This window comes from Typopeltis vanoorti, chromosome 9 (assembly GCF_054136105.1).
Source record: "Typopeltis vanoorti isolate ZY-2024b chromosome 9, IOZ_Tvanoo_1.0, whole genome shotgun sequence".
Lineage (NCBI taxonomy): Eukaryota > Metazoa > Arthropoda > Arachnida > Uropygi > Thelyphonidae > Typopeltis > Typopeltis vanoorti.
In genome coordinates, this window is record NC_143557.1 from 89,705,205 (window position 1) to 90,737,634 (window position 1,032,430).

At 36.5% G+C, this 1,032,430-nt stretch overlaps 4 protein-coding genes across 15 annotated transcripts; 2 read left to right on the top strand and 2 right to left on the bottom strand.

Moving 5' to 3' along the window:
• Nucleotides 1–50,562: 50,562 nt before the first annotated feature.
• LOC150103237 (mitochondrial import inner membrane translocase subunit Tim21) lies at nt 50,563–153,196 on the bottom strand. 3 transcript variants are annotated; one of them, XM_090397887.1, is made up of 6 exons: nt 152,981–153,196; nt 127,933–128,180; nt 124,997–125,059; nt 96,715–96,886; nt 66,299–66,398; nt 50,563–50,782 (listed from the first exon to the last, which is right to left on the bottom strand). In XM_090397887.1, exons 2-6 carry the CDS (start codon nt 128,168–128,170, stop codon nt 50,669–50,671), a joined length of 687 nt encoding a protein of 228 aa, XP_090254013.1. In that variant the 5' UTR covers nt 128,171–128,180; nt 152,981–153,196; the 3' UTR covers nt 50,563–50,668. The 3 variants fall into 3 exon arrangements, with proteins under 3 accessions (XP_090254013.1, XP_090254014.1, XP_090254012.1); XM_090397888.1 differs by lacking the exon at nt 152,981–153,196 and adding an exon at nt 152,635–152,785; XM_090397886.1 differs by lacking the exon at nt 152,981–153,196 and adding an exon at nt 152,056–152,401.
• Nucleotides 153,197–182,697: 29,501 nt separating this feature from the next.
• vih (ubiquitin conjugating enzyme vih) lies at nt 182,698–264,530 on the top strand. 3 transcript variants are annotated; one of them, XR_016548783.1, is made up of 6 exons: nt 182,698–182,827; nt 199,937–199,964; nt 203,772–203,858; nt 213,395–213,599; nt 213,822–213,917; nt 233,674–233,862. XR_016548783.1 is itself a non-coding variant. In XM_090397608.1 (6 exons), the coding sequence occupies exons 1-5, from the start codon at nt 182,796–182,798 to the stop codon at nt 234,197–234,199; spliced, it is 480 nt and encodes a 159-aa protein (XP_090253734.1). In that variant the 5' UTR covers nt 182,698–182,795; the 3' UTR covers nt 234,200–234,224; nt 264,385–264,530. The 3 variants fall into 3 exon arrangements, 2 of the variants coding, with proteins under 2 accessions (XP_090253734.1, XP_090253735.1); XM_090397608.1 differs by lacking the exons at nt 213,822–213,917; nt 233,674–233,862 and adding exons at nt 234,072–234,224; nt 264,385–264,530; XM_090397609.1 differs by lacking the exon at nt 213,822–213,917.
• A 12,636-nt stretch (nt 264,531–277,166) lies between these two features.
• Nucleotides 277,167–734,204, top strand: LOC150103239 (adenylate cyclase type 2-like). Of its 7 annotated transcripts, none has more exons than XM_090397822.1 (25): nt 277,167–277,286; nt 310,329–310,466; nt 349,896–350,036; nt 375,115–375,480; nt 410,289–410,462; nt 426,144–426,292; nt 445,532–445,643; nt 459,226–459,353; nt 477,198–477,356; nt 497,269–497,407; nt 503,486–503,593; nt 512,260–512,315; nt 518,335–518,418; nt 530,200–530,367; nt 543,543–543,639; nt 553,225–553,359; nt 569,459–569,557; nt 580,116–580,294; nt 615,036–615,120; nt 626,681–626,842; nt 665,399–665,545; nt 697,113–697,214; nt 705,097–705,223; nt 707,328–707,452; nt 733,486–734,204. In XM_090397822.1, exons 2-25 carry the CDS (start codon nt 310,335–310,337, stop codon nt 733,636–733,638), a joined length of 3,327 nt encoding a protein of 1,108 aa, XP_090253948.1. In that variant the 5' UTR covers nt 277,167–277,286; nt 310,329–310,334; the 3' UTR covers nt 733,639–734,204. The 7 variants fall into 7 exon arrangements, with proteins under 7 accessions (XP_090253948.1, XP_090253950.1, XP_090253952.1 ...); XM_090397824.1 differs by having other exon boundaries at nt 410,289–410,438; XM_090397826.1 differs by having other exon boundaries at nt 410,289–410,351.
• A 19,825-nt stretch (nt 734,205–754,029) lies between these two features.
• Nucleotides 754,030–881,320, bottom strand: LOC150103240 (inositol monophosphatase 1). Of its 2 annotated transcripts, none has more exons than XM_090397772.1 (8): nt 881,076–881,320; nt 858,678–858,811; nt 823,792–823,896; nt 805,347–805,392; nt 777,228–777,336; nt 766,187–766,292; nt 759,257–759,408; nt 754,030–755,350 (listed from the first exon to the last, which is right to left on the bottom strand). In XM_090397772.1, exons 1-8 carry the CDS (start codon nt 881,199–881,201, stop codon nt 755,244–755,246), a joined length of 885 nt encoding a protein of 294 aa, XP_090253898.1. In that variant the 5' UTR covers nt 881,202–881,320; the 3' UTR covers nt 754,030–755,243. The 2 variants fall into 2 exon arrangements, with proteins under 2 accessions (XP_090253898.1, XP_090253899.1); XM_090397773.1 differs by lacking the exon at nt 881,076–881,320 and adding an exon at nt 880,769–880,877.
• Between the last annotated feature and the right edge of the window lie 151,110 nt (nt 881,321–1,032,430).

Here is a 1,032,430-nt window from a genome sequence, read left to right on the forward strand (position 1 = left end):
CTTAATCGCATCAACGGTGCACGACTCGACGAAAAACAAAAAAATACCCTTATACGGTACTAATGTACTATAAGTTGATCAACCAACCACTCATGCATGGGCTCAACATAATTTATTTTTAAAAAATCGATAATCTCAGCTCTTTTTTCTTTTGTTCTTCTAAGCATCCTCCTCAAATAACTACTGTGGATAATGTTGTTAACGATGCTACATTATTACACTATTACGCCTGATCTAAAGAAAATTATTAAAATGCTCCATGAATATAAGCGATTTAGTATCCGCACTTCATCCTTTAGAAGAAATAACATGACTCTTAGTCATTTTAACTTCATGATCACATTGCAATATCAAGTTTATTCCAAAAATTCCAAAAACCACAAAGAAAGTATATACGAGTGCATATACAGGGTGTTCTGGATAAATTTGACATATTTATAATTAATTATATTTTTCCGTAAGTTACATGTATTAACACACACTTCTCTTCATTTAAAAGTTTGGACCCTTCTTCATTCATATACAAGATGTCAGAAAGGATGGATAGCTGGAACCCACCTGAATCATGGAAGAGAATAACTTGTATCATGATGATTCGTGCCCGCCATCAAAATAAGGATATTACGACTGCTGCCCAATGCTCCCTGAATACAGTAAAAACAATCAGGCATGATCTAGAGACTTGCAATGGTGACTACGAGGATGTAGCAAGAAGAAAGATCCCTAGCAGACGATCTGATTGCGTTCGTACAGCAGAATTCCTCGCAAATCTGCAGGAAGTGTTGAAGAACCCTGGCATTGGAATTCGGGCTTTGTTCGTGGAGTTGCTAACTGTAGTCAAGCCCTGGATAACAAGGGTAGCCAATGGTAGGCCGTATGTATGGCAGCAGGATTCGGCCCCTTGCCACACCTCTGGGAAAAGTCAAAAATGGTTGTCTGAAAATTTCTATGACTTCACCAGTCCAAATGTTTGGCCTCCAAACTCCCCAGACCTTAACCCCATGGATTATTTTGTATGGGGCGCAGTTGAAAAAGACACCAATCGCACTTCCAGTAATACAAAAGCCCAGTTAATGGATAAAATTAAAACAGTTTTTGCGGCCCTTCCCAGGGAGACTGTAGCATCAGCTTGTTCGAGGTTCCGAAGCAGAATTGAAGCTGTGATCGATGCTAATGGTGGTTATTTTGAGTAAATCTTGTTGATAGTATTGTAATTAACTCTGCCTGTAATGTTTTTTTGTCAATTCATTAAATTTAATAGATACAAAGAAGATTTTCTTTTTCCTTACGAAACTGTCAAATTTATCCCGAACACCCTGTATATAGATGGCGTTGATTTCGCTGTAGTTTCATTTCCGCCATCATGGTGACTTGCACGCTTGCAGCAGTAATGTAGTGATGAGCGATACCGTGATTTTTCAATCACAGTACGAATTGATATTGCAGAATTTCTGCTACGTAATTTAGCGCGTGAAAGTTGCGGTGGTGGATTATCCATGTTAGTGGTAGAAAAAAGACAGAAAATGTATTTCGGTAGAAGAAAAGATGGCAATTCTGCGACGTGTAGATTGGCATGCCAGAACACGTGTGCATTTAGCAAAAGATCTTGGACTCTCCGTGTCCATTTTGAACACGATAGGAGAAAACAGGTCAAGCATTGAACTCAATGCAAAGCAATCTGGCGCTAAGTCAATAAAAAAAAAAAAACGAAAAGCAAAAACAATCAACAATTAAAGATTTTTTAAATAGATAAACGTAAGTAATTATAAATTCATTTATTTTCAGTTATTAAATTTTGTAATCTAGTATGTAGACTCACATACTTGCAGTAAGTCATCTTTTAGCCTTTTTTTATTTATATATTTTTTTTACATTTCCTGCTATATACACTTTCCTGCTATTTACACTTTTTCCCATCAGTCCCGTGAAAAGTGTAAAAAAGCGGTTTTACTGTAACGACTACTACTATTAACTCGGAGGTGGGATATGTTCATTTTTAATATAAACTGACTTTAAAAACCCGAGAATTATAACAAATTGAGATTTATTTGAAAACGCAACATGTTTCGTCGGCGTTGACTTCATCAGGCGTTAAGAACATAGAAAACTATTAAAAGACACCGAAAAAAACATTGAGACACTCTAAAGCTATACAATTATAGAGCTATAATATTCGACTGTAAATTACAGTTATTATGCACTTGAGCTATAGTCCGTGTTAAAGTTCTATTGTTGTACACTTGTGCGTGTGTGGAACCACGCGATCTCCAGTATCTGATAGTCGAGCTGAAAGAAAGAGTCAGGCAAATTATAGCTGAGATTATTGTTCATATGAAGAGGATCCAAGGTGATTTCTTTTGATTCCTCATTTAGTTTAAAACCAAGAATTTGGCTTAGATATGTGGACGATATATTCTTCATATGGGAGCATGGTATTGAGAATCTTCACAGGTTTCTCAACCACTTCAACAACCTCCATCAGGATATCAAATTGACCATGGAGATTGAAGAAAATAGTTCCCTCTGTTTCCTAGATGTTAAACTCACCAAGACGCCTGAATCAATAAAAGTCTCTATATTTAGAAAGCCAACACACACGGACAGATATTTGCATGCGTCCTCACATCACCATCCAGCGCAAAAGTTGGGTATTATATCAACTCTTGCGAATCGCGCAAGATCTGTACTGCCAGATGAAGAAGAACTAAAAAAAGAACTACAACATCTAAAATGGACCTCTAAAAGCAATGGCTACTCTTTAAAAAGTATCAACAAACAATTATCCCACTGTCAACGTAGCAACGTAGAGACACAGGACGACTCCAAAGGTTATAACTCCTTGCCATATATCAGCACACTAATAAAAAAAACTAAGTAGAATCTTAAAAAATTTAACATACAAACGTGCTCATCGACTCTTCCAAAAATAAGATCAAGTATCAGCAACTACAAACAATCTCACAACCTTCTACAATTCCCAGGTGTATACAAAGTCATATGTGAGTGCGGAAAACCTTACTATAGCCAAACGGAGAAATCTATCCTCCTACGTCTCGAGGAACACCATAGAGACATTTCTTACAAGAGAACCAGAGCTACTGCCCTATCAGGCCATGTCCTGTTTTCAATAAACACGAACAACGAAAGCCGCCAACATGAAGTAAATTGGACAACAAACTTCAAACCTACGCATTTGCCACGATGAGATAGAACGCCGCATTGTCGAGTCAAAAGAAATCACCTTGGACCCTCTTCATATGAACAATAATCTCAGCTATAATTTGCCTGACTCTTTCAGCTCTACTGTCAGATACGGGAGATCGCGTGGTTCTACACACGCACAAGTGTACAACAATAGAACTTTAACACGGACTATAGCTCAAGTTCATAATAACTGTAATTTACAGTTGAATATTATAGCTTTATAATTGTATAGCTTTAGAGCAGGGGTTCCCAACTCTATGCCCACGGGCACATGGCGCTCGTCGACCAATTTGTGTGTGCTCGCCGCTGTTCAACGTGTGCCGTATAGTTTGAAATAATCACGCAACAATTCATGGCATGCTATATGACGCATGCGTTAATGACACATGACGAGTATTAAACGCATACAATGTAAAGTAGACGCACATTCGAAGTTGTTCATTCCAGTTTAAGAACTGGAATATCATCATATTCTCCTAATTACGAAGCACTGGCCAATGAAATGCAATGCCAAAGATCACACTAACTTACATATATATATTTAAATTTTTATATAATGTAAACTTTTAAGTAATAAAACATTTGATTATAATGTAAACTTTGTGTATTCACTTAACAAATGAATTCAAAAAATTTGCTTGAAAAAATAGATGGCGCCCATCGCCCTATCGGTATTTTAGAATGTGCTCTAGGACACAAAATGGTTGGAAACCCCTGCTTTAGAGTGTCTCAATGTTTTTTCAGTGTCTTTTAATAGCCGTCTATGTTCTTAATGTCTGATGAAGTCAATCCCGACGAAACGTGTTGCGTTTTCAAATAAATCTCAATTTGTTATAATTCTCGGATTTTTAGTCAGTTTATATATACATATATAGAAAGATATTTAATAACTAAAAAACCTAGAATTAATTATAAACTTTAATGATAGTTTCTGCTTTTTACAGCCTTCATCAGGTATCTTTTAAGAAGAGGAAACAATAATAAAAACTGAAGATTCTAAGAAACTGAGAAGCACAGATTAATTGCAATACATAATTGAAATAAAAAAACGTTGTATTAACATTCAAGTTGTTCTATTTTACGTGCCATTGTTTGTTGTACGCGTGGTAGCAGTCTCTCGAGAACGCCACTACTGAATAACAGCAGTATGGCTATCAGGGATGTTATAGCTTAAATTGTTGATTAAATGTTCAGGATTAAGGACGATCTCCCTGGATTCCACTATCTTTCTTTCAAATTCATCATGGCAGTGGAAAATGTTTTCAGATCTATCCCAGGAAATTAAGTAACCTTGAAAAAAATCATCATGAGGATTATTAGAGAAGAGAATATGACTGAATAAGGCACTGGCATGTGATCTTTTACAGGAGATGTCTCTTTTATGTTCTTCCACACGAAGTTCAACAGACTTATTAGTTTGTATGTTGATTATTGAGATGATGAAGAAAATCCATGAGAGAGTTTTTGCCGTGACTCCATATAATAAAAATGTTATCTACATAACGGTTCCAAACTTTTGGTTTAAACGAAGAGGACGATATAGCTCTTGTTTCGAAGTCTTCAAGGTAAATATTTCGCATGGAAGCAAGTGTTGCTACCATGCGAAGTAAACTGGAAGTAAACGTTTTGCATGGAAGCAATACTTGTGATTAACAATGCAAGACCTCCATCTGACAACATCTCCCTTGTTGAAAGGCTAGACAAAAAATCTTAAGAATAACAAATACATCATTATCATACAAGTTGACAAGGGCAACGCAACTGTGGTGCTAAATAAAACAGATTACCATGAAAAAATCTTGGCGTTATTAGAGTCAGATACATACTTGGAAATTGAGAGAGATCCAATGAGAAAGATACAAAACAAAACAAACAACCACTTACAAAAAAGCCACAGAACTTCCACGAAACATATGCCTTGCTGCTCGCTCTTAAATCCATACATCCCAATGTTATATGATCTCCCAAAGATACACAAGGAAAACTGTTCACTGAGACCAATTATAGATAGTATTGACTTGCCTATCTAAGTTTCTGGCTTCATCTTTAAAAGGTATTACAGGAAATTCTTCTTCATATATAAAAAACTCAACAGATTTTGTCTCGAAAATCAAAAATTTAAAACTCCAGCCTTCAGATATCATGGTGAGCTTTGATGTGTTACAAACATTCCAACTCAAGAGGTTCTCGATATTTTAAAGAACAAGATTTCAAAAAAAGATGTTTTCCTTGCTATCACAGTGCGCTCACTCCGGCTACTTTCAATTTGAGGAAAAGGTTTGCAAACAAAATAAGGGATTGGCAATGGGCATTCGCCTGTCTCCTATATTAGCTAACATCTTTTTTGAAGATTTCGAACAAAAGGCAACCCTTCAGCTATTCTTAAACCAAAAATTTGGCTGAGATTTGAAGATAACATATTTCTTATCGGAACATGGCATCGATAACCTTCAGTCTTTTTTAAATCATTTAAACAACTTCCACCAAGGCATCAAGAAAATCAAGACATGAAGAAAATGGATCTCTTCCATTCCTGGACGTAAGACTTACTAAGACATCTGATTCTATGCATGCAGATAGATACCTTCATGCGTCCTCACATACTATCCTGCAGAGAAAGTGGGTATTATCATCTCAACTATAGCACATTGTGCCAGATCTATACTGTCAGATGATGAAAAGCTAAAATATGAACTACAACATCTACAAAGAACCTTTACAAGTAATGGCTATTCGTCGAAAACTATTAATAACCATATATATCACTGCCATCAAAACAACTCAGAAACATAAGACAACCCCAAAGGCTATATCTCCTTACCATACATCAGCTCGCTCTCCACGAAACTAAAAAGAATTTTACGAAAGTTCAACATAAAAACCTGCTTCTCTACTCTTTCTAAACTAAGATCGATTTTAAGCAAATACAAACAAGCTCACAACCATCTACAATTCCCAGGAGTGTACAAAATCACGTGTGACAGCAGGAAACAATACTATGGTCAAACTGAAAAATCCATCCTCCTACGTCTGGAAGAACACCAGAGGGACATTGTCTACAAAGGGACTAGAGCAAGTGCCTTGTTAAGCCATGTACTGTTTTCAGCAAACACAAATGATGAAGGCCGTCAACATGAGATAAACTGGACAACAACTTCAAACCTTCATATATTCCGTGACGAGGTGGAGCGCTGCATAGTCGAGTCTAAGAAAATTGTTATGACCCTCATCACATAAATAATAACCCTAACTATAATCTACCGGACTCTTTCAGCTCTGCTATCCGATATAGACACACTCGTGAAATCAGGCGCATGCAGCTGCCTAACAATAGACCTTCAACATGGGCTGTAGCTACAGTTCAAAGCTAACTGAATTTTATAATAGTCGTGTTTATAGTGATACGATGTTTCTTATAGTGTTCATTTGCTTTCTATGTTCCTACGCCTGAAGAAGTAGGACAATCAGATGAAACATGTTGCGTTTCATCGGATTGTCATAAATAAATAAATAAATAAATAAATAAAAGGAAGTCTTAGTTTCGAGTCTAGTCGGCGACTAGAGGAAATTTTTCTAAGCCTTTTTTCGACCGGTTCCCGAGTTAGTCGATCTCTGGCACGGGCAAGCAGGTTTTTCCTCCCGGAAACTCGGGTTTTTCGTCCTGTAAACTCAAGAAAATCGACCGTAGAACCCACATTATTTCAGACATTAAATATATTGTGTTAGGGTTAGAGACCACGAGATGGCGGCACATTTGAGCCGTCTCTCTTCACTGAGTACCGCTTAATTAGTGATAGCCTTGGGCCATCTGTCTCTGATTGGGTACCAGTGGAGATTGAACTGCCCACTCAGTCTCCAAAAGTTAGATAGGGCTAAATGGCCTCGCCTCCTCCCGTATATACGGGAATAAAAAGGCGTTAGCTGATTTTTTTTTTTTTTGATATATATATATATACGCATATAATAAAGAATTGAATGACTAGAACCGAGATTTAAGTAAAAATGTTTTAATATAAAAACACGACTAGTTTCGACCTGCAACAGCCTTCATCAGGTGACATTATAAAAGAAAGAAAAAAGAAGAAAAAACACTAAAACACTGAACGCAGTCGTTTTTCTGCCTCTTTTTTTTGTGCGAGTTTTGGGCGAAGAGGATTTGCTGGATCAAATTAATAAAAAAAAAAAAAAATTCATCGTTATTTGAAAAATAATGATGAATTTGTGCAAACGCAAACGAAATAGCCGACACACGCCGTTGGCAACTTTTCTTGGCTGAAAGGAAATAGGCACAAGATTGTCTAGCGTCTATATTCGGTTGTATTTATATGTGAAACCAAAATTCAAAATCAATTTTGGTGCAATAAACAAAAGACGTGTCACAGACGTCTTTGTATGTTAAGGGGTTAAATAAAGTATGAACATCGTAGAGATTCTCTATACATAACTGACATTAAATTTGTGTTGTGGTTGTATTTAAAGCTGTTCTTTCGTTAATTGTATTGTTGGGAATGTGCGTCCCAGCAGACTTTGAGACTTTGGTTTTGATCATTAGGATTAGGCGAGAAAAGGATATGACTTGATAATGCACTGGCTCGCTGTCTCTTATAAGTAATGTCCCTTATGTGTTCTTTCATACGCAATTTGACAGATTTGTCTGTCTGCCCAAAATAAGGAATATCACAATCACACAATATTTTATATACACCAGGGTATTTGAGTTGATGATGATGACAAAGTTTTGGGTGGCTTATTAAGAAATGGAGTGAACATCATCATCATCATCATCAAATTCCTGCCATGTACCCTCAAGGGGTGTACAGGATATGACAGTACTACATGAAAAAATTACATCATTACTAACTTCCTATCTACAATTTTCCTCCAAATCAGTCTGTTACTTGTCAAGACTCCAACATTATCAGATCTTATATTTCTATCGTCTAAGGCACTTTGTACCGTATCAATCCACCTATATCTTGGTCTTCCTCTGGGTCGTTTTCCTGTCAACCTGGCAGAGAACACTTGTTTTGCTAATCTTTCCTCTCCCATTCTATTTAAGTGACCAAAAATAGAATGCTAACGCATTCCTGGATGCTGACAATGTCAAGTTCTTTCCTAATATCCTCATTTTTAATATGATATTGCCATTGATGCCATCTGTTCACGCCTCTAATCTTTCTCAGGGCTCTCATATCTGCGGTCTCTAGTCTTGTTTTACTTCTGACCCAGCTCTCAGATACATAAGTTAAAACTGGTTTGAACACTGTCTTATATACAGCTAATTTAGTGTTCAAACTAATTTCTTTCTTATTCCATATGAATTTATTCAATTGACTTCCCACAATACCAGCTTTGTTGATTCTGTTGTCTATTTCTATATTTAATTTACCATCTTCAGTAAAAATCGTGCCTAAATAGCTGAAATGTTTTACTTGTTCCACAGGTTCTCCATTCATAAAACAGTTGACATTTTCAATGATTCTGCCTATTTTCATTGTCTTTGTCTTTTTATTGCTGACCTTCATACCATATCTATTACAAGAACTATTCAATTTAGTCAGAGAATCTTGCAGACTAGTAGCGGATTTATTTAGAAGTATAACATCATCCGCATAAAGCAAAGAGCTGACAGTAACATCTCCAATTTTGATATCAGGTTTAATACCGCATTCCTTCGTAATATGATCCATATAGATAATGAATAACAAAGTGGATAATGTACATCCTTGTCCCACACCAGATTTAACATTAAACCATTTTCCTGTACTTCCTTCAATTCTAACTGCTGACTTACAACTCAAATAAAGACTAAGTATTGCTTGATATAATGCCCCATTGACACCATATAACTGCAGCGTATTGAATAGCTTCTCTCTTGGCACCTTGTCATATGCCTTTTCCAAATCGATAAAACTTAAATACAGATCTTTGTTATATTCCCATGCTTTCTCGACTATTTGTCGTAAAGTGAAGATCTGATCCTAACAGCCTCTATTTGGCCTGAATCCAGCTTGTTCTTCACCAAGCTTTTCTTCCACAATTCTCCTCAACCGTTTCTCAAGTATACTTGCATAGATCTTGCCAGGAACACTCAGTAGGGAAATACCTCTGTAATTCTCACATTCAGTTTTATTTCCCTTTTTATATATGGGTACTATGAGAGCTCTACTCCAATCATCGAGAATTCGTCCCTCTGTCCATGCTTTCTGAACTGTGGAGTGCAGCCACTGTAAAACTCTTATACCACTCATACTTCAGCATTTCTGGTCGAATATCATCTACTCCTGCTGCCTTTCTACATTTCAAGCCTTTGATGGCTTTTTCTACTTCAAGTATGGATATGAATTCCTGACTGCATGCCTGGTTAGTGTTTTTTATCACTGTGCTGTCATCACTGCTTCTTTCATTTAGCAGTTTTTCAAAGTAATTAATCCATACTTCAAGGATATCTTTTTCTCCTGTTTTCATGTCACCTTTATCATCTCTAATTCCTTTTACAGCACTCTTTCCTCCATTCCTAAGCTTCTTCAACAACCTCCAGAATATTTTGCCACCTTCTTGATATTTATTTTCTATATACTTGCCAAAGTCCTCCCATGACTTTTGTTTAGCTAGTTTTACACACTGTTTAGCTTTCTTACATTTGTCTCTGTATTCTGTAGGAGTAAAAGCGGACTTATTTGCCAGGAACTTTTGATATGCTTACTTCTTTTCCTTCACTGCCTCTTTAACTTCCTGTGTCCACCAGGGAGTTCTATTTTTTTATCCTTGCACACAACCTCACCACATGCCTCTCTGGCAGAATCAATCAATGTTTTCTTCAGAGTTTGCCACTGAATCTCCAAGGTTTGATTCCTGTTCTCAAACTCTTTCATTTTCTTTTCAATAATCTTTCTGTATTTTAGTCTACAGTTCACATCTGAGAGCTGCTCAACTTTTATTCGCTTTAAAACTTTCTTACATGTTATTCTTTTCAATATGAAATTCAATTTTATCCTGCTCAAGACTAAATAGTGATCACTTCCAATTTCAAATCCTCTGTACACTCTGGTGTCCTGCACCAGGGAGAAAACATCACTATCAACAATAACATAGTCAATGAGACTTTTCTTATGCCTTGCCTCTTCTCTCCATGTGAATTTGTGCACATTTTTATGTTGGAACATGGTGTTAGTAATAACCAGTCCATGTCCTGAGCAGAAATCCAACAGATATTTGCCATTATTATTAGCTTTGCTCTTTTCTCCAAATTTTCCCAAAATATTTTTGTATGTCTCACAATCATTTCCTACTCTACTATTTAGATCCCCAACAAGGACCAACTTTTCCTTTTTCATTGTGTCAGTTGCTTTTTCTAAAGCCTCAAAAAATTCCTCCACTTCTACCTGAGTAGAACCTTCTGTGGGACCATAGGCACAAATAAGTCTCATTGTCCAGTTCCCCATTCTCGTATTTGCCCACATTACTCTACTTGAGACTGACTGCCATTCAAGAAGATTAGCCTCGTGTTTTTTGTTGAATACTATGGCTACTCCTTCTTTTCCTTGATTGTCATTGCCTGAATATAACATTTTGTATTTATTGCTCAGAAAGATCTCACCAGTTTTGGTCTTTTTTGTTTCAGTCAACCCTATTATGTCGATCTGGTACTTATCTAATTCCTCAGCTAGCTCCATTTCTTTGCCATTCAGGCTTCTTACGTTGATAGTACCGATCTTTAACTCTGGTGATGTTGAGTTGAGGGTTGTTTTCAGATTTGTTCCAGTAGCTGACTTTTCGCTGTTCACACTGGTTCTCTGGCGAAAACAACGGGGGCCTTGTTTAACCGGGTGACGCCCCATCCGGCATGAAATTTTGTCATATTGTACCATCATTTTTTATTTTGGTTTAACCAATAAGAATACAATTTGGTCGGCTAAATCCCAAGGGTCTGATAGTGATAATGGAGTGAACAAGGTTCTGATAATGTATTTTCTTAGAACTTTTGCTAATTTATGTGAAACTGTACTTATGTAAGGAATAGACATATTGCCTTTGAATCTATTTGTTACTTCTGAGTTATGTCTAGGAGGATTAAGAAGGAATCTTACAACGATTCTCTTGGAATAGCCATTAACTTCTAAAGATTTTAGATGTTTTATTTCTGTAAGAAGTTCATTTGGGTCATCCAGAAAAGAACGGGCTCTAGTTCCCAAGGTGGAAATTATTCCAAGCTCATGAGGAGGGAAGTGATGGGACTGACTATGCAGATATCTGTTGGTATGCGTGGGCTTTCCATATATATCGATATTTTGAGTTTACCAGAAAAGCGAGCCAGTTTGACATCAAAAAAAGGCAAGGAATTACCGTTTCAAGCTCGGCAGTACACTTAATACTTTGAAGTCGGCTATAGATTTTCGAGGAAAACCACAAGGGAATCATGTTCATGGCTCCAAATAATGAAGACATCATCATGAGCTTGAAACGGATAATTATGTATAGATACTCTCTGTGATGTTCATAGTTTATTTAAGCTTCAGTGTTTTAGTGTTTTTTCTTTCTTTTATAATGTCACCTGATGAAGGCTGTTACAAGTCGAAACTAGTCGTGTTTTTATTAAAACCTTATTACTTAAATCTCGGTTCTAGTCATTCAATTCTTTATAAAAATATGTATCTTAACCGAATTAATGATCATTCTTTCATATATATATAAATTAGTTTTTTTTACCATGGGTAATGTATATATATATTTATAAAAAATCAGCTAACGCCTTTTTATTCCCGTATATGGGAGTAGGCGAGGCCATTTAGCCCTACCTAACTTTTTGGAGACTGAGTGGGCAGTTCAATCTCCACTGATACCAATCAGAGATAGATCGACCAAGGCTATCAATAATTAAGCGGTATACAGTGAAGAGAGACGGCTCAAATGTGCCGCCATCTAGTGGTCCCTATCCCTAACAAAATATATTTAATGTCTGAAATAATGTGGGTTCTACGGTCGATTTTCTTGAATTTACGGGAGGAAAAAACCCGCTTGTCCATGCCAGAGATCGAACTAGGGAACCGGTCGAAAAAAGGCTTAGAAAAATTTCCTCTATACTCTTTCCTTTTTTTACCTTTGGTAATGTATATTAGGGTTACTAAGTAATTTTATAAACTTAGTTATTTTACTCCTAATTCCAAGTAAGCAAACAGTTAAGTTTGCACCTGAACGTAGTTCAAGTCTAAAGGTGGCGCAACTCATAGTAAAGGTGGGAAAAGCTCTGATGACTATTCTTAGTATTTTCCATAATGTAAAGCACATCTCACTAAGAGATGTATACTGCAATACATTATGGGTGGGGGTCACTACCCAGACCGGTTTCAACCTTTTTTGAGATCTCAGTGAGTAGCTAGACCCTAAATACCAAGGTTTTAGTAATACAGAGCCTCATCAACTTTACCTATATAAGTTACAACAAGGTGTTTTTATTTTTAATAAATATCTCTGGAGGAGATATAGATGTAAATTAGTTTTTTTTTTACCTTGGGTAATGTATATTAGGGTTACTAAGTAATTTTATAAACTTAGTTATTTTACTCCTAATCCCAAGTAAGCAACAGTTAAGTTTGTGCCTATACATAGTTCAAGTCTGAAGGTGGTGCAACTCATTGAAAAGGTGGGAAAAGCTCTGATCACTATTCTTAGTTTTTTCCATAATGTAATGTAAAGCACATCTCACTAAGAGATGTATACTGCAATACGTTATTGGTGGGGTCACTGCCCAAACCGGTTTCAACCTTTTTTAAGGTCTCCTCAGTGAGTAGCTAGACCCTAAATACCAAGTTTTTAGTAATATAGAGCCTTATCAACTTTATCTATATAAGTTGAAACAAGGTCTTTTTATTTTTAATAAAAACTCTCTGGAGGAGATATAGATGTAAATTAGTTTTTTTACCTTGGGTAATGTATATTGGGGTTAGTAAGTAATTTTATAAACTTAGTTATTTAACTCCTAATCCCAAGTAAGCAAACAGTTAAGTTTTCGCCTGAACATAGTTCAAGTCTCAAGGTGGTGCAACTCATAGTAAAGGTGGGAAAAGCTCTGATCACTATTCTTGCGATGTGCTTTACATTATGGAAAATAATAAGAATAGTGATCAGAGCTTTTCCCACCTTTTCTATGAGTTGCACCACCTTTAGGCTTGAAGTACGTTCAGGCGCAAACTTAACTGTTTGCTTACTTGGAATTAGGAGTAAAATAACTAAGTTTATAAAATTACTCAGTAACCCTAATATATATATATGTATATATATATATAAATTTAACTGACTAGAACCCGAGAAAGTATAACAAAAACCTTTAATACATCACGACTAGTTTCATCGGTGCTCCGACTTCTTCAGGCGAGAAATAAAAAACATAAGATATAAAAATAACAAGGTAAAAAACATGGACTTTCCAGCTTAATAAAAAGCAGAATAGTATCATTCATATTTGAATAGGTAACCGCGTGCTACGTTGGCATGAGTTGAATGTGTGCGACAGCAAATTTTAGAGCGCCAGTACTGGATTACTCCGCTATGGGAATCAGGCAAATTGTAGCTTAGATTGTTGTTCAAATGTGAAGGGTCCAGAACTATTTCTTTTGATTAGATAATTCTTCTTTCGAATTCATCCTTGCATATATATAAATTAGTAGTGCGTTCCCAGTCAACTTGATGTGGCTGTTCTTCAAGGTTAGAGTTTGCCGAGAAGAGGACATGACTGGAAAGGGCGCTTGCTCGTGTTCTACTGTAAGAGATGTCACGTCTATGTTCCTCAAGATGAAGTGAAACAGATTTATCTGTCTGGCCAAAATAAGGGTCGACCACAGTCGCACAAAACTTTATAAACACCAGGAAAATGCAGTTGGTTGTGTTTTGGTTTTGGTCGACTCAGAAAAGAACGAAGTTTTGGCAGAGTAATATAGTTGGTCTTTATGTTGAATTTCTTCAAAATCTTAGCTAGTTTTGGGGTAGAGAGCTGATAAATGTTAACTGTATATGAGTGATGGGGTTGGAATCATCTGCTTGTCGAGGATGTTGGCGTGGTCTCAAACGTTTAGTGATGTTACGAGACTAATATCCATTATTTAAGGTGTTTTTCAGGAAGTTAAGCTCTGTTTGAAGGTCTTTTTCTGTGGAAGTAAGACATCTTGCTCGATGGGCGAGGGTGGAGATGATGCCCAGTTTCTGAGGTGGGAAGTGATGAGAAGAACCATGTAAATATCTATCAGTGTGGGTGGTTTTTCGAAAAATTGAAAATTTAAGACAGTCAGGTAATCTGTTGATCTTTAGATCCAAGAAGGGGAGAATGCCTTTAATCTCTAGTTCTGATGTGAATTTAATGTTCTGATGTTGGTTATTTAAATGGTTTAGAAAGTTTTGCAGTTCCTTTAAACTATGTCCCCAGATAAGGAAGACGTCATCAATGTAGCGTAACCACAGTTTAAGTTTCAAAGTAGCTGAGGAAATAGCTTTCTCTTCAAAATCTTCTAAAAAAATGTTAGCTAAGACCGGGGATAGAGGGCTGCCCATAGCTAAACCGCTAGTTTGTTTGTATATTTTATCTTCGTAGCAGAAATAGCCGGAATTGATGCAGTGCGTTAGAAGAGCAAACATTTTTTTTTAAAAACCTTGTCCTTAAGGAGAGTCAGAACTTCATCTATAGGTACATTCGTAAACAGAGATACGATGTCAAAACTCACCATTCTGTCAGAGTCTAAAAGATTCAAATTTTTTATTTTTGATATGAAATCTTCAGAGTTTTTGATGAAGGAGGAGGAATTGCCAACTAAATGTTTTAGAGAAGCTGCAAGATATTTAGACAGATTGTACGTAGCTGAGTCAATCCCTTCCACAATAGGTCTTAAAGGAGTGTCAGCCTTATGGATCTTAGGCAAGCCGTACAACCGAGGAATGAGGGGATGGAGAGAGAGCGGAGAGATAGTCTTGTGTGTCTAGGAAGTTCAGAAGTTGATTTCAGAAGATTGTTTGTTATGAAGTTCTCTTGTGGGATCACTTTCTAGCATAGAATACGTATTAGAACTTAATAAGTTGTTAATCTTTGAATGGTAGTCAGCTTTGTCTAAGATTACAGTTGCATTCCCTTTATCAGCAGGTAAGATAATAATGTCATTGTTGTTACGAAGTTGGTATATTGCTTTCCTTTCTGTCGGCGATAGATTATCTGTAGGAACAACGACTGTTGTTTATGGTAAAGATGGCATCGATCCTAAGTAGATTCGCAGTTTGTTTTTGTAATTGTGCAGCTTCCTTTTCAACTTTCGTAAGAAAGAGTTCTTTAGGAATGAAGGTCGGAGAAGGAACGAAGTTAAGGCCCTTTGAGAGCACACTAAGTTCTGCAGGAGAAAGTGTGTGAGAGGATTTGTTAATCACAACATTTTTTAAATTTTGTGAGTTGATATGGGATTGGCGAGTTTGTTCCTGTTTAAGTTGGTTAAATTTTCTGATAAGAATTAATTTGTTGGAGAGTTGCGATCTAGAAGCACGGAGAGAGCTCATGTTTTTAATATCAATCCAGGACCTGTTATCAAAAGATGAACTTGTTATTTTCAAAAGAATCTCTTTTGCAGAACAAAGAAGCTAATGTAGACTTGGTATCTGCGATTCTTTCATATAATAAATCAAGTTTAGCCTTGTGATAGATATTATGAGCACGTTTAGTGCGAATCGATTCTTTGAAATCTAAAAACTTTGGGATGACAGAGTGAAATTTGCATCTTTTTAGAATATATATATACGTATGCATGCATACGCCCAACAATGAAGTCAACAAGAAAACAATTTTGAATGCGCAGACTTCAACGTTTCAACGTTGAAATATATATACACTAATTTTCCATTGTTGTTTACAGTTATTTCTCTCCATGTGTTTTTACTGGTTATTTCTTCTTTTTAATGTGCCCTTGACGAAGGGCACACGCTGAAACTAGTTGTGTAGTACTAATAAAATTTGTTTTCATTTCTCTGGGTTCTAGTCATTCACCTTTTCATAAAAATGTACAACTGAGTAAATCAAGCTTCATACTTCTCTAGTCCTTATGACGAGGCATCTCATAATAATATAAGAGATTTCCAGAAAACATTGAAGAGGATAGGCTTGAACATCAATAGGTTAGTTATTCTCAAGCGCTGCAAATTCCATGCCGTATTTCCTAAGTTTATCACCTTTAAATAAAACAATACGGATCGAGCTAAAAGGATTTATCATAGAGCAAAGTTAGATCTTCTCGCCGAGAGGATATTTGATACAAAATGTACTCTCGCTTTTATATTTAACAAAAATCCACGTTATCTCAGGATATTGAACAATCTCTAGGTAGTGACAGTTGGAATCTTATTAGAATGAGAAGTGAATTTCAAGCCGCCAAACTTCAAAATGACAATAAATTGAAACTTATTAAAAAAAATCGAAGCCCTAAGAAAAACGCAAAGTAATTTGACTTCTTTGAAACCACACCTCCATCCTGACAATATTGTGATTAACAAATCAACTTATATTTCTGATTTAGAAAAAGGTGTCCTCAGTAAAGACCTAAATTTCGTTTTGTCTCCTAGATCTATTCCGAAAGAATTATTACTTACTAAGATAAAAACAGCCATCTTCTTTCTTCCTACCCAAAAGGCAAACCTACTCCGCATTGAATCCATTTTCATCATCAATAACGCCAAACCCCCTACAGACAATATTTCTTCAAGAACGCAGGCTCTTAAAAAAGTTCCAAAACAACAAAAATATAATTATTCTTCCCACGGATTAAAACAACGCCGCTGTTGTTCTTAACATTGATGATTATCAAAATAAGATGATGGAATTGTTACGGAGTGACCCTTACTCGATCCTTGAGAGAGACCTCACTCGTGAACTCCACAACCGGACCAACAATTTACCGAGAACTACCTCGAAACATTCGCCTTTCTCCTCGTTCTCTCCATCTGCTTATATCACGATTATATGCACTTCCTAAAATTCACAAGGCAAATACCCCACTTCGACCTATCGTAGAAGGAATTGACTCTCCAATATACAACCTTTCCAAATTTCAAGCAAAATCTCTCAAATGTTTTTTCGGTAAGTCATTGTCCTTTATTAAAAACTCCGCAGATTCTTATCATGCATAAAACATATCATTATTAAGGAAGATGAAATCATGTCAAGCTTTGACATAGTCTCCTTATTCACCAATGTTCCTACAGACGAAGTTCTTGTTCTACTCAAGGATAAATTATCTCAAAAGATCATGGCCTTACTTACTCAGTGCATCAACTCAGGATACTTCAAATTTCAGGATATCATCTATAAACAGAATCATAGTCTTGCAATGGGTAATCCATTGTCTGCTGTATTTGCTAACATCTATCTAGAAAATCTGGAAGTTAAAGTCATCTCTTCCTATCCTTTAAAACCAAGAATTTAGAAAAGATATATTGACGACATTTTCCTGATTTGGAGTCATGGCCGTGAGCCTCTCCTGAACTTTACTGAACATCTAAATCAACACGAAAACAAAATTTACGGCTCAGTTTGAAGCTAATGGTTCCCTTCCTTTTTTGGACCATCAGACTAATCAGTTCCTCAGAAAAACTTAAAATCTCGTTTAAGTTAAGGGATATTACATCCCATATTGTTTCTTAGCCGAATAAGAAACTCAAAGAGTTTCATGCCGAATATAGAAACTATATAAAGTTCGGCGATTCCAAGCGTAAGCAAATACCTGGATACTGCAGCAACTGACCCTTTTGGTAGTGCAAGCTGAAGCAACTCATGTTAAAGGTGGAGCAAGCAACGATCATTATTCTTGATATTTACCCATAATGTGAACTTAGCTCCTAGGAGCTGTATTACTGTTCCTTATTCGGCTAAGAAACAATATGGGATGTAATATCCCTTAACTTAAACAAGTTATATCGCCGAATTGAAGCCTTTGATTCTTCATATAATTAGTAACTTAAAATCTCGATTTGCAGAAAACCTACACACACTAACAGATATCTCTATGGTCATTCCCATCATTATCCTCGTCAGAAGTTTGGAATCATTTCTACTCTAGAACATCGTGCTCGCTCTCTTCTTGATGAGATAGAACTTAATAAAGAATTCAATTTTCTCAAGTCGACATTTCAACTAAATGGTTATTCTCAAAAAATTACTGATATTCCTATTTAATCCTTCCAGTCGCCGTAATGAAGAAACCATTAGTGTAAAAGGAAATATTTCTATTCCATACATAAACTCTGTCTCACACAAATTAGCCAAGGTTCTTAGAAAATACAACATAAGAACTTTATTTACTCGTCTTCCTAAAATCCGCTCCCTTGTGAGCTATCCGAAACCTAGATATCATAATCGTAAATATCCTGGTGTTTATACCAGATCTGGTGCAACTGTGACATACCTTACTTTGGCCAAACAGAGAAGTCAATCGAGTTACGCATTAAGAAGCACAAGAGAGACGTCACTCACAAGAGAACGGGAGCCAGTACTTTGTCTGTTGTCTAGTCATGTTCTATTCTCGGCCAATTCTAATGAAGAAAACCCTAACCATACAGTCCTATGGGACAAGTCTAATAACATTTTCCGTTGCCATGATGAAGTAGAAAGAAAAATAATAGAATAAAAGGAAATCATTCTCAACCCCCTACTTCACAACAACAACAACCTCAGACTGTCACTGTGCTGTGGTCAAATACTATCGTTCACGAGATGCTATACGCATGCATACGCCCAACAATGAAGCCAACGTGGAAACAATTTTGAATGTGCAGACTTCAACATTTCAACGTTAATATATATATATATATATACTAATTTTCCAGTTATTTCCTCTGTTTTTACTGGTTATTTCTTCTTTTTAATGTGCACCTGACTTTTGAATGAGGAAAATGTGAGGTCTCACAGAGAATATGGGCAGCCTTCTGAGAGGATGGTGGAGAACATCAGCAGAGTGGAAGTAAAGGAGGCCATGAAGAGGATGAAGAATGAAAAATCGGTGGGCCCTGACAGTAGAGGCATGGAAGACTCTGGGGGAAGAGGGAATTGACCTGTTGTGGGACCTGTTCATGAAAGTTTGCCAACAGGAAAATATACCCGAGGAATGGAGGAAAAGTACTCTTTTCCCACTCTACAAGGGTAAAGGGGATGCACAAGACTGTAATAATTAGAGGAATAGTTGATGTCCCACACAATGAAAATCCTAGAAAGGGTTCTTGATGGAAGACTAAGGAAGGATGTGGAGATTCCAAAGGAGCAAATTGGCTTCATGCCTGGTCGATCGGCCACAGATGCTATCTTTGGGGTACGACAGATGATGGAAAAGTTTCAAGAGAAGCAACGGGAGCTACATCTGGTATTTATTGATCTGGAGAACGCGTATGATAGAGTGCCAAGGCAAGAAATCTGGAGGTGTCTGAGGAAGGAGGCACCAGAGAAATAATTCAGGTTGGTGCAGGAGATGTACAGAAATGTGAAGACAAGTGTACGAACTTGCCTGGGAGTGACAGAGTTTTCCAGTGACAGTTGGCTTGCATCAACTGTCTACATAAGTCCGTTCCTGTTTAATATTGTAATGGAGATGGTGACGGAGGAAATGAGAGAAGACGCGCCGTGGACTATGTTCTATGCAGATGACATGATGCTGTGTGCAGAATCAAGAGAAGTGGCAGCCAAACTAGAAATTTGGAGGAAAGGACTGGAAGAGAGAGGTATGAGACTGAGCAGAAGGAAGACAGAGTATGTATTGCAAAGTGGATGGCAACCAGGAGACAGATCTGGAGTTGGAAGGAAATGTCATCAGGAAGGTCAGTGACTTTCGATACTTAGGTTCAACAATGAAACAGGATGGTGAGGCTGAGAAGGAAGTGGGATGCAGGATACAAGCAGGATGGAGGAACTGGAGAGAGATGGCTGGAGTGCTATGTGCCAATGAATCTAAAAGGCAAAATTTACAGGACTGTAGTGAGACCAGCTATGAAGTCTGCTTTGGAAACTGTGGTCCTGAGGAAAAATAACATTAACAGCATGGAGGTAGCGGAGATGAGAATGCTTAGGTGGATGTGCGGTGTGACCAGAAAGGATCATCTGAGAAATGATTATGTAAGGGGACAGTGAAAGTTAGGAACTTAGGAGCAAATATACAGGAGGCAAGGTTCAGATGGTTTGGTCATGCGATGAGGAGGGAGGAAGAGTATGTGAGAAAAAAGGTCATGCAGATGGATGTACAGGGGAAGAGGAAGCATGGACGGCCAAAGAAGATGGAGGGAGATGGTGGAGGACTTGAGGATGAAGAACTTGAATGTGGCTACAACCAAAGACAGGAAATTGTAAAGGAGACTCATCACAAACAGTGACACTACTAAGTGGGAAAAGCTACAGAAGAATGTGTGCACCTGATGAAGGCTGATACAAGCTGAAACTAATTGTGTAGTACTAATAACCTTCTCTCTATATATAATATATGCTTATATATATATATATATATATATATATATATATATATATATATATATATATATATATATATAAGCATTACAAAGTCAACTGTAAAGAAATATTATCATACGTTATATAATTTTAACCACTGAGCTACACGTTTGCATACAATGGCGCTTGGCCGCACGAGGGAGACTTCATTTCGAGTGTAGTCGGCGACTAGAGGAAATTTTTCTAAGCCTTTTTTCGACCGGTTCCCGAGTTAGTTGATCTCTGGCACTGGAAAGTGGGTTTTTCCACCCAGAAACTCGGGTTTTTCGGTCCCATAAACTCAAGAAAATCGACCGTAGAACCCACATTATTTTTTCAGACATTAAAAATACGAGTGTTAGGGTTAGGGACCACGCGATGGCGGCACTTATTGAGCCGTCTCTCTTAACTGCATGCCGCTTAATTAGTGATAGCCTTGGGCCAGCTATCTCTGATTGGATACCGGTGGGGTTTGAACTGCCCACTCAGTCTCCAAAAGTTAGATATGGCTAAAAACAGCTTCGTTTACTCCCTATATACTCCCGTATCGGAGTAAAAAGGAATTAGCTGATTTTTTTATAATGTTAACCGTGTATTCTCAACAGAATCTGTTTGACCTAAAAGGGGATGTAGTTAGTTTTACATAATAGCTCTCACTAAGCTACTGCACTCAGTTTTGAGGGCAGAAGCTAGAGGAAACCAACGCTTTTATCAACAAAATCACGCCACTTGATAACTACAAGAGACTCAATCTTTCGATGTATGAAGGAGATCCAAAGTCCACGTTAAAAATCACAAGCTAATGAATTACCCTTTAATTCAGAACTTTGATACAGAACCTCTTCAAGAGGAAATAGCCTGCTACTATCTCTCTCTCTCTCTTTAGATTGTCTTGCTTCCCTGAGAGCTTGGGGAATCAATATCATTAAAAGTTGATAGAGATTGACTATCCATCCGTCTTGAAACTTTAACATTTGAAAAACTTCGACTACTCTCGTTTTAGAATAAAACACGTTAGTAGTTTCTTTAAATTATTCTTTGTAACTTTTTTCTCATTATACTGTCTGAAAATCAGTCATGTCTTTCAATACACCAGAGTAAATTGTTCGCAATAAACAAGAAAATCGCGTTATGCAGTGACAGAAAGATCAAATTTTTGTAAGAACATTCTTGGATATCATGACTTTTCATGATCAATTCAAGTGTAGTTTCTCTTATATGCAGTGACAGAAAGATCAAATTTTTGTAAGAACATTCTTGAATATCATGACTTTTCATGATCAATTCAAGTGGTTTCTCTTATATACTGTAGCCAACTGATTTCTTTTGCTTTATTTATCCATCGAATTGTTCAGTTATCATTATTATTATTAAAATCTCCATGTAGTCAAAATACACTTCACGGGAGATGCTACTTTTACACACACAGGTTATCATACCACTCCTTAAACATTTTTCTTGGCGCTCACCATACACTCGGGCAATGCATTCGAATTACTCACCACTCTCCATGCGAAATATCCTTCTCCTCATCCCCCTGCTCACACTCTCCTTATACAGATTCCAAGGATGACCTCTTGTTCTCTCCCAATCTTCACCCTTTCTATGCAAAACTTCCACATTAATCAGGTAATAACTTCTTGATAGTCAATATGCCTCGATCATATCCACTCTTCTCATCTTATCCACTAATTCTTGCAAATGGCATTTTTTCAGTTTGTCTTCATAATCAACATTCCAGAAACCACCTTAGTCAATTCTCCAATCTTTCCCCAATACATCTTTTTGAAAACGAGGTAACCAAATATGTGCAGAGTAATCCATATGTAGCCTGATCAGTCTCATACAAGGGAACCATAACATCCTCACTTCTACAAGTCGGTGTCAACCGCATCAATCACATTATCAGCTGTGCTTACAATTTTATCAATATACCCCCGAAATTTTTGGTTCTTTGCCACAATCACTTCCAGATTTTTTATCCTCTACCTATTCCAAGATATTTCCACCGATTGTGTATTCTACATCTCAAATTTCAAAACCTTACTCTTCGCAACATTGAATTGATATCACTACTCGTTTACCCATTCAGCCTTCGTATTCAACTCTTCTTGCAAAGTCCTCAAGCGGATGCCACAGCATCCACTCTACTTCTGATGATTGTCTCCAAATATGCATCACCCGCATATCACCATTCAGACATCTCCCAAAATCATTTACATACAAATTAAAGAGCAATAAACCAAAAACAGACCCCTCGGGGCATACCACCAGTAACTTTATTCTCCTGAGATATCTCTTCCATAGACAACTCACTGATACCTATCAGACAGCAAATCTCCAATCCAGCCAACTAATTTACTTTTCAATCCCATGAGTTCCAATTTAATTACTGGCAATTTAATAAAAGCCTTTGGAAAAGCTAAATATACCACTATGTATGCATTAACCTTATCCAATGCTTTTATTACTTTATTATAAACAAGCAGATAGCTTTAACAAACCCATTCTGGCCATCAAGGAATATTTTTCTATTGTCAACCAATTCTGAATCTTGGTCCTAACTAATCTTTCTAACACTTTAACCACAACTCCAGACTGGTCTATAATTCAAAGCGTTACTCTTATTATTCCCTTATGAATCAGAACAATTTTACCCTCTTTCCACTAATTTGGCCCAGTGCACAATTCATGTTAAAAAGATATGTAAAAGCTATTGCTAACTTCTGGAACATTCCCTCAAAACACGTGGTGAAATAGCATCAAATACTACAGCCTTATATTTTCAAGTTCATTCAATTCCTCATATACCTCCTGCTCACTTACTAACATTTTCTCTTCCTTTCCTTTGAAAGAATGAAATACCTTTATAAATTGCCTCATTAAATACCTCAACTATATCCTCTGCAACGGTTATCATTCCTCCATTTTCATCAATAAATAAAGGTTATCTTTCTATAATAATTCTTTCTTCTATTGGCCACATATCGAAAAAATTCCCTAGGATTTTTTCAGCCACATTAGCTACCTGCTGATCATACCGTCATTTTGCTACTCTTATCAAGCAAGAAACCTTCCTCACCTGCTCTTTTTAATCGCTCGCTGAAACCTATAAGACAGCCAATCTCCAATCCACCAACTAATCTACTGTTCAGGCCAGTGGAATCTTAACAGGTTTGAGCACCCCAAGCTAAAAAAAATTTGGCGCCTTAATCACATTGGATTGAACAATAATTAAATAACTTTCGTTGCAAAAAAATTATTTTAAAATAATCGACATTGCACATTTTTATTTAATTCAACATACTCGGTTCTTAAGCACCCTTGGGTCAATGGTGCCCCTTGGGCTATAGCACATTTAGCCAATAGATAAGGTGCTGGTTCAGCCCCATGAGTTCAAATTTAATTACCATTCTCATGCAACTGATCTTGTGCATCTTCCATAATACCTTCTTCCTCTACATTGCACACTTTATCTCTTGATTCATTAATTTCTGTTCTATTTACCCTAGGGTTCCCATAATGTTTTAATAAAATCTGGGACATTTTGTAAAAAAACGGGATGTTAAAAATTAAGAAAACCAAAAATAAAACTATTATATATGTTGCACTTTAAATTAAATACTGCTATAAACATACATTAACATTAAATCCACCTTGAGTACTCCGGGAGGGTAATGGATGGCAATGCTGTAGCCAATGAAGTTTTAACTGAGGCTCGGCTATTGCTGTTACCATCCTGCAATGATCAGAGCTTGCAGCTCAGTGGATGTGGCATTTGCACACCAGGGTGCTTGACCGCATGAAGGAAGACTTTGTTTCAAATCTAATAAGCAACTAGAGGAAATTTTTCTAAGCCGTTTATCGAACCGGCACCTGAGTTAGTCGATATCTGGCACGGGCAAGCGGATTTTTTTCCCCGAAAACTCAAGAAAATCGACCGTAGAACCCACATTATTTCAGACATTAAATATAGTGTGTTAGGGCCAGGGACCACGAGATGGCGGCACTTGTTGAGCCGTCTCTCTTCACTGCGTGCCACTTAATTAGTGATAGCCTTGGGCCAGTTATCTCTGATTGGCTGCCAGTGGAGACTGAACTGTCCACTCAGTCTCCAAAAGTTAGATAGGGCTAAACGGCCTCGCCTACTCCCTATGCGTTAGCTGATTTTTTTTTTAAAGGATTATTAATCAAACATATTTAATTAGAAAAATATTTATAAGATTTATGGATCTGTTCAAGAATTTTTTTCTTCTTTTGATATTTGATCATAGAAATCAGCACAAGAGAAATTCTTAAAATATGTCTTTACAATGATTAAATCATTTACTGTCTCAATTTTAAGTCTGTTTTTTTCATCTGTTCAGAGCGCATTTATTAATGAAAAAACATGTTCAACAGCTGCATTAGTTCCTGGCAGTGCTAAACAAAACCTAACTAGGCATTTAATACTCCCAGAATTTACACCCTGCTTTGTAAAATGAGCAAACATTTCAGACCATTTATCACTGACACTTGGATCCTTCTATTCACATGTCACACTTCAAATTTGCTTTCACAATATTTTTTCACACATACAAACTCATCAAATAAGTCCTCTTCATTCACAGCAAAACTCGGTGACACTGTCTGCATGAATATGTAGCTTTCTTGTATGTTCTTCCAAGTCACAGGATTCTTTCCCTTCAAATTAATCCAATCCATACACTGAAGAGGTGTGACAAATGGTGTGCACCACTCCTGAATATATATTCAATACAGGTGCAGTAGAAATCTACTGCATAGCTTTCAAACTTTTCAACTGTTACATGTCCTTCTCTTTCTAATTCTTGCAACTGTTTTCTCACAGTAGCTGTAAGAAACTTTTCTACCTTCCTACAATTTAACCTTTCACCAGTTTGTTTCATCCTTCATTTCAATTACTGTTATTATATCTTGCTTTTCAATACATTTAATGGTATCATAAAAGGTTTTTAACTGGCTGGCAAGGAAATGCCAGAGTGGAATTGAAAGTGGATTTTCAAAGAAATTTTTGAGACTGATAGGACATTTGTCAATAGAAAGAAAATATGACTTCGATGAAGGGAACATTTCAATAACCCTCCGGATTGTAGGCAAAAGAGAGAACCATCTTGCCTTGCTGCTACCCAAAACAGTTTTATAGTGTTTGTGAATTCACAAAATGATTTAAGTTCCTCAACTTGTACACAATATATGTGGAAATGTTAGTAAATCTTGTTAATTATTAACTGAAGATGGATAGGTTGGATAGGTAAGCAATCTGAAGCAGTCTGCACAGCATTATGTATCACATGTGCAGGGCAACCAATTCCTTTTAAATTGTTCACAGTGTTTTCTTGCATTATGAAATACAGATTATCCTTTCCCTTTGTCTTCTTTCCACCAAAGTTTGTATTTGTATTATCTGCTAATATAGCAATAATCTTTTTCAGGAGATCTAACTTCTGTAACACTTCCAATACGTAAGAAAATAAAAGTTCTGAAGTTTCACCACCTAAATTAACTAACTCCAACACATTCACACCTTTTTCTGGATGATAGTATCTAATGACCAGAGGCAATAATTTCATGTCAAAGTGGTTTGATAAATCGATTAGTACTGATATAAAACGAACTTCTTTTAGCTCTTCCTCAATCTGCTTTGTTGCTAATGGAGCAATAACATTGTTATTATTGCTTTGCACTTTGTTTGCGAAGACCTGAATTTATCGTTGAAAATTTTTTTCACAATGGTTGTTGTGCAGTCCATGGAGTTAAAGCTGTGGTTATGCACCGCTGTGTGATACGCGAAGGTTGTTTCCTGCACTGCCAGTGATAACTTTTTATTGTAATAATATAATAATAATAATAAATTTTAATTATTTTCAAGAGAGACCTCCAGGGTTTCTGAGACTCACAGGGCCCAAACAGCAGTGATAGCCTTTCTATCCAGTTACTTCTTCCAAATTTTTATTATTATTTTCAAGGGACCCTCCAGGGTTTCAGAGACTCATCGAGGCAGGCCGCATACTGCATGCACCAGCTATCACACTTATTCTTGAATTCATTCACAGTGCTTGCACACACAACATCCAATGGCAATCCATTCCAATCACACACACACACCGCCCTATGAGAGAAAAATCTAGCCCTCATCCCCCTTCTTAGCGGCATTCATTCTTAGCTTTCAAGGATGTCCTCTTGTCCTTTTCCCACCCTCCATAAAATAAAAAATTGCACAAATGAAATTCTGTATTTATCATGCCAAATTATTACTGCAAGCTGTTTCCTGAGCATTTCATAATTACCAGCCTTATAATTCCACGTATATCCCTTTCTAACAAACGTCCTCAAATTACTGGTGATCACCTCATGATCACTCTCACAAATTAGTGGAAGATTTGACACCCAATTTATAACATCATCTGATGAGATGATCAAATCCAATAAGCTTGATCCTTGTGTACCCCTCTTACTTACTACCTAAGGTAATTGTTTCTCAAAAACTCCAGAAATTCATTTTCTTTGTCCCCACCCCCCAACCCATATGAAGTCTCTTGATTCCCATCTATATTACCACAATTAAAGTCATTCAAAATGATCACTCGTTTCTTGCTAGCCAAGCTAATTTTCCTATATATATATCTACCCTATATATATATATATATATATAAAATGATAAGCCTTTTTATGTCACGTTTTGAAACTCAGGGGCTACCCTGAGTCTCGAGTCATCAGAATTCAAGAAGAGCCGGCCTACCAGCCTGGAACACCGGGGGGGGGAGAGTAAAATCATTCCTCGTATATCTTGGAGGAACTATTCGAGAAGTTGTAAATCCAAGGAAGAACTGCCATGGCAAAAGAAGTATTAAAGAAAAGAGATCATTTATGACAAGTAAGATAAGTAAAGACATATGGGAAAGATTTATATAACATTTGTTTGGAGCATATTCCTATATGGTTGTGAGATGGACTATAATAGCAGAAGAATGAAAAATAATTGAAACATCTTAAATGTGCTCTTGGAGAATATTGCTAGGAGTAAATTGAAGAGAAAGAAAAACTAAGTCTTACATGAAATAAAAGCGAGCCAAGTATTCGAGAAGACAATCATAGAAAGAAAAACGAAATTCCTGGGTCACATATGGAGACATTACAAATGAATTATAAGCATATTAGAAGAAGAGATGCCAGAAGAAGAGGATGGCCAAAATATACATTCTTGGAGGTGTTAGATCAATCGGAAGAGGTTATAAACTACTAAAGATGAAAGCCAGAAACAGAATAACCAGGAAGAGGGAACTCAGCAACAGGGATTGTCCCTAAGAATGATGATGAGGAAACTGAAGGTTCACAAGTCACACTGCAAAAATTAGAAATACAAATCAGAGGATAATTGTGATGTTCAAATGAACATTTACATCTACGGATAAGGAAGTCATTTTGTCTCTTTATAAAGCCTTTGGATTCAACAAACCAGCATTGGAAAAAGGTGCAAAAAATAGTGAATATGATATCAAGATTATGGAATGTAAATTACAAAGACAAATTGAGAGTATGTAAATGGCAAGCACTGGTAAACAGGAGAGAGAGAGAGAGTGATATGGTAGAAGTTGACAAACTTCTGAAAAATCATTATAGGTTATCAACTGATGAAATGTTTCATTATATGGAAGATGGGATGAGGACAAGGAGGGGGGGGAGGCATCTATAGAAGTTAAGTTTGTGTGCAATTAAGAAATGGGGTGAGAGCTAGATTTTTTCTCTTCCACCCACTTCTTGCTCTGTGAGAGAAAAAATTAGCTCTCACCCCTTTCTTGCACTCACATCAACCTGTTGAAGTGAGTGCATGATCTACATCCTCCCTTGTTGAATCCTTAACTCTATGGGGGGAGGGGGTCTCGTGTAATAATAATTTTATTTTTCGTCTTTTAAAGTAACACAATTGCAACTCAAATTAACAATTACAACTTAAAGTAACTCAATTGCATCGGTCACTCTTATGTATTCAAAAGTAATATAAAATAATGGCAAAATACAAATAATAAAAAATAATGGAGATAACCCCTTTAGGTTGGTGTCGAGGCTAGCTGGTGAACGGTCGTGCTATCGGAGAGCTCCTGAGAGATTTGTGTTTTTTGTTGATTTATTGGTGTTTTGGATTCAATTTTTTTTGTTTTGGTGTTTTGGATTCAATAATTTTGGTATATTATTAGAGCTTTATTAACGTGGTTAGTGTACTAAGTGTTTTATAACATAATCTATGTCGGAAGTCGCTGCTAGATGAATTCGTAATGAGTAGTGTTCGTGCAAGCTCCAGATAAGATAAGTATCATTTTCAGTTATCGATACAAATTACTTAATATTGTGTAGTTTTGTTTTGTTTGCCTTGCGTATTTTAGTGCGTCTATTTTTGGTGTGTTATAACGTTTAATTTGACAAAACACGTTACAGATAAATATGGCACCTGTGCGTAGGAAAATGGCAGCCAGTAATGAAGGTTCGCCATCGTTATCTAAGAACGGTAGCATAAAAGAAATGAGTCAGTGTACTAGCTGTGAAATGTACGCTTTGCGGAGTGCGGTCAGAGTGTGGTTAGATGATGATAAAGGATTGAATGTGTGTAGAAAATGTAGGGAGAATGCGGAATTGAAGTGTATTTCGGATCGTGAGTGTGATATTTTTGTCAACCTTCAAAATGAAGGAAATAGGGATATGACAAGAAACGGCAAGGTTGTACATGAAAATTGTGAGAGTGTGAATGGAGAAAGTGTGAATGATAGTATAAATGGTTTCTCAGAGAACAAAAAAGATGAGATAGATGCATTGAGTGAGATCGCGTTGTTGAATAGTGCGATAGAAAGAGCAAAACAGCAGCTAGAGTGCATGAATAAAAGTAGACTGAATGAACCAACCAATAATAAAAGGTATGACAGGAAAAATAGACGTATGAATGTGAACATGAACAAAATGAAGGATAGAGTGCTGTATGGAGACTCGTTAGTACGAGGTGTGTTAGTAGAGGACTTGACAAAATCGTACCAACCTGGTGCGACCATAAAGGACGTAACTGCATCTATTAGAGAGCAAAAGGAAAGGGTGAAAGAAATGATTGTTGTGGCAGGTACGAATGATTTGAAAGGAGATAAAATGGAAATGATAGAAGACCTGAATGAATTGTTTGAGGTAGCAAAAGAAAAGAGTGAGAGAGTTAGAATGATTAGTCTTTTGCCACGGTATGACAGTGAAATGTTTAAAAGGAGGGCTATAATTGCAAATGACTTTATGCGTGGGTTATGTATGACGAGTGGTGTGGAATTTGTGGATGTGTGGAGTGAGTTTGATGGGCGAAAGGATCTATATAAGATGGATGGCTTGCATTTGAATGGTTACGGTGTAAGAAGACTTGAGAAAGTGTTGCTGAATGTAGTGGATGTGCAAATTCAGGGAAACTAGATTTGTTAGGGGGGGGTAGAGATACAGTCCTTAAGGAGGCAGTTGAATGTAAGAATGAATATAATATGCCAGAGCAAATAAGGACAACAAATCAGAGTGGGATAGTTAATATAAGGCATCAACGTAGGGTTGGGGCTAATGGGGGTCTTAAATTCATGTACACTAATACTAGGAGTATTAGGAACAAGAAGGAAGAGTTTTTGGCCATGGTTGGCACTTCCAGACCACAGGTTATAGGTATTAGTGAAACATGGCTGACTGTAGATGATATAACTAGTGGGATTGAATGTGATGGGTATAGTGTGTTCAGGAATGACAGAGAGAATAAAATGGGGGGAGGAGTATTATTGATGATAGCTGATGAGCTCCAGCCAAGGAGAATAGAAGTTGAATTGCAGGATAGAGAAAAGAGCACATTTGAGGCCATTTGGTGTGAGATTGTGGCTAGCAGAACTAAATATACAATTGGGTGCTGCTATAGACCAGGTGATGGAAAAGATGGTGGTGACAGTATGCACAAGCAAATAGAAGAAATGGGTGGAAGGAGGGTGATTATTATGGGAGATTTCAACTCTGGTCGCATTGATTGGAGTGAGAAGAGGACACACGGGAGGAAGGAACTGGATTTTATGCGGTTATTAAGGGATAACTATCTGCGACAGCATGTAATGGAAAATACTAGGGGTCAGAGAGTGCTTGACCTAGTAATTACATCTGAGGATTTGGCTGTAACAAATATGACCACACTGCCACCAATCGGTGAGAGTGATCATAGGGTCTTAACCTGGGAGGTGGCTAAAGGTGTAGAATTTTCAATTAAGACAGGGTACATGTGGAATTATCGGGCAGGAAAGTACGACAAGCTTAGGAGTTTGATTGGTTTCAGTGCCATGGCATGTACAACTGCAAGGACTAGAAGTTGATAGTGCATGGGAGGTAGTTAAGAAGTGCTTGCATGAAGCAATGGCTGACTGTATACCTAGAGTCCGAATAATAAATCAAGTAGGGGTTAAATGGATGAATAACACCATTAAGCTTGAGTTGCAAAAAAAGAAACAACTATGGAGGGAATTTAAGGAGAAGGGTGACCGGCAGGCACATGAACGGTATAAAGCGCAGGCCAGAAGGGTGACGAGTGTGGTAAGAAAAGCAAAAAAGGATTACGAAAGAACATTGGCCATGCAGGCTAAAGAGAATCCTAAACAGTTTTTTAGATATGTAGCAAGTAAAAGGAAAAATGTACATGGCAGATTGATTTTAAAGAATGCCGATGGTAGGGAGGTAACTGAATCAGTTGAGATAGTTGAGTTACTGAGTGAGCACTTTGCAAAAGTATATCATCCAGGTGGTGACATTGCAGAAACGAATAAACCAGTAGATTATACGGGAATTGTGGTTAATGAAGTGGAGGTGAGTAGTCTATTGCATAACCTCAATGTCAATACATCTGTGGGATTGGATGGTATACCAGCTCGTGTTGTACGAGAAGCAGCTAAAGAATTGTCAGTACCCTTGACCATTTTGTTTAATTTGAGTCTCGGGTCTGGGTTAGTCCCGAGCGGGTGGAAAGAGGGGAAAATAGTTCCACTGCATAAAGGTGGTTCCAAGACTGCTGTTGTAAATTACCGACTGATTAGCATATCAGGAATCATTGTCAAGGTCTTAGAGAAAATAGTCAAGAGGAAAATACAAGATTGGATAGAAGAAAATGGGATACTGTATCGGGGACAGCATGGTTTTGTGAAGGGTAGGTCATGCCTCAGTAACTTGCTCACGTATTATAACACAGTGACGGCTGAACTGGATAAGGGTAATGGGTTTACAGTGATTCTACTGGACCTTGCCAAGGCCTTTGACAGGATTCCACATGGAATTCTAATCAGTAAATTGCAGCATATGGGAATGGACATAGGGTTGGTGAGATGGATAGGAGGATGATTGACGGAGAGATATCAGAGAGTGGTTTACTCGGGAGTAGAGTCCACAAGACGGCCTGTGACTAGTGGTGTGCCACAAGGATCTGTTCTTGGACCACTGCTGTTTAATTTGTTCATAAATGATATAGGAAATGATCTGAGAGGAACAGTTCATTTGTTTGCGGATGATGCGAAGTTGGGTAGGGCAATAGTGAATGCAGATGACGTCAAAATTTTGCAGGATGATTTGGATAGATTGGAGGTCTGGGCTAAGCAGAATGGATGTCAGTTTAATGTGGCAAAATGTAAGGTTATGCATTTTGGGGTGAAAAGATTGGCGGCAGTTTACTGCATTGGTGGAACCCAGCTCTAGGAAATTGATGAGGCACGAGATTTAGGAGTGTTGGTGGATAAGGAATTGAAATTTAGGGGACACATTGCAAAAGTGACCAAAACAGCTCATCAAATCACTTGGTTGCTGAAGAATACGTTGACAAGCAGAGACAAGCATGTTATTGTTCCTCTGTATCGAGCCTTGATAAGACCCCATCTAGACTACTGTGCTCAGATTTGGTCACCTAGGTTTCTTCTTGATGGGGAGGAGGTGGAGAGGATCCAGAGGCGAGTGACCAAGATGATAGCAGGTCTGTGGAATGAACCGTACGAGAATAGGTTGAGGATTTGTGGGTTGCAAAAGTTGGTTGATAGGCGGAGAAGGGGAGATATGATTGAGACATTCAAATTACTGAAAGGTTTCTATAAAATTAATTCAGAAGATATTTTTGAGAACAGGGCTGGTTGTGGGAGGACTAGGGGACATCCATGGAAACTGGGCAAAAGTGTGGTTAGTAAAGGTGTTAGAGCTGGGTTCTTTACTTTTAGAGTAGTGAATGAGTGGAATGCGTTCCCTGAGTCTGTAGTGGATGCTGTGACAGTGAATGAGTTTAAGGCGAGGTATGATAGATACTGCATGAATGTCAGATAGTTGTGATGAATATGATTTGGGGCCTCCCTCGATGAGTCTAATGACTCCCTGGAGTTGCCCGTAATAATAGTAATAATAGTAATAGTAATAACCTCAGATTACCTGTGGATACACATTTCTTAAATGTCAACTATCAAGTTCATTTCTAAGATTGTTGTTTTATTTATTTTTTTAACTGATTTTCCTACTGATGCTGACTATTCACTCTACTAATTTTTCTCAGAACTATTTCTAACAAAACATAGATTCATAAGTTAAAATCAATTCAAACACTGTCTTGTACATCATATTCGAAATTTAATGGAATATTTACAGCACTAGGAAAGCATTAAAAACTAATTTTAATACTTCCAATAGTTTGTCTCAGTCACTGAGACATCTTCAAGGATTACAAATAACTTATAACACACAAAGACAATACAATACTAAATGAAACACGTGGGTGACTCTAAAGTCCTATCTAGGTTGGTGCATCCTCTATGGGTGTTTGTAGGTGGCCTAGGATGTAAAGTGGGACCTCTGACAATTATTGTTTGGGAAACAAATATATTGTTTCCCAAATTTTGGGAAGTTTCATGCATCCATATTTGCTCAGATTAGGTTGATTTCTGAGTGGTGCTGCTGCAGATTCCAAAAACAGTCTTTCCTTTTTAAATTTAAGCAGGGGAAGGAGGGGGGGGGGGTGATCTTTGGTAGAATGGATAAGGGTAGCAAGTTTCCATTGGGGCTTAAAAGCTGTGTAGCCATTGTACTTTTTTAAAGACTTGGCTATTTTTTCCTAATATGCCACAGATAGGGGATGGTGATGGAATTTCTGAAATCCTTCTGAGATGGCCAAGGACCTGATAATTTTTTAAATTCTGTAATCACTGCAGCTATTGGAAAGGAAGGAGGTGTGCATGTGGTTGAAAGAGGGTTTCACTGGAACAAAGATTATGGGCTCTATTGGTTAGAGTTTTAATAATGCCATATTGTTGAGAGGGATGGTGGTGGGAAAGTTTGTAAACATATCTGTCTGTGTGAATGGATTTTCTATATACAGTAAAGGAAAGGTTAGCATTAGGAGGCGTGTTACTAAGGTGTTTAGGAAGGATGAACTATTGTTATTTTCCTTTTCCATCATAAACTGGATTCTTGGATGTAGACTACTGAGGAGACTGAATAAGGACTCTAATGTGTCTGGGTCATGAGGCCAAATAGAAAACACATCATCTACATATTTTAGCCAGATAGAAGGTTTGAGATGGAATGTCTATGGTTCGTTTTTCAAAATTTTCCATGTAAAAATTGGCAGGGGGGGGGGGAACTCACAGCAGCTCCCTCTATCTGTTTATAAATTTTGTTCTTCCAAGAAAAATAACCAGAATTGATGGCAAAGGAAAAGAGATCTCAGATATCTGAGGAGAAAACGTTTTTTAAGTGTTAAGGTATCATTTAGGAAATATTGGTAAACAGTGAGGTGATGTCAAAGCGTACAATACATCATGTTATTTAGATTCTCAATCAAGGTTTTAAAGTGGGTTGAGTTTTTTATATGGGATGTGGTAAGTCCAGTGAGTGGGGGGGTAAGAGAGTTAGGCAGCTGTTTTGACAATTTGTACCATGGAGCGTTAGTGGCATCTACTATTGTAGGTCTTTGGGGAGGAATTAGGACTTAGGTTCAACAGTGGAAGAGGATGGAGGGGCTGAGAAGGAAGTGGGATGCAGGATACAAGCAGGATGGAGGAACTTGAGAGAGAGAGAGATGGATGGAGTGCTATGTGATAAGAGGGTGCCGATCAATCTAAAAGGCAAAATCTATAGGACAGCAGTGAGACCAACTATGACATATGCTATGGAAACTATGGCCATGAAGAAAAATAACATCAGCAGGATGGAGGTGGCAGAGAAGAGAATGCTTAGGTGGATGTGCTGTGTGACCAGAAAGGATCGTCTGAGAAATGACTATGTGAGGGGGATGGCGAAAGTTACGAACTTAGGAGCGAAGATACAGGAGGCAAGGTTGAGATGGTTTGGTCATGTGATGAGGAGGGAGGACGAATATGTAGGAAGAAAGGTTATGCGGATGGATGTGCAGGGGAGGAGGAAGCGCAGGCAGCCAAAGAAGAGATGGAGGGAGGTGGTTGAGGAGAACTTCAGGATGAAGAACTTGGATGTGGTTATAGCCCAAGACAGAAGGATGTGGAGAAGACTCACCACAAACAGCAACCCTAGTTAAGTGGGACAAGCTGCAAAAGAAGATATAGCCTGGGGGAGGGGGGGGAAACAAGAAACCAAGGGTTTGAGTTTTTTTGTATTGTCCAGTAGCCAGAAAGACACTTTTTTAAGTAAGTTTTTTAATTTTGTAACTTGGGTTTTTTGTGCGATAGTAATCTAATGGGATGTAGGTAGTGCAATCTCGGAAAATCATATCTATTTTTTGATTATATTCCGTGGCATTACTCTTATCTGCTCTGCTGACAATACTTTTTTTTCCGTAACTTTCTGAGAGCACAGTTGACCAGAAGATAAATTTATTTTTGGAGGTGACAACTAGTAAAAGATATTAACGATGTCAAGTCTGGTGTTGTTGGCTATTTATGGAGCTAAGCATCAGATTCTGCGTTCTATGCTGTACGTTATGTTTAGCAATGGCAGCTTCTTTTGGTGAGACAGCAAAATTTTGAGCGAAGCTTAGGGCACTGGTTCTATCATCGTCAAGACTTTTTGAAGGTAGATTCACCACTGTATGGAGCGGTTGTGATTTAGATTTACACAGAATGTTATACTTTTTGATGTGTTTATTTTTTCTTTTTTGGAATTCTTTAAGACTGTTTTTAGACTCTGCGGCAGAACTCAAAAAACCAAATTTAAATAAATACGGATGCATCAAACTTCCCAAAATTTCAGAAACAATAATTGTCAGAGGCCCCACTTTGCATTCTAGATCACCTACAAACGCCCGGAGAGGCACACCACCTACATAAGCATTTAGAATCACCCACATGATTAATTTAGTACTGTGTTGTGTGTGTGTATGTATTGTTATTTGTATTCCATGAAGATGTCAATAGTTTGTCTCAGTGACTGAGACAAACTATTGGAAGTATTAAAATTAGTTTTTAATCCTTTCCTAGTACTCTAAATATTTCATTAAACCACATTATGTCCTCCCAGCACTTAAGTTTTAACATACGGACTGTCTTGTACACCGTTAGTTCAGCGTGGGTAATGTCTCTTATCACATATAAATGTATTCAATTAACTCCTTGTCATATTAGCATCACTTACTCTGTTTATTTTCAAATTTAATTTGCCACCTACTAAAAATTGTATCTAAGTAGCAGAGATATTACAGTTGTTCTACTAGTCTTCCAATGAAAATGAGGCAATTTTTGATTGCCTATGCAAATAGGCAGCGATACATTTTCAGCATGTCATAACTTACTTTCATAATTTTTGTATTTTGAACAGTTTTTACACCAAAAATTATTTCTGATGTTATTTAGTTTAATTAAAATGTCCTGGTTATTTAGTTTAATTAAAATGTCCTGAAAAGGTGGCTATATAAGAAAAGAATAGCAGCAGTATATCGCATAGGTGGAACCGTACTCCAGGAGATTGATGAGGCCAGGGATTTGGGAGTACTGGTGGATAGGGAGTTGAAGTTTAGGGGGCACATTGCAAAAGTAACTAAAACAGCTCACCAAATCACTTGGCTTATGAAAAATACTTTAACATGCAGAGAGAAGCAAGTTGTTGTTCCTCTGTATCGAGCCTTGATAAGACCCCATCTGGACTTCTGTGCCCAGTTATGGGCACCAGGGTTTCTTCGTGATGGGGAGGAAGTGGAGAGGGCAGAGATGAGTGACCAAGATGATAGCAGGTCTGTGGAATGAACCTTATGAGAATAGGTTGAGGATTTGTGGGTTGCAGAAATTGGACGATAGACGAAGGAGGGGTGATATGATTGAGACATTCAAATTACTGAAGGGTTTTTATAAGATTGATCCAGAAGATATTTTTGAAAATATGACTGGTGGTGGGAGGACTAAGGGCCATGCATGGAAGCTGGGCAAGAACGTGGTTGACAAGGGTGTTAGAGCTAGGTTCTTTACTTTTAGAGTAGTGAATGAGTGGAATGCGCTCCCTGAGTCTGTAGTGGATGCTGTGACAGTGAATGAGTTTAAGGCGAGGTATGATAGATACTGTGTAAATGTTGAATAGTTGTTCCAGACATGATGTTAGGGCCTCCCTCGATGAGTCTGTCGACTCCTTGGAGTTTCCCGGAACAATAATAATAATAATAATAATAATAATAATATATTATCATCATCAAATTCCTGCCATGTACCCTCAAGGGGTGTACAGGATATGATAGTACTACATGAAAAATTTACATCATTACTAACTTCCTATCTACAATTTTCCTTCAAATCAGTCTGTTACTTGTCAAGACTCCAACATTATCAGATCTTATATTTCTATCATCTAAGGCACTTTGTACCGTATCAATCCACCTATATCTTGGTCTTCCTCTGGGTCGTTTTCCTGTCAACCTGGTAGAGAACACTTGTTTTGCTAATCTTTCCTCACGCATTATATTCAAGTGACCATACCACCTGAGATTAGCTCTGCTAATGCATTCCTGGATGCTGACAATATCAAGTTCTTTCCTAATGTCCTCATTTTTAATATGATATTGCCATTAATGTCATCTGTTCACGCCTCTAATCTTTCTAAGGACTCTCATATCTGCGGTCTCTAGTCTTTGGTCAAGTGTTTTACTTCTGACCCAGCTCTCAGATCCATAAGTTAAAACTGCTTTGAACACTGTCTTGTATACAGCTAATTTAGTGTTTTGACTAATTTTTCTCTTATTCCATATGAATTTATTCAATTGACTTCCTACCATACCAGCTTTGTTGATTCTGTTGTCTATTTCCATATTGAATTTACCATCTTCACTAAAAATCGTGCCTAAGTAGCTGAAATGTTTTACTTGTTCCACAGGTTCTCCATTCACAGTTGACATTTTCAACAATTCTACCTATTTTCATTTTCTTTGTCTTTTTAATGCTGACCTTCATACCATATCTATTACAACAGTTATTCAATTTAGTCATTGAATCTTGCAGACTTGTAGTGGGTTTATTTAGAAGTATAACATCGTCCACATAAAGCAAAGAGCTGACATTAACACCGCCAATTTTGATCATGTTTAATACCACTTTCCTTCATAATGCGATTCATATAAATAATGAATAACAGAGGGGATAATGTACATCCTTGTCTCACACCAGATTTAACATTAAACCATCTTCCAGTACTTCCTTCAATTCTAACTGCTGACTTACAACTCAAATAAAGACAAAATATTGCTTGATATAATGCCCCATGGACAACATATGACTGTAGCGTATTAAATAGCTTCTCTCTTGGAACCTTGTCATATGCCTTTCCCTGTTCGACAAACTTAAATACAGATCTTTGTTATATTCCCATGATTTCTAAACTATTTGTTGTAAAGTGAAGATCTGATCCTGACAGCCTCTATTTGGCCTGATCCAGCTTGTTCTTCACCAAGCTTTTCTTCCACAATTCTTCTCAAGCGTTTCTTAAGTGTACTTGCATAAATCTTATCAGGAACACTCACAGTAGGGAAATACCTCTCTAATTCTCACATTCAGTTTTATTTCCCTTTTTATATATGGGTACTATGAGAGCTCTACTCCAATCATTGGGAATTCGTCCCTCTGTCCAGGCCTTCTGAGTACCACCTACTTCAGCATTTCTGGTCAAATATCATCTACTTCTGCTGCCTTTCTACATTTCAACCTTTGATGGCTTTTTCTACTTTAAGTATGGATATGTATTCCTGACTGTATGCTTGTTGGCTATATATATATATATATATATTATATATGTTAAAGATACCAAGCAATTTTATAAGCTAGGTTTTTAATCCTTTTTCCCAAGTAAGCAAACAGACAAGTAAGTCAAGTTTGCAGCCGCACGTAGTGCAACACTAGGCAACTGACTTGTTTAGGTAAAATTCATAAGCTCTGTATTACTTCACCCTTGGCATTTTTTAGGTCTGGCTCCCACTGATGAGACCTCAATAAAGGGCAAAACCAGTGTGGCTCTTGCTCTTATTTGAGAGGCTCTGCTTGGTGGTGGGGTGAGCCTCCCACTGAGTGGAACAACGCTAATTTGGGCGATCTTTCAGGATTGTCTTATTTTTAGAGCCCGCTTCACCTATATAAAGGTCGACACTAGTCTGGGTAGTGACCATTACCTTAATGCATAGCATCATACATCTCCGCAAGGAAATGTGCTTTGCATTAGGGGAAAATTCTAAGGTAAGTGATCAGAGCTTACTCCACCTTTACAACGAGTTGCACTACGTGCAGCTGCAAACTTGACTTACTTCTCTGTTTGCTTACTTGGGAAAAAGGATTAAAAACCTAGATTATAAAATTGCTTGGTATCTTTAACATAATATATACCCAAGGTAAAAAACTTTCTACATCTTACTCTCATCCTGAGATTTTTATTTAATGAGGTCAACTTGTTTAGGTAAAATTCATAAGCTCTGTACTACTTCACCCTTGGCATTTTTTTAGGTCTGGCTCCCACTGATGAGACCTCAATAAAGGTCGAAACCGGTTGGAAGCTTGTGTAATGAATGACAATGCTGTAGCCCATGAAATTTTAACTGAGGCTCGGCTGTTGCTGTCACCAAGGGCCTGCATGGTGGGGTAATGAATGGCCAATGCTGTAACTTGTGAAGTTAACTGAGGCACAGCTGTTACTCTTCCAGATGAGCAAATGAGTGGCTCTACTCGGTGGCGGGGAGCTTGCCCCAGTGTAGAGCCAACCGAGTTTCTGATCCTGCGGGTCACTCATTATTGGGTGATCCGGGGGATTTTACAAGTTTTTGGAAAGGTATCTCTGCACTTAAACAAAGGGAAACCGGTCTGGGTAGTGACCATTACCTTAATGCACAGCATCATACATTTCCACAAGGAAATGTGCTTTGCATTAGGGGAAAATTCTAAGGAAAGTGATCAGAGCTTACTCCACCTTTACAATGAGTTGCACTACGTGCAGCTGCAAACTTGACTTACTTGGAAAAAAGGATTAAAAACCTAGCTTATAAAATTGAGGAAATTTCCAAGGAAAGTGATCAGAGCCTACTCCACCTTTACGAGTTGCCTAGTGTTGCAACCTCTATCATATTACCCTCTTTCCCCTGTACAAGTGTCTAGAATCCACATACTCTCAATCTGTGCTCATAATCTGCATTCCATAATTCCAATACCATCTTTGTAACTCTACTTCGTGCCTTTTCCACAGCTTTTTTTTTTTTTTTTAATCTCTTCAACAACAAGGAAGTAGACCAAGTCTACAGACTAAGTTGGCTGGCAGGTTTCTGATTTAGCCAAAACAACCACAGCTATAAGCAAGTAAACTGCTTATTGCTTCTGCAAATTGCAGATGTTCGCCTGGCTGGTTTGCCCTTTTTGCAGGATGAAAAACCAAAGTTTAACTTCTTGGAGACCTTGCCACCACTGTATGAGACCAGCTATCTCACCTTCAGATGATAAAAACCTTATAAAGGGTTCTTCATGTCCCAGACAGGATTCAAACTCATTTTTACAACTGAAGGACATCACAGATACAGATTGAGCAATGGAGGAAAGTCTAGGTATAGCCATGTAAAGAAGCAATTTCTTTATCCTTACATGTCAATGATCGTTACAGTAATGCAATCATCCTTAGTTATATTCACAATTTTTGCTATATGACCTTTGAATTTAAACTTCCTATCTACCATAACTCCAAGATACCTAGCCTCATCAGTTTCTTTAAGCGTAATCCCACCAACACAATATGTCAATGGAAATCTCATCATGCCAGAGGGCATAACATATAACACCTTATATGATACTATATATATAGTATCACTGATCAGCAAAAAGATATATTGTATCATATATATATATATATATGATACTATATATGATAATATATGGTATCATATAATATATACTATATATATGATACTATATATATAGTATCCCTGATCAGCAAAAAGATATATAGTATCATATATATAATATCCCTGATCAGCAAACAACTCAACACTTTCTGCCAGGTGCTTCCAATACCATTAATGTATAGGTTGAAGAATAATGGTTCAAGGACTGATCCCTGGGATACCCCACTAATCACCTTAAATCTGGCAGATCCCCCCCCCCACCCACACACACCCAATACCACTTTCTGATACTAATCACTTAGCCACCTGCTTATCCTTGGCATGTAGTATCCTGTCATATGCCTTAACAAAGTCTAACATTATTACAGTGTATCCATTCTTTTTATTGGTCTAAGCCATAACATCATCATAAAACATGAACAACTTACTCAGACATGACTTCCCTTTAGTAAACTAATGCTGTTTCTTGCCAAGTATAGCTGGTCTGTTAACACATTTCTGTGTGAAAACTATGAGATTTTTTTCTAAAATCTTCACAACTACTCCAGAGATACTGATAAATAGGTTGTAAGACACATGTTTTTTGTTGCATAACCTGCACACAATGGGTGCCTACTATACATTTGTTCAATTCTTATGGCATCTTTTCTGAGCTGAGACTCAAATTATACAAACATGTCAAGAGCCTAGCCAGTTCAGATGAACATTCCTCAATGGTATATGTTGATATTCCATCTATCCCTATTGCTGAATTCTCATCCAGGTTGTTCAACAGCTCTAGAACATTCTTCTAGAGTGGTGGCACCTTCTCATGCATTTCTATCTCTTCATATAATGAAGTGGTAACACTGCACCATGCTATACAGGATAGGATGATAGATAGCAAAGTGCACACTCATAAACTGAACAATCACATCTGCTTCTAACACAAGGCTACTTTACTGTCTGCATTCAGTCAAGTGTTTCACATTTATTCTTTTACTTACAGCAACATAATAAAGTTCTTTTGGGTTGCCTTTATCCTACATAGCCAATTTCTTTTCATATTCCAACTTAGCTTTTCATACAATACCCATAACATTTCTGGCTTGGGCTTTATACATTTCATAACTCCTGTCATCTTTATTTTCACAATATGTTCTTCTTAAGGATCTCTTGCTTAATAAGATTACACATCCATTTCACCTCCCACCCTATTTGTTAACTGAACTCTATACACACATTCTGATACTGTGTCATATTTAAGCATCTCTTCAGAGCTTCCCATTTATACTTCCCATTCAGTAACTGCCATGGGACCAAAGACGGTATTCCCCCTGTGATTCTCATAATTTCCAGCTCTGTAGTTCAATATGTAACCTGTCTTAATTGGAACATCCATATAGTTATCTATTTCCCAGGGCAGAATGGCAAGATCATTGTCACAACAGTTGTCAAAAACATCCTTAAATTGACACCCCTGCCCCAAAATCTAACTTACTTTGACTTCATGTTCCTTCTTTCACATGCTGCTGAAAATGTGAAATTTGTATTGCAAAAGATATCAATAAATTCTTTGTTCTTATCATAAATTTTCTTTTTTCTTTGTTACCCAATCAATGTTTGGAGAAGTTAAGTCTCTCATAATGATTACTTGCTTAATATCCATTAGGCTAATTTGGCAATACACTTCATCATCCTAGAAGCTAAATGACTAGGTTTGTAGCACAACTCCAACATACTTCATTCTATCAGCTTCCACTTCACATCATACAGCCTTACATTCACTGCTACACAAATGTTATTACTATTATTGCTAATACCTCTATCTCTTTTCCTACCTTTGTAAAAATAATATACCATTTAGATGTGATTCCAGTTATTACATCTGACTCTGAGAATCAGGTTTCATTAATGTTAAAAATCTTCAGTTACAACATATTTACCAAGGCAACAAACTCAATCCTTTTGTTCTGATGCTCCTCATATTTGTATAGACATAACAAGTTACCTCCTGGCTTTTTCATATACTTACACCTGCAACCTGCTCTACCCAGTTTGGCAACGTTCTGTTTCCAATCCTAAAAACACTCAAAAAGTCTGACCCTAAAAGCATACAGGTCCAATCCCTTAACACAATTTATGACCATTTATATTGCAATGATCTAGTTTCTCTGACTCTCTGCATTAGTTCTCACTCCAATAAATAATTTCTTAGGCTCCCTTAAAGTGCAGGCCATCCTCTCTCATATTCATTCCTTCCACACTGCCTGCACATAAAATCATTTCCTATCATAGCCCTCCATCTTAACCCAGTACATCATATCTCTGCAAAAGCTAACAATTTTCACTCTCTCACACACATCCTCTTTTCAGCTTTTACCAATCCACTGGATATAGGCCTCCCCCTCCCCTAACTTTTCAGTTGTTTATCTTTAGCTGAGTGTCATCATCTCATGTCAAACTTTTGAAGATCATCCCTCCATCTCGCATTTTTTGGTGATCTTTCCTTTTGTTAGTGCTTAATTTTGTCCATCATTCATCTGTTAATATGGCCAGTCCATCTCCATTTACATACTTTACAATATACTCTAATCTAGTCCTCTCTCTCTAATTCTCTTTTTTGTTATGTACAGCATTCTTCTTTCCAAGACTCTGTGCCATATGAAACCCATCAACATTTCTGAAATGTTGCCTGTGTTTCATCTCCTTCCCACAGATAAATACTAGGATAATCCACACATTAATCCTTATGTAACTGTTCTATATCTTTATCATGTTTTTCCTTAAATCTATCTGAGAAAAATATAGTCATCCATAATTTCCATAGGATTATCTGCTAATTTCATTCAGCTTGATATGCATCTATCAATATTTTTGTTATGCTAATTTTTTAACTTTTTTTTTTCCAGCTTATTCCATCAGTGTAATTTAGCATTTTTGAAGTTTCTTTATTTTTTGCTAACAGAACAATGTCATCTGCAAAATGTAAATGATTTAGATTTCTGTCACTGATGATAATTCTATTGTTTTTCTATGAGACATTCTTAAAAGACTTCTTATGTAGCAGAAAATGAGTTGAGTGATGTCAGATCTCCTTGCTGCACTCCTCTCTCAATGCCAAATATCTTTCCCAATGTTTCACTTTAAGCTGGCTGTTGAGATCTGATATACAAGGGGGTAATCAAAAATAACAGGAATTTTTTTTTTTTTTTAATTTTATTAAAGTTTATAAATACCATATTCTAGTCTCCTTCAATGTCCATGTGAGTCAATGCATTTGTCCCAACATTTTACTGCTTTTTACTTTACACTGAAATAAAGAATAAAAAGTTTTATTAAAATATACAAACACAAAATATTCAGGAAGATAAAATTCATTTACTTGTTCTATTGCTTGGTCAATAGTGTGCATAAGATTTACTATTGAGAATCTTGCTATGAAGCCTGCTTGTTCATATGCTCTCTCTCTCTTTTTTTTTATAATTTGGTTCCCACAGAAGGTTTATTTGTAAATTTACAGTACATTCGTACAGCTGCTGGACTAAGGATTTTTTTTTTCATTTTTCACATAGTCCAGAAACCCAACATGAAACTTTTTCAAGCACTTCAGGTCTCCAACAAGCAGGGCAGTGGTCTCATGCTAAGCAATGAAATTTATCCCCCATCTAAAAAGACAATCAAAAATATCCATATCCAAGGCAGGATTTGAACCTACAGTGCTGCTTATTGGTTGGAAAGCAAATATGTTTAACTACTTGGCCAACCAGGCTGGCTATACATCTTGAAATTTAATTTTATTCTATTTAAAATAATGATATAAAATTTTTGTACAACTGTGGTAACAAACTGATTGGCCTATAGCTATATCATCTTTGCTGCCCATTTTATATAAGATAATCAGTGATTTATGCTGCTGAAGTCATTTTTTTCTAGTAAAAAAATATTTTTACTCCTAGTAAAAATATTACTGAACATATCCAAGTAAGACCTTATGAACCTCCTGATTTTGCTGGTTCTGTTAATCTACCACCTTTTCCAGGACATTAATTATTCTTTGCTGGCTACAGAACTTTCCATAATTTTTCTATTATGATTGATGGTTCTGAATCTACCTAATCTAAATTTAGTAGAGCATCTGTAGCTGTTTCTCTGCTTGTGTATAGGTTACTATAAAATAATTTCAGGGAGGATATGAAAGAATTTTCTTTGTCAAGTTTCTTGTCTACATATGTGCTTTTTTTTTCTTCTTCTTCCACCTCAAATATGCTAGCATAAACTTTACATGAAACACTAAGTGGGGAAATTTCTATTTTATTTTTTAACACATCATAATAGTGTTACTTCAATCATTTAGAACTCGATCTTCTGAATTATGAAGTGTAACTTTTGTAAAGCTTTTATAATCTCTGCAGTTGAGCATTTCTGGTCTAATATTATCTACTCCAGCTACCTGTCTACATTTCACATTTCTAATAGCTTCTTTACCCACCTCAAGTATATATACAGGGTGTTCGGGATAAATTTGACAGTTTCGTAAGGAAAAAGAAAATCTTCTTTGTATCTATTAAATTTAATGAATTGACAAAAAAACATTACAGGCAGAGTTAATTACAATACTATCAACAAGATTTACTCAAAATAACCACCATTAGCATCGATCACAGCTTCAATTCTGCTTCGGAACCTCGAACAAGCTGATGCTACAGTCTCCCTGGGAAGGGCCGCAAAAACTGTTTTAATTTTATCCATTAACTGGGCTTTTGTATTACTGGAAGTGCGATTGGTGTCTTTTTCAACTGCGCCCCATACAAAATAATCCATGGGGTTAAGGTCTGGGGAGTTTGGAGGCCAAACATTTGGACTGGTGAAGTCGTAGAAATTTTCAGACAACCATTTTTGACTTTTCCCAGAGGTGTGGCAAGGGGCCGAATCCTGCTGCCATACATACGGCCTACCATTGGCTACCCTTGTTATCCAGGGCTTGACTACAGTTAGCAACTCCACGAACAAAGCCCGAATTCCAATGCCAGGGTTCTTCAACACCTGTTCCTGCAGATTTGCGAGGAATTCTGCTGTACGAACGCAATCAGATCGTCTGCTAGGGATCTTTCTTCTTGCTACATCCTCGTAGTCACCATTGCAAGTCTCTAGTTCATGCCTGATTGTTTTTACTGTATTCAGGGAGCATTGGGCAGCAGTCGTAATATCCTTATTTTGATGGAGGGCACGAATCATCATGATACAAGTTATTCTCTTCCATGATTCAGGTGGGTTCCAGCTATCCATCCTTTCTGACATCTTGTATATGAATGAAGAAGGGTCCAAACTTTTAAATGAAGAGAAGTGTGTGTTAATACATGTAACTTACGGAAAAATATAATTAATTATAAATATGTCAAATTTATCCCGAACACCCTGTATATATATGCACGCATATACACTCCTGATTGTATAATTTAATGTTTTCTACCATTATTTCTCTCACGTAAAGTATCCAAGTGATTATTACAAATATATATTTAGAATATCTTTAGCTTCAGCTTTTATGTTGCTTTTATTATTACCGATTCTTTTTATAATGCTTTTTCCTCTGTTTCTAGGCTTTTTTTTTTAATAGCTTCCACAATCATCATATTTATCTTATCAAATTTTTACTTTGTTGACTTACTTGCACGGAACTTTGATTATTATTATTATTCCCCCCCCCCCCCCCCCCAGAGTTGCTTCATTAGCTTTTTGGGTCCAGCACAATGGTCAAATTTTTCTATCCTTGCAAACTTTACTAAGTGCCTTCCTTGCAGAACCAATTTTCTCTTCAAATTTTACTACTGTTTCTGATACTCATTTTCAAACTCTCATTTTTTTAAAACTAAATAGTGATCATTTCTTATTTCATCCCATGTAATAACAATCCTGTATCTTGAACCAGTAAAAAGTTGTTATAAAGGATAACACAGTCAATAAGTCTTATTTCTTTACATGTTCTCTTCATATGAATTTGTACACATCTTTATATTGAAAATAGTGTGAGTAATGACTAGTTATTGATGTCCTGAACTGAAATCCAGTAGGTACTTACAATTATAAATGTTCCTCGAGTCACGGGCAATATTCGAAACTTGATCTTTCCAACTAACTAAAGGCAGTGCCGTAACGAGGGCGTGCCGAAAGAGGCACCCCCGCCTAGGGCACAAAACGTATAACATTTTTGTCATTTATCCACATTTTCCAAAAACATTTTTATATGTCTGGCGTTCATTTCTTAATTGCTGTTTAGATTGCTTTGTAGTTTGAACCAACATAGAATACAATTTAGCTGAGCAAGGTCCAATACTGCCAATCACTCTTTATTCATTTATTATGTTTATATACCCTGTGAGGACTGGACACTGGCTGCTGCTAAGTTCTCAGCAATCCTCACAGGGTATGTGAACATCCCAGTTAACTAGATTCAAACCTTAAGCAACCATGTTAGAAAGAATAAACTTGAAAATTTTTTATGAATGCAATAATTTCCAACCAAGTTTCATTGTCATCTTCTGTGCAAAAGTTAGAAAAGGTAGACAAGCAATGAAAAATAGCAAAACCAATTTACACAGCTAAGAAGACGTATGAAATGGGAGGTGAACTTTGTCTCTGAATTAGCATTCAAGGCTAATTAGAGCTAAGAAAAGAGAATTATGTTAAGATGAATAAACAAATAATAAAAAATCACAACACTAATGCTTAGCTTGACTGTAATTATAGCTGAGCAACTAGGGATGTGAAGTCAGTATAGTTTCTTCCTTCTATAGCACAAATTGAGTCTTTACCTCCTGAATTTGTCACCTCCAACCCTGTCTATTCAAAATCTTACTTCTTCAATTTGGAAATTGCAATGTGATGATGCTAACTTATAAATAAAAAAAAAAAAAAAACACTGGACAATATCTGCCAATTCACCTTCATTTATAAATGTTCCTCGAGTCACGGGCAATATTCGAAACTTGATCTTTCCGACTAACTAAAGGCAGTGCCGTAACGAGGGCGCGCCGAAAGAGGCACCCCCCCCCCCGGGCACAAAACGTATAACATTTTTGTCATTTTTGGGTGTGTGTGTGGGGGGGGGCAAGTTAGACACTCGCCACAGGTGCTTTATACCCTCGTTACGTCACTGACTAAAGGATAAATGTTGTGAAATCTAAAGAAGACTAAAACAGTTATTTCAGTTTAATTTGATCTAGAGATGAGTTTTATAGCTCTCACTGTACTTTTTGGAGAATAATATGGTAGATGACTTGCACTGGCTGGAAAAACACAACAGGATAAAAATAAATATTTATATAAGTTTACTGAAAGTAATTCTCGGTGACTACTTTCGTTATACCGGGTCTGGGTGACCATCGAGGATCCCGAAGAGATATGTTTGGCTCCGTTGCGTAATCCAAGAAAGATTGGACCATCGTGCTGTCTTTAACGTGGAGTTGGTTGCCCACAATGGCATACCTGTGTGCCCAACTAAGACCAAACAATGTCTTGTTGAGAAGAGGTGAGGGTGCCCTTAAAGATTCTCACTGTGCTCCTATGCACATACACCATAGGGAGGTTCTTTCTAATTCACAAGCACTGGTGTCTCAGTGGGTTGTAGATCGTGGACTCGATGAGTCGACACATAATGAGTTACTCTGTAAAATGAATGTATTATATTTGAAGTTCCCTGATAGGAGTGGGTGGGAATGTAGTTCCAAGATGTAAGCTAGTTTAAGTTAGAATTAAGCTAGTCTGTGTTGGGAGCAAGAAATCATGTGCTTGGTCATGATCCAAAGTAGGATTTCTGTCCTCCCCCCCCCTACATACTTTCTTCTTACACACAGTGCAACACATAGTTCAATGGCCTTGATAGGCATGTGCTACAGACAGCAAAATATTCAACAATGGAGCCAATGCCTCATCCATTCAAGGTTAGAGCAGCAGAGAGATATCTGAAGGCCAGCAAAAGAAATGCATGCTTGGTGATAATAAATGCAGAAGAGTTGAAGAGTCAATTCAAGAGGAATTTGAATAGGGAATATGAGACTACAAAGAAAGAATGGAGAAATTGACATAAGCAAGTATAAGCAAAGAGGTGCTTATTTAGTTAACTATTATTTGAAATTCTGAAAGTAAAAAAGAAGAGGCATTACAAAAAGTTCAGAAATGAGTTAAGTAAAATAATACCAGATTTGTCGAATGGTAAATAAAGACATGGTGAGAGTATATACTGCATTCCAAATGGAAAATCAATAGAATAAAAAACATTTCAGCTATTTAGGGACAATTTTAGTGAAGATGGCAAATTAAATAAGGGATATATAAGGGACGACAGAATTAACAAAGTTGGTATGGTTCAGGAAATCAACTGAACAACATATGGAATAAGAAAGAAATTAGTAAAATATGGAATAAGAAAGAAATTAGTAAAAACAGTGTTCAAACCAGCTTTAACTTATGGATCTAAGAATGATTAGAAGAGTGGACAGATGGCATCAATGGTAATATCAGATTAAAAATAAGGATGTTATGAAAGAACTTGACACTGTTAACATTCAGGAATGTATCAGCAGGGCTAATCTCAGGTGTTAATGTCACATACACATAATGGATCAGAAAAACAAGTGTTTGTTTGCCAGAATGGCAGGAAAAAGACACATAGAAAGAACACAATCCAGGTGGATTGATACAGTAAGAAGCACCTTAGAAGGCAAAATTTATGAGAACTGATAACATTGGAGTTCTTGACAGATAAAACACACCAATTTGGAGGAAAATTGTTGATGGGAAGTTAGTAATGATGTAACCTTTTCATGCAGTACTATCACAATATCCTATATGTTCCCAAGGGTACACATCAGGAATTTGATGGCAGTTCTATTTGCCAAGTTCTATAAATGTATAGAGATTGTTAAATAGAATAAAAGGGGAGGGAGGGAGGGGGGGAGAGAGAGAGAGAGAGAGAGAGAGTGCGATTTAAAAGTTGCAAGAAAATGCCAAGAGATGGTTAGGGAAGTGTAGAAAAGAGTTAAAGAAGAAAAATGAGAAAGAACAAAGAAAGAAGCAGCAAGATATTACTGTGTAACAATAATCAGGTAAGTAAAGCAGAATATATAAATAAGGATGCTATACAGTACAGTGATTCAATTATAAAAAATGCCACTGATGACTGTGTCATAAACTTAATCATGTCACAATGCTGTGACATGATTAAGTTTATGTGACAGATTAAGTTTATTTAAACTTAATGCTGTCACAGTGGCCTGAACATATCAGGAAATTGATGATGATAACATCCAATTAGTTTCTTTGGAGGAACAAATAGCATTTCTCATGAAATCAAACATAACTGAACTATGATCATTTATTTTAAATACTATATAGTGATGGAGTTTCAGCATTGGCAAATGAAATAATATTCTGTTTTACTGAATTTCCTGTAGTTATGACAACCAGTTTGGTACTGATTAATTTCATATAAATTACACAATAATTATTTCAAAAAGATTTCTCTGAAAAAACATTAGCACACAAAAAATACCTCAGAAATAAAATTTATCTTAAATGAATATATCAAGTTTATCATAGCATTTGTTATAAAATTAGATTAAAATTTTACATTGTAACAAGAAATCCACACAAAATTATACACATAGTAAATTATTTTTAAATCTGTTATCTTCCAGGATAATGGTCTCTTCAGGATATCCATCTAAGTTCACAAGTAGATATCGATATTCATACTTTCCTCTGTCATTCTGTAAAGACAATGTCTGGATTAATGATGAAGAAAATATGCTACATACAATAATTGTAAACACTTCTAATAGGATATTAGAAGTGTTTACAATATACCTGATATTGTAAACACTTCAATACACTTGTAATAGAATATACCTGATAAGAAAATCACTTGTAATAGAATATACCTGATAAGAAAATCACTTGTAATAGAATATACCTGATAAGAAAATCTGGTATATTCAACTCACTGATCATCCTCATATATCATTGAGGCATGTTACATCCACAGCTGCCTTTTATACCAAGTTGGCAGCTTACATAGTTATAGAAAGATGATTAATCAGAATGAAAGAATGGATTTTGTTGACTGACTTTCTCAGAATAGTGCATTCTAATTGGTTTGTTCTGATTATTTCACATGTTCAAGGTTTGATAATTCTTTTTTTTTTTAATCTTAATTTTTTCCTATACACTAATCTACATTCTTCCTATATCTCCTTCAATCTATCTTTTGACTTAAAACTAAGCAAAGTCTATATACTGATTTGTATAATGTCTCATTTACACCATATTATAACTATAGAGTTTGGAACATGTTTTGTTTTGACATGTCATCATATTTTTTTTTTCCAAATCAACTGAACTTAGAGAAATATCCTAGATATATTTCCATGAATTCTTGATTATTTGTCCTCAAGTAAAAATGCAGTCTTGATGAGCTTTATTTAGCTTATTGTTCTTCCCCAAACTTTCTTGGCCTCTTGTCAACTATTCTTGTATGAATATTGTCTGGAATACATACACACTGGCTAAATTGATCTGTTATTCTCAATCAGTTTTATTTCCCATTCCTTCTTTTATTTTTTTTAGAAATGACTACTATGAGAGCTCTACTCCAATCATCTAGAATTATGTAGCATAATCACCCTAACACTTTACATGACCATTCCATATCTGAGCATTTCTGTTTGAATATCATCTACTCCAGCTACTTTTTCACATTTAAGATTTCTAACAACTTTTTCTACCTCCAATACTGATATGCAATCATGACTGCACTCCTCATGTATATTTTTACCACTATTGTGTCATTGTCCAAGTACTTAACATATCCATTCTCCAACCAACGAGCTGTGTATCTGAATCCGATTGTAGGCATGAATATTTTGTGAATGTCTTTAAGTCTTTAAGTGGTAGATGAATTTCGTTGCCTAGTGTGATCATCACACTAATTATTGAAGGAATGAAGTGGCTTGAAAAAGTTCCATTTTAGGCCTCTAGAGTAAGATTTATGGATTATTTTACTCCCCCCCCCCAATCTTCCTTTTGTTTTAGTTCCTTTTACACATAACTTTATACATCTTTTGGTATTCTTTAAGGGCATATACTGAACAGGAACTTGCTATACAATTTCTTAATTTCCAGAACTGCCTTTGCATCTGGTCCTGAATTTATTTTTATTGTGTAATGGAATAAAAAATAAATTGATTAAAAAAAATCATATGCTTCACTGTGTGAAATAATCAGTTTTTTTTTTCTTTTTTTTCCAGACTTTGCAACAGTCTTTATGGTTTGGTACTTGTTTTCAAACTTATTATTTTTATATTTATCCTTCTGGGGATCACACAGTACAGCTACCGTTTGGACAAGAGACAAGTTTTCTGCTAGTGGCTTTTATAAAGTTGAATTTCGATTTACTGATAGTTGATTCATGTTTATTGATACTCATACTCATTCTTCATACTCAGTCTATGCAGAAGTATAGACTGAGTACGAAGCTTGGGTTGTTGAAGCAAACTGCCTGTAGTAAGCTGAGTTTTTTTCTTCAACTGTTTTCATGCATCCTCTGTTGAACCACAGCTTGGAAAGTGGATGGGAATTTTGGATGGAATAAGGGATGAATACCTTCATGCCACTGAGGATAACTTCTGCAACTTGCTCAGTGCAAGTATCTGGGTCAGAAGAGCAGAAACAATAGTTATGCATGGTAAAGAAGAGTAGTAGTTCCATATATCATCCCACTTTGCACCTTTGTAGTACCAGAAGATAGGAAGTTGGGTGCAGTTGGAGTAGGGGTGTTTTATGAGACTGGAAACTTTCACTAGATTGTGGTCTGAGGTGTCGAGAAGAGAGGTAACTTCTATAATATGTCTGGAAGGAGAACTAGTTTAAAAAAGATCAAGGGGTATTTGGCGAGTAGAGGGGATTATCTGGAATTCAGATAGGTAGCTGCATGATTTGCGTTACATCACTGCTTATAGCAAAAACTTCTACATCACGTCTGGCTTGATCTGGGGTGAAAAAGGAAGCCAGAAGAGGAAGGTGAAGAGGTCTTTGTGGTTTTCAGTTTGGAGAATAGTAAAAGCAGCAGATGAATGTTATTAAGTGGGGCAAAGAAACCTTCAGCCAAAGGAGGTTAAAAGCAGGAGATTCTAAATTTGGCATTCTCTGACAGGCAATGTTAGAACACACAAAGACACATGTTGAAAGTATTTTGATGTTGAAAGTTTATTTTTCAATTGGTTAGAGTATAATAAAATTAGTTTAATCCTTTATCCAAGTGTGAGCACACAAAGTTTGCGCCTGAAAGTATCTTCAGGACTGGGGTAAGGTGGTACAACACCAGGGCAACTCGTTGCAAAGGTGGAGCAAGTTACCAACACTCCTATCTCAGTATCTCCTATAATGCAAAACACATCTCCTTGCAGATATGTCTAATGTTATGCATTAAGGGAAGGGCCACTACCCAGACTAGTTTCGACCTTTATTGAGGTCTCTTCAGTGGGAGCCAGGCCCAAGTGGAGATACAAGGCAGAAACATTAGCAAGGTCATCTTTACCTATAGGAGTTGCCAAATGGTGTGCCACCCTTTTTTAATAAATTACTCTGGATTTAGAGAAAGATGTTGAAAGTTTATTTTTCACTTGGTTAGAGTATAATAAAATTAGTTTAATCCTTTATCCAAGTGTGAGCAAACAAAGTTGGCGCTTGAAAGTATCTTCAGGACTGGGATAAGGTGGTACAACACCAGTAGCTTGCTGGTGTTGTACTAGTTGTTGGTAGCTTGCTCCACCTTTGCAATGAGTTTCCCTGGTGTTGTACCACCTTACCCCAGTCCTGAAGATACTTTCAGGCACAAACTTTGTTTGCTCACACTTGGGTAAAGGATTAAACTAATTTTATTATACTCTAACCAAGTGAAAAATAAACACTTTCAACATCTTTCTCTAAATCCAGAGTAATTTATTAAAAAAGGGTGGCACACCATTTGGCAACTCCTATAGGTAGAGATGACCTGCTAATGCTTCTGCCTTGTATCTCCACTTGGGCCTGGCTCCCACTGAAGAGACTCAATAAAGGTCGAAACTAGTCTGGGTAGTGGCCCTTCCCTTAATGCATAACATTAGACATATCCACAAGGAGATGTGTTTTGCATTATAGGAGATACTGAGATAGGAGTGTTGGTATCTTGCTCCACCTTTGCAATGAGTTGCCCTGGTGTTGTACCACCTTACCCCAGTCCTGAAGATACTTTCAGGTGCAAACTTTGTTTGCTCACACTTGGATAAAGGATTAAACTAATTTTATTATACACAAAGACACAGGCACCACCTTTGTGGCGAAATGAATCACAAAAGAGAATAATTTAGCCACTGAAGGTGAACAGTGGTGGACGTAGCTATAATTTGGGTTTCTGTTAAGAGAATGAGGTCAGGTTTGGATGTCTGTAAATGGTGATGAATATCGTTTATTTTGGAATTTATGCTTGCTCCACCTTTGCAATGAGTTTCCCTGGTGTTGTACCACCTTACCCCAGTCCTGAAGATACTTTCAGGTGCAAACTTTGTTTGCTCACACTTGGATAAAGGATTAAACTAATTTTATTATACACAAAGACACAGGCACCACCATTGTGGCGAAATGAATCACAAAAGAGAATAATTTAGCCACTGAAGGTGAACAGTGGTGGACGTAGCTATAATTTGGGTTTCTGTTAAGAGAATGAGGTCAGGTTTGGATGTCTGTAAATGGTGATGAATATCGTTTATTTTGGAATTTATGCTTGCTCCACCTTTGCAATGAGTTGTCCTGGTGTTGTACCACCTTACCCCAGTCCTGAAGATACTTTCAGGTGCAAACTTTGTTTGCTCACACTTGGATAAAGGATTAAACTAATTTTATTATACACAAAGACACAGGCACCACCTTTGTGGCGAAATGAATCACAAAAGAGTATAATTTAGCCACTGAAGGTGAACAGTGGTGGACGTAGCTGTAATTTGGGTTTCTGTTAAGAGAATGAGGTCAGGTTTGGATGTCTGAAGTGGTGATGAATATCGTTTATTTTGGAATTTATGCTGCAGATGTTTGTGAAGTGGATGTGGAAATGATTTCTTTTGATAGGGATTCTGGTAAGCTGGGAATATTTGTGTTTGGTTTGAATTGGTTGGATGAAGTGGTAGTTGAGGGAGATTTATGTTCACAGTGTTGCCGTCACTGTTCATTTTTGGTTTATTATTAGATGAAAGGAAGGAGTGGGGACATAGAGTGTGTGTGTGGGGGGGGGGGAGACCAACTCGTGAACATGATATCCATACTGAGAGTGACCAGGTTCCTTGCAATTCTGCATCCTTGACAGCACCTCCCACATACTCAGACTCCCTCACCAAGCATGACCAGCCAGAGGGATTATGCACCAGTGGACTAGGCAGCCTCTGACTCATTACTGACTGGTTCAGGGCCATATACTATCAGGCAGCCCCACGTTGCCACCATTTTAACTGCTGTGGCCTCAAAATGGAGGGGAGCTTGGGTCTCTACATATGTTAGTCATACCCTTGAAGGGTATCACTCACACTGCATGAAGAAAGAGGGGGGGGGGGGGAATGACCAGAACCCTTTGCTCTGGAGGCCAAGCATACCATTTTTCACTTCAGGCCCCCAATAAGTAGGATGGAGGTGTTTCACCAGATAATGAAGGTCTGAAACCTAGTAGTCTAGTTGGTATTTCCTCCAACTAGGAAGATATCCTTTTGCAACGGGAATGCTCGCTGCAAATGCTCGAGTCCCTTTCATGGAAAAACGCCACATCACAGGAAGGCAGGATTGACTTGACAGGGAGAGAATGTATATTGCACATCCCTATCTATTAGTGATATATTTGAGCAGATAGCATATCTGAAAAATTCTTGAGTTATGAGGACGAGGATGAGGTATTAGAGCTGTTGCACAAATTGAATAAGAATTCAGCAATAGGGACTGATGGGATATCAGTACATGTGCTAAAAGAGTGTTCAGTGAACTGGCCATTCCTTTGACCAGGCTGTTTAATATGAGTCTCAGAACAGGAATTATTCCACAGGAATGGAAGGAATGTATGGTAATTCCATTGCGCAAGGGTGGTGCAAAGACCGACGTATCCAACTATCGACCAATTAGTATCTCAGGAGTGGTGGTGAAGATTTTGGAAAAATTGATTAGGACTTGCATTCAGAAATGGACAGTGACCTCTACTTTTGCAATGAACATCATCGGTTTACTAAAGGAAGGTTATGTTTTAGCAACTTGCTCACATTCTAAAACAATGTTACCATTGAACTTTTAGATTAGGATACACCATGATACTTTTAGATTTTGCTAAGGCTTTTGACAGAATACAGCATGGCAGACTGTTGCATAAATTGGAGAAAATGGGTTTGGGTTATAGAATATAGTATGGATAAAAGGATGGCTGACTGATAGATATCAAAAAGTGGTATACGGGGCATGCGAGTCTGCAAGATTTAAAGTAACTAGTGGTGTACCACAAGGATCAGTGCTTGGTCCACTGTTATTTAATCTGTACATTAATGATATTGGGAAGGATTTGACAAGTGACATACAGCCATTTGATGATGATGCAAAGACAGGCAGGGTAATCAGGAATGCTGCTGATATGCAGTACTTGCAGAATGATTTTAATATAATGGAATTGTGAGCATGGGATAATGGGTGTCAGTTCAATGTCAGTAAATGGAAAGTCATTCACTTTGGCATGATTATATATCCAATGTTGTGTTTTATTGATGTGATTCGGCTAGAAGAAACTGATGAGGCTAGGGATCTTGGAGTGTTAATAGATAGGAAGTTGAAGTTCAGTGGTCATGTGGCAGAGATTGCAAATGCAACTCAAAAGATATTTGCAATGCTGAAATGAACGTTCACATGTAAAGATAAAGACATTATTTTATCTCTTTACAAGGCTTTGATAAGATCTCACTTGGACTCTTGTGCACAGGTCTGGTCTCCTGGTTTCCAGTGTAATTCTGATATATTGGAGAGAGTACAAAGGAGTGTTTAAAAATGATATCAGGATTGTGGAATACTGATTATGAAGACAGATTGAGAATTTGCAGACACCAGCTAATAGGAGAAAGAGGAGATATGATCGAGACTTACAAATTTCTGAATGGGTCAATACAGGATTTCAGTTGATGAAAATTTCAATTTATGGAGGGTGGGAAAAGGGTGAGAGGGAATCCTTGGAAGCTGAGAATGAAGGCTGCTAAGAAGAGAGTGAGGACTAGATTTTTCTCTCAGAGGGTGGTGCCTGATTGGAATGGATTGGATGTTGTGAGTGCAAGCAGTGCGAATGAATTCAGGCATAAGTATGATAGCTGGTGTGTATAGTATGTGGCCTCCCTCGACGAGTCTCTGACTCCCTGGAGGTCTCTCATAATAATAATCCTTTTCAAAACATTTATACACGTTTTTCTTTTCAGTGTAATACTGATTTTTATCCTGTTCTAAACTAAATGGTAATCTCTTCCTATTTCAAATCTCCCATACACTCTTGCATCCTGAACCAGTCTGAAGTTCATCATCATTATCAAATTCCTATGATATTATGACAGTCTATCTATCCATTTCTCCCTCCCATCTGATTCAGTTGGTAGTCTCCTCCTAATGAGGAATCACGGCAAAATAATGCAGCCAACATGCCACTCCTCTGCATCCCTACTGGAAGTATTCATGACTGTGGTCCGTGTGTGTTCATAGGGCCAGTTTGTCTGCTTGCGGGATGAAAAAACCCAGCTAAACTGGGGGGGAAACCCTACTGCCTGTGCCCAAGACTGGCTAACTTGGCTATGGCTGAGGAAGATCCTTAAGCTCCTCACGTCTCCAACAGGAATCGAACTTAGGACACAACCAGGCATATGGTTGCAAAGTGCACAGCCACTAGGCTAACCGAGCAGACATTATGACAGTACTGCTTCATTAAACGAACAATATTACCAACTCCATATCAACAATTTTCTTACAAATTAATCTGTTATTTGTCAGGCCGTCAGTAATGTCAGATCTTACATTTCAGTCTTTTAAAGTGGTATTAACTGTGAATCCACCTAGCTCTTACTGTCAGGATGGTAGCAAACAACCATCTGTTTTTTCTTTTTTGCTAATATTTCCTTTCCTATTCTGTTTAATTGATTATATCATCTTGAATTAGCTTTATGCACAAATTTTTGAATGTTATCCAATGTCAATTTCTTTTCTAGTATCTTCATTTTTAATATGATTCTGCCACTGATCATCTGTGCACTTTCTTAATTTTATTAATTGGCATATTTGTAGTCTCTAGATCAACTGTTTTATTCCACAAGTTAAAATTAGTTTGATCACTATCTAATACATCATTAATTTAGTGTTTTGGTGAATTTCTCTCATCCCAAATAAAATTTATTAACTGGCTACTCACCATATTAGCATTGTTTAATCTACTGTCTTATATTTGGAGGTGGCTAAAGGTGTGGAATTTTCGATTAAGACAGGGTATATGTGGAATTACCGTGCTGGCAAGTATGACAAGCTTAGGAGATTGCTTGGATCAGTGCCATGGCATGTACAACTGCAAGGGCTGGACGTCGATAGAGCATGGGAAGTGGTCAAGGAGCATTTACAGGAGGTTATGGCTGATTGTATACCAAGGGTCCGAATAGTAAAACAAGTAGGGGTTAAATGGATGAATAACACCATTAAGCTTGAGCTGCAAAAAAAGAAACAACTGTGGAGGGAATTTAAAGAAAGGGGTGACCTGCAGGCACACGAATGATATAAAGTGCAGGTCAGAAAGGTAACGAGTGTGGTAAAAAAAAAGCAAAAGCGGATTATGAAAGGAAACTAGCTTTGCAAGCAAAAGAGAATCCCAAACAGTTCTTTCAATATGCTGCAAGCAAGAAAAAAACTGTACACGGTAAAATGATTTTAAGGAATGACGATGGTAAGGAGGTCACTGAATCAGTCGATATAATAGAGTTACTGAGCGTGCACTTTGTAAAAGCATATCATCCAGGTGGTGACATTGAAAAAATGAAGGAACCATTAGTTTATATGGGAATAGTGATGAATGAAGGGGAGGTGACTAGTCTATTACAGAACCTTAATGTGAACACATCTGTGGGATTGGATGGTATACCGGCACAGGTCTTGTGTGAAGCAGATAAGGAATTATCAGTGCCCTTGACCATGTCGTTTAATCTGAGTCTCAGGTCTGGTTTAGTCCCGAAGGTGTGGAAAGAGGGGAAAATAGTTTCACTGCATAAAGGAGGATTCAAGACTACGGTTGCAAATTACCAACCGATCAGCATATCAGGAGTCGTTGTGAAGGTCTTGGAGAAAGTAGTCAAAGGAAAAATACAGGAATGGATTGATCAAAATGAGATACTGTACAGGGGACAGCATGGCTTTATGAAGGGTAGATCATGCTTCAGTAACTTGCTCAAGTTTTATAACAAGGTGACGGCTGAACTGGATAAGGGAAATGGGTTTACAGTGATACTGCTGGACCTGACAAAGGCGTTTGACAGGATGCCACATGGAATACTAATCCGTAAACTACAACATATGGGAATGGATATAGGGTTGGTGAGATGGATAGGTGGTTGGTTGATGGAGAGATATCAAAGAGTAGTTTATTCAGGAGTAGAGTCCAAAATACTGCCTGTGACTAGTGGTGTGCCACAGGGTTCTGTTCTTGGACCACTGCTGTTTAATCTGTTCATTAACGATATAGGGAAGGATCTAAGTGGAACAATTCATTTGTGCGCTGATGATGCAAAGTTGGGTAGGGCAATAGTGAATGCAGAAGATGTCAAAGTCTTGCAGGATGACTTAGATAGATTGGAGTTCTGGGCTAAGGAGAATGGATGTCAATTTAATGTGACAAAATGTAAGGTTATGCAATTTGGGGTGAAAAGATTAGCAGCAGTATACCATATTGGTGGAACTGTACTCCAAGAGATTGATGAGGCCAGGGACTTGGGAGTGTTGGTGGATAGGGAGATGAAGTTTAGGGGGGCACATTGCAAAAGTAGCTAAATCAGCTCATCAACTCACTTGGTTGTTGAAAAATACCTTGACGAGCAGAGACAAGCAAGTTATTGTACCTCTGTACCGAGCCTTGATAAGACCTCATCTTGACTACTGTTCCCAGATTTGGTCACCTCGGTTCCTTCTTGATGGGGAGGAGGTGGAGAGGATCCAGAGGCGAGTGACTAAGATGATAACAGGTCTATGGAATGAACCATATGAGAACAGGTTGAAGATTTGTGGGTTGCAGAAACTAGTTGATAGGCGGAGGAGGGGAGATATGATTGAGACATTCAAATTGCTAAAGGGATTCTATAGGATTAATTCAGAGGATGTTTTTGAGATCAGGAATGGTGGTGGGAGAACTAGGGGACACCTATGGAAGCTGGGCAAGAGTGTGGTTAGCAGGGGTGTTAGAGCTGGGTTCTTTACTTTTAGAGTGGTAAATGAGTGGAATAAGCTGCCAGAGTCTGTTGTGGGTGCTATGATGGTGAACGAGTTCAAGGCAAGGTATGATAGATACTGTGAGAATGTAATCGCATAGTTGTGTGGACATGATGTTTAGGGCCTCCCTCGATGAGTCTAAGGACTCCTGGAGTCGCCCGAAATAATAATAATAATAATAATAATAATAATAATATCTAGATTTAATTTGCTATCTTCTAAAAATTGTGCATCCTTAAGATGAAATATGTTGTTTATACTTTTCTATTGATTATAGTTTCTCTATTTCATTAGAACAGTTCTTCCTCAATTTAGTTAAATAGTTTTGTACTGGATTTATTTAGGAGTATAACATCATCGGAATAAAATAAAGAGCAGAGTTGAATATCAGGTTTAATGTCACCTTCCTTCATAATGTGATTACATTTTTCAAAATAAAATAATAAGACTTTTTCACTGCCAGATGAATATGTGCACATCTTTATGATGGAACACTATTAGTAATAATTACTCCACATCCTGAATTTAACAAGCACTTACAATCATTATTAGGACTCCTCTTTTTTCCCTCCAAATGCTCCTGAAAGTTTCTAGGATTTCCTACTCTTCTGTTCATGTCTTTAATAATCACCTATTCCTTTATGTCAGCTGGTTTATTTAACGACTCAAAAAATTCCATTTCATAACCAGCCGATGCCCCAGCCAGCATGAAATTCTGTCATACCATCAGTTTATACATTGTAGTTTAAGCCAATAAGAATACAATTTGGTCGGCTAAATCCCAAATTGCCAGCCCATCCTTGTTCATTCAGTATCCAGGTAGATACCTAACTGGGTGCACCACGAGAAGGTGAGGATTGGACATTAGGTCAGAAGCCCTGGTTTGCTCATTCGCATTCCGTTAAAGGGTATGTGGCAGTTTCCTCTCAGTTATACAGCGTTGACTCTTAAGCATCCCCCCGAAAATATTGGCAGATTAAAATAGTTGTTTTAATCCTTTCCCAATGTTGTTCATACACCATTAAATCTCCAACATAATGATCAGAATCCTTTCTTTCATAGAAAGAGAGAACGAAAGAATTCTTTAAAAGCTTGTAGCAATCTCACCAAAACAGAACTAATAGCTATGAGGTTATTTAAAGTTAATAATGATACTGTTATCATGATAGGCATAAAACAACCATAGATGGCTAAGTAGCAAAAAACAAGATGATGAAATTGAATATATAAAAATACAACCAACAGCCAACAAAAGGGACACAGAGAAAGCTGGGAAAAATTTGTATCATATCTAGAAAATTACATATACAAATAAGACCAAGTGCATGCAAAATACTAAAACACATGAATACAGATACAAAAGAAACTGAAAATATAAACTGTGAAATAGATGAAAAACAATTCTTGGATTATTGGAAGTTTATTTTTCACTTGGTTAGAGTATAATAAATTTAGTTTAATCCTTTATCCAAGTGTGAGCAAACAAAGTTTGTGCCTGAAAGTATCTTCAGGACTGGGGTAAGGTTGTACAATACCAGGGCACTCCTTATGTACAACACCACTGGTGTTGTACCACCTTACCCCAGTCCTGAAGATACTTTCAGGCGCAAACTTTGTTTGCTCACACTTGGATAAAGGATTAAACTAAATTTATTAAATTCTTGGATTACTTTACAGATCTTTGGACGGATAATACTGGCATCAAAAATAATTATACCAGAAACTTACAAAATAACTTAAATGATATGATCACAATGAAAGAATTAAAGGACAACCTAAATAAAATAAAAAATGGCAAATCAGCAGGAGAAGATGGGATAAACTACAAACTGTATAAATTTGCTGGAAAAAAATTTCATCAAAAATTACTAAAATTTTTAAATAAAATATATACAAATGGACAAATACCAATAGAATGGAATACAAACATAGTAATACCTATATTTAAAAAAAGGGATAAAACAAAACCTTCTAACTACAGAGATATTCGTTTATTGAATGCATGTTATAAAATATATAGCAGAATACGTAATGAAAAACTAAAAATATACAGTGAAAAAATATTATTAGAATGTCAAAATGGATTTAGAAAAGGACGCTCTACAATGGATGCAGTTTTCTGTTTAAAACTACTTATAGAAAAAAGAAGAGAATTTAATTTGGAACCTCATCTTTTGTTTATAGATTACGAAAAGGCATTATTTGACAAAGTAAAAAGATCATGCAATATTGAATATATATAAAGATAATGAAATAAAAATAAAAATAAATGAAAAATTGTCTGAAAAACAATCTATTAACCAAGGAGTAAGATAGGGATGCTCTCTGTCTCCAACATTTTTCAATATTTACATTAATGAAATATTAATACAGTGGAACACCTTAAACAATCAAGGTATAGAAATTTCCCAGAATCACAAAATAAATACGCTATTATTTGCAGTTGATGAGGTAATAATATCATATAAGGAAGACGATTTACAAAGAGCAATATATAATTTAAACATTATAGTAGAACAATTTGGAATGAAAATTTTCATAGATAAAACTAAAACAATAGCATTTTGTGGACAAACTCTGGTTAGAAGCAAAATAGTTATTAATAATAAAATAATAGAACAGATAAATACTTTCAGTTATCTTGGATGTGAAATATTATGAAGGAGTAATGAAGTAATTACTCCATACTTCATTTTTCTCCCATTTTCATGTCACCTTCATCATCTCGAAGTTCTTTTACAGTACTGTTTCCTCCATTTCTAAGCTTCTTCAACAATCTCCAGAATATTTTGTCACCTTCTTGATATTTATTTTCTATGTTCTTTCCAAAGTCCTCCTATGACATTTGTTTCCAGTTTTTTTTTTTTTAATGTTTAGCTTCCCTACATTTGTCTCTATATTCTCCAAGAGCACAAGCGGACTTATTTGCAAGGATCCTTCGATATGCTTTCATCTTTTCCTTCACTGCCTCTTTAACTTCCTGTGTGCACCATGGAGTTCTGATTTTTCTATCCTTGCAGACAACCTCACCACATGCCTCTCTGGCTGAATCAATCAGGGTTTTCTTCAAGGCTTGCGACTGAATCTCCAAGGTTTGGTTCATGTTCTCAAACTCTTTCATTTTTTCTTCAATAATCTTTGTGTATTTTAGTCTACACTTCACATCTGAGAGCTGCTCAACTTTTATTCACATTAAAACTTTCTTACATGTTATTCTTTTCAATATGAAATTCAATTTTATCCTGCTCAAGTGATATCAAGCTCAAATAGTGATCATTTCCAATTTTAAATCCAACAAGTATTTGCCATTATTATTAGCCTTGCTCTTTTCTCCAAATTTTCCCAAAATATTTTTGTATGTGTCTCACAATCATTTCCTACTCTGCTATTTAGATCCTCAACAAGGACCAACTTTTCCCTTTTTCATTGTGTCACTTCCTTTCTCTAAAGCCTCAAAAAATTCCTCCACTTCTACCTTAGTAGAATCTTCTGTGGGACCATAGGCACAAATAAGTTTCATTGTCCAGTTCCCCATTCTGATATTTGCCCACATCACTCTACTTGAGACTGCCTGCCATTCAAGAAGATTAGCCTAGTATTTAGTGTTGAATACTATGGCTGCTACTCCTTTTCCTTGATTGTCATTGCCTGAATATAACATTTTGTATTTATCGCTCAGAAAGATCTCACAGTTTTTGGCTTTTTTGTGTTTCAGTCACCCGTATTATGTTGATCTGGTACTTATCTAATTCCTCAGCTAGCGCCATTTCTTTGCCATTCAGGCTTCTTATGTTGATAGTACCGATCTTTAACTCTGGTGATGTTAAGTTGGGGTGTGTTTTCAGATTTGTTCCAGTAGCTGACTTTTTTTTGCTGTTTACTCTGGTTCCCTGGCAAAAACAACAGGGGCCTTGTTTAACCAGGTGATGCCCCAGCCAGCAAAATTTTGTCATGTTGTACCATCATTTTGTATTTTGGTTTAAGCCAATAAGAATACAATTTGGTCGACTAAATCCCAAACTACCAGCTCATACTCGTCCGTTCAGTATCCAGGTAGATACCCAACAGGGTCCGTAATTAGTGTTATGATGATGAAGATGATAGATGATGTAAATTTGGATCTAAGATTGTTTTTGATTCTGGAGTCTGACATGTTAGCCTGAGCACATTTAAATGCTATTAAGTTTGATGTGGTGAGGTGTTTATGAAATATACCCCATGAGCTATCTTGATCTTTTTTGGCTGCCTGGTACTCTGGGTTCAACTAAGGCGCTTAGAGATAGTGGAAATAAATATGGTTTTTGGAATTGAGACTGTTGATGCTTAGACAATACAATCTGTTACATACTTTACTGCTTCAATGTGTTAGGTGTTTGACTGACTCTAGCAGTATTAAATTTTGTAAGATGGGAAAAAGTATTCCAGTCAGCCTGGTCCATTTTCCAGATGGGTATCCATGTAGGAGAACATGATCCTGTGAAGACATTATGCAAAAAACATGAAAATGATCACTTCTGTACATGTACTCTTTGACATCCCATGTGAGCAGTGGGAAAATGGCAAGGGAGAAGATTGTAAGATCTAATGTAGAATATGAGCGAGTAGGCATATGGAAGAAAGTATTGAATCTATTATTCAAAATGAGAGAGGTCATTATTGTTAAGGATTTGTTCAATGCTATGACCTCATCCATTTGTGTTATCACTACCCAACAGAGTTTTGTGCCCATTAAAGCCACCCATAAGAAGTATGAGCTCAGGAAGTTGCAAGGTAAGGTTATCAAAATGGATTTCATGTAACTCAGCTGGTGGTAAATAAATCGAACCTACTGTTATACAAAATCCTACAGAGAGAAAAGGATTCATTCAATGATAGGACCTAGTCCATTTGTGTTGGCACTACTCCATAGAGTGGGCTCAGGCAGTTACAAGATTAAGGTTATCAAGACTGATTTCATTTAACTCAGCTGCTAGTAAATAATTTGAAGATACTGTAATAAGAAATCCTACAGATAGGTGAATCACTACTGTTTCCAGAGTAGTATTAAGTTCAATTGATGAGGCCAGGGATTATAGTAGAGAAAGAGAATTTAAGTTTAGAGGACATATTGCAAATGTGACCAAAACAGCATATCAGATCCAGTCAAAGAACACGCTAATAAGTAGGAATAAAGAGGTTATTATTCCCCATTATAAGGCCACATCTGGATTACTGTAGGCAGATCTTGTCCCTGGATTCTGTGGAGATGGAGTGGTGAGAAGGGAGAGAATAAGAGATCACCCCTGGAAATTGTATAAGAGTGTGATTAGCAAGGGTGTTAGGACTATATTTTTTTGTGTGGAGGGTGGTTGTGAGTGCCTTCATCAGTGAATGAGTTCAAGAAGATGTATGATAGGTATTGTGTGTGTGCAATGGTTAGAGTGGATCTCCCACGATCTGTACTCCACAGAGTAATAATAATACTAATACTGTATATAAACAACAGGTACGTTGACCTAAACTGAAAGAGTACTTGGCCTCCCTAGAAGAGCATACATAATAATAACAATAATAAAATCAAATATTAAACCAAACAATTTATGTATAAAGCAATTTCAAATCACTTGATGAAATATGATTTGGAAGTAAATGAATTATTATTTAATAAGAGATAAATATCTTCAGCTGAAGGTATTTCAAGAAATCAGCTGAACTGAGTTTTGAATATAATTATATCATTAGACAAATATATTACATACCTCTCTTACTTCAACCTGAACTGTTCCTTTTCTTTTACTTCCCTCAATATAAAATTTTAATCTCATATGATTAACACCATCCTTGATATACTTGATATGACTAAAGAAAATAAAACATTAATAAAATTCCTATTTTGTTTTTAGAAACGAGTAAAGTATAATTTAACAGATAGATGAATAGCATGCACGTCTGCGCGTGTGTGCGCACACACACACACTAACATTCTCTCAATGAAGACACTACACGAAATATCAGAAATCTTTCATGAAGTATTAATCTAACATATACAATACAACATGTGCACTATGTCCAGAATAACTTCGGCATTACATTTTCATTTATTTTTCCCATTTTCTTAGTGAAGGAATCTTATCTTTCATTCCAGTTTAATGATGAGATAAACGATATTCCATCTCTCTGGACTACTGGTAAAGCAACACTTATATTATTTTGAGTTCACCAGCAACATAATCTGCTGAGTTGGTCTTGTATTAACAAACTGGGAATGGCAACTATAAAAATATCAAAGAATACTAATTTGGTAGCATGCAAAATTTATAGTATGTGACATATAGTTTGTAGAAATCAAATATGCAAGGTGGTGAATGACCATCCTAATTATTGAAGGACTGAGTGATTTTTTTTTTTTTTTGCAAATACTACCCACAAAAGATTAAAAACTTATCATATATTAGTATCATGGTTACAAATGTATGATAAAACTTTAGTACCATTCATGAAATACTACATTCTTCTTCTCTTCTGCTCATGGTGGGTTGATTTCTTCAAAGACAAATTTTTGCCATTTCTTTCTGTCTGCTGTCTTTTTATGAAGTTCTATTATGGAGTTTAAGTGGGTGCTTTCTTTAATGTTGTCAATCGATTTCTTTCTTGGTCTTCCTCTGCTGGGCTGCTCTTCAATTCTATCATTTAATAGTATGTTTGGTAGTCTTTCTGGGTTCATTCAATAGAAATATGTCCAAACCAGCTTAGTTGGCTCTTTTTCTAGTGCTGTAATTATTGTGTCATTAAAGTTAAGTTCTTCTCTGACTTTTTCATTTGTTTTTCTTTCTGTTCAGTTTGTTCTAATGATTTTTCTTAGACATTTCATTTCAAAAGCATTGAGCTTATCCATTTCTTTTTTCCTTAAGATCCAGCATTCTGAGCTATAGAGTATTGTGGAAATTATCATTGTTTTATATATCTTTAATTTGAGTTCTTTGCTTAATCTTTTATTGTTCCATATTTTTTGTAGTCTTCCCATTGTTATCCATCAATTATTGATTCTGTGTTTGTTGGTTTCGAAATAGTCTAGATCTTCAGTGATTATTGATCCTAAGTAATTGAATTGCTTTACTTGCTCTATATTATTGTTTCCTATTTTTATTTGGATTGCTTCCCTTTTTCTTCCTATTATATTAGTTTTGTTTTACTAAAATTGATTTTCACATCATATTTGTTACTTGTTTGATGCAGCTTGATCAGGATATTTTCTAATTTTTCTTGGCTGTCTGTAGTTTAAATGTGTTATATTTCTTCCATTTATAGTTATGCCTTCATACATCTGTAGTCCTTCGTCTACTACTTCATTTAGGTACAGGTTGAATACATATGATGACAATGGGCAGCCTTGTATAACTCCTTTTTCAATTGCTATTTGATCATTTCTATGTTTTTGTAATTCACTATTGCTTGTGTTTCTGAATAGTAATTCTTGATACAATTTAATATGTATTTGTCGAACCTCTTTGTTTTCTAGAATTTCAATGTGTTTGATTCTGTTTATTGAGTCAAAAGCTCGTTTGAAGTCGATAAAACAGCAGTAGAGTTTTTTTTTATTTTTGTCTCTCATAAGATCTGCTAATCTGTTTAATGTGAAAATTGCATCTATTGTGCTTCTGATATTTCTAAATCCCATTTGCTCTTCTTCCATCTGTTCTTCATAGGAATGTTTAACTCTGTTTTGAAGAATCCTAATGAATATTTTATAGCAATGGCTTAGAAGAGTGATAGGTCTATAGTTAGTGCAGGATCTGACATCTCCTTTTTTTGTGAATGGGTATGACCTGGCCTGTTTTCCATTCAGTTGGTAAATTTCCTTTCTTTAGTATTTTGTTAAACAGTTCCCTTAGGTAATTTATTATGCTTTCTCCCCCTTTTTCTAGAAGTTCTTTTTGAATGTTGTCTATGCCTGGTGCTTTATTATTTTTCGTTTGTTTGATTGCTCTATGTATTTCTTCATTTAGTATGTCTTTTGTGTCAGAAGTTTCTTCTAGGTTGAATGCGTCTTGAATCTATGTTTTCTTCAGCTGCAAATATTCTTTAAAATGATTAGTCCATATTTCTTTTATTGTTTCACAGCTACTTGTTGTGGTTCCATCTTTTTGCAATATTGAAACAACTGGGTTGAGTGCGTATGTTCTAGTTATCTATAATTATTTCATAAATGGTCTTGGAGTCATGTTTTTTGTATGCTTCTTCACATATTCCTGATTTTTCTTCTAAATATGTGATTTTTGCTAATCTGCATTTTTTGTCTATTTCTTTTTTCAAATTTTTGTATAATATTCTATTTTCTTCTTTATCTTCATTTGAGAGGTTAGTTTTAGATATTTTTTTTTTCTCCCATAAGTCCAAAATCTCTGGTGTAAGCCAATCGTTGTTTACTCTTGTCTAGTAGCTCAGGTGATTTTGTTGCCGTTTCTTTAATCATTTCTTTACCTTTTTTTCCAAGACTCTGAGACTGTATCTAAAGCAAGATTATTTAATTTTTCTTTTAATGTTCTCTGATAGTTAGATCTCGTCAAGCTATCACTGAGTTTTGAGATGTCTGTCTTCTTTTGTTTTGGGTGGTTTATTCTGTTTCTTTTGAAACTGATTTTTAGTTTGGCTGATATAGTTCATGGTCTGTATCCATGTCAATCTTTTTTAATGTTTTGACATTTTGGAAGGAATGTTTCCACTTCTTATTAACAATTATATAGTCTATACAGTTTTTGATTTCATTGTTTGGTGATGTCCAGGTGGATTTGTGTTGTGGCCTGTGGTAGAATAAGGTATTTGTGATTAACAATTGATTTATTTTGCAAAAATTAATCAAGTCCTCTCCTCTCTCATTCATCTCCCCATAACCGAATTTTTCCATTACTTCTGCTTTATCTTCAGAGTACTGACCAATCCCAATCTTTGCATTAAAATCTCCCATAATAATCAGGATGTCTCTTTAGTTGTTCGCCTGATTTCTTCTTGCAGCTGCTCAAGAAATTGGCTATATTCCTCCTCTTCGTGTGATTGGTCTGGGTCATAAACTTCTATTTTTATATATATTCCTTTTTCTTTTTCTTTGAATCTTACTGAGATGATTCCAGAGGAAATTGGTCTTACATCAACTATTGAGTTTAGAAGCTTTTTTTAATGATTAGTGCTACACCTGTTCTGTGATGAAATACTACATTAGACACCATTTATGGCATTTTTCTCCCCAAGCTGGTTCAGTGCTTCATAGAGTAGTAGTAACACACTGGGCAATGAAATCATTTTACCACATAAAGGTGTTAAAACACATCCATATATCTGAACCCACAACATGTGCACTACAGAAAATAAACAGTATCCACTTGAGCAAATTCCTTAATATGCCTACAGTACTAAAATATGCTATAGTTTTCAAACCATGTTGTGAGTAGGATTAACAGAATTGTAATAATTATAATAAGCTTTCACACATAAGTGAAAACTTATTATTACTGCATATAGATTTTTGCATTTACTCTCCAAAAAAGTGTTAAAAGCTTATCATACATTAATATCATCAGTAAAAACGTATGATAAGTCTTAAATGCCGTACAGTATGGTCATCTAGAGGAAGCAGTATTAAATTGTATACCTAGGGCAAGGAGTTCGATGGATGAGTAATATTAAGCACAAGCTGCAGAAGAAGAAAATGCTGTGGAGAGTATATAAAGAGAAAGGTGACCAGAAAACTCAGAGTACAAGGCTAAGGCAAGAAAGGTGATCAGCATGGCAAGGAAGGCAAAATCAAATTATGAGAAGAAACTAGCCCAAAGGAAATCCCAAAGAGTTCTTTTGTTATGTAGCAAGTAAGTGGAAGAATAACTATGGAAGATTAACCTGAATGAGTGATGATGGTCATGAGGAGACAGAAGCAGATAAAATAGTTGATAAAAGTTTTACTGAGTGATATTACCTTTAACCTATGTGACAAATACTAATGTGGGAACAGAGATGGATGAATTAGAGGCTCTCAGGATATTGCAGAATCTCAATGTAAATACAGCTGTGGGATTAGATTTGATATCAGCTAGGGTTTTGCAAGAATGTGCAAGGGAACTGGCAATGCCTTTGGCTAGGCTCTTTAAGTCTTAGATCTGGTAGAATTCCGAGGGAGTGGAAAGAGGGCAAAAAATAATTCCCTTGCATAAGGGAGGTTCTAAAAACTGCAGAAGCAAATTACAGATCAATCAGTATCTCAGGCATGATGGTAAAAGTACTAGAAAAATTGGTCAAAAAGAGAATTTAAGAATGAGTGGATACAAATGATACTGTATGAGGACAACATGGCTTTGTGGAGGGCAAGTCATTCCTTAGGAATTTACTAATTTTTTTATATTAGATTATGTAGCAGCTGAGTTGGATAAAGGAAATAGCTAAACGATGATTTGGCTGGATTTTGCAAAGGCATTTGACAGAATACCACATGCAACTGTGTTATGCAAATTAGAACAAATGGGGATGAATATGACACCAGCTAAGTGAATAAGACAGTGGCTGCTAAACAGATATCAAAAAAAGGTATACAGAGGGATAGAATCGAGGTGAAAACAGGTGACTAGTGGTATGTTGCTAGGTTAAGTGCCACTGATGTTTAATTTGTACATAAATGATATAGGAAATAACTTGAAAAGGAAATATTCAGTTGTTTGCTGATGATGCAAAATTAGGGTAATAGTTAATCAAGGCAATATGGAGAGCTTGATTTAAATAGGCTGTCAGCATATGCAAAAGAAAATGGTATCAGTTTAATGTCGAGAAATGCAAAGTTATGCATTTTGGGATAAACAGATTATGAGCTGTGTATCATATTGATGGCACTGTACTCCAGGAGATAGATGAAGCTAGAGATTTAGGGGTAATGGTGGTAGACAGAGTTAAAGTTTAGAAGACATATTGCTAAGGTTGCTCATAAGATTATTTGGCTACTGAAGAATACATTAATAAGCAGAGATAAGAAAGTGGCTATTCCTCTTTATAAGGCCTTGATATGTCCACATCTGGATTACTGTGCTCATGTCTGGTCCTGACCAAGATGGGGAGTGGCCTGTAGAATGTTCTCTATGAGGATAGACTGAAAGTTTGTGGATTGCAAAAGTTGATTGATAGGAGAAAAAGAGGGGATATGATTGAAACATTTAAGTTGCTTAAAGGGTTTTATAGGAGATGCAGGGGAAATGTTTCAGCACTTGGCTAGAGGGACCAGAACAAGGGATCATTCCTGGAAGTTGAATAAAGGCGTGGTTAGTAAGGGTGTGAAGACTAGATTTTTTGCTTGGAGAATTGTGAATGAGTTACCAAAATCAGTTGCGAGCGCTTTGTCTGTTAATGGGTTCAAGAAGAGCTATGATAGATTGTGTAAATGGATTGGGTCTCCTGCGATGAGTCTGGACTCCATGGAGGTGCCCGTATAATAATAATAATAAATGCACTAGAAACCAGCCATGGAACTTTATCAAGTTAGTTTAGGCTTTCAGTAAGCAGGAACAGAGGTGTAATGGTTATAACCATTACAGCTTTGCTCCATATCAATGAATACAATGGCGAAGCTTAATAGAATGACAGAGACATAATACTATAATATCTGCTGCTAGCACACTTAACTTTGATTTGATTTGACTTAATGCTACAGGATGCATGAAAGATGGTTATTGCAATCGGGCTGTGGCAAAAAATAGGATATATTTGATTTCAAATTTAATTTATAAGATGGTTTTAACTGAATATGCAGCTTATTTTGAGTTAATGTATGTTATAATAAATTTAGTTTAATCCTTTATCCAAGTGTGAGCAAACAAAGTTTGCGCGTGAAAGTATCTTCAGGACTAGGGCAAGGTGATACAACACCAGGGGAACTCGTTGCAAAGGTGTAGCAAGCTACCAACACTTCTGTCTCAGTATCTCCTTTAATGCAAAACACATCTCCTTGCAGATATGTTTCATGTTATGCATTAAGGGAAGGGCCACTACCCAGACTAGTTTCGACCTTTATTGAGGTCTCTTCAGTGGGAGCCAGGCCCAAGCTGAGATACTAGGCAGAAGCATTAGTAGGTCATCTCTACCTATAGGAGTTGCCAAATGGTGTGCCACCCTTTTTTAATAAATTACTCTGGATTTAGAGAAAGATGTTGAAAGTTTATTTTTCACTTGGTTAGAGTATAATAAATTTAGTTTAATCCTTTATCCAAGTGTGAGCAAACAAAGTTTGCGCGTGAAAGTATCTTCAGGACTAGGGCAAGGTGATACAACACCAGGGCAACTCGTTGCAAAGGTGTAGCAAGCTACCAACACTCCTGTCTCAGTATCTCCTTTAATGCAAAACACATCTCCTTGCGGATATGTTTCATGTTATGCATTAAGGGAAGGGCCACTACCCAGACTAGTTTCGACCTTTATTGAGGTCTCTTCAGTGGGAGCCAGGCCCAAGCTGAGATACTAGGCAGAAGCATTCGTAGGTCATATCTATAGGAGTTGCCAAATGGTGTGCCACCCTTTTTTAATAAATTACTCTGGATTTAGAGAAAGATTTTGAAAGTTTATTTTTCACTTGGTTAGAGTATAATAAATTTAGTTTAATCCTTTATCCAAGTGTGAGCAAACAAAGTTTGCGCCTGAAAGTATCTTCAGGACTAGGGCAAGGTGATACAACACCAGGGCAACTCGTTGCAAAGGTGTAGCAAGCTACCAACACTCCTGTCTCAGTATCTCCTTTAATGCAAAACACATCTCCTTGCGGATATGTCACACTTGGATAAAGGATTAAACTAAATTTATTATACTCTAACCAAGTGAAAAATAAACTTTCAACATCTTTCTCTAAATCCAGAGTAATTTATTAAAAAAGGGTGGCACACCATTTGGCAACTCCTATAGGTAGAGATGACCTACGAATGCTTCTGCCTAGTATCTCAGCTTGGGCCTGGCTCCCACTGAAGAGACCTCAATAAAGGTTGAAACTAGTCTGGGTAGTGGCCCTTCCCTTAATGCATAACATGAAACATATCCGCAAGGAGATGTGTTTTGCATTAAAGGAGATAGTGAGACAAGAGTGTTGGTAGCTTGCTACACCTTTGTAACGAGTTGCCCTGGTGTTGTATCACCTTGCCCTAGTCCTGAAGATACTTTCAGGTGCAAACTTTGTTTGCTCACACTTGGATAAAGGATTAAACTAAATTTATTATATACTCTAACCAAGTGAAAAATAAACTTTCAACATCTTTCTCTAAATCCAGAGTAATTTATTAAAAAAGGGTGGCACACCATTTGGCAACGCCTATAGGTAGAGATGACCTACGAATGCTTCTGCCTAGTATCTCAGCTTGGGCCTGGCTCCCACTGAAGAGACCTTATTCGCCAAGACGTGAAAGACAGCTCCAGTTCGAAGAAGAAAGAACCTGTGCCTACCAGTAGAAAAGAGGATCCATTTCCCGCGGCCCGAAGAGAGAGCTCCATGCTCACTTTCTACAGAAGTACCTCGGCGTTGGTAAGACCTTTTTTCTTATTATTGGCTCTTTTACCCATTCCTTCTGGTATCTCTTTGCTTGTTGTGAGGGACACCGGGCGTTCCCCGACTTCGCCCTCCTTTACCCCCCCCCCTTCTACAGCCAGTAGTTAGGTCTTCCCCCAACAATGCCGTTATTCTTACCCAGAACTAGAACGCTTGGCATCGAAGTCAAGCGGCTCCCAGATGAGCAGACGTTAGTGAAAGCTCTGATTGATACAGTAGGGGCAGAAAACATATACGGTTTCACACCGTACTCAAAAGAAAGATTCCAAATTGTAGTTAAAAATGACCAAACAAGGGGCAAATTATTAGAAGGTTTTCCCTGTGCGGGACAAACAATTAAACCTTATTTAATAGGGAGTTTACGAAAAACGTTAAGAATAACTAGATTTCCCTTGGAATACCTGGAGAATGAAGACAACGTCAAGAAATTTTTTAGCCAATGGGGCGATATTATTAATATCAAAGCATTTGAACATCCAGATTACAAAGGCTGGAAAACAGGCGACGTTGAAGTACAGATGGATATGAAAAAGGAAGTTCCCAACTTCATTTTAGTGGGCCAAACAAGAGTCATGGTTAACTACCGGGGGGTTAAAAGATTGTGTTTCCGATGTAACTCTGAGGGTCACCTAGGGGCAGAATGCCCAAAACTAAAGTGCAAAAATTGCAAATCAACAGAGCACAAAATAGTAAACTGCACAGAAGCTTGTCTTAAATGTGGGGACTTGACCCATAAAGTGAACATGTGCTCGCACAGAACAACCTCAGAAGTAGCCGGAGGGACCATAATACCGATCAGGGCTATACCCCTCGGTACACCTGAGGTATCATCAGGGAGCGATTTTCCAGAGCTCCGGCAACAGACCGAAAAAGAAACACTACCAGAAAACACAACCTCCATGAAACCCGTAATGGGTAAGACACCTAGGGCAACCCGCCACATCAAGGAAATAACAGCCAACTTCGAAACCCGCAGCAAAGAGGAAGAAGTTGTAACAACCAGCGCCCCAATAAAGCGCACAAGAGAGGCAGAAACAGAAGAGGCAAAAAAGGCTAAACAAAGCAGCCTACTCTCGTCAGAAGATGAAATGGACAACATCCAAACTACAAGTCAACGCGAAGGCACCCAGCCCCTTGAGGAGGCGGTAACAAAGACAGGAAACCTATCCCCAGTAGCGGACCAACCTGCAGAACCCCATTCACATATCTGCAGCACGGACATTTATAGCATCACAGAAATGGAATTTCAAAACGACCTCGTTATGGATATTCCAAACAGCTCCGATAGTGAATCACAGGTGGAACATGTAGAGCAACAAACAGACAACACCCCCCCTTCCTCCAAATACCAACATGGATTTTAAAATTGCCACTTTAAACACCAACGGTTTACGCAACCCCTTTGCACAAAGCACTGTCTGGAAGCTAATGTTAAGGTACAAAATTAATATCCTCCTGATTCAAGAAACCCATTTTTATAAGCATTGGGACGTGGAGAACTTCTCGAGAAGCTACCCAGTCACTAGCTATTGGTGCTTTGGGGATGCTCACTCGCGAGGGGTGGGGATACTAATTCGCCCCCCAATCGCGGGGGGGTTCTTCAACGTCCAGAAGGACGCCATGGGACGTCTAATAACGGTAGACTGGAAGTACGGTGGCCGTACCATCCGGCTTGTTGCAGTATACGCCCCGAACAGCCCATACCACAGAAGCGGTTTCTTCTCTGCCCTTGAAAACTACCTCTTGGGAGCAGAACACCTAATAGTAGCCGGGGACTGGAATTGTGTGGAAGACACACGTTTGGACAAAGTAGGCGGGAACGCAAACTCCGGAACCGGCGGAACCGCCGCTCTAAAAAGATGCTGTGTAAATTTTGATCTAGTCGATGTCTGGAGGAGGAATAACCCATCGAAGGTAGAAAAAACGTGGTGCCGTGGCCAGATATCGACGAGACTAGATAGGGTGTACGTGTCCCAAAACTTGGAACAGTATGTTCAAAGGATACATCACACCACAGCACACAACATGTCAACAGACCACAAATTGGTCATTTTAAAAATTACACTCCCAGAAGTTATGGAAACAGCCAGAGGTCCTTGGAGGCTTCCTCCTACCTTTCCCAGTCTTTTTAGCGACCAGCTACAGAAACTCTGTGATGAATGGACAAACATCAACTGGGACTGGGAAAACTGGCTGCACTTTAAGTGGCAGGCTAAGGAACTGTTTCAAAAATGTGGGCGCGAAAGGGTCTACCAACAACGTAAACGGCTGAGGGATCTCTACAGGGAACTCGGCTGGTACCGGTCAAGTGAACGGAGCGGAGTTCCCTGCGGACATCTTATCAGACAGGTAGAAATAGAGCTGCAGCAAGAGCGGCAGAGTAGAGTCGATGACCTCGACTTTCGCAAGAGACTCTATCTCAGAAATTTGGAAACACCCTCCGCCGCATTCTACAATCAACAACGGGTGGCAGCAAACGATGAAAGAACGATTTACCAGATCAAGGAGAAAGGCCAGATTCTAAATTCAACCCATGAAATACTCCGTCACTTTCACCAGCAGTATCTCGGCATCTTCGCTGACCAGCAGGGCATGAATGACTTCAGTGAGTGGGACGTCAAACGTTTTCCCGAGCATCTTAGCGCCCTACATGACAGGCCGATAACTGTAGCTGAAATAAAAGCCACATGCAAAACGATGAAGACAAAAAAGACCCCAGGGCCAGACGGACTGGGGATAGAATTCTATAGATCTATCGGGGACCTTGTACTGCCAGCACTAGTAAAGATCTTTAACGAATTCCTCACTTCGGGAAACATCCCCGAGGAATTCGCTAAGAGCTATACAATCTTTATCCCCCCAAAAAAAAAGATCGGACCTTGTCAAATAACTGGCGTCCCATCTCCTTAACTAACCTAGACTATAAACTTTTCGCAAAAATTATCTGTACACGCATTAAGGGCGGAATAGAAAACATAATAACAAGTTCACAGGTCTATGGAATCCCAGGTAGATCTATGGAATTTAATCTCTTCCTGCTAAGAGACCTAATCAGACTGGCCAAGGAAAAAAAATACCCCCTGGCACTTCTCTCCACCGACCTGGAAAAAGCGTTCGACAGCGTCAGCCACACATACTTACAGGACACCCTAAAAAAAGTAGGCATAGGCCCAAGACTTCGGCGTGCAATTAAACATATGTACGCGGAGGCCTCGACACAATTGTCTATTAATGGGTTTCTGACAGAACCAATCCGTATAAAGAGAGGGGTTAGGCAAGGCTGCCCACTAAGTCCCCTTCTCTTTTCCCTAGCATTAGAACCCCTCATCAAAAGAATAGAGAACACCCCTGCAATTAATGGCATTCCACTGCCCCAAGTCTCCAAACAGTGCAAAATAGTAGCATATGCAGATGATGTAGTGGCCACACTCAGAGACTCTGAGTCTATCTGCATCTATCTTGACATACTGCAAAACTTCAGCATAGTCAGTGGTCTCCGAGTTAATGCCCAAAAAACCAAAATCAAAAATTTTGGAAATTTCCATAACACCGGACTTCCCTACGGTTTAGCGCTGCATACGCAGCCGCTAACAATACTAGGAGTTCCCTTTTCTGAGTCGCTAGCTTTACCAGTTAAAAAATTACAGGAAATAAGTACGGAAAAGATAAGTCTATTCAAACCGACCTTTTTCTCCTTTTATGGCAGAGCCACAGTGATAAAAACAATCATTACCCCAATGCTGATGCACACAGTCAATATCACAGGCATCACACTGCTACAAGAAAACCAATTAGCCAAAAAACTCATAGATTTCTTCTGGAATGAAAAAAAACATGAGGTTAAAAAACAATACCTGCAACTAAAACATGAAGAAGGGGGGTACGCTCTGCCTGATCTCAAAAGCTTGCTTTATGCAAATACATTCAAAACCGTACGGAAGGCCTTAAACTCAAACCATATTTCAGGCCTCCTAATTAGATATTTTATAGGACTTTTCCTCCCCCTCTTTGGAACCACGGACTATGCTGGACCCCGTGCAAGGGTTGTGCCCAAGTGGTACCGCACACTAGTAAAATCACTCGCAGTACTTAGAGACAAAGGAACAGAAATCCTCACACACAAACCGAAAGCAGTATACTGGGATTTCTTCCAACTCTCCAGGCGTGATACACCAAACCTCGGGACAAACAATGAAATTCTCTTTAAAAACATCAAGAATAGCTGGGGACAGCCTTTTCATCGGGATCTGGCCTGGCGAATAGCTTATGGGCAGCTCCCGGTGAAACAGGTTAAATCTAGGTACGTACCCAGTCCATGCGATCCCTTTTGTGATGTCTGTCGGGGCGTGGAAACGGTGGAGCATTTCTTTTATTTTTGCCCACCAGCCCAACGCGTCTGGCAAAGACTGAGCACAGCACTGGGAATCCTGATGCTATCACTAGAAGAGGTCATATACCTGCAATTCCTGCCACCAGTCAACAAGACCCAAAAATTCGCCATTTTTTTAATTAACGTCTTAAAGTATCACATCTGGAAGGTACGGAAAAAATCCCAGGTACGGGACGCAAATTTAATGTACGCAGGAATAACGAAAGGTTTCTTTTTTTACCTTCCTAAATTTCTTGCGCAAGAGAGACATCTACTAGGCGACTTTAAATTTGTGAACAAATACTGCAAACCACCGAAAATATGCTTTCTTATACAGGGACAAATCAAGCCCTGTATATTTCTTTAGTATCTCCAAAACTCCACCTAACTCTCCCTAGGAAAAGTAACGACCACTCTGTTCTTCCTCGCCACAAAGCTTTCGCTGGCACGGTTTCCTTTACTCCAAATAAGGGGGGTAGATCTGAGAACCCGGGCTGCGAAGGCTTACTGCGAGGCGGTGCTGCTCCTTGTGAGCGGCATCTCCCGGGCCAGTCTTCTACCCCATTCTAAGTCCCAGTGGTACCAGGTCTGTAAGTTCCTTATTTTGTTCCCTTTCAGCTCAACTGACCGGACTTTAATTTTTATGTAATTTATATTAAAAAAAAAAAAAAAAAAAAAATGTTCTAACTGAAAATATTGTTTTCAAAAAAGGTCAATGGATCTCCTTCATAGATAACTTACGAAATTATTAAGGATAAATTTATAAGTGAACTTTAGTCAAAATTTTTATGGTTAAATTTTCGTTTTTTTTAACAGATAAATTGAGAATATGTGTCACAGACCAATTAGCCATATAAGGCTAAACAGGTTGACTGAGGCCTCTTTTACCTCCTACTATCCTACTCTATCTTTCATTATTCTCCTCTCTTACTGTTTGCTGACCCTCAGCATGCTTTATTCTCCAAAGGCCGATGATGAGAGACATGAACTCCCATTCGACCTCAATAAAGGTCGAAACTAGTCTGGGTAGTGGCCCTTCCCTTAATGCATAACATGAAACATATCCGCAAGGAGATGTGTTTTGCATTAAAGGAGATACTGAGACAGGAGTGTTGGTAGCTTGCTACACCTTTGTAACGAGTTGCCCTGGTGTTGTATCACCTTGCCCTAGTCCTGAAGATACTTTCAGGCGCAAACTTTGTTTGCTCACACTTGGATAAAGGATTAAACTAAATTTATTATACTGTAACCAAGTGAAAAATAAACTTTCAAATGTATGTTATGTTAGTATAGTACAGTTAACGGCACAAAAATAGGACAATGGCAGGCAAGACAATATTGTTTCAGGAAATTAAATATGAGAGACTGTGAGATGCAGTGTGTGTGTGTGTGTGTGTGTGTGTGTGTGTGTGTGCGCGCGTGCAATGTATTCATTATTGAAGGGAAGAGGTTTTGCAGTTGGAAAGGCTGAATAACGAAGGTATATAATGAGCTTTGATGCCTCTGTAGCTCATTCAGATTTGACAAAGCCCTTTGGTTGGAAAGATGTGGGTTCAAATATTGTATATGACATGAAGAATATTTATCAAATCTTTTCAACTGAAGCCAAGTTTAGCCAGTCTCATACAGAAGTGGCAAGATTTTTCTCTACTGGTTTTTCATCCTGCAATCAGACAAACCGGCAAGGAGAACACATGCAATTTATGCACAAGAATATACATTAAGGCATAAGCATGACCACCTTATCCTAAAATTATTATTACAAAAGCCAATCTGAGGACGCTGTGGACCTTAAGGACATGTAAGTACTAAGGTTGTGAATTATTAAGTAACAAGATCAGAACCAGATAATTAATTCTGAGATTTGAAAGGAAAAAAAAAAATTACTAGTTCTACAATTATACAATCAGTTGTTCACCAGCCAGGTTGGCTTAGCATATCTAATCTCCAATCACCAAATTTCCAGATTTGAATTACATCAAACCTGCAATTGTTTGTGATTGTCTCCAAGTGAGAGATGAATTTCATTATCCAATGTGAAACCATTTTCATGCTTACTAAATGCATGAAGTGGCTTCAAAAGTTTTATTTTTGGCATCTTGAGCCGAGTTTCCGGATTACATGAAAATAAATAAAAATGCCAAAAAATCATATAAAATCAATACAGAACATATATACTAATAAAAATAGAAAAAATCCTTAGCCCACCCATGGAACAGATGTACTACAGGTTTACAACCTCTAATGGTTGGGAATCGCATAAAAAAACAATTCTCTACTAGTTTTGTACACTTTTTCAAAAAAGAGCACACTCTTTTGCAAGTTTGTTAAATATACAGTAGGTTAAATGACAAGAGGCATTTACTATATAAATGAACTGGAATAAATGAACTGTTAAAACTGGTGTTTAAAAATGGACATGTGAGGGCATATGTATTTAGCTGGGATTATAATGTTCAAATTATAATGTACATCATATCTATCTGAGGTCAGAGTATGATTTTTGATGATCAATGACTAGACTTCATAGATGATGGTGGTGGCTTGATTTATACTGCACTGGGTAGTTGCACAGAGCATTTCTGAATGTTCCAATGTCTTTATGTTGGAAACTTCATGTTCCAACATAAAAATGTGCACAAATTCACATGGAGATGCAAGAAATAAGAAAGTATCATTCATTATGTTATGGTTGACAGTGATATCTTCATGTGGATTCAGGATACAAGAGTATACCAGGGGATTTGATATTGGAAGTGATCACCATTTAGTTTTTAAGCAGGACAAACTTGAATATCATATTCAAAAGAAGAGTGTGAAATTAAGGTTTAAAGTTGAACAGCTTTCAGAGGTGTATTGCCACTGAATCTCTAAACCTTGGAGATTTTGTGACAGATGCTGAAGAAAACACTGATGGTTCAGCTAGAGAGACATGTGGTGACATCATCTGAAAAATCAAAATCACATGGTGGATGTAGGAAGTTAAAGAGGCAGTCAAAGAAAACAAGAAAGATATCAAAAGTTTCTGGCATGTAAGGCAGCTTGTGCTCTTAAAAAAAATACAGAGAAAAATTGTAAGAAATCAAAGCACTGTGTAAAACTAGCTAAACAAAAGTCATGGGAAGACTTTGGTAAAAACACAGAAACTAAATATCAGGATGGTGATATAATACTCTGGAAGCTATTCAAAAATGGGAAAACGATTACTCTAAAAGGAATCAGATGTGATAAAGGAGACATGAAAACTGAACATATTCTACATGCCTGGAATAATTATTTTGAAATATTGCTAAATGAAAGAAGAAGTGAGAGTATAATGTTGGAAAACACTCAACCAGAATGCAGTCAGGAACATATATCAATACCTGAAGTATAAAACTGCAAGTTTTTCACTTGTGAAGTATCTTCACGACTGGGCTACTTGTATATAAAGACTAATGACTTCACATCAATTGCCTTAATATCCCATAATGCAAAGCCTAGCCTACACCCTTTAAGATGTGTATAATGCAATGATTTATTGGAAGGCCACTACCCAGACCAGTTTTGACCATTATTGAGGTCATTGGCACACTCAGGATTTAATCTTGGAGGGGGCCGAGCGCTCAGGATTTAACCTTTGGGGGGGGGGGGGGGCCGAGTTGAGTAGACATTTTGCGAATACACACTGCACATTGCATACAACCTATAACTGAGCATCTGCAGTGATCGCTAATTCATAAGTAGCACACAACATAAATAAAAAAAATGAATTTTAATTAGGAAAAGATTTTTGGAAATTTTTCTAGTGTTTTTTCCTTTTCTTTGGGGGGTGCCCGGGCCCCTTGTCCCCCCCTCTGGGTGCGCCACTGATTGAGGTATGTTTAAGTGCAGGGATACCGCTATGTGAAGTCATTAGTCTCTACATACAAGTAGCTCAGTCGTGAAGATACTTCACATTACACTTCGATAAAGGATTAAACTAAAAATATAATTTCTTGGTATCTTTACTTTACAGTATAACCAAGTGAAAAACTTGCAGTTTTCTACTTCAGGTATTAATATATGTTCCTGACTGCATTCCAGTTGAGTGTTTTCCAACACTATGCTCTCTCACTTCTTTCATTTAGCAATGTTTCAAAATAATTACTCCAGGCATCTAGAATATGTTCAGTTTTCGTGTCACCTTTATCAAATTAGCCTATGTAGCTCAGTAGAAGTGGTGTTGCACTTTATGGCATTTGACTGCACGAAGACTTGGGTTCAAATCTAGTCGCCAACCAGAGGAACATTTTATAAGCCTTTTTTTGACCGGTTCCCAAATTAGTTGATCTCTGGCACAGGCAAGTGGTTTTTTTTTTCCTGGAAACTCGTTTTTTTTTTTTTTTTTTTTTGTTCTGTAACCTCAAGAAAATCGACCGTCGAATCCACACTATTTTCAGACATTAAAAATATTGTGTTAGGATAGGGACTACGAGCTAGCAGCACATGTTAGCTGTCTCTTCAGTGCATGGCGATTAAATTAGTGGTAACCTTGGGCCTCCTATCTCTAATTGGCTACCAGTGGAGATTGAACTGCTCACTCTGTCTCCAAAAAGTTAGATAGGGCTAAAATGGCCTCGCCTACTCTATATGCAGAAATAAAAGGCGTTAGCTGATTTTTTTTTTTATACCTCTCTCCAAAAATTAGTGATCTACAAGATCACTCTAAATCTCATTGAGTGATCCTAAAGGATCACTACTAAGCTTATCACTCCTGACCCCTGACCTACTGTATGTGTCGGCATATAGGACGACTGGTGTATAAGACGAGGCCTAAATTTTAGGCTATTTTTAGGTTTTAAGCTTATGTTGGTTGTATAAGACGACCCCCCCCCAAATTCTTCTTTCTTGTATTAATACAATGTTAGGTATTGTGGCTATATCCATTATTTTTTATCTATGCATATCCGTTATTTTTTTTTGCATAGCATAGATTTAGTATTTATGCAAATTACCCTAATTAAAATGAGCCCAATTTTAATTAATTATTAATTTTGCATTTTTTTTAAATTTTAGGATTATTAAAATTGTTATCATTTAAAATCATGAAACCAACAACAAAACAAAGAAAGTATGAAGCCTAATTTAAAATAAGGATAATTGAAATGGCAAAGCAAACTAATAACTGTGCTGCTGCAAGAAAGTTTAACATAACCGAGAAGATGGTAAGAGAAAGGAGGAAGAAAGAAGATATTTTAAAAAAATTGTCAAAGAAAAAATGTGCGATGAGAATGGGGATAACCTGATGGCTGCAACGGGAAATTCACGTTGCAGAATGGGTATTCGAACAAATGCAGAATAGTTATCTTGTTACAAGAAATATGATTAGAGCGTATACGCTAAAATGGTCAAGATTGAATCCGGATGAAAGTATAGAATTTCAAGCTACTTCAGGCTGGTGTAATCATTTTATGAACAGACAAAATCTGGTAATACGACAAAAAACGAAAATTGTTCAAAAACTACCAGCAGGTCTTGTCCACAAACTTACCAGTTTCCATAAATTTATTATTCAGTTGAGACAAGAACATAAATTTCTATTGTCAAATATTGGAAATATGGATGAAACTCCTATGAGCTTTGATATGATAAGCAATAAAACAGTGGAGTCTAAAGGTGTGTGCTAGAATGTGCTAGTTCAAAGTACAGGTCATGAAAAAATAAAGTTTAAGGTTGTGTTGTCATGTTTGGCTGATGGAACCAAGTTAAAACCAATGATCATCTTCAAACGTAAAATTAAACCTAAGATAAAATTTCCTCAAGGTGTTTTTGTACATTTTCACGAAAAAGGTTGGATGGACGAAAATGGTATGAAATTATGGATGAAATAATGTGTGGAACAAGCGACCAGGCAATGAAGAAATACAGTTTATTAGTATGAGATAATGTTCGTAGCCATTTAACTGAGAATACTAAAAGTCTTCTAGAAAAAAATAACACAAAAATTGTTTTATACCAGGTGGTTTAACTTCTATATTGCAACCACTAGACGTCTGTTTGAACAAACCATTTAAAGATCACATGAGAGAAGAGTGGAATAATTGGATGTCGACTGGTGAAAAATCATTTACAAATGGTGGATCTATGCATGCTGCATCACTTGATATGTTGTGCAAGTTTGTGATCAAGGCATGGAATAAAGTAAAAGTAGAGACTGTAATAAAATCATTTAAAAAGTGTGGTATCACTAATCTTATGGATGGTATGGAAGATGATCTGTTGGGGGACACTGATGACGATGAAAACGAAATCAGTTCACCGGATTCAAACTGGGATCCATATGACGATCATTTAAACAATGAATCTGAAGAAAACTATTTTCAACAGATGAAGAAAATTAACATGAAAATTGAGATTAATAATTATTATTTATTTTTTAAGACTTACATCTATTGTAATATTTTAAATAAATTTATGTAACAAAAAATTAATCTGATTTGTTTATAAACACTGCCTATTTTCTTATATAACGATGTATTGTAACTACATATTCATCCAAGAAATTAAGCTTCCCTTTTTATTCTCGCCATATAAGACGACTCATATTTCGAGGGGTTTTCTGTAGTATTTGAGAGTCATCTTATATGCCGACATGTATGGTATATCACTCCAGGAAGATGCTTAGCAGTGGCTTCACTCAGTTACAGGCAAAAACCATTACCAAGCAGAACCTCTACTCCCCAGGAAGCAAGCACACCCAAAGATGCTCATTATTAAATGTCAAGCAGGGGAGCCAGGTCCAGAAAAGCTAGCAAGGTCCTCAAAAGGAATGGGAGATGGACTGGGTCCTTGACTCTTTATCCCTTCATCTGAATGAAGAAAATCTGTGTGGATGGGGTGTTATTGAGCTAAACGCTCTAGTCATGGCTGGGTAACAGCAATAGCTGAGCCTCAGTTAAAAATTCAATGGTTACAGCATTGCCATACGTTACCCTGGAAGTCCTAAAAAGGACTGTAGCTTACTATCATTAACCAGATAGCAAGGTTGAAGTAATGCAGATGTTACATATGATCCATATACAAGTAGTCAAAAGGTGTCATACTTAATTATTAAATTATTCTGATTTAGAAATAGATGTTAAAAGTTTTTTCACTTGGTTACACTGTAAATTAAAGATGCCAAAAAATATATCCATGGTTTAATCCTTCATCCAAGTGCAAGCAAACAATGTTTGCCTGAGAAGTATCTTAATCACAGTGCTATTTTTATATACAGGCTAATGATTCAAGTCAAATGCCTTAGTATCCCATAACAGAGAAAGCACACAGCCTTTCAGATACATATAATGTAATGCATTATGGGGCTCCCACTGATGAGACTTCAATAAAGGTTGAAACTGGTCTGATTAGTGGCCCTTCCCATAATTTCTGCAATCCACACACCCTCAATCTATTATCATTGGGAACATTCTGCAGACCATTCACTATCTTGGTCGATCGCAACTGAATCTTCTCCAATGCTTCCTCATTCCCAAGAAACCCAGGAGACCAGACCTGAGCACAGTAATCTAGATGTGGCCATATCAAGACCTTATAAAGAGTAATAACTGTTTTTTTTATCTCTACTTGTTAATGTGTTCTTCAATAGCCAAGTAACCTTAGCGATATGTGCTCTGAACTTCAACTCTCTATCTACCACCACTCCTAGCCTCTAGTTTCATCTCTTTCCTGGAGTACAATTCCATCAATGTAGTAAGGTACACAGTTTGTAATCTATTTATCGCAAAATGATGTCCACTATCTTTCGCCCATAGTTACATAATTACTGATAGCCAATTAAATCATACTGCAAGCTCTCCACATCGCATCGCTACCTAATTTTACATCAGTAAACAACTGAATGTTTCCTTTTAGGTTATTTCCTATATCATTTATGTACAAATTAAACAGTTGTGGTCCCACCACTGAACCTTGCAGCACACCACTAGTCACCTGTTTTAAACTTGATTATGCCCCTCCATATCTCTACTTGTTAGCACTTTTTGATATCTATCCAGCAGCCACTCTCTTATCTGTAACCAGATAAGGTTATGTAGCTAAGAGAACTCTTCATTTGTTCTAATTTACATAACAGAGTTCCATGTGGTATTCTGTTAAGTGCCTTTGCAAAATCTACCAGAATCATCGTGTACCCATTTCCTTTATCCAATTCAGCTGTTATAATCTATGTCAGATTATAACAGCTGAATTCTTTTTCTATTAGAGAATACAGTTACTCTAATAGAAAAAGTTACTAAATCACTAAAGAATGACTTACAATTCACAAAGACATGTTGCCCCTCATACAGTATCATTTTTATCCACCCATTCTTGAATTCTCTTTTTTGACCAATTTTTCTAGTACTTTTACCATCATGCCTGAGATACTGATTGGTCTGTAATTTGCTACTGCAGTTTTAGAACCTCCCTTATGCAAGGGATGATTTTGCCCTCTTTCCACTCCCTTGAAACTCTATCTGAGCTGATGTGGTACGCATCAGCTCTAGTGGAGTTCCAGACGCATTGCCAGTTCCCTTGCACATTCTCGCAAAACCCGAACTGATATCCAATCTAATCCCACAGCTGTATTTACACTGAGATTTTGCAATATCCAAAGAATCTCCAATTCATCCATCTCTGTTCCTACATTAGTGTCTGTCACCTATTTAAAACCAGTAACCTCACTTGATATACTTAAAGTGGTCACTCAGTAACTCTACTAGTTTATCTGCTTCTGTCACCTCTTGACCATCAGCCTTCATTAAGGATAATCTTCCATAGTTAGGCTTCCTCTTGCTTACCACATAACGAAAGAACTCTTTGGGATTTCCTTTAGCCTGCTCAGTTAGATTCTTCTCATAATCTGATTTTGCCTTACTTGCCATGCTGGTCACATTTCTTGCCTGAACCCTGTACTATTCATGAGTTTGCTGTTCACACCCTTCACAGCATTTTCTTGATCTGCTGCTCATGCTTAATGATATTACTCATCCATCTAACTCCCACCTGATTAACTCTCCTTACTTTAGGTATACAATTTAATATTGCTTCCTCTAGATGACCCTTAACTATCTCTCAGGCACTGCTAACATTACTCTGCAGTGTTTTATGCCATGGCACATGCTTCCTCATAAGCTTGTTCATAATTACCTGCCTTGTAGTTCCATACATACCCCTTCTTGAAAGAATATTCCTCACGTTTTTCAATTCCTCATGTCAAGACCGCATAGTCACTTTGGTTATGGATAGCTCTTCTGATCATATGACCAGCTCCAATACTCTTACATCTCTAGTACCCTCCATCACATGCTGTCTCAAGTAATTATCTCTCTCTCTCTCTCTCAGTAGGTGTATAAATTCCAATTCCTTCCTGCCATATGATCACGCTTCCAACCAGTCTATATCTGCATAGCTGAAATCCCCCACAATAATCACTTGACATGTAATCATTGTGTTAATTTGCCGATGCATGTCATCCAGATCATCTGTGGAACTCCCTGGCCTATAGTAACAACCAACTGCATGTTTTGTCTTACTGGCCTTAATATCACACCAGACTGCTTCAAATGAGCAGCCATCCTCCTACCTATCTCCTATTCGTTTTGGCTGCAATCCACTATCATCAGCCTTACCCCCCCCCCCAGCCTATCTTCTCTATCTCTTCTCTGAAGATACTAAACCCTTCATATTCTATCACTGTAACTACATCATCTGCTGTTAGCTAAGTCTCGAAATGCCTATGACTTTTGGTGAGGTTGCACTAACCGCCAAAACTTCTCCCTCTTGTTCCTGATACTTCTAGCATTAGTATCTAGAAATTGCAGCATCCCTTAAGGCCCCCCACATGCCACCTTTATTTCCTGAATTGACATCTTGTTTCAATATTTTTAGTGATTAAGGGTCAAAAGCTATAAACTGAGAAGTTTAACATAGCCTTTAAAGGAATGCAGAGAACCGACCAGGGCTTCTAACCTAATGTCCAATCCTCTCCTTCTCGTGATGAAACCTGTTAGATATCTACCTGGATACTGAACGAACGAGAAGGGCTGGCAATTTGGGATTTAGCCGAGCAAACTGTATTCTTATTGGCTTAAACCAAAATACAAAATGATGGTACAACATGGACAAAAGTTTGCTGGCTGGGGCATCGCCCGGTTAAATAAGGTACCTGTTGTTTTCGCCAGGTAACCAGGGCAAACAGCAAAATGTCAGCTACTGGAACAAATCTGAAAACACACCCCAACTTAACATCACCAGAATTAAAGATCGGTACTATCAACATAAGCAGTCTGAATGGCAAAGAAATGGAGCTAGCTGAGGAATTAGATAAGTACCAGATCGACATAATAGGGGTGACTGAAACAAAAAAGACAAAAACTGGTGAGATCTTTCTGAGCAATAAATACAAAATGTTATATTCAGGCAATGACAATCAAGGAAAAGAAGGAGTAGCCATAGTATTCAATACTAAATACGAGACTAATCTTCTTGAATAGGAGGCAGTCAAAAGTAGCGTGATGTGGGCAAATATATTACAATGGGGAACTGGACAATGAGACTTATTTGTGCCTATGGTCCCACAGAAGGTTCTACTAAGGTAGAAGTGGAGGAATTTTCTGATGCTTTAGAGAAAGCAAATGACACAATGAAAACGGAAAAGTTGGTCCTTGTTGGGGATCTAAATAGCAGAGTAGGAAATGGCTGTCAGACATACAAAAATATTTTGGGAAAATTTGAAGAACACAGCAAAGCCTGGCAAATACCTGTTGGATTTCTGTTCAGGACATGGACTGGTTATTGCTAACACCATGTTCCAACATAAAAATGTGCTAAATTCACATGGAGAGAAGAGGCAAGGAATAAGAAAAGTCTCATTGACTATGTTATTGTTGATAGTGATGTTTTCTCCCTGGTGCAGAACACCAGAGTGTACAGAGGATTTGAAATTGGAAGTGATCACTATTTAGTCTTGAGCAGGATAAAATTGAATTTCATTTTGAAAAGAATAATGAACCAAACCTTGCCAATACAGTGGTAAGCTTTGAAGCAAACCCTGATTGATTCAGCCAGAGAGGCATGTGGTGAGGTTGTCTGCAAGGATAGAAAAATCAGAACTCAATGGAGGACAAAAGAAGTTAAAGAGGCAGTGAAGGAAAAGAAGAAAGCATATCAAAAGTTCCTGGCAAATAAATCAGCTTGTGCTCTTAGAGAATACAGAGACAAATGTAAGAAAGCTAAACACTGTGTAAAACTAAACTAAACAAAAATCATGGGAGGACTTTGGCAAGAACATAGAAAATAAATATCAAGAAGGTGGGAAGATATTCTTGAGGTTTTTGAAGAAGCTTAGAAATGGAGGAAAGAGTGCTGTAAAAAGGAGTTAGGGATGATAAAGATGACATGAAAACAGGACAAAAAAGATATCCTTGAAGTATGGAGTAATTACTTAAAAAATTACTAAATGAAACAAGCAGTGATAGCACAGTGGTAAAAACACTCAACAGGCATACAGTCAGGAATACATATCTATACTTGAAGCAGAAAAAGCCATCAAAGGCTTGAAATGTGGAAAGGCAGCAGGTGAGTAGATGATATTCGACCAGAAATGTGAAAGTATGGTGGTATAAAAGTCTTACAGTGGCTGCACTGCGCAGTTCAGAAAGATTGGACAGAAGGATGAATTCCCGATGATTGGAGTAGAGCTCTCATAGTACCCATATATAAAAAGGGAAATAAAACTGAATGTGAGAATTATAGAGGTATTTTCCTACTGAGTGTTCCTGGCAAGATTTATGCAAATATACTTGAAAAACGGTTGAGAAGAATTGTGCAAGAAAAAAGCTTGGTGAAGGACAAGCTAGATTCAGGCTAAATAGAGGATGTCAAGATCAGATCTTCACTTTACGACAAATAGTTGAGAAAGCATGGGAATATACAAAGATCTATATTTAAGTTTTGTTGATCTGGAAAAGGCATATGACAAGGTGCCAAGAGAGAAGCTATTCAATATGCTACAGTTATATGGTATCAATGGGACATTATATCAAGCAATATTTAGTCTTTATTTGAGTTGTAAGTCAGAAGTTAGAATTGAAGGAAGTACAGGAAGATGGTTTAATGTTAAATCTGGTGTGAGACAAGGATGTACATTATCCCCTCTGTTATTCATTATTTATATGGATAACATTATGAAGGAAAGTGGTATTAAACATGATATCAAAATTGGTGGTGTTAATGTCAGCTCTGTGCTTTATGCGGACGATGTTACACTCTAAATAAATCCACAACAAGTCTGCAAGATTCCCTGACTTAATTGAATAACTGTTGTAATAGATATGGTATGAAGGTCAGCAATAAAAAGACAAAGACAATGAAAATAGGCAGAATCGTTGAAAATGTCAACTGCATTGTGAACGGAGAACCTGTGGAACAAGTAAAACATTTCAGCTACTTAGGCACGATTTTTAGTGAGGATGGTAAATTAAATATGGAAATAGACAACAGAATCAACAAAGCTGGTATCGTAGGAAGTCAACTGAATAAATTGATATGGAATAAGAGAGAAATTTGTTGGAACACTAAATTAGCTGTATACAAGACAGTGTTCAAACCAGTTTTAACTTATGGATCTGAGAACTGGGTCAGAAGTAAAACACTTGACCAAAGACTAGAGACCACAGATATGAGAGTTCTGAGTAAGATTAGAGACATGAACAGATGGCATCAATGGCAATATCATATTAAAAATGAGGACATTAGGAAAGAACTTGACATTGGCAGCATCCAAGAATGCGTTAGCAGCTAATCTCAGGTGGTATGGTCACTTAAATAGAATGGACGAGAAAGATTAGCAAAACAAGTGTTCTCTACCAGGTTGGCAGGAAAATGACCCAGAGGAAGACCAAGCTATAGGTGGATTGATACTGTACAAAGTGACTTAGATGATAGAAATATAACATCTGATATTGTTGGAGTCTTGACAAGTAACAGACTGATTTGGAGGAAAACTGTAGATAGGAGTTAGTAATGATGTAAATTTTTCATGTAGTAGTATCATATCCTGTATACCCCTTGAGGGTACAGTACATGGCAGGAATTTGATGATGATGATTCAATATTTTTGCTTGAGACTAGAATCTGCACTTGGTTATTCTCACACTCACTCATTTCATGGGCATCTTCACACAAACACACCTGCTCCCACCCTAACTGCTTAAGTTTTCCTGAATTTGTGCTTCAGCATTCTCTGTGAACAAAGTTCTCTCTAGACAGCTAACACCAAAACAATTTATATTTAGTCCATCCGACATTATACAAATTCTTCTTTCTGTGACACAGAGACCGAAGATACACAAATCCCACATCAATCGGTCTGCAGAACCTGCATATTGATTCATTAGCTACCAACACCCTCCTGCTCAGTTTGTCTCTATCATAGCGTGGCAGAAGACTTACTATTTTCACATTCTCACTCTTCAGTTTTGCTCCTTCTAACATCTCGTTTACATCCTCTCTCTCTCTCACAGAATACTTCTTGCCTCTTAAATCATTTGTGCCAACCAAGACAATCAGTTCCTTCGCATTACCTTTTTGCATCTGGGTGACATGACTAAAATCTTGAATTTTTTGCACCAGGTAACACGATTTTGTCACACTTTCATTAAATACTCCCCCAATCATTGAGTCTCCATACATAGTTTTCTCTTTAATTTGTTTTTCTTGTTTGTTTGCTCAGTCTTTATTATTACTTCATGCCACCAGCTTCTGCAAGTTTTCAATTTTGCACTTTGTCCTGTGAAGGATAACATTCACAACGTTTTTCATCTTACAGTTGATACTGTCCACTCCACTAACATTTGCTGTGTTCTCGTCGAATAATATTCACTCATTTTGAAACATTTAATACTCTCCAGTTTCAATTTCCTTCTACATATTCTTTAGGTTTCGCAATGAATATAATTTCACACACACTACACTGCACAAAAATTTCACAAATTCAAATAACCCGAAAACATGGCCTTTGCCACCATAGTTCTACCACACGCTGGTGCCATACCGACAATATCATATTTAAATTAAATTACAAACTAAATAACTCGGTCAATCATACATCCATTGAAATCGAAAACTACAATAAGTTAACCTAATATTATGAACTAAAATACATAAAAATTACTTATCTTTCAGGGGCACTAATAACCACACTACACAGACAATACGCCACCAAAACTAACATTGCTGCAGTTTATCAACATTCTCCACTGAGAGAGAGAGTAAGTACATCAATAGTTCAAATGTTCCTAATAATAAAAATCCACAGGATTTAAATAGATGACTGAGGAGGCCAAGTAACTGTTCTGCCTTGGCCAATCCATCTTGCAGAAAATCAAACCCTGGACTTCACAACTAAAGGGAGGTCTGTCATGCATAAACCAGATTTCTTTTCCAAGCCAAGGAAATATCATGGAAGATGTTTACTACCAGCTTTTGCAAGAAGTCACAGTAGAGAGCTCCTTTAAGTCTGTTTGGCAAATATGCAGCTATATTAATCTATCTCTAAAATCCACCTGTACCTGACCATATGTTGATGTATTGACTGCATAGTTATATATGGATTTTGATTGGCGCACATGATTTTTGTGATAATTAAAAACATCACCTCAAATGAATATTGTCTCACTGAAAAGAACACAGGAAAAAAGAAAATCAAAAATCACACACGGTTACAGAAACAACTGACAAAACACCTATTGAAAATGACCTCATCTGGTAAAAGTGCTTAAATCAGCTGGAAATCATAAGGGCAAAACAAATTTTTATGTATAACCCTGCCTAGAACTATTTGGAAGATACCCTCTTTCAATGCAATCTTTATTGTGCTGCTTGAATTCCATGCCACTACAAAGTATTATTTCTTCATATTCTAGTACCCTCAAGGTTCTTTGTTCCCTTACTGCCACATCCACCAAGACAAGCGAACATTCAAAACCACGTAATTCAATGACCAGGAAAGTTTTCTTAATGCACCAATTAAAAATCAGAAAGTGGTCGTTTTTCCGCCAATTTCCTTTGGATGAGGGTGATTTACTGAATCAAATTCGTCATTATTTGAAAATGCAGAAATTGTTTTATGGCCTCGAAGCATTTCCCACCTTCATCTTCTGAACTAAATAACCAGTCTTGATCACTATCCATGATAGGGTAATAAATATAACATAAAAATAAATAACAAACAAATGTTATAAAATATAAACGGCCTCAATGTAAACGGTGCTCTAGTGAACAAATGCGCAATTGTAAAACAAAGAATTGACATTCACAGGTGATGATGCAGCAGGCAATAGTGGACAAAAAATGTGCAAACGAAATAGCTGATACACGCCGTTGGCAACTTTTCTCAGCTGAAATAGGCACAAAATTGTTCTAGTGTGTATATTTGGTTGTATTTATATGCAAAACCAAAATTGATGGTCACACGTATTAACTCGGGTGCACGGAAAAAATTCAGCTTCTTGGATCCGAGTTAACTCGGTTGAGTGCGTTAAGGAGTTAATAAAACTGCTGTGCCTCACATGTAGTTCTACTGGCATATCCATAATAAAAGTGCATATAGGCAAGTTATATGTGAACTCATCCTCCATTGCAAAACACCAGCATGTAACTTAGAAACATTAAATGTCACTTGGTTGGGATGAACCTAATGGATTGAATGCAATTCCTGGCATGATTTGCATATAAGTTTGGTTGTTTACAATCACACGATACACCTACATTGCATCTATCTGTTTGCATGTTGCTGGCATTCATGATGAAACTATAAAGGAGCCTCACTCATAAATGTGAGATTTCCAAACCCATGTTTATTACTACCTTTTCGTAGTATTGATGTATAGAGTATATACTAGAGTATGTGTAGAATTTTGATGTGCAAAGTTAAGGATATGAGAGTATGAAATAAGCGTGTGTGTGTGTGTAATCCAAAATAACATGTGCAAGGATTTACTAATTTCAACCTTGTCTCATTTAAGTGGAGGATCACAGCAAATCTTAATTAATACAGTATTTTATGTTCCCACAATTTAAGTTTTCCTGCCATTTACATCATTTTGCGTTGGTCCTGTCTTAAGGCCTATTTCTTACGATATATTGTTTTCCCACCATTAACAACTTGATGCGGACGTTATTTCCTGTGATTTGCGGTTTTTTCTTGAGTGGCAACAGTGATTTTCGAATCGATTTCCTCTCATTCAAATTAATTTCTTCAGGAATCTGCACATTTCTGTTCCTGGATGGCATTGCTTTTGGCTGTAGTTTCGTTTCCACTATCACAGTGACTTGCATGCTTGCAGCAGTGATGTAGTGATGAGCGATACCGTGATTTTTCAATCACAGTACAAATTGATATTGCAGAATTTCTGCTACATAATTTAGCGTGATAGTTGCTTTCAAGTTGTGGTGGTGGATGATCCATGTTAGTAACATGGAGAAAATGGAGAAAAAATACAGACAATGTAGTTTGGTAGAAGAAAAGATGACAATTCTGCGACGTGTAGATTGGCACGGCGGAATACGTGTGCAATTGGCGAAAGATCTTGGACTCTCTGTGTCCACTATGAACACAATAGTAAAAAACGGGTCAAGCAATACTCAATGCAAAGCAATCTGGCGCTATGTCAAAAAAATTAAAATATATCCGGACATTAACATACGATGAATTGGATAAACTTGTGGCAGAGATTTGTTTCTACGAGAGCATCGGGTATTCCAATGGTACTATACTCCGAGCAAAAGTCCTTGAATTTGCTGCGAGGTTGGGGATTAATGATTTTACTGCGTCAAATGGATGGATTGATTGTTTCACGACTCGACACAATACTGTGTATAATCAAGTGTGTGGAGAAAGTAATAGTATTGCAGGGGAAACTGTAAACCAGTGGAAACATGAACTAAAGACTATTATTCAGGACTACGAACCGAAAAATACTTTCAATGTTGACAAAACTGCACTCTTTTATAACATTCTGCCAAGTAAAATGTGTTTTAAAGGAGAGAAGTGTCACGGAGGAAAACTCAGCAAGCAGAGGGTAACTGTTTTGCTCATAGTCAATGCTGATGGATCAGAAAAATTACCTTCACTGGTAATTGGCAAATTTAAAAAACCAAGGTGTTTTAAGAACGTGAAAAATCTGCCTACTAAGTATGATGCCAACAGCACAGCATGGATGGCCAGCAGCATCTTCACAATCCACCATGCATGCTCTGGATGCTAAAATGGGAGCAAATCACTGCAAAATACTACTACTGCTAGACAAATGTCCTGCACACCCTGAAGATCTGCAGTCAGAAACATTAGATTAGTGTTCTTTCCCCCTAATTGTACAAGTGAGCTTCAGCCATTAAATCTGGGCATCATCCATGCATTTAAATGGAAATATAGAAAAATGCTTATTGAAAAAGCTGTGTTTATGCATGATAAAGGTATGGACCCAAAACAAATGACCATATCAATCCCTGATACCATGCACTATGTGGCCAAAGCATGGGTGCATGTTATGCCTGAAACCATATCAAACTGTTTCCAGAAGACAGGAGTTACGTTTGTGGAAGAGGAGGAACAACTACAGGAGGAAGAAGAAGATATGTCAGAGCCCAACAACTGGTAGGTGATGGATGAGTCTTCAGGGATCAACATTTCAAGACTATGTTGATGTTAATGCTGGTGTGATCAGATCAATGGTACCAAGTGTAGAAGACATCCCTTCCAACTACCTTGGTGAAGAAGAGGAGGAAGGGGTTAAAGAAGACTGTGATCAAGAACCTACCGTCCCTACTAGTAAAGAAGCAATGGAAGCCATCTCTGTTTTGAGGCAGTATATTGCAAGTGCATCAGGAGACGATAGAGCATTTAATGCCTTATACACTGTGGAGAGGCAGGTGGGACTTATAAGAGTGCAGAAAAAACAAAAACGATCAACAATTAAAGATTTTTTTTTAAATAGATAAATGTAAGTAATTGTAAATTCATTTATTTTCAGTTATTAAATTTTGTAATCTAGTATGTAGAGTCAAATACTAGCAGTAAGTCATCATCTTTTAGCCTTTTTTTAATGTTTTTTACATTTCCTGCTATTTACACTTTTTTCCATCAGTTCCCAGGAAAGTGTAAAAAACGGAGTTTTACCGTATGTAACTTCAACTTATAATGATATTATAACACATAAAGAGCAACATGATTTTTTTCCCCTAACCTGACATGTCTCCTCCTTCCACGAACAGTCATTTCTCCATAACCCTTAATTGGTTCCCCAGCAATTTTCATTACTCTCTCATCCTTACGGCATCTTTCCAAAGCCTCACTATAAACTGAATTTGGACTATGGCCAGAAAACAGCTCATTGAAGATACCATAAAATAACAAACCTGTAAAATAACAGAAACATCAGTGATATTATAACAAATGTCTGTGACCTACAACAGGGTTCCATTCCAACAACCTGTCATAAGTCAGAAAGCACTATATACTATTTGAACCATAACTATACGTTAACAATTAACATGCCTGAATGCTAAAATGTGTAGATTTGTTTTGTTATATTTTTTTAACTAATTTTACTCTTTGTGTATAGTGATCCTGTGTCTGTGTGTGTGTACATATACATATGTATATATAATCCAAAATAACACATACAAGGATTTACTAATTTCAACTTTGTTTCATTTAAATGGAGGCTCACAGCAATCTTAATTAATATTTAACATTAACTTAAATGGTATTATAATGCATAATTATAATACCAAAAATTAATCAGTAATATGATTAATTTTTTTTCCCCTTTACCTGCCTCCTCCTTCCACAAACAGTCATTTTAAAAGCCTGCCATAATGAATAATCTACATGAGTACAGCTGAAAACTAGAGTAATTCTTCAAACTCATAACTGGATCATTCAACAGGAGGCTGGGTAATTAACAACCTCTTCAACAAACATTGCACCAGAGTATTCTGAGGATGGTTCACCAGATGCATAACTTGTGGAAGGTCCAGGCTCAATTTTCAGAATATGAGGTAAGAGCAAGAATTGAGTGGGCTTCCTTAAAAATACACTTAATGTCTGCACAGACTGCCTTTTCTTTTTTGCATAAATTTCTCTGCAGCTTGCATCATTCTTTCTATTTTGCTAACTCTCTCCATATTGGGGCCAATTTCCTCAAATAACCAAACTGCCTTTGCCTTATTAACAGATGCAAATATCTCTACAAGTTTTTTTACTGTAGACTTTTTTTGGGTATTAAACATGATATCAAAATTGGAGATGTTAATGTCAGCTCTTTGCTTTATGCAGATGATGTTATACTTCTAAATAAATCCGCTACAAGTCTGCAAGATTCTCTGACTAAATTGAACAGCTGTTGTAATAGATATGGTATGAAGGTCAGCAATAAAAAGACAAAGACAATGAAAATAGGCAGAATCACTGAAAATGTCAACTGTGTTGTGAATGGAGAACCTGTGGAACAAGTAAAATATTTCAGCTATTTAGGCACGATTTTTAGTGAAGATGGTAAATTAAATATAGAAATAGACAACAGAATCAGCAAAGCTGGTATGGTGGGAAGTCAATTGAATAAATTCATATGGAATAAGAGAGAAATTAGTCGGAACACTAAATTAGCTGTATACAAGACAGTGTTCAAACCAGTTTTAACTTATGGATCCGAGAGCTGGGTCAGAAGTAAAACACTTGACCAAAGACTAGAGACCACAGATATGAGAGTCCTGAGAAAGATTATAGGCGTGAACAGATGGCATCAATGGCAGTATCATATTAAAAACGAGGATATTAGGAAAGAACTTGGCATTGTCAGCATCCAGGAATGCGTCAGCAGAGCTAATCTCAGGTGGTATGGTCACTTAAACAGAATGGACGAGGAAAGATTAGCAAAACAAGTGTTCTCTGCCAGGTTGGCAGCAAAACGACCCAGAGGAAGACCAAGATATAGGTGGATTGATATTGTACAAAGTGCCTTAGACGATAGAAATATAAGATCTGATAATGTTGGAGTGATGACAAGTAACAGGCTGATTTGGAGGAAAATTGTAGATAGGAAATTAATAATGATGTAATTTTTTTTTTTCATGTAGTACTATCATATCCTGTACACCCCTTGAGGGTACATGGCAGGAATTTGATGATGATGTTGATGACTTTTTTTTTTTGGGGGGGGGGGCTTGCTTCTTTTTCTCCCTCTCTTTTCTTCAATAACTTTCTGTTCATTTATCTCCATAAGGTCTTCATATGAAAGTACGGTGCTAATTGCTTTTGAATGTAGTATGTGTTATATGCACAAATTCTTGAAGATGATATTAATGTAAAAAAAAAAAAAAAGATTAATATGATTAAGGTTATTATCACAGAAAAATAGTTGATTCCGTAAATCTAATATGGTGACTAACTTTTGAAGACAAGTGGGCAGCCAGTATTCATCCTTCATCTTTCACTGACACCTGGCTTAATGGTAGCTCAAGCTACCATTAAGCCAGGTGATCGGAGAGAAGTACAACAGACAATTACACTGATAGTGAGCTCAAGCTATCAATGAACCAAACTATTTGGGGGGGGGGGGGGACAGGAGATAGTACAACAGACAGCTGCCAGCACCTCACAGACCTAAATAACCATATTAATAATATTAATATTAACCATATTAATCTGTAATAATATGAGTTCTGTTAATTTTTAGATATGGGGTTAAAAAATCTGAATTTCTGGTAGAAAAACAAGGTTTTTCCCTATCCAAAACTCAGATTAACATCTTGTTACATGTGCAATGTTAACATAGTCCAGTTAAACAGGAAGATATGTGAAAACCTATGCTGTGGGAGTACAGTTGGGCACCAACAACACTATTAACACCCTAATGAAGTATCAAGCAAGATCCTTCATAGAAAGAAGGATCTTGCTTGGAGAATTGTATATCATCAGCTTCCAGCAAATAGCATCAAATATGAATCAGAGATCAAATCTGTAACATCTGTTAGAGATCAGAAACAACAGAATAGGCTGTTTTGAACAGACTATGTAGCATGCTGGGCATTCTAATACTCACAGCAGAACAAATCTTTTTTTAGCAGTACCATCCAATAGTTAGCAATGCAGGATGAATTTTCATATTTGTAATTAACTTAAAATATTGTTTATGGAAAGTTAAAAAAAAATTATTTTGAAAACAAGCAGTATAACATACAAATGTTTTACAACACTGTTTTATGGAAATTCTGTTGTTCAGTTTGGTGATTTTTAAACATGAAAGAAGCATCCCAAAGAATATCAAATTTTTGGTGAGGAATGTAAGCTATCTATGGTATGCAGCTCACAACTTATTTTAATGGTATTACAACACCAACTAAATTATAAAACATATGTTTATTAACTGGTTTATATTTTGCTGGATTTCAAACCAGAGCAAAAATAGAGCACATTACACGTTACAGTTGACACACAACAATGAGTAAGTGAAACAATTCATATTGTAACGGATGAAAGATCTAAAGTTCAAATTTGGCAAGCTCTAATGTTGTAAAAAAGAAGTATTAAAGCTATGTAATAGTATAACAGTCTCCCAGATGTTTGGCAAATTAATGCAACCATACTTGTTCAGGTTAGGAGAATGCTTCATAGCCATGGCTGCCTTTAAAAATAATCTTTCTGACCTGTAACAACTTCTATGAAGCACATTCATTTTCTTTGAACTAATCCTGTGTGGTGTCCAAAGCATGGTCTGTCAGTCCAGAATTGCCAAAATAATGGCAGCGAATGTATTTTTATAACTCCCAAGGCAAATGTTAACAGATCTTCCTGTTTGTCCATGGCCTTCACATGAATCTTCATATAATCCAGTATATGACAGGGGATAGAGTTTATCCTTAGAAGAGCAGATCAGAGTTGCTAAATGAACATGTGGTTGAATATGCTGGAAAGGTTATATTTTATTAGTATTTGGCTATCTTTTCAGATGTATCTTGGACGTAGGGAACAGGAATAGTGTATTTTGTTCTTGTGTGTTTGAGGAAGGGAGAAGTATGAGGGTCAATGTAGTATTTTATATATTTTATAGGAGCTGCAACTACTGGGCAGGAAAGTATGATGAAGATATTTATGTTCAGTAGAAAGAGCTGCATCATTAGAACACATAACCCTAGCCTGTGTGTAAGCATTTTAAAAATACCATACTGCTAAGCTGGATGATGACGTGATTGTTTATGTAGATATCTTTCTCTGTGTATTGATTTTCTATAAATGGAAAAGAGAGTGAACTAACTTTTTTTAAAGCCAGGTGACTAATGTGTCAAGAAAAGGCAAACAGTTATTAGATTCTGAGGTGTTTGTCCATGGGCCAAATAGCAAATATCATCAACGAAGTATAACCACACTAAGGGTTGTTTTCTAAGTGTTCCATGTAAAAGTTTGTTAGAAAGGGGGGGGGATAAACCCATAGTAAATTTGAATAACTCAAAGATATCGTGGAGGGGGAGGAGAATTAGACTTTATTAGAGTGTATTGGGTAGATTAGTGGTAGTTGGGGGTGCTTACGGGTCAAAGCTGTATAACTGAGAGGAGACCTCCACATAGCCTTTAAAGGAATGCGGAGAACCGACCAGGGTTTCTGACCTAATGTCCAATCCTCACCTTCTCGTGGTGCACCCTGTTGGGTATCTACTTGGATACTGAATGAACGAGGATGGGCTGGCAATTTGGGATTTAGCCGACCAAATTGTATTCTTATTGGTTAAACCAAAATAAAAAAAAATGATGGTACAACATGACAAAATTTCATGCCAGCTGGGGCGTCACCCGGTTAAACAAGGCCCCCATTGTTTTCACCAGGGCGAACGGCGAAAAGTCAGCTACTGGAACAAATCTAAAAACAAACCCCAACCCAACATCACCAGAGTTAAAGATCAGTACTATCAACGTAAGAAGCCTGAATGACAAAGAAATGGAGCTAGCTGAGGAATTACATAAGTACCAGATCGACATAATAGGGGTGACTAAAACAAAAAAGACAAAAACTGGTGAGATCTTTCTGAGCAATAAATACAAAATGTTATATTCAGGCAATGACAATCAAGGAAAAGAAGGAGTAGCCATAGTATTCAACACAAAATACGAGGCTAATCTTCTTGAATGGCAGTCAGTCTCAAGTAGAGTAATGTGGGCAAATATGAGAATGGGGAACTAGACAATGAGACTTATTTGTGCCTATGGTCCCACAGAAGGTTCTACTAAGGTAGAAGTGGAGGACTTTTTTGACGCTTTAGAAAAAGCAACTGACACAATAAAAATTGATCCTTGTTGGGGATCTAAATAGCAGAGTAGGAAATGATTGTGAGACATACAAAAATATTTTGGGAAAATTTGGAGAAAAGAGCAAAGCTAATAATAATGGCAAATATCTGTTGGATTTCTGCTCAGGACATGGACTGGTTATTACTAACACCATGTTCCAACATAAAAATGTGCACAAATTCACATGGAGAGAAGAGGCTAGGAATAAGAAAAGTCTCATTGACTATGTTATTGTTGATAGTGATGTTTTCTCACTGGTGCAGGACACCAGAGTGTACAGAGGATTTGAAATTAGAAGAGATCACTATTTTGTCTTGAGCAGGATAAAATTAAATTTTATATTGAAAAGAATAACATGTAAGAAAGTTTTAAAGTGAATAAAAGTTGAGCAGCTCTCAGATGTGAACTGTAGACTAAAATACACAAAGATTATTGAAGAAAAAATGAAAGAACTAACTGGTAATTAGTTTACGGAATTAACAATGCAAATGAAGTATATTAATTAAAGGTAACTTTAATGAATCACTTCTATATTTCGGCAACGTCACATTGCCATCTTCAGGAACATAGAGATATGGTATGTGCACGCAGGCACTAACAAAGCAAATGAGGAAGAAAGCAAGAAACTAATATTGTTCCTAAAGTCCTAATGGTGCCCTCTTGCGGGTTAATTTGGTAGTCTTGGCTGTTGGGCTGAAGTTCTCATAATGTAAGTCTCCCATATTTGAGGTAGTTTCATGCACCCAAATTTGTTGAGGTTAGGAACATTTTTTAGAGTTGCTGAAGATTCTTTGAATAATCTTTCGTATTTAAACTTGCTGTGATGAATTACTTTTGTTTTTTCCAACAAATTTTATGGTGGGTATCTAAGCCATGGTCTGCCAGCCCAGAGCGGCTGTACTGGTGAAACCGGATTTAGTCTTTGTGTTCTGAAATCCTGATATTAGTTGTTCTGCCTGTTTGGCCAAAGTAGGACAATTTGCAGCTGCAAGGGACCTGGTATACACCAGGTAGGTCTAGGGGAAGTGGTTGGTCTTTGGTAGAGCGGATAAGGGATGCCAACTTTTTATATGGTCTGAAACAGGAAGGTCATATTTTTTGAGGATATTGGTTATTTTCTCAGAGGTGCCCTGGATGTAGGGGATGGTGATAGACTTGGTGTAATCTTTATTGTGGAGGGGGGGAGGGGGGTTGTGGTTTACTGGTTTTAGTATTTTTTGGATTTTTTTGGGGTTATAGCCATTGGCTAAGAAAGTGTTGAGGATAAAAAATGAAAGAGTTTGAGAACAGGAACCAAACCTTGGAGATTCAGTGGCAAGCCTTCAAGAAAACACTAATGGATTCAGCCAGAGAGGCATGTGGTGAAGTTGTCTGCAAGGATTAGAAAAATCAGAACTCCCTGGTGGACACAGGAAGTTAAAGTGGCAGTGAAGGAAAAGAAGAAAGCATATCAAAAGTTGCTGTCAAATAAGTCAGCTTGTGCTCTTAGAGAATATAGAGACAAATGCAAGAATGCTAAACACTGTGTAAAACTAGCTAAACAAAAGTCATGGGAGGACTTTGGCAAAAATATAGAAAAAAAATATCAAGAAAGTGGCAAAATATTCTGGAGGTTGTTGAAGAAGCTTAGGAATGGAGGAAAGAGTGCTGTAAAAGGAGTTAGAGATGATAAAGGTGACATGAAAACTGGAATAAAAGATATCCTTGAAGTATGGAGTAATTACTTTGAAAAACTGCTAAATGAAGCAAGCAGTGATGACAGCACAGTGGTAAAAAACACTGACCAGGCATGCAGTCAGGAATACATATCCATACTTGAAGTAGAAAAAGCCATCAAAGGCTTGAGATGTGGAAAGGCAGCTGGAGTAGATGATATTCGACCAGAAATGCTGAAGTATGGTGGTATAAGAATCTTACAGTGGCTGCACTGCATAGTTCAGAAAGCCTGGACAGAGGGACGAATTCCCGATGATTGGAGTAGAGCTCTCATAGTACCCATATATAAAAAGGGAAATAAAACTGAATGTGAGAATTACAGAGGTATTTCCCTACTGAGTGTTCCTGGCAAGATCTATGCAAGTATACCTGAGAAACGGTTGAGAAGAATTGTGGAAGAAAAGCTTGGTGAAGAACAAGCTGGATTCAGGCCAAACAGAGGCTGTCAGGATCAGATCTTCACTTTACGACAAATAGTCGAGAAAGCATGGGAATATAACAAAGATCTGTATTTAAGTTTTGTCGATTTGGAAAAGGCATATGATAAGGTGCCAAGAGAGAAGCTATTCAATACGCTGCAGTTATATAGTGTCAATGGGGCATTATATCAAGCAATACTTAGTCTTTATTTGAGTTGTAAGTCAGCAGTTAGAACTGAAGGAAGTACAGGAAGATGGTTTAATGTTAAATCTGGTGTGAGACAAGGATGTACATTATCCCCTCTGTTATTCATTACCTATATGGATCACATTATGAAGGAAAGTGGTATTAAACATGATATCAAAATTGGAGATGTTAATGTCAGCTCTTTGCTTTATGCGGATGATGTTATACTTCTAAATAAATCTGCTACAAGTGTGCAAGATTCTCTGACTTAATTGAATAGCTGTTGTAATAGATATGGTATGAAGGTCAGCAATAAAGAGACAAAGACAATGAAAATAGGCAGAATCGTTGAAAATGTCAACTGTGTTGTGAATGGAGAACCCGTGGAACAAGTAAAACATTTCAGCTACTTAGGCACGATTTTTACTGAAGATGGTAAATTAAATATAGAAATAGATAACAGAATCAGCAAAGCTGGTATGTGGGAAGTCAATTGAATAAATTCATATGGAATAAGAGAGAAATTAGTCGGAACACTAAATTAGCTGTATACAAGACAGTGTTCAAACCAGTTTTAACTTATGGATCTGAGAGCTGGGTCAGAAGTAAAACACTTGACCTAAGACTAGAGACCGCAAATATGAGAGTCTTGAGAAAGATTAGAGGCGTGAACAGATGGCATCAATGGCAATATCATATTAAAAATGAGGATATTAGGAAAGAACTTGACATTGTCTGCATCCAGGAATGCGTTAGCAGAGCTAATCTCAGGTGGTATGGTCATCTAAACAGAATGGGCGAGGAAAATTAGCAAAACAAGTGTTCTCTGTCTGGTTGGCAGGAAAACGACCCAGAGGAAGACCAAGATATAGGTGGACTGATATGGTACAAAGTGCCTTAGACAATAGAAATATAAGATCTGATAACGTTGGAGTCTTGACAAGTAACAGACTGATTTGGAGGAAAATTGTAGATAGGAAGTTAGTAATGATATAATTTTTTCATTTAGTACTATCATATCCTGTACACCCCTTGTGGGTACATGGCAGGAATTTGATGATGATAATTAGTGGTAGATAAGTAAATAAAGATGTGACATTAAAAATATTAGTTTTGCCCTGTGTTTGTTTTTTATGAAGAACTTTACTGATAGTATTTTTGCTGTAGTCATTATTTATAAATGTATTGCTAATAATTTGTAGTTTTTGTTCATTAGAGCAAAAACTTGGTATTAATGACTCCAAGTTTTTGCAAAGGGTGGGGATATGAGTTAGCATGTATATATTGCTGGTATGTGTAGGCTTGTGGTCAGGGCCAGATTTAGACTTGCTGATGCCCTAAGCTATACAAAACCCAGAGGCCCCCACTGTTTTAAATTACATTAGTTGGTCTTTATGTTTTTTATTTGAGGCCCCGGCAGATTGCGAGGCCCTAAACTGTAGCTTTTTTAGCTTATACGTAAATACGGCACTGCTTGTGGTAAACAGTGAAGGATAGACTGCCCGAGAGAAGACGTCTGAACAGTGTATCCAGGAAAAAAAGCGAGTTCTGATTTTCAATTTCAATAGCAAATTGTATGTGCTCAGGTGGCTGAGGAAGGTGTTTAATGTTTGGCAGCTGTGTGGCCAGATAGTACTTCCTTTTTTAAAGGAAGTGTTATCCATTTAGCATTCCTAAGCCAAACTGTAGGTTTTAAAAGAAAGGAATCTAGAGCACATTACTCGAAAGCTTAGGGGGGGGGGAATGGTGGTGAGCCCATGGCTGTACCTTCTTTTTGTAGGTAAAAATTATTTTGCCACACAAAGTAACTGGTAAATACATGAGTAAAGAAAGCTGTAGTGTTGGGTGGAACATCTGTGAAAAGGGCAGACACATTAAAACTGACTAATAAATCATCTTTGTCGAGAATTATGTTTTGAATTTTGTTTATGAAGTGTTGTGTGTTCTTTATATAAGTAGGGGAATGACCTACCAACTCCATGAGTATCCTTTCTTTCATAATGCATAATATATAGCAACTTATTGAGGGTTGACACTAATTTCTTGGCTGGGAAGTAAGGAAAGGTTTAGGTGTTGAACATTATTCATAAACTATTTTAAAAGGTATTACACCACGAACCAACTAAATTATAAAAACAGATGTTTATTAACTGGCTTATATTTCACTGGTGCAAAATGGAATCAACTGAAAAACTTGATATATGAAACAGCTGCTGAAGAGATAGGTTTTGTGGAAGGGAAAAGAATTAAAAAGCCATGGATTACAAATGAAATGATAAGAAAAATGGAAGAAAGAAGATGGAAAAATGTAAACACTGAAGAGGGAAGAAGAAAATACAAAGTATTAAATAATGAACTGAGAAGAGAAACTGATAAAGCAAGAGAGAAATGGTTAAAAACAGAATATAAAGAAATTGAAGAAATGGAAAAAAGGGGGCGATATGATAAAATGTTTGAAAAAACAAAAGAAATTACAAATATTAAAAAAAAGCATAAGAAATCTGCCATTAGAAGATAAGTAAGGAAAACTGATTTATGATATTGAAATACCGGGTGAAAGATGGAAGGAAGACATCGAAGAACTTTATGCAAAAAATGAAAGACCAAAATGAAATCTCAACAGAAGAAAGAGGTCCTGAAATACTAAAGAGAGACAGTAGTAGAAACAGCAATTAAGGAATTAAAAAGTAGAAAGATGTGGAATACCTAGTGAAATCCTAAAACAACTGGAGAACAAAGGTATAACAGAAACATGGAAACTCTGCAACTTCATTTACAAAACAGGAGTATGGCCTAAAGATTTCACAGAGAGTATTCTTATACCAATTGAAAAGAAAAGCAATCCTGCTAAGTGCAGTGACTACAGAACTATAAGCATACTCTCACATGCCTCCAAAGTACTGCTAAGAATATTAAATCAAAGATTGTATAATAGAGTGGAGTATTTTCTGGGAAATGATCAATTTGGATTTAGAAAAGACAGAGAAACCAGAGATGCAAATGGAGTAATGAGGACCATATGCGAAAGGAATATAGAAGTAAATAAAGAAGTTTATATTTGTTTCATTGACCTTGAAAAAGCAATTGACATGGTGAAATGGGAAAATCTGATGGAAATATTATGCAAAATAGGTTTAGATTGGAGAGACCGAAGGTTAATAGCTGAATTATATATGAACCAGACAGCCATAATAAAGACAAAAGTAGGAAAAACTAAAAAATGTATGATTGGCAGAGGTGTAAGACAGGAATGCTGCCTGTCACCGACACTCTTCAATATATTTACAGAAGAAATGATAAAAGAAGCATTTTATGAAGAGGAAAGAGGAATCACTATTGGAGGTAGAACAATATAAAATATTAGATTTGCAGATGCTCAAACAATATTAGCTTATACCGAAGATGAACTACAGCACCTAATGCAAAAATTTGAAAATATATGCAAGAAATATGGTATGAAAATTAACGCAAAGAAAACAAAAGTGATGAGAGTCTCCAGGAAACAAGGAAGTATCAAGGTGATGATGAATGGAGAAAGTGTAGAGCAAATGAGACAATACAAATACTTTGGTAGTATAATACAAGAAAATGGAAAATGTGACATGGAAATAAAAGAAAGAATTAACAAAGGAAAATATGCCTTTTATAGCAAGAAAAATTTGTTTATTAATAAAATGAATAAAAATCTAAAGAAAAGGCTTATTAAGTGCTATATTTGGAGTATGACCTTATATGGGTCAGAAACATGGACAATTAGGAAGAAAGAAGCTAAAATGTTGGAGGCATTTGAAATGTAGTTATGGAGAAAATAAAGTGGACTGAAAAAATCACCAATGAAGTATTACAAAGAGTTGAAGAAGAAAGGAATTTACTAAAGACCATAAGAAGAAGAAAGCATAACTGGATAGGACATGTATTAAGAGGAGACAGCCTACTGAAAAGAATGATAGAAGGAAAAATTGAAGGAAAGCGACCAAGAGGAAGAAGACGACTAACGATGCTTGATGATATAATGAGAACAAGAAGATATCAGGAAATGAAGGAGGAAGCAAGAGACAGAGGAAATTGGGGGAAGAGAATCTGGTGAGTTATACCATTGGACCTGTCAAGAGACAGAACACTAATGATGATGATATTTCACTGGATTTCAAACTAATATCTTCAAAGCACATTACCTGCTGCAGTTAATACATGACAATGAGTAAGTAACACAATTCAAATTGTAACGGACAAAAGATCAAAAGTCCTAATTTGGCACCATCTAATGTTGTAAAAAAAAGAAGTATTACAACTACAGCAAATTAATGCAATCATGTTCAGATTAGGAGAATGCTTCATATGCTAAAAATTTGGGGAAATAGCTGTAATACTTCTTTTTTACATAAGAGGGTGCCAAGTTAGGACTTTAGATCTTATGTCCGTCACAATTTGAATTGTGTCACTCACTCACTGTTGCATGTTAACTGTAACATGCAATGTGCTCTGAAGATGCTGGTTTCAAATCCAGTAAAATATAAGCCAGTTAATAAATATATATTTTTATAATTTAGTTAGTTTGGTGTTGTAACACCATTAAAACAAGTTATGAATAACATTTAACACCTAAGCTTGTCTATTAGATTCATAGTATGCAGTATTTGTCAAATGGAGATAAAATATTATCTTCCTATTAAGACTATGGTCTTTTGATCAACTGCAGCAATGACTAGGAAATCAATCCTAGTTGCTGAATGACAAACTTAAGCCAGTTAACTTAGTCAAGGTTTATCTCTGGTTTTTGGTTCTTGGTCCTCAACAAGCCGTACTTGTTGAGGTTTAGAGAATGCTATACAGAAGTCATTATAAGTCAGAGAGATTGTTTTTGAAATCAGTAGCAGCTTTAAAACATTCTCTAAACCTCAAGAAGTATGGCTGTATCAATTTACCAAAAATCCGGGAGACAGTCGTTTTAAGATAAAATGAATACTCATTTTTCACACTCTAATAGATAGTACCAATTAGGATTTTAGTTCCTTGTGTTGTCCGATACAAATTTTTTCTTGCACTGATACCATTTTTAACCAAATTTTTGCTGTTTGTGTACTGACAAATGATTTTTTGTGCTCTGAAGATGCTGGATATAATACCAGTGAAATATCAGCAAATAAGTTTAATAAAAATTACTTATTTTCTTATTATTGTATTGTGAATTAATATTATCAAATAAATTGACATGAATTGCCAACACATAAACCTTTCTATTTGTTTACAGATCTGTTTTAGCTTTTCACCAATGAAGATTGTCCAGTACTTAATAAGGCTTACTGAACAATGTCAGAAAATTTAAAGAAGCTTCTGAAATGCTACTCACTCCTACTCAAAAGCAGTAAGAAGATCATCCAAGGCATGATCCTGAACCAAGTTTGGTCTTCATTCATCAAAAATCTCACTGAAAGAGAAAATAGTTACAAATAATGGAACTCCACCTTTGGGAGAAAGTAAAAGGCATCAGATGATTACTTATTTCTTTTCATCATCATATTCTTGATACAATACCCTCAAGGTAGTGTATGAAGACAGAACTACATAAAAAGTTTATATTACTAATTTCCTATCGACAATTGTCCTCCAAATTAGTTTGTCAGGACTTCAACCTTGGCAGTATATTTCAGTCTTCAAAGGCACTTCTAAATGCATTAATACACCTAGATCATAGTCTTCCTCTGGTGATTTTTTCTGTCATCCTGACATTGAATACTAGTTTTTCTAACCTCTCCTTTCCACTTCTGTTTAATTAACTAAGCTGAGATTAGGTTGCTCACATATCCATGAATGCTAGTCTCTGATCAACTATTTCTAACCCTACTTTCAGATACATCAGGTAAAATTGGTTTGAACACTGTCTTGAATACAGCTAGTTTAGCATTTTGACTAAATGTTCTCTCTTCTTCCATTCATTTGACTTCCTAGCATAGCATACTAATTTTGTTAATTCTGCTATTTCTATATTTAACTGCCATAGTAAAAATTGTGCTAAATAGTTGAAATATTTTATTTGCACAAGTTTCCCACTCAGGATACAGCATCCCTGTATAGTTTGTTTTTTATTGCTGATTTTCATGCCAAATTTGTTACAGCTTTTCCATTACTTAAAGGAGCCTACAGACCTGTAATGAACTTATTTAGGAGTATAACATCATTTCCTAAAAGTAAAGAACCAAGATCAGCATCTCCAATTTTGACATCAGGCATAAAGCCACTTGCGTTCATAATGTGATCCACATAGATGATGAATAACCAGGGATGGATTTACATGTAAACTATATGAGCTACAGCTCAGGGTATCTGCTTCACTATACCTAGGCTAGCCATAAATAGTGTTACAACTTGAACAGCGCATAAACCTTTAATCCATCAGTAAATCATTTACAGCTTTCAGCATGTACAAACCACAGCATATAGTATCACACAGTGTTCGAAATGCCCTCCTTTACCTTCACATATGCCAGAAGTCTATGAGGCCACATATTGATGGTGGCATGCACAACATTCAGCAGAAACGTTGCCACTGTTCATTCCAAATCCACCTTCAGGCTGGCAATGCTAGGATGTCGTTTATTGCAGGTTAACTCTATCAAACTCTGACCACAATTTGAAGTCCAACAGATTCAGATCAGGACTTCCAAATGTCTGATCAGATGGTGATATGTGGTCAGGCACATTCGCCTCCAACCACTGTTGTGTGGTCCTTGCCTTATGTGCAGGGACTGGGACCAGTTGGAAGGTCCCATGCCTACAGTATGGTATCTGCCAGAGTATCACTTGGAATATTCTGGCAGAGGTTTTGACCACTTTACCAAACCATAATTGACATGGGATTATGACCTCTCTGAATTCTGGGTGCTATCGCACGTGCTGTGTGACCATCCAGGGCACATACCCAATTGTCTTGGCAGTTAAATGACTTGTCATTGGTAAAAATCCTCTCACCCATAAAGAGAATATTTCTATGTCTGTTGTTTGCATACTGCCAGAGAAGTTGTGGTGTTAGGAAGTGTCCAGTAGAACAATGATAGGCCCTCATCCCCAGGTCATCAGTTAGTACACAGGACATCATTCTCTGTGAAACATTGATCTCTTGTGACATCACTTTCAGCATTCTCACAGGCAGAGGCATATATACACAGCCCTCAACAAACTGTTGTGTCCTAACACAGCATAGTCAATCTGTTCGTTGCAGAAGAGATACATCTGATCGGCAAACAGCCCTACAACAGTTAATAGCCCGATACACAAACATCCTACTGATCCTGAGTGTTTTTAGCATATGGAAAATTACGGGTGGCTGCATTCCAACCTTGAGTGCTATTACAGCTACACAGTTTTCATAATCTCTCCACTGCATGTTAACCCATACAGCTACAACTCTCTCTCTCTCTCTCTACTGATAAACACACGAATGTTGGCTGCACGCAGCACCACTTACAAATGTGACTAATGATACACCTATGTGCAATATATCAAAACAAAGTAATTTGTCGAAATTATTACAAAAGGTTTCTTTGATTGTTTGGGAATGTACAATGTTCCATAAAACATCTGCTGAAGCATTCGACAGAACACGGTCAACACCAACACCGAGATAAGATTGGGTATTGATGGTTTTTCATGACTTATTTTTAACAGTATTAGCAACACCAAACAAACTATTTTATAAAATCAAAACCCCACTATGTCTCAAATGAAAAAAGTGACTTCCTGGCCAACAGAAATCATCAAAGATTCATGTTAAACCACCCTGCAATTTATGGATTACCAAAAATTCACAAATCTAATATCCCCTCTATGTCCTATAGGCAACAGCATAGATGTCCCACTTATAAACTTGTCATATACAGTTAGTCAAGTCTCTTGCCTCCCTTACTGGTAACTCCTCTACATTTGTAAAAAAATCAATCCATTTCAAATCACTAATTAAAAATCATATCCTTAAAAATTCAGACATAATGGTTAGTTTTGATGTCACCTCTTTATTTACCAATGTACCGCTTATAGACACTCCTGATTTGATAAAGTCTAAATTTCCCCCTGATATCTTTGAATTATTCAATTTACTACGTATGCAGGTTACATTACATGGGGAGAAAAAATCTACAGAGATTAATGGTACTGCTATGGTTTTCTCCTCCCTCTCCTCTCTCCCATTAGCAAACTTTTACATGGAACACTTTGAAAACAAAGTACTTACCACAGCTACATACAAGCCCCTAGTATGGTTATGCTATGATGGTCACATGTTTGCCACTTGGCCACATGGACAAGACGCTTTGGATACATCTGTCACTACCTAAACAACCTACACTGCAAACACCTCACAGCAGAAAAATAATCTAATAACTGTTTACCTTTTCTTGACACATTAGTCACCCACCTTTCAGATGGATCACTATCTTCTTCCATTTCCAGAAAGCCAACACACACACACACAGGAATCTACATAAACAATCACATCATCATCCGGCCCAACAGTATGGCATTTTAAAAACACTTACATACAGAGCCAGAGCAATTTATTCTAATGATACAGCTCTGTCCACAGAACTCAAATATCTGTGCCATTCTTTCTTGGCCAACAGCTACAGTTCCTGCAAAATAGATAAAATACAACATAGCCCCATTACTTCTCCCTCCTCTAATACATAGGAAGACAACATTACCATTCCTATTCCCTATATCAAAGGTACATCAGAAAAGATAGTCAAAGTACTAATGAAGCATGGCCTTCACACCACATTCAAACCTCATGTTAAATTAGCAACTCTGATCCACTCACCTAAAGATAAAATTCATCCTCTAGAACCCTGGAGTGTATGAAGTTCCTTGTGACTGTGACTTGGCCTACTAAGGGCAGACAGGAAGATCTGTTAAAAACTGAACATAAAAAATACATTCAATAGATTATTATTCCAAGTCGGGACTGGTAGACCTTCACACAGGATTAGATGGAAGAAAACTAATGTGCTATTTAGAAGTTGTTACAGATTAAACGATCATTTGTTGAGTCAGTCATGGCTATGAAGAATTCTCCTAACCTGAACAAATATGGTTGCATTAATTTGATAAAAATTTGGGAGACTATTATCTTAAGAGCAACTCCCACATAGCTATAATTTTTTTTTTTTTACAACATTAGAGAGTGCCAAAATAGGACTTGAGATCTTTTATGCACTACAATTGTACTGTTTCACTTACTCACTGTCACATATACACGCTGTATGCTGCTCTGACAATACCGATTTGAAATTCAGCAAAACATAAATTAAAATATCTTTTTATAAAATAGTTCATTTGGTGTTGTTAATACAGTTAAAAATAAGTCATGAAGAACACTGAGGGATATCAGATCAGATGATCGAAGAATGGGTGGAATAATTGTTTTATTTGTTGGTGATTTTCAACAAATACTGCCTGTCACATCTTGCAGAACCAGGGCAGACGAACTGAATGCCTGTATTAAGAAATTATCACTATGGCATGATATAAAGAAGTTTTCTCTCAAAATCTAATGCACTCTAATGCACATTCCTTCTCAAAATTGTTAAAAATTGGCAATGGTGAAGTACAACAAAGAGACGGAAAAATTATATTAACACACCTAAATATTGGAAAAATTGCCCAAACTGCAGATGAACCATTTTGTAGTGTCTACCCATCTATTGAGAACATAACAGAAAAGTCACCTCCTTGGTTCCAGGAAGAAAGCTATCCTTGCACCACGAAATTATGGCATGTCAATAATGAACGAGTTAGTTCTTAATATAGCTAATGGATCTATTAGGGTTTACAAATCAGTAGATACTCCTGTGGATGTAGATGATGCAGTTCATTTTCCCATGGAATTTTTAAATTCACTTAATCCACCTGGATTGCCTGGTCATGAAATTAAATTGAAAATAGGTGTTCCTATTATGTTGGTCCGAAATCTGCACCCTCCCCCCCAAATCTTTACAAGGGAACTAGGCTTCAAGTAAAATCTTTAAAACAGAATATGAGAGAAGCTATGATATTTACAGGTCCTGGTATCAGAAAAATTGTCTTCATTCTTCGGATATCCCTCATTCCTTCAGGCTATCACTTGCATTCAAATAGTTACAATTTCCAATAAGAGTGTGCTCATTTATTAATCATTTCCAATGATTATAAAGCCTAAGGACAAGCCCTTAGATATACAGGTTTGGATTTAAGAGGTGAATGTTTTAGACACTGGCAGTTATATGTAGCATGTTCTCGAGTTAGCAGTCCTGAGAATTTATTTTTTGTCAAGGATGATGAAACTTCTAATGTTGTTTACAAAGAAGTGTTATAATGCTCACAATTCTATACCATGACAAAAGCACCAGCACCAAATGCTCGAGTAAATATCCTAAAGTGAACCGCTGGCAGTATAAATTCACATTGGAAAAGTGGAAAGGCTCAGCTAGTGTACTACTGCATAATGCCACGCATTATAAGAATTTGTTCCTATTAAGACTGATTTTTGACCTTCAACTGAGGTCACATCAATAAAGGCAGTGCCGACAAGTGGAATTAGACCTGCATGGTATTACATACATCTGAGAAGGGAGTGTAATATGCATTAGATACTATTTTTATTGTTATAGAAGCATCTCAATAGACTCCAAAGACCCACTGAGATCCACAGTAACCATTATTCAGACATACTTATTACATCGCTCCAAACATGCAGCTAAGAAAAACCCATTTTGTGACTGCCTCAAAAAACCATTCCAACCATCCACAATACTTGCACAGATATGCTTATATTGAAAATCATGTTCTTCATAGTGCAAAGTAAACAAAGGGAAAAACAAGTGCAAAAAATTTGTCTCATGCTTGTTAACAAATAAATAAAAGAAAGAATAGGGAATGAGATTTTCCTCCTCTCTTTCATAGCATGTTACTGAAAGGAAAAAATCTTAACATATTCACTCTGGGATGTGTCTCGTGCACTATGTCTCAGAGAGAAGGCATGAGACATAAATTGAACATGTTGCTTTTATTCACCAGTTCTATGAGCTCTTTCTCAACTTAGCTTTATTCCCTGTTACAAATATTTCATGCAAGCAACTTAAATTCAAATATATTCAGTTTCATGTCTTAAATTATTAAGAACTCCTATTTCTCCCCTTGTTCCATTTTTAAAGTCATAAAGACTATGACTAAGTTTAATTAAGGGATTAGGTCACTAAGTTTCAAAAAATAAATATTTTCATATAATATAAAAACGTATATGATTAGCATCATACAAAAGATAAAAGTGAGACAATTCATCATTATATAATCCATGTTCATTAATTAAATCATAGATATACAGATTTAATGTAAAATTCTTAACTGGAAAAACACACACGTGCATGCATGCGTGCAACAAGGTAGTAAATCTTTTTTTACTAACAAAATTCTTTGTCACTCAGAACTGTAGAGCACATAAAAATGGCAAAGTAGCAATTGCTGGCAACCTCTCCTTGTGAAATATAAACTCAGAAGCATCCAAAGTAAAAAAACAACAAAACTGGAAACAACAATTAGGTACATGATATGGAATAACAGATATATTAAATATCAAAGAATATCAAAAAATATTAAATATTAAATATCATTTCGAAGGTTAGGAGCTTAGGTAGGAACTCAACAAACAATTAAATGGAGAAAATATAAATATAGCAGTATTACCTGAAATTAAGAATAAATTTATGGGAACTATACAAATGGAAATCATGGAAAGTTTTTCCACTTGGTCAGAAATTAAATTAAACTTGCTTAGAATTATATTCTATTCCCTGAGTGAGAACGGTCAACAGAACGATGTCTACAAATTACGCAGCGAGCCAAGTGCGGGCATTTCATCAGTAAAGCAGGATGGATCAACGCAAGCTGACTGTCATGCTAGACCACGTGGACCAACTTAAGCAGAGCTGTTCTCGTCTACATCGGAGAGGATAATTCTTGATTGTGAGTTCCAGGCTGGCCCATCAGAAAGACAACTGTGAGGAAGAAGAAGGAATGAGCTGTGGAAATAATTGTAAGGATCGAGAGATAGACCTCACGAAGTCTGAAGGTCCTGGTGATGTATGAACCTCTTAGTTTCCCTTAAGTGTGTAAAAGAACTTTATGTGTAATAATGTGCAAAATTATTCATTAGTGGGACCTATATAAGATATGAAACAGGACTTAGCTTAGCCTGATACCAGAATGTTTTATCTCTGGGAGTGAATTCTGATATAGTGTGGTGATAATTTGTATATAGTGTTATAGTTTAGTAATGTTTGAAGTTTGATAAGTTAAACATTGAGAGAAATTGTAGATCTGATTGTTAGAAATCAGCGAATCGATTCATAATTAATATTGTCTCATGGTAGAATTCAACTAGGAATACTGAAGTATTGTATAGTTAACTCTGTTAACTTAGGAGAAAGATTTATTTTAGTCATATAAAATTTGAATAAATTTGTATTGTGATAGTTTGATGAATAAACCCTTTTTCTTTTACCTCACAAATTGCCTGATGCATGAATCCAATGCACCACTCATCAAAAATAGAACCTGAGCGGAACTAATTAATTGGGGAAGAACACGACTACAATGAGAGTTTAAATTAAGGGATTTAGCTAACTTGGAAACTGTTATTATATAAATTGTATAACCATTAAGAAGCTTTTTCTGATCTAAGGGTTCTGGATGGCGCAGCATTAACAAACAAATATTCCAGAACCCAACGAGGAGACAGCTCCAGATTTTCAATAAAGGAATTGGTTCTATCCAGGGGCAGTTTCTTTGTTTATTGAATTTGCACATGTGGGCAATCTTGGCAGCCACAGAATTGATAGGTAGTTTGAGTATCAATAGAGCATATAAAGGGGAACCAGAGAATAATGTCCCCTACTTAAATAATGACATCATAAGTATATAATAAATATTCAATAAAGGAAACAAACATTTATAACAGTATCTCTTCTGGGTATGGCTACCACAGATATGTATTTTGCCAGTGGTCTCGATCACTGTATTCCATTAGATGCCTGCCTATGGTACTACTGACGTGACCTTAATCAGGACCTTTCAGTGGATGCCTTATCCTGGGAGATTAGCAGTTCTGGCTGGCAGCCTGTGGAGGTTGATGCTTGGTTTAGTGATTGATTTTTGCCTACCAAGGGGTAGAGCTGAAGCTTCTGCAGGTTGTCTGATGAAACCATCACTGAGCAGTTATAAGATCCTTGAAGTTTCTCATTGAGGTTAGAATGATCTAAAGGATCACCTAGTTTTTGGAGAAAAACCTTTATTTCTACAAAGGTTTGGGTAGTGATCGTTACCATAATACATGGCAATATTCACTTCTGAAAGGAAGCATGCAAAGCACACTTGTTTTCAGAAGTGAGATACTACAGTTGTATGCTACAGCAACTGTTGCGATATCAGTCTATATAAAAGTGGCCTAGTGGTGAAGATACTTCACCCACAGACTGTTCACTTACACTCTGATAAAAAATTAAACAAAATGCAATTTTCTTGTAAGTTTAATTTAATATAAATGGTAGATTATATAATGATATGCAATAGTGTAGTGTAGAATAAAACAGCAAACTGTGGCACAACTATAATAATAATAATAGATCAAAAATAGAAGACCAGAATTAACGGCTGTACTTTAATGAAAGAACAGAACTGTGAGAATGAAATTTTTATTATATAAGTATAATAATTTATGGAGATACATATGGAGATACTTATATAATAATTTTATTATTATATAAGTATCTCCATATGGAGTCAGAACACTATCATGGAAGATCCACACTATTCTTATTATTATTACGGGCTACTCCAGGGAGTCCTTAGACTCATCGAGGGAGGCCCTAAACATCATGTCCACACAACTATTCGACATTCTCACAGTATCTATCATACCTTGCGTTGAACTCATTCACTGTCATAGCACCCACAACAGACTCTGGTAGCTTATTCCACTCATTTACCACTCTAAAAGTAAAGAACCCAGCTCTAACACCCTCGCTAACCACACTCTTGCCCAGCTTCCATAGATGTTCCCTATTTCTTCCACCACCAATCCTGATCTTAAAAATATCCTCTGAATTAATCCTATAGAAACCCTTCAGCAATTTGAATGGCTCAATCATATCTTCCCTTTTCTGCCTATCAACCAATTTCTGCAACCCACAAATCTTCAACCTGTTCTCATAAGGTTCATTCCATAGACCTGCTACCATCTTGGTCACTCGCCTCTGGATCCTCTCCACCTCCTCCCCATCAAGAAGAAACCTAGGTGACCAAATCTGAGCACAGTAGTCAAGATGAGGTCTTATCAAGGCTCAGTACAGAGGAACAATAACTTGCTTGTCTCTGCTCGTCAAAGTATTTTTCAGCAACCAAGTGAGTTGATGAGCTGATTTAGCCACTTTTGCAATGTGTCCCGTAAACTTCATCTCCCTATCCACCAACACTCCCAAGTTCCTGGCCTCATCAATCTCCTGGAGTACAGTTCCACCAATGTGGTATGCTGCTGCTAATCTTTTCACCCCAAAATGCATAACCTTACATTTTGTCACATTAAATTGACATCCATTCTCCTTAGCCCAGAACTCCAATCTATCCAAATCATCCTGCAAGATTTTGACATCTTCTGCATTCACTATTGCCCTACCCAACTTTGCATCATCAGCGAACAAATGAACCATTCCTCTTAGATCCTTCCCTATATCGTTAATGAACAAATTAAACAGCAGTGGTCCAGGAACAGAACCCTGCGGCACACCACTAGTCACAGGCCGTCTTTTGGATTCTACTCCTAAATAAACTACTCTTTGATATCTCTCCATCAACCACCCACCTATCCATCTCACCAACCCTATATCCATTCCCATAAGTTGCAGTTTACGGATTAGAATTCCATGTGGTATCCTGTCAAAGGCCTTAGCCAGGTCCAACAGTATCACTGTAAACCCATTACCCTTATCCAGGGTAATGGGTTTACAGTGATATAAAACTTGTTATAAACAAGTTTTAAACCATCAATGTGTTATAAAACTTGAGCAAGTTACTGAGGCATGATCTACCCTTCACAAAGCCATGCTGTCCCTCTTACAGTATCTCATTTTCATCAATCCATTCCTGTATTTTTCCCTTGACTACTTTCTCCAAGACCTTGACAACGACTCCTGATATCCTGATCAGTTCGGTAATTTGCAACAGTAGTCTTGGATCCTCCTTTATGCAGTGGAACTATTTTCCCCTCTTTCCACCCCCTTCGGGACTAAACCAGACCAGAGACTCAGATTAAACAACACAGTCAAGGGCACTGATAATTCTTTAGCCGCTTCACGTAAGACCCGTGCCGGTATACCATCCAATCCCACAGATGTATTCACATTAAGGTTCTGTAATAGACTATTCACCTCCACTTGATTCATCACAATTCCCATATAAACTAATGATTCCTTCATTCTTTCAGTGTTGTCACCACCTGGATGATATACTCTTGCAAAGTGCTCACTCAGTAATTCCACTATATTGACTGATTCAGTGACCTCCTTACCATCGGCATTCCTTAAAATCATTCTGCCGTGTACAGTTTTTTTTTGCTTGCAGCATATTTAAAGAACTTTGATTCTCTTTATCTTGCATAGCTAGTTTCCTTTCATAATCTGCTTTTGCTTTTCTTATGTTCATACACACAATCTTCATACACACAACAGCTCTCCTTAAACTCATTCACTGTCAGGGCACTCAGCTAATTCTGGCAACCCATTTCACTCATTCAACACTCTTCATGCAAAAAATCTAGTCTGATGCTGTTACTAACCACACTCTAACACAACTTCCAGGGGTGACCATTAGCTCTCCCTCTCTCTCTCTCGCTCTTCATCATGTAAAGAAAAATTTCCTTTGTACTAATCTTATAGAACTCCTTTAATAACTTGTAAGTTTCTATCACATTCCCTCTTTTCTGCACTAAACTTTGCAATTTACACATACCTTCACCCCCCTATACTCATAGGGCCCATTCAAGAAACCTGTTACCAGCTTGGTCACTTGTCTCTGAATTCTATCCACCACCTACTAATCCCCAAGAAACCCAGGTGACCAAATCTGTACACAGCAATTAAAATGTGGCCAAATCATTGCTTCATAAAGCAGAATAATAACGACCTCCCTATCTTTGTTAATATGTTTGCTAATCCTTTAAGCTATTTTACCAACTTTTGCAATATGCCCTGTGAGCTTTAACTCTCTGTTCACCATGACCCCCAACTTCCTAGCCTCATCAATATGATACCCAGTATGTAACTTTTTCAACCCAAAGTGCATAACGTTACATTTTGCAACATTAAATTGACAACCATTACACCTTGCCCACAATGTCAATTTATTTAAATCATCCTGCAAGATATCTATATCAACCTTTATCAACTACTGCCCATGCCAGTTTTGCATCATCAGCAAACAACTGAACATCCTCCCTAAAATCATTTTCTATATCAGTAATATACAAATTAAAGAGTGGTGGTCCTATTACAAAAACCCTGAGGTACTCCATTAGTCACACTCATTCTCCTAAATTCCATTCCACAATATACTACTCTCTGGTGTCTATCTATTAGCCCCCCCACACACACACGAAAAAGCTACCAGCTTCATATCATTCATATCTAACTTTGCTGTCATTCTATTATAAAACTGAGTAAATTACAAAGGCTGGGCCTACCTTTTAAAAAATTATGTTTCCCACTATAGAGTATCCTTATCCACTCACTATTATATTTTACTCCTAACTTTTTCAATACTTTAACCATAACTTGTTAGATATAAATTGGCCTGTAATTTGCTACTTCTGCCTTAGAGCCACTTTCATGTAATGCAACCATCTTGCTCTCTTTCCACTCCCTTGGAACTTTACCAGAGCTGAGACTCAGACTGAACAACTTGATCAGAGGCACTGCCAATTCTCTTGCAAAATTTGAAAGAGGCTATCTAATATTAACAGGAATACATGCTTCAGAAAAAAGAAAATAGACAAAAGTGAAATCTTCTACAGTGATTTAGAAAAGTTGTCAATACGTATTATACAATAAAAATTATTATTTGATAATTGCAGGGCACTTCAATTCTACAGTGGGAAACACAGATCATATGTTTCCCACTCTAGAATTGAAGATGTCTCATCATTTTATGAATTAGAAAGCACAAATACGTTTTTGCAATAAAACAATATCCATAAATATATGAGGAGCACCAGAGAACTATAATAATTAATAGATTATCTAATCATTAATAAAATGCTATTTTCATAATGACAGATATCATAAAAACGATGAGAAGCTAACAAAAAGAAAAATATAGAAAGAAATTACAAAACTTACCTACTCTAAGATGATATTATTATGAATCTATATCAAAAGAAGTAATTGACTCAGTACTTATCCCCAATTCCTGTCAGTTCTGACATAAATGAAGACTGGATAAACAAAAGCAAATTATCAAACAATAGAAAAGGTCCTTTGAAAAAAAAAAAAATTCAAAAGAAAAAAAAAAGGACCAATTTTTGAATGATGAAACAGAAACAACTACTGAAGAAAAACAAAAAAACAAGCTACACTTGCAGAAAAACATTACAATCACTAGAAGTTTCCAGAAATAAAAATATATTACAAGGAAAACTCACCAAGATCCTTGGAGAAATTTATTAGTAATAACAAACACAATTTACGTGGTCCAGAACAGATCATAAAGTCTAGATTTGTATGTAGTGTTATGATGATGATTTGCATGGTCATCAAAAACATCATTTATAAATTAATGAAATATTTGAATAAATCAGAAAAAGATGTGGCAGAAATTTCCAGAATCTCAAAAGAAGGGATACAACACCACAGGCAACTTAAATTCCATTAAAGAAGAAATGAAAATGAAAATATAAGTAATTTAGGAATAGATTTATTGGATATTTGAATAAATCAGAAAAAGATGTGGCAGAAATTTCCAGAATCTCAAAAGAAGGGATACAACACCACAGGCAACTATGGTACAATCCATCCCTCATTGAAGAAGAAATGAAAATTAAAGTAATTTAGGAATAGATTTATTGGAGATAGTGGAACTGGAAGAAGCTTTATCTACAACAAAAAATAGAAAAGCAGCAGGAAGAGACAGAATTACCACAGAGTTAATTAAATATAATGCTACCACTTTTAAAGTAAGATTCTGAAATCTGTTAAATATGTGTTGGATTATCTATACTATACCTGAAAAATGTAAAAAGGCTAAAATTAAATCAGTTTAAGAAGAGAATGTGAAAATTAAAGGGATATATTTCGATTGGTAGAGCCTCTGCTACTAATGGCTCACGCAAAAAGTTAAGCAAGTTTGAACATGGTTAGTAGTTGGAAGGAGTTTTTATCATTCAATGTTGTTGGCACACTCTCCCTCGAGTCTTTGGACACCCTGGAGGTGTCACATAATAATAATAATAATAATAATAATATTAGCTTATTAAATACAGCTTATAAATTATATAGTAAGATTAAATAAGACTTGCACTATTAATGATATTTTGTTGTTAGCAGAACATGCTGGATTTAGGAAAGGTTGAAGGTGCACCAATGATGTATTTACACTAAAACAAATCATAGAATAAAGATGATAAAGATGAAAATTTAATTTACACTCACTTGACATTGATAGATTATGAAAAAGCCTGTGACAGAGTTAATAAACGAAAATTATGGAATAGAACAGAAGATTGAGATTCAAAATAGTTGTTAAATGTAATTAAGAGCTTATATAATAATACAACTGCAATAAAATATTAACAAATTCAAAGCAATTGAAACAGAAACTAATCAGGGAGTCCAACAAGAATGTTACATTTCGTCTACCTTATTAATATGTATACAGATAACCTGATAAGGAAGTAGAAATCTATAGTAAATGTAGGAATAAACATGAATTCACATGCAACTGTAAACACAATGCATTTTGCAGATGATCAAGTAATCATACAAAAATCAGACCTTAATACCATTTACAAATTAAGTAATGAATACAATGTACAAATTTCATTAAAGAAAACTAAAACCATGGCATTCTGCAATAAATATCCCATACAAACTAAAATAGTAACTGAAAACCAAAATCTGGAACAATTAACACATTTTCAATATTTAGGATGTGATATAACATTTGATGTAAATAATAAACTAGATGGCTTTCAAGCAATCTGTAGTGCCATAAGATGAATAACAAAATGCAAAACAAGAAAGTAAATGCAATTAAAATTGTATAAAATCATGGCAATACCAATGATATAATATGGTTTACAAAGCTGGATAGGATAGAAAGAGAAAAAAAGATGAAAATAGAATACAAACAGCTGAAATGAAACTACTTTGAGCACTTAAAGGATGTACAAGAATGAAGAGAATATGAAATAAGAAAAGAATCATAGATATCTACAATGATGATAAAATAAAAAGAACCAGACACACACACAAAAAAAAAAAAAAAAAGAGAATGAGTACAACGAATGGAAGAAGAAGAAGAAGAAAGACTACCCAGAAAGTAATAAAATACAAACCTGAAGGGGGGAAAAAGATTTCTAAAGACCTAGAAAGAGAACAAAAGTATAATCCTTTAGATGCCATAAAAGGCTTATAGCCTACATCCTGAAAGAAGAAGCTAAAATAAAAAATGAAATTAGAATAAATGGATGCTTTTGAAAAGGAAAGTAATGACCAATACAAAGAAACTCAGTTTGTTTTTTTTTTCCCCTATATTTTCACTTCTGCATGAATGTGAATGACATTTTAATGACTTTTGTCCCTTTGAATAAATATCTCCGCTTAGAATCCTTTCCATTAGTGTTACACAGTGATCAGCATTCATTTCAGACCAATTACGGACCCTACAACAGTGTTAGAAATAATTACTTTGATTTCCCGACATTTCGAACTTCATATTAAAGTTATCTGGAGTACACACACACACACACATATATATATATATATATACACACATACAGAGAGACAAGCTATATTACATTTCAAACAATATGCCAAAGAGAATGATTTCATCAACAGTTATTCTACTGGCCTAACCTCTAGTGAAAAAAAAAAAAAAAACACTACATCAAAGCTATATTCTATTTATATCAACACCAGAGAACAAATTCATGTAGATAGTTTTATTACAGCAAAAGTAGTGTCCTAATTAAAACATGAGAATTGTTATATTAGAGTTAAGATCCTGGATTGCTTACAGTCCTATTTATAATTAACTCTTAGACGGAATGGTTATGTGGGTAGAATATGTGCCTTCCATATTTTCGGGATTTTTAGACCCCATCATTATTGTTAAAATTAAGGTGTTGATAAGAATTTCACAGAACTCCTTAAATTTACATTCATACCACATTTGGTGTAATGTAAACAACAGGTGCTTTTCCAGTCAATTCTATGTACAATATTCAGAGGATAATCAGAAAGGCCAGATTTACCATAGTTATTAAATTTAATGTGCCGTTTATATTTCTTTTTTTGGATAATAATTGAGTGTCCTGTTTCACCTATATAGGGCAAATTACAGGTGCACTGAATTCTGTATACTCCAGGATGGGTCAGCTTAGAATATAATGCATATGAGTAATTTTATTATCAAAACATTTGAATTTCATTGAAAAACCAAAGCAATCACAGAATATTAGCATTGTGGGCAGATTAAATTTTTATCGACAATAAGCAGTTAAAAATGTTTACATCAATTGTCCAAATGCTATTTTGTTATAAGAACTGCCAATATACGACAAAACTCACCAGTTACTCCAATTCCTGCTAATACAACTCCAAGGTAACCTGCATCTTTAGTAGTCTTCTTCACTTTAAAAATAAACAGATAAAATCAGCACAAAATGTGCAAGAACACTAATCATGATATCTATCCCTACCATTTAGCATATATCATATATTAACCATAACATACCGGAATTATTTGCTAGTAGTCACTTTTTCTATAGCTTAAAAATGCTTTTTAAATGGAGTAGAAAAAATAGTAATCAACATAAAACATAAACTTAACTAGGCAGAGATCTCCACATAAGGAATGCATGGGCTGTGACTTCTAAATTAACAACCTATACTTTTCTTTGCTTTGTCCTTTTCACTTGACACCCACCACAGAAAACCTCAGGAACCATAGAAAAAGATCATCATAGTAGATATTGAAAGTTTATTTTTTACTAGGTTAGACTATAATAAATTTAGTTTAATCCTTTATCCCAGTGAGGGCAAACAAAGTTTGCGCCTGAAAATATCTTCAGGACTGAATATAGTGTTGTACTATCTTACCTGGGTAAGTAGTACAACACCAGGCAACTCGGAGCAAAGGTGAAGCAAGCTCCACCTTTGCTCCACCAACACTTCAATCCCAGTATCTCCCATAATGCATAACACATCTCCTTGTGGATATGTATACTGTTATGCATTAAGGGATTGGCCACTACCCAGACTAGTTTCGACCTTTATTGAGGTCTCTTCAGTGGGAGCCAGGCCCAGAGTTGGAGATACCATGCAGAAGCAGTAGCAAGGTCATCTTTACCACCTATAGGAGTTGCCAAAAGGTTTGCCACCTTTTTTTTTTATTAAATTACTCTGGATTAAGAGAAAGATATTGAAAGTTTATCTTTCACTTGGTTAGACTATAATAAATTTAGTTTAATCCTTTATCCCAGTGAGAGCAAACAAAGTTTGTGCCTGAAAATATCTTCAGGACTGAATATAGTGTTGTACTATCTTACCTGGGTAAGTAGTACAACACCAGGCAACTCAGAGCAAGATGGAGCAAGCTACCAACACTCCTATCCCAGCATCTCCCATAATGCAAAACACATCTCCTTGTGGATATGTATACTGTTATGCATTAAGGGATTGGCCACTACCCAGACTAGTTTCGACCTTTATTGAGGTCTCTTCAGTGGGAGCCAGGCCCAGAGGAGATCTAGTCTGGGTAGTGGCCAATCCCTTAATGCATAACAGTATACATATCCACAAGGAGATGTGTTTTGCATGATGGGGGATACTGGGATAGGAGTGTTGGTAGCTTGCTCCACCTTTTGCTCCGAGTTGCCTGGTGTTGTACTACTTATCCAGGTAAGATAGTACAAAACTATATTCAGTCCTGAAGATATTTTCAGGAAACTTTGTTTACTCTCACTGGGATAAAGGATTAAACTAAATTTATTATTATCATAGTGGATAGTTTGTTATAATGAATTTCCTGTTTAACAGAGCAGTATGTGTCTATTGGACTTTGGTCTGAACTTTCTGGTAGTGTATTTATTATAATGGTGTTTGCTATAATAAGAGTCTTTGTGTTGGAAGTTTAATGGGGTATTGACAGCACTAGGAAAGGATTAAAAATAAATTTTAATGCTTCCAATATCCAATATTTTGTCTCAGTCAATGAGACATCTTCAGGAAGTACAAATAACACCTGTAACACATGGGTGACTTGAAAGTCACCCATGTGTTACAGGGGTGACTTTCAAGTCCTATCTAGGTGGTGTGCCCTCTATGGGCATTTGTAGGAGGCCTAGGATGTAAACTGGGGCCTCTAACAATTATTGCTTTCCAAATTTTGGGAAGTTTTAAGCATCTGTATTTGTTAAGATTAGGTTGGTTTCTGAGTGCTGCTGCTGCTGCAGATTCCAAAAATAGTCTTTCCTTTTTAAAATTACTATGGTGGAGCATGGCAGTTTTCTTCCAGAAGATCCTGTGAGTTGTGTCCAATACATTGTCTGCAAGGCCAGATTGACTATAGCTGTGATTCTGCCCATCTGTCTGAAATAAGCCAACTTGCAGGAACAGGATACTTTATATACTCCAGGCACTGAGAGAGAAGGGAGCTGATCTTTGGTAGAATGGATAAGGGTAGCATGTTTCCGATGGGGCTTAAAAGCTCTGTAGAGGTTATACTTTCTTAATGACCTGGCTATTTTTTACAATTGCAACAGAAAATGATATACTGAATGAAACACTGAAATCCTTCTGAGGAGAAACTGACTATTTTTTAAATTCTGTAATCCCTGTGGCCATTGGATAGGAAGGTATTCTGTAAATCATTGAGTTCAGTTGAAAGAGAGGTTCCACTGGAAAAAATATTATAGGTTCTATTTGGTTAGAGTTTTAATGATACCATATTCATTCTTGAAGCATAGGTACTATCCTATTATATCACAAAACCAATTCAAAAAACAAAAAATGTTATATACCCAGAAGTATTATAATTTGATTGCTTTTAAATAACAAACATCTATAAATTTTGATTTCTATGTACAAATGTCTAAAAATATAATATATCAAATTAAAGGGAATTTCAACCTGAACATGAATGTGGTGTTGGTCATGTCATTCGATGGAACCATGACTTTTAATAATTACAGGTGCCTGACATGGAGTAGTTGTGCTAAATTTAAATTGTTCATTGCAATCAAAGGAGAGTTTGGATTCAAACTGGATTTTTAGTAATTAAATACTGTAGTGAAGCATGTATATCAAGCTCATACTTATATATATATATGTGCTTAATCAGGTTCCTGTTTCTAGTTTTTAAAATTCTTCACATCAGTAGTAAAAACTAAAATTTTAAATCAAATAAAATAAAAACATTTGAAATATGAAAAAATTTGAAACTTTTCATGCACCTAGTCAATATTTGTCATTCCAAAAATATTTCACAAACTACATTTACTCACCTTTTTCTCCTAATGTAACTTGATTTTGGTTATCTTTTGACTCAGTGACAGCAGAAGATGAGGACTTTGATCTTTTCCATATGAAATCAGCACTATTAATTAAAGGAACTGCTTTCCAAAAAAGTGTATTTGCTTCTCTGTAGCTTAAAATTTGGCATATTTTTCCAGCAGAAGGACTATTATGAAAACAACTGAACCATGATCCAGAAGCGACACAATGCACTCTTGAAGTAAGCATATCTAAATCACTGTGGAGAAGGAGGGGGGGGGGGGAAGCATATTTTTTACTTTCATGGAAAGAAGGAGAAAATATAACAGAATAGAACTTGAGAAAACAGGTAGTTACATAGAAAAAAAAAAAGAATCAAAATCATAAAATGCCATAAAAATTGAAATCATAAAACATATATTATGTCACAGTTTTTTCATAAGCATAAACATAGTTTATAGTTTGAAAATAAGGTTTCACAAGTGCGGTTTAATACATGGACTAGCAAACTACATACTGCAAAAGAAAAAAAAAAATATAGCATCCTCACTTATAACTCTATCATGAGAAGTAGAAAGTTTATTGTTAAATTACAAAGTATATTATATTTGACAAATTCAATTTGCATTGAATGTTGTTGACTTGTAATGCTGCAGAAAAACAAATAATTTTTTTTTTCTTCAAATTTTTGCTAATAATACCTAGTTAATTTATTGTATTTATTTGTTTTATAAGTATGTGAGATAGACTGAGTTATTTAGTCTATATATTTCTTTAGATGAGTTAAATTTCCATGATTTTGTCCAGTGTAGAATTTGTGAGACACATTCAATCATGAAAGTTGAAAATTTTCTGGAAGGAGAGCGAAACTGGTGAGCTAGTGTGTAATAAATGTTTTGAGAGTGAGTGCAAAGAAAACAAATTACATGATAGTAGAGTAGAGAGTATGTGATAACACAAAGTGCAGTGGCAGAAGTTCAGAGAATCTAGAAGACCTGAATAAAGAAATAACACATGTTCATGTAGTCCTTCACAGAACAAAGAGGGAGGTTGAAAAGCAACAGAAACAGCAAGAAATTAGTCAAACTGGGAACAGAAAAAAGCAAGAGGTCCGAAGCAAAAAAAAAGAAGATTGTAAGAATAAACGAGTGAAAGAACATAAGCAGATAACTTCTTATGATTTTATGATGAGGGGAGTATTTCATGGAAGTACTACAAAATCTTGTTTCCCTAGCGCAAAAATTAATAATATTAGATGCTTGCTGTTAGAATGCAGAAAGAGAAGGTGAATGCATTCACGGTTTCCACACTCACACTTCCAGGCAATGCATTCCAAACAGCCACAACTCTCCACACAAAAAGCTTACTCCTATCCAATTCCCCCCCCCCCCCCCCACACACACACCCAGACTCTGCTAGATAGAAAGAAAAATATGCCAGTTAATAATCAGACTGACTCCTCAAAAACTGTCATTATTTTATTTCAGGCTTTCCTTTATCTAATGATGAAATATTAGTATTATTGAAAGGATTAGATTATGTGTAGCTCCAAACACCATTCCATGATTGCGGTTTGGAGCTACTCTCTTAGACATCTTATCCGTCTTTACATATAATATAGATATAAGCCTTCATAATGATTCATATAAGGTAGCTAGTAAAATTAAATTTCAATCAGCATATATTTTATTCAAATCAATATCTCCTCAAAGCAACCTGTCTAAAAAGATATTTCAAGCCTTATCTTCTCTGAGAAGTAATAACATAATTACTAAGGCCAGCAAAGGTTGCACAGCTGTCATTCATGATAAGAATGATTACTTTAGAAAGCTTAATCTTCTAGTTCAAGATCACACTACATAGAAGCATTGATAATGACCCAACTCAATCATGAATCAATAAACTCAAGAGTCTCTTAGACGAAGTCATTCCTGAGATAAAGGAAACAATAAAATACCTAAAAGTTCACCATGCTATTCCTCCAAGCCTTTATGGCCTTTCTAAATTATTATTATTATTATTTGACACCTCCAGGGAGTCCAAAGACTCATCAAGGGAAGGGCACCTACTCAACCTCACCCACCCATCATCCACCAACTGCATCATCTACACCAACGCTATCTACTGTCCACCACCACCCATCACCACTAGAATTTTCGCAGACAAACATAAAGATCCATGCCCATGGCAGGATTCAAACCTGCAGCCTTTTGGCTGGAGAGTGGATATGCTAACCACTCAGCCAACCACATAAAGAAATTGTCCCATTAAGACTTACAGTGAACTGAATAGGATGTCTAACTTATAAATGCTCAAGATACCTATCTGCATTTACAGGAAACTCTGCTTCTTTCATAAAAAATTCAATAGATTTTAAGAATAAAATTTCAGTATTATCCTTACAACCAACAAATCTAGTAAGTTTTGATTTGATATTGTAAATTTATTTGACTTTGTCATTAATTCAGGATACTTCAATTTTCAGAACAAATTATACATGCAGATAGAGAACAGCTATGAGGTCTCCCATTTCTCCAACTTTAGTTCATTACTTTATGAAACATTTTAAACAACATGTTCTTGACGTTTTTTCATCTAAACCATCTATTTGGTACAGATATGTACGGTAGCTCCCGCTTACGTGATATGCAACTTACGTAATAAATCTTGAAAATTACAACTACTAGTGCGTATGAACATGTTTGCGGCTTTTGCATCTTTGACATCCATTGCAATATGCAACAACATAATGTTAGCTAGACTTGGCATTCACAGCAAATGTAACGAATAGTAACAGGCAGTGACAGGTTACCGGTAAACGACGAGAGCAGCAGAGGGCAAGTGCGCAAAAGCCATAACATTCAAACCGAAACCTACCAATTAGAAATAAGGACTCCGTAAACAATTCCTCCTTTCCCCGACCCTTCAGTAGTCCATGCCTGGTAATAAATCTAAAAAACAAAGGTCTGCAATTACTTTAGAAGAAAAGTTGAAAACAATTCATATGTATGAAGACAGGAAAATTATATCAACAATAGCTCAGGATATAAATCGACTTATTTCGACAGTGAATACGATAGTGAAGGATAAAGTTCACATTGTTGGAAGCATGAAAGGTGCGGTAACATTGAAGGGCACAATCATTACCAAAAAGGTAATGATTGTGTTTTCAGAGATGGAGAAATTGTTGTCTCACTGGATCAAGGATCTGACACAGAAGTGGATACCGTTGAGCTTTTTGATTATCCAGGAGAAGGCTAGATCTTTACATAAAGATTTACAAGAGAAGGCCAGCATCACAGACACGGAGAGTGCATTTAAAGCTAGTGCTGGATGGTTCGAACGATTCAAGAAGCATACAAATCTACACAACATCAAAGTCAGGGTGAGGCAGCAAGTGCAGATACAGATGCGGCAAGTAAATTTCCCGAACTTCTGGCAGAAATAATTGAGGAGGGGGAATATTTGCCTGAGCAAATATTTAATGTTGACTAAAGGGCTCTGTTTTGGAAGAGGATGCCAACACGGACATTTATTGTAAAAAGAGGAAAAATATATGCCTGGATTCAAGGCTGCAAAAGATTGGATCACTGTTATGATTGGCAGCAACACTTCAGGGGACTTGAAACTTAAACCACTTACAGTGTACTATTCCCAGAGACTGCGGGCCTTTAAGAACATTGACCCGAGTAGGCTGCCCGTAATCTGGAAATTCAATACCAAGGCTTGGGTTACATGCGTGCTGTTCGTAGACTGGTTCAATAACCACTTCATTCCCCAGGTGAAAGAATATTGTGCCAAGAAAGGAATCCCATTTAAAGTGCATCTCCTCCTGGACAATGCCCCCAGCCATCCAAAAGAGTTGGATGACTTTCATTCTGACGTAAAAGTTGTTTACCTGCCTCCTAGAACCACTGCACTGTTGCAACCTATGGATCAAGGCAGATTGCGACTTTCAAAGTCTACTATCTGCAGCATATGTTTTCCCAAGCAATCAAGGCCATTGATAGTGGTGAGGGCATTACTTTACGTGATTTCTGGAAGAATTATGATATCCTTAACGCTATCAAAAACATCGGAGTGGCATAGGATGAAGTCAAGCGGGCAACAATGAATGCTGCGTGGAAGAAACTCTGTCCAGAAATGGTGCAAATAGTTTAAAGGAAGGAGAGCAGACAATGACTAATATGGTTGTTGAGTTGACACAAGAATTACAGCAAGCGACAGAGATGTGTGTGCAACTGGCAGAGCAATTAGAGCTGGAAGTGGATAACGTTGACATTGAAGAGCTTCTTTTGAGTCACGATGAAGAGCTTACTAATGACGACCTTGGAGGCATTCCGAAATTCCGAAGAAAATACTATGCCAATTGAATCGCCAACTCCAGACGTTAAGAAATTTACAACAAAGGGACTAGCTGAGGCTTTTAACCTGACAGACATGGCGCTAGCAATAGAATCGATGGATCCGAACACCAAGCAGTTTGAGAATGTTAGCCGCCGTATCCATTCCAATATGTCTAGCTACAAGGCCATCTACGATGACAAAAAGTGTGTGACCACACAATCTACTCTAGACATGTTGAGATGCCGCTCACAACAACGTCAAGATGACAACTCAGACGACCCTGACTACGCTCAGCCTTCAACATCAAGAGGGGGTAGAAGTTGCCAGAGAACAGCATTTATCTTCACAACCATCCACCACCAGCGCCGACTCTCCCACTACAGAGCTAAATTAGCTGTCACAAGACATTTTTTTATTTGAAAAGTGTTATTTCAATTTGTTTTTATATTCTTTTATATATTTTCATACTTTTATAGTTTATATCCAAGTAAATACTGCTGCATGATGTTTCATTTATAAAATAATACTATGTAAATAATATACTGTACATATCTGTATATATACATACATATAATAATATTAAATATTGCAGTTTCTTAGGAAATTACACTTACGCAATTTACAAATTTGACTTACGTAAAATTCAAGTTATGTAAAAGTTTATGGAAAGCATTATTTACGTAACTCGGGGGGTTACTGTATCAGATTTTTCTGTATATACCTTCCACAGCATTTTCTTCTTCTCAAGCTCATGCTTAATGATATTACTCATCCATTTAATTCCTACCTGATCAACTAACCCTCCTTACCTTATGTATACAATTTAATATTGCTTCCACCAGATGACCCTTAACTATTTCCCTATGCACTATCAACATCCTTACACTGCAATGTTTTATACCATGATACAGATTTAAGTTGCTTCCTAAGCTTGTAGTAATCACCTGCCTTGTAATTCCACATATACCCCTTCTTGACAGAATATTCCTCCTGTTTTACAATCTCCCAAGTCAAGATCGCATGGTCACTTTCACCAATCAGAGGCAATGTGGTCACCTTGGTTATGAATGGCTCTTCCGATTCTATGACCAGGTCCAATACTCTCACACCCCTAGTCTCCTCCATCACATGCTGCCTCAGGTAATTATCTCTCAGTATGTGTATAAATTCCATTTCCTTCCTGCCATGTGATCTTTCTTTCTTCCTTCCAGTCTATATCTCCATAGTTGAAGTCCTCCATAATAATCACTTAACATGTACTAATTGTACTAATTTGGCAATACAAGTCTTCCAGATCATCTATGAATCTTCCTGGCCTATAGCAACAACCAAATGCATATTTTGTCTTATTGGCCTTAATCTCACACCAGACTGCTTCAAACGAACAGCCAATCTCCCACCTATCTCCTATTCTTTTTGGCATGCAATTCATCCATTATCATCAGCTTTACCCCCCCCCTCCCACTCCCATCATATCTTCTCTATCTCTTCTCTGAAAAAACTAAACCCTTCATATTCTATCCCTGTAACATTATCTGCTGTTAGCCAAGCCTCACTAATGCCTATAACTTCTGGCAAAGTTTTTTTTTTTTTTTCATGTTGGGCCCATATATGAGAGGTTGGCCGGTCAACCTATAGTACGTTAGTACTGTATATGGGTGGTGGGTTGGGAAAAGAGAAACTTGTTTACATTTGATTTAAAAGCCTGTATGTTGTATTCCTTGGGAAATATGTCAGGTGGGGAAGACTGTTCCACAGCACCACGGTAGCAGGGATGAAGGAGGAGGAAAAGAAACTTGTTCTGTGGGTTTCAAGGTGTACTGTGAAAGTATGTTGGGCGGCATCTGTACGTGTTCCAATGGACTTAGTACAGAATGGGGGAATTATTGATGCTGTTTCAGGTGAACATTTCCCATAGAAATATTCATAGAATATACAAATTGCAGAGACCAAGCGTCTATGTGAAAGTGAGGAGAGCGAGTTGGTAAGAGATGGGTCATTTATCAGTCTAATTGCTCTCCTCTGTATTGAGTAAAGCATTTTGAGGGAGCTTTTTGGAGCCCCACTCCAAATGTGAGAGCAGTATTCGATAGCTGGGAAAATTTGTGATTTGTATAATGTTAGCAGCTGTTTAGAGGTGAAGTAGCGTCTTGAGCGAAAGAGAAAATCTAGTTTTTTGGAAGCTGAGGATGCAATGGATGTGATGTGTTTATGCCAGGAGAAGCTTGATGTTAGGGTAATTCCAAGAAGAGAAATCTCATCTTGTCTGCGAATTGGAATGTTATCAAAAACAATGATGGGGGAAAATGGTTCTTTATTGTGAGAAATAAGACAGAACTGGGTTTTACTGGGTTTTACCAGCGTTGAAGTTGATGAGGTTATCTGAGCTCCCATTGGAGGATGGCTTAGAGGTCAGAATTAAGGGCAGTGGTGGTTGATGTTCTGTGGGTTGAAGTGAGTTGTGAAGAGTAGGGTTTGTCAAATGAAAGGGAGGAGTGTAATGTACAGTCATCTGCAAAACTGTGTATTGGGTTAGAGGTCAACGGAAGTAGGCCATTGATATATAGAAGGAAGATGGTCGGTGAGAGAACTGAACCTTGTGGGACCCTAGAATTAGTTGGATGGTGAGAGGATAGGGAGCTGGCAATCCATCTGCAGAAGTCCTGAGACAGTCCAAATGATGGGAGTTTGTTTAGTAAGCCTTCGTGCCAAACTCAGTCAAAGGCTTTAGAGATATCAAGTGCAACTATTTGGGATTCGCCGAATTTCTCCATGGCATTTGTCCAGTGATGGGTGATGTATGAGAGTAGATCTCCTGTTGATCGGCTTCAACGGAATCCGTACTGGCAGTTGCTTAATAGCCAGGTAACTTCAAGGTAGATTAGCAGTTGAGAGTTGATGGTTTTCTCCATCATTTCAGATAGGACTGAAGTGAGTGAGATGGGATAGTAGTTAGATGGCAGTGATTTGTCATCCTTTTTAGGAATGGGTTGAATATAGGCCAGTTTCCAGGCTTTGGGATATATAGCAGTGGAGTAAGTGAGTGTGTATACAGATGGCATAGGATAGGAGTCAGTTCTGGTGCACAGACCTTCAGGACAATTGGAGGAATGCTGTCAGGGGCAGGAGACTTTTTTTGTGTGTGTCTAATTTAGACAGCAGGTTTATGATATCTTTTTGGCAAAAAGATACAGGAGACATTGTATGTTGGGCAGTTGGAATGACTGGAGGGCATTTGCCATTGTCAGTTATGTGTGATTGGAGGCAAAGTGTGAAGCCAGGAGGTTAGCTTTTTCTATAGGTGATGTTGCAATTGAGCCATCTGGGTGTGATAGAGGTGGGAATAATGTAGGGCAAAAGTTACGGCCAATTGCCTTGGCAAGAGACCAAAAGGCATGGCTGCCATTTGGACAGGCTGCAAGCTTCCTGCTTTAGAAGCATTGATAATTTTCTTGCATCTCTTTCGGGCTTCAGTATAGGCATTGAAGGAGGATGGGGGTTCTTTATTTGAGCCAGTTGTGGTATGCCTGATTTTTCATTTGTACAGCCTTAGCACATCTTTTGAGGAACGAGGGTTTAGTTAGGGGACGGCAGTTCTGAGTAGCGTGGAGAATATATGTTTTCATGTCAGTGAGGATTACTTTGGTGATACATTCGGTGCATATGTTTGGACTGGAAGACCAGAAACAATGGTCCAACCTTGGGAGTGAAGCATAGTAGTCGCAGAGACTGCCCCATTTGGCACTGTTATAGTGCCAAACGACTCTTGTGTGGGAGTGACTGTGTAAGCGTTGTTGCATGGGGGAGCAAATGAGCACTAGGTTGTGGTCAGAATTACCCAGAGGGTTCATTACATTCACTGCATATTTGGAGGGGTCATTAGTAAGGAAGAGATCTAGGGTATTTGGGGAGTGGTTCAGGTTACCTGGTATTCTGGTTGGTTTTTGAACAATTTGTACAAGGTTGTTAATGATGGCAAATGTTTCAGCATCTCTGCCTGCGGGATCTGTATAACTGGAAGAGGAAAGCCAATTGGTGTTATGGACGTTAAAATCACCCAGGAGGATGATTTCACTGTTAGGAGAGTGGGACTGGAAAAAATACACTTTTAAGGAGAGGAAATGAAAGCGCTCAGAGTGATTGGTGGTATTAGGAGAGCGATAGAGACAGCAGATGAATTTGACTGAGTTGGGGAGGGATATCTTCAGCCAAAGAAGGTCAAAGTTGGGCGATTCTAGGTTAGGTGCTCCCCGGCAGGGTATGTCAGAGCAGATATATGCACAGATGCCACCCTTGGGTTGAAAGGAATTAAATATTGTATAGTTAGGAAGGTTGAGATGAATAGTGCTGGGGGAAGGTGAGATTTGAGTTTCTGTTAAAAAGAGTAGATGGGGTTTGGTGGACTGCAGATGGTAGTGGACGCTTTTAAGGTTGGAATCGAGGCCACGGATGTTGGTGAAATGGATATGCAAGGTTCTGTGAGGCATGGATTTGACCGCAAGGGTCTTTCATGTTTCCTATGCAGTGCCTGCATACTGGTGTCCTTGGTGGCTACTAGTGGCGCGATTGGTTTTAGCACTAGTTTGGTTTGTTTGTAGTCTATCATCCAACTGTTGTCTCCATTTTGGCGTTTTTCTTCTAGTTGTCTTTGGAGTTGGCGTCTTTCTTCTAGTTGTCTTTAGAGTTGGTGTCTTTGTTCTCTCTGGGCAAAGGTTACATCAGGTCGAGCACGTACGCATGACTGGAGACAAGTGTCCTCTAGCTTGTTGTTTATCACCGTTATAAATTTGAATGTGTTTGTTGGTGTGTCGTCGGTCACTTTCACAAGACGTGAAAAGTTTGTTCCATCCTTTCGTCTGTTTATGGGTCCAAAACGAATGCATTTGACTATATTTCTGGGATCAAAATTGCAATCTACTGATAGTTTGCCAATGTCTTCTTTTAAGGGTTTACCATTTTCCGTCAGAAAGTTCAGGAAAACGGCATTAAGCCTCCTATTTTCAGCCTCAAGCAACTCATGTACTGTTGAGGCGATTAGTTCGTGAAGTTTGTTAGCAGGCACGGGTGCATTTGTGATCACGCTGGTCGTTGAGTATCTCAAACTTAGTTTCCAACTTTCCGATTTTGGAGGAGAAAGTATCGATCATAGTATTAAACTGTTGTTCAAGGTTTTCAACTCTTTTGCTCAGGTTTAGTAGCTTTTTATGGAAGGGAGGGAGGCACATCATACAAAAGTAGGGCTGGTTAAGATCGGTAAAAAGCTTGTGCGCTGATTCATTTATTTTCGTGCAGGAGGTATGTAGCCAGTTGCAACAGAAATCGCACAATATACCTTTTTTCCTTTCTTTAACTTCAGTTTCACAGCTGCAGTACTTTGTAATGTCATTCGGTTTGTTGGTGATCAGCAACGCTACACTGATGGGACTCGAGGTAATCTTCCATTGTTGGCCTTTGTTGCCGCCATCTTTACTTTGCATGGTAGGCATAGCGCTTTCACATGGCTGTTTTTTAGTTGTAAAAAATAGCTGATTTAATGGACTATGGGTACTTATGAGTTGTGCTGAAGTAAAATCGGCTCCTTAATACCCTCTGTTAGTTTTCTGTTTACTGCTTATTTTGCACAAAAAACACTTGCAATTATGATAAAATGCAGGAGCACAAGTTTAAAGTAACTTATTAACAGGTGCCACCTATAGAAAATAAGGGGATAAACATCCTTTGTTGTTTTATAGCCAGAGCGAAATTAAAGATCGATAACTACAATCTATAAGTTTCATGCCGAAAAACTATCGGCGAAGGCAATTCGAAGTAAAGGTGGAGCAAGCTCCCTCACTATTCTTGATATTTTCTCATAATGTAAAACACAGCTTCTAATACTGTCATTACATTATGAGGAGAGGTCACTACCTAGACCGGTTTCAACCTTTTTTGAGGTCTCATCAGTGAGTAGGTAGACCTGGAAGATATCAAAGCTTAGTGAAAAGAACTTGCATACCTTCCTATACGAATGCCATAAAGGTGTAATTATATTTTAGTTAAGATAAAAAGCCAAATGGCTTTTTAATTATAATTAAAAATATAATTACACCTTTATGGCATTCGTATAGTGAAGGTATGTAAGTTCTTTTCACTAAGCTTTGATATCTTCCAGGTCTACCTACTCACTGATGAGACCTCAAAAAAGGTTGAAACCGGTCTGGGTAGTGACCTCTCCTCATAATGTAATGACAGTATTAGGAGCTGTGTTTTACATTATGAGAAAATATCAAGAATAGTGAGGGAGCTTGCTCCACCTTTACTTCGAATTGCCTTCGCCGATAGTTTTTCGGCATGAAACTTATAGATCGTAATTATCGATCTTTACTTTCGCTTATTGGCTATAAAACAACAAAGGATGTTTATCCCCTTATTTTCTATATTAAATTGCTAGAAAACTAGCCATTTGGCTTTTTATCTTAACTAAAATATAATTACACCTTTATGGCATTCGTATAGTGAAGGTATGCAAGTTCTTTTCACTAAGCTTTGATATCTTCCAGGTCTACCTACTCACTGATGAGACCTCAAAAAAGGTTGAAACCGGTCTAGGTAGTGACCTCTCCTCATAATGTAACGACAGTATTAGGAGCTGTGTTTTACATTATGAGAAAATATCAAGAATAGTGAGGGAGCTTGCTCCACCTTTACTTCGAATTGCCTTGGCCGATAGTTTTTCGGCATGAAACTTATAGATCGTAGTTATCGATCTTTAGTTTTTCGCTTACTGGCTATAAAACAACAAAGGATGTTTATCCCCTTATTTTCTATATTAAGGTGCCAGAAAACTAGCCATTTGACTTTTTATCTTAACTGCCACCTATATCAAATAATAATAAAAACAATAGTACTCTAGTTGTAAAGGAAGTAATAAGATATAAGTTAGCCGGCCTGGTCTGCAGAGTGGTCAGCACATCCGCACTCCAGCCAAAAGGCTGCAGGTTCAAATCCAAGCGTGGGCATGGACAATTGTGATTGTCTCACAGAGATTGCATTAACCAATGACAAAAACTTCTCCCTCTTGTTCCTGATACTTCTGGCATTAGTATACAGAAATTGCAGCATCCCTTTAGGCCCTCCCCCCCACCTTTACTTCATGAATTGACTACCCTATTCAATATTTTTGCTTGAGAGACTAGATTCTGTACTTTGTCATTTTCACACTCACTTGACTCATGGGTGCCTTCACACAAACTCACCTGTTTCCACCCTAATTGCTTAAGTTTTCCTAAATTTTTGCTTCAGCATGCACGTTGAGCAAAGCTCTCTCTCTCTCTCTCTCTATAGTGTTACACCTGATATCTTAAGAATGTAGAATTCTCAACTATCATGGTGTAACATGAAGAATAAATAAATTAAAAACCCTGCATAAAAGATAATAGATGAATTATTTAAAAGAAAAAGAAATATTCTTGCATCCAATAAAATATATAAAATATAAAGGTGTTTGTTGAACTAACTAACAAAAAAAGGAAAGAATATATTAATGTTGTAATATGATATAAAAGAGAAAATTTAACTAAATAAGACAGAAAAGGATTAGTCATAAGAGATGGTATGTGAGAGGCTAGAGATTAAAATATTAAGTAAGTTCATAGAGAAATTTTGGAAAGGGGATTAAGTTAGAGGCTAGCAAAAGAAAAACAACAGACTATCGCTCAGGGCCGATTCCCGGATTAAGACATCGTTACGGGCTCGCCGACCAAAGGACGTTTGGCAGAAAAATGCCACCCTAATTGGTCGGTGAAGTAAAATCAAGTAGGGGACGGAGAAAAGAAGTTATAGAAGGTGCCGTTAGGAGAGCAAGTATAAAAGGGTTGGAAACCCCCCCCCACACACACACACGGGGCTTTTAGACTTTTAGACCTTTATGGCTTTTGGTTTTTGGTTCTGTTCCAGAAGAGTTCTTCGCGAGCTCCTTCGTATGGGTTTCACGGTGTTTTCCTGAGTGGCGATATTGGAGTTATATCTCCGTCGTCACAACAAGGAAACAAAAGTGAGTGGAATCTCGGTTCCGTATTTCCTATGTAAGAAGCGAAGAATGCCATATAGTCGAGTTGTCAACTTCAGTGACAACCATGAAAAAGGGAAAGCTGTAAAGAAATCGATATCCACGTCGCGAGTTGCACAGCCGTTATTTAGACGATTCAAAGTATGTTCTGAATAACGAAAGGTAAAGACCGCGTAGGCATAGTTCAATTGAAAAGGGAACATAGGAGAAGCAGATTATTGGAGAGGTTATACCAGGATACTTCAATCAGAAAAGGATAGAGGCCCATATGGAAAACTCAGGAAAGAAAGGTACTGTAAATTATATCTCGTGTTAACTAAGATTCGTCTGTATTAGTTATCATTATTCTAATACTGAACTGTTGAAGTGACCAAGAAAACAACACTAGGACTTTAGTATCTGACAGAATACATTGAAAGTAAGCTGGCTAGTGTTAATGTTATATGAGTAATTAAGTGTCCTGAGAATTTTGCATGTCTATTATATTGTATAAGAAAGTGTAAATGTCATAGTTATGCGTTAGTGCAGTAAATGGTTTAGTTAATCTACTTAAGTTTGGATAGTTAAATAGTGTGAATTAATCTTATGTGTCCGTGTCAAATGAATTTATGTGTTGAATGTGTATGGCGGCATGATCGTAATATCCATTATAGGATCATAGCTTAATTATTTATGATAAGCTAATGTCAGTTTGTAAATATTTAGTATAGCACTGAATTGAGTAATAACTAAAATTTGAATTGTACCATGTTAAGGAATTTAATAAACCTTTTGTCCAATGATAAAAAGTTGTCTGAAATTGCTGTCCAATGCACCACTTGAAAAATTACGAACCTAATCACGCAGGAAATTAATGTGTTAAGAAACGAGATAAAGTGTCACGACTGCAACATTGTTTCACTTTCAGACATATTTTAGTTCTTTCTCCTTGTTTTTGCATATAATATCTTAAACTAAATGTCCCAAAAGGCGCAGTATAATACAAATATTAGGGATATTAAGGGGAGAAATAATTTAGATATTAGTAAAAATTTTGGTGATATCTCGAGCATAGATAATAGTAGAACATAGATAAGCGGAAATTATTAGATAGAATAAAAATCATAAATTGGGACACAACAATAGGCACCTATGCAATGCCCTTCTCTTCAGTTTCTCTATCATAACATGGTAGGAGACATATAATCTTCACCTTCTCCCTCCTCAGTTTTGCCTCTTCTGACAACTCCTTTACATCCTCCTTCATGAATACTTTTCTCCTCTCAAATCATTTGTGCCAACCAAGACAATCATTTCCTTCTACTTACCTTTTTGCATCTGGATTGCATGACTAATATCATGAATTTCTGCACCAGACTGGTCCATTCTGACAAATTTGTCTTGAAGAACATCAAGAACATATTTCACGTAAGGAGCCCAATAAATCTGGTTTAGCAAACTATGCCTTATCTATAAAACACATAATTCAGTGGAACAATACCACAGTTCTACACAAAAGCTATTTCTTTTGGAAAGACTGTACAAAGAAAGATGTGAAATACAGGTTCACAATCCCAACCTTAACAAAAACAATTGCCTTAAACTTTTTCAAGTTTGGAAATTATTCTAGCTAATACTCATCATTCTTGAGTTTCATAAATTATAATTAATTATTTAAATTTAAAAATAAATAATACTATTTTATTTTCATTTTATTTCTTGATATCTATAGTGGAGATGAAGTTATTCTCCTGCAGTTGATAGTGCACATAATATCACAAGCTTTCAATTTAATTGTTGTTCTCTTTTTATAATGGTAATATTCCTGTAACATATTGAAGATGGCTATGAAACATAGAAAAAAATTCTAAAATAAACAAACAATTTTTACGTGACTCACCCCATTAATAAGTATTATAACATATCCTTACTCCTACATGTCAGTGTTTTCTGATTCATTCTCATAATGCACATTGCTGTGTTCACAATTTTAGCAAGATGTCCTCAAACTTTCTTGTGGAGGATATATAAGGAGAAAGGTGACCAACATGGTAAGGAAGACAAAATCTGATTATGAGAAGAAATTGGCTGAGAAGACAAAAAGAAATCCCAAAGAAAGTTTTTGTTATGTGGCAAGTAGGAGGAAGAATGACTATGGAAGAATAACTTTAATGAGTGCAGATGATAGAGTGGTGATAGAGGCAGATGAAATTCTCGAGTTGGTGAGTGACCACTTTGCAAGTATATCATCCAAGAGAAGATATTGTTAATACAGAGGTGACAGAGACTAATGTGAGAACAGAGGTTGGAAGTACTTAGGATATAGCAGAATCTGAATCTAAATAAGCTGTGGAATTGAATGGAATAATGGCTCGCATTTTAAGAAAATGTGCAGGGAACTGCCATAGGCCTTTGACCAGGCTGTTTAATTTAAGTTTCAGTTCTGGCAAAGTCCAAGAGAGAGAGTGAAAGGAGGGCAAAATAGTTCCTTTACATAAAGCAGGATCTAAGTCTATGATAACAAATTATAGACCAATCAGTATCTATGGAGTGGTGGTAAAAGTACTGGAAAAGTTAGTCAAAAAGAGAATTCAGGAGTGGGTAAATAAGAATATGACACTATGGGGGGGGGGGCATGACTTTATGAAGGGTAGGTCATTACTTAGTAATCTATTAACTTAATAGGATGACAACTGAGCTGGATAAAAGGAATGGCTACACAATAATACTGCTGGATTTTGCAAAGAACTCTTTGGGTGACTGATGAACAGATACCAAAACGTAGTAGTAGTATATGGAGGAGCAGAATCCAGGAGAAAGCAGGTGACCAGTGGTGTGCAATAATACTCTGTGCTTGGACCACTGCTGTTTAATTTGTATATAAATGACAGGAAATAATATTATTATTATCTGACACCTACAGGGAGTCCAAAGACTCATCGAAGGAGAGTGTGCTAACAGCATTGAACGATTGATCCCCTTCCAACTACTAACCACGCTCAAACTTGCAAATATGAAAGGCAATATTCAGTTGTTTTATGATAATGCAAAGTTGGTAATTGTTAATCAAGGTGATGTACAGAGCTTTCAGGATGATTTAAATAGGCTGAACAGTATGGCAAAAACATAATGGATGTCAATTTAATGCAGAAAAGTGTACAGTTATGAATTCTGGGATAGAAAGATTTCAAGCTGCATATCACACAGAGAGAGCTGTAGTCCAGGAAATTGATGAAGCCAGGAATTTGGGGTGATGATAGTAGTAGATAGAGAGCTGAAGTTTAAAGGGCATATTGCTTAAATAGCCAGTATAGCTCGCAGGATTATTTGGTTATTTAAGAACACACTAACAACCAGAGATAAGGAAGTTATCGATCCTCTTTATAAAGTCTTGATATGACCACATCTAGATTACTGTGCTCAGGTCTGGTCACCCAGGTTTCTTGGGGATAAGGAAGTTGCAAAGATGATCCAGAGGTGAGTGACCAAGATGGTGAGTGGTTTGTGAAATTCTCCTCATGAGGATAGATTGAGAGCTGAGCAGTTAGTATACTTGCACTCCAATCAAAGGTCATAAATTCGAATTCCACTGAAGGCACAGATGTCTGTGATTGTCTTTAGGTGGAAGGTGAATGTCACTGTGTAATGCGAGACCATAGACCTGTTTATTGGAGGCAGAAGTGGCTTGAAAAAGTTCCATTTGGTTTCTAGAGCATGGTTTCTGTACTATATAAAAATAAACAAAATATATATATATAAAATTGATAAAAATGAAAAAAAAAAAATCCTTAGTCCACCAATGATTACTGCAAAATACTCATTATTAGACAAAAATAAGGAATGAAGATATTTTTAAAGAACTAAAAATAAAATCAATACAAGAAAAACTAAATAATTACAAACAAAATTGGATAGAACATGTAAACCAAATGGCCAACATCCAATATCCTAAACAATTAATAAAATAAACCAATTGGAAAGAGATGGCTGGGTAGACTCAAAAGTGGATATTTGATGGATAATGAGACTGGAACAGAACAATATCAGTAATTAGCATTACAATGATGATGAGTTTTATTAATAATCTTTTGTGGGTGGGAACTACATCAAAATTTTAAATAAAAAATAAAAAAAGTTGGCTGATAGGCAAAAAAAAAAAAAAAGAGAGGAGGAATATGACAAAAACATTTCATTGTAACTGTTAATATTTGGTCCTCTCATACTTAGTCCTTTTACGCTAAGTATGAGAAATTTTCTTTTGGATTTATTAGTGGACCATAGTTCTTTATAAATATATACAATCATTGACAAGTTTCGCCAGCTTAAGTTCTTTCATTTTAAAAAAATGAAAAAAAAACATTTCATTTTCTTAAAGGATTTTATAGAATTAATACAAAGGAAATACTTCAGCATTTTGCTAGAGGGGGCAGTACAAGACATCAGCCATGAAAGTTGGTCAGAGTATGGTTAGCAAGAGTATGAGGACTAGATTTTTCACTTGGAGAGTGGGGAATGAATGGAATGGGTTGTTTGGGTCTATTGTAAGTGCATTGTCTGTTAATAGTTTCATGGAGAGGTACGATATTGTGTTGATAGTTTGGATCTCCCACAATGGCCTTAGGGTTCTGCAGGTTCAAATCCCACCCAGGGTATGGATGCTCATTATTGTCCTTAGATTAAAAATGAATCATCATCCAATGTGAGACTACCACCTACTTATTGGAGGCCTCAAGTGGCTTAAAAAAGTTTCATTTTTGGTTTTCCAGAATATGCAAAAAAAAATAATAAAAATAAAAATAGAGTTCACACAGTTAACCTAGTGGCTGTGCACTTTGCAACCATATGCCTGGGGAAGGAGTGTCCTAGGTTCGATTCCCGTCATTGATGCGAGGAGCTGAAGGATCTTCCTCAGCCATAACTAAGTTAGCCGGTCTTGGGCATGGACAATAGGGTTTTTCCCCCAGTTTATCCTGGGGTTTTTCATACTGCAACCGGCCTTGAGAACTGAACACTACAGACATAGAATATACCGGGGCGTAGGGCTGACCACCTTATCCTGTGAATGGTTTGAGGTCTGATGATTAATAAACCCTCAACACCGCAAAGTAAAAGAGGGAAAGGAAGATGAAATGAGATAAAAATAGAAAAAAAAAGTCCTTAGCCAATACATAGTACTAGTCTACTATAGGCTTTTACCTTTTCTTGAGTTACCTTTTCTTTTACTTTTTCCAAACCAAAGATTATGGTAAATGCCCAATCATTTGAAACCTGCAACATTCAAAGTATTTGCCAGACAGAGATATTATATCCAAAAGAGTTATCAAAAATTCTGAATCTTATCCAAAATGTTTTTTGCATTTTGTCAAATCCCCAAAGAGGTTGCAGAGCCTATATATAACAGGTCTCTTTTCATTCAGAATTTGTGAACTGTTTCTGTTGAAACTTAGTTGGGTGCTAAATGTTTCACAACAGTTGTAATAAATGCTCTGAAGATTTATTTGGAAATCCAGCATTTTATTACTAACTTAATAATTTATTTATAATTATTATGTTCCTCTGGTGCTTTTAAGTGAAAAATTAGAATACTTGCAGCAGTTCTATGAGTATTCTAAGGTGGGGTAGATTTCTAGTTATTAGATGGGTGGGTGATAAACACTGTCTTGAACTGAAAATGATGCCATGTTTCTTTGAGATCAAGGAGGCAAATGATGTAAATGTATCCAGGTAAATGTCGGTTCAAGAAGAGAGTTATGGTAGTACTCAAATTGACAAGATTATTCTCATCCCATGTTTAAGGTACTAATTTTACAATTTCTTGAAACTTGGGATGCATGGGCACCGTGAGGTTTGTCAAACGAGTAGCATATTATCATCTGTAAATTATAGACAAGACTGTTGGTGAGTGAGAGCAGGTCATGTATGTATACAAAAAAAGAGAGTAAGTGAAAACAAAGCCTCGGGAAAATCCTGAATTGGTGAGAAAGTCCAAAGAGAGGAAGCATTTACCATGACATGCAGTAATAAACCTTAGAGAAAACTGGCTGTCCAATTAAAGAGTGGAAAGTACAACAAAGCACTGGGTAATTAACAATTTTCACAAAACAGGCTCTGGTATTCCCAGAAGGCATTCCTGTTGCTAAAGGATACTTTCCTAACTGGAGTAAATGCCAACTAGACTCACAATGTAGAATGTCCTGTGAAAATCTTACATGAAGGACTGAGGCAGCAAATGCCATGTTAGTCCTTCCCCATCCATGAAATGAGCAACATCTTTCCAGGGCATGCCAATATTCTTAGAGATCCAAAATCTCCTCCATTTCAAGAGTACAGTAGAAATGGTATAAATTAATGATGCAAACAAATTATATTCTTGGTTTAATCCTTTATCCAAGTGTAAGCAAACAAAGTTTGCACATGAAGTAACTTCACAACTGGGTGACTCGTACATAGAAGCTCGTACATATTGCCGGCCTGGCTGGCCGAGTGGTTAGTCTATCCGCTTTACCAGCCAAAAGGCTGCGGGTTCGAATTCTGCTGTGAGCATGGATGTTTGTGAGTGTCTGTGGAAATACTATGGTGGTCGGCGGTAGATGGCATTGGTGTAGTTGCGGTCAGTTGGTGGACTGTGTAGTAGAGACAGAGTTGTAGAGCAGGTGCCCTCCCTCGACAAGTCCTTGGACTCCTTGGAGGTGTCAAATAATAATAATAAAAGTTAATGACTTCATATTATTTAGTTTGGTATCCCATCTTATCCTACTGATAAGACCTCAATAAAGATCAAAACTGGTCTGGGTAGTGACTCTTCCATAATGCATAGCATTATACATATCCTTACAGACATGTATAATGCTATGCATTATGGAAGAGTCACTACCCAGACCAGTTTTGATCTTTATTGAGGTCTTATCAGTAGGAGCCTGACCCAGAAGTTATACCCAAGTTGAAATAATGCAGAAGTCATATTTCCATATACAGGTATCCCTTGCTTAAGGCAGTTTTGCTTAACGTGGGATTTGATTAACACGGCAAAATTAATTGCGACAATCCCTTTATATACGCAGCAAGAGTTTTAATTAACGCACCTTTAAATTTACCAAAATTCCACCAAATACGACATCATTGCCACAACCCATGGACATGGGCATCATTGCAACTTGCAAAGCTATTTTCTTAAAAAGACATTCTCAAAGGCAATAGAAACAACAACGGGAGAAAATGCGATTACGCTCCAAGAATTTTTAGAAAAATTTTAACTATAAACACGCAACTGAAAACATTCATGATTCTTGGGAGCAAGTGTCTTCTACCTGCATGTGAGCTGTTTGAAAAATCCTTTTGCAGAATGTGCTAGTGACTGAGTTGTTTTGCAAAATCCTGTGAACACCGCAGTTGAAGAAATCGTTGCAATTGGTGAAGACCTTGGTTTTAATGCAGAAGATGTTAAAGAATTATTGGATTCAAATTGAAAAGATTTCAGTGACAACAATCTTCTTGAAATTGAACAACAATGTGCATATGAAGACAAAGAACAAATGGAATGTGAAGATGAGGTTCCAAAAGAGATAACAATCAAAGAACTGGATGGAATATTTTGCGGTTTAGAATCGCTTAAACAGCAAGTAATGAATATGGATCCAGATGTTAATCGAAGAATGCTTGTTTGCCAAGGTCTAGAGAGTCATTTTGCTTGTTACTGTAGGATTTATGCTGATAAGAAAAAAACAAACTGTTTAAACGACTCTTTATAACTTTTTTGATAAAAAAAATTGCAGAACTAATGTAGGTTTTATTAAACATTTACTTTGCATTCATTTTTTATCTTTTCTAAAAGAGTACCATATAAAACGAATTATTAATACAGTAATCGATCATGGACGAATTGTAATTTTTACCATTGATTATTATATTTGATATAACATGGTAACATTCAGGGATTAATTAATCGCGTTAATCAAGGGATATCTGTAGAAGTAGACAAAAGGTGTCACACCTTATTACTTAAATACTCTGGATTAGAGATAGATGTTGAAAGTTTATCCACTTGGTTATACTATAAATTAAAGATGCCAAGAATTATATTCTTGGTTTAACCCAGACTGGATGCCAAATAGCACACAGGTCTGAACTTATAATTACTGAGTCAGGAGACTTCCTAATCAGCTGGTGCATAATCCTGCTGCCACATGCTCTGCTAGGTAGTGTACAGAGGAGGAATTCTGAGTACTGGTATGTGGGAGGCTCTGTCATCACAGACATGATATATCAGAAATGGTTGCTCTCTGTATGAGTATCATGTCCAAGAGTACCTCCTCTCACTGCATATTTTTACTCTATTTTCATCACAACATTTTAGAAAGGACTGAGATAAAACAATGGGTTGGTAGTTACATGACACTTTTTTTTTTTTTGAATGGGCTGAATATAGGCTTCTTTCCAAATATCTGTACAGATTCTGGCTGAGAATAAGTACTGAGATGAGACAGAGCAGATGTTAGTTTGGGAGCACAAATTTTGAGTATGATTGGTGAGATAGCAGCAAAGACCAGAGGATTTTTTTTGGTATCTAGGTTATTCAAGATGTTTTGACGTCTTCCTAAAGACCAGAAGAGGCATTCTATACTGCTTCTGGAGTATGACAGGAAGTGATTCCTTAGTCATTTATGCAGGACTGGAGAAGAAAGATGAGAGAAGGTTCATATTTATATTTAAGTATTTTTGTAAGCAGTGCATCTGGATGAAAAGAGATGAAAGCACAGTAGAAGTTATGCTTGATGGTCTCAAAGAGTTGAGATGGTAAATTGTCATTTGTACAGAAGGCAAGTTTCTTCTGGCTCTTTTGAAGTCAGATTTAGAAATTTTATATGGTTTTAAATTTGTTGTGTGTTTCAGTGCAGGCTGAAGTTCTTGTTTTGAACTGTCTTGTGCACCTCTGGTTAACCCACAACCTGGGATAGTAGACAGGAATTTTGAACATGGTGAGGAATGAAGAAGAATTCTAGCAATCTGCTCAGAGCAAGCATTTAGATTAGAAAAGAGGAAGCAGTAGTTCTGAAAGGATGAGATGACCTGCAAATCATCCCTTTTGGTGATTTAGTGCCAAAAAAATACAAGGTTATGAATTATTATTATTATGTGACACCTCCACTTAGGAGTCCAAAGACTCATCAAGGGAGGGCACCTACTCTACAACTCTCCATCTCCACCAACCACAGTGAACCACATCATCTACACTAGGGTTTCCCAAATTGTGTTCCACAGAAAGTGAAGAAGTGTTCCGTGAAAAATTATCAAAATTAATATTAATATGAGCCTGGAATGGTTTTAAATGCTGCGACTCTAACCAAGGTGTTTTGTTAAAATTTCAGGATTTGTGAAGTGTTCCATCGTAGGAAAAATTTGGGAAACACTGATCACCACCACTAGTATTTTCACAGTGTTAAACTGTGAATGAAGTTATTTTGTATGTTATTATTCTTCATTCACATTTAACATAATCTACCATATCCTAAGCAAGACGTGTTATATATTATTTGTTAGTTTTTTGCTTAAGATTTATTATTCATGTATTTTCCTTGAATTTTATCAGGTATTATTTAATTATATAATTTTAAGATATGTCAAGATAATGGAAGGACTTTGTAGAAAATACCATTTATTTTATTGCTATATTCTTTCAGTAATATTATAAGATATTCTATGTATGTAACTTTTATGTGCCTTATGTGAATTGTAATATATGTTTTTTTTATTATATTTGTAAATGAAAGTGAAGGAAAAATTAAGTAACTGTAATATTTTTTATTATTATATTTCATTACTGAGTGTAAAGGTATAATCTTATGTAACACTTATGTTTACGTTTTGTTTTGATCGTTGCCATGGAGACAGAAATAAAATAGAACGCGCGAGCTTAGGGTGTGAGCTGCGGTAATTGGAAGTAAGGAACTAATATGAGTTGGATGAGTGAACAAGTTTAAGCAGGAAGAAGAAATGTATATAAACAGAAGGTGAAAGTAAAGAAGGACTCTAAAGGGCACGACATTCAGGGGGCAGGAGCATTCAGAACACTACAGAAACGAGGAGAAAACTTATAGGCGGCTGAGAGTAAAGTCAGCAGTAGCAGTAATAGGAATTTTAGTGCCTTAACAGGATTAACAAAAGACCGGAAGGTTAATAGGCAATCCAGAATAATTCCTCCAAGTTCAAAAATTACTACTTATTCTTTTGTCGCTTTGAAGAAGGATTATGCAAATCTCAATTTGTTACGCAGTAGTAAACATGGAATAATTATTCTGTCTTATAGCAAGTCCATCAAGATATGTGCAGCGCGATGAATAATAATTCAGTTATCTCCATGAAGAATTCTTTTGAATAGTGTTGCTTCGGAGTAATAAGTGAATATAGTTTTGAAATGTGCTCACTTTGAATCTGATGTGCTAAGGATTAATCCCGGTAAGAACAGTCCTACCTTATTTTATTTCAGTGTGAAGATTTAAGTGATAGCTCCATCTCGAATATCCTAACATTTACTGCGGTGTTTTGCTGAGTTTAGCCAAGTCAGAAGCTTAAAAGTAATTCCCCTTGAATTAATGACTGCCGCCATTAATAATTCAATAAGTGCTTACTGACTAAGTGTTAAATTATAGAATGCAACTGAGTGATACTAGTAAATTTATTTACTAAGAAATTCTGAAGTTTTGAACCGTACGAACAATTTTTTATTATTAGGAGAACTATGAATTTAGTATCTGAAGATATGATGTTAGATTCTATGTGAATGTTTTGACCTGAAGAACTAAGTTAATTGAACTATCTTATTTTTGGAATTATAATTTTATGCACTTGTCATATAACCTTGTATTAAATGTTTTGTTTTATTAACTTCAATATTGTGTGTGCCTGATTCTTTTTCATTGCACCGCTCATAAAAAGTTCGGATCTTGCAGGAGCCTTAAGTGTAAAATATTAAATTCGGCCTATATGATTAATGAGTGCTAAATTAATTGAAGATTGATACTACTATTTTACATAGACTCATCTAAATATAGGGTGGCACAGTATAAATATAAATTTCCCCATATTTTGAATAGTAATCAACCAGCAATTAATTGATTTTATTAAGAACAACTTTACAACAAGATGGAAGATTCAAAACTACGAAGCGCGTTCCAACAACAGACAATCACAAACATCCATGCCCATGGCAGTATTCGAACCCACAGCCTTTTGGCCGGAGAGTGGATACACTAGCCAACTAGGCTGGAATGGTCATACTATATGGATGGCATACTATGAAAGAGGAAGCTAGTATAATTAAACCAGTATCAGTAATAAAACCACACTCATACAAGTTTGATTTGTATTACTGAGAGGAGAGGATAAAAAGTATTAGGAAAGTGGAGAGTATTCTGGTTGGTAGATGAATGACTTACATTAGATCACTGTTTAGGCCAGAAGAGATACAGCAGTATTGTCCATAATTAACGGGCTCCCCTTTTCCAGTTTCACAAGTTAAACCATAAGCCAAAATCAAAATGGTGTTACACCATATTTTCAAAATACTCTGGACCAGAGATGTTTGTTTACTTGGATATAGGATTAAAACAACAATATAATTTCTTGTTTATTATAATTTTCTTCATAACCAAGCAAAGAAACTTTCCATAACTATCTCTGATCCACAATATTTTAAAAATATATGGTGATACATCATTTTACTACTCATATATATGAAAATATGTGAATCATGCACTGATCTGACCTCAGCATCTTCCTGGGTCTAGCTCTTATTGATGTGGTTTTCAGCTGAAGTGGTTTGACTGCTGCATTTCAGTGGATGCTTGCTTATGGTAAAGGTCCAACTGACATGACTTTAATCAGGAATCTTCTGTCAGTGTTTGCCCTGGGGGATAAGTGGTTCTTGTGGATGTTTCTGGTAAAACCACCACTGATTATCCTGCGGTGATCATGCATAATGAATTAGAATTATCCTTTTGGAATCACTCATTAAAACTATCTGAGGGATTTTAAAAATCATTTCCTGTACTTATACAGCAAAACCAGTCAGGATAGCTAATCTGCCCACACTCCATAGAAAATATACGTCGGAAAGGAAGTATGCTTTTCATTATCGGATACTAAAGTGAAGTTAGCAGTCTCTATATACAACTAGCCAAATCACGAAAATTCTTCACACGCAAACTTTATTCGTTTGCACGGTTTAGAATTTTTTGTTTATTATAATTAACAATCTACAAATTTCTAATGTCTTCATTTGACAGTTTTATGATTTTTACATATCAGTTACTTTAGAATAAATATAGAGGCGAAGTCTACTTACAATGTAATATGCACAACAAAGTAGTTGCAAAATATAAATAAATTGGTTTGGAACAATATATTAAATATATGTTAAGATATATTAAAATTAAAAACGTTAAAATATAATCATATTGCAGAATGCGAATGATTAACGACTAGAAATTTATGGAAGTGTGTTTGTTTTCACTGTCTTTGATTCTTGCATGAGTATGCGCAATTCAATGCTTACTATACACAAAAAATATATATGTGGGGCTTGATACGATGTAAAAAAATAAATAAAAAACTACTGAATTCATCCTAACTGTTGTCAAGCACAAGAAGCTCCGTATTTGTACGTTTCATCTATTATGAAAACCTCTTACCGATGCTATGGAGGGATATTTTTGAAATTCACTGGTCATTCTTATACCATAAATTCGCCACTGTAAATACTGTTTATTTAGAATTATCCTTGTCATAAAATTCCACTTTCTTCGGAAACATCTCATACCCTACTTTAATTTACTACATAATATCAGCATGAAACACACGAAAACAGTTCTGTAACTAAAATCAAATAGCTACTCTCAAAAATGAATACTACTAGTCCAATTTTTTTATTATTTTATTTTATTTTTTTAAATTATCAATTTAACGCATAACGGTACTGACTTGATGGGTGAAGCATAAATGCTTTTCAAATTCCCCTTCATCTGAAAAGGAAAGTTCTTTGGGTGGAAAATCATTGAGCTTTAAGCTCGCCCTGAAAGGGCAGCGAGATTAACTGTTTTCAGCCGAGCTTAGAATTGACTTGGGTCTCTTGTATTTGTAGAAATCTGCTTCGTTGTAGTCTGATGCTTGTTTGATCAGTGGGTTCGGATGATTAATCGTCTTATTGAAGAACTTTTCAGCTAGGTCATGAAGAAGAGTTGTGACGTAGGGAATGTTGACGTCTCTGTGAATTTGGGAGTTTCTGATAAACCATGGAGCATCTAAACTCATTCTCAGACATTTGTTTTGCAATCTCTGCAGCTTCTGAATATTTGCCTTCGAAGTGTGACTCCACGCAGGAGATGCATAAGTTATGACTGGGCGTATTACCATCTTGTATATGAGCAGTTTGTTTTGAGTATCTAATTTACTTTTTCTGTTGATCATAGGGGAGAGCTGCGCTATTGCTTTAGACGTCTTTGAACTTATATGTTCTATATGGTTGGTGAATTGTAGTTTTTTATCCAGAATTACTCCAAGATATTTGACTGTATTCTGCCATGGGACTTTAACACCTAGTAAATGTATGTTGACGTCTGATTTGAGTCCTTGATTTGAGGCTTTTTTCTGGTGAACAGTATGGCTGAGCTCTTCTGTGGATTGGCTTGAATTCTCCAGTCCATTAGCCATCTTTCCAGTGTGTGAATGCTGCTTTGGAGTCTCTTAATAGCCAGTTTTGGGCTGAGAGATCTTGCTAATAATGCAATGTCATCAGCATATAATGCAGTGATTGTTGAGCTTGGGGTTTGAGGGATATCAGCAATATAGATAGAAAACAGCAAGGGGACCAAGAGTGAGCCCTGCGGTACTCCTGCCAGAACCTTGCGTCTGGTTGATACAGTTTCATGTATTTTGACATGCATGTATCTGTCTCTGAGGTAAGAGTGAATTATTTTAACTAGCTGAATAGGTATATTGAATGCGATAAGCTTGTAGAGAAGACCTTGGTGCCACACCTTATCAAAAGTTTTTGCGGCATCTAAAAAGACTGCAGCTGTATGAAGATTCCGATTGAAGCCTTCGGAAATGTACTCGATCAACCTGTGAATCTGCTGAATGGTGGAATGGTTTTTTCTGAATCCAAATTGCTCATTTGAGATTATATGTAGTTGGTCCGTTTGTGATTGAAGTCTGGTAAGGACTACTTTTTCTGCTATCTTTCCAAGGTTAGACAAAAGACTGATAGGTCTGTAGTTTTCAGGGAGTTGAGTGTTTTTTCCACTCTTTTTAATTGGTGTGACATCTGCTATTTTCCATGTTAAAGGGAAATACTGGAGTCTGATGATGGCATTAATTATGTTGACTAGATGTACAATGGCTTTTCTGTGGAGTAGTTTGATTATTCTGTTCGTAATTCCATCTGGGCCTGGAGCTTTATTGTTGTTCAGGTGGGTTATAATGTTTATAACTTCTGTTGGAGAAGTGGGTGTGAGAGATTCTAGATCATCTTTTTGTTCTGTTATGGCCTGCCTGACTCGGCGGTGAATCTTGTAGATGAGATTGATGTTCAAGTTTTCATATGAGGGGTTGCATTGACTTTCCGAGCTGTTGGCTAGAGCCTCTGCTTTTTCCCCCATCATTGTGAGCTATTCCTTTTGAGGTTTGAATTGGGGGTAAAAGTTGCCTTTTGGTGCGGAAGGTTCTCATAAACTTCCATATGGAGTTGTCCTCAGGGTTTAAATTTGTTAGCTTAGATTCCCACTGTTGGTTTCGATGTGTCTGGAGGGCTTCCCGTACTTGTCTGTTTAATTTGTTCAAGTTTGCTTTATCTTGAGGGGCTCTTATGTTATGATACCGCTTTCTGGCTTTGTTTTTCAGTCTAATTAAATCCATAATTTCTTCGGGGATCCGTCCACTAGGGTGAGAAACTGTGGTTTGGGTTGACTGCCTTTATTGCATTTTTGATTTGGATGGTAAAGTTGTTTACAGCCATTTCTATCTCCTCTTTAGTGTGAATAGTAGGAACTGGGCCAATGTGATCAGGTAAGATTCTGGTGAGTTTGTCCCAAGATATGAAAGAGTGGGGAGGGGAGAATTGTTCTTGTGTGCCAAGTTTAAGCAGAATAGGGTTGTGATCTGATGAAAGTTCATTTATTGCTTCCAGCTGGTATTGGTATCTGATGTTTTTGAGGACAACTATGTCAAGTACATCTGAACTTCCAGTTGGGCTATGATGGGTGGGCTCTGTAGGTCCGGTTACAACAATAGAATTTTGTGTTGCGTAATGGTTTAGAATTCGACCTTTGTCATTAATTATGGAGCTATGCCAGGCTGTATGTTTGGCATTAAAGTCATCAGCCATGATGATGGAATCGGAGAAGCCGAGAATGGGGTCCAAATCGAATACCAGCAATGGAATGCTGGGTGGATTATATACAGCGTAGATTTTGATATTTCCAGGGTTGTTGGTATTAACTTCTATGCCAGTTATCTCTAGGTTCTTGGTTTGGGGATTGGTCAGAACATTGTGGCTTAGATAGTTTTTAATGTATATAGCAGTTCCTCCTCCACTTCCAGTTAGTCTATTTGTTTTATACATGGTATAGTTCCGTAATTTGTGATTGTTAGCTGGCCTGAGATGTGTTTCGTTTACCAGTATTATGCCAGGATTATGCCTGTGAGAGAACTCTTGTAGTTCTAGGATTTTATTACTGAGTCCGTTGGCATTCCATGCCGTGATCATGAGAGAGTTGGGATGGAATTTTCTTCTATTCATTGCTGAGGGCTGTCAGAATTGAATGGGTACCTTGTAGGAATCTTTTCGTGGAGGAAGGTGAAGGATTCGTCAAACTGAATTCTTGTAACATGGTAGCTAGTGAGGCAGTTAGTACTGAAGTAAGATTTGAGCCTACATGGTCATGAGTTGGAGTAGTCTTTTTCGTGCTGCCTCTGCATACGTTTTAGGCATTTGTTTCCTTTCTTGAGTTGTTGGGTTACTGATAGTTTGAGCTGGGGTATAACTAGCACGGCTGGCTTGAGCATCGCTGAATTGTGTTGGAGGGGTAGTTTTTTGTAACCCTCGGTTATTTGGATGTGTAATGCATCCCTTGTAGTTTGCAGGGTGAGGTAGTTGGTTCAATTTATATACGCTTGAAAGCTGCGACACAGTATGAGTTTGTCGATTATATATATATATATATATATATATATAATTATTATTATTATTATTACGTGACACCTCCAGGGAGTCCAAGGGACCCATCAAGGGAGGGCACTCACTTTAGATCTACTATATATATTTATGTCTACTATATTTATATACAGTATATAGTAGACGATATATGTCATTACCGAAGATTTTTTAGGGAGGTGGGGGGGGGGAATACTACACTTTCTACATTTTTTCCAAGGCTAGAAGCATCAGGAACAAGAAGGAAGTGTTTTTGGCATTCGTTAGTGCAATCTCAACAAAATTGATATAAGCATTAGTGAGACTTGGCTAACAGCAGATGACATAACTGTACGGATAGCACATGCGAGGGATTTAGCATTTTCAAGGAGGATAGAGAAGACGGAACAGTGGGTGGATACTGCTGATGATAGCAGATGAATTTCAGCCAACAAGACTATGAGACAGTCAGGCAGACTGCAGTTCTTATGAATCAATGTAGTACGAGATCGAGGCCAATTGGACCAAATATAAAACTGGTTGTTACTATAGACCAGGGAATACATGCATTAGGAGATTAGTACAATGAGTAATTATAATGGAGTACTGGAACTTCGAAGGCATAGATTGGAAGGAGGAACTATCACTTGACAAAAAGGAAATAGAATTTATACATTTACTGAGAGATAATTACCTGCAGCAGAATGCGATGGAAGGGAGTCGGAGATGAAAGTGTTGGATCTTGTTATAGGGCCAGAAAACCTATGCATAACTAAAGTGGTTACATTGCCTCCAATTGGAGAAAGTGCTCATGTGATCTTGACTTGGGAGGTGGAAAAAAGTGTTGAAATTTCAGTTTAAAAAAAAGGTATATGTGGAACTGTAAGGCAGGTGATTATGACACACTTAAGAGGTAGTTTAAGTGGCATAAATTCATAAATTTCTGCAAGGAAAGTATGTTAACAGTGGTTAGGGGATAGTCAAGGGATATCTGGAGGATGCAATATCACACTGTTTACTCAAGATCATGAGAGTAAATCGGGTAGGAGTAAGATGGATGAATAGTAGTAGTATTAAACATGAGCTGCAAAAAAAAAAGAAAATGTTTGGAATTGGTTCACTTTATATACGGTTGAAAGCTGCGACACAGTATAAGTTTGTAGATTATATATATATATATATATATATATATATATATATATAATTATTATTATTATTATTACGTGACACAAGGTGACCAGCTAACTCATAAACAGTACAACAATCAGGCAAGAAAGGTCAGTAGGTGATAAAGAAGGCAAAATCAGATTATGAGAAGAAATTAACTAAACAAGCAAAAGGAAATCCTAAGAGTTTTGTCGTTATATGACAAGTAGGAGGAAGAATGATTATGGAAAGAAAACTAATGAATGCAGATGGTAGAGAAATAACAGAGGCAGACAAAATTGTTGAGCTACCTACTAATCATTTTGCAAGGGTATATCACCCAATATAAAGAAAGAATATGAATAAATTGAAATGGGAATAAAAATAAATGTCAATAGAATTAACATAATTATATTTGCAGATAATTTAGTGTTCAGCGAAATCAAAAACAGAGTTAAAATATGGATGAAATACTTATCAAAACGAGTTAGAATTGTGGCTTATTATTATTATTATTCGTGACACCTCCAAGGAGTCCGAAAACTAATCGTAGGAGGACACCTCCTATATAACACTTCATCTCCACTACTACACCGAACCTCTACTACTAATCACCTACATCAACGCCATCTACTGCCCACCACCACCACAGCTAGTATTTTTGTCTGTAAATTGCGTGTGCTCTAAAGGGCCGATTTGTCTGCATGAGGGATTTAAACACCAGTTTCCGGGAGAAAAAACCCTGTTACCTCCGTATGAGATCAGCTAACTCACCTTCAATTGAAATAGTCCATATAAAGATTCCTCCCGTCATGACGGGAATCGAACTTAGGCCTTTGCTAATCGAAGGGCGCAAAGCAAAAAATAGCAACAAAACACAAATTTAAGAGTATTAATGGGATTCGTACAAAATGTAAAGGCTTATAATTATTTAGAAATAATGATTACAGAAGAGGGGACAGCAGTTATGGAAATAAAATCAAGAATAACGAAGGCAAAAAGCATTCTGGAATAATAAATTACTAATTACTCTGGAATAAATAAACAGACTAAAATAAGAATAATTAATATGTATGGTCAAGATTGAATTATGATGTGAGATGTGGACATATACAAAATCCATGATAATAAATTGCAGGCTATTGAGATAATGCTACCGGAGAGCACTGAAGATTTCTTGACATAAGAATTAGATGAACGAGTAGTATTATTATTAAGCATGTGCTGCAAAAAAAAAGAAAATATTGTGAGGAATATAATAAGGTAGTCAGCTAATTGATAAACAGTACAAAGATCATCAAGAATGGTCATCAACATGGTAAGGAAAGGAAATGAGTGAAGAAGTTGAAGTTAAAACGAACAAAAAGAGCTCCCGTGGAATACATTATTATTATCAAGAGAAAATGCAAGATGGCTGAACATATCTTAGGAGAATCGGAAGGGAAAAGGTCTCTGAAAATACTGCAGAGAAAATTAGAGGGACGATCTTCTGGTAGACCAAGAACTTGTTGGGTTCATAATGTAAAGAAACGGATGGGAAACAAGAACTATTACAAAATCAGAAGGATGACAAAGGAAAGGACACTGGCATACAATGATTACCAACCTCCAAATTGGAGAAGCTACTCAAGAAGAAGATATCATCCAAGCAAGTGAAGATGTTATGGATGAGGTGAAAGGGACTAATCAAAGAAAAGAGGTTGATGAATTAGTGGTAATTAGGATATTGCAGAATCTGAATGCAGGGAGTTATCATTCCTCTTTACAAAACCTTGATTACTGTGCTCAGGTCTCATCGCCTGGGTTTCTTAGAGAGAGAGAGAGAGGAAGTGGAGAGGAGGATTCAGATGTGAGTGATTAAGATAGTGATTAGTGTGTGGAATGCTCTCCATGAGGTTAGATTGAGTGTTTGGGGATTTCAAAACCTAGTTGATAGGTGAAACCAAAAGAATGGATAGAAACATTTGAGTTACTTGAAGGATTTTATAGTATTCATGCAGTCAAAATATTTCAGTACTTGGATACAGGGAGCAGAATAAGCGGTCATACCTGGAAGTCAGCAAGAGTATAATTAGTAAGGAAGTGAGGACTAGATTTTTCGCTTCGAGAGAGTGGTGAATGAAACGAATGGGTTGCCCGAATCAGTTGTACTCGTAAGTGCTTTGTCTGTTAGTGGTTTCAAAGGCTATTATATTGAGAGTTTCGGTCTCCCACGATGAGTATTAGGAATACATGAACCCTTGTGCAATAATAAATAAATAAATAAATCAGCTAACTCCTTTTATTCCCTTACAGGGAGTAGGCAAGGACTTTATACCAATCTAACTTTTGGAGACTGAGCCAGCAGTTCAATCTCCACTGGTAGGCAATCAGAGATAGCTGGCCCATGTCTATCACTAATTATAGGTAGACTGATTAGACTTATTAGAGACAGAATTAAAGACTGGCAAACAAGTGCTGCTATCTCTTGGTACCTAGCCCTAACGTCTGAAATAATGTGGGTACTAAGGTCGCTTTTCTTGAGTTTACCGGACGAAAAACGCGAGTTTCAAGGAGAAAAAACCCACTTGCCCATGCCCAGCCAGCAAATAGATTTGAACCTACATCTAATTTCGAGCGACCAAGCGCAGATGATGCAAGCACCACTTCCACTGAGCTACACAGGCCTACCTGATGTAATAATAATAATAATTATTATTATTATCATTATATTTTTATACATATTATATATTTTTAGTATGTACAGTATATAGTATAAAGATCGACTAACTATAAAGTATAAAGATCGATTTATAAAGTATAAAGATTGAAAGTAATTCAGAATCGCATTTATAGAAAAACTGAAGAAACTCTAAGTGAAACACAATTCGGCTTTCGGAATGGTTTTGGTACTAGAGAGGCCCTTTTCTGTACCCAAATATTGATACAAAAATGCATAGAAAAACAGAAATCTGTCTTTATGTGTTTCATAGATTTTGAAAAAGCCTTCGACAAAGTCAGACACACTAACTTAATAGAAGTCCTTCAACAAACAAGGCTAGACGAACAAGACATGAGACTAATAACAAATCTGTATTGGAATCAGTCAGCTACCGTTCAATTAGACAACATTACACCAGTGATATTAACATCAAAAGAGGAGTGAGACAAGGATGTGTGCTCTCACCACTCCTGTTCAACATATACGCAGAGGTAATCTTTAAAAAAGCATTGGAAGAATGTCCAGAGGGAATCACAATAAATGGAAAGATTGTTAACACCCTACGATATGCATATGACACCGTGCTAATTGCAGATAACATTATGGATCTCCAAAAACTCATTGACAGAGTATACATAGAAAGCCAAAGAATGGGAATAAATATAAACATCAACAAGACAAAATACATGATCATCAGCAAACATCCAGCCTCATCAATGAAACTGACACTTAATGGGAAAAATATTGATCAAGTGTCAAGATATAAATAACTTGGTTGTTGGCTTAATGAACGGTGGGATCCAGAAATAGATATAAAGACAAGGATTGAAGTTGCACTGCAGTCCTTCATGAAAATGAGAACACTATCTGCAATAAAGACCTAAACATGGAAGTCAGATGCCGAATGCTGAAATGTTACGTGTGTTCTATTCTGCTCTATGGAGTTGAAACATGGACATTGAAGGCGACAACCATCAAGAAAATCGAAGCCTTTGAGATGTGGCTATACAGAAGAATGCTGAAGATATCATGGACAGAAAAAATTACCAATGAAGAGGTCTTAAAATCCATTGGCAAAGCTAAACATCTTGTACAAATAATCAAGAAACGAAAAACATCATATCTTGGCCACATCATGAGAAACAGCAAATACCAACTTCTACAAACTATTTTGGTACGAAGAATTGATGGCAAAGGAACTAGAGGAAGAAAAAGAATATCATGGTTTGACAACATCAAGATGTGGACAGGAAAGAGCAGTGCACAACTGCTCAGATTAGCACAAGACCGCAGTTTGTTCACCAAGATGGTCGCTGATCTTCGATAGAAGATAGCACAATAAGAAGATAAAAATCGATAGAAAAAGGTAGGCGGTGTAGGCTCGTTTCCAGTGTGCACACCTTTAAATTGAAAAATATATATTTTATGGCTGTGTATTTCTCAGTTAGGTGCTTCTTTGAAGTCAAGCGTGTTTATTTTGTGTCGATTATTTTTTCATTTGACATAATGTTGCTTAGTGATCATTTCGCAAAAGTGTACCATCTTCGTAGTGATAGTGCAGTGTCAGATGTGCCATTGACAGATGAGAGTATAGAGATAGATGAAATTGAGGTGCTTAATATATTAAAGAACCTTAATGCTAACACTGCCATTGGGTTAGATGGCATATCGGCCCATGTGTTACGAGAATGTGCAAGAGAATTAGCAACTCCTCTAACCAGGATGTTTAATTTAAGCCTCAGTTCTGGTAAAGTGCCAATAGAGTGGAAAGAGGGGAAAATAGTTTCATTGCACAAGGGAGGCTCTAAGACTGATGTTGCAAATTATAGACCAATCAATATATCTGGAGTGGTGGTTAATATTTTGGAGAAATTAGTTAAAATTAGAATTCAGGACTGGGTGGACAGCAATATGATACTTTATAAGGGGCAACATGGTTTTGTGAAAGGTAGGTCTTGCCTAAGTAATTTGCTTACGTTCTATAATAAAGTAACAGTGGAGTTGGATAAAGGAAATCCTTACTCAGTGATACTGCTTGACTTTGCAAAGGCTTTTGACAGGATTCCACATGGAACTCTGTTACATAAATTAGAGCAAATGGGTTTGGATCCGAAGATGGTGATTTGGATTAAAGGATGGCTGGCGGACAGATATCAAAGAGTGGTTTACGGAGGAGCTGAGTCCAGGAAAAGGCAAGTGACTAGTGGTGTACCTCAGGGCTCAGTTCTTGGTCCTCTATTGTTTAATTTGTACATCAATGATATTGGAAATACCTTGAATGGAAATATCCACTTGTTTGCTGATGATGCAAAATTGGGAAGAGCGATAATCAATTCAAATGATGTGGATATTTTACAGGATGACTTAAATAGGCTGACGCTATGGACTGAGGTAAATGGCTGTCAGTTCAACGTGGCTAAGTGTAAGGTGATGCACTTCGGGAGGATGAAATCGCATGCTGTTTACTATATTAACGGAACTGAACTGCAGGAAGTTGATGAGATAAGAGACTTGGGAGTTATTGTGGACAGAGAACTTAAGTTTAAAGGGCATATTGCTAAGATTGCCAAAACATCACATCAAATTACATGGTTGTTGAGGAACACACTAACAAGCAGGGATAGGGAAGTTATTATTCCACTCTATAAGGCATTAATAAGGCCGCATTTGGACTATTGTGCACAGATCTGGTCGCCAGGATTTCTTGGTGATGCGGAAGTGGTAGAAAGGATTCAGAGGAGGGTTACAAAGATTGTTGCAGGTCTGTGGGATGTTCCCTATGAGGATAGATTGATGATCTGTGGGCTCCAAAAACTAGCTGATAGACGTAGGAGAGGAGATATGATAGAGGTATTTAAATTGTTAAAGGGATTTTACAGGATTGATACTGATGATATTCTTAAGACCAATGCAGGATGTGAGAGAACGAGGGGTCATCCCTGGAGATTGTGTAAGAGTGTGGTTAACAAGGGTGTTAGGACTAGATTTTTTACTTGGAGGGTTGTGAATGGGTGGAATGCTTTGCCAGAACTGGTTGTGAATGCTTCAACTGTGAATGAATTTAAGGAGAGGTATGACAGGTATTGTGTAAATAATGGTTAGTGTGTCAATGTCGGGTCTCCCGCGATGAGTCTTTTGACTCCATGGAGACACTGTTAAAATAATAATAATAATAATAATAATAATAATAATAATAATAATAATAATAATAATAATAATAATAATAATAATAATTGGTTTGTATTTGGTATCAGATTGTATGATTATGCATCGTTGTAGCTAAGCCTAATCTCGCTATTGTGACAGCTTGTAGCTGTTAAATTATATATCTACGTATGTAAATCTATGTGTTAGATATTTTTGGGTTATTCATGTAATGATGTGTTTGATGAAACATTTTGAGAATAATATACTACAGTGATCGCGTTCTTGCTGTTAAGCCTAATACTGCCATTCTCTGAGCATATATACTGGATGTTAAATGAAAACTATTGATTATAAGTGTATAATACTGAGATAATTATTTCAAGCAACGTATGTAAATTTTGTTAGGTATTTTTATTGTTTAATGTTGTAATGGTTTGTTTGATGAAGCATTTTCGCAAATCCAGCAGTATTTTTTTTTTTATTTAAAAGAATCCTAATATGAGTATTTTATTTTAATCCTAGTTCAGAACTCAATATGATAACAAGATCACAGAAAATTTGTTTGAAAGGGCACAATCACACACCTAATATATTATCTGCTTTTAACAAATTACTTGCTAGTGAAAGTTTGGTGGATGCAACATTATCGTTTGAAGGAATGACCCTTAAGGCTCACAAAATAGTACTATCTGCAAGCAGCACTCTTCTATACAGCTTATTTTTAGAGAACCCAAGTAGCCATCCTGTTGTGACATTAAAAGATATGAAGTTCAATGACTTAAGGTTGATGATCCAATATATGTACCATGGTGAATTTAATATTTCATGGGATATGCTTCCATCATTGTTAAAATCTGCAGAGTTCATAAAAATGAAATATTTTTTGGAAGTTGCTAATAAGTACTATGATTCTGTGGAAGGTACAGCAGGGAGCTTTAGGTTATGATCGTCACGAAGCAGGGAAACCGATCATTGTTCACCTGGTTGTTGAAGGCCAACTGTCAGGTGAATGTGTACATACAAGTGTATTGTCTCATTCAGTATCTGATGCTACAGTTAATTCTCACCTGCCAGTCACAATCTTGGGTAGTGATGACATCAATCCTTTATTTTCTAGTTTTGTTATGTCATCTGAGTCAACCATTTCTTCTGTAGTTGCTAGGGGTGTCAATCCAGATTGCTTAACATCTTTATCATCTTGTGTTTATATGGTATCGCCTCTTGAATCTGATGTTAAGGTAGAAATGAAAGATTGCGCAGTCCATTTAACATCTTCTAATATATCAAATGTTTTGCCTGTATTAATTGACTCGTGTAATTACAGAAGTTTTAGTGTAATATATGATGATACATCTGGTTTGTCTAATATCCCAAGTTTAAGTAATCATCAAGACTTCACAGTTAGATACCACCAGTCTCATAGGAAACATACATGTTTTATACAGCCATATCCCAAGGTATCTGATAGAAGCATGTGGAGTAGACTGTGTTGTACAAGTTCTCCTGAAACAAAGGAACGGACATTTTTAAATAACTGTAATATAATTTATAATTTTGATCAGACCAAATTGCATAGTCTATCTTTCAGAATTCCAATATGTTCTAATGTTTTTTTGTGGAATAGAAGGTATGGGGGGAATTAAGAATGACAAGGTATAAGAATGACAGAAGTGAATATGTGCATGGAATAAATATTGCAGAAATAGATACACAGAGATTGCTGAGTGATATACTAAAGAGTGTGAGAAAAGATCAGGGACAAAAACAAGCATCAGTGGGAGTAAACGATGTCAAGTTAAGAAGAAGCAAAAAAGTTGTTGTGCTGTATGGGAATTCTATAAATAAGGGTTTGAAGGTTGGTAGAGTAATTAAATCTTGTTATCCTGGGTTAAAGATTAAGGATATAACTGGGGCTGTGAAATTGCAGAAAGATAGAGTGAGTGAGATTATTGCAGTTATAGGTACGAATGATCTAGGTAGCGAAAGATTTTCTGTAAGACAGGATTTGAAGGATTTAATGATAGCAATGAATGCAAAGAGTGAGAGTGGAAAGATCATGAGTATGCTACCACGATTTGATAGTGATGAATTGAACAGAAGATCAATTATAGTAAATGGAATGGTGTCAAGATTGTGTAAAAGGTTTTGCAAAGAAATTAAACTGAGTGTTCATTTTATGAATGTCTGGAATGAGTTTGATAAAAGGAAGGAGTATTTTGAGAGAGATCGTTTGCACTTAAATGGATTTAGAGCTTGACATTTAGAACATTTATTGATAAAGGATAGAGTAAAGGATCAAAAACAGGGAAATGGGAATAGAGTCAACTGTAAATAGTACTCAGGTCATTAATCGCTGTGAATTTGGGATTAATTGTTCGCAGAATATTAACAGTATACAGAGTGGGCTAATTCGCACACAGGGAGATTATGGGAGGAAGAGACTATTGCAGTTTATGTATACTAATGCTCGAAGTATTAGGAATAAGTGTGAAGAATTTTTGTCATTGCTTAGTACAACATGGGCAAAAATTATAAGAATTAGCTAAACTTGGTTAACTAAGAATGATATAGTCATTGGGATTGAATGTAAGGGGTACAGTATTTTCAGGCAGGACAAAGATGAAACAATGGGGAAGGGGTTTTATTAATGATACACGAAGCATTAAAGCCAAAAAAGATAGAAGTACCTCACTGTGACAAGTATGTAGAGGGCAGTTCATTCGAGGCTCTTTGGTGTGAGATAGAGATTAACAAGGCGAAATATGTAATTGGTTGTTGCTATAATCCAAGGGGAATAAGGGAGAATGTAGATAGCATGTATTGGCAAATTAGCACGATGAGTGAAGTTCAAGTAATTATTATGGGGGATCTTAACCTTGGGACAGATTGGGGGAAGGAATAGTTACAAAGAACAAAAGAAATGGAGTTTATACAGTTGTTTAGAGATAATTACCTGAGACAGCATGTGATGGAAGGGACAAAAGATTCTAGAGTGTTAGATCTGGTCATAACATTGGAGAACATATCAGTAAGTAATTTTTTTACAATGTCTCCACCTGGGGAAAGCGATCATGTGGTCTTAACCTGGGAGATTGTAAGATGTGCTGAATATTCCATTAAGAATGGGTATATCTGGAATTACAAGGCTGGTGATTATGACAAGCTGAGAAGTCAGCTTTCAGCTGTACTATGGCATGAGAATTTCAAGGGGGGGGATGTTGATGGTGCGTGGAAGATTCTCAAGGAGTATTTGAAGAAAGCTGTATCAGACTGTATTCCCAGAGTCAGAAGGAGAAATCAAGTAGGAATAAAATGGATGAATAATACTATTAAATAGGAGTTGCAGATAAAGAAAAGGTTGTGGAGGACGTATAAAGAAAAAGGTGATGAGCATTCCAATGAGCAATACAAGGTACAGGCAAAGAGAGTAACCTGTATGGTAAGGAAAGCCAAAGCTAATTATGAGAGGAAGCTAGCTGATGAATCCAAAAGAAACCCTAAAGAGTTCTTTCGCTATGTGACTAGTAAAAGGAAGAATATCCATGGAAAGATTACTTTAAAAAGTGTTGATGGTAGGGAAATTACAGAAGCTAATCAAATAGTTGAGTTGCTTAGTGATCATTTCGCAAAAATGTACCATCTTGATAGTGATAGTACAGTGTCAAATGTGCCATTGACTGATGAGAGTCTAGAGATAGACGAAATTGAGGTGCTTAATATATTAAAGAACCTTAATGCTAACACTGCCATTGAGTTAGATGGCATATCGGCCCATGTGTTACGAGAATGAGCAAGAGAATTAGCAACTCCTCTAACCAGGATGTTTAATTTAAGCCTCAGTTCTGGTAAAATGCCAATAGAGTGGAAAGAGGGGAAAATAGTTCCATTGCACAAGGGAGGCTCTAAGACTGAGGTTGCAAATTATAGACCAATCAATATATCTGTTGTGGTGGTTAGGATTTTGGAGAAATTGGGAAAAATTAGAATTCAGGACTGGGTGAACAGCAGTATGATACTTTATAAGTGGCAACATGGTTTTGTGAAGGGTAAGTCTTGCTCAAGTAATTTGCTTACTTTCTATAATACAGTAACAGTGGAGTTGGATAAAGGAAATCTTTACTCAGGGATACTGCTTGACTTTGCAAAGGCATTTGACAGGATTTCACATGGAAATCTGTTACATGAATTAGAGAAAATGGGTATGGATCCGAAGATGGGGATTTGGATTAAAGGATGGCTGGTGGACTGATATCAAAGAGTGGTTTACGGAGGAGCTGAGTCCAGGAAAAGGCAAGTGACTTGTGGTATACCTCAGGGCTCAGTTCTTGGTCCTCTATTGTTTAATTTGTACATCAATGATATTGGAAATACCTTGAATGGAAATATCCACTTGTTTGATGATGATGCAAAATTGGGAAGAGCGATAATCAATTCAAATGATGTAAACATCTTACAGGATGACTTAAATAGGCTGACAGTATGGACTAAGGTAAATGGCTGTCAGTTCAACGTGGCTAAGTGTAAGGTGATGAACTTCGGGAGGATGACATCGCATGCTGTTCACTATATTAATGGAACTGAACTGCAAGAAGTTGATGAGACAAGAGACTTGGGAGTTATTGTGGACAGAGAACTTAAGTTTAAAGGGCATATTGCAAAGATTGTCAAAACATCACATTAAATTACATGGTTGTTGAGGAATACACTAACAAGCAGGGACAAGGAGGTTATTGTTCCACTCTATAAGGCATTAATAAGGCCGCATTTGGACTATTGTGCACAGATCTGGTCGCCAGGATTTCTTGGTGATGCGGAAGTGGTGGAGAGGATTCAGTGGCGGGTTACAAAGATTGTTGCAGGTCTGTGGGATGTTCCCTATGAGGATAGATCTGTGGGCTCCAAAAACTAGCTGACAGACGTAGGAGAGGAGATATGATAGAGGTATTTAAATTGTTAAAGGGATTTTACAGGATTGATACCGATGGTATTTTTAAGACCAGTGCAGGGTTGTGAGAGAACGAGGGGCCATCCCTGGAGATTCTGTAAGTGTGGTTAACAAGGTGTTAGGACAATATTTTTTACTTGGAGGGTTGTGAATGGGTGGAATGCTTTGCCAGAGATGGTTGTGAATGCTTCAACTGTGAATGAATTTAAGGAGAGGTATGACAGGTATTGTGTAAATAATGGTTAGTGTGTCAATGTCGGGTCTCCCGCGATGAGTCTTTTAACTCCATGGAGACACCGTTAAAATAATAATAATAGTAATAATAATATAAAGCGCCAGAGTATCTCAGTGAAAGTGACTTTTTCACCTCATGACGCTTGATCGCACGAAGAAAGACTTTGGCTTAAATCTAGTTGCCAACTAGAGAAACATTTTTATAAGCCTTTCTTTGAAAGGTTCCCGAGTAAGTCGATATCTGGCACAGGCAGGCTAGTTCTTTCTCTCATAAAGTCGGATTTTTCATCCCATAAAGTCAAGAAAATCCACCGTGGAACTCACACTATTTTCAGATATTAAAAAATACAGTACAAACAAAACGTGTGAACAGGCGACATTTTTGTAGTTATTAGCTGTTTAGTGCTGGTAATCCCGTGTGCACTGAAGCCGCATCTTCCCGTCCTTAGCTGACAGCATTCTCGTTTGCTCCTGTATTTATCCATGATAGACTGCATCGAACTGTGCATCCTGAAATGTTTTTCTGGCGAAAATCATTTCAGGATGCACTATTGTATTAAGATGTGATTTAACTACTTCATTCCTGTCACGTTTCACAAATCTTGCCATTCTTCTCTTACATCGTGCATTAATATGCTATTTCCGTCAAGAGCACTGCTGTTGACTTGAAGTTGTCTGTTTAATACACCACTCCAGGTACATCCTACATAGTGTTATACATGAAATCCCACAAGAGTAGATTTGAAAGATACTGGCATCAACAATCATGCTCAGCTCAACGCCAGGCATTTGGCCATTCTCATGCATTAACCATGCTACCGGCCAAGACGTCAAGGTTATCATGGATGCGAAGTGCATATTAAAATTACAATACCATTGACATTACATTGAAATATAAGATGAATACGAAGCGCATGAGGATGCGTATTTGACCCATAATGGCCGGTAAGGTGATTAAACCCAATCAGAAACGTAAAAGAGCTGTCTACCTCATTTATACAGTAAACGTTTAAACTGCAGCCACTTAATTGAGTGTCTTCAGAAATGGTCAATTTTCCTAAATGGAGAGGTGTTACGAATAAGGTGGCAGCTCAGTGTACTTACATCTTCTATCGTAGTGTTTTCCGCTAGTATGGTTATGAAATGGCAAGCGGCAGACTAGCAACAAAATAGGCACGAGAAATTATCGAGAACGACCCTGAACTCATTATTTTATTTTTACAAAATTAAGATAGCACCTTTTATTTCCTTCTTGGGAGTAGGCGAGGCCGTTTGAGCCCTATCTAAGTTTTAGATAGGGCTCAAACTTTTGAATGGACCGTTCTGTCTCCACTGGTAGCCAAAGAGAGATGGCTGGCCCAAGACTATCACAAATTTTAAGCAGCATCCAGTGAATAGGTGACTAACCATTGCCACCCTCTTGTGGTAGTACCTAACAATAACACAATATTTTTAGTATCGGGAATAGTGTGGGTTTTATGGGGGATTTTCTTGAGTTTAGGGTACGAACACTGAGTTTCGTTGCAAAAAAAACGCTTTCCTTTCCAGAGATCGAATAACTCGAGAACTAGTCAAAGAAAGGCAAAAGTTACAGTAGTCAGAGTCTACTAAAATATAAAATTTATGAATAAAAAATTTCAAAAAAAAAAAAACCATAGAAATTATTTATGTGAATTAGCAGATCAACCCATCAGCATATTCTCGAAGACCCAAATAAACATTCCAGCCCTGGTACAGCTTGTAGGAAGTTGTTTAAAAAAGTTCTTCTGGATAAAGTGTAAGTTAGCATTCCAAATATTGATCGAAAATTGTCTAACAATACCAGTCGGAATATGCGGATGGTAGTGAAGTTCAAAAGAAATGCTATTATCTCAGATTAAAAGATCATTATCTTAAGTGGAGTTGATAAAAAAAATAATATTTGATTATTTTAAGAACAACTTTAACTATTAGAATATTAGTTATTATATATATATATATATATATATATATATATAGAGAGAGAGAGAGAGAGAGAGAGAGAGAGAGAGAATACACACTACGCATCATATACGACTTATGAGTGCACACCCTGCAATGATCGCTAATTTCATAAGTAATATAGAAATAGGATACAGGACACAACATAAATAAAAAACGAATTTTAACTAGGAAGACATTTTTGGAAAATTTTCTAGTTTTTTTACCCCTTTTTCTTTAGGGGGTACCAGGGCGTCTTATATATAAAATCAGCTAACGCCTTTGTATTCCCGTATAGGGAGTAGGAGAGGCCGTTTAGCCCAATCTAACTTTTGGAGACTGAGTGGGCAGTTCAATCTCCACTGGTATCCAATCAGAGATAGCTTGCCCAAGGCTGTCACTAATTAAGCAGCACACAGTGAAGAGAGACGGCTTAACAAGTGCTGCCATCTCGTGGTCCCTATTCCTATCACAATATATTTAATGTCTGAAATAATGTGATTCTACGATAGATTTTCTTTAGCTTTCGGGACGAAAAACCCGAGTTTCCGGAGAAGAAACCCGCTTGCCTGTGCCAAAGATCGACTAACTCGGGAACCGGTCGAAAAAAGGCTTTGAAAAATTTCCTCCAGTCGACGACTAGATTCGAAAAAAAGTCTTCCTTCGTAGGGTCAAGCGCCGTGGTGTGCAAACCCCACATCCTGAGCTACACAGGCTCTCGCTGATATATATATGTGTGTGTGTGTGTGTGTGTGTGTGTGTGTGTGTGTGTGTGTGTGTGTGTGTGTGTGTGTGTGTGTGTGTGTGTGTGTGTGTGTGTGTGATATACTCCGCTCAGAGACATTTTTGAAGCAGATTAAATGACTATAAGGCGACAGATAGAAAATAGAAACACTATATTTTATTTTAAATAAATTACACAACTAGTTTCGTGTTCTTAGAATACTTGTTCGGGTGCATAACACGAGGGAAATGCCAACAAACATTGCGAGAAGGAAAAAAACATCTAAACATTAAAATGCAAACATATTAACATTTGAAGGCATTCCGTGTTTCGCTTCCTTGTGGCGTGCGCATGCGTTCAAGGTCTCGTGAACGCCAAAGTTGTATAGCAGCGCACTGACAGTTTGAGAGATTATAGTCAAAGCCCATTATATCAGTCCAGATATACTGGACTGAGATAGATTTCTTTAGATTCTACAATTCTACTCTCCAGTTCATCATATCATCGAAAGATATCTTCAGATTTGTCCCACATTACTGGATCAATGATAGTTTTCGTCCTTATCGTCAGCAGAATTCAAGACGTGGTTCGACAGAGCGCTTGCTCTAGATTTGCCAAATGTGACATCTCTTCTATGTTCTTCTAGATCATTCGATGGAATTTTCCGTGTGGTCAAAATACAGCATGTTGCCGTTGCATCAAATACGGTAAACGCCGGGTTATTTCAAAACGTTATGTTTTTTTCTTGGGCGTACTAAGCAAAGAACGGAGTTTAAGTACAAGAGTGAAAGCAGTCCAGATATTATATTTTTTGAAAAGTGGCTAATTAGGCGATACGGAAATGATAAATGGTAGGAATATGTAGCCTTTTTCATTATTTCTATCTTCCATATGGTGAAGAAGCGGATTGAATAGTAGCCTATTAACTATTGGTTTTGAATAACGATTTGCTAAAAGTTGTAAGAAGAACTTGAAGTTCTTCCTCTTTACACAGGAGGGAGAGAGAACGTTTGCCCTTCGTAGAGATAATGCGAAGTTTTTGAGGCAGATAGTGATGGAACTGTGCATGGAAATATCTGTTGTTGTGAGCGGTTTTTCTGCTAATGGAGATCTTTAATTTCTCAGATATCCGAATGAGTCTGACATCTAGGAAAGGAGAGAACCATCAATATCTCATTCTGCAGTAAATTAGATTTTTGATTGTTGACTGTTGAGATGGGCTAGGCAATTCTTTAAGGAATCAGGTCCATAGCTAAACATTAGGACACTATCATCTATATATCTTTTACACAACCGGCGGGGGAGTCTACCCCGGACGGCACTTTGAACTTTTGCAGTTAATTCTAAAATACAGTCTCGATAACTGATTTCCAAATATTGTAATGCTACTGCGAATTTTCCCCACAATTGCAGTAAGTGTTGCTAGTTGTGAGAGGAGTTTTTCTAAATAAAACTGATTAAGAATTACTACAATACTGTGAAATAGACTTTGCCAATGTCACCAACGATTTTTCTAACAGAACAGCAAGAAAAATAACATTTTAGAATGTTAAAATTAAAGTTTTACTTCAAAAATAAACAGTGTTTTAATTTACCTATACGGTACGTCGTTTTGACGTTTTGTAGTATTTTTGGCGTGTAGGGAGAGGGGCGGCAAAAGCTCTAGATACACCACTGGATATAAAGATTCTATATATAAATTCGCCAGTATGGGAGATTACTAGCGCCTCCGTAGCGCAATTGGAAGAACGACGGCACATTATGCCCTTCGATTGGAATAGGCCTAAGTTCGATTCTCGTCGCGACGGGAGGAATCTTTATCTGTACGATTTCAATCGAAGGCGAGTTAGCCAATCTCATACAGAGGTAGCAGGGGTTTTTCTCCCGGAAACTCGGGTTTTTCATCCTGCATACAGACAAATCAGTCCTTCAGAACACACGCAATTTACAGACAAAAAATACGTTGTTGTGGTGGTGGAGATAGGCGGTAGATGGCGTTGATTCGTAGTAGAGGTTCGGTGTAGTAGTTGAGACAGTTGTAGGTGTTCTCCCGCGATGAGTCGTTGGACTCCTTGGAAGTATCAGGAATAATAATAATAATAAAAAAGGATTGTCCATGGCAAAACCAAAGTTCTGTTTGTAAATAGCGTCTTTGAACTCGAAATAACCAGAATTAATAGAATGGGTTAATAAAGACATTACTTTTATCGATGAATTTATCTTTTAAGATAGTTAGAACTTGATCTGTAGACACATTTCAGAAGATGGAAACGTAATTTCTTTTTTTTGAATGAGTTAGTCTTTGACACTAGAAACAAAATCAACAGCATTTTTAAGAAGAGTCAGTCGAGCTGAATAAAAATTTTAGAGATTGATTTGGCTAAATACTTTGAGAGTTCATAGGTAAGAGAACCAATGCCTTACACAATTGATGTAAGTGAAGTATATTCGTTATGAATTTTTGGTAATCAGTGTAATCGGGGATTAAAGGATGAAATAGACTAAGAGACAATTTAATATTTCTAGAACAATCTATAGTGATTAGAAGGTTGTTGGTAAGTTTATGGAGATCACGAGTTGGATCTGTGTCAAGAATAGAGTATCTGTTTGTAAAGTTGGAACATTTTATTCTGTTCCTCAGTATCGAGGATGACAGTCGAGTTACCTTTATCTGTAGGTAGAATTATTACATCCTTTTTTTGTAGTTTTTTATTCCTTGACGTTCTGCTGGAGAGATATTATCTGTAGGAGATTTCTCATCAGTGAGAAGAAAAATAGATTCCATATGGAGTAAATTAGCTTCTTAAGTGCGACAGAAACAGGAAGCCTTTACAATTTTGGTAAGTTACAGCTCCTTTTTGGAATGGATTTGGAAATATCATGAAATTAAAACCATTATTAAGAATATTCTTTTCAACATTAGAAATGTTGTTCCGGAGAGAGTTGAACTTTGATTTAGATGATTTTTCTTGTTCTTGCTTTCAAGCTTCGAATTTTTAATTAATTTTATTTTGAGTCTTGAAAGCTTGTAATTCGATCGTATCTTTAGTAACGCTCCAAGTTTTGCTGTCTAAAGTATAAATGTGCTAAGGTACATTTTGTATCACAAATTCCTTCATGAGGAAATTCCTTTTTTTTTAGTCTATCGTATATTCTGTTGATGCATTCTTTCTTAATGTTTTCTCTTAAGGAAATGAATCTTCGAAAGAGGACATGAAATTTATAATGCTTGAGAAACACTAACTCTTTCATGTTTAGTAGGCCAATTCTTTGCAAAATCGTTTGGAAGTCTGTTATGCTTCTGTACCTTGCCTCATCATAAAGGCTAGAGATATGATATAACTAATTGACTTTGCTGACAGACATATTTTTGAAACAGACATTTCATTTACCATCACTGTCTGTCTCAAAAGTTGATATTATCTCTGTGCTATTCAACCGTGTTCGCTTGCTTCTCTGTGAAAAAGAAGATATCAGAAAACTTCAATTTCTTCTTACAACCATTCTGCAAAATGGCTAATAAGCTACTATTCAATCTGCCTCTTCGCCATATTGAAGATAGAAATAGTGAAAGGCTGCATATCCCTAACATATAACAGGTGTCCTTTATGCTTACCCAAAGTTCTCAAAAAATATAACATCCGGACTTCCTTCATTTATCTACTTAAACTCCATTCCCTGCTTAGTACACCCAAGCAAAAACATAACTCGAAATATCCCGGGGTTTACCACATTTGGTGCAACTGCAAAATGCCATATTATGGCCAAACTGAGATATCCGTGAGCCCTGTGTAGATAAGTAGAAGTGGTGATGTGAGATGGCATTGGTGCCTGTGTAGCCCAGTGATGTTTTTATTATTATTATTATTTAAGTGCTCCTACGGCAAGTGAAATTGTTCGCGTTTATTAGGATTACCTGGTCCATCACTCTAAAGAAAGCTGTAGAATACGGGGATCAATGGTCACTTCACAGGCAGTGAGAAATCATTCAAACAATTTTCCTGCGCTCTGCGACTTAACTGTGTAGAGCAGTGGTCGCCAAAGTGGTATATCGACCCCCAGGGGTCGATAGAAAAATATAAGACATCATTGTACGGGTAATAATTAATTCGGTTAATTTGGATTACCTCCATCCTGAATGACAACGATTAAGAGTGAATCGTGGGAACAGTGACATGAGTAGGACCTGTAAGATGGAGCAAGGTCATGAAAATAGTTACGGAAGCCAATCATGTAGGCCAAAATGATGTATTTACCAATAAATGGATGTTTGTGTTTCCCGCCCAGCCGATGCGGCAGGAGCGAGATTGCAACACGTGCGCGGTTGCATATTTACTTATACTTACACGTATTCGAACCCAGTCTCATTTTTGCGCATCGACATACAAGTGAGCGTTAATGTTCCCAAATTCATCAACATGCATATTAGGTAATATTAAAATTACGTAATAGTAAAATAGAGGGAGGTCAATAAAAAGTCAAGAAATTCTTGAAAAGGTCGACGGTCAAAGAAGTTTGGCGACTCCTGGTGTAGAGTGTCATGGCACATCACTCCCCCTTAACCTTCCAAACGGCTAGGACGTCTATAGACGTCCAGCTAAATCTGGATATGATTCAGCCCACCTGTTGAAAGAACATGGATAAGAGATGCAGTTTGGCCGTGATGCAGTTTAGGTGTGATAAACCCTTAGGCTGAAGAGAACACTTAATCGGATTATCTCATTCATAGCCGTGTTTCAGTTGCCTATAACAAGAAACGCAGTTCCTTGTTCTATGCTGGGTAACTGGATCTTAGTTATATAGGATAGACTAAAAATAGAGAAATTATTTATATTTTTGTTTTCTCTTTTTATTGTACAATACAATTTTAACGCCTGGACAAAATAAAGATCCTTGCATAATTTCTTCACTTAAATAAATCCTTACTTTGGAGAACCAATTTCATTTTTTATTTTTTGCGCTAATTTTTTTCTAATCTCTTACTTGACAAAACATTTTCTTTATTCTCGAAGAAATTAATTCACGATAATTATTTGAAATATTATTTAAAAAAAAAGAAAGAAAACCGGCTGCAGACATTCCAGATTCTTATTTTTATTTTTGTTCAAAATCATCGAAATCGAATTATCACAGATTTGAAGAGTATTAACTTACTCTTCAGAAATACAAACGTTGCCAAATCGCATTACTGCCCGCTGCGTCAAATAACATGGCGGCGAAACGGAGGGAGGTAAAATCCTTCCTTGTTGCTGTAAGCCCGTGCTTCCCAAACTGTGGGCCGCGGCCTCCTTGGGGGCCGTAGGTTTTGTTGATGGGGGCTGTGAAATAATGAAAACAAATTTAAAATGTTTTAAGACTGAGTAGATTTTTTTTATTTTAAAAGAAACGTATTTAACTTTTATTATTTATTATTTCTTTTTTGTTATTTTTTTTATATTTTAATGGAAAAATTCACACATTGGTGTTGGTTCGCAAACTTTGCTTCCTGCGTATTTTGGCGCTTAATGAATATTAGTAAATATTGCTTATTCATATGTTTCATTTCAAAGCAGTGATTAATTGTATTTACTTCGAATGCTCTCCAGGGAAGCTCCGAATCCCTCTGTCCCTTTCATCATGCGTTCGTAATCAGGGACTGTTGATATTGATTTTATATACATATCAAAACTCGTTTTATATTATCACTGTCATCCGAGCTAGTTTTCTGTTACCAATAAAAGTTTCGCATATACTTCACACATGAAAAAAAGCTTAAACAAGTTCATGTAGGGAGATAGTAACTCGCTTGCAGTGGTAAACAACACACCCTCCCTAACAGCCACTATACTGCAGAGGCAATAAAAACAAGTACTTTTATTATGCCAGTGAATAAGGTATGAGGAGTCTGTGTAATATATTTCTCAACAAATAGTGCAATTAGAGACAACTGGGATATAAAAACACACTAATTAATGAATCACATGTCCCCTCAAGCAGAAACTATGCTGATAGACTGAAACAAAACCATATGTTGCATGGGCAAACACAGTATCTAATTTAACCCTAAGATGGATAAGTGGCTGATAAAAAATATAAAAAAATTTCCCGCGAACAATCAGAAGAAGCAGAAACAGACTAAAAAAAAAGGACAGTATTTCATATTTTACCAGAACAGCCTGCATCGTCTTCAGAACCAAACGGTAAGAGGCAAAAAATATAATATATGCATTTGATTTTTGCAATATTTGCTGTGTATGTTTTGTATTGAATATAAATATAATAAATATTATAATAATATATCTCTCTATTACGATTTTTTCCGAGGGGGGCCGTGAAATATTTTAATTTTTACAAAGAAGGCCCTGACATCCAGAAGTTTGGGAAGCACTGCTGTAAGCAACAAGGAAGGTAAAAACGTTAAAATTACAGTTCTTTAACGTGAAAACCTCGTCGTTAAAGTTCATTATTTTCTTCTCTCAAGCTTTTTTAAGTTGACAAATAGCTAGTTTTGGGATGATATCTTTTTACAAATAAATTTCCCAATTAAATAGGTTGAGACAAAACCGTTACTATACAAAGATTTCTTTTATACGACACACTACTAAAGAAAATCTTAATAAGAAGAAATAAAGCATTTTACATTTATCCAATGTTTATTTACATATATAATAAAACTAAAGGTTATCCTTTCCTTTTCATTTATTTAAAAGCCTACGTCGCTAAAAATATAAAAGAAAATAATAAAATACAAATACGTATTGACAGTGAGGATTAAATGTAACACCATTCTTCATAGTTGGCTTACATAGTGAGTGTTTTAAATAATTTTATTAATGCCGGTTGTTTTCAGTTGAAAGTACACTTTCTGACGATAAAATAATAATATTAACAATAAGAAAAAGTAAAAAAAAAAAAAAGAGAGAGAAACACCATGTAGCCAAATAGCTTAAATTCAGTATTACAAAAATGCACTTTGTTTCCTCACTGTCCAATATTTCGAAAGTGTTTAGTATTGCTGTAACCTTTTTGCGGCAATTAGAGTTCGTATATTCTACGAACCATTGTGTGCAGTCTTTCCCCTTGCTTTATAAAGGAAATCCATAGTATCCACAACGTTTACGATCCGGTGAAAGAATGTCAGACGACCTTCTTCCATTCAATGCAAAACCCAGGCGGTTTCGACCGTGAATCGAGGTTAGCATGGGTACTCGGACTGTGTCGTGATATTACATCCGTTGCCAGCAAGTTACCAGAGTAACTCTTCTGCTGGCTTTAGCTGTTTTTTTTTCCTCTCTTCTGCTGGCTCGTACCATCCGCAATAGCATTCGTTCACCTCGAGTATCGATGAACCGCGGTGGGCCCACACCTTGACTGCGGTTCGTGGATTTTCCCTCCTCGGACTACTTTTTCAAGCTTCTCACCACGGCTAACCCATCTGAAGAATTAGAATAACACTAACTAAGAGAGCGCAGTATATCAGGTGTTATTTAGACCACCTCATGATCTGCCCACTCCCGGTGTTGTTTCCCTGCAGTTTCTTCGATTGGCATGAAGACGAACTAACCATAAAGTTTTGGCTCTTCGGTATACTAGCCAAAAAACTTCATGTTAATTTATTGAGGTTATCGAACTATCCTTCCGTAATACTGATCTGAAAAGCAGGTAGTTTACGTATATTATTTCAAACTGTATGCATTATAATTATTATTACATAAACCCTGCTGGGATCAAAGACAAAGGGCGAGAGAGGAATATACCATATTTATCCAAATTATTTCGAGCAAATAAGTCATAGAAACTTCGTGTTATATTTCTTTAATATCGCTATCTTTAATGCCTTTCATTAATGTGAGGAACGGTGACAAAACATAGTCAGGGAAATTCCGATGTATTATGTTGTCAAGTTTTCACTTATTATACAATGCTCACCCCCCCCCCCAAACACACTTAATTATGCCACATTTTCTTAAATAAGATAAATGTAGGTTCGTGAGTGCGTACGCGCACGCATAAAAACTGCACAAGGACCTTCATTCTCACGTGTCCTCACTTCAGTGAAGTTTATTTGCTGACAACTTTATTCTCTCCTTTCTATTCAGAAAGGTCTGGGTGTGTGTGTAAGGTTTCAATTTTCTTTGTACAGTCGTTCTATAAGAAAATGGATTTTACGTAGGACCTTTGTTTTACCAAAGGATTGGAAGTTTGGTTCCATAAATTCTGAATGAATTTATGAAATTCATTCAGAATGCTGGAGTATGCTTGAGTCATACGTTTATCCTTTATATAGAATCCAGGCATTCCTTATGGTTCAGAATGTGGGTGATATTTCTGCGGTATAGCAATTGTTCTTTCTAGACTTCAGGATTTCATCACAAAGATTACTAATGCTCATTCTGGAATTCTACTCCTCCTGAAGTAGTAAGGAATCATTGCATTGCATTTTATTTTTAGCCCTCTTTATTCTTTGCCGGTCAGATGGATGAAGCCTTCAAATTTCCATCTTCTGAAAATCCACACCATACTTTAAATCCATGATCAATCAGATCAACTTCCCTGTCAAACATTTGACACTATTATGTTATTAATAATTATTATTAATCTTAATAATTATTAAGACTTATTAATGTCTTAATATCATTTTGGAGGTCTCGTATCGCCAGACTCACAAAAATATTATCTGCATTGTCAAGGATGCTTAGTAAGGAATCTCCTCAAATCTGTTAAGTATATTCCTTCAATTTTTCACCCGACTAATAAACTTCTTCAATTCTAGGCTCTACCAAGTATGTATTTCTGTCTTAAGTTGACATATTTTTAGATTCTGACAACTTATCTGAAATAAAATTATCCGAAATAACAAAAATATATAAGATGAATGTACTACAGTTCTGCGGCTTTTCATGCGACAAACATTTCGACTACAATATATTTCTTGAGGAAGATCAATCGGTACTTCCTGAACATATGTTTCCCACTAAACATCGAATCCTTTGGAAAAAGACTACTGTCCTACACAAAAGCAATTTTATTGTAACCAATGAATTTCATACTCATGAACCCCCTTTACACTTTGTCGAAAAATTTACGGCGATAAAATTCCCACTTAAGTCTTTTGTTTTTGATGATTGTGTTTATTACAGGTGTGTTTCTGTGCAAAAAGTATTTCTGCGCTGTATCACATCGGATGAAATTTAAGTATCCGATGATTAACTCGCTAAAGCTGATTTGTTCATAGTTATTGTTTCTCCTTCTGGTCACACAAAGAAGCTCCATGCGCCACCAATATCCTTATATGAATTTTTGTATAGAGTTTATTATCACTGATATCCTTACAATATACTTTCCACCAATTGGAAGCTTTGTGAATAGCTTTCAGAATATTTAGTCATTTTACAAAAATTATTGTTTTTATCCTTTCCCACTTTTCACTCGGTATCCAAGGTCTTGTTTATTAGTTTCCAATTCATTCATTTCTTCTGCAAAAATACTTGAACTCATTTCAGCCTACACCGAGGGTTGCTTCACTTGGATTCTTTTTTAAGATTATCATACACACTCTCGTTTCGCAGTTTTCATTTTTATCCCTCTCAAATAAAATAAAAAATTCCATTTATGTTATTTAACAATTATTTAATAAAGCCGTTCCACTGTCGGCTAAAATGTGGTCAACAGATTTTTCTTATATTTTTTAATGCTTTTTCAACACTATTTTTTGTATTTCTTTTCTGTTGAAACATAGTCGTAGCAATGGACAAGATTGCTTTGAACTACGTCTGAAGTAAGTGAAACAATGACACTGTTATTATCTTATATTTTATCTGTTTTTGTGGAATCTTTATTTTTCAAGAAAAACGATCAGTTTTGGTTTTAAATGCCATTTCCATCAATAATATTTGTCACATGTTCTGTGGTCTGAAATACACACCACAGATCCACCAATATTACATCATTCCTTCTGCACAATCTAAGTATAGACCCATTGGCTATCAACGCCCTCCTTCTCAGTTCGGCTCTATCATAGCGTTGTAGGAGACACATTCACTTTCCCGCTCTTCGATTTTGCCTCTTCTAACTCCATTAAATCCATCATCATAGAATACTCCTTCTCTCAAATCATTTGTTTTAACGAAGCCAATTATTTCCTAAGACTTACCTTTTTTGCATCCAGATGGCGTGGTTATTATCGTGCATTTTTGCAACCGGTAAACAGGATTTTGTCACCCTTTTGTTAAATACTCCTCTGATCATTGGGTCTCTGTACATAATTTTCTCCTTTACTTGTTTTTCTTTTCTTTTCTTTTTTTTTTTTTTTTTGTTCTGTCAGTCTTTATTATTACGTCGAACCGCCTGCTTATTTTTCTTTTCAGCTCCGCTAATCTCTTGTCGCTTCTGCAGTTTTCCAGTTTCGCGCTTTTGTCGTATTAAGGATAACATTCAACCACGCAATCTCTTTATTAATGTCCCTTTCGTTCTGCTCTATTTCCACGGCCGCACGTTAGACATTAATAACATCATTTTCCATCCTACCGTCGGTACTGTCCACTAAATTATTATTTGTTGCGATCTCGTCATCTAACAGATACTCACTTTTGAAACTCTTAACACACACACACCCTCTCTCTCTCTCTCTCTCTCTCTCTCTCTCTCTAGTTTCAGTTTCCTTCTACATATCTTTTAATTTTCTCGACGAATACATTTCACGCACACTGCACTGAATATATTAATTATTATTTGACCCTCCAGGGAGTCCAAAGACTCATCGAGGAAAAGTGTGCCAACAGCATCGAACGATAAACCCTTCCAACTATTAACCGCGCTCAAACTTGCTTAACTTTTTGCGTGAGCCATTAGTAGCATAGGCTTTACCAATGGACCAACCATTGCCGGCATAAAATCCCGCAAATTCAAATCTCCCGACAACGTGGTGTTTGCCAGTATTGGTCGTTAACACATTGCTACCATACCGAAAATATCATATTAAAAAAAAATACAATGGTTTCTTCTAAAATATAAACTAACTAGCTCAGTCAAACCCGCACCTGAATCGAAACCTAATGACACTCTTGACTTTTGTTTTTTATTTTATTAATTTTGATCTCCCTTTTATTTATTTATTTATTTGCTCCGTTATGGCAACCTAAAATCCCATCCTTTCTTTTTTTTTTTTCTATGTAGATATTCTGTTTAATTTTAAGTTTAACTTACAATTCTCTCTACTATGGAAATTGTGCCATTCCATCAAGTGAAGCTTTAAAATTAGTAATTTGCGATCTTTCTTCCTCTCTCCTTCGCCTGTTTTTTTTTTTTTTTTTTTTTTTTGCTGTTGTTATACGCAATCACAATTTAAACCTATAGGTGGCACTGTATGTAGTTTACTGTAATGTTTTCTAATTGGTTAGTATATTGTTAGTGCATTTTTTGAAAAATCGTTTTGCAGAATTGTTTCAGATATCTTAGTTCTAGATTCGCATTTCTTTAGCAGGATGGCTGATAATCGTCATTCTGTCACTAAAAGGTAGGGCCAGTAAAATAGTTTAAAAGTGTTCTTAGTGATAGATTTAAACTAGCTACTTGAACTGTTATTACTTGAAATCAACTAATAAAAATACTAATTAATTTTTTTGGGAATGGGAGATCTCTTTCTTGCATACCCATGATTAATTAAATGTTGCCACTTGGTATTTACACACGCCTTCCGATAGGGATGTGGACTGGAAGAACTTATTGCACTTGTGTAACATGACTCAGATATGCAGTTCAGTGTCACGATTATGTTAATATAATATCCACGTGTCAGTTGTGTCTTCTGCAGAAGTTTATTTCTAGTGGATGTTATACTAATGAGCTATACTTTAATTCATATATACTTGTGCCTGGAAATACTAGTAACTCATTCCAGAAATCACTGCAATAACTGAATAGACACAATTTACATCATATAAATTATGCAGATGATATATATTACTTACAGATGATAAAGAAAAATTATAGCACATTATTGAAAATCTATATAAAAATAGAAGCGTGTGCAATATGGATAAATTTTAGAAGCCAAAACAATGGCAGAAATGGAGAAGACCTTAACTTAGAAATGGAAGGAAATAAACTGGAAATCTTAAAAAACTCGATTATTTAGGCACATTGATCACACAGGCTAATTTATAAACTATTAAACAGAATAAATCTAGGTTAGTCTTCTATGACCAAACCTACAAATATATGGAAAAAATACATGATCTCTCAAAAGAACTTAAAGTATATATTTCAGTTGGGCTCCCCATAGTTCTTTATGGTGCAGAGACTTTGGCTATCACACAGAAGAAAGAACAATGATTAACAGGCTTTAAAAACCAGTGTTTGAGAAAAATAAATAAAACATCATGGGCTGAAATGAAAGCCACTCAGGGAATCATAGAAGAATTACATTACACTACAATATATCAATAACAACAAGAATCAGCAAAAAACATTTACGGTGGCATGGACACATGTACCGAATGTGTACTAATAGGTTTTCTCAAATTCTCCAAATTGGAAGAGCAGATGAAAAAAAAAAAAAAAAACACTTGGAAGACCTAGAAAGAAATATATAATATTCATATATTTCTTTATTCATGATAGCCTCAACCCACCTTGATGAAATGATGGGCGATTCCTATTTTAAGTGCCTCCATGATACATTTGAAAGAATGACTGTACATTTCATCCTTCGAGTGGAAAGGATATGATTTTTGTTCTTTTTTTTTGAAGGTGAGTTAGCCCATCTTATATGTAGAAAGCAAAGTGCCCCACCTGGAAACTTGTTTTTTTAATTTTTTTTTATTATTATTATTACGGGCGACTCGAGGGAGTCCTTAGACTCATCGAGGCAGGACCTAAACATCATGTCCACACAACTATACGACCTCATAGTACTATACAACTATACTCATCATCATAGCAACAACAACATATTCCACTCATTTACCACTCTAAAAGTAAAGAACCCAGCTCTAACACCCTTGCTAACCACACTCTTGCCCAGCTTCCATACGTGTCCCCCTAGTTCTCCCACCAGCAGTCCTGTTCTCAAAAATATCCTCTGAATTAATCCTATAGAAACCCTTTAGCAATTTGAATGCCTCAATCATATCACCCCTTTTCCACCTATCAACTAATTTCTGTAACCCACAAATCTTCAACCTGTTCTCATAAGGTTCATTCCATAGACCTGCTATCATCTTGGTCACTCGCCTCTGGATCCTCTCCACCTCATCCCCATCAAGAAGAAACCTAGGTGACCAAATCTGGGCACAGTAGTCGAGATGAGGTCTTATCAAGGCTCAGTACAGAGGTACAATAACTTGCTTGTCTCTGCTCGTCAAAGTATTTTTCAACAACCAAGTGAGTTGATGAGCTGATTTAGCCACTTTTGCAATGTGCCCCTTAAACTTTTCATCTCCCTATCCACCAACACTCCCAAGTTCCTGGCCTCATCAATCTCCTGGAGTACAGTTCTACCAATGTGGTATGCTGCTGCTAATCTTTTCACCCCAAAATGCATAACCTTACATTTTGTCACATTAAATTGACATCCATTCTCCTTAGCCCAGAACTCCAATCTATCCAAGTCTTCCTGCAAGATTTTTGACATCTTCTGCATTCACTATTGCCCTACCTAACTTTGCATCATCAGCGAACAAATGAACCATTCCTCTTAGATCCTTCCCTATATCATTAATGAACAAATTAAACAGCAGTGGTCCAAGAACAGAACCCTTTGGAACACCACTAGTCACAGGCCGTCTTTTGAACTCTTCTCCTGAATAAACTACTCTCTGATGTCTCTCCATCAACCACCTACCTGTCCATCTCACCAACCCTATATCCATTCCCATATGTTGTAGTTTACAGATTAGAATTCCATGTGGTATCCTGTCAAATGCCTTAGCCGGGTCCAGCAGTATCACTGTAAACTCATTGCCCTTATCCAGTTCAGCTGTCACTGTGTTATAAAACTTGAGTAAGTTACTGAGGCATGATCTACCCTTCACAAAGCCATGCTGTCCCCCGTACAGTATCTCATTTTCATCAATCCGTTCCTGTATTTTTCCCTTGACTACTTTCTTCAGGACCTTGACAACGACTCCTGATATGCTGATCGGTCTGTAATTTGTAACAGTAGTCTTGGATCCTCCTTTATGCAGTGGAACTATTTTCCCCTCTTTCCACACCTTCGGGACTAAACCAGACCCGAGACTTAGATTAAACAGCATGGTCAAGGGCACTGATAATTCTTTAGCTGCTTCACGTAAGATCTGCGCCGGTATACCATCCAATCCCACAGATGTATTCATATTAAGGTTCTGTAATAGACTATTCACCTCGTCTTCATTCATCACAATTCCCGTATAAACTAATGGTTCCTTCATTTTTTAATGTCACCACCTGAATGAAGTGCTCGCTCAGTAATTCCACTATATCGACTGATTCAGTGACCTCCTTAAAATCATTCTGCCGTATACATTTTTTTTTTTTTTTTTTTTTTGCTTGCAGCATATTGAAAGAACTGTTTGGGATTCTCTTTAGCTTGCATAGCTGGTTTCCTTTTGTCTGTCAGCTAATTTTTGAAGACTGCAGGCCATCAATCTTTTCTCATAGGGAGCATTCCACAGACATGCCACAATCTTTGTTACACACACACACACACACACACACTCTGAATCCTCTTCTCAACTTGATCTCCCACAGAATCCAGGAGTCCAGATGTGGCCTTATTAAAGCCTTATATAGGGAAACAATAACCCTCTCTATCTATGCTTATTAGTGTGTTTTTCTGCGACCACATAATCTGATGTGCTGTTTTAGTTTGTTTGCAGTATGCTTTCTAAATTTCAACTCCCTGTTCACAATCACACCCAAGTTCCTGGCCTCACAGTTTCCTGCAGTACAGTTCCATGAATATAATAAGCAGCTTCTGATCTCTTCCCAAAGTGCATCACCTCACACTTGGCTACAGTGAATTGGCAGCCATTTAATTTTGCTCATACTGCTAGTCTGTTTAGATCTTCCTGCCGGATCTCTGCATCACCTTCATTTACTATTATTGAAAGTTTTTTTTCACTTGGTTATACTATAAATTAAAGATGCGAAGAAATTATATTACTGTTTTATCTTTTATCTTCAGGTCAGTGTCCTTCTCATTATTGCAGCAATCCTCTGTGTTACCTTCACCACATTTGCAATATGTCCCCTAAATTTCAGGTTTCTATCAATCATCAACCCCAGATTTCTTATTTTATCAGAAACTGTATAATATATTTGTCTATTGCTTTTTCTAGTAGAACTTTAAGAAGGATTTCTCTGTTGATGCTATCGAAAGCTTGTTTAAAGTTCACAAAACAACAATAGAGTTCTTTATGTATCCAGCTGAGCTCTGCTAGTTGATGCAATATGAAAATCTGGTCTATTGTTGAATAGTTTCCTCAGAATCCAGCTTGTTCTATGCCTATCAGTTCTTCATAGGTGTTTTTAAATCTATTTTGTATAATTCTTAAGAATATTTTATAGGTGTGAGAGAGTAAATTGATTTGTACTTTCTGCAGTCTCTTTTGTCTCCTTTCTTGTATATTGGGATGATCTTTCCAGTTCTGCAGTCATCTGGGATCTCTTCTGTTTGTAGTATTTTATTGAATAGAGTTGTTAATATTCTATTGATGTGCTGCCTCCATATGACCACAGTTCAGTAGGGATAGTATCAATGCCTGGTGCTTTATTGTTTTTCATCTGTTTTATTGTATATCTAACTACTACTTGTAAAATTTTTGGGTGGTCATTATTATCTTCTATTGTTGGCATTGTAGTTTTGTTTCCTTGAGCGAAAGATAGTCTTAAAATGGTTTGACCAGATTTTTCTCACATCTTCAATATTCCCGGTTTCAGTCGTCTTGTTGTTTATCGTTGTTACTGCTTTTGCTGAGAATTCCTTTGTAATTTCTCTTTATAGTGTCATGGAAGACTTTTAGGTAATTTTGTTGGTATGCTTCTTGGCATTTCTTAGCTTTTTCTTCTAACCATTTTTCTTTGGCTTTTTTGCATAGGTTATCAACTTTATTTTTAGTGCTCTGTTGTATTTTTCTCTATTCTTTTCATTGTTTTGTTGATTTACAAGTATCTTGGCCAATCTTTTCTCTTCTATTGTAGCTTGGCCTCTCTTTTCTCTTCTATTGTAGCTACGATTTCTTGGGTTACCACTGTTTGTTTATTTTGGGTTTGGTACCTAGAGTGTCTTTTGCAATTGCAATTGATAACACTGTTTCTTTTCCTTCTTCCCAGATTTTTTGCTGTTCTGGATGGAGGGTTTTAATTTTAAGCACATCTGTTTTAAAAATAGACTTCTGCTTGAGCTATCGTTTAATTTTGATAGGTTGATGTTTTCTTCTTTTCTGATGTTGTTTTTCCTGTTGAATTTTATCTTCACTTTGGCAGTTAATATTTCGTGGTAAGTGTCGAAATCAAAGCTTCTTAATGTTCATACATTATTTACTGATCTTTTCCATTGTTTACGATGATATAGTCTATGCAATTCTTTATATTACCATCTAGGGATGGCCATGTATGTTTATTATTAGGGCATTGATGGAACAATGTATTTGCAATCATTAGATCATTTGCTTTGCGGAAGTGGAGTAATTGTTCTCCTCTGTCGTTAAGCTCTCCGTATCCAAATTTCCCCATCACATCTTTTTTGTCTGCTGTGAACTGTCCTATTTTAGCATTAAAATCTCCCATCACTATCACGAGTTCTCTATTTTTGGAATTATCTATTTCGTGTTGTAGTTCTTCATAAAAATTTTCTATTTCTTTGAATGGTTACTGTCTGGTGCATATATTTGGATTATTTTAATTGTTTGACCTTTTTCTTTTGCTTGAAGAAAAAGGTCAAACATTTTGGCTGTGATTATTCTAGGAGACACTGGTTTTATTTCAATTATTGAGTGTGTAAGTTTCTTCTCAATTAATAATGCAACTCCTTCTCTGTGTATGTTATCTTTTCTTCCTGAGAAGTATAGTCTTCCTTCTGGTGAATCCATCTCCACACCAATGCGTCTCTGATAAACCTAAAATACTCCATTTAAGTCTTTTTAAACTTTCCTGGACTAGTTGCAATATTCCAGATCGGTATAATGATCTTATGGTGATCATTATACCTGCCACGTGTTTCATGTCCTTGGCTGACCACATTGCTAAATTCTCACCTACTCTATGTGGTCTTCGAGTAGGCACGTCGGCTGTCCCGTATGCAGTAGCACTATCTCGATTTGTAGACTTTTTTCGGCTCATCGAAGTTACTGGCATGATAATGTAGCCAGCTTGCCATGCCTCTGCTACATCCTCTGGTCCACGGTTCTTTATTCAGAGCAATCTATTTGGGTTTCTCCCTATCTGCCACCCCGGGGATGTGCCTTGTAGGAGTGTGGTCTCCCCAAGATTCTTTATATAAAAATATATAAACATGAACATTTATATCTAGTGGTGTGCCACAGGGTTCTGTTCTTGGACCACTACTTTTCAATTTGTTCATTAACGATATAGGAAAGGATCTGAGAGGAAGTGTTAATTTGTTTGCTGATAATGCAAAGTTGGGTAGAGCAATAGTGAGTGCACAGGATGTCAAAATTTTGGAAGATGATTTAGATAGTTTGGACGACTCGGCTAAGGAGAATGGATGTCAATTTAATGTGGCTAAGTGTAAGGTTATGCATTTTGGGGTGAAAAGATTAGCAGCAGTATATCACATTGGTGGAACCATACTCCAGGAGATTGACAAGGCCAGGGATTTGGGAGTGTTGGTGGATAGGGAGTTGAAGTTTAGGGAGCACATCGCAAAAGTGGCTAAATCAGCTCATCAAATCGCTTGGTTGCTGAAACATACCTTAACAAGCAGAGACAAACAGGTTATTGTTCCTCTGTATTGAGCCTTGATAAGACCCCATCTAGACTACTGGGCCCAGATTTGGGTGCCAGGGTTTCTTTTTGATGGGGAGGAGGTGGAGAGGATCCAGAGACGAGTGACCAAGATGATAGCAGGTCTATGGAATGAACCTTATGAGAACAGGCTGAAGATTTGTGGGTTGCAGAAATTGGTTGATAGGCGGAAAAGGGGTGGTATGATTGAGACATTCAAATTACTGAAGGGTTTCTATAAGATTAATTCAGAAAATATTTTTGAGAATAGGACTAGTGGTGGGGGGACTAGGGGGCCATACATGGAAGCTGGGCAAGAGTGTGGTTAGCAAGGGTGTTAGAGCTAGGTTCTTTACTTTTAGAGTGGTGAATGAGTGGAATAAGCTGCCAGAGTCTGTTGTGGGTGCCATGACTGTGAATGAGTTCAAGGCGAGGTATGATAGATACTATGTGAATGTCGAATAGTTGTTCTTGACGTGATGTTAGGGCCTCCCTCGATGAGTCTAAGGACTCCTTGGAGTTACCCGTAATAATAATATAAAGAAAATGCTGAAGCCCTACATCACAGACTAAATCTGAACCAAAATGATGTTCTTGCTATCCCGAAAGTCTGGGAAATTGTCATACGAAATTGTGTAAAATATTTTTTTTATATATGCCCAGCTAGATAGATGGGCAAATGAATGGGGGTGTCAGTTTAATGCAGCAAAATGTAAGGTCTTGAGGTTTGGGAAACATCGATGGGATGCTGCATACTCTATGGGAGGAGTTATACTGGAGGAAGTAGGGGAGACAAGAGATCTGGGGTTGATGATTGATAGAAACCTGAAGTTTAGGGGACATATTGCAAGGGTTGTGAAGGTAACACAGAGGATTGCTGCTATTATGAGAAGGACACTGACCTGCAGAGATAAGAGGGTTATCATTCCGTTGTATAAGTCTCTGATCAGACCACACTTGGACTATTGTTCTCAGATTTGGTCCCCAGGATTTGAAGGGGATAAATTAACTGTGGAAAGGATACAAAGATGGTTTCAGGACTGTACAAGGATAGTTATGAGGATCGGCTAAGAGAATGTGGACTGCAGAGTTTGGTGGATAGAAGAAGAGGTGATATGATTGAGACTTTTAAACTGTTGAGAGGTGGTTACAGGGTTGACACTGGGAAGTTCTTTCGCTTGGTTGAACAGCGAGAAGGAGTGATGACAAGAGGCCATCCCTGGAAGTTACGAAAGGAAACTGTGAGCAAGAGGGTAAGGAGTGGTTTCTTTGTGTGGAGGGTGGTTGAGCCGTGGAATGCATCGCCTGATGGAGTGGTGGGAGCGAGTATGGTCAGTGAGTTTAAAGAGTGGTATGATAGACTTTGTGTTTCTCAGGGGGGTACCTCCCCTCAATGAGTCTTGACAGACTTTGTCTTAGGAAGGACCTCCCACGATGAATCTTTTGACTTCTTGGGGCCTGAATAATAATAATATGTTATCTTATTTTAATGTAATCTATTTTTTTTTCTCCCAATATATTTTAATTTAATTCTATAACATGCTACTGCACGCATTGGGATTCCATTGTAATCATGTGCCCTAACTGTATGTTATTCCTAGTATTGTTTGAATTAACTGTACTGACGATGTCCTGTGATACTTAGGATGAAATATTTACTTATTAAAACTTATTACAGTGGTCAATTATTTGCTGGTCGAGGTATTGGAAAGCTAGTTAAAAGGCAAAAGAACTATATTCCTCCCTTCTCATCCTTTGAGAGACTATGTCAGAGCTGAGACTCAATCTGATCAAAAGCACTACCAGTTGTCTAGTACATGCATAGCATGCAAGCTGATACCCCATCTTGCAGATGTATTCATGTCATGGCTCTGTAATACTTCATCTGCCTGTGCTTTCACATTCAGTTGTAGTCACATGTATTACTGTAATGTCTCCACTTGGATAATACACATTTGAATTACTGAATGATCATTTTGTAGTTATTTTGCCCCTACTTCAATTGCCTCCCTTTCATCAATATTGATCAAAACTATTCTGCCACAGTTATTTTTCCCCTCTTGCCACATACTGGTGATTTTTATCTTCCTTACTGTACCTGGTCACCCATTGGCTGTCCTTTATACTGCTAATGACCTTTCTTTTTAAATTCTCTCCATAAGCTTTTCTTCTTTTACAGCTCCTTAACGATTCAGTTCATCAATTTAATTCCTACTTTATTTATCCTCCTGACTCTAGGAATGCAGTATATTGCCCCTTCCTTCAAAAACATCCCTTAACTGTTTTCCATGCACTGTTAACATCCTTCCCCTGCAATTTGCCATCCCATGGTACCACTCCAAGGAGTATCCTGAGTTTGCAATGATTAATGGTTCTATAATTCCACATGTAGTTAGTTACAGACCTCTTTTCAAACAAGTGACAATGAAATTAGTCCGTGTTCTGAAACAACTGATTGATATACTGGCACAAAAAAAAAAAAAAAAAAAATATTACACAGTACTTTTCTTTTGTAGTTCAAAACGTAGTTAGTTACAGACCTCTTTTCAAACAAGTGACAATGAAATTAGTCTGTGTTCTGAAACAACTGATTGATATACTGGCACAAAAAAAAAAAAAATGTTACACAGTACTTTTCTTTTGTAGTTCAAAAATTGTGGATTTTTTATTCTTTTTAGCTTTGGGTACTTGCAAACATCGGTATTTGTGTGTGTGTATGTTTTTAAAAGAGTTAAAATCTGGCTTACAAGCACAGTTTTATCACAGAAGTGTCAAAGGCGTGTGATGTACTGCAGTGGTCAGTTGAATTCAATAAAAACATTCAGATATTCACTATAATGTGAATGTTTAACTGATCCCTATCGGTCAAGTTTAATAGGCTTTCTTGGACAGTTTGATCTCAAGAAAACAATTGACAGTAATATTTTGATGCAAAATCTAGATAATATACATGACAAAGAAGCAGTGTTGTATAATCTTAAAGATCATTAAATGAAAGACAGTTTATTTTTTAGTTACTCATTTGGAAAAATGTAAATGAAATACTAATAAAGGTTGGGTGTACATCAGAAACTATTTTACCACCATTATGTTGTGATATTGTTTAAATTTTTGGAGATTTTTAATTTGTGCTTCAGTTTTTTGGTAACTGACCTGCAAATAGTATATCAGTGCTGAGTTATAAATAAGAAGAGAGAAGAATTTTTATTTTTTGGTTAAGGTTATAGTTTTTGGGAAAGATTGTGAGAAAAGTTGTTCCAAAGAATAGGTAGATGGAATGAAGGAGAAGTTGGTTCATTCTGTCAAGTTTTGAGATGGATGGTAAATGGACTAGCAGCTGTTTCTTGTTCTTCAATTTGGAAAAAAACAAAGCATGATAGTGGCCAATTCAATACACTGCAGTGAAAGGCAGAAACAGTCTGTAAGAGAGGATCTGTAGTAATTCTGTGAGAGAGATAATTGGATTGCCCTCTTCAGAACAGTGATCATCAAGCAATGCTGGTGAAGCTTTGGGTGCACCATATCTGAAATGCGAGCATTATTCCATGTGTGGGTGGATTTGGGATTTATACTGTGATTGGGGGGGGGGGGATATGCCAAAAATGTTTTTTTTGGCAGCTTTGCAAGCCATGGCTGAGATGTGTGTGTGTGTGTGCAGATCAGCCCAAGAAGAGAAATCTGATCATGTTTTTGATACGAGTGTTATCAGAGGCGACATAAAATCTTCTGTGAGAGATTACCATGCCAGCGTATAAGACGCACTTTTTTTCTTTGAAAATAGGTCTGAAAAACAGGGTGCATCTTATACACTGATGCTCAGTTTTTTATTACTTTAATTTCTAGAAATTTTCTCTTTACCAAGTTACGCGATTTCTTTCTTGCTTCCTTGTGGTGTGGGAGAACATTCCAGTTACGTAGAATTCAGTGGATGTGAATGTTGTCGCTTTTGTTGTGAACGGTGATAAATTTCTTGGCAAATTATGACTGAAAATCGTTGGCAGTGCTACAATATTGCATACAAGCTACGTGTGATTGTGTATGCTCAAAAACATGGAAACAGGGCTGCAGAGAGCCATTTTGGGCCACCCTCAATTGAGAAATTCGGACCGCCCCCAATTGAGAAAATAGTAATGCCACTGGCATTAGTAATGCACTGGATGGTACAGAGGACAATTTGTTGTATGAGGACTCAAATTTTGATTTAGAAGAGATTTCAAGTGTCTCTTCATTTAGCTCTGGAGATGAATTTCTGGGTTTTGATGAAAAAGATTAAAAGGTGGATATGCTTTCCTAGTTAGATTAGGTATTTGTTGAAAGTAGACCTAAGTATTACTTTATATTTGAATACTGTAAATTCATTATAATCAGTGCTAAAGTTTTTTTCCTAAAAAATTGTTCAAAAAAGGGAGTGTGTCTTATACGTCGGCAAATACGGTATATTAGATTGTGTTTTGGTAGCATTTACAAGGTTATCCTCATTCCACTGAAGAATAGCGAGGAGGTCAGAATTTAAGACATTAGTTAGGAGGATCTGGAGACTTGTAAGGATTGAACATCATGTTGGAGGCCTAATGGATTGTATACAGCACTCAGAAAGGATTAAAACTGAATTTAATACTTCCTATATTTCGTCTCAGTCACTGAGACATCTTCAGGGATTACAAAAAAAACTAATGTAACATAAATACAAATAACACACAATACTAAGCCCAACCATGTGGGTGACACTAAATTTCTATCTAGGTGGAGCACCCTCGTATCTAGGAGGGTGCTCCACCTAGGCGATTGTAGGTGGCTTGGAATGTAAAGTGGGACCTCTGGCGATAAGCATTTCCCAAATCTTAGGAAGCTTAATGCAACCATATTTATTAAGATTTGATTGATTCCCGAGAGCTGCTGTTGATTCTAAGAATAATCTTTTTTTTTTTTTTTTGAATTTGCTATGGTGGAGCATGGTGGTTTTTTTTTTCATGAGATCCTGTGGGTTGTATCCAAGACATGGTCGGCCAAGCCTGACTGACCATAGTCGTGGTTGCAGATGTATGACTTATGTTCATCCAGGCGGATAGTAGCTGATCTGCCTGTCTACCCAAAATACGCCAGTTTAGAGGGCAGGATACTTTATAGACTCCAGGCACTGAGAGAAGAGGGAGCTGATCTTTTGTAGAGCGGATAAGGGTGCAAGTTTTTGGTGGGGCTTAAATGCTGTGTGTAGGTTGTACTTTTTTAAAATCTTGGCTATTTTTTTGGATGTGCCATGGATGTAGGGTATGGTGATGCATTTCTAAACTCTTTCTGAAGAGAAGACCAGGGAATGGGGGAGGACCTGATTATTTTTTTTTTTAATACTGTGATCGCTGTAGCCATTGGAGAGGAAAGTGTTGTGTATGTGGTCAAGCTCAGTTGTAAGGGCGGTTCTACTCGAACTAAGATTGTGGGCTCTCTTGGTAAGAGTTTTAATAATGCCATATTGTTGAGTGGGGTGGTGGTGGTGGGAGAGTTTGTGAATGTGTCTGCCTGTGGTGCGTGGGTTTTCAATGAAGGAAAGTATACCGTTGGGAAGGTGCGTAACTAAGGTGTCTAGGAAGGGTAAACAGTTGTTCTTTTCCTTTTCTATCGTAAACTGGATTCTTGGATGTAGGCTGTTGAGATGACTGAGGAATGAGTCTAATGTAACAGCAGGCCATTACAGGAGAACGAGTGAGTGAAAGTACAGAGCCCTGGAATACTCCTGCATTGGTTTGCAAGTCTTTGGAGGAAACCATATATCATGACATGTAATGAGACCAGAGAGAAAGTTGGTAATCCAGTTGCAAAATGTTAAAGGCAGACCATAGCATAGTAGTTTGTTGAGCAGACCTCAGTGCCAGACCTGATCAGATATTTTAGAAATGTGCAACTCTGAGTTTTTCCCAGCCCTTTCATGGCTTGAGTCCAGAAGTGGATGGTGAATGCTAGATCAACTGTGTATTGAGAGCAGTGGAACTATATTGCTGCTCACTATTTAGCTGGTGGTTCTCTAAGTGACATCGAAGTGATGACTGTCATAGTTCTTGAAAAAACAGAAGTGAGAGCAGTTGGAGGTAGTTTGTTTGACTTACTACCTTTTCTTTGGAATGGGTTGATTGTAGGTTTGCTTCCATATATGATAAATGATAGTTGAGGAGGAAGGGTTGAAGTAATATAAGATAAGTGTTAATTTCAGAGCACAAGTTTTTAGCAGAGCAGATGATATGACATTGGTACAGTTGCTGTTTATGTCAAAGTTATTCAAGATGCTTTTGATTCCCTTCTAGCAGAAAATAGGGGCAGCATGGAGTGAGTTCTTTGTAGTACTCTGCATTGGTTATCGGTGCAGGAATTGGAAGAGAAGAACGATGCTAGTAGGTTAGCCTTGTCGTTGGGAATAGTGATGTTACCTTAGTACCAAATGGCTTTGGCCAGGGATCTGAAGACTCGACTGCCATTAGAATGGGAGGACAGATTAACATTTGACGATTTCAAAATTTCATTTAGATTTATTTATGGCTTTTTTTCCTATCAGTTTTATGTCAAATTTTGGCAACAGGCTTAATTAACGGGCGTAGGTGCCGGGAAGGGTCCCCTTTCGAGTCAGAATTCAAGGAGAACCGGCCTACCAGTCCGGAACTCTGGGGGGGAGAGATGTCAGGGGGCAGAGCTCCTCCCCTAATATATATATATATATATATATATATATATATATAAAGCATTGATACAGATTGTTTTTGTTCTTGTGGTTTATTAGTTTGAATAATAGTCGATGCCAATTTTCTCTCTAAAGCTTACACATCAATCAAAAAGGAAGCAAATGCATCTCAGTGACTATGCAGAAAATTTTCTGTTTTTAGAATTTTTAATTTAAGTCAATTTTTGAACATACTCTAAACATGAATTATGTGATAAATCATACTCGTCATTTATTTTATTTAGTAATTTCTCCATTCCAATATTACTCTAACCCATTCTAATTTAAGACTAATTATTTACTTATGGACTGCTATTTGGGTGAACAGATGCTGATGTCAGACTGCAAGCTGAATTGCAGGGGCACATATTTATTAGCATCTACTTGAGACCAGTGGTTCTCAAACTTTTTGAAGTCAGGGTGCATTTAAAATCCTACAAATAATTGTAGGTGCACTATATACAAATTTCTGAGAAATATGTTATGATGATTAAGTCAAATATTACAGAAAAAAAATGCGATAAAAATAAAATAAAACATACCTTAAGTTTATTCATTCTTGTGTTTATGAGAAACATGAGCCTGATGTGTCGTAGCGCAATGTTTGGGCATATATTTGAAAGCAAACTCTCATTTCCTCGTCAATACATTGAAGAGTTCCTCTCTTTTTACACTTAATTGTGGTGAGGGTAGAAAATCCTAATTCACATAAATATGATGTTGAAAATTGTAGTAAAATGTTCAAAGCTTTTTTAGATATTGACACATATTCTTCTTTTATAGAAATCCAAAAGGCTTCAAGAGACAATTCCTTATGTTTAATCATCAATCCACGATCAGTGGATATAGTTGCCAGTTCTTCTTCTTCTGTTAATGTTAAACCAAAATCACTTGAAGTTTCCATAAATGGGTTTCTAATCCAATCGTATTGTTCAGTGTTAAGTGATGGAAAATAAGAACTCAATTTTTCTTCTAAACTTGTTAAATGTTCAACTATTATTGGAAGTGTTTCATTTATGCAAGTGTTACTTACCAATGGAAACATTTCCAAATTACCTTCAACAGCTTTTCTTTTCAAATCTGTAGTTTTCTCTGAAACGCTTTCATTTTGTCAGTGGATGTGAGAATATTTTCTTCTTTCCCTTACATGCTAGTATTCAAAATATTGAGCTGCTAAAATATATCGGCCAAATACTGTAACCTAGCAATCCAAAATTCGCACCGAAGGAGGTTACAAAAATGTAATTGTTTCATCTCTTCAAAAAACGCAAGAAGTTCTTGTCGTAGCTCATGTACATGGGTAAGTACTTTCCCCCTTGACAACCACCTCACCTCAGTGTGTAAAAGCAACCGTTTGTGTTGTGAATCCATATCGATACAAAGCTTTTTGAATAAACCACAGGTCTTGTTTTAATAAAGTTTACCATCTGAATAACTTGATCTAAAACTTCTCTTAATTTTTCTCCCAATGTTTTTTTTTGCCATCAAGGCCTCCCTATGAAGAAAGCAGTGAGTTACGATAACATTCTCATTTTGTTTTTTACAAAAGATGTAAGGCCCTTAACACAGCCTACCATGGAAGGGGCTCCATCTGTACAAATGCCTACACACGACTTCATTGTTAACTGCCATTTATCAAGATATTCAAAGCTATTCAAAATGTTAAAAGTGTGTCTACAAAATGTTACCTTTTGTAGACACACTTAATTCTTTGCAAAAAAGAAACTGATTTACTGTTTGATCTTCATTAATAAAACGGATGAATGCTAAGAGTTGCACCTTGTTGGTAATGTCTGTTGACTCATCAACTTGCAATGCAAAATTTGAATACTGAAGTTTATTACTGCATACATTTTTCTCGATATCAGAAGACATTTCTATAATACGCCTGTGAACTGTATCGTTGGACAGAGGAATCTTGCTTATTTTCCTTGCTGCTTCATTTCCTAGCATTGTCGTGACCATTTTTTTGCATGCAGGCAAAATAAGTGACTCACCTAAAGTATGATCTTTCATATTTTTTGCTGTCAGTTCTGAGACTTGATAAGAAGCGATTTGAGCTTTATCAGAAACAGTCATTATACTTTTAAAAGAATTTGCCGCTTTTGTTTGTTGTTCAGACAATCTCTTGAAAAAACTTACAGATTTATCTTGTAAATTAGAGTGTATAGTTTTAAAATGTTTACTTCATTTACTAGGAAGCAATGATTCATTTGCCATTTTACATCCACATACTAAACATAGTAGCAAAGGATGATCTTTACTTCCGGTCCAAGTGAAACCAAAGCTTAAATAACTTTCATTATGTTTGCGAGTAGGCCGCGATTTTGCTTTCTTACTTGCACTTAAGTTTTGCCCACTTCCAGAATCTGATTCTTCAATATCACACTTCTTTTTTGAGAAATCTATCCATTTTATTTGGGTTTATTTATCTGAAAATAAGTAACATGCACATAACATCCACCACTTCCAACACTTCTAAAATAAGTAATATTCACAACAAGAATAAACCATATTCTTGTTCTCTTTGCAAGAAAAACCGCTGTTAATTAACATAATAATGTGTTGACAAAAAGAGTGGTATATCTGTAATGAAAAGGTATAATAGAGTAACTATATTTATTTTTATATCTGGACACATCTTTCTCTGGAATACCACAGGGCACACCAGTGCGCCCTAGAAGATTTTTCTTTGAGAACCACTGGTCTAGACAATAGTAACTTAAAAACTCATGCACGCAATGATGGATTTTCGTAGCTGTGCAGATTTAAGTGAATTAATTCAGTGCTTGCAATTTTACAGATTATAGCTAGACAAAACATTCATATGAGAGATATTACATTAGCCACAAGCATTGATTGAGGCTGAGACCGGAAAGTTGCACTCAAAACGTTTTTCATGCATACATGTACAATCAAAAATTAGAAGGAACATTAGTCGACACACCTATGCCTTTTTTGCATATCTCTCAGTGCAGAATATTTCTAATGGGATAAGGGAGAAACTGACAAAGAAGGTAACTGTTGCACAGTACAATGTCTTGATTAGAAGTGTGTCACTATATCATTGTGCAAGTGCACAAACCTTTGTGCACTTGCACAATGATATAGTGCAAGTGCACAAAGGTTTTTACTTGCTCTACAGTAATGAAACTACAGATGATCGCCTGGTAGGCTGAATGGTTAACATATCTACGCTTTAACTAACAGGTTGCTAGTTTGAATCCTACTGTGGGTATTAATGTTTGATTGTCTTTAGGTGGGATGCATTTCATTGTCCAGTTGTGAGACTATCACAATGCTTATTTGGAGGCCTGAAGTGGCTTAAAAAGTTTAATGTCTCTAGACTAGGATTTCTGTATTATGTAAAAAATAATTAAAAATAAAAAAATTTAATATTGATAAAAAAATAGAAAAATCTTTGTCCCACCCACCATACCGATGTGCTATAGGCTTACACAATCTTTTCACTGGCAGGATCCACATTAAAGTATAATTTAAGCCATAACTAACATTCCAGGAGTGTGGAATGTTAGTGATGAAACGTAATATACAGGTGTGAGTGAGAAGAGCTTATTCTAGATGAATACTGAGGGGATTAATCATCCATCCCTAGATATTGAAATAAGCCTGAAAATTATTTTACATGGAAGTTTAGTGTATTGCCAGTGGGTTTTTGAATGTGAAGGATTTGGGGCACTTTGCAAAAGATCTGAATAGACTTAGTAACACTTCAGTGTCTACTAAATTTCAAAGTTTAAGTGACTTACTTAAACTTTGAGACGTAAGCACCATACCATGTCAAGTAAAAACTGGTTTAATTGAAATACATAGTTATTTGTTAGCTGTTATTTATATTAATTATAAAAAAAAACTTTTAGCAAGGCTTACCAGAACGTATAGGCTTGTATATACTGTTTTTCTCTTGAAAAGTTATGAATGTTATATATGGTTTTTTTTATTATTATTTAGGCTCCAACAGGAACTAATGGCACTAATGGTGAGTGTATCTCATTTTTATTAATTGGTGGTATTAAAAATTTCTTTTTTGGATTTGAAGATGACTTTAAATTGGATAGTGCACAACAGAGATAATGGTATTGTTCTACATAAAAAAAAAAAAAAAAAAAAAAAAAAAAAAGTTGGCCAGGGTGAAATTAAAAGTGGTAGGTAAAATTTAATATTTCAGTTTAAAAAGTTTGATTGTTGCATACACAGGAAATCCCTAAATTAAGAGACATTGAATTGAATGCATTTGATAATGAGATGAAATATACCAGTTTGCTGATATGTTCTCTCTAAAGGTATACTGTTCTTGGTCTTCCTTCTATCATTCCCTCAATCAAATTTATAGTTCAGTCTGAATGTCTTAATAGGTGTTCTATGGTGTTATTTCTTCTTTTTTCTAATGTGTAGTATGTCTCTTTTTTCTTATTCTTTTCTTAATATTTCTTCGTTTGTAACTCTTTCTATCCATGCGATCTTCAGCATTTGGCACCAGCACCACATTTCAAATGCTAGCAGTCTTGATTTGTCTCTTTTTTGGGGAGTCCATGTCTCTGATCTGTAGAGGACCACACTCCAGACAAAGCATTTTAATAAAATGCTTCTTTGTTCTCAACAACGTAATCCTTTATATTAATAGTGTTCTTTTCTTGTTAAATGCCTTTTTTGCTTGTACTGCAAAGCATCCACACCCTTGTCTAATGCCCTTTCTTATTTTAGTTCCTTTCCCTTGTTTCCCTATAACTGCAGTTTGATTTTTATATAGTTGATAAATTAGTCTTCTGCCATTGTAATCTATCATCAGATTTTTGAGGACTTTTAAACATTATATTCCAGTCATTGTCAAGCTTTCTCTATATCAATCAATGTTATGAGTATAGAGAAAAATGATCACAGAAAAAGCATTTATTCTAAATGCTTTTTCTGTGATCATTTGGAGAGTTAGTATAGCTTCTCTTTTCCCTGTTGCCAAATTGGTCATTAGGTAAGTTCTTATATTTTTCTTTCAATATGTCAATAGATAATTCTAGTTAGGATTAAGACTGTGGGATAATAGGCTTAACATTTGGTGATCTTCACATGCTTGGGCTCTTTTTTTTTGGAATTGCTAACATAATGCTTTTCTCAAAATCTGTTGGGATTTCTCCAGTTGTATACATTTGATCATTTTATATAGTTCACATTTTGCTTCATCACCTAGTGCTTGTAAAATTTCTCGTGGGGTTTGGTGCTTTAGATAGTTTCAGCTCTTTAAGAGTCTTATCAAATTCTGACTTTAAGAGAAGTGGTCCTTTCTTCCTCTAGGAATGACTTCTCATTTCTCTCCTCTATGTAAAGTTCTTCAATGTATTGCACCCATCTTTGTGTTATTTCATCATCTTCAATTAGCACTTCCATCCTTGATTGTGCTCAATGCCTTTATCTTTTCTCTAAATTGTTTATGTATATTGTTGTATGCCCTTTCAGCATTATGTCTACTCATGTTTATATCGATTGTTTTGCATGCTTGTTCAATTCATTTTCTGTTGCTTTCTCGGTTTCTCTGTTAACCACATTTCTATATTTTCTATACTCCTTGGTGTTTTGCATTTTTGTGTTTTCTTCTTTGTGTCATGGCTTATATTGTACTTCTTTTGAAAGTGTTATTTGTGCAGCTTTATTTCTCTCTCTCTCTCTCTCTCTCTTTATAGATTCCAAGTTTCATTAATTTCTTTTCCATGTGGCTTTTGGGAATTTATTAATTTGTCTATTTCTTCTCTAAAGTCTTTGCAGGCATTTATATCATTTTTTATTTTGGCTATATTCCATTTGTATGGTTTGTTTATGCATGATTTCCTCAATCATAAATGACTTGTCATGGTGACTGGGATATGGTCAGCGTTCACATCTGCTCCAGGATAACTTTTACATATTTTCACCTGGTTATATTTTTTCAGATGATTACATAGTCTAATTGATATTCTTCAATGTTGCCTGGTGCAATCCTTGTGTATCTTCATCTTTTTGGATGTTCAAATGGTGTATTTGTTGTGATTAGGTTATGGTTTTTACAGAATTCAATGAGTCTTTTTCCCCTGCCATTCTATTGGCCTAGTCGAAATTTGGCAATCACCTCTTCTCCCTCTCCAACAACTGCATTCTAGTCTCCCATCAAGATCAAGTTTTCTTGATTATTTACTCTCATCAGTACTTCAATCTGTTCATATACTTCTCTTTCCTCATCACAGTATCTTGTTGGCATATCTAAGAGCTGTATAAAGGCTAGGTCTCTTGGTTCTGCTTGAATCTTAATAAGGATTCTTTCATTATATCTGTAATTTCTTATTTACCAGGAATCCAACACCTATGTCATTTGGTGAACCTGAGTATATCATTCTGTAATCTCCACTGTCTGGCCATTTTACCTCACTAACTTCAAAAATGTCAATGTCCAATCTTTATTTTCCATTTCCATCTTTAAATTTTCTAGTTTTTCCACATTGCTTCATAGATCTCACATTCCAAGTACCTATTTTTGCTGGTTGTCGGCCTGAGAGGCCCTGTGATAATTTCCTCTCCTGCTGGGGACAGCCCTCTGATTCTCAGGAGAGCTAGTTTCCTTTAATTAGTAATCCTTTAGTTCAGTTTCCATACTATGTAGCCTTGGGAAAATAAGGCGGTGAGTTCCCATTTCCTTCCATCTTATAGTGATGTAGCCATTAAAGACTTCCATTGTCCATGCCTACATTTGTCTGGGCTTGAGCTTTGAATTATTCTTCATCCTCAATCCAGTACTGGTGGTGGGGTTGCTGCTGCTCACTACTAGGGCAAGTGCTTTTATAATGGCACTGACTTGCCATTACGTAGTGTTGTCCTAGGGTTTTGTGAGGTTTTAAGTTGAGCAGAGCTGCCAACTCTGGCCCCCCCCCTCCCCACACAAACACCCTGGTAGCAACTACCGCTGTTGGTCCATGACTGCTTGTTTGTAAGTGAGGCCTGTGCTTATGTTGCAGGCTAACCTCCATATCTGGAGGCCATTCCACTATCTGCCACCTATGGACGTGCCCAGTGGCAGTCAGCTCAGCTGAGGGGTATAATTTTAGTGAGCATGGCAGATTTGTCTTCATTGGTTTCCACCACCCCTGATTCATTATCAAATTCTTTGAAATTGAAGATGTCATTCTGTGTTGGGTAAATTTTTTTAATAATTTTCTTTATTTATGTAAAAAAATAATAAAAATTTAAGATGCATTCAAGTTGACACTTAATAAAAGGATTCATCAATTGAAAGTGAGAATCGGACAAAGGTCATAAGCCTGAAATAGTTCTCTTCATTCTTGATAATATGTACTGTTTTATATATATATATACACATAATATGCATAATATGTACTGTTTTATATACACACACACACACACACACACACACATAATTAGTTTATCTTGATTAAATCTAAATTTTAAAAAATATTTGACATATTTCTATTGAAATAGAATTCATGGGATAAAATAAGTAGTTTATTTAGGTAATTTTTCTGAAAAATTGTATTACATAATTTGTATTGTGTGTGTATATGTATATTTTATATTGGATATCTTAATTTCATCCCCAAATATATCAAAATGTCATTGATCTTCCTTCTTTCTTTTCAAACAATTTAGAATGCATCTCTTTTGAAACAAATGTTGTATTCCAGAATGGAATTCTGTTCTTGTTCAAGATATTTAAAGAATATCTTTTGTGTCTAGGGCTTAACATAAGTAGAATGTGTGTGTTTAAATAACTCAAAATTGCATAATGATTTTTGATATCTTGTTTCAGAAGTTGGACAGTACTGGTATTTCAGCTTTTCCTGATGGTGATAATTTATTCAGTTGGACAGGCACAATTAATGGAGCTGATGGAACTGTAGGTATCATTCTTTTAGTCAAATTACATAAACTTTTTAGGTAAAAAGAATAAGAACTGGTTCACAACAGTTCTCAGATCAGTGAAATCTTGAAATACACCATAATGAAAAGTGAAGTAATTTCTTTCAGATATAGTTTGGGATACTGAAACACTCCCTGCACTAGATGAAACATATTATTATATTCCTGTTGCACATGGCCTGTACTGTATGAAGCAAATATATATCCAGCCTAGATTTAATTGTACATGCTGTTTTTTTTTTTCATATGCCATGTCATTGAAATGTGGAGAAAAACTTGCTGATTTCAAAAGAAATATTATAGGATGCCATGTTAGTAGTCTATTTGTGATGTTTGTAAAAGATTACATCACTAAAAATATAGGCATCATTATCATCCATCCATCTGTTCATTGGACATCAACAGATGCCATATGATCACTCAGATACTTGATGTGCCACACCAGTCCTTGCCATGCTTTTCTGGAGGCTTCAACTTTCTGAAGATCAGACACTATCCATCTCATTGGCAATTTACCCCCTTCCTCTTTTTTACCAGGAACTTTGCCTTCTATTAATTTCAATGTGTCATCATCTTTAAGGAGACTTAAAGTTCTACTCATCTTTTCTAACACCTATTAATCTCTATGAATTTCCATATATATTATGCTCAACAGCCTTCTATAACACCACATCTCAGAAGCAGCTATCCCTTTCTTATCTGACTTCTTTAGATTTAATCTTGCATCCATAAGGCACTGTTTGTAAAACAGCTGCATCCAAAATCCTCAGCTATGTTCCTGTGGAGATAGATCCATCCTTCCTGATTTTAGACAAATCTCTGACTGTTGTTTTAGCCATTTTCTAATCTTCTTAGCAGCAATTCTTCACTTTAATAAAGGTTGGTTGATTGGTAGAGCCTCTGCTACTAATGGCTCACGCAAAAAGTTAACCGAGTTTGAGCGCGGTTAGTAGTTGGAAGAAACTCAAAGATTGGAATCGGAGATTTCATGCCGAATATAGTAAACTATAAATATCGGCGACACTAGCGTGAGCTAATGCAAGTGACCCTAGTACGTAGTACAATATTGGACAACCCGTTGCAAAGGTGGGGAAAGTTCAGATCGCTATTCTTAGGTATTTTCTATAATGTAAAAACACATTTCCTAGGAAATGTATGCTGTTATTACATTATGGAGGGGGGTCACTACCCAGACCGGTTTCAACCTTTTTTGAGGCTTCATCAGTGAGTAGCTAGACCATAATACCAAAGTGTATAGCGAAAAGAACTTATATACTCTGCTATATGAGTTTCTGAAGAAGGTGCAACCATTAAGTTACTTAAATATAAAGAGCTAAGCTTCATTTCAGCGATATAAACAATATTTTAAATTAAGGGGATATAAAATCCACATTGTTTTAAAACCGAATAAGAAACTCAAAGATTGGAATCAGAGAGTTTCATGCCGAATATAGTAAACTATAAAGTATCGGCGACACTAGCGTGAGCTAATGCAAGTGACCCTAGTACGTAGTACAATATCGGACAACTCGTTGCAAAGGTGGGGAAAGTTCAGATCGCTATTCTTAGGTATTTTCCATAATGTAAAAACACATTTCCTAGGAACTTTGCAACAAGTTGTCCGATATTGTACTACGTACTAGGGTCACTTGCATTAGCTCACGCTAGTGTCGCTGATACTATATAGTTTACTATATTCGGCATGAAACTCTGATTCCAATCTTTGAGTTTCTTATTCGGTTTTAAAACAATGTGGATTTTATATCCCCTTAATTTAAAATATTGTTTATATCGCCGAAATGAAGCTTATTAGCTCTTTATATTTAAGTAACTTAATGGTTGCACCTTCTTCGGAAACTCGTATAGCAGAGTATATAAGTTCTTTTCGCTATACACTTTGGTATTATGGTCTAGCTACTCACTGATGAAGCCTCAAAAAAGGCTGAAACCGGTCTGGGTAGTGACCCCCCCCTCCATAATGTAATAACAGCATACATTTCCTAGGAAATGTGTTTTTATATTATGGAAAATACCTAAGAATAGTGATCTGAACTTTCCCCACCTTTGCAACGAGTTGTCCGATATTGTACTACATACTAGGGTCACTTGCATTAGCTCACGTTAGTGTCGCCGATACTTTATAGTTTACTATATTCGGCAAAACTCTGATTCCTATCTTTGAGTTTCTTATTTGGTTTTAAAACAATGTGGATTTTATATCCCCTTAATTTAAAATATTGTTTATATTGCCGAAATGAAGCTTATTAGCTCTTTATATTTAAATAATAATGGAGTCGCGTACTCAACTTGCTGAATTCCTCAATTCTTTCTCCATTAAGATACACTTGTTTCTCAGTAGCTTCCCTGTCTATTCCTTTGAGAACCATAATCTTTGTCTTGCTAGGATTGAGTTAGTCTTCTGTTCTTACTCATTAACTTAGTCAAGAATTTGTCCTAGTTCTTCCCTGTCATTACAGAGGAACACTGTATCATCAACATACCTCAGATTACTGATCAATGCCACACACACACACACACACACACATGATGTCCTCAGCATAAGTGAGAAGAAAGTAGGCATCCTAAAGTCACTCAGTTAATCCATCACTTGTTCTTACCCATAGCTTCTTGCTCACTGTACAAGTTAACTATCAAACTGATAATGTAAACAATAAATTATACGATAACCACAGTAGTTAACTTTAATGAAATGAAAGTACAGATATTTTGTACTGAAAATAACAGTACATCATCAGTGCGTAGAAACAAGCAAATCAAAGAAGCAGAAATACATGTATGCAAGGTACATACAGTAGTCGGGTGGTTTACCATTTAAAGACTGTTGCTGCTTGCTAGAAATTAATATTAATAAATAATATTATTAACTATTTTTGATGGTTACATAAAATAAGAATCTCCCAAACTTTGGGGGGAGGGGAGATAGAGAGAGAGAATCGTTCAGATTTGTGAATGTAATGTATAAAATTTGTAATTTTGAATGTAATCTAACATGCTTTGGGCAGACAGGCCATTCTGTGGAAAAAAAAGAATTAATGAACATCAATATTATATCTAATACGTGAAACCCCAAAAGTCTGGTCTGGCACAACATAGTATTAACACTAAGCACAGTATCCAGTGGGATGAAGCTGGTCTTCTCCATAGAAGCAAGTTTAAATATGAATGCCTTTTCAAAGAAAGTTGCAAAGCCCTTTTACATCAGCCAAATCTGAATCAGAACGATTCTCTCTCTCTCTCTCTCTTCCCCCCCCCCCCCCCCCCCCAAAAAAAAAAGTTTGGGAGATTCTTATTTTATGTAACCATCAAAAATAGTTTTTAATATTATTATTTATTAATATTAATTTCTAGCACACAGCAATAGTTTTTAATTGGTAAACCACTGACTGCTGTATGTACCTTGTATTCCCGTTTCTTTGATTTGCTTGTTTCTATGCACTGATGATGTACAAAATATCTTCAGTATGAAATATGTGTACTTTCATTAAAGTTAATTACTGTGGTTATCATGTAATTTACTGTTTATAGTCATGCCACGGGTACCTTTTTTTTTAAAGATTAAACTGATAATGTGTTGAGGAAGACCCATTATTTTCATTACTTTCCACAATTTCACATACTGAACACAGCCAAGAGCTTTGTTCTATGAAACACATTACCATAGGGAGTCTAAATTCTTTATACTTTTCTATGATCTATCTAAAGCAAAGGATGTGATTTGTGATACCCTTACCTGTCCTAAAAATTGTTTGTTCCTCAACTTTTGCCTCGGTCCTATTTAGAATGATCTTTAATAAAATCTTGCTTGCATGAGAGATTATACTAATAGTTCCATAGTTCTTGCAAGCTTTCATATCTCCCTTCTTATGTAGCGATATGAAAACAGACTTCTTCCAGTTTCTAAGGCATGATCCTGTCTCCCATTTCCTTGTAATCAATCTATGAAACACTCTTATCCCTTCATCCCCTGTAGCCTTAATTAACTCTGGGATTCCATCTGCACCCAGGCCTTATTGCTATTTAACTGTTTACTCTTTCAACCTCATACCTAAGTGGAGGAAGTTCCAAATCAAAATTTTCTTGGTGAGAGGGCTCTTCCAAATTTTCTTTATCCTCTGTTGTACAGTTTCTCACAGTATTCTATCTCTGTTTCTGATTTCCAGTTCTTTTGCTACTACTACTCCATTCCTGTCCGATGACATTCGATTTGGTCCTAAACTTGTGCTTTAAGTCATGAACTAAATGTATCCTGTATTATAACCTTGACTCTTTTCCAAAGCATTTCTGTATTTGCTCTAATCCTGTTTCCATCTCTTCTGCATTCAGGTGGCTCCATTGCATTATTTTTTCTTGTGGAAAAAGTCTGCGTTCTAGCTTTATTCCATACATTAAGCCGCTGTACTTAATGTATGGAACAAGCCTTTGTGTATGGGATTATCATAAATACTCACTAGTCTCTCCAAAAAAATCATCCAACCGAGTTGATGTTTCTTCTGTGAATCCACTAGGAATTATCTGACATTGTCTAGTGAGACATGCCCGATTTGGAAGATTTCAGTCTTAGTCTTACTTTGCCTCTTACTAGTCGCATTGTAAGTACCTTCGACAGGATGTAGCAAGGAGGCAGCCTGCCTCACGGTGCCGCTTAATTAAGAGCTCTTGTTCAGCCATATTGGGGTAGGTGCTGTATTAGGGCAACAAGATATTTTACAACATCTGATGTAAATGCAATAGATTTATTTGAAGAATTAAAAATTCTCTCGAAAATAATACAAGAGAAAAGTGGTCCTCACCAAATTTTATCATATATGATAAAATTAAATTTTGGTTTTATATATATATTTTATATATATATATATATATATATATATATATAACCTTGTAGAATTTTATCCCAACGTAACCACCACCCTAAGGATATTGTTAACAAATTCTTGTTAGCAAGTGTTAGCAAAGAAGTTTTTCCAAGCTTAAACTGATTAAAAATTATTTTCGAACAGCAGTGACCCAAGAAACATTGGTTGGTCTAGCAACTAGATCAATAGAGGTGGACATAGCTTATAATTTAAATTTAGAAGAGCTTATAAAGAGTTGTATTGTGCGATATCCCCATAGAGCAAACATTTAATTAATATTATTATGTAATCATTTTGCATTAATGTTTCTCTTGTAATAAAATCAAAATAGCAATTGGAGATTTTCTTATATTTTTGTCTTATAATCCATCAGGGGCAGGCAATATTTAATTGTTTACCTCAGGGGGCGGTCTAATCTGGCAACTGCCCTGCCCATAGTCTGCTCCAGAACAAATAAGTACATCAGAGATGCTTGTCTGCCATTGGAGAGTCCGAATGTAATCAATCTAGTGTCTTGACCTATCAATGTTAGATGTCCAAGTATAGCTCCATTGTATGTGTTTCTGGAAGCAGGCATTTGTAATAACTAATGTTAGCATGGGCAAATTCCAACAGTCTTTCACCACGGGTGTTATGTTCACCCAGACCAACATGCGACACTCGGGCCTAACTCTCATACTCTTTCCCACTTTTGCATTAGTCCCCTAAGATGTAAATTACATCTCTCCTTGGTAGGCAGTCCAAAACAATCTGTAGGTTTCATAGAATTCCTCTCTTTATATGGCCATTCTATGTTGGGCCTGCCACAATTGACACCTTGGTAGGATGAGTCTTAAGTCTAATACAAAGTATCCTGTCATTAACGGGATTATAGCCAAAAAGGTTCTTGGCTGGATTATCTTCAGTATCACAGCTATCCCATGATGCTTTGAGTCACCTCCTGAATAAACAACTAGCTTACCATCCTGTCTTTTGAAGTGATCTTATCCATTTTATCTAGTCTCTAATTTAATTCCTATGATGTCAATTTTATACCTCTCGATTTCTTTACAGACAATATCTAGAGTACCCATTTGTAGACTCCACACATTCCATGTACCTATGTAAAATTCCCCTCTAAGATTAATCCTATACTTTCGTATTACTTGTTCATCTTGGTGGTCCAATGTGGAAGAATCAGGCATTGTCTGTAGGGATTCAGATTAATAGTAGAACACTGTGGAAAGACCTGCAAATTCTTGGTTTTAACAGAAGGGCACCTGTATATAAGCCAGACATCAACCATGGTAATTAACATCGCAGACTGCACTGTAAAAAAACATTTTAACTAGATCATGGATAATTTGGTGTGGACCAAGAAATCGCGCTACGCTGTTTTCCAACTTGATGGTTGAGTGCAAGTGTCTGATATCTTACACCCATATATATCATCCAAAACTGTTCATTTAGTGTTGGTGTAATGATTTGGAATTGTTTTTTACTAGTATGAAATTTGTTCTTAAGTGTCTAGAATGATGAATGCTGGTGGATATGCCACATTTCTTAATAATTCCATCTTTCTTTACATAGTTTCACAGAACAGTCATGTCTTTCATGATTGTGCTACATCATACTTCAGGCACTATTATAATATGGTTGTGAAGGAAATGATCCCTGACTTAAATCTAATAGAACACCTATCATTTTCTCTTTATACTAAAGCTTGAAATAGTTAGACAAGTTATCAGTACATCTAAAAAGACTAAAAGCAGGAAACTTGCATCATGTTCAAACAGCAGTCGTGCTTACTGGTTTCTTGCCAGTTGTAACTTTTGCTCTAATCCTGTTTCCATCTTTTTTTTTGCATTCAGGTGGCTACATTGCATTATTTTTTCTTGTGGAAAAAGTCTGTGTTCTAGCTTTATTTTTCCACCATTTCTTGTATTAATGATCTTTATAAACATTTTCCTCCTATTCTAGCATGCAACATTTGTTCCCTTTTGATTTTTCACCAGAAAGAGATCAGGAGAATCTTGTCCAAACTGGACACTAAAAAGGCCTTGGTTCAGATGTCATTTTTCTGAATATTATTATTCATAGGTTTGTGCTCCAGAGTTCACTATGTCCTGTTTTTTATTATTATTATTTTCTCTTTTGTTCTGCTGGCATCTATCTTACATCTTGGACATTAGTGCATATTCATTCCATTTGTGAAAAAGATGAAAATTTTACCCACACTGTCGAATTTCAGCTCTTTCTGAAGATGTTTTCTATTTATGAAGATCACCAATATGTATTCTGCACTGAAGGGGAGAGGGGTATTTTGTTTACCTTTTTAGTCCAGTGCCATGGAAAAATTTGTGGAATCTCAAGTGGTTGCTTTTGATAGCATCATTTGATGATCAGGTTTGGCACATGTTAGTGAATCTATCTTCAAACTTTGCAATTGCTGCTGACATTTCACGTCTGTTTTCACCTAGCCTTTTGTATGTCACATCCTCTTTCAAGTGCAGTACACATATTGTTGATGACACTACACACTCTTTCTCTCTTAACAAACTTGGTGCTATGTAAATCAACAAAATTTATATCAACTTCAACAATCCTAAATTCTGATCTCTAGACGATTCTTCATTGGGGGTGGGGGGGCCTTATAATTTTGTTAATTTCATTAAAACTTAGTATCCTATCTTAATTCTCACAACTTTTGTGAAAATGAAGACAAGGCTGAGTTGTACTTTTGACACCACTGATATTGGACATGAGATTTCTCACCTTTATAACTAACCTCCAATCTTTCTTTTCCAGCCTGGTTGGCCGAGTGGTTAGTGTATCCAGTCAAAAGGCTGCAGGTTTGATTCCTGCTGTGGGTATGGATGTTTGTGGTTGTCTGTGGAAATACTAGTGGTGGTGGTGGTGGTAGGCAGTAGATGGTGTTGGTGTAGTTGTGGTTAGTTGTAGTTGATGGATTTGAGTGGTAGAGACAGTTGTAGAGTAGGTGCCCTCCCTGGATGAGTCTTTGGACTCCCTAGAGGTGTCACATAATAATAATAAATATATTGCAAATATCACCTCATCTAAGAAATGAGGTTTTCTCTATTGTTCAGTTTTTACTTGACTTGAATAGCTTTAAGCTGTACGAATCACAAATCCATCCACTGAATGTTCTCACATTTTTTGTGCCACTGAGTACTTTAAGAATACTTTTCTCAGTATAGAAAAGCAATAAGGATATTAGTGATCAACTCTTACTGATTCACTTTTTCAAGCAATGTTCCATGAGTAGTGACCCTTCCCATAATGCATAGCATTATACATGTCTGTAAGGATATGTGCTTTGCATTATGGGATACTAAGGCAAGTGATGTGAAGTGATTGACTTCTATATATGAGTTGTCCAGTCCTGAAAATAGTTCAGGTGCAAACTTTGTTTGCTTACACTTGGATAAAGGATTAAACCAAGAATATAATTTCTTAGCATCTTTAATTTATAGTACTACCAAGTGAAAAAATTCTTCCAACATTTGACTTGCATTTTTGACAAATGTTTCCATGGTCACTGTTCTTCAAAATAAGCATCAGTAATTCTCATGATATCCTATAAATCTGTTAAATATCTGCATCAGATATACAACATGCGTCACAATTCAAATTCAGTCTTGGAGTACAAATTTTTCTTAAGAATGAATAAAGAGGAATTCTTTCTGTTACTTCTTTTGGAAAAGTTCAGGTGCAAACTTTGTTTGCTTACACTTGGATAAAGGATTAAACCAAGAATATAATTTCTTAGCATCTTTAATTTATAGTACTACCAAGTGAAAAAATTCTTCCAACATTTGACTTGCATTTTTGACAAATGTTTCCATGGTCACTGTTCTTCAAAATAAGCATCAGTAATTCTCATGATATCCTATAAATCTGTTAAATATCTGCATCAGATATACAACATGCGTCACAATTCAAATTCAGTCTTGGAGTACAAATTTTTCTTAAGAATGAATAAAGAGGAATTCTTTCTGTTACTTCTTTTGGAACTCTCCTTTTGTGTATTTCCTAAAGTAAAATCTGCAAGTATTTGGTTGTCTTATTATAATATGGTTGTGAAGGAAATGATCCCTGACCTAAATCTAATAGAACACCTATCATTTTCTCTTTATACTAAAGCTTGAAATAGTTAGACAAGTTATCAATACATTCAAAAAGACTAAAAGCAGGAAACTTGCATCATGTTCAAACAGCAGTCGTGCTTTCTGGTTTCTTGCCAGTTGTAACTTTTGCTCTAATCCTGTTTCCATCTCTTTGCATTCAGGTGGCTCCATTGCATTATTTTTTCTTGTAGAAAAAGTGTATGTTCTAGCTTTATTCCATACATTAAGCCGTTGTACTTAATGTATGGAACAAGCCTTTGTGTATGGGATTATCATAAAAATGAATAAATTAGAAAAGCTGTTGCCTTTCTTTCACATTAGGAATGAAATAGTTGTTTCTCATTCATAATTAAAAATTATGCCTTTGAACCTCAGGTACTAATGATAATATGACAAGCTCCATAATGAGAAATTTTGGAATGTAACATTTCAAAGATATAAATTCAGTTGATATAGAATATCCTAATTCTGAATTTTCCTGTCAGCATAAAAATTATTACATATCTTTCTAGGTTTATGAAGGATATTCATATAAACTTCATCTTGAGTTTCCTCCAAGCTATCCCTATACAGCACCTGTTGTGCGTTTCACTACGCCTTGCTTTCATCCAAATGTTGATGATAATGGCAACATATGTTTAGATATTCTGAAAGACAAATGGACAGCTCTTTATGATGTGAAATCTATTTTACTCTCAATACAATCTCTATTAGGAGGTAAGCATAACTTATGTTTATGCATACATGTGGCTCATGAACTTATTAGTAGCTAAAATATTAGTGCAGCTATGACCTGTGTATTTTTAATTTAGAGCTTATTTGAATTTCGTTAAGCAAAAAAAAATTTTAAAAATCCAGGTTTGTAATATAAATTTGAAATCTGATCTAAATAAACATTTTGCAATTTTTTTATTTTCATAAAATGTCGATAAAATTAAGTGGTCAACAACTTACCTGACATTCCACATTCAAATATTTGAGGAATCACAAGTGCTAGAAGCATGAAATGCCATGTTTTTGTAGTATAAAATACCTGTGAGTATATTTCATCATTGTAAAAGTAAAATAAGTCATGATTCATAAAGTTAAGTGCAATTATACACTAAAATTAAGACAATCTCTGTTTTAGAACAAATATCTATATTTCTATTGTTGTATGGATAACACTGCTATATAAGGCAAACAGGTATACTATCAAGTTTGGCTGTTCATCTGTATACCATCAGGAGAACATAAAGACAGTGATTTAACTGTAAGTATCATTTACTACATATAGGTATAAATAATACCTGGAGTTCCATATTTTATTCAAACAATAAAAACAATTGTGTACATAAGCTTTGGTGTTGGCAGTTGTGTTTCTGTAATTTTGGGATTTAATTCACTGCATCAATGGAACAAATAAGATATTTAGCTAATACTTCACTAGTTTCATATCTAGCATCTCAGAGTGCAAATAGTTTGTCATACTATGCAATACGATGCTAACAATCACTATAGCAGGAACAATTTTAAAATTGTAACATTTCAAAACTGCTCCTCTAAAACAGGGGTTCCCAACCCTATGCCCGCGAGCACCATAGCGCCTGTCGATCAATTTGTGTGTGCCCGCCACTGTTCAACCGTGTGCCGTATAGTTTGAAATAATCACGCAACAATTCATGGCATGCTATATGACGCATGCGTTAATGACACATGATGAGTATTAAACGCATACAATGTAAAGTAGACGCACATTCGAAGTTGTTCATTCCAGTTTAAGAACTGGAATATCATCATATTCTCCTAATTATGAAGCACTGGCCAATGAAATGAAATGATAAAGATCACACTAACTAACATAAATACATTTAAATTTTTATATAATGTAAACTTTTAAGTAATAAAACATTTGATTATAATGTAAACTGTATGTATTCATTTAACAAAAGAATTCAAAAAATTTGATTGAAAAAATAGATGGTGCCCGTCGCCCTACTGGTATTTTGTAATGTACTCTAGGACAGTGCTTCCCAAACTTCTGGATGTTAGGGCCCCCTTTGCAAAAATTAAAATATTTCACGACCCCCCTCGAAAAAAAATCACAATAGAGAGATATATTATTATAATATTTATTGTATTTATATTCAATACAAAACATACACAGCGAATATTGCAAAAATCAAATGCATATATCACATTTTTAGCATCTTACATACATATTTGACATGGCACACTTAGTCTTAAAACCTTTCAAATTTGTTTTCATTTTTTCCCACCCTCCTTGACAAAACCTACGGCCCCCAAAGGGGCCACGGCCCACAGTTTGGGAAGCGCTGCTCTAGGAAACAAAAAGGTTGGGAACCCCTGCTCTAAAACATAAAGAACTGATACTAATTTGGCATATTTTGGTGGATAAAAAAAAAGTTAAGTATTAAGTTGATCTTAAAATAGCTGTTCTTCCAGATTTTTAGTAAACTGATGCAGCCATAATTCTTGGTTTGAGGAATGTTTCATGGCTGTTGTGATTCCAAAATCTGACTTGTAATGACTATTGTATGGCACTTTGGTTTTCTTCCTTCTAATTCTGTGTCAAAGGTGTCTAAAAGCATGATCTACCAGTCTTGACTTGCCATAATGGAATGTATTTGTTCTTACAGGTGGATATCAGCATATTTTCCTGTACATAGTAAGCCAGTCTCACTAGTACTGGGTGCTTTATATTCTCTAGGATGCAATAAAGGAGATGAAGTTTGTCCTTAGGTGAATAGATGAGGATTGCTAGTCATTTAATTGACCAACAACAGAAAAAGAACAAAATAACTGCCCTTTCTTGATACACTTGTCACATGCCTTTTGAAATGGTCATTGTCTTTTCTATTTATAAGTAATGCATTCTAAAAGATATTTACACATTGACACCATCATCCAACCTAACAATGTTTAACACACTGAGCCAGGACTATTTTCCAATAATGCTGCTTTTTCTATTGAACCCACTTAACCCCACCACACAATCTTATCCAAATGGCTATAATCCTCAAAAATAGATAAAATATTAAATGCACTTCATCCCCCCCCCCCCCATTAAAAAACAGACTTCAGAAACTTATCATCCCATATCTCCAGGGTACATTGAAAAGATAGTGCTTAATTTAGCAACCCTCATCTGTTCACCTAATTATAAACTTTATCCTTTATCACATCCAGGAGTTTATGAAGTGCCCTATTCTTGTAAACTGGCTTAAAATGGTCTCAGTAAGATCTGTTGACATCTGTCTTGGAGAACATTCTAAATGAACTAAAAAACTAAATCCCTTAGCATTTGTGGCAAGTCAGGACTGGTAGACAATGCTGCAGACATCCCTTCACACAGGATTGTATTAAAAAAAACCAAAATTCTGCATAGAAGTAATTAAGTTGAAAAGACAGTTTTTTTTAAAATCAAAATCGGCTATGAAACATTTCTCAAACCTCAACAAGTATATTATTATTATTGTATGGGCACCTCCATGGAGTCCAAAGACTCATCGTGTGGAAACCCAAACTATCTACACAATCTATCATACCTCTCCTTGAACCATTAACAAAGGACTTAGAACTGAGTCTGGCAACCCATTCCACTCATTCACAACTCCCCATGCAAAAAAATCTAGTAATCCTCAGACTACTACTAACCCTACCTTTATTCAACTTCCAGGGATGACCTCTGATCTGGTCCCTCTATCCAAGTACTGAAACATTTTCCCCTGCATCAATCCTATAAAATTCTTGCAGAACTTGAACTTCTGCAATCTACACATCCTCAGTCTGTCCTCATAGGGAACATTTCACAGGTGTGGAATGTTCCCTATGAGGAACATTCAAAGATGGTGTCCACTCACCATCTTTGTTGCTTGCTTCTGAATCTTCTCCACCACTTCCTCATCCCTAAGAAACCCAGAGGACCAGACCTGAGCACAGTAATCCAGATGTGAACATATCAAAGCCTTATAAAGAGAAATAGCTTCCTTATCTCTAATTGTTAATGTGTTCTTCAATAGCCAAGCAATTTTGTGGGCTGCCTTAGCAATATGTCCTGTAAATTTAAAGTCTGTCTACCACCACTCCTAAATCCCTAGCTTCATCTATTTCCTGGAGTACATTTTCGTCAGTGTGGTACACAGCTTGTAATCTGTTTATCCCAAAATGCATAACTTTATATTTCTCCACATTAAATTGACACTCATTATCCTTTGCCCATACTGACAGCCTATTTAAATAATCCTGTAAGCTCTCCATATTGTCTTCATTCACTGTTATGTTACCTAATTTTGCATCATAAGGAGACAGCTGAATATTTCCTATATCATTTATGTACAGAATAAACAGTAGTGGTCCCAGCACTTGAACCTTGTGGCACACCACTAGTCACCTGCTTTCATCTTGATGCTGCCCCTCCATATACCATATCTGTCCATCAGCCACCCTCTTATCCACATAACCAGTGTTACATCCATCCCCATTTGTTCTACTTTGCATAACAGAGTTCCTTTGGTATTCTGTCAAATGCCTTTGCAAAATCCAGCAGAATCATCATGTGTAGCCTTTATCCAACTCAGCAGTTACTCTATTATAAAAAGTTAATAAATTACTAAGGCATGAGCTACTCTTCACAAAGCCATGTTGTCCCTCATACAGTATCATATTTTTATCCACCCATTCCTGAATTATCTTTTTGATCAATTTTTTCAGTACTTTTACCATCATGCCTAAGATACTGATTGGTGTATAATTTGCTAATGCAGTCGTAGGACCTCCTTTATGCAAGAGTATTATTTTGCCATTTCCACTTCCTTTGGAACTCTACCAGAGCTTAGACTTAAATTAAAGAGCCTAGTCAGTTTTGTCAGGCATTGTCAGTTCCCTTGTACATTCTTGCAAAATCCAAGCTAATATCTCATCTAATCCCACATCTGCAATATCCTAAGAACCTCCAATTCATCCACCTCTGTTCCCACATTAGCATCTGTCACCTATGTTAAAGCAGTAATCTCACTTGAATGATATACTCTGATATACCCTTGCAAATTGGTCGCTCAGTAACTATTTTATCTGCTTTTGTCTCCTCATTACTGTAATCAATTGTTAAGGTTAATATTCCATAGTCATTCTTCCTCTTACTTGCCACATAACAAAAGAATACCTTTTGCCTTCCTTGCTATGCTGGTCACCTTTCTTCCCTGAGCTGTGTACTGTTCATGAGTTTTTGTCACCTTTCTGTTTATATATCCTCTACAGCTCATGCTTAATGATATTACTTATCCATCTAATTCTTAGCTGATTAACCATCCTTATGTTAGCTATACAGTTTAATATTGCTTCCACTAGATGACCCTTAACTATCTCTCATGAACTATTCTCATTCTTCCCTTGCTGTATTTTATAGTAGTGCATGAGAGATAGTTAAGGGTATTCTGTCAAGAAAGGATATATCCATAACTTCAAGGCAGGTGATTATGACATGCTTAGTAAAATGCTAAAATCTGTGCAAAATATTGCTCATGTTTTACAATCCTGCAAGTCAAGACTACATGGTCGCTTTTGCCAATCGTAGCAATATGTACACCTTGGTTGATAGCTCCTCGAATCCTATGACCAGGTACAATACCCTCAAATCTCTAGTCCTCTCCATCACATACTGCTTCAGGTAATTATCTCTCAGTGAGTGTAAATTCTATTTCCTTCCTGCCATGTCATCTTTCTTCCATCCAGTCTATATCTCCATAGTTGAAGTCCCCCATAATAATCACTTGACCTGTACTCATTGTACTAATTTGCCAATGCATATCTTTCAGATCTGATCCTGTGGCTTTCTCTCTTGAGAAGGTTGCAGCTGATTACTAGGGAGATAGTGATGACGCAAGGTGGTTTCCCGTTGCCTTCCTTGCTGTATATTTATGCCTGTAGCCTGTGTGTTCATGGGTCCGGTTTGCCTGCTTGCAGGATGAAAAACCCCAGATAAACTGGCAGAAAAAAAACCTGCCAGCCCCAAGACTGGCTAACTTGGCTATGGCTGAGGAAGATCCTTAAGCGCCTCACGTCGTTGATGGGAATCGAACTTAGGACACTCCTTCCCCAGGATGGTTGCAAAGCGCAAAAGCCACTAGGCTAACTGCACTTTCAGATCATCCATGGAAACTCCTGGCCTGTAGCAACAACCAACCTAGCTATCTTGTATTTTGTCTTACTGGCCTTAATCTCACAGCAGACTGCTTCAAATGAACAGCCACCCTCCCACCAATCTCCTATTCTTTTTGGCTGCAATTCATATACTATCATCAGCAGTACTCCTCTCCCCATCCTATCTTCTGTCTTCCTTGAAAATATTAAACCCTTCACATTCTTCCCTGTAACTACATCTGCTGTTAGCCAAGTCTCATTAATGCCTGTAACTTTTGGGAAGGTTGCACTAGCCAATGCTAAAAATTCCTCTCTAGTGTTCCTGATACTTCTGGCATTAATATATAGAAACTGCAGCATTCATTTAGACCCCCAACCTCCTTTACTTCCTGAATTTGTCTACCTATTCAATATTTTTGTTTCAGAGACTAGATTTCTCACTTGGTCATTCTCACACTCACTGGCTTCATGGTTGCCCTGAATTTGCGCTTCAGCATGCTTGGTGAACAAAGGTCTCTAGACACCTAACACTGAAACTATTTAGAGGCAGAGCATAAGCATTGTACAAATCCTTCTTTCTGTCAAACACACCACAAATCCTACATAATTGATTCTTTTGCAACCAATGTCTTTCTTAGTTCACCTCTATTATAGCTTATCAGCAGACATAATCTTCACCTTCTTGTTCTTCAGTTTTGCTTCTTCTAACAACTCCTTTATGGAATACTTCTCGCCTCTCAAATCATTTATGCTAACCGAGACGGTTAGTTCTTTCAACTTACCTTTTTTGCATCTGGATGGCATGACTAATATCATTAATTTTTGCACCAGGGAAATACAATTTTGTTACACTTTCATTAAGTACTCCACTGATCATTGAGTCTGTACATGTTTTCCTTAACTTGCCTTTCTTATTTCTATGCTTGGTCTTTATTATTACTTCTCAGCTCTGCTAATCTCTTGCTGCCTCTGCAGTTTTTCAATTTTGGGTCTTATCCTGTGAAGGATAACATTCAAGTATGCTATTTCTTTATGTCCATTTTGTTTTCCACTATTTCCACAGATTCTTGTTCAACATTAATTTTGACAGTTTCCATCCTACCATCAATGCTCTCTGTTCTACTAACATTTTGTTCTGTTCTCATCACCTAATAGGCATTCACTTTGAAACTCTCTCTGGTTTCAATTTCCTTCCACATATCCTTTAATTTTTGTGACAAATACATCTCATACACACACACACACACACACATCACACTGTACAAAATCCTGCAAAATTCAAATCATCCAACAACTTGGTCTTTGCCATCATTGTTCTACCTTGCATTGGTGCCATACTGACAATATCATATTTAAAAAAAAAAAAAAAAAAAAAAAAAACTCAATCATACACCTGTTAAAAACAAACCACAATAAATTAACCTAATATTATTAATAATAATAAAAACATATTAACCATGCACCAACCGCAATACACCACCTAACTGCATTGTGAGACCTATATTAATTATATCTGCATTAATTTACCAAAAATCAGGGACATACTCATTTTAAATTCAACTTAATACTTGTAAACTTCTCTTTATCCAATAATGTAGTTCCAAATTAGGACATTAGTACTTTGTATTGTAAATTAATTTTAAAACTAACAACTGATTGTTAGTGGTTGCATAGCGGGACAAAACTATTTGTGCTCTTAAGATGCTTGGGTATAAATACCATTGAAATATTAGCAGCTAAATGAATATTGTTCCTTTGGTGTCGTGAATTAAACCACAAAATTACAAATAAGAACAGTGGTTCAGAATAGCAGTCAGTTTAATGAAATCTTAAAATACATCTTAATAAAGACTAATTTCTTTCAAGTACACTGGAGTATTGGATACTCTGTTTTAGAATGGGATATACTGATATGTCTACTTCTGCAATCACAAGTGGCTTGTACTTGGATAAGGTGAACAGAAACTCGAGTTGACTGTTCATCTGTACACTGTCATTATTATTATTATCTGAGACCTCCAGGGAGGCTATAAATCACCCAAACCAGCTATCACACCTTCCTTTAAATTTATTTACACTAGATGCGCTCACTACCCCTAAGGGCAAATTATTCCACTCACTCACTGCTTTCTGTAAAAAAAACCTAGCTCTTACCCCTTTCTTGACTTTACAAACTTAACTTCCATGGATGCCCCCCATGTTCTCTTTCCACCTTCCATATAACAAAAAATTTCATCATTTAAAATGCTATAACACCTATTCAAAATTTTATAGACCTCTATCATATCACCCCTCTTTCTCATGTTAACCAGAGTCTGCAATCCACATACTCACAATCTATCCTCATAATCTAAATCCTATAATCTTTGTAACACTTCTTTGCGCCCTTTCCACAGCTTCTTTATCCCCTTGGAACCTGGGAGACCAAATCTGCACACAATAATCCAGGTGTGGTCTTATCAAAGCCTTATAAAGAGGCAAAATGACTTCCTTATCCTTACATGTCAAGGTTTGCTTCAACATAGCAATTATCCTCTGAGCTGTATTTGCAACTTTTGCTATGTGACCTTTGAACTTTAAATTCTTATCCACCAAGATCCTCTTCAGTTTCTTGTAGCATAACCCTGCCAATGTAATATGCTGCTGGAACTCTAATCACGCCCCAAATACTTTACACTTATTAACATTAAACTGACAGCTATTTTTGTTTGCCCAGATTTCCAGTCTATTCAAATCATTTTGTAATTGCTGAATATTAGTAGTGTCCCTAATTGCCCTGCCTATCTTTGCCGATGCAAAGATAGGCAGGGCAATTATGCCTATCTTTGCTATCGGCAAACAATTGCACATCTGATGATAGACCCTGCTTGATGTCGTTAATGTATAATACAATAATGGCCCAAGGACTGAATCCTGAGGTACACCACTGGTTACCTTTAAATCTGGCAGATTCACACCCACTGTATACCACTTTTTGATATCTGTCTGTCAACCATACACTGATCCAAGTTAAGAGATTATATTCCAATCCCAAATTCTCCAATTTACGCAACAGCTCTTCATTTGGTATCCTATCAAATGCCTTAGAAAAATCCAACATTATCATAATGTATCCATTCCCTTTATCCAACTCGGCCGTACATTGTTATAAAGTATGAGCAAATTGCTAAAACATGACCTTCCTTTAATAAACCCATGCTGTTCCTTGGAGTATTGCATGTTTGTCTACCCATTTCTGTATGTGAGTTCTTACCAACTTCTCTAAAATCTTCACTACCACATCAGAGATACTAATAGGTCGGTAGTTAGACACAAGTTTTTGCACCACCCTTGTGCAGTGGAACTATCATACATTCCTGTGGTATCATTCCTTTTGAACTTCAAAGTGAGCAAGGGAAGGGGGCTGGTAGATTGAACAACACAAGCATTCTGTCTGCCAACCCCTTCCCTTCCTCATTTGTTCTTTAACCATTTTTCACACATTTCTGAAAATAAACAGAATACAACTTGATGTACTCATTTCAGCTTATCACTGACATTCATTGGTATTTACAGGAAGGAGATGACATGGCAAAATTATTTATTAAGAGAGATTTCCAAGGAGGCAGGGACTCATCAAGGAAGTCTACATATTACCTGCACTAGCTGTCATACCTCTCCTTAAACTCATTCACAAAATCTGAACTCACCACATCCAGTGGCAATCCATTGCAGTCATGCATTCTATGAGAAAAATTGAGTTCTATCCCCTTCTTGAAGCATTCATTCTCAGCTTCTAAGTATGCCCTCTTGTCCTTTGCCTGTCCTCCATAAAATGAAAAATTCCATCTACTGATATCCTCTTACCCTTTCAGAAGTTTAAGTCTCAATCACCCATCTCTCTCTCTCTCATGTTTGCTAGTGTTTGCAGTCCACAAATTCTTAATCTGTCTTCATTATCTAATCTACAAACCCAATATCTTTTTAACTCTCCACTGTATTAGAATCACCATGGAAAGCAGGAGATCCCTGCACATAGTAGTCTGAGGTCTTATCAAGGCCTTGTAAAGAGGAAAAATGACTTATCTTTACACGTCTTTTTGTATCAGTATTACAATTATTCTCTGAGTCGTCTTTGCTACATGGCCCTTGGACTTCAACTTCCTATCTACTAAAACTCCAAGATCCCTAGCCTGAGTAGTTTCTTCTTATGTAATCCCACCAGTATAATGTAACATTCGATATCTCATCATTCACTTTACTAACAGTGAACTGAAAGCCATTTTTATATACTCATAATTTCAGCCTATTCAAATCATTCTGTAAGTACTGTATATCTTTGCATCATCAGTAAATAGCTATATGTTGTCTGTTAAATCTTTCCCAATGGCATTAATGTGTAGATTGAATAACAATGGACCTAGAGCTGATCCTTATGGTACATAACCGGTTATTTTTTATTCTTTTATTAATCTTTGTACTGGTTATGGGCAGTACTACCCCCTTACATCACATCCAGACTTGATATAGGCCTAAGCCTTTTTCAAGTGTTTTACCCTATGCCTGTTCTAGTTATCATTGTAGTCATTCTCTGGTGGCAACATCATGCCACCAGTGTGCCCTGTAGGGCCCTCAAGGAAAGAACTTTTATATCCTTCTGCCTAAGCCCAAGCTGTTTTAAGTCCTTATAACTATCTGCACTCCATATGCCATCTAAAGAGATAGTGGCACTGGTAAACCTCGGAGTTGTAAGATACAGGAGTCCCATGCTCCTCCCGTATCTTACTAACTAGATCTTGGTTATTTTTATAATTTACTTTATTATTATGGCTATAGGCTAGTGGGCACTCTGTTCCCACCACCTGGGCATCAACTACCCAAACGTCACCATCTCTTTTAATCACTAAGTCTGGCTTATGCAAACCCGCGGAGGTCCTATGATGTGGTTCCACCGCAGTCTCCCAACCTTTGTTCTTAAAGCGGTTGTTCAGAATGGAGACCATGGCATCATGCCTCCTCATGCGGATCCCATGGGTGCAGAAGCAACACTGGGCTATATGAGACAATGTCTCACTGTAGTGGCAGCCAGCCCTACAGTTGGAGTCGTCACTACTCCATCGAGCTGTGCGGGCTCGAGTGGGCAGGGCATTCATCCTCGTCCTGATAAGGTCAATATACTCGAACCCAGGGAGGAGTCTGGTGCCATCCCTTACCCAATCATGCTGGGGAACCACCAAATATGACTTTTAAAGGAGCACCATCTACAGAACAGTGCAACAGAGATGCCCATCTCTTGTGTTCTGTTGGTGCTGACTCAATTAAAGTACCTTGATAATGGGACCAGCCTTTAGCCTGCCTAAAGTCTTCTTGTATTAATGGGCTATAGAAAGCCTCTTTGCAGATAGGGGAAGAAGATAGTTCTAACTGCACGATTCTTGACAGCTGCGGCCGTGGGATCAGCCATCTAAGTGATGGAACCCCAAGCCCAACATCCTTCACCCTTGCATGGAAATATGCAGTAGGAGTGTCAGACGGCAGTCGGAGCCATGATTTCATGGCTGAACGGATAGCCCTATCCATTTGGGACAGTACCGAGATATATGTCCTACCAAGCACCAATTTGTGGTAAAAGTGAGGTAGGAGATAGTGGGAAAGGAGAAACAGTCTTTGCTGGGGCTTGAGAGGAGCTTTCCTCAAAGAAGCGATCCCAGCTTCTAGGATAGAAGGGACAGAAGAGACAGAAGACCTTCTCTTTGGGGTGAACATGATACTGAGGTATCTCCACTCTTCCAGGATGGTCAAAGCATGCAACGGCCTCCCGTGCAGGGAAAACGCTATAGTCTCGCCCTTAAGAGCTAAAGAGCAGGACCTCTCTACATTAATAGAAAGGCCTCAAATAGAGAAGAAGTCAACTACCCGGTCAAGGAGTTCCTGCAAGCCTATCTTAGTAAAGGTTACGAGAATAAGATCATCTGCAAAGGCCATAGCATTAAAGGAAGAAGCGCCTAGAGAGTAACCTATATGGGTTGGAAAAGAATGAAGAAACTCATCTATGATGCAGTTAAAGAAAAGGGGAGATAGAGGATCACCCTGGCGAACACCCCGCACTGCGGGAATAAAAGTTGCATGGGACCCTGTAGTGATAGTGATGGAGTATACTCCATAGCATAGGAAAGAAAGGATTCTGGACATCCAGCAATAGACAGTGCTCGAAAGAGAGCAGGAAGGGAGATGCTATCAAAGGCCTTTTGGAGGTCCAGCGATGCCATATATAGAGGCTTAAGGTGGCGTTGGGAATCGGAGAGAAGAGAAGAAAGAAGATATACGTATTCTCGGCACAGCCGTCCAAAGGGACAAAAGCTCTCTGTCTATAATCATGCTGTATATATTGCTGAAGTCGTTTAACTAATATTTTATAAGTAACACAGGGGAAATGGTAATAGGTCTAAAGTTTGATGCACAGCTTTTAGTTTCTTTCTTCGGAATGAAGATAGTTCTTGAAACACATAAGTATGGTGGTATTACTTTACTGGAAAGGAGAGTGTCCACTAAGTCTTGAAAAATCTTCAACGGCACCTTTCGAAGCCTAGATGCAGGAAAGCCATCAGGTCTGGAGGCAGAGAAATTGGATGGAAGAGCGCTGCTTTAATCTCCTGGATGGAGACAGGCTGGTATATTTGAAGGGCAGTAATGGACCTCAGTATTGTAGGTTGGTCATCATAATCAGGGAAGTGTGGAGGTGGAGCAGAAAAGACTGCTGAATAAATTTAAATTTTGCAGACTCGCATTCCCCATATACCACTTTTTGATATGTTGTCAGCTATCCACTTATCCATGCCAATATTTTATAATCTAATTTATGACTAGTATTCCATGCTCTATTTTGTCAAAAGCATAGCAAAATCCAAAAGTATAGTTATGTATCCATTCCTCTTGTCTAACTCAGTGGTAACATTATTATAGAATGTAAGCAAGTTGCTAAAACATGACCTTCCCTTAGTAAACCCATGCTGTTCGTTGCAAAGTAGAGATTCTCTGTCAACCAATTTCTGTATGTGAGCCCTAACCAACCTTTCCAAAATCCTCACCATGACTCCAGAGATACTGAGATCGATATAGATACATCAGTCTTTGCCACCTTTGTGCGATGGGATTTACCATATATAATTTCCACTGCTGCAGAATCTTCCCTGTACCGAGACTCAAATTATATATCCTGGTGAAAAAAAAAATAGCTAGTTCAGCTGAACACTTTTAGCATCAGTGCCTCTTGCCTTATTCAGTTTGTGCAACAGCTCTGTTACCTTCTCCTTGTACATCTAAATTTCTTCATTCCATGAAGAAGTTGCAGTAAGCTCAATGTTAGATACACCAATTTGATAGCTTTTAGCAAAATGAGCATTCATTAGTTGAGTAACTGATCCACTAGGTTTGTAACAACACCCACTGTGTATTTGATCTTATTTCACCACACACCAGATGGCTTCAAACTCACTGCCACATGGAAAACTGTTATAGTATTACAGTCTTAGGTCTCAATTTTTAACTGGATTCAAGTAATCCAATATCATTAGCAGCATATCCCTCTCATCTCCTATCCTCTGTCTTTCCTAAAAAATACTATATCCACTCTACATTTGATACCAGTGTGTGTGTGTGTGTGTGTCTGAGTCTGACAGCCAGGTATCAGTAATACCTAAATTCTGAAGTCCCAATATTTACTGTAGCAACAACCTCTACTCTTTTGATACTCTGATACCCTTATGTCTGTCCACAAATGCTAAGTTACCTGCATGTTTTTTTGTACATTCTTCTCTAGTCTGTTTGACTCATTTGGACAACTGTGTCAGACTACACTTTAGTTCCTAAATTATGCAGACATCCTTATCAAGCACATGCAGGGATGCAGACATCCTTGCATGTGCTTGATAAGTCTGAACTGGATGAACACAAAATCATTCTCTTCTCATAATCATTTCCATAATAACATCCATTCCCATCATTAACACAGTTACGTACCTCTTACATACAAATTCTCACCATTCCTTCCATCATAATCTAGTTTCCCTGACTGTGTTAAGTCTCATGCCAATTAATTTCTCAAGGTTCTTGATACCAAATGCATTCGGTTATAGGCCCTTCCTCTTTTTTCGAATGAAATCCATTTCTTTCAAACTTGTGTCACGCATCATAAAACTCGCATCTATTCTTTCTTACACAGCCTCTAAGAAAATAATAAAAATGTACGAAGTAATCATTTTAGTCATGTCATCTTCATCCTATAATTGCAAGATGGGTAACTATCTTGAACAGTAGAATTACGATACCACTGGTTTATTACTAATATTACTGGAAATGTTTTTTTTTTTTTTTTTTTTCCCAGGTTGCTTAACCCAGCATTAGTAAGGTGGGGTGTCCGTTATTTCTTTCTATATCTTTGGGATCTGTGATACCCCACCTTACTAATGCCGGGTTAAGGATCAAATCTAGATAAGTCATTATCACATTCCTGATATGTACTCTTGGTTGGGGATGTTATGATAATACGTGGGTAGTCTGAAAAGTTCTCGGCCTAACAATGCCGAATGAAATTTATAATTTCAAAATTATTTTTAGTTTTCAACATAATCTCCCTTAAGATTAATACATTTATTCAAGCGATGCTCCAGCACTATCATCCCATCCCTGTAGCGGTTCTCAGTAAGATCTGCAAGATACCCCTCTACAGCCTCTTGACTCAAAGAAAAATGCTGACCAGTGAGGGAGATTTTTAGTTTTTGGAAGAGATAGAAGTCAGAGGTAGCCAAATCTGGGGAATAGGGCAGAGGTTCCAACAATTCATAGTGTAGATCCCTTAATTTTCCCATTGCCGAAACACGTTTGTAGGCAGGTGCATTGTCCTGATGAAAGATAATTTTTTTCTTTTCTCACAAATTTTTTCGTCTAGTCTGGTTAAAAGATCGGAATAATATTCCCTGGCTATTGTTTTACCCTTTTCAAGGTAATAAATAAAATTCCTTTAGCACCCCAAAACGCTGATGCCATGACTTTTTCTTTTTTGGTGCTGAACAGCTGGCTTCTGTCCACTGTTTTGACTGCTGTTGATTCTGGTGTGTAATGGTGAATCCAAGTTTCATCCATAATAATAAATCTATTCACAAAATCAGTTTTATTATTATTATTACATAACACCTCTGGTGTTGACTCATCGAGGGAGGGCGCCTGTTCTACAACTCTGTCTCCACCACTCCACTAGCTGCAACTACCTTCATCCCCACCAGCGCCATCTATCGCTGACCACTGCCAATATTTTCACAAATCACAAACATCCATTCCCATGACGGGACTCAAACCTGCAGCCTTTTGGCTGGAGAGCGGATGCACTAACCACTCGGCCAACCAGGCTGGCAAGCTATAGGCTCGTCGGGGATATGAACCCAGGACTTCTCGCACCCAAAGCGAGAATCATGCCCTCTAGACCAACGAGCCACCACTTATTCTTGTTAAAATGCTCCAAGCACTGTTGAGAGATTTTCATGCGAGTGCATTTTTGTGGGAGTGTGGCATCCATCTTGCACAAAGCATTTTTTCATTTGCAATTCTTCATGCACAATATATCCTACACGTTCTTTTGAAATGCCTATAGTCTCAGCAATTTCATGCACTTTGACTCGCCTGTCATCCAATACCATATCGTGCACTTGATCAATGATTTCTGGTGTTGCTACACTTTTCGGATGTCCTTCATGTGAATCATCTTCAAGGCTGGTACAGCCATCTTTAAACTCAGCAGCCCCTAAGCTTTTATGAACTTCAAATGAATTTCTTTTGCCGTTAAACCTTCTTTTACAAGGGATAGACAATTTTGCTTCAGACAGCTGTATAAAAAAACTACTTGATAGAATGACTTGCAAATTTCACATGGATGTATTAACTTAGAAAAAAAAAAATCTTGCTGATAGTGTTAACCATCTATCGAGGCAAAGAACTTTTCAGACCACCCATGTACTTCATGAAAAAGTTGCATCATTACTCTAACTTATTATGAACAATTTTCCAACAAATCAATCTTACCTATGAAGACTCCAACATTATTAGATCTTGTATTTGTCTTTTAAGGCACTGATTACTTGATCAGTCCATATATATCTTGTCCTTCTGTGGGTCTTTTCTCTGCCATCTTGGCATAAAACAGTACTTTGTTAACCTTTCCTTCTCAGCTCTCTCTTTTTGACCATAGCATGTTAGATTTGTTCTGCTCACCCATTCTAGAATGCTAACAATGACACGTTCATTCCTAATATCTTTATTTTTAGTGATTTTTCCATTGATTCCATCTGTTTACTCTCCTAATCTTTCTTAGAACTCTCATATCTGTGATGTGGTTTCCAATCGTTGATCAATGTTTGATTTCTAACCCAGCTGTTGAATCCATATACTGTCTTGTTGGAAGTTTTTCCCTCCCACTTGGTTAGACTATAATAAATTTACTTTAATCCTTTATCCAAGTGTAAGCAAACAAAGTTTACACCTGAAGTATCTTCAGGACTGAGGCAACTCGTGGTAAAGTTGGATTAAGCTCTCATCACTTGCCTTAGTATCTTCCATAATGCAAAGCACATCTCCTTGCAGACATGTACAATGCTATGCATTAAGGGAAGGGCCCCTACCCAGACCGGTTTCGACCTTTATTGAGGTCTCGTCAATGGGAGCCAGACCCAGAGGTGGTGATACTAAGGTGGAATAAAAGTAGGTAAATATGACTTCTCCATTACTTCCACCTTAGTATCACCACCTCTGGGTCTGTCTTCTACTGACGAGACCTCAATAAAGGACAAAACCTGTCTGGGTAGTGGCCCTTCTCTTAATGCATAGACATACATGTCTGCAAGGAGATGTGCTTTGCATTATGGGAGATACTAAGACAAGTGATGAGAGCTTAATCCATCTTGACCACGAGTTACTTCAGTCCTGAAGCTTCTTCAGTTGCAAACTTAGTTTGCTTACACTTGGATAAAGGATTAAACTAAATTTATTATACTGTCTTGTATATAGCTAGTTTAGTGTTTTGATTAATTTTTTTCTCTGATTCCATATAAATTTATTCTCTTTATTAACTTTTTAAAATATTTAATTTGCAATCTTCACTAAAAAATTCTGCTGAAATACACGAAATGTTTTACTTGTATATGTTTTCCATTCAGGTTACAGTTAAAGTTTTCAGTATTTCTACATGTTTTCATTGCCTGTCATTTTATTGCTGATTTTCATACCAAATTTATTATAGCAGTTATTCAATTTAATCAAGGAATCCTGCAAACTTGAACTGGATTTATTCTGGTATTAAACCTAATATTTGAATATCAAGTTTGATGCCACATTCCTTCATAATAGGATCCAAATAGGTGACAAATAACAGTGGGCATAATGTGCACCTTTGTCTCACAGCATCTTTAATGCCACTTTCCTGCATAATGTGATCCAAATAGGTGACAAATAACAGTAGACATAATGTGCACCTTCATCTCACACCTCATTTAGCATCTGACCATCTTCCTGTAACTTCTTCCATTCTAACTGATGACATAACTGAAATAGACTGTGTATTGCATGATAAACATCATATGACTGGAATGTTTGAGCCATTTCCTTTCTTGGCACCTTTTCATGTGCATTTTCCAGATTTAAAAGACTTAAATATAAATCTTTATATCTCCATGATTTCTCTACTGTGTTAAAGTGAAAATCTAATGCTATAAAACCTTTGTTTGGCCTGAACCCAGCTTGTTCTTCTCCAAGCTTCCCTTTTACAACTTAGTAGCTTTTTGTGAAATATACTTGCATAAATCTTACCAAAAGCACTGAGTAAGGGAAATTACTCTGTAATTCTCATATTATTTTCTTTCCTTTTTTATAAATGAGTATTATAAGAACTCTACTCTGGTCATCAAATTTGACATTCTGACCACACCTTCTGAATTATTCAGTGTAGACACTGAAAAACTTCTATAATCCCCATCTGTGCATTTCTAGTCAGAAATCTACTCCAGCTGCCTTTTTTACTTTTCAGAGTTTTGGTGGCTTTTTCTGCCTCGAGTATTGATATGCACTCTTGAATGTTTTCTACCACTGTGCTGTCACTGCTCATTTAAGTCTTTTTAAATAATTAACTCCAGATTTCTAGAATATTTTTTTCAGTTTTCATGTTACCTTTTATCATCTTTGATTTCATTTACATTACTCTTTTCTCTATTTCTAAGTTGTTTTTTTAATAGCCTCCAGAATATTTTGCCATCTTCCTGATTTATTTTCTCTCTTTTTACCAGTCTTCCTATAACTTGTTTAGCTAGTTTTACATAGTGCTTCACTTTCTTACATTTTTTGAACTTTGTCTCCCAATATCAATGTTCTTCACTTCATGTATTGTGCTGCTTTCCATCCTTTTGAATGTAGATCAAAATGAGGAGGTGACAATTTGTGTCTTAGCTGACCTCTGGGTACAAATGTCATCTAGGATCCAAGGAATCCTTATAAGAATTATCTGAAGATGAGCATGCAAGGGAAGGGTTTTTTCTATCCAAAGCACGCATGTTTTTTTTTTTTCATTCTACACACTGATTGAAGAATGTTAAGACACATGTTCTGCCCTCATTGCCTTTCAACTGTAATGGCCGTAGCCAATCAAATTGTATTCCTCGTTGTCTGAAATGATGTATATATCATGATAGTGCAAAGTAATTGGATATTAGGGTGGCTGGTTATGCAAAATCACCACTGTTTTCATTGTAACCAGGCTTGAACAGTGAAGTCAGCTATTGGAACAACCTAAATGGATTTTTGTTGCCTCCCACACACAAGGTTATTTACAAACCTATAATACATTTTGTACCATGAGTGGGTTAAAGAGTTCTTTTTTTTTTTTTTTTTATCAATTATACATATATTTTTAATTTATTTTTTTACATAGTCTGGAAACCCTGTTCTAGAGACCAAATGGAACTTTTTCAAACCACTTCAGGCCTCCAATAAGTGGGGAAGTGGTCTTACATCACAATGCAAGAATTAGTAAAAGAAGTGGAACTACCAGAGGAATTACAGAAATATCTGATTAAAATAACTGGGATTACTGGTACTGAAGATGAGATCATTCTAAATAAGTATGTGGTTTCTTTAGATGCCTAGGGATTGGGGAAACAAGAAAGGAGATGTAACATTCGGCATTATGTGCAATACTTCATAGATTTCACTAGCGAAAATGGACAAATTTCAAAATGAAAAATTGGATAATGAGACTTATTTGTGCTTATGGCCTCAGAGGCTTTTAGTAGAAAAGCAGAGAATTTTGGGGTTGTCAAAGAGACGTGAATGAAAAACTGATTCTTGTTAGATACCTGAGTTCAGAAAAGTAGGAAATTAAAGCAATGTCAAACAAATTCCACACACATTTTATAAAGGACAAGCCTAACAAGAGTTATGGAGGATTTGAAATATGAAGTGCCTAGCATCTAGTGTTGAGCAGTTTAAAAATGAGTATCTCATTTGGGGGTGAGTCTTACAATTTTTAAACAAATTATGCCTCTACAAATATTGTAGAAAATGTTCCAAATGAATGTAATTTGTCAGATCTCTAATATTGTCAGCTCTTACATTTTGACCTGTGCTGTTGACTGCATCAGATTTGTCTATTTTTTTTATTTATTATTTAATAAATTTATTTTTTATTGATAAAATGAACTGCTAGTGATTCCAATTGGATGAAATCCACTAACACTAAATCATGCTCCAACTTTTGACACTTGCCAGATCAGACAAGATAGCTCATGAAAATTATGGAAATATTGACAATTCAAACTGTGTTGTATGTAAACAAGAACATGTTAACATAATGTTTGAATCTGAATTATTTTTAGATTCAAGACTGAAGTTTTTTCATTTGCTATAATTAACCACCCAACATCCATGTGGATGAAATATATCACCATCTTGCACTTCAATCTATTTTTTCAATGGAATATCAGTGGTATTGCAATTTTAATGGACACTTTGTATCCATATTTTTGTTGACATAAATATATGTTAGGGCTGGTTCAATCATTTTATTAGCAAAATGATTTTAAATAATTCCTCTCTGGCTGGACTGAATTAAAAAAAAAAAAAAAAGTCAATCTTATACAAATACTTTATAAAATAGTTGCATATGGTTATTGCAAGTAAGCCAATGCATTTAATCTAGTAACTAGCTATCATTAATGGGAGTGAAAAAAGAATCTGGGTCTCATAAGATTGTGTTATAACATAGGTAACTTTCTAGGGTTATTTCTTTGTTGTTAAATAGAGGCTAACAACAGTAAAACTAGGTAAACATTTACCATTTACCACACATTTGCCACATTTAAGCACACATTTCCATTCCATCCTAGATGGAATGGAAATGTGGGCAATTTTCACAAAATTCTACTAGCATGTCATGTGCTAATATAATTTTGTGGAAAAATTCGTTTTCAAAGTTGATAATTTAATAAATTCTAATTAATGCTGCTTTTCTGGAATTTGTGGTTCAGTTATATCTAGATATTTCTTGTAAACAATCTGTTATTCATTTGTGTAATATCTAATTTTTTTACATATACCATAGTTGTATGTGTCACATTTCTCAAAAATATTATTTCAGAACCAAATAATGATAGTCCCCTGAACACCAAAGCTGCTGAGCTATGGCCTAATCAGACTGCATATAGAGAATTTCTACAAGAACATTACTGTTCAAAACAAAAATAAGTTGGATTCATTTATGTGAAAATCTACCAAACTGACTTCCGCTTATTCTGTTTCCCTCTGTAAATAAAGTATATATTTCTTATGGATTTTGTTTTATTTTCACACAAATTCTGCATTTTTAACAATTCATTTAAGAACAGAAATGTGATGAAACTGCAGCTGTCATTTAATCATTGCTTGTAGCTGTTTAAAAAATTTGATTACTTTTTGTGGCACATTTTTGATCCCATTTATTTTCTTGCAAGTGTAATATTCCAGTTGCATCTCTAAGATCTTACTTTTTAAATTCAGCAAGATCTTACAGGATAGCAACAAGCACAACAAAATCCTATGTTAAAGACACAATTGAACTGCAGAATGAAAATGCTCCACATAATTTTGCCTCCTTTTCTACTGGAATGAAAGCTCTATTGAAATAACTCTGGATGCTGATAGACTTGAAAGGTGAGTAAGTAATATTGTTAAAGCTATTATTCCACACTTAGTAGCTTCCATCATCTCTTACTTAATCCTTTCTTTTAGTGTTACATGGTGATCATCATTCATTTTAGAAATTATGGACTCTAGAACTGTGTTATAAATAACTATTTTAATTTCCCGACGTATCGACCTTCATATTAAGGTCATCATCTGGAGTATATACAAGGACAAGCTGAGTTATATTTCACACAGTATGCTAAAGAGACGTTGATTTGATCAACGGTTATTCTTCTGGCATGGCCTCTACTGAAAATATAAAATATATATATATATATATATAAAAAACAGATAAAATTAAAATATTCTAAACCAAACCACATATTTAGAAAAAATGAATCTGCTAGTCTTGGACAACAGTACATATCAACTTGTTAACTACGACCCAATCAATAGAATAAAAAGGAAAGCAGAGAAACTACTTAAATCAATCACTACATTGCCAGAAGATACAGTCAAAAAATTATTTCTGAACTATGCTCATTCTTCAAGAATTTATGGTCTACCAAAGATACACAAACAAAACACCACTCTGGGCAATAGTCGAAGGTATAGACAGCCCGAATTATCACCTAGCCAAGAAATTAGCATCAACACTCAAGGAGTTGGTAGGTCGTCATTCCCCCTCCTATATCAGAAACACTTCATAAACATAATCAAAGACATTTAATTAGAAAAAGATGATTTATTAGTCAGTTTTGACATCTCTGCCCTCTTTACAAATGTCCCAATCAATGACACAATCCTTTTACAGGCCAAATTCCCTCCAGATATCATGCCGCTCTTTGCGCACGTATTACATTATTTTGTATGGCAAAATGCTTTCTACCTACAAAAAGAAGGCACAGCCATGGGCTCACCATTCCCCACCCACCTCATTGCTAACTTTTACATGGAACATTTTGAGCAACATGATCTAGATTCCTCTCCTTTAAAACCCAAAGTCTGGCTTCGGGTACGTTCACTATGTTTTTGCGATCTGGCCGCATGGCTGCTAGACACTTTCCTTAGCGACCTAAACAAACAACAAAAACGCGTACAGTTCAAAATTTAGATTGAAAAACAGAACACACTTCCATTTCTAGATACACCTGTCACACATGCTTTCTATAAATAGAAGACAGCAAACTATTTTAAAGATAAGCGTGTCAACCTGCATGCATACATCAGTGATGCATTGGCTATTCAGCCACATAGCTGAAACACATTAGATAAGCTTTAATGCCCTTCATCACTGTTTCCAGATATTTTAGTCAACAGACTCAGATCTTTTTTCTTACATAATCAACAAAAAAATCCAGACATGACAAATACATCATCAGATTCCTGACATGTACCCTCAAGGGGTGTACAGGATATGATAGTATTACATGAAAAATTTACATCATTACTAACTTCCTATCTACAATTTTCCTCCAAATCAGTCTGTTACTTGTCAAGACTCCAATGTTATCATTGAGATCTTATATTTCTATCTCTAAGGCACATTGTACCGTATCAATCCACCTATATCTTGGTCTTTCTTTGGGTCGTTTTCCTGCCAACCTAGCAGAGAACGCTTGTTTTGCTAATCTTTCCTCGCCCATTCTGTTTAAGTGTCCATACCACCTGAGATTAGCTCTGCTAACGCATTCGTGGATGCCGACAATGTCAAGTTCTTTCCTAATATCCGTGTTTTTAAGATGATATTGCCATTGATGCCATCTGTTCACGCCTCTGATCTTTCTCAGGACTGTCATAACTGCGGTCTCTAGTCTTTATCAAGTGTTTTATTTCTGACCCAGCTCTCAGATACATAAGGTAAAACTGGTTTGAACACTGTCTTTTATACAGCTAATTTAGTGTTCCGAGTAATTTGGTATTCCATATGAATTTATTCAATTGACTTCCTACCACACCAGCTTTGTTGATTCTGTTGTCCATTTCCATATTTAATTTACCATCTTCAGTAAAAATCGTGCCTAAGTAGCTGAAATGTTTTACTTGTTCCACAGGTACCCCGTTCACAACACAGTTGACTCTTTCAACAATTCTACCTATTTTCATTGTCTTTTTAATTCTGACCTTCATACCATATATATTACAACAGTTATTCAATTTAGTCATGGAATCTTGCAAACTTGTAGTGGATTTAGAAGTATAACATCTTCCGCATAAAGCAAAGAGCTGACATTAACATCTCCAATTCTGATATCATGTTTAATACCACTTTTCTTCATAATGGGATCCATATAGATAATGAATAACAGAGGGGATAATGTACATCCTTGTCTCACACCAGATTTAACATTAAACCATCTTCCTGTACTTCAATTCTAACTGTCGACTTTCAACTCAAATACAGACTAAGTATTGCTTGATATAATGCCCCATTGACACCATATAACTGTAGCGTATTGAATAGCTTCTCTCTTGGCACCTAGTCATATGCCTTTTCCAGATCGACAAAACTTAAATACAGATCTTTGTTATATTCCCATGCTTTCTTAACTATTTGTCGTAAAGTGAAGATCTGATCCTGACAGCCTCTATTTGGCCTGAATCCAGCTTGTTCTTCACCAAGCTTTTCTTCCACAATTCTCCTCAACCTTTTCTCAAGTATGCTTGCATAGATCTTGCCAAGAACACTCAGTAGGGAAATACCTCTGTAATTCTCACATTCAGTTTTATTTCCCTTTTTATATATGGGTACTATTAGAGCTCTGCTCCAATCATCGGGAATTCGTCCCTCTGGCCATTCTTTCTGAACTATGCAGTGCAGCCATTGTAAGACTTTTATAACACCATACTTCAGCATTTATGGTCGAATATCATCTACTCCTGCTGCCTTTCCATATTTCAAGCCTTTGATGGCTTTTTCTACTTCAAATATGGATATGTATTCCTGACTGTATGCCTGTTGAGTGTTTTTTACCACTGTGCTATCACTGCTTGTTTCATTTAGCAATTTTTCGAAGTAATTACTCCATACTTCAAGGATATCTTTTTTTTTCTCCTGTTTTCATGTCACCTTTATCATCTCTAACTCCTTATACAGCACTCTTTCCTCCATTTCTAAGCTTCTTCAACAACCTCCAGAATATCTTCCCACCGTCTTGATATTTATTTTCTATGTTCTTGCCAAAGTCCTCCCATGATTTTTGTTTAGCTAGTTTTACACAGTGCTTCGCTTTTTTACATTTGTCTCTGTAGTCTCTAAGAGCAAAAGCTGACTTATTTGCTAGGAACTTTTGATATGCTTTCTTTTTTTCCTTCACTGCCTCTTTAACTTCCTGTGTCAACCATGGAGTTCTGATTTTTCTATCTTTGCAGACAACTCACCACATGCCTCTCTGGCTGAATCAGTCAGGGTTTTCTTCAAGGTTTGGTTCCTGTTCTCAAATTCTTTAATTTTTTTCTTCAATAATCTTTGTGTATTTTTGTCTACAGTTCACATCTGAGAGCTGCTCAACTTTTATTTGCTTTAAAACTTTCTTACATGTTATTCTTTTTAATATGAAATTCAATTTTATGCTGCTCAAGACGAAATAGTGATCGCTTCCAATTTCAAATCCTCTGTACACTCTGGTGTCCTGCACCAGGGAGAAAACATCACTATAAACAATAACATAGTCAATGAGACTTTTCTTATTCCTTGCCTCTTCTCTCCATGTGAATTTGTGCACATTTTTATGTTGGAACATGGTGTTAGTAATAACCAGTCCATGTCCTGAGCAGAAATCCAACAGATATTTGCCATTATTATTGGCTTTGCTCTTTTCTTCTAATTTTCCCAAAATATTTTTGTATGTCTGACAATCATTTCCTACTCTGCTATTTAGATCCCCAACAAGGACCAACTTTTCCTTTTTCATTGTGTCAGTTGCTTTCTCTAAAGCCTCAAAAAATTCCACCACTTCTACCTTAGTACAATCTTCTGTGGGACCATTAGGCACAAATAAGTCTCATTGTTCAATTCCCCATTCTGATATTTTCCCACATCAATCTACTTGACACTGCCTGTCATTCAAGAAGATTAGCCTCGTATTTTGTGTTGAATACTATGGCTACTCCTTCTTTTCCTTGATTGTCATTGCCTGAATATAACATTTTGTATTTATTGTTCAGAAAGATCTCACCAGTTTTTGTCTTTTTTTTTTGTTTCAGTCGCCCCTATTATGTCGATCTGGTACTTATCTAATTCCTCAGCTAGCTCCATTTCTTTGCCATTCAGGCTTCTTATGTTGATAGTACCAATCTTTAACTCTGGTGATGTTGAGTTGGGGGTGTGTTTTCAGATTTGTTTCAGTAGCTGACTTTTCGCTGTTCATCCTGGTTCCCTGGCAAAAACAACGGGGGGGGGCCTTGTTTAACCGGGCAACGCCGCAGCTGGCATGAAATTTTGTCATGTTGTACCATCATTTTCTATATTGGTTTAAGCCAATAAGAATACAATTTGGTCGGCTAAATCCCAAATTGCCAGCCCATCCTCGTTCGTTCAGTATCCAGGTAGATGCCCAACAGGGTGCACCACGAGAAGGTGAGGATTGGACATTAGGTCAGAAGCCCTGTTTGGTTTTCTGCATTCCTTTAAAGGCTATGTGGAAGTCTCTCAGTTATACAGCTTTGACCCTTAAGCACCCCACCCAACAAATACTTGAATTTTAATTCATACCACGATCCTTCACAAAAATATTTGCTTAATGTAAATAACACAGAACTTAGGCCATTTACTCCAATGATATATTCCAAAAAGAATTAAAATACATTTTAAGTATATTCAGTATTTAATAGATACAGTCCTGCTTGCATTTAATTTTGAATTGTGTGCTTTTGTGATTACACTATGAATGTTTAGGACATCATTGTTACCATAAGAAAACTATATGAAAGAATGTTTTTCTTATGTTATCTTAAATAGAATTTAGCTTTGATGTAGTTTCTAAGTAATTTTTTAATTTTATATATATATATATATACAGGGTGTTCGGGATAAATTTGACAGTTTCGTAAGGAAAAAGAAAATCTTCTTTGTATCTATTAAATTTAATGAATTGACAAAAAAACATTACAGGCAGAGTTAATTACAATACTATCAACAAGATTTACTCAAAATAACCACCATTAGCATCGATCACAGCTTCAATTCTGCTTCGGAACCTCGAACAAGCTGATGCTACAGTCTCCCTGGGAAGGGCCGCAAAAACTGTTTTAATTTTATCCATTAACTGGGCTTTTGTATTACTGGAAGTGCGATTGGTGTCTTTTTCAACTGCGCCCCATACAAAATAATCCATGGGGTTAAGGTCTGGGGAGTTTGGAGGCCAAACATTTGGACTGGTGAAGTTGTAGAAATTTTCAGACAACCATTTTTGACTTTTCCCAGAGGTGTGGCAAGGGGCCGAATCCTGCTGCCATACATACGGCCTACCATTGGCTACCCTTGTTATCCAGGGCTTGACTACAGTTAGCAACTCCACGAACAAAGCCCGAATTCCAATGCCAGGGTTCTTCAACACCTGTTCCTGCAGATTTGCGAGGAATTCTGCTGTACGAACGCAATCAGATCGTCTGCTAGGGATCTTTCTTCTTGCTACATCCTCGTAGTCACCATTGCAAGTCTCTAGTTCATGCCTGATTGTTTTTACTGTATTCAGGGAGCATTGGGCAGCAGTCGTAATATCCTTATTTTGATGGCGGGCACGAATCATCATGATACAAGTTATTCTCTTCCATGATTCAGGTGGGTTCCAGCTATCCATCCTTTCTGACATCTTGTATATGAATGAAGAAGGGTCCAAACTTTTAAATGAAGAGAAGTGTGTGTTAATACATGTAACTTACGGAAAAATATAATTAATTATAAATATGTCAAATTTATCCCGAACACCCTGTATATATTATATTTTCACTAGAGGTCATGCTAGTAGAATAACCATTGATCAAATCATTTTGTCTTTAGCAATGAAATGTAACTCAGCTTGTCCTGGCACTTGTAAATTTCAGATGTTGACTTAAGTCTTTTTTTTCCCCCATAAACTCAAGAAAATTGGCTGTAGAACCCACACTATTTTCAAACAAACTGTTAGGATTAGGGACCACAGGATGGCAAAAATATCGATTCAGCCATAGAAGCATGCAAAGTTTTCTGCATGAATAGATAAATCAGAACCTCCATTGTGGACTCAAGACTAGGCCACACACATGAGATTTGAGAAAAATTAAGGTACTAAACAGGTGGCATCTAGCAGTGTCATTAAAAATGATATTGGGCAAGAACTTGATACTGATAGCATTCAGTAATATGTTAGCACTTAAATAGAATGGGAGATAAAATTTTGCAAAAGAAGTGGTTTTTTTGCATTATGATAGAAAGATAAAGATCTAGGTGGATCAATACAGTAAAAAGTGCTTAGCAAAAATATAAGTAATTTAAATAATGAGCCTTGCAGTATATAAGGTTCTACATGCTTTTTCCTGGGTTTTGCTCTTCCATGTAGCTCAGTGGAAGTGGTGGGTGCGTCCACATCACTAGATTGTCCAATGAGTGGTACTCAGTTCAATTCTAGTTGCCAACTATTTCTATGCTTTTTTTGACCTGAGTCAATTTCTGGTGTGGGCAATTGGTTTTTTGGTCCCATATATTCAAACTTGACTAGAACCTACACTATTTTCAGACAATAAAACGAGTGTTAGGATTAGGGACCACGAGATGGTGGCACTTTTCAGCTGCCTTTCTTCACCAGATGGTGTAGTGAGTCTTGGGCCACCTGTCTGAGTGGCTTCCAATAGAGAGGATTCAACTTCCCACTCATTGTCCAAAAGTTAGTTAAGGCTAAAATGGCTTTGCCTACTCACTATAGGGGAATAACAGGTGTTAGAGGATTTTGTTTATTTTATTTTTGTTGTTGCACTTATTTGGAATATAGGATGACGACTTGTTTCAGTCTGACTAAATCAACCCAACTAATGTAGAAATTGTCTCATAAAATTCACACAATAACAAGGAAAAGAGTAAATAATATTTAATGGGCATATGTTTTGACCTGAAAAGTGCAGGTTATCAGTGGCAATAAGTTGAATACAAAGAACGAATAGTCGAGTGAAGTTATACATAAAACAATGCAAAACAGTAAATGATATATTTCAGACAGTAAATATACTGTTGGGATTAGGGATTACAAGATTATTCATAACTGGTGAGTCTTGAGCCAGCTACCTCTGATTGGTTACTAGTGGAGATGAACTTCCCCCTCAGTCTCCAAAAGGTAGAAATAAAATGCTGTTAAAATTGGAGGTGTCACGAATAATAAAATATTTAAGGATTACAAGATTATAAGGATTGAGTCTTGAGCCAGCTACCCCTGATTGGTTACTAGTGGAGATTGAACCCCCCCCCCCCAGTCTCCGAAAGATGGAACTAAAACGCTGTTAAAATTGGAGGTATCACGAATAATAATGAAATATTTAAGAGGTCGTCGATTGTGTTTTTTTTTTTTGGCTCTATTCTTGTATCTTAATATCAACTAATCATTTGTTATTGTTTTAAACGTGCACCTTAGGCCTAACTTACTACTGTTACTTTACTCAGTCATAACTATAAACTGCTTAAGATAGACCTCTATTAATCCCTTATAATTTTCATGTTTCCACTGATAGTGAATGCCCATTTGTTAATAGTCTATCCACAATAAACAGGTTACCATCTCTCAAACTAAGCAATTAGATAAATGTACTTGTTTAACGACTGCGTCATTCTAATTTGTATATATAGCTTGAGAATTAAAGTATGGAACATAGGCAAGATCAATCTCTTGACTAAGTCAAACTCTCGTCTCTGGAGTGTGAAATAGATTGAGAGAATGCAATTACCGAGACTAATGAATAGAAAGAAGAGAGCGGAAAATATAATCGTGACATATAAGTTGGTAATGTGAATATTTTTCATAGGATATCTAGAGATGGGGGAGATCCAGAGACCATCCCTTGAAACTACAAGGTGGGGGTAAGGAGCAGATTTTTTGCATGGGGAGTGGAAGGTGATTGGAATGCATTGCCTGAGAGTGTCATGAGTGCACAGACAGTGAATGCAGTTAAGTCGAAGAATGATAAGCCATGGCAGGTCCCATATGACAGTGGAACCTACCATGATGAATCTCTTGACTCCATACAGGTTTGTTAATAATTATAATGTTAATGATTGCAAACAAAACAAGTAAAATAACTTGATCAGATCAATATTGTTTTTTAGAATACGTGACCCTATTATACTGGAGTTTATCCCCCCTCTCCTTTTAAATTAAAACGGATCATCAAGATCATCAATAGCGCATCTTATTAAATATTATTAGGTACGAGGTGTGATGAGCTGTGCACACGAGAGTGGGATCTCCCTTGATTAGTCCTTTGATAATAACAATTTGACACCGACAAAATGAAGAACCAGCGTACGGAAATTTACTAAAATTAATGAAAATTACTAGTCAAAAAAGCGTAGCATTGTATAAGAAACCTTGCTGCAAAGTTACACATACGAGCATAGAGAAGTTATTTATCTATTTATGAATTAATAAATACGGTATTTAATATAATTTGCCGGGACGCGCAGGAAACTACAAGAACTGCGTGAAATTATTAAAAGGAAAAAAATTGTACAGTATTGGCATTCGTGATAGGCTGGAACGTATTATACTTTGAAAGAAGTAATAAAAGGGATAATTTAGCTCGATTGAGTTTAAGAATTAAAAACCTTTACCATGAGTTACTCTGATATTAAATTATATGACCAACAGAAACTCATTATATTATATATTGATTATGGGTTACGCAGTTCAGAAGGATACTTTGCTATGAACCATTGATTTGAAACACATTTCAAATGTTTCTGGAATTTTTCCGTTCTGATTCCTTTCCGAGGCTGCATATCTTTTATGCCATTCAGTTTATATCTGAAATGTAAAAGAGATCAAGACGGTGACACATCTCAGCTATTCTACAGAAGGGGAAATAAAATGTTGGTGACAGCGACAGCCTAATTGAAAACAAGCTCTGAATTGGTATGCTGTCTTTTATCTTCGAAAATTAAAACAAAATTATCCTAGCTTCTTTATCATCTGCATTTCATTCTGGTTATAACTTCAGTATATTAATTTCTCTAATATATCAAATTTCCTACCCAAATTACACTTCACTGGTTCTGTGGATTGGACGATAAGAGCTTCCTGCCATCATTCATTCATTCATTTATTTATTTTATTTTCAGATATTTCAAACCCATTTTTGGCCATTCAAAAACATTTTTATGACATATAATTGTCCTTACCTTAACGCTTCAGGTATCTTAGTGTCAGACTTCATGCAATTTTAATGCTGTATATTTTATCTAAAAAATAACGATCTCTTTTTTAAAAAAAATTCGTAATTAATAAATCAAATTAATGAAATGAAATTAATCGAATGAAAGCCCTCCGCGAGAAGGTTCATGCAGGACTTTCATTGAGCTCTTTCACTGATTTCATTAAACGCTTTTGTATCCCTATCCTAATTGCAGAGTTCTGGCAGAATAGGTCTCTGACATTGAAATCATGCATTCCATTGTAAATTGGTTACACCAAGCACAATGAGAAAAATTAACTGGAATCAGACGCATGACGTGTAAAATTATTTTGGGACTATAAAAGTTCTTTGGCCGACTGTTATATTGTTTAGTAGCAGAATTCCCAAATTTTCATTTGATTGACAGGTGCACTAGCTCTTGACAAAGACATCAGGAAAAAGAATCAATGATATTGGAGTGCAATTCATGATCAAAGCAAAAAGGAGATGAAAAAATGGAAGTTATAGTATACATTAAAACTCGTCACCTCTGAAATTTAAAACATCCACTGGTATAAGAACCCTAATCCAGTTCTGTGCACGAATAGGCTCTCAGAGTGATACTGAAGTTGATGTCTTCTGCAACACAGTGAATGCTACAACAAACGAAGGCATCTTACTCAATTAGTGGTAAAGGGAATTTCAATGCCTCAAGAGACTTCCCTTAGAAGATACATAAACTGGATGGCTTCGGAAATCGAAACTTCAGAGAAGAAAAGCTAGTTCTGTATTCCTTTGTCAAGTGTACACTGATGTTTTCTATTAACTAAACAGATTAAATCAATTACAAGCTTGTTCATAATGCAAAGACTCATCCGTCTGCTTGGTAGAGGATATAGCATGATTCATCTCTCAAAAACATAGATTTCTGATCTTCCTTGTCCCACCATATACACCACCACGGAAAACGAAACTGCATGTTGGTGTGAGTAATATAAAAACTGCTTGCATATATTGTGGTCCTACCATGGAAACCCATGTTGTGAACCTTGCTTTTGAATATTTTTGTGCAGATTCGTTTGTCAGTCCATGCCGGGAACTCTGCAGTCAAAGTGTCCGACGAATTTCGGGTTTTACATATCGTTCGTAGCACCCTATGATCACGTTCGATGAGAGTGGTAATTCGTCCACTGAGAGTTTCACTTCTAGTTCACTCCCTACACTTCCATCTTAGTATGGTATCCCTGATTGTTGAACTGAGATGGCCAAGTTTATGAACAACTTGCCAAACAGGTAGGCCTACAACATGTAATCTAATGACAAAGCCTCTTTCGAAATTCGTCGGTTCCTTTCACGTAACCAGTGACCCTGAGAGTTGCAATGACATGATCCTTTTGCGTGGGGCAGAGAACGTGTATAGTGGGATGTGGAAGCTTGAAAAGCTGTGTTATGTATGGAGGGATGAATCATTCTACACACTCTACAGAACCTATCAATGGGTGTGGCGGATGTCCAGTGAATGTCTTACCAGAGTGCTGAACCCTAACCATGAAATTTGGAAGACTTGTAACAGTATGATTTTGTTTTTCTGCGTTTTGCCATCGGACCTCTGTAGGGCCATGAAATTTAACTCGGAGAGGTATCTGAACATTGTGGACAATGCAATGCTTCCTGCTTTATGGTGTTTCTATGGAACTGAATATTGTCTCTTTCAGCAAGACATCGCTCTATACCATAAGGCTGCTACAAACTACTTGGTTTGTACAAACTGCTATCAATGAATATACAGGGTGTTCGGGATAAATTTGACAGTTTCGTAAGGAAAAAGAAAATCTTCTTTGTATCTATTAAATTTAATGAATTGACAAAAAAACATTACAGGCAGAGTTAATTACAATACTATCAACAAGATTTACTCAAAATAACCACCATTAGCATCGATCACAGCTTCAATTCTGCTTCGGAACCTCGAACAAGCTGATGCTACAGTCTCCCTGGGAAGGGCCGCAAAAACTGTTTTAATTTTATCCATTAACTGGGCTTTTGTATTACTGGAAGTGCGATTGGTGTCTTTTTCAACTGCGCCCCATACAAAATAATCCATGGGGTTAAGGTCTGAAGAGTTTGGAGGCCAAACATTTGGACTGGTGAAGTCGTAGAAATTTTCAGACAACCATTTTTGACTTTTCCCAGAGGTGTGGCAAGGGGCCGAATCCTGCTGCCATACATACGGCCTACCATTGGCTACCCTTGTTATCCAGGGCTTGACTACAGTTAGCAACTCCACGAACAAAGCCCGAATTCCAATGCCAGGGTTCTTCAACACCTGTTCCTGCAGATTTGCGAGGAATTCTGCTGTACGAACGCAATCAGATCGTCTGCTAGGGATCTTTCTTCTTGCTACATCCTCGTAGTCACCATTGCAAGTCTCTAGTTCATGCCTGATTGTTTTTACTGTATTCAGGGAGCATTGGGCAGCAGTCGTAATATCCTTATTTTGATGGCGGGCACGAATCATCATGATACAAGTTATTCTCTTCCATGATTCAGGTGGGTTCCAGCTATCCATCCTTTCTGACATCTTGTATATGAATGAAGAAGGGTCCAAACTTTTAAATGAAGAGAAGTGTGTGTTAATACATGTAACTTACGGAAAAATATAATTAATTATAAATATGTCAAATTTATCCCGAACACCCTGTATATATATATATGTGTGTGTGTGTGTGTGTGTGAGGCATGTGTAGCTCAGTGTGAAATGACGCTTGCATCCCATGCTCTAAACTGCCTGGAGATTGACTTAGTTCATGTCTACTCGCCGACTGCAGGAAAGTTTTCTAAGCCTTTCTTCCATAGGTCCCCAACTTAATCGATCTCTGGCCTGTACAAGTGGGTTTTTCTCCCATAAACTTGAGAAAATCGACTGTAGAACGCACATTAATTCAGACGGTAACACGTTATGGAAATTACTATAAGTCAAAAGAAAAAAAGTAGAAGCACTATTTTATTTTAAACTGCACAGCTAGTTTCATGTTTTTAGAATACTTCTTTGGGTGCATAACATGAGGGAAATACCAACAAACATTGCAAGAGAAAAAATGTAAACATTAAAACGCTAACGTATTAACTTTAAAGGCGTTCGGTGTATCTCTTCATTGTTGGGTGAGTGCAGGTGTTCAAGTTCTTGTGAACGCCAAAGCTGGACAGCAATGCAATGACAGTCGGAGAAATTATAGCTGAGGTTAATGTTCAGATGTACTGGATCGCAGACGATTTCTTTGGATTCTAGAATTCTCTCCAGTTCATCATAGCATCAAGGTATTTTCCGATTTGTTCCACAGGACTAGATGAATGATAGTTTTCGTTATTAGCGTCAACAGAATTCAGGACGTGGTTCGACAAAGCGCTTGCTCTGGTTCTGCCATATTTTACGTGTATTTAATGTAATTCGTAATTCGATGGATTTGAAAAAAAAATGGGATAACATTTTTTATTTCCTTAAGGGAGCAGGCGAGCCTTTAAACTCTGTCTAACTTTTGGAGACTGAGTAAGTAGTTCAATCTTCGCTTGTAGTCAATCAGAGATAGTTGGCTCATGACTGTCATAAATTATAAGCTGCGACCAATAAAGAGACAGTCAAACAAGTGATGCCATCTCTTGGTATCTAACACTAACTGGATATGTTACTCTGAAATAATGGGGCTTCTACGGTCGATTTTCTTGAGTTTACGGTTCGAAAAATCCGAGTTTCCCGGAGAAAAAACCCACTTGCCCGTGCAAGAGATCGACTAACTCGGGAAACTGTCGAAGATAGGCTTAGAAAAAATTCCTATAGTCAGCGATTACACTTCAACTGACTCTACGTTCTGCAACCTCGCACAGCGGATGCACGCACCACTTCCACTGAGTATATTTTGTTAAACCAATAACAAATAAATAGTAGTAATAAATGTGTATTTACACATTATAAATAGATACATCATATATTTACATATGCTTTAACTCCTTAAGGATATTACTATTTGTTAAAAGTAATTCATTTTGTGAATTTACTTCTCTTAGTAATTAATAGTGAATGGTTACATGACTAATCACATTATTAGTTACTTTCAGGTTTTAACTTAATACCTTTGTTTTTCTGTTATTACTATTTAATTGTTAGCTATTTTAATATACCGTTATTTGATTACACATTCTGATTTTTAAAGTTCACTTAGCATTCCAGAAATTGTCTTATTAACTGATGCTCTCTCTCTCACACACACACACACACACACAAAACATATATAAAGAAAGGTAGTCTTGGTTATTTTGATGCAAAGTGAATTCATAAGGACTACCATTCCTCTGCATTCATCTTTTTCAAAAGGATAGAGTTCCTACTGGCACCTTGGAGGTATCTGTGGAACTTTCTTTGATATTTACACCGCCTGTTCTGTCATACAGGTGTGACCAAAGAGTAAACATAGTTACAATAATTATGATTACTTGTACTCTGCTTAACTTTTTATATTTTAGCCAAAATATTAAATTTTCATTTTTTATTTGATTTTGTGGTATCCATTGTTTCACAATACTTCAGATTTCTTCTGCTTTTGTACAATAAATCATCATGTGGTAAAGTGTTTCTGGCTGTTTACAGAATTGACTGGTTGCAAGCAAGACTATCCAATGGTATTCCTTGGTCACAACACACATTTTGGTTGGCAAATATGCATAATGAATTTTAACGAAAAATGTTTTATAGAACGGAATTATTGGAAGACGAAATACATTGTTTAAAACTGAGCTTAGTTTGATCTCTCCTCTTTTTTGTTCTTGCTACTGAGGTATTGGAGAAATGGTTCTAGATAGCTTTGCATATATTGCTCTTGATTTGGTATGTAGTAACTTCTCAATGCCGTAATTTTCTTCTATAAACGGTATCCTTAAGCCATTTCAGTGAACATTCTTGGTGTCTTTTTTTGAACGAAGGAAGAGAGGCGAGTGTTATGTCATCGGCATAAGCTAGCAATTATTATTATTACGTGACACCTCCAGGATGAGTCCAAAGACTCATCCTGGGAGGCACCTCCTCTATAACTCTGTCTACACCACTCATTCATCATCACACTACCATCATCATCTACGACAATGCCATCTACCGCCCACTACCATCAGTACTATTTTCATAACAATCACAAACATCCATGCCAAGGTGGGATTCGAAATCGCAGCGTTTTGGCTGGAGGACGAATACGCTAATCACTCAGCCAACCAGGCGGGCATTTTATTTAGCTTTGTTCATGAATATTTGTTCCTTGAATTTGTTTATTTGTGTTCATTGCTCTAATTAGTGGTTCAAGTGCTATGTCATCGGCATAAGCTAGCAATTATTATTAATTGCTAGCTAATAATTGCTTGCTTAGCAATTATTATTAATATAAATTACTTGAACTAATACAATTGATTTGGATAGGTGCTGAGAGTTTTTTTATTTATGATTATATGGCTTTCTGCGTTTTCATAAATTATTTATACCAGTTCTTGAAGTTTGCTCCAAATCCTATTTCTTTTATTACTTCAAAGATGTCTAGACAGTAATATGCATGGTCTGTTAGTCAATTGATAGTATTCGTATATACATCTAAGATGTGTTATGGTATCTCTTATATTTCTTCCTTTTACTGGACATGCTTGATTAGGCGAAACAAGTTTCTGTAGAAATCTCTATATTCTTTTTGTGAGAATTTTTGAATTTATTTTATAATCTGCATTTAACAATGTCATACCTTTTTCATTTTTTAACATCTTTCAGTTTTTCTGGATCATACACTTTTGGTATTAAGGTGATGTATCCAGTGTTGATGTTTTCTGGTTTTGCCTGTGTTTCTATCATTTGTTTAATCATCCTCATAAACAGGGCCGCCTCGTGCAGTAGCATATTTTGCCTCCCCTTCTCCCATATTTTTCGTATAGTTTATGCCAACTTTGACGCCCCGTGCAAATGCACGACTTGCACCGCGGTAGAGTCGGCCCTGCTCATAAACAAATTTTCAAATTTTGAAAAAATCTTTTGTAGAATTCACCAGTTAAACCATCTGTTCTGGAAAAATTTCCTTTTGAGAGATGTTTTGAAGTATTTTGGCATTCTGATGTTGTAATGGGGCATCAATCTCAGCCTCCATTTGTTATCTTGGATAAAAATGACACGACTTTTATCACTCTTTTTCTGTAAATAGAGCTGTAAAGTGTTTGTGAGACACCTTCAGTAAGTCTGCATCTGCTTGCAATAATTTCCCCTTTATAATCCAGAGCAGTTGTCTTTCTTGTTTCTTACCTATTTTCGTTGCTGTCTTTTTCGAATAGCCAGGCAGTGGATGTTTAGGCTTCATCATTTTCTACAGCTTTAAACACACCCCCTTAAAAGCTGTTTAAACTCCTTTTTTATTTTTTTTTGTAATATTTGGAATGACATATTTTCTTCCTTCTCTGTTTAGGGTTACAAAGGCCACTCGTTATTACTGGTGATATATACACTTTATTCCTCTTTGCATTTTAATGTTATCAGTAGTTTCAAGACACTCTTTCTTTCTTCATTTTTCTCAATGTGAGTTATTTCAATTTCCTGTTCCCGTCCAGATTCTGTTTTCAGTGTAATTATACTTGTTCTCTTTTGTTTTTTAATACTTTCGTCTGTTTTTCTAATTTTTTCAATCTCTTGTTCAGATTCTGTTAAGTATTCTTTATTTTGTGTTTTAATACTTTCTTCATTTTTCGTGGTTGTTTCAGATTGTTTTCTTTTGTGGCATCATCTTCAGGTGTACTTGGACACTTTTTATCATCTTCTGCTTCAATTTTCTATTCAGGTTTTCCAGTAATTTCTGCCAGAGGATAACAATTTGTCCGAATACCTTCCTGTGACATGCTATCTTACCCTGAATCACTTCGTCTTGTGTTTGTGACTTTATTACTGTTTACTTTTCTTGCACATCATCTTCCAGTTCTTCTATTTCATTCATTTTCTGATCATCCACTTTCCTCCTTAAATCAAAGGGGTATATCAGCCGATGCGAAGGCAATTTTTGCATTTTGGTTCCGCACATTGCTTTTTCAGATGACCTATTTTCTTACATCTGAAGCATGAAGCTGGTCTTCCTGGAATAGCCACAATTCCGATTATCTTCTTTACACGGATAACATACGAAATTTCCTCAATTTTTACTCCTTCGTTTAGTTCTAGAATAACTTTCTTTTTATTGCTGAGAACATGTGCCTAATCATTTTTAATCGTAGCGATATTATCTGTAAATTCTGTTTTACTATATTTTTCAAAATGTAATGCAGCCAATTTGTTTGGCAGGTATGGTAGCATCCAGTGCACTATAATTTCTGCTTTCGTGAGAGAGAATTTATGTTAAAAATTTCGCACGTTCTGTTTCTCACTTTAATGTTACCCATATTCGTGAACCTTTCCTTAACAGCCAATTGTTTCGACCAAACTTGGTGTCACATTTCAGAATAACTGACTTTGACCAGTCTATGTCTGAGGGCAGGCTTAATGAGTTTAAAAGGTCTAAATTACTAATTGCAGATTTTACCGATTTCCTTCACCGACCGTCGCTAAATTCTCTTGACCATTACTGTTGGTTGACTGGGTTTGCTTACCGTTATAATTTTTGATTTTCATGGTTTCTGATTTTGACGATAAATGAGATACAAAATTACTTACTTTACTTGTTAGTTTGATGTTGGAAGAAAATCAACCGTTGACGGATTTGCTTGCCACAGATCAGCTTAAATAAAAACTATCTATGTTTCATAACGACCTACCTTTGCCCAACAAATCGACCAACCTTTGCCTGCCAGCAAAGGTTGGTCGATTGGTAGAGCCTCTGCTACTAATGGTTCATGCAAAAAGTTAAGCAAGTTTGAGCACAGTTAGTAGCTGGAAAGAGTTCAATTGTTCCATGCTGTTGGCACACTCTCCCATGATGAGTCTTTAGACTCCCTGGAGCTGTCACATAATAATAATAACAGTTTTTGGGTATGTGATAGTGATGCAGCAGGGGGGCTTAAACTATCAAAGGTGAAATAAAGTTCAATTCTATTGTAAAAATATGGAAATGAAATTTCACATTTGATGTATTTGCATATACATATTATGAATGATAGCATAGATAGATAAGCAAAAGTATAGCTTACTTGAAAAATTGGAGCATAATATCTGAATTATGCCGAAAATATATACATATAAATTTAAATCATAACTGTTAATTTCATTTTGTAATGACCAATTATACAAGGAAACCAAGATAGTAGAAATGCAAAGAACAGTAGATTACTATATAAAGAAAAAAAATTTAGTGATATGATTGAAGAATTTCATGGTATTCTCTATAAAGCCAAGTCAATCAAGCGTGTCCTTCAGGAAATCTGTGATAATTCGATTTCGATGATTTTGAACAAAAATAAAAATAAGAATCTGGAATGTCTGCAGCCGGTTTTCTTTCTTTTTTTTTTAAATAATATTTCAAATAATTATCGTGAAGTAATTTCTTCGAGAACAAAGAAAATGTTTTGTCAAGTAAGAGATTAGAAAAAAATTAGCGCAAAAAATTAAAAATGAAATTTTTAATTTTTTGCGCTAAAATAATGAGAGAAATTAGAACAGAATATGGTTTAAATGTTGGAGGTTTAGGGGGAAAATATAATTTAATCGAAGGGGCGTTTCTTTAGTGAAAATATGTGTCATGAGAAACAACATCCCTTAATAAACGGATTCATTTCATTTAAACGCAGCTAGCTGGAATTTAGAATACCTTTGTGGCGTTTATTTTCTTTATGCATAATATTAAATTTGTAGGTCCTTTATCTTTAGACTATATGTTTGCAGTAATAATGCAGATTTTTATATATAGCGCTGGCGAAATATAAACATTTTACGCATGCAATACTTAAATTCGCACTAAACACTTTTTGAAAATAAAGATATTAATTTTGAATTTTCTTTGTCTCTCACTCAATCTATTAAGTTATCCTCTTTTTTATAATAATACTCAGGGTCAATACTGTGATAATCACTAAAAATTTATTAAACCACTCTGGTAGAGCACGGACGACAGAGTGAAGAAGACAGACAGATGGAATGCACGAAGAGTGGAATTGGCTGTCTAAGTTCGAAGTGCGACAATACATACATTCATCTCATCCCTTTGACATTCTCTTGCTGGAGAGAATCCTACATGATTTCAAACCGAACATAAAGAAAAAAAAATGATTTCCGTATCTATATATAAATGTTTAGATTCTAGTACATATTTCTTTACCAGTTTATATATTTCATTTGAATCCTTTTTCCCCTCTTCAAAACTGCCAGTTGAGGGTTTGAATTGGCGTTGAGGGAAGTCTCAGTCATTATTAGGTGATACCTCCAAGGAATCCAAAGACACATCGAGGGAGGGCATCTACTCGACTCATTCCACCTGCAACAAACATCAACGCCATATACTGTCACCACCACTAGTATTTTCACAGATAAACACAAACATCCATGAAAATGGAGGGATTTGAACCCGCAGCCTTTTGGATGGAGAGCGGATACGCTAAGCACTCCGCCAACCATGCTGGTAAAAGTTATGCTTTACCAAAGTTTTCTCTAAGTATACAAATTTTCTGAAACTATGTTTCATTTCGCTCCTGATTAAAAAAAAATAACAAATAATAATAATAATAATAATAATATAAAGGTTATTAGAGAATGGAGCTACCCCGCTTGTCCAACCTGAGGCTGAGTTTAAGGATTAATATAAAATTATATTAATTTTCAGTTTCAGTTTTGTCAGAAATCCCTCCCGCACCATGCCAAAGCAAAATAACCAAAATAAACCAAATGTATTCTGCAACAAACAAATTTATTATTATAATTATTTCGTGACACCTCCAAGGAGTCTAGGATTCATTGAGGGAGGGCACCTATTCTACAACTCTCCATCTCCACCACTTAATCCACCAACTACAGTGAACCATCATCATGATCTACTGTCGACCACGACCACCACCACCACCACCACCACTACTAGTATTTTTTTGTCTATAAATTGCATGTATTCTCAAGAACGATTTGTCTGGACATGGGATTAAGAACCCGAGTTTCAGGGAGAAAAAAACCTACCTGCGTATGAGATCGGCTAATTCACCTTCAGTTGAAAAACCCATATAGAGAATCCTCTCTTCACGACGAGAATGTAATTTAAGCCTTTTCCAATCGAAGTGCACAAGGTATCTTCGTTCTTCCAAATGAGCTACAGAGGCGCTATATGGTTCGAAGTTTCAACATAAAAAAACAAGCACCAAATAACAGATATTACACAAAAACGCAAACATAAAATTATATCCAAAGAAACCAAAATCGATAAAGTGTTTTAGGTCCCAACGAATGAAAATGTTCAAACTGAATACAGTTACCAAATATAACAGCGTTATGATAATAAAAAAATAAAATAAATAAAATAAATAACAAAATTATCACCACCGAGTCACATATCCTACCTTCCTTCCTTCCCTCTCTTTCACTTCCAGTGTGCCCAAAAAGAACGAACAAAGATTTCTGGTTCAGTTATAAATCTATTCAGCTACACACTTTCTCAAGATGAAATGGAAGTATTGAAGGAAGGTTGAGGGTTTGTTATTCTCCTCTCTCACCGCGAAACACGTTCCTAGAAAATAATATAAAATAGAAGCTTAAAGTATATTGAAAATGTGGGTTAAAAGAAGAAGAGTTTGGGTGTGAGGAAAGTTGTAGGATTGGTTGTGATATAGAGGAAGGGGCTGGGGAAAGTATTGAAGAGTCGCATCGGAGAAATGATGCTCGTAGGATTTGTAGAATCAGAAATCATTTCTTATGTTTGTTTACTAATACCAGAAGTATTCGAAATAAAAGGAATGAAATTGTTGCATTGATGACTTTAAGGAAATCTCAAGGAAATACGGTCAGCGTATTCATAACGGACATCATCCTTATGCGCACGGTATTCCTTTCACATCATCCTTTTCTTACGAATCTCTTGCTTTATACGATCACACATCTATTTGACTCCTACCCTATTTATTCTTCGAACTCTCGGGACACATTCTGCTATAATTTTAATTAAAAGATCCACATATTATTCATCTGATCATGTGCGCTAATTTATACTTATAAATATCTACATGGCCAAAATAAATATATCCCGAATGCCATTTCATTCCCCCAAAGAGAGTTCGGAGAAACTATCATAAATATAAAAATCAATGAAAAAGTTTTTATTTTTATTTTTTATGGCTGTTTTCAAAGTAAGTATACTTTAAATTATTATTATATGACACCTCCAGGGAGTCCAAAGACTCATTGAGGGGAGAGTGTGTCAATAGCATCGAACGACTGACCCTTTCAAATTACTAACCGCCCTTAAATTTGTAAATTTTTTTTTCGTGAGACAATAGTAGCAGAGGCTACTAATAGAATCGACCAATAAAAGATAAAACTGTAAAATATATGGTAAACACTATTACTAGATTAATATACTCGTATAATAGACTGTCGTAACAGTAACATCCCAAGTATGAAAAGAAACCAATATTAAAAAAAGAAACTGATGTATATTACTACTCCTTTTTATTAGTACCATGACTAAAGACAGTAACTAGTGCGATCGCAACAAACGCAGAACGCATTCGTTCATTCACTTCACTGAATTTTTTTGAAATATTATTGTGCGGTTTATGACAAAAAAAAATAATAATAACTCTCACAAAATCCTCCTTTTTGGTTTCAAATAACTTTTTAAGTAACAGACCTGTACCTCCCCCTACCCCTTCAGCTATAACTGATTGTAGATCCCAAGGCTATCAATGAATACTTTCAGAGAGAGAGATCGAGCGGCGATAACTGCAACCAGCTCGTAGTCGGAAACATTCATAGGTATGCGAGGCTTTTCAGCCCCATGTAACTTTTGAAGACCGAAGGGTAGTTCGCTCTCCACTGGTAACCAATCAAAAAGACCCAATATTATTATTAATTATAAACAGCATTTAATTAACAGACGTTTGACAAATTCCTCCATCTCGTGGTCCATAATCCTAACACTATATTTATTGTCTGAAATAGTGGGGGTTCTGTAGTCGATTTTCTTAAGTATAGGGAAAGAATAACTAGACTTTCCTGGAGAAAAATCGCGCTTGTCCTTGTCAGAGATCAACAAACTCGGGAACCACTCAAAGAAAAGTTCTTTTAGTCAGCGAATAGAATCGAACGTAAGTCATTCTTCAGGCGACCTAGTCGGCGAATTTAGTGCTCCTGTAAAGTTGGTGATTTTTGTCTGTTGTTATTGCGTTTTCACTTAGAGAATAAGTGTTTTGTAGTATACTAGGGTAGATCTTAGTGTTTTATAGTGTATTTAGTATTTTCTCACATATTTGTATTAAATGATAAAAAAAGCACCGCAGGCAAGAACAAGGTTAGCCCTGTTAACGAGGTTATTGTACACATGTAGGAGGTTAATGAAACTCGATTACCCGTCAAATTAGTGGAGTTGAAGCAGATCATCAGAGAGACGACCCGGGAATTTTAAAAAGTTGAGAGGTGTTTAAATGAGCATAAGGAGAAAAAGAAAAATGATCAGGAAAATAAGAAACAACAAAGCAAAGAAACAGGTAAGTCAGGAAATAACGAAAATCGGGTAAGTGACGTTGTTAGTAAAAAGAAAGAAGTTATTTGGTATGGTGACTCTATAATAAAACATGCTATAGATGAGAGAGAGTTATAACATCGAGTTTTCCTGGAGCGAAAATTAAAACTATTACTCAAGTAATTCAAAAAACAGAAAAGAAAAGTAAATGAAATCGTAGTTGTAGTAGGTACGAACGATTTCACTGGCGATAAGTTCGGTTTGAGAGAGGACATGAAAGGTTTGTTAGAAGAGGTGAAAGTGAAAATCGTCAGTATTTTACTTCCTGTGATAGAAATGATTTAAGAAGAAGGGCTATGATGGCAAACGATTCGATGCGTAGGCTGTGCAGAAGGAATTGATGCGAGTATATGTGGAGTGAGTCTGAGAGAAGAATGGATTTATATAAGAGGGACGGCCTACAACTGAATGCGTTTGGTATAAGGAGTCTGGAAAAACTAATCACTGGTAGACCTAACAGATAGTCAGGGGAAATTAAATTATAAAGGGAGGAATGGTGTGAATGTGAGTGTAAGAGCGACAATGTTATATAACTGTGTTTAATGACGCGAATGGGCTTTGTCATGGAAATGTTGACGAGGAGAGAACGATTTCGGGTTTGTGTTCGTCCGGTTCGAACCCATCAAATGTGTGCAAAGATGTCTACATGTGTAAAGCATTAGAGAATAGAGATCTGCAAGCTGTCCAACTCTGTCAGGCAGGCTGCAGAAAAGACAATATAAAAGAACAAACAGGTATATTATTATGTCTGTACAAGAATGCTAGGAGTATCAGAAACAGAGGGATAGAGTTTGTTGCCTTAGTCAATATATGTTGCGACCTCAGATCGTAGGTATTAGTTAGACCTGGCTATCAGAATCAGACCTACTAACTGGTATCGAGCGTCACGGGTACAGTATTTTTAGGAAGGACAGAGAGGAGAGGAGGGGATGTGCTGCTAATGATATCGGATGACTTGAATCCAGTTAGAGTTGAGACCTATGATTTTAATACTACTACTACTAACAATATTTCATGTAGCACTGAGTCTGAATCCATCTGGTGTGAGGTGGAATCTAACAAATCAATTACATAGTAGGGTGTTGTTACAGACCTGGTGGATAGGTTGCTAGTGATGAAGAAATGCATCACCAAATAGAAAAGGTCAGCGCGAAACGAATAAGCATAATGGGAGACTTTAATTATCCAAATATTTATTGGGTAGCAGTAGAATCTCATGAGAAGAGTGAAAATGCATTTATTGAGCTGTTGCAGGACAACTTCCTCAAGCAGCATGTGACAGAAGGAACTCAAGGTCAGAGAGTGTTAGATTTGATTATAGTATCAGAGGGCGTTTCAGTTAAAGACGTAATTATTCTGCCTCCGGTTGGTGACAATGATCATGCGGTACTCACTTGGGAAGTGACTAAGTTTATGAATATTACATTCAGAAAATGTTACGTGCTGAATTACAAAGCAGGAAATTATGACCAACTGAGGAGTATACTGAGTTCAATGAAATGGGATCGGTTGCTGGATGAGAAGAATATCGACAGTGCATTTAAACAATACTTAAATGATGCAATATCAGAGTGTGTCCCGAGAGTTCGAAGAATAAATAGAGTAGAAGCCAAATGGGTGTGTATCTTATTAAGCAAGAAATTCGTAAGAAAAGGACGATGTGGAAGGAATACTTTTTGCATAAGGATGACGTCCATTATGAACGTTATAAGCAGCAGACTAGAATAGTCACAACTGTTGTACGTAAAGGAAAGTCTGAGGATGAAAAGAAACTGGCTCCGCGTGCTAAAGGCAATCCACAAAAATTCTATTGATATGCTGCAAGTAAAAGAAAGAATGAATATGAAAAAATAACTCTTCTAAATCCAGATAGAGTGAGGGTTACAGATGCAGAAGAAGTTATTCAGTTAATGAGTGCTCATTTTTTTAAAAGCTATCAACCTGGTGAAAGCAACATTGAGCTCACTGTTACATCTTCACTAGATGAAGAAACGCGGGTGTATGAGGATTCGGTATTAGAGCTGTTGCCCAAATTGAATAAGAATTCAGTAACAGGTAGTGATGAAATATCAGCAGGTCTGCTAAAAGAGTGTTCAGCTGAACTGGCCATTCCTTGCCAGGCTGAATAATGTGAGTCTCAGAACAGGGAAGATTCTGCAAGAATGTATGGTAATTCCATTGCACAAGGATGGTGCAAAGACCGATATGTCCAACTATCGACCAATTAGTATCTCAGGAGTGGTGGCAAAGATTTTGCAAAAATTGGTCAGGGCTCGCATTCTGAAATGGGTTGACTGCTGTGAATCTCTACTTTGTAATGAAGAACATGGGTTTACTAAGAGAAGGTCATGTCTTAGCAAGTTGCTCACATTCTATAACAATGTTACTATGGTACTAGACAAGGGGAATGGATACACTATGATACTTTTCGATTTCCGAGTGGGCAGGTCAATCTCTACTGATAGCCACTCAGGGATAACTGGTCCAAGGCTATCACTACTTAATCGGTATTCAGTGAAGAAGCCGGAGAAAAAATAAGTGCTGTCATATCGTGGTGACTAACCCTAACAGAATATTTTTAATGTCCGAAAACAGTGTGGCCTCGACGGCCGATTTTCTTGAGTTTTACTGAACGAAAAACCCAAGTTTCTGGGAGAGCAAACCTGCTTGCCCGTGCCAGAGATCGACCAACTCGGAATCCAGTCGAGAAAAGGCCTAGGAAAAGTTCTCTAGTCGGCAACTAGATTTGAACCAGTCTTTCTTCGTGCAGTCAAACGCCGTAGAGTGCAAACGCCACTTCTGCTGAGATACACAGGCTCTGTAAAAAAAATGTATTATTTAATGTTAAAAAGGTTTCACTTATTAAATTTTTTCACGTATATCTTATTATTAGTAGTCGAATGAGGAGGCCTGAATAGCTCAAGTGGAAGTGGAGTTTGCATCTTCTACGAACCAAAGCCTATAAAAGGCTTTAGCGGATTTATTTATAAGATTAATTATATAGTATTTTCTATTTATAAAAGTTAAGGAAAATATGAATTACATTTAGAAGAAAACTGGTTTTGACTTCTCAGCAAAAGCAGAGTGACTAAACACATGTTTTTAATGATATACATTTATTTTTATTTATTTTTTACTGGTTTGGTATGGAAACCTATGCTACTGTCTTTTATCATTTAATCCTCTTCACTTATATCACCAAAAGTTTGTTGTGTTTACGATTAGGCAGTTTTTGACACAAGTACAACAGTGTGTACAACCTTTCCAGTTATTACAGTTTATGTATTTTTAATATATTCGGTATTTCATTCACACTAGGTTATTTTTAAAAAAAAAGTAAAAAAAATACTGTCTTTTATTTCTCAAAGAAAACACACTGAGCTACTTTGGCACTAATCAACTTTTGGAAAACTACTGAGCACCTGATGTCCATCCATCCAGCTTATACTAGTTGCGACCAATGGTATCAATGAATAAAGCTTTTTCAGAAGAAAAGTCATTTTCGAGAGTCTGGAAGACAGCCCGCGCCATCCAATGGTCCTAAATTCCTATTATATTATTCTATCTAATAATGTGAGGTCTGTCGTTAAGGCTTAGAAAATGTTTCTCTGGATGTCAACTAAAATCGACCTTAGCATGGACTGTTGCTTCAGGTGACCTAACGTTATGGATATAAACGTCTTTTCAGCAGCGCTACATCAGTACCTCACCAGACATTAATTTTCTGCCATTATTTTAATGTTTTTATTTGGCAGTTCTACACACAAATTGCTATATATAGTAAATTTGAATTTTCAGGAATGCTTACTTGTATTCAATTAAACAAATTTAATTATAGTAATTTATGGAGCATACTTTGGCCCACAGTGTAGTTCAGTGGAAGTGGCGGTCTCATAACAGAAGATGTGGATGAACAAGTACTCATTCAAGAAATAAAAGACCACCGTAAAACAACAAATCAAGCCCATCCCCTATATACGCATACACACAAGAGATAATGATGTAGCAATAACCCAATTAATGATATACAACCAAAAATATATGAAAGAAACTATATGTATAGAATATGTATAATAGGTAAAATAATTATATCTATAGAATATGAATGATCATATGTAGAGAATATGTATTATATGTAAAGTAGTAATAGGTATATATGTATGTGTATGTAAATGTTTTTATATGTATATACATATATAAATATGGTATATGGAAATAGAATTCAGTTGACAGATTAATTCACAATGTAAAATCCGAACCTGTATATGTTAAAACAAACCTTACATAGGCTTGTTTTTTTTAAGTGTCTCCTAAAAAGAGATACTAACGTAGATCGAATCCCATGTGTAAGTGGAAATATACAACAAAATATATGAATATTATATAATAGAAGGAAATATGATTTATGAAAATAGATATGTGACTGTTAACTTAAATTCATAATATAGAATTGAATGGATACAAAAGATATGTTATATTAAAAGAAAAAAAAATACTGCTCAGCTCATGTTAAAAGGACTTTAGGAAGAAGCAGACACTGAGCAGATTATGATGTTAAAAAATACGGAAGAATAAATTGTAAAAATATACATATTGCTAAGATATGAAAAAAATGTAAATCAAAATGCCCAATAGAATAAGCATTCTATGTACATGTGTATATATATTGTAAATAGTTGTATATATATTTATTTTGAATGTACTTAGATGCTTTGGTGTAAATAAAATATAACTAGTGGAAGTGGCGTTTGCACCCCACAGCGCTTGGTCGCTCGAAGTAAGACTTTGGTTCAAATCTAGTTGCTGACTAGAGGAACATATTCTAAGCCTCTCTTCGACCGGTTTCCGAGTTAGTCGATCTCTGACACAGGCAAGCGGGTTTTTTTTTCTTCAGCAAATCTCAGGTTTTTCGTCCCATAAACTCAAGAAAATCGACCGTGGAACCCGCACTATTTCAAACAATAAATATATAGGTTTAGGGACCGCGAGATGGCAGCACTTGGCAATCTCCTCTGTTCACTGGATATCATTAGTGATAGTGTTGGGACAGCTATCTCTAATTGGCCTCCAGTGAAGATTGAATCCCCCCCCCGCCCTTTCATTCTCCAAAAAGTTAGATAGGGCTAAAACGGCCTCGCCTACTTCCTGTAATGGAATCAAAAGCGTTAAATTTTCTTCTTTTTTTTTTACATTGTCTCACTTTACTTGGAGAGACGTGTTAAAATCTCATCATGAGGAATTCAAGAGATGTTTCTCATAGTAAAACAGACTTTCTGCTGAAATGGACTTATATACTTGTTATTCTCCCTATGTTAATTAAAATAAACCCAGATTATACCATTGTACCCAGATTACTTCCATTGAATATTAAGTGAGTTTTCCAAGTATACATAACAGCTGTTAAGAATTTTCTGATGTTTTTACTTACTCAAGAATTTTCCAAAGAGTATAATCTAGCTGTGTGGTACAGAATCGAACACTTTATGGTAATCATTCCATACCATCTATAAATTGGCTTTTCGTCTTTTCGAATTTTTACAAAATCATTTTTTAAATGCGCAATTGTTCTTAAATTGTTCATATTTGGTCTAATGTATTAAAACTGAAAACTTTATTAATAAGAGACCATACGATTTAATGAATAAAATACAAATTGCCAACCAGTTTCGCTAGCTACTGTCTAGCATTATCAAGGCTGTACTGGTGCAAATACAAATGCACCAAGTTACATGAATACAGACGCGTTAGTACCTATTTGGCCGTTACATTTGATAATTCTCGTTTGGAAGTGCGCATATGTTAGTCAGAATCCAGTACATGACCACGTGTTGTGTGGTTTTTCGCGATTTGTAGTTCTCTTAAGCTGAGAGAATTGATGAGATTTTTCCATATGTCTTTAAGAATAGCACCCTGATTTCTATTTAAATTGCTGCCTGTGCGTAGCACCACTGCTGATTCTTTAAAAGTTCTGTGTCTGTAGTCATCCTCGATGTAAGGCATAGAACTGTTTTTCCAGTCTATAACGTGATTGGATGTCGAAAAATGGTGAGCTAAACCTGATGTGATTATTCTGTCGTGATTTACGCCTCCCACATGTTCTTTCTGTCTTATTTCAAGACTTCGAGAGGTCTATCAAATGTACGATAGGCCACACGTGCATGGAATTACATATACTCAAGTATATGTATTCACTCGGTTCGCTGTTTGACCTCCACTGATCCAAATTAATTCATTTACCCGGACTTATAAAAAAATTACTGATTTGACAATTTTAACGAAAAATAAATAAACAATAGCAATACACTTAACGAGAATTAAAAATAATACAAAATAAAATATCATGTTTTCAGTTTTAATTAAATTTGTAAGTAAGGAGGAATACACAAGAGATCGACCAAAAATCGCTCTGCGATCGACGAGTTGAACAACCCTGCTCTAGTCGGTCAGCAGAATAGAACCTGAAACGGTTGTTTCTTCTGATGATTTAGCGTTATAAACCAGGGGAAGGAGCTATTTCCACAGCACTATGCAGGCACTATTGTTTTTTTTAAATATATTTTATATGATTATACTAGAAACATTGTCATCCATATGTTTGCATAGTAATTTCTGCTTGTTAGGTTTAAAATTTGGAAACAATTTTAATTGCCAATCAGGTTTTAAGTCACTTTTGTGTGTATGTACGTGTGCGTGTGGAGGGAGGGAGGGCATATTTAAAAGCACTGCTTCCTCCACCCAATTAACATCACTTGTTGTCAACATAACTGTACTGTTAAATTGTATAGAAGATGCTTGCTATAAATCTACTCCATTTTCTTTTCACATATGCTTTAGATTAACACAAGTCAGATGACCTGATTTAAAGTATAAAGTAAAAAGAAAAGGGGGAGGGGAATAGCAATGGTGTTCAGTATTAAGCCACATCAATATCAATAGCCAACACGCTTATACGCTGCTTTTAGAATACTTTAAACTGTGTAAATAATACTGGTTGTGCTTTATTAATCACACGTATTTCCTGTGATTTTCATCTCTTTCGGATACCGTATTGAATTTCTGTACAAGCAGTTGTTATTATTTATTTTATTTTTGTTTATAGTTTACAAAACGCATCAACTAGGTTCGGAAATTATACAGTATGCATTTTGATCAGGCCATTGTTATTTATTCATAGAGGGCTGTTTATGTAATCAAAGGGAACTATTGTTTATGTAATCAAAGGGGGACTATCCTAATTCTGCAACTTCATTTGATGGGAATAACAAATGCATTTCGGTAACAGAGCAAAAATTATTGTATCATATTACTGTTTTCTAGTAAGCTATTCATATTATAGCTGGTAACTGTAGAATAGGTCAATAACTTTAGAAATAACAGTCAACAAAGTGTCAGATCACTCTAAACGATATGATTAAAGAGAAGGTTTTATTTTGGTTGATGTTCGAAATTATTTTTACTATAATGATGGTCATTGAAGGTAAGAAAAAAATATGAAATTAATTTGAAATTAAAATGTTTGTTGCGTCTGTTTTTTTTTTAATTCTTTCTCCCTAATTAATTAATATATAAAATGCAATTTATAACCGCGTTTTTCTTGTAAAAAAGAGCCTGTAGGAAACTTTTTTAAAGTTATTAAAATGAGGAGATTTCCATATATATATATATATATATATATATATCTTTCTTATGTAAACTGCATGCACCTGCACCATAAATTTTACCCCCCCCCAAAAAAAAATTATGATTTTATCTTTCATGTGTATGCAACATCTGGGTTTAAATTTTGTCTTTAACAATACATTTTTATGTTTAAATCGAACTGCAAAGTTTGTAGTTTGTTTCCTAAATTGTGAAATGCTAAAGAATATTGAGATATGCGCTTTTTCATGTGAAAAACGGCATTTTTTTTTTTTTATTGTTGCTGCATTATAAAACAAAAACAAGATAGACAAGAGCTGTGGTGCATTATTACCATGTCATATAAGTAGCTCATTTTTAAAGGTACCAGCTTTGTTTTTGAAAATTAAATGCAGTCGTGAAAATAACACATAACTTTCGTTTTTATCCCTTTTATGATATTTTTATATATTAACTTTGCCAATATTTTTTTTTTTTGTATATTTTAGAGTGGAGTGAAGCTATATGTCTAGCTCCTCGATTTTGTAGACCTATAAACAGATGTTGCTTTCCCTATGATGGTTCGTGTCCAGTTGGCCAGGTGTGCTGTTTACTTTGGAGAAAAGGATGTTGTTAAATATAAAAGTGGTCTAAATAATGTTTCCAAGACAATAGATCTATGTTTGTTTGTTTTTTAAATCAAATTTCAATGCCTATGTGTCGCATTAAAAAGTTTATTTGTTCATTACGTTTTGTAAAACAAAACTTGCAACATGACTTAATCAATAAATATATTTTCTATAATGAAATTGTTCAAATATTTCACTTATTTCCTAAAAGTGATATCAGCAATAATAAATGCAGAACAATGTATCATTCAGCTCAAAATAAATTAAAACACAATATAGTTTAAAATTAGTTGATCACAGACACGAGAGAAAGAGAGAGAGAGAGAGAGAGAGAGAGAGAGAGAGAGAGAGAGAGACAGAAAAGGTGGAGGAGGAAAGCTTATGAGCTACGTATACAAATGTTTGAATAACTATTATGGATTTTTTTTGTGAATGGTACGATGCAGACAATACTTTTGTGGTGTGGTGTGGTTGATTTTGCATCATTAAGGGTGTCCCAAAATTCACGCAAGATTTAAATTTAGCGCCATTTGTGCGGTAAAGTGTTGCCAACGAGAAAAAAAAAGACAACGTGACAGCTGACAGTTCAGGGTTATTAAAAATGGAGCGCTACACGAAAGAACAACGCATTTTCATTGTTGAGCAATATTTTAAAAATAATGAAGGTTTGGCAGCTACAGTTCGCAATTTTCGTACAAAATATGGTCGGAATAGTGATTTAACTTCATCAACTGTGAAAAGATTAATTAAAAAATTCAAGGAAACTGGATCAATTAGTGATCTTATACACTCTGGCCGTCCTTCAACAAGTCGTTCAACAGAAAACATCGAAGCAGTTCGTGAGAGTGTTGCTGAGCGTCCAGGAACATCAATTCGGCACTGTGGTCTTGAATTGGGCATTTCAAGAAGCTCTCTACAGCGTATTCTCACGAAAGATTTGCATCTTTATGCTTAAAAAGTTCAATTGACGCAAGAACTGAAGCCTACTGACCACACACAGCGAAGAGAGTTCGTTGAATGGATTATGGAACAACAACAAGTGGATGCTTATTTTTCGAACAAAATCATCTTCAGCGATGAGGCTCATTTTCATCTTGATGGCTTCGTTAATCGACAAAATTGTCGCATTTCGGTTCAGAAAATCCACGAGTGATTGTTGAGAAACAAATGCATCCACAACATGTCACTGTTTGGTGCAGATTTTGGGCTGGAGGCCTCATCGGTCCATTCTTCTTCGAAAATGCGGCTGGTGGTAAGGCAATAACAGTTAATGGTGCTCGTTATCGCGACATGATAATCCAGTTTTTTGTGTCTAAATTGCAAGATATGGATGTGGACGAAATGTGGTTTCAACAAGATGGTGCCACATGCCATACAGCCCGAGAAACAATTCAATTACTGCATGAGTCAATTCCTGGTCGTGTAATTTCCCGTTTTGGTGATCAGAATTGGCCGCCCAGATCATTTGACTTAACGCCGTTGGACTTTTTTCTTTGGGTTTTCTGAAGTCTAAGGTTTATGCCAACAAGCCTACGACCACCCACGCCTTAAAGGAGGAAATTGAGCGCTGTATCAACGAAATTCAGCCACATTTATGCAAACCGGTCATGGAAAATTTCGACAAAAGAGTGCGTATGTGCCAGCAAAGCCGTGGAGGCCATTTACCTGATATGCTATTCCATGCATAACCCTATACTGTATACTTTATGAATGAATAAGAAATTACACTTTTTAATAAAAAAAACCTGTGTTTTCTATCAAAATTACTTCTTGCGTGAATTTTGGGACACCCTGTATAGTATAGTATAATGACTCTCTACGATGTGTCCTGGAGGCTCTATGAAGAGATCATGTAATAATTAACATAAAAAAAAAATTTAAAAAAAAATTCTCTAATGTTTATTCCCCAAACGAATTAAGCGGAGCTCCTTCAGCCTTAACTAACTTTTTAAAGACGGCTATGTAGTCTGTCTCCATTCTTCAAGCCTTCACCCATAGTGAAGCCAAGCTATTAATAAAACAAAGCTTTTTATTCAGGGAAGGGTGAGGGGGGGGCAATGGCAAATACAAAAATTGGTTATCAAGATCCTGGTATGATGTTGTCTAACCTCGGTGGGATAGTGGATCAAAGTCATCAGAACTCTGCTACCAAAGATCGCTGGGATGTGTTTGTGAATATCTAGAAATATCCTTAAGTTGTAAATAATATTTATGTTAAATGCTTCTTTTAACTTTGTCAAATGCTTTTTCGAAGTCAATAAATGTAATATGTGTTTCTAAATTGTATCCTCTTCTTTTCTCTATGATTACTTTTAAGCAAAAGGCCGGGTCTATACATGATCATCCTTTTCTAAATCCATTCTGTACTTCTAAAATAAAGTTTTCGGAATATTTCATTAGTTTGCTATTTAAGATTCTGCTATATATTTTGTAACAGGAATTTAGTATACTGATACCTCTATAGTTTTTAGGGTCATCTCTATTACCTTTTTTAAAGATAGGAATCACAATTGCTTTTTTTTTTCATTCTATTGGGGGGGGGGGGTTACCAGTTGTATAAATTTTATTTAAAAATAATAGGAGTCTTTCTTTGATTCTTGTCCCTGCATATTTATACGGTTCTGAACCTAGCTTATCTTCTCCAGGTGATTTTCCGTTTCTTGTTTCTTTCAGGCTGATTTCTAATTCTTCTCTAGTTATTTCCTTTTCATTTTCATTAAGTGTTTGCCAGTTGTCTTTTTAAAATATTTATCTGTCCACAATTCTGTGTAGAAATTTAGAAATTCTTCTAATTTCAATTCGGTGTTTAATTTTATGTTTTCTTTAGTATCTGCATTTTGCTGTTTCAAAATCTTATATACATTGGGTCTTATTTTATATAAATCATGTTCTAAATTAGAAACGAATTTGTTCCATGATTCTCGATATCTTTTTCTGACTTTTCGTTTAGCTATGGCTCTTATTCTTTGATATTCTATTTCATCTTCTAATCTTTTACTGCTTAACCATTTATGATAGGCTTCTTTTTTCATTTTGATTATTTCTGTGATTGTATCATTCCATGCCTTCAGTTTTTTCCTTTTATTGAATTTTTTGGTCTTTCCTAAGCTTTCGTTTGCTGCTGCATTTAGTATCGTTTTTATATTAAGCCATTGCATTTCTATTTCTTCATTTTGTTTTATTTTATCTAGATATTGGTTAATTCTTTGTTCATATAGCCATTGTATATTTGTGTCATTTAATAATCTAGTTTTATAAACAAATGTTTTAAATTTTCTTTCTGTTCATTGTTACTTGTAGCCATCTAGGTGGAAATCTTAATTTTATTTTAACGAGGAAGTGGTCACTGCTTACTTCGTATCTTCTGTGAACTCTAACATCTAACGAAAACTTTGTCTTTTCATTTAAGATAAAATAATCTAATATTGATTTCCATCCGCTTGCTGCCCAAGTATATTTATGTATGTCTTTATATTTATAGAATGAATTCATTATTTTTAGGTTATTATAAACTACAAAGTCAATCAATTTTTTACCATTCCTGTTTAGAGTATGTTCTCCATATATTCCTATATTATTATTAATTTTCGTGTTTCCAATTCTTGCATTTAAGTCTCCTGCTGACATTAATAATCATTTTTATTTATTTTATTATATATATTTTGTAGCTGATTATAAAATTCAATATTATCCTGTTCTCTTCATTCTTCTGGGCATATAAATCAATTATTGTTAAATTACCTCTATCTATTTTTATTCTAGCTTCTATTATTCTTTCAATCCATAATTTATAATGTTTTAACTGTTTTGAAAGGGAGTTATGAATCCAAATCACGACTCCTGCTTGTGCTCTTTGGTCTCTGTCAACTCCACTGTATATCACATTTAAATTTTCGGTTCTCATGGTTCCTTTTAATTTCTTTTTTTGTTTCAGTGATTACTGCTATTTTAAAATTTCTTTCATTTAATATTTGGTCTAATTCTATTTCTTTATATGCTATTCCTCTTACATTCCAGTTTGCTATGTGTAATATATTTTGTCGTTTCCATTTTCGTTTTTCCTTTTCCATTCAAGGGTCGTTTTCCATAGATTCATTCCGATTACCTTTTTCTGTCAGCTTTAAAGTAGAATTATGTTCTCCATGTCAGGGGACTAGCCTGACGATGGAATAGTTCAGTGGTAGGGCTGCTACCTTAAGGCTTCTGAACTCGCCTTCTTCCAAATTTAACCCATAAAAGAAATAGGGTATATTGAAGGGGAAAGAGTAGATTATAGGAGAATAGAGTAGAATTATAGTAAAGGTTTATAGGCGGAGAACATAGTTGTAAGCCACAAATGGAAAGACCCCCATGGCCCTTGAGTACTCTAAATAGCATAAGGGTCATAAAATAAGAAGAGTTGGCCTTATAGGCTGAATAGGCCTTATAGGAAAGATTAAATTGAGTGGATCTTCCTCAAAGTAGAAGAAGAAGACGATAGATCCATCTAGGAGTCCATGGGAGTGCCACTTCCCTTACAATCAAGATGATTGCCCCTTATGGCCCCTGTTGGTCCACGAGTCCTTATTCAGTATATTCGGAACACCCCATCATATATACATATACACACACACACACACATAAATGTATATACACACAGAGAGACACATATACATGGCGGACACCCATCCGCCATCCAGGGGACGCGCTGTCTAAGTGTTACAGGGTCTCCCCCGAGAGTAAAAGGGGAAAAGTAGCTAAGTCAGTATTGAAGATGATTTGATATGAGTTCAAAATCCTGCATACGATTCGAAGAACCTTTATAATAGTTTTTATTTTTATTTTTTTGTCATTTTCTAAAAAAAATAATAATTATTATTATTATGTTACTACAAACTAGAGAGACGCGAAAATATTTTAGTATACTTAGGGGTACCGAGACTACTAAAAGGTTCAGAGCCACTGCCCTAATGTACAAGGGTATTTTAGAAAATAGGTTAGAGAGCACTCTTAGGTGAAAGTCGACCTTGATATCGATGTATCTTTGACACATAGTTTGATTTTGATATACACCATTTTTCTACATAGTACACCAAAGAAATTTATGAACTTTTCCCAGTGGCATCAAAGAATTTATCCTAGCTTAGAAGAATTTGATGTTAAATTTATGTATTTATGTATGGGTTTCCATTTTAAAAATAACATTTTAAAATAGAAATTGGATGTGAGATCAAGGCTGTGCAGTAATCTAGGACTGGGATGAATGCATAGCTGTAACTTAATAGCGTTTAGCATTTAAATTCATCCCACTCAAGAAGAACTGAACAAGAAATGACATCCTTATGATCCCCCCCCCCCAACTACTACTACGAGAATGGTATGATCTTTGCTGATGGCTTTGGTTGTATTTATTATTTTATTTAATTATTTACTTTAATTAATTTATTATTATTGGTAGGCGAATATTCAAAAGGAAATTATTGATAGGCGAATATTCAAAAATCATAAGCTGTTGCATTCACACATTCAAAGTTGTCCAGAAAATAAAATTACTTGAGACTGGAGCGGACATAAAGAATTTAAACTAAAATGAATTCCCAGGTGGTAGCTAAGTCAGTATTGACGATGACATTTGATACGAGTTCAAATCCTGTCTACGATTCGAAAAGCCTTTATAATAGTTTTTATTTATTTATTTTTTTTTCATCTGAAGGTGAGTTAACCTGTCTCGTAAGGAGATGGAAAGATTTTTCCTTCCAGAAACTCCATTTCTTTTTTTTATACTGCAAAATAGGTAAACCTGCGAGAAGGATTCACGCAATTAACAGACATAACATAATACACTTGTCTCATACCTTTAGTTTTGATTTGCCTCATTAAAGTACAAATTTCACTTACTAGTATGTAGACTATTCTGTGGATTTTTTAGGAGCGAGAGAGAGAGAGAGAGTCTAGTCTATCTATTATGCCTTTGATGTAGAATAGAAATGTGGGTATGTATAATCTTGCTGGGAACGGAGTACTCTTTTTAGGGTATCTGGCAAGCTTTTTTTTTTTCTTCTTATATATTGATTTTGTTCGAATAATGTTAAGCCTGTTATTTCAGAAAGTGCTAATCCTGAAAACAAAATTAGCTGTTCGTGGAGGATAAAGTTTTGAAATTTTCAGGTTTCTAGGTAGGGTTGGTGATAAGAAGTTGGAACATAGGTAACTGCTCGTATGCATGGGCTCACAATATACTGAACGCAATAGGAAGCCATTAGATTGCGAACGAAAGTATCCAAGAAGGCTAAAACCCGCTTCGTTTTTTTCATTTCAACTGTAAAACTAATTTGAGAGTGAATATTGTTAAGACACTATAGAAAATTTAAAAGGGACATCAAATGGGCGTTACGGCTCCCATATGATCCCATCTGGTGATTGTATGAGGAAACAGATTAACATTATACACTTATATATTATATATAAGTGTATAATTATACACTTATATGTTTATATTATGCATTTACAGGTTCAGCTATTTTTCCCGGTTCACTGCAACACACAAATGATTAATAAAACAAGTAAAATACTGCAGTGCCGAATGCGAAATTACGCATTATTTTGGAGTAATTTCCCATTACTGCAGAACAGAAAATTACTCAGTATTTCTCTTTTAAAGTTTTGCACTAGTTATCTGATCAATATATTTTTCCGTAAAATAACGAAACAGTGTTTATACTAGATTTTCATTTTAGCAATTGCCAATGGTGTGTAACTTTTCTGTATTTTTATTACATTAAACTAGAAAGACGTACCGTTTTGCTATGGGAACAAAATGCCATCTAAATTCAGAGTGGATTAATTGCAAGTGCTTACCCTAATTAACAATATGACATAATGGAGGATTTGGAAAACGCTTAAATGAAAGGACAGTAAAGGAGAGGAAGCATCTCATTCATTCTAATATGCCTACCGGTACTATCTCTCTCTCTCTCTCTCTCTCTCTCTCTCTCTCTATTATCAATTTTATGCCCTTTAGTTGAACCCAGCACATAAAAGAGGAGTCAGTTGTCATGGGTATATATATATATATATATAGTCCTGGTGTGCGGTCAAAAATACGAACACCATTGAGCCCTTTGAACAGACGTACAGATGGGTCAAATTCAGTGGTTCTAAAACACCCAGAAGGTGTGGCAGGATGTGCATTGAGATAATAGCACCCAAAAATCAGTGGTTGTGATTGGTTATTGTGTCAGCCAATCCAATTGAACGTTGTCATTTGTCATGAGTTGCTTTTATTATTATTATTGTGACACCTCCAGGAAGTCCAAAGACTCATCGAGGGAGGGCACCTACTCTACAACTCTGTCTCCACCAGTCAATCCAACAACTACAACGAACCGCAACTACACCAACGCCATATAGCACCCACTACCACTAGTATTTTTAGAGAATCACAAACATCCATGCCCACGGCGGGATTTGAACGCGCAGCCTTTTGGCTGGAGAGCGGATACGCTAATCACTTGGCCAACAAGGCCTTTTATTTTTCTGAATTTCATCTGTTTAGCGTGAATGAAGTGTAAACTGACGTGTTTAGGACACCGATATAGAAAATTACTTGTCAATAAATTTACTTATGAATTTATTTAAATATTTGTTTATTATATTATTATTTATTTCATCAGTAGCCTGTGTAGCTAGTTCAGTGTTTAGGACACCGATATAGAAAATTACTTGTCAATAAATTTACTTATGAATTTATTTAAATATTTGTTTATTATATTATTATTTATTTCATCAGTAGCCTGTGTAGCTAGCTCAGTGGATGTGGCGTTTGCATACCACAGCGCTTGGCCGCACGAAGGATCGCGCATTTTTCTAATTTTTCTAAGCCTTTTTTCGACTGGTTCCCGAGTTAGTCGATCTCTGGCACGGGCAAGCGGGTTTTTTCTCCCGGAAACTCGGGTTTTTCGCCCTTTAAACTCAAGAAAATCAACCGTAGAACCCACATTATTTCAGACATTAAATATGAGTGTTAGGATTAGGGACCACGAGATGGCGGCACCTGTAGAGCCGTCTCTCTTCACTGAGTGCCGCTCAATTAGTGATAGCCTTGGGCCAGCTATCTCTGATTGGGTACCAGTGGAGATTGAACTGCTCACTCAGTCTCCAAAAAGTTAGATAGGGCTAAAAATGGCCTCGCCTATTCCCTGTATATACGGGAATAAAAAGGCGTTATCTGATTTTTTTTAATTTATTTCATACAAACAATCAAGAAGCGAAAAATATTATGTTTTGGCCACATCATGAGAAACTGCAAATACCAACTTCTATAAACTATTTTGGTATGAAGAATTGATGGCAAAGGAGCTAGAGGAAGAAAAAGAATATCTTGGTTTGACAACATCAGGAAAGAGCAGAGTGCAACTGCTCAGATTAACGCAAGAACGCAGTGTGTTCGCCAAGATGGTCGTTGATCTTCGATAGAAGATAGCACCTTAAGAAGAAGGTTATTTATTTATTTAAATTTATTTAAATATTTAAATATTTATTTTTTATTATGTTATTATGTGTCCATTTAAATTTATTTAAATATTTAAATATTTATTTTTTATTATGTTATTATTTGTCCATTTAAATTTATTTAAATAATTTATTGAAATAAATTAATAAATAATTTATTAAAATTATTTAAATGTACAAATTTATAACTTTTTTGCCCATATTTACAATGGGAAACATGTCAACTATCTACCGAATTCTAGTCCCATTTTCTGCCAGAGCTTTCTCGGATTTGTTTGATTATAGTCGAAGGAGGTTGAAACTTGTGTATAAATAAATAAGTAAAACGAGTTATTTCAATCTTTCTTTGGGTTCAGTCCGGAAAAATAATAATTTCCCAAATGATTACTTTTTTCCGATTTCTGTGCGTATTATATGCTGTATTTAAAAATGGTATCAAAAATCAAATTATCCGTGGCTCACTCTAGTATTTGCCAATAATAATCTAATCTCACTACGAAGAGTAAATCCTTGTGCTTCTCACATAAACGGCGCGCGTAAAGCATAGCTATTATTTATTTGACCTTTATGCTTTCCATATTTAAAATGATATTAATTGATAATTTAAAGCAGGGTTGTCCAAAGCACTGCCCTACAGGTCGCATGCAGCTCGGGGTGCGATTTCGTACGGCCCGCCTGTGGGTTTTGATTTTCACGAGGGAAAAAATAAAATAACAATTTGAATCGAATGCGTATTAGATAATTTAATTCTATTACTAATCGATAATCTCGATGTTGGTAATTTTATTTGTGGGTATATAGTGATGTTTTTACATCTCTATATACCCACGTGTTTTTCAGATATTAAATGTGTCATTGTTTTGTTCCAACGCGCATGCTCCGAGCCCTCACGGGAACATAAGCCCGCGATTAGAGCGCAATTAGTGTTCGTTTTTTCAGCTTTCGAAGTTTTGTAGCTCTGCTCACCAATGACTAGATACACACTGTGATGCGGCCTTCGGATTACCTAAAGTTGGATAGCCCTGATTTAAAGTATTCAAAGTTATCCTATAATTAATTGTATTGGATCAATTAAGATGAGCACTAATGTACTATGCACTCTTAAAACTTTCGTACATCAATAAAAATGCAATCACACGGTCAAATTGATTGAAGAAAATCGGATTGAAAATAAACAGGTTAGTTTTCCTCAAACGTTGTAAGTTCCATACAGTTTTTCCCAATTTCATCTCTTTTCAAGAAAAGATAACAACGGAACGCGCTAAAAGAATTTATCGTAAAGCTAAGATGGATCTCCTCAGCGAAAGAATTTCACATACAAAACGTTGATTAGCTTTTTTATTCAGCACTAAAAGATCTTTAACTCAAAAACTTGAAGAAATTATGGATAATGTTAACTTACATGATTTTATCATTAGCAGTGAAGCACAAGCCACACGAATACAAAACAAGAATAAATATACTCTTATCAGGAAATTTAATAATCTAAAAAGGATACAAAACATATCTGGTCAAAGTGAAGCCCGTATTAATCCTGAAAAAGTTGTAGTGAACAAATCTTTGCATATTTTAACGGATGCGGAAACGGATATTCTTAGCAAAGGTCTCAATTTCATTCTCTCACCAAAATTTATCCCTAAAGAATCTCTTCTTACAAATATAGAAAAGGCAAGTTCACTCATTCCTAATCATTTGGCGAAACTTCTTCGTATTGAATCGATTTTCATTATCAATAATGCTAAACCTCCAACAGATAATATTTCTCTGGCTAAAAGACAAGCCCTAAAAAAATCTAAAACAGAACAGTAACATTATTATTTTACCTGCAGATAAAGGCAATTCCACGGTCATCCTCAACTCTGAAGATTACCACAACAAAATGCTTCAATTACTTGAAGATAATTCGACATATTCAATTCTTTAGGAAGATCCTAAAAGAGAATTACAAAACCGTACAAACAACTTGTTAAAGACTACGAGTGAACTTCCTCATAATGTTCGCCTCTCTTTACGCTCTCTACATCCTCTTATCCCACGCATCTATAGAGTTCCCAAAATACATAAAGAAAACATCCCTCTTCGCCCAATTGTGGAAGGAATTGACTCACCTACGTATAAACTTTCCAAATATCTAGCGAAGTACCTCAAGTGTTTCTCCAATAAATCTTCATCTTTCATCAAAAACACCACATATTTTGTTTCTCATATAAAAGATATTCCCATCAATGTCAATGACATTCTAGCAAGTTTTGACATTATATCTTTATTTACTAACGTTCCTACAGACGAGGTACTTACATTACTAAAGGATAAATTATCCAAAAAATGTTTGCTTTATTATAATATTGCATTCATTCTGGTTACTTCAGATATCAGAACTCCGTTTACCAACAAAAACAAGGCCTGGCAATGGGCAATCCTTTGTCCCCAGTTCTAGCTAACATCTTCCTTGAAGATTTTGAAACGAAAGCCGTATCTTCCTTCTCATTTAAACCAAAAGTTTGGAAACGATATGTTGATGATATTTTTATTATTTGGAATCACGGGCACACATCTCTCAGAGATTTTCTTCATCATCTAAACATCCAACATCCTAATATAAAATTTACTGCTGATCTAGAAAATAATAACTCCTTACCTTTCCTGGATGTCATGCTTACATGATGCTGTGAAAGATTAAAAATCTCTATATACAGAAAGCCTACCCATACCAATAGATATCTGCATAATCTTTCTCATCATTTTCCACCACAAAAACTTGGAACTATTTCTACCTTAGGACACAGAGCACGCTCTCTCTTGAATGAACCAGATGAAGTACAAAAAGAAACAAATCACCTCACTCTTATCTTTAAACAAAATGGATACTCTGAAAAAACGATTAAGAAATTTCTTCTGGATCTTCCTAGGCAGTGCACAACAGAAACTATTAATTTTAAAGGTAGCATCTCCATTCCATACATTAGCACAGTCTCTAAAAAATTAGCTAAAGTTTTTAAAAAAATACAATATCAGGACGTTCTTCACCACACTTCCTAAAATCCGTTCTCTAATCAGTCATCCAAAGCCTACTCATCACAACCTAAAATATCCAGGTGTATATAAATTATGGTGCGATTGCAATATCCCTTATTTTGGACAAACTAACAAATCTATTGTACAACGTATAGAAGAGCATAAGAGAGAGACATCTCTTATAAAAGATCTCATGCAACTGCGTTATCCAGTCATGTTCTTTTTTCAAATAATCCTAATGATGATCAACAAAGTCACTCCGTTTGCTGGGATAGATCAGAAAATATTTTTCGATGTGATGATGAGTTTGAAAAAAAAAAAAAAAAAAGAAAAAAAAATGTAGAATCAAGGGAAATCCTGCTGAACCCTGTCCACTTAAACAACAATTTGAGTTATAACATCCCAGATAGCCATGCTGCAGTTATTCAATATTGGCGTTCACGTGAGCCTGCACTCACACTTGCAATAAACAATGGCACGCCTGTTAGAACAACTTGAAAAAATACAACGTTTTTTATGTATCAATTATGTGTGGCAATTTTTACCTGCAATTTCCAGTTTTTTAGATACTTCAATGTTTATTACTATTCTTTTCCTTTATGAATACCTGAGGAAGGCTGTTATAAGCCCAAACTAGTTGTGTTATTCTCATTAAAATCTTTATATATAATTATCTCGGTTTTTAAGTCATTAAATCTATGTTTAAAAAAATAATAAATAAATAAATAAATATATCAGTGCTATTTTAGACGGAACAGATATACTTTATGATGGGATTATACTTACTTATAATCCTATCATAAAGCAGATCCCTATTGAACAAAATTCTGTACTTTAATGAACCATTGATGAAAGAATGAAACCATTGAAATTCAATAGCAACGTCCTTTTTATCAGGGCAGGTCTTTGGATTTTGGAAGCGTTACTATCGTAACACCGAATTTTGATAACGTCTATTGTAATGCACCTAGTTTATCTCAGTTATCAGAAAACAATTTTCGATATACGAATGCGTCAAGCTTTACTTAACAAAAATCCTTTGTTACTAAACTTGCTTGAGTCTTCATATCTACAAATGTCGTCATAGTAAAAACCAGAATATTTATTGCTGGTAGCTTGCAAAAACAATTCGAGAACTTTTAAAGAGTGATAGTAGAGCTTATCATCACGGTGCCGAAAAATTCCTCATAATTTCGTTTAGCTTTCAACAAATTAGTTTTTTTAAAGTGAGCCAGAGATTCAGTGTTACTGCATAAGTTTTTGGATTATCGTATTAGGTAATTTTTTGCTATTCAATTAAGTATAATAAGTATAATGTATATAACATCACTTTTTTTTTAAAATTTTATACTGATTCTCATTTTCAGAAAAAAAGGGGGGGAGGGAGCGTACCTTCCCTTCAAGCGAATATGCCATCAAATTCATTATAAGTGTCATGTACCCACGATGATCGCTGGTAACTAAATGGAATTACTCGTTTTGGCGAAGACTACTTTTAAGAATGTCACTACCATTAACACGTAAGCATTTTGAAAGATACAATAAAAACAGAGCCTCCGTATTCCTGTTAGTATAGACGAAGCATTTTGGTCGGAAAGACGTGGGTTCGATTCCCGTCAGTGAGATGAAGAAACCTTTATCTGGTCTCTTTCTACTAAAAGTGAGTTAGCCGGTCTCATATGGAGGTGGGGGGGTTTCACCCAGAAACTCGGGGTTTTCACCCAGAAACTCGGGGTTTTTTTTCGTCCCCCAGAACAGGCAAACCAGCCCCGTGAACACACACACGCGGATTACAGTCATGAATACTTCCCGGTCCCCGAGCCCGGATAATGGGGGGTTGTGGAAAGCAATGGTGAACTACCATGTAAAAAAATCTCACCAGGAATACTTTGTGGGCAATGCCTACAAAGTCACCTACAGTCGGAAACGACTGAAAGGGAAAATCAGTCGGTCAATAGAAGTAAAAATAATGATATTTTTACCTTACTCAATCCTATTTCGAGGCCTGCGTACCCTGTATGAAATTTCATGATGCTAAATAGAAATAGGAGGGGGGGGGAATAAGAGAATTATAGCTTCGATTCTGATTAACCATTCAATAAGTTTTTTGTTTGTTTGTTTGTTTGTTGCTTTGTTTATCCGGTTTCATAGCTAATCCTTGGTTTAGACAAGTTGATTTCTCTCTCTCTCTTTCTCTCCCACTCACTCCACACACACACACACACACACACACACACACACACACACACACACACACACACACACACACACACACACACACACACACACACACACACATTTTTGTGGTTTAGATTTATTATTATTATTTTCAATAGAATTTATTAACGAGAACAGATGGAATGATACAGTACAATATAAGATATGTCCTGTTAACATCGAGACAAACCTGCAATAGGTGATGCAAATAGGACAAATTGGCAATGCAATGTAGGATGATTAAAATAGACAAAATTTACAATGCAGTGAGTATAATAATAAATAATATAAATAATAATAAACTAACGCCTTTTAGACAAAATTTAGGATACACAGTGTATCTAAATTTATTAAATATATCTAAATTTATTTCTAGGCCATTATTATGAAAACATTTGTTTAATCTTGTCATATCCTTATTTATGTGGTCTTCTAATTAATCGATATTAACTTCGTTGTAAATCAGAACGGTGTTAACAGCGAAGGACAGTATCATGCTAAATAAGCTGCAGTCACATTGATTAAAAACAAAATAGTCCTAATACTGATTCTTGTGGTACGCAATATTTTAAATTTTGTATTTCATTGTTGTCTTTGCGAAATATAAACCATGGCGTATGTGTGTGGTTTGAATAATGTTTAAATCTTTTTCTATTAGCTGAATAATTTAAATTAAATATTCGCGACTCCTCTGATACCATATCAATACATTTTCTGTAGGAGTAGATCGTGATGGACATGTTAAAATGCTTTGGAGATAATGAGATAAGGCCAATCGTTTATGTTTTGGAATAGCTGCGATATAATTCCCACTGTTTATTCTATTGCGTATTGATTCCATTAAAATCAACGGCGCTTTTTCCGTGTTTAGACCGGATCCAAAACCGTAGTGATTGGGCGAATAAAAAGATATAGGGTTCAGATAATTGTAGCGTTTTTTTAATTAAAATCTCAGTAACTTTAGAGTATGTATAGGTCTGTAATAATTACTATCTCTCTTTTTGAAGAGTGATATAAATGATATAATAATAATTAGCTAACGCATTTTATTCCCTTATACCATTAACATTTCTGACTAGATGGGTGAAGCAAAATTGCTTTTCATATTCTCCTTTGTCTTGTAATAAAGAACTTTGAATGGAGTGTTTGTGAGCTATATGCTCACCCATTGAGGACGGTGAAGTTAGTTGTGTTCAGCTGAACTTCAGATAGACTTTGGTCTTTTATATTTGTTGATTTCTTCTTCATTATATTCCGAGGCTTCCTTGCTTAACGGGTTTGGATGGTTACTTGTCTTGGTAAAGAACTTCTCAGCTAGATTTATGAGAAAGGAAGAGATATAACGGATATTAACTTCTCTATGGATCTGGGTGTTTCTTATAAACCAAGGGGCATCCAGAATCATCCTCATGCACTTATTGTATAATCTCTGAAGTTTTAGAATGTTTGAATTTGCGGTTTGGCTCCATGCTGGGTAAGTGATAACCGGTCGAATTACCGTCTTGTAAATTGTTGATTTTGTTTTCGTGTCAAGTTTACTTAGTCTGTTGCTCATAGGGTAGCGCTGTGCTAAGACGTTGGATGTCTTTGAGGTAATGTAACTAATATGTTTGCTGAATAGGAGTTTACTATCAATAATCTGATAAAATCACTCCAAGATATTTAACTTCAGTCTGCCATGGAATCTTTACTCCCAATAAATAAATATCCTTTCATTCTAGTAAAGAATATAGCTGAGCTTTTCTGGGGGTTAACTTGGATCCTCCAGTCTGCCATCCACTTTTTTAAAGTGTGTATGCTAGTTTGTAGTCTTTTAGCCAATTTTGGGCTCAGTGATCTTGCCATCAGTGCAGTATCATCTGCATATAATGCAATAAATGTTGTTCTTGGGTTCAGAGGGATGTCTGCTACATACATTGAAAACAGGAGAGGTGCCAGAAGAGATCCCTGAGGTACGCCTGCCGAGATCCTGCGTCTGGTCGAAACCGTTTCGCCGACCCTGACCTGCATATATCTGTCTTTCAGGTAAGTGTATTATTTTTATTAACTTGACTGAAAAGTTAAATTTTATCAGTTTGTAGAGAAGGCCTTGATGCTATACTTTGTCAAACGCCTTCTCTGCGTCGATGAAGATGGCAGCTGTATTGAGTTTCCAGTTGAAACCTTTAGTAATGATTTCTACCAGCTGGTGCACTTGTTGAGCTGTACTATGGGCCTTATGGAAGCCGAACTGTTCATTAGACAAAATTCCTAACTCATCTGTTTCTGCTTGGAATCTTGAGAGGATCACTTTCTCTGTCACCTTTCCGAGGCTGGACAATAGGCTTATGGGTCTGTAGCTTTCGAGAAGGTGAGCATTTCCCCCCGGCTTCTCCAGTGGTATGATTGTGGCTGTTTTCCATGTAGTAGGGAAATGCTGGAATCTAAAGATGGCATTCGTAATGTTGACGAGATGGACTATGGCCTCTCTTGGAAGTAGTTTCACTATTCTGTTAGTTATGCCATCCTGTCCTGGAGCTTTATTATTGTTTAGATGGGAGATGATATTTATCATTTCTGTCGGATTTGTAGGAGTGATATGTTCGGAGTTAACAGTATTCTGTCTTAAGGTTGTCCTAACATGACGATGAATCTTGTACATAAAGTTGATATTTAGATTTGTATAAGACGGATTGCACTGAGATTCTAGGTTATCTACTAGTGCTTCGGCTTTCTCTTCATCTTTGTGAACTGTCCCTTTCTTGGTTTGTATAGGGGGTATGAGTTGCTTTTTGGTGCAGATTGCTCTTAAGAATTTCCATACAGAATGATCTTCAGTATTAATGTTCGCCAATTTCGTTTCCCATTGATGGTTTCTGTGTTTTTGAAGAGTTTCTCGAACCTGCCTGTTTAGATTGTACTGTTTTATCTTGTGGGGCTCTGGTATTGTGGTATCTCTTCCTGGCTCTATTTTTTGCTCTGATTAGATCCATGATTTCTTCAGGGATATGGTTGGTTGGGTGGAAGACATTGGATTGTCTGACTGATTCTATTGCTTTCTGAATTTGTATGGTTAAGTTATTTATTGCTGTGTCAATCTCTTCCTTTTTACTGATATTGGGCACCGGACCAATATGATTGGGAAGAACCTTGGCTAACTTGTCCCATGGTATGAATGTGTGCAGAGGAAAGAATTGATCTGATGAACCTAGATTAAGCAGTATGGGACTGTGGTCAGAAGATAATTCGTTGACTGATTCCAATTTGAATTGGTATCTTAAATTTTTAAAGATGACAATGTCCAGCACATCCGAGCCACCCGAAGGGCTGAAGTGGGTGGGCTCGGTAGGGCCGGCCACAACAACAGAGTTGAGCATTGCATAGTTGAAAAGTGTGTGACCTTTGGTGTTAGTTGATGAGCTGTACCAAGCTGTGTGTTTTGAGTTGAAATCTCCTGCTATTATTATGGAGTCATTTGGACCAAGTATGGAGTCCAGATCTGTTGTCAGCAGAGGAATGCTTGGAGGGTTATAAGTAGCATAGATCTTGAGACTCCCAGCATTGAAGGTATGTACCTCCACTCCGGTCACCTCCAGGTTTACTGTTTTGGGCTTGTCTATTGTATTATGAATCAAATAACTCTTAATATATATGGCTGTGCCTCCACCTCTTGTGCCAATTCGGTCGTTTCTGTACATAGTCTATCCACGGATTTTGGGTTATTAGCTGGTCTTAGGTGTGTTTCACCAATCAAGATGATATCAGCACTGAGACGAGTTGAAAATTCTTGAAGTTCCAAAATCTTGTTCATCAATCCATTTGCATTCTATGCGATTATCTTAAGAGCTTTTTTGGTTTGAATTTATTATTCATGACAGATGGCTGTTATAATGTTTTGAGTGTTTTGCAGGAATCTTTTTCTGGAAGATGTTGAGGGGCATGTCTTGCTGAATTCTTGCAGCATAGTGGCAGGTGAAGCTGTTAAAACGGATGTTATGTTGGAGCTTTCTAGCTCGAGAGATGTAGGAGGCTTAGTTCTTGCAGCCTCAGCATATGTTTTGGTCATGGTTGTTCCTTCTTGTGAGGTAGAAGGCAAGGTGTTTCGGACTGGAGGACGATTTGTTTGGTTGCTTAAAACGTTGTTATGTGGAGGAGCAAGATTGACTTTTGTTAGTCCTCGATTTTTTTGGATTGGAAAGGCATCCCTTGTAGTTGGCAGGGTGAGGTCCTCTGCAGTTTGCACAGCATGCTGGAGTTGTGCGTGGTTTGGTGCATGTGATGGTCTGGTGTCCCTCGCTGCACTTCAAGCACCTGAAGGCTGCCTTACATAAATTTTGGGCATGTCCAAACCTTTGGCATCTATGACACTGACCTGCAGATGCTCTTTTCCTTAGAGACTCAGTTGAAATTTTGAGACCGCATACTACAGTCAGGTCATAGATCTGCTTTTGTGTGTTGTTTATTTCCACCAGCACCAAAGGCATTGGTCTTTTATCTGATCTGAGCATTCTGCCCAATTTAAGTGGGGACAGGCCATGTCTGGAGAGATCAGTGGATGCATCTTCAGGAGTGACACCTTCAGCTATCCCACGTAGAACAACCTTCAGGTTCTTTTCGCTGAGTAAAGTGAAGGTGTGATATGGGACGTTAGCATTGTCCATAAATCTGGTCATCTCTCTGTAATCCGAGACAGTAGTGGGTTGTATTTTAACTCCCTCATCTGAGTTTTCAGAAAACAAAACATCGCATGAGAATGCGATGTTTTGTTTTCTGAGGGCTGATGCGACAGGGATCAATTTTTCCTTATCCCTTAATATGACTGGTGGTATCTTTTCTTTAGGACCATTGAGTGCTTCTATCCCTGTTGTTTTTAGGTTCTTCCACATCGGTGGAGATTTTCCTCTTATTTTTGACCAATTGGAACTCTGTATCTGTTTCCAAGGTATGATAGCTGCTGTCTTGGGATGTAGCATCTTCCATACTTGGGGAGTGTGCAAAATCTGATTGCGTCAGAGTTATGGGCTCTTCACTCATGTCATCCATATTGTCCTCTGTGATTGATGTGTGTGTGTGTTGGGGGGGGGAATCTGTCAAAGAGCTTGGCTTTTCTTGGCCAATTATCACTAAGCAGCTTTTTTCTAGTGTGAGGAATTCCATGTATACTTCCTCGAATTTGGCCTCATTCAGAAGTTTTGCCATGACAATAATTTAGAAATGTGTCAAAGAGCAGAGATTGCTCAGGTGTTCCGAGCAGGTAAAGATAATCCTGTGGACTTTTGAAGGTCCACTAGCAAATCCCGTAGACACACTAAGATGTCTACCAGCAATAAGATGTCACGATATAAAATAACACAATGGCGATACTAGCGGCAGTAGGCCCAGCGTATTGCATTTGTAAATTCAATTGACTTACCTGGATAAACCACTATGGTAAATAAAGTGTCTGTTTATGGCAGCAAGCAATTAGCTGCTATTACTAATGAATAAGCATAAATCTCTAAAAACATATAAGTCAAATTCACAATTCACCATCAATAATACACGACACGAAACACTAACACGCGAGCCGCCGTACTTAAGCATATAGTTCCTATTCCCTTATAGGAAGTAAACGAGGCCTTTATACCCTATATAGCTTTTGGAGACTGAGCGGGCAGTTCAATCTCCACCGGTAGCCAATCAGAGAAGGCTGGCCCATGTCTATCACTAATTATAGCAGCCACCGATGAAGAGGCTGGCAAACAAGTGCTGTCATCTCTTGGGACCTAACTATAACAAGATATGTCACTGTCTGAAATAATGTGGGTACTACGGTCGATTGTCTTGAGTCAAAGGACGAAAATCCCGAGTTTCCAGGAGGATAAACCTGCTTGCCGGTGCCAGAGATCGACTAATTGGGAACCGGGCGAAGGTAGGCTGAGAAAAAGTTCCTCCAGTCAGCGATTAGACTAGAACCTAGGTCTAACTTCAAGCAGCCAAGTGCAGAGGATGCAAGCGCCACTTCTTTTAACATTTTTTTTAACATATTTTCTTTTAACATATTATAAAAAAAGTGGTTCAATTACAACAACTTTGATACACGTATAAAACTGATCATCCATATTAATATATATATATATATATAAATATATATATATATATATATATATAAATATATATATATATATATAAATATATATATATATATATATATATATATATATATCTTTTTTAGCAATTTTTTTGGTTTGTAGATTGGGAAGGGATAAATTTCTAAAACCTCTTAATCTGTATTATTATTTTTATGGCTAATATAGCCTACTTTCGTTTAGGAGTGTCCCCCCTTTTTTACAACGTCATTGTTTTTTTTTACTCAAATGTTAGGGCATTACTGATGACGAGCATTAGTGTTAATCTGTTTTCTGAAATAGCTGGAGGAAATGGCGTAGGGATGCTATAACTTCGGGGTAGTTGCGAATGGCGTTCGTGTCAGAAGGGCTCTACTGACAGGATATTTTACCACTTATCGAAATAATCATACAAATAAAAGGAAGCGTTCAGCAACGAATTTGACAAGAGTGTCAAAAACTTATTTACGACACGGGCTGGAGTTAGAAGGCCTTGGAGAAGTTAAGGTGACGGTGGTGGTGGCGGGAAAAATTATTACAAAGAACATAGACGAGAAATTAAAGAGTTTAATAAGAAGTTGTTTCAGTAAGTTTGAAACAGAACTGTGTAAGATGATTAATAATTAATTACAACAAATTATTGAATGATACACATCTCAGGTGAGATCCAACTAAATAATCCTGTGCCCTTCCTCCATATATATATATATATATATATATATATATATATATATATATATATATATATATATATATATATATATATATATATATATATATATATATATATATATATATATATATATATAATACGAGTATATACATGGGGATATATATATATATAAAACACCTGAACGTAGTTCAAGTCTAAAGGTGGTGCAACACCAGGGCAACTCATTGTAAAGGTGGGTAAAGCACTGATCACTATTCTTAGTATTTTCCATAATGTAAAGCACATCTCACTAAGAGATGTATACTGTAATACATTATGGGTGGGGTCACTACCCAGACCGGTTTCAACCATTTTTCAGGTCTCCTCAGTGAGTAGCTAGACCCTATATATATATATATATTATATATATATATATATATATATATATATATATATATATATATATATATATATATATATATATATATATATATATATATATATATATATATATATATATATATATATATATATATATATATATATATATATATATATATATATATATTAAAAACATAGATTTAATGACTAAAAACCGAGATAACTTATTAAGATTTTAATAAGAATAATACGACTAGTTTCAGCTTATAACAGCCTTCAGGTATTGTTAAAGGAAAAGAATAGTAATAAACATTGAAGTATCTAAACAAACTGGAAATTACAGGTAAAAATTCTACACATAATTGATACATAAAAAACGTTGTACTTTTCAAGTTGTTCTAACAGGCCTGCCAATGTTTATTGCAAGTGTGCGTGCAGGCTCACGTGAACGCCAATATTGAATAACTGCATATATAGTTAAGTATTTTTAGTATTTTCCATAATGTAAAGCGCATTTCACTAAGAGGTGTATACTGCAATACATTATGGGTGGGGCCACTGCCCAGACCGGTTTCAACCTTTTTCGATATCTCCTCAGTGAGTAGCTAAACCCTAAATACCAAGGTTTTAGTAATACAGAGCATTATCAACTTTTCCTATACAAGTTGCTACAAAGTGTTTTTAATTTAAATAAGAATCTCTGGAGGAGATATAGATGTAAATAATTTTTTTTTTACCTTGGGAATAATGTATATTAGGGTTACCAAGTAATATTATAAATTTGATTATTTTAAATCTTTAATATAGATGTAAAAAAAACCTATTTACATCTATATCTCCTCCAGAGATTCTTATTCAAAATGAAAACACCTTGTAGCAACTTGTATAGGTAAAGTTGATAAGGCTCTGTATCACTAAAACCTTGGTATTTAGGGTCTAGCTACTCACTGAGGAGATCTCAAAAATGGTTGAAACCGGTCTGGATAGTGACCCCCCGTAATGTATTACAGTATACATCTCTTAGTGAGATGTGCTTTACATTATGGAAAATACTAAGAATAGTGATCAGAGCTTTAACCACCTTTACAATGAGTTGCCTGATGTTGCACCACCTTTAGACTTGACTACGTTCAGACGCAAACTTAACGGTTTGCTTACTTGGGATTAGGAGTAAAATAACCAAGTTTATAAAATTACTTGGTAACCCTAATATACATTATTCCCTAGGTAAAAAAAAAAACTTTATATATATATATATATATATATATATATATATATATATATATATATATTATACGTTAAAGATACCAAGCTATTTTAAACCTGGTTTTAATCAATTTCCCAAGTAAGCAAACAGACAAGAAAGTCAAGTTTGCGCCTGCAAGTAGTGCAAGTCTGGGTGACCCGCACGTAGTGCAAGTCTTAGGCAACTCGTGGTAAAGGTGGAATAAGCTCTGATCACTGTTCTTAATATTTACCCTTAATGGAAAGCACATCTTGAGGAGATGTATGATGCTATGCATTAAAGACAAGGGACCACTACCCATTCCGGTTTCGACCTTTAATAAGGTCAAAGCACCTTATGGTAACTTGTTTTGGTAAAATATTTATAAGCTCTGTATTACTTAAACCTTCGTATTTCTAAGCCTGGCTCCCGCTGATGAGACCTCAATAAAGGTCGAAACCGGTGTGGGTAGTGGCCCCTTGCCTTTAATGCATAGCATCATACATTTTCTCAAGGAGATGTGCTTTGCATTAAGGGTAAATACTAAGAATATTTACACCCAGACTTGCACTACTTGCAGGCACAAACTTGAATTTGTTGCCTGTTTGCTTTTGGGAAATGAATTAAAACCAGGTTTAAAGTAGCTTGGTATCTTTAACGTATTTATATTATACCCAAAGTAAAAAAACTTTCTTATGGTAACTTGTTTTGGTATAATATTTATAAGCTCTGTATTACTTAAAGCTTGGTATTTCTAAGTCATTTTCCCACTGATGAGACCTCAATAAAGGTCGAAACCGGTCTGGGTAGTGGTGGCCCCTTGCCTTTATTGCATAGCATCATACATCTCCTCAAGGTGATGTGCTTTTAACCGAGCCAATTACAGAGTAATTGGCTCGGTTAAATGACATGTTTAAAATTATTAACCGACTTAAACACCGAGAAAAAAATACAAGATATTTAATAAGGTTTCACTACTAGTTTCATCGGAAATGCCGACTTAGTCAGGTGAATATAGTATCATGGAGAAAATAACATCTTAAAAATATATTCTACTTTAGACAAAACAGAGTTTAGAACAAGTAGCAATTGTATTTGAAATTGAGTCCGAGCGTTAGTTCTGGCGTGAAGCACTGTGCGTGTGAATGATATCATGCTTGCCCCAAAACTGGATTACAGCGCTTTGTGAATCGGGCAGGCTGTAACTGAGATTGCTGTTTAGTTGGGCAGGATAAAGAGCTATTTCTTCGGATTCCAAGATACTTCTTTCTAAATCATCGGAGCATTTATGAATGTTTGAAGTTGAGTTCCAGTGTATTTGATGTTGTTGTCCTTCTGCATTGGTATTGGCCGACAGGGGCGAATGCTGGTCTTGAAATTCACGCCTGCTCTTGTTATCATTCAGGGAGTGAGAGGTGTGATTGAAGTCTGATTAACGGAATAATGAATTAATGACAATTTAAAACTATATATTTAGAAATGTATTAATCATACAAATACAGCATTTATTTTACTAATGATATTCTATCTTTTTCAATTTAGTTACTTGAATACAATTTCTACCCTACGGTTCTTCTTTATGAACTGGTCAATAATATCGTCATAAAAAGTTGGTTGTAACTTAATTTTCCCAAGCAATATGCATACTTGTAAAGGCTGGCTGAAGCTCACTGGCTAGAGCTACTTTGACTGCGTATGTCCTGTGTTTAAGATGACGTGAAGGGAGCGGAAATGGCTATGCGCGTGCATGAAATCATAGTGCTGCAGCGAGGACCTGGAAATTCTCACGACCGAGCAATCCAAGGTAGCTTTGACTAGACGAGCAAGAATCGGCCTTCGATACACAACGCACAGCTCAATTATTGCCGCGCAAGCTTAAGACGTCTTCTGTCTATAAAAATAAAAGCCTGAATGGAATGCTTATAAATGCATGCATTTATTAACAAATAAATATTACTTCTTTCTCAAGTAATGAGCTTGGCGCAGCAAGCATAGCAAGAATGGAGAATTCGAGAATAAAGCTTGGCTGGATAGGGTACTAGTATGGACTCTGTTGTTTTAAGAAATGTCACGTTGGTGTTCTTCTATGCGGAGAGAGAGAGAGAGAGAGAGAGAGAGAGAGAGAGAGAGAGAGATGGACTTTTCTGTCTGGCCATAATATGGTTTGCCGCAACTGTAAATGATTTTGTATTCTCCTCCTTGGAAATGAAGAAGGTTGTGTTTTACTGTAGGTTGACTGAGGTAAGATCGGAGTTTTGGAAAGGTGGAGAAATATGTTTTTACATTAAATTTATTCAGGATTTTCGCTAGTTTAGGAGAAAGAGAACTTATATACGGTAAAGAGATGTAGGCTGTTGCATTTGAGTTATCTTCATTATTATAACGGTTACTCTCCTAAAAATATCTATAATTGTCTTAGTGTACATAATCAACACAGTAATGAAGATAATTCAAACCCAACAGCCTACAACTGAAATAATTGCACCAACTGCATACTGCAATTGTTAGGAAGACCTATTTTCTGACTTTGGGCGCATGAAAAAATCCTGTTATATTAAGGGCTGTGAACCGAAAAAGTTTTGGAACCACTGAATTTAATAATTAAATTAATAATTTGGGAACTAGTTTCTTCCACCCATGTAAACAGACCAACATGTATGAGTTTGTTTTTACGTTATGTTTGTTTGAATTAAAAGAAAGAGCACAATAGTTTCTGTAACTTATTATTAGAGTACAGAGGTATTATTATTATTATTATTATGACACTGTATTATTATTTCCACATATGAGCCATTATATTATTATTATTATTATTATTATTATTATTATTATTATTATTATTATTATTATTATTATTATTATTATTATTATTATTATTATTATTACCGTATATGCGATGTTTATCTGGGATCCGAGTTACGTACAAATCCGACTTAAAGACGTTCTTAGGAACGTGTCTCGTACGTAACCTGGGGACTGTCTGTATTCTACTGTATATGCATTCCCTTTGTCCAATGTATTCGTCACCTTGTTATAATAAGTAAGTATATTGCTAGATCACAATCTTCCTTTAGCAAACCCATGCTGTTCATTAAAGAGAATTCTGCTGCTTTAAACCCAGTTCTGAATCAGTGTCTTCACTAGTTTCGCCAAGATCTTGACCACAACTCCATACAAGTAGATTGGCCTATACGTCGAAACCTTAGTCGTATCACCCCCCCCCTCAATTTGGGTGGAACAATTTTTGCCATCTTTCCACCCTTTTGGAATATGGGATAATCTTAGACTCATGCTAAAAATGTAAATTAAAGCTGTTGTTAACTCTCTTGCACATTCCCTCAAGGACATGCGGCTTTGTTGCCGTCAAGTTTACTCAATTTTCCATGGAGTCATGGTGGGAGGTCCTTGATCACACACACACACACACACACACACACACACACGCACGCACGCACGCGCACACACACACACACACACACACACACACACACACACACACACACACACACACACACACACACACACACACACACACACACACACACACACACGCACGCACGCACGCACGCGCACACACACACACACACACACACACACACACACACACACACACCTCATCACACCATGATCGGAATGTATTTACTGTCTCCACATTTATTTACAACACTTTCAGGCAATTACTTCTAACCACTCGCAGCTCTCAAGCAAGAAAACTAGTCCTCATTCCCTTGATTACACCCTCCTTACTGTTTCCAAGGATGGCCTCTTATTCTTCCCCTTTCTCCATCCATTGTATGAAAAATCTGATCTACATTAATCCGGTAATAATCCCTTACGAACTTATATGGCTTGAATACCCCCCCACCCCACCCCCCACTAGACTCTGCAATTTGTAGAGCCAGCCAAGGTTGTTCGATTAGTAGAGCCTCTGCTACTAATAACTCATGCAAGAAGTTAAGCAAGTTTGAGCCCGGTTAGTAGTGGGAAGGGACTTATCATCGTTCGATGCTGTTTCCACACTCTCCCTCGATGAGTCTTTGGACTCGCTGGAGGTGTCACATAATAATAATAATAATGAACAGAATGAACTCGAAACAGCAAATTCTGTAACATTTCACTTTTTGCACGAATAAACAAATGTGTTTCTTCTTTAGTTCATTATTTAAGTGCTATTCCGTTGATATTATGACTATTTATTATCACGTAGCGCCATCAAGTAGCTTAAAAACTCATCGCAGGAGGGCACTCTACTCCACACATTTTCCCTACTACTTAATTCTCCAACTACATATAGCGGGACGTACAAACAGTACAGTACATTGGCGAACATAATTTTGAATTATGTTAGTGAGCGTATGGGAATTTAGGGTTCGATTAACGGCGGTTTGCCAATCACCTAAGAATTTTATCACCCAAGAACCAATCTTAAGTGATAAAAGCGGCGTATGATTTTTTTTTTAATGCTCTATTAATAATGAAGTCTGGACTGGAGTGAATTACACTTTCATTGACTTTAAATTTCTTAGTTTTTTAATTTTTATTTTTTCTTCCTGATACAGATTTTCGAGAAATCAAATTTTCTTTATGTTTTATTATGTTTTTCTATAATTTGGTAGACCATGTACTTTGAAAATCTGCAGTGTAATATAATTATTTATTTTTTTTATTTGAAGTATATTCACTTGCAGAAGCTGTGAAGTTTCAGCCAGTGTGAGTGATGCCCCACAGTTCATATCTGTAATTGCTCCACTGCTTTCAATTCATTCTTCTCACCACCTATCATTCTCTGTGTGCAAAAACTCACTCCTTGATTGTTTGCTAACCATTGATGACATTCTGGATCTTGATATTGCTTCTCCCCCACCCACACACTTAAATCCAAACTTATTAGTTAGATTTGTGGTATGTTATTACACATGTGGTCTTACATAAGTTTTACATAATGGAACAATTCTTTGCTGTACTACTGTAATTTTCTGCATTGTCTTTCATGTTTCTATAGCTGATTCTTGAACTTTAGGATTCAGTATAATGAATTTAGTTTAATCCTTTATCCAAGTGTAAGCAAACAAAGTTTGCACCTGAAGTATCTTCAGGACTGAGGCAACTTGTGGTAAAGGTGGTAAAAAACTCGTGGTAAAAAATGCAAAGCACATCTCCTTGCAGACATATATAATGCTGTGCATTAAGGAAAGGACCACTACGTTGACCGGTTTTGATTTATTGAATGTTCAGGTACGGTCAAACTCCAAAAACTCAGCGTTGTTCCCCTCAGTAACAGGCTCACCCTACTACTGAGAAGAAATTTCAGTGTTGGCTCTACCCTGTGGCAGGCTCACCCCACCACCACCAAGCAGAGCCACTCATTTGCTCATATGTTATCTGAGGGGTAACAGCAACAGCCATGCCTCAGTTAACTTCATGGGCTACAGAGCTGCCATTCATCCCCCCCCAGGACCTGGGTGACAGCAACAGCCGAGCCTCAGTTAAAACTTCATGTGCTACAGCATTGCCATTCATCACCCAAGCATCCAACCAGTTTCAACCTTTATTGAGGTCTCGTCAGTGGGAGCCAGACCCATAAGTGGTGATACTAAGGTGGAAGTAATGGAGAAGTAATATATACCTATACGAGTTGCCAAAAGGTGTCTCACCTTATTATTAAATTACTCTGGATTTAGAGAAAGATGGAAGTTTTTTCCCCACTTGGTTAGACTATAATAAATTTAGTCTGGGTCTGGCTCCCACTGACGAGACCTAAATAAAGATCGAAATTTATGGGTAGTGGCCCTTCCCTTAATGCATAGCATTATACATATCCACAGGGAGATGTGCTTTGCATTATGGGAGATTCTAAGACAAGCGATGAGAGCTTGGTCCACCTTTACCATGAGTTGCCTCAGTCCTGAAGATACTTCAGGTCTAAACTTTGTTTGCTTCCACTTGGATAAAGGATTAAACTAAATTTATTTTAGGATTCAGTATCAACCAAATATTTTTTTCTTACTTCTTATTCTTGCAATGTGATAACATCAGTGTTATCATTATTGCACAGTATTTGCATAGAGTCTCCAAAGATTACTTGCAGAATATCCACAGTATCTATTATACCTCTCCTTCAATGCATTGACCTACTAAATACTTACAACTAATTTTGGTAATCCATTCCACTCATATTCACTCTCTGAGTGAAAACTCTAGTTCTCATACCTTTGCCAAGCACGTTTTTGCTCAATTTCCAAGGATAACTTCCTTTAGCCAATATTTCTACTGCATCAATCCTATAAAACCCTTTTAGTAACTTAAATATTTCTATCATATCCCAGCTTTTTCATCTATCAACTGACTTTTGCAATCCAGATCCTTAGTCAATCATCATAGAAAGCATTCCATATGCCACTCATCTTGGTTCACTCACCTCTAGATTTTCTCCAACACTTCCTCACATGGCTGGATCAAGGCTTTATAAAAAAAAAGAATAATAGCTAAAAAATAATAATTAAACCAAGATTTAATCTTATCCGAGATATGGAAGACCCTAATTAGATCTCTAAACACACAAGAAATGAATTTTAGTACCAACTATAAAACGTTCCTAAACAACAACAACAACAAGAAGTGAATTCTTGTACGCACCACACATGTATTGCACATGTTCAGTGTTGTTTTGTAATTTATGATTAGAATTCTGTTAATGTCTAGTCTGTAACATGTTTTGTTAGCTTTAGTTCCTATCATCAGTCCTGTACCCTGAAGATGCCAACAGCTCAAGTTGGTGAAACTAGTTAGTATTAAAATAGTTTTTTCTCAGATACTTGATCAACATTTCCCAAATAGTCAATTTACATAGCTTCTCTGGTAAAAAAAAAAAAAAAAATGTTTAAAAGAATAATAGCTTCTTTATCTCTCTCTTTGTTAGTGTAATTCTTCTGTAACCAGGGTAATCCTATGAACTACCATAGCCACTTTTACAAAATCTCTCTTAACTTCAACCCCCCCCCACTCCCAATTTGCCAATATCTTCAGATCTCTAGCTTAATCAGTTTCCTGGAATACAGTTCTATCAATGTGGTACATAGCTTGTAATCTTTTCATCCCAAAATGGATAACTACACTTTTCCACATTAAAATGGCACCCCCCCCTTTTTTTTTTTTTTGTCCATGGTAAGCTTATATAAATTATTATGCAAACTCTTTACTTTGCCTAGATTAATTGTTATACTACCCAATTTGGTATCATTAGCAAACAAGTGAATATTTCTCTTCAAATCATTTCCTTTATAATTTATGTGCAAATTAAATGATCATTTATGTGTAAATTAAACTTGGACCATTGCAAACTTGCAGTGGTGCAAGTCCAGCCTTACACCCTGTTAGTCGCTTCAATTACTAGAGCCATACTTCCCCTTAGAAAAAATCATGTTCTTATTCATCCATTTCTGGATTCTATCTTTGAATAATGTTATGTTTGAACAATGTTCACGGAAATGTGTGAGGAGAAAGGAGTGCACTTTGTTAATTCAATGGAATGAGCTTGAAGGACAAGGTGAACTGTATAGGAATGATGGACTGCATTTCAGTGGTTTTGGTGTAAGTCACTTGGAGAGACTTCTGATGGAAGGTAGAGAAGTGAGTGCAGAAAATGAATCTGATCAAGTGGTAAGCAATGTGGAAGAGCGAGAGAGTAAGACAGGATGGAGATTGAAGAGGTGTGTAAGAAGATAGGAAAACGAGGAGGCTCAGGGTTGACAGAGGAACACAGCGTGAGAAAAGTAGATGCTCCAAGAGGATGTAAATGCATGTGTAGACAAAAATGGAAGGGGATGACCTGTGATCAAAGGAAAACAGTTGGATCTGAAGTAGGTTCTAAGATGAATAAGGAGAAAAAGAAATGGCTTGAGTTAAGTATGGAAAAGTCACATCAAATAAGTGGTGTCACTGGGAACTAGCTATAGATCCAGGAATAAGCTGCTGTGTTTGTATACAAATGCTAGAAAGTGTAAGAAACAAGGTAAATGAAATAGTTGCATTAATTGAGTCTGTTCACCCAAAAATTCTTGGAAAAAAAGTGAGACATGGTTAGATGAGAACGACATCCTGACAGAAATAGAGATGGAAGGGTATGACGTATTATGTGAGGATAGAAAGGGTAAAAAGGGATAGGGAGTACTATTAATGGTAGAGAAAAATTATGTCCCATTCAAAGTGGAGATGCAAGAGGAAAATAGTTCCAGTGGTTTTGAGGCAGTATGATGTGAGATAGAGGTGAATAGAAAGAAATATGCGGAGAGCAAGGATTATGAATGATATGCTGGCTGAAATGTGTGAGGAGATGGGAGTATAGTTTGTTAATGTGTGGAATGAGTTTGAAGGACAAAGTGAGCTGTATGGGAGTGATGGACAGCATTTGAGTGGTTATGGTGCGAGTCGCTTGGAGAGACTGCTGCTGAAAGGTAGAGAAGTGAATAGAGAGAATGAATCAGATCAAGAGGGGGAGTGATGTGGAAGAGCAGGAGAGTAAGACAGGAGAGATTGAAGAGGTGGATATGAATAGGAAAGTGAGTAGTATGAGTATAGAAAATGAGAGAATGGGTGTGCAAGAGGAGCAGGGAAACGGGAGACTTAGTGTGGACAGGGGTACACAGCGTGAGAAAGGTGGATGTCCAAGAGGAGGTGAGAGCATGTGTAGGTAGGAAAGGAATGGGATAACTAGGGATCAAGAGGAAACAGTTGGAATTGAAAAGGGTTCTAAAATGAAGAAGAAGAAAGGGAAATGGCCCCAGTCGAGCATGGAGAGATCACATCGAGTGAGTGGTATCAGGGGAACTAGCTGTAGATCCAGAAATGAGCTGTTGTGTTTGTATACAGATGTTAGAACTATAAGAAACAAGTCAGATGAAATTGTTGCACTAATTGCGTCTGTTCACCCAAAGATTGTCGGAATAAGTGAGACATGGTTGGAAGAGGATGACATCCTGACAGGAATAGAGATGGAAGGGTATGATGTGTTTCGTGAGGATAGAAGGGGTAAAAAGAGAGGGGGAGTGCTATTGATGATAGAGAAAGAGTTATGTCCATACAAAGAAGAGATACAAGAGGGAAATAGTGCCAGTGGTTTTGAGGCAGTATGGTGTGAGATAGAGGTGAATGGAATCAAATACTTGGTGGGATGTTGTTATAGACTAGGTAATGTGGATGGTAGTGGTGACAGTGAAATGTATAGTCAAATTAGCCAAGCAAATAAGAAAAGGGTGATCATTATGGGTGATTTTAATTATGGTAATATAGACTGGAATGATGAGATAGCAACTGGAAGTAAAGAAAATGAGTTTCTTGAGTTTTTGAGGGATAACTACCTCAGACAGTATGTAAGGGATAACTACCTCAGGGCATATGAGGATTAAGGGTCTTGGATTTGGTCATCTCATCAGAGGATGTAATTATAAATGAGGTGTCAAATCATCCACCAATTGGTGAGAGTGACCATGAGGTGATCACCTGGGTGGTTGCCAGCAGTGCAAGGACCCCTGTGAGAAAAGAGTATATGTGCAACTACAAGGGGGGGTGTGATTATGAAGAGCTCAGGAGACAGCTTGCGGGGTGTAGCGTGGAATGAGGAGTTAGCTGGAAAAGAGATCAATGCAGCTTGGGGGGATTTTCAAAAACTATCTAGTAGATGCAATGTCTAAATGTATTCCAAGGGTGAGAAGGTTAAATAAGGTAGGTGTGAGATGGATGAATAAAGAGATTAAGCACGCGATTCAGAGAAAAAGGTCATTTTGGAGGCAGCATAAGAGAAGTGGAAATAACCAATTTCATGAGGCCTACAAAGACCAGGCAAGGATTGAGACTTGGTTGGTGAGAGTAGCTAAAGAGAGGTATTAACAGCAATTAGCTAATGAAGCCAAAAAGACTCCTAGGGAGTTCTTTCGATATGTAGCCAGCAAAAGAAAGAATGATTATGGAAGGATGACATTGATTGGAGAAAATGGTATAAAGACAGCAGTTGCAGAATGTGTGGTGGAGATACTTAATGAGCAGTTCATAAAGATCTTTCAATCTTGTGAATGTGACTTCATGGAGAGATTGAGAGCAGTTAATGATGGGGAAGAGAGACTGACTGTAAGTGAGCAAGAGGTGTTTGGGGAGTTGAGTAAATTAGATGTAAATAAGGCTGTGGGACTTGATAATATATCACCACGTATTCTGAAGGAATGTGCCAGGGAGTTGACACCTGCCTTGACATATTTTTTTAATACGAGTCTTGAACTTGGTCAAGTTCCTAAGGAGTGGAAGGAGGGCAAGATTGTGCCACTTCATAAAGGAGGTGATCGAACTCGGGCATCAAACTATAGGCCTATCTGTGTGTCAGGTATTATCTTTGATGGATAGCATGGATTTGCTAAAGGGAGGTCATGTTTTAGTAATCTACTTACTTATTACAATAAAGTGACTGCTTCCTTGGACAGAGAAGAAGGATACACAGTAATATACTTAGATTTCACAAAGGATTTTGATAGAGTACCTCATGATAAGTTGACAGTCAAACTAGAGCAGATGGGGTTGGACATTAGATTAGTGCATTGGATTGGAGATTGGCTATCTGATAGGTATCAACAAGTTGTGTATGGGGGGGTGCGATATCCAGGAAAAGGAAAGTCACTAGTGGAGTGCTTCAAGGGTCTGTTTTAGGGCCATTATTAATATACAGGCGCACACTACTGTATATTAATGATATTGGCGAAGATTTGGATGGAGATATTCAGTTGTTTGCAGATGATGCAAAGTTGGGACGAACCATAAAGAGTAGTGAAGATGTTGTGGCCTTACAAGACTTGAATAAATTGAGTGATTGGGCACGGAAATGGGGATGTGAGTTAAATGTTGCAAAATGTAAGGTTTTAAAATTTGGAAAACAAAGATGGGATGCAGAATTTATACTTGGTGAGAATATATTATTGGAGGTAGAGAAAATAAGAGATCTATGGGATGATAGTGGATAAGGATCTGAAATTTAGGGGACATATAGCCAAAATTGTGAAGACAACACAAAGGCTTCTGGGAATGATGATGAGGACACTGACGTATAGAAGTAGGGAGATTCTTGTTCCGTTGTATAAGGCTTTGATTAGGCCAAACATGGACTATTGTGCCCAGATTTGGTCACCAGGTTTTCAGACGGATGAAGAGATGTTGGAAAGGGTCCAAAGGCGACTGACTAAGGCATTTTTTGACCTCTGGAATGTCGAGTATCAGGAAAGATTGAGAAGATGTAATTTGCAGAGTCTGGTGGACAGGAGGAAGAGTGGAGATATGATAGAGACCTATCATATCTCCCTGTATAAACTGTATAAAGAGGGTGTGAGTAGGGGAGCGAGAGGCAAGTTTTTTTGTGCAGAGTTGTGAATGATTGGAATGCCTTGCTGAGAGTGTGGTGTCTGCAAGGAGTTTGAGTGTGTTTAAGACACGGTATGATGAGATGTGTGTGTGATAAAAGGACCTCCCAGATGAGTCTTTGACTCCATGAGGTCTTTTCCTATAAATTATATTTGATGTAAATATAAATAATAATAATACTTAGTTGGATGTTGTTATAAACCTGGTAATGTGGATGGTAGTGACTATGAAATGTATAATCAAATTACCAAGCAATTAAGAAAAGGGTGATTATTATGGGTGATTTTAACTATGGCAATATAGACTAGGATGAGCAACAGCAACTGGAAGTAAAGAAAGTGAATTCTTGAGTTTTTTGAGGGATAACTACCTCATATAGTATGTAACAGAGGACACACAAGGATTGAGGGTCTTGGATTTGATCATCTCATCAAATGATGTAATTATAAATGAGGTGTCAAATCACCCTCTAGTTGGTGAGAGTAACAATGAAGTAATTACCTGGGTGGTTGCCAGCAGTGTGAGGACCTCAGTGAGAAAAGGGTATATGTGGAACTACAAATCTGGTGATTATGAACAGCTCAGGAGACAGCTAGCAGGTGTAGCTTGGAATGAGGAGTTAGTTGGAAAAGAGATCAATGCAGCTTGGGTGATATTCAAGAACTGTCTAGTAGAAGCGGTGTTTAAATGTATTCCAAGGGTCCGAAGGTTAAATAAGGTAGGTGTGAAATGGATGAATGAAGAGATTAAGCATGTGATACAGAGAAAAAGTGCATTATGGAGGCAGCATAAAAGAAGTAGTAATAACCAATTCCATGAGGATTACCAAGACCAGATCAAGGAGGATGACTTGGTTGGCTAGGGTAGCAAATGCTAAGTATGAGCAGCCCCTAACCAAGTCACCCTCCTTGTCTGGTCCTTGCTTAGGGTTTTTCAAACTTTTCCTATGACGGAACATTTCACAAATCCTGAAATTTTAATGGAATGCCTTGGTTAGAGTCGAGTATCATCATCTCGGATTCAATGTAAAGCTAAGTGCACACTATGACTGCATCAGGCTGTATCGTATCATATCGCAAAAATGTGATAGCGCACACTACAGGTGTGCCAGGCCACAGCTCATCGCATTGATCTTGCTTGTGACCGCACGTTTCCTAGAATAGATACCTCCATTCTTCGCTCTTGCTCGGAGGTGTCAACAACTGTGGGTGACTGAGTCAAGGCCAGTGTGTACTGGTCTTAATAGCACAGTCCACATTCAAAGTGAGGAGCACCTGATTTTCAGATATGTTTGATCTTGTAGCTGCATTTAAAACCATTTCAGGCTCTTATTAATTTTGATAATTTTTCACAGAACACTTATTCACTTTCTGTGAAACACAGTTTGGAAAATGCTGAGTTAGCTAATGAAGCTAAAAAGAATCCTAGGGAGTTCTTTTGATATGTAGCCATCAAAAAGAAGAATGATTACAGAAAGATGTCATTGAATGGAGAAAAAGGTATAAAGACAACTACTGCGGAAGATATAGTGGAGATATCACTAGAAAAACACATGTACTAACCACAGTGATAAGTGTTGATATGTAAAAATGAATTAAACATATTCTACGTATTAAAACTTATCACTGGGGTGAGTACGTGTGTTTTTTAGTGCTGAATTCACCATAGGTTTCATTGTATAAAAAAATAGTGGAGATACTTAATGAGCAGTTCATAAAGGTCTTTCATTTTTGTGAATATGACATCATAGAGAGATTGAGAGCAGTTGATGATGGGGAGGAGAGACTGCAAGTGAGCAAGAGGTGTATGTGGAGTTTAGCAAACTTGATGTTAATAAGACTGTCGGACTTGATAATATATCACCACGTATTCTGAAGGAATGTGCCAGGGAGTTGACATCTGCTTCGACATATTTTTTTAATATTAGTCTTGCACTCGGTTGAGTTCCAAAGAAATGAAAGGAGGGAAAGATTGTGCTGCTTCATAAAGGAGGTGATAAAATTCAGGCATCAAATTAGAGGCCTATTTTTATGTGTCAGGTGTTGAGATTAAGTTATCGGAGAAGCTGATGATAACTAGGATCAAGAACTGGGTTGACAACAATGGTATTATCTTTGATGAACAGCATGGATTTGCTAAAGGGAAGTCATGTTTTAGTAATCTACTTACTTATTACAATAAGGTGACAGCTGCCTTGAACAGAGGAGAGGGATGTGAGTGATCTGATTTGATGCCTGAATTTTACACAGTGGTATACTTCACCAATTAGATTTTGCAAAGGCTTTTGATATAATTACCACATGATAAGTTGATAGTCAAACTGGAACAGATGGGGTTGGATATTAGATTAGTGCATTGGATTGGAGACTGGCTATTTGATAGGTATCAGCTAGTTGTGTATGGGAAAGCAATATCCAGGAAGAGGAAAGTCACTAGTGGTTTGCCTCAAGGGTCTGTTTTAGGGCCATTACTGTTTGATTTGTATGTTAATGATATTGGTGAAGATTTGGATGGGGATAGGATATTCAGACAATGCAAAGTTGGGATGAACTATGATAAGTAGAGAAGATGTTGTGGCCTTACAAGAAGACTTGAATGAATTGAGTGAAGGGCACCGAAATGGGGATATGAGTTCACTGTTGCAAAATGTAAGGTTTTAAAATTTGGGAAACAAAGATGGGATGTAGAATTTATGCTTGGTGGGGATATATTGTTGGAGGTGGAAGAAATAAGGGATCTTGGGATGATAGTGAATAAGGATCTGAAATTTAGGGGACACATTCTAAAACTGTGAGGATAACACAAAGAATTCTGGGAATGATGCAGAGGACTTGTAGAAGTAGGGAGATTCTTGTTCCATTGTATAAGGCTTTGATTAGGCCACACATGGACTATTTTCCCCAGATTTAGTCACCTGGTTTTCTGGAGGATGAAAAGATGTTGGAAAGGGCCCAGACGCGAGTGAAGAAGATAGTTTCTGATCTCTGGAATCTCAAATATGAAGAAAGGTTGAGAAGATGCAATTTGCAGAGTCTAATGGATGGGAGGAGAAGGAGGGATGATATGATAGAGACCTACAAATTGGTAAGGGATTGTTATAGGATCAATGTTGGAGAGGTTTTACAGAAAATGGTGGAAGATCAGGGGAGAACCAGAGGTTATCCTTTGAAGCTGTATATGGAGGGTATGAGCAGGGGGTGAGAAGCAGGTTTTTTTGCATTCAGAGTGGTGAATGATTGGAAATCCTTTGCCTGAGAGTGTGTTGTGTGCAGAGAATTTGAGTGTGTTTAAGGTGCAGTATGATGAGCTGTGTATGTATGACAAAAGTACCTAGTAGATGGACTCCATCGGGTCTTGGGATAATAATATTAATAATAACTTTTCCAATGCCTTTAACACCAAGCCTAAGATACTAATTGGTCTATAATTTTTTATCACGGTTTTGAGCATTCTTTATGCAACAGAACTATTTTTTCTCCTCTTTCCATTTCTTTGGGACTTCAACAGACTTTAGTTAAACAGCCTAATCTGCCTTCTGCTTCCTTTGCACATTCTTGTAATATGCCAGCTGATATCCCATCTAATGGTAATATGCTTGCTGATATCCCACAGATGTATTTGCAATGAGATTTTGCAATGAACTAAGTACATCGAATTCATGAACTTCTATTTTCACATCCTTCTCTGTTTCATCTGTAATAGTAGTATCTTCACTTTGATGATAGATCCTTGCAAAGTGGTAATTTAGTATCACAACTATTCTGTCTTGATTTCATCACTTTCTATAATCATCACTTATTGAAGTTATTCTTCCATAATCTTCTTCTTTCACTTCATGTTATTCCTGCTTCCTATGCAAGGTCCGCGTGTTACTTAGATGCGACTTCTTGTTAGTACCACTCCCAACCAGCCTATTGCCTACTCTGCCGCTGGGAGGGGGGATATATTTTTGACTGTAGCAGCGTATGTTCATGGGGCCAGTTTGCCTGCTTGCGAGATGAAAAAACACCAGACAAACTGGCGGAAAAACCCTACTGCCCGCACTCAAGTCCGGCTAACTTGGTTATGGCTGAGGAAGATCCTCAAATTCCTCATGTCTTCAACGGGAATCGAACCTGGGACACTCCTTCCTCGGTCGTATGGTTGAGAAGCGCAAAGCCACTAGGTTAATCGTGTGTCTTCCATAATCATTTCTCCTTTTACTTGCCATTATTTGGGCTTTCCTTTTGGCCTGCTTAGCTAATTTCTTTTCATAATCTGACTTTTCTTTCTTTACCGTGCCTTTTTTGCTTGAGCCTTGTATTGCTTATTAGCTTGCTGATCACCTTTCTACTTATATGTTGTTCATGATATATATCAAAATCAGCTAATGTCTTTTTTTTGTTCCCATATAGAGAGTAGGCAAGGCTGTTTTAACCCTATCTAACTTTTGGAGACTGAGTGGGCAGTTCAATCTCCACTGGTATAAACATTATATATTTTTAATTAATTCATTAATTTATCATTATTATTTTTGCAGCTCCTGCTTAATGATACTATTTATCTTTTTAACTCCTACCTGATTTATCCTCCTGATCTTGGGTAAACAGTCTGATATTGTTTCCTTCAGGTACCCCCCCTTTTCACTATCTCTCATGCACAGCTAACATACTTCAATTTTTTCAGGTTCTTCTGCCATGGCACTGTTTCAAGCTTCCTCTTATGTTTGTCTTAATTACCTACCCTGTAGTGTCACACACATACAGGGTGTTCGGGATAAATTTGACAGTTTCGTAAGGAAAAAGAAAATCTTCTTTGTATCTATTAAATTTAATGAATTGACAAAAAAACATTACAGGCAGAGTTAATTACAATACTATCAACAAGATTTACTCAAAATAACCACCATTAGCATCGATCACAGCTTCAATTCTGCTTCGGAACCTCGAACAAGCTGATGCTACAGTCTCCCTGGGAAGGGCCGCAAAAACTGTTTTAATTTTATCCATTAACTGGGCTTTTGTATTACTGGAAGTGCGATTGGTGTCTTTTTCAACTGCGCCCCATACAAAATAATCCATGGGGTTAAGGTCTGGGGAGTTTGGAGGCCAAACATTTGGACTGGTGAAGTCATAGAAATTTTCAGACAACCATTTTTGACTTTTCCCAGAGGTGTGGCAAGGGGCCGAATCCTGCTGCCATACATACGGCCTACCATTGGCTACCCTTGTTATCCAGGGCTTGACTACAGTTAGCAACTCCACGAACAAAGCCCGAATTCCAATGCCAGGGTTCTTCAACACCTGTTCCTGCAGATTTGCGAGGAATTCTGCTGTACGAACGCAATCAGATCGTCTGCTAGGGATCTTTCTTCTTGCTACATCCTCGTAGTCACCATTGCAAGTCTCTAGTTCATGCCTGATTGTTTTTACTGTATTCAGGGAGCATTGGGCAGCAGTCGTAATATCCTTATTTTGATGGCGGGCACGAATCATCATGATACAAGTTATTCTCTTCCATGATTCAGGTGGGTTCCAGCTATCCATCCTTTCTGACATCTTGTATATGAATGAAGAAGGGTCCAAACTTTTAAATGAAGAGAAGTGTGTGTTAATACATGTAACTTACGGAAAAATATAATTAATTATAAATATGTCAAATTTATCCCAAACACCCTGTATATCACTTCTTAACTGAAAACTTAATGTTTTGCAACCTTTCAAATCATCAAGATGTCCATTCTCTCCTATTGGAAGCAATGTGGTTATCTTGGTTATGGATAGATTTTCTGATTGTATGACCAGATCCAACATTCTGAAATCCTGAATCCCCTTCATTACATACTATTTCAAATAATTGTCTCTCATAATTATCTCTTAATTATGTACTACAGCTTTCATTTGTGAATTAAAGCATTTTCTACTACATCTGTAAATTGCATGTGTTCTTCGGTGGGATGAAAAACACGTTTCTGGGAAGAAAACCCTGCCATCTCTATATGAGCCTAGTTACCCCCTTCAAATTTCTAAGAAGATATTCCCAACAGGTTTTAAGGGAATGTGCTTTGGAACTGACCATGCCATTAACTTAGCTGTTTAATAAAGTCTTGCAGTGGGACAGGTTCCTATAGAACAGGCCTGTCATTTCTTCTGTAGTAGATTTTGGAGAAATTGGTAAGAACTCATATACATATTTCGGCAGATGAGAGCAATCTTATTTATGCAGGCCAGCATGGATTTGTTAAAGGATGCTCTTGTTTTAGTAATCCGGTTACCTTTCAAAATAGGTCATTTTTTTTTTAATTTTGCAAAGTCCGTTTGACTGAATGCCTTGTAACAAATTGGTTTTTAAGTCGCAACAAGTGAGCTTGGATATAACGTTAGTGGATTGGATTGGTAACTGGCTTTTTAACACACACATACCGGCCACTGAATTTGAAACTTTTATTTAATACATGTTGGACTGCCTTTAGCTTGAATTATAGTATTCACCAGGCAGTCCTATTGGTTCAGATTTGATGGAAGAGGACTTTGCTTCCAGATCTGATTTTCTAACATGTCACATTCATTCTCAATGGGATTCAGATCTAGGCTTTATGGTGCCCTGGAAAGATAGTGAAAGTTGCCATCATGCTCGCCAAACCATTGTTGCCAAGACTTGATTGGCAACAATGTTCAGATATTACACCTGGCCTTCCAGTAATATCAGCTGACCCATTCTGTACCAATAAACATGCCCCACACGATGACACCACCTCTAGAAGCTTGAGTTGTGTTTCCAAGACAAGCTGAGTTAATTGCTCCATGAGGTTCCTGCCAAACTCTGCCTACATCTGTACAGAACAAGGTGTAGCCTGACTCATCAAGCCACATGACTTCTTCCAGTGTCCTGTTGTGGTGTTCCTAACACCACTGTAGATGAACTTTCTGCTTCTTCACAGAAATCACTGGCTTCAGTATAGGCATGTGATTGCCAATACTGATACTCTTCAATTCACTGCACATAGTTAGGTGAGGTATGGAATGAGATTGCTGTCATCTGAGAAGGCTTGTATGGACAAACAGAACTTCCTGTCTGCAGCAGTTGACCAAAGCATTTAATGAAGGCTGTTCTCTTGACCACAGTTATGCTTCTTAGACAAATAAAATGGATTATTTTTCCACTGATTAAACACCTGAGATATCTCATCTTTTGAGGAACCAGTCAGTTCTGCTGTTTTCAAACTTGTGGCTCCAGCCAGATGGATATAATAAGCTGTTTATTGAACTCCAAAAATCCTTTGTTTTTCCCATTGTGATCAATGTTTTTGACAATTATTGACCAGCAGCATTTTAAATAGTTGCTTTAACCACGTGGTGATGCAAGTGACAAGTATTGTTTACATACACTGCTTAAATGATATTTACATATATCTGCATAAAGGTTTCTAATTCAGTGGCTGGTATGTGTAGATGTCAGGGATTTGTAAAAGTGGAGTAGTATCATGGGATTTGGAGGATTGCAAGTGGCATTCCATAGGGTACAATGCTGGGACCAGTACTGTTCCCTCTTTATGTCTGCGATATTGTGACAGGACTACTGGGAGATGTACAGTTGTTTGCAAATGATGTATATTTTGGAGGATTATTAGTAATAGTGCTGATGCTTTGGCTTTTCAAGAGGATTTTGAACAGTGGTGGCCCATGAAGCTTTAAGTGGGGGTGCTGTCTATACAAAATAATTTAAAAAAATTATTTTTTTTCTAATCAGTAACCAATTTATTAATAAATAAATCTACAGATTTATTTATTAATAAACTGGTCGCTAATTAGGAAAAAAAGAATTATTTTAAAATTATTTTGTGTAGGCAGCATCCCCACTTAAAGCTTCATGAACTGCCACTGATTTTGAATAAACTGGAAAGGCAGACAAATGAATGGAATGTCAATTTAATGCAACTAAATGTAAGATTTTGAAATTTGGGATCCACAGATGGGATGCTTCTGAAGTTATACTGGAAGAATTGGAGGCAGCACAGAATCTTGGGGTGACTGTAGATAGATATTTGAAGTTCAGAGGACATATTGCAAAGGTTGTGATGTATCTATTGAGGAAGACATTGATCATGAGAAATAAAGGGGTGGTGGTCCCATTGTATAAAACTATGATTGGACCACACCTGAATTTCTGTTCTCAGAACTGACAGGATTTGAAGGGGATGAGATAACCTTGGAGAGAGTACAGAGTTGAATAACAAAAACGATATCAGGACTTTACAATGTTGATTATGAGAACAGACTGAAGGCATGCAGACTAAAGTTTGGTAGATAAAAGACAAAGGGACATGCGAGGTGGTATCAAAACGTTTTGAGTTGAAACTAGGTTTGTAGCACGCCAACAGATGGCAGCACAAGGCATGTACAGTCTCAGGGAGCACCTACCTTCATAAGTCAGTGTGCCAAAAGACATCGTCCTGTGTACATTGGGAGCTGTGCAACTGATGATATTCTGACCACCTGCATTACCACATCTGTGATTTCATCATGAACAGCAAGTTAGAACAAAGAGAAACGTGAAATTCTGCATGAAGCTAGGCAAATCTGCCACAGAGACGTTTGACATGATTCGGCAAGTTTACAGCGATGCTGCATTGAGTCATTTGAGGTGTTTTGAGTGGCACACATGCTTCAAGAGCAGAAGAACATCACTGAAAGACGAAGAGAGATCAGGAAGACCTTCAACAAGCTCAACCCTCAAAAATATTAAAACCATTCGGCAACTTGTGTATGAGGATCGTCGGAGAACACTTCACAACATTGCTGCCATTGTCGGCGTGTCATACGGAACAGTCAAGGCAATCCTCACGTGTGATTTGAACATGTGGCGTGTTGCTGCCAAGTTTGTCCCCCAGGCTGCTGACCCAGGAGCAGAAGGAACACTGCATTGAAGTTGCCAAGAACTCTATCAGCATGCCATGGATGACCCATCCTTTGTGTTGAGGATCAGTACCGGTGACGAAACTTGGGTGTACGGGTACGACCCTGAGACAAAGCAGCAGTCTTCACAGTGGAAGAGCCCATCATCTCCATGACCGAAAAAGGCAAGGCAGGTCCGCAGCTTGACCAAGTGCATTATCATTGTATTTTTTGACATTCATGGCATTGTGCATCGAGAATTCGTCCTCAGGGGCCAGACCGTCAATAATGAGTTCTACTTCAGGTTTTAAGGCATCTGAGGGAGGACATTCAGTGAAAGCGACCAGATCTGTGGCGCATGAAAAATTGGATGCTCCACGACGACAATGCACCGTCTCACTGAGCTCTCCTCACACGAGTTTCTTGCCAGAAACAACATGATCTCACTTCCACACCCACCCTACTCGCCAGATTTGGCTCCTGCAGACTTCGCCCTCTTCCCGAAGATGAAGATCCAGCTCAAAGGTCACCGTTTTGACACCATTGCGGAGATCCAGCGTGAATAGCAGAAGGTGCTTGATATGCTTTGAAAAGAAGACTTCCAGGACACATTCCAGAAGTGGCAAGAATGCTGGAAGTGTTGTATTGATATGCAAGGGCACTATTTTGAAGGTGATAGTGTGTAAACGTAGATAAATAAAGTAATTTCTCGTAAACAGAGTTAGTCTCAAAACTTTTTGATACCATCTCGTATTTTTGAGACATTTAAGTTGTTGAAAAGTTATTATTGGATTAATACTAGAGAGACTTATCAATAAGAGAGTATGCTTCAAATACTGAGTACTTTACATGTCAATAAAGCAATGTGATTTTGCCAAGGGTTTTGAGAGAATGTGCTAAAGAACTGACAGTTCTGTTGACTTGGCTTTTCAATTAAATTCTGGCCATGGCAAATGTGTCCAAGGAGTGGAAGGAGGGGAAGATGGTGCCATTGTATTGTGAAAGTGTCAAACTATAGACTGGTTTGTCATCAGTAGTTGTTAAGATTTTGGAGAAATTAGTGAGGGAACGTTTACAGCATTGGCAGATGAGGGTAATGTTATCTGTGAGAGTCAGCATGGATTTGTTAAGGGGTGCTCTTGTTTTAGTAATATGATTATCTTTTATAATAGAGTGACAAGAGCATTTTATGAGGTAAAGGCATAATCTGCCATTTTTTTTTCTTTTTTGGATTTTAAATAGGTATTTGACAGGGTACCACATGATAAGCTGATATTTAAGTTGCAGTACATGGATTTAGATGTCAGATTAGTGAAATGGAATCTTGATTGGCTTTCTGATAGGTATCAGAGGGTTGTGTATGGGGGGGGCGAGTGGTAGGAAGCAGAAGGTTAGTTACAAGTGGGGGTACCACTGGGCTCTGTATTATTTAGCCTTTATATCAGTGACATTGTCAATGGATTGTAGGTGGATATTCAGTTGTTTTCCAGATGATGTGAAGCTTGAAGCTGGGAAGGGTTATTAATAATAGTGCAGATGTGGTAGCCCTGCGAGAGGATTTGAATAAACTGGGCAGATGAACAGATGGGCAAATGGATGGGGGTACCAGTTTAATGTAACTATATGTAAAATCTTGAAGTTTGGGATATATAAATGGGAGGCTGCATACTCTGTTGGAGGAACTCTATTTGAGTAAGTGGGGGAGGTGAGAGATCTGAGGGTTGTGATTGAAAGAAAGCTGAAATTCAGGGAATGTATTGGTGATGAAGGTAACCAAGATCTGGAATTGCTGTATTACTAAGAAGGATGCTGACCTGCAGAGATAAGAGTTGTCATTCTGTTGTATAAAAAACTACATCCCATCTGGACTGTTGTGCTCAAATTTGGTTCCCAGGATTTGAAGTGGATCAATTAACTGTGGAAAGAGTGCAGAGGCAGATAACAAAAATGATATAATGACTGTACAATGTTAGTTATGAGGATAGGCTGAGTTTGGATAGAAGAAGAAGGAGAGATGATATGATATGATTGAGACTATATAATATAATAATAACTGATGAGAAGTAGGTATAAAAGTTAACACTGGGGAGTTATTTCATTTGGTGGAAGATGGGGAAGGAGTGAGGGCAATGGTTCCCAACTTATGAAAGGAAGTTGTGAGCAAGAGGGTAAGGAGTGGTTTCTTTGTATGGAGGTGATTGAACCATGGAATGCATTGCCTGATACAGGGGGTGAGAGCATGAGCAGTAAATGGGTTCAAGGAATGCTTTGATAAACTTTCTATTTTTTTGGGTGGACCTCCCATGATGAGTCTCGTGACTCCATGGAAGCCTGAATCATCATAATAATAATAATATTAACTACTATATTTGCATTTCAAATTAAAAATTTCTTGTTTATAAGTTTTTTTGTATTCTTCAGTATATATATATATATATAGTTAAGATATCTTTAAGAATATATTTATATATATATATATATATACAGTAAAACCCCGAAGTTATGCGGTAGGTAGGACCAACAAAAAGTGCGTAAGTCGAATTCACATAACTCGGGGTATAATTTTGCATGTAATTTATATATACAAACATACAATTGGGACCAAAGGTTTACAAAAACACCTATATTTTTTAAGAAATTTAATCATAATTGTAGTTTTTCGTACATAAAAAAAAGAAAGTTATTTCGATGTTGATGGTTTCATAAAATCTAATAGATTCTTCTGACGGCATAATGTCTTTTTCTTGTCACGTAAAATTTCTTCATAGCAAGCTAATGATTTTTTTATTCCTTGCCTTGTGGCTATTCGTTCCTGGTTAGAATCTATGTCCTCCAAAATCTGTAAACCTTTCTTTTATGATTGTTCTTACTGTGGATTCCTGTAGATTGAACTTCTTTGCTAGCTCACAAATTTTCATTCCTCCTTCAAAATCCTTAATAATGTTGAGTTTTGTTTCCAAAGTCAATGTTTTTCTTTTCTTGCTAGCTGTAGAAGAATTGGACTTGCTTCTTTTGGATGACATTATTATTTTTTATGTGATAAAATTTTTATCAAGAACATAACATTAAACAATCGCAAGGTTTGTAGACTATAAAAATCGTGTATGAATAGAGACCGCACGAAACAAGTCAGTGCTTGTTCACAGCATGTGCGACACTGGCGAATGCAGCCAGTGCCTGAAAGATATGACTAGTGGTGAAGCGGGACGGGAATATGTACATATAAGAAACCACGTAACTCCAGATTCACATAAGTCGCGGGGGTATGACTGTATATAAATTATTTTAAATGATTTATATATAGTCATCTCTTTATCTCTCAGTGTCAGTCATTTAAAATAATTTATAATATTTTCTACCGGCAACTCTTATAAAGATTTCTTTTCTAACAGATCAAGTACATTCTAAAAGTCTGTGATATCACAAGTCAGTACAAAATTAATACAAAATTGATTAATATAATTGTTTCTTTGTTTACATTAAAACAGTGAAAGATGTCAGTATTGGAAATGTTTGCAAGAGATAGTCTTACTTCTATTCGAAGTTCCAGTCAACCACAAATAAGAATATCAGATGCATTATATGAGGATTCAGATGAAGGCAATTGGTCTGTTTCTGATTTGCAGGTAACTATTTTTATTTTATCATACACTAACAATTATTATTATTGATACCGTGTATTTAAATTGATTTAAGAAAATTCATATTATTACTATTATTATTTGGTAACCTCCATAGAGTCAACAGACTCATCATCGGACATCAACAGATTTCAACGCAACATGTCTGTCATAATGAACTTTGAATTTATTTACACTACCTGTACTCACAATGCACTCAGGCAATGCATTCTGTTGTCTTGAGTGCATTGTGATGGCCTCTTGTTCTTCCCATCTTAACATTCACTCTTTTTATAATTGCTTCTGTATTAATCTGATAGAATCTCTTAACTAACTTGAAAATCTCTGTCATATCTTTTAGTTTCCTACTGTTCTCCAACCTCTGTAATCCACATTCTCTCAAATGCTCTTCATAACCAATGCGTCTTAAATCTGGAGTCCAGATATCACTTTGGTTATTTGTGTTTCCACTCACAATGAAAACTCAGTGACCAAATTGAGCACAGTAGTCCATACATGGTCTCACCAATGTCTTATATAGAGGAACCACCACCTCCTATCCCTACATGTCAATGTACTTTTTTATCATAGCAGCTATATACGATGTGTAGTCTTTGCAACACGTGCAATTGTGCCCTTGGAACTTCAGTCTACTATCTACCATTGCTCCAAGATCCCGAATCTCATCCACTTCCTGAAGTACATCTCCACCAATACAGTACGTAGCATTATGTCACCGTATCCCAAAGTGTAACATCTTGCATTTGTTAACATTAAAACTGCAGACCCACTCATTTGTCCAACCTAAAATTCTGTTAAAATCTTTTTGTAGAGAATTAACATCAGCACTACTCCTGATAATTCTACCTAACTTTGCATCATCGGCAAACATTTGATGATCTCCAGTCAATCCACATGAAATATCATTAACAAACAAGTTAAACAGTGGTGGCCCAAGAACACTGAGGTTCTGTTCTTGCAGAACAGAACCCTGAGGCATGCCACTGGTCACCTTCCTTTTCTGAGACATGGTTCCATTATACACAACCTCAGTATTCCAGTTCTTGCACTTCTCTGAAAGAAGACGGTTTGTGATTGTTCTCGGCTTATTGCTTTTTGTATTGACAAAGAATAGAATTTATCCATTTGCAATTTTCAGATCGTTATACAGTATAAAATATAGGTTCTATGTAAAGTATTAATATGTCTATCCATAAACCTAACCAAACATTATAAATAATATTCAGAAATTTTATTTATAGAAATAATTATTATTGTTGGACATATTATTACCTTTGGTTTTGTGTTAATATGATACTCATGCAATATCATGCCATTGATATGCATAAAAAATTGTATTGTCACTTCAGTTAAAAAAAATCTCCCAGAAAACCAACAAAAAAATTTCAAAAATATCCAAAATGGAATAAAAAATTACTAAAGAAACAATAAGCATGCACCTCCAAATACACCAAAACAAAACAAAATTCCATAAAAAAAAACATGATGTTCATCACTACTAACAGGCATCCAAAAACCTAATCTGTTATTCATCACTGAATCTCAGCTGACATGCATCCTCTATGACTACCACTCACCTAAACTTTCCACTTTATATCATGCATGTGATGGCTTCCATGAGAAGGGTTGAACATGCACTTTTGTCAAGTCTGATATCCCATGCCAAACATCACACCTTGCATCTCTCCTTTATATGATTTGGCTCTAGATTTTCTTGTCTCATTTTGTTGTGTTCATTTTCTGCCTTTAATGCTCTCCTAACTTTGACTATGCTGCTACCTTCTCTGATTATTTATATCTGAAAATTGATCATATAGTCTAATTACCTAAATAGTGAGGTAATCTTCCTTAGAGATTTTAATGTATATAATTCTCATTAACTCTGTTTCTGTAAGTTTTTGGATCATTAAAGAAAAGCTGAATTATTTGTTGTCAGTAATGATCTAATGCAGACCTACCTACCAAGCATGCCTGGGATCAACAAGAGGGAGGTTTGGATCACAGAAAAATAAAAAATCCCCCACTCCCCAAATAGACTGAATTGGATAATAATAACACTACTAAGAAAGACAAAAACATATGCAAATTAGTGGTCCTGGTAATTAATACTATCCTCTCCTCTCACACCCTTTTTTTTTTTGGTACTGAGAACACATAATCCTCATCATTCTCCCAGCACCTTGGATGTTTTCTTAACCAATTCTTCCCTCCAAATATACTGCTGACATTAGCTCTCCTCTTAGCAACTGTGACCATAACTGTATCTATTTTTCTTTTCTTTTTTTTTTTAACAGATTTTTCTTCCAACTAATCTCAGCTTTGCATCATAAAATGGTGCTAATTGGGATGGCATTTAGGATTTCTGTTTCCTTTCAGTGGTCTGATTATTGCTTCTGCTCTCTTGATACAAACACTTGCTCTAATTGAAATTATTCTTACTGGGATTAGTGCTTTTATTCTCCACTCTGCTTAAAACTTGCAACCCTTATTCAAGCCTTGGTTTTCCAATAGTTGTGCCAAAGCAGTTCAGACTAAAAATACAGCATATGCTCAATAGTCAAGTTAAAAATTCCAACTTCTCACTCATCTTATCTTACAGTATATCCTATTTTATTGTAAGTTGCAGAGCCCCATAAATAGGAGGAAAAGGGGGAGGAGGATATGATTGAGACATATAAGCTAGTCAGTATATCCCATATTATTTTACAGTATATCTTACAGTACAACCGAAAAAAAAAATGGAGAAACTTTTAACAGCAGTAGAGGAGATGAGAGATCTAGGAGTAATGGTGGACAAGGACCTGAAATTAGGGGCCACATTGCACAAGTTGTAAAGATGCCACATCAGATAATACCACACCTGACATGCAAAAGTAGAAAGATTATGATACCATTGCATAAGGCCTTGATCAGGCATCATATGGATTATTGATAACTAATATTTAAGGAATTGACAGCGTACACTAGAAATATGGATTAAATAAACTTTAATTTATACTTTCCGATATTTCGGCGAACGTCACGTTGCCATCTTCTTGGGAACTTACTACTAAGACACGTGCACACAAGTACTAATAACAGCAAATGAGACTAAAGCTAGGAAGCTAGCGTTTTCCTAAAGTTCTGATGGTACCCCCTGGCGGGCTATATTGGTAGTTCTTGGCCTTTGGACTGAAGTTCTTCTGATAAACGTTTCCCAAATTTGGGGCAGTCTCATGCATCCAAATTTGTTGAGGTTTGGCATGTTCCTAAGGGCCGAGGCTGATTCCATGAATAGTCTTTCATACTTGAACTTGCTGCGGTGTATTACTGTGGCTTTCTTCCATCTTATTCTGTGGCGAGTATCCAGAGCGTGGTCTGCAAGCCCAGAGTGGCTGTACTGATGAAATCGGATGTAATCCTTGTGTTCTGAGATTCTGATATTTGCTGTCCTGCCTGTTTGGCCAAAGTAGGACAGTTTACAGCTGCAAGGGACCTGGTATACACCAGGTAGGTCTAGGGGAAGTGGCTGGTCTTTGGTGGAGCGGATAAGGGATGTCAGTTTTCTATGTGGTCGATAACAAGTGGTCAAGTCATGTTTTTTTAAGATTTTATTGATTTTTTCCGAGGTGCCTCGGATGTAGGGAATGGTGATGGATTTAGAGTAATCTTTATTGTGAAGGGGAGGGGGTGGTGGGTTGTGGATAACTGGGTTAAGTATTTTTTGGATTTTTTGGAGGGGGTAGCCGTTGGCTGAGAAAGTGTCACGGATGTGATTTAGTTCAGTGGCTAGGGCTTGATCATTAGAACAGATTATTTTTGCCCTGTTGAATAATGTTTTAATAACTCCATATTGTTGTGAGGGGGGGTGGTGGGATTGTTGGTGAATGTATCTGCCTGTATGGGTGGGTTTTCTATAAACTGAGAAAACCAAGGTTCCATCAGGTTGGCGGGTGACTAGTGTGTCTAGGAAGGGGAGGTTATTGTTTTCCTCTTTTTCCAGGGTGAATTTGATTATACGGCGTTGGTTGTTTAAGTGTGTTAGGAAGGAGAGGAGTGAATCCGGGCCATGTGGCCAAATAGCGAAGACATCATCAACGTAGCGAAGCCATATGGTAGGTTTTTGTGGGGCTGAGTTTAAGGCTTTCTCTTCAAACGTCTCCATGAAGAAGTTGGCCAAGGGTGGGGAAAGTGGCTTTCACTTACGCTGAATCACGAGCTTTGGTCGATCCTACATGACGTCTCGTGTACGGCAGCTAAAAAAGGATTTGAACGAGTACGGAGCTGACATATCAACAAGTTTGATAAATTAATAAAGAACTCGGCGTCCAAACCTAAACTACGAACCAACACTGTTGTTAACCTTTCGTCAGCTACCTTAAAGCCAGAAGCACTCCACGCTCTGTCACGTGGTCACAACTTCGCCATTGCTCCTAAGAAATTACCGGTCGAGGAATTAACGATCCAAATTGAACGCGGGATTCGCCAACTTCCAAACCACATCGCCAACCATATTAGATTGGATGTAGCCTGTGTTCTCAATAAAGCAAAACCTCCAAAATCCAACATATCCATTAGTGAATACAAGGCACTACAAGAATTGAAGAGAAACAAAAAAATAGTGATCACCAAAGCGGATAAGGGGAACGCCACTGTGGTACTCAATCTTAAAGACTACACAGGTAAGCTCAAGGCTTTATTATTAGATCATTTCACTTACCTCCCCATTGATTACAATCCCACCAACTCACAAATTAGAAAACTCCATAGGCTCCTTAAGAAGGTCACTTCTTGGCCTGTGGAGATTACCAACAGACTAAAACCCTATAACTCTAGACCTACCCACATATATGGGCTCCCAAAAATACACAAAGAAAATTTACGTCCCATAGTGGATGGCATTGATTCCCCCACTTACAAACTAGCCAAGCATTTAGCCAAAGCGCTCTCACACTATACTGGCAATACACCATCACACATAAAAAACTCAGCCCACTTCAAAGCCAGTATAGAAAACCTTACACTCCAACATAATGACATAATGGTCAGTTTTGATGTCTCCTCCCTATTCACGAATGTCCCCCTCAAAGAAACCTTAGAGCTAATCCAAGCTAAATTTCCTCCCGATATCTCAGCCCTATTTCAGTTTACAATGAACTCAGGCTATTTCGTTTGGCAGGAAAAATTCTACAAACAGATAGAGGGGACAGCCATGGGTTCACCACTTTCCCCACCCTTGGCCAACTTCTTCATGGAGATGTTTGAAGAGAAAGCCTTAAACTCAGCCCCACAAAAACCTACCATATGGCTTCGCTACGTTGATGATGTTTTCGCTATTTGGCCACATGGCCCGGATTCACTCCACTCCTTCCCAACACACTTGAACAACCAACACCCTAGAATCAAATTCACCCTGGAAAAAGAGGAAAACAATAACCTCCCCTTCCTAGACACACTAGTCACCCGCCAACCTGATGGAACCTTGGTTTTCTCAGTTTATAGAAAACCCACCCATACAGGCAGATACATTCACCAACAATCCCCCCCCCTCACACAATATGGAGTTATTAAAACATTATTCAACAGGGCAAAATTAATCTGTTCTAATGATCAAGCCCTAACCACTGAACTAAATCACATCCGTGACACTTTCTCAGCCAACGGCTACCCCCTCAAAAAAATACTTAACCCAGTTATCCACAACCCACCACCCCCTCCCCTTCACAAAAAAGATTACTCTAAATCTATCACGATTCCCTACATCAGAGGCACCTCGGAAAAAATCAATAAAATCCTAAAAAAACATGACTTGACCACTTGTTACAGACCACATAGAAAACTGGCATCCCTTATCCGCTCCACCAAAGACCAACCACTTCCCCTAGACCTACCTGGTGTATACCAGGTCCCTTGCAGCTGTAAACTGTCCTACTTTGGCCAAACAGGCAGGACAGCAAATATCAGAATCTCAGAACACAAGGATTACATCCGATTTCACCAGTACAGCCACTCTGGGCTTGCAGACCACGCTCTGGATACTCGCCACAGAATAAGATGGAAGAAAGCCACAGTAATACACCGCAGCAAGTTCAAGTATGAAAGACTATTCATGGAATCAGCCTCGGCCCTTAGGAACATGCCAAACCTCAACAAATTTGGATGCATGAAACTGCCCCAAATTTGGGAAACGTTTATCAGAAGAACCTCAGCCCAAAAGCCAAGAACTACCAATATAGCCCACCAGGGGGTACCATCAGGACTTTAGGAAAACGCTAGCTTCCTAGCTTTAGTCTCATTTGCTGTTATTAGTACTTGTGTGCACGTGTCTTAGTAGTAAGTTCCCAAGAAGATGGCAACGTGACGTTCGCCGAAATATCGGAAAGTATAAATTAAAGTTTATTTAATCTATATTTCTAGTGTACGCTGTCAATTCCTTAAATATTAGTTATCATGTTTAACCAGCGTATAAGCCTCTCAACAAGAATATGGATTATTGTGCACAGATTTGGTCGTCTGGTTTTCATGGTAATGAGGATATGTAGGAAAGGGTCCAGAGAAGATTCACAAAGGTTGTCAGTGATCTTTGGAGTATGAGGACAGATTGAGAGAATGTAAGTTGCAGAGCCTTGTTAATAGGAGCAAAGAGGGGGGGGATATGATTGAGACATATAAGCTAGTCAGGGGTTGTTTTTGTGTCGACATGGAGGAGATTTTTCATAGAATGGGAGAGGGGCTAGGACAAGAGGTCATCTCTGGAAACTGTATAAGGAGGGTGTGAGCAGAGGAGTGATGAGTAGGTTCTTTATATGGAGAGTGGTTGGTGAGCAGAATGCATTGCATGAGTGTGTTGTGGGTGTAGACACATTGAATCAGTTTAAGGCACAGTTGGATGAGCATTGTGTGCAATAGCATGTACCTCTCACGATGAGTCTCTGACTCGATGGAGGTCAAATGTTAATAATAATAGTAGTAAATCTAAAGCAGATTTTAGAATGGTCAAATGCAAGGGATACTAAAAGTCTTCACTAAGCTGGCCTCCTGCTCAAATGGTTGTTGAGCCATTTGGTCTCTTGCCAATGCTCTTAAGCAAAACTTCTGCCCTACTATGTTTCCATCACTCTCTCTCTCTCTCTCTCATCCCAGTGATAAGGCATATCTCTTGCCATTAGGCTGATACTGATCTTTGTCCAGTTGCTATCCCACTAGTTGTGCTAACAACATTGAAAGCAAAATTTTGTCCAGCCTGTTTCTAAAAAGAAAGATAAATGTCAGCCATCATCCTATTGTCTGTAGGTAGTGAGGTATCTAGTTGTTGATGGAGAAGATCAATAACTAGATACTTCACTATCTATAGACCCCATCATTTAATTAATGATCACCAATGTGGATTTTGCCTTTCTTGATCTGTAGTAGACCTTGCTAACCTCATCCACCTTTGGACACAGATCTTAAATTTGGAGAAATGTGATTTCTATTGATATTTACTTCTTTATGAGGACTTGATAAGACATTATTTGGACTATTGCATGCAATAGTCTGGTCTCCTGTTTCCATGTGTTATGTCGGAAGACATAACAATCTTATCATTCAAAATAAGAAATTAATAATCTACCAGAAGTAAACGTTTATGTATAATTTTGTAATATAGTATTGTATAATCTTAATTTAGTATTGTGAAATTTCAGAGTACAAGATATATAATAGTTACTTAGTTGGAAATATTGCATGTGAACAACCAATCAATTTTGTTAGAAAAGAGAAATCGAATACTATACCAAATGTGTGTGGTCAACTTCAGTAAGTCTGTTGTGAAGAACTGTGCTTCCCCCCCTTTTTATTTTATGGAAAGTTATGAGAGTTTAGTTAGGTTGCCGCGAGTGGCGCTATGTACTGAGAGAGACACAAGGAGAGCAGGACGCATGCGCGTTCAACGACAGCGGGAAAGAGAGGTAGTTTAAAAGCGAATGCATCGCTACGTTCAAGGCTTTTTTTTCGGAGATGTTTTCCTGCTGCTGTTCACCTGTGAGATGGGTCGTCCGACTGGTAGGAGGGAAGCTTCCACGTGGTTCCCCTAGTTATGGAAAGTATAATCGTAAGACAAAGGAAACTACCAGTCGGAGATAAAGAAATCCCAGCAGACTTAATGGTGGAAAACAAGAATGTGGATGTCCATTTGAAAATACAGAAGGAAAGCCTAGGTATTATTGTGATGAAATAAATCTGAAGTAGCCTAGAGATTTAGTGCAGAGAATTGGTAAGATGAACTTTATATTTTCTAATCTGTGAACTTAATTGTGAGGATCTGAAGTGTGTGAAAAAAGACTATCCTAGAGCTGTGGCCGAATATAAATGCAAGAAATTACGTCATTGTTTCGTCTTATGTATTTGTAAAGGAACTATAAATGTTACTCAGATCTTGAAGAAGAGAAAGAAATGTTAAATTGGATAGTTTGATTGATTTCTAGAGTGTTTAAGAGAGAGAGAAAACTAAGTAAATAATCTTTAACTTTGGTATTCTGTGATATAAGCCTTAAAGTAATGTAATTCTGTGATATATAATTTAGTATTGGTATTCTTAAACGTGAATTTTCAAGTGTTTTATTTAAATATGTGTACAAGAATGAAATAATATGTATGTATTCAGATTGAGAGACTGACTAAGTTTATATAAATGACTTGTATGCTTTATTTTAGTGAAATTAAATTGTTCTGTTATTACAATGAAGTTAGTTTTCCTTATGTCTAGAGTTACTGCACTTGTTCATAAAAGTTAAACGAACCTCTTAAAGGTGGGAAATAGTTAAGGATCAGGTCACGATTGCAAGTTACAAAAATTTGTTGAGAAGAGTGAATGCTGACTGGCTTCTAACTCCCTGGTTTTAATTTCAATATATCCATGGACTCAAAGTGGTGCAGCAAAAAACAAATAAATTTCTTTGAGTTTAAGTAGGGAGATAGAACCAGAGTTGAGACAAAGAAGTTGGCATTCGCCACTTGCATTTCTTTGTCTCACAAGACAGCTTCATTCTTGTCAGAGGTACGGCCATATTGAGAATTGAGAATTAAGAATAGGAATTTTTAAGGGGAAGTCGACAGGACACATGGTGATTCTGATACAGTAGAGAGAGAGAAAGAGAGAGCAAAGGAGAGTGTTAAAATTATATCAGGATTGTGTGATACTGATTATGAAGACAGACTGAGAATTTGTAGACAGCAGACACTAGCAAACAGGAGCAAGAGGGGTGATATGATTAAGACTTATACTTACAAACTTCTGAAAGGGTTATACAGGATACCGACAGTTGGAATTTTTCATTTTATTGGAGGGTAGGAAAAGGATGAGAGGGTGTCCATGAAATTGAGAATGATTGCTCTCAAGAAGGGAGGGGCAAGAGCTAGATTTTTCTCTCATAGAGCAGTTCATGACTGGAATTGTTTGCCATTGGATGTTGTTCTTACCCCAAGGTTCTGTGCTTTCACTCTCCCTCTTCCTCCTATACATCAATGATCTTCTGTTACTAATGTCCAGTCATTTTCATTGCTCTGTTGATGCAGGTCAGCCAGAGGCGAACTTTATAGTACTTCGATGACTCGAGCTTCAAGGTCAATGCCTTAAAACACCAGCCAATCTTCTTTCCTTTCTCAAGTGAGGCAAAGATATTTAATGCATTTTATGGAATGAACTATTATGCTACCAAAACACAGTCCTGTCTTATTTCCCAGAAAAAAGACCATGCCTCACTCTTTCTCTCTTTCTCTTGATTGGTGAGGAAAATGTTAACCTTTTGTTAATTTTTATGGCTATTTTGTCTATTTTTGTTTAAGACTATCCCTTTTTATTATGTCATTGGCTTTTTTACTCAATTTTTAGGGCATTACTGATTTAAATATATAGATATATGAAGAATATAAGGAACAAATAATTTGGACATACCTATATATTTATTAGGGGTGAACTCCCACCCCTAATATTGTATCATGATATTCTATCCTTTTCCTTTCCCCAAAAATTTATCTTTCACCTTTTTCCCAGAGAAAGACAACATCCTGGCAGGAATACAGATAGAAGGGTATGATGTATTTCGTGAGGATAGAAGAAGTAAAAAGGGAGGGGGGGGGAGTGCTATTGATGATAGAAAGAGTTATGTCCATACAAAGTAAAGATGCAAGAGGGAAATAGTGCCAGTGGTTTTGATACTTGGTTGGATGTTGTTATAGACCAGGTAATGTGGATGATAGTGATAATGAAATGTATGATCAAATTAGCCAAGCAAATAAGAAGAGAGTGATCATTATGGGCAATTTTAATTATGGCAATCTAGACTGGAATGATGAGATAGCAACTTGAAGTAAAGAAAATGAGTTTCTTGAGTTTTTGAGGAATAACTACCTCAGACAGTATGTAACAGAGGGCATACGAGGATTGAAGGCCTTGGATTTGGTCATTTCATCAGAGGATGTAATTATAAACGAGGTGTAAAATCACCCACCAATTGGTGAGAATGACCATGAGGTGATTACCTGTGTGATTGCCAGCAGGATGAGGACTTCTGTGAGAAAAGGGTATATGTGTGGAACTATAAATGCGGGGTGATTATGAAGAGAGCTCAGGAGACAGCTTGCAGGTGTAGCACGGAATGAGGAGTTAGCTGGAAAAGAGATCAATGCAGCTTGGGGGGATTTTCAAAAACTATCTAGTAGATGCAATGTCTAAATGTATTCCAAGGGTGAGAAGGTTAAATAAGGTAGATATGAAATGGATGAAGAAAGAGATTAATCATGCGATACAGAGAAAACTGCATTATGGAGGCAACATAATAGAAGTGGAAATAACGAATTCCATGAGGAGTACAAAGACCAGGCAAGGTGGGTGACTTGGTTGGTTGGTGAGGGTAACTAAAGTGAGGTATGAATAGCAGTTAGCTAATGAAGCCAAAAAGAATCCTAAGGAGTTCTTTCGATATGTAGCCAGCAAAAGAAAGAATGATTATGGAAGGATGACATTGATTGGAGAAAATGGTATAAAGATAGCTGTTACAGAAGGTGTGGTGGAGATACTTAATATGCAGTTCATAAAGGTCTTTCAATCTTGTGAATGTGACTTCATGGAGCGATTGAGAGCAGTTGATGATGGGGAGGAGAGACTTGTGAGCAAGAGGTGTATGGGGAGTTGAGCAAACTATATTTTAATAAGACTGTGGGACTTGATAATATATCACCACGTATTCTGAAGAAATGTGCCAGGGAGTTGACGCCGACCTTGACTTATTTTTTTAATACGAATCTTGCACTCGGTCAAGTTTCTAAGGAGTACAAGGATGGCAAGATTGTGCCACTTCATAAAGGATGTGATAGAACTCGAGCATCAAATTATAGGTCTATCTGTGTGTCAGGTGTTGTGGATAAGTTGTTGGAGAAGCTTGTGACAACTAGGATCCAGAATTTGGTTGACAACAGTGGTATTATCTTTGATGGACAGCATGGAAATTAAAGGGAGGTCAAGTTTTGGTAATCTACTTACTTATTACAATAAGGTGACTGCTTCCTTGGACAGAGGAGAAGGATACACAGTAATATACTTAGATTTTGCAAAGGCTTTTAATAGATTACTGCATGATAAGTTGATAGTCAAACTAGAGCGGATGAGGTTGGATATTAGATTAGTGTGTTGGATTGGAGACTGGCTATCTGATAGATATCAACAAGTTGTGTATGGGAGAGCAGAGCGATATCGAGGAAAAGGAAACTCACTAGTGGTGTGCCTCAAGGGTCTGTTTTAGGACCATTTCTGTTTAACTTGTATATTAATGATATTGGTGAAGAGATGGAGATATTTAGGTGTTTGCAGATGATGCAAAGTTGGGACGAACCATTAACAGTAGAGAAGATGTTGTGGCCTTACAAGAAGACTTGAATAAATGGAATGATTGGGCATGGGAATGGGGATGTGAGTTCAATGTTGCAAAATATAAGGTTCTAAAATTTGGAAAACAAAGATGGGATGTAGAATTTATGCTTGGTGAGGATATATTGTCGGAGATGGAGGAAATAAGAGATTTTGGGGTGATAGTGGATAAGGATCTAAAATTTAGGAGACACATAGCCAAAATTATGAAGGCAACACAAAGGCTTCTGGGAATGATGCAGAGGACACTGACTTGTAGAAGTAGGGAGATTCTCGTTCCGTTGTATAAGGCTTTGATTAGGCCACACATGGACTATTGTGCCCAGATTTGGTCACCTGGTTTTCAAAAGGACGAAGAGATGTTGGAAAAGGTACAGAGGTGACTGACTAAGGTAGTTTCTAACCTCTGGAATGTCGAATATGAGGAAAGATTGAGAAGAATCAACTTGCAGAGTCTGGTGGACAGGAGGAAGAGGGGAGGGGGGAAGATATGATAAACCATAAGTTGGTAATGGGGGTTGTTATACGATCAGTGCTGGACGGTGTGAGTAGGCGAATGAAAAGCTGGGTTTTTCCTCATGCAGAGTTGTGAATGATTGGAATGCCTTGCTTGAGAGTGTGATGTCTGCAGAGGATTTGAGTGTGTTTAAAGCACGGTATGATAAGCTGTGTGTATAATAAAAGGACCTCCCAGGTGAGTCTCTGACTCCATGGGGTCTTGGGTAGTAATAATAATAATAATTCACCGTCCACCCTTAAAACCGGGTTTTAAATTTCACATACTTTGTGTCTTACCCACAATTCCCCACATCTGTCTATCTCCACATTTCCCCTCCCCTTATTTTTCAGTCATACTTCAATAATATTGCCATATGCTAGATGCTGCTCGGTAAGATGACAACCAGGAACATCCTATAAAGGTATGTCCAAAATTATTCCTTCCTTATATTCTTCATATATCTCTTCTATCTTTAAAACATCAATAATGCCCTAAACATTGAGTAAAAAGCCAATGACATCATAAAAAGGGGTATACTCCAATATGCAAATAGCCATAAAAATTAATATTTATTTAGAGGAGCATGGAAAATTTCCAGAAATAATATCTATGTTAACCTTTGTTTATATTCCATTCACCAATACTATATAAAATTGAAATAGGAAAGTATTTGGGCATCATTTCTGAAACTGGGAGCAACCCATGCGATAGACAATAAATATTCTGCTCTTCTTCACTATTACGAAAGTTAAATTATTCTAGACAAGAAATTATATTCTTGTCTTATTATTTTCTCTTGCATCTCCATGGAGTCAGACTGATCATGGGAATCTAATTCTGATATTCCCTTTCAGTTGTTTCTGACTGTAGATGACTTTGTACATTTGTCCACAAAGTATTTCTGCTGAGATTTTTACAGGGTAGTTCACCATTGCTTTTCCCAACTCCCCAATTTTATCCGGACTGGACCGGCATATGGCTGGGACGTATTCACAACTGTAATCCATGTGTGTTCATGGGACTGGTATGCCCTGTTCTTGGGGTCGAAAAACCCAAGTTTCGTGGGTGAACCCACCTCCATATGAGACCAGCTAACTCACTTTTAGTTGAAAGTGACCAGATATAGGTTCCTCATATCACTGACAGGAATTGAACCCAAGGTCTTCCCCCCCCCCCCCACCCCCCCCCCCCCCCACCCCCCCCCCCCCCCACCCCCCCCCCCCCCCACCCCCCCCCCCCCCCACCCCCCCCCCCCCCCACCCCCCCCCCCCCCCACCCCCCCCCCCCCCCACCCCCCCCCCCCCCCACCCCCCCCCCCCCCCACCCCCCCCCCCCCCCACCCCCCCCCCCCCCCACCCCCCCCCCCCCCCACCCCCCCCCCCCCCCACCCCCCCCCCCCCCCACCCCCCCCCCCCCCCACCCCCCCCCCCCCCCACCCCCCCCCCCCCCCACCCCCCCCCCCCCCCACCCCCCCCCCCCCCCACCCCCCCCCCCCCCCACCCCCCCCCCCCCCCACCCCCCCCCCCCCCCACCCCCCCCCCCCCCCACCCCCCCCCCCCCCCACCCCCCCCCCCCCCCACCCCCCCCCCCCCCCACCCCCCCCCCCCCCCACCCCCCCCCCCCCCCACCCCCCCCCCCCCCCACCCCCCCCCCCCCCCACCCCCAAAAATGTGACGCGAATCCTATCAACGTCCACTGGCCCTACATAATCTCTGAGGTTTGGAAGCTTCACAACATAAAATTGAGGTCACAATCCCGACCAATAGGTGGTAACACAAACACTTCAAAAGCAGAAGCACCTACCCGACCTGACACAGCATCGACTTCCTCCATGTGTTCAGATGACGACCAAGCATAGTCAAACAGACTGCACCCCGTCAGTTACCCCCCCCCCCCCCCAAAATCAGTCGCTATTTTCAACTCCTTTACCTTTTCCCACCCTATATAAATATAAAAAAATGCTCCACCCATCCCTAATAATATATATATATATATATATATATATATATAGTTTTATGAAAAAAAAAATTGAATGACTAGAACCGAGATTTAATTAAAAAGGTTTTAATATAAACACACTACTAGTTTCGGCCTGTAACAGCCTTCTTCAGGTGACATTATAGAAGAAAAAACGCTAAACATTGAGGGTTAAAAGACTATGAACATCATAGACAGTCTTTATACATAATTAGCATTAAAACGTTGTAGTTGTATTTGAAGCTGTTCTTTCATTTGTTGCATTGTTGGGAGAGTGCGTGCTTGCTGCATCACGTGAACGCCAGTACATGATTACAGCTGAATGACTATCAGGGAGGTTGTAGCTTAAGTTGTTATTTAGATGAACAGGATTGAAGATGATTTCTCTCGATTCCACAATTTTTCTCTCTATTTCGTCACTGCAACGGAAGATGTTTGTAGATTTTTCCCAGCAGACTTTCTTTATATATACAGGGTGTTCGGGATAAATTTGACAGTTTCGTAAGGAAAAAGAAAATCTTCTTTGTATCTATTAAATTTAATGAATTGACAAAAAACATTACAGGCAGAGTTAATTACAATACTATCAACAAGATTTACTCAAAATAACCACCATTAGCATCGATCACAGCTTCAATTCTGCTTCGGAACTTCGAACAAGCTGATGCTACAGTCTCCCTGGGAAGGGCCGCAAAAACTGTTTTAATTTTATCCATTAACTGGGCTTTTGTATTACTGGAAGTGCGATTGGTGTCTTTTTCAACTGCGTCCCATACAAAATAATCCATGGGGTTAAGGTCTGGGGAGTTTGGAGGCCAAACATTTGGACTGGTGAAGTCGTAGAAATTTTCAGACAACCATTTTTGACTTTTCCCAGAGGTGTGGCAAGGGGCCGAATCCTGCTGCCATACATACGGCCTACCATTGGCTACCCTTGTTATCCAGGGCTTGACTACAGTTAGCAACTCCACGAACAAAGCCCGAATTCCAATGCCAGGGTTCTTCAACACCTGTTCCTGCAGATTTGCGAGGAATTCTGCTGTACGAACGCAATCAGATCGTCTGCTAGGGATCTTTCTTCTTGCTACATCCTCGTAGTCACCATTGCAAGTCTCTAGTTCATGCCTGATTGTTTTTACTGTATTCAGGGAGCATTGGGCAGCAGTCGTAATATCCTTATTTTGATGGCGGGCACGAATCATCATGATACAAGTTATTCTCTTCCATGATTCAGGTGGGTTCCAGCTATCCATCCTTTCTGACATCTTGTATATGAATGAAGAAGGGTCCAAACTTTTAAATGAAGAGAAGTGTGTGTTAATACATGTAACTTACGGAAAAATATAATTAATTATAAATATGTCAAATTTATCCCGAACACCCTGTATATATATATATATATATATTATTCAAAAAACCTGTTTTTTTTCCATTTCTATTTAATTCTCCCACATTGCCTAACCTCCCCCCCCCCACACACACACGCACAGTAGTTTGGACATCGCAGAAAGAAGAAAAGCCACAACACCCAGAAAAAGATATGTGTAAATTTCTCTTCCTTCATGCTACATATATTTATCGGTAAATATACATCTACAATGCCCTAAGAATCCGTGAGTAAAAAAGCCAATGACATTTAAACAGGGCACTCCTAAACAGAAGCAGGCAAAATAGCTGTAAATATAATAGTTTGTTAAGAGGAGTAACATGGGACTTTTCCCAGGAATAATTTCCATAAAAAAATATACTCTTCATATCCTGTCCAATCACACTCTTTTACAGTTTCCAGGGGTGACTCATTTTCTCTCAGTTACTGCCATGTGCTGAAAAAAAGTCTTCTGGATCAGTCTTATAAAACTCTTTTAATTAACATATGCTTCTATCATATTTTATTGCTCTTTTCTTATCTATCAACTAGCATTTGTTAACCACAGACCTTCAATGTATCCTTATATATAACATTCCATGGACCTGTCAAAATCTTAATCACTAGTCTCTGGATCCCCTGCACTGTCTTCTCATATCCAAAGAATACACGCGACAAAATCTATGTGCAGGAGTCCAGATGTGCATTATTAAGCCTTATAAAGAGGAATAACAACCTCCTCTTTTTTGTTAGTGTGTTCTTCAGCAACAAAATAATCTGAAGTATTTTTTTATGACCTTTGCAATATGCCCTATAAACCTAAACTCCCTCTCCACAATCACCCTAAATTCTGCCCTCATAAATTTCCCATAGTCTGGTTTCATCACTGTAGTATGCAGCTTGTGATCTCTTTTCCCCAGAGTGCATTCATTATATTTCACTTTACCACATTAAACTAGAAGTCATTATCTGTTCTTCATACTATAAGCCTGTAGAAAGTTTTTTAACTTGGGTGTACTATGTTAAAGATACCAAGCAATTTTATAAGCTAGGTTTTAATCCTTTTTTCCCAAGCGAAGTAAACAGACAAATAATTCAAGTTTGCACCTGAACGTAGTTCAAGTCTGAGGGAACTCGTAGTAAAGGTGGAGTAAGCTCTGATCACTTTTCTTAGTATTTCCCCCTAATGCAAAGCACATCTGCTTGAGGTGATGTATGATGCTATGCATTAAAGGCAAGGGCCACTACCCAGACCAGTTTTGACCTTTATTGAGGTCTTGTCAGTGGGAGGCAGACACATAAATGCCAAGTTGAAGTGATGCAGAGCTTATAGATTTCACCTAAAGGTCGAAACTGGTTGTAGTGACCCTTGCCTTTAATGCATAGCATCACACATCTCCTCAAGGGGATGTGCTTTGCATTATGGGGAAATACTAAGGGAAGTGATCGGAGCTTACTCCACCTTTACTACGAGTTGCCTCAGACTTGAACTACGTTCAGGCGCAAACTTGACTTATTTGTCTGTTTGCTTCACTCTTGGGAAAAAAGGATTAAAACCTGGCTTAAAAAATTGTTTGGTATCTTTAACATAGTATACCCAATTAAGATGAAAAGCCAAATGGCTATATTTTCTGGCAAAGTTAATTAAATTAAGGGGATAAAAATCCCTTATTATTTTACAGCCAGTATGCGAAAACTACGATCTACGAGTTTCATGCCGAAGAACTATCGGCGAATCCAAGCGTAAGTGCCCACTTGGTAGTACACCACCAAGTCAACTCAAAGCAAAGGTGGAGCAAGCTCCCTCACTATCCTTGATATTTTCTCTTCGCCAGATATCTTAACTTCCAGAAAATATAGCCGTTTGGCTTTTCATCTTAATTATAATATAATATATAATATATATGGGCACACCACTCTGGCATTCGTATAGTGAAGGTATGCAAGTTCTTTTCACTTAAACTTTGATAACATCCAGGTGTACTACTCACTGATGAGACCTCAAAAAAAAGGTTGAAACCGGTCTGGGTAGTGATCTCTCCTCATAATGTAAAGCAGTATTACATCTCCTAGGAGCTGTGTTTTCACATTATGAGAAAATATCAAGGATAGTGAGGGAGCTTGCTCCACCTTTGCTTCGAGTTGCCTTGATGGCGTACTACCAAGTGGTCACTTATGCTGGGATTCACCGATAGTTCTTCGGCATGAAACTCGTAGATCGTAGTTTTCGATCTTAGAGTTTCGCATACTGGCTGTAAAATAATAAGAGATTTTTATCCCCTTAATTTAATAGTATACCCAAGTTAAAACACTTTCTACTTCTTACTCTCATCCAGCGATTTTTATTTAATAAGGTCAAAGCACCTTGTGGCAACTTGTTTAGGTGAAATCAATAATCTCTGCATCACTTCAACTTTGGCATTTATCGGTCTGCCTTCCACTGACAAATCCTCAATAAAGGTCGAAACCGGTCTGGGTAGTGGCCCTTGACTTTAATGCATAGCATCATACATCTCCTCAAGGGGATGTGCTTTGCATTAGGGGCAAATACTAAGGAAAGTGATCAAAGCTTACTCCACCTTTACTACGAGTTGCCTCAGACTTGAACTACGTTCAGGTGCAAACTTGACTTATTTGTCTGTTTGCTTCACTTGGGAAAAAAGGATTAAAACCTAGCTTATAAAATTGCTTGGTATCTTTAACTATAAGCCTATTTTAGTCATTCTGTAATGTTTTTATATCATTTCATTGACTATTGCTTTTTCTGGTTTTGGACATTAGCAGACAAAAAGGTATTTATCCTTAAACCATTTCTTGTATTCTTGATGTACGTATTAAATAGCAGTGATCCAAGTGCATAGCCCTACAGTGTACTACTAGTCACCGATTTCCTCCTAGATTCAGTTTCCCCTATCTACTACTCTTTAATGTCTGACATTTGCTACTTTCATCCATATCACCAGCTTAATATCCAATACCATTTTCTCCAGTTTATGTAACAGAGTTCTATGTTATATTCTGCAGTATGCAATGGAACTTTTGTGTGTTCACCTTCCCTGCACTAAAAAAAATCTACTAATTTTACAGCCTTCAGGGGATGACCTCTTGTTCTCCCCCCCACCCCAATTTTCCCATTCTATGAATAACTTCAGTCACATTAATCTGGTATTAACCTCCTTACCAGCTTATATTATTATTATTGCACCTTCCATGGAGTTGGCAGACTCATTGTGGGAGGTTCATTCAACTGATGACATATTTATCATTATGAATCTTAAAATCCTTAACACTCCTTGCATTAACAACACATTCTGGTAATATGTTCCATTCACTGGCAATTCTCCATGTAAAAAATCTACTGCTCATGCCACTCTTCACCACACTCTTACATAACTTCCAGGGAAGGTTTCTGGTTTTATCCATTTCGCCTTCTATTCCTTTTATAATCTCATCTGGATTAATCTGATAACATCCTCTCACTAACTTAAATGTCTCCATCATATCACCTCTTTTCCTCCTATCCACCAAACTCTGCAATCTACATTTCTTCAATCTCTTTCCATTAGCAGCATGCCAAAGTCCTGATATTGTCTTAGTCACTCGTCTCAGGACCCTCTCCAATGTTTCCACCTCACACTAAAAACAAGGTGACCAAATTTGAGCAACAATACTCCAAGTGCAGTCTGACCAGACAGTTGCACAACCACTTCCTTATCCTTACATGTTACAGTACTTCTCATCATAGCAGCACTACAATGTGCAGCCCTTTGCAACACTCCCTATAAACTGCAGTCTACTATCAACTATCACTCCCAAATCTTGAATCTCATTCACTTCCTGCAGTATGGCACCATCAATTATAGCACACGACCTTATATTTCTGCACTAGAACTATGATCCCACTCCTTTGTCCAAGTCAAAAGTCTACTCAAATCATCCTAAAGGGAATTAACATCAGCAGTACTACTTATAATTCTCCCCAACTTTGCACCATCAGCAAACAACTGAAGATCCTCAGTCAGTCCACATGATATATTATTTACAAACAAGTTAAACAGCAGGGCCCAAAACCAGAACCATGGGGCATGCCACTGGTTACCCTCCTTTTGTTATTATTATTATTACATCATGCCTCCAGGGAGTCCAAAGACTCATTGAGAGAGGACTCTACTCTACAGCTCTTCATGTCACTACCGACTACCACCACTAGTACTTTTACAGACAATCACAAACATCCATGCCTACGGCAGGATTTCGAACCTGCAGCCTTTTGGCTGAAGAGCGGATACTCTAACCACTCGGCCAACCAGGCCGGCAAAGGCTTAGAAAAATTTTTTCTAGTCGCCGACTAGATTCGAAACCAAGAAGTCTTCCTTTGTGCAGTCAAACACCATGGTGTGCAAATGCCACATCCACTAAGCTACACAGGCTCTTTTTTGAAACCAAATACACAACTTGCTGGTATTATTCATAGAGACAATCTGTGATCCATCTAACCAATATATACTATCTATTCCAATCCTCTGCAACTTGAAAACCAATTTATCATGTGGTAATCAATCAAACATTTTTGCAAAGTCCAAGAATATCACCATATATGATTCTCCCTTATCTAACATACTCATTACCCTATCATAAAATGCAAGTAAATTGCTAAAACAGGATCTATGTTTTACAAATCCATGCTGACCATCATCCCAATCCTGTTTTCTATTTCTAACCAATCTCTCCAACACCTTGACCACAACTGCAGTTTGGAAACTTCTGTTCTAGAACCATGCTTGTGGAGTGGTACTATTTTGCTTTCTTTCCACTCATTAGGAACCCTACCCACTGCAATACTTTCATTAAATGACCAGGTCAGGGGCATAGCCAATTGTGGTGCACATTTCTTAAGAATATTTAGTGATATGTCATCTATTCCCATAGCCTTATTAACATCTAACCCAGTCAACACCTAATACACCTTGGATTCTTTTGCTTCCAATTCTCTTAATACTTGCTTCCCTTCTGTATATTATACCATATCATTTACCAGTATGATATACACTGATAAAGCTTGTTCAATAGTTTCACTATATCCTTTGAAACTGTTATTCTGCTGGCATGACTATTCACTGGTGTCAACCTGCCATAATTATTCTTTCTCTTGCTTGCTATATTGCAGAAAAATTCCCTTGAGTTAACCTTGGCCTGACCATCCAGTCTCCTCTCATATTGCACCTTTTCTTTCTTTACGATACTCACCACCTTCCCTGCACTTTATACTCTTCATGGATCCATTCACCACCAACTGTTTTGTACCTTCTCCACATCATTTTCTTTTCCAACACAGTTTAGTTGATTTCACTGTTCATCCATTTCACTCCTACTCTAATGACTCGCTTAACCCATGGTATGCAGTTATACATTGCTTTTGTCAGATGCTGCCTTGTGAATTTCCATTCACTATCAATATCTTTTTTGCTCTTCTCATCTACTCAATGTACTGATGCTGACTACAGAGCTTCCTGTAATCACCTGCTTTATACTTCCAAATAATATTCATTTTTGGCAGTAACCTTTTCTTGTTTCACCACTTCCCAAACAAGTACCTCATGATCACTGTCACCAACCAGCAGCAGCAGTGTCAACACCTCATCAACAACTACATCTTGTGAAATTATCACCAAATCCAAAACATTAAGGTGCCTCTAGTTGCTTCAGTCACATGCTGCTTAATATAATTGTCTTGCAGAAATTCCACAAACTAACTTTTCTTGTTCCCATACACTGTCTCCTCCTTCCATTCTCTATTCCCATAATAAAGTTTCCCATCATCCCGTCAGATATACTAGCCTGTTATTTCAATTTCACACCACATAGATTCAAAATCTATGCATGTTCTAGCAACTTCCACACTTCATGGACACAATCCCTCTGCATTCATTAACTGCACTCCCCCACCCCCTCCTCTTTTCACATTTCAATCCTTTTTGAAAATTATATGTCCTTCCATTTCTGTTCCCAACATCACGTTCTCCTCAGACAACCAAGTTTCACTTATTCCAATTATCTTTGGGCATACTGACTCAATCAATGCAACAAACTCAGCTCTCTTGTTTTGAATACTCCTTACATTTGTGTACAAACATAATCCCTGTATCTTTGAGGCCATTCTACCAGCACCAACATTCTCTATTCTAGCTGCTATACTATACCTCTTTCTTTAGCCTGACCACTCCCATTTCCCTGATCTGATTTTCATTCCTGCATGTCTCATCCTCACCTTTATGCATTCCATCACATTGTGCTGCTGCAACCACATCTTCAACCTTGTATCCATATTGTCTCAATTAAATCCCTATCCTCCTACTCTTATCCACTATACCCTGCAAATTGCATTTAACTTCAACCTTTTTTCATGCACATTCCAAAAAAACCATCTTTATCTGTCATCTCTGAACTCTTTCCAATATCTCTTCATCTTTCAGAAACTTCAGTAATCAAATATTTGCACAATGATTTACATGGCCTGATCAATTTCTTATACAATCAAATCATAATTTCCTTACTTTTATATATTGGTGTTCTCTGCATCATTGTTTTAATCTATTGTGCTGCCCTCAAAATTTTAGCAATGTATCCCAAAATTTTAGGTCCTTGTCCACAGTCCCTTCTCCCTTTATTCTTCATTTTCTCCATCTCTTCTAAGATAGCCACATAAACTCTATAATCTGCATCCCATTTTTGCCTCCCAAATTTTAAAACCTTACATTTTGCAACATTGAGCTGGTAACTCCACTGACTTGCCTGTTTTCACATGCTATTCACATGCATCATAGTTCTTCCAACTTTGAATCATCTGCAAATAATTGTATATCACCATTTAAACTTTGCCAATGTGAACATATAAAAGTTAAACGCAATTCCTAAAGAGACCATTGGGACACATTATTAGCGATTTCATCTTCTGGGATATCACTCCCCCTATACACAAACTTTCTGATACCTAACATACAGCCAATCTCATCCACTATCCACAATTTACTATCCAGCCTCATCTGTTCCAGTTTAATTTGTCATGTGGCAACCTATGAATGAAAGACCTTGCCTCTGCAAAATCTAAACTTACTATTGTGTATGCATTTGTATAATGCATTTGTCACCTTTATAGTAACTAAGCAAATTATTAAAACATGAGCTTTCTTTAGAAAACTCATGATGTCTATAAAAAAGAATATTATTATTGTTTACCCATTTCTGAATCTTGATGCTCATTAACCTTTCCAACATTATAATCACAACTCCAGATACACACAGATTGATCTGTAATTTGAAGCTTTAGTCTTATCTTCACTTCTCTTTTGAAGAGGAACAGTTTTGCTCTCTTTCCATTTCTTTTGAATCTGCAAAGCTCACGTTAAATGAGTACATCATGACTGTTAATTCCATGGAACATTCTCTCAAAACATGTGGTGATATATTATCAAACCTTACATCATTATTAATGGTAAGTTTACTGAATTTTGCATATACCTTCTGCTTACTCTACATCAGCCTTCTTCTGCCTTCCCACTACTGTCGAGTTCTAATCTTTAAAGGTACCTGTGGCATGACTATAGACAACAAATTACATGATAACCACAGTAATTAACTTTAATGAAATGAAAGTATAGACAGTTTGTACTGAAAATAACAGTTCATCATCAGTGTGTAGAAACAAGCAAATCAAAGAAACAGGAATACAAGGTACATACAGCAATTATGATAACTAATATTTAAGGAATTGACAGCGTTTCTAGAAATATAGATTAAATAAACTTTAATATATACTTTCTGATATTTCGGCGAACGTCACGTTGCCATCTTCTTGGGAACTTACTAAAAGACACGTGCACACAAGTACTAATAACAGCAAATGAGACTGAAGCTAGGAAGCTAGCGTTTCCTAAAGTCCTGATGGTGCCCCCTGGCAGGCTAGTTCTTCTGATAAAAGTTTCCCAAATTTGGGGCAGTTTCATGCATCCAAATTTGTTGAGGTTTGGCATGTTCCTAAGGGCCGAGGCTGATTCCATGAATAGTCTTTCATACTTGAACTTGCTGCGGTGTATTACTGTGGCTTTCTTCCATCTTATTCTGTGGCGAGTATCCAGAGCGTGGTCTGCAAGACCAGAGTGGCTGTACTGGTAAAATCGGATGTAATCCTTGTGTTCTGAGATTCTGATATTTGCTGTCCTGCCTGTTTGGCCAAAGTAGGACAGTTTACAGCTGCAAGGGACCTGGTATACACCAGGTAGGTCTAGGGGAAGTGGTTGGTCTTTGGTGGAGCGGATAAGGGATGCCAGTTTTCTATGTGGTCTGTAACAAGTGGTCAGGTCATGTTTTTTTATGGATTTTATTGATTTTTTCCGAGGTGCCTCTGATGTAGGGAATCGTGATAGATTTAGAGTAATCTTTTTTGTGAAGGGGAGGGGGTGGTGGGTTGTGGATAACTGGGTTAAGTATTTTTTGGATTTTTTGGAGGGGGTAGCCGTTGGCTGAGAAAGTGTCACTGATGTGATTTAGTTCAGTGGTTAGGGCTTGATCATTAGAACAGATTAATTTTGCCCTGTTGAATAATGTTTTAATAACTCCATATTGTGTGAGGGGGGGGTGGGATTGTTGGTGAATGTATCTGCCTGTATGGGTGGGTTTTCTATAAGCTGAGAAAACCAAGGTTCCATCAGGTTGGCGGGTGACTAGTGTGTCTAGGAAGGGGAGGTTATTGTTTTCCTCTTTTTCCAGGGTGAATTTGATTCTAGGGTGTTGGTTGTTCAAGTGTGTTAGGAAGGAGAGGAGTGAATCCGGGCCATGTGGCCAAATAGCGAAAACATCATCAACGTAGCGAAGCCATATGGTAGGTTTTTGTGGGGCTGAGTTTAAGGCTTTCTCTTCAAACATCTCCATGAAGAAGTTGGCCAAGGGTGGGGAAAGTGGTGAACCCATGGCTGTCCCCTCTATCTGTTTGTAGAATTTTTCCTGCCAAACGAAATAGCCTGAGTTCATTGTAAACTGAAATAGGGCTGAGATATCGGGAGGAAATTTAGCTTGGATTAGCTCTAGGGTTTCTTTGAGGGGTACATTCGTGAATAGGGAGGAGACATCAAAACTGACCATTATGTCATTATGTTGGAGTGTAAGGTTTTCTATACTGGCTTTGAAGTGGGCTGAGTTTTTTATGTGTGATGGTGTATTGCCAGTATAGTGTGAGAGCACTTTGGCTAAATGCTTGGCTAGTTTGTAAGTGGGGGAATCAATGCCATCCACTATGGGACGTAATGGCACATTTTCTTTGTGTATTTTTGGGAGCCCATATATGCAGGGGGGGGGGGTCTAGAGTTATAGGGTTTTAGTCTGTTGGTAATCTCCACAGGCCAAGAAGTGACCTTCTTAAGGAGCCTATGGAGTTTTCTAATTTTGAGTTGGTGGGATTGTAATCAATGGGGAGGTAAGTGGAACTATCTAATAATAAAGCCTTGAGCTTACCTGTGTAATCTTTAAGATTAAGTACCACAGTGGCGTTTCCCTTATCCGCTTTGGTGATCACTATTTTTTTGTTTCTTTTCAATTCTTGTAGTGCTTTGTATTCACTACTGGATATGTTGGATTTTGGAGGTTTTGCTTTGTTGAGAACACAGGCTACATCCAATCTGATATCCTTGGCGATGTGGTTAGGCAGTTGGCGAATCCCGCGTTCAATTTGAATCATTAATTCCTCGGCCGGTAATTTCCTAGGAGCAATGGCGAAGTTGTGACCACGTGACAGAGCGTGGAGTGCTTCTGGCTTTAAGGTAGCTGACGATAGGTTAACAACAGTGTTGGTTTGTAGTTTGGGCGCCGAGTTCTTTGTTAATTTATCAAACTTGTTGATATGTCGGCTTCGTACTCGTTCAAATTCTTTTTTAGCTGCCGTACATGAGACGTCATGTAGTACCGACCAAAGCTCGTGATTCAGCGTAAGTGAAAGCTCATTTTCTAGCGTAGATATAGCGCTGTTTATGTCGGCTAGGGAACCGCGTGTGGCGGTAATTTGCTCCCGATGTAATGCCTGGCTAGCGCGGTTGTAAATACGGAGAGCTTTCTGTGAGATGAAGCGGTGTTTAAATTTGACACAGTTCGGGATGTAAGCTCAAGGCTTTATTATTAGATCGTTCCACTTACCTCCCCATTGATTACAATCCCACCAGCTCACAAATTAGAAAATTCCATAGGCTCCATAAGAAGGTCATTCTTGGCCTGTGGAGATTACCAACAGACTAAAACCCTATAACTCTAGACCCCCCCCCCCCCGCATATATGGGCTCCCAAAAATACACAAAGAAAATGTGCCATTACGTCCCATAGTGGATGGCATTGATTCCCCCACTTACAAACTAGCCAAGCATTTAGCCAAAGCGCTCTCACACTATACTGGCAATACACCATCACACATAAAAAACTCAGCCCACTTCAAAGCCAGTATAGAAAACCTTACACTCCAACATAATGACATAATGGTCAGTTTTGATGTCTCCTCCCTATTCACGAATGTCCCCCTCAAAGAAACCTTAGAGCTAATCCAAGCTAAATTTCCTCCCGATATCTCAGCCCTATTTCAGTTTACAATGAACTCAGGCTATTTCGTTTGGCAGGAAAAATTCTACAAACAGATAGAGGGGACAGCCATGGGTTCACCACTTTCCCCACCCTTGGCCAACTTCTTCATGGAGATGTTTGAAGAGAAAGCCTTAAACTCAGCTCCACAAAAACCTACCATATGGCTTCGCTACGTTGATGATGTTTTCGCTATTTGGCCACATGGCCCGGATTCACTCCTCTCCTTCCTAACACACTTGAACAACCAACACCCTAGAATCAAATTCACCCTGGAAAAAGAGGAAAACAATAACCTCCCCTTCCTAGACACACTAGTCACCCGCCAACCTGATGGAACCTTGGTTTTCTCAGTTTATAGAAAACCCACCCATACAGGCAGATACATTCACCAACAATCCCCCCCCCCTCACAACAATATGAAGTTATTAAAACATTATTCAACAGGGCAAAATTAATCTGTTCTAATGATCAAGCCCTAACCACTGAACTAAATCACATCCGTGACACTTTCTCAGCCAACGGCTACCCCCTCCAAAATATACTTAACCCAGTTATCCACAACCCACCACCCCCTCCCCTTCACAAAATAGATTACTCTAAATCTATCACGATTCCCTACATCAGAGGCACCTCGGAAAAAATCAATAAAATCCATAAAAAAAACAAAAAAAAAAACATGACTTGACCACTTGTTACAGACCACATAGAAAACTGGCATCCCTTATCCGCTCCACCAAAGACCAGCCACTTCCCCTAGACCTACCTGGTGTATACCAGGTCCCTTGCAGCTGTAAACTGTCCTACTTTGGCCAAACAGGCAGGACAGCAAATATCAGAATCTCAGAACACAAGGATTACATCCGATTTCACCAGTACAGCCACTCTGGGCTTGCAGACCACGCTCTGGATACTCGCCACAGAATAAGATGGAAGAAAGCCACAGTAATACACCGCAGCAAGTTCAAGTATGAAAGACTATTCATGGAATCAGCCTCGGCCCTTAGGAACATGCCAAACCTCAACAAATTTGGATGCATGAAACTGCCCCAAATTTGGGAAACTTTTATCAGAAGAACTTCAGCCCAAAGGCCAAGAACTACCAATATAGCCCGCCAGGGGGCACCATCAGGACTTTAGGAAACGCTAGCTTCCTAGCTTTAGTCTCATTTGCTGTTATTAGTACTTGTGTGCACGTGTCTTTTAGTAAGTTCCCAAGAAGATGGCAACGTGACGTTCACCGAAATATCGGAAAGTATATATTAAAGTTTATTTAATCTATATTTCTAGTATACGCTGTCAATTCCTTAAATATTAGTTATCATGTTTAACCAGCGTATAAGCCTCTCAACAAGAATACAGCAATTAGTGGTTTACCAATTAAAAACTGTCGCCGCATGCTAGAAATGAATATTAATTAATATTAATATTATTATTAAAAACTATTTTTGATGGTTACATGTAAGAATTTCCCAAATGACTGTGTCTCTCCTCCAAAACTTTGGGAGATTCTTATTTTATGTAACCATCAAAAATAGTTTTTAATAATATTATTTATTAATTATAAAATGAAGAGCCAAAAGGCTTCATTTCGGCGATGCAAAATTATATAAATCAAGTGGATATTAAATCCAACATTATTTCAAAGCCGAATACAGAAACTATAAAAGTTTTGTATGAAATTTGACCAGAGAGCTTACGGGAATACATTCACCGGCATGTACGAGTTGCATTAGCCGGACTTATAGGAGACATGATCGATTTGCCCAAGCATCCATATATTCACCTCCTATTGGTCCATTTTGATAAGGTTCCACTAGCCTGACAACTGTTTCAAACTGGTTCATTTTCGTCAGAGACCAGGCAGATACTTGAGTAAAGTCCCCTCTAAAAATTAGTCGATCTCCCGGACCACTTCTACGAGTGACTGAAAGATCAGCATTGGTTCCACTCAGTGACAGGCAGGCTCACCCTACCACTGAGCAGAACTGCTCATATTCCAGGGCAAAGCATCCACCGACAAAGCCCCACATGGGCCATGGCAGAAAACACTTTCTCCGGAGACTCAAGTTGCTCTCTCAAGACACCCTCCCCCCCAAAAAAAAACCTTAAGCCCCCTTTACTAGGAGCTAGACTCAGAAGAAACCTCAAGAGAGCAAAAACTCTCTTTCAATGCTAAGAAACTCGAAGTGTCAGAGAGGTGTATTTTTCGTAAGTGAATTCTCGGTCAGTGCGTAAAGTATTGACTAAAATAAAGAGCCAAAAGGCTTCATTTCAGCGTTGCAAAATTATTATTATTATTATTATTTAACACCTCCAGGGAGCCAAGGACTCATCGAGGGAGAGTGTGCCAACAGCATCGAACGATTGGATCCCCTTCCAACTACTAACCACGCTCAAACTTACTTAACTGAGCCATTAGTAGCAGAGGCTCTACCAATCGACCAACCTTTGCCGGCATATAAATCAAGTGGGTGAATAGTGAGTGGAATGTATTGCCTTAAACTGTGAATAGGTTTAAGGCACAGTTTGATGATCTTTTTTGCATGAGAGAGTTTAGACCTCCTGCAATGAGTCCTTTTGGCTCTGTGGAGGTCAGATATTAATAATAATAATATTTATAATAATAATAATCTGAAATTGCATGTCTCATAACTGCATGAACGGTGCTGGTTTATTTTTCTGTGTGTGTGTGTATCGTGAAGTGATTAAATTCTGTGAAACTGTTCACCTTTCTGATCAAGAAAGCATATGCATTGAGTTGTCCATGTGTATTGCAGCAGATATGTAATATTTAAGAAGATCTTTAAAGAGTATTCATTCAGGAATACCATTTGTTATCCTGGTGGCATGGAGAGAGAAAGAGAGAGAGTGTAGAAACCATGCAAGTGATTGATACTTCTGTTTAACAAATACCTCTGTCTGAAACATCAAATAAAATATTAAAATTTGCAGTAAGAAAATTATGATAGTGTGCTATCAGTTTGTTCCATCTAACCAGACATTGACTGTGGGTGAATGCTACTCTGCTGATAAATCTTAAAGCATAACCAAATCTAGATTTTAAATTGTCTGTTATGAGAGTACATCATTTGATAACCCAAGCAGAGTTGAATGATCTTATAAGAGATATGAATCTTTCAAGAAACATAAAACTCTTAGGATCTAGACTTCAAGGTTCCTGGAACTTTGCACTCTACACTAAAAGATCACTTCATTTTGAGAACATCATCAAAGTTTAGCATTTTTTTCTTCTTCTTCTTCTTCTTCTCATCTGTCAGGTGACAGGTTGAGTCATCTTTGTACAGTCTGTCTCCAAATGGTTCTGGGTCTAGTTTTCTCGAACACAGTAGAAACATGAGTTTACTATTCCTAGAAAAAAATTTTGTTTTGGAGATAAACAAAATTTTTTTCTAGGCATGGTAAACTCGTGTTTCAAGATGATGTTAACAAATTAAGAAACGCTGTAAAGAAAATATGATCTTAGTGAGAAGCATTTGTTTATAGATGCATCAAATTGTATTCTGAAACCTGTATTTATATAAAAATAAACATCCCTCTGTTCCATTAGTATGCTCTCCATATGAAGGAATTCTATGAGAACATGGCTTTATGTCTTAACTACATTAACTGTGATGAGCACAGGTGGAACATTTGTATTAACCTCAAACTGACAGCACTTCAAAAGGATTTGCAACTGGGTCTCACAAATATTATTATTATGCAGTATCTTCATGGAGTCCAGAGACTCATTGTTGGAGACCCATACATTCTTTATATACACACACTATCTATCACATCTCACCTTAAACTTATTGACTGTTAGGGCCTCACAGCTAATTCTGGCAATCCATTTCACTTGTTCACTACTTTCCATGCAAAAAAATCTAGTCTGCACACTCTTACAGAACTTCCATAGATAACTCTTATTCTTTGACTATTTGTCATATATTAAAAAATTTCCTTTGCATCAATTTTATAAAACCCCTTTAATATCTTGTTTCTATCATGTCAAATCTTTTCTGCCTATTAACCATACTAATCACCCTAACCTCATTTGCCTTAATTTCACTTCACTGTACACCATCCTCTGATGTTTGTCTTTGTAACCCACACACCTTCATCCTATCCTCATTGGGAGTATTCCACAGATATGACACCAGCTTGGTCATTCGTCTCTGAATCTTCTCTGTCACCTCTTGATCCTTAACAAACCCAGGTGAACAAATCAGTGCACAGCAGTTGAGTTGCAACCAAATCATAGGCTTATAAATAATAACTTTCCTATCTTTACTTCTTAGCATGTTTTTCACATCCAAGTAATCGTTTGAGATATTTTACAACTTTTGCAGTATGCCTTCTGAACTTCAATTCTCTGTCAACCATTATCTTCAAGTTCCTGTCCTCATCAATTTCCTTCAATCCAGAACCATCAGTATGATATAAAGTATTATTACTATTTATTATTATTATTATTATGTGACACCTCCAAGGAGTCCAAAGACTCATCAAGGGAGAATGTGCCAACACCATCGAACGATTGGTCTCCTTCTAACTACTAACCGCACTCAAACCTGCTTAACTTTTTGCGAGCCCATTAGTAGCAGAGGCTCTACCAATCGACCAACCTTCGCTGGCATGTAATATTTGTATCTGGAACTTTACATTTTGCAACATTTAATTGACAGCCATTATCCTTTGACTATAATGCCAATTTATTTAAATCATCCTGAAGGATATCTATGTTACCTTTATTAATATTGCCCTCTCCAGTTTATTTTGCATCATCAGCTAACAACTGAATATCCCCTCCCCCTTAAATCTTCAGCTAACAAATAAAAGGAATAGTACTCTAGTACAGAACCATGGGTACTTCACTAGTCACCCTAACCTCATTTGCCTTAATTTCACTTCATTGAACACCATCCTCTGATGTTTGTCTGTCAGCTATCCCCTCCCCCCCAATTTGGTGTGAAAATGGTGTGACCATTTTCTTTATCCATTTCTGCTGTCACTTTATAAAAATATGTGAATAAATTAATAAGACTTTACAATGCAGTACTACCCACTACAGAATATTGTATCCCTATCCACCCACTGTTGGATTTTATCTTTAACCAACTTTTCAATTACTTTAACAACCACAACTCATATATTAATTGTTAGAAGTTTTTCCAACAATTAATATTCTTTAATTTATAGTATAACCAAGTGGTTATACTATAAATTAAAGATACCAAGAATTATATACTTGGTTTAATCCTTTATCCAAGTGTAAGCCAAGTTTGAGCCTGAAGTAACTTATAGAAGCTAATGATTTCACATTACTTGCCTTAGTATCCTGTAATGCAAAGCACATATTCTTACAGACATGTAAAATACTCTGCATTATGGGAAGGGTCACTACACAGACTGATTTCGACCTTTATTGAGGTGAAAAAGTACTGGGGTGCTCATCATAGACCTAGAGTAGTTAGTATAGGGGTGCAAGAGAGCCTGATAGTATTAGGAGAAAGAAAAGACAGATAGATAGATAATATGAGAGAGAGAGAGAGAAAAGGCCTCAGCTTCTTTTATATCATTATATAGTCAAAGGCTATCAGTTTTCCTTTTTCACCAATCTCATATAGATGAACGATCAAAAGACCAATTGGAACTAAAGCACAAAGATGACTGATGTCGTTGAGTAGCGTTATCTGAGTTAACTGCCTTGAGTTGGCCTTCTCTGCCAGGATTGCTCTCCAGTCATTCCTGCAATTGACTATAAGATCACATTGAATTAAGATGATGGAACTATTTAAAAAACCTCTCATAAATAGACAGAATTTTATCTCCCCTTGGTGAACATTGCATAATATGGGTGGTCTACATCACCTAGTCAAAAATTTAATATCTCCTAGAATGCTTCTTTCTAAGTATAAAAATCTCTGACTGAATAATAAAATTTCCACAATATAATATTATAAAGGATTCTTCCTTTAGGAGGGACAGAGAGATTAAAATGGGGGAGGGGTGTTATTGATGATAGCTGATGAACTGCAGCCAAGGAGAATTGAAGTTGTATCGCAGGATAGTGAAAGAGCTCATTTGAGGCTATTTGGTGTGAGATTGAGACTGGCAGAATAAAATGTACAGTTGGGTCCAGCTATAGATCAGGTGATGGAATAGATGGTGGAGATAGTATGATGGCACAAATTGATGAAATGAGTGGAAGGAGGGTAATTATTATGGGGGATTTCAACTATCGTAACATTGATTGGAAGGAGGAGAGGACACATGTGAGGAAGGAAATGGATTTTATTTAATTATTAAGGGATAACTATCTGAGACAGCATGTAATTGAAAATACTAGGGGGTGTGAGAGTGCTTGACCTGGTAATAGCATCTGAGAATTTGACTGTAATGAATATGACCATATTGCCACCTATTGGTGAGAGTGATCATAAGGTCTTGACCTGGGAGGTGGCTGAAGGTGTGGAATTTTTGATTAAGACAGGGTATATGTGGAATTACCATGCTGGCAAGTATGACAAGCTTAGGAGATTGCTTGGATCAGTGCCATGGCATGTACAACTGCAAGGGCTGGATGTCGATAGAGCATGGGAAGTGGTCAAGGAGCATTTACAGGCGGTTATGGCTGATTGTATACCTAGGGTCCAAATAGTAAAACAAATAGGGGTTAAATGGATGAATAAAACTTGAGCTGCAAAAAAAGAAACAACTGTGGAGGGAATTTAAAGAAAGAGGTGACCTGCAGGCACACGAATGGTTTAAAGTGCAGGCCAGAAGGTTAACAAGTGTGGTAAAAAAAGCAAAAGCGGATTATGAAAGAAAACTAGCTATGCAAGCTAAGGAGAATCCCAAACAGTTCTTACAATATGCTGCAAGCAAGAAAAAAAACTGTACACGGCAAAATGATTTTAAGGAATGACGATGGTAAGGAGGTCACTGAATCAGTCGATATAGTGGAGTTACTGAGCGAGCACTTTGCAAAAGTATATCATCTAGGTGGTGACATTGAAAAAATGAAGGAACCATTAGTTTATACAGGAATTGTGATGAATGAAGTGGAGGTGAATAGTCTATTACAGAACCTTAATGTGAATACATCTGTGGGATTGGATGGTATACCGGCACGGGTCTTGCGTGAAGCGGCTAAAGAATTATGAGTGCCCTTGACCATGTTGTTTAATCTGAGTCTCGGACCTGGTTTAGTCCCGAAGGTGTGGAAAGAGGGGGAAAATAGTTCCACTGCATAAAGGAGGATCCAAGACTACGGTTGCAAATTACCGACCGATCAGCATATCAGGAGTCGTTGTCAAGGTCTTGGAGAAAGTAATCAAGGGAAAAATACAGGAATGGATTGATGAAAATGAGATACTGTAAGGGGGACAGCATGGCTTTGTGAAGAGTAGATCATGCCTCAGTAACTTGCTCAAGTTTTATAACACGGTGACGGCCGAACTGGATAATGATAATGGGTTTACAGGGACACTGCTGGACCTGGCAAAGGCATTTGACAGGATACCACATGGAATTCTAATCTGTAAACTACAACATATGGGAATGGATATAGGGTTGGTGAGATGGATAGGTGGGTGGTTGATGGAGAGATATCAAAGAATAGTTTATTCAGGAGTAGAGTCCAAAAGATGGCCTGTGACTAGTGGTGTGCCACAGGGTTCTGTTCTTGGACCACTGTTGTTTAATTTGTTCATTATTGATATAGCGAAGGATCTAAGAGGAACAGTTCATTTGTTCGCTGATGATGCAAAGTTGGGTAGGGCAATAGTGAATGTAGAAGATGTCAAAATCTTGCAGGACGACTTGGATAGATTGGAGTTCTGGGCTAAGGAGAATGGATGTCAATTTAATGTGACAAAATGTAAGATTATGCATTTTGTGGTGAAAAGATTAGCAGCAGTATACCACATTGGTGGAACTGTACTCCAGGAGATTGATGAGGCCAGGGACTTGGGAGTGTTGGTAGATAGGGAGATGAAGTTTAGGGGCACATTGCAAAAGTAGCTAAATCAGCTCATCAACTCACTTGGTTGTTGAAAAATACCTTGATGAGCAGAGACAAGCAAGTTATTGTACTACAATGTACCGAGTCTCTGTACTCTGTACCGAGCCGTAATAAGACCTCATCTCGACTAATGTACCCAGATTTGGTCACCTAGGTTCCTTCTTGATGGGGAGGAGGTGGAGAGGATCCAGAGGCGAGTGACTAAGATGATAGCAGGTCTATGGAATGAACCATATGAGAACAGGCTGAAGACTTGTGGGTTGCAGAAATTAGTTGATAGGCGGAAAAGGGTAGATATGATTGAGACATACAAATTGCTAAAGGGTTTCTATAGGATTAACTCAGAGGATATTTTTGAGATCAGGACTGGTGGTGGGAGAACTAGGGAACACCTATGGAAGCTGGGAAGGAGTGTGGTTAGCAGTGGGCTGTTAGAGCTGGGTTCTTTACTTTTAGAGTGGTAAATGAGTGGAATAAGCTGCCAGAGTCTGTTGTGGGTGCTATGAAGGTGAGTGAGTTCAAGGCAAGGTATGATAGATACTGTGAGAATGTCGTATAGTTGTGTGGACATGATGATTAGGGCCTCCTTGTTGAGTCTAAGGACTCCTTGAAGTCACCCGTAATAATAATAAAGGATTTGGATGTCATATTGCTTGTTTTACAAATCCAAGTTTCTTTCTAACCTTCCATAAATGGTATTTTAATTCATTAATTATAAAAATCAAAATTACCTTCCCATTGCTGACAGGTGGTGAGTAATGGAATGCCCAACACATTACATAATCTGTTCCAAATACACAGGGCAAGAGGGCAGCTGTTTCCAATTGGTAACAGATTGGATTTCCAATGTTAAAGTACCTTTGTTTGATGGTATTGACTGGAAGGTGGCCATGTGCAATTCTCCAAGCAAAATCCCTCCTTTTAGGGTATCCTTGGAATTTGAATAAGTTATGAAACTAAGTCTTGTTGTCGTATCCAACTGTGGAAGTTCACGGCAAAAGAGATTAAAGATTTCTTTATACCAAATTTTACTTTTTTTAATGGAAAGAATGTCAACACTAGAGTGATGCAGCAGTCTTAGAGTTCAAGCACAAAGTGTTGTAGTATTCAGGAACAATCTCAGCTTTTGGACCTTTATAATCATTTACTCCAAACAGGGGAAGATGAAAACTCAAGTAGTACCAGAGAATGTCTGCACATGTGTGATTAGTCTGCAATATTTTATGGATTTTGGCAACTGTATTGCTTAAATAGCAGAATTTTAAGACTGGAAGCCCCAAATCCTCCATGCTTCTTTGATAGTTGAAGGAATTCCTTTTTAACTTCTTGGTATTGGCTAGACCAAAAAATTTGCACAGCATACTATATAATTGCTTTTCTTCAGCTTCTGTGATGTCTGTAATATTTATTATGTACAACTGAGCAGGAACGATTATGGTTTTGAGTACTATGGTTTTAGAAGAAAAGGAAAGTGACCCTATTTTCCAGTCTTCTTAGGTTTCAAAGTTCTTGTATATAAGTTCTTGAACTGGTAATATTGGGTGAGTGGAGAAGGGACTTCCAAATATAATGAAGGGTTCTTTCTTAGAGTTTAGTCCAAAGGGAATGCCTCCAAGATCCCACTTTCCAAAAACTTTTAATTTTGTCTTATCTGCATTAGTAGTTAACTGATCTTGCTAAATTTTTCCAAAATACCAAAAAAGATGTACATATGGAATCATTATCCTTCAAAGTGCTCAATACATCATCAGGATATGCTAATACTGTACCTTATTTTCTTTCATAGTTGAAGGAAAAAAAATTGTAGCATATGTGTTGTCGACTTCCTGTAAGAAAGGTTCAAGAACCAGTGCAAAGAGCAATGGGGGGTCTGACAGGAACCCATTTGATAACAGATAGCAGCTTTTTACCTACACTAATTTGCTGGAGGATGTGGAACAGAAAAGGATGCCGGACATTATCAAATGCTTGAGTAAGGTCTACTGATAGCACTGCCATCAACTACGTTTTCATATTAACTAAGTGGAGAAGGTACTTCTCCACTTAGTTAATATGAAATCATGTAGCTAATATGAAATCAAGCACTTCAATTTTGAAGTTTTGTACACTTAATATTAAATTAGTAAAATTAATTATTGATTATTTTTAGACATTTTCGTAACATTACTCCATTAATCAAAATGTCAGATAGTTCAGTTAGACAGAAGAAGAAAAGAAAAGCTATTTCTTTAGAAACTAAGATCCAAATTTTAGATTGTTTAGCAGCTAGAGAAGGTTCAACATCCTTAAGGAAATATTTTGGATTGAGTTACTGTGAGTACGATTAAGAAAAATGAAGAGGCTATTAGAAAATCTGTTCTGTATGGAACAAAATTAGATGCCAAGTCATCATGGTATACGAGAGACATTATAAAAGTGAAGATGAAAAGGTCCTAGTGATGTGGATATAATACTGCTCACAAAAAAGGAATACCTTTAGAACGAATGTTACCAAACAGAAAGCATTATGGTTGTACAAACAGATTCAGGAAAAGGCCAACAACATCAAACAACAATTGTGATTTTTCTGCAAGCACAGGTTAGCTTACAAAATTTCTCAAAAGATAATCACTTCATAATGCAAAAATAAAAGAAGATGCATCTTCAAATGAGCTGACAGCTAGGGAATTTCTTTCAAAACTGTCAAAAATTATTGAAAATGGTGGCTACACTCCTGATGAAGTTTGGAAAGCCCGTCCTTTTTTTGCAAAAACGTGCCAAGTAGAACTTATATAACGAAATCAAAAAAAAAAGTGTTGGTGGCTTTAAAGCAGCTAAGGATCGTGTCACTCTATTATTTTGCAGTAATGCTTCAGGAGATCGCATATTAAAACCATTACTCATTAATCGATCCCAAAGAACGCGGGCAATGAAAGGTGTGGATTTTAACACGTTACCAGTGTACTGGAAGGCAAACAAAAAAGGTTGGGTTACAAAAGAAATTTTTAATGAATGGTTCCATCAATGTCTTGTTCCGGAAGTTAAATGCTATTTGATGGAAAAATATCTGGACTTTAAAGTTTAATTGATTATAGACGATGTGCCTGGCCATCCTGTTTTAGAACAACCAAATGTGGAATTTTGTTTTCTGCAACTTAATGCAACATCCTTAATACAACCACTAGACCAGAGTGTAATCGCTACCTTCAAAAAAAACTTACTACATAAGAGGAACATTCCAATACATTTTGGATAAACTAGATAAGGATAATTTACTGACAGTTATTGATGTGTGCAAGAAATTTTCTATTTTGGATTGCATCAAACTTACTAAGTTGGCATTATCAGAATTGAAACCATCCACTATAAATGTATGCTGGAAAGCTACTTGGACAGAATGTGTGAAAAAGAAAAACCCTGTACCTTTTCATACAAATGAGTATCCCAATATCATCAGATTAGCACATGAAGGTTGCACAGAAGGATTGAAGAATTGATGGTTGACAAGGCTGTTAGTGATGACGAAATAATAGAAGCTGTCCTTGAGAATCTCAATGAAAAAGAAAAAAGTGAAGATGAAGAAGAAGAGATTCCACTTAACTTGGAATTAATTAAAGAAGCACTTCAAATGGCTAGTAAATTGCAATGTCATTTTCTTACACATGATCCAAATACTGAACGAGCTTAACAGTTTAAACATGAACTGAAGTCATGTATGGTGCAATATGAAGAATTATACAAAGATCTAGTCAAAACAGAATCTCAACGATTAATTACAGAGTTCGTGGTAAAAAAAAAAACAACCTTCATAATTATTGAAAATTAATGCTAATATAGTTCCTTTTACTGAAGAAAACATTTTGTCATTGCAGTATGAACAGGACAGCTAAAGTGTTTCAAGTGATGGAAGTGATTTAATTTCACTCACACAAAAGAATGCGGCTACTGTCAGAAAGTGGTGGCGAATAAAATTTGACTAATACATATGCGTGGGTGAATTTGGGCCTTTTCAAATTTCTGTTTTATTAGTGACACACTATTTTCTTTAAGAAAGATACATATGTATATACTTTAAATAAGTATTTAAAATAAAAAATATTCCATTAAAATTAAATAGAGTTTTATTCAGTGATTTTCATATGTTTTGTTTGAAAATAATTATTGTTCTTATCAGGAACCATTTATTGTTCACATCTGGAACCATTCTTCTAGTTTTTCATATGCACTGTATTCTTTTTTGCACATTTTTTTCTGGAACCAATCTATCATGTAACCATCTGAAGAATTGAGTGTATTATTATTATTATTATTATTATTATTATTATTATGTGACACCTGAAAGGAATCCAAAGACTCATCGAGGGAGAAGGATAAATTAGATATTTTCTCATGTCATTCTCTAGGGCAGTGGTTCTTAACCTGGGGTGGGGTGCAAGAGAAGTTTCTAAATTTTGACCCAGATTTGATGGAATGGACCACAACTATTTAATAAAAGACAATCTTATTGAAATATGAGCCAATGCACGTATTCAAAGGGAATTTGATAAACTGGACTTAGAACAATTCTGGTATACACAGTTAGAACCTTATCCACAGCTGGCAAAAGCCACATTGCAGACACTTTTACCATCTGCCACCACCTAATTGTGTGAAATTGGATTTTCATCACTTTTGCACATAAAAACAAAAGCCAGAAATCGCTTAAATGCAAATGATGACTTACGTGTGGCTCTTTCAAAAAAGGAGCCTTGCTTCAAAAGTATTATTATGAATAAACAACAACAACATAGCCTTTAAAAATTGAGATATTGTTTTGTATGTATATGTAAATGTATGTGTTTATTTTTCAATAAATAAATTATCTTGCAATAGATGTAATTTCCTAAATAAAGAAATAGAAACACAATTTTCAAGGGGGTGCGAGAACTTATTTTTAGATTCAAGGGGATGCCAATCACTAAAAAGGTTAAGACCTACTGCTCTAGGGTGAAGGTTTTATATTTTAGTGAATTTGGTTTTTTTAAGTATCATTTTTTTAAAAATGTGTATTATTATTTTACTTTCAGGATCAATTCAAACTAAAGAATGTTGAAGAATTATTTCATAGATATCAAGGAAGACTGCAGCATGCCTTCTTTGTGACATTGCTCATGCTTAATATTGGCTATTCTACTGTAGCCATCATATTTTTTGCAGTTTTAATTGAAGTAAGTATTTTTAAATAAAAACTGGATTTATTTCTCAATATTTAGGATCAGTTTTCCTTCACATTTTTTCAGTGAATGAAATCATATTTTAAATCAGAATTTCTTCTATAAATTTCTTAATTTCCTCCATCATTAATTCACTCACATTCATTGCATAAACAACAGATTGATTTTTGTTTGTGACATTCCACATCCTATAATAATTGAGTATGTAAATGGACTAAAGTTTATATATATATATATATATATATATATCATTATTATTATTATTATTGTTATTGTTCCGGTCAACTCCAAGGAGTCGACAGACTCATCGAGGTAGGCCCTAACATCATGTCAAAAACAACTATTCGACATTCACACAGTATCTATCATACCTTGCCTTGAACTCATTCACAGTCGTAGCACCCACAACAGACTCTGGAAGCTTATTCAACTCATTCACCACCCTCCAAGTAAAAAACCTAGCTCTAACACCGTTTTCAACCACGCTCTTGCCCAGCTTCCATTCATGGCCCCTAGTCCTCCCACCACCAGTCATATTTTCAAAAATATCTTCTGGATCAATCTTATAGAAACCCTTCAGTAATTTGAATGTCTCAATCATATCACCCCTCCTTCGCCTATCAACCAACTTCTGCAACCCACAAATCTTCAACCTATTCTCATAAGGTTCATTCCACAGACCTGCTTTCATCTAGGTCACTCGTCTCTGGATCCTCTCCACTTCCTCCCCATCACAAAGAAACCCTGGTGATTATTACTGGGCACAGTAGTCCAGATGGGGTCTTATCAAGGCTCGATACAGAGGAACAACAACTTGTTTGTCTCTGCATGTTAAAGTATTTTTCAAAAGCCAAGTGATTTGGTGAGCTGTTTTAGTCACTTTTGCAATGTGCCCCTAAACTTCAATTCCCCTATCCACCAACACTCCCAAATCCCTGGCCTCATCAATCTCCTGGAGTACGGTTCCACCAATGCGATATACTGCTGCTATTCTTTTCACCCCAAAGTGCATAACCTTACACTTTGGCACATTAAATTGACATCCATTTTTCCTATCCCAGCCCTCCAAACTATCCAAATCATCCTGTAAAATTTTGACATCCTGTGCACTCATAATTGCTCTACCCAACTTTGCATCATCAGCAAACAAGTGAACACTTCCTCTCAAATCCTTTCCTATATCATTGATGAACAAATTGAAAAGCAGTGGTCCAAGAACAGAGCCCTGTGGCACTCCACTAGTCACAAGCCGTCTTTTAGACTCCACTCCTGAATAAACCACTCTCTTTTATCTCTCCTTCAACCACCCTCCTATCCATCTCACCAACCCTATATCTATCCCCATCTGCTCCAGTTTACTGATTAGGGTTCTATGTGGTATCCTATCAAAAGCCTTGGCAAGGTCCAGTAGTATTACTGTAAACCCATTACCCCTATCCAGTTCAGCTGTCACTGTGTTATAAAATGTGAGCAAGTTACTGAGGCATGATCTCATCATCATCATCATCATCAACTTCCTGCCATGTACCCTCAAGGGGTGTACAGGATATGACAGTACTACATGAAAAAATTACATCATTACTAACTTCCCATCTACAATTTTCCTCCAAATCAGTCTGTTACTTGTCAAGACTCCAACATTATCAGATCTTATATTTCTATCATCTAAGGCACTTTGTACCGTATCAATCCACCTATATCTTGGTCTTCCTCTGGGTCGTTTTCCTGCCAACCTGGCAGAGAACACTTGTTTTGCTAATCTTTCCTCTCCCATTCTATTTAAGTGACCATACCATCTGAGATTAGCTCTGCTAACGCATTCCTGGATGCTGACAATGTCAAGTTCTTTCCTAATATCCTCATTTTTAATATGATATTGCCATTGATGCCATCTGTTTACGCCTCTAATCTTTCTCAGGACTCTCATATCTGCGGTCTCTAGTCTTTGGTCAAGTGTTTTACTTCTGACCCAGCTCTCAGATCCATAAGTTAAAATTGGTTTGAACACAGTCTTGTATACAGCTAATTTAGTGTTCCAACTAATTTCTTTCTTATTCCATATGAATTTATTCAATTGACTTCCCACGATACCAGCTTTGCTGATTCTGTTGTCTATTTCTATATTTAGTTTACCATCTTCAGTAAAAAATTGTGCCTAAGTAGCTGAAATGTTTTACTTGTTCCACAGGTTCTCCATTCACAACACAGTTGACATTTTCAATGATTCTGCCTATTTTCATTGTCTTTGTCTTTTTATTGCTGACCTTCATACCATATCTATTACAACAGCTATTCAATTTAGTCAGAGAATCTTGCAGACTTGTAGCGGATTTATTTAGAAGTATAACATCATCCGCATAAAGCAAAGAGCTGACATTAACATCTCCAATTTTGATATCAGGTTTAATACCACATTCCTTCATAATGTGATCCATATAGATAATGAATAACAGAGGGGATAATGTACATCCTTGTCTCACACCAGATTTAACATTAAACCATCTTCCTGTACTTCCTTCAATTCTAACTGCTGACTCACAACTCAAATAAAGACTAAGTATTGCTTGATATAATTCCCCATTGACACCATATAACTACAGCGTATTGAATAGCTTCTCTCTTGGCACCTTGTCATATGCTTTTTCCAAATCGACAAAACTTAAATACAGATCTTTGTTATATTCCCATGCTTTCTCGACTATTTGTCGTAAAGTGAAGATCTGATCCTAACAGCCTCTATTTGGCCTGAATCCAGCTTGTTCTTCACCAAGCTTTTCTTCCACAATTCTTCTCAACCGTTTCTCAAGTATACTTGCATAGATCTTGCCAGGAACACTCAGTAGGGAAATACCTCTGTAATTCTCACATTCAGTTTTATTTCCCTTTTTATATATGGGTACTATGAGAGCTCTACTCCAATCATCGGGAATTCATCCCTCTGTCCAGGCTTTCTGAACTATGCAGTGCAGCATGCCTGGTCAGTGTTTTTTATCACTGTGCTGTCATCACTGCTTGTTTCATTTAGCAGTTTTTCAAAGTAAATACTCCATACTTCAAGGATATCTTTTTCTCCTGTTTTCATTTCACCTTTATCATCTCTAATTCCTTTTACAGCACTCTTTCCTCCATTCCTAAGCTTCTTCAACAACCTCCAGAATATTTTCCACCTTCTTGATATTTATTTTCTATATTCTTGCCAAAGTCCTCCCATGACTTTTGTTTAGCTAGTTTTACACACTGTTTAGCTTTCTTACATTTGTCTCTGTATTCAGTAAGAGTAAAAGCTGACTTATTTGCCAGGAACTTTTGATATGCTTTCGTCTTTTCTTTCACTGCCTCTTTAACTTCCTGTGTCCACCAGGGAGTTCTGATTTTTTTATCCTTGCACACAACCTCACCACATGCCTCTCTGGCAGAATCAATCAATGTTTCCTTCAGAGTTTGTCACTGAATCTCCAAGGTTTGATTCCTGTTCTCAAACTCTTTCATTTTCTTTTCAATAATCTTTCTGTATTTTAGTCTGCAGTTCACATCTGAGAGCTGCTCAACTTTTATTCGCTTTAAAACTTTCTTACATGTTATTCTTTTCAATATGAAATTCAATTTTATCCTGCTCAAGACTAAATAGTGATCACTTCCAATTTCAAATCCTCTGTACACTCTGGTGTCCTGCACCAGGGAGAAAACATCACTATCAACAATAACATAGTCAATGAGACTTTTCTTATTCCTAGCCTCTTCTCTCCATGTGAATTTGTGCACATTTTTATGTTGGAACATGGTGTTAGTAATAACCAGTCCATGTCCTGAGCAGAAATCCAACAGATATTTGCCATTATTATTAGCTTTGCTCTTTTCTCCAAATTTTCCCAAAATATTTTTGTATGTCTCACAATCATTTCCTACTCTACTATTTAGATCCCCAACAAGGACCAACTTTTCCTTTTTCATTGTGTCAGTTGCTTTTTCTAAAGCCTCAAAAAATTCCTCCACTTCTACCTTAGTAGAACCTTGTGTGGGACCATGCACAAATAAGTCTCATTGTCCAGTTCCCCATTCTCATATTTGCCCACATTACTCTACTTGAGACTGACTGCCATTCAAGAAGATTAACCTCGTATTTTGTGTTGAATACTATGGCTACTCCTTCTTTTCCTTGATTGTCATTGCCTGAATATAACATTTTGTATTTATTGCTCAGAAAGATCTCACCAGTTTTGGTCTTTTTTGTTTCAGTCACCCCTATTATGTCGATCTGGTACTTATCTAATTCCTCAGCTAGCTCCATTTCTTTGCCATTCAGGCTTCTTACGTTGATAGTACCGATCTTTAACTCTGGTGATGTTGAGTTGGGGTTTGTTTTCAGATTTGTTCCAGTAGCTGACTTTTCGCTGTTCGCCCTGGTTCCCTGGCGAAAATAACGGGGGCCTTGTTTAACCGGGCGACGCCCCAGCCGGCATGAAATTTTTTCATGTTGTACCATCATTTTTTATTTTGGTTTAACCAATAAGAATACAATTTGGTCGGCTAAATCCCAAATTGCCAGCCCATCCTTGTTCGTTCAGTATCAAAGTAGATATCCAACAGGGTGCACCACGAGAAGGTGAGGATTGGACATTAGGTCAGAAGCCCTGGTCGGTTTTCCGCATTCCTTTAAAGGCTATGTGGAGGTCTCCTCTCAGTTATACAGCTTTGACCCTTAAGCACCCCGAGGCATGATCTACCCTTCACAAAACCATATTGTCCCCTATACAATATCCCATTTTCATCTATCCAATCCCGTATTCTTTTCTTGACTAATTTCTCTAAGAACTTGACAATGATTCCTGATATGCTAATCGGTCAATAATTTACAACAGCAGTCTTGGAACCACCTTTATGCAGTGGAACTATTTTCCCCTCTTTCCACCCTCTCGGGACTAACCCAGACCAGAGACTTAAATTAAACACGATGGTCAAAGGTACTGACAATTCTTTAGCTGCTTCTCATACAACACTAGCTGGTATACCATCCAATCCCACAGATGTATTGACATTGAGGTTATGCAATAGACTACTCACCTCCACTTCATTCACCACAATTCCCGTATAATCTACTGGTACATTCGTTTCTGCAATGTCACCACCTGGATGATATATTCTTGCAAAGTGCTCACTCAGTAACTCAACTATATCAACTGATTCAGTTACCTCCCTACCATCGGCATTCTTTAAAATCATTCTGCCATGTACATTTTTCCTTTTACTTGCTACATATATAAAAAACTGTATGGCCAATGTTCTTTCGTAATCCTTTTTTGCTTTTCTTACCACACTCGTTACCCTTCTGGCCTGCACTTTATACCGTTCGTGTGCCTGCTGGTCACCTTTCTCCTTAAATTCCCTCCATAGTTGTTTCTTTTTTTGCAGCTCAAGCTTAATGGTGTTATTCATCCATTTAACCCGTAGTTGATTTATTATTCGGACTCTAGGTATACAGTCAGCCATTGCTTCATGCAAACACTTCTTAACTACCTCCCATGCACCATCGACTTCTAGTCCTTGCAGTTGTACATGCCATGGCACTGAACCAATCAAACTCCTAAGCTTGTCATACTTTCCAGCCCGATAATTTCACATGTACCCTGTCTTAATTGAAAATTCTACACCTTTAGCCACCTCCCAAGTCAAGACCCTATGATCACTCTCACCGATTGGTGGCAATGTGGTCATATTTGTTCCAGCCAAATCTTCAGATGTAATTACTAGGTCAAGCACTCTCTGACCCCTATTATTTTCCATTACATGCTGTCGCAGATAATGGAATTAATTATCCCTTAATAACCACATAAAATCCAATTCCTTCCTCCCGTGTGTCCTCTCCTCACTCCAATCAGTATGACCATCATTGAAATCTCCCATAATAATCACCCTCCTTCCACTCATTTCTTCTATTTGCTTGTGCATACTGTCACCACCATCTTTTCCATCACCTGGTCTATAGCAGCACCCAATTGTATATTTAGTTCTGCTAGCCACAATCTTACACCAAATTGCCTCAAATGTGCTCTTTTCTCTATCCTGCAATTCAACTTCTATTCTCCTTGGCTGTAGCTCATCAGCTATCATCAACAATACTCCTCCCCCCATTTTATTCTCCCTGTCATTCCTGAACACACTATATCCATCACATTCAATCCCACTAGCTATATCATCTACAGTCAGCCATGTTTCACTAATACCAATAACCTATAACACACTATATCCATCACATTCAATCCCACTAGCTATATCATCTACAGTCAGCCATGTTTCACTAATACCAATAACCTGTGGTCTGGAAGTGCCAACCATGGCCAAAAACTCTTCCTTCTTGTTCCTAATACTCCTAGCATTAGTGTACATGAATTTAAGACCCCCATTAGCCCCAACCCTACCTTGATGCCTTATATTAACTATCCCACTTTGATTTGTTGTCCTTATTTGCTCGGGCATATTATATTTATTCTTACATTCAACTGCCTCCCTAAGGACTGTATATCTACTCTCCCCCTCTCAATAAATCTAGTTTCCCTGAATTTGCACATCCACCACATTCAGCAACACTTTCTCAAGTCTTCTTACACTGTAACCATTCAAATGCAAGCCATCCATCTTATATAGATCCTTTCGCCCATCGAACTCACTCCACACTTCCACAAATTCCACACCACTCGTCATACATAACCCATGCATAAAGTCATTCGCAATTATGGCCCTCCTTTTAAACATTTCACTGTCATACCGTGGCAAAAGACTAATCATTCTAACTCTCTCACTCTTTTCTTTTGCTACCTCAAACAATTCATTCAGGTCTTCTATCATTTCCAATTTTGTCTCCTTTCAAATCATTCATACCTGCCACAACAATCATTTCTTTCACCCTTTCCTTTTACTCTCTCATAGACTCAGTTACATCCTTTATGGTCGCACCAGGTTGGTACGATTTTGTCAAATCCTCTACTATCACACCCCGTACTAACGAGTCTCCATACAGCACTCTCTCCTTCATTTTGTTCATGTTCACACTTATACGTCTATTTTTCCTGTCATACTTTTTATTATTGGCTGGTTCATTCAGTCGACTTTTGCTCATACGCTCTAGCTGCAGTTTCGCCCTTTGTATCGCACTATTCAACAACGCGATCTCACTCATTGCATCTATCTCATCTTTTTTATTCTCAGTAAAACCATTAATACTATCATTCACACTTTCTACATTCACACTCTCACAATTCTCTGGTACAACCTCGCCGTTTCTTGTTATATCCCTATTTTCTTCATTCTGAAGTTTGACAAAAATATCACACTCATGATCCGAAATACTCTTCAATTTCTCATTCTCCCTACATTTTCTACACACATTCACTCCTTTATTATCATCTAACCACACTCCGCCCACACTCCGCAAAGCGTACATTTCGCAGCTAGTACAATGAATCATCTCTTTTATACTACCGTTTCTTTGATAAAGATGGCGAACCATCATTACTGGCCGCCATTTTCCTTCATACTGGAGCCATACTTACTTGCAACCTATTTTATCAAATTATAAGTTATAACACACCAAAAACACACAAAAAGATGCACTAAGAGACGCAAGGCAAACAAAACTACTCAATATTAAATAAATTTATCAACGATAACTGAAAATAATACTTATCTTATCCGGAGCTTTCACGAACACTACACACTACGAATCCCTCTAGCAGCGACAGCACCAATAAAATATGTTATAAAGACACACAAAATACTCTAAAAACACGAAAATCGTTCTAATATACTATAAAACCAATTTTCTAAGGAAAAACACACACAAAAAACACCAAAAATCACCAATTTTACACGAGCGCTAAATTACACTGACCACTCACCATATAACCTCGAACCCAAGATATATATATATATCTTGGGTTCGATTATATATATATATATATATAATGTTAAAGATGCCAAGCTATTTTAAACCTGGTTTTACTCCATTTTCCAAGTAAGCAAACAGACAAATAAGTCAAGTTTGCGCCTGCATGTATTGCAAGTCTAGGTGACCCGTAAAGTAGTACAAGTCTAGGCAACTCATGGTAAAGGTGGAATAAGCTCGCTCTGATCACTATTCTTAATATTTACCCTTAATGCAAAGCCCATCTCCTTCAGGAGATGTATGATGCTATGCATTAAAGGCATGGGGCCACTACCCAGACTGGTTTCGACCTTTATTGAGGTCTCATCAGTGGGAGCCAGGCTTAGAAATACCAAAGTTAAGTAATACAGAGCTTATAAGTATTTTACTTATAAGTATTTTACCAAAACAAGTTACCATAAGGTGCTTTGACCTTATTAAATGAAAATCTCAGGATGAGAGATAGATGTAGAAAGTTTTTTACCTTGGGTATAATATATGTTAAAGATGCTAAGCTATAAAGGGTAAATATTAAGAATAGTGATCAGAGCTTATTACACCTTTACCACAAGTTGCCTAGACTTGTACTACTTTATGGGTCATCTAGACTTACAATACATGCAGGTGCAAACTTGGCTTATTTGCCTGTTTGCTTACTTGGGAAATGGAGTAAAACCAGGTTTAAAATAGCTTGGCATCTTTAACATATATTATACTCAAGGTAAAAACTTTCTACATATATATATATATATATAATACATATAATGTAGAAAGTTTTTTACCTTTATGTATATACTATGTTAATGATACCGAGCAATTTTCTAAGCTAGGTTTTAATCCTTTTTTCCCAAGTAAGCAAACAGGTAAGTCAAGTTTGCGCCTGCACGTAGTACAAATTTAAGGCAACTCGCAGAAAAGGTGGAGTGAACTCCGATAACTTTCCTTAGTATTTTCCCCTAATGCAAAGCACATCTGCTTGAGGTGATGTATGATGCTATGCATTAAAAGCAAGGGCCACTACCCAGACAGGTTTCGACCTTTATTGAGGTCTCGTCAGTGGGAGGCAGACCTAAAAATGCCAAGGTTGAAGTAATGCAGAGCTTACAAATTTTACCTAAACGAGTTGCCACAAGGTGCTTTGACCTTATTAAATAAAAATCTCAGGATGAGAGTAAGATGTAGAAAGTTTTTTACCTTGGGTATATACTGTGTTAAAGATACCAAGCAATTTTATAAACTAGGTTTTAATCCTTTTTCCCAAGTAAGCAAACAGACAAGTTAGTCAAGTTTGTGCCTGCGCATTGTGCAGGCGCAAACTTGCCTTACTCTAATCTGACTTAAACTAATCTTACTCTCATTCTGATATTTTTATTTAATAAGGTCAAAGCACCTTGTGGTCACTTGTTTAGGTAAAATTTATATGCCCTGCATTACTTCAACCTTGGCATTTTTAGGTCTAGCTCCCACTGACGAGACCTCAATAAAGGTCGAAACCGGTCTGGGTAGTGGCCCTTGCCTTTAATGCATAGCATCATACATATCCACGAGGGGATGTGCTTTGCATTAGGGGAAAATACTAAGGAAAATGATCGGAGCTTACTCCACCTTTACCACGAGTTGCCTTAGACTTGCACTATGTGCAGGTGCAAACTTGACTTACTTGTCTGTTTGCTTACTTGGGAAAAAGTATTAAAACCTAGCTTATAAAATTATTTGATATCTTTAACACAATACATATGATCTGTATGCATAATGGTGAAGCCTCCATAGCTCAGTCAGTATAGACGAAGCCCTTTGATCAGAAAAACCTGGGTTCAATTCCCATCAGCGATGTGAGGAACCTTTATGTGGTCTCTTTTGACTAAAGGTAAGTTAACTGCTCTTATACAGAAGTGGAAGGTTTTTTTTGTCCTGGTAACTTGGGTTTTTCATTCCTCAAAAGAGGCAATATGGTCCCTTGAACTCCCCCCCCCCTCCCCACACACACAAGGCTACAGTCAAAAAATATACTATGGCAAGGAAAGTAATGGGAAACCACCTTGCCCATAATCATCTCCTTGGTATGGAAGCATATAGCTACTCCCACCAGCCATATGGCTGAGGGAATAGAATAGGATATATATATATATATATATATATATGATCAAATAAATTTAATGACTAGAAGCTGAGAGATACCAAAATAGAAAAAATATTATTTATTATTTGAATGCACAACTAGTTTTGTTTTCTTAGAAAACTTCATTGAGTGCATAACATGAAAAGAGAAGTACAAAAATATACATTACAACAGATAGTAAATACCTTTGGTGTTACTCCTCGCAACCAAATTCATTGAATTTCTCTCCAGATCTCTATACTTAGTCAATTTTTCATGCACTTTTTTCTTCTACTCTACTCTGCTATCCTCTGCTATTGCCTTGTCAATAAATTACACATTCAATTAGTGATGTCTGGCATGTCAATAAACAATGTCGTTCAACTAGTGATGTCTGGCATGTTATGTTCCAGATCAGGGATCAACAAACTTTTTCTGAGAAGGGCTGGATATTAAATATGTTATGCCTTCACAGACCACAGCATAAAATGAAGGATATCATGTACTTATATGTAAGATAGAAGTCAAAATTTACATGATTTATTTATTTTTTTTTTTTTGTAAAGAAATATGTGTGTAGAAACATATTTTGGGAAATTAGTGAGAAATATTGAATTCTTTTTATGAGAAAAATGGGAATAGAGTGACTGATGCAGAGGATATAGTGGAATTGTTCAATGAACACTTTATTGGTGTATTTCATCCTGGAGGAGTAAATTTTAATACTAGAGGGATAGGGCAGGTTCGAGGTTTAGAGGTGCAGGAGGAGAGCGTGTTCCAAATACTGAGTAATCTGGATGTTAGCAAAGCTGTGGGACTGGATATTGGGTATTTCACCATGAGTTTTGAGAGAATGTGCTAAAGAATTGGCAGCTCGTTTGACCTAGCTTTTCAGTGAAAGTCTGGCTACTGGAAAGGTACCCAGGTAATGGAAGGAAGGTTAGATAGTGCCATTGAACAAGGGCAGTAGCAAACTGGAAGTGTCTAATTATAGGCCAGTTTGTGTGTCATCAATAGTTGTTAAGATCTTGGAGAAATTAGTTAGGGATCGTATACAGCATTGGGCAGATGAGGGTAATGTTATTTGTGAGAGTCAAAATAGATTTGTTAAGGGGCACTATTTCTTTACTAATATGATTGCCTTTTGTAATAACATGACAAGAGCAGATGATTAGGGAAAGGCATATACTGCCATTTTTTTTTTGGATTTTGCAAAGGCATTTGACAGGGTGGTACAATGATAAGCTGATATTTAAGTTGCAGCACATGGGTTTGGATGTCAGGTTGGTCAACTGGATTCAGGATTGGCTGTCCAATAGGTATCAGAGAGGTGTGTACGGTGGCACAGTTTCAAGGAGGCAGAGGGTTACAAGTGGGTCCCACAGGGCTCAGTACTGGGACCTATATTGTTTAACCTTTATATCAATGACATTGTCAGTGGATTGCAAGGGGATATTCAGTTGTTTGCAGATGATGTGAAGCTGGGAAGGGTTATTAGTAATAGTGCAGATGTGGTAACCCTGCAAGAGGATTTGAATAAGCTACACAGATGGGCAAATGAATGGAGGGGGTGTCGGTTTAATGCAGCAAAATGTAAGGTCTTGAGGTTTGGGACACATCGATGGGATGCTGCATACTCTATTGGAGGTGCTATACTGGAGGAAGTAGGGGAGACAAGAGATCTTGGGTTGATTGATAGAAACCTGAAATTCAGGGGGCATATTGCAAAGGTGGTGAAGGTAACACAGAGGATTGCTGCAATAATAAGGACACTGACCTGCAGAGATAAAACAGTTATCAGTCCATTGTATAAGACACTGATCAGACCACACTTGGACTATTGTTCTCAGATTTGGTCCCCAGGATTTGAAGGGGATAAATTAACTGTGGAAAGGATACAAAGGTGGATAACAAAGATGGTTTCAGGACTGTACAATGTTAGTTATGTGGATCAGCTGAGGTGGACTGCTGAGTTTGGTGGATAAAAGAAGGAGAGTGATATGATTGAGACTTTTAAAGTGTTGAGAGGTGGTTACAGGGTTAACACTGGGGAGTTCTTTCGCTTGGTTGACAGTGGGAAGGAGTGATGACAAGGAGCCATTCCTAGAAGTTACGAAAGGAAACTGTGAGCAAGAGTGTTAGGAGTGGTTTCTTTGCATGGCGGGTGGTTGAACTATGGAATGCATTGCCTGATAGAGTGGTGAGAGTGAAAACGGTCAACAAGTTTAAGGAGTGGTATGATAGACTTTGTGTTTCCTAGGAGGGACCTCCTGCGATGAGTCTTTTGACACCTGGGAGGCCTAAATAAGAATAATAATAATAATTGCACTTAATTAAGGTTCAGAGTTAGTATTCTGAATCATCAAAATGAATTACAGATGCTTATTCATCAGACAAGGGTGATCTTAACAAGATTTTATACATTTTATCTTAGAAAATGCCGTTTCCAAACTACCAAATTTGAATATATATAAATATGTACTGGTATTCACCACATAACTTCATGATACATGTGATTAAGAAACAAAGAAATTCTAGATGCGTGGTATACAAAACACTGTCAAGTTACCACCGTGATCAGCATCAGTGGTAGTGTGGGCAGCAACAGTGCAGCATACAGTCACAGCATGTGGTAAGAATGTTGCAATAGACAATTTGCAAATGAATAGGCATGGCTGCATCACTTTAACATGTCTCTATAAATACTGAAACAGTATTTTAAATTAAGGGGATATTAAATCCCACATTGTTTCAAAACCGAATAAGAAACTCAAAGATCGGAATCAAAGAGTTTCATGCCGAATATAGTAAACTATAAAAGTATTGGCAACTACTAGCGTAAGCTAAAGCACGTAGTACAAAGTATGTAGTACAAACTAGGGCAACTCATACAAAGGTGGATAAGGCTCTGATCACTATTCTTAGTATTTCCCATAATGTAAAACCCATCTCCTAGGAGATGTATGACGTTATACATCAGTGAGTAGGTAGACCAAATTAATACCAAGGGTATAGCGAAAAGAACTTATATACTTTGCTATATGAGTTGTCAAAAAGGTGCACCCATTAAATTACTTAAATATAAAGAGCCAATAGGCTTCACTTCGGCAATGTAACGTTATCTAAATTAAGGGGATATTAAATCCCACATTGTTTCAAAACCGAATAAGAAACTCAAAGATCGGAATCAAAGAGTTTCATCCCGAATATAGTAAACTATAAAAGTAACAGTAGTTTCATGATTCTGTCACAAAACTAATTTAAAACACCATCCTTTGCTCATGTGCTATACCATAATTGGTGGCAGGCTGGATTAGGCCTACAGGCCATAGTTTGCTGACCTCTGTTCCAGATGTCTATTCCTCTGAATTTTAAAGTCACAAAATATGTTTGCATTTTCACTTGTGTGTGCCTGAGGAGTTTTGTGAGTTGGGCATATACAAGCTCCAGTGTGTACAGCTTTTGTCATCTGATCATTGCCTTTGTTTATAGTTTGTATGATCAATGTTGCTGCAAAAACTAATCAGATGGTTCTCTGTCTCTTCTTTATCTCTACATAGTCAGCATTTGTTATTATTATTTCAAATTTTGCCTTGATTGCATTTGTTTATAGTGCTTGTTCTTGAACAGTAAGTATCAGACCTTCTGACTCTTTCTTCTTGGTGCCCTGCTGAAGCCATTGCAAAGTTAAGTGACTGTAAACTTTCTCTTCAGTGTCTTTTCAAATATTCACCATGGTGGGCTTCATTTTTCTAACCTTATAGTCTTCTTTCCATTTCTTTCTGCTTAGACTGCTTTTTTTTTGAATCTGTTATATTCACTACTTTTTTATGAGCTATAATGATTACCTTGCTTTTTCTTTTTCTACTGTTTGCTTCACTTGTAAAAGTTCATGTCCCCTACTTTTCCTAACTATGTATAATCAATTTGCATCATTGTATGGATGTAAGGTGTGATTCATTATCATCAATCTTCTTATTTTATGATCAAGTGCATCCAAATTGATTTGTTGTCAGTCAGTTATCTTTGCCTTGAATATCTGATTACAGGAATGTCCTCTGTATTGATTGTTGCTATAGTGTTGTCTGCATTCAGACAACTCTCCTTGCCTTCTAACACACTGGTATCTACAAATTGTCATTCACCTCTTTCCAAAGCACTTCTCCACTGCTGCTGAATTCTGAGGTCAAAACCGTGAGGTCAAAAACTTATGTGTCCCATCACTTTGGAAGGAGAATAAGTTAAAAAAAAAAAAAGTTCAGAGATGTTGGAAGGATTATGTGAATTTCTGGTAGAGGAATTCTGAGTATTTTGAGAATTTTATTGTGCAGATTTGTATTACGTGATTATTAATAGTAAATAATTCAGGATTTCTTCCAGCTTAATCAGCGGAATTAGTAAAGGAAGTCAGTTTGTGGTCATCAAAGTCCCCAAGGAATACTGCCAAACTGTTTAATATTTTGACTGCAGAAAATCCAGTTTCAAAGAAATAATGAAACAGGTCTGAGAGTGGTTAGTAGAATTTCGAAAATGATAAAAATAGCAAATGCAACAGCAAGAGATAAAAAAGAGGGGATTGTAGGTTTAACATTCTTTGACATTAAATACTAGAGTTGACAAATGCATGGTACTTCTTTTTTGATGGAAGAAATCATCTAGTGTCATTCAAATAGTCGAGACTGTCAGTTGATGTCCCATAATGAATCATTGGTTAGGTTTAAAGATAATAAGTGAGTGGTGCACGTTGTTTATGTTCATATTAATGCCATGAATGCTAGTGAAGTTGATATGAAAAAAAAGTAAAGTTTTATTTTGTACATGTTATGTTTTTTATATGTATAATACATGCTTTTATGGCACTTTTTGCATGTATTATATGTGCTTTTGTGGCATTTTTTTATTAACGATTTTGTGGTTCTTAGTTGTTTTTTGTGAGAGTTTTTTTTTTTCCTCATCTGTATTTTTTTATGGTGACTTTCATGGCCAATGGGAAAAAAAAAGTTAAATGAAGACTATAAACATGCAGTGTAAATTGAAAGACTTGTGAACATGTCATTCATATAATGAAAACCCCCTCTCTTATCTTTTATCTTCAGCTGTGCTCCCTACATACCATCATACTTTGACACTTTGCACTAAGCACTCTTCAGAGAGAAAATAGCAATAGTATTATTTGCTAAGGTTTGGAAGCCTCTTAATTTGTCACCATTGTCCTGTGTACTATCCTTATATGAGGATACAACTGTGAAAGCAGTATCCTCATATTTTTATTATTATTATCTCACAACCCCATGGAATCACAGACTCATCTAGGAGACCCCTTATGTCATACATGCAAACATTATACTGCATCTTAATCACATTCAAATTTTCTGCAGACACTACACTCTCAAGCAATGTATTCCAATCATTCGCAACTCTCCATTCAAAAAAACCTGTTTCTCACTCCCCTGCTCACACCCTCTTTGTAAAGCTACCAGAAATGACCTCTTGTTCTCCACCCATCTCTCATCATTTTATGAAAAAAAGCTCTTCAACATTAATCCTTTAACAACCCCTTATTATCTTGTATCTCTATCATATTACTATATGATAGAGATATTACTATCTTACATCTCTATCATATTGCTCCTCTTCCTCTTATCCAGTAGACTCTGCAAATTGAATCATCTCAACCTTTCTTCATATTCAATATTCTAGAGATCAGAAACTATTTTAGTCAATTGCCTCTGAATCCTCTTGAACATCTCTTCATCCTTTTGAAAACCAATTTGTTTTCAAAATTCCTTTTGAAATTTCTTTTCTGATTCCTTTTGAAAACCACTATACCCCAAGATCTCTTATGATTTTAAAACCTTGCATTTCACAACATTGAACTTGTATCCACACTCCCATGCCCATTCACTCAATCTATTCAAGTCATTTTGTAAGGCAACAGCATCTACTCTACTCCTCATAGTTCATCCCAACTTTGCATCATTTGCAAACAACTGAATATCCCCATTCAAATTTTTCCACATATCATTAACATACAGGTTAAACAGCAGTGGCCTAAAAACAGACCCCAGAGGCACACCACTAGTGGTGTGCCTCTTCTTGGATATTGCTCTCCCATACACACCTTTTTGATACCTAACAGACAGCTAATCTCCAATCAAGTGTACTGTTTAATATCCAATCCCATATGCTCTAGTTTGACTATCAACTTGTGATACAGTAATCTATCAAAAGCCTTTGCAAAGTCTAAGTATACTGCTGTGTATCCATCGCCTGCATCCAAAGCTGCTGCTGCTGCTGTCACCTTATTGTAATAAGTAAGTAGATTACTAAACATCAGCTTCCTTTAGCAAATCCATGCTGTCTATCAAAGATAATACCATTATCATCAACCCACTTCTAGATCCTGATTCTCACCAGTCTTTCCAACACTTTAACCACAACACCTGACACACAGATTGGTCTATAATTTGATGCTTTATGTCTGTCATCTCTTTGATGAAGTGGTAGAATCTTGCCTTCTTTACACTCCTTTGGAACTTGATCCAATATAAGACTCATATTAAACAAATATGTTAAGGCAGATGCCAACTTGATTTAACATTCCTTCAAAATACGTGGTGATATATTATCAAGTACCACAGCCTTATTAACATCAAATTTGCTCATTTCTCCACATATCTCTTGCTCACTCACAGTCAGTCTGTCCTCCATCAACTGCTCTCAAACTCCTCATGATTTCACATTCACAAGAATGCAAGACCTTCATGAATTGCTCATTAAATATCTCAATTTTATCCTCTGCAGAAGATGTTCTTATACCATTTTCTCCAATCAATGTTCATCCTTCCATTTTCATTATTATTTTTTTTTTTTTTTGCTGGCTACATATTGAAAGAACTCCCTAGGATTCTTTTTGACTTCATTAACTAACTGCTGTTCATACTTCACTTTTGCTACCTTTACCAACCAATTACATTCCTTTCCTCTTTTTTGCAATCCTCGTGGAATTGATTATTACCACTCCTCTTATGCTGCCCCTATAATGCCTTCTTTTTCTGTATTGCATACTTAATCTCTTCATTCATCCATCCATTCCACATCTATCTTATTTAATCTTCTGACCTTGAGAATACATTTTAGACATTGCTTCTGCTAGATAGTTCTTGAATATCACTCAAGCAGTATTGATCTCCTTTTCACCCAACTCCTCATTTCTTGCTACAGCTGCAGATTGTCCCCTGAGCTTCTCATAATTACTAGCTTTGTAGTTCCACATATCCTTTCCTCACAGAAGTCCTCCAATGGCTGGCAACCAGCCATGTAATCACTTCATGGTCACTCTCACCAACTGGAGGGAGATTTGACATCTCATTTATAATAAGTTTTATACCTCATTTTACTAACTAGAGATCTACTTGGTATTTCATCCAGCTAGGGAAGGTATATGTTTGCAATTAGCAATACTTGCTATGTCCACCAGAGTCATGTTTATGGAAACAGGTCACATTATAAAAAGGAGAAAGGAAGTTAGCCACATTGTGACTTTTTTGGGAAAGGTTGTATATTGCATTTTACCAGGCCCATTCTTCCTCCTGTTCATTCAACATGCTTTGTTGTTCTGAAGTATCACATTGCTACAAAATACATCTGTCTTCATGAAAAAAAAAATTTCTCGGTTCACCTCGTGCTACCTTTACTGAAGGTTTACCTTCAGTAAGACGAGGTGAATTGAGTTGTTTTTTCCTCCCTATTCAGAGTCTTAGGCAAATCAGATCTCTCTCTCTCTCTCTCTCTCTTCTTTTTATCCTAAATCACACTAATCTTCCAAGTCATAAAAGCATAAGGACTAGATTTTTTGCTTGGACAGTGGTGAATGAGTAAAAGTGGTGTGTCCATGGTCCTGATTGCTTCATCAGTGAATGAGAAGTGTGCAGCTTCATGGAGATGGAATAATAGTAGTAGTAATAATAATAATAATAACATGAAACTTAGTAGTCTTTTTCATCTAAAGACATTTATTCTCGCCTTTTTATTTTCTCAGACATTTATTCTTTTTTTCTACACAGCTGCTTGTTATAGCAGCTATTTAGAAATTCCCATGTTAAAATCTTTATTTTGTGTTTGGGATAATGCACCAAAATCTAAGAATTCTTGATAATGTCCATACGATGCCAGTTTCATTGATTTATGATCTTTCACTCTCTAATAAACTTGTTCCAACTGCTGTATCACAGTTGTTCCTACCTTATACTTATTTTTTAGGTATTTTCACAAGTGCTGTCACTAAGCTGGAGTTTGTCATTTCTTCATTTTACTCTGCCTATAACAATACGTATGACAGTTGGTCAACATTTCTCAGTTCCATGCAGACTATGTGTGTGTATTGGGGGGGGAATTGATATCTAAAAAAAATTTATATTTGTAAATTGTTAATTTCTTTCATTTATTTCTTCAAGTTCTGATTTAAAAGAAAATATATAAATTCACTACTTTGGAAATACACAAATAAATATTGTTAAGTTACATTTTTTTATTGTTGTATTGTAATTTTGTACCTCTGAAAAGTCGTTAAGTCTATACAAATCACAAATCTGTCTAACTTTTGAATACTCTACTGGTCTTTGTTCTCTGTTCTCACATTTGGGGTGGTGCCCAAGAGTTCCATTAAAATTATGGAAAAATACAGAAGTGACCACTTAGGTTGATTAATAGCCTATCTCTTATCAATTCACTCCACTCTCTCTTTCACACTGATGTTCATTTTCTGCTGTTGTACATTTTTCTACAAATATTTCCATGAGCATTCTTCATTAGAATTGCCATAAGTAATCCCCCCCCCCACCCACCACTCATCTAAGTTAATATGTGTACATCCACTATTTAACACCCTGTCATAGTTCCACTCCAGCCTCACACAACAAATTTTTTCTCATCTTCATTCATTTCTTCTTGCTGTTGTTTTTTGGAATAGCTTCTTTCTTATGCATTTCTTAAAGGTACAATCCAATAGATCTTCAAATCCAACAGTAACTAGTTTCTTTTCTTTTCCTTTCTTTTTTATTCTTATCACCTTCCTTCCCATCCATATTGCACTATAGTTCAGGCAACCTCTCACTGGAGGGATCCTAGACTCAACTCCTACATAAACCACTCTTTGTCCATCAGCCACCCTCTAATCCAAATCACCAGATTTATATCCATTCCCATTTCCTTCAGTTTATGCAATAGAGTTCAATACAAAATCTTATCAAATACTTTTGTAAAGTCTAGCAATATCACTGAATAGTCATTTCCCTTATTCAACTCCAATGTCACTTGATTATAAAAAGTAAGCAAATTACTAAGGCAAGATCCACCCTTCACAAAACCATGTTATCCCTTATAGAGTATCTTATTCCTATCCATCCAGTCTTGAATTCTGCCTTTCACCAATTTCTCCAATGCTTTTATTATTATTATTATATGACACCTCCAGGGAGTCCAAGGACTTATTGAGGGAGGGCACTACTCTACAACTCTGTCTACTCTACAGCTCATTCTAACCGCAACTACACCAATGCCATCTACCACCCACCACCACAAAAAAAAAAAAAGAAACTAGTTACTTTTGGATTTGAAGATCTATTAGATTGTACCTTTAAGAAATGCATAAGAAAGAAGCTGTTCCAAAAAACAACAGCAGAAGAAATGAATGAAGATGAGAAAAAATTTGTTGTGTAAGGCTGGAGTGGAACTATGACAGGATATTAAATAGTTGAGGATAGCATATCCGCTCTCCAGCCAAAGGGCTGCGGGTTCGAATCCTGCCGTGGGCATGGATGTTTATGATTGTCTGTGGAAATACCAGTGGTGTTGCTGCTAGATGACGTTGGTGATTGAATAGTGGAGATGGAGCTGTAAAGCAGGTGCCCTCCCTTGATGAGTCCTTGGACTCCCTGGAGGTGTCGAATAATAATAATAATACTTTAACCACCATGTTGACTGGTATAATTTTCTACTTCTGCCTTGAAGCCTCCTTTATGTGGTGGGACCATTTTGCTTTCCACTCCATTGGCAGTACTGAAGCTTAAATTAAACAGTTTGTTAGAGGAGCTAATAATTCCCTTGCACATTCTCATAATATAGGCCGATATGGCATCTAATCCCATGCCTGTGTTCACATTGAGATTCTCTAATATTTTAGGCACTTCTGTTTCTTCAACCTCTATTCGCCCCTTTGTATCACCACCTGGACAGCACACTCACCCCTGCAAAATGCTCACTCAGTAATTAAACTATTTGGTTTGCTCATGTTACCTTCTCACCATCAGCAATTTTTAAAGTCATCCTTCTATAGTCATTCCTTCTTTTACTTGCCACATAATGAAAGAACACTTTAGGATTTCTTTTGGCCTCATTATCTAGTTTTTTTCTCATAATTAGCTTTGGCCTTCCATACATATCACCCTTCTTGCCTGTACCTTGTACTACTTATGGGCATGCTGATTCTTATGCTATTGCACTGCTGAAAGCTGACTCCTTAGCTTGTCATAATCACCTAATTTGTAAATCTACATATACCCGTTCTTAACAGAAAAGTCTGCATGTTTGGCAATCTACCAGGTCAACACTACTTGATAACTTTCCCAAAGTGGAGGGAGCATAGCTAGATTGATTGCTATTAAGTTTTCTGATGCTATAACCCTGCACTTTCAAACCTTATATCCTTTCTCTTACATATACCTCAGGTAATTATTTCTCAGCAGGTATATAAATGAGTTGAGAGTTGATGTTGAGAGTTTGCAGGATGATTTAAATAAGCTCGTAAAATGGACAAAAGGAAATGGATGTCAGTTCAATGTGGAAAAGTGTAAAGTTATGCATTTTGGGTTAAAAGATTACCAGCTGTGTACTACATAGATGGAACGGTACTCCAAGAGATTGATGAGACTAGGGACTTAGGGGTGTTGGTAGATAGGGAGATGAAGTTCAGGGGACACATTGCTAAGGTGTCCAAGATTGCACATAGGATTACTTGGTTATTGAGGAACACACTAACATCCAGAGATAAAGAGGTTCTTATTCCCCTTTATAAAGCGTTGATACTTCCACATTTGGATTACTGTGCTCAGGTCTGATCATCTGGATTCCTTGGAGATGAGGAGGTTGTGGAGAGGATTCAGAAGAGAGTGACTAAGTTGGTGAGTGATGTAAAAAATGCTCCCTACATTGATAGATTGAGATGTGGATTGCAGAGGTTGGTTGATAGGTGGAAAAGAGGTGATATGATAGAAATACTTAAATTACTAAAAGGTTTTATAAGGTTGATGCAAGGGAAATGTTTCAGCTGTGTGATAGTAATGGAAGAACAAGAGGTCATCCCTGGAAATTAAGGAAAAGTGTGGTTAACAAGGGTGTGAGAACGAGGTTTTTTTTCACCTGGAGGGTGGTGAATGAGTGGAATGCATTGCCTGTCTCAGTTGTGAGTTCTTCGTCTGTAAATGAATTCAAGAACAGATATTATAGATATTGTTTTGATAGTTTGGGTCTCCCGCGATGAGTCTACTGACTCCATGGAGATACCCCTAATAATTATAATAATAATAATAATAGTAATAAATTCCATTTCCTTCCCTCCCTATTACAATTACTTCTCCCAGTCTAGTCTCCATAACAATTGCTTGATCTGCACTCATCATGCTAATTTGCTAATGTATGTTGTGTATATTCTCCCACATGCCCCCTGGATTATAGCAGCAACCAGTTACATATTTCATATCATATCATATAGCCTCAAATGAACTGTCCTCTGCATCCTTGTCTTGCTGATATACTTGTACTCTTTTTGGTTTCAATTTATTTGCTATCATTAGCAAAACTCCTTTCTTCATCCTGTTCCTTCTGTTCTCTCTGAAGATATCATGCTACTGTATATCCTTTATTCTAGTAGCAAGGCTTATATGTTGGTCATACATAGCTGGTAATTAGTTTACGGAATTAACAACGCATATAAAGTATATATTTTTTCTTGCTTTCTTCCTCATTTGCTTTTGTTAGTGCCTGCGTGCACATACCATATCTTTATCCTGAAGATGGCAGCGTGATGTTGCCGAAATACAGAAGTTATTTATTAAAGTTATCTTTAATTAATATGCTTTATATGCGTTGTTAATTCCGTAAACTAATTACCAGTTATGTATATCCTTTATATTCTATTCCTATATCATCCTCAGTCAACTAAGTCTCACTAATGCTTATAACTTTGGCCAATTTGAGCTAACCAGTGCCCCTCACCTCCCTTTTTTTTTTTTTTTTTTGAATACTTCTGGCATTAACTGTAATATCCCCTTAATCCCAGAACCTCCTTTGTGTTGCGAGTCCACTAAAGTTAAGAACCTGGGGCGCTACGTTTGGCATCATGTGATCACTTTCCCATTTACTATCCTCTAAATTGCCTTAACCTGCTCACCTGCATCTTTCCTAAACATTCAAGTCCCTGACTGCATTTCCAAACTCTCACTGAGCAACGCTTTTTCAAGACTCCTGACATCAAATCCATTCAAATGCAAGCCATCCACCTTGTATAAATCCTTCTTTCCATCAAACCCACTCTACACATCCACAAACTCCACACTATTCATCCTGCACAATTTGCTTCATTTGCGGTCATCGCTTTCCATCTCAGCCCATCTCTATCACACATGGCAACAGACTCATAACTTTTTCATTCTGCTTTTTGCATGCACCAGCACCTCTTTCATATCTTCTCACATACTACACATACCATGAGAGGATCCTAGACCATACATGCTTCCTGACCACACCCTTGGTCTGTTTCCAGGGATCCTATTCCTACCTGCTTAATCATTTATACTAGCCAAAATAAGCATTTCTTTCATCTTCACTCTCTGCATCCTTACATCATCACTAACATCTTTAATCTCATCATACAAATAAATAAGGGATCATATAGTGTGGATAGATGTTAGTGAGATTTTGAAACTTATGGCAGGTGGGAATAGGATCCCTGGAAACTGACCGAGGGTGTGGTCAGGAGGCATGTATGGTCTAGGATCCTCTCATGGTATGTGAAGCTGTGAGTGGATCTTCAGTTAATATATTCAGAGAGATACAAAAGACTTAAATGGAAGACAAACCAACTTTTATCATTTAAAATGAAAATTTGATCAAATTTTTTCTTTTAAGGTTACACAGTGATCAGCACTCATATTTGTAAATTTAGGGACACAAAAACACACGTGTTGAACAGATTATTTTATTAATTACTAATAAAATAAAACTTGATGTTTCAACCCCTATATCGAGGTCATCATCGGAAGAATACAACTGTATAAGGAACCAAGCCATATGCTCATTTATCCTTTTTCCTAGCCTGACCTCTAGTGATAAAAAAAAAAAAAAATAATAATAATAATAAAAATAAAATAAAATAAAATAAATTAAAAAAAAAAAATATATATATATATATATTTTTTTTTATATTTTTGTATTTATATATATTATAAATAAATAAATACAACTACAATAAACTGCTAAAGTCCTCATGTATTAATATTCTTCTGGATAACAATCAGAAGAATTAATATTCTTCTGGATAGTTCTGATTGTTATAAAATGATTTCTTTCAGTTGCTGTTGAATGTTCCAAACACTTCACCAGGTTGTCTTCTTGTAGTTTTCTAAGGCTAGTTTAGGTTGTTATACAGGTTGTAGATGGGTCTTCCACATTCTTGAAATCGTTAGGCCATCATTTTTGTTGAGATTTGGGTTGTGTTTGAGCATTTCACATGACTTTAAATTTTCTCTCAAACCAGGTTTTGGTGCGGTGTAGGGACGTGGTATTTTTCCAGTCAGTTCTGTGGTATGTTTGGAGTGCGTGTTTAGAAAGGCTGGTTTTACCAGAATGGAGATATTTAATGTGTCGTTTGTGTTCATCTTGTCTGATTGGGATAGTTCGCCTGTTTCCCCTATGTATGGTATGTTACGTATGCATTGTATTTTGTTTACCCCTGGGTATGCTAGGTGTGGAAGAGGATCTTTAGAAGAACTGAGTAGGTGTCTTAACTTAATTGGGGGTTTAAAGGTGGTTTTAATGTTGTATTTGCGAAGTGTTCTGTCTATTTTTTCACAAATGCCTCTAACATAAGGAATGGCAATAGCATTCTTGAAATCTTTTTTGTTCTTATTGGTATCTTTATGGAGGATCTTGTGAATAGTTTTTTTACTGTATCCATTTTTGATAAATGTTTGGTTGATGATCTTGTATTCCTGGTTTAGAGCCTGTTCATTAGAACAAATAGTTAGGGCTCTGTGTTTAAGGGTGCTTATGACACCTAGTTTTTGTGTTGGGTGGTGGTAAAAATTTTTGTGTATGTATTGGCCTGTGTGCGTAGGTTTGCGGTAAACTGAGAAGGAGAGACAGCCAGAGGGAAGACGTGTGATAAGTGTGTCTAGGAAAGGAAGAGAGTTGTTTTTTCCATTTCCATGGTGAATTGGATACATTTGCGTTGTTTGTTTAGGTGGCTAAGGAATGTATTTAGAGCTTCGTGGCCGTGGGGCCAAATGACAAAATTTTGATCAAATTTGATTTTAAATAGTATGTTACCTGCACTCTAAGTAGTTATCAGTAATACCATGTTTTCCTGTGCAAAAATTTGAACCCTCAACAACCTGTTACTTCTGTAACAGCCATGCCTGAAGAAACTATTTTAAGAATTCTTGGAATGAGTGTTAAGTGAACGTTTTAAAAACATTACTAATATATTTAAAATAAGCTTATTTACTTAACAAACACAATCACAACCACCACTACAACAACAACAAAAAAAAACCCATCAAGCATGGTCCAACTTAGACTTTATTGACAATATTCGTTTTACTATTTTTACTTTTTTAAAAATAATATTTAATTTAAAATTGCTGATTAATATGCTAGATATAAAAATAAATTAAAGATACCAAGAAATTGTATGGATGCTAGATATAAAACTTTTTAATTCATTTATTTTATTTTATTATTTTTTTTAAATAAATAATTTTAACTTTTTTTGTGCTTAGAATGAAAAAGTGGCTAGAATACCACTTGTAATCCATGGGTTGTGTCTAATCATCAATTTTACACTGTTTGTGGTATCCTACAATGAGAGATGGTTCAAGTCAGATAAAGTAAGAATCACCGTGTCTTCTTTTATGGTGCTTATTATGATAATCAGCGTGCATGGAAGTGTACTCAGCGAGATTATGCTTTATTCTGAAGTTTACAATATAAGGCATAGTTATTATGTTCTTCTTGCTATATATGTATTACTGCCTTTTCCAAAGAAATATCAATGTGCAATTGCAGGAATTCTGATCACTTTCTTAGAGTTGCTTTTTTCATCATTTACATACATAACTACAACGGAAACTAGTCTTGAGCTTTTGGTAAGTAGTTTTTACTTTTATTTTATTTTCTATACCATTATATATATGCAGTATATATATATACATATCAGTGGTGTCACATGTCGATTTTGATTGGGTGTGCTGTCGTGGCTTATGCAACCCGCGCTACAAAATTAACGTTAGTCTGACTGTATGATTGCATTTTTATTAATGTATGAAAGTTTTATTGATGAATTAAATAAAATAAATATACATATCTTAATTATCCAAACAAAACAAATTAAAATTGAATAAGTAAGTAAAAATTATTGAAATAAAATAAATGCTTGAAAAAACCAACAAATAGTGGCAGAATGTTCATTCCACGAACATTCTGCTGCTACAATAAAGAATGATGAGTAATAAAAGACGGGTGAAGTGAACAACAATATGGTTTTATTGCTTCCGCCTTCCCTTGCTGTTTTGTCAGATTTGAAGTAAACATGTGTTATCTGCATTTCAACCAGTTGCTTGATGTTTATTGATTTTTATTATTGAAGGTTTTCGTCCTTCAACCAAGGCTCAGTATAGCTTCAGAAGTGCTAAGTAATACTTGGACAGTGTGTCGTGAGTATTTATATATTTTTCAGAAACGTTTTTTTAATAATGGAAAAGTGGCTTAGAACTAGGACATTGAAAAGAAAAGCAAATGAAACAGGTGGTGCTAACCCTAAATGCAATACACGTGTTGTAACAGCAAGTAAATCTGATACTATTAAAGTAGAAGAAACAAGCAGTTCAAAAAAAAAATACAGTAGTAAATATAACAGTTCATATTTGGAATTCGGGTTTACTTGATGTGGAATGAAAGTGAACAGAAACCTCAGTGTGTTTTGTGTTATGACATATTGTCAAACAAGTGCATGTAACCTGCGAAACTTCGATGACATTTAGAAACTAAATATGGTGATGTGAAAAATAAGACAATTGAATTTTTTCAGCAACGCTTAGGGACATTAAATCATGAGAAAGATATAGTTTTGGCCATGGGTTCCATTAATAGCAAGGCACTGGAAGCATCCTATCTCTTAAGTTTGCTCATAATGAAAAGGGAAACCATTCTATTGGGGAAAATTTACTACTTCCAGCTATAAAAGATGTGGTAAAAATTATGTTTGGCAACAAGTTACTAAAAGATGTTGATTTGATTCCGCTTTCAAATGACACTGTTGCTCGCAGAATTAATGATATGGCAGGTGACGTAGAATCTCAATTAATCGAAAGAGTTAAGAAGAGCCTTATTATACATTACAAATACCGTATTTAGTCAAATATAACTTGCGTTTTTTTCCCTAAAATTAAAGTGAAAAAATCTTGGTGCTAGATATATGCAGGGATTTTTGGAAACCTAAGTGTCTCAGAGAAAATCTAAACTGATGTTTATAATTAAATCCTCAGTATTCATTATAATTTATAACTGCTCACATTATTTATAAAATGAATGCATTTAACTTTTAATTATCAACATTATTTAATCGTTGCTGTTTTTTTTTTTAAGCTATTGGCAATTATTTCTGCCAAAATCATGTCTCAAGCTCTCAAAATCCAGTTGCACAACAGTTCTAATGATGGTCTCTTGATCTTACCTGCCAGAGTCACGTCATAGCCGTCCCCTGCCATCCACTCCATGTGGAATTTTGAAAATATGTGAGTGAAAGTACGCACTGACTGAGAGTTTGCTTACGAAAAATACACCTCTTCAATGTTTCAAGTTCCTTAGTACTGAGAGTTTTTGCTCTCTAAAGGTTTCTGCCTGGTCTTGACGAAAACCAACCAGCTTGAAACAGCTTCCAGGCCAGTGAAACTTTATCAGAATGGACCAATAGGAGGCGAATATATAGATGCTGTCATAGCGGGCATGTCTCGTATAAGGTTGGCTAGGGCAACTCGTAAATATACTGGCAAGGGTATTCCCATAAGCTCTCTGGTCAAACTTCATACAATACTTTTATAGTTTCTGTATTTGGCTTTGAAATAATGATGGATTTAATATCCACTTAATTTTTATAACTTTTGCATCACGGAAGTGATGCCTTTTGGCTCTTTATTTTAGCAAAAATATAATATCGGTGATATTGCTATTTGGTGGATGCCATATGCCTAGCACATCCTGAATATTCACCCCTGATATTTATATATTGTAAATTTAGGCATTAAATCTGCTTTGTTTTATTTTACTGATCCAGTTTTTTTTTTTCTTTGTTTCAAAGCATAATTTACATGAATTCCTCACTTGTCAGTTTTTGCTGAAAAAAATTTTTAAGTTATGAAACTTCTTTATTAGAACCAAATTATAATAATAATTATTATTATTATTACAGGTATCTCCATGGAGTCAGTAGACTCATCACGGGTGACCCAAACTATCAAAACAATATCTATCATATCTGTTCTTGAATTCATTTACAGACGAAGAACCCGCAACTGAGACAGGCAATGCATTCCATTCATTCACCACCCTCCAAACAAAAAACCTCGTTCTCACACCCTTGTTAACCACACTTTTCCTTAATTTCCAGGGATGACCTCTTGTCTTCCATCACTATCACTTAGCTGAAATATTTCTCCTGCGTCAATCTTATAAAAACCTTTTTAGTAATTTAAATGTTTCTATCATATCTCCTCCAACCTCTGCAATCCACAAGCTCTCAATCTATCAATGTAGGGAGCATTTTTTTACATCACTCCCCAACTTAGTCACTCTCCTCTGAACCCTCTCCACAACCTCCTCATCTCCAAGGAATCCAGGTGGCCAGATCTGAGCACAATTATCCAAATGTGTAATTATCAACACTTTATAAAGGGAAATAAGAACCTCTTTATCTCTGGAGGTTAGTGTGTTCCTCAATAACCAAGTAATCCTATGTGCAATCTTGGACACCTTAGCATTGTGTCCCCCTTAACTTTATCTCCCTATCCACCAACACTCCTAAGTCCCTAGCCTCATCAATCTCTTGGAATACTGTTCCATCAATGTACACAGTACACCGCTGGTAATCTTTTAATCCCAAAATGCATAACTTTACACTTTTCCACAATGAACTGACATCCATTACCTTTTGCCCATTTTGCCAGCTTATTTAAATCATCCTGCAAACTCTCAATATCAGCATAATTTTTTATTGTGCTACCCAACTTTGCATCATTAGCAAAGAACTGAATATCTCCCTTTAAGCCATTTCCTATATAATTTATGTAAAAATTAAACAACAATGGCCCAAGCACAGAGCCTTGAGGCACACCACTGGTCACCTGCCTCATCCTGGACTCTGCTCCTCCATACACCACCTTCTAGTATCTCTCCCTGAGCCATTCTCCTATCCATATCACTAGTTTAGTATCCATCCCCATCTGCTCCAATTTGCGCAACAGTATTCCATGGGGTATCATTATTGCGATCACTGAGACGTGGTTGACAGAAGAGGATATAAAAACAGGAATAGAAGTCGCTGGGTATAGCATTTTTCGCCAGGATAGGAGGGGAAAGCGTGGTGGTGGGGTGCTGCTTATAATAAGTGATGACCTATGTCCTCTAAGAGTGGAGAATTTGGAAGGAAGTGAGACAAATGATTTTGAGAGCATATGGTGTGAGGTAGAGGTAGGCAAAACAGGATATTTCGTGGGGTGTTGCTACAGACCCAGGAGCATAGAGGATGGGGACCAGGAGATGTTTAGACAGCTAAGTTTGGCAAGTGCAAGAAGAATGATTGTTATGGGAGATTTTAACTTCAGTAGTATAAATTGGAGAGAGGAAGATGCATGTAACAATAGGGAAATGGAATTTCTAGAATTCTTGAGGGACAAATGTCTTAGGCAACATGTAACAGAGGGAACAAGAGGTTCAAAAATTTTGGATTTGGTTATAGCATCAGAAGAGTTGATAATAACTGAGTTGACGTCTCTCCCACCAGTTGGAGAGAGTGACCATATGGTTTTGACTTGGAAAATGAATAGACATGCAGGAGTATCAAAGAGACGGGAACTTATGTGGAATTATAAGGCAGGTGATTATAATAGTCTTAGACGTCAACTTCGGGAAGTTTCATGGAGGGAGGAATTGGAAGGCCGGGATATCACCAGTGCGTGGGAAATTGTGAAAGAATATTTGTTATCAGCAATGGTAAGTTGTATGCCACGAGTGAAGAAGAGGGCGCAATTTGGAGTAAAGTGGATGACAAACAATATTAAACAGGAATTGCATGCGAAAAAGAGGCTATGGAAGAGATATAAGGAGACAGGTGAAGAGATGCATGACGAATATAAGACACAGGCCAGAAGAGTGACTTGTGTGGTAAGGAAAGTGAAACTGGAATATGAGAGGAGATTGGCCCTAAGATCCAAAGAAAATCCTAGGGAATTTTTTAGCTATGTGGCCAGTAGGAGGAGAAATGACTGTGGAAGAATGATATTGTGGGATAAAAATGGGAATAGAGTGACTGATGCAGTGGACATAGTGGAATTGTTCAATGAACACTTTATTGGAGTATTTCATCCTAGAGGAGTCAGTTTTAATGCTAGAGGGATAGGACTGGTACGAGGTCTGGAGGTACAGGAGGAGAGTGTGTTTCAGATACTGAGTACTCTGGATGTCAGTAAAGCTGTGGGACTGGATGGTATTTCACCACGAGTTTTGAGAGAATGTGCTAGGGAATTGACAATACCTTTAACGTGGCTTTTCAATGAAAGTCTGGCTTTGGCAAAGGTGCCCAGGGAATGGAAGGAAGGTAAGATAGTGCCATTGCATAAGGGTGGTAACAGACTGGAAGTGTCTAATTATAGGCCAGTCTGTGTGTCATCAGTGGTTGTTAAGATCTTGGAGAAAGTAGTGAGGGACCGTGTACAGCATTGGGCAGATGAGGGTAATGTTATCTGTGAGAATCAACATGGATTTGTGAAAGGACGCTCTTGTTTTAGCAATATGCTAGCCTTTTATAATAAAGTTACTAGAGCATTAGATGAGGGAAAGGCATATACTGCAATTTTCTTAGACTTGGCGAAGGCATTTGACAGGGTGCCACATGATAAGCTGATATTTAAGTTGCAGCACATGGGTCTGGATGTCAGATTGGTCAACTGGATTCAGGATTGGCTGTCTGATAGGTATCAGAGAGTTGTGTATGGTGGAGCAGTTTCCAGGAGGCAGAGGGTTACAAGTGGGGTCCCACAGGGCTCAGTACTAGGACCTATATTGTTTAACCTTTATATCAATGACATAGCCAGTGGATTGCATGGGGATATTCAGTTGTTTGCGGATGATGCGAAGCTGGGAAGGATTATTAGTAATAGTGCAGATGTGGTAGCCCTGCAAGAGGATTTAAATAAGCTAGATAGATGGGCAAATGAATGGGGGTGTCAGTTTAATGCAGCAAAATGTAAGGTCTTGAGGTTTGGGAAACATCGATGGGATGCTGCATACTCTATGGGAGGAGTTATACTGGAGGAAGTAGGGGAGACAAGAGATCTGGGGTTGATGATTGATAGAAACCTGAAGTTTAGGGGACATATTGCAAAGGTGGTGAAGGTAACACAGAGGATTGCTGCTATTATGAGAAGGACACTGACCTGCAGAGATAAGAGGGTTATCATTCCGTTGTATAAGTCTCTGATCAGACCACACTTGGACTATTGTTCTCAGATTTGGTCCCCAGGATTTGAAGGGGATAAATTAACTGTGGAAAGGATACAAAGATGGTTTCAGGACTGTACAAGGATAGTTATGAGGATCGGCTGAGAGAATGTGGACTGCAGAGTTTGGTGGATAGAAGAAGGAGAGGTGATATGATTGAGACTTTTAAACTGTTGAGAGGTGGTTACAGGGTTGACACTGGGGAGTTCTTTCGCTTGGTTGATCAGCGGGAAGGAGTGATGACAAGAGGCCATCCCTGGAAGTTACGAAAGGAAACTGTGAGCAAGAGGGTAAGGAGTGGTTTCTTTGTGTGGAGGGTGGTTGAGCCGTGGAATGCATTGCCTGATGGAGTGGTGGGAGCGAGAACGGTCAGTGGGTTTAAGGAGTGGTATGATAAACTTTGTGTTTCTCAGGGGGGGACCTCCCCTCGATGAGTCTTGATAGACTTTATGTCTTAGAAAGGACCTCCCTCGATGAGTCTTCTGACTCCTTGGAGGCCTGAATAATAATAATAATAATAATAATGTCACAAGCCTTAGCAAAATCCAGAAGTACCACTGTGTAGCCATTTCCTTTGTCCAACTCAGATGTCATTCTATTATAAAAAGTTAATAAATTGCTAAGGCAGGATCGACCTTTAACAAAACCCTGTTGATCCCCATAGAGTATCATATCCTGATTCACCCATTCTTGAATTTTGCCTTTAAAAAACTTTTCCAATACTTTTACCACCACTCCCGAGATAGTGATTGCTTGTAATTAACTACTGCAGTTTTAGAGCCACCTTTATGCAAGGGAACTACTTTGCCTTCCTTCCACTCCCCAGGAACCATACCAGAGTTAAAACTCAAGTTAAATAACCAAGTAAGAGGCGTTGACAATTCCTTTGCACATTCACGCAATACCCGAGCTGATATTCCATTTAAACCTACAGCAGTGTTTGCATTTAAATTTTGCAATATACTAAGTACCTCTGATTTCTTAACTTCAATTCTCACATTAGTTATTGCAACAGGTACAGAGATATTCTCACTTGGGTGATAAACTTTTGAAAAGTGATCACTCAGTAACTCTACTATTACGTGTGAATTGGCCACTGCGATATCATCAGCACTCACTAAAGTTATCTTTCCAAAGTCATTCTTCCTTTTACTTGCCACATAGCAGAAGAACTCTTTGGAATTACCCTTGATCTCCATGGCTAAGGTCTTCTCATAATCTGATTTAGCTTTTCTTACTATGCTGGTAACCTTCCTAGCTTGGGCCTTGTACTGCTCATGGGTATGCTGATCACCTTTCTCCTTGTAAATTCTCCATAACATTTTCTTTTTTTTGCAGATCAAGCTTGATACTACTACTCATCCATCTAATGCCTACTTTGTTTGTCTTCCTGACCACGGGGACACAATCTGATATTGCCTTCCTCAGATACCCACTGATTTTATCCCATGCACTGCTAACATCTTTCCCCTGCAATATGTTCTGCCATGGGACAGCTGCAAGCTCACTCCGAAGCTTGTTATAATTGCCTAACCTGTAGTTCTGTATGTACCCCTTCTTAAGAGAGAAATCCACAAATTTTGCAACCTCCTAAGTCAATACCACATGATCGCTCTCACCAATTGGAGGTAACAAGGACACCTTACTTATGCATATATCCTCTGAACCAATGACCAGGTCCAACACTCTCACACCATGTGTCCCTTTAGTTATGTGCTGTTTCAAGTAATTATCTCATAGAAGATGTATGAATTCCATTTCCTTTTGCCATGTGATATTTCCTCCTTCCAATTGATATCACCATAATTAAAATCTCCCATAATAATCACTAACCCTGCACTCATTGCACTAATTTGCTGATGCATGAATTCGATATCACCCCCTGGCCTATAGCAATAACTGTATATTTGGTTGCATTGGTCACTATTTAATACTAGAACGTCTCAAATGAACTATCATTCACATGTCTGTCATCTTGATATACTAATTTCTTTGGCTGCAACTCATCAACTATCATCAACAGTATTCCTTCCTCCATTCTATCTTCTCTATCCTCCCTGAAATTTAGCATACGAAATTTAATTATGAAATTAGCCCTAAATGACACATTTATAAGCATGTATGTCAAATTCATGTAACACCATACTCCACATTGTTATAACAAGTTTACAAATTGAAAATGGAGTTTGCATTGTAATCACTTACAATGCCTGAGTTTGTTATGCTAATTCAAATATGATATTAATTTTTTGAATTATGTATGAAAATATACAGCAGGTGTGCTTTTTTTTTTAAAAAAGAAAACTTATTTCACTCAACAAAGTAATTATTCTTTTATAACATAGTAAATAAAATGAAATGAAAACTAAAGAATGAATGGATAATTATTTAAAAGTAAATATTTGTTTGAAGAATCTTTTATTTATTTATTTGGACACATTCTTTTATATTTAAGTGCAAATAAGAGAGAGGCCACTGTTATGTGGTTTTTTTTCTCTTATATGCACCAGTAGTTTCCCTTATATCAGCCATAATCTTCCATTGTGTTGATATTCACAAAAACCTTCTCATCTCTTTTATATCCTGTCACACTCTTTCATACAACTCTTCTCATTGCACCAACTTTCTTAGTAACACATATTCTAAAATGCAAGAGTTTGTTTAAAATTGTCAACCAATCATATCGTTAATTAATCATCAAAATATTTTTGCCCCCTTACAATAACTGAAATATTTGGAAGCACCATGCAGACGAATGTGCTAATACACAGTATTTATGTCTCTTTTATTATTATTATCCTACAATCATATGGAGTCACAGACTTATCGAAGAGGTTACTTTTTTTCATACCCACAGTTCATCATAACACACCTTAAACACGCAAACCATTTAAATTCTCTACAGACACTAAACTTTCAGGCAATGCATTGCAGTCATTCACAGCTCTCCATGCAAAAAAAAAAACCCTGCTTCTCACTTGCTTACTCACACCTTCCAGGGATGACCCCTTGTTCTCTCTCTCTCTCTCCCCCACCATTTTATGAAAAACCTCTTCAATAATAATCCTATAACAACCCCTTAATAACTTGTATGTCTCTATCATATCACCCCCCCCCCTCTTCCTCCTATCCACTAGACTCTATGCATTATCTCAATCTTTCTTCATATTCAAGAGATCAGAAACTATTTTGGTCAGTTGCTACTGGACCCTCTTCAACATATCTTCTTCCTTATGAAAACCAGATCAAGTCTGTGCATAGTCCATATGTGGCCAGAGCCTAATCAGGGTCCTCCACATCATTGCCAGAATTCATTGTGTTGTCTTCACATTTTTAGCAATATGTCCTCTAAATTTTAGATCCTTATCCTCCATCACCCAAAGATCTTTTATTTCCTCTACCTTCAACAATTATCCCTACCAAGAGTAAATTCTATATCCCATCTTTGTTTTTTAAATTTTAAAACCTCACCTTTCACAACATTGAACTGGCATCACCCCCCCCCCCACCTCCCATGCCCTTTCACTCAATCTATTCAAATCTTCTTGTAAGGCCACTATATCTGCTCTACTCTTCATAGTTTGTCCCAACTTCGCATCATCTGCAAACAACTGAATATCCCGCATTCAAATCTTCCCCAATATCATTAGCATACATGTTAATGATATTGCCCCTAATAATTTTGCCTCTTTATAAGGCTTTGATAAGACCACACTTGGATTACTGTGTGCAGATTTGGTCTCCCAGGTTCCAAGGGGATAAAGAACCTGTGGAAAGGGTGCAAAGAAGAGTTACAAAGATTATATCTGGATTATGGGATTTAGATTATGAGGAGAAATTGTGAGTATGTGGATTACAGACTGGTTAACAGAAGAAAGAGGGGTGATATGATAGAGGTCTATAAACTTTTGAATGGGTGTTATAGCATTTCAACTGATGAAATTTTTCATTATATGAAGGTGTGGAGAGAGAGAACACGGGGACATCCATGGAAGTTAAATTTATTTGCAGTCAGGAAAGGGGTAAGAGCTAGGTTTTTCTCCCAGAGAGCAGTGAGGGAGTGGAATAATTTGTCCTTACAGGTAGTGAGTGCATCTAGTGTGAATGAATTCAAGGGTAGGTATGATAGCTGGGTTGGGTAATTTATAGCCTCCCTCGATGAGTCCTTGACTCCCTGGAGGTCCTTCAGATAATAATAATTATGTTAAACAGCAATGGCTCTAAAACAGACTCCCTGAGGCATATAACTAATGACTTTTCTCTTCTGGGATATTGCTCCCTCATACACAATTTGTTAATATATACAGACAGCCAATCATCAATCCTGTGCATTAGTGTAATATTGTTGTGTCCCAATTTATGATTTTTATTCTATCTAGTTATTTCCCCTTTATCTATGTTCAACTATTATCTACGCACGAGATATCACCAAAATTTTTACTAATACTTAAGTTAATTCTCCCCTTAGTATCCCTAATATTTGTATTATGCTGCGCCTTTTGGGACATTTAGTTTAAGATATTATATACAAAAACAAGGAGAAAGAACTAAAGTATGTCTGAAAGTGAAACTATGTTGTAGTCGTGACACTTTATCTCGTTTCTTAACACATTAATTTCCCGCTTGATTAGGTTCGTAATTTTTCAAGCGGTGCATCGGACAGCAATTTCGGACAACTGTTTTATCATTGGACAAAAGGTTTGTTAAATTCCTTAACATGGTACAATTCAAATATTAGTTATTACTCAATTCAATGCTATACTAAATATTTACAAACTGACATTAGCATATCATAAATAATTAAGCTATGATCCTATAATGGGTATTACGATCATGCCGCCATACACATTCAACACATAAATTCATTTGACACGGACATATAAGATTAATTCACACTATTTAACTATCCAAACTTAAGTAGATTAACTAAACCATTTACTGCACTGACACATAACTATGACATTTAAACTTTCTTATACAATATATTAGACATGCAAAATTCTCAGGACACGTAATTACTCATATAATATTAACATTAGTAAGCTTACTTTCATTATATTCTGTCATATACTAAAGTCCTCTGCGCGGTTAGCCTAGTGGCTTTGCGCTTCGCAACCATATGCCTGGGGAAGGAGTGTCCTAGGTTCGATTCCCGTCGGATACGTGAAGAGCTGAAGGATCTTCCTCAGCCATAGCCAAGTTAGCCGGTCTTGGGCGCGGGCAGTAGGGTTTTTTCTGCCAGTTTATCTGGTGTTTTTCATCCCACAAGCAGGCAAACTGGCCCCGTGAACACACAGGGATACAGCCAAGAATACCTTGAGGCATAGGAGTGACCATTCTATCCTCGTATTTTGGTTATGAAATCCAAGCATGCTTGGAAAGTTGTGGGCCTTAAAGGCCTGTTAAAGCCATTGGGATAGATATAGTAAAGTCCTAGTATTGTTTTCTTGGTCACTTCAACAGTTCAGTATTAGAATAATGATAACTAATTCAGACGAATCTTAATTAACACGAGATATATTTTACAGTACCTTTCTTTCTTGAATTTTCCATTTTCTGAATTTTCCACTTTTTCTGATCGAACTATCTTGGTATAACCTCTCTGATAATCTGTTTCTCCTACGTTCCTTTTGGAATTGAACTATGCTTACACGGTCTTAACCTCTCTTAACTTAGGACACACTTTGAATCATCTATATAACGGCTGTACAACTCGCGACGTGGACATCGATTTCTTTACTTCTTTCCCTTTCTTGTAGTTGACACTGGATTTGAAACACAAAGAGTATGCTTTCTTTTCTTTGACTATATGGCATTCCTCACTTCCTACATAGGAAGTACGGAATCGAAATCCCGCTCACTTTCATTTCCGTGTTGTGACGATGGAGATATAACCCCTATCTCGCCACTCAGGAAAACTCTGTGAAATCCATATGAAAGAGCTTGCGAAGAACTCTCCTGGAACAGAACCAAAACCAAAAGCCAAAAAGAGTCTCAAAGCCCTGTGTGTGTGTGTGTGTGTGGGGTTCCTAACCCTTTTATACCCTCTCTCCTAACGGCACCTTCTCTAACTTCTTTTCTCCGCCCCCCCCTCCTTGACTTGACTTTACCGACCAATTAGGGTGGCGTTTTTCTGCCAAATGTCCTTTGATCGGCGAGCCCATAACGAAGTCTCAATCCGGGAATTGATCCTAAGCGATTTTCTGTTGTTTTTCTTGTGCTAGCCTCTAACTTAATCCCTTTTCCAAAATTTCTCTATGAATTCACTTAATATTTAATTCTCTAGCCTCTCACACACCATCTCTTATGACTAATCCATTTCTGCCTTATTTAGTTAAATTTTCTCTTTTATATCATATTACAACATTAATATATTCTTTCTTTTTGTTAGTTAGTTCAACCAAACACCTTTATATTTTATTGGATGCAAGAATATTTCTTTTTCTTTTAAATAATTCATCTTTTAGCTTTAATGCAGGGTTTTTAATTAATTTGCTCTTCATGTTACACCATGATAACTGAGAATTTTACATTCTTAAGATATCAGGGTGTAACAATATCCAACCCCATATGCTCTAGTTTGACTCTCAACTTATCATATAGTAATCTATCAAAAGCCTTTGCAATGTCTAAGTATACTACTGTGTATTCATCTCCCACATCCTATGTTGCTGTCAACTTTTTGTAATAAGTAAGTAGATTACTAAAATATCACCTCCTTTTAGCAAATCTGTTCTGTCCATCAAAGATAATACCATTGTTGTCAGCCCAATTCTGGATCCTGATTCTCACCAACCTTTCCAAAACTTTAACCACAACACCTGACACACAGATTGGTATATAGAATTCTCTCGCTTCCTTTATGAAGTGGTACAATCTTGCCTTCCTTCCATTCCTTTGGAACTTGACCTAGCGTAAGACTCATATTAAACAAATATCTTAAGACAAATGTCAACTTCCTGGGACATTCCTTCAATATACATGGTGATATCTCATCAGGTCTCATAGCTTATTAATATTAAGTTTGCTTAATTCCTCATATACTTTTTCCTCACTCAAAGTCAGTCTCTCCTGCTCATCATCCTCCTCTGCTCTCAAACTTTCCATAATGTCACATTGCATTGAAGTCTTGCATTCACAAGAATGCAAGACATCTATGAGCTGCTTATTAAATATTTTAACTTTATCCTCTGCAGCAGTTGTTCTTATACCAATTTACTCCATTTATACCATTTACTCCATTTATACCATTTTCTCCAATCAGTTTCATCCCTCCATAATAATTTTTTTTTTTTTTTTGATTGGCTACATATCAAAAAGAACTCCCTAGGATTCTTTTTGGCTTCATTCCCTAACTGCTGCTCCTACTTCACTTTTAATACCCTTACCAACTGAGTCACATTCCTTTCCTCTTCCTTGTATTCCTCATGGAATGGATTATTACCTTATGTTGCCTCCATATCTTCTTTCTCTGTATTACATGCTTAATCTCTTCATTCATCCATTTCATACCTATCTTATTTAACCATCTGACTATGGAATACATTTAGACATTACTTCTACTTGATAGTGCTTGAATATCACCCAAGCAGCATTGATCTCCTTTCCACCCAACTCCTCATTACATGCTACAGCTGCAGACTGTTTTCTGATCATCTCATAATCACCAGCCTTGTAGTTTCACATATACCCTTTCTTATGGAAATCTTCACATAGTTGGCAATCACTTCATGGTCACTCTCAACAACTTTCTGATATCCAGTCTTACATTCTCCTTGTCCCCACCACCACTGTTTTGCTAGCTTTTATTGAAAGCATATGCTGTACCTGGCAGTTTTCAACCTATATCCATACTCATCTACTCATATGAAAAATATGAAATTTTTGAGCTTGCATATTAAAATTGCAGATTGCAGAAGTTCTGATCATAGAGAAAGCAGTCAATTTTTAGCACTGTAAATTTTGTATTCCTGAATACCCATGGAATACCATTTTATCATTATTTTGTATCATTTTACGTAAATAACCACAGCCATTACCTAATAACCACGGGCTGTCGAAAGTTGCTGCTAAAACTATGTTTTATTTTTATACTAAAGTAGTCATCAGGATTTGAGTTTGGTGTAGATTTTTTTTTATTATTCGTAGTTTAGATTCAAGAATAGTGATGTATGGAGATTCTATTATTAGAGGTATGAGAAATGAGAGATAAAGGGGTATTTTCCAGGAGGGTAAATTAACAGGATATGTAACTGAGTGGTTCTGGAGATTTGTTTGTTTGAAACGTTTGCTTTTAGTATTTTCGAAGCTTGCAGTGAACGACAACAAAATGGTGGACGAATGAGTTCAACACATTGTGCAGTGTGAACAGTGTTTAGAGTTCACGCAGAGGATATGAAATAAGCAGTGACCACTTCCTTGTTAAATAAAATTAAGATTACCACCTAAATGGCTACAAGTAACAAGAACAGAAAGAAAAATTGAAACATTTGTTTATAAAACTAGACTATTGAATGACACAAATGTACAATGGCTATATGAACAAAGAATTAACCAATATCTAGATAAAATAAAACAAAATGAAGAAATAGAAATAGAATGGTTAATATAAAATGATACTAAATGCAGCAGCAAATGAAAGCTTAGGAAAGACCAAAAAATTCAATAAAAGAAAAAAACTGAAGATCTGGGATGATACAATGAAAGAAATAATCAAAACAAAAAAAGAATCCTATCACAAATGGTTAAACAGTAAAAGATTAGAAGATGAAAGAGAATATAAAAGAATGAGAGCCATAGCTAAAAGAGAAGTCAGAAAAAGACATAGAGAATCGTGGAATAAATTTGTTTCTAATTTAGAACATGATTTATATAAAATAAGACCCAATGTATATAAGATTTTGAAACACTTAAATGCAGATACCAAAGAAAACATAAAATTAAAAACTGAATTGAAATTAGAAGAATTTCTAAATTACTACACAGAATTGTGGACAGATAAATATTTTAAAAAGACAACTGGCAAACAATTAACAAAAATGAAAAGGAAATAACTAAAGAAGAATTAGAAATCAGCCTGAAAGAAACAAGAAACGGAAAATCATCTGGAGAAGATAAGCTAGGCTCAGAATTATATAAATACACAGGAACAAGATTCAAAGAAAGACTCTTATTATTTTTAAATAAAATTTACTCAACTGGTATTCTCCCAATAGAATGGAAAAAAGCAATTGTGATCTCATCTCATCTTCTTTATACCCTCTTTTACCTTGCGGTGTCGAGGGTCTTGATCATCGGACCTCAATCCGTTTACGGGATAAGGTGGTCAGCCCTATGCCCCGGTATATCCTATGGCCTGTAGTGTTAAGTTCTCAAGGCCAGTTTGCCTGCTTTGTGGGATGAAAACCCCCAGAATAAACTGGGGAAAAAACCCTGCTGTACACGCCCAAGACTGGCTAACTTGGCTATGGCTGAGGAAGATCTTTCAGCTTTTCACGTCACCAATGGGAATCGAACCTAGGACACTTCTTCACCAGGCATATGGTTGCAAAGCGCATTGCCGCTAGGCTAACTGCGCAGAAGCAATTCTGATTCCTATCTTTAAAGAAGATAATAGAGATGACCTTAAAAACTATAGTGGTATCAGTATACTAAATTCCTGTTACAAAATATATAGCAGAATCTTAAATAACAAACTAATGAAATATTCTAAAAACTTTATTCTAGAAGTACAGAATGGATTTAGAAAAGGACATTCATGTATAGACCCGGCCTTTTGCCTAAAATTAGTAATAGAGAAAAGAAGAGAATACAATTTAGAAACACATATTGCATTTATTGACTTTGAAAAAGCATTTGACAAAGTTAAAAGAAACATATTATTTAACATTTTAAAAGAAAGACAAATACCAAATAATATCCTAAAAGTTATATATATCACAAGTATATATGAAAATAATCAAATACAAATAAGATTAAATCACGAGCTATCATATACGAGAGAGATAAACCAAGGGGTCTGACAGGGATGTCCCCTCTCAGCAACTCTTTTTAATATCTACTTAAATGAAATAATAATAAAATGGAATAAAAATTTACATCAAGGAATTAAACTTTCTCCTACAGTTAACTTAAACACTCTCCTCTTTGCCGATGACCAAATAATAATTACAAATTCTGAAGATAACTTACAGAAAGCTATTTTAGATCTAAATGAGATCCAAAGATTATGGTATGATAATATCAACAGAAAAATCAAAAACTATGGCCTTTAAAGGACAAGATCCAGCAAGAACTAAAATAGTAATAGATAACAAGATCTTAGAATAGGTGAATTCATTTAACTACCTCGGATGTATGATCACACATATGAAAAGGATGTAAACGTAAAAATTGCAAAATATTTAAAAATAACAGGTGTAATTAACTCTATATTTAAACCAAACCTAGTTCAAAAACAAACCAGGCTAAAAGTATACAATACATTAGCCCTACCAGTCTTAATGTATGGAAGCGAAATCTGGACAATAAAACAAAAAGACAAACAAAGATTAATAACAGCAGAAATGAAGTTTATGAGAAAAACTGCAAAGTATACCCTATTTGATCACAAAAGAAACGAATATATTATGAAAGAATTAAACCAAGAACCAGTAATAGAAAAAATTAACAAATATAAACATAAATGGATGGAACACGTTCAAAGAATAAAACAGAAAGATTACCAAAACAAGCCTTAAAGTACAAGTCATTAGGAAAAAGAAAACCAGGACATCCTCTTAAACAATTCAACGATGACTTCTAAATCCATAACAGGCCATGCTAGGCCTAAATCCTTGATACGCAAGATGATGATGATGAATAGCGAACATAATTAAATGGTACATTGTCATAAATGCAACATGTGTATGTGGTAGACTGTGGAGAGATTGAACAGGAGATGAGAGAGAGGGGTATGGAGCTAAGCAAATAGGAAGGAGGAAATGAAGGAAACAAATGACAGACCAATAGATTACACTATCTATTTCTGATCACACTCATTCTGTTCAACTGACTTGAAAATCAGTTGATCAGAATGAGAAGTGAAATGAAAATGTGCATGGTGAGATGAGAAGTTTTGTGGATGTAAATGAAGGAATGCAAAAGACTAGGATGAAGGGAAACATCTAAAAGAGGTGATGAAAGATTCAAGAATAGTGATGTATTGCGATTCTATTATTAGAGGTATGATAAATGAGAGATTTAGGGGTATTTTCCAGGAGGATGAATTAACAGGATAATTGATGTGTTAGATACAAAAATCAGACAAGCAAGTGAGTTGGTGGTGGTTGTTGTTGAAACAAATGACTTGGTTGGAAATAAGGAGAATATGAGGATAGATATCAGGAGGTTGTTGAGGAGAGTGAAAGATAACAGTATGGTTTGAAATGTAGGCAGTCTGTTGCTAAGTTATGATAGTGATGGGTTAAGACAAAGAGCAATGATCATGAATGGCATGTTGGTTGCATTTAAATGGATTTAGTGGGAGTCCTTTAACAAGACTGTTGCTGCTAGGAGAAGCAACAACTGATGCGAACAAGGGAGCAGAATAGTGGTAGTAGTAGTGTGAGAGATAATGATGATTGGACAAGAATGCAAGATGGACAGGGAGTCAGGATGGATAAGACACAGTATAAGGAGAATGGATGTTGGAAGTAGTAGTAAAATATGAGTATGAAGATGGTCAATATTGGAACTGGGTGGCTTGGAACATATGGGGTACAGTTCAGCCTGAAGAAATAGATAGGATAAGTGGGGTTACAGGTGATTGGGAATGGTTAGGTGTGGGAAATCACAACCTACATGTGGAATGGACAGGACTGGTATAGTTCGCCCACCGATTTGAGGTCCCTCGATACTTCTGCGCATGTCAGAAAAAGGAGAATCCATTCCGATAATAGGGTAATCAGTCTGTCTTCTGGAATGTAATAATAAACAAACTGAGTTTGTTTATTATTACAGGTCGGAAAATTTAGCTTTTCTTTTACGAACATTGCTGTTTTTAAAGTGTAACTATTTTGCTTGTATAACAGTTGGAAAAATGTACGTAGAGTGTTAATACGTGCAAATACTGCGTTCTACATAAAACAATGTCACTTCGCTCCATGATAAGTTTCCTTTTATTCTGGGACTTTTTAAAACAAAATCCGATTTCATGAAGTATTTTCCTTAAAGTTTCTCTTTTCCAAGGAAAATTAATTTTTTCTTTAAGCACAGGAATCAATTTCGGAACAGTTGGCACTCTTTTCTCGACGTAAAATTCGTGAATAGTTCTTCTTATAACGTCTACATCAAAATAATTCAAAGCTACGGTTTCGACGGTTTTCTTTCTCTGGCACTTTTTTTAGGAGATTTAAATATTGGCTTACCTTCACCTTTTGATTCCATACGAATTCTTTTAACAGTCGACCCCGATACGCCCGCAATTGCACTTGCACGTTTTATGACTTGAGAAAGGGGAACAAGAAGACGGCCTTCTTACGCTTCTTTTTCGCAGAATGTCAGCACATTATTCAATATTCTTTTGCAAGAGCTACTGAAACGTGTAACAATAGAACTTGTTGACTGTACTGGATCCATCATACAAATTAATAATAAAAAAATAATGCAAAAAAGAGAACAACAAAAATCAAGCTAGTACTAGTACAGCGACAGACAAGAAAGCACGTGATTTCGCATGTTGGCGACCAATTCGTACATCCTTCATTTCTTTCTCCCCTTCAGCATGAATCGACCATTCTTGGCACCAAGCCAAGAAGGGATCTAGAAATGGTGGGCAAACTATAATAGACCTAAAAGTGAATTGCTGTGTTTGTTTAGAAATGCTAGAAGCATCAAAAATAAGAGAGATGAAATGATTTTGCAGATTGAGTTTAGTCATCCAAACATTGTTGGAAATAAGTGAAACATAGTGGATAAGGATGATATCCTGAGGGTAATAGAAATGGTAAGGATAGAAAATACAAAGGAAGGTGCTGTTGATGGAACGAACGAGTGCATAACTGTAGAAGCAAATGACCGTATGAATGATGGAATGGATGCAACTACATGAGAAAATGATTGTATAAATCACGGAATTGAAGTGAAAGAAAGTATAGCTGAAGAAATGAAAATGAGTGACACTGTGGCAGTGAAAGAAAGTCAGAATGAGGAAATGAAAGAAATAAGCGATAGACTGACAGATAGTATAATTGCCAGGATGTAAGACTTGAAAAATGAGTTGATCAGAATGAGAAGTGAACAAAAGTATGCATAGTGAGACGAGAAGTTTGGTGGATTAAGAATGGATGAGTGCAAAAGGTTAGGATAAAGAAAAGCAGATAAATAGAGGTGACAAATCACTCGAGAATAACAATGTATGGAGATTCCATACATTGGTGTGGTAAATGAGAGATTGCATAAGGTGTGATTTCCAAGAGGGAGAATTAGCAGGATAATTGATGTGTTAGATAAAAAAAAGCAGATGAGCATGTGAGGGTGGTGGTTATTGGAAGAGATGACTTGGTTGGGCATAAAGACCATGTAAGAGTTGATATCAGGAAGTTGTTGAGGAGAGATTGAAAGATAACAGTGTGGTTGGTGTGTTCCTAGATATGATAATGATGAGTTGAGATGGATAGTAGAGATGAGAATGGTATGTTGTCAGAGCTGTGTGAGGAGAAGAGAGTGGAGTTTGAGAATGTGTGGGATACATTTGAGGGAAGAATAGAAATGTACAAAAGTGGCAGGTCACATTTGAATGGATGTGATGTCAGTCAAATTTGGTGTGAGTCAGAGAGATTGTTGCGGCAAGGAGGAACGATGATTGATGTGAGCAAGAAAGCAGAGGAAGTAAGAGGTGAAGCAAAAGATCAGGGGAGAGGAACGTGTGAGACCGAAGTGATGATTGTAAATGAGAATAGTAGCACTGCAAGTGATAATGATAGAACTAGAATGCAAGATGGTGATGGAAATGGGGGGGGGGATTCAGGGTAGACAGGGAGACAGTATAAGGAGAGTGGATGTTGGTAGTAGTAGCGAATGTGTGTATGAGAATGGTCAGTATGGGAATGGGATGACCTGGAATGTACAGGGTATAGTTGAATCTGAAGAGATAGATAGGGTAAGTTGTGCTAAAGGCAATTAGGAATGGTTAGATGTGGAATAATTATAACCTGCAAGTGGCATTGACAGGATTGGTTATAGACCAAAAAGTGAGCTGCTGTGTTTATTTACAAATCCCAGGAACATTGGAAACAAGAGAGAGAAATGATTTTGTTGATTGAGTTTATTCTCCCAAAAATTGTTGGAATAAGTGAAACATGGTTGGATAAGGATTATTATTACGGGGAACTCCAAGGAGTCCTTAGACTCATCATGGGAAGTCCTAAACATCATGTCAAGATCAACTATTCAACATCCACACAGTATCTGTCATACTTTGCCTTGAACTCATTCACAGTCATGGCACCCACAATAGACTCTGGCAGCTTATTCCACTCATTCACCACTCTCCAAGTAAAAAACCTAGTTCTAACACCCTTTCTGACCACACGCTTGCCCAGTTTCCATGGATGGCCTCCCACCACCAGTCCTGTTCTGAAAAATATCCTCTGAGAAGGATGATATCCTAATGGGAATGGAAATGGAAGAGCATAATGTTTTCAGTGAGGATAGAAAGGACAAGAAAGGAGGAAGGATGCTATTGATGATAGCAGGCAAATTATGTTCACACAAAGTGGAGATGCAAGATGTAAATAGTGACAATAGTTTTGAGTCAGTATGATGTGAGGTAGAGGTTGAGAGGAAGAGATATTTAGTCAGAAGTTGCTATAAGCCAGGGAATGTGGAAGGTGATGAAGAAATGTATAAAAAACTTTGGTTAGTGAACAAGGAAAGAGTGATTATTATGTGTGATTTTAATTATGGCAGTATAAATTGGAAAGAAGAGGTAGCATATCAGAATAAGGAAAATGAATTTCTTAAGTTTTTGAGAGACAACTATCTTAGGCAGTATGTAAAGAAGAGCACATGAGGATTGAGAGTTTCAGATCTGATCATTTCATCAGAATGATTGAGAGTGGGGGTTTTGAACTTTCCTCCAGTTGGTGAGAGTGATCATGAAATGATCACCTCAGTTGTAGAGCTTAGGAGACAGCTTGACACTATAGCATGGAATGAGGTGTTGAGTTGGAGGAAGATAAATGCTGTATAGCTGACCAAAAGATATTTAACAACATTGATGTGTACGGATGTATTCCAAAGGTCAAAAGACTGAATATAGTACTAGATATCAAATGGATGATGAAGGGATTAAGCACAAAATTTGGAAGAAGAGGATACTGTGGAAGCAGCACAAGATGAATAATGGTAGCAATCAATTGAAGCTAGGAAGTGACCCAGTTGGTAAGAACAGCAAAACTATAGCATGATCAGAAATTAGCAAATCAGGCTGAGAAAATTCTTAGAAAGTTTTTCAGATATGTGACAAGTAGATGAAAGAATGGTTATGTTAAGATCAAAATGGTAGAATAGTAACTGCTGCAGAAGACATCATTGATCTTTCACTGAATAATTTATAAGGGTGTTTCATCCTCATCAGAGTGAAATCATGACAATCTTAGGTGAAGAGGACATAGGAAAGTATGGCTTAATTGTGCATAAACAGGAGGTATATGAGGAAATAAGCTTGATGTCAGTAAAGTGATAGGATTTGATGACATTTTACTATATATATTTTTTTTTTTATGTTGGGCCCATGTACGAAAGGTTGGCTGTTCAACGTATAGTACTTTAGTACCAATTATGGGTAGTGGGATTGGAAAGGAGAAACTTGTTGACATTCGATTTAAAAGCTTGTATATTGTATTCCTTGGGAAATACATCAGGGGGAAGACAGTTCCACAATTCAGCAGTAGCAGGGATGAAGGAGGGGGGAAAGGAAACTTGTTCTGTGGGTTTCAAGGTGTACGCTGAAGGGATGTTGGGTGGTGGCTGTATATGTTCCAATGGGTTTAGTAGGGAGTGGGGAAATTATTGATGTTGTTTCAGACGAGCATTTTCCATGAAAATACGTCTATATGAAAGTGGGGGGGGGAGTGAGTTAATAAGAGATAGATCATTTATCAGTCTCATTGCTCTCCTCTGTATTGAGTCAAGCATTTTGAGGGAGTTTTTAGGAGCCCACTCCAAATGTGAAAACAGTATTTGATAGCTGGACAGATTTGTAAAAGTTTAACAGCTGTTTTGACGTGAAGTAACGTCTTGAGCGAAAGAGAAAGCCTAGTTTTTTGGAAGCTGAGAATGCAATGGTGTGATGTGCTTATGCCAGGAGGGGCCTGATGTTATGGTAATTCCAAGAAGAGAGATTTCATCTTGTCTGGGAATTTGAGTGTTATCAAAAATAATACTGGGGGAAAATGGTTCTTTTTGTGGGAAATAAGACAGAACTGGGTTTTACTAGCGTTGAAGTTGAAGAGGTTATCTGAGCCCCATCGGAGGAAGTCTTGGAGGTCCGAATTAAGGGAAGTTGTGGTTGATGTTCTGTGGGTTGAAGTGAGTTGTGTAGGGTAAGGTTTATCAAATGAAAGGGAGGAGTGAAACGTGCTGTCAGCTGCAAAACTGTGTATTGGGTTGGAGGTCAACTGGAGTAGGTCATTGATGTACAGAAGGAAGAGGGTCGGTGAGAGAACTGAACCTTGTGGGATCCCAGCATTAGTTAGCTGGTACGAGGATAGGGAGCCATCTACCATCACACATAGTGTGTATTTAGACAGAAAGCTGGCAATCCATCTGCAGAAGACCTAAGACAGTCCAAATGATGGAAGTTTGCTTAGTAAGCCTTTGTGTCAGACCCAATCAAAGGCTTTAGAGATATCAAGTGCAACTACTTGGAATTCCCCAAATTTTTCCATGGCATTTGTCCAGAGATGGGTGATATATGAGAGCAGGTCACCTGTTGCATCGACGGAATCCGTACTGGTGGTCGCTTAATAGCTGGGTACCGTCAAGGTAGAGTAGAAGTTGAGAATTGATTGTTTTCTCCATCACTTTAGATAGGATTGAGGTGAGTGAGATAGGGGCGGTAGTTAGGTGGCAACGATTTGTCACCCTTTTTGGGTTGAATATAGGCCAATTTCCAGGCTTTGGGATATATATATATACCAGTGGAGTAAGAGAGTGTGTACAGATGGCATAGGAAACAACCAGTTCTGCTGCACAGGCCTTCAGGACAATTGGAGGAATGCCATCAGGGCCAGGGACTTTTTTTGTCTAATTTTGACAACAGGTTTATGATCTCTTTCTGGCAAAAGGATACAGGGGGGGAATTGTATGTTGGGCAGTTGGAACGACTGGGGGCATTTGCTATTGTCAGTTATGCGTGCATTGGAGGCAAAGTGTGAAGCCAGGAGATTATCTTTTTCTGTGGGTAATGTTGCAATTGAGCCATCTGGGTATGATAGGGGTGTGAGTAGTGTAGGGCAAAAGTTGTGACCAATTGCTTTGGCAAGAGATCAAAAGGCATGGCTGCCACTAGGACAGGCTGCAAGTTTCCTGCTTTTGGCCCATTCAAATTCTGTTTTGGAATCATTAATAATTTTTTTGCATCTGTTTCGGGCTTCAGTATAGGCACTGAAGGAGGTTGGAGTTCTTAATTTTATTATTATTATTATTATTAAAACAAGACCTCATGGAGTCAAAGACTCATCTAGGAGGTCCTTTTATCTCACACACATCTCATCATACCGGGTCTTAAACACATTCAAACTCCCTGCAGACACCACACCCTCAGGCAAGGCATTCCAATCAATCACAACTCTGCACGAAAAAAACCTGCCTCTCACTCCCTTACTCACACCCTCTTTATACAGTTTCCAGGGATGACCTCTGGTTCTCCCCTGATCTCCCACTATTCTCTGTAGAACTTCTCCACCATTGATCCTATAACAACCCCTTACCAACTTGTAGGTCTCTATCATATCTCCCCTCTTCCTTCTCTCCACTAGACTCTGCAAATTACATCTTTTCAATCTTTCCTCATACTCGACATTCCAGAGGTCAGAAACTACCTTAGTCAGTCGCCTTTGGACCCTTTCCAACATCTCTTCATCCTTCTGAAAACCAGGTGACCAAATCTGGGCACAATAGTCCATGTGTGGCCTAATCAAAGCCTTATACAATGGAACAAGAATCTCCCTACTTCTACACGTCAATGTCCTCCTCATCATTCCCAGAAGTCTTTGTGTTGTCTTCACAATTTTGGCGATGTGTCCCCTAAATTTTAGATCCTTATCCACTATCACTCTAAGATCTCTTATTTCCTCTACTTCCAACAATATATTCTCACCAAGCATAAATTCTGCATCCCATCTTTGTTTTCCAAATTTTAAAACCTTATATTTTGCAACATTGAACTCACATCCCCATTTGCTTGCCCAATCACTCAATTTATTCAAGTCTTCTTGCAAGGCCACAACATCTTCACTACTCTTTATGGTTCTTCCCAACTTTGCATCATCTGCAAACAACTGAATATCTCCATCCAAATCTTCGCCAATATCATTAATATACAAGTTAAATAGTAATGGCCCTAAAACAGATCCCTGAGGCACTCCACTAGTCACTTTCCTTTTCCTGGATATTGCACCCCCATACACAACTTGTTGATACCTATCAGATAGCCAGTCTCCATTCCAATGCACTAATCTAATATCCAACCCCATCTGCTCTAGTTTGACTGTCAACTTATCATGAGGTACTCTATCAAAAGCTTTTGCGAAATCCAAGTATATTACTGTGTATCCTTCTCCTCTGTCCAAGGAAGTAGTCACTTTATTATAATAAGTAAGTAGATTACTAAAACACGACCTCCCTTTAGCAAATCCATGCTGTCCATCAAAGATTATACCATTGTTGTCAACCCAACTCTGGATCCTAGTTCTCACAAATTTCTGCAACAAGTTAACCACAACACCTGACACACAGATAGGCCTATAGTTTGATGCTCGAGTTCGATCACCTCCTTTATGAAGTGGCACAATCTTGCCCTCCTTCCACTCTTTAGGGACTTGACCAAGTGCAAGACTCGTATTAAAAAAATATGTCAAGGTAGGTGTCAACTCTCTGGCACATTCCTTCAGAATACGTGGTGATATATTATCAAGTCCCACAGCTTTATTTACATCTAGTTTACTCAACTCCCCAAACACCTCTTGCTCACTTACAGTCAGTCTCTCCTCCCCATCATCAACTGCTCTTAATCTCTCCATGAAGTCACATTCACAAGATTGAAAGATCTTTATGAACTGCTCATTAAGTATCTCCACCACACATTCTGCAACAGCTGTCTCTATACCATTTTCTCCAATCAGTGTCATCCTTCCATAATCATTCTTTCTTTTGCTGGCTACATATCGAAAGAACTCCCTAGGATTCTTTTTAGCTTCATTAGCTAACTGCTGTTCATACCTCTCTTTAGCTACTCTCACCAACCAAGTCACCCTCCTTGCCTGGTCTTTGTAGACCTCATGAAATTGGTTACTTCCACTTCTCTTATGCTGCTTCCACAATGCCCTTTTTCTCTGTATTGCATGCTTAATCTCTTTATTCATCCATCTCACACCTACCTTATTTAACCTTCTCACCTGTGGTATACATTTAGACATTGCATCCACTAAATATTTTTTGAAAATCCCCCAAGCTGCATTGATCTCTTTTCCAGCTAATTCCTCATTCCATGCTACACCTGCAAGCTGGGTCCTGAGCTCTTCATAATCACCCCCCTTGTAGTTCCACATATACCCTTTTTTCACAGGGGTCCTTGCACTGCTGGCAACCACCCAAGTAATCACCTCATGGTCACTTTCACCAATTGGTGGATGATTTGATACCTCATTGATAATTACATCCTCCGATGAGATGACCAAATCCAAGACCCTTAATCCTCTTGTGCTCTCTGTTACATACTGTCTGAGGTAGTTATCCCTCAAAAACTCAAGAAACTCATTTTCTTTAATTCCAGTTGCTATCTCTTCATTCCAGTCTATATTGCCATAATTAAAATCACCCATAATGATCACCCTTTTCTTATTTGCTTGGCTTATTTGACTATACATTTCACTATCACCACCATCCACATTACCAGGTCTATAACAACATCCCACCAAGTACTTGATTCTATTCACCTCTATCTCACACCATTTGAGCCAGTTGTTCTATGCCTGATTGTTCTTGGCACATTTTTTGGAGAACCAGAGTTTGGATAGGGGGACGGCAGTTCAGAGAAGTGTGGGGAATGTATGTTTTCATGCCAGTGAGGATTACTTTGGCGATATGTTTGGTGCATATGTTGGAAGATTGCAAACAATAGTCCAACCATGGGAATGAAGCATAGTAGTCTCGGAGGCTGTCCGATTTGGCACTGTTATAATGCTAAACTACTCTTGTGCAGGTGTGACTGTGTAAGCGTTGTTGCATGGGGCAGGAGATGAACACTAGGTTGTGGTCAGAATTACCCAGGGGGCTCACTACATTCACAGTATATTTGGAAGGGCCATTGGTAAGGAAGAGATCTAGGGTATTTGGGGAGTGATTTGGGTTATCTGCCATTCTGGCTGGCTTGTGAACAATTTGTGTAAGGTTGTTGGTGATGGCAAATATTTCAGCATCTCTGCCTGCAGGATCTGTACAACTGGAAGAGGAAAGCCAATTGGTGTTATGGACATTAAAATCACCTAGGAAGATGATTTCACTATTAGGAGAGTGGGACTGGAGAAAATCAACTTTTGAGGAGAGGAAATTAAAGAGCTCGGAGTGGTTGGTGGTATTAGGAGGGTGATAGAGATAGCAGATGAATTTGACTGAGTGGGGGAGGGATATTATTAACCAAAGGTTGAAGTTGGGTGATTCTAGGTTAGGTGCTCTCTGGCAGGGTATGTCAGAGCAGATATATGCGTGTGCACACATACACACACCACCCTTATGTTGAAAGGAGTTAAATAGTGTATAGTTAGGATGGTTGAGCTGGGAGAAGGTGAAATTTCAGTTTCTGTTAAGAAGCATAGGTGGGGTTTGGTTGATAGTGGACACTATTAAGGTTGGAGTTGAGACCATGGATGTTGGTGTAGTGGATATGCAAGGGTCTTGCACATTTCCTATGTAGTGCCTGCATATTGGTCTCCTTGGTGGCTATTAGTGGCGTCACTTGGTTTTTTGCACTAGTTTGGTTTGTTTGTAGTCTATGGTCCAGCTGCTGTTGTCTCCATTTTGGCGTTTTTCTTCTAGCTGTCTTTGGAGTTGCCGTCTTTGTTCCCTTTGTGCAAAGATTGTCAAATGTCGAGCACATACACGTGATTGGGGCAACTGTCCTTTAACATGCTATTTATCTTCGTTATTAATTTGGATGTGTTTGCCAGTGTATCACAGATCACTTTCACAAGACGTAGAAAGTTCGTTCCACCCTTTCTTTTGTTTATGGTTCCGAAACGATGACATTTGATGATATTCCTGGGATCGAAGTTGCATTCACCTGCTAGTTTCCTAACGTCTTCTTTTAAAGATTTACCGTTTTACTCTGGAAAGTTCAGAATAACGGCGTTAAGTCATCTGTTTTTGGCCTCAAGCGATGCATATACTGTTGATGCGATTAAATCGTCGAGTTCATTAGTGGGTACAGATGCACTTGCAATCCACCGCTGGTTGTCGAGTATCTCGATCTTTGTTTCCAACTTTCAGATTTTGGACGAGAAAGTATCGATTGTGTTATTAAGGCATTGTTCGAGATTTTCAACTCATTTGCTTAGATTCAGCAGTCGTTTAACAGAAGGAAAGCACATCGAACAGAAAAAGGGCTGGTTCAGTTCGATAAAAAGCTTGAGCTCCGTTTCATCTATTTTCACGCAGGAAGTATGTAGCCAGTTGCAACAGAAATTGCACAATATACTTTTTTCCTTTTGGTAACTTCGGATTCGCAACTGCGGCACCTCATATTGTCTTTCGGATTGTTGGCTATTGGCTACACTACCTCAAGGTAATCTTTCGTTGTTGGCCTTTGTTGTCACCATCTTTACTTTGTACGGTAGGCATAGCGGGCGTTTTCATGTGGCAGTTTTTTTTTAATTGTAAAAATAACTGACATGAAGGACTATGGGTACTTACGAGTTGTGTAGAAGTAATTGGCTCCTTACTACCCTCTGCTTTCCATTTACTGGTTATTTTGCACATAAAATACTTTCAAATATGATAAAATTCAGGAGTACAAGTTTAACGAAACTTATTCACAAGCGCCGCTTATCGGATCTGATTACATGTTTTATTATTATTATTACCCAAGACCCCAAGGAGTCAAAGTTCTTTTATCAGGACTTTGGAGGTCCTTTTATCATACACACAGTTCAACGTACTGTTCTTTAAACACACTCAAAATCTCTGCAGACACCACACTCTCAGGCAAGGCATTCCAATCATTCACAACTCTGCACGAAAAAAACTGCTTCTCACTCCCCTACTTGCACCCTCTTTATACAGTTTCCAGTGACGACCTCTGATTCTCTCCTAATCTCCAACTATTTTCTGTAGAACCTCTCCAGCATTGATCCTATAACAACCTCTTAATAAATAGGTCTCTATCATATCTCCCCTCCTCCTCCTCCTCCTGTTCACCAGACTCTGCAAGTTGCATCTTCTCAATCTTTCCTCATACTCGACATTCCAGAGGTTAGAAACTCCCTTAGTCAGTCGCCTCTGGACCCTCTCCAACATCTTTCTGAAAACCAGTTGACCAAATCTGGGCACAATAGTCCACGTGTGGCCTAATCAAATCTTATACAATGGAACAAGAATCTCCCTACTTCTACAAGTCGGTGTCCTTCTCATCATTCCCAGAAGCCTTTGTGTTGTCTTCAAAATTTTGCCTGTGTGTCCCATAAATTTCAGATCCTTATCTACTACCACCCCAAGATCTCTATTTTATCCACCTCCAACAATATATCCCCACCTATAAATTCTACATCCCATCTTTGTTTCCCAAATTTTAAAAACCTTACATTTTGCAACATTGAACTCGCATCTTTATTTCCGTGCCCAATCACTCAATTTATTCAAGTCTTCTTGTAAGGCTACAACATCTTCTCTACTCTTCATAGTTCGTCCCAACTTTGCATCATCTGCAAACATCTGAATATCTCCATCCACATCTTCACCAATATCATTAATATACAAGTTATTATTATTATTATTATTATTATTATTATTACGGGTATCTCCATGGAGTCAGTAGACTCATCGCGGGAGACCCAAACTAGCAAAACAATATCTGTCATATCTCTTCTTGAATTCATTTACAGACGAAGAGCTCACAACTAAGTCAGGCAATGAATTCCACTCATTCACCACCCTCCATGCAAAAAACCTTGTTCTGACACTTTTGTTAACCACACTCTTCTTTAATTTCCAGAGATGACCTCTTGTTCTTCCATCACTATCACACAGCTGAAACATTTCCCCTGCATCAATCCTATAAAAACCTTTTAGTAATTTGAATGTTTCTATCATATCCCCTCTTCTTCGCCTATCAACCAATCTCTGCAATCCACAAGCTCTCAATCTATCAATGTAGGGAGCATTTTTTATATCACTCACCAACTTGGTCACTCTTCTCTGAACCCTCTCCACAGCCTCCTCATCTCCAAGGAATCCAGGTGACCAGACCTGAGCACAGTAATCCAAATGTGGAAGTATCAATGCTTTATAAAGGGGAATAATAACCTCTTTATCTCTGGAAGTCAGTGTGTTCCTCAACAAACAAGTAATCCTATGTGCAATCTTGGACACCTTAGCAATGTGTCCTCTGAACTTCATCTCCCTATCTACCAATACCCCTAAGTCCCTAGCCTCATCAATCTCTTGGAGTACCTTTCCATCGATGTAGTACACAGCTGGTAATCTTTTAATCCCAAAATGCTTGACTTTACACTTTTCCACATTGAACTGACATCCATTTTCTTTTGCCCATTTTACCAGCTTATTTAAATCCTCCTGCAAACTTTCAACATCAGCTTGATTTTTTATTGCACTACACAACTTTGCATCATCAGCAAACAACTGAATATCTCCCTTTAAGCCGTTTCCTATATCAAGTTAAACAGTAATGGCCCCAAAAGACACCCCTGAGGCACTCCACTAGTGACTTTCCTTTTCCTGGATATAGCTCCCCCATACACAACTTGTTGATACCTATCAGATAGTCAATCTCCAATTCAATGCACCAATTTAATAATCAACCCCATTCACTCCAGTTTGACTATCAACTTATCATGCGGTAATCTATCAAAAGCCTTTGCAAAATCTAAGTATATTTCTGTGTATCCTTCTCCTTTGTCCATGGAAGCAGTCACCTTATTGTAATAAGTAAGTAGATTACTAAAACATGACCTCCCTTTAGCAACTCCATGCTGCCCATCAAAGATAATACCATTTTTGTCAACCCAATTCTGGATCCTAGGTTCTCACAAGTTTCTCCAACAACTTAACTACAACACAGATAGGCCTATAGGTGGATGCTTGAGTTCAATCACCTCCTTTATGAAGTGGCACAATCTTGCCCTACTTCCACTCCTTAGGAACTTGACAGAGTGCAAGACTCGAATTAAAAAAATATGTCAAGGCCAGCGTCAACTCCCTGGCACATTCCTTCCGAATACATAGTAATATATTATCAAGTCCCACAGCCTTATTGACATCTAGTTTGCTCAGCTCCCCGTACACCTCTTGCACACTTACAGTCAGTCTCTTTTCCCCATCATCAACCGCTCTCAATCTCTCCATAAAGTCACAAGAACGAAAGACCTTTATGAACTGCTCATTAAGTATCTCCACTACACATTTTGCAACAGCTGTCTTTATACCATTTTCTCCAATGAATGCTATCCTTCCATAATCATTCTTTCTTTTGCTGGCTACATATTGAAAGAATTCCTTAGGATTCTTTTTGGATTCATTAGCTAACTGTTGTTCATACCTCTCTTTAGCTACCCTCACCAACCAAGTCACCTGCCTTGCCTGGTCCTAAGTTGCCATCATCGAATTGTATATTTCCACTTCTCTTATGCTGCCTCCATAATGACCTTTTTCACTGTATTGCATGCTTAATCTCTTTATTCATCCATTTCACACCTACCTTATTTAACCTTCTTATTTATAATTTATAATTTAATATAATTAATTCATTTATAATTACATCCTCTGATGAGATGACCAAATCCAAGATCCTCAATCCTCGCATGCCCTCTGTTAGATACTGTCTGAGGTAGTTATCCCTCAAAATCTCAAGAAGCTCATTTTCTTTACTTCCATTTGCTATCTCATCATTCCAGTCTATATTGCCATAATTAAAATCACCCATAATGATCACCCTTTTCTTATTTGCTTGGCTAATTTGACTATACATTTCACTATCACCACCATCCACATTAGCTGGTCTATAACAATATCCCACCAAGTATTTGATTCCATTCACCTCTATCTCACACCATACTGCCTCAAAACCACTGGCACTATTTCCCTTTTGTATCTCTACTTTGTATGGACATAACTCTTTCTCTATCATCAATAGCACTCCCCCTCTCTTTTTACCCCTTCTATCCTCACGAAACACATCATACCCTTCCATATCTCTTCCTGTCAGGATGTCATTCTCTTCCAACCATGTCTCACTTATTCCGACAATCTTTGGGTGAACAGACACAATTAGTGCAACAATTTCATCTGCCTTGTTTCTTACACGTCTAACATTTGTATATAAAAATAACAGCTCATTCCTGGATCTATAGCTAGATCCACTGATAACACTCATTCGATGTGATCTCTCCATGCTCGACGGGGGCCATTTCCTTTCTGCTTATTCATTTTAGAACCCTCTTCAATTCCAACTGTTTCCTCTTGATCCCATGTCATCGCATTCCTTTCCTACCTACACATGCTCTAACCTCCTCTTAGAGCATCCACCTTTCTCACGCTATGTACCCCTGTCCACCCTGAGCCTCCCCGTTTCCCTGCTCCTCTTGCACACCCATTCTCTCATTTTCTATACCCATACCACTCACTTCCTCATTCATATCCACCTCTTCAATCTCTCTGGTCTTACTCTCCTGCTCTTCCACATCACTTCTCACTTGATCTGATTCATTCTCTATACTCACTTCTCTACCTTCCAGCAACAGTCTCTCCAAATGATTCACACCATAACCACTCAAATGCAGGCCATCACTCCCATACAGTTCACTTCGTCCTTCAAACTCATTCCACACATTAACAAATTGTACTCCCCTCTCCTCACACATTTCGGCCAATATACCATTCATAATCCTTGCTCTCTACCTCATCTCACCACAGTCATACCTAGGCAACACACTTACTACCCTTTCTGGCACACTATTGTCTTTTATCTGTCTAAGCAGCCTCCTGATATCCATTCTGATGTGCTGTTTATCCTCTGTCAAGTTTCATACCTATTAAAAACATCAACTCCTTCGCTCGCTCCCTCCTCATATCCAATGCCTCAATCACTACTCATTTTACTGCCTGAAAAACATACCTTGTGCATCCTCTCATCCAGCACATCTTTAATAATGGAATCCCCATACAACGCCACTCGCTCATCTTTCGTTAATTCTTTTGTACCTACTTGATTTGTTTTAAAAATTTCCACCTGAATTTTCTTAATTTCACTTCGCATCCATTTCATCTCTTGCCTCATCCAACCCAATTCAATCACCCATATCTCGTGTCAACTCCATTCTCTCTATCATTCAATCTTTCTAATTTCGAGCTCTCAACTCCCGCTTCAAACTTTCACTTTCATTCATCCTTTTGGGTTTCTTTTAAGTGAATGTTCCAAGGAGTTGGCAGTAGCATTGGCAAGCCTGTTTAATAAGTCTTACAACAGCAGAGGGTTCAAAAGAGTGGAAAGAAGGTAAAATTATTCCACTGCATAAAAGTGGTGATAAGGCTGTGGCTACAAATTATAGGCCAATCTGGATATCCAGAGTTGTGATTAAGGTACTGGAGAGATTGGTGAAAATAAATGGAAATGGATATGAAAAACAAATGGAGATAACAACGTATACTAAAATGTTAATTAAAAAACTTTAATCCACATATAGGTCACCCCCAGCCCTCTACTTCTTTTGATCCAGCCCTAATCTATTTCAGCGAAGTTTGTCTGATTCATGGTGGGAGAAAACATGGTGTGTTCTACTAACTCACATTAAGCTGGCGTCATACGACTTGCGCAAAACACACAATGTTTTCTCCAACCAAGGTCTCTTTCTCACTTTGACCAGAGGCATGTGTGAACGTGTTACAATGTGTCAATTCGGTACTTGCATTGGTGTTGTGCTTTGTTCAGGGCCTGCATTGATGTTATGTTCTGTTCGGTGCCTGCGTTGATGGGTTCTGTTCAGTGCCTGCAGTGTAGAAGACAGTTTTGTTCAACAGTTCTGAATATCGCTTATGAATTGGGACAATGTCAGGGGTTATTGCAAAAAAAAAAAGAAAAGTAGATGCAGAGAATCATCAATTTCAAGACAACTGGATGGAGGATTATTATTTTATTCTGAATAAAGGTTTGCCTGTATGTTTGCTGTGCAACGAATCCGTATCCGTCAACAAAGAATACAACTTGAAGAGACACTTTACATGCAGATCACCCAAAAATTGATGGACAACTACGAAAAGATGAAATACAGAAGTTGAAGAAGAACATGGATACCCAGCAGCAAATGTTCAACAAGCAAAGAACGCAGCACCACAGCATTTTCAAAGCCAGCTTTGTGGTAAGCGAAAAAATTGCTAAGCATTCTAAGTCATTTGTTGAAGGAGAATTTATCATAGAATGTCTGCTGGATGTTGCAAGTATAATATGTCCTGAAAAGAAAAAAGACTTCGAGAATATTCGTTTGTCGAGATGTACTGTTGTCCGACGGATAGAAATTATGGCTGATGATATCAAAAAAGGTTTAAAAGAGAACATTGCTAGATTGGAAGCATTTTCAATTGCTTTGGATGACAGTACTAATGCCTCCGATACAGCACAACTAGCAATATTTATTCAAGGAGTTGATACGGATTTCAACATCACAGAAGAATTATTGGCGCTTCGGCCATTAAAAGGAACAACTACCGGTGAAGATATATTTGAAACAGTCAACACAGTCTTCGAGAGATTTGGGCTTAAATGGAGTTCACTATCTGGCATATGCACTGATGGAGCCCCTGCAATGGTTGGCGCACAGAAGGGATTTATTGGAATAGTTCATGAAAGAGCAATAGAACTACAGATCCATCCGGAAGAAAAAATATACAAATTTACATGCCTTTTCAAGAAAAATCATTTGTCTTTTCGGCAGCACATGTATGTGTGAACAGTTTTTTTCGAGGATGAAATACAATAAATCAAAAATTCGGACAAGAATAACAGACGAAAACCTCGAAATTCTATATGATTATCCTTAAGTAATATTAACGTTAATATTGATAGTCTCGTAGTTGAAGTACAAGGCCAATCTTCACATTAAATTGTTATGTCATTCATTATATTATAAAATTTATGTAGAGCTTTATACCAAAGCATTATATTATAAATAAATGAAATATGAAGTAGCAACTTGTTTTAATTCATTTAATATTAATTTATTTTATTTAATAATTTGGTCCGGCCCTTGACTCGGAGACAGAATGATAATTTGGCCCCCGAACTTGGAAAGGTTGCCCATGCCTGCTTTAATCGATACCTTCGTATATTTCGACAATGTTGCATTGCCATCTTCTGGGAACATAAAACTATGACATGTGCACACAGGCACTAACAACAAGGAGTACAAGACTCATATATAAAAAAAAAAAAAAACTAGTAAAAATAATTACATGTAATAGATTTTTCATTAACTTCATATCCTATCTCCACTATTATTCAATTTTTGATAAATGCAGACCAAACTTGGTATAGGATTAAACCTTAGTTTTTCTTAAACTCTGATTATAATTACTGTTTCTTAAAATGGTTATTGAGTATGTTTCTAATGAACTACTGCTTCAGATTCAGTATTAAAGAAATTGTGTAACTTTTGATGCAAAATTTTCCATTGATTATTATATTTCTTTTGTTTAGATATTAGCAGATATGGCATACTACATTACTGTGGGACTAGTTGGAGCATATTTCCGATTTCTGGTAGAGATCATGAATCGAAGGGTCTTTCTGGATAAGAGGGAGTGTATTGAATCTAAAATTAAAGTTGATACTGAGAAAAAGCAAGAAGTATTGAATTTAAAAATTTTTAATGTAATATTTATATAAAATTATTTTAATATGCATAAGCACTAAATTTTATTTGTGTAAAAAAAATAGTTTTAGATAATCCAAAGTTCATAGTAACCTTTTATATACAATATATAAATTTGATAACTGCAAAACTTTGATTCTGCTACTGCTAAAAATATTATTTACTCACATTATCAAATGGCACTTCTTGAGGAATAACAAAAGATAACTGAGACAACTTTCCAAAATTTTAAGTTTGTTTATCCAGTTTGAAACCTCAGTGAAAATTTAAAATTCCAGATTGCCATGCAGTAGCAGTGAAGCATGTGTGGCTGGCATTTATTAAGTTCCATTTTAAGGGAAAAAAAAGAAAAATTAAGAACTTTTTAGTTTTCGATATATTCCTGTTGCATTATGTTTGCTCTACCATTTTTAGTGCATAAACAAGGAGAATCATAGTTAAGCAGTATGTGTCATCATCATCAAATTCCTGATATATACCCCCAAGGGGTGTACAGGATATGATAGTACTGCATGAAAAATTTATATCATTACTAACTTCCTATCTACAATTTTCCTCCAAATCAGTCTGTTAAATGTCAAGACTCCAATATTATCAGGTCTTATATTTCTGTCTTCTAAGGCACTTTGTACCGTATCAATCCACCTATATCTTCCTCTGGTTTTTTCCTGTCAACCTTGCAGAGAACACTTGTTTTGCTAATCTTTCCTCTCCCAATCGGTTTAAGTGACCAATACCACCTGAGATTAGCTCTGCTAATGCATTCCTGGATGCTGACAATATCATGTTCTTCCCTAATATCCTCATTTTTAATATGATATTGCTATTGATGTCATCTGTTCATGCCACTAATCTTTCTCAGGACTCTCTTATCTGTGGTCTCTAGTCTTTGGTCAAGTGTTTTACTTCTAACCCAGCTCTCAGATCCATAAGTTAAAATTGGTTTAAACACTGTCTTGTATACAGCTAATTTAGTGTTTTGGCTAATTTCTCTCTTATTCGATATAAATTTATTCAGTTGACTTCCTACCATACCAGCTTTGTTGATTCTGTTGTCCATTTCCATATTTAATTTACTATCTTCACTAAAAATCATGCCTAAGTAGCTGTAATGTTTTACTTGTTTCGCAGGTTCTCCATTCACAACGCATATGGTATGACCTTCATACCATATCTATTACAACAGTTATTCAATTTAGTCAGGGAATCTTGCAGACTTATAGTGGATTCATTTAGAAGTATATCATCATCGCATAACGCAAAGAGCTGAGATTAACAACTCCATTTTGATATCAGGTTTAATTCCACTTTCCTTCATAATGTGATCTATATAGATAATGAATAAGAGAGGGGATAATGTACATCCTTGTCTGACACCAGATTTTACATTAAACCATCTTCCTGTACTTCCTTCAATTCTAACTGCTGACTTACAACTCAAATAAGCAGTAAGCAGTATATGTGTGTATATATATATATATATGTGTGTGTGTGTTATTTTTTCCCTCCCCTATGATAGCATTTTTAACCTATCAGAACGCTAAGCTTACTTAATGTTTAAGGTTAATGGAAGTCAGATGCTAAGATTTTCATTGTCTTCTTTGACCTGTGCTGCATTATTGCTTATTTTCCAAGGCTAATGTTTGGAGAATTTTTTTGGGAAGAGGGAAGGGATTATTTGGAGAATTATCAGTTTGTTTGTGATAAAAGATAAGGAGCCCTTTGGCATATAAAATGTGAATAGTGTGAATCTGACATCTTTGCAGCTCCCAGTGAGTGGTATGAGGCTTTTTGTTATGACAGAAATACTTCTCCCCCATTCCCATACTAGAATTATTGTATTACATTGAAGAGTGGTTTAAATTTTACTTGGGACATTGCCCATGAGTAAGATATGGAATCAGCATAGAGCATAGATTTGTTTATGTTTTGTTATTTAGCAATTTGATTTCTGATTGTAGTTATAAATCTTTATATTTTGGAGTAGTCTGCCAAAAAATGTGGAGTCATTCTTGAGTTCATTATTAGTTAGTATGTGAAAACTATTAATAAGAGAGTTAAATGGGAAAAAGTAAGAGGATAATGGAAAGGAGAGGTTTTAAAGAGAGAGAGAAGAAAGATGGTAGGAATTGTGAAGGAATAGAAAATTCATTAAAACATTCTCTTTTATATAAATTGTTTTTAGACTAAGATAAGTAAAGAAAGGATTATAAGAAGCACTTGACACTTTACTGTAAATTAGACACTCTCTCTCTCTCTCTGATGTACAAAAAACTTACAAAAAAATCATAACCAGGTTTGTAAATCTTGTGATTTACTTTATATTGTAAGTTGAATATTTTGGAGATTTGGATATTTTGTAGTGTAGAGCTCTTGACATCTCTATAGGTCTGACTACCACTGAGGAGAGCCCAGTAAAGGTCAAAACTGGTTTGGGTAGTGACCCTTCCCATAATGCATGGCAGTACATACATCTAACAAGGGTATGCTGTGCTTTGTAGGATACTGAGGCAGTTTGATATGAATGGTCTCTGTATACAAGTACCCTATCTGGTTATGAAGATACTTCATGTGGAAATTCTTGTTGGGATAAAGAATTAAAGCAAGATTATAATTTTATGTCAAGTATAATTTACTTTCTGATCAAGCAAACAAACTTTCTAAAAAAAAAACACAAGTGCTGATATTGTAATAAGAGCAAGCGATGGTAATGAATGAGTAAAAGGAGGAGGAGCAGAAGAATTGAAGCCTTGGATGTGAGGAGTAAATGATCAGGAGAGCTAGTGGTAATTGTAGAAATGAATGATTTAGCTAGTTGGAAGGAGATTTGTGGATGGATATCAAAAGGCCTTTGAGTGGATTAAAAGATAACAATGTGGTGGGAAAGGTGGTCATTGTGCTGCCTAGGCATGAAAGTGGCGAGTAGAGATAGCAAGCAGAGATGATGAATGTGAATATAAGTATATTGGTAAAGCTGTATAAGAACAGAGTGCAGTTTGTGAATGTTGGGGATGAAGTTGAGGGCTAGAAGGAACTAGTTTGGATATGAGAGAGAGAGAGTGAGAGAGAGAGAGAGAGAGATGGGGTGCATTTGAATAGCTTCGGCATGAGTCATTTGTCCATCTTCCCTATGCCATATTGGAAGATATGGATGGACAGAAGCAGTAATGAATATTTGTGTATGTGTAGTGAGAATCGTCAACAAGAAGAGAAAATGACATGAAACAAATGAGGATCAGTCAGGTCTAGGAAAACAGAGTAAGTTGTGACATAGGTGTAGAGGAGAGGACTGATTGGGTTGGACTGATTACAGCCCTAAAATAATTTCTAGTGTTAGATTATGAATGCCAAGAATATAAGAAGTAATAGTAAAATAAGTTTTTCTGTTTTTCTACTGTTCCACTTGATTTGCTGGAAAGTTATAGGTATGTGTGAAACATGGTTGGATGAAGATGATGCATTAATGTCAGTTGAAATGGAGAGGTCTTCCTGTCCACTAAGATAAAAAGGGAGTATGAAGTGGATGGGATTGCTGATAATACCATAGCAACTGTTGATGACTGTGTCTGTTAAAGGAGATACAGGGGGAAAATAGTACCAATGATTTTGAGTCAATATGGTATGAGCTGGAGGTCAACAGAATGAGATATTTAGTGGGATGTTGCTATAAGCCTGAAAATGTGGAAGGTGGTGACAAGGAAATGTTGTTTAGACAAAGTAGTTTAGTAAATAAAAGAAGGTTAACCATTATGGGTTAACCTTCTCTTCATGAAGAGATAGTGCCTAGAACCAGGAAAATAAATTTCTTCATTTTTGTGAGGAACTAACTGCCTTGTACAGTAGAAGACATCACAGGATTGAGAGTCTTAAATTTGATTATTTCATCAGAGGATTATTATGAACATGATAAAGTAATTACCTGTGTGTTGGCCAGGCAGCCATATGAGAGCTACAAATATATGTGGAATTATAAGACAGATATTTTGGAAGGCTCAAAAAACAGCTTTGAGAAGAACATAAAAGCTTGGGATGAAGAATAAGGTAAAAGAAGATTGATGATGGTTGGTTCATTCATTCATTCATTCATTCATCTTCAAAGCCCATCTTTCCTAACTGGGTTGTGGGGACAGCAGCTGCGAGAGGAACTTCCAGTGGTCACGATCCTCTGCCACCAAGCTCAGGTGTTCTGGTGGGTTATTGATGGTTGGTTATTGACGAGAAATATTTAACAGTAACAGCATATTCCAGAAGTTAAGGGATTAAATAGGATTAATGTATAATTGATGAATGGTGAGATTAATCATGAACGTATAAGAAGACGTATGAAAAAACATAAAGAACATAGAATAATGTAAAGAACAAAGAGGAGACATAAGAACATAGAATAAAGTATAATTATAGCAGGATAATAATAATAATAATATTAATTGATAGAAATGGTGAGAGGTAGCAGAGGATAATTTACATGTTACATGACAACTGAACTCCTTGTTTTTGGAAAGGGATAATTGGAATAATGGAATAATTAGATTTTCATATGATGATAACATATGAAAATTAATCATTTCAATGCCCTTATTTGCAGTTTAACAATTAACTAAACATGGAATCCCATGAAGTTTGAGTAAGAGTGGAATGGGAGAGTGAGTGAACAGGAAACAGATGAGAAATTAAATAAATTTGATGTTAATAAGTTAATTGAGCTTAATAACTTACTGCATAGGGCTATAAGATCTGTTCCAAGAATTAACAAGAACTTTTGCAAAAGACAACATCCAAAAGGAACAGAAGTCTATCAGTAGTCAAGTCTGTAAATCTAAGAATGTGGTTGGGGTATTAGAAGTTGGCAACAGCTATGATCCAGAATTGGTTTTATAACAGGAAAAAAATTCACTGAAAGCCCTCACTGAAAATGATTGCAGAACTTTTTTTTTTTTATTAAAGAAAGTTTTATAATGATAAATAGAACATATAAATTTATTAATCCTTAGGTAAATAAATGAATTGATGTGTTTAGCCCAGAAGAAGCCACTAGTCATTGTAATTTATTTGTTTAAGTAATGACTAATAAATTAATGTGTTCTATGTATTATTGCAGAACAGTTAATTGAAAATGTAATTAATAAATAAAATTCGTTGAAAAATTATTAATTCAAGAAGCAGTTCATTAAAACAGAAAACTATCTGCCAAAAATGAACTGAAAAGCAATATCAACATTGATGCATTAAGACCTAAACTCTTTTCAGCACTCTTTAAATCATTTAGTAAGTTATCAACTGTTCCAATTCATGTTGTTTAACTAATTGTGAATTATATTTTGAAAACGTTTTTTTTTCTTTCTTGTTATTGTTGCATATTTTGTTACACTTCATAATTAGCAGTTCACTGTTGATGTACACATAAGTTTTGTGTTTATACAGAAAAGAAAGAAAGAATAATATAAAGGAAAAACTAACTAAAAAATGAAACTGAAATTAAATGATGATCAAAATACACTTTAGTTGCTGGCAAATTAAAATAATTTAACAAGTTTGATGAATATTGACATGATAGAACAGGGGTCAGCAACTGCCGGCCTGCAGGCCACATGCAGCCCAAACATGCATTTTTGGCAGCCCATAAAAGGTTGACCATACTTTCATAGCATGTGGCCTGCATGTTGAATTATTTAAATAATACATTTTATAATATGAATAATAAATTAAAAATAATTTTATACCTATACTTCGTGATATCCCCGTGCAAGTTGGAGAGAGTCATGAGTCATCATGAGTGCGGATAACAAAGACGACTTCATTTGACAATGACAGGAATTTTGGTGCACTTTTGCAGTCGCGTTCCCTGGTCCACTTTTAATATAATTCAATAACATCAGCTATTATTGTCAGAGGATGTATATTTGTTAAAAGTAATTTCAAAAATTGGTTCAAGAAAACGTAAAATTGCAGATGAAGGAAGAAAGTTTAATGATGAATGGAACAGCAAGTACTTCTTTATTGAAAATGCGGTAAGCCCCTTTGTCTTATTTGTCATAAAATTGTTGCTGTTATGAAAGAATATATCAGTTGTCATTAAAAGAATGTTGTACTTTATCTCATAATCTCGTACTTTAAATATTTCTGTGTTTTTTAAAGATTGATATAATAAAAATTGATAACTTAAGTATTTTTTTCATTCACTGTTTTCTCTTAATGAAACACTTGCAGCCCGATCATTAAAAAAAAAGTTGAATGTGGCCTGCGAGTCTGAAAGGTTGCCAACCCCTGTGGTAGAGCAAGGAAGTAATTTTACCTCTTTACCAGGCCTTGATATAACTACACCTGAACTATTGTTATAGTAATAATAATAAAAAGCTAACACCTTTTTATTCCCTTATAGGGAGTAGGCAAGGCCTTTTAACTCTATCTAGCTTTTGGAGACTGAGTGGGCAGTTCAATCTCCACAGGTAGCCAATCAGAGATAGTTTGCCCTTGACTATCACTAATTACAAGCTGCAACCAATGGAGAGACCAGCAAGCAAGTACTGCCATCTCTTGGTACCTAACCCTAACAGAATATGTTCTGTCTGAATTAATGTGGGTTCTACAGTCGATTTTCTCAAGTTTATGGGATGAAAAACCCAAGTTTCTGGGAGAAAAAAACCCCACTTGCCCGCACCAAAGATCGCCTAACTCAGGAACTGGTCAAAGATAGGCTTAGAAAAAGTTCCTCCAGTTGCGACTAGACTTGAACTGAGGTCTATCTTTGGGTGGCCTAGCACAGAAGATGCAAGCGCCACTTCCACTGAGCTACACAGGCCTTTTCTTATTGTTATTATTGTTGTTAACTATAATATGATGTATATAATAATAATATATATATAATAATGAGAACTATTGTTATTATTATTTCACCCTTCATGGAGTCAACAGACTCATCATGGGATATTGATTAAAGTTTTTTAATTAATATTTTAGTATACATTGTGATTTCCTGAAAATTTTAAAGTCATGTGTAACCAACATATAAACTTATCTACAAGAATTAAAACCCTTAGCACCCCCCTTGCATTAACAACACATTCTCTTAATGCATTCCATTCTGACAATTCTCCATGTAAAAAATCTCCTCTTCACCACACTCTTACATGACTTCCAGTGAAGACCTCTGGTTTTATCTTTCTCATCTTCTCCTCTTCTCATCTGGATTAATCTGATAAAATCCTCTCACTAACTTAAATCTCTGTCATATCACCTCTTTTCATCATATTCACCAAGCTCTGCAATCTTTTTATTATTATTATTATGATCACCCAAGACCCCATGGAGTCAAAGACTCATCTAGGAGGTATATATGGAATAATATAATGGTCCTTTTATCACACTGGAATAATATAATGGTCCTTTTATCATACACACAGCCCATCATACCATGCCTCAAATATTTTTTCAACCTCTCTCTCTCTCTCTCCATAGCCAGCAGTCCAAAGTCCTGATATTTTCTTAGTCACTTGTCTCTGGACCCTCTTAAATGTCTCCCCATCACACTGAAAACCAGATGACCAAATTCGAGCCCAATAGTCCAAGCGCCTCTGTAGCTCAGTCAGTATAGACGAAGTCCTTTGGTCGGAAAGAGCTAGGTACTATTCCCATCTCCATGATATGAGAAAGAAACCTTTGTCTGGTCTCTTTCAATGAATGGTGAGTTAGTCAGTCTCATATGGAGAAAGGGAGTATTTTTGCACCAGGAAACTCGGATTTTTCTTCCCCTGGCAAACCGTCCCATGAACACATGCACCTACAGATATAGGACACTCTGGGAGGCACAGGGCTAACCAGCTTATCCTTGAATTATGGTTAAGAAATCCAAGAATAGTTGGAAATTGTGGGCACTTAAGTGCCTGTTAGAACCAATGATGGAATGGAATGGACATAGTCCAAGTGTGGTCTGACCAGACAGTGGCACAACCACTTTCTTATCCCTACATGTTAGAGTATGTACTTCTTATCATAGCAGCACTACAATGTATAGCCTTTGCAACACTTGCAATATGTCCTGTAAACTTCAGTCTACTGTCAACCATCACTCAAATAATCTCGAATCTCATCCACTTCCTGCACTACAGCACCACCAATAATATAGCACACAGCCTTATATTTCTGCACTCCATAATGCAACACCTTGCACTTATTAATATTAAAACTACAATTCCACCCCTTTGTTCAGGTCAAAAGTCTATTCAAATCTTCCTGAAATGAATTAACATGAGCACTGCTACTTATAATTCTCCTCAACTTTGCATCATCAGCAGACAACTGAAGATCCCCAGTCAGTCCACATGATATATCGTTTAAAAACAAGTTAAACAGCAGGAGTCCAAGACCAGAACCCTGGGTCATGCCACTGGTTGTCCTTCTTTTTTGAGACCCTGCTCTATCATACACAACCTGCTGGTATTGTTCAGAGAGCCAATCTCTGATCCATCTAACCAATATACTTCCTGTTCCTATCCTCTGCAGCTTGTACACCAACTTATCATATGGTAATCTATTAAACGCTTTTGATAGATTACCACAATAGAGAGTTGAAACTGGTACTAACCTCTTATAGAAGGTGCTATCTCTCATGCCCATCTGTTTTAAAATTGGCACGAATGTTGTATGTCAGGCCAGAAGCTTTTGGAATACTTGTACACCTTGTGAAGTTATCATCAAATCCAAAACATTAAAGCCTCTAGTTGGTTCAGTCACATGTTGCTTAAGATACTTATCTCTAAGAAATTCCACAAACTCACTCTTCTTGTTCTCATACACTAAGTCCTCCTTCCATTCTATATTCCTGTAATTAAAGTCTTCCATCAGGATCGCCTTTTTACATGCCAAACTAATTTGCCTAAACATTTCGGATTTGGCATTCTCTGGCCTATAACAGCATCCTATCAGATATACTAACCTATTTATTTCAACTTCACACTACACAGATTCAAAATCTGTGCATGCACTATCAACTTCCCAACTTGGTGGACACAATTCCTCTGCAATCGTTAACAGCACTCCCCCCCTGCCCTCCTCCTCTTTCACATTTCTCTCCTTCTGGAAAATTATATTATTATTATTAAGAGAGACCTCTAGGGAGTCAGAAACTCATCAAGGGAGGCCACATACTACACACACCAGCTATCATACTTTTTCTTGAATTCATTCACACTGCTTGCACTCACAACATCCAAAGGCAATCCATTCCAATCACACACCACCCTCTGAGAAAAAAATCTAGCCTGCATACCCTTCTTGGCGGCCTTCATTCTCAGCTTCCAAGGATTCCCTCTCATCCTTTCCCCACCCTCCATAAACTGAAAAATTCCATCAATTGAAATCCTGTCCCTTTCAGGATTTCAATTGATTGAGACTTACAAGTTTGTAATTCTCAATCATATCACCCCTCTTTCTCCTGTTTACTAGTGTCTGCAGTCTACAAATTCTCAATCTGTCTTCATAATCAGCATTCTACAATCCTTATATCATTTTTAACACTCTCCTTTGTACTCTTTCCAGTATATCAGAATCACAACTGAAACCCAGAGACCAGACCTGCACACAATAGTTCAAGTGAGGTCTTATCAAGGCCTTGTAAAGAGGCAAAATAACATCTTTATCTTTATAATAAATTTAGTTTAATCCTTTATCCAAGTGTGAGCAAACAAAGTTTGCGCCTGAAAGTATCTTCAGGACTGAGGTAAGGTGGTACACCGTGGTACACACCACCCCTGGTGGTGTGTACCACCTTACCTCAGTCCTGAAGATACTTTCAGGCGCAAACTTTGTTTGCTCACACTTGGATAAAGGATTAAACTAAATTTATTATATTCTAACCAAGTGAAAAATAAACTTTCAACATCTTTATCTTTACATGTGAACATTTGTTTCAGCATATCAATTATCTTTTGAATTGTATTTGCAGTCTTTGCCACATGACTGCTGAACTTCAACATCCTATCTATTAACACTCCAAGTTCCCTAGCCTCATTAGTTTCTTCTTGCCTAATCCCACCAATATAATACGACATTGGATATCTAAGTAATCATGTCGAAGTGAATGACTTTACATTTACTGACACCCATTTTCCTATGTCCACAATTCTAGCCTATTCAAATCATTCTGCAAAGACTGCATATCAGCAGCATTCCTGATTACCCTACCTATCTTTGCATCATCAGCAAATAACTGTATGTCGCTTGTCAAATCCTTCCCAATATTAATGTACAGATTGAATAACAATAGACCAAGCACTGATCCTTGTGGTACACCTCTTGTTACCTTAAACCTTGCAGATTCAGATCTCCCACATACCACTTTCTGTTATCGTCAATCAGCCATCCTCTTATCCATGCTAATATTGTATAACTAACCTATTTATACTAACCGCAGTAGATGATGGGGGAGGAGAGACTGACTGTAAGTGAGCAAGAGGTGTATGGAGAGTTGAGTAAACTAGATGTTAATAAGGTTGTGGGACTTGATAATATATTACCACTTATTCTGAAGGAATGTGCCAGGGAGTTGACACCTGCTTTAACATATTTTTCAATACAAGTCTTGCACTTGGTCGAGTTCCTAAGGAGTGGAAGGAGGGCAAGATTGTGCCACTTCATAAAGGAGGTGATCAAACTCAGGCATCAAATTATAGACCTATCTGTGTGTCAGGTGTTGTGGTTAAGTTGTTGGAGAAGCTTGTGAGAACTAGGACCCAGAGTTGGGTTGACAACAATGGCATCATCTTTGATGGACAGCATTGATTTGGTAAAGGAAGGTCATGTTTTAGTAATCTACTTACTTATTTATTACAATAAAGTGACTGCTTCCTTGGACAGAGGAGAAGAATACACATATACTTATATATGTATACTTATTATATAATATACTTAGATTTTGCAAAGGCTTTTGATAGATTACCGCATGATAAGTTGATAGTCAAACTGGAGTGGATGGGGTTGCATATTAGATTATTGCATTAGATTGGAGACTGTCTGTCTGATAGGTATCAACAAGTTGTGTATGGGGGAGCGATATCCAGGAAAAGGAAAGTTACTAGTGGAGTGCCTCAGGGATCTGTTTTGGGGCCATTACTGTTTAACTTGTATATATTAACGATATAGGTGAAGATTTGGATGGAGATATTCAGTTGTTTGCAGATGATGCAAAGTTGGGACGAACCATGAAGAGTAGTGAAGATGTTGTGGCCTTGCAGGAAGACTTGTATAAATTGAGTGATTGGGCATGGAAATGGGGAGTTCAGTGGTGCAAAATGTAAGGTTTTAAAATTTGGAAAACAAGGATGGGATGCAGAATTTATGCTTCATGAGGATATATTGTTGGAAGTGGAAGAAATAAGAGATCTAGGGATGATAGTGGATGAGGATCTGAAATTTAGGAGACACATAGCAAAAATTGTGAAGACAACACAAAGGCTTCTGGAAATAATGCGGAGGACACTGACGTGTAGAAGTAGGGAGATTCTTGTTCCTTTGTATAAGGCCTTGATGTATAAGGCCACACATAGATTATTGTCCCCAGATTTGGTCACCTGGTTTTCAGAAGGATGAAGAGATGTTGGAAAGTGTCCAAAGGCAACTGACTAAGGTAGTTTCTGACCTCTGGAATGTCGAGTATGAGGAAAGATTGAGAAGATGCAATTTGCAAAGTCTGGTGGACAGGAGGAAGAGGGGAGATATGATAGAGACCTACAAGTTGGTAAGGGGTTGTTGTAGGATCAATGCTAGAGAACTTCTACAGAAAATAGTGGAAGATTGGAGGGAGAACCAGAGGTCATCCCTGGAAACTGTATAAAGAAGGTGTGAGTAGGGGAGTGAGTGGCAGGTTTTTTTATTGCAGAGTTGTAAATGATTGGAATGAATGCCTTGCCTGAGAGTGTGGTGTCTGTGTTCAAGGCACGGTATAATGAGTTGTGTGTGTGATAAAAGGACCTCCCAGATGAGTATTTTACTCTGTGAGGTCTTGGGGTAATAATAATAATAAATAATAAAAATAATAATAATAACTCAAACCCATTTTCTCCAATTTATGCAGCAGTCTTCCATGCTGTCTTGTACGGAATCGAACCCAGCTCTTTCCGACCAAAGGGCTTTGTCTATACCAAGCTACGGAGGCTCATGATTTCATATACTAGAGCATATTAAAGGTATATAATATAGTTTAATATGACTAACTCATATACCTCTATTATTTCATCCAGGCAATCTCCATTTCCCCCTTCAGCATCCAGAGATTCAATGTTAAGCCTGGAATGCATACCATACTCAAGTGAACACTTAACGACTATAATGTATCTGGCATTTTCCTACCATCCAGTTTCACTAAGGTTATTCTTCCATGGTCATTCCTCCTTTTACTAGCTACATAACAAAAAATCTCATTTTATATTTATTACTGGGAACATGCCTATAAAAGGAATTTGCCATTTTCAAAATATTGAATATGGTGAAGTTATTTAATCTTGGTCCATTTTATTTTGATGTGTTTATCATTATTTCCCACACTCTTTAATATGTTCATGTGTATGTTTGTGCATTATGTCTCACAGATAAGCACATATTCCAGAATGAACAGTTAAATTGTTTTCTTGTTCACATCACTTAATCATTTTTGTCTTGTTAATTATTTGATGAAGTTGTTTGTAAAATTCCTGGGATTCTTCTTCTTCATTTTCTTATGGAGTAAAAAATACTGAATATTGTCATATTTCCTCTTTGTAATAATAATCATAATATAATGAAAGGGCTGGCTGCATTTGGATCCATTTCTGATAGCCATGGAAATGCTATTTACTATCCTGATTCAGATATACCAGTTAAATCAACCGTATAGTTGTATTGTTGCTTTAATGAAATTTTTTTGTTTCAAACACACTCATAATGACTGTTTTTTACCACAAGCATATAGAGCTTAAGATATGAATAGAAATAAATTATGCCACTATTTAGATAAAATATAAATACAGGTATCCCTTGCTTAACGCGACGAAATTAATTGCGGCAATCCCTTGATTTACGCGGCAAGCGTTTTGATTAATGCGCCTTTAACCCTGCAGAGCTTGCAGCTGATCTGACAAATACATGCAAAATGTTTAATATAAATATTCTTACACAATTCAGTGTACAGCTTGGAGGTCATGAGTAGCAGTGCATTCATATGTTACGAGTGATATTCCACACTGTTTTTTGCTGTCAGTTTGGTTTAACACGTTATATAAAGGTTTGTGATATTTGACAGTAAATTGTATCTGAGAGATACTGTGACCTCCAATGTCAGTTATAGCATGGTTTAGTTTTTTTTTTTTTTTATTCTTTGTTCAATAATTTCTAGATTGTAACTGAAAATTAATAAACCATTGTTAGATTGTTACCTATCTCTAAAACCTTACTTTTACTTCTTCCTATTATCTACTCTGCAGTCGTATCTATGCTTACCAAAATTTTGAGTTTGTCCCCTTTTTGGATATATGCAAATTTGTTTTTTACCTCTGCACCAGCTTATATCCTATAATAGAGTAGATTTCTATTCAGTGAGACATTCCCAGATTCTTATGCATAAACTCATTAGTAACCCTTACTGACAGTCGTGGCCTTTAAACTAATTCTTTAAGTATCAATCCCCTCTCGCTTATGGTTCAGAATTTTATGAGTGGTGAGTTGACTATCATATTCAGGCAAGACTCAGAATTAAACAAATTACATGTTTATTTGAAACTTGAAACACATTTACAGTTATATTATACCACATATTCAATAAACTCAGTCATGCAAAATCAATTCTAGGTTATAAGGTCAATTCACACTAAATTAGTTCAAAATGCATATTAAACAAAACTAAGCACATCACTAAGCACAGTACTACCAAAACAATAACTCTCTCTCTGTCTTCTAAATTTTACTTCTAAGCTCTGAGGCTTAATATCAAAGCAATCTCAATTCAATTCTACCTGTAACATATATCATACAAATTTGACTCTGTCTCTCTCATTAATAATCGGTCCAGAACAATATGCCAGATGGACATCAGTTATGTTACATATCACAAAATTCTACTTAGAGTTCATTAGCTAGACTGTCCAAACATCTATCATATTACAGTAATTTCTTCACTCCAATGCGAACTAATTAACATGAAACAAAAAGTCTACTTTACCATCACTGAACTGGAATCAGGTCTGCTGGTCTTTTCTACCTTTTGTGTTGCTCACGAATTGGATCTTCCATCACGCCACGTGCAGGGTCTGGTTACCACTCAGTAGGCCTATCTTCATATACAGCATCGTTTCCGCAGGAGGTGAGCTGCAGACATGCTCATGCCTGCAACTGCTTCCAAGGAGAGCATTCGCTATCACATGCTGATACTCTGTGAAATTCACTGAACAGACTGCTTGAATTTCCTGCCGTTACACATCGCTGTCTTGCAACAATCAATGAGATGAGAAAAGAGGACTTCGTTGACCTCGTGAGCCCCCTTTTATTTTTATTTTTAGCGCCCTCTTTTTCCTTCTGAATTCCCCACACGGCACTATGATAGTCTCGTCCCCAGGTTGGTCCCTTACTTTCTCCCTGCTTTGGGAGCGCTCTTTCTCAGAAGGTGAATGTGAGTTGCTTTCCGTGTACATCACTGCCTCGGGCTTTTCATTTAACATGCACGTGACCATTAGACCTTTGCTCACAGGTTACTCAGTGATTCAGTAAAATGAGTCATCTCAAATGAACGTGATATTTACAAATAATTCTCTTCTCAAATAAAATAAAACAATATAGTATTATGATATCTTCCTTGAAAGGAAAAATATTTTCTTATACATTTAGTAATTTCCCTTGTGTTCTGCTGGATTGCAAGTTTTTTTCCCTTCAGCCTTCATTTTAAAATGTTAAATCCTGAGTGAATAATTTATCCTTTCAGACATATCAATCAGGATCTAACACTATCATGTATTACTGAAATAGAGAGCCAAAGGCATATTTATCATACATGTCCTCTAGGAGATGTGCTTTACATTATGGAAAATACTAAGGAAAGTGATCTGGAGCTTACTCCACCTTTACTACGAGTTGCCCATAAAGTTGCTTATGCTTGCATCCACCGAAACTTTTAGTTTCTGTATATTCGGCACGTAATTCTTGTAGTTTCTATATTCGGCTATAAAATAATGTTGGATTCAATATCCACTTAATTTGTATCATTATGTATTATATTTGCAGCGTTTTTTTATTTATGTTTTATTGCTTGTTTACCGAGGTCTGGAGAGTCATTTTGCTTGTTATCATAGAATTTATGTAGATAAGAAAAAAACTAAAACTGTTCAAACGACTCTTGATAACTTCTTTTGATAAAAAAAATTGCAGTAAATAATGTAGGTGCAAATATTTATCAAACATTTATCTTGCATTCATTTTTTATCTTTCCTAAAAGAGTACCATATAAAACGAATTATTAATACAGTAATCGATCATGGACGAATTATAATTTTTACCATTGATTATTAGATTTGATTAGTGCGATTTTGATATGCGCAGTAACATTGAGGGATTAATTAACCGTGTTAATCAAGGGATACCTGTATATATTTTCAAAATGTGAATTTTTAAATTTTATGCGATGTTCTTGTTGACTTAAGTTGATATTTTAATTTTTTCTATAGGAAAAGTTATTACTCAGTATTCTTCCTAAACACATTGCAACTAAGGTGTCTAATGATATCAGAGATGTGCTGCACAAACTAGATGATTGTCGCCCTCTTGCTCCCAAACCTTTTAATGAATTGTATGTTGAAAAACATAAGAATGTCAGGTAACCTATTATTTTTTGATTTTCTGTTTCCTTTTCATGTGTAATTTTTCTGTGTGTGTGTGTGTGTGTGTGTGTGTGTATGTGTATGCAGATGTGCGTGCGTGTGTATTTTGTGCTTTCCTTCCAATAGTAACCCTACCAGGAGGTAATTTATATCATACATGCTTCATTGCATGTAGCTTCCAAGTACTGATTAACATTTATATTTATATTTTTGTATATTCATATTTACATTTATATTTTTATATCTATATGTATGTATTCCCACCTTTACATCAATAATTATATAGATATGTTTATATATATACATATATTTACACTATATAATTCACACAATATCAGTAAATTATGTTACATTACAACAACTGGAAGTTGATCTTATGGACAAATTTAATTAATTCTGAGTAATACTTTTGGATAAGTGTCTGTTTTGACACTGGCCACTTGTCTCCATAAGTGATGACGTGTTGTATTAAGGGCATCCGGATGGAGTCCAGTAGCTGAGTTGTAAAGTATGTGATTGACAGTCTGTTGAAGGTGCAACAACAAATGCATGATGGAGAGTTGGCATCTTTTTTTCAGCTGGAATCTACTTTTGATACTTGGCAAGAATTCTTTTGTCCGATTTCTTTTTAGAATTCTTTTTATTGATCTTTTTTTTTTTATGTTTAACATTCTTCTTCCCACAAGTTTAGGCTTCTTTCTTCTGCATTTTTCTTGTTGAGAGGCTTATACGCTGGTTAGACATAATAACTAATATTTAAGGAATTGACAGCGTATACTGGAAATATAGATTAAATAAACTTTAATATACACTTTCCGATATTTCGGCGAACGTTATGTTGCCATCTTCTTGGGAACTTACTAAAAAGACACGTGCACACAAGTACTAATACAACAAATGAGACTGAGGCTAGGACGCTAGCGTTTTCCTAAAGTCCTGATGGTGCCCCCTGGCGGGCTATATTGGTAGTTCTTGGCCTTTGGGCTGAAGTTCTTTTGATAAAAGTTTCCCAAATTTGGGGCAGTTTCATGCATCCAAATTTGTTGAGGTTTGGCATGTTCCTAAGGGCCGAGGCTGATTCCATGAATAGTCTTTCATACTTGAACTTGCTGCGGTGTATTACTGTGGCTTTCTTCCATCTTATTCTGTGGCGAGTATCCAGAGCGTGGTCTGCAAGCCCAGAGTGGCTGTACTGGTAAAATCGGATGTAATCCTTGTGTTCTGAGATTCTGATATTTGCTGTCCTGCCTGTTTGGCCAAAGTAGGACAGTTTACAGCTGCAAGGGACCTGGTATACACCAGGTAGGTCTAGGGGAAGTGGTTGGTCTTTGGTGGAGCGGATAAGGGATGCCAGTTTCCTATGTGGTCTGTAACAAGTGGTCAAGTCATGTTTTTTTAAGATTTTATTGATTTTTTCTGAGGTGCCTCTGATGTAGGGAATAGTGATGGATTTGGAGTAATCTTTTTTGTGAAGGGGAGGGGGTGGTGGGTTGTGGATAACTGGGTTAAGTATTTTTTGGATTTTTTGGAGAGGGTAGCCGTTGGCTGAGAAAGTGTCACGGATGTGATTTAGTTCAGTGGTTAGGGCTTGATCATTAGAACAGATTATTTTTGCCCTGTTGAATAATGTTTTAATAACTCCATATTGTTGTGAGGGGGGGTGGTGGGATTGTTGGTGAATGTATCTGCCTGTATGGGTGGGTTTTCTATAAACAGAGAAAACCAAGGTTCCATCAGGTTGGTGGGTGACTAGTGTGTCTAGGAAGGGGAGGTTATTGTTTTCCTCTTTTTCCAGGGTGAATTTGATTCTAGGGTGTTGGTTGTTCAAGTGTGTTAGGAAGGAGAGGAGTGAATCCGGGCCATGTGGCCAAATAGCGAAAACATCATCAACATAGCGAAGCCATATGGTAGGTTTTTGTGGGCTGAGTTTAAGGCTTTCTCTTCAAACATCTCCATGAAGAAGTTGGCCAAGGGTGGGGAAAGTGGTGAACCCATGGCTGTCCCCTCTGTCTGTTTGTAGAATTTTTCCTGCCAAACGAAATAGCCTGAGTTCATTGTAAACTGAAATAGGGCTGAGATATCGGGAGGAAATTTAGCTTGGATTAGCTCTAAGGTTTCTTTGAGAGGGACATTCGTGAATAGGGAGGAGACATCAAAACTGACCATTATGTCATTGTGTTGGAGTGTAAGGTTTTCTATACTGGCTTTGAAGTGGGCTGAGTTTTTTATGTGTGATGGTGTATTGCCAGTATAGTGTGAGAGCGCTTTGGCTAAATGCTTGGCTAGTTTGTAAGTGGGGGGATCAATGCCATCCACTATGGGACGTAATGGCACATTTTCTTTGTGTATTTTTGGGAGCCCATATATGCGGGGGGGGTCTAGAGTTATAGGGTTTTAGTCTGTTGGTAATCTCCACAGGCCAAGAAGTGACCTTCTTAAGGAGCCTATGGAATTTTCTAATTTGTGAGCTGGTGGGATTGTAATCAATGGGGAGGTAAGTGGAGCGATCTAATAATAAAGCCTTGAGCTTACCTGTGTAGTCTTTAAGATTGAGTACCACAGTGGCGTTCCCCTTATCCACTTTGGTGATCACTATTTTTTTGTTTCTCTTCAATTCTTGTAGTGCCTTGTATTCACTAATGGATATGTTGGATTTTGGAGGTTTTGCTTTATTGAGAACACAGGCTACATCCAATCTAATGTCGTTGGCGACGTGGGTTGGAAGTTGGCGAATCCTGCGTTCAATTTGAATCATTAATTCCTCGACCGGTAATTTCCTAGGAGCAATGGCGAAGTTGTGACCACGTGACAGAGCGTGGATTGCTTCTGGCTTTAAGGTAGCTGACGATAGGTTAACAACAGTGTTGGTTTGTAGTTTGGACGCCCTGGATACCCTGGATAGACCATGCTCTGGATACTCGCCACAGAATAAGATGGAAGAAAGCCACAGTAATACACCGCAGCAAGTTCAAGTATGAAAGACTATTCATGGAATCAGCCTCGGCCCTTAGGAACATGCCAAACCTCAACAAATTTGGATGCATGAAACTGCCCCAAATTTGGGAAACTTTTATCAAAAGAACTTCAGCCCAAAGGCCAAGAACTACCAATATAGCCCGCCAGGGGGCACCATCAGGACTTTAGGAAAACGCTAGCGTCCTAGCCTCAGTCTCATTTGTTGTATTAGTACTTGTGTGCACGTGTCTTTTTAGTAAGTTCCCAAGAAGATGGCAACGTAACGTTCGCCGAAATATCGGAAAGTGTATATTAAAGTTTATTTAATCTATATTTCCAGTATACGCTGTCAATTCCTTAAATATTAGTTATCTTTCTTCTGCAAGTGGTTTTATAGCAGATTTCGAGTACTTTTGGTAACTTGTTTCTAGCTGTTCATTTCTAGCTGCTTCTTTAGCCAGCTGATCCACTGTGTGTGTGTGTGTGTGTGTGTGTTGTAGAGAAAGAACAGGATAAGATTGGATGTGACTATAATGTCAGAAATCTATATCAACATATATTTCAACTGATAGGAAAGTAATAAAAGTATAAGAAAGTAAATCAGATCTTCCTAAGCAAACGTAAAGTCTCTATGTGAAATTATATTTATGACTGTCTGCATTACAAAAGTGATGACAACTATAATACAAAATAAAGTCCTCTCAGATTTCTTTTATATAGTCCTTCATTATATTATACAGTCAACTTGTATTATAGCATATGCTACTACAGTGCAATCAGTGACTATGACAAATTAAAGTCCCAACAAAAGCACATGTCATCATTGCTATTCTAAAAGAAATTCACTATTGCAAATCTTCCATTATAAAAGCTATTCCTTTGGTCTCTTTGAATTGACTATAATGTTTATTTTTTTAAGTTTTATCTGCTAAAATGATAATATTAATCCTTGCGATGATCTCATATATATATATACACACACAATACACACTGCTTGGAAAGAAGATGATGGACACCATAGTGTGAGGTACAACCAGCCATGGTGCCCACCTGAATAAGATATATTATTATTATTATTGATTCAGGCCTCCATGAAGTCAAAAGACTCATCGTGAGAGGTCCTTCCTAGAAAATACAAAATCTATCATACTACTCCTGGAACTTACTGACCATTCGTACTCTCACCACTCTATCAGACAATGCATTCCACAGTTCAACCACTCTCCATGCAAAGAAAACACTCCATACCCTCTTGCTCACCGCTTCCTTTCGTAACTTTGAGGGATGGCTTCCCTTGTCCTTGCTTTTTCCTCCTGTTCCACCAAGCAAAAGAATGCTCCAGTGTCAATCCTGTAACCACCTTTCAACACTTTAGAAGTCTCAATCTTATCACCTCTCCTTCTATCTACCAAACTCTGCAGTCCACATTCCCTCAGCCAATCCGCATAACCAACATAGTGTAGTCCTGAAACCATCTTTGTTATCCACCTCTGTACCCTTTCCACAGTAAAAATTTATCCTTTTCAAATCCTTGGGACCAAATTTGAGAACAATAGTTCAAGTGTGGTCTGATCAGGGCTTTATACAATGAAATGAAATGAAATTTATCTCTGCAGGTAGGTGTCCTTCTCAGTATTGCAGTAATCCTCTGGATTACCTTCACCACCTTTGCAATATGTTCCCTGAATTTCAGGTTTCTATCAGTCATCACCATCAGATCTCTTGTCTCCCCTACTTAAGTACAGCTCTTTCAACAGAGTATGCTGCCTCCCAGTGATGTATCCCAAACTTCAAGACTTTACGTTTTGCTGCATTAAACCGACATCTCCATTCATTTGCCCATCTGTCCAGTTTATTCAAATCCTCTTGCAGGGCTGCCACATCTGCAAACAACTGAATATCCCCTTGCAATGTTATTGATATAAAGGTTAAACAATACAGGTCCCAGTACTGTGCCCTGTGGGACCTCACTTGTAACCTTCTGTCTCCTTGATATTGCCACACCATACACAACTCTCTGATACCTATCAGATAGCCAATCCTGAATCCAGTTTACTAAGCTGACATCGAAACCCATGCGCTGCAACTAAAATATCAGCTTATCGTGTGGCACCCTGTCAAATGCCTTTGCAAAATCCAAAAAATGGCAGAATATGACTTTCCCTCATCAACTGCTCTTGTCATGTTATTATAAAAGGCAATCATATTAGTAAAGCAATAGTGTCCCTTAACAAATCCATGTTGACTCTCACAGATAACATTACCCTCATCTGCCCAGTGCCGTATATAGTCCCTCACTAATTTCTCCATGATATTAACAACTACTGATGAAACACAAACTGGTCTATAATTTGACACATTCAGTCTGCTACCCCTCTTATGCAGTGGCACTATAGTGCCTTCCTTCCATTCTTTGGGTATCTTTCCTTTGCAAGACTTTCATTGAAAAGCCTGGTCAACGGAGCTGTTAGTTTTTAGCAGATTCTCTCAAAACCCATGACGAAATTCCATCCAGTCCCACAGCTCTGCTGACATTCAGAGTACTCAGTATTTGAAACACATTCTCCTCTTGCACCTCAAACCTACCCTATTCCTCTAGTATTAAAACCTACTTGTCCGGGATGAAATACTCCAATAAATTGTTCATTGAACAACTCCACTATGTCCTCTCCACCATTAGTCGCTATTCCCATTTTTATCCAATAATGTCATTCTTCCACAATCATTTCTTCTCCTACTGGCCACATAGATAAAAAATTCCCTAGGATTTTCTTTGGATCTTAGTGCCTATCTCTTCTCATATTCCAGTTTTGCTTTCCTTACCATACTAGTCAGTCTCCTGGCCTGAGTCTTATAATCTTCATGCATCTGTTCTCCACCTCTCTCTTTATATCTCTTCCATAACTTCTTTTTTCACCTACAATTCCTGTTTGATATTGTTTAACATCCACTTTATACCAAATTGTGTCCATTTCTTCACTCATGGAATATAGCTTACTGTTACTGCTTACAAATATTCCTTCACCGTTTCCCAAGCACTAATGATATCTTGGTCTTCCAATTCTGCCCTCCATGGAACCGCCCCCAAGTTGATATCTAAGACTATTATAATCACCTGCCTTAAAATTCCACATATGTTCCCTTTTCTTTTGATACTCCTGCATGTCTCTTCATCTTCCATGTCAAAACAACATGGTCACTCTCTCCATCTGGAGGTGGGGGGGGGAGATTCCATCTCATTTGTAATCAGCTCTTCTGATGCTATGAACAAATCCAAAACTCTTGAACCTCTTGTTCCTTCTATTACATGTTGCCTAAGACATTTGTCTCTCAAGAATTCTAGAAATTCTATTCCCTTATTATTACATGCATTTTCCTCTTCCTAATTTATACTGGCATATTAAAATCTCCCATAACAATCATTCTTCTTGCACTTCCCAAGCTCAACTGCCTAAACATCTCTTGCTCCTCACCTCTATGCTCCTTGGCTTGTAGCAACACCCCACTAAATATACTGTCCTGTCCACCTCTACCTCACCCCATATGCTTTCAAAACCATTAGTGTCACTGCCCTGCTAAGCTTCCACTCTGAGAGGACATAAGTCATCACTTATCAAAGGCTGTACTCCACCACTGAGTTTTCCCTTCCTATCTTTTCGAAAGATGCTGTACCCTGCCACTTCTATTCCTGGTATTATATCATCTTCCATCAACCCTGTCTCAGAGATCTCAATAATCTTCGGACAGGCTGATGCTATCAGCACCACTAATTCATCTTCTTTATTCCAGATACTCCTGGCATTAGTATAAACCATAAAAATGTCACTGTTTCTATACCTATCCTTATCCCCTCCTGACTCCACTGGACTCAGCGTTACCCAATGTATTCTCCCCTTCTCCTAAGCACCTATTACCACAAAAGGCCACCCATGTTACCATTCCCCCTTGTAATTGTAGTTTCCCTGCATTGACACACCGACTCACTCAGAGAAGAGCAATCTATCTAGAGGCCTACATCCTTCCTCATTCAAATGCAAACAGTCTCTTGCATACAGTTCCTTTCTGTTCTCAAATGACCTCCAAGCATCCAGGTATTCCAATCCTTTCTTCTGACACATTCTGGTTACCATGCTATTCATCATTAATGCTCTTCTACTCAGCTCTTCATTATCATACCTGGGAAACACACACACATCCTATCTTCCCCCTCTGAGTTCTCTTCTGCACAACCTCAAGGATGAATCTCAGATCTCCCACCACACGATTTGCTGACATGACTGCAACAATCCTATGGGACATATTTTCCACAAGCCTTTTCCGTTTGTTGAGGCTTAAGTGCTGTGGGAACATCATACTGGAAGTTTAGTGGAATGTTTTCAGTACTGGGAAAGGATTAAAACTAATTTTAATGCTTCCAGTATTTCATCTCAGTCACTGAGACATCTTTGGTGATTACAAATAACTTTTGTAACAACATTAAAATACAATACAATACTAAGCGAAATGTGGGTGACTCTTAAGTTCAGTCTGGGTTGGGAACCCTCTATGGGCATTTGTAGGTGGCCTAGGATGTAATGTGGGATCTCTGATAATTGATGTTTCCCAAATTTTTGGAAGTTTTATGCAACTGTATTTATTTAAATTCAGTTGAATTTTGAGTGCCTCCACAAATTCTAAAATGAGTCTTTCTTTTTTGAATTGAATATCGTGGAGCATAGTGATTTTTCTCCAGGAGATCCTGTGGATTGTATCCAAAACATGGTTTGCAAAGCCAGATTGACCATAGTCATTATTGCAGATGTATGATTTGTGTTCTTCTAAATGGATGGTTGCTAATCTACCTGTCTGTCCGAAGTAAGCCAGCTTGCAGGAACAAGGTGCTCTATATACTTCAGGCACTGATAGAGCTGATCTTTGGTGCAATGGATAAGGATGGTAAGTTTACGTGGGTGACTTTTAGTTTTACTTTTTTACAGGTTGTACTTTTTTTTAAGGATCTAGCTATTTTTTCTGGTGTACCACAGATGTAGGGTATGGTGATGGCATTTCTGAAATCCTTCTGAAGAGATGGCTAGGAGGAGCTGATTATTTTTTTTAAATTCTGTAATCACTGCAGCCATTGGAAAGGAAGGTGTTGTGTATGAGGTTGGGTTTGGTTGAAAGGGAGGTTGCACTGGAACAAAGCTTGTGAGCTCTACTAGTTAAAGTTTTAATAATACCATATTATTGAGAGGGGTGGTGGTGGTGAGAGAGAGTGTTACAAAAGTTACTTGTAATATCTGTTTCTCATGTCTTAGTGACAGACGAAATATTGGAACCATTAAACTTCCAACATGATGTCCTCACCACACGGATTCTAATCATTCATAGTGAAGAAATAGCATGCAAATCAACACAATATGGTAAGTTGAAACTATGCTTATGTAGGCAATTAAATTGGCTGGCCTTTTTAAAAAGATGTCAGGGCACAAGAGTGATATCAAATTGCATTAAACTAAAAATCAAATTTCAGTCAAAACAAGTCCTTCATATATATAAACATGCCAGCTTTGCACTATTACGAGAGCAGATTGCTGCAACATGTGCCACCTCTCTGAGACAAACACCGCCATTGGCTCATTACAATCAGAGCTTTATGCAATACTCAACTCTGAACTTTGGTCCCTTCTCTTGGACATCTCAAAAGCTTCCATGCAGAAAGAATTCCAAAAAATAAAATATAAGCACATCAAAAAAAGGTTTAACAACCTGTGTAAATCGAAACCACTAACACAAGTTCATCCACTCCAGACAGTAGCCAATCTATCATCAAAAAGACTCAACGAAGATGCCGTCAGTGCCCTAAGCCTTGGCCACAATTTTGCCGTCACACCAAAAGAACTGTCAGTGCTATATATAATGTACAACATCAAATGCAGAATCTGTTGCTCAGTGCCAGAAACAACAAATAACATCAGACTTGACATCACCAACATCCTCGCTCATTCGTCACCTCCAAAAAGTAATTTATCTTCCAGACAACTCACTGCCTTCAAAAAATTATGGAAAGAAAAAAATATCATTATCACCAGAGTGGATAAGTGTAATGCCACAGAATATAATCGAAAAATGGAGATTATTCTCTGAGATCACGCTGCCTACATCCCACTAGAACATGATCCAATAATAACTCAAGTTAAAAAATTAAAAAACTTACTTAAAAAAGTATCCTCCTGTCCACCTGACATTAGAAAAAAAAAAAACTCAACCCTTTCAGTTCTCATTCCCTCACAGATATGCAATTTACAAAAAAATCCACAAACCTAACCCCCCCCCCCCCCAAGACCTATAGTTGATGCACCTTTCTACAAACTGTCAAAGCAGCTGGCTAACTCTCTGACTCCCTCACTAGTCTTACCACAACCTATGTAAAAAAATTCTACCCATTTTAAAACCTTAATTGAAAATCTAACTTTAAATAATACAGACATATTGGTAAGCTTTGACATCACCTCATTGTTTTCCAATATTCTCTTAAATGACACCTTAACCTCTTAAAAAATGGGTTTCCTTCTGATGTCTTATAGCTCTTTTCCTTTCCCATCAATTCTGGTTATTTTTCTTGGAAGAACAAAATCTACAAACAAATAGAGGGAACTGCCATGGGTCCCCCCCACCCTCTCTTGCCAATTTTTACATGGAAAATTTTGAAAAACAAGCCATAGACTCCTCCCCCCTCTAAAACCTTCTATCTGGCTAAGATATGTAGATGATGTGTTTTCTATTTGGCCTCATGGCCCAGACACGTTAGACAACTCATTCCTCAGTCACCTTAATAGCCTACATCCAAGAATCCAGTTTACGATTGAAAAGGAAAATAACAATAGTTTACCCTTCCTAGACAGCTTAGTAACACGCTTTCCTTCTCTGTATATAGAAAACCTACTGACACAGGTAGATACATTCACAAACTCTTTCACCAGCACCCATCTTAACAATATCTCGGTCGGTAGGTGTCGCACTGATATGATCGTTGGCTTGTCGAGAGCTCCTGAAAAGATCACTAGTATTTTATGTTATCATTGGCAATTTCACTAGAATTTTACGTAGTATTGTTTGCTTTTCGTTTCTTAGTGTGTATGGCGGCCAGGTCGCCATGTTTGTTTAAGAGTTTTGATATAAAAGAGTTTATGCAATGTGCTGTCTGTGAGATGTATGCTTTGTGAAGAGTAGTTGGAGTCTGGTTAGATGGTGATAGTGGAGTTAATATGTGCAGAAAGTGTAAGGAGAATGAGGATCTGAAGCATGTTTCGGGTGGCGAGAGTGATATCGTTAAAGAAAGTCAGAATATAGAAAATAGTATTGCGATAAGGAATTGCGAGATAGTACCAGATAGGTGTGAGAGCATCGTTGAAAGTGTAAATGAAGGTAGAAATACAGAACAAATGGATGATTTAAATGATAATGAAAATGGTGAGATAGATGCAAGTAGTGAAATCGCATGGTTGAGTGGAGCAATGCACAGAGCAAAGCAGCAACTGGAGCGTATGGAAAAATGTGTACTGAACATACTGACTAATAAACGGCAAAAGTCTGATACGAAAAATAAGAGAATGTTCGTAAACATAAATAAAATGAAGGAGCAAGTGCTGTATGGAGATTCGTTATTAAGAGGTGTGATAGTTGAGAGTTTGATGAAATTGTACCACCCGGGTGTGAACATAAAGGACGTCAGCGAATCTATTCGAGTGCATAAACAGAGGGTGAAAGAAATGATAATCGTGGCAGGAACAAATGATTTGAAAGAAGACAAAATGGAAATGATAAAGGATGTGAGGGAATTACTTGAGATAGCAAAAGAGAAGAGTGAGAGAGTAAGGATGGTGAGTATTTTTCTACGGTATGACAGTGAAGTGTTTAGAAGGAGGGCCATAATTGCCAATGACTTCATGCGTGGGTTATGCATGGAGAGTGGTGTGGAATTTGTGGATGTGCGGAGTGAGTTCGATGGGCGAATGGATTTATATGAGATGGATGGGTTACGTTTGAATGGATTTGGTGTACGAAGGCTTGAAAAAGTGTTGATGAATGAAGTGGAAGTGGATGTACAGACTCAGGGAAACTAGATTTATTAAGGGGTGGGGAGTAGATATGCAGACTTTAGGGAGGCAGTTGAGTGTATGAATGAGTATAATATGCCCGAGCGAGTACGAAGGACAACAAATCTGAATGGGATAGTTAGTATAAGGCATCAAAGTAGGGATGGGACTAATGGGCTTCTGCAATTCATGTACACTAATGGTAGGAGTATTAGGAACAAGAAGGAAGAGTTTTTGGCCTTGGTTGGCACTTCCAGGCCACAGGTTGTTGGTATTAGTGAAACATGGCTGACAGAGGATGATAAAGCAAGTGGGATTGAGTGTGACAGGTATAGCGTGTTCAGGAGTGACAGGGAGAATAAAAAGGGGGAGGAGGAGTGTTATTGATGATAGCTGATGAGTTGCAGCCAAGGAGTATAGAAGTTGAACTGCAGGATAGAGAAAAGAGCACATTTGAGGCTATCTGGTGTGAGATACAGGCTAGCAGAACAAAATATACAATTGGGTGCTGCTATAGACCAGGTAATGGAATAGATGGTGGGGATAGTATGCATAGGCAAATAGAAAAAATGAGTGGAAGGAGGAGAGGGCACATGGGAGGAAGGAATTGGATTTTATGTGGTTATTAAGGGACAACTATCTGCGACAGCATGTAGTGGAAGATACTAGGGGTCAGAGAGTGCTTGACCTAACAATTGCATCCGAGAATGTGGCTGTAACGAACATGACCATGTTGCCACCAATTGGTGAGAGTGATCATAAGGTCATGACTTGGGAGGTGGCTAAAGTTGTGGAATTTATAATTAAGACAGGGTACATGTGGAATTACCGGGCTGGTAAGTATGACAAGCTTAGGAGTGTGCTTGGCTCAGTGCCATGGCATGTAAAACTATAAGTGCTGGATGTTGATAGTGCATGGGAGGTGGTTAAGAAGTGTTTGCAGGAGGCAATGGTTGACTGTATACCAAGAGTCCGAAAAATAAATCAAGTAGGGGTTAAATGGATGAATAACACTATTAAGCTTGAGCTGCAAAAAAAAGAAACAATTGTGGAGGGAATTTAAGGAGAAAGGTGACCAGCAGGTGCAGGAATTATAAAGCTCAGGCCAGGAAGGTAACAAGGGTGGCAAGAAAAGCAAAAGTGGATTATGAAAGAAAATTGGCCATGCAGGCTAAAGAGAATCCCAAACAGTTTTTTTCAATATGTTGCAAGTAAAATGTTCGTGGCATGATTTAAAAAAAATGCTGAGGGTAGGAAGGTAACCGAATCAGTCGATATAGTGGAATTACTGAGCGAGCACTTTGCAAGAGTATATCATCCAGGTGGTGACATTGCAGGAATGGAAGAACCAACAGCTTATACTGGAATTGTGATGAATGAAGTAGAGGTAAATAGTCTATTACAGAACCTCAATGTCAATACCTCTGGGGATTGGATGGTATACCAGCTCATGTCGTACATGAAGCAGCTAAAGAATTGTCAGTGCCCTTCACCATTTTGTTTAATTTGAGCCTCGGGTCTGGGTCAGTCCCAAGGGGATGGAAAGAGGGAAAAATAGTTCCGCTGCATAAAGGTGGTTCCAAGGCTGCTGTTGAAAATTACTGGAAATCAGCATAACAGGAATCGTTATGAAGGTCTAGGAGAAAATAGTCGAGAGGAAAATACAAGATTGGATAGATGAAAATGGGATACTGTATCGGGGACAGCTTGGTTTTGTGAAGGTAGGTCATGCCTCAGTAACTTGCTCATGTATTATAACACAGTGACGGCTGAACTGGATAAGGTTAATGGGTTTATAGTGATTCTACTGGACCTTGTTAAGCCCTTTGACAGGATACCACATGGAATTCTAATCAATAAAATGCAGCATATGGGGATGGATATATAGGGTTGGTGAGATGGATGGGAGGGAGGTTGACAGAGAGATATCAGATAGTGGTTTATGCAGGAGTAGAGTCTACAAGATGGCCTATGATTAGTGGTGTGCCACAAGGATCTGTTCTTGTACCACTGCTGTTTAATTTGTTCATTAATGATATAGGAAAGGATCTGAGAGGAACAGTTCATTTGTTTGTGGATGATGCAAAGTTGGGTAGGGCAATAGTGAATGTAGAGGATGTCAACATTTTGCAGGATAATTTGGATAGATTGGAGGTCTGGACTAAGAAGAATGGATGTCAATTTAATGTGGCAAAATGTAAGGTTATACATTTTGGGGTGAAAAGATTAGCAGCAGTTTACTACATTGGTGAAACTGTACTCCAGGAAATTGATGAGGCAAGAGATTTAGGAGCGTTGGTGGATAAGGAGTTGAAGTTTAGGGGGCACATTGTAAAAGTGGCCAAATCAGCTCATCAAATCACTTGGTTGCTGAAGAATACGTTGACAAGCAGAGACAAGCATGTTATTGTTCCTCTGTATCGAGCCTTGATAAGACCCCATCTCGACTACTGTGCCCAGATTTGGTCACCTAGGTTTCTTCTTGATGGGGAGGACGTTGAGAGGATCCAGAGGCGAGTGACCAAGATGATAGCAGGTCTGTGGAATGAACCTTATGAGAACAGGTTGAGGATTTGTGGGTTGCAAAAGTTGGTTGATAGGCAGAGAAGGGGAGATATGATTGAGACATTCAAATTACTGAAGGGTTTCTATAAAATTAATTCAGAAGATACTTTTGAGAACAGGGCTGGTTGTGGGAGGACTAGGGGACATCAATGGAAGCTGGGCAAAAGTGTGGTTAGTAAGGGTGTTAGAGCTGGGTTCTTTACTTTTAGAGTGGTGAATGAGTGGAATGGGCTGTCAGAGTCTTTTTTGGATGCTGTGCCAGTGAATGAGTTTAAGGCGAGGTATGATAGGTACTGTATGCATGTTGAATAGTTGTGATGAACATGGTTTTGGGCCTCCCTTGATGAATCTAAGGACTCCCTGGAGTTGCCGGTAATAATAATAATATGGTATTGTTTAAACTCTAACCAATAGAGCCCACAAGTTTTGTTCCAGTGGAACCTCTCTTTCAACTGAACTCAACCTCATACACAACACCTTCCTTTCCAATGGCTACAGTGATTTCAGAATTAAAAAAAATAATCAGTTCCTCCCCCATTTCCCAGCCATTTCTTCAGAAGGACTTTAGAAATTCCGTTCTCATATCCTACATCTGTGGCACATCAGAAAAAATTGCCGGATCCTTAAAAACGTACAACCTTCACACAACATTTAAGTCCCGCCATAAACTTACTACTCTTATCTGTTTCACCAAAGATCAGCTCCTTCCTCTCTCAGTGCCTGGAGTATATAGAGTAATTTGTTCCTGCAAACTGGCTTACTTCAAATAGACAGGCAGATCAGGCAACCATCCATTTAGAAGAACACAAATCATACATCTGCAATAACAACTATAGGCAATCTCGCCTTGCAGACCATGTTTTGGATACAACCCACAGGATCTCGAGAAAAAACCACCCTGCTCCACCATAGCAAATTCAAAAAAAAAAAAGGCTTTTTAGAATCTGAATTTAAATAAATTTAATGAAATTTAAATAAATTTAACGAAATTTAAATAAATACAGTTGCATAAAACTTCCCAAAATTTAATTATCAGAGATCCCACATTACATCCTAGGCTACCTACAAATGCCCATAGAGGGCACACTGCCTAGATAGGCCTTTAGATTCACCCACGTGTTTCACTTAGTATTGTATTGTATCTGAGTGTGTTGTTACAAAAGTTATTTGTAATCGCCAAAGATGTCTCAGTGACTGAGATGAACTATTGGAAGCATTAAAATTAGTTTTAATCCTTTCTCAGTGCTGAAAATATTCCATTGAACCTTCAACATGATTTCCACAAGCCTACGATAATGATCATTGGACATTTTTAACTATTCTTCCTGTAGGCATGCAATGAGATCCTGGAATGTTGTGGAATGGATGTCCCTTGATCTCATCTGATGCCCCATTTCATCCTACAGATGTTCAATAGGTCATTGAAATAGATGGATATCATATTATGTATTATGATGTGCAAAGGGATTGACATTGCTTCTGACCAGGCTGTGTACTTAACTCTGGTAAAGTTCATGAGAGTGGAAGGAGGTTAAAATAGCTCTGTTGTATAAAGCAGGTTCCAAGACTGCATTAGCAAATTATAAACCAGTCACTATCCCAAGAGTGGTGGTAAAGGTATTTGAAAGGTTAGTCAAACACAGAATTCAAAAAAAAGGCTGATAACAATATGATACTCTATGGGGGACAGCATGGGTTTGTGAAGGACATCTCATGCCTCAGTAATTTATTACCTTTCTGTAGTACAGTGACAGCTGAGTTGGATAAAAGGAATGGCTACCTAATGCTGGATTTTAAGAGGGTACTTTACAGGGTATACATAGAATTCTTTTACAGAAATTTGGACAGATGGGGATGGATATAAGCTGGTGATATGGATATGAGGGTGGTTGACAGACAGATACCAAAGAATAGTACAGTATATGGAGGGACAGAATCCATGAGAAAGCAGGTGACTAGTAGGGCGCAGCAAGATTCTGTGCTTGCACCTTTGCTGTTTAATTTGTACATAACTGATATAGGAAATAATTTGAAGTGACATATTCAGTTGTTTGCTGATGATGCAAAGTTGGGTAGTGTAATATTTAATCAAAGTGATGTAGAAAGTCGCAGGATGATTTAACTACTGATGGTATATACAAATTATAGGATTACTAGTTTAATGTGGAAAAGTGTAACATTATGCATTTAGTGATGAAAAGATTGATGAAACCTTATCCTAGGAAATTGATAAAGATTGGGATATAGAAATATTGATGAATAGGCATTTGAATTTCAGAGTACTTGTTACAAAGGTAGCCAAGGTGGATTAATGGTTATTAAAGAACATGCCACCTATCAGAGATAAGGAAGTTATTCTTCTTTATAAGGCCTTGATATGGCTGTATCTGGAGCACTGTTTATAGGTCTGGTTACCTGGGTTTCTTGAACACAAGGAAATGGTGGAAAGGATCAAGATGGTGATTTATCTGTGGAATATTTCCTATGATGATACAGTAAGTGCTTGTGAGTTTCATAAAGGTGGTTGAGAGTAAGAAAAGAGGACAATTAAGTTTAAATGATGGAAACATTTAGTTTTGTAGGAACTGATGTGGAGGAATTTTTTTACCATGGCTAGAGAGAGAGAGAGAGCAGAACAAATGGTCATCTATGTAAATTAATTGACAGTGTGGTTAGAAATGTGTGAGGACTAAGTTTTTCACTCAGAGAGTGGTGAATAAGTGGAGTGAGTTGGTAGAATCATAAATGATTTGTCACTCTGTGCATTCAAGAAGAGAGGTATGATAGTTATTGTGTAGATGGTGTTGGTCTCCTACAGTCTTTGAACTCCATGGATTTTCTGCAGTAATAATAATAATATATCTATAATTACTATAATTAAGAGAAACCTCCAAGGTGACAGAGACTCATTGAGAAAGCCACATACTACCCACACCAGCTGTCATATCTGTTCATGAATTTGAACTCACTACATCCAGTGGAAATCCATTGCAATCATGCACCATTCTATAAGAGAAAAATTGAGCTCTCACTCACTTCTTGACAGCATTCATTCTTAACTTCAAAGGATATCCTCTCATCCTTTCCTCATGCTTTATAAAATGAAAAATTTCATCTACTGAAATCCTGTATGATGCCTTCAGAAATTTGTTAGAGTCAGTCATATCACTCCTCTTTCTCTTGTTTGCTAGTGTCTACAGTCCACAAATTCTCAACCTCTCTTCATAATCAGTATTCCACAATTCTGATATAATTTTTCACTGTCTCTCTCCACTCTATCAGAATCACCAAGGAAACCAGCAAAACAGACCTGTACACAGTTGTCCAGGTCTGTTTTGCCATCTAGTCAGACTCAGAAGACCCCCTACTTACCTCTTTAACCAAAATCAATATCAATAGCCTACACCCACACATCAACTTCACTATGAAAAAAAAAAAAAGGATGTGTGGGTGTAGGCTGTTGATTTTGGTTAAAGAGGTAAGTAGGGATTCTTCTGAGTCTGACTAGATGGAAAACAAACCCAAAAGGAAGGCCAGGGATAAATTGAGCACAGTAGTCCAGGTTTGGTCTGATCAAGACTTTATACAATGGAATGACAACTCTTTTATCTCTGCAGGTTAGCATCCTTCTCAGTATTGCAGCAGTCTTCTGGGTTATTTTCACCACTTTGCAATATGTTCCTTGAATTTCAGGCTTCTATAAATCCCCCCCCCCCCAGATTATTTGCCATCTTGATCTGACTAGACTCAGAAGAATCTCTACTTACCTTTTTAACCAAAATCAGCAGCCTACAGCCATGCATCAACTTCACTATGGAAAATGAAAAGGATGGACAATTATAGCCTTCCTGGTTATCTTCCTTTCCTGTAGCCCTTCTGAAATACTTGTATTCACCATAAACCTACCTTCACATGCTTCTACATACAGCATTATTCAGCACATCATCCATCTCAAAAAATAGGCATCTTCAAATCTTTGCTCAACAGATCATCTGTTATTTGCTCCAATTCCCAAGCTTTCCAACAACAATTGAACGCTATTCAATGCATCTTACTGCAGAATGGTTTCACCTCAAGGAAGTTTAAATGCATCTTGGACTCTTACAAGCCCAACACCAAAATCCCTGAACCTGTACAGCGAGTCCCTATCCTACATATCTCATGAGACAATTGTTAAGATCCTGAAAAAGATATAATTTAGTTCCTACTTTTTTCCTACCAACAAAATCTCTTTGTTACCATTTCCAAAAGATACCCCCCCTCTCTCTCTCTCTCTCTTTCTCTGGTGTTTACCAAGTTCAGTGTGACTGCCTCCACTTGTACTTTGGACAACAGGATGTTCTTTTGAAAAAAGATTACAAGAACACCACTCTTATATTAACAACGATAAACCTAAAAAATCTGGCCTTGCTTGGCATGGAGTATACACTGAACACGATACCCTATGGTGCAATACTCACTGTTTACATTGGTGAATTTTTAGGTTTGAGCAGTTATTTAAAGAGAGTACTGAAGTACTTCTACACTGCCCAAATTTAAATTGGAATGACTATCTCTATATTGCCAAGATTTTGAAGTATCTCATCCTCATAAATCTGAAGCAATAATGTTCTCTCTCCCATTTTAATTAATAATAATAATTATTATTATTATTTTAAAATTTATTTTAATATAATGCTGTGTATATCATTATCTAATAAATTTAATTTTATTTCAAATCAGTTAATTTTAAATTTGGGCATTAATTATAATCTTATTTTATTGTAACCACCCACTAGGTGGCACCTGATACATAGCTCAGCTCTGTAAATAGGATTAACATTATTTGTTGTACTTTACCTTGCGATTATGCTGATGCACTGATGATGACTAGTTAGTTTCTGGTTGAAATATTTGCAGTAATAAAATTAATCTGTTCATGTGAATATGTGCATATAATAAATATTACAATGGCACAAGCTCCCTTAAAAAATTCAATATCCTTCCCATCCAGAATCGATACCATGTGCAGAATCTAGCATGCTTCTCAGCTGGTTATAATTTCCTGCTTTTTTTGGTTTAGCATGTAAACTTTTCTGAATGGACTAGTCATAAACTTAGCTACTTCCTAAGTCATTACTGCATGATCACTATCACCAACTGGATGTGGAATAGTTAGTTCTTTAACTGAAGGTCCCCACCCATGACACTGTAATCAAATCTAACACTCTTTGACCTCAAATTCCTTTTTTCACATGCTGATTGAGGAATTTGTCTCGTAACAGCTCAATAAATTCAGTTTCATCCTTCTCGTGAGATTTCACTGCTACATAATGAATGATCGGATAATTAAAATCCTGCATTATGATTACTTGTTTCTGGTAATAAATTTCTACTACAAGTCACTGGACTTGTAGTATAGCAATTGGCTGCCTGATAATTGAGTTTAGTACTTTCTAAATTTATTTGTAAAGTACTTTGCTAAATTTATAACTTAAGAACACAATTAATAATTAATACTAAACTATAATTTTGCATTAAAAGGAAAAGGGACCTGGAATGATTCATATTTTCCTATAAAAGCAAGACAAGGAATATATAAATATGCTATTGGATTTTTTTAATTGTGAAATTGTATTCTATTCTTTTATTTTTCAGTATTTTATATGCTGATATTGTCAACTCTATGTATCTAGCAGCAGATCTTGAAGTTCATGAACTTGTAGAAACTTTGAATGAACTCTTTGGACGCTTTGATGAAAGTGCTGAGGTAAGAATTATCATTTATTAAATCTCTTTTAAAAATATTATTATTAATGGAATAAAAAACTCATCATGGATATCCACTCAATCTCACAACCACCTCTGACAATCAATTCCACTCATTCACCACTCTACAAGTAAACCTTGTCTGCACACCTTTACTAACCATGATGTTAGACACTTACAAGTGTGACCCCCTGCTTTCCCCCTACTCCCCATGTATTAAAAAATATCTTTGTCAATCTTATAGTATCTCTTTAGTAACTTATAAGTTTCTATCATATCCTCCACTTGTCAGCTAAACTCTGCTACCCATGCACCCCTCAATCTGTTCGCATGCGGAACATTCCACAGACCTATCACCAGCTTGGTTATTCGTCTCTTAATCCTCTCCACTACCTCTCGATCCCCAAGAAACTCAAGTGACCAAATCTGTGCACAGTAGTGAACATGTGGCCGAATCATAACCTTATAAAGAGGGATAATAATAAATTTAGTTTAATCCTTTATCCAAGTGTGAGCAAACAAAGTTTGCGCCTGAAAATATCTTCAGGACTGAGGTAAGGTAGTACAACACTAGCAACTTGCAGCAGATGTGGCCAAACTACTGTTATGTACCAACTCCTTATATGGTTTACATATTCTATAACTATATTACCATTATATCTTTATCCAATCTTGTTAGTTGCATATACCCTACTCACTCATACAAATTTTCCTTTCTTTAAACAAGCTAAATTTAGGCTGTTCTTAAGTTTAGTCATGTGTAATTTAATTTATGATTAGGGCTTTATCCAAGTAAGGGACGCTGCTCTTAAACATATCCTCTGAGACAGTTCACCTGATAAATATTGACAAATTTATATTTTAACTGCGCCAGCCAATACTGAGGATAGACGAGGCTCTTATCCAAGGTGGCTCTCTCAAAGTGATACACAATAATAAACTTCCAACAATAAATAAACTAATTCCTGTTCTCTTTATCTTAGCATGCAGTCATGGCTCTAAATATCAAATTATATTTGTGGGTTCCTCCTGCTAGGTTCGATGGTAATTTTATGAGTGGCTATTTGAATTCATATAACAAGCTGGACACAGGCAAATGCTATGAAACATATTTATTAAAACAAGAAATTATACATGAGAAAACACGAATGCATGGTTAACTATATTATGTTGCTAGCAAGACCTCAATTTCAATATTAACATTACAATACATGAACAAATTACTTGGACCACTTCTATGTATAAATTAACAAACTTCTAGCCTATGTAGCCTATCCTTTATCACTCGTGTGGTCACTTGTTATATTTCTCAACATATCACAATCATCTCTTATACAAATCCCTTCTAGCGAAACATTTCTCTAACAGGGATAGGTCAATGCTAAATTTGGGATGGTTCCTAAAGTTCCTTACAATAAGTCCATTACACAAAATATCCTAAAGATTTCACACATAAATCTTCAACTGGAAAACAGAATATGACAATCTACCTTACCGTTCCTAGAATGACTTTCAGTTCTTTCTTCAGCCTTGTCTGGACATCAAGGCTCCTTTAAGGTCTACAATTCTCCGGGTCACACACGATAACTGCACGGCCGGATTCTCTGAATTGGAAAGGCTATGTGCCGCTCAGGACTTTCACTAGTATCGCAAGCACACATCTGGATTACCGTTGTACAATATAGCATAGCTATCCTGGTCTGAGGAAATTGCTAGCTCTAATTTGTATGCTACAGCAGATGACTCATAACTTCCATGGCCAGCCTAGAATCTTCTCCGCTGGTGGAGACCGAGAGTCAACATCCATGAGGTAAGGAAACAGGAACCAAAAAGCCTCGTGTGTGTGTGTGTGGGGGGGGATTGGTATTTATATTGCCTGCTTCAATCTCGGAGATTCGCGCACTTTGCCATGTTGTTTATCGTGCTCCGCACACCTCCATGTGCACGTGCTGTGTTTTCTTAGAAAGCGTTCCAGCTCCCTTTTTGCATAACTTCACTTTCCCTCCGGCCATACGTTATTCTGGAAGCTAAAATGTGACCCTTGGACCCTAGCTTATACACTTTGCTTTCTTATAATACATGAACAAATTGCTTTAAATAAATTAATACCCTAAATAGATTTCTCTATTAGACTTCCTTCAAAACAGTTTAAGTCTCACATATTTTTCATATTAAATATTTCTTCACTTCCATCTTAAGTGTTATTTATACATATATACACAGTGTTGATATATTACCCAGAGGAAAACATATGTGCTTATTTTCCTGTTTGTCGGGAAACTCGTTGAACTATGAAGGAATTGGAATTTCTAAAATGCATAATCTATCACAATTCAACACTACCATCACTCCTATCTCATTATCTCCCATAATGCAAAACACATCTCCTTGTGGATATGTATAATGTTATGCATTAAGGGAAGGGCCACTACCCATACCGGTTCGACCTTTGGCTACCTTTGCTGCGAGTTGCCTGGTGTTGTACGATCTTACCTCAGTTCTGAAGATATTTTCAGGTGCAAACTTTGTTTGCTCAAACTTGGATAAAGGATTAAACTAAATTAATTATAGGCTAACCAAGTCAAAAATAAACTTTCAAAAAAAGAAGGATAATAATTGCCCTATCTTTACTTGTGAATGTGTCCTTCAGTAATTCATGTAATATTCTGAACTCTTTAGCCTACTTTTCAATTTTCTACTTAATTTCCTGTAAACTAGTACCATCAATACGATATGAAGTGTGTAATCTTTTCATCCCGAAGTGCATCACCTTACATTTTACAACGCTGAATTGACAATGAATTGACCTTTGCCTACACTTCAAATTTATTTAAATCATCCTGTAAGACATCTACATCACCTTTATCAACTATTACCCTCCCTAGTTTTTCATAATTTATTATTATTATTATTATTATTTCGTGATACCACCAAGCAGTATGAGGGCTCATTGAGGGAGGATACCCACTTCACAACTCTCCATCACTCTATCCACCAACCACGCTGAACCTCCACTATTATCATCCACATCAATGCCATCTACTACCCTCCACCACCACCATCACCACAAGTATTTTTTGTCTGTAAATTGTGTGTGTTCTGAAAGGCCAATTTGTCTGTATGTGGGATGAAAAACCCAGAGTTTCCAGTAGAAAAACCTTGCTATCTTCGTATGAGATCGGTTAACTCACCTTCAACTGAAAAAGCCCATATAAAGATTCCTCCCGTCACGACGAGAATCGAACTTAGACCTTTTCCAATTGAATGGCGCAACATGCTGTCATTCTTCCAATTGCGCTATGGAGGTGCAACATTGGCAAATAATTGGATATTCCCTTTCAAATCTTCTGCTATATCATTAATGTACAAATTAAAGAGTAGTGGTCCTAGTACAGAGCCCTGCAGCACTCCACTAGTCACCCTCATTCACCTTGATTTCACTCCACCACACACCTCTAATAAATTTGCTCCAACTTATGTAATAGTTTTCCATGTGGTATTCTGTCAAATGCCTTTGTAAAGTCCAGCAGTATTATGTTGTAGCCATTTCTTTTATTCAGTTCTGCTGTCACCTTATTATAAAATGTGAATAATTTACTGAGCCAGGATCTACCTTTTACACAGCCATGCTTCAACCTATAGAGTATCATATTCCTATTCACCTATTCCTGAATTTTACTTTTAACCAACTTTTCTAAAACTTTAATCACTTCAGAGATACGAATTGGTCTGTTATTTGCTACTTCTGTATTGAACCATCTTTATTTAATGGAACTATCATACTCCTCTTTCCACTCCCCTGGAACCTTGCCGGAGCTGAAACTTAGACTAATCAACTTTGTCAGAGGCACTGCCATTTCATTTGCACATTCTAGTAGTACATGAGCTGACATATCCTCCAGGTCCACTGTTGTATTCACATCAATATTTTTGAGTATAATCAGTACCTCCAGTTTATCTGTCTCAATGCTTACATCAGTCTCTGTCACCTCAGTAACTGCAAAGTCACCACCTGGGCAATATATCCTTGCAAAAATGATCATTTAATAACTGAACTATTTCTTCTTCTTCTGTCACTTTCCTACCATCAGTACTGAGTAAAGTTATCTTTCCATAATCATTTTTTCTCTTACTTGCTACATAGCAAAAAAACTCTTTTGGATTTACTTTGGATTACTTAACTAATTTTCTCTGGACATCTGATTTAACCTTCCTTACCATACTAGTTACCCTTCTTGCTTCTACTTTATACTGCTAATGGGCATGCTGATCACCTTGTATTATTCCTTCCACAATGCTTTCTTTTTTTTTTGCAGCTCCTCTTTGTGTTGTTGTCATCCACTTATTTTTTTCATTGTTTCCAATATTTTTCCATATATCTAACATTTGCAAAACTGCGGTTTTGCTCACTCATTTTTTATTTATTTCTTTTCTTTTTATAAATAACTTTCTTTAAATTTTGAAACATAAATTCAAATTATTTTTTTCTGCCTTTTAGCAAAAACACTTTTAGCTGATTTTTCATTATGCTAGTTTTCTAATTTTCAAAAAACAAACAAAAAAAATAAAAATAATAGGATTTTAAAAATAGCAAAATATATTTATATCTTTAATGTTACTATCGTTCATCATCCTCATCATTATTCCACATTATGACATTAGTTTGTTGTAGTCTTGTGGCATCTTTTATTTAGTTTTTTTTTTCCTTCTACTTTTTCTGTTGATGTGATATCTGAGTATCTTTTTTTGCTAGTCATGAGTTGTCCACTCAGCATGTTCCATCTATTCCTTTTTCTGTTTTACAGTGCACGAGTTAAGGTGGTATGGTAGATTTTGTGATGACTAAAGTGGATCTTCCATAAAGAGATATATGACTCCTTGGACATCTGGAATAGTAGTAATAAGAATGAATTTTATACATGATGAGTCAGTTTGATTTTTGAAGCATATTTCTGATTTTTCATTTTCATTCATTTCATTTGATATTTCATTTTTGATTGAGTTAAATGTTAATAAGGGTGTGGGAATGGATGACATATCAACACATATTCTTAAGAAATGTGCACAACAGTTGGCTATGCCTTTACCTGATTGTTTAATGAAAGTCTTGCTGTGGGTAGGGTTCCTAAGGAGGAAAGAAGGCAAAATTGTACCACTCCACAAGCATGGTTCTAGGAGAGAAGTTTCTAATTATAGACCAGTCTGTATAACTGCAGTTGTGGTCAAGGTGTTAGCAAGAGACAGAGATTGGTTAGGAATAGAATACAGGATTGAGTTGATGGGCATAGAATTCTTTATGTGCTCAGCATGGACCTGAAAAGGGTAGGTCCTGTTTTAGCAGTTTATTTGCATTTTGTGATAGGGTAATGAGTGTGTTAGATAAGGGAGAATCATATACAGTGATATTCTTGGACTTCGCAAAAGTGTTTGATAGATTACCAGATGATAAGATGGTATACAAGCTGAAGAGGATGGGAATAGATAGTATATTGATTAGATGAACTGGAGATTGGCTCTCTGAACAATATCAAAAAGTTGTATATGATGGAGCAGTTTCTCAAAAAAAAAAGGAGGGTAACCAGTGGCATTCTCCAGGGTTTTATTCTTGCCCTCTGCTGTTTAACTTGTTTGCAAATAATATATCATGTGGACTAACAAGGGATCTTCAGTTGTTTGCTGATGATGCAGCACTGCTGTACTGCAGAAGCACTCTTAATGTTAATTCCCTTCAGGAAGATTTCAATAGACTTTTGACTTGGATAAAGGAGTGGGAGTTGTAGTTTTAATATTAATAAGTGTGAGGTGTTGCATTTTGGAGTGCAGAAATATAAGGCTGTGTACTATATTGATGGTGCTGTACTGCAGGAAGCGGATGAGATTTGAGATTTCAGAGTGATGGTTGACAATAGACTGAAGTTTACAGGGCATGTTGCTAGTTGCAAAGAGCTGCACATTGTAGTGCTGCAATGATAACAAGTACTCTAACATGTAGGGATAAGGAAGTGGTTGTGCCACTGCATAAAGCACTGGTCAGACCACACTTGGAGTATTGTGCTCATATTTTGTCACCTGGTTTTCAGTGTACTGTGGAAACATTGGAGAGGGTCCGGAGAAGAGTGACTAAGACAATATCAGGACTTTGGAATGCTGGCTATGGAGAGAAGTTGAAGAAATGTGGATTGTAGAGTTTGGTAGATAAGAGGACAAGAGGTGATATGATAGAGACATTTAAGTTAGTGAGAGGATTTTATTGGATTAATCCAGTTGGTATTATAAAAAGAGTAGAAGGCAAGAATGGAAAAACCAGATGCCATTCTTGGAAGTATGTAAAGAGTGTGGTGAGGAGTAGATTTTTTACATTGACAATTGTTAGTGAATGGAATGCATTACAGAATGTGTTGTTAATGCAAGAAGTGTTAAGGATTTTAAGATTCAGTATGATAATTATGTTGTGAGTTCAATGAACCTACCACGGTGAGTTTGCCGACTTCATGGAAAGTGCAATAATTATAATAATAATAATATTTCTATGCTTCTGTTTTTTTTTTTTTTTCTAGAATATATAACCTGCTAGTTCTGTATATCAATTTATTTTCTCTACTTCCTATTATTTATGTTGAAAGTTTTTTCACTTGGTTATACTATAAATTAAAGATATGTGAAGTCATTTGACAAATGAGCTAATTGCATATAGAGGCTAATGACTTCACATCAGTTGCCTTAGTATCCCATAATGCAATGCACATATCAGTATGGGCATGTATAATGCTATTATGGGAAGGGACACTACACAAACCAGTTTCAACCTTTTTTAAGGTCTCATCAGTAGGAGCGAGACCTTAAAGAAGTGATACTGAGTTGTTGACTTCTGTGGCAAGATGGACGTCAATCCCTTGGGATTTTTATCCCTTCATCACTAGATTGTGATTATTATTAGAGAGAAATTTTTGAGTGCCTGGCTCCCCCGAATTAGGGCTGTGTAGAATTGTTTGAAGTGATGATCAGAGCTGCCTTCAGGCATTTGTGTCTCCATCTGTCGTTTTCATCATAATTTGATGAATCATGAATAAGTTGGTTGGGATGGAGTGATGCCTGGGCAAAGTACTTGGTAGCAGTCTGATTGAGATACGTAGGTATGTCTGGCATGTTTCTGTCTTGGTGGAGGAGAGCATTCCTAACAAACCACGGGGCATCGAAGATCATTTGGAGGCATTTATTTTGTAGTACCTGTAGTCTTTTGATGTTGCTGGGGGGGGGGGGGTATGGCTCCGTGCCGGCAATCCGTACATTAGTATGGGTCTGATGATTGCTTTACATATTGTTAGTTTGTTTTCTGTACTGACTTTGCTTCTTCGGTTGAGTAGAGGGTAGAGTTGAGCTATTGCTGAGTTGGCTTTGTTACAGGCATGTGAGATGTGGGGGTTGAAGCTGAGTCGGTTATCTGGTTTGATTCCCAGGTATTTTACTTCTTTTTGCCATGGGATATCAGTGTTGAACATCGTGACTGCTCTGTGGTGGGTTGCTTTCCTTCTTGCAAAGAGTATGGCCATGCTCTTGTTGGTGTTGACAACTATCCTCCATTTCTGAAACCATTCTTCAAGATTTGATGCTGCGTCTTGTAGTTGTTGTGTGGCTAAGTGTGGTCTGAGTGATCTGGTCAGTATTGCCATGTCGTCTGCATAGAAAGCCATGGTGGTTGATGCTGTGCTTGGTACGTCTGAGATGAAAATGTTGAAGAGTAGCGGTGATAGGAGGGAGCCTTGCAAGACACTTGTTGTGGTGCTTCTCATGGAGGATCTGAGGCTACATAGCTTAACTTGAAATTTTCTGTGTTTCAGATAGGATTCTATTATTTTTACGAGGTTTAGTGGGTATGTTGCAGCTATTAGTTTGTGGATGAGGCCTTTGTGCCATACTTTGTCAAAGGCTTTCGCCACATCCAGGAAGATTGCACCTGTGTGTTGTTTCCAGTTGTATCCAGTAGTTATGAATTCTATTAGTCTGTGGACCTGTTGGGTTGTGCAGTGGCCTTTGCAAAATCCGAATTTTTCTTTTGGGATTAGGTCGATCTTGTTCGTTTCGTTTAGTTGGCGGTTCAGAATTATCTTTTCTGCAATTTTTCCCAGATTTGATAGGAGGCTGATAGGTCTGTAATTCTGGAGGAATTGAGGTGCTTTTCCTGGTTTGTGGGTGAGGATTACATCTGCCTGCTTCCAGCGAGTGGTGAAGTAGTTGAGTCTTAGCATTGTGTTGATGATAGCCACTAGATGCATAACTGTTTTATGGGGGAGTGCTTTTATGGTTTGGTTTGAAATCTCGTCAGGACCTGGAGCTTTTCTGTTGTTGAGGCTCTTGCTGATTTGGTGTACTTCCTTTGGCATAGCATAGCTTGTATTTTCTTAGCTGCTGGTTTGATGGAGTGCACAGCAGACATGCTTGTGTATTTTTTCAATGAATTGCAAGTCTGCATGAGCATAGTTTGGGCTGAATTGCAGTTCCAGGGCATCTGTGAAGGCTTCTGCTTTCTCATTGTCTCGGTAGGCTATGCCCCTTTCTCCATGGATTGGTTGAATGTTAGGGTGGTCGCTGCGAAGGACTTTAGTCATTTTCCACAATGAGTTGTCTTCGGTGTTTAAGGAGCTTAACTTCCTCTCCCACAGCTGCTTCTTGTGATTTTTGATCGCATATCGGACTAGGTTTGTTGCCCTGTTTAGCTGTTGTCTATCCTGTGGGGGATAGTGTTGTATGGTAACGGCATCTGATCCTGTTTTTGCTGCGAGTGAGCTTTAGGATCTCTTCTGGGAGCAGGTTGGCTTGAGCTGGAAAGTGATACTAAAGTTGAAGTAATGCTGAAGTCATATTTCCATATACAAGTAGTCAAAAGGTGTCACACATCATTTCTAAAATACTCTGTATTAGAGATGGATGTTGCAAGTTTTTTCACTTGGCTATACTATAAATTAAAGATGCTAAGAAATTATGCTCTTGGTTTCGTCCTTTATCCAAGTGTAAGCAAAGTTTGAGCATGAAATCACAGTTTTGCCTCATCAGCAAACAGTTGTATATTACCAGTTAAATCCATCCCAATATCACTAATAAAGAAGGTGAATAACAATGGTTTCAAAACAACCCCTGTGGCCCACCACTAATGACTTGATTCTGTTGAGATAGTTCTTCTCCCTCCCCTTCCATACACAACTTGCTGATACCTATCTGAAAGCCAGCTGCCTATTTTACTTACTAATCTATCATCCAATCCCATCTGCTTCAGTTTAGTTACCAACGTATGGTATGGCAGCCTATCAAAAGACTTTCCAAAATCTAAGCATACCACTATATATATGCATCTTCCTTGTCTAATACATTCTTCATCTTGTTATAGTACATAAGCAAGTTGGTAAAACATGACCTACCTTTATCAATCTACTTTTGATAACTATACTTCTAATCCAAATTTTTCTAATACAACCTTTCCAATACCTTAACTACAACCCCAGTTATACAGATCACTGTATAAAGTCTAGAAGAGAAGTAGGGTTAAAAACTTGAGTTTCCAGAAGGTGGGTTCATGCTTGCCTGTGTGATTTATTTAGGAAATAGCTGGAAAAAAAAGCTTAGATATGGTTATAGCGAGAAACATAATTCTAGTTGCCAACTAGAATCAAACATATAATGGTCTACTTTGGGTGTTGCCACAAGGCTGCACAAGCAGCAATAATAATGATAACAATAATAATATTAAATTGTACATATTTGGTCTGATGTATTAAAATAAAGAACTTTTATTATTAAAAGACCAGAAGATTATTATTATTATTATTATTATTATTACCACGGGCTACTCCAGGAGTCCTTAGACTCATCGAGGGAGGCCCTAAACATCATGTTCACACAGCTGTTCAACATTCTCACAGTATCTATAATACCTTGCCTTGAACTCGCTCACTGTCATAGCACCCACAACAGACTCTGGCAGCTTATTCCACTCATTTACCACTCTAAAAGTAAAGAACCCAGCTCTAACACCCCTGCTAACCACGCTCTTGCCCAGCTTCCATGGGTGTCCCCTAGTTCTCCCACCACCAGTCCTGATCTCAAAAATATCATCTGAATTAATCCTATAGAATCCTTTTAGCAATTTGAATGTCTCAATCATATCTCCCCTTTTCCGCCTATCAACTAGTTTCTGCAACCCACAAATCTTCAACCTGTTCTCATATAAATGCTAAAATATACAAAGAGCCAACAAGTTTCACTAGCCACTGTCTAGTATTTTCAAGGCTGAACTGGTGTGAAAACAAATGCATTAAGTTACATTTAAAACATACACTTTATAACTGTTAGGCCGTTACATTTGCTCATTCGTGTTTGATGGAGTGCATGTGTTCGAATGCTTCAGTCAGAATCCGGTACATGACCACGTGTTGTGTAGTTTTTTGCATATTGTAGTTCTGTTGAAATGAGAGAGATGATAAGATTTTTCCATATGTCTTTAAGAATAATACCCTTGATTTCTATTTAAATTATTGCCTGTGTGTAGTACCACAGCTGCTTCTTTTAAAGTTCTGTGTCTGTAGTCATTCTCGATGTAAGGCATAGAACTGTTTTTCCAATCTATAACGTGATTTGATGTTGAGAAATGATGAGCTAAACCAGATGTGATGATTCTATTATGATTGACATCCCCCACATGTTCCTCCTGTCTTATTTCAAAACTTCTAGAAGTCTGACCAATGTAAGAAAGGCCACACGTGCATGGAATTTCATATACTCCAGGACATTTGAAGAAAGGTACCTCATCTTTGGGTGATCTTAAGATTTGTCTGATCATGGTAGTTGGTTTAAAAACCACTCTGAGGTCATGAGCTTTTAACATTCTCGCCAATTTTGTGGAAACTGAATTAATATATGGAATGACAGCTGTGGACACATATTGGGGCACCGTAACACGTTGTTGGTGGTTGTCTTTAAATAGCCATTTTTTTAAAATGTTAGAAGGGTATCCATTAAGAGATAGAATGTTAGCTATTAGTGACAGTTCTCTCTGTACATCTGCTTCTTTTGAAATAGACCTTAAGGGTCTATTACGGAGCATGTGAATGATGCTGTGTTTTTGTGATCTATGATGGTTGGATGAATAATGTAGATATCTACCTGTATCTGTGGGTTTCTTGTAAATGGACAGTTGGATATTGTTATCTTCTCTCCTCACTAGGATGTCAAGAAAAGGAAGTTCTTTGTTCTTCTCTAGTTCTATGGTGAATTTGATCTTATTGTGTAGTGAGTTGATTTTGTTCAGAAACACGAGAAGGTTTTCCATGGTATCCTTCCAGATGATGAACACGTCATCGACATATCTCCACCAAATTGACGGTTTTGGTAAAATGGTGGAAAGAATATCCTTTTCGAGTTTTTCCATAAAAAGGTCTGCACATGTTGGTGATAGGGGCTACCCATGACTAGACCTTCCGATTGTTTGTATACAATGTTGTTAAATTTGAAGAAATTTGATTTCAGGCAATGATGAAACAACTGTGTGATGTCTTGAGGGAAAAGATCTTTCAGAATGTTGACTACCTCTACGATCGGTACATTAGTGAATAAGGACACTACATCAAGACTAGCCATAATGTCCGTTTCTGATATTTTAATACTCTTGATTTTTTCTACAAATTGTTGAGAGTTTTTAATGTAGGTCTCTGTGTGCCTAATTGTTCCTTTCATTAATTTTGCCAGATGCTTTGCTAGTAAGTACGTAGGTGAGGATCTTCCATCAACTATTGGACGAAGAGGTACGTTTTCTTTATGAATCTTGGGAACCTCATAAAGAGCTCCAAGATTCATAAAGAAATTTATGAAGATGAAATTCCATGCACTCTCAACAATTTGTAGAAAAAATCAAGAGTATTAAAATATCAGCAACGGACATTATGACTAGTCTTGATGTAGTGTCCTTATTCACTAATGTACCGATCGTAGAGGTAGTCAACATTCTGAAAGATCTTTTCCCTCAAGACATCACACAGTTGTTTCATCATTGCCTGAAATCAAATTTCTTCAAATTTAACAACATTGTATACAAACAATTGGAAGGTCTAGCCATGGATAGCCCCCTGTCACCACCATGTCATCATCTCTCTCAGTTTAACAGAACTACAATATGCAAAAAACTACACAACACGTAACCCTTGTTCAATGCAGTACTTATATAATGTGGTTTCGATAAAAACACGGTCTACAAATTGTAGTAACCCTTAATCTCTTCATATATTTTTCACCCCATGAATTAAAAATCAAATTTTATCTTCGTTAAATTTGTATCTGCCCATATTGCACATGTAGTTATAAGTAGCGAATTTATATTAGGGAATATTAGAAAATACCTAATTAGGAAATTTATATTAAGAAATACCCTTTAGCACGCATGTGCATCAATTGTTTACTGTATAAGTGTTTATTGTTGAAAATTGTCTTCTTTTTCTGCCAGGAAAGTGCATTAAAAATCATGTGTTAATCTCAAGCTGAGCACTTTATTTTCTGGTGAGTTACATACAATATGTAATGCTTTTTAATGTAAAAATTTTATTTTTATAGTAATGGTAATTTATAGTAATTTATAGTAATATGCTTGAAAATGAAATGAATTAATTTAGTATTCAACAAATCAGTGAATTAATTGATGGGGAAAAAGAAATTAAATGAGGAGAAACTGGTACAATTAATTGATGACGTTAAACTGAAAGGCAGGGAAAGTTCTGCTGAAGATTCTGATTGTGCCGAAGATTCCGTTTAAAGAAATTAGGAGAAGGGTTGGACTTGGCAAGGGTATTAGGAAGTTATTTTACGGATAATGATGCCTCATTGGAGTGCTCCGGAAAATTCACAAGTCAATTAGATATTTGTTTAGCTCATATTATGAACTTAATAAAAAAATTGCAGCATAGTGGTAAGCAAGGTCTTATTACTGACTTCTTGATAACTAAACAGCCGAAGTAGGCAATGAGAATTATACAAATGATGTCCAAGAAATTTCAAGTGATGACGATGTCTGGCCACTCATAAATAAAGAACGTTGAAATTTTCATTTTGAAGACAGTGATGACGATTAAAATACACTTCATTTTATTTTGCTTAAAACATTTATGCATTATGTGCAATGAAGTTTGAGTACAATTTGTATTTTTTTTTTATAAGTTTATACTATGTATTTTGTTTCATAGTTTTGTTTTCTTAACTTATATGAATTAACTGAATTAAATAAAAATATTTTTTGTTGGATGTGTCATTGTTGTTTATATAATTTAAAAAAAAAACGATTTCGGAACATAACCCTACTTTTTTCTGTGTGATCTGAGTCTCACATAATGCGATTTATATAATGCACTATTTCTGTGGAACCTAACATCTGCGTTATACGAGGGTTACCTGTAATCCCATTCATAGTTTAATAAACTATAAAGAAGATTATTTCATTGTTGATAAGTACTCATTTTCATAATGTATGCAGCAATATTTTTATATTAAAATGACAACTGGTTATCTTAAGATATATATTTGTTAATCTACTTTGTGCTTTATTTCAGAAAAATAACTGCACAAGGATTAAACTGTTGGGTGACTGCTATTATTGTGTTTCTGGAGTGCCTGTATGGGATTGTATGCATGCTGACAATTGTGTTCATATGGGACTTGATATGATTGAGATTATAAGGTAACCTCTTAAATAACCTTTTTACTTCATGTTCTCATGAGCTGATGTTATTAGTTACACACAAGATACTTCTCTGTTGTACTGAGATGTATCTTGTGTGTGTGTGCACGTGCACAATACTAAAAACTCCTTGAGTCCTTTGATGTTTGCAAATGAATTTTTCATCTCTGTCATGGTTTTAGGACAGTATATTTGACAGATTTAGCATCTGGACAAAACTCATCATAAAAATATAACAATAATAGTATATCACAGTAGATTTGCTTAAACATGTAACAATAATACTCTCGTTTGTTTAACAAAATATAATCCTTTTCACATTATTACATTAGTCTATGCTTATGTTACCCAAATATTTTTCTAAATTTTAATGGATAAAAATCACGAATAACATTATTTCAATAATTTCTAATGATAATCTCTAATACTTTCTATGGCTCACTTATTAGTATACTCAACCGTTTTCTTCCAAATTAAGCTGTGATTTATTGGGTCTCCAGTATTGTCACCTACATTCTATTCTTCTAATGATTGCAGAGGAATTGTGTCTGCAAAGTGTGGGCACATGTTTTGAATCTGTGTGGTGCAAAGTGTGTTGAAATAAACAGGTAGTTTATCTGATAGGATGCTGTTATAGGCCAGGGAATACAGAGAATACTGATTGTGAAATGCTTAGGCAAATTAGTTGGGCATGTAAAAAAGAAGATGATCATGATGGGAGACTTTAACTAGAATATAGACTGGAAGGAGGAGATTGTGTGTGTGTGTGTGTGTGTGTGTGTGTGTGTGTGTGTGTGTGTGTAGGAACAAGGAGAGTGAGTTTGTGGAATTTCTGAGAGATAACTATCTTAAGCAGCATGTGATGGACGTAACTAGAGGCTTTAATGTTTTGGATTTGGTGATAACTTCACAAGATGTAGTTGTTAATGAAGTGTTGACACTGCCGCCGATTGGTGAGAGTGATCATGAGATACTTGTTTAGGAAGTGATGAAACAAGAAAAGGTCACCGCCAAAAATGGATACTGTGGAACTGTAAAGCAGGTGACTATAGGAAGCCCTGTAGTCACCTGCTTTGTATGTATTGCTTGGTATGCAGTCATACATTGCTCAAATGCAATGTATGACTGCATACCAAGGGTTAAGCGAGTAAATAGAGTAGGAGTCAAATAGATGTAATACAGCAAAATCAAGTAAGCTGTGCTGGAAAAGAAAATTTTATGGAGGAGGTACAAGACAGTTGGTGGTGATCAGAATCATGAAGAGTATAAAGTGCAAGCTAGAAAGGTGGTGAGCATGGTAAAGAAAGAAAAGGTGCAGTATGAGAGGAGATTGGCTAGTCAGACAAAGTTAACTCAGTGGAATTTTTCTGCTACATGGCAAGCAAGATGAAAAATAATTATGCCAGATTAACATTGGTGGATGGTCATGGCAGCAGACTAACAGCTGCAAAGGATGTAGTGGAATTATTGAATGAACACTTTATCAGCGTATATCATACTGGTGCAAAGATCCGGTGCAGTATATAGAAGAGAGGCAAGTATTAAGAGAATTGGAAGTGAAAGGAAACAGAGGAGTATCAAATGTTGTTGTTGGGTTATATGTGAATAAGGTTGTGAGAATGGATGGCATATCACCATGTATTCTTAAGGAATGTGCACCACAGTTGGCTATGCCCTTCACCTGGTTATTTAATGAAAGTCTTGCAGTAGGTATGGTTCCTGGGAATTGGAAAGAAGACAAAATAGTATCCCTCCACAAGCATGGTTCCAAGACAGAAGTCTCCAACTATAGGCCAGTCTGTATAACTGCAGTTGTGGCCAACGTGTTAGAGCAGGAATCGGCAACCTTTTCAGACTCACAGGCCACATTCAACTTTTATTTTTAATAATCGGACTGCAAGCATTTAATTAAGAGAAAAAAAATTGTGAGTGAAAAAATACTTAAGTTATCAATTTTTATTATATCAATTTTAAAAAACACAGAAATATTTAAAGTACCAGGTATGAAACAAGCATGAAAATGACTCAATGAAAAATTATTATCACATAAAAACAAAGTAATATAGTTTATGCATCACAATATGTGTGTCTCCTTGCTTAATGTGACTTTTGTGATTGTTTTCTCTTGGCCAAATTATCTATATCCACTTTACAACCTGAGGTGCAAATTCGAATTGAAGCATGCAAAGTACATCAGTCAGGTCGAGAAGAAAATTTATTTTTTTTAAAACTCATGGCAGAAAATGCTTATTCACAAATGTATGTGCTTCCAAATACAACTATCATCTTCTTTGCAAAACTGATTAATACTTCAAATTTTTTTGGTAAGCATCGATAAAATATTTGGATATTTTCTAACGAAATTGCATTCTTCAATGTTTCATTGTGCTGTAATTCCAAAACTTCCATCTGTAGTTGATTTGGTATGTCATCAATGTCAATATTAAAAGTGTTCAAAAATAATCGCATTTCGACTATTTTTATGAAAATCAACAAATCTTGTTGAAACTTCCGTTTGTAAATCTTCAATAATACCAATAAAAGTTTCCTTTTGTTTGTATTTCCAAGTTGCACCAAGTATAGGTATAAAATTATTTTTAATTTATTATTCATATTATAAAATATTATTTAAATAATTCAACATAGGGCCACATGCCATGTAAGTATGGTCAACCTTTTATGGGCTGCCAAAAACGCACGTTTATGTCACATGCTTTCCGTGGGCCGTGGGTTGCCGACCGCTGTGTTAGAGAGAGATTGGTTAGGAATAAAATACAGTATTGAGTTGATGGACATAGAATTCTTTATGTGGTTCAGCATGAATTTGTAAAGGGTAGGTAATGTTTTAGCATTTTATAATAGGGTAACGAGTGTGTTAGATAAGGGAGAATCATATACAGTGATATTCTTGAACTTTGCAAAAGCGTTTTATAGATGACCATATGATAAGATGGTATACAAGCTGAAGGATGAGAATAGATAATATATTGGTTAGATGAATTGGAGATTGGCTCTCTGAACAATACCAAAAAGTTGTGTATGATGGAGCAGTTTCTCAAAAAAAAAAGGAGGGTAACCAGTGGCATTTCCCAGGGTTCTGTTCTTGGGCCCCTGCTTTTTAACTTGTTTGTAAACAATATATATCATGTGGACTGACTGGTGATATTCAGTTATTTGCTGCTGATGATGATGATGATGTAAAGCCGGGAAGAATTATAGGTAGCTCTGCTCATGTTAATTCCTTTCAGGAAGATTTGAATAGACTTTTTACTTGGACAAAAGAGTGGGGTTGCAGTTTTAATATTAATAAGTGAAAGGTGTTGCATTTTGAAGTGCAAAAATATAAGGCTGTGTACTATATCAATGGTGTAATACTGCAGGCAGTGGATGAGATTAGAGATTTGGGAGTGATGGTTGACAATAGACTGAAGTTTAGAGAGCATATTGTTAGTGTTGCAAATGCTGCACATCGCAGTGCTGCTAAGTACTCTAACATGTAAGGATAAGGATGTGGTTGTGCCACTTTATAAGCCACTGGTCAGACTACACGTGGAATATTGTGCTCAGATCTGGTCATCTGGTTTTCAGTGTGATGAGGAGACATTGGAGAGGGTCCAGAGGCGAGTGATTAAGACAATGTGAGGACTTTGGACTGCTGGCTATGGAGAGAGGTTGAAGAAACGTGGATTGCAGAGTTTGGTGGATAGGAAGAAGAGAGGTGATATGATAGAGATGTTTGAGTTAGTGAGAGGATTTTATCAGATTAATCCAGAGGGGATTATAAAGAGAGAAAAAGGTGAGAGGGAAAGAACTAGAGGTCATTCTTTGAAGTTATGTAAAAGTGTGGTGAAGAGGAGTGTGAGGAGTAAATTTTTTACATTTTTTTTTTTACCAGAACATGTTGTTAATGCAAGAAATGTTGAGGATTTTAAAATTCTATATGATATGTTGTCAGTTGAATGAATCTTCCATGATGAGTCTGTTTACTCCATGGAGGGTATAATAATAATAATCCAAACTACATTAATTCTCCTAGATTTTGGTCTTCCAATTGGTCTTTTTCCTGCCATTCTTATATCATCAAACCACCTGCTTTTCTAATCTTTGTTCTTCTTTTCTTTTTAGGTGACCATATTATTATTATTATTGAATCCTCCATGGAGTGGGCACTCATCATGGGAGGTTCATTCAGCTGACAACATATTTATTATACTGAATCTTAAAATTCTTAACACTCCTTGCTTTAACTACACATTTTGTTAACTGCTTTCCATTCACTACAATTCTCCATGTAAAAAATCTCCTCACACCCATCTTCACCACACTCTTACATAACTTCCAGGGATGGCTTGTGGTTTTTTCTCTCTTGCCTTCTATTCTTTTTTTTTTGTAATCCCATCTAGATTAATCTGATAACATCCTCTTACTAACTTAAATGACTATTATATCACCTCATTTCCTCTTATCCAGCAAACTCTGCAATCCACATTTCTTCAACCTCTCTCTCTCTCTCTCTCACCATAGCCAGCATTCCAAAGTCCCGATATTGTCTTAGTCACTCGTCTCTGGACTCTCTCCAATGTTTCCACCTCACATAGAAAACGAGGTGACCAAATCTGAGCACAATACTCCAAGGTCTGACTAGACAGTGGTGAACTTAGAGTATTTAACATGTAGGGACAATTATCCCTACATGTTACACTACTTCTTATAATAGCAGCACTATGATGTGCACCTTGCGATATGCCCTCTAAACTTCAGTCTACTGTCTGCTGTCACTCCCATATCTTGAATCTCAGCCACTTCCTGCAGTATGGCACTCTCAATATAGTACACAGCTTTATATTTCTGCACTCCAAAATGCAACACCTTGCTCTTATTAATATTTAAACTACAATCCCACTCCTTTGTCGAAGTCAAAGGAGTGGGGTTGTATTCAAATTTTCCTATCTTTTCAAATCTTCCTGAAGGGAATTAACATCAGGAATGCTACTGCAGTACAGAAATACCTCATCTTTGCATCATCAGCAAACACCTGAAATTTGCTTGTCAGTCCACATGACATATCATTTACAAACAAGTTGAACAGCAGGGGCCAAGAACAAAACCCTGGGGCATACCACTGGTTTCTATCCTTTTTTGAGACACTGCTCTAACATACAAAACTTTCTGGGGTCATCCAGATCAACAATTCAAGTAACCAGTATTATTATTATTATTATAGGTATCTCCATGGAGTCAGAAGACTCATCGCAGGAGATCCAAACTATCTAAACAGTATCCATCATATCTCCTCTTGAATTCATTTACAGATGAAGAACTCACAACTGAGTCAGGCAATGCATTCCACTCGTTCATCACCCTCCAGACAAAAATCTAGTCCTCACACCCTTGTTAACCACACTTTTCCTTAATTTCCAGGGATGACCTCTTGTTCTTCCATCACTATCACATAGCTGAAATATTTCTCCTCCGTCAATCTTATAAAAATCTTTTAGTAATTAAATGTTTCTATAATATCCCCTCTTCTCCACCTATCAACCAACCTCTGCAATCCACAAGCTCTCAATCTATCAATGTAGGGAGCATTTTTACATCACTCACCAACTTAGTCACTCTCCTCTGAACCCTCTCCACAACCTCCTCTTCTCCAAGGAATCCAAGTGACCAGACCTGAGCACAGTAATCCAAACGTGGAAGTATCAACTTTATAAAGGGGAATAATAATCTCTTTATCTCTGGATGTTAGTGTGTTTCTCAATAACCAATTAATCCGATGCAATTTTGGCAATGTGTCCTCTAAATTTCGGATCCTTTCCACCATCATCCCAAGATCTCTTATTTCTTCCACCTCTGACAATAAATTCTCCCCAAGCATAAATTTTGCATCTCATCTTTCTTTCCCAAATTTTAAAACCTTACATTTCGCAACATTGAACTTTCATCCCCATTCCTGTACCCAATAACTCAATTTATTCAAAGTCTTCTTGTAAGGCCCAACATCTTTTCTATTCTTCATAGCAGTGTATGGAAGAGAGTTAAAGGATGTTTGAACAAAGCAGCATCAGAAATATATATGCAAGATCAGGAGAATAAATTGGGAGAGGTTAGATGGATAAGTAATATCATTAAGTAGGAACTGCAGAAAAAGAGAAAATGATGAAGAGGATGTGTAGGTGATTAGCTAATAATAATAATAATAATTATTATTATTATCCTAAAACACCATGGATTTACACACTCATCTAGGAAGTCCATTTTTTCATACACACAGCTCATCATACTGCACCTTAAACACATTAAAATTCTCTGCAGACACCATGCTTTCAGGTACTGGATTCCAGTCATTCACAATTCTCCATGTAAAAAATCCTGCTTCTCACTCTCCTACTCACATTATCCTTATACAGCTTTCAGGGATGATCTCTTGTTCTCCCCCCAATCTCCCACCATCTTATGAAAACCTCTTCACCGTTAATCCTATAACAACCCCTTACTAACTTGTACTTCTCTATCATATCACCCAACTTCCTCCCACCCACTAGACCAATGGTTCTCAAAGGGTACGCCAGGGCACACTGGTGTGCCCTAGAAGATTTCTGGGTGCGCCCTGTGGTATTCCTAAGAAATATGTGTCCAGATATAAAAATAAATATAGTTACTCTATTATACCTTTTCATTACGGATATACCGCTTTTTTTTTGTCAACACATCATTATTATGTTAATTAAAAGCATTTTTTCTTGCAAAGAGAACAAGAATATGGTTTATTCTTGTTGTGTATATTACTTATTTTAAAAGTATTGGAAGTGGATGTTATGTGCATATTACTTATTTTCAGATAAATACACCAAAATAAAATGGATAGATTTCTCAAAAAGAAGCATGATATTGAAGAATCAGATTCTGGAAGTGAGCAAAAGTTAAGTGCAAGTAAGAAAGCAAAATCACAGCCTACTCACAAATATAATGGAAGTTATTTAAGCTTTGGTTTCACTTGGACCGGAAGTGAAGATCATCCTTTGCCACCTATGTTTAGTATGTGGATGTAAAATGACAAATGAATAATTGCTTCCTAGTAAATTGAGTAAATATTTTAAAACTATACACTCTAATTTACAAGATAAATCTGTAAGTTTTTTCAAGAGATTGTCTGAACAGCAAACAAAAGCAGCAAATTCTTTTAAAAGTATAATGACTGTTTCTGATAAAGCTCAAGTCGTTTCTTATCAAGTCTCAGAACTGATAGCAAAAAATATGAAAGATCATACTTTAGGTGAGTCACTTATTTTGCCTGCATGCAAAAAAATGGTCACGACAATGCTAGGCAATGAAGCAGCAATGAAAATAAGCAAATTCCTCTGTACAACGATACAGTTCACAGGCATATTATAGAAATGTCTTCTGATATCGAGAAAATGTATGCAGTAATAAACTTCAGTATTCAAATTTTGCATTGAAGTTGATGAGTCAATAGACATTACCAACAAGGCACAACTCTTAGTATTCGTCCGTTTTATTAATGAAGATCAAATAGTAAATCAGTTTCTTTTTTGCAAAGAATTAAGTGTGTCTACAAAAGGTGAGGACGTTTTTAACATTTTGAATAGCTATCTTGATAAATGGCAGTTAACATGGAAGTCGTGTGTAGGCATTTGTACAGATGGAGCCCCTTCCATGGTAGGCTGTGTTAAGGGTCTTACATCATTTTGTAAAAAAACAAAATAAGAATGTTATCATACCTCACTGCTTTCTTCATAGGGATGCCTTGATGGCAAAAACATTGGGAGAAAAATTAAGAGAAGTTTTAGATCAAGTTGTTCAGATGGTAAACTTTTTTAAAACAAGAGCTGTCAAATCATGTTTATTTGAAAAGCTTTGTATCGATATGAATTCACAACACAGACGGTTGCTTTTACACACTGAGGTGAGGTGGCTGTCAAGGGGGAAAGTACTTACCCGTGTACACGAGCTACGACAGAACTTCTTGCGTTTTTTGAAGAGATGAAACAATTACATTTTTGTAACCTCCTTCGGTGCGAATTTTGGATTGCCAGGTTACAGTATTTGGCCGATATATTATTATTTCGGGTGACTTCAGGGAGTCCTTAGACTCATCGAGGGAGGCCCTAAACATCATGTCCACACAACTATACGACATTCTCACAGTATCTATCATACCTTGCCTTGAACTCACTCACCTTCATAGCACCCACAACAGACTCTGGCAGCTTATTCCACTCATTTACCACTCTAAAAGTAAAGAACCCAGCTCTAACACCCTTGCTAACCACACTCTTGCCCAGCTTCCATAGGTGTCCCCTAGTTCTCCCACCACCAGTCCTGATCTCAAAAATATCCTCTGAATTAATTCTATAGAATCCCTTTAGCAATTTGAATGTCTCAATTATATCTCCCCTTTTCTGCCTATCAACTAGTTTCTGCAACCCACAAATCTTCAACCTGTTCTCGTAAGGTTCATTCCATAGACCTACTATCATCTTAGTCACTCGCCTCTGGATCCTCTCCACCTCCTCCCCATCAAGAAGGAACCGAGGTGACCAAATCTGAGCACAGTAGTTGAGATGAGGTCTTATGAAGGCTCAATACAGAGGTACAATAACTTGCTTGTCTCTGCTCTTCAAGGTATTTTTCAACAACCAAGTGAGTTGATGAGCTGATTTAGCTACTTTTGCAATGTGCCCCCTAAACTTCATCTCCCTATCCACCAACACTCCCAAGTCCCTGGCCTCATCAATCTCCTGGAGTACAGTTCCACCAATATGGTATACTGCTGCTAATCTTTTCAGTCCAAAATGCATAACCTTACATTTTGTCACATTAAATTGACATCCATTCTCCTTAGCCCAGAACTCCAATCTATCTAAGTCATCCTGCAAGATTTTGACATCTTCTGCATTCACTATCGCCCTACCCAACTTTGCATCATCAGCATGATGCAAAGTTGGGTAGGGCGATATTTCAGCAGCTCAATATTTTGAATACTAGCATGCAAGGGAAAGAAGAAAATATTCTCACATCCACTGACAAAATGAAAGCGTTTCAGAGAAAAGCTGTTGAAGGTAATTTGGAAATGTTTCTGTTGGTAGCATAAATGAAACACTTCCAATAATAGTTGAACATTTAACAAGTTTAGAAGAAAAATTGAGTTCTTATTTTCCATCACTTAACACTGAACAATACGATTGGATTAGAAACCCATTTATAGAAACTTCAAGTGATTTTGGTTTAACATTAACAGAAGAAGAAGAACTGGCAGCTATATCCACTGATCGTGGATTGATGATTAAACATAAGGAATTGTCTCTTGAAGCCTTTTGGATTTCTATAAAAGAAGAATGTGTCAATATCTAAAAAAGCTTTGAACATTTTACTACAATTTTCAACATCATATTTATGTGAATTAGGATTTTCTACCCTCACCACAATTAAGTGTAAAAAGAGAGGAACTCTTCAATGTATTGACGAGGAAATGAGAGTTTGCCTTTCAAATATATGCATAAACATTGAAGCAATCGCTAGGACACATCAGGCTCATGTTTCTCATAAACACAAGAATGAATAAACTTAAGGTATGTTTCATTTTATTTTTTTTATCGCATTATTTTTTTTCTGTAATATTTGACTTAATTATTATAACATATTTCTCAGAAATTTGTATATAGTGCGCCTACAATTATTTGTAGGATTTTAAATGTGCGCCGACTTCAAAAAGTTTGACAACCACAGCACTAGACGCTGCAAATTGCATTATCTCAGCCTTTTTCATATTCAGTATTCCAGAGATCAGAAACTGTTTTGTTCAATTGCTTCTGGACCCTCTCCAACATCTTCATCCTTTTGAAAATTAGGTGACCTGTGCACAGTATTCCATATGTGATCTAATCAGAGCCTTATACAATGGAACCATAAACTCCTTACTTCTACAAGTCAGTGTACTTTGCATCACTCCCAGAATTCCTCACAATTTTAGCAATACATCCTCAAAATTTCGGATACTTATCCACCATCACCTCAAGATCTCTTATTTCCCCCATCTCCTACAATATATCTCCAGCAAGAGTAAATTCTACATCTCATCTTTGTTTTCCAAATTTTAAAACCTTACATTTTGCAACATTGAACTGGCATCCCCATTTCCGTACCTATTCAATTAGTCTATTCAAGTCTTTTTGTAAGGCCATAACATCTATTCTACTCCTCATAATTCCTCCCAACTTCATATCATCTGCAAACAGCTGTATATTATTATTATTATTAGTATTATTACTACTACCTGGCAACTCCAAGGAGTCCTTAGACTCATCAAGGGAGGCCCTAAACATCATGTCCACACAACTATTCGACATTCTTGCAGTATCTATCATACCTTGCCTTGAACTCATTTACTGTCATAGCACCCACAACAGACTCTTGCAGCTTATTCCACTTATTTACCACTCTAAAAGTAAAGAACCCAGCTAACACCCTTACTAACCATACTCTTGCCCAGCTTTCATAGATGTTCCCTAGTCCTGCCACTACCAGTCCTGATCTCAAAAATATCCTCTGAATTAATCCTATAGAAACCATTCAGCAATTTGAATGTCTCAATCATATCTTCTCTTTTCCGCCTATCAACCAATTTCTGCAACCCACAAATCTTCAACCTGTTCTCGTAAGGTTCATTCCATAGACCTGCCATCATCTTGGTCACTTGCCTCTTGATCATCTCAACCTCCTCCCCATCAAGAAGAAACCTAGGTGACCAAATCTGGGCACAGTAGTCGAGATGAGGTCTTATCAAGGCTCAGTACAGAGGAACAATAACTCGCTTATCTCTGCTCGTTAAAGTATCCTTCAGCAACCAAGTGATTTGATGAGCTGATTTAGCCACTTTTGCAATGTGCCCCCTAAACTTCATCTCCCTGTCCACCAACACCCCCAAGTCCCTAGCCTCATCAATCTCCTGGAGTACAGTTCCACCAATGTGGTATATTGCTGCTAATCTTTTCATCTCAAAATGCATAACCTTACATTTTGTCACATTAAATTGACATCCATTCTCCTTAGCCCAGACTTCCAATCTATCCAAATCATTCTGCAAGATTTTGACATCTTCTGCATTCACTATTGCCCTATCCAGCTTTGCATCATCAGCAAACAAATGAACCGTTCCTCTTAGATCCTTCCCTATATCGTTAATGAACAAATTAAACAGCAGTGGTCCAAGAACAGAACCCTGAGGCACACCACTAGTCACAGGCCATCTTTTGGACTCTACTCCTGAATAAACTACTCTCTGATATCTCTCCATTCACCACCCTCCTATCCATCTCACCAATATCCATATCCCCCATTCAAATCTTCCCCAATATCATTAACATACAGGTAAACAGCAATGTGCTGTTTACCTGTATGTTAATGATATTGGGGAAGATTAAATGTTAAAGAATGCCCTAAAACAGACTCCTGGGGCATTCTACTAGTGACTTTCCTCTTTTGAGATACTTCTCTCATATACATAACTTGTTGATACCTATCAGACAGCCAATCTCAAATCGAATGCACTAGTCTAGTATCCAACCCCCATCCATTGTAGTCTGACTATCAGCCTATCATGCGGTAATCTATCAAAAACTTTTGCAAAGTCTAAGTATAGCTGTGTATCCCTACCCTTTGTCCAAGGAAGCCGTCACCTTATTGTAATAAGTAAATAAGTAGATTACTAAAACATGACCTTCCTTTAGCAAATCCATTTTGTCCATTAAAGATAATACAACTGTTGTTTACCCACTGTCAATTCTTACCAGTCTTTCCAACACTTGAACCACAACACCTGACACACAGATTGGCCTATAATTTGATGTTTGAATTGTGTCACGTCCTTTAGGAAGCAGTACAATCTTGCCTTTCTTCCACTCCTTTGGAACTTGACCCAATTTAAGACTCATATTAAACAAATATGTCAAAGCAGATGTCATCTTCCTGGCACATTCCTTCAAAATATGTGGTGATATATCATCAAGTCCCATTGTCTTATTAATATCAAGTTTGCTTAATTCCACATATACCTCTTCTCACTCACGGTCAGTCTCTTCTTCTTCTCCTCATCTGCTGCTCTCAAACTCTCCTAGTTGTCACATTCACATGGATATATGAACTGCTCATTAAATATCTTAACTGCATCCTCTGCAGCAGTTGTCCTTATACCATTTTCTTCAATCAGTGCCATCCTACCATAATCATTCTTATTTTTGCTGACTACATATCGATTGAACTTAAGAACTCTTTTTATCTTCATTAGCTAACTGTTGCTCATACTGAACTTTTGCTACCCTTACCAACTACACCGATGATGGAACTGTATTCCAGCAACTTGGTGAATCTAGGGATTTGGAAGTGAGAGTATGGACATACAGCTGAAATTTAGCAAAAAGTGGCCAAAGAGGTTCATAGGATTAATTGGTTAGTGAAGAGCATAGTGAAATGTAGAGATAAGTTATTATTCCTCTTTATAAGGCTTAGATATAGCCAACTTTATTTTTGTTCACTGATACTGGATACAGTAGTGGAGAGGATCCAATGGCTCCAAAGTGACCAAGATGGTGAGGGACCTAAGGAATTGCTCTCATACAAAGAAAGATTGAGTGCTTGTGTGTTGTAGAATTTGGAGTAAGGGATTTTATATAATAGATGTAGAGAATTTTTTTCAATACCTGACAACATGGGAGAGAACAGGAGATCATCCCTAGAAATTATGTGTTTTTAGCAAGGTCTTCAGGACAAAATGTTTCACTCAGAGAGTGATGAGCGAGTGGAATTACTTTCCAAAGTATGAATGTTTAGTTACTTTTTCTAGTTATACATATCATACTTAACTAGAAAAAGTATGATATGTACTGTGTGAATAGAGTTAGTATGGACTACTCGTGATAAGTCTTCACACTCCATGGAGTCAGTCTGCAATATTAATGATAATAATATTTATGCAGTCATCATGCTTGTAAATAGTTCTACAAAGGAAAGGTTACCTTTTTTACAAAAGTTGACATTTTTAATCATGAATGTATCTGCATTAGTTTAGAGCCTCCGTAGCTCAGTCAGTCAGTATAGGCAAAGCCCTTTAGTCGGAAAGACCTGGGTTCGATTCCTGTCCATGATGTGAGGAAAGTTTATCTGGTCTCTTTCGACAAAATTGAGTTAGCCAATCTCATTGAGGTGGAGGGTTTTTCCTCCCAGAAAATCTGGTTGTTCGTTCCTCAGAACAGGCAAACTGTCCCTGTGAACATGCACACGTCTACAGACAAAACCTTCCCCCCATGATGTCAGGCCCCACAACAAATTGGTTGGGATCGCGTATGTAAGATCATATCATGTAAGAAGGCCAACTCCAAATAGATGGGATTAGGCACAAGAGGAAGAAGAATGTATGTGTATTAATATCAGTAAGGCAAATATTAAAACTGAAACCATACTCTTTATATACAACAAATAACATGAATCTTTACAGAATTAATTCAACTCCATGCTTCATGTTTGCTAAATACAATTCATTAAACTAAAATATTTTAGTTTTAATTCTTTTACTTGCTTAATATATCTTTATTGTTCTGTTTAAGTCTAAAGCTGGATTTCAGGAAAGAATTATAGTAAAATTTCTACTAATTTTTTCATATTTAGAATTTTTTATGTACAGTGCATTCATTTATGAATTATTATTATTATTATTATTACTCCAAGACCTCATGGAGTCAAAGACTCATCTGGCAGGTCCTTTTATCACACACACAGCTCATCATACCGTGCCTTGAACACATTCAAACTCCTTGCAGACACCACACTCTCAGACAAGGCATTCCAATCATTCATAACTCTGCATGAAAGAACACACCCTCTTTATACAGTTTCCAGGGATGACCTCTGGTTCTCCCCTGATCTCCCACTATTTTCTGTATAACCTCTACAGCATTGATCCTGTAACAACCCCTTAATAACTTGTAGGTCTCCATCATATCTCCCCTCTTCCTCCTGTCCACCAGACTCTGCAAATTGCATCTTTTCAATCTTTCCACATACTCGACATTCCAGAGGTCAGAAACTACCTTAGTCAGTCGCCTTTGGACCCTTTCCAACATCTCTTCATCCTTCTGAAAACCTAGTGACCAAATCAGGGCACAAAATTCCATGTGTGGCCTAATCAAAGCCTTGTACAATGGAACAAGAATCTCCCTACTTCTGCAAGTCAGTGTCAGTGTCCTTTCCTTTTCCTGGATATTGCTCCTCCATACACAACTTGTCCATACCTATCAGATAGCCAGTCTCCAATCCAATGCACTAACCTGATATCCAACCCCATCTGCTCTAGTTTGACTATCAATTTATCATGAGGTAATCTATCAAAAGCCTTTGCGAAATCTAAGTATATTACTGTGTATCCTTCTCCTTTGTCCAAGGAAGCAGTCAGTTTATTGTAATAAGCAAGTAGATTACTAAAACATGACCTTCCTTTAGCAAATCCATGCTGTCCATCAAAGATAATACCATTGTTGTCAATTCAACACAACTCTGGATCCTAGTTCTCACAAGCTTCTCCAACAACTTAACAGCAAGACCTGACACACAGATAGGCTTATAGTTTGATACTTGAGTTCGATCACCTCCTTTATGAAGTGGCACAATCTTGTCCTCCTTGTACTCCTTAGGAACTTGATCGAGTGCAAGACTTGTATTAAAAAAATATGTCAAGGCAGGTGTCAACTCCCTGGCACATTCCTTCAGAATACATGGTGAAATATTATCAAGTCCCACAGCCTTATTAACATGTAGTTTGTTCAACTCCCCATACACCTCTTGCCCACTTACAGTCAGTCTCTTTTCCCCATCATCAACTGCTCTTAATCTCTCCATGAAGTCACATTCACAAGATTGAAAGACTTTTATGAACTGCTCATTAAGTATCTCCACCACATATTCTGCAACAGCTGTCTTTATACCATTTTCTCCAATGAATGCCATCCTTCCATCCTTCGGTAGATGGCGTTGATAGAGATGATTCGTAGTAGAGGTTCGGTGTAGTGGTTGAGACAGTTGTAGGTGTCCTCCCGCGATGAGTCTTCAGACTCCTTGAAGGTATCAGGAATAATAATAATAATCATTCTTTCTTTTGCTGGCTACATATTGAAAGAATTCCTTAGGATTCTTTTTGGCTTCATTAGCTAACTGTTGTTCATACCTCTCTCTTTAGCTACCCTCACCAACCAAGTCACTCTTCTTGCTTGGTCTTTGTAGACCTCATGATATTGGTTATTTCCACTTATCTTGTGCTACCTCCACAATGCTCTCTTTCTCTGTATCGCATGCTTAATCTCTTTATTCATCCATCTCACACCTACCTTATTTTACCTTCTCACTCTTGGAATACACTTAGACATTGCATCTACTAGATAGTTTTTGAAAATCCCCCAAGCTGCATTGATCTCTTTTCCAGCTATCTCCTCATTCTGTGCTACACCTGCAAGCTGTCTTCTGAGCTCTTCATAATCACCCCCCCCCCTCCACTTGTAGTTGTACATATACCCTTTTCTCACAGAGGTCCTCACACTGCTGATAATCACCTCATGGTCACTCTCACCAATTGGTGGATGATTTGACACCTCATTTATAATTACATCCTCTGATTAGATGACCAAATCCAAGTCCTTTAATCCTCGCATGCCCTCTGTTACATACTGTCTGAGGTAGTTAACCCTCAAAATCTCAAGAAACTCATTTTCTTTACTTCCAGTTTCTGTCTACTCATTCCAGTCTATATTGCCATTAAAATCGCCCATAATGATCACTCTCTTCTTATTTGCTTGGCTAATTTGATCATACATTTCATTATCACTATCATCCACATTACCTAGTCTATAAAAACATCCAACCAAGTATTTGATTCCATTCAACTCTATCTCACACCATACTTCCTCAAAACCCTCTTGCATCTCTACTTTGTATGGACATAACTCTTTCTCTGTCATCAATAGCACTCCCCTCCTCCTTTTTACCCCTTCTATTCTCACAATACACATCATACCATTACATCTCTATTCTTGTCAGGATGTCGTCCTTTTCCAACCATGTCTCACTTATTCTGACAATCTTTGGGTGAACAGATGCAATTAATGGAACCATTTCATCTGCCTTGTTTCTTATACTTCTAGCATTTGTATACAAACACAACAGCTCATTTCTGGATCCACAGCTAGTTCCACTGATACCACTCACTTGATGTGATCTCTCCATGCTCGAGTGGGGCCATTTCCCTTTCTGCTTATTCATTTTAAAACCCTTTTCAATTCCAACTGTTTCCTCTTGATCCCAGGTCATCCCATTTCTTTCCTGTCTACACATGCTCTCACCTTCTCTCGGAGCACCCACCTTTCTCATGCTATGCCCTTGTCCACCCTGAGCCTCCCCATTTCCCTGCTCCTCTTGCATACCCATTCTCTCATTTTATATACTCATACCACTCACTTCCTCATTCATAACCCTCTTCAATCTCTCCTATCTTACTCTCCGCTCTTCCACATCACTTCCCGCTCGATCTGATTCATTGTCTCTCACTCTACTCATTTCTCTACCTTCCAGCAGCAGTCTCTCCAAGCAACTCACACCATAACCACTCAAATGCAGTCTATCATTCCCATACAGGTCACTTCTTCCTTCAAACTTATTTCACACATTAACAAACTGTACTCCCATCTCCTCACACATTTCAGCCAGCATATCATTCATAATCCTTGCTCTCCACCTCATCTCACCACAATCATACCAAGGCAACACGCTGACTACCCTTTCTGTCACACTACTCTCTTTTATCCTTCTAAGCAGCCTCCTGACATCCATTCGACTTGCTCTTTGTCCTCTGTCAAATCATTCATGCCGATTAAAACCATCAACTCCTTTGCTCGCTCCCTCCTGATATCCAATGTCTCAATCACTCTACTCATTTTACCATCTGGAAACCATTCCTTGTGCATCCTATCATCCAGCACACCTTTAATAATGGAGTCGCCATATAACGCCACTCGCTCATCTTTCGTTAACTCTTTCGTGCCATCATAATTAGTTTTAATAGTTTTTACCCAAATTTTCTTAATTTCATTCCGCATCCATTTCATCTCTTTCCTCATCCAATCCAATTCAACTTCCAAATCTCATGTCACATTCTCTCTATCATTCATTCTTTATAATTTTCTAACTCTCGACACCCTCTTTTCACTTTCTTTCACTCTCATTCATTCTTCTGTGCTTCCGTACTTTGGGTCCAACATGTGTCCAACTTTCGCTATCATTCATTCATTTCGAGTTTTTCCACTTTCGATTCCTGGATTCCTGCATCACGCTATTTCCAGTTTCATTCGTCTTCTCAATTTCATTTCCTTCCACCACTCTCGCCTCACTTTCGTCCTTATTAACATCCATTATGGTTTTTAAATCACTTGTTTTCTTTTTTTCTGATTTTTTAACATTCTTTCACTTCTCTTTCACACCGTCCTTCTCCTTCAAACGTGCACTCATTTTCCTCGCGACATTCTCGCTACTAACACTTTCTGTCATCAATTTCATATTTGTATTCATCAATTCCTTGTTCAGGTCACACTTTGCATACACCATCCTCCATCTGCCCTAAACACCCACAAATCATTTTTGTAATTGAAAGAATACATATAACTATTAATGTTATGAAGTACTATTAATGTATGTTATTTCATGTTAAATAAATAAATAAAGAATTTAAAAACATTTAAATTTTAAATAAATCAACTTTTTAAAAAAATTGATTTAATCTTATAACAGGAATGTTCGAGAAGTTCGCCATCTGCCTGTTGATATGCGTATAGGAGTACATAGTGGTAATTTGCTTAGTGGGCTAATAGGAGTTCGAAAATGGCAGTTTGACATATGGTCAAAAGATGTCACAATTGCAAGCAGGATGGAAGAGTCAGGAATACCTGGGTAATTTTAATGCTTATCTAATATGATAATCCCTTTTCATATTTATGCTGTCATTTTCTTATATAATTTTAGTTTAATCTGCATTATGTTCACTGTTATTGCGCTACTTAAATTAGAATAGTTATTTAATTATTGTAACTACAGCTGAACTATTTAACCAGCAGGATCTATATTGAAGGTAAAATGAGATTCTTATTCTTTCAGAAACATAGGAAGGACAGAAACTATAGTTTCTGTCCTCGCCATGTTTTTTTTCCATAGCTTTGTATAACTGCTTGATTGTTAGGTTTTGTGGGTGTGTTACTGTTTGAAGCATGCCTGGAATGAAACAAAATTCCGGTACAAATAAGATCTGTATGCTATGTTTTCTAAAGTGCATATTCAAAGAGACTATTCTGGAGTTCAGATCCTACTTAAGTTGAGACAAAGAACCGTTTTCATCTGAAAATATTTATTTGTTTGCAGCAGAGAGGTGGGAAACTAAACTCAGAAAAATCTGAGTTTCCAGGCAGAAAACTCAGAAAAATGTAAGATGAAAAATCCTACCTGGATTTTTCATCTTACAAAACATGTAAATCAACCAGAGAACACAGGCAATAATACACACAATATACTGACCTCATAGCTCTAGTTGAACAACAACTTCAGAAAAGAAACAACAGCATCTCTTAGCTTCATCATGTTTATCTGTCTGTTTGCATGAAATCACATTTTATAAGTTCCTACATGGAAACAGACAGATAATGATCATTAAGTTTCATCAAAATGAATTAATTTTGATGAACCTTAATGTTTAATACTTTGAGGAAAAGTTGTTGAGAAATTTTAATTTCTGTTAAAATTGGACAAAAACTTTGGATGAGAACCAAAACTCAATTTTAATTCGGCTGTAACATTGTTATAAAATATAAGCAAATTGCATGACCTTCCTTTAGTAAACCCATGCTGCTCCTTGCGGAGTATATCTTGTTTATCTACCAGTTTCTGTAAGTGAGTTCTTACCTACTTCTCTAAAATCTTCACTATAACACCAGAGATGATGATGGGTCGGTAGTTAGACATCACTTTTTGCACCACCCTTGTACAATGGAACTATCATATATTCTTTCCATTCCTGTGGTATCATTCCTTAGCTGAGACTCAAGTTATACAAACATGTGAAAGGCATAGCCAATTCGTCTGAACATTCCTTTAGCAAACATGCTGATATTCCATCTGTCCCTGTAGACATAATCTTATCCAGGTTAGGCAACAGCTCTTCAACTTCATTTTCATGAACCTCTAATTCTTCATCCAATGTAGCAGTAGCACTGTGCACCATGTTACATACACCTGGTATATTTAGTACCATCTGTATTCAATAAGGTTAAATATGCCTGTGTAGCTCAGCGGATGTGGCGTTTGCACACTGCCGCGCTTGGCCGCACGAAGGAAGACTTGGTTTCGAGTCTAGTAGGCGACTAGAGGAAATTTTTCTAAGCCTTTTTTCGACCGGTTCCCGAGTTAGTCGATCTCTGGCACGGGCAAGCAGGTTTTTCCTCCCGGAAACTCGGGTTTTTCGTCCTGTAAACTCAAGAAAATCGACCGTAGAACCCACATTATTTCAGACATTAAAAATATATTGTGTTAGGGTTAGGGACCACGAGATGGCGGCACATTTGAGCCGTCTCTCTTCACTGCATACCGCTTAATTAGTGATAGCCTTGGGCCATCTGTCTCTGATTGGGTACCAGTGGAGATTGAACTGCCCACTCAGTCTCTAAAAGTTAGATAGGGCTAAATGGCCTCACCTACCCCCGTATACAGGAATAAAAAGGCGTTAGCTGATTTTTTATTTTTTTATAATTATTTACAATAATTATTTTATATATATATATATATATATATATATATATAATAACTTGGTTGCTATAGAGCTTCTGAAAAGATAAGTGCAATTTTATGTAGTAATTGGTGATATCGATTGCATTTTAGTAGCAATAAAGATCACCAGGTGTTTTTCATTATTTGATAGCTTAGTGTAACTGCTTGATTGTAAGGTTTGTAGGTGTGTTACTGATAATTTTTATGGAATTTTGAAGCATTCCTGGAATGAAACAAAATGCCAGTAGGAACAAGATCTTCATCCCATACAGTGTAAATATCAAATGTTATTAATATGTAGATTTTTCAAGATTGGTTCAGTGTTGTGAGTGCAACATGTATGTGTGGTGGAATGTAAAAGACGTGTTTCTAGAGAGATAGAGACAAGAGAAGGTGTGAGTTTATAAGGTGCAATATATTGTTGGACTAAGATATCAGCAAATGCACAACAGAAAAGAATGAAGCTAGCATACATGTGAGTGCAAAATGCTAGGAGTGAAAGAACATATGAATGACAAAATGAAGGTAAGTGACATGGTAGTGAAAGAAAAAAGAATGGCAGAACAAGAGGGAGTGAACTGCAGGAGAGACAGAGTGGAATTGCCAGAATGCAAGAATTGAAGAACAAATTGTTCAGAATGAAAAATAAAATGAAGAATATATTCAGTGATATTGGGTGAAATGAATGAAAGAAAGAGAGCAAAAGGATAGAATGCAGGAAACTAGAGAAAAAGAGTGGTCAGGAATGACTTGAAAATAGTAGTGTATGGAGATTCCATTATTAGAGGTGTGGTTAATGAAAGATTCCTCAGGATCTGCTTTCCAGGTGAGAGAATGAGCAAGATAATTCATCCTTTGTGGTAAGAAAACAAGCAAGAAAGTTTCCTTTTCATACCAAACTATGGTGGTGGTGGTAACAAATCATTTAGTTGGACATAAGGAGAATACCATGGAGAAGGACAAAAAAACGATAGCCATGGGAAAAAAAGTGATGTTAAACCTGGCAAAAATTATTAAAGATAGAAGAATGAAAGGCCACAAAAGTTAGAATTGTCAAACCAGTGGTATTTCCAGTGGTGATGTATGGATAATGAAAGCTGGATTATTAAGAAGAAAGACAGAAAGTGAATTGATTCATTTGAATTATGGGTGTGGAGGAGACCATTAAGAATCTCATAGACTGTAAGAATGACCAATAAGAAGGTTTTAGAGAATATAAAGATGGAATGCTCCTTGGAGGCGATGATCAATAAACAGAAGATGATGTACTTTGGACATATTATGCAAGCTGATGAATCATTGGAAAAGGCAATTATGTTGGGGAAGATTGAGGGAATGAGAAGAAGACCACAAGCAAGTTCGATGGACAACATAAAAGAACTTACCAACTTGAACTTACAGTTGTTAAAAAAAAGGATACGAGGCCAAGTACGATGGAGAGCCTTTGTTCACAAGATCACCAAAAGTCAAAAAAAAAACAACTGGTTGGCACATAACAACAACAAGGAAAATGTAAGATGTATATCAGGAGGTTATTGAGGAGAAGGAAAGATAATAATATAGTAGGAAAGAAAGGTTTTCATTGTTGCTAGGTATGATAATCATGAGTTGATTATGGAGAGCAAAAATTATGAAAGGCACAACTGCATGAGGAAAAGGGAGTGCAGCTTGTAGATATGTGGCATGTATTTTAGTGAAGAATGAATTTGTACAAAAGGTTACATTTGAATGGCTTTGGAGTGAGTGAACTAGAGAAACTGTTGCTAGAAGAAAGTGCAGTGAGAGATGTGAGCAAGAGTTCAGAGAAAGTAAGAGGTGAAGTGAAAGCTCAAGAGAGTGGAACAAATGGGACTGAAGAGCTTGTTAATGGAAATATTAGTAGCGTGAGAAATAAAGACCGAATGAGAATGCAAGAGAAACAGGGAAATGGGGAAAGTTGGGGTGACAGGAAACACAGCATAAGGAGAGTGGAGGTTGAAAGTAGTAGCAAATGTACGTAAGGGGGATGACTCACATAGGAATGGAATAGATTAGGATGTGAGGGGGAGAGTTAAGACAGGATATATATAGAGTAAGTGGTGATAAATGGTGATTTTGCAAGGGCAGGTGTGGTGGGGCAATCACAAACAACAGATGGTTTGGGTAGGACTGGCTATAGACCTTAAAGTGAACTGCCGAGTGTATTTATGAATGCTGGGAGCATCAGAAATAAGAGAGATGAAATTGTTTCACTGATTGAGTTTATTCACCTGAAAATCAAGGACAACCTGAAGGACAAAAGGAGAGAAGAAGTGTTGATGATAGAAGGGGCATTATGTACTCTTAAGGCAGATATGCAAGAGGGAAATAGTGGCATTGTTTTGAGATAGAATGGTGTGAGGTGGAGGTTAGCATGTTCTTGTAGGCTAGGAAATTTGGATGGTGGTGATGAAGAAATGTATAAGCAACTCAGGTTAGTGAACAGGGAAGAGTGATCATTATGGGTGATTTCAATTATGATAATATACATTGGAATGAAGAGATAGCATTTAGGAATAAGGAAAATGAATTTGTTGAGAGACAACTGTCTTAGGCAGTATGTAAAGGAGGAGGATAGATAGTTTTAGATCTGATCATTTCATCAGATGATGTAATTGTGAGTGGGGTATTATTGCACTTCTCTTCAGTTGGTGAAAGTGATTGTGAAGTGACCACTTGGGTTTTGGCTAGCCATATGGGGACTTCTGTGAGGAAAGGATATGTGGAATTGCAAAACTAGTGACTATGAAAAACTTAGATGACAGCTTGGAGCTATAGCATGGAATGAGGAGTTAAGTGGAAAGGAAATAAATGGTGGTTGGGCAAAGAGATACTTAACAGCATCAATGTGTGAATGTATTCCGAAGGTCAATAGGCTGAATAAAGTAAATGTCAAATGGATGAATGAAGTGATTAAGCATAAAATATGGAAGATGAAGAAGAAGGTGCTGTGGAGACATCGCAAGATGAATAATGATAATAATCAGTTGTATGAAGAATATAGAGAGCAAGTCAAAATGGTGATTTAATTTAAGGACAGAAAAGTGCATTCCAGGTATATTGCAATTTGCAGAAATTATCAAATGTGGTCAAGAAATATCCTAGGGAGTTTCTTTTTCAATATGTGGTGAGTAGAAAGAACGATGATTTTGGCAAGATGATGTATAAAAGTCATAGATTCATAACTGCTGCATAACATAATCGAGTTATTCGGTGAGCAGTTCATCAGTGTGTTTTATCCTTAAGTGTGAATTCAGGAGAAGCTCAAGTGTAGAAAAAATGGGAGAAGACTTACTGGTGAGCAAGCACAAGGTATATGGGGAGTTAAGCAAGCTCAATGTCAATGTGGCAATAGAATGTAATGACATATCACCACATGGCTTAAGGGAATGTTCTAGGCAGTTAATGTTAGCCTTGACTTACCTCTTTAACCAGAGTCTCTTGCAATAGCACAAGTCCTGAATGAGTGGAAGAAACATTTGTTTCGCTTCACAAAAGTGATGATAAGACTAAGGCTACAAATTATAGGCTGATCTGTGTATCTAGAGTTGTGGTTAAGTGGTTGGTGAGGGCTAGGATATAGAAGTGGGTTGATAACGACAGCATTCTCTATGCTTGTTAAAATGGGTTTGTTAAAGGGACGCCATGTTTTAATAGAAAATAAATATAACAAATGTATTGGACATGGAATGGCATATATAAAGGCTTATTTAGATTTTGCAAATGCTTTTGATAGATTACTGATGCTAGATTTGTGAGTTGTGGCTGTCAGATAGGTTGTGTATGGAGTGTAGTATCCCAGAAGTGAAAGTACTAGTGGTGTGTCACAGGATTTTGAAATCATTGTTGTTTAACTTTTATATTAATGATGTTGGGATGGTTTTAACTGGTGATATACAACTGTTTGCAGATGATGCAAAACTGGGGAGAATGATTACTCAAGTAGATGTCGTGGCCTTACAGGAGAACTTGAACAGGTTAGGTTAGTATGAGTAGGCAAATGAGTGGAACTATCAGTATCGTGTGGGGCGGAGGTTAAGAAGAAATATATAGTTGGATATTGCTGTAGGTCAGGGAATGTGGAGGGTAGCGAAAAGTATAAGTAATTTCAGTTAGTGAACAAGGGGAGGATAATCATCATTATTATTATTACGTGACACCTTCAAGGAGTCCCAAGACTCATCAAGGGAGGGCACCTACTCTACAACTCTCTATCTCCACCACTCAATCCAACAACTACAGAAAACTACATCATCTACACCAACACCATCTACTGATCACCACCACCACTACTAGTATTTTCTCAGACAATCACAAACATTCATACCAACGGCGGGATTTGAACCCGCAGCCAGCCTTTTGGCTATAGAGCATATATGGTAACCACTCAGCCAACCAGGCTGGCAAAAACAGATCCCAGTGAAACCAATGATTAAATCACCCATAATGATGGGTGATTTACTCATTTCAGTCTATATTAGATTGATATGAAGAGATAAAGTTTAGGAATAAGGGAAATGAATTTCTTGAGTTCATCAATGGTTTTAGATTTGATAATTTCTTCAGAGGATGTGATTGTGAGTGGGAGTTGGAAGTTTTTTCCCAATTGTTAGACTATAATAAATTCAGTTTAATCCTTTATCCAAGTGTAAGCAAACAAAGTTTGCACCTGAAGTATCTTCAGGACTGAGGCAACTCATGGTAAAGGTGGACCAAGCTCTCATCACTTCTTGTCTTAGTATCTCCCATAATGCAAAGCACATTTTCTTGTGGACATGTATAATGCCATGCATTAAGGGAAGGGCCACTACCCAGACCGGTTTCGACCTTTATTGAATGTTCAAGTACAGGTCAAACTCAAAAACTCAGCATTTTCCCCCTCAGTAACAGGCTCTCCCTGCCACTGAGAAGAACTCTCAGAACCGGTTGACTCTACACCGTTGCAGGCTCACCCCACTGCCAAGCAGAACCGCTCATTTGCTCATATCTCATCTGAGGGGTAGCAGCTACAGCCGTACCTCAGTTAACTTCATGAGCTACTGCATTGCCATTCATTACCCCTCCCCCCCACACACACACAGGACCTGGATGACAGCAATAGCCGAGCCTCAGTTAAAACTTCATGGGCTACAGCATTGCCATTCATCACCCAAGCTTCCAACCTGTTTCGACCTTTATTGAGGTCTCGTCAGTGGGAGCCAGACCCAGAAGTGGTGATACTAAGGCAGAAGCAAGGGAGAAGTCATATTTACCTAAAGTTGTCAAAAGGTGTACCACCTTATTATTAAATTACTCTGGATTTAGAGAAAAATGTTGGAAGTTTTTCCCCACTCAGTTAGACTCTAATAAGATGAAAAGCCAAACGGCTATTTTTCTGGTGGCCTTAATTAAAATTAAGGGGATAAAAATCCCTTGTTGTTTTATAGCCAGTAACAAAACTCTAAGATTGAGAACTACGATCTATGAGTTTCATGCCGAAGAACTATTGGCGAATCCAAGTGTAAGTGACCACTTGGTAGTACAACACCAAGGCACTCGAAGAAAAGGTGGAGCAAGCTCCCTCACTATCCTTGATATTTTCTCAGAATGTAAAAACACAGCTCCTAAGAGATGTAATACTGTCATTACATTATGAGGAGAGATTCTTCGGCATGAAATTCACAGATCGTAGTTCTTGATCTTAGAGTTTCGCTTACTGGCTATAAAACAACAAGGGATTTTTATCCCCTTAATTTTAGACTATAATAAATTTAGTTTAATCCTTTATCCAAGTGTAAACAAACAAAGTTTGCACCTGAAGTATCTTTAGGACTGAAGCAACTCGTGGTAAAGGTGGACCAAGCTCTCATCACTCCTTGTCTTAATATCTCCCATAATGCAAAGCACATTTTCTTGAAATGACAAGGAGTGATGAGAGCTTGGTCCACCTTTACAACAAGTTGCCTCAGTCCTGAAGATACTTCAGGTGCAAACTTTGTTTGCTTACACTTGGATAAAGGATTAAACTAAATTTATTACAGTCTAACCAAGTGGGAAAAAACTTCCATCTTTTTCTAAATCAAGAGTAATTTAATAATAAGGTGGTACACCTTTTGGCAACTCATATAGATAGTCATATCCAACAATGCAATTGTTGGATATGACTATCTGTAGTCATATCCAACAATTGGATATGAGTCTCCCTCAGTAGCAGGGAGAGCCTGTTACTGAGGGGAGCAATGCTGGGTTTTTGGAGTTTGACCTGTACTTGAACATTCAGTAAAGGTCAAAACCGGTCTGGGTAGTGGCCCTTCCCTTAATGCATGGCATTATACATGTCCACATGGAAATGTGCTTTGCATTATGGGGGATACTAAGACAAGGAGTGATGAGAGCTTGATCCACCTTTACCATGAATTGTCTCAGTCCTGAAGATACTTCAGGTGCAAACTTTGTTTGCTTACACTTGGATAAAGAATTAAACTAAATTTATTATGTGAGTGGGAGTTGTACTTCCCTTCTCTGGTGAGAGTGATCATGAAATAATCACCTGGGTTGTGGCTAGCCATATGAAGACTTCTTTGTGGAAAGGATTTGTATGGAATTAGAAGGCTTGTAATTATGAAAACTTAGGAGACAGCTTGGAACTACAATGTGAAAGTTGGAAAGTGTAGGTGTCTGAAATTTGGTAGGCAACAATAGGTTATTATTATTATTAATATTATTTTTATGATTTGACACCTCCAGGGAATCCAAAGACTCATCGAGGGAGAGTGTGCCAACAGCATCGAATGATTGTTCCCCTTCCAACTACTAACCACGCTCAAACTTACTTAACTGAGCCATTAGTAGCAGAGGCTCTACCAATCAACCAACCTAGGTTGCAGAGGATCTTAAAAGTGCACAAATAAAGAGGTTATGGTTCCATTGTATGAGACTATGAGCAGGGCTCATGGATTATTGTGCACAGATTTAGTCCCCTGGTTTTAATGGTGATGAGGATATATTGGAAAGGGTCCAGAGAAGACTGACTAATGTTGAAACAACTTTTCTTTGCAATTGTTGGATATGAAGACAGATTGAAGGAATGCAATTTGCAAAGCCTTGTGCATAACAGGAGGAGAGGGATATGATTAAGACATTTAAGTTGGTAAGGGGTTTGTTATTGAGTTAATGTAGAAGAAATTTTTTTATAGAATGGGTGGGGGGTGGGGAGTAGAACAATAGGCCATACTTAGAAATTGTATAAGGAGGGCATGAGCTAGAGCAGGGTTTCTCAAACTTTTTCTATGAAGGAACACTTCACAAATCCTGAAATGTTCATGGAACACCTTGGTTATTTTGTAATGTATTAATTAATAATTAATTGGCAATTTACTTATTTTATTGTTAATTAATAATTGATAAATAATTATAAATGATTGATAATTAATAATTAATTAAACATCTATTAAACCATCATTAAATTAATTTGTGTTGATTTTCATTGACTGATCCCATTCTGATCACCAAAAATTTATAATATTACTTACGAGTGAATGCAGACTTTTTTTCCTGTGTGCTGGTTTTGTAGGTTAGGTAAATATAAATGAAATAAATAAGTAAATCTAAGCATTAAGAAAAAACAATCACTTATTGTCAAATGTTAATTAGTAAAAACAAAACACATAAAATTAGTAAAACGTATATTGCAAATAAAGTTCTTAATGACACTGATGTTTTTAGGTCTTTGAATTACAAATTCTTTTGATATCAGGCTCAATATTAGAAGGTTAAATTCTCATATTTGGTGTGGCGTCGAATCTGTTCCTGGACTTTGAGTTGGTTGCAGCATAATATGAAAATCCTGCCTCGCATAAATATGCCATTGTAAAAGGAAGTAAAACAAAAATAGCTAGTTTTGACATGCTTGTCCAGAAATCATTTATTGGCAGTTCCTTGTATTTTTGTTTTAAATCAGAGTCACTAATTAAGTCAATTAGATTTTCATAGTCACTTGCGCTGAAGCCTGCTGGCTTAGCTGTCACTGTAAATGGATTCAGAACCCAGGAATTGTCCTCACTGGATTTTGGAAAATATTGCAAAAGGGTTGATTGCAAGTCATGCAAGTGTTCTAAAATTATGTTAGATACTTCTTCATTTACTTTAGAATTTATTTCAGTCAAAAATTCATGCAAGGTGGGAAAACAATCAAAATTATTCTGTTCAACTGTAGAAATCCAGAATTGCAACTTCCTATCAAAAGATGCAATTTTATCTCTTGTATTAAAAATTATAATATTCTTTCCTTGTAATGATAAGTTAATTCCATTGCACTTTGTAAAAATATCTGCCAGATACTCAAGACTCATCCACCATGAAGAATTTCTTAATAATTCAATAAAATTTTGTCCTAAATTATGTGACATCAAGAAGACCATTAACTCACTATGAAATTCAAAAAGCCTCAATAATGCTTTTCCTCTGGATAACCATCTCACTTAAGTATGTAATAAAAGTGCATTATGTGCACTACCCATTTCATCGCACAAAATTTTAAATAATCTGGATTGAAGTGGTCGAGATTTTACATAGTTGATCTTTTTTTCGGCTTCATCCAAAATAGTTTTTAAATATGTACGAATTCTTTTTGCTACTAGTGCTTGTCTATGCAAAACACAATGACTTTTGGTGGCTCTTGTAGCTACTTGCAGGATATGTGTTACAACTCCCTTCATCTTTCCTACCATTGCTTGAGCACCATCTGTACAAATATCGATACACTTCTCCCAACCGATTTCCTGTTTTGTATTATAATATTTAATACAGTTGAATATATCTTCTCCGGTAGTTTTTTTCTTGTAGATATTCACACATGAGTAAATCTTCTTCAATACTTTTATCATATATGTAATGAACAAACACTAGTAATCCAGCGAGTCCTGCGACATCTGTAGATTCATCCATTTGCAATGAATATTTACTGCGGTCTAAGTCGATGAATTAGCTCTTTTCCTATGTCAGCAGAAAGATCTTTGATGCCGTGGAAAACAGTATTATTTGATAATTGTACTGCATCTATTTTTTTAGCAACCTGCTCGTTTAACATGCATGATACAATGTCTTTCACACAAGCATTTTTGAAAATTATGGAGACAACTACCGTGTTTGAATAAAAACTTTAGTTTAATATAACTAAAATCTACAATTCGACGTTTCGACCTTTATGTCAAGGTCATCTCCTGGAGCGTAAAAATATACACAAGAAATAAGCTGTACTACAATCAAGCTGGTTCGTTAAAGACACTGACCAACCACTACCACAATTGTTGGCCTGACCTCTGGTGAAAAAAAAAAAAAAAAAAAAAAAAAAAAATTTAAAAAGTGAAATAAAAAAAATAATAATAAAATAAAATAAAATAAAATAAAAAATTATACATCAATGCTAGAGTCCTATTATTTGTGTTGTCTACTATATACATATATTAACATTATTCCAGCCAGTTGGAGTGGAATGGTTTCTAATACTAGCAGATTGGTTAGAGTCCTGACTTATGTTGGATCTTTCATATTAGGTACGCTGAATGTGTGCCATCCAGATCCTTGGAATTTTCATGCCATCTTTGTTATTGATATTTGGGTGGTTTATCAGGATTTTGCAGGATTCCTTAAATTTTCTTTCATACCAGGTTTTTGTGCGGTGTAAAGAGCACAAAAACCTGGTACGAAAGAAAATTTAAGGAATCCTGCAAAATTCTGATAAACCACCCAAATATCAATAACAAGATGGCATGAAAATTCCAAGGATCTGGATGGCACACATTCAGCCTACCTAATATGAAAGATCCAACATAAGTCAGGACTCTAACCAATCCGCTAGTATTAGAAACCATTCCACTCCAACTGGCTGGAATAATGTTAATATATGGGGAGAATAATGTTAATATATGTGGGAGCGAGAACGATCAGTGACTTTAAAGAGTGGTATGATAAACTTTGTGTTTCTCAGTGGGGGACCTCCCCTCGATGAGTCTTGACAGACTTTATGTCTTAGGAAGGACCTCCCTCGATGAGTCTTTTGACTCCTTGGAGGCCTGAATAATAATAATAATATGTATATAGTAGACAACACAAATAATAGGACTCTAGTGTTGATTATAATTTTTTATTTTATTTTATTTTATTTATTTTTTATTTTTTCTTTATTTCACTTTTTAATTTTTTTTTTTTTTTCACCAGAGGTCAGGCCAACAATTGTGGTAGCGGTTGGTCAGTGTCTTTAACGAACCAGTTTGATTGTAGCACAGCTTATTTCTTGTGTATATTTGTACGCTCCAGAAGATGACCTTGACATAAAGGTCGAAACGTCGAATTGTAGATTTTAGTTATATTAAACTAAAGTTTTTATTCACACATGGTAGTTGTCTCCATAATTTTCAAAAATGCATTCGGATCACCGTGCAAGCCTAAAAGAAAGGAATCCTTCACACAAGGCTTAATGAGCGTCTCACCAATTGTATATGCTTCACCATGAAGTGCAATGAAGCTTAGATTTTTCTAGCAAGTCACGTCGTCTCTTAAAAAAATGTATGTCTTTTCCTTTGTAATCAGTGTGTTTCATTTCGAAGTGCCTACAAAATTTAGCTGGAGCCAAAGAACTGTTTAGTAGTATTTTATTACATAAAACATCAGGAGCATGTGTATTGCCAATACACATAAATCCATAATTTAAATAACTTTCATGGTACTTCCGTTTTGGTCTGTTCTTAGATGACTCTTGTTCTTTAATATTAGCTTTTGAAAAAAACCACAGTTTGCAATTCCATATTTTCTCCAATCATACTAGTAGATGTGTCAGCAGAAGTACTTGCTCCTCCTTGTGTTAAAGTTCCTGTCTTGAAACAAGAATCCATGGGTATTTTTTCAATAATATTAAAATTCCAATATTTGTCAGAGCTATAATAAAAACAAATAGAATTTGTTGTAAAGTTAACTTTAGTATGAAAAACAATAAGATTATAAATAAGAAATGTTGAATAATATAAAAATAAATGAATAATGCAAAATAGTAAAAAAAGACTGCAACACACAAAAGTAAATATGAATTGTAACAATACTTGTAAGGAAAAGTACTGAACCATATCAAATAATGTAAAAGCAATTGTAATAAGAATGATTTGATAAAATGTTCGGTAACAAAAATTAAACAGTGTGAAATAAATCAGGTATTAATTATAAAATTAGTTAAAAGAGTAAGAAGAATTCTTTTTTTAAAGGTCGCCTCGCCTACTCCCTATATATGGGAATAAAAAGGCGTTAGCTGATTTTTTTTTTTTTTCCAAGGGCCTGGTCCCAACAAATTTACTCGTAAATACCTTTCCAAATTTCTTTAAAGTTCATACATTAACATAAGTTAATGTATGAAGTTTGAATTAATTATGTTACGAATGTATAACATAATTAATTATGGCATAATCATAAAGAGTATTAGTACACATATGTATATGGTGTGGCATGTTGACAAATATAAATTACATTTAAATTAGTTATCAATCACTGGACTAATGAAATGTTGTAGCATGTCGTAGTTTATTCAGGCAAACATCATTAAATTAATTTGTGCTGATTTTCATTTACATATCCCATTCTGATCATGAAATATATTTATAATATTATTAGAAGTACTTACGAGTGAATGCAGACTTTTTCTCCTGTGTGCTGATAGTTTTCCCCTCCTTTTGTACATCCTGGAGATCTTTGTAGGCTTCAGGTGGATGACTCACTATCTGTTCCATTACAAACACCTTTAATAAGAGATTTCTTAATACCAAAATTAAACAAAGTGCCTTGTCTCTTATTCATATCAGATTTTAACTCTGTATTCCTATTATTTTTAAAAATATCACGGCACTCTGGTTTCAGAACAAGCACTTACACACTGCAATATGAACTTGCGAAGAAAGTATTCAGTAGTAATAGATTTGAGAACCGGATACAGACTACCTTGATCTTCAATTTCAGCGGAAAAATTTTCTTTATACTTCCTTGCTGATTGGTCACTGATATTTGCAACGCAGATGTTATTTTTCAGTTTTGAGAACACGCTGCCCATCGTTGTAATCGGCTTGCAGGCAATTTTTATGATTGGTCATAAACTTCGTTATTCTCTTTCCCGATTGTTGAAAGATTTCTATGTGTGAAAATAACGATAATTCACGAATACTTCCATGTTTAAAAATATGCTGCTTGGTCAATGACTTTTGCTACACAGATGTCATTTCCTTCAGTTTTGAGAAGAGAAGATATGACACCAATTGTTGTAATGGGCTTGCAGGCAATTTTTATGACCTGTCATAAACAGCAGCATTCCCTCTCCCAAATGTTGAAAGGTTTTGATGTGTGAAAATTAACGATACACAGATGTTATTAGGTGTGCTGGGTCTGAGCTTTTCGACATATTCACGAATATTATTCTCCTCAGAATATTTTTACTATAAAATATTTATTCATGAAAAATGCTTAGAAAACTAAAATGACAAATTTCAGAACTTCTCGCGGAACACGGTTTGAGAAACCTTAGCTAGAGCATGGGTGTCCAACCTTTTGGCTTGCCTGAGCCACATTGAGTAAAGAGGAATTGTCTTAGCCGCATATAAAATGTATAATATAGTTAATGTATATAAGTAACAAAACTTCCTTTATTTTTTTAAAATTTTTTATTATAACATAAAAAAAGAGGGCAGCATAAACACAAAACTAGTGAGATATTTGGCCTTGTTCACGTGAAACCAATGCATCAATGTCTGGTTCGATGGAAGTGGTTGCAATTCATAGTGAGCTCTCAAGGTTCTCATTAGAAATTTTTGATGTAACTTTACTTTTCATATGCTTCATTCTTGAAAATAGTTTAGTTTTTTTGGGTTTTTTTTTCTGTATATTTGCGACTCCATTTTCCATTGACATAAATACATTACCTTCGAATTTTCAAATGGAATGTAAAAAAATAAAAATAAAAATCAGCTAACGCCTTTTTATTCCCATATAGGGAGTAGGCAAGGCTGTTTTAGCCCTATCTAACTTTTTGGAGAGTGAGTGGGCAGTTCAATCTCCACTCGTAGCCAATCAAAGATAGCTGGTCCAAGGCTATTACTAATTAAACAGCACACAGTGAAGAGGCGGCTCAACCAGTGCCGCCATCTCGTGGTCCCCTAACCATAACACAGTATATTTAATGTCTGAAATAGTGTGGGTTCTACGGCCGATTTTCTTCAGTTTATGGGATGAAAAACCCAAGTTTCCAGGAGAAAACCCCGCTTGCCCATGCCAGAGATTGACTAACTCGGGAACCAGCCTTTTTTCAACAAACTCCCATTCTTAACTTTGTTATTCCATGGCTTTCAAACACAACCATCTCTCTCTCTCTCTCTCTCTCTCTCTCTCTCTCTCTCTCTCTCTCTCAAACTCTTCCTTAATATATGAAATTAAGTCTAGTCTTGTGGTCTTTCATTTAAACAGAAATACTGCTTCTCCTTCTCTTTCTACATGATCAGTTTCTTTATTAAAAATTTCACTATTTAACCAAGTTTCGGAAACTGTCATGTTAAATATCAGCTTACTTTCTCCAGTCTTTGCCCATGCCAGAGATTGACTAACTCAGGAACTAGCCTTTTCTTGACAAATTCCCATTCTCAACTTTGTTATTCCATGGCTTTCAAACACCACCATCACTCTCTCTCTCAAACTCTTCCTTAATATATGAATTTAAGTCTAGTCTTGTGGTCTTTCATTTAAGTAGAAATACTGCTTCTCCTTCTCTTTCTTCATTATCAGTTTCTTTATTAAAAATTTCACTATTTAACCAAGTAACTTCCCACGATGAGTCTACTGACTCCATGGAGATACCAATCATAATAATAATAATAACTTATTATTATTATTATTATTATTATTCAGGCCTCCATGGAGTCAAAAGACTCATCATGGGAGGTCCTTCCTAAGAAACACAAAGTATATCAAGACTCACCGGGTCCCCCCCAAGAAACACAAAGTCTATCATACCACTCCTTGAACTCATTGACTGTTCTCACTTTCACCACTCCATCAGGCATTGCATTCCATGGTTCAACCACCCTCCATGCACAAAGAAACCACTCCTCACCCTCTTGCTCACAGTTTCCTTTCGTAACTTCCAGGGATGGCCTCTTATCACTCCTTTTTGCTGTTCAACCAAGCGAAAGAACTCCCCAGTGTCAACATTGTAACCACCTCAACAGTTTAAAAGTCTCAATCATATCACCTCTCCTCCTCCTATCCACCAAACTCTGCAGTCCGCATTCCCTCAGCCGATCCTCATAACTATCATTGTACAGTCCTGAAACCATCTTTGTTATCCACCTTTGTACCCTTTCCACAGTTAATTTATCCCCTTCAAATCCTGGGGACCAAATCTGAGAACAGTAGTCCAAGAGTGGTGTGATCAGGGTCTTATACAACGGACTGATAACTGTTTTATCTCTGCAGGTCAGTGTCCTTCTCATTATTGCAGGAATCCTCTGTGTTACCTTCACCACCTTTGCAATATGTCACCTAAATTTCAGGTTTCTATCAATCATCAACCTCAGATCTCTTGTCTCCCCTACTTCCTTCAGTATAACTCCTCCCATAGAGTATGCAGCATCCCATCAATGTGTCCCAAACCTCGAGCCCTTACATTTTGCTGCATTAAACCGAAACCCCTATTATTTGCCCATCTATGTCTCAATCATATCACCTCTCCTCCTCCTATCCACCAAACTCTGCAGTCCGCATTCCCTCAGCCGATCCTCATAACTATCATTGTACAGTCCTGAAACCATCTTTGTTATCCACCTTTGTACCCTTTCCACAGTTAATTTATCCCCTTCAAATCCTGGGGACCAAATCTGAGAACAGTAGTCCAAGTGTGGTGTGATCAGGGTCTTATACAACGGACTGATAACTGTTTTATCTCTGCAGGTCAGTGTCCTTCTCATTATTGCAGGAATCCTCTGTGTTACCTTCACCACCTTTGCAATATGTCACCTAAATTTCAGGTTTCTATCAATCATCAACCTCAGATCTCTTGTCTCCCCTACTTCCTTCAGTATAACTCCTCCCATAGAGTATGCAGCATCCCATCAATGTGTCCCAAACCTCGAGCCCTTACATTTTGCTGCATTAAACCGAAACCCCTATTATTTGCCCATCTATGTAGCTTATTGAAATCCTCTTGCAGGGCTGCTGCATCTGCACTATTATTAATAATCCTTCCCAGCTTCGCATCATCTGCAAACAACTGAATATCCCCTTGCAATCCACTGACAATATCATTGATATAAAGGTTAAACAATATAGTTCCTAGTACTGAGCCCTGTGGGGGCTCCACTTGTAACCCTCTGCTTCCTTGAAACTGCCCCACCATACACAACGCTCTGATACCTATCAGACAGCCAATCCTAAATCCATTTGACCAATCTGACATCCAGACCCATGTGCTGCAACTTAAATATCAGCTTATTATGTGGCACCCTGTCAAATGCCTTCACTAAATCTAAGAAAATGGCAGTATATGCCTTTCCCTCATCAAATGCTCTTGTAACTTTATCATAAAAGGCTAGCATATTGTTAAAACAAGAGCACTCTTTCATATTAAAGTAACCTTTAATGTTGGAATTTCCTTGACATTCAGCCAAACATCCTATTTGATCTTTATTATAGCGAACTGCATTACTACCGTTTGATTTCTCTTCAGCCTTTTTTTTAAAAAAAAACTTACAGTGTGGGCCTTATTAAGAATTAAGATAGATAGATATCTTCCTCTTCTGGTCCTAATGAATCAGTTCCATAAGTATCAATTCACAATCACATAAAGCACAGTTCTACTCAAAATCCGTTTCATCAAATGTATTGTACTTATATAATTTCATTCCTTGTCTTCTGATTCATTCTCCAAAAAACAGCTATCCAAAATATTTCTAGAATTATTATTAGAATTATAATTTCTAAAACTATTATTAGAAGACAACAACATTACCACCAGTGATATTAACATCAAAAGAGGAGTGAGACAAGGATGTGTGCTCTCACCACTCCTGTTCAACATATACGCAGAGGTAATCTTTAAAAAAGCATTGGAAGGATATCCAGAGGGAATCACAATAAATGGAAAGATTGTTAACAACCTACGATATGCAGATGATACCGTGCTCATTGCAGATAACATTATGGATCTCCAAAAACTCATTGACCGAGTATACATAGAAAGCCAAAGAATGGGAATAAATATAAACATCAACAAGACAAAATACATGATCATCAGCAAACATCCAGCCTCATCAATGAAACTGACACTCAATGGGAAAAATATTGATCAAGTGTCAAGATATAAATATCTTGGTTGTTGGCTTAATGAACGGTGGGATCCAGAAATAGATATAAAGACAAGGATTGAAGTTGCATGGCAGTCCTTCATGAAAATGAGAACACTATTCTGCAATAAAGACCTAAACATGGAAGTCAGATGCCGAATGCTGAAATGTTACGTGTGTTCTATTCTGCTCTATGGAGTTGAAACATGGACATTGAAGGTGACAACCATCAAGAAAATCGAAGCCTTTGAGATGTGGCTATACAGAAGAATGCTAAAGATATCATGGACAGAAAAAATTACCAATGAAGAGGTCTTAAAATCCATTGGCAAAGCTAAACATCTTGTACAAATAATCAAGAAACGAAAAACATCATATCTTGGCCACATCATGAGAAACAGCAAATACCAACTTCTACAAACTATTTTGGTAGGAAGAATTGATGGCAAAGGAACTAGAGGAAGAAAAAGAATATCATGGTTTGACAACATCAAGACATGGACAGGAAAGAGCAGTGCACAACTGCTCAGATTAGCACAAGACCGCAGTTTGTTCGCCAAGATGGTCGCTGACCTTCGATAGAAGATAGCACAATAAGAAGAAGATTATTAGAATTTCTGCTAACTCTGAAGATTTTTATCATTCATCTTCATTTAACTCTCTCAATGTGTTTACCACACACTCTGAAAATGCATTTCTCATCCACTATCCTCCAAACAGAATAAATTTACTTCTTACTCCTTTCCTCAGGCAATTATACAACTTTCTAAGAAGGCTTCTTGTTTTCTAATTGCTTTTTTCTCCCACTCTGTGAATATTTTTTTCTCTATTAATATAAAAACTCCATATCTACCAGGGATGCCTTTACCGTGTTCTCATGAAAATGTGGCATTTTGAATCCCATTTAAGACACAAATATCTTAATAACTACTATTTCATTTTAAAGGTTAGTTTGTTTTCCCATACAAGGGATGCCAGATTTTTCATCCCACAAAACAGACAACATGTTTTAAGAAGCACTTATGCTATAGAAACCAAAACATGTAACACATAGACAACACAAGAAGGTTCATTACTAATGTATATGAAAAAATGTATTAATTAAATTTTGTTATGAAATGTACACATCACTGCAGCTACAATGCAGTGATGTATGTTTCATGTCAGTGTAGGTGACAATTCAAGAAAGAGTAACGACAATGTATTTTACAAGCGAGATATAAATTTCATGCTAGAGTGGTACAGTATAATTAAAAAGACAAACCAGCCATAATAACATACGATAGTAAACATAATGCACTATTTGCATAGCCTTAGTTGCTTAAGACATAATTCAAACCCAACCTGTCCAGTAGGCTCTGTAACATTCCTTATATCTAATATTGTATTATCTTTGGCACACTTCCCTAGATCCAGAGAAAAAACACATCTTTAAATATTTTGACTATGAACTTGTTTTCATATTAATTGGAATATCAAAACAGCATTTCCAGAAATTGTTGGTTATAAGGAGTGACTATTTATATACATTATTTTGTTCATCTGTTTGATTAGTGAATTATCCAGTTTGTTAGAACTTTGTAATGAAATGTTTAATTGATTGGTTGCTAATCATGCCTCTAAAAATATAAGTAGGCATGTTTTTTTCAGAAGGGTTGAAACAACCAGAATTACTTCCAATTACATAGGCATGTTCATATCACAAAGGCTACTAAAGATCATTTGAAAGGAAATTTTCCTATTGAGCCTGGAGATGGACATTTGCGAGATGAATACTTAGCCAGCGAACAACTGGAGACGTTTATCATTATTCCATTTAAGACACAGGTAAACTAAACGTTTCTAATCATGTTTAAATTTTTTTTGTATTTGTGTTACAAACAGTAAATGAAATTAAGATGTAGCATATGCATTATTACCACACTTAAGCTTTTAATTGCATTATTCCCTTGAGTTTTGGAAGTCTTATAATAATGATAATTCAGACTTGCTATTAAATTAAATAACTAAGTAATCAACTGAAAATTCACATTTAGCAAAAGAGAGATTGTGATCTGATCTGATTTTCCTTTTCAGCCATATATTTCTGCACTCCAAAATGCAACACCTTGCACTTATTGATGTTAAAACTACAACCCACTATTTTGTCCAAGTGAAAAGTCTATTCAAATCTTCCCAAAGGGCTTTAACATCAGGTGCTAATCTACTGTCATGACTATCCACCAATGTTAATGTGCCATAATTATTCTTCATCTTGCTTGCATTATAGCAGAAAAATTCCCTTGAGTTAACCTTGGCCTAATCAGTCAATCTCCTCTCATACTGCAACTTTTCTTTCTTTACCATGCTAGTCACCTTTCTAGCCTGCACTTTATACTCTTCATGAATCTGATCACCACCAAGTCTTGTACCTCCTCCATAACATTTTCTTTTCCAGCACAGCTTGCTTGATTTCGCTGTTCATCTATTTCACTCCTACTCCATTTACTCGCTTAACCCTCAGTATGCAGTCATACATTGCTTTTGTCAGATACTGCCTTATGTCTTTCCATGCATTACAACATCTTTTCTGCTCAGCTCATCTACCCAACGTACCAATGCTAATTGTGACTACAGAGCCTCCTATAATCACCTGCTTTATATTTCCACGTGTATCTATTGTTGGCAGTGATCTTTTCTTGTTTCATCACTTCCCAAAGAAGTACCTCATGATCACTCTCACCAATCGATGACAGTGTCAACACTTCATTAACAACTACATCTTGTGAAGTTATCACCAAATCCAAAACATTAAACCCTCTAGTTGCTTCAATTACATGCTGCTTAAGATACTTATCGCTCAGAAATTCCACAAGCTCACTCTCTTTGTTCCCATACACTATCTCCTCCTCCTTCCGGTCTATATTCTTGTAATTAAAGTTTTCCATCAGGATCACCTTCTTTTTATATGCCCAACTAATTTGTCTAAACATTTTACAATCAGTATTCTCTGCATTCCCTGGCCTATGACAGCATCCTGTCAGATATACTAACCTGTTTATTTCAACTTCACACCACATGGATTCAAAATCTGTTCATACACTACCAACTTCCACACTTTGCCCACAATTCCTCTGCAATCATTAACAACCCCCCCCCTTCCTCTTTTCACATCTCTATCCTTCCAGAAAATTATACATCCTTCTGATTATATTCCCGACATCACATCCTCCTCATACAACCAAGATTAACTTATTCCAATTATTTTTGTGCATACTGTCTCAATTAATACAACAAACTCATCTCACTTGTTTCGAATACTCCTTGTATTTGTGTATAAATATAACAGTCCCTCTATGTTTGAGGCCATTCTACCAACATTCTTTATTCTGGCTGCTATACTACACCTCTCTCTCTCTCTCTCTCTTCGGTTTGACCACTCCTGTTTCCCTGATCCTGACTGTGATTTTCATTCCTACCTGTCTCATCCTCACCTTTATGCATTCATTCATCTTGCATTGCTGCAACTACATCTTCAACCTCAAATCCATCTTTCTCCTACCATACAATCTGTTGATTTGTGCTGTCCTGTTTCACAGGTTGACTCTGATCATTTGCTACCTTAATTTCTTGACTCTGTGCCTTCTCAGAAAACAGTAGCCTTTCAAATGCAAATGGATCCAAATGTAATCCATCAGCTTTATACCAATCCAACTTCCCTTCAAATTCATCCACAGATTTACAAATTGAACCCCCCTTTTGTCTCACACAACTCAGCCATCTTACTATTCATTATCTCTGCTCTCCTTCTCAATTCACTGTTATTATATCTTGGCAACACACATATGACTTTCCCAACAACACTATTCTTTTTTTACCTGCTGCAACAACAAGTTTCTGTCAACATTCTTTTTCTCTCCAACCAAGTCATTTGTGCCCACGCTACCACTAATTTTAATACCCAGTATTTCCTTTTCTGCAGAATTGCAAATCTTTGAAAATAAAATCTTTAGAAAAGTCTTTGGACCTGTCAAGGATACAACAGGTGAATGAAGAAGAAGACATAATCAGAAAACTATTTTAATTTTATAGATTTATAGATTTCCACTACTAACTGATGAAGTCTGAGATGGCTTGGACATGTGGAAAGAATGGGTGAGGGAAAACAAGTATTCAAGATGAGGCTTGATAGAAAGCATCCTAGTCAAAGAAGAGTACAGCGATGTTGCAAAGATAGAATCCAAGAAGACTTAGCTGTGGTGAGAATTCTAGATTGAACTGGAAGAACTCAAGGCAGAAAAGAGCGGAAGAAAGTGAATTCATCCATGAAAGGTTGAAATCATGTAGTTAACTTATGCAATGGAGCTTTTTTTTTTCATATCACTTCAGGCCTTCATTTTACCGGGGTCTCACACTGATTGAGGAAATTCGTCTATCACCTAAAGACATTTGTAAATACCTGCATCCATAGTGAATTCAAGCCCATTTTTTTGTTAGTTGGAGAGTGGAGAACTTCAGAAACATTTTCTGACATAGTGAGAGTTGAGTTTATGAAAACTAGGTTATCAAATGGAAATGTATTATGGATGTGCTATGCATGCATAATAATTCCTTAAGATACGGGAATTGTGGGAATTGTATTATACGGGAATTGTGGTTAATGAAATGGAGGTGAGTAGTCTATTGCATAACCTCAATGTTAATACATATGTGGGATTGGATGGTATACCAGCTCGTGTTGTACGAGAAGCAGCTAAAGAATTGTCAGTACCCTTGACCATTTTGTTTAATTTGAGTCTCGGGTCTGGGTTAGTCCCGAGCGGGTGGAAAGAGGGGAAAATAGTTCCACTGCATAAAGGTGGTTCCAAGACTGCTGTTGTAAATTACCAACCGATTAGCATATCAGGAATCATTGTCAAGGTCTTAGAGAAATTAGTTAAGAAAAGAATACAGGATTGGATAGATGAAAATGGGATATTGTATGGGGGACAACATGGTTTTGTGAAGGGTAGATCATGCCTCAGTAACTTGCTCACGTTTTATAACACAGTGACGGCTGAACTGGACACGGGTAATGGGTTTACAGTGATACTACTGGACCTTGCCAAGGCCTTTGATAGAATACCACATGGAACCCTAATCAGTAAATGGAGCAGATGGGTATAGATATAGGGTTGGTGAGATGGATAGGAGGGTGGTTGAAGGAGAGATATCAAAGAGTGGTTTATTCAGCAGTGGAGTCTAAAAGACGTCTTGTGACTAGTGGAGTGCCACAGGGCTCTGTTCTTGGACCACTGCTTTTCAATTTGTTCATCAATGATATTGGAAAGGATCTGAGAGGAAGTGTTCACTTGTTTGCTGATGATGCAAAGTTGGGTAGAGCAATTGTGAGTGCACAGGATGTCAAAATTTTACAGGATAGTTTGGAGGACTGGGCTAGGAAAAATGGATGTCAATTTAATGTGGCAAAGTGTAAGGTTATGCACTTTGGGGTGAAAAGAATAGCAGCAGTATATCGCATTGGTGGAACCATACTCCAGGAGATTGATGAGGCCAGGGATTTGGGAGTGTTGGTGGATAGGGAGTTGAAGTTTAGGGGGCACATTGCAAAAGTGACTAAAACAGCTCACCAAATCACTTGGCTTCTGAAAAATACTTTAACATGCAGAGACGAACAAGTTGTTGTTCCTCTGTATCGAGCCTTGATAAGACCCCATCTGGACTTCTATGCCCAGCTATGGGCACCAGGGTTTCTTCGTGATGGGGAGGAAGTGGAGAGGGTCCAGAGACGAGTGACCAAGATGATAGCAGGTCTGTGGAATGAACCTTATGAGAATAGGTTGAAGATTTGTGGGTTGCAGAAATTGGACGATAGGCAAAGGAGGGGTGATATGATTGAGACATTCAAATTACTGAAGGGTTTTTATAAGATTGATCCAGAAGATATTTTTGAAAATACGACTGGTGGTGGGAGGACTAGGGGCCATGCATGGAAGCTGGACAAGAGCGTGGTTGACAAGGGTGTTAGAGCTAGGTTCTTTACTTGGAGAGTGGTAAATGAGTGGAATAAGCTTCCAGAGTCTGTTGTGGGTGCTACGACCGTGAATGAGTTCAAGGCAAGGTATGATAGATACTGTGTGAATGTTGAATAGTTGTTCTTGACATGATGTTAGGGCCTCCCTCGATGAGTCTGTCGACTCCTTGGAGTTTCCCGGAACAATAATAATAATAATATGTGTTACTTTATATGATTTCATGTTCATTGCATATTAAAAATGCTGTTAATTAGAGCATCCCAGAATACTGTATGTGGAGTTATACTGGAGGAAGCAAGGGATCTTTTGTTGATTGTAGATAGAAATTTGAAATTCAGAAGACATATTGTGAAGGGTTTTGGGAAGAATTGTGAAGACATCTCAGAGAATTGCTGCAATATTGAGGAGGACACATTGACTATGAGAGATAAAAGTGTGTTAGTTCCATTGCTGAATTTCTGTCCTTAGATCTGATCTGTGGAATGTGAAGAGGATGAGGCAACCTTGGAGAAAGTTCAGGGATAGATAACAAAAATGATATCAGGACTGTAGAATTTGATTATGAGGATAGACTGAGGGCAGCAGACTGTAGAGTTTTGGTGGATAGATGACAAATGGGAGAGGATGTTATTTAGACATTTAAGCTGTTGAAAGGTTATTGTATTAACACTGAGGAGATTTTTCATATGGTTGAATGAGAAGAAGAAACAAGGACAGAACAAAGGGCCATCCCTGGAAGTTACAAAAGGAAGTTGTGAGTAAAAGGGTAAAAAATAAGTTTTTTCATGGAGAGTGGTAGGATCCCTGCATGAAATTCATTGCCTGAGAGTGTGGTGAAAGTGCAAACAGTAAATGAGTTTAAGGGGGTGGTATAATAGATTTTGTCTTGACTAGTGTTGACCTTCTATTCTGATAAATAAGCAGAAATATTTACTGTCTATTTGTCTGTCGACTATTGTTTTATGAATGTTATTTTTTCAACTTTATCATCTGATATATTTTACAAAACAAATATGTAATTTATCATAAGAAATATTTTCCTGTTATCATATATCTTAATGGAGTTATTCACAGAATTTCAAAAATCAGTACTTTAGTTGTGGGTCTGACTTAATTCATGATAATTCACTATTACAGCATAAGTGAAAATGATACGAAAATGTGACGAAAACTCTATCAACGTCCACTGACCCTACTTAATCTTCGAGTGTTGGATGCTCCATAACATAAAAATTAGGTAACGATTCCAACCAATAGGCAATTGGTTGGAATCGTTAGAAACACCTCAAAGGCAGAAACACCAAGTCCACATATAGACCTACACGTATCCCGAAATGTTCCGATGACGATAGCACGATTGAAATGACTCGCACTGCCGTTAATGCTCTCCCCAGCCCCTGTTTTCCCATAAACCCTTTCCCTTCCCCAAAGAAGTGCCCTTAAATATATATATATATATATATATATTATTTAAAAAAAAAAAAAAAACTCTTGTTTTCAAATTAATTTTCCACCTGCCCCCGCCATGTGTCCTACCCCCCCCCTTTAACAGCCTAACAGCAAAAGTATGCAGCACGAAGACAACTTAACATCCAAACAAGGTATGTGCAAGATTTTTTCCTCTACTAGTCTGCATATATTTGTCTTTAAAATACACCTATAATGCCCTAAGAATTCTTAAGTAAAAAGTCAATGTTTTTAAAATAAGGGATATTCCTAAACGAAAACAGGCAAAAATAGCCGTAAAAATAATAGTTTTTAAGAGGAGTAACATGGGAATTTTCCCAGAAATAATACCTATAAGTGAAAACTTTTTCAATATCTTACAATAACATTTAAAAAATGCCTGTAAAGATACTAACATTGATTTACTTTTTTTCTTTTTGTTCAGAAAAGAAGAGATTCACTTTATCATTCTGTAACTGATAGCAAGAAAGTTTCAAGTAACACACATCACCAGTCTTTCTACACATCTCGTAAGGCTCATCAGATAATAAAGGTAAATGGTGATACAGTTGACTTTCACTACAGTAAACTTATTGGAATGAAGGAATACTTTGTTACAGTTGATGGTTGGATAAAGTCAATTTCATTTAGTATGGCATTGTGATAGGAACTTTGGCCAGAATTTTTGGTAGTTTGCTACCAAAAATCCTGCACTATAGCAGTGTTTGTTATAGTGAGAGTTGACTGTACTGTAGTTTCAAATTTGCATAATCACATTTTATATTTGTTGAAAGTTTTTTCACTTGGTTATACAAGGTGAGGTCTGTAAAGCTCTGATAAATACCTAGAACAAAAATGAATTAATTTTATGTATTCTTATATATCCTAAAAGAACAAGAGCATATATATCTTCACAACTGAGTCCAGTTGTGGCTGTTTGTATATAAAAGATAATGACTTCACATCAATTGCCTTAGTATCCCATAAAACAAAGCACACCTCTTTTCAAATATGTATAATGCTATGCTATAATAGTCCAGTGGAGTATTATATATGTATAATACTCCACTGGACTCAGTGTTATCTGATGGACAACATCAGATAACACTGAGTCCAGTGGAGTCTAGAGGGGATAATGCTGGGTATAGAAACAGTGGCATTTTTATGTTTTACACCAATGCCAGGAGAATCCGGGATAAAGGAGAGGAATTGATGATGCTGATAGCATCGGCCTGGCAAAAGATTATTGGGATCACTGAGATGTGGTTAATAGAAGAGGATATAATAACAGGAATAGAAGTAGCAGGGCACAGCATTTTTTGGCAGGATAGAAAGGGAAAGCATGGTGGTGAAGTACTGCTTATGATAAGTGATGACTTATGTCCTCTAAGAGTGGAGGCTTTGGAAGGCAGTGACACTAATGATTTTGAAAGCACATGGTATGAGGTAGAGGTGGGCAGAACAGGATATTTAGTGGGGTGTTTCTACAGACCAAAGAGCACATAGGGTGGGGACCAACCAGGAGATGTTTAGACCATTGAGCTTGGCAAGTGGAAGAAGAATGATTGTTATGGGAGATTTTAACTACAGCAGTATAAATTGGGGAGAGGAAGATGCACGTAGCAAAAAAGGAATGGAATTTCTAGAATTCTTGAGGGACAAATGTCTTAGGCAACATGTAATAGAGGGAACAAGAGGTTCAAGAGTTTTGGATTTGGTCGTAGCATCAGAAGAGTTGATAATAACTGAGATGACATCTCTTCCACCAGTTGGAGAGAGTGACCATGTGGTTTTCACTTGGAAGATGAATAGACCTGCAGGAGTATCAATGAGAGAATTATAGGGAATTATAAGGCAAGGGATTATAATAGTCTTAAACAACTGGGGGAAGTTTCGTGGAGTGAGGAATTGGAGGGACAGGATATCATTAATGCTTAGGAAATTGGGAAGGAATATTTGTTAGCAGCAATAGTAAGCTGTATTCCATGAGTGAAGATGAGGACACAATAGGGAGTAAAGTGGATGACAAACAATATTAAACAGGAACTGCATGTGAAAAAGAGGCTATGGAAGAGATATAAATAGACAGATGAAGAGCAGATGCATGAAGAATATAGACACAGGCCATTAAAGTGACTAGTATAGTAAGGAAAGTGAAACTATACTAGTCACTTTTCTGGCCTGTGTCTTATATTTTTCATGCATCATCTGCTCTTCACCTGTCTCCTTATATCTCTTCCACAGCCTCTTTTTCGCATGTGGTTCCTGTTGTTTGTCATCCACTTTACTCCAAATTGTCTCCTCTTCTTCACTCGTGGAATACAGCTTATTATTGCTGCTAACAAATATTCCTTCACAATTTCCCAAGCACTAAAGATATCCCATCCTTCCAATTCCTCCCTTCATCAAACTTCCCCTAGTTGATGTCTCAGACTATTATAATCACCTGCCTTATAATTCCACATACATTCCAGTCTCTTTGATACTCCTGCATGTCTATTCCTCTTCCAAGTCAAGACCACATGGTCACTCTCTCCAACTGATGGGAGAGATGTCATCTCAGTTATTATCAACTCTTCTGAAGCTATGACCAAATCCAAAACTCTTGAACCTCTTGTTCCCTCTATTACATGTTACCTAAGATATTTGTCCCTGTAATATGTGAACAGATTGGCCTTAAGGTAAAAAGAAAATCCTAGGGAATTTTTTAGCTATGTGGCTAGTAGGAGGAGAAATGACTGTGGAAGAATGACATTGTGGGATAAAAATGGGAATAGAGTGACTGATGCAGAGAACATAGTGGAATTGTTCAATGAATACTTTATTGGAGTATTTCATCCTGGGGGAGTACATTTTAACACTAGAGGAATAGGGCAGGTTCAAGGTTTAGAGGTGCAGGAGAAGAGTGTATTCCAGATGCTGAGTACTCTAGATATCAGTAAAGCTGTGGGACTGGATGGTATTACACCACAAGTTTTGAGAGAATGTGCTAAAGAACTGACAGCTCCTTTGACCTGGCTTTTCAATGAAAGTCTGGCTATGGGAAAGGTGCCCAGGGAATGGAAGGAAGGTAAGATAGTTCCATTGCATAAGGGTGGTAGAAGACTGGAAGTGTCTAATTATAGGTTGGAGAAATTAGTGAGGGACTGTATACAGCATTGGGCAGATGAGGGTAATGTTATCTGTGAGAGTCAACATGGATTTGTGAAGGGGCACTCTTGTTTTAGTTATATGCTAGCCTTTTATAATGAAGTTACAAGAAAAGTAGATGAGGGAAAGGCATATACTGCTATTTCCTTGGATTTAGCGTAGACATTTGACAGGGTGCCACATGATAAGCTGATATTTAAGTTGCAGCACATGGGTCTGGATGTCAGGTTGGTGAACTGGATTCAGGATTGGCTGTCTGATACGTATCAGAGAGTTGCGTATGATGGGGCAGTTTCAAGGAGACAGAGGGTTACATAGGGCTCAGTACTGGGACCTATACTGTTTAACCTTTATATCAATGACATTGTCAGTGGATTGCAAGGGGATATTCAGTTGTTTGCGGATGATGTGAATCTGGGAAGGGTTATTAGTAATAGTGGTAGCCCTTCAAGAGGATTTGAATAAGCTATACAGATGGGCAAATGAATGGAGATATCGGTTTCATGATGCAGCAAAATGTAAGTCTTGAGGTTTGGGACACATCGATGAGATGCTGCATACTCTATTGGTGATTTTAAATTATGTTTTATTTTTACAAATTTCTACAATTGTTTCTTTTGAACTTTAATAGTGTAATATCATATAATCCAGTTGTGATGAGACACGAGCAAATATATATATATACACATCATTTATGTGCATGTATTAGCTCATGATTCATGATTCAAAATGTGAATGGCATCATTAATTTGATTCACGTTTTGAATGTAGTTAACGGTCTCTCTCTCTGATGATATTCTTGTAACGGATGAAACTTACTAGAGTTTTTGAATAAAATTCTATATAATTTTTGTTACATATGCCCTTCCTGAGGAAGGAGTATCCTAGGTTTGATTTCCATCAGCGACATGAGGAGCTTAAGGATCTTCCTCAGCCATAGCCAAGTCAGCCAGTCTTAAGTGTGGACAGCAGGGTTTTTCCCACAAGTTTATCTGGGGTTTTTCATCCAGCAAGCAGGCAAACCGGCCCCGTGAACACATAGGGTACAGTCAGAGGATACAGTACGGTAAAGGAAGTCAACGGGAAACCACCTTGCTAATAGTAATTTCCCTTGATGGTGGCATATATATACTGCCCCTAAACAGCTAAAAGTCTGTAACCACCCACAATAACAACATATGTCAGCCATGAAAGTTATTTTAATTATTAAAATTTAATTGATGCTGTTTACAATTTTCGCTCATATAAAAGTTGTAAACATATAAGATTTTAATACTAAAATATACAGCATATATGGGCTCCTTCAGAGTCCATGTCTTTTATTTAGTGCAATCCAAGGCATTTATTTGGCCAAAGGTTTATTCTCATAAACTCTCTCTCATAAAATTTCCAACTTTTATGTTTCTTTCATTTGGCTATATATAATGCATGGATGTCAAAATCCTCATTGTATGCCTTAAAATCTAGCCAAATTGAAATCTCTTAGGCTTTATATTTTGGTATTATATTTATGTGCCTATCATGAGTTTATTATTACGGGTATCTCCATGGAGTCAGTAGACTCATCTCGGGTGACCCAAACTATCAAAACAATATCTATCATATCTGTTCTTGAATTCATTTACAGACGAAGAACTCACAACTAAGCGAGGCAATGCATTCCACTCATTCACCACCCTCCAGGCAAAAAACCTTGTTCTCAGACCCTTGTTAACCACACTTTTCCTTAATTTCCAGGAATGACCTCTTGTTCTTCCATCACTATCACATCGCTGAAACATTTCCCCTGCATCAATCTTATAAAAACCTTTTAATAATTTAAATGTTTCTATCATATCCCCCTCTTCTCTGCCTATCCACCAACCTCTGCAATCCAAAATCTCTCAATCTATCAATGTAGGGAGAACTTAGTCATTCTCCTCTGAATCCTCTCCACAACCTCCACATCTCCAAGGAATTCAGGTGACCAGACCTGAGCACAGTAATCGAAATGTGGAAGTATCAACGTTTTATAAAGGGGAATAATAACCTCTTTATCTCTGGATGTTAGTGTGTTCCTCAATAACCAAGTAATCCTATGTGCAATCTGGGACACCTTAGCAATGTGTCCCCTGAACTTCATCTCCCTATCCACCAACACCCCTAGCCTCATCAATCTCTTGGGGTACCGTTCCATCAGTGTAGTACACATGTGGTAATTTTTTAATCCCAAAATGCATAACTTTCCACTTTTCCACATTGAACTGACATCCATTATCTTTTGCCCATTTTGCCAACTTATTTAAATCATCCTGCAAACTCTCAACATCAGCCGATTTTTTATTGCGCTACCCAATTTGCATCATCAGCAAACAACTGAATATCTCCCTTTAAGCCATTTCCTATATCATTTATGTACAAGTTAAACAACAATGGCCCAAGCACAGAGCCATGAGGCACACTACTGGTCACCTGCCTCATCCTGGACTCTGCTTCCTCCATACACCACCTTCTGGTATCTCTCCCTGAGCCATTCTCCTATCCATATCACCAGTTTAGTATCCATCCCTATCTGCTCTAATTTGCGCAAAAGTATTCCATGGGGTATCAAAAGCCTTAGCGAAATTAGAAGTACCACTGTGTAGCCATTTCCTTGTCCAACTCAGATGTCATTCTATTATAAAAAGTTAATAAATTGCTAAGGCAGGATCGACCTTTAACAAAACCATGTTGGTCCCCCTATTGAGTATCATATCCTGATCCACCCATTCCTGAATTTTCTTTAACTAACTTTTCTAATACTTTTACCACCACTCCCGAGATAGTGATTGGTCTGTAATTAACAACTTCAGTTTTAGAGCCACTTTTATGCAAAGAAACTACTTTGCCTTCCTTTCGCTCCCTAGGGACAATACCAGAGTTCAAACTCAAGTTAAATAACCAAGTAAGAGGCATTGACCATTCCTTTGCACATTCATGCAACACCCGAGCTGATATTCATCTAAACCTACAGCAGTGTTTGCATTTAAATTTTGCAATGTACTAAACACCTCTGATTTCTTAACTTCAATTCTCACATTAGTTATTGCTACGTGTACAGAGATATCCTCACTTGGGTGATAGACTTTTGAAAAGTGATCACTCAGTAACTGTACCATTCCATCTGAATTTGTCACCTCAATACCATCAGCACCCTCTAAAGTTATCCTTTCGAAGTCATTCTTCCTTTTACTTGCTACATAGCAGAAGAACTCTTTGGGATTACCCTTGATCTCCTTGGCTAAGGTCTTCTCATAATCTGATTTAGCTTTTCTTACTATGCTGGTAACCATCCTAACTTGAGCCTTGTACTGTTCATGGGTGTACTGATCACCTTGTAAATTCTCCATAACATTTTCTTTTTTTGCAGATCAAACTTGATACTACTACTCATCCATCTAACACCTACCTTGTTTGTCTTCCTGACCATGGGTGGGATACAATTTGATATTGCCTTCTTCAGATGCCTTCTTCATTAAGATGTTAGCAGTGATATCGAATAAATTCGATATCACTGCTGACATCTTTCCCCCTGCAATATGTTCTGTCATGGGATGGCTGCAAGCTCACTCCGAAGCTTGGAAGGTCACAAATTTTGTGATCTCACAAATCAATACCACATGATCACTCTCACCAATTGGAGGTAATGAGGACATCTTACTTACACATATATCCTCTGAACCAATGACTAGGTCCAACACTCTCACACCACGTGTCCCTTCAGTTATGTGCTGTTTCACGTAATTATCTCGTAGAAGATGTATGAATTCCATTTCCTTTTTGCTACGTGATATTTCTTCCTTCCAGTCGATATCACCATAATTAAAATCTCTCATAATAATCACTAACCCTGCACTCATTGCACTAATTTGCTGATGCATGAATTCGATATCACCCCCTGTACCCAAATATACAGCAGCAACCAGCTGTATATTTGGTTGCGTTGGTCACTCTTTCACACCAGACCGCGTTAAATGAACTATCTATCATTCACTTGTCTATCATCTTGATATACTGCTTTCTTTGGCTGCATCTCATCAGCTATCATCAACAGTATTCCTCCACCACCCCCGTTTTATCTTCTCTATCCTCCCTGAAAATACTGTACCCATCAGATTCAATTTCAGTGACCACATCTTCTGCTGACAGCCAAGTTTCACTAATGCCTACAACTTTTGGTGAGATTCCACTGACTAATGCCAAAAAAATTCTTCCCTCTTATTTTGAATGCTTCTTGCATTAGTATACAAAAATTACAGATTCCCTTTAGTTCTTTTACCAGCTTTAGAACTGATATTCATGTCACTAATTTCAGTAGTCCCATGCCAATTTTTATCCACTCTATTCTGTAATTTATTCTGCGAATAAGGATCAACAATTATACAATCAGTGCTAAAGTTTTTCTCTCTTTCTTACACTCAACCTTTTCAATTTTAGTTTCCCTTCCCAATTACTTCATCTTGTTCAGAAAACAGTAACTTCTTCAATCACTTATGACCTTCCATGTTCAGATGCAACCCATCTCTTGCATACAGCTGTCTTTTGCCTTCAAACACATTCCAGACATCAAGAAATTCCAGTTGTCTTTTTTTGCACATTCTTGCAATCATATCATTTATTTTAATCGCTCATCTACTTAACTCATAATTGTCAAAACAAGGCAGCAAACACACTATTTGACACTTTTTTCTTCACGATATCTAACAATGTTCTTAAATCTTTTGCTATCCGATTTATACTACCACTCAGGTCATTTGTACCCACCATAACTATCATCTTTTCTGCATCATGCCCTCCCTTTATTGCTAAAGCCACTCTCTCTCTCTCTCTATTGTTCCACCAGCCAAGCACTCCTCCGGCATACCGCTCTCCATACCCTTAATCATAGAATCACCATATATTTTACCACTCATAACTTTATTCAAGTCCAAACAAGCATCACTCACGGCTTCATTTTCTACAGCATGACTCTCCCAGTTTCATTACTCACCTCTCTTTTACTTACTCCCTCACTCTCACGACATCTCATTTCTTCCAGACCTCTTGTGCTTTCATTCTGTTGATTCGCAATCATTGCCATACTATTTATTACTTCATCAATCACCAAAGACTTTCCTATACTTAATCCTGTTCTAGTTACTTCAGCTAAAGTAATCTCCATAGTCCTAATTTCTCATTCAACACATTTAACTCAGTTTTAATTTCCAGAACCTCCTTACTGAGCAGTTCCAATTCCTCTTGCAGAAGACGAACATCACGTTTCATTTTCACGAACTCTTGCCATAGTTCTTCCACTATGGCCCCGACGTCTGCTTCCATTTCTAATCGCTCCAGCCTATCGCAATAGTTCTCACATACGTCAACGTTTTCATTCTTCTCATTTATGAACTTGACGTATGAAGAATATTACTCTCTGACATGCAATTGCTCTGGTACTGGTATGAGGGTTCTTGTCCTCTTAGATTTCTGCCTAGACTGAATTTTCTGCTTTAAGAGGGCTTTTGCCCTCTTACAGCTTCTGCCTAGATTGAATTTCCTGGTCTCTGAGCTCTTTTCATAGAGTGCTTTTGCCCTCTTAAGGTTTCAGCTTGGTTTCTGATGAGAATTGTGGGCCTCTACACTTAAGCAGTTTGTCTGCAGCTTCGCCAAGTGAGGGCTGAGATTTGGGTGGGGAGGGGTGCAGAGATCCAGTTTTGGAGCTACTTGCAAGACCCTTTAGGTCACTCATGAGTTTTTGGAATTGGCAATTTCAACACATTTAATTGCCTGGTCTCTGATGAAAACCAACAGTTTGAAACAGATGTCAGGCCAGTAAAACTTAATCAGTGCACTAATTAAAGGTGACTAATATAGATTCCTGAGCAAAGTCCATATGTTTTAAGTAGTGCAATCCAAGGCATTTCTTATGCGAAAAGTTTATTCTCATAAATTCTGTAGTAAAATATGATTATGTTGCTTTTATTTGGCTATATAATGATGATGGATGTCAAACTCCTCACTATATGTTTATAAGATTTTAATTTAACCACATTTTACTTATGTTTTTTGCAGAAATCAAATCTATTTGATATTATTCCCTATCGTACTTCTACAGTACTGGACTACAGGTAACAAACTGTGATATTTGAATGTTAAGTGTGTTGTGTTGGGTGCTGTAATTATTAATAATTTAGGATTTATTTCCATGAATGTGAAGAATGATGTGCTTGGAATTTTTTTTTTTTTTACTAGAAAACTATTCCATATAAAATTACCAATATTTATTCCCTTATTTCTTTTCATAGTGAAGATTAGTAAACTCCTCAACATCATCAGATGTTGAGGAGTTCACTGTCATTTGACTTCCTCTTAATTCCTCTAAGTCTTGTATTCATAGTCCGGTTTGCCCTTTTTTTTTGGAAGAAAAAACTTAAATTGCCAAGAAAAAAAATGATGCCTTCTTTTTATTTAACACCAGCTGACTTAGCTTTGTCTGAAAAAAAAAGTAAATATATTTTGATTAGAGATTACATTTGAATTAATGTAATGTATATGAGTACATAATGAGGTGAACTCATTCAGCTGTATAGGTGTAATTTGTTATGATGCAAGACTGAGTTCTGTGAATGACACATTTACTTCTATCCCCTCTACAGCTGCAATCACCTCTTGATTCAAAGAAAAACGCTGATCAGCGAGGAAGAGTTTTAGTTTGGGAAGAGATAGAAGTCAGAGGGAGCCAAATCTGGGGAATAAGGTGGATCTTCCAACAATTCATAGTGCAGGTCCCTTAATTTTCCCAATGTCAAAACACCTTTGTGGGCAGGTCCTTTGTGTGCATTGTCCTGATGAAAGATGATTTTTTTCTTCTGCAAAACGGGTCTTTTCTCAATTTTTTTCATCTAGTCTGGTTAAAAGATCAGAATAATATTCCCCGGTTATTGTTTTGCCCTTTTCAAGATAATTAATAAACAAAATGCCTTTAGCATCCCAAAACACCAATGCCATGACCTTTCCTGCTGATGGAACCGACTTTGTCTTCTTTGGCATTGAACAACTGGCTTCAATTGCCAAGTTTTAGTCCACTGTTTTGACTGCTGTATGGATTCTGGTGTGTATTGGTGAATCCAGGTCTCATCCATAGTAATAAATTGATGCACAAAATCAGTTTTTATTCTTGTTAAAACACTCCAGGGACTGTTCAGAGATTTTCATGTGAGTGGTTTTTTGATTTGCTGTGAGCAAGTGCAGCACACCCATCTTGCACAATGCTTTTTTCATTTGCAATTCTTCATGCAAAATATATCCTACACGTTCTTTTGAAATGCCTATAGTCTCAGAAATTTCATGCACTTTGACTCGCTAGTCATCCAATACCATATCGTGCCCTTGATCAATGATTTCTGGTGTGGTTACACTTTTTGGACGTCCTTCATGTGGATATTATCTTCAAGGCTGGTATGGCCATGTTTAAACTCGGCAGCCCATTTCTTAATTGTCAAAAACAAAGGAGAAGAGTGCCATAAACATTTATGAACTTCAAATGAATTTCTTTTGGTGTTAAATCTTCTTTTACAAAGATTTTATAACCACACAATACTCAATTTTATCCATTTCAAGGAATACACACTTTTTCAGACAGCTGTATAAAACAAACTACTTGATAGACTGACTTGCAGTTTCACATGGATGCTCATGACAGATGTACTAACTTAGAAAAAAAAAATCTTGCCAATAGTGTTGCCATCTATTGCCGAGGCCAAGAACTTTTCAGACCACCCTCGTACATATCTGAATGGATGTATACTTTGCATTATGGGATACTAAAGCAATTAATAGAAGTCATTAGCCTCTTTATGCAAGTAGTCTAGTTGTTATGATATTTCACATGCAGGCTTTATTTGCTTATACTTGGATAAAGGATTAAACAAGATTATGATTTTTTGGCATCTTTAATTTAATTTATAACCAGGTGAAAAAATTTTCAAGAAGTAGCTCTAATCCAGAGTATTTTAATAGTAAAGTGTTACACTTTTTTCACTACTTGTATATGGGAAATATATGACTTCTGCATTACTTCAACATTGGTATTTCTTCTGAGTATGGCTCCCAGTGATGTGGTTTTTCATGCATGTATGAAAATTCATTAAAGTGGTCTAGATCTCTGTATTCCATTAGATTCTTGCTTCTAATGAAGCAAGAATCTAATGAAGCGTTCTAGTTTTGCCTTCCTTAGCATACTTGTCACTCTTCCACACCCATCTGCACCATTACTAATATCTCTTCGCAACTTCACATCATCTGCAAACAACTGAACATCCCTTTGCAATCCACAGACAATATCATTGATATAAAGGTTAAACATCATAGGTCCCAATACTGAGCCCTCTGGGATCCCACTTGTAACCTTCTTCCGTGTTTATGGCACTGTCTTACCCCCTCCCCTCCCATACACAACTCCCTGATACCTATCAGATAGCCAATCCTGAATCCAATTCAATAACCTGATATATAAACCCATGTGCTGTGATTTAAATATCAGCTTATCATGTGGTACCCTTTCAAATGCCTTTGCAAAATCCCAATAAATAACAGAATATGCATTTCCTTCATCAACTGCTCTTGTTACTTTATAACAGGCAATCATATTACTAAAGCAAGAGTGTTCCTTAACAAATAAATATTGACACTCACAGATAACATTACCTTCAACGTTGTATATGGTCTCTCATTAATTTCTCCAAGATCTTAACTACCGATGAAACACAAACTGGCCTATAATTAGACACTTCCAGTCTGCTACCATTCTTATGCAATGGCACTGTCTTACCTCCTTCCATTCCTTGGGTACCTTTTCCTTAGCCAGACTTTCATTGAAAAGCCAGGTCAATGAAACTGTCAATTCTTTAGCACGTTCTCTCAAAACTCGTGGTGAAATACCATCCAGTCCCACAGCTTTACTGACATCCACAGTACTCAGTATTTGGAACACACTCTCCTCTTGCATTTCAAAACCTCAAACATGCCCTATCCCTCTAGTATTAAAACTTACTTCTCCAGGATGAAATACTTCAATAAAGTGTTCATTGAACAACTCCACTATGTCCTTTGCATCAGTCACTCTATTGCCATTTTTATCCCCAATGTCATTCTTCCACAATCATTTCTTCTCCTACTGACCACATAGCTAAAAAAATGGGATTTTCTTTGGATCTTAGCACCAATCTCTTCTCATATTCAAGTTTTGCCTTCCTTACCATACTAGTCATATCCTGGCCTGAGTCTTATGATCTTCATCCATCTGTTCTCTTTATATCTCTTCCATAACCTCTTTTTTACCTGCAATTCCTGCTTGATATTTTTTTCATCTACTTTACACCAAATTGTTTCCTCTTCTTCGCTCATGGAATACAGCTTACTATTGCTGCTAACAAATATTCCTTCACAACTTCCCAAGCACGAATGATATAGCAGGTGATTATAATCACCTGCTATATAATTCCACATACGTTCCCTTTTCTTCGATACACCTGCATCTATTCATCTTCCAAGTCAAAACCACATGGTCACTCTCTCCAGCTGAGGGAGAGGTGTCATCTCAGTTATTATCAGCTCTTCTGAAGCCATGACCAAATTTAAAACTCTTGAACTTCTTGTTCCATTATCACATGTTGCCTAAGACATTTGTCCCTCAAGAATTCTAGAAATTCCATTCCCTTATTACTACATGTATTTTCCTCTTCCCAATTTATACTTCTGTAGTTAAAATCTTCCATAACAATCATTCTTCTTGCACTTGCCAAGCTCAGGTGCCTAAACATCTCCTGCTCTCCACCCTCTGTGCCCCTTGGTTTGACAACACCCCCACTAAATACCCTGTCTTGCCCACCTCTACCTCACACCATATGATTTCAAAACCATTAGTGTCACTGCCTTCCAAAGGCTCCACTCTTAGAGGACATATGTCATCACTTATCATAAGTAGTACTCCACCACTGCATTTTCCCTTCCTATCCTGCCAAAAAATGCTGTACCCTGCTACTTCTATTCCTGTTATTATATCATCTTCTGTCAACCACATTGACAGAAGATCCCAGAGATCCCAATAATCTTTGGCCTGGCTGATACTCATGCATTCTGGATACTCCTTGCATTAGTATAAAGCATAAAAAGTCACTGCTTCTATACCTATCATTATCCCCCCCCCCAGATTTCACTGGACTGAGTGTTATCTGATGACATCCCCCTTTCCTCAAGCACCTATTTCCACAAGAGGCCACCCCTGTTACCATCCACCCTTGTAATTATAGTTTCTCTGCGTTGACACACCAACTCGCTCAGAGAAGAGCGACCTCTCCAGATGCCTGTGTCCTTCTACATTCAGATGCAAGCGGTCTCTCACATACAGTTCCTTTCTGTCCTCAAATGCCCTCCAAGCATCCACATATTCCAATCCTCTCTTCTGACACATTTTGGCTATTATTCTATTCATTATTACTGCTCCTGCTCAGCTTGTCATTATCATACTTGTGTAATACACACACATACTATCTTTCCTCTCTGTGTTATCTTTTGTACAACCTCAAGCATGAATCTCAGATCTCTCACCAGCTGATTTACACTTCCTCTAAAGTCATTCGTGCCAACCATCACAATTATGTCATCCACCCTTTCATTCAACTTTATTGCCAAAGCCACACTCTCTATCATTCCTCCAGACAAACACTCCTCTGGCATCCTAGCTTGTACACCACGGATGTCTCCATACATCACACCTCTTACCACTCTGTTCCTTGATTGTTCACCTGCATCCCTCTCTCTCTCTCTCTTTCTCTCTCTCTCTCTCTCTCTCCTCTAGCCCTTTCTCTCTGTGTTTCCCTGCTTACCTGCTGTCCTGGCATCACTCTATCCCTGGTTTCAACACTCCCTCGCATTGTTCTCATTCTCTCTTTCCGACTGTTTCCATTCTCTTCTCTTCTGTCATTCCCATACCTCTCTCTCATTTCCTCTCTTCTACTGTTTCTATTCTCTCCTCTTCTATCATTCTCATACTTCTCTCTCTCATTCCCTCTCTTCTGCTGTTTCTAAAAAAACAAAGCAAAAGTATTCTCATCCTCTATAGTGAAGGTATTTCTGAAAACATATAACCAATATGGCAAATAAATATAATCTCATTTTTTAACCACATATTAAATTGGCCATCCACATCTGTTCACCTAAGACAGACTTTATCCTGTAATACACATCTGTAAGTGTAGAAAGTGATCCATGCTTTCTACACTTACAGATGTAGAAAACATGGATCATTGCTTTCTACATCTGTAAGTGTAGAAAGCAGTGATCCATGGCTTTCACTTAATAGTCAGGAAGATCTGTTACATGTCAGGACTTTACATGGCTTTCACTTAATAGTCAGGAAGATCTGTTAGCATTCATCTTTGAGAACATAAGAAATACATTTACTCCATAATTAGGGAAAATCAGGAATTGCTGACCACATTTTGGACATATTATCATATAGGATTGAATAGATGAAAACTGCTGTGCTGTATAGAAGTTATTATAAGTCTGAGAGACTGTTTTTGGAGTTAGTGAAGCATTCTCCACACTTTAGCAGCTATGGCTAAAAATTTACAGAAAATTTGAGACACTTATTTTAAAACCCATCCAATCTAATGCCTTTGATTTTTTTTTTAATCCATACTTAGAAGGTACTGCAATAAGATATTAGTTATTTTGTTTATTAATTTTGAAATTTTCATACTGGATTTCACGCTATTCTGTATTGTAGCAAGTTTATAGTGCTCTGGTGACTCCAGTTTGAAATATTAGTGGTTCAATAAATAATCTTATTTATTTTGTTTTTGTTGTGTTATGTACTATTAAGATTTCATTACAAGTTTCTATTTATGAGTAAGTATCCCATAATGTAGAACACATACTTTGCAGAAAGTTATATTCCTTACCTCAGCTCCAAGTATTTATATTACCATGGATCTAGATTCCAACATTTATTTAAAAAACTATTATGCATAAATTTTTATGTTCATGGATTTCATTAACTTTCATGAATGAATCTTTAAAAGTGATATTTTATGTTCTGAATTAACTATAATAATGCTTTTATATATGTGTATACATATATAGTGTTTCAAGATATCGTCAAGTCATATCAGAAGCAAATCAACTTATGGAGAAGGAAATTGAGAAAATGGCATTAAGTAAAAGAGAGTATGTATTTCTGTGCATCTTTATATATAATACTAGATTATGTGACTGTGTAACTGGCATTAATGTTACTTTGCTTTATTTGTTTTATTAGATCTTGTTAGGAATGGTGCATATATAGATAAGCATATGTTTCTTTATATATCTGTATGAATATCATTGAACAGTATTGTCCTCACTACTGTTCTCAACATTATATTATATGCAAACAACCATATTTCTCATTTTAACTGATTCATAATATTATTAGTACATACTATAGTGAATGACCAACTTATGTATACTCAAGCACCTATTTTCCTTTTATTCAGTAGGCCTTGAGCTAAGAGAGAGAGCTGGAAGTGCCTCTGATGAAGTTGTTTAATATAAGTCATTATAGGGTTTAATGGAAAAAATACAGCACATATAAATAATTAAGCAACACGTTTAATCACTCCTGTATTTCATCTCGGTTACTGAGACATTCTCAGGACAACAATATTAAAATTGTAAAAACACACACAAATTTGTACAAACGAATGATACGTGGAAATGATTAGACTGAAAGCTAAAGTCCTCTATGGGTGCTGTTGGCTTAATTCTTAGCCTTATCTGCAATGGGCAGCAAGCTTAAGAATTAAGGTTTCCCAAATCTTGGAAAGTTTAATACAGCCATATTTATTAAGATTAGGTCAGGTTTTTAATTCTGTTGCCAATTCTAATAAAAGTTTTCAAAGTTGTATTTTTTGTGATGAAGCGTAGTGTTTTTTTCATTTGATTCTGTGTAAGGTATCCAAGGCATGGTCGGCAAGCCCTGACTGGCCATGCTTATGACAATAGGCATACATTTTATGTTATTTAGGTAACTGTTAGCAGATCTCTCAGTTTGACCAGAATAAGATAAATTGTAGGAATAAAGAACTTTGTAAATACTTAGACCTGATAGAGGAGGTAGAGGATCCTTGTGATAGTGGATGAGGTAGTCAGCTTTGGATAAGGTTTGAATGCTGTGCAGAGATTGCACCTTTTTAGAGTTCTGGCTATTTTTATTATTTTTAATTTTTTATTTTTTGGAGGTGCCACAGACGTAAGGAACAATGATAGCATTACTATAGTCTGCATGTTGAAAGGAATGCAACGAGATGGAAGGAACAGTTCATTTGTTGATCTTTTACTCAATGTAGCCATTGGACAGGAAAGTCTGGTGAATAAAGGAAAATTCAGCAGTAAAATTAGCTTCAGTAGAACAGAGATTGGAGGTCCTATTACCAAGTATTTTGATAACACATTCCCCCCCCTCAACAACCATTGTTGAGGGGGGGGGAGGGATGATGGGAAAGTTTGTGCATTTATCTACATGTGCGGATGGGTGTTCTGTAAACTGAGAAAGAAAGTGTGCCATTGAGAGGACGTGTAATTAGAATACTTGTCTTTTAGATGTTCTAATTACAGAGTATTTAGAAAAGGCAGGCTGTTATTATTTTCTTTTTCTATAGTGAAATGGATTCTGAGGTGCTATCTGTTGAGATGGAGAAGGAAGGAGTCTAATGTATCTGAGCCATGTAGCCAAATAGAGAATACGTCATCAATGTATCTTAACCAGATAGATGGTTTGAGAATAGCAGTATCAAGAACATGTTTTTCAAAATGCTCTATGCGATAATTGGCTAGACGGGGGAGAGAGAGAGGAGATAGCACATGGCTTAATGTGCTATCTCCTTAATGGCTTTAAAAATAGTATCTTTCCAAGTGAAGTAGCTAGAATGAATGGTAAAATTAGAATATCAATACTATCTGGGGGGGGGGGGCATTTTTTAGTAAATTTAAAGTTTTGGTTGTTATAACTGAATGACCTGTAAGTGGGGATAGGGATTTAGCTAACTTAAAAGGGGGAGATTCAGTAGCATCTACTATGGGATGGAGAGATTAATGGGTTTATGAATTGAATTTTTGGCAATCCATATATATGGAGGAGGGGGACTAAACAGTTTGAGTTTTTTTATTATTTTAGAAAGCCTAAGATGTGACATTTTTAAGAAGCTTTTTTTTAATGTTTTCTTTTGAGAATTAGTGGGATCATATTCCAATGATTTATAAGCAGTTCAGTCTCTGAGCAACACATTTATCTTCCGATTATATTCACTAGCATTGATGCTACAGCAGAGTTACCCTTATCAGCTTTAGTGATTACTATGCTGCTTTTTGCATAATATACAGAGATAGAGGAGTTAGCTGGTAGAGAGAGAGAGAGATTTCTTGTAGGCAGCGAAGCTGAGAGAGAGAGAGAGAGAATGTTAACTTCGTCAAGCCTTATATTGTTGGCAATGGTAGGAGGCAAGTTGTGAATACCATGTTCTATGTGCAGCATGAAGCACAAAGATGGAACCTGATGTGGTACTACTGCAAAGTTATGGCTGAGGCTAAGGATGCTAACAGCTGTTTCATCAAGCCCTTATGATGAAAGGTTTATGACAACATGAAGCAGCTGACTCTGTGGCTGAGAAAAAATTACATAGATTGTTATATTTTTAATGTGTTTCTCCTTAATTTTTAGAATTTTTTTACAGGCCGATTTATCTGATGTATTATAGAGAATAGCCCAAAGTTCAGGATTAAGAATTGATTACATCTCTGCTTGGAGAGAGTTAATGGCAGCATTGGTAATAGATAATGTAGCACATCTAGCATGAATCTGTTCTTCTTGCAGTAGAGCAAAGCTAGTGCACCTGTGGATACAAAGAACTTTAAAAGAGTGAAATTTAATTTTCAGCTTAACACATGTAGGAATGATTCCGATGTCTCTGCACCTTTAATTATTTATTTAATTATTAAATTAAATTAATTACTTATATATGCTATATTTATTCCATTACATCCTATAATGACTTCAAACCAGCACGTAAGTCTGAATAGTCGATTGTTTAATCTAAGTCTCAGCTCTGGCAAAGTTCCAAGGGAATGGAAAGAGGATAAGATAGTTGGATTATATAAAGGTGTTTCCAAGACAGAAAGAGCAAATTACAGACCAGTTAGTATTTTTGGAGTGGTGGTTAGAGTATTGGAAAAGTTGGTTAAAAGTAAAATTCAGGAATGAGTGAATAGGAATATGATACTCTACAGGGAGCAGCATGTCTGTGTAAAAGGTGGGTCTTGCCTTAATAATTTATTCACATTTTATAATAAAATGAAAGTGGAATTGGATCAAGGAGGTGGCTATATATGATACTGCTGGACTTTGTAAAGATATTTGACAGAATAATGCATGGAAAGCTGCTACATAAATTGGAGCAAATGGGAATGAATATAGCTAGTGGCATGAATGAGGTGGATGTCACTGACAGACAGACAGACATCAGAAGGTAGCATACAGAGAATTGGAATCAAAACCGATTGGTAGAGCCTCTGATACTAATGGCTCATGCAAAAGGTTAAGCAAAAGTTTGAGCGCAGTTAGTAGTTGGAAGGGGAATCAGTTGCTTGATGCTGTTGGCACACTCTCCCTTGATGAGTCTTTGGACTCCCTGGAGGTGTCACATAATAATAATAATAATAATAAAGCAAATGAGGGTGGTGGAGTGCTCAATTGCTCCATACTAGGAGTACTGCTCTTCGATTGGTATATTAATGATATAGTAGAAGATTTAAGGAGGGTGAATATTCAGTATCATGCTGATGATAAAAAACAAACTGGGGAGGACAGTAGTTTATAAAGATGATATAGATGTCCTCCAGGATGATTTAAATAAATTGGCAGTGGGGACAAAGGACGGTGGTTAATTTCATGTTGCAAAATGTAAGGTAATGCACTTTGGAATGAAAAGATTACGTACATCGTATCATATGGCTGGATTACAGGAAATTTATGAGGCTAGGAATCTGGGGATGATGGTGGATAGAGATTTGAAGTCCAGAGGACATATTGCAGAAGTTGACAAAATAGTTCAAAGGACTACTTTGATGTTGAAGAACACATTGATAAGTAAAGACAAGGAGGTTATTATCCATTTTTATAAGGCTATGATTTGGCTGCATCTTGACTACTATGTACAGATTTGGTTTCCTAGATTTCTTGGAAATTAGAAGATGGTGGAAAGAGGATTGAGAGATGAGTGGCCAAGTTGGTGACAGGTCTGTGGAATGCTCCCTATGAGTGAGAGATGAGTGGCCAAGTTAGTAGTGACATGTCTGTGGAATGCTCCCTATGAGGATAGATTGAGGGTGTTTAGTTGCAGAATTTAGTTAACAGAAAGATGAGAGGGGACATGATAGAAACTTTTAAGTTACTAAAGAGATTCTATAAGATTGACATAAAAGAAATGTTTCAATACATGAGGAGTAAGGGGGAGAACACAAGGGGTCACCCCTGGAAGTGTGTAAGAGTGTGGTTAGTAAGGGTGTGCAGACCTTTCCTTGAAGAGTAGTGAATGAGCAGAATGGATTGTCAGAGATAGTTGTGACTGCTCCGATGGTGAATAAGTTTAAGGAGAGGTATGATAGGTATTGCGTGAACAATGGTTAGTTTGGGTTTCCCTCACGATGGATCTTTTGACCCATTATGGGAGATAATAATATGACCCAGACTATCATGCCACTACTTTGCATTATTGAGTCTGTACCCTTGCTCTTCTGTTTATAAGAATGATTGTATTCTTTTACCAACCTTACATACACTGTATGGAGTATCCAGATATGCTCCTTAACACTTTAGTGACTTCTTAAAAAGGATTTCAGATTTAAATTTGGATTTATGGATTATTGTAGTCTTTCTCCAGTCTATTCTGTTGTTATAACTTTTGAGTGCTTAGCTGGTCCTGATGTAAAAACATCATTCATTGTTTATGCTCATTCAGTTTAGTGCAGGCTATCCTATCGGTTTGTCATATATATGAAACTTTACATCTGCAAGGGATCATAACTACTGGCAAAAGATAACAGGTGATGCCTGTGTTTTACTTAGAAACGTGTATGACTTGGTTACTTTACCAGTTTTATGTTAGATGATGATGAAGATTACACTTTCTTAAATTTTACATTAAGTGCTATCTTTCTGAAAATTCCAAGCCCTCTAGAAGGGTTTTCTTTGAAATTATCAAGTAATCTAATTTATTGGGCTTGTATTTTAACTATGAATTTTTTTTTTTAGTGTATGTTATTTAAGTGTATCAGGAAGATCTCTAGAGCATTATTTCTATGCAGCCAAACAGAGAAGACACTAACATTGTATCTCTAGTGTCAGTATAGAATTAAAGAAGAATTGCAAGTTAGGTGTTTAGAATAATTCATAATGAAATCAGCTAATTATATTTATTAATTCATTCATTCTGCAAAAAGTTCCTTTATGAACGAGATAACTATACAACAAAGACATAAATAATCAGATCTGTAATGTCAGGTGGAAACTTAGATTAAGTCCAGTTAATAGTTTTTGATGGAACAACCATTGGTGAAAAAAATTAAGCAAATAGCTTAAAGAATTACACTCTCGCAAGAGAAGTGCCAAAAGATGCTAGCCTACCAATTATTGGCCAGTTGATATCTCTGGAGTGGTATCTCAGAAAAAGTTAATGATTTAATAATAATTCAAATTCAGGAATGAGGTGGAAAGTGAATCTTAGCTATACCCTTGTTCTTAACAAAATCACAGTAGCATGATTTTGTTAAGGGAAGATTTTATGTTATTTATGATTTAGTTTTTGAAAGGATGAATAAATATTGGAAAGGTCCAGAGGCAATTGACTAAGGTATTTTCTGGTCTCTGAAATTTTGAATATGTAGAAAGGTTGAGAAGATGCAATTTGTAGAGTCTAGTGGATAGGTTGAAGAGGGATGATATGATAGAGACATATAAGTTGTTAAGGTGTTGTTATAGGATTAACATTGAAGAAGTTTAAGCATAAAAAAAACTTATTGTTTAATACTGACCATATACAAATATTTTAACATTCTTTGCCTACCAGTTTCGCTAGCAAACTGTCTAGCTTTTTCAAGGTGTTGACGGAAAAGTATAAAAAATACTAGTATTTTTTATACTTTTCCGTCAACGCCTTGAAAAATCATAGCAGCATGGTTTTGTTAAGGAAAGGTTTTTATCATTTATGATTTAGTTTTTGAAAGGATGAATAAATATCGGAAAGGTCCAGAGGCAATTGACTAAGGTATTTTCTGGTCTCTGAAATTTTGAATATGTAGAAAGGTTGAGAAGATGCAATTTGTAGAGTCTAGTGGATAGGTTGAAGAGGGATAATATAAGTTGTTAAGGTGTTGTTATAGGATTAACATTGAAGAAGTTTAAGCATAAAAAACTTATTGTTTAATACTGACCATATACAAATATTTTAACATTCTTTGCCTACCAGTTTCACTAGCAAACTGTCTAGCTTTTTCAAGGCATTGACGGAAAAGTATAAAAAATACTAGTAAATGCAAATTGAAAGGAACATTAAAAACGTTGTAAACCACTCTAGTAACTAAGGTTGCACGTTTGCGTGACAGAGACTGAATGGACTTATTGTTCTAATCATTGTCATGCATGTATGTTTGTTGTAAATGCATAATGTGATTACTAGCTAGCTGTAGTTAGATGGATTTAGAGAGAGGATGAGATTTTTCCATGAACTGTTAAGAATAGTACCATGGTTTCTGTTGAGGTTTCTGCCAGTTTTTAACACTACTGCAGCTTCCTTGATTAAACGATGTCTATAATCGTCATCTAAATACAGCATGGAACTATTTTGCCACTCTATCGTGTGGTTAGACGTACAGAAATGATGTGCTAAGCTGGAAGAAATACTTCTGTTGTGGTTTACATCACCAACGTGCTCTCTCTGTCTGATCTCCAAACTCAACTCCGTGAAGTTTGTCCGATATAGGCGAGACCACAGGAGCAAGGAATGTAACATACTCCTATATATTTGTAGAATGGTACCTTGTCCTTTGGTGATCCTAAAAAATGTTTGATGCTGGTGGTTGGTTTGAAGATCACTCTGATGTGGGCTTTTAGTATTCTGGCTATTCGATAAGAAATTGACTTGATGAAGGGAATCACTATAGTAGAAATGTGGTGGGAGTTTGGTTCTTCTTGTCTGGGGTTGTCACCGTATAGATATTTTTTGATGATGTTCGGAGGGTATCCATTTTGTGATAATGTTTTGGCTATTAGTGAGATTTCATCACAAGAAACCATCACAAGACATAAACTAAGCATTATCCATATGTTGAAAAATAGAGCACGTAAGTTTATATCAGAAAAGGAGGATACACAGACTGAAATAAAACATTAATCCCACTAAGTCTTACTTCTGTTTCCACTGCTGTTAAAACAAACTTTAATCTATCAGCCATTTTGCGATATGCAGTTTACCAATCCTGGCACTATTCAGTTAGAACATTTTTTTTTTTATTGATTGCACCATTTTAAATGAACTAATGTAGTTTGAGACTTAAGGTAAGGAATACAGGCAAGATCTTAGTCAATGCACAAATTTTTTTATTGCAATTCTTAGCAATTCTAAACTTAAAGTACATGGTTTGCTAGTTTTTTGGAGATGGTGCATTGGCAATGGATCAGGCAAGGTAATTACACAAACAAAACATTTTATTTTAACTTAGTGAAATAGTACAATGCACAAACAAATAGGAGACATTATCTCTCTAAGCCCTCACATACACAGTAGGCAAAATATGCTACTAAACATTTTTACACTCAACACTTTGTTGACCCTGTCACAATGTTTAGTTATCTAAATTAGACATGTAGCTGCTTCTTATGTTACACTTAGCAAAACATCGTTCACTATATATATAGGTTAACATTCGCTTCCCTTTCATAACTGAATTTTATTGACTAACTAAATACTAACAATTTCCTGTAAGCACACATACAAATCTCAGTTGTAAGCTTTTAAGACAAAATCATGCTTACTTACATTGATTTTTACAAACACAGTTCAATTAATCTGAACAAACTTCAGCTAATTTAGGTTGACATTGCATCTTCTTGGGTACTGGATGATCCTGGCAGTTCTGCTATTGAAGTTTCCCAGGTAAGCTTAGGTTGATTTTCCGTCGGGAAACTGGAATAGAACTGCCGAAGGCACCGTGATGTCTAACGGGTAAGTACATTCTCGTAGCATGTCCCTTACATCAACAGGAAATCCATTGAAAATACGAACCCCCTGCACCTGGAAGGGGGGGGTCACGGTCACGTATCTGGAACCAAAGTCTGGAGATAAAAGAACTGAGTCCAGAGAGAGAGAGAGAGAGTGTCTTAGTCCCCTTTTATATTGTTGATAATCTTTTGTTCTCCATGATATCTTTACCAGGATTACCTGTCAGCAATGAGGTCACTTCGGCCCCTCCATTCTTTGGTGCATACTTCTATATTCGCAAGATCTTGCAAACTTTTGTTTTTACTTCGTCATTGCTATAATTTGAGTTGATCCCTTACTTTCCGTTTTACATATACTTCAATATACATTCAATTATGCATTTTAACAGTAGAAGTATAACATTCCTTTTAATACATTATAATTTCTAATTTCTATATGTTCGGAAACCTCTGTAAAATCGATCTTGAAAATTTAATTAATAAATTTATCGCGAGAGATTTTACACAGGTTTTTTGCATTGAGAGTTGTGAATGATTACGAATGCATTTTGAATATATTTAAGGCATGGTGTGATGAGCTGTGTGGGACCTGTGTGAAAAGTGAACCTGGGAAGCTTTTTAGATGTTTTTCTTTTTCTACATGTAACATTTTTCTCTTTGATTAAATTTTCATGGTTTTTGTTTGACTTGAGTTGAAATTGGGAAGAATATGGTATACATAGTAATGGCCATATGCATTAAGAATTTTACAACTTCTCTTAAAATGGTTACTTCAGCAGTGCTAACCCTCTCCCACATACATATTCACTACTTGGGATCCTTCAGTAACCAATAATCTGTTTATCATCTTGATCTCTCTTTCTCTCTCTCTCTCTCTGTAATAAATAAATAACAAAATGTTTTGTTTGAATCAACAGATGGATGTGATGTGATTTTTCTATTTGACAACAACAGATTATTTCTAGAAACTTTCATGGCTTACACATACGAGGGTGGTCTGAAAAGTTCTCTGCCTAACAATGAAAAAATAAATTTATAATTTCAAAATTATTTTTATTTTTTCAACATAATCTCCCTTAAGACTAATACATTTATTCCAGCGATGCTCCACCACCATATCCCGTCCCTGTGGTGGTTCTCAGTAAGATCTGCAAAATACCCCTCTACAGCTGCAATCACCTCTTGATTCAAAGAAAAACGCTGACAAGCGAGGAAGAGTTTTAGTTTTGGAAGAGACAGAAGTCATAGGGAGCCAAATCTGGGGAATTGGGTGGATGTTCCAACAATTCATAGTGCAGATCCTTTTTTACTATTGCCAAAACACTTTTGTGGGCAGTTGTATTGTCCTGATGAAAGATGATTTTTTTCTTCTGCAAACCAGGTCTTTTCTCATGAATTTTTTTATCTAGTCTGGTTAAAAGATTGAAATAATATTCCCCGGTTATTGTTTTACCCTTTTCAAGGTAATTAATAAACAAAATGCCTTTAGCATCCCAAAACACCAATGCTATGACCTTTTCTGCTGCTGCTTTGGTGCTGAACAACCAGCTTCTATCCACTGTTTTGACTGCTGTTTGGATTCTGGTGTGTAATGGTGAATCCAAGTCTCATCCATAGTAATAAATCGACACACACAAAATCAGTTTTATTTTTGTTAAAACGCTCCAAGTACTGTTCAGAGATTTTCGTGCGAGTGCATTTTTGATCTTCTGTGAGCAAGCAAGGCACACATCTTGCACAAAGCTGGAATTTGCAATTCTTCATGCAAAATATATCCCACACGTTCAGAGATTTTCGTGCGAGTGCATTTTTGATCTTCTGTGAGCAAGCAAGGCATACACCTTGCACAAAGCTGGAATTTGCAATTCTTCATGCAAAATATATCCCACACTTTCTTTTGAAATGCCTATAGTCTCAGCAATTTCACGCAATTTGACTCGCCGGTCATCCAATACCATATCATGCACTTGATCAATGATTTCTGGTGTTGTTTCACTTTTTTTTTGGACGTCCTTCACGTGGATCATCTTCAAGGCTGGTATGTTTAAACTCAGCAGCCCATTTCTTAATTGTCAAAAACGAAGGAGAAAGGTGCCCATAAACTTTGAATGAATTTCTTTTGGCATTAAACCTTCTTTTACAAAGAATTTTATAACCACACGATACTCAATTTTACCCATTTCAAGTGATACAGGCAAGATAGAATGACTTTCGATTTCACATGGATGCTTATGACAGATGTACCAACTTATAAAAAAAAAAATCTTACTGATAGTGTTGCCATCTATGGTCAAGGCCGAGAACGTTTCAGACCACCCTCGTATAAAAAGTATAGAATTTTATTAAAAAACTCTAATATATTTATACAACATAGAATACTTCTATGTTATTGACACTAGGCATGGAGGTCTTTGGAAACAGAAAAAAGATTCTTCATTCCAGCTGGTTGAAATTTGATTGTCTTTTCATTGAAGCATGTGATATGCTACAACATCAAAAACCTTAACTACGTAGAAGTTTTGGGAAGTGATTACTATTAACTATTCATAATTATTAATTTATTTCTCAGCTGCGACTGAGGCACATGCTAATAGACACATACTTCATGACTCGTTCTTATGATTCATATTTTCAATGTAGTTACTGGTCTGTCTCCTTGATGATATCAATGTTAGGTTGGATGAAATAAATTGCAGTATTTGAATAAAATTTTATATTTTTTTTACATGTGTAAGCTGTGAAAGTTTCTGTAGATATGTCTGGTATGATCCGCATGTTCCATTGAAACTCTTTATTACAAACAATAGATTATATATGCCAGCCTGGTTGGCCAACTGGTTAGCATGTCTGCTCTCCAGCCAAAAGGCTGCTGGTTCACATCCTGCCATGGGCATGGATGTTTGTGATTGTCTGTGAAAATACTAGTAGTGGTGGTAGTTTTATTACGTAACACCTCCAGGGAGTCCAAAGACTCGATAAGTCTTTGGACTCCCTGGAGGTGTTATGTAATAATAATAATAATATATTAAAATAGATTCCACTTCTAATATTTCAGCAATCAAATATGTGCTGCCATTTCTAAACATTCTGTTCTAGAGTGTAACTCATGCCATAGATATTCTTTTGAATTGGAAAAAGAAATTTAGTATGCTGAATACACCAAAGAAGACCACTCTAGTTCAGTTAGTATAGGTGAAGCCCTTTTGTCAGAAAGACCTGGGTTTGATTCCTGTCATTGACATGAGGAACCTTTATCTTTTGATGAAAGGTGAGTTAGCCAGTCTTATATGGAGGTAGGAGGTTTTTTCACCCAGAAACTCGGGTTTTTCGTCCCTCAGAACAGGCAAACCAGCCCCATGAATGCACACATCTACATACATAGGACACACTAGGAAACATAGGGCTAACCACCTTATCCTCGAGTTATGGTTGTGGTTGCGAAGTCCAAGAATACTTGGAAAGGTTGGGTGCATAAGTGCCTGTTAGGATCACTGATAGGATAGAATACACCAAAGACTAATAATAATGCTAATAATAATTTCATTTTTTATATATAAAATGTATATTGTTTGTCAATATTACACAGAGTAATACTGACTTACCAGTAAATTTTTATTACCTATTTTAATGTAAAAATAATTATTCAAACTTCTTTACATTTATATTTTATTAAAATATTACTTTTTTTAAAATTTCAGCCAGTGGTTCCGTTCTGAAATCATTCATCCTCTTCTCCTAACATTTCATAAGCTAAATGAAGAAAAACCATACCTTCAACAAGCAGATCCACTTTTCAAGTATTACCCTCTCTGTGCTTTAATTCTGTTTGGAGGAATAACCTTTGTGCACTTGCTTATAATGTCTAAGTAAGTCACTCTGAAACTATTAAAATAGCCGTTTTATCATTATAGGTCATAATATAATTAATTCATTCTCCAGCCTGGTTGGCCGAGTGGTTAGCGTTCCTGCTCCCCAACCAACAAGCAGGTTTGAATCTTGCTATGGGTATGGATGTTTGTGATTGTCTTCAGGTGGGAGATGAATTTCATTGCCCAGAGTGAGACCACCTCCCTTCTTATTAGAGGTCTGAAGTGGCTTGAAAAAGTTCCATATTTGGTTTCTAGACTATATAAATAAATAAATAAATATATATATATATATATATATATATATGTCATGATGGGAGGAATCTTTATATGGACTTTTTCAGTTGAAGGTGAGTTAGCCGATCTCATACAGGTAGCAGGGTTTTTTCTCCCAGAAACTTAAGATTTTCACTTTAAGACAAATAGTTGAGAAATCGTGAGAATATGACAAGGATCTGTACTTAAATTTTGTTGATCTGGAAAAGGCAATACATAGTCTATATTTAAGTTGTGAGTCAGCAGTTAGAATTGAAAGAAATAGAGCAAGATGGTTTGACAGGGTAAGATAAGGCTACACATTGTTGGAAGTTTTTACACTTAGTTATATTCTAAATTAAAAATGACAAAAAATTATATTCTTGGTTTAATCCTTTATCCAAGTGTAAGCAAACAAAGTTTGTGCCTGAGGGCAACTCGTATATAGAAGCTAATGACCTCACATGATTTGCCTTAGTATCCCATAATGCAAAGACATCCTTACGGACATAGATAATGCTGAGATACCAAGGCAAATGATGTGAAGTCATTATTATTATTATCATTATTAAGAGAGACCTCCAGGGAGTCAGAGACTCATCGAGGGAGGTCACATACTACACACACGAGCTATCATACTTATTTTTGAATTACAGTTTTCATAACATCCTCTATCTCCAGAATTTTACCATGCCATCTGTCACAATAGCTGTGAGATTGTTGATGTCACCAGTACCATTTACAACCTTCATGACTGCATCATAAATGTCTTGACCTTTGGCTGTGTTATGCAATGACTCTAATGCTAGTAGCTCTTCATTAATAACAAATTCTTTGGAAACAGTTTGAGTGAAAATTAGAAGTTGAGCTGTATCTGTTATGTTAGTTGATTCATTCGTAATAACACTGAGTACTGAGTCATCTGAATCTGTAATAACACTTTTTAATTTATTTAATATGTGAGAACCTATTTCCTCGACTCTTTTTGTTACAGTTTGTTTTGATAGTGGAACACTTTCAAACTCACTGGCAATTTTATCTTCCCCAAATGCATGTGCCATTTTCACAGAACAGTGTTTTACAAATTCACCATCAGATAATGATTTTTTTTTGCTTTTGCTATCTCTGCACTTACAACAAACGATACCAAGAGTGAGCTTTTTTGTATTGATGTTGGTTTAGTAAAAATAGATTTCTGAGCACTAAGCTTTCTCTTCAAATTACATACAATTTTAGTACGTACTTGTCCAACATATTCTTGGTATTTAGCGGCATGGTGCTGTATGTAGTGGCGTTTGAGGTTATGTTCCTTGCGCACAGACAATACTTGCAAACACACAAGGCACTGTGGTTTGTTTTCATTATTGTTTATAAACAGAAATTCATTTTCCCATTTCTCCTGAAATGAACTGTTTTCTTCACAAATCTTACGTTTCTTACTCATAGTACACAAAGGCTGAAGTTACTGACCAGGGGGGACACAAACTGCAACAATAACACTGTTAACTGTGAAACCGAATCTCTGAAACTGATCACTGTAACCAGAGCAGAGCAAGTGACTTTCAATTATGCGTTACTCTGGAGCGCATAGAAATCTACCACTCCCGTTACTACAACTTGCACAGAGAAGCAGTAGATTTTGTAAATTGAGTAATCTTTTTAAAGCAATTTTGATTCCGTGTTGAGAATATAAATTGTTTCCATCATCAGAAATAATGAATATAACTAGTATATCAATCAGAAAATCTGCAGTCGAAACTAATAGCTAAATTGATAATACATATAATTTAATATAGTTTTTATCCTGCCGCAGGCTGCTGTTGGCCACCTACAACATACAGTATGGCACCAAAAAAAAAAAACAGTACAGAATAACTACAATGAATAACTTTTTTTTTTTTTGCATCATGCCATATATTTTTATTGTTCAGATAGCATCTGTTATGCTCACATTTGACTTGAATTGGTTATGATTTATTACTGACCATTAGGTTGGGCTTGAGGTTATATTGTGAGTGGTCGGTGTAATTTAACACTTGTGTAAAATTGGTGATTTTTATCTGTTTTATTGTGTTTTTTTTTCCTTAGAAAATTATTGTTTTATAGTATGTTAGAGTATATTTTCTGTTGTATTGTATTTTTTCCTATAAGGAAAAATATTTTCCTATATTTTTATTTTCTTTATTTTCTTATATTTTTTCCTATAAGGAAAAAATACAATACAACAGAAATATATACTATTGTTTTATAGTATATAAGAGTAGATTTTCGTTTTTTAGAGTATTTAGTGTCTTTATAACATATTTTTATTGTGATATTTGAATATTAAACACAGCTGTAAAATGTCATCAAAAATGCAGAAGAAATGGAAAACTAACAAGAACAGCAACGTAGTGAACAAGAAGGTTTTTTCCACTAAAGATGATATTGAAGAGGATATTAAAAATAATTTAACCTCTGAGATTTCTAGGTTAAAGCGCAGATTATTAGACAGATTACGAGGAACTACAGAAAGTTGAGCGATGTTAAAAGGAACATAGGAAAAATAAAAAAGTTCAGCAGCAAAATGGAAAACAAAGCATGGAATCAGGTAAGTTAGTGTGTAATAACAAAAATCTGGTAAGTAAAGTTGATTAAAGAGAAGGATGTTATTTGGTATTGTAATATTTAATCTTTTCCCTACTAACATTGTGATTTATGATCTTAATCCTGACTTATTCCCTCCTATAATTTCCTTAGCCTAATTTCAATAAAAGTTCTTTGCTCGATGCATCAAGTTAATATACTATAATTCCTATGCAGTCTCAATATTTAATCTGGGCCGTTAAACTTTCTTAAGAGTAGTGCACATGGATTGAAGACAAAGGGATTGCTGTTGGATAGCGCCAATTCCTTTGTTTCAGTGCTGATGCCAGTTCCTTTTCAGATTCAGAGAAAATTTCTATTATACTGTGCCACCCTAAATCCTAGATTATTGAACAATGCAAAATCAAGGAACTAAAACACAGTTTAGTACACTGTCTAATATCTCTTAAGCACTGTCGTTAAACTCTAAACTCATTAAATAACTAAAATTCATTTCACAGTCGTAGCTTCCCTTGTATTTTACCTCCCACCTTGGTTCTAACTTAATAAGTGGTGCAATAGAAAGGAAATCAGGCAAGTCATCAATTAATACTAAAGAAAGACGTTTAATTACAAAATCAGACAATTTACACTTTATGAACAAATTCTGACATAGAATTGCACTAACCTTAGGGAATGAGTATACTCAACTAAAATTTCTAATTCTCCCGTAATATGTTACAACATTATTTCAAGAAGGAAATTCTATCAAGGTGAATTATCCATTTTACACATAACAATGCTAAAGGTCATTCATTTTTCAATAACAGAGTTATCTCAACGAGCTTCCACACAATTTCCCTCCAAAAGAAGTAGAGGAACTTTTAAGTTCCTCTACTTCCTTTAGCATAATCTCTAAAGTCCTTTCATTAATCGAAACATTATAAACCTAAAGTCCTTTTACGATTACAGGTTGTTCCGCTCAATACAATTATATAACAGATCAAAATTCTACATTATCAAAGGCTGGGGAATTATTCGACTTTCACATACATCTCGACAGAACTTCATTTCCTTGATCATTCTCTTAATTGATTTCATCTGCACTATTCGACTGATGGACTTGGACCAGACACATCTCTGCCAAAAGGTAAATCTGGCTCGCAGCTCTCAGGTCGACTGTTTCGGCATGGCGTATTGATCTCCGTGGTGATCGGGATCTCTGATCCGCTGGGCTATTCGTTGACCGGTGAACTTGCCATAGACACTTCAGCATGCTCCAATGACCTCTATCTCAATGACCTCTCCAATTCAAGGGGAAGAGAAAAAAGCCACAAACTAGTACCGCTACACTTTTTAAATCACGCGCCCGATGTTTCCTCCCTACATCATCCTTACTTACTTTACTTTTTCCAGCACCTAGTGCCACACTCTCCCCTAGCGTGCTTTACGGAGGGAACCTGGCATTCACGTGTTTAGTTTCAGGCCATCACTATCTCTGATTATCTTTCTCCCGGCAGTACACAAGTATTTGCACAAAATCCACATAGTTTAAACATTAGAAAATTTACAATAATTATTTATAACATGATACATAGACAAGTTTTACTTAAATTACTAATGTTACTTATAAATTACAATTAGCTTTATTTCCTCTGATATACCAATATTGGCCCCGGGAATGTTATTGCATGTTAAATCTGAATGAGACATAAATGGATTTAATTTCAGCTTCATTCAGAACTTAACGGTATGTTGACTCTATCATAAAGCATGCCATTGATGAGCAGGTTATAGTGTCAAGTTTTTCTGGAGCAAAAATTAAAAATATAATGCAAGCAATTGAAAAGCAGAAAAGAAAGGCAAAAGAGGTCATAATTCTGGTAGGTACCAATGATTTAACTAGCAATTAATTCAGTATTAGAGAGGACATGAAAAGGTTATTGGAAGAAACAAGAGTGATGAGTGAGAAAGTAAAAATAGATAGTATATTATCTAGATATGATGGAAATGAAATAAGAAGGAGGACTATGATTGCAAATGATTTCATGTATGGGCTTATGTAGAAGGAACAGATGCGAATTTTTGGATGTGTGGAGTGAGTTTGAGGGAAGATTGGATTCGTATAAGAGAGACAGCCTACACGTGAATGTGTTTCGCAACAGGAGTGATGAAAAATTATGAATTAATGTAAGACCTAACACAGGTCAGGGAAACTGGATTCTGATTTGAGGAATAGTGAGAATCTGTGTGTAAGAGCGCCAATGTTAGATAACTATTCACAATGGGAATGGTTATTAATATTGCGGAAATTAATATGAAGAGAGAACGATTCTGTGTTTGTCCAGTTCGGACCTGTCATGCATGTGTAACGATGTCTGAATAAGTAAGGAACCAGATAAAGACAGAGATCTGCAAGTTGTCAAACTGTGTCATGCAGACCACAGACAAGAATATACAAAAGAGCATGGAGATAATTTATTATGTCTGTACACGAATGCTAGGAGTATCAGAAACAAAGGAGTAGGATTAATTGGCCAAGTGCAAAGGGCACAGTATTTTTAGGAAGGATAGACAGGATAGGAGAGGAGGGAGTGTGCTGCTAATGATATCGGATAACTTCTATCCAGTTAGAGTTGAGACCTGTAACTGCAATACTAGTAACAATTTTTTATGTGGCAGTGAGTTTGAAGCCGTCTGTCTTGAGGTAGAGTCTAACAAGATTAAATACATAGTGGGATGTTGTTACAAACCTATTGGATCGGTTGCTAGTGATAAAGAAATGCATCACCAAATAAAGATAATGAGTGCAAAAAGAGTAATAATAATGGGTAACTTTAATTATTTGAACATTGATTGCATAGGTATGAAATCACATGAGAAGAATCAAACTGAATTTATTGAGCTGTTGTGAGACAACTTCCTCAAGCAGCATGTGACAGAAGGAACTCGTGGTCAAAGAGTGTTAGATCTGATTATAGTGTCAGAGGAGGTCTCACTTAAAGACGTAACTATTCTGCCTCCAGGTGGTGACAGTAATCATGCAGTACTTGGGAATTGGCTAGTTTATGAATGTTCCATTCAGAAAATGTAACATGCTGAACTACAAAGCTGGAAATTATGACCCCTTGAGGGATATGCTGGGTTCTGTACCATGGTATCAGTTATTGGATGGGAAGGATATCGACAGTGCATGGGTAGTGTTTAAAAAATACTTAAAAGATGCAATATCAAAATGCATCCCTAGAATTCGAAGAATAAGTAGAATAGGAGTGAAATAGATGTGTAATCTAATTAAGCAAGAGATTCGTAAGAAAAAGATGATATTGAAGGAGTATCATATGCATAAGGTTGATGTCAGTTATGATAATTAAAAGCAGCAGGCCAGAAAAGTCACAAGTGTTGTATGGAAAGCTAAGTTTGAGTATGAAAAGAAATTGGCTCTGCAAAGAAAACCCAAAAGAATTCTGTCATTATGCTGCAAGTAAAAGAAAGAATAAATTTGAAAGAATAACTCTACTTTGAAAGAATAACTCTACTGAATGCAGATAGTATGTGGGTGACTGATGCAGAAATGATTGTTAAACTAATAAGCAGATATTTTGCTAAAAGCTATCAACCTGGTATATGCAACATTAGACTCACACCTACCTCCTTCACCATATAAGGAAACTCATGTGGATGAGAAGGAAGTACTAGAACTGTTGTACTAACTGCATAAGAATTCTGCAATAGGAACTGATGGGATATCAACACAGATGCTAAAAGAGTGTTCAGCTGAACTCGCTGTTCCCTTGACCAGGCTATATAATTTGAGTCTCAGAACAGGGAAGATTCCACAGGAGTGGAAAGAATGTATGAGAATCCCATTGCACAAGGGCGGTGCAAAGATCAGTGTATCCAACTATCGACCAATCAGTATCTCAGCAGTGGTGGTGGAGATTTTGGAAAAGTTGGTTAGGGCTTGATTCAGTAATGGGTTGACAGAGAATCTCTACTTTGCCATGAACAGCATGGGTTTACTAAGAGTAGGTCATATTTTAGCAACTCACTCACATTCTGTAATAATGTTACTACTGAGTTAGACAAGGGGGGGGGGGAATGGATGCACCATGTTACTTTTGGATTTTGCTAAGGGTTTTGATAGAATACAGCATGAAATACTATTTCATAAATTGGAGAATATGGAATTGGATTATAAACTATTCGCATGGATAAGAGGATGGCTGACTGACTGACTGACAGATATCAAAAAGTGATATATGGGGGCTGTAAATCTGCAAGATTCAAGGTAACGTGGTTTGCCACAAGGATCAGTCCTTGTCCAGTGTTATTCAGTCTGTACATTAATGACTTTGGGAAGGATTTGACATGTGATATACAGTTATTTGCTGATGATGCAAAGGTATGTAGGGTAATCAGTAGTGCTGCTGACATGCAGTACTTCCAGAATGATTTGAATAGGCTAGAATTGTGGGCATAAAAATGACAAGTCATGCACTTTGTTGTGATTAGATATCTGATGTTGTATTATATTGGTGGGATTATGCTTTGAGAAAGTGATGAGGCTAGGGATCTTGATGTGTTAGTACAGTGGTGGCGAACCTTTTTATGTGCGCGTGCCAAAAATTTACAAATCGAGTTGCTGACGTGCCGGGCAGTTTTTAATAGGGGAAAAATTAATAGAAAATTAATCTAACTTAATTTATTTATTTATAAATTTATAATATATATATTTATTTATAATATTTTATAAATAATTATTTATAATTTTATAAATAATATTTTATTTTATTTATAATATTTATTTATATATAAATTTATAATGTTAATCAGTGTAAAATTGATTATTGTATTATTAAATTGATTTTCATTATGTTGGTTTGAAAAAAAAAACTAGGGAGAAAAATATTTATGCATTGTAACTCACCATCGAAGTTGGCTGAGCCAAGGGAAGCAACAGAAGGATGTCAACTTGTCAGCGAAACGCTCACCATATTTACTCAAAAATAACTTGCCCTCGCATATAACTGGCATCCCTGATTTTACTTTATGAAAAAATACATTAAAAAGTGTTGCATATGCCTCGCACACGAAAAATGTTTAAACATATTCACGTCAAGGCGATAGTAACTTGCTCCCTGCAGTTAACAATACGCCTTCCCCAACAACCACCATTATTCTGCAGATGCAAGAAAAAAAAGTAGTTTTATTCTATCCCTGGTTAAGGTACAGAGGCTTTTGCAGTCTGTGTAATATATTTCTCAACAAATAGTGTAATTAGAAACAGCTGGAATAAAAACAGCGCTAACTAATGAATCACATGTCCCCTCCCACAGAAACTATGCTGTATAAACTCGAGCGAAACCATATGCTGCACCGGAAACACAGTATCTAACTAAAAACTCTTGTTCAATTTTTCAATTATATGAAATAAGTATTAGTTTTATTGCATTTGAAATTCTCAATGTCATTATGACAGATCACAAAGGCTAACTTCAAATAAAATTCTACCAAGAATTGAAATATTATTATTATTATTATTACGGGCAACTCCAGGAATCCTTAGACTCATTGGGGGAGGCCCAAATCATGTTCATCACAACTATTCGACATTCACACAGCACCCACTACAGACTCTGGCAGCTTATTCCACTCATTCACCACTCTAAAAGTAAAGAAACAAGCTCTAACACCCTTACTAACCACACTCTTGCCCAGCTTCCATGGATGTTCCCTAGTTCTCCCACCACCACCACCAGCCCTGTTCTCAAAAATATCTTCTGAATTAATTTTATAGAAACCTTTCAGTAATTTGAATGTCTCAATCATATCTCCCCTCCTGCCTATCAACCGATTTCTGCAACCCACAAATCCTCAACCTGTTCTCATAAGGTTCATTCCACAGACCTGCTATCATCTTGGTCACTCGCCTCTGGATCCTCTCCACCTCCTCCCCATCAAGAAGAAACCTAGGTGACCAAATCTAGGCACAGTAGTCGAGATGGGGTCTTATCACGGCTCGATACAGAGGAACAATAACATGCTTGTCTCTGCTTGTCAACGTATTCTTCAGCAACCAAGTGACTTGATGAGCTGATTTGGCCACTTTTGCAGTGTGCCCCTAAACTTCAACTCCTTATCCACCAACACTCCTAAATCTCTTGCCTCATCAATTTCCTGAAGTACAGTTCCACCAATGTAGTAAACTGCTGCTAATCTTTTCACCCCAAAATGTATACCCTTACATTTTGCCACATTAAATTGACATCCATTCTCCTTAGCCCAGACCTCCAATCTATCCAAATCATCTTACAAAATTTTGACATCATCTGCATTCACTATTGCCCTACCCAACTTTGCATCATCCACAAACAAATGAACTGTTCCTCTGAGATCCTTTCCTATATCATTGATGAACAAATTAAACAGCAGTGGTCCAAGAACAGATCCTTGTGGCACACCACTAGTCACAGGCTGTCTTTTGGACTCTACTCTTGCAGAAACCATTCTCTGATATCTCTCCATCAATCACCCTCCTATCCATCTCACCAACCCTATATCCATCCCCATATGCTGCATTTTATTGATTAGAATTCCATGTGGTATCCTGTCAAATTCCTTAGCAAGGTCCAGTAGAATCACTGTAAACCCGTTACCCTTATCCAGTTCAGCCGTCACTGTGTTATAATACATGAGAAAGTTACTGTGGCATGACCTACCCTTCACAAAACCATGCTGTCCCCGATACAGTATCCCATTTTCATCTATCCAATCTTGTATTTTCCTCTTGACTATTTTCTCCAAGACCTTGATAACGATTCCTATTATGCTGATTGGCTAGTAATTTTCAACAGCAGCCTTGGAACCACCTTTATGCAGTGGTACTATTTTCCCCTCTTTCTTTTATAAGCGTATAAAAGGATATCACCTGTAAATCGTTGACGTGCCACCTTGGGACATACCCAGACCCAAGGCTCAAATTAAACAAAATGGTCAAGGGCACAATGCATTATATGCCATATAATGCATGTGTGAGTTCCTGTGCCAGCTCAAATGCAAACAAGCAGCAATAAAATTCAACCAAAGGTTGAAACTTTGTGTGAGTTGAGCACACCGATAAAGAGAAGTTCCGTCAGAACGATAAACGACACCCCGTCGTGATTGTGTTAAAACTAAGAAATATATATAATAAAATTAGTTTAATCCTTTATCCAAGTGTGAGCAAACAAAGTTTGCGCCTGAAATTATCTTCAGGACTGGAGTAAGGTGGTACAACACCAGGGCAACTTGTTTCAAAGGTGGAGCAAGCTACCAACACTCCTATCTCAGTATCTCCTATAATGCAAAACACATGTCCTTGCGGATATGTGTAGAAGTGTCAGTAGCTTGCTCCACCTTTGCAACGAGTTTCCCTGGTGTTGTACCACCTTACCCCAGTCCTGAAGATACTTTCAGGCGCAAACTTTGTTTGCTCACACTTGGATAAAGGATTAAACTAATTTTATTATACTCTAACCAAGTGAAAAATAAACTTTCAATAAGAAATATATAGTGCATGTTGTTATGGCAGTTTCACAAGTTATGGAATTCAGTTGAAGAGAATTAGCATTTCAACTCAACAATTGTAGCTTGTCTTTGGGTCGCTCGACCTTTTGTTAATACCGCACCAATCATATGCACATCTTCATAGTTGCTCTCTGGTGTAAAACAAAATTTAACTTGTACGTATTGTAACAATTAAAAAAAAGTTGAATAACTTATAAGCCTATAAAAGGATATCACCTGTAAATCGTTAATGTGCCACCTCTGGCACGTATGCCATAAGTTCGCCATCTATGTGTTAATAGATAATGCAATGTTGAAACGAACTTTCACATGTAAAGATAAGGATGTCGTTTTGCCTCTTTACAAGGCTTTCATAATACCTCACTTGGACTATTGTGTGCAAGTCTGGTCTCCTGGTTTCAGTGGTGATTCTTATACAGTGAAAAGAGTGCAAAAGAGAGTGTTAAAAACAATATCAGGATTGTGGAATACTGATTATGAAGACAGATTAAGAATTTGTAGACTGCAAACACTAGCAAACAGGAGAAAGAGGGGTGATATGATTGAGACTTACAAACTTCTTCAGGTTATACAGAATTTCAATAGATGGAATTTTTCATGTTGAGAATGAATGTTTTCAAGAAGGGAGTTGGGGCTAGATTTTTCTGTCATAGAGTAGTGTGGTAAGAAAAGCAAAAAAGGATTACGAAAGAACATTGGCCATGCAGGCTAAAGACAATCCTAAACAGTTTTTTCGATATGTTGCAAGTAGAAGAAAAAATGTATATGGCAGAATGATTTTAAAGAATGCCAATGGTAGGGAGGTAACTGAATCAGTTGATATAGTTGAATTACTGAGCGAGCACTTTGCAAGTGTATATTATCCAAGTAGTGACATTGTGAATGAACCAAACGTTTATACAGGAATTGTGGTGAATGAGGTGGAGGTGAGTAGTCTATTACAAAACCTCGATGTCAATACATCTGTGGGATTGGATGGTATACCAGCTCGTGTCATACGTGAAGTGGCTAAAGAATTGTCAGTACCCTTGACCATTCTGTTTAATCTGAGTCTCAGATCTGGGTTAGTCCCGAGGGGGTGGAAAGAGGGGAAAATAATTCCACTGCATAAAGGAGGTTCCAAGACCTCTGTTGTAAATTACCGACCGATTAGCATATCAGGAATCGTTGTCAAGGTCTTGGAGAAACCAGTCAAGAGAAGAATACAGGATTGGATAGATGAAAATGGGATACTGTATGGGAGACAACATGGTTTTGTGAAGGGTAGATCATGCCTCAGTAATTTGCTCACGTTTTATAACACAGTAACGACCGAACTGGATAAGGGTAATGGTTTTCAGTGATTCTGCTGGACCTTGCCAAGGCCTTTGATAGGATACCACATGGAACTCTAATCAGTAAACTGGAGCAGATGGGGATGGATATAGGGTTGGTGAAATGGATAGGAGGATGGTGGATGGAGAGATACCAGAGAGTGGTTTATTCAGGAGTGGAGTCCAAAAGATGGCTGGTGACTAGTGGTGTGCTGCAGGGTTCTGTTCTTGGACCACTACTTTTCAATTTGTTCATTAACGATATAGGAAAGGATCTGAGAGGAAGTGTTCACTTGTTTGCTGATGATGCAAAGTTGGGTAGAGCAATTGGGAGTGCACAGGATGTCAAAATTTTGCAGGATGCTTTGGATAGTTTGGAGGACTGGGCTAAGGAAAATGGATGTCAATTTAATCTGGCAAAGTGTGAGGTTATGCATTTTGGAGTGAAAAGATTAGCAGCAGTATATCACATTGGTGGAACTGTACTCCAGGAGATTGATGAGGCCAGGGATTTGAGAGTGTTGGTGGATAGGGAGTTGAAGTTTAGGGGGCACATTGCAAAAGTGGCTAAAACAGCTCATCGAATCACTTGGTTACTGAAAAATACTTTAATGAGCAGAGACAAACAAGTTATTGTTCCTCTATATCGAGCACCGATAAGACCCCATCTGGACTGCTGTGCCCAGATATGGGCGCCAGTGTTTCTTCTTGATGGGGAGGAGGTGGAGAGGATCCAGAAACAAGTGACCAAGATGGTGGCAGGTCTGTGGAATGAACCTTATGAGAACAGATTGAAGATTTATGGGTTGCAGAAATTGGTTGATAGGCAGGAGGGGAAATATGATTGAGACATTCAAATTACTGAAGGGTTTCTATAAGATTAATCCAGAAGATATTTTTGAGAATATGGGTGGTGGTGGTGGTGGGAGTACTAGGGGCCATACATGGAAGCTGGGCAAAAATGTGGTTAACAGGGGTGTTAGAGCTAGGTTCTTTACTTGGAGAGTGGTAAATGAGTGGAATAAGCTGCCAGCGTTTGTTGTGGGTGCTATGACCGTGAATGAGTTAAGGCGAGGTATGATAGATACTGTGTGAAAGACGAATAGTTGTTCTTGACATGATGTTATGGCTTCCCTTGATGAGTCTGTCGACTCCTTGGAGTTGCCTGTAATCATAATAATAATAATTGGAATGGATTGCCTTTGGATGTTGTGTGTGCAAATAGCATGAATGAATTGAAGAACAGGTATGACAGCTGGTGCGAATGACTTCCCTCGATGCATTTCCTGACTTTCTTGAGGTCTCCCTGAATAATAATAATTATTATTATTTGATATTTAATATTTATATTTTTATATGATATATTTTGATATGATATTTAATTATTTAATAATAATTATTATTATCTATTATTAATTAATAATAATAATTATTATTATTACTAATATATCATTTACTTTATTAATGAAATAGAACCATCTACTTCTGGACATTATATGCTGTTACATTAATCATCATCTTTTCTGCATGTTTATCTACTTGGATTGATTATATATGGATAAAATGCAGAGTAAGTTCAATGATATTAATTACCTTTTATAATGATGATTATATTATGTTTTCTTAATAAGTTTTGAATCTTTATTTAGAATATTATTATTACTAACATCTGATCTCCATGTTGTCAGAGACTCATCGTGGGAGGTACACATTATCACATACAAAGCTCATCCAACCGTGCTTTAAACTGATTCAATGTGTTTACATTCACAACACACTCAGGCAGTGCATTCCACCCACCAACCATTCTTCATGCAAAGAACTTACTGCTCGCATCCTCCATATACAGTTTTCAGGGAATGGCCTCTTGTTTTACCCCCTCTCCCGTTCTGTGGAAAATCCCTTCCATGTCAACCTGGTAACAACCTCTAATTAGCTTATATGTCTCAATCATATCCTCCCCCATCTCCTCCTCCTTCTATTCAAAATTCTTTACAATTTATGTTCTCTCAATCTGTACTCATACTCCACATTTCAAAGACCACCTTTGAGAATCTTCCCTGGACCCTTTCTAACATATCCTCGTCACCATGAAAACTCAGTTACCAAATCATGCACAGTAATCCATATAATGCCTAATCAAGACCTTATACAATGGCATCATAACCTCTTTATTTTTGCATGTCTGGGTCCTCTGCATTATTGCCATTATCCAATGTGACATCTTCACAACTTGTGCAATGTGGCCCCTGAATTTCAGGCTCTTGTCCACCACCACTTGCAGAGATCTAATTCTTGTAGATAGGCTTATTGGTAACACAAGACTATTAAATTATTTAAGGAATTTACAATGTATACTGGAACATTAATTAAAAGAAACTTTAATAAATAACTCCTATATTTCAACACTGTCACATTGCCATCTTCATGGCAATGTGACAGTGTTGCACGCAGATGGCAATGTGACAGATGTGCACGCAGGCACTACAAAAAGCAAATGAGGCAGAAGAGAGAAAACTACTATTGTTCCTAGAGTACTAAAGGAGCCCCCTAGCAGGCTATATTGGGTTGTCTTGGCTGTTGGGCTGAAGTTCTCAAGATGCAAGCTTCCCAAATTTGGGGCAGTCTCATGCACCCAAATTTGTCGAAATTTGGAAAGTTTTTTAGAGCTGAGGCTGATTACAAGAACAATCTTTCATATAAATTTGCTGCAGTGTATTAACATGGCTTTCTTCCAACATATTCTGTGGCGGGTATCCAGAGCATGGTCTGCAAGCCCAGAGTTGTTTTCTCTCTTCTGCCTCATTTGCTTTTTGTAGTGCCTGTGTGCACATGTCATAGTTGTATGTTCCCATGAAGATGGCAATGTTCCATTGCCAAAATATAGGATGTATTTATTAAAGTTTCTTTTAATTAATATTCCAGTATACGTTGCAAATTCCTTAAATAATTTAATAGTCACTTCCAGATCTCTCATCTCCTCTATCTCCTTTAAAGTTTTCCCACTAAGAGTGTACTTTGAATCCCATCATTACTTACCAAATTTCAAAACCTTACACTTTGCAACATTGAATTGATATACATTAAAGATACCAAGAAATTATATACTTGGTTTTAATCCTTCACCCAAAGAAGCAAAACAATGTTTTGCACATGAAATATATTCATGTCTTAGCTATTGCATATAAAGACTAATGACTTAACATTACTTGTTTTAGTATGTATCCCATAATGCAAAGCACACATCATCCCTTCAGATGTGTAAAATGCTATGCATAATAATGGGAAGGGTCACTACTCAGACTGGTTTCGACCTTTATAGAGATCTCATCAGTGGGAGCCAGACCCAGGAGAGATACCAAGGTTGAAGTAATGCAGAAGTCATATATATATATATCTCATATACAAGTAGTCAAAAGTTGCTAGACCTTATTAATAAAAAATCTGTGGATGAGAGAAAGATGTTGAAACATCTACTTGTATATTAGATATATATGACTTCTGCATTACTTCAACCTTGGTATCTCTCCCGGGTCTGGCTCCTACTGATGAGACCTCAGTAAAGGTTGAAACTAGTCTTGGTAGTGACCCTTCCCATTATGCATAGCACTTTACATGTCTGAAAGGGTGTGTGCTTTGCATTATGGGATATGTACTCATGCAAGTGATGTGAACTCATTAGCCTCTGTATACAAGTAGCTCAGAAGTGAATATATTTCACATGCAAAACATTTTTTTGCTTCCTTGGATAAAGGATTAAAACTAATATATAATTTCTTGGTATCTTTAATGTATAATAATACCAAGGTAAAAAACTTTCAACATTGAACTGATAGTTCTGCTTACCTGATTTATGCAATTTAATCAAGTCCTCCTGTAACATCTGCTTGATTATGATTTTGCATCATCTGCAAGCGGCTGCACATCACTAGTTAAACCCATCCCAATATCATTAATATATAAATTGAACAACAGTGGTCCCAAAACTGACCCTTGCACCAAGTGACCTTCCTAGGAATAGTGACCTTCCTCATTCCGAATACTTCACTCCCATATATGTTTCTGATTCCTATCTGACAACTAGTCACTTACCCAACTCAGAAGTCTGTTATCTAATCCAATTTGTTTCAATTTATTTAACAGCTTGTCATGTGCCAGTCTATTAAAAGATTTTGAAGAATTGAAGTATACCACTGTATATGCATCTCCCTTGTTATAGTACATAAGTTAGTAAAATGTGATCTCCCTTTAACAAACCCATGCTGACAACCACAGAGAATACTGCTGTTATCAACCCATTTTTGTATTCTAGAGTCTCACTCATGTTGATCATAATTATGAACAATATAAAATGTAACAAGTAACTTTTATAAGAGGGTAAACAGCAGTTTTTCTCAGTGTTGCAAAATTTTGATAGAATATACCATATGACAAACTCCGATTGAAACTGAGTAGGATGGATAGTCAGCTGTTAACCTGGTTACAGGAATGTTGGTCAATATGAGCCAGGAAATTTGTTTATGGGATGCAATATCTTGCAAGAGAACAAATGGATGCTACTGTTCTGGGACTGTTGTTATTTAATCTATATTTTGATGGTCCAGTTCAGTATATGACAAGAGCTATTCATTTGTTTGCTGAAGATATTAAGAAAGAAAAAATTTAGAAAGCTATGTGATGTTATCTCAAGATTATTTGAATAGGTTGGCACTTTGGACAAATTACTAGTAATATAAATTCAATGTTGCTAAATGTAAAGTCATGCTCATTAGCCTGAATTAAGATATCATGCATTGGAAGAACTTTATTTCAAGAGGTCAAGAAGGTGAGTGTTCTGGGAATGTTGATGGATAGAGAGCTGAAATTCATGCAACATTGAAAAAGTTGTAACTGTTACCCAGAAAATTGCTGCTTTATTGAGGATACTGACAAATAGTGATAATTCCACAATATAGGATGTTAATCAGAAAATATTTTTGTGAATAGATTACCTGCATATCTGTGTGATAAGGAACTGCTGGAGAGGGAGAGACAGCCCCATCACTCTGGAGTGTTGAATAAAAAATAGTTTAGAAGAATCTCTCATGTTATTTATAGGATAAAACCTACACTAGTGATAATAATAAACTAACTAAATTTGGCCCAGTGGTTATCGTATCTGCTCTCCAACCAAAAGACTGTGGGTTTGAATCCTGCCGTGGGCATGGATGTTTGTGAATGTCTGTGAAAGTACTAGTGGTGGTGGTGGTGGTCGGCAGTAGATGCCGTTGGGGTAGATGAAGGTAGTTGTGATTGGAGGAGTCGGAGAGTTGTAGAGTAGGTGTCCTCCCTCGATGAGTCTTTGGACTCCCTGGAGGGGTGACGTAAATAATTATTTAGTTGTTAAATTATTAGGTCAATGTTTTGCATTTGTCAGAAGGCATCTTTGTACCCATGAGTCATGGGCACAAAGATATATATTTACTCTTGCATGCAAACACACACAAGGAAGGAAAACAAGAATAAAACATAAAAGGTGGTATCCTGAAGTTCTAGCTAGTGCTCTCTCTATAGATATGGTGAGAGATTTTGATCATTCCACCAAAGATCTCAAAATGATAATCTTTGGTATTCGAAAAATGAATACGATTCTTACAAAAATTGTATTCATTTTTTTGCCATAATGTATAGATTTTTCATAGAATGTTTGTTTTTACATGAGCTGATTATTTTCGTATATAATACTGATTGAGACAGAGATTAAAGAAATTTCCCTTAATGGTGATTTACATCCATTTCATTGCTCATTCAATTCACTTGAAAGATAGCTTACAACAGTTGTGAACTTCTGCTTAATTATGTGCATGAAGAACATGGTTGACCACTTTGTGAAGAGACCTAAAAATCCTTTGTATATTGCTTGGTCAATTGTTAGTTATACTGTGTGACCACAGATGCGAGACCCGTTGACACTTCTGCGCATGGCAGAAGAAGGCGAATCCATTCCGATAATATGGTAATCAATGCATTTCATGAGATGAGTGTTTATTATTATACGTTGGAAAATTAGCTTTTCTTTTATGAAAATTGTCGTTTTTAAAGTGATAACTATTTTGCTTGTACAACAGTTGGAAAATTTTATGTATAAAGCATGTGATTTCACCTGTTAGTGATGAATTAGTATATCGCCTTATTCTTTCTCCCCTTCAACATGAATTGACTCTTCTTGGCAATCTGCCAGCGATGACTCTTTCTTCTGTGGTTGGACAGTATAATGCATCAATGATCTTTGTGGGAATGCGACTGCAGAGCACATAGTCATCATTGGATACAGAAACAATTGCCACAAAAGGTTAGCCTGATAACAAGTTCCTAAAACAGGTTGCAGGTGCCAGATTGTGATATTTTGGCTGACCTAATAAAAAGTTCTATTATTTTTGGCATGGCAGAAGAAGGCGAATCCATTCCGATAATATGGTAATCAATGCATTTCATGAGATGAGTGTTTATTATTATATGTTGGAAAATTAGCTTTTCTTTTATGAAAAGAAAATTTTTCTTTTACTTTGTTTGATATGAAATTGGATTTGATGATGCAATTTGTAAAAGACTTAGGGAAAGATGAAGATTGTTTCAAGGCTTGCTTAAAAGTTGGTCCTCAGATAAGGAAAATGACTTCAAATAAATAGTTTAAAACAGCAAGAGAATATTAAAAAATAAATGTGATTGTATTTAAAAAAATTATTAATATACTTGTCCCGTAATATACGTTACTATACATTAATGTACATTAATTATATTATTGTACATTAATGCATTTGGTACTCTGCGCCGGGTACCAAAAGGTACTCGGTGCAGAGGAAGATCCTTAAAAAGATGGAATTGAGTCCAAAACAGACCACTTGGCCTATAAGCCTGGAAAGGAAGAAGAAGATTAATATATTTGTAGGAATAAAAAACAACCAGATTACTGCTAAAGGTTCATAGATAGTGGTGTTGATGACAGCAAAGTGGAAAGAAAAGATAAGCAAATAAATAGTTAAAAACAATGAACATTTGTTAAGGGATGCTCTTGCTTTAGTAATATGATTGCCTTTTATAATAAAGTGACAAGAGCAGTTGATGAGGGAAAGGCATGTAGTGCCAGTTTTTTGGATTTTCCAAAGGCATTTGACAGGGTGCCACATGATAAGCTGATATTTAAGTTGCAGCACATGGGTTTAGATGTCAGGTTAGTCAACTGGATTCAGGATTGGCTGTCTGATAGGTATCAGAGAATTGTTTATGGTGGAGCAATATCAAGGAGGCAGAAGATTACAAGTGGGATCCCATAGGGCTCAGTACTGGGACCTGTATTGTTTAACCTTTATATCAATGACATTGTCATTGGATTGCAGGGGAGATATTCAGTTGTTTGCAGATGATGTGAAGTTGGGAAGGGTTATTAGTAATAGTGTAGCTGTGGCAGTCCTTCAAGAGGATTTGAATAAACTAGATCGGTGGGCAAATGAATGGGGGCTATCAGTTTAATGCAGCAAAATGTAAAGGTCTTGAAGTTTGGGATACATTGATGGGACACTGCATACTCGATTGGAGTATGTAGGGGGAGACAAAAGATCTGAGGGTGATGATTGATAGAAACCTGAAATTCAGGGAACATATTGCAAAGGTGGTGAAGGTAACACAGAGGATTGCTGCAATAATGAGAAGGGTGCTGATATGCAGAGATAAAAGAGTTATCATTCCGTTGTATAAAACCCTGATCAGACAACACTTAGACTATTGTTCTCAGATTTGGTCCCCAGGATTTGAAGGGGATAAATTAACTGTGGAAAGGTACAGAGGCAGATAACAAAGACGGTTTTAGGACTGGACATTGTTAGTTATGAGGATCGACTGAGGGAATGTGGACTACAGAGTTTGGTAGATAGGAGAGGTGATATGATTGAGACTTTTAAGCTGTTGAGAGGTAGTTAAAGGTTTGACACTGGGGAGTTCTTATGCTTGGTGGAACAGTGGACAGTGATGACAAGAGACCATCCCTGGAAGTTATGAAAGGAAGCTGTGAGCAAGAGGGTGAGGAGTGGTTTCTTTGCATGGAGGGTGGTTGAACTGTGGAATGCATTGGCTGATAGGGTGATGAGAGCAAGAATGTTCAAGGAGTGGTATGATATACTCTGTTTTTTCTAGGATGGGCCTCCCACGATAAGTCTTTTTACTTCATGGAGGCCTGAATAATAATAATAATATTGAAAAATAAATGTGATTCGATTTAAGGACATTATTAACGTACCTGTAAGAAAAAAAACAACAACTAAATTAGAGATTAATTTAATGTCTCCCTTTGTGAAATTTTGTAGAAAAGAAATAAATGAAGTATGTTTACAAACTCAGCATAGCTGAATTATGGATATTCACTTATTGTAACCAAAACAACTTTTAAAAAGTGTGAATTTTTGGACTTATGAACTGAGATGTATACATTATAAACAGAATCCAGCAGTTTGAAGGTTCCGTTTCATTTTAAATCAAATGAAATTATTTTACAACATTTCTGGAATAAAACTACATAATTGTACATGTTTTGGTCATAAAGTATTACAAAATAAAGATTTATTGTTACATAGACCATATATTTATAACGTACTTAAGCTTTTACAAATTGCCTACCGGTTTCGCTAGTAACTGACTAGCTTTCTCAAGGCTTGCATAGTACAAAAAAAAAGGTAAATGCAAAAAAGATTTAAAAATACAAAGAACCGTTAGTACTTGTTAGGTAGCTAGGGTGACATGTTTGCGTGACATAACTACTCAGCATCATGAACCCATGCTGTTTAACCTTTATACTAACTGTTTAACCTACCCAGCAAATCTCAACAGCAGTCATCCCCTTTATAGGTTCAACTTCCACAAAAATTGCAAGATTGTTAAAGACACATAACATCAGGGTTGTATTTAAACCAACAAATAGCATAAGACAGGTCCTAAGATCTCCTAAAGACAGTGTGCCATTTTATAAATATCCAGGTGTGTATAATATTCCATGCACATGCGGTCTTTCCTACATTGGACAGACTTCGAGAAGCCTGGAAATAAGACAGAAAGAACATGTAGGCGATGTTAATCACAACAGAACGATCACCTCAGGATTGGCACATCACTTTTCAACTTCGAACCACACTATAGACTGGAATAACAGCTCCGTGCCCTATGTAGACGAGAATTACAGACATCGAGTATTGAAAGAAGCGGCAGTTGTACTATGTACGGGAAGTAACCTAAACAGAAATCAAGGGGCCATTCTGAACGATACCTGGAAAAATCTAATTAACTCCCTCAGTTCAACAGAGCTACAGTATGCAAATAATCATATTACGTGTTTGCACGTAACGCGTGTTCATGATGCTGAGTAGTTATGTCACACGAACGTGTCACCCTAGCTACCTAACAGGTACTAACGGTTCTTTGTATTTTTAAACCTTTTTTTGCATTTACCTGTTTTTGTACTATGCAAGCCTTGAGAAAGCTAGTCAGTTACTAGCGAAACCAGTAGGCAATTTGTAAGAGCTTAAGTACGTTATAAATATATGATCTATGTAAAAATAAATCTTTATTTTGTAAAACTACATAATAACAGGAATGAAACAGATAATTTACTTGATAAATTAAATATTTACAATTGACATTTTGCCAGCTCAAGCTAGCATTATCAAAGGCATATTGAATATAGACAATCAGCAAAGACTGAAAATTGAAATGAGCTCCATAGTAAGGACAGTCACTTGTATGGAGGGGGAACATCTGGAACAATAGGCTTTACTTTCACTTTTTTGAACAGAATGGTTCTTCCCTCACCAAACTCCTTAAAAACGACAACAAACCCTATCCCTTAAACCAGACTATAAATACACCATATCCTTTCCCTTACATTAATAACAGATAAACTGGGCTCACTCCTGAAACAATACAAAATCAGAACAGTATACAACTTTTGACAAAGTGTCCACTTAGATAAATTAAAGACCACGAGGATCTTCTCTCTCTCTCTCTCTCTGTCCCCTTCCAAGATATCTGCAGCATCCCACATCACTGTCGCATCCAGTACTTTGGACAGACAAAACAAACTATCATAATAAGAAGAAAAGAACGTAAAAAGATGGGGAAAAAAAGGTAAAGTTACTACAATAGATCCTGGTTTAAATCATAGACTGTTCCTAGAAGTGGTTTATGTGCTACAGAACTCAGTGAACTGTATATATTAAAATGTTTGTTTTATATGTTTTTTAATGTGTGTTTGTTTTATAATAGATTAAAATTATGGTTTTATTATTATTATTATTAACATCTGACTTTCATCCAACTATACCTTAAATTGATTCGATGTGTTTACATTCACAACATGCTCAGGCAATGTATTCCGCTCACCAACCATTCTTCATGCAAAGGACCTCACTCCTCTGCTCACACTCTCCTTATACAGTTTCCACCGATGGCCCCTTGTTCCACCTTCCCCTCTTTCATTCTAAGAAAAATCTCTTCTATGTCAACTTGATAACAACCCATGACTAGTTTATATGTCTGCTATTCATGAGGCTTTGCAATTTGCATTCTCTCAATCAGTCCCATACTCCACATTCCTAAGATCGCTGACCACTTTTGCGAATCTTCACTGGACCCTTTCTAACATATCTCGCTACTATGAAAACCCAGTGACCAAATCTGTGCACTTTATGTATTTTACATAAATTTTGGAGCACCACCCTATCTGTTCCCCCCCCCCTCCGTCCATTCCTCCCTTCCCAGCATTAATCACAGAAAATCACTTCAGAGAACCAGTGTCACCCTTCATACATATGACTGTCCTTGCTCTTTTGCTCATTTTAATTTTGAGTCTTTACTGATTTTGTATATTCAGTATGCCTTTGCTAGCTTGAGCTGGCAAAAGGTTAGGTTGTAAATATTTAGTTTATTCAGTAAATTATCTATTTCATTCCTGTTTCTACATACATTAATCCAGAAACATTAAAATAAATCACAATTATAGAAAGCTGAATGTGGAAATACAAACAAAATTTTATAAATTTTTGCATCAATTGCTACATAGTACATGTGTTAAATGTTATTATGTTTTGTTATAAATGTTACTATGTTAAATATTTGTGATACTTACTTCCAGAAAAAAAAATGCTCAAGCTCTTTCTTACATCATGTAGCGCAATTTTTCAAGAACATCTCACAAAATATAATCACAAGAATTCTCATATGGCTTTTGATTTCTGTCATGATACTGGTGTGTTCAATGACTGGATTGGTAAGTTTTAATAATCTTATATATATATGTGTGTGTGTGTGTGTGTTCTTGAGGGTTTGTTGTTGTTCATACTGAGTATCATCTAAATGGCAAAAGTAATATAACTATCAAACGTGGCATGGAATTTCCTGGTGGACCAACTTAAAGAAGCAAATGGCTTGTAATCCACATCATCTTCTCCAAGGTGTGCTATCAGACGGGTGAGAGGAGAGAAACATTTATTTTGGTCTATAATATTAAATGACACATTTCTTCAAAGGGCTTTCCATCCTCATTTCAAAAATGTGTTTTGCACCTATTTATAAACTCAATAGATAAGCTGTATATCTCTTTTTTTCCCCTTACCCACCAGCTCATATTACCTTAGAGTCATCATATGGCAGCAAATGTATTAAATGACATGCATTGGAGTAGCACTGTATTTGTGATAAACCTAAATTCACACATACCTCAAGAGTGTATGGATCCAAATTACACTTTCAATCCTTCTCAGTATACTCTCCACCAAATTGTGATAATACCAGTCATGTATTTTGGACCCTTCTTCCTCAGATGTGATCACAAGTCTACATACTATTGTTTAATATACTGGTTTAATCCCCCTCCCTATTCTAAATCATCATCTCAACTTGCATGCATTGCATTACCCAAAATTATGTTGCATATCTTCACCTATTTCTAGTGGTTTGAACTCAGATGACCACTAGCCAAACTGCACAGTGGATGGTAAAGGCCAAAATTGGTGGTTGCATAATGGTCTGCCAAGTGATGATGATGCAGTCATTCCTGGGCATTCCACACTTACTCATCCAATCAGAAAAAAGGTATAGTATGATTCATCACTCCATATCATAGATATCCACTAATCCTGGTTTATCATTTCCATGTTCTGCTGAGATTTCCATACCACCTTTCTATCCACCTTTGATCTTTTGTTGTTGGTCTTCCTATGCATCATATCATATGCCTGATATAGCACCTTCATATTTTCGGTGCCCACTTTATTTATTTATTTCATGTCCATTTAGAAAACAATTCAAAATTCTGCAGCTAAATTTTATAGATCATAAAAAAGCAGCAAGGTATACATGTCAAAATATATAGAAAAGAGCAGGGATATTCATGTTTAAATATCAGTCCAGAATTTTTCATACTGTGATAGCAGTATATGTGCTACTGTCCCAGTGCTAACTGTTATTCCATCAGACTGCTGGAATAGTACTTAGTTAAATCTCTAGTTGTGCAAGGTTGATCTGATGCAGACATACTATAAGATGTTTCATAGTTTCTTTATATTCAATCTTTTATATAATTCCATTTTTTTTTAAGTTTGTGGTTGGATTTTTCCATCTTAATATGTAACTTGTTCAAACAATTCCAGATATTCTAGTTTAAGCACTTGCCAGGTGGAGTGCCTCTAATAGTTACAATTATGTTAGATCATAGCTCTTCTCAATTACATTTTATCTTCTTATTATTATCTCTTCTCATAAATTCAATTAGTTGAGGGCTGATATATCAATCAAATATGAAGAATATTTATATTATACTGCGCCACTCCATATTCTGAATTGCAAGAGCAGTTTAGATAAATCAACCTTCAACTGTATTAGGTTATCATAAACTGATTGTAGGCCGAGGTTTTTATTCTTACTATATAGGGTTCCCGCTAAGATTTGAATTATTTTAATGAGCGGTGCAACGAAACAATCAGGCAAATACAAGATTCAATTCAAACAAAATTATTTAATGCAGTGTCACATAAATTACATCATAACACAATATTCTAACAGGGACATTATGATTGAACGAATATCATTTCCATGTTCTGCTGAGATTTCCATACCACCTTTCTATCCACCTTTGATCTTTTGTTGTTGGTCTTCCTATGCATCATATCATATGCCTGATATAGCACCTTCATATTTTCGGTGCCCACTTTATTTATTTATTTCATGTCCATTAAAGTTCTCATTAAGTCACTAGTATACTACTCAGCTGAGCTTAAACTTTATGATTAAAGATTATATTATACAGATCTTATCCTTCTTATTACAAAGAGCTTATATCACAACTCTACTCTGATTAAGGTTACATTTCAAAACAATTTTAAATATCAAATCAGTTCAAGATATTCAGAAGAATACAACTCATGAACATTCAGACATTCAATTTGTAATTCTCTAGGCTCAGTTAATCAATTTTAGTTCATGTAAGTTTGAGATTCCTAAATCACAATGAATAGGCTTCACAGTATTCTTATTCAGTTAATGAACACTTAATTCAATAACATAGCATTTATCATTTGAAGAGGGAAAAGTCTTAGCACATCACATATTAAATCTTGACTTGCTGAATACTGCAACTAGGAACGATTTACTTTCAGAGGAATTAATTTTCGTTACTTCTCGCTAAGTATAGTAAAGGTAATCTTGCCAGGATATAGCTTCAACACATCATAAGTAGATCAAACAACAATTTTTAAGTCCTTACTGACTTTTATTATGTAGTAACACAAACTAAAAAAAGTCTTCCTATTCCGCGAATGATATATAGACTCGGGAGAATATAATCTTTATGCACTTGGTTTAAGTTATCTACTTATTTCTTCATTTTCTTATATGTATTAACCTATTTCTTGCACTATTTCACTGCTAGGCATTAGGAAGTTTTGGTAAAATTCCAACTCAGAAAAATTTAAGTTAAAATACCAAGCAATTCCCAGTCCTTTAAACACCATTTACAGCACATCAAAATTCCCCTCCAGTCTCCAGCTACCATTCTCTATACTTCCCTACTCGATTCTGTATTTACTTACGTTTTTGTATCTACTCATTCCTTTTTTCCTGCCAAAAACTGGTTCTCACCAGCTTAGCTCATATCAACTTCACCTTGTGCATAGTATAGAGTAAACACACGCTAACTAAAAATAACATAATTTCTTATAGCAACCAATCAAATGATACCACAAAGAATCTTCTGGATATATCAAAATTACATATATTACAGTTTCTAACATTATATTAAAGGAATTAAATTCACAAAATTAATGATATGTTAATACACAGCTTTTCATAACTGTAATTTATCCCAAACATATATAAATAAATAAATATCGATTAACATAACTTGAAGAAATTACATAAATAGCAAATTATGAGCATGAGACTATTAGTTAAAAAGAAAAACAAATGTTGTTGAGGGATTGGTAGATTATGTTGGACTCTGAATGATATATTAACAATTTCCATTTCTCTTCATTCAGAATCCAACAGTTGTAACTGATTTCAGATGTTATTGACACTGAATGGTTTCCTCCTCCTCCCTGCAGTTCTAGTTTGATGGTTTCTGCTAATTTACTTAGAAGTTCTATAGTAGGCAAGAAACGATGGCACGAGATGAAGAACTAAGTGACTATGTTTTATCCATACATTGGATGTCGTGGTTATTTGGATGTTGCCATCATTCTTTTATTGTGAGAATGGTTCTTCTTATAGATGGTGAGGGAGCCATAAAGAGAGATAGCCACTAGGGATCATTTATCTTTATCGATTATCTTGGTTTTAAGTAGCCTATAATTTGTGTGCAACTCTGGTTTAGTGTTGAATAAAGTTTGAAACTATGGAATGAATTTGCTCATGCCAGGCATGCATACTTTGTGGTTGCAAAACATAAGGAAAGAACTACAGTCCTCAGGGTATCAGCAATTATATTCACTTTTGTGAGTTGGCCGAGTGGCTAGCATATCCGCTCTCCAGCCAAAAGGCTGCGGGTTCAAATCCACTGTGGGCATGAATGTTTGTGAAAGTACTAATGGTGGTTGTCAACAGTAGACGGTGTTGGTGTTAGATGATGAACAGGGCCGGCAGAAGCAGGCATGCAGAGCATGCAGGCGCCGCTACGATGGGGGCGTAAATGTTTCTTAAAAATTAACTTATGAATCGTCAGGGAACGATTCATAAGTTAATTTTTAAGAAACAAAATTTTTATCATAAAAACAAAAAAAATCTTAGAATGATCAATATTAAAATAAATGAGGCCATTTACACCGAACAAAAATTGAAAAAAAATGTATATTGCCGTCTCTTTGATCAGCCAGCTGTTTACAATTTTGCAGCTAGAGCAGGCTAAATGCTTGCCTGTAGAATGTTGTATCTACTGCAGTCTATCTAAAGTGAAACGGTGACTGCTTTTATGCGCAGAAACAAATTTTCGTACAAAACATCTGTTGCTTGTTAACCAGTCATATGGTACACATCTCAGTAGGCTACTGACAGTAGCGCAGTGCGGACTATTATTTCGTCTCTGTGTCGTGTTGTGTAATAATTTCTTGTGGGTATAAAATAGAAATGGAATCGGTGCACAAAATCATAAGCGTCATGCTGCAAAAGAAGCAGATATTAAGACACAAACTGGGGCTCTTAATAGATTTGTTAAAATATTCTGCATCAGAATATTTGTTAAAATATTCTGCATCAGAATATTTATTAAAATATTCTGATGCAGATTGTAACCAACTCGATACATCAGAAATCAGAGTTGAAGATGATGCATGAAGGTACTATTGCAACTATTGAATAAGATAATTGAGCATGATTTAAGTGAAAAATAGTTAGGATTTATCAACTACAACAAGATTTAGTTGTAGTTGACCACGAAACTAACACATTGTTAGTCTCTGTGAATTTAGAAGATCCTGTGAATTTAGAAGAACGGGGAAATATTGATGAAAAATTACAAGTTGTTTTAATTGTAATGGGCCTGTTCAAAATAAAAATATAATATATCCCAGAGATACATATGGTTGTAAATTTGGCGACACGTATTATAAAAAAATGGAAAACGGGAGCTCGCGCCAAGAACATGGCTAATTTATTCCGAAACTTTAAATTATGTTTTTTGCTTTTGTTGCAAACTTGTCGCACCTACTAAATCAACTGAATCACCCACTGAGTCTTGTAGAAGGTTATAACGATTGGAGAAATGTAAGTACAACTTTACATAGACATGAGTTTAACTCACTTGAAAAATTTCTTAAAGTGGAAGGAACTTGATAAAAATTTAAAAAACAAAACTACTATTGATTTCCAGACTCAAAGCATGTATGAATGGAAAAGAAACGTTGGATGAGTGTTTTAGAACGCTTGATTGAAATTATAAAATTCCTTGGTAGCCGAAATTTAGCTTTTCGCAGATCATCTGATAAATTATATGAAAGAAATAACAGCAATTTTTTAAAATTAGTCGAACTGTTTGGGTAGTTTGATCACATTATGGAAAATCATGTTGAAAGGGCCCTACAACGAAACAATAGAGTACACTATTTGAGTAAAGACAGTCAAAATGAAATATTGGAAACTTTAAGTAACGCAGTCAGGGATACAATTTTATTATCAATTCGAAAATCTAAATATTATTCCATAATTTTAGACTGCACACCTGATGCAAGTAAAACAGAACAAATGACCATTATTATTCACTTTGTTTCCTGTGACAATGGAATTGTCAAGAGCAGGGAAAACGTTTTAGGTTTTGCAGATATATCAGATTTCACAGGACATGGTTTATGTGCAACAATAGTGGAACAACTGGAAAAATGGAACATTCCCATTGAAGACATGCGAGGTCAAGGGTATGACAATGGAGCAAATATGGGCTCCAAAATTTGCTTTTGAACAAAAATCCTCTAGTTTTTTACATGCCATGTGCTGCTTATACTCTAAATTTATCATTAATGATACAGCCAAAGTGAATGCAGATACAATTAGTTTCTTTGCAATTATTCAAGAAATATACAATTCTTTTCATTCTCTTACAAACGTTGGGCAATCCTTTTAAAGTTCATAAAAAAAATTAACATTGAACAGCCATCAGAAACATGATGGGAAAGTAAATTTAATGCAATCCGCCCTCTACGATATCAGTTAGGAGAAATTTATGATGTACTTTTTGAAATTTTAAATAATGAAAATTTTAATAAAGAAACTCAGCATGAAGCACAAACATTATGTGCTAAAATAAAGGACTACAAATTTATTTGCTCTCTTATAACTTTGTATGATTTACTTAACAGAATAAACCCTGTGAGTAAAATGCTTCAAGACAAAAATATGAACATTACACTAGCTTTAGAATCTATCGAAAACTTAAAAATATTCTTACAAGAGTATCGATCAGATACAAATTTTAAAGTTCTAAAAATGGCAAACTAACTGAGTGAAGAGGTGGATGGAGAACAAGAATTTAAAACTGGTACAGAAGTTCGATGACGAAAGAAGACATGACAATTTGACTGCGAGCATCATGATGAAACGCCACAATCGCCAGAAGATAAATTTAGAGTGAATGTGTTTTATACACTTCTAGACATTGCAATGTGTTCTTCAAAATGTGAACGTTTTGAACAACTAAAAGATATGATAATTTCAATTTCTTGTTTAGATTACTACAAATTAATAATGAAGATTTACAAAAAATTTGTGATGATTTAGAGATTCTCTTGAAGGACTGCGCCAATAAAAAAGTAAATGCAATAGAACTATATGACGAGTTATGTGCTTTCCGGGATATATTTCGGAAGGATAATTTGAATATTCAAAAGCCCTTTCCATATTCTTGATGTTATTGTGTTCAATAATTTATCTTTCCCTAACTTTTCAATTGCTTTAAGAATACTATTAACCTTAACTGTTAGTGTAGCGAGCGGTGAACATTCCTTTTCCAAGTTGAAATCAAAAACCTTAAAATTTTCATGGAGTCAAAGACTCATCTGGGAGGGCCTTTTATCACACACACACACACACACAGCTCATCATACCTTATGATGAGCTGTGTGTGTGATAAAAGGTACGTATCTTAAACACGCTCAAACTCCTTGCAGACACCACACTCTCAGGCAAGGCATTCCAATCATTCACAACTCAGCACGAAAAAAACTTTACCTCTCACTCCCATACTCACACCCTCTTTATACAGTTTCCAGGGATGACCTCTGGTTCTCCCACTATTTTATGTAGAACTTCTCCAGCATTGATCCTATAACAATCCCTTACCAACTTGTAGGGTCGCTATCATATCTCCCCTCTTCCTCCTGTCCACCAGACTGAAAATTACATCTTCTCAATCTTTCCTCATACTCGACATTCCAGAGGTCAGAAACTACCTTAGTCAGTTGCCTTTGGACCCTTTCCAACATCTCTTCATCCTTCTGAAAACCAGGTGACCAAATCTGGGCACAATAATCCATGTGTGGCCTAATCAAAGCCTTATACAATGGTATAAGAACAAGAATCTCCCTATTTCTATACATCAGTGTCCTCTGCATCATTCCCAGAAGGCCTTTGAGTTGCCTTCACAATTTTGGCTATGTGTCCCCTAAATTTCAGATCCTTATCCGCTATTACCCCCAGAGCTCTTATTTCTTCCACCTCCAACAATATATCCTCACCAAGCATAAATTCTTCCAAATTTTAAAACTTTACATTTTGCAACATTGAACTCACATCCCCATTTCCATGCCCAATCACTCACTTTATTAAAGTTTTCTTGTAAGGCCACAACATCTTCACTACTCTTCATGGTTCATCCCAAATTTGCATTATCTGCAAACAACTGAATATCTCCATCTAAATCTTCGCCAATATCATTAATATACAAGTTAAACAGTAATGGCCCTAAAACAGACCCCTGAGGCACTCCACTAGTGACTTTCCTTTTCCTGGTTGTAGTTCCCCCATACACAACTTGTTGATACCTATCAGATAGCCAGTCTCCAATCTAATGCACTAGTCTAATATCCAACCCCATCCGCTCTAGTTTGACTGTCAACTTATCATGAGGTAATCTATCAAAAGCCTTTGCAAAACCCAAGTATATTATTGTGTATCCTTCTCCTCTGTCCAATTAAGCAGTCACTTTATTGTAATAAGTAAGTAGATTACTAAAACATGACCTCCCTTTAGCAAATCCATGCTGTCCATCAAAGATAATACCATTGTTGTCAACTCAACCCAACTCTGGATCCCAGTTCTCACAAGTTTCTCCAACAACTTAACCACAACACCTGACACAAAGATAGGCCTATAGTTTGATGCTTGAGTTCGATCACCTGCTTTATGAAGTAGCACAATATTGCCGTCCTTCCACTCCTTAGGAACTTGACCAAGTTCGAGACTCGTATTAAAAAAATATGTCGGGGCAGGTGTCAACTCCCTGGCACATTCCTTCAGAATACGTGGTGATATATTATCAAATCCCACAGCCTTATTAACATCTAGCTTACTCAACTCCCATACACCTCTTGCTCACTTACAGTCAGTCTCTCTTCCCTCATCATCAACTGCTCTCAATCTCTCCATGAAGTCACATTGACAAAGATTGAAAGACCTTTATGAACTGCTCATTAAGTATCTCCACCACACATTCTGCAACTGCTGTCTTTATACCATTTTCTCCAATCAATATCATCCTTCCATAATCATTCTTTCTTTTGCTGACTACATATCAAAAGAACTCCATAGGATTCTTTTTGGCTTCATTAGCTAACTGTTGTTCATACCTCTCTTTAGCTACCCTCACCAACCAAGTCACCGTCCTTGCCTGGTCTTTGTAAACCTCATGGAATTGCTTACTTCCATTTCTGTTATGCTGTCTCCACAATGCCCTTTTTCTCTGTATCCCATTCTTAATCTCTTTATTCATCCATCTCACACCTACCCGATTTAACCTTCTCACCCTTCGAATACATTTAGATATTGCATCTAATAGATAGTTTTTGAAAATCCCCTAAACTGCATTGATCTCTTTTCCAGCTAACTCCTCATTCTATGCTACAGCTGCAAACTGTCTCCTGAGCTCTTCTTTTTAACTTTTTAAAATTGAGTTATAGCGAAAACGTGTATAGTGAGATTGCATATAACGAGGGATACCTGTACTGTATTTTTTGAAGAAATATTTAGTTATCCATTGGCTTCATAGTTGTAGAGCTGCAGTAGGATTAACTGAGTTTGACTAAATAGGAATGCAAGAAATTTTATTTGTAATAAATTGCGAATTTTTTTAGGGCTAGTGACAGTTTATCATCAGTCATGTGATGATAACTGTAAGAAAAGTTAGATCATGTTGCTATAGTTAGATCATCTTCGTATTATTATTTATTATTAATATTATTCAGGCCTCCATGGAGTCAAAAGATTCATCGTGGGAGCTCCTTTCTAAGAAACATGAGGTCTATCAAGACTCATCATGAGGAGGTCCCCCTCTAAGAAACACGAAGTCTATCATAAAACTCCTTGAACTCGACCGTTCTCGATTTCACCACTCCATCAGGCAATGCATTCCATGGCTCAACCACCCTCCATGCAAAGAAACTACTCCTCACCCTCTTGCTCACAGTTTCCTTTCGTAACTTCCAGGGATGGGCTCTTGTCATCACTCCTTCCTGCTGTTCAACCAAGCAAAAGAACTCCACAGTGTCAACCCTCTAACCACCTCTCAACAGTTTAAAAGACTCAATCATATCACCTCTCCTTCTTCTATCCACCAAACTCTGTAGTCCACATTCCCTCAGCCAATCCTCATAACTATCATTGTACAGTCCTGAAACCATTTTTGTTATCCGACTTTGCACCCTTTCCACAGTTAATTTATCCCCTTCAAATCCTAGGGACCAAATCTGAGAACAGTGGTCCAAGTGTGGTGTGATCAGGGTCTTATACAGCGGAATAATAACTGTTTTATTTTTGCACATCAGGATCTTTCTCATTGTTGCAACAATCTTCTGTGTTACCTTCATCACCTTTGCAATATGTCTCCTAAATTTCAGGTTTCTATCAATCATCAACCCCAAATCTCTTGTATCCCCCTACTTCCTCTATTACTCCTCCCATAGAGTATGCAGTGTCCCATCGATGTTTCCCAAACCTCAAGACCTTACATTTTGCTGCATGAAACCAACACCCCCATTCATTTACCTATCTATCTAGCTTATTGAAATCCTCTTGCAGGGCTGCCACATCTGCACTATTACTAATAATCCTTCCCAGCTTCGCATCATCTGCAAACAACTGAACATCCCCTTGCAATCCACTGACAATGATACTGATATAAAGGTTAAACAATATAGGTCCCAGTACTGAACCCTCTGGGACTCCACTTGTATCCCTCTTCTTCCTTGAAATGGCCCACCATACACAACTCTCTGATACCTATCGGACAGCCAATCCTGAATCCAGTTGACCAATTTAACATCCAGACCCATGTGCTGCAACTTAAATATCAGCTTATCATGTGGTACCCTGTCAAATGCCTTCGCTAAGTCTAAGAAAATGGCAGTATATGCCTTTCCCTCATCTAATGCTCTTGTAACTTTATCATAAAACATAAAAGGCTAGCATATTGCTTAAAACAAGAGCACCCCTTCACAAATCCATGTTGACTCTTACAGATAACATTATCCTCAATTCCCAATGCTGTATACGGTCCTTCACTACTTTCTCCAAGATCTTACTAACTGCTGATGACACACAAACTGGTCTATAATTAGACACTTCCAGTCTGCTACTGCCCTTATGCAATGGCACTATATTACCTTCCTTCCATTGCATGGGCACTTTTCCTGCAGCCAGACTTTCATTGAAAAGCCAGGTCAAAGGCACTATCAGTTCCCTAGCACATTCTCTCAAAACTCATGATGAAATACCGTCCAGTCCCACAGCTTTACTGACATCCATAGTACTCAGTATTTGAAACACACTCTCCTCCTGTATCTCTAAACCTCGAACTTGTGCTATCCCTCTGGCATTAAAACTGACTCCTCCAGGATGAAATACTCCAATAAAGTGTTCATTGAACAATTCTACTATGTCCTCTGCATCAGTCACTCTATTCCCATTTTTTATCCAAAATATCATTCTTCCACAGTCATTTCTCCTTATCCTGGCCACATAGCTAAAAAATTCCTTAGGATTTTCTTTGGATCTTAGGGCCAATCTCTTCTCATATTCCAGTTTCACCTTCCTTACCATACTGGTCACTCTTCTGGCCTGTGTCTTATACTCTTCATGCATCTTCTCTTCACTTGTCTCATATCTCTTCCACAGCCCCTTTTTCGCATGTAATTCCTGTTTAATATTGTTTGTCATCCACTTTACTCCAAATTGTGTCCTCCTCTTGTTCACTCATGGTCTACAACCTACCATTACTGCTAACAAATATTCTTTCATAATTTCCCACGCACTAATGATATCCCAGCTTTCCAATTTCTTCCTCCATGAAACCTCCCCAAGTTGATGTCTAAGACTATTATAAACACCTGCCTTATAATTCCACATACCGTCTCTTTGATACTCCTGCATGGCTATTCATTTTCCAAGTCAAAACCATATGGTCACTCTCTCCAACCTGGTGGGGGAGATGTCATCTCAGTTATTATCAACTCCTCTGATGCTATAACCAAATCCAAAACTTTTGAAACTTTTGTTCCTTCTATTACATGTTGCTTAAGACATTTGTCCCTCAAGAATTCTAGAAATTTCATTCACTTATTGCTACATGCATCTTCCTCTCTCCAGTTTATACTACTGTAGTTAAAATCTCCCATAACAGTCATTCTTCTTGCACTTGCCAAACTCAACTGTCTAAACATTTCCACAAAGCTTCCTAATCAAAATGATGGAATAGACTGCCTCAATATTCCAAAAGTTTAGGAAATTGTTATTGTCAATTTTCTTAAATAAATTTATCTCTTATATATTTTAATTTAATTTAATTAATTTTAATTTCAGCCAACTAGATTTAATTCATTAACATGTGATGGTATACTAGAGGGATTCCAATTTAGGCATGCGCTCTAATGTTTTCTGATTCAATTTCTATTGTTCAATAATTGTACTGATTATGCCTTGTGATATATAAGATGAAATATTTACTTAATAAAATTTAAAATTTATTTTACTATGACATGCATGTTATTCTCTAGTTATTCATATAATAATAATATTTAGAATAAATGGAACAACTATTTTCTATGTCTGTTCAGCTTATCAGCTGAGGAGATTTATGAATCTCTTCAGCTGATATCCTCAGAGAAAACTTATTGTCAGATTATTATGGCATGATAGTTATTGTGGTCTGTGAGTGAGTGTTCAACCTTCTGCAATGAGTCTTTGGACTCCATGGAGACTTGAAAGTACTACTACTACTATTATTGTCAGCAGAATTGGCTTCATCACTGTAAGAAGTATCAATGGAAAACAAAATTATATTGGTAAAAGAACTAGAGAAGTACTACATGGACATAATTGGTGTTTCTGGACAAAGAGGATTGAAACAGGTGAGATACTGCTAAATAATAAATATAGGATATTATATTCGGGCAACAGTGATCAAGGAAAGGAAGGAGAAGCATTGAACAGCAAGCATGAAGATAAACTTGATTGGAAGGTAGTTTCAAGTAAAGTTATGCAGGCAGATTTCAAAATGATGAAAAAAAGTCTATCATACCACTCCTTCAATTCATTCACAGTTCATGCTCTCACCACCCTATCAGGCAATGCATTTCACATTTGAACCAACCTCCATTCAAAGAAACTACTCCTCACCCTCTTGCTCACAACTTGTTTTTGTAACTTCTAGGGATGGCTCCTTGTCCTCGCTTCCCCCCCCCCGTTCCACCAAATAAAAGAACTTCCCATTGTCAACCCTGTAACTACCTCTCAACAGTTTAAATGTCTCAATCATATCACCTCTTCTTCTATGTACCCAACTTTGCAATCCATATTTCCTCAATCTCTCCTCATAAATAATATTATACCGTCCTGATCTTCAAATCCTGCAGACCAAATTTGAGTGCAATAGTCCAGCTATGATCTGATCAGGACTTTATACAATGGAATGACAACTCTTTTATCTCTGCTAGTCAGCATCCTTCTTAGTATTGCAGCAGTCCTCTGGGTTACCTTCACAACTAGCAGAGATATGTTTCCTGAATTTCAGATTTCTATCAGTAATCACCCCAAATCCCTTACCCCCCCTCAATTCTTCTAGTACAGTTCCTCCAACAGAGTATGCTCATTGATGTTCCTCAATGGATCAGGACTTTATACAATGGAATGACAACTCTTTTATCTCTGCTAGTCAGCATCCTTCTTAGTATTGCAGCAGTCCTCTGGGTTACCTTCACAACTAGCAGAGATATGTTTCCTGAATTTCAGATTTCTATCAATAATCACCCCAAATTCCTTACCCCCCCTCAATTCCTCTAGTACAGTTCCTCCAACAGAGTATGCTCATTGATGTTCCTCCAATCATCGATGTTTTCAAAAAATTCTTGACTTTACATTCATCTGAGTTAAACTGAAATCCCCATTCATTTGTCCAGTTTGTTCAACTCCTCTTGAAGGGCTGCCACATCAGCACTATTACTAACAACCCTTCCCAGCTTCACATCATCATCTGCAAACAACTGAATATAATGGATTTAGAGAAAGATGTTGGAAGTTTTTTTCCCACTTGGTTAGACTATAATAAATGTAGTTTAATCCTTTATCCAAGTGTAAGCAAACAAAGTTTGTGCCTGAAGTATCTTCAGGACAGGCAACTCTTGGTAAAGGTGGACCAAGCTCTCATCACTCCTTGTCTTAGTATCTCCCATAATGCAAATCACATCTCCTTGCAGACATGTAAATATGACTTCTCCATTGCTTCCATCTTGGTATCACCCCCTCTGGGTGTGGCTCCCACTGACGAGAACTCAATAAAGGTCGAAACTGGTCTGGGTAGTGGCCCTTCCCTTAATGCATAGCATCATGTCCACAAGGAGATGTGCTTTGCATTATGGGAGATACTAAGACAATTAGTGATGAGAGCTTGGTCCACCTTTACCACGAGTTGCCTCAGTCCTGAAGATACTTCAGGTGCAAACTTTGTTTGTTTACACTTGGATAAAGGATTAAACTAAATTTATTATAGCTTAATAAATTTAGTGGAATTTAGTTTAATAAATAACCAAGTGGAAAAAATTTCCAACATCTTTCTCTATAGGTAAATGTGACTTCCATTTCTTCCACCTTGGTATCACCACCTCTGGGTCTGGCTCCCACTGACAAGACCTCAATAAAGGTTGAAAGCAGTCTAGATAGTGGCCCTTCCCTTAATGTATAGCATCATGCTTGTCTCTGCAAGGAGACGTGCTTTGCATTATGGGAGATGGACTAGTTATCACTAACACAAGAGTAAAGAAAAGTCTTATTGACTTTATTATTGTTTACATTGGTATCTTCACGCTGGTTCAGGATACAGGAACTGTACACGGTATTTGAAATCGAAAGGGATCATCACTTAGTTTTAAGTAGGATAAAAATGAATCTTATATTGAAACAAAAAAATATGTAAGAAAGATTTAAAAAGAATCAAAGTGGAACAGCTAGTACAGATGAACTGTAGACCCAACTATACAACTGTTATTCAAGGAAAAAAGAAGTTTTAAAACATGAAGCAATCCTTGGCGTAACTGTGGCAAACTCTGAAGAAAACATTGATAGATTCAGTTGAAGTTGTCTGGAAGAATGGAAAAAATCACAACTCCATGGTGGCCATAAGAAGTTAAAGAGGCAAGCCTGGAAAAGAAGAAAGCATATGGAACTTTCTCAGCAAGTCAACAGGTACCTTACAAGAATACATACAATAATGGAAGAGAACTAAGCTATGTATAAAAGTGTTTAAACAAAAGCTATGTGAAGACTTTGGTAAGAATATAGAAGAGCATGGCAAAATATTCTTGGAACTTTTTAAAAAGTTTAGAAATTGAAAAAAGCGAATAGTACAGTAAAAGGAATTGGAAATGATAAAAGTGACATGAAACTGAAGCTAAAGATATTCTGTATATCTAGAATAATTACTTTGAAAGACTGTTAAATGAAACAGTAGTGACTGAACCGTGTAATCTGTGTATTTTGTTCTGCTAACCTCCACCTCACACTAGACAGCCTTGAACCCTTGACTAGATTACCAATGCTTCCACCATTACTAAAGATTTCTATTTCGACTGAATTTAACTCCACCTTTCTTATATTGTCTATCTTTTTATCTTGTCTAAAAATTCCTCAGTTTAATTTCTAATGCTTCTGGCATCAGTGCATACTCATGATAGTAAACTGTCAGCCTGATGATTATTCAGTTAACTCTTACAAAATGACCAGTTCAAACATGGATCTGGTATTGATTCCCCATTGAAATTACTCACTTCATTTCTAAAGTTTTTCCTTATCCAACTTGTCATTTTTTAGATCATCTTTAATTTACTATAATTTTCTCCCTCACTCTATATGCTATTACAGTCATAATTATGACCTTTTAATTTAATTCATGTATCCACACTTTCATGCATTCACACTACCAAGGCACATCTAGTTTCCTTGACTATTCACTTTTACAACTTATGTTAAAAATCTTTATAATTTAAACCAAGTTATACATTGCTTTATTTGCTATCATTCATCATCATCATCATGTGTCGTCTCCATCCAGGAGGTTGACTATGGATGTAAGGAGAATGTCTCTTCCACATTGTTGTAAGTATTCATGGCTGTAGATCCAGGTGTATTCACAGGGGCTGATTTTCCTGTTCTGAGGGACGAAAAACTCGAGTTTCTGGGTGGAAAAAACCCTTTATCTCTCCATTAGACTGATTAACTCACCTTTAGTCAAAAAAGACCAGATAAAGGCTCTTCACTTCATGGACGGGAATTCGATCTTTCCCAGGTCTTTCCAACCAAAGGGCTTTATCTATACTGACAGAGTTATGGAGGCTCTTTGCTATCATTATTTAGATGATATGCAGTTTGCCTTTTTCTTGCAGATTTGTTTTCTTCAAATACTCTACAGTGTATTTGAAGGTGCAGTGAACATGGAAATCCATGTACTAATGCTAATACTGTTCAGCATTAAAAGTTTAACCACACAGTCGAGAAACTTCTTTCTGACATATTTCTCATAGATTATTGTAGCAACCTGCAAATGTTTTCTGATGTTTATTTCTTAAATATGTGAATATTCATTACTGTTATATTATGTTTAAAAGAATAAAATCTTATATTTACAGGAAGATTGCTTAAACAAGCCTCAAAATGAAAACATGAATAGTTCTACTTATCAACAAACAAACAGAAATGCTACCGACATGAACTGTAATTATCCATGGGTGAGTAGCATTAGTTTATCTACTTGTTAATTGTGAATATAAGATAGTTTTCTATACATTACCAGAATAGATTATCTGTGTAGTTGAAATAAAAGATATAATTTAGATTTTGGGACTAATTTTGTAAATAAAATAAAGGAAACGATTGCTCTTTCAGTGTCTGTATCTGTGTAATATTTTGAGAAAATGTGTCATGATCATACTTCCGTTTATTTTTACATATTCAGCCATATAGATTGCATATTATTATTATTATATTGTTAGCGAGACTGTTAAACTGATGGATTCTTGTTGTTCTATGCAGTGTTTCTGTGTGTCGTATTCAGTAAATTTTTAACAACCAGTTTGCTATTAAAAAAAAAGTGTGTTTATTCTGTGTATATATATACATATATATATATTGTAAGTTTTGCTTTACAACAATCTGGAACAACAACAAAAAAAAACAAAAAAAATGCTCAAATATTCATTTCTTTATTTGTGTGGATCATGTTTGATTCAAAAGGCATTCATCAGGCAATCTACATCGTAGCAGAACACAAGGCCATCTTCCTTTCGGAAGTAAGGTGCAAACTGCTCATGACGAGTGAGAAAGAAGTCACTCAGAGTTTTCCTTGAGAAGATTCCATTGTAGAAATCTTAATCCTAGTAACTCCACTTTGGCCTTATACAGCTCCAATGTAAATCAAACCACCCATGATCAGCAAATCATGGGTGGTTTGATTTACTATATTTCTTGTATTTTTCCAATTCAGATTTTTAAAAATTTGTTCTGGGGCTGCTGTAGATAATTTAAATGAATTGGCATTTCACTGTGTAATTCCCTTTTTTTTTATAGAAAATTTCATATTTGTTCCTGATTTTATAGATGCAGTAGAATTTTTATATATGTGACTAAGTATATCAATATAAGATTTTTCAGTTGGCTGATTTTTTAGGGCTTCTAAAATCACTAATGTTGCAATCGAATCAAATGCCTTTTCAAAATCAATATATGCCTGGCCTAAGAGTTGGAGTTTTTGATATTCATTTGGATGACAGAGAGAAAAATGGTCACAATAGAAGTATATAAGTTACAAAATTCGTTTTATATGATTAATGCAGAAGAAATTTTTCAATATGTGAAGTAGGAAGAGAACAAGGGATCATTCCTGTAGGTTGTATACGAGTGCAGTTAGTAAAAGTATGGTTCGTAGATATTTTGCTTGAGAGCAGTTAATGAGTGGAATTGGTTACCAGAAGTGGTCATGGGTGCTGTTAGTGAATGAGTTAGGCATCGTGTTGATAGGTATTGTGAGAATAAAGATTAGTGTGAACCACTTGCATGAGTCTTCTGACTTCATGGAGATGCTGCTATAATAATATAATATTAATTCACTCATAAAAGGTAATCAATGAGAGTTTGACAAAATCGTGCTTTCCTGTTGCAAAAATGAATGATGTTAGTGAGGCTATTAGAGCACAATAGGGTAGGGTGAAAGAAATTATTGTAGTGGCTGGAATGAATGATTTAAAAGGAGAAAAGTATAGATGAGAGAGGAGATGAAAGAATTACTGGAAGTAGCAAAAGAAAGGAGTGAGAGAGTTAATATAGTGAGTCTGTTGCCACAGTATGACAGAGTAGAGCTGAGAAGGAAGGTTAAAATAGTGAATACTTGATGCATAGGTTATGCAGAAGGAGTGGTGTGGAGTTTGTGGAGTGAGTTTGATGGGTGAAAGGACTTATACAAGAATGGTTTGCATCTGAATGGATTTGGTGTTCGGAAATGGAAAAAAGTGTTGTTGAATGAAGTGAAAGTGGCTGTGCAGAATCAGGGAAACTAGAACTTTGTGTGTGTATGTGTGTGTGGCGGGAGGTGGTGGTAAGCTGTTGAGTGGATATGAAAACATCAGTGAGGCAGTTGAGTTTAAGAATGTGTATAATATGCCCAACTTAGTACCACTGCTAACAAACCAGAATGGAATAGTTAGTATAAAATGGCAGGATAGTGTGCATAAAGTGACTTTCGCACTTTATGTACACTAATCCTAGGAGCATTCGGAACAAGCAGGAGGAATTTGTGGCATTGGTTATTTGCATTAGTGAGATATGACTAACAGAAGATGACATAGTTAGTGGGATAGAATGTGAAGGGTACAATGTATTCAGGGAGGATAGAGAGAAAAATAATGGGGGGAAAGAGTGTTATTGATGATAGCTAGTGAACTGCAACCAAAGAGAGTAGAAATTGCAGGCCAGTGAAAATAGCACATTTGAGGCTATCTGGTGTGGGATGTCTCAGTAGGAGGCCAGCAGAACAAAATATACAGTTGGATGCTGCCATAGACCAGGGGATGAAAAAGATGATGGAGATGGTAGGCATCGACAAATAGACTTAATGAGTGAGGACAGATAATTATTATGGGAGATTTCAACATAGGAACATAGATTGGAAGGAGAAGAGGACACATGGGGGGAAAGGAAATGGATTTTATGCAGTTACTAAGGGATAATTACCTGAGACACGTAATGGAATATACTAGAGGTGCGAGAGTGCTCAATCTAGTAATTGCATCTGAGAATTTGTCTATAACGAATATGACCACATTGCCACCAATTTGTAGAATTACAGGGCTGGTAAGTATGACAAGCTTAGGAGATTGCTTGGATCGGTACCATGGCATGTAAAACTGCAAGGGCTGGATGTTGGTAGTGCATGGGAAGTATAAAAGAATGTTTGAGGAAGGTAATGGCAGATTGCATATCTAGTGTTAGGAGGGTAAATCAAGTGGGAGTTAAATGGATGAATATCATCATCAAGGATATTCATCCATTCAGCCTGGAGCTGCAAAAAAAAAAAAAAAAAAAAAAAAAAAAAAGAAACAATTGTGGAGGGAATTTAATGAGAAAGGTGACCTGCAGGCACATGAACAGTACAAGACATAGGCCAGAAGGGCAACTAGTTTAGAAAGAAAGGCAAAAGCAGGTTATGAAAGGAAGTTAATGCAGGCTAAAGAGAATCCCAAATAGTTCTTTCGATATGCTGCAAGTAAAAGAAAGAATGTATATGACAGAATGATTTTAAGGAATGCTGATGGTAGGGAGGTAAATGAATCAGTCGAAAATAGTAGAATTACTAAGTGATTACCTTGCAAGAGTATATCATCCAGGTGGTGATATTGCAGAAATGAGAGAGCCAAAGGCTTATACGGGAACGGAGGTAAATGAAATGGAGATGCATAGCATATAACAGAACCTTAATGTGAATACAGCTGTGGGATTGGATGGTATACCAGCTCAAGTTTTACGTGGAGGGGTGAGGGAATTATCAGTGCCCTTGACCATATTGTTTAATCTAAGTCTCAGCTCAGGTTACTCCTGAGGGGTGGAAAGAAGGGGAAAATAGTTCCATTGCATAAAGGAGGCCCAAAGACCGATAGTATCAAATTACCAGCCAATCAGCATATCAGGAGTTGTTGTCAAAGTATTGGAGAAGTTGGTCAATAGGAATACAAAATACAGGACTGGATAGCTGGAAATGGGATACTGTATGGGGGCAGCATGGTTTTGTGAAAGGTAGGTCATGCTTCAGTAACTTGCTCACGTTTTATAATATAGTGATAAAGTGGATAAACATAATGGGTTTACAGTGATACTGCTGGACTTTGCAAAGGCCTTTGACAGGATACCACATGGAATTCTAATCAATAAACTGCAGCACATGGGGATGGATATAGGGTTGGTGAGATGGATAGGAGGGTGGTTAATGGAGAGATATCAAAGAGTAGATTATTCAGGAGCAGAGTTCAAAAGAAGGCCTGTGACTAGTGGTGTGCTGCTGGGTTCAGTTCTTGGACCACTACTGTTCGATTTGTTCCTTAATGATATAGGAAAGGATTGGAGAAGAACTGTTTAGTTATTTTCCGATGATACAAAGTTGAGTAGAGCAATACTTAATACAGATGATGTCAATATTTTGCAAGATGATTTGGATAGATTGGCAGACTGGGCAAAGGAGAATGGATGTCAGTTTAATGTGGAAAAGTATAAGGTTATGCATTTTGGGATGAAAAGATTACCAGCTGTATACCACATTTGTGGAACTGTAGTCTTGACCATATTGTTTAATCTAAGTCTCAGCTCAGGTTACTCCTGAGGGGTGGAAAGAAGGGGAAAATAGTTCCATTGCATAAAGGAGGCCCAAAGACCGATAGTATCAAATTACCAGCCAATCAGCATATCAGGAGTTGTTGTCAAAGTATTGGAGAAGTTGGTCAATAGGAATACAAAATACAGGACTGGATAGCTGGAAATGGGATACTGTATGGGGGCAGCATGGTTTTGTGAAAGGTAGGTCATGCTTCAGTAACTTGCTCACGTTTTATAATATAGTGATAAAGTGGATAAACATAATGGGTTTACAGTGATACTGCTGGACTTTGCAAAGGCCTTTGACAGGATACCACATGGAATTCTAATCAATAAACTGCAGCACATGGGGATGGATATAGGGTTGGTGAGATGGATAGGAGGGTGGTTAATGGAGAGATATCAAAGAGTAGATTATTCAGGAGCAGAGTTCAAAAGAAGGCCTGTGACTAGTGGTGTGCTGCTGGGTTCAGTTCTTGGACCACTACTGTTCGATTTGTTCCTTAATGATATAGGAAAGGATTGGAGAAGAACTGTTTAGTTATTTTCCGATGATACAAAGTTGAGTAGAGCAATACTTAATACAGATGATGTCAATATTTTGCAAGATGATTTGGATAGATTGGCAGACTGGGCAAAGGAGAATGGATGTCAGTTTAATGTGGAAAAGTATAAGGTTATGCATTTTGGGATGAAAAGATTACCAGCTGTATACCACATTTGTGGAACTGTAGTCCAGGAATTTTATGAAGCCAGAGACTTTGGAGTGTGAGTGGATAGGAAGTTAAAGTTTAAGGGCATATAGCAAAAGTGACTAAAACAGCTCATCAGATCACTTGGTTACTAAAGAATATTTTGACAAGCAGAGACAAGCAGGTTATTGTTTCTCTTTATCAGGCCTTGATAAGATCCCATCTTAATTACTGTGGGCAGATCTGGGTGCTAGGATTTCTTGGTGATGAGGAGGTGGAGAGGATCCAGAGGTGAGTAACCAAGATGGTAACAGGTCTATGGAATGAACCTTATGAGAACAGATTGAAGATTTGTGGGTTACAGAAACTGGTTGATAGGTGGAAAAGGGGTGATATGATTGAGACATACAAATTACTGAGGAGTTTTTACAAGATTAATTCAGAGGAAATTTTTCAGGACAAGTGTGTTTGTGGGAGATCACTAGGGACCACCTGGGAGAACCTGGAAACTCAGTAAGAGTGTAGTTAGCAAGTGTGTTAGAACTAGGTTTTTTGCTTGGAGAGTAGTGAATGAGTGGAATAGGTTGCCAGAGTCTGTTGTGGGTGTCATGACTATGAATGAGTTCAAAGCAAAGTATTATAGATACTGTACAAATGCTTTGGATAGTTCTTGACATGATGTTTAGGACCTCCCACGATGAGTCTAAGGACTCCTTGGAGTTGCCCATAAATGATAATAATAATAATAATATATTTTATTAGTAGTAGAATTATCAAAACAGTATTATCTGGATGATTGAATATTATTATTGTTATGTTTATTATCTTCAGATCTCCACGGAGTCATACTCATCATGGGAGGTCCCTCTCTCACACACACACAAAGAGACTTATACACACTTACAACATTCACATTTTCTGCAGCAGATAAGGCAGTGCATTTCAACCATTCACAACTCTCCACACAAAAATCTTCTCACTTCTTTGCTCACACCCTCCTTAATACAGCTTCTAGAGATGATATCTTGTTATCCCCATCTCCTGCTATTATATGAAAAATCTCTTCGTATATTAATCTGATAAATAATGGAAATAAAATAATCTGATATAATAATGGAAAATGCAAAAATATATATATATAATATATATTGAAAAGTTCGAGGATACATTGTGGTTGGTCAGCGAATTTAGTGCTCCTGTAAAGTTGGTTGGTGAGGAGTTTTTGGTGTGAATATCTGTTTTTATTGTTTTCACCAGAAAATTAGTGTTTTGTAGTATACCAATGTAGATTTTAGTGTTTTATAGTGTATTTAGTATTTTATCACATATTTTTATTAAGATATTTTAATATTTAGTATACGTTTAAAATGGTGCCAAAAAAGGTAATGCTAAAAAAAGCACTGCAAGCGAGAACAAGAAGGTTAGCCCTGACAACAAGGTTATTGTGCACATGGAGGAGGTTAATGAAAATGAATTAACCGCCAAAATAGCGAAGTTGAAGCAGATCATCAAAGAGACAACGTGGGAATTGCAAATAGTTGAGCGACGTTTAAATGAGCATAGGGAGAAAAAGAAAAATGAACAGGAAAATAAACAACAAAGCAAGGAAACAGGTAAGTCAGGAAATAATGAAAATCAGGTAAGTGACGTTGTTAGTAAAAAGAAAGAAGTTATTTGGTATGGTGACTCTATAATGAAACATGCTATAGATGAGAGAGTTATGACATCAAGTTTTCCTGGAGCGAAAATTATAAATATAACGCAGGTAATTCAAAAACAGAAAAGAAAAGTAAACAAAATCATCATTGTAGTGGGTACGAACGATTTAACTAGCGATAAGTTCAGTATGAGAGAGGACATGAAAGGGTTGCTGGAAGAGGCAAGAGTGAAGAGTGAGAAAGTGAAAATCGTTAGTATTTTATGTGGCGATGATAAAAATGAATTAAAAATAAGGGCTATGATGGCAAACGATTCGATGCATATGCTATGTAGAAGGAATGGATGTGAGTGTTTGGATGTGTGGAGTGAATTTGAGGGAAGATTGGATTTGTATAAGAGGGATGGCCTACACCTGAATACATTTGGTATCAGAAGTGTAGAAAAAGTAATAACTGGTATGACACCTAACACTTGAGAGTCAAGGAAACTAAATTATAAAGGGAGGAATGGTGTGAATGTGAGTGTAAGAGCGACAATGGTATATAACTGTGTTAATGATGGGAATGGGCTTTGTCATGGAAATGTTGACGAAGCGAGAACGATTTCAGGTTTGTTTTTTGTTTTTGTCTAGTTCGGACACATCATATGTGTGCAAAGATGTTTACACGTGAAGGCATGTAAACATCTTTTCATTAGAGAAGAATAGAGATCTGCAAGATGTCTAACTGTGTCAGGCAGAAAGACTTCAAACAAGAGTATACAAAAGAACATGCAGGTAGATTATTATGTCTGTACAAGAATACTAGGAATATCAGAAACAAAGGAGTAGAGTTTGTTGCCTTAGTCGATATGTTGCAACCTCAGATTGTAGGAATTAGTGAGACCTGGCTATCAGAATCAGACCTACTAACTGGTATCGATTGTCATAGGTACAGTATTTTTAGGAAGGATAGAGTGGATAGGAGAGGAGGGGGTGTGCTGCTAATGATATTGGATGACTTAAATTCAGTTAGAGTTGAGACCTATGAATGTAGTAATACTACTAACAGTATTTCATGTGGCAGTGAGTTTGAAGCCATCTGGTGTGAGATAGAATCTAACAAGACAAATTACATAGTGGGCTGTTGTTACAGACCTGGTGGATCGGTTGCTGGTAATGAAGAAGTGCATCACCAAATAGAAAAGGTCAGTGTGAAAAGAATAATCATAACGGGAGACTTTAATTATCCAAATATTGATTGGGTAGCAGTAGAATCTCATGAGAAGAATGAAAATGCATTTATTGAGCTGTTGCAGGACAACTTCCTCAAGCAGCATGTGACAGAAGGAACTCAAGGTCAAAGAGTGTTAGATTTGATTATAGTGTCAGATGGCATTTCAGTTAAAGATGTAACTATTATGCCTCCAGTTGGTGACAGTGATCATGCAGTACTCACTTGGGAAATGACTAAGTTTATGAATCTTCCATTCAGAAAAGGTTACATGCTGAACTACAAAGCAGGAAATTATGACCAACTGAGGAGTATACTGAGTTTAAATGGGAAGCATTTAAACAAAAATACTTAAGTGACACGATATCAGAATGTGTTCCGAGAGTTCAAAGGATAAATAGAGTAAGTGTCAAATGGATGTGTAATCTTATTCAATGAATACTGTTTGCATAAGGATGACGTCCATTATGAACATCATAAGCAGCAGTCTAGAATAGTCACAGCTGTTGTATGAAAAGCAGAGTCTGATTATGAAAAGAAACTGGCTGTGCATGCTAAAGACAACCCACAAGAATTCTATCGATATGCTGCAAGTAAAAGAAAGAATGAATATGAAAGAATAACTCTTCTAAATCTAGATGGCATGAGGGGTTACAGATGCAGAAGAGGTTGTTCAGTTAATGAGTGTCAATTTTGTTAAAAACTATCAACCTGGTGAACGCAACATTGAGCTCACTGTTACCTCTTCACTAGATGAAGAAATGCAGCTGTGTGAGGCTGAAGTATTAGAGCTGTTACATACACTGAATAAGAATTCATCAATAGGAACTGATGGAATATCAGCACGTGTGCTAAAAGAGTGTTCAGCTGAACTGGCCATTCCTTTGACCAGGATGTTTAATATGAGTCTCTGAACAGGGACAATTCTGCAGGAATGGAAGTAATGTATGGTAATTTCATTGCACAAGGGTGGTGCAAAGACTGATGTATCTAACTATTGACCATTTGGTATCTCAGGAGTGGTGGTGAAGATTTTGGAAAAATTGGTTATGGCCTGCATTCAGAAATGGGGTGTCAGTGAATATCTACTTTGCAATGAACAACATGGGTTTACTAAGGGAAGGTTATGCTTTAGCAACTTGCTCACATTCTATAACAATGTTACCATTGAACTAGACAAGGGTAATGGATACACCATGACACTTTTGGATTTTGCTAAGGCTTTTGACAGAATACAGCATGGCAGACTGCTGCGAAAATTGGAGAAAATGGGTTTGGGTTATACAATATTGGCATGGATAAGAGGATGGCCGACTGACAGATATCAAAAAGTGGTATATGGAGGATCTGAGTCTGCAAGATTTAAGGTATAATTCGCCCACCAATTAGAGATCCTTCGACACTTCTGCGCATCTCAGAAAAAGGAGAATCCATTCCGATAATAGGGTAATCAGTCCGTATAGTGGGATGAGTTGTTTATTATTACCGGTCAGAAAATTAACTTCTCTTTTATGATTATTGTAGTTAATTATGTTGCTTGTGTAACAGTTAGAAAATTTTACCTATAAAGCACGTGATTTCGCGTGTTGGCGACCAATTTGGACATTCTTCATTTCTTTCTCCCCTTCAACCTGAATCGGCTATTCTTGGAAAGACGCGAAGCAGGGACCTACAAACGGTGGGCGAACTATAACAGTTGGTGTACCAAAGGATCAGTGCTTAGTCCACTGTTATTCAATCTGTACATTAATGATATTGGGAAGGATTTGACAAGTGACACACAGTTATTTGCTGATGATGCAAAGATAGGTAGGGTAATCAGGAATGCTGCTGATATGCAGTCTTTGCAGAATAATTTGAATAGGCTGGAATTGTGGGCATGGGAAAATGGGTGTCAGTTCAATGTCAGTAAATGTAAAGTCATTCATTTTGGCGTGATTATGTATCCAATGTTGTATTTTATTGGTGTGATTCAGCTAGAAGGAACTGATGAGGCTAGGGATCTTGGAGTGTTAATAGATAAGAAGTTGAAGTTCAGCAGTCATGTGGCAAAGATTGCAAATGCAACTCAAAAGATATTTGCAATGCTGAAACGAACTTTCACATGTAAAGATAAGAACGTTATTTTACCTCTTTACAAGGCCTTGATAAGATCTCACTTGGACTATTGTGCACAGGTCTGGTCTCCTGGTTTCTGTTGTGATTCTGATATATTGGAGAGAGAGAGAGAGTACAAAGGAGAGTGTTTAAAAATGATATTAGGGTTTGTGGAATACTGATTATGAATGCAGATTGAGAATTTGTAGACTGCAGACACTAGCAGACAGGAGAAAGAGGGGTGATATGTTTGAGAACTTGCAAACTTCTGAAAGGGTTATACAGGATTTCAATTGATTTAATTTTTCAATTTATGGAGGGTGGGGAAAGGACAAGAGAGCATCCTTGGAAGCTGAGAATGAGGGCTGCCAAGAAGGGTATGAGGGCTAGATTTTTCTCTCAGAGGGTAGTACGTGATTGAAATGGATTGCCATTGGATGTTGTAAGTGAATTCAAGAATAAGTATGATAGCTGGTGTGTGTAATATGTGGCCTCCCTCGATGAGTCTCTGACTCCCTGGAGGTCTCTCTTAATAATAATAATAATAAAACAGTCTTTCCCCAAGTATTTTCTTATTTGTTTATTTATTTTTTTCAGCATTAGTGTCAAATAAGAATTATTATTAGTCACAGTGCAACAATAGACACTGTAAAGCCATGATGTAGCAAAATACTTCATTCATTGTTACATATTGCATATTTAAAAAAATGAAAGTAAATCATTTTATTTTCTGTTTCTTAATCATGAATGTAGATTTTTTTTTTTCCCAGTACTATACATTTTGTGCTGTGATTGCCTTAACGTCAACATCAGTGTTTCTACGCATTCATTTCTTGATGAAACTTATAATTCATATTGGTGCTTTAAGTATGTTTATATATATTATTATAATAAAAGATGTGGGTGCTTTCTCAAAAGGCATCATTCCTATTACAAATTCCACTGCATGGTAAGTAATATGTTTATTCATTATATATCAATTTTACATTTATTGATTGTTCATATAAAATATTTTATAGATATTAACCATCACTATTAACAAACACTGTTATATAATGAATTCACTCAAAACTAAAACATACTATTCAAAAATCCTAACAATTTCATGGCATTTAATATCCTGAAGGAAATGTGCTACAGAAATCCTTCTAGTATAACAAAATATTACTATGGTCCCTGCAAGTTTGTTATAATGAGAGTTGACTGTGTGCACTATAAAATTATTTATATATTAATGGTTGATCTGGATTTGCATCTTGTCTAGGTTGTGAAGAACATTTTAGGAGCTTTTCAACTGAAGATGAGTTGGCCATTTTCACATAGATGTGTCAGGGTTTTTTCCCAGAAACTTGGATTTTTTTTCCCACCAAACAGACAAATTGGGCAAAGAGAACAGTATTTGTATTCTGAACAAAACAACAACATAGCAGACTATGCACACAAGATTAACAGTGCCCTATAATAGTAATTTAGTGAGAATATGGGCTTCAACATTAATGTTTAAGCCCATCTTCTTACTAAATTACTAGCCTGGTTGGCTGAGTAGTTTCCTAAGAACAGGCAGGGGAGTTTGAATCCCATTGCAGAACTTCTAGATTATGCAAAACACACACACACACACACACACACACACACACACACACACACACACACACACACACACACACACACACACACACACACACACACACACACACACACAAATAAATGAAAGTTAAAAAAAAATCCTTACTCTGCTTACAGTACCAATGCATTAATACGTTTGCAACTTTTCATCATGGAATATACATAAACATAAATAAAACAAAACAAAAATTATATAAATGTTCATTCTTACAAGTTTTATCTTTTGGAGACCAATAAAAACTGTAACCTTGTTAGTTTATATGCTATGTTAACGTTGTTCTCCTTTAGGATTCCTTATTCCTCTTAGGAAATGCTTTCAGTATATGATAATATGTGGTTGAAATTCTGATATAATCAGTGTATTTATGTGGAGATAATAAACCACTTTGCCTTTGCTGTAAAGATTACCAACTTCCATTCCTCATAGTCGTTGGCAAGAAGAATGCATATACTATGTCGTTTCTGGATTTTTTGAAAATATTCAACAGACTGCTTCATGGCAAGTTACTGCATAAACTGAGACAAATGAGGTTTGATTGGTAGAAAACTAGTGAATAGGTATAAGTTATATATGACGAAGCAGTGTTCTCGATATCAGAGTATCACAAGACTTAAGAAAGTCACTGAGCCACTGCTGTTCAGTTTATATGTAAATAATGCTGTGAATAGTTTTGAGGGAGATATTTTATTTGCAGGTGATGCTAAGTTCTAGAGAGTTATTAAGTCTGATCCTTTGGATCAGCTCTTTATTGAGAGTTGAGTCAGTGGTGCTGTAGGGAAAAAAAGTGGGATCTCAAGTTTAATTTTCTTTTTTTTTTTTTATGCAACTTCCACCCACAAAAAGGAAAAATTCCACCCATGTTTGGAAAGTATGTAAAACTATAGTAATATATAGCTGGGTGGACTAAGAATTTTCTTTCTGTTTTAATCATTTTATATATTTTTTGCAATTTTTCTTTGTATTTTTTGTATTTTTATTTTTGTATTTTATATATGTTTTGTATTTGATGGTATGTACTTCCACTAATATCAGAAAATAGAAGAGGCTAGTGATTTTGGGAATGGAAAAAGAGAGTAAGAAAGTGCTTATTTACTTTTACAATGGCACTGATCAGACTTCATATAGACTACAGATTTTGTCAGTTAGATTTCTTGGGAAAGAGAGGATTATTGAAGTAATAGAAAGGATAAAGTGACAGACAACAAAAGTAATATCAGGAGTGTGGATTCAGCTATAAGCACAGATTGAAAGGATGAAATTGTCAAGCTTAATGTCAATGTGATATTAAGACTGATTTTTTTTTTTTTTTTTCAAAAGACAGAAAAACAAAGAACTAGAACAAGAGGAAATCCCTGAAAATTACATCAACCAAAGGAAAGGAAGAATAGGTATTTTTCCAGGAGAGTAATCAGAATGCATTGTGGGCATTTTTCATACTTTAAATTTATTCTCAAAGTATATTATGATAAGTATTAAGCTCATGTGGTACAGGTGGGAAAATGAAAAAAAAGTGAATTTGGAAAGTATGAAAGTGCAAGAAACTGCAAATAAAGATATGGTATTGTATAGAGATTCCATAATAAGAGGTATACTTATTGAGCAAGTGACGAAAGCATGTTTCTCAGGTGCAAAAATCAAGGATGCTAGTGACGCTGTTAGTTTGTATAAGGAAGAATTGAATGAGATGATTGTTATTGCAGGAACAAATGATTTGAAAGGGGAGAAATATGCAATGAGAGAATATATATAAAAGAGTTGTTGCAAGAACAAAAATGAAGAGTAAGGAAGTAAAAATTGTGTCTGTTGCCTTGATAAGTCAATGAGAAGATTGTGCAGGAGTAATGGCATGCAGTTTATAGATGTATGGAGTGAATTTGATGGATGAAAAGACTGATATATGCCTGGTGGACTGCATTTAAATGGTTTTTGAGGTAGATGTTTGGAGAAAGAGTTTAGTGAGAATTTGGAAGTGTAGAACCAGGGAAGCTGGCAATATTAGGAAAGATACAATCATGTATGTGTATGACCACCCCTGTGATAAATGAGCATGTGTACAGAAATGATTATGAAATGCTGAATGCAATTTCACAGGTTTCCAATTCAAATGGGTTGGTAATGACATTACACAAGGGTACTTGTAGGTAAAAGAGGATGTTGAAATTCATGTACATGAATTCAAGAAGTAACAGGAATAAGGGAGAGAAGTTTTTTGGTATTGGTCAGCTCGACTTGACCACCCAGAATTATAGGCATCAGTGAGACTTGGTTGACAGGAAATGATATAGTTAAAGGTATAGATAGGACAGAAGGTAGGATATTGCTGATGATAGCTGAAGAATTACAACTAACAAAATTAGAAGTTAAAGAAGATTTTAGGTCAGGGGGAGATGGCTCATTTGAGGCTGCCTGGTTGAGTTTGGCCTGCACTCCACAATGAGTGCAGGCCAAACAATCATTATGGGGACACAGATTGGAGGGAGGAAATGGGGCATGGCAAGATGGAAGTGGAATTTATACAGTTGCTAAGGAATAATTACATGAAACAACATGTTATACAGTGGACAAGGGGATTCAGAATGTTGGATCTGATAATAGCATCAGAAGCCTCAACTTGGGGAGAGTGACCATGCAGTCTGGGAAGTTGCCAAACATGTGGCATTCTCTGTCAAGAAAGCGTTTATGTAGAACTATAAAGCTGGTAACTATGACAGACTTAGGATCATCTTGGAGCAGTGTCATGGCTTGAGAAGCGACAAGGAAAGAATGTCAGTAGTGCATGGGAAGTGGTCAGAAATTGTTTGAGAGAAACAGTATCATACTGCATACCCAAGGACAGGAGGATAAACTAAGTGGGAATTAAGTGAATGAGTAGAGATAAAAAACAAGAGCTGCAAAAAAAAGAAAGCACTATGGGGGGAATATAAAGAAAAAGGTGATGAGCAAATTCATGAGCAGTACAAGTGGAATTAAGTAAACGAGTAGAGATATAAAACAAGAGCTGCAAAAAAAAGAAAGCACTATGGAGGGAATATAAAGAAAAAGGTAAGAAGCAAATTCATGAACAGTACAAAGTGCAAGTAAGAATGTGACTGGTAAGAAAGGCCAAATTGGATTATGAGAGAAAATTAGCTAAGTAGACTAAACCCAAGAGAGTTCTTTCATTATGTAGTAAGTAAGAGGAAAAATGACTATGGTAGGATGACTCTAAACAATGCTCATGGTAGGAAGACGACAGAGGCAAAGGAAGTAGTTGAGTTGCTCAGTGATCATTTTGCGGTGTATCATCCAGATGAAGATTTTGCAGTTGCTGATGTGACTGAGAGGCATATCAAAATTGAGGTAAATGAAAAGGAAGTATTCAGCATATTGAAAAATATGAATGTGAACACAGCAGTAGGTCTGGATGGCATATCAGTACTATGTGAATGTGCAAGAGAATTGGCATTGCCTCTGATGAAGGCGTTCAATCTAAGTCTCATCTGTGGCAGGGTTCCAAGGGAGTGGAAAGAGGATAAGATAGTTCCATTGCATAAAGGTGGCTCCAAGACAGAGAGAGAGCAAATTACACACTTAATATATCAGAAGTGATGGGTGTTATTGGAAAAGTTGGCTAAAGGTAAAATCCAACATTGGGTGGATAGGGATATAATACTCTATCGTGGGCATCATAGCTCTGTAGGTCCTGTCTTAGTAACTTATTCGCATTTTATAATAAAGTGACAGCAAAATTGGATAAAGGAAATGACTACATCATGATATTGCTGGACTTTGCAAAGGCATTTGACAGAATACCACATGGAAAACTATTACAAATGGTACAAATAGATATGAAGTTAGTAGTATGGATGAGGAAGGGGGGGGGACCGACACCATAAAGTTGTATATTGTGGAGTGGAATATAGGAGAATGAGGATGACTAGTGGAATTTCTCAGGGTTCTGTACCTCAGGTACAGAAGCTCACTACTTTTTAATTTGTATATCAAATATAGGGAAAGATTTAAGAGAGGATATCTAGTTGTTTGCTGATGATGCAAAACTTGGGAGAGCAATAGTAGATAAAGGTGATGTTGATATCCTGCATGATTTAAATAAATTGGCATTGTGAGCAAGTATAATGATTATTAATTTAATGCTGCAAAATGTAAGGTTATGCACTTTGGATTAAAAAGGTGGCATACACCGTATGCCACCTTTTCAACTGCAGTCCAGTACCATCATATTGATGGTACTGGATTGCAGGAAATTGATGAAGCAAGGGACTTGCAGATAATGGTGGTCATAGAATTGAAGTTCAGAGTGCATATTGCAAAAGCTGGTAAAATGGCTCAAAGGATTATCTGGATGTTGATAAACATGCTAATAAGTAATGATAGGGAAGTTATTATCCCTCTTTATAAGGCTGTGTTTCAGCTACATATTGATTACTGTGCACAGATTTGGTCACACCTGGGTTTCTTGGGGACATGGTAGAAAAGATTCAGAGATGAGTGATTAATCTGGTTGATAGGTTGAAAGTTTATGGGTTAAAAGGTTTAGTTGATAGGTGGAAAAGAGGAGACATCATAGAGACTTTTAAGATATTAAAAGGGATTTATAATATACTCCTGCATGTCTATTCATCTTCCAAGTCAAAACCACAGTCACTCTCTACAACTGGTGGGAGAGATGTCATCTCAGTTATTATCAACTCTTCTGATGCTATGACCAAATCCCAAACTCTTGAACCTCTTGTTCCCTGTATTACATGTTGCCTAAGACATTTGTCTCTCAACAATTCTAGAAATTCCATTCCCTTATTGCTACACGCATCTTCCTCTCCCCAATTTATACTGCTGTAGTTAAAATCTCCATTAACAATGAGTTTTCTTGCACTTGCCAAGCTCAACTGTCTAAACATCTCCTGGTCCCCACCCTCTGTGTTCCTTGGTTTGTAGCAACACCCCACTTAATATCCTGTCTTGCCCACCTCTACCTCACATCATATGCTTTCAAAATCATTAGTGTCACTGCCTTCCAATGCCTCCACCCTTAGAGGACATAAGTCGTCACTTATCATAAGCAGTACTCCACACCATGCTTTCCCTTCTTATCCTGCCGAAAAATGCTGTACCCTGATACTTCTATTCATGTTATTATATCTTCTTCTTCTTCTGTCAACCACATCTCATTGATCCCAATAATCTTGGGCCAGGCTGATACTATCAGCACCACCAATTCCTCTCCTTTATTCCAGATACTCCTGCCATTAGTATAAAGCATAAAAATGACTGTTTCTAGACCCAGCATTATCCCCTATGGAATCCACTGGGCTCAGCTTTACCTGATGTTGTCCCCTCCCCCTTCTCCCAAGTACCCATTCCCATAGGAGGCCACCCCTGCCACCATCCACCCTAGGCATTCTAGTCTCCTTGCATTGACACACTGACTCATTCAGAATGGCAATCTCTCTCCAGATGCCTACGTCCTTCCTCATTCAAATGCAAGCAGTCTTTCACATACAATTCCTTTTTGTTCTGAAACGCCCTCCAAGCATCCACATATTCCAATCCTCTCTTCTGATACATTCTAGATATTATTCAATATTACTGCTCTTCTGCTTAGCTCGTCACTATCATACCTAAACAACATGCACACTATTTTTCCTCTCTGCGTCTTATTTCGTACAACCTCAAGCAAGAATCTCATATCTCTCACACCCAATTTACATTACCTCTCAAATGTAATAGTCATTTGTTCCTACCATCAGAATCATCTCATTTCACCCCTCTTAATTGCCATAGCCACATTTTCTATCGTTCCTCCAGGCAAGCACTCCTCACACATCCTATCTTGCACACACCATGGATCATTGAGTCCCCATACATTACACCTTTTACCACTCTGTTCCTCAATTGCTCACATGCATCCCTCACTCTCTCTTCTGTAACACTTTCTCTCTGTGTTCCCCTACTTACCTGCCTTCCTGGCATCACTCTATCCCTGGTTCCAGTGCTCCCTCGCATTCTTCTCATTCCCTCTCTCCTACTGTTTAATGTGGCAAAGCGTAGAGTTGTGTATTTTGGGGTGAAAAGATTACTAGCTGCATATACAGTGCTGATGACTACTCCAGGAAGCTGATAGGAATTGGGGAGAGGTGATAGTAGGCAGTAGGGATGTGCTGAATTGGGATTTATTTATTTTTATTTTTTAAAATAAACTTATTAAAAATTGATAAAAAAAATTTAATGAGTGTATTTGTTTGTTCAAAACATTTGTTGTTAAAATTTAATTTGTGATGTTTAAAATTTTATTTATTATTATTATTATTATTACAGGTGGAGTCAGTAGACTCATCTCGGGAGACGCAAACTATCAAAACAATATCTATCATATCTCTTCTTGAATTCATTTACAGATGAAGAACTCAGAACTCAAGGGGGGTGCTTAAGGGTCAAAGCTGTATAACTAAGTGGAGACCTCCACATAGCCTTTAAAACAATGCAGAGAACTGACCAGGGCTTCTGACTTAATGTCCAATCCTCACCTTCTCGTTGTGCACTCTGTTGGGTATCTACCTGGATACTGAACGAATGAGGATGGGCTGGCAATTTGGGATTTAGCTGACCAAATTGTATTCTTATTGGTTAAATTCAAATAAAAAATGATGGTACAACATGACAAAATTTCATTCTGGCTGGGGCGTCGCCCGGTTAAACAAGACCCCTGTTGTTTTCGTCAGGGAACAAGGGTGAACAGCGAAAAATCAGCTACTGGAACAAATCTGAAAACACACCCCAACTCAACATCACCAGAGTTAAAGATCGGTACTATCAACATAAGAAGCCTGAATGGCAAAGAAATGGAGCTAGCTGAGGAATTAGATAAGTACCAGATCGACATAATAAGGATGACTGAAACAAAAAAGACAAAAACTGGTGAGATCTTTCTGTGCAATAAATACAAAATGTTATATTCAGGCAATGACAATCAAGGAAAAGAAGGAGTAGCCATAGTATTCAACACAAAATACTAAGCTAATCTTCTTGAATGGCAGGCTGTCTCAAGTAGAGTGATGTGGGTAAATATCAGAATGGGGAACTGGACAATGAAACTTATTTGTGCCTATGGTCCCACAGAAGGTTCTACTAAGGTAGAAGTGGAGAAATTTTTTGACGCTTTAGAAAAAGCAACTGACACAATGAAAAAGGAAAAGTTGGTCATTGTTGGGGATCTGTATAGCAGAGTAGGAAATGATTGCCAGACATACGAAAATATTTTGGGAAAATTTGGAGCAAAGAGTAAAGCTAATAATAATGGCAAATAGCTGTTGGATTTCTGCTCAGGACATGGACTGGTTATTACTAATTCCATGTTCCAACATAAAAATGTGCACAAATTCACATGGAGAGAAGACGCAAGGAATAAGAAAAGTCTCATTGACTATGCTATTGTTGATAGTGATGTTTTCTCCCTTGTGCAGAACACCAGAGTGTACAGAGGATTTCAAATTGGAAGCGATCACTATTTAGTCTTGAGCAGGATAAAATTGAATTTCATATTGAAAAGAATAATATGTAAGAAAGTTTTAAAGCGAATAAAAGTTGAGCAGCTCTCAGAAGTGCACTGTAGACTAAAATACACAAAGATTATTGGGAAAAAAATGAAAGAGTTTGAGAACAGGAACCAAACCTTGGAGATTCAGTGGCAAGCCTTGAAGAAAACTCTGATTGATTCATCCAGAGAGGCATGTGGTGAGGTTGTCTGCAAGGATAGAAAAATCAGAACTCCATGGTGGAAACAGGAAGTTAAAGAGTCAGTGAAAGAAAAGAAGAAAGCATATCAAAAGTTCCTGGCAAATAAGTCAGCTTGTGCTCTTAGAGAATACAGAGACAAATGTAAGAAAGCTAACCACTGTGTAAAACTGGCTAAACAAAAGTCATGGGAGGACTTTGGCAAGTTCATAGAAAATAAATATCAAGAAGGCAGCAAAATATTCTGGAGGTTATTGAAGAAGCTTAGAAATGGAGGAAAGAGTGCTGTAAAAGGAGTTAGAGATGATAAAGGTGACATGAAAACAGGAGAAAAAGATATCCTTAAAGTATGGAGTAATTACTTCGAAAAACTGCTAAAAGAAACAAGCAGTGATAATAACACAGTGGTAAAAAACACTGACCATGCATGCAGTCAGGAATACATATCCATACTTGAAGTAGAAAAAACCGTCAAAGGCTTGAAATGTGGAAAGGCAGCAGGAGTAGATGATATTTGACCAGAAATGCTGAAGTATGGTGGTATAAAAGTCTTACAGTGGCTGCACTGCATAGTTCAGAAAGCTTAGACAGAGGGATGAATTCCCGATGATTGGAGTAGAGCTCTAATAGTACCCATATATAAAAAGGGAAATAAAACTGAATGTGAGAATTACAGAGGTAATTCCCTACTGAGTGTTCCTGGCAAGATCTATGTAAGTATACTTGAGATACGGTTGAGAAGAATTGTGGAAGAAAAGCTTGGTGAAGAACAAGCTGGATTCAGGCCAAATAGAGGCTGTCAGGATCATATCTTCACTTTACGACAAATAGTCGAGAAAGAATGGGAATATAACAAAGATCTGTATTTAAGTTTTGTCGATCTGGAAAAGGCATATGACAAGGTTCTAAGAGAGAAGCTATTCAATATGCTACAGTTATATGGTGTCAATGGGGCATTATATCAAGCAATACTTAGTCTTTATTTGAATTGTAAGTCATCAGTTAGAATTGAAAGAAATACAGGGAGATGGCTTATTGTTAAATCTGGTGTGAGACAAGGATGTACATTATCCCCTCTGTCATTCATTATCTATATGGATCACATTATGAAGGAAAGTGTATTAAACATGATATCAGAATTGGAGATGTTAATGTCAGCTCTTTGCTTTATGCGGACGATGTTATACTTCTAAATAAATCCACTACATGTTTGCAAGATTCTCTGACTAAATTGAATAACTGTTGTAATAGATATGGTATGAAGGTCAGCAATAAAAAAGACAAAGACAATGAAAATAGGTAGAATTGTTGAAAATGTCAACTGTGTTGTGAACGGGGAATCTGTGGAACACGTAAAACATTTCAGCCACTTAGGCACGATTTTTAGTGAAGATGGTAAATTAAATATGGAAATAGACAACAGAATCAACAAAGCCAGTATGGTAGGAAGTCAATTGAATAAATTCATATGGAATAAGAGAGAAATTAGTCAGAACACTAAATTAGCTGTATACAAGACAGTGTTCAAACCAGTTTTAACTTATGGATCTGAGAGCTGGTTCAGAAATAAAACACTTGACCGCAGATCAAGACTAGAAACCGCAGATATGAGAGTCCTGAGAAAGATTAGAGGCAAGAACAGATGACATCAATGGCAATATCATATTAAAAACAAGTATATTAGGAAAGAACTTGACATTGTTGGCATCCAGGAATGCATTAGCAGAGCTAATTTCAGGTGGTATGGTCACTTAAACAGAATGGGTGAGGAAAGATTAGCAAAACAAGTGTTCTCTGCCAGGTTGGCAGGAAAACCACCCAGAGGAAGACCTAGATATAGGTGGATTGATACGGTACAATGTGCCTTAGACAGTAGAAATATAAGATCTGATAATGATAATATTGGAGTCTTGACAAGTAATAGACTGATTTTGAGGAAAATTGTAGATAGGAAGTTAGTAATGGTGTAAATTTTTCATGTAGTACTATCATATCCTCTACACCCCCTTGAGGGCACATGTCAGGAATTTGATGATGATGAACTCATAACTGAGTCAGGCAATGCATTCCACTCATTCACCACCCTCCAGGCAAAAAACTTCATTCTCATTCCCTTGTTAACCAGACTTTTCCTTAATTTCCAAGGATGTTCTTCCATCACTATCACACAGCTGAAATATTTTCCCTGCATCAATCTTATAAAACCCTTTTAGTAATTTAAATGTTTCTATCATATCCCCCTCTTTCCCACCTATCAACCAACCTCTGCAATCCAAAAAGCTCTCAATCTATTAATGTAGAGAACATTTTTTACATCACTCACCAACTTAGTCACTATCCTCTGAACCCTCTGAATCTCCAAGGAATCCAGGTGACCAGACTTGAGCACAGTAATCCAAATATGGAAGTATCAGTACTTTATAAAGGAGAATAATAACCTCTTTATCTCTGGATGTCAGTGTGTTCCTCAACAACCAAATAATCCTATGTGCAATCTTGGACACCTAAGCAATGTGTCCTCTGAACTTCATCTCCCTATCTACCAACACCCCCTAAGTCCCTAGCCTCATCAATCTCTTGGAGTACTGTTCCATCAATGTAGTACACAGCTGGTAATCATTTAATCCCAAAATACATGACTTTACACTTTTCCACATTGAACGCATCCATTACCTTTTGCCTATTTTGCCAGCTTATTTAAATCATCCTGAAACTCTCAACATCAGCTTGATTTTTTATTGTGGTACTCAACTTTACATCATCAGCAGACAACTGAATATCGCCTTTTAAGCCATTTCCTATATCATTTATGTACAAAATGAACAAGAATGGCGCAAGCACAGACCTTGAGGCTCACCACTGGTCACTTGCCTTATCCTGGACTCTGTTCACACCACCTTCTGGTATCTCTCCCTGAGCCATTCTCCTAGCCATTTCCTTTGTCCAACTCAGATGTCATTCCATTATAAAAAGTTAATAAATTGCTAAGGCAGGATCAAACTTTAATTTAACAAAACCATGTTTGCCCCTATAGAGTATCATATCCTGATCCACCCATTCTTGAATTTTGTCTTTAACCAACTTTTCTAATATTTTTACCACCACTGCAGAATTGGTGATTGGCCTGTAATTAACTACCATAGTATTAGAGCCACCTTTATGCAAAGGAACTACTTTGCCTTTCTTCCACTTCCTAGGTACCATACCAGAGTTCAAACTCAAGTTAAATAACCAAGTAAGAGGTGTTGACAATTTCCTTGCACATTCACGAAACCTCCGAACTGATATTCCATCTAAACCTACATTTAAATTCAGCAATATATATACTAAGTACCTCTGATTTCTTAACTTCAATTCTCACAGTTTTTGCTACAGGTAGAGAGATATCCTCACGTGGGTGATAGACTTTTGAAAAGTGATCACTCAGTAACTCTACTATTCCATCCGAATTTGTCAACTCAATACCATCAGCACCCACTAAAGTTATCCTTCCAAAGCGGAAGAACTCTTGGGAATTACCCTTGATCCCCTTTGCTATGGTCTTCTCATAATCTGATTTAGCTTTTCTTACTATGCTGGTAACCTTTCTAGCTTGAGCCTAATACTGCTCATGGGTGTACTGATTGCATTTCTCCTTGTAAATTCTCCATAAAATTTTATTTTTTTGCAGATCAAGCTTGGTACTACTACTCATCCATCTAACGCCATTTATCTTCCTGACCATGGGGACACAATCTGATATTGCCTTCCTCAGATACTTGCTGATTTTATCCCATGCACTGCTAACATCTTTCCCCTGCAATATGTTCTGCCATGGGATGGCTGCAAGCTCACTCCGAAGCTTGTTATAATTGCCTAACCTGTAGTTCTGTATATACCCCCTTCTTAAGAGAGAAATCCACAAATTTTGCAACCTCCCAAGTCAATACCACATGATTGCTCTCATCAATTGGAGGTAACGAGGACACCTTGCTTATGCATACAGCCTCTGAACCAATGACCAGGTCCAGCACTGCTAACATCTTTCCCCTGCAATATGTTCTGCCATGGGATGGCTGCAAGCTCACTCCGAAGCTTGTTATAATTGCCTAACCTGTAGTTCTGTATGTACCCCCTTCTTAAGAGAGAAACAAATTTTGCAACCTCCCAAGTCAATACCACATGATTGCTCTCATCAATTGGAGGTAACGAGGACACCTTGCTTATGCATACATCCTCTGAACCAATGACCAGGTCCAACACTCACACACCACGAGTCCTTTCAGTTATGTGCTGTTTCAAGTAATTATCTCATAGAAGATCAATGAATTCCATTTCCTTTTTGCCACATGATATTTCCTTCTTCCAATTGATATCACCATAATTAAAATCCACCATAATAATCACTAACCCTGAAGTCATTGCACGAATTTGCTGATGCATGAATTCAATTGTGAATTATGCTTCTACCAAATATTCAGCATTTTGGTTAAATTACATAATGAAGAAATTATTAATTATATGAAGAACCAAAGGCTTCAATTCGGCGACATAAGTTTATGTCGCCGAATTGAATTTAAATAATGAAGAAAGATAAAAAAAAAGCGTGTAATAATACTTCACCTAGTCATGTGATCACATAAAACGTAAATGTAAAAAAGTAATAAATAAATAAATAAACTCTGAAAATTTCAAAAACTGACCAGAGAATTCATGAGAATACAATCTTCACATTTTATTAGTTGTTTTGATTAAGGTTTCTCTAGCCTGACAGCTTTTTTTGAGGTCAGGCAGAAACCTTAAAATGACTAGAATCCTCATTCAATACCAAAGCAATTCTGTTAAAAAAAAAATTGCATTTTCAGTTGCACTGACGTAAACAGCAGTCAGTTCTTAAGCATAATTATTAAAGAGGAGAGTAAATGCATCCATTTTGGTGTTGTAAAATAAACAGATCAATCCATATTTCATGCACTACTTAAGGAAACTTGAGTTTTTTTAGTTGTACAAGCTAAGGCAATTTTGAAATTCTCCATGTTTCTATATTTATATATATATATATATATATATATATATATATATTTAGCTACTAAATAATAACTTTCTTTAATATCTCCAATTTTTGTGTATTCTGCATTGCTAAAATCAAAACTTTTAGGTTCTTCTTTGATAAAAAGGGAAAACAAAACTTTGCTTTCCTTAAATATAACTGTCAAATTTTTAAGCAGAGAGCCAAGATACTTCAATTTGAAATAAGTGAGAGATTATAATAGATGATATTATGAATCCATCCATATTTTATAGCTAAATTTAATTTCATACAAAACATCGTATTTAAAAAACAATACAGCATAAAATCCAAACAAAAATCCAAACAAACAATTTCAAATAATCAAAAATATTAACGGAACTTATTTTGAAATGTAGAGAATAATTATGGATTTAATAATCAAAATCAAGTCATGATAGATTAAGATGTAGGAAAATGAATTTTTCAGCACTTTAGCTAGCACTGAAAGAAATTTTCCAAGAAATTGTATTGCAAAAAGTTTACTCATTAGCCATGGAAACTCTTATTTGAATGGTTTCACAAGATAGGGAGAGGCTTTTCCCATCTGGTTGCATTTGTCATGAAGCATATAACAGGAATTTTTCTGCTTCGTCCAGTCAAATATCGAATCTTTCTACTGAAAGTTTATTTTGCACTTGGTTAGACTATAATAAATTTAGTTTAATCCTTTATCCAAGTGTAGGCAAACAAAATTTGCCCCTGAAAATATTTTCGGGACTGAATTAAGGTGGTACAACACCAGGCAACTCCGAGCAAAGGTGGACCAAGCTCTCATCACTCTTTGTCTCAGTATCTCCCATAATGCAAAGCACATCTCCTTGCGGACATGTATACTGCTATTGCATTAAGGGAAGGGCCACTACCCAGACCGGTTTATTGAGGTGTATTTAAGTAAAGACCTCTCTAAAAATTAGATGATCCTGAAAGATTGCCCAACTCAGCTTTGTCCCACTCAGTGACAGGCTCACCCCGTCACCAAGTAGAACTTCTCAGCATTGGCTCTACCCAGTGGCAGGCTCACTCCACCACTTGACAGAACCATAATCTCAGCGGTGGCTCTACTCAGACAGGCAAAATCCTACCCCAAGCAGAGCCTCTCATATCCAGCATGGGAGGCAGACCCAAACGTGGTGTTACTAAGGCAGAAGCAATAGGAGAGGTCATATTTACCTATACGAGTTGCCAACAGGTGTACCACCTTATTATTGAATTACTCTGGATTTAGAGAAAGATGTTGAAAGTTTATTTTGCACTTGGTTAGACTATAATAAATTTAGTTTAATCCTTTATCGAAGTGTAAGCAAACAAAGTTTGCACCTGAAAATATCATCAGGACTGAGGTAAGTTGGTGGTACAACACCAGGCAACTCCGAGCAAAGGTGGACCAAGCTCTCATCACTCCTTGTCTCAGTATCTCCCATAATGCAAAGCACATTATAGTCTAACCAAGTGCAAAATAAACTTTCAACATCTTTCTCTAAATCCAGAGTAATTCAATTTATTTTATTTATTTATTCGTATGGAGTTTCCTCCCTTTTCTCCCCCGTTCCTGTTGGGGCGAGTTGGGCCCCCTCATGGGGGTTAAGTATTTATGGCTGTAGATCCATGTGTGTGTTCACAGGGCCAGTTGGCCTGATTGCAGGACAAAAAATGCCAGATAAACTGATGGAAAAACCCTACTGCCCAAGACCGACTAACTTGGCTATGGCTCAGGAAGATCCTCAAATTGCTCACGTCTTCGATGGGAATCGAACCTGGGACACTCCTTCCCCAGTCATATGGTTGCAATGCACACAGCCACTAGGCTAACCGGATGAACAGTAATTCAATAATAAGTGGTACACCTGTTGGCAACTCGTATATGTAAATATGACCTCTCCTATTGCTTCTTCCTTAGTATCTCCACATTTAGGTCTGCCTCCCACTGACGAAACCTCAATGAAGGTCGAAACCGGTCTGGATAGTGGCCACTGCCTTAATGCATAGCAGTATACATTTCCGCAAGGAAATGTCCTTTGCATTATGGGAGATACTGAGACAAGGAGTGATGAGAGCTTGGTCCACCTTTGCTCGGAGTTGCCTGGTGCTGTACCACCTTACCTCAGTCCTGAAGATATTTTCAGGCGCAAACTTTGTTTGCTTACACTTGGATAAAGGATTAAACTAAATTTATTATAGTCTCTTTGCACTTGATAATAATAATAAATTTATTATTATCAAGTGCAAAATAAACTTTCAACATCTTTCTCTAAATCCAGAGTAATTCAATAATAAGGTGGTACACCTGTTGGCAACTTGTATAGGTAAATATGACCTCTCCTATTCCTTCTGCCTTAATATCTCCATGTTTGGATCTGCCTCCCACTGACAAGACCTCAATAAAGGTTGAAACCAGTCTGGGTAGTGCCCCTTTCCTTAATGCATAGCAGTATACTTGTCCACAAGGACAAGTATACTGCTATGCATTAAGGGAAGATACTGAGATATGGAGTGATGAGAGCTTGTTCCACCTTTGCTCGGAGTTGCCTGGTGTTGTACCACCTTGCCTCAGTCCTGAAGATATTTTCAGGTGCAAACTTTGTTTGCTTACACTTGATAAAGGATTAAACTAAATAAACTAAAATTATTATAATCTAACCAAGCGCAAAATAAACTTTCAACATCTTTCTCTAAATCCAGAGTAATTCAATAATAAGGTGGTACACCTGTTGGCAACTCGTATAGATAAATATGACCTCTCCTATTCCTTCTGCCTTAGTATCTCTACGTTTGAATCTATCTCCCACTGATGAGATCTCAATAAAGGTCGAAAGCGGTCTGGGTAGTAGCTCTTTGCTTAATGCATAACAGCATACATGTCCACAAGGAGATGTGCTTTGCATTATGGGAGATACTGAGACAAGGAGTGATGAGAGCCTGGTCCACCTTTGCTCGGAGTTGCCTAGTGTTGTATCACCTTACCTCAGTCCTGAAGATATTTTCAGGTGCAAACTTTGTTTGCTTACACTTGGATAAAGAATTAAATTAAATTTATTATATTCTTTCTACTGAGTTGGCCAATGTCAAATTTCTGAAAAACACATTAAAGTGGATGAATACAACACAAAACCAAATATTCAGTGCATCCCTAGTGGGCAGGAAGTTGAAATTCAAGTAACATATGGCAAAAGTGGCTAAAATAAATCGATCATAGGAATATCTGACCATGTTGGGCCCACAGGAGGCTTGGAATAAGCTGACAAACAGAGATAAGAAGGTTATTTATCCTCTTAATAAGGTTTTGACAAAGTCCTATCTGGACTTCAGTGCTGATTTGGATTCCTGGGATTCTTGGGGATGAGAAAGAGGATCCAGAGGTGAGTGACTATGATGTTGACTGGTGTATGGAATGTTACTTATAAGGATAAGTTGATCTGTGGTTTACAGAAATTGTTTGATAGGCAGAAAAGGGGTGATATGATAGATACATCAATTACTTAAAGGTATTTATAGAATTGATGGAAGGAAATTTTCAGTGCAGATTTAGTGAGAGAGAGAGAAAACACTAGGACCCTCCATGGAAAATGAGCACAAGTATGGCTAATACAAGGGTATGGAAGCTATTTTTTTTTTTTTTTTTTTCTTTCAAGGAGGTAGTGAATGAGGGGAATCAGTTCTCAGAATCTGTTGTGAGTGCCTCATTGGTGAATGAGTTCAATGTTAAGTATGACAGATGTTGTGCAAATATCAGTTAGCGCTTGGTAAAATGTTTAATGTCTCCCTCAGTGAGTCTGCAGGCTCCCTGAAGATGCCTGCATAATACTACTACTAATAATAAATATAGTTCGGTTGAAATTTGGAAATAAATATTCTTGTAAAAGTGACCACAAGTTGCTTTTAATTTTTTATCAATTTCAAACAGACTTCAGGTGAATATTCATGGCACATTTATTTCAGCAACTGTAATACAGATAAATAATAAAATAAGTAACACATAAAATACACACTATAATGATTTGAATTTCTGCCTCAATACAGACCACAAACATTATGTATATTCACAACGGAATCAAATTTGGCACAAATGCTTGCCTTCTACTCCTTATAAGAGAATAAAAGGTGTCAGCAGAGCAGACTGGATATTAATATATGCATTTTATCTACAGAGAAGGTCTATCTGTATGTTGAGCCCACAGGAGACTTGGAATAAGCTAGCAGTATTAAAATATGAGTAGAATAACAGTTTGTGGAGTAATCAATACAATGTAACCAGAATCTCTTTACTTCTACAAGTCAGTGTACTCTGTATTATTGCCAAAATTCATTGTTCTGTCATCACAATTTTGGCAATACTTTCTCTAAATTATGGATCCTTATCCACCATCACCCCAAGATCTATTATTTCCTCAACCTCCAACAATATAGTAGTGATGGTGGTGTGTTGGTGACAGAGCTGTAGAGCAGGTGCCCTCCCTCGAATGAGTCTTTGGACTCCCTGGAGCTGTCAAATAATAATAATATATCTCCACCCAGACTAAATTCTACATCTAATCTTTGTTTTCCAAATTTTAAAACCTTACATTTTGCAACATCAGTCTATTCAAGTCTTCTTGAAAGGCCACAACACCTGATCTACTCCTAATTGTTCGGGACTGAACAAAAACAACTGAATATCCTGATTCAAATCCCATGTCCATTGCTGTTGTCACCTTATTGTAATGAGTAAGTAGATTACTAAAACATGATCTCCCTTAAGCAAATTTGTGCTGTCCATCAAAGTTAATATCATTGTTATCATCCCAATTCTTGATCCTGATTCTCGCCAGCCTCTTCAACACTTTAACCACAACACCTGACACACAGATTGGGCCTATAATTTGATGCTTGAATTCTGTCACCTCCTTTATAAAGTGTTACAATCTAGCTTTCCTTTCACTCCTTTGGAACTTAAACCAATATAAGATTCATATTAAACAAATATGTGATGGCAGATGTCGACTCCCTGGCACATCCCTTCAAAATATACAGTGATATATCATGAAGCATAAAGTCCACATATACCTCTTCCTCACAGTCAGTCTCCCTCCACCCTCCTCATCATCCACTGCTCTCAAACTCTCTATGATGTTACATTCACAAGGATGAAAGACCTTTATGAACTGCTCATTAAATATCTCAACTATATGCTCTGCAGCAGTTGTCCTTATACCATTTTCTTCAGTCAATGCCATTCTACCATAATCGTTCCATCTTTTGTTGGCTACATATCGAAAGAACTCCCTAGGATTTTTTTGGCTTCATTAGCTTACTGCTGCTCATACTGTACTTTTGCTATCCTTACCAACTGAGTTACATTCGTTGACTGTTCTTGGTATTCTTCATAGAATTGATTATTACCTCTCCTCTTATGTTGCCTCCATAATGCCTTTTTTCTCTGTATACATGCATAATCTCTTCATGCATCCATTTCACACCTACCTTATTTAACCTTCTGACCCTTGAAATACATTTATACAGTGCTTCTTGTAAATAGTTCTCCTTTCATTGATCTTCTTCCCCCATCCTCCAACTCCTATTCCATGCCACAGCTGCAAGCTGTTTCCTGAGTTTCTCATAATCACTAACTTTGTAGTTCCACATATACTCTTTCCTCACAGAAGTTCTTACATGGTTGGCAACCACCCAGGTAATCACTTCATGGTCCCTTTTACCAACTGGAGGGAGATTTTACACCTCATTTACTCATATAATAACATCCTCTGATGAGATGATCAAATCGAATACCCTCAATCCTCTTGTGCCCTCTGTTACATACTGCCTGAGGTAGATGTTCCTCAAAAACTCAAGAAATTGATCAACTTTTTCCCATTTTCTTGGCTAATTTGCTTATACATTACCAGGTCTATAGCAACATTCAATGAAGTGTTTCATTCTATTCATCTCTATCTCTCACCACCACCTCAAAATAGCTATCACTATTTCCCTCTTGCATCTCTACTTTGTATGGACATAAGCATTCATCAGTAGGACTCTGCCTCCCTTTTTACCTTTTCTATCTGTGCAAAATTCATTATACTCTTCCACTTCTTGTTAAGATGTCATCCACATCCAATCATGTCTCACTTATTCCAATAATTTTTGGGTGAATGAACTCAGTCAATGCAACTACAGTGGTATCTCGCTAATCCGAACCTCTTTAGTCCGAACCCTCCAGTAACCCGAACTGCAGTTTGAAAGAAAAAGTTTTATTTATTATTTATTATTATTATTTTGTGCACTATTATTTTTATTTAATAATTATTATTTTAACTATTATTACTAATTTTATTATTATTACAGTACAGTATTTTTTTCATACTGTCGATTGTATGTACGGTTATATTGTAGGCCTATTTTGATTTATTGTGTGTGTTCACGTTTGCTTTTTTAATACTGTACAGTATGTACTGTATTTTCAGAAATTAGAACACGATGACATTAGAACACAATTAGAAAATTAGAACACGATGGTGACGATAAAGAACTCAAAGAAAAAAAAGTAAAACATGAAGAGGCAGTTGACAGTTTTGATGTGTGTATAGAATGGGCTAAGCAGAATGTTATGCCATTCCACAAAATTTTATTGCTAATGCAGCTCTGAGAAGAAGCATTCGAAAAAGGTTTAGCTTTGTTAAATCTTGAATGAAAGGTTTATTATATTGTAAAATATTTCATTCAGATTTAACAGGTACAAAAAATTCCCGGAGAAAATGCTTGTATATAGGTATAAGTGAAATTGTTGACAGAAGTAACGAGATAATCATTTAATTGTAAATTCTCCTGTGTATTATAATGTTAAGCGTAACATTATAACCTGTTTTTCCTTGTAAAACCGATAAGGGTTTCAATTTTAGTGAAGGTTATGTTAACATGAGAAAGTTAGATCTAAGTATACAACGAGATAATCGGCTTAAAGAAATGACCCCAGGCAGTCACTTATGTGAGGTCCAAGTTGCGTACGTGGAAAATGCAACGAGGAGAAAACGGTACCAAGTGCAAGAATTTTAAGTGCCAGCTGGAAAAGAGTGACATAGTAGGGAGAACAGCTCAGCAAGGATATATATAGAACTCATGGTCTTTTTTTTGTTTGGGATTCTTCCTGTTCAAGTCGTTCCCAGAGAAGTTGCTTGAAAGTGGTCAAAAAGAACTATGTCCAGTGGCAGCCATGTGACCAGATAGCGATCCAGTGCAGGTGTAATTATCGGTACAATGCAAACCGATCAGCGTGCCGAACCACGTGGACCGAACCTGGCAGAGAAGCTTCACCCACATCGGAAAAGGTGATTCGTGATCACTAGTTTGTCCTACCTGAAGACAACTGACTGTAAGAGAGGGTAACAAGCCATGTGAATTTTTCGGAAGATCGAGAAAAAAGGCAAGAGAGATCCTGATGCTCGGTAATGTAGAAACTTTTCAATTCCTTTATATGCAAGAAACAGTTAGTGTGCAATAATGTGCGGATATGCTCAGTGACTGGACTTACAAAACTGGGACTTCAGTATTTAATCAACTGGTAGATTGTCTTAGCTCTGAGTAAGAATTCATGTACAGTGTGATATTGAATTGCTAAAGTATGTTATAGCCTGATAGTTCTTGAATCTAGAATAAGATAAATGCTTGTACAAGAACGTTAGTTGAATAGGATCAAGTCAGAAATTTAACTGGTAGTAGATATTTTCTCATATTGTTTATGACTAGGAGTATTTAGGTTATGTCTGGTTAATCATTTTCAATTTTGTAGGAGAGATTCAGTTTTGTCAAGTGATCTTATTATTTGAATATCATATTAGGGTAATGAATAAACCTTTCTTTTTCTTACCTAGCAAATTGCCTGATCTGTGAACTCAATGCACTACTCATAAAAGTAGAACCATGCGAGTTAACTTGTGGGGATAGCTATGTCTGCAGTAAAAGTAAAAATATATGAGGTCTTTGTAATTGGGAAATTTAATTGCTTGATTATCGAATAGTGTGTCATTCTGAGTGCTAACTCCCTGACAAGGAAGATTCTCCTGTCTAAGAATTTGGATGGCACAGCTTTAACAAACAAATTTTTCCATATTCTGACACTGAGTTAATTCCAGATTTGTATCAAAGAAATTTGGCTCTAACTGGGCAAAACTCGCACTGGTTCTATTTTTATGAGTGGTGCACAGAGCAGAAAGGATGAAAGCAAACACGAGAAATTATTTCAAGTAATAGGGATATTCACTAAAGATAACAATCGTAAGCTTTAACAATAACAAATTAAAAACACACACACACACACACAAGGTAAGAATTTAAAGCTAAAGTAAAGAAATTTAACAGCTTCAAGAAGCAAAAGAAAATCAGTGACTTTTTTCTAAGAAATAAAAAAAACTTTTGTGTGTTATTTTGTGAAACTTTCGTGTGTTGTGTACAAGAAAGTGATATTTTTTACTCAAATTAAGTTATGTACTGAACTATGCAAATTTATTAAATCAGAATTCTCCACAATATAGATACATACAAAACTGTATTTTTTACTAAAATAAATTTGTGTACTGTATTATTTTTTTAAGTTTTACATTACAGTACACTAGCTTTTTTTTTTCTATCAGTTACTTCATTTATTTATAGAATTAAATTGATCTACCATTAGAATCTTATTATTTTTGTCTTAAATGCTAGTTATTGTTGTCTCTTGGAGGAAAATTCGCTAATCCAAACGAGTCCAGTTTTTATGTTTGGATTAAGATACAACTGTATTTCATTTCCTTTCTTTTTGATACTTCTAGCATTCATATATATACATGATAGCTCATTCCTATATCTATTACAAGTTTCACTGATACCACTTATTAGCTGTGACTTCTCCTTACTCTCCTCGACCCATTTCTTTTTCTCCTTACTTATCCTAGAACCTTCCCCTTCCCTTTTTGTCTACACATGCATTCACATCCTCTTGGAGTATCAGCCTTTCTCATGCTGTGTCCCTTTGTTCATCCCAAGTCTCCCTGTTTCTCTGTTTGTTGTGCCCACTTTTTCTCATTCTCTACACTCACTCCTTCATTCATAAGCACCACTTCATTCTCTCCTTCCTTATTTTTCTGCTGTTTCACATCTCTTCTTACTTAATCAGATTCATTTTCTACACATTACTCTCCCTTCCAGAAGCAGTCTCTCCAAATGACTCACACCAAAGCCATTCAAAAGCAGTTCTTCCTTCAAACCTATTCCGTATATTAACAAACTGTACTCCTTTCTCTTCACACATTTCCACTAACACATCATTCATAATTCTTACTCTCTGTCTCATATCATCACTATCATACCTGTGCAACACACACTGACTACCTTTCCTTTCATGCTATTATCTTTTATCCTTCTCAATAACCTCATGATATCCAATCTTACATTCTCCTTGTTCCCACTCAAGTTATTTGTCCCTGCTTCCACTTCCAACTCCTTTGCTCACTTAACCTCCCAACCGGCCGGTGTGGATGGAATATTCAACACTCCCTAGCTTTTTTCATGGATCAAAACTTCGTCGGCATTCTACCTTTTATCATGCCATTACCTTCCTCCGCCGTTAGTCTCGTTACGGCTATTCTATAGCCATTAGTGGATTAACTGTTGCTGAGTGACCTTTGTGTCCCCCCCCCCTGTCTTTACGTCTATTGTGTTGCTTAGAATTTCATTTACTGTCCTAAGTTATTTGACCTTTCTTGCCTCTAAAATGATTTATTGTGTCTCTTCCCAAAAATTGAAACGAATTTCACATATGCGAAAAAAATCAATCCTGAAATGACCACTGATCAGCTTTTGCAATGAATCTATTTAGTGATAGTAAATTTGGTGTATTTTATTCTACAAATCAGTGCACCGGAAGAGTTGTACTGATTGTTCTTTCACTTTACATATAATAATTGAATAATTTTTTTTCGAATTTTAAAATTTTCAAATGTTTGCTTTGAAAATATTATGTCAAATATTTATATTTTTAAATAATATTTATTGAAATAAATATGTCCTTTTTCTTTCGTTTCTAGCGAAATAGCATTATATGGATCATCACATTTCAGATTTAGAAACGATTTTTTGTTATTCATAAAGACAAAATAAAAAAAAAATGTTAAAATGCTAAATTGCATTACTCGGTTTCTGATCGTGTCTTTTTGGTATCAAAAATTTACATCCAATGATATTTTAGCGTGATTCTTCGCCTTTATTTGTATTTATTTATTCTTATTTATTTGTATTATGCATATTACGATAATATCTAGTGCATAATATCTAGTAGATATGTTGAAAATATAATGTGAAAAATATCATATACGGAATGATTCAACATTTTTGCTCATTTTGAAGATTTTCTAATGCTTCCCCCCCCCCCCCCTCCTTATTCTCTCCTGGAACTGAATTGCATAACTACTCTAAATTTCTATACAGGTTTGAAAGCTTTTCTAGACAGCATTCAAAATCAATTACTTCATTTTACCATTTTGACAAAAGATTTACGGCAATCAGATTGTATTGTGAAGCTTCTAATTCTGTTCTATTTATTTGCAATCTAAAACCAGCTGTTCTACTGTCCGCTGAAATTATGTGAAATTTTAGAAATAATATGCTGTATTTTCACCATGCAAAATTATTTATATGCATACCACACAAAAGAAAGTGCAGTAGTATTATTTGTGTTTGTTTTTCTTTTAAAAAAAATCTAAATATTACTTCTTCTGCTGCTGGAAGCTATTTCTGAAATAATCTACGTCTTCTAAATACTTGGTAATATCCTCTTAGCTGCAGGAAAAGTTGAAGGCTTATTACTCTCAGTGCTATTGAGAAGAAAGGGGAGAACACTAAAGTGCCCCAGGCCGTAGTGCAGAATATGTCAAGAATCTCTTGTTTCCTTTTCGATTGTTGATTACCTATATCCTAACAGAAATACTGATATTTCGTTTACATGCTTATACATTATTTATTTTGTCATGTTGTACCATCATTTTTTATTTTGGTTTAACCAATAAGAATACAATTTGGTCGGCTAAATCCCAAATTGCCAGCCCATCCTCGTTCGTTCAGTATCAAAGTAGATACCCAACAGGGTGCACCACGAGAAGGTGAGGATTGGACATTAGGTCAGAAGCCCTGGTCGGTTCTCTGCATTCCTTTAAAGGCTATGTGGAGGTCTCCTCTCAGTTATACAGCTTTGACCCTTAAGCACATTGTCAGCATCCAGGAATGCGTTAGCAGAGCTAATCTCAGATGGTATGGTCACTTAAATAGAATGGGAGAGGAAAGATTAGCAAAACAAGTGTTCTCTGCCAGGTTGGCAGGAAAACGACCCAGAGGAAGACCAAGATATAGGTGGATTGATACGGTACAAAGTGCCTTAGACGATAGAAATATAAGATCTGATAATGTTGGAGTCTTGACAAGTAACAGAGTGATTTGGAGGAAAATTGTAGATAGGAAGTTAGTAATGATGTAATTTTTTCATGTAGTACTGTCATATCCTGTACACCCCTTGAGGGTACATGGCAGGAATTTGATGATGATGATGATGATACATTATTTATGCCAAAATAATTGCTTAATTTATAATGATCAGTTTCACTTTTATTATCAAAAATTAGAAATTAAATCATACAATTATCTTGAAAAAGAGGATTTGAATTATTTTCAAAGAAAAGGTGCATATGCGTTTCATAATCTTCTTTTTTTTTGTGGGGGGGTATAGACCTAAGCAATCTGCGGATATTTCAGATAATTTATTTCATAAATCGTTCGCAAGACAGCTGTTACAAACGTAAATCACTTGGGGAACATACCCATTCATTTTAGTGTAAAATAGTAGCAAAAGTTCAGTTACTTTAGATATCTAATCTAGAAAAAAATGTTATGTCTGCTGAGATTAGAATCATACGTGAATAATTTTTCTGACATGATTTCTCTATTCATTATAATGTAACCAATTTCCAGATTTTTTTCCCTCCTGCAGAGTTCATGTTATATGCAGTGATTCTTCTTTGTACTACAAGAAAAAAAATCAGATAACAGGAGAAAAATATGTAGTATTTTCTCCTGTTATCTGATTTTACAGATAACAGGAGAAAATGGCTTTTCTCCTGTTATCTGTAAAATGGCTGAATTTACAATGTTCTTTCTTTGTGTTTTGAAGAGAAAGTGCAAATGACTTTTTTCTTACTATTTTTGCCATTATAACATCTCATATAATTATAAGAGTGACATTTTACCGTTTTTCTCCCACACGAGAAACAGAAATAAGGTGGTAATAATATTGTTGATTCTGCCAAACTTCATTGTAGCAGAAATTTTTATTACAAAACTTTGTAATATATATTTTTATTACATACATTATATATATATATATATATATATATATATATCTCCCCGAAACAAGAAATTTGGAACCCATATCACATCAATGTTGAGTGTTGGCAAGGTGAAAATGTTCCCGTTATTATTTATATATTTCATTTATTAACTAGGGGGGCTATGCCCAACCCCCCGTGTTCTGGTATGGTAGACTAGTTCTCCTTCAATTGTGATAACTCGAAAGGGGGTTTTGCCCCTGAATTCTGATGACTCGAATTTTGAAGACTCGACACTCAGGGTAGCCCCTGAGTTTCAAAATGTTTCGATAAACATGACATAAAAAGGCTTATCATTTTATATATATATATAGGGTAGATTTTATTTCATTATTTTTTATTGTTTTGATGAAATACTTTACCTGGAATACTCTTTCCAGTTTCTCTGTGTCATAAAAAGAACTTAAAAATTAGCCTTCAAGATGAAAAAGAAACAGTGCATTCGGGTATCCCTCTATCAATATTTGTAGTCCTGAAAAGGACTGTTTTGATGGCCTTGAAAACAAACATTTTTTATTTCATACTGTTCAGAATTTGAAATTCTTGAACAGCATGGAACACCTTGAAGCAAGGGTAAACACACAAAGCAGTTTTACACTCAGGGCACCAGATTTTTGTTTCCTTTCTGATATTTTTTTTATTACATACATAATATTTGCGTGCAGGTTTTTTTTTTTATTAGCCATTGGTGGTAGATTTTCGGGATAATGGTTGGAGTTAGCAGCGTTCAACCTCAGATGTCTGGCAGGATTTCCTGTTTTTCTGCTTGCTGAAGAAGGTGCATGTGCATGCAGCAATGCTTTCGCAATTTCTATTCTGTATTCTAGATATGTTATGGTAGACAAACATTTTTTCTTGTACAGGAGGAAACTGTTGCAAATAACAAAATCCAAACACTTCAAAATTCAAATAACATGTCCAAACACTTTTTTGTAATATTTTTTATGCTGTTTCCTCATTACAGAATAGAATGATAGCTGCTGATCGCACCTGTCGACTCAACCCATAGTGTCGTTATATGCACACACAGCAAAGGGTTTTTCGTTCTTCAAACCATGCTTCTCCACGGATTCCGCTGATGGATTGTGCAGGGAAGATAGCAGAAAAACATCTTTTTTGTCTTTCCAACGTAGTGCAAAGACTTTGCCTCGCTGATAAGTTCGGATTTCCCCCTTCGATAGCTTTCCTGAAGCCAGATCTGGAGGCATATCTTGCCTTTTTGCATTTACAGTACCATAACTATCTGTAAGATGCTGTAAAAGCAAATCAGCGAGTTCAGGATACATATATAGTAATTATCCATTATAATGCAGTAACCTTTCCCCAGTAAAGGGTCTAGTAACTGCATTACTGCACCCATCGACAAGGGGAGATCTGAATATTTATCGTGCTCGATTACAGTTTGCTTTCCCGCATAAGGTTTGAAATCGTGTTGTTTATTATTTTAACGGTATAATAGAACACAGAAACTAAGTAAATAATTAATTTATTAACTTGATGCTGATATTTCGCTGGTATTATAACCAGCATCTTCAGAGCACAAAAACCACTGTTTGTCACAATACACTAGACTAAAACAACATGGTGTACTTAAAATTGTAGCAGCAACACAAAGACTAGAGTCCTGATTTTGGCGCCCTCTATTTAAAAAAAAAAAAAAAAAAAAAAAAAAAAAAAAAAAAAAAAAACGCTGTCATATATTACTAGAGTCCTAGAAAAGTGCTAGTTTTTTCTTAATATGACTGTCTCCCAGATCTTCGGCAAGTCAATACAGCCATATTTGTTGAGATTTGGAGTGTGTTTTAGGGCTTCTGTCGCCTCTAAGAACAATCTCTCTGATTTATATGGGTTTCTGTGTAGTACTTTTGTGTTTTTCCAGTTGATCCTGTGTGCAGGGGTATCCAGAGCATGGTCTGCTAGGCCCGACTTCCCATAATGATATTTCCGGACGTATCGTTTATGTTCGCTGATGCGGATATTCACAGTTCTTCCTGTTTGACCGTAGTAGGCTTGACTGCATGAGCAGGGTACTTGGTAGACTCCTGGATGTGATAAAGGAGGAATGCTGTCCTTGGGTGAGCGGATGAGGGTGGCTAATTTGCTATATGGTCTGAATGTAGTGCGTAGTTTATGTTTATTGAGAATTCTTGAGATCTTTTCGGATGTGCCTTTAATGTAGGGGATGGTGACTGTTTTGTTGTAGTTCTCTGTGGTGGATGGTTGGAGGGGTTTCTTGGGAGTGTTTAGTATTTTGTTTATTTTTTGTGGATTGTAGCCGTTGGCCAAGAAGGTGTGGCGTAAGTGAGTGAGTTCAGCAGTAAGAGCCTTGTCATTTGAACAGATTGCTCTCGCTCTATGGGTTAGCGTTTTTAATATGCCATATTGTTGAGAAGGATGATGGTGTGATTCTATGTATAGAACACCTGGAAAAACGAGCAATGAATACAGCCACCCGCAAACCAACACTTTGGCTACGATATGTTGATGATGTGCTTGCTATTTGGCCACATGGCCCTGAGACATTGAAAACATTCTTAGCACATTTAAATAGCCAACATCCAAAAATCCACTTTACTATGGAACTGGAAGCCAACAACTGTCTGCCCTTCCTGGATACACTCATCACACGTCTCCCAGATGGTTCCTTATCATTTTCAGTTTTCAGAAAACCCACACATACAGGCAGATACTTACACAAACAATCACACCATCATCCTTCTCAACAATATGGCATATTAAAAACGCTAACCCATAGAGCGAGAGCAATCTGTTCAAATGACAAGGCTCTTACTACTGAACTCACTCACTTACGCCACACCTTCTTGGCCAACGGCTACAATCCACAAAAAATAAACAAAATACTAAACACTCCCAAGAAACCCCTCCCACCATCCACCACAGAGAACTACAACAAAACAGTCACCATCCCCTACATTAAAGGCACATCCGAAAAGATCTCAAGAATTCTCAATAAACATAAACTACGCACTACATTCAGACCATATAGCAAATTAGCCACCCTCATCCGCTCACCCAAGGACAGCATTCCTCCTTTATCACATCCAGGAGTCTACCAAGTACCCTGCTCATGCAATCAAGCCTACTACGGTCAAACAGGAAGAACTGTGAATATCCGCATCAGCGAACATAAACGATACGTCCGGAAATATCATTATGGGAAGTCGGGCCTAGCAGACCATGCTCTGGATACCCCTGCACACAGGATCAACTGGAAAAACACAAAAGTACTACACAGAAACCCATATAAATCAGAGAGATTGTTCTTAGAGGCGACAGAAGCCCTAAAACACACTCCAAATCTCAACAAATATGGCTGTATTAACTTGCCGAAGATCTGGGAGACAGTCATATTAAGAAAAAACTAGCACTTTTCTAGGACTCTAGTAATATATGATAGCGGTTTTTTTTTTTTTTTTTTTTTTTTTTTTTTTTTTTTTTTTTTAAATAGAGGGCGCCAAAATCAGGACTCTAGTCTTTGTGTTGCTGCTACAATTTTAAGTACACCATGTTGTTTTAGTCTAGTGTATTGTGACAAACAGTGGTTTTTGTGCTCTGAAGATGCTGGTTATAATACCAGCGAAATATCAGCATCAAGTTAATAAATTAATTATTTACTTAGTTTCTGTGTTCTATTATACCGTTAAAATAATAAACAACATGTTCGACGAACACATAAGTCTGTCCACACGTTTAAGGTTTGAAATCCCAAAGATATCCACTTTCCAATTCGCAAAGCATAAAAAAATTTACTCCATACTTCACTTTCTTTTTGGGAATATACTGCTTACATTTCAGTCCACCTTTGAATGGCATAAGGCTTTCATCGATACTCAAGTCTCTCTCAGGAATGTAGAGTGATCTACATTTTTGACGGATTTTCATCAGAAAATCATAAATTTTGTTGAGGACTGGGCAAGGATGTGTTGCCTGATCGTATTCCTCATTATTCTGAAAATGCAAATACTTCATGATGAGACTGAATTGTTTTTCAGTCATAACATCACGAAACATTGGCGTGTTCAGAATCCAGTCTGTAGACTGGAAATTGAACTAGACTGGAACTGTAGACCAATACATTTCGAGAGCGGGCTTTCGAAATGTATTTCGAAACTTCGGGTTTTTCACTTTCTTTATTCTGATATTGCATTTGAAGGATGACAGTGATTTTAAATATTAATTTCACCTATATCCGAATATCACATAATTTCCTGATTTATAATAATCAGGAAATATGTATATTGTCTGATTTATAATTTGCTAATTTATAATAATCACCACATAGTTTCAGTATCGAAAAATTAAAGTTATGTGGAACAATTACTAGAGAAAAATAACGAATTAAATAAAAACTGTACCTATGTTTCATAACAGCTTTCGGGTGTGTGATAGTAATGCAACGGGGGGGGGTTTGAACCATCAGAGGTGAAATAAAGTTCAATTCTATTGTAAAAATAAGCAAATGTATCGCTTACTTTAAAAATTGGAGAATAAAATATCTGAATTATGCAGAAAATATAAATTTAAATCATAACTGTTAATTTCATTTTGTAATGACCAATTATACAAGGAAACCAAGAAAGTGAAAGTACAGATTACTATACAACATGAAGAAAAAATTTAGTAATATGATTAAAGAATTTCATGTTATTCTCTATAAAGCAAAGTTGCTCAAGCGTGTCCTAAAGGAAATCTGTTAAGTTATTCGATTTCGATGGTTTTGTACAAAAATAAAATTAATATAATCTGGAACGTTGGCAGCCTGTTTTCTTTTCTTTTTTTAAAAGAATATTTCAAATAATTATCGTGAATTAATTTCTTCGAGAACAAAGAAAAATCTTTTGTCTAGTGGCGATTAGAAAAAAATTAGCGCAAAAAAATAAAAAATTAAATTGGTTAAGTGAAGAAATTATGCAAGACCTTTATTTTGTCCAGAAATTAAAACTGTATTGTACAATAAAAAGAGAAAACAAAAATATAAATAATTTCTCTATTTTTAGTCTATCATATATAACTAAAATCCAGTTCACCAGCATGGAACAAGAAAGTCCGTTTCTTGTTATAGGCAACTGAGAGGCAGCTACGAACGGGAGATAATCCGATTAACCTTTCTCTTCAGCGTGAGGGTTTATCGCACCTTCTAATGGACATGACAGTCAAATTGCACTTCTTATCCAGGTTCTTGAAACAGGTGGACTGAATCTTATCCAGATTTAGTTGGACGTCTATAGATGTCCTAGCCAGTAGGAAGGTTAATTTTCATATCCAATGCCTCAATCACTCTATTAATTTTACCTGTTGGGGAAAACAAACCTTGTGCATCTTTTTGGGAGAACCGTTCATAGATACTCTGCTCAAAATCTGTCAGTATGTATGGAGCAATGAATCATGGTCTGAAGATTGGTGCACCTCTGTTCTGATTCCTATTCCTAAAAAAAGGAAATAAAAATCTTACTCTCTAGTATTGATAGGAAAATAGGATGTATACCATGTCACCCTGGTTGGCCGAGTGGATAGCATATCCGCTCTCCAGCCAAAAGGCTGTGGGTTCACAGCCTTTTGGCTGGAGAGCCAAAATCCCACCATGGGCATGGATGTTTGTGATTGTCTGTGTAAATACCAGTGGTGGTCGGCAGTAGATGGTGTTGGTGTAGTTGCGGTCAATTGGCGATTGAATAGTGGAGATGGAGTTATAGAGCAGGTGCCCTCCCTCGATGAGTCCTTGGACTCCCTGGAGGTGTCAAATAATAATAATAATAATACTTTCAGAGAACCCACAATACATCTCATTAGAGAAAGATATATTGAACATAATAAAATGCTATGTCACTTTTATAGTCATGGTCTGAAGACTGGTGCACCTCTGTTCTGATTCCTATTCCTAAAAAAAGGGAATAAAAATCTTACTCTCTAGTATGCCTAATTAAAACTCTTTACTATTCCTCAGAAATGTTAATAGAAATCAACGACAACTATATCAAGCCTTTCAAAATGGAAGGAAGTGTGTGTGTGTCAAGGCTGCATACTTTTGCCAATACTTTTTAACATATATTTGGAATATATAATCAACTTAGATTTGGAAAAAAGTGGTATTAGAATTACAGTTGATGGCAAAAATAATCAATAATCTCAGATTTGCCAATGATGTTGACCTAATAGCAGAGAATGAACATCAGTTACAAGAACTAACAGACAACATTTCTAAGGCACTTAGCGATTATGCATTAAAAAATCAGCATTCACAAAAATAAAAAAAAAACTGTCTTCAGGCAATAAGTCTAATGAAAATTTCAGTTAATGATGAAAAATTTGAAGAACTAGAATTATTCACCTACTTGTGAAGTATACAATACAAAGATTGCCAGTCTAAACATGAATTGCCAGTCTAAACATGATATTAAAGTAAGCATTACTAAAGCAACTGTTGCCATTCAGAGGTTACAGTCACTTTGGAAGGACAATAAAATACAGCTAACTACAAGATTCTACCTCATCAATACCCCCTTGAGAACTCTGCTTGCCTATACAAATGTGAGAGTTGGTCATTGTTAAAGGAAAATGAGAAAAGACTATTGGTCTTCAAGATGAAGTGCTATAGAAAACTTTTGAGAATACATACATGGCACAACTAGCAAATGATTGGGTTAGAAGGAAAATCTGCTCCATTGCCTGATTTTGAACACAAGAAAATTTGGAGTGAGTTTGAGGGAAGATTGGATTTGTATAAGAGGGATGACCAGCACTTGAATGCATTAGGTATCAGAAATCTTGAAAAGCTAATAACTGCTATGAGATCTAACACAGAGAGTCAGGGAAATTAAATTATAATCAGAGGAATGGTGAGAATATGAGTGTAAGAGTAACAATATTATAACTGTATTAATGATGGGAATGGGCATTATCATGGAAATGAATACGAGGAGATAATGATTTCGACTTTGTGTTTGTCCAGTTCAGACCCATCAAGTGTGTGCAAAGATGTCTACATGTATCAGGCACTAGAGAAAGAATAGCGATCTGCAAGTTGTCCAACTGCATCATGCAGACAAGAGTATGCAAAAGAACATGCAAATTAAAGATATCAAGAAATTATATACTTGGTTTAATCCTTTATCCAAGTGTAAGCAAACAAGCTTGCACCTGAACTATTTTCAGGACTGGAGCAACTCGTATAAAGAAGCTAATGACTTCACATCACTTGCCTTGGTATCCCATAATGCAAAGCACATCTCCTTGTGGACATGTATAATGCTATTCATTATGGGAATGGTCACTATCCAGACCGATTTCCCATTTAAGTGCAGGATTACCTCTCCAAAAATTCGTGCAATCACTCAGATCACCCAACAATGAGCAACCTGAATGATCATTTAACTCAGCGGTGGCTATGCTCAGTGACATATTATATTGGTGGGATTATGCTAGAAGGAACTGACCAGGCTAGGGATCTTGGAGTGTTAGTAGATATGAAGTTGAAGTTCACAGCTCATGCAGTAATGATTGCAAGTACAACTCATAAGATAATTGCAATGATGAAACAAACTTTGACATGTAAAGATAAGGAACTCATTTTGCCTCTTTACAAGGTGGTGATAAGACCTCATTTGGACTACTGTGTGCAGATCTGCTCTCCTAGTTTCCATTGTGATTCTGATACAGTGGAGAGAGAGAGCAAAGCAGAGTATTAAAAATGATATCAGGATTGTGGAATACTGATTATGAAGACAAATAGAGAATTTTTAGACTGCAGACATTAGCAAACAGGAGAAAGAGGGGTGATGTGATTGAGACTTACAAACTTCTGAAAGGGTCATACAGGATTTCAGTGATGTTTTTTTTTTTCATTTGATGGAGGTGGGGAAAGGACAACAAGGTATCCTTGGAAGCTGAGAATGAATGGTAATAAGAAGCGGGTGAGGACTAGATTTTTCTCTCGTAGAGCAGTGCATGATTGGAATGAACTGCCTTTGGATGTTGTGTGTGCAAGCAGTGGGAATGAATTCAAAAACAAGTATGATAGCAGGTGCATATAGCATGCAGCATCTCTCTCTCTCTCTCAATGAGTCCCTGACTCCCAGGAGGTGTCTCTTAATAATAATAATATCATCACTAAAATATGGTGCAAACAGACTCAGTGATTGGGCCACATGGCTAGATCAGATAGTTTATCTAAAATAGCCCTAGAGGGATTGATTTCTGGTAAAAACACTGGAGATGAACTAGAATCTCCTGCATACATAATATTTAGAAAATGGACTAATTCTTCATTCTCCATCTTGTTAAGAATATTCTAAGACAGAAACATCTGGAAAGACTATGTTAGGACTTTCACCTTTATAGTGTTCTAGTGGTCCACATAGACTACGGGTGAAGAAGAAGAATCTATCTGTGATAGATTAACCAAGGATTATGGGTATGATTCACATAATACACTGCTTGGAAAGAAGTCAGTGGATACCCCCCCCCTATGGGAGTAAGGTGCATCATGCAGTATAACGAGTCACATTTGTAGATGGTGTAAATTGGAGGAATATATTGCTCCCAAGTCAGTGCAACTGTGTCTAGGTGAAATAGTTGTGACAAGGATACTGATAGAGTTTGATACAGGCATTGTAAATAACATGTGACGTTGCAGCTGCAAATTGTTGACAAATTGGGCCATTCTAGGTCAACGGTCAGTGATACTACTGAGATTGAACAACAGGGAGTCAACTGCAGTGCTGCCTGCAGTTGACTACAAACTGCAGTTGACCATAGAGTGCTACAAAGGATAATATGTAAAAACCCAGCCAACAAGTTGGCTGGGTTTTTACATATATATATATATATATATATATATATATATATATATATATAAAACTTTCTTTATTAACTCTTTCTTTTCTAGGCATAAATTTGGTCTTGGAACTGATTTGTCTCACGTCTATTATTTGAGTGGAGCTGTCCTTGTTCTGCACATTATTGATAGACAGGTATAAATCACTTATTCTTATTCCATACTTCATTACAAGTTGTTTGTAATTCTTTTTTTTTGTCAGTGCTAATTCAATTATTTTTTTATCTCATTTTACAATTTCTGAATATATAATTATGATTATTATCAGAGCTTCATGAAACTGCAAGACTCATAGGAACTCTTCAGAAAGAAAATGAAGAAAACAAAAAGAAGGAAATCCTCTTCTTGAGGATTTCTTGCTATCATTATTTGTCATAAAAATCCTTAAATTGTAACAGTGCAAAAAGAAAAAAGTAATATATTAAAACTGATTTAGGTTACAAGAGACATTACATACATTTCTTGGATTCATCACTCTATAGGTTCATTTATTCATTATTCCAGATAGGGTGTGCTGGTAATATTTTGTGAGTAAGGGCAAGAAATGCCAGATGTGTAAAAAACAGGAGAATGAAGTGATGAATATTAATGATATAAGGCATGATAATTAACATGTAGAGAATGGAGTGGAAGGAGTGAGTGTCAGTGGAAAAACTGTGAATGAGAGTATGAAAGAAATGTTTGAAGGTAATGTGATGTGATGAGGTGGCAGTGAGGAGAGAAATAGCACATCTACTCAGAGCTTGGCATGTTACATAGCAGGAGGGAGAATGAAAGAAAAAGAGAATGTAAAGAGTATGAAAAAGCAAGAAAGTGAGAGATATTGTATGGGGATTCTAAGATAAGAAGTGTACTTAATGAAAATGTGATGAAAGCATGTTTTCCAAGTGCAAAGATCAAGGATTTAGTAAAGCTGTTCATTTGCAGAAAACAATGAAAGAGTTGATTGTTTTGGTAGGCATGAATGATTTGAAAGGTGAGAAATATCCAGTGAGAGAAGATATGAAAAAGTTACTGATAGAAGTGAGAAAGTAAAGAATGCGAGTCTTATGCCTCTGATTGCTAATGAGTCAAAGAGAAGATTGTGCAGTTTATAGGTGTGTGTGTGTGTGTGATGGGCAAAAGAATTTGTATGTGTCTGATGGACTGCACCTGGGTGGTTTTGGAATTAGATGTTTGGAGAAAATGTTATTCAGTGAGAGGTTGGAAGTGGAAAATTAGGAAAGCTAGAGGTGGGATGCATGTGTCTAGCTATTTCTTGGACAAATGAGTGCAAGTGCAGAAATGATTGTGAATGGCCAGGTACAGTTTCGCTGATTTTGAATCTGAGTGGGTTAATAACGACATTACACACAGGGGTAACTGTGGGCCCAAGAGAATGGGTAAAATACATGTATGCTAGAAGTATTTGAAATAAAGGGGAGAAATTTTTGGCTTCAGTTAGCTTGACTTGGCCAGACATTATCACAACAGTGAGACATAGTTGACAGACAGAAGGTGATGTAGTTACAGGGATAGAATGTAAGGAGTATTGTATTTTCAGGGAGGATACGAGAAAATATTCCCGCTAGTCTTAAACTTTGCATTTTATCTTTGCTTTCTGAATTTTAAACTTTACACTTTGCAACACTGAACTAGTAACTCACTCACATATCCATTCTCCCAGTCTTTTCCTCTTGAAAAGCTATAGTGGCTACTTGACTCTTCTCGTAATTATTTCCAACTTTTCATCATCTACAAACAACTGCATATCACCAATCAAACCTTTCCCAATATCATTAACATACAAGTTTAACAACAATGGCACCAGAGCAGAGCTTTAAGGCAGACACACCTAGTGACTTTCCTCTTCTGGGATATCGCTCCCCCCTCTTCCTCATCAATATTCAACTTGTTGATACCAGGGTCTTCTTATGGAATGCCTCAGCTGCATAGTGTTGCAGATGGCCTGTCTGGTGTGACTGCTTCAGCCAGCAACTAACAGCCAACTCAGAGCTGGCATTGACCAGAGGAATCAGACTGTTCAATTAATTAAAGCATTGTGATGGCCACTGAGAGGAGTTGATGTAGTCACATTGTGTCAACAATCAGATGGCCAATCTCCAATTCATTGTGCTGATCTATTACCCAACCTCATCCATTCCAATTTAATTATCAGTTTGTCATTTAATGTGATCTTCCTTTAGCAAACCCATGCTATCCATCAAAGAGAATGTTGCTGTTATCAACCCAGTTCCAAATACTGTTCCTCACTGACCTCTCCAAACACTTTAACCAGAGTTAACAACAGGAGTTTTCCTCCCTTTACACTGCACCCCAGCTCTGTATAATGTTACATTAATGAAGATGGTATACCTTTATGAATTGTTCATTTAATATCTCATATCCTACACAGTGGTTACCATTACCATTTTCATCAATTAATATCATCCTTCCAAACTAGCCATGGTGTGACTCATGCTACATCATGCTGATTCCAAGCCCAGATAACTTGGGAAGAGGCTAGTCATGATATGGAAACCAAAGCCACATCTGACCAAAATAAAAATTACAACAGCACTCAAGAAAGAGACAAGCTATTGGAAATGATGTTCCCTAGTGAAAGTTCCTGAGGAGGAGGAGCTGGGAACTGAGAGATACAACAGAAAACCCAAACAGGACAAAAAAAAAAATAAAATAAAATAAGGAAGCTGTTTGAAGCCAAAAAAAAAAAAAAAAGCTGTGCAGTTTTTGGATCTGGAAATGAATGAGTGAATGATGTATGAAACAAACAAAAAAAAAGCAGTGGCTATAGCGAAGGAAATGAAAGAATATAGATTTCAAATCACTGGAATGAGTGAGACAAGATGGAATGGACAATGTCTTTTTTACATTGAGCTTTGGGAAAACAGTTTTGGTGGAGCAGAATCTTTTACTTTGATAAACAACAATGAATTAACTTGGTCGGAAATTGAAGCTTCAGGTGAAAAAATTAATGAAACTCTTGCAAATAATGCAATAAACATGAATGAACTGTTTGATGAAGTGGTGATTGCAAAAGCTGTTTGATTGGCAAACTATGACATTTTGAAAAATACAAATTGTGAAGAAAAATGGATACAACTATCCAGTCATTTTAAAGAAAAGAACATTTCATTACCCAATCTTGTCCAAATTATAGAATACATTTTCAACCTGCAAGGCACATTTTCACCTGTTGAAAGGATATTCTCAATAATGAATAACATATGGTCTGAAGAAAGAGGTAGAATGGCTGAATCAACAGTAAAAGCTGTATTGCGCTGCAAACTTAGTGAACTAAATTGTAGTGAATTTTTCGACATAATTAAAATTAACAAAGAATTTTTAAAGAAAGTTCACGCTAGTGATAAATATTAATAACTTTTTAATAATAAGTTATGTTCAGTTAAGAGTAATTAAAAATTATTACTATGAAATGTTTTTGTTAACCACTCCAGTTATTTAGCCTTTTGAATCATAAGTACTTAGTTTAGAAGGCATTACTTTCTGTTTTGAGCAAACTGTCAAAAATGTCCCAGTTTGATAAAAAAAAGAATTTATGGTAAGTCTAATCATAAGTGACATATAAATTACTTGAAGGTCTCTATAGGATTGATAGTGAGGAAATTTGAAGTGGGGAGAACTAGGAGTCATCCCTCAAGCAAGAGTGCAGTTAGGAATGGTGTGAGAACTAGATTTTTTGCTTGGAAAGCAGTGAATGAGTTGCCAGAGTGTGTTGTGGGTGCCATGTTGGTTGAATGAGTTTAAAGCAAAGTATGACAAATGTGAAAATGTGCTTGTGCATTATCTTAAGCAAATGCACATAGCTAGTGGTTTGGCATAATGTTGAGGGACTCCCACGATAAATGTACATTTCTGTACGTTTATCAAGAATGAACAGTGAAATCAAACAATCTGTGTTGGAAAAGAAAAGACTATCGGGGAGGTACAAGACAGTTGGTTGTGATCAGATCCATGAAGAGTATAAAGTGCAGGCTAGGAAAGTGATGAGCATGGTAAAGAAAGAAAAGTTGCAGTATGAAAGGAGACTGGCTGTCAGGCCAAGGTTAATTCAAGGGAATTTTTCTGTTATATGGCAAGCAAGAGAAAGAATAAGTATGGCAGGTTGACACTGTTGGATAGTCATGGCAGCAGAGTGATTGTTACAAAGGATATAGTGGAATTATTGAATAAGCACTTTATCAGTGTATATCATACTGGTGTAAACGAAGCTGTGCAATATACAGAAGGGAGGCAAGCATTAGGAGAATTGGAATTGAAAGAATCAGAGGTGTATCAGGTGTTGATTGGGTTGAATGGATGACATATCACCATGTCATCATCAGCGCTAGTGTCCTTGGTGAATGTGGCGGTCGTGTTTAGTTAGTCTAGAAAACGTGTTTTTAAATTTAAATATAGTGTGGCTTTTTTATCTCAAATTGTGCTGCAATTGTGCATCGGTTAGATACAAGTGTCCTTCAGTGGTGTTATTGTTTGGAACTGTGTTGTATATATTGTGTTTTCACTGCCATTTGTTTCACTACTTCAACATGTAAAGATGGCATCCAACAAGAAACGTACGTCAGTGGCGTGCAGCACTTCTACTACTACACTAAAGGCTGGCTCAGTGTTAGATTTTTCGCAATGGATGCATCATGGAAACTGCTACATGTATGCGCCAAAGAATGTGAAGGATCTGTGGTCGGTCTGGCTAAATGAGAAGAACGAAAATGTCGACGTATGTGAGAAGTGTTGGGATAGGCTGGAGCGTTTAGGAATGGAAGCTGACATTGGGACTGTAGCAGAAGAACTTTGGTGGGAGTTCATGAAAATGAAAAATGACCTTCATCTTCTGCTTGAGGAATTGGAAGTGCTCAGTAAGGAGATACTGGAAGTTAAAATTGAGTTTAATGTGTTAAACAGAGAAATTAGAACTATAGAGATTACTTGAGCTGAAGTAACTAGAACAGGATTACGTATGGTTGAGTCTTTGGTGAATGATGCAGTAATAAACAGTATGGGAGTGATTGGGAGTCAACAAAATAAAACCACAAGTGGCCTAGAAGAAACGAAATGTTGTGAGAGTGGGGGGGGGGGATAAGTAATAGAGCATTGAGTAATGAAACTGGGAGAGAGTCATGCTGAATAGCGTAGAAAATGAGTCCATGAGTGACGCTTGTGTGGACTTGAATGAAGTTAAGAGTGGTAAGATATATGGTGATTCTATGATTAAGGGTATGGAGAGTGGTATGCATGAGGAGTGCTTGGCTGGTGGGACAATAGAAAGAGTGGCTTTAGCAATAAAGAGTGGGCATGAAGCAGACAAGATGATAGTTATGGTGGGTACAAATGACCTGAGTGGTAGCACAAGCGATGATAATGAAGGATATGATTGCAAGAATGTGCAAAAAAAAAATGGTCTGGACTTTGTTGATGTTTAGAGTGTGTTTAAAGGAAAAAGACAGTTGTAAAACATGGAAGGACATAAGCAATTGAAGAAGTTACTGTTGAAGTAATTGGGCAGGGAAACTAATATTGTAAAGGTTGAGTGTAAGAGAGAGAAAAACTTTAGCACTGATTGTATATTTATTGATCCTTATACGCAGAATAAGTTGCAGAAGAGAGGGGATAAAAATTGGCATGGGACTACTAAAATTAGTGACTTATATATCAGTTCTAACGCCGGTACAAGATCTAGAGGGAATCTGCAATTTTTGTATACCAATGCTAGAAGCATTCGAAATAAGAGAGAAGAATTTTTGGCATTAGTCAGTGCAATCTCACCAAAAGTTGTAGGCATTAGTGAAACTTGGCTGTCAGCAGAAGATGTGGTCACAGGAATTGAGGGAGGATAGAGAAGATAGAACAGGGGGAGGAGTACTGTTGATGATAGCCGATGTGTTGCAGCCAAAGAAGGTAGTATATCAAGATGATAGACATGTGAATGAGAGTTCATTTGAGGCAGTCTGGTGCAAAATAGTGACCAATGCAACCAAATATACTGCTGTAAGCCAGGGAGTACAGGGGGAGATATTGAATTCATTGAAGCAAATTAGTGCAATGATTGCAGGTTTAGTTATTATGGGGGGGGGGATTTTAATTACGGAGATATCAATTGGAAGGAGGAAATATCACATAGCAAAAAGGAATACATCTTCTACGAGATAATTACTTGAAACAGCACATAACTGAAGGGACACGTGGCGTGAGAGTGTTGGACCTGGTTATTCGTTCAGAGGTTATATGCATAAGTAAGGTGTCCTCATTATCTCCAATTGGCGAAAGTGATCATGTGGTATTGACTTGGGAGGTTGCACAATCTGTGGATTTTTCTGTTAAGAAAGGGTATATATGGAACTACAGGTTAGGCTAGTTATAACAAGTTTCAGAGCGAGCTTGCAACCATCCCATGGCAGAACATATTGCAGGGGAAAGATGTTAGCAGTGCATGGGATAAAATCAGCGGGTATCTGAGGAAAGCAATATCAGATTGTGTCGCCATGGTCAGAAAGTCAAACAAGGCAGGCGTTAGATGGATGAGCAGTAGTATCAAGCTTGATCTGCAAAAAAAGAAAATGTTATGGAGAATTTACAAGGAGAAAGGCGATCATTACACCCATGAGCAGTATTGGACTCAAGCTAGGAAGGTTACCAGCATAGTAAGAAAAGCTAAATCAGATTATGAGAAGACCTTAGCCAAAGAGATCAAGGGTAATCCCAAAGAGTTCTTCTGCTATGTAGCAAGTAAAAGGAAGAATGACTTCGAAAGGATAACTTTAGTGGGTGCTGATGGTATTGAGGTGACAAATTCAGATGGAACGGTAGAATTACTGAGTGATCACTTTTCAAAAGTCTATCACCCAAGTGAGGATATCTCTGTACCTGTAGCAATAACTAATGTGAGAATTGAAGCTAAAGAATCAGAGGTATTTAATATATTGCAAATTTTAAATGCAAACACTGCTGTAGGCTTAGATGGAATATCAGCTCGGGTGTTGCGCGAATGTGCAAATGAATTGTCAGCCCCTCTTACTTGGATATTTAATTTAAGTTTGAACTCTGGTATGGTCCCTAGGGAGTATAAGTTAGGCAAAGTGGTTCCTTTGCATATGGGTGGCTCTAAAACTGCAGTAGTTAATTACAGACCAATCACCATCTCAGGAGTAGTGGTAAAAGTATTGGAAAAATTGGTTAAAGACAAAATTCAAGAATGGGTGGATCAGGATATGATACTCTATAGAGGCCAACATGGTTTTGTTAAAGGTAGATCCTGCCTTAGCAATCTGTTAACTTTTTATCATAGAATGACATCTGATTTGGACAAAGGAACTGGCTACACATTGGTACTTCTGGATTTTGCTAAGTCTTTTGACAGGATACCCCATGGAACACTGTTACGCAAATTGGAGCAGATGGGAATGGATACTAAATTGGTGATATGGATAGGAGAATGGCTCAGGGAGAGAGATACCAGAAAGTGGTATATGGAGGAGCCGAGTCCAGAATGAGGCAGGTGACCAGTGGTATGCCTCATGGCTCTGTGTTTGGACCATTGTTGTTTAATTTGTATATAAATGATATAGGAAATGGCTTACAGGGAGATATTCAATTGTTTGCTGATGATGCAAAGTTGGGTAGTGCAATAAAAAATCAAGCTGATGTTGAAAGTTTACAGGATGATTTAAATAAGCTGGTAGAATGGGCAAAAGATAATGGATGTCAATTCAATGTGGAAAAGTGTAAAGTCATGTATTTTGGGATTAAATGATTACCAGCTGTGTACTACATTGATGGAACAGTACTCCAAAAGATTGATGAGGCTAGGGACTTAGGGGGTGTTGGTAGATAGGGAGATGAAGTTCAGAGGTCACATTGCTTAGGTGTCCAAGATTGCACATAGGATTACTTGGTTGTTGAGGAACACAATGACATCCAGAGATAAAGAGTTTATTATTCCCCTTTATAAAGTATCGATACTTCCACATTTGGATTACTGTGCTCAGGCCTTGTCACCTGGATTCCTTGGAGATGAGGAGACTGTGGTTCAGAGAAGAGTGACCAAGTTGGTGAGTGATGTAAAAAATGCTCCTTACATTGATAGATTGAGAGCTTGTGGATTGCAGAGGTTGGTTGATAGGCAGAGAAGAGGGGATATGATAGAAACATTTAAATTACTGAAAGGTTTTTATAGGATTAATGCAGGGGAAATGTTTCAGCTGTGTGATAGTGATGGAAGAACAAGAGGTCATCCCTGGAAATTAAAGAAGAGTGTGGTTAACAAGGATGTCAGAACAAGGTTTTTTGCCTAGAGGGTGGTGAATGAGTGGAATTCATTGCCTGACTTTGTTGTGAGCTCTTCGTCTGCAAATGAATTGAAGAAGATATATGACAGATATTGTTTTGCTAGTTTGGGTCTCCCATGATGAGTCTACTGACTCCATGGAGATACCCGTAAAAATAATAATAATAATAATAATCATCATCATCATCATCAAGTGTATGAAGGATTTAAGCCTAGCGTGGCCTGTTCCAGCCTTAGAAGTCATCATTGAATTGTTTAAGCTGATATGTAAGCTGGACAAAGGAGTGGGGGCTGTAGTTTTAATATGAAAAGGTGTTGCATTTGGTAGTGCAGAAATATAAAGGCTCTGTACTATATGCAACCTTTGCAAAGGTTGCATATCATAATGTGGTTATGATAAGAAATGCTCTAACATGGACACACTTAGACTATTGTGCTCAGATTAGGTCATCTGATTTTCAATGCGATGTCAAAACATTGGAGAGCGTCCAGAGATGAGTAACTAAGATAATATCAGGATTGGGGGATGCTGGCTATGGAGAGAGGTTGAGGAAATGTGGATTGCAGAGTTTGGTAGATAGGAGGGAAAAGTTGATATGATAGAGGTGTTTAAGTTAGTGAGAGGATTTTATTGGATTAATTCAGAGGGGATTATAAAAAGAGTAGAAGGGAAGAACCAGACACTGTTCTTGGAAAATTATGTAAGAGTGTGGTGAAGATGGGTGAGGAATAGTTTTTTTACACGAAGAATTGTCAATGAACGGAATACATTATGAGATGATTAGATCTGGTAATGCATTCCATTACCAGAACTAACCATCTAGTAATGCAAGGAGTGTTAAGGATTTTAAGATTCAGTATGATAAATATGTTGTCACTTGAATGAACATCTCACAATGAGTCTGCCAACTCCATGGAGGGGTGTAATAATATACTATGAGGTTGTTAACCAGCTATCATGTTACTTCCTGAAGATGATCTAAATGCTAAGTCAAAAAGAAAGAAAGAATTAATTTGAAAGAATAACTTTACTGAATTCAGACGGTATGTGGGTGACTGATGTAGAAGTAATTGTTCAACTAATGAGCAACCATTTTCTAAAAGCTATCTACCTGGTATATGCAACATTGAACTCACTGCTACCTCTTCATCATATGACGAAACTCATGTGGATGAGGAGGAACATCTCTAGTACTTCTCACAAACTGAATAAGAATTCTGCAATAGGAACTGGTGGGATATCAACATGGATGCTAAAAGAGTGTTCAGCTGAACTGGCTATTGAGAATTTCTACTTTTCATTGAACAGCATGAGTTTACTAAGGGTAGGTAATGTTTTAGCAACTTGCTCACATTCTGTAATAATGTTACCACTGAGTTAGACAAGAGGAATGGATGCACCATGTTATGTTTGGATTTTGCTAAGGGTTTTGACAGAATACAACATGGAATACTGTTGCATAAATTGGAGAATATGGGATTGGATTATAAACTATTGGCATGGATAAGAGAATGGCTGACTGACAGATATCAAAAACTGGTATATGAGGGGGGGGGGTTAATCTACAAGATTCAAGATAACCAGTGGTGTTACACAAGGATCAGTCCTTGGTCCGCTGCTATTCAATTTGTATATTAATGACATTGGGAAGGATTTAACATGTGACATACAGCTATTTGCTGATAATGCAAAGATAGGTAGATAAATCAGTAGAGTAATCACTATGATAAGGATGTAATTTTGCCTCTTTATAAGGCCCTGATAAGACCTCACTTGGACTATTGTGCACAGGTCTGGTCTCCTGGTTTCTGTTGTGATTTTGATATGGTGGAGAAAGTGCAAAGGAGTGTTACAGGATTGTGGAATACTGATTTTGAAAGCAGATTGAGAATCTGTAGACTGCAGATGCTAGCAAACAAGAGAAAGAGAGGTGATATGACTGAGACTTACAGATTTCTGAAAGGATCATACAGATTTCAGCTGATGGAATTTTTCAATTTATAGAGGGTGGGAAAGGACTCAAGGGCATCCATGGAAGTTGAGAACAAATGCTGTCAAGAAGGGGGGTGGGTGTTAGAGCTAGATTTTTCTCTCATAGAGCAGTGCATGATTGCAATGGATTGTTTTTGAATGTTGTGTGTGTAAGTATCGTGAATTAATTCAAGAACAGGTATGACAGCTAGTACAAATAGTATGGCCTCACATGATGAGTTCCTGAGCTCCTGGAGATAATAATGATAAAAAAAATATTGGCAGTATTAAACCTTCTTACATAAAAGTTGCAAATACAACTCAGAGGATAATTGCTATATTGAAGCGAACCTTGGCATGTAAGGAAGTAATTTTGCCTCTTTACAAGGCTTTGATAAGACCACACTTGAATTATTGTGCACAGATTTGGTCTTCTGGGTTCCAAGGGGATAAAGAAGCTGTGGAAAGGGTGCAAAGAAGAGTTACAAAGATTATATCTGGATTATGGGATTTAGATTATGAGGACAGATTGCGAGTATGTGGATTACAGACTCTGGTTAACAGGAGAAAGAGGGGGGTGATATGATAGAGGTCTATAAACTTTTGAATAGGTGTTATAGCATTTCAACCGATGAAATTTTTTGTTATATGGAAGGTGGGGGAGAGAAGATGGGGGAGTATCCATGGAAGTTAGATTTATTTGCAGTCAAGAAAGGGGTAAGAGCTAGGTTTTTTCTTCCAGAGAGCAGTGAGTGAGTGGAATAATTTGCCCTTATGGGTAGTGAATGCATCTAGTGTGAATGAATTCAAGGGTAGGTATGATAGTTGGGTAATTTACAGCCACCCTCGATGAGTCCTTGACTCCCTGGAGGTCTCAGATAATAATAATAAGTGAGTTTCATTATTTAATATTTATCATGAATGCTTTTTATATGCCTCTAAAAACCAGACTGTAACTTTGTAAACTATACATCACTTTTTTGTTTAAAGCTATTCTAAACATTTTTATAATTTATGTATTATATTTATAAATAATATTCATTAGTATTTATAAACTATGCCGGCCTGGTTGGCTGAGTGGTTAGCGCATCTGTTCTCCAACCAAGAGGCTGCAGGTTCGAATACCGCATAGGCATGGGTGTTTGCGATTGTATTTCACCTTCATACATTCATTCACCCAAGTATAGATACACTCTCCCAATATGGACTGGGTCACCATGGGAACAGTAGACCCAAACCTCCCTCAGTGGGAGAGGCCTTCGCCCTGCAGTGGGTAGAAAAATAGGCTGTTCTTCATATCATTTATAAACTATATTAATAAAATATTTGCACTTTTATAAATATTTTAGGGAAAGTTAGAAATAATAACAGGCTTTTTTTTGCATATTTTTGACAAAATAATTTTTATTTTTCTGAATATAGATTGAATATGTTTGTCGACTGGATTACTTATGGAAAAAGCACCTACACAATGAACAGAAAGAAGCTCATGTGATGGAATTAGTTAACAGAATGTTACTTCAAAATATACTTCCTGTTCATGTAGCAGAATACTATATGAATAGAGATCTGAAACATTCTGAGGTTAGACATTTTAATTAATATTAAAATTGATTATTTAATTGATATTACATTTATATTGTCTGTTGTATTGAAGATTTCCTCATATTTAATGCAATAAAAATTACATATCTCTGCAAACATATGGTATTAAGAAAACAATACACAAAACTTATAATCAATTTCTTGATATGTACCCTAAAGAATTGTTCAGGCTACTAAACAGTACTACTTTATTAAGTTTACATTATTATTAATCACTTATCAACAATTTTCCTCCAAATTAGTCTACTTCTTGTCAGCACTCCAATATTGTTGAATCTAACATTTCATGTTTCTAAGGCACTTCTGACTGAATCAATCTACCTAGACTTGGTCTTCCACCAGGTCTTTTTCTTGCCATCTTGGCATCAACACTTATTTTGCTAACCTTTCCTCACCCATTCTATTTAATTGGCACACAACCTTGGATTAGCTCTGCTCACACATTCTTGAATGCTAACAATGTCATGTTCCTTTCTAATATCTTCATTTTTAATATGATTCTGCCATTGATGCCATCTGTTTACTCTACTAGTACTACTGTAGTATAGCAGCTAGAATAGAGACTGTTGGTGCTGGTAGGATGGCGTCAAACTCACAGCGATTGTTATGTTTATACACAAATGTAAGGAGTATTCGAAACAAGAGAGCTGAGTTTATTGCATTGATTGAGTCAGTATGCCCAAAATAATTGGAATAAGTGAAACTTGGTTGTCTGAGAAGAACGTGATGTTGGGAACAGAAATGGAAGGATAGATATGTGAAAAGAGGATGGGGGAAGTGCTGTTAATGATTGCAGAGGAATTGTGTCTGCAAATTGTGAAAGTTGATAGTGCATGTACAGAATTTGAATCTGTGTAGTCCAAAATTGAAATACACAGGTTAGTATATCTGGTAGGATGCTGTTATAGGCCAGGGAATGCAGAGAATACTGATTGTGAAATGTTTAGGCAAATTGGTTGGGCATGTAAGAAAGGTGATCCTGATGGGAGACTTTAATTACAAGAATATAGACTGGAAGGAGGAGGAGATAGTATATAGGAACAAGGAGAGAAGACTTGTGGAATTTCTGAGAGATAAGTATCTTAGCAGCATGTGATTGAAGCAACTAGAGGCTTTAATGTTTTGGATTTGGTGATAACTTCACAAGATGTAGTTGTTAATGAAGTGTTGACACTGTCACCGATTTGGTGAGAGTAATCATGAGGTACTTGTTTGGGAAGTGATGAAACAAGAAAAGTTCACTGCCAAAAACGGATGCATGTGGAAATATAAAGCAGGTGACTGTAGGAAGTTTTGTTAGCATCAGTACATTGGGTAGATGAGCTGAGCGGAAAAGATGTTGACAATGCATGGAACTCATAAGGCAGTATCTAACAAAAGCAATGTATGACTGCATACCAAGGGTTAAGTGAATAAATAGAGTGGGAGTGAAATGGATGAACAGCAAAATCAAGCAAGCTGTGCTGCAAAAGGGAATGTTATGGAGGAGGTACAAGACAGTTGGTGGTGATCAGATCCATTAATAGTATAAGGTGCAGGTTAGAAAGGTGATGAGCATGGTAAAGAAAGAAAAGGTGCAGTATGAGAGGAGATTGGCTGGTCGGGCCAAGGTTAACTCGAGGGAATTTTTCCACTACATGGCAAGCAAGAGGAAGAATAATTATGGCAGACTAATATTGGTGGATAGTCGTGGCAGCAGACTAACAGCTGCAAAGGATATAGTGGAATTATTGAACAAGCACTTTATCTGCGTATATCATACTGGTGTAAATGATCCAGTCCAATATATAGAAGAGAGGCAAGTATTAGGAGAATTGGAAGTGAAAGAGACAGATGTGTATCAGGTGTTGGTTGGGTTAGATGTGAATAAGGCTGTGGGAATGGATGACATATCACCATGTATGCTAAGGAATGTACCCCACAGTTGGTTATGCCCTTGACCTGGTTATTTAATAAAAGTCTTACAGTGAACAGGGTTCCTAAGGAGTGGAAAGAAGGCAAAATAGTACTACTCCACAAACATGGTTCTAAAACAGAAGTCTCCAACTATAGGCCAGTGTGTATAACTGCAGTGTGGTCAAGGTGTTGGAGAGATTGGTAAGAAATAGAATACAGAATAGGGTTGATGGACATGGCATTCTTTATGATGGTCAGCATGGATTTGTAAAGGATAGGTTCCCGTTTCAGTAATTTACTTACATTTTGTGATAAGGTGACGAGTGTGTTAGATAAGGGAGAATCATATACAGTGATATTCTTAGACTTTTCAAAAGCATTTGATTGATTACCACATGATAAGTTGGTGTACAAGCTGCAGAGGAGGGGAATAGATTGAGATTGATTAGATGAATCAGAGATTTGCACTCTGAATGATACCCGCAAGTTGTGTATGATGGAGCAGTGTCACAAAAAAGGGGTAACCTGTGTGTCCCAGGATTCTGTTCTTGGGCCTCTTCTGTTTAACTTATTTGTAAATGATATATCATGTGGACTGACTGGAGATCTTCAGTTATTTGCTGATGCAAATTTGGGAAGAATTATAAGTAGCACTGCTGATGCTGAATCCCTTCAGGAAGATTTGAATAGGCTTTTTACTTGGACAAAAGAGGAGGGGGGGGGGGTGTAGTGTTAATATCAATAAGTGCAAAGTGTTGCATTTTGGAGTGCAGAAATATAAGGCTGTGTACTATATTGATGGTGCAGTACTGCAGAAAGTGAATGAGATTAGAGATTTGGGAGTGATGGTTGACTGAAGTTTATAGGGCAAATTGCTAGTATTGCAAAGGTTGCACATTATAGTGCTGCTATGATAAGAAGTATTCTAACATGTAAGGATAAGGAAGTGGTTGTGTCACTGTATAAGGCACTGGTCAGACCACATTTGGGCTATTGTGCTCAGATTTGGTCACCTGGTTTTCAATGTGATGTGGAGACATCGGAAAGGTCCAGAGACGAGTGACTAAGACAATATCAGGAGTTTGGAATGCTGGCTATGGAGAGAGGTTGAAGAGATGTGAATTGCAGAGTTTGGTGAATAGGAGAAAAAGAGGTGATATGATAGAGACATTTAAGTTAGTGAGAGGATTTTATCAGATTAGTTCAGAGGGGATTATAAAAAGAGTAGAAGGTGAGAGGGGAAGAACCAGAGGTCATTCATGGAAGTTATGTAAAATGTGGTGAAGAAGGGTGTGAGGAGTAGATTTTTTACATGGAGAATTGTCAATGAATGGAATGCATTGCCAGAATGTTTTGTTAATGCAAGGAGTGTTAAGGATTTTAAGATTCTATATGATAAATATGTTGTCAGTTGAATGAACCTCCCTCGGTGAGTCTGTTGACTCCATGGAGGGTGTAATAATAATAATTATTCTCAGAATTCTTATGTCTACAATCTTTGGTCTCTGATCAAGAGCTTTATTTCTAACTCAACTCTCAGATCCATAACAGAAAAGTGGTTTGAACATTCTCTTATATACTACTAGTTTGGTGTTTTGGAAATTTCTCCCTTATTCCATCTAATTTTATTCAACTGGCTCCTTATTTTACTTGTTCTGTAGGTTTTCCATTGACGATGCAGTCTTGTTCATCCCTATTTTCCTAGTTTCACAGTATTTTTATTGCTGATTTTATTGCCAGATTTGTTACTGATGTTCTGCAATTTAATTAGAATATCCTGGAGACTTACACTCGATGTTTTTCGGAGTAGAACATCATCTGCATAAAGCAAAGTTTGATATCTTTGATTTTAATATCAGGTTGCAATCCATATAGATGACGAATAAGAGTGGAGATAATGTGCATACCTTACTCCTGAATTTACTTCAAACCATCTTCCTGTATTTCTTTAAATAAATATTGGTATGTAAAATGTTCTATTCACCCCATACAATTGAAATATTTTGAAAAGCTTTTCTCTGGGCACCTTGTCGTATGCCTTTTACAGATTTACAAAACTTAAGTACAGATCCTTGTTATATCCCGACGATTTCTCAACTATAAAGTGAAAATCTGATCTTGAAAATCTCTATTTGGCTTGATTTATTCCATTTTTTATAGATGGAAACCATGAGAGAGCCATACTCTGATCATCTGGAATTTGACCTTTTGACCAGGCACTCTGAATTTTGCAGTGTAGCCACTGCAAAACTTTTATACCTCCATATTTGAGTATTTCTGAATGAACACTATCATACACTCCAGCTGCCTTTCCATATTTAAAGCTTTTGATGGCTTTTCTACCTCAAATATTAATATGTATTCCTATTTGCATTTTTCATGAAAAGTTTCTCACTCCAGACATCTAGAAAATACTTATCTTCCGTTTTCATGTGTTGTTATTTAATTTGTACAAATGATATAGGAAATGGCTTAAAGGGAGATATTCAGTTGTTTGCTGATGATGTAAAGTTGGGTAGCGTAATAAAAAATCAAGCTAATGTTGAGAGTTTTCAGGATGATTTAAATAAGCTCGTAAAATGGACAAAAGGTAATGGATGTCAGTTCAATGTGGAAAAGTGTAAAGTCATGTATTTTGGGATTAAATGATTACCAGCTGTGTACTACATTGATGGAACGGCACTCCAAGAGATTGATGAGGTTAGTGACTCAGGGGTGTTGGTGGATAGGGAGATGAACTTCAGGGGGCACATTGCTAAGGTGTCCAAGATTGTACATAGGATTACGTGATTTTTGAGGAACACACTAACATCCAGAGATAAAGAGGTTACTATTCCCCTTTATAAAGCATTGATACTTCCACATTTGGATTACTGTGCTCAGGTCTGGTCACCTGGATTCCTAGGAGATGAGGAGGTTGTGGAGAGGGTTCAAAGGAGAGTGACTAAGTTGGTGAGTGATGTAAAAAATGCTCCCTACATTGATAGATTGAGAGCTTGTGGATTGCAGAGGTTGGTTGATAGGTGGAGAAGAGGGGGATATGATAGAAACATTTAAATTACTACAAGGTTTTTATAAGATTGATGCAGGGGAATGTTTCAGCTGTGTGATAATGATGGAAGAACAAGAGGTCATCCCTGGAAATTAAGGAAAAGTGTGGTTAATAACGGTGTAAGAACAAGGTTTTTCGCCCGTAGGGTGGTAAATGAATGGAATGCATCACCTGACTCAGTTGTGAGTTCTTCGTCTGTAAATGTCAAGAAGAGATATGATAGATATTGTTTTGATAATTTGGGTCTCCCGCGATGAGTCTACTGACTCCATGGAGATACCCGTAATAATAATAAATATAATGTCACCTTTATCATCTTTGATTCCTTTTAGTGTACTCTTTTCCTCCATTTCTAAACTTTTCAAGAGCCCCAGAACATTTTGCTAATTTTCCGATATTTATTTTCTATATTCTTACTGAAGGATTCCCTTCAGTAAGAATATAGAACCATCTTCCTATAATTCCTGTGTAATTACATCAAGTTAACATTAAGGCAGTTGTTTAGCTGCTTTTATACTTAGCATTGTTCTCTCACTTTTTTGTTTCTCTGTATTATTATTATTACAGGCAACTCCAGGGAGTCCTTAGACCCATCAAGGGAGGCCCAAAATCATGTTCATCACAACTATTGGACATTCATACAGTATCTATCATACCATGCCTTAAACTCATTCACTGTTACAGCATGCACCACAGACTCTGGGAGCCCATTTCACTCATTTACCACTCTAAAAGTAAAGACCCCAGCTCTAACACCCTTACTAACCACACTCTTGCCCAGCTTCCATGGATGTCCCCTAGTCCTCCCACAACCAGCCCTGTTCTCAAAAATATCTTCTGAATTAATTTTATAGAAACCCTTCGGTAATTTGAATGTCTCAATCATATCTCCCCTACTCTCTATCAACCAATTTTTGCAACCCACAAATCCTCAACCTGTTCTCATACGGTTCATTCCACAGACCTGCTATCATCTTGGTCACGTGCCTCTGGATCCTCTCAATGTCCTTCCCATTAAGAAGAAGAAACCTAGGTAACCAAATCTGGGCACAGTAGTTGAGATGAGGGGTCTTATCAAGGCTCGATACAGAGGAACAATAACATGCTTGTCTCTGCTTGTCAACGTATTCTTCAGCAACCAAGTGATTTGATGAGCTGATTTGGCCACTTTTGCAGTGCGCCCCCTAAACTTCAACTCCTTATCCACCAACACTCCTAAATCTCTTGCCTCATCAATTTCCTGGAGTACAGTTCCACCAATGTAGTAAACTGCTGCTAATCTTTTCACCCCAAAATGTATAACCTTACATTTTGCCACATTAAATTGACATCCATTCTCCTTAGCCCAGACCTCCAATCTATCCAAATCATCCTGCAAAATTTTGACATCATCTGCATTCACTATTGCCCTACCCAACTTTGCATCATCTGCAAACAAATGAACTGTTCCTCTCAGATCCTTTCCTATATCATTAATGAACAAATTAAACAGCAGTGGTTTAAGAACAGATCCTTCTGGCACACCACTAGTCACAGGCCATCTTATGGACTCTACTCCTGAATAAACCACTCTCTGATATCTCTCCGTCAACCACCCTCCTATCCATATCACCAACCCTATATCCATCCCCATATGCTGCATTTTACTGATTAGAATTCCATGTGGCATCCTGTCAAAGGCCTTTGCAAGGTCCAGTAGAATTACTGTAAACCCATTACTCTTATCCAGTTCAGCCGTCACTGTGTTATAATACATGAGCAATTTACTGAGGCATGACCTACCCTTCACAGAACTATGCTGTCCCCCAATACAGTATCCCATTTTCATCTATCCAATCTTGTATTTTCCTCTTGACTATTTTCTCCAAGACCTTGATAACGATTCCTGTTATGCTGATTGGCCGGTAATTTTCAACAGCAGCCTTGGAACCACCTTTATGCAGCGGAACAATTTTCCCCTCTTTCCACCCCCTTGAGACTGACCCAGACCTGCGGCTCAAATTAAACAAAATGGTCACAAAGGCACTGACAATTCTAGCCGCTTCTTGTACGACACGAGCTGGTATACCAACCAATCCCACAGATGTATTGACATTGAGGTTCTGTAATAAACTATTTACCTCTACTTCATTCATCACATTTCCAGTATAAGCTGTTGGTTCTTCTATTCCTGCAATGTCACCACCTGGATGATATACTCTTGCAAAGTGCTATCTCAGTAATTCCACTATATCGACTGATTCGGTTACCTCCCTACCCTCAGCATTTTTTAAAATCATTCTGCCATGAACATTTTTCCTTTTCTTGCAACATATTGAAGAAACTGTTTGGGATTCTCTTTAGCCTGCATGGCCAATTTTCTTTCATAATCTGCTTTTGCTTTTCTTACCACTCTTGTTACCTTTCTGGCCTGAGCTTTATACTGTTCCTGCACCTGCTGGTCACCTTTCTCCTTAAATTCCCTCCTCAATTGTTTCTTTTTTTGCAGCTCAAGCTTAATAGTGTTATTCATCCATTTAACCCCTACTTGATTTATTATTTGGACTCTTGGTATACAGTCAACCATTGCCTCTTGCAATCACTTCTTAACCACCTCCCATGCACTATCAACATCCAGCCCTTGCAGTTTTACATGCCATGGCACTGTCCCAAGTACACTCCTAAGCTTGTCATACTTACTATCCCGGTAATTCCACATGTACTCGGTCTTAATTGTAAATTCCACTCCTTTAGCCACCTCCCAAGTCATGACCTTATGATCACTCTCACCAATTGGTGGCAACATGGTCATGTTCGTTACAGCCACATTCTCAGATGCGATTACTAGGTCAAGCACTCTCTGCCCCCCCCCTATTATTTACCACTACATCCTGTCGCAGATAGTTGTCCTTTAATAACCACATAAAATCCAATTCCTTCCTCCCATGTGCACTCTCCTCCTTCCAGTAAATGTTACCATAATTGAAATCACCCATAATAATTACCTTCCTTCCACTCATTTCTTCTATTTGCCTATGCATACTATCCCCACCATCTATTCCATTACCTGGTCTATAGCAGCACCCAATTGTATATTTTGTTCTGCTAGCCTGTATCTCATGCCAAATAGCCTCAAATGCACTCTTTTCTCTATCCTGCAGTTCATCTTCTATACTTCTTGGCTGCAACTCATCAGCTATCATCAATAACACTCCTCCCCCCCTTTTTATTCTCCCTGTCACTCCTGAACACGCTATACCCGTCGTATTCAATCCCACTAGCTTTATCATCTTCTGTCAGCCATGTTTTACTAATACCAACAACCTGTGGCCTGGAAGTGCCAACCAAGGCTAAAAACTCCTCCTTCTTGTCCCTAATACTCCTAGCATTAGTGTACATGAATTGAAGAAGCCCATCAGTCCCATCCCTACTTCGATGCCTTATACTAACTATCCCAGTCTGATTTGTTGTCCGTCATACTCGCTCAGGCATATTATACTCATTTATACACTGAACTGCCTCCCTAAAGTCTGCATATCTACCTCCCCCTTAATAAATTTAGTTTCCCTGAATCTGTTCATCCACTTCTACTTCATTCATCAACACTTTTTCAAGCCTCCGTACACTAAATCCATTGAAATGTAACCCATCCATCTTATATTAATCATTTTGCGCATCAAACTCACTCCATACATCCACAAATTCCACGCCACTCTCCATGCATAACCTACGCATAAAGTCATTGGCAATTATGGCCCTCCTTCTAAACACTTCACTGTCATACCGTTGAAAAATACTCACCATCCTAACTCTCTCACTCTTCTCTTTTGCTACCTCAAGCAATTCCCTCACATCCTCTATCATTTCCATTTTGTCTTCTTTGAAATCATTTGTTCCTACTATGACTGTCATTTCTTTCACCCTCTGTTTTTACACTCGAATAGACTCGCTGACGTCCTTTATGTTCACACCCGGTTGGTACGATTTCGTCAAACTCTCAACTATCACATTCTTATCGTATTCTTTTCGGGCATCTGCTGACTTATTTGCAAGGAACTTTTGTTATGCTTTCTTCTGGTCCAGGCCTGCTGCTTTAACATCTTGTGCCCAACCTTGTATTCTTCTTTTTCTGTGCTTGCTGACAACTTCACCACTTACCTTCTTAGCTGAATCCAATGTTTTCTTCAGAGTTTGCTACTGACACTCCATGGTTTGGTTCTTGTTTTCAAACGGCTTCATTTGTTTCTTCAGTAATGCTTATTATTATTATTTAATATGACAACTCCAGGGAGGACACCTATTCTACAGCTCTCTGTCTTCATCACTCAGTCCATCAACTACACCAATGTCATATACCGTCCACCACACTGGTATTTCCACAGACAATTGCAAACATCCATGCCCACAGTGGATTCGAACCTGCAGCCTTTTGGTTGGAGATCAGATATGCTAACCGCTCGGCCAACCAGGCCCATATAATGTTTGTATAGTTGAGTCTACAGTTTACTTGTAAAAGCTGCTCACCTTTAATTCTTTTTAAAACTTTCTTGCACACTGTATTTTTAGATGTGGTATTCATTTTTATCCTACTTAGCACTAAGTGATGGTCACTTCCAATTTCAAGTTCTCTGTATGACATTCTTGTACCCTGAACCAGCATGAAGATATCATTATCAAGAATGACATAGTCAGTGAGGCTTTTCTTATTTCTTGAATCTTCTCTCCACATGAACTTGTGCATATCTTTATGTTGGAACATAGTGCTAGTAATTAGTAGTCCATATCCTGAGCAGAAATCCAGCAGATACTGTTATTATTAACTTTGCCCTTTTCTCCAAATTTTCCCCAAATATTTCTATATGCCTGGTGGGATTCATATCCTACTCAGCTGTTGAGATCTCCAACAAGGACCTTTTTCCATTTTCTTTATGTCAATTGCTTGCTCTAATGATCTCAAAAAATTCCTCTACTTCTTCCTTAGGTGAAACTTCTGTGGGATCATAGGCACAAATAAGTTTCACTGTCCATTTCCACAGTTTTAAATATCTCCACACAACTCTACTTGAAACTGCCTTCCAATCAAAAAACTTATCTTCATATTTGGTGTTGGATGCTATTGTTATCCCTTCCTTTCCTTAATCATTACTGCCAAAATATAACATGTTGGCCTAGTTGGCTGAGTTGTTAGCATATCCGCTCTCCAGCCAAAAGACTCCAGATTCGAATCTCGCCATGGGCGGGCATGGATGTTTGTGATTGTCTGAAAATACTAGTGGTGGTGGTGGTTGGCGGTAGATGGCATTGGTGTAGATGATGAAAGTAGTTACAGTTCGTTGTAGCGAGTGGTGGAGACAGAGAGTTGTGGAGTTGGTGCCCTCCCTCGATGAGTCTTTGGACTCCCTGGAGGTGTCATGTGATAATAATAACATCCTATATTTATTATTTAGTAAGATCTCACCTGTCCTCTTTGTTTCATTAATGCCAATTATGTTCACGTGGTACTTTTATTATTATTATTATTATGTGACACATCCAGGAAGTCCAAGGGCTCATTGAGGGAGAGCACCTACTTTACAACTCTCTGTTTCCACCACTCAACAAACTTATCAATCCACTAACTAACGAACCACAACTACACCGACGCCATCTACCGCCGACCACCACCACCACTGGTATTTTCACAGACAATTACAAACATCCATGGCCACGGCAGGATTGTCCTGTACTTGTCCTGTTCTTCTGCAAGTTTGATTTCCTTTCCATTAATACTCCTTATATTGATGGTTCCTATTTTCGGTTCCTCTGATGTCAGGTTTATTCTTCTTCTTCTTCTAGATGTTGTGCGGAAGTTTGTTCCAGTTGCTGACTTTTCACTTAAAAAACAAACTTAAAACTGCTTCTGAAAATGACTATTTCAGTAAATGATATATATGGCCTCAGTTCTAATTTAAAAGGTTTGTACCTTTCGTCCATATAGCACAGATGTATCTTTTGGCTCTTGCTAAAGCCAGTGAAACTTCTTTATTTCCTTGCTTTTCTTACATCCTCACATTGCTTTCCCACAGAGAGATGGTTCTTCACCAACATCATCAAAAGATAAAGCAGTTTCCTAATGTGATAAATTTCCTCACACTCTCAATAACTAAGATTCTCTCTCTTTTACTATATCAAATGCTTCACACATGATGCTTCCTGTTCTATTCCATTGAGGAGAGACAGAGATAGTGAGAGAGAGAGAGAGATCAGATAGAAAATCTGTAGGACTTTCGTATCAAGAAAAAAAAAAAGCTCTCTGGCCCTGATGGTTATCCAGCCAATTGCTCTTGAAATTAGTACCCCATGGCCAATTGTTAATTTTTAATATTTTTAATTCCATTGTAATCAATCCTATAACTTGAAAATTAGTCCATGTCCTGTCTTCCCAAAAAATGGAGACCAAAAAAAATCTTTGCTATCTACAGATAATATACTCATATAATCCTTGCCTTAATAATGGAGGAATCTTATAATAACCAACTTCTACACCACATAGAAGCTTCCAACCTAATCTGCAGTTATTTATCAGATGGATGCTGCCATGGGTGTCTGGAAGAGGAGCTTGTTTCTTTTGTCTAGACTAATTTGAAGAGACCAAGGCAGTTGCTCAAGATATCTTCAATAGATGATCATCTCATTGCCTCTAGTTCCCATCCTCTGCAATTCTTTACCAATTATGAAATATCTCCATTATCTCTCATTTCTCTTCTTATGATTTATCAGTGATTTTCTTTGACTAACTGCAAACTATATTCATATGTTTTCAGATAACAGTCTGTATACCCTTATTTCTATATTGCTGTTTTCCGAAAGAAAACAACATCATCATTATCAAATTCCTGCCATGTACTCTCAAGGGGTGTACAGGATATGATAACAACATGATAGTACTACATGAAAAATTTACATCATTACTAACTTCCTATCTACAATTTTCCTCCAAATCAGTCTGTTAACTGTCAAAACTCCAACATTATCAGATCTTATATTTCTATCTACTAAGGCTATTTTTACCATATCAGTCCACCTATCTTGTAGTCTTTTTCCTATCAATCTGGCAGAGAATGCATGCTTTCATCACCCATTCTGTTTAAGTGACCATACCACCTGAGATTAACTCTGCTAACGCATTCCTGAATGCTAACAATGTCAAGTTCTTTCCTGATATCCTCATTTTTAATATGATATTGCCATTCATTACCATCTGTTCATGCCCCTAATCTTTCCTGAGAAAGATTAGGGGCATGACTGTCATATCTGCAGTCTCTAGTCTTTGGTCAAGTGTTTTACTTCTGACCAAGCTCTCAGATCCATAAGTTAAAATTGGTTTGAACACTGTCTTGCATACATACAGCTAATTTAGTGTTTTGACTAATTTCTCTCTTATTCCATATAAATTTATTCAGTTGACTTCCTACCATACCAACTTTGTTTATTATTCTGTTATCTATTTCCATATTTAATTTACATCTTCACTAAAAATTGTGCTGAAATGTTTTACTTGTTCCACAAGTTCTCCATTCACACAACACAGTCGATATTTTCAATGATTCTGCCTATTTTCATTGTCTTTGTCTTGTTATTGCAGACCTTCATACCATATCTATTACAACAGTTATTTAATTTAGTCAGGGAATCTTGCAGACTTGTAGCAGATTTATTTAGAAGTATAACATCATCTGCATGAAGCAAATGGCTGAGATTTACATCTCCAGTTTTGATATCAGGTTTAATATCGCTTTCCTTCATAATGTAATCCATATAGATAATGAATAACAAAGGGGATAATGTACATCTTTGTCTCACACCAGATTTAACATTAAACCATCTTTCTGTACTTCCTTCAATTCTAACTGCTGACTTACAACTCAAATAAAGACTAAGTATTGCGTGATATAATGCCCCATTGACACCATATAACTGTAGCGTATTGAATAGCTTCTCTCTTGGCAACTTGTCATATGCCTTTTCCAAATCGACAAAACTTAAATACAGATCTTTGTTATATTCCCATGCTTTCTCGACTATTTGTCATAAAGTGAAGATCTGTAGCCGAAATGATAGCTACAGATTGGTAGCTGATCCTGACAGCCTCTATTTGGTCTGAATCCAGCTTGTTCTTCATGAAGCTTTTCTTCCACAATCCTTTTCAACTATTTCTCAAGTATACTTGCATAAATCTTACCAGGAACACTCAGTAGAGAAATACTTCTCACATTCAGTTTTATTTTCCTTTTTCTACATGGGTATTATGAGAGCTCTACTGCAATCATCTGGAATTCGTTCTTCTTTCCAGGCATTCTGAGCTATGCAGTGCAGTGACTGTAAGACTTTTATACCGCCATACTTGAGCATTTCTGGTCGCATATCGTCTACTCCTGCTACCTTTCCACATTTCAGGCCTTTGATGGCTTTTCCTACCACTACTATCTTCAAGTATGGATATGTACTGACTACATGCCTGTTGAGTGTTTTTTACCACTGTGCTATCACTGCTTGTTTCATTTAGCAATTTTTTAAATTAATTACTCCATACTTCAAGGATATCTTTTTCTTCAGTTTTCATGTCACCTTTGTCATCTCAGTTCCTTTTAAAGCACTGTTTCCTCCATTTCTGAGCTTCTTCAACAAACTCTAGAATATCTTGCCACCTTCTTGATATTTATTTTCCATGTGCTTACTAAAGTCTTCCCATGACTTTTGTTTAGCTAGTTTTACACAGTGTTTAGGTTTCTTACATTTGTTTCTGTATTCTCTAAGAGCACAAGCTGACTTATTTGCCAGGAACTTTTGATATGCTTTCTTCTTTTCCTTCACTGCCTCTTTAACTTCCTGTGTCCACCATGGAGTTCTGATTTTCCTATCCTTGCAGACAACCTCAACATATCCCTTCCTGGGTGAATCAATCAGTGTTTTCTTCAGGGCTTGCCACCGAATCTCCAAGGTTTGGTTCCTGTTCTCAAACTCTTTCATTTTTTCTTGAATAATGTTTGTGTATTTTAGTCTACAGTTCACATCTCAGAGCTGCTCAACTTTTATTCACTTTAAAACTTTCTTATATGTACTTCTTTTTAATATGAAATTCAATTTTATCCTGCTCATGACTAAATAGTGATCACTTCCAATTTCAAATCCTCTGTACATGCTGGTGTCCTGCACCAGGGAGAAAACATCACCATCGACAATAACATAGTCAACGAGACTTTTCTTATTTCTTGCCCCTTCGCTCCATGTGAATTTGTGCACATTTTGATGTTGGAACATTGCGTTAATAATAACCAGCCCATATCCTGAGCAGAAATCCAACGGGTATTTGCCATTATTGTTAGCTTTTCTCTTTTCTCCAAATTTTCCCGAAATATTTTTGTATGTCTGTCAATCATTTCCTACTCTGCTATTAAATCCCCTACAAGGACCAAGTTTTCCTTTTTCATTATGTCAGTTGCTTTCTCTAAAGCCTTAAAAAATTCCTCCACTTCTACCTTAGTAGAATCTTCAGTGGGACTATAGGCACAAATAAGTGTCGTTGTCCAGTTACCCATTCTGATTGCCCACATCACTACTTGAGACTCCCTGCCATTCAGTAAGATTAGTCTCATATTTAATGTTGAATACTATGTCAACTTCTTCTTTTCCTTGATTGTCATTGCCTGAATATAACATTTCGTATTTATTGCTCAGAAAGATTTCAACAGTTTTTGTCTTTTTGGTTTCAGTCTCTCCTATTATGTCGATTTGGTACTTATTTAATTCCTCAGCTTTCTCCATTTCTTTGCCATTTAGGCCAATCTTGAACTCTGGAGATGTTGAGTTGGGGTGTGTTTTAAGATTTGTTCCAGTAGCTGACTTTTCGCTGTTTGCCCTGGTTCCTTGGCAAAAACAACGTTGAACCTTGTTTAAGCCAATAAGAATACAATTTGGTTGGCTAAATCCCAAATTGCCAACCCTTCCTTGTTCATTCAGTATCCATGTAGGTACCTAACAGGGAGCACCATGAGAAGGTGAGAATTGGACATTAGTTCAGAAGCCCAGGTCAGTTCTCTGCATTCCTTTAAAGGCTATATGGAGGTCTCCTTTCAGTTATACAGCTTTGTCCCTTAAGCATTAAATCAAATTTAAACAACTTGATATTATTCAAGCAGCTGATATAACCACAAGAAAGAACATATCTTAAAACCTTTTAACTCCCATAAATTGTAATAATTTGTTATTTTTCTTTTAGGATATATAAGAAGACATAAAATTAATTATTCTCGTGGAAAGGCTTAGACGTTGCTTGTGCATTTTTTACTAAATAATTTAAGGAAATAACGTCATCTAGGATATACATTAAAATAAATTTTAATATACTTCAATATTTTGGTAACGTCATGTTGCCATTTTCAAGAGACTTTAGAACAAGACACGTGCACGCAGGCACAACAAACAGTAAGTGAGGAAGAAGCAGGAAGCTATTATTTCGTCTAAAGTCCTGATGGTGTCCCCTAGCGGGCAATATTGGTATTCTTGGGCAATTGGGCTGAAGGTCTTCTGATGTAGGTTTCCCAAATTTGAGGCAGTCTCATGCAGCCAAATTTGTTGAGGTTTGGATTGTTTCTTAGGGCTGAAGCTGATTCCATGAAAAGCCTTTCATATTTGTATTTATTTACTATGGTGTATTATCGTGGCTTTCTTCCACCGTATTCTATGGCAGGTATTCTGCGCATGGATACCTGCCATAGAACCGAATGTAGTCCTTGTGTTCTAAAATTCTGATATTTGCTGTTCTGCCTGTTTGGCCAAAGTAGGAATAGCTTACAGCTGCAAGGGACCTGGTATACACCAGGTAGGTCTAGGTAGGGAGGATGAGCTTTAGTAGAGCGGATAAGGGATGCCAATTTTTATATGGTCTGTAACAAGAAGTTAAGTCATGTTTTTTTAGGATTTTTGTAATTTTTTCCGAAGTGCCTCGGATATAGGGTATGGTGATGGATTTAGAGTAATCCTTGTTGTGAGGGGGGGGGTTACTGGTTTCAATATTTTTTTTGGGGGGTGGGCTAGCCATTGGCTGAGAAAGTATTGAGAATACGGTTTAGTTCTGTGGTTAGGGCATTGTCATTTGAACAGATAAGTTTAGCCCTGTTGTGTAGTGTCTTAATGACTCCATATTGTTGCGAGGAGGGGTGGTGGGATTGTTGGTGAATGTATCTGCCTGTATGGATAGGTTTTCTATAGACCCATACAGGCAGATACATGCAACACAGTTGCCCGGTGTTGTACTACCTTACCCCAGTCCTGAAGACACTTTAAGGCACAAGCTGTGTTTGCTCACACTTGGATAAAGGATTAAACTAAATTTATTACTTCTGAAAGTAATAATAGCTTCAAACGTCCTTTACTGTAAACATAGTTTTGCATCCAAAAGCTGGACTTGAGGTTTTTATTTTTTATTATTATTGTTATTCAGGGCTCAATGGAGAAAAACACTCATCATGGGAGGTCATTCCTAAGAAACACAAAGTCTATCAAGACACATCGAGGGGAGTCCCCCCCCCGAGAAACACAGTCTATCATACCACTCCTTAAACTCATTGACCGTTCTCATTCTCACCACTCGATCAGGCAATGCATTCCATGGTTCAATCACCCTGCAAAGAAACCACTCCTCACCCTCTTGCAAACAGTTTCCTTTTATAACTTCCAGGCATGGCCTCTTGTCATCACTCCTTCCTGCTGTTCAACCAAGCAAAAGAACTCCCCAGTGTCAACCCTGTAACCACCTCTCAACAGTTTAAAAGTCTCGATCATATCACCTCTCCTTCTTCTATCCACTAAACTCTGCAGTCCACATTCCCTCAGCTAATCCTCATAACTAACATGGTACAGTCCTGAAACCATATTTGTTATCTGCCTTTGTACCCTTTCCACAGTTAATTTATCCCCTTCAAATCTTGGGGACCAAATCTGAGAACAATAGTCTAAGTGTGGTCTGATCAGAGACTTATACAATGGAATGATAACGCTTTTATCTCTGCAGGTCAGTGTCCTTCTAATTATTGCAGCAGTCCTCTGTGTTACCTTCACCACTTTTGCAATATGTCCCCTAAATTTCAGGTTTCTATCAATCGTCAACCCCAGATCTCTTGTCTCCCCTACTTCCTCCAGTATAACTCCTCCCATAGAGTATGCAGCATCCCATCGATGTTTGCTAAACCTCAAGACCTTACATTTTTCTGCATTAAACTGACATCCCCCATTCATTTGCTCATCTATCTAGCTTATTCAAATTCTCTTGCAGGTCTACCACATCTGCACTATTACTAATAATCCTTCCCAGCTTCACATCATCTGCAAACAACCGAATATATCCTTGCAAGGAGATATTCATCTGCAAACAACTGAATATCCCCTTGCAATCCACTGACAATGTCATTGATATAAAGGTCAAATAATATAGGTTCCAGTACTGAGCCCTGTGGGATCCCACTTGTAACCCTCAGCCTCCTTGAAACTGTCCCACCATACAGAACTCTCTGATACCTATCGGACAGCCAATTCTGAATACAGTTGACCAATCTGACATCCAGACCCATGTGCTGCAACTTAAATATCAGCTTATCATGTGGCGCCTTGTCAAATGCTTTCACTAAGTCTCAGAAAATGGCAGTATATGCCTTTCCCCTCATCTAATGCTCTTGTAACTTTATTATAAAAGGTTAGCATATTTCTAAAAAAAGAGCACCCCTTCACAAATCCATGTTGACTCTCACGGATATAACACCACCCTCACAACAAAAGACACTAATAAGAAAATGAATAATATATTTATTTACTTAGTTGCTGATATTTTGATATGTAGCCAGCAAAAGAAAGAATGATTATGGAAAGATGACATTGATTGGAGAAAATAGTATAAATGCAGCTGTTGCAGAATGTGTGGTGGAGATACTTAATGAGCAGTTCATAAAGGTCGTTCAATCTTGTGAATGTGACTTCATGGAGAGATTGAGAGCAGTTGATGATGGGGAGGAGAGACTGACTATAATTGAGCAAGGGGTGTATGGGGAGTTCAGCAAACTAGATGTTAAAAAGGCTGTGGAACTTGATAACATTTCACGTATTCTGAAGGAATATGCCAGGGAGTCAACACCTCCCTGGACATATTTTTTTAAAATGAGTCTTGCACTGGTTCAAGTTCCTAAGGAGTGGAAGGAGAGCAATATTGTTCCACTTCATAAGGGACATCATAGAACTCAAGCATCTAACTATAGGCCTATCTGTGTGTCAGGTGTTGTGGTTAAGTTGTTGGAGAAGCTTGTGAGAACTAGGATCCAGAATTGAGGTGACAGCAATGGTATTATCTTTGATGGACAGCATGGATTTGCTAAAGGGAGGTCATGTTTTAGTAATCTACTTACTTATTACAATAAAGTGACTGCTTCCTTGGACAGAGGAGAAGAGGATACACAGTAATATACTTGGATTTTGCAAAGGCTTTTGATAGAGTACCTCATAATAAGTTGACAGCCAAACTAGAGCAGATGGGGTTTGATATTAGATTAGTGATTTGGATTAGAGACTGGCTATCTGATAGGTATCAAGTTGTGTATGGGAGAGCAATATGCATTAAAAGGAAAGTCACTAGTGGAATGCCTTAGGGGTCATTAATATACAAGTTAAACAGTAATTTAGGGCCATTGCTGTTTAACTTGTATATTAATGATATTGGTGAAGATTTGGATGGAGATATTCAGTTGTTTGTATATGATGCAAAGTTGGGATGAACCATGAAGAGTTGTGAAGATGTTGTAGCCTTACAAGAAGACTTCAATAAATTGAGTGATTGGGCACAGAAATGGGGATGTGATGGGGAGTTCAATGGTGCAAAATGTAAGGTTTTAAAATTTGAAAAACAAAGATGGGATGTAGAATTAATGCTTGGTGAGGATATATTGTTGGAGGTGGAGGAAATAAGAGATCTGGGGGTAATAGTGGATAAGGATCTGAAATTTAGGGGACATATAGCCAAAATTGTGAAGACAACACAAAGGCTTCTGGGAATGATTGCAGAGGACACTGACTTGCAGAAGTAGGGAGATTCTTGTTCCATTGTACAAGGCTTTGATTATGCCACACATGGACTACTGTGCCCAGATTTGGTCACCTGGTTTTCAGAAGTACAAAGAGATGTTGGAAAGGATCCAAAGGCGATTGACTAAGATTGTTTCTGATCTCTGGAATGTCCAATATCAGGAAAGGTTCAGAAGATGCAATTTACAGAGTCTAATGGATAGGAGGAAGAGGGAAGATATGATAGAGACCTACAAGTTAGTAAGGGGTTGTTATAGGATCAATGTTGGAGAGGTTCTACAGAAAATAGTGGGAAATCAAGGAAGAACCAGATTTCATCCCTGGAAACTATATAAAGAGGGTGTGAGTAGGGGAATGAAGAGCAGGTTTTGTTCATGCAGAGTTGTGAATGATTGTAATGCCTTGCCTGAGAGTGTGGTGTGTGCAAGGAGTTTGAATGTGTTTAAGACACGGTACGATGAGCTGGTATGATAAAAGGACCTCTCAGATGTGTCTTTGACTCCATGAGATTTTGGAGTAATAATAATATTTCACTGGTTGTCTCTAGTTGTTGATAGTGGGAACAGTTTAAAATTGTAATGGACAAAACAAAGAACTATGTCCAAATTGGCATCATCTGTTGTTGGCTACAGAGAGAGAGAGAGAGAGAGAGGGTGACAAGATGTAGCCATACTTGGCGATGTTTGGGGAATATTTTAAAACTTCTGCTGGTTCCAAAAATGCCTCTCTGACTTGTAATGACTTCTGTGTAATGCTTTTGTTTTCTTCTATCTAATCCTCTATAAAGGGATGTCCAAAGTATGGTCTGCTAGTCCTCATTTGCCATTACAAAGGTGTCAAATGTATTTCTTATGTTTCTGAGGTGGATGTCAACAGATCCTCCTGTCTGTCCATAGTAAGTCAGGTGACAAGTACAGGGTACTTTATATTCATCCATGTGATAAAGGAGGGCTTGTTCTTAGGGCGAATGAATGAGGGCTGCCAGTTTTGATATATGGTTTAAATATGATGTGGAGTTGGTATTTATTAAGCACTCTAGATATCTTTTCAGATATGTGCCCTGAATGTATGGGATAGTAACAGTTTTGTTGTGGTATTAAGGAAGGGATGGGAGGATATTTAGTATTTTCTCTATTTTTTGGAGATTATTATAGCCATTGGCTAAAAAAGTGTGGCAAAGATAGATGAGTTCAGTAGTAAGAGCAGTATCATTGGAACAGATAGCTCTGGCTCTGGACGTTAGTGCCTTTAGCATGCGATACTGTTAGGCTGGATGATGGTGTGATTGTTTGCTGTGAAAATAATAAGTATGTGTAGGCTTTCTGTATATGGAAAAGGATAATGAACCATTCAAAAGGTAACTAGTGTATCTAGGAAGGGGAGACAGTTATTTGATTCTTTTCTGTTGTGATGTGGAGTTGAGATTGCTGGCTATTTAAAGACCATGTGGCCATTAGCAAATACATCATCACAGCAAGTATAAACTTGAAAGACTCTTTTTAGAAGCTGCAGGAGATTTAAAACACCAGCTTAATCTTAATAAATATGGTTGTGTTAAACTACCCAAGATTTGGGAAACTTTAATTATTAGGCCTCCTACCCAATACCTAAGGCTAGCCAACTGCACCTAGAGAGCACCTCTCATAGGACTTGAAGTAGTCTGTTTCTTCTACTTAGCATTGTTATGTTTTGGTATGAGTTATTACAATTTTAATATTGTATTCTTGAAGATGAGACAACTTCAAGACTTCTTCATTGTAATAGAGACAAATTATTGAAATGATTAATGACGTACCTGCTGTTTAATTATTTTCCTTTGTGCCATATTCATTCTATTAAATTTTAGCAAATATATAACTGTGAAAGGCATGTGACTAGTGTATCTAGAAAGGGCAGACAATTATTTGATTCCTTTTCTATTGTGAAGTGGAGTTTAGAATGTTAGCTATTTAAATGCAATACAAATGTATTTAATGTGTCTGCACCATGTGCCCAAATAGCAAACACATCATTTATGTAGTGCAGCCAAACCACAGGTTTAAGCTGTCCCATCTAATTGCATGTATATTTTCCTCTGTATGTGAAATATCCAGCATATTAATATTAAATATATCTGAGGGAAATGGGATATTATCAAATCAAGGGTTTCAGTTGATGGTACATTAGTAAATAGTGAAATAATATCAAAGCTAATTGTTATGTCTGAACTTTATGGAATAAGGTTATTTAATATACTTTTTTTTAAGTGAACAGAATTTTTGCTCCCTGAGGGTAGAGAATCAGAAGGGAAATGGTATGGATGGCTTTGAGACTATATGCTATAAAGCAGAGATGGATGGGTATTTACTGAGATGTTACTTATAGGCTGGTTAATATGGAGGTTCAGCACCGGCGCCTAGTATTTTTCTTGTATTTGCGATTAATGTTCGCTGCCTTTCCAAAAAAGTTTTTTTTTTTTTTTTTGAATAAAGTGTGAATAAAACAAACAGGAAATGAAACATAAATGAAAACTGCTTTAGTATAATGTTACCTACAGATTAGTCATGCTTATACAATTTTTTTTTACATGGAACTCAACAATTAATCATAGGTTCATTTATGATACATCAAAAAATAAAGAAGAACTATTTTAGGTATATTTTCGTAAATTTTAATCAAAAATTACAATGATATAATTGGGTCCAGGATACAATTTCAGAATTTATTTGTTCGTTTCCGGGAAGATCTGAAGAGGCCCGAATGGAAGATGACGTACATTCATAATTATATGTACCATTCGTTGTTCATTTAAACTCTTATCTCATATTTTTTGACATCTTTTAGGCAACTTTTCTTCTGCGGCACCTGTGTATATTGCACACTTTGAACACGCCACCAGCTGGCCCTGTGGAGGTTGATGAAGGGAAACAGTTTTAGGCAAATTAGTCTGGCAAGTGCAAGATGAGTGATCATTATGGGGGATTTTAAATTGCAATACAAATTGAGCAGCACAAAGAGCATACATAATAATAAGATAACTGAATTTCTGGAATTCTTGAAGGGACAAATATGTCAGGCAGCATGTGGTGGAGAGAACAGAAGGATGAAGAGTTTCAAATTTGGCCAGATCATCAGAAGATCATTATTGAGGTATCATACTGAAATATTATGACTGTCTCCCAAACTGATGAGAGTCACCACGTTATCTTGACTTGGAAGATAAATGGGCATGCTGAAGTATCACTATCAGAAGGAATTTATGTACACTTATAAGGTAGGTGACTATAATAGATATAGAAATCCATTTGGGGAAGTATGATGGATGAACGAATTTGAAAGAAGAGAAAGAGAGATCACTAGTGCTTGGTAGTTGGTTAAGAAATATTTGTTAGCAGCAATGGCAAAATGCATGCCTCAAGTGAGAAATATAAAGCAATTTGGATTAAAATATAAAATTTTAAGTAGACTTCAAAAGAACTAGATGTAGAAAACTTGCCACATGTGCCAGTGGCAGTTGTGGTCCCTTGCAAAGGCTGTTAGGTGCAATTTCTGTCTATCTGTGCTCCTGCCTCTTTCACCCAGATGACAGTATTGAATATCACTTAAAGAGAAAGCTAATTTACTGGCATCATTCCTGTCATCCAAGTCCTGCACAGATAGCCAAGATAATTCAAGTCCTGCTTTACCTGGAACAGTGCATCACTTGTTCCCACTGCCAAGAAATCATTTGGATACCAGAAACAACCTGGATACCAGAAAGACTTCTGGTCCTGATGATATCCCACCAGCTGCACTCAGGGGATGTATTCTTGAACTAATACTTCTCCTTCTATCATCTCTCCTATATCAAATATTATACTCAGCCAGCATCCACCCTACAGCATGGAAGCAAGTAAGCCAGTTCCTAATAGAGACAAGTGTCTGCCATTAAATTGTCAACATATTGCTTTCACATTAGAACTGTCTAAAGCACAGGTTCCCAAAGTGGGCGGTACTGCCCCCCCCCCAGTGGATGCTGAAGCCTTCTAGGTGGGGGCTATAGTGGGATCAGAAGCATTTAGGGACGTTCAGGCGGTCTAGGGGTCGGTGCCTCTTTATAGAAGAAATTAATAATATATATTTAAAAATTAATTATTTTCATGATTTTGCGATTAGATAATCATTTAAAATATTGCATTTTAATTCATCTTATGCCTTACACGATCAATTTTTTTATCAATTTTCTATTTCAATTATTTAATCATTTGAAAATTTACCATGTCAGATAGAAATAGATGTCAATTTTCTATATCAATGAGAAAATAGAGCATGTGTATAATAGATTATGTTTACAGTAGCAAATATATTCATTATATTTCATTTCAAAATATATATAAAATATATAAAACCATTTTTCTAATTGATTTGTCCAAAAATAAACCCAATTTTATATAATTTAATATTACGAGTAAAAATAATAATGGCAAGAAAGAAATAAAATCGTAAATTTTGGTTAGCCTAGTTAGTACTAACTTATATTGCTAACTAGAGGGGAAAAACAAAGCAAATATTATTCGAAACTTATTATACTGTTTTCTGTGGTTATGTTTTGTAGGTTTGTTGTTTATATCTTGTGTAATTATTTTATTTATTAATTATTATTTATAATTATTCGGACAATATCGTGGTCGGACGAACAAAATGCGCTTGCGTGCAAAATAAAAAATTGAACGTGTCATACAGGATATTTTAACTTCTATTTTTTATATACTTAAAAAATGTATTCATTTTTTGTTATTGTAAAAATTGATTGTGCCATACAGGCTTTTGTCTATCCACGCAGCAGACGAGTCTTAACTAGTAGTATGTCGATCAACTATTACATAGGTAATTCACTCAATTCAGCATGTTTTGACAGGAATATGGGTGCTTGCAGTGACTTGTTCAAAGCACGAGTACGATGGTATCGCAACCAAGCCAGTGCATGCAAGTCGATTCGGGCTAGATTTCAAATCTATAAATACCAGTGGTTTAGGAATAAGTTTCATTATTTTTTGTGTGCTTTGCCAACAATCATCAATTGAAAGTGTGATAGATAGGTGGAGTCATACAAAGTGTAAATTAAATCTTTTATTTTGTGAATATTTTTGCAAATTTTATTACTTCATTATGTCTGAATATAAGAAGAAATGTCAAGAGTACAGTATTGAGTATTTGAAATATGGTTTTATTCCATCTCAAATATTTGAAATATGGTTTTATTCAAACTGTTATAATGGGGGGGTGTTACAAAATTTATGTCTTGCAAAGTGGGCGGTGGCCCGAAAAAGTTTGGCAACCTATGGTCTAAAGTAATTATTATTATCATCTGACCTCCATGGAGTCAGAGACTCATTGTGGGTGGTACACACTATTGCACACAATGCGCATCCAACCATGCCTTAAACTGATTCAATGTGTTATGTTCACAACATATTCAGGCAATGCATTCCACTCACCAACCACTCTCCATCAAACCCTCTTTATACAGTATCCAGCAATTGCCCCCTTGTTCTACCCCCCCCTCTCCAATTCTATGAAAAAATCTCTTCCATGTCAACCTGTCCTCGTACTCCACTGACCACTTTTGTGAATCTTCTCTGGCCCCTTTACAACATATCACCATCACCATGAAAACACAGCAACCAAATCTGTGCAAAATAATACATATGATGCTTGATCAAAGTCTTATACAATGATATCATAACCCCTCTATTTCTGCATGTCAGGGTCCTCTGCATCATTGCCATTATCTGATGTAACATTTTCACAACTTGCGCAATGTTGCCCCTGAATTTCAGGTAGTTATCTACAATCACTCCTAGATCTCTCATCTCCTCTACTTCCTTTAAAGTTTCCCCATCAGGTGTATACTGTTGCATCTCCCATCGTTGTTTACCAAATCTCAAAATATTACACTTTGCAACATTGAACTGACAATTCCACTTACCTGCGCATTCATACAATCTATTGAAGTCCTCCTGTTAGGCCATAACACTGCTTGATTCTGTATTGCTCTCCCAAATTTTGCAACATCTGCAATTAAACCCATCTCAATATCATTAATATATAAATTGAACAACAATTGGTCAAAAACTGACCCCTGCTGCACATCATTAGTGACTGTCCTCTTTTCGAATAGTGTACCCCCATGTATAAATTTCTGATTACAATCTGACAGCCAGTCACTGATCCAACTTGGAAGTCTGTTATCCAAACCCATCTGTTTCAATTTATTTAACAATTTGTCATGTGGCAGTCTATCAAAAGCTTTTGCAAAATCCAAGCACCACTGTATATGCATCTCTCCTGTCCAAGGTATTTGTCACCTTGTTATAGTACATAAGTTAGTAAAACATATATCCCTTTAACAAACTCATGCTGACAACCACAGAGAATACTGCTGCTATCAACCCATTTCTGAATCCTACTTCTCAACAATCTCTCTCAAGTATCTTCACCACAACTCCAGATATACAGATTGGCCTATAATTTGAAGCTACAGCCTTATCACCACCTTTATGCAGTGGAACAATTTTATCCTCCTTCCACTTGGAACCTATTTGCAAGACTCTTATTAAACAGGCATTCCAGTACTGCTGCCAATTCCGTGGAACATTCCCTTAAGATGCATAGTGATATATCATCAAATCCTAACGCTTATTGATACCAAGGTTATTTATTTCCTCAAATCAAATAATTGCCATCCTCCAATATGCCTCTGCACTTGAGTTCCTCATGATTCCACCCTGATCTAGATAAAACACCCTTATTAATTGATCACTGAATACCTCAACAATGTCTTCTGCAGTAGTTACCATTTTCATCCATGAACATCATCTTACCATGATCATTCTTCCTACTTACTGAAAAAGCTCTCTAGGGTTTTTATTATTATTATTACCCAAGAACCCATGGAGTCAAAGAATTATCTAGGCGGTCCTTTTATCACACACACAGTTCATCATGCCATGCTTTAAACACACTCAAAATTCTCTGCAGACCCCACACTCTCAAGCAAGGCATTCCAATCATTCAGATCTCTGCATGAACAAAACCTGCTCTTCACTTCCCTACTCACATCCTCTTTATACAGTTTCCAGGGATGACCTCTGGTTCTTCCTTGATCTCCCACTGCTTTCAGTAGAACCTCTCCAACATTGATCCTATAACAGCCCCTTACTAACTCTATCATATCTCCCCTCTTCCTAATGTCCACCAGACTCTGCTAATTGCATCTTCTCAACCTTTCCTCATATTGGACATTCCAGAGATCAGAAACAATCTTAGTCAATTGCCTTTGGACCCTTTCCAACATCTCTTTGTCCTTCTGAAAACCAGGTGACCAAATCTGAGCACAGTACTCCATACAATTTACCATCGAAATCGAAAATCAAAATTCGCTCCCGTTCCTAGACACACTAGTCACACGTCTTCCTTCAGGCAGTCTTTCCTTCACAGTCTACCGAAAACCGGCACACACTGGCCAACGCATACAATTTACCATCGAAATCGAAAATCAAAATTCGCTCCCGTTCCTAGACACACTAGTCACACGTCTTCCTTCAGGCAGTCTTTCCTTCACAGTCTACCGAAAACCGGCACACACTGGCCAATACATACATGCAAATTCATACCACCACCCATCACAAAAATATGGAGTCATTAACACCCTTAAAAACAGAGCTACAACAATTTGCTCTAACCAGCAAGCCCTGAAACAAGAACTAAAAATCATCAGCGACACATTCATAAATAATGGCTATAACAAAAATACTATTAATAAAATACTCCATAAAACAACAACAAAAATGAATCTAGATTACAGTAAAACCATAGCCATCCCATACATTAAAGGGTTATCAGAAAAAATCAATAGAATCCTACAACATTATAACCTCAATGCCACCTTTAAACCACCCACTAAACTTAAAACCATATTCAACTCCTCTAAGGATCCTCTCCTCCCATTAGCACATCCTGGAGTCTATAGCATCCACTGCACCTGTAACTTACCGTACATTGGTGAAACAGGACGGACAATCCCTATATGCCAGAAAGAACACATTAAATATAACCATTATGGTGAAGCAGGCCTCTCAGACGACGTGCTCAACACCTTACACCAAATCAACTGGAAAAGCACCCGCTCTTTACACCACACAAAAACCTGGTATGAACGGAAATTCAAGGAAGCCTGCGAAATCTTGATAAACCATCCAAATATCAACAACAAAGAAGGCATGAAAATTCCAAGGATCTGGATGGCACACATTCTGCCTACCTAATATATAAGATCCAGCATAAGTCAGGACTCTAGCCAATCTACAACTATTATTATAAGCCATTCCTTACCAACTGGCTGGAATGTACAGGTATAACATGTTGTTATTATATGTATATAGATAGTTACTTGTTGTTGTGCCCAATGTATTTCTACAACCAACAGATAACACTAATAATAGGACTCTAGCGTTGATGTATAATTTATTTATTTATTTATTTTTTATTTTTTCACCAGAGGTCAGGCCAACAATTGTTGTAGCAGTTGGTCAGTATCTTTAACAAACCAGTTTGATTGTAGTGTAGCTTGTTTTCTGTGTATAGTTGTATGCTCCAGAAGATGACCTTGACATAAAGGTCGAAACGTCGAATTGTAGATTTTAGTTATATTAAACTAAAGTTTTCATTCAAACATGGTAGTTGTCTCCATAATTTTCAAAAATGCATTCGGATCACTGTGCAAGCCTAAAAGAAAAGCTTTCATAATCATTCTTTCTTTTGCTGGCTACATATTGAAAGAACCCTTAATTATTCTTTTTGGTTTCATTAGCTAACTGCTGTTCATACCTCACTTTTGCTACTCTTACCAAGCAAGTCTGGTAAAGGTAGCAAATTGGTTATTACCGCTTCTCTTATGCTACCTCCATAATGCCCTTTTTCTTTGTATCACATACTTAATCTCTTTATTATTCCATTTCACACCTATCTTATTTAACCTTCTGATGTATAATACATTTAGACATTGCATCTACTAGATAATTCTTGAAAATCCCCAAGCTGCATTGATATTTTTTCCAGCTAACTCCTCATTCCATGCTACACCCACAAGCTGTCTCCTAAGCTTTCATAATCACCCCCTTGTGGTTCCACATATTTGCTTTTCTCACAGATGTCCTCACAATGCTGGCAACCACCCAGGTACCCACCTTATGGTCACTCTTGCCAATTGGTGAGTGTGGACACCTCATTTATAATTAAATCCTCTGATGAGGTGATCAAATCCAAGATACTCAATCCTCGCGTACCCTCTGTTACATACTATCTGAGGTAGTTATCCCTAAGAAACTCATTTTCTTCACTTCCAGTTGCTATCTCATCATTCCAGTCTATATTGCCATAATTAAAATCACCCATAATGATCACTATTTTCTTATTTGTTTTGCTAATTTGATTATACATTTCATAGTCACTACCATCCACATTACCAGGTCTATAACAACATCCAACCAAGTATTTCATTCTATGCTATTCACCTCTATCTCACACCATACTGCCTCAAAACCACTGGCACTATTTCCCTCTTGCATCTCTACTTTGTATGGACATCTCTTTCTTGATCATCAATAGCACTCTTCTACCTTTTTACCTCTTCTATCCTCACGAACTCATCATACCCTTCCATCTCTATTCCTGTCAGGATGTCGTCCTCATCTAACCATGCCTTATTTATTCCAACAATTTTTGGGTGAACAGACTCGATTAATGCAACCATTTCATCTGACTTGTTTCTTATACTTCTAGCATTTGTATACAAACACAACAGCTCATTCCTGGATCTACAGCTAGTTTCATTGATACCACTCATTCAATGTGATTTCTCCATGCTCAACTGGGGCCATTTCTCTTTCTGCTTATTCGTTTTAGAACCCTCTTCAATTCCAACTGTTTCCTCTTGATCCCAGGTCATCCCATTCCTTTCCTGTCTACACATGGATTCTCATCATCTTGGAGCATCCACCTTTCTCATGCTGTGTACTTCTGTTTACCCTGAGCCTCTCCATTTCCCATTCTCTCATTTTCTCTCTTGATTGGATTTATTCTCTGTACTCACTTCTCTACCTTCCAGCAGTAGTCTCTCCAAGTGACTCACACCAAAAAGCACTCAAATGCAGTCCATCACTCTTATATAGTTCACTTCATCCTTCAAACTCATTCCAGTCATGAATAAACTGTACTCCTTTCTCCTCACACATTTCAGCTAACATATCGTTCATAATCCTTGCTATCTATCTCCTCTCACCACTGTCATACCTAGGCAACATGCTTACTACCCTTCCTATCACACTATTCTCTTTTATCCATCTAAGCAGCCTCCTGATATCCATTCTGACATGCTCTTTGTTCTCTTTCAAGTCAGTTCGTACCTTTAAACCATCAACTCCTTTGCTTGTTCCTTCCTCGTATCCAGTGCCTCAATCACTCTACTCATTTTACTGCCTGGAAAACAACCTTGTGCATCCCCTCATCCAGCACACCTTTAATAATGGAGTCATCACACAACGCCACTCACTTGTCTTTCGTTACCTCTTTTATACCAAAAGTATTTCTTTCTTTGCCTGATTTGCCAATTTCTGCTCATACTGCACTTTTGTTTTCCTTACTAACCTAGTCACTCTCCTGGCTTGTGCTTTATGCTCATCATGTAACTGATTGTTAACATTATTCATCTTGTACCGTCTTCTTCCAGATTTCATGCTTAAGCTCCTCATTTATCTATTTCACTCCTACCTTATTCAGCCTTTTGGCTTTCAGAATACATTCACACATTGATGCTGTTATGTATTTCTTTGTCAGTTCCCAAGCAACATATATTTCCTTACTTCTGAACTCCTCGTTCTTCTATTACTCTAAGCTTGTCATAATCACCAGCTTTATAATTCCACATATATCCTTTCATTACAAAAGTCTGCATATGGCTAGCCATAATCCAGGTGATGACTTCATGATCACTCTCACCAACTGGAGGAAAGTATGAAACTCTACTCATAATTACATCCTCTGATGAAATGATCAGATTCTAAAACTCTCGACCCTTGTGTGCCCTCCTTTATGTGCTGACTGAGATAGTTATATCTGAATAACTCAAGAAATTAATTTTCCTTATTCCCAAATACTATCTCTTCATTCCACTCTATGCCACTATATTTAAAATCAGCCATAATAATTATCCTTCCTTTGTTCAGTAATCCAGGTTGTTTATACATTTCTTTATCACCACCACCATCATTCACATTTCCAGGCATATAGAAACACCCAGCTAAATATGTCTTCCTGTCAACCTCCATGTTATGCCACACTACCTCATAACCATTGCCACTATTTCCCTCTTTCATGTCTACCTTATGTGGACATAATTCCACTACTATCATCAGCAGCATTCCCACTCACTTTTTGTCCTTTCTATCCTCACAAAAAATGCTATCTTCATTCAACCATGTTTCACTAATTCCAATGATTTTGGAGTGAATTAACTCAATCAGTGAAACCATTTCATCTCCCTTATTTCTGATACTTCTGGCATTTGTAAATAAACACAGTAATTCATTTTTAGGTCTGTAACCAGTCCAATCCAAGTCACTTTTGGTTGTGATGTCTCCACCACACCTGCCCAATCACTTTTATCATCACCTACCACATATATCTGTTCAGTTTCAACTTCCCCACCTAACCTACATCACAACATACTCCATCTTCATACTATTATTATTATTATTATTCAGGCCTCCATGGAGTCAAAAGACTCATTGTGGGAGGTCCTTCCTAAGAAACAAAGTCTATCAAGACTCATCGAGGGGATGTCCCCCACCCCTAAGAAACACAAAGTCTATCATACCACTCCTTGACCATTCTTGCTCTCACCAATCCATCAGGCAATGCATTCATGATTCAACCACCCTCCATGCAAAGAAACCACTCCTCACCCTCTTGCTCACAGTTTCCTTTCGTAACTTTCAGGGATGGCCTCTTGTCATCACTCCTTCCCGCTGTTCAACCAACCGAAAGAACTCCCCAGTGTAACCACCTCTCAACAATCTCATAATTACATCCTCTGATGAAATGATCAGATTCTAAACTCTCGACCATTGCGTGTCCTCCTTTATGTACACACACACATTCACTGCCACTTTCAACACCCATTCTCCCTATGCCATTTCTCCTCATCCACCCAAGCCCCCCCCCCCCCCCCCGTGTAATGAAGAAAGTTATTTTAGTGGTCAGCTTCCTCAATGCCTGGAACACTGTCAAATGCCAAATTAAAACTGCTAAATTCTTTAGCATCTTGGATTTCTAAACTTGCACTATTGCACTTGACATTTTCAAGACATTTGATATGTTTTGGTATGAAGGATTTCTTGCCAAATTACCATCTTATAATCTTCATTCCAACCTTTGTAATTTGATTGCCAGTTTCCCTCAGATTGTTCACTGTTCTCTCTTCAAATTTTCTTATTTAATGCAGGTGTAACTCAGAGATGCTATTTCCTCTGCCTTTTCTTCTGATTCTTGCATAGGTGACCAAGGCAAATCACTTTATACCATACCAGCAACTGACTACCATGTTGCCACCTGTGGTTTTCTGGAAAAATAGACATCAGAAGAATACTAAACAACTTGGACACTAAAAAGTCTTCTAGTCCTGATGGCATCTCTCCAGCTGTGTTTGAGAGCTAACATCCTCATTTATCTCCTTTACAATCTTCTTTCTTCAGCTGGCACTTTTCCCAGTTCATGACAGCATAAAGGAGAGGGGTTGTGCACCAAAGCTAGTATTCCTCCTCCTCCTTTACACTCTTTTTTATTCAGCTGACACTTATCCTAGTGCACGGAAGCAATGTATATATCCAATCTATACCACAAAAGAGAGATAAAAATTTACTATCCAACTATCAACCACTTGCCATCACCTAAATCCTCTCCAAAATAATGAAGTCATCAAAAATCACCTTCTAGAGGCTCACCAGTTAATCAGTGACCACCAGTATGCACTCCACCAAATCTAATACATGGCTGACCTCACAGCCTACATCACCTACCACTGGACATATTGAAAGGTTCAGAAAAACATTTCCAGGCCCTTTTTATCATGTTTGGTATTGAGGCCTACTAAACAAATTGCCATCCTTCACAGCTTGTGCATCCTTCAGAATGTACAGGCTACTATCACAGTACTACATGATTAAATTTACATTATTACTAATCTCCTATCAATAATTTTCCTCCAAATTAGTATATTACTTGTCAGCACTAGGCCATGGAGTCAAGCCATTGAATGCATTATCTGAGAAGATGGGAATATTGCAGAGAGTGAATGAGTTTAAGGACTAATATGAGAGAGTTTGTGTTGTCTAAGGCAGATCGTCCATGATGAGAGTTGGCTGAGTGATTAGCATACTCGCTCTCCAACTAACAAGGTGCAGGTTCAAATCCTGCTGTGGGCATGGATGATTGTGATTGTCTTACTTTGTGTACTGATATAAACTTTGATATGGCACAGTGTGACCTTTGCTGTCTTTGCACCATTAAAACCATAAATCATCATCCTCATCATCCTATGATGAGTCTCATGACTTGAGTCTGTGGAGATCCATAATAATGAATACAGACCACAACATTTAATGATTAATTAAATAGATGTTTTTCTAAAAATATATTTTATTGTTTTTGAGAAATTTTCAGGATTTTTTCAGTTTGCTGGTTCTTATAGATGTTTCCTATATATAAACATAAATACTCTATGTGCAACATAATGCACTGCCATGTGTATGCATCTATATTCCTACAATACACATGTGAATGTTATAAAATCAACTGCATTTAATTACACTTTCATGAACTAAGAACACTGATCACACGAAAAGGAAGAGGTGAGAGAGAAGAGTGAGAAACTGAAAATCATCAGTATTTTACCTGAATATGGTAAAAATGAATTAAGAAGAATGGCTATGATGGCAAACAATTAGATGTGAGGCTGTGTAGAAGGAATGGATGCAAGTTTTTGGATATGTTCAATGAGTTTGAGGGAAGATTGGATTTGTATTACCTGAATGCATTTGGTATCAGGAATCTAGAAAAATTAATACCTGGTATGAGACCTAACACAGAGAGTCAGGGAAACTAAATTATAAAGGGATGAATGGCAAGAACATGAGTGTAAGAGCAACAATGTTATATAACTGGTTAATGATGGGAATGGGCTTTGTCATGGAAATGCTGACAAAGAGAGAACGATTTCGACTTTGTGTTCATCCAGTTCAGACCCATCTACATGTCTAAGGCACTAGAGAAGAATAGAGATCTGCAAGTTGTCCAACTGTATCATGCAGACTGCAGACAAGAGTATACAAAAGAACATGCAGGTAGATTATTAAGTCTGTATGTGAAAACTAGGAGTATCAGAAACAAAGGTGTAGAGTTTGTTGCCTTAGTCAATATGTTGGGACCTCGGATTGTAGGCATTAGTGAGACTGCTATAGAATCAGACATGTTAACTGGTATTGAGTGTAAAGGATATACAGTTTTTTTAGGAAGGATAGAGAGGATAGGAGAAGAGGGGTGTGTGTGTGTGTGTGTGTGTGTGTGTGTGCTGCTAATGCAGTGGCGTTGCTAGAGATTTTGCCACCCGGGGCGGTCCTTGAATTTTCCGCCCCTCTCAGTACAATACACCAAAAATGCTATCAAAAGTCAAAACGATATATAGGGTAAGGTTCAAAGTGCTGCCTGGGGTGGACCATTTTTTCAATCAATGCCATCCTACCATAACTATTCTTTTTTTTTTTTTTTTTTTTTTGCTGACTACATATTGAAAGAACTTCCTAAGAGGAAGTTCTTTCAATATGTACCTGGATAGTTCTTTCGACTATCCAGGTATTTGCTTATGCTTGGAATCACCGAACTTTATATAGTTTCTATATTCGGCATGGAACTCTTTGAGTTTCTCATTCGGCTAAGAAACAATATGGGATATAATATCCCTTAACTTAAATAAGTTCATGTCGCCGAATTGAAGCCTTTGGCTCTTCATTATAATTAATACTTTAATAGGACACCTCTTGGCAATTCTCATTAAAGGGATGTAAGTTCTGTTTGCTACAAACTTGTCTACCTACTCACTGATGAGACCTCAAAAAAGGTCAAAACCAGTCTGGGTAGTGACCTTCTCTCATAATGTTGAACAATAATACAGCTCCTAGGAGTTAAGTTCACATTATGGGTAAATATCAAGAAAATGATCGGAGCTTGCTCCACCTTTTACATGAGTTGCCTCAGCTTGCACTACCTTCAAGGGTCAGTTGCTGCACTATCCAGGTATTTGCTTACGCTTGGAATCGCTGAACTTTATATAGTTTCTATATTCGGCATGAAACTCTTTGAGTTTCTCATTCGGCTAAGAAACAATATGGGATATAATATCCCTTAACTTAAATAACTTCCTAAGATTTTTTTTTTTTTTGGCTTCATTAACTAAGTGCTGTTTATACCGAATTTTTGCTACCCTTACCAACTAATCTTACTAATCACCCTTCTTGCCTGTTCTTTGTATTCCTCATGGAATTGGCTATTACCACTTCTCTTATGCTGTCCATAATTTTGTTTTGTATTGCATGCTTAATCTCTTCATTCATCCAATTTGCACCTAACTTATTTAACCTTGTGAACCCTTGGAACACATTTAGACATTCCTTCTACTAGATAGTTCTTATATATCACCCAAGCAGCATCGATCTTCTTTCCATCCAAATCCTCATTCCATTATTCCTTTTCATAATACAAGCTATATTATGAAAAGTGAGCTTTTTATAATCATCATCTGTGTAGTTCCACATATACCATTTCCTCACAGAAGTCTTCATATGGTTTGCAACCACAGTCATTTTTACCAACTGGAAGAAGATTTGATACCCCATTTATAATGATATCCTCTGATGAAATAATCAAATTCAAGATCCTCGTGCTGAGGTAGTTGTCCCTGAAAAAACCCAAGAAACTCGTGTTCTTTATTTCCGGTTGCTATCTTGTCATCCTAACCTATATTGCCATAAAATAATCAAAGCACTCACAATGATCACCCTTTTTTCATTTGCTTGGCTAATTTGCTTATACATTTCCTGGTCACTATCCTCCATATTACCAGGTTTATAGCAACATCCAACAAAGTATTTGATTCTTTTCATATCTCACACCATACTACTTTAAAACCACTACCACTATTTCCATTGCATCTCTACCCTGTATGGACAGCACTCCACTTCCCTTTATATCCTTACTATCTTCATGAAATACATCATATACCCTTTCATCTCTATTCCTGTCAAGATATCATCCTCTTCCTACCACATCTGATTTATTCCAACAATTTTTGGATGAACAAATTCAATGATTATAACCATTTTATGTCCCTTGTTTCTGATACTTTGAGCTTGAGCATTTATATACAAATGCTCAAGCTCAAATTTATAACAGCTCATTTCTTCATCTATAACAAGTTTCTCTGATACCACTTATTAGATATGACTTCTCCATACTTTCCTCTAGCCATTTCATTTTCTCTTTACTCATCCCAAAACTTTCTTCAAATCAAACTGTTTTCCCTACATCCCAGGTTCACCCCCCTCTTCCTTTTTATCTACATATGCATTCACATTGTCTTGAAGCATCAATCTTTCTCGTGCTGTATTCCCCTCTCCACCCCGAGTCTCATTGTGTCCCCATTTGTCAATCACACTTGTTCTCTCATTCTTTACGCTCACTTCTTCCTTTATAAGCAACACTTCCATCTCTTCTTCCATACTCTCCTGCTCTTTTGCTCTGCTTCTTAATTCGTCATTACTCTCTCTTTCAGCAGTAGTCTCTTCAAATAACTCATGTCAAAACTATTTAATGTAGTCCATCACTTTTATACACTTCAATTTTTCCTTCAAACTCATTCCATATATTAACAAACTGCACTCCTTTCTCTTCACACGTTTCCGCTAACACATTATTCATAATTCTTGCTCTCATCTCATCACTGTCATGCCTGGGCAACACACTAACTACCTTTTCTGTCATGCTATTATCTTTATCTCAACACCCTCCTGATATCCACTCTTAATTCTCCTTGTTCCCAGTCAAGTTTAAGGAAATTACAACGTACAATAGAATATACATTAAAATAAATTTTAATACACTTCCAATATTTCGGCAACGTCATGTTGCCATTATCACAGGAACTTAAATACAAGACACGTGCACACAAGCACAACACACAATAAAACATGTCATTTACTGTGTGTTGTGCTTGCGTACACGTCTTGTATTTAAGTTCCTGTGATAATGGCAATGTGACATTGCCAAAATATTGGAAGTGTATTAAAATTTATTTTAATGTATATTCTATTGTGCATTGTAATTCCTTAAACTATTTAGTAAGAATGTATAACCAACGTCTAAGCCTTTCCATGAGAATCCCAGTCAAGTTATTTGTCCCTACTACCACTACCAACTGCTTTGCTTGCTTAGTCCTCATATCCAACGCCTCAATCATTCTATTTATTTTACCTCCTAGAAAACAAACCTTGTGCATCTTCTCATTTACCACACCTCTAATAATTGAATCACCACACATCGCCACTTGCCGGTCTTTGTTACCTTTTTCTTATCAACACTATTCATTTTGGTCTTTTTCTCTCTTCCATACATATCTGCAATTCTCTTCATTTCACTCCACATCTGTTGCCTCATCTTCACCAACTGAGCTTTCAAATTTTGCTTCCTTTTTTTTTTTTTTTGCTCTCATTCACTCTCTCTCACTGTTTTATTGCCAGTCACACACTTGTTTACTCCAAAACCCCACTGTATCATTAATTGCACTCTGTTTTTCATCATTATTGCTTACTTTATCATTAATTTCACTCTGTTTTTTTAACATCATTATCACCTACTTTATTGCTAATTGAATGTTTTTCCTCACTATCTCTTCCACATACTCTCTGAACATTTGTGCAATCTTGAACTGACGTGTCAGTCACGACACCATACTATATAATTTCACCAGTCACCTGAAAATATGTTGAAGCTGAAGTAGATAATTGATGATCAAATCTTTTACAACTTGAGATGTTTTACCATACTAATTACTTTCTTTTCATTTATCTTCTCTACATCGTTTTTTTCACAACACCATTTTTTAGGAAATTATAATATATGTACACTCAAAAATAAATATGCAAATTTCTTATAACCAATTCATAGCTTGCTATTTTATAGGTATCTTTTTGGTTCTAAATCTTAAAGTGAATTAAATTATTTTATGAAAATAGCTCAGGGAAAGTGACATTTGCATCCTGAAGAAAGACTTCAGTTCTTGTCTAGTTGCTGACCAGAAGAACTTTTTCGAACCCTTTCTTCAATCAGTTCCCGAATTACTCGATCTCTGGCATGGGCGAGCTGGTTTTTTCTCTGAGAAACTCAAGTTTTTAGTCCCACAAACTTGAGCAAATTGGCAGTAGAACCCACACCATTTCAGATAATAACATATTGTGTTAGGTTTAGGTACCATGAAATTACAGCACTTGTTTGCCAGTCTCTTCACTGGTTACCACTTAAAATTAGTGATAGTCTTGGGTCAGCTGTCTCTGATCGATTACCAGTGGAGCGTGAACTGCCCACTCAGTCTCCAAAAGTTAGATAGGGCTAAAATGGCCTCACCTATTCCCTATAAGGGATTTTTTTTTTTTTTTGATTTGATAAAATTTCCTTCATTGTGAATTATTGTGTTTGTTTCAGCATCTGTTTACATTCCTATTCTTTGCAGTAGCTTAAATTGTATATTGATTTAGTCAAATAACGTACAAAATTTTTGTCAGTTGGAATGAAAAATTTGAAAGTAGGGAAGAGAATGTTGTTTCTGATTTAATGTATAGCATTCTTTCTTAACATCACATTATAACTGACGTATTTATATGTAATCCAAAAATCCTGCCCTATAGACTAAACATGGGTCTTTTTTCAAGCCACTCTTGGCTCCTCTAGAGTGAAAAGTGGAGGCCTAGAGTGGATGCACTAGACCACTCCTCTGCCTAAGGACATTCAAACATCCATATCTACCAGGTTTAAACCTGAAGTCTCTTTTTGGTTGGATAATAAGTAGGTAAGTACAATGTCCATTAAGTCAACCCAGCTGACACACTAATATTATATAAATAAAAATAGGTATTAAAAAAATAAGTATTCATAAATATTGCACAAAAATATTCTACTTATTGAGGAATGAGGCACTGCACAGCTAATTCTGTGCTATATATTGAAATAACTTAGTTTTCCATTAATCAAATTCATCCTTTTTTTGTAAAAAAATATATTCTGGAGATTAATACAGAATCAGCAGATTTAATTCTGGGCTAATTTTGAAATAATCTAGTCTACAATTAATATCTAATTTATTCTTGTTTTCTTTTTCTTAGGATCTCTACCATGAAAAATACTCCTCTGTGGCTGTTATGTTTGCTTCCATTCCAAATTTTACAGACTTCTACACTGAAAATGTAATGAATGATGAAGGACGTAGCTGCATCCAGGTGTTAAATGAAATCATTTGTGACTTTGATAAAGTATGTTTAAATCCATGTTTGAAAGAGAAAATTGAGTCAATTTGAAATAATTTATAATCCTTCTCTGTGCATTATAGACATATTTATGGCATAAGCAAGTTATTATTATTATTTTTATTATTAGATTCCTAGAGAGTCAAAGCCTCATTGAGGGAGGCCATACATCATCCACACCAGCTGTCATGCCTTCTCTTAAACTCATTCACATTAGATGCACTCTCTACTTCAACAGGCAAATTATTCCACTCACTCCCAGTTCTATTCCACTATTCACAAACTATTCCACTCATTCCCTAGAGAGAAAAATCTAGCTGTTATCCCTTTTTAACTTCACACAAACTGAACTTCCATGGATGTTCCCTTGTCCTCTCCACATCTTCCACATAGTGAAAAAATTTATCAACCATTATAGGATATCAGTTGATAAAATATATATGATAGAAGTCTATAGAGTTTATAGACCTAAATCACATCTCTCTTCTTTCTCCTGTCTAATAGTGTCTGCAGTCCACATACTCTAAATCTATTCTCATAATCTACATTCCATAATCCCAGTATATTGGATAGGCTACAAAGAAGCATTACTTTGTAATGCTTCTTTGTAGCCTATCCACAGCTTGTTTATACCTGTGGAACCCAGATACTAAATCTGCACACAGTAGTCCAGGTGCGGTCATATCAAGGCTTTGTAAAGAGGCAGAATGACTTCCATATCCATACATGTCAATGTTCATTTCAACATTTACAATTTTTGCTATACAACCCTTGAACTTCAACTTTCTATCTACCATAACCCCAAGATCTCATCAGTTACTCCAAGTATAATTCCACCAGTATAATATGGCATTGGGTATTCCATCACTCCAAAGTGCATAACTTTACTCTTACTAACATTGAATTGACTTGGATTATGTTTCATTTACTCACACTTTCAGCCTATTCAAATTACCCTGTAAATGCTGCATATTAGTATCATCTCTGAATGCCCTGCTTGTCTTTCTTTGTGCCATCAGTACTTGAAGATCTCCTGTCAGGCCATTTCCAATATCATTAGTATATAAATTAAACAGTAGTGGTCCAAAGATTGATCCCTGGGGCACACCATAAATCTGGCAGATCCCCTCTTCCACTCCATATCCCAGTTTCTGATACCTCTTCATCAGCCACCCACTTATCCAACCAGTTGCGTATATTCCAATCCTCATATTCTCCAGTTTATGCAACATCTTTTAATGTAGCATCCTATAAAATGCCTTAGCAAAGTCCAGTAGTCTGGTAGTGTATTCATTCCCTTTCTTTCCTACTCAACTGGAATATTATTATAAAATATGAGCAAATTGTCAGTCTTTGCACCTCCCTTTAGCAAGCCCATGCTGTTCCTTGCAAAGTAGGGCTTGTTTGTCCACCCATTTCTGCATGTGAGGTCTTAATAACTTCTCTAAAATCTTCACAATCACTCCATAGATACTAATAGGCAAATAGTTTATACACACTAGTATTTGCACCATTCTTGTGCAATGGGTTATCATATATTCCTTCCATTCCCATGGGATCTTTCCTGAGCTAAGACTCAAATTATACAAACATGTTAGAGCCAAACCAATTTGGTTGAACATTCTTTCGGCTTATTCCTATAAGTACACATATAAAAGTAGGTTTTGCCTTAACAAAAACCTCCAATTAGAGTTCCTCCATAGTGCAGATGAAGGAACAACAGGACATGCCTTTGATTGGAAAAAGACCTGAATTTGATTCTTGTCTTGAGAAGAGGAATCTTTATATGGCCTTTTTTAAATGAAGATGAGTTTGCTGATCTCATATGGAGGCAGGAGTGTTTTTCTCCCAGAAACTTGGGATTTTCAAAGTGAATGCAGGCAAATTGACCAGCATACACATGCAATTTACAGACAAAAAATATTTTTAGTGGGTGGTAGGTAGCACTGCATAGAAAAATAAGTAATGTAGATTGGGTTGTGTAAGTGGAGTACACTCTGGTGATAACAAATCTGCTGTTGTCTTTTATTTTCCATAGTGAAGAGAGTAGACAAGAAGAGAGTAGACAAGGTCATTTTAGCTCTACTTTTTGAAGAATGGTGGGCAGCTAAATAATCAGAGATAGCTAGTTCAAGGCCATCAATAATTTTAATACATCTGGGTAAAAAAGTATGGCAGACAACTACTGCCACTTCATGGTCCATAACACTATACAGGGGTAGTATGAAATGTTCTCAGCCTCGACCATAGATGGCGACACTATCCGCAAGATTTTTTTTTTCTAAGTTGGTACATCTGTCATAAGCATCCATGTGAAATTGCAAGTCCATTCTATCTAGAAGTTTGTTTTATACAGCTGTCTGAAGCAAAAGTGTTGTTTGTATCCCTTGAAATGGATAAAATTGAGTATATTGTGGTTATAAAATTCTTTGTAAAAGAAGGTTTAATGCCAAAAGAAATTCATTCGAAGTTAATAAAAGTTTATGGGCACTCTTCTTCGTTTTCAACAATTAAGAAATGGGCTGCCGAGTTTAAACGTGGGCATACCAGCCTTGAAGATAACATCCACATGAAGGAGTCTAATAAGTATAACAACACCAGAAATCATTGATCAAGTGCATGATATGGTATTGGATGACCGGTGAGTCAAAGTGCGTGAAATTGCTCAGACTATAGGCATTTCAAAAGGCATTTTGATTTATTACTATGGATGAGACCTGGATTCACCATTACACACCAGAATTCAAACAGCAGTCAAAACGGTGGACAGAAGCCAGTTGTTCAGCACCAAAGAAGACATAGTTGGTTCCATCAGCAGGAAAGGTCATGGCATCGGTGTTTCGGGATGCTAAAGCATTTTATTTATTAATTATCTTGAAAAGGGTAAAACAATAACCAGGGAATATTATTCCAATCTTTTAACCAGACTAGATGAAAAATTTTGTGAGAAAAGACCAGGTTTTCAGAAGATAAAAATCATCTTTCATCAGGACAGTGCACCTGCTCACAAAGTTGTTTTGGCAATGGGAAAACTAAGGGATATTTGGCTCCCTCTGACTTCTATCTCTTCCCAAAACTAAAACTTTTCCTCGCTGGTCAGCATTTTTCTTCGAATCAAGAGGTATTTTGAAGGGTAGAAGGGTATTTTGCAGATCTTACTGAGAACCACTACAGGGATGAGATAATGGTGCTGGAGCATCACTGGTCTAAATGTATTAGTCTTAAGGGAGATTATGTTAAAATATAAAAATAATTTTGAAATTATAAATTCGTTTTTTCATTGTTAGGCCGAGAACGTTTCAGACCACCTTCGTATATTATTGTGTTGTGGGATTTTCTTGAGCTGCAGGTTTAAAAACCTGAATTTATGAGAAGAAAGCCCTACTTACCCATACTAGAGATTAACTAACTTGAGAACCAGTCGAAGAAAGGTTAAGAGAAAGTTTCTGTAGTCAGTGACCAGAATCAAACTTATAATGACCTTTTCTTTTGGGTGGCCTAGAGCTATGGATGAAAATACCATTTTCACAGGGCTATACCAGCCTTATAATAATACTGATAATCTTTGTTGTTTTAAGGATACTTGCGACATAAGACTGAATGATATAATCACGTAATCACAAGAAAGATATTTATTTAACCAAATATTTCGGTCTGGAAATAGCAGACCATCGTCGGTGGTATTACAAGAACAGTTTAAAAAATATACAAGCTAGAATACTAACAATAGATCGTTGAAATTAGAACATGCCGCGTGATGTTATATCACTAAGTATGAAACGAAATATTTTGAAGTAGAAACATGATTGAATTTGCTATTAAAAAAAAAAAAAAAAAAAAAAAAAAATTAATGAGTAATCTTGATTAGGCTTTCCCAGATTTTTGATATAGATATGCAGTCATTACGATTCAGGTTGGGATGATGGAGCAAGGCCTCCACGCTTTCCTTGAACAAACGTTCGAACCTATAACGGGATCTATGTAAGAGGCGCGTTTTGGACCAAAGGATGCTGTGGTCAGTTTCAATCCCGTGTTGAGCCAAACCAGACTTTTCAGGTTTATTGTGAAGAATGGATGATTGATGTTCTTGGATTCTTTTTTCAAGAGAACGTCCAGTCTGTCCAAAGTAAGAGAGATCACAGTTGCAAGGAATTTGATAAACTCCAGGAAGAGATAAAGTTGAGCGTTTGTCTTTAGGAGAAGGAAATTGAGAAGACAATTTGTTAATAGGAGAATACATAGCTGTTAAATCATATTTCTTTAAAATTCTTGCGATAGGTTCTGAAATACCGGAGATATAAGGAATAGGTACTCGACGTATTGAATCTTTGTTGTTTTGTGGAGGATTATAAGATGTAAGAAGACGTTGAATACTTTTTTCAGAAAAGCCATTGAGTTTCATGTGTTGCTGGATAGTAGAAAGTTCTTTCTGTAGATAATCAAAAGTAGAACAATTAGTTTTGGCTCTTTTGATGAGACATTTTATAATTCCTGTTTTATGACATGGATGATGGGCTGATTCTTTCAGAATATAACGACCTGTGAATGTTGGTTTCCTGTATACTGTAGTTGTAAGAATATTTGAAGATGATCGGATGAGGAGAACGTCTAAAAAAGATAACTGGTTGTTTTCTTCTAATTCCATAGTAAACTTTATGCGATGATGTAAGGAATTAATACTGTTTAAAAAGGAAGATAAAGTGTTTTTACTGTGAGGCCAAATAGCAAATATGTCATCTATATATCTTACCCAAAAAGATGGTAGAGGGAAACTAGATGTGAAGAGGACTTTTTCTAAATGTTCCAAATAAAAGTTGGCTAAAGCTGGAGAAAGAGGACTTCCCATGGCTGTTCCTTCTACTTGGCTATAAAATTTGTTTTGACATATGAAATAACCAGAATGTATAACGAAATCGAATAGTTTTATAATATCTTGAGGAAAGATGTCAGCAAGTAGTTTTAAAGTTTCCTTAAGAGGTACATTGGTGTATAAAGATTCTATATCAAAACTAACCATAAGATCTGTAGGTTGTAATGAGACATCTTTTAATTTTTCTAAGAAATCTGAGGAGTTTTTTAAAAAAGAACTCGAGTTGCCAATGTAAGATTTCAGTAATTTAGCTAGATATTTGGCTATACGGTAAGTAGGAGAATCAATGCAATCTACTATTGGACGAAGAGGATAGTCAATCTTATGGATTTTTGGAAGGCCATAAAATCTAGGAGGTCTTGCAAAATGAGTTTTAAGTCTTTCAATTGTGTCTTTATCCAAACTGATGACTTCATCAAGGAGAGAATTTAATTTCTTTAGTTGTCTGTTGGTTGGATTATAATCAATTTCTTGATATGTGGAGCGATCTCGAAGCAAAAGAGAAAGTTTTCTTCTGTAATTTACTGAGTCCATAACTACTGTTGCTTTTCCCTTGTCAGCTTTAGTGATAATGAGGTGATTATTTTTTCTCAAGGACTGTAAAGATTTCATTTCAGAAGGAGATATGTTAGAAGGAGGAAGTTTAGCCTTAAGTAGAGAAGAAGCGACTTCTAGGCGAAGAGCATTAGCTTTATCGCTGGTTAGATGATTAAGATTCCTTTCAATGTTAACTAGGAAATCTAGATATGGTATTTTATTTGGAACAATAGAAAAATCATGTCCTTTTGAAAGGATGAGGGTTTCGCTTTTAGTCAAAGGACGTCCGGATATATTTACAATCCAATTATCTGGAGTTATGAATGGCTTGGATTGTTTAGACGAAAGAGCCTCATATTTACGGTTAAGATGTTGACTTAGTTTATTATAAGCACGTTGAGTAGAACGTTTAGCTACATTTAGAACTATGTGAGAAAGATGTGGATCCAAATTTGTGGATATATAGGTGCGTAAATCAGAAGTCTGATGACTGTGAATAGCAAGATCACGTTTAGCAGCTTTAAGTTGATTACGGATTAGAGATAAACTTGTGTTCCGGTAAATATTATGAGCTCCAGGAGATTTTATTGTTTCTTTAATCTTAGCGAAATTGGGAATAATCTTGTTGTCGCGGCACTTTTTTAAGAAATTAATCTTTGCTCGTAACCTACCTTGTATAACTGAAAGTTTTCCTAATTTGCCAGTTATTTTGGTAGCATTTTCCCCGTGAAGGATAAGAATTTGTTGTTTTAAGGATACTTGCGACATAAGACTGAATGATATAATCACGTAATCACAAGAAAGATATTTATTTAACCAAATATTTCGGTCTGGAAATAGCAGACCATCGTCGGTGGTATTACAAGAACAGTTTAAAAAATATACAAGCTAGAATACTAACAATAGATCGTTGAAATTAGAACATGCCGCGTGATGTTATATCACTAAGTATGAAACGAAATATTTTGAAGTAGAAACATGATTGAATTTGCTATTAAAAAAAAAAAAAAAAAAAAAAAAATTAATGAGTAATCTTGATTAGGCTTTCCCAGATTTTTGATATAGATATGCAGTCATTACGATTCAGGTTGGGATGATGGAGCAAGGCCTCCACGCTTTCCTTGAACAAACGTTCGAACCTATAACGGGATCTATGTAAGAGGCGCGTTTTGGACCAAAGGATGCTGTGGTCAGTTTCAATCCCGTGTTGAGCCAAACCAGACTTTTCAGGTTTATTGTGAAGAATGGACGTTCTCTTGAAAAAAGAATCCAAGAACATCAATCATCCATTCTTCACAATAAACCTGAAAAGTCTGGTTTGGCTCAACACGGGATTGAAACTGACCACAGCATCCTTTGGTCCAAAACGCGCCTCTTACATAGATCCCGTTATAGGTTCGAACGTTTGTTCAAGGAAAGCGTGGAGGCCTTGCTCCATCATCCCAACCTGAATCGTAATGACTGCATATCTATATCAAAAATCTGGGAAAGCCTAATCAAGATTACTCATTAATTTTTTTTTTTTTTTTTTTTTTTTTTTTTTTTTTTTTAATAGCAAATTCAATCATGTTTCTACTTCAAAATATTTCGTTTCATACTTAGTGATATAACATCACGCGGCATGTTCTAATTTCAACGATCTATTGTTAGTATTCTAGCTTGTATATTTTTTAAACTGTTCTTGTAATACCACCGACGATGGTCTGCTATTTCCAGACCGAAATATTTGGTTAAATAAATATCTTTCTTGTGATTACGTGATTATATCATTCACTGATAATCTTTTATAGTTCAGGATGAAGAGAATGACTATGAATAAAAATTTCTATGAGAAACTGTTTTCATATCTGGAAAAAACATACTAACATGACCCTGATTATATACTGTCAATAAATTTCTTAATTTTATAAATATGATTATTATTCTCTATTATACAAAACATTTTAAAATCTAAGAAACTTCTTTTCAGGCACTGTTTTCTAAACTTATCTTGTATGACAAGCAGTATTTGTCAAGAATGACTGGAAATAAATTCTACTCTAGTTATCCCTGGAGAAGTGAGAGAGAGAGAAACATTCCTAGTTCTACAGTTGATCACTAGAGATGCAGTGATCACAATCTATTTAATTTGGCATTGGTGCTGAGTCTGATACTGCTTTCTTCAAATACCCCATGACCATCTCTCATGCACTGACAACATCTCTCCCTCCAGATTCTTATGCCATGGTGCTGCTGCAAGCTGACTCCTTCGCTTATCATGATTATCTGCTTCATAATTTCACATATACTCCTCAGAAAATTCTGTATGTCTAGAAATCTCCCAGGTCAAGACCAAATGAATGCTGTCTCCGAGTGGAGGCAATGTAGCTATATTGATTATTGTTAAGATCTCTGATGCTATAATGAGATTCAGCACTCTTGACCATTGAGTCTCCTCCATTACCTGTTGTCTCAGCTAATTATCTCTTTGCTGCTGTATAAATTCCATTTCATTCCCTCACTGTGATCATTCCTCTTCCCAATTTATGTTCACATAGTTAACCCTTAACAATTATTCATCTTGCACTCATTATGCTGATGCATTTAATCTACATTCTCCCTTATACCCCTCTAGCATATGCTGGCAACCAACTATATTATGTAATCATGTTGGCCTCTATCTCTCTATCTTCTAGTGTATAGCCTCAGATGAACTGTCCTCTCCATCCCTGATGTACTTCTACTCTTTTTTTTTTTTTGTCACTTCAGTTCTTCTGCTATCATTAGCAAAATTCCTCTTTCTATTCTGTTCTCTCTCTCTCTCTCTCTCTGTCCACTCTGAAAATACTATATCCCCTTGCATTCAATCTCTATGACTATATTATTCTTTGTCAACCATGTCTCACCAATGTCTATAACTTTTGATTAAGTTGAATAACCAATGTCAGAAACTCCTCGCCCTCATTCTTAACATTTCTGCCATTAATATACATAAACTGCAATATCCCTTTCATCTCACAGCTGCCCTTATACTTCGTTTGATTATCACACTAACTTTAAGTACCTGGGAAACTACAGTTAGCATCATGTTTTCACTCTCCCTCCCACTTACATCTAGCTTGCCTGGACCCACACTGAAATGCATCTGCCCCCCCCCCCCTCTTTCATGTCTTTTCATATGCCACACATCAATTGCTAAATCATTAGCCAAGGTGATAATCTCTTTCACTCTCCATCTCTGCATTTTACAGCATCACTAACTTCCTTAAACTTAGCCCTAGGGAAACACAATTTCATCATGCTTTCTTCAAGCACTCCTCTTATCATGGAATCACCATACAAAATTTGATTCATATTCTCCCTCTTTCTTCCTCTGCTTTCTCTCCACTCATATCTTCCTCTTCTTTTGCTTCTCTGCCATACTACTTGCCAGGTGTTTCTCCAACCATTCTATATCATGTTTTATTCTGTGGAGAAGCATGATATCTTTCTCTCATTATCATCTGGTTATGCTCTTCATTTTCTACTATTTCATTCTTGCTATCACTTATACTGCAATGCACTCTAGCTTCCTTCCAACACTGTATTTGTAACAACAGCCTTGTCAAGATTCACACTTGTACTTTCTTGTCTTTTGTCATTCAGCTGTGGCTAGCCATAATGCAAAATATTGTGAGGAAAGGATATATGGGAATTATAAGGCTGGTGATTATGACAAGCTTAGGAGAAGCTTGGAGTTATAACATGAATGAAGAGTTGAGTGGCAAGGAAATAAATGCTGCACGGGAACTGACAAACAAATACATATCAGCATCAAGGTGTGAATATATTCCGAAGACCAAGAGCTTGAATAAGGTAAATGTAAAATGGATCAATGTAGAGCTTAATCATGAAATCTGGATAAAGAAAGTACTTTGGAGGAAGTACAAGATAAATAATGGTAATAATCAGTTAAATGGGAGTATAAAGAATAAGCCAGGAGAGTGACTAAGTTAGTAAGGAAAACAAAAGTGCAGTATGAGCAGAAATTGGCAAATTAGGTGAAGAAATACCTTAGACAGTTTTTTAGACAAGTAGAAGGAAGAATGATCATGGGAAGATGATGTTAATGGATGAAAATGGTAGAATGGTAACTACTACTGCAGAAGACATTGTTGAGGTATTCAGTGATCAATTTATAAGGGTGTTTCATCTAGATCAGGGTGGAATCATGAGGAACGTAAGTGTAGAGGACTTAGGGGAGTATAGCTTAATTGCGAGTGAGCAGGAGGTATTTGAGGAAATAAATAAACTTGATGTCAGTAAGGCAATAGGGTTTGATGACATATCACCATGTATCTTACGGGAATGTTCCAGGGAACTGGCAGCAGCAGCAGCAGCATTGGCATGCTTGTTTAATAAGAGTCTTGCAAACAGGTTCCAAGGGAGTGGAAGGAGGGTAAAATTGTTCCACTGCATAAAGTGGTGATAAGGCTGTAGCTTCAAATTATAGGCCACTCTGTATATCTAGAGTTGCTACTGGAGAGATTGGTAAGAAGTAGGATACAGAAATGGTTAGATAACAGCAGTATTCTCTCTGGTTATTCTCAGCATGAGTTTGTTAAAGGGAGATCGTGTTTCACTAGCTTACTTATGTACTATAACAAGATAACAAATACCTTGGACAGGAGAGATGCATATACAGTGGTATACTTGGATTTTGCAAAACTTTTTTGATAGACTGCCACATGACAAACTTGTAAATAAATTGAAACAAATGGGATTGGATAACAGACTTTGGAGTTGGATCAATGACTGGCTGTCAGATTGTAATCAGAAACTTATATATAGGGGAGTGCAGTATCCCAAAAGAGGAAGATCACTAGTGGTGTACCGCAGGAGTCAATTTTGGCACCATGTTGTTCAATTTGTATGTAAATGATATATTGAGATGGGTTTAACTAGTGATATGCAGCTATTTGCAGATGATGCAAAACTGGTGAGGGCAATGCAGAGTCGAGCAGATGTTACGCCTTACAAGAGGACTTAAATAGATTGCATGAATGGGAAGGTATGTGGAACTATCAGTTCAATGTTGCAAAGCATAAGGATTTGAGATTTGGTAAGCAACGATGGGATGCAAAGTATACGCTTGGTGGGGAAACTTTAAAGGAAGTAGAGGAGATGAGAGATCTAGGAGTGATGGTGGACAGGGACCTGAAATTCAGGTGCCACATTGCACAAGTTGTGAAGATGTCACATCACTTAATGGCAATGATACAGAGGACCCTGACGTGCAGAAATAGAGAGGTTATGATGCCATTGTATAAGACCTTGATCAGGCCTCATGTGGATTATTGTGCACAGATTTGGTCGCTGGGTTTTCATGGTATTTAATCTTAAGACTCATGTTAAAAATGTACATTAAAGCTGTTGTTAAGACACATGGTGGTATACTATCAAGTCTCATGGCCTTGTTTACATCAAGTTTACTCAGTTCCTCATATACCTCTTACTCACTCATCATCACTGGTTCCTGCCCCCATTCCCACTGCTTTCAAGTTCTACATTATATTATAATTATAAGGATGGAATACTTTAATGAACTGCTCATTAAACACCTCTACTATATCCTCCTCAATGTTTATTATTCTCCCATTATCACTGACCAACATTATCCTCCCATAATCATTCCTCTTTCTACTGGTCACATACTGAAAAAACTTCCTAGGATTTCTTTTAGTGTCATTTGCTAACTGGTGCTCATACTACACATCTCACACCAAATCCATTCATGCTACCCTTACTAAGTGAGTCACTTTCCTTGCTTTCTCTTTGTACTCGTTGTGTAACAGATTATTGCCACTCATCTTGTGCTGCCTCTACAATGCCTTTTTCTTCCACATTGCACACTTCACCTCTTTTATATCCATTTTACACCTTCTTCTTCTTTTAACCCTTTTTATAGCCACTTCTGGCTATAGGTGTCTTCCAGTTCTCTCCATCTGTTTCTATCCTGAGATTCGTGCCAAAGTGTTCCAATTGTTTTTTTATATCATCTGACCATCTTCTTCCAGGTCTTCCAGCTGATATTTTTCCTTCATATGGCCACCACTACAGTAAGTCTTTTGTCCATCTATTTTCTTTGAGTCTTACGATGTGTCCCATCCATTTTCATTTCTTTTAAAATAAGTTTTCTCCAAATGGAGGATGGGCAGCATTTGGAAAATTGAAGAGATTTTTAAACAGTAAAATGAAACCTAAGAACAGAGCAAGACTGTTCAACCAATATGTATTGCCTAGTATGACATATGGAACAGAAACCTAGCCAGTCAAAAAGGAAATAATAGATAAAATGCAAAAAAACAGAAAGAAGAATGGAAAGAAGAGCTAAAACAAAATTTTTAGATATTGAAAACATTTTACACCCACCTTGTTTAATCTCCTTCCAGAGACTTCCTGAGTAGAGACCAAGTGGCACTGATTTGTTCTCATACATTTTTCTCATTCCATATTTCTGCAAACTATCTCTGGAGTTTGCCATAATCACCTGCCTTATAGTTTCACATATAACCCTTTTTCACAAAAGTCCTGATAAGACCGGTCACCACCCAAGTGTCATGGTCACTACCTTCATGGTCACTTTCACTAACTGGAGGAAGATGTGACACTTCATTTACAACAACAGCTTCTGATGAGATAATCAAATCTAAGAATCTTGATCAGTGTGTGACTTATGTTACTTACTTCAGGTAGTTATCCCTTAAAAACTCAAGAAATTTATTCTCTTTGGTTCCTGATGCTGTTTCTTCATTAGAGTCTATATTACCATAATTGAAATTGCATAAGGATCACCCTTTTCTTATTAGCCAGACCAATCTGTCTGAACATTTTATTATTATTATTTATTATTATTATTATTATTATTATTATTCAGGCCTCCGTGGAATCAAAAGACTCTATATGTAACCTAACATTATCACATCACAAGTTATCACACATTCTACACTCACGTGGTCACCAGTTATATCACTTAACACAACACAATTAATTCATACAAATTAAATAGAGCCCTTCTATGCAGACAGTTCTCAAACAAAGATGGGTCTATGCCAAGTTGGAGGCAGTTCCATATAATAAGTCCACTACACAAAATGTTCTTTGGAAAACACACAATTCCTTAACTGTGAATATACAATACAAGAGTCTACATTACAATCTTTGAAATGATACTCTTTACTTTCTTCTGCCTTGTCTGGGCATCAAGGCTTCTTCTCAGTCAGTCTGCTGCTCATCTGGTCACCTTCGACAACTGTACGGCCAGATTCTCAGCAGGAAGGGTGATATGGCTCAGGAGCTTAGCCAGAACGGACGGCATCTACTTGGTTTTTCCGTCGCACGATATAGCATAGCTATCCTAGTCCAAGGAAATAGCTCGCCCTATTCCATACGTTGCGGCAGACAACTCATACCTTCCACAGCCAGCCTGAAACTTCTCCGTAGGTACGGACTGGACCAACGTCTGAGAGGTCAGGAAACAGGAACCAAAAAAGAGCCTCGAGTGGGGTTTGCTTGACCTTTTTGTTTTCATGCTCTTCCCAGCGTTTCTCGTATATCACGATGCCCGCCAACACGGTCACATGGGTTTTCGTCACGGCGTCCAGCTCCTTCCACTACATCGCACGTGCTTTTGCCGTGTTTTCGTAGAAAGCGCTCCAGTTTCTCTTTCTCATAATTTCTCCCCCACCCCAGTACACGTAACACTGGACGGTCAAAATTTTGGTGACCCTTGGACTCTAGCTTACAGATTTTGCTATCTCATGACACATAAAATGGGGTTCTTAAATTAATTCAATACATTAAATAATTTGTCTATCAGACCCTTATACATAAAAGGTTAGGTCTTATAATTTTCTTTCATTTGTTATATAATTTCTTACTCCTATCTTAGTGTTATATACATATATGTATACATTTCCAGTTTATAGCCAACACACCACATTCTCTGCCTATTTTCAAAGAGAGTTGTTCCTGAATAAAAAAATGGTAATTCTTTTTCTTGGTTTATTCAGAACACAACATAGGTCCCTCCCATCTAAGAAAAAATTTTACATCTGAAAAATTCTTTTGCAGCTTTCTTCCTGTTTTCTAAAATCATTCCCCTTTAGATTTGTTTTTCTATCACCCATTTTATGTTTCAATAAGGTACGCTTTGTAGCTTTCTTAGCTTCCTTATTCTCATGATCCGTGTGATCATGAATTCTTTGCTCCCTTTTCTTTCTTTCATGTCTGGCACCTCCTTTTCGTTTGAGGGAGTTTGTTGAGGTGCGTTCCTCATCCTTACGGTTATCTGCCCTAGTCGTCATGCTTCTTTCATTCTCATATTCGGAAGCGACCCTTCGATCAGTGAGCACCAACTTGCCTATTTGATTAAAGGTGTCAGGATCCTTTGAACAGGCAGCCTCAACTGATATAGTTGTGTTTACAGCCTTTGTCTGAGAGTCTTCTTTTACTTGCTTTCCGGGATCCCCACTTTACATAAGCACTTCTTGCACTTACGTTTTGTGATTCTTCCTTACTCGGTTTTCTCACATTTCTCTTTCTTCCCATAAAGCTCATTTCCTCTCTACTGTAATCGCATGTGAATTTATATTATTTCAAAAAGTCATTTCCTAGTATCAGTTTTGGATGTGGGGGAGAATCTCTTGGTAAGACTAGAAACTGGTGCCAGGCGTACATGTTAAACTTAGGCAGCTTTGCCTTTACCCTTATGAAATTATTCAGATGAACTACCACTGGGGATATCCCAACTAGCTTTATGGTTTCCTTTAGGTATTTCATTTTGCCCTGTGCATGGGATTCTAGCTCCCTTAAGAGGTTTTCTGAGATAAAGGATGCTTGGGAACCTGTGTCCACCAAGGCTTTACATCTGCTATTGCAGATTCGTCCTTCTACATAAATACCAGGGAATTGTTTCTGACCCTTTTGATTTCTTTCCCAGGTATCTCTGGTGCAAATGTGGGACCTATATTCTTTCTGATATTCCCTGCTTGGATTCCCTTGTCTGACATAACATTTTCGTGCAATGTGCACCAGTTTGTTGCACCTGTAGTACCTTGGGGGGGGGGGGCTTTATGTGATTACTCCTCTTGTCATAATCTCTGTCCGAGGACAAAGGAGCATCTGTGTTATCTCAAGTGGATAGTTCTGCCAACTTTTGCATTATAAAGTCCATTTTGTCTAGCACAGGCTTTTGTAGCTTTTCTACTTCTCTGTGAATTAGTTCAGTTGTTCTCTCATCCTTAGTGATGCAGTTTTCCTGGGACTTTGTAGAGTTTGTCATCAGTTGACCAATTACATTATTGAGGCGTTCCATCATGGGTTGATGAAGTTTCTCCACCTCTTGTTTAATTATCTGGCGAACTTCGCTAAGGTTGGGATTGTTAGCAGCAACCTGACAAATTGACTCTGTTCTGTTTTCCTCACTACCCTTCTGTGCCTTCGGTCTCTCTTTCCTTTCTTGACTTTCATTTACGATTCTAGGATCCCTATTGTTATCCCTTTTATCTTCAATCATGTTGAGGGATTCAATGCTGACTACGGGACATATGTCTCTGATCAGTTGCTCTCTTTCTTTTACTGCTGCATAACGCTCTTTCAGGTTTGATATTCCCCTTCCAAAGGTTGTTTCTCTCAATTCCCTTTTCAGGCCCATCCTAAAGTGCTAGAAAACCGTCCATTCCAAGTGGTGTCTGTCTTCACCTGTGACGTTCAAGGTATTTGAGAGAGTGAGTATTCTGTCATGAAAGTCAGATACACTCTCTATCTCCTTGTACCATCTTTTGGAGCTTCCATAGGTTAGGCCCTACATTTTTGACTTCAGAAAATTGTGAGATTAAGATCTCTTTAAATCTGTTGTAGTCAAGTGTTTCCTTCAGGGTCGGAGATGAATAGAGATATGTTTTGGCCTTCCCCACAAATTTGCTGCATAGCAATATGAGTAGCTGGAAATCACTCCTACGGCCAATCTTTCTTAGTTCTTCAATGTATTCGAAAAAGGCCACCACATCATCAGTGTCTTCCCCAGAATATTGTGGGAATACCTGTGCAGGATTTATGGAAAAAATTCTTCGTAGTCCATGTTGGAACTTGTAGGCAGAGACATGTTGGTATTTTGGCTCACAATAAGATGTTACTGAAATATTCTAATATACTATTTTTCTCACTAGTCTTTTGCCTGCCTGATATGAATTCAAAGACCAACTCACTGTGATTGATCTATTTACTAACTTTTGTTTTCGGGATCGAATCACATCCTGTCAGCTGTGCCATTTGTTATATCCTCTATTTCTATATTTTGACCCTTTTTGCCTTTAAGGTTAGTCTACACTTCACTCGTTGTTCTATTAAACCTTTCCCCTTTTTAAACAAACAAAATCTTTGGCTGCTCTTAAGTTTAATCACGTGTAGGATACATAATGATTAGGGCTTTGTCCTAGAATGAGACGCAGCCATTAAACATATCTTCTGAGACAGTCCACCTGATAAGCATTGACAAATTTATATTTTAACTGCGCCAGCCAATACCGAGGATAGATGAGACTTTTATCCAGGATGGCTCTCTCAGAGTGATACACAGTAACTAAACTATGGTAAATTTGTAACTTCTGTTCACTATATTCTAGCATGCAGTCGTGGTCCGCTTTGTTAAATTATACACGTGGGTTCTTCCCGCTAAGTTCGATAATATTTTTATGAGTGGCTGTTTGAATTCATGTACTAAACCAGAACAGGCAGGTACTAAGAAACATATTTATTAATTAAAGAAATGATACATGAAAGTCTTATTTCTAGGTAATCTGAATCAAATTTTAGTAAGATCTCTGGTTCATGACTACTAATGAAATACATGAACAAATTTGCTTGGACCACCTCTATATGTAACCTAACATTATCACATCACAAGTTATCACACATTCTACACTCATGTGGTCACCAGTTATATCACTTAACACAACACAATTAATTCATACAAATTAAATAGAGCCCTTCTAGGCAGACAGTTCTCAAACAAAGATGGGTCTATGCCAAGTTGGAGGCAGTTCCTAAAGTACCATATAATAAGTCCACTACACAAAATGTTCTTTGGAAAACACACAATTCCTTAACCGTGAATATACAATACAAGAGTCTACATTACTATCTTTGAAATGATACTCGTTCCTTTCTTCTGCCTTGTCTGGACATCAAGGCTTCTTCTCAGTCTGCTGCTCATGTGGTCACCTTCAACAACTGTATGGCCAGATTCTCAGCGGGAAGGGCGATGTGGCTCAGGAGCTTAACCAGAACGGATGGCATCTACTTGGTTTTTCCGTCGCACGATATAGCATAGCTATCCTAGTCCAAGGAAATAGCTAACCCTATTCCATACGCTGTGGCAGACAACTCATACCTTCCACAGCCAGCCTGAAACTTCTCCGTAGGTAGGGGCTGGACCAACGTCTGAGAGGTTCAGGAAACAGGAACCAAAAAAGAACCTCAAGTGGGGTTTGCTTGACCTTTTTGTTTTCATGTTCTTCCCGGCGTTTCTCGTATATCGCGATGCCTGCAAACGCGGTCACATGGGTTTTTGTCATGGCGTCCGGCTCCTTCCACTACATCGCACGTGCTTTTGGCGTGTTTTCGTAGAAAGCGCTCTAGTTTCTCTTTCTCATAATTTCTCCGCCACCCCAATACACGTAACACTGGACGGTCAAAAGGTGACCCTTGGACTCTGGCTTACAGATTTTGCTATCTCATGACACATAAAATGGGGTTCTTAAATTAATTCAATACATTAAAAAATTTCTCTATCAGACCCTTATACATAACAGGTTAGGTCTTATAATTTTCTTTCATTTTTTATATAATTTCTTACTTCTATCTTAGTGTTATATACATATATATACATTTCCAGTTTATAGCCAACATGCCACATTCTCTGCCTATTTTCAAAGAGAGTTGTTCCTGAATAAAAAAATGGTAATTCTTTTTCTTGGTTTATTCAGGACACAACAACAGCTTTCTATTGCTGCTGACAAATATTCCTTCACAATTTCCCAAGCACTAATGATATCCTGGCCTTTCAATTCCTCCCTCCATGAAACTTCCCCAAGTTGATGTCTAAGACTATTATAATCCCCTACATTATAATTCCAGACATGTTTCCGTCTCTTTGATACTTCTGCATGTCTGTTCATCTTCCAAGTCAAAACCACATGGTCACTCCCTCACTGCAACTGGTGGGAGAAATGTCATCTCAGTTATTATCAACTCTTCTTATGCTATGACCAAATCCAAAACTCTTGAACCTCTTGTTCCCTCTATTACATGTTGCCTAAGATATTTGTCCCTAAAGAATTCTAGCAATTCCATTCCCTTATTGGTACATGCATCTTCCTCTCCCAAATTAAAATTCTGCTGTAGTTAGAATCTTTCATAACTATTATTCTTCTAGCACTTGCAAAGCTCAACTGTCTAAGCATCTCCTAGTCTCCGCCCTCTGTGCTCCTTGGTTTGTAGCAACACCCCACTAAATATCCTGTCTTGCCCACCTCTAACTCACACCATATGCTTTCAAAATATTTGTGTCACTGCCTTCCAATGCCTCCACTCTTAGAGGCCATAAGTCGTCACTTATCATAAGCAGTATTCCACCACCATGCTTTCCCTTCCTATCCTGCAGAAAAATGCTGTACCCTTCTACTTCTATTCCTGTTATTATATCCTCTTCTGTCAACCACATCTCAGTAATCCCAATAATCTTTGGCCAGGCTGATGCTATCAGCACCACCAATTCCTCTCCTTTATTTCTGATACTCCTGGCATTAGTATAAAGCATAAAAATGCCACTGTTTCTATACCTAGCATTATCCCCCCTCTAGATTCAGCGTTACCTGATGTCGTCCCCCTTCTCCCAAGTACCCATTCCCACAAGAGGGCGAGAACACCCCTGCTACTATCCATCCTGGGTATTCTAGTTTCCCTACATTGACACACCGACTCATTCAGAACAGCAACCTCTCCGGATGCCTACTTCTGTCCTCATTCAAATGCAAGTGGTCTCTCGCATACAATTCCTTTCTGTCCTCAAACGACCTCCAAGCATCCACATATTCCAATCCTCTCTTCTGACACATTCTAGCTATTATTCAATATTACTGCTCTTCTGCTCAGCTTGTCACTATCATACCTAAGCAATGTGCACACCATTTTTCCTCTCTGCGTCTTCTTTCGTACAACCTCAAGCAAGAATCTCATATCTCTCACTACCCAATTTACATTACCTCTCAAGTCATTTGTTGCTATCATAACAATCATCTCATTCACCCTTTCACCCCTCTTAATTGCCATAGCCACACTTTCCATCGTTCCTCCAGGCAAACATTTCTCATGCATCTTATCTTGCACACCATGGATCATTGAGTCCCCATACATTACACCTGTTACCACCCTTTTCCTTGATTGCTCACATGCATCCCTCACTCTCGCTCTCTTTCTCTCCTCTAACACTTTCTCTCCGTTTCCCTACTTACCTGCCTTCCTGATATCACTGTATCCCTGGTTCCAGTGCTTCCTCGCATTCTTCTCATTCCCTCTCTCCTACTGTTTCCATTCTCTCCTCTTCTATCATTCCCATAACTCTCTCATTTCCTCTCCTCTACTGTTCCTATTCTCTCCTCTTCTATCATTCCCATAATTCTCTCATTCTCCTCTCTTCTTCTGTTCCTATTCTCTCCTCTTCTATCATTCCCATAACTCTCTCTCTCATTCCCTCTCTTCTACTGTTCCTTTTCTCTCCTCCTATATCATTCCCATAACTCTTTCACATTCCCTCTCTTCCTCTTATCCTATTCTCTCCTCTTCTATCATTCAGATAACTCTCTCACATTCTCTCTCTCTCTCTCTTCCACTTATCCTATTCTCTCCTCTTCTATCATTCCTATAACTCTTTCTCACTCCTGCTCTGATTTGCCTTGCATTCAGTGGTGAGCTATAAATGGCTCGCATGACCCCTTTATTAAATTTTTCTCAAATTTTCGAGCCCCTTCTTCTTGTTTAATAATCTTGTAGAACTAGAAAATACCACCGTGGAATGTAAAATGTATAATATCACCGTGGAATGTAAAATGTATAATATCACCGTGGAATGATACTATTATTGCTACTTTAAATTCATACAGATTTTCTGATAACTATATACAAAATCGTTTCATTGCATTTTATTCTGATGGAGCTAGTGTAATGTTAGGAAACAAATCAGATGTTGCAATCAAACTTCTACAAAAATTTCCCAACTTTGTGATTTGGCATTGTGATCATCATTTACACTTAGCATTAGACGATTCGATAAAAAACATTAAAGAAATAAATCATTTTGAAATATTTATGGATAAATTATATGCTTTTTATCATCAATCACCAAAAAATCAATGAGAATTAAATACGATTGCAAAAGACATTGGTATCAAAATTTTAAAGATTGGCCATGTGTTTGGACCACGATGGGCAGTTTACAAATGGTTTTTGCTTTGTGGAAATATTACCCAGCTTTATGCAAGCATTCATCGAACGATAAATATAAGGGCTTTTTAAACCGAATTCTCAAATTTCAAACCAAAATTTTTAAAAGATCTAACATTAATGATTGATATCCTACAGGAATTATCATATCTGTCAGAAGCTCTACAGAGTCGCAATATAAGTATTATAAGGGCTAAATTAGGCTTTTTTTTTTTTTTTTGCTCAACGATGTGAGCCCTTTGTTAAAATTTCCATAGCTCACCACTGCTTGCATTCATCTCTTCCATTTGCCTAATCTCATCTTTCACACTTCTCATCTCATTCCCTAGACATTCCACCTGCTCTTTCAGCTCAGCTCATCTCTCTCTCTCTCTCTCTCTGCAAGTCAGTCAACTCTTATTTGCCATTCATTCTCCCAATTGAGACCATCTCCAAAACTTCACAATCATTCAACCTTTCCACACTCCCCACTCTCATTATTTTATTCATATTTCTCTCACTATTCTCGCCCTCTATCATAGAGCTCTGTTATAGTCATCTGTAACTCGCCAATTTCCTCACATACGTATTTTCTTCTCACTACCCTCCACATTACCAGGTCTATAGCAAAACCCTACTAAACATTATGGGGGGATGTCACTACCACTCATCTGTCTATGTGGAGAATCTCCTGCCTCTGCTTCAACGAAGTCAGTTATAGTCATCTCTAACTCACCAATTTCCTCCAATTGCCTACATTTTTCGCATATACATATTTTCTTCTCACTACCTTCCACATTACCAGGTCTATAGCAAAACCCTACTAAACATTTCGTCCTGTCTCTCTCTCCACTTCACCATATTGCTTTGAAACCAATGTAAGCATTTGCTTCTTGCACCCTAGATGGGCACAACTCCTCTCACGTCATTAGTAACATTCCTCCTCTTTCCTTTTTTGCTTTGTCTGTCTTTATGAAAGACTATATATCCTTCCATTTCTATTCCTCTCAGAATATCATCCTTGTTCAATCATGTTTCACTTATTCAAATTAAGTGGATATTGAATCCAACATTATTTCAAAGCTGAATAGAGAAACTACAAGAGTTTCGTCCTGAATATAGAAACTATAAAAGTTTCGGCAGATCTAAGCATAAGCAAACCTTTCATGACAGGGGCAACTCATAGTAAAGGTGGAGCAAGCTCCGATCAGCATGCCTAGCATTTCCCATAATGTAAAACACATCTCCTAATGGACATGTATGATGTTATACATTATGGGGGGAGGGTCACTACCCAGACCGGTTTCGACCTTTTTTTGAAGTCTCGTCAGTGGGAACCAGACCCAGATGTAAATGTAAATACTCAGGTTGTAGTGATGCAGAACTTATACTTAATTTGAATATTGTGCATTGCTGAAGCGAAGCCTTTTGGCTCTTTTATTTCAGTAATTCTTGATGCCTTTTGTGATGTGACACCTTTTTTGGCAACTCATATGGTAAAGTATATAAGTTCTGCATCACTACAACCCAAGTATTTACATTTATATCTAGGTCTGACTCCCACTGATGAGACCTTATATAAGATCAAAACCGGTCTGGGTAGTGAACCCCCCCCCCTTAATGTATAACATCATACATGTCTGCTAGGAGATGTGTTTTACATTATGGGAAATGCTAGGAATGGTGATCGGTACTTGCTCCACCTTTACTACTAGTTGCCCTTGTCATGAAAGGTTTGCTTATGCTTGGATCTGCCAAAACTTTTATAGTTTCTATATTCTGCATGAAACTCTTGTAGTTTCTTATTTGGCTTTGAAATAATGTTGGATTCAATATCCACTTAATTTGAATAATTGTGCATCACTGAAGTGAAGCCTTTTGGCCCTCTTATTTCAGTAATTCTAGGTGCCTTTTGTGATGTGACACCTTTTTTGGCAACTCGTATGGTCAAGTATATAAGTTTCATCAATACAACCTGAATATTTACATTTACATCTGTGTCTGACTCCCACTGATGAGACCTCAAAAAAAGGTCGAAACCAGTTGGAAGCTTGGGCAATGAATGGCAATGCTGTAGCTCGTGAAGTTTTAACTGAGGCTCGGCTGTTGCTGTTATCCCTCAGATGACACATAAGCGGCTCTGCTCAGTGGTGGGGTGAGCCTGCCACGGTGTAGAGCCAACCGGTTCTGAGAGTTCTTCTCAGTGGCAGGGTGAGCCTGTTACTGAGGTGTTTTTTGGAGTTTTACCTGTACTTGAACATTCAAAAAAAAAAAAGGTCGAAACAGGTCTGGGTAGTGACCCTCCCCTATAATGTATAACATCATACATGTTTGCTAGGAGATGTGTTTTACATTATGGGAAATGCTAGGGCTGCTCCAACTTTACTACGAATTGCCCCTGTCACGAAAGGTTTGCTTATGCTTTGCTTATCTGGTGAAACTTTTTTTTAGTACCAAATATAGAATAGTTTCTTATTTGGTACGAAACTCTTGTAGTTTCTTTATTCAGCTTTGAAATAATGTTGGATTCGATATCCACTTAATCTGAATAATTGTGCATTGTCGAAATGAAGCTTTCTGGGCTCTCTTATTTCAGTAATGTCTCACTTATACCAATAATTTTTGGACAAATGAACTCTATCATCACAACAATTTCATTCCCCTTGTTCAGAATACTAGTTGTAAACATATACAATAGCTCATTTCTGTTTCTATAGCAAGTCCCATGACTCCTCCACACTCTCCCCTGTCCATAATCACTGATATTATTACACCCCTCCCCATACCTAAATGTCATCCCCCCACATCCTTGACTATCTTAATCCTTTCTTGCACTCTCACACATCTACTCCTGAAATCATCATCTACACTCTTCACTCAGTGTCGACCCCTCCTCATCCACCCTGATCTCCCCCCCCCCATTTCCCCTGTCCACTTTGTGTTCCTTCTCTCTTATTCTCTTCACTCGTGCCACTCACCTGTCCATCCACAAATTTGTCTACCTTACTTTCCTTCTCTTCCACAACACCTCTTTCTTCCTTAGGTCTTACATTCACTTCAGTCATTCTCTCTTGCAGCAACAGTTTCTTCAACTGACTCACACAGTCTATTAAAATGTAGCCCATCTCTTTTATACAGTTCTATCTGCCGCTCAAATTTATCCCACACATTCACAAAATGAATTCCTTTCTCCTCACACAGCTCTGCTAGCATACCATTCATAATCTTCATTCACTTTCTCAACTCATCATTATCATGCATGGGCAACACACTGACTACCTTACTTATCACACTGTTATCTTTCACTCTCCTTAACAGTCTCCTGACATCCAGCCTTACATTCTCCTTGTTACCATTCAAATCATTCATGCCAACTACCACTACCAATTATTTTTCTCATATACTCCTTTTATTCTTCAACCACTCTGCTCATTTTCCCTCCCAGAAAACAGACTTTGTGCATCTTTTCACTCACCACCCCCTCTTATCATCGAATCTCTGCACATTGTCACTCTCAAATCATTCGATATTTCTCTCAAATCTTTTGTTCCATTCTTCCTCGCATTCTCATGCAAATCTGTAATTCTTCTCAGTTCATTCCTGATACATTTAGTCTCTTTCTTCATCTTTACCAACTCTGCTTTCATATCTTCAATTAGTTATTGAGAGTATGTGGACTGCAGGTAGTGATAATGTGATCTTTGCAAATGCCACTGAAAAACTAATTGAAGATATGAAGAAACTTTGTTAATCTTCTCCTTTGTAGCCTTTCCACAGCTTCTTTATGCCTTTAGAAGCCAGGAGACGAAATCTGCACACAGTAGTCCAGGTGCAGTTGTATCTAGGCCTTGTAAAGAGGCAAAATGCTTCCATATCCTCACATGGATATGGAAGCATTTTCAACATCACAATTATCCTCTGAGTTGTATTTGCAATGTGATCTTTGAACTTCAACTTTCTATCCACTGTAATTCCAAGATCTCTAGTCTCATCAGTGTAAGCATAATACCACCAATATGATATGTTGTTGGATATAAATGAAAGCGAAAAAAATACTCAATGTCATACACTGCTATAAAAACACCACTCCAATGGTAACATTTGAAAAGGCTAAAACTTCAAGAGAGGTGCCATGCTGAGATGTATGGTCTTACCATGTTTGTTTAACTCAGTGGTTCTCAACCCTATGCCTGCAGGCACATTTGTGCCCACAGAGCTATTTGCATGCCTGCTGTCAATTATTAAATAAGGAAAAAATAAAATTAAAACTGGAAAATATGTCTTCTCCTACTAATAATATTTATTGAAATCTTAAAAAATGTTAACATTATGTTATATTATGAACGAGTGTTACCAGTGCCAATTTTGTGCATATGTTTTATGTATTTAGTCTACTGGCAGCCATGCTATTGAGGGATGTGTCACCACATCTCTCAGTCAATTTGACCATAAATTATTTTCTTGTGTTTAAAAATTTTGTCCCAAAATGAGTAATCCAAATAAAGAACAACAAACCTATAAATCGACAATGATTGGGAAAAAGACTATTGTTTTATTCAGAGTAAAGAGAAATGTTTTTGCTTATTATGTGATAATTTAATTTAGTTGTATAATAAATGTTACATGTGTATTTATCATACTTTCATAATTAATTAATTTGTTAATTGTTATCATTTGATATGATAAGCAAGTATAAATTTTCATAGAAAAAATTATTGATACCTGCCAATCTCTTTCCAAATTTGAATGTGCCCACACCACAACCGGGTTGAGAACCCCTGGTTTAAATTATGCCTGAAACAACTAGTAAAGAGTCCATCCCAGAAAACATGGGAATAACTTAAACAGACAAAATTTGCATCATATAAAATATATAGATTATTATTATTATTATTAAAACAAGACCTCATGGAGTCAAAGACTCATCTAGGAGGTCCTTTTATCTCACACACATCTCATCATACCGGGTCTTAAACACATTCAAACTCCTTGCAGACACCACACTCTCAGGCAAGGCATTCCAATCATTCACAACTCTGCACGAAAAAAACCTGCCTCTCACTCCCCTACTCACACCCTCTTTATACAGTTTCCAGGTATGACCTCTGGTTCTCCCCTGATCTCCCACTATTCTCTGTAGAACTTCTCCACCATTGATCCTATAACAACCCCTTACCAACTTGTAGGTCTCTATCATATCTCCCCTCTTCCTTCTCTCCACTAGACTCTGCAAATTACATCTTTTCAATCTTTCCTCATACTCGACATTCCAGAGGTCAGAAACTACCTTAGTCAGTCCCCTTTGCACCCTTTCCAACATCTCTTCATCCTTCTGAAAACCAGGTGACCAAATCTGGGCACAATAGTCCATGTGTGGCCTAATCAAAGCCTTATACAATGGAACAAGAATCTCCCTACTTCTACACGTCAGTGTCTTCCTCATCATTCCCAGAAGTCTTTGTGTTGTCTTCACAATTTTGGCGATGTGTCCCCTAAATTTTAGATCCTTATCCACTATCACTCCCAGATCTCTTATTTCCTCTACTTCCAACAATATATTCTCACCAAGCATAAATTCTGCATCCCATCTTTGTTTTCCAAATTTTAAAACCTTACATTTCGCAACATTGAACTCGCATCCCCATTTGCTTGCCCAATCACTCAATTTATTCAAATCTTCTTGCAAGGCCACAACATCTTCACTACTCTTTATGGTTCGTCCCAACTTTGCATCATCTGCAAACAATGAATATCTCCATCCAAATCTTCGCCAATATCATTAATATACAAGTTAAATAGTAATGGCCCTAAAACAGATCCCTGAGGCACTCCACTAGTGACTTTCCTTTTCCTGGATATTGCACCCCCATACACAACTTGTTGATACCTATCAGATAGCCAGTCTCCAATCCAATGCACTAATCTAATATCCAACCCCATCTGCTCTAGTTTGACTGTCAACTTATCATGAGGTACTCTATCAAAAGCTTTTGCAAAATCCAAGTATATTACTGTGTATCCTTCTCCTCTGTCCAAGGAAGCAGTCACTTTATTGTAATAAGTAAGTAGATTACTAAAACACGACCTCCCTTTAGCAAATCCATGCTGTCCATCAAAGATTATACCATTGTTGTCAACCCAACTCTGGATCCTAGTTCTCACAAGCTTCTCCAACAACTTAACCACAACACCTGACACAGAGATAGGCCTATAGTTTGATGCTTGAGTTCGATCACCTCCTTTATGAAGTGGCATAATCTTGCCCTCCTTCCACTCTTTAGGGACTTGACCAAGTGTGCAAGACTCGTATTAAAAAAATATGTCAAGGCAGGTGTCAACACTCTGGCACATTCCTTCAGAATACGCGGTGATATATTATCAAGTCCCACAGCCTTATTTACATCTAGTTTACTCAACTCCCCAAACACCTCTTGCTCACTTACAGTCAGTCTCTCCTCCCCATCATCAACTGCTCTTAATCTCTCCATGAAGTCACATTCACAAGACTGAAAGATCTTTATGAACTGCTCATTAAGTATCTCCACCACACATTCTGCAACAGCTGTCTTTATACCATTTCCTCCAATCAATGTCATCCTTCCATAATCATTCTTTCTTTTGCTGGCTACATATCGAAAGAACTCCCTAGGATTCTTTTTAGCTTCATTAGCTAACTGCTGTTCATACCTCTCTTTAGCTACTCTCACCAACCAAGTCACTCTCCTTGCCTGGTCTTTGTAGAACTCATGAAATTGGTTACTTCCACTTCTCTTATGCTGCCTCCACAATGCCCTTTTTCTCTGTATTGCATGCTTAATCTCTTTATTCATCCATCTCACACCTAACTTATTTAACCTTCTCACCCGTGGTATACATTTAGACATTGCATCCACTAAATATTTTTTGAAAATCCCCCAAGCTGCATTGATATCTTTTCCAGCTAACTCCTCATTCCATGCTACACCTGCAAGCTGTCTCCTGAGCTCTTCATAATCACCCCCCCTTGTAGTTCCACATATACCCTTTTTTCACAGGGGTCCTTGCACTGCTGGCAACCACTCAAGTAATCACCTCATGGTCACTTTCACCAATTGGTGGATGATTTGATACCTCATTGATAATTACATCCTCCGATGAGATGACCAAATCCAAAACCCTTAATCCTCTTGTGCCCTCTGTTACATACTGTCTGAGGTAGTTATCCCTCAAAAACTCAAGAAACTCATTTTCTTTACTTCCAGTTGCTATCTCTTCATTCCAGTCTATATTGCCATAATTAAAATCACCCATAATGATCACCCTTTTCTTGTTTGCTTGGCTTATTTGACTATACATTTCACTATCACCACCATCCACATTACCAGGTCTATAACAACATCCCACCAAGTATTTGATTCTGTTCACCTCTATCTCACACCATACTGCCTCAAAACCACTGGCCCCATTTCCCTCTTGCATCTCTACCTTGTATGGACATAACTCTTTCTCTATCATCAATAGCACTCCCCCTCCCTTTTTACCCCTTCTATCCTCATGAAACACATCATACCTTTCCATCTCTATTCCTGTCAGGATGTCATCCTCATCTAACCATGTCTCACTTATTCCGACAATCTCTGGGTGCACAGATGCAATTAGTGCAACCATTTCATCCGCCTTGTTTCTTATACTTCTAGCATTGGTATACAAACACAACAACTCATTTCTGGATCTACAGCTAGTTCCACTGATACCACTCACTCGATGTGATCTCTCCACGCTGGACTGGGGCCGTTTCCCTTTCTGCTTCTTCATTTTAGAACCCTTTGCATTTCCATCTGTTTCCTTTTGATCCCTGATCATCCCATTACTTTCCTGCCTACACATTCTCTCACCTCCTCTTGGAGCATCCACCTTTCTCACGCTGTGTATCCCTGTCCACCCTGAGCCTCCCCATTTCCCTGCTCCTCTTGCACACCCATTCTCTCATTTTCTATACTCATACCACTCACTTCCACATTCATTTCCACTCCTTCAATCTCTCCTGTCTTACTCTCCTGCTCTTCCACATCACTCCCCTCTCGATCTGATTCATTCTCTCTATTCACTTCTCTACCTTCCAGCAGCAGTCTCTCCAAGCGACTCACACCATAACCACTCAAATGCAGTCCATCGCTCCCATACAGCTCACTTCGTCCCTCAAACTCATTCCACACATTAACAAACTGTACTCCCATCTCCTCACACATTTCAGCCAGAATATCATTCATAATCCTTGCTCTCCGCCTCATTTCACCACAATCATACCTAGGCAACACACTGACCACCCTTCCTGTCACACTATTCTCCTTTATCTTTCCAAGCAGTCTCCTGACATTCATTTTGACATGCTCTTTGTTCTCTCTCAAATCATTCGTACCAATTAATACAATTAACTCTTTTGCTCGTTATTAGATGATATAGTATTATTTACAGATAATAAGAAAAAAGTATATGATTGAAAACCTATGTAAATCAGCAAACTATGCATACAGATAAATTTTATTAAAACCAAAAAAATGATGATAGGTAGAAACAAAGAAGAACTTAACTTGGAAGTGCAAGGTAACCTGGTAACAACCTCGGATCAATTTATATGTCGTAATCATATCCCCCCCCCCACACACTCCTTCTCCTATTCATGAGGCTGTTAAATTTTGATTAATTGAATCTCTTAAGAATTTCATTTATCATCATTTAACAAGCAAAAGAATATACTTGCATCCAAGTATATGTTATATGTATCTGGACAAATATAGAATACATTATTACAAAGAACGGAAATTGTGAATAATTAAATGAAAGGATTCTTACTAGATTGTCTAATATCAGTGATACTTTGTAAATATATAATAATTTTACAATGAAATGTATGACTTACATGTAAGTTAATGTGAACAAAAGTTAACGTGAACGTCAACGGAATAAAAGGTTGCCCCAGGCGGTATCAGTTGCACACGGCACGTGGAGTGGTAAGTAGTCAAAACGAATTTAAATGCTAGAAGCGAGACCCACGTGGGGAGAATTCTACGTGATGGGTGAACAACGAAGGTTACGGAGAGTGCCGGTAGGGAGATGGTATAAAAGGGTTAGGAACCCCCCCCCACACACACACACACAACTCTCTTAGGTTTTTGAAGTAGTGAGCGTCTCTCTTTCGGGACATTCAGGCAAATGGTCAGCGGGGAGCTCTGCTCGGACTCCCGTAAGTAATAGTCAGGAATGCCATGTATCAGTTAAAAAGGTTACGTACTCCAAACCTTAGGATGGAAGAAATTACATCTATACTGAAGACAGGCAATCCATGGAAAAAGCTCAGTGTCTCGGTAAGGAACCTCACGGAAACAGAATTGCCAGATGGCAATGAAGTCCCTGGAATAGGCTTGATGTGCTAGAAACGTGTGGACCTACCAATGACCGTAGAAATACAAGCCATAACAACGACTGAAAGGAAATTGTATGAGGAACAAGTGCCAAGAACCGAAAGAACAAGTATAAAAAGACCATGTGTACGGTAAAGTTGAAAGTTCTTTGTCTAGTAATATGTATAAGGATAAGAAATTAACTGTAAACTGAGAATCAAGGACTTTGATTAAGATAAGACAGGACTGTAGCATGTTGATATTAGATGGAAGAAAGTGAGATACCTCTTCAATGTGCTGAGTTAATATTTATGTTTTAATTGAATATTAAAATGATCTTATTTGAGTATTAAATTAACTCTTGAAAATTATTATTATTATGTGACACCTCCAGGGAGTCCAAAGACTCATCGAGGGAGAGTGTGCCGACAGCATCGAACGATTGAACTCCTTCCAACTACTAACCACGCTCAAACTTACTTAACTGAGCCATTAGTAGCAGAGGCTCTACCAATCGACCAACCTTTGCCGGCAATTCATGTTAATATTGTTATTGAAGATTACTAGGTTCTTAATCTTATAAAGGAATGTTTCTTTGATAATCTTATTTTCTGGGGATACATGTGAATTAGTTTGTTTAGTATTGAATTGATCCTGATTGAAGGTTCTTTGTATTATATGATAACTAATATGTTTAATAAACCTTTTGCTATCTTTAAATCCAATTGTCTGAGTTTAGAATCTGATGCACCACTCACAAAAAGTATGAATCTAAGCGAGAGGAAATAGATTGTAGTTTAGGTCACGATTGCAAACCAACGGTCATTAGTATACATCTGAAAATTCACTTCTTGATTAAGATTTCCTTTTCTTAATATAATGGTTCTAGGTGGCACAGCATAAAAATATAAATTTTCCTAGAGCTTTAAGAAAGGCAAGATTTCAGAACCTTTGACACCTCGGATTTGGCTCGACCTTGAGGCAATTCCTTTGTGTTTCAGTAGTAGTACCACGTGACACCCTAGGAAAGACTTATTGTACAATACGTATATTGATAAGAAATTAAGAAAACTAGGCCACAACAAGGCTATGCAAATTACATTATTTCAATCTGTCGTTATACTCCACATTCCAAAGACCACTCATCACCTTTGTGAATCTTCTCTGGACCCTTTCTAACATATTCTCGTCACCATGAAAACTCAGTGACCAAAACTGTGCAGAATAATCCATATGAAGCCTGATCAAGCCTCATATGGATTATGGATATCCTCATATAGGTATGGATGCATGAACATTGTTGCTTACCAAATTTCAAACATTGAACTGATAGTTCCACTTAGCTGCCCTTTCATGCAATCTATTCAAGTCCTATAAGGCCATAACATCTGCTTAACTCTGCATTGTTCTCCCCAATTTTGCATAATCTGCAAACAGCTGGATATCACCTGTTAAACCCATCCCAATATCATTAATATACAAATTGAACAACAATGGTCCCAAAACTGAACCCTTGCAGCACTTCCTTTTTTTGGGGATACTGCACTTCCATATACAACTCTCCGATACCTATTTGACTGCTAGTTACTGATTCAACTTGGAAGTCTGTTTTCCAATCCGATCTGTTTCAATTTATTTTAACAGCTTGTGTGGCAGTCAATCAAAAGCTTTTGCAAAATCTAAGTATATATGCATTTCCCTTGTCCAAGACATTTGTCATCTTGTTATAATACATAGGTTAGTAAAACACGATCTCCCTTTAACAAACTCATGCTGACAACCACAGAGAATACTGCTGTTATCAACCCATTTTTGTATCCTACTTCTCATTAATCTCTCCACCACAACTGCAGATATACAGATTAGCCTATAATTTGTAGCCACAGCCTTATCACGACCTTTTTGCAGTGTAACAATTTTACTTTCTTTCCACTCCATTGGAACCTGTGCTGTTGTAAGATTCTTATTAAATAGGCATGCCAATGCTACCACCAGTTCCCTGGAACATTAAGTGAGAACATACATAATGATAAACACATGTCTGGACATAATTTAAAATCATCAGTATCCTACATAATTCTATAGTGGTTGTTACCTTAATAATCTTCTTCTGTTTGTTTGTCTATTGGTTTTCTTTTTGTTATGCCTGAAGGCATTATATATGTAAGATGATACATTGTATCTTTAAACAAATGAATTATTTGTGTGTAGCTTCCTTGTTAACTGCTACACACATACACACATTACATAATCTATCAAACATTTTATATTTGTCATTTTTTTTTAGCTTCTATTTGAAAATGCTTTCCATAAAGTAGAAAAAATTAAAACAATAGGTAGTAGTTACATGGCAGCTACAGGTCTTCATATTACCAGGGATTCAACAGAGGTAAGCCTTTTCATATAAAAAGCTATGTTTGTAAATATTAAAATTCATTGGCAATTTTTTTCTTTGTGTTACACAGTAGTGAGCATTCATTATAATTACTTTATTTACAGTTAAGCAAATAACACTCAACATTTTGACCTCTATATTCAGGTCATCATCAGGAAAACATGCATATGCACAGAACACAAGCTACATGGCACTACACAAAAGTAAGCTAAATCTAAATGCTGAAAAAAAATTACAGTGAAATTACATTAAACATATTTCTAATACCTATTCCCCCTCTTATCTCAAGGTTTTCTTGTGTTGGGGTTTTGCCATTATGTTTCAGATGCTATATAGGTTGCAGATGGGTCTTCCACATTCTTGGAATTACCAATCCATCATTCTTGTTGAGATTAGGATGATGTTTCAGTATTTCACAAGCTTTCTTGAATTTTCTTTCAAACCAGGTTTTGGTGCAGCGTAGGGACTTGGTGCCTTTCCAGTTGATTCTGTGACATGTTTAATTTAATAATTTAATGTGGTGTTTGTCTTTTCTTGTTGGAATGGTGCATCCTATTTCTCCTATGAAGGGTAGGTTGCAGGTGTACTGAATATTGTAAACCCCTGGGTGGGCAAGGTAGGGAAAGGATTGTTGGATGAGCTGAGTATACTTTTTAATTTTACAGGAGGTTTGAAAGTTTGTTAATGTTGTATTTATGTAGTGTTCTATTTTTTCTGATATTTCCCTAATGTATTGTATGGTTATGGCATTCTTGTAATCTTTTTTGCTTTTCATGGTATTATTGTGGAGGATCTTGTGAACATTTTTTTTTTTTTTTTTGTAGTGATTTTTTATGAATGTTTGGCTAATAAGTCTAAGGACTTATTAGCCAAAGTGATGAGTCTAAGGACTCCTTGGAGTTTCCCGTACTACTACTACTACTACTACTAATAATAATAATGATGATGATGATGATGATGATAATAATAATAATTTCAAATTCCTTCTTCAGCAAAGGTGCTGTTGACATCCATAGTTTTTGTGTTGGATGGTGGTATGAATTTCTGTGTCTGTACTGGCCTATGTGTATGAACAAATGCCACATTAAATTCCTATCAGACCATGCAATTCAAACATAGAGAATCAACTGGAAAGGTCAAGTTCCTATGCTACACTAAAACTTGGTTTGAAAGAAAGTTCAAGGAAGCTTGTGAGATGCTGAAACATCATCCTAATCTCAACATGAATGATGGATTAGTAATTCCAAAAATCTGGAGGAGCCATCTGCAACCTATATAGCATCCAGAACATAATGATAGAATCCCAACACAAGATAACCTTAAAATAACAGGCTGTGGGCAATGTGTTTGATGTAGTTCCACTGGAAATTTTTTAATCGTCTGTATATTATTATACCTATGTATATAAAAATTATTTTATTTGTGTTAATTAATTTATATATATATTTTTAAAAAAAAATATTCATCATCATGCTTTTCAAGGATTTAGGCCTAGAGTGACCTGTTCCAGCCTTAGAAGTCATCATTGAATCTCTTTAGAGGACTTTCGGGGGACTCTGTAACCTCTATAGCAAATTTAATTTAATCCTTTATCCAAGTGTATGAAAACAAAGTTTGCACCTGAAGTATCTTCAGGACTGAGGCAACTTGTAGTAAAGGTGGAACAAGCTCTCATCACTCCTTATCTCAGTATCTCCCAGAATGCAAAGCACATCTCCTTGCAGACATGTATGATACTATGCATTAAGGGAAGGGCCACTACCCAGACCGGTTTCGACCTTTATTGAGGTCTCGTCAGTGGGAGCCAGACCCAGAATCGGTGATACTAAGGAGAAGCAATGGAGAGGTCATATTTACTTATACGAGTTGCTAAAAGATGTACCACCTTATTATTAAATTACTCTGGATTTAGAGAAAGATGTTGGAAGTTTATTTTCCACTTGTTTGCATACACTTTGATAAAGGATTAAACTAAATTTATTATAGTCCAACCAAATGGAAAATAAACTTCCAACATCTTTCTCTAAATCCAGAGTAATTCTATAATAAGGTGGTACACCTGTTGGCAACTCGTATAGGTAAATATGACCTCTCCATTGCTTCTGCCTTAGTATCACCAATTCTGGGTCTGGCTCCCACTGATGAGACCTCAGTAAAGGTCGAAACAGGTCTGGGTAGTGGCCCTTTCCTTAATGCATAGTATTATACATGTCCATAAGGAGATGTGCTTTGCATTATGGGAGATACTGAGACAAGGAGTGATGAGAGCTTGGTCCACCTTTACTACGAGTTGCCTCAGTCTTGAAGATACTTCAGGTGCAAATTTTGTTTGCATACACTTGGATAAAGGATTAAACTAAATTTATTATAGTCTAACCAAGTGGAAAATAAACTTCCAACATCTGTAACCTCTGGAGAGTATGTCCCCTAGATGGCAGATAGAGGAGCCCACCAGATATGGTAGGGTGATGCGAATATATTGAATAAGGACTCGTGGACCGACTGGGGCAATCATCTTGATTGTAAGGGAAGTGGCACTCGAATGGTCCCCTAGCTGAATCTATCCTCTTCTTCCTCTACTTTGAGGAAGATCCACTCACTTTAATCTTTCCTGTAAGGCCTTATCAGCCAACTCTTCTTATTTTATGACCCTTATACTATTAGAGTACTTGAGGGCTATAGGGTCTTTCCATTTCTGGCCTATATTTATGTCCTATCTAAAATCTGCTCTCTCCTCTTCAATATGCACTATTCCTCCTACAGGTTTAAATTTGAAAGAAGGCAAGTTCAGAAGCCTTAAGATAACAGCCCTACCACTAAATTATCCATCACCAGGCTAGTAACCTGACATGGATAACAAGAATTGAACTTCTAAGCCAGTAGAGAAAGGTATTTTCCATTGGCTTAGAAGTTCAATTCTTGTTGTGATGAGAGGAATCTTTATATGGATTTTTTCAATCAAAAGTGAGTTAGCCAATCTCATATGAAGGTGTAGCAGGGTTTATTCTCATGGGAATTCAAGTTTTTGATCCTGCATACAGACAAATCAGCCTTGAGAACATGCAGTTTACAGACAAAAAAAATACTAGTGGTGGTGAGCAGTAGATGGTGTTGGTGTAAGTGATGATTATAGTGGTAGTTCACTGAAGTTGGTTGATTAAGTGGCAGAAACGGAGAGTTGTAGACTATATGCCTTCCTTCAATAAGTCTTTGGACTCCTTGGAGGTGTCACTTAATAATATGATTTAGCTTACTTTTGTATACTGTCATGTAGCTATGTCTTGTGCATATGTATGTTTTCTGATGATGAAATCGATATAGAGGTCGAAACATTGTGTGTTATTTGCTTAATTGTAAGTAAAGTAATTACTCCAACACTAATATTTTTGTCCCATAAATTCTACACAATAAAATTTAATGAATTTTTAGAAAGAACTTTAGAAAATTAATCTAACGTATAATAAGCAACTCTATTCAGTTTATATCAAACTGATGTGTATATGAAAGATGAAACTTTTTATTTGAGTGAGTTAAGTAACAAGTAATCAAGAAATCATATTCATAATTATGCACATGGTCTAAAAAAATTATGTATTGGGATATTAGTGACGTTTATCAACGTTTTTTCGCTTCTTAGAGAAAAAAAAAATCACAGGAAAGCAATTTTTTTTGTGTATGGCAAAGACTAACTTTATGAATAGAAAAAGTTACAGAAACTTTAGAAATAAAATTTCTGTTTTCTTACTAAAATAAAGAGCCAAAAGAAATAATGCTGGATTTAATATCCACATGATTTATATAGTTTCTGTTTTCTGATTTATTACTAAAAGTTTTTAGTGTATTTTATTAATTAAAAACAAGAGTTTGCAATAACGAAACTAAAGTTTAATGTAGAATGTTCTTAATGACCAAGACATTATTATTGTTATTCATAACTTCCATGGATTCATATGACTCATTATGGGATGCCCATCTTAAATATGACAGCCCATCATACCATTTTTTTAAACTTATTCACTGTCTGCATTCTCACCACCCTCTCAGGGTATTGCATTCCTTTGTTAACCACTCCATGCAAAACAGCCTTTTAGAAAATTAATGTAATGTAATAAGCAACTCTATTCAGTATATATCAAACTGATGTGTATATGAAAGATGAAACTTTTTTTTTTATGAGTGAGTTAAGTAACAAGTAATCAAGGAATCATATTCATAATTATGCACATAGTATAAAAAAAGTATGTATTGGGTTGAAAGTTTATTTTTCAGTTGGTTAGAGTATAATAAATTTAGTTTAATCCTTTATCCAAGTGTGAGCAAACCAAGTTTGCGCCTGAAAGTATCTTCAGGACTGGGGTAAGGTGGTACAACACCAGGGCACTCCTTGCAAAGGTGGAGCAAGCTACCAACACTCCTATCCCAGTATCTCCCATAATGCAAAACACATCTCCTTGCGGATATGTCTCATGTTATGCATTAAGGGAAGGGCCACAACCCAGACTAGTTTCGACTTTTATTGAGGTCTCTTCAGTGGGAGCCAGGCCCAAGTGGAGATACCAGGGAGAAGCATTAGCAGGTCATCTCTACCTATAGGAGTTGCCAAATGGTGTGCCACCCTTTTTTAATAAATTACTCTGGATTTAGAGAATGATGTTGAAAGTTTATTTTTCACTTGGTTAGAGTATAATAAATTTAGTTTAATCCTTTATCCAAGTGTGAGCAAACCAAGTTTGCGACAGATAGGCCTATAGTTTGATGCTTGAGATCAGCAGTTTACTGATTAGAATTCCATGTGGTATCTTGTCAATGGACTTTGCAAAGTCCAGCAGTATCACTGTAAATCCATTACCCTTATCCAACTCAGCTATCACTGTATTATAAAATTTGAGCAAGTTACTGTGGCATGATCTACCCTTCACAAAACCATGCTACCCTCTATACGATATCTAATTTCCATCTATCCATTCCTGTATTTTGCTCTTGACCAACTTCTCTTATATTTTGATGACTTCTGATATGCTGATGAGTCGGTAATCTACATCATCAGTCTTGGAGCCTCCTTTATGCAATGGAACTATTTCTCCTCTTTCCATCCCTTGGGACTAACCCAGGGCTGAGACTTAGATTGAACAATATGGTCAAGGTCACTAACAATTCCTTTGCCGCTTCACATAAGACTCAAGCTGGTATACCATCCAATCCTACAGCTATATTCACATTAATTTTGTAATATGCTATTCATCTTCATTTCACTCACCTCAGTTCCCATAAAAGCCATGGGTTCCCTCATTCCTGCACTCTTGCAAAGTGTCCACTTAGTGATTCTACTATTTAGACAGATTCAGTTACCTTCCTACCATCAGCATTCCTTAAAATCATTCTGCCATATACATTTTTTCTTTTATTTACAGCATATTGAACTGTACTGTTTGGGATTTTCTTTAGCCGGTGTTGCTAATTTCCTTTCATAATCTACTTTTGCTTTTCTTACCACACTAGTTACCCTTCTGGCCTGTGCTTTGTACTGTTCGTGTGCCTGCAGGTCACCTTTCTCCTTAAATTCCTTCCACAATTGTGTCACAGTCCTTTTGGACTCTACTCCTGAATAAACTATTCTCTGATATCTCTCCATCAACCACCCTCCTATCCATCTCACCCACCCTATATCCATCCCCATGTGCTGCAGTTTACTGATTAGAATTCCATGTGGTATCCTGTATATATCCTGACAATATCTAACCCTATATGTTGCAACTTAGAGATCAACTTATTATTCGGCACTCTACCTGCCCTTTCCAGAATCCAGAAGAATAACAGTAGGACTGCTTTCCTCCTAGATGAGTCTTTGACTCCATGAGGTCTTATTTAATAATAATATATGCTTTTTCCTCAAGTACTCTGTTTACTTTACTATAAAAGACAAACCAGGTAGCTGGCCTGGTTGGCCAATTGGAGAGCATATCCATAATCAGTGCCTAAAAAGCTGAAATATTTTACTTGTTCTATAGGTTTTTCATTGACAATGCAGCTGAAGTTTTCTTGTTCATGCCTATTTTCAGTTTCACAGTATTTTTATTGCTAATTTTAATGCCAAATTTGTTACAGATGTTCTATCGTTTAGTTATGGAATCCTGGAGACTTGCACTCAATGTGTTTAGGAGTAAAACGTCATCTGCATAAAGAAAGGAACTTAGCTTGATATCTTCAATTTTAATATCAGGTTTAATGTTCCTTTCTTTCATAATATGATCTATATAGATGATGAATAAGGGTAGAGATAATGTGCATGTCTTACCCCCTGAGTTCACTTCAAACCATCTTCCTATATTTCCTTCAATTCTAACTGCTGACTGACAACTTAAATATAGACTATGTATTACTGAGTATAATGTTCCATTCACCCCATATAACTGTAGTGTTTCAAAAAGCTTATCTCTGAGCACCTTGTCAATATGCCTTTTCCAGATTTACAAAACTTAAGTACAGTTCGTTGTTATATTCCAAAGTTTCTCTTTCACAATGAGTCACTTGGAGAGACTGCTTCTGGATGGTAGAGAAGTGAGTGCAGACAATGAATCTGATTAAGTTGGAAGCAATGTAAGAGAATGGGAGAGTAAGATAGGAAAGATTGAAGAGGTTATAGAGAATGAGAGAACAGGTGTGCAAGACAGACAGGGAAATGGGGAGGCTCAGGGTGGACAGAGGAACACAGCATGAGAAAGGTAGATGCCCCAAGATGTGAATTCATGTGTAGACAAAAAAGGATGCATGTGTAGACATACAAAGATGACCTGGGATCAAGGGAAAACAGTTGGATTTGAAGTAGGTTCTAAGATGAATAAGGAGAAAAAGAAATGGCTCGAGTTAAGCATGGAGGAGTCACATCAAATAAGTGGTATCAGTGGAACTAGCTATAGATTCAGGAATAAGCTGCTTTGTTTGTATATAAATGCTAGAAGTGTAAGAAACAAGGCAAATGAAATGGTTGCATTAACTGAGTCTGTTCACCCAAGAATTGTTGGAATAAGTGAGATATGGTTGGATGTGGACGACATCCTGACAGGAATAGAAATGGAAGGGTGTGACTCCTCCATGCTTAACTCGAGCCATTTCTTTTTCTCCTTATTCATCTTAGAACCTACTTCAAATCCATCTGTTTTCCCTTGATCCCGGGTCATCTTTGTATCTTGCCAATTCCATGTGTTTTGATCAGTTACTAGTGATGCATTTCTTCATCACTAGTAACCGATTCACCAGTCTGTAACAACACCCAACTATATATTTGATCCTGTTAGATTCCACCTCAGACCAGATGGCTTCAAACTCACTAAAACAGGAAAGACTGTTACTAGTATTACAATCATCGGTCTCAACAATAGCTGGATTCAAGTTATCCAGTATCATTAGCAGTACTGCCCCTATTCTCTTATCCTGTCTATCCTTCCTAAAAATTTTTATCCAAATTACCTTTTTTTTTGGTGGTCTTAGACATAAAAACAAAGCAAACACTATCTACCATTGATGAATGAGGCATTGAATACTAATGTAAACTTATATATTTACCTACTTTTAACACATACCCAAGAAATGAAATATTTCAGCTTGAAAGTTACAAGCCATCCTATGCAACAAAGTATAATGCTAACAATGGATTATTTAAAACAATATTAGTGCAGCAAGAACAGATGATATGACTACATGGAGATATGAATATAATAATTTAAAAAAAGGGCTTCTGAAAACATGTAAACTTATACTTTTATTGTGTATTCTAACAGTATAGGTTTATTTACAAACATGTAATATTTATTTAGAGTATTGCCTCCTGTTAATTTTAGTTTTATATAATCTAATTGACCTGCACAATTTATTACAGGAATGTAACACTTTTAAGGAAGATCCAACAGATAATATAGCTACATTAATAAAGTTTGCTATCCATATGATGGATGCATTGCATCAGATTAATTTAGATGCCTTACAGGATTTCCACTTGCGAGTTGGTAAGTAAATTTTTTTTTAAATCATTACTATAGCATTGTCATTATTTCTAACCTCCATGGAGTCATAAGACACTCATCATAGAAGGACTATCTTAGAAAGCACAAAGTCTATTGTATCCTCCTTAAACTCATCCACTATTTGCACTTTTACTACTCTCTCAAGCAACGTATTCCATTCTCCTGTCACTCTCCATGCAAAAAAACTTACTTCCTTACTTACTTTCTACTTCCTTAAGCTTCCAGGCATGGCCCTTGTACTTGTTTCTTCTCTTTGTTCTACCATAGGAAAAATATCCCCACTGTCAATCCAGTAAATATCTTTCAACATCTCAAATGTCTCAATCATATTCCTCTTCTTCTATTCATCAAACTCTAGTTTTCATGCCTTCAGCCTATTCTTATAACTAACATTGCACAGTTCTGATATCATTTTCGTTATCTGCCTCTTTACCCTCTCCAAAATTATTTCATCCCCTTCAAATTCCAGTGACCAGATGTGGTCTGATCAAAGCTTTATAGAATGGGACACCACTCTTCTCTCTCATGGTAAGTATCCTCAATATTGCTGCAGTTCTTTGAGTTGTCTTCAATGGCCTTTGCAATATGTCCTTTGAACTTCAATTTTCTATCTGCAATAGGGATCCCAGATACATTGGAAAAAAATACGGGACACTTATGACTGAGGGTGAAAGTTTAGTATGCGCATCCATCACATATGCCAGTCTTACAAAATGATTCTAACTTTCCAAGTGTGTGCGTGGTAAGGTTTATTACGAACATACTTTACTAAGTATAAGTAAACAAATAGTAAATCCAATTGTTAGGCTGCATATTTTCATTAAGCCGCTTTAAGTTGCCTTCAAATGGTTTTTTACTTACTATTATAGATACAAAATAGATTGTTAATACAGTAATCTCTTCTCACCTGATAATATTCTTATTATCAGGTGAGAAAAGCATTCAGTCTTGCTCACTCTTGCAATACTTTTCTGAAGAATGAATTTCGTAAAATACGGGGTGATCCCGTATTTTACGGGACGTCTGGGATCCCTAATCTGCAATCATCCCAAAATCCCTTGCTTCCTCTACTTTTCCATGTAACTCTGCCAAATGAGTACAAAGCATCCTATCTGTGGATCTCAACTTTGAGAACCTTATGTTTAGTTGCATTAAACTGGCATTTCCATTCATTTACTCACCTTTCCAGCTTACTCAGATTCTCTTGAAGAGCCATAACATCAGCATCGTTAGTAATAACCTTCCCAATGCTTACATCTTCTGCAAACAACTGAATATTTCTTTTTGTCCAGTGGCAATAGCATTGACAGTGAATAAACAGTAATGGTCATAATAAATCCTGTAGAACTCAATTTGTGATCTTCCTGTTCCATGATGCTCAGGTGATATTCAGAGATAGATATCACCTCAGTATTGACAGAAAAATTTGATGAAAGGAAATCACCTTTCTTTTTTTTTTTTTTTTTAATTGTTTCTTATCCTACATACGTGCTGTGACAGGTTTTGCATGTTCTGAATATCCAGGTGTGAAATCCAACAAAATATTATTATTATTCCTTGACACCTCCAGAAAGTCCAAAGACTCATCGAAGGAGGGCACCTACTCTATAACTCTCTGTCTCCATCACTCAGTTCACTACAACTACACCAACGGCATCTACTGCCAACCACCACCGCTAGCATTTTCACAGACAATCATGAACATCCATGCCCACGGCTGGATTTGAACCCGCTACCTTTTGGCTGGAGAGCGAATACACTAGCCACTCGGCCAACCAAGCCGGCGTTAATTTATGGCATTATGTTAATACTGAACATAAGATAAATCACAATTGGGGAAGAAACTGAAAATAAACTAATAGAAATTTTATACTGACCTGTCACATTTGGTATGCCTCTTGATGATACACAAAATATTTCTGATCAGTTCTCCCCCACCTTATGTTTTTCAGTAAATCCAATTACACACTATGTGAATAAAATATTTTCTTTTGATAATAGAATATTAAGTCAACAAACAGTCAACAGTCACATTTTACAGTGATGTAAATTCATTCCACTAAATGAATGTTATTTTCATGTCTAGGAATAGCAATTGGGCCAGTAATAGCAGCAGTTGTGGGTTCAGTGAAACCTCAGTATGACATCTGGGGAGACACAGTTAACGTTGCCAGTCGTATGGATAGTACAGGAGTCATAGGATGCATACAGGTAAGCGTAAGGCATAAAACTTCTGTCTCGTTAAATATCTTCCACTGACCTACGAGGGGGGTCTGAAAAGTTCTCGGCCTAACAATGAAAAAAAGAATTTATAATTTCAAAATTAATTTTATTTTTCAACATATTCTCCCTTAAGACTTCTAGCGATGCTCCAGCACCATTATCCCGTCCCTGTAGTGGGTCTCAGTAAGATCTGCAAAATACCTCTCCACAGATGCAATCACCTCTTGATTCGAAGAAAAATGCTGACCAGCGAGGAAGAGTTTTAGTTTTGGGAAGAGATAGAAGTCAGAGGGAGCCAAATCTGGAGAATAGGGTGGATGTTCCAACAATTCATAGTGCATAATCTCCCTTAAGACTAATACATTTATTCTATTCTAGTGATGCTCCAGCACCATTATCCTGTCCCTGTAGTGGTTCTCAGTAAGATCTGCAAAATACCCCTCCACAGATGCAATCACCTCTTGATTCGAAGAAAAATGCTGACCAGCGAGGAAGAGTTTTAGTTTTGGGAAGAGATAGAAGTCAGAGGGAGCCAAATCTGGAGAATAGGGTGGATGCTCCAACAATTCATAGCGCAGATCCCTTAATTTTCCCATTGCCAAAACACCTTTGTGGGCAGGTGCATTGTCCTGATGAAAGATCATTTTTTTTCCTTCTGCAAACCGGGTCTTTTCTCACGAATTTTTTCATCTTTAAAAGATCGGAATAATATTCCTAGTTATTGTTTTACCCTTTTCAAGATAATTAATAAACAAAATGCCTTTAGCATTCCAAAGTACTGATGCCATGACCTTTCCTGCTGATGGAACCAACTATGTCTTCTTTGGTGCTGAACAACCGGCTTCTGTCCACTGTTTTGACTGCTGTTTGGATTCTGGTGTGTAATGGTGAATCCAGGTCTCATCCATAGTAATAAATCAACACACAAAATCAGTTTTATTCTTGTTAAAATGCTCCAAGCACTGTTCAGAGATTTTCATGAGAGTGCGATTTTTGATCTGGTGTGAGCAAGCATGGCACCCATCTTGTGCAAAGCTTTTTCATTTGCAATTCTTCATGCAAAATATATCTTACACTTTATTTTGAAATGCCTAGTCTCAGCAGTTTCATGCACTTTGACTCACCAGTCATCCAATACCATATCATGCACTTGATCAATGATTTCTGGTATTGTTACACTTTTTGGATGTCCTTCACGTGGATCATCTTCAAGGCTGGTATGGCTACGTTTAAACTTGGCAGCCCATTTTTTAATTGTCGAAAATGAAGGAGAAGAATGCCCATAAACTTTTATGAACTTTGAATGAATTTCTTTTGGCATTAAACCTTTTTTACAAAGAATTTTATAACTGCATGATACTCAATTTTATCCATTATAAGGGATACAGACATAGTTTTGCTTCAGAGAGCTGTATAAAACAAACTACTTGATAGAATGACTTGCAATTTCACATGGATGCTTATGGCAGATGTACCAACTTAGAAAAACAAAAATCTTGCCGATCGGGTTGCCATCTATGATCGATGGCGAGAACTTTTCAGACCACCCTCATATTTTTAAATATAAGTGGCACAGTTTCCTTATTCTATTGGCAATTTTTATGTATAAATATTTAGAATTATTTCCATTTTTCTAGTAATTTATATACTATCTTTGCCTATCTACTATATGATTTTCATGTTCTAAATATCCAGGTATGAAATCCAACAAAATATTGACGTCACATGATTTTCTCTGAATTGCACAAGATACCTTGAAAATTCATATGGTACATTATGATTGTATATCATAATTCACTTTGGATACAAGATCATTGTTTTAATGGACAGAAACAAACACTTGTGAAAGATTAATTCAATTATAAATCAATAGTCCTCTGATATTTGACTGTAGTCAAAATGGTATATTCATGGAAAAAATAAGGTTTAAAACCTCTTGGCTTTGAACTAGCTTTTATCAAGAGGTTTTCCCATATTTAATATAGCAAGTAACTAACAGTTGTGCAATTTTTCATAACCTGTGTTGTGTTTTTAACAAGTACTTTTCATTTTGTTTAAGGAATGTTAGTAAGTTACAAATGCTATTTATTTATTACACTACAGAGAGAGATGTTGTTGGAAAAATGGATAGCATATCTGCTCTTCACTAGACAGGCTATCAGTTTGAATCAGTGCAGCATGGATAGTTGTGAATGTCCTTAGGTAGATGATTTTACACACTGCCTTACTTTTACTTTCCAAAAGGACTCACTTAGCCTAAAATCTATGATAAGCAGATTACTTTCAAACGAAAATTTACAAACAATTGAAATACAAATAAGCCCCTTCCTGTCTGGTACCTGTTCATGGTGAAGGGGACCTCCCAGTGATGATACTCGCCCTTTTCATTCTTTTTATTTACCTTTCTTCCCATATTCCTTGCTCCACTTCTCCTAAGTCTTTTTTACTATCCTTTCATCCAGACTACCATCACTAGGATCCAACATCTGCAACCATGTTTTGCCATGCAGTGTGACCCATGGATATTCGAAAAGGGAAATACTGCTAGTCTTGCACTACTTTGGCAAGATAAGCAGTCCTGGATGGCCCAGCCAGGACCAGTCAGCTACTGGACTTTCCCCAAAGGGTCATCAGTGTTGTAGTAAGTCTTTTATCCTATGGTCTGGGGTCGGGATCCCAGGCTTGATATGGTGCTGGTATAGCATCCAGGGTAGCCCTGGCATTCCACTCCTGAGCACAGTAATTTCAGTGGGCATCCATGGGTGGCTCCATTGTAGGTGGGGGGCTCTAGTGCTGAACCAAAAATCCCTTGAGCATGAATTCTTCATCCTTAAACATTTCAAGAGCCTGTTTGATCTTCCATGCAACAGGTGAAAAGCCAATAGGGAAAGTGTCACCCTTCTTTATTTAAAAGAGTTTAGAAGGACTGGCAGGATCTCCCAAAACTGTTAAGAAATTATGTTCTGGTGATATCCTTGTGGAAACATCATGTGAGCAACATTCCAAGAAATAACTGGGAGAGACATCAATTGGTGGAATACCAATCAAGGTAACACACCTCATAAAACACTCAACTCCTGTACAGGAGTGATATCAGAATGGGATTTCCTTGATGTTCCTGATGAGGTGCTATGTTCAGAGTTTAAAGATCAGAGAGTGACAGGTGTGATGTGCATCCTGATATTTAGGGCTGGTCACCTGGTTCCAACCAGGAACATCATCCTTACTTTTGATATACCTAAGCCTCTAACATCTGTAAAAGCAGGGTAATTCAACTGTCCTGTTAGAGCATACATGCCTAATCCACTAATCTTATTTGTTGGAAGATTATTCACTTGGTACTATACTATAATTAAAGATGCCAAGAAATTACATTCTTGGTTTAATTGTTTATCCAAGGTGTAAGCAAAGTTTGCATATGAGGTATCTGCACAACTTGGCTACTTGTATACAGAGGCTAATAACTTAATGTCAATTGCTCCAGTATCCCATAATGAAAAAACATACATCCTTTCAGGTGTGTATAACCTATGCATTATGAAAAGGGCCACTGCCCAGACCAGTTTTGACTTTTGAGGTGAAAAAGTAAAGGGTTGTTCATTATATGCCTAGAGTAGTTAGTATAGGGGTGCAAGAGAGCTTGATAGCATTAAGAGAAAGAAAAGACAAATAGACTTTCCCGATAGGCGGTGCCTGTGAATAAGTTTCGTTAAACTTGTGCTCCCGAATTTATCATAATTGCAAGCATCTTTTTTGTGCAAAATAACCAGTAAATGGAATACAGAGGGTACTAAGGAGCCAGTTACTTCTACACAACTCTTAAGTACCCATAGTCCTTCATATCAGTTATTTTTCAATAAAAAAAAAACAGCCACGTGAAAGTGCCCGATATGCCTACCATGCGAAATAAAGATGGCGGCAACAACGAAAGATTACTTCTAGTCCCATCAGCATAGCGCAGCCGATAGCCAACAAACCGAAATACAATACGAAGTGTCGCAGTTGCGAAACCGAAGTTACTGAAAGGGAAAAAGGTATATCATGCGATTTCTGTTGCAACTGCCTACATACTCCCTGCGTGAAAATAGATTAAGCGGTGCTCAAGCTCTTTATCGAACTGAACCAGCCTTTTTTCTGTTCGATGTGCCTTCCTTCTGTTAAACAGCTGCTGAACCTAGGCAAACGAGTTGAAAATCTCGAACAACACCTTAACACATGATCAATACTTTCTCATCCAAAATCCGAAAGTTGGAAACAAAGCTCGAGATACTCGACAACCAGCGGCCGATCGCAAGTGCATCTGTACCCGCTAACGAACTCCGTGATTTAATCACATCAATGGTACACACATCACTTGAGGCCGAAAACAGGAGACTCAATACCGTTCTTCTGAACTTTCCGGAGGAAACAGGTAAATCTTTAAAAGAAGAGGTTAGCAAACTAGCAGGTGAATGCAACTTCGATCCCAGGTATATCATCAAATGTCATCACTTCGGTCCCATAAACAGAAGAAAGGATGGAATAAACTTTACACATATCATGAAAGTGATCTGTGATTACACCGACAAACACTTCCAAATTAATAACGGTGATAAATAGCAAGCTAAAGGACAATTCCCCCAATCGCGTGTATGTGCTTTACCTGACTTAAGCTTTGAACAAAGGGAACAAAGATGCCAACTCCAAAGACAGCTAGAAGAAAAACTCCAAAATGGAGACAACAGCTGGACTACAAACAAACCAAACTAGTGCAAAAACCAAGTGATGCCACTAGTAGCCACGAAGAAGACCAATATGCAGGCACTGCATAGGAAACATGCAAGACCATTGCATATCCACTACACCAACATCTGTGGTCTCAACTCCAACCTTAATAGCGTTCACTATCATCTACAGTCAACCAAACCCCACCTACTCTTCCTAACAGAACATCAAATTTCACCTTCCCTTAGCACCATCCATCTCAACCATCCAAACTACTATTTAACTTCTTTCGACCCAAGGGTAGTGTGTGAACATATATCCGCAGTGACATACCCTGCCAGAGAGCACCTAACCTAGAATTGCCCACTTTGACCTTCTTTGGCTAAAAATATCCCTCCACCACTCAATAAAATTCATCTGCTGTCTCTATAGCTCTCCCAATACTACCACCAACCACCCTGAGCTCTTTGATTTCCTCCAGTCCTACTATCCTAATAGTGAAATCATCCTTCTAGGTGATTTTAATGTCCATAACACCAACTAGCTTTTTCTCTTCCAGTTGTACAGATCCTACAGGCAGAGACGGCAAAATATTTGCCATCACCAACGACCTTACACAAATAGTTCACAAGCCGACCAGAATATACCAGATAACCCAAATCACTCCTCAAATACCCTAGATCTCTTCCTTACCAATGACCCTTCCAAATATACAGTGAATGTAGTGAGGGCCCCCCCCCCCCCCCCCCCCCGGTAAATCTGACTACAACCTAGTGTTCATCTCCTGCCCCATGCAACAACGCTTACAGAGTCACACCTGCACAAGAGTAGTCTGGCATTATAACAGTGCTGAATGGGACAGCCTCCGAGACTACTATGCTTCATTTCCATGGTTGGACTATTGTTTGCAGTCTTCCAATCCAAACATATGGACCGAACACATCACCAAAGTAATCCTCACTGGCATGAGGATTACTTTGGTGATAACATACATTCCACACACCACACTGAACCGCCATCCCCTATCCAAACCCTGGTTTGGATAGGGGACGGCACATCTCCAAAAGATGTGCCAAGGCTGTACTAATGAAAAACCAGGCATACCACAACTGGCTCAAATTAAGAACTCCATCCTTTTTCAGTGCCTATACTGAAGCCCAAAACAGATGCAAAAAAAAAAAAAAAATTATGAATGATTCCAAAACAGAATTTGAACGGCAAAAAGCTGGAAACTTGCAGCCTGTCCTAGCGGCAGCCATGCCTTCTGGTCTCTTGCCAAAGCAATTGGTCGCAGCTTTTGCCCTACACTACTCCGACCCCCCTATCATACCCAGATGGCCCAATTGCAACAACATCACTCACAGAAAAAGCTAATCTCCTGGCTTCACACTTTGCTTGCAATGCACACATAACTGACAATGGCAAATGCCCCCCCCCCCAGCCATTCCAACTGCCTAAAATACAATATCCCCCCCCCCGTATCCTTTTGCCAGAAAGAGATCATAAATCTGTTGTCAAAATTAGACACAAAAAAAGCCCCTGGCCCTGATGGCATTCCTCCAATTGTCCTGAAGGTCTGTGCAGCAGAACTGACTCCTATCCTATGCCATCTGTACACACTATCTTACTCCACTGGTATATATCCCAAAGCCTGGAAATTGGCCTATATTCAATCCATTCCCAAAAAGGGAGACAAATCGTTGCCATCTAACTACCACCCTATCTCACTCACCTCAATCCTATCTAAAGTGATGGAGAAAACCATCAATTCTGAACTCCTACTCCACCTTGAAGGTACCCAGCTATTAAGCGACCACTAGTACGGATTCTGCCAATGCCAATCAACATGTGACCTGCTCTCATATATCACCCATCTCTGGACATATACCATGGAAAAATTTGGTGAATCCCAAGTAGTTGCACTCAATATCTCTAAATCCTTTGACGGGGTCTGGCACAAAGGCTTACTAAGCAAACTTCCATCATTTGGACTGTCTCAGGACTTCTGCAGATGGATTGCCAGCTTCTTGCCTGGATGCACACTATGTGTAATGGTAGTTAGCTCCCTATCCTCCCACTATCCAACTAATGCTCGGGGTCCCACAAGGTTCAGTTCTCTCACCGACCCTCTTCCTTCTATACATCTACGACCTATTTCAGTTGACCTCCAATCCAATACACAGTTTTGCAGATGACAGCACATTGCACTCCTCCCTTTCATTTGATAAACCTTATCCTACACAACTCACTTCAACCCACAGAACATCAACCACAACTTCCCTTAACGCAGACTTCAAACATCCTCTGATGGGGCTCAGATAACCTCGTCAACTTCAACGCTAGTAAAACCCAGTTCTGTCTTATTTCCCACAAAAAAGAACCATTTTCCCCAGTATTATTTTTGATAACACTCAAATCCCCAGACAAGATGACATTTCTCTTCTCGGAATTGCCATGATATCAGGCCTCTCCTGGCATAAACACATCACAACCATTGCATCCTCAGCTTCCAAAAAAACTAGGCTTTCTCTTTCGCTCGAGATGTTACTTCACATCAAAACAGCTGTTAACCTTATACAAATTTCAAATTCGCCCAGAATACTGTTCTCACATTTGGAGTGGATCTCCTAAAACTTGACTCAATACAGAGGAGAGCAATTAGACTGATAAATGATCCATCTCTTACCAACTCACTCTCCCCACTTTCACATAGACGTTTAGTCTCTGCAATTTGTATATTCTGCAAATATTGCTATTATTATTACTATTATTACGGGCAACTCCAGAGAGTCATTAGACTCATTGAGGGAGGCCCCAAATCATATTCATCACAACTATTCAACATTCATACAGTATCTATCATACCTTGCCTTAAACTCATTCACTACTCTAAAAGTAAAGAACCCAGCTCTAACACCTTTACTAACCACACTTTTGCCCAGTTTCCATGGATGTCCCCTAGTCCTCCCACAACCAGCCCTGTTCTCAAAAATATCTTCTGAATTAATTTTATAGAAACCCTTCAGTAATTTGAATATCTCAATCATATCTCCCCTCCTCCGCCTATCAACCAATTTTTGCAACCCACAAATCCTCAACCTGTTCTCATAAGGTTCATTCCACAGACCTGCTATCATCTTGGTCACTTGCCTCTGGATCCTCTCCACCTCCTCCCCATCAAGAAGAAACCTAGGTGACCAAATCTGGGCACAGTAGTCGAGATGGGGTCTTATCAATGCTCCATACAGAGGAACAATAACCTGCTTGTCAACGTATTCTTCAGCAACCAAGTGATTTGATGAGCTGATTTGGCCACTTTTGCAATGTGTCCCCTAAATTTCAATTCCTTATCCACCAACACTCCTAAATCTCGTGCCTCATCAATTTCCTGGAGCACAGTTCCACCAATGCAGTAAACTGCCGTCAATCTTTTCACCCCAAAATGCATAACCTTACATTTTGCCACATTAACTTGACATCCATTCTCCTTAGCCCAGACCTCCAATCTATCCAAATCATCCTGCAAAATTTTGACATCATCTACATTCACTATTGCCCTACCCAACTTCGCATTATCCGCAAACAAATGACCTGTTCTTCTCAGATCCTTTCCTATATCATTAATGAACAAATTAAACAGCAGTGGTCCAAGAACAGATCCTTGTGGCACACCACTAGTCACAGGCTGTCTTGTGGACTCTACTCCTGAGTAAACCACTCTCTGATATCTCTCTGTCAACCACCCTCCTATCCATCTCACCAACCCTATGTCCATCCCCATATGCTGCAATTTACTGATTAGAATTCCATGTGGTATCCTGTCAAAGGCCTTAGCAAGGTCCAGTAGAATCACTGTAAACCCATTACCCTTATCCAGTTCAGCCGTCACTTGTGTTATAATACGTGAGCAAGTTACTGAGGCATGACCTACCCTTCACAAAACCATGCTGTCCCCGATACAGTATCCCATTTTCTTCTATCGAATCTTGTATTTTCCTCTTGATTATTTTCTCTAAGACCTTGATAATGATTCCTGTTATGCTGATTGGCCGGTAATTTTCAACAGCAGCCTTGGAACCACCTTTGTGCAGCGAAACTATTTTCCCCTCTTTCCACCCCCCCTTGGGACTGACCCAGACCCGAGGCTCAAATTAAACAAAATGGTCAAGGGCACTGACAATTCTTTAGCCGCTTCACGTATGACACGAGCTGGTATACCATCCAACCCCACAGATGTATTGACATTGAGGTTCTGTAATAGACCAGTTACCTCTACTTCATTCATCACAATTCCAGTATAAGCTGTTGGTTCTTCCATTCCTGCAAAGTCACCACCTGGATGATATACTCTTGCAAAGTGCTCGCTCAGTAATTCCACAATATCGACTGATTCCGCTACCTCCCTACCCTCAGCATTTTTTAAGATCATTCTACCATGAGCATTTTTCCTTTTACTTGCAACATATTGAAAAAACTGTTTGGGATTCTCTTTAGCCTGCATGGCGAATTTTCTTTCATAATCTGCTTTTGCTTTTCTTACCACCCTTGTTACCATCCTGGCCTGAGCTTTGCACTGTTCTTGCGCCTGATGGTCACCTTTCTCCTTAAATTCCCTCCACAATTGTTTCTTTTTTTGCAGCTCAAGCTTAATAGTGTTATTCATCCATTTAACCCCTACTTGATTTATTATTCGGACACTTGGTATACAGTCAACCATTGCCTCCTGTAAACAGTTCTTAACCACCTCCCATGCACTATCAACATCCAGCCCTTGCAGTTTTACATGCCATGGCACTGAGCCAAGCACACACCTAAGCTTGTCATACTTACCAGCCTGGTAAATTCCACATGTACCCTGTCTTAATTGTAAATTCCACTCCTTTAGCCACCTCCCAAGTCATGACCTTATGGTCACTCTCGCCAGTTGGTGGCAACATGGTCATGTTCGTTACAGCCACATTCTCAGTTGCAATTACAAGGTCCAGCACTCTCTGCCCCCTGGTATTTTCCACTACATGTTGCCGTAGATAGTTGTCCCTTAATAACCGCATAAAATCCAATTCCTTCCTCCCATGTGCCCTCTCCTCTTTGCAGTCAATGTTACCATAATTGAAATCACCCATAATAATTACCCTCCTTCCACTCATTTCTTCTATTTGCCTATGTATACTATCCCCACCATCTATTCCCTAGCAACACCCAATTGTATATTTTGTTCTGCTAGATTCTAACTCACACCAGATAGCCTCAAATGTGCTCTTTTCTCTATCCTGCAGTTCAACTTCTATACTCCTTTGCTGCAGCTCATCAGCTATCATCAATAACACTCCTCCCCCCTTTTTATTCACCCTGTCACTCCTGAACACGTTATACCCATGACATTCAATCCCACTAGCGTTATCATCTTCTGTCAGCCATGTTTCACTAATACCAACAACCTGTGGCCTGGAAGTGCCAACCATGGCCAAAAACTCTTCCTTCTTGTTCCTAATACTCATGGCATTAGTGTACATGAATTGCAGAAGCCATTTGTCCTATCCCTACTTTGATGCCTTATACTATCCCATTCTGATTTGTTGTCCTTCGTACTCGCTCGGGCATAATATACTCATTCATACACTCAACTGCCTCCCTAAAGTCTGCATATCTACTCCCCCCCCCCTCTTAATAAATCTAGTTTCCCTGAGTCTGTACATCCACTTCCACATCATTCATCAACACTTTTTCAAGTCTCCGTACACCAACTCCATTCAAATGTAACCCATCCATCTTATATAAGTCCTTTCGCCCATCGAACTCATTCCACACATCCACAAATTCCACACCACTCTCCATGCATAACCCACGCATAAAGTCATTGGCAATTATGGCCCTCCTTCTAAACACTTCGCTGTCATACCGCGGTAAGATACTCACCATCCTAACTCTCTAACTCTTCTCTTTTGCTACGTCAAATAATTCCCTCACATCCTCTATCATTTCCATTTTGTCCTCTTTCAAATCATTTGTTCCTGCCACGATTATCATCTCTTTCACCCTCTGTTTTTGCAGTCACATAGATTCACTGATGTCCTTTATATTCGCACCCGGCTGGTACGACTTCGTTAAACTCTCAACTATTACACCTCTTAATAGCGAATCCCCATACAGCACTTGCTCCTTCATTTTATTGACGTTTACGAACATTCTATTATTTGCCGTCACAGACTTTCACCGGTTATTTGTCGGTATGTTCAGCACACATTTTTCCATATGCTCCAGTTGCTTTTTAGCTCTGGTTATCGCACCGTTCAAACAGGAAATTTCATACTTGCATTTATCTCACCATTTTCATTATCAATCAAATCATTCATTCGTTCTGTATTTCTATCTTCATTTACACGTTCAACGACGCTCTCACACCTATCTGGCACTACCACACAATTCTCTAGCACACCACCATTTTCTACATTCTGACTATCGTTAACGATATCACTCTCGCCACATGAAACACGCTCGAAATCCTTATTCTCTTTACACTTACTGCACATATTAACTCCGCTACCGCTCCTCGCAAGGCATACATCTCACAGACAGCACATTGCATAAATTCATTTATCAAAACTCTTAAACAAACATGGCGACCTGGCCGCTGTTTTTTTCTTTATCAGTGCCATATGTACGCTATCTTATCTTAAAATTAATAATTAAAATAACAGAAAACACGCAAAAATTGCACAGACACACCAAGAAACAAAAAGCAAGCAATACTACTTAAAATTCTAGTAAAATTTCTAATGTTAACACAAAATACTACTAATCTTTTCAGGAGCTCTTGACAAGCCGACGATCTAATCAGTGCAACACCAAGCAACCAAAAAATTATATTTTCATGGAAAATGCTCATCCAAAACAGCATCAATAATTCCCCCCACTCTGTACTAAGCCCATTGAAACACGTACAGCTGCCACCCAATATCCTTTCACGGTACACCTTGAAACCCACAGAACAAGTTTGTTTTCCTCCTCCTTCATCCCTGCTACTGTGGTACTGTGGAATAGTCTACACCCCCCCCCCCGAGGTATTTCCCAAGGGATACAACATACAGGCTTTCAAATCGAATGTTAATAAGGTCCTCCTTTCCCATCCCACTACCCATATATGGTACTAAAGTACTATAGGTTGACTCTCGCATATGGGCTCAACATAAAAAAAAAAAAAAAAAAAAAAAAAAAAGACAGTTAGAGATAAAGGCCTCATCTCATCATATAGCCAAAGGCTATTGTTTTTTTGTTTTTTTTCCTTTTCACCAGTCTCAATTAGTTGAATAATCAAACAATCAATTGAAACTAAAGCACAAAGATGACTATTATCTAGATGATTAGCCATATCTGAGTTAACCACCTTGAGTTGGCCTTCTTTGCTTGGGATTGCTCCCCAGTCATCTCTGCAATCGACCATAAAACCACATTGAACTGAGAGAATGGAACCATTTAAACAACCTCTCAAAGTAGTAAAAATAGACATTTTTACTACGAGAAAAATATGTAATTATGCAATATTCTCCCCCTGGTGAATATTGCTTAATGTAGGTTATTCTTGTTGAGAGGCTTATATGCTGGTATATACATGATAACTAATATTTAAGGAATTGACAGCGTATACTAGAAATATAAATTAAATAAACTTTAATATATACTTTCCGATATTTCGGCAAACGTCACGTTGCCATCTTCTTGGGAACTTAATACAAAGACACGTGCACACAAGTACTACATAACAGCAAATGAAAACGTTTTCCTAAAGTCCTGATGGTGACCCCTGGCAGGCTATATTGGTGGTTCTTGGCCTTTGGGCTGAAGTTCTTCTGATAAATGTTTCCCAAATTTGGGGCAGTCTAATGCATCCAAATTTGTTGAGGTTTGGCATGTTCCTAAGGGCTGAGGCTGATTCCATGAATAGTCTTTGATACTTGAACTTGCTGCAGTGTATGACTGTGGCTTTCTTCCATCTTATTCTGTGGCGAGTATCCAGAGCATGGTCTGCAAGCCCAGAGGTCTGCAAGCTGTACTGGTGAAATTGGATGTAATCCTTGTGTTCTGAGATTCTGATATTTGCTGTCCTGCCTGTTTGGCCAAAGTAAGACAATTTACAGCTGCAAGGGACCTGGTATACACCAGGTAGGTCTAGGGGAAGTGGTTGGTCTTTAGTGGAGCGGATAAGGGATGCCAATTTTCTATGTGGTCTGTAACAAGTGGTTAAGTCATGTTTTCTTAAGATTTTGTTGATTTTTTCCGAGGTGCCTCAGATGTAGGGAATGGTGATGGATTTAGAGTAATCTTTTTTGTGAAGGGGAGGGGGTGGTGGGTTGTGGATAACTGGGTTAAGTATTTTCGGGGGGGGGTAGCCATTGGCTGAGAAAGTGTCACGGATGTAATTTAGTTCAGTGGTTAGGGCTTGTTCATTTGAACAGATTATTTTTGCCCTGTTGAATAGTGTCTTAATAACTCCATATTGTTGTGAGGGGGGGGGTGATGGGATTGTTGGTGAATGTATCTGCCTGTATGGGTGGGTTTTCTATAAACTGAGAAAACCAAGGTTCCATCAGGTTGGCAGGTGACTAGTGTCTAGGAAAGGGAGGTTATTGTTTTCCTCTTTTTCCAGGGTGAACTTGATTCTAGGGTGTTGGTTGTTTAAGTGTGTTAGGAAGGAGAGGAGTGAATCCGGGCCATGTGGCCAAATAACAAACACATCATCAATGTATAGGTTTTTGTGGGGCTGAGTTTAAGGCTTTCTCTTCAAAAGTCTCCATAAAGAAGTTGGCCAAGAGTGAGGGAAAGTGGTGAACCCATGGCTGTCCCCTCTATCTGTTTGTAGAATTTTTCCTGCCAAACGAAATAGTCTGAGTTCATTGTAAACTGAAATAGGGCTGAGATATCGGGAGGAAATTTAGCTTGGATTAGTTTTAGGGTTTCTTTGAGAGGTACATTCATGAATAGGGAGGAGACATCAAAACTGACCATTATGTCATTATGTTGCAGTGTAAGGTTTTCTATACTGGCTTTGAAGTGGGCTGAGTTTTTTATGTGTGACGGTGTGTTGCCAGTATAGTGTGAGAGCGCTTTGGCTAAATGCTTGGCTAGTTTGTAAGTGGGGGAATCAATGCCATCCACTATGGGACGTAATGGCACATTTTCTTTATGTATTTTTTGGGTGCCCATATATGCAGGGGTGGGGGTCTAGAAGAGAAAACAAAGAAATAGTGATCACTAAAGCGGATAAGGGGAACGCCACTGTGGTACTCAACCTTAATGACTACACAGGTAAGCTCAAGGCTTTGCTATTAGATCGATCCACTTACCTCCCCATTAATTACAATCCCACCAACTCATAAATTAGAAAAATCCATAGGCTCCTTAAGAAGGTTACTTCTTGGCCTGTGGAGGTTACTAACAGACTAAAACCCTATAACTCTAGACCCCCCCCCCCGCATATATGGGCTCCCAAAAATACATAAAGAAAATGTGCCATTACGTCCCATAGTGGATGGCATTGATTCCCCCACTTACAAACTAGCCAAGCATTTAGCCAAAGCGCTCAATACTGGCAACTCACCATCACACATAAAAAAACTCAGCCCACTGTAGTATTACAATAATTGAAACTGAGTTCTCGAGACAGTATTTTAGAATTAACTACAAGATTTCAAAAATGTTCAAAGTGCCAAAGCCAGTATAGAAAACCTTACACTGTAACATAATGACATAATGGTCAGTTTTGATGTCTCCTCCCTATTCACGAATGTACCCCTCAAAGAAACCCTAGAACTAATCCAAGCTAAATTTCCTCCCGATATCTCAGCCCTATTTCAGTTTACAATGAACTCAGGCTATTTCGTTTGGCAGGAAAAATTCTACAAACAGATAGAGGGGACAGCCATGGGTTCACCACTTTCCCCACCCTTGGCCAACTTCTTTATGGAGACTTTTGAAGAGAAAGCCTTAAACTCAGCCCCACAATAACCTACCATATGGCTTCGCTACGTTGATGATGTGTTTGCTATTTGGCTACATGGCCTGGATTCACTCCTCTCCTTTCTAACACACTTAAACAACCAACACCCTAGAATCAAGTTCACCCTGGAAAAAGAGGAAAACGATAACCTCCCCTTCCTAGACACACTAGTCACCCGCCAACCTGATGGAACCTTGGTTTTCTCAGGTTTATAGAAAACCCACCCATACAGGCAGATACATTCACCAACAATCCCATCACCCCCCCCCCCACTCCTCACAACAATATGGAGTTATTAAGACACTATTCAACAGGGCAAAAATAATCTGTTCAAATGAACAAGCCCTAACCACTGAACTAAATCACATCCGTGACACTTTCTCAGCCAACGGCTACCCCCTCCAAAAAATCCAAAAAAATACTTAACCCAGTTATCCACAACCCACCACCCCCCTCCCCTTCCCTTCACAAAAAAGATTACTCTAAATCCATCAGCATTCCTACATCTGAGGCACCTCGGAAAAAATCAACAAAATCTTAAGAAAACATGACTTAACCACTTGTTACAGACCACATAGAAAATTGGCATCCCTTCCGCTCCACTAAAGACCAACCACTTCCCCTAGACCTACCTGGTGTATACTAGGTCCCTTGTAGCTGTAAATTGTCTTACTTTGGCCAAACACAGGACAGCAAATATCAGAATCTCAGAACACAAGGATTACATCCGATTTCACCAGTACAGCTTGCAGACCTCTGGGCTTGCAGACCATGCTCTGGATACTCGCCACAGAATAAGATGGAAGAAAGCCACAGTCATACACTGCAGCAAGTTCAAGTATGAAAGACTATTCATGGAATCAGCCTCAGCCCTTAGGAACATGCCAAACCTCAACAAATTTGGATGCATGAGACTGCCCCAAATTTGGGAAACATTTATCAGAAGAACTTCAGCCCAAAGGCCAAGAACCACCAATATAGCCCGCCAGGGAACACCATCAGGACTTTAGGAAAACGTTAGCTTCCTAGCTTCAGTTCTCATTTGCTGTTATGTAGTACTTGTGTGCACGTGTCTTTGTATTAAGTTGTTCCCAAGAAGATGGCAACGTGACGTTTGCCGAAATATCGGAAAGTATATATTAAAGTTTATTTAATTTATATTTCTAGTATACGCTGTCAATTCCTTAAATATTAGTTATAACGCATAATGTAGGTGATCTACACTACATAGTCAAAAATTTTGTTAATCTCCTAGAATGCATACAAAAATCATCTGATTGAACAATAAAATATCCACAATACAATATTATAAAACATTTGTATATCATATTGCTGGTTTTCAAATCCATGTTTCTTTCTAACCTTCCATAAATGATATTTTAATTTAGTAATTATAAAAATCAAAATTCTCTTCCCATTGCTGACGGTGGTGTGTACTGCAAAAAATAACCTGTTCTGTGGTAATTAATGCCCAACACATTATATAATCTGTTCCAAATATGCATGGCAAGAGGTAGAATGCTGTAGAATGCATGCTTTGTTTCCAATTTTTACCAGATGACACAAATTTGATCTCTGATTTAAAGTAGCTCCATTTCATGGTATTGCCTAGAAGGTGACCATATGCAATTCTCCAAGCAAGATTGCTCCTGTTAAGGTATCTGTGGAACTTCAGTAAGTTGTGAAACAAAGTCCTGTTGTCAGTACCCAACTGTGGAAGTTTTGTCAAAAGAGGTTAAAGATTTCTTTATATCAAATTTTTTATTTTTATTAATGGAAAGAAAGTCCATGCCAGAATGTTGTAGTATTTAGGAAAAATCTCAGTTTTTGGATCTTTATAATCCTTTACTCCAGATAGGAAAAGACAAAAACCCAAGCGATACCAGAGAAGGTGTGTCATTGGTCTACAACATTTTATGGATATGTGAAGCTGTATTGCTTAAACAGCAGAATTTTAAGACTGGAAGCCCTAAGCTTCCATGTATCTTTGATAGTTGAAGAAATTCCTTTTTAACTTCTAGGTATCAGCTGGACCAAAAAAATTATGTACGTTTACTACATAGTTTCTTTTCTTCAGCTTCTGTAATGTCTGTAACATTTATTATATACAACTGAACAGGGAAGATTATGGTTTTAAGTACTATGACCTTAGAAGAAAAGGAAAGTGGCCCAATTTTCCAGTCTTCTAAGGATTCAATGTTTTTATATATAAGTTCTTGAACTGGTAATGTGGGTAAGTTGAGAAGGGAATTCCTAGTATAGTGAGGGGTTCTCTCTTAGGGGTTAGTCCAAAAGCAATACCTCCAAGATCCCACTTTCCAAAAACTTTTAATTTTGTATTGTCTGCATAAGCAGTTAATTGACTAATTTTTCTGAATTTTTCCAAAAACCACAAAAATGTATATGTATGGAATTATCATTCCTCAGAGTGCCTACTATGTCGTCAGCATAATGCCTTATTTTCCTTCATAGTTGAAGGAACTGTTATTCCTTGCAGAGCACATGTATTGTTGACTTCTTGCAAGAAAGGTTCAAGAACCAATGCAAAGAGTAATGGACTAAGAGGGCAACCTTGCTTAAATTCTTTTTGAATTTTGACCAGGTCTGTTAGAAACCCATTAACTAGGAGGCTGTTAGTTGAATTGGCATAGGCTCCTTTAATAACGGATATCAGCTTTTTGCTTACACCAGTTTGCCAGAGGATGTGGAACAGAAAAGGATGCCAGACATTATCAAATGCTTGAGCAAGATCTACTAATAGCACTGCCATTGGTTGCTTTTTTCATATTAATTAGGCAGAATATATCACATAGCAGAAATAGATTAAATTCTATTGTTTGGTCTGGAACTCCATACACCCATATGCTTTTATGTATCTCATTCCTACTTTAAGTCTGTTATTGATAATGCAGAAAAATATCTTGTAGTCAATATTAGATAGTGAAATAGGTTTCCAGCTGTTGATTAAGGTATGCTCTCTATAGGTTTTGGAATGAGGATGGTATGGCTTGCTAAAAATTCACTTGGCATGTGCCCTGTAGAGAGAAAAGAAACAGTATAACTAGAATGGGAAGAATAAAATCCTAGGCCTTGCAGTACAGTTCTATCCCTAGATCATCAGGTCCTGGGGATTTTCTTGTCTGGCAAGAAAATACCACAAGATTATCACTCTGGGGCTGTGATAAATTCAGATGTTGTAATGGCTCTTGTTGAGCCTAAATCAGATATGAATAGGAAAGCCATTAATGTTCCAAGAGTTATAATTTCCCACAGTACTATTGTCTTCAAACAGATTTTAAAAGCATTTTTGAAAGGAGTCAAGGATATCTTGAGGGACAGACATTCTTCACCATCAATGCAGATTTGGGTGATAGTTACTACTTCATGGAATTTGGTGAACTGTCTATTGAAGAATCCTGCTGAAAGGCTGGCTGTCTGCTAAGTGCTGCTGCTGTAAAATTTCTTTCTTCCATTTCTGTCCTGTCAGAAGAATGGACCTAATCTTCTATTCCACTTCTATCTCTATTAAATATATACACGTTTACGCAAGAATAATATTTAATTTGCCAAATATTTCAGAACCAATTTCAGGAATTCTAAAGAAATATGATTTAACAGCCACTTATACACCTATTAACAAATTATCCATCCATTTTCCATCATCTAAAGATAAACGCTCAACCGTGTCTCTACCTGGTGTGTATCAAGTTCCTTGCAACTGTAATCTTTCCTACTTTGGAAAACTGGACGTTCTATAGAAAAAAGAATTCAAGAACATCAATCATCAATTCAACACAACAAACCTGAGAAATCTGGATTAGCTCAGCATGGATTAGAAATAAGCCACAACATCCTTTGGTCCAAGACTCTCCTCCTACACAGATGTCGCTACAGATTTGAACGTTTATTTAAAGAAAGTGTAGAGGCCTTACTTCAGTGTCCTAACTTGAATCGTAATGACTGTATATCTATATCTATATCAAAAATTTGGGAAAGTTTAATCAGGATAAACATTCATTTAAAAAAATTTTTTTTTTTATATGGAAATTTCCTATATTAGTCTGTTATTTAAGATTATTACATGAATTTCTGAATTAATCTTTAATTATGACTTTAAAATGTTTACTTTTCTAATACTTAGCGATATGACATCACGCGGCTCATTGTATGTGTGAATGATCAATTGTTCATGTTCCACCTTTTTTTTTTTTTTTTTTTTAAACTGTTCCTATGTAGCCACTGAAGATGGTCTGTAATATTCAGACTGAAATATTTGGCAAATTAAATATTATTCTTGTGTAAACGTGTACATATTTAATAATCATTATGTCACAAGTATCGTTAAAGAATAAAAACTTCTATTTCTATGTTTCTGATGATTTTGCTGAATTCTATACCATTGCATTTATTTGCTATCAACCAGCTTCTCTCTTTATACAGGTCTTTCAACTTTTTTTCTTTTGAGGAAAGCCTGTTCCTTTCACCGTTCAATCATATTCTGTTTTACTGTGCTTGTTTTGAATTTTAACCCACATACCTTAGTTCTAAGTAACATTATTCCAGTTTGAACAGAGGGTCTGGAGTTTGAAAAGATCAACAAGAAATTTGGTGGAAGTCTACACATTCCAGAACTGATCTTGATCTCTATTTGTTCCATGCATTGGAATTTAAGGAATTAGATTATCTGACATGTCAATGTCAAAATGTTTTTATCTGAATTATTGTATTTATAAGAGAAGAAGAGATATAAATTCAATCAAGACAGGTACAAATGCCTTGATTTATATACATGTAAGCCTGAAGCTTAGGATTGAGAATCCTCCATGTGTGTACTAGTTGAGCATTGCCAAGACATTTTTAACTGTTCATATCCCATGTTTCTACTTTTGGGGGGGTGTCCTCCTGTTTTGCCTGATGTGGGGTTTTAAATACAATTCCAGTCTCTGGTTGCTATGATGTAGTGGGCACCATATAAACATGGCTGCAATTCCTGGAAGAAGTTTTGTTTAACTGTTCCACTGGATAGAGCATAAACATTTATAAACCTTATTACACATCCACAATATTTCCAGTCCATTGTCAATATTTTCCCTTCTGCATCACTTTGGATATTACAGAATGAAAAGGAGGGTCATTCTGTAATAGAATGAACTCTTACTCCAGCCCTATTAAATCTTCTAAAGCCCCAATAAGAAAGAAGTGGATATCAATAATCTGTTAAAGTTTTTATATCTTTATATTTGCAGAAGTAGTTTCTTGGAGAAACAAAAATTGATATTATGGCATAGCATGTTTCCATATATGCTTCTTGTTTAACTTGCCTGTGGAATTCTTGAACATTTAATGAGGGCAGTGCAGGAAAGAGATATGATTAGTGAAGTGTCACTGGTAAGTCTTAACTTCTAGATTTTGGATGAACCTGATGAGGTTTTCAATTTGTGAAGGAGCAGTTGTGTAGCCTGTTTCTTGTGTAGCCTCTCTCTCTCGCTGTAAATTCTTTCCAGTTTTTTACAGTTGCTTTCCATTATTTCTTGATTTGGAATACCTTTCTTTTAATGTAGATGATAATCATACCAAGAAAACTTTGAATCAACAAATTTTTTTTTTCTTTAATCGTATCTCTCACTTTCCCTTTATTAGCATGAGATAGTTCCTCATAGTCCACAAACTCTTCTGAGCCTGAGGAGGCTTCATTTGACAATCTGCAGCTTTCTCCATCTTTACTTTTATCATTTCTTCTTCTTTTAGATTTAGTGCCTTTTTTAGGATGTCTTAATTTTTTTTTTTTTTTGTATTCATTTGTCTTTTCTTTTTGATCTTAACTGCATATTAAGTTCTTTCAAATGTACTTGCTTTTCTGTTTCTTCTATGGTTTCTTAAATAACAGATTCATTTGTTTGCATTTCTGTTCAATTGTTATAGTAAGCTCATTATTGGTAATTTACAACTAATGTTGTTCTATCCATATTTGAATGGGAAAGTGGCTCCTGCAGTTCTGGAATTTTGGGGGTAATTTCTGCCTGATTTTGTCATGCACTTTGTAATTCTACTAAGTATAGTTTGAAAGAATGTCATCTTTGTTGGAATGAATTGGAAGATCCAGGAATCCTTTATGCTTCTCCAATATATACTGTTCTAATTGGCTCTATGGGTGCTCCCACTCTTTTGGCAAACATTCTGAAACTTTCATATTTCTGACAGTGCTTGAGACACTGATTTGCAATATGTCTGATCTCCATATACAGTTAAAATATTTAACCATTGCCACCCAAGTGATGGTATGAACCACAATACAAGCACTGTACTCTGGGATAGTTCACCATAACTTGAGTTGCACCGGTGTTGACAAAATTTGATACTGAGGTCTTCATATCCATTGCGAAGATTACATCACCAGAAAAACAGTTTGGATCTTCCCCTGATATATCCTTTCATATGTTACTGATTTTACTCCATTTCAAGAATTAGGTACCTGCTGTTTTCTATATATTCCATTGGAAATCTCTCAATTTTTACTGTTTTAACTTGGCTTTCTACCATTACAGGAATTACTGTACTACCTTGGAATGTAAAAACCTGTAGTAGTTTATCCCTAGGTTCCATATCTTTAATTAAATATTACAATCTACATATTTAATTAAATATATTTAATTAAATATCTTTAATTAAATATGTAGATTGTGCAAAAGGAATGATGTAGAATTTGTGGATCTGTGGTCTCTTTTTGATGGAAAGAAGGATTTGTAGAATGTATATGGACTGCATCTGAATAGTTTTGGTGTTAGATGTCTGAAGATAGCTTTGTTCACTGAGCATGCTGATGCAAAAATTCAGGGAAACTTAAGCAATTATGGTGAAAGCAAGTGAGTGAGAAAATGACCAAGTGAGGAATCTAGTCTCTCAAGCCAAAATATTGAATAGGGTAGTCAATTCAGAAAGTAAAGATGGATGGGGGAATAAAGGGATGTTGCCATTTCTATATACTAATGCCAGAAGTATCAGGAACAAGAGGGAGAAGTTTTTGCAATTGGTTAGTGCAACCTTGCTAAAAGTTATAGGCATTAGCGAGACTTGGCTAACAGCAGATGATGTAGTTACAGGGTTGAATGTGAAGGGTTTAATATTTTCAGGGAAGATAGAGAAGATAGGATGGGGGGAGGAGTACTGCTGATGATAACAGATGAATTGCAACCAAAAAGAATAGGAGACAGGCAGGAGGGGTAGCTGTTCATTTGAAGTAAGCTGGTGTGAGATTAAGACCAATAAGACAAAATATACAGTTGTTGTTGCTATAGGCCAGGAAGTTCTACAGATGATCTGTAAAACATGCATCACCAAATTAGTAAATGAGTACAGGTTGAGTGATTATTATGGGAGACTTCAACTATGGAGATATAAACTGGAAGGAAGAAAGATCACATAGCAGAAGGAAACAGAATTTATACACCTACTGATAGATAATTACTTAAGGCAGCATATGATGGAAGGGACTAGGAGATGGGAGAGTATTGGACCTGATCATAGGATCAGAAGAGCTATCCATAACCAAGGTGACCGTGTTGTTTCCAATTGGTGACCATGCAGTCTTGACTTGGGAGATTGTAAAACATGAGGAATATTCTATCAAGAAGGGGTATTTGTGGAACTACAGGGCAGGTGATTATGACATGCTTAGCAAGAAACTTAAATCTGTATCATGGTATGAAACTGCAGGGTAAGGATGTTAGTAGTGCATGGTATATAGTTAAGAGTCATCTAGAGGAAGCAGTATTAAATTGTTTACCTAGGGTAAGGAGGGTTAATCGGGTAAGAGAATGAATAATATCATTAAGCATGAACTGCAGAAGAAGAAAATGCTGTGGAGGGTATATAAAGAGAAAGCAAACCAGCAGACTCATGAACAGTACAAGGCTCAGGCAAAAAAGGTGACTAGCATGGCAAGGAAGGCAAAATCAGATAACGAGAAGAATTTAGCCAAGCAGGGCAAAGGAAATCCCAAAGAGTTCTTTTGTTATGTGGCAAGTAAGAGGAAGAATAACTATGGAAGATTAACCTTAATTAGTGATAATGGTCATGAGGAGACAGAAGAGATAAAATACCACATCTGGATTACTGTACTCAAGTCTGGTCCCCCTGGGTTTCTTGGGGGGGGGGTGAATTAGGAAGTGGTGGAGAGGATTCAGAGGTGAGTGGCCTGTGGAATGTTTTTATGAGGATAGATTGAAGGTGTGTGGCTTGCAGAAGTTGGTTGATAGGAGAAAAAGTAGGGATATGATAGAAACATTTAAGTTGCTTAAAGGATTTTATAGGGGAAATGTTTTAGCACTTGGCTAAAGGAACCAGAAGAAGGGGGGAAGTCATCCCTGGAAGTTGAACAGAGGCATGGTCAGTAGGGGTGAGAGGACTAGATTTTTTGTTTGGAGAGAGAGAGTGGTGAATGAGTGGAATGGGTTGCCAGAGTCAGTTGTGAGTGCTTTGTCTGTTAATGGGTTCAAGGAGAGGTATGATAAATCATGTGGATACATTGGGTCTCCCACAATGAATCTTTGGACTCCATGCAGGTGCCCGTATAATAATAATTCACCCCCCCCCCCAAGAATAAATATTACTAGCCCCAATTCTCTCTTTTAAAATCTCATTCACCTGTCTCACTTCTTCAGATCTTAGAATTTCAATTCCTACAGCTCACACCCTTGAAATTGTTACCATTATTATTAATAGTACGTAACACCTCCAGGGAGTCCAAAGACTCATCGAGGGAGGCCACCTACTCTACAATTCTCTGTCTCCACCAACCACAACTACCTTCATCATCTACACTAACGTCATCTACCACTGACCACCAGCACTAGTATTTTCACAGACAATCACAAACATCCATGCCCATGGCAGGATTCAAATCTGCAGCCTTTTGGCTGGAGAGCGGATATGCTAACCACTCAGCCAGTCAGGCCAGCTTCATCACGGGAGATTCAATCTGTCCACCCGATCTATCATACCTATCCTTGAATCCATTAACAGACAAAAATTAAAACCCATTAAAAGACAATCTCAGAGTGAAAAAGACTAAAACCTCTGCATTTGATTATAAGAGAAACGTTTCAGCCATAAAACTGAAAATTAAGTAATCCCCTGATATAGAAACAATTCTACACCACCAGCAAATGCTTTAGCAGAGATACTATAAAATGGCAGCCACAATATGGCCAAAAGTAATCCCATAATGCAGTTATTAACTGCACTACAAACCATCTTAATACTGACTTTAAAAAAATTCAGTGTTTTTCGGGGGGCGGGGCAAAACCACCACTAGCACTAGTAAAATAAAATTAAAATATCATAGTGAAAAATAAAGGAAATAAAACTAAAGTACTTATCTTGCCAAAATCCAGTGTTTCATCAGTGCCAATGACAAAAATATCTGTGATGCTAAGATCACCAAAACATCCCAATTTTTTATGAGTATACAAAATTTTTTTGTGCAAGCAGCATTTGCTATTCAGACAAATGGGACAGATTTGAATGAACTAACATTAAGGATGCAGAAAAATGGTAGGCACATAAATCTGGCTTAGCTGATCATATTACCAATGAAAAACATCAGATACTTTGGTAACTCCCATATATTAAATTCAAAATAGCTGAAATGACAACATTGTGAAACTGAGTGCAATAAAAATAAAAGCCTTATTTTAAACTAACTTTGGTCAGCCTACAATCAAAGACTTAAAGCTGAGAATTAGATTATCATAGACATTACATAACAGAATAAATGAATGAATGCAATTTTAAGCTTGTTCTGTATATGGCATGTTATGTTTTAATTCATAATTCATTCCTGGTTATGTACACCACAGAGCATAGGAAACTGGTTGAATAAACAGTTTGTCTCATCTCTTCATGGTTTGCATAATATGCATTTCATGGATAATTCACACAACAGGAGCTTGATTAAAGTTATTGATGTTTCAGTGATAATACCTGTGCCATAAGATTTCAAGGAAAAGCATGAATAATAAATTTAATAGCCAAATATGCATTTTAATGGCTTCTCAAAATGAACCGTACAACATGCTCAAACAACAATTAAACAATATGAAGGGTTCCTATCCCATACATTTCTAGCATCTTGAAACCAATCTCTGGAATCTTCAAAAAAATATAATCTAGTGAATCTACATTTATTCCTTTCAACCAAATTATCGTGGTTCCTATTCTCTAAAGATTAACGATCCCCCCCCCCCTCTCTCTCTCTCCCTGGCATCTGTCAAGTTCCATGTGACTTATCCCTTATTTTGGAAAACTGGACATTCAGGAGAGAGAAGAGTGCAAGAACACCTATCCTACATTGCCAATGAAAAATCTGTTTTAAATAATCCATTGTTTGTGATCTATTTTGCATTCAAATTGCCTGATGCCACTAATGATGACCTGTAATTTTTGGGTTGAAATATTTGGCAATTAAATTTATTATTCACTCTTTTCCTTGTGTTATGTTAATTTGTTACTGATTAAGGTTGTTAATCAAACATGGTTTGTAGTCTTCATATTTTTTTTCCATAAGAAAAGTGAATGAGTTGAGTTCATGTTTCAAAAGTATTTATTTTTAGACAGGTTATTATTCTTCTTTAAGGCTATGATTTGACTATCTTAAACTACTGTGCACAGATTTGGTCACCAGAGTTTCTTGAAGATCAGGTGGTGAAGATTCAGCAATGAGTGACCAAGCTGGTGAGAGGTCTATGGAATGCTCCCTATGAGGATAAATCAAGGGTGTCTGAGTTGCAGAGTTTGGTTGATAGGCAGAGGATGAGGGAGGGGGACATGAAAGAAACTTTGATGTCACTAAAGGGATTCTATAAGATGGATACAAAAGAAATTTAATACATGAGTAGTAAGGATGAGAACAAGGGGGTCACTGTTGGAAGTTGTGTAAGCGTGGTTGGTAAGGATGTGTAGATCAGGTTTTTTGCTTGGAGAGAGTAGTGAATGAGTGGAATGAATTGCCAAAGGAAGTTGCAAGTGCCCCCCCCCCCCCAATAGTGAATAAGTTTAAGGAGAAGTATGATAGGTATTGTGTGAATAATGTTTGGTGTGGATCTGCTGCAATGAACCTTTTGACTGCATAGAGATATCCATATAATAAGTAGTTGATAATTTTATATAACTTTTAAAAGAATGTTATGAGAGCATATATTTTTATGCAGAAGGTAATGAAAAAGTGTAAGTAAAGCATCTTATGTGTGATTATATTTTTTTTAAAGTGATTAACAGATTAAGCACAGAATATAGTAAAATATAATTTTTTTTTCTTTTTCTTTAGGTGACAGAAGAAGTTGCAAATATATTAATCAAAAATAAACTCTATCCATGTGAATGTAGAGGTGAAATATCTGTTAAAGGAAAGGGAGTTCTTACCACATATTTGGTACACACAAATCATGGGGAGCCACTGTTTGAAAATACTCATTTATAGCAGAAAATTTTCTGTCATAAATGGATAGACACTCATTCACAAAAATATGGAAAATTTTGAATATAAATGACTCAGCTTAATTCAGTGGCTGAATCTCACTTTCTGAAATATGCAATATATTTCAGAAAGTACAATACAATATACAATGTAAAGTATAGTTTTAAATGCTATCTTGATCATGCAAAAGTGAAGTATTTCTGAAATATAATTTTTTTTTTCAAAATTACATGAAAATGCATTTAGTATATTTACTAAACAATTTTAACAATCAGGTCAAAAAAAAAAAATAATAATAAACTGTGCATGCATTATACACTTTCAATATGGATATCATTTTATCATGTTGGCCGAAAGCAAAAAATATTGCAAGACAAATTCACTGTAGAATATATAAGCAAAGAGATAGTAAGGGACTTGTGCATAGTGAGAAAAGTACTTTTGGCAGAGACATTGTCTGACCACTAAGAAGAGAGCTCTTCAACAGGCCACTGAATATATAGCTGATATTAATATAAAATGTTACCAGAATTTACTATTAAATAATAAATTTTTATTTTATTATGCAACCAGTTTCAATTTGAATTATATTTGAAGTAGCAAAAAAAAAAAAAAGTTACTCTGATTACATAATGTAACTAAAGAATCCTGAAGAATGTAACTAGAAACTATATTTCTCAGTCTTTACATGTCTGCCAGTTGTGTTGAACCACTTTTCTTTCATCATAGCAGGTAAATGAACCAAAACTACTGACATACCTGAACAATTAAAGTTATCACATTTAATCATGAATAATGATTTGTTGCATATGGACAGACAGCAAGTTCCAATCACTATTTCAGTATACTCTACAATGGATTTAGAATACATAGCCATTTGTGTTTTTTATTATTATTATTATTATTCAGGCTCCATGGAGTCAAAAGACTCATTGTCGGGGAGGTCCCCCCCCCCTAAGAAACACAGAGTCTATCATACCACTCCTTGAACACTCATTGACCGTTCTCGCTCTCACCACTCCATCAATGAGGCAATGCATTCCATGGTGCAACCACCCTCCATGCAAAGAAACCACTCCTCACCCTCTTGCTCAGTTTCGTAACTTCCAGGGATGGCCTTTTGTCATCACTCCTTCCCGCTGTTCAACTAAGCAAAAGAACTCCCCAGTGTCAACACTGTAACCACCTCTCAACAATTTAAAAGTCTCAATCATATCACCTCTCCTCCTTCTATCCACCAAACTCTGCAGTCCACATTCCCTCAGCCGATCCTCATAACTATCATTGTACAGTCCTGAAACCATCTTTGTTATCCACCTTTGTACCCTTTCCACAGTTAATTTATCCCCTTCAAATCCTGGGGACCAAATCTGAGAATAATAGTCCAAGCGTGGTCTGATCAGGGTCTTATACAACGGACTGATAACTGTTTTATCTCTGCAGGTCAGTGTCCTTCTCATTATTGCAGCAATCCTCTGTGTTACCTTCACCACCTTTGCAATATGTCTTCTAAATTTCAGGTTTCTATCAATCATCAACCCCAGATCTCTTGTCTCCCCTACTTCCTCGGTATAACTCCTCCCATAGAGTATGCAGTGTCCCATCGATGTTTCCCAAAACTCAAGACCTTACATTTTGCTGCATTAAACCGACACCTCCGTTCATTTTCCCATCTATCTAGCTTATTCAAATCCTCTTGCAGAGCTGCTGCATCTACACTATTACTAATAATCCTTCCCAGCTTCACATCATCTGCAAACAACTGAATATCCCCTTGCAATCCACTGACAATGTCATTGATATAAAGGTTAAACAATATAGGTTCCAGTACTGAGCCCTGTGGGACTCCACTTGTAACCCTCTGCTTCCTTGAAACTGCCCCCACCATAAACAACTCTCTGATACCTATTGGACAGCCAATCCTGAATCCAGTTGACCAATCTGACATCCAGACCCATGTGCTGCAACTTAAATATCAGCTTATCATGTGGCACCCTGTCAAATGCCTTCGCTAGGTCTAAGAAAATGGCAGTATATGCCTTTCCCTCATCTAATGCTCTTGTAACTTTATCATAAAACATAAAAGGCTAGCATATTGCTTAAAACAAGAGCACCCCTTCACAAATCCATGTTGACTCTCACAGATAACATTATCCTCATCTGCCCAATGCTGTATACGGTCCTTCACTACTTTCTCCAAGATCTTACTAACTGCTGATGACACACAAACTGGTCTATAATTAGACACTTCCAGTCTGCTACTGCCCTTATGCAATGGCACTATTTTACCTTCCTTCCATTCCATGGGCACCTTTCCAGCAGCCAGACTTTCATTGAAAAGCCAGGTCAAAGGCACTATCAGTTCCCTAGCACATTCTCTCAAAACTCATGGTGAAATACCATCCAGTCCCACAGCTTTACTGACATCCAGAGTACATTTTTATTCCACAATATCATTCTTCCACAGTCATTTCTCCTCCTACTGGCCACATATCTAAAAATTTCCCTTGGATTTTCTTTGGATCTTAGAGCTAATCTCCTCTCATATTCCAGTTTCGTCTTCCTTACCATACTAGTCACTCTTCTGGTCTGTGTCTTATACTCTTCATGCATCTTCTCTTCACCTGTCTCCTTATATCTCTTCCACAGCCTCTTTTTCGTATATAATTCCTGTTTAATATTGTTTGTCATCCACTTTACTCCAAATTGTGTCCACTTGTTCACTCGTGGTATACAACTTACCATTGCTGCTAACAAATATTCTTTCATAATTTCCCACGCACTAATGATATCCTGGCCTTCCAATTCAATTGGAATTAATGAATGTATCACAAAATTAATTTGGTTATAAATTTTTTTAAATAAAAATAATCAGCTAATCTTCCACCAAAGTTCAGCTTAACTTAAACATAAATAAAATTATTATCCACAAACAAGAAGTCATGTTACTTTAATTAAAGACTATATTTCTATGAAATGTTAAATAAAACCAGAAATGTGAAAGATTGGTTAATTATTTGTAATAAGTTTGGTTTGAATGATGGGTGAAACAACTAAGACTATGAGGCCAGTATAGTATATCTGTTAATCACATCATCTCGAGCTGGTTTCTCTGTTTACAGGGATGAAAAAAAAAAAGCCTTCCACCTCTGTATGATACCAGCTGACTACCTTCCGTCAAGTGGTTATAAAGATTCTTTGCATCTGTTGAATCAAACTACTGAAAAACAAAATTGTTACTTTGAGTCAAGAGATTCCCTGATTTACTATGAAGGGCCACATAACTACAATCTCTCTCTTTTCTCACTAGATAACTTAAGGAAATTACAATGTACAATAGAATATACATTAAATTAAACTTTAATATATTTCCAATATTTCGGCAACGTCACGTTGCCATCTTCAAAGGAACATACAATAAAGACACGTGCACATAGGCACTAAACACAGTAAATGAGAATGAAGCAAGGAAGCTATGCTTTCCCTAAAAGTCCTGATGGTGCCCCCTAGTGGGCTATGTAGGTATTCTTGGCCATTGGGCTGAAGGTCCCCTGATGTAGGCCTCCCAAATTTGAGGCAGTCTCATGCAATTTTGTTGAGGTTTGGCATGTTTCTTAGTCCTGAGACTGATTCCATGAATAGTCTTTCAAATTTGAACTTGCTACAGTGTATTATTGTGGCATGTATCTAAAGCATAATCCCAAACTATGTTAAATTCAAGCAGTGTTTCATTTCACAAAAGGCTCTCCAAATTTATAATCACGCGAGCCAAGCTTTGCTATGAGAACAAATTGCCGCCACACACATTCTCCTAGCTGATGCTAACACAACTATTCAGGCGCTTGAAGGAGAGCTTTCCAGCACGTTAAATCACGAGCTTTGGTCAATCTTATACGACATCTCGTGCACTGCGGCAGATACAGAATTCGAGAAAATACAGGGACGACATATCAAGAAATTTGAGAAATTAAAAAAAGAACTCGACCTCTGGACCAAAATTTCCAACCGACACGGTAGTCAACCGTTCTTCAGTTACTCTGAAGCCTGAAGCACTCAACGCGCTTTCACATGGCCACAACTTTGCAACTGCTCCCAGAAAAATACCGGCCAAGAATATTACGATCCAAATTGAATGCGAGATCCGCCACCTTCCAAACCACATCGCCAACAATATTAGACTGGATGTAGCTTGTGTTCTCTCCAAAGCAAGACAACCAAAAACCAACTTATCCAATAAGGAATATAAAGCGTTGCAGGAAATGAGGAAAAACAAAGAAATAATAATCACTAAAGTGGATCCACTGTAGTACTCAACCAAACGGACTACACAGGTAAGCTTAATGCTCTATTATTAGATCGGGCTACTTACCTCCCCATTGAATACAATCCCACCAACTCAGAAATTAGAAAACTCCACAATCTCCTTAAGAAGGTCACTTCTTGGCCTGTAGAAGTTACTAACAAATTAACTCTATACCCCCCCCCGCAGTATATATATGGACTCCCAAAAATACATAAAGAAAATGTGCCATTACATCCCATAGTGGATGGCATTGATTCCCCCACATACAAATTAGCTAGTCATTTGGCCAAAGCACTCACACACTATACTGGGAAAAAAAAAAAAAAAATCCATCACACACAAAAAACTCAGCCCACTTCAAAGCCAGCATAGAAACCTTACACTCCGACATAATGGTCAGTTTTGATGTCTCCTCCTTATTCACAAACGTCCCACTCAAGGAAACCTTAGAGCTAATCCAAGCTTAATTTTCTCCCGATATCTCAGCCCTATTTCAGTTCACAATGAACTCAGGCTATTTCGTTTGGCAGAGAAAATTCTACAAACAAATAGAGGGGACAGCCATGGGTTCACCACCCTCCCCACCCTTGGCCAATTTCTTTATGGAGACCTTCGAAGAGAAAGCATTAAACTCTGCCCCACAAAAACCTACCATATGGCTTTGCTACGTTGATATGTTTGCTATTTGGCCACATGGCTCTGATACGCTCCTCTCCTTCTTAACACACTTAAACAACCAACACCCCCAGAATTAAGTTCACCCTGGAAAAAAGAGGATAACAACAGCATCCCTTTCCTAGTCACCCGCTGCCATCCTGATGGAACCTTGAACCTTGGTTTTCTCAGTTTATAGAAAACCCACCCATACAGGCAAACAGATACATTCACCAACAATCCCCTCATCTCCCCTCCCACACACACACAACAATATGGAGTTGTTAAGACACTATACAACAGGGCTAAACTAATCTGTTCAAATGACTATGCCCTAACCACAACAAGAATTACTCTAAATCCATCACCATTCCCTACATCCGCGGCACCTCGGAAAAAATTACCAAAATCTTAAAAAACATGACCTCTTGCTACAGACCTTATAGAAAATTGGCATCCCTTATCTGCTCCACTAATGACCAACCACTCTCCCTAGGACCGCGAATATCAGAATTTCAGAACACAAAGACTACATCCGTTTTCGCCGGTACATCCACTGGTCTTGCAGACCATGCTCTGGATACACACCACAGAATACGGTGGAAGAAAGCCACAATAATACACCATAACAAGTTCAAATTTGAAAGCCTATTCATGGAATCAGCCTCAGCCCTAAGAAACATGTCAAACCTCAACAAATTTGGTTGCATGAGACTGTCCCAAATTTGGGAGGCTTACATCAGGAGACCTTCAGCCCAATGGCCAAGAATACCTACATAGCCCTCTAGGAGGCACCATCAGGACTTTTAGGAAAACCATAGCTTCTTTGCTTCGTTCTCATTTACTGTGTTTAGTGCCTACGTGCACGTCTTTATTGTAAATTCCTTTGAAGATGGCAATGTGACATTGCCGAAATATTGGAACGTTGTAATTTCCTTAAGTTATTTAGTAAGCATGCACAACCAACATTTAAGCCTGTCTATGAGAATTACTTTTCTCACTAATTTAGAGATGTGTATCTTCTTGTCAAGCATCTGGATTTTTTAGCTTTTAAATAATTACAGAATGGTTAAAAACAAGCATTATATTAGACTCAAAAGAGTTTACAGTCTAATTTACTTTACATAGCTCACAGTTTCAATTCGAATTTTTTGTTGTTTTATTCAGTGTGATATAATCAAAAGATAGTCCAAAACTTTCCAGCATCCAAGAAAATACTTTTAAATATATATATATATACTTATATTCATCTGAAATTTTATAACTATTGCATGCAATGACTATTGACTGCATAGTCTTTCTTCACTAACTACATGGTAATATTTTCACAGAATGATTAAACAATTTTTTTAATTTTCTTCTTCAGCTTGTTAAACCTTTAAGGGTTCTTTGTTACATGTACTAATTTCTTTCATTCCTTTCGGTCTTGAGCTCTTGCATTCTAGTCCTGGATTCCCATCAATTTTTTTTTTTAGATATTATCCACTCAGCACATTTGTGGTCTTATCTCTAGGTTGCTTTCCATCAGGCTGCATCTTGAGTTATTGTTTGACTATATTCTCTTCACCCATTCTTTCCACATGTCCAAGCCATCTCAATCTTCCAGTACTCATTTCATCAGCTAGAAATGGAATTGTATAGAGTTCATATAGTTTTCATGTCTTTCTCCATTTACCTGTTGTGTTATCTCTTAGAGGCAGGTCCAGATTAATCTGAGGATTTTATTTTCAAAGATCTGCAACACTTTCGCATTTTGGTCTCTCATGCTCTGGGTTAATGTTATAGAACAATAGGTCTCATGATTTTCTTGTATATTTATTTTAACTCTGCTTAATAGAATTTTGGAAGACAGTGAATGATAAGATATATTTGAGACATGCATTCTAGCTTTTATTTCTGTACTAACTTTATTATCTGGGGTAATCAATGTTCCAAGATATTTGAAGTGGCATTTTTAAATTTCAGGTTATCAATGGTAAACTATTCCCCCCAACCCTTGATTGCAATTTCTGCATACATTTAAATTTTCAGTTTTATCCTGGTTGATTTGTAATCCTAGTTTTTCAGCAACAGTTTTGGGTTTCTGAATGTTATTCTAATGTCTTCAGCAGAGAAGAGAAACTTTTTGCATCAACAGATTGAAAAATCTAAAAATACTTTACAGTAAATAACCGTAGAAAATTTTTCCATGAAATTAAAACCTAAAAACAGGTCCACATATGAAAACAATAGCAATAGACAAACACTAGCCACTAGAAATAAAATAGCAAACAGGTAGAGAGTACTTTAACAAATTCTTAAATTGTGATGAACCTAATCAGTCTCTTAATCAATATATATCAAACTTGTCACCCAGAGACATTTAAACCTTCACTAGCTGAAGAAGAAAGTATAAAGCAGCACAAAGATAACAAGGCGCCTGGTACTTGATGAAATAGTAGCCAAACTCAAATACACTGCTCGGAAAGAAGTCATTGGACACTCCCATTAGCAAGGTGTATTATTAATTGAGGAATATGATGCTCCCAAGTCAGTGCAACTGTGTCCAGGTGAAATGACTGCAAGAAGGAAACTGACAGAGTTTGAAAGAGGCATGGTGATACAATGCTATGTTGCAGGAATATCTATTTCAACAAATTGGGCCACACCAGGTCAACAATCAGTGATATGGAAGTGCAAGGCATCAAGTGAAAGTGCTACCCACATTGGACAACCCACCACACTCACCAAACATGACCGTAGGGTGCTATGAAGGATAATACGTAATACTGCCATTCGTTGACCACACATTGAATGCAGAGTTCTGGGCATTAACTGGAACAAAAATTTGCACAAAAACATTCAGAACTGACAACATTGGTTTCCATGGTACTACTGCAATATATATATATATATATATAAGACCCACACATGTAGTGTTTCTTCAGTAGTGCAAAGGGACATGAAAGCTTGGAAAGAAAGCTGTGTTATGGAGCGATGAATCATGCTACACCCTCTACCAAACAGATGGAGGGGGTGTGGCAGATGCCCAATGAATGTCTTACCAGAGTGCATAACCCCAACTGTGAAATTCACTGGTGGTTGTGTGATGGTATGATCCTGATTTTCCTAGTTTGACTTTAAATCTCTGTAGTCCAGTGATTTCTGGCAAAATCACTTCCAAGCTCTCAAAATCCAGTTCCACAACAGTTCTAATGATGGTCCCTGTTGCAGTCAGGTCGTAGCTGCTAGATGCCATCCACTCCATGTAGAATTTTTGTATGTAGTCCTTGAATGGTTTGTTAACCAATACATCTAATAGCTGTAGACAAGGTGTAAGGCCACCAGGAATAGTGTCACATCAGTCATATCTGAAAATTGTTTCATTACTTCAGGTCCTAAGTTGTCCACGGAAACTATCCCACATGAAGAGAGCCAGGCATCGAAATAAGGCTCTGGCTGTTTGTCCCAAACTGTTCTAATCCAACCTCAATGTCCAGTGTCCATCCATCCTTTTTCTTGAACTCTTACATGAATTTCCCCTTTGGCATTGTTTACCTTTTGAATATTATGTAAGGAGGAAACTTTCTTCTATCTGCAGAAATTGTGAACATGATTGTAAATTGCTGTTTTTCACTTCGCTGTCACTTTTTTTCTGTTATTGTTGTTTGATGCAGCATGTCAAAATTGAAGGGTGTTTGATCAGCATTGGTTATTTGTGATAACATATTGCTCTTCCTAAGTTGAATCGCATAGCGATGAAAATCTTTCAGCATTCTTTGGCAAAGGAATGTCCTTCGACAAAGGAAAAACTTTTCCTCTACATGAATCTTGTGATCCAACCTCAGCTCACTTTCAGATCTGTGTAATTGATGCCTTATTTTGTAGCTAACTCATGTTCTTTGAAATGTAACATTTCATGTGAAACACAGCAACCATCTTTACGCAAACCTAACATATTCAAGTAATTCACACTCCAATTCAGGAAACTTTTCACTTTTAGGTCCTCATCATGCTTGACTTACCGGTGCATTCTAATGCAAGTTTCTGTTTACCCCACCATCACACATTAAACTCAGTCACTGTAAACTCGCACTCTGCTGCTCGATTGCCATGTTTTTCTGCAAAATCAATAACTGAGTTTAAAACCAGCACCGTAACTTGAACATCTCTCCATATTTCAAGCAAAAATTATAAATAATTTAGAAGACTTGAGAGATGTAATGAACAATCCTTCACGAATGACTAATAATAAGTGAAAGCAGGGTGCAAAACAGACAGCAATGGTAGGCCGTAGAAATAGAGCACCTATGAAGACATGCATATGATTGGTGCAATATTAACAAAAGATCACACAACTGAGTGCCAAGCCAACAGTTGTATTGAAACTGATTCTCTTTGAATGAATTCCAAAATATCCGAAACTGCCAAAGCAACATTCACTATATATTTCTTAGTTTTAACACTTTCACATCGGGCTGGTGTTTCACCCATTTATCGTTCCGACAGGACTTCTCATTACCGTTTGTGTACCACTTCCACATTGCACAGGCTCAACTGACACAAAGTTTCAACCCTTTGGTTGAATTTATTGCTTATTTGTGTGCCACTTTTGCATTGAGCTCGCAGGTGGACTCTCACACACACATTATATGACATGGTAGTTTCAATTCAGCAATAGAATTTTATTTGAAGTTAGCCTTTGTGATCTGTCTTAGTGACATCAAAAATTTCAAATGCAATCACGCTTATTTTGTGTAACTGAAAATTTGGACAATTGTTTTTGGTTAGATACTATGGCTCGAGTCTATACAGCATAGATTCTGTGGGAGGGGACATGTGATTCATTATTAGTTAGTGCTGTTTTTTTATCCCAGTTGTCTCCATCTCATTTTTCTCGTAGCTATTGGGGAGGGTGTGTTGTTTACTGTGATGAGCAAGTTACTATTGCCCAAATGTGTATAATAAATTTAGTTTAACCCTTTATCCAAGTGTAAGCAAACAAAGTTTGCACGTGAAAGTATCTTCAGGACTGGGTTAAGATGATACAACCCAAATGTGATTTTTTAAACTTTTTTTTTTTGTGTGTGAGGTATATGCAAAACTTTGTAGTTTCTTTTTTTTCCGTAAAGTAAAACTTGAGTAAATACGGTATCTGCTATAATAAGAGATGGCAGCAGGTAGTGAAGGAGATAGTGTCATTTTTAAGATTGACTTAAAGATGACATTTATGGCATATTCTTCAAGCACTCTTGCAGTGAGATTAGAGACAGCATCAATATATATATATATATATTAGGATTGTATATGCATTTTCAAATCAGGGCGATCACTGAACAGCATTTCTATTGAGTATTTTTTTTGTTATAACCCTTAAACTATCTAAAAATACAGAGGTGTAGCATTTCACTCACTCCTCTTCTTGTGTAGAATAATGGGAAAGAGTAAATATCGACTGGCATGTACACTATGTTCCCAAAAGTGTCAAGACACCCCCATAGTTCTGAGACAGATACATGTCTGCAATGCTATTTAATATACACACTATATAATATATAAAATACCACATTCCAATGGACTCTTTTCGTCCATATGATAGAGCCCACAAATTTGGTAATTCAGTCCAAGAGATTTCTGCCACATTGTGTGCACCCTGGGTTTACTGTCAATGAGATTGCAGAAGGGAAATGTGAGAGAACCACCAAACTTACCATCCCCCAAACTTGTAGGCCCAAGAAACTGACAAATTAAGACTGGCAAACTCTCAAGCATGTTGTCACAGTAAACCGTCACAAATGACTTCTGCATGAGCAGTGGAATGAATGCCAGCAGCAGCAGAACTATTCACTAGACAGTGTTTGCCCTTGGGTTTCATAATTGTGCTACAGCTCACAAGCCCTCAATTATGCCAACTAATGCCCAGCATCATCTGAATGAAGCAAACAATCCACTGATCTACAGTCCAGTGTGGATCAGTGGAAGAACAATGAATTACAGTACATGTTCTGGCAATCCAATGGATGTGTCTGGGAAGTGGCTCTTCCCATAATGTATGGCATTAAACTTATCCATAAGGATATGTGCATTGCATTATGGGATACTAATGAAATTGATATGAAGTCGTCATCCTCTACTTGGACAAAGGATGAAACCAAGAATTTAATTTATAGTATAACCAAGTGAAAAAACTTTCAACAACTCCAAAAATCACTGTATAAATTATATAATGCTTATATTTTTTTTTATTAGGCCAGACTGGTGACACATTTATCTTTCCATAGGAAATTAGCAGAAAGGCTATGCACATTTGTGAAGAGAACTGAAACTTGAGGGATAGATGATATTTGTGGTTACTAACTTTTTAATCTGAATTTAACAGATGTTCTTTTCATATGATGTCCCATAGGCTTTATAAAGTATTCTGACAACTAAGCATAGCCTAATGATGAGCTACACTAGTATGCCTTATCATTGGTGCACTTATATAGAATTGCAGAATTTTTTTGATCATCACTTTTCTGAATCTTCTTCCTATGTAATCAAATATTATGAGATTGTTTTTCATTGCAGAGTCCAAATCTAATTCAGAGTAAGAGGAGTCATACTACATACCTAAGCATTTTGGTCATTTTACTTTCAGCATCAGGATATCAAAATACTTGATATCCTGATGATATTTGAGGGGGAAAAAAATAGATCAAAAGAACAATTCAAATGCAACTGTTTAAAAGATAATGTAAAAAAATCTAATAAGAATGTATGTTGTAACTTGATTGTTGACATTGCAATAAGTAGTTTTATGTAGTTAGGGTCACATTTTATTAGGGCCTTCCAACCATCGTATAATTTTAAGCCTTGGTTATAGTTCAAGGATGCAGAATCCTTAAAACTGTCATGGAGATGTTATCTCAGTATCAGTAGAAGTGTATCAGTCCATTCTGAGAATATATTAGCAATGTGTAACATTGCTAATATATTCACCAATGCAGATTTCCTTATTACTCAACTTATTTGACTCATTACTCAACATATTAGCAATGTTACACATTGCTAATATATTCACCAATGCAGATTTCCTTATTACTCAACTTATTTGACCAACAAGCTTTTCCTCAGGTGTGGGTGTGTTTGCAAGCTTCTAATATTATACACATACCATATCTATAAAAGTCCTATATATTAGGACATATTCATTGATTACAGTTAGCATGTTATATAAGACGCTAGCGTTGTCCGTAGTAGCAGATGCTGTTCACGTGTTGTTCAACTAAATCAGTATTTTTTTAATAGATATTAGCGATATTTTTATATATATTTGATGGTATTTTTTATTTTTGACTGTGTAGTTAATAATAGTTGACTAAACAATATGACTTAAGTGATATACTTTTCAGAATCGTTTTTCGTTATGGCACCTATGTGTACAAGAAAAATGGCGATCAAGACATCGATGTTGACTAATATCAACATGTGGAATTTAGTACAACGTAGTGTGTGTTTGATGTATTCGTTGCAGATAGTGAATGGTTTGTGGTATGAGAGCAAGAATGGAGAAAATATTTGTCAGATATATTTCATAAGCAAGTAGAAGAAATGAATCACAAAAGAATATAGCGATTGATAATAAGAATACAAGGCAGGATTCTGGAATGACTTAAAAAACGTTTAATTTTCTTGACCATAAAAGCTCTGGAATGACTTCTAATGGGACTATATTGATCAAGTACATATAATAAACAACCATGTTATACCCGACTAGCGGAATAAGCTACATTTCTGGCTTTCCTTACCATTCGTACTATAAGGTAGGATTGTCAAGTGTTATGGAGAATGTAGCAGAAGCAGAATGATAGTGCACAAAATACGAATGAGAGTTTGAAGGAGGTAGTTGAAAGTAATAAAATGGATGATGAGATGCTAGCGCAAAAAGAAATTGCACACTTACGTGGACTCCTACACAGGTCAAAATGTGAACTTCAGTGACAGGAGAAACAATTGGCATGTGGTATAGAAGGACAAAGAATGAAAGAAAGAGTGAAGGAGAAAAGTATAAAAGTGTGAGAAAAGAGATAGTATTGTATGAGAATTCGATGATAAGACGCATACTTAATGAAAAAGTGACAAAAGCATGTTTTCCAGGTGCAAAGATAAAGGATGTTAGTGATGCTATAAATATGCAGAAGAATGAAGCAAATGATTTGAAAGAGGAGAAATATGCAATGAGAGTAGATATGAAAGTTATTAATGAAGCAAAAATTAAGAATAAAAAAGTAAAGATTGTGAGTCTGCTGGCTTGATATGACAGGACAGAACTGAGAAGGGCCATGATTGCCAATCATAGCATATACAAGTCAAAAAGGACTTATATATGCCCAACCGACTACATTTAAATGGTTTTAGAATTGGATGTTTGGAAGAACGTGTTGTTTAGTGAGTATGATAGTGCAAAACCAGGGAAGCTATACTCTTTTTCAGGTTATCTTGGAGGTAGCGGAATAAGCTACATTTCTGGCTTTTCTTACCATTCGTACTATAGGCTTACGCTGCATAAAATAGTTCCTTAAATTTTTTAAGTTATCACATTGTGTGGTATTTTGTATATAATTATTTTACTACTTTCTTACTTGCCAATGCTAGAATTATATGTTTCATACCACTAAATTGTTTCAGGGAACTTATTTTTGAAAAATGCAATTATCACATGGTCTCCAACAACCGTTGCCATAGTAACAGCGAACTAATATTCTGCTACCTTTGGAAGCGGTACGGCCTGTAGTATATTTCTTTACTTCCAAGATAACCTGAAAAAGAGTATAGAGATGCTAGGGAGGATGAAATCAAGCATACTTCTAGCCACCCATGTGATAATTGAGCATCTCTACAGTAATGATTGTGCAATGCCAAAAGGGATTTCACAGGTCTCCAATTTGAATGGGTTGGAATGACATTATACAAGGCTAACTATGGGTACAAAGGATTGCTGAAAGGCATGTATATGAATGCAAGAAATATCAGGAATAAGGCTAAGGAGTTTTTGGCATTGGCAAGCTCGACTTGACAAAAAATTATAGGCATCAGTGACACCTACTTGACTGAAAATAATATAGTACAGGGATATAATATAAAGGGTATTGCATTTTCAGGGAGGATATAAGGAACAGGACAGAAGGTGGGGTATTGCTGATAATAGCTGCAGAATTACAACCAACAAAATTAGAAGTTAGAGGATTTTAGGTCTGAGAGAGATGGTTCATTTGAGGCTGTCTGGTGTGAGAGAGGCAAATAAGACAAAATATGTTGTTAGGTACTGCTATAGACCAGAGCAGGAGGGAGGGTCCACAGGGAGATGTAGATGCCTTGTACTGGCAGAGATTAGCACAATGAGTGTAGGCCAAACAATTATGGGAGATTAACTATGGGGACATCGAATGGAATGAGGAAAGGGGGGGCATGGAAATTGAATTTACACAGTTGTGAAGGGATAATTACATGAAACTTTATTATAGAGGGTGACAAGGGGTTTGAGGGTGTTGGATCTTATAATAGCATCAGAAGATATATTCATAATCAAGGCAGACACTTTGCATCCAATTGGGGAGAGTGACCATGTGGAGTTCTCTGTCAAGAAGAGGTTTAGGTTCAACTATAAGGCTGGTGATTATGAGAGACTCAGGAGTCATCTTGGAACAATACTATGGCTTGAGAAGCTGTACATACAAGGAAAGAATGTCAGCAGTGCATGGCAAGTGGTCAGAGATTGCTTGAGAGTAGCAGTATCATACATATACCCAAGCTCAGGAGGATAAACCAAGTGGGGATTAAGTGGATGAGTAGAGATATAAAGCAAGAGCTATAAAAAAAGAAAACACTGTGGAGGGAATATAAGGAAAAGGTGATGAGTATACTCATGAGCAGTACAAAGTGCAAGTAAGAAGGGAGACTGGTAAGAAAGACCAAATCAGACTATGAGAGAGAATTGGCCAAAGCAAACCCAGAAGTTTTTTTTTTTTCATTATATAGCAAGTAAGAGGGGGAAATGTCTATGTAGAATGCCTTTAAACAATGCTCATGGTAGGAAGGGTGACTGAACCAAAAGAAATAGTTGAATTACTGAGTAATCATTTTGCAAAGGCATATCATCTGGGTGGTGATTTTACAGTTGTTACAGAAGTGCATATCAACATTGAGGTAAATGAACAGGAGGTGGTCAGCATATTAAATAATATGAATGTGAACAGAGCAGTAGGACTAAATGGCATATCAACTTGTGGTATGTGAATGTGCAAGAAAATTGGCATTGTTTTGATGAAGTTGTTCAGTCTAAGTCTCAGTTCTGGCAGAAGCTCCAAGGGAGTGGAAAGAGGGTAAGATAGTACACCATTGCATAAAGGTGGCCCCAAGACAAAGGAAGCAAACTACAGACCAATTAATATATCAGGGTGTCAGTGTTAAAGTATTGGAAAAGTTGGCGAAAGGTAAAAAAATACAACCGTGAGTGGATAAGGTTGCAGTACTCTATAATGAGCAGAATAAGGGTAGGTCCTGTCTTGGTAACTTATTCACATTTTATAATAAAGTGACAGCAGAAGTGGTTAAAGGTAATGGCTACACCATGATACTCCTCAACTTTGCCAAAGCATTTTAACAGAATGCCACATGGAAAAGTATTACAAAAACTGGATCAAATGGGAATGGATATGAGGATAGTAGCATGGATGGAGGTGGCAGACAGACATCAGAGGAGTAGTATATGGTGGAGTGGAATCTAGGAGAATGATGGTGAATGAAAGAGTAGTAGCCCTAGTACCTCAGGGTTCGGTACTAGGGCTACTACTCTTTAATTTGTGGGAAAGATTTAAGAGTGGTTATTCAGTTGCTTGTTGATGATGCAAAACTGAGGACAGCAATAGTTGATAAAGATGATGTAGCTATCCTGTAGGGCGATTTAAATAAATTGGCATTGTTGGCAAAGATAATTATTATTATTATGTGACATCCCAAGGGAGTCCAAAGACTCATTGAGAGAGGATACCTACTCTATACAACTCTGTCTTCACCACTCAATCCACCAATGCCATCTACTGCCAACCACCAGTAGTAGTAGTATTTTCACAGACAATCACAAACATCCATGCCCATGGCAGGATTCGAACCCGCAGCCTTTTGGCTGGAGAGCGGATACGCTAACCACTCGGCCAACCAGGCCGGCATTTAATGCTGCAAAATGTAATGTTATTTATGCACTTCTGGTTGAAAAGGTTGCATATGGTGTATCATATTAATGGTATTGGTTTGCAGTAAATTGATGAGGCTAGGAACTTGGGGATAATTTCAAAAGTTTCTAAAATAGCTCAATGAATTTCTTAGATGTTCAAAAACATGCTAACAAATAAAGATAAGTTATTATCCCTCTTTATAAGAGTATCATTTGGCCATATCTTGACTACTGCACACAGATTTGGTCACCCGGGTTTCTTGGGGACAAGAAAGTGGTCGAAAAGTGACCAAGATGGTGGTAGGTCTGTGAAACACTCCCTATGAGGATAGGCTGAAGGTTTGCATTTAGTTTAGTTGATAGGCAGAAAAGAGGGGATACAATAGAAACTTTTAGATATTAAAGAGGTTTTATAAAATTGATGCAAGTGAAATTTTTAAATATATGATAAATAGAAAACTAGAGGCCATCCATGGAAGTTGTGTAAGAGTGTGTTAGTAGGGAGTGTGGACCAGATTTTTTTTTTGTATGAAGAGTGGTGAGTGACTGGAATGGATTGCCAGAATTAGTTGCGAGTTCCCTGACGGTGAATGGATTCAAGGAGAGGTATGGTTGATTTGGTTCTCCTGCGATGGAGGCTCTGGAGATGTGCTTTGCATTATGGGAGATACTAAGGCAAGTGATCAGAACTTATTCCACCTTTAGCACGAGTTTCACCAGTCCTGAAAATACTTCAGGCGCAAACTTCTTTTGCTTACTTGGATAAAGGATTAAACCAAATATATAATTAGTAGCATAGCCAAGTGAAAAAACTTCCATCAACAAACTATCACCATAACAAACCATCCTTGCAGTCCCAATGAGTTTGTATTAATCAAAATACAACTGAGTCAATTGTATTTTGTTTAAAGGTAGGTGATACAAAATAAAACAAGAAAAAATATAACAGCATGTATTAAGTTAATGTCTTAAAATGTTACATGAGCATCAGCCATATCTTATTACCATTTGTGTTCAAAGATGGCTCATAAATAAGCATAATAAAGTCGCAGGATTACAAGCAGAAATCATAGGAAAAGCTACAGAATAAGAAAGTTCAGATGTTCCTTCATAATATAAATAAAAAATATAAATCTAATAAATATTTTATAATTTATTTTATTATATAACAAAATATTAAAAAAAAAAAAAATCCAAAAGAATTCTACCAATGATCTAGCAAAACACTAAGAAAAGGACACAACACATCAAATTCCTGACATGTACCTTCAAAGGGGGGGGGTGCAGGTAAATAAACCAACTACACCTGGTGTTCCCAGGTGGACACCCAAGTACTGACCGGGCCAAAAGCTGCTTAACTTCGGTGATCAGACAAGAACTGGCAAGGATGCAACACATTAGATTTGAAATTTGTTCAGAATGAAAAAAAATCTTGTATTTTACTTGATATGCCAGTCAACATAGTTAATTGCACTGTACTGATTCTGTGATGCAAACAACTAGCAAGATATCAAAAATAAATAAAAGTATGATAAATATTTTTGAATAATTATGACAAAACCTCAATAACTTATGTAGAGAAAAATTATGTCCTGTCTCATATAATTCATGTCCACATGAATTTGTGGATGTGAATAACATAAAAGCACAATATGTTACATCATTTTTCGAATATAGTGCCCACACATATATCCAAAATTGATTTTGTAGCATGCACTGAGAAATCAATGACACTTGTCTTATAAAAGGCTAAAAACTGCAGCTCTACTACTAAATGAAGAACTTTGCAAAAATAAATGATTTTGTTTGTTAATAACACAATTTATCCTTACAGTTCTTCGATATGACAAAACCTCGAAGCATATCATGACATGGAATGAGGATTTAAAGATTATCAAAATCTTATTCCACACAAAGAAACATGCCCATTCCATTGTTGATGAGTTCTGCTACCAATATACTTGTCAAAATATGTATTTTGTTGTGTATTGCAACATGTATTTTTGATATATTTAGCAAAGTAGAGTAGATTGCCTTCCTGCAATATGTCCTTGGACTCTCTGGAGGTGTTACATAATAATATGTAAAGATTCCATGTAAGAGAAATGATAGCTTATGTTACAGTATTCTTCAAAAATATTTACTAGATTTAGGTTACAGAAATTACTGAAGAAAAATTTAGTTAGACATCAGACTATTCCAAATTTTTTTTTTTTTTTTTTTTTTTTTTTTGGAAGTGGAAATATAGAGTACAGCAAAAGAAACTGCTTAGCAATGGCCTCTTTGTTGCCACTCCAAGTACATTTTTATACATACAGTGCTTTAAGGAGTCTACCTCTCTAAAACTTACCATCTAGGCAGTATGTCAATCCAATGATGCTCTTATAATTCAGCCACAGAGAAAGAACTGGAGAGGTTATTACATACCAACACAAAAAATCAAATTTACTGCAAACTTAGAAAAGGATAGTGAGCTGGTATTTATTGCTATGATTAAAAGAAAACTACTGCAAGCAACAGTTCTTATAAAACAGTGGTCAATATTTGCATGCCACCTTCCATCACCATCACAATGTTATCACCTCCAATATACTGGTGCTATCTCTAATCCCATTGCAGAAATAAAAGGTCACTTTCAAACCCATATTAAAGTTAGTCTTTGTTATAATCACTACGGTTCTCCCATCCATTTAAAAAATAAGCAGAAGCATAAGTCATCTATAGTCAAACAGGCTGTTCAGCAGAAATCTATAATCAGGTGAGTATGCAGAAATGCTGCATATATATTTACTGGACCTGAAAGACTAAAATAATATCTCCATACTTTTAAATTTTATTATTAGAGAGAATGTAAGAAGTCTGTTAAAGTGAAACTATTACATGACTGAATCATAACCAAGGATTAAAGTTGCATGATATTTGGAAGGCTCTAATAAAGCTGTGTGGATATAAGTGACTTGGACCATATAATCCCCTCCTATGTACTGCCGGAGTCTGAAAAGTTAGCAAACAATTATTTTGCTCCATTTTTTTCATTATGGTAAATCATATTACTTGGGCTCAGTAGCAGATTAATCTGCTACTGAGGTGATATGAACTGAAGCCTTCAGTTATTCACTCATTCATATATATTGTGTATGCTGAATTACTGCTGGATAACATGATCTCCTGTATTTTTTTATTAATGTCCTGATAAGCTAGTATAGTTCAGGCACCCTGTGGTTGGAAAGACATGTTTGAATTCCATCTAGGCCATGAAAGATCTTTACAGGAGCTTTTCAAAACAAAGGTGAGTTAGCTAGTCTCATATAGAGGTGGTAAGGTTTTTCCTCCCAGAAAGTTTTTTTTTTTATTCTGCAAAACAGATAAATCAGCCACAGAATATACAATCTTGCCAGAATAACTCCTCTATCATGACAGCAATGAAGTTTATATGAGCCATGTTTTTGTGTAGGTCATTGAGTCTAATACACCAAAGGAAAGATATAGATTTTTCAAGGACATATAAACACAATTATATATAATACATATTTTTCTCATAATACAAACAAATTTTTTTTTGCATGTGTAGCAGGCATTAATGAGATAAAGTAACTAATAGCAACTGCCACTCACCAGTATCCCTCAACTTACACTGCAGGCATTGGCTTGTTTTAAAATTGGTTTCTAAGGTGAAATACTGGTCACTTTTCTCAGCTTTTGAAATGCAAGTTACACATCCCATTAGTTGTTTAAAATGACTGAGCTTACAAAATGTAAAAAAAAGGAAACATGAAAAAAATAGTTTTTAAGCTTTCTATGAGATAATTAAATAGGCTAATAATGTGAGTATACCTTTATGTATCTGTGTTTTTCATATTTTTAGAAAATATGTTGCAGCTCATGCAACATTCTATGTGACTCTTGGGCCTAATAAACTTGACTAGCATACTCACTAATTATATATTATGGCTGGCCTTCTAACATAGAAGATACTTGATGTATAATGAATGTATTATTTTTGGTAATGTAATGAAGTCTGGTAGATGCAGGAAATGAACAGTTCTATAATGGGGAAGTGCTATTTCAACATAGAATCTGGAAATCCAGGCTGTTCCAAAGTTGTATTTATGGTGAAAATTTCTGCAAGTGAACCATCTTGTACATCAAAGTCATGTGAAATCTTAGGATACCATTTTTGTATTTCTTCAGTATTATATATCAATTGCAATTACCAATGAAAAGAAATAATTATGCATATCACAATACTTGAAACATAGTTTATTGTTACCTCACTGGCAAAATGCAATATAAAATAAATGAAGATCTCTAGCAATAATATTTTTACATTATTAATTCAATTAAAATTAATGGTTTATACACAGTAATTTGAAGATTATAAAATATTCTTTTTTATATCATAACTTGAGTTTTATGGAATTAAAACAAGTTGCACCACCCAGAGTACATGAAAACATAGACAATCATTATCCACTCATAGCGAAGAATTTATGGAGAAAAACGTTTTGGAGTAATTCCTTCACTCGTAATTAAAAAATAACATTAGACGTTTTGACCTCTGTATTGAGGTCATCATCAGGAAACATATATATGTACAGGACACAAGCTACATGACACTTAACAAAAGTAAGATATATCTAAATGCTTTGTTAAATAAAAAAAAAAAATTTAAAAAATACAAATTAACTAACAAAATAAATAAAGTTTTATATAATGAAGCAAGCCTAAAAGTCTGGCTTGGATATAAGTTGATATTTTTGCCATTTGGCCCCCATGGCCACAAAACATTAAATACATTACAGCCACCTGAACAAACAGAAATGTATCCAATTTACCACTTCCTTTTCTAGACACACAATTGCGCAATTTAAAAAGCAAGCAATGGTAATTTGAATTTCTGGGGAGAAAAATGCAGGTTAATTTTCTGATTATATGAAAAGCAAATTCCTTCCACTGTTTTTCTATCATTTAAATTATAAAAACACATTGTATTTTTAGATTAAATTTAAGATAATTTTGTTGTGAAATTTAACTACTAAGGTGTATTGGTGTTATCAAAAATTGGGTCAAAAATTTAAGTTTGATATATATATATCAATATATAATGTGTGTGTGTGGGTGGGTGTATGTGTGCACACTTAAATCTACTTGGTTGTATCATTAACTAACAGGTGACTATCTAAATTTAATATAGCAATTCATTTGTTTTATTTACTATTTGACCTGGTTTTTCCAACAAATGGATACCAGCTGTTATGTATATAATTGGATTATCCATAAACAGATAAAATGTTTTATCATTTTAGGACAAGTTCCTGTTCAGTTTTCAAACAGAACTTCAATTGATGATAATGAAGGTATTCTAGTAATCTAAAGTCATTATTTCTAACATGGAGGTTACAACTGCTTTTAACTGCTATATACACCTACAAATAAAATAGCTTGAAATTACAGGTTTTAATCTCTCTCTAGTTCCATATGTTTCAATTCTTGGCTTAATGATTCTGCTAACTTTTGAGAGCCAGCACAGAGTACTCTTCTGGCCATTAAATCCAGTGGTCCTCCTGGAAACAAATAAAATGCGACATCAGAATTAACTTTAAATTACTTGATTACAAAATCAAATATAAGATTTTGGTTTTGGTAATCAGTCATTACCAAATCATATGACTGCTAAGATCACCTACTAGTAACATAGGCAAGATAATTTTATTTTTCTTCCTTTTGGGAGATTATTTAGATCTTGGGATGCTAAGATATCAAAGTTCCCAAGAAATTATATACTTGTTTTAATCCTTTATCCAAGTGTAAGCAAACAAAGTTTGTGCCTGAAATATAATCAGCATCTGGCTCCCACTGGCGAGACCTCAATAAAGGTCGAAACCAAGTCTGGGTAGTGACCCTTCCCATAATGCATAGCATTATACATATCAGTAAGGATATGTGCTTTGCATTGTGGAATACTAAGGCAAGTGATGTAAAGTCTAGCTTCTATATATGAGTTGCCCTAGTCCTGATTATATTTGCGCAAACTTTGTTTGCTTACACTTGGATAAAGGATTAAACTAAGTATATAATTTCTTGGTATCTTTAATTTATAGTATAACCAAGTGGAAAAACTACCAACAATAAAATATCAAACATAAGACATTCACAAAATTATTCCATTAGAAGTCACTGAGAATTCATCATTTAATATTTTAAAAAAGCGCGCACACACACACACATCTTGGCATGTATATTCATTAAGTAAACTGTTTAATATGTTTATTCATGATTAATAAACAATAATTGATTTCTGAATCATATGTAGTTAAGTGTCATACAAGGGCCACCCATTTTTAGAATGTCTTTATACTATTTTCATTTTACATCATGTGCTATAATTATATATCTGCACATCAAAGAGCATGCTTGTGCATAAAATGTTTATGAATGGTGTTTAATACCTAACTTGTGTTTTAATTGTTGAGAACGTCTGATCAGACTTTTTACAAATTGAAAGCCAAACAGCTATTTTTCTGGCATCCTTAATAATAATTAAGGGGATACAAATCCCTTGTTGTTCAACTGCCAGTAAGCAAAATTCTAAGATCAAGAACTACGAATCTATGAGTTTCATATATACCGAAAAACTATCGGCGAATCCAAGTGTAAATGACCACTTGGCAGTACAACACCAAGGCAACTCAAAGCAAAGGTGGAGCAAGATCCCTCACTATCCTTGATATTTTCTCATAATGTAAAAACACAGCCCCTAGGAGATGTAATACTGTAATTACATTATGAGGAGAGATCACTACCCAGACGACCGGTTTCAACCTTTTTTGAGGTCTCATCAGTGAGTAGGTAGACCTGGAAGATAACAAGGTTTAAGTGAAAAGAACTTACATACCTTTACTATACGAATGCCATAAAGGTGTGTTTGTATATCAAACATAAATTGAAAGCCAAACGGCTATTTTTCTGGCATCCTTAATAATAATTAAGGGGATACAAATCCCATGTTGTTCAACTGTCAGTAAGCAAAACTCTAAGATTGAGAACTACGAATCTATGAGTTTCATATATACCAAAAGTTCTTTTCACTTAAACCTTATCTTCCAGGTCTACCTACTCACTGATGAGACCTCAAAAAAAAGTTGAAACTGGTCTGGGTAGTGACCTCTCCTCATAATGTAATTACAGTATTACATCCCCTAGGGGCTGTGTTTTTACATTATGAGAAAATATCAAGGAGAGTGAGGGAGCTTGCTCCACCTTTGCTTCAAGTTGCCGTGATGTTGTACTACCAAGTGGTCATTTACACCTGTAAATGACCACTTGGTAGTACAGTTTTTCGGTATATATGAAACTCATAGATTCGTAGTTCTCGATCTTAGAGTTTTGCTTACTGGCAGTTGAACAACAAGGGATTTGTATCCCCTTAATTAAGACTTTTTACAAGTTTGAACTCAGGTGTAATTAATCCTAAATATCTGCAAAATAAAAGGACTTATGCTATCCTTGAATGATTCAAGAAGCTCACAACCAGTGACATTATTTTTGAAGACCAATCTTGTTCTGGATGGATTGTCACTAACAACTGATGCAATTGTAGATGATTTGGTTACAAGCACTCACATTGTCACACAAAGTCAAAAACTGTAAAAAAAAGTCTCATATAAGCTTAACATTAGAACAAACTATCTTTGAAACAAACATTTTATCAAATGAATTATTGCCTGCAGTAAAAAGTGGTGTATTTCAAAAATTCAAATATGCAATATCAATCTGAGCAAGGTAGCACTTCCAGCCACAATAAAGTCAGTTTAAGAATGTCATGTATGCTAAATATATGATGGAATTTTGATAGCTTAGTCCAGTTTGAGTTGTTTCTGGAGGGATGTGCTATCAATGCTAATCTCTATTCTTAACAGCTACAGTGTATGTCTGCAGTTTTATCTGCACATTAACCAGATCAAACGAAAGTGGATATTCCTCCAAGAGAATACTGCACTGAACACAGTACTTCAGATGACACATGAAATGACTTGAATGGATGACAAAATTGAAAAGTTACATGTCAGCAGGAAAATTTTCTTGAAGCAGTTCCACTGATGAGGCCTCAATAAAAGTCAATTTAACATCTGTGAAGAACAAGTTAATATCAAAACTAATTAAGAAGTCATTTGGAAGATAAAACTGGAGAGATGCTTTGTGATTTTGTAACATGTAAAACCAATGTAGTTGACTAAATGTTGCAACAGAACGTGTCAGATAAGCAAATTCAATAAAAATAAATATAGATTCTGATGAGAAAAGAGATGTGGCACAGTTAACATTATGTATATTAATGTTAAAGCATCAGGAGTACAGAGGAGTTTTTAGCACTGGTTAGCATGATGTGATCAAAAATTACAGCAATTAGTGAGACTTAGTTAAAGGAAGATACAGTTATTACAAAGATAGAATGTAAGGGCTGATGTATTATTCAGGCAATGAAAACATAATTGTGGGAGGGAATATTAGTGATGACAGCAAAAGAATTGCAACCAACAGAAGTTAAGAAGGAAGGGTAGAGTCATGGGAGAAAGTGCAGTGCATTTGAAGCTATCTGGTATGATATAAACCAATAAAACAAAATATATACTTGGTTGTTGCTATATGAATGCACCGGAAAATATGTTCAATGGGTATAGGATGAGTAATTATTATAGGAGACAAACTATGGGAACACCGATTGGAAAAAAAAAAGACATCGGGGAAGACATACAAGAGGAGGCTAGGAAGTTCTGATAAACACCTAGAACAAAAATTATATTAAAGCAACTGATATAACCACAAGAAAGAATATACGAGGATATAAGAATATATTTATTCTTATATCCTTATTATCAGTTACTTTAATAAGAACATAACTTATGTTCTTATATTCTTATGAAAGAACATGCTACTAGTATGTTCTTTCTTGTGATTGTATCAGTTACTTTAATATCATTTTTGTTCTCTGTGTTTATCAGAACTTTCCAGGACCTCCCCTTTGTAGAATTTAATGCAGCTCTTCAGTTAATTACCTTTGATATAATTACTTCAAACACCATGGAGCAAGATAGGATTTGAATGTGCTAGATATGGTAAGAGTAACAGAGGATTTGTCCATAACCAAGGTAGCCATTTTAAGTCTAATTAGAGAGAGCATTCATGTAGTTTTAACCAGTGAGGTAACTAAGTTTTCAGTTTTGAAATATATCTAACTACAATAAAGGTGATTATCACAAACTTAAGAGGCTTGGAGTACCAAGGTAGAAAGCACAACAAGGATGCTAGCCTTGCATGAGAAAAGGGCAGGGAAAATAGCAATTTAGCTTGCATCTGATTTACTTTAAAAGATGTTATGTTAGCATAAATATAGACCTCACAAACTTTCATATAATTGAAACTAATAACAGATTAAGAATAGTTTCCAAGGGTTATAACTGGATATGTACCTTCTGTATCCATCACAACACCACCTGCTTCTTGTACAATAAGCATACTTGCTGCCATATCCCAACAATGAATGCCAAACTCATAGTAGGCATCAGCTTCTCCACTGGCTACAGTGCACATGTCAAGGGCTGCTGATCCCATTGATCTTATTCTATATAAATTTAGAAAGAAAAAAAACAACTATATATTAGACAGAACTTGAACTGTCACTGTAAGCATAAGAGCATATAATCTTAATGAATTATAGTAGTTCAAATGCTAACAATAATAGTTAAACAGAAATTTTATAAAAAAAATTCGACAATATAAAATCACTAACTAACAATCGTTATGTTTTTATCTAATAAGCCAAGAGACTAGCCATATAACAAATGCTCATGTGCTAAATTATTATAATATGAACTTCCATGGACTTCGATTGTGGCAGATCTGCACCAACCACTATTCATGCAATACCTATCATATCTCTCCTCAAACTCATTCACCACTCTCCAAGCAAGAAAAGGCTATTCCTTCAGATCCTCGCTAACTATAATCTTGCCCTTCTAGAAGCGATTTCTTGTTCGCTTCTATCCTGTTATACATGGAATCATTTCCATTTGTTACACGCTATATGTTATTATATCAATCTGCATAAAGTGAATGAAGAATCAAGTAAAACATTTCAATTATAAAGGCAGAATTTTTAATAAAGATGGCAAATTAAATATGGAAACAGACAACAGAATAAACAAAGCTGGTATCATAGTGAGTCAAGCATCTGATTTATGGATCTGAGAGCTGGGTTAGAAGAAAAACAGTTAAAATACTAGAGACAACAACTTGATATGAGAATTCTGAGAAAATTTCAAGTAGTAAATATACAGCCTCAATGGTAGATGCATTAAAAATAAAGATATTAGGAAGGAACTTGCATTGTTAGAATTCCAGAATGCATGAACACAGCTAATCTCAATGGCATAGTCACTTAAATAGACAATTAAGAAAGAAGGTGTTTGATGCCAGAATGGTAGGACAGATTCAGAGGAAGTCCAACATCTGAGTGGATTGATGCACTTAGTACCTTAGAAGACTGCAATATAAGATCCAACAGTAGAGTTCTGACAGACAACAGAATAATTTGGAGAAAAATTGTTGATAGGAAGTTAATAATAAGGTGAAATTTTCATGTTGTACTATCATAATATCTTATACACCCTTTCAAGTACATATCAGGAATTTGATGATAGTTTGAAGATGTTCGTAGTTGATTTTTCAAGTGTCAATACATAATAATTAAAGATAATTCTCATGAAAGATGAGGAAAATGCAAAACTTCAAGCCAATTTGGACTGTGTACTATAGGCATGCTTTTGTTTTGCTTAATTTTTGCACTACAAATGGTGGATGAAATTGGAATTCTTCAAAATAAGCATACATTTTGAATCAGTCTGTATATTTGACATTTTTACCATCTCTTTATTAACCCCACACACAAGAAGTTCCAACATCTATGACATGATAGTGCCATGTGTGGTTAGGTGGTTAGAAGGAAGAGAGGAATTTGTTGATGTTTTTTGAAAACCAGAAAGTTGTAGTCACTGGGGAAGACAGTTCCAAAAGGCAGACATATACAAAATGAAGGCAGAGGATAAGTTCAATGACTTTGGAGTTGAACTCTATATGGGTGTTGATTGGTAGCTGCTCATGTTTGTATACGAGTACAGGAAAGTGGAAGGATGGTAGCAGCCAGTTCACAGGCAGTGTCCACAAAATACCTACAGAAGAGACAATGCAGTAACAGTGTATATGAGAAAGTGACTAGAGGGTCATTGGTGGAGGGTTCATCAATTAAGCAAACTTCTTGCTTCTGTATATAATCATGCATTCTGAGAGAATTTTTAGGTATATCTCCCCCCACCAATGTGGGAACCGTATTCTAAAATTGCGTGGATTTGAGCAGTGTCAGGAGTTGAAGAGGAGAGAAGTACTGTTTGGAACAGAAAAGAATAAGTTTTTTAGAGGTTGAAAAATGAGACAGCTTGTGTTTTGGTGACATTAAAATTCGTCCAGTTATCCTCACCCTTGAGAATGGCAGCATTTAAGATATTGGTTAAAGAAGCTCTTGAAGAGCAAGTTACCTGAGCACTACAAGGTTTTCTGAAAAATGCAAAGTAGGAGTGGAGCGTACTGTAATCAGCAAAGCTATGAATATATTGGATACTAAATTTTAGGGAGAGAGGATCATTAAATGTACAGGAGGAAGAACGCAGGTGATAGCATTGAGGTCTAGGATACACTAGTATTAACTGAAAAATCTGATGAAAGGCAAAATCCACCATAACCTGCAGTGAACAGTCAGAGAGGAAGCTGACAATCCATTCACAAAGGGAAGGAAGAATATCAAAGTTTGTAGCTTGGTAAGAAGGCCAAAATGTCAGGTTCAATCAAATGCCTTGGAAATATCAAAAGCGATTGCATGAGTTGCTCTGAACTTTTCCATGGCCTGTATCCAGAGAGATGGGTGAGGATGGCAAGAATTGCAGAATCCATACTGATGATCAGTAACTGATGGTCTCTAAGTAGCAAAGGAGTTTGCTACTGATGACCTTTTCCATTATTTTTAAGAGTACTGAGATCAGAGCAATAGGATGATAGTTTGATGGTTGACTTTTATCTCCCTTTTTTGGGAACAGGTTGGACAAACATTTGTTTCCAAGCAATGGTGGGGGGGGGGGTAGAAGCCAGGTGAGGGTGAGTATGACAGCTTGAAGAGACGATGCAGAACAGGTGAGAGTTCAGGAATGCAAGCCTTAGTACAATAGGAGGAATACGATCAAGGCCTGAACATTTGTTGGAATCAAGGGCTGAGGATTTTTCTAGTGTCCTTCTGGTGAAATTTCAAGAGATATACTGTGGATAGCTTGTGGAATGGTAGGAGTTCTTGCCTTGATTGTTTATACAAGGAGCAGGAGGAAAAAAAACTAATCCAAAGCTGTGGTATGCAAGCAACCAGTAGGCACAAGTGCTATTAGGACAGGAGACAAGCTGATGAGTGCATCTCTTACAAAGTCTGCTTTGGAATTTTTTTTTCCCCCACTTGTTAAGAGTTGAAACGTAAGCCGAGTGAGTGAGAAGCTGAAGTTTTGACTGGAGCCATTGGGCACAGGCTGAATTGTTGGTTTGGATTTCTTTGGCACATAGAATGAGGAATGAAAGCACTCATTTCAGTGAGAATAATTTCTGTTATTAGATCTGAGCAGATACTAGGATCAGAATAGTAAAAGAAATAATCAGACCATGGAAATGAGGCATAGAAGTCTTGATAGTCATCCCAATTGGCTCTGTTGTAGTGCCATAGGATACAAGGCTGAGAATGACTGGAAGAAGGCTGATCTGTAACAGAGGAGGCATGGACAGAAGGTTGTGGTCAGACTTTCCAAGAGATCTTACATCAGTGTTGTATTTGGAGGAAGAATTGTTTAAGAAAAGGTGCTAAGTGTTAGGAGAATGAAGAGGATTATCTGGAATTTTGGTGGGTTGGTGGACAATTGTGTTAAATCATTGCTGATGGCAAACATTTTAGCAGCTTGGTCCATAAAACTGGAGAAGGGAAGACAGTGATGTGGACATTGAAATCACCAAAAGATTATCTCACTGTTGGAGTAGTCAAAAGTGGTGAGTGATGTCATCAAATTTTGGAGAACAGCAGAGGCAGCAAATGGAGGCAATAAAGTGGGGTAAGGCAATCTTGAGCCAAAGCAGATTATGTAAAGGGATCCCAGGTCCAATAATCTGTGGCATGGAATATCAGACCTGACAACAGCACAGATCCTGCCCTTCTTCCAAAAGGCATCATGAAGAATGTAATGGGAAAACAGAGGTGAGATGTTAGATGAGAATAACTTTTGTTATTCACAATAGTGATGTTAATATAGTATTCTGGCTATGGAATTTTAGCTGAGACATTTCAGCAGTTTGTTCAGTATTTTGTAATATTACTGTTAAATTGTGAATGAAGATATTTTGTATGTTTTAATACTTCATTCACATTTAACATAATTCACCATGTTATAAGCAACACTTGTAAATATTATTTGTTGTTAGTCTCTTGCTTGTAATATATTATTCACATAAATGCTTTCAGTTTTGTTTGTTATTAATTATTTAATCTTGGAATATGTAATAATAATGAAAAGATTATATAAATATGTCATTCATTTTATTTAGTTTATTCTGTAAAATTTATTATAAGAAACTATGTATGTAAATTTAAATGTATATTATATGAATTGTAAAATATCCTTTTGTTTCTGTATGCAAGAGTGATTTTATGTAATTCTTCTGAATGCATTTGATTGGCTTCTGAAGAAGAAACCGAGTTTGTTTTTAGTCAGCACGTGTAGAGAACGTGAACGGCTGTGATATGGAGTGAAGCCAGTAGATGTAAGCTGAACTGGCTAGAACCGTATTTTGCTGGAAGAATGAATGTATTTAATTGGAAAATGAAAGCAAAGAGGGAGAAGCATTCAGGACAGCAAGGAGTGAAGTAACAGGTGGCAGTAAGGGGATAGGGAACCGTATATCGATTAAGAAAGGATTGGGAATTAATACCCAATTCAGAATATTTCTACGGAATTCTAAAATTACGACGAATTCCAATTGTTTTGAGGAAGAATAGTGCAAAGCTGAATTTAATGCATAGAAGAAAGTAAGGAATAAGTAGATTACCTAAAACGAGTGCGTCAAGACTTGTGAAACTATGTTTAATATTTCAGTTATTATAGTGAAGATGTCTTTTGAATGGTGTTGCTTCAAAGTGATAGTTAACTACAGTTTTAAGTGTGCCTATAGTAAATCCAGTGTGTAAAAGTTTAATCCGGTAAGAGCAGCCTTTTTGTATTTCAGTGCGAAGAAATAAGAGTTAGCTCCGCCTGATATATCGTGACATAAACAGTGGCGTTCTACTAAAAATAGCCGAAGTATGACGCTTTAAAGTGTTTCCCCCTTGAAATGATAACTGCCTCATAATTAAATTAAGTGTTTGTTGACTAAGAGAGAATTAGAAAATTCTACCTTAAGAATAATTACTGTAAAATTCTGGAACATTGAACTGTGTGAACCATTTTAAATTATTCAGAAGAATATAGAATTGACAGCTGAATGTTTTATGTTTGTTATGAGTATTTGAACTAAGTTGATGTATAAAAGAATTGAATTATCTCATTGAATAGAGACAAGTTGTGATAATAGTATTTAAGCGTTGAAGAATAAGATCTGTAAATTTAACTTTAATCTTTAAACCAAACAGAGTGGCTACTAGTGTCTCAGAGATATTTTGAATATTGTTCAATTAGATTATCTTGCTTAGAAAATTATGCTTAAATGTACATGTTCTATAACCCTGTATTAAATGTTTATTTTATTGAATTCAATTTGTTTGCCTGATTTTTCTTCATCTGCACCGCTCATAAAAATTTATCGGACCTTGCGGAAGCCTTAAATGATATTAACCTCGGCCTGTATAAAGTGAGATTGCAAAAGTTAGTTGATGATTGGTTCCTCTGTAATATATAGACTAATCAGAATATAAGGTGGCACAGTATAATATAAATTTCCTTATATTTGGATCAGTATCAATCAGCATCTAACAAAATAAAAACAGAATTTAAAGAAATAAGAATAGATCCAACCAACCAACATAAATAGATCAATTAGCAAGATGGACAACATTACTGTTCTGTAGTGAACAATACTATTACAAAATATCGAATAACTACTTTAACAGATACAGAGGCATTTGCTTCACCATGCAGATGCACAGGCCTCTACTATTTAATTTTTTTTACATATATATTTTTTTTTTCATTAAGAGCCAGACCAGGGAGTGCAGTATTGATTTTTAACTGATTAATATACAGGGAAAGTCAGTAAGTTACAAACAAAAGCAGAATAAATGAATTGGAAGTGAATCATCCTAGACTGTACTGCTACTCAGGATGCATCACTAAGTAGCAACACAGTCTAGGATGATGACAGTATATGTAGATGTGTATGCATATATTTTGTAGCTTTTCACAGCAATCTAAAATGGCAGCATGCTAGAGGAGTGTACAATCTAGAACAGTGTGCTGTTGGGTATTTCTTATGAGCAAAAGGATCCTCCTGCAAAGGACATTCATAAAGAGATGTTTCTGTTTATGATGAGAAGTATTTGTTACATGCAGCAGTTAACAACTGAATTCATAATTCACAGAGAAGCTCGACACTTCATGATCAATCTGAGCATGATCTAGTTGCCTCCCGGTGTCTTCTCTTGCAGACTGCAACAGAGGATATTGTGAGAAGAGTTAAACAGATGATATGAGATGACAGGAGGATAACAATAGGGAGCATAGTGAGTGCAATAGGTTGTTCTCATGATCTAGCCTACAGCATAATGTATGATCATTTCAATTTTTGGAAAGCATGTGCATGGTGGATGACCAGAGAACTGAGCCCACAGCACAAAATGAATTGAATGTGTCTGGCCTTGCAACATCTTTCTATACATGTGAAGGAGAAGACATGTTAAACAGGATGGTTATAGAGATAAATCATGGGTTCAGCTTTACCAATCTGAATCAAAGCATGCTTCAATGCAATGGAAACATTCCACTCCACCAGCAAACAAGAAAGTTATATATACCATCAGTGGGAAAGCTTATGATCTTTTGGAATTCCCAGGGGAGTAACTACTGGCCCAATTTCAGGAGAATGGTGGAAACATCGATGCCACAATGCTACTGAGCTTGAAGGATTGATAATGGGATAAGTGTATAAATGGTGAAATATTGGTGTTTTTTTTTTATAAAATTTGCAACTTACTGACTTTCCCTTGTAAATAAGTGAAAATTTAAAATTAAAATAAAAAAGTTACTATGATAAGTATTTCAAATCTTAAAACTTACCCATGTATTTTCCGAATTAAGTTATCTAAATTTGAAAAAATGACATCCAAAACTTCAGGCTTACGACTACTACCAGCTTCAATCACTATGAGAGCTTCTGAGAGCTCTGAAATGAAAACAGTATCTTCTTAAATAGTTTGGACATAAGCATAATTTCATGTTTGTTTTTTGTTGATGGTGATGTTTTTCCCTTCTAAAATAAAATAACTTCTTCTTGAATAAAGCCAGCATAATAAAAACAATTCAGAAAAGACAAATCCCACATAGGCTGGGACGAATGGGATCACTGAGACGTGGTTGACAGAAGAGGATATAATAACAGGAATAGAAGTCGCTGGGTACAGCATTTTTCGGCAGGATAGGAAAGTGAGGTGGTGGAGTACTGCTTATGATAAGTGACAACCTATGTCCTCTAAGATTGGAGACTTTGGAAGGCAGTGACACTAATGATCTTGAAAGCATATGGTGTGCAGTAGAGGTGGGCAAGACGGGATATTTAGTGGGGGGTGTTGCTACAGACTCAGGAGTACAGAGGGTGGGGACCAGGAAATGTTTAGACAGTTGAGTTTGGCAAGTGCAAGAAGATTGATTACTATGGGAAATTTTAACTACAGTAGTATAAACTGGGGAGAGGAAGATGAATGTAGCAATAAGGGAATGGAATTTCTAGAATTCTTGAGAAACAAATGTCTTAGGCAACATGTAATAGAAGGAACAAGAGGTTCAAGAGTTTTGGATTTGGTTATAGCATCAGAGGAGTTGATAATAACTGAGATGACATCTCTCCAACCAGTTGGAGAGAGTGACCATATGGTTTTGACTTGGGAAAATGAAAAGACATGCAGGAGTATCAAAGAGACGGGAACGTATGTGGAATTATAAGGCAGGTGATTATAATAGTCTAAGACGTCAACTTGGGGAAGTTTTATGGAGGGAGGAATCAGAAGGCCAGGATATCATTAGTGCATGGGAAATTATGAAAGAATATTTGTTAGCAGCAATGGTAAGTTGTATACCACGAGTGAAAAAGAGGACACAATTTGGAGTAAAGTGGATGACAAACAATATTAAAAAGGAATTGCATGCGAAAATAGGCTGTGGAAGAGATATAAGGAGACAGGAGAAGAAAAGATGCATGGAGAGTATAAGACACAGGCCAGAAGAGTGACTAGTATGGTAAGGAAGACTAAACTGGGATATGAGAGATTAGCCCTAAGATCCAAAGAAAACCCTAGGGAATTTTTTAGATATGTGGCCAGTAGGAAGAGAAATGACTGTGGAAGAATGATATTGTGGGATAAAAATGGGAACAGAGTGACTGATGCAGAGGACATAATAGAATTGTTCGATGAACACTTTATTGGAGTATTTCATCCTGGAGGAGCCAGTTTTAATGCTAGAGGGATAGGGCAGGTTCAAGGTTTAGAGGTACAGGAGGAGAGTGCATTTCAAATACTGAGTACTCTGGATGTTAGCAAAGCTGTGGGACTGGATGGTATTACACCACAAGTTTTGAGAGAATGTGCTAAAGAACTGACAGCTCCTTTGACCTGGCTTTTCAATGAAAGTCTGGCTATGGGAAAGGTGCCCAGGGAATGGAAGGAAGGTAAGATAGTTCCATTGCATAAGGGTGGTAGAAGACTGGAAGTGTCTAATTATAGGTTGGAGAAATTAGTGAGGGACTGTATACAGCATTGGGCAGATGAGGGTAATGTTATCTGTGAGAGTCAACATGGATTTGTGAAGGGGCACTCTTGTTTTAGTTATATGCTAGCCTTTTATAATGAAGTTACAAGAAAAGTAGATGAGGGAAAGGCATATACTGCTATTATGAAAGATATAAAAGTGGAAGATGCTGAAGATTTTGCAACTTGTTTTAAGAATCTGTGCCAAGGAACTAATGATGCTATTCATCTTGGTTATTCAATGAAAGGCTTACAACTGGAAGAGTCCTATGGGTCAAAGAAAATTGCCATTACTTAAGTGATGGATGGATGACATCAGCATGAATTTATGTGAATTCTTGTTTTAGTAATCTGAAACAAGAATGCTTTCTTTTTTATGATAAAATAAAAACTGTTGAACAGGGACTATATATACATATATATATATACACACACACACACACACACACACACACACACACGAGGTGGTATCAAAAAAGTTTCGAGACTAGCTCTGTTTACGAGAAATTACTTCATCTATGTTTACACACTATCACCTTCAAAATAGTCCCCTTGCATATCAATACTGCACTCCAAGCGTTCTTGCCACTTCTTGAATATGTCCTGGAAGTCTTCTTTTCGAAGACTGTCAAGCACCTCCTGCGATTCACGCTGGATCTCTGCAATGGTGTCAAAATGGTGACCTTTGAGCTGGATCTTCATCTTTGGGAAGAGGGCGAAGTCTGCAGGAGCCAAATCTGGCAAGTAGGGTGGTGCAGAAGTGAGATCAAGTTGTTTCTGGAGAGAAACTCACATGTGAGGAGAGCTCAGTGACAGGGTGTATTGTCGTCATGGAGCATCCAGTTTTTCGCATGCCACAGATCTGGTCGCTTTCGCCGAATGTCCTCCCTCGGATGCCTTAAAACCTGGCAGTAGAAGTCGCTATTGAGGGTCTGGCCATTGAGGACGAATTCTCGATACACAATACTGCGAATGTCGAAAAAGACGATGAGCATGCACTTGGTTGAGCTGCGGATGTGCCTCGCCTATTTCGGTCGTGGAGATGATGGGCTCTTCCACTGTGAAGACTGATGCTTCGTCTCAGGGTCATACCCATACACCCAAGTTTTGTCACTGGTAATGATCCTCGACATGAATTGCCCAGTTTCATGCAGAATTTCACGTTTGCTCTTTGTTCTAACTTGCTGTCCCATGATGAAATCGCAGATGTGGTAACACAGGTGGTCAGAATAGCATCAGTTGCACGGCTCCCGATATACACAAGATGATGTCTTTTGGCACACCGACTTATGAAAGTAGGTGCTCCCTGTGACTGCGTGTTCAGCCTTGTGCTGCCATCTGTTGGCGTGTTACAAACCTAGTCTCGAAATTTTTTGACTACTTCATACACACACACTGATTTTTGTGGACGTTTTCATAGCGTTTAATAAAATGCCACATGACAAAGTTATTTAAGGTGTGATTAATGGGTTTAGGTATCAGACGAGTTGACTGATTGGTAATTTGCTCTCAAAGAATTGATTATGTGGAAGCAAGATAAGGAAGATTACAAGTGTTTCCGCAAGGCTTAGTAGTACTCTTCAAACACTTTATGCCAACATGTTGCAGTAGATATTCATTGCTTGAAGATGCAGTGGAGTTATGAATGGTATTGATGTAGTTCAGGAAGATTTTAATAGGCTGGAAAGGAGGGCAAATGAACACTTAGCTAAATTAACACATTCACACCAGGCAGTTTTTTGCACTTGTTTCATTGCCCATGGGAACTAGCTTTACCATATACATGTCCCTTCCATGTCGGGCACATTTTCACAAATGTTTTTATGGCATGTTAGTTGCAACTTTTTCAGTAGAATTTATTTGTAAAATTAGCATTTGTGAACTGTCTTAATGATATAGAAAATCTCAAATGCAATTCAAACTGATAAAGTTATATACATATATAATCACTTTTTTTTTAATACGAGAATTGTATTGGGTCAAGTTCCTAAGGAGTGGAAGGAGAGCAAGATTGTGCTGCTTCATAAGGGAGGCGATAGAACTCAAGCATCAAATTATAGGCCTATCTATGTGTCAGGTGTTGTGGTTAAGTTATTGGAGAAGCTTGTGAGAACTAGGATCCAGAATTGGGTTGAGTTGACAACAATGGTATTATCTTTGATGGGCAGCATGGATTTGCTAAAGGGAGGTCATGTTTTAATAATCTACTTACTTATTACAATAAAGTGACTGCTTCCTTGGACAGAGGAGAAGGATACACAGTAATATACTTGGATTCCGCAAAGGCTTTTGATAGATTACCTTATGACAAGTTGACAGTCAAACTAGAGCAGATGGGGTTGGATATTAGATTAGTGCATTGGATTGGAGACTGGCTATATGATAGGTATCAACAAGATATGTACAGGGTGTTCGGGATAAATTTGACATATTTATAATTAATTATATTTTTCCGTAAGTTACATGTATTAACACACACTTCTCTTCATTTAAAAGTTTGGACCCTTCTTCATTCATATACAAGATGTCAGAAAGGATGGATAGCTGGAACCCACCTGAATCATGGAAGAGAATAACTTGTATCATGATGATTCGTGCCCGCCATCAAAATAAGGATATTACGACTGCTGCCCAATGCTCCCTGAATACAGTAAAAACAATCAGGCATGAACTAGAGACTTGCAATGGTGACTACGAGGATGTAGCAAGAAGAAAGATCCCTAGCAGACGATCTGATTGCGTTCGTACAGCAGAATTCCTCGCAAATCTGCAGGAACAGGTGTTGAAGAACCCTGGCATTGGAATTCGGGCTTTGTTCGTGGAGTTGCTAACTGTAGTCAAGCCCTGGATAACAAGGGTAGCCAATGGTAGGCCGTATGTATGGCAGCAGGATTCGGCCCCTTGCCACACCTCTGGGAAAAGTCAAAAATGGTTGTCTGAAAATTTCTACGACTTCACCAGTCCAAATGTTTGGCCTCCAAACTCCCCAGACCTTAACCCCATGGATTATTTGGGGCGCAGTTGAAAAAGACACCAATCGCACTTCCAGTAATACAAAAGCCCAGTTAATGGATAAAATTAAAACAGTTTTTGCGGCCCTTCCCAGGGAGACTGTAGCATCAGCTTGTTCGAGGTTCCGAAGCAGAATTGAAGCTGTGATCGATGCTAATGGTGGTTATTTTGAGTAAATCTTGTTGATAGTATTGTAATTAACTCTGCCTGTAATGTTTTTTTGTCAATTCATTAAATTTAATAGATACAAAGAAGATTTTCTTTTTCCTTACGAAACTGTCAAATTTATCCCGAACACCCTGTATGTGGGAGCTATATCCAGGAAAAGGAAAGTCACTAGTAGTGTGCCTCAGAGGTTCTGTTTTAGGGACACTACTGTTTAACTTGTATATTAATGATATTGGCGAAGATTTGGAGATATTCAGTTGTTTATAGATGATGCAAAGTTGGGACAAACCATGGGGAAGATGTTATGGCCTTACAAGAAGACTTGAATAAATTGAGTGATTGGGCATGGGAATGGGGATGCGAGTTCAATATTGCAAAATGTAAAGTTTTAAAATTTGGGAAACAAAGATGGGATAGAGATATGCTTCGTGAGGATATATTGTCGGAGGTAGAGGAAATAAAGAGATTTTGGGGTGATAGTAGATAAGGACCTGAAATTTAGGGGCACATAGCCAAAATTGTGAAGACAACACAAAGACTTCTGGGAATGGTGTGGAGCACACTGACTTGTAGAAGTAGGGTGATTCTTGACCTCCTAGATGAGTCTGACTCCATGGGGTCTTGGGTAATAATAATATATATATATGCATATACTTCTTTGTTTTAGAAAATTTGATTCATATAAATTGTTTGCATTCTGCACCCTAATGACTGGATTATGGACAGGTGTCACTGCATTTTCTGCAAATGAAAATTTCAAAGAGGATGCTAAGACAATATATTTAGATGCCATGTTTGTGCTATAATAAAACTCTTGCAATGTATGTAATGAAAAGGATCTCCTTCCTACAGAGTACAGCATCTGTGGGAGGGAAGATGTTTTTCATTGCAAAGTCATCTTCATTCCAGTTGTCTCTAATTACACTAACTTATTAAATAATAATTTTTATTATTGTAAATATTTCAACTGGTCATCATCAGTGCATCATCATAATCATAAGGGGAAACTAGGACAAAGAATGTTAATCCTATTTATGGAGTTGAGCCATGTGCTAGAATGCCATCTAGCAGGTGGTTACAAAATAAGGTAAGATTACAATTAAAGCTAAAATTATGTGATTTGAAATAAAAATTAAATTTAAATAATGACTTGAATTAAAAAAGGGAGAGAGGGAAAGAGCACACTATTGCGTGCCATTTATGAGGATGAGATGTTTCCAAATCTTGGCAACAGAGAGGCAGTCATTCCGATTTAAATTTCGGTTAGTCTTTAATTAGTCGCACCTTTTGTTTGTTACATAATTAGGTGCTTGGGGGTTAGAACATCAGAAATCATTCCTTATTCCACAACTGATTGTGCTGACAGCTGGCACATGACTGATTCAGTGTACGGGCAGCAAGAAACTCAGTTACTCGAAATTGCAACAAAAATCCATCATTGGTTTTGTCAGAAATTGAACTTTAATGACAGCTGGGGTCAAATAAATTCCATTCAACTAATTAACCCTTTAACTGCTGATTTTATATTCTACTGACGTTGTTCCATACGCTGAATTAATTTTGCAAAAAATTTATAAATAAAATCAATTAAAATTCTTACTGAAGTAAGAAGTCCTGACAGCATCATACATTCTCGATATACACTTGTTCACTCACAAAAATGGCAATAATAGTGTTTTATAAAATTTACATAATCGAGGGGTGTCCACTTGATTATGCAAATTACACACATTAATTTATGTAGAAATTAATCAAAATATATAAAGAGTACTATTATTTACAACACAGTTATTACTAAGCCTACCAAGTACCAGGATATGAAAATCCTAAAAATTTAGCACGGAATGATATTTTTCAAAACAGGGCTGTACACAGAATCCAGTGTCACATTTGGTGCACATATACTGGCTCTCACGACGCTGCTTCTGCTCAAGAGTGGTATTGGAACAGAAACTCGAGTGGCATTCTTCTTCTTCTCAGTAGAAGGTACAAGAGAAGGGAAATGCCAATGCCTTTCTTTGAGACACAGTAGTGATCTCCAGGTGATGGACATCCTTTCAACCTCCCTGTTGTTCTGGGGATAAGGTACTTCTGAATTATTTCCCTGATAAGCATGAGTTGGTAGTCTGCTAAGTTTGTGTTTTTTCCAAATTTTACATTACAGAGACTGTGGGAATTTAAAGTATGGTCATATCCAGAAGGTGGAAAAATATTTTTTTGTAATAGCTAGAAAAATGTAAAGTTCTTGAGGGGTGGTGTTTTTCAACTGCTTTAGTTGTGAAGATGGTCTATTATTTGTGGTGAAGGTATGAAACTTGTTTGTTTCGTCAGCTATTGTTGTCATTAGTTCTATGGTAAAAAATTGTTCAAAAATATCTAAAGCTGAAGAATCATCAGTGATATTACCTGTGATTATTCCTGAATTACTGCTATCAAATTCGTGTACACTTGGAGTAAATGCATCATCATGCCACTTGAACAATACATTCGCTTACGCACATTCGTATTGTTAAATATATATTTACTCGTGCCTTTGTTATGTATACATATTTACGCCATTGATAAATATATTTGTGTTTAATTTAGTTATTTATTTTACTACTTTCTTTGAATAACTCTTACTTAATTCCTTTCTTAAATCTCTCTAGCTTAGTTTCGTCTAAATAATATGCTCTATTTTTCTATCCATCTTACAATTCACTCAGGGCCATTATTCACTCTTAAGAATGATGCACGTGGTTTTTGAAGACAAAGGGGTTACTACTGGACAATGCCAATCCCCTTTGTTTCAGTACTGGTTCTGATTCCTTCTTTGGATTCAGGGAAAATTTCTATTATACTGTGCCACCCTGAATCCTAGATTACTGAATAGCACAAAAATCAAGGAACTAGAACTCAGTTTAGTACACTATCTTGAATCACTTAAGCTTATTTTGCAGTTGAAGCCCCCTAACAATTTATCTCCCGCTGTGGTTCGAATTTTATAAGAAGGTGCAATAGAAATATAAAATCAGGCAAGTCATTAGTTAAACTTAAAGAAAAGAACATTTAATTTCAATTCAGACATTTACACATTATGAATGGACACTGACATATAATTTCACTAATATCAAAGAATGAATATAATAATCAAAGCCTTCTAAATTTCTCATAGCATTCAACACACATCAATTCAAGTAAGCAATTCTATTTATGAACAGCCATGCACTTTTATACACTTCACTTCAAGGCTAAGGATTAATCACTTATCAAATCACAAAGTAACCTCCACATGCTTCTGCACTAATTCCTTCAGTCTTTTCATATATTATCACTACTTCAAAATCTAACTTTCTCTAAAGTCATTAGCATAATTAATAACCTCAAAAAAAAACTTAATGTCCTTCCTAAATTTACAATCTTTCACCCATAACACAGTTACTTAAGAAAACATAGGGTTTACATCGCCTTTTGCTGGGGGACTATTCTTGGCCATCTCATTTATCACAACTGAACTTTCTCTTCTTGATTCCTGGCTCATTCTATATAATCTGTAGTGTTCCACTAGTGGTCCGGACAGGACATATCTCTGCTGCCAAAAGTAATTGCCCATTGTTTTTTCGTCAACTGGTTCAACATGGCTCAGCTATTTCCTGGGGAATTGGAAACTGCCTTCCGCTGGGCTAAACGTTGACCGGCAAGCTTTCATGAACATCACGGCATGTTCCTTCAGTCTTTGTCTCGATGACCTCGTCGAAGCATGGGGTGAGAAGGTGCAGGTGCTACAAGGAAGTTCCAGAACCAAAACGAAAAGCGACCAAAAAATATTCTTAGGCGCTGCTACCCTTTTTTAAATCGTGCACCAATCTTTCTTTCTACGTCATTGGCTTTTCCCTTCCCCTTTGCCTGAGTCACCAGCACCACACTCTCCCTAGTGTGCTCCTCGATGTGAGCGTGTGTGTGGGGGAGGAAATCTGCGTGCTTGCTGTTCTTGGTGCACACGTACTTATTTCACGTGTTCAGCTTCAGGCCATCTGCACCTAATCCAATTAACTTTTCTCCCAGCAAATTTACAAGCATTTACAAAAGTAACATAGCTTAATTCACAAATAATTCACAATATTTATATTACAACATGAATTATGGATAAATAACCTCAATTTAATAATGTTTCTGGTAGGTCACAAGTAATTTAGCACATCTGATATGTCAATATATGTTCAAAATTGCAAACGCATGTTAAGTCTGAAGGAAACGTAAATTAATTAATTTTCAGTTAAATTCAGAACTTAACAGTATCAAGACTTTTGTCACTATCTTGCTCACTTGTAACACTTACATCACCAGAAGCTTCATCTGAAGTACACAATTCACTTAACTCGGACAATTCTTCTCCCAACTCATTTGTTATTAACAATTCATCAATTTGATCATCAGTAAGATAACGCGGATATTTACTGATAGACGCCATAATTGCGACATCCCTGAAATTCCCGCAGTCACATGGTTTATGCATCGTGCTGCATATGATTAGTTGCACCAGTTCAAATTTTTCTCTTTAGATGTCATACAAGGGCAGAAACCCCAGCCAAATAAACTTCAATTGGTTGGCAATAGATGGAGGAATCTACCCGCAAAGATTGAATATCTTACAATGATTCTTTCCATACTAAAAAATTGTCTGAATATGGGAGGCGCGCCAACCGTACATATTCGGGCTCAGCAAAGCAGCCGTGTTATTCCGAGCCTGTAATAATACGTTCTCAGGCAGTTAAAGGTTAAATAATAACTATACAAACCTAAATCTACACCAATGTAAAAGACAAGTACTGGATCAGAGGATAATGTGGTCAGCATCCACTCCATGCTGAGCAAGGCAAGATTTTTCAGGTTTATTGTTGTTGATGTTCCTGTCGTCATTTTTCAACAGAATATCCTGTTTGTCCAAAGTACAAGCAGAGGCAGTTACACTGAACTTAAGTAAATAAACATCAAAGAGAGAGAGAGAGAAAGAAAGCAGTCTATCTTTCATGGATGGTAAGCAAGAGGAGATTTTGTTGATAGGGAAAACACATTAGGAACTAAATTGTATCTTTTCAGGATCTTAGCAATCATCTCAGAGATGCCTACAATGTATGGTACAGAGAATCGCTCTAATGGTTCAGGTTGGGGATGGGCATGTAAGTGTCCAGGATTCATTTAAACTTCCTTGAGGTGAAGCCATTCTGTAGCATGATGCATTAGATGGTGCTCAATTCTTGTTGGAGGGCTTGGGAATTTTAGCAGATAACATGTGCTCTGTTGAGCAAAGATTTGAAGATGCCTAAGTTTTGAGATGGATGATGTACAGAATCTTGTATGCAGTGACCTGTGACGGTACAAATCTACAGCATTTCTTAACCACATTAAATAACAGCTCTAACAAATGTGGTATGAAAATCAGCAATAAAAATTGAAGACCAAGAAAATACAGGAGCAATGCAAATATCAGCTGAATCCAGAATTGGGAAACTTATGAAAGAGATAAAACATTTCAGTTTTAGTGAAGATTAAATATTGCAATTAAATATGGAAATAGACAAAACTGGCATGGTAGGATGTCAAGAGAATAAATTCATTTGGAATAAGAGATAAATCAACAAAGAAAAAAAGCTGTATACAAGAAAGTATTTGAAACAATTTAACTTAAGGATCTAAGAAATCAGAAATAAAACAGTTGATTAAGTCAACAGATATATCAAGTGTCTCAGTAAAACTTACGATTGTGAAGCAATAGCATCAATAGCATAATCATATTGCACATGTAGTTATTAGGAACTTAAAATCGAGAGAATTCAGGGATTGTGTGAGTAGTCTAAACTGGTATTATGGTCACTTAAACAGAATTGAGAAAGCTTAGCAATGTGTGTGTGTTCAATGCCAGGCAAAGTACCAGAGCAAGATCTGGGGGGGGGGGTGGAATGATGGAGTTACAAGTCTCTTAGAAGACCTGACAGATAATAGAATAATTTAGAGGAAAATCTGTCAATAGAAAGTTAGTAATAAACTTTTCACATATCTGTATCCTCAAGAGGTATACATACCTCTTCAGGGTACAGATTAATAATTTGATGATTAAAAATGATTTTAGTGAACTATTATGAAATGAACAAAAGTTAATCCTAGCAACATGCACAATATAATATCTCATATCTTACCTTCAGCATTGGACACCTGAAGTTTCTGTCCATTACAATATGCACCATGACCTCTTTGTGCAGTATACATCTTATCCAGGATAGGATTGTACACAACACCAATTACTATCTAAAAAGGCAATTATGTCTATATTAAGAATTATAAACATGTTAACACAAGAATATTTTAATGTTAATATTAAGTCTATATTATTTACTTTTTGTCATTACATAAACAGTGGGCTAACAGCATTATAAACATCTTGCGAAAAAAAGTACAAAATCAAATTCAGAATTATTTTAAAAAGGATGTTTTTTAAATGATGAACTACTTCAAGGCCTAGCTCAAACTTCTGAGCTTTTAGATAATACTGAGTTAGATGGTCCTAGACAGAATTAAAGTTTAACTGGTGAATTTCCAATTTTCATCTCATATACAGAAAAATCTAGACTATGTGCAATCATTTTATTTTTTATGTTTTTTTTATCATTTATCATGATCATTCTACATGAGTTTGTATTATTACTAGCTTTCTATCAAAAATTGCACTCCAAATTATTCTGTTACTTGTCAGAATTCTAAAGTGATAATTTCAGCGTAAGACACTACTAACTGCACCAAACCATGTAGTCGTAGTCATCCTGAATTTTTCTCTTAACATCTTGCATGAAACACTGTTCTGTTTATTCTTTAAGCAGCCATATCTAAAATTATTTCTACACATACTGTAGATGATCAAATGCTAAAAATATCAAGCTCCTACTAATATCTTCATTTTTAATACAATTTTGCTTCTGATGCCATCTGTTCACACTTCCTTAATTTTTCCTAGAACTCTCATGTATGTGATCAAGTCTTTAATCAACTGTTTTATTTCTAACCCAATTCTAAAATTCTTAAGTTAATATTGTTTGAACACTGCCTTGTGCACTGCTAGTTCAGTGTTTTCGCTAAATTCTTTAATTATGCCATAGATTTATTCATCTGGCTCTCCAACCATATCAGCTTTGCATATTCTATTATCTATTTCTATATTTAATTTGGCATCTTCGCTATTATCAATTTTTATATTTAACTTGCCACCTTGGTTAAAAAATTGTGCAACAATTGAAATGTTTTCATTTTAGAAAAATTATGGACTCTACAACAGTGTTAGAAATAGTTAAATTTCCTGACATTTCGACCTTCATATTAAGGTCATCATCTGGGGTACACACACACACACACACACACACACACATATACAAGTTATATTACATTTCACACAGTATGCTAAAGAGACAATGATTTGATCAACAGCTATTCTACTGGCCTGACCTCTAGTGAAAATAATAAAATTAAAATAAATAAATGAAATAAAATAACTACATCAAAGCTATATTCTATTTAAGACATCAGAGAATTTTTTTCTATAGATAGTTTTATTACAGAAAAATTGAAGTCCTAATTTAACGTGAGAATTGTTATATTAGATTTAAGATCCTGGATTACCTATAGTCCTATTTATGATTAACTCTTAGGGAGAAAGGGTATGTGGGTAGAATATGTGCCTTCCATATTCTCGGGATTTTCAGACCATCATTATTGTTAAGATTAGGGTGATTGATAAGAATTTCATCTTCCTTAAATTTACATTCATACCACATTTTGATACAATGTAAACAGCAGGTTCTTTTCCAGTCAAGTCTATGTAAAGTACGTATGGGCAACCCCCAGCCAGCAGGCCCTAATCTATTTCAGCAAAGTTTGTCTGATTCATGGTGGGAGAAAACATGGTGTGTTCTAATAACTCACATCAAGCTGACGTCATATGACTTGCACCAAACACACTATGTTTTCTCCAACCAAGGTCTCTTTCTCACTTTAACTAGCAGCATGTGTGAACGTGTTACAATGTGTCAGTTCGGTACTTGCGTTTTTGTTGTGCTTTGTTCAGTGCTTGCATTGATGATGTGTTCTGTTCAGTGCCTGCAGTATAGAAGACAGTTTGTTTGACAGTTCTGAATATCGCTTATAAATTTGGGACAATGTCAGGGGTTATTGCAAAAAAAAAGAAAAGTAGATGCAGAGAATCGTCAATTTCAAGACAAATGGACGGAGGATTATTATTTTATTCTGAATAAAGGTTTGCCTGTATGTTTGCTGCAACGAATCCGTATCCGTCAACAAAAAAATTATTATTATTATTATTGTTCCGGGAAACTCCAAGGAGTCGACAGACTCATTGAGGGAGGCCCTAACATCATGTCTGGAACAACTATTCAACATTCACACAGTATCTATCATATCTTGCCTTGAACTCATTCACGGTCGTAGCACCCACAACAGACTCTGGAAGCTTATTCCACTCATTCACCACTCTCCAAGTAAAAAACCTAGCTCTAACACCCTTGTCAACGACGCTCTTGCCCAGCTTCCATGCATTGCCCCTAGTCCTCCCACCACCAGTCATATTTTCAAAAATATCTTCTGGATCAATCTTATAAAAACCCTTCAGTAATTTGAATGTCTCAATCATATCACCCCTCCTTCGCCTATCGTCCAATTTCTGCAACCCACAAATCCTCAACCTATTCTCATAAGGTTCATTCCATAGTCCTGCTATCATCTTGGTCACTCGTCTCTGGACCCTCACCACTTCCTCCCCATCACGAAGAAACCCTGGTGCCCATAACTGGGCACAGAAGTCCAGATGGGGTCTTATCAAGGCTCGATACAGAGGAACAACAACTTGTTTGTCTCTGCATGTTAAAGTATTTTTCAGAAGCCAAGTGATTTGGTGAGCTGTTTTAGTCACTTTTGCAATGTGCCCCCTAAACTTCAACTCCCTATCCACCAACACTCCCAAATCCCTGGCCTCATCAATCTCCTGGAGTATGGTTCCACCAATGCGATATACTGCTGCTAATCTTTTCACCCCAAAGTGCATAACCTTACACTTTGCCATCAATTTTTCCTAGCCCAGTCCTCCAAACTATCCTGTAAAATTTTGACATCCTGTGCACTCACAATTGCTCTACACAACTTTGCATCATCAGCAAACAAGTGAACACTTCCTCTCAAATCCTTTCCAATATCATTGATGAACAAATTGAAAAGCAGTGGTCCAAGAACAGAGCCCTGCAGCACTCCACTAGTCACAAGACATCTTTTTGACTCCACTCCTGAATAAACCACTCTCTGGTATCTCTCCTTCAACCACCCTCCTATCCATCTTACCAACCCGATATCTATCCCCATCTGCTCCAGTTTACTGATTAGGGTTCCATGTGGTATCCTGTCAAAGGCCTTGGCAAGGTCCAGTAGTATCACTGTAAACCCATTACCCATATCCAGTTCAGCCGTCACTGTGTTATAAAACGTGAGCAAGTTACAGAGTCATGATCTACCCCTCACAAAACCATATTGTCCCCCACACAACATCTCATTTTCATCTATCCAATCCTGTATTCTCTTCTTGACTTATTTCTCTAAGACCTTGACAATGATTCCTGATATGCTAATCGGTCGGTAATTTACAACAGCAGTCTTGGAACCACCTTTATGCAGCGGAACTGTTTTCCCCTCTTTCCACCCGCTCGGGACTAACCCAGACCCGAGACTCAAATTAAACAAAATGGTCAAGGGTACTGACAATTCTTTAGCTGCTTCTCGTACAACACGAGCTGGTATACCATCCAATCCCACAAATGTATTGACATTGAGGTTATGCAATAGACTACTCACCTCCACTTCATTCACCACAATTCCCGTATAATCTACTGGTTTATTCGTTTCTGCAATGTCACCACCTGGATGATATATTCTTGCAAAGTGCTCACTCAGTAACTCAGCTATCTCAACTGATTCAGTTGCCTCCTTACCATCGGCATTCTTTAAAATCATTCTGCCATGTACATTTTTCCTTTTACTTGCTACATATCTAAAAAACTGTTTAGGATTCTCTTTAGCCTGCATGGCCAATGTTCTTTCGTAATCCTTTTTTGCTTTTCTTACCACACTCGTCACCCTTCTGGCCTGCGCTTTATACAGTTCATGTGCCTGCCGGTCACCTTTCTCCTTAAATTCCCTCCATAGTTGTTTCTTTTTTTGCAGCTCAAGCTTAATGGTGTTATTCATCCATTTAACCCCTACTTGATTTATTATTCGGACTCTAGGTATACAGTCAGCCATTGCTTCATGCAAGCACTTCCTAACTACCTCCCATGCACTATCAACTTCTAGTCCTTGCAATTGTACATGCCATGGCACTGAGCCAATCAAACTCCGAAGCTTGTCATACTTTCCCGCAAGATAATTCCACATGTACCCTGTCTTAATTGAAAATTCTACACCTTTAGCCACCTCCTAAGTGAAGACCCTATGATCACTCTGACCGATTGGTGGCAATGTGGTCATATTTGTTACAGCCAAATCCTCAGATGTAATTACTAGGTCAAGCACTCTGACCCCTAGTATTTTCCATTACATGCTGTCGCAGATAGTTATCCCTTAATAACAGCATAAAATCCAATTTCTTCCTCCTGTGTGTCCTCTCCTCACTCCAATCAATGCGACCATAGTTGAAATCTCACATAATAATCACCCTCCTTCCGCTCATTTCTTCTATTTGCTTGTGCATACTGTCACCACCATCTTTTCCATCACCTGGTCTATAGCAGCACCCAATTGTATATTTAGTTCTGCTAGCCACAATCTCACACCAAATGGCCTCAAATGTGCTCTTTTCTCTATCCTGCAATTCAACTTCTATTATCCTTGGCTGTAGCGCATCAGCTATCATCAACAATACTCCTCCCCCCATTTTATTCTCTCTGTCATTCCTGAACACACTATATCCATCACATTCAATCCCACTAGCTATATCATCTACAGTCAGCCATGTTTCACTAATACCAATAACCTGTGGTCTGGAAGTGCCAACCATGGCCAAAAACTCTTCTTGTTTCTAATACTTCTAGTATTAGTGTACATGAATTTAAGACCCCCATTAGCCCCAACCCTACTTTGATGCCTTATATTAACTATCCCACTCTGGTTTGTTGTCCTTATTTGCTCTAGCATATTAGATTCATTCTTACATTCAACTGCCTCCCTAAGGACTGTATATCTACTCCCCCCTCTTAACAAATCTAGTTTCCCTGAATCTGCACATCTACTACATTCAGCAACACTCTCTCAAGTCTTCTTACACCATAACCATTCAAATGCAGGCTATCCATCTTATATAGATCCTTTCGCCCATCAAACTCACTCCACACGTCCACAAATTCCACACCACTCGTCATACATAACCCACGCATAAAGTCATTCGCAATTATGGCCCTCCTTTTAAACATTTCACTGTCATACTGTGGCAAAAGACTAATCATTCTAACTCTCTCTCTTTTCTTTTGCTACCTCAAACAATTCATTCAGGTCTTCTATCATTTCCATTTTATCTCCTTTCAAATCATTCGTACCTGCCACAACAATCATTTCTTTCACCCTTTCCTTTTGCTCTCTAATAGACTCAGTTACATCCTTTATGGTAGCACCAGGTTGGTACGATTTTGTCAAATCCTCTACTAACACACCTCGTACTAACGAGTCTCCATACAGCACTCTATCCTTCATTTCGTTCATGTTCACATTCATATGCCTATTTTTCCTGTCATACCTTTTATTACTGGTTGGTTCATTCAGTCGACTTTTGTTCAAGCACTCTAGCTGGTGTTTTGCCCTTTCTATCGCACCATTCAACAACGCGATCTCACTCAATGCATCTATCTCATCTTTTTTATTCTCTGAGAAACCATTAATACTATCATTCACACTCTCATAATTCTCATGTACAACCTCGCCGTTTTTCTTCATTCTGAAGTTTGACAAAATTATCACACTCACGATCAGAAATACACTTCAATTCCTCATTCTCCCTACATTTTCTACACACATTCAATCCTTTATTATCATCTATCCACACTCCGACTGCACTTCGCAAAGCGTACATTTCACAGCTAGTACACTGACTCATTTCTTTTATACTACCGTTCTTTGATAAAGATGGCGAACCATCATTACTGGCCGCCATTTTCCTTCGTACAGGTGCCATAATTATTGCAACGTGTTTTATCAAATAATAAGTTATAACACACCAAAAACACACAAATAGACGCACTAAAATACGCAAGGCAAACAAAACCACGCAATATTAAGTAATTTTATCAACGATAACTGAAAATAATACTTATCTTATCAGGAGCTTGCACGAACACTCAAAAATACAACTTGAAGAGATGCTTTACTTCGAGACATGTGGATCACCCAAAAATTGATGGACAACTATGAGAAAGATGAAATACAGAAGTTGAAGAACTTGGATACCCAGCAGCAAATGTTCAACAAGCAAAGAATGCAGCACCACAGCATTGTGAAATGCCAGCTTTGTGGTAAGTGAAAAAAAATCGCTAAGCATTCATTTGGTGAAAGAGTTTATCAAAGAATATCTGCTGGATGTTGCAAATATAATATGTCCTGAAAAGAAAAAAGACTTAAAGAATATTCGTTTGTCGAGACGTACTGTTGTCCGACAGATAGAAATTATGGCTGATGATATCAAAAAAAGTTTAAAAGAGAACATTGCTAGATTGGAAGCATTTTCAATTGCTTTGGATGACAGCATTGATGCCTCCGATACAGCACAATTAGCAATATTTATTCGAGGAGTTGATGCGGATTTCAACATCACAGAAAAATTATTGGTGCTTCGGCAGTTAAAAGGAACAAGTACCGGTGAAGATATATTTGAAACAGTCAACACAGCCTTCGAGAGGTTTGGGCTTAAATGGAGTTCACTATCTGGCATATGCACTGATGGAGCCCCTGCAATGGTTGGTGGACAGAAGGGATTTATTGGAATAGTTCATGAAAGAGCAACAGAACTACAGATCCATCAGGAAAATTTAACAAATTTTCACTGCATTATCCACCAACGAAATCTGTGTGCAAAATCGATTAAATTCATAAATGTTATGGAAGTGTAGTAGCCAGTATTAACTTTATTAAGTCACGTGCACTTAATCACTGCCAATTTAAGGAGTATTTGGCAGACCTATTTTCAGATTATGAAGATATGTTTTATTATTGTGAAGTGAGGTGGTTGAGTAAAGGTAAAATGTTAAAACGATTTTATGATCTAAGACAAGACATTGCAGATTTTATGGACATAAAAGGAAACACAATTAACCAAGTAAAAGATAATGAGTGGGTGTGTTATTTAGCATTCCTTGTAGATTTCACCAGATAACTAAACGAACTGAATCTCAAATTGCAAAAACAAGGACAATTGGTTCATGAACTGCATGGACATGTCATAGCTTTTTTGTAATAAACTAAGATTGTTGGAAAGTGAGATAAGAGCAAAAAATTGTTATCATTTTCCTACTCTAGCAACTCATAAAAATATCCCTTTTAATTGTTATGGAGATGAACTGAAGGCACTAATAGAGTAATATGATACAAGGTTTGCTGACTTCAAAAACAAAGACTCCACATTCGTTATATTTACTTGTCCGACGAATGCTGATGTAAATAATGTGCCAGAAAACTTACAAATGGAACTTATCGAGCTTCAGACAGATTTAGCGCTAAAATAACAATTTAACAACATTATGTTGATAGATTTTTATAAATTTTATTTGTGGAAGAAAAATATACAAATTTACACACCTTTTCAAGAAAAATCATTTGTCTTTTCGGCTGCACGTATATGTGTGAACAGTTTTTTCGAGGATGAAATACAATAAATCAAAAATTCGGACAAGAATAATGGACGAAAATTTCAAAAATTCTATGCAATTATCCTTAAGTAATATTAACGTCAATATTGATAGTCTCATAGTTGAAGTACAAGGCCAATCTTCACATTAAATTATGTTGTTCATTATATTATAAAATTTATGTAGAGCTTTATACCAAAGCATTATATTATAAATAAATGAAATATAAAGTAGCAACTTGTTTTAATTCATTTAATATTAATTTATTTTATTTAATAATTTGGTCCGGCCCTTGACTCAGAGACAGAATGATAATATGGCCCCCGAACTAGGAAAGGTTGTCCATGCCTGATGTAAAGTGTTCAGGGCATGATAAGAAAGACCAGCTTTACCATAGTCATTAAATTTAATGTGTCATTTATATACCTTTTTTCTGATAGGAATTGTGCATGCTATTTACCCTATATAGGGCAAATTACAAGTGCAATGAATACAGTATACTCCAGGATGGGTCAGCGGAGGAAGCAGATCCTGGATGAGTTGAGTAAGTTCTTTAATTTTGCAGGAGGTTTAAAGGTGGCGTTAAGGTTGTATTTCTGTAGTATTCTGTTTATCTGATATCCCTTTAATGTATGGAATGGTTAAAGTTTCATTGTAGTCTAGTTTATTTTTGTTTTGAAGTGAGGTCTTGGGAAGAATTTTGTTGTGCCTTGTTAGGCCAAGAATTTTTAAGACCAAGGGTGGTCTGAAAAATTCTTGGCCTAACAAGGAAAAAATGAATTTATAATTTCAAAAGTTTTATTTTTCAACATAATCTCCCTCAAGACATACATTTATTCCAGTGATGCTCCAGTGCCATTATCCTGTCCCTGTAGTGGTTCTCAGTAAGATCTGCAAAATATCCCTCTACAGCTGCAATCACCTCTTGATTCTAAGAAAAACGCTGACCAGCGAGGAAGAGTTTTAGTTTTGGGAAGGGATAGAAGTCAGAGGGAGCCAAATCTGTAGAATCAGGTGGATGTTATTTATTATTATAATCACGAGCAACTCCAAGGAGTCGACAGACTCATCGAGGGAGGCCCTAACATCATGTCAAGAACAACTATTCGACATTCACACAGTATCTATCATACCTTGCCTTGAACTCATTCACGGTCATAGCACCCACAACAGACTCTGGCAGCTTATTCCACTCATTCACCACTCTCCAAGTAAAAACCTAGCTCTAACATCCTTGTTAACCACATTCTTACCCTGCTTCTATGCATGGCCCCTAGTCCTCCCACCACCAGTCCTATTTTCAAAAATATCTTCTGGATTAATCTTATAGAAACCCTTCAGTAATTTGCACGTCTCAATCATATCACCCCTTTTCCGCCTATCGACCAATTTTTGCAACTCACAAATCTTCAACCTATTCTGATAAGGTTCATTCCACAGTCCTGCTATCATCTTGGTCACTCGTCTCTGGATCCTCTCCACTTCCTCCCCATCACGAAGAAACCCTGATGCCCATAACTTGGCACAGTAGTCCAGATGGGGTCTTATCAAGGCTCGATACAGAGGAACAATAACTTGTTTGTCTCTGCATGTTAAAGTATTTTTCAGAAGCCAAGTGATTTGATGAGCTGATTTAGCCACTTTTGCAATGTGCCCCCTAAACTTCAATTCCCTATCCACCAACACTCCCAAATCCCTGGCCTCATCAATCTCCTGGAGCACAGTTCCACCAATGCGATAAACTGCTGCTATTCTTTTAACCCCAAAATGCATAACTTTACACTTTGCCACATTAAACTGACATCCATTTTTCATAGCCCAGTCCTCCAAACTATCCAAATCATCCTGTGAAATTTTGACATCCTGTGCACTCACAATTGCTCTACACAACTTTGCATCATCAGCAAACAAGTGAACACTTCCTCTCAGATCCTTTCCTATATCATTGATGAACAAATTGAAAAGCAGTGGTCCAAGAACAGAGCCCTGCGGCACACTACTAGTCACAAGCCGTCTTTTAGATTCAACTCCTGAATAAACCACTCTGGTATCTCTCCATCAACCACCCTCCTATCCATCTCACCAACCCTATATCCATCTCCATCTGCTCCAGTTTACTGATTAGGGTTCCATGTGGTATCCTGTCAAAGGCCTTGGCAAGGTCCAGTAGAATCACTGTAAACTCATTACCCTTATCAAGTTCAGCCGCCACTGTGTTATAAAACGTGAGCAAGTTACTGAGGCATGATCTACCCTTCACAAAACCATGTTGTCCCCCATACAATATCCCATTTTCACCTATCTAATCCTGTATTCTTTTCTCGACTAATTTCTCTAAGGTCTTGACAACGATTCCTGATATGCTAATCAGCTAGTAATTTACAACAGCAGTCTTGGAACCACCTTTATGCAGTGGAACCATTTTGCCCTCTTTCCACCCCCTCGGGACTAACCCAGACCAGAGACTCAAATTAAAAAAATGGTTAAGGGTACTGACAATTCTTCAGCCGCTTCTCATACGACAGGAGCTGGTATACTACCCAATCCCACAGATGCATTGACATTATGCAATAGACTACTCACCTCCACTTCATTCACCATAATTCCCGTATAATCTACTGGTTCATTCATTTCTGCAATGTCACCACCTGGATGATATATTCTTGGAAAGTGCTCACTCAGTAACTCAACTATATCAACTGATTCAGATACCTCCCTACCATCGACATTCATTAAAATCATTCTGCCATATACATTTTTCCTTTTACTTGCAACATATCGAAAAAACTGTTTAGGATTCTCTTTAGACTGCATGGCCCAATGTTCTTTCGTAATCCTTTTTTGCTTTTCTTACCACACTCGTTACCCTTCTGGCCTGCACTTTATACTGTTCATGAGCCTGCAGGTCACCTTTCTCCTTAAACCCCATCCATAGTTGTTTCTTTTTTTGCAGCTCAAGCTTAATGGTATTATTCATCCATTTAACTCCAACTTGATTTATTATTCGGACTCTAGGTATACAGTCAGCCATTGCTTCATGCGTTCTTAACTGCCTTCCATGCACTATCAACTTCTAGTCCTTGCAGTTGTACATGCCATGACACTGAACCAATCAAACTCCTAAGCTTATCATACTTTCCAGCCCGATAATTCCACATGTACCCTGTCTTAATTGTAAATTCAACACCTTTAGTCACCTCCCAAGTCAAGACCCTATGATCACTATCACTAATTGGTGGCAATGTGGTCATATTTGTTACAGCCAAATCCTTAGATGTAATTACTAGCTCAAGCACTCTCTGACCCCTAGTATTTTCCATTACATGCTGTCGCAGATAGTTATCCCTTAATAACAGCATAAAATCCAATTCCTACCTCTCGTGTGTCCTCTCCTCACTCCAATCAATGCGACCATAGTTGAAATCTTCCATAATAATTATCCTCCTTCCACTCATTTCTTCTATTTGCTTGTGCATACTGTCTCCACCATCTTTTCCATCACCTGGTGTATAGCAGCACCCAATTGTATATTTTGTTCTGCTAGCCACAATCTCACACCAAATAGCCTCAAATGTGCTCTTTTCTCTATCCGGCAATTCAACTTCTATTCTCTTTGGCTGCAGCTCATCAACTATCATCAACAATACTCCTCCCCTCATTTTATTCTCCCTGTCATTCCATCACATCCAATCCCACTAGCTATATCATCTACAATCAGCCATGATTCACTAATGCCAATAACCTGTGGTCTGGAAGTGCCAACCATGGCCAAAAACTCTCCCTTCTTGTTCCTAATACTCCTAGCATTAGTGTACATGAATTTAAGACCTCCATTAGCCACATCCCTACCTTGATGCTTTATATTAACTATCCCATTCTGATTTGTTGTCCTTATTCGCTTGGGCATATTATACTCATTCATACATTCAACTGCCTCCCTAAAGTCTGTATATCACCCCCCCCCTTAATAAATCTAGTTTCCCTGATTTTGCACATCCATTACATTCAGCAACACTTTTTCAAGTTTCCTTACACCGTATCCATTCAAATGCAAGCCATCCATCTTATATAGATCCTTTTGCCCATCGAACTCACTCCACTCGTCATACATAACCCATGCATAAAGTTATTTGCAATTTTGGCCCTCCTCTTAAACATTTCACTGTCATACCGCAGCAAAAGACTAATCATCCTAACTCTCTCACTCTTTTCTTTTGCTACCTCAAACAATTCATTCAGGTCCTCTGTCATTTCCATTTTATCTCCTTTCAAATCATTCTTACCTGCCACAATCATTTCTTTCACCCTTTCCTTTTGCTCTCTAATAGACTCAGTTACATCCTTTATGGTCGCACCAGGTTGGTATGATTTTGTTAAATCCTCTACTAACACACCTCATACTAAACAGTCTCCATACAGCACTCTCTCCTTCATTTTGTTTACGTTCACACTCATACGCTTATTTTTCCTATCATACTTTTTATTATTGGCTGGTACACTCGGTCGACTTTTGTTCATAAGCTCTAGCTGCCGCTTTGCCCTTTGTATTGCTCCACTCAACAACGCGATCTCACTCATTGCATCTATCTTATTTTTTTTTATTCGCTGTAAAACCCTTAATTTGCTGTGAATTAATAATAATTCACATGGAAGAGAAACAGTAGTTGGATCAAGAAAAGGAGGTGTAAAAGTTTCTAAGATCTTTCTACATGTCATTGTTATAGTGCCAAAGTACATAAGGTTGTGAATGACTGAAGGAAGAGTGTTTCACTAGCAAAAAAATTATCTGAATTAGTCAGAAGAATAGTTACCTCAACAATGTACCTGGAAGGAGAACTGGTTAAGAAATGGTCCAGAGTGGTGTTGGTTGAGTGAAGAGGATTGGAAAGAATTCTGGTTGGAGTTTCTCTTCAAGCTGGATCAGTGGAATTGGTAAAAGGGAGCCAGCTTGAGCTGTGAGTATTAAAGTCACCAAGGAAGACTGCCACTGGTTGGGTAGTTGGATTGCAGGAAATCAATATTCAAGTCAAAGAGGTTAGAACTATTTTCAGAATTGGGAGGGTAGTAGAAACAGCAGAGGAATGCTACATTATGAGGAAAGGAAATCTTAAGCCTCAGAGTTGTGAACATTAAAGGATACTGGATTTTTCCAATCCAATATAGGTATTTGACAGCATTTCACTTAAGAGGTCATTCTACAAACTCCTATCCATGTCATAAGATTATGCAAAATAAGCTTACGACATAGGAGAGTAGCTGGGTGACAGCTAAAGTGATATGGCAGTATTGAGAATAAAAGGAAGGTGACCAGTGGTAAGTGTAGCACAAGGTTCAGTATTCTGTACTTGGACCATTGTTTTTCAACTTGCTAATTAATTATACAAGTGATGGTCTAGATCGTGATACTTATTCACTGATGATGAGTTGGAGAGAGTGATAAGAGTCATAGGTGATACAGAATCTCTGCAGGTTGACTTAGACTAGTTATTTGGGCAAGTGCCAATGAATGTTGTCTGTTCAATGTTGCCAAGTGTAAGGTTATGCATTTCAGACAGAGAAAATTGCAGGCAGAGTATTATGTATTATGTTAATGGAAACTTGTGGGAAGAAGTCAAAGAAGCTAGAACAAAGGTTTGCAAAATTTCTTAGTTCATGGTGCCCTTTGTGCCTCAGTAATTTTTTCGTGGTGCCCCCAAGCTAAAAGAATACCTAACAGTTCCATTTATTAAATAGTTAGATCCAAAGTACTTAAGTATTTGTGTCTTAAAAACTTAGTAGCCATTTAAAAAAAAATAATATACATAAATTGAGTTTGCTGCAGTGCTCTGGGGCTGCACAGTTTGGGAACCACTGAGCTAGAGAGTCGTGGAAAGGGTAAGAAGTCATAAACCATTCTACACCTGAATTCTTGAAAAAAAAAAAAAAAAAAAATGAATGTGAATCAGCACATGCAACTTACCTCAAGACATGCAATGTGCAATCATTAAGCAAATAAACAAAGTCAAGTCACGCTACCATACACTGAAAGATATGTGCAAATCATGACTACCAAGATACATAAAATAACTTTTCATGAGAGAAACAAAAATAAGACTGGGCGTAAGGCCTGCAACAAGAAGTGTCAGAACCTAAAAGCAATGTGGCAAGTGAGTGAAAGTGAAAAAATATCAGTTTATAGAATTTTCTTGGAAGAAAGGAACTATGAGAGCCTGTGTAGTTCAGTGGATGTGGCGTTTGCACACCACGGCACTTGGCCGCATGAAGGAAGACTTGGTTTCGAGTCTAGAGGAAATTTTTCTAAGCCTTTTTCGACCGGTTCCTGAGTTAGTCGATCTCTGGCACGGGCAAGCGAGTTTTTCATCCCAGAAACTCAGGTTTTTTGTCCCGTAAACTCAAGAAAATCGACCATAGAACCCACATTATTTTAAACATTAAATATATTGTGTTCGGGTTAGGGACCACGAGATGGCAGCACATTTGAGCAGTCTCTCTTCGCTGTGTACCACTTAATTAGTGATAGCCTTGGGCCATCTATCTCTGATTGGTACCAGTGGAGATTGAACTGCCCACTCAATCTCCAAAAAAAAGTTAGATAGGGCTAAATGGCCTCGCCTACTCCCATATATGGGAATAAAAAGGCGTTAGCTGATTTTTTTTTTTTTTTTTTATTTGAAAGGAACCATGTTATGAAGAAATTCATAATTTGCCACAATTCCTAAAAGAGTTGAATAAATATGAAGACCTTATGAAGTCACACCTCCCCAGAAGACAGTCCCTTTTACAATTAAAGACAATGACACCAACTCTGCAGTGAACGACTTTCCAGAAAATGTTCATATATGTAAAAGTACTATCACTGGAAAAAAAGAAAATTTCCTCCCTCAATCACACTATTTATACTTAGTGAACTGTCTGAATTACCCCTACATGCTAAGATTATGCTTTTGGGTTAAAGAAAAAGAATAGTGTAACATTAGAAATTAGGAACACAAATATGTTAGATGATTCAAGAGAGCTTATTATGAACTCATATTTGCCATGATTAATACAGAGCTAAAATGGATTAGAGTTTAAGAATGGAAGTTGAAAGTTTAAATTTGTAAATGGAAGCAACCAGTAAGGTATATTAATTTACTACTGAAGTCTAAGTTAAGCAAATAAGCTAATGTAAACTAGATATGAACTCTCTAAATGTGCTGGCTGTGCTAGAATTAAATATGGTTAAGTTGTTCAAAGAATGTATCGTGAACATTAATTTATTTTTGTTAAATTATTGTTACTAATATCTGAGTCATTAAAGTTTGAACAACTGAACAAAGTCACCTTGCTATTTGCTATCAAATAAGAGAAACTCTTTTACTAATTAATCAGGAAATGAATCTCTTTCCCTACTCAGCACACACTGAGATTATAACAGTCATAATGGGGTGGGGGGAATTATAGACAGAGTTAAAGGTAGTTACGTCATCACATCAAACAACTGCACTGTTGAAGAGAACACTAACTTGTAAAAACAAGAATTTCATTCTCCTGCTTTACAAGACTGATAAAAACACATCTGGAATGTGAAGAGATATGGTTATCTGGGTTCTTGAGAGATGGGGAAGAATACAGATGAAAGATCCAGAGGTGGGTAACCAAGATAATAACTGGCCTATGGAAGGCACTTATGAAGAGAGAAGGGGATGTGGTCTTCAAAGCTTGACAAATAGATGGGAAGAAGGAGAGAGAGAAAAAAAGGCTATGATAGAAACATGCATGTTAGTAAAGAGATCATACAGAATAGATGCAAGTACAATTTTGAAGCTTCTGGCAAGTGTGGGTAGAACTCACTCAGTGAGTGAGTGCAAAGATAGCACTTTGCATGCTTCCTGGCCATCCTTCCTGATGGTCAAGAAGCATGCAAAGTTCTTTGTGATGTGTGTAACAAGTGTGTGGATGGACTCTGATTAGAAGTTGAGTACACTTTTGGTGAATGCATTCAAGAAGAAATGTATAAAAGACTAAAAAGGCCCTCTCTCAATGAGTCCATAAACTTCCTGGAGGAGCCTTCATAATGGTTGCCAATTTTGGAGTCAAAAACTTATTGTAGAAGGCCTGTACTAGCCATCATTCACGTAATACTTATACTTCTTAAACTCATTCACAAATAAAGAATTCACAAATGCCTCTAGCAACCGATTCACCACCACACTCCAAGCAAAACAGTCCTCTCTCTCTCTCTCTCTCTCTCTTAGCTTTTGTAATAACCTACAGACTAATCTATCCTCATTATAGGAAAAATTCCATAGACCTGTCACATCTCTGGATTCTATTCACCACCTCATTCTCAAGGAATCCTGATGACCAGATGTGTTCAGTAATCCAGATGTGATCTTATTAAAGCCTTATAAAGACAAATAGTGACTTCTTATTCCTGCTTGTCAGCATGTTCTTCGATATCCAAGTAACCTGATGTGGTGTTTTGGCTATCTTTACAATATGCCCTCTAATCTTCAACTCCCAGTCCACAATTACTCCCAAATCCTTGGCATAATCAACATCGTGTTATGCCAAGTTATGTGGAATAGACTCCCAATAGAAGTCGAGTATACCTTTGGTGAATACATTCAAGGAGAAATATGACAAGTATTTTAAGGTATGAAAGATTAAAAAGGCCTACTAACTACAGTGATGGAACCAGCCTCAATTTTCTGTAGTCTAGTTCCATCACTGTAGTAAGTAGCTTGAGATCTCTTATTTGTCAAAGTGCATTACTTTATACTTTGCCACATTATCATACCAAAATTTGCAATGACAGTTGTTTGAATTAGTTAAGAAGTTGCTAAGAATTGTGTTCTCAATTTCTTTAGGAGTATAACGTTATTTGCATAAAAGCAAAGAACAAAGTTTAATATTTCAAAATTTGATATCAAATTTAATACTACCTTTCTTCATGTGATCTTTAGAGATGATGAATAACAACAAAGAGAGCATTATTAATTCACTGATATTTTACACCAAACCATCTCATCAATTCTAACTACTAATTTGCAACTAAAGTATAGACTATAGATTGTTTTGTATAATATTCCATTTACACCATAACTAAGCATATAATAAGGTGCTGTTCTCTTGGCACATCATATGACTTTTCCAGATATGCAAAACTAAACTAAACTTCACATTCATGTTATTATTATTACGTGGCACCTCCAAGTAGTGTTGCCAAATGAAAATTACTAAAAACAGCTAAATCTTAAAAAAAAAAAAAAAAGAGCTAAGAAAGAGTTAAAAATAAAAATTTGAAGCTAAAATCTTAAGTAGTAGCTGATACTTTTAAGTTACTTACTTTATTCAAGTTGAAGTGATACTTGAATATAAGTGGCTAAATACATCTTTCATTTGGTCTTCTGTGTTTAATTCACCCACATTTTCACTTAGATTTTCAGCTTTATTATTATGTGGCCATCATTCCAATATTATTCAGTGTAGATGCTGGTAAATGATAGTTTGTACAGCACTTGTTGTTACACCTGAAGCCATACTTGACTGACAAAACAGCTGTCAGCATTGGCAATTCAATCTTGTTTTTTAATTTAAACTACATTCATGGAACTAAAAATTCATTCAATTTCCGTATTAGAATTTAGCAGTATTGATAAATTTATTGCACACTGAGCAATTTCTTTAAATGATAGTCTGTACAGCACTTGTTGTTACACCTGAGGCCATACTTGACTGACAAAACAGCTGTCAGCATTGGCAATTCAATCTTGTTTCTTAATTTAAACTACATCATCATCATCAAATTCCTGCTATGTACCCTCAAGGGGTGTACAGGATATGACAGTACTACATGAAAAAATTACATCATTACTAACTTCCTATCTACAATTTTCCTCCAAATCAGTCTGTTACTTGTCAAGGCTCCAACATTATCAGATCTTATATTTCTATCATCTAAAGCACTTTGTATCGTATCAATCCACCTATATCTTGGTCTTCCTCTGGGTCGTTTTCCTGCCAACCTAGCAGAGAACACTTGTTTTTGCTAATCTTTCCTCTCCCATTCTATTTAAGTGACCATACCACCTGAGATTAGCTCTACTAACGCATTCCTGGATGCTAACAATGTCAAGTTCTTTCCTAATATCCTCATTTTTAATATGATATTGCCATTGATGCCATCTGTTCACGCCTCTAATCTTTCTCAGGACTCTCATATCTGCAGTCTCTAGTCTTTGGTCAAGTGTTTTACTTCTGACCCAGCTCTCAAATCCATAAGTTAAAACTGGTTTGAACACTGTCTTGTATACAGCTAATTTATTGTTCCGACTAATTTCTCTCTTATTCCATGAGTTTATTCAATTGACTTCCCATCATACAAGCTTTGCCGATTGTCTATTTCTATATTGAATTTACCATCTTCACTAAAAATCGTGCCTAAGTAGCTGAAATGTTTTACTTGTTCCACAGGTTCTCCATTCACAACACAGTTGACATTTTCAATGATTATGCCTATTTTCATTGTCTTTGTCTTTTTATTGCTGACCTTCATACCATATCTATTACAACAGCAACTGAATTTAGTGAGAGAATCTTGCAGACTTGTAGCGGATTTATTTAGAAGTATAACATCATCTGCATAAAGCAAAGAGCTGACATTAACATCTCCAATTTTGATATTAGGTTCAATACTACTTTCCTTCATAATGTGATCCATATAGATAATGAATAACAGAGGGGATGATGTACATCCTTGTCTCACACCAGATTTAACATTAAACCATCTTCCTGTACTTCCTTCAAGTCTAACTGCTGCAACTCAAATAAAGACTAAGTATTGCTTGACATAATGCCCCATTGACACCACATAACTGCAGCGTATTGAATGCTTCTCTCTTGGCACCTTGTCATATGCCTTTTCCAAATCGACAAAACTTAAATATAGATCTTTGTTATATTCCCATGCTTTCTCGACTATTTGTCGTAAAGTGAAGATCTGATCCTGACAGCCTCTATTTGGCCTGAATCCAGCTTGTTCTTCACCAAGCTTTTCTTCCACAATTCTTCTCAACCATTTCTCAAGTATTCTTGCATAGATCTTGCCAGGAAAACTCAGTAGGGAAATACCTCTGTAATTCTCACATTCAGTTTTATTTCCCTTTTTATATATGGGTACTATGAGAGCTCTACTCCAATCATTGGGAATTCTTCCCTCTGTCCAGGCTTTCTGAACTATGCAGTGCAGCCACTGTAAGACTCTTATACCACCATACTTCAGCATTTCTGGTCGAATATCATCTACTCCTGCTGCCTTTCCACATTTCAAGCCTTTGATGGCTTTTTCTACTTCAAGTATGGATATGTATTCCTGACTGCATGCCTGGTCAGTGTTTTTTTTTTTATCACTGTGCTGTCATCATTGCTCGTTTCATTTAGCAGTTTTTCAAAGTAATTACTCCATACTTCAAGGATATCTTTTTCTACCGTTTTCATATCACCTTTATCATCTCTAACTCCTTTTACAGCACTCTTTCCTCCATTCCTAAGCTTCTTCAACAACCTCCAGATTATTTTGCCACCTTCTTGATATTTATTTTCTATATTCTTGCCGAAGTCCTCCCATGACTTTTGTTTAGCTAGTTTTACACACAGTTTAGCTTTCTTACATTTGTCTCCGTATTCTGTAAGAGTATAAGCTGACTTATTTGCCAGGAACTTTTGATATGCTTTCTTCTTTTCCTTCACTGCCTCTTTAACTTCCTGTATCCACCAGGGAGTTCTGATTTTTTTTATCCTTGCACACAACCTCACCACATGCCTCTCTGACAGAATCAATGTTTTCTTCAGAGTTTGCCACTGAATCTCCAAGGTTTGATTCCTGTTCTCAAACTCTTTCATTTTCTTTTCAATAATCTTTCTGTATTTTAGTCTACAGTTTACATCTGAGAGCTGCTCAACTTTTATTCGCTTTAAAAGTTTCTTACATGTTATTCTTTTCAATATGAAATTCAATTTTATCCTGCTCAAGACTAAATAGTGATCACTTCCAATTTCAAATCCTCTGTATACTCTGGTGTTCTGCACCAGGGAGAAAACATCACTATCAACAATAACATAGTAAATGAGACTTTTCTTATTCCTAGCCTCTTCTCTCCATGTGAATTTGTGCACATTTTTATGTTGGAACATGGTGTTAGTAATAACCATTCCATGTCCTGAGCAGAAATCCAACAGATATTTGCCATTATTATTAGCTTTGCTCTTTTCTCCAAATTTTCCAAAATATTTTTGTATGTCTGACAATCATTTCCTACTCTGCTATTTAGATCCCCAACAAGGACCAACTTTTCCTTTTTCATTGTGTCAGTTGCTTTTTCTAAAGCCTCAAAAAATTCCTACACTTCTACCTTAGTAGAACCTTCTGTGGGACCATAGGCACGAATAAGTGTCATTGTCCAGTTCCCCATTCTCATATTTGCCCACATTACTCTACTTGAGACTGCCTGCCATTCAAGAAGATTAGCCTCATATTCTGTGTTGAATACTATGGCTACTCCTTCCTTTTCCTTGATTGTCATTGCCTGAATATAACATTTTCTATTTATTGCTCAGAAAGATCTCACCAGTTTTGGTCTTTTTTGTTTCAGTCACCCCTATTATGTCGATCTGGTACTTATCTAATTCCTCAGCTAGCTCCATTTCTTTGCCATTCAGGCTCTTTACGTTGATAGTACCGATCTTTAACTCTGGTGATGTTGAGTTGGGGTTTGTTTTCAGATTTGTTCCAGTAGGTGAATTTTTTATTTTGGTTTAACCAATAAGAATACAATTTGGTCGGCTAAATCCCAAATTGCCAGCCCATCCTCGTTCGTTCAGTATCAAAGTAGATACCCAACAGGGTGCACCACGAGAAGGTGAGGATTGGAAATTAGGTCAGAAGCCCTGGTCGGTTCTCCGCATTCCTTGAAAGGCTATGTGGAGGTCTCCTCTCAGTTATACAGCTTTGACCCTTAAGCACCCCATTTAAACTACATTCATGGAACTAAAAATTCGTTCAATTTCCGTATTAGAATTTAGCAGTATTAATATTGCACACCGAGCAATTTCTTTAAATGGATTCATTCCAGATGCATCTTTATATTCTCGTACTTCAGTCCAGAATAGCTCAGTGTTTTCTATATTTGTCCATTTATTTAAGTAGATAGTATTGTACTGGTATTCAACAGCAGCAACATCTTTTTCTATTTTCAGCATTATTTCTAAGATGAGAATAACAAGTTCTTTTATATGTTTTATGGTATTGTCAAGAGAAAAAGATGACATCATTCTTAAAATATTCAAGTTTTCAGGCAACCTTTGCTTAAGCTGTTTGAAGAGACCAAGAAGAAACTGTCTTGCTCGACCTCTAAAATTTCGCTCATCATTTTGCGTTATTTTCTTTTGTATCATCAACTCTGAAATTAAATTTTTCTTTCAAATCTGTAACCAAGATTTGGATTGGGATCCAAATAGTTCAATCTCTGACTCTAGAGGGTCGACTGTGGATGATGGTAGTGTTAACATATCAGCAATAGAGCGAATCAAATGAGAAAGGTCTTCAAATAATCTCATTTTATCCGCACTGCTAGATTCGAACATTTTGTTAACTTGCTGAACTTGAACTAGAACAGGAAGCAAAATTAAAAAGGTACAACAGATTCCTTTCATCTTTGTACATCTCCCACAAAATTTGAGCTTTGTAACATTTCTCAGTCACACTCACGACTTCAAAGTGAGTTAATTCCAACCACTGGCTGAGAATTCTGTCTACTGCAGGTTCAATAGAGAGCCACCTTGTTGCACAACTGCTTACAATTTTCAGAGGAGCATCATTTTCGTTGATAGTTTGATACAGCTCTTTGTATGCTGCTTGTCTTGAAGAAGAATGTGAAAACCACTTATACGTTTCGGCAACTAAAAATTCTAATTTTCTTGGGAGAGATTCTGCACAAGTGTGAGACATTGCCAGATGTAATGAATGGCATACACATCTAATTAAAATTAGGGAGGGAATATATCCTTCAGTTGTTCATAAACACCATTATTAACATCAACTATAACACTGCTGTTGTCTATCCCAATTGGAATGCGATTTTTAATATCCAGTTTCTTGGTCAAGAGCTCTTTTTTCAGTGCAGCCACAATACCAGTAGCATCACACTTTTCTAGAACCACTATGCTCAGAAATGTATGCATAATTTGTTGCATTTCTTGCTATAATAGATGATGGCCATTCCTAAAATCTTATTCACTGTGATATCATTTGATGTCACCTATTAGCAAGCTGAAATTTTCATCTCCAATGTCTGCAATTAGATCTTCTTTGAAATGGTCACTTAGATTATTCTTTACAATTGCAGAGCACTTAGTTCGGTGCATTTTTACCTTTGTCATAATTTGGCTGTCTGGGATGATATTTTTGCAAAGATCTACTAGATGATCGCAACTGTTGAATGATGAGTGACAACAAAGAAATAATGCTAACCTACCGTCAAAGTTCGCAGTCTCAGACTTTTTCGCAAGCATATTTGTAATAGGAACAGCCTTATATAGAACTGCAGCAAGATGTTTCTTAGTTTTGCTACAAGCTGACAATATTTAGCAGCTATATCATATCTGCAAAACTTACAGTGGCCTTTTGTAGTGTCACTAGGAACTTCACACAACCATTAATAAACATTCCCATTTGCAGCCACTCCCTCCTAAATTTTTGCTCGTAAGCTTTATTTTTCTCTTTGCTCATTTTTGAAGAAGGGTATACAACTCTTTACTGCAACGAATTATGATCAGTCTTTGAAAACTTCTCACTCACTATCCTAACTACTAACCAGAACACTGCGCAAAGACTAACTTGTAGTGGTGCTATCAACTTTAAGGTAACAAAATGGCAGACTGTTGGTCTATGTGACTGACTGACGTCATCTTGTGTTTCAAAGATGTACGATGCTTGCACCAAACATACAATACAATTCCTTATCAAATGTGAACATCTGGAAAACTTTTAAAACAATTTCTTTAACAGTAAGTTATAAAAACAACTAAAAAGAACTGAAACTAGTTCTGAAGGAGCTAGATTTGGATCTAGGTGCTAGATTAAAATTTTTGGATTCTGGGTGGGTAGAGGCAGCAAGGGTTCTGGGGAATCATGGCAGATAGGAAACTGTACAATGTGAAAGTTGTAAGGGTTACCCAGAAAACTATAATGCAAGAACCCTGACAAGTACAGATAAGGGGGTGACAGTTTTGCTCTACATGTATAATGCACTAAATCAGTTCTCATCTGAATTTCTGTGTACAGATCTAGCCACTTACCTGATTGAGTGGTTAGCACATCCGCTCTCCAGCCAAAAGGCTGCGGGTTCGAATCCCACCAATGGCATGGATGTTTGTGATTGTATGTGGAAATATTAGTGCTGGTGGTCAGCGGTAGATGGTGTTGGTGTAGTTGTGGTATTGGGTGGTGGAGACGGAGTTGTAGAACAGAATTTGACACCTCCCTCGATGAGTCTTTCGACTCCTGGGAGGGGTCAAATAATAATAATATACTCGCAAAAGAAAACATCTAATCGCCAAGCAACAAGCAGTCACTGAAGAAAAAAAATTGTCAATGCGACAAATAAGAGATGTCTTATTGAAGAAACAGGTTCCCTTTTTTTAATTGAAGAACATAAAATAAAGGTAAATTTCTTCCATATGACTGGAGTAATTACTTTGAGAGACTTAAATGATAGCTGATGTTTGCTTAAGTGTATGTTCTACTATTGTTTTGTCACAAGAAGTGACAAAACAATAGTAGAACATACTCAAGAAGAATGCAATCAGGAGACCATATCAATAGTTGAGATTGAAAGTGCCACTGGAAACCTGAGATTTGGAAAGGTAATGTTTGACCAGAAATGATCAAGACGTGGTATAAAAGTATCATAGTTGCTGCACTACATAATTCAGAACTCCTGGTCACTAAAGGTCAATAAAACTGAATGCTAATTATACAAGAATTTCCCTACTGAGTGTTCCACACAAGATTTATGCAAGAATACCTAAGAAGAATCTAAGAAAACTTAGGAAAGCACAAGCCTGGTTCAAACCAAACAGGAAGAATGTCACAATCACATTTTCACTAAGACAAATAGTCAAGAAATCATGGTAATATAACAAGGATCATTATTTAAGTTCTGTATATATCTGGAATTTGCATAAAGTGCTAATTGAAAAGTTGTTCAAACCCTATAATTATATGGTGTAAATGGGATATTCTACAGAGCAAAATATATAACCTCTAGTTAAAATTCAGGTCAGCAGTTACAACTGAAGGAGGTACAGGAAGGTAATCTGATGCAAAATCAAGTATAAGACGAGCATATATAACAGTGAAGATACACACCATCTTCACTGTTATATATGTAGATCACGTTATGAAAGAAAGTGGCATTAAACAGATATCATATTCAGAAATGTTCAAGTCATCTTATACTTTACACCAATGTAATATTCCTAAATAAATCGTACAAATCTTCAGGATGCTTTAACTAAACTGAATACCAGCTGTAAATAAGTTTCGTATGAAAATCAGCAATAAAAAGATGACCGAAAATAGACAGAAACAACTGCATTTTTAACGGAAACAACCTATAGAACAAGTAAAACAATTCAGCTATAAATTCATGCACAATTTTTAGTGAAGATGACAGGGAAGGAGACCAAAAGAAGGACCAAGATCTAGGTGGATTGATTCGGTCAGGAGCGACTTAGAAGAATGAAATGTTAAATATAATATTGGAGTGATGACAAGTAATAGACTAATTTGGAGGAAAATTGTTGATGCAAGATTAATAATAATGTCAACTTATTATTAATAGATACAATATGTAATTATTATTAAGAAATGGATGATGACACACTCCAACTCAACATCACCAGAGTTAAAGATCGGTACTATCAACATAAGAAGCCTGGATGATAAAGAAATGGAGCTAGCTGAGGATTAAGATAAGTAGCAGATCGACATAAAAGGGGTAACCGAAACAAAAAAGACAAAAACTGGTGAGATCTTTCTGAGCAATAAATACAAAATGTTATATTCAGGCAATGATAATCAAGAAAAAGAAGAGGTAGTCATAGTATTCAACACTAAATACGAGGCTAATCTTCTTGAATGGCAGGCAATCTCAAGTAGAGTGATGTGGGTAGATATCAGAATGGGGAACTGGACAATGAGACTTATTTGTGCCTACAGAAGGTTCTACTAAGGTAGAAGTGGAGGAATTTTTTGATGATGCTTTAGAAAAAGCAACTGACACAATGAAAAAGGAAAAGTTGGTCCTTGTTGGGGATGTGAATAGCAGAGTAGGAAATGATTGTCAGACATACAAAAATATTTTGGGAAAATTTGGAGAAAAGAGCAAAGCTAATAATAATGGCAAATATCTGTTGGATTTCTGCTCAGGACATGGACTGGTTATTACTAACACCATGTTCCAACATAAAAATGTGCACAAATTCACATGGAGAGAAGAGACAAGGAATAAGAAAAGTCTCATTGACTATGTTGTTGATAGTGATGTTTTCTCTCTGGTGCAGGACACCAGAGTGTACAGAGGATTTGAAATTGGAAGTGATCACAATTTAGTCTTGTGCAGGATAAAATTGAATTTCATTTTGAAAACAGAACATTTAAGAAAGTATTAAAGCAAATAAAAGTTGAGCAGCTATCAGATGTAAACTGTAGACTAACTTACACAAAGATTATTGAAGAAAAAATGAAAGTGTTTGAGAAGAGGAATGAAACCTTGGAGATTCAGTGGCAAGCCTTGAAGAACATTGATTGATTCAGCCAGAGGCTCGTGTTGAGGTTGTCTGCAAGGATAGAAAAATCAGAACTCCATGGTGGATACAAAAAGTTAAAGAGACAGTGAGGGAAAAGAAGAAAGCATATCAAAAGTTCCTGGAAAATAAGTCAGATTGTGCTGTTAGAGAATACAGAAACAAATGTAAGAAAGCTAAAGAGTGTGTAAAACTAGTTAAACAAAAGTCATGGGAAGACTTCTGTAAGAACATAAAAAATAAATATCAAGAGATGGCAAGATATTCTGGAGGTTGTTGAAGAAGCTCAGAAACAAAGGAAAGAGTGTCATAAAAGAAATTAGAGATGATAAAGGTGACATGAAAGAAGGAGAAAAAGATATCCTTGAAGTATAAAGTAATTACTTCGGAAAAATTGCTAAATGAAACAAACAGTGATAGCACTGTGGTAAAGAATACTCAACAGGCATACATTCTTGAATAAATATCCATACTTGAAGTAGAAAAAGCCATCAAAGGCTTTTTCTACTTCAAGTATGGCAGCAGGAATAGATGTACATATTAGACTAGAAATGCTAAAGTATGGAGGTATAAAAATCGTACAGTGGCTGCACTGCATAGTTCAGAAGGCCTGGACAGAAGGAAGAATTCCAGATGATTGGAGTAGAGCTCTCATAGTACTGATATATAAAAAGGGAAATAAAACTGATTATGAGAATTATAGAGGCATTTCATTACTAAGTGTTCCTGGTAAGATATATGCAAGTATACTTGAGAAACTGTTGAGAAGAATTGTGGAAAGAGAAGCCTGGTGAAGAACAAGCTGGATTCAGGCCAAATCTGTCAGGATCAGATTTTCACTTTATGACAGATAGTTGAGAAATCATGGGAATATAACAAACATCTGTATTTAAGTTTTGTAGATCTGGAAAAGGCATATAACAAGGTGCCAAGAGAGAAGCTATTCCAAACGCTACAGTTATATGGTGTTAATGGGGCATTATATCAAGCAATACTTCGTCTCTATTTGAATTATAAGTCGGCAGTTAGAATTGAAGGAAGTACAGGAAGATGGTTTAATGTTAAATCTGGTGTGAGACAAGAATGTTATCCCATCTGTTATTCATTATCTATATGGATCACGTTATGAAGGAAAGTGGTATTAAAACCTGATATCCAAATTGGAGATGTTAATGTCAGCTTTTTGTTTTATGCAGACCATGTTATACTTCTAAACAAATCTGCTACAAGTCTGCAAGATTCCTTGACTAAGTTGAATAACTGTTGTAATAGATATAGTATGAAGGTCAGCAATAACAAGACAAAGACAATGAAAATACGCAGAAGCATTGAAAATGTAAACTGCTTTGTGAATGGAGAACCTATGAAACAATAAAGACATTTCAGCTACTTAAGATGGTAAATTAAATATAGAAATAGACAACAGAATCAACAAAGCTGGTATGGTGGGAAGTCAATTGAATAAATTCATATGAAATAAGAGAGAAATTAGTCAGAACACTAAATTAGCTGTATACAAGACAGTGTTCAAACCAGTTTTAACTTATGGATCTGAGAGATGGGTCGGGTCAGAAGTAAAACACTTGACCAAAGACTAGAGACCGCAGATATGAGAGTCCTGAGAAAGATTAGAGTCATGAACAGATGGCATCAATGGCAATATCATATTAAAAATGACGATATTAGGAAAGAACTTGACATTGTCAGCATCCAGGAATACATTAGCAGAGCTAATCTCAGGTGGTATGGTCACTTAAACAGAATGGGCGAGGAAAGATTAGCAAAACAAGTGTCCTCTGCCAGGTTGGCAGCAAAACGACCCAGAGGAAGACCAAGATATAGATGGATTGATACGGTACAAAGTGCTTTAGACGATAGAAATATAAGATCTGATAATGTTGTAGTCTTGACAAGTAACAGACTGATTTGGAGGAAAATTGTAGATAGGAAGTTAGTAATGATGTAATTTTTTTCATATAGTACTATCATATCCTGTACACCCCTTGAGGGTACATGGCAGGAATTTGATGATGATGATGAGATACAAGAATATGGGTGGTAGTGAAATACATGAAAGTTAGAAGTGATTTCTTGACTTCATAGAGTGAGCATTTTGAATATATCATGTGCATGAAAGAAATAATTCATTTAAAATTAGGCTCAAACGATATATGCAGATTTAGATTGGCTTTTTTTTTCTGATGAGTCTGTGGACTACACATGAATTTTAATAATCACGATCATAACTTTTTGATCGTGATTTTCTAATCTAGTCTTGATTTGATCAAGACTAGATTAGCAAACCGCTTTCTTACTACTATTTTTTTATGTAACTGCTAATTAACTGCTCATAGGAAATATATTGCATCATGCATTTCAATTTGGTTCTTACAAATATTTAAAGACCAGCACTTTTATCAGACTTCAATACATATATTCTTACAAAAAACATTGTTTAAATATCATAACTATATTTTAAACTATTGGGTTATGATAATTTTTAGTTTTGAATGTTGCGATATTGCTTACCTTTTTATTCACAGCTAAACCAATGGATACAGCCACAAAAGGAAACCTGATATAGAAATAAAGATATAAATTAATTGTAGGTAAATACCATAGTTAATTATTATTATTGACAGAAATATTTTAGACTTATACAGTTATATATGTCCCTCCAAAAAACAAAAACATAACACACACACCAAAATATCCCTGATAAGCACACTGTAGAAAATTATTGCCTAACATCCACCATCAGTTGAAACAATGAGACAGGCACACCACTGTGATTTGAAAAGATTTGGGTTAAATTTTCATCATTATTATTATTATTATTACCACGGGCTACTCCAGGAGTCCTTAAACTCATCGAGGGAGGCCCTAACCATCATGTTCACACAGCTGTTCAACATTCTCACAGTATCTATCATACCTTGCCTTGAACTCACTCACTGTCATAGCACCCACAACAGACTCTGGCAGCTTATTCCACTCATTTACCACTCTAAAAGTAAAGAACCCAGCTCTAACACCCCTGCTAACCACGCTCTTGCCCAGCTTCCATGGGTGTCCCCTAGTTCTTCCACCACCAGTCCTGATCTCAAAAATATCATCTGAATTAATCCTATAGAATCCTTTTAGCAATTTGAATGTCTCAATCATATCTCCCCTTTTTCGCCTATCAACTAGTTTCTGCAACCCACAAATCTTCAACCTGTTCTCATATGGTGCATTCCATAGACCTGCTATCATCTTAGTCACTCGCCTCTGGATCCTCTCAACCTCCTGCCCATCAAGAAGGAACCGAGGTGACCAAATCTGGGCACAGTAGTCGAGATGAGGTCTTATCAGGGCTCGGTACAGAGGTACAATAACTTGTTTTTCTCTGCTCGTCAAGGTATTTTTCAACAACCAAGTGAGTTGATGAGCTGATTTAGCTACTTTCGCAATGTGCCCCCTAAACTTCATCTCCCTATCCACCAACACTCCCAAGTCCCTGGCCTCATCAATCTCTTGGAGTACAGTTCCACCAATGTGGTATACTGCTGCTAATCTTTTCACTCCGAAATGCATAACCTTACATTTTGTCACATTAAATTGACATCTATTCTCCTTAGTCCAGAACTCCAATCTATCTAAGTCATCTTGCAAGACTTTGACATCTTCTGCATTCACTATCGCCCTACCCAACTTTGCATCATCAGCGAACAAATGAACTGTCCCACTTAGACCATTCCCTATATCGTTAATGAACAGATTAAACAGCAGTGGTCCAAGAACAGAACCCTGTGGCACACCACTAGTCACAGGCCGTTTTTTGGACTCTACTCCTGAATAAACTACTCTTCGATATCTCTCCATCAACCACCCAGCTATCCATCTCACCAACCCTATATCCATTCCCATATGTTGTAGTTTACGGATTAGAATTCCATGTGGTATCCTGTCAAACGCCTTTGCCAGGTCCAGCAGTATCACTGTAAACCCATTTCCCTTATCCAGTTCAGCCGTCACCCTGTTATAAAACTTGAGCAAGTTACTGAGGCATGATCTACCCTTCACAAAGCCATGCTGTCCTCTGTACAGTATCTCATTTTCATCAATCCATTCCTGTATTTTTCCCTTGACTACTTTCTCCAAGACCTTGACAACGACTCCTGATATGCTGATCGGTCGGTAATTTGCAACCATAGTCTTGGATCCTCCTTTATGCAGTGGAACTATTTTCCCCTCTTCCCACACCTTTGGGACTAAGCCAGACCTGAGACTCAGATTAAACAACATGGTCAAGGGCACTGATAATTCATTAGCCGCTTCATGCAAGACCCGTGCCGGTATACCATCCAATCCCACAGATGTATTCACATTAAGGTTCTGTAATAGACTATTCACCTCCACTTCATTCATCACAATTCCCATATAAACTAATGGTTCCTTAATTTTTTCAATGTCACCACCTGGATGATATACTTTTGCAAAGTGCGCGCTCAGTAACTCCACTATATCGACTGGTTCAGTGAACTCTTTACCATCGTCATTCCTTAAAATCATTTTGCCATGTACAGTTTTTCTCTTGCTTGCAGCATATTGAAAGAACTGTTTGGGATTCTCTTTTGCTTGCATAGCTAGTTTCCTTTCATAATCGGCTTTTGCTGTTTTTACCACACTCGTTACCCTTCTAGCCTGTACTTTATACCGTTCGTGTGCCTGCAGGTCACCCCTTTCTTTAAATTCCTTCCATAGTTGTTTCTTTTTTTGCAGCTCAAGCTTAATGGTGTTATTCATCTATTTAACCCCTCCTTGTTTCACTATTTGGACCTTAGGTATACAATCAGCCATAACCTCTTGTAAATGCTCTTTGATCACTTCCCATGCTCTATCGACGTCCAGCCCTTGCAGTTGTACATGCCATGGCACTGATCCAAGCAATCTCCTAAGCTTGTCATACTTGCCAGCACGGTAATTCCACATATGCCCTGTCTTAATCACAAATTTCACACCTTTAGCCACCTCCCAGGTCAAGACCTTACGATCACTCTCACCAATAGGTGGCAACATGGTCATATTCATTACAGTCAAATTCTCAGATACTATTACCAGGTCAAGCACTCTCACACCCCTAGTATTTTCAATTACAAGCTGTTTCAGATAGTTATCCCTTAATAATTGAATAAAATCCATTTCCTTCCTCACATGTGTGCTCTCCTCCTTCCAATCAATGTTACCATAGTTGAAATCCCCCATAATAATTACCCTCCTTCCACTCATTTCATCAATTTGTTTATGCATACTATCTCCACCATCTATTCCATCACCTGGTCTATAGCAGCACCCAACTGTATATTTTATTCTGCCAGTATCAATCTCACACCAAATAGCCTCAAATGAGCTCCTTTCACTATCCTGCAATACTTCAATTCTCCTTGGCTGCAGTTCATCAGCTATCATCAATAACACCCCTCCCCCAATTTTATTCTCTCTGTCCCTCCTAAACATTGTATAACCTACACATTCTATCCCACTAACTATATCATCTTCCGTCAGCCATGTTTCACTAATGCCAATAACCTGTGGCCAGGAAGAGCCAATCAAGGCCAAAAATTCTTCCTTCTTGTTCCTAATACTCCTGGCATTAGTATACACAATGTATAGGCTTTTTTTTTTTTTTTCCAACTGATAGCAAATTTACTTGGTCTCACATAGATACAGAAATATTAGGAAAATGGATAAACTGATCAAAACACAGACAATGAATAGATAAAAACACTTGGCATATAGTAGGTGGTGGTGCAGTGCAGTGCAGAGCAGATGGCAAATTGTAAAGCACAGATGGTAGATTGTGCACAGCATGTGATTTTCTGGAACTCCATGAAAGTGTGACAGCACTACAGTATCTTAATGCAATCAATGTTATAACATTGGCTATGTTATAATGCTGCTGTAATATGATAGTAGTTCAGTTATGCTACCAGCTCCAGAAAATACCATGTTTTTGCTCATGCAGACAGATGGCAATTATGAGAATTATGAGAGAGAGGGTGATTATGAGAAACTCAAGAAACACCTTGCAGCTGTAGCATGGAATGAGGAGTTAGCTAGGAAGGAGATTAATGCTGCTTGGGTGATATTCAAGAACTATCTAGTAGATACTCAAGAACTATCTTTGGAATACAATGTCCAAATGTATTCCAAAGGTCAGAAAGTTAAATAAAGTAGTTGTGAAATGGATGAATGAAGAGATTAAGCATGCAATACAGAGAAAAATGGCATTATGGAAGCAACATAAGAGGAGTGCTGATAATCAATTCCATGAGGAATACAAAGAACAGACAAGGAGAGTGGCTCAGTTGGTAAGGATAGCAAAAGTTCAATATGAGCAGCAATAAGCTAATGAAGCACCCCCCCCCCTCAACACACACACACAAAAAAAAGGTAATTCTTTTGATATGTAGCCAGCAAAAAAAAAAGAAGATTATGGTGGGATGGCACTGACTGGAGAAAATAGTACAAGGACAACTGCTGTGAAGGATACAATTGTGATATTTAATGAGTAATACTAAAGGTCTTTCATCCTTGAGAATGTAACCTGGAGACTTTGAGAGCAGTGGATGATGAGGAGAGACTGCCTTTGAGTTGAGGAAGAAGTATACAGGGAATTAAGTAAAACTGATATTAATAAGGCTGTGGAACTTGATACATCACTACGTATTTTGAAGGAATGTGCCCATGGAGTTGATATCTGTCTTCACATATTTGTTTAATGTGAGCATTGCATTGAGTCCAGTTCTAAAGGAGTGGAAAGAAGGCAGGATTGTACTACTTCAAAGTAGGTGACAGAATTCAAATATCAAATTATAGGCCAATCTGTGCATAAGGTGTTGTGGTTAAAGTGCTGGAAATGCTGGTGAGAATGGCAATCCAGAATTAGATTGACAATGGTATATCTTTGATGGACAGTATGGATTTGCTAAAGGGTAGTCATGTTTTATTAATCTACTTACTTATTACCACAAATATGACAGCAGCGTTGGATGTGGGAAATGGATACACAGTAATATAATATGAATGCTGGTTTCTATCCTGTAACTACTGCACTATTGTAATATTTTTTATCTTTATTCTAATTATGCTGTGCACGCTTTCTCTCTCTGAATCTTTCTTGCTTATGTATGTCCACCTTACGTACTATGTTTATCTACCCTTCGCACTATGAGTCTTATGCCTGAGATACTAGAAAATTTATTTAATTTAGACCGTGCCACTAATATCATTTAATTAGCATAAAACTCAATAATATGGCCGGCAAATTTCTCTCTCTAACACAAATTTCTTAAAAACTTTATGCAAACAGTCGTGGTCTATTCTTTTACTTAACTTTACGCTTCGGCTATATCACTTGTTTCCTGCTCGCAAGTCCACTTTATTTAGGAACAGTGCAGTTGTAAAAATAAACAAACAGGCAGCACTCTTTTAACAAAAAGACAAAACAATTTATTTACATTACTATGAAATATACATGAATTTAAGCATTAGGGAGATTGCTTTCTCTATCCATTTATAAAATCTTTAGCATAAATTATAACCTATTTACTTTAACATTAATTAACTTCTTTAACTCACAATCTTATTTACTCTCCACTTACAAATTATTAAACTTCTAGTTTACTTGCAAAGAGGTTAGCTAACTCTCTGTTAAGTTATCTTTACAAAATTTATATCAACTTCCAATATGCCAATTGATTCTCTTAATGACAATTCTTACTTGAACAATCTCTTAAAAGTCCATCTACTATGAGAGGGAATATACACAAGATTTTAACTTACAAAAGACTCTGCATCGCACATTCAGTCAAAAGTCTTTCACTACAGTCTTATGGCATTTCTTTCATCTCAGATCTTGAGCTTCCTCAGGAATATATCTCAACGAGAAAATAGTGGGCTGTGAACTATGACCGGCAAAAGGTTGTTATCCCATGGTGAAAAAGAAAATCTTCCAAGCGAAGTTGCTTCGGGTAATTTACATCGCCTTTTCACCTCTGCTTTGGCTTGCTGAAAATGCCTGGATGACTGCTGTCTCAAATAGCTTGAACTCCTGCTGCTAAGAAACTGCAATTGCCGCCAACCGTCTCTTTTGACTCTCAAATAGGATCCCTTTCTCTTCTCGGTGACTGGAAGCTCTTCCAAAAACTGAAACTGCTGCCAACTCTCTGCTTTTGGAATTTACATCGGCTTTTCTCCTCTGGCTTGGAATTGCCGAAATGACTGGAAGCTCTCTGACGACTGGAACAGGGCAGCCTATTCTCTCTAGCGACTTCTGGATCCAAGAAGTTCTTTATGCTTGGCTCAGTTCCTTTTTATTATCTTTCTCCGAGACCACGCATGAAGTTTGTAACCCCTGAAGAATTCGGCATGATTCTTTCATCTTAAGTTTCAAGTTCAGTCTGCCCTTTGTTCTCTTCTGTGTTATCTTTTGATTTTAAGTTACCAGCCATCGGAAAGTTGTTTGAACCTTTCAGACTGACTTCGGAGGTGTTTATGTGCAGAGCTTGTAAACCTTTCACATACATACAAAATTTCATAAACAACCTTTCTTATGCCGCCATGCAGATCTATTACATACAGCTCCAGTGGCAAAACATTGCCTTGCTTTTTAACACTCTGAAATATTCTTAATAAAGGAGTATATACAGTTAACTTCCAAAGGGTTATTTACAAAAAATATATATAGTACAAAATATACAGAGACAAACAAGTTATTTTTAAAAATTCTCATGGGACTTCATCATCATCAAATTCCTAACATATACCCTCAAGGGGTGTACAGGATATGATAGTACTACATGAAAAATTTACATCATTACTAACTTCCTATCTACAATTTTCCTCCAAATCAGTCTATTACTTATCAAGACTCCAATATTATCATTATCAGATCTTATATTTCTATCGTCTAAGGCACATGTACCGTATCAATTCACCTATATCTTGGTCTTCTTCTCGGTCGTTTTCCTGCCAACCTGGCAGAGAACAGTTGTTTTGCTAATCTTTCCTCACCCATTCTGTTTAAGTGACCATACCACCTGAGATTAGCTCTGCTAACGCATTCCTGAATGCTGACAATGTCAAGTTCTTTCCTAATATCCTCGTTTTTAATATGATATTGCCATTCGTGCCATCTGTTCACACCTCTAATCTTTCTCAGGACTCTCATATCTGCAGTCTCTAGTCTTTGGTCAAGTGTTTTACTTCTGACCCATCTCTCAGATCCATAAGTTAAAACTGGTTTGAACACTGTCTTGTATACAGCTAATTTAGTGTTCTGACTAATTTTTCTCTTATTCCATATGCATTTATTCAATTGACTTCCTACCATACCAGCTTTGTTGATTCTGTTGTCCATTTTCATATTTAATTTGCCATCTTCACTAAAAATCATTCCTAAGTAGTTGAAATGTTTTACTTATTCCACAGGTTCTCCATTCACAATGCAGTTTACATTTTCAATGCTTCTGCCTATTTTCATTGTCTTTGTCTTGTTATTGCTGACCTTCATACTATATCTATTACAACAGTTATTCAACTTAGTCAAGGAATCTTGCAGACTTGTAGCAGATTTATTTAGAAGTATAACATGGTCTGCATAAAACAAAAAGCTGACATTAACATCTCCAATTTGGATATCAGGTTTAATACCACTTTCCTTCATAATGTGATCCATATAGATAATGAATAACAGAGAGGATAACATTCTTGTCTTACACCAGATTTCACATTAAACCATCTTCCTGTACTTCCTTCAATTCTAACTGCTGACTTATAATTCAAATACAGACTAAGTATTGCTTGACATAATGCCCGTTAACACCATATAACGGTAGCGTTTGGAATAGCTTCTCTCTTGGCACCTTGTCATATGCCTTTTCCAGATCTACAAAACTTAAATACAGATGTTTGTTATATTCCCATGATTAATCAACTATCTGTCATAAAGTGAAAATCTGATCTTTTTCTTCACCAAGCTTCTCTTCCCACAATTCTTCTCAACAGTTTCTCAAGTATACTTGCATATATCTTACCAGGAACACTTAGTAATGATATGCCTCTGTAATTCTCACACTCTGTTTTATTTCCCTTTTTATATATCAGTACTATGAGAGCTCTACCCCAATCATCTGGAATTCATCCCTCTGTCCAGGCCTCCTGAACTATGCAGTGCAGCCACTGTACGACTTTTATACCACCATATTTCAGCATTTCTGGTCGAATATCATCTACTCCTGCTGCCTTTCCACATTTCAAGCCTTTGGTGGCTTTTTCTACTTCAAGTATTGGTATGTATTCCTGACTGTATGCCTGTTGAGTGTTTTTTTACCACTGTGCTATCACTGATGTTTCATTTAGCAATTTTTCGAAGTAATTACTCCATACTTCAAGAATATCTTTTTCTCCCGTTTTCATGTCACCTTTATCATCTCTAACTCCTTTTACAGCATTGTTTCCTCCATTTCTAATCTTCTTCAACAACCTCCAGAATATCTTACCACCTTCTTGATATTTATTTTCTATGTTCTTGCCAAAGTCCTTCGATGACTTTTGTTTAGCTAGTTTTACACAGTGTTTCGCTTTCTTACATTTGTCTCTGTATTCTCTAAGTGCACAAGCTGACTTATTTGCCAGGAACTTTTGATATGATTTCTTCTTTTCCTTCTCTTCCTCTTTAACTTCCTATGTCCACCATGGTGTCCTGATTTTTCTATCCTTGCAGAGAACCTCACCACATGCCTCTCTGGCTGAATCAATCAGGGTTTTCTTCAAGGCTTGGTTCCCGTTTTCAACCTCTTTCATTTTTTCTTCAATAATCTTTGTGTAAGTTAGTCTACAGTTCACATCTGAGAGCTTCTCAACTTTTATTTTCAATATGAAATTCAATTTTATCCTGCTCAAGACTAAATAGTGAACACTTCCAATTTCAAATCCTCTGTACACTCTGGTGTCCTGCACCAGGGAGAAAACATCACTATCAACAATAACATAGTCAATGAGACTTTTCTTATTCCTTGCCTCTTCTCTCCATGTGAATTTGTGCACATTTTTATGTTGGAACATGGTGTTAGTAATACAGTAATAACCAGTTCATGTCCTGAGCAGAAATCCAACAGGTATTTACCATTATTATTAGCTTTGCTCTTTTCTCCAAATTTTCCCAAAATACTTTTGTACGTATTTTTTTGTACCCCCCCCCCCCTATATCTTTTTGCCAGAAAGAGATCAGAAAAATATTGTACAAATTAGATACAAAAAAAAAGTCTCCTGGCCCTGATGGCATCCCTCCAATTGTCTCCTGAAGGTTTGTGCACCAGAACTAACTCCTAACCTGTCTTGACGTTCTATTTTCATGTTATGTTCTAAATCCGCCATCTTGGTTCAAGTCACTCTTATCAATATAAGAACTAATTACAAATTGATCACCGATCCAAAAGTAGGGAAATTTATAATTATACTGCGCCACCCTATTTTTAGATTAGTCTATATAAAATAGTAGGATCAATTCTTAATTAAGTTAGCAGTCTCCTCATTTATTTAGGCCGAATTATTTACTATTCCATTTGGGGTTCCTGCAAGATTCGAATATTTATGAACGGTGCAATAAAAAGGAATTCAGGCAAACACAATATTTAGATTAACAAAATAAAACATTTAATATATGATATATATAACAAATACAAGAATTCTGCTTTAAAATGAAACAATACAATCAACTTAATACATCTTGCTAAGTCACTCATGCCAATTCAATGTTCTAAACTTTCACATACAATTCACAGTTTCAAAATCACAAGCTTTCTTAACTCAAGTTAATAAAATGAAACTTCTTATTTAATCAGTCTCCACATATCTATCAGCTGTACTTAATGTTTAAATTCACAGGAAGCACTAATCAAGGTAGATAATATTCCAAGAAATCTTATTTCGGACTTTGAACTTCGAAGATATGTTAATGTTAGAATAAACAAACAAGTATGACTACTCTTACCAGACACAATCTTCAATACATCAATTAATTGTGAGCACACTTATGAATTAACTTATTTACGTTAGCGGAACACATTAATAAAATTCTCCAACGATTTAACTGAACTACTGTCAATCGCACTTCACTACTCTAAAAAACACATCAATAAGGCACTGATATCTTTCCTTGTTTACTTTTCTCAAACTAGTTAATTTCAATATAATTCTTCTCAGGGCAACATAGAATTAAGACGTAATCCTAGACTAACTGGAACTAATCAGAATTTTCCATTGAATGTCCAGTTCTTTATTTATCTGGTTACGGCATTAATTTTCCTTTACAACACAGCTGACTTCACTTGCAGCTAAGTATATGATTCACTATGTTTTGGCTCACTTCTAAACACTATTCTCATGAATTTCTGCCCTAGAGAACTTATAATTTTCTTCCATTTCCTATGCTTGTATCCTACCTTCCTTCCCACTCCACAGAAACTTCCTCTCTTCTCTCCAATTAAAAATCTTCTATTTCTTTTTCTCTCCTTTCAGTCCGAAGGTCACACTCTCTTCGACTCGTGCTTGTTTGTTTCATGCGTCTCCATGACAACAAATGAACGCAAACATTTCGCTAATGTAATACAATGCTCTACTACTACATGAGTGATTACATAACGTTAAATTTTCACAAATAAGAATAAACAGAATATTTGAGCTACTTAATCAGCTTTTTCATTACGTATAGAATTAATTATAATAATACTTTTCGTTACATCATATATATATTTTAGTTATCATAAATTCTACAGATATTGTTTAATAAATTAATAGTAGGTTAAGTTTAGAATAAATATTTAAATAGTAATCCTAAATTAAGGAATAATAAATAATTTTTATACAAATCATGATTAATATATAATAAGCAATGTTAAATGTGAATGAAAAAAAATAAATTACACAACAGTTTCATTCACAATTTAACACTATGTTGTCTGTATATGCTCTCTTACACCACTGGTATCTATCCCACAGCTTGGTAATTGGCCTATATTCAATCCATTCCCACCAGTATGAATTTTGTCACTGCTGATCAACAAGAGATCTACTTGCATATGTCACCTATCTCTGGATAAATGCCATGGAGAAGTTTGGTGAATCTTAAGTGGTTGCACTTGTCTCCAATAGTTTTGACTGGGTCTGGCACAAAGGCTTACTAAACAATCTCCCATCATTCGGTCTGTCCAGGACTTCAGCAGTTGGATTGCCAGCTTTCTGTCTGGATGCATACTATGTGTGATGGTGGATGGTTCCCTATCCTCTCACCTTTCAACTAATGCTGGAGTTCCACAAGGTTCTGTCCTCTCACCAACCCTCTTCCTGCTATATATCAATGATCTACTGCAGTTGACCTCCAAACCCAATACACACTTTGGGTTTGGAGGTCAGCAGATGAGAGCACACTGCACTCCTTCCTTTCATTTGATAAACCTTACTCTACAGAACATCAACCACCACTACTCTCAATTCTGATCTCCAAGCCATCCTCCAGTGGAGTTCAGATAACCTAGTAAAATCCAGTTCTGTCTTATTTCTCACAAAAAAGAAACATTTTTGCCCAGTATTATTTTTACAATACTCAAATTTCCAGACAAGATGAGATTTCTCTTCTTGGAATTACCCTGACATCAAGCTTCTCCTGGCATAAACACATCACTATCATTGCATCCTTAGCTTCGAAAAAACTAGGATTTCTCTTTCACTCAAGATGCTACTACACCTCTGAAGAGCTTTAACCTTATACAAATCCACCCAGCTATTGAATACTGCTCTTACATTTGGAGTGGGGGCCCCCTAAGAGCTCCCTCAAAATGCTTGACAAAATACAGAGGAGAGCAACAATTAGATTGATTAATGATCCATTTCTTACCAACTCACTCCTCCTACTTGCTCACAGACGTTTGATTTCTGCAATATGTGTGTATTCTATAAATATTTCCATGGTAAATGTTCATCTGAAATAGCATCAATAATTCCCCCCTTAGTAAGCCCATTGGAACACATGCAACTGCTGCTCAACATCCTTATACAGTGCACCTTGAAACCCACAGAATAAGTTTCTTTTTCTCCTCCTCCATCTTCATCCCTGCTGCTGCTGTATTGTGGAACATTCTCCCCCCCGATGTGTTTCCCAAAGAATACAATATACAGATTTTTAAATCAAATGTAAACAAGTTTCTCCTTTCCCAACCCACTACCCATATACGATACTAATGTACTATAGGCTGATCAACCAACCTCTCATGTATGGGCTCAACATAAAAAGATAAATTACTTTGGTCTGATAAAGTGACCTCTCATCACAGTACATGAACAAGATCTTTCTCATACTATCATGATTGCACAATAAACAAGATGCAAGATAATGAGCCAGATGCCAGCTTTTAAAAACATTAATTCTTTCTAAAAACTTATACCATTACTATTTTATTTTTGAGTTGTGTATTTCTTTGCATTATTTATGGTTATTTTCAGTTTAATGTATCTTCCCATGATGAAAGCAATCAGATTTGACTATCAAAATGTAGTAAAATAAAGTTATTAAAAACAACAGACAAATGAAAATACAATAAATCCCTGCTTTTATGAACTAACAGGTTCCTGGAAAACACGTTAAGCCATTGAAAATAGAACTCTAAATTCCACAGGTTCAGTATGATTAAACAAAGTGACATAATTGAAAATACAGTTTGAACTATATAATACCACACCTAAGAAGGACTTAAATAATGAAATAATCAACAAGTTTATTTAATCATGCAAAAAAAGTGAAAATGTCACAAGCTTCACTGTTTAGTTTCTTAAAATAAAAATCTACATGTGGTTTTATCTGAAGTCAGGATTTTTTTTCTTTGCTCGATAAATTTCACTATAGTATTAAAAAACAAGCTGATCATGGCCAAGGCCTTCAAATTCCATTTTAATCAAAACGGAATCATTAGTTTCTGACTGGTCAATTTTTTCAAAATCCTCTTAAGCCAGCAATTCTCAACCCTAGGCCTGCAGGCACAAATGCGCCTACGGAGCTATTTGCATGCACCGCTGTCAATTATTCAATAAGGAAAAAAATAAAATTAAAACTGTAAAATAAGTCTTCTTGTAATAATATTTATTGAAATTGTAAAACATGTTAACATTTATGTTATATTACGAACATTTTGTAATTCAGTCTTTGAGTGCAAATGTTACCAGTGCCAATTTTCTGCATATGTTGTATGTATTTAGTCTACTGACAATTGTGTGCTTGAGGGATGTGTGACCAATTCACGGGTGTTGTCGGCACGCTTTGACCATACATTGTATTCTCGTGTTTAAAACTTTGGCCCCAAAATGAGTAATCCAAATAAATAACAAACCTATAAATTCAACAGTGATCAGGAAGAAGACTATTGTTTTATCCAGAGCAAAAAGAAATCTTTTTGCTTATTGTACAATGGTTTAATTTAGATGTACAGGGTGTTTCAAAAAGAATGTCCTGATTTGAAAATTGTATATCTCTACAACCATGAACCACAAATGAATGCCACTTGTACCATGTGAACGGCCTTGGCCCAGAGTTTGATATGATGACCACTAAATGCCACTACTAGCACCCAAATAGCCACTATGCTTAGTTAATGATGGCGTCATTATTAAATATAATTATTTGAAATCGGGTCATTTTTTGAAACACTGTGTATAATAAATGTTACATGTCTATTTATCCTAATTTCATAGTTAATTTGTTAATTGTTATCATTTATAATGATAAGTATAAATTTTCATAGAAAAAAATGGTGCCCACCACTCTCTTCCCAATCTCAAATGCACCTGTGACCACAACCAGGTTGAGAACCCCTGCTCTAAGCCTTCGTAACGTAAAAAAAATTATTATTGTTATGTGACACCTCCAGGGAGTCCAAAGACTCATCGAAGGAGGGCACCTACTCTACAACTCTGTCTCCACCAACGCCATCTACTGCCCACCAGCACCACTACTATTTTCACAGATAATCACAAACATCCATGTCCACAGCAGGATACGAATCCACAGCCTTTTGGCTGGAGAGCAGATACACTAACAACTTGCCCAACTAGGCCAGCAAAAAAAAAAAGTAGAGATAGGATTAGGTTTTTCAATATCATCTTTGGTAGTTCTTGTTCTGCAATTTTGATAAGTTCTCAATGGTAGGCTTCATTTTGTGCAAATTCAGCAATTCAATGACATCTTCACTAGAGAACTTCTACAGCCAACTAACTGGCTAACTCAACCACAGTCAGTTGCCTTTTCCAAAAAAAATTTTAAACCTTCAAAATCACAGCAGCAGTAAAAAAAAATAAAATAAATAATAATAAATGTATACAATATTTTGTAACATAAAATGCATTATTGGATAAAATCAGTTATTAAATTAAAAAAATCATGTTGACACAGTTACTAAAACTCGTTTATGCTAATGTTAAGATATTTTACTCTCAGTTGTGTACTGTTGTCTCAGTAATCAACTTGCTGTTGAAGCACATATTTGGATTGCCTAGCTTCTTATGAGACTTATTTGTGCCTATGGTCCCACAGAAGGTTCTACTAAGGTAGAAGTGGAGGAATTTTTTGAGGCTTTAGAAAAAGCAACTGACACATTGAAAAAGGAAAAGTTGGTCCTTGTAGGGGATCTAAATAGCAGAGTAGGAAATGATTGTCAGATATACAAAAATATTTTGGGAAAATTTGGAGAAAAGAGCAAAGCTAATAATAATGGCAAATATCTATTGGATTTGTGCTCAGGACATGGACTGGTTATTACTAACACCATGCTCCAACATAAAAATGTGCACAAATTCCCATGGAGAGAAGAGGCAAGGAATAAGAAAAGTCTCATTGACTATGTTATTGTCGATAGTGATGTTCTCTCCATGGTGCAAGATACCAGAGTGTACAGAGGATTTGAAATTGGAAGTGTTCACTATTTAGTCTTGAGCAGGATAAAATTGAATTTCATTTTGAAAAGCAGAACATTTAAGAACGTTTTAAAGCGAATGAAAGTTGAGCAGCTATCAGATGTAAACTGTAGACTAAAATACACAAAGATTATTGAAGAAAAAATGAAAGAGTTGGAGAACAGGAACGAAACCTTGGAGATTCAGTGGCAAGCCTTGAAGAAAACATTGATTGATTCATCCAGAGGCATGTGGTGAGGTTGTCTGCAAGGATAGAAAAATCAGAACTCCATGGTGGATACAGAAAGTTAAGACCCAGTGAAGGAAAAGAAAGCATATCAAAAGTTTCTGGAAAATAAGTCAGCTTGTTTAAGAAACCTAAACACTGTGTAAAACTAGATAAACAAAACTCATGGGAAGACTTCTGTAAGAACATAGAAAATAAATATCAAGAGGCGGCAAGATATTCTGGAGGTTGTTGAAGAACTCAGAAATGAAGGAAAGAGTGTTGTAAAAGGAATTAGAGATGATAAAGGTGATATGCAAACGGAAGAAAAAGATATCCTTGATGAATGGAGTAATTACTTCGAGAAATTGCTAAATGAAACAAGCAGTGATAGCACAGTAGTAAAAAACACTCAACAGGCATACAATCAGGAATATATATCCATACTTGAAGTAGAAAAAAGCTATCAAAGAGTTAATATGTGGAAAGGCAGCAGGAGTAGATGATATTCAACCAAAAATGCTGAAGTATGGTGGAATAAAAGTTTTGCAGTGGCTGCACTGCATAGTTCAGAAGGCCTAGACAAAGGGACGAATTCCCGATGATTGGAGTAGAGCTCTCGTAGTACCCATATATAAAAAGGGAAATAAAACTGAATGTGAGAATTACAGAGACATTTCATTACTAAATGTTCCTGGTAGGATATATGCAAGTATACTTGATAAACGGTTGAGAAGAATTGTAGAAGAAAAGCTTGGTAAAGAACTAGCTGGATTCCGGCCAAATAGAGCTGTCAGGATCAGATCTTCACTTTACGACAAATAGTGGAGAAATTATGGGAATATAACAAAGATCTCTATTTGAGTTTTGTAGATCTGAAAAAGGCATATGATAAGGTGTCAAGAGAGAAGCTATTCAATACGCTAGTTATATGGTGTCAATGGGGCGCTATATCAAGCAATACTTAGTCTTTATTTGAATTGTAAGTCAGCAGTTAGAATTGAAGGAAGTACAGGAAGATGGTTTAATGTTAAATCTGGTGTGAGACAAGGAAGTACATTATCCCCTCTCTTTTCATTATCTATATGGATCATATTATGAAGGAAAGTGATATTAAACATGATACCAGAATTGGAGATGTTCATGTCAGCTCTTTGCTTTATGCGGACGATGTTATACTTATCAATAAATCTGCTACGAGTCTGCAAGATTTCCTGACTAAATTGAATAACTGTTGTAATAGATATGGTATGAAGGTCAGCAATAAAAAGACAAAGACAATGAAAATAGGCAGAAGCATTGAAAATGTAAACTGCATTGTGAATGGAGAACTTGTGGAACAAGTAAAATATTTCAGCTACTTAGGAATGATTTTTAGTGAAGATGGCAAATTAAATATGAAAATGGACAACAGAATCAACAGAGCTGGTATAGTAGGAAGTTAACTGAATAAATTCATAAAGAATAAGAGAGAAATTAGTCAGAACACTAAATTAGCTGTATACAAGACAGTGTTCAAACCAGTTTTAACTTATGGATTTGAGAGCTGGATCAGAAGTAAAACACTTGACCAACAACTAGAGACCACAGATATGAGAATCCCGAGAAAGATTATAGGCGTGAACAGATGGCATCAATGGCAATATCTGAGGATATTAGGAAAGAACTTGACATTGTCAGCATCCAAGAATGCGTTAGCAGAGCTAATCTCAGGTGGTATGGTCATTTAAACAGAATGGGCAAGGAAAGATTGGCAAAACAAGCGTTCTCTGCTAGGTTGACAGGAAAACAACCCAGAGGAAGACCAAGATATAGGTGGATTGATACGATACACGACACCTTAGACGACAGAAATATAAGATCTGATAATATTGGAGTCTTTATAAGTAACAGACTGATCTGGAGGAAAATTATAGATAGGAAGTTAGTAATGATGTAATTTTTTTCATGTAGTAATATCATATCCTGTATACCCCTTGAGGGTACATGGCAGGAATTTGATGATGATAGCTTCTTGTGACTTGACATTTCATAAATGTTGCAATAAAAATAAAATTACCAGTCATAAAAGCAGGTGTCAAGTATTTGATGAGTTTCATTCAGATATACTGGCCTGGTTGGCCGAGTGGTTAGCATATCCACTCTCCAGCCAAAAGGCTGTGGGTTCGAATCCTGCCGTGGGATACTAGTGGTGATGGTCAACAGTAGATGGCATTGGTGTAGATGATGAAGGTGTGCGGTTGGTGGTGGTGTGATGGAGACGGAGAGTTGTAGATAATATGATAACTAATATTTAAGGAATTGACAGCGTATACTAGAAATATAGATTAAATAAACTTTAATATATACTTTCCGATATTTCGGCAAACGTCACGTTGCCATCTTCTTGGGAACTTACTACAAAGACACGTGCACACAAGTACTAATAACAGGAGAGTTGTAGAGCAGGTACCCTCCCTTGATGAGTCTTTGGACTCCCTGGAGGTGTTACGTAATAATAATAATAATATACATTTTTTTTTTTTTTTATTATTATTAGATGATTTGTGTGTTAAAAAGTCTAAAATAAAAGAATTGGAAAGAAATAGGATTATTTAAACATAATTTGTTTGGAAAGCAAGTTCCAACGCAAGATTTTCTATTGTTTACTTAACTCTGCAAATGTTCCTGTCAACAGATGGAATGAAGACAGAACATTTTATCTTATGCAGAAATGTTGTATGCTTCTACACAGTATTCTTATAGTGTGTATGTATTACAAAATCCTGAAGTTAAGAAAACTGGATGATTCATATTAAGAAAGGATCCGAATTCACGTAACGAATGTTGTGTTTAGAGAACTGTAAGGCAAAGAATTAACTAAGTATATTCTCTTCATGTTTAACTTTCTGAATTGAGGTAAATATTCCTAAGAATTATCTGTACTGAAGCTACAGAGGTAAAATGAATTTCTTTATTTTTAATGCTAACATTGTAGCCAGCATGAAAAGATTCCTTATTGGAACTGATTGTATTAAATTGCAATAGTTATTACATCCTAGAGAGGAGTTGTAAAGGAATTTATTCCATTTTGTTTGTTGTTGGATTTTTTTTTTTTTATTCCTGAATTTAAATTCAAGTGAATGGGTGTGCAAGAGAGAAAGTCTCTTAGAATTTTCTTTATGTAAATAATGTTTCTATAGTTATTTAATTTAACATTGTTTCTTTTGTATTACAATTTCTCTCATCTTATTTTTAGAGATAAAGATGAGTGAATGTAATATATGAGTTTTAATAGGTTGAGGAAAATGAATAGTTTTCAAAGCAGATGGGTATATTGGAAGGAAACCAGAGATATTTTAAATGATACTCATGGTACCAACAACCTACACATAATCTGGAGTTTAACCTCTCTGGTTTTGAATAGGTACAAGTAAATATATACACATAAAAAAAATAAAAAAAAGGAAGCAGTAAATAGGAAGGTTTATTGATCTTCTCACATTTTAAAAAAGGGGTCTACTATAACTTTTTTTTTTTGTTACATATGTTGAGTCCTTTTACTTTTAAGAATAGAAATGTTGTTCATATTTAGATGAAAGAAACATCAGCATATTTCAGTTATATTATGGACAGAGTAATAAAACAATTATGTATTTCAAATAAGTGGAAATTAGTTATAAGTGAATACAAGAAATTCAATTTTAAAATAAAAGAAAACAAAGAATATAGTTCTTTCCTTTTTTATTAAAACATTTTTTTAATGATTTGACCTGTTTGTTTTACCTGTGTACAAAATTCATAGTGCCATCTACTGGGTCAATAATCCATGTTGGTGCATCTGTTAATTCACACTTGACACCAGAGGCTACAGACTCTTCGCCTATGAATCTATAAAAGAATAGAAAAAGGTATATGTAAGTAATTCAAACTGGAATGCTATTTTACTCTACTTGTTAATCTATATTATTATTATTATGTAACCCCTCCAGGGAGTCCAATGACTCATCAAGGGAGGGCACTCTACAACTCTGTCTCCACTGCTCAATTCACTAACTACCATCATCATCACTAGTATTTTCACAGACAATCACAAAGATCCATGCCCATGGCGGGAATCAAACTTGCAGTCTCTTGGCTGGAGAGCAGATACGCAGACCACTCAGCCAACCAGTCCAGCAATTTAATATAAACATATTAAACTGCATATAAATCTTCCAAGACAAATCTTCTCCATTTATTTCAAAATGACTTTTTTTTTTTTTTTTTCAATGACCAAGTTATAAATACAGTAAATCACATATCTGGCTAATCACTGTAAAATTAGTATTCAACTTTCTCCAAAGTAGATAAATTGTCATTTGATATGAGACCACTTCCATGCGCTTACTGGAGTAGCTTGGAAAAATTCATGTTTAGTCTCTAGAACATGAGTCCAAAATTATGTAAAAAAAAATCTTAGTCAATCCACAGTACTAATGTACTATAGGTTTACAAACCTTTTGTGGGTGGGAGTTGAAAAAAAAAAGTCATCTCCATCATGAGTGATCACACTGTAGATGACTTAGCAGCTGTCAGTTGCTAATTTATTGTAAACATGATCAGAAGTAACTGGTGTTAGAGTTCAGGCATAATATTAAGTTACTAATGAATGACAGGATACTGTGTGGTGTACTATTTTTATAAATATTTAATTTATGTGGATCTGTACATGTTCACCAACTCTACTATTTAACCAATGTTTCTTTAATCTATCCAAAATCAATATACATAGTTATGATGTTGTTTGGTTACTTGTCTCTGTACTTCAGTCAACTTCCTCTTTCCTTCAAACCCACCATGCCAAAATGTACAACCAAATTTGTGCATTGCATAGCAGCTGCTGTCTAAATGCAATTATGTCTATGCCTTATAAAGAGGAACAGTAACTTCCATAACCTCTATTTGCCAGTGATCATTCTTAAAATCACAGTAACACTTCAACTGAATGGCATACATTGCTATTAATTGGAATTAATGCATTAATTGCAAATTAATGGGAATACATTGTAAAATTAATAGAAAGTGCACCCTTTGCACTGGCTATTAATTTTGCAACGTGTATTCCACCCCCTGAATTTCAACTTTTCCTTTATTGCTTCTAGGATTATTATATCATCATTAAACTTGTATTCTTGTTAATTACAGTTTTGCACAACTACCAGGGATGGTTTCCTCCACCCCATTCTCTCTTATCCTAGCATGTATCGAAAAATTTCTTTAGCATCTATTCTATAAAATCCCTTTAGTAACTTATGTTTCTGTCATATTCCTTTTTTTTTCCCTGCCTATTAGCTAAACTTTGTAACCATTAAGCCTTCACAGTCTATTACCATAGGAACATTCAACAAACCAGTCACCATTTTGGTCACTCACCTCTGAATCCTGTCTACCACTTCTACGTCAAGAAACCAAGATGACTAAACCTTTCTGAAAGATAACTTTCATAACCATGTATGTCAGTGTGTTTCTCAACATCCAAGTAATATTTTGAGATATTTTATCACCTTTGCAATATGGCTTCTGAACTTCAATTCCTATCTACCGTAATCCCCAAAATCCATAGCACCACAATTTCTTGCTGGCCAGTTCCATCAATGTTATCCATAGCTTACAGTCCTCTCCAATCTTCCATCTCATCTCCAAACAAACCAGATATTCCCCTCAAATTATTTCCTATGTCATTAATATACAAATTCAATAACATCACCTGAAGTTCACAATCCGGTTGCGCACTATCAGTAATATAATATTACTAACAGTTTTTTTTTACAGATAAACTGATAGAACTCCTGTTTCTTTTATTTAAGTCTTCTGCCAAATACTGAAAACAATGATCATTACCATCACTTACACCAGGAGTGAAATGATTCCATATATAGTCTTAGTCTGCAATGATTTCGATCCAAAATGCAAAACCTTGCACTTACCAACACTGAAATGCATACACTGTGTCCACTGGCCATGAGTATATATTAGTAAAAACAATTTGTTAATACTGTTATTTATAATGATGTCAGACTGTCCAATGGAAACAGTATCAAAAAAAAAACTAAATACAATTTACTACTCCTATATATTTCACTCAATATGTCATGAGCTTCATTCAAGGAGAAGGCAGAACAAGTGATAATATTTAAATTTTGAATACAAGAACAAGACATTTCCATTGCATATAATATGCATCTTGGTTGCAGCTGTACAGTAAGAGGAAACTCAGTTCAGAAACATGGGTATAGATGTACAATTAATAAAAAATTAACAGCAATCACTTCCCAAAACTTAGAGATACGCATATAGTCTGTCTGATTAAGATTAGAGCTATGGTGTAGGACTTCACATGATTCAAAAAATAGACAATCAAATTTTAACCTACTGTAATGTAGCATACATGACTTGTCTTTTATTCAGAATTTAAATGTTACCAGTTGTTCTACCTCCTCCCTGAATGAAGCTCATGACATACTGAGCAAAATATATTATTATAATTACCCTGATCCCATGGAGTCAGATTCATCTAGGAGGTCCTTCTGTCATGCACATAACTCATCATACCATGCCTTAAACACTCAAATTCTCTGCAGACACCACACTCTCAGGCAAGGCATTTCAAACATTCACAACTCTGTATGCTAAAAACCTGCTTCTCACTCCTTTGTTTACACCCTCCTTATACAGTTTCCAGGGATGATGTCTTGTTCTTCCCTGATCTCCCGCCATTTTCTGCAGAACCTCTTCAACAACGATCCTATATCAACCCTTTACTAACTTGTAGGTCTCTATCATATCACCCCTCTTCCTTCTATCTACTAGACTCTGTAGATTGCATCTTCTCAACCTTTCCTCATATTTAACATCCCAAAGATCAGAAACTACCTAAGTCAGTCACCTCTGGATGCTTTATAACATCTTTTCATCCCTTTGAAAACTAGGTGACAAAACCAGTGGCACAATAGTGCATGTGGGGCCTAATCAGTGCCTCATACAATGGAACAAGAATCTCTTTACTTCTACAAATCATTATCCTCTGCATCATTCCCAGAATTTGTCACACAATTTTGGTAATGCGTCCTCTAAATTTTAGATCCTTATCCACCATCAACCCAAGATCTTATTTCCTCCACCTCCAACAATATATCCCCACCAAGTGTAAATTCTACATCCCATCTTTGTTTCCCAAAATTTGCCAGCCTGGCTAGCCAAGTGGTTAGCGTGTCCACTTTCCAGTCAACAGGCTGTAGGTTTGAACCCTGCCGTGGGCATGGATGTTTGCAAATGTCTGTGGAAATACTAGTGATGGTGGTCGGCAGTAGATGGCATTGGTGCAGTTGCAGTCAGTTGGTGGATTGCGAGTGGTGGAAGCAGAGTCGTAGAGTAGATGCCCTCCCTCGATGAGTCTTTGGACTCGCTGGAGGTGACAAATAATAATTTAAAACTTTACATTTTGTAGCATCGAACTGTCATCCCCACTCCCATGCCCATTCACTCAATCTATACAAGTCTTCTTGTATGGCCACAACATCTGCCCTATTCTTCATAGTTCGTCCCAACTTTGCATCATCTGCAAACAACTGAATATCCACATCCAAATCTAACTACAACTGCAGATATATAGATAGGCCTATAATTTGTATCTTTAGCCTTATCACTACCTTTGTGAAGTGCAATAATTTTTCCTTCCTTCCACTCCCCTTTGGGAATTGTGCTGTTGCAAGACTCTTGTTAAACAATAAGTCAAGGCTGATGCTAACTCCTTGGAACATCCCCTTAAGACATGTGGTGATGTAATCAAGTCCTATTGCCTTGTTGACATCAATATTACTTAACTCCTCATATACCTCTTGCTCTCTCACCAGTAGGTCTTCTCTTATTTAATTCTCTACACTTGAACTTCTCCTGGTTTCACACATGATGAAACACCCTGATTAACTGGTCAATGAATATTTCAACTATGTTTTCTGCAGTTACCAACTTAGCACTTAAATCCATTTACATTATCTTGCCATAATCATTCTTCTTTCTACTTGCTGCATATTGAAAAAATTCCCTAGGGTTTTTCTTGACCTGATTTGTTAATTTCTGTTTGTACTGTACTTTTGCTGTCCTTACCAAATGAATTATCCTCCTGGCCTGCTCTTTATATTCTTCATGTAACTGATTATTACAATTATTCTTCTTGTGCTGTTTCCAAAGTGTCTTCTTCTTCTTCTTCCAGATTTCATGCTTAATCTCCTCATTCATCCACCTATCTTATTCAGCCTTTTGATCTTTGGAATACATTCACACATTGATGTCATTCAGTATCTCTTTGTCCATTCCCAAGCAGCATTTATTTCTTTTCAATTCCTCATTACATGCTCCAAGCTATAATATAAGCTTCTCATAATCACCAGCCTTGTAATTCCACATACGAGGGTTGTAAATGAAGTAGTGGCAACATATGTACAAAATGTAAAATAGTTTATTTATCAAGTCTATACATTTACATTCCATCAATGTAATCTCCTGCCGTGTTCTGCACCTATTTCCAAATTTGTAGGACCTGCTGCTTGAAGAACCTCTTGCACATCAAGAAACCACACATCTCTGAGGTGTTCTTTCATTTTGGAGAACAAGTTAAAGTTGCAAGGACTTATATCCAATGAATACAGAGGATGTTCCAATACTTCCCATTGCTGCCCTGTTGAACATCTCTATCAGTAATTGCAAACACATGACATTGTTATGCAACAAACATGGTGGATAACCTGTGAAAAACTGTGGTTCTTTCTCCTTAAAGCCAAATGCAAATCGTTGATAGTATTGTGCATCAACAGTTTGCCCTTAGGGTGTAGAATGATGAAGAATGATGCCTTGAATGTCGTAAGCAACTGTCAGCATGACTTTAACTTGGTTGAGTTTCTGCCGAAGTTTTTTTCGGATGGAGGTGATCCTGAATGGCACCATTTGTTGGATGGTCTTTTCAGTTCAAGTTCATAAGTCCTTGCCCAACTTTCATCAATGGCTACGATATGATTCAGGAAGGCACCCCTTTAATTTTCATATCATTCCAGATGGAGGCCAGCAACCACATACCTATGCCATTTTTGCATCTCAGTCAAGTGATGTGGAACTCAACACGCTGAAATTTTGCAAGCATCTCTATTAGGATGTGCCAAACACTTTGGTGGTTTATCCCAGTTTCCTAGGCCAACTGGTGTACATTCCACTACTGATCAACTGTGAGGAGTTCCTGAAAAAGCTCAACATGTTCATCTGAAATGACAGGTGTCCTGCATGGCGATTATCATCCAGGTAATCTCACCCTGCATGAAATGCACTGAACCCATCTTGTGACAGTATGGAAGAGCACTGTCACCACAGGCTTTTCTAAGCCTATGATAACAGCTGCTTGCAGTGTTATCTCATGCAACCTGGACCTTGATCCAGGATTGTTGTTCTAATCCTAGAGCGTTGCACACTGAAATGTTGACTTTAACCACTTCTCCACACAAGGACACTCGTTAGAATGAGCTGTATCACCTTGCATGCATGTACAGTACATACAACTAGCACCTCTATGATGGTGAGAGTGATCATTTCATGATCACTCTCACCAACTGAAGGGAAGTGTGAGAGTGATCAAATAATCAAATCTAAAACTCAGTTCTCATGTGAACTCCTTTACATACTGCCTAAGATAATTGTCTCTCAAGAAATTCATTTTCCTTATTCCCAAATGCTATCTCTTCATTCCAATATTGTCATAACTCTTCCTTTGATGACTAACCCATGTTACTTATATGCTTCATCATTACCATCCATATTACCCAGACTATAGCAACATCCCACTAAATCTTTTCCTCTCAGCCTCCATTTCACACTACACTACCTCAAAACCATTGCCACCATTTCCCTCTTCAATCTCTACCTTATGTGGACATGATGGAATAGATGGTGGAGATAGTATGCATAAACAAATTGATGAAATGAGTGGAAGGAGGATAATTATTATGGGGGATTTTAATTATGGTAACATTGATTGGAAGGAGGAGAGGACACATGTGAGGAAGGAAATGGATTTTATTCAATTATTAAGGGATAACTATCTGAGACAGCATGTAATTGAAAATACTAAGGGTGTGAGAGTGCTTGACCTGGTAATAGCATCTCACAATTTGACTGTAATGAATATGACCATGTTGCCACCTATTGGTGAGAGTGATCATAAGGTCTTGACCTGGGAGGTGGCTAAAGGTGTGGAATTTTTGATTAAGACAGGGTATATGTGGAATTACTGTGCTGGCAAGTATAACAAGCTTAGGAGATTGCTTGGATCAGTACCATGGCACGTACAGCTGCAAGGGCTGGACGTCGATAGAGCATGGGAAGTGGTCAAGGAGCATTTACAGGAGGTTATGGCTGATTGTATACCTAGGGTCCGAATAGTAAAACAAGTAGGGGTTAAATGGATGAATAACACCATTAAGCTTGAGCTGCAAAAAAAAGAAACAACTGTGGAGGGAATTTAAAGAAAGGGGTGACCTGCAGGCACATGAACGGTATAAAGTGCAGGCCAGAAGGGTAACGAGTGTGGTAAAAACAGCAAAAGCCGATTATGAAAGGAAACTAGCTATGCAAGCAAAAGAGAATCCCAAACAGTTCTTTCAATATGCTGCAAGCAAGAAAAAAACTGTACATGGCAAAATGATTTTAAGGAATGACGATGGTGAGGAGGTAACTGAACCAGTCGATATAGTGGAGTTACTGAGCACGCACTTTGCAAAAGTATATCATCCAGGTGGAGACATTGAAAAAATGAAGGAGCCATTAGTATATACGGGAATTGCAATGAACGAAGTGGAGGTGAATAGTCTATTACAGAACCTTAATGTGAATACATCTGTGGGATTGGATGGTATACCGGCACGGGTCTTGCGTGAAGCGGCTAAGGAATTATCAGAGCCCTTGACCATGTTGTTTAATCTGAGTCTCAGGTCTGGTTTAGTCCCAAAGGTGTGGAAAGAGGGGAAAATAGTTTCACTGTATAAAGGAGGATCCAAGACTATGGTTGCAAATTACCGACCGATCAGCATATCAGGAGTCGTTGTCAAGGTCTTGGAAAAAGTAGTCAAGGGAAAAATACAGGAATGGATTGATGAAAATGAGATACTGTACAGAGGACAGCATGGCTTTGTGAAGGGTAGATCATGCCTCAGTAACTTGCTCAAGTTTTATAACAGGGTGACGGCTGAACTGGATAAGGGAAATGGGTTTACAGTGATACTGCTGGACCTGGCAAAGGCGTTTGACAGGATACCACATGGAATTCTAATCCGTAAACTACAACATATGGGAATGGATATAAGGTTGGTGAGATGGATAGGTGGGTGGTTGATGGAGAGATATCAAAGAGTGGTTTATTCAGGAGTGGAGTCCAAAAGACGGCCTGTGACTAGTGGTGTGACGCAGGGTTCTGTTCTTGGACAACTACTGTTTAATCTGTTCATTAACGATATAGGGAAAGATCTAAGTGGAACAGTTCATTTGTTCACTGACGATACAAAGTTGGGGAGGGCGATAGTGAATGCAGAAGATGTCAAAGTCTTGCAGGATGACTTAGATAGATTGGAGTTCTGGGCTAAGGAGAATGGATGTCAATTTAATGTGACAAAATGTAAGGTTATGCATTTTGGAGTGAAAAGATTAGCAGCAGTATACCACATGGGTGGAACTATACTCCAAGAGATTGATGAGGCCAGGGACTTGGGAGTGTTGGTGGATAGGCAGATGACGTTTAGGAGGCACATTGCGAAAGTAGCTAAATCAGCTCATCAACTCACTTGGTTGTTGAAAAATACCTTCACGAGCAGAGACAAGCAAGTTATTGTACCTCTGTACCGAGCCTTAATAAGACCTCATCTTGACTACCGTGCCCAGATTTGGTCACCTCGGTTCCTTCTTGATGGGGAGGAGGTGGAGAGGATCCAGAGGCGAGTGACTAAGATGATAGCAGGTCTATGGAATGAACCAATATGAGAACAGGTTGAAGATTTGTGGGTTGCAGAAACTGGTTGGTAGGCAGAATAAGGGAGATATGATTGAGACATTCAAATTGCTAAATGGATTCTATAAGATTAATTCAGAGGATATTTTTAAGATCAGGACTGGTGGTGGGAGAACTAGGGGACACCTATGGAAGCTGGGCAAGAGTGTGGTTAGCAGTGGTGTTAGAGCTGGGTTCTTTACTTTTAGAGTGGTAAATGAGTGGAATAAGCTGCCTGAGTCTGTTGTGGGTGCTATGACAGTGAGCGAGTTCAAGGCAAGGTATGATAGATACTGTGAGAATGTCGTATAGTTGTGTGGACATGGTGTTTAGGGCCTCTCTCGATGAGTCTAAGGACTCCCTGGAGTAGCCCGAAAATAATAATAATTCCCCATGTGGGCATAATAAGGCAACTGCACATATCTAAACTTACCATTATGTCAACCTTAAGTACAGTGAAATCTAATCTATTCCAAGTTCAATAAATTAAGTTTTTAATGCGTGGAGGGGATTTTACTAGTGTAATATTTTAGTAATTTAGGTAGCTTCTGGATGAGACCCCTGTGTTTAGAGTGTTCTAGAATTTAGAAAAAAAAAAAAAAAAAAAAAAAAAAAAACAGTGATATTGCTTATAAATTGTATTAGATGCAGTTTATATGTGGTTTCGATTAGATTTAGATTAAGTTTGTGTTAGATATACAAGTTCTTCTGTATAGTACTTTTCATATCAATGTGAATTAGGAAACAATGCTGCTGAAGACTTCCTTCAGCAGCATTGTTTCCTGAACGCAGCATTCTTTACTGAAAGTGAATGGTTAGTTTAAAAATGAGAATGGTGAGAGTATGAGTATCAGAAGTGTGGGTCAGATTAAGGTGAAATGAAAGTGATATGGTAGATGCAGCAAGGAATAGGTGCAAAAATGTCAGTGATGGAGAGAGAGAGAAAGTAAAAGTGACAAACATAAGAATGATAGTATGCATAATGTGAAGAATGAAATGTTGGTTATAATGTGTGAGAGAGAGAAAGTAAAAGTGACAGACATAAGAATGATAGCATGCATAATGTGAAGAATGAAATGTTGCTTGTAATGAGAGAGAGAAAGTAAAAGTGACAAACATAAGAATGATAGCATGCATAATGTGAAGAATGAAATGTTGGTTAATATTAGAATGCAGAAAGGCAAATTGAAAGAGTTCATTGTTTTGGCAGGTATAAATGATTTGAATGGAGACAAGTATAGTATGAGGGAAGACATGAAAGAATTACTGAAATTAGCAAAAGAGAAGAATGAGAGAGTAAGCTAGTCAATTGCCAGGGTATGATAGAGGTAAGTTCAGAAGGGAACCATGATTGCAAACGAGTTGATGCATAGCTTTGCAGGAGGAATGATGTGCAGTTTTTGGATGTATGGGGGTTAGTTCAATGGACAAAGAGAACTCATAGAAGGAAGAAAGTTTGCACTTAAATAGATTTGGTGTTCAGTCTGGAAAATATACTTTTTTGAATGGAGTGAGATGAGATTGGAGCTTCAAAATCAGCAAAAAACCAGAGCTATTGGAGATGGGGTGAGGAAGCAAGCAATTAGTGAGAAAAAAAATAAAGAATGCTTAAGATTTTCATAGCACCATAGGTAACAAATCAGAAAGGGATACTTAATATAAAGCGTAAATAGACTGCTGCACTTTATGTGATAATGCCAGTAGCATTCAGAAAAAGGAGGAGTTTTGAGTTCTTAGCTGAAAGTTATTGGTATTAGTTGAGTGGCATAGTATTTTCAGTGAGAATAGAGAGAAAAGGATGAGATGGGGGTTGAGGGAGACATATATTACTAATGATAGCTGATGAACTACAGTCAAAAAGAGTATAGGCCAAGGGATGTAAATGATGATGTTGATAGTATTCTTTAGCAAATAAGTTCAGTGAACAGAGGATAATAATTAGGGATTTTAAATATGGGAATATATATTAGGAGAAATAGACACACACGCAGAAAATGGAATTTATGCAATTACTAAGGAGTAATTACCTGAGGTAACATGTGATGGAAGGTACCAATGGTTTGAGAATGTTAGATCTGGAAAATGCATTAGAGCATTTGCCTATAATCCAACATGATCCCATTTCCACCAATTGGTGAGAATGATCATGCAGTCTTAACATGAGAGGTGGCTAAATGTGTAATTTTTAGTTCGGTAGTATATATATGTATGTATATATATATATATATATATATATATTGTTGAAATTAGGATTTACTCAGGATGTATACATTTATAAAACAAAATTTAACTGACTAGATGAACAACTTGTTAAGTTCTAATACGTATTCTATGCTAGAAAGTGATCCCACAAGAGAACTTCATAACCGTACAAACAATCTTCTGAAATCAACTTCTGAACTTCCTAGACATACAAGACTATCTCTCCGCTCTCTCCATCCCCTCATTCCTCGGTTGTACGGCTTGCCTAAGATCCATAAGGTTGACACCCCTTTAAGACCTATTGTGGAAGGGATTGACTCACCTACGTACAATCTGTCTAAATATCTTGCAGCTTCTTTAAAACATTTAGTTGGCAATTCTTCTTCCTTCATCAAAAACTCTGAAGATTTCGTCTCAAAAATAAAAAATTTGAATCTTTTAGACTCGGACAGAATGGTGAGTTTTGACATCGTATCTCTGTTTACGAATGTTCCTACAGATGAAGTTCTGAGTCTTCTTAAGGACAAGGTTTCTAAAAAAGTGTTCGCTCTTCTAACTCACTGCATCAATTCCGGCTATTTCTGCTACGAAGAGAAAATATACAAACAAACTAGCGGTTTAGCTATGGGCAGCCCTCTATCTCCAGTCTTAGCTAACTTTTTTCTAGAAGATTTTGAAGAGAAAGCTATTTCCTCAGCTACTTTGAAACCTAAACTGTGGTTACGTTACATTGATGACGTCTTCCTTATTTGGGGACATAGTTTAGAGGAACTGCAAAACTTCCTAAACCATTTAAATAACCAACATCAAAACATTAAATTCACATCTGAACTAGAGATTAACGGCGTTCTCCCGTTCTTGGATCTAAAGATCAGTAGATTTCCTGACTGTCTTAAATTTTCAATTTTTCGAAAAACCACCCACACTGATAGATATTTACATGGTTCTTCTCATCACTTCCCACCTCAGAAACTGGGCATCATCTCCACTCTTGCCCATCGAGCAAGATGTCTCATTTCCACAGAAGAAGACCTTCAAACAGAGCTTAACTTCCTGAAAAACACCTTCTTAAATAATGGATATTCGTCTCGCAACATCACTAAACGTTTGAGACCACGCCAACATCCTCGACAAGAAGATGACTCCAACCCTATCACTCATATACAGTTACCTTTTATCAGCACTCTTACCCCAAAACTAGCTAAGATTCTGAAAAAATTCAACATAAAGACCGATTATACTATGCTGCCAAAACTTCGTTCTTTTCTGAGTCGACCAAAACCAAAACACAACCATCTGCATTTTCCTGGTGTTTATAAAGTTTTGTGCAACTGTGGTCGACCTTATTTTGGCCAGACAGACAAATCTGTTTCACTTCGTCTTGAGGAACATAGACGTGACATCTCCTACAGTAGAGTACGAGCGAGCGCCCTTTCCAGTCATGTCCTTTTCTCGGCAAACTCTAACCTTGAAGAACAGCCACATCAAGTTGATTGGGAACGCACTACTAATTTATATATTTGCAAGGATGAATTCGAAAGAAGAATTATCGAATCAAAAGAAATAGTTCTGGACTCTTCACATTTAAACAATAATCTTAGCTACAATCTACCCGATTCCCATAGCGCAGTAATCCAGTACTGGCGCTCAAAAATTAGCTGTCGCACACATTCTACTCATGCCAACGGTAGCATGCGGTCACCTATTCAAATATGACTGTTATTATTCTGCTTTTTATTAAGCTGTAAAGTTCATTTTTTACCGTGTTATTTTATATCTTATGTTTTTATTTCTCACCTGAAGAAGTCGGAGCACCGATGAAACTAGTTGTGATGTATTAAAGGTTTTTGTCATACTTTCTCGGGTTCTATTCAGTTAAATTTTGTTTTATAAATATATATATATATATATATGGAATTAAAGAGTTGATAATTGCAATAATTTACAGTGGCTTGTTGGTCTAGGACAGTGTTTCTCAAACTTCAGATATCCACTTACCCCTTCTTAAATTCTGGATGTCAGATTGGTCAACTGGATTCAGGATTGGCTGTCCGATAGGTATCAGAGAGTGGTGTATGGTGGGGCAGTTTCAAGGAAGCAGAGGGTTACAAGTGGGGTCCCACAGGGACCAGTACTGGGACCTATATTGTTTAACCTTTATATCAATGACATTGTCAGTGGATTGCAAGGGAATATTCAGTTGTTTGTGGATGATGAAAAGCTGGGAAGGATTATTAGTAATAGTGCAGATGCGGCAGCCCTGCAAGAGAATTTGAATAAGCTAGATCGATGGGCAATTGAATGGGGGTATAAGTTTAATGCAGCAAAATGTAAGGTCTTGAGGTTTGGGAAACATCGATGGGACACTGCATACTCAATGGGAGGAGTTATACTGGAGGAAGTAGGGGGAGACAAGAGAGCTGGGGTTCATGATTGATAGAAACCTGAAATTTAGGGGACATATTGCAAAGATGGTGAAGGTAACACAGAGGATTGCTGCAATAATGAGATGGATGCAGACCTGCAGAGATAAAACAGTTATCATTCTGTTGTATAAGACCCTGATCAGACCACACTTGGACAATTGTTCTCAGATTTGGTCCCCAGGATTTGAAGGGGATAAATTAACTGTGGAAAGGGTACAAAGCCAGATACAGGGTTGACACTAGGGAGTTCTTCTGCTTGGTTTAACAGCGGGAAGGAGTGATGACAAGAGGCCATCCCTGGAAGTTACGAAAGGAAACTGTGAGCAAGAGAGTGAGGAGTGGTTTCTTTGCATGGAGGGTGGTTGAACCATGGAATGCATTGCCTGATGGAGTGGTGAGAGCGAGAACGGTCAATGAGTTTAAGGAGTGGTATTATAGACTTGGTGTTTCTTAGGGGGGGGGGGAACTTCCCCTCGATGAGTCTTGATACTTTGTGTTTCTTAGGAAGGACCTCCCAAGATGAGTCTTTTGACTCCATGGAGGCCTGAATAATGATAATGATAAAATCCTCGCTAATATCGTTAACATACAGGTTAAACAGCAATGGTCCTAAAACAAATCCCCTGAAGCATACCACTAGTGACTTTCCTCTTCCAGGATATTGCCCCTCCTTACACAACTTGCTGATACCTATCAGATAGGTAATTTCCAATCTAATGCACTAATCTAATTTCCAAACCCATTTGCTCTAGTTAGTTGACTATCAACTTACCCTGTGGTAATCTATCAAAAGCCTTTGCAAAATCTAAGTATACCACTGGGTATCCCTCTTCTCTGTCCAATGAAGCCGTCGCCTTATTGTAATAAGTAAGTAGATTACTAAAGCATGATCTCCCTTCAGCAAATCGATCAAAGATAATACTATTGTTGTTAATCCAGTTTTGGATCCTAGTTTTCACCAGCCTCTCCAACACTTTACACCTCTTCACAACATCTAACATAGACAGGCCTATAATTTGATGCTTGAGTTCTATCACCTCTCTTATGAAGCAGCACAATCTTGCTCTCCTTCCATTCCTTTGGAACTCAACCCACTGCAAGACTCATTAAACAAATATGTCAAGTCATATGCCAACTCCCTGGCACATTCCTTCAAAATACATTTGATATACTACAAAATCACAGACTTATTAATACCAAGTTTGTTCAATTCCCCATATGCCTCTTGCTCACTTATTTGCTCTTAAACTCTCCATGATGTCACATTCACAAGAATGAAAGACCTTTATGAACTGCTCATTAAGTATCAACTATATCTCTTGTCCTTATACCATTTTCTCCAATCAATGTCATCCTTCCATAATCGTTTTCTTTTTTTTTTTTTTTTTTTTTTTTTGCTGGCTACATATTGAAAGAAATCCCTTCAATTCTTTTTGGCTTCATTAGCTAAATGCTGCTCATACTTTACTTTTGCTACCCTTACCAACCAATTCACCCTCTTTGACAGTTCTTTGTAATCCTTGTGGAATTGATTATCACCACTCCTTTTATGCTGCCTCCATGCCTATTTTCTCTGTATTGCATGCTTAATCTTTTTATTCATCCATCTCACACCTACCTTATTTAACCTTCTCACCCTTGGAATTATTGGATCTTGAATGAATAGATTTCCTTAAAGAAATAATTTATTCAGGATTCAACAAGTTTTAGCTAAACAACAACGAAAATGCTTGTACATAGGTAAAGATACAAATTGTTTAATGAATCATATGCTAGTACTATTTTATGTAATATTGCTTAAAGGTAAACGATGTCATAATTTTTTGTAAGAATTTATATTGGAAAGGGTATTCTTTGCAAGATATATGTTAAGGCATGTAACAGAAGTTCAAAGTCCACTAACGATCTCATCCTCTGATGAGATGATCAAATCCAAGATCCTCAAATCCTTGTGTCTCCTCTGTTACATACTGCCTGAGGGTATTCGTTTTAGAGAAAGATGTTGGAAGTTTATTTAGGATAGTTGATAATCTCTAACTTGGTTAGAGATTAAACTAAAAAGGATTAAACTAAATTTATTATAGTCTAACCAAGTGGAAACTAAACTTCCACATCTTTCTCTAAATCCAGAGTAAATTAATAATAAGGTGGTACACCTTTTGGCAACTCTTATAAGTAAATATGACCTCTCCATTGCTTCTGCCTTAGTATCACAACTTCTGGGTCTGCGACCCACTGACAAGACCTCAATAAAGGTCGAAACCGGTCTGGGTAGTGGCCCTTCCCTTAATGCATAGCTTTATACATGTCCACAAGGAGATGTGCTTTGCATTATGGGAGATAATGAGACAAGGAGCGATAAGAGCTTGGTCCACCTTTACTACGAGTTGCCTCAGTCCTGAACTACTTCAGGCACAAACTTTGTTTGCTTACACTTGGGTAAAGGATTAAACTAAATTTATTATACCTACAATCTAAGTTTAACATCCAAAATAAGAAAAGCAATGAAGTTGAAGTCTATTGTTAAAGGCAGCATATAAAGATATGTCAGAAGAATTCTAAGCAAATTACAGGGTAATTTTGTCAAGGACTAATATTGTTTAACAAACATAAATGGTCAGGCCATAGTCAGGCATATCCATGGTGTTTCTGGACATATTATGAGATGGTCTTCAATCTGTATGGCACATTCTATCATACCTCTCCTTGAACTTATTCACTGAAGTAGCACTTCCACTTACAACCATTCCACTCATTCCCTACCCCCACATGCCATTTAAGAAGGAATTAACAGAAGAGATACCTCTTCGTAGTCGTTAAGCTTGATATTGCTCTTTAACTTATGTGTACTTAGTTTTATGTGCTAGTTGAAATTCATGTTAAGGTTTAATGGAATGAAACAGCACAATATTTGAAACTATCCTTATCCACTCTCCTAAAAAATCAATTCTTCCTCCACCATAAGTTCCAGGCATACACAAGTTGCAAGTTTTTTTCACTTGGTTATAGTATAAATTAAAGATGCCAAGAAATTAAACTTGGTTTCATCCTTTATCCAAGCGTAAACAAACTAAATTTTCATGTGAAGTAACTTCACAACTGTGCTATTTGTATATAGATAGAAGCTAATGACTTCACATCAATTGCCTTAGTAGCCCATAATGCAATGCACATATCCTTAGGAACATGTATAATGCTATGCATTATGGGAAAGGCTTCGACTGGTTTCGACCTTTATTGAGGTCTTCAATGGGAGCAGGACCCAGAAGTGATACCAAGATTGAAGTAATGCAGAAATCATGTTTCCACATACAAGTAGCCATTTAGCTCGGATAAAGGATGAAACAAAAAAATTATAATTTCTTGGCATCTTAATTTATAGTATAATCAAGTCAAAAAAACTTTCAATATCTATCTATAATCAAGAGTATTTTAGTAATAAGGTGTGACGTTTTGGCTACTTGTATATGGAAACATGACTTCTGCATTACTTCAACCTTGGTATCACTTTTGTATCTGGCTACCACTGATAAGTCCTCAAAAGTTGAAACCGGTCTGGGTAGTGGCCCTTCCCATAATGCATAGTACTAAAAATATCCATAAGGATATATCCATTGCATTGCATTATAGATTACTAAGGCAATTGATGCGAGATCATTTTCCCAGTCATGAAGTTACTTCATGTGCAAACTTTGTTTGCTCATGCTTGGATAAAGGACGAAATCAAGAATATAATTTCTTAGTTGTTGTTGTTGTTATAGAGTCTGTTGAAGAGCTTCTAGATATGACCATGGATCTGTAGAACTACTTTGGCAATCTGTTGATCTTTGATGGAGTAGAGCTTTTCTCTAAGATTATTGTCAATTTTCTGTAGAGCAGCAGCAATTGCTGGACAAGAATAGACATGAGCAGGAGTTAGTTCAACTCCTGGACAGTTCTTGCATGTTTCATAGCTCCTACTACTGTCTGGCTGAATTTTCATGCCTTTAAAATGTTCCATCCCTAGTCTGGTGATAATTGTGGTTATTTCTCTTTTTTCAACCACGCAACCAACCATATGGATAAAATACACACTCTTCATGCACTTCGTATCCATCATATGTTTCAATGTAATATCAATGGTATTACAATTTTAACACGTTCGCTGCCACGCTACTTCAGCATAGTCTGTTCCCGTATGCCGAGCAATTTCACTTCTTCAAGGTCAGTACAGTAATCTCGTTGCCGACTGTAAGTGTCATACGAGTATACTCGTAGTTGGCTTGTGAAGAGCATATACCATCTATGAGAATACACAGTTTTGATGCTAGATCCACATGCCAAGCATTTTCACTTCCTCAAGGTCAGTACAGTAATCTCATTGCCAGCGGTAAGCGTCATACAAGTATACTCGTAGCTGGCTTGTGTAGCTGGTTTACCAACTACGAGTATACTCATAGTTAATATGCATTTTACATCCTTGACGTCTATAGATATCATGGCTGGTTGGGTGGTTAATTTCACTTATTTCATTCTTCCTCTTGATAGTTTGTTTTACCAATCTTATTTTGGCGACAGAGTTAGTATCAGTTAGTGATAGTGGGTGTAATTTTTGAGGTAAGTATCTTGTTTCTTTGGCAAGTCTGTCTGCTCTTTCATTGCCTTCAATATTTACATGGGCTGGTATCCATTGCAATGTACAGTTTTTATTTTTCAAATTTAAAGTTGTTAGTAGTTCATGAATTTCCTGTGTGAGTTTTTGTTTTTCAATTTTTTAATGCCTCAAGTGCAGAATTTGAGTTGCTGTAGATGGTTATTCCTTCTGTGATGTTTATTATTGGATTTGAGAGATAGAACTTCAGAGATCTTTGTATGGCTGTTAATTCACAAATGAAGTTTGAATCAATTTTGCCAGCTGTAGTTTTAATTTGCATTTCCTCGCCTCCAGGTAGGGTTAGAAAAACTCCTGAACCTCCTTGGTCAGAGTTTAGATTATTTAAGTGATGTATAGTGTCAAGTCCTTTTATTTTCTTGCTGTGAATCCTTTTTTTTGAACAAGGTTCTAGGAGATAAGTTTATCATTGTTTTTTTTGGTAGAATAGTTGAAAAGAATGACTCTTTGCTTATTTCAATGAGTGAGATGTGATCCTGTTGTTGGTTCCTGATTCTGTTAGTGAATTTAACTATGAAAATTTTTCTTCTGTCTTCTACTTCTAGTATGTGAAATCCAAACACACACTTGTTGAGCTTTTAAATTACTTGTGGGTGAGACTGCACTTATAATTTTTGCTGCTCTTGACTGTACTCTGTCAAGTTTTTCTTTTGAGCTAGTAGAAGCTAGAACCCAGATTGATGAGGCATATTCCATAGAGGATTATGTGCACCATATATGTAGTTTTGAGTTTCCTTGGTTTTGCACACCCCACTTTGTTCCACAAAGCCTTTTGATGATATTAAGCTTTTTAAGAGATTTATAATATGAGTTGTAATTCTCAGTTCAGTATCTAGGGTTAGGCCTAAGTATTTTGGAGACTTTTTTTTTTCTATTTTAGAATTATACATTTTGATTTGGAGGTTGTAATTGTGTCTATTTTTTCTATTCGTGGAGAAGATGCTCAGTTTTGTTTTTCAGGGTTTATCTGTATTTTAAGTTCCTTTGTCCATTTTTCTAAACCTTTTATTGAATTATTTAGCACTTTTTCAGATTGTTGAGGATTACTGCTTGTGTGCCAAAAATGATAATCTGCATAGCATGCTGTTTTTGTGTATAGTTCATATAGATGAGAAATAGGAGTGGGCTTAAAACGGAACCTTGTGGGACTCCAGCCCAAGATTGATGCATGTTGGAATAAATTCCATTAACTTTCATTTTTCTTCTTTTCATGAAATCTGAAATTCAAAAATTAATGCATTTCCCCCTTATTCCAGTATCGTGTGCAATTTTTATTAACTTTTGTTTCCAAATGCAATCAAAGGTAGCTGCGAGATCCAAGAATATTGCTGTTGTCTTCTTTGGTGGTTTTTCTTGAAAGCCATCTATGACATTGGCAAAGATAAAATAATTCATCTTCTGTACTGTGTTGAGACCTGTATGCAGTTCGGTAGAAGTTGATCTTGTTATTTTCTAAGAGCCTATTCATAAGTCTGGTATATATTATTCTTTCGTTTAGTTTACAGAGCGTGCTAGTCAAAGCTATTGGTCTATAGCTTTTACAGTCACTAGAGTTTTTGTTAGATTTTAGTGACTGATGTTTTCCAGATTTTTGATAGTTACCTGTATTCCATCATCATTATCAAATTCCTGCCATGTACCCTCAAGGGGTGTACAGATTATGATAGCACTACATGAAAAATTTACATCATTACTAACTTCCTATCTACAATTTTTCTCCAAATCAGTCTGTTACTTGTTAAGACTCCAACATCATCAGATCTTATATTTCTATCAAAGGCACTTTGTACTGTATCAATCCACCTATATCTTGGTCTTCCTCTGGGTCGTTTTCCTGCCAACCTGCCAGAGAACACTTGTTTTGCTAATCTTTCCTCGGCCATTCTGTTTAAGTGACCATACCACCTGAGATTAGCTCTGCTAATGCATTCCTGGATGCTGACAAAATCAAGTTCTTTCCTAATATCCTCATTTTTAATATATTGCCATTGATGACATCTGTTCACAACTCTAATCTTTCTCAGGACTCTCATATCTGTGGTCTTTAGTCTTTGGTCAAGTGTTTTACTTCTGACCGAGCTCTCAGATCCATAAATTAAAACTGGTTTGAACACTGTATATAGCTAATTTAGTGTCCCGACTAATTTCTCTCATGTTCCATATGAATTTATTCAGTTGACTTGCTACCATACCAGCTTTGTTGATTCTGTTGTCTATTTCTATATTTAATTTATCATCTTCACTAAAAATCGTGCCTAATTAGCTGAAAATGTTTTACTTGTTCCACAGGTTCTCCATTCACAACACAGTTGGCATTTTCAACAATTCTACCTATTTTCATTGTCTTTTAATTGCTGACCTTCATACCATATCTATTACAACAGTTATTCAATTTAATCAGTGAATCTTGCAGACTTGTAGTGGATTTATTTAGAAGTATAACATCGTCTGCATAAAGCAAGGAGCTGACATTAACATCTCCAATTCTGATATCATGTTTAATACCACTTTTCTTCATAATGTGATCCATATAGATAATGAATAATAACAAAGGAGATAATGTACATTGTCTCACACAAGATTTAACATTAAACCATCTTCCTGTACTTCTTTCAATTCTAATTGCTGACTTACAACTCAAATAAAGACTAAGTAATGCTTGATATAAGGCCCTATTGATACCATATAACTGTAGCCGTATTGAATAGCTTCTCTCTTGGCAACTTGTCATATGCCTTTTCCAAATCGACAAAACTTAAATACAGATCTTTGTTATATTCCCATGATTTCTGCACTATTTGTCATAAAGTGAAGATCTGATCCTGACAGCCTCTATTTGACCTGAATCCAGCTTGTTCTTCACCAAGCTTTTTCTCCACAATTCTTCAACTGTTTCTCAAGTATACTTGCATATATCTTACCAGGAACACTCAATAGGGATATACCTCTGTAATTCTCACATTGTTTTATTTCCCATTTTATATATAGGTACTATGAGAGCTCTACCCCAATCATTGGGAATTCGTCCCTCTGTCCAGGCATTCCGAACTATGCAGTGCAGCCATTGCAAGATTTTTATACCACCATACTTCAGCATTTCTGGTCGAATATCATCTACTGCTGCTGCCTTTCCACATTTCAAGCCTTTGATGGCTTTTTCTACTTCAAGTATGGATATGTATTCCTGACTGCATGCCTGGTCAGTGTTTTTTTACCACTGTGCTGTCATCACTGCTTGTTTCATTTAGCAGTTTTTCAAAGTAATTACTCCATACTTCAAGGATATCTTTTTCTCCCGTTTTCATGTCACCTTTATCATCTCTAACTCCTTTTACGGCATTGTTTCCTCCATTTCTAATCTTCTTCAACAACCTCCAGAATATCTTACCACCTGCTTGATATTTATTTTCTATGTTCTTGCCAAAGTCCTCCCATGACTTTTGTTTAGCTAGTTTTATACAGTGTTTAGCTTTCTTACATTTGTCTCTTTATTCTCTAAGAGCACAAGCTGACTTATTTGCCAGGAACTTTTGATATGATTTCTTCTTTTCCTTCACTGCCTCTTTAACTTCCTACGTCCACCATGGAGTCCTGATTTTTCTATCCTTGCAGACAACCTCACCACATTATTCTGGCCTCCATGGAGTCAAAAGACTCATCGTGGGAGGTCCTTCCTAAGAACATAAAGTCTGTCAAGACTCATCAAGGGGAGGTTCCCCCTAAGAAACACAAAGTCTATCATACCACTCCTTAAAATCATTGACCGTTTTCGCCCTCACCACTCTATCACGCAATGCATTCCACGGCTCAACCACCCTCCATGCGAAGAAACCACTCCTCACCCTCTTGCTCACCGTTTCCTTTCGTAACTTCCAGGGATGGCCTCTTGTCATCACTCCTTCCCGCTGTTCAACCAAGCGAAAGAACTCCCCAGTGTCAACCCTGTAACCACCTCTCAACAGTTTAAAAGTCTCAATCATATCACCTCTCTTTCTTCTATCCGCCAAACTCTGCAGTCCACATTCCCTCAGCAGATTCTCATAGCTATCCTTGTACAAGTCCTGAGACTATCTTTGTCATCCGTCTTTGTATCTTTTCCACAGTTAATTTATCCCCTTCAAATCGTGGGGTCCAAATCTGAGAACAATAATCCTTGTGTGGTCTGATCAGAGACTTATACAATGGAATGATAACCCTCTTATCTCTGTAGGTCAGTGTCCTTTTCATAATTGCAGCAATCCTCTGTGTTACCTTCACTACCTTTGAAATATGTCCCTTAAATTACATTTTTCTATCAATCATCAATCCCAGATCTCGTCTCTCCTATTTCCTGCAGTATAACTCCTCCCACAGAGTATGCATCATCCCATCGATGTTTCCCAAACCTGAAGACCTTACATTTTGCTGCATTAAACTGATATCCCCATTCATTTGCCCATCTATCTAGCTTATTCAAATCATCTTGAAGGGCTACCACATCGGCACTATTACTAATAATTCTTCTCAACTTCGCATCATCTCCAAACAACTGAATATCCCCTTGCAATCCACTGGCAATGTCATTGATATAAAGGTTAAACAATATAGGTCCTAGTACTGAGCCCTCTGGGACCCCACTTGTAACCTTCTGTCTCCTTGAAATTGCTCCACCATACACAACTCTCTGATACTATCAGACAGCCAATCCTGAATCCAGTTGACCAATCTGACATCAAGACCCATGTGTTGCAACTTAAATATCAGCTTATCATGTGGAACCCTGTCAAATGCCTTTGCTAAGTCTAAGAAAATTGCAGTATATGCCTTTTCCTCATCTAATGTTCTTGTAACTTTATTATAAAAGGCTAGCATATTGCTAAAACAAGAGCAGCCTTTTACAAATCCATGTTGACTCTCTCACAGATAACATTACCCTCATCTGCCCAGTGCTGTATACGGTCCCTCACTACTTTCTCCAAGATCTTAACTACTGATGACACACAGACTGGTCTATAATTAGACACTTCCAGTCTGTTACCACCCTTATGCAATGCCACTATCTTACCTTCCTTCCATTCCCTGGGCACCTTTGCCGAAGCCAGACTTTCATTCAAAAGCCAGGTCGAAGGCACTGTCAGTTACCTAGCACATTCTCTCAAAACTTGTGGTGAAATACCATCCAGCCCAAAGCTTTATTGACATCCAGAGTTCTCAGTATCTGAAACACACTCTCCTCCTGTACCTCTAAACCTTGAACCTGCCCTATCCCTCTAGCATTAAAACTGACTCCTCTAGGATGAAATACTCCAATAAAGTGGTCATTGAACAATTCCACTATGTCCTCTGCATCAGTCACTCTATTCCCATTTTTATCCCACAATATCATTCTTCCACAGTCATTTCTCCTCCTACTGGCCACATAGCTAAAAAATTCCCTAGGATTTTCTTTGGATCTTAGGACCAATCTCCTCTCATATTCCAGTTTCGCTTTCCTTACCACACTAGTCACTCTTCTGGCCGGTGTCTTATATTCTTCACGCATCCTCTCTTCACCTGTCTCCTTATATCTCTTCCATAGCCTCTTTTTCACATGCAATTCCTGTTTAATATTGTTTGTGATCCACTTTACTCCAAATTGTGTCCTCTTCTTCGCTCGTGGTATACAACTTACCATTGCTGCTAACAAATATTCTTTCACAATTTCCCACGCACTAACGATATCCCTGCCTTCCAATTCCTCCCTCCATGAAACTTCCCGCAGTTGACGTCTAAGACTATTATAATCACCTGCATTATAATTCCACATAAGTTCCCGTCTCTTTGATACTCCTGCCTCTCTGGCAGAATCAATCAGGGTTTTCTTCAAGGATTGCCACTGAATCTCCAAGGTTTGGTTCCCGTTCTCAAACTCTTTCATTTTTTCTTCAATAATCTTTGTGTAAGTTAGTGTACAGTTCACATCTGAGAGCTGCTCAACTTTTATTCGCTTTAAAACTTTCTTACGTGTTATTCTTTTCAATATGAAATTCAATTTTATCCTGCTCAAGACTAAATAGTGATCACTTCCAATTTCAAATCCTCTGTACACTCTGGTGTCCTGCACCAGGGAGAAAACATCACTATCAATAATAACATAGTCAATGACACTTTTCTTATTCCTTGCCTCTTCTCTCCATGTGAATTTGTGCACATTTTTATGTTGGAACATGGTGTTAGTAATAACCAGTCCATGTCCTGAGCAGAAATCTAACAGATATTTGCCATTATTATTAGCTTTGCTCTTTTCTCCAAATTTTCCCAAAATATTTTTGTATGTCTTACAATCATTTCCTACTCTGCTATTTAGATCCCCAACAAGGACCAACTTTTCCTTTTTCATTGTGTCAGTTGCTTTTTCTAAAGCCTCAAAAAATTCCTTCTACCTTAGAACCTTCTGTGGGACCATAGGCACGAATAAGTGTCATTGTCCAGTTCCCCATTCTCATATTTGCCCACATTACTCTACTTGAGACTGCCTGCCATTCAAGAAGATTAGCCTCGTATTTTGTGTTGAATACTATGGCTACTCCTTTTGCTTGATTGTCATTGCCTAAATATAACATTTTGTATTTATTGCTCAGAAAGATATCGCCAGTTTGTCTTTTTTGTTTCATTCATCCCTATTTTGTCGATTTGGTACTTATGTAATTCTTCATCTCACTCCATTTCTTTGCCATTCAGGCTTCTTATGTTGATATTACCGATCTTTAACTCTGTTGATGATGAGTTGGGGGGTGATTTCAGATTTGTTCCAGTAGCTGACTTTTCGCTGTTTGCCCTGGTTCCCTGGCGTAAACAACGGGGGCCTTGTTTAACTGGGCTACGCCCCAGCCGGCATGAAATTTTGTCATGTTGTACCATCATTTTGTATTTTTGTTTAACCAATAAGAATACAATTTGGTCGGCTAAATCCCAAATTGCCAGCCCATCCTCGTTCGTTCAGTATCAAAGTAGATACCCAACAGGGTGCACCACGAAAAGGTGAGGATTGGACATTAGGTCAAAAGCCCTGGCCGGCTCTCCGCATTCCTTTAAAGGCTATGTGGAGGTCTCCTCTCAGTTATACAGCTTGACCATTAAGCACTCCACCTGTATTCCAGGAAGTGTTAAATATCTTCAGAAGACAGTTTTGGACTATTTTCCCCATGTTTTTTAATCATATGTCCAAAGATAAGATCAATTCCATGTGATTTGTCAGGGTCAATTTGGCTAATTGCTGTTTCTAATTCTGTCATGTGAGGTCCTGAGTAGAGATGTCTTCAGAAGGATAGGTTCTGGATTGTATTAGCAATGTTTTGCAATTTTCCTGCACTTTGTCTTCTTTATTGAATTGCAGTTTGCTTAGAGTAATGTTTGGCTAGTATATTTGCCATGTTTTCTTATTGCTACTATATTAATTCCTGAGGAGACTATGTTCGAAGAGCAATCGGTATCTGGAAGTGTTGTGTTATTTAATAATCTGATATTTCAGTGCTGTAAGTCTTTTCTTGGATTTAGTCTATTGCAGAATTCTTCCCACTTTTTTTGTTTGCAGTTAGAAATTTCATCTCCTATGTTTTGAGTTAATTCTTATTACGATACCTCCAGGGAGTCCAAAGACTCATCGAGGGAGGCACCTACTCTACAACTACCATCATCTACACCAATGCCATTTACTGCCACTAGTAAATCACAGACAATCACAAACATTCTTTCTGTTGTCTTCTGTATTATTTTGTTTTAACCGTTCATTGATAACATCTCTTTCAGTGATCATAGCATTGATATTATGATATTTCCAAAATGGGACCCAATTATTTTTCCTGAGTCCCCTGTGAATTGAAGCTCTCTCTATGTTGTTAGTTAATTCTAGTAGTTGCTTCAAAAAATTCAGTGCAGTGCAATATGTTTCTAACAGTTGTGTGTATTTAGGCCAATTTGCTTTTCTGAAGTTCCATGATCTCTTTGTCTGTGCAAATTAATGGTTATGATAATAGGTCTATGATCACTGATGGCATTCTTGAGTATTTTCCACTGGGTAAGATTCGTAGTTTCATAACCTACTGCTGTGATGTCTTAATGCTGATTCTGTGCCTGTTGTTTTTGACAGATATGTATTTTGCTTGTTGTTTATGATCTCAAGGTTTATATCATCAATTATGTCTTCTATTTGTGTTCTTTTCTGATCTAGTTGTGGGGTGCCCCAAGTTGGGCTTTTGGCATTTAGATCTCCTAAAAGTTCTTTGTATCTGACATTGTTTGAATTCAGAAGCATGTCAGAATTTCTTGGTATCTTTAATTTATAGATGTATACAAGGCTACTTATTCTTGCAACCTGGCCTATTATGGTCAAACTGGAAGAAATGTCACAGCATTCATCGTGAAAAACACAAATATATTCAACAATTATAATTAGTCAACTCTAGCTGACCATGCCTTGGACACTTTGTACAGAATCAAATGGAGAAATACTACTACTATGCCTCACTAAAGCAAAAACAAACATGACACTTTTTTTTTTTTTTGTTTAGAATCAGATTTAATAAAAACAAGTAAATCTTAATAAATGTGGTTATATGAACTGTTTCCTCAAGATTCAAGAAACAGTAATTCTTAGACCTCCTGCCAAACAGCCACGGCTGTTTACTAGTGCCCACAGAGGATACCTGTCTTAGGACTAAGATTTACAGCCTAAAACTTTGTGTCATGTTACAATTTCCATGTTGTATCCCAGATGTCTGTGTGACAGATGTGAAATATTGCAACCCTTTAGAAAACATGCAGGCTGCCTAGGCATTCTAATTTGGTCCATTTTTTTTTTTTTAAGGTTTCACTGGCCTGACAGCTGTTTCGAATTGGTTGGGTCTCATCAGAGACCAGTCAGATACCTTAAAAGAGCAAAAACTTTCTTTCCATACTAAGGAACTTGAAACGTCAGAGATATATTTTTCGTAAATGAACTCTTGGTCGGTGCGTAAAAGTATTTACTAAAATAAAGAGCCAAAAGGCTTTAGTTCGGAAATGCAAAAATTATGAAAATCAGGTACATATTAGATCCAGCATTATTTCAAAGCCGAATGTAGAAACTATGAAAGTTTTGTAAAAATAAGTTGACCAGATGAAAATTTTTTCTTGACATTTCAATTTTAACTTTTATTTCCATTTCTGGATTGCATTTTTCATTTAACCAGCATCCTTGATATTTAAAATTTGTCACTCTTTCTATTTGTTTCCCATTTAAACAAAGTGCTGAATTAAGAATTGGTTTCTTGCTTATGACTAAAAAGAAAGCTCTTTAGTTATTCCAATGTTTACCTATGGAAGTGAAACATGGGCAACTAAAACAGAAAGACAGGTTTTGTGTGACCCAAAGAGTCTTGGAGAGAAGAGTGCTCCACATAATAAAAAGAGATCAAATAAGAAATACTAGAAGTAGAGAGATGACTGGAGTTGAAGATATTGTGAAGTGTTGAAAAGCATGTAAATTGAGATTGGTTGGCCATATTAGTAGACTGCCAGGTGAAAGGCAGACAAAATTAAGCACTGAGTAGATACCAAGAGAAGGCAAGGTCACCAGAGAAAAAGATAAAGGTCACAAAATGAAAAAGATAAAGGAATGATCTACAAAGATTTGACATGAGATGGGACAGTGACTAAAGATGAACCAAACTGGAAAGTTAATATCCAAGACTGGATATACAATGCTTTCCATCCAATGCTGGATATAAAGCATTGGATGGAAAGAGGCTAAAGAAGAAGATTCATAATAAATTTCATTAAGCCTCTTTTCTTATTAACTTCCTAATGTTCTGTTCTGGTTTTATACGATTATTGTATTCCATTTTCTTATAAAATATTCAGCATAAGAACTGATGATAGACATGAAACTAGGCTGAAAATTTTGCTCTTTGGAGAGAAAACATAATTAAAGTTGTGCTTATGTAAAGGACATACAATTATTGCTATAATAATTTTAGTTATGTCCTTTCTTTCCTTAGGTATCTTATTAGATTTAAGTGATTTCTGACAAAATTTTAGTTTTATTGATTATTGCAAATTAGTTTTGCTATGGTGGAGTTAATGATTGATAATGTATAAGGTAATTACTGTTTTTATAATGGCAGGAAATTTTTTTGTTTTAATGTCAATACATGACACCTCCATGAATCTCAAGATTCATCATAAAAGGCGCCAGAAATATTTTTGTTTGTTAATTACACATGTTCTCTGGCCAATTTGTCTGTTTAGTGAGAGAAAAAATCCAATTTGGTGGTGAGATGATATTGTTCTTGACAGTGTTTCTCTTATTGCTTCACATCTCCACTTTGTTTTTGATTATAATATTTTGCATGTGGATCGTTTCTCTTTCTGTCATTATGCTTTCCTTTTCTTTCTTTTTCATTTGTTTCTGGGCAAGTTTTTTTTATGTGAATCCCAGCAACAAATGATTGTAAACCTATCATACAATTATAGTGGATGGAATGAGAGTTAGATCATCCATAAATTCACAATTGTGAACAAGGTTCTCCAAAGACCTCCATGGAACATTCTGTCTTTATTATTACATGACACTTCCAGGGAGTCTAAAGACTCATTGAGTGCACCTACTCTATAACTCTGTCTCCACCACTTAATTCACCAACTACAACAAACCACAACTACCATCATCATCTACACCATAGGTTGCCAAACTTTTTTCGGGCCACCGCCCACTTTGCAAGACATAAATTTTGTAGCACTCCCCCCCCCCCCCATTTTTACAATAGCAAAAAATGAATAAATTTTTTAAGTATATAAAAAATAGAAGTTAAAATATCCTGTATGACACGTTCAATTTTTTATTTTGTACGCAAGCGCATTTTGTTCGTCCGACCACGACATTGTCCAAATAATTATAAATAATTAATAAATAAAATAATTACACAAGATATAAACAACAAACCTACAAAACATAACCACAGAAAACAGTATAATAAGTTTCGAATAATATTTTCTTTATTCTTTCCCTCTAGTTAGCAATATAAGTTAGTACTAACTAGGCTAACTAAAATTTACGATTTTATTTCTTTCTTGCCATTATTATTTTTACTCGTAATATTAAATTATATAAAATTGGGTTTATTTTTGTACAAATCAATTAGAAAAGTGGTTTTATATATTTTGAAATGAAATATAACGAATATATTTGCTACTGTAAACATAACCTATTATACACGCATATATACATGCTCTATTTTCTCATTGACATAGAAAATCAACATCTATTTCTATCTGACATGGTAAATGTTCAAATGATTAAATAATTGAAATAGAAAATTGATAAAAAAAATTGATCGTGTAAGACGGGCATAAGATGAATTATTAAAATGCAATATTTAAATTTTAAATGTTTAATTTCAAAATCACAAAAATAATTAATTTTTAAATATATATTATTAATTTCTTCTATAAAGAGCCACCGACCGTCCCCAAATGCTTCCGATTTCACTATAGCCCATCCCCAGTAAGGGGGGGGGGACGGTACCACCCACTTTGGGAACCTATGATCTACACCAATGCCATCTACTGCCTACCATTAGTATTTTCACAGACAATCACAAACATCCATGTCCATAGCATATTCAAACCCACAACCTTTTGGTTGGAGAGCCATGGGATTCTTAATAATCTCCTCCACACCCATAATTAAAATGAATCAATTCACTTTCCATCTTTCTTCTGAATAATCCAGCTTTCACATTCATACATTGCTGCTGGAAATACCATTGCTTTGACAATTGTAACTTTCGTGACCTTACGCACACCTCTATCTTTCATAATTTTTGTCAGGTTTAACATAGCTTTTTTTTTCCCATGATAACTATCCTTTTAATTTCATTTTCATATTTACCATTTTCTGATTCTGGACAGTAGTAAATCAACAATTTCTATCTTATCTCCCTCTATTATAAATTCTGCCTTAAAAGACAGAAATATAAGATCTGATAATATTGAAATCTTGACAGATAACAGATTAATTTGGAGGAAAATAATTGATCAGAAGTTGGCAATGGTGTAAATTTTTCATGTAGTACTATCATAATTATCCTGTACGCCCCCTGAGGTAACATATCAGGAATTCGATGATGATGATAAGTTGACCAGAGAGCTTACAGGAATATGCCCACCAGCATTTATGAATTGCCCTAGGGCATGCATGTTTTCTAAAGTGGTTCACACTAGTGCAATTCATAAATGCTGGTAGGCGTATTCCCGTAAACTCGCTGGTCAACTTATTTTTTTTTTTAAGAAATGTCATAGTTTCTACATTCAGCTTTGAAATAATGCTGGATCTAATATCCAGGTGATTTTTATAATTTTTGCATCGCCGAACCGAAGCCTTTGGGCTCATTATTAGCAAACGCTTTTACGCACCGACCAAGAGTTCTTTTATGATAAATACACCTCTGTGACGTTTCAAGTTCCTTAGTACTGAAAGAGAGTTTATGCTCTTTTAATGTGTCTCTGATGAGACCCAACCAGTTCGAAACAGCTGTCAGGCCAGTGAAACCTTAAAAAATGGACCAAATTACAAAGCAAATATACGGACCTCTGGGTAGCATGCATGTTTTCTAAAGTGGTCCACGCTAGGACGACTCGTAAATGACGGTGGACATATTCCTGTAAGCTCTCTGGTCAACTTATTTTTAAGAAACTTTCATAGTTCTTCATTTCTTTCATAAACTACATTTGGCTTTGAAATAATGCTGGATCTAATATCCATCTGATTTTTGTAATAGTTAGATATAATTGGTGGTATTTTGTTTATTTTTGACTGTGTTGTTAAGTAATGTTTTTTAGTCTCGTCTATTATTATGCAATATTCTTTCAAAAATGTTCTTCATTATGGCACCAATGCATATGAGACAAATGGTGACCAAGACACCGATGCTGACTGATGTCACAACATGCAGGATTCAGTCCGATGTGTTTAATGTATTTGCTGCCGAGAGTGAATGGTTAGTGGTACGAGAGCAAGAATGGAGAGAATTTGCCGGAAATGTTTTGTGAGTGTAAGAAATGTTGTGTCAGGAGTAAACGAATTAAGTGACTGATATTATGGATTGATTGTGGAAGTATTGTAGAGAATGTAGCAGAAGCAGTCAATGATAGTGCACAAAATATGAATGAAAGTAATAATGTAGATGGTAAGATGCCAGTGTGGAAAGAAATTGCATGTTTATGCACACTACTTTATGCACACACAGAGGACAAAATGTGAGCGACTGGAGAAACAATTAGTGTTTGTGGTACAGAAGGATGGAGAATAAAAGAAAGAGTGAATGGGAAAAGCATAAAAGTGCAAAAAACTGGGAAAAAATGAGTTGTAAGTTTGCAAAAGAAGGAACCAAACAAGTTAATTGTTTTGACAGGCACACAAATGATTTTAAAGGTGAGAAATATGCAATGAGAGAAGATATGAAAGATATTAGAAGAAGCAAAAATGAAAAGTAAGAAAGTAAAGATTGTGAATCTGCTGCCTCGGCATGATAGGACAGAATAAAGAAGCCCATGATTGCCAATTGTGCAGGAGGAATGATGTGCAGTTTATATATATATATATATATATATATATATATATATATATATATATATATATATATGTGTGTGTGTGTGTGTGTGTGTGTGTGTGTGTGTGTGTGTGTGTGGAGTGAATTTGATGATGTAAGGACTTATATATGCCTGATGGATTGCACTTAATTGGATTTGGAGTTAGGTGCCAGAAGAAATTGTTCAGCGTTTTTTTTTTTTTCCTCTAAACAGCATCTTAGTGCCTTTGAGTGTGTGTGCGCGCACACACACACACACACTTCTCTCCTAATATCTCTGGTTTTGCATGCATGTGTGCAAAACTAGGGAAACCAGAGATATTAGGAGAGAAGCAATCAAGCATGTGTCTATCCACCCGTAGGACAAATGAGTGCGAGTGCAGGAATGACTGCATGGAAAAGGCATCCCTATAGTACAAATGCAGGAATGATTACGAAGAGCTGGGTGCAGTTTCCCAGATTTCGAATCTGAACGGGCATGTAATGACATTATGTAAGATCAACTGTGGGACAAGGGGATGTTGAAACGCATGTACATGAATGTCTGAAGTATCAGAAATAAAGGAGAGGAGATTTTGGCACTGGTCAGCTTAACTTGGCCAAAAATTATCAGCAAGACCTGTTGTCAGAGAATGATGTAGTTACAGGGATAGAATGTAATAGATACTGTATTTTCAGAGAAGATAGACGGAATGGGGCAGGAGAAGGGTTATTATTATTAATGATAACTGAAGAACTTCAACAAACAAATATAGAGGTTAGGGAAGATTGTAGATCTGATGAAAATGGTTTGTTTGAAACTGTCTGTTGTGACATAGAAGCAAATAGGACAAAATATATTGTTACTACATGATTAAGTTTATGTTACAGTAGTCCCCCCCACTTATCCACAGGGGATGTTCCAAGACACCCTGCAGATACCTGAAACCACAGATAGTACCGAACCCTATATATACTATGTTTTTTCCTATACATACATAATCATGATAAAGTTTACTTTATAAATTAGGCACAGTAAGAGATTAACAATAATAACTAATAATAAAATAGAACACTTATAACAACATACTGTAATAAAAGTTATCTGAATGTGAATGGAATTTAGCAACCTCAGCATACATTTTTTTTATTATTTATTTATTATTTTATGAAGTTGAGAACTTTCACAAAAGAAGCACTTAAAAAGATTAACGGCTTCTCTTTGGCATATCCAAATTGCCAGCATTGCTACTCTTGCGCTTTGGGACCATTATTGAGTAAAATCAGGGTTACTTGAACACAAGCATTGCGACACTGCGACATTCAATCTGATGACTGAGAACTACTCAGAAAGGCATGCAATTTAAAACTTATGAATTGTCTATTACTAAGAGAAAGAGCCATATGGCTTCATTTCAGCAATGTAAAATTACACTGGCAGAGTGGATATTAGATCCAACATTATTTCAAAGCCAAATGTTCTGAACTTAAGTAGCTAAGGCAACTTAAGTACTGTAATCTAAAACAACTTAGGGATGCCGAGGATTGTATTCTCATAAGCTCTCAGGTCAACTTACGAAACTTTTAGAGTTTTTACAAACATTCGGTTTTGAAATAATGTTGGATCTAATATCCACTTTGGATCAAATGTTGAATCAAAGATCCACTTTGCTGATGTAATTATAAATTGTTTATTTCTGGAATTTTCCATTTAATATTTTCGGAACAGAGTTGACTGCAGATAAGGAGGGACTACAGTATGATGACTACTGTTATAGCATCCTGTACATCCATCAAGGATACATAGCAAGAAGCTGATCACCATATAATCTGTATGTTCTTCAAATCTGTTAAGAAATTCCTTCTCTCATCCATTCTTCTTTCTCCTCAAGTTTCTATTAACATCTACAGTACTAATGTACTACTTGTCAAAAAAAAAAAAAAAAAAAAAAAAACGGTCGTGTTTGGATCACCATAAGAAGAGGGGAAAAAATGGTCAGACCTCATAATAAGTCTCTATTATGAGGTCTAATATCTCTTAGAAATGTACTTAAAATAGATTTATTTTAAGTACATTTTATTTTCAGGATTTTAATTAATCATTAAAATCGATTTCAAGAAAGCACAGCACTAGATACCTTAAATTCAGGTAGGCCCAAGACAGATATTTGAAGAACGTCAATTTAATGTGATTATACTTTTGAATAGTATTCCTGTTAGGAATAACAGTATATAACTATCAAGGACATTTTGCTCTAGAGGTTTTTGTTTGTATTCTGACATCAATTGGTGTATAAGCATTACTTTCTGGAATTAAACTGGATGGTAATACCGTGATCCCTTAATCACCTAGTCCCATTAGAAAATCAATTTGCTGGTCAGTTAATTGAGGATACAGTTAACAATGTACACATAATGCTAGTGTCTAGAAGTTAACTGGCTAACCCATTCAAGAAGCAGTTAACAAGGGGTATCACTGGAGCATGTGCACACACACACACAATGAACAGTATTAGGAACATCAGACAAGTAGCATTTCATTCCCCTTCCCTCCCTTTTTTAGCCCCAAGAAGAGCAACTCTTTGGGTCAAGGATTTTATAAGTTGCAAAAATTATTCCCCAGAGATATCATATAACAGACACGTTGAAGTTGACCCTGATGAACTGTATAGTAGATTCCTGTTGCAAACAGCTCATTCGGTCTCATCCCAAATACTCAACTAAGTTGAAGGTCTATAAATACAAAGATTATATACTCTTCCAATTCCTGAACAGCTTGAACAACCCTTCATGAAACTGAATAATTCTCCAAATGATCTATGTCCTGTGACATGGTACAATATCTTACTAGAAATAAACTATGAATACAAAGAGATGCATCTGGTCAGCAATGATGCTGAGGTAGGTTGCAGTATTAGATACTGTTCATGGGATGTTCATGTTCAAAAACATTCCTTACACCAGCATCAGCCTGCAGTATTGCTAACTACCACACAGTGACAGTTGGCAATACTGCAAAGTGTCACAGTGAATCCATTGATTCATGCTGCTGCCATATCCTAACTGATAACAGAATAGAACAACTGCAAAATAAAATTTGATGGACCAAGTGCCTCTTTTGACTATTGTCCGATGTCAATGATCCCAGGTATCCATGTTACTATAGCTGCTTATTTTAGAGAGGAGCAAAACTTAACAAGGCTTACTCTCATAACTATCTGTAACAGGATTCAATGCAGTGTATTCCAATATGTTGCTTTGCAGACTACTAGTATACTGAGCTATTGAATGTGGCTCAGCAGACAATGATTCTTGTACTCCCCTCAATTAGCCTCTTGTTTCAACAAGCTGTCTCCATTCTCAAGACTGCTATTAAACAGATGTTATTGTTAGACTATTCTCAGTGCATCTACACCCTTGTGCATGAATACCTCCACAATTCTTGAAACCAATAAAGCTGAAACTATCACTCTGCTCAAAGTTATTTAGGTAGAAGGATTTGTAAATTATCAAGAATAAGATGTTCTTTTTTTCATAAATAAAAGCAGGATTTTAATATGAAGGTAGCATTGACAGTGAGTAGGCTACCTTCAATGCTACCAAAACACCATTAAAGAATGATGATAGCTTGGAATGGACCAAAAATGTCTCTGATAGAGTGCATTTTTGGTGCAGTCCATAGATGAATACCTAATAAACTGACCATTCAATGTGTTTATATAATATATGCATGATTTTTAAGTGTGATATATGTATTATCTTACTTGTGATCTGGAAACTTCTCTTTAAAATTACTTATTAAAAATGATTCAACCTGTGTGTCAGTTTCAGTGACTAAATCTGCATAACTTTTCTTCGTTTTAATATTTTTATTTTCTCCAATAGCATTTCTAATCATCTGCAATAAACAAAACATATGTCATTATATAATTATTAAAAAGACAAATACTAGGAAAATAATCTATTAGATGCTTTTCTTAATGCATAGTGCACATTAATACAACTATTAATATACAAGTATTTCTCTGAAAAACATTTTACCCAACATGTACATATTTAAACAATATTCAGAATTTTGTTCTATATGAAACATGTTTGTTGTATTTTATTGTTGCTCAAATAATTTGTAACATGTGTCATAACCTTTATAACTTTTTAAGTCAGATAAAATTTCAGGGTTAACAATGTAATTTTTTTTATTTTTAAATTTATCTCCTTGACTATGAAGTTACAAGACTCATTGTAGGAGGTCAATTTAACCAGAACAAAATCCACCACACCTCTCCTTAAACCCATTCGCCATCCACACCACTCTTCCCAGGCAATGCACTCCATGCAAGAAACCTACTTCTTACCCTTACTACTTTCTTTTATAACTTTCAGGAATGGCCCCTAGTCCCTGCTCCCTTCCCATTCTCCACTATATGAAAATTCTCCTCAATGTCAATACAACAACAACCCTTGAACTCAATCATATATTCCCCCCCCCCATCTTCCATCCAAACTTGGTATTTTGCATATCCCCCCCCAGTCTATCTTCACAATCAACACTGCACAGCCATGCATCACTTTTGCCATCCATCTCTGCACCCTCTCCGATGTCACTTCATCCCCCCCCCCCCCCCACTCAAATCTTGATGACCAGATCTGAGCACAGAAATCCAGATGCATGATCAGAGCTTTATACAATGGGACCACCATACTTCAAATTTCTATCTACAATCACCTCAAGATCAATAGTTTCCTCCACTTCTTCCAGCATATCTCCACCACATAAGTATGATTCATCCTGTTTGTGGAACCCAAATTTCAAAACCTTATATTTAAGTTGCATTAAATTGATCATCATTCATTTGTCCACTTTATTCAAATCCTTTTGTAGAACAAAAACATCACTATGCATGGATAGGCTTATGTGTTCATCAGACATTTTTGTAATAGATTTCACAGTTTGATATGAACACAGATGATTAAGAAAATAACTATTTATTAACTTAAAAGCTAATATTTCGCTGGTATTATATCCAGCATCTTCAGAGCACTTTGTTACAAATGCAATTAGATGGGACAGCTATGGGTTCGCCCCTTTCTCCCCCCTTAGCCAATTTCTACATAGAACATCTGGAAAAATTAGCTATCAACACCACCACTCTCAAACCTAGTCTCTGGCTATGCTATGATGATGATGTGTTTGCTATTTGGCCACATGGCCCAGACTCATTGAATACATTTTTAGTGCATCTAAATAGCCAGCACCCTAAAATTCACTTTACAATGGAACTAGAAGCCAGTGACTGCCTACCCTTCCTGGACACACTGATCACACATCTTCCAGAAGGTTCCTTATCATTTTCGGTTTATAGAAAACCCACACATACAGGGAGATACTTACACAAACAATCACACCATCACCCTTCTCAACAATATGGTATCTTAAAAACACTAACCTATAGAGCTAGAGCAATCTGTTCCAATGACATTGCTCTCACTGCTGAACTTTCTCACCTACGACACACCTTCTTAACCAACGGTTATAATCCCCATAAAATAGATAACATACTAATGCTACCCAGAAATCCCCTCTATCTACCACAAAAGATGACAACAAAACTATCACCATCCCATACATTAAAGGCACATCTGAAAAGATATCTAAGGTGCTTAACAAACACCAACTATGCACACTATTTAAACCTTATGTAAAATTAGCAACTCTCATCCATTCACCTAAGGAAAAATGCACTCCTTTATCACATCCAGGAATCTATAAAGTGCCCTGTTCTTGCCATCAAGCCTACTACAGACAGACAGGAAGAACTGTGGACATCCGCCTCAGTGAACACAAAAAATATATCCAACACTTTTGCTATGGCAAGTCGTGTTTGGCAGACCATGCTTTGGATACCCCTGCACACAGGATCAATTGGAAAGAAACAAAATTAATGCATAGAAGCTTCTACAAGTCAGAGAGGTTGTTCCTGGAATCAAAAGAAGCCTTAAAACATACTACAAACCTTAACAAGTATGGCTGTATAAATCTACCAAAGATTTGGGAGACAGTCATCTTAAGACCAAATTAATATTTATTACTTTTATTTTATTCCTTTTTTCAAACTTTCTAAGACTATCATTTGGACTACTATTTCAAAACTTTGAATTTTTTTTTTTTTTTTTTTTTTTATTTATTTTACACCTAGATTGCACCATATTAGGACTTTAGTCCTGTGTTGCATGCTGCAATTACTTTTACTAGCCCCACTGTTACACTGGATTGTGGTTGTTTTGCATTTGTAACAAACTTTGTGTTGTGTGCTCTGAAGATGCTGTATATAATACCAGCAAAATATTAGCTTTTAAGTTAATAAATAGTAATTTTCTTAATCATCTGGGTTCATATCAAACCGTGAAATCTATTACAAAAAAAACGTCACTAATACTAATAACCCCTCCCAAGATTCACATCATCTGGAAATAAATATCTCCCTGTACTTCTGTGATAATACCAATTCCAAAGCTTGAACCATAATGGTCCCAATACTGAACCCTGTGGAACTCCACTTGTAGCCATCCTAATCCTTACATCCATACTAATCCAATGCCCATACAAAGTAGAGATGCAAGAGGGAAATAGTGCCAGTGGTTTTGAGACAGTATGGTGTGCAATAGAGGTGAATGGAATCAAATACTTGGTTGGATGCTGTTATAGACCAGATAATGAGGATGGTGGTGATAATGAGATGTATTATCAAATTAGCCAAGCAAATAAGAAAAGGGTGATCATTATGGGCAAATTTAATTATGGCAATATAGACTGGAATGATGAGATAGCAACTGGAAGTAAAGGAAATTAATTTCTTGAGTTTTTGAGGGATAACTACTCAGGTAGTATGTAACAGAGGGCATGCGAGGATTGAGGGTTCTTGGATTCAGTCATCTCATCAGAAGATGTAATTATAAATGAGGCATCAAATCATCCACCAATTGGTGAGAATGACCATGAGGTGATTACCTGGGTGGTTGCCAGCAGAGTGAGGACCTCTGTAAGAAAAGGGTATATGTGGAACTACAAAAGGGGGAAGGGTATGAAGAGCTCAGGAGACAGCTTGCAGGTGTAACATGGAATGAGGAGTTAATTGAAAAAGAGATCAATGCAGCTTGGAAGATTTTCAAAAACTATCTAGTAGATGCAATGTCTAAATGTATTCCAAGGGTGAGAAGGTTAAATAAGGTAGGTGTGAAATGGATGAATAAAGAGATTAAGCATGCAATACAGAGAAAAAGGGCATTATGAAGGCAGCATAAGAGAAGTGGAAATAACCAATTCCATGAGGTTTACAAAGATCAGGCAAGGCAGGTGACTTGGTTGGTGAGGGTAGCTAAAGTGAGGTATGAACAGCAGTTAACTAATGAAACCAAAAAGAATCCTAAATAGTTCTTTCGATATGTAGCCAGCAAAACAATGGATGATTATGGAAGGGCGACAATGATTGCAGAAAATGGTATAAAGACAGCTACTGCAGAATGTGTGGTGGAGATACTTAATGAGCAGTTCATAAAGGTCTTTGAATCTTGTGAATGCGACTTCATGGAGAGATTGAGAGCAGTTGATGATTGGGAGGAGAGACTGACTATAAGTGAGCAACATGTGTATGGGGAGTTGAGTAAACTAGATGTTAATATGGGACTTGATAACATATCCCCACGCATTCTGAAGGCAGGTGTCAACTCCCTGGCACATTCCTTCAGAATGCATGGTGAATTGAACTCTGTATATATATGAATGTATATTGAACTCTGTCAAGTTCCTAAGGAGTGGAAGGAGGGAAAGACTGTGCCACTTCATAAAGGAGGTGATCAAACTAAGCATCAAACTATAGGCCTATTTGTGTCAGGTGTTGTGGTTAAATTGTTGGAGAAACTTGTGAGAACTGGGATCCAAAATTGGGTGACAACAATGGTATTATCTTTGATGGACAGCATGGATTTGCTAAAGGGAGATCATGTTTTAGTAATCTACTCACTTATTACAATAAAGTGACTGCTTCCTTGCACAGAGGAGAAGGATACACAGTAATAATCCAAATTTTAAAATTTGGAAAACAAAGATGGGATGCAGAATTTATGCTTGGTGAGGATACATTGCTGGAGGTGGAAGAAATAAGAGATCTGGAGGTGATAGTGGACAAGGATCTGCAATTTAGGGGACACATAGCCAAAATTGTGAAGACAACACAAAGACTTCTGGGAATGATGCGGAGGACACTGATGTGTAGAAGTAGGGAGATTCTTGTTCCGTTGTATAAGGCTTTGATTAGGCCACACATGGACTATTGTGCCCAGATTGGTCACCTGGTTTTCAGAAGGATGAAGAGATGTTGGAAAGGGTCCAAAGGTGACTGACTAAGGTAGTTTCTGACTTCTGGAATGTCAAGTATAAGGAAAGATTGAGGAGATGCAATCTGCAGAGCCTGGTGGACAGGAGGAAGAGGGGAGATATGATAGAGACCTATAAGTTGGTAAGGGGTTGTTATAGGATCAATGCTGGAGAAGTTCTACAGAAAATAATGGGAGATTGGTGGAGAATCAGAGGTCATCCCTGGAAACTGTATAAAGAGGGTGTGAAAAGCAGGTTTTTTTCATGCAGAGTTGTAAATGATTGGAATGCCTTCCCTGAGAGAGTGGTGTCTGCAAGGAGTTTGAGTGTGTTTAAGACATGGTATGATGAGCTGTGTGTGATAAAAGGACCTCCCAGATGAGTCTTTGGCTCTATGAGGTCTTGGGGTAATAATAATCCTTGATACTGCTCCTCTATATACAACTCTCTGATATCTATCAAAATGACAATTATTATCAATCCAATAATCTGATATCCAAACCCATATGCTGCAACTTAAAAACCTATTTGTTATATGTTATTGATACTACCCCCCCCATATACAACACCCTGATATCTATCAAAATGACAATTATTATCAATCCAATCCAATCCAATAATCTGCTAAAAACCTATTTGTCATATGGCATCTTGTCAAATGCCTTAAAAAAAAGATAGCATGCCTTACCCTCATCCAGGGCTCATTACTCTATCATAAAAGGTAATCAGATCACTAAAACAAGACTGCCCTTCAACAAATTCATGTTAGCCTGCATAAATAAAATTGCCCTCACCTGCCCAATTCACACCAGTCCTTACCAATTTCTCCAAAATTTTAACTACAGAAGAAATACAAACAGGCATACAGTTTGATACCTCCATACCAGTATCTTTATGCAATGGCACTATCTTATCCTCCTTCCATTCTGTCCCATTGCAAGACTTTCATTAAACAGACAAGCCAATGGCACAGTCAGTTCGACAACACATTCCCTTAAAACATGTGGCAAAATTCCATCTAGTTCCCTTGCCTTACTGATATTTTAGTGTACCCACTATTCAGAATACATTTCCTTTATTCACTTCTAACACTTCACCACTTGTTATCCTTCTAGGAATAAAGCCTACTATAACAAGATGGAATACTCTAATAAAGTGATCATTAAATAGCTCAACTATGTTATCTGCGTTGGTTACCTTAGTTCCATCTCCATCCAGCAAGTTAATCTGTCCACTATCGTTGTCTCCTACTCACCACATAATGAAAAATTCCTTACGATTCTCTTGGATTGCAGTGCTAGTCTCCTCTCATTCTATTTTTCTCCCCTTACAATACCAGTCACTTTCCTAGCCTGAACCTTATATTTATGCAACTGTTCTCCACCTCTCTCTTTATATCTCTTCCATAAGGATCTTTTTTTTTTTTTTAATCTACAATTCCTCTTTTATTTCTTGTCATCCATTTGACTCCAAATTGCTTTAAATTAAAGATGCCAAGAAATTATATTCTTGGTTTCATCCTTTATCCAATTGTGAGCAAACAAAGTTTGCATGTGAAGTAACTTCACGACTGGGCTACTTGTATATAGAGGCTAATGACTTTAAATAAAATGCAAGGCACATATCTTTACGGACACATATAATGCTATGTATTATGGGAAGGAACACTACCTAGACTGGTTTTGGGAAGGAACACTACCTTAGACTCTACCTTTATTGAGGTCTCATCAGTGGGAACCAGACCCACTGCAGTCTGAGGCAATTGATGTGAAGTCATTAGCCACTACATACAAGTAGTCCAATCATGAAGTTACTTCACATGCATACTTTGTTTGCTCTCACTTGAATAAAGGATGAAACCAAGACTATAATTTCTTGGTATCTTTAATGTGTAGTATAAGCAAGTGAAAAAACTTTCAACATCCAAAATGCTTTATCTTCTTCACTCAAAGTATATAACCTGCCATTACTGTCAATGTTTTCTTAAGTACCTCTTCTCTTATTTCAAGTTATTTCATCCATTGTGCTGCTGAAAGCTGGTTTCTAAGTCTTATAATTATACATACCTGCCTTATAATTATACATAAATTCATTCTGCCTTGATAACTCTATATGCCCATTCATCCTTCAAGTCAGGACAACATGGTCACTCACCAACTGGGTGCTAGTATAATATATCTCAGTTACGATCAGATCCTATGATGCTATGACCAAATCGAAACTCTTGATTCTCATGTTCTGTGCATTACATTGCTACCTAAGACTGTTGTTCCTCAAGGAATCCAAAAATTCCATTCTCTTAGTACTAAATTTTGCCTCCTCTGTCCAAATTATATTGCTATAGGTGAAGTTCACTATAATGATTACTAACTTTGCACTTGCCAAACTAATTTGTCTCAACATTACCTGCTCATCACAACCTTATTCCCTGGTCTATAACAGCATTCCACTAAATATCCTGTCTTTATAAAGATCTATCTCACACCATATACTCTCAAAACCATTAGTTTTTTTTTTCCCACTGTGATTCTTCCTCCCGAGAGTAACCAACTTTCACTAATATGAACAATCTTTGTTATCAGTGAAAGTTGGTTATTCCTTCATTTCCTAATGTTCCTAGCATTTGTATAAAGAAAAATCAGTACATTGTCAGTATTCTTATAGCCATTATTACTCCCACCCCCATACTTCACCTGGCTCTGCAATATAGTGTACATCCTTTCATTCTCAAGACACTATCCCCATGACTATCCCTACTATGTTCTACCTGTGCAATTCTAGTGTCCATTTCCAATATGACTAATGAATTGTCCTCAATTAACAATACAAATTTCATAGTATAATTTAGGTGTTTTTATTCAAGTTCTGGAATAACTGAAAGATTAATTTAATATTTAAGATGCCAAACTAGTCAAAAATGTTTATAATTAATCTATAAATTTAGTTAACTTGCCTTGTAATCAATACAAAGAAAGACAATTATTATCAATCCAATAATCTGATATCCAAACCCATATGCTGCACCTACTACTTGTCATACACGCAATATTAAGACTTCACAGGAAGTTAATTCCATTCTAGGGTTGGAATTACCAAAGCAACTCAAGCTACAAGGGCAGTGTATTATGTCTATGATCACTTGCATGTGTTTTACATGATATAAAACCCTATCTTCTACTATGAGATTGTTAAATCATCTTCAGAATTTTCTTTTTATGCAAATCCTACCCATGAAAGAAACCATAGCATATTAGTGCCATATGAGAAAGGGTGACAAATAACATAACTACTCAAGAGATGAAAAACTGTTTAAACCACTTGATGTTTCCTATGAGCAAGGTGGTTTCCCTCTAACTAGATGAATATTATCTATCACAAAACACATTCACAAACATCATCCATTCTCTCTACCACAGTTGACAAATGGAGATGCTGTTATCCATATCACAGGTTGAAACACCATATTCAAGTTGTTCTACATGGCAATAAAGACTTGAATGAAAGATCACAATCTTGTACAAGTCTCCTCTCTCTCTCTCTCACACACACACAGAATACCCAACCTCTGGCATTATAAAGAAGCCAACTGAGATTACCTGTGATGAACTCGTCATCACCTCTCCAAAACAATATAGAAATCATCAATAGCCAACTCCTCCACTACTTAGAGACTCACCAATTAATGAGTGACCACCAACACAGATTCAGCCATTCAAGATCCACAGCTGACTTCATAACTTACATCACCAACCACTGGACACATATGATGGAAAGGTTTGGAGAAACTTGTGCTGTCACCTTGACATTTCCAAAACTTTCAACCATGTGTGTGAAATCAAGGACTATTAAACTACCATCCTTCAGTCTCCCTGATACCCTCTATAATTGGGAAGACAGCTTTCTCTCTGATCATTCTCTGCAAATTATGGTAGATGGCTCTTTGAGCTTCACCATCAACACTGGAGTACTTCAAGGCTCTGCCTTATCACCTCTCTCTTTCTCCTGTACATAAACGACATCCTCACAATAACCACTAATCCTATCCTCAGTTTTACAGAAGATAGTACTTTCCATTCATCCCACTCATTTGACAAACCATGTGGTTCTGACATCCCAAGCTACAAGATTATCTACAACTAGTACCTTAAACATTGATTTGCATATTATCCTTCAGCAGGGTGAGGACAACCTTATCATGTTTCAATGCCACTAAAAACACAGTCTTTTTTTCATGGAAAAAAGAGATCCCAGCTCACCTACATAAATCATCAGACAAGATCAGATCTCCTTGCTTGGACTAACGTTTACGTCTAGTCTTTCCTGGCATAAACATAAAAGCAGAGGATGAAAGAATTGATAGTAGTAGAAGGAACGAATGATTTGAAAGGAGACAAAATGGCTATGAGAAAGGATTTGAAGGAATTACTTGAGGTAGCAAAGATTAACAAACATAATTAACGAACAAAGATTAACAACAGCAGAAATGAAGTTTATGAGAAAAACTGCAAAGTATACCCTATTTGATCACAAAAGAAATGAAGATATTATGAAAGAATTAAACCAAGAACCAGTAATAGAAAAAATTAAAAAATATAAACATAAATGGATGGAACACGTTCAAAGAATGAAAACAGAAATATTACCAAAACAAGCCTTAAAGTACAAGCCATTAGGAAAAAGCAAACCAGGACTTCCTCTTAAACGATTCAACGATGACTTCCAAGGACGGAACAGGCCATGCTAGGCCTAAATCGTTGATACGCATGATGATGACGACTTGAGGTAACAAAAGAGAAGAGTGAGAGAGTTAGAATGGCAAGTCTTTTGCTGCAGTATGACAGTGAAGAGTATAGGAGGGCCAAAATTGCTAATGACTTTATGCGCAGAGGAGTGGTGTGGAATTTGTGGATGTGTGGGGCGAGTTCGATGGGTGAAAGGATTTATATAAGATGGATGCTTTACATTTGAATGGATTTGGTGTATGGAGACGTGAAAAAAATGTTGCTGAAGGAAGTGGATGTGCAGAATCAGGGAAACTAGAGTTACTGGGGGGGAGTAGATATGCAGACTTTAGGGAGACAGTAGAGTGTATGAATGTATGTAATATGCCCGAGCGAGTACGAAGGACAACAAATCAGAATGGGATAGTTAGTATAGGGCATCAAAATAGGGATCGAACAAATGGGCATCTGAAATTCATGTATACTAATGCCAGAAGTATTAGGAACAAGAAGGAAGAATTTTTGGCCTTGGTTGGCACTTCCAGGCCACGGGTTATTGGCATTAGTGAAACATGGCTGACAGAAGATGATATAGCTAGTGGGATTGAATGTGAAGGGATATGGTATGTTCAGGAGTGACAGTGAGAATAAAATAGAGGGAGGAGTGTTATTGATGATAGCTGATGAGCTGCAGCAAAGAAGAAGAATAGAAGTGGAACTGCAGGATAGAGAAAAGAGCATATTTAAGGCTATTTGGTGTGAGATTGAGACTATGCATACTATCTCCACCATCTATTCCATCACCTGGTCTATAGCAGCACCAGCAAATAGAAGAAATGAGTGGAAGGAGAGCAATTATTATGAGAGATTTCAACTATGGTAACATTGATTGGAAGGAAGAAAGGACACATAGGAGAAAGGAATTGGATTTTATGTTATTAAGGGATAACTATCTGCGACAGCATGTAATGGAAAATACTAGGGGTCAGCGAGTGCTTGACCTAGATCTGAGAATTTGGCTGTAACGAATTTTGGTGGTGACAATTTAATTTACATCTGAGAATTTGGCTGTAACGAATATGACCACATTGCCACCAATTGGTGAGAGTGATCATAGGGTCTTGACTAAAGGTGTGCAATTATCGGGCTGGTAAGTATGACAAGCTTAGGAGTTTGATTAGTTCAGTGCCATGGCATGTAAAACTGCAAGGGCTGGATGTTGATAGTGCATGGGAGGCAGTTAAGAAGTGTTTGCAGGAGGCAATGACTGACTGTGTACCTAGAATCCAAATAATAAATCAAGTAGGGGTTAAATGGATGAATAACACCATTAAGCTTGAGCTGCAAAAAAAAAGAAACAACTATGGAGGGAATTTAAGGAGAAAGGTGCAGGCACATGAATGGTATAAAGCGCAGGCCAGAAGGGTAATGAGTGTTGTAAGAAAAGCAAAAGTGGATAATGAAAGAACATTAGCCAAGCAAGCTAAAGAGAATCCCAAACAGTTTTTTTGATATGTTGCAAATAAAAGAAAAAAATGTATATGGCAGAATGATTTTAAAGAATGCTGATGGTAGGGAGGTAACTGAATCAGTTGATATAGTGGAATTACTGAGTGAGCACTTTGCAAGGGTATATCATCCAGGTGGTGACATTGCAGGAATGAATGAACCAATAGCTTATATGGGAATTGTGGTAAATGAAGTGGAGGTGAATAGTCTATTACAAAACCTCAATGTCAATACATCTGTGGGATTGGATGGTATACCAGCTTGTGTCGTACGTGAAGCAGCTAAATAATTGTCAGTGCCCTTGACCATTTTGTTTAATTTGAGTCTCAGGTCTGGGTTAGTCCCGAGGGGAAAATAGTTCCACTGCATAAAGTAAGTTCCAAAAAGGCTTGGAATCTCCTTTATGCAATTGAATGTTGTAAATTACTGATCAGCATATCAGGAATCGCTGTCAAGATCTTGGAGAAAATAGTCAAGAGGAAAATACAGGATTGGATAGATGAAAATGGGATACTGTATGGGGGACAGCATGGTTTTGTGAAGGGTAGATCATGGCTCAGTAACTTGCTCACGTTTTATAACACAATGACAGCTGAACTGGATAAGAGTAATGGGTTTACAGTGATTCTACTGGACCTTGCTAAGACCTTTGACAGGATACCACATGGAATTCTAATTAGTAAACTGCAGCATATGGGGCTGGATATAGGGTTGGTGAGATAGATAGGAGGGTGGTTGATGGAAAGATATCAGAGAGTGGTTTATTCAGGGGAAGAGTCCAAAAGACGGCCTGTGAATAGTGGTGTGCCACAGGGTTCTGTTCTTGGACCACTACTGTTCAATTTATTCATTAATGATACAGGAAAGAATCTGAGAGGAAGTGTTCATTTGTTTGCTGATGATGCAAAGTTGGGTAGAGCAATAGTTAGTGCACAGGATGTCAAAATTTTGCAGGATGATTTGGATAGTTTGGAGGACTGGGCTAAGGAAAATGGATGTCAATTTAATGTGGCAAAGTGTAAGGTTATGCATTTTGGGATGAAAAGATTAGCAGCAGTATATCACATTGGTGGACCCATACTCCAGGAGACTGATGAGGCTAGGGATTTGGGAGTGTTGGTGGATAGGGAGTTGAAGTTTAGGGGGCACATCGCAAAAGTGGCTAAATCAGCTCATTAAATCACTTGGTTGCTGAAAAATATTTTAACAAGCAGAGAAGAGACAAACTGGTTATTGTTCCTCTGTATCGACCCTTGATAAGACCCCATCTAGACTACTGTGCCCAGATATGGGTGGCATGGTTTCTTTTTGATGGGGAGGAGGCGGAGAGGATCCAGAGACGAGTGACCAAGATGGTGGCAGGTCTGTGGAATGAACCTTATGAGAACAGGTTGAAGATTGGATTGCAGAAATTAGTTAATAGGCAGAAAAGGGGTGATATGATTGAGACATTCAAATTACTGAAGGGTTTCTATAAGATTAATTCAGAAGATATTTTTGAGAATAGGACTGGTGGTGAGAGGACTAGGGACCATACATGGAGGCTGGACAAGAGTGCGGTCAGCAAGGGTGTTAGAGCTAGGTTTTTTACTTGGAGAGTGGTGAATGAGTGGAATAAGCTGCCAGAGTCTATTGTGGGTGCCATGACTGTGAATGAGTTCAAGGCGAGGTATGATAATACTGTGTGAATGTCGAATAGTTGCTCTTGACATGATGTTAGGGCCTCCCTCGATGAGTCTATCGACTCCTTGGAGTTGCCCATAATAATAATAATAAGAAGCACATCACATCATTAGACTCCTCAGCATTCAAGAAGCTTGGCATTCTCTTTTGTCCAAGAGCCTATTTTTCACTAACTCACTCTTAATTATATATAAATCCCAAATCTTCCTATGTTTAGAATACTGCTCACATTTGTGTTAGTGTACCCAAAACTTCCTTTAAAATCATTGACACCACCTAGAAGCAAGCAATTAGGCTCACAGATGATCCCTCTCTTACAAATTCAATACAACCTCCATCTTACAGGTGCAGTGTTTCAACACTATCTCTTCTACTAGTGAATTGGCAACCATCATTCCTCCACTTTCTGTTGCACCTGTTAATAAAAGTGCAGCAGCTGTCCAACATCTCCATACTGTGCAACTACAAACACACTGAATCTGCTTCTCTTCCATTTTTATTCTGCCTTTGTCCTTTGGAACAGCCTTCCTCATGAAGTATTCCCAAACAACTACAACCTGCACCTCTTAAAAAAAATCAACAAACTTCTATATCAGTCCTCATCTGCACCCCTCACACAGCACTGATGTGCTTATAATCCCTTGGCCTGTCATGTATGGATCAATATATTAAAAAATAAAAATGATAAGCTTAAAGCGTGGAAAGCAAAGGATGTCTGAGTACATCATCCCAAATGCAAAAGTTTGGTGGTAGAGATACTGCTCCATGGTCTGGATCAGTATCTCCTGATATGGATTTAGACACCTTTTAGATGTAACTAGAAGGATAAATAGCACCATATATTATTATTACTATTCGTGACACCTCCAAGGAGTCGGACTCATCGCAGGAGGACACCCACTATACACCTATCCATCTTCACCACTACAATGATACACTGCCAATTTGTCTGTATGCGGGATGAAAAACCCGAGTTTCCGGGAGAAAAAACCCTGCTACTCTGTATGAGATCGGATAACTCACCTTCGAAATATATGCAAAATATTTAGTGCCATTTGTGCAGTAAAGTGTTGCCAACAAGAAAAAAAAGACAGCGTGACAGCTGATAGTTCAGGGTTATTAAAAATGACCACACACAGCGAAGAGAGCTCGTTGAATGGTTATGGAACAACAACAACAAGTGATCCTTATTTTTCGAACAAAATCATCTTCAGTGATGAGGCTCATTTTCATCTTGATGGCTTCGTTAAACGACAAAATTGTCGCATTTGGGGTTCAGAAAATCCACGAGTGATTGCTGAGAAACAAATGCATCCACAACGTGTCACTGTTTGGTGTGGATTTTGGGCTGGAGGCATCATCGGTCTGTTCTTCTTCGAAACTGCGGCTGATAAGGCAATAACAATTAATGGTGCTTGCTATCGCGACATAATAATCCAGTTTTTTGTGCCTAAATTGCAAGGTATGAATGTGGACGACATGTGGTTTCAACAAGACAGTGCCACATGCCATACAGCCCGAGAAACAATTCAATTACTGCACGAATCATTTCCTGGTCGTGTAATTTCCCATTTTAGTGATCAGAATTGGCTGCCCAGATCATGTGACTTAACGCCGTTGGACTTTTTTCTTTGGGGTTTTTTGAAGTCTAAGGTTTATGCCAACAAGCCCACAACCACCCACGCCTTGAAGGAGGAAATTGAGTGCTGTATCAACGAAATTCAGCCACATTTATGCAAAACGGTCATGGAAAATTTCGACAAAAGAGTGCATATGTGCCAGCAAAGCCGTGGAGGCCATTTACCTGATATGCTATTCCATGCATAACCCTATACTGTATACTTTATGAATCAATAAGAAATTACAATTTTTAATTAAAAATGTGTGGAAAAAGGAATTCTAAGAATACAAAATCCTTAAAGAAGCAGAAGGCAATGATATCTGCTGGCATGGTTCGGTGAATGGTTAGCACATCTGCTCTCCAACCAACAGGCTGCAGGTTCAAATCCCACCATGGATGTCTGACTGCTTGCTTTAATGTCTTTAGGTGGGAAATGAATTTCATCACCAGTGCAAGACCACCAGCCTGCTTATTGAAGACCTGAAGGGGCTTGAAAAAGTTTCATGTTTTGTCTCTAGAGCAGGGTTTCTGGGCTATGTAAAAAAAAAATAAATACCATAGGTTTACAAATAAAAATGTGTCAGCAGAGCTAAGGTGAAATGATTGGTCACTTAAATAGAATGGATGAGGAAAGGTTAGCAAAACAGGTGTTTGATGCCAAGATGGCAGGAAAGAGATGATTCAGATTAAGACCAAGGTCTAGGTAGATTCATTCAGTCAGAAGTGCCTTAGAAGCATGAAACGTTAAGATATGTAAATTAAAAATGCCAAGAAATTATATTCTTGGTTTAATCCTTTATCCAAGTGTAAGCAAACAAAATTTGCACATGAAGTATCTTCAGGAGAGGGCAACTCGTATATAGAGGCTAATGACTTCATCACTTGCCTTAGTATCCCATAATGTAAAGCACATATCCATTCAGACATGTATAATGCTAGGCATTATGGAAAGGGTCATCAGTGGGAGCCAGACCCTGAAGTGATACCAAGATTGAAATAATGCAGAAGCCATATTTCCATATACAAGTAACCAAAAGGTGTTACACCTTATTAATAAAATACTCTGGATTAGAGATAGATATTGAAAGTTTTCCCACTTAGTTACATGATAAATTAGAAATGCCAAGAAATTATATTCTTGATTTATTATTATTAGTGTGATTACGTAACACCTCCAGGGAGTCCAAAGACTCATCGAGGGAGGGCACCTACTCTACAACTCTGTCTCCACCATTCAATCCACCAACCACAATGAACCGCGACTACCATCATCATCTACACCAATGCCATCTACCACCCATCATCAGCACTAGTATTTTCACAGACAATCGCAAACATCCATGCCCATGAACAGGATTCGAACCAGCAGCCTTTTGGCTGGAGAGTGGATACGCTGCCCACTCGGCCAACCAGACCAGCAATCCTTTTTTTTTTCTTTAAGCAAACTTAAAGAAGTTTGTGGGACTGGGAAACTTGCATATAGAGGCCAATGACCTCACATAACTTGCCTTAATATCCCATAATGCAAAGTACATATCCTTTCAGACATGTATAATGCTATGCTCCCACTGATGAGACCTCAATAAAGGTCGAAACCAGTCTGGGTAGCGACTCTTCTCATAATGCACGGCATTATACATGTCTGAAAGGATATATGCTTTGCATTATGGGATACTAAGGCAAGTGATGTGAAGTTATTAGCCTTTATAGTATAACCAAGTGGGGAAACTTTCAACATCTATCTCTAATAAAGAGTATTTTATTAATAAGATGTGTCACCTTTCAGCTACTTGTATATGAAAATATGACTTCTGCATTACTACAACCTTGGTATCACTTTAGGGTCTGGCTCCTATCGATGAGACCTCGATAAAGGTCAAAACTGGTCTAGGTAGCGACTCTTCCCATAATGCATAGCATTATACATGTCTGAATGAACGTGCTTCATTATGGGATGTGTTAAGATATGACAATATTGACGTGCTCACAAGTAATACTGATTAGGAGGAAAGTTGTTCAAGGGAGATAAATAATAATGTCAACCTAATCATGTAGTGCTGTCATAGTAACCTGAACATCCCTTGAGAGTATATATATCAGGAAATTGATTATCTTAACACATTCGCTGATCATATTCACTTAACGGCTAAATATGATCCTTTTCAACCTTTATTAAGGTCTCATCAGTGGGAGCCAGACCCAGAAAAGATATGACGGTTGATACTGGAGTAACTAATGTGAAGTCATTAGCCTCTATATACATAGAAGTAGCCTAATCATGAAGATGCTGGATACTTTACACACAAACTTTGTTTGCTTACACAATGTACGAATGTATCCCAAAGGCCAAAAGGCTGAATAAGGTTGGTGTAAAATGGATAAATGTGGAGCTTAAGCATGAAATCTGGAAAAAAGAAAGTCTTTTGGAAGAAGTACAAGATGAATAATGGTAATCAGTCACATAAAGAATATAAAGAACAAGCCAGGAGAGTGACTCAGTTAGTAAGGAAAACAAAAGTAGAGTATGAGCAGAAACTGGCAAATCAGGCTAAGAAAAACCTTAGAGTTTTTTTTTTTTTTTTTTTTTGATATGTGGAAAGTAGAAAGAAGAATGATCGTGGAAAGATGAAGTTAAAGAATGAAAGTGACAGAATGGTAACTGCTGCAGAAGAGAAGACATTGTTGAGGTAATTCAGTGATCTATTTATAAGTGTTTTATCCTGATCATGAGGAACTTAAGTGTAGAGGACATAGGAGAGGATAGCTTAATTGTGAGCGAGCAGGAGGTATTTGAGGAAATAAATAACCTTGATTTAATAAGGCAATAGGATCTGATGAAATATCACCACACATCTTAAGGGAATGTTCCAGGGAACTGGTAGTAGCATTGGCATGCCTGTTTAACAAGAGTTTTGCAACAGCACAGGTTCCAAGGGAGTGGAAGGAGGGTAAAATTGTTCCATTGCATAAAGGTGGTGATAAGGCGGTAGCTTCAAATTATAGACCGGTCTGTATATCCTGAGTTGTGGTGAAAGTCCTGGAGAGATTGGTGAGAAGTAGAATACAGAAATAGGTTGATAACAGCAGTATTCCCTGTGGTTATCAGCATGGGTTTGTTAAGGGGAGATCATGTTTCACTAACTTATTTATGTACTATAACAAGGTGACAAATACCTTGGACAGAGGAGATGCATATACAGTGATGTACTTGGATTTTGCAAAAGCTTTTCATAGACTGACACATGATAAGCTCTTAAATAAAATGAAACAGATGGGATTGGATAACGGACTTCTGTGTTGGATCAGTGACTGGCTGTCAGATAGGTATCAGAAAGTTGTATACGGGGGTGCAGTATCTCGAAAGAGAAAGGTCACCAGTGGTGTGCCACAGGGGTCAGTTTTGGGGCCATTGTTGTTCAATTTGTATGCTAATGATATTGGGTTGGGTTTAACTAGTGATATCCAGCTGTTTGTAGATGATACAAAACTGGGGAGAGCAATGCACAGTCAGGCTGAATTTTATCTATTCTTGATAAAATTCAGGCTTGAATCTATTAGTTTTCTTGTAAGCCATTAACAAGAAGACTTGAATAGATTACATGAATATGCAGGTAAGTGGAACTATCAGTTCAATGTTGCCAAGTGTAAAGTTTGAGATTTGTAAAACAATGATGGGATGTAAAGTATACACTTGGTGGGGAAACTTTAACAGAAGTAGAGGAGATGAAAGATCTAGAAGTGATGGTGGACAAGGACCTGAAATTCAGGGGCTTCATGGCACAAGTTGTGAAGACATCACATCAAACAATGGCAATGGTGCAGAGAACCATGACATGCAGAAATAGAGAGGTTATGATTCCATTATATAAGGCCTTGATCAGCCCTTGTATGGATTATTGTGCACAGATTTGGTCACAGGGTTTTCATGGTGATGAGGATATGTTGGAAAGGGTATAGAGAAGATTCACAAAGGTAGTCAGGTGGTCTTTGGAATATGGAGTACGAGGACAGATTGAGAGAATGTAAGTTGCAGAGCCTCGTGAATAGGAGGAAGAGGGGGGGGGGATATGATTGAGACCTATAAACTGGTCAGGGGGTTGTTATCAGGTAGACATGGAAGAGATTTCATAGAATGGGAGAGGGGGAGTAAAACAAGAGGCCATTGCTGGAAACTGTATAAGGAGGATGTGAACAAAGGAGTGAGAAGCAGGTTCTTTGCATGGAGGGTATTTGGTGAGTGAAATGCATTGCCTGAGTGTGTTGTGGATACGTTGAATCAGTTTTAAGACGCAGTTAGATGAGCATTGTATGCAATAGTGAGTACCTCTCACAGTGAGTCTGACTCCATGGAGGTCGGGTGTTGATAATAATGATGATAATAATAAATAAAGGATTAAACAACAATATAATTTCATGCTGAAGTGGCTTGAGGAACATGACAGCAAGTAGTTTTCTTTACTTAAGTAGTCAGCTGAGTCTCCAGACTTCAATTCAACAGAGCATCGCTGAGATAATAAAAGCATTTTGCAGCAGCAATGTGCCACCATCCAATCTGCAACAACCGGGCAATGCCATAGTGACAGTATGGACAAACATCTCAGAGGAATGTCTTAGAAACTTAGTTGAATCAATGACACAAAGAATACAGGCCATTCTTAAGCGAAATGGGGACCCCACTTATTATCAAATGTTGTTGCTAATGAAATGGCCAACAAGTGTCCATATAATCATTCACTGTTCTCCAAGCAAAAAAAATTAGTCCTCACATCACTGCTAACAATGCTTTTATTTTACTTTCAGGAACGATTCCTTGTTCTCTTCCCTTCTGTTTATGTATTACTTGTCACCTGTGTCTGACTCCTATCACTTCTTTATCAACATTCCAATAGAAACTATCAGGTCAAACATCTGTCTCTCTCATGGAAAAGATGGGCTCTACTTTTTTTTGTAGTCTTTTTCCTGGCCTTTTTTCTCTCAATTTATTTTATACATTTCTCTTGGTACTCTTTCTTAATTCATTCTCATATGTCCAAACTACTTCAATCATTTTTTCACTTGTCCAAAAGAATTTACCTAATATTCACATTTCTTATTCTATCTTCTTTTTGCCAAAACTGTCCTCAAAACTTTCATTTCTATTGCTTCTATTCTGTTTGTGATGATTTTGTTAGCCTTCATGATGACTGTGTGGCAGAAAACAAAGTAACAAAAGTTTACATTTCAGTGGAACACTATCCTAAAGTAGACTGCTTATACTGTTATAAAAAAGCTTCATTTCAGTTAAATCCTTGTCAATATCTCCTCATCCACACTTACATCACTAGAAAGCACACTTTCAAAATATCTGAAGTCTTTATGACTCTTCAAAACTTGCTAACTAAGTTTAACACTTAACTTGTACATTTTCTTCTGATTTAAAACCAGGCTCTCACTCTTCTTGCTATTAATACACTATGCTGACAAAAGTATTTGGATACCTTACATGGCATGCAAATTTCATATCCTACCACATGCAAATAATCAGAGTGACTGCATAATAAGTCTGGAAATAAAAGGTGGGATGTACTGCATGTTTCACACTGTACTCTAAGTCAAGATGCCATGTTCAGTTGAACTGACAGACTTCATAAGATGGTAGTTGGGTGTCAGATCAGTGGTCTTTCTGTCTATGACATTGCTACCCATCTCAGTATACTGAAATCCACCACTGCTTATGTCATTCGTAGATGGAAAGTTGATGGTGCTACCACAGCAGAAAAATACTCTGAGGCCACAAAACTCACTGATTGAGATCAATGAGCTCTGTCTTGGAATGTTTGAGCATCCTGCACATCAGCAGCAGACCTTGTAGTCAACCTGGAAAATGCTGCAGGGACATCTGTCAGCACTAGAACTGTCCACAAAAGTTGCATGTCTTAGGTTACCATGGCAGAGCTGTTGCTGTGAACAAGCCACACACCACTCTCCCTCAATGCCCAAACGACATTTGGATGGTGTATTTCATACCATTCCTGGACCATACATGACTGTAAAAGAGTAGTGACAAATCATGTTTCACTCTGATAGCCGTGTTTGGAATCTGGAGATTACCCAGGGAATGGTAACCTCCAGATTCTGACAGGAATTAAATTATTCCAACTGTCAAGTTTGGTTTAGGCTCAGTAATGGTATGGGAGTGTTTGAGCTGGATGTGGCTTGGTCCACTGGTGGATGTGCCCAAAACCATTATTTGGTAGCTACCTGGACATCCTGAACAACTTCATGCTTCCGACGCTGTGGAAGTACTTTGGGTTTCAGCATGACAATGCTCCATACTATACTACACCACATGTCCAAGAAAGGTTTTCACAAAGCAACACTGACATGTTGAACTGGCCAGCTCAGAGTCCAGATCTCAACCCTACTGAACACCTTTGGGACGAATTAGAATGGCAAATTTGCTCCAGACCACAGCAGCTCTCATCAGCAATGGGGTAGCTTTGCATGAGGAATGGAAGAACATTCCTGTTGCAACATATCAGACATTGGTTGAAAGCATGCCCTGTTGCTATCATTCAGGTCAAAAGTTGTCCCACTCACCACTAGAAATGTAATTAAAGCACTTTTTTCTTTTTTTTTACCCACTGTCCAAATACTTTTGTCAACATAGTGTTTGTAGTCCACAGTTATTTTGTGTATCCAAAAAATAAATTCTTAAGGCTTATTAGTGTTTTCAACATCCAAGTGATCCTTTGTACTGATCTGGCAATTATGCAATACAGTATGTTCCCTGAACTTCAACTTACTGTTAAACATTATTCCCAAATCCCTAGCTTCAATTTCTTCTAATGCCGTCAGTATAATAAATGGTTTGGAATCTTTTTAGTCCGAAGTGCTCTAATTTGGACAACCAATTATCTTTTGCAAAAAAGGATGTATTTAAATCATCCTGCAGGATCTACATAACATAACCTTTATTAACTAATGCCTCTCCCAGTTAAGCATCAGCAAACAGCTGCATATTCTTTCTATACTGGTCATGGTGTGATTTATGTACAAATTAAACCTTGTGGCAAATCCCTGGTTACCTCCCATCTCTTTAAACCACTCTGGTGGCCTATCAGTCACTAGCTTTACATTGATTTCCACATTTCTCCAAACGTATACATTTTTCATGTGATATCATTCAAATGGCTTTGCATATGTCTAGCAATAGCATCGTTAGCAATTTCCTTTAACCAATTACAGAACATCAGTAATGAAGGCAAGACTTCTGCTTCACAAAACTCATTCAAGCTTCCTATTTCTTTATCATCCCCCTCCAAAAAAAAAGGACATTTGATGGAGTGTTGAAACTTACTGTACAGAACACTGCAACAAAAACTGCATACAGCACCATTAGTTTTTAAAACTCATGAAATTGCACAATATTCTGATAAATCCCATTCAATTAAAAAATAATAATAATAATAATAAAACCAAGTCAAAGTTTTACCAATGACAGTGATTCAAAACAACTAAGAGAGATGTCATTTTTTTAAAGACCATAAAAATGAAATTTTAAGTTTTGGAAAAAAAAAATTAGTTCATTACCAACCCGGAATAATTTATTAACGTCGTTATAGCACAGTAAGAAATTGTTCTGGAGGCACAAATTATTGCTAAATAATTTTAGCAGATCTAGTAGAGATTTCACAACGATTCAATTACCGTGAAATTTTCACAACCAATAAATATCCCTACTCCTTAAATTCATTTTGAGAATGAAGTATTATTAGAGTATTAGAAAAGAAATTCACAATGAAGTCAAATAAAAATATACAACTCTGGCATTTAATGAGCAATGTGACTCCAGAAGAAAAATGATAGATTGGTTAATCTTGCCTTGGCTGTTTTGGGCACGTTGTTCTGAAATTCCCTTTCCCTCTCTCTTTTCAAAAAATAAAAATAAATAAAATATATACATACAATGCACGCACACATACACTTTTCTTTTTAATCAGATCTAGAAAAGCTGCCGCTTTCATATTTGTCCTGATAAACGGCAATCAGCGGAATAAGAAAATGTGCAGGTACGATAAAACTATACTGTGGAACGGAGGATGAGACGAAACATAACATTGTAATTTATGTAATATGCATATGAACTTAATTAGCAAAGCTAAAAATATCAAATACATCACGACACTTTTAAAATTTCAGACTAGTTCAAAAGGAAACCCATGCATTATGGATGTCTTTTCTCGACACATTAATTAGTATCAAACTGCCTAACCTTGCCGGCTTCTTTAGCAAGTCCAACTGCAGTCTCAAAATATAAATCCAAATCTGCTTCTGAACTGCACATAATTATATGAATAGACTGCAAACAAAACAGGAATAAAGCAATATGTGTCCACATGAAACAAATATAATTTAATTCATGCTATTAAAATTACAATAAGCTACAAATACACAGCTGAGCATTTGCACCGACAAACAACTATCCAATAATTAACAATCAGCTGCTTCAAGACGGCTTTAAATTTCACTACAGAAGTTAGTGAATAAAAAGCGCCACCAAGAATAAAGTTAGTTAGGAAACGAATAATTATAATAAAAACTTATTTTTATTAAAATATTATGCAGAGTTCGTTTTGTATTATTTCTCAGATATTTTTGAAAAAAATGTATGTTGCTTGTACTTAAAAAATAAATAAAGAAATTCCTGGATAATTTTATGATAAAAAATTTTAATATTTTGTTTAAAGTTAGGTATTCAAAAGAATTACCGAAAAACAATAAACAGTGTTAAAAGCGAACAATAATAAAAAATTGAGTTAATGCACAGTAATAAATAAATAAATTCTTCAACGTTTTTCATTTCTCAAAAGGGAGTAGGCTGATGCACTCATTTTTAGAAGTCATGTAGGCTTTTCATATCGTCGAGGTTCACCTGCATTCTCACAGTGTACCAGATATTTGAATGTTTTTCTTAATAGTCACTACAATTTATTTGTATGAACTCTCGTATGCAGCTTTTAGTGAGTACAATTATAATCTGTAAAATTAATGTCTATATAAATAGATTATCTTTCTAAGATGGTTGCTTTTTAAGCAGCTGAAAATTATAAATTTATCCATTGTTGTTATTATTATTATTATTATTATTATTATTATTATTATTATTATTATTATTATTACGGGCGACTCCAAGGAGTCCTTAGACTCATCGAGGGAGGCCCTAAACATCATGTTCATCACAACCATTCCACATTCACACAGCATCTATTATACTTTGCCTTGAACTCGTTTACTGTCAAAGCACCCACAACAGACTCGAGCAGCTTATTCCACTCATTCACCACTCTAAAAGTAAAAAACCCAGCTCTAACACCCTTACTAACCACACTTTTGCCCAGCTTCCATGGATGTCCCCTGGTACTCCCACCACCAGTCCTGTTCTCAAAAATATACTCTGAATTATTCCTATAGAAACTCTTCAGCAATTTGAATGTCTCAATCACATCTACCCTTTTCTGCCTATCAACCAATTTTTGCAACCTACAAATCTTCAACCTCTTTTCATAAGGTTCATTCCATAGACCTGCTATCATGTTGGTCACTCACCTCTGGATCCCCTCAACCTCCTCCCCATCAAGAAGAAACCTAGGTGACCAGATCTGGGCAGAGTGCTTGAGATGGGGTCTTATCAAGGCTCGATACAGAGGAACAATAACTTGCTTATCTCTGCTCGTCAAAGTATTCTTCAGTATCCAAGAGATTTGAAGAGCTGATTTAGCCACTTTTGTAATGTGCCCCTAAACTTCAACTCCTGTCCACCAACACTCTCAAGTCCCTTGCCTCATCAATCTCCTGGAGTAATGTGATATACTTCTGCTAATCTTTTCACTCCAAAATGCATAACCTTACATTTTGCCATTAAATTGACATCCATTCTCCTTAGCACAGACCTCCACAATCTATCCAAATCATCCTGCAAAATTTTGACATCTTCTGCACTCACTATTGCCCTACCCAATTTTGCATCACAAGTGAACAAATGAACCGTTCCTCTCAGTTCCTTCCCTATATCGTTAATGAACAAATTAAACAGCAGTGGTCCAAGAACAGAACACTGAGGCACACCCTAGTCACAGGCCGTCTTTTGGGCAATTGGTTTGTTAGAGGATTATGCACTGTTTGAACCTATTTATTCTCAAATTCTGATAAGTTACTTGAAACTATCAGAGAATCTATTTTATACTAAATTATCAGAGACTGATTGCTTTGTACACGACGAACCTTACATAACATTCCTATTAACTTTAGTTTAAGCATCAATAGCTCAATAAATTTGAAGCCCTTTGGTTGGAGAGATCTGAATTCAGATACGATAAACTTTTATTCGAATGAAGATGAGCTGGCGATTTTAAAAGAGGTAGCAGAATTTCTATATTGAAACTCGGGTTTTTCATCCCATCAGCATCAAACTAGCATTATGGTTACGAAAATCATTCTGGCAGGTTATAGCTTCTAAGTACTGTGGATTATGTATTATATTAAGAAAAAAACGCTAATGCCTTTAATTCCTCAAAAGGAGTAGGCAAGACCATCTAACACTAAGTTTTGAAAACTAGAGTGCCGCCCGTCTCTAGCCTTGCCCATCACAGATATCTGGAATCGGGGGTAAGAGGGTACCGTAAACAGCTACGGGCATCTCGTGGTCACGAACCCTAACACATTGATTACAGTCATGAATACGTCCCTGCCATATACCTGTCCCAGCCCCGATAAAACTGGGGGTTGGGGAAGCAATGGTGAACTATGTAAAAATATCACCAGGAATACTTCGTGGGCAATGCCTACAAAATCACCTACGGTCGGAAACGACTGAAAGGAAAAACCAGAAACCATAAGCTATATTAGAAGACAAAATCATAAAAGTTAATAAAAATCAATTGCTTAAATTTTTATTTAATGCCTAATCATATGATTGAGCTACTTTTTACATAATAATTAAGTAAAGATGTTTCAAGTGTGCTTGACTTTTCATCTTTTCATGCAATTCGCGATAACTGGCGATCATTTTATCATGATTTCAGCGGACTTAGGAGCTTCGTTCATATCATGATCACCATCAAAACAAATTTACTTAGCATACTCAATGTGATTAAAAAGTAGCTCAAGTTCTTTTGAAGTTAGCTTCTTAGTTGTTTTCATTCTCTTCTTGTTTGCATTCCTTATCTTCTTCTTTATATGCACGCTGTTCTGCTCGTTGAAGAAGATTATTCTTGCTTAACTGTTCTGAATGGGAATCGAGCAAGTTTCTCACATCTTCTTATCCAGTTCATTAAATCCAAGTTCTTTTCTAATTGTGCTGATTTCTTCACTAATGTTAGCTCTTGGATTTTGTGCACAATAAACTAATATAAGTTTGAGTTTAAAGTCACCTTCTGCATTGCCTCATAATAAAAGCATATGATGATCTTTCGATACTTTGTATCCTGGTTGAGTTGCTTCAGTTTTAGCAAGGAAAGTCTTTGTTAGCATACTCTTCCAAAAGAGACCAATTACGTCGACGTTGAATATTTGCCGATCGTCTTAATCACCCTCCTAATTATCCTTTGCAATTCTTCAAGAAAGTTGACTGCAGAATCTTTATCAGCACTAGCAGATTCCCCAGTTATTCTTACATTATGCAGTCCAGTTCAATTTTTAAAACGGTCAAAACATCCTAAACCCGCAGTAAAGCTTTCACATTCCTCTTGAAATTTGGCCTCTTTCAATGAGGTAAAGATATTGAAAGCTTTTGCCTGAATATACACTGCACTAAGAGGTATTATTTTTTGTTATAATCCTCAATCCAGAGTGATAAAAGACGCCCCTTCTCGATCATTAAATGACTTCTATTTCGGGTGACCTGCATGCTTAAAGAAGCAGTAGCAACTTTTCCTTGTTCTTTGTATTCTTTACTCTTATTTAAAACTCGCTGTATCCCAGGTCTCGCACAGTCATTGTATTACTAGCGCCACTTTCATGTCTCTTAATGACTTCCAGCTTTTCCATTCACTGCAGATTAGCGGCAAAAAATTTCGTATAACGTAAAAAATCGCGTTAACTGATTAATCACTCGCTTAAAGCAGGAAATAGTCATATTGAATTCGCGTTTTCGTTTTCCTGCGCTCGCTTAGACACGTTAATTTCAGCAGTTAGGTAAAAATTTTAGAGATCGGAGTACGGATATAGCACAATTGTCCATTGTAAAATACAGATAAATAAGCAATGTGCAGCTCGCGCCATATTATTATTATTAGTAGTAATAGTAGTATCTGAAACAAACGTATAAAATATCAAAGGAGTATTTCAAATACTTCTAAGATAAGACTAGTCATTAAAGAAAATACGAAATGGAACCTGTTTAGCAAATGGATGAAGAGAAAGCTTAATCGAGAAATATAGATCACACCTAAAAATCGGAGTCCAATACCATTAAACGATATCAATTACATTTACTAGTTTTCATCGCTAGATTGAAAATAAACATGTTATAATTAATACATCTCAGATGTATGCAGTTGCTGCCTCACATTCAGTTAAATTTTAAACTAAAAATTGGTGGCCCATACCATTAAACAATACCAATTATATTTGCTAATTTTAATCACTAGCCATAACAATTTATTATCTCATCTCATCTTCCTTTCTCTCTTATTGTTGTTGTTGTTGTTGCTATCTGAGACCTCCAGATAGTCAAGAACTCATTGAGAGAGGCTATAAATCACCAAACCAGTTATCATACCTTCCTTTAAATTCATTCACACTGGATGCACTCACTACCCCTAAAGGCAAACCATGCCACTCACTCACTGCTCTCTGTGAGAAAAACCTAGCTCTTACCCTTTCTTGACTGCAAATAAATTTAACTTCCATGGATGCCCCTATGTTCTCTCTCTCCACCTTCCATATAACGAAAAATTTCATCAGTTGATATCATATAACACCCATTCAGTAGTTTATTGAACTTTATCATGTACCCATCTTTTTCGTGCAAACCAGAGTCTGTAGTCCACATACTCGCAATCTATCCTAATAATCTAAATCTCATAATTCGGATATAATCTTTGTAACTCTTCTTTGCACCAGTTTAGAGATTCTTTATCCCCTTGTAACACGGGAGACCAAATCTGGATACCCAATAATGTAGGTGCAGTCTTATCAAAGTTTTATAAAGAGGCAAAATAACTTCCTTATATGTCAAGGTTCACTTCATCATCCCAGTTATCCTGTGAGTTGTCTTTGCAACTTTTGCTATGTGATCTTTGATCTTCAAATTCCTATCCACCATTATGCCAAGATCCCTAGCCTCATCAGTTTCTTAAAGCATAACCCACCAATATAATATGCCTCTGGAAATCTCATCAGGTCAAAGTGCATAATTTGCACTTAATAATATTAAACTGATAGCCATTTTCTTTTGCCTAAATTTCCAGTCTATTCAAATCATTTTTAAGTGCTGGAAATCCGTAGGATCTCTGATTGTCCTACCTATCTTTGCATCATCGCAAACAATTGCACATCTCCTGTTAGACCCTTCCTAATGTCATTAATGTATAGATTAAACGATAATGGCCCAAGGGCTGAACCCTGAAGCACAACACAAGGTCACCTTAAGTATGACAGATTCACACTCACTGTACACCATTTTCTCAGAAAATGAAATCTTTCTGTCAACCAGCCACTGATCCAAGTCAAGAGTTTATCTTCCAATTCCATATTCTCCAGTTTATACAACTGCCTTCAGTGTGGAATCCTATCAAATGCCTTAGAAAAATTCAACATTATTATAGTGTATCCATTATCATTCCCTTTATCCAATTCGACCATAACATTGTTATAAAATATAAGCAAATTGCTAAAACATGACCTTCCTTTAGTATACTCATGCTGCTCCTTGCAGAGTGGAACTTGTTTTTGCCCATTTCTGTATTGCATTGTACTCAATAAGCCCTGCTAGAGGGCGTAGTATAATTAGAAAGTAATTGGAAATCATATGTAATGATTATTTAATTCATCAGTATAAATCATTTCAGTACTGTTATGTATTTTGTATAATATGCATATTAAGATTAAAAATAAAATAAAAGTAATACTAACATTTAAAAATATGGAAAATAAAAAGGTTTGGGAGAATTATGTCGCACATGGAGATAAGCAATGAGATAATACACCTAAGGTAAGAACTTATTCCTGAGTGTTGAATTTCGTATTATGGTATCGGTTTGATCACAGAAGTAATCACTTAGTATATGACTCACCTGCTTTCGGTCTTTTTTTTTTCTTTCTTTCTTTCTTTCAGCATTGAGTTAGTCAGTCTTGCACTGCAGCTATAAAATTAGTTTCCATCATTTAGTTTTCTTTGGGTTTTTTCTCTTCGCACTTACAAATACCAAACTGACTTCCAACATACTATATAAATATGAATTTTGGCACTTCGTGTAGTTCATGCTATTTGTACTCTAAATGGACTAAAGGAACCAATAAACAGATTAAGCGAGAACTATGGACTGGTTCTATTCTGATGCGACCAGCCCTAGCCAAATTACTTAACTTATTCGAAGCCTATTTAATATTATTATAGGGAAGACAATTCCATCTGCAGACCTTGCATGTATATCAATTGTGTGCGCTCTTGTGGGCGGTTTGTCTGACTTGAGGATGAGGAGCCTATTTTTCTGGATTTGAAGCTCTTTGCCTCCGTATGAGATCTCATAAGCTGAAAAGACCTTTTAAATATTCTTCACATCCAGATAGGATTCAAACAAGGATCATTCTAATCAAAGGATATAGTCGTTAACGACTGAGCTATAGAGGCTTTCCAATATATAACGACATATTCTATTATGGAATTTTATTACTTTTCAAGCGCGTAGTGTTTGTTACATTCTTGCTATGTTTTATCCTAATCTTGATAGAACACAACACTTGCCTCATCGATAAGCGGAAAATGAATCTTCTTCGAAAGTGACGGTGAGAATACTCGAATACCACTGTGAAATAAATGTGATGTGGAGAAGTAAGATACGGAAAGACGTTAGATTATAGGATTATAAACCATCCTCTTGGCAGTTTTACATTGATGCTACACTTATTGTTCGAAAACAGTTTTTAATTTATGTAAGCAATTTTGCGTTTTTTAAATGGTCTGAATCCAAAAATAAAATTCATCATCTAAATAGAAACGAGTAGTTAATTTCCCTTTCTGGATGTTTTAATCTTGAAAGATGGCTGGGTGTCATCGATAAACAGGAAGCCAGCTTCATACTAAGAGATGTCATCATTCATTCTAGTTTCCATCATTTAGAGCAAAAGTTTAGAATAATCACATTAAAAGAAATACAGCTATATATATATTCAAAAGTTAATAAAAATATAAAGAATTTAATCCTCTCTTCAACTAGTTCCTTCAATAGTAACCAAATAAAGATACCTTAAATAAGTGCAATTTATAAAAAATAAAAATAAAAAAATAGAAAAAAAAAGAAAGAAAGAAGAAAATAAAGTTTGCATGTGTCATCGCACTGATCTCAGTTACCGAGTTATTTTTTCTGCACGTATCTTTTAAATTTTGCACTACACTTTTTTTTCTAATTACCACTTTAATAAGTGATCGAATGAGTCTCTCCTTCTCTCTCAATTGTGTAATTTTTATACTACCCCAGCAAATGAGAGGCCACAGTGCATACCTACATCAAATTAATAAGTTGTAAAAATTGTGGGAAGTAGTGCAAGCTATATGCTTTCATCGTTATATATATAATTTTATTCAAAACGCAACATGTTTCATGTTGCGTTTTGAATAAATTTGGTTCTCAGTGGGTAGTTTTCCTTTTGTATCTTTGGGACCAATAGTAGATAGTATTGACTCGCCTACATACAGCTTATTTAAGTTTCTAGCTTCATCTTTAAAAGGTTTTACAGGAAATTCTTCTTCATATATAAAAAAACTCAACAGATTACGTCTCCAAAATCAAAAATTTCAAACTCCAGCCTTCAGCCTTCAAAGCTCACCATGATGGTGAGCTTTGAAGGCTGAAGTCTGAAGCCACGTCAAAGCTCACCATCATGGTGAGCTTTGACGTGGTCTCTCTTTACAAACGTACCAATTCAAGAGGTTCTCGATATTTTAAAGAAGAAGATTTCAAAAGAGATGTTTTCCTTGCTATCGCATTGCGTTCACTCCGGCTACTTTCAATATGAGAAGAAAATCTATAAACAAAATAAAGGATTGGCAATGGGAAACCACCTGTCTCCTATATTAGCTAACATCTTTTTTGAAGATTTCGAACAAAAGGCAATCTCCTCAGCTACTCTTAAACCAAAAATTTGGATAAGATTTGTAGATGACATATTTCTTATCTGGGACAATGGCACCGATAACCTTCAGTCTTTTTTAAATCACTTAAACAACTTCCACCAAGATATCAAATTAACAATGGAGGTTGGAGAAAATGGATCTCTTCCCTTCCTGGACGTAAGACTTACTAAGTCATCTGATTCTATTAAATATCAATCTTTAGAAAATCTACAGACACAGATAGATATCAGCATGCGTCCTCACATCACTATCTTGCACAGAAAGTGGGTATCATCTCAACCCTAGCACATCGTGCTAGATCTATACTGTCAGATGATGAAGATCTAAAAAAAGAACTACAACATCTACAAAGAACATTCACAAGTAATGGCTACTCGTCGAAAACTATTAATAAGCATCTATACCACCGCCATCAAAACAACTCAGAAACGTAAGACAATCCAAAAGGTTATATCTCCTTACCGTATATCAGCTCGCTCTCTACGAAACTAAGAAGAATTTTAAGAAAGTTTTAACATAAAAACCTGTTTCTTACTCTTCCTAAACTAAGATCGATTTTAAGCAAATACAAACAAGCTCACAACCATCTACAATTCCTAGGAGTGTACAAAATCACTTGTCACTGCGGGAAGCAATACTTTTGCCAAACTGAAAAATCCATCCTCCTACGTCTAGAAGAACACCAGAGATTCATTGCCTACAAAAGAACTAGAGCAAGTGCCCTGTCAAGCCATGTACTATTTCCTTAAACACAAATGATGAAGGCCGTCAACATGAGATAAATTGGACAACAACCTCAAACCTTCATATATGCCGTGACGAGGGGGAGCGATGCATAGTCGAGTCTAAGGAAATTGTTATGGACCCTCATCAGATAAATAATAATCTCGGGTATAATCTACCGGACCCTTTCAGCTCTGCTATCCGATATTGGCACACGCGTGAAATCAGACGCACGCAGCTACTTAACAATAGAACTTCAACACGGACTGTAGCTACAGTTCAAAGCTAACTGATTTTATAATAGTCGTTTTATAGTGATACGATGTTTCTTATAGTGTTTACTTGCTTTCTATGTTCCCACGCCTGAAGAAGTCGGACAATCCGATGAAATATGAATAACAATTACATTTGAATAAATGTAATTGTTATTCTAGTCTCGGTTATAGTCAGTATATATAAATATGAACATATCCCAGTAGCGAGTTAATACTACAAATTGCTATATATATATATATATATATATATATATATATATATATATATATATATATATATATATATATATATATATATATATATATATATATATAACGATGAAAGCTTATAGCTTGCACTACTTCCCACAATTTTTACAACTTATTAATTTGATGTACGTATGCACTGCGGCCTCGCGTTTGCTGGGGTAGTATAAAAATTACACAATTGAGAGAGAAGGAGAGACTCATTCGATCACTTATTAAAGTGGTAATTAGAAAAAAAATGTAGTACAAAAAATGTAAAGGACAGATTTCTCCGTTTGGCTAAACGGAGAAATCTATCCTCCTTCGTCTCGAGGAACACCAGAGAGACATTGTTTATAAGAGAACCAGATCAATTGCCCTATCAGGCCATGTCCTGTTTTCAATAAACACGAACAACGAAAGCAGCCAACATGAAGTAAATTGGACAACAACTTCAAACCTACACATTTGTCATGATGAGGTAGAACGCCGCATTGTAGAGTCAAAAGAAATCACCTTGGACTCTCTTCATATGAACAATAATCGCAGCTATAATTTGCCTAACTCTTTCAGCTCTACTATCAGATACTGGAGATCGCATGGTTCCACACACGCACAAGTGTACAACAAGAGAACTTTAACACGGACTATAGCACAAGTTCATAATTAACTGTAATTTACAGTCGAATATGATAACTTTATAATTGTATAGCTTCATGAAGCTATACAATTATAAAGTGACATTGAAATTACAATTGACTTCACGCCTGGTGAAATTACAATTGAAATTACAATTGAAAGTGAAATTACAATTGACTTCACGCCTGGTGAAGTCAATCTCGACGAAACATGTTGCGTTTTCAAATAAATCTCAATTTGTTATAATTCTCGGATTTTTAGTCAGTTTATATTAAAAATGAACATTTCCCAACCTCGAGTTATTAGTAGTAGTCATCATTTCCCTTCTGACGAGTGTAATTGTGCACTTACGAAAGCATATCAGAAGACACTCAGCAGCATTGGAATTAATATCAATAGACTTATTTTCTTGAAAAGATGTAAGTTTTCCTCAATTATTTCAAAGTTCCTACAATTTAAAGAAATCATTACTACAGAAAGAGCGCACCGAATTTACACTAAAGCTAAGCTGGATTTTTTAACGGAGAGGATTTGCGATACAAAACGCATTTATCTTTGCTTTTCACAGAAAAAACATCATTAGAAAGCCAATTAGCAACCTGCTTAGACCTTGATTCTTGGAATTGCATTAAAGAAGTAAGGACACACCATGCATTACGATATCAAAACTTAAACAAACACAAGCTAATCAGAAGGTTCAACTTACTCAAGTCAAGACAAGAAAATCGTCATACGTGCTAAGTCCTGATGAAGAGAAAATTCTTGAAAAAGGTCTAAATTTTGTGTTGTTACCAAAATGCCTTCCTAAAGAACTACTTTTAACTAAGATGGAGAAAGCAGCTTCGCTACTGCCTACCGCAGACGCGAGTTTACTCCGCATAGAAGCAATTTTTGCAATCAACAACGCAAAACCTTCTTCTGATAATATATCCCCTGGTGAGAGACTTGCAATTAAAAATCTACGGATTAACAAGGACATCGTCATCTTAAAAGCTGATAAGGGGAATGCAACTGTAGTTCTAGATAAACTAGACTACCGAGAAAAAATCTTAACATTGTTAGAGTCAGATAGTTATTCGGAAATTGAGAGGGATCCGACAAGAGAAATACACAATAGAACCAATAATCTCCTACAAAAGACCAGAGAAATTCCACGAAATACACGGCTTTCCATGCGCTCTTTACACCCACTCATTCCAAGGTTATATGGTCTCCCTAAGGTACACAAAGAAAACTATCCACTGAGACCTATAGTAGACAGCATTGACTCACCCACATACAGGTTATCCAAATATCTGGCGTCATCGTTAAAAGCTTGTGCGGGAAAATCTTCTTCTTATATTAAAAACTCAACAGATTTTGTTTCTAAAATCAAGGACTTAAAACTCAAATCTTCTGACATCATGATGAGCTTTGACGTGGTAGCACTCTTTACCAACATTCCGACACAGGAAGTTCTCCATATTTTAAAGAACAGATTTCAAATAAAATGTTCTCTCTGTTATCTCACTGTGTAAACTCTGGCTATTTTGAACGCGAAGGTAAACTATATAAACAGGTCAAAGGATTAGCTATGGGAAACCCCCTCTCTCATGTGTATTAGCCAACATTTTTTCTAGGATTTTGAACAAAAGGAAATCTCCTGTTTTAGTTTAAAACCAAGAATTTGGCTTAGATATGTGGATGATATATTCCTCATATGGGAGCATAGTATTGATAATCGTCACAGGTTTCTCAACCACTTAAACAACCTCCATCAGGATATCAAATTGACCATGGAAATTGAAGAAAATGGTTCTGTCTGTTTCCTAGATGTTAAACTCACCAAGACGCCTGAATTAATAAAAGTCTCTATATTTAGAAAGCCAACACACACAGACATATATTTGCATGCATACTCACATCACCATCCAGCCCAAAAGTTGAGTATTATATCAACCCTTGCGAATCGTGCAAGATCTGTACTGTCAGATGAAGAAGAAATAAAAATAAGAACTACAACATCCTAAATGGACCTTTAAAAGCAAAAGGCTGTTAAAAGGCTACTCTTTAAAAAGTATCAACAAACGATTATCCCACCGTCAATGTAGCAACGTAGAGATACAGAACGACTCCAAAAGTTATATCTCCTTGCCATATATCAGCACACTATCCAAAAAAACTGAGTAGAATCTTAAAGAAATTCAACATACAAACCTGCTTCTCGACTCTTCCAAAAATAAGATCAATTTTCAGCAACTACAAACAATCTCACAACCTTTTACAATTTCCAGGTATATATAAAAAGTCACATATGAGTGCGGAAAACCTTACTATGGCCAAACGGAGAAATCTATCCTCCTACGTCTCGAGGATCACCAGAGAGACATTGCTTATAAGAGAACCAGAGCAATTGCCCTATCAGGCCATGTCCTGTTTTCAATAAACACGAACAACGAAAGCCGCCAACATGAAGTAAATTGGACAACAACTTCAAACCTACACATTTGCCATGATGAGGTAGAACGCCGCATTGTAGAGTCAAAAGAAATCACCTTGGACTCTCTTCATATGAACAATAATCTCAGCTATAATTTGCCTGACTCTTTCAGCTCTACTATCAGATACTGGAGATCGCGTGGTTCCACACACACGCACAAGTGTACAACAAGAGAACTTTAACACGGACTATAGCACAAGTTCATAATTAACTGTAATTTACAGTCGAATATGATAACTTTATAATTGTATAGCTTCAGAGTGTCTCAATGTTTTTTTCAGTGTCTTTTAATATCTTTCTATGTTCTTAACGCCTGATGAAGTTAATCTCGACGAAACATGTTGCGCTTTCAAATAAATCTCAATTTCTTATAATTCTCGGGTTTTTAGTCAGTTCATATTAAAAATGAATATATATATATTTGAAAAAAATATAGATTTAATGACTACAAGACCGAGATAACATATATATATATATGTTACATACTTTCTACATACATATGTATGTAGAAAGTATGTAACATATATATGTATGTATGTAGAAAGTATTTTACCTTGGTATCCAAGGTAAAATACTTTCTACATTTAATATCTCATCCAGAGATTTTTATTTAATAAGGTTAAAACACCTTATGGTAACTTATTCTGGTAAAATACTTATAAGCTCTGTATTACTAAAATCTTATATATACAGTATATATAAATGTCCTCCAAGGAATATCTCAGCATTGTTGTCGATCAAGTCCATCTTGCAATAATATATATATATATATATATTTTTTTTTTTTTTTTTCAAAATTCATTTTTACTCGGTTCGATTATAAAAAAAGTTTAATGACTATTACCGAGAGAAAAGATGACAAGATATATTTAAAAAGATACTACTAGTTTACTAGTTTCGTTACATGAACATCCTCAGGTATCACATTCAAAGAAGTATATAAAAAATTACAGAGACTTAAAATTGTACTAACAGAACAAGTATAAAAAACAGTAGCGTGTTTGAAAAAAATGCAAGTATGAGTTCCAAACAAACGAATACTACGCGCTGTCGCGAGTGCGCCAGTACTGGACAGAAGCAACGTGTGCGTCAGAGAGATTGTAACTCAGGCTGTTGTTGATATGAGAGGAATCTAGAGAAATTTCCCTAGATTCAACAATCTTTCTTTCGAGTTCATCGTAGCACACATGGATGTTAGCAGTTTGAGTCCAGTTTACAATGTGCTGGCGGCTTTCGTCTGAGTTAGCTGAAAAGAGAACGTGGCTAGAGAGAGCGCTAGCTCTAGTCCTGTTATAGGACTAGAGCTAGCGCTCTAGAGTCATATATATATATATATATATATATATATATATATATATATATATATATATATATATATATATATATATATACACATACACCTAGAACATCGGTTGGGAACCGATGTTCTAGGTGTTTATCAGAACTTTCCACCTCCCCCCACTCGTATATCTTTTATTTTTCTTGGTGGTTCTCTTATTACATATACCAACCACTGTAGAAATATTTATGTAAACGTCATTTGCTCAGCATATTTAATCAGTGGGAAAATAACCCGCATTACTTGTCTAACAGGCGTAACTGTAATCCTAAGACAGTCTGTCAAGAACAAGATGGCCATCGTGTGAGAAGGCTTGTACGGACAAACAGAATTTCCTGTGTGCAGAAACTGAGCAAAGCATTTAATGAACGCTGCTCCGAACCTATATCTCACCGAACTATGCGCAGGGAATCGAAAAGGATCGGTATTGGTAGTCTCATGCCTCACTGGACACTAGAAAACTGGAAAAACGTCATGTGGTTCCGCGAGTTACGGTATACATTGTTCTGTACCGCGGTTGGCAGTGAGTTTGGCTGGAGCCTCATAAAATAATGAACCCACCTTGCCTTGTAAACACATTTCAGGTTCTGGAAGTGGTGTCATGATGCGGGGCACATTCTGTTGGTAGAGAACGGGTCCTCTGATATTGATGGAATGTCAGGTGTCCTCCAAGGAATATCTCAGTATTGTTGTCGATCAAGTCCATCTTGCAATAATGACTTTTTATTCAGCAATGTTAGAAAAGCAAATCCAGGAGTAAATTCCTCTATCTTTCGTCAAATATGAGCAAGTTAAAAGACTGTCTGATGAATGCTTGGTATGTTGTGTACGTAGATGCAATTCAACATCTTGTGGAATCTATGCCAAATGGCATATGTGCTAGAATTCAGACTAAAGGAGGTCCAACATTGTAATAAATAAAAATTTATAATTCAGTGGCCAGTATCTGTAGTATTTCAGTGTTGATTTATAAATATCTGTTAGATGGTGAAGAATTAAAAGTATTTTGAATAAGCCGTAGTGTTGATAAAATGGTTTGATTCCTTCTTGGTTTTAAAGTTGAAACTGTTTCATGGACCTAATTTACTGCTCTAATTAGTGTATATCTTCATGATTTAGAACTTGGATTAATTCTTTGCATTTGAAGAAGAGTGAATGAAGTTTAGCCTCTATATTGCTTCATTCATCTGAAACATATGAAGTGAATATCTATATTTCATTCAACCTGCCTTTTATTCACTTTATTCCCCAAAGGAAATAGGCAGTGTTCCTTTAGTTCTAATTGCCATTTTCAAAATTAGGAAGTATCCATTCTCTATCCTTCAAGCACTGATTGTGAGCCCAAACTATCAATAAATAAAAGCTTTTTAGGAGAAAGAGTCATACATATAACTGTCACTGCCATCTCTTGGTCACACTCGTATTATTGTAATAGTGTAGGCTCTACTGTCGATGTTTCTTGATATGCGTAGTCAAAACCCCTGATTCAAAAGGAAAATTCATACTTGCCTTTACCAGAGATTGGCTTACTTGGGAGCTGGTCCAAGAAGGCCTAGAAATATTTATTCCAGTCAGCGACTAGAATAGAACTTACAATGGTGTTTCGTTGTACTGCCTAGTGATTTCGATACAAAAACCATTGTAACAGGGCACACGGACCTATTTAATTCAAAAATAAAAACCCAGTAACGCTGTTCAAAATAGAAAAATCGCCTGAAGAGTATGTTAGCTATTTGAGTCAATTATTATTATTATTATTATTATTATTATTATTATTATTATTATTATTATTATTATTATTATTATTATTATTATTATTGCAGACAAACAAAACGAGGCGGTGGTATAATAATATTTACCAAACATAAACTAGAAGTAACAGAAATAAACTATAAATTAGAATACGCAGAAAACATATGCATCGAAATTAAAAACATCAAACAAGAAAACTCCCTGATATTAAACGCAATACACAGACCACCCAACTTAAGCACCACAAACTTCCTAGAAGAACTAAACAGATGGCTTTCAGCCAAGAAAGTAGGCACCTCAAAATACTTGATAATAATAGGAGACATTAATATAAACATTAGGAACATAAATAACAACACAGAACAATACCTAGACCTATTATCGGCATAATAGGTCTAGGTATTGTAACATAACCCCATCCATACAGTCGTATACAGGAGAAGAGATAGTCTGAAATACAACAACCTCATCCTGCATTGATCATATAAATATAAGGGCCCCTCCAAACAGCTACACAGCAGCCGTCATAACATGCAAATTGACAGACCATTATTTCACAGCATTACAGTTACACACAGAACCAGAACACATAAAAATCACTGAGACTACAAAACAGTATTATAGCATTCTAAACGAAACAATAGTAAATGATGAAATCGAAAAACAGATTGGATGCAGATAGCATCTTTAGACGCTGCTGAAGCTGTATATAATAATCTTAAACTTGCATTTAACAAAATATATAACAAAGCATTAACAAAAATAAAAATACGCCCCCAAACGAAACAAAATCCATGGATAACAGACAACATACTAACAGACATACAAAGAAAAAATGCCATATGGAAACAACTTAAGAAATCGCCGAACAATAGCGCTTTAAAAGCTGAATACAAAAGAAAACGGAATCTCCTAACAACACAGATTAGAAGAGCAAAAAGAAACTATTACAGCAACAAATTAACAACAGCTCAGAATGACATAAAGGAAACCTGGAACCTGATTAATGAAATGCTGGACAATATACACAGAAACACTGCCACAGACACAATAAAACACAGCTTTGCCTGTGACCCCAAATCCCTCAAACAGTTGGCAAACAACTTTAATCAGCACTTCGTGAACTCTGTCCAACAAGAAACAACCTTTCCTCACAAAAACGAACATTCTCCACTAGGTCCACGAGCAACCCAGTCGATGTGGTTCCCCACAGTAACAAAAGAAGAACTATCACTGGCAATTCAACAAATTAACCCTAACAAAGGACCGGGGATAGGCGGAATCAGAGCAAAAGACATCAAGAACCACTCAACCAACCTACTTCCAGTTATACAAAAACTGTTAAATAAAATCTTCGAAACGGGACACATACCTGAAACAATGAAGACTGCATTAATTACACCCATACACAAACAGGGAAAAAGAAACATTATAAGTAATTACAGACCCATCGCCACGTTGTCTGTAATCAACCAAATCATGGAGCGCATCGTGCATCAGAAACTCTCCACATACGTTGAAAAATTTCAAATCATACCCAAAGCACAGTATGGCTTTCAAAAAAATAAAGGAACAGCAACACTCCTAGAAGATTTCACAGATCTAATAAATGCTGCATTGGATAAAAACAGAATAACATTAGTGGTATTCATTGACCTAACAAAAGCATTTGACACACTAACACACAAAACCTTGTTAATGAAACTAACCCATATCGGAATTGGAGGTCGTCTACTCCAGTGGTTTAAAGCATACACGAAAAACAGAAAGCACATCACACGTATAGGATCAGCATACAGCAAAGAGGTACATGTAACTTGTGGAGTACCACAAGGAGCTGTCCTATCTCCCATCCTATTTAACATATACACACACGACATAAGCCAACTCCCCCTAAAAAGTAAAATCTTCCAGTACGCAGACGACACGGCCATAGTATCCATTCACAACACTGCAAAAATCGCTTACACAAATATGCAACACGACATCAATTAAATCACTAACTGGTTAATCGAAAACGGCATATATATAAACCCTGGAAAAACAAAGCTAATGGTATTCAAAAACCCCCAAACCCTGCTCATAGAAACTAAATATCTCACTATCCGACATTCATCCTCCTATACACAAAGCGCAGAACCTAAAATCACAACCATCACACAGGTGAAAACAACACGCTATCTCGGACTTCACTTCGATGCTGATCAAAGTTGGAATAGCCATACAAATTACCTACATACCAAGCTTAGGATAATAGCAAGCAAACTATACAGATTAAAAGACATTGCTCCAACCCACATAAAAATACTAATCTATAAAGCATTATGTGAAAACATTTTAAGATATGCAATCACATCATACGCATTCTGCGCAGACTACAGACTTAACAGGCTACAATGGTTGCAAGATAAAATGGTAAAACTGATATTCTGGGAACAACCCACTCTTATGCAGGAAGCACGGACAAAACAAAATATTTAAGGTGAAACACTTATGCCACTACACAGTCATATTAAAACATTACTACAGCCCAACCTATAGAGTAACCAGAACAACATACCAGATAACAAGACCACAGTCAACAAACTACATAACATATAAGTATAACAATCACAACGGCAAAGCCACCCGAAACTTCTATGTACCTGACAACAGAAACCTAGGGAACATACAGAGAGCTGAAACAGGCGCTACATAAACATTATAGCGAGAATGAAAATTAGAGCAATTCGTGTTTTTCTCTCTCCCCAACACACTCGCGCACACACACACACACACACACACACACAAACCTATAATAAAGTGTTTAAAAAAAAATTATAATCCAATGCCAAGCGAGAGGAATGGAAATGCCTATACTGCAGATAGAACAAAGAAACGCCACCACTACCGACGCAACTGATTACGCCAGAGGCAGAATCGGACGATGAACTGAACAGACAAAAAAATACCGGTGAGTCTTATAATTTGAGTTCTGTAAATTTATTACTAGAAAAAAGTTTAGAAAATATAAAAGCCAGCTTGGTAGATCTTGTCCAAGAACTATTTGATAAACAGAATAAACAAATAACCAAAAAAATTAGCAAATATAAAGAGTTTGTTAAATTTAATAATTCAAAAGTCGAAGAAGTCTTACAAACGGTAAAAGGCATTAAAAATCAGCATTAATGCACTAACTGACAGGCAGCACAAATTGATAAAAGACGCATCGGAACTCCGTCAAGAATTTAATTCCTTGAAACTACAATAATAAATTTTAAACCAACAACAACATAAAGAAGACCTTGTCATAAACAGTCTTCCAGAAACTGAATCCACAGAAAATCTCAGAGACGTAGTTTTAAAGTTAGGTCATGCAATTGACATCCCCCATACAGCATAATGCTTTTCAGACCATAAATTGGATTCCCAGGAAGAACAAAAAACAAGGCTTGCCATGATCCGCACCAGTAATAATCCGCCTGACAAGCAAGGCTATAAGAGACAATCTCATAAAAGCCAGCAGACTGAAAAAAAAACAGTTGTCAAGGATTTAAATGCATCGCAAGACAATATGCCAATCTTTTTCTCTGAGTATTTAACACCTTTTAATCAGAATCTTTTGAACCAAGCAAGAAAAGAAAAAATAGAAAAAAGTATCAATTTTTATGGATCAAAAATGGCAAAATATTCTTGAGAAAGTCACAGACTTCAAAGTCTATACACATAAAAAGCTCGGAAGATATATATAGGTTGCCAGAGTGAAACAAAAGACTCCAACTTAGTTCAATAAGAAGATCTCAACACAAAAAAATTAATGTGAACCATCAGATAGATGTAATTACACCAGAATACACCAGTAATTGTACTTTCGAATCACTTGATGCATGGAAACAACACTTAGTACAAGCGAGAGGTCTCTCAATCTTGCATATTAACATCAGAAGCATCCGAAAACATTGCTTATTGTTACAGGCTTATCCGAGGAATTACACTGATATTATTGATACATTGATTCTAACAGATGTATCCATAACTAATGACGAGGCGACTGCTTTCCAAATTCCAGGCTTCCAACGACATAGATCATGCCGCCAAACTAAAAGAGGGGGGTGGAATATTAATATTTATCAAACAAAAATGAATAGCAAAAGAAACGGCTTATCAGTTTGAGCATGCTGAAACCCTTTGCCTCGAAATCACTAATACCACCAATAGACAGCATCCAATAATACTAAACGCTATTTACAGGGGCCACCAAAACTAAACATGATAAAATTCTTGCACGAACTCAATTGCTGGCTTTCACGCCAAGAGATATGCTCAACCGAATACCTAACGATAATTGGCGATATAAACATAAATATTGCAAACGAAAACCAGAACAACACTATACAATACCTAGATACGCTATCCATGTATAATCTAATACCAACAATAACATCATGTACTAGAGAAGAAATATTCGGAAATACTATCACTGCCTCCTGTCGAGATCATATAAACGTCCGAGCACCACCAAACAGTTACACTGCATCAGTCATAAAGTGCAAAGTAGCAGACCATTACTTCACAGCTCTAAACATGCACACCAAGACAATATCCATGCAATGTCCCACAGAAGAAAAGCGACAGAAAACATTAATAGACGAAGAAATGGTCAACCACGAAATAAGAAAAGCAGACTGGGAACACCTGGCATCAGATTCAGCAGATATCTTATACAACAACATTAAACTCACACTGGAGGAAATATATAAGAAAGCTACAAAGAAAGTCAGAATTCGTTCAAAAACAACACAAAATCTTCGGATAACAAACTTAATCCTAGAAATACACAGAAAGGACGCTTTATGGAAAGAATTAAAGCGATATCCAAATAACACAGCTTTAAAAACTGAATATAAGATAACAAGGAATCGTCTTACACAACAAATCAGAAATGCAAAAAGAAGCTACTACAGAGACAAAATAACCTCTGCACAAAACAACATGAAACAAACCTGGCATCTAATCAATGAGATGTTAGATTGTGTTCCCAACACCACCGCCTCCGAAACCATAAAACACAGCTTCATGAAAGACGCAAAACCTATCCAACAACTAGCAAATGACTTTAACCAATACTTTGCGGACTCTATCCAAGAATTGCACAGAAATATTCCCCCCAATCACAAAACGTCACCCTCCACTTGGACCACAATCAAAACAGACATTATGGCTCCCAACCATAATGTTTGGGAACAAAGAAGCAGAATTTCTCTCTGCAATAAATCAAATCAAACCAAAGAAAGCCCAGGAATTGATGGTATAAGACCTAAAGATATAAAGCAACATGCAACTAGTTTAACTCCTATCTTACTAAAAATTTTAATAAATAAAATATTTAAAACAGGACAGATACCAAGTATGCTAAAGACCGCCATAATCACACCCATATACAAACATGGAAAAAGAAATTTAATCAGCAATTACGGACCCATCGCAACATTACCAATTAAAAATCAAATTATGGAGCGGATCATACTGAAGAAACTCACAGCATACACAGAGACTTTTCATATTATCCCCAAAACACAATATGGTTTTCAGAAAAATAAGGGAACAACATCTCTCTTGGAAGACTTCGCAGACGTAATTAATACCGCCTTAGACAAAAACAAAATTGTCATGATAGTCTTTATTGATCTAACTAAAGCATTCGATACACTCACACATTAAACCTGGTTAGAAAAGCTGAGGCATGTTGGAATAGACGGGCTTCTTCACAGGTGGTTTACAAACTACCTTCAAAATAGAAAGCATTTCACACGTATCGGATCAAACCGAAGCAGTGAGCTACCAGTAACCTGTGGAGTGCCACAGGGAACTGTGCTCTCCCCAACTCTATTCAACATTTATATGCATGATATTAATCAGCTACCACTCAAAGGCAAGAAGATCTTCCAATATGCAGAGGATACAGCTTTAATATCCATCCATAATAATGTAAGCATAGCACAAACAAATGTACAGCATGACATTAATCTGCTCATAGACTGGCTCACCAAAAACTCCATACACCCAAAACTCAGAAAAGACAAAATTGATGATATTCAGAAATCCACTGACGCGACCAGTTGATAACAAATATATAACCATCCAACATCCACTTTCCAACATAAAAAACACACAGAACAGCAAAACCACTACAATCACTCAGGTTGAATAGCAAAACCACTACAATCACTCAGGTTGAACAGCAAAACCACTACAATCACTCAGGTTGAAACAATACGATACCTTGGAATTTACTTCACTGCAGATATGAACTGGAATAGCCACATAAACCATCTACACAAGAAACTCCGAACAATAAGTGGCAAACTCTACAGGTTAAAAGACATAGTTCCCATATGCCTAAAAACAGTAATATACAAAGCACTATGCCAAAATATACTAAGATACGCTATAACAACATATGATTTCTGTGCACCCTACTTTTGTACTGCAGCGACATTAATTAGATTAATGTCGCTGCAGTACAAAATGATAAAACTGATCTTTTGGGAACAAGGAGAAAATAACGACTTTATATATACTGCAATGTCAGAACACAAAATTCTGACAGCAAAACATTTATGTCACTATGCAGCTTTGCTAAAACATTATTTCGATGCCAACTACAGGATAGTCAGAAATACATACCATATGACAAGACCTCAGACAACTAATTATATCACATATAAATACAATAATCACTACGGAAAGGCCACGCGAAACTTCTACATCCCAGACATGATAAACAAATTACCTTTTGAATACATAAACCTTACAAACTACAATAGCCTGAAAAGAGCTCTAAGGACATACTATGAACAAGAAACACGCACTCAAAATACCATACAAACTTAATGAAACACAATACAGTCATACCCCGAATCAGGCGAATCCGGAGTTATGCGAATCCGGTTTCTTGTACGTACGTATTCCCGTCCCGCTTCACGCCTCACCACTAGTCGTATCTTTCAGGAGCCGACCGCATTCGCCAGTGTCGCACATGATGTGAACAAGCACTGACGTGTTTCGCGCAGTCTCCATTCACACACGATTTTTATAGTCTACAAACCTTGCGATTGTTTAATGTTATGTTGTTGATAAAAATTTTATCACATAAAAAGTAATAATGTCATCCAAAAGAAGCAAGTCCGATTCTTCTACAGCTAGCAAGAAAAGAAAAACATTGAGTTTGGAAACAAAACTCAACATTATTAAGGATTTTGAAGGCGGAATGAAAATTTGTGAGCTTGCAAAGAAGTTCGATCTAGAGGAATCCACAGTAAGAACAATCACAAAAGGAAAGTTTGCAGATTTTGGAGGACATAGATTCTAACGAGGAACGAATTGTAGCCACAAGTCAAAGAATAAAAAAATCATTAGCTTGCTATGAAGAAATTTTGCGTGACAAGAAAAAGACATTATGCCTTCAGACGAATCTATTAGATTTTATGAAACCATCGACATCGAAATAACTTTTTTTTATGTACAAAAAACTACAATTATAATTATATTTCTTTAAAAATATAGGTGTTTTTATAAACCTTTGGCCCCAATTGTATGTTTGTATATATAAATTACATGCAAAATTATACCTCGAGTTACGCGAATTCGATTTACGCGCTTTTTGTTGGTCCCACCTACCGCGTAACCTCGGGGTTTAGCTGTATATTCGTTCAGGCTTCCAGTTCAGCAACGCATCAATACATTCCAAGTTATTGTGTGTGTGTGTGTGTGTGTGTGTGTGTGTGTGTGTGTGTGTGTGTGTGTGTGTGTGTGTGTGTGTGTGTGTGTGTGTGTGTGTGTGTGTGTGTGCGTGTGTGTGCGTGCGTGCGTGCGTGCGGTGCGTGTGCGTGCGTGCGTGTTGTGCGGCAGATGCCCAGTGAACGTTTCTTACCAGAGTGATAAACCTCCAAATATGAAATTCGAAGGCAGCGGTGTGATATGGTCCTGTGTTTTCCGATTTGGCCTCCGATATCTGTTTGTGCTGCCACGAACACTGAACTTTCTGAAAATTCTGGATGTTGCAATGCTTCCTACTTTTTGGCGTTTCTACGGAACTGACCACTGTCTCTTTCAGCAAGAACAATGCACTGTGTCATAAGGCTGCTGCTGTAACTGCGTGGTTTGTGGATATGAATGTCACTACACTTGACTATCCTCCACAAAGCCCTGATCTCGCCCGTATTAAACATCTGTGAGATGAACTTGAGCATCGGATGAAATCAAATGAAGTCTATTCCACAAAAGTCCAGGACATCATTACATGCCTACAGCAAGAATGGTTCAAATTCCCATTGATCACATACTCATGAGGAAAGTACACCCTGTAGGATTGCTGCAGTCATCTCAGTGAAAGGAGGCCCTACACCTCCTTAAGGTAGGCACCATGGTTGTTTGTTCCTTACACTATGGTGGCTGTTGACTTCTTTCCAAGTCGTGTATTTGAGGCCATATGGCGGGATATAGAGGCAATCAAGTTAAAACACAATACTGATATAGGTTGGAGATCGGAAAGTGATGTAGATGATATGCTTTGGCAAATATTCTCAATGAGGGCATGGAGAATAGTTATTATGGAGGACTATTCACGTTTGGACTATCCAAATGATATGAGTTTTAGGTTTGTCCCGCTTTTCTCAGAAAAATTAATTTTTCCAAAAAGCTGAACATCAAAATGTTCAACTTTTGGGAAATTGTCAGGATTTTGAAGCTCACTCACTCAACAGAAAGGATTAGAATGGAAAGGAATTCGAATATCATCCAAAGTGATGAACAGTGGGTTCAGATAATCAGTTATTAAAAAACAGCATACCACATTCTCAGCTATTTCAAACTTAATATATTTTTGTCTATCTCTGCATACTGGCACCACTGAATTAGAAATTTTTTTTTAAAACCACGTTGGACGTATAGGCATGCGATTGCCAATAGTAATCTTCTTTAATCCCCTGCGAATAGTTCTGTGAGATATAGATGGGGAACAGCGCTCATTAAATGCTTTAGTCAATTGCTATATACAGGAAGTTCCGTTTGTTCTATAAGCCTTCTCAGATGACAGCAATTTCATTCTTAACAGATTGATTTAGGATTATAACTATGCCTCTTAGACAAGTAATGTGGTTTATTTTTCCACTGATTAAACACCTAGTATATCTCACCATTTGAGAAACAAGCAGCTCCACTGTATTTAAAATCGTGGGTCTAGCTCAGTGTTTCTCAACATGGGGCATATGCCCCACAGGGGATAAATTTGAATATTTTGGGGGGCAATTAGAAAATGATGTTGCATTCGTCACCTCATCACTGATATACTCAAAATACTCACCATTGTCGGTGAGGGGGGGGGAACATCAAAATCTTTGGGGCGTTGAGGTGAGGCAGGATCCAAAAAAAAGTTGAGAAATACTTGGTCTAGCTAGAAGGGAACCCACAATAAGCTATTTATTGAACACTGAAAGATCCATCTTTTTACCATTTTACTGGTTAGCAGTATTCTTAACCCCTTAACGTACCAATTAAAAATCAGAAAGCGTCGTTTTTCTGAGAATGTTTTGGGCGAGGGTGATTTGCTGGATCAAATTCATCATTATTTGAAAAATAATGAATTTGTGCAAACGCAAACGAAACAGCCGATACACGCCGTTGGCAACTTTTCTCGACTGAAAGAAAATAGGCACAAGATTGTCTAGCATCTATATTCGGTTGTATTTATATGTGAAACCAAAATTCAAAATCAATTTTGGTGCAATAAACAAAAGACGTGTCACAGACGTCTTTGTATGTTAAGGGGTTAAATAGGTGCCTATAACACATGGTGATGCACGTAACCAAGTGTTTTGCATATACACTTAAGAAGGGACATTTACATGCATGTGCATAAAGATTTCTCATTCAATGGCCAGTACAAATACTTTTATGGAGAGAACATTCTCTCAGAGGAATAAATTCTGGACAGCAGAAAAACCGCAGCTATAATTGTTGAGTCTACAAGAAAGAAAGGATATCTTATTGTAGGACAAATACAATAATTAAAACTGTTGCTTTTTATAAATATTTATGCTTTACAACTGAAAAAACTCTCACGTGTTTTATTCCCTTATAGAAAGTAGGTAAGGCTGTTTTTGCTCTCTCTATGTTTTTGGAGACTGAGTAGGCTGTTCAACCTCCAAAGGTAGACAAGGAGAGAATGGCTGACCCATAACTATCACTAATTTCAAGCAGCATCCAGTGTAGAGATTCACAAATGGGTGCTACCGTTTTTTTGTCCCTAACCCTAAGATGATATATTATTGTCTGAAATAGTGTGGATTCTACTGTGAATTTTCTGGAGTTTATGGGACAAAAAAAACAGAGTTTCAGAAGGATAACACCTGCTTTCCCATACCAGAAGTCGACTAACTCGAAGAAAAGCTTAGTAAGAATTCCTCTAGTCAGTGACTAGAATTGAACTTCGGTCTTTCTTTCTTTGCATAGCACAGAAGAAACAAACACCACTTTCACTGAGCTACATAGGCCTATTTAGCTATAAATATCATAATATTTTTCATATTTTGAATTAAATGCATCTATAAATTAAACCACTGTAGAAATTATTGATTTTTTAAATGAATAATATTGCACAACTATAAAATGTAGTAGTAGTTTTTAATTTTTTTAAATTATTGATTAGAAAAAATTGTAAAGTACCCTCTTTTGTGTCAAATAAAAAAATGGTCACATTAGGTATGAAAACATCGCTAGATCAGAGCTACTGAAATTAATTCCAACATGAAATTATTATTATTATTATTATTATTTATATGGGCACTAGATGGAGTCAAAAAGACTATCGCGGGAGACGACTCTATCAATTTACACAATATCTGTCATACATCTTAAACCTATGGATCACCTCTGGTAATCTATACCACTCGTTCACCACTCTCCAAATAAAGAACCTAGTCTGCACAGCATACCAACCACACTCTTAGACACCTTCGAAGTGTGACTCCTGCTTTCCCCCCCCCCCATACCCATCTGTTGAAAATTTTCTTCTATGTCAGTCTTATAGTATCCCATTAGTACCTTATAAATTTATCACATATCTCCTCTCCACGGCCTGTCAGCTAAACTCCACAACCCACACACCCTCAGTCTATTCTCATAGGAAACATTCTGCAGACCTGCTACGAGCTTGATCACTCATTTCTAAATCCTCTCCACCACCTACCGATCCCCAAGAAACACAGGTGCCAAATCTGTGCACAGTAGTCAACATGTGGCCAAATCGAAGCCTTATAAAGAGGGATAATAATCTTCCTGTCTTTACTTGTCAATTTGTTCTTCAGCATCCAACTAATCTTTTGGGCTGTTTTACCAATTCTCAATGTGTCATCTGAATTTTAAATCTCTATCAACCATCACTCCCAGATCCCTAGACTCATAAATTTCCTGTAAATTAGTATTATCAATATGATACAAGGTGTGTAATCTTTCATCCGAAAAGCATTACTTTATATTTTACAACAATGAATTCACAACCATTGTCCTTTGCTCACACTACCAATTTGTTTAAATCATCTTGTAAGATATCTACATCACCTTTATCAACTATTGCCCTCCCTAGTTTGCATCATTGGCAAACAACTGAATATCCCCTGTCAAATCTTCAGGTATATCATTAATATACAAATAAAAGAATAGTGGTCCTAGTACAGAGCCCTCGAGCACTCCACTAGTCACTCGCATTCACCGTATACGACTCTCTGATGTCTTTCTATCAACCACACCCCTATCGATGCCACCAGCCTCATATCCATTCCTATTTGCTTCAACTTATGTAATAAGTTTTCCATGTGGTATTCTGTCAAATGCCTTTGCAAAGTCCAGCAGTATCACAGGGTTGCCATTTCCTTTTTCCAATTCTGTTGTCATCTTATAAAATGCGAATAAATTACTGAGACAGGGCATACCTTTTAGAAATGCATGCTTCTCCTTATAGAGTATCATATTCCTATCCACTTATTCCTGAATTTTACTTTTAGCCAACTCTTCCATACTTCATCCACCACTCCAGTGATAATATTTGGTCTGTAATTTGCTATTTCTGTCTTAGAGCCACCTTTATGTAATGGAACTATCTTACCCTCTTTCCATTCCCTTGGAACTTTACCAGAGCTGAGACTATGATTAAACAACTTCGTCAGAAGCACTGCCAGTTCACTTACACATTCTTGTAGTACATGAGCTGACTTACCATTCATGCCCACTGCTGTATTCATGTCGATATGTTTCAATATACTGGTACCTCCACTTCATCTACATCAATGCTCACATCAGTCTCTGTCACCTCAGTAATTGCATAGTACTACCTGGATGATATACCCTTGCAATATGAACAATTAGTAGCTGAACTATTTCTTCTATTTCTGTCACTTTCCTATCATCAGCACTGAGCAAAGTTATCTTATAATATAAATCAGCTAATGCCTTTTATTCCCTATCTAGCTCTTGGAGATTGAGTGGGCAGTTCATTCTCCACCTGTAGCAAATCAGAGATAGCTGGTCCATGTATATCAGTAATTATAGCAGCCACCGATGAAGAGGCTAGCAAACAAGTGCTGCCATCTCTTGGTATGTAACCCTAACAAGATATGATACTGTCTGAAATAATGACGGTGCTACGGTCGATTTTCTTTAGTATACGGGATAAAAAACCCTAGTTTCCCGGAGGAAGAACCTGCTTGTCCGTGTCAGAGATCGATGAACTCGGGAATCGGTCGAAGAAAGGATTAGAAAAAGTTCCTCCAGTCTGCGACTAAACTTTAACTTAAGTCTAACTTCCAGTGACCAAGTGCAGAAGACGCAAGCGCTACTTCCACTGAGCTACACAGGCCTGTAAAGTTATCTTTCCATAATCATTCTTTCTCTTATATGCTACATAGCAAAAAAGCTTTTGGATTTACTTTGGCCTGCTTAGCTAATTTTCTCTCATTCTGATTTAGCTTTATTTACTATGCCAGTTACCCTTCTTGCTTGCACTTTATATTGCTTATGGACATGCTAAGTTGCAATTGAATATCAGTGCTTGTTAACAGATCTTCTTATCAGGAATTATTGTCAGACTACAGGTTGATTTGTAGTGAATAAGTGAATGCACTAATTTTCAATATTATATATCCAGAGGATTATATAAAGAGTTGAAGGCGAGAGGGGAAGAATCAGAGGCCATCCCTGTCAGTTATGTAAGAGTGTGGTGAAGAGGGATGTGAGAGGCAGATTTCTATATGGAGAATTATGGGTCAATGGAATGCATTACCGGGATACGTTGTTAATGGAGGGAGTGTAAAGGATTTTTAGACTCAGTATGATAGATTTGTTGTCAGTTGAATGAACCTCCCACGATGAGTCTGCTGCCTCCCTGGTGGTTGTAGTAGTAGTAGTAATTAATATAATATTAATTTTATTAAAACAATACAAGTTAATGGAATAGTTTGTTTGTTTTCAAAAACTAGTGCCTATTCAGTTAATGCGAATTTCTGAGTACAGAATTGAGCGGCCTGTGTAGCTCAGTGGAAGTGGCGCTTGCATCCTCTGCGCTTGGTCGCTTGAAGTCAGACTTAAGTTCAAGCCTAGTCGCCGACTGGAAGAACTTTTTCTAAGCCTTTCTTCGATTTGAAAAAAGATCTCTAATATATCGTTATCATTTTATTAATTACAAAATAATAAAATTCAAAAAGAATTCTGCGACTACTGATATTGAAACTATTACACACACATACACAATCAATGACCTGCTCCAGTAGAGCACAACCCAATATACAGTTTTGCTTATGACAGTACCCTACATTACTCATCACTTGACAAGCCTTACAGAGTAACAACTTACAAGTAACACAATTTACAGAGTAACAACCTCTACAGTTCTGATCACTCTCCAAACCATTCTTTGATGGAGCTCGGTTAATCTCATCAATTTCACTGCTTCGCAAAATACAGTTCTGCTATATTTCCCACAGAAAAAAGAACCTTTGACAACATCCAATCTCTAGGTAAATGGAGATTTCTCTCTTTGTGGCTTCAAGCCTCTCTTGGCATAAACTCATTATAATCATTGCCTCCCCGACATCCAAATAAATAGGGTGCCTCTTTCGCTCAAGACATTACTTTATCTTCAAATAGCTGTTAGCCCGATACAAATCCTCCAATTCATCTAGTATTGCTCACACATTTGGGGCTTTTTTTTAATTCTGATACAGATTGAATTCTTTGGCTATGTGACGAATAAAAGGAACGAATAAACGGCAGAGAAGTGCACAACTCATGAAAAATTGTTGAATTATATGGTAATCGTTTTGGTAAAGAATACATTTCTGACTTATAAGATGTTCTTTTTTTTATAAAATGTTCTTTTTTTCACTCTTTTTAAGCAAGAGATTATTGATAACACAAATAGGTTTGGATGAGCTATCAGTACGAGTGTTAAGGGGCTTGAGTAGAGAATTATCTACATACCTAGTTGAGTGTTTAGGCTTATGTGCTGGTTTAAACTCATTACCAAGTTTAATGGAATCAAGGAATAAATAAATGAAACAATAAGTGCAAAACAATTAAATAAAATAATAAATACGGCGCTTTGGATACTTTGCACAAAAAAAATATCTGCTTCATCACAACAAATATAAACTTGAAAGACTTTTATTAGAATCAGCAGCAGATTTATTACACTGACCTAATCTTAATAAATATGATTAAGTTAACTTCTCAAGATTTGGAAAGCGTTAATTCTTTGGCTTCCCCTCCAAACAGCTAAAGCTAGCCACCGACAGGCATAGAGGATACACCTCATACAACTTTAGGCTTTTAATCGAATTAGTGTTTTCATGTGTGTGTGTTTACAATTTTAAGATCGTATCCCTGACGATGTCCCTGTGACAGAGAACTAATCCAATAAACTTATCTTTTATTAAGTTTATGGAATTTATATTCCCGTGGCTTGCGGTATCCATAATTTTAAATTAATACCTGCAAAAACTATGTAAGGAACACAGATATAAAGAGGTATTAAGAAGAATTGGAAATTTCTGAATTACAAACCGTCATTTTTTTATTCATTCAACACGCGACAGAATGTAGAAACGAGATATCGTGAACATGTGTCATTGTTACAGGATACAGCACACTTTGTCTCATATCCTAATTCATCAATACGTAGATCTGTTATGTATACCTCCCAGAGTTGTTTTAAGATTAGGCCTTGGTTTTTATTGCGTTGGGTCTAAAATCGTATCATCTCCCTAGCCTCCTTAAATTTATGTACATAAGTTAAATTACATGTATGTTATGATAGTGAGTTGCCAATTAACTTTTTGGTTTGCGTTAATGGTGTGAAAGGCCAATCCAGATTAATTTGCTGGTTCTCCCCCCTCCCCACACCACCACATCTCTAACATGTTCTTTTTGACGAATTTTTCTCAGACCGTTCCGTCTATCCAACGTAACAAACACTCCAATTATAATAGCTTCTAAAAACTCCTGGTTCTTCATAGGTTGAAGGGTTTGTTTTCATGACTTTAGCATCATGGAGGCTTTTTTGTAGAAATCGGAAGGCAGCTTTTAAGTTATGCTCGTGTAGGACTTTTGCTATTTTGTATAAAACTTTTTTTTGTTTTGTTTTGTCTGTAACGTAGTCATCTGGTTATGGTCTTGTCAGTATTATTTTTTTTAATGCATTATATTGTTTCTCTGTGCTATATTCATTCCATTAAACCGAATAATGAGTTAGATATATCTCTAATCTTGTTGTTTAATTTGAGTCTCAACACGAACAACATTTCTAATGAGTTGAAGGAGAAGAAAATAATTCCATTATACAAGGGTGGAGCCAAGTGAGAAATTTCATCCAGAGGTGGATAGATAACACTGACCTTTTATAAAGGACAGTATGACTTAGTTAAAGGTCGGTATTGTTTTACCAATCTACTCACGTTTTACAATAGAATGACAGCGAAATTGGAAAAGAAAAATGGATACACAATAATTCAATGATTCTTTTATAATCTGCCAAGGAATTTGATAGAATTTCACTTAGAAGGTTATTATACAAACTCAGAAAGATAAGTATGCATATAAGTAGGCTGCAGGATGGATTGAGCGTAATTATCAGATAAATATATCAGATAGCGCCTCCGTAGCGCAATTGGAAGAATGACGGTACATTGCGCCCTTCAATTGGAATAGGCCTAAGTTCGATTCTCGTCGCGACGGGAGGAATCTTTATCTGGACGATTTCAATCGAAGGTGAGTTAGCCGATCTCATACGGAGGTAGCAGGGTTTTTTCTCCCGGAAACTCGGGTTTTTCATCCCGCATACAGACAAATTGGCCCTTCAGAACACACGCAATTTACAGACAAAAAATACTAGTTGTGGTAGTGGTGGAGGTGGGCAGTAGATGGCGTTGATTCGTAGTAGAGGTTCGGTGTAGTAGTTGAGACAGTTGTAGGTGTCCTCCCGCGATGAGTCTTCGGACTCCTTGGAGGTGTCACGAATAATAATAATAATAATAATAATAATAATAATAATAATAATTATTATTATTATTATTATTATTATTATTATTATTATTATTATTATTATTATTATTATTATTATTATTATTATTATTATTATCAGATAAGAGCAATGTATGGAGGAGCGAGATCTAAGAAAATTAAGGTGGAGTACCACAAGGTTCTGTCCTTGGACTATTCCTGTTTAACAAGTATATTAATGTCATTGAGGATAGTTTGGAGGGAAACATCCACTTAAATGCACATATTACAAAATTTGCGTACGTGAAAACGAACTATCTGATATAGAATCCTTGCAGGACTTGAACAGACTGATTCTATAGGAAATTCTTAAGGAATGACAGATTAATGTTGCTAAGTCCAAGGTTATGGATTTTGAATTAAAGACATTGCAAACCGAATATTATATTAGTGGGAAGTTCCTGCAAGTGCTTGATGAAGCTAGAGACCTAGAGTAATAGCGAATTGTGTTAAAGTTTAGAGGTCACTATGAATAAAAATTCTTCCCATTTTACAAGGCCTTGATAAACTCACATCTGGGCTACTGTGCTCAGATATAGTCACGCTGGTTCAATGGAGATGAGGACACAGTCAAAAGGATCCGGCACGGCAAACCAAAATTACATCTGGTTTGTGGAACTTTGCATGTGAAAGCAGACTAAAACAGGTGGCCTTCAAATTTTGAGAAATAGAAGGAAGAAAGGAGATATGATAGAAACATATAATAATAAGATAATAATGGGGTTCTTACATGCAACTCGCAGCAAGAGGGGAAGAACTCGATGTTATTCTGGAAGCAAAGTAAGGAAGTGGACAGGAATATATATATATATATCGAAGGAAGTGCCCTCCTTTGATGAGTCTCTGGACTCCCTGGAGGTGTTACGTAATAATAATAATAATAATAATAATAATAATAATAATAATAATAATAATATACGAGCACATATAATTATATCAGATATAATTACATCTCGCAGCACAAATAATAACTGTCACAAAGAAAATAAATTCTTTTCCGTTTGCCATAGTCCGCGAACCTGCAGCCAAACAGATAAAATTCTTGTTGTTTTTTACATGTGAAAGGACGAGGTAACATCTGTGGGTTTATGTGTGAGTACTTACAGAAATTTAAAATAACAATCTGATTTTTTTTTAATTCTTCAACAACAACACAAAAGAAATCAAGTGGACTGTACTTGAGTCATTGCGTTGCAACACCTCTGTAGTGCAGCCGCAAGGATGTCACATACCCGCTTCTTTATTTTAGACTTTATTAGGCTAAAGTAAAGTAACTTTTTATTAAAATTAAGGATTAAGAACAGATGACAATTAAATAAGATTTGAGACTTAAAATAAGAACAGTTTTTAAAAATAAAGCCATTAGAGAAGCTGATGCTATCGTATATCTCTATTAACGTATCTTATTTCAAAAGTTCTAATCTAACTGCATATTTTTGTGTAAAGGATATGTATTTAAAATGAGTTCGCATTCGATTGTACTACGAATGAGGATTAAGATTACAGAAAAGCTTTTTGTGGCATTTTTTTTTTATGCGATCTACGGTTATCAGAAACTATCTCAGAACTCAGAGAAAAGAATGAAGTGAATACGTAATCAACATAAAAACAAGTTTCTAGTTTAATCGCCATATTGTGTCGTGGTAAAATTTCCAAACTATGAAAGGTAGTAGGTCAATAAAAACTTTTCTTATAACTTGAATTACTGTATCAGTGTGATGATGACATTTATAGCGTAAGCATTGAATTTTACTTTCCCAAATCATAGTGCATGACTAGCATCAGAGAAAACCTGGCATCATAATCCTGTTTTCTTTCGCTTCCATTTCCTCATCCTAGAGGCGTTAAACTCACTGTGCGATATCAATCATGGGTTACGACTATGCGGAAGCAACTGAGTGGGTAGTGAAATTACAAAAGAAACAGAAGACATTTAAAAAAAAAAAAAAAGAAGTACGTGACTTAACAGGCAGGAAAAATATAACAAGGGTCATACAAATGAATGCTGCCAAGTGCTTAATAGAAGATAAAACTCTGCACATGAGCTGCTACCTTTTTTTTTTTTTTTTTGGTTTGCCAAGCAAACATTTGCCAGCGTTCGCGATTTAACCGCAGAAAGACGTGCGTGCAAATGACTGAAAAACGTTTTGTTTCAGTCATTTGGCTAATATTCTAAATGTTAATTAGTGAAATCTACCGTTGTATCAGATGAAGGGCGTTGAAGAATTCTATCTCTTGAGACCTGATTTTGGAAAAGGACAATACTGCTCGTTTGAATAAAATGTATGCTCAACTGAAGCACACGTTTCCAGTCAACACGAACATTTCCAGACTGTGTATTAGGTTGATTCAGAATATCCGAAAGCTTGAAACTTCAGTCTTTCATAAAAGCTCTTGTCCTTTATGAAAACAAGAAACACAAATTCCAAAACTAAAATTTGAGGACAGAAATTAACTTTCTGAATCATGTAAAATACAAACAATCTTTGAAATACGGGATCCCCAAAACTTTGAAATTATTAAAGGAGAATAATCAAATATGTTCACTTACTGATCTGAAATTTTTTTTATTTTTTAGGTTTGGTTATACGTATTATATCTTAACTTATGTAATAGTTAAAATCTCGTTTCTTCTTTGTATATGTTTGTCCCTGCTCTCTGATTTTCATTACAAATGAAAATCAGAGAGCAGAAGAGACCATAAGAGACCATAAGAATCTCTTTTATTCAATTGTTAATATTTTCTTTTTTTTTTTTTTTTTTCATGTGACTCCGAACCACAAAATGTTGGCCCGAAACATATAATACGTTAGTACCATGAGCGTTCTAATTTTTTTTTCTTTTATTTTTATATAGTTCATTTATTTTATTTCTTAGCTAATTATGAAATTATTTTTCCCAAGCCACTTCAGGTTTCCAGTAAGCGGGGAAATGAAATTCATACCTGAGAAATTGATGAGAAAATCATGAAGAAATTGATGAAGACAATTATTAACATATTTGTTAATGGTAGGATTCAAACCCTTCGCCTCTTTCGGCAACTAAGCTAGCCAATATTTTTTTGAATTCTAACTAATGGACTGTTAACTTGCTCGACTAAAATATAAAATTATGATGATAATTAGAATTCTAAAATATTAGTAGATAAGATCTTGCAATGATAAACGTTACTTTTCACTAAGAAACTGAAGTTGTTGATGGCGATTCAGATGGCATACAAGCAAGTACCTATTTTACTAATGCTGTGAGTTGTTTACGTCTTTAATTCAGGATATACCGCTGTAGTCGAAACTATAGAAACCATTTTTTCCCAGAAATAATATCCACATTTTAAAGATTTTATTAATATGAGAGCGGTTTCTGATCTTACTGAACCCATCTTTGGAGGCTAAACAGAAAGCAAGAATTAGAGGAATAATAAATGAGATCAGAAGCAGTTGTCAAAACAAATAAGATAATTTGACTTACATATATACCATATCATATATAATCACAGATAGCCGAGACTATCGATGATTTCACAGACGCATCAAAAGCTGTAACGGGGTATGGGGTTTTAACTTAGTACCCAGGTCTAACTCTATATTATTGCCTGAAATAGTATGAGTTTACAGTCTAGGAGTTAAATTCCAAGTTTCTGGAAGACAAAAAAAAAAAAAAAAAAAATTCTTGCCCGTGCCAAAACCAGTCAAAAAATGCCTAGAAAAAAAGTCCGAATAGTCAGCGACTAGAATCGAATGTATAATGGTTTTTCTTCTAGCAACAGCTGTTGCTATGCAAACACTGTGGTATAACTTCACATTCCTCTTAACCAAAAAAGAAAAGAAACTGTTTAATCATATTTATTCTAATCTAACTAATATGTTAATATGTTATTTCTGAACTATTTTATTATATATATAGAGAGAGATTAATTATGAAACCAATACTATTGCAATAGGATATTTGAGTATTTGGTAGTTGAATCCCGACACTTTGAGATTTTATTACAATTCTGATTTATTCGTTTGCAAATTGCAAATCGCATCCATACAGATGACATGCTCTATAAAATTATTACCAACAAAATTATATACTTTGTACTGAGAGAATCATGGAATTTTCACTTGTAAATGCTGATGAATCAAATTTTAGTAGCGTTCTACAAGTGTTCTCAGTTTCTGGATAAACATCAGCATCCTACACGATCTATCGCTAGGGGATGGTTTTGCATATAGAGCATGACTGAATCGAAGCAGTTATTATTTGTGATTACCAAGAAATTGTAATTGTAAGTGGATTCTAAACTGTTAACAGCAAACATCTAGATCTGTAATTATTATTATTATTATTATTATTATTATTATTTTTATTATTATTATTATTATTATTATTATTATTATTATATCAACTACACTTATAAAAGCTAGCAGAATTACAAAACCAGTAGTCAAGGATCTGAAAGGGGACCACGACAATACCCCAGTATACTTGCCCGAATACTTAACGCCATATTATCAGAAACTATTCTACCAAACAAGGAAAGTAAAAACAGGGGAAAAAACACCAGTTTATATGGATAAGAGACAGCAAAATATTCCTTAGAAAGACACAAGACACAAAACCAATCGAAATAAAATCCATGGAAGACTTCGGCAGGCTGCCACATTAAAAGGAATATTGACACCTCGTAAAGAAGGAACAGTACACCAACCTACATGAATACAGACCATCAAGCAGGCGTAATCACCCCAGAACATGATAATTGCCACATTCTGAAATCAATAATAACAAAATGGAAACAAGGGACTATCCCTAAAATAGGACTATCTATTCTCCACATCAACATCAGAAGCATTCAAAAATACTGGCTGACCCTGCAAGCTTACCTGAAGGAAGATATAGACAACTTAGACATTTTAATACTGACTGAAGTATCTACGACAAACGAAGAGGCATCCACCTACCAAATGCCACACTTCCAGCAACACAAACGCTGCAGACAAACAAACAAAACGAGGCGGCGGTATAACCATATTTACCGAACATAAACTTGAAGTAACAGAAATAAACTATAAATTAGAATACGCAGAAAACATGTGCATCGAAATTATAAACATCAAACAAGAAAACTCCTTGCTATTAAATGCAATATACAGACCAACCAACTTAAGCACCATAAAATTTCTAGATTAACTAAACAGATGGCTTTCATCTACGGAAGTAGGTGCCTCTGAATACTTAATAATAGGAGACATGAATATAAACATTAGGAACACGAAGAACAACACAGAACAATACCTAGACCTCTTATGACCTCATCCATTCAGTCGTATACACGAGAAGAGATAGTCGGAAATACAACAACTTCATCCTGCATTGATCATATAAATATAAGGGCCCCTCCAAACAGCCACACAGCAACCGTCATAACATGCAAACTGGCAGACCATTATTTCACAGCATTACAGTTACACACTGAATCAGAACCCATAAAACTTACTGAGACTACAAAACAGTATTATAGCATTCTAAACGAAGCAATAGTAAATCAGAAAAACAGACTGGATGCAGATAGCATCTTTAGATACTGCTGAAGCTGTATAAATAATAATCTTAAACTTGCATTCAATAAAATATATAACAAAGCATTAACAAAAATAAAAATACGCTCCCAAACGAAACAGAATCCATGGATAACAGACAGCATATTAACAGACATACAAAGAAAATACGCCTTATGGAAACAACTTAAGAAGTCGCCAAACAATATCGCTCTACAAGTTGAATACAAAAGAAAACGGAATCTCCTAACAACACAGATTAGAGCGGCAAAAAGAAACTATTACAGCAACAAATTAACAACAGCTCAGAACGACATAAAGGAAACCTGGCACCTGATTAATGAAATGCTGGACAATATACACAGAACCACTGCCTCAGAAACAATAAAACACAGCTTTGCTTGCGACCTCAAATACCTCAAACAGCTGGCAAACAACTTTAATCAGCACTTCGTGAACTCTGTCCAAAAACTAGAAGAAACAACCTTTTCTCACACAAACGAACATTCTCCTGTAGGTCCATGAGCAACCAGTCGATGTGGTTCCCACAGTAACAAAAGAAGAACTATCACTTGCAATTCAACAAATTAACCCTAACAAAAGACCGGGGGATAGACGGAATCAGACCAAAAGACATCAAGAAGACTGCAATAATCACACCCATACACAAACATGGAAAAAGAAACATTATAAGTAATTACAGACCCATCGCCATCTTGTCTATAATCAACCAAATCATGGAGCGCATCGTGCACTGCAAACTCTTCACATACGTTGAAAAATTTCAAATCATACCCAAAACACAATATGGCTTTCAAAATAATAAAGGAACAGCAACACTCCTGGAAGATTTCACAGACCTAATAAACGCTGCATTGGATAAAAACAGAATAACATTAGTCGTATTCATTGACCTAACAAAAGCATTTGACACACTAACGCACAAAACCTTGTTAACGAAACTAACGTACATTGGAATCGGAGGGCGCCCACTCCAATGGTTTAAATTTTAAATGTATGCTTTAAACTTTAAAGCATACATGAAAAACAAGAAGCACATCACACGTATAGGATCAGCATACAGCAAAGAGGTACCGGTAACCTGTGGAGTATCACAAGGAGCTAACCTATCTCCCCTTCTATTTAACATATACACGTACAATATAAGCCATCTCCCCCTAAAAAGTAAAATCTTCTAGTACGGCCATAGTATCCATTCACAACAATGCATACAACAATATATATACTCTGGGATTTAATATATATATATATATATATATATATATATATATATATATATATATATATATATATATATATATATATATATATATATATATAAATAGCTACTCACTGAGGAGACCTCAAAAAAGGTCGAAACCGGTCTGGGTAGTGACCCCACCCATAATGCATTGCAGTATACATCTTCTAGTGAGATGTGCTTTACATTATGGGAAAATACTAAGAATAGTGATCAAAGCTTTAACCACCTTTACAATGAGTTGCCCTGGTGTTGTACCATCTTTAGACTTGAACTTTGTTTCAGGCGCAAACTTAATTGTTTGCATACTTGGGATTAGGAGCTAAAATAACTAAGCATATAAAATTGCTTGGTTATCCTAATATACAATATACCCAAGTTAAAAAAATTTATTCCCATCAATATCTCCTCCAGAGATTTTTATTAAAACTTAATACACCTTGTTGCAACTTATATAGGTAAAGTTGATAAGGCTTTGTATTACTCAAACCTTGGTATTTAGGGTCTAGCTACTCACTGAGGAGACCTCAAAAAAGGTCGAAACCGGTCTGGGTAGTGACCCCACCCATAATGCATTGCAGTATACATCTTCTAGTGAGATGTGCTTTACATTATGGGAAAATACTAAGAATAGTGATCAAAGCTTTAACCACCTTTACAATGAGTTGCCCTGGTGTTGTACCATCTTTAGACTTGAACTTTGTTTCAGGCGCAAACTTAATTGTTTGCATACTTGGGATTAGGAGCTAAAATAACCAAGCATATAAAATTGCTTGGTTATCCTAATATACAATATACCCAAGTTAAAAAAATTTATTCCCATCAATATCTCCTCCAGAGATTTTTATTAAAACTTAATACACCTTGTTGCAACTTATATAGGTAAAGTTGATAAGGCTTTGTATTACTAAAACCTTGGTATTTAGGGTCTAGCTACTCACTGAGGAGACCTCAAAAAAGGTCGAAACCGGTCTGGGTAGTGACCTCACCCATAATGCATTGCAGTATACATCTTCTAGTGAGATGTGCTTTACATTATGGGAAAATACTAAGAATAGTGATCAAAGCTTTAACCACCTTTACAATGAGTTGCCCTGGTGTTGTACCATCTTTAGACTTGAACTTTGTTTCAGGCGCAAACTTAATTGTTTGCATACTTGGGATTAGGAGCTAAAATAACCAAGCATATAAAATTGCTTGGTTATCCTAATATACAATATACCCAAGTTAAAAAAATTTATTCCCATATATATATATATGGGAATAACGTTGGTTTTAACGTATATATATATATATATATATATATACGTTAAAACCAACGTTATGAAGCCAAAAATACAAAAAATTCAAGAAGACAGTAAATGTAGATTGTGCAAAGAAAAGGAAGAAACGGTAGACCACATTATAAGTGGATGCAGCAAAATCGCACAAATTGAGTACCATAAAAGGCATGATACCGTAGCTAAGATAATCCACTGGCATTTATGTAAAAAGTATGGGTTTGAAGTATCTGAAGACTACTGGAAGCATAAAGTTCACCAAAAAGTGGTTGAGAATGAAAAAGCTAAAATACTCTGGGATTTCAAAATCCAGACTGACAAAAGCTTGGAATGTAACGCACCCGATATCACAGTGGTTGAAAAAAATGAAAACAAGAGTGTTAAGTTTATCGAAATATCAGTACCAGGAGATAGTCGAATTGACAACAAAGAAAATGAAAAAATTACAAAATATCGCAATTTGCAAATCGAAGTTGCACGAATCTGGCAAAAGAAAACGAAAGTTGTTCTCATAATAATAGGTGCTTTAGGTGCCATCCCTAAAACATTGAAAAAACATCTAGAAGCACTGGAGTTAGATGGATTAAAAATTGGGCAGCTGCAAAATGCCGCTTTGTTCGACACAGCTTTCATTTTCAGAAAGTATTTCCACAACTCATAGGCCCTTGGGTAGGGCTCGAATTAGTGGAATATAACCAGCCTTTTCTTAAGATTGAGGAAGCAAATCAAGCTTTGATGAATATTATATATATATAAACCCAGGAAAAACAAAGCTAATGATATTCAAAAACCCCCAAATCCTGCCCATAGAAACTAAATACCTCACTATCAGACATTCACCCTCCTATACACAAAGTTCTGAACCTAAAACCACAACCATCACACAGGTGAAAACAGCACTCTATCTCGGACTTCACTTTGATGCTGATCAAAGTTGGAATAGCCATATAAACTACCTATACACCAAGCCTAGGATAATAGCAAGCAAACTATACAGATTAAAAGACATTGCCGTGACACACATAAAAATACTAATCTATAAAGCATTATGTGAAAACATTTTAAGATAAGCAATCACATTATGCATTCTGCACAGACTACAGACTTAACAGGCTACAATGGTTGCAAGATAAAATGGTAAAACTGATATTCTGGGAACAACCCACTCTCAGGAAGCACGGACAAAACAAAATATTTAAGGTGAAACACTTATGCCACTACACAGTCATATTAAAACATTACTACAGCCCAACCTATAGAGTAACCAGAACAACATACCAGATAACAAGACCACAGTTAACAAACTACATAACATATAAGTATAACAATCACAACGGCAAAGCCACCCGAAACTTTTACATACCTGACATGATAAACAAACTGCCGTTCGACAACAGACACCTAGGGACATACAGAAAGCTGAAACAGGCACTATATAAATATTATAGCGAGAATGAAAATTAGAGAAATTCCTGTTGTTCTCTCTCTCTCTCTCTCTCTCTCTCTCTCTCTCTCACACACACACACACACCAAAAAAAACCTATGACAAACCCCACTCAAAAGACACCACCACAAGGACACGTCCAAATCCAACCCAACTTGCAAAAAAAAAAGTTAAACTGCAAAATAGCAGTTGAAGTCTCCCAAACATGTACCAAGAAACACTAAACCACCGCCACCTATTATCTTCCTCAGATAAGCTCTGCAAAGCTTCGAGGAAGAAATCAGAAATGCCTCCCAAAGAAAATAAAGAAAGAAAATTATTATTGTTATTATTATTATTATTATTATGTGATAATATACATCATATGTTAGTGAGAATTAGGATATATAATATTTCAATTGCATAAGTAAATACTATTGTATAATCACACTGTCTCAAAACTTTGAAAAAAAAAAAGACTAAACAACAACATGTAATATTATTTAACTTGTGTAACTCTGAACTATATAATTGTAAATTATTAATGTGATTATTTTACAAAATAGCAAAAAAATTATGTTATCATCAATATTATTGAAATCTCATTATTATGTAGCACTTAGTTCAGAATCTTATAAAATAATATACTGAATGTTAATAATATACTGAATATTAATAATATATTGAATGTTACTCACGATGATTAATCTATATATGCAAATATTTGAGAGATCGATAAAAAATATTATTATTATTATTAGTAGTAGTAGTAGTAGTAGTAGTAGTAGTAGTAGGAATACCATCCCGTTTTATTCTCAAATGATAATGCTCAACTTTACCAATAATTAAGGCTGAACTGCATTTTTTTTTCCTGTCCGCAATTGGATTTTTTTTAAGTGATTGGCGAGAGGATAAATGATGAATAATTATATTTACTGTTATTGTTAATTTGAACAGCAGCTAGAGGGCAAAAGACTAATATTTGTACATATCGTCTGTTTCATAGATGTGGTTTGTAAGACTCATTTTCTTTATGTGGCTTAAGTGGATATAGTCTGCAATAATTAAAAAATAATAAATAAATAAAAGTTTCCAAAGCGAAAGATACCCACAAAAGGTATGGTTCAACTTAATAGTAGATTTTCAAAGCGATTTATATAAATCTAGATAACATTGTGCATCTTTAATTACAACTTGAAATCCAAATTTACAAATGTTAGGACTATTTTTTTTATCATATTATATGTGCTTACTGAAAAGTTTTCATCTGCTATACTTAGGACTCACAGTACGGGTATTTTAGTATTTTTAGTTTATGAAACCAGGATATCGCATTCCAAAAACAAAACTTTTTCTCAATATATTTTAATGAAAATCAGGTGAAATAAAGTAAGTCAAAAACAAGTAATTACTTAAATTTATGTTTTAAATCAAACTTTTATTACAATAATAAATACCCTATATATATATATATATATATATATATATTATATTTTTCTCAGCAGACTTTGTGACTTTGGTTTTCATCATTAGGATTAGCTGAGAATAGGATATGACTTGATAATGCACTGGCTCGCTGTCACTTGTAAGTAATGTCTCTCATGTGTTCTTCCATACGCAATTCGACAGATTTGTCTGTTTGCCCAAAATAAGGAACATCACAATCACACAATATTTTATATACACCAGGGTATTTGAGTTGATGATGACAAGGTTTTGGGAAGCTTATTAAGAAACGGATCTTTGGAAGTGGAGTGAACAAGTTTCTGATATTGTATTTTCTTAGAACTTTTGCTAATTTATGTGAAACTGTACTTATGTAAGGAATAGATATATTGCCTTTGAATCTATTTGTTTCTCCTGAGTGATGTCTAGGAGGATTAAAAAGGAATTTTTCAATGATTCTCTTGGAATATCCATTAATTCGAAAGAAGTTTTCAGATGGTTTATTTCTGTAAGAAGTTCATTTGAGTCATCCAGAAGAGAACGGGCTCTATGTCCCGAGGTGGAAACTATTCCAAGCTTATGAGAAGGGGAGTGATAGGACTGACTATGCAGATATCTGTTGGTATGTGTGGGCTTTCTATATATCGATATTTTGAGTTTACCAGAAGAAACGGATAATTCCTTGCCTTTTCTTGATGTCAAACTGACTCGCGCTTCTGATGAACACATGAGGGACATTACTTAAGCAATTGATGTAAAGTCATTAGCTTCTATAATTTACAAGTAGCCTAGTCATGAAGAAACTTCACGTGCAAATGATCTTTGCACTTAGATAAAGGATTAAACCAAGAATATAATTTCTTTGTTTTATATATATATATAAAATGTACCAGTCCGAATAAAAGGGAACGCTTAAAAAAAAATAAGCTGTGAATAGTGTTGTCGTTTAAACTGGATCTAGGTTTTGGTACATATTTAATTAGCAGCAAAAAAAGCTTATTTCCTTTTTAAACATATTTTCTATGTTTTGAATTTTTTTTTTTCGGGAAGGAATAGTTAAAAGCATTTCATTAATTGCCGACTTAAGTTTATCTTTTAATGACTATTTCATTAGTCAGGTAATTTCTTATTTTGGAAAGAATTTGCGGAAGAACACTGATGTTCTGTTCCATCACACATTGTTGTTATAAAACTATCCCATCATCATCAGTGGTCCTAATAGGCATTTAAGCGCCCACAACCTTTCCAACTATTCTTGGACTTCGCAACCGCAACTCGAGGTTGTTAGCCCTATGCCTCCTGGTGTATCCTATGCTCACGGTGTGTTTACGGGGTTGGTTTGCCTGTTCTGGGGGGGGGACTGAAAATTCCGAGTTTCCAGGTGAAAAAAATCTTACCCCCCATATGAGACCGGCTAACTCACCTTTCTCCGAAAGAGAGACCAGATAAAGGTAACTCACGTCACTGATGAGAATCGAACCTAGGTCTTTCTGACCAAAGGGCTTCGTCTATATTGACTGAGCTACGGAGGCTCCTATAAAATTACCTCACTTACAGAAAAATATTTTTAATTTTTATAATACAACAATCCTACCGGGTGGGTGAAGTTTAAAAGTCCGCGCTGTTACTTAGTGGCTGTGCGCTTCGCAACCATATGCCTGGGGAAAGAGTGTCCGAGGTTCGATTCTCGTCGAAGACGTGAGGAGCTGAAAGATCTTCTCAGCCATAGCCAAGTTAGCCGGTCTTGTGTGTGGAAAGTAGGGTTTTTCTCCCTAATTTATCTGGGTTTTTTCATCCCGTAAAGCAGGCAAACCAGCCTTGAGAATTCAACAACTGTGAACGGTTTAGGTCCGATGATTAATAAACCCTCGACATCGCAAGATAAAAGAGGGTAAAATGAGAATGAAATACAACAATCTCGGATATTATTCATTAACATATAATATTTATTTTTTCTTTTGTGTTAAACCAGATCTGAGTTTCGTGATGTTTTCAGGTCTGCTTTACATTTGTATTGTGTATAACAATGCCTCAGTTGCAAATTAGGTAAGTTATAAATAATAATTTTATAATCTTTATGTGAATAAATCGTAACTATTTTTAAATCAGTACAGAAAAGTGGGTATTTTTTGTATCGATATCGTTATTTGAATACCTGGGGAAAAATTACCAGAATCTCAAGATTCAATAATAAGTCGGTATTGCAAGTCCAATTATGGTGTCTTTTTAAATGATGTAGCACTTCGAAGGGAAGAGAGGTGGGGAGAGGATTTGGAAAACATTGCATTTAAGCAATGAGTCTAGAATGATATCACATTAGAAAAAAATCAAAAAAAAAAAAAAGAGAAAGAAAAGAAAAGAAAATCCAGATTTTAAATGCAATACATTTAAGACATTAAGATATTTCAAAACTAAAAAATCTTTTAATTCATATGATAAAAACAGTAGTGTTACTTTTATTCTATTAAATTGTTATTGTTACAGTACAATAGATGGGGGGGGGGGGCCGGAAAATTCTGATAAACACCTAGAACAAAAATGATATTAAAGTAACTAATATAACCGCAAGAAAGAACATACTAGTAGCAGAGTTATGAAGGTAACTTACGCTCTGATATTCTTATATCCTCGTATGTTCTTTCTTGTGGTTATTATATCAGTTGCTTTAATATCATTTTTATTCTAGGTGTTTATGAGAACTTTCCATCTTCCCCGTAGTTATTTGAACATTTGCAATAATTAAAATACTCAAAAAATGCTAAGTAAATGAACAAGGATGCTGACATAAGACTCTAATGGTACATTGCGTACATTGCATTGTATTAATGGTGACATTTTTAGTTTATTATTATTGGACGGGCCCCTCCATGGAGTCGTAAGACTTATCGTGGGAGATCCAAACTATCAACACAATATATATCATACCTCTTCTTGAAACCATTCACAGACGAAGCACTCACACCTGACGCAGGCAACCTATTCCATTCATTCGCCACTCTCCAAGTGAAAAATCGTTCACACTCTTGATAACATACTCTTACCCAACTTCCAGGGATGACCTCTTGTTCTGCCCTCGCCCCTCTATCCAAAGTGCTGAAAAACATTTTCCCTGCATCTGTCTTATAAACTCCTATAAGTAATTTAAATGTTTTAATCATATTCCCCTTTTTTACACTTTTCCCAAGGCGCTAGAGTGTTCCGGAGCGCCCCTCCTCATTGTTTGAGGCCCTTTAATTGGCCCTAATTATTGGGGGATCCAAGCTAGCGCCTTGTGCCTGTGAATATGTACTGCCCTGCTCATAGGAAGCATTCCGCAGACCACTCACCATTTTGCTGTGTAATCTCGTTGTTTGCACGTAACAAGGTTGCACGTAATATATACTTTTCACTGCGACGAAATAGTTCTCGGTTTTTTTTTTTTTTTTTGTAAATTTATATAGTGAGCTAATCCATGTCCCTTTGTAAAAAATGAGGAAATTAATTTCATGTTTTCTAGATGCATTTTTATACTAATTGTGTAGATATGCTGTATGCCTTTTCATATCCCGTTGTAAATAGGGAAAATAGAGTGACACTGAATGTGACCCTGAATATTATGTTCTGATATTTTTGATGATCCTAGTAATGATTTTAGTAGTTCTAATTTATAATATCTATTCGTGTGATTGTTACCGGAACCGTACTTAGTTGTAAGTAATTTCAAATGAATGAATATAGTGAATTTTCTTATTCAGATAGTTCTGCTATCTGAATAGGTAACGTTGCTAGGCCTAACTACACCAACGTGATGGTATATGTTGGCATAGTGAAATACTTGATTACGGTGATTTCAATTTTAGAGTGATTCTATTTTTAAGGAGACTGCTTTAGAGGAAACATTTTTTTCTCTGAAATTGTATCTGGTTTAAGGAAGTTTTGGAAATTTTGTTCTATTGGCTAAGCCTAACTCAACACTTGCAAGTTGATTAATATATCTGCCATTGTTAATATGACATCTGTAATTGCTGCTGTCTTTTGAATAATTTGACAATAATTTGTATAATTGAATAATTATATCTTATTTTTCACAAGGATGAGATCTCAGACTGTTTGTTTGAAATGGATCAATCACCACACCAGTGTGTTACCTGTGTTTGATCAGTTGCTTTCTAGAGAAGCTCTTGTGGATGTCAGTGTTAGTGTGTGATGATATGAACCTAAAGGCTCACACAAGCGATGGCGAATTTCATGTATCGGGGTGAAGTGAGAATCTCACAAGGTCAGCTGTCCACACTTTTTAATGTTGCTGAAAGTTTGAATATCAGGTTTTAAAGAGGCTGCAAATGAGCTCCTAGAAACTTAAAAACCGCGTACTTGTACCTTCTAATAGTATGTTCCAAGATTCTTTATTAATCTCAGGTCTTCAGGATGAATGTGATCCTCGCTTAGGAATAGGCTTTGCCTCTTACTGGGTCACAGCAAAAACAACACGAGGCAGAAGTATCATCGTTAGGTAGGCGGAAAAGGGGGTAGACCTCAAAGAAAACTTCGTGCATCAATAAATGTATAAAGGAACAAGTAAACTCAATATCCATAGAGCTAGTAACAAAAGAAGAGCTTGTGGATATTAATGAGGAGGCAATGTTGATCTGAAAAGAACGAGGTCCTGAGTTCTCACAGCTTAATCAGCCATCACCCTAACTTTCCCCTTCTTCATTCATATAAAAACTCTAGTATTACACATAAATCATGATCAGTTCTGTAATGGTGGATGGATCACTATCTGGAAAGGATGCAGTAATTCAAATAGAGTTATCACCATTAACACTGATGTCAACAACAAATAGTGTAGTTTCCGATGCACATCATCAAGAGGATATTTCTGATAACAAGCAGCAAACTGTTGGATTTGTTGACGCTCAACCTCATCTTAAATTATCAAAGGCAAGTGAAAATAGTCAGCCATTAGTTTATTGTTCTATACTCCCTGAACTTTTCATATCCATCCACTCAGATTGCTCAAGATGTAATTCAAGACTTTGAGACTAGGGTCCTCACCTTATCTTTAAAGCCTCCTCTTTCACCTTTTGTTGATACTCCACACCAAGATAATAGTAGCAGTAGTAAGGATATTTCTGAAGTGCTCGCTATTCCTGGACCAAGTAACAATCAGATGTCTGATATGGATATTTCTTCTATTAATCTGCCATATAAGACAACGCCTTCAGTTTTGAATTGTATGACCCGTGTACATTTCCTATAATATCTTTCTGCCCTGCATTGCCTACTCTTCATTTCGTGGGGGGAATTTCTAAATACAGTACCGTATTTAGAAATGAAGTAGAAAATTTGATGACTGATAAAGGCAGTGAGTGAAGAAATTAGGACACTTTTAATAAGATTAGCTAATATAAAAAGTTCAAGAGGCGGGAAAAGTATAATGGTAAGAGAGAAAATGAGAAGATTCCAAGAAAATGTGACAGTACGTGAAGGATGGGCGAATGTTAGACAATGAGACGAGAGTAATATGTGAGAGTATCGGGGATGAGAGAGGGAAGGATGCTACAGGTGGAAATAAAAACATGGATAATGTTGTGAATGAAGAGTTAGATGTAATGAGAGAGAGCTTCTTCCGTGTTGTCCTTCATAGACAAAGCGTAAGCTTCATAGGCTGAATAAACGTTTGGCAAGTGGCGCTGCCGAGAAGAAAGCAAAAAGAAGTACAAACCAAGAGAAAGGAATGCTCATCAAAGAATGCTAATGAGAGTAGAACGATAATTTTGTATGAAGAGGAGTTCTTTGTGAGGGAATGACGAAATCATGTTTCCCAGATGAAAAGATTAATGGCGTTAGTGATACTATTAGCATGCAGAAAGGTAAAGCGAAAGAGTTAATGTTTTGGCAGGTACAAATGATCTGAAGGGAGAAAAGTACGATACGGGCGATATGATAGAATTACTGACTGTAGCAAAGAAGAAGAGTGAGAGTGTAAAGATAGTAAGTCTGTTACCGGGGTATGATAGGGGTGAGCTGCGAAGAATCGCAATAATTGCAAATGACTCAATGCGTGGATTGTGTAGGAGGAATAGAGTGCAGTTTCTGGATGCGTAAGCGAGTTTGATGGCCGAAAAGACATATAAACGTTTTGCTGTCTGTAGTTAGATTTAGATATGCAAAATCAGGGAAATTAGAGCGGCTAGGGAGGAAATAGGTGGGGGAGGGACATGCAGGCATCACTAAAGCAAATTGGTGGGTAACTGGAGAGAAAATGCTGTCATTAGTTTCTAATGTTGTAACTAAGAATGAGATTGTGGATACAAAGCATAAGGTTAATTATGGGCCTACCATTTGATTATATATAGAAACCTGTGGAGAATTCATGACTAAGTTTAACACACGTGAACCACAGCAGTAGGTTTTATATTTCGTGAATATTTCGTTCTAGGTATCTTAGGACATCATCAGCATCATCAGTACAGTAAGGCAATACTAGGAATGACAAAAGAAAAGGCGCATACGTACAAAGGAATCCAAATTGCGTGCAGTGGCGCGTTGCGGCCTGAACTTAAATGAAATTAAATTAAATTGAACTAAATTACTTAAATTAAATTAAAATTAATTACAGTTAAGTTATTATTTTACACAATTTTGTATGACAATTTCCCATACTTTAGGGAACGGCAAGAACATCATTGCGTTTAGATTTGGTGTGTGGAGTAGGGCTTCAGCACTTTCTTTATATGAAGATCTGTGTAGAAGTTTTGTTTTTTTCAAATGGATCTTGTAGTTTGGGTTTTCCACTCCGTGTTGAGCGAGGCCTGATTTATGCGGTTTGGTGAGGCGGATATGGTCTTAATGTTCCGAAATGCGTTTAAAACTGATCTGCCTGTCTATACAAAATAAAAAATAGATGAAGAAACTTCAAAAAAACTCAAAACATACCATGCTAGACCTCCGAGAATGTACCGTTTACCCAATCTTCACAAAAACAACGTCCCACTGAGACCTGTGGTTGATTCAATTAGCAGCCCGACTTACAAGTCATCAAAATTTTTATCAAACCTTCTCCATCCCCACATAGGCCAGTCAACCTCTTCAATAAAAAACTCCACAGATTTTCACACTAAAATAAAAGACATTAGGCTGCTGACATCAGACATGCTAATTATCTTCGACATCGTCTCTCTCTCCACCAATATCCTCCATAAAGAAACTGTAGACCTATTAAATCAAAAATTTCCGTCGGACATTGTTGAACTGTTCAAATTTGTTATCACTTCTGGTTACTTCGCATGGAAAGGAAAAATCTACAATCAAGAGGAGAGAACAGCAATGGGGTCTCCCTTGTCACCCAACTTGGCAGGTCTGTTTAGAGAACATCTAGAAGAAACAATCCTCGCATTCAAACCCAAACCAAAACTCTGGCTTCGATATGTCGATGATATCTTAGCAGTCTGGAGTCATTTCCGAGCAAGAGCTACTTCAGTTTTTAGAAAAAATCAACCTTCTTCATCCTCGCATCAGATTTACATTAGAAAGAGAATCCCCACAAGGCATCTCCTTTCTGAATTTACACATCAAAAGAAAAGAAGACGGTTTCATCTCCACCTCTGTCTATCGCAAACCGACATTTTCAGGCCGCTACATTCACAATACTTCAGCTCACCATCCCTCTCAAAAATTTCGCATCATTAAATCATTGGTAACCAGAGCACACAAATTATGCTCCTCCGAAAATTCTCTAAAACAAGAAGTGGAAATAATCAAAAACACAGCCACTCTAAATGGTTACAATCTCAAAACAACTCAAACAATCATCAGCAATTTCTCTGCACTTCAACCTAGATAAGAACAGCCCCATAGGATTCCCATACCTTATATCAAAGGCATCTCTGAACGGCTCTCGAAAATTATGAAGAAATACAATCTTTCTGCCACCTACAAACCCATCAACCAGATCCAAAACTTGTTACCCTCGCCTAAAGACAAACGTTCACCTATGCTACTACCTGGTGCATACGAGGTTCCATGCTCCTGTAAACTCTTATTTTGGACAGGCAGGCAGATCAGTTTTTAAACGCGTTTCGGAACATCAAGACCATATCCGCTTCATCAAACCACATAAATCAAACCGCATAAATCAGGCCTCGCTAAATACGGAGTGGAAAATCCAAACCACAAGATCCATTGGAAAAAGACAAAATTTCTACACAGATTTTCATATAAATATGAACGTTTATATAAAGAAAGTGCTGAAGCCCTACTCCACACACCAAATCTAAACCACAGTGATGTTCTTGCCATCCCTAAAGTATGGGAAATTGTCATACAAAATTGTATAAAATAATAACTTAACTATGATTAATTTTATTTTAATTTAAGTAATTTAGTTCAATTTAATTTAATTTAATTTAAGTTCAGGCCGCAACGCGCCACTGCACGCAATTTGGATTCCTTTGTACGTACGCGCCTTTTCTTTTGTCATTCCTAGTATTGCCTTACTGTACTGATGATGTTCTAAGATACCTAGAACGAAATATTTACGCAATATAAAACCTACTACTGTGGTTCACGTGTGTTAAACTTAGTCATGGGCCTACCAAGTTTATATCATTTATGTACTAATTCCAAAAGTATCGATAACAAGAATGGTTAGTTCCTATTGGACGAAAGTTATTGGTATTACCGTGACGTGTCTAACTAAGATGATGTAATTATAGGCATAGAAAGTAAAGGTTATAATATTTTCATAGCGGATAGAGCAAATAAAATGGGGGAGGAGAGTTATTATTGATGATATCAGATGAGTTGCAGCCTAAGAGGTGCTAGTTCAACAAGAAATCAGTGAAGTGGAAAACAGTGCTTTTGAAGGTCTGTTGTGAAATACAAGCTAATGAGACAAAAGAATTTGGTTGATTGCTGCTATAGGCTATATCAGCAACCACAGCATCCATAGGATGATGATGTGGGTGTATGTATCGGCAAATAAATTCAATTAGTAGAGGGCGGGTAATTATTACGGGTGATTTTAATTATGGGGATATAGATTGGAAGAAGAAAAGGTCATATGGGCGGAAGGAAACGGAATTTATGAAGCTTCTTAGGGATAATTACCTAAAGCAGCATGTAATGGAAGTAACAAGGGGATCGAGAATGTTGGACCTTGTGATTACATCTGAGGATTTGTTTATAACTAAGATGGATATATTGCCGCCAATTGGTGAGAGCAGTCATTCAGTTTTGAACTGGGTGGCTAAGCGTGTGAAATTTCCAGCAATATTGCATGGGATGTGGTAAAGAGGTGTTTGAGGGAACGAGTAGCTAACTGCATACTAAGAGTTAAGAGAATTAATAAACTGGGAATTAAATGGATGAGTTGCAGCATTAAGCAAGAGTTAAAAAGAAAGAGAAGAATATGGAAGAGATTCATAGCTAGAGGTGACCAGCAAGCCCATGAACAGCAAAAGCACAAGCCATAAGAGTGACTGGTATGGTAAAGAACAGTGGTGTAGCTAGAGCTTTTGCCGCCCGGGGTGGTCCCTGAGTTTGCCGCCCCTCTCAATACACACCAAAAATATTACAAAAAGTCAAAACGACGTATAGGGAAATAAATTAAAACACTGTTTGTTTTTGAAGTAAAACTTTAATTTCAACATTCTAAAATGTTATTTTTCTTACTTTTCTGTTAGCAAATCATCGATGACATTGGCGAAGTCTATTTCATAGTAATGTAAGTAATTATTAATCAATTTTATTTAGAAAAACTCCTCTCACAACTAGCAACACTTACAGCAATTGTAAAGAAAATACGCAGTAGTATTACAATATTTGGAAATAAGTTTTGGAGACTGTGTTTTAGAATTAACTGCAAAAGCTCAAAAAGGTTCAAAGTGCCGCCAGGGGTGGACCGCTCCCTCCGCCCCACCCTAGCTACGCCTCTGGTAAGGAAGGCAAAATCGGAGTATGAGAGGAGATTAGTCCAACGAGCTAAGAGTAATTCGAGAGAATTCTTTCAGTATGCATAAAGCAAAAGAAATAATGGCCACAGTAGAATGAGTCTAAAGAATGACTAAAGCAGACGAACTTGTTGAATTATTGAATAATCATTTTGCAAGAGCAGGTGATAATAGTACAGTAATAGATATATCAGGAATCAATGTAAAAGTAAGGATAGAGGGAGTAGAGGTACATAGGATCATAAATAATCTGGATGTCAATACAGCTATGGGATGCGACAGGATATCAGCTCCTGTATTACGAGAATGTGCTAATGAATTGGTTGTCCATTTGACTAAACTGAATCTAGTCAAATGGACTGGACAAATTTAATCTGAATCTCAGCTCGTGTAGCGTCCTAAAGGAATGGAAAGGTGGTTCCAAGACAGACATAGCTAATTATAGACCAATTACTATTTCCGGAGTGGTGGTCAAAGTATTGAAGAAGTTGGTTAAAGTCAAAATTCAAGACTGGGTGGATAGGAATGGGACATTACAGGGACAGCAGGGCTTTGTGAAGGGTAGGTCATGCTTCAGTAACTTATTTTCTATAATAAGGTAACAGCCTAGTTGGATAAAGGTAATGGCTACACGTCATATTGGTGGACTTCGCAAAGGCGTTTGATAGGATAGGATATGATACCACATGAAATCCTGATACATAAGTGAAAATTAGGTAGAGTAATAGTAAAAAAATGATGTTGATATTTTACAGGATGATTTAAATAGACTGGCACTATGGGCAAGGTGAACGGATGCCAATTTAATGTAGTAAAGCGTAAGGTTATGCATTTTGGAGTGAAAAGATTACCAGCTTTGTACCATATTGATGGGACTGTATTCCAGGAACTTGATGAAACTAGAGATTTGGGGGTGTTAGATAGGGAATTGAAATTTAGGGGGGTGTATTGCAAAAGTGGCTAAAACAGCTCTTAGGATTACCTGGTTATTATTTTTATTATTATAGAAGGTTGTCATTCATCTTTATAAGACTTTGATAAGGCCTCGTCTGGATTATTGCACACAACTTTAGTTGCCTAGATGTTGATGTTGATCAGCTGATAAGGGGAGATGTGATAGAGACATATAAAGTTGCTTAAGGGAGTTTAAGAATTGATGTGGATGAAATATTTCAGTATATGAATAATGTGAGGAAAACTAGAGGTCATCCATGAGTAAGAGTGTGATTAGTAAAGGTGTGAGGAATATATTTTTTGTTTGGAGAGTGGTGAATGAGTGGAATATCTTGCTAGAGTCAGTTGTGCGTACTTTGTCAGTGAATGATTTCAAGTCAAAATATGACAGACATTGTGCACGTATTGGCAATTGTTGATTAATGTTTTTATAGAACTCCCACGATGAGTCTAAAGACACATTAATTGTCATTTATGGAATGATATGATGACTCTTGATCTCTATTTTTTTAACCTTAATAAGCTTTTAGAACGATTTGCATACTATAGTAAGCTATTTTTAATTGCACTGATTCTAAATTAATCCGATTTATCTTATAATTTCATAATATGTATATTATCATCTGTTATTGAGGTTGCAAAAAATAAAAATATCAAGCATCTAGCAAATACAAAGCTGTATTTACATAAAATTTGAGATACTCTACATTGCTGGGATGTGAAGTTTTGCGACACACTTTGTCAGGGTGGGGGATAAGTCAAACAGTTCAGAAAAATTAGTGCAATTTTTATATCTGTAATCCTTGTATACTGCTATAAAATTGTACAGATATTTTAGATATTTTAGTTTAATAAAATGAAATAAACAGTTTATAAAACTGGTATCGAAATCTTCTATTAGTCTGGTCTGATGAGGTGATAGTATCTTGCCTTTCCAGTTTACAACCTGTTGGATTCGAATCAACAATATATAGACGCCATTAGAATATGGATATTTGTAATCTCAGCTCATTCACGATATTGAAGATCTATAGATTTAGATTCTTCTCAGTGCGACGACTCTCAAAAAAAAAAAAAAAAAAAATCTTTAACTTATAAATATCTTCCTCCTTTAAACTTTCAAGAACGTTAAGAACGCTGTTTTGTGGAATAATATTACAGTATATACACCTAAAAAAAATGTGTTGATTACTAATTTACTAGTCTCTCTCTCTCTCTCTCTCTCTCTCTTTCTCTCTTTCTCTGGCTTATGGCTCATCAGGATTACGACTATAAATGAGAGAGAGAGAGAGAGAGACCTAAATCACCTATAATTCTTGTTATTTGAATAGCTACGGATACCTGCTAGAATGCGAACTTTACAGTTGTCTTGGAAAACTCATTTTGTTTTTATCCCATTTGTCTCTGGTTGGACTGCTTTGTCTAGTGGTGTGGAACACCATACATGACGTTTTTTCCTACTTTTCTGATGTTTTCACGTTGTGTAATAACTCCAGAGTAATTTATCTAGCTGAGATAGTAGATTGTGCAAACACAATAAATCTTATATACCCCACTTTCCTAAGTGATGGATGCAGAGACTTTGGAAATGAGTATGAGATATACTTTAATAAGGCTTATTTATGCACCGTATTAACTCGAATATAACTCTCCCTCGCGTATATCTCGCACCCCTGATTCTAATTTACGAAAAATGAGATTAAAAGGTTTCGCATATACCTCGCACACGAAAAAAGTTTAAAACTTTAAGAAATAAATAGTGAATGTTGTATAGCAGTTTCAGATATTTTGGAATTCGGTTGAAGTGAATCAGGATTTCAAATCACCAATCGTCGGCTTGCCTTTGTTGTTGAGTAGTGCGATCTTTTGTTAATACCGCACCAATCATTATGCGCGACTTCATGGCTGTGCTATTTCTACCGGCCTTACCTATGTTGCCTGTTTTGCTCTCCGATTTCACTTCTCATTATCATTCGTGAAGGATTGTTCATAACGTATCTCAAGTCTTGTAAATTACTGGTAATTTTTGCCTGAAATATGGAGAAACGTTCAAGTTACAGTGCTGTTTTAAACTCATAGTTATGATAAACTCAAAGATCTTATAACTCCGAAATGATAAAAGGACAAGCAATAATGAAGCTGTTTGTTTTATTTTAATTACAGAAACATTGTCGCTAAAGATTCAAATATATCACGCGATGAAGGTGAGCGACCGATCGCGTAGATAACGTTCATAATTAAACTTTACATGCATTCATTTTATAAATAATGTGAGCAGTTATAAATTATAATGAATACTCCGGATTTAATTATAAATGTCAATTTGGTTTTGCCTGAAAAACTTTAGTTTCCGAAAATCTCCGCATATATCTCGCACCATGATTTTTTCAACTTTAATTTTTGGGAAAAAAGTGCGAGTTATATTCCAGTAAATACGGTATAGAGTGTGCATCGTAATGTGATATATCCTGTCTCTTACATTCTTTTTGTAGGGAAGGGTAATGCACTGCGATCTGCTCGCGAATGGAAGCTTATAGAGTATCTAAGAAATTTTTACATTGCTCTCGCGTTGTATCTATTCTTCAGCATGATGCCTTTTATTTATTTCGATCCTGTGCCTTCTTTGCGAAAAGAAGATACAGAAATTGAAAGAGTGCAAATTCTCTCCCTTAGATCTTATTATACCAAACTGTAGTTTTCTAAACAATGATGGCTGAATTTAATAAGTAAACTGAGATTTAATATGCAAATAATTTGACATGACACTTTCCTAAAAGCTAAATATCCCTATATCATATGGCGCTCTTACCCTTTGGTAAATATGCCAGAGGAAGTTTTTAAAATATACTAATTTATACTGGAAAATGGTTATTTAGATAATCTCTCTGTTGCCAAGCCGTTCTCTTATATGTATATAATAAAAAACGAGGCATTGTAAAATTGTTTGTAATGGGTTTTTGGATCTGGATGTGAAGGTAAAATTATCCTTATCAAAGCTGAAAGTAAAATTATCCATAGCACCACACGTAGCATGCACTGCAGAGAGTTAGCTAAGATGTCTTTTTCTATAGGTGATAGTGTATTTTACAAGTCATTTTTATGATACTTCAATAAGCAGTCTGTTTCATCTGTTATGTTCCGTATTGGTTCCATTCTTACTTCATTTATTATTTCTTGACATTGATAATCTTGGCTATCATTAAGAGTGAAATGTTACTGTGGTAAAGTTTTCTGTGGGCCATTTAAATATTTAAAAAATGCTCTTTTGTGGTGCAATCTTACTTGAGCGATATTTTGTCCATGCTGTCGTTTTCTTTCTCATCGGGAACCTTTGTAGTTCGGTGGGTAATGACGATGCCCTTGGATTGAAAACTCCTGGACTCGACCCGAAGAACCCTTTGTAAGGGTTTTGCAACTGAAGGTGAATTAGCCGGTCTCATACGGAGATGGAAAGATTTTGCTCCCGGAAATTTGAATTTTTCATCCGACACAACAGGGGAAAACCAGCCAAAAGAGCGCATGTTTAACAGGCATGATCCCTGACCTCATATCCTTAGTTGATTTGGCCGTTAACTCCAAACAGCCTAATCAAACTCTTTCTCATAAGAATAATTGGAAACAACATTCAATTTACTGTTGGTTTTAAATATTACTTTCAACGTAAAGCTTGCATGAAAACAGCACATCATATTACTGGATGCAATCAGGAGTTATCTTTCAGTGGACTGGAAAGGAGAATCTGGAGAAATGTGACATTTTCTAACGGATAAAGAAAGAATAAATCTAAAACTATTTCATCTCACAAAGAATATGGAACATTTTCTTGGAAAAAAATTGTTTTTCTAATTAGAAATGCAGCACCTTAAAAATAATTCAAGGAATGACTTACGAACAATAAACCAATTTGTAATTCTTTTGTGAATTTGTGAATTTCACAAATATACCAATTTGTGAATTTTAAATGTGTGGGAATGATTATTCTTAATTATTGAAGTTACATATTTACTTGGAAATGATCAAAGCAAATTACTTATGTTCACATGCAATTCTCTCTTTTTTAGTTTAATATCTAGGTTCTGTTCTGTTCATTTACTCTTTTACTGAATAGACTGAGCAATCTAGATATCGATTAGCTGTTACTTTATGGAACAATAACGAACACGAGAAAAATATTGCTCTGAATAATTATAACGTTCGGAAAATACGAATGATGTGCCTGCTTCAATCCTGCTTTTTTTTTTCAACTAGATCCCCATGTCCCTCATTCATAATATATTAAGTTATGATTTTGTATTAACATATCTCATTGATCTCAGCAACATTACCTTTATCAACAAATGCATTTTTAGCTAAAATAAACCAGTTTTAACGTAAATAACGAACATTTTACTTGCTTATCTGCACTACTATGTATAAATTTGAATTCTCTACTTATTTCACATTTTTAAGTTCACGTTCTTAACTTGATTATATCCTGGCATGTATCGGCGCGTCGCTAAACAAGGAATAAGAACATTGGGATAATCCAAACATTTTTAGCAACAAGTCCATTATGGAAAGGTGTCTAATCGAGTTTAAGCTCAAATGTTTGTTATTATGTACAATTTTCCATAATTTTCCATTCCGTTTTACCATTCATGTTACTTTTCAATCAACTAAATTTAAAATGACGCACTAGAGTCGTTCATGTTTGATCCATATCAGTGTCCATCTCATTGCTCATGTTTCTAATATTTCTCATATGATAGAACATCGATTGGAGCCAAAATGGTTTGCATAAATACTTACTCACATTTTCTCATGTTTCTCTAGGATGTAATTCTCGGTGTTTGCTACTTATGTATATTATGATTTCATTTTGACGCACTGAATCCTTTGTTTCTTTCAAGAATATTAGATAGTGACTATTTGCTTGAATTTCTTTTTGGCTTTGCAAGATCGATGGACAATTGCGATTTGTATTCTTTCATTTTTCTGTTACATTTCTCATAGCATGGCAATGTGCAATACTATAAGTTCATCAATGAATCTCCGGTTTAGTTTCTTTCTACAGTGAGACGTTAATATAATAACTTATTTCCTGAAACTGCTGGATAATTGTAACTTTTGGAGTTCGGTTGTATTTTTTCTTTGTTGCATGTCATAACATGACTTCGCCACAACAGAATAGTTCCACGCTATTACGTAAAGATATTTGATGCTTCACTCAAGTCTCCTCTTTTTACGTTGCTCATAAATTAGAACAACGGCTTACTAGACTAAATGAGTCTTAATGTGTCCAGACTAAATGAGTAATGATGCAGTGCACTCCGTATAGACTCAACACCTTGGACCATTTATTTGCTGAGATTAAATAGCATCAAGGGAATAAACCAAAAGAAACTGTTATTGGTTGACTAACGTTCCTACAAATAAAATTGAGCAAGTATCATGGGATTTTGGGGGATATTTGCTAATGCTTTAATAAATATCTTGCTTGGTTCATGGCTAATGTGGCTAATGATAATATTAGATTCATTCTTTCATGTTTAAGTAATATATGAATGGTTTATATATCTTAAATCAGTGCTAAAGGGATCGCCGAAGAGAAGTCACATGCGCTGTAGGTGAATCAGTCATTCACATAGAGACGTAAGAGGTTTTCCTCCTGAAAAATCTGGTTCCCTCCGTAAACAGAGAAAGCGGCTTAGAATCCACTAAGAAATAATCATGAACATGACGGTTTGCCTTTCACTTGGATCTAATGGGAAGGGGAAGGTACCTCCTTAAAGATGGAAAGTGACTTAAATAACTGAAAAAGAGCCTATTATGCTCTAATGGCAGACAATGCAAAACATGTTGTTATTATTTAAAAGTAGCACCCCGGTTTAATCCATTTTCAGAATAACGTAGAAAGAACTGAGGTGTTAAAAAATCTGTGAGTACAATGGACAGTTTCAAAATCCAGTGGGTAATCATCACTATCGTTGTTTGTTAAACTGAAACTTTACGGGAGGAAGTATATAATTCTCATGTGCAACGTCCCAGATATATTAACTTGTTTTGAATTGTCTGCCATTAGAGGCATAATAGTACTGTATAAGGAACGCTGTAGTCCCTATGTATTCGCACAACAGAACGCTCACATTTTCTGTCATTTCTGTCTAAAATTTTATCTTAACATATTTATAACTGAAGTAGATTTCAAATGTGTAAGAATGTAGTACTTCGCCATTTTGAAAATTACGAAACTGAGAGAAAAATGAACTTTTTTTTTAAAATTCTGTGAAAGTATTATTTCAAGTTTCAGTAATATTATTTCAATAGCAGGTTACAGTGTTAACTATGAACTTATTTTTTTTTAAGCAGAACTATTTTTAGAAATAAATGAAATTGTAAAATTCTGGTATTTTCTAGCTATTCTAGTTATTTAAGATGTAAACGTTTTCAATTTTTGCTTTCTGTTTTATTTAGAAAGTATGTTAAACTGGGTTAAAAATACCTCAAAATATCAATTTGCAGCAATTTATAATAAAGTATTCTGATTGAGCTACCGTTTTTTAGAGAGTGGGAAGCGAAACTTCTCAGTAATTCCTTTAGGGTAGTGATGTTTTGAGTTTGGAGTATTGCAAGTTATGGAAGTGAGTCATGGACACTAAGAAAGAGAGATATGGAAAGAATTAATGCATTGGAAATGTGGTGTTATAGAAAGATGGAAAAGATTAGCTATACAGAAATAATATCAAATCAAGAAGTTTAAGACAAGTTGGGATGGAAAGAACACTGTTAAAGAATATTATGCAAAGAAAGACTAGATTTGCAGGACATCTTCTGAGAAGTTCTTCGGGACACCTGACAAGAACTATATTACAAGGGAAAGTTGAGGGGAAGAGAAGACGTGGAAGACCAACTAGAGAGTGGTTTAATGACATCGTGGAATGGACTGGTTTAAGAATGATGGAAGCAACAGACAGAGAGAAATGGAGAAGAGCTGCTCATCTGCTGCAACCCTCTTGCTAGAGGATGCTACCGGACGACGACGAGTGATGTTTTTAAGTTTTTAAGCATTTAACTGTTTAGCTGTTTTTAAGAATTTTTACTGAACTTTCGATTTGGTTGTAATAGAGAGAGAGAGAGAGAGAGAGAGAGAGAGGCATTATAATTTCCCGTAAAAGAACGTAACCAAAGAAATCAAAATAAATTTTGATTTCTTTGATTTCATGTCCGAATAATTAGGACATGAACGTTCTACGAACAGAAACGAATTAGACAGGCAGCATTCTGACAAAAAAGACAGGGCAGCATTCTCTTCTCGACAATATTTCTTATTGTTGTAGACTGGGTTATGAGAAATGCCATGAAAAACACCAAAGGAATACAGTGGAATTTAATAGAAAAGCTACATGACCTGTATTTTACGAATGATATATGTTCACTGTCACATACAAACGACATATGAAAGAAAACACAATACAATTCAATGAAGAACGCTTGATTGTTGAATTCATAATAACTAAAATGAAAACAAAATAATCAAAATAAATAACAAACACAAAGAAGACATAGTACTGGATGGTCAAATTCTAGAAACAGTGGAGAATTTTAATAACTTACGATCAATAATAAATAAAGAGAGAGGAGCAGAGAAAGACATAAAATATAAGATATAGAGAACACGGAGAATTTTTAACATGCTTGAGAAAATATGGAGATCAAAGGAAATGTCAAAGGATCAAAAAACAAAATAAATTAGATTATTTAATAGAAATATTAAATTAGTCGTACTCTATGCATCAGAAACATGGACAACAGCAAAAGCAATTAGGAAAAAAAATTGAAAAGCTTTCTAAATAACGTACAAGAAGAATATTTCTACAAATAAAATGGCCAGAAAAGATATCTAGTAAAGAATTATGGCGAAAAAAACTAAAGTAAAATTAGTAATGTATTCATATCAATCAGAGAAGATGGAGATGGATATGACATGTACTAAGAAAACCTGAAAAAGACAAAAGTCAAACAAGTATTGGAATCAGCAAAGAAAGACGAAGAGAGGAATAGAAGAAGAGCTCAGAAGATTGGAAACAACTGGACACAGATGAAGATAGAGGCACAAAACAGTCAGATGGAGATCCGCAATCTAGGCCCCTATGCTCCGAATGGAATGAGGAGGAATAAGTAAGCGTTTCCCCATTTGCCAAATTATCAAAATGTTTTGCATATTGAAAATTAATATTATCTCATGAAATATCATAATAATCATGAAAATGCGTGTTACTTCTGTAGATGACCTGCATTTACGTGCTATTAGATAATGATATGGTTCGTGTGTGTGTGTGTGTGTGTGTGTGTGTGTGTGTGTGTGTGTGTGTGTGTGTGTGTGTGTGTGTGTGTGTGTGTGTGTGTGTGTGTGTGGATTAATTGGTTAGCATGTTTATTTTCAGTTCTATTAGTTATTACCTCTCACATGTAAAAATCGATAATTTTTGTATCTAGAAATAAGTATATTTTTAGTCTTGAAATACTTTAGTTATAGCAAAGGATGATATGATTGGCAAATATTACATGTCTATACATTATATTTTAAAATATAATGCATAGACATTATATAGAGAAATAATATGCATATACTTTTTTAACATGTAAAGAAAAAAAGTTTTTTCCCGTTCATGATGAAAAAAAAAAGTGATTACATGAAAATTGTTAAACTTTTAAATTTGTAATCGCATCAGATTATAACACTATCTGAACCTAGCAAATATAACTTGACAGAAAAATAAATAAATAAAAATATAAATGCTAAATATTTTCCTAAATTTAAATTAAAATGCTAGCAGATACATGGACATTTCCATATTAAAAGTAATGTAAAAAAACAACGTGATGAGGTCTAGTGAAGAAATAGTATTTATTACACATACATATATACATATATATATATATATTGTCATATACAAAGTACATAAGTATTCGCATACACTATTTATTATACAAACACACAAAAAAAAAATATTTGAATGTCGCATCATGACGTCATCTAAAAAGATAATATTGAATTTAATCACAAAGATGTAGGTTGAACGATACACATGCTTAAATAGATTAAATAGTACAAATGTATGCTGTCACATATATTTTCGCTATTTTTTCTTAAGGCGCTGTTTTAACGTACTAAATTTAGTTATTTCAAAAGCCCATCTTGTGAAATGCATGAAGTTCATAAAAATGAAAAAAGCCGATAATATAGTTATTTATCTGAACCAAAAATGAGTATTTAGTATATGCTGCCTTAAAAAATATATCCAGTCCATATACTTAATATTTCTGAATAAATAACAATATTTGAAAGACAAAAGCTTATCTACCATTTGATAATAGTTCGTCATGGCAGCATGTCCCAGAAGAAGCTTAAACATTAATTTTTTGTCATTAAATTTCCAAAAGGAGAAGCAATTGTACAACAGCCCTATGTAATAGATAAACATTTCCCCTGAGCTTCTTATACCATTCATAAGCTCTAGTCTAGAACTTCTCAAAAGAGATGAATAATTTTCATGAAATAACGAGGTATGACAATTCTTCCAATTCAGTAGCGCGATGCTGAGACTGGAGTAACGTATCCTGATCAGTGTGCATTTGGAGATTTAAGTCAATAGACATTTCTTATTAGTCCATCCAATCCACAAAAATAAGTTGGCAATATTCATTAAAAAAGGAAAATTGGCCACACATTCCTTGAAGAGGTAATCGAGAATCACCACCAACCACCTCCGGTAACCATTCCAGCCCCCGCTCCTGCCCAAGGATCTTGCCATGGATCTTGCCACATCCAGTCTTCGTGATGCTCCTTCTCTTTATCTTTTTTCAGCCTGAAATTCGATAAAAAAGACAAATATGATTAGCAATTTTTTTAGAAATTTTACTTTTTTTTCAAATACAGAAATTAATTACATATTTTAAAGAAATATTCTTCCAGGCTGGGTGATAATTCTCTCTCTCTCTCTCTCTCTCTCTCTCATCCGTGCTTCACCCCAACAGCCAAGAATGCCCAATTTAGATTTAGCCCACTAGAAGACACTATTTAGAACTTGAGGCCTACTATCAGCTGACATGCTTTATCTTCATTACTTAGTATAGTGCCTGCGTGCACATATTATATTTGTTCCTTAATGATGATAATGTGACTTTGCCGAAATATTGAAAGTCTTAATTAAATTTATTTTAGTTAATACATTAGTCTTCGTTGTAATTTCCTTAAAAATACAGTTATGAATAGCCAAAGTATAAGCGTTGGCGAAATTCAGAGTTCTTAGCTTTCATTATCTTTCAGTTAAATAAACATATCTTTAAGCAGTCTCTATCTCCATAAATATTTTATCAGTAATTTTTCACTGATTTTACTGAAAACTCTAAAGATAAATGTTAATAATAAAAATATATTTTTATAAGATAATAACATATTATATACAAGTGATGTTCCTCTGAATAAGTTGCCTTAATTTTCGAAACTCCTCTTCCTTTATTATTCCCAAATTATTTATAATTATTGCGATACTTTTGAGATGAATATTCTATTAACATGACTCTGAACATTCTCTATAAATATTTACGAGGGCAGTCTTGAACCTCGTAAATATTTTTTAATATTTTAATTCTGTTTAGAATGGTTGTTTTGTTTACCTGGGAGGAAAACGTTCTCCTCCTTTCAATCAATTTGGTTAGTTCACCTCAGTTGAAAAATCCTTATAAAGTTTCTTCGCTATATGGACTTCTAACCTAGATGTTTTCAACCAAAATGCATCAATTCCGACTAAACCACGAAGGTTCTAGCTTGTCATGCTGTTACCTGATAATATATCAAGACATCACATATTTAGATTTAGATTTAAGGAAGATTGCATGAATTTGTTGGATGGTGCGAAAAAAAAAAAAAAAAAAAACTGACACAATGAAGAAACTGTTATATACCTCTGCAAATGATAGAAAGGATAGAAAAAATATTTAATGTGATTTGATTTTATCAAATGATTCCGTCAGAACTGATTCTGGTGAAATCATTGCAGCAGAAAGCAGAGGCAATTGTACAAAATCGTTCATTGGAGATAAATAAAAATATGGTGAATTATTCACTGAAAAAATGAAGACATTGCTTATTTGAAAAGTGGTATGATGAGTCTAATATGTTGCTAGGGTAAATCTGTTCACTGAAGAAGGAAAGAGATTGTTTATTTGGAAGTGTGTGGTAAGTGGAGTGTGCTGGGAGGAAGGGTGAATGCGAAGTCCATTAATAAATTCAAGGACCGTTTGAAGAATATAATGGTAGTTACTGTCACGTGGAATCTCATGTCTGCAATAATAATAACAATAACAAAATAATAATAATAATAATTGACGTTTCCATCTAAAAAGGGAGGGGGAGAAGAATAGCATTATTGAAAAAGCACTTGCCATGCCAAATCGAACTTGCAAAAAAAAAAGTCGCCATATATATATATATATATATATATATATATCCCATAGGCGTACCATTCTCGTTATGAATCATTGATATAAAACCATCATAAGTAAATGTTATGGTTTCAGTTATTAGGATAACGGATGATTGGTGTATGGATTTGCAAAGTCAAACCCATAAAGAGATGATTTCACGATCTTGATTCATGCAACTGAAATTCAATAAATACTTCTATAAATGTATTTATTTCTTGTTTTTACTTACGGGATAGGAATAGGTATAGGAACGATGAATATTTTCTTCTTTTTTCCAAGTCTAGAGAGTAAGAGAAGCTTTAGCAGTTTCTTCTTTATCAAGCCTTCTGCTTCGTATACAACAACAGTGCTCAAGAGAAGTCCTGTAAATATGCAGATAACCACGATTGTAGAAGCCTTCATCTCAAGCTGTAATTAGAATACATATGTGCTTTTAAAATACGAAAATAAATATAAACAACTATGGTATATTAAATGGCGATATTTTGTTTGCCATATAATTTGTATTTCAAATATGAGTGACACATTTAAGCATGATCAGCCATACGCATAAAAGTATAAATAATTCAAACAACTATTTTAAGCGTTCTCTATTGTTTCTGGACATTAAATGCTCTGAGAATTGTTTAAGCTGTGTGTGGGGGGGGGTACTATTTTGTATCGAGTGACATATTCTTATTAATAGAGGTAATTAGCTGTTTATGTGTTAAGGAGGTTAAAAAAAAGACTGTTAATCTATACGTTTTGTAATTTTATTATTATTATTATCTGACACCTCCAAGGAGTATAAGGACTTATCGTGGGAGGGCACACTACTCCGCTTACACTTCACTGTCTCCCCTATTTAAACCTCCAAACTACACAACACTACACTACTACCACCATCAACATACAGCGTCATCTACCGCCCACTACTACTACTACTAATATACATTGTCTGTAAATTGTTTATGTTCTCGTGGCCGATTTTTCTGTATGCGGGTTAAAAAACTCAAGTTTTAGTGAGAAATATTATTTATTTAATAATTTATTTAATAACAATAATTTATTACGCACTATGCTAATAGTTTCCCGGTGTTGTACTACCTTACTCCAGTCCTTAAGACACTTTCAGGAGCAAACTTTGTTTGCTCACACTTGGATAAAGGATTAAACTAAATTTATTATAATATATATACACCCTCATAAGACAAGAATAATGGAAAAAAAAAAAAAAACTCGAATTTTTCTAATCAAGTAGACAGATAAACAATCTGTGAATATCACATTCATTCGACAAACATATAGGACTAACCACCTTATCTCGTTAAAATCAGTTTAAATGTCGATGAACGTCTAACCAATCTTGAATATGGAGATCACAAATATGAAATGATTTATGCTGTCACCGAAATATCATATACCTTGTATAGGCGTGTGACGCGAGGAACTTTTATAAGGATTTTTAAACTCAAGATGGGTTAGGAAATACTCGTAAACTCGGGTGTTTTGTACAATAGGCAAATTCGCAAAACAAGCAAACCGGCATTAGAAATCACATGCGATTAACAGAGAGAATACGTATATTGGCCCTCATACAAGTTACTCCAGATAATGACAACTTCACCAATTCTATATAAGCTTATCATACATTCCGTTTGATTAGAATATTCCTTTACCGGGTCTTTTCCCAGCATCACAGTTAGTTTTCAGTCTGGTTCCTAGAACAACTACTTATAAATAGATTTTATAATTGTAAATTGTCAATACTCTTTGGTTATGCGTCTCTATATATCATAGAATAATAAAACACTCTTTTACATAACGTCTTTACTTTCCTCCTGTATAAACCTTTGATGCGAATGCACCAAAAGTTTATACAAGGGGAAAGCTTTCATACGCGGTTTTTTGGAGAACACTTTCCGTCTACTCTCTTTTCGCAGCGCTACAGTTGAGTTAATCGGAGTTGAGTTAATAAGATGATTAACTTATTAACTCAATTAAGTTAACTTAGTTAAGCCCGCGCAAAACAGATAAATCGGTTAGTGAATGCAGCAATTAACAAAAAGCATATTATTGCTATAGAATTAACAGCTCCCTACGCAAGGGAAATTAAAACATGTGAATTATAAAACTTCATTCTATTAAGTTGTAAGTTGTAGTTGGTTTGAATTATGCAAAAACCTCTATGAAATAAGAAGAGCTAATAACAATATCAAGTGAAGGCAGCATATGCGACAAACCGGGGAGATGATTATGCGCAAAGTGGTTTCCGTGGCCGTCTTTGCCTTAAGTATATTTTATGACTGTAATCATGTGTGCGTTCACGGGACCGGCGGTTTGCCTGTTTTGAGGAATGAAAAACCCCAGTTACCGGGAGAAAAAACCCTTCACTTCCGTATAAGACCGGTTAACTCACCTTTAGTCGAAATAGACGAGATTTCATGGACGGGAATTTCATGGAAGGTTCATGGACGGGAATCGAACCCAGGTCTTTCAGACCAAAGAGCTTCGTCTATACCGACTGAGCTAAGGAGGCTCAGGCTACCAATGAATGAAAGGAAAATAAGAAAATATCTAATGTTTTATGCGATGCGATGCCTTCAACTTGCGATTAAGAAACAAGAAATTAATAATAAAAACTGTATAATAATTGCTTCTAAGTTAAGCGGCCGAGAAACTAAATTTTTTTATATCTAAACTTTACTAGTTGTCAAAAAATTATCATTTTAGTATAAATAATTAATATAGAATGATTAATATTCTATTACCAATTCAACTTTTCACAATGTTCTTAAAATAACTCCCGGAACATTGTGGATTTTAAATTAATTTCCATAAAATCATTACCTATACTGAAGTATTGTAATCGGAATTTATTTAAGTAAGGAAATATTTTGATTTTTAATTACTTACTAAGATTTTATCTGTTGAAAAAAATTGCAATATTTAAAATATTTTAGAACTGACAAAAAATAACATTTTTTTTCATTAAAATCTTTCTTCATTTGACTTACCTCGGTGTTGTGGGAGTATGCACAAGGGCTACTCAGCTAGCTGGAGTAACAAGCAGCTTCTCTTGTTCTCTCTATCTTTCTTTTGAGAATGAAGAGACTGGTAGAGTTAGCTGTAACATTACACCAGAGTCTCTCATCTTTATATATTTTCATGGTTTCTTAAGAGGCCATTCAAATCTGGTTCTTCTCCAATCGCATTATACCAAATGTGCCAAACCTCATTTCTCCGGCAGTCACAGGCAAACAACGGAGACACCCTCTGTGTTCCATTCTTATCTATTTTTAGTCGAAACTAAAGGGACGGGCTTTTCCAAGAGTCACTCAGGTGGTTCACCTGTGTTGTCAATGTAGGTCGTGTCACTATTTAATGTCGTGTCACTACATACACTGCGAGACTGAGATTTATTCCTCTTTTCGTTTATCTGCAGACATTTCACACGTTCTGAGAGGAGGGAAAGGAGAAAGAGAGAGAGAGAGAGAGAGAGAGAGAGAGAGAGAGAGAGAGAGAATTTCACTTTGATTGAAAATAAGGTCGCTTCACATCAGAAGGAGTTCTTGATATTTACATAGTTTGTATTGGGTTTGGGCTTGTCCATAGACTGTTCACATATCCCAATACTATCATCAGTACACCGTAGGATGGCAACTAAATATCGTAAATGAACCTTAATATGATCAGTTGATGGTCACACATATGCTCGAGGAGGAAGCACTTTCGCCTATATATTTTGATGTGGATACAACTTTTATTTACATTACACTGCATGAAATCATAAATCATTGCAAAGAAACTAGGGAAAGCATTAATACAAACGAAACAAGTACTTTGTACTTGCATGCATTTCAAACGGTTAAAGATATACAGTAAATACTAATGTATTTCTTTATAATGACACCTTGCCAGTTTTAAATGAAATATTATTTCTGCTTTTCAAAAATTTTTGAAATACTATTTCTGAATGAAGGCTACGACGCTGTTTCCATGGAAATACAAGTTTGTGTGTGTGTGTGTGTGTGTGAGAGAGAGAGAGAGAGAGAGAGATTTCATATAGAATTATGTTTAAAAAAGAACATCATTATCATTTTTAATATGGAACATTAAGAAGCTAACAGCAAATATCTTGTTCTTTGGCGTTATTATTAATTTTTGTTCGTGAATTCTCATTATTGTAAAGAGCTTTTCATGAAGAATTCAAAAAAACTGATTGAAGTATAAGAGCCAAATTAAAAAAATCCAGAATCGCATGCGAAATATATTTTGAATAAATACGAACGACAGAAACAATCAAAGAAAAATGAAACGCACTTTCTCTTTATAAACAACTTGAGAACGAAAGTAATACTTGAATGTTAATGTAAGAAACTATTGCTATTTTTGAATGTCCAATTTTCCCTTCTTATTCCACAATGAGCAAATTCTGGGTTTGACTGTATATTCAGTCAAAAATGGTGAGATTAGTTAAATTAAGGGGATAAAAATCCCTTATTATTTTACAGCCAGTATGCGAAACTCTAAGATCGAAAACTACGATCTACGAGTTTCATGCCGAAGAACTATCGGCGAATCCAAGCGTAAGTGACCACTTGGTAGTACAACACCAAGGCAACTCTAAGCAAAGGTGGAGCAAGATCCTTCACTATCCTTGATATTTTTTTATAATGTAAAACTAGGAGATGTAATACTGCCCTACCTCTCCTCATAATATAGACCGGTTTCAACCTTTTTTGAGGTCTCATCAGTGAGTAGGTAGACCTGGATGATATCAAAGTCCTTGTAGTCCTTATAATGACTGGCTTAAAGGGGCGAAGCAAGAATGCTTTTCATCTTCCCCGTTATCTGTAGAGGACAGTGTAGGGATAAGGTGTTATTGAGCAATTAAAGCTCTGATCATGGCAGGAGGGTAACAGCAGTAGCCGAGCCTCAGTTAGAACTTCATTAGCTACAGCATTGCCATCCATTACCCTCCAAGGGTATTGAATTGAATGAATCAATCACCCATGATATCAAAGTTTAAGTGAAAAGAACTTACATACCTTCACTATACGAATGCCAGAGTGGTGTGCCCATATATATTATATATTATATATAATTAAGATGAAAAGCCAAACGGCTATATAGAGTTTCGCATACTGGCTGTAAAATAATAAAGGATTTTTATCCCCTTAATTTAACTTTCGCAGAAAATATAGCCGTTTGGCTTTTCATCTTAATTGTGAGATTAGTTTTAACAATTTAAAATTCTTGCACTGAGTGTCTTTTTTGAACTTTATTTAATATAACCAAACACCACTGTAGTTAGGACTCTTGGAAAAGTATCTAAATTATTAATGTTAATATTCGTTCTTGCAATCTGTGTTCAATGAACGTGTAAGGGTGTGAAGTGTAACATATCAAAATTTTGTTTTCTTTAAAGTGTGATCTACTACACTTGTTGTCCTAATGAAAAACACTGCACATATAGAAGTGCTGCCATTAAAATATTTGGAAAAATTCTGTTAGTTAGGGGCCGACTCCAGACCGGGAACAGCATAATTTCTACAAAGCACAATTATTTTAAATTAAAATAAGACTTAAAAGAATTATTAAAAACTTTACATCCATAGAAGTTTATATTACGATGCTCTTTACAGTAATTATAATGCGTTATTGGCTTGCAAAGCGTACAGTCATTGTCTATGAAATAAATATTCTTTGAAAGCATCTTCATTAATCCGTACCTTTTATTTATTTAATTTATTTGTATTTTATTTATTTAAATTTACCTTTCCTCGTAGAGTTCACTGAAACCGTCTTATTCAACTGGGAAGCAGTGATTTAGATATTCGCTTCTCTTCATTTATCATGACATTTTCATTTCATTTGTCCACTACATATAGTGAGTCAATATAGTGCAACTGATTAAAAGACCTTACAACAGAATAACGTCCAGATATACCAGTTATGTACTTCATAAATTTGGACTTTCCCTTAAAATAAATCTTGTAGTGCCTTTTATTCCCCAAAAGGGAGTACACGGAACTCGTTAGAACAGACAAACTTTTGGAGAAACTCTAAGAGTCGGGCTTAGCCCTTATCTCTGGTAGTTGAATTGATGGCTGCTGACAGATACTGATATTTCGAGTATAATTTTCGGGGAGAGAAAGTGTTGCTGAAAAACTGCTGGGCTCGTTCACCTAGACCCTAACTGGTATATTTTGTCTGAAATAGGGTGACTATTGTCGATTTTTCTGAACTGAGGATTAAAAATCCTAGTTTCCTTGGAGAGTCAAAAAAAAAAATGAGAAGAAGAACTGTTTAGATTACACTTAAGACTGGGATCAGAATCGAATATATAACTTATTTTTTCTGACGGCGTAGCATTATGAATGCTGAAGAGTCACCACAACATAGGCACCACGACTTGTACTTGGATTATTAAAAATGTTCCAACAGAAACTGTCAGGTCAGGTCAGGCAGATTATAGCTCGATTTTTTCCGTCCTCTCATATTGTTCACGCACACTCTTCCAACTCATGTTACTTTTTTCTAAATCTTCTCTTATCTGGACTCTCTACCTTTTCCGTTCATCTTGGCCTTTTCTATTCAATTTTCATTTAATCTATTCTTCTTGGTATAATTTCTAAATTCATTCTCATTGTACGTCCAAACAACCACTGCAAGTGGAAATTCACAAACATTTCTTCACTTTCTAGTGCGAAAATGTGAAGAATATTTTGGGACTAGAGAGTGTTGAAGATTTTCATATTTATTATTCTATGTTTCCGTGTTTTTGCCAGCAATATCCTCAAAACTTTTATTAGAAATGTTTTCCTATTTATATGAAAAAGTAGCTTCTGGTAATCAAAAGCTTACACTTACTTTCCAAAGTAGACTAGTTTCACTTAATAATGATATATTAAAAAAATAACCTTACCCCAGTGAAATCCTCCTCGATATCTCCTTTTCTAAACCTTGATCACTAGAAAGTGCACTTAGTATACTTTCCAAATATTTAAAATGCTATCTTCAAGACTGGTCCACTGGTTCACCTTTAACACGTAAGTTTTCTGTACGATTTAAAGCCATGGTTTCACTCTTCTTGCTATTAATAAGTAATCCATTGTTTTTTATTACAATGTTCTATTTTTGGAGTTTTTTCTTTAATTCTTCTTTTGAATATGTCCAATCAATACATCTGTATGTAAGACACTGTTCGTCACCACAATGAATAGCAATAGAAATAAGGCACTTCCTTATCGCAGTCCATTATGAAATGTGAACCATTCCGAATTACCAAATGTAATCTTCGCAGAGATCTTATATTTAATATACATACATACATACATACATATTCTTGATTATAACAATTTCGTCCATTCCTATGTCTATCCTTTGCAAACATCCCTAGACTTTTTCTCGATGAACCGTGACAAAGATATTTCTAAAATTTCTAGTCTCTCTCCATCATTTATTTTCCTTAAGGAAATATCATATCAACAGTTGATTGCCCTTTTCAAATACTAAACTGCTCTTCTCTTAGTCCTTTTATTTTAGCCGTTATTCTTGTTGCCATTATTCTTTCATAAATCTTTATTCAGTGAAACAATAATGTTATTCCTCTAAAGTTACTCCACTCCCTTCTTGAGCCCCCTTCATATTGGCACAATAATCCTCTTGGTCCAATTATCAGGTATTGCCTCTTTCTTCAGACCATTCTAAAGATATCACACAACGATTTCAGTCCTAAACTACAAGGAGTTCTGATTTCGAAGATTGTCCTTCACTTGAAAAGATCAAGTTCAAATCCTACGAAGCCCTTTATCAAGGTTTTTCTCATAAAGAGGTGGAAAGTTTTTCTCCCAAAAACTCGGATTTTTCATCCCGAATACAGGCAAACCAGTCCAGAAGAACATACGCAATTTGCATTCAAAATATACAATATATACTTATAAAAACAAAATATAAGAATAGGGGTAACCACCTTATCCTGGCATCGTAATTGCGAAATCCAAGGATGCCTAGTACGGTTGATTGCTTAAGGGTCCCATTAAGAACCGTAGAAGATAAAACTTTATACTTCATGATATGTCACTTTAACCACTTAACCAGCAAGATGAGTTTTTTTTTTAATAAAACAGTCAAATAACCAACGGAATTTTTTTTTCCAGAACATTTTTAAATAACAATTATTAGAATTGCTGTGCTCAAGAAATTGAGTTACTGATTACTGATTGTTTTATATTGTTTCGATGTTTAAGTTAAAAATTAGCTTAAATATGACCTTATAAGTAAAATATATCCTTAAAATTTTCAAAGAAAAAACACGCATAATTTTATTCAGAATGAATAAAATTACATATCTGTGTATTTTACGAAATCTATTTTATTTTCATTTTCCTATACAAGCGCAATAGGACTGTGTCTATGGAAGTACAAGTCTGTGAATATAGAGAACTATACTTTTATAAAGAATACAAAGCAAAATTAAATAAAAATGAAACGTTCACATATCACAGATCTATAGGTAGCAAATAAATATGGCTCTGTTGATTATATTTGGCATTTTGAGGTTATGTAGGAATAATTAAATGTTTATAATAATGAACAAATATCGTGTTATTAATAAACAAAAATATAAAATTATTAGTTATATCATTAATAATAAACTGCATCATGCATTTCATAAGTTTCAAAAAAAATAATAATAATAAAATAAAATATTTACATACGCTTGTTCATTTTGGATACTTCTTCATCATTTCTATCAGCTCTATCATAATCGATAATCAGCTTCGATTAAAATAATAATAAATAATCTGCAGTTCTTACAGGCCTTTAAGGCCCCAACCTACACATATTGGCCTTTGGTAACAATAATTTTAGAATAAAGTGGTTAGAATTTCATTCCTAAATATATATTTCTGCATAAATTGTGTGTTTTCTTCTGTTTGTCTGGTTGCAGATGATAAACCGTAGTTACTGTGAGGAAAAATCCTGCTATTTGCATTTGAGACCGGCCGGTTCACTATTCATTTTGAAAAGCTCTGATAAAGGTTCTTCATGTTCTAGACGAGATTTGATCCAGGTCTTTCCAAATAAAGCTTTGTAGAAACTGATGAACGGAGACTCTACTTTGTCGATTATGGTGATTTAAATTGTTATGTCTATCTAATTTATGTCCAACTTGTGAATGTATTCATTCATAAGTAGTATATATTTTTGATGAAATTCGTGGGAAAAAGTTTAAGTAAATGATCTGTTAGCTGCTTACAAAATGTAAGCATTTCACCCATGAAAGATTGTAAAACATATGATACATTTATATCTCGGTAGTCTAAGGAATTTTTTCAATTTTTATTAAGTTTATATATTTTTTGGAATTTTTATTTATTTTTTACAAAATCATGAACCCTGTTCTAGAGACCAAAATGGAACTTGTTCAAGCCATTTCATGCCTCTATTAATGGGGCGGATATGATGAACTTCATCGCATAAGATGAACTTCATCGCATCACCCATGCAATGAAGTTCATCTCCCACCTAAAGACAATCACAAATTCTCATGGATGGATTCGGACCCACAGTCTGTTGGTGTGTGGGAGAGCGAATATGCCACTCGGCCAAACAGGCCAATAAGAATAGTAGTTCATCATGCTAGAAAATGATCGCAGTATATCAATCTTTTTATCTCTGGTATCCTGTAATTCTCAAGTTTTGGGTAAATGATGAGAATATTCTGTAAGAAAAGTACAAGAAGGATGATTGTGTGTGCTGCACATAAACAATACATCCTCTTTTGTTTATGATTGTGTAACGTCTCTTGGAAATTCTTGTGATTTGCTGACACAGATGGTCACTATGATAGACAGATAGAAATTGTTAGTATTTAATTCAACTTAAACACAATTCATCGGAAAACATTGTTGGTCAGCAATGTTGGGTTATTGTCCCAACATTCCTGACTTTGTTGCATAATCATAGCAGGTACCTGTTGTTACTATACAAGTATGTGAACTTGATTTTGATATGTGTAACTTTCTATTATGTTACTTTCGTGCAGATTTGTGTCAGCTATTAAAGGACATCTCGAGTATCTAACTAACCGCTTGAGATAAAATTCGTGACTAGGTGCCACCTTTTTAATGGAGAACACCTTCTATATCTTTAGCAATTATGCATCCACACCTTACGGGAAGGTGCTTCTTTCTTTCTTTCTGGTACGATCGTTTTTCTTCCGTTATCTTGCTCGAATTATCTAATCTGTACACCTATTGCTAATTTTATTTCCGCAAGCCATAAAACGGTTTCTCTTTTCTTCCGTTACGCCTTTTTGTGAATGCTGAATTCACCCACATATTATTTCCCTTTGTCTAGCGGTGTGTTTATCACGTGAGACATGGGTTGAAGAAAATGTGCAGATAATTTAACAGGGCGGAACTGCAGACTGACTTACGAAAAATAGCACACAAAAACAGCTTTAAGTGAAAGGGGAAAATACTGGTTTTATTAACACATTTTATACAAAAAATGCATAATTATTTACTGTTATTATAATGATTAACACTAGTACAATTTCCGAAGAATGCCTGAAAGGAACTCATGGAGAAAGAAAAAAAAATTGGTTGTTTCCCGACTTAACTATATACTCTTATCAACTAAAACAACAAGAATTATAGTGGGAATTGGTTCAAATATTGAATATTAGAGATACGAAAAAGAACTGAAACGTTTCAAACTGCACGACTAATAAACACTTTTTACTTGGTTGCTCGAGTGGATAGGTTCTCCGCTCTTCGACCGCCAAGTAATGAATTACACCATCGCATAAATGTCTGTAGAAGTCTTTAGATGACAGATAATTTTCATCGGCCATAGTGCAATCAACATTCTGCTTACTGGAAACTGAAACGGCTTGAAAGCAGCCATGTTTGATCTCCAGAGCAGGGTTTAAGTATGACATACAAAACTTACAAAGCCTGCTTTTGTAATAACGTACAAAACTAATATATCAACACAATGCACTTTATTTATTCAAAGCAATTGTATTAAAAACGTAGAGAAGAGTAAACCATCCTTCTTTAATCACTTTCAATGATGAGAATATACGACAAATCCTACTGCGAAAAAAAAAAAAATTGTCGGCTTAGGATGAGCATGAAGAAAACTCAGAAAATACAGTTTCGTTAATTTCTTCTTAAAATGGGAGAATTTTAACCAATGAGGAAAATATTCTGCTAACTACTGCATGTTGATAAAATTCTGATAACAGTTATGTATTATTGTATTATAATATACACGGAGTGGCCAAGTCAATAGACATTGACCTGGGCCATAATAGATGTTGGTTTGTGTGTACTTGATCTAACCCCACAGTCATGGTAAGTTAGTTTGTAGCGAATCCTTCCCGATAGCGCGTTTCGCATGATCCCTACGGTTGCTCCATTGAGATCTATTGACAGGTCAGACCAATGAAGTATGGTAAAGTTACTCTAATGATCCTGAAACCATTTCCAAACGATTGGTTCCTCTTGGCATGGTGCATTTCTTTCAGGCATTCATCTCTCAAGACCTCCTAGAATTTATGGCTTACCTAAGCTACACAAAACTAATGTTCCACTTAGACCCGTCGTAGACTGTATCGGCTGTCCAACGTACAAGTTATCAAGATTCTTATCTAACCTTCTCCGCCCTCACATAGGCCACTCAGTCTCTTCAATCAAAAATTCTACTGAGTTTCACAAAAATTAAAGACATTCAACTATCAAAAACTGACTTGTTAATCAGCTTCGACATTGTCTCCCTCTTCACAAACATTCCCCATAAAGAAACAATAGAATTATTAACTCAAAAATTTCCGTCTGATATAATTGAATTGTTCAAGTTTGTTATTGCATCACGTTACTTCACCTGGATAGGTCAAATTTACAAGCAAGAGGAAGGAACAGCAATGGGATCTCCTTTATCACCAAACCTAGCAAATTTGTTTCTATAACACCTTGAAAAAATAATGTTATTGTAATATTATTTTTTCAGTAATATTGAAAAGTATATCCGTTGACAAAGCCGCCTTTTCCACAAAAGAAATCCAAGAATCTTGTCAAAATTTCATATGAGGAACCCGAGAAATTTTAAAATAATGCCAAGAAATACAATTTTGCCACTACTTACAAACCTATCAACCGAATTTACAACTTATTACCTTCTCCTAAGGACAAATTATCTTACTTTGGACAGACAGGTTGGTCTGTTCAGAAACGCATCTCGGAACATCAAGACCACATTGTCTTCTTAAACAGCAGAAATCTGGCCTCTCTCAACACGGAATTGAAAATCCAAACCATAGGATCCATTGGGAAAAGGCTAAACTTTTACATAGATTTAAACATGAATGTTTATACAAAGAAAGTTCTGAAGCCCTATTACACAGACCAAACCTAAACCGCAACGACGTTCTTACTATTCCTAAAGTATGGGAAATTATCATACAAAATTGTGTTAAATAATTAACATTTTTTTTTGTACTACTTTGCACGCTATGCACGTTTTCATGAGATTCTATTGTAATCATGCGCCCTAACTGTATGTTATTCCTAATTTTGTTTAAATACTGTACTGATGATGTCCTAAGATACTTAGGATGAAATATTTACAATTAAATAATTTTCACTGTGGTTTATACGTGTGTTTCTTCTAATTATGAACGCACCACAGGTTTCGTTATTTAAAAAAGTTTCGTTTGTTAATTTTTCACGTTTTTTTTTCATTGCATGAAAACTCTATTATTTCTGGTGACCAATCACAGGATACGTTCTGAGTTCCTTTTTTCAGGTCAGTCGCCAAAAAAAAAAAAAAAAAAAAAAAAAAATAAAAAATAGTACATTTTTGAATTTATTATGTACAAGCATTATTAGATTTTTACTAAAGTTTCTTTAAATCTTAATATCAGAAATAATTGCTGTTTAATTAACAGTTTTATTTCGTGCTTACGTTACTAAATACAGCCGTTTCGAGACAAAAAAGAAGAAGAAAAGATTGATATTCTATATTAAAAATCATTGAGAAAAATATTAACTTCAGTAGAATTTTTGAGGGTAGATGTCCATAACTAAGTTGTACTTTTTTTTTTTTTTTTTTTTTGGAGAATGAGAGAATCTACGAACAGATGTTCGCAAATGTCTCTGCTCTCCTCCTCTTACTTCTAGTGAACGTTATGGGCAGTAATGGCTTTAACACCCAAGTCTGTCAAGTATCCTTAGTTTCCGTAACCTTAATTTGGTAGAATAAGGTGGTTAATCTTATGCTCACTGAAATGCTTTGTCTATAAATTATATTTTTCTGACTGGTTTACGTAGATGAAAAACCCGAGTTTCCGAATGGAAAAACTCTGCCACCACCACCACCGTGTGAGACTAGTGACTCACCTTCAGTTGAAAAGCTCTTATAAAGTTCTTTGTGTCCTATAGGGTATTCAAACTCAGGGCTTTTCAACCACATATCATCGTCGTTACCTACTATTCATCATCTCGAATATAAGTGCTGCCATATGCTGTGATCATAAATAAATAAATAAAATCTCATAAAAATATTAAAAATATTAAAAATTGTAAAATATAATGGCAGATTTTAGGTTTTTCAAAATATCTCAGACAGCCATCTTTTAAAGTATTGAGAAAGCTTTCACTCAACATTAAATTGATTCAAGGGCCGGATTACTGGTGTTCTAAAATAGCTTGAAAAAAAATTCCATGTTTAGTCTCTAGAGAAGAGTTTCCAAATTACTATATTTTAAAAATGAATAAATTATGCAAAAATGAGAAAAATTGCTGTAAAGAAAATCCCTAACCCGCCTCTGATACTAACGTATCACAAGTTTACAACCTTTCATGGTTGGCAGCCACATAAAAAAAGGAGCCGAACTTACTGATCTGTAATCTATAATATTAAAATAGGCAACTGCCAATTATACTATTTACAGAATTATATTAAGCCAATCCACAAATGACAACCACAATACATGACATAAGCAGGGCCTCCCTTAATAGTTATTTTAATACTTTAAATCTGTCCAACTTCCTGTAGTATCAGGACCAGATTCGCTATATTACGGTTTCTCTTTCCTGCTAATGTGCTAATGGTTTTAACATTTCTCTTTCTATTCCTGTACTGGATCTCCTTGATTTCTAGCGAGAAGAAAGTAAAGATGTTTTCTTGTTTCCTACACATTTTACACTTCTCTCGATGTCATTTCCTATTTCTGCATGTAACACACAGTCTCTCTCTCTCTCTCTCTTTCTCTCTCTCTCTCTCTCTCTCTCTCTCTGTCTTCTGAAATTCATAGTTTCGGAATGCGTAGCATTACAGTTGCTAAATTGTTGTTCTTAATTTAAACGCTAAAATAAAAAAAAAAAGAAAACCATCCTCTACTCATTGTTTACTATTTTGGTGATTAATTCACTCAAAGGCCATTCCTTCGCTAACGCACACACGCGCATGCGCTCGTGTGCGTTAGAAGACCCTAAGCTATCATCACATCCCCCTCATCCATCCTACCTGAGACGGTTGAGTTCCCTCCCCCCTCTAGGGGGGTTACAGCTAATTAATACAGCTGGATCGCCACTCCTTGCTGCATCTCCTCTGACTGTAATCCGTGTGTGTTCACACACACACACACAGATTGCAGTCATTACCGGTTTGCCTGTTCTGGGAGACCAAAACACCCGAGTTTCCAGGAGAAAAAAATCCCCTACATCTCGTATGAGACCGGCTAACTCACTTTTAGTCGAAAGAGACCAGATAAAAGTTCCTCATGTCACCGAGGGAATTGAACCTAGGTCTTTTCGACCAAAGGGCTTCGTCTATACTGACTGAGCTACAGAGGCTCATCCTAAGCTATCTTTGCATCCAAAATTCGATCTCCTATATCCTATAAATAAATCCTATAAATCCTATTCCAAAACCTTCTCTCAAATAATTCATTCATTTTGAATTATATTACGAGAATAGATTGCCACATAACAGTTTTGTTTCTCTTTCTTTGCTGATTGCTATGGATAGCAACCTGGAAAAAATTTGCTACAGTTTAGTAGAATTTTTTTTTTTCATTTCTAAAATGCTTATTCTGAAAAAAAAAAAAATAATAATAAAGAAAAAGATAAAGTACTTTGCATTTCTTTCCGTAAGATTTCAAAAGTCATAATAAAAATATTTTGAATTTACTTAAAACTTCTAAAAATAGATTGTCGATATATTTGTGTGTGTGTGTTTTGCGCGTGAAATATATATTCACGTCTAGCTACTTGTGCATAGAGGCTAATGACTTCTTATCGAAGTGTATATATGTATATATATATATATATATATATATATATCTCTTCAACATTGCCCTTTCACTAGTGAGACGTTTCTAATAATATTATAGAGACAGAAATGCTGATTATGATTTAATTCTGATTTAACTTCTTTAACAGGTTAATGGACCATTAAGTTTAATGCTGTAATCACAATTTCTCCACCTCTGTATAGTAGATTGCAGAGGAGTAAAGTGCTTATCCAACTGTCTTAGGTATTTCATTATCATATCCATCCTTCGTGCTCAAGGTCTTCTTTCGGTTGTTTTCTTGTCAGAGCACTTGTTTGATCAACTAGCCATCTGTCCAAGCATGTTCAAACCACTCAATTATCATACTCCGTATAAATGATAGAATGTTGAGTCTTTGAAACAGGTTATGCAGTTCCTTATTATGTCTTCCTTCATAGAGTATGATGATTTAATATGCTGAAGTAGCCTGAGTATCTGGGCGAGCAGACGTTTCATGAAAATAAAATTAAATAAAATAAATGCTGATGTAATTTAATTAAGTAATGCGTTTTTTACAGGCAACTTCTGGTATCCCAGCTATTCATGCTAAATGGATGAAAAAATGGGGGAAAACAGGGGAAAAGTGCAGTTAACAATATATTGTTAACTGCGCTTGTTAAAAATGTATTTAACAAGAGAAATTGGGTTGGGTAGAGTGTGAAGTGACAAGTGACTTCCCTCAATGAGTCTCGGGACTCCATGACGCGGCATGTAATAATAAGATAAGGAGATTTAGAAGAAGAAAACATAAACATTGAATTAACTAACAATAAACGAAAACTTTTACGAGACAATAATAAATATGGAAGATATAAATCGTATATTCGATTCTTGTAAATAATATGAGCCATTATAAAACCTTAATCGATGAAACAGAAATAGATCAAATTATTCAATATGGATCGAAAGTAAATTTTATATTTACATTTCAGTATGAATTCCTATAGCAAAATTCAACCAGCAGAGAAACCTCTACATGGCGAGTAGACATTGCAGACTTGTATGCGCATTGTGTCATAAGACGTCTTGTTATTATCGGTTTCGCTGGTAATGAAAACCTAAAAAAAAGAAAACTCAAACTCTTTTTGGCTGCAAGTTGTAAGAGAACTCATTTTCGTAATAATTTATTAAGTGAACAGTTATTGTTGTTAACTCATTTACCTGACAGAATGGCTACGGTCGTTGGAAACATTACGGCTTTGTTGTTTACTAGTTCCTGGTGTTCGCTACGATCTTATGACATTAGGCACATTAAAAGGTACATCATCCTCAGGTCGACGCACCACCATTAGACACTGCGCTGTGACCTTATCGTAGAAGTAGGAACTATAAAAAGAAGTTAATGCTCTGTTCGCCTCTTCTTGATAGTTCCGAATGCTTTGACGATGACATCCTAAAAAATACTGTCACCAATCACCACTATTGAGAGTCATAATTTCATAATCGTGACAAAGCGAAGTGTAACGTTCAAATGAACCTCCTCCCATTCCGAGGAGGTTAAAAATGCATCCTTATTTTATATTTTTATGTTTAAGTCATAAAATATGAAGAAATTAATTCAAAGACCAAATAGCAATGGTATTACAAGTGTCTTTGATTCTGTGTAGATGTTTTCAGTTGGTAAGTCTTGAAGGAATTTGACGTGAATTCCTAAAGGTTTACGAAAAGGAAATGAGAAATATATTAAGTTTACTTTTATTATTTTCGTGGTGTTTATAAAATTTTCAGGCTAATCCTAAGGAATTACTTAAGGCGCTACTACTCATTTGTGTGTTGTAACTATCTTTCTGAATTTCTGGATTCATAACCCAAATGATGATGGAAGTTATTTAGCCATCATTCTTTTAAAATAAAACTATGGTGACCTTTTAAAACTTATCAAAATATTAGTAGAACTAAAAATGACACATTTCCAGTCCTTTGAAATACTTTGAAATATTATAATTATAGATCAACAAAGTTGTTATCAAGAACATCATATGATTTAAATATTCACGGATCAAAAAGAAAATAGGATGCGAAGAACATTTATTTGTCAAACCTTTTCAGATTTGACAAACAATCTTGTCAAGGAATACACGCAATTAATAGACATAAAACAGCTTTAGTTGCGTCTGGCGTAATTTCACCTGATTCCATCTCTCCATTGCCGAGGTGTTGAGTGCTCAATAACAGGAATGTTCCTAATTCTAAGGAATTATTTAGGACTCTACTCGTTTGTGTGTTGTAACTTTATTTTTTTGAGTTGCGAGAATCATAACCGCATTTTTCGGGAGGGGGGATAAAAAAAATTCCTATTTTTCCTGCACAGAGATTGATTAACTCTGAAATAACTAACGCTGAAAAAAATGCCAAAGAAAAAAATTCGTTTAGTGTGTAACTAGAATTTAACTTATAATGCTATTTTTCTACACAACCTTCAGTCGGGAAGTTACCATGAGGCTACAATCCTGTACTGTTCGTTTAGAAGGAAAATAACGTCATGTAATCATATTGTTCACATTGTCATATTATATAAGAGCGTTTGTTTTTCCTTGCAAATTGAGTTATTATATAGGTGGGGATCCGCGCGGTTAGCCGAGTGGCTTTCCGCTTCACAACCATATGCCTGGGGAAGGATTGTCCTAGGTTCGATTCCCGTCGATGACGTGAGGAGCTTAAGGATTTTCCTGAGTCATAGCCAAGTTAGCCGGTCTTGGGCGTGGACAGCAGGGTTTTTTCTGCCAGTTTATTTGGGGTTTTTCATCCCGCAAGCGGGAAAACCGGCCCCATAAACACACAGGCTACAGTCATAAAAATAAGGCAAGGAAGGCAACAGGAAACCACCTTGCGTTACTATCTCCCTACTAATCAGCTGCAACTCTCTCAAGAGAGGAAGCCACAGGATTAGATTAGATATACAGTAAGTGGGGATTACTCTACATAGAGCAATCATGTTACGCTGTCACGCAAAAGAGTTTTGCGAACTAGTGTTAATAAAGAAATCGGTCGAAAATTTTGTTATTTTGAGACAAATGTCAAAAGGACAGGTATTGGGACTGACTGTGCTTTAGCTCTTCCTTTGATAAGCACCATTTTATGTAAACTTGATAATCCCGATGGAGACATATTATTGTATATTATAAGGTTTCACTGACTACACAGCCGTTTTGGATAATATGATGAGTAAACATAATCTTCTTCTTCTTCTTCTTATGGTGCCATCTTCTATCGAAGTTCAGCTACCATCTTGGCGAACAAACTGCGTCTTATGTTAGTAAACATAATAATAGTCACATAAACTAGTGATGTTGTAATATAAAAATATATTTTATTTCTTTGAAAAGTGCAAAATGTAAACGTATTTAAATCATTTACAAATTTCAGGTAGTATAATTTACATGATTCAGATAGTATACATGTTCTTACTTCCGAGTATATATGTTATGGGCTGGCTAAAATTCTACATTTTAACCAGCCCAACAGAGTGTATTGCTGAAATGTATGTATTGTTTCAGTAAAATGAAAATTTTTATGAAAAACGGGATTGTTTTTAATCCTTTCCTCCTTGTAAGTGATGCTTTCCTTTGATTAATCTTCCTATGTTAATCATCGGTAAAGCAATCACTAATGATTATATTTTATTGTTAAAAGATATATATTTGATTTTTATCACAGGAAGAATAATAATATGCTGTGAGTAGCATTTGGATAACAGTAAGAGACTAACATAATCAATTCCAGGTCTTTTATAATCACTGCATAATGGAAGATAATAATAAGAGTTAGTGTTTGCAGAAGTCCGCGCGGTTAGCCTAGTGGCTGTGCGCTTCGCAACCATATGACTAAGGAAGGAATGTCCTAGGTTCGATTCCCGTCGGTGACGTGAGGAGCTGAAGGATATTCCTCAGCCATAGCCAAGTTAGCCGGTCTTGGGCGTGGACAATAGGGTTTTTCATCCCGCAAAGCAGGCAAACCGGTCTTTAGAACTCAACACTACGGACATAGGATACACTGGAGCGTAGGGCTGACCACCTTATCCTGTGAACGGCTTGAGGTCCAATGACTAATTAACTCTCGACACCGCAAGGTAAAAGAGGGAAAAAGGAAGATGAGATGAGTGTTTGCAGTCTTTGCAATAGTGTTCTCACAAACCAGCAAAGGAAACCAATGAAATCGTTCAGAGCACAATAATCATAATTTGATACAAGGAATCATAATATTCCCAGAAAATAAAAGAAAATTGCTGTTTAATAATAATAATAATAAAAAAGATGAAATATCTAACAACGGAGCAATGCAGTTCGTTTCTTTTGTGTAATCTTATTGATCTATTCTGAATACAAATAATTAAGGACACAAAGGACAAGTAAGTGATCTAATGGTAAATGAAAACGTCAAACTTATTTGCATAAATAAGTTTGACTCATAAATTTAGACATGTTCTTTCTAACATACAAAGTTATTTTAAAATGCCATTAAAATCAGTTTAATTAATTATGAATAGTTAGCTAAAAAGCATATTTTGGCAAACGTGAGTAATTTTAGTATCCCAATGCAGCAACTGTCAGATTTCTCTTTCTTTCCCTGCTTCGAGTCATTGCCTATCGCATCTTTAAGAAGAGCAATGCCGGTTATATTTCTAAACAAGCGAATTCAGTTTTGTAAAGTGAGTTGCATGACATTTTTAAAAGAGGGTGTTTCAGGGTCAATGGTACGATATCATTCATAGGATATGACTGTAATAAATTATATCAGCTATTGGAAAAGCTGGAACCCCTCCTTAAACCAGCTGAACCGGAGACAGTTATGTACATTCGAGTGTCGATGTCCTTACAGACCTATATCACTTTCAGTCTGTTATAACACCAATAAAAAATCTGAAATATATATCTGAATAAAACAATTTTTAATACGGGGTTAACAAGGTTCTTGCTCTATATCCTACGTCAAGAGAGTTGCATCATTCAGATGTCACTGTTGAGACCTTGACAGTATTTAGTTGGTAAATATAGGACTTCAATTTAATTTTTCCCCGTCATTGATTACCATAATTAAATTTATATTTTATCTGTTTTGAATAAATGCTATGTTAGTTATTTTTAAGAGCATTTTATTTTACCCACAACTGAATAAATAATTTTAGATTTGAGGTGTTTCATGTATATTCTGAAAGCATTTTTCTTTATGAAATATTGATGGGTATTTTTCAAAGAATATAAAACATGAAATATATTCTAATGACTTCAGCTCTTATATGCAAATATATCTAAATGAATATATTTTTTAATATATTCATATAAATATATTTGATATAGTTGATAGATTTGAATATGTTAAAATTTATCAACTCATACATTCAAAATGGTATGCTGTCTTTCAGGTATATGTAATTATCAACTTAATCGATGTTTAATAGTTGTCTTTCACTGTTACTCTAAAGATATTATTTCCCGTGAACATATTTGCAAAACAATTAGCGAAATTATGTAATGTGAGATCAGAATCAGTCCGGAAAAATGATATTATTTCTCAATACATGTTCGTGTTTTCTGTCATTTATAAACATAATAATTTGTGCAGTCGCAATATAATGAGAAATGTATTATTTCCACGTTTATTAAACAATTTTATTCATAAAATGATTAGTATTGCTTAATAGACTATTGTTTTATTGAAATCAATCAAAGCTTTTACAAAATAAATAATAAATCCTATAATGCCTTTATATTTTTCAAAGAGACTAGGCGGAGATCTTTTATTTCTTGCTTTTGGAAATTGTGAGCAGTCTGTCTCCATCCTTTGTCATTTCCAGTTCATGCAAATTTTCCTTGGAGTCTGTGTAGTCTCGTTGAAATTGCATGATTACTTTCACCAGCCCGTAGCAAAATTGACATCTTGTTTACACATATCCTTCAACATTGTTACTAAATTAGTACTCTTCCCTCGACATAAGTGAGTTATGATGCCTTGAGAACTCAATAAATTTTCATTTCATTACTCCCATATACCATTTTCTTTCCCCGGTTTATATTTCAATAATTAAAATTTCTTATGTCTAGGTCGCGAAGAACCTTTATAAGGGCTTTTCAAATGAAGATGAGTTACTAGTTTCACAAGGAGATGACTGACTTTTCAACTCCCAAAATCAAAAACTTGACTAGAAGAACACAGAATTAATGGACATCACACACACACACACACACGCGCGCGCGCGCATCCGTAATTTCATCATTTTCATAAAATAAAGTAAAGAGCATACATTAAACATATTCAACATTCAAAATCATTTCTAATCCCATATCATTGAGAGTACAGATGGAAAGAGAGAGAGATGATCTGCTATGTGGTCCACCATGCAGAAACATTGAATTTCTCCTAAGAATGAATCATAGCTGCATACTAAATTCCTCCGAATTATGTGACGTTAACTTAGTAATACCGCTGTCATTTTGATAAATCAAGCGAGTTACTTTCTTTTTTGTTTGTCGTAAATATACATGATTTCGATAGTTTCAAGCTGGTCGTCAGCATCCTGAGTCTTTTCCCTCCCCTCTATCTTATCAACTACTACATCTAAATCACTTGATTTAGAGGTCTTCTATCGCTTCTCATTATTTTGCCTTTTTTACCTCCTTATATGAAGCATTATGTAAACACTATATTACGGTGCTTACATAATTCTTAATATAATGTTTACATAATGTTATGTAAGGTTCCAACATATGAGACTCTCAGCTGGTGTAGCACTACCAGGAATCAATAGACTCCAGAGATGAGAAAAAACTAAATCAGTCATCAGAAATGAATGAATGAATTAATGTGTGATTCTCCGTTTATCCAAACGGAGAATCACACATTAATTACACACATGGATAAACTGAAGACGTCGTACTAAAGGAAATGGCATTTATCTCATATGTAAACTAAATCACGAAGCTTGAACATGGCAGGGTTTTGACCCTTATTAAATTATATTATTGAAATAATGTTTTGAAATTAGCAAAAACGGGAATAAACTTCCTAGATCACTAAATGTTTATTTCAATGGAATTTATACAGCATGAGATTGTTGTATTTACACATTACATGATGCAATATGACATAGATATTGAAATTAGTCGTTCACCCTTTACCACGTTTCATACGGCACTGGATTAGCTTTCAGTTAACTAGAAATCACAAATCTCTTGGCTTGGGATGGTTGACATAGCGTAAGTAGTTATACCTGAATCACTTCGTTGTCATAAATGAGATTACCATTCATGGCTTCCCCAGTGTGCATCTTCGTGGTGTTTGATGCTGAAAAATAACAGTTCTGGTTACATTTTGAACACAACAAAAGCATCAATCACATCTTCAGAATGGTTTAATGAAATTTGTTGCATATATTAAAAATGCGATTGAAAATAGAATAAATACAATAAATAATGAAGAAAACACTTGTCTTAATTAATTACTGATATTTCAATTAATTACAGAATAGCATTTAATTTAAATTATATTCGCAAATATTATATAATTTTAATAGTGCACGCAGATGCAACCTTAACAAATAAATAAATCATGACTTTGTTAGTATACTCGTATGTATAAATATTCTCAGTCTCTAGAGTCAAAGTCTCTTCAAAAAATATTCATTCACTCCTGCATTAATAGTCTTCATCTGAGATGATATAAGATTGCTGTTTGGAATTATGGACGAAGCAACTAAGGCTAAACTAAATGACATTATTGATTATGTTCTTCAAACTGGTTTGCTTGTTTTGCAGGATGAAAAATTCTGCTATTTTCGTGCGTGACTACCAGCTCCATTCAACGTCACGAAATGCCGTTATAAAAGTTCGTCTAGACGGGATTCGAATCTAGGTCACGCAAATCTTTCTAGCTAATAGGGATAGTGATACCGACTGGAATACAGATGCTCTCTGGAGTAAAGTAAAGAACTAATATGTTATCTAATATGCAATGGTGTACCAACCGGGAAGGGTGGTAAGAGATTTGCCCGTTCCTTCAAAACTATATTCAGGCCAATAATTTATTTAATTTTGTCCGAGCGGTTAGCCTAGTGACTATGCGCTTCGCAACCATATGCCTGGGGAAGGAGTGTCCTTGGTTCGATTCCCGTCGACGACGCGAGGAGCTTAAGGATCTTCCTCAGCCATAGCCAAGTTAGCCGGTCTTGGGCGTGGACAGCAGGGTTTTTTCCACCAGTTTATTTGGGGGTTTTCATCCTGCAAGCAGGCAAACCGCTCCATTGAACACACACACGGATTACAGTCAGGAATGCTGACCCAGCTATGTCCGGTTCCGGAGCCCGGATAAAATTTGGGGAGACTGAGATAGTGGCGTACCTCCCCGTAAAGGGGACTCACGGCCGTGTATCATCAAACGATTATTATTATTATTTAATTTTATCATTAGTATAGGCAGAGAAATGCAAAATTTTCTTACTCCCAGGATAGACAGTAGATGATTTCGCACGGTGTGACCTTCCTTTCATATTGAAGGCTTGCAGAGTATGAACAACAACAAAAAAAGTGATTCATATTTAGTCTCTCTCTCTCTCTCTCTCTCTCTCTCTCTCTCGGGTCTGGTTTCAATTCGATCTGTTTGTTCCAAGTGTACAGGTGCTTATAGATTTCCAAACTTTTGTGGGTTTGATTGTGAGTGGAATTATAATGAAAAATTGCATAAAAATGTGACTGCTCTCCGAGCAGCCCTTGCTGATTGAACTCCTACAATTGTGTTGATTTTAATGTAAAAACTTTAATTACACTGTATGTGAAATATCTCCTCGGGATGGTTTTTTTTTAAATTAGAAGGATTGGAAGGAGCAGAGAAAATGCGATGCAGGTTCTAAAATATTATTTAAAAAAGTTTATTATAATCATCGCCATCAATTTCCTGATATGCACCCTCAAGGGGTTTTCAGGAGGTTGACTGATAATATGGTGAAGCTCTAATCTCTTCCATCTTAGTTTGTATCCTATGTCTGTTCACGCGACTGGTCTGCCTGTTTTGAGGGATGAAAAACTTTCCACTACTGTATGAGACTAGATAACACGTTTTGAATGAAAACAGCTAATAAAAGTTCCTCTCGTCATAGACGGGTTGCGAACCTGGATCTTTCCAACCAAAGGGCTCATCTATATCAATTGAGTTACAGAGGCTCCACTAAGAGACTACTATAGGAGGTTTTATTTGTTTAAAAACTAGTATATATTACATGCACTGACGAGTCCTTTGTGTAAATTAATTCTCTAAATATGTTTCTGTTCCTGTGTACTGTTGTAGTGACACTATGTATGTGAGATATGATTTTGGGGCTCGCTATTTACTTGTTTTATTTTGATATAATTTCTGAATCCGATGAATAGTAACCTTGAAATTTCAGGAGTTACCTTTTCAATCCTCAAACTGGTTTAAATACAAAGAATTTTAATTAGAAACAGTTTACATATATTTAATATTTTGCGATTTCTTTATTCTGTCATATTTAAATTTATGAATCATACAGTCTTATTATTTGAACTTGTATAGCAGTTTATATTGTAATTTGACTGTTTGTTTTAAAAACTAAAGAGCAACGAGAATCGTAAAGTAGTTGCTACAGGTCAAAAAGTTAAAAATAAAAATAAAAGTAAGGGAGCAAATGGAAATTACTAATTACTGCTGAAACGAGAAAGAACAGAAATTTAGAAAAAAGAACAGAATTTTAAAATTTCATATATTAAATTTGTATTTGTAATGAAATTAATGCCGTTTAGCTTTTCGCTAAACACTAAAAATGTAAGTCTCATAGGATTGGTTGGAAGCTTCGTAACCACAATTAGTTATTGATTAGCTTCATTTTCAAGGAAGAAAATATTGCCAATTTGGGAATTATTTACAGATGTATTAAACATATATTTAAATCCAAAAAACTAGGACGACTTGTGTCCTTGAGAATATCACATGAGTGCTAAACTGCAGTGCTGTAAGTGTAGGATCTTATTTATTTCTTTAAAAATGCATAACAGTTGACAGAACTTTGTTAGAAATATTTATATCATAAATAAATTGGATTTCATAATGAAGTGCATCCGAGAATTAGCTCACAAAAAAGGATATCACGGTTAGTAAAATGGTGGGGGATTTATAGCTTTAAATAACTGAAACTACTAACAAAAGCTTGTATTAAAGTATACAAAAGATAAAGAGAAAGCGGATAACGTGGAGAAGCGAACTATTTATCATAGTCCAACCAAAACACTGGAGATTAAAATAAATTTTCTAACTAAAGCGTCGGTTACATAAAATATGCAGAAATAGTAGTGGTGTATTATGCTAGTAATTTGTATATGATGACAATTAATTCACAATGCGCTGTAAATAAATCAAATAGGAGAAGAATTTAGGAATACAGACTGAAATTAAGTGGGCATCTTCATGTATGAGTTTAGGTTGAGTATCGTTTTGATACACAGCCTAAAGACATTGGGCTGTTTATTGCCTATCCCTTAACATTCAAATTATAAAATGTGATTGCAGAGAATTTTTAATTTTATTATTTATTTATTTTGAACTTAGATTTAAGTCAGATTTACATCGGAATTCATTTTATAAATCGGTTTAATTTCACTATGACCGGGCTGTTATTATTAGTGAAATGCAACCAATTTAAAAAGAGAGCTTAAAAAGCCCAACATTATGGTGTTTTAGATCAATGTTTTTTTTAATTGTGTTCCTAAAGTTATCCAGGCATAGACATTTATAACTTGTATTAGATGTATTAAATAAAGAAAAAAAAACTTCGGTGAAGGGAAGGAAATACTAATTATTATTAAATTGACTTATTTCTAGAACACTAATGTTACTATATTATGTATCATATATTTTCTAGATTAAAAATCTTTTCAGGTAACAGCTCAACTGTCATAATTACTTTCCGATGATTGCTTTATAACAATTTTATGGGCGGTTCCGCAGTCTTATAAATTTAAGAAATACTGCTTTATGTCATGAGTAAGGTGTAAACTCCATCCCCCCCCCCCCTCACACACACACACACACACACCCATATCCCAATTGCTATGCATGCATGCATGCGGGAATGTCGCAAGGAGGATAAGGATGATTTGAGAGCTTAAGAAAACGCTTAAGTAGAGGATATATACGTATTGGATTATGCTTGTATGATTTATAAGAGTGTTTTAAAAATAAAATACAATATACTGTATAGTGTTGCATCAAGGACAATATGTAATTCTTTGAAAATATTGTAGTGCATGCGTATACTTTATTACCAAAACTGTGTCAGTTATTTCTTGTTGTATTAATTTCAAATATGTCTATTTTGCCGATTTAATGTTAGTTAATGCCGTTGAAAATTACAGTTGAGAAAAAAGGGGCTCTTGTGGGATTTTTTTCTTAGTGTTCATTCATTAGCATGATGATAAATTTATTTTTCAGCACAATTTATTTAATTTTGATCGCACGATTCGCTATTAACGAAGCGAGCTATCTGGATAAATATTTTATAAGTTTTTGTCACTTTAAGTAATGACTATCACTTATCATTGATGGGCCACAGGCCTTCCGTACTCCAATGAAAAAAAAATCCATGTTTAATTTCAAGTAAAACATTTTTGCAATTAATTTTTCATATGTGGAAATATTTGTTTCCTTGAGAATTTTTGTCATGGAAGTTGCATCTCGATCCTGGGAATGTTTCGGTGTATTTTTTAAAAAATATATTTATAAACAAAAAAAAATAATAAAAGTATTTAATATAAATAAAAAAAACTTTATAAATTAGACGAAAAACCCTTAGAAATTACAGTTCCTAGGTACGTGCCATGTTTTTCTTCTTCAGACAGAATCTTTTAATGGAAAAATATAGCGATTATAATTAGAAGCTTGGATATATTTAAATGTCACATGTGGTGTTTTCTCTCGTGTAGCAAGGAAGGATGGCTCGTTCAGTTAGTCGGAAGTTTAATATGATTAATATGGATGAAAAGCTATTCATTCTTCAGTCAAACTCTCACTCTTCGCCAAGAGTGATTAGAAGAGGTATGTTGATTAGAAGGGGTATGTTTTAACTTCCAGGTATCAAGCCGTCAGTTATTAAACACTTGGCAGTCGAAAACTTACGAAAACAAGAAAGGTAGAGGCAATACAATGATTTTCTTATGTCCAGCTAACTTAGAGAGTAGAAGTGCTTTCAGGAGTTTCTTCTTAAACATGGCGTCGGCCTGATGAACTACTGTAGATGATAGCAACATAAAGGAGAGGATACAAATGAATACTATCGTTGTGTTTCTCATATCTGGAAAAAAAATCAGGAATAAAGTTAGAAACATTTCGGTAGAAAGAAACACTTTTATTATGAATGCAAATAATACCTAACTTAACAATGTAAATATCGTTATTGAAATGAAATTTCAAAAACGCGTTGCCCTCTTACCCCTTCCTCTCTACCTCCATCCCTGGCCTGCCCAGGTATTTGATATTTGAAGACACTCAGAACGGACATATAAACACACCTATTAATAACGACAGTCTACGTGGTAATTTTTTTAAATTTTTTTTAGATACATAGTTTACTAAAGATTCTCGTTAAACTGACATATTTTATTTTATTTTTTCAATTAGTCGGTACCCTAATATGGCGTACAACAAATCGGCAATAAGCCTCCGTTCGAATAAACAAGATCATTGGATTAATGATAAGCAGCTTCATTATAGAAGATTGAGATTCTTACATTACTGCTTGCACAGAGGACACCTAAATGTTTAAAGAATACAGTAGAGTAGTAATTTTCGTATCGACTATCGTAACTATTATTGTAACATAAGATAACTGACTCTAGCAATAAGCTAATGGCAATAAATACAGAAATGTTATTTAGCTGCATGGGAATCTCAGTGATAAATATTTACCATCTTTTGATATTTACCTAACGAAAAAATCAATTTTTTTTAATATTTGACAATATGGAGTTGATTTTTCAAACTACAGCACTTCTTTTTCGAAGCTGAGAAATTCTGATTATACGGAAATAAATCCAGACCTCTTAACATAAATTAGTTTAGGAAACTTAAAAATGGCATTAACCTTTTAGTTCATTTGACCTCAAAACAGGACAGTAATAATGAATTGAGATCTTATGCAACTTCCGACTAACTGAACGAGCCACCCTTCCTTGCTATACCTCTTTATATCCCACCATTCATAAAATGTTCCCTCCTTAAGAACATCTACCACCAAATTATTCCTGACACTAGAACTTGAACCCTGTGTATAAAATTTCTCACATTTCTTTCTCAATTTATGATTGCATGCACATATTAAAATGGTAACTGTCAACTTCACAAACACCTAATATCAGTAGATTTTTAAAATAATAAATAAGAAATAGCTCTTTGCTCTATGTACTGTACATTAGTTTAAGTGCAGGAGGTCGGTAGACCACGCAGATGGTGTTTTGATTTTCACTCGGAAAACACAGGTAGTATATATTTGCTCTCTTTACAAAACAGAATAAACATTGAAGATCAACGCCCTATTGCGCAATTGTTTCGGGAAACTGACTTGTTTTTCAGAGAGAGAGAGAGAGAGAATGGGATGAGGGGAGGGGATGTTCCGATCCCAGATCCTTGAAAGCATACTTTTTATTTTCTTTAAGTTTCATAGCTTGTTATTATAAGAAACGAGCAAGAGCTTCCTAGACAATGAGCTCTCCAATTTTATTATCCTGCAATTTCGTATTATATAGTATTAACGAAAAACTGGATATTTTATTTTACCGTAGTAAAACATTCAATTATTCGTCAAGTAGACATTACTTAATACACCTGATATTCGATATCATCATAACACCATACCATTGCTATGTTGGAATGTTAAATGCTTAAAGGTATGCAATATATCTTTAGAATTTCAGAACATATTTTACATATTGTTATTAGACCACTAATTGGTGGATGACCATCATCGCCTGGTGAAATACCACAACCTGGCGTACTGGAGGCGTGAAGTGGCATACTTGTATGCCATGTTTGTTATCCAGAGCAGGGATTCTGGTTTCTGTTCCCTCCCCCTCTTCTCTGTGCAGTGTGAGCAATACCCTTCAAGGTCGTGGTAAACATACTTGGATTCCGTAACCTCCTCTATTTCGATGGTACATCAGTTAAAGCAGTACCGCAGGACGGCATCCAGTTAGTGCACAGGCCCGAACCTGCCAAACGAGTCAGGAGAATTCCCGATCAATTGATGAATAATCCCGCTGCCACATAAGCTATCCGTTCATGCCTAGAGAGGGAGTTCTAGTAATGGTATGTGGGAGGCACTGTCGAGGCCATGTTATGACAAGGAGGATGGTCACTTTATGTATCAATGTCATGTCCAAGCGTGTGCTTCTGTCACTGCACCTCCCCACTCTATTCTTCAAATATTGACCGTGACAATCCTACAAAAAAGGACTCTCCCTCATAAAGTAATTCCAACCAAAAAGACACAGCACAACCAATCACAACATACAAATCGTGCCAGAATCTTCTAAAAGAACTCACTTTGACATCCACTCTACTAACATCCATAGCATTAACATCACCTACAGTCATTTTCAGAGCATACCTCGTATTCTTAACAGAAACTCAATAACATCTACATCCACTCATATCCACCTAACCTATGTCTAAATTACACACTTCACAATTCCTTTCGCCACAAGTTGGTATCTGTGCCTTTGTGAGATCAGACACTGCATGCCAGAGAGCGGCTAATTTATAATTCTCTGCTTCCGACCTCTTCAGGCTTAAGGATTCCTTACTTCACTGCTAATATTTATCTGCTACATTTACCGTTCTCCAAACTCTGACAAACATTCAGATCTCTTCACATTCTTTTCCATGAAACGCGACTATCTGCAATTCATCCATCTTAATAATGAGGTCTTCTTCATTGGCGACCTCAACGTCCACAGTTCCAAATGATTCTCCTTTTCCAACACCACTGACAAAGCTGGACGAGAGCCTGAAATCTTTTCCATAAGAAATAGCCTAACGCAATTATTATTACCTGCATTTACCTCTTCACTCTTCTAATACTCTGTGGACTTGGATTTGTTTTTAACCTCTTCTTCCAGATACACCACAGAGGTCACCTCTCCTCTTGGAAACTCAGACCACAATTTTGTTCAAATCTCCTCTCTCACAGAACATCCTTCCTCAAACATCGCATCCTCTGGCACTACAGAGGCGACAAATGGGATGACCTCCGGAATTTCTACTCCTCTCATTAGTCTGACTATTGCTTCCACTCATCCAATGTAACACCTACTCCGAACGAATTACAGAAATTATCCTAACAGGCATGAAGACTTTTGTTTCTCTACCCTCCCAAAATACTCGTCCCAAAATTCTACCCAAAATACTCTTCCTCTTTCCAAACCCAGATTCAACTGTTAGTGTATCAAAGCAGTCGAAGAAGATAATTCAGCTTCCTGTGAGTAGCGTGCATCAAGATTCCCAGCTTCGTACTCTTCCTGTACCAAAGTACGCAACAACTTCAAAACAGTGCAACAATGCAAGAGTACATCAGGGCTCTGTCCTATCACCTACTCTCTCTCTCTCTCTCTCTCTCTCTCTCTCTCTTGTACCTAAATGACCTACTTTCGATCCGAACTAATCTTATGCACAACTTGCAGACGATAGTAATCTCCATTAATCTTACTCATTTGACAACGACTTAACATTTGACGCGGTTCACCATAGGGTACTACGAAGGATAATATGTGAAAACCGCCATTCATCGGCCGACACAATAAATGCGGAGTTATGGGCATCGACTGAAGCACGAATATGTACAGAAACATTCAGAACGGAGGCTCGCAACATAAGTTTACATGGTAGGACCGCAATATGCAAGCCCCCCCCCCCCACACACACACACACATTACCCGAACCAACATGCAGCATCATCTTCTATGGTGCAAAGAGCATGTACAGTGGGACGTGGAAGCTTGGAAAGCTGTGTTATGGAGCGAAGAATCACGCTACCCTCTACCGAGCAGATAGACTGGTGAAGGTGTAGCGGATGTCCGCTGAACGTCTCTTACCAGAGTACATAACTCCAGCAATGCATTTGGAAGTGGCGGTGTAATGCTTTTGGTCCTGTTTTTCCTAGTTTGGCTTCAGATCTCTATTTGTGGTGGCACGAATTTTGTTGTTGTTTGGAATTGTTCCGAAAAGTATCTGAACATTCTAGATGCAATGCTTCCCACTTTGTGGATTTTCTACGGAACTGAGCATTGTCTCTTTCAGCAAGACAATGCACTGTGGTAACTGGATGGTTTTTTGGGACATGAACGTACCACACATGACTGTTCTCTGCACAGTCCTGATTTCAACCCTATTGAACATCTGTGGGATGAACTGGAGCGTCCGGTGAAGCCAAGGGACGTATATATATATATATATATATATATATATATATATATATATATATATATATAGCAAGTATGAGACGTGTGTCTGTTAATTATGCTGTCTTTCTGGCCGGTTTGCTTGAATGAAAAAAAAAAGGATTTTCAGGAGGAAAATTTTCCTTTTTATCTCTATATGAGATATGGAGGACATCCATATCCAATGACATCTTCAATACCTACTGAGCTGCGGAGGTCCTACACTACACGGGAAAAAATATTGCTTCACTGTGTGTGTGTGTGTGTGTGTGTGTGTGTGTGTGTGTGTGTGTGTGTGTGTGTGTGTGTGTGTGTGTGTGTGTGTGTGTGTGTGTGTGTGTGTGTGTGTGTGTGTGTGTGTGTGTGTGTGTGTGTGTGTGTGTGTGTGTGTGTGTGTACTCGAAAATACACAATAAGCGCATGTTATTTGTTTTCTTTCACTCAGGAGATTACATAGACTAAATAAATCATTACTGAATGATAGAAGTTAATTATTAGTTCCTAGTTCCGTAGGTTCCGTATCTTATCCTGTATCCATTGTCAAATCATTCTTCATTGTCATGTTGCGATCATATTACGAATACATTTGTAGGATGACAATGAAGGCTACAGAATGCATTTCTTCATAATGCAGCATTTTTAATTTTTTTCACTCCCTTTCGGTTAAGAAGTGATCTTAATTTCATTACACAATTTTTTATGTACAATGATAATGATTTGAATCTAGCGTTTTTCCTTGCATGTTATATCGCACATGCAACCTAATTATTACATGAAGTAATTAGGCAGTAAGAAGCTATTTGTTTTGACTTCGAATTTCTTTGTGATGCATAATCAAAAATAAGCATTACAGAACTGAACAATGAAATTATAATTATTTTGGTTTATTTATAATTAGATTTGTTCTTTAGATGACTTTTAAACATTATAGTCATTTTATAGTGTTATTGGTTTTAAATAAATATAGCAGCAATGCTTAATCGTTACCATTTTCCATAATGTTATTATCAATATGGAACTTATTTTCTTCATAAAATCACCTTATAACTACAAATGATAAATTTCATTATTTTCAATAGTTTCGTCTTACATCAGCTTCTTAGATAATTTCATGAAACCTATAAATAGAACTTATTCTTAGTTTAACTGATTTTTTTCCCCATTATTTTCTCTTCTTAATCCTTCCTCTTCTACTTTTTACGATGTCGAGGTTTTTTATTCTTACAGCCGCAACCGTTTCGAGGATAAGGTGGTTAGCTTTATGCCTCCTGGTGTGTCCTATTCACGGGGCCGGTTTGTTTGTTCTGGGGGACGAAACACCAGTTTCTCGGTGAAAAAAACCCCTCAGCTACCGTATGAGACCGGTTAACTCACCTTTCGTCGAAAGAGAACAGATAAAGGTTTCTCTCGTTACTGATGGGAATCGAACCCAGGTCTTTCCGACCAAAGGGCTTCGTCTGTAACAACTGAGCTACGGAGGCTCCATTATTTTCTCTACTTGTGGTATTAGCTATGGCCAAGAAACAACGAGGTCGTTGCATCGAACACAATATGAGTGAGTTTTACAGAAATAATAAGCACATAATCTAGCTGTTTCAATTGTAAAGAAAGGCTTATCTGTTTTTCGGTTTCTGGAGCTCTCATCTTTCTAACTGTTTCCTTCTGTCTCTTATACGCGTAGAGCGTTACCGGTCATTTAGTTCAGGTGAAAGTAGTCATCGCTCAAACAATCCAAAAATGATCTTGTAGGGAACAGTATTATTCATACTATAATAATTTTCAAGAATCATAAATTCTTATGATGTAAACTTTCAAATACCCTGCGCTCTCAATTATCGACGTGAAGCTTTTAATAGTGCACATTTCATGTCACCGAAATTATTTAACTCCATATCTTTAGAATAGCTGATGTTTATTGTCTGGCTTGACAAGTGCTAAAGAATGTGTTTCGTAAGCAATTTTAATTCGTTTCTGTTCGTAGAACGTTCATGTCCCAATTATTCGGACATGAAATCAAAGAAATCAAAGAAATCAAAATAAATTTTGATTTCTTTGGTTACGTTCTTTTACGGGAAATTATAATGTCTCTCTCTCTCTCTCTCTCTCTCTCTCCACCCACGTTTCTCTCCATGAAGGTTTTATGTGAAAGATATTTGTAGTGAACAAATACAAAAAAGTTCATATTTGGTATTATTATTGCAACAACAACAAAATATGTATTTACTGCATTCTTATGCATATGGTCTTATTCAGTCCATTCAGCAATTTGATACAGATCATTATATTAATTTGGTTTGGACGCATAAAATAAATGCATAAATACTTGCTATGTGGAAATTTTATTTTTTATATAGCAGATGCATTATTTGCTGAATAAATCTCTAATTTTCTCAAGCCAGATGCAAAAACGTTAGTAAAAAAATTTAGTTAGTAAATAATAAACTGAAGCGATAAATACTATTTTAATATTGAGTTAACTTTTAATAAAGGTGGTTGTCTTTTGAGAGACTTTCCCATGCGAGAAATTATTTTGAATAATTGCATGTATTATTGCAAAGCCACTTGAGAATATTGTCCTAAGTTTTTACTAATCACGTGTCAAGTGTATAACGCAGTGACAATCTACGCGTCATAATCTTTTTAAACAATGCTAGTATGAGATGGTAAACATACTTTGCAACAGCATTTTGCTTTTTTTTTCTTTTTTCTTTTTTTCCAAATATAAGGGTAAATAAAACGTTTGCACTTACAAAAATAAAAACAAAGTTATCTTTATCAACTTGAACATAAGAAAATGGACAATACATTTTAAGTCAAGATGAAAGAATGCTTGAACAGAATATATTATGGAACGCATCTGCTCACAACTATTTGTTAATGCTAGTAATGAATCTTAATCTTCCGTTTCAAAAAGAAAAAAAAAAGTTAAACAGCATGTAGATTAATTGTTCAGTTTAGTTAATATACTGTATATATACATCAACTAGTTTCTGCCCGAATTGCTGATTACTCAAAAAGAAACCATTCTTCAAAAGATTAGCTGTAGAGCAATTCTATTCTCGAGCTCATATCATACAACAATGCATAAGGATCATATGTGTTGAGCAGCGTAACCTGTGGCACTGATATAATTAGATTCTTCCACGCTCACTTCTCAGCGACACCATGCACAACAATTAGAATTTTTTTATATGGGATTTTTGTAGCATTGAGACTGGCATATGAAATTAATAGAATAAAGATATAAGAATATGATTTTGCTCTTCGTTTTTAAAAGTCTGGCTGTGCACTGCATTCTTAGCTTAAGCAGAAAATTTGCCATTGCAATACCAAAGATAAAAACCAGTTTAGTAATACGACTTTCTTAAAGGTAGGCTAATCTTTTTTTTTTTTTTTTTTGTTCAAGCTTTAGTTTAAACCTTTCTGCAATTCTTGTGAATCGATTTATGAGACTTCGATTACGGATGTTCGCTTCAAAAAATGGTAAGGATAATTTAAAATATTGGAAAATTTTGATTAAGTTAACAAGATTTTTTTAAAAAAATTCAGAGATTCATTACAGTTTATTTCTTCAAGATGGTATCTTGGTAAGAAAATATAAAAAATATTTCAATATTAGTTACAATTAATTTTTAAAGTCTCTTTTGATTGATGAGTGGAATAAATTTATTTGACTCATACATTATTTTGTCGATGCCAGTGAAAGGTTTCGAAACTAAGAATCTGATCCAAGTATACAAAAGTAAATCAAAGTCCTAATTTGATTCATTATGAGATATATCCAAAACAAAAAATATACTTTTTCCTTTTGAAAAAAAAAAAAAAAAAAACTCAATTTAGAAAAAAAAATTAAAAAAAGATGTATTACGTATGGCAAGAGAACAAAAAAAAAAAAAAAAAGAGTCAGATAAACACGATTTCATTTTCCCCTGTATTTCTCTGTGGTGTAGACTAAAATTTTTTTTTTTTTCCTTTACGACCTTTACGCTTGCCAAGCATATCGCTTGTTTCCGGTAATTTTCTGATTATAATATTTGATTTCAGTCAATTCGTTTTCTTGTTTAATTTCTTCATTTTTTTCTCTGTCTTCTCTGTGCGGTATGCTACCTACGTAGTAAATGCCCTCAATTTAGAGTAATTCCCAATAAAAAGTGTCTTCATGTAACCGATAAAATTCAAGACATAAAATATCTGTCACTACCTCATTCAGTGGATGTCAAATACTATAATTGATACTATAATTGAAGCTTCAGTTATATTAAAAATGGTGGTAGAAACGTTTTTCAGCGTTGCTCGAAAAACGTTTTGTTAAGGAGATGAAGAGGAAATTTGATTGGTTACTGAAAAAGAACAATGGATCATAAAAAAATATTTTCTTGCAAGACACTAAGGAAGAAAATAATATAAGCCACATACAATAAAGTCGTAACTGCTCGAATTATAAGAATTTCAGCACAACTGGATTAAAATAGAAGGATGAGTTGCAAGGTTAGATCTTCCATTGTAGATAGATACCACTACAGTTGCATCATTCCACGTGTTCAAATTTGAGAGTCGGATTGTAAGTTTCTTACTTACAGTACCCTCATAATTTGAATTCACCCAAACTAACATAGGAAATGGGAAAAGTATTTTCTCCTCTATAGACCACTCTATAGTCCAATCCTTCAGTGATTTTGACAAAATTTTGAATGCAGTTGTTACTTAGAAAGTATTTCCAGATTATCTGACCTTTAGCCTACACACGGTTAAAAGTATATTAGAGTTTTACAGCCTCCTGTGTGTGGGACTGGCATAAATACATTGTTTAGAGTTGCATTCCAGTTAAATTCTTACATTCATTTACCTAATCTAATTTTTGAAGCAGTCACTTTGTTTTGCGATCCCTTGAATGGCATCACTAGCAGTCGCCTTGATATTTATAACTGAAAACGTCGGCCTTTCAGAGTACTTAATTTCGTGAAAAAAATGAAGATAATTTTAACCAAGGCTGGATCGCGAGAGCATTGTTGACCTCTTTGATGAAGCGACACAACAATTCTCTGACCTGGACTCACAGCATCGATCTTGTCCATTGGATGGACTTTCTTAGGTGTCCAACATGTTTTTCTTACCATTCTCTAGTCACTATTCATATTGTTTTGTATTTAAGAAACGTATAATGGCTGATGTCTTTATGGGATTTAGTTGAAATATATATTAAGATTTGTTTGTAAACATTCTTTGCTACAAAATATAAGCTAATAATATATTTTCTCTCTGACCACTTTGTGAGACATAAAGAAATATGACATTGGATGCCATGTTTACTTTATTTCACCTTGCAGCATGCAGAGTCTTAACTACGTCTCGTGAAAACTATTTTCAAGCGAAGCAAATCATTTTTAAGAACGTTAGGGAAGTCTTGTACATAATATTATTATATGGTTGGGATGGTTTCTTCTCATCCAGTTCTTTTTTTAAAAGAATATTTTCTTTAGTATTGTTAAATGTTAGATAATCAAGAGATAAATATGTTATTTGCTTAATATTTCTTCTTCTTCTTCAACCTTTTGGTTCTGTTCACTGCTGGACGAAGATCTCCCCAATGATTTTCCAGACCACTCGGTTTTCTGCCTCTCCCATCCAGCTCACTCCTGCAATTTGTTCAAGTTCATGTTCATCCTCTCACCTTCTTCTCGGTCTTCCTCTTTGTCTTGCTCCATCCATTGGTCTCCACTCTGTTGTTTTTCTAATCCATCTCCAGTCATTGCATCTGGCAATATGGCCAGCCCATCACTTAGCCTGTTTAATGTATTTTACAATATACATGACACCTGTTTGATATCTTATCCAGGTATTTGTCTTCCTATCTCTTAATGTTATTTTTAACATACTCTCTCCATGCGATGTTGTGTTGTTCTTAGCTTTTGGTTTAGGGCTTCTGCTACAGTCAATGTTTCACCTCCGTATGTTAGGACAGGAAGTATGAACTGGTCGAAAGCTTTCCTTTTTAGACTCATATGGATGTTACTTCTGAATATGTCTCTCATTTTCCCATAAGCCATCCATCCAAGGTGAATTCTTCGTTCAATCTCTTTTCTTTGGCAATTCTCAAAGGATAACAATTGGCCCAAATATACTTATAAAGTAACTTGTTCTATTTCATGATTTTCAACTTTGACAGTTCTATGGTTTATGTATTTATTCATCATTATTTTTGTTTTTTCTCTATTTATTTTTCCAATTGCTCTGGAAGCCTCATTTAGCTGAATTTAGCCTTTCTTCTAGATCTTCAAGATTATCTGCTATTAGAACAATATCATCTACAAATCTCAGATGATGTTGCCTTTCTCCATTTATGTTTATTCCTTTTGTTTCCGAATCAAGGTTTCTAAAGACTTCCTCTAGTGCAGTTGTAAATAATTTGGGAGATATGGTGTCGCCTTGCCGGATGTCTTTTTGTATTGGGAACTTTTCACTGTTTTTATATAATTTAATTACAGAAATTGCATTATTGTAAATATGTTTTAGTGTTTCAATATATTCTTTCTCAGTTCCCTGGGTTTCAAGTACTTTTAGTGTTGCAGATGTTTTAACTGAATCAAATGCTTTTTCGTAGTCTATAGAGGCCAGACATAAGGGTTTATTTTATTCAATTGATTTTTTAATTAGCTGTCTTAATGTGTGAATATGATCCAAAATATTGTAGTTCTTTCTAAATCCAGCTTGTTCACAGGAATGCATTCCCTCTAGTTTAGATTTTATTCTATTATTTATAATTTTTGTGAAGACTTTATATATGGTGGGGAGTAGGCTTATAGGTCTGTAGTTTTTAATTTCTTCCTTGCTCTTTTTAAGAAATTAATATTAGAAGTGAATTATTCCAATTTTTTGGAATTTTTCTCTGTTTTAGGCATTTATTAAAGAGTTTAGTCAACTGTTTGATGACAGGGCTTCCTCCCAGTTTTAAGAAGTATACCATAATTCCATCTTCTCCTGGGGGTCTTTCCATTCTTCATTTCCTGCAATACCATTTCCACTTCACCTTGTAAGATCTCAGGGGCATCATGTTCTTCCTCACTCGAGTTATCCATAGATGATTCTTGGATGTCTCGGTCTTTGTCTTCATAGAGTTCGGTATAAAATTCCTGAATTCTTTTGATTATTGCATCTCTATTTTTTATAAATTCACCATTTTTTCCTCTTACAGCAGCTATTTCCTTTGTTCCAGCTGATAACGTTCGTCTTAGGACCTTCATATTACTATTATGTTCTATTATTTCTTTAATATTTCCTAGCATTATGCGATCTAATTTCATGTTTCATCCTTTTACGTATAGTTTTACAAATTTCCGCATATTCTATTTTACTGGTGTCATCATTCAAATATCTTTTCATATCTCTTCTTTTCTTCATTAGATCAAAAGTTTCCTGTCTTAGTTTTTCCTCTTTTTGGTACCTTTTCTCCTATTTCTAGTGCACAATTCAAGATAGGTTTTGTTAAGATTTCATTGGCATCATCGATGGTAGTAGCTGTGTTTAACTTTTTTAGTTCATTTTTGAGTGATTCTCTATAACAGCTTTTATTGTGGTAGAGGTTTTTTAGATTCATTAAATTGGACTTTTTTCTTATGAGCTTATTCCGTTCCCATTTTTTGTTAATCCATACTTTTGTCCTTACTAGTCTGTGGTCACTACCTGTATTAAATCTATTAAGCACTTCAGTATTATTTATTATATATCTTCTGTTGGAGAGGATGAAGTCTCTTTCATTGTAAATTTGTCCATTTGGACTTCTCCAAGTCCATTTTCGGTTGATTTTCTTCTTGAAAAAGCTGTTCATAATAAAGAGGGTATTTTCTTCGAGAATTCAATAAGTTTTTCTTCTCTTTCATTCCTCTGCCCAAATCCAAATTTACCCATGGAGGTCTAATATTATGGGCTTAATATTTACTAGAAGAAAAATGCCTGTTAGTAGGACCTGGTATATACATTTCAACCAAATCATCATTTAAATAGCGAAATATAGAGAACAGCTGTTACACAGAAAATGGTTCTGAGAACGCACTGAGATATTTTTTGTTGCATAGTGAATTTAGCACCGCGAGATTTAAAAATTTAAATTTAACTTATGTACGCTGTACTTTGTCAACAATTCTCTACGTTAGCGTTTTTGTGAAGTTGCCAACCATAAACAATCTCAATAACGCAACTAAAATTCGCTGAAAATTTAAGTTTGAAAGTAGGCTAAAGTGACTGGTAAAACATATTAGGGCCAATCACCCAGTATATGTATATTAAATGATTACGAAGGGAAACGAGACAATATCAGTTACTTTCACACAGCCTCAACTGCTGCTACAGTTACTATGAATACCAAGAATCAAAGCCTTCCAGGACGTTCTTGGTTGAATAAATTTATAAGAACGTGATGAAATTAAATTATGGAAATCTGATCTCATCTTCTGATCCTAATCAATGGAAAGTGGATCAGATCAATCAAAAACCTTCGAGCATATAATACTGTTGAAAAACTCTGATGACAGAATAATCAGTGCCCACATTAAACTTTCACTAAAAGCCTCTAAAAATAACAGGTCTACAAGGAAACAATACAACTGGGACAAACTAATAACCCACAAATTGCAGCATCTTTCCACAGCACATAAGAAGACAATATGGAAAACATTCTTAAAGATTCCAGTTAATGAAAAGTATAAGGGTATCATTGAAGCAATAAATATAACATCCAACAAATTGGAAACAGTAACAAAAAAAAAAACTCAGAAAAATAGATTACCCCTGAAACTGAAAAATATATAGATGAAAGAAATAAAGCAAGGAAACGCTTAAACAGGAATGAAATAAATAAAAAAGAAACTAGAAATTTAAATAACAAGGTCAATGAACTAATGATCAGAAACAAAGAAAATCAAATAAATAAATACTGCGAGGAACTTGAAAATTATAATGAAACTGGGAATACTAGAAACACTTTTCAAATGATGAACCATATCTGTCATCACAAAACAAAATAAAAAAGTGGAAATATTGTCACACATGACAAAAATAGTAGACAGCTATCAATAAATTGTGAAAACTTCACTGAAAAGGAACTAAAAAGGAACTAAAAAACCAAAGTAGGAAAATCCCCAGGGATTGATGGAATCAGCAGAAGCTTTCTAAAATGCTGGGTATAACACACATTCGAAATATCCTGTCATAATGAATCAAGCTTTAAACCCTGGAATAATAACTCAACAATGGAAACAAAGCCTTATTATCCTTATACCCAAAAAGGGCAGTCTTAATAGAATAGATAACTACAGAGATATTACTTTGCTATGAACCACAGTTAAAATCTACAATAGGATGATACTCAATAGAATAGAACCTTACTTAATACGACTTTTAATAAAATAAAAAAAACCAAGCTGCTGGATTTCTAAAAAAAATCGATGTACAATAGAACAGATACATTGCATCAGAAGAATCATAGTTTCACGTGATAAAAACTTACCACTCATTTTAACCGTCATAAACTTCAAAAAAGGCTTTGACTTCATTAATAGAGAAGCAATGTTTAAAATACTCAACTTCTGTGGTCTACCCTCAAAACTCATACAAGCAATCTCAGCACCTTATGAAGATTGCAATTCTACGGTAATCTTTAAAACAGAAACATCTGAATCCATTCCGGTGACAACAGAAGTCCTGCAAGGTGATGTACTAGCACCTTATTTGTTTTTAATATGCTTGAACTACATCTTCCGGACCATCAACACAGAAGATTTTGGTTTTAACATTAAAACATCCACCCACACCATACAAATAACTGATGTTAGCTTTGCGGACGATGTTGTACTTATTGGTATACAAATGGTAAACAAATGCGCAAAAACATCTCGGTCTACTAGAGGCACAGGCTAAACTTATTGGTCTGCAGATCAACATTCAAAAGTCCAAAGTATTCTCAATAGGTTATGAAAACTATACTTCATATCGACAATAAACCCTTAGAAAGAGTACAGGACTTTCAGTATCTTGGATCGTACATAACTATATAGAAAATAATATTAGAAAACGTAAACAGTTGGCTCTAGTCTTCGTAACAAACTCCGCCCCATCTGGAAATCATCATTAATATCATTATAGACAAAATTAGGACGATACCATGCAACCAGTAGATCCATCTTCTTGTATCGTTCTCAAACCTGGAGAATAAGCACCAAAAAAAAAAAAAAAACTACAGATCTAATTAACTCCTTGGAACTACATGTCCCAGACTGATCCTTAGATACACTTGCATGGGCCATGTCACTAACTCTGCTGTGCTAAATCTGGCTAACCAAGAACCACTTCTCGATATAGTACAAAAACTACAACTCAGATGGCCTGGACATCAATTCAGACATCCGGAAGTCTAATCCTTTTTGGAATCCCTCATCCTGTACAAACCAGAAGATGGCAATCGCAGTAGAGGAAGACCATGCAAACAAATTTTGACAATACATCTGTGAAACCATCAATAGCCTAAACTGTAAAACTCCATCTGACATCTACCAGTTAGCTCAAGATAGAGAGACTTGGAAGACCATAATTTGCAATCTTTAATTTTTAATGTAAATCTCTTTTCCCTTTTCACATTGTATCATGAATAAACTATGATGACAGTGTACTGTGTACCACTCGGCCAACCAGGCTGGCAGTATACTGTACTTCCAACCTGGTTGGCCGAGTGGTTACAGTATCCACTCTACAGCCAAGAGGTTGCGGGTTCGACTCCCACCTAGGATATGGATGCTTGTGATTGTCTTTCAACTTCATCCAGACAAATATGTATACAATCCCTCAAGATGGAGTGAGTCACCATGGGAGAAGTAGACACATCGGAAGTGTTAAAAAAAAAAAAAACAGCGGACCCTGCACCAATCATAACGCTAAGAAGAAGAAGACTGCATTACATTAGACTACATAAGTTTTGTAGTGTATTGTAATTCGTGGTAATTTTGAAATTATAGTTACATAGAACTTCTTTGTAAATATTATAAAACAGTCAATAGTATTTCAAATTTTAATATTATGCATATATAACAGTCATGCGCTGCCTGACTTTTACATCAGTCTCTAAGTTTTTGCCTTTGCATTATATTGTTTCCGATTTCTAAAAGGCCTGATACCTTCTTAGGAAATTAGCTAATTAATAGATAAGAATAGCAGTACTTTATTTTTTCAAAAGTCTGAAATATGAAATTGTAAGTTGTCTGTGGAGAATATTTAATAGTAATTAACGGTCGAAAGATTGCAATTTCATTATGCATTGCATGTAACACAAATCTCTCTCTCTCTCTCTCTCTCTCTCTCTCTCTGTCTATTCTATCTTCTTCATACCATGTGGCACATAATTCACCGCTGCCAGTTACTCGCGTCTCTTGCCATTAACCTGTCTCCTGCTCTTCCCTAAAGGCCTGTTTTTTCTCTTTCTCTGTTTGTTTAGCCTCCCCCCCCCCGCTTCCACATGTCAAGGCTACCCTTAGAAATTTTCCTCAGTACATGAACCACTTTAATTTGCATCTTTCTATTTGATTAACAGTACACTAGGTCTTTGTCTGCTTATAAAATTCATGATTTGTTATACGTTGTGAACAAAATATTTTTCATATTTTAATCAAACTTTGAAAACTAATTTGGTTTTCTGCATCTTTGTCAATTTCTATTTATTTGTCCTACATAATAACAGGACCTTCACGTCGCTATTGAAGATCCATATTTGGATTCATTTGATGATTTTCTTATATCAATCAGTCTTCTGAATGCAAGCTTTTGTCAATATTTGTGTTATATTCTTTTCGATTTCACTTGCAGTATCTCAAGATTTGCTCCCAGCTATATAAAATTCGTAAATTCTTCTACAGTGTGTTGGTAAATTTTAAGTCATTTTTGGCATTGTGATTCATTTTAAGAGCTTTTTTACATTTATTTGAAATCCACGCGTTTTTCAGCTGTGCTTCTAATTCTGCATTTATATCAGAATATTCAGGTAATATTGAATATGATGACTATGCAGTCAGAGTCCAGATATTTCGACAGTGATGTCAAATTCCATGATTTCTTCTCATTATACTTGTAAAATGTTTCATAATGCAATCAATGACTATATTGAAAAATAGTCTGGAAATTACAACCCTTTCTCACATCTGTCCTATCTGAAAGCCATTTTGATGTTTGCTGTGCAATAACAAAGCTTATACTCTCGTTTCTATTATTCTCACAATTTATGAAGAATTTCATAGTTTCTAATAATCATCATTGTTTCGCTATCAATACTATAAAAAACTTTGGCAAAATCTCTCTCTCTTTATACATATATATATCAAGTATCAAGCTTTAATTTAAAATTCGAAACAGAATCCCTACAGTGACTGGCTGATCGTGGGTTCAAGTAGATCACGGTATAGAGAAAGTTGTTTCGCCACTCCCATATTATTATTAAATCAGCACTACAATATAAGTTGCCACCAAACATCGTATTATAGCGCATTATGACAACATTTAAAAACGATAATAAATACTAATTCTTTTCATTCCTGTTTCTCCATTATCACTTTAGTATGAAAACGTAATAAAGAAAAACGGAAGATGAAATATTCGGAATAAAAGCATGCATTTAAAGTTACAAAAATTGCAATTACAAGTTTTTAAAACAGCAAAAATGACTTACCGAAATTATTTTCGTATTTCTTATTTCCCTCGAACGAAATAGTGACCAAGAATCTATTGGCCACCAACTAGCACTGCCCCTTATATATAAACACGGTAAACACGCCGGCACTCTCCCCCAAGGAACCACGCAGTATAATTAGCCAAAAGCTAAAAGCTTGATTTTTTCCAATCACTTTTCCTCATGCTGTTTATAATGGTTAAGGATGTCTCACTAGCTGCTATATTTAGAAAGCGGCATCTCTAGGAGTAGCCCACCGCCACTCCCAAAACACTTCACCTGGAGCACTTGACATTCTCAGTGCAAATATGTAGGTCACTGGGGTCTTCCTGCTGGTCTTCCTTCAGCAGACATGTAAAGATGCCCTTAGAAAATGTATGAAAGGTTTCATTGAGCTATTAATAAAGCTGATTAAAGAGTTATTGAAGAACCATGAAAAATTATCTGGTACATAAAGATTTGTGTCCATTTTTATGGGCACTTTAATTTTCCGCTGCCCTATTTCAGATAAAAACTAAATCAGTTCACATTAATTACACTATTTTCATTAAATGTCTTAATTTGCGACTCTCAATTTCTAAATACTCTAATATTTGTAATAGAATAGAATGAATACTGTAATGGAATATTCAGAATGAGAAAGTCGTTATAAGAAAACTTTTGATTATTTGCAATATTTTATTTATAAAACTAATTAATAAAATCTACGTTAATTTCTTTACCAGGTATATAACACCAAAAGATTCGTGAAAAATATAGAAACTCTTATTAATAGACTACCGGGAAGTGCAAACAGTAAGTTTAAAAAAGAGTAATACTGACATTTATTACCTTAATAAATTTTGTATTTCTTTGTATTCCGAATACAAAGAAGTATAAAATAAATGTATGCATTTTTTTTGTATTTATTCCTAAACACTTATGACGAAGTTCTGAAATAGTTTCAAATATTTCATTTTTGCATGTGTAAAACAACACGCAAAACGTTTCATCTGCAGTATTTCTTTTTAATCTAATTTTTTTTCTTGAACTAATCCTTCAGTGTTGCAGAGGCCTTTTTTTTAGGTCATCGACACATAAAACATTACGTTGAATACAAGAATTTCTCGTATATAATTTTTTTTGTCCTTATGTTAATATTAAACAAAATATCTAATCTGGTTTTGCACTTTTTGTTGATTTTTCTTTTTTCCCACGAAAATAAAGATTGCCAACTTGTGGCTATTGAGTAAGGCCTAGTGCGTCCTGTTAATAAAACAACAACAAAAAAGGACTATTGAGCGAGATCTAAAGAAAAAAATTAGAAATTAGTGCGAGTTATTTTTACTTTGCATATTCTTATCAATATGGTTGAATACATGTTCTCGTAAACGAATATAATATAGTTTATAATAAAGGAACAGGCTTCTAAAACAATAAATTATAAATTTTACCATAAAGCCTTTTATGCTAGTAACAAGAGCCACGAAAAATTTAAGTTACGAAATACTATTTGAAATATTTCATTTTTACATATAAAACAACAGACAAATGGAAATGTATATACTGGATTTTGAAAAATTATTTGTCAGGTTACCACAAGTTGCAACGTATGGGTTTAGATATACGAGGGTAGTCTGAAAGGTTCTCGGCCTCGACCATAGATGGCAACATTATCGCAAGATTTTTTTTTTCTAAGTTAGTACATCTGTCATTAAGCATCCATGTGAAATTGCAAGTCATTCTATCAAAGTTTGTTTTATACAGACTACTTGATAGAATGAAACTGAAGCAAAAGTGTAGTCTGTATCACTTGAAATGGATAAAATTGAGTATCGTGGTGTTATAAAATTCTTTGTAAAAGAAGGTTTAACGCCAAAAGAAATTCATTCGAAGTTCATAAAAGTTTATGGGAACTCTTCTCCTTCGTTTTCGAATGTTAAGAAATGAGCTGCCAAGTTTAAACGTGGCCGTACCAGCCTTAAAGATGATCCACGTGAAGGACGTCAAAAAAGTGTAACAACACCGAAATCATTGATTAAGTGCACGATATGTATTGGATGATTCCGCGAGTCAGAGTGAGTGAAATTGCTGAGACTATACACATTTCAAAAGAACGTGTAGGATATATATTGCATTAGGAATTGCAAATGAAATCTTTGCGCAAAATGAGTGCCACGCTTGCTCACAGCAAACACGGCACCCATCTTGCGTATCTTGCATATTTCATCTTGCATATGAAAGTTTCGTAAGTTGACCTGAGAACCTACGAGAATACAGTCCTCGGCATTCCTGAGTTGCCTCAGCTACTAAAGTCAAGTAGTGCAAGCTAAGGCAACTCGGGGATGCAGAGGATTGTATTCTCGTAAGCTCTCAGGCCAACTTACGAAACTTTCATAGTTTCTACCAACATTCGGCTTTGAAATAATGTTGGATTTAATATCCACTTTGCCGATGTAATTATAAATTGTTTCTTTCTGGGATTTTCATTTTAATATTTTCGGACTGAGGTTAACCGCGGAAAACTGAAACCGCGGTCAATCCCAGTATATATATTGAGTTTTTACACGGGAGTTCATGTGTCCATTGTCGTCAACATCTTGTTAGCGACCGCCGACTGACGTCAGGTTAATACAACCTGACATCAACTGAGCGACGTCGCTTCAGAGCAGGATAATGGGAGGAGGTTTCTTTGTGACGGAAGTGATGAATTACTCCCCTCCCTTCATTTTCCCACTAAAACAATAGTTGTCATCTTTTTACAGAAGAGAGAGAGAGCGAGAGAGAGACTAAGATTGAAATTGTTTAACGTTTATGTGGTAGGTACAGGAGTCTTGGTGGAACAAGAGCATATTCGTTATTGCAGGACCAGAGCAATACTCATTGTTTAAAAATGCTTGGAATCTTCATGGTAATTTTAATTGGATTCAGATTGTGTAGAACATAGGTGGACAACAGCGGGGTTGCGGACCGCATGCGGCCCGTAACGTGATTTTGTGCGGCCCGCGAGAGGATAAAAACTATATTCAATTATATGTATTATCAATTTAGCTATTAGTTTCGACCGCAGATTTTCTGATTGATATACTAGTTATATTCATTATTTCTGATGACGGAAAGCCGACTGACTGATGACCACCTACAGGATTTGTTACGAATATCGTCATCATCGTTGAAAATCGACTTTGATGAACTTGTTGCCGCACATGAACGCCCACAGTGTTCTTATTAAGTTGTGTTACATGTAAAAAAAAACAGAAATATGTAATTAAATTTAATTTAACAACTTATATTTAAATCAATCAAGTATTTTATATTGTTCTCTCAGTAGTTAAATGATTTAACAAATATAGTAATTCAATACATATAACTATTGCCTTGAAAAAATGTAGGGTTTATTTTTATTTAAGTTCTGTCTAAAAGTGTGCGACCCGTGACGCTACCACTCATCTTATATTGGCCCTCGTATAGAATGAAGTTGGCCATGCCTGGTGTAGAAAATCATGACCAACAATTAATGTTGGTCATGATCTTCTTACGTGGGGTATCAAAATACTGTAATACAATGTAATGCAATCCCTTTTCTTGGATAGACCTGGGTTCAAATCGCTTCACAGACCTGAGGAAAATTTTATAATATATTTTGACGTAACCTAAGCTAGTCCTTTCAGACGAAGGCGGTAATATTTTCTCTGTATTTGCGCTTGAAGAAGAGACAATTTCGATAGCACGGTATAACACAATAGTTTCACTGTTTTTTCCGCCTTAATATTACATATAATCTAATAACTGGACATGGTGTTTTTAACACTTATTGTACCCTACTTTCTTAGATTAGTTTGTTTATTCATAGAAAATCAAGTTAATTCTTTTTAAATTTTGTGAATTTTGTGTGTTTTTTGAGTATTTTAATTAGTAAATTGATAGATCGATTATTTGTGCACATGGCTCCCATGAAGAGGAATACAAAAATGGCGTCCAGGTAGCCATCTTTGTCTAAAAATTTTAATTTAAAGGATTTGATTCAGTGTACCGTTTGCGAAATGTATGCATTGAGGAGAGCGGTTGGAGCCTGGTTAAACAACGGTAGTGGAGTGAATGTGTGCAGAAAGTGTAAGGAATGTGAGGATTTAAAGAGTGTTTCAGGTCGCGAGGGTGATATCGTTGTTGAAAGTGAGAATGTAGAAAATAGTGATATGCGAGTGATATTTGCGAGGTAGTACCAGATAGCTGTGAGAGTGGCGTTGAAAGTGAGAATGAAGGTAAACATACAGAACGAATGAATGAATTAACGGAAAATAAAAATGATGAGACTGAAGCAATGAGTGAGGTCACACTGTTACGCAGAGCAATATACAGGGCAAATCGGCAGCTGGAGCGTTGGCAAAAATGTTTACAGAGCGTACCGACTAATAAACGGCAAAAGTATGATAGGAAAAATAAGAGTATGATAGTGAGTGTAAACAAAATGAAAGAGCGATTGTTGTACGAAAATTCGTTAGTATGAGGTGTGATAGTTGAGAATTTAACAAAATCGTATCAACCTGGTGCGAACGTTAAGGATGTAAGCGAGTCAATTAGAATGCAAAAGCAGCGGGTGAAAGAATTGATAGTAGTAGCAGGTACAAATGATTTGAAAGGAGACAAAATGGTTATGAGAGAGGATTTGAAGGAATTGCTTGAGGTAGCAAAAGATAAGAGTGAGAGAGTTAGGAGGTGAGTCTGTTGCCGCGGTATGACAGTGAAGAGTATAGAGGGAGGGCCATAATTACTAATGACATTATCAGTGAAGTATGCAGGAGGAGTGGTGTGGAATTTGTGGATATGTGGAGTGAGTTTGATGGGCGAAAGGGTTTATATAAGATGGATGGTTTACATTTGAATGGATTTGGTGTACGGAGACTTCAAAAGGTGTTGAATGTAGTGGAAGTGGATGTACAGAATCAGGGAAACTATAGTTATTAAGGGGGGGGGGAGTAGATATGCAGACTTTAGGGAGACAGTAGAGTGTATGAATGTGAGTAATATGCCCGAGTGAGTACGAAGGACAACAAATCAGAATGGGATAGTTAGTATAAGGCATCAAAATACGGATGGGACAAATGGGCTTCTGCAATTCATGTATACTAATGCCAGAAGTATTAGGAACAAGAAGGAAGAATTTTTAGCCTTGGTTGGCAGTTTCAGGTCACAGGTTATTGGAATTAGTGAAACATGGCTGACAGAAGATGATATAGCTAGTGAGATTGAATGTGAGGGATATGGTGTGTTCAGGAGTGACAGGGAGAATAAAATGGGGGGTGGACTGTTATTGATGATAGCTGATGAGCTAAAGCCAAGGAGAATATAAGTGGAACTGCAGGATAGAGAAAAGAGCACATTTGAGGCTATTTGGTGTGAGATTGAAACTAGCCGAACAAAATATACAGTTGGGTGCTGCTATAGACCAGGTGATGGAATAGATTGTGGAGATAGTATGCATAAGCAAATAGAAGAAATGAGTGGAAGGAGGGTAATTATTATGGGAGATTTCGACTATGGTAACATTGATTGGAAGGAGGAGGACACATGGGAGGAAAGAATTGGATTTTTTTATGCTGTTATTAAGGGATAACTATCTGCGACAGCATATAACGGAAAATACTAGGGGTCAGAGAGTGCTTGACCTAGTAATTGCAGCCGAGAATTTGGCTGTAACGAATATGACCACGTTGCCACCAATTGGTGATAGTAATCATAGGGTCTTGACTTGGAAGGTGGCTGAAGGTGTAGAATTTACAATTAAGACAAGGTACATGTGGAATTATCTGGCTGGTAAGTATGACAAGCTTAGGAGTTTGATTGGTTCAGTGCCATGGCATGTAAAACTGCAAGGGCTAGATGTTGATAGTGCATGGGAGGCAGTTAAGAAGTGTTTGCATGAGGCAATGGCTGACTGTATACCTAGAGTCCGAATAATAAATCAAGTTGGGGTTAAATGGATGAATAACACCATTAAGCTTGAGCTGCAAAAAAATAAACAACTATGGAGGGAATGTAAGGAGAAAGGTGACCTGCAGGCACATGAACGGTATAAAGCACAGGCCAGAAGGGTAACGTGTGTCGTAAAAAAAGCAAAAGAGGATTATGAAAGAACATTAGCCATGCAAGATAAAGAGAATCCCAAACAGTTTTTTCAGTATGTTGCAAGTAAAATAAAAAATGTATATGGCAAAATGATTTTGAAGAATGCCGATGGTAGGGAGGTAACCGAATCAGTTGATATAGTTGAATTACTGAGCGAGCACTTTGCAAGAGTATATCATCCAGGTGGTGACATTGCAGGAATGAATGAACCAATAGATTATACGGGAATTGCGGTGAATGAAGTGGAGGTGAATAGTCTATTACAAAACCTCAATGTCAATACATCTGTGGGATTGAATGGTATACCAGCTCGTGTCGTACGTGAAGCGGCTAAAGAATTGTCAGTGCCCTTGACTATTTTGTTTAATTTGAGTCTCGGGTCTGGGTTAGTCCCGAGGGGGTGGAAAGAGGGGAAAATAGTTCTACTGCGTAAAGGAGGTTCCAAGACTGCTGTTGTAAATTACCGACCGATTAGCATATCAGGAATCGTTGTCAAGGTCTTGGAGAAGTTAGTCAAGAGAAAAACACAGGATTGGATAGATGAAAATGGGATACTGTATGGGGGACAACATGGTTTTGTGAAGGGTAGATCATGCTTCAGTAACTTGCTCACGTTTTATAACACAGTGACAGCTGAATTGGATAAAGGGTAAGGGGTTAATAGTGATTCTACTGGACGTTGCTAAGGCCTTTGACAGGATACCACATGGGATTCTAATCAGTAAACTGCAGAATATGGGGGATGGATATAGGGTTGGTGAGATGGATAGGAGGGTGGTTGATGGAGAGATATCAGAGAGTGGTTTATTCAGGAGTAGAGTCCAAAAGACAGCCTCTGACTGTGTGCCGCAGGGTTCTGCTCTTGGACCACTACTTTTCAATTTGTTCATTAACGATATAGGAAAGGATCTGAGAGGAAGTGTTCACTTATTTGCTGATGATGCAAAGTTGGGTAGAGCAATAGTGAGTGCACAGGATGTCAAAATTTTGCAAGATGATTTGGATAGTTTCGAGGACTGGGCTAAGGAAAATGGATGTCAATTTAATGTGGCAAAGTGTAAGATTATACATTTTGGGGTGAAAAGATTAGCAGCAGTATATCACATTGGTCGAACCGTATTACAGGAGATTGATGAGGCCAGGGATTTGGGAGTGTTGGTGGATAGAGAGTTGAAGTTTAGGGGGCACATTGCAAAAGTGGGTAAATCAGCTCATCAAATCACTTGGTTGCTGAAAAATACTTTAACAAGCAGAGACAATGAAGTTATTGTTCCTCTGTATCAAGCCTTGATAAGACTCCACTAGACTACTATGCCCATATATGGATGCCAGGGTTTCTTCTTGATGGGGAGGAGGTGGAGAGGATCCAGAGACGAGTGACCAAGATGATAGCAGGTCTATGGAATTAACCTTATGAGAGCAGGTTGAAGATTTGTGGGTTGCAGAAGTTGGTTGATAGGCGGAAAAGGATATGATATGGTTGAGACATTCAAAAATTACTGAAGGGTTTCTATATGATTAATTCAGAAGATATTTTTGAGAATAGGACTGGTGGTGGGAGGACTAGGGGCCATACATGGAAGCTGGGCAAGAATGTGGTTAGCAAGGGTGTTAGAGCTAGGTTTTTTACTTGGAGAGCGGTGAATGAGTGGAATAAGCTGCCAGAGTCTGTTGTGGGTGTCATGATAAATGAGTTCAAGGTGAGGTATGATAGATACTGTGTGAATGTCGAATAGTTGTTCTTGACATGATGTTAGGGCCTCCCTCGATGAGTCTGTCTACTCCTTTGAGTTGCCCATAATAATAATAATAATTCTGGTGATTAAACATTGGTTTTGTTCTTGGTGACAGTTTGCATGATATTTCGTTGTGTTTATATATTATCGTTTGTAATATTATTCATGATTATGTCAGCCACCCGTCAAAAGTAGTCTCTTATCATATATAAAAAATAAGTTTGTAGAGTACATCAGCATATAGCTTTTGCAAACCATTTTAAGCGGCAAGTAATTGGGGGAGAAGTTTCATACAGGACGATGTGAGACCATCTTCTACTTAAAATACTTTTACAAACATCTATGCTGTAATAGAATTCGAACCCACATCCTGTGTGATTTGTAGGTTCTACCAGGAGAAGATACTACCAGGGCTAGTATGTAATTCTCATTCACAAGTCATTTTCATATGTATGGAACTATGATATTTCGACTTTAAAAACTTGGCTCGAATTGAAGTGGAATTAGCTAAAACTGAGATAAATGGACGGAAAGTTCTGTGACGAGCGATCTACCTATCTCGTGACATGCTGTTCTATAAGTATAATAGAAGGATGCTTTCATGAAATGGTCCTAACAGTTTATGTTGTTTAAAATTAGCATCGTGTCATGTTGATGTGTGCAGGCAGCTAGTTCTTTTTGCTGACAAGTTCGGTCTGCATTACGCCATAAATCAGCCAGTAGGCGTGATAGAATGATCCACTCTGTAACAAAGAATCCACTTACTAGGAGGTGGATAACATTCTCCTCGTATATATGGTGCCAACTTGAACTGAGTTAGGTTGTTTTAAATATGTTTACAATCGAATCAACAACTTTAAATGCTATGAGGTCAACATATTGTGTTTTGGTCAATTTGCCCGTTACGCAAAATGTAAAACCCGTATCTCTCAGAGAAAAAATACTGCCAGCGTCCTATGAGACTTTGAATCCCCTCTATGTTTTTTAATTTGCCAGCCACGTACTTTATTTGTGCAGCTTAAGGCGCTGTTACAGTATAAGCAAACACAACTCCTTTAATTGCAACAACTTTGTAGTGCAGTCGTGAGGATGTCACTACATTTACCCTTTGATTGGAAGGACTATAAATCTCACCAAGGACGCGAGGAACCTTTATAAGGCCTCAAAAATTTACAACTGATGACGAATTTCGTCAGTTAAAAATGCAGAATGGAGAGGTTTTTTCTTTCGAAAAGTTGGGTTTTATCACTCTGCAAACAAGGAAACTGGCCAGAGCTCCCCCCCCCCACATAAAATGTTGTTTGTTAATCATGTTCATGCGTGTAACTTTGTAACTTTGTAATCCATGTAACTTTGCTGATACCATGCGCCTTTAAACGACATAGTTTCAGAAGTAAAGCTCATTACTATTGGTACCGTAGATGATTTAAGGATTAGATAATCTGAAAACTCTGCTTTATCAATCAAACATAGAATTTTTTTCAAACCACAGGGTAGTTGAAATTCCCTACCTCCTAAACACGTTCACAAATATCCATATCCACGGTGAGATTCTAATCCACGGCCTGTTATTTGGAGAATGGATATGCTAACCACGCAGCCAATCATGCCGACTGGCAATGAGAAGTTTTTTGTGAAGGTTATTGAAGTATATGTTATTAGGATATACACAGGTTCAAGTTGATTTGACCTGTGTTCGAATCAGAAACTTTTTCTGTTCATTTATATATAAAACCGTTTTGTTTACCTTAAATCTTAAAATTAGATTTTGCCAGATTATAATTTTGTTCTACTTAAAAAGTTCAAATTTCAAATGTCTCTATAATATTTTTTTTTTATTTTTGAGAGGCATTTTAGTAGCTGATGGATAGTGGGACGACTGGAGGCATTGTCATTCGCAGTGGTAAACAACATGAAAAGAACTGAAAAATATACAGAAGATGCAAACACTTTCTCCATCTATTCAATTCCTCTTCAAAGACACACACCATCTTAATTAATACGAAAGATTTCTTTTGCGTCTGTTATGACAAACCTTGCAGTGTGAAAACATCTCAAGCTTCACGATCTACTATACTATCAGTGCCCTAAAGTGATCTCCATACCATTCGTTGATAGGATAATGAGTACCTAGTCACCTTTAATACTTCCAAAACGCAGTTTTGCCTTTTTTTTTCTCGCAAAAAGACCTTAGTTCTTTCCTCTTTACCTTCGATAATGCTCAACAGCCAAGACCAGATCTCTCTCTCTCTCTCTTCTCTAATATTTATTCTTAGCCTTTCCTGGTACAAATGCATCACCTCTATAGCATCATCGGCTTCCAAAAATCTTGGGATCTTTTTTAGCTCAAGACTTTTTATCCGTCCAGCTACTAACTCTATACAAATCGCAAATCTGCTCGACCTTGGAACACTTCTCTCACATTTTGCTCGTGTACCTAAGACCACTCTAAACTTTTTTTCGTCCAGAAGAGGGTATTTTTCGGCTAACTGATGCTCCGTCACTCTCTATTCATTATCTCACAGACGATCAACTTTCGCATTGTGTCTCTTCTACAGCTATTTCCATAAGCGCTGTTGGCATCCATCATGTCCCCATTTCTGCTAAACATATAATAACACAAGAAAACACAGCTCGGTATCTCCTTCTACAGTTGAACTGCTGACTCATTGAACCTTCTACTCCACTTCATCTTTAATTCCATCAACCTATTCAGTGGAACAGCCTTTATCATGAAGTACGACGATGGGGGGACTGGAAAATTCTGTTAGATACCTAGAACAAAAATTATATTAAAGCAACTGATTTAAACACAAGAAAGAACATATGAGGATATGAGAATATATAAGGACATAAGTTTGTTTATAACTCTGCTACAAGTATGGTCTTTCTTGTGGTTATATCAGTTGCTCTAATATTATTTTTGTTCTAAGTGTTCATTAGAACTTTCCAGTCCCCCCCCCGTATTCTCCAAACACTAAAGCCCCAGCCCTTCAAAAAAGGATATTAACAGATTATTCAAATGAAGTGGATATTGAATCCAACATTATTTCAAAACCGAATAGAGAAAACTACAAGATTGCCCCTGTCATGAAAGGTTGACTTACGCTTATATCCGCCAAAACTTTTATAGTTTCTATATTCGGCATGAAACTCTTATAGTTTCTCTATTCGGCTTTGAAATAATGTTGGATTCAGTCTCCACTTAATTTGAATAATTTTGCATCGCCGAAGTGAAACCTTTGGCTCTCTTTTTCAGTATTAACAGATTATTTTTCGCTTTAGCTCTGAGCCCTGTAGCTCAGATCCTGTCAACGACGGAAAGAACCTTTAAAGGGTATTTAGTTGATGGTGAGTTAGCCGGTCTCATGCGGGGATGGTCTTTTCTCATGGACACTCGGGTTTTTCATCCACGCAACAAGCAAACCGTCCAGAAGAATACATACAATTAACAAACATAATACACTAGTGCAGGGCTGGTTGCCGAGTGGTTAGTGTATCCACTCTCCACCTAAAAGGTTGCGGGTTCGAATCCACCTTGGGCATAAATGTTTACAGAAGTAAACCCAATCCTCCGCCATAATGGGAGAGGCCTTCATCTAGCAGTGAGGAAAATATAGGCTAAATATCAATACACTGGCCTCATAATCTTAGTTGCTCCTGCCATAACTCCAAATAGCTCTTGCGCCCTGCCTGTGCAGGCAGGGCGCAAGAGGATAATATATGTAATACATGTACTACGCAAGAGGATAATATAATATATTGTGGATAATAATATATTATCCACAATAGGATAATATATGGATTTTCAGTGTCTCTCGTGCGTGGGAGTGATAAGAAAAAGAAACTTGCAGTGAAGGGCAAAGATATAAATCTTGCATTCCCGTGATCTTCAAATATGAACGCAAGTTTCTTGAGAGATTGTCGTGTCTACGTGTAGCAGAACTTTAATAATTACTCGCCATGTGGAGTTTATTTAATAAAGCAATTAATTATTCGAGTAATAAAATAACTGTTACAGACACTGATTTAATAATGTTGCTTTAGACGGCAATCTTGAAAAGCTTTAAGCTTGAAATTTCAAGCTTAATACTTTTCAGTATATATTTCAAAACTTATTTTAATACTTTTTGGTTAACTTCACTTGATTATGTAGCATTAAAAAAATGCTGTGCAAGAATCACTAGTTTATTTTGAGTATCATTTTTAAAACTATATACAATATATTTACAAAACACCGACTGAAACTATTCGATGTGTTTCGAATAATGGTTTTATACGAGATAGATGACATCATGAATGAAATAGATTGTTCACAAGAGTGATAATATAACCAAACACATTTCTAGTCGCTAAAAAAAAAAAAAAAAAATATATATATATATATATATATATATATATATATATGTGTGTGTGTGTGTGTGTGTGTGTAGAAAGTATTTTTACCTTGGGTATAATAAATGTTAAAAATACCAAGCAATTTTAAACCTGGTTTTACTTCATTTCCCAAGTAAGCAAACAGACAAACAAGTCAAGTTTGCGCCTGCAAGTGATGCAAGTCTAGCTGATCCTACAGGTAGTGCAAGACCAAGGCAACTCGTGGTAAAGGTGGCATAAGCTCTGATCACTAATCTTAATATTTACCCTTAATGCCAAATGGCTTAATGCCAAAACATTACCCTTAATGCCAAATGGCTTAATGGCATTACCCTTAATGCCAAAACACAGATGTGTTTTGGCATTAAGGGTAAATATTAAGATTAGTGATCAGAGCTTATGCCACCTTTACCACGAGTTGCCTTGGTCTTGCACTACCTGTAGGATCAGCTAGACTTGCATCACTTGGCGCAAACTTGACTTGTTTGTCTGTTTGCTTACTTGGGAAATGGAGTAAATCCAGGTTTAAAATTGCTTGGTATTTTTAACACACACACACACACACACATATATATATATATATATATATAAAACAAGAGTTTTATATTTTTATATAGAGTTTTATATAGAGATTTATATCATGATAAGAATTTACGATTCTTATCAAAGAATCGTGTGCGCATATAAAAATATGGCTGCTCATATTTTGAATAGGGCCTTTCATGTTTCGAATGTAGCTCTTCATGTTTTAAATAGGGCCGTTCATGTTGTGAATGTAGCTCTTCATGTTTTAAATAGGGCCGTTCATGTTGTGAATGTAGCTCTTCATGTTTTAAATAGGGCCGTTCATGCTGTGAATGTAGCTCTTCATGTTTTAAATAGGGCTGTTCATATTTTAAATATGGCCGTTCGTGTTTTGAATACCATGGCACATATTCCGAAGATGATGCTGAGAGATCACTGGAGGAGGGGGATCCATACTTATACAGATCTTTAAAAACTTTCATTGCTTTTTTATAATCTTCTGGTGATAGCCCGGATTCAGTGTACAATGGCCTGTTGTGCTCCTCATAACCATCCATTGATAGTTTATGGTGATCACCGTACGTTTTAGGATATGAAGATAATTGTTTATAACGTGACATCCAGGAGCTATGCTTGTTGATTGACGGTAAGGTTGAATGATCGTCTTTATAGCTCTCTCCTAGTGGGCTGAATTCAGGGAAAGAATCGCCATATTTTTCAAATGATGGATTGTGGTTTGAATGAGAAGCAAGTGGCTTGAAATCTGTAAAAGGCAGCTGGTAATCTTCGGATGTTGGCGTGTAGTCTGCAAATGCTGTTTTGTAATCCTCTAAGTTTGGTTTGAGCTGAGTAAAATGAAGTTTGTAGCTTTCGATTGCTGAATGATAATCTTTAAGTGACGGTTTTTCAATCACCGGTAGTTTTTCTGCAAATTGTAACAATCCAGCACTTGGTTTTGTATCCAAGGAAGACTCATGTTTTGCACCTTTCTTGAACCTAATAGTTAAAAAAAATAGAATTAATTTTATTCTATATTGATAGAAAGTAATTTTAATATAGACTTATTCTATACATTTTACAATGCTTCATAGTATTAGCAATTCACTGGATGTAAATTGTATGTATGAGTGTATTGAATAATTGTAGTGTTTTTTTTTTATTCGGAGAAATAATAAATAAGTATGAATCATATTTAGACTATTAAGCTACAAGAATATTATCTGAATATATAAAAATGGTTTGAAACTATAATCTATTAATCTAAAATAAATTTACTAGAACTCATCTGATATAAAAATGCATTTATAAGTCAATAACTTAATTTGTTGTCTTTTATTCATTTTTTCCCTCAAGGCATAGCTATATCCTCGGTTGTCTTACTGAAACATCCGCTGCTTTTAATATCAAAAATAAATAAACAAAAACCTGACTTTTCACCATATGCACTTTAATATCAAAAAAGCTTTAATAATTTTTAATCTTTCTTGAAATATTTAATAAATAGAAGCTTCGAATAAATCATGTCATATTCAATTGGGCTGTTCAATAAAATTGGACTGTTCAGTTTTCCAATTACTGTTTTATTAGCTCCTAAAATAGACAGAATGCCAGATAAATACCAAAGAAAAACAAAACAAAACAAAAAATGCAGGATATCTGGAAATGTCCATGTTACCGCAAAACAATAGCAATTTACTTAAGCACTATCGCAGGGGTTCCCAAACTTTTTTCCATCACACCTCCTTTTAATGTAATCTTAATGTACATACCTCCCTAAAAATCCATACATTATTTAATATTTTAACATTTTTATTTTATATATTTTATATATTTTAACATTATAAAATGAATACAAATGAATTATCAAAACAATAAAATGAACTTTATATTTAATAAAGATATAAAAAATAAAAATGTTCAAATAAAACAAAAATAATATGACCTTATTTATTTATCCTAAACAATTGTAAAATAATTATATAATTCTGTCAATAATTATATAAAACCATGTTACTAATGTACTTGAAGATGTATGAACAAACGACATATAGAGATGGCCAGGTTTTACACTGGCTTAATACACTGTCTTCACAGCCTTAGTTGCTATTGCCGTAATTCTAGACAATGTAGCCCAACTTTCAACGAACTAACTCATTTTAAAGTATACATTCGATTTGATCACAAATTAGTCAATCTCTTTAGAACACTCCAAACGATCGCATCTGTTATGGATATTAGAATTATATTTTACATTTTCGTGGAACGACACATTTATGTTTTCCCCGGGGCATCAATTCTTTTCTGTTATACATTATATGGACAGTAAACATCTTTCTGGTCATATAATAAACAACAATACAAACTATGATGATATGTTTGTTTTGTTATTATATACTGTATAATTATTTTTGTTTAGTCTCTGTCTTTCTCTCTAGATCAACATTTCTCAAAGTGTGGTCCGCAGCCTCTGTTCTTGGGGGAGAATAATAAAAAAAAAAATTTAATTACCAATCCTTAGAAATTATAAAAATTTAAATATTGCATGCAAACTGTCGATAGAGAAAATCCAGCTAAAAGCGAAATAAAGTCTGATTTTTAGACATGGGTTAGACAAACACGCCAGGATAAAGTATTTCCTATTTGTATTGGCACATTTTATTAACTTGAATTGCAGATTTACGTATTTAACTCAGCAAACTATACACACACATTATCCATGTGATGGGCTGCAAAAAAATTATACTGAAGAAAAACTGGTCACTAGCTATGTAAAGTTTGGGAAATAATATGGTGGCTAGTCTATGGGATGTTTCTTATGAGGATAGTTTGAAGATTTGTGGGCAGAGCTGGATTAACCATTAAGCAAAATAAGCACATGCTTAGGGCATCATGGAAAGGGGCACCATAGAATTTCTGCTTTAGTTAGATGACGAAATTAATTTAAATTAACTTTTAATTAGTTTTTCATTGTTTTTATCTTTTCTTACTGATACCTACTTTGTTTCAATAAATAATGACGTGTAGAAGGCCTAATAAAACTCTAACCACGTGCACTACGGTTTTTACACCGTATTATTGCTCAGGACGCTTTCTGGCACTACCATTGCGTCAAATGAGGTAATTTTTTATAATTAACGTTACCATTTTATTTTTTATTTTCCTGATGATCAATTTAGGTCTTGTTTTAATAAATTATGTCTTATAAAAGGCTCCAGAAGCAAATATAAAACAAATCACGTGGTTGTCTCAGAAACGCGCCTCCGGTAAAAGGCCTAGCTGTCGCAGAAGTGCGACTCCGGTAAAATAAGAGTTAATTAAAGCACGAAAGCACAAGATTCAGCTATAAGCCGAAAATTCAATTGTTCGTATGATTTTGCCTGTGATATGTGTAACTGTGTTGATTCATGCCACCTAATATTCAACAAAATAATCTTTTTATTTCTGTATTTAACAGATCCCAAGAACCAAGATGAAACGTGTTCAGTTAAGTGGTGCACAAAAGCGAAAACTATCAAAAAAGAAACAAGAGGAGACTTTGGAATTAGATTCCAAGACTGCAAAGCTGACCGATTTCTTCACATAAGTTCCAAAACATTACATATCAATTCCTGATCAGAGCCAATCTCCGTCATCAGAAGTGAACACAAATACCACTTTGATCACTTCAAAATCAAAATATGATGATGTCGGAATCATCAAGGTATCACAAGCAGGTTCATCTAGCACATGTCTCACTACTGACCTCACTTTGTCTGTAAATTCTCTTGATATCCCTACTGCAAATGTTGATGCAAGTTGCTTTACAAAATATTCTGAGGTTGAAATAATTGCTGAAAATGAAAGTTTAGTGGGCCATGGTGATGGTGGTGAAATGATTCTGTCTGCAAAAGATGAAGTGAATGTAGCAAAAGATCCAGGGTTGTGGCTTGATTTCTCTACTGATGATGTGGCTTATTGAACTGCTTGTGTACCCAGTAACTGTCAACACCACAATGGGCCATTTGACAAGTCTTACCGACATTTCAGTAGTGGCAAACCAGTAAGATACTGTTCGCAGAAACTTTTTTTTGTTGGGACAAAAGTCAATGGTGAGGAATACAAGACGGAATGGTTATTGTCACCATCAACGGGATAAGTTTATTGTTTTGTTTGTAAACTGTTTGCTAGTAAAAATTTCTCACATTTTGTTACAAGAGAAGGGTTCAGTAACTGGCGAAATACTATTGTAATTGATCAACATGAAAAATGCACTACTCACCGAGACTCTATGCTAACATACTTAACTCGCAGACAAGGTGTAGGGTTAGGACAACAGTTGGAAAAACAAATTCAGGAAGAGTGTGATTACTGGGAACATATCGTGAGGCGTGTCATAGCTGTTATTCGTACGCGTGGCTTGGCTTTTCGAGGAACAGAAGAAAGATTTGGATCATTGCAAAATGGGAACTTTTTAGAGCTGCTTGAGCTCATAAGTCAGTTTGATCCATTTTTAGCAGGCCACATTGCGAAATATGGAAATTGTGGCAAAGGAAATCCTTCTTATCTGTCCAAGGCCACCTGTGAGGAACTCATTCAACTGATGGCTCAAAAGGTCCACCTGCTTATTGTTGATGAAGTAAAATCTTCTGGTTATTTTAATTTGTCAGTTGATTCAACACCAGATCTGTCACATATCGATCAGTTAAGTGTTGTACTTAGGTACTTAAAAGATGGACAGCCTATTGAACGCTTTTTAACCTTTCTGGAAATGAAAAGCCATACCGGTGAGGAAATGGCAAATCAGGTGTTGCAGTACTTACGTAAAGTTTGTCAGCTAAACTTTTTAAAATGTAGGGATCAGTATTATGGCAACGCTGGTAACATGTCTGGGCGTTATAAGGGGATGCAGCAAAAAATTTAGAAACAAACAAGTTTGCTATATATGTTCCCTGTGCAGCTCATTCACTAAATTCGGTAGGCCGAAGTGCTGTTGACTGCTGTCAAGAGGAGGTTAATTTCTTCTCTACAGTGCGGTTGCTCTATAACTTCTTTTCAGCCTCAACCAGGCGGTGGACAATTCTTAAAGGTTGTATTGGAAATGAAAATGTCTTAAAATCCCTCTCTAATACCGGATGGGAGGCACATGCTATGGCAACAGCAGCAATTTTGAAATCTTTTCTTCAAATTTTAGAAGCGTTAGACTGTATAGCCGAAGACCAGGCACAAAAGGGAGACACTATAAGGGAAGCAGATAATATTGCCAATAAGATGCAAGAACTAGAATTCGTTTTTTTTGTTGAATTTTTGGGATGAGATTTTGCAAAATTTTCATAGAGTAAGCCAAGTTCTAGAGAATGAGAATGTCAACTTAAAAACATCTGTAGTTTTATATGGATCATTAGCTGACCAGTTGTGCACTTCACGAAATGAATTTGAAAGATATGAAGGAGCTACAAAGGAAGTGCTACCAGATGTTGATTACAAGGCAGCTCAAACTCGCAAACGTATCAGAAAGAAGGTACCCAATGACGGAGATGCTCCAGAAGTATATCTGAATGCCAGAGATAAATTTCGTATCAGCACCTTTTACACAATTGTTGACAAACTTGAAACTGAGATGAGAAAAAGAGGAGAGATGTACAAAGAAATATCAGAGAGATTTCCTTTTCTAAGTGATGTGCCACATAATGCTATTTCAGTGACTTCATCATCTACTGAAATTGAAAGGTATTCTCAGTGTTGTCAAAAGCTGATTGATGCTTACTCAGAGGACTTGAACAGTAATTTCTCAGCGGAGCTTCAGCAGTATCACTCATATGTGCGCCATATAAGTTCAGTGCAACAAAAAATGTAAAAACAGGATTCAGTCATGCTGAACTTTATAAAATAATTGTAGAACACAATATTGAGTGTGCCTTTCCAAATGTGGACATTGCCTTTCGTATATTTTTAACATAATGGTCATAAATTGCTCAGCTGAGCGTTCATTTTCTCAGTTGAAATATATTAAAATTCCCATCAGAACAACTATGCAACAAGGCAGGTTGAATGTCTTATCTCTACTAAGTATAGAAGCAGATGTTACGTGAGATTAATTTTGCGGATCTGATCAAAGACTTTGCAATTAAAGAAAGTAGGAGAAAACTTTTCAAATCTAAATAAAGTTGAAGTATACAAAAATAAACATTATTTTCCATCTTACAATAAGTTTTGTTTAATTTTGAATAATAAAAATTTATTTTATGGTTTATTATTTTTTATATTTTGAATAACATATATATGGGGCACCAAAATCTTTTAAGTGCTTAGGGCCTCTATGGGTCTTAATCCGACCCTGTTTGTGGGTTGCAGAAATTGGAGGATAGAAGGAATAGAGAGATATGAGAGAGATATATCGGTTGCTTAATGGTTGTTATAGGCTTGACACAGAAAATGTTCAGTATATGAATAGTATGGGGAGAAGTAGGGGTCATCCTTGGAAATTAAGAAAGTTTAGTTAGCAAGGGAGTGAGGGCTAGATATTTTACTTAAAAGATGGTAAATGAGTGAAATAGATTGCCCGAGTCACTTGTGAGTGCTGTGACAGTGAATGAGTTCAAAGCAAAGTACGACAGGTATTGTGCAATTGAAGATTAATATTTGGTTTCTGGAATGTTGGTGGACTTCCCACGATGAGTCTACATTGGAGGTCCACCAATATTGTTTGAAACGGATTTGATATTTTATTCTGTTTCCATGGCAATGTAGACTCTTCTCCTTAGTGGCTAGGCTCGCCGCTATTTCCAAACGTTCTTCTGCGTTTAAATTTCAACTTATGCTACAGATATGCGACCCCACTTTCACACGTGAAAGTGGGATCGAAAGTATGTCGGGAAGAAAGTAAAAATTTAAATTTCTAACTCCTTTGAAATGACATATACAGTAGCACACAAATTAATCCGAACAAGTCAAGTTTTTGGTTTTGGTTTCAGTTCACAATCATTTTGATTTTGGTTTCGGTTTACTATTTTCGGATTCAGTTCTAGTTCACTGTTTTTTCGGTTGAGTACTGCGTGCGTTAACTGTCTCCACAATAGTGTTGTGCGTTTTTATTCGTGTAAACAAGTTGACATGTGTGGAGTTTTATTAATTTTGTGTAGCTATGAAATGAATGCATCTCCAATAAAGCGTTCAAAACTACGTACTCTTTCTCAGCACACATCCATGACTCAAAGACAAATTGCCAACGAGTGTGGTGTTGTTTTGGGTTCTATTAATGCGCTTTTAAAGAGGTTTAGGGGGATAGGTAGCTTTATTCCTGACAGAAAAGAAAAATTGGGGGCGAAAAAGGAAACTACGCTTTTTCTACCTAGATTGTTTACTAGTTACGAAAAGCAAAATGAGTCCAAGATTGTCTGCTGTAGAGTGTTAGATACAGACTTTTCAGCTAGTGGAATTAATGTTTCTGACATGACAGCCCGTCGAAGATTGTTGGAAGCAGGGAGGACTGCCCACACACACACACACACACACACACACACACACACACACACACACACACACACACACACACACACACACACACACACACACACACACACACACACACACACACACACACACACACACACACAGAAACAACTGCTGACAAAGGCTATACAGTAAAAGAGGTATACTTTCAGTGGACAAAAGTATTCAAAGATTGGACTGTTGAGAAGTGGAAGAACGTCATATTCTCAGATGAGAGCCATTTCTTTGTCCAAGGAGAGCGAGTACGTACACTTGTGCGCAAATCAGCGGCTGAGAAAACTTCTTCCACCCATCTTCAACAAGCTCCTAAACACCCAGCTAAAAAGATGTTCTAGGTTTGTTTTGCACATGACGATCCAGGATCACTTGTGCCTGTTGACAGTATGATGAAAAGTGACCAATACATAAAAATATTGGAGAAAAGAGTGGTCCTATAGATCCAGAAAGATAAAGAACTTATCTTTCAACAGGATCTCGCTCCATGCCACACTTCAAAAAAGTGAAAGAGTTCCTCAAAAATCACAACATCCAATTGCTTCAGTGGCCAGGTAACTTTCCTGATATTAACCAAATAGAAAATTTGTTGGCCATAGTGAAAAACAGACTTGGAAAATTAAATTGTGATACAAAGGATAACTCAATACAATCCATTATAAAAGTATGGTTTTGAGATGCAAAGAAAAATGCTTTCTACGTTGGTAGAGTCCATGCCTAACGGGATTGGTGAACTTATTATAAACAGAGGAGCACATATAAATTATTAGGTAAAATTGGAGTTTAATTTCTTGCGAAATTAAAAATTTTTTCTCTCTAAAATGTGAGTGTTCGGTTTAATTTCTTCATTTGTTCGCTACTGTAAATAAGACCAAACAGACGATATTTTAGTGGGCTACGTGCTCCTCCAAAGGCTGTTCTAGTTATTTTACACACAGTAAAAGTAAAAATGATTATTTTTGTAAATAATATTTGTGTGCCGCATTTTTCGACTTTGCGCCAATCTTCAAGATTTTCTTAGTGTACCCCTGTATTTGCATCTTACCAAATATTCAAACAATGAATGAAATAAAGTCGAATGTTTAAAATTTTTAAATCAAAAATTATAAACCTGAAAATCTTAGATTAAAAATAAATCCCTCAGATTTATATTAATAGAGCTTCTGGTATCATTTTTTTTTCCTATCTGATAGTGTACATTGATTTATCAGTACTGCTGCATGACCATGACCTCGATCCACTTGACCTTTAATGTGTTGTATTATGATAACCTTATTTTGATGAAATTTCTATTGTGTAGATATGACTTCTGTAAATAAAGCACATTTGAAGTGCCCTCTAAGAGTAGTAGTTTTGAAATCTTTTGTCTGGAGTTATTGTTTAAAAATGGATTAACAAAATACGCTCACAACATCAATGCTGTATGTGTGGTGTGGTTTTGATATATATATATATATATATATATATATATATATATATTAATATATATATATATTATTGTTTTAAAATTCAATATAACTGAAATTTCAGAGGGATTTGGTAGGCTTCCAATTTTTATTTCCTCCAGTCATTCTTATAGAGCATTATTTGCATGCAAGTACGGTACTCACATTTTGAAGCTTAGTTAGAGTTGAGGCATAAATTTCGTGATTTAACTGAAAAATTCACTATTGTTTTGCTCTGATTTCTTGAGAAAAGGAGGGAGAACAAAGTTGTACATTAATTGTAGCTTGCTGATTTAAGAGAAAAAATATTAACACTTATGTAATTATCAAAAACACTTTAAGCGCGTTGAGTGTGTGCCATAATTTTAACAACTTACTTGATAAAGAAAGGAAGAGGTATTACATAAAAGTCTTTGTCTGACGCTATATAAGCAAGCATTAGCACTTTCAGAAAGGCTTTTCGTAAGAGTCCTGCAGATATCTGATGAAATATGAGTTGAGTCACTAAGAAAGATGATAAATAAATAATCATCGAATGCTTTGAAATCTTCATCTGTTTGTCTACGAAGGAAATAAAAAAAAAATCACCGTCTTCATAAGATAAAATATATAAATTGGTTATATTTATGTAAAATATTAAAATTGTTTTCTTATAACACGGCATAACTATTTACTGGAACTCCTGGAATATATCCTGTAATATACTTGACAAGAGAAATTTCGTTCAGAAGGAAGAAATTCAAGACTTCATTAAATCTCAAATATTAAATCTCATAAAAAAATATCACAGAAAAATCAAACACTATAGTTTTTAAAGGACAAGATCCAGCAAGAACTAAAATAATAATTGATAACAAGATCTTAGAACAGGTGAATTCATTTACCTACCTAGGATGTATGATCACATATGAAAATGAAAAAGATATAAAGTAAAAATTGCAAAATATTTAAAAATAACAGGTGTAATTAACTCTATATTTAAACCAAACCTAGTTCAAAAACAAACCAGACTAAAAGTATACAATACATTAGCCCTACCAGTCTTAATGTATGGAAGCGAAATCTGGACAATAAAACAAAAAGACAAACAAAGATTAACAACAGCAGAAATGAAGTTTATGAGAAAAACTGCAAAGTATACCCTATTTGATCACTGAAGAAACGAGGAAATTATGAAAGAATTAAACCAAGAACCAGTAATAGAAAAAATTAAAAAATATAAACATAAATGGGTGGAACACGTTCAAAGAATGAAAACAGAAAGATTACCAAAACAAGCCTTAAAATACAAGCCATTAGGGAAAAGAAAACCAGGATGTCCTCTTAAACGATTCAACGATGACTGTTAAGGCCGGAACAGGCAATGCTAGGCCTAAATCCTTGATACGCATGATGATGAAAAAATATCACATTTTTAAAAAGTCAGCCAAGTACTGGAGAAACAAAAGGATTTTACTGCAATTCAGAAGCGGCTATATACTGACATTATTTTTAACATAAGTTTAACACAATTTTACACAAATTTAACAGTTTAATTTTTAGCACAATTAAACAATATTATCAGCCAATTCCCACAATATGAAATATGAAAAGTTTTTTTATTTATTTTTATTACGAGCTGTGCTCTAGAGATCAAACATCGAGCTTTTTCAAGTCACTTCAGGTCGCCAGTGAGCGGAGAGGGGTGGCCTCACACCGGGCAGTGAAATTCATCCACCACCTAAACACACACACACACACACACACACACACACACACACACACACACACACACACACACACACACACACACACACACACACACACACACACACACACACACACACACGGTGTTGGACTAATACTTGGTCACTCATACCCGTAACTGAATGGATTCTATATTTGACAGGCTATATCTTCTGTTGAAAGAAGGTGGCAGATTATAGCATCCAACGTCGGTTTCAGATTAAATAGAACTTTCGGTTACAGTAGATCTTAATCATTCTTTAATGAGGACAGTCAGTCACTCGCTGTAACATGTTTGATTTAAGAGTCACTGTCATGACTCGATATTTCTTGAGATATAATAATGAAAAAATTGCAGTTTTATTCATAATATTTTGTTCACTGATTGACTATAGAAATCCCTACTCCACTTCCCTCCTAACAACAAAAAAAAAAAAAACACTCCCCATAGCACGGATTATGATTATTATAACATCGTGCAAAAAAATTAAAACAAGTGAGAACCTCGAAAAATTTAATAATTATAGAATTTTTTAGCATTATGCGACTTGACAATAATAATCAAATAACTTGAGGAAAATATTGCTGCCAAGTGGTAATTCAAAAATCAATATAATGATGAAATTTTTCGAAGTCCTCAATGGAGCTAATTAAGTTTTATATATCTTAATTAATTTTTTTTTTCTGTTTTATTGTGGTAATACTATTTGCATTTTTGTAATATTGATTTCAGAGATTCTTTTTTTTTTTTTTGGACATCATTCTATTTCATGTGTTGAATGTGAAAAAGACGATTTAAATGCATTCCGAGATATGGAAATTAAAATATTGCTAATTAGCTTCAAGTTGGGCTAATATAGCCAACCTAACCTAACCACCCTAACTTTCACAGCTGTTTCATCTGATTTCGGTGCTATTTCACCTCTAGAATTTCTATAAGTATGGCTATATAGTTTTCTGACGCATTTAGCTGAATGTGTTAAGCACTTATGAGGCTCTTTTTGACCTGTCTATCCGTCAGTACTCGTGATATTTCTCCGGTCTGGCTGGATCGATTTTATTAAAATTGGGAATCTGGGATCTTACTAAAATTTGTTGACTTACTTCGACTTTGGTTTCAACTGAATGATTGTTAGTAAAATAAACAAAAATATAGCAATACGATTCGCAACGAAAAAAAAAACGATGAATGTGACAATAAACAAAAATAGGAAGCTTCCGCAACTCAGTAATGATGATGCCCTTTGGTATGAAAAACCCAGTTCTTCATGGTACAGGACGCAAGAAATTCGGTAAGACTTTTTGACTGTCTTGTGAATAGCCAGTCCCATTAAAAGACAGAGTGTTTTCTTTTTCCTCCTGGAAAACTCTGCTTTTACTTCAGCAAAACGGACAAGCTTGCAGGGAACACGTAATTAACATCTCCTATCATCATATTAATTATATGTATATAAAACCAAGTTGCTTGCTTGTGGCATACATTGAGCCTAACGCGTTAAAGAGGAAGATGAGACGAGATGACTTCTAGATAAGCCTAAATGGTCTCCATTTGTTGTAATAATAAATGATGTCATTATACAAAATGCAATTACGAAACGTATCTTTTTATGATTGTCTCAGATTATTTTCATACTTGTTATCATCATAAGAGATTTACATAGAGTCAGTCTCATCTCCTCTAAACCACAAAGCCTGTTAAATGTTGGTGAATTCGTTCGCTTCTCACAGAAAAAAATCTATTTCTTATCCCTTATAGCATTCATAGCACTTCTATATATCTTTGAGGAGTCAGGTGTACCTCTAAATCTAGAATGTGATTAGCACATTCGGAGTATTATCTATTCAAAATACTTCAACCGTGAAATAATTTAGGTGCTACTAAATTAGCCAAATCATTCCTGTTAACTTTTAATTGCAACACTCGCTTCTATTTTTGAAGAAATTTTTGCTGCAATTACTCAGCTTTTGGCGTGAATGTTTCCAAGATTAATGACTGACTTGTAAAGATTTCGATATTTCTGCTGGTTTGCTATAATAATTTTAGTTCGTTTATTTATTTGGAATATTTACATAACTGGAATAATGAGATGGTTCGAGTTATGTAACTAATTTTTTATATTTCATTAGTCCATTAAAAAAATATTTTTATATAGTCAGCCATAAGGAAATATCAGTCCTCCCCCCCCCTTAACCAAAAGAATCGCTGTTCGGGTGAGAAAGTCAACATTTCCTCTAAGTGAGGGAAACAAATGCGCAAGTCACATATTCTGATCAGCAATATGTATGTGTGTATGTGTGGTATTTATTTTAAGACGGTGTGACTTCCACCAATAAGAGGTTTTTGGTGAACCTATAGTACATTAGTACCGTGAGTGGTGTAAGGATTTTTTTTTTACATTTTTTATTAATAAATTTATTGTATTTTTATAGTGTTGAAATCCTAGTCTAAAACCTTAAACCGACTAATTCATACTGGTAAGTGTCTTGCTATATAATATACCAAGCCGTCACCAATCAATTAAATTTTTCTTAATATAGCTTAAATTTCCTATTCCCTTCAAAAGGACTTCTAAAAGAAGTCTTATTATATAAAGTTTACTTTGCCAACAATTCTATTTGATTCGTTAATGATGTTGAAAACGAACGAAGTTCATCAATATAAATTGCAGCTTAACTGGTATTTCTTTTAAGAAAGACGTGAAAAACATTCATTACCTGAAATGTGGGGAACTAATTGGAAGTCTAACAAAAATTGCCCTTAACCAAACTTCTGTTCCTGATTTGTTTATGCCTCAAAACCTACAAGCACCTCTATATTATATCTCCTAAAGCAAACTAAATAGAAGTATCATTGCGATGTTTATGACTATTATTAACAGAATTTTCAACTGTTAATTCCATCTTTTTTTATTATTTTCTTATATTTTCTTTTTATCGCAAATATTCGTTTAATATTTACGATAAATGTATGAAAAACGAGGTTTATCGTGGGTATGAGAAGTCTTTACTTTTGTGCATAGCAATAATTTATTTTATTACTTTATTATTTTCATTTTATTTTAGCTAATAACAACTGCTACTAAACAATGTCAGCAAGGGTCTATTATTAATGAATTTCATTATTCAGAGGCAGTTGTAATTAGGCAAAATAGAACAGAAATAAGAGAATATATTATCGCTTTAAAATATATAAGAGAATATATTTTAAAGCGAAAAATTCTCATATTACAGAAGTAAATGGCAATAGCGATAAACACGGGAAATTGAGTATGTTTATCCATCATTAGAATAAATAATTCTCCTTAAAATAAGTTTTAAAGTGACTATTCACAAGTTTTTTATAAAATGAGACGAAGAATTTTATATTCTGAAGGCTTCAAACCAGACATGTTGAAGATACTCGTGTCCTAATTAAAGCTTTAATAATTTTAATTTGGCCTCATTTTCATAAGCTGTTATTGCTCTATGTTTTTCTTGTTTTTGAATAACTACTGCTGTTTATCTGGTCTCTTGATCGTCGAGCATACAAGTAGGTTTTTTCTTTGTTTGTTTTGTTTGTCTCGATTGCAGATTGTAGAATCGTGTGTGTGTGTGTGTGTGTGTGTGTGTGTGTGTGTGTGTGTGTGTGTGTGTGTGTGTGTGTGTGTGTGTGTGTGTGTGTGTGTGTGTGTGTGGGTGGGTGGGTGGGTGGGTGGGTGTGTGTCGAATTCCTTATCGTTATCTGGAAATTCTTCATGTTTAAGTCAAATCTGAAGTAAATAGCGGCCTACTCCAACACGCAGTTCAAAAATTCCTGAAATATGATTTATCATCAAATCACCTTATACTCACGCTTGCTATTACTGTGATACAGAGTAAACCACCTTAATCAGAATTTTAAAATATTTCATATATCTATTGGCGGATTTAACGTGTAAAGACCAAATTTAAAAAAAAAAAAAAGAAATAAGACCAGTTTACAAAAACAAAAACAACAAAAAACAAAGTGCGGCCATTTTATAATAAAGTACTTTATTATTGAAAAAAGAGAGCCAAAAGGCGATGCAAAATTATTCAAATTAAGTGGATATTGAATTCGATATTACTTCAAAGCCGAGTAGAGAAACTACAAGAGTTTCGTGCCGAATAGAGAAACTATAAAATTTCGGCGTAAAAGTACTTTATTATATTATGAAAATTTATTCTGCTTTCGTATTGATTTATTAAATAAGCACCATTTTTATTCTTGTTATTGTTTGGAACGAAATCCCATAAATCTCAATACTCTGTGCAGGATGAGATTGAAGAAAAATTTCCCTTAAATCCAAAGAGTTTGGGGAAATTCATTACCGATCACTGTGCATATTAATAATGATGCAAGTTCCTCATTTTTTTTAAAAAAAAGCAAAATTAATTGTCAAGGCACAAGAAATATGTAAGAAGTTTACCTTACTACATCAATTTGTTTAAAGCGAATTATTGCAAATAATAAGGACCTTGTTAGGAAAAGATGTCTATAGGTCAACATGACCATCATTACACATTTTCCCCCCATTCCCTAAAATTCGTTACTAAACATTTTTGTTGCTCTCGGCTTCATGTTATGAATTCAGCAATTGTGATCTGCACGCTGCATGCTTATATCACTATTACAGAAGTACGTTTGGAACATTAGATAACAACTGAAAAAGGAAAAAGAGAATCATCATCATCATCATCATCATGCGTATCAAGGATTTAGGCCTAGCATGGCCTGTTCCTGCCTTAGAAGTCATCGTTGAATCGCTTAAGAGGACGTCCTGGTTTTCTTTTTCCTAATGGCTTGTACTTTAAGGCTTGTTTTGGTAATCTGTCTGTTTCATTCTTTGAACGTGTTCCATTCCATTTATATTTTTTAATTTTTTCTATTACTGTTCTTGGTTTCATTCTTTGAACGTGTTCCATCCATTTATGTTTATATTTTATTAATTTTTCCTATTACTGTTCTTGGTTTAATTCTTTCATAATTTCTTCATTTCTTTTGTGATCAAATAGGGTATACTTTGCAGTTTTTCTCATAAACTTCATTTCTGCTGTTGTTAATCTTTGTTTGTCTTTTTGTTTTATTGTCCAGATTTCGCTTCCATACATTAAGACTGGTAGGGCTAATGTATTGTATACTTTTAGTCTGGTTTGTTTTTGAACTAGGTTTGGTTTAAATATAGAGTTAAGTACACCTGTTATTTTTAAATATTTTGCAATTTTTACGTTTATATCCTTTTCATTTTCATATGTGATCATACATCCTAGGTAGTTAAACGAATTCACCTGTTCTAAGATCTTGTTATCTATTACTATTTTAGTTCTTGCTGGATCTTGTCCTTTAAAGGCCATAGTTTTTGATTTTTCTGTTGATATTATCATACCATAATCTTTGGATATCTCATTTAGATCTAAAATTGCTTTCTGTAAGTTATCTTCAGAATTTGTAATTATTATTTGCGTCGACAAAGAAGAGAGTGTTTAAGTTTACTGTAGGGGAAAGTTTAACTCCTTGATGTAAATTTTTATTCCATTTTATTATTATTTCATTTAAGTAGATATTAAAAAAGAGTTGCTGAGAGGGAACATTCCTGTCGGACCCCTTGGTTTATCTCTCTCGTATATGATAGCTCGTGATTTAATCTTATTTGTATTTTATTATTTTCATATATACTTGTGATAGCTTTTAGGATATTATTTGGTATTTGTCTTTATTTTAATATGTTAAATAATATTTTCTTTAACTTTGTCAAATGCTTTTTCAAAGTCAATAAATGCAATATGTGTTTCTAAATTATATTCTCTTCTTTTCTCTATTATTAATTTTAGGCAAAAGGCCGGATCTATACATGATCGTCCTTTTCTAAATCCATTCTGTACTTTTAAAATAAAGTTTTCGGAATATTTCATTACTTTGCTATTTAAGATTCTGCTATATATTTTGTAACAGGAATTTAGTATACTGATACCTCTATAGTTTATAGGGCCATCTCTATTACCTTTCTTAAAGATAGGAATCACAATTGCTTTTTTCCATTCTATTGGGGGGATACCAGTTGAATAAATTTTATTTAAAAATAATAGGAGTCTTTCTTTGAATCTTTTTCCTGCGTATTTATATAGTTCTGAACCTAGCTTATCTTCTCCAGGTGATTTTCCGTTTCTTGTTTCTTTTAGGCTTATTTCTAATTCTTCTTTAGTTATTGCCTTTTCATTTTCATTAAGTGTTTGCCAGTTGTCTTTTTTAAAATATTTATCTGTCCACAATTCTGTGTAGAAATTTAGAAATTCTTCTAATTTCGATTCGGTGTTTAATTTTATGTTTTCTGTAGGTGAAAGTTTAAGGAATTAAACTTTCACGTACAGTTAACTTAAACACTCTCCTCTTTGCAGACGACCAAATAATAATTACAAATTCTGAAGATAACTTACAGAAAGCTATTTTAAATCTAAATGAGATATCCAAAGATTATGGTATGATAATATCAACGGAAAAATCAAAAACTATGGCCTTTAAAGGACAAGATCCAGCAAGAACTAAAATAGTATTAGATAACAAGATCTTAGAACAGGTGAATTAATTTAACTACCTAGGATGTATGATCACTTATGAAAATGAAAAAGATATAAACATAAAAATTGCAAAATATTTAAAAATAACAGGAGTAATTAACTCTATATTTAAACCAAACCTAGTTCAAAAACAAACCAGACTAAAAGTATACAATACATTAGCCCTACCAGTCTTAATGTATGGAAGCGAAATCTGGACAATAAAACAAAAAGACAAACAAAGATTAACAACAGCAGAAATGAAGTTTATGAGAAAAACTGCAAAGTATACCCTATTTGATCACAAAAGAAACGAAGATATTATGAAAGAATTAAACCAAGAACCAGTAATTGAAAAAAAATTAAAAATATAAACATAGATGGATGGAACACGTTCAAAGAATGAAAACAGAAAGATTACCAAAACAAGCCTTAAAGTACAAGCCATTAGGAAAAAGAAAACCAGGACGCCCTCTTAAACGATTCAACGATGACTTCTAAGGCCGGAACAGGCCATACTAGGCCTAAATCCTTGATAGGTATGATGATGATGATGATGATTTTATGTTTTCTTTGGTATCTGCATTTAAGTGTTTCAAAATCTTATGTGCATTGGGTCTTATTTTATATAAATCATGTTCTAAATTAGAAACAAATTTGTTCCATGATTCTCTATGTCTTTTTCTGACTTCTCTTTAGCTATGGCTCTTATTATATTATATTATATTTCATCTTCTAATCTTTTACTGCTTAACCATTTGTGATAGGCTTCTTTTTTCTTTTTTGATTATTTCTTTGATTGTATCATCCCAGCTCTTCAGTTTTTTTTTCCTTTTATTGAATTTTTTTGGTCTTTCCTAAGTTTCCATTTGCTGCTGCATTTAGTATCGTTTTTATATTAAGCCATTCTATTTCTATTTCTTCATTTTGTTTTATTTTATCTAGATATTGGTTAATTCTTTGTTCATATAGCCATTGTACATTTGTGTCATTCAATAGTCTAGTTTTATAAACAAATGTTTCAATTTTTCTTTCTGTTCTTGTTACTTGTAGCCATTTAGGTGGTAATCTTAATTTTATTTTAACAAGGAAGTGGTCACTGCTTATTTCATATCCTCTGCGAACTCTAACATCTAGTGAAATTTTTGATGTCAGATGATGAAAAAGAGAATCATAAAAATAAAAAATAAAAAGCTAAGTTACTTAACTAAATCATTCTTATCAGCTTGCTATTATATTTTTAATATTATTTTATTGTAAGCTTCCTGCACCTGATGGTACATAGGACCTATAACATGTCTGGTCCATAATACTAAACGCCAGAAGAAAAGACCATTTGATTCTAGTTGCCGACTGTAGGAATCCTCCCCCCCCTCGATTATTGAATTTTTATAGATGGTAGAATTATCTCCTAGAAGTGTGAGTTTTCGGTTGTACGAGAGAACTCACTCGTAGAATTTACACTATTTCGGACAGTACCATACACGTGATCCCGAGATGCCTGCCGCCTATCAAATGAACAATGGCCATGAGCTCCGATATTAGGCAGACGATAAAGTCCGTTACCCTCCGATTTCCAAAAGTAAATTAAGTCTAAAAAAACTCTTCGCTTAATCCCTTTAGAAAATAAAAAGATATTAAGAAATTTATCTTATTTATTATTTATTCATAACTCTAAAACGCTATTTTTATATCATGAAGCATAATACAATATCAGTTGTCGATATTAGCCATGGAGGCACCTCCGGTCAACGATAGATCGTTGACTGGAGGTGCCCTTCTTGGCAGTAAATGCCAAGAAGGGCACCTCCACCTTCTTGAAAATAAATCAAGCCAAGATGAACTTTTATGAAGATACGAATAAGTGAAAAAAATAACCGAAGAACAAGTATACATTAGCGACATTGAGCAAAGCGAGTATATCAGGGGATGGAACTCTCTAGTTATATAATTACATATAAAATAATTTAATTACTTTTAATTCTTTTCCTGCTTGTAATGCAGCGTGTTTCGGAATCTGCTTCTATAAGAATAATTACATTGATAGATGATTAGTGCACAGATTATTTATAAAAGTTAACTCAGGAATATCTTCAGAAACTCAGTTAGTGGGCAGAAATTGTTTTTGGCCGCTATGGTATTCAGAATATGACAATAACAGGAGGAACAGTTTAAGTTAAGCGAATGACACCACTTCGATTTTCATGGTGTTTTTATTTATTTATTTATTTATTTTTCAATGAAATTACAATAGTGTTTAATTTCAGTTTTTATATTAAGATTTATAAGTTTTGTCTTGTGAATTTTCATTTCATAGTTTCATATTGTGAATTCTCTTTAACAGAATTTTCATTTATTTTCTTCCCTCCCCCGCTTTTCTGAAGAATTAGATTATATTATGTATTTATTATGGTGATTCTTTAATTTACCAATTATTTTGAACGAAATGGCTTTTTCACGTTACAGCAATAGTATTTATTTTAAAAATCTCTTCAAGCAGTGTTTCGAGACAAATAAATAATTATCCTCACAGACCTAAAAGTGAAGATTCATTCCATTTTCAGTATCATATCTCTATTATAAAAATCTTATATCTGGTGTCCTCTTTCTTATTTTTTCTTTAAAAAAAATAGATGTTAACTTCGCCTGATTTTCTTATGCGTATGCGTAGTTCCCGCCTCTCTCTCTCTCGTGATCCCTTTTACTCTCTATTAGCACTTTATTTTTTATTACTATGGTTGTGCTGCTAAGTTGATGCAGTACCATTCAGGTTATTATATATTTCTTCGTCTATTTTAGGGTGGAGATAATATTTCATCATTTTAAAAAGAGCTCGGCCACAGCAAATTAATAATGATAGCAATACTGAACCGATGGAGATTATTAATTACATTTTACCCACGAGAGAAATCGTTTAAATAAAAGGGATATTTTATTAATTTAATGTTTTCACAAAATCGATCAATGAATTGGTCATTTTGAACACCGAACAGAATGCAGCACCAAGTAAAAATTCCTATTTAGTCGATCACTAGGTTTCTAAAATTAAGTTCCAAATTCTATAATCCCAAAGTTTGTTTAATAGAAATAAAAGTTAAACTACTCAATTCTAATATAAATACTTACGTAATTTGGATAAACCTATGAATTATTAACACAGTAAATATTCGGTGATCCTCACTGACCAACTAAAAGGTTCTCGTTTAATACTAATCGCTGCATTTGGATGCACTGTATTTGAAATCTGCTTACCTGTGCGCCTAATTTCGCGTGCTTGCGCTGTATTCAACCCCACAAGTGATTTGCATCATTATCAATTCAGTCTCTGTTTTTATACCCGCAGTGTAAAAGATATTTGAGATCAACGGTTCACCGAACCTCGGAGGAAAGCAAATTGCTGGTGAGACCTTGATTTTTCGTCAAAGAAGATGTACGAGTTTTTTGGTGGTCACGTGAAAGCCGTAATTGATACGGTTTCCCTCTAGGCTAGGGCTAGTCCATCCAGTCTCGCGATTGTTATCATTCCTGTCATGAACATGCCCTCTGGATTCTCATAATAGCACTTAAGCCTAGTTTTTACCCTTCCGTTATGGAAACACCTCTAGCATCACTGCGGAATACATTTCGATAGTGCTCAGTTATTATGGGATCCATTATATTGCGATGTCTTTGGTTATTGGTCAGAATCGAAACACCTTTTCTTATGACATATAAAGCTAATCTTTTTGTGATTAATTACCTCTGGTCATTTATGCTTTTTTATTATAATAAGACGTTAAATTCGACTTAGCAAAATGTAGAACATGAATGAATGATTACAAAGATTAAAGAGATGATGACATAGAACGTACAACAAAGGACACTGAGTTTCATTGTCCTACATAATCTACTTCCTGGGTAGAAGCGGCAATTTACAGCATGTTAAAAATTAAAAAAAATAAATAAATAAATAACTCAATTATTATTGGTAATAATAATATTTCTTATGTGAAACACATGTGATAATTATTAATAAGCTGTGCAGTTTGGGAAAAATTTGGAAAATTCAATTTTTAGAATGATCATCAAAATTTGTTCGCAAGTTTTTCTCCCCTTTCAGCTTTTAATGGCGACATTTTGTTTTGTAATAATTGGGAATTTGAATCCATTACATCTTTGTTTTCGTCATCATTCTCTTCCTTTACTTACGAGTCACACGTCAATTGAATGTCTTTAACTAGGTGCCACTTTCATTCACTTCCAACAATTAAATTTTAATGATACTGATTTTAATTTTCATAGCGTTCTAGCTGCACAGTAGTTGCTTGTGAAGTCTAAAGCCGTATGAAGTATAAAACTGGCACTGTTCTATTTTACGCTTACGGGCAAATCTACACTGTATCATTTAAGCTTTCGAAACCAGATCCGACGGAATAGAGTGGTTAATTCTCATTCCTGTAGTTTCTCATGTCTGTATGTTGCGTGTGTTCTTCTATCTGGTTTGGTTGTTTTTTTTGGGGGGGAGGGGTAAAAACCTGAGTTTCTGGGAGGGAAAACCCTGACACGTCCATATGAGATCAGTTAACTCACCTTCAGATGATAAACCCTGATAAAGATGGTTCGGGGCCTGGACGAGATTCGAACCCAGGCCTTTCCAACTGAAGGCCTTGTCGAAACCGGCTGAGCTACGGAGGCTTGAAACTAGAGTCACAAGAAAATATTGTTAACAAAATCCCAAATGTTGTTGTTATTATTATCGCCTTTTGCCAAGATGTGTTCTACATCAGTTTTATGCGTGTGAAGGGAAAAACAACCGTACGAAAATCATTCCTTCATCTACAATCTGAGACCGACTAACTCAATTCAAAAAAAAAAAAAACTTATATATGACTATATATTCATTGTAATTTTCAATACTTTTTTCTCTATTGTTTTTCTCTATTTCTTTTTCTTTATTCTTATTATAATTCTTGATAAAATTTAGCTATAATCTCTAACATTTTTATTCTGTTAACAGCTTCACAGCGATTACGATTAATCCTTTAATAGTAGTATTCTTCTTTTAATATCTGAAAAGATGTTTATTAAAAAAAATCATAACGTAGAATAATAAATCATTAAACTTTATTAGATACTGCAGAGATACCGCTTCTAAAATTATGCGCTACTGCTGGCGAAGAAAAAAACTGTTGAAATCTAAGTGAAGCGTCCCTTCATTTAACATGTGATAAAAGAAGCATGACAGGTGACTGTTTTCGGACAGTAAAATTAAATCTGACACAGGGGTATCGAATTTCAAAACTTGTTTGAAGTAGTCGAATGAGAACACAGTGCAAGCATGACTGACATTTGCTCGAGCATTACGGCAAATTAAGACACGTACAGTCTAGTGCCGTACGTAGGAGTTCCTACAGTGGAACATAAAGAGAGGGAAGGAATTGTCTACTTTATCTTAAATAATTTTTTCATTCACAAAAAAAACTAATACAACAAAGCATCTGTCAAAATAGCATTAAAATAGCATCAAAATGCATGCCCACCCTTAGTTCACGATTTATAGATAACTAACTCGATTGCTAGAAGAGACTCCAGAAAAATTTATCCAAATTTATCAGTTCACTAATCGTCCCTCCAACCATCGTCGCTCCATAACACAGCTTTCCAAGCTTCTACATCTCAGTGTACACGCTCTTTGCACCACTGAAGACAACGCTGCATGTTGGTTTGGGTAATGGGGATTTGCATATTGTGGTCCTATCATGGAAACCCATGTTATGAACGTTGGTTCTGAATATTTTTGTGCAGATTCGTGTTTCAATCAATGCTTGGAATTCCGCAATCAACGTGTTGGCCGACGAATGACGGTTTTTCATATGGTCCTTCATAGCACCCTATGATCATGTTCGGTGAGTGTAGTAGATCGTCCTGCGTGTAGCATTTTGAAGTTGTTAGTAATTAAAATAATGTAGGAGTGATTTTATATTATAATTTATAAATTGTATTATTCACCATACACGAAGAGCAAAATCAGTTTAAAATATAACGAAACAGACCTACACATTTTAGCATTCATTCATGTTAAAAGAAATTCATCTCAGTATGGTATCACTGATTGTTGACCTAGGATGGGCCAATTTGTCAACAATCTGACGAATATATACAGAGCCGGAGCTAGGGTCTTTGGCACCCGCACGCAATTTCTATCTAAGCGCCCCTGTAACGATCCGGGAGAGTGTGGTTCTTTTACGATAATAAAAATTTTAATTATTTGAAATTTCTTAAATAAATTTTGACAGAACAGCCACACGTTGGTTCGCTAAATGTAACGAACCGGGGGTGTTGGCTAGGCAGAATAATCGTTAAAAACCAAAATATTCAAAAAATTCTCAAAAGTTAAAGCAAATTTTGATAAAGCCACTTCACTTTAATCGTTGAATATAATTATACAGGGATTATAGCCTTCTCACCGACCCGAATCGCTAACAAAATTAAAATAAATTTTAATTAAAGTCAAAATTTATTTGAAACTAAAGTTTAAAAAATTCTTGCATTTTACAAGTTACTAAGAATTTAGTAACTTGTAAAAAATTTTTAATAATTTTTATAAGTGGAACTATCTTTAAGAAAAATAAAAGAAACTCAAAATAGATGAGAAAATAAGAAAAGAATTAAGAAATAATTAGAGCATTTAATATAAGTATTCAAAAAATGACATATTTACAGAATAACAGAAAATAAATTAAATTACATAAATATACTTGAAATTTTTTTATTAAAATTTCAAGGTTTTTGATTTCATATTCACAAAATTAGAAATAATGGTCTTAACATTTAATTCCGCACATATATCATTTTCAATAGCTATTAACGCCAAACTAGCAAGCCTTTTTTGTGACATACCTGTTCTTAAGTAGGATTTAATCAATTTCAACTTGGAAAAGGAACGTTCACCGCTCGCTACACTAACAGGTAAGGTTAATGGTATTCTTAAAGCAATTGAAAAGTTAGGGAAAGATAAATTATTGGACACAATAAAATTAAGAATATCGAAAGGGCTTTTGAATATTTAAATTATCTTTCCGAAAAATATCCCGGAAAGCACATAGCTCGTCATATAGTTCTATTACATTTACGTCTTTATTGTCGCAGTCCTTCAAGAGAATCTCGAAATCGTCGCAATTTTTTCGTAAATCTTCGTTATTAATTTGTAGTAATCTATACAAGAAATTGAAATTATCATAATATGTTTTTAGTTGTTCAAAACGTTCTATTAACGAACACATTGCAACGTCTAGAAGTGTATAAAACACATTCACTCTAAATTTATCTTCTGGTGATTGTGACGTTTCGTCATTATGCTCGTAGTCAAATTGTCGTGTCTTCTTTCGTCGTCGAACTTCCGTACCAGTTTTAAATTCTTGTTCTCCATCCACCTCTTCACTCAGTTCTTTTACCGTTTTTAGAACTTCTTTAAAATTTGTATCTGATTGATACTCTTGTAAGAATATTTTTAAGTTTTCGATAGATTCTAAAGCTAGTGTAATGTTCATATTTTGGTCTTGAAGCATTTTACTCACAGGATTTATTCTGTTAAGTAAATCATGCCAAGTTATAAGAGAGCAAATAAATTTGTAGTCCTTTATTTTAGCACATACTGTTTGTGCTTCATGCTGAGTTTCTTTATTAAAATTTCAAAAAGTGCATCATAAATTTCTCCTAACTGATATCGTAGAGGACGGGTTGCATTAATTTTACTTTCCTATCGCGTTTCTGATGGCTGTTTTAATGTTAGTTTTTTACGAACTTTAAAAGGATTGCCCAATGTTTGTAAGAGAATGAAAAAAAAATTTATAGTTCTTGAATAATTGCAAATAAACTAATTGTATCTACATTCACTTTGGCCGCATCGTTAATGATTAAATTTAGAGTATGAGCAGCACATGGCACGTAAAACGCTCGAGGATTTTTGTTCAAAAACCAATTTTGGAGCCCATATTTTGTCCCTTTCATATTTGCCCCATTTTCATACCATTTCTTCCCATTGAAGACCTCGCATGTCTTCAATGGGAATGTTCCATTTTTCCAGTCGTTCCATGATTGTTGCACATCAACCACGTCCGTTTGAATCTGATATATCTGCAAAACCTAAAACATTTTCCCTGATCTTGACAATTCCATTGTCACAGGAAACAAAGCGAATAATAATGGTCATTTGTTCTGTTTTACTTGCATTAGGTGTGCAGTCTAAAATTATGGAATAATATTTAGATTTTCGAATTTATAATAAAATTGTATCCCTGATTGCGTTACTTAAAGTTTCCAATATTTCATTTTGCTTGTCTTTACTCAAATAGTGTACCCTATTGTATTCGTTGTTGGGCCCTTTCAACATGAGTTTCCATAACGGGATCAAACATAGCAAACAGTTCGACTAATTTTAAAAAATTGCCGTTACTCCTTTCATATAATTTATCAGATGATCCGCGAAAAGCTAAATTTCGACTACCAAGGAATTTTATAATTTCAATCAAGCGTTCTAAAACACTCGTCCAATGTTTCTTTTCCATTTCATACATGTTTTGAGTCTGGAAATCAATAGTAGTTTTGTTTTTTAAAATTTTTATCAAGTTCCTTCCATTTAAAGAAATTTTTCATGTGAGTTAAACTAGTCTCATGTCTATGTAAAGTTGTACTTACATTTCTCCAATCGTTATAACCTTCTACAAGACTCAGTAGGTGATTCAGTTGATTTAGTAGGTGCGACAAGTTTGCAACAAAAGCAAAAAACAGAATTTAAAGTTTCGGAATAAATGAGCCATGTTCTTGGCACTAGCTCCGGTTTTCCATTTTTCTATTATAATACGTGTCGCCAAATTTACGACCATATGTATCTCTGGAATATATTATATTTTTCTTTTGAACAGGCCCCATTTCAATTAAAACAGCTCGTAATTTTTCATCGATATTCCCCATTCACCGGGATCTAAATTTACAGAGACTAGCAATGTGCTAGTTTCGTGGTCAACTACAACTAAATCTTGTTGTAGTTGACTAAATCCTAATTATTTTTCACTTAAATCATGTTCAATTATCTTGTTCAATAGTTGCAATAGTACTTTCATGGAAAATGGATGATGTTCACGGTTCTTCAACTCTGATTTCTGATGTATCGAGTTGGTTACAATCTACATCGGAATATTTTAAAATTTTAACAAATTTATTAAGAGCCCCAGTTTGTTTCTTAATATCTGCTTCTTTCGCAGCATGACGCTTACGATTTTGTGCACCGTATAACTTTTTTTTAAATTTTTGATTCCATTTCTATTTTATATCCACAAGAAATGATTACACAACACGACACAGAGACGAAATAATAGTCGGCACTGCGCTACTGTCAGTAGCCTACTGAGATGCGTACCATATGACTGGTTAACTAGCAACAAATTTTGTACGAAAATTTGTTTCTGCGCATAAAAACCGTTCATCGTTTCACTTTAGATAGATTGCAGTAGACACAACATTCTGCAGGCAAGCATTTAGCTGCAAATTGTAAACAGCCGGCTGATCAAAGAGGCGGCAATATACATTTTTTTTAAATTTTTATTCGGTGTATCCGGCCTTATTTATTTTAATATTGATCATTCTACGAATTTTTTTGTTTTTATGATAAAAATTTTGTTTCTTAAAAATTAACTTATGAACCGCTCCCTGGCGGCGGCGCCCGCATGCTCGCTTCTGCCGGCCCTGAATATATAGGCCTGCAACATTGCATCCTATCACAACGTCTCTTTCAAACTCGGTCAGTTCCCTTTTCGCAACCATTACACACGGACATTGCACTGACTTGGGAGCATCATATTCCTCCAATTTATACCTGTTACAAACACTGACTCGTTTTTGGCACAATTCACCTTGCCCATGTGAATGTCCGTTGATTTCTTTCCAAGCTGTATATGTGTACGTCTATAAGTGATTTAGCTTATTCTTTTCCCCAAGATGTATGTTGCAATACCTGTCTTTTTGATGTAAACAATATGAAAACTGATCGTGGACCATACCGTGATCCACGATCACGGTACCTGTAAATGTGTTTAGGTGGTAGATGGATTTCATTGCTTATCGTGAAACCATAACTAGGCTTATTGGAAATCTGAAGTGGCTTGAAAAAGATTCATGTTTATGCTCTAGAACAGCATTTCCAAATTATCTAATTATAAACTAACTCAGATAGTATGGGGGTGTCCACAAATGATTACCCTGATTTCAACTGGCTATAATATTTTAACAATGAAACTAACTGAATAAATTTTGTTGCAGGTAAACTTGGGCACTCATAAAGTTTCCATACTGCTATCTTTAGTATACTACTTTTGCCAACAGGAGCACTGCTGCTGCTGATTTTCTTTAAAAAATGGCTTCAGTACAGGAAAAAGCCCAATGTGTTCTGTGGCTAACAGAAACAAAATCTCCAGTTATAGTGCAGCGAATGTTTAGGACATAGTATGGAAAGAACCCACCTGATGTCAAGCTCATTAAGTCATGGAAGACAAAGTTTTTAGAAACAGGTTCAGTTCATAAGGGTACAAGCAGTGGAAGACCATCGGTTTCCGGGGAAACAGTTGAGGCAGTTCCAACTGCCTTCACCTGGTCACAAGGTCTGGAACTGGTGTTGCATAAACAAAATCCTTAACATACTCCCAAAGAAAGGGGTGAATGTCTGGGGACCATGGGACTGGACCATCTCTGCCAATCCAGCGATTCGGGAATTCTCGATTAAGACGATTGCGAACATCACGAGACCAATGTGTTGGGGGGGGGGAGCTCAGTCCTGTTGATAGATAACATTTGGTTGCATCTCCTGTAGTTGGGGAATAGCATAATTATTGAGCATGTCTAAGTACACATTTCCATTAATTTCTTTTTCAAGAAAGAAGAAAGGGCCAATCACTCGATCATGCATTAATCCACACCACACATTGAGTTTTACACTAGCTCGAATGTGTTCTCTTATGGGATGTGGGTTTTGAGATCCCCAGAGCCTTACATTGTGTCTGTTGATTACTCCATTCACATGAAATGTTGCCTCATCAGAGAAACAAAGACACTGCAAAAAACCATTATCCTCATCGATGCGGTTCAAAATGAGGTTAACAAATTTTTCATGCCTTGGATGATCATCTGGCTTTATCTCCTGGATAATTTGGACTTTGTACGCAAACAATTCCAAACGTTTGCGTTCCACTTTGTGGACTGAACTCCTTGGCCTTTGAAGTTCTAGTGAAGTTCTTCTGATTGACTTCGGCGGTGACCGGGTGAAGGCAGTTTGAACTGCCTCAACTGTCTCCTCGGAAACCGATGGTCTGCCACTGATTGTACCCTTATGAACTGAACCTAGTTGTAAAAACTTTGTCTTCCATGACTTAATGAACTTGATATCAGGTGGATTCTTCTTTCCATACTGTGTCCTAAACATTTTCTGCACTGTAACTAGAGATTTTGTTTCTGTTAGCCACAGAATACATTGGGATTTTTCCTGTACCGAAGCCATT

Bases quoted from the DNA above. Each gene is read 5' to 3' on its own strand.
- LOC150103237 (XM_090397886.1), bottom strand. The intron at 66,399-96,714 runs GTTAGGGGAAAA...TATTTTCTTTAG, and splicing joins GGAAGGAGGAGACATGTCAG to TCATATCAAGTATATCAAGG. The intron at 50,783-66,298 runs GTATGTAATATA...TTGTCTTTACAG, and splicing joins TTCAGGTTGAAGTAAGAGAG to AATGACAGAGGAAAGTATGA.
- vih (XM_090397608.1), top strand. From the start codon at position 182,796: ATGGCTGATAATCGTCATTCTGTCACTAAAAG. The intron at 182,828-199,936 runs GTAGGGCCAGTA...ATTATTATTTAG, and splicing joins CGTCATTCTGTCACTAAAAG to GCTCCAACAGGAACTAATGG. The intron at 213,600-234,071 runs GTAAGCATAACT...TTTTAAATTCAG, and splicing joins AATACAATCTCTATTAGGAG to CAAGATCTTACAGGATAGCA.
- LOC150103239 (XM_090397822.1), top strand. From the start codon at position 310,335: ATGTCAGTATTGGAAATGTTTGCAAGAGATAGTCTTACTTCTATTCGA. The intron at 459,354-477,197 runs GTAACCTCTTAA...ATCTTATAACAG, and splicing joins GATATGATTGAGATTATAAG to GAATGTTCGAGAAGTTCGCC. The intron at 477,357-497,268 runs GTAATTTTAATG...CCAATTACATAG, and splicing joins GAAGAGTCAGGAATACCTGG to GCATGTTCATATCACAAAGG.
- LOC150103240 (XM_090397772.1), bottom strand. From the start codon at position 881,201: ATGTGGACACATATTGCTTTATTCCTGTTTTGTTTGCAGTCTATTCAT. The intron at 777,337-805,346 runs GTAAGCAATATC...TTGCCTTTTTAG, and splicing joins GTTTAGCTGTGAATAAAAAG to ATAGTAATTGGTGTTGTGTA. The intron at 766,293-777,227 runs GTAAGATATGAG...TTTTCATTTCAG, and splicing joins TCAGGTGTCCAATGCTGAAG to AGCTCTCAGAAGCTCTCATA.